Here is a 1,153,433-nt window from a genome sequence, read left to right as displayed (position 1 = left end):
AAAGGAGCATAACGATGCCTCTTCCACCCTGTTTCAACATTTTATGCAGTATGCCATTTGGACCAGGTGCTTGCTGTTTTTATGGGGCCTGATTGTGGCTTCAATTTCTGCTACCAGTATGCATTCTTCTCCTTTGTCTTTGCTGCCTTCACAGTTTATGGCTTCCAGGACAGCTGAGTCAACCTGACTGTTCCCGTTCAATAGCTGATGGAAATATTCTCTCCATCTTTTGAGCTTTTAATCTTTATCTACTCTATGATTGCCCTGAACATCATGAAGCTGACTTGTTATAGGTGTTACATTCTTTGATGAGAATCTATCTTTCTGAAAAAGCTCTCTTGCATTACTTTTTTTAAAGTGTTTTTCAAGCTCTTTGCCTTCTTTCTCAAGCCAGTCTTTCTTAGACTTTTTAACCATTCTTTTTAGTTCCTTGTTGAGTTTTTTCTATTTTTCTTTTCTCCTCAGGGCACTCTTCAGCTTTCAGATGTTCTTAATATTCTGCCTTTTTTTCTTCTTGATAGGTTTTTGATCCCCGGTGTCAACAAATCTTTCCTTTTTGGATACAACCTCATCCCTAAAATGCACAAATCATCTTAGTGAGTCCTGAAGTAACCATTCGTGAGTGCCATTACCCACTGGCAAGGGCAAAGAGAGGGGTGCACAGATTGTGCAGGTGTAACTTAGGCATCTGTTTCTGTAAACATGGCTGGAAGTTTTTTAAAACATAACAAATCATCCAGTGCTCTCTGCCTGTTTGACTGTAGAAAGAAGCCCAGCTGTGCTGGTCTTTCTGCTGTAGACTAATAAGAATATAGAGAACGTAGAGAATTTTTTGGGAATGGGGGTGGCATGAAATTTCTAAGATTGCTCCTTGCCTCCCATGTTTACCACCACCATTCTCTCCTTTAGGCTTCAGGAAGTGGTACTGATCAGCACAGCTGTGAGCAGGAGTCAGTGAAGAGGACACAGTAGCAATGCTCAGATACTTAGGTACCGGCAAAGCAAGGGAAAATGGGGGAAGGCCATTTTTATGTTCAGCATTTCAATTAAACATTTGGAGACACACATTGGATTCTGTATCCCTCTTCAGATATATGTAGAGTACTCAGCATGCTCACTGTGTTTGTGCTCCATAAAGGGGAATGAAATCTTTTTCACCAATAGCACTAGGATGTGTTTATGGCAGGGCCAACAGCCCCTAATTTATGGAGTAATAAACAGGGAGAATGGATAGGTTATAAAAGTCAATTAGCAAATGAGAATCAAACTAAACAAAGCCCGGTGAATTAAAGGCAAGGAGGCTAATTTTCAGATGTGCTGAGCACCCACTACTCCACTGAAATCAGTGGACTCAGCAAATGCTGTCATGCAGAGGCCCCTGGCCTAAAGTATCCAAGGTGACAAACATCTAACTCAGCCTGTTACATAAAATGGCTTATAAAAGTCAGCAAAAATTGAAGACTGGAAGAGTGAATTAATTCCAAACACCACCTGGTATGTGAGACTCAGGTTCCTGCTGTCACCTGCTTCCTCATGTATCCTCCTTATTTCTTCTCTTTCCTATCTCTCTCTTTGCCTCTTGTTTAAGAAAAGTCTGGCTTAGCCAGCCAAGACTGCTTATTTTGCAGTACTGCTGTGAGTACCAGAGAGGTAGCTAAAAGCAATGCTCTGAACAGCCCAATGCTGGTACAAGTTTGGGATGTCTCAGTGGTAGATCAGGCCATGTGCTGAGCTTGTGTTTCTCCAGCAGCGAGGTTGCAAGTCAGAATCAGCACCAGAAACAGAGGCTGCGTTTTCTCTCTCTGCTGTGCTTCACTCCCCTCTCTGGTATGTGTTTGTCTCGTGTTATCTATAAGGAAGCAGGACTGGACTTCAACAGCAGCAGCAACACCAAGACCTCCTGCCCCTCCAAGCTAACTTCTTCTCTTTTCTCCAAAAGGACAGGTAATATCATCTGTAATACCACCTAAAAGATTGTCATATGGGGGGAGGAGATCCCTATAAAGGGAAAGAAGAAGTCTATTAAAATGCTTAAAATCCTTACTTAATACTTATTTCAAATTCGTTAATGTTTTTCCTTTCTTTACTTTAATAAAGGTTCAAAAGATTTTTCAGTGGTGGTTGTTGCCATTGGGCTAAATCTATATTTAAAGGTGACCAGCACACATTTTTAAAGAGGAAAATCCAATCAACTGTTTGTAATACTAAGTTGGCAACAGATCACAGGCCAGATCTCTAGCTGGTGTCAATCAGCATCGCTCCGCTGCAGTCAGCTACGTTCACCAGTTGAGGATTTGGTCCTACCGGTGTAGATTTTTAAAATTGCATGTCAACACCTTTCAATATGCAATAGTTGAAAATCCTTTCCTATTCTGTTTACTCAAATCACTGCTTAAAGTGTACGGTGAGAGAAAATCATGAAATCCAACCAGAAAAATTATCAGCAAAAGATGTACAAAAACTGAAAAGCATATTTCTTTCTATGTAAAGATGTTAGCTCTGATCTCTCAGCAGAAAATTCTGCCACAGCTGTTTAATAAAAATTGAGAATGCCTTGGATGTTTCTTTATATGAATTGAAATTACTACCGCTTTTCATTGGAAATGACATGTCCAAATAGTTCTCAAATTTTGAATATGAGTATTCTTCTGTAGAGTCAATAGACAAGTGTTTTGGCCTAGATAGTGCAGTGATGCGACAATGACAAAATCAACATCTACAGATAGAATCCCTGCATCTGAAAAAGGTGGGTTTGATCAGGCTTCAGTTCTTCAGGGAATAAAGCATTAAACTGAATCTAAAAACAATCCAACACAGTCCGATCAAGATCAGTGGAGGAGCAAAAACTTCTTTTAAGGTCAAATCCTGAAGTCCACTTCCAGTGTTTCCTTAGGCAAATCTGTCAGAGAAACCAATGGGAGCTGTGTTCCTGGCTGAATTTGGGTCATTCTCTTGGGAAACCTGTTTGGAATAATGGGCTGAGGCCTAGGGATGGAAGAAATACATTCCGTTTCAGTTTGCATACTTTGCTGCTGCTTGAATCTCACGTTGAGTTTTGGATTTGAACAAACTCTCCCTCCTCTGCCAAAGCCAAGAGATTTGATGGGGTTTTGAATGAAAGTAGAGAAGGATGGTGGAAATGACTGTAAATTCAGAAACCGGGTTCGGTCAGATGGCCTAGGAACCCTGGGAGCTTCCAGCCCATCCGAGTAGAGCTGCGAGGCAGGAATTCTTTGATAAAATGCTGGATGGTTGGTTTGTTTGTTTTTTGTTTTTCTGAAAAATGCAGATTCATCAGAACTGAAACTGTTGGTGAAACAGTGTCAAGTTCAGCGATATACCTGACTCTTTTTTTGGTTTAAAAAAAAAAAGAGAGAGTGAGATTTGAGATTGCTGAACCAAAAAGTTTTGTTTTTTTGAGTCAAAACAACTGTTTTGAAATGTTAGTAGATTTACACTTTTAAAAGCCTGGTTTATTTATTTTTTTTTAAAGTAAATGAGGTCAAAATCAAAACAAAATTTCTCAATTGACCCAAACTGAACGTATTTATTATTTAAACAGTTTGGTTTGCAAATATTGTTGAGATTTTGACTTAGAGATTTTGATTTAAAATGGCTTTTCATCATTGCTATGTTTTCTGCATCCATTTTGTGCCACTGAACCAGATTGTGCATCTCTTCCTGTGCCCCCAGGGACATGGTCGCGCCCACTATCCCTCTAGGTACGGAAGCCTCGAGTCATCTGTGTTAGTTATTTGAAGAGGATCACTCTGGAGTGATGCACAATGGTGCTTCCTGAGCTTGCTTTCTCTGCAGTGTGACAGCCCTGAGCAGTTAAAGGAGCAAAAATCAAATAAGGCAGATCAGGAAAGGCTGCTTGCTCCCCATGAATCACTGGGCCTTTGCTCACAGCATTCGCAACCTAAAGGAGTAAGAGAATAGAAATGGAAGCTAGGTCTCCTACTTGGCTATGCAGAACATTTCATGGGGCCTCCATTTCCCATACTTCGGGGTAACAGAATCCACTCTCTGAAACTCCAACTAATAAGCCGCACTCTTTGAAAAGTATGAAACATTTTTCTTGAACATTGCTAATTACAAAAAGTTTAACATTATTATCAGAAAACATGTGGATAACTTTCTGACCAGTTCAACCGCTGCTAATGACCACAAACACTTTGCACTGATGCATCCAAAGATCTCAAAGAGAGAAACAAACGCAACAGGTAGCAAAATACAACGTAAAATCTCCTCCACAACCAGCCCTACGACAGGCTCCGTGACTGCAGATCAAGTATGTAAGAGTGCTCTTGGCTTTCCTGTCTTTGTCATGGAAGATCATATTTTCACAAAGCTGAAAGCTTGAGTAGGCTGCACTGTAAATACAGAGACCTCAGGATGCAACTAGCATCACCAATAAATTTCAAGCATACATTTTTCATATCATAAACGTTGTGTCATGATAGCTGCTGCATCACATTGCCAGGATATAATGTTTGCAGTGTTAAAAAAAGGAAAGATAAATCTTCAGAGATGCAGCTTCATTATCCATGTGGCATTCAAGAGTAATTTATGCCCAACATCCTAACGTGTCTCTCAGCAGGAAATTGTATTGTTGGTTCTCTGACTCACATCCACTACAGCAACCATGTCAAAATATACTGAAATAAATGGATTTGACTTGAGTTTTCTGCATTTTTATGGCCAGTTTATCAATACGGGTGAGATAATACAAATTAAGTTACTTATCTTTCACAGAAAAGGGAGGGAAATGAATCTTCAAAAACTTTTCAGACAAGCAACTCATACTAAATATGTAGTGATCAAACGATATACACAGACCTTATCAAATCTGGCCTGAGAATGGCTATTCTGAGTTATTTACAGTAGAAATCAGCTTTGCTGATTCTTTGAATTTATATCCCTGTCTTTCTCATACTATCTTACTTCTTTGGAGAAAACAAATTCATCCACTCAGTGACAGACCCTGCTGCCTGCAACACTTACTAAGTTGGGTAGCCTAGGTGGGCATCTTTTTCTGAGCTGCCCATTCGCACAGCCAGGAACCAAATCCTCCAGTGTACAAACGGAAGACTTGTCCTTCCTAGCAACTGTCTGCTAGGTCAAATAAGATGTCAGTATCAGGTGGCAGAGGTCATTCAGGAACTGGGAGGGAGAGGGAAAGGTTAGAGCCAGAGGGATGGACAGAAGAGAAGTACAAAGATAAATGAGAGAAAATAATAGCAGTCACAAAAAATGAAAGAAAGGAAAGTAAGGGACCATATATGAGAGAAAGTAACTATATAACTAGAGAGAGCAATATCTGCACAGCATAAAAAGACACAGAAGGAGAAATAATTAGAAGATAGAAGGAGAGAGAGGCTCATGTTTCCAAAAGTGCATACACATAAATGTTCACTTATTTCTGAGCATGCTCCATTTACATAAGCACAATGTCTGGTTCCACTCAGGACTGCAGACACATAGACATAGAAGCGTTCAGACAGTTCCCATGCTATATACGGAGTTTGTGCATTCTGGACACATGTACATGAACAGCTTTGCACATGAACTTGTACAAATTTGAGCCAGAAAAGTTTAGCATAACATAGAAAGGAATGAATTGGGGCGGGGGATTCCTTTTCTAAGACGTTTAGTAGACTGGGGAGATGTATTTGACCCCAGCAAGAAATACCGTGTATATTTGATTTGTATGTTTAATCAAAAAGTTAGAAAGGAAACCTATCTAGAAAATGTAATCAAAGCAGTATATCCTTGTACAGTTTGGGACATAAGTAAGCTTCAGGGACTGAGAATGATCTGATTAGAGAAGGTAGCTCAGATGAGAAAAGCTGTGGAATTTTAATTTTAAGAGAGGGAGAATTAGGAAGGGCACAGGAATACGGTAGCAAGCTAAAGACAAAAGGCAAGAGCTGTGCAGGGACACTGTGGAGCTTGGTAGGTGGCAAGTGTGCACTGAGTCCCCGAGACAGGATATAACAGGGAGCAGACAGACAAGAGGAAGGCTGTGTCTGTTCATTTTCCCACTGAGTCCTTATTCTTAAATCCTCCCCTGAGAGGAAAAGTTAGCCATGCTCCTGTGAGACGTATTTGTGGGCTATTTCCTTCACCTACTCCTAACTCAGAAGAGCCCAGATTTGCTAAATTTTAACTCTGTACTTTGTGCATAAATCTTGCAAGGCAGTCTGTGTCCTTCATTCATTTACTTGAGCAGAACCTTTTGACTCTTCAGTCATATCTACCCCCAGCTCCTCTATCCCCAGAGATTAGCTGCAGAGAGACACAAAGCACGGCAGGTTATGGAGCAGGCAGGGAGAGAGTAAAGACCAGATATTTAAAAGATCTTGGAAAATCCTCTCTTTTTTTCAAACTATTGGTTTCCTGCTTTTCTGTGGTTTCTTTGAAATCCTCTCCTGGGCATTCTTGTGTCAAGGTTTGAGGCTCACTCTCGCTCTCTTTTTTTCCCTCCCAATTCAAATACCTTCGAGTTCCTCTAAAGAGCTCGATGGAGAGCGCTGTAGGTGCAGCCAGGTTTACCTCTTGAACTCTCAGGGATAATGCTTCAGCCCTGATGGTTTCTTTTTTCCTACAGTCAAAAGCCAGTTTTATGGGCAGCCTGTCTTCCCCAGACAGGCCCAAAAAATATCGCAGATGGTGGTTTAGAATTGCTTAGCACTCCAGGGCCCGTGTAAAGCTGGGGTGAGCAGCCAGGCCTCTCTGCCACTGTGTAACTTTGCACTGCCTCTTGCTGAGCCGCAGAAGAAAATGTACAATCTTATTTGTGGCTCCTTGCAAGCTTGGAAGCTGTGCGCCTCCCGCTGACTGTACCAGAGCAAGCCCGGAAGGAAGCTTCACTTCTGCCAAGTTACCAAACTTGACAGAACAACAAGAAAGCAGAGTCAGTTGCTGGAACCTGGGCCCAGACATGAACCATCTTCAGCCAGGCCAAAGGGAGAGAACAGCAATGGAATTTAATATCTAGATTAGCAGAGCAACATTGCCAACCCTAAGCATTAAAAAATCATGTTTTTTTAAAAAATAAATAAATATTGGGTTCTTTTTTCAGCATTTAGGATACACCTGGGTCACAATTTCACACTATTCTCCAAAACCAGGAGGGCTAGAAACTCACATATCCCCTCCCCCACCTGCCCACCCCAGAATTCTCATGAAACAACATAACTCTTGGAGCTGGAGCTTTAATAAAAGCACATAAGTCTTATGAAAACCAGTGGGATTTAGGCACTTAAATGCCCCAAGCCCAGATTTTTAAAAGGTGTTTAGGCATTCCTGTACTCAGGGCTGTGCCCTCTAACAAATTCAGTTGTCTATAGCTCATTTGAAAAAGGGATTTAGTCACTTAATAATCCATTTTGAAAATGAGATTTCAATTGCTCAACGTGTAAAGTGTTGCGACACCAAGCACAGCAATGCCTTTAAAAATCTGGGCCTAAAGTCCCTTTTGAAAATGGAGTGTAGGCTTCTAATTCACTTAGGCATTTTTGAATATTGAATATTGTATCCATTCACTCTCTTGCAATAACCACAGTGGCTATTGGCCGTTCAGCAAGGCTGGGCTCCGTTATTCCCAGTTAGGGATGGAACCTTTTGTTGAAATGTTCCAGTTAGTATTAAGTTGCTAATGATAAGGATGCAATAAAAACCCAGTACAGTTCTCAGGTTTGGGCCTCTAGGTCTAGTTCAGAAAGTGTATTTAATAGAGGACCACTAGGCAACACTTTGAATGATACAACTTTATTTAAAAGGAAAATGACTAGTTAGCAAGCAGGCCGGCATTTACCAGGTTCACAATCATCCAGTTAGACTGACACTCAAAGATGAAATGGGTGATCAGTCCACTGGCAACAGAGTGAAGCACCCGGCCGTATAATCATGGAACTCAACAGTTCTCTTTCGATGTTAACCAGAGCTCGCTTGCCATTGAGCAAGGTGACTCCTTTTATAATTCATTATAATACTAATTCATAATAAGAAGCCCCTCACCATAGTTATATTTCCACCACTTGCACGTTATTTAAATTAACATCTGCACCAGTGTCCCTCCCATACTATCCTAGGCTTTTAATAAAACAGTCACAATTCCCAGAAACACTCATTAAAGCCTTCATTGATCCAGTTGAAACCAAAACATAACTACCACATAACCTTGGGTCATGTCCTTGCTAACTTCAATTTTCCCATCTTACTGTCTTCAATTTATCTCTAATTTTCTCACACTAGCAACCTCAGTTTCCCATACTCCTCTGCACTTAGGCTGATTTAGGCCCCAAACCTAATTGCTACATATTTTTAACCTAAACCTTTAGGTCACAGGGATCAGGCCAAAAACTCTACTTGCTCACTTGCTTTCAAGTTCTAATTTCATTGCCAGCAGAGTCTGAAGAAAGGAACCCCACATCAGATTAAAAAACAGCCCCATAGAGAAAACACCTTTCACAAAGAATAATTGCTTTCAATAGAGAGAGTAGAGATTTTTTTTTCATAAGCGTGTTGCAGTTCCCTTCAGGCTGTGAATTTTGAATAAAGATACTTAGTGAAAACTGAATCCTTGGAACCTTAGTTCAGGTTAGTTGTATTGCGTTGAACTTGTTTTTATATATCCCAGTCTTAATGGGGGATATCTGGGAATTTATTCCCATGGAAAATTGTTTTTGCAGCCCCAACTCCTCTGTCAGTCAGAGAGAAAACAAGCTGCGGTTTGGACCAACAACTTTTGGCTCTTGTTTTCATTTGTTTATGGATCAAGTAAACACATAATATGCATCTTTTTTTTTCCTGATAAATGACTGGGTAGAGTCAACAACAAATACCTATTGCATAGAGGACACATCTTTCTGAGAGTGTGTTGGTAAACAGAATAGCCAGCCAGCAGAGCAGCTGCTAGCGTCAGACCATCTGATGCCCCAGATGACAGCATAGCTGCTGTTTAGCCAGAGCAATACTCGCCACAACAGCTCTCTGTGTTTCCTTCTGTTACCCAGTTTTCATGCTAAACTAATAAATGTGGTGCAGGCCACAAGTTGGCTCTGTTCACAGTGTTGTTGTAGCTGTGTTGGTCCCCAGGATATTAGCGAGACAAGGTAGGTGAGGTAACATCTTTTATTGGACCAAAATCTGTCGGTGGAAGGGGCAAGGTTTCGAGCCACACGAAGCTCTTCTTCAGGTTACATGTTGTGTGTCGCAGTCTCAGCTGAACCAGCTGCTTCTTGTCCCTAAATTCTCCCCAACTTGGGCTTTCCCTGGGAATCCCCAGACCTTGCAAGATTTGCAAAGAGCTGAGGAAGGCCAGAAGAAGGCATGCAGGGCTCAACTCCCCCCGGCCCCATATACTGTTGGTTGCAGTAAGAACTGGTATATTCTGACCCTGCTCATGACGCTGATCACAGGTATCTCATGGTTCCCTTGCACTGCATCCTCTTGTTATCTCTCATCTTATATTTAGAAGTAAGGACTTTTATTATATGTGTGTAAAGCACCCAGCAAAAAGAGGCCCCCACTGGATCCTCTAGGTACGGCAGGAATAGAACCAATAAATAATAATGGTGTTGCAAAGGAATGATACAAAAGGGGATCAAGAGAATAAAGAGATGCGATGAGGAGGAAAAAAGGAGTATCTGGTTGGCTTGGGAGGGAGAGTGAGAGGGAAAATAAAGGGCAGAGGAACTTCACTGGTGTTTTTAAAATGTGAAAAGAAAACTTTAACCCTCTCACCCAGAATTTCAAGCAGATTTCAGAGATACTACAAGAGGAAGAGCAGGAGGTGACAGATTCTGACCACCCCCACTTGTCATCTGAAATCAATCATAGCCGAATGTTCCAGAGGGGTAGCCGTGTTAGTCTGTATACAGCAAAAACAACAAGAGTCCTGTAGCACCTTAAAGACTAACAAATTTCTGCGGGCATAAGCTTTCATGGGCTGCAACCCACTTCGTCAGATGCATGAAATAGCCCAGTTTGTCATCTTATTTCCTAAATCTTCCTATTAAAAATGATCAGCTGGGGGCTGTTATTTATAATAGAGCTGCATCTTTTGCTGGCTGCTGAATGAATCAATCCCTGAAAGGTGGAGGGGGACTATTTTTACAAGTAATAATAAGAGGTGTGAAATAATTGTCCAGGGGTCCACGAAGCATCTTGGATGAGATCACAGAGCAGCTAACAAAGGTAGGCTTAGCTGGGTTTAGAACAGCCATTCCTTCCAGATCGAGGGATAGTGCCGTCTAAATTAGCAGTGTAGCAGAGCTGTGCTGTCCACATTTGTCTTCATTGTACAGGATCAAGCCTACCATCCTTCAGAATAACCTACCGGCCTTTTCTCTTCACAGAGCTTGCTTTCCTTTGGCAACTATTCAGCTGGTCACTGTAGATTTGAAGCAATCATAGTGGCATTGCTACCAGGTCATGGTGCCATGCATTTATAACCGAGAGCAGGGGAGTACAGCAGAACTGAGCATCAGAGAAAGGAAAACTCCCAGAACCTCTCCACTGGAGCTAAAAAGCAGGAGCAGTTTGTTCTCCAGTGGGTGTATGACAGGTCTCTGTTCTTGTTGCTCCTTCCCTGCTTAGCAGCTCTCAGACCTCTTCATTTGTTATTATTCTTTCTCCTTTGTCAGCATTTTCTTTGCTTTTCATTCCCTAACTTGCATGGTTGCTAGGAGGTTGGAGAAACATTTTCAAAAGTGCCTAACCCTAACTTCTCTGAAGGTCCAATGGAATGATACAAAGGACTGCACCAGCACTAGGAGAGGCAATAGGGAGCTAGTTATTTAAACACATTTTTTTAAAAAAAAATCTCTTTTGAGCATCTTCTATGATCCTTGTGGGTTATTTTCTCGGCTTCTCTGGCAATCACGTTCCCCAGAATTCTCAGGTGCTAGTGTTTGTGCATGTGGAAAAACAGCTCCCTGCTCTGGCATGCAGAGTGAGAGATCTTTACACATTCGAAGCTGCAAATAAAAGTTGCAAACTTCTGCAGGAGAGATTCACACATTTCTGAGTAATCAGAACGCATGACAAATCCCAAGCCCTCCGGATTCTGTTGGGATATCCGCTGCATCTGGGAACATTGCTTTATGCCAGAACATAGCTAGGTATTTTACAATAACTATGAGCTTTTCTGATATTCATTGCAATCTAAATAACAGCTAATAATTTATAGCAATCACTTTTATATACAGCTCAGAGTATTAACTAGAATGGTATTAGCTGAGGATTACAAACACCTTTTTTCATTTAGAAAAACTACAGTGTATTCAGGTCTGTATTTTCCTTGCCCTTACATTTTGGTTCATTGTATCATTGTACATGTTGTTTATTTCTGTTTAGCACTGATTTACTAATCATACAGAGCTACATTCTGTCCTAAGTTCCACCCACCAACTACTATTAAAGTCAACTGTGCTTCCACAACAAAATATACGTAATAAAGTTACTGTTGTCTGTGATACTGAGTGGCTCTTGGGCTATAGGCATTGCAAATTGAGGAGCATCCTGAGTGTGTCTTGCTTATGTCTGGGGGCAGAAAAAAGATTGGGGAGAGAGTGTATAATTTGGTGAATTACCCTACCAGGCAGGATTCAAAGAAGAGAGATAAGAGTGGAGAGTACAAGCTCCACTCTGCTAGATATGCCATGTGCCCTGCTTCTTCTTAACCCCCTCCTTGCTACTAGGAATTTTCTAGGCCATTTTTATTTATTTATTTATATTTTTAGCTGACTCTCAGTTACACATTAGATTTCCCTTACAAGCACCTTGTGGCCAACATTTTCCTTCCTGGGTGTGATTTGTCCCCCCGTCTGGATTAGTCATGAAAAGCTTGTTGCCAGGGAAGGTTTAATAAAACTGTATCTTCATTCTCAAGGGTCTAGCTCGTAAGCATAGCAGAGTGGAACATATCGGCTTTATTTATTCTGCCATGTATTGGCTTGACCAGCTCCTTAAAGAGTCCTTTCTCTTTGCTGCAATTTTGTACAAACACTCTTCTCTCCATGGGGCCTCATCAGCTTTATCTAACCAGCTCCAAGACTACCTGGTCTCACAGTGAAGTGATACCAGCCTCTTAAACACAGTGTCCCCATTCTACAGAACTGTTAGAATTTACTAACGGAGTTTGGAAGGAAGAAAGTTATTGCTCTTGCTTTTGTCTTTGGCACAATGTTAGGGACACAAATGGAGGCTCTGAACACCTCTCAGGGATTATTAGAAACAAAAATACATTGGAAGGAAAACATGCCACAAATGTGAACCTTTGTGTATGCTATAAATCTACTACATATTGTATTTTTCTTCTCCAAAACAAAAGAGACTGCAGCAAGTAGAAGCTATTATTGCTCAGATATTGTTTAAATATATCTGTTGGGAGATGCTGCATGAAGAGGAGAGACAATAATTGTCCTGACACAAGATTTATTAGAGAAAGTTGGCACCGATATATTTGTAGTGAACAAAATGTTTGTAGAGATTATACCAGATTTATAGTGATTAATAATGGATTGGACATGGCAGACATCAAAAGGTTTGGCTGCCTTGCAGTTTCTGTATTGGATTGAGTCAGAATAGAAGATTAAATTCCAGTGTTTCAAATAACCTTTTACTAAGAGAATAGTGTTTTCTCTTGAACAATGGAAAGAAAACAACAACTAAAGTCAGTATATTTAGGGAAAGGCAAGGCCTGGAAAGTTAACTGATAACAACTGACTAATGAGCATAGAGCTGTGTGCAGTGTTTCATACCCCCAAGCACAGAGAACTTGAAAAAACAGTCTCTATTTATTTAGGGTGAAAGTATTCTTTACCTTGTGCACCCACCCAGGGGAACAAAGAGAAGGCCATGAGTCCAGTGGGTCAGAATGCTGGGGGGGCAGGTAGGTAAGTGGCTTTCATAGGGCTGCTACTCCCCATCAGTGCACATGAGCAGGGCGTGGACGCTTAGAGGTGGAGAATGGGCATAAGCTTGGCTTTTCATCTCCAACCCACCCCTGGAGTAGCCCAGCTGCAATCTGCCCTTGACTCGCCATTGTCCGTAAACTGCAATGTAGCCATTATTATTTCATTAGATCTCTCTCTCACTCCCTTTCTCTCTCTCACTCAAAAGAGCACTTATCTTTATAACCCAGGTGTCCTTGACCTTACTTAAAAATACCCACGTCAGACACAACATTGAAGCCCAATTACTGGATAACAGTGTCATTCAGTATAAGCTAACACCCTCCTGCTCCATCTATTCCTCACCCTTGCAATTCTCCTCTGTTTTCAAATGCTTGGGGAAAGAAATGTGATCTTTGCAGCATGCCCTGTTGGTCATCAGGTTTGGGCTATTTTGGACCAAGTGTGAAGTGAATTCCAAAGCTGGGATGCCCTACAGAGAACTTCCAGCCAGGAGGCCTCTTCTCACTTACAGCAGTAGGGCTTCAGCTCCAGGGTCTCTCTTGATCTCACCTGGGAATAAAGCCCATTCTGCTTCAACATCAGTCTTTGTCTGTAGTTCTTTCTCCTTTTTTTAAATTGCTTAAGCAACATTTCCCTGAGAACAAGCTCTTTGCTTTGAAGAGTTCACCAGCTAAGGGCTGCTGCTTCTCCACTCTGCAATCTGAATCCGTTGTTTGTGGGGGGGGGAAGGGGGAGAAAGGGGACCAATGTCCACTTCCTACCCGGAAAAGCCACCCTTTCAATAAAATCCACTTCTCCAGGAGATAATACTGTAGGCTTTGTGCCGGCCATTCTTTTTGTTACTGTTCAAGACCTTTTATTAGGTGCCATCAAACAGCGGCATTGCACTGCCCAGCTAAACTTAAAGCTAACCAAATAAAATAATGAAAAGTTCATGTGCCATTGAGAGGGTGAAGAGGCTTTAAACTCTCTCAGCTAGTACAATTGCAAGTTGTATTCTAGAGGAAAAAAAGGGAGGGGGAGTTCATTGCCACCAATAATGAGGACAAACTAGATGATCCATTTCTTTGGGATAAATGGAATTACTCTTGATTAAATGGGAATAACTCTGACATTCTGAATGTTGTTTATTCATCCATTAATTATGAGAAGGCTGCTGCTCAAACAAAATGAGGCACTCACACACCACAATGATGAGTCGGAATCTCAGGATCTTCGCAGATAGAAGGATTAAACAAGGATAAAGAAATGTGGTATGCTCCATTATATTGCAGAACCTATGTTATATATAGCATGTGTGCTGTGGTCCTTTTTTAAAAAAAGATCTTCCTTTTTATATGGCTACATTCTATAGCGTGATTTTTAAGCATTATATGTACAATCCTTCTCCATGTACATTCATCTGTTTGCGTCTAGGATTGTATCTTTCTCTGCAGTTAGAAGGTCCCTAGAACATTTTGGATAATACTATATGCTAAAGAGTAAACACGTTATTAAGAATGTAATTACAAGTGACTTATTTTTACTCAGTCTGTTTGCGATAAATTAGTTATGCACTGTAGCCGATTGCTGTAATTGTATATTTTCTGTTTACTTGTTTGTTACTTATTTGTTGGAATTTGTTATAAACTTGTGAAATGTCTGAACTAAAAAAATATAGGGAGAATCTGACTTACTGAGAAGTAACAGACATAGAAATGTGTTTCATCAATGATAGATTGTGCAGTATTAATCAAACATTATTATATGTTATGGTTGGGAGGCATCGTGCAGTTAATGAAGATGTTTTCTCTCTACGCTATTATCTTGTTGCTTGGAAGATTTCAGTAGGAGTTCTAGTTCTGCCTACCAACCAGGGCTTATGGGATTTGCACCAATCCCAGTTGCCATGGAGAAAGTGTTAGATAGATTTAATACATCTGTGCGAATCTCTCCCTGGAGTTTTCCCATGACAAGTTGGACTGGAGGTAGCATATGAGAAGTGATAATTTTCAAACTGTATGAATAAATGATTGATTGAGCATGAGGGGTGTAAACAGCTCTTTGTGCCTCAAGACAGCATGTGACAAAGTAAAACAAGATTATTAGTGCATCGGCGAGACAGACCCTCTTACTTAGATGCTCACATGTTACCTATTCCTCGATGGACCTGTGATGCAGCGAACCATTCTGTTTGCTGTGGGCTTGTCCTCAGGAGAACTATCCTCAAATTGAGACTCTAAGATGCTCTACCAAGGAAGTGAGTGTGAGTCATTATCCTAACACGCTTCAGGATCTCTGCATCTTTCTGATTAATAACAGGCAAGAACTTATCTTCGTCTTGCTATAATGGAAGAGAGGACAGGCCAGGAAGATATTGACGTTCTCTCTGAAAGAGTTGTTGGGTGATGTACCATAAAAGGACTATAAGACGTGCATTGGCGAAAATAGTTGTCTTATTAAGGATTTATTGAAGATACGACTTTGTCACTTGAATCTTGCAAGGCCTATAGACACAGACAAGCAGGCTGCTCCAGTGTAAAGTAATTAGAATCTGTAAGTCTCTCTTTATGTCGGTGTGCAAAGCCCCTATCAAGGGATAATGTGTGTCACTGTTACACAGTCAGCAATGTTGTTTGAAAACTACATTAATAAGCCCTGCAGTTTCTGGACATTAGGAAGAAAGATGCTGAGTTCTAGTGGATTAGCTAATTAGCAACTTCAGAATCATGGGCGTTAAGTCTTTTTCATCTTTATTAGGTCATGTCTACTTCATTCCCCCAGGGTCAGTGCAAAGTTGTCACCTATAGTACATCAGCGAATGCTCTAAAACTAGATTGGATAAAACGTCTCAAGCAGTGGTCCTCTGCTGCTTCTATTGGAGCACCATTCTACCATCTAATAAACTATCCCGGTAGCAATTTTTCTTGGTTTTTTTTCCACATCATTTCTCTTAGTCATACCCTCTTGAACCACTTTAAATAATATGTCTCCCTCCTTTGTATATGCAGCTTTAAGTTCCTGTAGAAATAGATGGCAGTCATTTGGCACTTGGCTAGAAATTATTCACTGGTAAAAACTTGATTTGTTGACCATCTTGTGAGTAACTGTAGGTATCCAATTTATCTGTGACTATACCTAGTTCAACAAGATGCCACCTCTATAAGGTTAGCCCGTCCATTAGTAGTATCATAGGATCAGCCAATATGTCCAGATGTCAATTCCAGCAGTATTACTTCCAAAAATGGGAACAGCCTGGTGTGACAGTGCATGGCACTCCAAACATTCAAATAGGCAACATACCAGGAGGCCGCTGCACTTGAACAGTTTGGAATTCAGCTTCCTCTCACCTCAAATCTAGGCATGTCTCTAATTACAGCTGTGTCTGTAAATATAACCAAATATTCCTATATTAATATCACCCAATTAACATGCATCCAGCACAAATTAAAGCAGAAGAAATTAAATATATATTTGCTTTTGCATCAGTGCATTTTAATAAAAAATAAAATTCTTAATGTGTACATTTATATGAATGCCTTTCAAATTGATAAAAAAGCATGAATGATTTATAAAAACAAAAGAATAAAGAATTTTAATGACACATGCTAGGAAAAGTGTCATTTACTCATGCAAATTATATTATGTTAGTCCAACTATTTATTTATTTATTTACCCACTTACTTATTAATACCAGAATAATCAATTTGTCCAAGCTTATGGATTACCAGGTTATCAGAAGCTGAAGGAAATGGAGTTAAGCAGAGCAGTGAAATGGGCATAAAAATGTGAGTCAGCCAGGAAGCCTCATACAGGACAAGGGACAGCAGCAAAATTAAATGGAACAGTTGGCTACTGAAAAACTTCACCAATGTTTTATTAGTTTTCATTCTTCACATACCGAAGACTGGACAGTTCTGAAATCTATCTGTTTTATTTCATTTAGTAGCAAACAGCATTCATTATGTAAAACTACTATGCACCACTCATCCAAACACAATTTTTCACTCCAGATGATGCATTATAGTTCTGTGTCTAGAAATTTGGCTGCAGATCAATAAAAAGGGAGAAGTGTTGCCTACTGGATTGATCTTGGGACTGGGAGTCAGTAGCCTTGGTTTCTATTCTCAGATCTGCCACTGGCTTTATGTATGACCTCAGGTAAGTCACGCTAAAATCTCTGAGCCTCAGTGTCTATACATATAAAGTGGGGTTGATAACAGGTAACAACATCTGCATTCCAAGACCTTTGGATGAAGATTGCTATGGAAGAGCAAAGTGTCATTATTTATTATTATTACTATTTATTATAAATGGTGATCTCGCCCAACATCAACCTTTATCTGAGTTCAGATTCCTTCTTCATGTCATACTAACAGAGAGGTAGTGTCCCGAGATGTTCCCATCTCAGCAAACACGTTAGTCATCTGCTTTAACTTTCACTCTGCTCAACTACCACTCTGATGATAGCCTCATCCAACAAATAGCTATTCTGTGTATCCTACCCACTGCCAAAAAGATGTTTCAAGGCAGTGAAGAATTAGGCCAATGAAAATTAGATCCAACTCCACAGTTGAAATCCAGGTTTGGGTTTTGGCCCATCTCTAATTTAGAATTTAGTAAAATACATCAGTTGTTGCTAGCAGGAGCATGACATCTAATTTGAAGTCACCAGCATAATTACAGACTTGCTGGGGAGGAGATGGTAAAGGCAGGAGTCCTTGTCTGGTGAAGGTTGATAATAGGTCTTTCTGGGTTAAGATGATCACGCATTATAGGAGTATTGATTAAAAATGTTGAAGGAAATTATGATGATGATGTTTTTTTTCACAACACTTATAAGAGGCTTATATCTCTGCCTCACCTTTCCCAAACATCCGCTGTCTCAAACATCTTCAATGATTTAGATAAGCAGCCATTTCTGTCTTCAGAATGGTGCCACATAACCTTGTGGAGCATGAAACAAGTATAACACAAAAGGCTGAGGCTTGTTTGCAAATCAGAGAGTAACTTTCACTTTCAAAGCTTTGTCAGATCCCAGTAGGAAGCAAAGATAGTGAGATCTTTGTGCTCAGAAACTGAGACTCTGCTAGGCTATTGAATATGGTATTTGTCACTAGAGATATGTTATATGGATTGTCCTCCATGTAAATAAGCTGTCACTGGAAGTAACAATATTTCTTGGTTATTATGCAGTTTGCCAGTTTAAGGCACTTTTTCCTGGTGAGGATCTGCATTTCTGAGATATCCTAGGTGTCTTTGCTCTCCTTTTTAGGTACATAGAGCTCAGATTCACAGAAGTGCAAGGAAAAGTGACTCCTTGTGAAACACCTCATCAGAAATGTTGATACTGGATGCTTAGTGATCAGTGTGAATACCAGTAAGTCACGGTACACCCAATTTGCAGATTAATAAGGTTTAATGTGCAAGGTTTTTTATAGATGTAGTAGTTGAATACAAATCCTAAAATAACTACAATATATTATACTTACTAAGCCTGGAGAGCTAAGCAGTTATTTAGAAGGCCGTGTACAGGAATGGCTTTTTTTAGGGGCCCCATCAGGGAGTTAGTGGATCCTCTGGTCCTACCGGCAGCACCTTCCACAGAGTCAGGGATTGATGGAGTGTGCCCCTTTGCTTAAGTGGTAACTTTTTATACCCTTTCATAAACAACTTTTACTGAATTACCTTTTTCCTTATTATTATATATGCTAATTACCTACATTGGGTTTTTACCCTTGACTACATTCCAATCTCACCATGGTAATTGGGCTCATCAAAACAACATCTGGTGATAGGAGGGGTGGTGTAAAAATATGCTGCTTTGCAGTAAAAAAGTGTACCCCCAAACGTTTAAGAATAACTTGTTGTTCCCATCACCATTATCTACGTGCATTTGCAAGCATATATGTTGTGTATTTCGTTTTGTTATATGCCGTGGTATGCAAAAACTAAAACATCTGCAAGGTTACTCAGTAGTTCTATTAATTTTTGCCATCCGAAAAATGTCATACTACAGGGGTCAAAATAGCCAAGCAAGCAACTAAAGCTATGCTAGGCCTATAGAACAGTGGTCAGGCAACTCAGATTGCACTGGGCCTCCAACAAGAATGACCTAGGACTAGATGAGACATGGTTACAGTCTGTTAACATTCTACTCTGCTGTTAACCAAAATGTTCAGAAAAATAAGAACATTAGAAAGTCCCTGCACTTACTATAATCCCATAAATTGGGCCCTCTTGATGTCCTCTGACCCTCTACTAATGCCTGACACAAAAAGCATACCATATGTGGTGCGTAACAGTTCTAACCCATTGCTACAGAATAAATACACTTCATTTCACAGATGGCACATTTCATTAATAAATAGCTTATTAAATAGTTCTCTGATTTTATCATTGGCATAAAGGTTTAGCTGGAGTCTTTGCAGTGTTGGGCTTTCTGGATTAAAATAAAAAAGAAATATAACAAATGCAAAGAACACCAGAAGAGACTCCTCTGCTGTTAACACAGTTACCTAATAGCCCAGAAAAAACTGATAAACTAGGTTCTTAAGACTGTTTGTAGGGGACTCTCAGATTTATACTAACAAACCCTCTCAATTTAATTTAATTTTAATTTTAATTCTTCAATATTCTACAGCTTTAGAGAATAAGATGATAACAAATATAGCAAATAGTGATCATCTTGGAATCTATAAATCTCTGTGTCTCTTTAAATAGTTGTTGCCATTAACCTTCAGACTGAACATATATGCCAATAAATTAATGGTATCCTAGAAGTTAGGGATGGAAAAGACCTATGAAATTACCAATCACTCCCTCTGCCAATGCTTCTGTTGCTCCACTGATCATTCCTTATGGATGTTTTGTCTAGGCTAGTTTAATAGAGTTAAGCAATGAGATTTCCACCAGTTTCTTTGGGGTAGATCTCACTGTAAAAAATAATTTCTTAGACGTCATCCTAATTTTTCCCTTTACTAATTTCATTCCTTTATTCTGAGTTACAAATGTACCATTCCCTCCCCTTCAAGTATTGGTGTAGTCCCCATCATCAGCGAGGACTGTAGTTTGGGTTGCTTGAACATATACTTTGGATGTAACATTATTTGTCATGTTAATATAACAGAAATGATCAGATCTGAATGACACTGATTTGGTACTCTGTTACGATCTCTGTTATGTCAGTGGGTTACAGCAGTAGAAATGAAATCAGAAAGTGAAGCAAGGCTATGGATAAGCAATAGTTCACAAAGTGATCAAGAACAAACAAAAGTGTTTGCACTTATTGCTAGATGCAAGAGTGGAGCAGAGGGACACAGTTCTCAATTAGACATTGAGTTAGATCATTACTGTGATGAATTCTTTCACTTTGCTCAGTACCATTTTCCTCATTTGCACTCTGGTAGATTTCGTGCTGGATATGAATTGATGGTTGTATACTTGAATGCTGACAAGCGATGCATGCCTCACATCATCATTGCTGCAGGGAAAGAAAGGAAAAGACAAGGAAAAAAACAACAACGTGCTTTTAACGAAGCAGAAAACAGGGCAGTAAAACTTTAGGGAAATAGTGAAATTAGATACAGTAATTGTGAATAATTATATCCATGGCTTTTTTTATTTTCAATGTGTCACTCTGAATTGTTTCTGATTCTCCAATGTTCTCTGTTCAGCGGCTTATGGGCCTTGGAAATGAGAAATGGAGGTGGTCAGTCCTTAAATCGACAATTAGTGCTACGTTTGCAACAGTTGCCTCTGTCATTCAGTCACTTCCTGGTTAAGAAGTGAGTGGGTGCTGAAGTCAAAGTGAGCTAATGAAGTTTGCTTTGAGAAGTGAGTTCTGATCCCACAGGAACCTCATCAGCCTTGAAATGGGAAATTTGTTTTATACCAGAGATATATTAAGCTGGTGATTTGGTACTCCCATGGTCAATGTATTGGGTTTAACTGTATGAGGATGTGCCCCCAGAGATGTATAAAGTCAATATTTAAATACAGAGGCCTAAAGTTAGGCACCTAACTAAATGTGTCCTGATGTTCAAAGCTACTGAACACTGTAACTCCCATAACCCTGGGTGTAGCTGTGTGTTCTCAGCATTTCTGAAAATCAGGAGACTTTTATTTAGGTGCCTAAATATAGAATAAGAACCTAATTGTTTACCCCGAGGTTTGGAACATTTGATCTTATAACTGACTTATACTGATACAGCTAAAGCCCACCATTGAGCAATGTATTGGCCCACAGATTCTATGCCCAGAAAGGTCTGTTATGATTACCTATTCTGATCTGAATAACATAAATCAGAGGATTTCATCCAGTGATTGCTGTGGTAGAATAAATTATTTTTCACTATTAGTATGTAACTGAGTACTACTGAGACCAATAACTTGGGCTGAACTGGAGTATGTGTCTTAGAAAGATACTACACAGTGTTTGTTATTCAGAGGGGCAAAGAACTGACATAAGCCTAGAAAAATTTCTAACAATCAGCATTCTGTACAATTTGATGATGATATACTCAGTCTATTTCACTCTAGTAGTATGGGCATCTTAAAACTTCAGAATGGAAAAGCAAAAAAAAGCAAACAAAACTTGCACCTGGTTTCCACAGATGAACTTGAAAGTTGAACACCTTCAAAAATATCTGAATGCTTTTCTCATTTGAGGAAAATGATAATTGTTGGCTTGGTCCCCTTTTCCCCCCATTGGCTTTTATTATTTCACTTAGATCTCCTGCAGATTAGTCTGCTGAGAATCCTATAACAAACAATGCACTTCTGAGAATATTTACTGGTTATGAATTAAGCAATAAAGTCAATTTATTTTGGGGAGAGAACACAATTGAGTTTCTAAACAACAAAAAAGCAGGGTCATTGCCCAGATTTTTCTTTTCTCTTTTCTTCTGCATTCTTCTAACGAATGAGGGGGGAAGCTATCTCTTTTGCCTGCCCTACTAGTCTTCCACTTAGTGTGACTGCTGTATATAGAAGTCAAGTCTCACTAATTTCTTGTATTGTACTGTTATCTATACAAAGACTTCCCATGGAATATTTTACCCTCCCAACCCCATGCTATTCCAAACCAGACATCATTGCCTATAGGTTTCATTGTATAGTTGCTGGGTCTAATCATGAGGTTCTTACCGAGTTTTCACTCTGGCCTTATATAGGCATCAAAATGAGAACTGTGCATGAGTATAGACTGAGTATAAAACTGAATTCACGACCATCCCTTCCTGAGGAAAAGCCCATGGCAGTGGACTATGTGCTGGACACTGCTTTTGGCACTTCCAGGAGAGTGTTTTGATTGTTCAGCTCCAAAAAGATAGTTGATCATTCAGCATCATGGACGTAGAGGAAGCATTATAAAGCATGTGCTGTGTATGGTAGAAGGGGGTTAAAAGTAATTAATTAGCTAGTTTCCAATGTTTTCCCACCTGAAATTAAAAACAAAAATTATGCAGAGCATAGTGTAATTATGTGAAGCACCACACTACAACACACATTAAATGAGAGTTCAAAAAGTATGATGTTCAATCGCGCACATTTAGTGTGACAACTAATAAAGGCTTTGTCCCCTTGATCAAGTCCCTTGAAACATTTATTACACATTGACCTTCCTTTATTAATCTATGCAGAGCCCTATCTGAAATTTAATTTCTAAGATACTTGGTGCTTTTCTGTGATAAGATTCCCTGTTTAAAATCTATTATCATAGAGTAGGAAATTGGTTTATATTTTATGTGCCTATTTCAATGTTATGTTTTTGCATTTATAACTGGCCCCTGGTGTTTAGTCCACCTCTAACGATTTAGCTATGCAAGATGTTCCACCAATTTATTAGAGTGGAGTTAGTGGAACAGACTTTGCATATTAAATGTGAAGATTTTTACTACAGTTGGGTCAATAATCTGAAAAGAAAAACATTTTTTTACTATGCACCAGATGCTAGTTTTGGAAGGACAGCTTCCCCAACTTGGCATCCAATTCTTCTGATTCACTTCCCAGATGAATAATAGAATATCCTGGGGACAGATGACATCCCAGAACAAATGTATATGGCTTAATTTTTTATTATTTAAATGTTCAATAATAGGACTTTAGCTTTGTGAGTTTAAAATAACTAAGTACATTAAGGTATTAGAATTACTTTCAAACAGTCGTGGGTGAGCCATAAACTATTAATTGTTCACTCTGAGTCTTATGATTCTGTTTTGTCAATAAATTGAAGCTAGAATTCTCATGTCTCAGTAGCCAGTCCCTCAATGTGCAGGGGGGGACCCCAGGGCTCACCCCTCTGCCTGGTGGTTGGTCTGATCCAGTGTATTTTGGATCAAATGTATCTGGTCAGCTCCTATGTATGCCAGTAATTTACAACTTGTTTTCATTCAAGATAAACAAACTAGTCTTGTTTTAGACAGATAGATATTTGCACTCTCTCTTCCTCTCTTTCTCATATTTAACTGCAAAATAAGAAGTTTTACCATTTGACATCAAATGAAGCAGTGAAATACTGACCCCATCCTCCACTCCTAAGCATCTGATAAATGACCCCTCGGCAGCCTCGAGGTACTAAATGATCAACTCAAAGTACCTGGTCAGAGCTGATAGGTTGTATAGCAATATTTTCCCCATCCAGGAAATATTGTCCCTCTTTTAGTCTTATTTTTATTCCACCGCAGCTAAAATTTTCAATTACACTTTTGTCACCTAGATTCATCATTGCCTGTTCTCATTTGCTGGCCTAGAAAATCTGGATTTCAGCTTCATTTAAATTATTTTGCTTAGTTTCTTATTTGAGGGCACTGACCTGAGCCCGACGCAATGAAATCAACGTGTTGATATCCTTGAGTTAGCCTTAGGAACTCATGCTTAACAAGCTGATACCAGTGTGGTCTTCTAAATATGTGTCTAGTCATGTTTGCATTCCAACGAGGGGATCTTTGACTGCCGTTCTTCTCTCTATTCAGTAATGTTACACCCTGGAAGTATAATTCAGTGATGGTCCTGTTACACATTCCTAGTGCAGAAAGGAGATATTCTTTCACAGGATGTCAGTGTAAATCAATGGCATTTCCCCTGCATGGCAGAAAGGCCCTGCTAAATACTCTGGCTTGTATATCTAAAGGTGTCCACAGAAAAGCTCTCACCTAACTTTTTAACAACTAGACTGATATTCTGTCCGGTTTAGCTGGCCATTTGGTTTGGGGTACTTGCAATCCTTACAATCACAGCTTCAAAGCACAGCAGAATAAACTCATTTTGCTGTACTTCCTAGGAAGTGAATCCCAGGTAATTTACTATGGATTAAATCTTAAAAAAAAATAAATCTGATGACAACACTTGCCAGTTTGGGTCCTTCAAGGAACCCATAGATAACCCCTAGAGCAGATGTAGCCACATTTCCAGGCTTATTACTATTGACTTCAATAGGCTGCAGTTGCTCAGCACCCCTGAAATAAGGCCACTCATTTAGGTGTCTAACATCAGGCACTCAAGTTGCTGCAAAAAAAAAACCAAAAGAAAAAAACTGGCCACAAATTCTCTGTTCTCTTTATGGACATTATAGTTCCCAGTTTTTTCATAAGAGAATGGGGTTTGCTACTGTATCCTCAGCAAACAAAAATCCCCCATGCCCGCATTATAGTGCAGTTTGCTCTGCACCGCTTGTTCATGGGCTTACCCAAGATGTGCTGGGTGCTTTCCAGACACAGAAGAAAGCATGGCTCCTCCTCCAAAGTGCTACAACACACAAGCAGTGTGGCACTTAGTTACACACTTGTTTCTTGTGAGTTTTGTTGATATTGTTGGGTTTATTTTTAAATGCTCCAAAATTCCCCTCTCCATCCTCTTCTGATAATTCAACCCTCTTGGGTGCCCTCTCTCCCCAAGCCCCAGGTTTAACTGAAGTGACTTCCCAGCATTCTCGCCTTCCCCTCCCCACAAATGAAAACCAAGACATGAAAAGGAGGAGTTATTGACACTGACTTTGCTTCAAAACCCACTGAAATCGATGGTAGGTTTTCAGCTGATCTCACGAGTTTTGCGTGAGACACGTGGCTAGGTTCTGAAGAACCAAACAAAGGCAGGTGCAATGACCTGACCTATCTAATTCCTTTATCTCACACTTTGTCTTGGCAATTTAGGATCTAAATGGAAATGGTAAACTCTTCAGGGGAGAGGCTAGTTCTTCGGGGCTGTGTACAATGTTTAGCACAATTGGGCCCTGATCTCAGTAACAGACTTGCGGCACTACTGTAACACAAGAATAATAATGGAGAAAATGCGCTGAACCAAGCTACCTTTTACTGTGCCTAACGTCATGTTTTTATGCTCTGCTAACTGAAACTCATTCTCACCCACTTTCCTGCCTGGTATTTCTCCACTGACCAAGTACCAGAGCCAAGTTTTAAGTGTATGATTTATTCTGCCACTGCTAGTGCAATCAGAGATAATGTATTCCTGAGGTAAAGTAGGACTAATTAACATACAAGTCAATTGCCTTTTATACTTTCAGATTTCTCAGCTTGTCGAGCTGAGAATGGTAACATAATTGTATTAATTCTTTAGGAATAATAATTTTAGACTAAATCTGTTTTCTCCTTTTACACTGTTGCTCGGTTAAGCTGGCCTTATTGATCAAGGTGGGGAGAGCATTCATTCCCACTGGTACTGAAAATAGTCATTCTGTTTGGCAAGTTACCTGACATGACAGTTAGCCATAGATGTTTGGCTCCTACCGAAAATTAATGCGGTGTTGGCCATTAGGCCAATGGGCCTGTTGCTAAGGAAAGGCCTGTTGTTGAGTGAGCCAAGTCCTAGCAAGCTTTAAGAATAATCTGTGGTAATAATGCACAGTGATGACTGTAAGATATTTGACCTTTATTGATAGCAGTAAGAATGGAAAATGTAGTTGCTTAATGCAATATCCTCTTTAATCAAAGCAAGTATTTTTAACCACAAAATGCGCTAACCACATGAGTATGGAAAGCCTGGATATTGCAATATGAGCTTGGAAATTTGCAGCATGTATCAAACAAAGGGGAATATCAATAACTGTCATGTATAAATGGGGGAAGTTGTAAGTGATAAACATCTAATTTAAAAGTAGTTTTGTTAAAAGAATTGATCTTGAAATGCTCAAGTCATCAGCTGCAAACTTCAGTTTCCACAAAACTATGTATTGTATGGAAATATCTTCCTTTGTCTTTGTGTGCTGTTTCAATAAAGGTAATCAAGCTTGAGTACTCCAGCAATAGACAAGACAAAGCAAAAACTTTGAAAGTATTATACACGCATCTTTTTTTATCTTATTCTTACATTAGTTTTCTTATCTGAACTTAGTAGGATGCAAAAATACTGATTTATGCTTTACAAAATTTTTTGCTACATAGGATTTTTGTGATAGGGAAACATTTTATGTATTTATTTATTTATTTAATATTTATTGTGCATAAACAACTGCCACGTTCCAGGCAGGTTTCAGCTGGTTGATATGTATGTGAAAGGCCAGGACAAGGAGAGAGTCCAGGGGAAAATTAGTCTGAGGTGAAATTGGGGGGCAGTTGTTGGGAAGAAAGTTAAATAAGCATCAACTCTGTGGGGTGCAGTGGTTGGAGCAGAAGATGGGACCACAACTTCTGAGTTCTGTTTCTGGTTCTGCTATTTACTTATTATATGACCTTGGGTAAACCTGTCAAAATTGTCTACATGACTTTCGAGTCAGTCCTGTTTCCAAAAGTGATGTAGACATTAAGGACCCTAAATCCCTTTGACTTTCAGTTAGATTAATTATTGCTTTTATGTTTCTCCACATCTTTTGTACTTTCCAATTTGTGCAGCTGAACACAACTTCCTTACAAAAAATGAAGAAGTAGAAGAAGAAACCAATGTGAAAAATGGTACTAATATAAACCAAAACCAATGGACAGTGAAGAAAAATATTTCTCACAAAAATGTCAGCATCAACCCTGGAAGTGGGAGAATGGGAAGGATGCTTTTAAGGGGTAAAAAATCTCTATATAAATAGTACAGCTACAGGAAATATTGCACTAGAGGATAATGGTTTGAGGGATGTCAAAGGCAATTTACTTTTCTCTGCTTTATTAGCTGCACACACATTCTCTGGATAATGACTGATCATGTTTATATTGTTGTTTCTACAATGCTCTCCATTTTTGGTATTTCTCTTCACTCTGCCTGTCTGTTTCTTTTCTGTTTCTATTTTTTTTATTTATTATCTGTCTTTTCTTTTGATTCTTAGGCTACTCCCTCCTGGATGAGACAGATACATCTATATTCCCTGCAGCAGTGGCGTTATCTCCTGCCACTGGATGCTTTTTGTCTTGTCAGTATGTGTCTCCCATAGCTGGCTTTTTTATATTAATAATGGTTTGTAAAGTGCTCTGAAACCCTCAGATAAAAGATGTTATGGAAAATGAATGTGATTAAAGTAAACCCAGCACCCCCAGTGAGTTAGACCAGGGTTATATTACTCCTGTTTTATACGCGAGGAAACCCAGCCAGAGAAATCGTTACTTGCTCAATATCATACAGCACGGAGTCACTTGTAGAGCCAAGAATGGAACCTAGCAAGTTCTGAATAAACCCTGACCATAACCTCCACTTAGCTAAAGTGTTGTGGAGAGGATTTTCTTCTGAGTATATTGCTGCCGGTTCCAGCTCCACTCCAGGTGTCACTGCCATGTCCCACAAGGTTCTTTCATCACCTCTGAGGAGTGACTCTGTCTGTTTGTAACCAGACCCCCTGAGTATGACAATTGTGACCGCATCCCGGGGGCCTTTCTGTCTATAACCATATATGTTAGCAAGAGCTCCTGTTTTCAGTTGGCTCAGTTTATTGTTCCCCAGCTGCTCAGAAAGCCTGGGGCTAACAATTCTGCCAGGCTCCATTAACCCCTGTCTTCACACAGGCCAGGATTGCATTGCTCATTCTGGATGCAGTCGGGTGTGGAAACATTTTGAGGTCTATGCTGCTTTGCCATGCACAGTGAGAGGAGTTGGTCCATTGTCGGCTATGATTTGAATCTCCAGAGAACTTCTCCCAGCAAGTCTATTGTCAACAAAGAGAATGATTTCCATTCACTTCATCTCATTTCTAAGCCATCAAATCTTCCACAAAGTCTAGTTCTCCTCTCAGATCATTAAGTTTTTTGAATGTATTTTCTCAGTACAAGCTGTTCTGTACACACCCAGCCTCCTCACTGGGTCTGTCTATCTGTCTGAGGTTTACCCTGGGTGCCAACACGAATATTGTATTTGTCTATACCGATATAATTAACCTCTAGAAATAACGAGGGCTCCCATTCGGGTGTGTGTAGGAGAAGGGATTCTTGTGAGGAATGTGCTTCAGGCAACAGCTTTTTTTTCCTGAGCGTATTGTAAGAGACATAGTTAAATCATGAGCTGTCATGAGGCCCCCAGCAGCAAGAGTAGGAAACCAGGGAATGAGAGATGAGCAGTGAGATCAGGAGAAAACAAAGCGACATAATATTGGAGATAATTATCAATATTAATCCAATGAACTAGGGTCATGGAGAGAATACGTTGGGAGCTGAGTGCAGCAATGGGCTACCACAAAAAGCAGAGCAAGCGGAACAAGCGAAAGACAGGAAAGTGTTTATTAGGTGTAACTGTACAGCATCCTCACGATGCATGGTACATGACAGAGATATAAAAGGTAAGCAGACAAATGTTCAAAAGTGCTGAATTTCAAAGGATGCAGAGAGAGACTCCAGCCATCAAGGGGATTTAGATTCAATCCCTTTTGAAAATGAGAACTGAGTAGACATACCCTAAGGGCCCATCCTGCAAACACTTACTACCAGATGGAGTCCTTACCACCAGAAGCGACTACACTAGCTTCAGTGTGACAAGTGCAAATAAGGAGACCTCCATTTGGCAGTAAATGCTGACAGGATCGGGGCCAGAATAGAGACAAGTCACTCAAGTGACTTCTCCACATCCTGCTCCAGCAAATGTTGTAAACGATTGTGTCAATCCGCGGCACAGATGTACTTCTGCTGCGACAAGTGACCAGCTGCTTTTGTGCTACCAGAGTTACACTTGACATGACCATGGTAATGCCTTCGTGGTTGGTGAGTGCTTCATATGCAAGAGCCTCTGAGTTCTGCAGTTTGGCCTGGAGTAGAATGCATCCTGGGTGGTGTTAGTTTGTTTGTTACATTTAATCAGATTTAGGAGATGGGTTGAATAAATATTAATGCAGAGGCTCTCTGAGGTCAGACTTCTGGTTATTTTTTTTTGTATCACAGCAGCACTTAGGCTCCCCCAGCAAGATCAGAGCCTCGTTGTGCTAGGTGCTGTACATACATACTTAGAGAATGACAGTCCTCACCCCAAAGGTCTCACAATTGAGACAAGATGGGAAAAAAAAGGCGGTGGGGTGGGGAATAGAGGGTTGGAAAGGTGAAGAAAGTTGCCTCAGATTGCACTGCAGGTCAATGGAGAACAGAGCCCAGGGCTGACATTTTCCAAACTGGGAGCCTAAGACTGAGCTTTTCAAAAGCAGCTAAGGTGACACAGGAGCACAAGTCCCAGGGCTCAATAGGAATTGTGCTCCCAAATTAATTATGTGCTTTGCAGAATGCCACCCCCAGCCACTCTATAGGCATCAAACTATGGATTTAGGAGCCTAAAGATATTCTCTTAGTTTTGAACATTTGAATATTTTGGACCTGGTCTCCTGAATCCAATGCCTATTCGCTGGGCGTCAAGTGGCATGATGGATGAAGGGGTTTTGAAGGGTTATTTTTTACACGCACCTGACTTTCTGTTGCAAACTTTCTTGAATTTATTGCAACTCTCACAACATATGGTCTTTTTTTCTTAAAGTCAGCACTCCTGTAGTTACGTTCAGCTTTCATTTCAAGAAAATTAATTTCTGGCCCCCCCCCATTGCAGAGGGAAACTTAGAAAAGGGACCTCTAAAGCGCAAAAGCTAGAAGACCCAATTTTGTGTGTGTAAAATGTTTTTTGGGGATCCTGATTCAGTATGTTTTTAATAATTTGGGTTGGCAACATGGTGACATAAATAATAAAACTTACAGCTAAACTTTCTCCATTTAAAAAAACAAAACAAAACTGATTTTTCCAAGTGGCAGGAGATGACAAAAAATTTCCTAGAAAATAATTTTTCTTCATCAGGTTCAGCAGAAGTTGCATAAAGGCCTTTTTTATTTCCTCCTTCCTCTACCCTACAGTTCTTTACAGCCAGAGAGGAGCCTATCACAAGTGGTAACTAAGACTAACTAAATCAGATGCCATTCCCCCACGATTCCCAGGAAGCAATTTTAATGTATGGTTTCACCATTAAAGTGACCCTAAATTCCACAATCCAACTTACAGCCAGCTTTCAGTTCCCAGGAAATAAATGATGATTTACATATCAGATGTACAAAGGGGACCAAATGCTATCTGAGTGGTTTTGAAACATTCATGAACTCTTCATAGAATGTAGGATACATTACAATATCACATCCTCACTGCTCTGGTTTAGAATATAGAATTAACTGATGTGTATGCTCTTTACCTTCTAACTATTCCACACAACCAGCTGTGGTCAGCACTTAACATGTAAGTATTTACTTATATGTTATCTGTTTTTATGCCCTATGCAAGTTAAGTGTCACCACAGGGAGATTCATTTTACTTGATGTGTAGGGGTAGTGCAGTCTGAGGGCTAGGAGTTGAGAGCCAGTTCTCCTGGGGTCTTTTTCCAGATTTGGCATTGATTTGCATAAGGACACACAACAGTTTACTTGGGGCCTGAGTCAACTCACATCAAAGTCAGTGAGTGTCTTTTCATTGGCTTCAGTGGAGTTTAAACTTTTTCTTCCTCCGTTTCTCCATCTGTCTGTATATAACAATCCTGACCTTTCTCTTCAGGGCACTCTGGGCCATACTAATGTGCTTTGAGATCCCTTGGTGAAAGGTTCTATCAGATTGCAAAGCGCTACATTATTATGGGGACGATTCAACATCTGGAATGAATGTGTTGGTTTGGGGAATTGTTTCAGTCTCAGAATATTTGGTTGTTTCTAAACTGTCTTGTTTTGTAGAGCAATTACTTGAGCTTTGTCATGGTCTTTTGTCATGTCTGTCCTAGCTGAGTACGACAGCTATTTCCTGGTCTGTTTCATTGTTTCCGTTTTCTTTTTTGGTTGGTTCTAAATTTTCATTGTTGTGTAGTTCTGTTTCGTTTTGTTCATTTGGGAATAAAAAGATATATGCTGCCATCATCCTAAAATCCCTACAAGGCATTTATTTCTTGGGTAGTCAGAGAATTTTTATGGGTTTTGCTTGTTCTCCTGCTTAGTTATTTTTCCAATTTCAAATGCACACTGTTTGAATTAAGCAGGTGCCAGATTTGAGAGGCTTTTCTAATTATGTGGCACATTTAGGAACATATCCAGACTGGATATGCTTGAGGCCCATTTAATGCGGTATCCTCTCTCCAGCATGCTTCAGGGAAAGACGCAAAAGAACTTCACATTAGGGAGAGAGAGGATGAAATGCTAGCCCCTGGAGGCGGTGTCACCTTAATCCCTGATTGTTAGATTGGTGCAAACCCTGAAGCAGTTTGCCATTCGACACAAGGATCCATGTGTTAGGTTTGCACTGGTTCCCAGGGGCCGTGTGGCTGTGTCCAAAGTCACACCCTCATTTCAAAGAGAAGAAACTGTGGTGACAATTTGTTGCCCATAACATGTAGCAGGGAAGGGACCTTTGAGAATAAGGTGGTGGCAGTCAGTGGAATAAAACCACTGAGCTTGGAGACTGATTTCCTGTGGTTTGACCTCAGTGAAATGCCACTGAGTGCAGGAGAGCTATCTCTGGATTTACACTGGGCTAAGGCCAACCAGGACAAGTCCTCCCCCCCACCCACCTTTCTGTCATGCTGCAGCCCATCACACAGTCCTCCCTCTAGTGAGGAAATGGACTTGGCATCTCCCACAGGAGTAGAGCTGGAAGGGGTGTCTGCTGCGGCCCAAGTTCAGCTGCTGGGTTCTGCCAGCCACCACAGCTGCATGCCAGCTCTTGTGAGAAATCACTGTGGAGCAGTAGTGATAGTAAATGAAAGGCTGCTTCCTGGAGATAGGGGAAGGGAGAAGCAAGTCTGCCCTTTACAGGTGTCATTTAAGAGTGCAGAGGGCCAGGAGAAAGCTGAGCTATTGCTTCAGTCATGCTTCAGAAGTGCACAGGCGTTTCCTGACTGTCTTCACAGGGGTGATTTTTATCCACTGTCATGTTAAAAGGCCCAGAATTCATTATACAACTAAACAATTCTGTCTGTGGATGTACATATTCTAAGAGCCATTGCTGTCCTATGTTAAGCAGTAATGGGACTCAGCCTTTTGGGACAAACGCTACTAGTTCACGAACAACTCCAGAGCTGGTCATGAATTCAGGTATTTTCTTCATGGTACCATCCATATTAAGCATTCAGATACGGAATAGCATGAATGTGTGTGGGATGTGGAGGAAACAGAATCCATTGGTGGAGAGCACCTAAGTATCAGTGAATTCCTATTCGGAGGGATGCTATGTAACTTTTAAATGTTGTAATTTCATCCACTGTTGATAGGCTGAAAGAGTTAAGTTGCTGAGGTTAAGCAGTTAGATAATCAGTGTTAGGTGAGATGAGGATAAACTTGATTCTAGACAGTGTCTTCCACGTGACAGGAAATGATAGTGTTACACAAATAATCATAAGAGGTAATAACTAATGCAGGGGATTTTAGAATACATTTAGAACAGCAAAAGGAAGAAGAAACTAAGGAGCATAGACCAGGGAGAAGATGCAAGCTTCACTCTCTCTGAAGAAGGCAAGAGGCACTGCTGCATTATCTGGTCCAAACTCTCCTTGAAAGTTTCTCTCTGTTGTTTTCCCATCATTCCAGGCAGTAGCAGGTTCTGTTGTGAAGATCATGGCCCCCTGAGCCCTGCAGTTATCTGCTTCTCTAACCATACCTGTAATTATTGAAAATTTCATCTCTTCGAAGTAACTGGTCATATAAACAAAGGGTGAAGTTTCTGCTGTGTATCATCTACAACGAGTGGCTTTGTAACAGCTAATCACCAAGCACGCTGTGAAGCCTGGATGGCTGAGTGTCTACTCTTTGGAGATGGAGTGTAGCTAAAGGCTGCCTGAGTGACAGACACGGTTGATGTGTTGTCCAGCCACACTGCTGTGTGCTTGTGCTCCTGTCAGCTCTCTCAAGCTAAGTAGGCTTGCACCAAATCAATAACTAGTTGGGAGAGCTCCAAGGAGCGTGGTGCTGGTGATTCTTTATGAGGCACTCACACACCAGCCTAGTGGGCCAAAAAGGCTGTACGTCATTTACAGGAGAAATATGGTAAAACCAAGATCCTGATCATTGGTGAATATTTCTATTCACATGGCAGGATAGTTAAGACTAGATGTGAAAGCCTGGCCCCATTTAAATCAAAGCTCCCTGTGACATCAGTGGAGTCAGGATTTCTCCCCAGGAATGTAAGTGCCAGTGTCTTGGCCAAACTCCAATCTGGGGGAAGGGCGGGAAAGTGCTTTTCCTGATTTTTAGTTGGATACAGTATTCTTCGTCCCATCCTTGGCCTTTGAATAATGTCACTGAGCGACAAGAGAGCTGATGTGCTCCTCCAGTGGGGTGTGAAGTGACCAGTGCTGCCCAACGCCTGCACCCTACACCCAACAGTCAAAATTAGATCAAAGTATTACAGCCCGCAGGAGACTAAACTAATACATACCACAGGCAGAGAAAAGGAGGAACTGCAGTGCCCAAAGCCCCCGCAATGGCAGGGAACTGGTTAAATGAGATATAGCTAGATCACCCCAGCAAGTGACCTGCATCCCATGCTGCAGAGGAAGATGAACCCACCACACGGTCACTGTCAATCTGACCTCAGGGAAAATTCCTTCTCGACTCCATGTATGGTGATCAGTTAGACCCTGAGGCAGCCCAGCACCTGAGAGAGAGAACGCTCAGTGACATCTCAGAGCTCTGGCCCACCCTGCTCAGCGTCCCATCTCCAGCTGTGGCCATGCCTGGTGCTTCAGCGGAAGGAGATTAAAAACCCCCTCCCAGAATACATTGTGTGGGGAGGAATCCCTTCCTGACCCCTGCCTGGTGTAAATCCTCACAGCTCTCTTGAAGTGCCCACCATGTTTACCCCAGTTAAATTGACAGCAAAATTTGGCCCATAGTTTTTCAAGTGCTTTGGAGGCCTTCTGGATTATTAATATATCTTGTGTCTATAATTATTATTATATAGCTCTGTGCTACACTGGCACAGGGGAAAAACCAAAATGTGTCTGCAGCTGTGTGCATGTGTATGGCAATATTTTTATTTCTGAGGGAGCCCGAGAGAGGTTTGATAGCATTTTCGCTATCTGAGGATATAACAGATTGCATTAGATTTTAAAAAGGGATCCTGTCAAAATATTTTGACCCGGAGATTATATTCAGACTGTCACATGTACAGTAACATTCCCTATAGCTGGCAACCCCCAGCAATGTGCTGCATGATAGAAAGTTCCTTTCACTGGCATCTTACCCTCAAAGTCAGCACTAGCCCCGTTAAATTGGATGGCAGGATTTTTCAAATCAACTGTCAATGGAGCAATGAAATTACAGCATCTTGGAGTAAAAATAAAGAAAGAAGTGCAGCCTCACTGCAGGGTATTCTGTCCCTGGTCTAATGGCCACTCTCGTACAGAAGGGTGGCTTACGTAGTTTTGTTAAAAGATAAAGGGTCACATCACAAGCAAGTGATTGGGGAAAAAAAAACTTTGAAAACATGGCCCTAGCAATTATAGCTAACTGTCCTGCAGCACTAGACTGTTAATGGGGGGCAAGAAAGGTTTTCAGGCACGAGCCAGCATCCTTGGAAAGACACACTAATACCATCCACATAAAAGCCACTTCCTGAGGACACTGTACTGTCTGGGGGAATGGACAGTGTCTTTTAATTATTCCAGGAATAAAAAAGCTTCTGATTCAAATAGGAGAGATCAGATGTGCTGGTGAGCACCTGCGAAGAAATTATTTCTTCAGGTTTCTAATGATCTGACAAACGAGAGAGGCTCTTTGCTAAAAGGGGCCCAGTTTCTGCTGGAATGTCCAGGACTGTTGTTTCATGTGATATATCAGCCAGTAAATAAGAAGCACACTATTGGAGGGTTTTGAAGCTACCATGTGGTGGGACTGGGTTGGAGTCAGAAGGGAGCCTCTCTCTCCCTGGCTTGACAGTGTTTGAAAGAACTAATTTACTCTATTCAGATTCTTATGCCACCTCTGCCAGTGTGGGCTCTGAGCACTCGAATACTGGTTTGTTGAAACTGAATCTGATCGCAGGAAAGGATCGGTTTGGACAAATTTCAAACATTTTTGTGGGGGAAAAAAGTTTTGAAATTTGACATTTTCTAAGTGAAAAAGTTCAATTTTTCAGGTCAAAGAAACTTTTGATTTAAAAAAAAAATAAGTTAATTTATGATAATAAAAAAAAAGGTTGAAACGAAACATTTTCAAATTCTCAAAACAAAACATTTTGATTGACTTGATCCAGATTTTCAGTTTGCCAACATTTTTGCGACTGACTTTTTGTTCTCATTTTGGATGGGAACATTTTTGAATGCTCCGATTCTCAGGAGACGGGAGAACTTTCCTGCCCAGCCCTGCTGAGAACCTTCCCTGGAGGCAATGCCCTCAGCTCCGTGGAAGGAAGAGGAAGTAATTCACAATCATCTCGCTTCTGACACTCCTGGGTGGGCAGTTGGCTGCTCACCAGTGCCTGTCTGCTTTGACCTCCTTGACCCCAGGTCACTGTAGGCACGAACACTAAGATACCACATGCCACAAATTTCACAAGTAACTAGTGATTTGGGGTGCATCCATTTTTGCACTTTAGACACTTTGAAGAGGCTTGGTTTTTAGTGAGGGGTGCTCAGTGCTTTCCGCAATCAGGCCCTTTTGTTAATAGCTCCATGTAAAGATCGGCACAGAGGGTGTGTCTACACTGAAGCTGGGACCATGCCTCCCAGTCCAGGCAGACAGACTCACTCTAGTTCGGCTCCAGTTAGCATGCTAAAAATAGCAGTGTGGACGTTGCAGCTATGGTGGAGACTCAGGCTAGTTACCTGAGCCCAGACCAAGGGGTCATGAGGGTTTGGGAGGCTGAGCTGCTGTCCAAGCCACAACATTTGCACTTCTATTTTTAGTTCACAAGCTTGAGCCGGGCTAGCAGGAGTCTGTCTGCCCAGCTGGGAGGCTCTCTCGTGCCCAGCCTTAGTGCAAACATATGTTTGCAACTTGGCAACTGTCATTGGTCTTACAAAACCCAGAAAGCATGGCACATGTTCTTCCGTGCTACCTTCTGTCTCCTTACCACTAACAAATTAAAAATTACACAGCTACAGAGATCTCTCTTGTATGCAACACTCCTGTAATACAGTTAAGGTGTCTTAAGCTAGGCACCCCGAACACTGAGGCATCTAAAATCACTAGTCATTTAGAAAATCTTGGCTCATATAGTCAGTGCTTCATGCACCTGAACTCACTATATCTTTCATGTCACTTATAATAAACTCAGCAGCGAGAACCTGTTTCTTCTCTCAGTTCAGTGAATGCCAATAAACTCCCATTGACTTCTATAAGATGTGGATCAGGTCTTTATTTATTAGGTTTATTTTATTTCCTCTGAAGGGCTTGCCCTCATTTCTCATTTTTGTCTTACAGGAGATAAAAAGAACACCTTGCCCCAGGTTCTACCAACGTGGAGTGACATCATTATAACACCCAAAGAGATTTTTCTTCATCTGATATAGATTAGTGTTTCTTTTTATCCAATGGGCATGGGGCTGGCCCATGGACTCTGGATCAGCTGGCAAAAGCATCAATCTTCTCCATTAACCAGAGGATTTAGAGCCTGCTCCCAATGCCATTGAAGGGAATGGAAATTGGCCTAGATTGTAAGCTGTTTGGGGCAGGGACAGTCAACTTGTTCTGTATTTCTACAGCACCTAGCACACTGGAGTCCAGGACTTGAATTCCTAAGTGTTGCCACTGTACAAATAATAATAATAAATAATAATGACTTCAATGGGCTTTGGATCAGGCCTTTAGCTAAAGCACCTCCCCAGTCTTTTATAATTCCTGTTGCATGGACATTTTCATTCGTACAGCAGAAACATACACTCCTTGTTTATGGACATGTCATTAGCAGAGACTTTAAACAGGTTCCTTAGATCTTTGGAGAATTGCTCCTTGACCATTACCAATGCTAAACAGATTTAGGAGATATACTTTTTGCTTTCTCGCCACAGAAAGGTAATAAATAAGTTTGTGGGAAGACCCACAATTCAATAAACTAACAGACCAAAAGTCTGCTACATCATAATTTGGAAATTGTTTTTTTCTCAGTCTGTTTCACAGAATGAAATTGATCTGTCTAATCTCTTATCTCTAGCTATGAAATTGTATTTCCCTCGTAATAGGCCTACAAATGTTATAGATGAATAGTTCAATAGGGAAGAAAGAATGGAATCGGCAAGAATACTAAAAAGGGACATTAGATTTGTTCACTTTTGGTCACAGACACCAATATGCTTCAGTGTCAGGAATTCCAATCAGCCTTTATTCTCTCCTCCTATAGGGACCTGCACTAGGAAAGAACATTCTTAAACCTCTGAAACCTTGCAAATATGATCAGGCTCACTTCTTAAACAAAAATTGGGAGGACACATTTAAAAAGTCCCATTTAATTCAAAGCTTCTTGTTTTGGGTATGATTTATTTTTCTTTCCTTCTTTGTGATGCAAAATGTGCATTTCCCAGCATGTAAAAATAAATTTAAAAAACACCCTTCATAACAATGACAGCATACAAATGACATATGCACTATCAATTAAAGAACCACTACAAACTAATAACACAGACAACAGAGCAGTACAAACAGAAATCAAGATGGGATAAAATCAGAGATCTAAAACCCATGAATGCTAATGGTGGGTTAGAGTCCTCTTAAGATGGGGGTTGATAGTAATGTAACAGCTGGTCCGAGTCTCTGCTATAGGCTGGAAAAAGCTCCTTTAAATCCCTCAATGCTTTGGAGTGTTTGAAATCTGGGGTCAGCTTCTGCCACATAGGCCCATCTGCAATTTTCAATGGCACTGGCTTGGCACTGTTGCCAACTTTTCTGATATTTATTGTGTTTCTTAAAGCCCCAGCACAGGGACACCTGTGATTAGATGAAAATCTCAGCTTTCATTAAATTAATTAGAAGTACCTTTCTAGCCTTCCTGGTTTCAGAAAAAATCTTGAAAAAGTGACCTGAATGCAACCCAAAAGCTCAAAAAACCAGAAGGCAAATACAAAGAACCCAACATTTATTACGGCTTAAAAATCTCATGATTTTTAAGATAATCTCATGATTTGGGGGAGGAGCAGCATTACTCTCGATTTTTAACCCTTGAGGTCAGCCATGCTGCTAAAGCCAAGAAAGAAACATCTTGTCACATTCATCAAAAGAACATGATGCTTTTAATTCTGCATGATCAGGCACCTGTTAACTTTGACAGTCACAGTGCCCTCATGACTTTGTCCTCATATATGCAGCAGCTGGTTTCTTAGCACACACACTTTCTCTCTCTCTCTCTCTGGCCCAGCCCCACAGTCAGGTCAAATCCTAGTGAAAGAGTGTTACTCACAGAAGGAGAGAGAGTACATTTGTTTACCTGATTCTATGGCTTATTTGCTACACTTCTGCCTCATTACAGAGGCTCCCAGCTATCACGGTTGTGACTGAGTCTTCGAATCTTGGCTGCCAGAGCCCAGACTCATTTCTTGGCTGGTCGCTTTCCATTAATGTCTCTTTGCTTTGTGATACCTAAGGACACAGCTCACATTTCCCAGAGATGATTCCGCCAGTAAACAAGCCACCATCACTGAAAGAGACAGGAGGGACATGGCTCCAAAACAGGAGCGAGCCAGCCTTCATGGGGAAAAGCGGTTGGCTTGGAAGCAAGGCCATTTATGATGGTGCCTTTTAGGACAGGGCAGAGTCCATGCCTGTTGTGGATTGACAGCACAACGTGGGCTATGAGTACGAAATACGAAGCCTGCTTTCCAGGCCTGCACATCCAGTGAGTTCTCTTAGTGACACAGAAGTGGGGACAGTCCCGTGTCTTAGCTCTGCTGAGCTAATAACACACAGTAGGAGGAGCGACCCTCATTGGGGAGGGTCCAAATGAAGCAGAAAGTCAAAGCTATGGCTAGGCCATGAAGGGAAGCTCCAAAATCTCCATCTTGCCCTGGAGCCAAGCATGGGGTGCTGGTGGCTGGGGTCAAGGCATAGTCACAAGGCCCAGTTAGGAGGTTTGCACTGAAGGGCTGTGCTATTAGATGCAGATTGGTGACTCTACAACCTGCAGATCAGTGAATCTCTTCCATGCCTGAATGGCTCCATATTCCCTGCTCTGCTGTGGTCCCACAAACAGAGCCCACATACTCAGGCTTTGCATGAGAGATGAGAAAGCCCCTCTAGGGCATAAACTATGGGAAAATTCCAGCGTGCTAAGAATAGGCACAAATTCTTTCCATGACTTGTCCAGTGCCTGATGCAATGATTCCACCTGCAAGGAAGGCCCAGAGCAGCAGGGCACAGGACTGGATTCCTAGGCCTTGACACTTAAGTTGTGAAGAAGAGGTGCCTAGCACGAGGGGTTGCTGCGCTGGAGTGAACATTTCTGATGCAATAGAAAAGGTTCCATTTTGTTTCCATGGAGAGATGTACAAAGCTATGGAGAGCAAGGCAATTTCTAATTTAACTGACCTGGCTTAATCATCCATAGACCATGAGAAAACTCATGGCCCTGATTCATTACTCCAGATTTATCCCACCCTAGCTCTACTGAAAGCATTGGAGTTATACCAGTGCACGTAAAATCAGAGCAGTGAATAAGGCCCCAGACTATGTAGTTTAAACTCCCTACCTATGTGACAAATAACACCTTCAAAGTGAAAGAGATTTAAAATTCTAATTTGCTTGTCACTGGTGCTGCTTTTTGTTCACTTTTTGCATCTTCCTTAGCTGGAGCAATGAAAACTGACTGTCCCCCAAAGTGAAGCTGACTGGTCTGTTTCTAGTCAATTTCGCTTGCAAGGTTCCCTGAACTAGCTCAGTGCTTAAATGTTTGAGTTGCAAAAATATGAGCTGACAATGTGCCTTTAAACCTAGATTCCCCATCTAATATCTGACAGATGCTGTCTTGTTTGCCCCCAGCTCCACTATGAGTACAATTTGTTAATGTGTAGTGTTTATAAGACAACGTTCCTAATATGCTTTTGTTCTCAGAAGATATTTTTGACAAGACAAAGGGGACGTGATCCAATCAAGGAGGTAATTTCAGAATATTAAGATTGCTCTCTTGTTGTGCTGGAATAAAGATGCAATTTTATATGAACTTTTTCTACAAATAAAGGGCAATAGAGCTTGTATAAACATCTACTTCAGAAGAACAGTTGCATGCCTTTGTTTAACATGATTTAGCCTGACTTGGAGTGAAAAGAAGTCCAAGTACCAAATTCCAAGGTCAAAGAAAGTTATGCATGTGCACAATGGGGGCTGAATCTTGGCCCAATGGGCCCAAAGTGATGATCCCTGGTTTTGATCAGTCAGATGATTTGCATAATTTACATTTGATAAGGTGTGGGGGTTTGGGATTTCTTTCTAACTCAGCTGGGGAAAGGAAGAGAGAAGCTGAAGTTTCCCCTGTAAGCACAAAAGTTACTCTCATTAAACTGCAGGCCAGGTTTATGACATGTAAATTCCCCTAGAAACGTTTCAGCAATCCGTGTAGACCCCAGAATGCCAGTGAAATATGCTGCTGTTTCTTTGAGGTTCTGGTGTTGCTCCTGTCACCCACTGCAGCAGGAATCCAGAGACAAGTGGCATGTTCCCATCGGGAACATTGGGCCCGCAGCAGAACGTTTTTTTTTAAGAGGAAGTTATTTGGCAAAATCCAGTCTATTCAGGGCTGTAAATTCTAAATTCACAGCCGAAGCACCAAATTATTTCAACATATAGGATTATTCACTTTATCACCCAAATTCAGATGGATTAAAGAGGTAATTTAATTCCCTATTTAAGCAGTCATTTTAAAAAAAAATCAAGATAATCCTACAAAACTGGAAAACTTGCTGCTTTTATTTACTGTTTATTAATAAAGCAATGGCCCAGGACAGTGACAAATACCTGAGATTGCACTGTTGGGATTACTGTGTGGGTATAATATTAGACACTTGCAGAATAAAAGACATGAATATTTGTTCTGTTGGTCTTCCCTTCACATCCTCTCTCTTTCTTTCTCTAATTCATGTCTCTCTTTCTTTCATTGGGACCTGATCCAAAATGCATTGGTATCAATATAAAGATTCCCATTGACTTCTGTGGCCTTGGATTAGTCACTTGTGGACAAGGAATTTTACAACAGGCCCCCATTAGGTTCCTGGGGGGGCGGGGGTATATAGTGGCAATACACATTCCACCGTCCTGTTGTGTGAAAGCAACTGCCTCTGTACCACAAAACAGAAAGCTTGATGTGATATTCTGATAGATAGGTATTAAACAAATAAATCTATATTGTGGTTTATCTGAAGATTGATGTCTAAGCAAACTACAGAAGAGAAAGGAATCTAGCAGAGCTGAGACAGTGTAAGTCATGAGTTGCTGTAGGTATAAATATTGCTTCGGTGAAAGTTGTATCAATATGTTTTTTATCATTTCATTCCATTCAGACCATCCTTCCTCAAACCATTCAGTTGTTAATATAATCCTGGCAATATTTTAGTTCATTTTTCTTAATTTTATTCTGGTCAGCTAAGTCTCTTTAGATGGAATTTTTTTTTATGCAACCATAATGTTGAAATGTATTTATTGGCTGTGGTCACAAAAATTCTAAACGGGTCTCTATTTTTATTTGATGTCAGTAAATTAGGACATGTTCTTAACATCATGTGAAATTAGGGAATATATCCCTAAAATATCTCTTGTCAGCTTTCTTCTATCAGACCAGGAGCCTTCAGTTTGGAAAATTAAACAAAAGGGTGCTTTTCAGGAATACTTATATTTCAAATGGCAGTTCATCAAGCAGTTATTGACTCCATTAAGAATATCTTGATTCCTGTAGGAAGGAAGATAAATGGATAAATAAAGAAATATTTTTGATTAACTGCAGTTAAAATTCTGTAGTTAGCATGGGAATTTCACAAATTAATATCCATTGGGTTGAAGAGCTTTCTGACCATATTAGATTCCTTGTTAATATAACTGTGTTGACTTTGGTCCAGTGTACTTTTCTGAGAGGCGCTTGATATGCAGATTCGTGAATCCTTAGAATATCATTAGATTGTGTTTATGTAAGACTATTGGAAAAAATAAGCCCTCATGGCTTGTTCTATCTTTTATGTTCTAATCATTTTTATCTTCATTTTTTCTGTGTATCCCTCTAAAGATAAAACATTACTGTCTATTTACAGATTATTGTGTATGCAGAGGAGTCACTGCTGTCTCTTATTATTGCTGGATAACAGGGAAATGCTCTGTGTTCTCATAGAGCTATCGGTGCAGTTTCCTCTTTCCAAAGAAGAAGCTGCTGAAATGAAGTGATGGACATTAATATTAACTGCTTAAAAGGTATCAAAATATTAAAAGGTAGCTATGTATCAGGCTGAGGATTGAAATGTGCTACCACAGGCCAGGGCAGCATAAGCAGTGATGCAGTTTCCTACAGCTTGCTGGGAGCTGGTTATGATTTTTATTTTATATGAGGAGGATGGTTTGGACAAAATAAAAATGGACCCAGGCCCTGTGAGATTCTCCTGTTTATATGGATACGCGGTCATGTCACGTGAAGGCACTGAGCCCAGGTTAAAGTCACACACCACTAAGCTGTCTCAGTATCCTCTTCTCGGACTCACACTCATGGACTACCACCACAAAGTGCTGGGCTCCAAATTCAACCCTCCCATGTCGGCTTTTCCTCAGGGAAGGATGCCACAAAGGCCACGAGGGTGATGTCTCTAGTGCAATGTGATCAGAGAGAAAGCACAGTATGTTTGAGCTGGGCATGGAGAAAGACGTGAATGCAAGCGAACTGGAGGCTATCAGGGTATGCAAGATAGGAGATAACCCAAGATAGGAGATTTTGGGTCTTTGTCTCCTGGCTGTCCACAAAAGAGGTTAATGAGGCTGCCAGAGCTGTCCTGAAGGGACTCAATCAGCAAAGGATCGTGCATTGAGCTCTGTTGGTCAGGGGTCAAGATGTTGCTCTTGCACAGGGGCAGTTGGTTAAAAGAACATATGGAAAATGATCACACCTCCAGGATAGCAACATCTGTCACTCACATTGGCTCCCTGTTGCCCAGGTAACATTTACGCCAGTGCAAAATGCACCAAGGTAGCCCTTTACATCCAACATACACTGGGGTGAATGACTGCAGAAGACACAGTAATGGAGAACCATACAATGATAGGGTTAGAAGGGACTGCACGTGTCATCTAGTCTAACCCCCAAACCTTAACTGTCTGCTCCTTTACATCCATACGCTCACCAGAAGTCCTTGCTGGAGTAGGCCATTGAGGCCAAAAGAACCTCTTGCCTACATAATTCACAGGAATAGCAGGCCCTTTCTGGCAAACATTCATGCTTCGGAACAATGCCATTCATGTATTCTCTGTCTTTGCCTGTGGGACGGATGGAAGACTGAAAACAACATAAAAATATTCTCTAAACGCACTTTCAATACAGAATCTAGGATGCTACCAATTTGAGCTGAGCTACCTAACACAGCTCCTCCTTTTTTATTATTCCCCTCTATTCGGCATTGGTGAGGCCGCATTTAGAATATTGTGTCCAGTTTTGGGCCCCCCACTACAAAAAGGATGTGGACAAGTTGGAGAGAGTGCAGCGGAGGGCAACCAAAATGATTAGGGGCTGGAGCACAGGACTTATGAGGAGAGGCTGAGGGAACTGGGCTTGTTTAGTCTGCAAAAGAGAAGAGTGAGGGGGATTTGATAGCGGCCTTTAACTACCTGAAAGGGGGTTCCAGGGAGGATGGGGCTAGGCTGTTCTCGGTGGTGGCAGATGACCGAACAAGGAGCAACAGTCTCAAGTTGCAGGGCGGGAGGTCTAAGTTGGACATTAGGAAAAAGTTTTTTACTAGGAGGGTGGTGAAGCACTGGAATGGGTTACCTAGGGAGGTGGTGGAATCTCCATCCTTAGAGGTTTTTAAGCTGAGGCTTGACAAAGCCCTGGTTGGGATGATATAGCAGAGGTTAGTCCTGCTTTGAGCAGGGGGTTGGACTAGATGACCTCCTGAGGTCCCTTCCAACTCTAATATTCTATGATTCTATGATTCTATGATATGCTTAAGCTGAATCAATTTCCATACCCTCAAAAACAAACAAACAAACAAACAAACCCACAGTCCAAAAACATTTTTGCTACTTCCTATTTTCTAACAGAGTTAGAGTTATGGCAAAAGAACAGTAGTATGATTATCTCTGAATATACTTGGAACATTCTCCAGCTTTGTTCTGTCATTTTGAACCTTCTTTTTAAGTGGTTTGTTTGCCGTAAGCAAAGTAGAACTGTATACACTTCAGAAGAAGATAATTTGTTTGTTCTCTTTACTTTCTGCCACATAATAGCAACTTTGCACTTGAATAGTATTTTTATTCTAGGATGTCAAAGCAGTTTTCAAACATTCTTAACTAAGCCTGGTAACTTTCCTGTGAGTTAAAAATTTTTATACCCATTTTACAAATGGGGAAACTGAGGCAGAGTGGGGCAGTGATTTACTCACAAGTACACAGTAAGGCACTGACTGAGGTGGGAAGATAACCCTGGAGACCTGACTCACAATTGCTGCTTCAAACTACTGGACACACTGTCCAGCAGAAAAGTTTTGGAGTAACAGCACTTATCTTGAATAAGGCAGCAGAGTCATTGTGATTACATTATCTGAAAAACAGCTTTGTTCTAATTTACATTTACTTTTCTGTGTTTCATACAGGAAACAACACTTGTTCCTCTATTTTCTACCGTAAACAGAGAATTTATCTTTGAATGGATAGTATAATACTGGTTGAATAATATTTGATGATTAATGTAATCAATGTATTTTTTTATTTTTTTTAAATTGTGGCATGTATTTTTAAAATTATTCCTTCAGTTTACAGAGCAGAACTAACATTTGTGAATATATACAAATGTTATGATTTATAAAAAAAATAAATATTCATGAATCATTTCTAGCCCCTCATTCTAGTTCTACAATTGCTCCATAAATCTGATCTGCTCAAATGACTGTCTTGGGACGTTCAGGCCAAAGTTACAGATGTTATGGACTAACCTGGCTCCCCACACACAGCGCTGAACTGAAGCTGGACCAAACTCTGGAATCACACACTTCGTTTTTCCTTCCCCATTCAAAGGCAGGCTGGTAAGTCAGTCTGTTCAAATCAATGTAAAACGTCTATTGCAATACATCCAAAGAGATTTTGGATCCAGTAATAGACCTGTTTTTCTTAAATATGAGAAATCTGACGCCATAAAAGTCTATCTCAAGCTCTATTTATTATGAAACTCAGAAACAGTTCCTATTTGAAGCATGGTATATCACAAAAAACCTCCATCTGCGTTCCCTGTTTACACTCCCATGTTGACGATAAGACTCATTCTACTCCTCCCATGCTCACTGCAATTTTGAAAGCTTAAATAAATACCCCATCTTTATGTGCATTGCCCAAGAGACATTCTGATTTCTGATGCTAAGGATAAAATGGAATTTATTGCTGAGCTAGTACCTACTCTAACTCCAACCGATGGATGCTAGTGGGTCTGGCTCATCTACAAGATAGGTGTTAAGCCATAGTAATGGGTAATTGTGGCATCCTGCAAGGATAGTTCCTATTCTGCATGTCGTTCAGCATATAGAAGAGGCTTCTTGCCAGCATCATTCCCAGTTGTGAGATCGAGTCTCCCCAGCAGGACAATAATACACAGCTGTGCAATTTGAGCCAAACCTCTCAGAACCTTCTAGTCCCCTAGTCACCAGTAGTGTTGTATGTTGAGCTGTGTGAGTGTAGGTACTCAGGAGCCGTCAGACTGACGTGGCAGGGACTGGGTTGGAATGATGTGAAGTGGGCATGGCTCACAAACTTGCTTGTGCCGGCATATGTAGGAATAAAGTGTACTGGGCATGTGTGTGGGGGAGGCACAGCTATAGTCACCAGAGGATGAGACCTAATGGTGTGACTGCAAAGTGTTCTCAGAGTTCAAGGGAGGATTTCAGATGCTGAACTCCTACCCAGCATGCATTGCCGGCTGATCACTCCCAGGGTGTTTAGTGCAGCTGTTTTCCTGGCAACTGCACAGTTGTGTTTGTCACACACGTATGCCCTGAAGTCCTCTAGAGGCCTAAAACTAGGCACATTCATAAATTATTCTCTCTTAAATAGAACCATGAATAATAAAACATGTGGGGCTTTTGCAATTGAGTTTTAGCCAGCTAAAGCATGGGACATGTTACTTAGGCACAGATTTGCAGACAAAACTCTTAATTTCTTAATTTCTTTTTTCAGTCTCTTCAAATCTATAAAAAAGACTCCAGGTGACAGGCAGCAGAAACACATCTCTTCTAGATGAGGAAGCTGCCATAGTCTTTTACTTTTAAATATAGAGTGATTTCCACATCACAAATTACAAAAAATTCTCACTCCAGGGCACATGGGCAGAGTTGTATTTCCATCCAGGAGTTTGTGTAATGACAAACACATCTAGTCAATGGGCTTACTTATAACGAGCATGACACAGGTACCATGGAACCGATTTAGGGCCAAATGCAGACTCAGTGCTTTGTCTAAAAAGCCAGATCAGGCCAGGTGGCCTGTACCTCTGTATCATGGTGAAGAGAGAGGTCTTTCTCCAAAAGGCTAGGGAGCCTCCATAGACTGGAGTAGCATCTGCAGGGCCTTACCTATCCCCTCCCCCACCCCAAGAGATAGTCTATCGAGCAACCATCTTTCATCAATGAAAAAAACCAATAGCAGATATTCGCTGTTCTGTCTCTTAGGAATCAATATCTGCCTTCACCAAATTTCCAGCATGAGAAGTTTCTAAAATGTTCTCCCATGATGTGAGTATGTCTGAGCTCTTCTTGTCAAGAAATTAGGATGTGCTCTATAGATAGTTTTATACCAGAGTTGAGAAGCTTTTAGGAGTGAATCTGCAACTTGCATTATGAGTTCATTATCTCATGAAAGGTAATTCCTAAATTATGCAGATTTTCAGAATTTGTTTTCCTGTGGTGATGCGTTTATTGTTTTGGCCAGGGAAATTCATGATGCAAATTTAGTCTGAGGCTTTTTAGAGCACGTTATTTTCTATATGATGACTTTCAAAGCAGATTGCCACCATGAATCTGCCAAGTTTGAGGATCATTGGGTTTCCTGCCTACCTGGTGGTTTAAGATGCTATTAGGTTTATAGCATGTCAAAAAAGGGAGAACTGGTCCCAACTCAAGTTTACTTTTAGAAGTTTCTTTCTCAGTAACACAAGACATTCAGATCACAGGACATTCTTCCTAAACTTTATCCTTCTGTTTTTGTTTCATGCTGACAATTTTGTATGTGGTTGTTTTTCTTTTAAATAAGATTATTGTCATCACCTACAGGCTCTGGTCTGTCTTTCTAATATACTGAGAAGCATAGAGGAAGCAATACAGATCAGTACAGGATGGGTGCTAACAGTCTCAGGGGTGTCTCTAACTAGGCCTCCCCTGATTTTATTAGTCATATCAAGAACTGATAGTGAATGGGCTCATTTCTGATCCTATAGGTTTTTTTAATATAGTAGATAAAGGATGCAGTGGCTGACGCTGAATAAATCTGGGCCACAAATAAGATGCAAATTTTTAACCGTAAGGATCACAAAGAATTGGAACAATTTACCAATGGATGTGATGAATTTTTCATTACTTCAAGTCTTTAAATTAATATCCAATGGCTTTCTAAAAAATATGCTCTAGCTCAACCACACCACATGGGCTTGATGCAGAAATTATAGGCAATTCTCTGGCCTGTGTTATACAGCAAGGCAGACTGCATGATCATAATATGGTCCCTTTTAGCCTTACAATCTAAAAGTCAATGAACTCATCCCCCTCCTCCCCCATCCCTCCCACACACACACACTTTAGGTTTTGCTCCCAAAAGAAGTTGCATCTAACCTACTATAAGCCAATATCAATGTATAGCATCTTTCATTCAAGTGCTGAAACTTAGTGCTTTATAGAATTAAAAATAACCAAATAGACGGTAAGTGGTATATTGTATGGCTGATAAAGCAAAAGGGTCAGATTAAGGCCAAATGTCACAGGGCAAAGTATGAAGGATTGTAGGTAGAAGAGAAAACACTGGCTTCCCGGTGAGATTTGAAAGAGTTGGAGAATCAGTGAGGTGGAGTGTAAAATAAAGGCTGCTCCAGATGGTGACCACACAGCAGAGAAGACTTGCACACTAATGCAGATGAGGCTGTGTGAATGGACAGAAAGCAAGTAGGGAAGGGAGTAAAGAAAGAAGTTTAAGTTAAAGTCTCAACTGCATAGCCAAGCTGGTTGTGGTTTGGGAAATACGCACCCAGACCAATTTGGCCAGTCTGTAGGCAGGCATGTGTGCATGAAACTGATGACAGTGTTAAATCTGGGAAATGAATTAGCTGCACTAACTGAAATTGGTTTGACCCTGAGTTTAGTTTGAACCTGTTTCCACAAGACAAGGAATATGAGCTTGTCATCATGCAAAAAAAAAAAAAAAAAAAAGATCAGGCATGTACTGATTGGAATGTTCTTATATCAAATAAGGCAATTTGCACTTTTTCCACAAAAACCTAATGGGCCTTGTTATAAATCATTATCGGTTCTGGATAACATAATGTTTTGTGGAAAGTGGAAGAGAGAAAAGAGCTAGTTTGGAGATAAGCGGGCAGGAAAAAGAAGTTTGGAAAAAGACAAGAAGAGTGTCCTAGGAAAAGGAGACAGACAGAGAGAAACAGAATGTAAGAGAGAGCGTCAGGTTGACAATAATAAGTGCAAGACCAGCAACAGACCTAGGCAGACTGTTCCTTCCTTTCGGAAGTGAAAGGACTAAGCTAGGAGTCAAACGTTCCTCCAGACCTTGTTGAACAAAAGCTGAGCAATGACCATTCAGTACTGTAGTGAAAGGCAGAATTATCCATAGATCAGAAAAAGCCAGAGGAGGAAGCCTAGTGCCTAGTACCTGAGAACAGTCTGTGAGAGAAGAACCAAATCAAGATCTTTTTGTTCTGTGTTTGTACTGTGCCTAGCACAATCGGGTCTTGGTCTGTGACTGCCTGGGGCTCCTACGTGCTATCGCAATACAAATAACAAAAAGATGTAAGATGAGGTTCTCATCATTCTACATCCCCAGTCAGCTACCTCACTTTGTCCCTGGGACTAGACTTGTACAGACTGATACCTTGTCTTCACAGACATGCTTGTAAAATATTAAAAGCCTAGCAGCTGAAGAAATAACTGAATTTTACAAGGATTCTTATCTAAGACTTTCCATTGTAAAATAACAAATTCCAAAATTATAATCTGAAAAGGCTTGAAGCCTCCAGGAGACAAGATAAAGGGGCTGCTAGAATAACTGTTAAGTAACTTTTACATTTTGACATCTCACTTGAATAATGTAATCAAAAACATTTGCCTAAACTGAGCCTTCCATTTCTGCAAATGACAAAGACTGCTGCTAACTGAATGAAATGTGAAAGCATCATAACATACATTTTGAAGTTCTGTGGATGAACTACAGAACTGAAGTGGGTTGAAACATGACCTGTTCTTTTTTTTAGTTTCTGTCTTTTAATGGGTAATAAAAAAGTATAATTTTATTTACTGTAGGGGTGAAGTCGTGAGACCTCTATCCTGGCCAATATAGTTTGGGGCTAATTATTTGGGGCTTTTTCTGTAGGAAAAAAAAGTCAGCTTTCTGGCAGTACTTCTCAAAGTTATCAAGACATTCTTTAACTTGGGTTCCAAGTAACTAGCAGCCCCTCTCAGTCCTTGTAGCTTTTCACATACTATCAATATAAATATGTAATCATTTAAAAAAAAAACTAGGTACAGATGCAAACTAATAATAATGCAGCCAGAGTGATCTGCTCAGTCAAACACATGTACCCTTGCCTGATGGAAAATGCTAGGAGTGATGGGGGATCTCAAGATTCCCTAAGGTTCCAGCTGGTTTGGTTATCATCCAAAAGGAGATGGGAAAGGTTATACCTGGGAGCAAAGACATTTTCAGAACAAAATTTGAGGAATTATTTCTATAGTCAATTCTCTGGTGAATAATTTCTACAGAAAATCCACATGCATAATGGATCCTGTCCCTTTTATTTATTCCTGTTGTTCCTTGCAATGCTAAAATAGGCTTCACCGTGCAGCTCTCTGTGATGTTGGTTGTTCTTTAGCCAAGACATTTGTTTTCCCTTTCTTGATATCAAATAGACCCAGAAAGGATAGAACAAAAACTAGAGAGCAGGCATTTGCAAGTATCTCTCTTCTTCCCACAGGAGACCAGGAACAATGGAGCATCCTGTAGCTGCACGTGCTTTGGGAACACCGTTCACAAGAACGTGAAGGTGAATCCATCAGCAGCTGCTGCTTCACCACCACAAAGCAATGAGTACACAAAGGCTTTATTTCTGTCACCAAGATCCTTATCTTTTAGTAATAGCTACAGAAATTATACTATACTTCACCTTCCAGGTCACCAGTATATGTCCTTGAGAAACCAGTGTAACTAACATTCCTGCTTTTGTTTCAAATCCTGCCTCCTTGCGTCACAACAATACACAGGCTGGACAGTTAAAGGAGAAGAAGGTTAATTGTGTTGCCAAATAGAGACTGGCAAACATTTTACAGACAAAACAAACCCTATCCCGAGGATTTAAGCAGACAGGAGCTCCATGTTTCATTCTGATACATATTAAATGATGGGCTGTTTCCAGGCAGCTTCGTGTAAGTGAAAATTATATGGAAATGATTATTTTTAAGAGGCTGTTAGCATAATCTGAAAGACACAGTTCTGAAGGTCTGGATCACAGGTAAGTAAGGTTAAGAAATTAAACACAGAATGTGAGGAGCCGAAAAGAAAAGAAAAACTAAAACCAAGATGAATTTAAAAAGGGCTAAACAGTGAGGTGGTAAAGTTTGCAGATGATACAAAATTTCTCAAAATAGTTAAGTCCAAAGGGGACTGCGAAGAGTGACAAAGAGATCTCACAGAACTGGGTGACTGGGTAACAAAATGGCAGATGAAATTCAGTGCTGATAAATGCAAAGTAATGCACATTGGAAAACATAATCCCAACTCTACATACAAAATGATGCAGTCTAAATTGACTGTAACCATTCAAGAAAGTTCTTCGTGGATAGTTCGCTGTAAACATGTCTTCAATGTGCAGCAGCAGCAGCAGTCAAAAAAGCTAACAGCATGTTACGAACCATTAGGAAAGGGAGACATAATAAACCAGAAAATATCATAATGCCACAATATAAATCCAAGGTACAGCCACATCGTGAATATTGCATGCAGTTCTGGTCACCCCATCTCAAAAAAGATATACAGGGTATTAGAAATGGAAAAGGTGCAGAGAAGGGAGACAAAAATGATTAAGGGTATGGAACAGATTCCATATGAGGATAGATTAAAAAGACTGGGACTGTTCATCTTAGAAAAGAGACGACTGGGGAGGAGCCGGGGGGGATATGATAGAGATCTATAAAATCATGAAAGGTGTGGAGAAAGTGAAGAAGGAAGTGTTATTTAGCCTTTCACATAACACAAGAACTAGGAATCACCCAATAAAATTAATAGGCACCAGGTTTAAAACAAACACAAGGAAGTGCTTCTTCACACAATGCAAAGTCAACCTGTGGAACTCATTGGTGGATGTTGTGAAGGCCAAAATTACAAGGGGGTTCAAAAGAAAATTACATAAGTTCAGGGAAGAGAGGTCCCTCAATGACTATTAGCCAAGATGATCAGGGAGGCAACCCCACACTCTGGCTGCTAGAAACTGGGACTGGATGTCAGGGGATGGATCATTTGATATTTGCCCTGCTCTGTTCATTCTCTCTGAAGCACTTGGCACTGATCACTGTGGCAAGACAGGACACTGGGCTAGATGGACCATTGGTCTGACCCAGCGTGCCCATTCTTATGTTCTTGAATTAAAAGTCAAGTGCAAAATAAGCAGGTCACTCAGCACAGTGGTGTGAGCAGGCACAACACACACAACTGGGAAAGGACAGTGCAGGAAAAAGGCAAATTGCATCAGTGAGTCATGTTAGAATTTTTTCTTTGGAATTTTGCACTAGTTCTGGAAGTCCCAGACTCATCATTCAGTGAAATCTGAAGTGCACGGTGCCCTTTCTTAAGGTCAACATTCACTTGCACTTATCATGAAGTGGTATCTGAGATTATCTGAGACACAGCAGTAAGGCCCTATCCTAGCAACAAGAAATGACTATGACATGCCCATGTCTCCTATCTGAGAATAAACGCTTAGTTTTTAAGTGACCTCGTGCTGGTTGAAATATGAGGGGAAGGTATGTGAAAAAACCCTTTTTGTTGGTATTTCCAAATTTTGGAATGTTTTGACCGGCTTTACCACTGTACAATTTTCCTATGTTTTCCTATTTACTATAATTTTCTCAGTCTTTCCTCTCTTTCCTGCAGCATTATGACAAACTCCCACATGCCCCCTTTTGGAATTTTGGCATCCCCATAAATATCACAAATACTTGGGGCTGAACATGAGTATTTCTGCTCTGTACGTTTCATCTTTGCTTGCAAATCACTTTGACACCATTGTGAAATGTTGCTGGGGTCATGATAGGAACTGTGAGCTTTATGCCTTCTGACATCAAGGTGGCTGTGGCAAGGAGAACTGGATGTGTGACTGATAGCCCGAAACAACCGGCTTCTTTGTCCTTATGCTGTTATTACGGAGGCTCCTGGGACAGAAAGACCCCATTCCAGCAGAATGTCCCGTCAGCTTCCACCACAGCATTCAGTAGCTTTAATCCAATTGGCTGCCTATATTTCAACACTTGCCATGGTCCTACTATATCTCCTTTGTAACATCTGTTATTTACCTTCCTCCCATTTTGGCCTTCCTTACTTCTTTTTTCTTTTTCCATTCATCCATCCATCCATCCAGGCTCTTACACTGTAATATCACAGTTCCTCTCCCCATGACTTTGCAAGCTGTAAACTACTCTTTCATTTGTAACACGCACAGCTTTAACTATCCCAACTAGGGGATTTCAGTGCCATAATTTTCACTAGAACAAAATCAACTGGAAAAAAAAAACATTCTAGTGGATGCCTCCCCTTTAAACATCAGTTTCCTTGGGATATGCTTAGTGGTGTGCGTCTATCCTCAGATATATGGGTCATCGTCCATGCCCTTGCACACAGAGCACAGGGCCCTGGGCTATTTGCTGATCAGGTTCTTGGCAGCTGTTGGCAGATTCTTTGAAGCTATATTAGTCTATATCTCAGCCAGTGGCTTATAAACTCACACAGGCGGGGGCTTTGGGAAGGAGTGTGGTGACATGATTTAGTAGGGAGTCTGATGAGCTGCTGCTGACATAATTGGGTCTACCGTTCACTTGCCACAATTGCTATACAAAGTGTCAAATCAAAACGCTGATTGTTAATGTTCAGAGAGCGTATCCCCCATGAAACAAATGTTGCAGTCTGTGACTCAGATGTGCTCACACTTTCCTGTTAGTGTGCAGTATTCATGTGCAGCATTAATGTGCAGCACAGATGGGAGCTGAGCTAGTTAATGGAGTGAAATGGTTACTTCTACTCGGCTGATTCTGATCTGTCTGACAGACGCTTCGACTAGTTCTCACTCTAGGTTTCAGTTCTGCCAAGCAGTACATCCTGTTCTAATCATCTATCATTTCTGTGACACAGCATTAATGCCTTTGACTTCAGCTTCCATCCCTGCATTTCCTAATAAGCAAAGCACTTTTTAAAATGCACATTCACTCTGAAGAACCTTGACCTGAACAAGTGTCATAGGAGGGCAAGTGTGGGTATGGGGTGTCACTGTGTGTTAAATATAATACTCTCTGGCCTGGCTCTTCTCTCATTTACACTGGTTTTACTCTAATGGAATTCTATGACTTCAGTGGAGTTATGCCTGATTGTAGGCGGGCAGCGCAGCCCGCTTGGGGCGTTGCGACCCTTCCTCAGTCCCAGGCTCCGAGGAAGGTCACAGCGCCTCTGCTAAGGGGAATTAGCAGTCTGTTAGGAGTCTGTAGCCCCCGGCCTTCCCACTGGTGGGCTGTCAAAGCAGTCTATGGCCCGGGCCCTTAGGCGGGTGGGCGAGCAAGCAGTAGTGGCTCTGCTGGTTGCATGGGGAGGGGAGATCACTTTCTCCCAGGGTGGCTAGGGAAGGAGGGAGGGGGAACGCAGGCCCACCTATCTCCACTGCATCCCAGCCCATGGCCCTATCAGTGGCAAAGGCGTTCACCACTGAGTCAGTAGGGCTCCCGCCGCAACACACTGATGGAGAGGTTCCGCCCCTGATTCAGGCCACTGGCTATGGCCGTCCCTGGGCCACTTCCTCCCCGTATCCCCAGGTATCTGAGTCGGCCGGGTCCTTGGGGTCGCTGGGGTGCACGGCCCGGGGTCAACCCGCCAGTCCCTACTCATCCAGCGGTGGCAAGGCGGGGAGCTCCTCTGCGAGGGGCAGCTCCTCCAGGTCACAGGGCTCAGGGAATGGTCTGGTCTCAGGCAGCTCCTCCAGGTCTTGTCCTGTCTTTGGGAGTTCGGCGTCCGGCAGCTCCTCCAGGTCGGGGCTGGCCTCGGGGGGGATCTCCCAGCCCTCAGTCTCAGGGGGCTCAATCCAGTCACAGGGGCCCAGAGGCCTGGCCCAGTCCTTGGGACCTGTAGACCTAGGCCAATCTAGGAGGCCCAGGGGCCCTATCCAGCCCTTAGCAGTTGGTCGCTTGGACCGTTCCCGGGTCCTCTGCTCCAGGAAGCATTCGCTTGGGGCAGAGGCCCGGCCTGGTTCAGGCCTTGGCTGCAGCTTGCAGAACAGCCCCACTGAGCTGCTGGGCCTGTCTCTTATACTGCTAGCCCTGGGCCTGGCTCCACCCCTCTGCTTCCGGGTGGCTGGGCCTGGAGGGGCTGTTTCTGTCCAGCAGGGGCAGAGCAACCTTCCCTCGGTCCCCGGCTCCGAGGAAGGCCACAGCACCTTGCTACACTGATGAACTCCAGAATCAACTCTCTGGGCCAAATGTTTAAAGGGCTCCCTCCTAACTAGCTGTATTATTTCCATGCACTCACATTCATGATCCAAAACCACACCCCTGTTTGTGCAATACACATAAGTGCCCATTTTCCACGTACAGTTCATAGAATCATAGAAATGCAGGGCTGGAAGGGACGTCAAGAGATCCTCAAGTCCAGCACCCTGTGCTGGACTAAATAAACCTAGACCATCCCTGGCAGGTGTTTTCCCAACTTGTTCTTAAAAACTTCCAGTGAAATGAATTCCACAATCTCCCTTGGTGGTCCTTTGGCATTCTGACCTTGTATGTTTGCAGCATTCAAAGGGTTAAAGGCCAAGTGATGTCAGTGTAACTTCAATTAATCTGAGTCTTATTTTTACCTTAATTTTACATCATTTATAGTGTGCCTGGCTCAATCATAGAAGCACATAGGACAAGAATAGATGCTATAGTGTCTTTTTTTTTTTTTTTTTTTAAATATTGTGTTCTTCAAGCCACATTTGTCTCAGATTAGCAGGTCACAAACAATGAATGAACTTATGTTATGGGGATATCGCCTAAGATGGATGCAACATATATTTTACATTATGAATAAATATGTATATATATGTATTAAAATCAGTTAATAAAAGAGTAACAGCTCAGAAGACAAATTGAATATAAGTGAAGCTGCATCTTCTACACCAATGGCTGTGAAAATATAAAATGATACACAGTGGGGCTGTTCCAGTCAGCAGTATGCACTAAAGCCCAGATACATTATCAAGGTCTGCAAAGATTTATGTGGTGAAGTTAAAAAAAAGAAAGAGAAACACATCCCAGGAACACTGGGAAGCCGCAGAAAGGCTCAGAGAGACCTCCCATGATGGAGAGACCAATGTGAGGAACAAAATGCCAGTTGTGCAATAATCTACACATACTGGAGCCGATTTTCTGCCCTGTGCCATTCCCTTTGCACAGTTCACACCAGCTGCATCCCCCTAGGTGAGGATTTCCCACAGCATGCCAAAGGCACCAGCTGGCATAAAGTCAGCATAGCTGGTGCCTACACCATCCTCTTTGTGCATGCATCCCTTCTGGTGCAAGGGTCATGTTCAGGGAGGGGAAGGGCAAAAAACAGCAGCAGAAAGGGACCGAGGGAGCTGTTAAGTCACTTAGTATAAAATTTCCAAAGCATCTATGTTTATTTTCCTGATCTGTAAAGTGCCTAGCACCTTTGGGGCATGAAATGAATGATAAACTATACAATATGAAAAGCAAATGAGAAATGTTGTGTGAAAACCCAACTAATTACCTGACTAATCCCTGCTGCTTATTGCCTTGTACTGTAGTGTCCTTTTGTACTAAGACATGAATCTGTCTCCACTGCATCTCATAGTGGTGCAGTATTACACTGGGTCCTACGAAAATTAAGTGACATGAAAAAGAGGGACAGAGTTCTGATCCTTAGCAGTGTAGCTAGCAGCTGAAGGGGACTCCATGCATCAAGGTGTGAGTACTGTTGGAGTTTTCCAGAAATGAATCTGACATAGCTCCTTACCCAAGCAAGCACATGCTTAGCTTTTAGAATGTGAGTAGTGTCTTTAACTTTGCTGGGATTACTCATATGCTTAAAGTAATGCACATGCTTAAGTGCTTTCTTGGACTGGCACCATACAGAGTATAATTGCTGTTTAATATTGAACTGGGTTGTTTTGTCAGCTGCAAAACAAGCACTCTAATAGTTAGCGTTGGGGGCCATCTTATATTCCAAAGTGTTGAAGCACTCTCTTTTTAATAACAACAAGGTTCCATTTACAAAATAGACTCTTCCACAGATAGTGTTATATGTCTTCCGCCACTCTGCTGTTTTGTTCAACACTGCACAGGGATATCATAAAAGCTGTGTGCTTAGTGAAGTGAAATTGCTGACTCTATTTCCCCGGTCAAAGAAAACTGTCTGTCTTAATTGCCTTTCTTATTAATCAAAAAGGTCTTGGTGGTTCTGCTCTGTTATGTGCTGTGCATCTCATATTTACAGCTGATAAAGCTGATTCAACTGTGAATCTTCTGGGACATAGACCCTCAAGACCTTGGCTCTTCTTTATCTGCTGAAAAGGTGAGATAAACTGATGGGTGTATTTAAAACAGCTTATATAGGGAGATACAGCTAACTTCTGTGTCCCCAGCTGGTGGTATGAGCTTCATCCAGCTGTTGGATACCTGCCTGCCATGAAGGTTACAACCATCAAAGTCAGAGGTGGCAAAGCAGTGTGTCCAATTTTAGAAACTCTTAATATTTTAATCACACCAGAGAAAAAGTGAGTGTTTTCTTAATTACTACAGGTTAATGGATTCTCCTCCCCACTTTACATGACAGGAGACAGTTCAAGTACAAAATCCATCAGTAGAATATGCTCCACACCTGTCACTGATCTGGAAGCCGGATGCTCTAGCCATGATGGCAGCACGGAGCAGGAGTTACATGCATGCAGGCATCTAGATCTTTTCCAATACCTGGAGTGAAAAGAAGTGTGGTCACCACATATTTCTGCCATTCCTGAATATGCCACATTTCAAGGGATGAACTAAGCTAAATAATGGCTTGAAAACAAAAATGTGTTAGGACTACAGCTGATCAGAAAATGGGTTTACTTCCATGAGAAAAAATTGGGTTTTCAGCCAAAAATGTAAATCCAAAATAGTTCTGCTCAAAACTGAAGTGCTAAAGTGCCACCATGGTGCCTCATGGGACTTGTAGTTCAGGTGACTCTGCTTACATTCTCCTTTCTAGGCCAGGCTCCCTACATGGAAACATCTCCCATGATGCACCAGTGTCTCCCTGCTGGGTGAGGGAGGCAGTGGCATGGCTGTGGTCCATCATGGGAAATGAAGTCTGGCTGGGGAGCCCAGTTTACAGGGGAGAATGGGAGCATGAGGCAGTAGAACTACCATTTCCATGAGGCACTGCAGAAGCATTTTAGAATTGAAATATTTCCATTTTGGGGCAATTCAAGTGTTTTGACAAAATAATCAAAATTTTCCATAGAAAACAGAGATACTTTTCTTTAGAAATGTATTTAGTCAAAAACCCTTCAAAAACTGTTTTACATAACATTTTCAGGCAGTTCTAGTTCGGATTGCAGGTGGTGAAACAAGGAATGCAGCTGCATAGGCATAAGACTTATGTGTAAATACACTGAGTAGAAATATTTAAACAACAGCCTTCCCCTTCACTGCATTCTTTTGAATTTTGTTGCCAAACTTTGAACCACTAGCGGCTAAACAGGAGCCCAGCCTATAGCTGATGGCTTGGTACTCAAAGCTCTTCTTAGTGAATGCATCAACCAAAGCACAGCATGGTTATGCAGAACTGGCAGACTCTGCACAAGAGAAAAGGTCTTTCAGCAGTGCTAAAGCAGCAGATGTTGCAGGTCCAGTACAAGGTGCTGTGGCAGAGCAGGTTGGCATGGCACCAGCCTGCACTCTAGCACCTCACTGTCCCAAGGATCATATTCATACCTGAAATGTTTTCAAAAGAGAGCGACAGTGATGTACCACAATGTTGTTCCTGCATTTTGTGCTGAACTCACGCTCAGTTCTGATACTGAACAGCATTGTCCCCCATTCCAGCAGCCAGTGCCCTTGTGGAGGTAAGCAGTTTATTAACATTCCATCTATGCTTCTGATCTCCACATCTTCCTCTTTTTTATGGCACTTTCATGTGCCAACCCCAAAGATACTTAACGTAGCAAATGTTTTGATGGAATTTTCTAATGAATTTGAAAAGTTCCTGACCCAATTACTGTTTCATCTCTAACATCGTGCACCTGGAAGGCCATTTTTAAAGCTGTATAGACTGTTAGAAGCCAATATATTTATTCTAGATATTCTGCTTTGAAACATTTAATTGAGTTTTGGGAAAGCAGCCATCAAACCAAAGAACTAGGAGATTCAGCTAATAGGACTTTTCCTTAGGGAGAGATTTCCATTTAATGTTCCTTTCCCAGATACCTTTTATCCCATCCATAGAGAACATATTACTTCATTAAGAAGCTACAGGTTCTTCAAAGATGCCACTCAAGGAAACTGAAGTGAACTTACCCTGGCTCTCTCTTGGTCATTTGCACCATCAGCAGGAACATCTAGCATTGATTTTCCTGTCACTGAGTGAGTTAAACGTTCCAAAGCATAACTCACAATGTGTGGGTAGATGGAGTTCTAATAGATATTGTAGCCAGTTATTAAGATAATAATTTCAACACAAAAAAACCTCCATTATAAATGGAAGACACCTAGCCAGAATCTGTTGTCACTTAAAGCTGTGCTACTCAGTATGAAGTCAGTGGGCCCATTCCATATTCTGGGGAAATGAAAGGAAATAAAGTTTCAGTGTAAGCTATTAAAAGTGATTCAGATATGTGACAATATATATATTTCTCCATTGTCTATTTTATAACTCTTCTCAATGTGTTTCTTCCTTTCTGTTGCCAGTTCAGTCGTTTTCCAGTGTGCTCGCACTGCAGCGCTGTAACTTTCCTTATATCTGAAAATTAGTACGAAAATACTTATTATATCATATCTCTTATTAAGAGTATTTTGTGGCCAAAATGGCAAACAGATATCAGTGCCTTTCCAATGTTAGCCTGTTTTTAATACATTTTCAAATAAGGCATTTGTTTTCAAATGAAATAATAAGCACAACACAAAGGACTCTGTTGGACCCCAAGACCTAAGCATTGTTTGCTGGAGCAGCAGCTTCTCTAACCCCAGACATTGTCTGGTGTGAGGACATAAACTCAGGATTAACCATGCCACAGATGCCATGTCAGCAGGCTGACCACATACCATAGAGGGAACAGTGACACTTTTCAGAAACACTGGTATGTTCACAAAAAGGCCTTTTCTCCCCCAGTGCATGCAGAGGTGCAAATCTGTTTAACAGCTTCTGCATTCACTGCCAACTGAATCCAAACAGCTGTTTTAGGAAATTTCCATGTTTCTGGGAAAGCCATTTCTCCTGATAAGCAGCACTGATTTCAGACAATGAGCCAGGCATGCTGGGCCTCTATAATGCAAATGATGCAACTCCAGTAGCAAGGATGTGGGACTCTAACAAGTCATTAACACCCAGGAGGTGAGAGGAAAACAAGGTGAGCTTCTCAGCTTTCCATTCTCAACTCTCTGGCTACTAGAGCAAGACTGAGGTTCCTCTATCTATTTCATGACAGAACTTGAGAGAACTGCTGGAGAGAGGCCTACAAACAAGCATTTATAATTGCACTCTCCTTGGCAAAAAAAGGTGGACAGCTAATCCCACCCTCTTTATACAGATGTTGTGACTATGCTGGATTTAGAGAGATTCAGTTAATACTACCCCAGTTAATATTGCTGTGTGTTATCTGGTGGTATTTGCCCTTCAAGGCAAGAATGCCACCTGCAAGCAAAGATGAATATTAATGTTCTATGCCTCTTTATACAACATTGTTTAAAGTGTTGTTGTAGCCCTGTGGGTCCCAGAATATGAGAGAGACAAGGTGGGTGAGGTAATATCTTCTCTTGGACCAACTTCTGTTGATGGAAGGCACATGCTTTTGAGCTTCACAGAGCTTTTCTTCAGGTCTATGAAGCTTGAAAGCTTGTACCTTCCACCAACAGAAATTGGCCCAAGAAAAGATATTACCTCACTCTCCTTCTCGCTCTCTATACAACTATGTTCAAAGGTGCATATCACAGATTGTCCAAGGGCCATGGCCACGTATCAAGGTCTTGGATCATGTTGTGTCCTGCAGATTGTTTGCCTCTGTTTTCTGGTCTAGAGCTAGGCACCACAAGCGGTGTGATATAATGTGTCAGACTTTCTTTCCTTGTGTTGTTATGTCTCTCTCTCTCTCCCCATACGATCCCCAAAGCTTGTCCCTGTGACTGATTTCTTTTTTAACTCTTTTTCATTCAGCTCCTTCAAAGCACTTTGCTCCTTAGTCATTTATTTTTTAAAAGAAAGCAAAGCTAACGTCTCCAACCCTTGGAGGGACATTAATTGCTGTTATTTTGGAGCATATGGGGTTGGTGATTATTTTCCCCATCAGTTAATGGTTTTTGGTGACTGCCTTTAATCCTAAAAAAGTGTTTTATCTCCAAAAAAGCTGACAAATATTTCTTTCCTCTCAGGAAAGACATTTGTGTTTGTTGTTACCTCAAGAAGTCTATGAGCTGCAGGGACTTTGGACCCTATATTTGAGGGAGATACAATCTCTGAGTATTGAAAAATTAAAATAGTAGAAACCAAACCAAATACACTTATTTTTCTCTGTTTATACTCTCTCTGGGATCCTGCAAAGCCTTTTTCCCCTGGGGAAAGGCAAACAGCCAGCCGGGAGGGTGAGGAAGATATATTCCCCTAGGGATATATTCAACAGTAGTTGGAGGCCAATAAAAGAGAGAGATTTTGAAAGCTTTAACACAAAACCTGTCCGATTGTAGTGACGACAATGTCTGTGAGCAAAGCGGGAGCGCCACCCTACCACACTGGGCAGATTAAACACCTTTGGGGCCAAAATTTTCAGCAGTGACTTGTGATTTTTGGGTGCCTCCATTTTCAGCTGTTCAGGCAAGGGTGCCTCTCGTTGAGGGGCACTGAGAACCCACAATTCCCACTGGCTTTAGGACAACAGTGCTAACATAGCAGAAAAAGGCAGATGTTTGTTTTACATAAGCTCAGGGGATGCTCAGGTGCTACCATAATGGACAGACTAGTGAAGCACAGATTGACACAGCAGAGAGATGAAGAGATGCCCAGCACTGTTGCCAGCAAGACTCAGATAAGGCACAAATAAACCCTTGCAAGGATTTGGGTGCTATAGTGAAATACATGTTTTTAGATGGTGGGGTAAGGCTCTGTGAGGCACTTCAGAAATGATGCAGTTGCTCATGACTGACAAAGCTGATATTACCCTCAAGCTCACACCATTCCTGCGAACCATTGCTCTGAGGAAGCAACACTTGCAAAAGTGACATCCCAGATGCCAGACATGCTTCTTGCAACTTCTTCTGGGGCACAGCTTCTGCAAACAACTTTTCCGAGGTGCCACCACCACGTCAATAAGAGACAATGTGATCCAGAAGTTAAAGCAACGGAATTAAGAGTTGGGATGCCTGGATTCATGTCACATGGCACTGTCTCAGTTCATCCATCTTTTAAAAAGGGTATAACAATGCTTGCCTACCCAGCTGGGTTGTTGTGAGGGTTAACTGAGCTTTTTTCTTTTTTCGAAACTGTTAAAATCCTCAAATGCAAGATGTTAGCAAAGTGTCTGATATTGTTCATATTAAAGTAGCCCTCCTTATACCTGGGTGAGGCTCTTGTCATTTGTAGAGCTTTGGCAAATAGCACGTTCCAAAAGATGTGAAAGGTGAATAATACTTTGTCTAATTAAAATCGGCTCTTCTTGACCCAGTGTTAAAAATCTAAGGTGACTTCAAAGGCTAGCAGAAGCTTTTCACAAATTAGAAGCAGAACCTCTCAGTTGCATACTATTTCTTTAAATCAGTGGGAGTTAGAGATATTCAGCACCTTTCAGGGAGGACCTCAACTGACTACAGCTTATTCACTGCAAACAACACTCTGGGGCTTGGATTGTTGGAATGTTTGTAATAACAAATTAATAATAAGGATGTTTGTCAGAGTAAGGAAACAAAGTGCAGTCACAATAATCCTTAGTTGATGGCAATATTATGTGAAATGTTAAGGTCAATTACACATGATTTAAATATTTTTCACTCATTAGCAATAATTTAGAATACTTTTCTTTTTTTAAAAAACTTGAAATATAAGTTTAATAGCCTTGTAATTTTGGACTTTATCATTAAAATTAATGACATCCTTAATGTTCTATGTGCAGTGTAAAGCCTGATCAGTTTTTTTCCCTTTATATATCATTACTAATGGAAAATAGAACATTTTAATGGCTGTAATTTCTAGCACTGTACATGGAAACCTAAAAATAGGAAGAAACTCTATTTCATCATGCTATGTCACTGCCAGCCCTAAATAATTCAATCACCGACATTAAAATATCTGACGCTGGGCATGTTCCCAACTGCAGACAATGAAAGATGCTATGTATTACTTTAAAAAAAGATAATGCCTTGCAATGCAGATCCTTCTGACCTACAGTCATGCAATGTAGCATCAGAACAGGAAAATTCATTGCAATATGCTTGGAACAAAGGATAAGGAAAGTTTTGTCACTTATTAACACAAAGGTCTGGGTTAGTAGGTGGTAGTCTGAAATGGATTGTTTTGAGTCTGAGCTTTGTGGCTGTGTTTAATGAAGATTGGCATTTCTATTCAATTGCTATCTCAGAGTTTGCAAGGTGGGGGTGTTTACCCCTATGGCTAGAATGAGGTGAGAAACCTAGAGAAGGTTGTGAAATTACATTCAATCGTTGGGACTTTTCAACATTCTGCTATAGCAATACTGATGTTCTAAGGGTGGAATTCTCAAAAGCCGTCACAATTGGCCTAGGTCTGCCCTCACTGAAGGCAATAATAGCAGGTTTACTGTTGATTTCAACAGGAGCAATTAGGCCAATGCTGAGTGCTTTTGAAAGTCCCATCCAATAAGTATCTATTTATTTGTGAGGGAAACATGTTCATTCCTTTCTGACTTTTGTTTTGCATTCCAATTCTCATGTGCATGTGGCTGTGAAAACCTAAAGCCTATTGTCAATGAAAAGGCACAGTCTTAGGAACAATATTAACCAGCTTGGTAAAGGTAAATTAAGACAGGCCTTGTGGATCTTCACCTTCTTGTTGTTAATTTCTATTCATTGGCTTGAACAGTTAAAGATATTGCACAAAGCAAAAAAAAATGTCCCTGGGGAGATGGCTGTTCAAATCCACCCACGTGCCATTTTGGGATCTGTACAGGCATGTCAGACTGCCTGTGGACTGTACAAACTCGCCCCCTAAGTGTGGGAGTAAATCGTGGCAAATCACAATGTGTGAAGCCAAAGCAGAATTGGAAGGAAAAAAAATTCAGGCAAGGATAATAGCAACAGTATTCTTATAACTATACAGCAGTGTTTTCAAATAACAATTGGAGAAAATTAACTTGCCTGGAAATAAAGAAACAGTGAGACGTTTGACAGAAAAGGTGCTACAGGGATCAAACTTGCTCGATGTTAGTGACAGAAATATCCAGACTTTTAATTTATATATAAAATAACAAATTGGGGGATTTTGCTTTCTTACTTTTCCAGACCACCTCTAGCTAGTGCTGTGTAGGAGGTCAGGGCCACCCCTCCCTGTCTGTCAGGGAGGGAGGCCACATCCCTTCAGTGTTGCACCTAAAGAGACAGGCTCGCAAACAGGGATTAGCTATCTTGGAGCCCTAGCCCTCAGGTAGGGCAGGGCAAGGACGAGTCTATTGCCCCGGCCCTCAGGCAGGGGGCAGAGATGGCAAGCTGTCTATGGGCTTGGGGCCCCTCAGACAGGGCTGGGCAAATTATCAGTCTATGGCCCAGGCCCTCAGGCAGGGTAGGGGTGAGCAAACAGGCATCCTGGCCTATAGTGGGGTAGCTGCCGCCTCCAGGGAGGGGTGGCATGGGGGAGAGGGGTAGAGTGACATGAGCCTGCCCGACTCCACCACATCCCAGTCCAGGACCCTAGCAGTAGCAGATTGGCAGGCCGCTCCAGCAGCTTCTCCTTGGTCTTGATGCTGTAGCGCTCAGGCTTGGGCTCCAGCAGTGATGGGGAGATGTCTTTCTCCTCAAGCAGCTCTAGCCCAGCTGAGCTGCTGGGCTCTCCCTTTATACTTCCTGTCCCGCCCCTCTGCTTCCAGGGGTGTCGGCAGGGCTGTTCTGGTTTCGCCTACCAGGGGGCTGATAGGGTGTCTTCTCTGTCCGTCTCAGAGGGAAACCATGCCCCCTCACTACATGCCCCCTGAACCTTAAAGGGACTGGGTTTGTTCAGATGAGCATCCAGAAGTTGCTTTCATTTTTTAAAATGTCTGTGACCTAAGAATCTCCTAAGAACACTCCCTCTTGGGGGATTTTCAGTAAGTCCTTGTTTCACATGAGCTGGAAAGGTCCTTTGAATATATGATGGCCTTCAGGAAATTCTAGGGACAAAACCAGAAGGCATAGCTGAAATACAAAAGTCAATGTAAGCAGAAAAGAGACAACTCTTTGCAAACTGAACCCTACAGTATTAGAGCTGAGAGGAAATAAGAACATCCAGGAAAGGGAATGGAACTATGCCACAGGAGGCTGTAAAGAACAAACACACTGACAATGCAGGTAGTGGAGACTTGGAAGGGAAAATTAAAAGATGACTGAAAGTGTTGAATAAGCCAAGTTCATGTTGCCTGGGAACCCCATGATTTCAAACAAGCACCTTCACACTTTATTCTGTGTCCCATTTATGCAGAGAAGCAGTCCTCCCCCTCAGATATTTGCAAGGTACCTCATTGTGCTCCTCCAAATCCCTTCTTTAAAAACCTTGCTCACTGTGATGCTTGCACAAAGCTTGACAATGGTTAAGACGTTGGTGTGCTGAGATCATTGCCTGTTGTGCAGACCAGCACTGTCTGTTTGTTACCTTGTGCTTCCGCTGTCTGTCTGTCGTCACTTGTTGTCTCTCTTCCTATAAGTCGATTGTAAGCTCTGCAGGGAAAGGACCGTCATTTTTGTTATGTTTATGAAAAGTCCCTGGGGGAATGGGCCCTTATCCAGGATTGAGCCCCTATGGCCTATTGCAATAATAATAATAATCAAAGTACTGCTGCAGTAATACATCAGCAAAACACACGTAGCTGTTGCCGCACAAAGAGATTAAACAGTCCAGGGAAGATTTAGGTTGTAAAGATTCATCTGGCTGTACCAAAAAGAAAAAGGAGATAGGGAGTTACCTCTCAAAAACCCAAAAGGAAGAGGAATGAGGTCTACCACCAAATTCTTTTGGAATCTGTAAGTCATGGCTTCACAAAAACCTAGCAGGGATGATGTACAACAGTCAGACGCGTGCTTAAACAAGTAGGCTGAGTGCTAGATGACCTAGTCTGACCTTTTTCAAGCTCTGACATGAGACTGTGAAATGAGTTAGCTGTTTGCTGCCCAGCTATTAACTATACAACAAAACAAACTCTATAATGATGTTATTTTGGACTGCTGAGTCTGTTACTGGTCAACATGAACTAAACCAGATGAGAGCTTTATGAGTCACCTCCTTAAAGGAGAAAAAGAATGGATATAAGTTTATTTAAAAGTTTATAAACCAAATCTGGAAGAATCTAGGCTGAACTTTACTAAAAGGAATCCAATGTGCAGCATGCAACTTCAGACACTAATAACAATGACTCTGCATCCAGTGGAGATACTTAACTGTTTTCACTCGAGTGTCGTGAAGAGGACCAGGCAAGGGAGGACAAAAAAGAAAGAAGGAAACTTCTGAAGTTTGCAAGAAAACGCCCCAATGTCCTTGGATTGTTGGCTTAGCTTCACCTCTTATAAAATGTGTTTACAACTGTATGCATTTCCTGCACTTGTGATGAAAATAGTTCTTGTCTTAATGTGTTTGCAAATTTGCAAACACATTATTTCCAAAAGCTTAAAATAGAGAATATATCCCCAAACATTCAGGATACCTATGGAAATTATTCTGGTGTTTTCATCTCTACTGTGCTTTCCAAAGTAACCAACATGGTAAACGAAGAGTCATCTGCTAGTTGTTAAGCATTATGGCTATATTGCTGTTTTCTTTTCATAGGTCCATCGATTGCTATTAGCCAGGATGGTCTGAGATGCAACACCATACTCTGTGTGTTCCTAGCCTCTGTTTGTCAGAAGCTGGGAGTGGATGATAGGGGACGGATCACTTGTTGATTACCTGTTCTGTTTATTCCCTCTGAAGCACTCGCATTGGCCATTGTCAGAAGACAGGATACTGGGCTAGATGGACCATTGGTCTGACCTAGTATAGCTGTTCTTATATTCTTATCCACAGTATACAATAATTATGCACATTAAGTTTTGTATTCCCCAAATGTTGTTCACTGAGCTGTTCCTGGTGGTCACAGAGTGAAACATTTTGAGAATCACGTGTTGAAGGACTGGAAGATTAGGTGAGGAAGTAGTCTTTCATTCTGAAAGAAATCTTTCATTCTGAAACAGTAAGCTGGCAAATAGCTATGCTATTAGGTATTCCAGAATAGATGTGTATCATTATAATAATAATTACTAGTTACTAACATCCAAACCCAGTTTCTTTAGAGGCTGGTGTTCTGCAGAAAACTTTGTAACATAAAGTGATGGGCAGTGCCCAAAAAGAAAAAAGAGAGGATTTGAACACAATCTCATGTGCAGATGGTAGACCTTAGACAATGGAATCATGTCAAAACTATTGAGATAGCCAGGGAAAAAAACCCAACTACTGTGCAGATTTTGATTATTAAAGTGTCCTCATTAATTACATATGCATATGCACAATCTTCAACTAGACTGTGTGTACTCAATTAGAAGGTGGCTTTTTGGCCACTTGTAAAGATCTTCTTGTATGAGAACTACTTTTGAAGGCTTAGAGGAAAAGGAAGGGTTTTTATTTTTAGTATTTCTCTTTTGTTGATTTCAGTGCTTTGAAGAAAAAGCCAAAGCAGAACAATAATAGAGAAAATTAGTTTAGCCATGAGTGATTGGACTCAATGCAGGAGTTCTGGGCTGAGATTCTCTGACCTGTGCTACACAGGAGGTCAGGCTAGATAATTGTAATGGTCCCTTCTGGCCTTAAAATTCATCAGTCCATGAAAATGAATGTGCCCCTGAAAATGTCACACACTGGGTGAAAGGATTTAACAGGCTCAAGAGTTTAGTATCCTATCTTCTCGGTCCATACATCAAGCAAACAAGATTCAGAGAACTTTAACACTGTGAATGAGAAAAGAGTAGTAAGGAATGAGCCTGAAACAATTAAGAAAATAGCAGAGATAAGAAACTAGGAATGAAAATTGTCCAAGAGTGGGTTGTTCAAATCAGATAAACTAAGAAACTGATCTGACCCTGACCTTGGCAGCGTTCTTGGGTAATATTTTCATTTCAATGAACTACCCCGTACAATGTTTCTAGTGTATTAAATCCAAATATAAATTCTTTCAGCATCAGGCATGCATGACTTATTTTTCTATTTCCTTTATCTATATATCGATATATCTATAAATGAACAAGCAATGTGGAGGCAGTGGAGAACAAATGTACCTCTCCACTAGGCGATGAGGATTCCCTTTGTGATACTGAGAGTGAATTATAGGGCACCAATGTAGAGCTCCAATCTTCTACAAGACTTCTTTGCCATATATGGCCTGGTGAGATCTCTTATCAAATGGCCTCAATCACCACAACATTGCAACAACCTGGCAACACCAAATGGTGTAATTAAACAGGTGAGAGCAGATAATAAGTAGCCATCATCTCTATCGCTGCCTCCATGTTTCTGCAGCAAAGTCACTTCACCCAATACGCAACTTTGGGGACATTATTTTTTTCCTTCAGAAGTCCTGGCATAGTTCGATAGAATGGGAAGGGTTGAGAGGCTTGAAAAGTGGAGGTGGGAACAGAGACTCTTAAGTTTGTTTTTGGTCCAAATAAGAGAAATTCTGTGAAGAAGATATGACTACATCTCTCACATTCAGCTGTCTTCTGTTACCAGATTTGCCCTTCATCTTGGGGTATGCTCATTTATTAGGGTTACCTTCCTGGAAGGGGGTGTGATTCTAGGGGTGTTGTTCTACTAATGTACTGTTTGTGTTACTTGTGTGTTCATATGGCTACAAAAGCCCCCTTCCAATGGAGCTATCCTGCAGAACCTAAGGTTTTCAGGGATGGGTTCCTCCAGCACCAGATTCAGATAAACCCCCCACAGATACACACACACATTTCAGATTAACTGAGTGCGTATGAGCAGACCGGGCTCTCAGCACTCTCAGCTGACCCCTTATGTGTCCCTGAACTCAGCAGGCTGGGTGACACCACACTTTCAGTGGCCATCCTTATATGCCCATTTGCCACGCACCAGAATAGAGCACACTTCTTCAGCAGGCTGGGTCCAAACAGCACTTTTTGGCAACTCCCCTTATTTGCCCCTGGACTTAATCAGACTGGGTCAAACAGCACCTTAAGCTGCACCCTTATTTGCCCCTGGACTCCGTAGGCTAGGCAGAGCAGCACTTCTCAGTTGTACCCTTCATATGCCCCTTTACACCACAATTGTTATAGCAGTAACCCCCTTGATGGGCAAACCCCATAGGATTTTTGGGCACTCCAGAGATCTTTGGCTTAGGTAAGAGAAGAGTTGCTACAGAGCAAGATAGGGACCAAGAACACAAAGGAGTAAAATAAAGTTTGGAGAGAGAGAGAGAGAAAGTGGCAACCAGCTTGATTATAACAGTTATTTTATTGCTAGGTATATAAAACTTATGATACTAAGAGTAATACCATACAAGGAGAGAAAAACAATCAAATGCTTACAATACTACACAATTACAATTGGGGTACTGGACAAAGCTATCCCAGGTTTGATTACGAAAGTAGAAAGTTATACCTGGACTGAGAGAGAGGGAGAGAGACAAAAAGTGTGTTGGGGGAAGAAGGGGCGGGGGGTCGGTCTCACCACTCCATGCAGCTCAGAGGTTCCCAGGAACAGGCTTGCCATCTTAGGGTCTGGAGCACTTTGAGTCTGGCAGAGCTCCCAGCAGGATCAGTCAGGAAGAGGGGAAAGTTACAGTGGAACTGATGCAGCATTTTGGATCTAAACATCAGAACAGAGGTTTGACTTCTGATAGGGGGTTTTGTAGACCCCAAGTTTGTTTATGGATAAACAACGTCTGGACAAAAGGAGCTGATCCTTCCTGAAAGGGCATTTTTCCTTGAGAGAGAGCTCACAATGCAAACAGGTTACAGTGTTTTACATATCAATAACTAGAATGGTCTGATAACTGCGGAGCTGGATGTATACAGGTGTTAGTTCATTTACATCAAGAGCAGAGATCTCCCAACATGCAGTGTGTCCCTGCTTTGGCAATCCCAGAGTTCAGTGCGTTCCCTGCCTTACCAATCCCAGAATTCAGTGCGTGTTCCATCTTTGATGTAGATGAGGCTTCTGTATGCCCCCTGTTTTACATCTTTGATGTAGATGAGGCATGGGGAGTTGTATCACCCTTGATGGGAGGGTTTTCCATTGCCGTTTCATATTGAAATGCCTTTGGTTTCTGGTTCAAGCAGCCTGGGGGGGGCGGTATTCAGGTGAGCCAGAGAGAGAGTTGGGGTTTTGCACCCTGGTGCCCCAAGAACACACTGCTGTCAGGTAACACTTCTCCATTGTATCTGAAGTCTTCAGAGACAACAATACTAGGCCAGATTCCACCATCTTTGCTGCAATAAATAGCATCTTACTCTGCAAGTAGCTCCAGGGAAATCAGTGGGACTTTTTGAAGAATGAGGTCCTGAGTAACGCAACATTCAACATGAGTAAGAGTAGCAGAATCTAGCCCAATAATAGCAGAATGAACCCACTGTAGTTGTGATTGGCTCTTCTTAGATGCCTGTCAGCTGAAAACATTGCATAAACATTGTTTTATTGAGACTCACAAATCTCCCATGTAGGAGGTAAATGTTATACCTGACTGCCATAGACTTCCCTGTGACCTTGGGCACATCACTTAACCTCTCTGTTCCTATAATTTTCACCTATCTCAAACGGGAGAAACATTGACTCAACATTGTCATTTGCTTTGAGATCCCATAGAAGTGTAAAGCACCTTCTTATTTTTATAAATGGTGCTCCATATACAGAAAAGGGGGGTGGGTCCAAATGGAGAAAAGTGCAGTTACAGACACTGAATATCTGGGAGAAGTGACAATCAAATCTGTGCTTCGAAACATCCACAGTTCAGACCATTAGATGTAGTAAAACTACATCCAATATATGCAAAATACCAAAGAATTAAGTTCAAAAGGCTTTTAAATTGATTAAAGAATTCTTCCTCATTCACCACTATCAACGTTGGCATGAAGAAAAGGTTTTGCCAATGCAAAGAGAAGATGCATTGAGAAGGAAAAATCAAAGCAGCCCAGAATAATTCAAATTCATCTTCAGACCACACACACAAATGAGGCCTTACTGGAAATATGCATAGACTGAAAGTCAGAGTCTCATGACAGGTACTTGAACCAACTCTGTTTGCCTTAGGAGGAGGCTTTTAATATGGGCTATTCAATGGAGCCAGTGTTAGCTAGCTGCCAACTGTATATTCAAAAGAGAAAGAAAGTAATTCCATTCAATCGTGTCTTTCAATTCCCAGCTCAGCAATGTTGCATAACTGGTCAGTGCTTGAAGCTGCCTTGAATGTCAAAGGTTGTATGACAAAGAGAATATTTTATCCCCCGAAGATCCGCATCTAAGGCAGAATGCCATAGAATGCCATAGAATAATACATCAATTTCAAATTGGCAACAGCAAGCTAAGTTAAAACAAGGTGCTGTTCTCTCCAACATGCTGATTTACGATATATCAAACCTGACCCAGTATGCACTTTCCCTTGAAAAGGAAGTGATTATCTGCTTAAAGCCATTCACAAAAACACACAGTTAGGAATTATAGGTGCAATATTCTATATTTCAATTACTTGGTAAAATGGCTCTTCTGAGTCCCTAAATTATTTAAAATGTGTTTCACCATAAAACTGCCACTATTCATTCATGCTCTGGTATCAAAACTTATATTAAAGTATGAGGAGATGCAAACAGATATCCACTATTCAGTTAGTCCTGGTTTTGTTCCTGAAACTATAGGTCCCATGAAAGATTTTTCACTGTGGGGTGTGAAATGGGAACAGGCAGAAGCTAAGACCAGAGGGCTAAAGAGAAGCTAGCAAGAAAAGGTGGGGACTTCTAACCCCTGGACAAAGAGCTGCTTCTGAAATAAAGGTTATCTCAGCAGTTTGGGTGCAAGTGCTAATTTTTGTTCTCTATGGGAAATTTACACAGGCTTAACAAACAGACAGTGCATAACTTTATTGTATGGACAAAAGGGCAAAGGTATTTCAGCCAACTTTTGCAAAAGGAATCCCTGATGTTAGATACCTGATTTTGAGTGCTTAGCTTGACACACCAAGGTGTTGCTCAGCTGGGCACCCAGAACCAAGGGGCATTTCTGGTAATGTTGGCCTTGGGTATTAAACGTTAGCTAAAGATATGAGAGAGGATGGAGAAGAAATCTGGTTGGGAGTGAATGGAGTGAGGAGCTGTATTATTCTTATTACCCCTTGGAATCCTTACATAGCCACAGGGGGAGCCAGCCAATGGCAGTGAGCTGCCGGCTGTGCCTTTCTGCAGGACGGTGCCTGCTTCCCCGAGGCAGGGAACTCCCATCACGACAGATTTGTCAGAGCTGTGTCTTCGGCTGAAAGGTGCGGATTCCAAAGTCCCAAGCCCCGGCCTCCAGAGACTGAAACTTGCGGAGTTCCCCTCCACCACCATTCTCCTCCCACCGGCTTCTCCATAGTGAAGTCCGTCTGGGTGCCCAGCCTTTTGGGATAAGTGGTTAGTAAATGCCCAGGAATTGTGCTCCCTAGGGATGGATGGATGGATAGATAGTACCAGTCACACATCACTCGTAGCAAGGGGTGATGCAGAGCTGTGGAGGAAGCACTGGGGGCAACTCTAGGTCAGACAAGCACATTTCCTGGCATGCCTTGTGCACTCTGCCATGTTCCCATATGGGATACGGCATGCTCAGACGTTTGGGGAAGGCCCTCAGGAGCACCTCCTCGTCCTCACGCTCAGAGGCCCCAGAACTCAGTGACCTTGTTTCTGGCAAGGAGGCTTTCAGCTTCAGCCCCTCATCAAGGGACCAGAGAGGCCTGTGGAGGAAGACAAAGGCCCTAAGGGTCCAGTTGCTCTCCCGCCCCTGTGGGGCAGGCAGTACAGTGGCTGATCCTTGTTTGACAGCCTGGCTATGAATCATTCTGCCTGACTCTGTCTCCTGCCCTGTGAATCATTCCTGCTGTGAACCAATCTGTAAAATGTCTGCTCCTTCACTCCTGGCAGCAGCATCCTGCCCTGCTGCATGTGGTATCCATGGGCGTAGGCTCCACTGTCTTGCTGCATGACAAGTTGGAGGAGACACTGCTAATAACGGGGTACGTTAGATGCTGCAACTTCAAACCCTGAGGCCAGACGCGGCCATGGCTTTGTAAGAGGTTTGTTGGCTTTCCCTGCCCTGCAGCAAGGCAAAGAGGCTGCTGATAGCACTGAAGTTGGAACAGGAGCTCCTGCCACCTTGCAAACTGCTACACACTCACAAATCTGAGAGCCAAAGATATGAGGATGGACTGGAGACGTGCCCCTGACTCCAGTGGGACTTTGGAGCCACTGCTGAAAGCAAACCATTGAGACCAGAGTGTATTTCCACGGGAATCTATCGCGTATCAAGGATGGCAGTTGTACCGTTGTGTTTCCTGGTCAGCAGCCAATTGAGTACCAAAGAGGCATCGCTGGAGACCAGGTTTGGCTGCGTGAGTGACACTTTATGAAAAGATTGATTTACATCTGTGGGAAGCTCCTGCTGAGCGGCTACTGGGGGTGGAAAGGCTGCATGTTCTGCCCTTTGCCTTCAGCCCTCGCTACTGAATCCATAGAAAGGTTGGAGTTTCCTGACTGGGTCGGGCCCCCTGCTCCATCTAACCCAGTCTCCTATCTCTGACAGTGGCCAGCACCAGATGCACCAGCAGAAGATGCAAGAAACCCCGCAGGAGCACATCTGAGATAATTAGTCCCCATGAAGGCCTCACTCTAATCCTGATAGCAAGAGACTGGCTGTAGCCCCAAAGTAGAACATTTTATATCCTGTCTTGAAACTCTGTTTTTAGCATTAATTGTTCCAACTCTGGGTATTCTTGTAACCCACAAAAACATCCAGTCCTACTTTCAATCTTGCTAAATTCTTGGCCTCACCGACATCACGTGCAGTGACTTCCACAGCATAATTATATGTTGCGTGAAAAAGCATTTCTGAGGATCAGTGTCAAGTTTGCTGCCATAATTTCACTGAATGTCTCCTTGTCCTCACGTCACAAGACAGGGAGAGCAGAAGTTCTCAATCTACTTTCTCTAAACCGTTCATTACACTTTTAATAGATACATTCAAATATATCACAAATACAGTTTGAAACCATGACAGTGGGATGAACCAAAACACGAGCTCTGGACATCAAAGGCTGGGCGGGCTCAAAATCCAGATCCAAATCACCATGGTTCAGCACAGGCCTAGCCCTAGGACCTGTCTGTATAGCCACAGCATGCCTAGCAATCTGGGGCACATCCATTTTGCACCTTGTCATGGATCCTCAGGATCCGTGCTACACCCCAGCTTTTAATCAGCCTCATGCAGGAACGTCTTTAGTGTGCCAGACCCGCAAGGGGTCTCATGCTTCCTGCAGAGTAGGTCATGCTGCTTTACCACCTCCTGGACTGAGCCTCTGGGCTCCAGCCCTCCTGCTTCACACCTGCTCTGCTCAGTGAGTCCCACTGAAATAGTCTCCTGGTTAGACACTTCTACACTCTTCAGGGACAAAGGCACCCCAGCAAGTATGTTCAGTGACATCAAAACAGAGTGGGATTTATTAGGCAGCTGGAGCATAGGATTGGAAGTCCTTAGGTTAGCATAGAGAAATAAAGGTTAAAGCATAGGCCATTTTAGTCAAGCTAAAGCAAACCACCAGCCAAGCTGCAGTGGATCCCATCTTAGACTCTGTCTCTCTCTGAGTCCTTAGTTGGTTCCAAGTAAGAGCAGCCAATGTCTTCCAGAAGCCAACTCTTTGTCCCCTGCCTGTCTTGTCTCAGTCTTTTGTTCTCGAGCTGGGGTCTCTGCTCAGCTTCCATGCAGAGAGGTGCGAGAAAGTCTCCTTTCTCTGGGTCGTTGTTTGCTAGGTGAGAATGTGCTGGTCACTGGGACTTTCCATTGTTTCTTTTGGATTCTGCATTGATATGGACCAGTTCCTCAACATCCCTGTTCATTTGGGTCTGGACAGCAAGGCAACATGCACACCTCATGTCCTGCACTACTCCAAGCACAGGCTTAACCATTTTCCTCCACTGAATAGCAGCTCAAAGTACAGAGGGAAACTGAGGCACATATAAGCATCATAAAAATGTTACAGAAAAATTCCCACTTCATCACACACTCCAGTAGGCATGGTGTCAATGAAAGATGTCCAGACCCATCAGAGGTTAGCACGAAAACCTTTAGTAGCTGGAGCTCACGTTATTTTACCTTCCCTTCTCTCCTGCTGTGTTTGACTGCATTCGTTTGCTTTCAGTAGTATGCAAGGTCTTGGAAAAAATGTTGAAAGAGAAAATAGTTAAGGACATCGAGGTTAACGGTAATTGGGATAAAATACAACATGGCTTTTCAAAAGGTAGATCGTGCCAGACCAACCTGATCTCCTTTTTTGAGAAGATAACAGATTTCTTTTTAGACAAAGGGAATGCAGTGGATCTAATTTACCTAGATTTTAGTAAAGCATTTGACACAGTTCCGCATGGGGAAGTATAAGTTAAATTGGAAAAGATGGGGATTAATGTGAAAATTGAAAGGTGGATAAGGAACTGATTAAAGGGGAGACTACAATAGGTCATACTGAAAGGTGAACTGTCAGGCTGAAGGGAGGTTACTAGTGGAGTTCCTCAAGGATTGGTCTTCGGACCAATCTTATTTAACCTTTTTATTAGTGACCTTGGTACAAAAAAGTGGGAATGTGCTAATACAGTTTGCAGATGACACAAAATTGAGAGGTATTGCCAATACAAAGAAGGATCGGGATATCATGCGCAAAGATCTAGATGACCTTGTAAATGGAATAATAGAAATAGGATGAAATTTGATAGTGGAAAGTGCAAGGTCAGGCATTTAGGGACTAATAACAAGAATTTGTGCTATAAGCTGAGGACGCATTAGTTGAAAGTGACAGAGGAGAAGGACCTGGGTGTATTGGTTGATCACAGGATGACTATGAACCACCAATGTGATGTGGCTGTGAAAAAAGCTAATGCTGTCCTTGGGTGCATCAGACGAGGTATTTCCAGTAGAGATAGGGAGGTGTTAAAACCATTATGCAAGGTGCTGGTGAGATCTCATCTGGAATGCTGTGTGCAGTTCTGGTCCCCCATGTTTAAGAAAGATGAATTCAGACTGGAACAGGTGCAAAGAAGAGCTACTAGGATGATCCACAGAATGGAAAACCTGTCTTATGAGAGGAGACTCAAAGAACTTGGCTTGTTTAGCCTAACGAAAAGAAGGATATGGGGAGATATGATTGCTCTCTATAAATACATCAGAGGGATAAATACCATGGAGGGAGAGGAATTATTTAAGTTCAGTGCCAATGTGGACACAAGAACTAATGGATATAAACTGGCCATCAGGAAGGTTAGATTTGAAATTAAACACAGGTTTCTAACCATCAGAGGAGTGAAGTTCTGGAATAGCCTTCCAAGGGGAGCAGTGGGGGCAAAAAACCTAGCTGGCTTCAAAACTGAGCTTGATAAATGTATGGAGGGGATGGTATGATGGGACAGCCTAGTTTGACAATTGACTGATCTTTGACTACTGGTGGTAGATATGCCAATGGCCTGTGAAGGGATATTAGATGGGGTGGGTTCTAAGTTATTACAGAGAATTCTTTCTTGAGTGTCTGGCTGGTGAGTCTTGCCCACGTGCTCAGGGTTTAACTGATCACCATATTTGGGGTCGGGAAGGAATTTCTCCCCAGGGCAGATTGGCGAAGGCTCTGGGTGTTTTTCACCTTCCTCTGTAGCATGGGGCATGGCTCACTTGCTGGTGAATTCTCTGTACCTTAAAGTCTTTAAACCATGATTTGAGGACTTTAATAACTCAGTCATAGGTTAGAGGTCTATTACAGGAGTGGATGGGTGGGGTTCTGTGGCCCGCATTGTGCAGGAGGTCTGACTAGATGATCATATTGGTCCCTTCTGACCTTAGAGTCTATGAGGACCAGTTGTGTTGCTTAGCAGGAAATATTTGTGTTATTTTTCACAATACGTCTAAAGCGTGAAATCACTGTTGCTCTCCTGCCAGTTTTGCTGTGATTGTTCATTTCCCCTCTGTTTGGTGCCAGCTGCTGACATCAGTGTGACACTTCTTCAACTGCTGGCTCCTTTCACTATTACTCTTCCTCATACCCTTTCCCCCTGGGTTTGGAGCCATCAAGTTGATCAGTTCAGCTCAGGGATAAATTATATTGCTTTAATATGCCGGTGGTAATAGAATGAAGAGTGGAAAACATTATTTGCAAATGCTCATTTTAAATAAAATTTCAATTTGGCTGTGGGGTTTTGTTTATGTGTTTTTGTTTTTTTTCCCACCAATGTTTGCATGCTCAAATGTAACCATCACAAATATTTACGAAAGGGGAAATTTAAGCTCAAACATCTTCAAAAGACTTATTTAACATCATACACATACACTGTAAAATTTGCAATTCATAATTTGCACTGAATTTGCTAGTTCCATAAATCATCCAATCAGGGAGCAGAAACAATACCATGTGATCTAAATAATCGTGATTTCAGTGACAGCACAAATTGGGAAATAGTCTGCAGATTGAAAATAATTTTTATTTGCAATTTGTGAACAAAGATCAAGACACCAAGTTACTAGGGCATTATGAAGCCTCATCTCCAATTCAAAGGACCATTTCTAATAGTCTCTTTATAATTTGATATTTTGATCCTTGCTCATAGTTTTGCACATGTTGGGTGACCACGTTAAGGCTGGTTGAGTGATGAAATTGGGCTGGGGCAAGTGTGGCTGATGAAGGACTATCCAGAGTGCGGAACTGTCTTGATCCCTTAATTGTTCATTTACATATCTTTTAATTTGTGAGTTTTTTAAAAGGGGTAGAATTTTTGTAATTAAAATGTTACATTGACATTGTGTCCCCTGTAATCTCTTGGAATATGCTTTCAACCTCAGCTCTTTATTAACAAACTTTTTTTCTGATGAATATATCATTAGTTACAAGTTTTATTCCCAGCTGAAGCTAAAACTGCTTTCAAGTTAACAGTGATCTCGGTATGTAGAAGCCAAATGCTTCTGCATTCATTGATGGATACACCAGTAGGCGTGCACACACCCACACGCACATATGCATGGAGGTTTGTTGCTTCTGGAGGCTGGATGAGCTATGCTGCTGCTGTCTGCTCTGGTGCTGACGGCTATGCTGCATCAGTCATCGCTACTGGCAGAGAAAGTTGGGTGTGCTGTCCTTTGCTTTACTGGCTCATGGGCCATGCTGTTTCTGCCACCACTGAGGGTGATACACTCTGATGAGTTTTCTGTTATTGTTCTGAATTTATTCCCAGTGAGGTTTTGAGCAATGAGGTAGGGAATAAAAAAAGAGGAATCAAGAATCATGCATTCTACCTCACTCTGCTCTGTTAAGGAGGTAAATTCTCCTATTAACATCAATATCCTGTGAAGCTCGCCTTCATTTCTTCCCAGTTATTCTTCAGTAACATTTTTGATTGCTGATTATTTTCTTTAGGGGCTTGTTGAAGTTCCTGCTGGGCTCACTTTACCTTCTAACGCTTCATAATGATCTGTGCCCAGACACCACACAATCATCTGTTAGCTGCACACATGCTGACTGGGCACCAGAAAGCCCAACCTTCTGCTACATTAGTTGTCATAGATATTAAAGCGTAAATTCTTTCGTGACCTCCAACCTTTAGAAGGAAGACAGTTGCAAACTTACAAATATTTGAATAGCAAATACCTTTCCCAGCCCTGAAGAAGAGCTCTGTGTAGCTCAAAAGCTTGTCTCTTTCCCCAACAGAATTTGGTCCAATAAAAGATATTACCTCACCCTCCTTGTCTCTCAAATACTTCAACACCAATCAGTTGCACTCAGCAGAGAACAATAACACAAAAACACACATTTTCCTTCGGAGTCACAATTTTGCCTTATATCTGCTGACCTTCTGGGAAATACTATACACGTGCATCATGCTCCGAGCCCTTCTCTGTTTGGTGTATTCATCATTGAACCACCTTGTCCTTGTCCTTCAGCACTGGTCACAATTGGCCAGGTCTCCTCCCCTCTAGTTTTCACTTTATAAAATAAAATAGGATGTGGCTTTGTCTTTTTGCTGGAGCGCTAGTAATTTTGTGCAGACGGCAACGATATCACCGACTCCACAGTGCTTTGTAAATGGTGACGTGTTTTGTTCTGCTCCATTTCTCACCCTCTAGCTCTGTGCTTCACTCAGATGCTAGTGTTGAGCAATCTAATTCTGACACTGGTCACGTGAGAGAACTCTACCTTCCATCCCTGTTAAAGTCTGAGAGGTAAGAGATGGCCTTCAGGAATGGGAAGTCAAAGTGCCACAGAAGACCAAACAAGCCCTTTATTAAATAACCAATTTGGGAAAGAATAAGAATGTTTCTTGTAATTGCCTGTCTTCCAGATACCACCAGGCAAGATGTACTTGAGCCTTGATAAGATAATTAGTCTAGCATGGCAATTGTTTGCATGTTTGGAGAATGAAACTGCGAATCAATGGCCTTCATCACGCTGTTTTAAAGACTGAAGGATTACAACCTGTATGTATTCAAAGGAAGTTCCTGGGTGAATGTAGTGGCGGTAAAAGGGGCTGGATTGGAAGCCCAGGCCTGACTTGCCATGTAGCCTTTTGCAAGGCCCTCACCTCTTTGCTGACCCTAATGAAAAAACGTAGTTAACAATTTACCCACCTCACTGTGTCACTCTCTGGCTTACCTCATTCATATTTGTGAAGTGCTTCGAGAACCGCAGCGAGAAGGGGCTGTGGAAATGCAGTGTGTTATTATTTCACACCACACTGATGTATTGAGAGGAGGAATTCATAAAATATAGGCCAAAACAGAAAGACTCTCCCTTTCTCTCTCTCTAAAACAGAACATATTCCCTTTGTTCTTCCACATAGCCAAATCCAGCGGGGAGGCCAAGTGAGACACAGACAGCAGCTGAGCCCTGTAACAAAGCTCCTGGTCTTGACCTTCTAGCTGCGCACCATGTAGAACTCGCTTTGAGGTGGAGAGTAGGGCATCAAATGCACAGGGCAGAGTTCGGCACAGTGGGGCAGGATGGGCAGTTGGGAAGCCAGGGCCTGCGTTTGGTTGTGTGCACATTTTACATGCATTTGCATTTGGATTTTTCCACCTCCGATTGCCACACACCCGCCTGGGGAGCTCAGAATCCATGCTTTAGTCTGTGCTTAAAATCTCAGGATTTTTAAGTCAAACCATTATGAAGGGGTGGGGGGAGGGAATTCTAACTCTTGATTTTTGAGCTTTTGGGGTTGGTTACAACAGGCCTGATTCTCCACTGTCTTACGCCAGTTTTGTGTCGTCATGACTACGTGACTCAGGAGTCTTGTCTCCCGCAAAGACGTTTGCTGAGAGGTGAGTCAGGCTCCTTTCCCATCCTGCAAATCTGATGTTCTCCAGTATCCTTCCTCACACTGCTAGCGGGTGTCTTTGCTAGCTGAGCTGAGTTACTGGCTCCTTCCTGTTCTTGTCTGATGTCCATATTACTTACTTCTTACGACCCTGCTCTCGGTAGACTGTGATTCCTTCTTGCTTGTTAAGTGCCACATGGAGAACAATCAGCTGCCTTCTCCGAGTTGCAACAGAGCTGAGTGATTAGAAAACTGGGAGCAATAAACAACCCTTTGCCCCTACCCCAGTGCTGCTCACAAAGGCTTAAAGATACACACTCGATTCGAGAGACAAGCTTTTATTTTTTTATCAGAAAACAAAGCTGTGACAAAGGAAGAGCACATATTTTCCAGACTTTATTGCCTCTAATCAGAAACACTCTTGGGATGCAGTGTCATGCAGTTGCCAGAACAAACTGACACAGCCATGGATCACTGTTTGAACATTTAAAGGCTCCCTTGCTCCACACAAAGACAAGTTTGGAGAAAGAGACCTTTCAGGAAAGACTGGAGCTGCTTCTGTATCCCAAAGGTTGCAAGTGAGAAGGTTCAGCACGGAAGAAGATAAAACACAAGAGGAAACGGAGCAGTGTGTTGTTTTCCAACCAGTACAAAAATCAGTCCCTGTGGAATATAGAAGCCAATGTGCCAGGGAGCCAATGAAGAAGAATGTCAGGTCATAGGAGAGGGGAGGAGAAAGGCATCTGAAGAGTGTTTTTGTTTTAAAATTGAATTGCTACAAAGGGCTGGAGAGTAATAGAGGGCGATATGGAGTCTTTCACTTTACATCGCTGGTCAGTAGGAGCTTTGCTAAACTCATCTCTCAGCTGGAAGCCTCCCTCCTCCTGTCTTGTGGAGACATGAGCAGGGGAACTCTGTTTATTTGTTTCCTTTCTAGACAAAACTGCTGCCATTGCAGAATGGCCGGTAATGACTGCATGTATTTTCTCATTATTGTTCAATCCCCACTGGCGATGGCGGCATCTCTGATAAAACTTTGTTATGGCATCACATACTCTGCCATACAGCTCTGCCTGGTTGTTTGTGAGTGATGTGTGGTTCTCATGGTAGATTCAAATCTGGAGAGGCCTGAGCAAAAGCAAAGTAGAAATCAGAACAAGACCAGACCTATGATGTTATCTACTCATCCCTCCCATGGGCAATGCAGGGATATGCTCCAAACTGCCATCTGCCCCCTGCTAAGTGGCTCATGGAATGGGGCTTCCATCCATTCATAGAATCATAGACTCATAGAGTTGGAAGGGACCTCAGGAGGTCATCTAGTTCAACCCGCTCCTCAAAGCAGGACTAACCTCAGCTAAATAATCCCAGCAAGGGTTTTGTCAAGCCGCAGCTTAAAAACCTCTAAAGATGGAGATTCCACCACCTCCCTAGGTAACCCACTCCAGTGCTTCACCATCCTCCTAGTGAAAAACTTTTTCCTAATGTCCAACCTAGACCTCCCCCACTGCAACTTAAGACCGTTGCTCCTTGTTCTGTCATCTGCCACTACTGAGAACAGCCTAACTCCATCCTCCCTGGAACCCCCTTTCAAGTAGTTAAAGGCTGCTATCAAATCCCCCCTCATTCTTCTCTTCTGCAGACTAAACAAGCCCAGTTCCCTTAGCCTCTCCTCATAAGTCTTGTGCACCAGCCCCATAATTATTTTTGTTGCCCTCCTCTGGACTCCAACTTGTCCACATTCTTTTTGTAGTGGGGGGCCCAAAACTGGACACAATACTCCAAATGCAGCCTCACCAATGCCGAATAGAGGGAAGTAATCACTTCCCACGATATGTTGGCAATGCTCCTACTAATGCAGCCCAATATGCCATTAGCCTTCTTGGCAACCAGGGCACACTGCTGACTCATATCCAGCTTCTTATCCACTGTTACCCCCAGGTCCTTTTCTGCAGAACTGCTGCCTAGCTCGTCGGTCCCCAGTCTGTAGCTGTGCATGGGATTCTTCCGCCCTAAGTGCAGAACTCTGCACTTGTCCTTGTTGAACCTCATCAGATTTCTTTTGGCCCCATCCTCCAGTTTGTTTAGGTCCTTCTGTATCCTATCCCTACCTTCCAGGGTATCTACCACTCCCCCTAGCTTAGTGTCATCTGCAAACTTGCTGAGGGTGCAATCTACCCCATCCTCCACATCATTAATGAAGATGTTGAACAAAACCGGCCCCAGGACCGACCCCTGGGGCACTCCGCTTGTGACCGGCTGCCAGCTAGACATGGAGCCATTGATCACTACTCGTTGAGCCCTATGCTCTAGCCAGTTCTCCATCCATTTTATAGTCCATTCATCCAACCCATACTTTTTTAACTTGCTGATAAGAATACTGTGAGAGACTGTATCAAAAGCTTTGCTAAAGTCAAGGTATATCACGTCCACCACTTTCCCCACATCCACAGAGCCAGTCACCTCTTCACAGAAAGCAATCAGGTTGATCAGGCATGATTTTCCCTTGGTGAATCCATGTTGACTGTTCCTAATCACCTTCTTCTCTTCCAAGTGCCTTAAAATGGATTCCTTGATGACCTGCTCCATGATTTTTCCAGGGATTGAGGTGAGGCTGACCGGTCTGTAGTTCCCTGGATCCTCTTTCCTCCCTTTTTTGAAGATGGGCACTATATTTGCTTTTTTCCAGTCATCAGGGACCTCCCCCAATTGCCACGAGCTTTCAAAGATAATAGCCAATGGCTCTGAAATCACATCAGCCAACTTCCTCAGCACCCTAGGGTGCATTGCATCGGGCCCCATGGACTTGTGTATGTCCAATCTTTCTAAATAGTCTTGGACCTGTTCCTTCAGCACTGTGGGATGTTCACCTCCTTCCCATTCTGTGCCGCCCAGTGCAGTAGTCTGGGAGCTGACCTTGTCTGTCAAGACAGAGGCAAAAAAGGCATTGAGTACCTCAGCTTTCTCCACATCTTCTGTCACTAGGTTGCCTCCCCCATTCTGTAAGGGGCCCACACTTTCCCTAATTTTCCTCTTGTTGGTAACATACTTGTAGAAACCCTTCTTGTTCCCCTTCACGTCCCTTGCTAGCTACAACTCTAATTGTGCTTTGGCCTTCCTGATTTCATTCCTGCATGTTCGAGTAGCATTTTTATACTCCTCCCTAGTCATCTGATCAAGCTTCCACTTCTTGTAAGCTTCTTTTTTGTGTTTAAGTTCACCAAAGACTTCTTTGTTAAGCCAAGCTGGATGCGTACCATATTTGCTATTCTTTCTGCACATCGGGATGGTTTGTTCCTGTGCCCTCAATAAGGTTTCTTTAAAATACAACCAGCTCTCATGGATTCCTTTCCCCCTCATATTAGCCTCCGAGGGGATCCTGCCCATCAGCTCCCCAAGGGAGTCAAAGTCTGCTTTTCTGAAGTCCATGGTCCATATCCTGCTGTTCTCCTTTCTTCCTTTTGTCAGGATCCTGAACTCGACCATCTCATGGTCACTGCTGCCTAGGTTGCCACCCACTTCTACTTCCCCTACCAAATCTTCCCTGTTTATGAGCAGCAGGTCAAGAGGAGCATGGCCTCTAGTTGGTTGCTCCAGCACTGGCACCAGGAAGTTGTCTGCGACACTATCCAAAAACTTCCTGGATTGTTTGTGCTCTGCTGTATTGCTCTTCCAGCAGATGTCAGGGTGATTGAAGTCCCCCATGAGAATCAAGTCCTGTGAACTGGAAACTTTCCCTAGTTGACTGAAGAAAGCCTCATCTACCTCGTCCTCCTGGTCTGGTGGTCTATAACAGACACCCACCACGACATCACCCTTATTGTTCTTGCTTCTAAGCTTAACCCAGAGACATTCAATGGCTTCTACATGTGCTCTAAGGACGTAGCTGTCTGAGACCAGGACATGGGTGGTTGTGTCTAATGGTTAGAGCAGAAGTCAGGAGCCAAGAATAGGAGCCTAGGGTGAGCGCCAGAGTCAGCAGCCAGATGCTGGAACCAAGGGTCAGAACTGGAGTCAGAATTCAGGAATCGGAGCCAAAGGTCAGAGCCAGATTACCTGGAGTGAAGCAAGAGAGGGACAGGGCTGGGTTCAAGGCGAGAGCTGTCGAAGCCATGGGCAAATGCTTTGAGCAGCCACCGGACTTAAAAGCTCATCTGCTGATTCTTTCCATCAATCAGGCAGTATAGCCAGTCGGTGCAGTTGTGCACAGTGCAGCTGTGCTCATTAGGTTGCCCGGAGACTGGCTCTGTTGCAAGCCCAATTCCTGACACAGTTGTCCCCAGAGCTTTCTGAACGTTAGGAGATCTGGTCAGTTGCCAAGATCAAGTCATTTTCCACTGTTTGTAGGAACCAGTCGGTATTGTATATTACAATGTTGACATATTTCGTTATAGCTGGGTTTTGCTGATCTGATTCTCCACTGCAATCCTTTTTCTTTTAACATTTTTTATTATTTTTATGTAAAATATAAACACACAATGGAACAAAACATATATAAGTGCATGCACAAGATGGAAATAGCATATAAATAACAAAATTCAACATTCATTATTTGCAAAACCTGGAAGAAAACAAAACAAAAATAAAAAACCACAAAAAACCTGAACCCATAGAGGTCATGCAGGGCATCAATTATTAAAGTGACTAAACAGATAAATAAGTGAGAACATAACCAGGGCCTGAGTATCGGGGACTAATAAATACCTAAACTGCAAAAGTATGCAATTGTTTCACGTATGACCAGATTGCTTCATATTTTTTTCCAAGTGTTTCTATTAGACAGAGTTATTCTTTCCATTAATGCAGTAGTAGAGATCTCACAAAGCCAATCTGTGTATGAGGGAATAATTGCAGGCTTCCTTTTTCTCAAAATAACTCTTTTGACCACTAAAATAGTTACTGCAATCCATTTCTTAATGTTGACTGGTTATATCAACTCATCCAGCACCTCTAAAATGCACATGCTTGGAGCAGGACAGATAATGACACTGTAAGTTTTTGAGAGAGAACTGAGTATGGTGTTCCAGAACACGTACATTTTTGACAGCTATAAAAGATGTGTTAAAGATCGGCATCTGGCTGTATGCATCTCCATCATTCACTGTGTGTTGCCAATCTAGCCTTTGACAAACATTCTGGAGTCCATGAGAACCCGTTTAATATCTTGTTCTGCAAGAATCACCAGTATAAGGCACTTGAAATATCTTTCACATTAAGCCACATATCATCCCAGGCTTCTGTAGCGATGCATTGCAATCCTTTGTGTGTAAAGAAGAGGAAGGTATGTTTTTTCATCTTTATTATCTGTTTTTTCCCTGCAGCTGTTCCAGTAGTCCACATGGTTGCCTTTTCCCTCTCTGGAACTACTATCAATATCTACTTTCCTGAATTTCAAAATGAGTTTGCTTGTTTATTGCTGAAAGTATATTTACGGTGGAGCAAGAGATGTAATTCCCTGCTCAAGGAGACATACCATGCAAGATCTGATAGAACCAGTATGGTAAAAATAGCAGCGTAGCTGTGGCCCTGGGAGTGCTGGGATGGGCTACTGGCCTGCGTACAGTCCCGTCTCTAGCCCAAGGTTCATATTCGGGGTGGCTAACCCCTGGTGCCACATGCACTGTGGCAGCTACTTTTTAGCATGCTAACTCCTCAGAGTTATGTCACCTGAGCTGGCAATCACAGTGCCAGCTCCAGTGTAGACATAGCCTAAGACAGAGAGAGGGGTTTCCAAGCTGACAGAGAAAAATCACATTTGTTTTCTCACTGCTCTCTGTAAAATTGTCACATCTGCAATAACTAAAGCTTTAAAGTCTCCTCTAGGGGTGTCAGGTTCACTCTCCTAATAAGCACTACCTAGAAAGCCTGCCTAAAGGAAAGGAGAGCTTTACCAAACCATTGGCATTGCTGATGTCCTCAGCACCCACATCAAACTGCATTTTTATTCACCGAAAGTGATTGTTACAGTTCTGTGTTTCCCCATATCAGTGCTGCCTCTGAAATGCCAGCTACCATTCTCCTCTCCAGAAGGAATTGCAGGCAGTCATACTTTACTGCCTGTGTTTTCATTCAGACTCAGTCTGTCCCTGTTATTCCCCTCCCCCTGCCTCAATCCCCAGGTTCATGCCCCAAAACCTGGCTTTGATTGAATTGTTCTGACTTGAAATTGCTTGTCCAATTCCTCTTGAAGTAGGGAGAACGCACTTTGTAAATTTCTGCTTTTTCTTAGCCTGGGCAGACCGAAGGAAAGGCAGACATTGGTCAGAGTTTTGTGTTATATGGAATTACAATGGAAAGGACAAAAACCACAAACAAACAAACAAAACAAGAACCCATAATTTTCTTCATGTTTTCCCCCAACAGATGACAGGGCTCAGAAGTGAAATAATTGGTTTTATTCTATGCAGACCAAGCCTGAGTTTCTACCTATTCATAAGGGAATCAAGGCAATGCTGGTTTGTTTCGGAACGGTAAATATTAAACTGAAAAACAGGTTAAAAAATCCCAACTCTATTTCAAGTCAATTTCAGAGCCATTTTTTTCATGTTTGTATCCAAATGTTTTTATACTGGATGATTATAGCAATTGCATCAACAAACTCTGCAATCTGAATGTTGTGCTGTCCATCCTCCAATAATATGTTCTAGTGACCAGTTGAAAGATGTATTTGGTACTTTTAATTAGAAATACCAGTATATGGGACACAGCTTGGAAATCAAACTGTATCAGGCCAGAGGTCATAGAGGGGGAGTCCTTTCAATTAACCAGACAAAAAATTCCCATCACCAAGGTCTTAGTCTCATTATTCCTCCATCTCTTAACATATAACGTATTCTGTCTTTTCCATTAGAAGGGGTGCAGCAAAGTCCAATAAATAAAAGGCTGTCTTTTCCAGAGAGAGTCTGCAACCCCAGGAAATCCTGATAAAAACTCCAAAGAAACATTTTTAAATGTTCTCCTTCTTAGAGTTGCTTTCTCCCCATCAGGTTTTCTGAGTGTGTCTAGAAGCCAAATTAAGAGCTATCACCATAGAGGTCTTGCAGACAACAGAGTCTTCAACACAAAAGATTGTTACTTAGCACAGAAGATTCCCCAGAAAGCGGTTTGTCATGACAGCCCCTCTGCCACAAGGTCTGTTCAAGACTATCTGTGGATCAGGGTACCTGTCTTCCTGTTGAGACCTCTTCACTTATCTGGATCCCACCACATCTCCATGTCCCACATAGGAAGGAAGGAAGCTACCTACTTAAACACCCAGCCCTGCTCCCAGAATGGCCCAATAGTGTCAAGACTACAATTCCCAGAATTCCTTAACCCTACCCCCTCTGCACCTAGGGACTCCAGCCTTTGGCCTTGAATAGAAGTAGCAGGGTTGGTTTGCTTCCTAAGCCTTCCCAGGACTCGTTCCTCCCACTCCTTGCATGATTGCTCTGTCCTACAGCAACTTCCTTGATGTAGCCTTAAAGGGCCAGTCCACCATATTCACACACCATAGTATTTATTATTATTGTTTATGTATTTATTTATAATACACTAGCAACATCCAGAGACTGGACTCAGATGAGGAAACAGACCCTGCCCCATAGAATGTATGGTCTAAATCGAACACAAGAGAAGTTTCACTTTCCCATGTTACTTGTTGAATGTAACGTAGGTCGTAGCCCTGATATACTGCAAAGACGATACAGTCTTTTTACTATCATCACTTTTACAATAATACTCAAATGGCAGCATTTTAAGGTATTTTTAAATGCAGATATGAATCCGCATCCCATTAGGCTGCCGCTTTTAAAGCTACTTGTGATCATTCTAGCAAAACCTATTGGTGCACATTAACATTTCTCTGCTTATAGGCTGCATCTTATTCTAGCACCCCACACAGACACACTGCTGCATAGTGAAATACTAAACTGGAGTAATTATATCCATCGTCATGCAACTGAAAAAATCATAATGAACCATCGAGTACTAGGAAGCTAAATGGTTTGTGGTAATAATTCTCTAGGAACACAATTTGAATAATGGATGAGTGAGACAGTATTTATACCTCTCTAGTATAGATATAGCTTTAGATATATTCTGTAGATGTGAATCTGTATTGTGTGTGCATATAATACATGTTTTATAGATTTGTGTATATGTGTGTATCATATATGTATGTCTATCTATCTAGATACAAATAGATAGATATACAAACGTTACATATAAACATATAATATATAAGATGGACTTGGGTTGTGCTTTTGATTTGATTTTTGGCAAAACCAAAATCAGGGACCAGTGTGTTCCAGGTTCCATTTTATCTGAAATTTGTAGGGTTATATTTGTAAATGATATTGTTTCACAACTGCTTTGTGTTCTGAAGTCAAATGTAAGATAGACTATAATGAGGTTCAAAAAAGAACTAGATAAGTTCATGGAGGAGAGGTCCATCAAGAGCTATTAGCCAGATGGGCAGGGATTACTGTTCGCCAGAAGCTGGAAATGGGTGACTGGATGGATCACTTGATAATGACCTGTTCTGTTCATTCCCTCTGAAGCACCTGACATTAGCCACCATCGGAAGACAGGACACTGGGCTTAGATGGACTATTCTTATGTTCTTAAGATGAATCAGATTGCTGATGCAAAGAAGGGCTAACTGCACTGAGTCACCCCAACTCTGAAGTCTACAGCAGCAAACCTGCCTTGCAAAAACAGAGGCCATTTCCATGTGTTGGTGTATGCCTGCAGAAAAGATGCTAGATATTGTAAGTAAATATGTTGCAACAAAACCCTCCAATGAATCAGTTAGGTCACAGAGAATTATTGTAGCTCATGCAAAATGTAGGGTAATAAGGTCAAATGTATGTTGTGTAGGGAACCACACCATAACACTTCCAACTTTTTTGAGGTTCCCTAATCATTACTAATGTAAGAAGAAAAAACATAGTTTCATGGATTTCAAGGCCAGAAGGGACCACTATGATCATCTAGTCTGACCTCTTGCATAACACAGGCCTGATAATTTGACTCAATGACTCCTATAGAGGAGGAAATATTTCCTTTTTGTCTTTCTATTGGGATATTTTGGACACTTTTTTATCTATCTGATAAGGTATCTATCTGCATTTATATCAATCACACTCATCACTGTGGTGTCTTGACTCCTAATATTTCTGTTGTTGGAAAGGGAAGACAACAGCAGGCAACTGTATTTCAGTTGGAAAACGAGGACTGGAAATTTCCAAGGAACCTTAAGGGATTCAGGCACCCGTTTCTCTTTGGCTTTCAAAGGATCATGGGTGTTTAACTCTCGTAGGTGCCTTTAAAATCCCTGTCTAAAACTTTTAGGAGAAAACAATTATTACACACATGAAAAAGCAACTTCTAAACTATCCACAGGAAAATTTCCCAATAAGAAAAAATAATTCATTCACTCTTAAGAGAGAGTTGTGGGGAGAAAGACTGGGTTAGATCATGCAGAAATTACAGTATTGTCACCTTAAAAACTAATATGCTCTGCTTCTTCACAATACTCTGAAGATACAGTTTATTAAGCTCATTATCCTTTAGACTGCAGCTAGTCACATCTCAAACATTGCCATATTTATGGAAGACAGTTACAGCAATTTGCAAGGTAATTACCATTTTAATCTTGAACCAGTACATAGGAGAAAATTGCTTTATAGTAACCAGGTTTTTCAGTGTTTTATAATGGGGTTGTTCCATACGAACACTGAGAACAGCTCATAGATCATTTTTGCAATATTTTGCATATGTACAGGGATCAACAATTTTTTAGAAAATAAGAATATTCGCATTTTTACCCTTTTCCTTTTTGCCAGCAAAAGGGTCCTGATTGACAGCTCTAGAGATCAAAGTAGATCCACAGAACAGGTACAGAATGGGGAAGAATAGCCTTACACACACATGTCCAAAACCTCCCTAGGTCTTCAGCTGGAATACGTCTGGGTTCAGTAGTGACTGACGGTTTTGCAATGTGATGGCGGCTTGCTGGTCTATGTCTAATGGGCTCAGTGATGCCTTGCTATTTCCAGAGTTAAGTGCGCACAGCACAGAAGCCATCCTTGCAAGCGGCACCAGTTGGCAACCTTGAAACAGTCTCCCTAGAGGTCAAGGACAGAATAGACCAGGACTGAATTTTCCAACCATCCTCAAGGTGTTCTGCCAGTTCAGGGTGGAGGTGACATATTGGCAGGGCAGGGTGTGGAGTCTTGCATTCCCACTGCCAGAACTGTGATTGTTCAATGAATAACAAGAGGACTTCAGACACCAGGGCTAAGAGTCCAACACTTTCATCAGCACTATGTGAAAGGATCATGTTTAACAATGTTATATTCTCCATCTCTTACAAATAGTAATCTATATTTCAGTTGCATCAGTCTGAGCAATGCTAGGCTATCATATGTGTTAGCTTTATAATGTCGTAAGCATCCCAGAACCATAGTTTGTTCTTACTCTCACAATTCAAAACTAAACTCCAAGGGGATTTTTTTTAAAGTTCTCAGGAACACAATCTCTGTGTCAGGAACACAATCCCTGATACTCAGTCATAAAGAAATTTGCCATAGCAGAATATGTGACACTAATGTGGCAATATGTCAAATAAAGGCTCAGGTTAACTATACTTTCCCTGTTCTGTTTAATATATTCCCTGTTCTCATCTGAAACTCACTGAATGAGATTCCCAAGGGTCTGATATTGTTTTTGCAGGGATTATATACATACAGAAATACATCTCTTCCTGCCGCCCAGAATTCCACAGCACACAAGTCTTAAATTCGTAATTTCTGAAGCAGGGTGGAACACATACAAATGTAGACTCACCCGTAGCCTCATCATTTTTGCTCGCATACCATTCTTTCGGTGTTTGATTAAATCAGCTACAAATTAACAGTCTATTGCCGAAAGCCTGCTACCATACATGCAGTCTGCAGCTGTGAAACATACGTACTGAGATAAGGGAAGCTGCCAGAGCATGCAAAGTGACAGAATGAGATGGGCAAAGCTAGGAATTCAGCATGGATGATCTGATTTGCTTATTTCAATCATCTGCTGCATCCATCCATTCACCTGTACAGTATGGACATCTCCACCCCAGTTTGCTGTAGTTCTATGACAGTCCAGTGATTTCAGTTTAGACAGGTTGACTGCTACCTAAATTGATACTGTTGCAAGTATCTAAACCGACAGGCTGTCACACTTCTGAGCAATAGCTGATGCTATAGTATGCGGCATGTACACAGTTTATCTAGCGTTCTGTCAACACACAGTATGCCATATCAAATGGTGCAACAGAACCCAATCGAACGCTAGAGGCATATTTTGCCATATCTGAAAGGGAAGAGAGGGGCTTATTTTCATGGGAAAAATTGGGAATTTCTTCCACAAAACGAAATAGTGCTATTCAGTCTGCTAATAACTAAGACAATAGGACAAATCCATACCTCTTGCATTTCTAATCTATGGGGCCAAATTTTCAATCAAGCAGTCTTCCTTTTTTGCAGGTGCAATTTGCACTTGGTTTTCTGTACAATTTGCACAGGCACTATTGCATCTTCAGATAAAGTCCTCATGCAGCAACACAATCGTGAGCTGAGATCGGTGACAAAAATCCCATGAACCTTTCTCAAAAATAAAACCACAAGCCCTTTGAGAGTGAGGTAGGGCTCCCCAAGGGTTCTTTGAGTCCTTGCTCAGAAATGGAATGCTGTTTCTAGATCAGCGGTTCTCAACCGGTGGTACGCGTACCGTCGGTGGTACTTCACAGAAGGCTGGGTGGTACGCGAGCCGCGCCGCCGAATCCACCGCCGGAAGTGCCCACCCACCCCCAGGAAACCCTGCCACTGAAAAGGGGCAAACGGCGGAAGGGTTTCAGTGGAGGGCATTGTTCCCCCTGTGTAACCCGCTGCCACCGCGAAACCCCACCGCCGCCAAAAGTCCCCCCCCTTTTTCTCCCCGAGTGGTACTCGGGTCAGGTACAGTCAGGTCAAGTACCACTGACCTGACTGTACCTGACCCGAGTGGTACTTGGGAAAAAAAGGTTGAGAACCGCTGTTCTAGATTTAATGTTGTCTCTGGGCACGTAACGCTGACTTCCCATAAAATCATCTGGGGACAGTTGCCCATACTCTCGTCTGTTCCAAAAGCCTCTTTTACAGCAAATAGGGAGAAACCTCAGCAGCAGATTTCCTGGTGCTTCATCCAACTTCCTTTCATATACATTACTCACAACAGCAGCTTTCAGGACACATTAACTTTTATTCAAAGCTGTTGAGCTTGAAGAATTACATCCAGACTGGTTGCATCCATTAATGATCCATTTATGTCCCTTTGGGATGAATGGGAAAGCCTGAAAGATGCCAATATTTGGGACCTGTCCCATAGTTTATTGGCTGGTAAACAGCTAATGATTTGCATAAATTAGACAAATTAACAAGGGGACATTTCCCAAGTGCAAAGACCTTGAAATGAGCCAGGGTTCCATCTGGATTGTAGCTGCAGATGCAGTAATCGGTTTGTAGGTGAAAACAATACCAGTGGATTTTGTCATTTGATGGATTTCTCTGAAACTCAGCAAACACCTTGGACCGCATTCTGCTATTATTCACATCCATACAACCCACCGGCGTCACAGAGGGGAAAACAGGAAGAGTCACAGAATTCAAGGCCAGAAGGGACCAGATTATCTAATCTGATGTCCTGAATATCTCAGACCACCAATACCACCCAGCACCCTACTAAACCTACCCATACTAAACCCAACAACTGAAATGAGAGCAGAGTAAATGAGACCCACCAGAGACTAGACTATTGTGTGCCACAGGCAGAGAATAAGAGGGACCGAGGTACACCATTGCTGGAAGCCCTGACAATGGCAGGAAATGATTCACTGAGTTATACCCAGATAATCCTGGCAAGGGACCTGCAACCACATGCTGCAGAGGAAGGTGAAAACCCCCCAAGGTCACTGCCAATCTAACCTGAGGAAAAGTCCTTCCTGACCCCACACATGGCCATCAGTTAGACCCTGAGTGTGTGAGCAAGAACCAGCCAGCCCAGCACCTGAGAGAAAAAATGCTTGGTGCCACCTCAAAGCCCTGGCCCACCCCACGCAATGTCCCACCTCCAGCCATGGCCTCCCTGGCGCTTCAGAGAAAGGAGATTAAAAAACTCTCCCAGAATACAACTGGAGGGAAAATATCATTTTCAGAACACAGCCAGTGGCTGGCTGGACCCCTGAGGCATGAGCGTTAAGAACATAGGACACACCTGGAAGAGAGCTCCAGGACTGCCCCCTACCCCCATCACCGGCCACCCATCATACAATCACACACATACATTTGTCCAGCTCTGTCTCAAAACTAATGGAGTTGTTTGTCCCAAAAAGAATTTGGCCTTCAGTGTTCACATGTCGCCAGGTGCTCCACACACACTCTTGTGGTTGTGAAGAACATCCTCAACTGCAACCTGCTAATGCTAAATGGGAGAAAAAGGAGAGTTATTCCAGCAAACCACTTGGTTGATGCTGCCTCTCTCTGCTGCCCTGGTGTCTAGAAATTGTATCTCTGCATCACACGCTGAGGAGACATTTACCCAGTCAATAGAGGATAGTTGAAATCACCCATTATTCTTGTTCTTTCTGCTTTTGTAGCCTTTCTAATCTCCCAGAGCATTTTGCAATCACTGTCACCCTCCTGGTCAGGTGGTCAGTAATATATTCCTACTGCTGTGCTGCTTTATTCAGGCATGGAATTCTATCCATTTCTATCCATTACATGCTGTTGGTCACCCCTGCTGCAGGTGTGCTTGATTAGGGATGCACAGTACCCCGTGTCAAATCCAGAGCTCATTGTTTGGGTCTTATTATTTTCGTGCACATATTTTATGCCTGTTGTGCCCTGGGCCTTTCATCTGGCTAGAAAATCAGTTCTGTGTTTCTTTCTGACAAAGGCGTAGGAGCATGAATGCCAATGCTGTTCTCTGCAGTGCTCCGCTCAGAAGAGGGATTGTTAGAATGATTTCTGGATTTCAGTAGCAGCAGGCAGGCAGGTGGCAGCTGGATTAGGGTTCTGTTCTCACCTGCTCAGCCTGAGGTCTCACAGGAGCACAAGACCGGTCAGACTTCAGCGCAAAAGAAAGCTTGATAAAAGTGACTGGGATAACTGAACGCTGCTGAGTCCATTAGACCGCACCATTCCATATGCACTGTGTGGGGGCAGGTCTTCATTCACGCCAGCTATGGCAGGCGGGCTACTTTCAAAGGCCAGTTTCAAAAACAGTAGACTATCCGACTCACACAAGTGCAAAACACTCCAAACATCCCAGTATTACCCCAGCCGCCACATCTGCCTTGGGAACCGAGCACTCTGTGTGTCATATAAGAGGTGTTAATTCCCCCATTATATACCCCATTGCAACCATGGATGAATTAACAGTGTAGGGAGGAATGATACAGAAAGAAACCTGCGTGGACTCAAGAGAAGAATGGAGGGAAGTGGATTGGAGCAAGTCTAGTGGTTTGGTTTAAAAGATAGCAGCAGACAACAGTTATCTCCATCTTTCCTTAGAATAAGTCTGGCTAACTATATTCTTGTGTATATATTCTACTTCATTCACTGATGTAGACAAGCAAAACACTAGCAGCACCCGAACACTGCACTGCATCTACTAGACACCGACCATGTAGGCATGACTTTGAGTTTTAAACTGCAGATGGCAAAGGCTTTGTCTCTAACTAGTCCATCGCACTGCATCACGTCGTTTCATGTGACATATTGATCAAAAGTGAACATGGTTTTCTTGAAACCATGACAATCTTGTCACCCGTGAAGATACATGTGTCAGTTATTCCAAATCCTTGCAATTAATTAATGAGTAAAATAATTAACTGTGAAAGATGAGAATAATTATTCTTCCCCTCCAATGTGGGTAGCAACAGCCAAGTGACACAGCTCTGTGCAAGTCTAGCAAGGGAGAAAAATGCCTTTCCACTGAGTTGCTGCTTTCTGCATTCTCTTCTGGAGCAACTTTACAGGCTGATCTGAAATATGTAAAAGCAGCAGGGTCCTGAGGTTTTCACAGTCTAACACTCTGCACCGAATTCATGTCTGGCACTAATCAGGCCCTGATTCCTGATGGGGGCCCTTGAGAGGTTCTGTCATGACCACGAAATTAGTAACTACTACTAGTGGAATCATGTGGCTGTAGCACATTCTGTTCTCACTAGCGGGGGTGAATAGCCTGTTCTGTAGTGAGCCCCCAAGCTGACCCAGGAGCCGGATTAATGGGCCCTGCAAAGAATGCTTTCAAGCCATTCTTAGCTAGGAGGACAGCGGAGCATGGCAGGAACCCTTTGAGAATGGAAGAAATAATGGAGAAAAGGTGGGAAAGGCGCTAGGATGGGATGGACTCAGAGGAACCTGCCACCGGTGATTTAAAAAATAAATAAATAAAAAGTAAAACAGCCACTAATTCTGGATCCAAGCTCAGTGAACAGATGCTGTTCAGCCTGATGTAAAAACTGCAGTGATTTCCAGTAACCCCCAAATGACCAAATAACATTTTGCACAATAAGAGGTTTGAGACTATTACCATAAACTACTGAATTATTCTTGTGGGATTGGGAATATGGTCTCCATTTGTGCTTTTGTAGTTTTTAGGTGACACTGTGCTAATTATTATGATACCCATACTCCCCATGTTGCATAGTACCCCTGTACTGTACCATTAACATGACTTACATTGCCACCTTCTCCCAGGTATTTATTTGTATTTTTATAGGCATTTCTAAGGTGGTGTTCATGACCATAGCAGCTGTGCCTCCCACTGTCATATTGATCATGCACAAGATGACGTGTGTGCTCCTACACATCAAAAGGGGTTATCGAAGCCAACATTTTCAGATTTGGTGGCCTAAAGTTAGGCTCTCCATTGCATATGGAGGCAGGTGTTGAGCAACTCTAAAAACCGGCCTCTTCTCTAAGGACTGATTTGGGTGTCCTGATTTTTTGGGCCCAAGTTTGAAAATTTTGGCTTTTCTAACTGAACCCGAAGTTCCAGCTTGTCACTCTGAGTGCAGAAAAATACTTACACAGAAGGGAAAATGACATGTAAGGTGTCACTTTTCAGAATGTCCTCTTTTCACAGGAGAGCAAAGTGTTCAGGGTAGCTATAAATATTAATTAATCAGCGACATATAAAGGAGCCATCAGAATATGACTAAGATCCTGAGTGCCTATAACCAATCTAATTAGACAGAAGCTCTTTCTTCTTCTCTTTCTTTCTTTCTTAAGGCTAAAAATAACTAATAAGATTAGAGATACCATTTTGTGATGGAGCAAGGTTAATTCATATTAACTCCAACATTCAAATGGGATATCTCCTAGAGTACCATTCTACTTGGAGACTGTAAAAACAGCATCAGGGGGGTTCCATACTCATGGGCTATCTCTATTTCCCAGCTCCAATTTGCTCAGTTTACTTCTAGATTCAGTGTTTGTTACTCCTGCATGCTAACTCTCAGGGTGGGATTTGTATCTGAATGCAGTTCATCTCCTTCCTGGCCCAACCTCTCCCTCCACACTGAACTATTCGGTTTGGATACAGGGGACATTTCCATTCTCAGAGCCATTTTTCAGAACTTGGCTGATGTTCTTCTCTCCTTGCTTGTGCTGCTGTGGGAGGGAGAAATGCACGCATAGGAATAACAGAATGTCAGGACCGAGACACACCGTGCAGCTGGGAGAGCAGGAATTTGGCCATATTGTTGAATTTGTAACGTCCTATCCCTTCCTAAGGCACCAGGCTGATCTCATAGAGCGAGCTGGCAGGATTCAAGTTTGTGGGACCACAGGTTTGTCCCACCCCGCACACACACACCTTTCAGGTTAAGGGAGAGCAAAGAGAACTGACAGGACATAACCTCCAAACTTTGCTGCCTCTCCATGTGTGTGATCAAGCAGATTTCAGTGGTGACACCAGAGGCAAAGGTTCTGACCTCACTTATAAATTACTGCAGTGCAAACAGCATCTCTCCCAAAATAGGTGCCTATCACACTGAAAACATTTGCTAAATAGAGCCCTATGTGCGTCAGCAGCAGGACAAAGAAGGTGAAGATAAACTGATTTAGAAGCAAGGGAAGAAATGAGGAATGCTTCCCAAGGGGAAAAAATTTACTTGTGTAGCCAGGCTCTCTCCCTGTGGGCAGCCCACAGGAGGGGGTTTCATATGCAGCACCAGCAGAATCACATCCAGCCATCTCACCTTTGAAAGGATAACTTGATCTAATCTGTAAAATAAGGCAGAAGTTATGAATACAGAGCTTGCTGACAATAAAAAATAGCACCTGGCAACTGTATTTATAATCCTTGCAATGAAATAGGAGTCAGAGGGCGAGCTACTGAAATGCTCAGATATTCATAGGGAAAAAATGTAGTTCCCAGTTGTAAGTCCTGACTGTAAAACCTGGGGTAGGACCTACAAGCAAATGGAGTCACATTAAAAAAATCCTAATGGCAATAAGCTGCTACAACATCTGCTTCTTTCAAGCTTGGATTTGAGGTTGCTTGTGAGCCATTGAACTCGATGGCAAGGCCTCCCACTGATGGTGATGGGCTGTGGATGTGGACCAAGGTAGGGTGTAGGAATTGGGTAGTGTCCCTTTAAATAGTTTGTGGGCCTTCTCATGGTCTTCTCTGGCCCAGAAGGCAGCAGAAGCCCAACCGAGCAGTGGTGCATGCAGGAAGGTGGGCCTCACATGTATAGTTAGTAAGCAGAGTTACTTGGCCCACGCTGTGTCTGTGTGGTGCCTTCCTGATGGGTACATTGTGTAAAGAGGAAAAGACCCAACATCTCTTTCTGCAAACTTTGTTCGCAGGCTTTGCTGACCCTTAAATCCATCCTAATGATGGGGCCTGGGAATGCAGCTTTCCATGGGGATCTGTTCCTGACACTCTGAGCTCCAGTGAAGGGGAGGTGCTAGGAACAGGTGCACGGGTCCCCTTTACTTTACACCAGGGATAAGGAGCTCCCAGCCTCTCCCTAAACAGGGGCAAGATATGGAGGAAATTCATAGAGCAAACTCAGGCCGCTTGGGGGTCTGCACACCTGAGTCACCCCAACTTTGTCACGAAAGCCTCATGTTTAATGTTGGGGCTTTATGCTTCTACAGTGCAGACGCTCCATGTTTCTCTCTGCCTCTCCCGTGTTTGAGAGTCAAACATGCCCTGTATGAAAGTGGGTTTTTTTCCCCTCTGTGATAATGGTGTTGTTCTGATTTGCACAAGCTGACGAAAGTAGGCCATGTTTCCTCATTCTCTGTCATTGCTTATCCATCTCCTCTGTGTGTCCAAATCCTCTTTCCATTTATATTGGCTTTAATGAACTGCTGCTGCCCTTCAATGCCCCATTACATCAGAGGCACAGTACGCCAGCTGTCACTCATGGACATTGAACAATGCCGCCTCAGATCAATCCATCTAAATTACTTGGATTATCTGTCCCGTGGTTTTAATTAATGGAGGCGATATTAGCTAATTTTGAACCATTCTGGTCGTTTTACATCTGATGCGTCCCCCCCTCCGTTCCCGCCGACGACACACACACATATACAAACTCAGTCTGGAGTTACTCTACTGAAAGACCATTGAACTATATGGTAAGAATAATTGGATGAAAGCTGCATGATGATTGGCTGAAGAGACTTCCAAATTTGCATAGAAATATGGTTTCCTCTGCACTGAGTGTAAGACAAAACATCATCACCAATCAGGCCATCACCAACACCATGGCAGAGGGGAGCACTGTGGGGCTATTTTCACCCAAGAGCTACTCCCCCTTGCTCCTCTCCAGTTCATCTCTTTCCCCTTTCATCATATATGTTCTTTATCTCCACTCACCTGGGCTACTTGCTCTAAAAGTACAAATCCCAAAGCCCTGCCTGAGTCTACCACACTTGTACTTCCACAGCCGGAGCTTTCCTAGAACTGCCTGGTATCCTCAAACTCGGTATACCCCAGTGTTCCATTATTTGAATAGATGTTTCTATTAAAGAACTACCTGAGACCCATTACAGAATCTACCATTTTCAAATGGCTTCAACACCGATTATCATACAGACTGATGGAGAAGCTGAGTTTCAAGTTTCACTAGTTTCATGTAAACCTTGAGTGTTTCCAACCCTAAATATTCAAAGCAATAATGGGTGTGACGCTGGCAGATCAGGTGCCAGCTCTTACCAAAGCTGGAGGTGTCATTGGAGCACTGACAATTTCATAGCTGGGAATCAGCACAGCTCACCTGTATGATAGTATAGTTCAAGATAGGCATTAGACATAAGAATGCATTTAGTGCTTAGGATCTATGGAATGCTTGTAAATTGCTGCATACATTAATCTCACCCATAATGTCTGTAGCTCAGGCTATACAGTGATATGTAAGTTTTGCTTTATAACTGTAAATATACCTGCTCTGAACTTGTGAACGCAGTCAGGACGAATGGTCCACCACCCATCAAGAAGAACTAAATGGAGCATTGTGGAACATCATGATACAAAGACTGTGTTAATGGCCCTCTCACATCCATGAAGGTGCGACATTCAAGAAAGTCCATCTCATCAGCTTGAATGCTGGAAAAAAAAGGGATAAAATAGGGACACAAGAAAATTTGCTATTTTTTGCTGCATTTTGGACTCTCAGAGGGCTGGAGTTAGGTCACAGAAGCAGAGATCCCCAGGGTCAACATAAGTTAACCCTAAGGACATCAGTCTTGATCAATTATTACATCTCTGTTGCCTTTTGGAACCATAGATTGTAACTCAGTTGTGTATATATGTTGCCTGCTTTAACATGTAAGTAACACTCTCATTTCTTTTTTCCTAGTTAATAAATCCTTAGTTCATTTACTCTAGGATTAGCTACAAGCATTGTCTTTGGTGTGAGAGCTGAGGTACAAACTGACCTCGGGTAAATGACTGGTCTCTTGGGACTGGAAGCAACCTGAATCTTTTGTGATCTGTGGTGTATGGCCATCAACTGTCACTAAGTCTGGCTTGCCTGGGGTAGCAAGACAGAGTGGAGTGCTCAAAGGGATTCTCTGTGACTTCATGGTCAGACAGTTACAATGCTTCAGGAGTTCACGCTTGTACTGGGTTGGTGAAATGTAATTCTAGAACCTACAACTAGTTGGGGGTGTTTGCCCTGCTTTTTTAGTCTGCCCTGAGGTTGGCACTCACAGTTATGAACCATGCCAGACAATGTGGAAATGGATAACTCAGGAATGAGGATGTTCTCTGATCTTATAAATAATAAGCCCTGGAATGTCACCATGCACCATTGTCCCTCTGAGAGGGATCCTAACAGATCCAAGGAACAAAGCTGATGAAATGGAATGGAACTTTGTCCTGCATGGCTGCGGAGATTACATGGAAAAAATTACAGTGGGGAGGGAGGGGGAGGAATCACTGACAAGCCAAATCACCAGAAGGCTTTTGTCTGTGGGGCGCTAGATATTCAATCTTCTTTACACTCTGGAATGGGCCTATCAAACACTGTCCAAACTCAAATGAAGCATTCGAATTAAGAAAATTGAGCATGTGTATCCAAGAATTGGACAAACTATTTAAGTAGTAGCTTAAATTTAAACAGAAAGATGGCTCAGCCTTGGAAGGCAGATGAGAATAGTGTTAATGATTAGAAATGGTCAGACCAGTTGAAATCCAGGGCCAACGTAAGATATATGCATCAGTTCAGTATTGCTTAAACCCCCAAAACAAATGCTCAGGAAGGAGGACCTGAAAAGGTTGAGAAATACTAGCTTAGGCTCATATCTAGTTTTTAATTTCATTTCTTTCTTCACTTCCATTCTTTCAGTAGCCACTTTGCTGCCTGGTGAATCTTGTTCATGCCAGGAGAGTGCCTTTAACTAGCCTAGCACTTAACAAAAAGCCATCAGCTGGTGGGGGCAGGATTGGCAGGTCAGGGTAGTCTTGCCAGGGTACCCACTTTCTGTTTGATTCTTGTTTATGTTTTCCATCGCTTGCCTTCTCTCTGAAGCCCATTAGAAATCAGCGTACATAGAATTTTATAGACACCATGAAGTAAAGCTTTGATCGCACACAATCTTTACAAGACTATTACGCTTGGTATTACAGCTCTTTTTTTGCTCACATATGAGCTGGAATAGCTTGTTCACCTGGAGCCACACTTAATCCCTTATGAAGACAGCAGTGATTAGAAATCTGAGACTGACTATGAGAAATGTATCAGTCTACAGTGATTCCCTATTAACCTTATTTTGTTATCACATGGCAAGTCATCTCCCATTCAGAAATGCTGGCCTCAGGATTTGCACATCCCATACTTGGAACATTGCAGAGAGATCTTTGCACAGATGCCATCTGGGGCTAACTCCAGCACTAATACACTTGATAATATTCCATTTTTCTCATCTGCACTGTGCATTCTTATTCCACACCCTACCGTTGCTATCACGGGTATGTGTTGTGTCTCCTTGGCAATGAGAGACAAGGTGGGGGAGAGGATATCTTTTATTGGACCAACTTCTGTTGGTGAGAGAGGCAAGATTTCAAGCCACACAGGGCTCTTCTTCAGGTTGGGAAAGGTGCTCCCAGCATCACAGCAAAAGGCAAGATGGAACAGATGGTTTCGAACAAGTAGCCCATGACAGGGCTGAGCCCCAGAGCCAGGGCTCCAGCCCGAGCCTGAATGTCTACACAGCAATTTTAGCCATGCAGCCCAAGCCCCTTGAGCTCGAGTCAGCTGACCTGGGGTCTTTTATTCCAGTGTAGACATACCCTTAGTGATCAGCTTCGAAGAAGCTGGTCTAGTTCATTGTTTCTTTTCTGATTTCCCTTAATCTCTCCTGCCATCTTTCAGGCCTTGCTCTGGTTCAGCTTTCTTCGAGCTATTGTTTGGTTTCTAAAGCAAGGGAAGTGCTGGGGCTGGGATGCTGCTGTAAATCCGGTTTGCAACTCATCTCCTTTGAGGTCTTGCTCATCTGGGTGAAAATCAGCCCCGTGCAGAGGCCCAGTGCAAGGTCTGTGCACCACTTAAATCCCACTTAATCCTTCAGGTTTTGAGTGACGCACAGGCCTCGAGCGGGCCATCTGCACTGGGGCACATTGCACCTTCAGAGAACTCTGAGGAAATGTGCTTCTCTCCCATTCAGTTTAGCTCAGCATTTTGCTCCCCTCCAGAGGGATCCAAGTCTGCAGAGAGCCGCATGAGAATCCACTTGTGCTAAACATTTCGAACTGGGAACCACATAATCTAAATGATTTATTTTTCTAAGTGCTTAGTAAATAAATTAAAAACAAAAGAAGTAATTCCTACTTACTGCAAAGGGCCTGCTGGAATTCATAATGGCAAGGAGGCATTTAACAGATGTGCATTAGCATAATGTGGAAATAATGAAAAGCAAGATGCTATCTTTTTTTATATGATGGATACAGTATGAGCAACATCTCCTCCTTCCCCTTCCTCCCCACACACCCGTATTCGGCTGGTTCTAACAAGAGGAGAAGGAAAGTGAAAATAAAAGCAGCAGCCAGGAGACTGGATGGATGAGGGTATCAGTAAAGGGATAATGAGACTGTCTCATGTACATTGCCAGTTTGAATATCACTTGGCTCAGTAGTGATTGGAAACATTTCTTTCCAGGGACTGTGTGAAATTAGCTGGTGATCAAAACTTTGTCTCCCTGCTATTGTGATGTCATGTCCCAGTGCGAATACAGGGATATTGCCAAAACATTTATTGGAAAATACTGCTTCATCCTCCATATTTAATGTTAACAGATATTTCTGAAGCACCACAAGATGCCCCTCCTTTCTGCACTTTGAGAGATCTCAGCACTAAGGAGAGGTGACTTCCCCTCCTCTCTGTACATGACACAGACTAGAGTAATTGCAAGTGCTGCAGTGTAACTCATCTCTGAAGATATTATACTTCAGCTGTTACAGAAAGTGTGACTGACGCACAGTCACATTCTATCAGGACACCCGCCTTTCAAATTGCAGCCAATAAAATTAGGACCTGTTCTCCGTGTGTTCTTGGAAACAGCTGTCACAGGCTCCCTGAAGTTCCGTTAGAGGAGTCAGTGACATTTCTTGATATGCTCTGTTATTTACTTTAATCCATTTTAGTTCTACACTCACCTTTCATGATTAACGAACAAGGACATGAGACACCAGCTCATAAAGATTAACCTACACAATGCAAATGTTTCTATTCTCAGACACAATGTATGCATGCAATTCCATTGCGTTCACTGAAACTGAGGAAGTACAAGTGATAGCAGAATTCGGCCTGATGTGTGATTTGAACAATGCAAACATTCCTGTGTGGTCATTTCTCCCCTGGCAAACATGAATTAACTTCCCATCATGTACTCTCTGCTGTTTATAGGAGGCAAGTCCATTGCATCATCATTCGGTTGAAGCTGCAGGTTCTGAATCTAATGTCACTGACATTGAGGGAATTCAGGAGTTAACTCCTCTGAAGACAAGGGAATAACAGTGGTATGAAACCTCTGTGAGATCAGGATTTGGTCCATGTTTTCTGATCAGACAAGTCCATTTGTAGAAAGTTTTGACAGTCTAGACAAGTTTTGTGAAAATCTTATAAACCTGTTTAGTATGGATTATTTTTAAGTTCATAATTTTAAATCAAAATTATCCCTGTGTTAAATCCCTGATTTGTTGCTTATTTCTTACCTTTTGTTTTTTATTAATTACTTCTGTCATTATATGTTGAACCTGCATGCAAAATCTAGCAGTATATCTAATAGAGGTGTAAACTACTATAAACAGAGACAATAATAAATAGTATTATTGGGTATATAGGAGGGACTAGATGGCTCAGGCAGTTTCTAATTCATTTAAATGTAATGATAATAATAATATTGTTTACGCATAGAAATGTAGGGACCGAAGGGACTGCAAGAAATCATGCTGAGGCAGCATTGAGTATTCCTACACCATTACTGACAGATGTTAATAATAAATCATATACAAAACCACAAGGAGATATCAAACTATATGAAGATAAAAAGGAACTCCCTGAAATTTCAAAGATTATACAAGAAGAAAAGTAGGAGGGAGTTAAAAAGAAAATAAAAGAGGGGGGGAAAAGATGAAACGGCTCATGGGATTCCAGTTATGATACTTTCACCCCAGGTTAGAGATTTGAATCTGCTCCAGGGTGTAAAGTGCCTGAAAGTTATTTTGATCCAAAGACTGTTCAGTTAGGCATAAACTTCATCCCTTCACAAGGCACGTGCACCATATATCGAGGACTTAAGATGTACGGAGTGTTAACCAAATTGAACCAGAGTTCCATAGTGCTTTGTGAGTAGGCCAAAGGCCAAGTGAAGAATTATTGTATGAGTAGCTCCAGTGCTGGTAGGTTTACCATATAAGATATGGAACTGTACTGAGGTCTGTAAAACTGGGTCTCATAAAACAGATGTATTGACCAAAGAACATATATTGCCTTATTGTGGTGACTACAAGTATGCTTAAGTAGGATGTTTGTGCTGATTTCTGGAAGCTATGTTCAAAACAAGTTAAGAACCTGGTGTGAACTGATGCATAAATCTTAGGTAATATCATGGGCTTCTTTTTGCTGTAAACTAGGGTGCTATAAATCTGCCCAGAAATTAAGCCCATGATTCTGAGACAGGCTGTCTTCCAAACTAGTTGGTAATGCATTGACCTTTCTGCGTTGTGCTGTTTTGTCTTTGATTAGTAAAGCAGATTGAGCTGGGGTTATCCAGTGTCATATCAATAATCTAAAGTGAACCCTAAAAATAGGCTTTGAAATGGTGCTCTGAACAGGATAAATTTCATCCAACGTGTGCTGATGGTCCATATTACAAAAATGACTAGCACAATGTAAGTCTTGGTGGGAATCTCAGCAGAGATTCCAAGACTGAATGGAAGCCAGAACGTTCTCACTTAAGGCTTGAAAGTCAGTGAATGTCTGTCTAAGGTACTTCTATGGCTCTATCACCATAGTATCTGAGTCCCTCACAGGCTTCAGTGGATTTACACTCCCCACACCCCAGTGAGACAGGGAAACGTATCTCATAGAGCCTAGCGAATGCTCTTACTGGCCTCCCACTTGGCCGCCGTGAGGGGAATCCAAGCCTTTGTGCTCTGGATCCTCAGGGTGTTTCAAACCTGAACAAAGTCCAGCAGTGCCCGAGTCTCAGGGTCCCTAGAACACTCTGGCCAGAAACTTCCTATTTGGCATCCCTTCCAGGTGCTGCCTAGCCCTTGGCATCAGTGCTGACCCTTCAGACTCCCTCTCTCCCAGAACTCCACCCCAAGGTATGAAGCTTCTGGTTTGCGATTTAACACTCTCAGGGGCACGCAGCACTTGTGAAGCAGTCAGAGCAGACAGACATTGCCCAGTTTGACATTTCTATGCTCTTGGCTTAACAGATAAGGCCCAGGAGAGTACAGATCATACAGCATCCTCAATGCAATGTCCCTCACTAACTCACTTTCCCGTGGGAGTCCTCAGTGTTCTGGCAGGCAGGCAGGTCCTCCGCCCCCTTGCCTATTCTACCCCTGCAGCTGCATCCCTCATCTTAATCTGTTGCAAAATGGCTCTCCCCAAGTCCCCCCCAGTGAATCCCTTTGTAGAATCCTTCTGGGGTCTCCTGTTTCTTTTGTTCTCCTCCTAGTAACTTTCCATTCCTTTCAAGCCCCCGCCTTCTTTCAGACAAGAGGAGGAAGCATCTTCTCCCAACAAATCCATTGTCTCAGAGCAAATCCATTGTATTTGTAATGGTTTGCTGATCACTTACCCCTGTCTCCGGCCTGGCAAAGACATGACACAACCCCACTATCTCCCGGTGGAGCCATATACATATAGGTTTTCCATAACGCAGTAGTTCCATTTCAGTACAGAAGGGGCACAGGCAGAACCTCCAAATTATTACACTGTATTACTCCTGTTTCACATATGGGGAACTGAGGCACAGGGAGATCAAATGATTTGCCCAAAGTCACACAGGAAGTCTGTAGCAGAGCAGGGAATTGAACCCATTAAGCCTGAGTCACACCCTAATATCTTAACCACCAGGCCACCCTTCCTTTCCTGACTGATGTCAATGGGAGTCTTGGTCATCTATATATTTTCTCCCTCCTGCTTTTGATGCCTCCATCATCATAGCATCTCTGGCCTCTCACGACCTAACCATGTTCCTTCCAGGTCAGGTTTAGAGTGCATCCGCAGGAACATTCCTCCCTGCTGCTAGCCAGACTGTGCTTGTTCTTATGATAATGAGGTTTCCTCTGCCAGGGTTGTCAATCAACCACAATTCACAATTGCTATACTCCATCTTCTAATGAAATGCAAAGTAAGAAAACAATTAGCTGGGCTATTGTTGGAGGAGATGATATTAGAATAACCAATTGCATCTTTTTTTTAAAACAAGCCTTGAAATCATATGAATCTTGATTAAAATCCATGACATTACAGGCATCTGTTGCAAAAGTCCCTATAAGCATGCAGCTGCCAAGGAGGTATGATTAGCTGTCATGAAGTGACCACAGCAGAGGGAATACATTTAAAACAACTGAACAGCCCTAGTATGACAGACTGTATCATCCAGAAGTGAACAGCCTTGCTTTTCAATCCCAGAAGTGACAGCGGAGGTCAGCGGGTATTGAAAGGTTTCTGTTCAGAAAAGTTCAGAAGCGCATACACCCATCCTAAGTATAAGAACACAAGAACGGCCACACTGGGTCAGACCAATGGTCCATCTAACCCAGGATCCTGTCTTCCCACAGTGGCCAGTGCCAGGTGCTTCAGAGAGAATGAACAGAACAGGGCAATTTATTGAGTGATCCATCCCCCGTCATGCAGTTCCAGCTTCTGGCAGTCAGAGGTTCAGGGACACCCGGAGCATGGAGTTGCATCCCTCATCACCATGGCTAATAGTCATCGATGGACCTTTCCTCCATGAATTTATCTAGTTCTTTTTTTTAATCTAGTTATACGTTTGGCCTTCTCAACTGTCCCTAGCAACAAGTTCCAAGGGTTGACTGTGCATTCTGTGACAAAGTACTTCCTTATATTTGTTTTAAATCTGGACCTATTAATTTTATTGGGTGACCCCTGGTTCTTGTGTTATATGAAGGGGTAAATAACACTGTCTTATTTACTTTCTCCACACTAGTCATGATTTTATAGATCTCCATCATATCCCCCCTTACTCGTCTCTTTTCCATGCTGAAAAGTCCCAGTCTTATTAATCTCTCCCCATATGGAAGCTATTTTATACCTCTCATCATTTTTGTTGCCTTTCTCGGTAATTTTTCCAATTCTAATATATCTTTTTTTTAGATGGGGTGACTAGAACTGCACACACTATTCAAGGTGTGGGTGTACCATGGTTTCATATAGTGGCATTATGGTATTTCCTGGTTTATTATCTCTCTCTTTCCTAATGGTTCCTAACATTGCTAGCTTTTTTGACTGCTGCTGAACATTGAGTGGGTGTTTTCAGAGAACTATCCACAATGATTCCAAGATCTCTTTCTTGAGTGGTAACAGCTAATTTAGATCCCATTTTTTGTGTGTATAGTTGGGATTGTGTTTTCGAATGTACATTACTTTGCATTTATCAACAGTAAATTTCATCTGCCATTTTGTTGCCCACTCACCCAGTTTTGTGAGAGCCCTTTGTAATTCTTCACAATCTGCTTTCAACTTAACCTTCTTGAGTAATTTTGTATCCCCGTGTGACACTAGTTTGTTTAACTTGTTTTGCATTGCTTTAACCCAAAGCATAGTGGATACAACCGAGTCTTACTCTGAGATTTTGGGTTGATTCAAACCCAGCACTCAGAGTGTGAAACCAGAAGAAAATGGTTTGTTCTAAAGGGACTGAAGCTGTTGAGTAAGGTGAAGAGAACATAGATGTGCACCCTCTCTTGATACCTCTGGAGTCCTATTACAAATTGTCTGTGGTTAAATGAAATATCTGTTATTGGTTTACCTTGAAACAGCATCCCTTGACTCATTATCATTTAAGCTGCCCAGTCCAGCTGGGAGCAATCTCTTTCCAGGGCTCATTGCTCAAGGACACACACCTCCCCCCCGGCTGCAGCTCTTTAATGAACCTGTAACACAAAGTGAGACAGGCCAAGCTGAAGTGAACAGCTGAAGCATCTCACTGACTCCCCTTCCTCATGGCTAGGGGTAGCCCTGGAGAGAGAGAGCGCTGGCTCTGCTCCTCCCACTGTCCTGAGCCCCCCATCGCAGCTAACGGCCTCTCTGATCATTCTTAGATGTCTTTAGACTTGAGTGAAATTCGAAGGCCATTTTTGAACAGTAAATTCTGGGTTACATAACGTTGTATTAAGACTATAAATCTTCCCAGTAGCAGAAGCTATAAACCCTGTTTTGTTTTGTTTTTTATTATTCACTCACTGCAGAGACCCCAACTGTTATTTCATTGCAGCACAATTATCCAACAATTACTGTTATATTGTTAAGTAAATAACATGCCAGAAACAGCCATTCCAATATGCGTAAATACATAAACAACCAAATGCAACAGCACCCCCATAAACAGAGGGGAGGGCTTTTCTCACATGTGATCACATGCTCCCACACGTCCAGAACACAGGAATTGCCAAAGGAGCTCTCCATCTACTCCAGGATGCTGCCTACAGTGGTGGGCAGCACCAGATATTTCAGAGTAAGGTGCTAGAATCCCCTTAGGGGATAACCTACCTGTGAGGGACATTCCCTCCTCATCTCCATGTCTAAGCTGTTGGCTTATGTCCTGAAACAGGAGGGTTTATGACCCTTTAATTAGTTTGCTTAATAGTCTCACGTGAGGGACTTTGTCAAAGGCTTTTTGAAAAGCCAAATAAATGACATTTGATGGTTCTTTTTTATCCACTGCTTTGCTGACTGAGTCATGGAGTTCTAGACAATCAGAGAGCCATGATTTTCCTCAAAGGAAGCTGTGCTGATTTGATTCAATCATAATATTTCATCTACATATAGGAGAACTCTTTTTTTAAACGTTTGATTCCCCCAATTTCTCTGGTACTGAACTAGGGCTTTCTTTCCAGCTCTCTCTGCTCTAGATGAGACACAATGAACGTGGGGACAGGACAGTTTGGTTTTAGATAGACATATCTAATATCTTGCTTGCTCTTTACTGGATATGCAGTTTATGTAGAAAGGCTCCTCCTAACCTGGGACATAACATATGCCTCCTTGAGAGTTAGAGGGACAAAGCATAGACAGTGTAAGAGATGGGGTGCCAAGCAAATTCCCCGTCCAGTCTCAGCCTGCCCTGCTGGTTCCAGGGATTCAGCGTAGGTAATTTTCTGTCTCAGTTTTGTGTTTTGTTCTCAGCAAAGGTGGGTTGATCCATGTACAACTGGAAAATGGAGTCTGACATGGAACAGGCCCGAGGGCTCTCTGGGCTGTTTAGAGAAAGAACTGTTTTCCCATCCCCGTTTCTCAGCATTATCAGGCCCCAGGTTGGAGCCCAGGGCACAGGAGTCCTGGAATGCTCTCAAAGCACAGCCCCGAGGCTTTCTGCTGTTTGAGAACAACTTCAACTTCAAAATCTCTCCTGGCTCCTTTTAACACATGCTGACGCCCCTTCTGCCTCTGTGCATGACAGCAGGTTGGCTAACTAAAACCAAATAGCGGCTCTCTTGTATCTCTAACAAAACTCAGGTCTTCCTGACAGGTGTCAGGATTGCATCACCTTGCCTGCTCTGCGCTCTCAACCAGTGCAAGTTGCACATTGTCTGCCCACAGGCTCCACCTTGTGGCCACCGTCACCTGAAGCACTATGGCCAGGTGGATGTATCGGAGAAGGTGCCTTCTGCTGACAGAGACCGTAAACACCAATTCACTCCAGAGACCGAAGTCCGACTGTGACACTGGTCAACGCCGAGGGCTCTTTTGGAGTGGCGGGGGTCTGCTTGTGAAGGGTGGCTGCTGTTGGGTGTGTGTTTGTGCATGCATGTGGGGGGGGAGGGTGTACACGCAGGGCTCTCCCCTTGTCTCCTAGAGCACCCGCATAGTTAGAATACATGCTGGTAGTAATACATAAAACCCTTTAAGGTTACATTGAAAAATAATGTGGTGGAATTTATTTCAACAGATGGAGAGCAATTCTCCCTTCGCCCCTTAATGGACATATCGTGCACCTCAGTTTGCCAGTGTCTCTGTGCAGCAAACCATTTGTTTGGAGAGCAGGTGTGAGTGGGATTGCTTCAGGTCAGATTTATCATTTTCTCTGTAGGGGGCCTTAGATTCAGGAAACTCATTGCTGTTCCACAACAGAAAAGTGGCGGGCCTCTTTCTGCTTTCAGAGGGAGTCAGCTCTCAGATACCCCAGGGAGGCTGTATCACTCAGCATTCACATCTGGTTTGCTTTAAATGCTCATCAGAATTAAGTAGGCCTGCTCGTCAGGCTTTGGTGTAATAGCCAACAGTAAATATTATATTATTATTATAGTATTACTATTGAGTAACTTGCAATTCAAGCACTCCACAACTATTAATTCACTCAGGCCCCATTTCAGCAAAGCATTAAAGCAAGTAGCTAATTTTAAGCATATAAATAGATCCATCATCTTAAAATTAAGCACATACTTTCTTTTGAATCAGGGCCTAACCCTCGCAACAGGACCACTTCACCCATCACTGAACTGTAGTCACCTCTGATTTTGAGAAATGTAGCCTTTATCTACCAAATTCACCAGGACTAGGGGTCACACCCAAAGCTCACTCTTGTGGTCCTTGTGTTGACTTTGTTGGACATGTATCAGGTTCTATATTTGCCAGTAAAAATGGCTTTTTTTGCCATTTTGTGAGAAAATGACAGTCAACTTTTGCTAAAATGAAAAGGCAGGCGTCACTTTTCATCATAATGGACAGAACATAAAACAAAACAATCCCCCCATGAAACATGCACCATGTTTCAGGTGCTTCACAGATCTCAGGAGTGTGTGATTTCCCATCAGTGGAACATTTCCCAACACTGTTTCTAGGCAAGACTGGCGCCAACCCTCCCCATGCACTCAGAGGGAGAACCAGACGCTCAGCTAGCACGGGTTACTGCCCTGCTCTCATATCCAGGAGAGGTGTTTGGTATCCACTCTGCAGCAGCTAGATGTTTTACTCAGAGAAGGAAGCTCTTAGCACAGGTATCACCCCTGGACAGGAGCACTTTGTCCTCGCTGTTGGATGAGAAGGTCACTGTCTTTTGGAACAAAAATGATGTTGCTGGTTTGAGCAGCTCGCAGGAAGAGCAATTGGCCTCTAGAGTGATCTGATCCAAAGATGGTGATTAATAATAGTTTAGCCTTATGCAAATAAACCATCTTTTTCTTTCCAATATCAGTGTGATGTTGGTTAAATTGAGTTTGGGAAGGAGGCAGGAATAGGGAGTTTGCCAAGTACCGATGTTGCAAGATAAAATTGGCTGGGTTTGAGTCTACTGGATATGAAGCATTTGTGTCCTACTGAGGTTTAGTTACCATATAATGTAACACAATAATTTTACTGTATATAATTTAATGAGACATTAGTAAAGAATTCATCAGTGGAAATTGCATTGCACTTGTGCGTGGCTATTTCTCTTGAGTTTAGCTAGAAGCTCACACGCTGTTATTAAACCTGATGTTTCTTGAGTCAGGTGATTCAGTCTCTGATAAGAACTGACCCTGAACTGAACTGATCTGGGACTGCTTCTGAGGTTCTTGATTCAGGAGTTATGCTGAGGTTCAAAAAAGTTTGGGTATCTTTCTTCCTAAAGCTGTATTTCCAGGAGGCCCAAGAAGGTCCAGAGTCAGAAACGCTCTGGGCTTGAATCTGCTCTCATTTACCAAGGTGTAACTCAAGAGTAGCTCCATGAGAAGCACTGCAGTTATGCCAGTGTAAGAGTGGTGTAAGTGAGAGGAGAATCCAGCTCCATGTACCAGGCTGTCCATGGGCATTTTCATCCTGCACAAAATGAGGAAGTCCTCTTCTGGAAATCCCTGCAAAAACCTGAATTCTGGCTAGCCTCCAGAGCGCAGAATGTTGAATCACGCATGTTACAGCTGAACTCTGAACTGAACCTGAAGTTCTTTTTCCGAGGGTCACCCACTGTGGGCATTGGGCAAAACATGGCTATTTCTGTGCTAGGGATTCCGAGGAACATTTCTTCTTGGTTCCATTCCACATAGGTTGGACATAGAGCTTCAGATGCCAATGAAAGCCAAAAAAATTCAAAACCAAAAGTCACCTGAAACATCCATGTTTCACATTAAACCCATGCGGAGCTACCACGTGAAATCTCAAAACTGGTCAAGGTTCATTTGACCTGAGAAGACAAATGTTCCCAAACCTCAATGAACATTTTGAAGTGTGTGCTTCGAGATTCCAGTGGATAAGAAAACATGACAGAAGGTAAAATTCCCCACATCACATCCCGTTCCTAGTAACTATGCCTGCAATAGCAATCACTTAAATAAACAGAATGGCTGATAAATGGCAAGTGTACACCTAGCTGTGCATTTTCTCTTAATTATTAATCCTTTGTGTGGGGCACTTTACGACAAATCTGTATTTAAACTGTATTCAAGCTGAACATGTTCTACTTTATTTGAATTATCTTGTTGGACAATCATTCCCTGGAACATAATAAAACAAACATTAATTATTGCTCCAGTGGGTGTAATCCACTTGAAAGCACTCAGCAGCGCTCAGAATGCCATTGTATCCTTGTGCTTCATGCTTTAAGGACCTTCAGTACACAAACTCAGACATCAGTTAGAATACACAAAGCAAATGTATGCAGCATATGTCACTGTAAATAGGTGTCTTTATAACCATTTTGAAAATGTTCCTGCACAGGGGGGGAAATAAGACACTGGAAATTGGTTGCACAAAGAGAAATCAAAATCTCTATTAATTAAATCCTAGCAAGACTTAAGCCAGGGATATGTGACAAATAAGGAATCTATCCCCTCATTGGTTTTTCTGCATGGACCTATTCATTACACCATATGATTGTATATTATTTATATTGGCCTATCTCTGCCTGTTAAACTCTTGTTGCCTGGAATGGAGATTTACCAAAGTTAAATGAAAATAGCCAGATGCGTTAGCTCTTGGAGTTATTTCTTCAGTGACATAAGACTGAATGGCATTGTGTGCAGACAGATCCTTTCACACAAAAGGGATATCTTCACTGCAGAGATAACTCTTCCTTGGGGGTTGCCTGTCACCCAACTTGTGTGTTCTGGACTATAGGCTGAAGCCTGAGTGTTATTTACCCACCCACTTTGCAGTGAGGACAGAGGCTAAATCACTGGAGTGCTGCTAGTACACCAATGCTTCCCCATAATTTCCCCTTTGTGCCCAGAAGGACTGAAAAGATCTCCCACAATTCACTGAGACCTACGGTGATGATGCTAAGCTTCAGACAAGTCACCAGAAAAGAATCATAGAGCTCAGCTTGGAGCAGTGCTAGAAGCCATAGACTGTGTCCCAGCATCCCTGGTAACACACAGAGAAAGGGTGGCCAAATAGCAAGTGTGAAAAATCAGGACACGGGATGGGGGGCAATAGGCACCTATATAAGACAAAGTCCTGAGTATCAGTACTGTCCCTATAAAACCGGGACGTCTGTCACCATGCTCATTGGTGAGTGCAGCACCAGTAAGGACACAGTAATTCAGGTGTAATTTTGCAGCATAGCTGCTCTGCCCAGGTGCTGATCACCCACATTAATTCTTCAGTAAAGCCTCTGGGAGGCTGCTCTTATAACTACTCCCTGTGTAATCCACACTTGGCGACTGGTGGCCCTTTGAAGTTCTCTAGTGGTTGGTTCACATTAGAGTTTTATAAGGGCTTGTCTACACACAGTTGCACCAGTTTCATTTGTACCAGGCAGGATTTTAAGTCTGTTTAATTAAATCAATGCAAAGGGCTATGTGGATGCTCTTATTTCAGTTTAAATCAGGTTTCTTTTGATTTGGCTTAAGTTGGTTTAATTTAAGTGAAATAAGTGTCCATACAGAGGTTGACACTAGTCTAATTAACATGGTACACATCTGTCTGTCACAGATACCAGGTGTAGGGCTACAAGAGACCAGATTTTCAAGGGTATTTAGGCATCTAATAATAGAAGCTATGCAAAATCTGTCCCTTAGCCAGTTAGCTGACGTCGTAGAAGCTTATGTTTTTACCATGGAAGATCCTGGATTCATTCCTCTCTGTTAACCCAAGCAAGATCAGCTGCACTTAACAACTGCTAGCAAAGCTAATCTCATTTGTTGTTACAATCATTTGTTGCATCTGCTCTTAAACACAGAGACCCAAATCCTCAAAGTTATTTAGACAGCTAAGTCCCCCTGAAATCAATGGGCCACAGTCCATCTTTCTATGTGTTTGGCCACTATCAGGATCAAGGAGCCACTGTGCAAGGCATTGTACAAACTCTGAGGAAGACAGGTTTCTAGCACTTTTATTAACCATGCCAGGTAGATTTGGAAATAGAAATTATAATCTAAAATATCAATTTTTCATATAAAAAGTAAATGGAAATTAATAAATGACTGAAAATTAATTGCTGTTGAAGAGCATAAAGAAATCACTATACGTTGACAGAGGAAAAGGGGTATCCAGCTTGTAGCATGTTACCTATCATGCTAGATCAGTGAAGTCCCTGCTGTCATTCCCCCTTCCTCTTCCTTCCTGGGAGGTATCCCCATGAAGAGCTGAGGTTCTGGGCCAGTGTTTAGACCCAGTGCAGAGGTTGGCTGGCCTGAAAAGGGTTAACCCTTTACTTCTGACTAGAGAGGGCCCGTAGCTGCTTGCCGTGAGTGCAGAGACTACAGGGTGAGGCAGGCGCAGCTGTGGGGAATCAATCAATCCCCAGCCAGCAGGCTAAAAAAGAGACACGCAGCACAGGTATGGGAGCTAGTAGGGATAGCTAGGGAGGAAGGATTTCTGTGAGGGAAAGGGACCTGGAGTACTTGGTCTGGGTGTGTGTGGGATTCGCTGTATTGCTCTTCTCCTGCTTAGCAGAACTGATAAGCTTGCTCCATAGGGATTTAAACAGCACCTACCTCTACTGAATCCTTTTCTCTCTTGGAGCTGGCCTGGGGCAGGCCCTCTTGTTCAGGCTGGCTGAGTGTAGTGTATGATATCTTCTCTCCTCTGTACACAATCAGAGCTCTATCACTGGTAGAAGTATATGCCTAGAGAGACCAAGAGCATGGTGAGGCTCAGCACAGAAAGCTGGTCTTTGTTACTGAAAGCAAACCTGCCCTGCTGTGAACAGCCCTAGCATATTTGGCATGCTTGATGCTGTTAATCAACAATAGTGAGAGCTAAGGAAATGAGCCCAAAGCCCTGGGGAGGTGGGAGATCCTCTTGCTTCCCTGGTTAGGATGGCCTGTCTATCTTAAATACTTATGACTCCCTTTTATTGTTCTTGTTGCCTGAGCACCTGGCAGTCTTGAGTGTATTTAACCTCACAACAATCCTATGCAGCAGGGGAGGGCTATTACCTCCCTTTGACAGATGGGGAGCTGTGCACAGAGAATGAGTGACTCATGTGAGGTCACAAAAGGGGTCTGTGACAGAGCAGGGAACTGAAGCCTGGCTCTCACAAGTACTATGCTAGTGCCTGAGCCAATGGACTATCTTTCCTCTACCACTTGTAGGAGACCTGCTACCCCAGCAGGTGGGGGCTGATCTTCAGAGCAGGTGAGCAGACCAGAACAACCTGTAGTCTGAAGATCACAATCTTCAGGAGCCAGGAGAAGCTTGTTAACTGAGATAAACCATGGGACCCAGTCTAGTTGCTCTTCATTTGCTAGCTGGGTTTCATGAACCCAGCTGCAGAGTGAGCTTCACCACATGGGGTGGTGAGAGGGACGCAATGGTCGGATAACCGAAGCAGACTGACCACAAAGCTCCAATCCCTTAAAGTGACTTCCTCAAAGTCCTGCTTCAACACACAAGCCACATTCAGGGACGGCTTCTACACTGGGGAGCCATGGGCTCAGAATGAAAGGAGAGGAAGGAAGCAAATCTGTATTAAACTGCAGCTCTCAAACTTTTCCAAGAGGAAGAAATTGCTAGATTTGTATGTACTTACTGGGTTTTCTTTTTTAAATTAACCAGCTTTATTTATTCACTTAGAATTCTGATAACTTGGAGGCATAGTATTTAAAGCCCTAAAATTCTTTAATGTGATTTAAATGCAAGGGGAAATCGAGCCATTCTGTTAATGAATTTCAAATGTGAAGGAGTAGGGGACATGGCTTGGTAACATATTAATAATATTTCCTATTGTCAATACTCTCCTGTTGCATCAACTTTAAAAACAAAACAAAACAAACCTCACAGTGGCTGAAGGTCCGCTGAAATAGGAAATAATACTCCTGGGATTCAAGTTCCTTTGTGATAGAAAGCAAGCAATCTGTTTACATCCTTAGAAATAGTTGAGAGCATTTTGGTTATTCACTGCTAATGGAATTCTGCTTTTAATGCATCTTCATAATGGAGTTGAGTGGAAAATAGATGTGATTCTGTAAAATATTGAGTTTCTCCTGAGAGGGTTCTGAGCACCTTCAATTTCCTTTACATCATGTGGAATGTAAGGGAGCAGCATATGGTAGGGTGAGGCCCAATGAACAGGGTACAGGATGTTAAGTGTGGGGGAAAAAACAGACTGCATAGGTAGATCATCTCCATGACATTGGTGAAAGAACAGTGCCTGGAATCAGTGCACAGTTTAACTTCACACCCTGTCTTGGTCTGGATTAGATCAGACTGGGTTGTTCTGAGAACTCTATTCTAAACTATGTTCCTTCAAACTAAACTAGTGCTGGGAAGTGATGGATGTATCCAGGCCCGGCAGCTAGATGGAAAGATAAATGGGATGGGACATTCTACAGTTCTTCAGAAAACCAGGTACTTATCCCTCTTCTCCCATTTGGGCATGCCTGAGGCAGGGAGGAATGCCATGAACCTAATTAATCTGTCGTGAACTCCAAGGCTCTCTGATTAGTATTAGATGCTGCTTTTTGCCCAGTCAGCAGAGTGACATTTCCTATCTTCAATATCTTTAGACTCCCTCTTCCCCCTCCTCCCCCCCATCTGCTTCAAGGTAACATCACTTACTGCCTTTTCCCTAAAGTGCTGCAGACTGTGAAATTGCGCACCATCCACTTTCTAGTACCCTTCCCCTCATTAGCCGAAGCGTTGTGTGTTTTTTCTCCTCTTCGTGTTATTGAAAGCTGTGAAAATGAGGGTAAATGTCCTTGCCCATAATTCTGCTGCAATCTGTATCAAGTGTATTTTCAAGAACATCTCAATACTTCATTAAATGCAAAGCTTCTATCTGAGAGAGATCAACTGCACCCTAAATCATGAAGACAATCAACTGTAACTCTGCATTGCAAGTCTATATTAACATGGGTCCATTAAATGAATGGGTTAAGGAAGCCCCCATTTCCAAAGGGAACATTATAGCCACCATTGCATTGCCTATCTGCAGAGAAAATAACGTTATGTCTGAACACTCAGAAAACGTAGACCATCCTTTTAGGATTCAGTTGCTTTTCGGACTTTGAACACAGGAAAGAAAACAAGAGATCACTTTTGTCCTCTCAGAAGATAGATTGAAAGAAATAAAATCCACTAAAGATTTCCAAGAACACTTTTTTTCAAAGTCACCTAGACAAGAACTGAAAAAAGATACAACTTATATTTCCATTTCTTCTGGATATTTGTTGATTTTTATATACAACTATACATGCACAAGAATAATTTTCATATTGGAATGCTATATGTATTTGATAAGAAGTTTAATCTATTATTCTGCATTTCTATTATCCATTTTGAGGCTTTTAACTATGTAAGAAAAATACATTTACAAAATTCAAACTTGTTTTAAAAATAAAAATTTTGTTTTATCTGGGGCTCATGTCTGTTCTTTTTCCATTTAAAACCCACTAAGCAACCAGTTTGCAATAATCTGACACCTAAAGCTTTGAAAGCACAGGACAGAAAGTGCACATGCACAAAGAAGGAAAGAGGAACCAGTCCTTCTACTTTCTCCAAGATCTCCTGGAGGATTTCTGTGGTTTAGATTCGTACCTTGCAAACTTCCTTGCTGGGCTCCTGCGGCCGTGCCCCGGGGTATTGCAGCAGGAGCCCAGCAGGTACCAAATTGTGATTTAGAGCCCTTTTCCTGCCTGGAGGGTGAGGCAGCCTCTAGGGGGTGGAGAAATGGTTGTGCTACATGCCACAGAAAAACCCTGAAAAATGTGTAGATCTTTGTGTGGTGTTTGGGATCACTTTTGCCCTTTGTGAAAGGGCTTGCTTGCTTCTTAAGTTGCGTGCATCGCTCCCATTAGTGTTGAGGGGAGAGCAAACTTCATAAGAGATTAAAATATTATGAAAAAAATATGGTTCTAAACATCAAAACCAGTATGAATCCATCCACCCTATCAGAAACAAAAGGGAAACAATTCAGGTTTTCTTCCATCAGAATTGCTATTGCAGTAGCTCTTAGGGACCCCCATCAGGGTCACATTCTGCTGAACACAGTACACACACCTAATCAGAAATGTTCCCTGTGGCAAAAAGCTTCATCTCAGAATACGAGAAGATAACAGGGCGATACAATAAACAGATGCAGGAGGTGGTGTTTTGTTTTTAACTGTTACTTTGTTTCTAGACCAGTGGTTCTAAACCTTTCCAGACTACTGTATCCCTTTCACAAGTCTGGTTTGTCTTGCATACACTAAGATTCACTTCACTTAAAAACTACTTCTTACAAAATCAGACATGAAAATACAAAAGTGTCTCACACACTATTACTGAAAAATTGCTTCCTTTCTCATTTTGTCTGTATGAAATTTTAGTTTGTACTGACTTTGCTAGTGCTTTTAATGTAACCTGTTGTAAAACTAGCAAATGTCTAGATGAGTGGATGTACTCCCTGCATGACCTTTGCTTACCCCCAGGGGTAGGCATATCTTTGGCTGAGAACCACTGTTCTGGACCATCGACCTGATTCCTCACTTTTGTCCCAATGTAAATGAGGAGGAGCTCCATTAAAAGCCACAAAAGTTACCTTTCTTGTACCAGTTTTACATTTGTGTGTCAGACCCCAACTGGGAGGTAGCTGGGTTTTTTTCCTTTTATTTTGTTTTTATTACCAGACTAAGTCTTCATTTAACCACAAGAGGCTTAGAAAAAACTCGGAAGCTGTTGTTTATGTGACTCAAACCATAATACAAAGCAATTTTGTTTCTCATTTACAAATTTGAAAATTGAGATATGCACATATTATCAAGTTTATATTTTGGGTCTCAATAAAAGAACTCTATTTTAGGGGGGAAACATCTTTCCCCAGTGTAACCGCAATGTTCTGTTTTGTACTGCTATTAATTGGTGGCAAACTGTGAAATTCACAATTTCATTATGATTAACTTGTGAGGTCTGCAAATTGCTTTTTTTTTTTTTTTGTTTGGTTCCTTTCCTAATTTAAATTTTTAAAAAAGAAAGAAGAAATCACATGGGGGTAATGCCCAATGGGGAAGTTGTGCTTTCATCAGCAAAGTGTGTCAGTCAGGCACTGATGCTCTGGATGGTGCAAAATCCCAGTTATGTATTTTATACACCTGAAAAGTTCCAGTTGGAGCAATATGCAGCAGATGCCTGTTAAATAGCAGGTTACCATGAACACAGCATCCTGGTGTTCCAGTCTTTGCGCTGGCTCCTCAGAGACAATTCCAAGTCCTCCATGGATTTGGCCCAAGCTGCCTGAGGGACTGCCTCATGCTCCATAATCAGCACATTAATCAATAGGGAAGCAGCCAGCTCATGACAAGGGTGAGAGAGAGAGTGCAGTTTTGTAGAAGGGTCCCCACTGTGGATCTCATTCCCCAAGAGATAAGTGACCCACACTGTCTATAAACTCATAGGGCCACCTCTCTTCCTGCACAGGTATAGACAGAGAGACAATAACTGTCATTTCTGTTTATGCATACTTGGGAGAGGCCACGATACTACATTGATAAGGGCCTTATAAATCGCTAGATAGACACAATGGGTTCTGAGGCATGTGCTCATAATACTATTGATTAAATTAGTTTCCCAATGTGTCATTGACATCACTAATCTCCCTAAGAAATTGTATTCAGTGATTTGCAATTGCATATAATGGCTAAGGCAGAGAAATTATTAGATACGCTTATAAATCTCCCACAGATTTTTGCATGGTTTAATGAATGATACCTTTACTGCTTTGACTCATCCCTACGCTTGCTGAGTTTGTACAGCCACTGATTTTAGTTGGAGTTTTATGGTAGTGCTATGCCATTCTGAAAATGTATGGGTCAATGTATTCCTACTGAAAACAAACAAATAAATGGCTAGGCTTTCGAGATTAAGTATATTCTCTCCCTTGAGATCTGTCAGTGGTGCCCAACTTCTACGTCATTTAGAACCTCCGATAGGAGAGATGGGCCAGAACTAAATTCCAGCATCCCTGAATTCAAACAGTGCTCCTCGGACCCATCTCTTTCTAAGTCCCACTCACATTTTCTCAGCAGCAGATGTTGGTGTTCTATAAATTATGGATAGGGATGACTAGAACTTGCTGTGTCGCCTACTGGGACTGGGCAGGAAGTTTTCTTTAGCTGCGTTTACCCTACATTTAATAAAAAGTTATCTTCTTAGAAATGTTATGCAGGGGAGTAGCTACTGTTAGACCAAAGCAATTATCTGGACTGTAAGGAGAAAATGTGCTAGTTTAAGAGTATTCCTCTACCAACAAGATAGCAACAACTACCTCCACTTTGATAAACGCGAGGGACATTTTTAGTGAAGGAGTTGATTTTCACTCCATGCTTATCATTAGATTACAATGCAATTGAATTCAGCACAGTTTAAGTTCCTGTTTTATTTAGTGAGTTTCCTGGCTTTGGAGTCATGAGCACTCCCTGGGAAGAGGACAGCAGTGTGCATTTGATGTAGAAAGCATAAATTTAGCTTCAGACATGTCCAGCAAATTTCTCATTTTTTTGAGAGAAATAAATATCAAGCAAATACTATTTTTATCCTTATGTGGACTGATCAATACAATTTTTCATCCTCTCCTAAAATAGAACCAGCATTGCATCTCTAAAACCTCATTTTGCCATTTGTCATTAAATTATATTAAAAGGGCTTTTATGTTAGCTCTGAAGTGGGTGCTTTTTATTCCAACCACACTTTCTTCTTTATCACCAGATCCTACTCTCCATGAAGCAAACTCCTTACTTGTGTGCCCAGCAATGGAAAGCAGTTCAGTTATTTCCATCGTAAGGATCTTAAACCCCTTTAAACTTGACAGGATGTTATTTATAGACTAATCTGAATGACACAAAAATAACCCCAAAAATCTTGTGAGTAAAAATGTCACTTGCCGTTAACTGATGGCTATAACAAAAGCTGTTTGCTTTTGAATTCCCCTCCCCCCCCTCCAGCTTTCTGGGAATAAAAAGAGTTTCAGTGATGGGCAAAAGCCAACTTGTCTGGAACGGTGCAAAATTTTCAATTACTCTGAGGAGATGTATGTTTTCCATTACAGTTTTCAGCACCATTAGTTTAGTTACAGAGACAGGCATGTGAATTGCACATGTATTCTTATAAGTCATCAGCAATTACCTCTTTAGAAATGGCCCTGTTTCTCTTGCAGTTTACCAATTACTCTGATGGTAAAGGTCTTTTAAAAGAAGTGTGCTTAGTGTAATGTTATGCTTCTAAAATACCATCCTCAGGTAATGGAATTTCCTTTCCAAACTCCGCTGTGATTTCTGACCAACGTGCTGGTTATGCTGGTAGGTTGTCTCTTGCCGTTCGATTGATGGCGCTAGGGCCCAAATTCCCCTCTTGCAATTGTAATCCTGCTGGGCAGGGCGTTCCACAGCCAAAGACAGACTATGCCCTAAAAAGCCTATGCTCTAAACAGACTAAAAGGTGGGCGAAAGGAGTGTGGTTATACCATGTTACAGACTGGGAGCCAGAGATATGAAGTGACTCACCTAAGTTAGTCTGTGGCAGACTCAGGAACAGAACTCCCATCGCCTGAGTCCTGGGCCAGTGTCTTAACTCAAGCCCCTCTTTCTGTATATTGATTATGGGCCTGGGACGCCAGCGATACTTGGGGGGTGGGGTTGAGGGTGGAGGGCACGCTTCCACAGATGGTGCAGGTTTTGTGAGGAAAAATACCCAAAACTTTGTGCACTCCTGTGAATCTCTTGAGGTTCTCCCTCTCCTCACCAATTCTCCTTCCCTCCACCCACTAGCCCTATGCTGGACACTTTGAGTGCATGCTCGAGGGATGTCCCAGAGTGCACACATAGGGAACATCCCACCAGAGTCTAGGTCTGCAGGGGGCTTCATTTTAAAATGGTGGAAGGTAGGGGACAGCAGTGGATGCAGGTGGGGACCAGAACAGAGAATGGAGTTTCAACCAAAGAAGCAGAAGTTTAGAACTAAATTGGGTGGATTTATTTCAAACTGAGAAGAATCTGAACTGAGCCTGAAGTTCAGACTGGGGGCTATGGGTTCAGATAAGGAGGAGGAAGGTTTTTGTAGGGGAAAGAGCTTACACAGCTCCCCAAACATCCGTGGTGTGACGCTGTAACCAAAAAGAGGGGTCTGGCTGTCTTTTGAAGTGTTATCAGGCAAAGCCAGCTGTTCAGGCAGGGATGTATCAAGTCTAGCAATTGGCTTGCATGGGTTACTGTGGCCACAGAGACGGGCAAGCCATTGGCTCCTCTGGTAACTCTTATACCAGAAGAAAGGTCTGGTAAAAGAGAGTGAGGGGCAGCAGAGGAAAGTTCAGCTCTGTGCTTGCTAGTCACCCTGCTGGGCTCTGGCCTGGACACATGAGGGGCCTGGTGTGAACCTTATCTGAGGTATTATTGACACACGCTCACTCATGTCACAGCAGGGGGGGAGGTCAGAAGGTGGCTCCTCTAATTGGATGAGTCAGCTCTCAGGACTCAGCAGTCCCTTGGACAGACACTAATTAACTGCTTCTTTTCCTGAGATTTTAGCGAGTGGAAACATTTCGGCCATCCCTTCCTGCATCACACCTGGCTAACCCCAGCTATTACCTCCTTCCTTCTAAGAGCACTCAGGGACGTGTTCCATCAAGACCACATCCAGCCAAACTCGGTACGTATGCATGCATATTTTCACTATTCTTTATGATAGATCTTGTGCAGATAATGCACCCTTCCCGCTGCAGAGAGAACTTGCATAGTTTAGTCACCTCCTCCCCCAGTCAGCTGTGTTTTTTAAGGGAAAGGCAACAGCTGTGCCTCGTGTTAGCAATCAGGGAAACACTCTACACTCACACTTGCCAATGGATGACAATTGGTATCTTCCCTTCTGCTCTCCCTTCCCCTGGTGACTTGTGAGAAAAAAGAACCTTGCTGGACCAATGACCTGCATATCCTGTTCTTCTGTGGGGTTTTTCTTGTCACGAGGGCTGAGGGTGTTTCTGGGATCCATAAACAGCAGATATTCCTTTTAATTTGGCAGAAAATTCTGTCAGCAAACTTGGGGTACATGAAATCAGAACTGAAATCTCAAACATTCTCTTCCTTTCACATCTGGCACTGTTTGCAAAGTAAACTAATAATTCTGTAACTAGAATAAGGAATTCAAGAAGCAAAAGAGAATCTAAGACCACTTACACTGACCATATCATTTACTTGTTCTGCTTTTGAAGTAATTTCTTTGCCCATTTCCCCCCCACACCACCATACACACACATTCCTTTTAAACATGCATTAGCCCAGTCACAATAGTGCAGTGAGGAAATAAGCAAAGTCTTACTCTATCAGGGCACAGCACAGTCTGATAGCTCAGCCAGGCGGCCTAGTAAATAAATAAACAAGTAAAGTATATTTAGAACTCTACCGATTTCTTTCTCTAGTTTTTGAAATTGGAAGGAAAGAGACATTATTAAGCCCAAGTATGGAAAAGCTGCCTACAAGATTTCCACTTAAAGGAACAAGCTTGCTGAAAGAATATGATCCACACATCAAACCAGGACAGCTTTAGGAATAGGAAGTCATTTAAATGATACTAGAAAACATTTTAAGGATGAATTTCCAGTGCACCAAAAGGAAATTGCTATATAAAAAAAAGGATGCTGGATGAACACATTTTTCTTTTTGTGCAGTCTGAATACTGCTTGCTTCATCAAGAGATATATGAGTAAAGGCTAAGTTCTGTATGACTGTGACTTACTTCCAGGAGAATTGTGCACAAGTATCAGAAGGCAGAGTGTGGCTCTGAGGGCTTGTCTTCCTGCAAAATTAACTTGCATCACGCCTTGTGTTGCTCTAACTCAAGTCTCATTCACACACACACAACCACTTAACCTGAGTGTGGTGATGGTGGCACTTTTGATGCAAGTTGTCTGGCCTGTCAGGGGGCACAGGCTACAGCTGGACTTAGAACAACTTGTCAGCTGCTAATATGCCCACGCTATGCATTTCCAGTGTTGTTTCACAGTGTGGCTGCTCGAGTGAAGTTAGAGCCTACGCTGATTTATCTACACTCACTTTGACTTCACTGCAGAGTTAAGTCAAGTTGAAGGAGTAGAAGGAGCCCCGGGTCCATTGTGCCATGCCCCCACCTACTCTTTGTTCAAATAAATCCTCCTCAGGACTTGCTTCTTCCACAAAGTCAGCCATCACTAACTCACATCACTGAAATGCCAACAGTTTGGTTTGCCTGGACACATTAATGAATTCTGATTTAAATGAAGGATCATGTTAGCTCTCTTAGTCACTGCATTGTACTAAGAGTCCATGTTTTGCTGGTTTCCACTATGACCCATAAGTCCCTTTCAGAGTTGCTTTTTGAAATAGAGTCTCCAGTCCTGTAAGGGTGACCTTCATTCTTTGTTCCTAGATGACCTTGCATTTGGCTGTATTTAAAAGGCATGTGGTTCAGATGAGCCCAGTTCACCAAGTGATCCACATCACTCTGTAAAACTGACCTGTCCTCAGTGTTTACCACGCCACCAATTTTTGTGTGATCTGCAAACTATGCCGGCAATGGTTACCCATTATTTGTGATGGTGTGCGTGTGTGTAGCTGTACTGGACACCAGTGCTCTATCTCCTGTGTACTACACTATCCCTTCCACTTTGCTTTACCACATTTATCTCCAGCTGTTGGGCGGGTGATGACAACCTTCTTGTGGTCTGCCCTGAGAGGTGCTAAGGCACATCCAATGTAATCAAATCAGTTTGCGAAGTCCCACATCCAACAGCCTAGGAAATACTATTTGGATGATAGCACCTTCTTCACCAACAGCTGCCTCTCCATTCTTCTTCATGGTCCTGCACTGGTCATGCCATGAGCAGAGTCGGACTCCTACACACTCTTGTCTCTGGGGAGCAGCTGAGTGCCGTGCTCTGCACCTGCAATGTTTGAATGTCAGTCTCCACTGTCTCTGTTCTGCTCACAGCTCCCACTTGCCTTGCCTGTAATCAAACCTGCACTGGCTGCCTTTCTCAGGGTTTCCATTGGCTTTGTGACCCTGCCCTTGTCCCTGCAGAAACAAGGTTGTATTTAATTTACTGGTTTATTTTGAGGTTTTTCCAGATTTCCTTTCCACCCATCCCTCCCTCCTCACCCACTATTGCGGTGTTGGGTGCACCTCCCAGACACTATTGATTTTGCATCACAAAGCCCTTGTGAAGTTGGGATTTTGCAGATGGGGAAAGAACTGCAGGGAGATTCAGATGAGAAGTCCAGTGCCGTGGTGGTTTCCCTGGGAGCCACATGGCTACCGCCCTTGGTCAGCTTTGCAAATTTCAGCCTAAATGACCTTCCCAAGGTCACACACAGCATCTGTGGCAGAGCTGGGAATTGAACCCAGTTCTCCAGAATCCCAGCCCACTGCACTAAGCACTTCCTTTTTCCCAGCATGTGTCTGTGGTAATTAGCCTTCTCCCTCACATTCTGTTCAGAGCGGGTCTCTTCCCAGAACACCTTCTTTGCTTCAAAGCATGTGGCCCCCTGGTTATTTATGCCTCTTTCCCCTCTCAGTCCATTCTCCCTTCCCGCTTGACCCTGCATTGACATCACATACAGATTTTCCTTGCAAAGAACCCTGGACGTGAACAGCATGCTTGCAGAAATGGATTGCAGTGGGACTTTGCATCGAAAGCAATGTGTAATAGCTGCTACATGGTTTTACATAGGAAGATGCTCCAGGGGAAATACATTGTCAGTTGCTTCTAGAACTTCTAGCGGTTTGTTTATGACATTCGCTTTATGGGCAGCAAACGGATAGAATTTCACAGAATCAGTGGCCAGATTTAGCACTGATTTAAATTCACTAAAGCAAGGGAATTCTCTGTGTTAAGGCTTTCTCTCTGCCCCTGCTGTGCCTCGGCCTTCCAGTTTCTTGGGAATGTGAGGCCTGCTCTGAGGCTTCCTGGGAGAGGCTGTATGAGCTGCATCACTTGGGAACCTATTGGAGGAGCTCTGGGCAGAGAGACGTTGCCTTTGCTTGGCTTGAGCAGGGCCGCGAATGAAGGGCGGTGTGAGGTTACAGCAGTGCTCAACCTGGGATGCTCTGCAATGATTCTGTGGCCCCTACCTCCCCCACTCTCACCCCAGTCTGCTCCACAGCCCTGCAAACACCTCCGAAATGACAGGTTGCTCCAACTCTTCCTCAGCATCTTCCTTTCTCCCCATCTGCCCCCTTCCCAATACTTTCCCTCTCTCTCGTGGGGTGAGGAATGAGAGGCATCAGGTAATACCATCCGTATCCTCCACTGGAGTTTAGTTTAAATGTAACGTTGCAACAAGGCAGAATGCTTTTCTCTTCTAGGAACCTGGGGCCGTACCTCTTGACTTGGGTCCCAGAAGAAAAGATGTATACTGGCTCCAATCTGGCACATCACAGAGCTGCCATGCAAGTTCATGTAGCTGGCAAGGTCTCCTTGAGAGATGCCCACAGCCAGCATAGAAAGGGGGGTGCGGGTCAGGAATGAGGTGAACCGGAAAAGCCATGTTGAGCTTCCAGGACAAGAATTCTACCGTACCACGCCCATCTCTGTGGTGTGTGAATGCCTTCCAGAGTCCGTTAAGTGATGTGAATTACATCTGTCATGTGTGGGTCATTCTGTCAGTCTCTCTCCTCCTCTCCAGGGGGGTAAATTGGGGGTGGAGTCTGTTCTCTTTTCAGTGTCTTCTCATTTGTATTCATTGGAGTATCATTGAATGTTGCAGGTCAGCAACAAATACACGGGCAAACCTCTAGATGCTCCCAGGACTGGCAGAGCAGGTGGAGAAGGACTGAAGGAATGACCCACACATGACAGATGCTAGTCACGTCACTTCACGGACTCTGGAAGGCATTCACACACCACAGAGATGGACGTGGTGAAGACCATGAGTACGATAGAATTCGTGTCCTGAGAGCTCAGTGCGGCTTTTCCGGTTCACTTCATTCCTGACCACCCCCCTTTCTATTCTGGCTGTGGAATGAAGTACACCTGTCCCCGCCCCCCATGAGCCTGGCTAAAATCAGATTCTTATTCACTTGCTTTCAAGAACATCAGACTCACCCATTAAAGGTTAGGGAAAGATTAATCACTGGGGTTCCTAGCAAACAGTTTCCACAATGATGTTACCTCAAACTGCTCTCCGCACCAGGCACTAAATCCAGAGGGCCTGCTTCTCTCGCTGGCATGCATACAGAGCAGGGTTCACTCGTCTGGAATCAATGCGACTATCTGGGTGAAAGGGACCCTGTGGGTTTACACAGACTATGCAGGCAGCTGCAGCAGATACTGCAAACAGAGCAATAGCTTGCACAGCCTTGGCCCTCAGGCCCTGTCCCCCGGGCTGAGGGGTGTGACTCCTCCCTCAGCGTGGCTTTCCTCCATCCTTCTTCATGCTGCATAGCCAAACGTGAGCCTGGGACCTTAAGCATCAAGGACACTGGCTGTTAACTGTGTTTAACATCAGGGGTTGGAGTCATTTGTTCATTAACCAATTTATATCAGAAGTTGTCTGTCAGAGGCACTGAATCGGAGTGATTTATGAAGTGTGAGAGTGTTTGGATTTCGGTAGCAAATAGTCATCAGCTTAGAAATAAATGATTAAAATGTGCTAATTAAATTCATCTGGCAACGTGGCCAAGTCCCAGTAAATAGATCAGGCTGTTGGCCAGTGTGCTGCACTGCTTAATGAGAAGTTGTTCGGATAAAGAAAACATTGCATCTGCAAGGCAGGGGCTATGGAGCACGGCTGAGAGAGAAGCCTCTGCCGAAGTCCAGTGCATTGTAATGCTTTCCGTCCGAGGGCAGGCATGTAGCTGATACAGCAGGTAGCACAAACATGCTCATGCTGCATGTAACTTGCAAATAAAACCGCATGTGTTAACTGACCTTCACCCTCCTTCAGCCACACGCTCGTGCACACACGTATCCGTTCTGAATTTGTAGGCCTTGAATCTGCTCTTTCTCCTTGCCCTGTACTCAAGTGGTCTTGAGTAACCCCTCTGGCATAGCCCCCTGGGCAGTTTTGGTGGGGGGAGGCGGTTGTGCTGTAGGACTGGATAGGCTCTTAAGGGGAAACCCCAGAGGATCCAGAAGTAAGGAAATTCAGCGATGAGGCTGAAACTGCACCCTTGTTTCTGGGCTTGTGAGTCCACGAAGTAAATTACTCCACCCTCATTGCAATCCCTCAACCTCACAAGCTACGATAGAGTTGAGGCCTCGCTCTGAATTCCCATGGGCTTTCCCTTCTTCCAGAAAGACCCTTTACAGGGTTTTGATGTTCTATAATGTGCCTTATTTTTATTTTCTCTCACATCATTTTCCATTTCATGTGTCAGAGTTCAGCCTAATCCTCATGCAAAGCTTAAACTGTGTAGAAAATGCTTTCTCCCTAGGAGGGAATTGCTGAAGGCAGATGTAGGTGTGACATGATATTCATATTAAGCCTGCAGTCCCCTAGTCCCCTTTGGTACTATACACTGGAATCACTAAAGACTCTCAGAGAAAGAGTGTAATAGAAACTGAAATTTTAACTGGGTTTGAAATATCACATTTATTTGTTCTCTTATTATGTGCTTACAAATATACCAACAAATTGTATTAAGAGCCATTCAGAGTCCATGGGACTGTTAATAAATTAACTGTTGTCTGTGTGTCACTTAGTAACCTTGTGATCATTTATAGCTATTCCAAGCTGAGTCACTCAGATACATCTCGTTTGGCTAAATCTAATTTAAGGTATTGCCTAGAAATGCCATTGGAATATACTCTGAGCCACTCTGACTGTGCAGGGGAGGCACTGGATCAGGCAAGCAGCTGAGGGTGAGCTGGACTTTGACTAGTTCGAGAGTCATGAATAAGATTAGTGTATTGCCACTAGAGCCAGCCAGCAAACGGAACTCAAAGGGTTTTCAGAAATGTTCTTACCCTGAATCGGGACGAAAAGCCAGCCAGGCAAAACAGTGAATTTTCACAGCTTGGTGCCAGTTTGAAATTTCACAGGAAAAACAAAGATGATGACAATTTTCTGTTTTAACTTTGGATAGAATTGGAAAAAATATTGTTGGGATTCCCTGGCTGGGTTCAGAATAAAACTTTATAGACAGACCCAGTTAGTATCCAGGAGAGCTGGTCTTCCTTGCATTCTGCACAGCTGTACAAAATAGTTAGACCACCTGGAACATTGCACAGAGGAGGGCACACATGCTCACATTTATGTGCACTTGCAGCTCTCCCCCTGCTTCTCTTTCTCCACCAGCAGCTCTTGTTTCTCCCAAATGGTGTGTGCTCTGTCGAATTTGCTGCATTATATTCTGACTTTGCTCGAACTACTGACCCAAAACCCTGCTCTGAACACCCTGAAACCTTAAGGAAATTCAGATCCAACTTGCATGGCTATGCCTTGTCTCTAAGCCAAAACCCAGAGCCCAAACAATGCCAGGCTGTGTGCAAGCTGATCAGAAGTTGGTGATTCTTGTCCATCTTTAATTTAAGTGGATGTTGTCTCTGAGGCTCCATGTACCACACTGTACGGCTCATTAAATCATTTGGGCTCTTTATATTTGAAAGCAAGGGTAGAGAGCTTAAATCCTTTTCCATTCACGTTCTTATACTGTGCCGATGGCTATCAGAGCATCTTCTAGCAAAGTATTTGGCATGAGACTAACACCTGCTGTATCTGGTGAATTCTCCGTTCCTCTTCTCTGAATAACTTTCACCTCCAGGAAGACAGAACAAAGAAAGCTGGCTTTTGAAGTGGATGATTGTCAGGTTTTCGTATTGACTTCCACCATTGTCCGTAAGCCACTGAAAGCCAGAATCCCGTGTGCCCCCAGTGCAGTGACAAGGTGCTCTAACCTTCCCACGTAGTAATAGATTTTCACTCAGGCAGAGAAGCAAGGCTGTGTTGGCTGCAGCTATTACACTTGAGATGCAGGCCAGGTAAGGGGGTGGGGGAATTTTGGTTTGTGGTTGTTAAAATATAGAAGGGAACTCCAATCCTAAAAAAGTGCATCAAGATCTTAACTGGGATTTTCATCCCTCAGTGGTAGCAGGTATAGCAGAGCTTTGTTCTTAAAGCCAGACCTTGTCATTAGAGAGCAAATATCCCTGGAATGGAGTATTTGCATAGCAATGAGGCATTCCAGTGGCCCCAAGAACAACGCTGATTTTCTTTCCCAGCTAAAAGCAGGCATGAGTGATATTTATTCATCTGAGTCCACCTCTGAATGCACTTAACGATTCAAGTCCAATTAGTTTTCAGAGTGCCCAGGTAGGAAGTAATCATTAAAAACACGTAAATTAAGTTACTGGGGAGCTTAATAGATTAGTCATTGACTTTCCAGCTTATGTTGGATCTTAACCTTCAGCTGAAATTAATCACCAAACATTTCTCAGAGCCAGCTCTAAAAGGTCAGAGCTCGATGGCTAATGAGTTGGCTAAATGAAACCCTTTCCTCAAAAACCAAACTGGGGAAGGGGATGGAAAGAAAGGTGACATGCTGTGAAACTCCAGCCCATGGAGCAGAGTCTTAAACACAACCCTCTCTTGATATTTGTCTGTGAGAAATGAGCCAAGCATGTAACATCTGTGCTCACAAATCCATTTCATGTGAAAAACAAATCCCCTAATTGCTCTGAACACAGAGTGGTTGGGCTTTGGTTTTGTATTGGCTGCAGATGTTTCAAAGCTTTGCCTGGCATGGCAGTCCCTTCTGCCCCTTCGGGGGACTGAAGCTTCTCTCTCCCACTCACTCCGTTGCCAGGCCAACAAGAGCCAAGTCCCCTTTGCAAAGGAAAGCCCTGTGGGGTAGGGCATAATCCCAGACTGCAAAGCCAAGGAGCTCCGGAAAATTATGTTGAACTCCGTTAATATCTGGACTCTGGTAGCCACTGGCAGAGCACAGCAGCAATGACTCTACTAACTTATGAACAGTGCTACATATCCCTGTGTGACAGGGATTTTATATTTATATTATCTGTAGATACAGATTTCTCCCATAACAATGTGCCATTCTCCTGGTTATAATCTCCCCACCTAGTTACGGTACAGTACCATATGGCTCCCATTCCAGTTGTGATGGAGAGCCTTAGAAGCCTCAAAGTTACAGGGTATTTGAGAGGAAGAGTGAACAAAAGGGATGAGGATGCTGAAGAACCATCCCTAAGTACAAATACAGTCGGTGAGCACAGACATGCCCAGCACCCAGCGCTTTCCCACCCAAACCAGCATCAATCCATGGCGTGACATCGTGAGCTGAGCTGTGCTGCACCGTCTTTCCTGGAGCTGGCACAGGTGTGCCTATGACTAGTCTATGCACCTGTATTGACAAACTAGAGGATGTTTCTCAGGGAAGGCAGAGGCAATCCTTTGAGTCTGATATGATATGAACTTTACCATCAGCTGTGAATAGGTTCTGAGCATACAGCCCCTTCCCTGTCAATGGAGCCTCTGTACTTCACAGGTCACCAGCCAGCCACCACTGTGAAACAGTCCCTAACAGCTGTCTGCCTTCCCCTGACTCCATATCTCTCACAGGAGAGTCTTGAGAAGGAATCGCTACAAATCTATCAACAATGTACTGAACTACTGTTTGATCAAAAGACTAGCGTGTGTGAGGACTCAGTCACCAGTTGCGTTTGCTAGGGGAGAACTCCCAGGTGCTGTACAGCGGGTTTCAAGCAGAGGACTGGAATAGAAGGGAAATAGGAAAAAGTAAGAAGAATTCCTGAAATGCTGAAGCCAAGTTTGGGAAACTGAGGCTGAAAAGAAATGAGAAAGTAGGGAAACTCCTGTAAAGAGGTCAGGGAAACTTCTAGAGCTCCTGTCAGTGGAAAATGATCAGACTTGAGCTCCAAATAGTTTCTACTAATTCAGCATGTGAGACACCCCTCTCATGTAAGCACGTATTACAGTGAAGAGCATTGCCTTTCTAGGAATGATCCTTTCCCTGACCTCTGTGATTTGCTAGATTTTTATTGCTGTGATTTTTTATAAGATGCAGGCAGCAACCTTTCACATGGAAAAAAAAGTTACTGGGATAGACACCAATTTATGGCAGACATCTGAAGAAGCTATTTCTAAAACTGCAATTACCAGAAAAGGGAACAAATTACTACTTACTTCAGAGACTTTCACACTTGGAGAATCAGAGCTATGGAAAATAATTAGGGCAATATGTTTGCAAAAATACATTATTTATATTGAAATATTTAACAGTGAAAGGTCACACAGTGAAATTGAAGGTTATCAAGGAGTAAAATACAAAAATACCATTATCATTTTACAGCTTATGGTCAGCTTTGATTAAGGTTGCATTAAGCACATTTTCAATCTATTAAGCAAGCTCACATTAGAATCCAGCCTCAGGTTTCTAGGAAAAATAGGCTGAAGTGTCCGTGTGCTACTCATAGCTTGGCCAACATATTCTTTAACGCCTGCTGTGGACCAGGATGCTACTAACAGGATTATCTAGGGCCTACACAAAACACACTCTCCGTCAATGTGTTGCTATGGTCAAATTTGACACAGGCATTCTGGGGAGAGTTGCAGGGTAGAAGGTCCTCCCCTGAATTCTCCTTCTTGTGCCCATCCCCAAAGCTCTGGATCTGGAGGACTAGATGCACTTCTTTCAGAGACCACGGGAACTCCAGAACAACTTGTGGTGCTCCAGCCCTTCCTGGCAGGCTGATTCCAACCCTACATTCCCGCTGTAACTTCTAGAGGAGTCTGTCTTCATTCCAGGCAGTTTTCAACCTCTGGAGCACTCCAATCCCCTCTGGCCACACAACGAGGCACCCCACGCAGGCACTACCACTGGGCTTGATCCCTTAGGGCATTTACCTACTTTCACCCTATTTCCATACAGGTTAATGGGAGCCGAGTGTCTGAAGCCCCAGGATGGAGGCTCTTCAGAAATGTCCTGGGTGTGAACCAATCATCCTAGAAACTTTGCTCCAAACTGCAGCCCAGCTCCCAGCACCTTGGAGAGATCAATCCGTTGTGCTAGATTTGGATTTTGTTATAGGTTGTTGAATCCCTGCATGTCTGAGATTCTTGGTGTCAGCACTGTTAGCTTCTCTTTCAGTGGGTTGATAAGGCCTCGGATCACAGCCTGATGAAGTTAATGGAGAGGCTTCCATTGAATGCAATGGCTTTGGGTCAGGCCCTAAAGAAAGGTGTTGCACTGTATAAAAATGAGCCTACCTGGTATTTTTTGTGAGCATAAATTAAAAAGGGAAAAGAATAAATAAAGCCTCTTGTGAACATCTTCCTTCACTCTGAATCTGTTCTGACTGCGGGCAAGTGGGCGATGAAGCAAACACAGAACTTTGTAACTGTGTTACATATCTTGGGATGAGCCTTACACTGAAAAGGGGCAGGGGTCTCTATGGCCCCAGCTCATCTCATTGCTGGGGAGCTCAAAAGCTCCCAGGAGAGATGGGGGGGAGTCAACTTGCATTTACATCATGTATTTCATCTCAAACACAAATTGAGATGCAAACTGTACACAGAGATCCTTTCCCTCACACCTGAGACACTGTCGAGTGTAGCCGTATTCCCCCCATTGCTCTGTTACTAACCATTCGCCGTTGTCTCTGTTGTGGAAAAAGCAATATAACAATTGGCAGTAACTGGGTTATTTTCAGTCTGTCGTTTGGTTCCTGTCATCTTGATTGAATTAAGCTGTGATTGCATTGGGGGCAGGTAATAAAATCATAAACAGGGATTATAGTTGTGAGTATGAACAAATGAACTGTTTAAAAAGAATTGAGGATAAATCAGAATTTTGCAACGCAAATGGTATTGGTAAAAAGTTGAAAATGAACCCATATTGCTTTAGGTCTATTTGATTTACAGTATTAAACAGATTAACAGCAGGAGCTGGATTTAACATAAAGTCTAAAAAAGACCCCCTCCCTGCCCCCAAATAAACAAACTGAAATGATTTCAAAAGAACAAACACTGTCATTATAATGAATAGATAAGGACAAGCACCCTACAGCTTCTTTAGCCTGCAGCCTATCTACTTAAATGTCAGTACGCAGCAGAATTTTCTGTATCAACAGTGTCTGTGGGGAAGTGGTGAGAAGGAGGGGGAGAATAAATATGTATCACAAGGTAACACAAGTAAGAAGGTACCATCCAGCATCAGAGCTTTCATGCTGGAAGGCGAAAATTTCCATTTCTAAAAACAGGCAGAGGTAACACTTGCTGAGCAAGGTAGACCTGGTTCAAGAGGACCAGATGTTTTGTTCCACTTTAAAGGTTTGATCCACAGTAGCAGCTAAACAGAGCTGGGCTTTGGTGTCACTTTTAGAGCATTTTACTGAGATCTTTGATTGTTTGCATCATTTTTTCTCCGTTAGTGTGACATTACAAAAGCAAGCTGGATGTTAAACACTCAGTGTGTACACAAACACAGCATCATCCCCCCGCCACGCCTTGTTTCACATTCCAATATAAATATTATCCGTTTGGAATCTTTAAACTTGCTGATTGTATCAATTACATTAAAAAAGAAGAAAAGCCCAAATTTGGAAACTTTTCTCTCTTGTTTTCCTCTACTGATAAATCATGTGCGTCTGGCACTATCCACAGGGCACTTTAATCACTTTCCATCTGATTCCTTTAGATGTATCTTTTGTAAGAAGATGAAATCTGTTTCTTTTCCCTCTTCCCTTTTCTTTTATTTGTAATAGATCATTTTAATACCAAGTCAAACTGTGAAGCTTTCCCTGACTGCATCTAAGCTATTCCAAAGGCTTAGAAAAGATACACAAAGTCAGATTTACATGGGCAGTGCAGAGCACAATGTAGCAGATAACTATACTGAGGGGTCTTGCAAGAGAACTTGGAGCTGTTTCTTGCACAGGTTGGGAGCTGATGGGAACAAGTGATTCATATGAGAAGCCTAAACTCTCTGTCATTATCAGCTGTGGATCACACCATGTGTGTTATTGCTAGGATTGAGAAACGTAAGACTAGACCCTCCGCTGGTGTAACTTGCCATAATTCCACTGACTTCAGTGGTGCGACATGGATATACACCGGCTGAGAATATAATTATGGTTACACACCTTTGCCCACGTGGCTAATGTCCTCTGACCATTCACTGGACAGAATTAGAGAGGTTCAAAAAATAATCATAGAATCATAGGGCTGGAAGGAACCTCGAGAGGTCATCTAGTCCAGTTCCCTGCACTCATGGAAGGACTAAGTAATATCTAGACCATCCCTGACAAGTGTTTGTTTAATGTGCTCTTAAAAGTCTCCAATGATGGAGATTCCACAACCTCCGTAGGCAATTTATTCTAGTGATTAACCACCCTGACAGTTAGGAAGTTTTTCCTAATGTCCAACCTAACCCTCCCTCGCTGCAGTTTAAGCCCATTGCTTCATGTCCTGTCCTCAGAGGTTAAGAAGAACAATTTTTTCCCCTCTCCTGGTAACAACCTTTTATGTACTTGAAAGCTCTTATCATGTCCTCTCTCAGTCTTCTCTTCTCCAGGCTAAACAAACCCAGTTCTTTCAGTCTTGCCTCATAGGTCATGTTTTCTAGACCTTTAATCATTTTTATTGCTCTTCTCTGGACCTTCTCCAATTTGTCCACATCTTTCCTGAAATGTGGTGCCCAGAACTGGACACAATACTCCAGATGAGGCCTAATCAGCACGAAGTAGAGCGGAAGAATTACTACTTGTGTCTTAATTACAACACTCCTGCTAATACATCCCAGAATCATGTTCGCTTTTTTTGCTACAGCATTACACAGTTGACTCATATTTAGCTTGTGGTCCACTATGACCCCCAGATCCCTTTCTACAGTACCCCTTCCTAGACACTCATTTCTCATTTTGTACGTGTGCAGCTGATTGTTCCTTCCTAAGTGGAGTACTTTGCATTTGTCCTTATTGAATTTCATCCTATTTACATCAGACCAATTCTCCAGTCATATCCAATGTCATATTGGGATGGGTTTCTCAGAAACAAGATGAATAAGGGGGAAGCTGGGGTAGTGAAAGTGTATAAAATAATGAATGGGATAGAGATGAGAGACCAGGCCCTTCGGTTCTCCCTGTCTTATAGCACAAGAACAAGGGGACATCTAATTAAATGAAAAGATGGCAAATTCAAAACTGACAAAAAGAAATGCTTTTTCACACAATAGAAAATTGGACTGTGGAACTCACCACCAACAGAAGATGCTGAGACCAAGAAATTGACAAAAATGGATAGGATATTTATATGAATAAGAAGAACATGCACTATTATCATGATTAATATTTGGGAAAGGGCTCATATCCCAGCTTTAAAGCAATCTCTGACTGTTTGGGACTCAGAGGAGATCTAATATGAGATCTAATATCCCACATCTGCTACTGCAAGGTTCTTACACCTTCCTCTAAAGTGTCCGGTGCTGGCCTCATCCGGAAAGAGGACACTAAGTTTAGGTCTGATCCACTCTGGCAATTCTTTGTTTCCTATAGTCCATGAAGACACCTGGCCAGCATGATTAGCGCTTCCTACTTAACTAAGCTTCATAGGATTCAACTCTGTGTTTGGCACCTCCTGTAGCTATTGCTGTGTCTGAGGAGAGCTCTGCACACATTTCTATAACCTTCAGAGCGCCAAACCCTGGAATCTACTATATGGTTTGTTTGTTTTTTTTAAAGGGTAGAGGAGACTGATGAGAGCAGGGACTAGGGATGGGCTATGGGTCTTCCTTCTTTACACCACATGTTTAAATCCAGCCCAGTGTGGCAGTGATCACAAGTCGTTCCTCTCCGATGGACTGTGTGACATGCCATGGTGCTCTCAGGCCAGTTTCCACACGAGCTACATGTCTGCATCCCGTCACTAAACAAAACATCAAAAGTAGCAAGACTTGATGCACTGCATGTGTAGTTCCAGAGGCGATTAAAGAATGGCTGAGATACGGACACTGCACTGGCTGTGTATCCCTCTGGGAGAAGCTATGGTTAAGGAACTCTGAAAGGGTGCATGGAAATCTTGTCCTGCCACTGCCCCTGCCTTACCAGCTCTACTCCAGTCTCCAGGGCTGTCAGCCTGCAGCAGAACTTCATTCACTTAAGAGCAAACAATAGAACCACATCCTTGCTGTGGTGTGCACTAGAGACTGGGGGACGGATAGCATGTGATTCCCTTCTCTCAGACCCATAACTCCCAAGGGGGCGGAAGTCAGATTTATTTCTCAGACCTGTTAATTTCTGCCACTGTAAAGTTTACTTAATTGTTTTGTTTGTTTGTTTGATTAAAATACCATGTTTGTGACATTTTCTTGAAGGTGCTAATAAATCAATCTGCCTGTAAACTGTACTATCACCTCCTGATTACAATATGGCATATAAGGGGGGGCAGGGAGCAGCCTAACTGCCCCTGCTCAATGCAAAATTGGTAATGTCATTTACCGGGCTTTCAAATACAGTCTGATGAACAAATGAACAAGGTGAACTGTACTGCAAAAATATCCCAACTGGATTCATATGCATTGCAAACAGCGCCTAACGGATTTCTCATATCCTCTTGCCACAATCCTCAAATGCTCAAATAGCCCTGACAGAATATTTGCAATGAAAGCTGCAGTTTACAGGTAGGAAAATAGGATTGATTTACTGTAACCACAAAACAGAGCATGAAGTAGCCCTATTACACTTGTATCAACCATTACATGGCAGTAGGCAGAAGAAAAGTCTGTTTATTTTTTTAATAGCAACTGCACGACACCTAGAAAGAGCCATTTTTTACATACAAATTCAGGGAGCTAAGACAGGACAATATGTTAAGAATTAACAAAGAAAGTGTTCATTGTGGTATAACGGCTATTCATTCTTGTTTTGTTTTTTTTTAAAGTTGTCTCAACATTCTGCTAACAGCTAACAAGTGATTCGGAGTAATTTTTCTAGACGTTGCAGCTGTTAAACTAGCCGCCTGTGGACAGTGCATTTAAATCAAAACGACAGTCATGTCTATATCTGAAGCAGCAGTCAACCACCATGAACCTGAGAGTGTGGAGACCCAGGCAAGGCAGACGGCATTCCCAGCAGGATTTGGAACCATTGCAAGCACCTGTCTGGACAGAAGCAGTGCTCACAGCAGAGTGTAGGGCCTCTTAGCCATGGTCTCCTGGCAAAGTGGCAGAAATCCAGAGTGCTAATTACATGGCCTTCCATACCTACGCCTCTTTTGTCACATTAATGAAGAATGTGAGAGCAGGGAATATGACCCATGGTAAGGATGCTCATAGGAGCTGGAGCCAAACCAACCCTCTTCTTCGGAAGAGGATATGCACCCCAACAAAAGACCTGTGTAGACTCTAATCTGAGTTAATCTGTATTTGGAGGCTGTTACGTTGGCGCTGGCTTTGTACTGGATCCCTGCCCATGGTCGAATCACAACCCTCTGTTCTAAAATCTTTCAAAGATTGCAGATTGTGCAGGACTACGATTTCCCTCAATCCACATGATAAGGAAAGGGAAAGGCCTGTGTCTCCAATGCGGCCATTGGGTCAATCAATGCAGCTTTAGGAAATGGGATCTCATGGAGAAGACGCACTTCTGTAGTGAAGTTTTGTTCCTGAAAGTTCCTCCTTCACCTAACCCCTGAGATATTGCCCTCTCTGGTGGATTAGGATGTCCAGAGGATCATGACAGCCTATCAGCAAACAGCAAACCCATTTCTCATTCCGTCTCCGACACTTTTCTCTCCAGCCCCCAATGGTGGCTCTTTGCAAAGAGTGTTTGCAACTTTTAATGGCGTTAATCTGTCACCAGATGCCGGAGGGGAAACAGCTTGTCTCTGCTTCCTAACTGTAATAACTACATATTGAACAGCGCCGGCCTTGATTTATTAACAATGAGATTTTTACAAGCCACCGGCTATTGACAAATGGCTGCAATTTTAGCCTCTCAACCCCTCCTCCCCTAGTCAATACCTTTTAATCGAGTCAAATCTCAACAAATTAAATTAAAGTAGGCTCCCAAAATAGTCCCAAAGCAAACAAATTAATTTTAAAACTTACCACTCTGACATATTAGCAGTGAATTTGGGGGGGGGGGGGGAAGGGGCAGAGTTGCTCACTCTCACTTGGAGATGTCCATTTCTGCCTGGCTTCGTGGCTATATATATATATATATATATATAGTTTGAAGGTCTGCTGAGATAGGACTTGTCATGCGGCCTAGGCACCACATGATGCTCTACTACACAATTTCACCTCCAGGGATACTTTATTTCATCCCAGTCTAGAAGAAATTAAACAGGGAAAAAAGCAAACATGATGCTTGAAGGAAACAATTAGTAAAAGAAGGAGAAATTCCTCCCAGCTTGTTAATCACAAAAGGGCTGGCGATTCAGAAGAAACACTGAGTCTCTTATGTTTGGAAACAGGTTGAAAAACTCTTCAACTGGAGCTTTCTTGTGAGAAGCCTGTTATTAATGGCCATGGCTGGCTCAGATATAGCATTTCTGCCTCCCAGGACTGGAATTTATTCCACTAATGGATCAAGGAAGTGGCGGGATGGTAGGGGATGGAACCCTTCCGTGCCCATGGTAGCCACCTGAAAATGCCAACGTCAGGACAGGCTGTAAAAGGAGAGCAGATTCTCCCAACACTGGTGGGTGACACTGAAGTCAGACTTCCCAACCAGCCACATACAGTGCTTCTGATTCCCCACACTGGTTATCAAGAAGCCAGTACACAAATACACACAGCCCCCTTTACTGCATTTCAGTACCCGGCTCCCAATCAGCCACTGGGTCCAGTAAACAGACCAGTTATTTAAACTCTATGCTTTTTACCAAAAAGGTTTCTCCTGACCCCAAAGGATCAGCCACAGTACTAGATCAATACAAGTTTAGATCTTACCCAAAATACCACGCTGCCAGCCAATCCTTTAGTAATTAAAACTAAAGGTTTATTATACAAAGAAAGAAAGAAATGTTAAAGGATTAAAGCAATCAGATACATACAAATGATTTGAAAGTCCATATACATCAGATTTCTTGAAGAATTGTGGAGTTTGCAGGCTTGTATAGTCCCTCTGGTACACACCCAGTACCTGGATAGGTCTCAGTCCTTGGTTTCACAGCTTCAGTTTCAGACGACTTGATTCAGAGGTAGGTTGGTGGCTGAAGGCTGAACCGACTGAAGACAAAATGGATCCCAGGCTTCTGCCTTTTATGTCCTCTGGCCCTTGCCATGCTGCTTGTGGAATTTCACAGGAACCAAAATGGAGTCCAAAGTCACATGAGCAAGTCCTGGTGACTCATCAGGTATATCCCTGGCTTCTCCCCCTGGGCCCCTTGCACCTGTAAATCTCTTAATGGGCCATTAAGCAGACTATTGTTCTGCAGCCATCCTGTCTGGGCTGTGACCCAGACACAGCACAATTTGAAATACAGATATATCAAACATATCCATAACTTCCATTACACATATAACACATGAACATAAACATCATCATCTTACTTAGTACATTATAGCCTTTCTAACAGTACCTGACATGGCATATCTCACATGAATTACTATGATTTTGACATATTAATGTCAAACAATATACTAATACCACCCCCAATCCAGCCAGCGTGACAGGGGAATTGAAGCAAACATAAGAAATATAACTGAACTTTGTGTATTGTTTAATTTTCCACAGGCAAATCCACAAGTGTCAGCATCATTCAAATCTCTCTCGGGGATTTGACTGGTGGCTAGAAAGGGGACTTGAAGTCCATATTCCAGGGTTATATTCCTGGCTCCTTTAGAGTCATTTTCTGTGCATATCCTAACGATAGTACTGCTTGCCCTACTTCACATGGCTGTTGGAACACTTAAGCCTGGTCTACACTAGCGACTTAGGTCAACTTAAAGTCACTTAAGTCAACTTAATTACACCCGTGTCTACACTGGCACCATCCTTAATTCGAATTAAGGTGCCTGTAAAATCTACTTAATAAGACCACATCCGCAAGGGACGTAGCGCCTAATTCGAATTCGTTAAGTCGATTTAGTGTCCGTGTAGACGCAACAGAACTTAATTCGAATTAATTGACCTCCGTAATGTATCCCACAATGCCCCGTTTTGACCACTCTGGACAGTCATGCTGTGCTGCTCAGTGGTCATGCTAGCAGGAAAAGTCCCCTCCTTTCAAGCCCCAGGAAGATTTGAATTTTCATTTCCTGTGCTGCCAGTGTGGAGAGAGCTTTGTCACTGTTCTCCGCATGGCTACTGCAAAGCCCAAACGTGCTCCAGCATGGAGTCGACCAGAGGTCTTAGATCTCATCAGGCTGTGGGGTGAGGAGTCCGTTCTGGCTCAGCTCAGAGCCATCAAAAGGAATCTGGACATTTATGGAAAGATATGCCAGGGCATGCTGGAGAAGGGACACCAGAGGGACTCTCAGTAGTGCTGCGTGAAGATCAAGGAGCTGCATCAGTCATATCAGAAAGACAGGGAAGCTAACAGCCGCTCTGGCTCCTCGCCCAAAAAATGCAAGTTCTATGATGAGGTGCATGCAATTCTCAGTGGGGATCCCACCACAGTGCCTCCCCGCAGCATCGATACCTGCGGTAGGTCACAGTCTATGATCAATGAGGACTCCATGGACGAGGAGGAGGAAGCTGAGGAGAGCAGGGTGCAGGAGAGCGGGGTGTCCGTTCTCCCCGAAAGTCAGGACTAATTCCTGACCCCCAAGCAGTCCAGCAGCACACAGGACAGCACTAATGATCCCGGGGAAGGCACATCTGGTGAGTTTTCTTTCTTATTAGCATTTCTGTCCCTGTACATTGGGTGGGGAAGCACGAAGGGGATCTCTGGCATTTTGTTGACTGTACTGGGTGCTTACCCAGGGGGAAAAAAAGTTGTGTGTTGAGAAATGCTACGTTTATCATCAGTTGATACCTCATGGAAAATTTAATGTATGTAATCTGTTATACCTAGAAAAAGTTTTCAGAGGAGGGCTGCCTTGTTCCTCCCTCCATGGTAGGATTCTTCTCTGAAATCAAGGTAGCCAGCATCATGGCTTCATGTGTTTTAAGCATAGCCTCTGCCCCCCGCACCACGCTGTCCACAGTTCCTCTCTGGAAGGGTTTAAAATACAAGCAGAGAGAATGAATCATGTGCTACATTGTATCAAGGGAACCATTTGCAACTTTTAAAATGGTAACATTGTGTACATTGTTTCTCTGTAATCATTTGCTACATTTTTTCAGGGGATCGTTATCTAAATTGTTACATTTGTTTCATTTTCTTCACTATGCTAACTGTGGCTACCTTATTCCTTTTCTTTCATGCTGTAGACACCTCCGCACTGGACCGACCCTTAAGAAATGCTGTGGACAGACTGTCTCAGATTAGGAAGAGGGGGGAAAAAAAGCAGAGATGACATGTTTGCAGAGCTCATACACGCCTCAGTAGCCACAGAGACAGAGCAAAGAGCATGGACAGGAACAGGGAGAGTCGGCAAGAAATGATGGAGCATGATTGCAGTACCATGCAGGAAATGCTGCGAGTCATGTGGGACCAGGCAGACATGCTCCGGTGACTTGTGGAGCTTAAGGAGGAGCAGAGGCAGGACAGAGTCCCACTGCAGCCCCTCCATAAGGCTCCTCAACCGAGGTCTTTGCTGCCCTCCCCCTCACCCGCCCCCAAGAGGTCTTGGAGCAGATTGTCCAGGATGCAGTATGTGCTCGCCTCCACCCCAGTGGAGGCGAGCAGAAAGCAGCGGCGGCCAAGCAAGCTACCACCCCACCCCTTGATACAGTGAATGGACACTCCGGCTCCCTTTCCCCCATGACTTGAATGTTCAGAAATAAAGTTTTGCATCATTTCAACATGTTTCTTTATTAAATCATAACTTGTTTAGGAGGGATTTGGTAAGCACAGATATCGATGGGGGGTGGGGGGTTCACCAAAGGCAAACAACATACAGGAACAGAAATCAGTCCTGCATCTCATTGCAGAACCTGGTTTTCAAAGCTTCCCTAATGCAAAGCACTCCACGGTTTGCTCTCAGCGTAGTGCTGGCATCTGGCTGCTCATAATTGGCGGCCAGTCTTTCTGCCTCCACAGCTCATCCCTGGGGGAACCGCTTACCCTTCACTTCACACACATTATGAAGAACACAGCAAGCAGATATCACAGAAGGGAGGTACTTCTCACTCATGTCCAGCCTAGTGAGGAGACTCCTCCATCTATCCTTTAAACACCCAAAGGCACTTTCTACAACCATTCTGCAACTGCTTAACCTCTTATTAAAACACTCCTTATCACTGTCAATGTGACCGGTGTACGGCTTCATTAGCCAAGGGAGCAAGGGGTAAGCAGGATCCCCCAGGATCACTATGGGCATTTCCACACCTCCAATCTGAATTCTTTGGTCGGGGAAGAAAGTTCCCACCTGCATCTTAGAGAACAGTCCTGAGTTACGAAATATATGATCGTCATGCACCTTTCCAGACCACCCTGCACAGATGTCTGTAAAATGATCCCTGTGATCCACAAGCCCCTGCAGGACCATGGAAAAGTGTCCCTTGTGGTTTATGTACTCAGTCGCTAGGTGTGCAGGCACTAAGATGGGGATGTGCATCCCATCAATGGATCCCTCCCCCTCCACCCACAGTTTGGGAACCCCATCGTGGCAAATCCCTCCATTATGTCCTGCACATTTCCCAAAGTCACTAGCCCTCGTAGCAGAAGTCTATTTATGGCTCTGCACACTTGATTCATGGCTATGCCCACTGTAGATTTACCAACTCTGAATTGATTCCCAACCGAGCGGTAACAGTCAGGGGTTGCCAGCTTCCAGAGACCGATGGTGACTCCCTCCTCCACTGTCATAGCTTGTCTCAAGCGAGTATTCATGCACTTCAGGGATGGGGCCAGCTCCAATCACAGTTCCAAGAAAATTGCCTCTCGCATCCTAAAGTTTTGCAGCCACTGATCATCATCCCACAGCTGCATAACGATGCGGTCCCACCAGTCTGTGCTTGTTTCCCTGCCCCAGAACCGGCGCTCCACGGACTGCAGATGACTCATTACAGCCTGCAGCAACCGGGAATTGTTCCACTCCATGTCTTCTAGCAGGGCAGCCTCGGCGGCATCGGTGTTGTCTCTGCTTCTGCTTCTTGCTCTATTTCGAAAATAATCAATGATAAGCCGTGATGTATTCGTCACGCTCACAATAATAGTGCAGAGTTGAGCTGGCTCCAAGTCTCTGCAGCAATGGCGATCGTGGGGAATAAAAAAAAAGCACACAAAAACTTTTCCTATTTGGTTGAGGGGGGAGGGAAGGGGGGAAAGCAGCGCTGCATCCTGGGATGAAGACACTCGTCCCAACAGCCACCGTGGCTAGTTGCACTGTAGGATAGCTACCCACATTGTACTGCTTTCTAATTCAAATTAAGGCTGATCAATGTGAACGCAAGAGACCAGCGCAAACACTATAGTGTGTACACTCTGCTGCGATTTCTAAAAATCGCCTGCTGTAAGTAGAATTAAACAAAGTCGACTTCCCACGGCAGTGTAGACATCGCCTTAGTCATTGTTTCATAGGTTCCTTGATTCCAAGGCCAGAAAGGAGCATTTGTGATCATCTAGTCTGATCTCCTGTATAAAGCAGGCCATAGAACTGTCCCAAAATAATTCCTGGAGCAGACCTTTTAGAAAAACATCCAACTTTGATTTTTAAATTATCAGTGATGGAGCATCCCCCAAGTCCCTTGGTAAATTGTTCCAATGGTTAATTACTCTCACTATTAAAAATGTATGTCTTATTTCCAGTCTGAATTTGTCTCGCTTCAACGTCCAGTCATTGGGTGACGTTAGTACTTTCTCTGTTAGATTGAAGACCCTGTTATTAAATATTTGTTCCCCATGTAGATTCTTGTAGACTGTGATGAAATTACACCTTAGCCTTTGTTTTTAAGCTAAGTAGATTGAGCTCTTGGAGTCCCTCATTATAAAGCAGGTTTTCAAATCTTTTAATCATTCTCATTGCTCTTCTCTGAACCCTCTCCAGTTTATCAACATCCTTTGTGAACTGTGGGTACAAGAACTGGACACAATATTCCAGAGCCAAACACAGAGGTAAAATAACCTCTCTACTTCTATTCAAGATTTCCCCATTTATGCATCCAAAGATATCATTAGCTCTTTTGGTTTCTAAACTGCTTTGAAAACTTTGGCCATGTTAGTACAAATTGTATATTACTTGTTGTTTTATTCATTGTCATTTGCCATATTTATCTGTCCAGTGCTTCTACTAAGGTTTTAGGTCTTATATTTAGAGTACGTGTTATTTTGTGACATAATTTTGCAGCAATGGCTATATCTAGAAAGCACTTGCATTGGCTGGGGCTCCCTAATTTCCCATTTCATTGGCTGTTTCTCTGATTTCTGTTTTTCATATTGTTGGCTTCAACTGATATGTGCTAACTAATTGTATTGTAGGATGCTGTGCAAAATATAACTCTCCCGTAAACAATTTCTTATTGGGCTCTTTTCCCTGGGGATATATATTTTTGGTAATGCATATGATAGCAGTAGAGAAAGCAGTTCTTATATCTGTATATTAGAGCTGTATTAACTCATCATATATCAGCATTACAGCAATTTCTAACTACAAAAAACATTGCATTTCTGCCCAGCACACCATAATGCAGCCTGGGTTTTTTGCCTAATAAGGACCAAGCTGTCTGCTGGTGTAACTCCATTTAGATCAATACAGTTACACCCACAGACAGTGTGCCTCTTTATCTTTTTTGATGTCAGCTCCACACCGAAGAGATTCTCAGTCTTGCAGAACAAAAGCCTGGGTGTGTACAAGGAATTATTGATTTGGGGAGGGTGGGGGAAAGGCCTTCATTGCTTGCACAACGTCGGTGCCTTACGTTTCTAAAGCTGTTTCTAAAACTTGGGCATGTTTCCAGGGCAACGGGTCGGATGGCTCACCCAGCCGTCCTCCCTCTGTCAAGCTGACTTGATATTTTACATTTGAGGGCAAAGCTCTGCTAGTGCCAAGCACTTTTCACTCCTCACTTGGGCTTTCATTTTCATAGCTTCAGCCCCAGCTTCCTCTCTCACCTTCATGACCTTGGTTTATTTTTACTATTGCTCTTGTTTGAACTCCTCATATTTCTGCCTCTCTTTTTCTAACAGCTAATCTTATAAAATATTTCACTCTTTGCAGCATCATTAATACTTTACAGATACTCCCATTCTGTGAACTCTGTCCCCTACCCCGCCAGCCGTATTATATATTCCTACCTAAGCATCTCTGCTGCATCATTCCAGCTTCTCTTCATAAATCTCCTTATTTACTGTCCCTCGCCAGATTAACCTGGGCCCATGCTCACAAGGCCCCGTCTGAAGCTCAGCTTCATTGCTTTCATGTCAGGTCATGTCCCCATCCCATCTCCTGCTGTTCCTTCTGTCTTTCTCCTCTCTCCCCCACTTCTTGGATTTCTCATACTGATCCCCACACCTGGAACTTCACCCCTTTCCCTAAGTACCAGGTGTTTTTAATCAGGAAGAAATTCACCCCTCCACACAAGGCCCTCATGCCCTGCTTAAGCCCCATGTGTCAGAAACCCTGCAGAGGCCTCAGACAAGGCCCATACAGCACTAAAGTTCTCCCAGGTCCTCAGAGTTTGGCTTGTGTGGGATTGAAGTGGTGCACAGGCCTTGTTCTGGCCCTCTGTGTGCACTGGGGTGAATTTAGCTCTCTTTTTCAAAGCACTTTTTTTCTCTTTGCTCCTCTTCTCGGCTAACTGCACCTCCCCTCATCCCTCCCTCCATCTCAATTAAAAAAAGGACTTGAAATCTTCCTTCATAGTCACATGTGACTCACATCCTTCTTACTCGTTTTAGCCTGTGTCCTTCATTTTCCTACCCCTGTCCTTTGTCTCTTATATCATCTTTCTCTCTTAGTCTGAAGTTGATGATAAAATCTTTGGGTCAGGGACCAAAGCTTTTTCTTTTTCTCTATAAGGTGTCACAGAGATGCATTGATTATTATTAAACATTTATAAGAAAACCTCAGTGTTTTCTTGAGCAGTTGGTTGTATGGAGCAAATGACAACAGAGTGATGTAAATATTACAAACTAGCTGACCGAGTTGATGCTGTTAGACCAGCTTGGACTGTGATCTTGCCACATTGCATAACCTAAGTAGATCTGGGCCAGATCAGTACATGGAGAAATGCAATGCAAGAGGTGGTATTGGTGAGAGGGTACTGGCAACAGGTCACACTGATGGAGCAGCGCCAGTCCCAATGAGATGCAGAACTGACGTTTTAATTGCCTGCCATCATTCAACAGCTCTTGGACTAGCGGTGTTAGTCCCTGGGTCCCAGCTGAATTTGACTGTGGGTAACTACATGCTACCTACATACGTCCCACTATACTTCTAAATAGATGCAACATTCCTCCATGTGCCCCACCACAAACTCCTCTGTAATGCTTCTCTGTGCTTGAAAACATGGGCCAAAATCCCCATCCCCACCCCCTCAAAAAGGGGTTTAATTTCAGTGGCAGATGAAATGCTTCATTTACATACAGCTTGTAAATACACTGGGGTCTTCACCTTCCGGGAGACTTCATTTGGTAAGGAGCCTACACTGAGCACTACCTTACATGGCTCCAAATGGACTGCCCCTAAAATCAGCAGGACTGCTGAGTGGGTAAGTGACTGCGCGCAATATGAGTGAAGCTAGCAGGTGCTATATTATTACGATTTGTTGGGAGGTATGGAAGACGGAGTGAAGATGCAGCATTTGTTTGGGAGAAAGCAGACAGCCTGAACCTATTCAGCTATAGTTTGATCAAAGTCCCTCTGCCTGAATTCAGCCGTATTTGAAATATGAAAGCAAACATCAGATATGAACTTACACTAACAGCTTTTTAGACTTTGCTTATTTATGGAAGAAATTCCAGAAGAACAGTGGAAATTATGAGGTACACAAATGCACAGTATAATATAGCATGCCCTACACTGCACTAATGTGCCACAAATCAGTCACAGATTAGGCAGAAGATGTGATTAAATGCAGCCTTTTTGTTGTTGTTGTTCCTTTTGCTTTCTTTGGATTGATTCCTAAAAGCCTTGTTCACCCATGGTTTCCAATCTCCTGCTTAGCTAAGGTGCAGCAATCCACAACTGGCGTGAATCAAATCTGAGCAGCTTGATCAATTCCCCTCCCCACCCTCCAAAAAAGGAAAATGCGTGAGTAAAAGTGATTTTAGGACCATGATAAATACCGAGCGCTTCCAGATAGTACTAAAATATAAGTGTAAAATGTCAGGATTCTGCAGGGAGCCCTGTGCTGAGGCAATGCAGACTGGTTGTGCCACGGAGCCGTGCCTCACCCCTCGCCCCCCCGGGTTCCAGCACAAACACCACCATCACTGAAACAAATGCAGCATGTATCCCCACTCACTGCTGAATGCTTTGGAGAAAGGGGGCGGAGAATCTCCCTCCACCTCTCTTTGGGCTGCTAAAGCCGCCGTGATGGCATAGGCTGGTGCATGCTGCCCACTGGCCCCTGCATGGAAGTGTGAATGAAGGCCTCCCAGGGCCAGCATTTCCCTCACTGCTTCCTGTTCTGACTATGCACACATGCGGCACACAGCACTGACCTATTTAAATTAGTTTAATTTTAAGACCTATACCAGGAATAACACAGGAGGGGGGGTTAGGTGTGACAGTCTCTTCTGCTGAATCCGTCCCATTATGCCAGAGTCAGATACGACGTTGCTTCTCTCAGCAATGACGACGCTCCCAGCAGGAGGCTCACAAATGTCTTTTGTAATTGCAAACTTTCTTCTCCCAATATATATATATATATTTTCCACAGTTTAATCGCAGTGAGAAGTGCTTTGTTCTCGCCCGCATGAGCTATGCTGTGGCTGTGCTCAGCCTTAAGAGTACAGTTTTCCTTTAAATTGACCTAATTCCCACAGATGCTGCTTTGATGAAACGCAGGCCTTTGCCCAGCCAGCAGCTTTCGGGCTTCATTCTGATCTGACTGGCTGGTGTCAAACAGGACTAACCCCTTGGAAACAATGCAGTAACACTGGGGTAAAACTGGTGCAAGGAAGATCAGAATCAAAGCCCTTTATCTTCTCTATTAGAAGAGGAAGGTGGGGTTTTTTTGTTTTTTTTTTACTAGGAACATGACTGCGCTGAGCAACACAACGACGTGTCTCTTGTTAACTTTCCAGAGCCAGTTGAGGAGGCCTCTCCTTGAAGAGACTGAACTGCTCTTGCTAGTTTGGCTGTCATTAATTGCTTCACTTTTTTCCTTTCAGTGCACATCTTTCTGGAGTTGGCTGACTCTTCTTCCTTCATCACTCTTGGCTCCAGTGCCGTTAGGTTGTGCCTTCAACCCTTCCTAGGCATATGGAGACAAAGGGCCTTCCTCATGCTTTGCTTTCTGTGCTAGGATTATCTGATGTCTCCCGTGCAGAAAGTTTACAGATCTGCAGATTGGATGCTGAGTCATGTTTTAAAAAACTTTCTCTAGCTTTGTGCATGCAGTGAATAGCAGAAGGCAAACCTGGCTGGGAACTGACCCAATGAGAGCAGTTGGATTTCCTATTGTTCTAGCAGCAGTAAAATGACAATAAGGATTCAAATAGATTTTTTGTTTTCTTCCACGTGACTCTGGCTTCAAAATTAAGGGGGATCCAGAGACCTGGTGATTTTGATCAGGCTGACCACGCTCTCATTAGCAAGCCAATTCCCTTGGCGAAACCGCGAGGGCAAACTCCTCTTACTAGATAGATGAGTGCCATTTAAAGGGAGCTTTGAACACCTTGGAAAGCTACATTTCATCTGACTGACCTGAGATAGGTTGGAAGGTGGGCAGAGAAGGAATAGTAAATACTCTAGTTCTAAAGAAGCTCTCCATCCCCCGGAAGGCAGGCAATTTCGTATGTCTGATGTATGACTCACACAAGGTGCTTATTTATAATATCATTGCATTTATTGAAGAAAGAACATTTGGGGCATGAAAATATCCTTCTCCCTTTTTTCACAGAATACCTAAATCTTCTTAACTAATGGGAAAATTTCCTACTGAATAATAGATAACTCCATTTTGTCTCCAAAGTGAGTTTCCACAGTATAATTTTCACCTACAATATACACTGATGCATTTTGTTCTCTTTGCCTAGGTAATATAAGGTAGAATTGGCTACATTTTCATTTAAAGATACTGCAGTGAATATTTTACATAGTGCCAGAGACTTCAGCCTCTGAAGCTGGGCTTTTCTGCTGATGGGGGATTAAAGTTCTCTGAGGTAAAATGAGTGATTCTGTGCATACATCGTTACTGACAACTTTTGCTGTTTTCCCTCATGGGTTGTGGGTTTGTGTATGCACTGCCCATCGAGGGCTTCATTGGCTCGGGATATGTTCTGTTAGCTTCTTGGAGATTTGGGGAGTGAGTTCCTCAGACATGATAAGTGCTACTGATAAATGAATAATTATAATAATTAGATATTGCCTGCCAAGGAGCTAAAAACCAGAGCAGGTGATCAAAAGGTAAAGAAATGAGAAGTAAATAGGGAACTCAGCCAGAACTGCTTCATGCACAAGATGAATGAATGAACACTGGGAAATAACTCTCCCGGAGGTGGTTATTGCAGCTAATTTTTTGAAAACAAGGAAACATTTTCATGGACATTTTGTAATTTTTTCCTCTCTTTCATTTCAAAATTTGAAATTTCATCATATTTAACAAAAAAATAATAATAATCACACAGGTCTAGTAGAAAGGAATCCAAGAGACACATGTGTCTCTGCAGGAGGAAATAAATAGAGATTTTTTTTTTTTAAGTGAGTAGCTGGGATTTAGACCACAAAGAAAGCTGGCATGTTGAGCCTGATCATCCATTCCTGCTCTTCTATGGCCTGGTGTCCATTGGAAAGGCATTGTGTCCTCAGCAACTGTCTCCTTTGTTCAGGACTGATGTTTATGCTGTCTTGTGGAAAGGAGAGAGGGCTGCACTTAGTATTAGCTAGGGCTGAATCCTCAGGTCTCGAGGGAAGCCAGGATCCAGATTCAAACTTTGCAGCTCAGACTAATTTCTAGTATTAGCCAAGTAGTTGAAAGCATGTGTCTATGCCAGAAAACAAAGTAACTCCACATTTCTACTGTTGCTAATACTCATGGACACAATGAACTCAGTTTTATTCCCATTCAAGTTTATGGAAATTTTACCACTGGCTTAAGTCAAAGTGTGACCAACCCATAGCTCAGAGAATATGCACCAGGCATGAAATGTAGACAGTGCTTTTTAAAATAAATATTGTCAGTATAATAAGAAATTGTTATGAGCCTCGTTGTGGCCTAAGGAAGGTTATCTTCAGAAATTTTTAACTGATTTGCACAGACTACTAGTGCTGCTTTTGATTTATATTCACTGCACAGTGGAACCAGGACCATCAAGGAGACCGATGTGCAGATCATAGGAAAAGATTATGTTAGTCATGTTTATTGAGTGTCACATATTGAAATACCTCAAAACATTCACACCCTATGACTTATTATATGGTGTTGAGTTTGAAAAATATAGTGCATGATAAAATGCACCTCTGAAGGATTGCCACTAGATGGCAATCAAAATGTCAATAAATGTTATTTGTCTAAAACTATTAGAGCAAGCTAATGCCAAATATATGCTTTCCTGATGCAGGCAATTGGTAAACCTAGAATAAATGTGCAAAGCTGCTGAGAAGGAAGGTAAAGGAAATAACAGGGAGCATACTGACAAATTCCCAAATGCAGTAGTGTTGTAGCCATGTTGGTCCCAAGACATTAGAGATACAAGATGCATGAGGTAATATCTTTTATTGGACTCACTTTTGTTGGTGAGAGAGACAAACTTTCAAGCTCACACAGAGCTCTTCTTCAGGTCTGAGAAATGTCACAGGTGGGACAGATTGTTTAGCACAAATAGTTAATACATTTCAAGGGACCATTCAAGATGAAGTGGCCCATTAACACTTTGCCAGTGGTGGGAGGGGGAAGAAAAAATTCTGGGAGGTGGGGCATTTAGTGTGCTATAGATTGTTGTAATAAACCATAAATCCAGTGGCTCTTTTCAGTTAATTATTTTTACTATCTAGCAAAATTATGAAGTTAAGCTCCCAGGCCTGTCTTTTGATGGTATAGTGCAGGTTTCCTTTCAGGATGAAGACTGACAGGTGACAAACAGAGTGATCGCTTTGTGAAAAATGTTCGCCCACAGGTGATAGGCTGTTTTCGTCTTTTATCATTTTTCTGTTTGCCATTACATAAAACACAATGGCGGCTCTTCTACATGCAGTACAGCAGAGAGACTGAGAAGGTAGGTGCCTAGAAGAGCTTTCATAGAGACAGGCAGCAGGCAAGGAGGGAGGAGAATCAAATATCACTTGATCAGCTCGTCCAACAAAGAGTCCTGTCCTACCATATGCTATATGAAAGCCACATATATGTGCACATGTGTGTTTGTCTTTCCTTGTCCCCAGTATTATCGAGCTTGTTTTTCCTTCTTCCAGATTCCTTTAGCTGCTATATTTTGGCGTTCTGATTTGTGATGCGAATGGTTATGTACGGCGTGTCATTATTCATTTATTATTGGTTAAGCATCATCAGCGTATCTGGCATTGTACAAGACACACGCATGATTATTTCTTTGTATTGTGCTGGCACCGAAGAGCCCTAATCATGGACCAGGACCCCATTGCACTTGGTGCAGTGCAAACACAGAACAAAAAGACAGTCCTGCCCCTAAGCATGTGAGCCCATGTCCTGAAGAGGTTACAGTCTAGTCTAGCAGGGAAACATTCTCCCAAGTGACTCCTTGCATTTGGTCTTCTGATGTCTGTCTTTTGTTCCTATATAAGAGTCGGATCACTTACAGATTACATATATACAAGGCCAAAGGAGGTTAGAAGGGCCTCTGTGAGGCAAGAAGAGAAGCAAGAGAGGACAGTGCCATGGTAGCTGATGGAGGAGCAAAGCGCCCCATACAATGGAGATCATTTTCAACAGCAGAATAATGCAGCCGCTATACACATTGTCGCTGTACTGAATGGAAGAAACTCCTCCCTGTGCTGCTGCAAGGAGCCAGAACAAACACCTCTTCAGTCCCACTCACACTCTTTTCTAGAGGAGGAGGACAACAGGGCAGAGACAGAGGAAGAGCTTTCTCCTCACTCATCCTTTGGCAGTGTAGGAGTCTGTAAAGCCTTTGCTGATGCCAGCTACACAATGGTTTGTGCAGACCTGCTATTCTCTAGAAGTTTCTTGATGCAGATGTGTATTGTGGAGCCCAGTTGAACACTTTTGGTCTAGACACACTGAGGATGCTTTGCAGAGTTTTTGTCCTTTACGATATTCCGCAGTATCCTTTTGTATTCCAAATAAGCAGTCATTCTGCTGAGACAGGGAACACCTGCTGTTGCAATCATTTCCTTGCTTTCTTTCTGTTCTTTTGATCCAAAGTAACATAGGAGTGAGAAAATATCGCAGTACACCAAGGCATTCACAGGTTCCAGTGCAGGGAAGGGATCACTCAAAAGAAGCAAAACACACTCATCCAAATCAAAAGAGACGTGACTTTCGCAGTCAGACATGAAATCCCCGGGACCAAACCATACATTTCCTGCCTCTCGGTCAATATTGATTTTTATAACCCTTCTCTGGAGCTGTTCAAACTTAGCATAGACAGAGAAGTCCGCAATATTCTGTGGGGACAGTTCAGAGGAAGATTATGGACTCGATAGTCAAACAGGTCTTTTCCATCTATAAAAACCTGTGATTCTATGATGCATTATACTTGACTCCACAGCTGAGGAAATGAAATGTCAGATTTATGTGAGAAGTGCAACACATTTAAGGGAATAAGAACACCAAGGGCAAAGATTAAGAACTCGCTGGGCCTAGGGGAATGTACTGAAATGATTAGATTAAGAGAGAAGGAGTTCAGCTCAGCTATGAACTGTACTTCAGGTTGCAAAATTACTGGAACCACATACAGTAAGGAAGCAATTTGAGCAACTGTAAGCTTCAGCCTTGAAAAATACTAGTTACCCGGGTGCCTTCTGGGTCTAATTTTTCTGCCTTTAGGTTGTATACTATACTGTGTGTTTTCACAGTGTAACACAGACCACTGCATAATGTGCATTAAAACCCTTGGTCTAATGTTTTTTGTAATAATAAAGGGATGTGGATCCAACTAAAATAATTAGAAATATAATTTGCACCCTCTGGTCTAGACTTCAGATCTGAGATGAGGCACTGCCACATTCTGAAGTGTGTAACTTGGGGATCAGAGCAGCATGTTGTAACACATCAGGATACAAGAGCAGGTGAAGGCTTTAAGTGTAAATGTGCCATCGCGTTAGCAAGTGAGCTAGAGAAGAAGCTGGTGAGCGGGAGACTATTCACACGTTTGTAGGTATCAGTGAGTAAAGAGGCCAGATGCAGCAGTTCCTTGCTCAGGCTTGAGTCAATCCCTAGTCAGGCAAACATATGCTGTCTTTATATTGCAATGGGTTTCCCCCACCCCTTTAGCTGGGTTGCAGGTAGGTGTAGTTTGAGAGAGGCTGGGGGAATGGAGAGAGAGAGTGTCGTTTGGGGGTGTCGAAGAGGGGATGCAGGCACTGCCGTGTGCGAGGGCTCTGGCTGGATTCTAAGACAAGGTGCTCTTGTCTCCTTCATTCAGAAAGCCCTAATGCCACAGTATGTAAGTGCCAAGCCAGAATGTACTGATAAAACCCCCTCAGACATACCCTACCCCATCTTGCTATGGCGCTCATCACTGTAGTGTCGAAAACTCCACTCAATGCCTGTTCAGTTCAATGGCGCTGGCTTAGGTACTGGCATTCGATCAAGCCCTTATTCTTGCTTTCTCGTTTCTGCTCAGGCAACATGATCCCTCCGTTGTTTGTCTATTCAAAAATTGTCACCTTCTTTCCTTCCTGGGACCCCATTACTGCATGCCCAGGCACAGCAGACGGATGCTCAGGGATGTGGGTGGGCAAGCGCGCCATCGCAACACCACCACGCTCGTTCACACACACACCTACCCTTGGCTGCACTAGTGAAAACTCTTCCCTCACACTGATGGAAGCAAAAACCAATCTCCTTTGTATCTGAGTAGCGGACAGAGGTGAGGGCTGATTGAACTGGGAATGGGGCCAACTCAATGAACAGAGTCATCAGTAAGTGTTTCCACTTTCCTTCCAACTCTCGGATGGTGAAGAGCCACTGAAGTCAGGGATGCTACACCCACCACAGATCTCACCCTCTGTTTTCAAGTTGAGCATTGCTGCTAACTGAAAGTAAGTAGCAAAACACTCCACAAAACCAAGGCATTCTTCTGTGTGTAATTGCTGTTGTTCCTGTTTGTAAGCTCTTATTGCTTGTCAGCATATCCCCAGGATGACTAGTTCTTGTGGAGGGAGCTCTGGAAAACAGGAAGAAAAATATCTCTTTTCTATATCTGAGGCTGGAAATATTCACCACACATCTGTAACCTCACAGAGAGGAAAATGCTGCAATGGCAACAACATCTGGCAGCTGTTTTTTTCCCTGTCATGTTTCAAAGAGCCAGCCTGCTTGGAGACACAATCAGGTCTCACAGGTAAAATCCACTACCAAAGAGACGTTAGTGTGTAAAATGCCAATTGACTTTATTAAGAAAAGGACACCACAAATGCACCTTTTATTTTTTCTTGGAGCTAATGCTGCTTCCTCCCCTGGATGCTCGGCTTGGGAGCGCTCCTTCTCCATCTGTGAGAAAACACACCTCGTAATTGTTGAGGGTCTGTTAGGTAACCCTCTTCCTGCAAGTGTGTAGACACACCTTGAGAGGGCTTTGCCTCTGGGTGGATGTGTGGAGAGAATTTGATTAAGGTCCACAAGAGGTGAGACAGCTTATTGGAGAATAGTATGACTGACTCTTAAAATCTGTACCTTGTTCTCAGTCTTTCAAAGATTTTTCTGATGCAGTGGCTACCATTAAAAAGCCAATGTGTGCCAACGGTTCCCACTCAGTAGGCACCTGGGAGCCAGCAACTATACTTTAAAATAGGGGTTTACTGTGCTGTCTGAGATACCGAGGCTATGTGTGCTAACTACTACCAAATGTTGTCCTTCAGTGGCTGCCCTGCACCCCATTTTGATGCCACTCTCGGTTCTCATTATTTACAAGAAATAACTTTATCTCTTGTGTGGATTTCCTCTTATGAAAAGAATGCATGTGTAGCCCATCACCTTGGTATCTCAGCACATGCTAAAAGACATCACAAGAGGATCAAAACACCAGCACCAGTAATTTGTGCCTGAAGTTATACTCTCACATCCATATTTAAGCACCTGGATAAGTGGCTGTTTTCAGAAATGGGGCGCGTACAGCAGCTCCCAGCTGAGTCAGTGGAAGCTCAGCACTTTTGAAAACACAGCTCCTTAGATGTATAAATATGGCCTTAGGATCTTCATTTTAGACACAGAGGACTGAGTGCGGACAAGGCGTTAGGCACCAAAATCCTTGTTTTAGGCACCTAAGCCTCAGTTTGATCCACAGAACTCCTACTGAAACCCTGCAGATGTCTAAACTTGCTCAGCACCCAAGTTTTTGCAGTGAAAGCTCCCTTGCTGCCTGTGTTTCTGCCGCTGGGTGTGCACACGGCTGCCTCCCTAGGGACATCTACACACCTGTCTCCTGCCTAAGCCCCAGTGCAATTCACAAACCAGGGGAAGATGGGGTTGACTTCCTAACTCATGGGCAGGGTCCAATCAGGCAGGTGTGCTTGCAGACCACCTACTGGATCCAGCCTCCATGGGCAAGCTTACCCAAAAGAGCCAGTGGTTGGGTGGGGGAGGAGGAGCTCCCTGATAACTTTGTGCCCAGTGGTTAGGGTACTTACCGGGAAGGTGGGACCCCCCCTTCAAGTCCCCTCATGGGGAGAAGGAATCTGCCGTCTTTCATGTGAATGCTCTAGCCACTGTGACATTCTGATGTGGGGACCCTCTCAATCTCTCCTGTCGAAGCTGTTGCACTGTGGATAGATAATCAAAGAATCATCGGAGCAGTGGCACTGGATCCTGGGTCTCCCACAGCCTTGCTGCGTGCTCTCACACTCAGGCTATAGAGTTCTCACGCTTGTGAGCACATGCGCGGTCCCTCTCCTCCAGAGCACAAGGCAAGACTGGCAAGTGTTCCAAGGTGCCTGTCTCTCCCCATTCATTGGATAGGAACCTAGGAGCCTAACCCAGGCCTTGTGAATCACAGGACGTAAAAGCTAGGTGTTGTGACATTCAGTACCACCATCAAAATCCTTCTGAGCATTCAGCCCAGAGATAGGACTTTCCAAAGACGCTGAAAGAAACTAGTTAGCAGAGCTTGTGGGGAAAAATCACATTGCAGCTCTGCCCAACTGTGGCTGGGCTCCTGCGTAATTGTATTTCTGAAGGTATAAGACCAGGTTCGGACTGAGCTGAAGTCAGTAGAACTACACTGGTTTACACCAGCTCAGGATCTGGCCCAGAGAATTCTAGCAGCTCATAGCTGCTACTAGTCTGGGAGCATCTCAAGCTATCTGCTTGGCAAACAGCTTTGCTCAATGCACTTGATTGCCTTTCTTTCTTCCTTCCCCCTGCCCGACGCAAAGCAAGTGTCATCTGGAACTCTGAAGGAGCAGACAGATGTGGTTATAATTGGAATATGCTAAGTCACTGTATATTGTATTAAAGAAAGGGAAGAGAACACGAGACGAGAGAGAATGAAATGGTCAATGTGGATGCAATAACATTTTAGTGCTTTAAAGTTAATGGTGCCTGTTGTTTCTGAAATGTCCACGCTGAATTCTCCAAGGACTGTCTTCCTTTCAAATGAGGTTACTGTCTCCCAGTACTGCAATTAAATGTGTGTGCACAGCCTCCATTTAGTGCGACCAAAGCACTTAATTTTCATTAAAAAGATGACATTGCAGCAATTATCAAGGACAGACGACAGTTAGTTGTATTCATGTTCCTGAGGACAAAGGGGAGCACACAGAAGCATAAATTATCGGGCGCCTTATTCCTTTTTTTTTTTTCCTCCGGCTTCTATGCAAAGTGTTTTGGCTCAGTTGTTTGCTCCTCTTGTCTAGATCTCCCATTATATCCTATTGACATCATCTCAAATCATTCAGTATATCCATAAATTATTGGTGAGCACTAGCTTGTCCTACGTGTTATATACAAGTGCTATATAACCTTCCATCACGTCTGTTCCAATTCATTCCGGATTTGCCAAGCAAATGTGCATGTCATTTGCTCTCATGTTCACAGAAAGGCCTCGGGTCTCCACTACCTTGCACCTTATGGAGGTTATTTACATCGATGCCTGGTGGGTGTAAACCACTGTGCTTTACCCCTGATGTGGGAGAGCTGGGCATGATTTTCCAATTATTACATTACAATTCTGCCCTGGATGCTATGAAAATTTTTCTTCCTGTTGAAGGAATTTATGAGCAGAGATAGCCACGTGCCATTGGGTTTAATATCTCCATGTTCGAGATGACTGACACTGGCCCATTGGGAAATCTATAGACCAAAAACCAATGCACTGTCCTAATGTACATTCCATGCTGTTGGGTTTTTGACCATCCTAATTGCCAAGCGAATGTCTTGCTGCAGCCTTTGCTCTGACTGAAGTGGTTCAGGATGGATTTCTTTGTGCAACAATTCTCAATTTCTGTCCAAACTTCTGGCATCCATATCTGGAAAGGGGCCGGAATCCAACACCTTGTGTGTGTTCCACTGACTCCTTGCCCACATAATAAGAATTTTAACATAAATCCTGCACCACGGTCCATGAAAAAAACAGTGGAGAGTTTTAGTAAGAACTACTTTTATTTTGGGGAAGATTCTTGTCTCACTGATTGCTGAAATATTTGTTTTAGCATTCCAAAATGAGAAAAGACTTACTGAAACAAAAAGGCATCTTTCTTTAGGGGCAATAGGTTTGAAAAGGTAGAAAGAATGTGTTTTACAAGAAGTTGGTTTCATTGGACAGAAGTGAGGCAACAGCGATTTATTCCCAGCACTTGATCCTTTTTGCTATGCAGCTTTCCTTTTATTGCACTCTGCTGAACTGCAAATTTTGATTCTTTCCACCCTCAAACTTTATTTCCTACTAACCTTGTGGCAATGATTGTACTGGTATCCAGTGTTGTCATGCCCAATGGCAGAGATTTTCAGAGGTGCTGAGTGCTAAAAACTCACTATCACATTGACAAGAAGCTCTTGCCCTACCACATCGTGTTTCTGCTGCTTCCAGAGAGCAGAGTGAGTGCTCATGTGGTTCCAGGATTCTTGCTCCCCCCCTTGGAGGAGCGTCCATGGCACTGGCTGAAGTAGTGATCTTGATTTTAATTAGCTTCTCTGCTTCATCTGCTTCTCTGCAGACTGCAGCCATCAGAAAGCTTAAATAAGCTGGCAAGGTGGGCACTATGCTCACAGCTGAGTCAAGCAGGCAGGTTGCAGCGGGCTCTGCTGTCCTTTCCTTCAGACCAATTCACTCCAGCAACGTTCTTTTACCCTGTGCTGCTTTTGTGTACCGCACTCTGATGGGGCGGAAGTCTCTAAGATCTCTAGGGCAGGGGACATCCAGCATTAGGGCATGTGCTGGAAGTGAATGGATGCCATTTTACTGTTCAAAGTCTGCAGACCTTCCAAGGGCCCACTGCTAGCTTTCCAGCAGGAGCTGGTGTCCATAACAACCTCCTGCTGGTATAAGTTACTGAAAAAAATAGAGATTCCCAAATATGGGAAGAAGATACGCACACTCAGTGGCCTCAGACATACCCAGTTACACCGTGCAGCATCTATTCCCCTTGCTGGAGACATTTCAAAGTAAAGACCGTGGGCCCTCTGAAACGTCAGGTGAAATGTTGGCATCAATCTGCATAGCGCCATTAACTGCAGCGAGACTCTCCCTCTTTGCATTAGCTGAGCATCCGAGCCTTCGCTAGTCGATGGAACGTTGTGTTGACTCTTCCTCTCACTTTGCTGTGGTCTACATGTGTCTGTTGTGCCTTGTCCCAGTTTAGAGTGTAAGCTGTTTGCGACAAGGACTGCCCTTTATGTCTGCATGGTGCCTAGCACAATATATTATTGCCAGCTTCAGATGTCCAAAACTAGTGAATCGGTCCCTCAAAATCCTGAAATTGGCTGAAATTTTTTTTTAAATGGGGTTATTTTTATTTGCCTTCTGGTTTTGATCCTTTAGAGTGCCCTTGGGTAACATCTGCAAGCTCTTCTCTACAGCCACAAAGACTAGAAACGTACTTTTTATGAAATGGAAGCTGAGATTCTCACGTATTCACTTGACTTCAGGACCTGGGGCTTTAAGTAAAACACCAAATATTATGCGATTTGCAATAAAATCATGATAGTCTGCAATGCTACAATGGGATCGAATCCCAAACAAGGCCTCCGGAGCAGAATAATAATCCATACATTTTGGATAAGTGTAGTGTTTGTTGCTGTCATGATGGTACATGACTGACCTTTGCTTATCCAGAAGTTGGATGAACAAAGCTTATGTGATATTTCTTTGCCCCTGCTGCTTCGGTGCAGTGCAGCAAGAGAACTGTATGTCTAAAGCTCTGTGGCGTCAGTTCTACTCCTCCTTTTCTGAGATTAGCTCTAACTACTCATCAGGCTCCTGTCTCAGAAACTCTTTTAAATGGTCAGGCTGGGAACTGTGGCCGTAGTTTCACCATCCAGGGAAGGGAGTTGAGCGGCTCCAAGTATTAGTCTTTTTAAGGCCCTTTCCTCAGGGCTTGTTTTATTGTCGACAAAAGAAAAGCAAATAAACTGAAAATCATTGACAATAATCCTAAAGGCTTTTCCCTTGTCAGCCAAGAAGAAAGGAAAACATCCGTTCCCTGCTGCACCCCACTTCCCCTGCCCCAGCTCCATATGACCAGTCAGGACTGGTTAACCCTTTATAGGCTGCAGCACCTTTACCTTGTAATGAAACAGATTGCAACAATTCACTTTGCATGTCACTGTTATCAGCTATCTTCCGAGCACAAACTGCAATCATTTTTCGGCCCTTTCATAGCTTCCTCTTGTTGCTTTCGATAAACCCCTTGCATACTTCTTTAATTCCCATCTTCTAATACGTTCTTGACCAACAATGATTTGAAGAAAAACTCCCAGTCCCTCCTCATTTTTAAGCCTCAGCCTCTTGGACACAACACAGTAATTTAATCTACACAGAGACAAATCAATGTTAAACCAAGTAAATCTGCCCTTCTCCCCTGTGCTCTGCACCATCTCAAAGTCTTGAAACAAACTTGACCCTGATACCAGTAGGTTTATCCATATTAGCTCATGTGTGAGCTTCCCTGGGCCTTCTCCAGTCACAGTCAAAATCCAGTGCAGAAATAACATCAACAATCCTCAAAAAGGGACAGCTCCCTCTAACTCTACTTGGGTAGAAAATGAAAAACAAACAGTAAACAGGACTTTTTGCACCACAACCTATATCAATGCTAGAGGCAAATGCTGCAAGACACCGTCTGCAGAGATTTATCTGAACTGTTGCATGAATTCTTATTCCTTGTGGCTGCCCCCTTCCTTTTGCCTCTGCTGACCTCTGCCTAGTTGTCTGCTCGCCTCCTAAGTGGGCTGTAAGTGACACATCAGCCGTGTACTGGCCCTCCCATGAGCAAAGTCGAGCTAAAATTAGATCATGTCATGTCAGATGGGAACCCTCCATACTGTATCCAGGCCTCTCTATTCTGTCTTGCAGTACACTTGATTCTGGATGCATTTTTCACCTGAGACAGGGAGAGTGGCCTATAAAATTACAGAATTTGTCAAATCTACCATTAAAAAAGAAAATACTCTGGATTCTGGCAGGTAACTTCTCTTTAGAAGCTTAAGGAGCCACTCCAGCTACAAAGCCTGAAACAGTTCCTGTTGTCTCCCAGTTACTGCACCACAGGGCAGAGGTGTGGTAAAACTGCCTCCTTCCAAGGCTTTATGGAAGCATTTTGCATCTGCTGCTGCAGTTTATTATAGGCAAACGTTTTACAGCAGGTTCCTTATGCCAAAATATTGTTGTGTTTTAAAGTATAAACCACTCACAACATTATGTAAATTGTCTCGGGGAAGCTGGCAGGAAAACCAACTCAACAAAGCTAATAGGTGCCCAAGGAGTCTCCTGCCAGCTGATTTTCAGCAGTTTGATCAGTGTTATCTATTTGTATTTTGTGATTGTGCTTGGAACCATGTCACGTTTGAGCTGCCACCCTAAACTAATGAGATTTTTCTTACCTGCTCCAGTTTACTATCAGGTTTTCTCCTGCATGAGCAAAGCATGTTGATTAACTTGTTCTCTTTCTCTAGGCTGTTTATGGGAGGTTAAGGTGTCCATAATCAACAATTTACAGATGCAAAATGTTTGCTTTTTAATAAATTGTGAGTACACTGAAAATCTGAGCGTACAGCTGGAGAAGGTGAAAGGACTCACGTGCATGATAGATGGAAAAGGGAAGTGCTGCAACTTGTATTACAATTGCCATACACCTGGCTTTTGGGAGGGATTCATGATCACCTTGCTAGCTATACGCTGGATACATTCTGCAGTTACCAGCAAGTGGAAACAATCATTCAGAGCCAAAGTTTTGGTGTAAAATCAGAGGGATGGACAAGGAAGAAACTGGCAGTCAATGGGAACTGAAAAGGCATGTTCAAAGTGCTTTCAAACCAGTGGGAATGCCTGCTCTCAGCACTCTCTAGGTGCAAAATCGTTATGCCATGTTATTCTGAGCCTGTACGCTCCTCCTGGAAAGACAGGTTATTCGCAGCATGGCATGCTCCTGGCAGCCTGTGGATATACTGTCAGGTTATTGGGGCTCCTTCAGAAATGGCACGAAGAATCATAGCTTAGGCAGAACTTTAGGTTTGTTTTATTCATGGAGGTAGATGTAATGTCTCTCACCAGCCTGAAGCCTATGCAGTGTCATGTCCCATTTTAATCAAACAGATTTCCATTGTCTCCCTGCATCACCTAAGCTATGTATTTATGCCAAAACCCTTACAAATGCATACATGTCAAATAATGTTTTTTTTGTGCCAAGCTCCTTGACGGGGTCATAGGAACACATACTTATGCAATGTATTTACTTAGATTCAAATCAACCAATGCCTTCTGTGCAGTGAATAAGGGCCTCATCCTCTTCTCGCTGAAATCCATGGCAACTTTGCCACTGACGGGGAGCTTTATTTGCAAAAATTAGCACGAGTTTGGGGGATCTCACTTTCTGGGTGTCCAGGTGCTGATGCTTAGGTGTCTCAAGCTGAGCTCCCAAAGCAGCCACTAAAAACCAGTGGCCATTTTTGAAGAATTTGGAAACAAACATGCCTGCCAATCACCAGCAATATCCCACGGAGAGGGTTGTGGGGAAAATGACATTTATCAGACTCCCCTGTCAAGTCAGTGACTTTAGACATTTGGTCCGTATAGTCACCCAGGTCAGATCTTTTAACAGAACTGCCAGGCCCTCCTTGGTCTGGAGAACTAGACTGGGAAGAACAGGCTCACTCACTCAATGATTTTCAGGATTTTTTGCTCTCATTCTGACCAGAGCCGAGAAGAGTGAAAATTAAATACTCTAGAGTAGGGAAAAGAAGCTATATTACCCTCTATAAACCTTCCATTTGAAGGGAGGTTTTGTTCTGTTCTTATTTCATGAGAATTCACTATTCACCCCTCCTCCAAGTTGCTATGAAATGCAGCTGATCTGTCCTGCATCCCAGGTATTAGCCATTTTGTATTCTGGAAATGGTCCATTTCTATGTTAGATGCTCTTCATCTCCTTGCTAGTTTTTAATCCATGTCAGGACTTTACCTGTCATCACATGCTCCATTTCCAAGGAGAATATGTTGACCGTGCTCTGACAAGAGCCCTGCAATAAAAATCACACATGGCTCAAAGAGAGGGGGGAAAAAACCAGAATTGGATAAAATAAGGTCATCTTTATTTTTCAATTTTCACATGTTCATGAAAGTAAAGATTCATGTGGCTGAGCCTGAAGACAGACTGCTTCAAAGAGCAATTTTAATTGAAATGATAATGATGGAAGTTTTCTAGCCTAAGTTGAAATATGCATTACAAATACTCACTCTTCTTAGGAAACATGTACATGAATAACAATATTATAGTGGGCTTTTGCTGACAGCCCTTTGGTTACGATATATGACAGTTACTTGCTTTCTGAGGCCACAGATTATCTTTTTCTGTCTAAAAATAAATAACAAACAAGTTTAATATCCGACTCCCTTTTCCTATATATTTTGTTTTCGTCACCCTCTCATTTCTTATACATTAGTATTGTTCTAGCATTGTTGCTGCGAAAGGGATTGCTTATAATATTTCACTATCACTAAGGAATATATTCTGTATGACGACCCAAAAGTGGTTTGCAAAGAGAATCTTTCTTACCACAAGAAAGGCCTGGCCCTGCAAACATTTTTCTCCCACAAGTCATCTTGTTAAGACCCTTGCCATGAGCAGGGAAAATCACAAAAACAAGGGTTTGTAGGATGCAGAGCTTAGGGCTTGTCTACTCTTAAATGCTAAAGGAGCATAACTGCATTCCTGACGCTGCACCATTATAGGTGTAAACACTACCCATCTCATCAGGAGGGGTTCTCCTGTCAGCCTAGGTAATCTACTTCCCCGAGAGGCAGTAGCTAGGCTGAGAGAAGAATTCTTCCATCAACCTAGCACTGTCTACACTGGGGGTTCGTTTGGGTTAACTATGTCACTTCTGGGAGTGTGGATTTTTCACACTCCTAAATGACATAGCTCGGTTGACCTTAGACACAATCTACAGACCAATGGCTGTCCCATCTCTTTTGCAGAGATTCAAGATGTAATATTCCCAGTGAAGTAAGGGGCAATTTTGCCTGAGCAGGGCTGAAGAACGACCATGGAGAGGTGCGTAGGATGGGAGAGGAAGGGAGATACGTAAAAGGAAAGCGGAGGCATTCAGAGCTGCATTTTAAAAGCCCGTGCTCCTGAGTTCTTTAGCTGCTTCAGAAAACCCCACCCTTGCAGCCCAGTGGAAGCTGGGGATACTCAGCGAGGAGGCAGTCACTGGAAATAGGACACACAAGATCCTGCTAGGAGTATAGCTGATCAAAAATCTGAACATTGTTCAAATGATTGATGAGAGCTGGTTGAAATGTTATGACTCTTCATTGACAAATGACTTTCATTGTGAGAGACTCCAGTGTGGCTTGCTCTGAGTATAACCATACATCTCATTTTATAAGTGGAGATACAGAGGCACAGGGAGAGGCTGAGTGATTTGCCCAAGATGGCGCAGAGGGGCTGCAGTAACAGGGCCAGGGAGAGAACCAACGACTTGATTCCTAGTCCCCTACTGCAAGCCTTAGCCCTATGGTCCCTCCCTTTGAAAGATACAAAGCAGATTATACAGAACAAGAACTTTTTTTTAAAATGATCAATGAATGAGTGAAGTAAAATATTCTAGAACAGTGTTCATGGGTCGTGCTGCCCTCTTAAATTCTAAGACTGAAACTTTAATAAAAGCCAGATAATCATGATTTCAGGCAGCAATGCTAGTGACTTTACTGCCACCCTCCCACCTTCCCAGTGTCATCCAGGACTGGTTTCTGGCAACATTATCAAAGTTCACCTTGACTCCAGAGAAGCTGAGAGGTCCACGTCATATCCAAGAGCTCATTCCTGGAGACCTGCAAGCTCCTCATTCCATATTTTCAGATTCCTTCTGTCCCAACCTGTCTCCTTCCCTTGCCAAAGCTGGCATTTTGGCCAACATGTCCTTAAATGTGATTCCAACATCACCTGAAAATCTTGAACCTCATACACTAAGAGTTGGGACCTACCGATGCGAAAGGGGCTGACAGCGTTCTGTGCAAGCAACCTCAATTACCAGACTAGTCACAATGAGACACTCAGTGGCATGACACTCAGTAATGGTTCCTTCCAGGGGAGGCTGTCTTTGTGGGACCCAAACTCTGCCTCTGATATTCTCCCTACATCCCTCAGTGAGCTTTCCTTTCTCCAAGTTTCCATAGAACCTTCACTGCCATTTTTTTTAGAGATTTAAAATCTGAAGGTCATTTTTTATTTTCCTCTTCGAATACTTGTAGCTGCTCAGATTCCATGAAGTGTGGGCCCACCCTCTGTGTCATTAGAGCTGAGCCATGCTGGAAACGTCCCGCACTAATTCATGCTGAACTATTTTAGCACAGGTCTGTTCCCATGCTAAAATACATCACGAGATTGACAGTGCTTGGAGTTGGTGTTGTGCCGTATATCATCAGCATAACAGTTCTTGATTATGTATAATGCAAAATGCTGCCGTTCCTGCGATGCATGGAAAATCCTGCTCAAGAGGTTACAAAGCCAAACATTTTCTTGAAAGACCAAAATTTATCATCTTAGGAAAAATAAGTGTTAAGAATTGAGGCAGCAGTTATTGGTGAAAGAAGAGGTAAGGTGAGCATGACTAGAATCATATAATCATAGAAATGTGAGGCTGAAAGAGACCTCAAGAAGTCATCAAGTCCAACCTCCTTCACTGAGGCAGGACCAAGTAAACCTAGACCATTCCTGACAGTGATTCCACAACCTCCTTTCCAAGCCTGTTCCAGAGCTTAACTACCCTTAGACTACCTGGCTTACAGACAGCCCCCCAACCTGAAGCAAATACTCACCAGCAAGCATACACCCTACAAAAAATCCAATCCAGGAACCTATCCCTGCAACAAACCCCGTTGCCAACTCTGCCCACACATTGACTCTAGTGACAGCATCACTGGTCCTAACCACATCAATCACATCATAAGGGGCTCATTCACCTGCACATCCACTAATGTTATATATGCCATCTTGTGCCAGCAATGCTCCTCTGCCATGTACATTGGCCAAACTGGACTATCGCTATGCAAAAGGATAAATGGACACAAATCAGACATAAAAAATAATAACATCCATAAACCAGTCGGAGAACACTTCAATCTCCCTGTCGTTGACCTGAAAGTTGCTGTACTTCTCAAAAAAAACTTCAAAAACAGACTTGAAAGAGAAACTGCTGAGTTAGAAATTATCTGCAAACTTGACATATTCAAACTGGGTTTAAACAGGGATTTGGAATGGCGCTCTCATTACAAGAAGTAATTTGCTCTGATGACCCATTCTCACCTCCTACTCAATGGTTGTCATCAAGCCTCAAGTACCCAGCTTCCCCATTGTTATCTATGCCCTTGGATATGGAAATGTTGCATTCTATATATTTTCTGTGTTTCCTATTTTGCTGTATCATTTCTACCAACTGCATCTGAGGAAGTGAGCTGAGGCTCACAAAAGCTTATGCCTACCGAAATTAAAATTGGTAGTCTTTAAAGTGCTACAGAACTCAAGTTGTTTTTGCTGTATACAGACTAACACGGCTACCCCTCTGGAACTCTTAGAGTTAGAATGTCTTTCCTAATATCGAACAAAATCTCCCCTGCTGCTGATTACTTCTTTTCCTACCTTCAGTGGACATGGAGAACAGTAGATCACGTTCATCTTTACAACAACTTTACAACATAGCAGAAGATTGCAGCCTCTGGAGACCTCTCTTCTGGGAGGTTAAAGTTGAAGGCTCTTCCTCCAAGATGCTGTGTTTCTGTAGGAATAAAGCTTCTACTGCAGCAAAACTATTTTTTCCAAGTATTCTGCCACTTCCCAGAGGCAGCACTTCTTGGGGCTGGGCAAAATATTCTCCAGTGAAGTATTTCAAAAGAAAATATTTTTTTCCCCAATTTTCCCCCATCCCATGATTCAAAGTTTCCACTTTTTGCAAGATTCCTACTATTTTCTTTCACTGAAAATGAGAAGTGGGGGAAAGGAAGAAAAGGAAGGAAAACAAAAAAAAAAAACCCACATGAAACTGAACATTTAATTTCAATGAAAAATGTAGAACACTATGGAAATGTTCTTGTTGTTTTAAAAAACATTTCTCATCAATATTATTTTTAGTGAAAAGCTTTTGACCATATCTAGTGGCCCCAGACTGCTGAGGAGACGGCAGATCAGGGCCGTATTATCCATTAAGCACAATAGGCACAGTGCCTAAGGCCTACAAAACTTTCAAGGCCTACGAAAAAAATTTTATATATAATTTTTTTTTTTATTTAAAAAACTATTTATTAATAGCTTAAAATCAAATTAGTTATTTCGGTCAGGGGGCCTACGAAGGCAAGTGTGCCTAGGGACTACGAAGGTCTTAAAATGGCCTGGGCAGGATCCTTAATTGCTTGTGTTCTGGGTACCCATCATGGGAGAGACTGATGCCACAGACACTGGAAGTATTTTTGTCCCTCATTTCCAACGGAGGATCTGGTTGTCCCTTTCTGAAAGGTTCCGGTTAAGAGTGACATCCAAAGATATTTAACAGAGTGAATGAACTAGAGACAGGACAAAACTGGAAACATTTCTTTCTGAGAAACAATCTTTCAATACTCCATTCTCAAAATGACACCTGGTTTGCAAAAAGCAAAAGTTGGGTAAGGAGGTATTAAAAGCAGCCCCAAGATTTGCCAATTCCACTTCAACTGCTGCGTTGGGAGAAGAGGTCCTGCCAGGAAATTGACTTTAGACAGAACTATGTCTTCTTTTTCAGCATCTGGGAAGTGCTTCACAACATTGCTTCAACTCAAAGTTGAAAGGGATGCATTTCTTTGCTGAACTCATAATCTAATCACAGTCCCCGTGCCTGGCTCAGATAATTCCATATTGCCCAGCACTCCCCAGCATTTCCCAAGAAGGCTGCCTTAGATAGATCTTGCTGTCCATACATTTTCTGTAATTAGTTGCTGTTTTGGCATCGAGAATCCTTCACTGAATAATGGGCAAAAAATGCTTAAAACATCAAATATCCCTGTCTCTGAAATGTTCTATTTAATGCACATCCCCTGTAACCTGTTGTTATTCCAAGAATTATGGCCAGTTTAGAACGTGCATAATTCTTCCTAATGGATGCCAGACATTTGTTATTGTCCTGCAAAGGCTGAGAAAGAACAAAGCAACATTCAATGGGAGGCCCTTATGGAAACAAATGTCTTTCAGGAGCTAAGTAGGAGAGCAGGAATATGGGAATACAGAGAAAGCTGTGATGAAGGGTCATGGTCACAGTAATAGATGGTTTCCACTAGACTTTTTATTGTGGGATTTGACACAACTCTGTGAGATTATCACATGAAAGCATGGAGCATTTCTCAATGGGATGCTTTCAAAGGGAAGGTGGATGTTACAGCAGCATCTTACCCTGGAGTGACTCAGGTAAATCATAAATCATTTATCCGCAATAACGTGGTTAAGGAAATATTTCACACTGTGGTTCTCAGTCATGGATGCTGGGAGGAGAGCTGCAGTAATAAGGGGATTTTTTGTTCACTGGCAATTCTGAAAAATTATGGGGGAAAAATCAACAATTTTCAACAAACTGAAAAGGTGAGAAACAAATTGTTTCAGGTCAGACACAGCATTTTGTTTGACCCAAACGAAACATTTCATTTTGATTTTGAACATTTCAAATGTCTTTCAACTGTTTCTTCACAAAATTGAAGGAAATTTCTAAATAAAAAATATTTCGGAACAAAAGGTTTCCTTTTGAAAATGTTGAACTGGAATGCTGCAACAGTTTCAGATTTTTTTTTCCAACACAAACAATTCAGTGAAAATGTGTATGGGGGGGAAAACCCTGTATTTATGGCCAAGGGGTTTGTTCCTGAAGACTACACTGCTTTCAAGCATGCAGACAATTTTTTCAAAATGGCTGCAAACTTTGGGTGCCTCAAATCCTGGGGGTCCAGCCCAAAGTGCGAGACCCTGATTTTCAGAGGTGCTGAGCACCTCCATCTGTTCCCTTCCCCTCCTCCCATGGACTTCTCTTGATATTCTGGGTACTCAACACTTCTTGATATCAGGGCTTATGTGTTTCTAGTTGGACATCCAGTGATGACTCTGGAAAATTTTGGCCACAGTGGGCATGGCTTTGGAATCCCTTTGAAAGTTTGATCCACAGCAATAGACATAAAACCTGTCTGGGTTGAGTTACAGACTCCATACTGCTATCGGTATGCTCCATATCAGCTCTTAGTAAACACTGCACTTCACCCCTTTTGCCCCATCACAGGTAGCTCCCTGCTGCTTAAAGCTTCCAGTCGCTGCTTTTAGCTTCCAGCAGTATCACTGCACCTTAACTTCATTGTGCCACCTGCATCCAGACAGTTCTAGCAACTGAATCCCAGCAATGCTAGCAATATGGGGATAGCCGAAATGATATCTGCACTGTAATGCCTGCCTGGGTAATGATGCGTGGGTGAAATCAGCCGACTGGAATGCACTGTACCTCAGGCAGTACTCCAAACCACTGCAGTCTGTGACAATTCGGCAACAATGAAATGAAGGCCCAACTTTCACAATAAATGTCTCTGAAGCCTGAGACTGGATGAGGTGTGGGAAGGGGGAAGGGCTTTTGCGAGGGTGCAAAGCTGGGCCAAAGGCTTTTCAAAGTGGAAAACCTCATCAGCAAGGGGCTTTGAACCCAATCCGAGATATATAGCGATGAGGCATATATGTGACGCCAACAACCTGATTAACTGCAACCTTTCCTGTGTGAGTGTAACATGCCGCCTGAGCCGGTGCAGCTGCTGCCTGATTCATGGCATTTCATAACGCTGGGAAACGATAAACGGTGCTATTTATATTGAATTTTGGCACCATGAAAAGATATGAAACTGATGCATACAAATGCTGGCAGCCTCAGATAAAGTTTCATTAGTACATTAATTTAGTTTCTGCTGTACCAGAAGTTGCAGCAGTGACAATATTCATTTCACTTCCTGCGGTGCCAAGGCGAGGATCTGCTGCCTACTGGAGAGGAGAAGAGTGACAGCGTGATGCCAGGGTTTTTGGTGGAGCACTGTTACCTCTTGTGCCAGTTCTCGGGGCACCCAGGACTGTGGGTCAACTCGTTATCCCCTGCCTCCAGCAAGAGGGAATCTTTCTTGTGGTAGCTGGATGTCAGCTCTCTAACACTACCAGACTGTCAGCCACTCTCCTTTAGACTTTGTCTTGCAGGTTTACAAGAGCTGCATCCCAGTGCCTGAGTCCCTTTGACATGTTCCCCTGTGATATCCAGCCCCTCACACTGGCTACTCACAGAAATCCCAGCTCCTCTGCACCCAAAGGAGCAGCGGACCCTCGTTTACCAGTTTTGCCGTAAGCTGCCGCTTGAGTATAACACACAGCACTTGTGAGCCCTTATGACAAAACAAAAGTAGGTTTATTTAAGAAAGAATCAACATTTAACTAGAAACAAGAGAGAGTTGTGGAAACAAATGATTATAATACAAAAAAAAAATCATAAAGGGTGAACCCGGGTCTACACTTATCAATAGTTGCCTTTCCTGTCTAATAAAGTAGATTTTCCGCCCCCTCCTGCCCCTCAAATTTCAGTCTGTTGCAGAACAGGCTGGTTCCTCAAGGTAAGACACATGGTATAGATTCTCTTCCCTGAACAGATGAATGACGAAATGCAAATATTTTCAATTTCATTTCCACAGTGTTTGCACATGTGACTGTGAAAGACTGGGAATTTTTAGCAGACATTTCAGCCAAGCAAGGACAACACTCCTCTGATGCAATCTAACTGGCAAAGGAGAACACTCCTACAGAGAGGAGTAAGAGGGGTCCTGCTAGCTCCTGACTCCTTGTTCTATGTGATTTTTTTTATGCTTTCATGTCTCCTGGAGTGTATTTTCTCTTGTGATCTCATGTCTCATTTCATTTTACTGAAGGATGGATGGTGATCCTTGTAAAATGAGAACTGGCCTGAATGTCAACTACTTCATCTCCTACAAAATGTAGCAGTCTCCCTTTTTCTGGGATCCCTGCCTTTCTGACCTCAACAATCTTCTCCCCAACCAGACAGACATTCCTCCCTGGCAGTGGATGGAGGAGCACACAGATAAAAATGAGCTTGCACCAGGACAGAAAAGAGAACTATTTATTTGCTACTTTGTCAGGGAGTAGCCTAAATACTTCAGATAACATTTTCTAAGAGAATTTTGATGAGAGACGAATCTTCTCCAGCTGGTATCGGTCAAAACCAGGCTGACTCTCGTTACACTTTCAGAGTAAAGGTTTAGTTTTGGCTTCTTAAAAAAAAAATGGAGGTCAGGGAAGAGAATAGCAGCAATAAGCATCTCAGCCATAACAGCTGCTGGTTACTAAGAACTTAGCCACAGTCTATTGCTTGTCTGAGAAGGAGGCAGCATGGGGCTACATACCATCTTACAGATTTCAGGAAGGGGGCTCATAGTTTCCCTTTTCCCCATCCATGTCTCCCAAGTTTGTAACAGATGGATTCCATCTCGCTGTCTATCCACCTAGGTTTTTATACTGCACTCTTTGCCATGGCACCCACCAATCATCATATCTGCAGTGACATTGGCATAAAGAATCGTGACTCTCTCCGTCCCTTAGTTCGGAGTCTCCAAAGATGCATGGCTTACAAATGAGGCGAATCTCGACTTCCGTGACTTGCAGATAAGAAGGGTGCTTTATTGGACTCTGGGTGACATATGACTAGGCCTAAAAAGATAGAGCATGTCTTTGGGTTAGTGAACACTATTCAGAAATGACTCTGTTAGCAGGCATAAAAGCAAAATGGGATGCCTTGGTCTATCAATCACGCTACAGCTGGTGTTTGCTGGCCTGGCTCAATGTCTTACCCTCTTGACCATGGCTTGAGCCATATGTTTTTCTTCTAAACTTCAGGAAACTGTTCTGACAACCAATGGGTTTCCTTTATTCCAGGGGGCAGCTGAGCCAGCTCCACTGGGAAGTCAGAATCGTGTTAACACCTTGGTGCCCTCCCAGTAACAATAGGGAATAGTAATGTAATTACAGTAGATAATCTGCTAATATCCAATAGAAATGTCATTATAAAAGATGCATTAAATTCCAATCATCCTTTGTGTCTTAGCAACCAAGTGAGCAAAGTCAAAGTAAATAAAGGAACATGCCTGATAAAACGATTAAAAATAATGATGGGTAATAAAATATAATTGGACAGAATAATCCTCAATTCCCCGTTCACCAGTGACACTGGCTCAACTCGGCGGTTCAGAGGAGACTTCACTGTAAATCTCATTTCTAACATTCCACTCTTCAAACTCTTAGTGCCATAGTCTATCCAAATTCACATTCTAATTAACATTTTGCCCTGAATTAGACAGGGAAGCTCAGTGGACAGGAACTGATTTCAGATATGCAGGCATGCTAAGACCTTTCTGAAGATGAGTGCTAACCCCATTAATTATATTTTCCAATTAGACTTAATTACTTATAATTAGGAATAATGCTTCATTCTTTCACTTATTTGCTTCTGACATTTTTGAGCAAGGTGTAGTGGCATGGACTTTTAATACACACAACAATGGTGAAAGTGGCTTGTCATAGTCACAATTTGTTTTCAAATCACGCTGTGACCACAGTGATCTGCCGATTAACTCAAAATATTTGTAATCTTATTTTAGAGAATTCAGATCTCGTTTAGTCACCTTTTGATTTAATTTAACTTAGCCTTTAACTATAGTCTAGTGTGGGGTGAAGGAGGAGAGAAACACCCTTTACTTCATTCTCCAGGGGTGGTCTAAAATTAAATATTTAACAATATCTCTTTCCAAGGTCTTAAACTAAGTAGGATCAGGTCTGGAGTCGAGAGGCCGCCAAGAAAATGTGGTGATTCAGTGTAATTGATACCGTAGGTGGTGTCCTGCTTTCTGATTCAATGACAATAAAGGATAATAATGCAACAGCATGAAGATAGGTTTACTGTGTTGCTTAGCTGGGCCATTTTTACAAAGACATGTAAAACCCAGGCCCTGAGCACTGCTAGTCATTAAAAATGTAATGGCCTATTTCCAACTTTAAGGGTCCACTGATTAAATTCCAACTTGGTTGTTTTTATTCTATCTCCTTAATATTATTATTCTCTTTAATAATTCATTGTTTGTATTGCAGAGCGCCTAGAGCTGCCAAACCAAGATCAGGGCTCTGCTCTACGTGGCACCATACAAACAACAGAGTACAAGGCCTTACAATTTAAATACAGACAGACTAAGGGTGGGAAACGGGAAGCATTTCGTTCCCCCCCTGTAAAATTGGGTTAATAAGTATAGAGATAGTAACTGATTTACCCACGCATAGCTGGGAATTGAACTCCTAATCTCCAGAGCTTCAAGCCCAAGACCACCCTTTTCCCTCTGACGCGGTTTTAATGGAGAAGTTATTTGCTATTGGTTCAGTTTTCATTATCAGTTGACAAGACATCACATAACTCAGCTCAGTCCATTTATTAATTAAAAATAGATGAGCACAAACAGTGAGGTTCATACATTACCAGCTCTAGAGACCAGCCATGCTTACTTCTGACAGGTTGTGCGCATACAAAGAACAAAGGCTGGAACAGTTTAATCATCAATAGATTTCCACAGTAAAGTTTAGCATGAAGGCAAAGCATTCTGAACATACAGTTTATAGCAATACCAGTTTAGCATAAGTACAAAGCATTCTGGTTCATAAATGGTGTTGACTCACATACTCTTCCTCCAAAAAAGCCCCCAAACACTGCTGTGTTGCTGGCTCCATACAGCTGCTGAAATCCACCACATTTCCATTGATATAGTGATTGTAGAGCAAATTGGGACCCTGCTGAAGAAAACGTCCTTTTCTCAAGGCCTTTGGTTGATTGTTTAACTAAAATCTCTTTCCTATAATGCTGTAATCCTAACTCTAACAGTATGCATTTGCCTCCTCTTAAAGTATTTTTTCTCTGTTCCTCTCATTATCTGCCTGTCCGGAAGACCGTGCATCAGAAACACTTATTATTTTTTAATCTTCCTGCTGATGCTATAGATCTTATTAATTTACCCGTAAACCTGTCTTGCTCATTTCCTGTCACAAGTCCATCCAAGAGGACTTCTGATAAGTAGCACTAACCTTTTCCATTCTTGATGAATAAATCTCTCATGCTGACCTCAAATATGAGAATAAAAATCAATCAAAAGATAATTTAATATTGGTGTGGGTTTTTTTTTAAAATTTACAGTAATAGTCTTGTGTAGACAAGACTAAACCTCCAATCTGTCCATCACAGTTTTATTGAGTCTGACTCGCCAAGATAGATGCTTCATTGTTAATTGTTTATTTCCTTAACATGTGGCCAGATATTCATGTTCTCTCTTCAGGTGCAGACAGTCATCTCTACACTGCAGATCCATAGATTCCAAGTCCAGAAGGAATCTTTATGATCATCTAGTCTGAACTTCTGTATAACACAGACCATGAAACTTCTCCCAAATAATTCCTAGAGCAGATCTTTTAGAAAAATGTCTAATCTTGATTTTAAAATTGCCATTGATGGAGAATCCACCATGACCCTTGATAAATTGTTCCAATGGTTAATTACCCTCACAATTAAAAATTTACATCTTATTTCCAGTCTGAATTTGTCTAAGTTCATCTCCATTCTACAGATGGGGAAACTGAGGCACTGATCGGGGGCATGACCACAGAGATTTAGCTATGAAAAGCTTTACGTAGTATTGTGTTTGTTTATTTCAACTGGTATTGAACCATGAATAACAGGACATGTAGAACTCAAAGCAATAAAGGCTATTAGGGAAAAAGGTGTGATTTTGCACACATGTCCTTGCAGAACACTGAAGGAAATGATCACTGGGGAGCTACTCACTACCTGTTGCTAACAAGTATTTCCCTGATTAAACCAGACTGAGCTGCTGCTCACTGAGAATCCATGACTGTACCCATGGTCAGACCGTGGGATTCATCTTTTCATGGTACATAATTATGACTCTCTTATAATCCACTCATAACATAGACTACAATCACTAGTGATGGGTGAACCTCAGGCAGTTCATCATTCCAGTCCAGATAAGCATCCGAAAGTTTGAATGCTCATCCAAAGGATTTCCCACTCTCTCTGGTCTAGACACTGAGTTGGCTTTTTCTGTCAGGTCTCTGCTGTTTCCCAGTTCTGTCTGGGCCAAAATACCTCTGTTGTGCTATTTCAAGTTTCAGGCCAAAGCAGGGAATTCCAGAAAACAAAAAAGGGCAAACAAATTTTTATGAACTGTATAAAAAATTAAAAAGTTTGAAGCTGAGGTTTGGTCTGAGTGCTGGGAGAAGGGTCAATGGCTCTTCTTCATCCAAACCTGGTCACCTATTCTGAATAATCATTAACATGCTATTCTTCTCTGATACGTGAGCCTTTAAAAACGCCACCTTTTACCCCATTGAGCTGCTTCTGTGCCTGTCTTGAGCATAGAGTGTTTTGAAATTGAGTCCAGATGCTAAAATCTAGGGCACTTTGTTGACTGCACACAAGAGTAACAATGGGCTAAGCTTCACTTTTTACCAGCAAAATAGCTTTGAAAAATAAAATGATCTGATTGCCGACTGGCCCTGGAGCCCCAATAACAATCAGTTTTATATCTCAGTTTTAACAACTCAGTTTTATATCTTAGTAAAACCCGAACACGTGAAAATGCACGTAGGCTAGAACTCATCCAGCAGGCTCAGCAAGACTCACAAACACAATGGAACCCAAATTGATAGTACGAGCTTCTCAGAGAGATTTCCCCTTATCATCTTAGTTTCCCCTTGTGATGCCAGAGCCTCCCTGGCTGCTTCTCAGCAGTATTCTTTCATGCAAAAGTTCTGGGTCCCTTTTGTGCCACTTTAGTCATAGTCAATTTGTTGTTCTTTTCCTCACCGCCTCCCCGACCTGCAGCTAGAATTGAAAACTGTCACCTCTTTGTAAATGGTAAACTCATACCATTTTGCTCAACTCAACAACAGAACCATTTCAGAAGGCAACGTATCCTTCTTACTAGGAAAGAAAAGTGAGTGGTATTGTGAAGTAAAGATTTTATTTCATTGGCCATTTCCAAGCCTCCTGTTGAATAAGAGATATTATTTGTGATACACAGGGCCAAACTTGCAATTAGATTAATAGATTTAAGGCCATAAGGGGCCATTTTGATCATTTAGTCTGACCTTCTGTGTCAAAGAACCTCGCCCAAGGCCATAACTTCTCATTGAGTTAGTGGATCTCTTTTAAAAAGATATACATTTGATTTAAACACTTCAAGCAAAACAAACAATAACAAAAAAAAACCCACCCTACATTAATAGCCCAAATGTTGTTGTATTACTAATGGTAAACTGTAGTGTCTTGGATCACTACTTTAAGAATACTGTAGCATTTTATACACACATAGAGTATGCACATATGTATAAGTAGGTATGCCTAATTGCAATCTCATCTGTAAACTAGAAGTGAAATGAATTACAGAGCATTTCAGAACTTTAAAAAGGCAGGTTTGTTTGAGTATAGAAATGGGTTAAGGGTCAGGGGATTTTTATTGTCTTCCAACGCAGTTCAGTTTATTTCTACAGCACTGGATAAAAGTATATATATATATATATATATTGTTTTCAGTTCCCCCAATATCTGATTGGTGAATATGAATAATTGTATTTTCTTTTATTTGTAGAAGCAACTGCCTGGGCCAAATTCAATTACATTTTGAAATTCTGCTATTATGCAGAGACCAGCAAAAGCCCTATATATATATATATATATATTTTTTTTTGTCTAAGTACGGGCAACCTTGCATAGAATCCCAATGGAGTTTCTATTGAATTTGGTCCTATGTCTAAAAAGAATACTAAACAGACGTAGACCGTACCTTCTGAAGTTCATTTCAACACAAATGGGATTTTGAAAAAAGAAGTGCAGTCCTCTAAGCTGCAAAGTCAGACTTCTGTGTTTCTCTGCTTCTTCTGAATGCTTGTATCACACTCTCCCTAGAATGTTAAGAATACACATTTACACCGAATGAGAATCTTCTCCAAAAATGAGAACTAGGACAAAAGCATTGTAAGAATTATAGCATTATACAGCAAACTCCACACTGCCCCTTAAATGCTAGCACCACAAGGATGGTAAAAGCAACCGCTGTGATGCATGTATAATCTAAACAGAAAGAGCTGTTTTCCTGTGCATGTGCTCTGCAACTTTTCTCGCTCTCTGTCTCCGCTTGTCCAGGGAATGTGGAGTGGCCTGGCCATCGGCTTGAGAGAAGCCAGATTTGAACAGAAGCATAGATGCAACTTGTTTGTTTCTGTTCTCTATTGTTTTTGGTGGGAATCAGTGATGATTCAGTTAATTCCAAGAACTCAGGTCCCAGCACTGCCATGAAACAGCTGTGAACTCAGGGATATCAAGAGTGCACGTGCCATGGAGGTCAGTATATCAGCTGCTCCCCCAGCAGGTATAACAAAGAGTAGAACACACTTCTGCTACCTTCCTGATCAATGGAGCTTGACGCTCTGAATGTCAGCACTGCAAGCATGAGCCTCTACCACTTGAGCTAAAGAGTAACTTCATCAGCTGACAGCCAAAGTAGACTTTTACCTGCTTATGTGGGGCAGCCACAAGAGGTGGAAAAGACCCACCTGCTTCTAAAACACTTGTTCCTAAGCAACCACATGTTGGTATGCAAATGAGCTCACCCAGCATGCCACTGTGTTCCAAAGTCCCGCATCGCCATGATGAGCAGCTTTTTAATTGGAGCAGCATATTCCCCATGGCTCAGTGGGCCGCTGTTTTAATTTGTGCCACTGCTTCAGCAGCCACCTGGCCTAATGGACATAACCAAAAATGAAGAATAAAATCAGTGAGGAAACACAGATTATTTTTAAGCTGCTCAGTGGAGTCATGCAGACAGCAGTGAAGTATAAGTGAAAATAGAGACAGCACCTTTGTTAATCATCTACCTTTAAAAGCCTGTGGTGGCAGTTTAAAATGGATGCCATAATACATGCCAGCAAAGTTAGCATGGAGATTCCTAAGCACACATCTTTAGTCACAGGTTCCCACTGCTGAGCCTTGCAATTAAGGCAGGAGAACAGATTTACCAGGGTTAAGTGTCAAATATTTTAGACGAGAGTTACTATAGAAACTACCTCAGCTGTTCTTCTTCTGCAGCCTCGTTGGTTCTAATAAACGGACTCGTTATTTTGTAGAAAGCACTTTGGAAACCAGCAGCACCACAGTTTGGGCCCATAGAAAATTAATGAGTGAAAATTATAGGACTGAGGGGCGCTTTTTATTGACCGTGAAGGGAAGGAAGGCAGAGTTTTCCATTACGAAGAGTTATAGCTCATTTGTTCAGTTTTTGTTGTATTTATGTTTTAGAAAAATTATATCAACGGACATTACATGTTACTAATTCCCTCGTTACTTAAATGTGTGGGAATGGGAACCAAACTGAGCCAACAGGTTATAGGAAAGTTTATTAGAAAAAGACAGAAGAAAAGGGGCACACTGGATAAAATGTTTGTATCTCATTGTCATGGATTAAATGTAACAGTGTTTCCATTATCTGTTTCCTGGTGATTTTTTGGTAATACGCAGACTCTGCATAGACAAAGCCTCGTGTTTGGCCAGGGTTGAGGGCAATACTTCTGTCATGGTCTGACTGTTTATTTTCAATTGCTCAACTGCACCAGTTCCTCAGTCTTAGGCAGTCAGCTCACGTGTGCCAGGTGCCACTGCCAACTTCCATGAGAAAAGAAGTGACCTCTGAAATACACAGCCCTACAGCTGGGGTGGCACAAACAGATTTGAAATCCCATTATCTGCCCCCAGCTGACATGAAGCCTCTCCTTGTAGGGGAGGTGAACCTGGGTCCTTGATTCATCTGTGGAGACTGAGACCTGAAAGGGTTTCCAATTCCAAAAAGGAGAATATAGCCAGTAATCCAAAGTTCAGAGCCTAATAGGAAAGAGTTGACCAAATTCTACTCTTGATTACACATATGCAGTGCCTGTTGATTTCAATGAAAGTTTAGTACACATAACCAAAGGGAGAATTAGTCCCTATAATTAGCTTTTTTTGTTAAGTGTTGATGCAGTGTCTTCTAAAGAGGGCTGTGCATTGGAACAAAACGGAGAACTACAACACACACAAGCACACACACACCAGAATAGCTAGTATCCCAGTGGGCTCAGCATGAGCCAGGAATGTGGGACACCCAGGTTCACTCCTGTTCTGAATGGAGACTCTTTTTCTCTGACCAGAAATTCCATCATGGGCCTGGCAAACCATCCTGCAGAAGTTTTGCCAAAACCAATACATTTCCCTGAAAGTTTCAGTGCCAGTGAATGATCATTTTCTGATGAAAAAACATTTGGTTGAAAAATTCCCAAGCAGCTCTACTCCTAAACGTCTTTATTATTCTCACCAGCTGCCTACTACATACAGTTTATCTACAGCAGAGGTGATCAGCAGGTGGCAGTCATGGTGCTCTGAGCCTTCTCTGCTATGGCATAAGAAGTCATTAAGGTCTCATGTTAGGTGTGTGACTTGGAGATGCCTCATGTAAGATCAAGAGGGGAGTTAAATCGCCATCCAGAGTCTGCCAAGAAAAGTATCAATTAGTTCCAAGAGTGGTAACAGCTGTGTGATCAGCTAGGGACCAGCTAGAACCACCAAAGCATTTCTTATTGGCTAGGAGCATTTAGATGTTACTTTTGGTCATTATTGCCAATCTGGGATGATAAGATAGTATTTAAAGTTTAATAAAAGGAGAGTCATAAAAATTTAATTGTAAATGTTAATGCTAGAAGCTGTATCTGAATAAAAGTTTCCAAATTATCATTTAATTTCAAGTATACTCTTTTTCTGTCCCCAAAGCCGCCAAAGGTAAGACAATTTAAAACAATAACAAGAATAATATTACACTCCAGAGAGAGACTAAAACACACATTGCTCTTTACATATAAATAAGCCCTGTTGTTAATCACTTTTATGGCGGTTCTTTCTTTCAAAGCTGGCAAAATGTTTCATTCATACAGGGTAGCGGAAGTGAATGAAAGTGTATATCCGCGACATCTTTTCTGACTTCCAGGCACCATGAGTCTTCTAATATTTTGTGCCAAGTAAAGTCAGTTGTAAAACTCTCATTGATGTCAATATGATGCAAGATAAAACACTGTACGAACTACACTGTTTTGGAGTATGTAGTTAGAGTCAAAGAACTAAAATCTAGAAGAGAGAATTTTTAGGCCCAGAATGATGCAACCTATATGAGTTCATTTGGATCTGCAATCTTTACGAATGGATAAATGATGCAGAAAATGGTGACGCTCCAATGGTTAAATATTATGTATGGCTAGGCATAGTACAATAGTGTGGGAGGATTTTTTAATGGAAATGTTAACAATTTCATAATACCTGGAGTTTTCATGTCCAGGAAATTTAATTTTCATGCACAATTTCAAGAAATAGGATTTTGATATCAAAAGTTTTAATGTCTGTGGTTTCTTTTTACAAAGCCACAACTGCTCAAAAATGGGCCTTGTTTTGCTAGAAACCTCACGCAAACTTTTTTTTTTTTTTACCAAAAAGTTACCTTTATGGATCAAAAGTGGCTCCATTTTGACTGAAAATGGTGCATTTTGAGAGAAAAATTCATAATGTATTTTAGAATTTATTATGAAAAGACTTTTTTTAAAATCTTGTGATAGAATCCAAAACCACTTAACTTGTAATTGTTTTTAATTTCATTTTGAACATTTTGCACAGCACTGCATTTAGCCACCAAAGAGACACTAGCGTCTGTTAAACTGAATATTAGAAGTTATTAGCCTGAGAGGCAATTGTTGCCCAGGGGAAGCTGAATTCAGTAATTACCTTAAGAAAGAATATACCTTGGTTCTCACCAAAATAAATCATCTGGGTATGTGTGACACTTCCCGGAGGTACCTAAGATTGTGAGGCACCTTACTACCATTTACCCTTAGTGTGAATGAGTGAGTGAGTGCCTCTCAAAAGTCAGCTCCCTGACGCCAGTGACTACTAGCAGCACAAGCGCTGCCCTCCAAGTCCTGCTCTTGATTTACCAGTTAGCAATAGGCACAATCCAACCACCGCGCCCCGTGAGCATCGCCCGCTGCTGTCCAAACCCTGCTCCACTGTAGACACATCTGGCTGAAATCCCTTTTTCATTAAGTAAACCTACTACCAGTTTATTTCTTAGGTGAAAGATAACTTAAGGTCCCCCTGCACCCTAGATATAGTCCCAGAAGTTCAGTATCTTTACTCATAAACAGGATACCCCTGCTGCTTTTGTGTTTTTCCTGCAGCCCCCACAGTCTCTTGCTTAGCATTTTGCTCAGACTGTAAATGGGCATCCATTGTGAACTCTGCAATACTCAATTTGCACATGACCAGCCAGAGAGTGAAAAATGTCTCTTCTCCACTGCCTGGCAGGAGTATGTGGATCACCTTTTGGTGACTTGCCTTAACTCACAGCCCTAGAGAACATATTTTTCAGCAAATATGCAGAACTCCTCACATATTTTCTGTATATGCATCTCACGAAGATTATGATGACCTGTGTGACACAGGCTTTCATTAGAGACTTTATATGACATTCTCTGGCAACCTAATATGTAGATACCAGGCCAACGGGATCCCTGGAACCCTTATGCACACATGTGGCCTTTGGCAGTGGGCACAAAGAAGTCCCTGGATTACAGTATGTATTGTGTGCTATATACATTCCAACTATTTCCATCTGAAATATCTGCAAATGTCTCCCTTATGGCCATGAATTCAAAAAATTTACCCATTCTCTATTTGTAATTAACATCTAAAAGGTACATGCACTTGGAGACACAGAATATCTATTATTTACCTTTGAAAGGGCAAAGATAGCAACTAAGTGCTGCAATTCATAAGGCTCTTATTTGAATATGCACTGTAATTGGCCCATCAGACATCATTAATAATAGTTTTCCTTCAACTTAGCAAGACCCAATTAGAAGACATTATTTGCATTTGCAATGGGAGCCATTGATATTTCTCCGGACCTGTAAGGAGGTAAACTACAGAATCTGAGGGCTAAACTTTACTCTCATTTATACAGGTGTAAGTCTCAAGTCACTTCGTTGACTTCAGTGGGGTTATTCTGGATTTACATGAGGACAGAATTTGGCCAAATACATATATCAAAGAACTGTTTTCAGCCACTCGTAAATAAAGGAAAAATCCTCACTAATAACTGTATGTGGTGGAAGAAGTTAGCTATTGTGTGTGTTCTTACGTTATTTCTCCACACACAAGAAAATATTTAAAAAAGAAAAACAGTGACCTGAAAGAGAGACAGAATGTGTTATAGCACTTGGGTCCTGGCAGAGAATATCATGACAAGCAGTTGGGAAATATTGGTCTCCAAATCTGTTCTCTGAGACTATGTTAATGACATTCCACTAGCACAGACCCAGTGTCCCTGTAGCAGGCTGTGCCCAACATCTGTCGTGGTTGTTTTGTCCCATGGATTAAAATGAAACAAAACAAAATAGTTGCACGGAAAATGAATGAATGTGAACGAAGCATTGCATTATGATATTTGTATGTTTTCAAAAGTATTGAAATGAAAGCATGTCTGTTACATAGAGAAATCTAGATTTCACCAATTGCCTATTGTTAGCAAATGAAATCCCTTTTTTGGGAGCAGTCTTCTATTGTTAAGTGTAATAATAATAATAATTTGTTTTTTCATAGCATCATTCATGTGAGGATCTTGTAATACTTTAAAAACCTTTCAGAATTAGGCTCCCAACTAGACCTGCAAGGTGGATGCAAATAAATGTGGCTATTTTATTGTTTACACTGGGAAATCAAGGCAAGGAGAAGTTAATTTATTTTCTTGAGGTGACTCGTGACTGGTAGACTTTTCCTGCATTATATTAAGCAGACTCCTCCAACCTTGGTGTGGTCCCACCTGCCTTGAGTTCCCCAAAGTATTTCTAATGATTTGAATGCAAATTAGCCCAGAAAAGTTTGAGCATCTTAATTAACCTTTTGATAAACCTGGTAGATCAATGGTAGCTTTTCTGCATCCCAGCATAAATTTAGACTGATCTTACAAACGTGTACATGAGTGCTTAGTGCTAAGCACATGAGTTAGTGGGAGTTACTCACACACTTAATGTTGACCTCGTGTGTGTTTGCATGCCTGAGACACATGGCCAAGTTTCCCAAAGGGCTCAGTGAAAGCTATTGGGTGCTGAGGCCCTTTGAAAATCTGGATACATGATTTAGGTGCAAAGCGCGTAGCTGTAAAGCACTTTGAGACCTACTGACGAAAAGCTCTCTAGAAGAGCTGGGTGATATTATTATTTTTATTTATTATTGTAAGAGCTCAGATCCCTTTTTAAAATCTGCCCCATGGTGAACACCTGCTAAGCAACTGGGAGCTGTGGGTACTCAGTACCAGTTAGGATCCGACCCTTTCGCAGAACACTTTCAGATTAGATCACTTCATTTTCCACAGAATAGTTCGAGCGTACATATTAATACAAAGTGCCTTATTGTCTAATGCTAACAGTCCTTTAATTAGAAACAGTGAATTGGTTTCCCTGGTAAAAGTCTGATTGTCTAAATTATATACACAACACAGAGAGCTGCCTTTATTTTTCTGTGCTGCCATTCAAGGGTAAATGAAGATTGACTTGATCGATTGTAGCTGATCAATGTAACCTCATTGTACTCCGCACATTGTCTATATGGACAAGGTGTTGGCAGGAAAGCGTAGTTCAGAATACTGAAGTCTGTTGAATTAGCCATGACTAATGTTGTTGCATTAATACTGAGTATTAGTGTTAGCTCTAATAGAATATGTAAGTGTTATATAGTATTAGCCAATGTTAAATGTGTTTATATAAAAGTTGTATGCGGTGTCGTTGTAGCCATGTTGGTTCCAGGATATGAAAGAGACAAGGTGATTGAGGTAATATCTTTTATTGGACCAACATCTGTTGGTGAGAGACACAATGCTGAGGAACTAGGATGAGTTTAGTCCTAAATCAGACTGTTTGTTCCCAAAGGCTTTCCCTTAGTTCTTGGTGTTGCACTTTCATTCTTGCTCCGTGGCTTTGATATTAAAGCTGGTCAAATAAAACAAATATTTTTTAAAGGGAAAAACAGTTTCCCAAACAATTTTATTCCAGAACAGAAATGTTTGTTGTCACATTTTTGTGAAATTTTCAATTTCAAATGGAAAACATTGAAAACTTTTATATTTCTAAATTTCTATATTTCATTTGTTTTTAGTTTTCCCCAGAAGCCCCCCTTCTCTTTTCCCCCTACAGATTGCTAAAGAACGAATGAAGCATTGGTTTTTCATGTTTCTTTCTTCCTCTCCCCCCATCCCATCCCCAGTTCTTCTATTTTGTGACATTTTAAAAGTTGAGAAAGTTTAAGAAAGTTACAGGGTAGCAAAAGGAAAATTTAGGAGAAGAAAGAAAAATGAAAAAGTAGGGAGGAAAGTCCTGGATGCTATTCACTCTGTTATATTCGGTAGCAAAAAGCTGCAAAGGAGGGACGGAGGGGAGGAGGAGACAAAAATACCAAAATGTCATAATGTTCAGTTGTGTTTGGGGGGTGAAATACAGTTTTTAGAAAAGGCCATTTTTCATTTAAAAAAAAGAATCCAAATGAAAAATTTCAGCCAGATCTTATCGATATTCTATCTTGTGCTTTGCAATGTCATCTGTTCTGTGGCCATCTATAGGATTTTGTAGTTGGCTTTTATTGTAGGCTGATTAAATGCTAACATCCATCATACATTTATGGCACGACACCATCCTTCACTTTCCCTCTTCAGATATTCTCTCATTTTGTCTTAGAGCTGTGGGTTTCAGTCTCTTGAGCCCAGATTATAAAAGATATTTAGGCATTAATCCTCACAGCATTGTAAAGCCTAAGGCCTTGTCTACACTACACAGTTTTGTTGACAAAAGGCAGCTTTTGTTGAAAAAAAATTGGAGGTGTACACACTACAATGCTCCACCCTGCCGACAAAACTCTCCTGCTTGAAAACCACCTCTATGAGAGGCATAAAGCTTTTTGCGGCAAAGTTAGATCGACAAAGGGTCGGCGTAAATACTAGGTTCCTTACATTGCTGTAACTGGCCTCCAGGAGGTATCCCACGATGCCCACCGTGACTACTCTGGTCACGGTTTTGAACTCCGCTGCGCTACATCCAGCTATACAGGCATGCGCCCCACCCTTTTCAAAGCACTTTAAGAAGTAACATGTAAAAGAGTGGCAATGCAGAAAACCAGCAGATATTCTCTGCTCAGCCACAGCTTTCACTCTTTTAGTGACTGCACTCAGATCGTCAGAACATAACCAGGGGGCTGATTTGCTAGATATATTAGGAAATCATACCTGTTTAATTATTCTTGAACTCTCTGGTTCAACATGCTACTTTGTGCTCATGCTAAATGCCCCATGAATAATAAAGACTCTTGCCTCTCACAGAAAGCAATCATTTGGAGAGATGTAAAATGTCAGTGCATTGAGCTCTTGCTTAAATAACATCTGAATCAAGGCTCAGATGTTGGAGGTAACACCAATTGTTCTCCTACCAAAGTAAGGCTACACTAGAGATCTTACAGCAGTACAGCTGTACCGCTGCAGCTGCAGTGCTGTAAGGCCTCCCCTGTAGCCACTCTATGCCAACAGGAGAGATCTCTTCCGTTGGTATAATTACATCAGTGCCAATGAGTAGTGGTAGCTATGTCAGCAGGAGAGCATCTCCTGCCGATACAACGCTGTCCACACCGGTGCTTCTGTCGGTAAAACTTCGGTCAGTCAGGGGTCTGTTTCCAGGCTTCTTTGAGCTGCAAGGGAAAACACTGGCAGCACATGTGGATCTGCGGCTTTTCCATGTCATAGCCCATACCTCATCCAGCCTCCCAGAGGATTTACTAATATGGATGAACCAGATCAAACTCTGGTCTGGAAATTTAGGCCCAAATTCTGATTTTTTGCTTCCAACTGTCTCACATGGGAGCCCTGCATTTTCAGGCATAAGCAGAATTTTGCTCCTAGTCTACTGGTCAATATATTTTCCTCTTAAAGAAACAATGGCTCTATATTTCATTAATAATTAACCCTCTTTGGAGAAGAAACAGATATGGTGGCAATTTGTTTTTAACCAAAACTCCCTTATCCAAAGTTGGGCTCTGTTCCCTGATACGCATCGTTTGCATCATAAAATGCCTTGTTCCTCTATTTATTTATCCAAATAAATACCATGTTCCCACACTCTTTTCAAACTTAGCTGTTTTACATGTAACATGTTCACCGTTAATGTCTGAGATGATGATAGTGCTGAACTAAAAGCATTTAAATAATAATCATAATAATAGTTGTTATGCTTAAGGATACCCAAAAGATGATGTTGAGAACATCATCTTTATCATTAACCAATGTCACACCCTGTTACCCAGTACCCAGAGATTTTTTTTTTAAAAAAAAAAGCTTGACTTTTATCAGCACTTCTGAAACAAGCTCTGATTTGCTAGGACTATTCACATATGAGAAGATGTTACTATCACAGCATACATATTTCATTTATTTTAGACAACATTTACCACTCCATGAATAAACTCTATACATTACTTCTGCATGTATTCCAAGAGATTCTCCCTCTCTCCTGCATTCTGTAGGTTCCTCTTCCATCTGAAGTTGTGGTGTGTTATTCTGCTGATACCTTTTAAAACAACTTCCTTCCCGCCCCATTAGACCAATTCACACCCAGGTGGCTTATCACAGTGACATGTCCAAATTGCAAATTTCTCTTCAACCCACCTAAAGCTGGACTGGCTGCAAAGAGCATTCGCAAAAATGATAGTAACCCAATCTTTCACCCTATCCCAGAAACTGCACATCACCTTATAGTCTCATCTGCACCTTGTATGTGTGTCGGTATTAATTGCTTGGTCCGGAAAAGCTGCCACTTTAGCTCATGCCTTTGACTCCCATATAGTTACAAACCCCAAACATTTTACCCTGAGCAAATGTATGGCATTTGTCTTCATGTCACAGACAGCCTAAGGTACATTTAAAAAAACGATGCAACAGAAAAGAGAGAGAAAAGGTCTAATCTATTTCCTGACCCGCAACCAGACAAACTGCATACACACATCTGACAACAAAATAAGGAATTTTATTCCATGGGTCAGCAACTCATAGCCCAGGAATAGCTCCCAAATAAGATCATAAGTGTTGTTACAGGCAAAGGGGAGTAAGGGAGAGGCATGGTGGTTGGGGATTAAGCAATTTCTTTTAAAGCATTTTGCCATTTCTAAAACTAGAAATCGTACTAATCCAGTTTGTCATAATATCTGTGCTGTGGTTGGCAGGTTGGTTCTCAAGAGCCATCTCTTGTCACATCTATTTAGGTTATGCAGAGGGTTAGTGTTCCTCCTGCTAGGTTTATTGTCTAAATTGGTCTCTGGAGCAAACTCCATAATGCTAAAGAGAGCATCCCAGAAAGGAGCCATTGTAGGACATTCTCACACGCTGTGTGCTATTGTCACACTACTACCAATATTGATCTTTGAATAAAATATTTTTCAGGTGGGAATCCAGATTGTCTGGTGTGCATACTAAATTACAGTGGATAGCCCCAGCCCAGAGAGCTCTTCTGACATGTGCTGATTGTATTCTCCAATCTTCTTGAGAAATAGGGCTCAATTCTCCACAGCCTTGTAGTTATTGTGACAAGTGCACATTAAACACTTCCAGATAAAAATGGCCACATTTTGCATAGACATAAATGATTGTGCAAGGTGCTGATCTGTGGAAAGTTTGGTTCCTATTTTAATCTGAGAATGGCATTCTGTTCATGGATTTGATCTGAGTATTTATCAGTCTGAGTGTTGGGTTTTCGACTCACTATTTACACACAGTTTGCTCTTATTTCAAAAGAAGTGTAACTAAACCCTGAGGGAGAATGGTGGACAAGAAACAGCTATGGGTTTCTTCTGAACCCCTGTCAGTGACTGGTATGTGTCTTGAAGCAAGACTGAAAACACTGTGTTTTTCCATGTTCATTGTGACCATCAGATGTAACTTGCCTGTGCTCAGGAATGACTCAGATAGAATGTCCTTTTCTGGGTGGCATTTTGCACCCTTTCCATGTTAAATTGCAGCAAACCCAATATCCTGCCTGTACAGGCTTCTGCACTGAGTGCCACATCCAATATTGCACTGATTTCTTTTTTAAAGTCATATCACGAGAACAGCTGCAGTTCAAAATCTTTCACTTTCATTCTTCTTTCAATGTCTGTGCTGGAGTCTGTTTGATCAGAATTCCCTGACTATCCTAAACACCAAACATACCAAAACCAGAAAGGGTTGAAGGTGTCAGGGGTGCAGACAGCAGTTTTCAAGGCTGCTTGCTTGACATAGGCCCAGACTGTAGTAATGAGGGGAAATCTTTGCAAGCCAATGGCTGCTTGGTGGCCTACATGAAACAGTTGATGTCTGGGTCCACTTCTTAGTGGAGAGGTGTCTACCAAGATTCAAACCACTCTCATTACATTCTCGCCCTACTTCTTGTCAGCAGTCTCAGGAGAGGGTGACGGGGAAGTGGACAATGAACTCGTTCAGGGATAGGCGTAGTGCCTTCGGGCCAAAACTGAGGCACTCTGTCAATCAGGCAGGATGGGAACTGCCCACTGCGAGACATGGGTTTGTATGTTTGTCAGTCAAGTGCCTGTCTATAAAAATATTAGAGACAAAAGTAGAAAGAAAACTCAATGACTCTCAGATGGGCTTGTGTCGATTTGCATACAGACTATGTCACTTTGCAGCTGCATTTGATGAGGTTACCACTGTTTGTTCTCTGAAAAAGTTCCCCTGTTCCATTACCCAGCAAAGTCTTAAAAATACAAAGAAATCCGAAACCCATTCGACTTTAAATTATTGTTACTTATGGACTGAGTATGAAAGCTGCTAAAGCGCAGGTTCAATATAACTCTTTTATAAATTGATTTCATCATTCTATACTGGTAAGGCACAGGTTAGAATGTAAAAGGTTTTGCACCTTTTAAAAGTAGTTATCTGCTTTTTCATTTATTTTTAAGTATTGGGATATAAAAAAAATACTTATTCCTTCCTTCTTGGTACAGGAACCTAGTTATTGGTGGTGGAATAGTGGTTCTTTACAATAATACTGGAATCTCATTGTACTGGATTTTGACCTTTTCTTTATTGCACAATAAAAATGAACGTGCAGATGAAAGAAATATTGTTTGGGGAATATAAAGTTATGACAAAGTATTGCATTTAACCAACAATTGCATTTTAATATAGGACAAAGGGACACTAAAATCAGAGCTGGGGAAATAATGGGAAGATACGTTGTAAAGCATTTTATTCAAAAAGCTCCTGAAATTCACCAAATTTGATTAATATATTTGGAAATTTATTTTACCAGCTCTGTTTCAGAATAGTGGGTTCTGTGTGGAACATTTAGCATTCAGAAATGTGCAATACATTATGTGTGAATGTGAAAAATAATTTGTGCTCTAGTTTGAAGTCCTAAGCAACTGAAGAACCTTTTAGAGAAATAGGACAACGGCCTTGGCTTATTTTCAAACACAATATTTTCAAACACAATACAAATCTTTGATTGGATGTTTTGATTGGATAGTTACAGTGTTGAGTACATCAGTGTTAGAAGGTACACTACATTGATGGATGTGCTCCAAATGGCTTATAGTAAATTGAGACCATGCATATCAACAGCTTCCCTAACTATGCTTAAGTGTTCCAGTCAGAAGGAGGAGCATTTTCACTATGGGAGCAGATATTTTTGAAAATGACAGAGCCAAGGTAAAGCATGTGAATAAGGCTGCTGTGTGACATGGAGAATTCTGAAAACACTTAACAGATTGTTACTTTTTAAAGAAAAGTTAACAAAGGGGACAAGGAAGGGCACTATATACTTGTGAAAGAACAGCCCTTGGAGTAGGCCCTAATCATCTGCTTGAAAGGACAGTTTAGAGTTATCCATTTAGACAAGGCTCCGTGTAATGGAAACACATGCAATACAGAGGTTGATAGGCGTCTTTAATTTTAAAATAGATCGTTTAAAAAAAATTCCATTAGGATCTCCTGATGGGGATGGGGATCCCTTTAATTAAGCCCTGGCAGATATTAAATAATATGAAGAATGTCCTAATCACAGATTTCACTCCTCTCTGTAGGCCTCCTGGCTGTTTCCAGTAACTAGTTAGTGAATAATTTAATCATACAGGTTTACATTTACAGAACAACAAGCACATTCAGGGGCTGATCTTCAAAAGGGCCTGTTTATTTTAAACCTATTTTACTGAGAGTTTTGAATCAAGGTCAGTGACAGACAGATTTATACATAGGTTGATTTTGTGCACACACCGCTTTGTGCATTCAGTCCTCAAGCACTGACACATCAGCACAAAAAGGAAGTATCTGAAAAGGGTTTATACCAGCACCCTCAATGTATTGGGAGAATTCTGTATCAGTCATGTGTAGTAATTGCTCAAACAGAATAAATTAACAGTCAGCTGACGCTATGTCATCTGGATAAGGATGGACGACTAAGACAACCTGGGAAGGAGGTTATTTATGGAATAAAGTCTTTATTCATTATCGTTTTATGTATCCAGTGAAATTAGTTCTCCTAAAATTTAAAATAGAAGATAATTTTGCGGGCATTTCTCATTTAGTAATGAAGGATATGCACAACAGATTTCCAACTGTTTGTCTGAACAGGCTTTCAATGTAGTTGTTGTAACAAGATTAATGAAGCAAATAGCTCAAAGGTTTCCAATATGTAATACAATTTCTCAAGCCTAATTTAAATATTTCAGATCAAAATACTGGAATTGACTATTATATCTAACCTTCCAGATTTCCTTTTTTGAATTAAAATATGTGTGCAGTCATTCAGGCTTTTCATTGTAGTGTTATTTTGTCCTAGGCACTGCTTGTAGGTGATGTTTACTGGCCATATTAGGATATGGAGTATGATTCCCACACTCTCTATGTAACAGGATTACATTAGTTCAATAATGCTAGTGAACATTCTAAAATCTCCCCCCATCCAAGGACATCACACTTACATTTCTCCAAAGAAGAAGGTAATTTATAACATGTTAGTTCCTAAGCAAGTTTAGGGAGGCTCTGCCTATCTGAAATACACAGAGATGAACGAAAAATAAAGCAAAGATGCAGCTTTACCTCTGACTTTGGGAATACAAGACGTGGCGTGGAATTGAAAGGTATCAAGGCTAAATGGAAAAAACTATAATGTCCAGTGTCCAGTGTGCTCTGGAGAAGCCTGGCAGACCAAGTTTGCTGAGGTGAAAGTTGCAGGAGGAGGTGGCTGGGTTTTTAGTTCAGTTTAGTTTTGTTTTGTTGTAGAACCTGCCTTACTTTGTTTCTTAAATGAGTTTGTCCCACCAGCAATTATGCAGTATTACCTCCTTGGCAAACCCAACCCGCTGCTCTGTTCGCTCTTGGGTGTCTTACAGGAATGGAAGCCTATTTCATTCAACTGCTCCAAAGTGAACCTACACTGTTCTCAGGCAAGTGTTCCTCAATTTTAAGACCAGAAGTGACCATTACGACCATACAGTTTGACCTCCTACATAAACCTGGCCAGAGCATTTCTTCCAATGATTCTTGCAGCAACCCCCACAATGTCTAGCTGACTTAGTGAGCACAATTTAGAAAGATGTCCAATCTTGATTTAAAGATTCCAAGTGATGGAGAATCGACCACACCTATAGGTAACTTGTTCCAATGATTAGCTTACCCTCACTGTTATAAATGGGTGTTTTGTTGCTAGACTTGGAAGGATTGGATTTTTTTGGGTAAATGTCAGAGAACGTCGATTTCAGCACAAACCACGGAAAAATATTTCTATCGATAATAATAAAAATTTACAGATAGGCAACGTAAGAATAATACTGCTTTGGGAACTTATTAGTGTTTGATTGAAGGGTACTTACTTTGTAAATTTTGACAACTTTTGTATTTTAATGGTTATGAAGCTTTAACTGTTTGAATCTTAATGTCTACTGTCATTAAATTATTATCTGACTCCACTCCCTTAATTTCCCACAATTGTGAACATTTAAATAGATGAAAATTTTTTAAAAATCTTAAAAATAAACATCAAAATCTATCAAATCTAATTATTGCTATGCTGAATTTGTCTAGTTTCCGCTGCCAGACATCAGATCTTCTTATGTCCTTGTCTGCTGGATTAAAGGGCCTTCTGCTCTCAGAAATCTTCTCCCCATGTTTCACTCTTCACTGAAGAGAGGGTTGAGGGGAATATACAGTCTCAGAAAAGCTCACGGGGGAAGCTGAACAGAACTTCATTGCAGTGAAACTAAAATAGTCACTTAGAAAGACTAATCCAAAGGGGATTCAGGGCAAATCAAGGCTGGTGAGAATTGTGTCCAGAATAAGTTTCTCTAATTGCCTGACTGTTCACTTGCTAACGGGCAAACTCCCCCAGTCCTGTGGAAGCCCCCACCATCTCTCACCTCCAAAAGTCCCTGAATCAGAAGCCACAGTGAACAGCTCCTTCTTCTGGTCCATTTTGGAACTCTCCCTGATATTAAGTTTTCCTTTGAGGAAAGCACTCAATATGACACTGCTTTTAAACACATTTCAAGATGAACATTGCTTCACAAAAGAAATCACAAATACTGAAAATACTGCTTCATCTTCCATGGCCCCAAACTTTATTAAACTACTTGAAACACTGACATTTTTGAATAAATTACCAGCTCAAATTTAATCTACTGAGCTCATTGTTTCCCGTGGAGTGAATTAAAAGCTTTTGGCTCCACGTATAAATTGCAGTTTAAACTTGAGACTGATAAATGTTCCTTTTGAACTTTAATACAATGGGGAAGCCGATTAAAGCATTAGCATTTTTTAAAATCACAAAAATTGTTTAAAATGTATTAACTGAAAGAAATGGGGGGAAAAGATAGAAAAAAATTGATTTTCGGGATGGATGCATTTACTCCAGTAAGTTTAAACTGACGCACCAGCTCAAACCAACTGGAACTAAAAGTGCAAACCTTCACTGAGGTTAAAAAATGCTGATTTTAATTTTCTAATATGTGAGTTTCTTTCCCAATTTTTGCAGAACTCTGATGTCCCAGTTTCAGCCAGGATTGAAAATAGGGAAATATTCTTATAAGGTCTATTTCTCATGGTATTTGGTAAAACCAACAAAATCTGCTCTTGAGGGACATGTCTTTTAACATTCCATTGAACAACATCTGAATACAGGCTTGGCACCTTAAGAGTTATATACTAGAGGGGCTTAGACGTACAATCCTAATCCATCAGATAAGCTAAAATATGATTGTCCTAAGCTTTTTCTTTGGCTTTGTCCAGTTCAATTTTCAGGATTCAGTTTTCAAGACACCATGCAAAATTATACCTGCACAAAGAGATGTGTATGCATGTGTGCTTTGGGAAACTATATGAACATTCTCCTATTCATCTTGAGCAAACAGGCAATAGCGTTCACATAGTAATGTCCAGAGGTCATGTCTGAACATGGACCTAAATGTCCCAAGGTATTGGGAGGTCCCAAAGGAAATCCCAGTGGCATGACATACAACAAGGTGTATCAGGAAGTGCAGATTTTTACCTCTCTGAATAATAATGTAGTGAAAAAGACAAGAGAATATATTTTTGGATTTCCTGGAAGTCTTCCATTATTATTTTTATTTATTTGTATTGCAGTAGCATCTAACAGCTCCACCAAAGATTGGCACCTCACTGTACTAGGAGTGTGCATACAATTAGCAAGAGACTATCACTGCCCCAAAGAACTCAGTCTAAATAAAGATAGATAATGGGTGGGATAGGAAAGAGAGGTGATATGCCCAAGATCACATAGCAGCTCAGTGGCAGAGCTGGGGTTAGAACCCAAGGCTTCTGAGTTTCCCAATCTAGTGCTTGATCCATTAGCTGTGTTACCTCTCTGTGACCCAGGGACCCCATGGTGCCAGCTGGTAAGGGGCCCAGGAGGTTCATAGGGTTCATAGGATCCTCTGGGTCACATATATGCATTATAGTTCCTCTAAGGAGGCATAGGTGGTCTCTACCGAGTCAATAGCCCACTAGTCGTCATAATCATCGTGAAACATATGTTCGGACAATATTTAAGGAGTTATGTATCTATATGGCAAACTATGTTCTGAAGGTCTGGCAGTTCAGGCAGCTTACCAGGAGGTGATGTACCTCAACGTGTTCCTTTCAGGCAGGAGGTAACAGATCTGCAAGGATTTGGGGTGAACAATACTATACAAGACCTGAGAGCATCGAGGGAATTCAATCTAGGCTATAGAATGCATGTTATGATTTTATTTTACAAAGTAACCTTTTGTGTCCAATTCTTCTACTTGAATCTTCTACAGAATCTCTGTGCTCCATTAAGCAAACAGATACTTGATTTTACTATGAGCATATCTAAGTGTTGTGTGTAAAGCGAAGCACTGCTCTGAGGAGGCACTGGGAAGCTGGGCTGTACTGTTTCTTTCAGAGCAGTGGATCTGTGAACCCTACGAGTGTCCAGTGGAGCAGGGGCTGGACACTTCAAGGAGACACTCGGAGGGCTTGAGGGCTGCGGTGTGCTAATCGCTAAGCTGTAGGGTAACAGCAGGGCCTGGGAGGCCTAGAGGGGAAGGCCTGTGCCGCCTTTGGGGAGATGGAGTTGGGGAGCTGATCCCTGGCAGGCACAGACAAGGTTTCCTCACGCTAAGGGCAGCTGGTAGCAAGGGGCCTCCCAGCCATGGAAAGAGTCACATTCTCCTTCCATAACATTGCTTCCTGTGAACAATTATTTCCCTCCCTGTTGGGGAGCTTGCCCATTTCTTAGGAAGTTCACGCTTCCTTTAGAAAGCTGGGGGGTCTCCCTTACTTTAGAGCACAGCATGTTGCAGTGAAAGATGAGTTTTGTTATTTTGTGGGTGCAGTTTACATTCGGCTCTGGCTTAAAAATGCCCTTTTTATTTGGGGAAAAGTCTCAAGAACACCTTGGTGCTAACCAGAACATGTGATCTTTCTGAGGGGATGTTCTTCCTAGGCTGAGCTAATAGGCACTCATTTCTGTTTTGCATCAGGTGAATCTCTAGTGGGATCTCTTACAAGGAAATGTCTCACCTTGAACTAATAACGCACGTGAATAATGTTCCTCTAGGACATTCAGAAGCATGCTTTTCCTTTCTGGGTGCCTTGTACTGAGAGTTAATGGAGAGCTAACGCAAGTTTTCTATTACCTCCGTGTCCTTTTGGACACTCTTATTGTTGTCATGTGTTAAATCAGCCCCACTGGGGGAAGAATAAGGTAATGAAATGTGAACACACGGATGAAAAAGAAAAAGTTTGCTGTTATAGACACAGGCAGAAGAAACCAGTGTCTGTTTAAAGACTCTTCTCTTCCTTTATGTTCTCCTTCTCCCCTCCGGCCCCCACTGCTGTTTAGTGAGAAAGGGAAAGCAGTGATAATGCTCTCACAAGGTCATCTGCACAACATGGAAGCCAAATGGAAAAGTCTTTTCTAATGCAAATAGAAAGTAAGTTGCTCTCTAGTGTGCTGAGCTTTTCCTTCCCTGTAAATCACTGAATAATTGTAGACCATTTAGCAATACTGATTTGTGGGTGGGACATTTATTTTAACTTCTCCCCCTTTTTTTCAAAGGGAATTTCATTTAGCAATAGGGAACGAGGAAAATTGCCCAGGCAAATGTCAGGTTCATGCACTGTCCAAGCAGGATCTCCTGTGCGCCATGACAGGCGTACTGTGCTATCTCATCCCCAGTAAATAAGGCTGTGTTTTGCAACTGAATATGACTGGCACACCAATCCCATTAGATATCAGTTAGCATTTTACTTCCAACCAGAAGTCATTCGGAAGTGAAAGACTGGGTTTTAACAGAGCACAACTGTGCCCTCTTACCAGCAAATGAATTTTGGCATGAATAGCAAAAGAATGGTATACATGTGTCTTCAGTTCACCTGCTCAGGTGAATTAGATGTAACCTTGTGAAAATAAGGACTACAACACAGCCCTTTGTGTAACTAGATGCCATGGGATTTCCATGAAAAAATCTATCTGCATGATGGCAATTACTTGGTAGTGATAACATTGATTAACACATTAATAAATAACTTTGCAATTAAAATGTAATTGGCACTGCTGAGAAGAGTAATTGGCCTGAGAGTATGGAGAGGCAGCAGCCTCTCCAGTGTTAAGGGTGAGACTTGCTTTCCGTTATAACCCTGGAATTTTGAACATGAACTCTCTCGCATGTGCACATGAACTCACACTCACACACACACACACACGCCCAGCCTCAAAAAAGGGTCATTTCCACTTCAAACCCTCTCGGTGTGGTCTGTGGGCATCGGAAATGTTCAGTCCAAGTAAGTGATCTGAACAGGCCACTTTTTTAAAAAAGAGGGGATCAGAAAAAAATGGGCATGAGTTATCTTTTGAAAATTCCTCCAAAGCCTTTAGACCATGTAGTATCTCAAAAACAAAACAAACAAAGAAAAACCACACCACCCACACACAGCACTCCCCTTGTCCGGGAAGCTTCAGATCAGGTCTCTCTGCAGATTTCATTAGCGCTAATGCCCAGAACTAATTTTCAGCCTAAGATCTGCTTCCTGTATGGGGCATGTGCTGCGAAGATCTTCAGCCCCTTGCATAAGAGTTAGCCAGGAGTCTTCCCCAGAAGCACTGTTTTCCACATATGGAGGCCAGTGGCAGCAGACTTTTCACAGCCTCCCCCAAGGGATGTAGGTGGCAGGATACACACATACAGGCATGTGTCCCTGCATGCACCTGCACAGGAGAAATGCTGGCACCATCACAGCCAATGACAAAACACCTGCTGAATTCAGGAGGACCAGGATCTCACCCCAAGAGCCTTCTTGGGTTCTCTCAGGACACTGCTCTAAGGAGCAGAGTTAAGCAGATCTAATTTGAAAATTCAAGTTTTCAATTTTGAAAAAAGAAATGAGGGAAAACTTCACAAATCTTTTGAAAAAATTGCTCCCCTCTTTTGCCAGCCAACTCCTACATGAAGGATGAGGTGTTTGGTCCCCTGATGTTAAACCTTTCCTCTGAATTTCCTGAACTTCTCATATTTTAGTGTTTGAGAACTGTGTGACATTCATGTAAGGTTGGCGTTTAACCCCTGAGCTGCTGATGCATACACTCAACGTTAACCAAGTCTTTGTCTGGGAACAGAGACAGGAAATTCTGAGAAAGGGTTTGATGTAAGTAGAGCCACTAGACTGTGACTCTCATGACAAATGGAGGATAAAGAGGGACCTATCTGCAAAGCATCTTTCAGCTGTCATAATCCCATTGGATCACAACCTACGGAGAGACATTTTGTGATTCTGACTCTATAAAACGGCTGTGACCTGCAGCAATCTACGGAGATGCGATCTTAGTACAGTGTTCTCATATTAGCAATGTACCTCTTAAGTTTGCCTTGTGAGATAAAGTATTAATGGCCCCTCCTATGTCTCTGTCTATTAAGGAATTAATTGTTTCCATGATAAACCACTTAAACTGAAAAACAGACATTCTAGAGCAATTTTATTAATATACACACTATCACCATTTCTTCTAAACCGTAACTTGGCTGCCTGAAATCCAGTTATGCATTTTAGCTCAAATCATGCTGGGATATGTGAGCCACATTCACCCTTGAAATCTGACAGCATAACTAATATTTGCAGTTTAAATATGGTAACTGCTTGTAGAGCATGAAATGAATATTACACAGCTAAACAGAATCCCAGCTTGGAGCTTCCCTGCTTTCCAGATTCAGTTGTTAAAAAAATAATTCCCTAATGAAGTGCTCGGGGAGGTTGTAAAGGCAAATGTACATGACACACTGAGAAGATAAAGCTATCTGTGATAAAGGAAGTGGCATTTTAGCCTAACATCCATGTTATCAGCTATACCATAGTTTGCACTGGAGGTAAGCCAGTTCTCCTCCGCATCCATCAAGGCATGCCCATGACATGTCATGTGATGGTAGTGATGTAACTTGGTTACTCGGATTCAGTGACCACCCACAGATGAGATGTAATTTCTCCTTCCATTTCTTGATGTTGTGTTTTGCTTTCCTTCCTTCTGCCCTCTTCGCTTACTCTGTGCAGTAGACAACTCTTTTATAACCATGGAGATTAGTTGCCATGGCCTTAGGAGTCTGGAGTTGTTGGGTATATACTTCCTGCAGAAGCCTTTCCTCTTCAGTATAGAATCAGAACTCAGCTGGGGTGATTGCATGCTTGATTTGATGAAGGCAAGAACCTGAAACAGTCTAGAAAAGAGTATCTGGCTATGGCCAACTCAGGCAAAAGAAATTTCTCTGTCTTAGCTTTGGAGTTGTCCACCTCCCAACACACGAAGCACATCTGTCTCACTTTATGGTTTGTGATCTTACTTGCTGTTTCATCACATGCATCTGGGATAATCTGATATTTTCTGCATCCTTTTTAACTGTAACTAAAATTGTGTTGTCTCTTTTTCTAAATCTTTACTTTTTAATCAACTTTGTAAAGGGAACGACTTGCCATAGTAATTATGACTCCACAATATGAGTGACTTGCTAAATACCACATATCTCTGTTACAATCTATAGCACGTCTGTCTCCAAATACAAAAAATATTTACTGCCTGTATAAATGACACATATTCACAGATAAATTTACCAACCATTGAAAACAAGGAAGGGGCTTTATAAATAAAATAAGTACCTTACATTAACATCTGTTGCAAATTAACATTTTTACAAATTATTTAATTTGTATTATAAATTGATTAGAGATCTAAATGTTAATCAGAGCTCTATTGCTCTAGGCACTGAACACGCACCTATTAAGAGATGGTCCCTGCCACAAAGAGCTTACAATTGAAATAGACAAGAAAGACAGACAGAGTTTGAGAGAGAACACAGAAACACAGAGAGATAAAGTGATTTGAACCTGGCCAAGAATATAACCTAGTTTCCTGACCTTCTATGCAGTGCTCTATCCACTATACTATACTGTTTCTCATGTTATAAATTGTGCATCATTCCACTCTATTGCAAACTCTCTAGTCTTTCCTTCCTCCTCTCCCCCTATATCCTCCATAGCACCACTGGGAAACTGCTGGTGACTGAAAGAAAACACAAGCTTCCCTTTCTCTCTTTGGAAGTCGCACTACCTATATAGAGAATACCTGTCCCCAATACTAAGTATTTCCAGGACATTATGGTTGTAGGGTTTTATTAATCACTTCTCAATCAGAGTGGATTCATATGGAAAGGCATATTATATACACATATTAAAGCCAAATGAGCTTTTCATGATTATTGTTATTACCATAATTACCATAGGAATTAGTAATGATAAACTGCCTAGTGTTAAAGCACTGGAGACTAAAGTACCATCCAACACATTACAGCACTAGATAACATTTACTTATTTAAATGCAGTACAGTATTTATCAAGAACTTGAAGCGTGATTCCCTGTGATAAAGCAAGCAGCATGCAGGGTGCTTTTCAACCAAAATATTTGCAAGAGAACAGTGAGAGGTTCTCCAAACCTTGTGCAGATGATTTGTGAACCCATTCTAAAATTAACAGAGACAACTATTACTTGCCTGTATAATTCCCTTGAGTAATCCCTGAGGTCTGTGTAGTTGTATCATAAATTTGCAGATTATATTCTGTGAATATCATTAATTTCCCTTTCCTCCACCAGTGCCTTGTATCTGTGTAGAAGTGAAGACTAAGAAGATGTGTTTGAGGAAGGCAAGAAGTATTTAGCCTTGATCAGTGCAACTGTAAGCTGCAAACTAGCACAGCTCCATTGGCTAAAGAGGTACTTTGCACTGATCTACTCTGGGGTAAGTGTGGGTAGAAGCAGGCCCTATAAGTAGTAGAATCTCTGAGAATTAAGGGAAATATTTTTGCCTGGGTTCTGGCACAAACTTGGCCCACAAAAGAGAGGGAATCCCATATGAGGAAATGTGTTTTCCCCCTGTCTTTATCAGCCCATCTCGTAATAGCTACTATTTTGCACCTGTGGACCATATTGATGCTTTTAGCTTCTAAGATGGCTGGAAAATGTAGTACTTCCTCACTGAATACATTGTAGAGGTTGCTACACTGTATTCCTTTAGTAAAAGGGAATTTAAAAGTATTCTGTACTATCTTTTTCAATATCCCTTTCCCTCATCACCTTCCCTCTAGCCCTTGATAATAATAATGGTTCATTGAGTAAGGCACCTTGGGCTCAAAAGCAAAGGTTTTGACACATTTCGCTGGTACGTTTCACTTTGTATTCCCCTTCCTGCTGGCCAGAATTTCCCCAGAACGCCTAATAATTCAGTTATAAGTACCTCCTGGAACCTCATTACCCTGCATAGTGAGAGAACCCTGAGGTGACTCGGCGTTCCTTGTCACTGGCCTTTTGACAGGGAACAATTACTACAACCAAATTGTTCTCTGCAGACGTGAGCAAAACTGTTTAAACTTGTGGACAAGCTCTAGGTGTGGAATTTTAATCGCTCACTTGCCATTTTACTTTCTTTAAGAGAAGGGCAGTTTAATGCCAGTTAAATAATAATGAGGACATAACTCCACATTCACCTGTCTCTTCAAGAATCTAGACCCTGTTTCTGAAGTGCCTGGGCTCTCACCTCCCCCAAAGTCAGAGTTCAAAGCGCTGTGTGACTTTTACTGCAAGCAGAATAGATTTTTCTTTTTTCTTTTTTTTTTGGTAAATCATGACTTTCCTGAGTGATTAAATGTGACTGACGACCCAGAAATGCTATGCCAAGAAAATTGGTAGGATCCCTTGCTGCCCAGCCCTTCCCCAGCGTAATTGTAACTGTGTGCATAAACTCAGAAATCCTCCTTCCTGGTACACACCCTGATGGGGGAGGTGCTAGGACAGTAATCATCCTGGCTGTCAGCGGCTCAGAGGGGCTCCCACATTCGGCAAGATGGAATTGCTTTCGCTCCATGTGTTTTCTTTTAAAACAAGCGTTGTATGAAGTGCGTTTCAACATGACGGTCTGATTTAAAATCAGCTGTTATTTATTGCCCTCTGTCTCAAGCTGGCTGAGTTGGGTTCTGCCCCTCTCTCGTGACCTGTGCCAAAACACATTGGCGGCATCTCAGCCTTCCAGTCAGGATGAGTTTTCTGTCGTTCACCGTTGGGATCCTGTATGTAAGCTGTCTGTCTGGTATCTCACACATGCAGCGTACAGTGCTCCGCGTAGTGCATTGGCTGGGTGCAATCCAAGGCATTGGTTTTGTCCTTGAGAAGTCCTTTTAGTTTGAGTCCAGTGCACATTAGATTTCTTCTTCGCTCTTTGTCACATATCTGGCAATGGAGATCAGCTGGGATGCTCCAGCTGACAGTCCCTGAATATTTTTCATCTAGGGACAGAGTTATCTCTGGGGAGGGTCTTTGATTCTGGAACTCACTTCCCTAAATATCATTCGTGTTATTATTTGTTACCTGATTTACTATAACACCCAAAGGCCTCAGCTGAGATTAGGGCCCCATCGGGCTGAGCGGGAGTGCTGCGCATACCCATGATAAGAGATGGTCCCTGAACCGAGGAGTTTGCAATCTAAATAGAGCAGACAGGCACAGGGATGGCGACAGGAAGATTTTTTAATCCCAGTTCACAGATGGGGACCAGTGGCTCAGGTAGATGAAGTGGTTTGCCAGAGTCACACAGGATATCAAGAACTGAACCCTTTTCTCTGGGGTCCCCAACCAGTACCATAACCACAAAACCACCCTGATTCAAATCAAACAAAGTCCAAGTTGAATTCTGGTCGTTTTTACACATTCATCCAAGTTTTTGGTTTAAAGAGAGGGGGAGGGCCCTGGCCTGGGGTAGTTTTATCTGAGATGTAGGATTAATAGTGACTTTCTTGTACAATCTCACAACAGATGCATTTTTGATCAACCAAAAAATGGTGGTAAATAAAATAAGTGTTGTCTTGTTTTGTTTGAGTTCTATTTCTATAAGTGTCCCAGAGACATTATGATATAGACATTTATTAATTTTTAATATGGTATTAATTAAACTTAAGCATCGGCTTGACTTTAAGTATCAGAAAAATTATTCTCGTGCTTAAATGCTCTGCTGAATCAGGGAATTTATCATGTGCTGCATCTTTCAAGTCTCTGAACACAATGTCTGGTAACTGGTGATAAACTGGTGATAAACTGTTTGTGAAAGTGGAGTCTTGTCCTTTGTCTGGAGGCAGCACCCTTTGAGAGAGACTGGAATATTTCAGAGCTGTCTGTGCTGCATGTGCTGGATCATCGGCTCGTACTAAGTTCTGGCCAAACACATGTTGTATCTGTGCCCAAAAGACACTGTCTGTTTGTCTTTGGGTTGTTTTTTCATAACAGCATCTCAATTTAGGCGTAAGGAATTGCTTCTAAACATTTCCATATCTGAAAAGTGGACAATTAATAATGGATATGCCCACATGTGCTTCCTCATTTCTAATTTACCAGACCAGTGTTTAAAGTATGAGAGACCATCCATCCAGCACTCACCAGTTTGTTAGTTCCTTCCATCTTTTTAACCTTTTTCTTCTGAGGAAGAACTTAATGGATCTGTACAGCAGCTTTTTGGTGCGCCAAGGTCCAAATCCCCAGGTCCAAGCCCCATCCAGCACATTCACTCTCCTTTCACCGGGCACCACCTCTATAAGTATTGTTTCCCTAGAAAGTCACGTTGGATTCAGCGCCATCTCCTCAATGAATGACTGTCACAATGAATGACTGTGCAGTTACCGCAGGGCTCCAGGAAATAAAATTAGCCCTAAGACAAATGGGGCAGCCAGAGATGGAAGAATGAAAGGGATATCTTAGCATTCGGAGAACGGCTCTGTTGACATCTAATAGAGATGCATGACAAGAGCCAACCTGACAAGCAGGATTTCAGCTAAAGCTATTATGATCCCCAAACTATTCTGAATCCAAGACAGTATTGTGGAAGCTGATATCACTTTCATTAGATTCTGCTCTATAGTAAATACACGTCTGGCTTTTGTATTACTTTATAATTCTTTGGACCACAGTGGTGATTCTGTCTCCCTCTGGGCTTGTACGGGTGCTAACCAAAGACATAAAGAACTTAATTGTGCTATTAGGACTAGTAGATTCATAATATGTGAATTGTTTCTTCCATTCATGTAATATGCTCTTCAACAGGGACAGGATAGACAGTCCCTATCTCTCTCTCTTGATAATCTGAACCAGTTGGCCCACATTATCTCTAGCTGAGGGGTTAGAAATCAGACCACTGTGGTGCATCCATGGCTCAAGAGGAACTACCATTGCAAAGAGGTGCATTGATTCACCAGTCTGCTACTGGTCCTGCAGCACAGCATGGTTTGAAAATCCCCTTCTCACCGCAGGCTGATTGATTGATTTTAAAGAAGAGCCAGGCTTAAAATGGATAAACTACCCTTCCATGCAAGGGGAAACTCCTGCCAGATGCCCCTCTGGAGACTGTCCAGTTCCACCACATTTGGACTGGCTGGCCAGGTAAAGGTCGTGGACAAAGTTCACCACACTTCTCAGCAGTCACTGGAAATGGCTTCAATTCAATGTGTTTTGAATCTTTCGTGCTTTTTTCCTGCGGAGAAAGGAGAGGCTGTACAGCAGTAAAATGGTAGTGTACCCTGGGAATTCAACAGCCACTCTTTCTAGTAACGTTAGCGGGATTTGTGTGCAGAATGCCAGGCATTTAAGTTTTAGGAGTTCCAGTCTACAGGAACCATTGGAAAGGTTTCATGGCTTTTGTCATAGGTATTAACTGAGCTCCATTTACAGTAAACGCGGCTGTCTGACTTGGTGATGGTTTTAGAATGACCAGGCTTCCAGCCCAGGGGAGTTTTCCAAGACTCAGTTCGTAGCTCTGGTGTTCGTAATGCTGAGGTCCTACTGTATATACACATTTGATCATATGTAGCAACAGATTAGCACATGAGTATTTGTGCTTTAGCAACCCTGTAAAATTCCCATAAAGCACTGACATTTGTGTCAAATGAGCCCAGCGAGAGGTCCCAGACCAATCGAGAGGGGCTGATAAAGCTGAGCTCAGAGGAGTTTGGATTGTATGTGACCCCCCCAGTGAGGAAACCATTTTTTTTTAAACTTCCCAAATTATGTCCAAAAGGTTCAGATTGATTTTGATATCTAATCCAAAATCTTGCTAAATATCTGTTTGAAAGTTATTGACGAAAGGCTGGGGCTGTAACTGCTATCAGAGCAATGGATAAAACTCCACTCTCGAGCTGCTAATATCTTTGACCCTAATAAAGCAACTCTACCAAGCAGCCTCTTTGGAGTCTGGGAATTTCGGAAGTGAATGAGTCACAGGTGACTGTGACTGAGTGGGTGAGAGGGGTAAAGTCTTTAGGCCGGAGCAGCTCACTGAAGTCATTGAACTGTACTTCATGTTCGTGAAACATGCAGAGTTTGTTACCAAGAGGCCCTGGAGTGAGGGGCACTGACTGAGCGAGCCCAGGTGAGTGTGGATTCAGTGTGAGAGATCAGCCTGCTGGCTTCTCAGTCAGGGATTAGTAGCCTAATAAAGCAACGCGATTTAATGAATTAAAAACTAACAACCTAAAGAAACCTTGGTCTGTTTTCAAACTAATAACTCATTCCACCTGACCTAACCATGGAGGCAGAAGACCAGCATGAGCTCACTCAGAGATGCTGCCTCGGAGAGTTCAGCATGTACCATTGCTTGCATTGTGGTCTGTGTGCGCATCTCAGACAAGCAGCACGTGGCCCTCAGAGCCCCAGTGCAACATCTTGAGGCCAGAGGAGGGCAGAAGGAGGGCAGAGAGACAGTTCTTTATTGAAAGACAGTTCTTTATTGAGACAGACTGTGGGGAAGCGGGTCTTCTGGTGGTAGTGAGCACAGGTGGGCTGGAGGGATGAAATCCCATGGGTTCTGACCCTGCAAGTGCCTCTGTGCAGGTGATACTCTGTGCAGGGGTCCATCCATGCAGGACCAAAACTTTAGTTGTGGGTTTGTCCCATCTTCCAGTAGAAGAGACTGACAGTTCCTCCCTCACTGTCTTGGTCCCTGCAGGGGAGCTAAACCACTGGCTTATCTAATTTTGTAAACAGAAACTGATTAAATTAAATTAAACTCTGAAATAAAACACACATCGGTTTTAAGTAAGGATTAAGATGCTCAGCAGGGTCCTTAATTGAACAAACTGCATTTACCCATTTTATGATATGGCTGATAACCACTGGCAGAGGCAGAATGGGCTTGAAAGGAAAATAAAATAAGCACAGCTATTGTTTCTGGAAGACTGGGGAGTGTGTGTGTGGCCGGGGGAGAACCTTGTGTTTCCTGGAGTGGCATATGTGGCCTGTCACCTCTCAGGGTATATCCACAGTGGAACTGGAGGGATAATTTCCAGCTTGTCACTGGAAATCAGAGTCACTGCTAGGTTTTGGTGGCTTATGCAAAAAAAGTTGATTGCAGTTTAATTCCTGATGGATGTCCCACTTTCCACATCATACCACCTACGGGGATCATTAAAAAACTAGAATGATATAAAATGAACATGGCACACATTAAATGAATTAAAAGCTGGCTAACTGATAAGTCTCAAAAATAACTGTAAATGGGGAATCATCATTGAGCAGGATTGTTTCTAGTGGGCTCCTCACTTCTTGGCCCTGTGCTATTTAATATTTGTATCAATGACCTGGAAGAAAACATAAAATAATCACTGATAAAGTCTGCAGATGGAACAAAAATTGGGGGAGTGATAACCAATCAAAAGGACAGGTCACCGATCCAGAGTGGTCTGAATTGCTTGGTAAACTGGGTGCAAGCAAACATGCATTTTAAGATGGCTATTGGTAATAAATGCGTACATTTAGGAATGAAGAACGTAGGCCATCCTTACAGGCTGGGGAACTCTATCCTGGGAAGCAGTGACACTGAAAAAGAGTTAGGGGTCATGGTGGATAATCAGCTGAACATGAGATCCCAGTGTGATACCGCGCCAAAAGGGCTAATGCGATCCTTGGATGCATAAACAGGGGGCTCTCTAGCAGGAGCACAGAGGTTATTTTACCTCTGTATTTGGCGCTGATGTGACTGCTGCTGGAATGCTGTGTCCAGTTCTAGCATCCACAATTCAAGAAGGAGGTTGATAAATGGAGAGGGTTCAGAGAAAATCCACAGGAATGACTGGGGGAGGTTTACAATACCAGCAATTGCATACCAGTTCTGTGAATGTCACCAGAGAGATCAATCAAATATCCATCATGAGCACGAAATGCACTTGAAACATTTTGTAACATAAAGTGTGTGTGTGTGTGTGCGTGTGTGTGTACACACACATATTCTTTACAATTCAGGCCTATTGTCTGTTGTAAGACTGTGGTGTGTACATATAGCTATTTTTAAAGGGGTGAATTTAAAATGGGGACCAGCTGCAGACTCTTGCTTTTTGTTCATCTATTTCTGTACAAAAATAGTCTGTTTCACAAGCCAATGGCTTCCTTAGTTGGTGTCAAGATTACACTATTGTTAACATTCAACAAGGACCATTCTTTGTTGGAAGATCTGTCTCGAGTTTGGAGGGAATCACTGAACACACATTTACTAAGTCTCCAAACACACTTTCCTTGGATAAGCCCTTGTAATCTCAGATGCATTTGGTCCACCTGGCATGTGCCTTGAGTTAAGTTCACTCAAGATCAGATCACTTCTTTATAGAGGGAAGATAAAAGTATCCTACTGGCCTAGAGTGTCTTGCAAAGCCCTGTTCCTAGCTTCCTTGGGGTGCAGGGATGACCCTTGTCTCTCCTGCAGAGCTTGCATCCACAGGGAGCTGTGCAGCTGACAGCGACTCCTCAGCAGGATCAGGCTTTAGAGTGGGTGTAGCTTTCACATTTGATTCGAGGGCCTGTGAGACTCTCTGAAGCATTCTTCACAGGGATGATATTGACCAGACGATCAGTGCAAGTGGGGGAGCCCGCAGCAATTTTTCATACCGTATTCCCCGCTGCCCCTCTCCCAACTGGCCCAGCAGCCTGGGTACTCACCCCAAGTCTCGCAGGCACAGCTACAGAGGGGAGCTCAAGCTCTAACAGCTCTTGTTTTTAGGTCTGGCACTCCACAGTTCAATCCCGGGCATGTTGATCAAGAAAGCAGCCGCCACACAAGGCCTATTCGTCAACTAGAGCCCATCTGGTGGGGCACAGGACTTGTGCTGGCCCTCCACAGAGATGTTAATATCACCCAGGTAGCTCAGTGGGACCTTGGGTGAACCTTGTTTGGTGCGAGCATGTGCCATCATCATGCAGGCTGGACCTGGGGTTTCATTGCACCCCAGTGCTGATCCATCTGCCATTTTCTAGCTGTGTACCACTTTTTCAAAGTACATCTGATAAATTCAATAGTTAAAATCTGCTCGGCCATCCTTTCAGATCACTGGATTGTTTATGAAGGGCTTTTAAACAGGGCTGGCTGGAAAACAAGAATTCCATGTTGTGAACAAGTCTGAGGTTTTGAAATCTGTTTTCATCCACACCACAAAATGAAGACCTTTCCAAAATTTTAGTTAAAAAACCATGAGAAAGAGCCGCCCCAGAATCACTAATAGCCGAGTATATTTCCAAGGAACATCTGGGTTCCAATGAAACCGTGTTTTTGACATGTAGACATTTCATCCATTTTTTTTTTAAACAGCTCTATTTTTAAACCATGAATTTGCATGAACAAGGCTTTGAGATCCTTGGCTATTAAAACAACACGTAGATTTCTGCATTAGTGGTAGAGTTCTGCATAACCGGCTTTGCCAGAACTACAATTACTTTGAGAAATTGAATCTTTCATTATTCCAATGTTTATGGCTTTATGGTCTGTTTTTTTCATTTGCCTAGCTGATTTCTCTAGTGCTTTTCATAAGCAGTAAACTTACTTAAAATCTTTTTTTTTTTTTTTTTTTTAATAAATTGCATGGTTTAACATTTTATTTCTCATGACTGGTAAAAGGGCCACCTACTGGGCTGTTTTATTATTTGAAAAAAACTGCAAAATTAGTTTTTTACTAGATAATGAAATATATATTTTAATTTCTAAGCATTGATTAGCAACATCTGTATGTTTCACAATGTACAGGAGGAAATTCCAGGGACAGGAGCAGCCCTACAGCCTATGTCAGACTGTCTCATCCTTGGAGCAAATGAGAAACTGTCCTTACAATACTTTAAGTGTCAGTAGTACACAGCCTGCATGTGACTTGCTGGGGCAGAAGCGGTGATTGTGCCGTGCCGGATTACTAGGAGCTCAGGGTGCATTATATAACAATGAGCACAAAACTGTCTTTGTCACATCACTAAAAATCGATGCAATAGACTGAAAGGAGATGGTCTGCACTGGTTCAGGATGAGGAGTAGCTGAATGCAAGTCTGCCACTGCCTGACAAACAGCTCTCATTTCACTCTGAGCAGGGCAGCTCTGCACCAAATCTCCCAGGCTCCCTTTTGAATTAATACTGTGGTGGGTTGGTTGTTGGTTGTTTTTCCTCCAGGAATCAATCTATTTATTTTTTCTGCTTTTCTAATGCATTTTTTTTCAGGTGGAAATGGACAGCACTGGAGAGTGGGGAGTGTGTTTAGTCCCAGGACAGGGAGTTGGCAGACTGCAGCTTTGCAAACTTCCCACAGTGGAGTCCCAGTTTGCGTCTCCTTGGTTTGAAAGGGCCCTGCCTGTGAGCAATGGGGCAGCTTATCCACAGCATCCCTTTCAAGCTTCCATTGCTCTGGGATCCCATTGAGATTCTGGGGGAGGAGGGGTTCTGTGGTGGTCATAGGAGGTTCTGCAGACCTTGCAGGGAGCTCGCTGCCATGCACCAGGGGTGGCATGGGAGAAAGCACAAAGCGCTCGCGAGAAAGTTTGCCAAACGAGCACTAAAGGCTGGGACTAGTGGAGTGCAGATCAGGCTGAAGGCCAATACATGAAGGCCAATACTTCCTGCTTGATGTGGCGGAGGAAGGTTTCATGTTCCCAGTTATTATTGAACAAAGTTATGTGGAAATGGTGAAATTACAGGTGCAAAGATTTGGATCCCCCCTCCCCCTCGGACTCATCCAGTCCCCAAAGGCTCCATCCTCCACAACCCAAGAAGTGCCCATAGTATCTCTGCTGTGTTTAATATCTGCCTCCTGTGGGATTTTTATACCTTCCTCAGAGGTATCTTCTGTTGGACACTGTCAGAGACAGGATGGTGATCTAAATAGATCATGGTTCTGAGCCAGGCTGACGATCTCCACGTTACTCTGGGAGGATGCCAGCATAACCACAAAGAGATGCAGGTCTATTGGGAACCCTTCTGGAGCATCTATTAAAAGCAGATAATTTTGTGCGCTGCTTCCAAGTACAAAGAATGCACCGTTTCTTGGATCCCGTTCTCTGTGGTAAATTATGAAAGAATTTGGTGTAAAGCTGTAACCACTGCTGAGCGGACACCTCTGTATACATGCTTTCCAAAGGTCTCTGTAACAAAAGCATTCAGATATGCTGCAGGGCGTTGGAGCCAGCTCACTGTATTCTTTAATAGCTTAACATTTTTTATACAAGCATCCATTATTGAAATTGATCATGAAGTTTTAAAGGCATCACATCCTGTATCACTTAATTATATCACTTGCTTTGTAGCCTTTGCAGAAAGGCAGTCATGTTCGCCTGGTGCTTGTGCTGTTACCTGCCAAAGCTGAAGCAAATCCCTTTGACTTATCCACTTAAAAAGCATCCATCACCATGAACACTCACACATTAGTCTGTGGCATCATTTGAACAATGATGCTTTGTGTTTACAGGGCATCTTCCATGGGAGACTCTTAAACCTGCCACACAGGGGTGTTGTACAGATGAACTTGTTCATTAGTAAGATTTTCAAAAGTGCCAAAGTGATCTTGTCTTCTGATAGGGGCCAATGCCAGATGTTCGAGAGGGAATTAAGAGATCAGGTAATCATCAAATGATCTATCCCGTCGGCCATTCCCAGCCTGTGGCAAACAGCAATCCCTGCTCATGGGCCACTTTCCAGTCCTAAGAAATAAGTCTTGAGATCAATGAGACTTAAAAGAATGCTTCAGGAAGGAGGGGCAGAAACAAGGGAAGCCTTAGCTGACTGTCTCAGACATATTATTGCTCAGCCCTGGTGGTGATTTAACCAAGTACCAACCATTTATTTCATGTTTGTAAAGCAATTTGAGATTTCATGATGGAAGATGCTGTGTAAGAGCAAAGTATTGCTGGGCATAATCTGGAGATAGCCTATAGCCCCTGCTTTTACACATCCCCATTGTAGGTCAGCCAAGAAATGTTTTAATTGGAACCACCGTGTCCACATCGCTTGCATCAGGGAGGAGTCAGGAGCAGAGCAGAGATGGAATTTGGAGCTCTCTCTCTTTCTGTGTTCTTCCTTTCTGTTTCTCCTCATATCTGTTCTAAGGAGGTGATCTTGACATTCAATTCACAAGAGACAGGTCAGCATTGCCAGTGGGAGTAATGGGCTTGTGAACACAAATAGGTGGAACTGTCTGGAGGGGGCGGGGGAGAGGAAGTAGAATAGTCTAGGAGAGATACAATCACCTTTTAAAAGAAATCACTTTCAAGGTTCCAGGGACTATAAATAACAGCCTTGATTGCTCTCTGGTTTCACTTGGGTAGCATTGGATCACTACTGCAACCAGGAGAGGGTTCTCATTATTACATGACTTTTCACCATCAGGCAGCAGTCTAAAACTAGGACTCTTTATCTTTTTGACAACTTAATCTTTATTTGCCACAGACAACAATATACATAATTACAGCTCTTGACACATTGGAATATATCTGGAGCACTTCAGACATCCAGAGCAAAAGGGAAACAAAGCTTAAGACAATCAAACGCATCTTCCATGCTGCTTAAAAATAGCCACAAATTTGTTTAACATTACAGACCAACATTTTCACAGTTAAGTGTCTGATCTTCATTATCAACCATAAAATCCATGTGTTGGCACCTACAATTAAAGGATTTTCAGAAATCCTGAGCACCCTGGCACCCATTGATTTCAATAGGAGCTTTCACCGCTCAGCAACGTTTTGAGTAGATGGAAGGAAGCAGTGGAGAAAGGGCTTAATAATTGCAGTATTTCAAAGGTGGGCCTGGTTCGGGACTGTGTAACGCCAGTGAAATTACCACTGTTTTTCCCCTGCAATCAGAATCATTCCTGGCATGTTTAAATATCACAGCCGTCTATGATTAAAAGCAAACCTCATCCTCACTCTGGGGTTTTAGCAAAGATGGGTAGCTGGGAAATGTATCTATGATAGAACTATTCTGATGTGATTAAGGTTTCTTTCTGATGTGTAGCTATTTGGACACCAAAGCAGAAACAGTTCACTATCATCATCAAAGTCAGGAACATCCCACTTGAAGCATGTATATCCCTAACAGGCAAACTTTTCCCTTCCTCTCCATTAGTCAGTGTCTTCTCATTGCCCCAGGAGGGTGTATTATTCAGCAAGATGCTGTCTGCTGCCCTGAGCTGCCAGCAGAATCCAGCACAGGCATCAATGACCTCTTATCAATGTAGCACAAAAGGAAGCTCTGTCAGAAATATCCACTCTCAACAAAGCCAAGATTTTCCAGAGCCATGTCCCATCCTCCATCCTTTAAGAGCATTTCTAATATAATATTGTTTTAGTCTGTCCACCACCCTAGCTCATTCAGTAAGGATATTCACATTTGCAGCTAGATAGGTTTCCAGTCTAAGCTTGCCCATGGGAAAAGGAAAGGGTAGGTAAATTTAGGCAGGTGGTTTTGCATGTGAAAGACATGAAAAAATCCATGCACATCAGACCCAGCATTAATGCCTTGGTGACATATGATGCCATTTCTGAAGTCCACCATTTTTGGTGTGTCTCATTTTTTTTGCTCTTTTTTTATTTATATGCAAATGAAAGGAGTCGAATGTCAGCTTCATGAGAAACATTCCCTGACTTGGACTGTGGCAGTGTCAGTTATGTGACAGAAATATTTAACGTAGGCTAACATCAGCTAACTTGAATGTTACCCCCTGAGCCATTTGCTTCCTATTCATATGGCACTGCATAATGAGATTCATCAAGTACTTCAGCCAGAGGAGCTGCTATTTGGTTCTCTTTAAGCTGTGGAAAGCAGTCAAATTGATATAACAGCCACAAAATTAGCAAGGAAGACTTGGCGGCCTGCCAGCATCAGTCAGTCTCCCAGTACGTAATCCTACCTAAAGTAACTCTATGAAGCCACGCCAAAAAGTAGACAGAGGGTCTGACCTGGGCTCTCCATCACCAGTGACACCAGTGCCTTCAGCGTAGTTATCCCTGATTTACACTGCAGTAGGGACAATCAGAATTGCACCTAGAACGGTTGCTTCCACTTTTATTGAAAAAATAAAACAATGGGCCAGCTCCTGGAGTCCCGCAGAACTGCACACCCACATCACAGGTCAGGGAACAGAAGCAGATGCAAAGGTGACCTGGTAAGCCCCAGGATGCTCTGGTGTGCAGGGCTAATCCCAGGTGTAACCTGCATCAACAGTAGCTGTGGCAGAATGAACCAAATTCAGGGTCCTTTATTTTAGGGTCATGCCTAGAGATCAAGGCCCCATTGTGCCGGGCACTTCACAGTCACATATTCAGAGACAGTCCCTGCCTCAGAGAGTTTACAATCTAAACAGACAAAGGGTGAGAGGGGAAAGAGGCACCCAGGGGTGAATGACTTGCACAACAGGGACCTTGCACAACAGAGCCAGGCAGGGAATAGAACTATCTTCCAATGGCTCTAGTCACTAGACCACCCTGCCTCTCCCTAACATCACTCCTCTATTGCTGTATCTGCCGCTAAATGCCTCCCACCTGGAGGTGGAAGGAATAAATCGGCTCCAATGGCTGTTTATGCTCCAGGCCTTAGAAACATTAACCATTAAATCTTCTTAAAAGGGAACATCCAGAGCAAGTGAGGCTTTCACACCAAACACAGTCTAGCAACTAATGGGTAAACAGAGATCCTGTGGTCCCAAAAGGTGATAAAACCGGAGCATCATTGACTCTGTAAAATAAAACCTTACCAGTTGTTTTAGAAAAGGCAAATCAAACACCATAGGGGCCTGTTTGGGGGAGTGCATGTTGCAGAGGATGGGGTAAATTGATGTGTGCTTGTTGTACACAGCCACATCATAGAAAGCTGCAATGTGAGCCTTGATATCATCTCCTATTCAATAGAGATGCCAGCAACATTGGCAGGAACTACACCTGTTGATAAATGACCTACATAAAAACTACCTGTTGTGACTCTAAAAGAAATCTAATTAAGGCGGCACCTCAGGGGTTTATCAGTTGCCAGTTTTGTTGTTAAAATGGCTACACTTATTACCTTTCATTGTTCCTTTATTGAAGATCTGGATATTAAAACTGTGTTCTTGTTACATTCATATTTTTGTCCAAGTCCTGGGCAAGGCTCCCAATGCTACACTCCAAGATGGTTTGGAAATTGTTTCTAAAAGCTTTGTACCATGTTTCCCAAGGAATAGCCAGTGACAGTTATCTGCCCCCTTAGTGCAGCAGCCTTCTCTGCTGGCCCCAGCATCAGCTCTCTCCAAAACGCTCTGATGTGACGCTCTCAGCTTTGTTGAGGGCTGAGTGTATCTATTGCACCCTCCAGCACTGGCTTTGGCGGCGCCTGGGTGCTGAGGAGGTTCGACTGGATAGCTTTAGTCCTGGTTTATAAGAACAAAAGGCCCAGATTCTCACCCGCAACGCAGCCACTTTATGCCATTCACTGGCCACGGTGATCCCTGGGGGGAAATCACCTGGTGTATGGCCTGTTTATGCAGTCCCACACCATTCCCCTTGCAGCCCTCAGCAGGGGGTGGGCTGGGAACGGCAGAGGGTATGGCGGGAGTGTGAAAGGTAATGGCCAGAGTACTCGGCAATTTGGCTGTTGTGTAGGCATCCTGGATAAGGCTACTGTAAATTAGAACAGCACCCACCCGGGGCTGCTCATAGACTCATAGCCTATAAGGTCAGAAGGGACCATTATAATTATCTGGTCTGACCTCCTGCACAACACAGACCCCAGGAACGCCCCCCCCCCCCCCCCCCCCCGCCCCCAACTCCGGTACTAGACCCCTAACTTAAGACTGACTCACTGAAGTCCTCAAATAATGATTTAAAGACTTCAAGGTACAGAGAATCCACCAGCAAGTGACCCGTGCCCCCTGCTGCAGAGGAAGATGAAAAAACCCACAGGGCCTCTGCCAATCTGTCCTGAGGGAAAATTCCTTCCTGACCCCAGATATGGCAATCAGCTAAGCCCTGAGCATGTGGGCAAGACTCACCAGCCAGACACCCCCAGATAGAATTCTCTGTAGTAACTCAGAACCCAGCCCCTCTACGCTCTAGCTTATGCGGAGGCTACTTTGTCCCCCTGAGCAGCCTGCAGTCCATGAGGCACAAATGTGGCCTGTGCCTTCTGAGCTCAGCATCAGCCCCAAGGTTATTCTCCAATAACCTCATCTGTGGGCTCTTTGTGGCATTCCTAGAAGAGAGTCTCAGGCCCTGATTCTGATCCAGTGTTGGTTTTGTGCCAGCAAAATCCCATTGACATCAGTGGAGTTAATCATGATTAATTTTAGCATAGTCAAGCCCTCAAAGTGTAATATACAAAGGGCCCAATTTCTCTCACACCCATGCCGTGCCTCCAGTAGAGCTATTCCTGATTTATACTGGCCTAGGTAAGAGGAGCCCCAAACTGTGTGTGTTGCACAGAAGCACATACTCTAGATACCAGTTAAATACTGTGCTTACTAACACAATGAAAGTTGTATGTCATGGCATGAAAAGTAGATACAGCAATAACCTTTCCATGTGCATATTAAACTGATGGGATTGCAGCAGCACTAGAGGATAAAAGCTCTCTTAATTCTTTGATCCTTAGCCAGTGCTGAGTACTGCCAAGTAACTTTACATGGCGTACATTGTAGCATAAAACTGCCTGTGACAACAAGATATTCACTTTAGGCTCTGATAACTTAATTATGATTCCACCAACTTTCTGCACCATGCAAATGAGTGAGATTACATTTCCCCACATAACTGTTCTGCAGCCCTGTGGATTTGGTGTCACACATCTAACCTAATTACATTTCTTGTGCACTGAGCATTCAGGGGACCTGCTCCCAGAGTGCTGGGGGAAAGCTGAACGCCATAGCCCCGTGACAGCGGTACATTATTCTCTTCTTTCTCTGGAGGAGGAGCTGTGACTAAATCACACATGCATCACTGGATTGGTTCACAGGCTAGTTTTTAAAATCCATTCTTGTTTAGATGCAAGTTTTCTGTGAGGTCCCTCAACTGTCCCTCGTTAGCAGAGACCAGCCTTATTTTAGACCCAAACCTGTCTCCGCCCTATGCAGATCTGCTATGAAAATATCCTGTCTTCTTCAGTGTAAATCATGACATTAGGCACGCTGAAAGTCACATACTAAACACAAACCATCATTACTCTGGACCATCTCTGAACAATCGTGCTGACTGGGGTTGGATTCCTACATTGATGTAGAGTCAAAGACTCCAGGTCACATTGCCTTCACCCCCAACCCATCTAGCCACATACAAATTTGATTTTTCTAATCCAACACCTGCTTTACTTTAAAATGCTGATCTCTCTTCCTCCATTTCATTTCCCTTTGTCACCTATAGAATGTATCCAATTCTTGATGCGGATTTGGCATACACTGTACAGTTCTGGATAAAGCACTAGAAAATACACTGCAGGAGGGAATCCTGCATTTGTCCTTTCTCCTCTGACTACAGTTGTCAATAGTTCTAGTAGAAATTACATTTTTGTGTGGTCTTCTAAATATAGATACCTTTTTTTCTTTTTTGTAGGGAGAGGTTAATTTTAGCTTTGATAACTAGTTGTTTACATTTAATGTTTCTATTACTCAGGCAGAGCTTCTTCAGAACATACAGAAAGATAATATTAATTAATTATTGCTTATTAGCCCCCAAAGAGAAAATAAGGGGACATGAAATTCTAATTGCATCACTTGAGGAGTGTTAGGTTTTCATATTCATCATGATGGGCTCAAACCTGCTGTGACATTTTGCTTTCTGCTCTTTGCTTATTTTTGGTTTGCTTACAGGGAGTATATGTGTGTGGGAGTGGGAGGAGGGGGATATGCAACAGAAATAGCAGAAAAACGCAGAAATCCTGCTACAAATTCTGAAATGCGTTCAAATAGGTGAACATAGCCACAGACATTTGAGTTAGAAAAGCAGAGTCCTAGTCTGTGGGAGGGTTTGAAAGTTTGTCTTTTTAGATTCATCATTCTGGAAGTAGTTGCTATGGTAACAGGGCAATATACATATTTTTTAAAAAACATTTCCAACTTTTTCCTAGGAAACCAAGCGGAAAGCAGTGTCTTCATCTCCCCTTTCTTTCTTGCATTCAGACTATGATGAGTAAAACATCCTAAAAAGGAGACAGTATAAATATCACCAGAGGACGCCAGTTTTGTGAGTTCTTTGAATGCTTGATTCCCAAGGATGATTGGATTATAATGGGGCCGGGATGCCTTCAGTAATACACAGTGTCCTACAGGGAAGCATTGCTATGGCAAAGCTGATAACGACCTGCCCTAGATTTTGAGAGTCTGGGCTATATATGCCATATGTCTAAGACAGAAAAGAATTTGATAAGGATCCAGTCTGAAGAAGATTAACTCTGTTGGATGCAACTAAAAAGCTACAATGAAGGTAGAATTGTTTACTACATGACAGTACAGAAGCAGCAAAGAGCCTGTGAACAAGCAACATTTCCACCCCCCTTTTTTTCCACCCCCTACTTTTTCACAGACAAACACTTGCCTCCTTCCTAGGTTTGCCTTTAGTTTTAATGAAATCACACAGCCCCAAAGCAGGACTATTCTTACCAACAGAATAGGACCCATCCTAGCCAGGCTTCAGAGAGCCATTTCCCCTTCAACAGCCCTGAACTGGGGCTAGAGAAACAAAACTGGTCTGATTTCCAGGATGAATCAGCAGGATAGCCCTGCATCTCCCCACGGAATCTTAAATTTTGACATTTAGTCACAAGATTGCAGTGGAAACAATGCTGCTTCTCTCTGCAACAGCCATTTATTGAGATAGTAAAGGGCTGACATAGGCAGATTTATTCTGCTCTTTGGGCCATGTGCTACCTTTGGTCTCCTTCAACCAGAAAGCCATATGTCTGGGGTTTTTGATGGCTCACAATATGCGCTATTTTCCCCACACCTCCTTTCCCCATTGAAGTCTCTGCATGGAAAGGAAGAATCAGGCTACGGAGGGAGGAGCTGAGCGCTGGCTGAGTTCCCTAGTGTCATGGAAGTGGTTAAGGCAAAGGATTGGGAATCTGGAGTCATGGCTTCTATTCTTGGCTCTGGAGAAAGCTACCTGTGAGACTATGGCAAGTCAACTCACTTCCCTTTGCTCTGCCTTAGTTCCCCAACTGTAGCAGATGCCTTACACAGAGCTGTGTGGCTTAGTGGATAGAGCACTGGCCTGGCATTCAGGAGACTTGTGTTCTCTACCCCTGACCTGCTGAGTGATGTTGGGCAAGTCACTTCCCCTCCCTGTGCCTCAGTTTCCCCTCTGTAAATTGGGGGCAATGTTACTGAGCTCTTTTGGATGAAAAGAGCTCGGGATGATTATTCTCATCTCCTCATAGGGGTGAGGTTTGAGAGTCAGAGACTGCAGCAGTGGGAGCCACAGAAACAACTGTGAATAAAACATAAGAGACCCGAAGAAGAGCGCTGTGTGGCTCGAACGCTTGTCTCTCACCCACAAAAGTTAGACCAATAAAAGATACCACATCCCCCAGTACAAAAGGTCATTCCTGTCCTGCCCCCACATTCACTCACCCCTGCGAGTTACTGTTGAGCCAGCTGGGTCTGTGAATTTTGGGGACGGGGCAAACCTCACCCTCTCCTCAAGTGGGAGGAGACCAAGGGCAGTCCTCAAGACAAAGCGCCTCTGTCAGCCTGCTTAGGGAGAGCAGCGCAGCTGGGTGACCTCCCTGCTTGATCTAAGAGAGCTCTTGACACTGCAGCCAGGGAGACTGAAAGGGAGGAGATGCTGCCAGGGCCTAGCTAAGGCGGGAAGAGCAGGGGGAAGTGTCACAGCACAAGCCACAGAACAGGGGGAGTAGGGGCTAGAAAGGGATGTTGCTCCCCCTAGCCCTAGTTCTAGCCAAGGCAGAGGAGAGGGAAGGGGAATCTCTCCTCTGCCTTCATTGCAGGATGGAGAGCAGCCCTCCGCTGCCTTTACCCTGTGTGACTAGACTCTGTGAAATCATCCGAAGTGTTTATAAATGTGCACCTCGTGCTTATGACAGGAGCTGCAGTGCCCCTGGCGGCGCTTGATGTTCTCTGGGTTGTATTCATTGGGGTTTTACTGCAATACAACCTCATTTGCCTGTTTCAGGTATTGGCACCTTTGAGACGAATGGCAATTCTGTATCATCCGGGACATCCAGCAGGGCAAAAGCCAGCAAAATAAACTCCCAGTTAGTCTCCTGCCTTCAGGGATGGCAGGAGCAAGTAAGCTGCCATTTTAATGACTGCATTAAGAATTTAACATAGCCCCAGTGTATTTAGGCCCAAGCAGGTCCTTGCTTTGCAGAAAAGAAACAACATCATGTCTTGCACATATTTGTAACACGGCAGAGGATTGATCAAGTTGTGTGCTCCTCTGGCAGCACATAAATGATTCATCTCATCTGTCCAGAACCAGGGCAGGCAGTGAACTACTAACGACACAGCCATCACTGTGGTACCAAACTGTCGGAGCAAGTGAATTACCTCCTCCCCAAACACACCGTTAAGGATTTGGGCTAACAATAATGATAGCTTAATAGACTAGTCATTCCCTCACCTCAGCTCCCTGGCAGCAGTGTGGTTAGATGACTGACTGGGAAGTTAATAGGAACACATTTGTTATTTTTTGTGGTCCTTGACAGCATGGTATGGAAAGGGAGACGCTCAGGACAGTTCTCCGATCTTTTGGGAAATGTTCAGCTTCGGCATCTTATGGTCTTGTTACCTTTTAAGCAGACGCATTGGTTCCCATGACTGACATAATGACAGATTATTGTTCTTGTCAGACTCTTCTTTCTCAGAGGCTGCATCCATAAGCAGCTTGTCACTAGGCCATTACAATATGGATTTATTTATTTCGGTGCTACTTGTCTTCCGAAATACAGATCATTACTGTTTAATGCCGGAGTATAAATTTCCTTCCAGGCCTGATTTCTCTTTGTTAAATAATAATAAAGAAGAGTGCTAATGCATAACTCAGTGACCCGGCTTTGCAAATCAGTCACCTCTGTATGGAGGTTGAGGAGTGTCCCTGTTAGAAGGATCAAAGCTCTGGTTTGGCACGCAAAATGCAAATCCCTCCCCAATGAGTCAAGCAAAACAATGCAGTTTGCTTTCATGGTATTTTATTTTTCACCCATTTTTAATGGCTTCACCCTCATCTCACAGCAGCAAAACTTCACTGTTGTCAGAGGATCCAGCCTGATGCAAGAGAAGTCAGAATCAAGCTTGTAATCTGCACTGAATTTGTTTTATTTTAATTACTGCCACTGGCCTGGGATAGTTGTAGTAGCCCGGAAACCCATTCAAGCTACACTCTTAAAATGTAGGGCTTTTTAAATAAAGGATGTTTGAATGAAATTTTGAAATACTATTAAAATTGGTGATATGAGTCATATCACCAGGTTGCCAATAGCTAGTAAATTTACCCTCTCTGGAGACATAAAGCAAAAAGAAGACCATGTCTGTAAAATACCAGGGCAATTTATAAACCCACTTTCTAACATAAGAGAATTCTCTGAACTTTTAGCTCTTTGAATATACAGCCTGGATTTAGACAGTGTTACTGGACGGTTGGAGGTGGAATCTGTTAGACTGACATACAGAGCTATAAAGAGGAGGAAGCCACGCCTGTAAAAGTCCATATCCAGGACTACCAATGAAAGGGGAGGGTGGGATATTAGCTACTGGGATGAGCCCAAACTAAATCTCCATAGCCCAACACCATTCACTTTGCAGAAGGGTGGATCTTTGGGAGAGAGAGCTGTCTTTTTGTTCTGCATTTGTACAGCGCCTTGCACAAAGGGGGTTCTGTCCATGGTGCGGCACCGCAATAACACAAATAATAAATAATAGTAATCTGAATCCAACCTTTGCTTCTTGGGGCCTAATCCCAATGAAAGGCCATTGTAAAGACGATGTGAGGGAAACTTGTCACTGTCTGTTACTCACAGTTTGTTGCGGTGCCCCGGCCACTAGAAGTGACTCAGTGCTGCTGTGAACCCTGAAGCCTTCTTTGCTCTGGAAAAAAAATCATGCTGCATATTTTACATGATAAAAGAAGCAGCCTCAACTTGTATTCAGAGATTAGTTGTCACCAATTCCTGCAAATAAATATTAAAGTTAGCTGAAGGGCAGCTGATTTACTCCAGAGGAAAGAGCTATATTCCCTGGCCTGAAGTGACACTGCAAAATTCACTAATTACTTCACAAGTGATAAATTATCAGTTGATTAATCTACTTTAAAGTCTTTCCAGAAGGTTTTTTTCACAGGGCTAGCTGTGTGCGTGTGTGTGCTAAATATGAATATCTGGATAGGAGCCATGTGCAGGAGATAAAAGCAGCCTGAGAATTCCCTCACATGCTGAACAGGTTCCTATCCACAGCCCACACTGCCAGGATCTCATCAACTTGTTTGCTCAGATGCCTCTCACAAAGACAGGATTTCCCTGCTACTTCTGTTGAGTTAACAGCTCTCCCTGTTCATAAAGCCAGAGATATTAACAGGCAATTACTTTCCCTTTTCTCCCAACCTATGGGCTGGATCCTCAGCTGGTGTACGTAGATGTACCTCCACCAGTGCTGTCAGAGGAGCAACCTCTGCCCTAAGTGCCAGGGCTATAGTGTGTCTTTTGCTGGAAGGGACCGCGGGTGGCATTGCACAGACAGCAATCCCCACAGGCGTCGTACAGGCTCAGTGCCACCGGCTGAGCTCACACATGAGTGGCAATGGCTAAAGTCTTTACAGAGGTGCAGCAGGCATCCCACCACTCTCCTGATTCCTGAGCGTGAGAGGTGGACTCTGCCCTCTCCAGTCCAGTCTCGTTTGGGATTGGAGGAGACCGGTGGAACTGACACCTACCCACCTATCCCCGGATGGTGTGCAACGGGCAGGGTTTTGTTTGCTCACTGTGCAGGTGTGCAAGCAGGTCCAGGGCTCCCCTTTGTGCCCCTCACACAGCGAAAGCCAGAATCGGGCCCATGTTGGGTACATAATGGGTCTGGCTCGTTTTCTTTCACCTCTGACTGTTGCTTTGCTTTTGTATCTTAATGGCAGTTGGGAATCTGTACCCACACTAAAGTAGCCATTCATCCTCCTCTCCCATCTGGGGAAGGTCTCTAACTGCATGTTGGTCAGATTACATGGACCCAGTTAACTCAATAAAGCCTTCACGTAACACAATAACGTGTGCAATAGAAATGCCTAGAGAGCCAGGGGCAGACAGACTGCACCCAGGCAGCGTGTATGGACCAACCCAAACCTGCAACATGCCCTGAAAGGAACCTTACCTCATGAAGGCATGACATGGTTAAAGGAGAAATTCCGAGGGATCCATCCACTACTAGGATACGAAAGATGGATACCCCATTCCCTGGAGACTGCTGCAACACCTGGGCACAATTAAGGACAGCGTTTCAGCTGTAACTCTGAATCTCCTTACTTAAATGGATTTATGAGAGAGCCAGGTGCGAAGTGTAGTCAGCATTTCACTAATGGTACTTTCAAAAGTGTCTTCTTTATTGCAGCATCTCAGAAAACAAGGACCGGAAAATTCCCGCTGCACATGTCTTCTGCATATCTGCCCAGTCCTTCCACCACCGAGACAGCTGCTGGCTCTGGAGACACATGATCCTACCTCAGCGGTCCAGGCACCTCTGTACGGCCATTGCAGCATGACAGTGAGGGCATGGCTGGTTTCCATCAAACCGTTTTAAGACACCTCACCTCTAACTTGCCTATTTCTTACATATAAAAGCGCCGATTTGGAAAGGGGAAAGAAAGCCAACTTAGCACTGCTAGAATTCTTTTTAACCGGAACACTTGAATACCTAATTCTTAGGGCTGGTAAATGATTTTCATCACAAGTGTTTTTCAATTAAAGTGGGGTTTTCACCAAAATGTTTTTTTTTTTTTTTTTTTTTGCAAAAACTATCCAGTTTCCCTGAAAAGTTTTGACATTTTGTTTTTTTTAAAAAAACAACAACCTGAAATCTCAGTTTTCAGCCAAAAACATAGGTGCTGGAACTAGGGGGCAGGGGATGCTGCCGGACCTCCGGCTTGAAGTGGTTTCCATCATATACGGGTTTACAGTTTGGTTCAATGGCTCTCAGCACCCTTACTATAAAAATTGTTCCAGTGCTCCAAAAATGTTCGTTCTTTCCAGGGAAACATTTCTTAAAATCACAGAAAATTTCAACAAAAATATCTGAGTTTTTTGGTTGTTTTCATACAGTTTTCCATAGGGAAAAAGAACCATTTTCCAAACAGCTCTGCTATTGCTCACCTAGAGTGACTCTCTAGGTCTCCCATCAGAGTGAACAAATTCCTGAGATGAGTAGGGATTCTTTGATTAACTCTGGAAGCCTCTATAAAAATTATTTACAAACTTATTTCATCCTCTCCAGTCTAGAAATCTCATGCCAGTGGGATTTCTTGCAAGATTTCCAGTTCTTCTTGCCAGCTAGGTAGAATACCAAAAGAAAAGCCTATCATTCAGTATTTGCCCTTCTCTTAAACCACTTCAGGAAATGTGAAGGGAGGAATGAGCTAACAGACATTTTAAAAATCAGGGCTCAGTTCACATTTTAGGCAAACATTTGGCTCTTAACATCTTTGAAAAGTGTCACACACACACACACACACACTCACCCCTACTCTTTATGTTGCTGGACTGATTTTTCATACTTGGGATTTGACTGCATTATATGAGCAATGGTGTGGATTATATTGTGCAATGGGGATGGAAGGGAAGGTGAGTAGATGGCTACATAGAGAGGAATATCTCTGGTACCTAATGTTTGGGAGAGCAAGTTCTGTTGGTGAAAACTGTCCCTATGGGGATATGGAACCTGCTACATTCGCTCCAAGGAATTTTTAATGAAAATACTAAAGATGGTGGAATTTGTTTCACCCCTGAATTACTACATAAGTTGCTAAAGACACTGCATACAGGTGCGTGCTATTCTGCTGCTGTTTCCAGATGTCTGTGCTATTTCAACTGAGGTAGCAAGAGGCCAGCAGTGGGGCAGAATTTTCCCAAGCTGTCTCACATGATACCCTAGTTGACATGCTCCCATGACTCAGTTTAACATCGGAAGTGGATCTGAAAGACGATAATAGAAGCAAGTCCGCAATGGGAAATGATTTATCACCATGGACAGCTTGGGAATATACTGGATGGCAGAAACTGTGCTACATCACAGATGTCTTCATTTAGGGCTGTAACTTCACCAAACAAGCCATTTCCACAATTTAAATCTTTCAGATTTTACTCTTGGGGATCCTGTGGAAAAGCAAGGATAGTAAATTTAAAAAACTGCCTGCTCTGCTCCCTGGATGGTGCTTGTTTTGCAAATAAATTCTTACTGGTACATTTAGGGTCAGAATTGCAGAGAAGTGGGAGCTCATCATTCAGTTTTGGTTTCTTTCCCTTGAATCTGAAGTAGGTAACCAGAAAGACCTAATTCTGCAGCTTCAAGGGAAGGAGTCTCAGCTTCCCAAACTCACTTCTTGGAATATGTAAGTCAGGGGCCAGTCATGTCCCAGTCTTTGTAAGAACCACCAGTTTCTAGGCCTCGCTCCAGAAGGAATGATTTTCTGCAATTACACTGCCTTGCACTGAGCTCCAGTGTAAATTAAGTCCAGAGGGGTAGCCGTGTTAGTCTGTATACAGCAAAGACAACGAGAGTTCTGTGGCACTTTCCATTCAGCTCAGCAGGGGAATGGGAGGTGCACACCGGAAGGGAGGAAAAGCAGGAATTCATCATGACTCTTGAATCAGAGACAATCGACTCTGGGTAATATACAGGGACAAAGAGACATTTTAGTTATCCTTCACCTGAAGAGACAAGGAAAAGCACTTTAAACTCTATGTTGGATCCTGGCTAAGAGCTGGCCAGCCATGTTGGGAGAAAGATCTTAGTGAGAAAACTTACTTGGAACTCCAATTTCTTGTTATGTTTTAGTCTTAGAAGCAGATGATTGTCTGTCACCATCTTTGCCTCAATTCCGGTTGCGTGTTATCACTTCAACATCTGTTCTTTGTTCATCAACTTGATCTCGTTGTATTACCTAACCATCTGAGCGCAGTGTTTCAGACTGAAAGATACCAGCCCCAGCCACGCAGCCAGGCTGGTGCTGTAGACCATTTCTTTATGGGAGCAGGGAACTCGGCATGGTTCTGTGAGTGCTACTATGGGTGAGGCTGAGCACGGCACACGATGCAGCCTGGGGCAGATCTGGGGCTGGAGGGGCTGTTGCTGTCACCCTGCAAGGAGTAGCCAGGCCAGTGGAAGTCAGGCCACTGTGCTAGGAGCAGGCAGCGGGTGGCAGGGCTCTGAGCCAGAGCTGCACAGCACAGAAGCACGCAGGATTACCAGGCAGGCAGTGATAGAACCCCTGCCTGGTCTGGGTGACCCCCAAAGTGTCACTGGTGCCAGCCTGGTAACACTGCAGAACAGAGCCTCTGGCTTACGCTCAGGACAGGGACAGCAGGGGCCCAAGCAGGGCAAGCACCTCTCCACCTGATCTTGGGGGTAACCTTCTGGAGGATGAGTGGGGAGGTCAGTCTCCTTCCCCACTTGAACCTCTTTGATGAGACAGCCTGGAGGGGGGGAACACTAATCGGTGGCAATCAGGGTAACAGGCAGACTGGAAACAGAGATTTAGAGAGGAAAGACTCTATGTCGCACTGGTAACCCTATGAACCATCTAGTCCCCCAAAGACTTTTTAATTACAGCATTGTTAAGGTATTAGCGAGGCTGGCAATGAAAACTCTTCCCCTGCGTTGCTAAGGAGGAGCAGAAAGGAATCTGGCTGCAGAAGGCAAAGCAGGAGGCCAGCTTGCTGGAAGGACCGCTGATCACAGATGAATACCTGCTCAGGATATTGCCTAAGCTGTGCTACCTTTACAGAGATGGATCCACGAACGCAATTCCCTCTTCATGGAAGGGAATAAAGGCTGTGCTTTGCTGCCACTGTACAGACAATGCACGACAGATTTAATCACAGCAATTAAAAAACAAGGACCTCCAGAGGATAAGAAAATAAGGGAACATTGTGGGGAGTTGGGGGAAGGAAGGAGATTAAATTCCACACAACAGAAAAGAGGAATATTGTTTTTAACAACTATTCGATTAGCTGCCTGGGGGATGTTTTTTTTTTTAATATGCAAAATGTTCAGTGAGCTTCAAATGAAGTTTCATGGCAGCTTGATTTTTTTACTCCCATCTGTGCAATACTCCATTAAAATCAGCAGCTAAGCAACAACACTTCCTCCCTCTCCCTCCAATTAAGTTGCTGAACACTTTTTCTAAGCCTTTCTTTCCTCTTTTATTTGTATATGCAAGACAGAGAGGAAGATAATCCCTTGTGTTGCTCCTCATTATGGGGTGTGTGGGGGTGGAGGGAAAGTAAATTGTTCTCAAGGTGAAGTCAGTTTATTTATTTATTTAATTTAAGCACACGAGAAACACATTTTTTTGCCAATTAGATTTAAAATAGGGGTTAATGTTGAGACAATAATAGCAGCAATTATTATAAAGCAGTCAGAATTCCTGGTTTTCCCCTAAATGATCATAAGAGCTAGCGCAAATCTCCCTGCAGTTGTTAACCAGCCTGTCCAGGCAAAGAAGAAGACAATGGATTCAGGGAGAAATGAAAACAGAGCAAGAAAAGACTGGGCAAAACCTGAATTTAGTGGAATTTTTGAGTTTTATGTCATGCTATACAGCACTTTGGGAAAGCAAGAAATCTGGAAACCAGGTGAAAATCAGCAATGGAAATTAAATGTGTCTGGTTGGCCAGCTAGCAAAGTGGATTTCCACATGCCGTTTTCCTCTCTGGAATTCCTCTTGGTTTCACACATGGCACAAGTCAGAGCTGAAAACAACTTTGGAAGGGCTCGGTGAAGTGCATGGCAGAACTTCACTCACAGTTTGGAGGGACTGGGACACAGCCCAGGAGAAGTCCAAGGCTGGCAAAACAGGAGGCCCTGTAAGTCAAGAACCACATACATTGGCAGAGCAGTATGTGGCCCAGGTCTAGAGCCAAAGGAAGTGCTTGCAGGTCAGTCCTGAGGCAAACTAACAGGGCTATGGGAATGAGCTAGAAAAGATATGAAGGGAATATCCTCTAGCTTCTGGTTGTATAAGGAAGTCTCAGTTTGTATTTCCTAAACTCTCACACAAACAATAAAATTAAATAAACAGCGCAACAATCAAAGTAAAGAGAATTATTGAAGGAACAGAGGGAATGAGAAAAAAAAGGATGAAGAAAGAATATCCTTAACCTGAATATCTTGGTTCGCAAAATCTTTTAATGTATATTTCACTGGTATCTATTAATGCTGGAAAACCTTCCAAATGTCATAACGGATTCAGCAGCTGCTTGAATGAAGCCAAGACTTAAAAGTGGTTTTTTTTTAAAAAGGCTGAAATGTACAAAACCTCTTTTTTCTAAATTATGTAGCACTTTAAAAGATTAAGAGGACTACAAAAGACTGAAAGCCCCTAAGTTATCTGTAGCTAGAAAAAATATGAGCACAGAGAAGCAATGCTATAAACATTTTAGAACATCAAATAACAGAGATTGCATTGATTTTTATTTTTTTTGTCCTTTAGATTGAGATAAAACAGCCATTCTGTATGAGAGGAGAATAAAATATTTCATGGAAAAAGTTATTTGCAAAATTACCAAGCGAATCAGCAAAAAACAAAAAAACAAAAACAACTGTCTCTAGAATATTAGCATGAATATAAATTCTTTATGGCCCCAAACCAGCAAATATTAGGCATATGCTTAACTTTAGAGTCACTGATGTGCATCATCATTTGGAGAATCAGTGCCCATGATATAGCAATTGTCATATTCATCTTATTAATTAGAGATATAGGGGTCTGGTTGTCTCACTTGCAGAGTACAGAGTTTGTAACTCTGTTGCCTTTCATGGAGTTACTTTTGGTTTATGTTGGTATAAGCAAGATCAGAATCTGACCGATACTACATTTAAATACATTGGCCAACACTGAAGACACAACTGTTCCATAACTTCCCAGAATGCACTGCTTTCTAAAAAATCATAGGTAGATGTCAGCAATTTGCAAACTCAGGACTCAAGGAAGACATGGATAACTTTTTCTGGAGGTGAGAAAAACCAGAGTTGGTTTTGTTTCTGTAAAACCAGAATCAGGGAGAGTTTGGATTCATGTCCTGTTTCATTTGTGGGGGTTCTGAACATGGTTATGGTTTTGGCCTTTCCCTGCTATGTGCTAATTTACCATAAACACACAAAAGTCACTGCTGAAGCACTTAGGTCATATTTTTATTCTTCTACTCATTGCATTAGTTGCTGATATGCAATCTTTTCTCCTGCTTGCTGGCTTCTCTTCCTGCCCTGCACGGTTGCTGATATGTATACAGTACCATAGGTCAGCACAGAGCTTTCCAGGCAAACGATAAAAGGCAAGTTCCTTCCCTGAAGGTCTTCCAGTCTAAAGTTAGAATGAATGAACAGCACAAGTGGAGGCCCAGGCAAGACTACAGTTTAGAAAGAAAGTAGATGCATCCCTGATGGGATGTAGTTTACTGGGAGATGGAAGCTGAGGGTCCATCATGTCTTTTGAGTGAGTGACTCACATGGAACATCTAGGTATCTATCAGAGCATGTCTGAGAAATAAATTATATTATAGCGGAGGATCCAAGCTGATAGCCCTGGCACGGTTCCAAGAGGATATTTGAAATAGGAGATTGTGGGTCACTTGCATGCAACCGTAGGGAGGTCAGCACTGCAAAGGAAGGGAGACAGTGAGGCCATAAATCATGGAATCAAAGGTTTTGGGCTCTTCTGGGTTGTATTCTTTAGATTGGTCAAATGAAACTAAATCATGCAGATATTAAAATAAATATGGCACCATGAGCTGTCAGTTGTTGACGCAATCATGACAAATGCAACTTAACTGCTTTTTTTTTTCTTATTCTTCTTTAGCAGAACCTCATTCATTTTACAAAGAAAATGGATGGAATAGCCCATTAGCACAGAAACTTTTATTTCAGGGGCTTCACACAAAAGAGGTTGTCCTTTCAGATTGCCAGCCCCTTCGTTCAGATTGGCAAAGGCAGTGGAGTGTGTTCAGGGGTGTGGAGTGCAGGACATTTACACAGCTAAACTCTCCAAGGGCTTAGATTTCCTTCATTGGTGAAGCGAGATGCTTGGAGTTCACACAGACTGATACGTGAATTATCTGAACCAAAACTTTCCCATGTGCTTGCAGGGTGGCATCTGGGGGATACCTTAGCTATCACAGAATTACTCCATCCAGCGGTCAGTGTTACTGAGCATGTATGTCTTGCATATTATCACAGCCAGCATTTCCTTACTGGCTTCCCAGGTGAGGATGCCTGCAAAGTGGTTTGAAGAATCAGGACTAAGCACTATTGCTAACATATACCCTGCGTGTCCTGCATTATTTCCTGTGATTGCACCTTTAGGCTATACGCTATCTTGTGCAAGGGCTTGCTTAGCAGAGTCTGCTGTACTGAGCTGTGCACAGTGACAATACCATACAGTGACTGACTCCGGTCAGCCCGCTCTGTTATATCATTTCCTGTTCCTGAAACCCTTAAAGGTGCAGCTGTCGGTCACTGTAGAACATTCCCTTTACACCAGCTCCTAGCATACTTGGTATTGCCTGGCCTGTAGATTCCACTGTCTGTTCCTACTTTTTTCTGTGAAGAATCCATTCAGCTTGAGACTCTGCAGAGTGTGTCTACTGGGAAGTGTGCTCTCAGTAATAATGCAGTGCAAATGAGAGTGAGAGTGGCTTTCCCTTTTTATATCTAATCACAGCAGGGAAAATTATAGCTGTCCTGAAACAAATCTTTATATTTTTCTCTGCCTAGCTTCCAGGAGGACCTCATGTCCAATAGACTGTTGTTTGACAACATGAACTTTTAGTGAATCCTTAAGCAAGGCAGTGGTGCAGATTGATGCGTATTTAGATAAAAAACAGTGTATCACTAGCCTAAAGGTGAACATGTGCCAATCCGTCTTCTTCATTTGATGGAATTAAATGCACAAAGCTGGGTGTATTACATGGAAATCAATAAAACCTCAGTGCAAAGAAGAAATATGTTACCATTTGACCCACGCAGGCTGGACTCCAACTGCTTAAACTCTAAGCCCCTTAGTTTTAACAACATTTGAGGTTGTCTGTTTTTAATCTTTGCAAATAATGACAGATGCCCCAATAAAGTATCATTCACAGCAAGAAGCCAAACCATGTCAGCGTTAGGAAAGCATCACTACGAGGAACAAGAGAAGCCTCTCCTCTTGGGAGGGAGAGTAGTGGCCTCTCCATCACTCCACAAGTCTAAAAGGATGCCTTCTTTTTTTCAGGCTCCATCAACTAGCCGTTGCTGTGACTGCCCACTTGGTCAATAAGAGTTAATTTAACCAATTAGCAGAGACCGTCACCCAGTGTTAGGACTTGGCATACGTACATCCTGCCCAATACTGCAGCCAAGAGTCAGCAATGGGAACCTCATGATTTGTCTGCTGCAGCTCTGGGCTAGAGACTGTCCTTTTGCAGATTGTACGGCAAGCCCGCCTCAATTCTAGCAACAGCTGCTCACCTGCATCAAGGGTCAAAAAAATGACACTCCTCCACTCACTTTCGGACCTCATCCTTCAGCCCAGGCCCTGAGCTTGCCTGGTCCTTCACATAAGAGTCAGCCTGACAGCGGAGGATGACTACAACTGAAGCTAGGCTTTCCCCTGACTTTGTTGCTGCAGCAAGAAACCTGAAACCATTTGTGAAGGGGACAATGAGTGTCCTGGCAAAAAAATCACTATAACACCAGGAAATACTGCAACATTGTCAGCCAGAATGAGGAGTTGTTCAAATGACAGATTCCTCTTTGAGCGTGCTTCTTTGGAAGGGCTGCCTGACAGAATGTGCTGGGGCAGCATTCCAGCTAACCATCCTTGAACAACAAAACAGCAACTACAAACCAAAGTGTGGTTACAATCCAGAGAATACCATTGTGAAATTGACACTAGGCCTGGTCCAAAGCCAATAGAAAGACTCCCCAGCTTTGGTGAGCTTGGATCAGACCAGTTCGGAACCTCCCCTTCGCCCCCCAGGAGTCCACAGCAAAGTGGATCAACTTGCAAGTCACAAGATTGTGCTTTTTTGTAGCTTCCACCCCTATCAGAGATCTGAAAATCAAACAACCGTCCGTTCCTTCAGCTCTCACACCATTGCCGGCAATAAAGATTCTGCAACTGGGACTTAGGGTATGATTTTGTTGATGAGACATGAGATAAATACAACTCCAGCTTCCTCTCCCATTGACCATGAGATGGGAGATGATACCATTTCACCGCCACATTTTTTATTACGCTTGAGCTTTAATTTTAAAATGTCTCCTGACTCGGTATCCCTGCAGCCTCTCTGTGCTAGTCCTCTGCTTGCTGTAGAAGGTCATATTCATGAAATGAAGCTATTAATGATCTGCGCTCAGTGAGGATGCACATGTACTAACTATTGTTGCTGCACTAGTGAAGTCATTTTATGCCACATATAATTCTTGGGTAAATATTTGGAGGCATGGGGGAATAATAAGAACTTCTAATAAAATCCCTGCCAGAAGACACTGTTAGTTAGTGTACTGCCATCCACGGCTCTGAACGTATTTGGCTGGGTTTCAATCATGATCTGTGCCAGCCCAGCCCCTGCTAATAAGTAATTAGAAGATAATTAACATTTGTAACATAGAATGGGAAACATCTGGGCCCAGTAACTTATTAGAAACCTTAAAGTCTGATTAATCGAGAACAGGGTGAAGGAATGCAATGATGCAGGCCCAGACACTTGGGTCCTAATCCCATGAGATATCAAATAGTATGGGCTGGGTTCGCGCCATGCATGTCAGAGGCTGGGCTCTGGACCCCTGACAGCAGAGAATCCTCTAAGTAGGCATAAGGCTGCCCAGAATCCTTCCTCTGCCAGAGGAAAGCTGGCTGAAACTGCCCTCTCGGGGTGGCCAAGGGAAGGCAGATGGCAGATACACTGCTGTAGTGCACCTTCTGGGATGCCTCCACTGAGTGGCATTCTATGGAGGCCTGGCTGGAATTGGAAGCTGCCATCCTCATGTTGAATCATTGGGGACAGGAAGGGAGAACGGCTTCCTCACTTCTTAAAACAGCTGATTATTGCCAGAGGTTATCTGCCATATATAGGGATAAACTGGGGGTAAAGGGAGAGGGGGAGAAACCTTTGTAATATCAAAAGCTCCCACATGTATCCTCAAATGTAAGTAATGGATGAAATTTTGGGCAATCCCCTTATCTTTTTAACCTTACACACTTCCAGCAAGTATCTTGGCTTCTGTCCAAAACAAATCTATAGAAAGCAGCTGTACTAACATAAGCCATTGAACTTCTTCTCAGTTATCCCTCTATGGACTAGAAAGGAGCTGGAAACAAACATGGTGTCTTATATGAATTCAGAAGAATTAGGCTTGTAGTAATACTTGGTAATGCAGTTGCAGTGAAGGTTTGGTGTGATATTTATTGGCTGTGTTACAATAACAATTAGAGAGTGAAATTGCAATCGTGACATTGTGCTGGGTGCTGTACATATACATCGTAAAAGAATGTCCCTGATCTAAACAACTTCCAGTTGAAATAGAAAAGACAGACAAAATGCAGATAATAATGCTTCCTTTTACATCTAGGTTACTGAGAGATTCAGTGACTTCCCCAAGAAATCTGTGACAGAACTGGGAACTGACTGCTGCTTTCCTGAGTTGCCATCTGGTACCTTGACCACAAGACCATCCTTCCTGTGTAGTTTTCTCACCCCATGTTGATTCTTTCCCAGTTAAGTTTAGTTGCAAAGACATATTAAACCAATTAAAATAATGTCACACAGTGTTCCCAGCTTTCGGATTCATATCCCCACCCCAGTTCTGCAAGGGGGACTCAGTACCCATATGACCATTTTAACTGCCTCAGTGCTGATTTGAGCATACAGAGGCAGACATGAACCTCCTAATTTACACATCTACATTTGAAAATCGAGTCTGCCTATATTTATATCAACAGCACTGACTTTTTTCCCAGTCAATCATGGAAGCAACTGGCCACAACTGAGCAGAAATAGTTATCTTCAAAACTCCTTGGCAATTTTCCAGAAAAAGAGACGACAACTAAAGAAAGTGGCAAGTGCTAAAGGAGGGGAGTCATTGACAATAATAATAAAGCATTCCACCAAGTTTGCAATAACTTGTGTTGTTAGGGCTTTTTTCTCCTATTTCCCTAATATACTAACCACTCGCTTGGAATGGTTCAGAGCCATAGAGCTCCGGCCAGGCTGGGGAAACAAGACCAAAGCACTGTGACGTATTCAGTCCATCACTTGTGACCATGAAAATTCTCAACCATGCAGACACCTAGTCCTGGTGTTAAAAGATTTCAGTGCTCAAATAGCGCTTCCACTGTTCCTGCCTCTCCATTCATTTATCCTTGATGAGTATAAATAGAACCTTATAAATTACCGTTTTTCTGCTCCACACTGCAGTTCCCTGCTCTCCATTCTCAAAGCACAGGAAGCCCACAGCCAACCTAACGACAACATTCAAGCTCCAAAAGCCATGCAGCGGTTTTAGGACCCCAGATTGCTAAAAGAAGAGCAACTCATGAAAGGTTGGGAGAGAGAAGGACAATTTCATTGGCCATGACGAGATCCTTCTACCTAGGAATCTGAGTGGCTTCTAAAGTGTCCGCTTTCCACAGGCTGATCCATCAAGGATACAGCTTCCTGAATGAGCTACAGTAGGTCAATATGTGCAGTGTGCCAAACATAGCTGAAGCAGGAACCTTCAACCTGCTTCTTAAACTCTCCAGAGACTCGTAAAGCAGCAGAAATCTGGGCATTAAGTTGTAAACAAGCACCAGTTAGACAAGGCAGATGTTGTAACGACTTCTGCTGCTTACGAGATGATTGCCAGTTTGAACAGAAGGACATAAATTCTAGGAAATTGAAATGTTTAAAGGTCTTCTCATACCTTCTTCATTTTCTTTCAGATTTATGCTTCTCTGCACTTTTCTCTGCTCTCTGAGAGCTCTTTGGCCGCTGATTAAATGCCACAGGCCAAATTCAGCACTGTTGCAACTCTGTTGACTACAGGAGAACTACGCTTGCTTCCGTCAGAGCTAAGATTGTGTCCCATGGACACAAACTGTATATTTTAAACAAGGAAAAACAATACATAATGCAGTCTTTATGCAAAATACCCATTCGTGGACTGAAAAATGCAGGCCTGATTTGGAAAGACCAACATGGTGCTTTGTACCACCTTTCAGCTGAGCATCTCAAACCACTTTATAAGCCCCAATTAATTCCACCTGCCCTAATCCCTCTCTTCTTACCCACATTTTACCAATGGTTGGCGTGAGGCTCAACAAGGTTAAAGTGATTTGGCCACCGACCCTCCTGGGCAAACTGGAAGTAGAATGCAGCAGTCCTGACTCTCAGTTCCCTGCTCTAACCACTAATCTACCTGCCACTCCAGTTCAACTCTTCCGTGTCTGGTCTTCTATAGTGCTTAATGAGCTGTCATCCCTAATGTGCCATATGTCCATGCATGTCTGAATTCAAGCCATTACTTGAGTTTCAAACATCTCTTCTTCATGAGGAAAATCCTGCCCAGTACAAAGAGCTCATACAAAACACTTAGTCAGTACTATGCCTCCACACAAGAGTCAGAATAGTCTTGTGTGAGCTTTCTGCATTGGGCTCAGTTTCATCCCATCAGAGAAGAAGAAGAATTCCTATCATTCACTGATGATTTATAAGGATTTGCACTGAGGAAGGCAGAGAACAACAGCACTAGCCTGATGGTCTCCTGTAAATTAATAACAAGAAGAGACCAGTATCTGCTGAGCCTACACAATTTCTATACTGCAGTCAGCAGAGGGCAACTGCTGCAAACCCATTGTCCAAACTTTTTAGCACATCAGCAATCCTATGAGCTGGGCAGCTGAAGTAACAATCTCACCCAGCAACAGGTACTGAGAAAGGATGTCCCTTCACATGGGCACCTGCCGGCTCTCAAAAAAGCAATTAATCCCATCCGCCCTTGAATTATAGATAGTCCTGTCACTCCAGTGGGGGTAAAGCAGAGAGGAGATGGCTGAGAGCTCCAGGGATTGAGTGAGTGAATGACAGCTGAGGATATGCGGTTGTTTCTCTATAGAAAGGGATTAGCATTACAAACCAGTGAGCGGCTCTCAGATTTTAGGGAAAGAAAAAATATTGAATGAAACCCAATAAAATAATAAGAAAGAGTCCAAATTTTTCTAAGTTACTTGCTAGCTCAAGAGGAAAAGAGAAGTTTGATAATAAGGGAAATCTCTGTCATAAACTATATTCTATGGTGATCTGGATTCAGAGAAAGAGAAAGGAGTCTTTGGAGTCCTAGAACATGCTTTGCCATATATTCCTAATAATCATTTCTGCACTTTGCTCACTGGTGGGCCGGAGACATCAGAGTGAATTATTTATTCCCCTAGGGTGATATTCAGCCATGTGCAGAGGGTCGGCAAAAGGTATATGCATCACTTAAATCCCACGTTTGCATAGGGGTGTGCTTTTACAAGAGTCACTTAAATAGTTCTGCCCCGTACTGTACGGACTCCTTTTTTTTTGCTCTGTGTTTACGTTAGAGAAGGCTAGGTCAAAGAAATGCACTTTGCACTTGGATGGAAGGTGGGGAGGTTTCTGCTGTTCCTTTGGGACTGGGGAAATTCATTCCACAGTCTCAGACCAGCCCCAAAGAAGCTCTCTCTCCCACACCAACAAGCTTTACCTCGTTGACTAGAGTTCCATTGTGCTGGGGGAGCAAAGTCGTCAACTTTGGTCTTCACTCCAGAGCTTTAGGCTCTTTGAGATATCCTGGGCCCAGATCCTGGAGCACTTTGAAGAGATGGACTGAGAGCTTGAACTTCATTCAAAATTCTCTGGGAAGTCAGTAGAGAGAGCAGAGGACAGTGGAGTGTGCTCCTGGAACCCTGTGCTGCTGCGGTGGTACTCCGCAAAGTGAATGGTGATCTCTGGGTGGGTGACATTATGCAAATGCAATGTAGTGCTATTACTTTGTTAAGCATATTAGTGCCCTAAGTAAATCAGAGGGGCCTGTCTGGGGTCCCAGTGCTCCAGTGCTGTCATGTGTGATTAAATTCCTGACTGCACAAAGCCTAGGTTCCGTTTAAATCCTCAAAATAGGGATGGTGCAGAGGCACCCTGGATGTTTTCTTTGTGGTTACAGGAACAAAGCCTTGGCTTTGCAGAGGTGTTATACTGTGCTTGCTGAGGTCCCTATGGGGCTATGCCACATCAGCCAACAGAACGTCAGCAAACGCCCCTCACAGAAGGTAATTTGATCACAACCCAGGTGTGGTGCTGGCAGCCTGGGAGTCTCACACTGGGTCCTGTCAATAACATTAGTGCTGGCTGGGGTTGCCAACCCTCCAGGATTGCCCTGGAGTTTCTAGGAACTAAAGATTAATATTTAATTAAAGATTATGTCATGGAATTAAACCTCCGGGAACACATCCAACCAAAACTGGCAACCCTAAAGAGAAAGATTTCCAAACTGAGATTAGGCTTTCTTTGCACCATCAAGTCTTTCCTAAGACGGCTGTATAATAAGTTAATTATACAAAACCCTGGAGTACATCATAGCCAAGCCATAGTATAATATAATGAACTATAACTGACATTCCTAATGGGAAAAAATGGTTCAAATCTGCTGGGAGTCAACACGCTTTTAAATGTAAATAAACATATTCTGCGAAAACAAACAGTCTTATGAAATGACCAGCAACTATTGCAAATGTTTGTTTTAAAATTGACTCTTGTGGCTTTTTTTTCCCCCTCCATGTTTTCTTGTTGTACCTCATAGGCCCATGAAGTTTTACATTCCTATCACTGATAAATATTTGTGTGCTGAGTCCATGTATACTAATCAGGAGTTAGCATGCCAGTATTCAGTTAAACGTAATTGGCTCTTTGCAGACTGCATTCTCGTGAACCAAGCCTTTACTCTTTATTCTCTTCCTGAGATCAACAAGAAGCAACTCAAACAAAACAATACAATTGAACGAAGTGGAAACTGACAATTGTAGGTAACGTCACTCATGTACTACAGAAAATCTTCTAGTCTCTACACATCTGTTATTCTGTAGAGGCTAAGACCAAGGAATAAGTGTCCTATTAGCATTTGGGAAATAAATTGAATATGTAGAATGTTATCTATTTTCATTAAAGAAAATCTTCATCCCAAACAACTGTCTGGGGCTGTCAGTGGTACATGCCATATAATAGCAATTTTTATAATAGTGATATTTCCTTTTTAAAAAACAAAAGTGACAGTGTAGGTAGAAGTACTGTTAAATGGTATCGTTCACATTACAAGCTCTGAGTAGTATCTCAAAGAGCACTGGGTGGGCTCACTGAAAATATCAAGAAGGAAAAAAACTTCTTCTTCGTCCCTGTCAAATTCCAAATCAATGAATTACCCTCTGCCCCTTAAAGTTTCAATTGTACACAGAATTCTTCTACATTTCTTTTCCTAAAGTGCTTGTGTACGCTTCACTGTGTGCTTTTAAACCAGAGCCATGGTACACCTCAGAGCTGTCTGCATTTCATTTGTGAATGAAGTGATCTCAGTGTATAGTCTGTAAAGGGTTTTTGTTACCTCTCAGGATGGAAGGGGTTACAGAAATGCAAAGTGTTGATCCTTTAGCAATAATTCTACCTATATTCCCAGTATGAGCCACCACCTTGTAATGAGTAGTAGGGTCATAACTGGGGAAGACGGGCCTTATAGCACCAACATACAAGCCTCAGCCACTTGGCTAAAGGAGCTAGCTACAGCAGGTTGTAGGTTTTTCCCCTTTATGTGCTTCAGCCGCTGGCAAGGCATAACATGACACACTTTGCTCCTGTGCTACACAGGCATGCCTTCAATTTTACAAAACACATTTATTGCAAACCAAGTCCAACAGTTAATCAAATTGGTTATTTCAATTAGCAGAATCAACATTCTAAACCCAAAAAGCCCATCAGAGGATTGGGAATAGAGAATTTAGGACCAAAAACATCCCCATGACACCCCCAAGGAAAAATAGTGTTTTGATCTATTAGTCCTAACAAGTTTTCGCTCTTGGGAAAATATTCTGCAATGCCTTGGGAGTAATTTTATGTAAGTGGTGAAGTCTCTATAGCTAGCATTAATAGACTCTTACATTTCAGCCCATTTTCTTTAAACAACTAATACCTGGCGTATCGCTGGAACTGACCACAATTAAATTTCAATTAAATGACAATTTATTATTTCATTTTAAATTCAGTTTAAAGTAGCTACACTCAATTATTTTTATTGAAACCAATTCCTGGGTCATTTAAACTGTAAGTGCTGTGGAGATGAGCGAGGTGGTGCAGATCTTCAGGGCTCTAGCCTTGTAGGTCTGGACTGTGTCACAAGTCAAATTAGCTTAGCACATGCTCAGCCCAGCACTGAGTGGGTGTTTGACAATTTCAGTTTCCAGCAGTGTTGTGGTGTGAACAGCCATTGCTCAGCACGGACCCAAGTGGTTGCTGCAGTGCAAGGCTGAAGCAAATTGCAGCGCTGGATGGGAATACACAACTGATGTCAATGTGTCAGGCCAGTACTCCATGATCTAAGATCAGGGTCTCATTGTGCTAAACTTTCCATACACACATATAGTTAGAGACAGTCCCTGTCCTATTGTTATTATAGTTTAAATAGACAAAACAGACAGACAGTGGCAAGGGAAACAGATACGCCCATGTTCCCACAGCAGGTCAGCGGCAATAGAATGCATGTTTCCTGGTTTCCAGTCTGGTAGCTTAGTTCCTGGACCATGCTGCCTCTAAAGCAAAAGGTAGCACAAGGTCTGCAGGACAGGACTGAGCTGAAGCATCTCTGTTGTTTGGACAGAGATAGTACTAGACTAGTAAGTCAACACTCCCGTTAAACTGCACAGGCTGGCACTGAAACTGTATAAACCTTGAACACCCACTTTGCCGGCCTCTAGTTACTGCTGCAGTATCAGCCTCTCAATTCTACAGCAACAAACTTCACGCACAAAACTAGACAAAAAGGAATTGTCCCTGACACTTCTGGATTTACTGCCCATGACGAGAACCAGCTCCATGCTCAGTAGATTGCCTAGAGAGTTTCTCTCTAAAATTTGCAGAACAGGCAGTAGCAGAGAAACTTCATGGCCCCAGCACTGCCCAAACCTCATCAACCTCAGCTCACTGCTGCGAAAACATGATTTCAGTGGAGTTACTTTGGATTTACACTGATATAACCGAGTGTAGAATTTGTCCCACTGTGTTTTTGAAGCTTTTATTTATCTAGGTTAACGTCTCCATTTGAAAATGTATCATGCTTGTGTTGGTTCTCAATGTGAGTCATTCTGGATCATTGGATAAATAATACTGCAATATATTTATTATTTATATCATGCTCGCTGACCTGCCATCTATTGGAGGCACTGTATAATTCTTTTCAGACAACAAACAATTTTACAGATGAAAGACTGACCTAAAGAACAGAATGGTGGCACAGCCAGCAGTAGATGGACAAGAGAAACGTGCCTACCCTTTACATACTTTATTAGGGGAGCAGAAATAGAAGAATTTTAAATAGCAGAAACTAATCCTGTAGGTTATGAAGTGTGTAACTGTGATTTAGAAATAGGCACCAAGGAAAAGACAGCAGTGTTTTCCAATCGGTTTGCTAAAGGAAGAGTTATGTTTTGCAGGTGGGCTGCATGCTTTGCTATATTTTATATGTACTTTAATTTCCTGCTGAACTTGAAGACTGGTGCTTCATTTCTACTTTGTGCTACGCGACCAGAATTCACAGCGTGGTGGTTCTTCTCATGGCATTGTGCGGCTCAGTGCTTGTCTCCACAATGCTCTCATATCAGGCTTGCTCAGCTTAGGTGAAATTCACCTCTGCACAGGGAATTAGCACAAAGCCTCTGCACTACCTACACTCTATTTTGAGGGCTGCCACATGTGAATTTCACCTATAATGAGTAAAAATGATCAGACATCCTGCTGAGTTTGCCAACCCTGCAAACTCATCGTGGGATCTAGCTGTCAAGCGGGATCTTTCATCTGCATCACCGAAATGGCCAGGGCTACCTGGGAATTGAATTTAGCTCTGAAACTGGCAAATATTTGGCTGTGGTATTGAGGATTTTTGAGCCAGCATAGACTCCAGATCACTCTCCTCTAGCTAGCTCAGCAGAGCTAACAGGAGTTATTTTTGCCATTGAAATAAGCAGATTAAATTCTGAAGACACAAGAAGTAGATCTGTTGAGTAAGAATGTGTCATTTTTATAATCACTATTCAAACCAGAATCATGCTTTTAAAAAAAAATGAAGGAACTGCTCAAAATTTTTCTCTAAGTGGGGGCAAGGTCTTTACCTGGTAGAAAGGTCATTTCCTAGTCAATACAACGATTCAGTTTCTTTATATATTTAGGAAGGAAAGAAACTATCAGTGCTATTGCTGTACAGTCACGTGGCTAGGTGATGATTTCTTCTATTAAATATACTGTACAAAACACCGAGTTGCAAATTGTGGTTAAGATATTTTTCCATTGACCCCAAAGGTGCCCAATGTTTGTTTAAAGCTACACTTTGCTTTATCTTAGCACTTGTAATAAAGACACACACACACATACACACACACACACACATACACCACCGAGCTTGTCATCAGTTCCCTGGGACAGCATGGAGCACAGAGAAGCATTACCACTTTACCACACTTCATAGGTCCAACAGACTATAACAAAGAATGTAGGCTGGTGAATGTTGGGATTGCCATTAATGCCACATACCATATATAAGGCAACGGAGCAATGAATGTCTTGCAAATGTAGCACAGTTATAGTAGTAAAGGAGTCTCACCCTCTCTGTGAAGCAGAATTGATTCTGCTGTATCAGTCTGTATAGATTTCTGATGGCATCATAATGCTGCCCAGTTGTCCAATAGGTTCTAGCTAGCTGATCCCCAAGGATTTGAGTTAATCTCCATTCTAAATGCAAAGCAACTGGAGTATTTTTTTAAACAAAAAATACCCCAAACAAAAAGGGGTTTTTTTGTTTTGTTTTAACCTGCGACTCTCCTCTGGTTTCCAAAGCAGTTCAAAAACACCATTTCCCAGTCACATATAGTGCTTTCATTGGTAAATAAATATAACAGAAATAATGCTTTTCATTTATTCACTGCAGCGAGAGCTGGATAAAAATATTCCATTGAAACTACCTTTTTTCAATTAGATACATTTTTGTATGGAAAGTATCAGCTTCCATCCATTTTATTTATTTTATTGCTTTGGAAGACCACCTCCCAAGGTCTAAGATTAATATGGTCAGTGTAGGATGAACCAGAGTATCTGCCCTAGGTCCCCAATCAGTTAAAGAAGCTTTATGAAGGCTTAAAATCACAAATAAATGCTCTACCTTTCAAAGCAAAGCACAGTAGAACCTCGGTTTTACAATGACCAATCCTATGAATAACCAGTTATATGAACCATTTTTCCCAACAGAAAAAATAAATCACATAACAAAAGTGATGTTACTAAAGAACAACTTTACGTCCCATCGCATTCCAATGCCGTTAGTGCATTGGAAATTGTTTTGCCATGGTTTGAAGGACAAGAAAAAAGCTACACATGGCGCCATATTGCTACTTATGCTCCATGCATACTGTACATTTGCAATGTTCAATTTATTGAGCTCCACAGTCCCCAGTTGGGTTGTAAAGTAGAAGTTCTAGTGTAGATGAAAATCCCTTTTGTCTGCTCTCATGTCACTTCCTGAGCTCAGGGTTACATCTTTTTTCATCATCACCACCCCCCTCTTCAGGGGTCCATGGACCACTGCAAAATTTTCATTCTAGATCCAAATCCATGCAGAGGTCCAGAGCTTTTCTATAGGCTCATCTCTAGTGCCAAGCTGCTCAGAGACCTTGGGCACAGGGGCGTCTACAGAGAAATCTGTATTAGTTCAGGTCATTTTGAAGGTATTGATGTGGTTCCTTCTGAAGGCCATTTCACAAGCATTCCTCCTTGTCAGGTATTTTAGTCTCACACTCTGCCATCCCCTCTCTCCCCTGCACCCTCGCACCATTAATATGGGAGTAGGGATTTTTGTATACTGTAGGGTAAACTGTCTTACCTCCAGACAATTACTTACAAAGCAATTTCAATGTAAATTATTAAAAGGCCAAGCTAACATCCTGTCGAGGAGTCCTTAAGGCCTAATGTAACCTTATTAAACATTTCTGTTGGTATTAAAGGTTACCTGTATTCAATCTCAGCGCTCTCAGCCTTCTCACTCTACGGCATGTGTGTGCTGAATAATTAAATGAAGACCAAAAAAACACTTTTTTTTTTTTTTTGAGTTTTGACCTTCTGTGATTTGCCATTTTTCCTCTTTTAATATGGCAGGAAAGATGCTTGTTGACACTCATCAGACGCCTCCAAGTGGCCTGCAAACAAACAATATTTTTGAAGCTGAATATGCAGTGAACAAAGTTTAATATTTCCAGTGGGTTAACAAACATAGCTGACATTTTTCGGCATGACATTAATAAAGCCAATTTTGTGAGATACTTTATGCTGTGTTCCTAGGGATGAAGGAACCTTTTAAAGGTTCTGAAAGAGAAATGTCTTTAAGAGTCACATACAAAGAAAAAGAAAAAAGTAATCTTGATGATGTTTCTCACGCCATTTAAAAGGGGAAGTCTTAGGGAACCATTGTTTGTTTCATTTTCTTGTTTTCACTCAAAGTGCAGAAATTAAAAAACAAGCCAGCTTCACTGAAGACTGAATCTCTTGTCAATGCTCTTAGACTGGCCTGAGATAAAGACAAGGTCAGTCTCTCGCTAGTGGCTTGTGCTGACAGTTAAATCTTGCTTACAGTAACTGACAGCTATCTGCAAAGTTGATTGTATTTACTTATTATGTACTGGCATTTCTAGGGCACTCATTCTCATATTAGCTTGAACTGAGATTTCCAAAGGCTTCTGCACTTCGCAAACCCATTCTGCCATCACATGGAAAGGAAGTAGTTTATCTGCTCTCAATTCACAGGCCCCTTCTTTACGATTGCATCTCTACAAGGACAAGGAAACACTCTGGTAAGAGGGTGTGAGTCCTTGCAAATACATTAAAACAGGCTATTAATGATTACATGCTAACAGATATGGATTCTGCCTTAGGCAGAGTACTGGAAAGCATGTGACAGGAAGGAAGGGACTGAGATAAGAAAGGGGCCAGGAAAAACAGATACTACAAGGAAATGATTCTACATTTCAATATGGATGAGGCTTTTGGTTTATTTCAGTGATAATAATCATGCAAATCTTGCTGAGATGTGGCAGTTTTGTATGATTAAAGGGATCACAAAATTAAAATGTATGTGCCTACATTGTAAGAAAACCAAAAATTACCAAATAATCGAGCAAATGAAGATTGAATTGCCACTCTGTCTGCAATGGCTCACCACTGTGTGTGCCAATCTCAGGTCAGACTGTCAGAAAACAGGGCAGACACCCCAAACTGGTGGTATGTTCTATAATTCAATTTCACCAAGCCAGTAACACAGGTGAACACCTGGATCACAATATTAGCCTTGCCATGGAGGTACAGGCAGTCCCCTTAGGCTCTCCAGCCTGTCTTTCCACCCAGACAAACTGGACTTAGTGGCAATGGTCACATAAACCAAAAATCACAGCACTTCAGGTTACTCCCAACTCCAAATGGTCGGTCACTTACCCCCAGATCAGTCGGTACTCTGGATCTTACCAAAAACAACACTGGCAGCCAGTTCTCTGGTAAACTAACTAAAGATTTATCAGCTAAGAAAAAGAAATGAGATTTACTGGGAGGCTAACGCAGGTAAAATACATTATCAGGTGAGTCAAAGTTTGTAAGTCCAAAATGATAGCAAAGACGTAGTAATCTGCTAGCTTTCCAAAAGTCTCTCAGGGTCACACAGAGTAACTCTAGGGATCTCCAACTTGCATCCAGAACACTTTCCTGTAAATTTCCAAACAGTTCAGAGATGAAGAATTTTTCCTTGAATCCATCTTTTATATCTTCTTCACACAGAAAACTAGCTGACAGCTTCTGTTCCCATGTGGGCCTTCCTTTGTTGGCTGTGGGTGAGGAATGCAGATTGAGTCAGTGAATTCCCATTCTGAACTCAATGGCCCTTTCTTTGAAGTTAGCACTCTCTTTCTTGAGTAATTTGGCTACTGAGATATACATAATGCAAATGCCTGCTGTTACATAGGAATAAATAAGTGAGAACAATACAAGTAACATTCTATGAGCTTTCATGAAGTTCTAACATCTCAATACACTCTTCATTGACACACATTTGATCTAAGATTATGTATACCCTGTAATTAAATAATATAGAAATAAAGTAATAGCAAACTAAGGATGCAGACAGACAAAAATAATACAATCACCATCTCCTTTGATCTCTATTAGTATGCATTCAAACTAGTTCACTCGTATGCTAACGCTTAACACTTTTTTGATATTCACATACAAGTGAATTGTCCTATGGCTTTGGCTTGAGCTGGTCTGTCAGCATCACAGGAATAATGCCTAAAGGTGATCCACTGTCTTTCTGTCTGATGGCAAATCTGACATTCTGAGTACCTTGGAACTTCTTACTTTGGTACAGTCTCTAAAATACAGCTGAGCTCCACTCTCAAATAAACTCTCCTGCCCATTCCGTTTGGTGCAGAGGAAATTTAATTATTAACAAGAACACCAAAATTAAAGTGCAACACCAATTGCCATGGGGAAAGCTAACTTCTAGAATTAAATTTTCATTCCAACTAGACTCCAACAGTAAGAAGCATAGAAATTCATGATTAATAGGACTGAGCTCCAGTTAATGTAAATTCATGTTTTAAAAACAAATTCTCATCAAGCAAGTCTTTTCTGCAGGAGTATCGTGGTATTACTTTTTGTGCATGATTGTTCTTTCTTGACAATTTTGTGATATGTCACATTTTGTTTTCTTATTGGAATACCAGTTGTCCATTATCCATTATATTCCATGCAATGGCAGAGTAATACTAACTCTCTGGGCTATAATGCCTAGAGCTGGTCTGGACCTTTTTAATTAAACAATTTTCATAAAACTGAAACTTTTCATGGGAACTGGTTGGTTTCAAAGAATTTTCCATTTTAAAAAATGTGAAATTTGTCAAATTTGTAAAGGTTTACCGAGTGATCCAGATCTATCTGAATCATTATTTGTCTTCTTCGTTATTTACCACTCCCTCAACTTTGGTGTCATCTGCAAATTTTATCAGTGATGGATTTTATATTTTCTTCCAGGTCATTGATTAAAAATGTTAAATAGCATAGAGCCAAAAACTGATCCCTGCAGGGTCGCATTATAAACATACTGCTTGATGAGCATTCCCCTTTCAAAATCATTTTTTGAACTATCAAGTTAGCCAGTTTTTGATCTATTTAATGTGAGCCATGTTAATTTTATATTGTTCTAATTTTTTAAATAAAAATGTCATGTGGTACCAAGTCAGACACCCTACAGAATTACTGTGCTATCCAGTATTACACTTTATTCAGTATATTATGTCAACACTATTGCCTTTCTCAACCACATTTGTAATCTCATCAAAAAAAGATCTAAAGTTAGTTTGACAGGATCTATTTTCCATACAATCATGTTTATTTGCATTAATTACTTTAATTTGATTACTTCCTTTAATTCTTTATTAATTGAGTCTCATGTCTTGCCACGGATCAATTTCAGGCTGACGGGTCTATAATTACCCAGGTCATCCTGTTTACCGTTTTTAAAAACTGGTACTACAATAGCTTTCTTTCAGTTCTCTGGAACTTCCACAGTGTCCCAAGACTTATTGAAAATTAACATTAATGGTTCAGTGAGCTCCTCAGTCAGTTGAGGATGTGAGTTATCTGGACCTGCTGATTTAAAAACCTCTGACTTTAGTAGCTTCTGTTTAATATCCTCCAGGGGGTAACCCTCCCCTATATTGTAATCACTTTTAAGGCCCAACCAGCGTGGTGTCCTATCTCTTTAAATTGACCATTTAATAGTCCTTAGATGTTGGTTACATTTTTATGATGTGTCAAGTCTCATTAACCTATTAAATACCCAGCGTGTGCTGTGGGCCAGAGGCTACCCATAGAAGTTAGTAGAGCTCTACCAATTTACACAGCTGAAGATTGGGCCCTTCATTTGTGGCATTCTCTTTGGCTTACCACAAACTAAAACCATCTGTATAGAATCATAGAAGAATAGGGTGGGAGGGACCTCAGGAGGTCATCTAGTCCAACCCCCTGCTCAAAGCAGGACCAACCCCAACTAAATCATCCCACCCAGGGCTTTGTCAAGCCGCACCTTATAAGCTTTTCCTAATATGTTTTTTTTTCCTTCTGTACTTTTCTGCTTAGCAGCCTTGCTCCTATTTCTGACCTTTGTGGAACATAAAGATTCTCAAGCAGGAAAACTCCTTGGTAGTCATAAAAAGGTAACATCTTTAGGCTGGGAGATTCCAGCCATGTAATCAGTTGTTGCCATGCCCCCATTTCCTACAGTAAATCCAGATCATTACCCATCTTGATGGGTATTAATATGATATTTTGAGTTTAACTGATGTCTCTGCAGGTGACTTGCAGTGAACTGATCATTTAGAAATGTTTGACATTTTACTGGACTTCTCAGTCTTTAGAGATGCAAACTTTGGCATTAGACAGAGTTACATCTTACAATCCTCTTCATGTGTGAGCAACACATAGAACACATTTGCTCGTTTGGTGTACAGCTGTTGTTTGAAGGGGTGGAGAGATTAGATGTGGGATGTATACCACTTGCTGTGGTACCTGGGTGAAGGACTCTTAAGGAGCATCACTGATGAGATGAGATTCTATTGGAGAATTTTGCCTTTAGATCATTAATCCCAGTTACATTGATCCAGCAACGTACCTAAGCAGGTGCCAAACATTAAGCCTATGAACAATTAATTCTATTGCCATCAGGAGCCTGCTAACATGCTTAAAGTTGCTTAAAGCTACTCATGTGCTTAAGTACATTACGAATTGGGGCAAATATGCACTGTGGGTTGCTGAGGCAGTGTTACCATCTGGTGGCTGTTTGGTCCCTGTGTGCCAAGACATTTAGTTTGCCCACGCCACACAGAAACAACTTAGTAGATGCACTACAGAACCTAAGAACATCAGATGTTCTGATTTAAGAGTCATGAGCTTTCACTCTAATGGTCTCGAGTGGAAGAATGTTTCCTCTGTGCATTGTACAGGCATCAGGTAGTAACCCTTGAAGTAGTCTGTGTGCCTTCGCGTGGGGCTCACTCACCATGTTGTGTGTTAGAAATTGCTAGAAACAGAGTAGCGGTGTGTAAGCAGCTGGGCCTTGCACATTTGTGAACAGTTATAGAAAACATGGTTATGAGGGATTGAGTTGTGCCTGTGTTGTTTCTTCATATGTTTTTCTTGTGCAAAGAGCAGAAGTCACCAGCCCATAGACAAGAAGCCTGGCCTGTGAGCTGGCAGGCGCAGATCAATTCACTGCTCTGACACCAACTGATCTTGGATCACTTGGTGCATCAGTTCCCATGGGGATAACCCCTCTTCTTCACAGGGGTAGTATGAGGTGCTCAGATACTATGGGAATCAGAGCCTTGTGAGTACCTAAAACAGCTCAGTGTAGCTTTAGACACGTAGGGAAATGGCCCCTTCCAAACTCAGGTACTTGGGATCCAATGGAATCTGGGTTTGTCATAACCCCACCCTATCCATTTATTTCTAAACCTATTTCCCTAAGCCCCACCCCCACCAAAAACTTAGCCGTGAACTACTGCTATTTGCAAAACCAAAACCAAGCAGGCAAAGAACTGCAAAACCAAACCTGTCCTCCCTGGCCAACTCTATTTCTGCTGTGACCAGGGTAGTGTCAAATTTGGCCACAATGGGTGAACAGAGGGACTCCAAAAGCATGACAGCAAGTGGAGGGTGTGAATGTTCTTTGCAATTCAGCCTCAGCATTCCTCCTTAGACAGGAGGTGAATCCGTATCAATGGCTTCTTCCTATTAGCGCTTTAATGTGCTGGAGTCGTGCCGTGTATGTTTCTTTTAACATGACAGCTGAAATATTCATACATTAACTGGCAGTTTCCAGCAGTCAGTCATTTGCTTTAATAATTTATTGATACATAAAATGGGAAGAATTTTCACAGCAGCAATAAGGCCCGTTTCTCGGCTGCCATTTAATCTCCACCCCACGGAATCGGAAGCACTTAGCTGAACTCTCTCCCCAAGGTTGTTTCTAGAGAGCCAAATCCCCAACTATCTCTTGTGCCGGAGATCTGATTTTAAAACGTATTTAATATTGAAAATTAAATTAAATGTGCTTTGAGATACTTTGTGTACACAACGTGCTTTTAAAGACGTGGACAGGAGATTGGGTTTTGTGCAAAGCAATTACCTGAGCAGTGCAGAAATGAATAGTGTAGTAGCCCAGCACCATACTTAGCTTCTGACTCAGGAGACTGCAAAAATTCTACGAGGTGCATGAAAAGGTTCAGCACTTTGTTGTGAGCAAACTTTCCGTGGACAAAGTGCAAGCTCAGTATATTGTGTGGGTAATATCTGCTTTACTGAGCTACTTGAAGGAGATGAGAAGCCAACCCCAAAACATCACATCACATTTATTTTTTTGATCCTATCTTCTTTTGCCTTGCAAACGGATTCCGTGTCTGACTCAGATCTTGATAGGATTTGTCAGGACAGTAGTTCCTCAGATCAGAACGCATCCTCCTTTTATTTTACTGGCAGTTTTCTTGATTCTCTCTGCTGCTCCCTGGTGGTCCCTTACTAAGCCTGTTTTTCAATAAAGTGACAAGGTGGGGTGAGATAATATCTTTTATTAGACCAACTTCTAACTCACCTTGTCTCTCTGATATCTTGGGACCAAGCACAGTTAAAACAACACTTTCAATAAAGAGCCACTCAGACCACAACTACAGTATGGCTACAGCCAAAAAACACTGAAAGATTCCACGGACTCCTGTAATTCTGCACCCATTAAAATGTTGGGACATGAAATACCACTTGTCTCATGCTTTGAGGAAACACTTTCTACCCCTTCTGGTTAATAATAAATAGAGCCTCACGAACATATCACTGTAGATCTCTGCTGATAAACCACTCCATTATATAAGGTTTGAGCATTATTGACAGTAATAGGTCTGCAAAGACTTTCCAACACCATGTGTTCAGGGAGCGTTTAATGAAGTAAAAGAATTTGAAGAAAAGACTTTTTTTCAGAGAGTGATTCGATCCCATGCCAATTTCCCTTTCCCTCTCCCACATTATCTTTAAACTGTCTTGATTTAGGGGATGATACAGCAAGCACTGACACACATGGGTAGCTTTGATCAGGTGTGGAGGCCTAATGGGTCAGATCCTACACCAGTGAAATCAGTAGCAACATGTCCATTGATTTCAGTGGCACATGTAGCTTTCCTGGCCTGAGAAGTCCTAAGAGATTGCAGGATCAGGACCTTGCATTGTAAGATCTTCAGCAGAAGGACCATGTCTGTGATGTCCCTTGGTATCAATATTATTAATATAATTCTCTCCAAAGCCATGTTATTTCCATTCAGTCACATTCTGCCCAGCAATCCCACTGCTCTGACCCTAAGAACACGCACAATTATTTCTTAAGATTTGGTGGAGAACAATTTAAAATTTCTATAAATACCCAGGAAGGTAAATGCATTAACCTTATCTTGATCCTAAATTGTAATTACATAAAGTTTGGCTCCCAAGTAAATTAATTCATTAATAACAATTTTGTTCTTATAATTACCATAATTTCTTAGATCTTAAAGCTATTTGCTAATTTAGCCACACACACATTCACAGAGATAATTCCACTGTCAAAAATCTGACAATGTGTATGATACTCCAGAGAAACAATGCTGACCAAACCACTTTATTCATTTCAAAGTCTTTCAACAAACCTATTTGCAAATTACAAAGATTAAAAAAAAGAATTACATGTGAATAAGTCTGATATTAAATGAGAGGTTCTAGAGAATATCAACCTCAAGACAAAATCTTCTCATTGAAATTAATCTTTGGAACAGTCAATGGAGATTAGCTCTTATTTCTGAGAATATCATAAGTAACTAAAAGGGTAACGAACATTCTCTCACGCTCTCTCACTCACACACACACCCACACACACACACAAGCTAAAACAGGACTAAACAGCATGGAGAATTTAACAGATATACTGCAAAAAGAAATGGGCCTCAGCAAAGACAAAGATAACAATGAAATAGTTCCCAGGAAAATCTTCAGAACAGACCAGTGGAAAAGTTGCAACAATCAAGATGTTTTCCTTAACTGCTATGGCAGTCAATCCTATTCACCCCTGTATACGCTGGCTGCCGTTACAAAAGGAAAAATTGCTAGCAATTGCATATGAGAACCATTGGACAGGGATTTGGGCAATATTATAAATATGATTAGGAAGATACAAGTCCATTAATATGCCAAGAGCCAATACTTGTTCACCTCGTTCACCCAAGTGTCTCCTATAAAGCCAGCAAGGGCAGCGACTTAGTAGGGGAGAGAGGGAGAAATCTTCTTCTGACTGGGGTATGTTGGGCAGAGGCTGGTGTTACTGGTTAATATAACCATTTGTGTATATTGTTAACTATTCATATTTTTATGTATTTCTATTTAAATAACTAAAAAGATGCCTAGCCAAGCCTCTAGCTACCATAACACTATTAACAATGCAATGCAATTGCAGCAGCATTAGAATGATCATTCAGCAGGAACTCAACCAACCCAACACTTACAGAAATTCCTTTGCACCCCATCTTCATTCCGAGAAGCAAACCCACCACTCCCTCTAAAAACCCTATTGAACAGATGTCTTTTGCAGCATGCCTGGTAGGCCACCACATTCAAGCTCTTTTAGACCAGGAGGAGCGTATGTACTAAATCCCGGAGCCCTCCTAGACAATGCCCTGCCAGCTGTCCTCTCTCTTTTATAGCGAGGGGAGTCAGCTTGCATGTTTTTGCTGACCACAGCTGTGACAATACGACACAGGGAGAGAAGTCATTCCCGAGGTGTATATATTGTTCTGCTTCCTAGGCTAAGGTCACCTGAGACTTCCCAGCCATTCGGGCCTCTTCCCTTCCCAACTGGTATGATGGTGATGTCTTAAACATCAGTCCAAGTTCTTCCAGTTTGGTGCAGAAAGCAAATGGCCCCAGCTTTTTTCTTATCAGTGAAAGATGTTATGAACAGATGCCCTCACTCTAAAGCACAAAGAGCTGTTTGGGGGTGGATTAATTCTAATTTAAAGTGAGTTGAGTGTTGATGAGTGCTGGTAAGCACTAGATTGACAGTCTACCTGACAGTGACCTAGGTCTGATCAAAGACTCCCCTAGTGTGAGTATTTGCGGATCACTTGTTAATCACCAGTTGAAATCGTCTTCTGTGGTGGACTAAATGACCGCACTTACACTGAGTGGGATTTGGGATTTCTGACAAAGCCAAAAACCAGAACAGAATCCTGGAGCACCCTCCATTCCCCGGCACAGTTACTGCTTGATCTGAGCAGTGTTTGGATTGCAGAGACCATCCCTCAGTTATTTCCTGGTTTTCCCAGCCTGTGGCATGGGACAGGTCCATTTAAGAAGTAGCACTTAAGCACTGAGGTTGCAAATGGGGACTTAGCAGTCTATAGGCCTTGAGCTGCTCCTCAGTTCAGGGGCAAATTACCATTTATGTGACTAATTTGCTTCCCTGCTGCTCTAATTTTTAGCTTCTCCCTGGGGTTGGGTTCTTTCTTTCCTTCCCTCCCTCCCAATCCACTGTAGTACCTTCAAGAAAGTACTGCCTCCCCTTTCATCTCCTAAGTGACTAGGACCAGCTTTTGTATTTTGTGCACCACAAAATTACCTTCCAGACTCAGCTGCTCAAATCACACTCTTGGATCATGCAGATATTGCTAAAGTTAATGAGCTAATGAGCCGCCCATTTTCATGCTAATAGCCCGTAGTGTGTGTTTCCAGTGCCCATTTGCCAATATTGAATGAACATGCTGCACAAGGGTCACTAGCTAAAGGAGCCTGAAAGCACCAAGTGCCCAAATTTCAACATGGGAGCTGCACGATCTGTGCATTGGTAGCAGACTCACATATTCACATGTGGACATTCAGCAAAGCAAAGCACACACCTGCACTCTCCATTGTGGCTCATGCTAGTCCTCCCTGATGTTAGCAGAACTTTCCAGAAGTGATTGCAGCCTCCAACAGAGCCAGGTCTCTGCCGACGACTGCTTTATTTGGAAAAGCTAATCAAAAAACACTACGGTGTAACCAACGCTGAGTCCAAGCGAACACCTCTGCATTGCTACAACAAACCTACTCGCTCTTACCAAAGGGGAGCCTCAGGAGCCATTACCAAAAGGGAGCTCTTTGTCAGTATGACCTAACGGCAGTGGCTGCTGTGACGGGAGTCCTGAGGTCCCACCACCTTCAGCGTTCCAGACCTCAGCATCTGCAGAAACGGTGCTGTCAAATTAGTGCAATTACGAAACTGGTTTGAAAAACAAAATACAGGAAAAAGAAATACTACTTTGATCTCCATGGTAACCCAACTTTGAGCTGCAGTGAGAGCTTTAATTTGAAGTGTGTATTTGGCTGATACTCCAGGAATAATCAACAGGAGATTAGATACATTAAAACCAGCAGGGTAGCGATGTGTTTCATAAAATGGGTGCCAGAAGAGTATCTGATACGATTAGGTTTAAAAATCTGCTACTGAAAAGCACCGAGTGGAACCCTGTGAGTACTCCCAGCAAAGAGTTTATTTAATCAGTTTAGCCCCTTTTTCCACATGTGAATTAGCCATGAAGAGATTTGATTTTTCTGAATTTCTCCATTAATTTAGAATGACTAGACAGATGGTTTAAGCCAACACATTTCAGTGCATATTTACTCACCGAGGGTGAGTTTTACCCAGCTCAGGGGCCAGCATCGCAACAGGCCAAGACATCACTTGAGTCCCACTTACACTTGTAGAGAATGTGGGATTTCTGGAGTTATAAGAAAATGTATGACTCAGTTTATCTACTCACTGCTGTATGGCTACCTACTTGGTCTCAAGGAATGAAGTTCTTTCCAGAAATACTCCTGGTGCTAAGGAAATAGAGAGTGATGTCTAAGTGTCCACCTTTGAATGACAGTCATTAAAGACTCAACGAGAAGAGATTAGGCCAAGCCTGGCCGAACAACAGGGAGGTTGCAGCTTGAATGAAACCTGCTCTCTCTAGGGCCTGACTGCACTACATGGTTAGGTCAGTGTAAGCGGCTTTGCACCAACCTAGCTGTGTAAGTGTCTTCACTTAAATTTGGCTCCCAAGTTGCCGCTCTACGCCAACTTAGTAACGCCACCTCCCTGAGCGGTGGGCAGTCCCAGTCGATGTCATTAGGTCGACGCAGTGCCCCTGTAGGCACTGCGTTTGCTCACGTAGACTGTTATTGGCTTTCAGGAGCCATCCCACAATGCCCCACACTGACAAGCCAATCACTGCAAGCGCTGCTTGGGAAGTGCACCACCGACACAAGGAGCCAAGTGTGAACACACACAAGCGGTTTAATCACTGCGGTGACTGTCCGCCAACATAAGTTATGTCGCCATGAGTTTGTACTGTAGACATGGCCTGGGTCCCTTAGAGAAGTAATAGAAAACCCCAGGAAGGCAACACAGGAACAGGGTGTTGGTACAGCCCTTTAGAAGCACAGAGGCTGGGACGTTCTGGGGAGAGGAACAAAGGGGCATATTTCCTGTGGGAGAGAGAACATTTCTGAAAGCCAGGCCAGCTGAGCTGAAGGATACTGGCTGCAGGGGTCAGAGAGGAGACTCCGTGTTCTGTAAGAGAAGCCATGAGCTAGAGGAGAAGGGGCACAGGCAGGATCCTGGACTCCCAATCGAACTCTGACCAAATCCCAAAGAGTGATGAGGAAAACAAATCTATCTGCTGCCTCCTCTTCCTAACCGTGTGTCAGCAAGGGAATGAAATGGGCAGCATGGAATAACAAATGCATACGACATAAATGAAAACATACATGTAGCCAACTTACCAAAGGGTGATACTTCTCCCAGCAGATTTGTCCTTTGAACAATTTAGGTAACACTTAAGTAAAGCAACAGGCTTTAATGCAGCAGAGTAGGCGCTTCGTTGTATTTCCCAGCTCAAACAGCATATTCAAGCCACTTGCTGCACAAATAAAGCACATCACATTTACAAGGCAGAGGAAAGAAATGTGAAAAAATAACTGGCATAAAACTGATAAGCAAAAATACAAAACACTCAGAATGCGGCGGCACCTGTGCGGTAATCAGCCGGCAAACAACGGCAGCTGGCACACGCCACTCCATCCCTCAAGCCCTCTGCGTGGAAAAGAGAAAAAACAGCCACCTAGGGGGATGTTTGTACTGAAGTGGAGACGTGCCTAGCCACGTGGACTCAGCAGAAGGAACTGTCAGTGGATCAAAGAATTAAGGGCTCTTTCTTTTTTTAAGAAATGGAATGATTCATTCTTTGGTGCACTAAGTTCTCAGGCTGTGGCGCTGCTGCTGAGCCTCGTCTGCAGCACTGACAGGACAGGCTAATCTTCGGAGTGTCCCTTTTACAAATACAAGAGCCAGCACAGGCACCCTGGCTCGCTGGCTTTTCTTAGGCAGTGCCAGGAACAGTGTCAGGCAGGGGGGAGCAGCCTTCCTTCTTATCACGGAACTGGACTGCAGAGGCAGCGGGGATTTCCTGGTGATAGGGGGCAGGGACAGCCCACAGTCACCCTTCTCTGGCTTTGAGCATTCACAAACTCCCCACTGACTCTTCCTCTCCTTTGTGTTATGGGGCGGTGCTACGAACCCTCCAGGAGCTGTGGGCAGGAGAAGCAGCCTGGCTGCACCAATTCTTTGCCAGACGTGCCTGCTTCTCTCAGGGCACCCAGACAGTTCTGTGGCCCCAGACCATTGCCTTCTATTGGTCATCTTGCACCCCACCTTCATAGGGAGTAGGGTGCCCAAGGTGGACATCTTATCCCTCCTTCCCACCCCCATGCATGGGCATGACATAGCCTGGCCCTTAATATCATTGAATTCACGGTTTACTTTAGTCTGTAGGCACAATATCCTGCAACCACCCACCCACCCACACCTCTGGGAACAAACTCCTGAGCTATGGAAAGGGACTAAGGAAGAAAGTCCAGTGAGGCCTCCAAAGAGTGGAGAGTTTGCACAGGTGCCAGAGCTGCGGGCCAGCCCCTGGAAGACCCCTGGCGCTATGACACAAGCCTGTAGCAACCCAGGCTGTTTTTCTGGGCAAGCAGGAACCATTTTACAACTGTGAGAACAAAATGCTCCCTAAAACCCAGCCAAGCCAGAGGTTCCCTGTGTGAAGCTTGGCGGCTCTAAGTGTATCAAACAGGCTTGCCAGTTCAAAGAGGTTTCAAGAGGAAAAAGCCTCTGGGGCAAACACTGCCAGATTTATGAAGAAAATGTTAACCACTACCCGAAAGGCTCTGAGAGCAGCACAGGATGAAAGGGCTCTGGTGTTGATGGCTGTGATTTCAAAGGGAGACAAAGCCTAAGGCACGGAATTGATGTAATGAGGGGGAGGTGAGACACAGACCAGCCTACGCCAAGTAAATGCTCCATGGATCTGGGAGAGAGGGAGGGAGAGAGTGAGGGAGAAAGAAAGAAAGAAAGAAAGGAGGTATGTGCTGGAGAAAGTGAAACTGAGAGACATGCACATTTAGAAAGCGGGTGACAAGTAGCAGAAAAGAAGAGAGGATGCATCCCTCTGCACACACACGCACGCTTGCCCTTGTCCTTCCGTGAACCGGCCATAGGCAAGGCAGGCAAGATTAAATACGAAACCCACACAAAGCTCTGCCCAGTGCTCACATCAGGGCTCGTTATCATTTTGGTGGGTTTATTTGTTTCCATGTTTGTGACCGCTTTGGACTTCTTGGGTCCAGCCATGACCTGGAGCCAACAGGCCAAAATATTGCATGAGAAACTCTATGGCTAAAGCAGGAACTGTTCTCAGAACAGAAATCTGGGAACAGGGAACCTGTTCTCAAGAAATGTCCAAGTCTTAAAGCTTTGGGTAAAGTCAGATAAACTTCAAAGTACAGCTAGGGTGTGACATTGATCATTTTAGCTCAATAAAAGACTATTGCAAAAATTAGCAGCACTTCAAATGAAGTGTCCGATGTCATTATAATTAGTGGGACTGGATTCCCTTGAGATGTCACTTTCCCCCTATTAGCGATGAGCATCAGGTAAATGCTTTGGGGCAGTTATGTGGATGAAACATAACAGTAATCTTGGAATCCCAGCTGGAACATGCATATTAGATAGGTGACTACTTAATAAAGCAAATCGTTAGTGTTCTGTCCAAAAGTATCATGCTAGAAGTGGTTTGTTCTTAGATTCCAAATAGGGTAGAGAGTCTAACACATTTTGGCATGAATCATAAAAGATATACTTGTTGCCCTGTTACTGGTTTATTCTAAAGATAACCAAGCCCACAGTGTTTGGATCCAGATCTGGATCTGAATTTTCCCAGAAGGGTTTCTGGTTCAGATAAAATAAATATTGGCCAGAAATTAGGCTGAAAATGAACCAAATCATTAAGGCTGGGGTAAAAGATGGGTTTAAAAAATCTTTCATTTTCACACCCATTCAAGTCTCTGGGCCCATCCAGAAGCAACAGTGGAGTATTTCTGACCCACTGAAAATCTTTCAAGAATATCTTTTTTGATGAGTTTTCCAGTCAAATGTTGTTGACTCAGGGTCAAGATACTTTGGGTGAGCTTCCAAGCATCTGACAGTTTAGCAAAACGAACTTACTTGACTATTCAGAGGTTTCACCACCACTAGTATCTACAGAGATGTACAGAATAGACAACGTTAAACCTGGAGGAATCCTACCCAGAGCCTCCTCTAGGCAACTGGTAAATAGATGTTTGCAGAGCAAGATTATATGTCAACACAAGTCTGTGTTTTTCAGCATTTCTCACAATGAGTGAAAAAGAAGAGAATTTGTTATACATTTAGGAACATAAATGCTGTTGTGACTTTGCAATAAAATTTGGAAGCAGACAGTAAGAATTAGATATCCAGAGAATACCTGTTCTTCTAAACAGTGAAACAAATAGGAAATAAATAGAGATAAGGAAAATAACGGAGCAGAAAGTAGTCATCTGTATTGTAAAGCAGCTGTAGATTAAGATCCAAAAAAGGTAATGAGACTCTTTCAGTAGACTTCACTGAGCTTTGAGTCTGGCCTAAAGAGTGTCTGTGGGACTCTGACAACAAGAGGGGGAGACTCAAAAAAAATAAATCTGTGTTGTATCCAGCTTTCTGCAGGTGCCTTAAAACCAGACATGCCATCTGGAGAGAGCCCCCTTGGAGGAAATAATCCTAGAAATTGTTTGTCCCCCGGCAACAGATATAAATTTTAGACTCCATTCCAAGTGGAGTCTAACACAGTAATAAAGACAGAGGACCGCTTTTATGTTCAATTTCATTTTACAGTCTTTCTTCAGCAAAGAACTTTTAGGAACAGGGCCTGGTCATTACAGAAACCCTGAGATGATATTGTCTTAAATGTGAGAAAGGTTATTCATCAGAAATTTGAAGACATTTTTTAAAAAAAACCCAAGCCTATAAAATCCAGATGGAGCTGCCTCACGCGCTGCAGTAGCGATGTTATAAAAGTGCTTATCTGCAATTACGGAAAATAAGCACTTTTGTAGGAGATTCGCTTGCTGTGCTCTACGTAAATAAGCACTTGTCCAAAGTAACTGTAATAATTATCAATTATTGACAATAGGCCCTTGCAACTGAAGGTGTGTGCATACCCCAATGTTGGATGTCGTTAGAGTTTGTTCACACACTAGAGATTTAAGAATAGAGCCTCAGCTGCTGTAAATTCAAGCAGCTGCATTGCCTGGCCTTTGACATGTTTCTGAAATGCTCATATACCACCTTGCTGGGCACAGTATAAATAGACGGGCAAGTGGGTGGATAAACCAAGAGAAATGAATGGCCGGTGCCTCACACGAAGTGTTGCAAAGCAACCGCTGGCTGATGCCACCCTACCCTTTACCTGATGTCATTTACACCTGTGCGAAGTGGTTCTTGAACACTCCCATGCTGAGCTGGTTGTTTTTCACACCCACTTTGAGCAGGTGTAAATGGTAAATCAGCAGAGAACCAGAGCTGCTGGATCAGGTCATCGGCTGATGGGAATAGGCAAAGCTCCATTGCAGTCAGCTTTTACATTGAGAAATGCCCTTAGTGCTAAGCATTCACCCCACATCATTATAGACTGTATCATCAGAACGGTCAGACCTCAGATGTCACTGGACCAGCTGGGGAACCCATAAAAGCACAGGAAAACTCAAATCTCTGCCTAACTCTCTGATATCTCCAGCTCAACATGGCTAAAACCAAATTCTTAATTTCCACCCTCCTCCCCCAAGCCTTCCCCGCTACCTGCTTTCTCCATCACCGTGGACAAAACCACCATCCTTCCTGTCACTCGGGCCCATAATCTAAGTGTCATCTTTGTGAGTCATCTCTCCCTAAGGCTTCACAGCCTGGCTATGTTGATTGTTTCTGTAAAATATCACTAAAATACAGCCTTTCCCACCCATCCACATAGCTAAAACTCTCACCCAAGTTCTCATCTTGTGTCTCAATTACTGCAGCATCTTTCTCTCGGGCCCTGACCAGTGCAGTCTTGCTCCACTCATAACCATTGGGAATGCTGCTACAAAAATCATTTTCCTAGCCCTTTGTTGTGACCACATCACCCCTTTCTTTGCAACCCTCTGCTGACTTTTCTTTCTCTCTTGTATCACACATAAACTATTACTTAATCCCACCATACCTATCATCTGCCATAGCATTCAGTCTGATAACAACTGAATGTCTACAAACAGCTTGAGCAAAGGTTAGGCTGCTGGTGTGCTGAGACCACTGCCTCTATCATGCTGGCCAATACGAACCTATTGTTTCCTTGTAGAAGACAAGGCACAACAGGTGGATATAGAAAGGGGACTACAAAGATTGCAAGCTGTTTGGATCAGGGGCTCTCTTTTTGTTCTGCATTAGTACAGCACCTAGCACAATGGAGTCCTGGGCTATGATTTGGTGCCTAGGCCTAGCATAATATCAATAATAATGAGGGAGCGCCAGCCCAAGGAAGAGCAGGTGGCAGCATACAGGGCAGGGAAATCTAGGTGGGGATGTAAAGCACTCTGAGCATCCCACTGCAGTAAGCCCACAATGCCTGTATCTGGTCTCAGTGTAACACTGCCCAGGGTTGAAGAGGACTTGGTGTATGGTGACACTCTCAGTAGCTCCACAAGGAGGGGTGTTTTGTAAAGCATGTTCGAATCCCCTGAAATCAAAGATGATACAGTTCAAATACAGGACTAATCTTCTGCTAATGTAACATCGTTGATTTTGCACCAGCAGATTTTGGCCCTTAGCTTATTATTTTTACTGAAGGAAGAAAAATGCATCTTTTGGTATTGTACAGCCACACATCCCAAAGTCCATTTAGCCTGTCGCTCCCTTTCCTTGAAGTTTATTGAGGATATGTTTCCAAAACTGCTCTTTCAGGGTAAATGACATGCTTTTAATTAGCACTGCAGCAAATCACTCACCAAGAAAGGGAAAGAATGGCAGCAAGTGGATCTGAGACAAACCCCTGAGCCAAACCCTCTCTTCAACACAGTTCATAGGCTGGGCTTATGGAAATTTCAAAGAATTACTCAGCAAGCCAGCACTTTCTATCAAGTACCACATCACCCCTCTGAAGCATGAGCCGTGCTTGAGTCATTTGCATATTCAATGAGAGCTTAGCTCAAATTATGATGCAGGATAAGCGTATGGAAGGTATACAAATTAAATCCAATAAAGAAGGACAAATAGTATTTGGCTGGAGCTGTCAGGGAATGAAACTCACTTTTCTGAACGAAAACTGTCACGAACCCAGCTCCTACTGCACTAAATAATACATTCCAGAATGAACAAGGGAAGACAAATAGTGCTGGAATGAATTCACCAAATAAATAAATCAGTCCTTAAAGGACTGTGGTGCAAAGCTCCAGCTGGCACCTGCTTGCAGAACAAGTGAGAAGCAGTGGGAGGATCAGATGCCACTCTGGCTCTGGACTCATCTAAGAAAAGGGAGAAACTGACATGCTGAAATATGAAATGCCATGGAGACGTGGAGTGTCAAGAGACGCAGAGTGAGGGGAAGTAGGGGAAGGAACATAGGCCAGACAGGCTTACTCATGGGGCTGTTTTTCCATAACCCTGCAGTAGCGGTAACTTTGCAGAAAAATAACAATAACAGCCCTGCAGAATAACTGCAACAAACCTAGCAGTTTTAGGCTTTATTTATTAGATAGAAAAGGCAGCACTTCCCCTGATAAGTATAAATGCTACACTATACAGTACAGCACATGCACCCACACACAGCTGTATGGCCTAGTGGATAGAACACTGGACTGGAACTTGGGAGAGCTGAGTTTCTGGTCTTCTGGGGAACCTTGGGCAAGTCATGGCCCCACTTTGTGCCTCAGTTTCCCCATCTGTAAAATGGGAATAATGAATTTGCTGTCCTTTTAATTCCTCATGCAATTATCATAGTCATCTGCAGAGAGGCAGACAAATGAATCAGAGGGGCCTCTGTATCACACAGAGACCGTGGCACATCCAGAATGGGCTGAGAATTCCCATTACCTTCTAATTTTAGGAAACCAGCCTCCCATCCACCATCAGGGCAGGCAAAAAGCATTAAGGCCTATACCTGGGTGTCACAGAAGTTTCCCTTAGAGTCCTGGCGTTTTACATTGCTGTTATTTTTAGGGTTTTGAAAAAATACATTTTTAAATATGTCCCTTTTCTTAGTTTGTTTGTTTGTTTGTTTGTTTGTTTGTTTGTTTACAGAAGTCAAATGAAATACATTTTTCCATTTTGATAACAGGGTCAAATATTGCCAAAACACACACAAAATGTTGGATGGAAAATTGAGATATTTGTGCAGACTCACTAACACTGCATCCCTTGTGTAGTCAATCGAACTGGCTGCCAAATGCACAATGTAAACAAACTGGGAGAGCGGGTGGGAAGAGAAATGTCTGGCTGTCTCTAATCTCTTTGTGTCACAGGACTGCGAGGTGTAACACTTGTCACACCAGTGGGAGCAACTCTACCAAGCCAAAGTGTGATCCCTAAAGTGATGGTGTCCTTTTGTATGCACCAGCAGGGTGCGTTGTGAAACAGAACCTGGCAGAGATAGGCAGAGCGCCAAAGGGAATGCTGGGTTGCAGCGTGGTCTAAGCAGTGCCAGTATATGATCTTCAGTATCACCAAACCCTTACAAAGATCACATTAAAATTGCACTCAGCTGATCGCAGAGTTTAAAGTGCCTTTTTATACAATAACTTGCATTGCATTACATAGGTTCACATCAGACTGCATCATGTGGATCTTCCCAGGCCAGAGAAGCTCCAAGAATACCTATCCAAGAATACCTTCGAGAGTACTTGAATCAAGCATGCCCTAAGGGATGAGGATGAACTAGGTGTCCCATAAGAGGTGTCATTTCCACATACCTCATCTTCCCCACACCTTGCCCCCATGAAGAATAGTTTTTTTGGTGTATAACCTGGTGCCAGTAAAAAAAATTACTTCCCAGAATTGAGTTTTAGGAGATATCACGTCATCCTGGAAACTCTCCAACTCATGGAAAGCTTGGTTCCCTAGACTCTGCTCGTAGGCAAACAACTCATATGGCTTAGCTGGCAACGCTGACTGCCTCTCTAGAAGCTGGGCACTGTAACGCGGCTGACCTTGCAGCCAAGGAGTGGGTAACATTTGAAGAAGGACCTCAGACAAATTTGAAAAGATTTGCTCTAACTTTCTCGAAACCTTTGACTAATTCGTAGCAGATGGAAACCGAGGTGTCGCTTTCTTTTTCCCTCCCTATCCACTGTCCTCCCTTTCCTTTCCCTCCCTTCCCATTCCTTTACTTCTTTGGTCTGTTGACTTTTTTTCTGGTCTCCCCTTATTTTTGTTTTTAAAAAAAAAATCAGTAAAATATAAATAAAAAAATGGGTCTGAGGGATGCAGGGCTTAACTTTCTCCTAGTTCAACTGATGTCGAGATCCAGGGCTGTTGTTTGGAACCATCATTAGTTTTAAAAAAAAAAAAAAAACATATTTTGTTCTTCTGCAGGGTGAATATATAGCATGTGAAAAGAATGTACCAGAATCCCTTTCACACTTTTGTTTAATTTAATATCCCTGCTGTGCAGGTGGAGCATACACCAAATATTTATAGAAAAAGATAAATAATCCTGGAATTAAGGCTTAGATAGCACGTCATTAAATATTTAGATGCATCTTCTATGAGGAAAAAGTGGGAGTTTGTTCTTTATAATGACTTATTAAGGCCTGGACTCCACAGAGTACAACCTGTGATTTTACATTCTGCAAACCCTTTGCTGGCTAAGTATTTCTCTCATCTCAGATGTTCTCCCTGGAACTGTGCAGGCAAGGCAGATGGAGCCAAAAAAAGGGCTTCTGCAACAACTTTTCTTCTTCCAAGCAATTTGCCCCATCTCACAGATTAAAATCCATAATGTAAGCACTGCCCATAGAAGTGATGAAGGGTTAGCAGCAATGTCATCCTGACACCTAGCAGTTGGATGTGACATCTACCAGCATATTCTACCAGTTTCCTTGGAGTAAAAGCACTCATTTGCCTGAGCTCAGTGCAGTCTGAAAGACTCTCTATTGTGGCTGGGTCATGTAAAGAGATTGATCCATCTGTGACTGTCTCTACGTTAATGGTTCTGGCCCTTTAGCTCAAGCAGCAGAGATTTAAGCTTTGAGATCCAGAGATCCTGGGCACGATCCCTGAAGATGACCTGAGTGAGGACATCATTACCCTTGCCATGTGGAGTATAAATGAAAGCAGTGATGTCTCCACCAGCTGGTCTTTACCTGCTGATGTAAACTAGTTTGAAACAAACCTTTCTATGTCAGTTTGCAAAAACCTCAACAATGGAAGAGGCCTGGTGTCCCCCAGAGACTAAGCCTGCTCCATGTCCTGGGTCTGTGGTCTGGCAGATCGGTGCTGCACTAGGATTGCCACTCTTCAGCCATTAGCACACCAGGTTAGTCTTGGAACTGGGGCTCTTAACTGCAAGGAGTGAAGATGCTTGCTTGGTTTTGAAAAGATAAATGGCCTGCTGCAACCAGGAGTTACTTACAGGAGAAAAAACAGACTGACAAGAAAAGTAAATGAACCATTGTGTGGTGAGTCTGGATATCTTCTCCCTGAGTCAGCAATGACAGGGTGAAGACATTAATAATGACAGCCAAGATCGAACGTGTGTTCATAGTTTTAGAAAAAGAAAGGAAAAACAAACAATATAATACCTGGTTCTGAGTGGAAGGAGAGCATGAAGGTATACCACTTACTTTTATAGACTTTCGTGCACCTTTGGTATTTTATTTATTCTGTTCCCTCCCACTCTTTATCTGTCTGGGTTATATAGATTGTAAGCCCTTTGGAGCAGGGATTGTTTCTTCCCACGTGTACGTGACACACCTACCACAATGGGCCCTGATCTCAGGTGCGGTCTCTAGATGCTGCTGCAACATTACTAGAAATGATAATAATGAACTATCATTGATTCCCTTTCAGGGCAGGGATGATGCATTTTGGCAATGTGTTGTTCAGGGAAGCTGTTAATTGCTGTTTCTCATTCTGTATCTCTTCTAGAGATAAACAGAAGACTTCAGCCTCCCAGGCCGTCAGTCCAGGACCTTTCACTTAATTGAATTGTTCAAGTAACTTTTTAAAAGTTAGATATGTGTGACATTTAATCAACCACACCTCCAAGCATAACCACACCTTTTATGCATCACATTTCAGCCAAATATATTGTCAAAAAGCAAATAAGTGGGTCACTCTGCAATAATATCGTCAAGATAAACATTGAAAGACAAATCCACAGCCTCTATTAAAAAAGGAATGATGAGGAGAGATCAGAAACAGAACAAGAAAAGCAGAGGGGAAATCAAATATTCACCTCCATCAAAATTCTGACCAAGGAAGAAGCATTTATCAATAATCAGTAAAAGAAATCTGAAATCCAGACACTATTTCTTCTGAATATACTAGAAAAGAGTCTGTTATTTTCCCAAGGGTGAGGGGTCCTACATTTTCATATGGACTAATTCATTGTCTTCTACTTCTTCTCCTCATATCCTTTTAAACAAAGTTGCAAAAGGCACTATCTCACTAGCAAACGTTGGACTCAATGTTCCGTTACGGCTTTCGATGACATTTGAGGACAGTTACATTCCCCAGAGGAGGTCTCATAAAATTCTTTCTTTGAAGGAATTTAAATCCATAAGTGAGACTTCAGCTGCTGGAACTTTATTTCCCTTGGGGTTGTTTGTTCTTACTTATGGATTGCTTGCCTTTCTTACCTCTTTGGTTTCTTTTGAGGTCCATCTATCTCATCATCATCATCATCATCACTGCTGTCTTGTTTCTTTTTTTTCCCCTCTCTCCCCCCTATTTCCCTATAAATGAAGGGATTGTTGAAATGATATTACAACAATTCTCTTTAGAGGTGGGGACGTTACACCTTGACATAGGACCAGATATGAACATATTCAGTGCAAGCTCTTCACTGGTGTAAAGTCCTCTTAGCTCCATTAAAGCCAATGCTGATTTATACCAGCTGAGAATCTAAAACAAATTGTTTAGTGGGTGCCAGCTGGAGTCTATATGGACTTTTGAAGGGGAAGATAATAAATTATCTGAAAGTGTCTTAAATTATGTTCTTTGCATTGATTCATTCTTCATTTACTGTCCTCTTTGGGACAGGATCTGTTCTGTGTCTGTACAACACCTAACACAATGGGTCTGTGCTACCACAATGCAATCAATAAATTATCATTCTTTGACAATTTGTTCGAGATGAAGAGCTTGCACTTAATATGTTCATATATAGCTTATACTTAACCTTATGCTTCTATATTTAAAAAGCAACCGGTTTTCATTTGACTGACCTCTGCCTCTCTGATCTTGTTGCATTGAGCAAGCTAAACACTGTAATTCATTCTGACTATTCAGAACTAAACCAGAGCAGTAACATCAGTTGTGATTCTGGCTCTGCGGTACCTTTGATAAGTACTGGGCCTTTGTGGATGTCCCAAAAAGAACCAATCAAAACCATCACAACTGCACTCAGAATGGACCAGCGTTCTACTGAAGGGTTAGGAACCTTTGTTCTATGAGTTCACTTCCCAGTGTCAGCAGAAGGCAGCTACGCTTTGGTTTAGTAAAGATACTTCTGAAGTCTTACTTTAAAGGTAACACGTTTGAAGATATAATTGTTATATATAAATGTCAAGTGGTGATGTTAACCTGAAATGGGTCTGAGCTCTTTATCTCTCTCTAAGTTAGGCATCAGTGAATTGGAGCGTGTTTTCTGTGCATTTGGAAGGCAGACATAGCATATCTGGGGCTCAGCTAGAGGAGATTGTGTGACAAAATAAACCGCCATCCGTCTTTCCACTTGTAGTCAAAGATTTACAGCATGTCCATTAGGTCAACTACCCTCTGCATGAGTGCTGGCCAACAGCCAGAGACCAGCCCCTCATAATAAAACATAATGAACAGAGAATGTAAGACTCCACAAATCAGCATTGCTGCCCACATCTGGTAGCCTATCCCCATTCTCCAGTGCATCGCTTTCCTCATTCTCCCCCGAGGTCTTGTGCTCATGTGTAGCTCTTTAAAGCATGGGTGTGCTCCAGGGATCTCTTACCACTATTGTTATTTATATTCCCAAAGTACCTACAACGCCCAATTGAGACCAAGTTCCATTATGCTCAGTGCTCTGCAGGGACATACAAAGAGACACACAGTCCCTGCACTGAAGTGATTACAAAGTAAGTAGAAAGGCAGACAAATGAAAGTGTATTATCCTCATTGTACAGGCACAGAGATATAAGCAGTTTGCCCACGGACATGCACAAGCCTGGTGCAGAGCTGGGAAATGAGCCCAGATTCAAGACCCACTCTCTGTGCCATAACCACAAAGCCATACTTCCCTCCTTGAAATTGGTACTTAGGAATGGTATAAAGAGAGGGATAGAAATTCTGAGCAATCTTCAGGCGAAAAAAGGTTTTCCTTTAGACCCTTCTAAAAAAGATCATCAAGACGTACAAAGCTTGTGCTTTCTGGAAGCAGTGCAATGCATCTTTCAAGTGCGTTTTGTGGTTTCAGCCATCTGACTTCATCGGGTCCTAGACAGGCCCACAAACTGAGAGCTCCCTCTTGAGGAAAGGCTCTGAAAAATACTGGCGGCTTTCACTTCCTGGGGACACAGGCTATTCCTGGGCCATATCCTCAGCTTGTGGAAAGCGGGGTTGTTCCACTGAAGTCAACAAACCTATGCAGATGGACGCCAGTTAAGAATCTGGCTTCTTCATCACCACTGGCACAAACAGGAGGCTCTTGGTCCCTTCATCAGTCCTGAGAAGTTGCCTAACTATTATTATTATTTGCTTACTTACATGGTTTGTGCAGACAACGTGCTGTGCACCGTACACCCTGTGACATCACCACTGTCCCAGCTCCAAAGCACAACAATCTAAAGCATTAAATGCACAGAAGACGGGATGCTGGGACACCCAGAGATAAGAGTGACTTTGTTGGGCTTTTCTGCATCATTACTGTGGTAACTGAGGATAATTATGATTATTTATAATTGGTGTTGCGGTAGCGCCCACAAGTCCCAGCCAGGGACCAACACCCCACTGTGAGTACATTTATGTGAGCATTGCAAAAGCCCAGGGGTGTGTGGTTTGTGTTAGGAGAAGAGAAGGGTGCTTAGTGACTTGGGGTGGGGAGAACACTCTGGCCATGCATGGAGACACAAAAAATGGTAGCGCAGCTGCAGTGGCACAGGCTAGCTGTCCTGAACGTGCATCCACTGGAGCTAGGAGTGTGCTTCCCAGCTCGTGCAGACATACTCGCTCTTGGGTGAAAAATAGCTGGGGTAACACAGGCAGTGGTGAGTGGCAGCTTGGACTAGCCACCCCAAGTACAAAGCTATGGAGACTTCAAGTGTAGACATAGCCTTCCTCTCTCTGTGCCTCGGTTTGCAAATGGAGACAACAGCGCCATCTACCTGACAGGAGTGTGATGATGATAAATCAACGCATTAAAGATTGTGAGACGCTCAGGTGCCCCGGTGACAGGGCCACAAAACTACTTCAGTTGCTGGACACCCTCCATTCACACCACTTCTCAGAAAAAAGTAGCTGGTCACTCAGCACAATTCCATGGCTTATGAGAAAATACTACGTGTGATCTCTGCTGGCCAGAGACTTTACGGCCAGAAGGAATCATTCTGACCTGATCTGTCTGCATAACACAGGCCATAACCACGCCCAATAAGATCTGAATCAAGCCCAAAACTCCTGTTTGAGCTATAGCATATCTTTGAGAAGGACATCCATTTTTTTCTCTGTGTGCATGTGTATAGTTCTCATCAGTTACTCGGTTTTGCTTCTAGTCATTGTTCCTTTTTCCCTTTCTGTCAGAAAGATTCTCTCTTCACTGTGAGCAAGAGAAAGAGATGAAACAAAGTCAGGGAGAGATTATCAAATTCTCTCTGTGACCCACTCCCTGTGCTTGCTGATTGCCTTTTTTAGAAACCACTCTTGGACATAGTGCAGACATTTAAGAGCATATGAGGCATTTATTTTCCTTACTTGAATTTAACAACATAATGTAGAATCAGACTGAAAACCTTTGGCACTGAAATACTGCCAACTAAATGTATTGACCCATTGGATGCTCTGATAAATAAAGGAGCACATCAGAGGCAGGTCAGCAACAAACTCCAGCTTTGTTATTATTCCACAGATTTAAGGGCACTGCTAACGTGATGATATTTAAGGTAATTTTTAAAATGGGCTAGTCATACTACACAAAGCCATATGGAACAACAATGCATATTCTAGTCTATATAATTTCTTATAGCACATTCATCACTAAAGTGTCTGAGCAGCTTCCATCCGTGCATTAAGCAACGTGACTACATATCTGTCACATGTAGTTTGTTCTTCCCTCCTCTCCCCACGGGGAGAAGTGTATGCATTGGAGTGTTTTCTTTGGGAATTCTTTTTACAGTATATATTAACACATGTTGCTGTATGTTTATATATATTTTAAATATGTTTATATGTCTATTTTACACAAACGAAGGCATGGGCAGCAGATTCTGGTACCACCCCATGGAAAAGCTTATTGAAAGGAAACGCGGCTAGTTTGTTAGTATAAATGGATCCTTTTTATCTACATGCGCTCTTGTTCCTTTTTTTCAGCAACACTGGGAATAATGAAGTGAAAATTTAGCTGACACATCTGTCCAAATAGGCCTTTGAAGCCACATGAAAAATAGATTTCAATCCTGTATATTCTCTGTGCTACTCACTTCACCGTGACAGTGTCCAGTTGGAAACGACCTTATATTTTACATTTGACCTGTAACACGCTCTCTTAGATTTCAAAAAGGCATATGTGTTTGGCATCAGATGAATGAATTGTTCAACAGGATTGATCTACCTTTTAGGATCTCCTCTGCCCCTATTCCTGGCAGGCTGGTCCTTGATGAGGAAAATCAGACATGAAGGATAAATATTCAGCCTTTCCTCCGAAAGTCTCCACTGACAGGCAAAATTACTTGTTTTTGTTCATTATTAAATATTTTGTCACCATCCAGTGAAGAGCTTGCTTCAAGAATGCACATAAATTTGCCAAAGGTGGATTTAATTGAAGATGTTGCTGTGGTTCATTTAAAAAGCTTGAAATAACATGTAAATATGCCACTGACTAACGTTTTGTTCACAAATTGTGCTACCACTTCTGTACAATAAATTAACTGGTGACTTTGCAGAAAGCATCTATTATTCACTAAGTGTCAAAGCTGGAGTGGGATTAATGTATGTACATTATTTAATGTATATATTTTATATACAATATTTAACATACTTCTTGATATTTGGAATGATAGTTATTCAGATATATACAAAGAGAAGTCACAAAAAACTTGTATTTACAAGTTTTTCGTTCCCCAAAGAGAAGTATCTGACATGAGGAGAGCTAAAAATCACATTTGAAAAGAAAGGTGCAAATGTCAAATGATTAAATACCAAAATCTGATAGAGAAACGAAACCAAGAATTTGTCCATCTCTCCAAACGTTCTTGGAATAAATTACACCTATACACACACAGATAACCAGCTTAAAATACACATTGATGCAGCACCATTCTAACAACATAAAACTAAAAATGAAACTACAGTATGCTGAGTGTCAACCATGAACAGATGCTTCAAATACAACCTTGAGTATGTTGGGACTGAAAGAATGTAACAATAAATGGAGTCTTAAATCTGCTGGATGACTAAAGATTCCGTGCCTGTACAGTCATCCCTAATTAACTGCTTTAAATCAAATCAAGAAAGGTGCATGTGTGTGAACGTTGTCCAGTCATCACTGTAATCATGCTCATGTAAAGCAAGCTTTAGAGGAACAAGGGAGCTATTCCACCTCAATGGATAACACGTTAAAATAACACACACCAGTTTTTCACAGATTAACTAACGCCTCAGAACTCCATCAGGCTGACTGCAAAACAGTATGGTTATTTTTTTGCTCAGATATCCAATCATGACTTGATCCTGTCTTCACATTTGCAGAACTTGGGCAGCAAGCAATAAACTTGAGTTTGTGGGGGTAAAATTGTGACATGTCCAGGTTCCTAGGCAATGAGGCATCAGAAGCAATTTCCAACTACTTGACAAGCAAAATTGGGAGACTATCTTGGCTTTTCCTCCGGATGAAGAATAGGGTCCCTGTATCTATGCTGCTGAAGGGCTATTTCAGTAACCAAGACATTGTCTTATCTGACACCAAAACCTATTGGGCCAGTTTTTACTGAAGAGGCCCTTGACAGTTCCTTCTTTCCAGTTTACGGAGAGTTTTTCTCTAATAAGATATATAGAAGTAATATTTTGTATGAGTTGGAGCTCAGCCCTGACTAGCTCTGCTGGCATCTGCAGAGAAAAGGGAAGGTTGTTTTGATCTATTGTAACTCATTTTTCATTTTTTCTGATGAGTAAAAATAACCTTGTCAGTCACCCTTATTCAGCAAATCTGTGGCTGTCTCACAATGGGGCGCTTTCTCACTGATACACAGCTATTCCATTCTATTCTCTCCTCTGCGCACACACTCTATTAACATTCAGCAGCCGCAGCTTTCTCAAAGGGTGCAAGTTAGTGAAATATTTTCCACCTGCAGCCTTTAAGATGGATGAGTTTCGTTACACAGCTGGGCATTTTTATTAAGACAGCACCTCTGGTCCTGTAGTAGTGAATATTTTATAAGATACAGGGCAGAGTCAGGCCTCTACAGATTTTTCCTATCACAAGGAAATAGATAGTCTAGGCAAACAGGTAGAGTGGGTACCACGTCTTACGTGCTGATTTAAGAGGGGACATTCAGTCTTGTAATGCACATGGTTAGTATCATACCATCAAGGAGAAGGGACTTGAACACCTGAAAGGGAGTGCGCTGAGAAGTCCTGTGGAATCTATGAGACAATAAAGAACCATTCTTTATTTGTTCCCTATTCATTTCTGCAGGATTTTAGGCTGATTTCTGTAGATGCCCCGGACATGTCAACAGCCCTGTATTGTTTCATCCCTATGCAGTTCCGTAAGGCTATTCTCTGAGGGTGAAATGGGGGAGGGGAGGGCGCTCGGATATTGGAGCCCTAGTTCCAAACACCTTCCCCCCAGTACCGTGCACTCTCCCTGGAAGTGTCTCTCCCCAAATTTCAGCCTGACAAAGAGTCAGCCACTCCTTCATCGTTCCCGGGTGGGCATGGCTGAGGCTTTCACTCCTACAGAGAAGCACACTAAAAGAGATACCCAGTGCTCAGCAGTGAAAGCAGAAAGGGAGGGCACTCGGTGACCTTTCAGGAGAGGTACTTGATGATTGCTAGGCTCCCCTTTCTCCTATGGCAGGAGGGGCCGGGCATGTTACAGATATCACAGGTGGGTTGGATTCGATTTGATGAAATGAGATGGAGGCTTTCTCCCACTTCTTCAGCTAAGAGAGAGGAGGGACAAAATTAGGGTGACCAGATAGTAAGTGTGAAAAATCGGGACGGGGATGGGGGAGGATAGGCACCTACATAAGACTATAAAAGTGGGACATCTGGTCACCACAGACAAAATGTTCCATCACCTACATTCTGCAGTCCAGCCAGCTCCCAAGGGCTGAAAGCAAGGGGAAACTGGAAGCCCCTTGAGTCATGAGCATGGACCCTTCTGTTCAGAGGTGTGGCTTTAATCTGCCAAACCAAGTGCAAGAAAGGATGGAAAAACTGTTCTTTACTGGACTCTATTTGCATGCAAACCCTTATGTGTGATACAAAGGTACAAATCTTTAATCTGATGGATGTGCGGAAATAAATCAAAGACCAGGAAACTACTTTGAACATTTTATACTTTGAAACTGTGTTTGACTTTAAATCTAGGATGAGAAAATATCTTTGCAGGGAAATAACCTAGATTTGGCATGGCACATTTTGACACATATTTATGGTCTGTTAATCTACTTCTCTGCTAACAATAGCTCCCCAGTTTCAGTTTAACTAAGAGAATTTGCAACATTGACAAAGCGGGGAAGAAGAATGGCAGAAGCAAACAAGCAATTATTACTCTCACATGTGCTACTGGCAAACCAGTCAGGTTAGAATTTTTTCTGGATTTCCAGCTATTTAGCAGAAAATGGTAGTAGCCATATTATTACTTGAACCCAAACAAATAACACTGGGATAATCCTAATGGATGGCTCCAAAGATTGGTAAGTGGGATATACATATGTCACTGGTTTCAGTGTAGCTGAAGCAGAGCCAGCCGTATGGGTGGGTGACCGCCGAGGGCTCCATGGTCAGAGGGGTGCTGTCCGAGTGCCGCAAGCTGGCGGGACTGGGCTGCCAGAGAGGGGGTGAGTGCAGGTGAGCCCGGGGCTGGAGCCCTGGCCAGACAGAGGTACCAGCAGCAGGGCTCGCCCCTGCAAAGCCAGCTGGCCAGCCCCTGGGTCCCCCTTTCCCGCAGACACTGGGGGACCCGCGCACCTCCTTTTCTCCTGCTAGGTAGTCAAGGGGTGTAGGGCAGGGGGAGCCCCTGATCTCAGCAACTCCTCCCTATGCAATGAGGTGGGGCTCTGGGGCCAGAAGCTGGGCCTTGCCCCCTGCACTCCACATTGCTGTTCTCAACTCAAAGAAAAGGTGCCAAAATTCAAGTTCACCAAGGGCGCCATTTTCCCTAAGGCCAGCCCTGGGCTTAAGTTACTGGAGACTGAAAATAGTTCACCTAGGCCACCAATCAGCCATGAGAGGGGAACTAAGTACTCTGCATCTTAGCCCAGCTCTTCTTATTCTTGTTATTTATTTGTATTTCCATAACACTTATATCCCCAGTCAGAGACTAGAGCGCCCCTATGCCAGGCACTGTGGACTGTTGTTTACATTATAAAACCACAGCTAGTGGTGCTACGTGGTCACACTTTTGGCAGACGCAGTAGAGGACCAAGGACTGATGAAAATGAACTCTGCTTTTCCCCTTGGGCCAGGTCTCGGGCGCGCTGACAGAGGGAGGGATTTTGAATTGCCTGTACTGTACCATTCTGCTCTTAACTGCAGACTTCAGCCCATAGCTCTGCGAGCCCAGAGCTTCCACCAGCACTGGAGCTGAGTGAATGAATGAATGAATGAATGAATGAATGAAAGCAATAGAAACAGAATGCTTTGTGTGTTATCTTCTGATAGCCCAGCACATCAGAGCAGTCACCTTGGTATGTTTTCAAAAGCAAAGAAACCCCAGCCCATCAGACACCTAAACCCTTTCCAGGGCACTGAAGCAGAAGACAGATTAATTACCCGTATCATTTTTATGATATCATCGCTCCAATCTTCTGTGTGACTCTGTGAGGAGTGCAAAGAAGGGGTGGGTTAGTTCAGCTATGTGTCAGATCGGGATAAAAACAGCAATCAACGAGGGAGAGCTAAGGGACAGGGGGAAGAGTGTGAACTTGAGGCATCTGCTAGAAATGAAACGGTGCCAGGTTTAACCCTTTGACGATATTGCCTGTATATAGTGTTAACAATTAATAATCAATAATTTGCCAACAATAAATTAACAATTGATAACCAATAACTGATCAATAACATTTTAATTTTGAGTGTATGTCCAGTGAGAGGGACTCTCCCAAGTCCAGATTAGTTTAATAAAATAAACCTCGAGTAAGTCAATTCTGATTGGATTTAATTGATTAAGAGTTAGGAAAGACAGCACATACACAGAGAGGCATACAGTTGCCAACAGCTGTGGAAGAACTTCCATGTAATTCTCTGTCAGCCAGCATCCTGCCTGCAGATGGTCTTACTTCCACTATGATCTAGGGGCAATTACACCCTTGTTCTCCTTATTGTGTATCATTCTGGTCCTCATGTATTTCCTCATCTCCAGCTATTTCCAAGGTTCCCTGTTTCAGTGCAATTAATTTCATATCTTGCGATTAGTACATTGGTAAGAAATTTCCTACAACCGTTTTCAAAATAGGCTAACAGTTGCTGCTTGGTGTGATTCCACTCTCTAAAGTTAGCTTCATCTTAACCGCGAAGCTCCTGAGCAACCCTTCAACTCTTTCCATCTTAAGTGTCAGCAATACTAAGCATACGTTGGATATGGGGCTCTAAAACACTTCCCCCCTTAACATCCCCTAATGCCAAAGGAGGGAGCGAGTCACCTGAAGTCTCCATTTGGTGCATCCTGCTGTAGTAGCCAAGTGGGGCACATCACATGGGCTGGTCTCATTGTCACGGAGTCAAGCAGGAACCCAAATATCAATGTCACCTCAGTCATAGACCTTGTCAAGCCTTGTGAGTCATGCACCAACTCAAACCAGTGGGAGCACAACTAAGAGACTTTTGTGTCACCTGTTGAGTTGTATCACACTCCTGCAGTCCAACCCCAGAGAGCAAGAGAAAGGACAGGACTAGCAGCTTCCCGGGGTCTGTCCTTGGTCACCAGTGAGAAGAAGAGGGATGGTTGTTTCCTTATGCCCATCCTTGGAGTGCTGACTTTTGCCTCATTTGATTAGCCCCGTGATCCCATCTCTGGAGCATCAGGATGAGGAAAGGTCTAGGAGTTTTCCCATCCAGCCAGCACAAAAGAACCCATCAGCCACAGAGTCTAACAACAGCATGTGTGTAACAAGAGAGGTTTGACCAAACTTTGCAATGCACCACGAAAGCCCCACATATCTGGATTCCTACTCACCCTGGCTCGGGCACAGCTTGTTTTTCTCCTTCAATCCAATTCATGGGGGTCACTGTTCAGCAGCAGCAGACGGGCTGCTTATTGATTTCAGTGCTGGGGCCACCATTTCAGGTTTTCATGTTAGATCTCAAAGGCCATGGAGAATAACTGAATGGAACCCATCACCTTACTCAGAACAGACGGGGCAGCCACATTTTAAAGATGCTTTGCACACATGACCAATCTTGGGTTTATTGGAACACAACAATGTCTGGTTCTGAGTTTTTCTCATTCTTTTTACCAAAACTCCTTTTTCTTTTTGATGACCAGTAGAATACATTTCCTAGCAGTAATTGTTTCATTTATAGAACCTTCAGTCTGGTTTTGATTGAGTGCACTTAATTTACTTGTTCTTGTTGTGTAAAGGTTTTTAAATCTGATATTTGACAGGCTTGATCTTAAAAGAATCCATTAAGTTAGGGCAGTTATACCTACAGGTATTGTTCCCATTAAAACAGCTTTTTATCAAGTTGCTAGTACATTTTCAGGAAGATATGCAGGGGGAGGATGATAATAAAATCCTCCATATTCAGATGCTGAAAGACCTTTGCCAAATTAGAAGTAAAAATTAATAACCAAAAAGGGACTCTCTCCAACGAGAAACACCTCCCTAAAGAAATGGAGACAAAAAAAAATGGGAATTGTTTCCAGCAGGGAAGGATGAAAATAATTGTCTATCATTCCTGAAAGAATAAATTTAAGGAATAAATTGCTTCAGTTCCTTCTTTGTCCAATCATCCACCTCCTCTAACTTAAATGAACTTTGGTATCAACTTCTTAATTTTCCAGAGCTCTTGGGACTGTAGGTTCAAATGCTGGAAGGCCAGCTCAGTTTGAATTCCTTCCCAGATAGATGAATTGGTGTCTATAATGTTCGGCTTGTGGGGTCTTTTTGGTGAACCCTTCTAAAAATGATGTCCTGTCTGTTCTTCATGGATATTGGAAGATCCATGTTAATTTTGTAGGGAGTTGTCCTAGGATCTTCACCAGAATTCCTTGGGCCCCTTGAGCAAGACTATTTGCACATTAAGTGATGGAAGTTGTATCTAACATGATGAAAAAAGTACAAGTTGTATTTAATACACCCTGCCACCTATCCCTTTGGGCATACACGGTGTAACTCGTATGAACATTACTGAGTACTTAGCAAGGACTCTGAGAGAACAACCTCCATTGTTATTTGGATACAATTCTTTCTTCTTCCCACTCTTTCCAGTGCACCCTTACCCTGCCCAGCTGTGCACGTCTCTTTGTTATGCCAATGCAAGTAGAGTTGTAATGGTCATACTCAGCACACTGTGTCTGAGAAGGGTTAGCTTTACATCTTTCCCATTTTGGTTTCCCACTCAGGAAAATGGATTAATTAACCTTCCAGTAACTGAGGAAGCTGTTGAAGAGAGAGACCAAGGCTGGCTAGCTGGCCAATCAAATTACAGAAAACTAAAAGGTCAGAAGAGCCCCGTCTGCAGCTGCTTCTCAGAGAACATTATAAGAGATGGAAACTCTCATTCCCCTGACAAAGATGATCACAAGGAGAGAAAAGGGCACAGTGCAAGCTCATTCTGAGGGCAATGATTTCAGCTTCTCAGATACCACATGGCACTTTTACTTGTGAGCCTTTCTTTAGAGCAGCAGAGAGTAACAGCTTCTCTTTCTTCCCACGTGTTCATGGCTTCCTCCAAACTCCTTCCCCCACTACAAAGCAGGACCTTCATGCTTGTTATTTTAAAGCCTGAATTCCTGACTGCCTCTGGATACCTGAACAGCCACAGCCATGAGAAACTCCCTTATCATCCACAACTGGCAAGAACATGGCTCCCCTTTCTGTCCATTGTGGATGTAGCCACGGCTATCCGCGTGTTCTTGGCCTTCAGACATGACAATTGTGATTCTCTGCACCGAGGTATGAAACCACACACCTTAAAACAATACAGAGGACCAACACAGCAGAACTGGCCTGGGAGACCCCATCATGCCAGCATTCTTCACAGGCTTCTTGTGAAACCCCAGGCTCTGGGTGTCCCTAAACCTCTGACTGCCAGAAGTTGGGACTGGATGACAGGGGATGGATGGATCACTCAATAAATTGTCCTGTTCTGTTCATTCCCTCTGAAGCATCTGGCCCTGGCTGCTATCGGAAGACAGGACACTGGGCTAGATGGCCCATTTGCTGACCCAGTATGGCCATTTTATGAATAAGTGGGTCATATTTCAGGTTTCAGTCAGCTTCTCCAAGTCCTCCTTTTTACTGGCCCACATTACCTGAGCGACTGATTTCTCCTATGTGCCCACAGCTTCCTACCACAGCAACATTCCAGCAAGGTGAAAGAACTCTCTGCCTCACCCTGAGTCTAGACAGCAGAGTTTTCTTGGCAACTGGCCTATAGGTTTAGAATTCATGCCTAAAAATGAACACGATGGCCAGGAAACTCAGGCCCAGAACTGGTGGGAAAGTTTCTGTCGAAATGTTTTTTCAATGAAAAAATGGGTTTTTTTTTGACAAAACCGAATGTTTCTTTGGGGAAAAAAATAGGTTTTCATTAAAAATATTAAAAAGTGAAAACTGTTTCATTTTCACGTTTATGGTTTTTCAATAAAAAACATTTTCTTTGAAATTTTTCACAAGAAAAAAAAATGTCCTGATTAACTCTGCTCAGGACCTGTCAAGCAGTATTTAAAGCCCACTTCTTTGACTCAACATTCCCACAGCAAGGGTAAAAGAAGTTTCTATTTTTCTGATTAATTTTAATTTTTCCCTAATAGCTAAAATTCTCCCTGATCAATGCATGTTCCTCAAAATGGCTAGAAGAAGGGTTTTAGAGCAGCTTCTGCCTCCAGCATTTGCCTTTATTAGTACATTTGATTACAGTAATCTTCACTGTGCCAGGCACTGACAATCCATGTTCCAAAGACCTTACCATCTAAATACAAAAGAAACAAAAGGAAGATTATTATCCCCATTTTACAAACAAGAAACTGAGACCCAGATTCTTAACTACAGCTGCTCTTGCAATGAGCTACACTCAAATCACAGGGCGTGGGACACTGCGCAACTCAGATCATAGATTCCAACATTGTGCTCATTCAGTAGGGGTAGTATGTAGCCAGCTGTGTGTGTTGCTGTAGACCCTCCTGCAGTAATTGTAAGGAGGGCAGGCTTTTACCAGTTGTATAATAGATCCAGATTCACAGGAATCTTTAACCCAGATTGTTAGTCTTTCTAGAGAAAAACGTCTGTACAAATCCGAGCTGAAAACATTCAGTCTTTTGTCCCTACACAGTTAACTCTCCCAGCGCTTTTGTGTCACTTCCCCAGGATGTGAAATGGTTCGTTTGTTTTGAGCATTGTGTCAGCTTTGATTTTTGGAGGCTTCTAATCCCCACTTGCCCTCCTCTGCCCCTGCTCTGGAGCTGGCTGTGCCAGTCCTGAATCAAAGCCACCTCAGCACATTTCCTGCCATGCCAGGCTCTCTCATCCCCATTTCTTCTTGCTATTGTTTTGTAATTTTATACCTTTAGGACACCAGCTTAAAAATAAACAGTTTATCCTGGAACGAGGCAACAGGGGAGTGTGTGCACGTGGACAGATTTTGTATTGAATTTTCAATTCCACTTGCTTACCTGATAGAAATGAAGGAGGCATTGGCTTAGCCCACTGGCAGCTAATGATATGACCCCGCCCACCTCAGGGACCAGGGTACTTACCTAGCAGCATACTCAGATGCTTATTTGTGTAGCGCTCCTGAATTACTGGAAAATAAGGGAGCAGGGGGATTTTCTCTGCAGCAAACCACTCGGAACTAGAGAATGGACCAGAACAACGAGAGCATGGGCTTCCCATTTTCATGTGGGGTTGGAGCTTATGGAAAACTTCACCAGAGCCACCAAATTTCTTGAGTCTTGCTAAATTGGTCTGGGAATCTTAAAAAGAAAACCCTTCTCTCCTCTTTTGCAGGATTTCCTGTTTCCAGCCCATCCAGGAATGCCATGAGAACAGGCTTTCTTGACCCTTCTCCTGAAATGCAGATGCTCTAGTCAAACTGGACAAAAAAGAACCAATATTGTTCTGAACCTCAAACAAACGCAAAACAGATTAATTCTGAGATGAAAATTTGGGAGTGGGGGAGAAGGAATTAACTATCCTTACTTCACTGTGACCTGTAGGCCACCCGGTCCTCTCTCCATAAAGCACACTGAGCCCCTCTTCCCAGTCAAATGGAGTAGATCCATGCATAGCTGCGGGAGGCAAATTTCTTTTTCCCAATTTTCATGCACCTCGGCATTCCAGATTGTGCCTGGGATCAGAACCAGATGCCTTGAAACTTTAGGAGGGAGATACTTGTTGCAAGATTTCTTGTCCAGTTTTGCAATCTCAAGAACTCAGAGGTAGTTTGGAGAAGCTTCAACTCATTTGAGGTTTTCCTGTCACAAGTAAACACCTACTCCATCCTCACAGTCCCTTTCTTTTGGGCCTGAAAATCAGTAGGACACAATCCTTTTCAGAATAAACTGTTTTTCCTGTAAAGGCATCACTACAGCTCTCAGAATAAGGGGAATGAATTGGGTTACAATTAATTCAGTTTCCCCATTAATTTGCTGCCTTCATGATGCTGTGAATTAGAACTCAGGCCACTATAGAGGTGGTCAGCATTATACTGTCACTTAAAGAATAATGTGTATGTCCTAAAGCTAACGTATAATTACTTCCAGCAAATATTTATTTGCCAGGAAGAGTACATTTCTACCATTTGTAAAACGCAGTTTCTTTAATAAGGAAAGATGTTTTTAAGACTTCACTGAAAATGCTAATCCACACCTCTGGCTTGGAACATTGCAGTATGGTGCTGCAGGTAACTTCTTTGAGTGGGAACAAGAATACTGAGAAAATGAAAAGGTCAAAAGTCCCAGGAATTGCATCTAAATTTTGAGATAATCTTTTCTGAGCAATGACCAGAGGCTTCCAAGCACTTGTTACTTTTGGCATTTCGCTTCCCTGGCACTCATGGTTACAGGAGCTGAATGTTCCTCCCTGGAGAATGTTATTGGGAAAGTACCACAGATCAGAAGAAATTATGGCTTAATCAAGTTCATAAAGCAGAGGGGGATTTTTTTTTACTGTTAATATTGTTACCAAATTAGGGAGCTCTGTCTAAACCAGGTGTGTCAAACATGCGGTCCGTGGGGTTAATTTTTGTGGCCCACGCATTCTAAGCGCCACCAGCTCAGCCCACCCCACCCCTGGAGCACCACCAGCCCTAGCGTTCTCAGCCCCCGGAGCACCGCTGGCCCACCCCAGGGCCAAGCACTGGTCTGCCCCACCCCCAGGCTAGCTGGTCTGCCCCAGCTCCTAGAGCGCCGCCAGCCTGAGCATTCCCTGCCCCCGGAGTGCTGCCGACCCGCACGGTGCCCCAGCACTGGCCTGGCCCGGCCCACCCCACCCCAGATTGGCCAGTCCACTCCCAGAGCGCCGCCGGCCCATCCCGATGCGAAAGAAGAAGTGTCAGGTTTCCAGGCAGAAGTCATAAAAGGTAAATTTAATTTGGATTTTCACCCAGTATAACTTAATTTTACTTGAAATGTTATAATGCATTATGTTCTCTGAAATCTGTTTTATAGTAGCTATTTCAATTGAAAGTAAAATACTTTTTTTTTTTTTCATTTTATGATCAATAATAAAATACAGTTCTAAGCGGGTATGGAAAGTGAATAAGTGAAAGCTGCACCATTGTGCTGCCCTTTCTTTTCTTTTCTTTTCTTTTTTCTTTTACAGTGTGGCCCGCCAAGTGAACAATTTTGTCTTAAACGGCCCTTGTGGCCAGATAACTTTGACACCCCTGGTCTAAAGAAATGACTTCCACTAACAATGATCCAGCCTTTTCACAAAGCTCTGTCACTTCTAGATACAGACACTAGGGGGACTCTCCTTTCATGCACACTGGTGTAAATCAGGAGGAACTGCAGTGAAGTCAGTGGAGTTACGCTGGTGTAAAGTTGATGTAAATTAGAAGAATCAGGCTTTGGTAAGGAAACCTAATGTATCTTGAAGATATTGGGCCAGACTGGGCATGAGGCCTGGGTGTAAACGTCACAGTTTGGCACTAACATTTCCTCTGTGTATGTTTTTCATTTAAAGCATAAATGTTGTTGCAATGTGTTTTAATGAAATCATAACTTCCTCTTGTTAAATACAAGAGCAACACTCCAGTAATTGCAGGAGCTGAGGGCAGGCAGAGGACAGCATGTTACTCACTGCTGACATTTGCAAAGGGATTTGAGATCCTTGGAAGGAAGACACTGTATAACAGCGCTGTACCAGGATTATTATTATTACATGCCTGGATTTTGCCTTTCCTCCATTCCCTGCTGATATAAATGGATGTAACTCCACTGATGTCAATGTAGCTTGGCCCAGTTACACCAGTAGAGAGTTTGGCCCTGATGACCTGTAAGCAAGGAGATGAAATCCAACTATGGGCCTTCTGTTGCAAGGGGCTTTGTTTTTAAGATCAGTTATCAATGTGCAGAAAAGCCTCCACGTCATGGTGAGACACAATAAAATGAGCCCGTGGCAGCTGGGCAAAGCAACACTCATGCTGCCCCAGCGGCTGACCAAAGTCTGCATCCAGCGATCAATGTGGTGTTTAAAAGCCAGTTTCAGGTGGGCTCGCAGACGCACTCCGGGAGGGTAGTTAGTGAGCACCAAAGCATGCTATTCAGGTCACTGCAGACAAAGTTCTCCCCTCTTGCCGGACTGATTGCAAAGTGTTCTGTCACACTCCATTTACTTGCCAGATGAGTCTGCAGGGTGCCAGCTGAAAATACGACAAGATCATCTGCTCACTGCTGAAAGGGGTTCTCCCCATTGATGGAGCCGTATGGCACATCTGCAAAGGCACAAGCAGCAAAGGCCTGTTGCCTCTGATCATTTACAGCCCTACAGCATGTGTGCTCTTACAGCTAGCAGCAAACGGCCCCATGCCATCAGTCTGCAGAGAGACCAGGGACGGAAAAAGCCATAGAGACTGAGTCCCTGCACTGCCCTCAATCCTAGACAGGGCCGGTCCAGGTGAAAAGTGAGGTGCAATGGGAGGACATGGCAGCAAAATATGCCCTGACGTTGCTACTAAGTGCCTCGTTTCCAGAGCTGTCATTCTGGCATGAAACAAGCAAATCAGAAAAAAAGACTTTGGGGGAATTCTAGTGAGAATTTGCAAAGAAACAGCGCTAGAGAGAGAAGGTTTTGGTGATTTTCCTCCCCTTGGGACTATATCTTCTCAGCACCCTCCTGCTAACCTGCCAGTTGATTAGTTCTCTGCTAATGGAAGCTTTCCCTTCCTTACAACTGCATTTGGAGATGTTCATCCCATAGCTGTCTATTCTTTTTGCAGCTTGTGTTTTCTTAGCCCTGATTATGACGGATGGGGAAGTGAGGTTTTTCCAAGGGAAAACTCATTTAAAGGTTAACTTTAATTGTGGCTGAATCTGATCACTTACACCAAACAACGACCACGGCTGTAGCAAGGTGCAAATTAGCTCTTCAGCTAGTGTGATCAGCTGCCTAATTGCTGTTAAAGCACGGCCTTAGCTCAGCAGCAATACATTATAGAGATTGACAGCTCTGGGAATCACTGGTGTGTGCTTCCACCCAGCATCCCCAGAAGAACAAGCTGAAGAGCCCACAGCTTCTTCCAATCACTTCTCTACAGATGGATGTCACTGTCTTAGAGGAATCAATATGCATTGGAGACACGCTGAATCTTACTTAGTGCAGCTGAGGAAAGCAGTGATAAGCAAAATGTGGACCACGGCGCTGTCACGAAAGGGGAACTTTACAGCAGCATTAAACGGGGGGAAGGGAGGAAGAGAGCCATGTGTAGAAATAGGAATGTGCTAACTGGTCCCAGATTATTCACCTTTGATTAAGACTTCTTCATTCCTTGCAGCCTGGACAGTTGCTCTTCATGATTTTGGAGGTGCTGAAGACACCATCGTCATTCACATGATATTTTTGGGAGCAATTTAAGCAAGGCTTAAACCAAACTTACTTTGCACTTTCCAAGCAGTGCATGCAAGTTTTTGCTCTCACAAAATTGTGTGTGTGCCAATATTTGCACTTAACTAGCCAATTTTCAAAGGCAAGTGAATGTTTGCATAGGCCAAAGGCATGAGCAAGCAATTTCAGACTTAATGTATTTCCACAGCCACAAAATCAGAAGCCATGGCTGAAAATGTGATTCTTCAATTGCTCTGCGGTAGCAAATAGAGAGCAAGGTGGTCCTCAACAGGACAAAGTTTTGATACAGCTGAGAATCAGAGGGGCTGAGAGCAGGACTGGCAGAAAAAACAGAATTAGTGTTTTGTGTAGAACATTTAGGTTTTAGCATTTGCTTTCGTTCTGCATCGGAACAAAACTGAGACCTTTTGAAACTGTTCAGGAAAAAGGACAGCAAAAACAAGAGAGACCAGGCGAACCTGCCCGATATCTCAGGTGACTGTCTTAACCACTGGGCTTTTGGTTAAAGTCCCTACTTTAAGCATCTAACCATGCTCAATCTCCTCTATTGGAGATATGCCACTTTGTACAAATAAACAAACATTTATTGACAAGAGAGACTGACTCTGTAGTATCAGGATTTGAGCATTTACCTGGGAGGAGAGAAGACTAAAGTTCAAATCCCTCCTCTGCCTGATTGGCTTAGCTGGTTTTGACTAAAAATCCCAGCTTTGAATCCTGAGAACCCTTCCCACGAAAAGTTTTGTTGAAACTGATACATTTCCACAAAAAGTTTCAGTTTGGACACATCTGCATTTTCCATCGAAAAAACATTTAGTCAAAATATTCCCTACCAGCTGCAGCTGTGAGCACTACCTAAAAGCACAAATATCTTTGGTCTATGAGCAAGATGACGGAGGAGCAGTGGAAAAGCCATGTGAGAATTCTGTTTTAAATCTGGTCAGTTGGTACATTTTCTCTTCCTGAGGGATCCTCCTTTTAGGTAAAGCAATATTTAGAGCAGTGGTGAAAAGGAAGGGCTTTTCCAGTGCAATTGTATAACACGAAAACCTTGCTCCGTGCACTGGTGAGACTGCAAGTCATGGGTTATGGGAGCTTCACATCTGAAACTTTCAAATGATTGATGTGGGAACAGAATGCCTGGATGTTTGTCACTTGATTCCACACCTAGTGCTCTGCACTGGGGATAATTCCAACCGTTAGCTAAATTTACAGTGACAAGATCAAAGGAAAAGGTTGCTTTTGCTAGCAGTAAAAACAATACCTCTTACAGTTATGTTAGAAAGGATTGGAAAATCTGGAGGGCATTTAGCCCTTCAAGTGTGAAATGTACTGTTAAATTACTAAGAGGAGAGATGCAGGTTTCTTTGAACCTGAAAGATATAGTAATTACTGAACCAGAACTCTCAGCTGGAAATGTTTTATAGAGCCTAATTAAAGCTAAGCTGGGGAAAAAAGTCATTGGAACTCAGTGCGTGTGTGTGTGTGTGTGCGCGTGTGTGTATTATATGTATCAAAATGAACAGAGCAACACTATGGAACAGAAGGGAGAAAATTCACACAGAGTTCATAATCTAGCCTTGTAACCATTATAACTCTTCCACTTCAGTAATACAGCCAATTAGTTACAGCCAACCTCAGTATGGATACAAAAGGACTCACCTCTATCTCTACCTCTCTTCCTCAAACATACACTCCTAAGAAATGTACAGTCCAGATAATAATAAATTTCCCAGTCGGAACCAATTAATCTATCCTCCACATCTATTCATCACCAGTCACACAACACACATTAACTTCCCATCATCATCATCAAAGACAGTTACATTAAAAAAGCTAGAAAGAAAGCTAAGGTTAGAAAGAAAGCTAAGGTTGCAAAACCAAAGACTTAAAAGTACAGAAATGCCAGAATTAAGGCTGCCTGGTTGCCCCTTGTACGTATGATTGTCTTTAATTACACAATCACATACTATTTTTGCCCTGCCTCATTCAGTGCACAGGATGGCTGGTGCTCACTGGATGGCTATTTCTTTTCATCCTCATCATTCAACGTGGGGCATTTACTTCACGTTATCCCCAACTCTGCACTGAATTCAGAATTATGAATTTTCTCATGGACTTTTCTATTGTGCTCATCACCATAGTGCTTCACAAACATTAATGAATTTGTCTTCACAAAATCCCATGTGGTGAGGGGCTATTCTCCCCCATTTTACAGATGGGGAACTGAGGCACAGCACTTAAGGCCAAAATTGTCAAAAGTGCACATCGAGTGTGGGTGTCCAATTTAAGATACTTAGGGCCTGCTTCTTCTAAGTTCTTAGCATTTTCTACAGCATTATATGTTCAGAGCACAGCTCCCACTGACTTCAGTTGCAGCTGTGAGACATCTGCAAATCAGATCGCACAGTCTCAAGCTGGGCATCTAGAAAATGCAGAACAGACAGCTAGGATTAACGGGGAAAACTTTGGTTTAAGTGACTTGCTCGTTATCACATAGGAAATCTGTGACAAGACAGGCATAGACTCCAATGCTCCAGAGTGGCATTTGACTGTCTTCACCAAAAGACCATCGTTTTTCTTCCTGCACTTCTCTGCTTCTTTCACTACACACCTGTCATCAGCAGGGATGAAACCGTGAGAACCCCAGCAGAGATCTCTACCAGTGCAGCTAACAGCGTAATTGGTAGCAGTAACAGACTGTATCTATGTAGAGCAGCCTGTAGCGAGGGTTTCACAACTGTTTTCTGGATGGCAGAGGAATGTTGAGAACTCAGGATTTCTGGGTTCAGTTCCAGGTTCTGGAGGGGACGGTGTGGTCCCCTGATTGCCCCTCTGTCCCACGTCAGCCTGACCTCTTCTACCTGTCCTCTGACATGACACCACCAGCCCCCCAGCATGTCCATCTCTGCCTCCCTCTGCTCTTTCCTCCTTCTGCGCCTATCCTGCTGTAATCTACCCCCACCCCCACCATCTGCTATTCACCCCATACATTCGAATTAGGCTGCTTCCTGCTAGGAGGAACATTGACAAAACAAGAGAGTGTCTTCCTACTCTCAGATCTGGTGCCCAGAGCCACCGTTTCCAATCCAAATCTTTTGGCATCTCAAAAAAATTTGCCCTATACCAGTAAGAACTGACATTTCCTCATTCATGTTTCCCTTCTCTTTCATCTCAAGCCATAGCCATTCTCTGGGAGCCTCTGAGAATAAAGTTTATGTACAAAGCATATCAGGGAAAAGTGAGATTGCTAGAATTGGAGCTTTCATCTTTGTCTGTCTCTGGCTGGTATAGGAACATCAGAACAATCAATCACAGTTCAGAACTGGTTGAAAGTATGGGAGATGCTCTGTGAACTGGCAATAAAATGCTTAGGGGGAAGTTTACAGCTGTTCCAAAGATATAAGCCAAGCAAAGCACCTGAACCACACTAGACAGCTGTAGCATGAGTAACTGAATGACCACGAATATTAAATGCTTGACTTTGACATGCAGGGAGGAGAGAAAAAGAGAGACAGATTCCTCCAGTGAACTAGATCTCAGTTTACTCCACGTATGCATGCCTGTGTCCTCATCACAGACAGAAAGGAAAGAAAACTATTCTGATATAAGGAGGAAGGAATGAGTTAAGCACAGATTCTTGTCTCTTACAATGTGGGTGCCTATTACAGCTGCCCGAATAGTGCAAAATATACACAAATGGTCCTAGAAATAGGCAAAAGGGGAATAAGGTTGCATTTTCTATCTGCAAACACTAGTCAAAGTGATTTTTTGAGATGATGAGTGAACTAACACCCTGTGTTCCAGAGCTCTTGGGACATCATTTGTTGCTAATGCACAACGTTAACATACACACCTTCTGAAACCAGAAGGAAAAGATGCCCAGTGGAAAGAGAAGCAAGGGTTGCTTCCCAGCTTCTTAACTGAGTGCTACAGAATGAAACCCTAAAGGAAAGGCGAATAATTCCTTTCGGAATGCCACTTTACCAGGGGCCAGCGTTTCTAATAGGTCTGGCTCAGCAATCTCGCAGCACACTTGCTTTCTGGCGTCCTGCATAATCGCTGTGGCATTCAAATAGGACATTGAGCATACAGGAAATCTGTGGCTGCTCCAGCAACTATCTCAAGGCCAAACCCCACAAATTAATACACCAGATAAGGTAGAGGAAGAGAGATATTTTGCAAGCACATTAACACAAGCTGGAGGATTGAACTCATTGGGAGTCTGCTTATTATACGCTTGAGTGGTTCCTGGATCAGCAGGAAGCTTCACAGGGAGGGGGGCATGCTGGCCCATATAGCTATAAGCAAAGCAGATGTTTATCTCTGCTCAGTGGACTTTAACAGCTGGTGTAGGTACCCGTTTCTGCCCAGTGTAGATAGTCTCTTAGGAAGCTCATGGCAAAAAAGCCCCAAAGGCAGGTCCAGCTGAACATCAGCTGCATTGCACAGAGCTAGGTGAATCATGCATAGAAATATTTCCATTCCTACTGACTTTTATTTAATGGGTATTGTTTTCAAAAGTGACAGTCACCTAAGTCACTTTTGCAAATGTTACTCTGTAGGAATTCCCTCTTCATTTTCACACCCCCTGAGTGTTTTCTTTCCATGAGATCGGAGCACTCCGTTTTACAGGCAAAAAAGGTTCACAGAGCGTAAATACCAGCATTGCATGCACAACTATTTGCACCAAGCAAAGCTTAAATTTGCACATGCAGCTATTTAGCCGTAGACATGATTCAGTGCTTATCAATCTGCCCCCACAGATATTCTGCAAGCAGGAAATGAAGCTAAAGTCATTGTTCATTCAATATTCTTTGTTGGGAATAATTTTCTCAGCTTTTTTATCATGTTAAATTGGGACTGATCATGCCTGGAATCTGGATGTCATTAGAAGACCACAGGAAGAGGACAGTGCCCTAATGTTATGTCCCTGTGTGTGCCTCCTTTTAACACAATGATCAGGGCATTGGTTTTGTCTTATTCTTCAGGAAAGAAGCTTTAAAATATAAGTGCATGCACCAGGAGGTCTAAACTATACACTGACAGGTCAATAGCCTTTAAAGAAAAGTCCTAAAGAACTGAACAGGGAAAAACCCACCAGGGTTCTACAGAAATTACTCTAAAAACATACAGAGATTAATAGTGAATGTAAGTCATTCTGTGTTTGTTTTTAAGATAGCCTATGGAATTTTCTGTTCAATTCTCTAGGATATTCCCATAGCTAAGGTCTGGAATTTCAAATGAGCTGAGCAGAGGAGATGGCTGGTTTTTCCCTAGAGACTACATTTGATAGAAGACAGCTTTCTGCTACTCTCTCCCATTTAAAAGACTCGGAAATGGACTTTGTCAGTGTACATAGCTCCTGCAGAACTAACAGGGAACAGAGGGAGTCTGACTTCAGGAAAGAGTGTATTCAGGCACCCACTGCTACCTCATGAGAAACAACTGAGAGCACTAAATGTCACCTCTGACTAGACAGAAACGCTCCAGCGACAGGGAGAAAGTGCACTGTCCAGGCAGCAATGCCTGGAAGTGTTAGGCCTAAGACCTAATGCCTGAAAGGATTCAGCCTCCAGTCCTTACACTGGCACTGTCCAAAGTGTAGCAGGATGGCTGGGCCTTTCCCATGTCCCCACCCTTCCCACCTGTGCCACTCCATAGTGCATCCACTTCAGGGCACCAGCACTCTTGGACAGCCTCCACACACCTGCGCTGGAGCAAGGGGGTGTCTATTATGCCCTCTCTTCTGCAGACATTCTATTGGGAGACAGCTGGGCCTCCTGGTCTGCATTTCCCCCTGATGCTCCTTTTTGCAACAGAACGGGACCCTTGTTGTTCAGAAGCAATCTGCTCTGTGATCTAACCAGACCGTAAGGAAGTTTGGGTGCTGATCCTAATTTCTCCAAAACCTCTTTGGTGCCAGAACCCTCCTTTACTCCAGCCCTCTGTTTCTGACCCCGCAGCTGGGTGCAGTTGACGTTATTAGGGTGTTTTGCTGGGTTTTCAGAAAGTCGTGTTTCCCTGTCTTTTTATCACTTACATGATCAATTGTCCAGCCATTTCAGGGCTCTTACTACAACCAGAAGCTCAGACCAGCACCTGAGAGAGAGATTGGATTCTGATAAATCCATTATGTCACTGTCGCTGTAGGTACTCTGTGCGTGTTTGCACGCGCACATATGTATGTTGATTAATTGATAATGAAATCATGTTTCAAGAAATGGTTGCATTGGAGGGCTCTGAGAAATCCAAGATGAGTTGTGCAGCAGATTTAACAAGAAGGTGAAAGATTTTTCTTAATTCCTTCAGCCATAACACATTCTTAATTATGAGTCAGTTAAGTCCTGTTTAACCAGAAAATTTGAAACTGATTTAATTATTCTCCGTACTCTCACACTTAGTGCACTATACAGAAGATTCCCATTTACACCACAGCTCTTTTTTCATCCTTATTTGGCAGTAAGAGACCATATGTTCCATCTTCAATACCAGAGCACTTTAAAAGGGACTTGCATGGAGCTATGAACCAGGCCCGGGGCTCTAAATCCAGTGCTATAGAAGGGGCAGGCATTCTGCAGCATGCTGGGCAACTCAGACTAAATCTTCTAATTTAAAATTAAAGAGCAGACGTGGTCTTTGAGTGTTGAAACCTCTCTTCTCTAATCAAGTCTAGAATGAGTTTGAGGACTGATCTAAAGACTCTTCAAAGCCAACGGAAGTCTCTCCATTGATGTCAATGGGTTTTTGATCATGCCTCTAAGAACAGTGCAACATGGATCCATTCCCATGGCATGGGTCATGATAAGAATGAAGATATTGTAAACTTAACTCATTCTTATTAGCATGTTGCTCTCATGGCTACCTCAGATGGCTGTGAAGGAGAGTAATCCTCATGACAACATATGCCATGAACCCTTGGTTTCAAATCCCATGCTCCTGGTCTGGGTGGGCGGTAGTGTAACAGGGAATGGGAAAGTCCTCAGTTCTGTTTTCTTCTACCTTTACTCCCCCATGCACCATACGTCACTGCTACCAGCTGATTGCACTGGGAGAAGGCGAGTCAAACATGCAGTGTCAGCATTTCATGCTAGTGCAGACAGCAGCAAGAAAGACCCTTTAAATACCAATGAGATGCAAGAGAAAGATCAGGGACCAGGCGGGGACATCACTGCATTCATATTAAAACTAAATCCAACAGGAAGTGTTATCCGGCAGGGATAATCTCTAGCCGTTCTTGTCTTCTGCTCCATATTTCTATACTACCTGTCATGTTGCCCTGGCAGTTCACCTTGGGATCATGGCATGGAGCTTTGCCTTCCATTGCTGCTGCTGTTTTCATCTTTATCAACTCTGATAGATGGTTTGTCTTACACTCAAGGTGCCTCAGTTCTTGGGACCGTCCCTCTCCTCCACAATCTCTGTGAGCAGAGGACTACTGTAATGGTGACTCATGGAAGTTGGCAAAATGCATCCATCCCCTTCACAGGCGGATCATTCTGGCTGCAGGGGTTCAACTTCTCTTTTGAATAACAAACCGAGTGCCCTGGGGTTCAACTCTGTGAAGCCTTGTGAGGGCTGGGTAAATATCTGCAGCTATCTTGGTTCTTGCTCACCTGCTCCGTGTCTAGCTGATTGCTATATGTGGGGTCCCTCACCACAGACTTCTTGTCTATCTACCTATCTCAGCCCTTTCTGTAGCAGCCATCACTATATTAACTCAGTGCTTATTACTCCTTCATCTTACAAGAGATTAAGACAGTTGCTTCGGAGATGTATGTTCCATGCCTTTGTATAGATGTACATCCTGACTGGATGACTGCAGTGCAATCTCCTGAAGCTGGCAAGAAAATAGAAATCCCTTCCCAAAGTTGGATGAAAAATCAAAGATGGAAATTTTTCAATGGGAAGGGATATTTGGTAAAATTCCTTTGTGGAGAGGTCAAAACAGAATTTCTGAGTTTGCCAGCTGCACCCCTGGAGAGGTGTCGTCAGTTTCCCTGGTTGTGGAAAAGGTATATATAGAAACTTCCAAACAAAAAAGACATCTCCACAGTCCCACCTGCCCAGCCAAGCAGTTTTGCCAGACTGATGTGATGCACCCATTTTTCCTGAAATTAGAGAGATCCTCTCTGTTTTTCCCCAACATTTCCATTTGAATTTTCCCCCTTCTTTCCCCCTGGCCTGGTGTACTGGTGCTCAATCTTCCTGGGGTAAAAGTCATTTCTAGTGTATTTATTTTCAGAGAGAGAAAAATATGTAAAAATAGACAAGAAACTAGAAACTACCTTAAGATTTGAATTTTTTATAATACTGCAAGAGGCTATGTAGGTTTACCAAAAGTTGTAGAAAAATTGTGAAGTATTGTAAACATTTAATTAAAGACTGTGTAGCACTGCATGTGCGCAATCAGGCAGAGCTCAAGTTGTGTGTTCAGTTTTGATGAGAGAGCGTTACAACACTGAGTAACATTTTGAAAAAACCTGTGCAGTTCATTTATTTTATAGAGAGCCCCAAACAAAGTCTGTGCGCCGTTTCTATGCATCTAAATTGAATTGTCCATGCACCTCGTGCATGCCCACAAAATAGAGCTGTATGTGTGTGCAGAGGTATTCCGCCCTCCAAAATGCCTAGCTTCCAAGCCTGCAAACTGTGCACAGAGGAGAGAGCTTGTGGGCGTAATATAGGTAGCATTTCCTTCAAAATCAATCTCTATGGCATCATCTTCTATAAGTCACTGTTTGGGCAGAAGGTTTTCATTTTGTTGGGGTCATACAGATTAAGAAAGGTGCATGCAGCCGTGTTAAATCGCAACATGTGGAGGAACAATACCACACCCAAGACACATTAGAGAACAGAGCAAAGGCATGCTAATTGCCAAATTCACCTACATTTATTCATTCAGTTACTTCCTCCTGACTTTGACAGTTTTCAAGCTGTCACGCTGGAGGCATAAAAGGAGGCTGGAATTGAGAGATCGCACTTGAGCAAAATAGTACCATGCTCCTGAATATCCATTAAAATGAAAACGTGGATGTATAGTGAGGATATTTGCAGACCTTTTTATTTTATTTCTCTGAACATGCTTTGGAGTCATTATTTATCCACAAGGAGTTTTAGTGACGGTAGGATTCACCCCTGTGTATTTGGCCAGTACGAAGGCCAGGCAACATGTTAGCCACACATCGTCTCTTAAAATTGAAGCTAAATCAAGATGATATTGTTACCTGGTAGATTCAGGGGCTTTACAGTTTGTAATGTGCACATTCATTATATAGCTTTTGCTGCATGTTGTCTATTCATTCTTACTTTCTTTGGCATGTTGTAATTTCATTTTCCATAAAAAGTTAGTACCAAGGTGTTACTCTCCAACTGCTGCCTTTCTGTGACCTAGGTATCAAGTTCCTTGCTTCCCAATACAGTTAGAGCTTGGTGTTGGTTTTTCTCAGTAAGACTCTACATCAGCTTAGTTATTTAATGAGGCTAGTTATCTTTTCAATATCTTCCACCCTAATAGCATCACTGATTGTAATTTACTTTCAGCCTCTGGACAGTGGAACGTCACTGATTTGCATTTGTTATTATTTATATTATAGCAGCACGTGGGAACCCTCATCATGGTTCAGGGCCTCATGCGGCTAGACACTATGATGACAAACAACAAAGAAGACGTGAGGCATGATGCAAGAGTTGGACAAAACCAAAACTTTTCACAGTAATGTATCAGCTTCAATGAAACTTTCATAGGTCCCAGATGGATTTTCTGGTCAAAACCAGAGCAAGAAACTCTATAGGGACTTGAACCAGAGTCTCGCCCATTGCAGAGAGGTATCCTAACTACTGGCTATTCTAGGCTGGAGTGCTTGCTCTCCGTGTGGTTTTTTTTTTTTTTACAAAATGTTTGAAAGGTCTTAGTTTTATCCCGATGCAGAAAAAGTACAATTTTTTTTAAATGAACATTTGTGTGGGCCAGGAAAACTGCCCAGCTTTAATTCCATCTTACCTGATAGTTGTCTTGCCTTAGTTTGGACATCAGTGAGCTTCCTAAGATGGAGAAAGAAGAAGCTGGTAGATCTCCTGCCATTGGTTTGGGTTTTTTTACGGTAATATAGCGTTGACATGCTGCACTGAGGATTTTGGGTCCATTCACCATTAGCAAGGAATGGTTTCTGCTGGAAATAGTAGCAAACAGGGAGCATAAGAGTTAATGTGATTTTACAGAAGATAATGCTAAAATAATTCAGCTTGGATATTGATTCTTGCAATGTTTTTCCTGCTCCCCCATCCAATATGCCTTTCACAAACCTATCATGGCAATCTAAATAATTAGACACTAGCAGAGCTTATTTATTTATTGACAAACAACACTTTACTCAGAAATAATGTTCTATTTAGAAAGGAACCATGCAGAAAGCACAATTGCTAAAGGCAGCTTTCAGGAGCTCTACGTTACACAACCCGTTCACGGTCACGTAAATTATCAGCCTCAAAAAATAACTAGCTGGTGTAAATCAGTGCAGCGCCATTACATCCTTGAAAACATGCCAGTTAATGTCAGCTGAGGATCTGGCCAATCTGAGGCTTGTCTACTAGAAGTAGAAGCAATTGGTCATATGAACTGCTCTTTGCTGGCCCTTGTACACTCCCAAGAGATTCGGAGGCTGTTGGGGCTGGTTGTTCAGCCCCATGGCAAACATTAACTATACTGAATCTCATGGGAGCACCGCTCCCTGGGAGCACAGCAATTCAATCAGAGGACAGTGAGGAATGAGAACAATCATCCAAGGTCTTGTGAACCAGTTCTGCTTCAAGTCAGCTGAGGGAAGCCTTACTTTTGTGACCTCAAATTCAGGAGACTCGTGGCCTGATTTTCAGAGACACTGGGCATCCCCGGTTCCATGAAGTTAATGGGAATTGTGCATGTTCGTTAGCTTTTAAAATCAAGTCATCTGTGTCCTGTTGCAATGACAGCTGAGAACCTGGAGCTCCAATGGCAGAGAAAGCTTAGTCTTGTATAGAAACAGGCTATTCCTTCCCCGCTGTTCTCTCTCTCCAGCGATGGACACTCAGTGGATGGGCTCTTCCAGGATTATGTTACAATGTGGTGTAGAGAGAAGCAAACTGCGAAGGGGAGAAACATCAGTCAGGCCAAGCGTTCTAAACTTAGTGCTGCAACTCAATCCAAAGCCTGGTCTTTTGGGAGCTCCAGCAAGCTGGAGAAACCAGCCAGATGCCAGTTTTCTGTCACATACACTGCTATAATAGAGAATGTGTTTCATAGCAGACTAAAGGCAGGATATTTTATTGGAATGATTTGACATAATGCTCCACTATAGTTCATGAATGTTGTGTGTATGTGCTGAGACACAAGCAATCGATGTCTCTGTTTATTATAGAAATGGCACAATATACACTTAGGCCTGGATCTGATCCCGCTTGTAAAGCTGGAGTAGCACCACTGATGTCACAATACAAAGCCAACAACATTGGAGTTGGAGCTGAACTTCCACACGTTTGATGCTCATTGAGTTAGAAATTCTGCAAAATAAATTCATCGGGCAACATTTGGGATGAAATCCTGGCCAGTGGCAAAACTCCCATTGCCTTCAACGGCGCCAGGATTTCACCCTCTCTGTTTAGAAACATGACACTCAATCCCATTTCAGCGAAGGCCTGAAGGCTCTTGATCAACTTAAGCAGATTTAATAGCAAGAGCGGACGTAGGGCGAAGATGTCGAGTGAGCACTCAGTATCACACCTTAGAAACTCTGTCTGACTCTGAGGCTAACAGGAGATAAAATCTGCAAAGAGAAACTGCTGCCTACTGAGCTCAAACAGTGCTTCAAGGACCCAGAGGTGCTGGTGCACCCCAGTCTTCAGCGTGTGCTACACATGCCCCTTCTTTTAACTAGCCGGCTGAGCTTTCTGATGCTGCTACTGCTTCCAGCTAGAAGAACTAGTCCTTTAAGTGGCCAGACGGCCTTCATTGTCCCATGGAACCGCCAGCCCCGGAATGGTATCCCTGCTGATGTCACACAGAATTGTACATTGGGTCACAGGTGGTTATAGCAGCAGCCAGGGCAGGTGAGATAAGATTGTCCTGGCGTCTCCACTCTTTTAAAATGGAGGCCTATTGACACTTGTCACACAGCCTGTTTTACAGGGAAATGAATATTTTGAAAAAGGAGCAACCCATGAAGTTGAAAAAGTCTGATAAAAGGCACTTTCAGGGTTTACCTGATTGTTTGGAGTGCAGGCACTTCAGCCCATAATTAGACACTGTAAAAGCTAATTGACTTCAATAATATATTGAGAGCTAGATTCAGTTCCTGCTTCTCCAAATTGCAACCTATTCACAATTAATAAAGAGAAATAAATGTTCTCTGAAGACAGACACTATTTTTTCTTATAACTGTCTTCAGAGTCAATCAAAAGGTAAAACTTATAAATCAAAGGAGATATTATGCCTAATAAAAGAGCATTCCATGAAATTAATTCCCCTAATTATTTATGATTTTTTTAAAATTGGTCCACCTGGTTTTCTTTCTAGAAATAATAAATATACTTATGGATAATTTAAAAGCAATTATCATAGATGGGAAGATGTGAGCATGCAAAGAGATGCTCTACTATACTTCTTCCCTCTCTACCAATGCCTTTTAGACCCAACAAAACACCCTGGAGAGCAGGGAAGTATTCTCTGTTTAGTTTGGAACATTCACTGTTCAGTTTAGAAACACTATTGGCTGAAGAATATTATCATATAATCTACAGTACACTGAAATCAGATGGAATATCCTCTTGAAGCAACTAGGTGAAGAGTAGGGAAGATATTTGGCATCCTGACAAAATGAAGAAGTCCTGAATTATTTATACACTGGGATAAATTTCAATGGAAATCAGACACCTAAATATATCTGTAGTTCTGGGCCTAAGGACCTGATCCAAAGCCCTTTGAAGCTAATGAAAATCTTTCCAGTTATTTCAGCAGTCTTTAGATTAGCCTTTAGGCTACTAATTAACTTCAGGGATTCTGGATTATCCAGATGCAAGGAAACACCTGGGGAGCACTCAGAGCTCTAACCTCCTTAGATTTTTTTTTTTTTTTTTAATTCAGGCATGGGCCTACCCAGTCAAGGCCTCTCATAATTTTCACAGCTGGTTTTTCAGTGGCCAAGCAGCCTTTCCTCCCTAGCAAAGGTGAAAACAATGTTTAACATTAAATGTGACATTTAAGACCATGACAGCAGAGAGAGAGCGTGCTAGGCCTGTGTTTCTCTGATCATGCTACTGAGCTACAATATGGATCCTCTGAACCAGAAGGCTTGTAAAAAGAGACACAGGAGGGAATTTGGATGCTTTTGTTATCCCAGTTTCTTACAGTCCTAATTTGTAATTATGTGGAACATCCTTGTGGTGTGACTACTCCTACCTGACATGGGCTGTGAAATTGCACACTACTTGGAGAAGAGCAGTCCAGTTTAATTTATACCTTTGTATCTTTATACAGCGTACTAATGGTGTGCTTCCGCATCCCGCAATGAGTCTGGTAAGCTGACGTGCACATCTGTCCACATTCACGCATACGTTGGGAGTTGTGTCATCAAGTTGGGGGGGGAGAAGAGGGTGTCTCTCTAGCATCAGAGTCTAAGCCTGATATAAGCAGATGAGGGAACGTTTTGATAAATTATTTATTTATTCGGTTTCTCACTATTTTTCACCATCCACATAATCTTGTGGGAGCAACTGTTAAAAATTCATCATAGGTTCAGAGAAGGAATAAAAATAAATCTATCTGAAAGCAGAAGATAGATTAAAGGGCTTTGCCCGTCTCACTGAATGCAGAGCTTCTAATGCAAAGTGCACTGTCTGAACGATTCAAGCTGCTGAACTGAGTGACTGGACCTCACAGGCCTCCTTAGGCTCTCAGCAAGAAGCAGTGCTATATGGACAGTTGTGTGTGAAAAATGAAACCAGCAGATGTTACATTTTAAAGGGGGAACTAACAGTGAAAGGATAAATTCCACCTGGTCTGTGCCATTTTCAAAGACCTCAAAATACGCCCACGTGAACTGCAGTGGGGCAGTAGGGGGAGAGCGTTGTAAATTTTGCAGTAATCCCATTCGCCCACCCATCACAAATTTCAGGGTCGGTAATCAAATTTCCCCTTCTCAAAGGATTTTGCACCAAACTGGCTAGCAAGATGGAGACATACATGGCCCAGGTGTGGGCAGGTGCTGTTCTCTGTGACATCCAAAGTAACATCAGTGCAGTCTCACATTTGCACTTGGCTTAAGCAGCTATGTGTGGCTAATCCTGTTTGCAAGCACCTAGTTAGGCAAACGTCTTTTTTCTTGTTTTCAGTCTGAAGAGATAGCCCTAAGTTTTAGCTGTCTGATGCATGATCTTGTAGAGCCAATTGTGTTCCAGAGCTGGGCTTATAGCCCTCATTGATGCAAATTTAACCTTTACGTTTTATTATTTTTATTTATTTATTTAAATTCTGCTGAAGCAAAGGTGCTGTGTCTTAAGTATAATGACTACTGCTTCAGTTTGCTAAGGGTGCACATAGGAATCCAGTCTAAGTTAGAAAACTTCATTAACAGATTAGAAAACATTCGCCTAACGTTACACTGCAATTTCTAAATAAGTCTCATCTTTCAGTTTGGCATAGAATCTAAATATTCATTTTAACTAATAAAGATACTCGGTAATGTCTTATTAGACAGCTGGCAAACTCCCAGCAGATATTATGATGATCTTTTGTTTAATTAGGGGTTTCGTATGCAGTCTCAATTTCATCCTGGTAATGGCAGAGATAATACATTTTCAAAAGCGTCAGCTTTATCTTAAAGTCAAGGGACAAAAGGGTCCATCCATGATCACAGCTTTTACTCATCAAAGTGCTGGAGAGCCTCCATGAAAGCACAGAGAATTTGAATCACACTACCCTTTCAGAACCTACTTAATCTAACTATACAAGGCCATAAGAAGAAGCTGTCCCATAGCAACTCCTCCTACCTGCACTGGGGGTGGTTCCTGAAGTAGGCTGGATAGAAAAGTTTCCCACTAAATATTTTCAGATATTTTTTTTTTTACAACACAATACATTTTTGAAAAAACAAAAACAAAAAACAAAAAAAACCAACCTTCCGTTTGCACTTATTATTGGTTCATCAAACAACTGAAAACCAACTATTTTTATTTTTTTAAATTGATTTAGAGGGTTGCTTTGTTTTATTTTTGGCAATCAAAAACTGTATCTCTTTTGTTTAAAATTGGATTTTTTTTTAAATTTTGGTGAAAATCCCACTAAAAACATTATGAAAAATGTTGACAACTATTGGAAGAGCTGATCAAGGTGATTTTTATTCCTCATGACCTAGAGAGGAGTAGGATGGTATCATGCTCACACCCTCATTTCCTTGCTTGATTATTACCATCATCTATTATTAATAGCACCTTGCCCAATAGTGTGTTAGATGCTGTCACAGGTGAGCTGGCCTTTCAGGGGGTTGAACTCAGCTGCTCCTGTGCTAGGCACCTATGCAGGTGGAGAGAATTAATCCAGGGCTCATGTAATGAGAGCATGTAACTAGAACCAAGGCCTGCTGAGTAATATAAGAGCAGCCAGAGTTGGGTTAGGGGTCTCTTGCTGCAGGGGGAGATAGTTCTTCAGAGTGATCAGGTGAAAAAGAGAGCTGTTGGTGGAGGGGTGAGCCCTAGGGAGCAGGGTGGTGGTGGACTATGAGCCTGGAAGGGTAAAGGGAATCCCTGGAAAAGGACTGGAAAGATCTTTAGCCTAGCGAGAGTGAGGCAGCAGCGGCAGCAGAGCCTGCAGCCAGACTGCAGATAGCTGGACAAGTCTCTGCCCTAAGGAACTGCTTTCGAGCTTAGATAACACCTATTAAGGGAGAGGGAGTCAAACAGGATGGGGAGAGGCTGATGAGGAATACAGGGAGTGGGAGAGGGTTGGACAGTGGAGCATAAATAAGATTATGAACCAATTGAGTGTCTAAATGGTGGATCACAAAGCAGCAGTGGGTCCCTAGGAGAGATTTACATGAAGGGAGGAGGGTGGCTTGGTGAACAGGAGGAAGGAAAGCATTAAGAATGAGCACCAGACAGAGCTCAGTACTGTGGTTACTTAGGGGTACAGGTTATCAGGACAGCATCTCTCTCTGTTTCTGTGACTTGGTAAGAATAATGATCAATGCCGTGAGTCTTTAGTTCCATATGAATCTCCTTTCACTGGGCTAGCACTAAAAAGGTCAGTTTGTCTGAAAAAACCTTCAGAGTGTCAAACTCTGAGCTCCTTATTAGAACAACATGTGTGAATCAGAGTACCAGCACGAGCTGAAGGAGTTACACAACTTAGGCTGTCTTGCAGCGTTTCTGGCCAGAGTTAGTCCAGTGTAATTTTTAAACGTTGAATTTTCACAACGGGAGATGGTCCTTGAAGTGGCTGTTACAGTGACCGCTCTTGATTTCTCAGATTCCAGATGCTGAGCTGTCTAGGAGAAAGCACAAGATTCATAGCCAAAGATTCTACATAACTTATCATACGGCCATCCCCACATGGAAAAACTCTTGAAAAACATTCTATTTAGAGACATTTCTGCCTATGCGGCAGATATAGTCTGAATTTTCCTTCCCTGTTCTCTATTGTTAGGGACATTTGCATAAAAACAGCATCTTTGTTTCCTGAAAGGCCCTTTTTCATGCAAATGTCCCTATAATTAAAAAAAAATGCAGAAATGAAATGGAAGCAGAATTTTCTGTAGCGAGTGAAACTTTTTTTTCCAAGGCTCTCTTTTAATTACTGAATATGTAAAGATCTTGATCACTTAAAATAAAAAAAAAATTATGTAGTCCTCATGCTGCTACATACAAAGCATTTAAAACACATTTGTGAGTCTCCTGTATGAACAATCCTAGTACTACTAAGCTGGAACATGACTAGATGTCTGAATACCCAAAGGTGCTCTCTAAAACTAGAGCTATTGAAGAGGCAAAGTCAAAAGAGTTTATATGCTGGGATGTGGAAGCCGAAAAATAGGATGAGAGTGAGCTAAATGCTACATGAGTTTTGGCCAGCTGAGGAATCTCACCCCTGCAACAACAAATAGCAAAATCTCTCAACAACAGATAGTTCTGAGATCCAGAACTAGAAAACGGCTTCGGGGAGTCAGGACATTTTGAAAATGGCTCATCCAGATTACAGTAAATTGCACTTGATGTACACTAGGCTGCATCTAAATATAGAGGGCAGTTTTCAAAAGGCATCTGCTAAAATGCTTTGGAAAAGCTTTACCCCTTATCCTTACCAAGCCTAATTTAGAAGGATGTCAAGATGCTTCTAAGCTGTATTCAGCTGCATGAAGAGGTAGTTAGTCAGGCGGCTGCTCTCCATGGTACAGATGATCTGTAGATATAGTGGGACTAACCTAGCTATAGACTTTAGGGGAAGACTTAGGCTCCTAAGTAGTTTTCAAAAGCATGTAAAATTTGACCCTAGGATCCAAAAGTAAAGATTTTTTTTCTGAGATTTTGTCCTGTTGAAAGTCAATGAGCCACTGCCTGAGCCACTTCAGAACTTTTGAAAATGGTACCTCTAGTCTGTTTTCCCATCGCTAACGAAAGAGTTAAATGTCAAGTGTAGCCTCACGGAAGGCCAAAAGCCTCACTAAAGGCCAAAAGAGCAGTGAGCCTAACTTCCAAATGAATGCCCAGTTTCCCTTTCCAGATGAGGAGTGCCACACTGTGCCCTTGAATAGCATACACCCCAGGCCTGAAGAGCAGAGTCTGTGCAATGCAAACACTGTCTGCCTAGTTACTTCTTTGTTCATCAGGAACAACCTAATCAAAGAGCTGTATAATCCCGCAGGGAAGAAATCTTTCAATTGACATGGATTTCTCTGTCATCTCGGTAGATGAGTCTAAACTACTCTTAATTTTTTACAGTAGATACTTGCTTTTGTAGCTTACCCCCATGATGACAAGAAATTAATGTAAACATTTGTGACTCTATCCATTACATTAAAAGGAGCAGATCCTGCCTTTGGATTCACACTGGCAGCCCCTTGTACCTGTGTGGGGTTGTGGGCTTTAAGACATCCATAGGCATAAAGGACTGACCGCATAGATCTGATTGCAAGGTCTAAGCCCAAGTGAATATCTTGCTGATGCAGCAAACAGATGTTAAACTGAGATGCTAGTAGATGGCATTTGAGATTACATGTGTCTGTACTATCCCTCTATCTATCTAGGTACTCAAAAGGCCCCATCACCCTAGAACCTGAGTGCCACAGGTATACTTAGGGGAAGCTTTCAATAAGCTAAGAAATGGCATTAGAGTGGAGAGGAAACATCAAGAGGCGACTCTCTTTATAAATTAGACACAGGTGTTCTCATGAAAATGGAAAATGAAGCTTCTTTAAAAGCCGCCACCTCCTCCCCGTCCCTCAGTAAGCCTGTCTGGCAAAGGAGACACTAGATAATTTTCATCCTTTCAAGCTTCTCTTCTAGATATGTATTTTACAAGCCATTGTACTCCCTAACCACCAGCTCACCCCGGAGCTATTACTACTATTTGTCGCTGATGTTGGGACCCATTGTGCTGGGCTTGGGCTGACACATTGTGAGAAACGGTTCCTGCCCCAAAGAGCTTACAATCTGAATACACAAGACAGGCCAAGGGTTGGAGAAAGAAAGGATTATGCTTCCCCTTCTTAAAGGTGGGAAACTGAGGCACAGAGAAACTGAATCACTTGTCCAAAGTCACACCTGGAGCCTGTGGCAGAGCGGAGAATAAAACCCTGTGCTTCTGGGTTCCAGTTCCATTCCTTAACCAAAAACCATCCAACCTTTCTAATTTGCAAAGGAGTTACAGCACAAACCTTCTGTGTTGCTAGTAATTCTCAGCATAGTCCACAGGAACATTCTTGGGCCCCAGCATAGAGGATGGGGGGTTCCTCACATGGACTCAGAATGGGTTGATTCTCCTCTCACATTGCTGTAAATCAGGAATAACTACACAGATATCATTTGAGTGACACTGGGACAAAACTGGCATAAGTGTGATGGAGAAACCGGACCAAAAACTCAGATCAATTCTCAAAGATGGTCAGAAGGTGACAGGAAACTAAAAGAGTGCTTGTACCTGGCAGCTTTATGGGCCCTTTTCAAACCACTACCTCCAAACAAATACCCAGGAAGCTCTGATCTGCACCTGGGCTCGGTGCTATTAACCACTGAGAGAAGGTGAATAATTGAAAGGATTCCCTCTAACTGCCAGACTGCTCAACGAGGCCAGGTGCCTCTAGGCCTCTTGGCTGTTTCCATGTTTTGCATTGAGAGATGGTCATTGCACCTTTCTTGACTCCTTATCTTAAAAGTAAAGCCTTTCACATGCCTTTATGTTAATAATTGATGTCTTTGGTACAGCATGGCTCCTGTCCCATGTTAAATACCAAAGTACGGACAGAATTACTATCATCCCAACCTTTAGAGAGGAAGTAGGAGATGAAATCTTTGTGTCGTATACTACTCCAGATCTGTGTGCAACTCCCATAGGCCATGATGGGGTCCTGCCGTGTGCGTATCAAAGTCAGTATGCACAAACACTTAGAGATTATTCTCCTGATAGTGTTAATCTACTGCTCCCAGAAATCTTTCACTTTCAGGAAGAGAAGGAAAGTATTATTTAGAAGCCAAGATAACTGTCACTTTTTTGTGTAGGAAGTTGAAGTTACAATTCTGTTTTTGTTGTGCCCTGTTTGAATAGCATAAAGTGAACAGTAGCTTCAGATCCCACACAAGCATCCCCTTTAAGGCACGGTTATGTAAAGAGTGTTCATCTTGAAGCAATGGTGGGGCTGGGAGGGAATCGGGGAATTTTAACATGGTTATTTTTAAAGTATTTAAAAATACCTTTTTAAGTGCATTTCATTCTCATGAAAAGTGCTGGAATGACAGCTCCTGAAAACTGAAGTTTTCTACATTTCCAGTGAACACAGGAAAAGCACAAGAAGCAGCAATGCAAGCAACACATGCACATACAGACGTCCTCCTGCCCAGTGTGATTAAACTCTTACCTGCAGGGCATTTATTAACACTGCTGCACTCATCTTCATTTATTCCCGATTTCTCTGTACTCTGAAGCACCATGGCACTGCATTCAAAACTTGCATTTCCTTAGTTTCCATAAATGATAGAGAATTTCCTGCTCAGATAAGGAAATGCTGTTTCAATGCTTATGAAAGATGATCATTTTAAACAACCCCAAATTAAGAGATGGGATTGCATAGCCTTACTTAGAAGAGGGGAAGAAATACCTCCCTGAAACCTGAGCAGAATGATTACAAGGTAATTCCATCACTCCTTGTCATGAATGACCCGATAGATAACTCAATTAATTATAGTTCAAGTTAACATTAGCCACAACAGAGTGATTATTGTTAATACTGTGTGGGTAGCATGTTCTCACAACACAGGAGAAAAAAAAACCCCAAAACTGAGAAACCCACATACATCACTTCACACAATGCAACAGCCTACAGAATGACTGGATGAGTCACTGCATGGCCGTTACGTTGCTCAGTCAGGACAAAGAAGATGCCTCAGGAATGTAGAATGAACAAATGAAAAGGAGAGAGAGAGAGAGATTAAGTGGTTGGCCTCTTCTGGAGTTTGGGGGTGCTTCTAGTTTGTTTCTATAATAGCAGAACAGTTTCCACTTCCGCCCAAGTTTTCAGGCTCTAAACTGGGCCCTTAAAGGAAAATTGCTCTAATGACATCAAGTACAAATGATTCAGAAGTTCAGATGCATTGGGTTTGGTCTAGATAAGCTCATAAAATTTCAAATCTTTCCATCCACTCCCCTTAGAATTGGAAAATTGGTTTGGAAATGACAAGAGAACAGCATTGTCTTTCAAGATTTCCTCTTCTTCCCACTTTCAAACACGACACATTATCCCCAGACACAGCTTGCCTTGTGGTATTTCAGTGCTCTTGCTTCTGGTCCCTGGAGGACCCAAGTCATACAGAGTTATGGGGAAATTAAAGACAAGGGAAAACTTTTTCAAACCTTGAATACAGATCTACTTCAGGATCAGTCTGAGTTTAGGGTTGCTCAAATCAGTCTCTTATATTGCCTGTGTAAGATTGTGACATTAGGCATGCGTTGAGAAATGAGATGACATCATTGCTAGTGAAACCAGAAGCTCAATGGAAAACAAAATAGTAAAACTTGATTGTAAAAGGGAATTTCTTCTTTTGTGAAAGGAGCCTCTTCAAGCATTAAGTACCAGCATACAATAGAATTGTTCTCTATCATGTGTTTCCTTGCAACTTGATTACAATCACTACCTTCTTGAAATAACATCACTGGTTTGCAAAAGATCATGAAAAGAAGCCAATAAAGCAAGGCAAAAAGATAACAGCAAATCAAACACAGCCTATGGCACCATTATGAAAGCACCGATGGTGCAGTGTGGAGATCAGCTGTCCTGCGTGAAAGAGCTAACATGCTTATTGCTTGCACTGCAGAAAAAAGAATTCAGTCCTGTCACTTCCTATCCCATGGAAGTCAGACCTTTTGTTTAAAAAAAAGTCATTGCATCTTTTGAAGCATTTATAATGTCCTATCAGTAGCATTTCCTTAGGGTGCCTATGATGTCAGTGTCTCAAAAGCACTTTGCCTTTGGATCCAGTCCTATCATTCAGCACCCTTCATTGCATTTAAGGCATCAAGGGAAATTGAGTACTAGCTTTCTTTACTTTACATCCTATAACAACAGGAAAGACTGCAACAATAAATTTTCTGTATGTGGCGTGTTTCATACAAACTGTGTCGCAAAATGCTTTAGTGTTAAAAATTCTAAAGGCGAATGTGATTACGGAATTACAGGAAAACAGCTGTGAAACGATGTCTTCTGGTGAAAAATACAATTAAAGCCTTCACTCAGAAAATGAATAACAGTCCCTGCCCTGAAGAGCTTACAGTCCAAAAGACAGACAGCCAAAGGGTCGGAGGAAAGGAGCATGATACAAGTCAAGTGGTCAAAGGATTTATTGACCATGTTCTGTTCTGTTCTGTTCTGTTCAGGTTCTTATACCACTCTGATCACTGAAGTATTTTCATACCTTCCAGAAGTGCATTAGCCAATCTGACTTGCATTTGACACGTGTGATTCTTTATCATTTTCTTTCCAAAGGCAAAATTATGTGTTGCCTGTGCAAGAAAACAAAATGCGCTTTGTACTTGGAACAGAAAATGGGGAGTTTTGAAGTGGTTCTTAGATTTTGTGGGAGCTCATTCCACAGCCTTGAAGCAGACCCAGAGAAACCTCTGTCTCCTGCTGTAGTATATAAGGACAGGGTAGTATCGCTTGAAATAGTTGAGTCCTCTAGTGGTCTGCACCATGCCCTCTGTTTTGGAAGGCAGTAAGGGTATGTCTACACAAGGAATTAAACAACCACAGCTGGCCAGGATCAGCTGACTCAGGCTGGTGGGGTTCAGGTTGTAGGGCTGGGATATTGCTGTGTAGACACTGGAAGGGAGCCAGCAAGGAGAGTCTCAGAGCCTGGGCTCCAGCCTGAGCCTGAATGTCAACCCAACAATTTTTCATCCCAGAAGTCCAAGTCACCTGACCTGGGCCAGATGTGGCTGTGTCATGGGTATTTTTTTTTACTCCAAAGTAGACATGCTCTAAGGCACTACAAACCAGTCACAGCAGCGATGTGCGAGAAGCTAATCCTGACAGTTTATGTCCAGTTAAGAAACACGGTTATTTGGGATCCAGCTGTACGTGAGTGGTTTCTTCATATTCTTGTCATTGTTTGTAGATCAAAAGGCACAACAGCTGCCACAACGAATTTTATCTTTGTTAGGTGTTAAAAATAAGGGGCGAAATCACAGCAGCTTAATCAAACTTTTTCCTGTTGTGTTTTCTTGAATTTTTGTTTGGTTTTGTTTTGGGCAAAATTTGAAATCTCAATTTTAAAAATTCATCACAATTTTGGAATTTGAAAAATTTTGATCAGTGCAAAAGGTTAAGTGACATTCCCAGTTTCCCAAAATAACTCAGTGGCAGAGATGGGAATTACCAAAAAGCAATGGAGAGAATGTACTGCTTATCTGGGACACTGTTCTTACCCACTATTGCAAGTTCCTGTATTATGAAATGTATCCAAAATATCCCTATGATCATAATCATAGAGATCAGAACACCCTAACATTTGGGAGAATTTGTATTGGGGTCTGAACTTGAGGGGACTGATTCTCATTACACCTCACTCTGCACTTCTCTGGCAGTGTAAATTGCAGTTAGCATGTAGTGTGGGTGTAAATTACATTTTTACATCCTTTAAGGCCTCTCTAAACTGTCAGGCCTTAGTGTGAGTGAGAATCAGCCACTGTGATTTTAGCCCATCTCTAGCAGGCTGCACATGGTAATATTCTAATCCATGTTTGTGACCCTCAGAAAGGAAGGGATAGGAACCTTGCTGATGAAACACAGCAAAAATAACACCACACGTGTCAGGAGCAGTCCCTGCAGCATCTGTAAACCAGGCTGAAATAACCACTTATCTCTGCAGCAACAGATCCATAAATTAGGGCATGTGCCGCTTCCCCTTGTAGGAGAAATACCAGGGAGAGGAGGATCTCAGAAGCGCCCATTTCAAGGCAAGAATAATCCACTGTGTTCCTCCAGACTTTCTCCCATCATCGGTAATCGAAACCAATACAATCAACAGAGACAATTCTTGCAGCCATCAAAATCCAAACTGATAAACAGTTTATCTTACAGCCTTCTCCGGTGTGCAGTAAAGGAGCTGAGAGTTTAAACACTCCCCACCAACTGTAGCCATGTTCTCCAGCTCCAACTTTAAAGAAATGCAATCTGAGCAGTATCTCCGGGGTAGACCTCAGAGACTCTGACCAGCACAAGAGTGGGGCCTTTTCATAGAATCTTCTTTCATTCCAGATACCCCTTTTTGTCATCATGTGTTGTTTGGGCAAACCCACCATTGACAAAAAAAAAAAAAAAGCAAGGCCAAGGGCATGGGGGTGAAAAGTAAAAATGATGCAGTAAAAAGGGAAGGTGTTGGTTGGCTCAGTGGCCTCGTGGCTACAGCTCTGCCTGGCACCAGGGACAGATGGGCTTCCTAAGCCTGTTGTCTTAAGGTTTTAGCCCAGTCCTGGTGTAGAAATGCTTACGTGTCATAAGAGGCTGTCCTATCAACTCCTCACAAAGCGGGAGGGGCTGGAAAGCTCATGAGAGAACCACATCTCGTGAGATACGCAGACTAAACCAGACTAATGAAGCATCTCAAAGTTCTGAGCACGACCTCGTGTGAAGCCCTGCTCTTCTTGAGTTTCATTCATTAGAGCACTGGGGGAGCAATCACCATGGAAACGACTGAAAAAGGAGGCCCCACACTGGCATGCCTGGGATGCTGTCCCATGCCAAAGAAAAACAATCATGTTAATCCCAGCTGCTTGCACCATGCAGAGCTGAATAATTAACTCCAAAGCGCTTCTGTCTCCCATAAGAACTATCCTGAGGGAGTAGCTCCAGAGATATAGGCCATGCAGCAATTTTTTTTTTTTTTTTAACTAGGGGACTCTAAAGTAGCTGCCTGGTTTCAGGCTTGGTGCTCACAATTCAGTGAATGGTGCAGCAGGAGACTGAGGGGCATTTTCAAAAGGACCTTAAATCATTCAGCCCATGTGAAGCTATGGAATAGTTACAGGTCCCTTGCTAATATCAAGACCCAGAACAACAATTGGGAGGGCAGTTCATAAGAAACAACACACAACCAATCTCTCTGTTGGTTCAGACAACTCTGAAGAACATTTTTTCCACTATTTCTCGTTTCTGTGTCTCTCTGGTAGGGCCAGATGCAGAAAAACCCAGACGCTGTGGACAAGAATCTCCTCATGATATTTCGCCCCACACAACAGAGGCCTGGCGAAGCAGCCACATTCTGTATTGTTTACCCTGACCCCTTTGAGAGGCACACTGTGTGGGCATCCCATCAGCCTTCTGGATACGGCTTGGAGGCATTAGCGCCCTGACCTTCCCTGCCCAAGGAAAACCCACTTGGTCCAGGTGACTCCCAAGTCCCAGGAGGGTACACTGACCAATGAAGAACCAGCAGGCCAGTGAAGAAGGCTTGCCTGCGTTTTCTCGGGGGTTGAGCTGGGTGAGACTGGGACAGGAGAGGAGCTCTTTAGGGCTAATGCAGAACTAAGGCCAGGCCAGAGCTTTGCAACTGAACACTTGCCTTTGAAGGGGGGGGTTGCCTCCGTGTTTAAAGGCACAGACAGCTGCCTCCTAAATTGCTCTTTTGTTACCTGCTTGTTTGGAGGCTCACACCAAGCTTACGGCACAGGCTGCCCTGCCCCAACCTGGCAGCCATGCTTTGCAGACCAAGGTGGGGAGCACCCACAGTACCACACGTGGCCCTGATGGGGGCATTGCAGAGCAGCCCGCCCACACACACACACACACACACACAGGCACCCATTGCTAATGCACTGTGACCACAGACGAGGAGGAGATTGAAAGATGAAAGCCTGCAATGGGGTGAGCACTCACTTGGAGTGATCTGCAGCATTCCAGCTCAGCTGAATAATCTCAGCGCTGCCAGCAAGCCCTGCCCTTGCACTGGCAGACATTCCTGTTCTTTCCTGGCACCCACCCAGCTGTCGCCAAGGAGGTTTGCACATCAGCAAAGCAGCAGCAAGGACTGACGCTCAAATATCTCCGCTCAGACAGGTATTAAATTAGATGAAGTTCTCCTCCCCTCTGAGAGAAATCTCTTGGCCGCTGTGCTCTATTCCTTTCTACTGGGAGTAATTACATTTTGTTGTGATTTAATGGAGTAATCCAACAGCACCACCATCAGATATCAGGCTGGAAATGATTTTCCCTATTTCCCCATGGCCCATATTGATTGGGTGGCTAAAATACCGATACCCAGATCAGCCCTGTTCTGTGTTCTCTCACAAAAGAGATGAGAAGGAGGATGGAGTTGCAGACAAGCTGCTGCACTGGTTTCTAGCCCTGGACTGGAGGCAGTTCTGTTGGATTGCCAGACCCCCATGTTTCATACATGCTGATGCCGAAACTTCCTTGCAGCGACTCCTCCGCAGTTGTGAGTGCCTGACATATTGGAGGCAGAATCACTGCAGAGTCCACCCACCCTCTCGCCTGCAGTCCTAGTGTGTTGCATGTGCGCGTTGCTTGGAGATGTGTTGCTGCTGAACGTCAGGGGTAGGCTGGCTGCCAGGTGTGCGTATTTATAACCCACCGATCGCTGTGCGTTACTCATCCCAGTCGGTGCCCAGTGCACAGCAGCTGTGGGTCCATTACAGTCACCAGCTACTTCACTCAAGCTGTGGAGGATTCTGAGGGTTTTCCTCAGGAGGTCCCTGAATGGGTCCCTAGTGGTGGCTGGGATGGCAGCTGTCACATGTGCCCCTATGCCTGAGCTGTCGGGAATAGACAGACCTGCTGAAGTGCTAAGCAGTGCCTTGGCTGGCTGGGGAGCTGAACCTTTAAGCAAAGGGGCTAATGCCTTGGTTGGAACTGAGCCTCATTTTTTTCTGTTGCCAACTACTGGCATGTGTGATAAATTGTCACCAGGGAGAGCAGAGTGACCGAAGCAGCGCATCTATTAAATAGAACGGCTGGCTGTGTAAGAGATGGGAGTGTTTTCTCCCATACGTAGTAGCATTCAATATTCCACCATCTTTTGTTACTTCCAGAGTGGGAACCTGACCTAGTGCAAGATCAGGGGCTTTATGGTATATGGAGGGTCAGGTGAGGGTGCCATTTCCAGAGACCACCCTTTGCCAGCAGGCATTAGGCAAGCAGGGAAGACGTGAGCAAGGAGACAGATCCTGGCTGGCTGGCTTCAGTAAACAGGCAGTTCAAGGGCATGTCCTGGATTTACACCTAGGGACAAATGAAGGTGGTGCAGATGAAACAGAACGCAGCCATTAACAATGTCAGCCTGAACGGGAGCCTGTGGATGTTTGCTCCTTGTGTCAAGTTGGCCCTTCTTCCTAGCTTTGCTGCTCAGTGTTTTAGGACACTAGAGAAGCATGCTATGTCCAATAAATCATTCAGGAAGAAAATTCCCCCACTGAGAGCACACGTTACATGCTCATTAGAGCCAAGAGATCATGTACAATAGCCCCTATTAACGAGTTACTGCAGCTACAGCATGGACTTTACCAGCACTGTCAATATCTCTTTTCCACCATTCTTCTCTGAGAGTGGATAAATGTACGTTAACCCCTTCCCTTCCTTTCCTTTCCTGCCTGCAGCAATTCTCCTGGCTAGTCTCTGCTAAGCAGCACACTGCCGGCTGCCGTTTGAGAGCTCATGTGAACCCTTCCATTCCTCTTCAACCTGTGCTAAAACTATCAATAATGCCAATGTAGATAACTGTCTGGTCTAATTGTAGCTGCACGTTCACCGTCCAAATCAGGGAGGCTGGGTTTTCTAGATAGCTCTTTGGTTTCTGTGGCACCAATCACCTTGGTTTTTCAACGCTGACGATACCATCACAATGCCAGACACTTTATCCATCAAGAACAACGCTTTTTTTTTTTTTTTTTTTGAGTAGTTCAGTTTCTGGATGCTCAATTTAAGATACTTAGGGCTTCATTTTTCAGAGCTCCTGAGAACCACCCCCCAGCTGGCTTTTATTCATCACCTAAAAAAGTAACAAGCCCTAGGGAGGCTCAAACTACAGCATCATTGATCACCTTTATACATCAGTGAGGTTCCTGTAATGGTGGCAACGTGGCTCGGAGAGAATGCAGGTGGCTGCTTGCCTTTTTTGCTCCCAATTAACAGCACCCTCCATCCATCTCAGAATGACATGTCCCAAGCAGGGAGCCCAGCACATCGGAAGCTAAGATAGAACTCTTTCTGGGCGGACTCATCATAGAGAAATGGCATCGTCAGATACAATCACCCCCAAGATGGGCTGATGACTGTGTTGTCTTGGACGTTCCCCAGGTAGATGCAATAATTATTTCCTCAGGACCCAAGGGGCACCTTCTTCATGTAGCTCTGGGCCAAGCACACTCCCTCCTGCTCCTGCTCAGAAGCTCCCAGCTTGAAAAGCCCCTGAGCTGTAACGTGGCTGTGGGTGCAGAGGAGCTAAAGAACCAGTGCCCTTCCCCCCGCATTACTGAGAGCTGGACTACTTTGTCTCTTGATGGTCACCGTAGAGCTCATGCCATGGAACCATTAGTGATTTTTAATGTGACCTCGTGCGTTGCTGAACAGCATCGGACAGTAAGGATGAGCTCTCCCTTGGGAGAAAGCTTAGGGCACCCAAATACTACAAGGATTATAGGGGGTGGCAAGTTAGCCCTTATTGCCTCTTATATGGCTTGATCATTTAAAGGATGAACAATTTCCTGAAGGCCCTGTTTTTCAAGATAATCTTATTTTCAAGCAACTGAATCATCCTTCTCGTAGCTTGGGGTTCTCGGAAGATGTGAAATGTTTAGAATCATGTAGAGAGTACACTTTTATTAGAAGACTTTTGTTCCTATCAAAAAAATATGGATGGACTGAACACAGCCGCTGTGTGGAGGAAATCCAGCTGTTTTGTCAATAAAGCAGTGTCTCACGGCCCACTTCCCTATTCTCCTTCCTGGCGCAGAAAATGCATGACACAATATATTGAAACTGAGGGCAGCAATACAATCTGAAATCCTTATATTGCAATGACATCAGCAGCAGAGTTACACTGCCCCAAATTTATCCCTTGTGTATCGCAAATCAATGACTCACATCCGGACAGAATCCTCTTTATCATAAGTGGCAAATACATAAACTGATTTGCTTCAAATTTTTCAGCCAATGAATTCAATGAATATATCAAGGCAAAATGATTTTCTGTATTTCTCTGAAATCTTCATCCTAGCCTCCCTTTGTATAGCTCTGACCCCAGATAATACTTCCTCTGGACACAGCATATTTCACTGGACGCTCAAGTCCAATTTTAAAAGATTTGTCCACTTGTCATGCTGAAACTCATGTTGGATGTGCCACGAGAAATGGAAATGAAAGACACTGATGCTCTTTTCCTCCAATCCCTGGTGACGTACCAATGTACGATAATCCAGATTTTATCCAAACCTCTTCCATCTTCAAATTTTGTACTGTGAATCCCATAGCAGGGTCTTTCTGGTATGTCCTGTTTCCAATCAGGTGGTAAAATACTCCCAAAACAATCTGTTGATGCATTTCCAATACCAACCAGAACCCAGAAATGGAAAAATGCATGAAAATAAATGGAAAGCTAACTGAAATGTTGTGAACTTCCAATAAGTTGAGCACTGGACAAAGATTCAAAGGGCTTCTTATTTCACCCCAGTCAATTTGCAAGCCTGTAGCAGACCCCTTAAAATTAGTATAATTGAAGAGTCACTCTGGGATGTGCAATTCACATTCACCAAGAAATGTCAAGGCTAAGAGACTGCAAGAACCACATGGCATAAAAGGATGAGTTGTCACAAAGCATTGAAATAGCAACAGGAAAAAAAAGCCATTTGCAAAGTTCTTCTGAGCATATGTTCTTTACATGCTATGTGGAGAGGTCTCAGAAAATTTCAACCCATTAGCAATTTGGTTCACCCTCATAATCACTCATCTGTCATGTCATCTATTACATATTTCCATGCATCTGCTGTGCTCAGTACACAGATTCAGGAGAGGGGAAATGGCTGCTTGGCTGAGTGAGTGGCTTGGAAGTAGCATATGAGCCAACAAAACAGTTCTGCACATTGTATCCCATTAGAGAGCCCCCCCAGTAAGGAAAAGAAGCATTCACTTTCCTGCTCTATGAGGAACCCATTGTCTAGCCAGCCTCATTGAAAACCAAGTGTTATCTAGCTCATGCCACGCTGAGTTAATTCAGATGGCCGGTTCCAAATGGATGTATCCAAGGGCAAACAGAAAGGCAAAGAGCCCATTTTGCTTGGAACACAACATTGGCACTGGGTGCTTGCAGTGAGGAATGCTAGCCAATTTTCAAGCAATTATGAACTCGACCAAATGTAGCCCCATTTCCCACAAAAGATAAAACCCTGATTATTGGCATTGTCAGTGAAGTGTCAACCTACCAGCTTGCTGTAGTGTGTCTTTTATAGGCAACGTAAGTTGTCTTTTATAGGCAATCTGAGGATTTATGATGAAGATAAGAACTTTTACTTATCTTGCCTCTTTCTCCTTGCCATTGTAACACCTACATAGGAAAGCAACCTTGTTCCTCTCAATGGGACAGTTCTTACTTCACTTGCACCACATGTATCTCTACCAAAGTCAAGCAGGGTGTAAATCAGGGCAGGGTTCGACCCAGTGAATCTTAGCCAAACATCCTCCTGCTTTATTTAAAGAAAGATGATAGGATGCTCTATTAAGATGCAATGCATTCATGGAGACTGGCTAATACTGTGTCACTTTTTCTTATAACCTGGCGTCAGCAAGAAGGAATTTCAACACTGGCCACCTTCCACAGACTATGCACTGCTGCAGTTCCCAAATTAGTCATATGAAACTTGGGTTTTATACTTGTAAGCTGCAGACTCCTGTCATATACCAAAGTCGTGAAGTCAGCATTAGAGCCATCTGCCAGTAGTTCAATGGCTAATGTGAAATGAGAAGGTCACAAGAAGTGACTGGTAATATAATAGAATAACTAGTATGGAAAAGAACTAGGAATTCACTCAGTCTCCATGAATTTTACCCATGTTTAGACCAGAACTTGAGCCAGCCATGAAGGTGCTGGAAAATACAGTTAACACTTTACTTCAGTGGTTTACTTTGCTTCTGTATTTGGGGGTTCCAGCCTGAAACACCAAGGAAAAGGCTGTTGCTCCCTAAGCAGGATGTATGTGAAATCGCATGGGGTACTTTGTCCTCTTGACAGACTCATCTGACAGTTGCAGGCTCACGAATTCTGGATAATGAAGAATAAGCATCTTGACTTCTGCATGTTTATCCAAATGAAACATGACCTCTGAGCCTCTGAAAATTCACATATTAATCTTAGTCCAATGTCTTGTGTGTAAGCATCCACATGATAATATACAGCATTTTGATTAACTGTCTTGTGAGATAATCACAGCAGGGAGCAACACAGTTTGGGGGCTGAGCCTTCTATGTCAGAGATGATGGCGTAAGAGGAAGGATGGTCTTGTTAAAGAACTGGTCTGGGACTCAAGAAATTTGGCTTTAGTTCATGGATCTTCAACAAAATCCTGGAGTTACCCTGAGCAAATCATCTAATCTCTCTGGGATTCAATTCCCCATCTATAAAATGATGATGATAGCCCTTCCTTTCTCCCATCCTTTGTCTATTTAGACTGTAAAATCTTCAAGGCATGAGCCCTGTGTTGCTATGCATATGTACAATACCTAGCACAATGGGCCCCAATCTTGGTTAGGGCCTGTAGGTGCTGTGATAATCTTGTGCCTCTTTTGGCCAGAGCCATTAGCCAGTATCCGGGCCCTTCATAGGTTGTTTCCATTAGGGAAAGAAATTGACAATAGTCAGGTATTTCTTTGGTGCAATCCTATTTATTTACAGAGAAAGCACATACCGTCCTGTTTCCCTGCACACAGTAGAAGCAAAAAGCAGGCAATTTCACAGTTTCCAAGCCAATCTTTCCAGTGAGACCTGTGCCCCAAGGAGCTACATCTCTCTGGTCCCTCTCAGGACCATGCTCACAACTGTTTATTTCACTATCTGGTGTCTTTCTGCCTCTCACAAAAACAGCTTAAATCAATAAATCTCCTCACCACTGCATTTGCCATTAGTCCCCAGGAAACTTTTCAGCCCACACGGCTTAGCTTGTGATCAGCCTTGCCATGAAGCCCAGTGACTTGGATGGTGGCTTCCTATTATTTCCAGTTATCACTACATAAACGGGCATTTAATTGCTCCTTCTACTTAGCCAAAAAGAAAGTTGGTTAGCACACCCATCAGCTTTAACTAGGTTTGGGGTTGTCTAGACATCAAAGATCCATTTGATAGCAACCGGTAACATCTTCCAGCAGAACAATAATAATAATTATAACGGGGCACATGAGAGGAAGCTTGCACAGCTGCTGTCAATCTGTTCCGAGTATCAATGAAACAACTCTTTTTTTAAAAAAATGTTTTGAATACAGTAGCTTTACTAACTAATCAGGAATCATTTCATCAATGACTTAACATATGCAAAACATTAGACCATTGGCTCAACTTGCAGGAAAATTGATAATAATGGCTGAGCCCTAATAGCTACCGATGGCAGCAGTCAACATTCGAGATGAAATGGACATCAGTCAAAAACTCTCAGGTCTCTAAGGGCACCACTGAACTTGGACTGAGTTTGAAATCTCTACAGCTTGATGCCATCATCAGTCCTACTTTCTGCCATGCATCAGTTAAGAGAATTTTTAAACCTCCTCTTCCATGACTGCCATAGCATTATAGATTGCCCAGGAGCAGGGAGAAATTCATGAGACACAGTGTGAGTGGGATGCCGTGCTTCCCTTTTATTGGCTCAATTGAAAACGGACCAACGTGTGGCTGAGGAGGATGGGGAGGCTGCAGTTTAGAATTTCTATTAGCAAAACCTGTCTTGAAGTGAAAAGAGTAAAATTAGATTAGACCTTTTTAGAGGCAAGGGAGAGCCAAACCTGCTTTTATATTTTATTAATTCTGAACTGCTAATGTGCAGGACTACATGGTCCAAACACTGGGCTTGTGGGATTGAGGGTGCAGACAGCAGCACCAGCAGGACATTTATTAGGTGAGTTGAAGGAAGTTTAAGATTCTCCCAGGCCCATTCAGTCTGACCTGTTGAGAGCTTTTTAACAGCAAAGGAACTACTGTGCAGTTCCCCAGAAATGTCTCTGTACGTTTTGATGAGTGTTAATAAAAGGCACAATGGTCAGCAGAAGTATTAAAGCCCCAGAAAGAATTTCCAAATCTTTCCTTCTCCATTACATTTCAGTTCTCAGATGTGAGCTGAGATTTCAGGATGAATTAATTCTTTCATTACTAGAATCCAATTTTCCTCCTGACGTGAATGAAATGGAAAGAGAATAATAAGTTGCATGTTAAGCACAGAGTGATATGAGCGTAGTGTCTTTAACAGGGACAACTTCATTAACAAGCCTGAACAAAATAAAGAGTGCAATTGTTCCTTCCAAACCATTACCTCAAAGTACATGGAAGCTAATGGCAGATACTGCTCATTCATTTTCATATCAAGTGCTGCAGGAATCTCCATGTTTGAATAGACAAGGCGTTTCCTGGGGTTAGGGCCATGCCATAGTTCAGACTCCAAAGAATTTTTTTTAAAGAGAAGGAGAGTGATTATTTAGGCCATGAATGAAAGGCTTTGAATTAGCATCTCAGTTTTTGAAAACCATTTTGAAAATGATCTGATAACGATCTGCCATTTATACAGTTCCAGAAGGGTAGCCGTGTTAGTCTGTATACAGAAAAAACGAGAGTCCTGTAGCACTTTAAAGACTAACAAATTTCTGCAGGCATAAGCTTTTGTGGGCTGCAACCCACTTCATCAGATGCACGAAATAGAAATCAGATAGAAGGCATATATATACATCCAAGGGTAAGAAACAACAATGGGGAGGGGAGGTGTAAACAAAGTCCATTCAGTTAGAGTAGATGAGGCCTATTCACAACCATTGATTAGAAGGTGAGAATGTGTGAACAGTGACAACTGAAGCAAATACTCACCCGCAACCATACACCATACAACAAGAACACTAACCCAGGAACCTATCCCTGCAACAAACCCCATTGCCAACTCTGCCCACACATCGACTCTAGTGACACCATCACAGATCCTAACCACATCAGCCACACCATAAGGAGCTCATTCACCTGCACATCTACTAATGTAATATATGCCATCATGTACCACCAATGCCCCTCTGCTATGTACATTGGCCAAACCAGACTGTCACTATGCAAAAGAATAAATGGACACAAATCAGACATAAAAAATGGTAACATCCATAAACCCGTCGGCGAGCACTTCAATCTCCCAGGACACTCTGTAGCTGACTTGAAAGTTGCCATACTTCTACAAAAAAACTTCAAAAACAGACTTCAGCGAGAAACTGCTGAGCTGGAACTCAGATGCAAACTTGACACAATCAAACTGGGTCTGAATAGGGACTTGGAATGGTTATCTCATTACAAGAAGTAATTGTCACTGTTCACACATTTGCACCTTCTAATCAATGGTTTTGAATAGGCCTCATCTACTGAATGGACTTTGTTTACACCTCCCCTCCCCATTGTTGGTTCTTACCCTTGGATGTATATGTGTATATATATATATATATATATATATACCCCCATCTGATTTCTATTTCATGCATCTGACGAAGTGGGTTGCAGCCCACGAAAGCTTATGCCTGCAGAAATTTGTTAGTCTTTAAAGTGCTAAAGGACTCCCGTTGTTTTTTCATTTATACAGTGCTTGTTAATGTAGGCACTCCTATGCCATGGTGATGAGTGCAGTATAAATGATTGATTTCATCTAGATGGATCCCAGAGCCCTTTACAAAGGGTTTACTAACATCATACAAACTAGACACTGCCAAACCTGTGTTAAGTAACCACTCCATGAAACAGCAAATGCCAATCACTTCAAGGAGTTAGCTTCTTAACTAGGATAACACTTGGAAATCATTGGTGTGCTTAAAACTGATCACTGAAACAAAGCATTGCCTACTGGAGATAGTTCTCAATGCACATTTAGTTGTATGCAGGAATTAAATGAGTTTGCTTCTGAAGTGGGAAGCACAGCAACATGACACAACATTTTACTTGCATGTGAGGGTCAATTCTGTAAGGTGTTGAACGCTCTGATCCTACTCTAGCCACACACCTAAGTGTGTGCTGAGACATGTTGCTGTGTCAGGTCCTAAATCTCTAAAGCAAACACATGCAACTCTGATTATGATTCATAATAAATAATCCTTCGTAGTTTTAAGAGTGCCTTGCAGTTTTCTAGTGCCTTCCATCCTGGGATCTGAAAAGCACTTGATGCTTCTTGAGCAAATAATGCTACCCCGACACATCTTCTACTGAAGTTATTTCATACGCACAACATTGCCCCGTTGCCTAGCCCTGTTGAACAACAAACCCTTCAGTCCCTGCCTTATGCTTCCAGAGTAACTTGCCTTTCAAAAATGCTGCTCATTGGTGTCTGTAAAATATTGCTTTTAAACATGATTCTAATTGAACTGCATTTTTCTTTAAGTCCAAAAGAAGTGAATTGTTCGATTAACACTAATGTAGTAAAAACAAAGTAATAGGCACCAACAGGATGTATAAAGGCACCAGTAACAATTTATTACATAGGGAATGCAGCTCTTCATCTGACTGTGTTCTCAGTTGGAAAAGGTAACTTGATTTTACCATACATTTCCACACTGCTGGATGATTGTATATAGCAAATAGGAAAGTGCAAAAGGTCAATTAGATGTTCTGAGGAGAATTTGGACTTGGCTACGCAGGAAAATGAGGCAGACCTCAAGGGGTTTGTCTGGCAATTTATTACTCGAGTTAATGCAGCTGAACATGCAACACACATCCAAGAGACAAGGCACCTTCCTAGCTGCAGACTGCTCCAGAAGTCTAGAGAGAGAGAGAAGAGAGTTGCAGCCATAATAGGGATTTGTCCCTTTCTTGCTAAAAGAAGCAAGAAAATTATCCATATTTTTAACCCAGGTATTTTTCTGGCTCAGTAACACTTCATCAATTTTCTTAAAGGCAGCTAATGTGAAAAATGCACCAACTTATTATTATGATGATGATTTGCATCATGGAGGCACCTAATCAGGACCCCGTTGCACTAGGCACTGTGCAAATGCAAAACAAAAAGTTGGTTCCTGCCCCAAAAGCTTCCAATCTAAGTAAATGATCTAAAATCTCCAGCGCCTGAGCAAATATAAACCAACATAGCCCCTGGAAGTCAAGGACAACTGGAGCTGCGAGCAGCAATGATGACGAACCAGGAATGTCATGAGATTGTTCCCAGGTGGATCAAGTGTTCCCTATATATTGCTCACTCGGTGAGAGGCATCAATATCTAGACAGTTACCATGTCCCCCATTGTCATGCCTTGGCCAGGCTAATATATACTGGTGAAATACAGCCTTCTGCAGAGGGCCCTGTGAATCACATAAGTCTTCAAAACAGGCATTGTGCCACCATCGCTGATGGATGAGTTTTATCCTATATTCCTTCAGCCCTTTAGCTGTTTTTGTGGCTCTTCTCCGAGTTGATGTCAGTCTGTTGCCGTCTTCCTAGTCTCAATAAACAGGCTGTTCCAGGACCTCTCACCAGCTGTACACTGGTATATGGTCTGGGTATGGATTTGGTTGCCTTATTATATGTGTCTGATTTTATTTCAACATATGAAGTTAAATTAACAAACAAAGCAACTCTCAAAGGAATTAGACGATGCCGCCTTCAGATTTTGACCTCTGACCACTTCATGTCCTCCATTTTAATGTTCTCCACATCCCAGACCCAGAAGCAGAGCTGGGCAAAAATGTTCAGACAAATAGTTTATTCGCTAAAAAGTGCCATATGGGGTTGACTGAAACTATTTGTGAATTTGACACGTGACAATTCATACTAGCAGAGGATCTGCCTGCAGCTAAATAAGGAATACTGGAGAGGGCACAGGATTTTCTAAGCCACTGTCTGGTATGCCATGCTTAAGAATGTGGGATACAGAAAGCTCCAGCACATGGACATCGAAATCAGTGCAGGGGAAAGTGCAAACCAGTGAAAAATCTGGGTGAAAGAGACTGAAAAGGTGACAGTCACTGTGCACGCTAAATAATTATATACTAAGTACTTATCACTCACATAAATATGTAATAACTTTCAGTTGGTCATACCATATACAATGAGACCTGTACAAAAGACAGACCTGAATTGGCCAATTTCCTTCCTGAAGAGACTACATCAGAGTATCCCCAAATATACTGTGTAAAATTTTGCTCTTTTTTTTTTTTTTTAATGAATTCAACAGTTTTTGACAGTCTCTTCAGTGGTCATTTAAGATAGATTTCATTGTATTTCAATTATGAAATTACCTTGTTTTATGTATAGTCACATGCATATACAAAGCCTTTCCTAAAGCTTTTATAAAAAATATACAGGAAACATGATATGTCCGTGTGCTTAGGGGCTAAGCCGAGTCCATCAAACTCTCTTCTATTTGTCTGGAAACAGATATAAAGCCAAGTCTGTAAAGGTGGTTTTCCATTTTATTCCATTTCCTCCTCAAATGTGCACACGTGCATGCACACACGTATACATCTTTCTCTGCCTTTGATGCTGTTTGGGGGCTGAAGTACACATACCTGTAGATTTCTAGAGCTGCCAAGTCCTTCTCCAAGCAGAGCTGGGAACAGGGTGAATGGTAAAAGGACTCTTTCATTTTTCTCTTCCCCTTGTAGCCCTAGATGGTTGGGAACAACTGGTGCCATTGAAGGCGAGGCAAGTTGCTATTTTACACAGCACTTCACATTAAGAGGCTGGAAGGGATTTCCCTATTGTGGTTTTCCTTTGTTTAGGGCTGATATAACTGGGAACGCAGCTAAGAGTCTGGCTGCTTTTGTTTATCCAAGCCAGTTGGCTTTCTTCACCCTCCTACAAGAATTACATTCAGAAACGTGTGGAATCCTTTTCCTCCCTTGCCTCATAGGTGTGATTATGTTTCACAAGGAGATGGGAAATGATATGTCAATTTGTGACAGGCCCTAGAAGAGCGACTCGATGACAAAATGATGACTCTAAAACTGCAATTGTTGGCTGGGTGATCCGTGCCTTTGCAAGAAGCATTAGTGGTCTTATCCAGCTCAAAGCACTGTGGAAAGACCACTGCAGTATCTTTCTGTCACTACTAGGGTCCTGACTCATGGCACTTAAGAACTCAATATCTTCAATGGAGGACTTCGCTGCACCCAGAGGCATGTATATTAACTGGCGTTAATGAGAACCTTCCTACATCCTCCTAAAAAACCACGGTGGCAACACTTCTCATTCACCTTCCCCTTATTAAGTACCTCTCTCATACCACTGCACTCAGCAGCATTACAATGTAATCTGGATACACGTCTGTGGGAATAGCTGTACTGTTATCCTTGTGCTGGCTTCATTGATGATCAGAATAGCCTCACAGGGACAGACCAAAGGAAACGCAACTGGGTTGCTCCAGAAATCCATCAGGTTGATAGTGATTTTTTAACTAGAAAAAACCTGGTCTCCAAAACTTGATAATTTCAGTCCCCTAGTCGCAATCCTGTATGAAAAGCCTTTGTTCGTGTTTCCTACTCCAGCAAAAAGAGCAGCCTTAATGTTGGGCCTCATTAGCATCAACACACCTCAGGGTTAATTAGCAAAGGGCTCCAGGCCACTGATTAACAGCCAAAGGAATGAATAGACCAACATGTTAATTGGCAATAATTGCGAGTGTTAATAACGATAGAAAACCAGCTGTTTGGCTCCAGCTCCCGCAGCATAGAGAGGTTAAGTGGTAAATGAGAAGGCCTGACACGCTGCATTCATCTTTGCCAAGAGTGAGGTAACAATCTCTAATCAGACTGGCCAGCCTCTCCTATGGTGCTAGCACATGAGAGACCAGATTCCATTTCCACACAGGCCGAGAAATGAGTTGTAGCTTAGAAGTGGTCTTGATGGATGCCCAGGGCAATCCCACGCAGCGCTCCTTAGCTGCAGCGAGATCTCTGCAACGAAGGATGGCGAGAGAAGGGGGAATTAAATAGGGTCTGCAGCAGAGAGGCTGTGTGTGTGAGAGCAGTACATGATGCGCACACTTCCTTAGCCAGGACTGCATCTGTGTCCATTACAAACCCCTGGAGCTGAACAAAATATTACTTGCCATGTTTCTCCTGGAGAATTTTCCCTGTTCTCACAGGTTCGTGAAACCTCTGCATAGTGGCCTAGAAAAGGGTGGCTGTGTACGTGGAAGCCAGCCTCTGCACTTGACAACCATGACTTACTCAGGTCCTTTCCATAACGACCTGCTGGATTTAGGGGAGGAGGGGAATGTGCACACACGTGTCTGCATGCATAGCACCGTTTTAGCGTGTGGCTGTATTGCGCACCCCGTGCATTGGCTAAACAGAATAGTCGCCATCTCCACTGCACCTTGGCAAGCAGCTCGGTTACCTTCATACCTAACAGATACACAATTGTTGTTCCAGTCTGTTGGCTCTAAAATTCACTGAATTGAATCCCTTAATGGCTGAATGTGAAGGGGAAAAGCTCCTGGGGAGGCCGCAGAGGCAAGTGCTCTTATCTGTGTTGGCACCTGCTACAGTGTCTGCTCGCCTGGCCTCTAGCGGTAAAACTCACTGCTGTGCAGCGGGCCTCCATGCCTAGGCATCCCTTAGCCCGAAGGATTCAAGTGGGACATCAGTGTTATCCACTTTGTCTGTGTACGAGCAGTGGTGAGGCTGGGGAGTTCGCCCTAGGCTAGCCTGCTTTATCCCACTTTTGTAAGGTAAATGAAATCTTCCATTCCACATCCTCTGCCTGGTGAGACAGACAATCCTGCACCATCCTTTCTGGGCAGCTAAAAGCCTGACCCGGGTATCAGCACTTCAGCTCTTTAGCCAGTAGAAACGAAGCCATGGACAATCAGCAACATAGTGCTGTCATCCCAGCAACAGGGGAGTTGGACTCAGTGAGATCCTGCTGGCTTCAAGTTCTCGCTGCTCTGCCCAATGCTTTGGCCAACAGACTCCAATGTGATAGCTCCACACAGCCGTATCTGACCTAGCTCTTGCCTCTTGCTTTTGGACCACATGTGTCACAATAACAACGCCTTGCAACAAGATGAAAGGCCCTCATCTCATCTCCTTTACCAATGAGGTAGCAGAGATGAGATGGCCAGCAGGCCCCCCCACCCCAAATATCCATCATATGAAGGGTCACCACAAACACCCTGCAGATAATGTCTCCGTTCCTGCTCGCACTGCATTTCAGGCCTTTCTAGGAAGGACAAAATCAGCTAGTCCTTATTTCTAGAGATGTCCAACTAAGTCCCAGAATCATTATTTTCGGAGGCATTAATACTTTCAGGAACTACAGTGGCACCCTAGAGATGCAAGTCGCAGAGCTGGCAAAACAAAATCTCCAGTTGGCAAATCTCCAAAGCAGACATTCCCTGTGCCCTTTTTCAGTGGCCCTCTCATAGTCAGGCCTTTATTTGCTCCCATAATCAGTTTCCTCAGTCTGCTTTGAGCTCTGGGTTGAGGAGGTTTTTTTGGTAGTGTTTTTGGGTTTTGGTTTGGCTTAGGTTCTTTTGTGCACAGAGTTAAATACAAAGGCATGTGTAAATAATTCAATAATCTCATTACACCCTCATCTACAAGAAAACCATTAGCATTAATCTAATTCCCAATCAAGGCAGATCAGACCAATCCCATCATTGCAGGAATGCATCTCCCTGCAGAACATTTTTATGCCATTAGATCATGCCGAATTCTACTCGCTATAGACATATGCTTTTTTAAATTAGAACTGTGAGTTCTAGTTGTTATATAATAAGGTGCACTCTTCTTAACTTACTTTCTTAGTGTCTCTGCAAGAGAAAGACTTGGTCTCTTTAGTCCCAATGGGCATTGCGGAGGAGAAGTGAAAATGGTATTCCATGCTGTTTGCTGAGGGATTTCAGAGAAAAGAACTGTAGGTTGTCTACCAAAAAGGTTTTATAGGTAGATTTCAAGGGCGACAGCCAGTGCCTGCCACCTCCCATTCAGTTTCACCCAATACTAGTTCCATTGCAGACTAGAAAAGGGAAAACTGAATGGAGATCAGACACTGACCTCACCGACGGCCCCAACACAGAGTGCCTGGGAATAGGAACTAACATTACTAGTACCATATGCTAGCCACTGGGTAATGGGAACTGCTGGTGAAGGTGCCATAGAAAACATGTGATCCAGTGATCACTGAAGTGATGTGCAGTTTAATGCAAAGTGGTGCATTGCTGTGATTAATCAGCCATCTTCCTGCATGAAACTACTGAGAATTTTGCCAGAATAATGGAGCAGGGCACAAACCCTGATGTGCTTTCTCACATGGATCCAAGAATTTCACAAAGTGACCTATGACCAGGTGAGTACCTGGAAAATCTCCCTGGATCTTTTTTATGCTGTTTCCTATGATGGGATGTATAGAGAGGGGCTTCATTCAAAGCCTGTTCTAAAGTCCTTCCATATCCTAAGTGGAATGTCCCTGCTCCCCTTCCATATTCCAACTGGGCTCTAGTTGTCAGACAGTTTTCCTCTTTCTAGATCATTGTTATTGTTTAATATGCATATTGCAATAGACCCAGGGGCCTCATGGTGCTAGGCAATATATGAAGACACAGTCACAACCATGAAGAGTTCTTAGCATGGGATACTCCTAGCATGTTACAAATAGAAAAATAAGTCTCTTTACAGGTCAAAAAGTTCCTGACAAACTCAGTTCCTGTCCTGGACCTCTGGCCATTGCACAGTAAGCTTTTAAAAGCAGCAGAACAGAGCCACAAGGCCAAAGCAAATGCACCGTGTATATTTACAGAAGAATTAAAGGTCCCTTTTCTAGTTATTTCAGCCAAAGTTCCAAGGGAATCAGCATTCCAACAATAACCTGATTTTTGGCTCGGTCTCCCAATGTCACAGTTGCCTCAGAAATGAGTCCATCGGGGCTGTGATAAGAATTCCATCAGATTTCTTGAACTGAAGATGCTTTTTTCCCCATACAAAGCATTATGTATAGAGAGATTAGAATACTTAAAAGCATATTCCCTCCAGAATAACTGCTTTGAGAACTATGATATCAGCATTAAACAGAATTTGCTTTCTCAACGGATTCCTAGAGGACAATGCCACACCAGTCTTGAATGAGTCTATGAACTCTTTACCTCTGGCATAAGCTGGGGGTAGACACCCTAAGTATTCTGCAACGTTCATTATGGGTTTTCTTAGCGTGAGGAGCATTAGTTAAAACTATGTGCACGCTAGGGCTTTTGGCACATTTTTCTCCACCACTGGGCACCTCAGAGAGAGAGAGTTGATGAGATTCCTGTGACTGCCAGCATTTTTAACACTTCCATTTTTAGGAGCAGATTACAATTACAGGTGTTCCTCAAGGCCTCAAGTGGGGATCCTGGACCGAGTGTGCTAGGTGGTAAAGCTAGGCAGTGTCCGCCGTCTGCTTTGAAGTGCTTCCAATCCAGGGGTGACTTGACTGATAGCTTAGTGGCCTTCCTCCAGTTAAGGCAAATTAGCCTCTTTTTGCTAAGAAGCAGAACTCTGCATATAAATCCAATGAGATGTAGAATCCAGTGGAATTTGCTTCTGCAATTCCCAAGATGTTGTAAATCTTGATATCATATATTGGCAACATCATTCTCAGAACCAACACGAGAGAGACATTTCCTCAAAATGCTGATGACACTTTACCAGCTCCAGGAATGAGCATTCTCCAGTATGTAGGATTGCATTACTAAATGAAATCACTGCAAACAAATTCATTCTGCAGCAATGTTCCTTTTCAGATAGCAAGATTCATGGCTGTTGGCTGGCTATAAAGTTAGATGCTGAGCTTTCTTGCCCATTAATTGGCATATGTATTTATAAAAAAAATCTAATTAAAGCAGTTGGATTATCACTTCATGTATCTTGCATCATACATCACTGATGCGCAGCATGCATAATAAAGCAAATGACTGTTGTCTGATCGTTCAGTCTTTGATTTTGAACAGAAAATGTGAAAAGCTTCAAGATTATATTACCTTGTTCCCTTCTGGCAGGTTACTCAGCTGTGTCCATGCATTGATTGTGAACCAGTTTGTGCCACGCGTTCCTAAAGAAATGTTATCACAAAACAGAATGGCAACGGGGAGAAGATTGCTCCATACTGAGTCTTCAAACTAACGACATCCCAAAGAGCATTACAGAGCTCTGTGTTAGGTATTGGGCACACAGCAAGCCACATAGGTCAATGCAAAAGCACTGTAACTGAGCCACAGTGATAGTGTTCTTACCATGACAACAACATGATGTCATGCTGAGGACACTGGGTCTATTTTACCACCATTCCCTTCTTGCTTTGAAAATGCCCGAAGGTCTTCCAGTCTCTCTGGACAGGCAGAGTAGACATGAACAAAGGAGCTTAATTTCACATCTCACCTGGAGCGTGGCAGACTTGCCAGTGCAGCATCCCTCTTCCTGTCAGCGCCCTGCAGTGTCTGCAATGGGTCTGAGCCCAGGTCCTGGCTCAGCACTGGAACTTATTGCCTCGTGCCCTTGCTGCCCACTGACACGTTACCAGATGGGCCCAGGGGTGCCTCCATGCCTCTGAATTACAGTGAGATGCGGCGGTGAAAAAGACGTGAGTATTTCACACAAATGGGCTGAAGAGAAATAATTATCACGCTGTTCTAGTATCCCTTTGTCTATTAACCTGCAACTCTCCTAATTCAGTGTCAGAGGTCCCCCGCAACCTCCACAGAATTTATTTCACCGGTAACCGGTCCGACTCTTATCCAGCGTCTGGCACCATCAGCATCAACTCTGAGGGAGAAACACAACACAGAAGACGCTAATGTTTCTTTAATGAACGGGAGCATAAAAGTTTTCATCGTAAATCAGCTCCAGTGAGGAACTGGTGAACTGTGGAAACTAGGTCCTACCCCCAATTAAAGAGAGAAAACAATCTGGGCAGCAAGCAAGTATGGGCACCGCCAAGAGCCTAGGGAGACAAAAGTGCCACTTGACCCACTTGGTCAGGTTGAATGTCTCTCTCCCTACCACAGAGAGGGGTTTAGCTGGCCTGGGCAAATGGGAAAGCATCACTCAAGCAATAAACAGGTACTAAGTAAACACTCTGCAAATGGCCAGTTTCCCAATTCAGACACGTAAATCGTATCTTTCTAGCTACTATGTGCCAGTGTGCAAATCCTCCAGGGGACTGGGTGCCCACCCGACCTCCACAGCCCAAACCAGCCACCCAAAATGGGGATGTGCAAATTTAGAAGCAGTGGGACACTCATGTGGAAAATTTCCTTCTCCCTGATGCAAAGTCTGGTGAAACAAAGCAGAAGGGAGCAGGAAAGCATGTCACGCTGAGGTCAGACCTCTGTGATTCATCTATTTGACAAGGAGGACAAACATCAATTCAGCTGCCATCCCTAACCATGATTGAAAGACCATTCCTTGTATGTCATGGCTAAGCACTGGCAAGGCAAGCGAGACAGCATTTAATTATCACTCCTTGCACAAAGGACTAGAGACTTGTGCGTTGGACAGACTGGCTGATGATAGTCACACACGTACGGTCTCAGTGGTCACAGCAGCAACACTTTCCAGGCCACGTATTTGGTGGTTAAAATCCAGGCACTCAGGGCCTGATGCAAAGCTCACTGAAATCAACAGAAAGATTCCCTCTAACTTTGACTTCAGTGGGCTTTGGGTCAGACCAGAGCCCTTACCCTGGGCTCCGTGCACTGTTTGCTAGCATGCAATGATAGCCCAGAAAGGGGCTTTCTTTTGTGCCCTGTTGTCCCAGCACAAGCGCAGAGCTGTCAGCTTGCACCTTTTTTCCCCATTTGTGCCTGGTCAACACACACCAGCATGTAATGTTTTGTTAACCACCGGCTGTCAGGTATCTTCATTATATCTGCAAGTGAGAGGTTGGAAATTATAGCTACCGATTGCACTTAATCACAACGTGAGTGCTGAGCTGTCAGTTTCGCTGAAATCCCTAGGTTAGTGTTCACATTCCTACCAGCAAATAATTTACTCACAGCTATAAAGGTGTGATACTTAATATACCTTTGGAGATTCCTGGCCTGGAGTGGCTGTGGATAAAGCACCTGATCATTCATAATCCTTAAGAAATATTGTATGAAAATGTAATGAAAATTATTCAACTAATCTACTTTAATAACCCAACTTAGGGGCCTCTCTGTCCTGTAGACAGTGGAATAATTTAAAAAATATTAGCTGTCGCTTCCCATCAGTTTGAGGGAGCAAGAATAGCTCAGCACATGACTTAATGAGGGCTACTAATTCATCAGGCTAATATGCCGTAAAGAGCAGTGACTCTGCTTTGATTTGGACATAAATCTTTTGAGGTCAGTAGCTGGTTTTAAGCTGTTTGCAGGGAATTCTGCCCACTGCTGTCAGACAGCTCCTTTCCCATGCATGACCCTGGGCAGCAGCCTAACATTACCCCATATATTTGCTGGCTTGGGGGGAAAGGGGACACCATTTAGCTTCACATGTCCCATTATCTCCAACCTCTCTGCCTCTCAGCTAGAAACAGCTCTTCTCCCCAAAGAAGTTGTCTGTTCCCCAACTTCACAGGCTGTCTATCTGCTTTAGACAAAGGTGAGAATCTTTCCCCTTCAGTAACCAGCATCTGTCTGTGTGTTTTAACATCACTGGGCCTGTAGGGAAAGTACAATTAAAAGAGAAGCTGCACAGCATGATGGTGCACCTGGGGGGAAGGGATGCTCTGGGAAATACATTATGAATTCTGGTGGATGTTGTGAAGTTATTCTGCAATTTCTGTATCTTGAAATGCGTCTACGTCTGTGCATCCACCACGGCTAGCAAGGGTGTAGCACATCCACACTGGAGTGGGACAATTGCAATTGCTTAACATCACTGTCTGCATGCAGGCTGGTCAATAAGGAGGTTGGATAGTGCTAGGAGAAGCCACTTCCTCTAGCTTGTCTGTAGGGGGCTGGGGTTCAGAGAATGTAAATTCCCCAAGCAGGACAAAGAGACAGAGGTGACCAAAGCAGCAGGTTATAAAAGGATTGATGGGAGCTGCAAGGAGCTTGGGTAGGCGCGTGGAAGAGGCATGGCCCACCCAAGGTCAGGAAAGGCTCCATGTTTCAGAACTCAGGCCACGCACGGCAGCCAACGGCCCCAGGATGGCACAAGACAGCTCTGACCCCCACCCAAAGAATGCTCTGCAATGGTGAGGAAATTGAGGCTTGGACCTGTGTAGGGTTTCTTCTTTCTGTAGTGATCTGGATGTTCCTCCTGCGATGCCATAAAATGCAGTGGTGTCGCAGCATCCTGTGCAAAGGGTCTGTGCACTTACTGTGTCACACTGTTCACGTGCCCCTTGAGGAAGTAAGCTGGGACCTCAGAGCAGCAGAGTTCTGAGAGATGGTGTGGCTATGCTATAAGGGAAGTCTGAGGGGCCAGCATTGAGTCCAGGGGCTGAGCAGCTGGACCATGGGGTTCGGTTCTCAGGGAGGGAAAAGTGCAGCTCTCCTACCTAACTCTCTAAAGTTTGCCTGGAGGCCCCGATATAAGGTATAGTGCACTGGATTCCATGCAGACTTGGGAGGCTTCAAACAGCTGGGGCTGCAGCGGCCGAATCTCCTCACAGCAATCTCGTGAGTGGCCAGGCGCTCAAATGGACCTGTGACAACGAGCTATGGGGAACAGCAAGCGAAGACAACACTAGGCTGGCTGCAGAGCACTGGGGAGACCTGCATGCAGCAGGGCTTTGGTCCCAGCTCAGCCCCAAGCAGCACATCTGCACCGCAAGGAACGTGGGCCTGGGCTCTCGAACAAATGTACCAAGGGGAGCTTCCTAATGCACACCCCAGGCACCCTGGAGACACTGGGCATTTCAAAGGCCTAATGTCATCTGCTACCACTGCTCAGGCGGTTAGCCCCTCCCCGTTCAGGACACGGGCCCACCTTGCAGGAGGTCTCCTGGGTGCCCCAACATGTGAGCTCTCCAGGCATGTCAGCTTAAGTTATTCTGTAATGAAGTTTGCTAATTAGAGCTTTGGTTTCTGGCTTGAGCCAGCTATGTACTTCCTGAGCTGATTGCTGCAGGAGGTTCAAAGGGCTCCGCTGCCGACTGGGACATCACTCACGGAGTTTTGTTAGCCATTTCCTAGTGCTCTTATGTTAGACAATTTCCTACAGAAATCAGACAGGGCTTTCTCTAAACAACACAAGAATAAAATCCTAGCCAGGCATCTGTTGTCAAATCTGATCCATTCATCTCATTTTAAAGGAAGTATGAAGACATACCGTAATATACCAGGGCCCTGTCCAGAAGGCAGCGTGTTCTTTCATGCACGTAGGTTTCTGTTTCCCTGATGCATTTGTCTTTGAATGTCCTCCCTGGGCTGGGTTTGTAGCCATCTGCACTGAGATGTTTTGTTCCAGGTAAGGATGGGTAGTGGGCTCCCTAGCATCTGCCTCACATTCTGTGAAATGATCCGAGAGATTGCAAACAGCAGGCAACAAGATTCTCGTGCAGATGGACAGGAACCACGACAGCACATGTTGGTCCATGTTGGTTTCTGCCAAGCTGATATGAAGGGAATGTCAAATTGTCTTTCTTCACAGCACTGCCTTGAAAGAAAGCCCAGACACTGAGAATCGGGCTAGTTCATGTTCAAATCCACAGTGTGCCATTAACATGAAAAAAAAGGCCACGCCATCAAAGTCAAAAATAAAGGCTTCAGGGCTCATATGTTTCTGAAAATTCTTGGTAGAATTTTGGGCTGCTTCACTCATTCTGTTCCAGAAAAGCAGCCGTTTCTTGACAGGAGGGAGACTGAAACCTGTTCCTCACACTGGTATTAGCTGGCAATAGTGCTAGGCGAAATGACGTCTGTCCCCAGCCCGGGGACCACTTTGTGCCTGGTAGCACAAGGATTGCTAGCCGGTGATGGACTGAGAAATCCTATTCCATGTTCATGGTTATAAGAAAGTGTGTGGAGACACCAGTGCCCCACAGTACCAGCTGACAAAGGGTTCACAATTGTGTAACAGTAGCTCCGAACAGGCCTGACAGACTCCCTACCCCTAGCACACGGCTTTCATCATATTGATCCATATAGACACTCAAGTGAAGGCTTCAATGAAAGCCAGCATCACAGCTGTTAGGACTACTGTCACAAGATGTGTGTGCAGATGATCATTAGGGTGCTGTGTATATGTACTAAAGTACATTTTAGAAATCTGTCGGCAGGCCAAAGAGGAAGACCAGGTGTCTTCCTGATGTGCACCTCTCTGCCACGTGGAAATGGAGCATTGAAAGCCAACACAGTAGAAGCCCCATTTACCTACAGCATCAACTGGGAAGGGACATGATAGAGAAAACAAGCCATGAAGGTTAAGCCTGACCATGGACTAAGACAATGACCTCCGGGGGGAAGGAGTATAAGGGGGCAAAGATGACAGACATACCCCCTGCCCCATTTATCTTGTACCTGAGGAAGTAAATGGACAGCGTATTTATATTGATGAAAAAAGGATCTCAACCAGGCTAGGTGGAAAGGCTACAGAAGACATTTGAGGTAAGATTGTTGTTGTTCGTCCTTTGAGTTCGAAGATGACCCTGACATCACGGGTTGGTTTGGTTTCTATGAACACGTGAGTGGCTGATTTGGCTAATGTGAGCTTTGACCGGTCTGTGGCACACTGAACAAGACATGCAACTATGGGCTGCTTGATTAACAGCGGACATGCTCCTGTTGTGAGATTTCCACTGCTGGTGCTTCTGCTCTGCCTCAGCAGTTCTCCTCCGCTCATAGACGGTGGCTCCGGAAGGATTAGGCTTTGCCAGGTAGAACAATCATGAGCGAGATCTTCCCAAAACTCTGGGTCAATGTTGAAACACCCCCAGGATAACTTGAGGGAGTCCTTTTGACGTTGCTTCTGGCCTTCCCTTCCTTTAACTCACCATAAAAGATCTTCTTTGTCAGTCGCCCTCTGACAGTCTGGTGACATGGCCTGCCCATCTCACCTGTGATTCCGTCAGCAGAGTATGGAGGCTTGGAATGCCTGCCCGTAGGAGAACCTCAGCATCTGGAACCTTGCCTTGCCACCTTATCCTCATCAGTTTCCTCAGACAGCCCATGGGAAAGTGATTCAGTTTCATAACATGGCGTCTGTACAGCATCCAGGTTTCACATGCATACATCAGAACTGGCAACACGATGGCTTTGTAGACAGTCCGTTTTGTTTGTTGACTGATGCCTCTGCGCTCCCACACGTTTCTACATAGTGGGATGAGATAAGCTTCTTTAGACATTACTGTTACCCTGGTGAAGTTAAGGGATGTCTCTAGGAATCAAGTTATGATTTTGTTTTACATGTAACCTTTTTGTTTCCATTGTCCGGCCTCTCTCTTAAATCTTAGCCTGTGATAATAAACTTATTACGGCTTTCATTAGAAATCTAGCTCAGTGCTGTTATATAGGAGCAGAGTCGGAGATAGATCAAACAGACTGATGTGGATCCCGTCCCTCTGGGGACAGCTACCCTGGTATTTCTCAGAGTGCTCAGTAGATAAGGGACTGAACCCTTCCAAGTGGCTCAGGGACTAGGATGTACCCACCATTTACCTGCAAAGCCAAGTAAGGGGCTGGAGACTGTTTTGGTCCCTAACAGACTGGAGGTGTAAGGGAGCTGACAACCATTTAAGCACAACTGAGTCTCTCTTGCTGGAGGCAGAGGTGTAATATGATAACTCACTGTCCTGGATGCCCTGAGAACTGTTATAACACCTGTGGCCGGCTTCCCTCTCGTGGATCTCATGCTTTGCTCCTGTTGGGGGCCAGGAAAGTGCCCATCACCCCGTTTTCCCTGGGGAGTGGGGTAGGGACCCAGGCCCACCCGCTCCTCCGGGTCCCAGCCCAGGGGCCCTGTGAAGAGCAGCTGAAGACTGCTGGGCTCTGTATCTCCTTTGGGGTTCCTCCGCTCTTCTCCACCTTGCGACTCCGGTCTGCTACTTTGCTTTGCTCCACTCCTCACAGCACAACACCTCTGCTTCCTCCAGCTTGTGTTGCCTGTGTTTTGGGGGGGGGGGGGTGTGGAGCCCTTTTATGGAGCACCTGGCTGATCCTTGATTGGCCCCAGCTGCCCCTGGTTAGGCTGCAGGGAATAAAGCCCTGATCATTCTGGCACTGATGTACCTCCCTTCATGTACTTTCCTGCCGCCCTCTGCCCTTGATATATCACACACCACAGTCTGCTGTCAAGAAAATTCCCCAGAACCTGCTGACTTTAGGGACAGGGTTTAGAGAACATTAACTTGGTTTGAGCGGCGCCTGGTGCAGGGAATCACAGGTGCTCATTAAAAAGCCTTTTGAAATAAGATTTGGTGAGAGACTCAAGAGGGAATCGAAATCCATTTGCTGATACCAGACCGTCGAGTGACACTGAAGTGACGCTGTCGAGTGGTACTATGCCCCAGGCATGGAACGTGAGAAACGTCACTGTCACTCTGCAAAGATACTTCGGGAGTCTGCCGGAGATGATGGGGGCAGGTTCCAAGGAAGAAAGGGGTCATGCAGAGATGGTGTCAGCTGGAGAGCCAAGTCAAGAGACAATACATAAAAACTCTTAGCTTGTGTGTGTCAGAGTTAAGGTGGCTGTGTTGGGATGCAGCTGTTCGTTTGTTACCCGGCCAGTGTGAGATTTATGATGTCCTTAAAGAATCATCTCCTTGCTTTTAAGTACCTACATTTTGTAGACGAGGTGAGAACTAGGTACATTCTCGTCATTTAGCAACCATAGATGGTTTTTTAAATGAAGCTTTTTTGCTGGGGAATAAGGGACTGAAGGTTACATTGTCTTTGTCCTTTTACCATAGCAGCCATAGCGGCGCCGATTGTTTTATATAGGCACATCGGACAGATCTTGTGTGCAGTGATGGTGCATCGCCCAAGCAGGGCATGAAGAACTTGTAGCTGCCTCTGTTGCATACAGACCCTTAGCGTTCGTCTCTCTTCTGACACATTTTCAGCCTCAGGCCACTTAGCTATTCCTGGTGGAGCGGTTTCTCTGATCCCACAGCTCATTAGGTAGACAAGGCTTCTATATTGTTCTTACAGGAGATTTGTGATTTGTAATCATCAATTTCTAAAACTCCTTGCTTTGCATAACACATAGAGCTCAGCTCTTTGGGGGCATCTTTCCTAGCAGCTAGACCATTTGTGCCTTTGAATATCTCCCAGTCCGACTCCCTGAAATGCTGAAATACTGAAACCTTTTAAATCTATAGCCAAGTCCAAGACCTTCAGGAGCATTCAGAGAGGCATAGCTTTGTCAGCCACTTCTCCAGTTCCTTTTATTCAGCTGTATCTCTCTGTCTAGTGCCCTTTATACAGACATAATCAGTGCTCAGTGCTGATTGTTTCTATAAAAGGGGTTAACGAATGATTATCCACATATCCCAGATACAGCATTCTTCCAAGGTTGGGACACATTTGATACCTTGAACTCTGCAGATATACTGGTCACTTTTGCCTGCAAGTCTCTTCTCCAAGGAAGACATATGGCAGACTAACTACAATGCACCAAAGACCAGCAAACTGACCAGATAAAGAGCTGTCCTTACTCCCAGTGGCGCCTTGGGTGACTCAAGTAGGATAAACCCCTCGGCTAATTTAAAATCAAACATTTCAATGAAAGAACACTTAGTTACTGCAGCTTCTCTGGTGGCGAGAACTCCTCATTTCTGGCTATCTCATAAATTACATGATCTGAAGACTAGAGAGAGACAAGCAGCAAGATGTGACATTGATGCATGAGATGCAGTTTGCAGGAATTGATGAAATCTCCCCTTCTTGATCTTGCAAAAGGAAAATAATGAGAAGCGATTAGGAATGTTGGAAAAACTTCTACCCCTGCAGGGCAAATTGGCCTGTGTACTTGCTATAGTTTCTTTCCGTCTCCACTCCCCCCCCCCCCCCCCCCCCCCGGGCCAGGACATGCACACTTAGCAGCTAACTAAAGAAAATGCAGGGTTGTAGGGATGTGGTTTACACTTGTTCAGATAAAAGCCCCCCAACCATCACTTGGGCACAGCGTTGGGGTGGACTGAGCCTGTTAGGGGGAACAAGGGCAGGAATTTCAGACACAGTGTTATTGGTGCGGCTTCCCTGCCTGTACTGCATGAGACTGAGGGCTTGTCTACACTTACCTCGGAGATTCAGCGGCAGGCAACCAGAGTTACGCAAGCTATGCAAAAAACGTGCGTAACTCCCATCGACTTCCCTGCTTCTGTTCTGCGCACCGTCTTCACTGCACTGCACCACTTGAGAAGGTGGTCTTAGTATGTCAATTTCTGGATCGACTGAGTAGGACTTCACTGACCGCTCAGTCAATCCAGAGAAGTCGATCTGATGGCGGCAAATTTGCCGCTGTCAGTGAAGACATAGCCTTAGACAGTGTTCAGACGTTGCTTTAAAACATAAAGCTCAATCACAGACAGCAAGGGCAGAGGAGAAAGCCCAAAGATCTAAATCCTCAGCTGTGTGGGAGGAAGCAAAGGGGCCCTAAGTGATCTACCTTCCTTCCTTCCTGATGGGGCAGGGCAGGGGCCTCAGGGGAGTACGTTGTGGCACCAACCTTCTCCAGCCCCTGCAATGTCCCCTGGGCCAGGCAAGGAGTGCTGGTGCGCAGCTGGCCACACTGTGACTTCACACCAGAGGGAAGATTTAATCCACACCAGGTTTAACCTGGTGCAGGCTCTCCGCAGACAAGGCCTGCCAAATCAAAACCCACCAGGCACAGCAGGAATCTGAGTGTTACACTGCTGGCAATGAAGAGGTGTTTTGTTTTGTTTTAAAACCTGCATCGCACCGAGATACACACATGACACCCAGTCACTACGGGGTGAGAGCACTTCATAAGTTACAGATGAGCAGCTGAGGCACAGAGACTAAGTGACTAGAGCAGGGGTGCGAATGGAGGGCTCCCAAGTCAGTGCCCTAACCACCGAGCCATCCTGCCTCTAAATAGCTTCCAGGCAGCAGATATTTGGGTTGGGATTCTCAAAGAAGCATGAGCAGATTAGCTGCCCAATTCCCGCTGACTTTCCATCGCCCCCGGTGGGAATCCCAGCCTTTGTGACTGTAGGGTAGGAACTGGATTGTATCCCGGGGGGGGGGGGGGGGGAAGAGTAGCAGCAGGGAGAGGGTCGCTGCCATCTGCACACACTGCACGGCGCTGTAGAGACTCATCTGCTGGCATTGCTTTGGGAACAGAGCCTCTTGCAGGCAGATAAACCCCGGGTGCTGCCACTTGGCTTGTGTCAGCGTTCATGCCTCGTACTCCCTGCAGGCCCAGTAATGAGGAATGGCTTTTGAAAAGCCTCTTCCGCTCCCCCAAGGGATCGTGGGTCTCTTCGTAATGCCACCAGGAGGCTTTTACATCACTAGCCCTCTGACCAGCACATTCCCCTTCTCCTTCCCTCTCTCTCCAGTGTCTGCTGTGCTTTGCTGCTGATGGAGACACAGGCTTGGGAAGGGCGTTCTGCCTGGCACAGGGAGGGACATGATGCCCCAACCAGAAGGCAGTCCAAACCCCCCGGAGCAGCACTGGGATAACTCCTTCACACTCCCCACTCCTCCACTTACAGGCAGGCGCTGTGCAGCCCGGAGCGCCCAGCCTCCGTAATTGAAGAGCAGCCCCTCTCTGGGGCAGTGAGAAGATGCGTCAAGGCTGAACGTACTCGCAGTCTCTCGCAGCAAGTCATGAGCAAAGTCTTCTGCTGCTGGTAGAGGAAAGAAGCCTGCCTGCAGTCAGTACTTCCGCTGGGGGAGAGGGGATGTCTCTTTCCACAGGCTCTGGTTTAACTGAAGTGCCAGTTGGGAGCAGGACTTCTCAAGAACTCTCTATTTCCAGGGTCACTGTCAAATGTAAGTAAAATGCTGCCTGTGTACGGATAAGCGCTGCACTGGGCTATCGAAATGAAACATTCAGGGATGACAATGTCCAGGCTTTCCTGAGACTTTCCAGACACAAGGGCGGTTGCCCAAAGCAACGCTGTGGCCCTACCACATTTCTGGCTGGCTGTTGCATTCCTGCAGATGACTTTGTACTAGCCTTGTTCTGCCTGTCAGCACATGCTGGGACTATTTTCTAAGAAACAAAGTCCTGTGTGACTCTCCAGTAGCACAGAACATGGGAAATACAAATGACTGTGCAGGGGCAGGCAGCAAAACCCTACATTATCCCTTGGCTTAAAGCACTGTCAGCTTTTCAATGTCAACCAACTTAATCGGAAAGTCAGATCTCTAACACCTGCTGAGAAGCAGACTGGAAAAAGCTCTTGAAGGACAAAACTCCTGTTACATTTGTGCTGCCTGTCCAACACAACGTATTACTTTATGCTACTGCACAGATGTGCGTGTGGGACGAATAACAGCCTTGAGGTCTGATGTGGTTTTGGCAGGGGGCGAGAGGGAAGGTTGGTTTGAGTGTCAGTATGACTACAAAATCCGAATGAGGAATAGCAAATACCGAGAGAAACTGACTGACTTCAATGGTTTTTAGATACCGAGATGCTAGAAGGAACTTAGAAACATAACTAGCTTAAATTAAAACATAGGATATGTTGCCGGTTAGGAAAGCTTTATTTCCACAACCTCAACAGTGCAGAAGAACCTTGTCTACATCATTTCTACAAGGCAAATCCCCTCTCAGCTGCTGTGATTTAAAGAGGACCTCACTTGCTATAGTGCTGTGGTAAACTGAAAGAGGAAATGAGGACACGTCACTGTGGCTCATTTTGTGTGTTTTAGGCAGTGAGTTCTGTAATAGTCAGAGTTTCTCTGGCTTTACCCCAGATGATAGCTCTGCTCCCAGCTGATAGCAGACATATTGGCAAGATGTACGGCAGCTCTAATTAAGGTATAAGTGTGCTGTGCTGTGATGATAAGGGTCAGAAATGATAACACCACTCTGAAGGTGAACAAAACAATGTTGCTTTTTGATCCTAGTGATTTAAATTCTACCAAAAACATTACCTTTATTTTTTGTAAAAATGCCATTCTAGGTTTACAGAGATTAATTATTTTTTATACATCCCCGAGATTCTCTTTCATTGTTCTGATCTGTTTAATAACTCATGCTCGAATTAGTTGGACTAACTGATAAACCATCAGAAGCATACTGAGTCGGACCAATGGGCCATCTAGCCTAGTGCCCTGGCTTCTGACAGTGACCAGTGCCCGATACTTCAGAAGGCATGAACAGAACAGGGCAATTATTGAGTGATCCATCCCTTATCATCCAATCCCAGCTTCCAGCACCATGCAAGATGATTAGGAAGCACGGTGTTTAATTGCTCCATCAGCTTAGCTTCCCCCTCTATTAATGAAATGGCCTACACATGCTCCCTAAACTGACAGGATGGGATAAATCAGAAGGAGGGTTTTTTGTTTTATTATAGTGACTGCTTTTTGTCATTGCAGCTCAGCCAGTGACATATGGAAAGCACAACAGTCAAGTCGATTATAGACAGCAGGCAGAGGACTGTATACTTTTGACACAAAACATTTATGATGGGATGTGACCTCGTAGCTGGAACACAGATGTCAGTAAAATATGCTCCCTTAACCAAAAGTCCAACCAGAAAATGAAACGTCTAAAAAGCACACAGTAATTTGTAATGTTCCGGGCTCACTCCGGCTGCATGTCAAAGGGGATGAAAACAAGCCAAAGACAATGTACGCTGAATGTCACGAGCTGTGTCCAGCAGTGCCCCTAACACTGCAATTAAACACCCGTGGCTGGCCCGGGCCGGCTGACTCAGGCTCCTGGGGCTTGGGGCTGTTTAAATGTGGTGGAGACGTTCAGGCTTGGGCTGGAGCCTGGGCTGTGGGACCCTCCCTCCACATAGGGTCCTGCCCTGGCTCTCTGGCAGCAGGGATGTATGCTGCCCATATGCTTAGCAGGCACTGGCTTTCCAGCAGGACCACAGCTAGAGCTGTGGAAGTTTCATAAGATGGAGTGGGATTTTGGTACGATCCTGAGCTTTGGGAAGCTTGAAGCTAGGCCCAAAATCTGCCACTGGGCAGAGGAATGAGGATTTCCCTAGAGACCAGTGCACTCTGGGCTGAAGAATACAGATGCAGCTCTGGTCTTCAGTTGCATCCAAAGGTTGGGGACAAGAAATCCATCTGTCATCTTAAAATACCTGACTCAGAAGCTGGCCAAAATAATCAGTCAGACACCCCTTACTGACATCAGGAGGCTGTTGGCCTACTCTAGAAGACCCCTATTAAAGGGAGGTAAGGTACTCATAGGGTGATGAGGAGAGAGGTCCTGGCTAAATGGGGGATCTGGGTGAGTGTGTGTGTCCTAATGAAATAAGTGAAATTCTCCAGATTCCCAGTTTGTCCAAATTATTGGCTTAATTTTTGTTTTGTTCAAATCAAGATGAAACTTGAGATTGAGCAGCAGGGCTGCAGAACTGAGTAAAAGCTAGTAATAGATAGCTGGAACGCCGGCAAACTCACCCCAGCAGGTTTCCCACAGATCTAGTCATTATCCTTCCCTGAGTGATCAACATCCCTTCTGTACTTCTCTGTGCAGCAAATGGCTTACGTAACCCAAATACACGTGTGATGTCTTTGTAGGTAGCCAAGAGGGACTGGTGCATCAGCTCTTACCCATCTGACCATTTAATTTATACACAAACTTTAATTAAATTAACCCTGGCCTATTAAGGTTTAGACACTTAGACAAAAGGAAAATCAAGAATTTGCTAAGCAGGCAGGTTCCCAGCTCTTGTTTATTGCATGTTGTTTGAGAAATGAACAACTGCTTGCTGCTCCAAATAGATAAAGCTTAGAGGCCCATTTGAAACAGAGGATTGTGATCAATAACTCAGTGGTGAAAGCTGTAATCCTTACACATCCACCCATATCTCCTCCCTCCTCCCCCAGGAAACAAGGCTGCTTCCAAATAACTATTTATCTGTGTATATTTACTGGCCATCCGTATGCACAAAAATAAAGACAATAATTCACGTTTTATCTGTAACGGTTCGTAAACAGTTGCTATAAATGCAGCAGGCAGCCTTTTTAATCAAAAGAGTATTTATGCTAAAATAAACATAAGCCTACATATTAAGCAAGTTCACACGTAACCTAAATTTACAGTTAATGTAACTTGCCCAGGTGATCAAGATACTAAAAACTCCAAAAGAGTTGTCAGCAAATCCAATAGCAAGGTATTATCCCACTGATCCATCACTATACATCTTTACAGTTTCGTTTTAGGTAAGCTGCAATAAATGTTTAAATCAGGTTACTGATGAATTTTTAAACAGACTTCTTTTTCCCTAGATAGGTCACTAAAAGTATGTCCAGAAGAACCTGCTGAAATGGCGGGTGACTTGTGCATGTGTGCATTCGAAATGTACACCACCAGCTGCTTTGCATCAGTTGCATTTACTCAGATGCACGTACGTAAACAGATGTTTCTGCCTTTCAGAAATAGCGGAATCAGTATCCAATTCATTCTCTTAAAACGAAACTGCTTATTGTGATGTGGCGGGAGAGTCACGAACTGCTTTGGCACATTTCACTCTGCTCATATTGAAACTTCTCCTCCCACTTCAGCTTGGTCTAGATGGGCAATTTTCAGGAAATCTCCTTCTGTCGCACTATTGTAAGTACAGTTCCACCGGTGCTAGAATGGTCCTCATCCTCACGTCCTGGTGTTTCACCACTGCACTGTCTAACGCTGAGCAGGACACGTGTCCCTGTTCTAGTTCCCAGTCCTGCTTCCGTGATTGAACTGCTACATTCCCTGGCACTAATTTCCTTCAGAGCTGTCTTCACGTGATGAAAGCTCCTACGCATGTGCCTAACTGCGTTGCGTGAGAAGCCCCATTGAACTCAATGACCCGTCTCATGTGTTGGAGGCACCTAGCGGATCAGGGCTGAAATGCTGAACTCTGAAGTAATTTCTTCATGTACAACACCTACGTCTTACCCGGCCGAGAACAAGTCTGATTATCAGAGTGCAAGACAATGCCTGCAGCAGCCACTCTCAATAAAGGATCCCTGTGCTGCTAACGCCAATGCAGCTCAACTTGTGTAAGCAATGGTGGACATTTTTTTGTAAATTTATAGATAGCAAAAGGCCCTCGATCCCAGAGAAATGCAGAAATCTGCTGCCGCCCTGGGATGAGATCTCTGAGGTGAGCAAGGCTCACCATTATTCCCTGTGCTCTTTGCAGTGAGGAAGACACAATCTCAGCCAACACGTTACGGACTTGTAAGTTTAAAGACTAACAAATTTAATATTTGTAGACGTAAGCTTTCGAGAGACTTAGCTCTCTTCTTCAGATGCAGTAATACAGAAAATAGGTACACAGAGGTATCTTACAGGTGTTACCTATTTTCTGTATTACTGCATCTGAAGAAGAGAGCTAAGTGTCTCGAAATATTACGTCTACAAATATTAAATTTGTTAGTCTTTAAAGTGCCACAGAACTCTCGTTGTCTTTGCTGTATACAGACTAACACGGCTACCCCTCTGAGACTTGTAAGTGGTTTCAAACCCCTTCAGAAGGAAGCAGGGATACAATGCAGGCTCCAGATAGATAGCAGCACTATCTGCTGACTCTGATTTAACAAGGGCCCAGTGTAATTAAGTGAAAATATAGATCATAAAGTATTGGCCTGCACTTAAATATAATAATTAATCTGCTTGGGTGTAGGGGATACCATGCATAAAATAATTATGCTAGTTCAAACTTTAGGCAGTTTCTCACCACTCCTATAGATGTAGGAATATAGCCATGTCCAGTCCATCTAGACTTTTAAGTAGCTTTCAAAGAACTACAGCTAAAAGAAAATCTGGTAATGGTAATTGTACTGAGGGAGAGCAAAAGAGTGTCGAAGTCCACTAAAGCTATTGCTCTGGAAAAATGTTTTGAGCTTAACAGATACTTTAGATGAGATGAATCACTTTTTTGTTAATGATGAAGATGCACCTTTAACTTGAGCTCAGCTTTGGTTGGTAGAAAGCATTCCTCATGGACGCAAAAGCACATGGCAAGCACCTCTTCCTGACAGATTGAATACAAATTTGTACAACGTCTCATGAGCTTTTAAATTCTTCCACCAAACCATTTAGATCTGCCAGTGACTCTGGGCAACTCTGCCCACCTCCTTCTTTGTCCAATTCTTCGCACAGACTGTAGAGACAATGAGTTGAGAAAGAAGGCTGAAGAGATTGGCCATGTGGTACAAATGCCATAAAACTATGCTGCTAGACAAGCCCTGGATTGGCTGCCACCTGGTGAAAGACAGAAAAGAGGACAGCAGATGATGTATAAGAAATAATTGAGAAATATGCTGCTGTCATGGAAACAGTCTACAACATGGCAGTAGACAGATGGAGCTGGAAAGGCTGGGTTGCCTCATATGTCACAAGGCAAGAGAGCATCTAGTAAATATAAATAGATTTCTATGCAATGTCCAGTAGAGCTGGTCCAAGCACCCAAAAGTAGTTTAACAAAAAACTTAAACATTTAGAACTTTTTCTGTTTTCAAATGTTTGAAACTGCACCTTTTAAAAAAACAAATTCACAATTAAAAAAAATTGGAAACAGTCTCAAAATGGGTTTTAGATCAATGAAAAATACTGTAAATATCTTGATCGTTGAATATTTTTGATAAAAAATTGAAAAATATTGAACAGTGATATTTTGGGAGGGAGAGAGAAGTGAAAAAAGTGTACAATAATTGTTTTTTAAGAGGAAATGGCCCCCCAAAAAAGTTTTATTTGGAGTATCTTGACTGACAACTCAGATACTTAGGTAACTTGTTACAAATTACCAGGCATGCTAGAATACAGCTAAAAAGAGCTGGGGAAAACTATGGCATGGAACATAAACACTAACACAATGGAAAGGACAGTTCCACCCTGAAGAAGAGACAGAAAGCATCCCCCAAACTATGCTGATATTTGCTTTTCATTTAAAAGGAGCCCTTGCTTGTCTCCCATCTCAGGAGAGCCCTCGGAGCCCCACTTGACTTTTTCATAGCTGCTCCCAGATGAGCACCCACTGTGGGACTCAAATGGATCAGCGGCACGCTATTTTCATGCCCCCCACCCCACCCCGTAATTCTGCGCTTCTCTTTAGTCCCCAAAGAATAAGCCTCCCCTCAGATTAGCCAGCAGCATTCTGGCGAGAGCCAAACTGGAGAGCAGAAATTCACCCTAGTGACTCTCAGACATGAATCATTGCTGTTGAGAAACACGCTATATACCAGGGTCACCTTTCTTACCTTTATCATTAGTTGTAAATTATTCTGCCAGAGCCAGTTTCTGTTCTGGTCCATTACACAAGTGTGAATCCAGCGTAGCTGTGTTGGCATCACTAGTGTTACTCCACGTTTATACACAGGAAGCCTGAGGGTAGAAGTCCACCCAGTATGTAAGGAGCTTGATGCTGAACTACACTGGCAACTTTGAGAGATAGCAAGCCCTACGCTTGGACAAAGCGTCAGTGAAGTGAAAAAATCAGACTGCCAGTCTGCACCAGTGCGTATTCCCACAGGGCCTGCTCTGCTTGCACAAAACATCTATTTGCAAATTTCAGGGCAATAGGAGGGCTGAACATCTTATTCATGATCTCAAGCCAGATGGGCCAGTCACTGCTGCTAACAGCAAGTAGCTCTTTTCAGGTGCGAAAGCTGTTGAATTTTATGGAATTATCCAGGATTCAAGCAAGGTTTCGCCAAAGACCCAGCATCTGCCATTGTTTTCCTGGTGACAGAGGTTGTGGCCAGTAGGGGCTGGAAAGTTATTTTCTCAAAACTGCAAGTGAGGCCCAGCTGGCCCTTTTAATTCTCCTGAGTGGTATGTTTTGATGTAGTGAAGAAATTGCCCCTCTGTAACCAGCCTGTGAAGTGCATACTCAAAGAGCACTGAAATATGGTCATGAGTATCAACACCATTATCTATCTGGGGAGCTCATTCCTGGCTCATCTGGGGATCCCTGTAAATGGACAGAGACTACTGAGAGGGGAATCCTCTGTATCCCACTAGACCTCATTTCCTAGGGCCACTCAGCAGGCAGCGCGTCTTGTGATTAGAGCAAGCGCTTGGGCGTTGAAATGCCTGGGTTCTATTCCCAACTCTGCCATTGTCTCCCTGCATTACCTTAGACATGTACTTAAGGGCCATATACTACTGTTCTTACCAGGGAAAAAAAATGTCATAACATAATTTAAAGACTGTATCCTGATGCATATCCACAAGGGGCCACAGCAAACTAGTACAGGCAGCATTAATTCTGGCATTACCTAATTTCTGAGGGTTTGACTTTGCAATCTGAATAATGTACTTATTAACAGTGGCAGGTATGGCTGGGGGTATGTAATGTAAGCGCACAGAAGGTGGCTAAATTACACAGGTACACAGGCCTGATTCTCTCTCTCACATACAGCAATGGAGACACAACTACCTGGATCCAGGGAGATGACAAGCTAGACCAATGTCCGTGAGATCAGGCTCAACACATATGTGAACATTTCTAGCATAGCGCAGCCACATATTCAGCAATGCATTGCCCCGGGGTAAAACCCAGAAGCTGTGACATCCTTCTCTCTTTGGTGCATTTATGTATGACTCTTGATGATGCTTTTGCTCAGCTTTCTTTGTAGCTGATGGTGCTGATGTTCGCCTTACATTAATTGGAACTCCAAAGGGACTCCATAAAATGATTATATTTGTACCTCCATAAAAATCAGATTACTGCCAAAGACAAACATTCTAATTATGAAAGAAATTCATAATCCTGTGTCTAATGGGAAAGCATCTGCAGAAAAAGTCTCTGGATAATTACTGGGAGGTTTTGTGTGGGGGAGAGAGAGAGAGAGAGAGAGAGAATTGGCTATGCGAGTAAATTCTGGAACACGTTAGTGAAGGGATGTTAGAAAGTATAATGATGGGGATCATCCGACACATTCTGAAAGGGCGTCTGCACTGGCAGTACATTTGACGAATTCCATTAAAACAGTGGTTTATAGCAGCCTTAGCAAGCACTCCCTTTGCAATCCCAACACCGGACTTCAGTGTTTTATAGGAAGCTATTGGAATCACTAAGGACATTAGCTAATTGAAGTTTCTTAACTACTGGCACGGCTTTTGCTGAGGGACTCAGTTCTTTGAAAAGAAGCAAGTTAACTATACATTTGCCTAGCTTGGGCCTGGACTGTCACATTGACGCCTTACTCAGCAGGAGTGTATTTACCAAATGGAGAGAGAGGCCTGGAATTACAGTAAAACTAAATACAAACAAAAAACTAAATGCACTGTGTTTGTGGCAGCCCCTGCACAGCTGCTGACCGCAATGTTGTCACAATGGAAATGGAGCTGAAACAGACAGCCCTGGGGAATCAAAGTGGTGGAACAAGAGGGCTTTGAAGCTATCATTCCTAGGTGAGGTTACCCTCTAATGACTGGATTCCAACTCCCCTAACATGATACTGTTTGGTTCTGCATGCGAGATTTAGATCAGCAAAGCTTATCAGCATCTGCATTCCTCACCAGCTCCCCATAGGTGCTCAATGACACAATTCAGGATTTTTTTACATGAAATCAGGGAGTACTAATGAATGAAGGTGTCTTCATTTTCCAGGTTGTTGGTTTTGTTGCTACCTGTGCTGGCAGCCCATTGAGATGGAAATTCCATCTCCTGGCCGTTCCAGTGGAATAACAGAGACACCCTTTAAAAGGCTGCCTTTTTGTTCAGTTTTGCAATTATATTTCAGGGCTCATCATTTTCATTAGCACCGAGAAGCCCTGCATCCGCTCAGGAAATACAGCTATGCCCTGGGAGGTCAGAGTTCTGCAATAGACTGTCAAGCAGGGAAGGCGGTTTCCAAACGGAGCACTGGGACAAGTTCTACCCATGCCCCTGTTTCGTCCACCCTGCGCAGGCATCGTTACCTTAACCATATATTACTCCTGTTCATCTGGCTATGCGCATTTCCCACAAGTGATCTTTTCCCTTGGTCTCTCACCCTTCCATTTTTACAGGATACTTTTCCTTTGCCCTGGTGAATCTGCTAATTAGGCAGCATGACAAATAAGAGATTTAGCAGAATAAACTAAGATTCTGGTTTGTTTGGGTTTTTTTTTTGTAATATAACTCCAGGTGTTTAGCTGACGCAGACACAGACACACACACTTGCTTCTCCCCTCACCCGAAAGATCTATGTGCATCCTGTGAAGATACAGTCCTCACTAGTACGGGGCTCCTCGTCATCCTAGAGAGATTCCTGCATCACCGAGTACCATCCCGCAACGTAGACATCAATAGGAGTTTTTCCATTGGCTTCAGTGACCCCATAACCCCAGTACAGAGGAGAGTGCAAGTCCTGAGGTCATTCCGAAGCCTTGGTGTCCTCTCCAACAGCCCTAAGGAGGTGGGGACAGAGAGTGGGCTGGTCTTTGTGACTGCGAGGCCCATTGTTCCCTTGTTCGCTCACATCTCCACACACAGGTCCTCAGGGTGGCGTCCATTAGCTCTCCGGGCTCCTTCAAGGAGCAGTGGGCCCTAGCCATGGTTCTCCGCTCATGTCCTCCTCTGGAACCCTGATTTTGAACATTTGACCTACACTCCTTCTTTGTTTTCATCTCCTCCCCTCCCCCACCGATTTAGTTAATTCATTTGTTCTTTTTGGGCGCTTCCCCTCTGAAGAGGGGGAAATCCCTTTGGTTTGAGAACGAGGTCCCTTTCCAGCGAGTCATTTAGAACTCAAATAGGCCTAAGGACTGCTGCCTTAACCCCAGTGGGCCACGCATTCACAGGTGCCTATGCCACGTCAGCAGTAAAATGCATGTGCATTGCTAGGGGGAAACGCTGTGGAACAGTTGCACATTGTTTCTTGATACTAAAATGGACCTTCGCCCCCCAAGAAATGACTGTATATACACACACACACTATCTGTTTACAGGCATCCAGGCCCTGTCTCTGTTCCATCACAACAGATCAGCTAAAGCTTACGTCTGCCACAATCCAAGCTACTGATGAACTCCTCTGAGTAATTTGGAACGGTCGCTAGCAAACGTCGCAGGCTTTTATTTTGCTCCCTGCATAAAAACTGGACAAGTGCCTTCGGGCCTGCTGCCGCTTGGCAGTAAGGCATTATTTTTTTTCTCAAACAAAAGTGATTTCAGCACTCACCAAATACCAAACAACTAGACCTGAGCTGAGGCTATGAAAGCTGGTTGGACTGGGAAGTCCAGGGCCAGGGCTTGGCTTCTTCATAGCATTCTGGCTCGGCTCACCAATCACAGAGATAAAATGGAGCCTTTGCTAGAGTTTTCAGTCACTTGGGATGGGGATTTAAAGAACAATAATTTGCCCTTCTATAAAGCACCTTTCACTGAAAAAATCTCAAAGTGCTTTAAGTACATGAATTATTGAAACAACACAGCATCCTTATAAGATAGCTAAGCATTATTATATCCATTTTCCAGATGGGTAAACTGAGGTACAGAGCATTGGTGTGACTTACCCAAGATGGCAGAGCCAGGGCTAGAAGCCAGAAATCCTGTCACCCACCACCTGCTTTAATCACTATAGTAGTGCTTGCCCTTTCTGCCTTGTCCTCAGGATGTGGCAGGGAGGGGGAGTTTCCCCCTTAATGGCTCTTTCTCTCCAGTAAAACTTGTCTGTGAATTTCCAGTATTTATGTATCAAAGTCAAATGCAAGTTGCTGCCGTAAGAACAGAATGATAAATTAAAACCCTGCCAGACTTTTGCAATCAGCAGAATGGGGTTTCAGCTACTTCCCGCTAAACCATTAGCGAAAATGGTGTGCTCAGAAAATTAGGTAGCGCTTGATGTTTTTGAGTACTAATGACCTGGAATTAACAGAAATAACCATAGTATAAACTGGTAATTAATGCCCTCTTTATTAGCCTGCTAACAAGATGAAAACATATTGAGAAAGAATCATAATTTCTCAGCCCTAAATATGACACTGTTAGCACCATTGTAATGTTCCTCTAATTATCCAGAACTCAGCCAGAGAGACTGACTGTCTCAGACTGAAACAGGAAGCTGCAGAAATGGCTGAACCATAACTAGAAAGGAGTGGGACAAGTTACTAGACTGAGTATGAATTTGAGGGACTATGTCACTGTACAAACACCGGAGTTGCTCTACCAGGAAAAAGGGGTGGTCCCGCTACTGCACTCTGTTGTCTCTGGAGGAGACCTGCACCAGTTGCTCCCAAAATTCCCAGTAATGAACTGAGCCAATTGTGCTGTACAATTTTTAAAACTATTAGTCCCCAGATGACCCAGTCATGACCGAGGCCCCAGTGCACTAGGTGCTACACAGAGCTAGTAAAGACAATCCTGGTCCTGAAGATCTTACAATCGAATATTAAGGACTGGGATGGCAGGAGGCTGAATATTAGAATTTCTTCCTGATCATGGTAGGAAAACACCCTGCGATCTGGCCTGTGACCGTCGCTTGTAGAGCTGCAAGTGTTAATGGTTATAAAATCATTGTTACACTGTAGACAGCAGTAATGCCTACAGATCTCAGGACATGCAACTGTATAAATAACTTGGATGGGCCTGAAGAACAGCTCGGTGGAGCTCGAAAGCTTGACTCTTTCAAAGTTGGTCTATTAAAAGATATTACCTCCTCTACTTTGTCCCTCAGACTCAGAAATTCTTGTCCTTCTAAAAGGGAACGTTACACTTGTGTACACCGTGGGAACACCCCCACCCCCGGGGCTGATTGTGTTAGCTCTGGGGCATTCCAAACAAACGGTCACAAGAATATGTAATCAATAGGGTTTAAATTCTCATATATTACTTCCCAGAGCCCCCATGCTCCCTCCATTCAGGCAGGGCGGGGGGTCTCGGGGCTTCAGGCCCATGGGAGGCATCAGAGCTCAGGGCTTCTGCCTTGGGGGGTTGAAAATATTTAGCAGAGTTCTGCTCCAGACAGCTCCAGCTGAATTTAAGCCCTGGTTATCAACAGAGGTCCTTTGGCTGCCCAGACTTTGGAAACCTCATGACATTTTAAGCTCCTGGCCCCCCTTATTTCAGCCTGGCCGAATTCCATTCACCCACTCTCTGCACACAAGCTATTTTTTGGAGGATGAAGTAAATATCTTTTATTTTTTCATGACCGTTGGCCATCAGTGCCAAGAGTGGGGGAGTTGATTTTGTGCCTGAACATGTAAAGGGTCATGGCAATTGTGCAAGGCTGCAGCTTAGTAATTCAGTATGGGCTGATTGCATTGTCCATTGAAATGAAGAAATCAGTGCCTATGAGAAGAAGGAATGCCAGCACTGTGCATTTCCCAGGGTTATGTTAAAGTTACACACACTGTTGTGAAAACCAGTGACATGCCAGGAGAAGGATCAGAGCAGGAAGGAAAATGTGACTTGTCAAGCCAGCCAGAGAAAACATCTAAGCTTCTCTTCCTGATACCCAGCTAGGAAACTAGGTGACTCTATAAACAGGTGGAGGGTAGCAATAAGGGATGAGTTGTGAGATGTGTGTCTTGCACATAATGTTACCAGCTATAGCTCTCTGCCTGTTTCATCAGAAACCCAATCAGCTTATTCTCCTCGTCATGACAACCAAAACTGCAGTAAATCACCTCGGTGCATATTTCAAATTTTGCTTCCTCCTGAAACTTAGGACAATGGCAGCATCCACTTCCCGATGTGTGAGACCCCTTGTCCGACAAATCTCAGATAAACTGAAGTTGACATCCATGAATACAGCCTTCGAGGTATTGGTAAACTCTTAAACGAGAGCCCCCTCTCCCCTAATTACACTAAAAGAACCCCACAGGGTGACAGACAAGAATAACAGCCTGTTTTCCTATGCAGAGTGATTCATTGTCTCCTGTGAGTTAATCAGGGTCCAGGGACATATTGGAAAATCATAGGAGTTAAGGTAAGGTAAGGTAAGCTAGCTAGAAATAATTTGCTGTGTAACCTGCAGAAAGAGCAATATTCTGTAGATCAAACTTCCTGATATCTCAAGAAATCAAAACCAACTATCTTTCACCTCAAGTTAGGAACAGTACACTTCTCTGGCTTTTAAGCAGATATGTCTCTCTACGAATGGACAATCTGTCAAGATAATTTCCTTTGTTCTGTAATAATCTCTGAAAAAGATATGAAAGTTATGAGATATAATCAAAGAATGCACAGACTATGCCCACTAAAATTAGAAGACAAAGACCCAAGTAATGAACTGTTCAACAACTTAAAGCAAGAATTCAATCGAGGAAGAGCTAATGTTAAAGAAACAGAATTTGAAGAACAGTATGTGGACCCTAGGCCAGAAACTAAGAAAGGAAATACTGGAAAAGAACTCCCTGTACCAGAGAATAGAGCTATCTGCATGATGTATCAAGACACTGGATACCCACATAACAATCTTAACCCAAGAGAGGGATTAAGTAAGCAACACAGTTCAAAAACTAGAGGTTACAGCTGAAAACTTGAAAAGTCAAAAGCAATAGCTAGAAAGCCTAAATTTTCAGCTACGAGCTGAGTGGCAAAAGAGAAGAGCCAATACAGAATAGCAAAGAAAAAAGAATAAAAAAGTCAAGTAAAGCCAATGTAAAGATCAGACAGGAATCTACAGAAATACTAGAATCCTGGAAGAAAGGGAACTAGGCTGAAGATCTCTGAAAGCCACCTTCACTGCACAAATGTGGGAAAAGCTCAGAAAATCTGAGAACTAAAAGCAATAGACCAGGAGCGTCAGTAGCCTCACAACCTGCCCTCTTAGACAGAGGAAGAGAGAAACTCCAGGACCCATTTAGCAGTTAGTCAGCCTGAGTCCCTTCTCCCACTGACAATCTAATCTCTTCCTCTTTCCACCCTGGCCAGCACTGCCCCAGAACCATTTTGGTACCTGTGACACAGAGGATCCTTTGCCAACGGTCTTTGCAAATAACTCTCACCTCAGACCTGCCAAGCTTACTATATCGAACATGTCTTGGAGGATATTATTCCGAAAGAGTAACATGTAAAAACACAAATTATGAGCTTTCATGTAGCTAAGATTCATAATCATTGCAAGAAATATGTACAGGTAATATTTAAGGAATAATATAACTATATTGAAAGTATGTTTTATGGTCTTGATGCAGAAGTTAGCCACCAGGGGATAATACGTCTCGGCGATGGCCCATTGCATCAGAAGGGAGTTCACACACACACACACACACTCCTCCCCCCTTCCTTCCCCCAGTGAGCTGGGAATGTAATGGCAGGCTCAGGCATCCAGCCTTGCTCCAGCCCAAGACTTTAAATTGAAAACCATCTGAGACAACTGCAAACAATCAAAACGACTTGGAGGTAAAAAAGAAACGTTACAACAGCCAGAGAACGAACCTGCCTATGAGTAAAAACAACAGACTGTTTCAGTATAGCATGGAATGGGGAAAGGCACACCATATCCTTTCACTGAGGAGACGTCTTGGGCAGCAGGGATGCCCTTGTGAAATAGTGGATCCTGGTTCTTGGGAAGCCAGCCAGCTCTGCAACAGACTGACCTTTGGGGGCATGAGGGGGAACTCCTTTAGTAGCTAGGAAAGGGAACTGTTAATAAGAGTAGACCCAGATTTGTGATTTATTGTTTTGTTTTGTTATGTAACCATTTGTTTCCGCTACTTTCTTGTTTCTAGTTAACTCCCCATTCTTTCTTAAATAAACCTATTTTGGTTTTAAGGTAAGAGCCCACGGGTGCTGTGTGGTTTTACAGGAGCAGTGATTTAACATACAACTCGTAAACTGGGGCACACTTCTCCCTTGGGGGCAGAGGATCTGGAGTTTCTGTGAGTAGCCAGTGTCACAGGCTGGCTATCGCAGGGGAATGATTCACAGGGACTCGGGCACTAGGACGCAGCTATTAATAGCCTGCAAAGCAAAGACTGGGCTGCCATAAGAGAGTGGCTGACAGGCTGGTGGTGTCAAGGAGCTGGCACCCAGCCACCACAAGCCAGGCTCCCCCAGCTGGAGGCAGGGAATAACATGATAACACAGTCCTGGGTGCCCCGAGAACCATCCCAGCACCTGCTAGTTCTTCACATCTCTAAAGGCCTGGAGTGGGGGGCTGTGGAGCTGAGAGCTGATGCTGGCAGGGAGGGAGGGAGTCCATTCCATTCACACTTTGTCTCTAAAGGCTCAGGTGGGGAAAACCTCAAATCCTGGGTGGGTTTGTTTGATCTGAGCAACTTCGCCCATCCTCCTGAGGCTCTGTACTGACTCTCCCTGCTGGCCTTTGTACAGTGCAAACTCCTGCTCACAGGCAGGGGTAATTCCCTTCCCCACAGGCCCTGAGCTGAAAGGGGCTCTTGGGCAGCATGAAGACACACTGCTTTCTCCCCTAAAAGCTGCCTCTGCCCTTGACTCAGTGCCTCGCCCCTGCAGTGAAACACATTACTCCACCAGCAGTGTTGTTTCAAGGTTGATTGCTCACAATGAAGTGTCTCTTTTGAACCCCAAGTCACATATCAGTTAGGGGATGACTGACAAGCAGAGGTTTGTTTTTTGTTTTTTATCCACAGCCTTCTGCCAGATGCCCTTCACATTCGTCAGGCATGATGGAGTTGTCTGATGCTTCGTACAGTCACAGGGACAATTCTGAGAGCTGAAAAGCGAGTCCCTTTTCACCTAACAGGGACAAAGGAAAGGGCACAATATGTTACTGACAAACCTGCCTCTCCCCCCCGGGCACACTCTTATCCTCAATGTCTACTCTGATGTTACCCAATGGCGTAAGCATTTCTAGTGCAGTCGTCACGGTAATATAGGCAGCATATAAACGCTCCAGGGCTTTTAGCTCTCCACATTCATACAATTTAGCACAAACGTTAGTCCCTCAGATGTTGTACAGGGTTTTTTTTTCCATCCTTTTATTTTCACTGACGCAAGAGCCCCCACTCCAGGATGGGAACCAAACACACAAGTTAGTGAAGCCAGAGTCCTTGAGGACATCAAGCCAAGGCACCAGGTACGGCATGGCGTCCATTCTGGGGCATGGCGTCCATTCTGGGGCACGGCCCCTTGATGACATTCCAAGAAAGGCCGTCCCCGAGCTGCTGACTGCTGGTCCCACTGTAAAGTGCTTTGAAATGGACAGTTTGAGAGAAATACTAGGCAGAGGAAGGTCAGCATCATTCCCCCTCACGCCCGCCCCATTTTACAGATTCAGGCACAAGGACAAGTGGCTTGCCCAAGGCAGCACAGAGGCAGACTAGAACCCAGGACTCCACGTCCCCTGCATTAGCCACAGGGGGCCGTCCTCCTCCAGGTAATTTGGCATTTCACTGTAAAGAGGATGAAGCTGTTGTAAATGAGAGGAAAACACCATTCAAAATTTAAAATATTTTAAAATACCTTGACAATGCCTTTCTAAATAGGGGCAAACACAGGATGAAATCCTTATCACAGAGACATCAAAGAGCTGCATCTGCTGCTTCCCGGCTTTCCCTTTGCTCCATTTAGTTAAAAATGGCATTTTATGAAAAGGGAGGGGGAAAGGCTGATGAAAATGATAACATTAACTTTGAAAGATGGGCTGCCTTTGTCTGCCGTAAGAATGCCACAGTTTAAAGCATCTTATCTGGGGAAGATTCAAGTGCTGTGTCTGCATTCAGTCTGACATGAATGCAGAGGGAGCTTTCAAATGCAAATTGCAGACTCACTTTAGAGACTACAGTGTGAAATGAGTCTCCAAGCACAAGAAAGGAGAAACATTTAAAATTAAAAAAATAAACAAACAAAAAGGAATAATAATACAGCAAACACAGTGGACCTCAGTCCTCTCAGCTTTGGTGCTCCTTTAACAGGCTCAGCAAAGAGGGACATTGACTGTGCTTCCTTTAACGAAGTGAGGGGTCTGGGCTGATGCATCCTCCAACAGTGGATCGGGCTGTCGCCTGGATTGGCCCAGGCTAGCTTCATACAAGGCTTTGGAGGCTCCACTTTTCTATTCTTCCGAAGCGGAGCCTTTCCTAGGCCTAGCTCTGCCAAGGCTCCTGCGTATCTGACCTGCAGTCCTCTCCCCACTACTGCAGTCATGGCATTGCATTGTAATCAAACTTCGTGTTCTTCACAAGTTCCCTGAGCTTTCTCCTAGGATAAATTGATACATGCCCTCAGGAGCTTTCCAGGGTCACATGAACTGTCCTTTACTGAACATACTGAAGACTGAGCTACACAACAGTAATTAGTGTCAGATTTCTATCCAGATCTGCACACTGTTGCTCTAAAAACTCACAGATAGGATTACTGGGACCCTTCACGCTACATATATGATGTAGAACCGAGCAATAACGTAGCGGGCTTTAAGCTGCTGTTCCCTGATTGCATTTCTATGACCTGTACATGCAGGATACTGTAGGAGAGTTATTGTGCTCTTGAGTAAGAGGGCAGGATTTTTCCAGTCACTGGCTTGACTCATCATATATGCTCCAAATTCTGTTTTCATGTGCAGTGGTGTGACTCTGGAGTTACCCATGATGGCTAAGGCCCCATCTTGCTATAACATAGCTCACTGAATTGGGATGATATTGTCTCATGTAACAGGCAGCTTGCTTTTCTAGGCTGATGAAACGAACCCAAGGAATTTGCTGCTGCAAACGCTTGGGGTCCAAAACAAAGACTGAAATCAGTCTATGACACTACCACCTCAGAAAAGAAAGATGTGCTCAGCAATCCTGATTTCTACAAGAAGACCCCAGGGAGCCAAAAAGATAAGGGATTTGCTTTTCATCGGGATAATCAAGGCAGCAAACTACCGCAGTTCAGTCCAGTGCAATGTATCAATGAGCAGGCTTAGTCAAATCCATGGTGGATTGTGTGTAACAGGTAGAGCTGCCAAGGGGGTTTGTGTGTGAAAATATAGAAGTTTGAAAATTACAGGCTGGCAGGTTGGAAGCAATTAAGGTAATTTGAGGCAAAGAGCTTAGTTCTCCCATCCATCCAAGGGGAGGATTAGGGTGAAAAATGTTAGTGCTGCGCACAGACTGTTCCCAAATGCTGCTGTTCTGGTGAGGTATTTCTACACCAGCTCTGACAGGTACTTGGAGATTAGTGTCCTCTACAGAGGTTGCAGGTGTTCAGACCTGCTCAAATGCTCAATTTTCTTATCATACTGTATTGCAAAAAGCAGAGAAGCTCTGTATTGCTGAACCAATTGTGCCTTGGTTTCCCTGTAAAAGTGGAGGCAGTAATACAACCTATAACACGGGGGGATTATAGGGCTGAATATTTGGAAAGCACTTTTAGATCTTCAAATGCAAGGCATATGGAAGTGCAAAGTATCCTTGTCCTGGGCAAGAAATCTGCAAGTAAGAATGATCTCAGTGTATTTTTAAGCTGTACAAAACCGGAAAACGCAGCAAATCTGGCAAAAAGCTCTGACCCACCCACTTTAAAATTTATCTAAAACTTTCCTAGAAATCAAGCTGTAAAGTCTGCCAGAAATGACGATGCTTGTTTGAAGTCCACTCTGTATGACCCATTTATCACACAATAACCCACATCTAGAGCTTATTGGAAAGTTGCAGACAAATTTTGCAAAATTTTTCACAAGAAATTTTTCATCAACATTTTTAAACATGTTGAAGCATCATTCCCTTATTGCAGTGTTTCTCAATTGGTGTTTGGTTCCGTGGGAACACTATTAGGGTTCCGTGAGCAGCTGTTCTCCGCGCCGCCGAAAAAGGGAAGATGTCCCGGATTTTCCGGTGGAGGGTATCCAGTGTAAGTGTAATTTAAGTGTAATTTAATTGAGAAACACTGCCTTATTGACAACTACTTCTTGAGCTGTATTAGTTAGCCAGTTCTTATTCCACTTAATGTGTGCTCTATTGATATTATATATGCTTATTTTATGTCACTTGTGTTCCCACTAAGCCCAATGGCTTTGCCAAGTGCAGGGAAGGTTGTCAGATCCCAAAGCAAAGCTGAGACCTATGCCTTGTGGAAAAGATAAGAGATTCAGCCAAGCACAAATATAGAACAATCCCAGTGCTTGTCCTTTGGGAGTCTGTGCTGTTGGTTACTCCCCTCTCCCATGCCTCACTTCGACATGTGCGTGAGGGTAGGTTGACTGAAAGTAAGGGTGAGAGACGCTCTACATGAATGACTCTTTTGTGTTGCATTTGCTGTAACCTGGCGTCAGTGATTAGGGCAGAAGGCAGAGCCATTGCCACAGTCCATTCAGTATTTGGCACCAGCTCCCAGCCTCCAGTCAGTCAAAAGTCCTTTCTCCCTCTGCAATCTCCCTCAAGGAAAAGCTTTCCTCAGATACCCCTGTGAGCTGAGACTTGTCAGGCAGCATTTCCATCCTGGCACCTGCTCCTGAGATTTAAACGGTGGCCCTTAAGAGAAATAGGATTCACAGCCTCGCACTGCAGGACGTTGATCTGCTCGGACAGCCCTGCTAGACACTTTTGGATGCAACTTGCTTTGAACCTTCACTGTTCCCCCTTTCAGTGCCCTTCATCGAAGATTAGCCCTGCAGCAGGCTCACTGCTGGCAAGAGTTCCCCCCAGAGCTTGAGTTACACTTGCAATGTTGTATCTCAGTGCTTGCTTACACAGCTGGTTTCAAATAGAAGCCATAAAACCTGGTGTAACCCTGAACATAAACGAGAACTTTGTTCCTTTCTTTTCCCAGTGCCTTTGCTGAGATTGCAGCACAACTTTACCCAGGACCTTTACTCTAGGGTCCTGCTTTGCTACCTGATTATTTGTTGTTATGGGTATCATGGTAGCACCGAGGAGCCCCAGTCATGGACCAGCACCCTATAGTGCTAGGTGCTGTGCAAACACAGGCCCTGCCCCAAAACACTTAAGTGGCTATGCACAGCACCAATCTCCATACCACCCCGAGGTACTATCTTGTGCTGTGCGTGGCCATGGCCCTGTATGGTAGGCAGAATGCATCAGACAGAGCTCTGCCCCAAAGATCTTCTGATTCGTTAGTATGTGACACCATAAATGTGCAAGGTGCCTCATCAAAAGATCAGGAGACAGTCCCTAATCCAAGCAACATATGATCTAGAGTCCTAAGTCTGCTCTTATGGCAGGGTAACTCCAGGGAGTTCACCAAGGCGACTCCTGAGTCACACTGGTATAACTGAGGCCAGGTCTCTCCCCCCCAACATCGCCTGAAGCAACATAGTTATACCAACCTTATCCTCCATGTAGACTGCACTACATCAGCAGGGGAGCTTCTCCCATCCATGTAGCTCCCATCTCCCCGAGAGGTGGACTACCTACAAAGGAGTGTCATTGCTGAAGCATGGCGGCAGCACAGCTGCACCACTGTCGCACTGTACATGAAGACAAGCCCCTGGTGGAGAATGAGGCCTAGGTTAGGTATCCACACGGCAGGGAGATATGCCTTAGGCACAGTGAGGCATCTGGCCTAACGTTAACCAATGGGGGCGAGGGAGCATGAATTGTTGGCAGAGACGCCAGAGGCGCAAAGCAATAAAACACTGAAGAGTAGCTGCCTGTAACACAGAGGGGAGCATGGTCTCCACAATCTCCCCGTATCCTGCCCCGCCACATGCCTGAGGGCGTGGATGGGACAGTCTCAGTGGGCGGGAAGGTAGTTCCTCCTCATGGCCTCCCGGCAGAGATCGCCAGAAAGGGGTCTACCTGTGACCTGTGCACTAAGCAATGGACTGAGACTACCCGCTCGATTCATGTAGGCCACTGCAAATTCATCCCCCACTCTTCTACCACTCCCTCAGCCGCAATGGAGCCAGTGCCACAGAGTCAATCTTATCCATTTTCAGCCCTCTCAGTTTCTAACTCCCTTTGACTTGATTTTTAATATTAAGCTGAGTGAGCCCAATGCTATTCCTTGACCTGTGGCCATCATTAATCTCTTTATTCCTACTTGTACTGTATTGCCTGATTCACACTTTCCAGCTCGCACCTTTGCCTGAGATGTACAGGACTCCCCTACCCTGAAACTGATACCGCATTTCGATGCTGTGTGCTCACAGATTAAATGAAATTCTAGCTTCAGACAATTTTGACATCTCTTGTACTCACCTTTAGAAGAGATTATCTTCTGTCAATTCAAACAATGCATGAGCTCTGTGCTGGCTGAGTGATTTGAAATCACACAGAAGCTGATGAGCCTTTCATGCCTCCGGGACAGTTCAGAGAAATGCAGGTGATGGGCTGGATCATGGAGAGCTTCTGATCTGTTTGTCATTTAAAGGGATTACCAAAAGGAAGGGCAACCCAGGTGCTTGCACTAGCATGCAATGGGCGGCTACTGGCAAACAGTTAGAACTTTTAACAGAAAACTCTGTGTTACATTCTGTGGGTTCTGTGCAATAATTTGGATAAAGAACTAGAAAGAGTCAAAAGTACCATAAAATTGTCATCTTTGTGTACAAAATTCAGTTAAAAAAACAAAATACTTTAAACAAACATATTCAGGAAATGCAGCTTTTTAAATTCTGTAGAAAAATAATTACAAAAAATAAAAATTCAAATAAGTCCACGGCCCAGCAAAGCTTAACAGAACTAGTGACAATCATCTGTATTGTGGCATATGGTATAAATATATAGGAATTAATTTACCATCTTAAGTAGAAGAACAAATATGGCTGTTACATCACTGGAGGTCATGCTAATGTGCCAAGAATTCAGTCAGACAATAAATCATAGTGACTTGGCCATGGCTTGATTAGATAGAGGCAAACTGCAAACAGGAAGGAAACACATCCTGCCAGCACAGGGGCTAGGCTCAATCAGTTTTCTGTCGGCACACAAACGTGATCGAGGAGAATTCAGAAATAGAAAATCTATAGAGGGAAAAGTCTCTAAAGCTGATGATAACAGGATCTTGTCTCTTGATAGGTGCAGTAAGATGAAAGCTTTGACAGATGCTCCAGGAACACGTCATTCTACTGGCCCTCAGACAAAGCCTGCTCTTTATTGATAGGCAACCTTCACACAGAAGGTTTCTTCATTCTTGTCTTCACGGTCATTGATATAAATCAGAATCTCCTCCTCACCTGTGCTCTGGCTTGGTGCAAACCGCAATCCAATGGTGTACATCTCCCCTCCTCCAATCTGCAAGAAGAGTGATATAACAGTGCTAAATATCTCCATTCTTCCTACCAGAGCGTGGCTTGCACTAGCAAACACATCTGCATTCAGCAGTGAGCTGCAAGAGGGGTCTGACAGCTGACAAAACAGGCCTGGGAGATGTACAGACAGTAACACATGATGTGATTTCTACCTGGTCCCGGTGACAGAGATCCCAACCCTGTGAGTTCACATAGCACCACCCTTCCCTAGCAAACTCTTACAGAGCACAAAAGAGGTCTGAGGTTTTCAAACCATGTAAAGCTTACTAATTTATTTCTAGTCTCTCTGAGCAAATAGTGAAGTTTGGTAAAAAACAAATGAGGGACCATATCAGATCACAACATGCAGAAAAACATCCAGGGAGTGATTTTCAGACGTGTTCACCTCCTAAAAACTCCTACCGAAGTCAATGGGAGCAGCAATTCTGAAAGTCAGACATTGAGTGTTGAGGAAAATCATTAACTTTGGGAAACCTTTGAGGATTGAAAACCAGAAAGATCTGCAGGCCTACTGCAAGAGTATCTGAGCTTCCCCACCACTGTTTAGTTTCTACCTCAAAGGAATCCTCTTTGAACTGAAGCAGGTCAGCTCGGTTGGTATGCAGGAAGTACCTCCTCCTGGAGGGATACGGGTTCGTGTATGTGATCCGCTTGTTGGAGCCTTTCCCTCCGCCAGCAGGGAGCGTTATTTCAAATGCCTATGGTTAAATATCAGAAATCACAGAGGTGTCATTACAGTAGTGACACAGGACGGGTCTGGAGGAAAAGTACAATGGTTTCCCATATGATGTAGAAAACACCTGAAGGAAGATTTCCCTTCATTCTGGAATCAAATTTGCAGAGAGTGAGATCTACTTTATAAGAACCCAGCAATGAGTTATTAGGACATGAAAGTGAGGTGATTATGACACAATCGCAGATGCTATTCAGGCCAAGTATGGAAGGAATAACAGAGAGGTCTTCTGTTCTTCTGTGAGGCATATGGTCTAGACGGTTAGTCCTGCTTTGAGCAAGGGGTTGGACTAGATGGCCTCCTGAGGTCCCTTCCAACCCTAATCTTCTATGATTCTATGATAGAAGGTCCAAAAGGATCTATCCAGTCCTCGCTATGCATCATACCAGTCCCCATTATCTATCGTTCTCAGGCTAACTGTGGATCCAATCTCCTAGGACTGCGTTCATAGGAACAGAGGGGCAGGAGGGTCCACAGTGCTCAATGCTGGCCTGAATCTGCTTCCCCTGAAGCCACTGGTAAAACTCTCACTAGGCCCAGGCTCAATGGTTTTGAAAATCCCTTTCAAAATGTTTTGACCAGAAACCTTAAGGGTGGTCTCCAGGTTAGCGTTATCAGCCCCCTCCCCTGGGGATGGTGTCAGCACAGGTTGCAGTGTCTCACGTCTATTCACTAGTGCTGGGCACAGGAATTTTTCTTCCTCAGTGGATCCTTTGTTAGGCTATTCCCAATGGGTGAAAATCGCCCTGTGCCAGAGAAGCAGCACAACACTTGAGTCCGTTTAAATCCCACTTTATTGAAGGCTGAAGTGCTGCATGGGGCTTTCCCCCACCCCGAATTCTGCAGCAAGCCGTTTTCTATACCTGATTATTAGCCCAAGTGACAAAGGGACTCAGCTGGAGCAGCTGGGATGATAGCCAAGCTCTTTTGCCAGCTAGCTAATTTATTTCCACAAGGACAGCCACGGTGCTAATTCAGATCACACTGCATACCGGAGTGACTCTGTCACTCTGAGGACAAGAGTAGCAGTGCTGTAATGTTGCGCTTAACTTCCCCCAATATGGAGTATTTCAGGGAAACATTTAATGGGAAATCCAATTTACTACCTTGGACCAAAATGCCAGAGTAGACTGCAGTCAGTGCTAACAGGAAATACACCTGCTGTGACTGACTTTCACAGCTGGGTATATTTCAGAACTGACATGCCCCTGGGGCACTACGGGTGGAGCTACCTTTGAAACAGAGGCTGATTGTGATTTTAGGATGGTTTTCAATGCGATTGCTCACATGCTGAAAGTTAAGCACGTGAGCAAAGTGCATCCTGGGTCCTTGTGTGTCACACCTTGTGTGACATAACCCGTAACATACACCAAGCTCCTTCAAAATCCTCTATGATATATTCCAAATACAAGAGCTACCCACTAGTGTTACCATGAACACCCAAGCCACTATTGCCCTCATTCAGGAAAGCACTTTAAACATGTGCATAAAGTCCCACTGACTTGAGTGGTAGGTAAGTATGTGCTTTCCTGAATAGGCATGCACTTGTGTGTCTGTGCTTTCCTGACCTGGGATCTACAGGAATAATAGTAGGGAGAAGGAGTTGTGTTTATGTACAAAGGGAAAAACCATCCATGCTTCCTCTAGTTATACCGAGGGCCATATCTAAAGCAGCTATCCAGATATAGTAATATAAAATTATTAACGTAATTTCTATGGCAATTTAATTGTATATGGCATGGGAAGCCAATTACTTTGGGGTTAATTGTTGTTTAAAATATTACTACTTTAAGATGATTAACTCAAAGAATAGAGTGAAAGGCTGGTTTTGTCACTCTCTGTCCCAAATGTTTAGAAATCAGTTTTATGATCCTATAATACAGGGATGGCCAAACTGTGGCTTATGAGCTGCATGCGGTTCCTTTACAGTTAAAGTGTGGCTTACAGAGCCCCTTATGCCCCCCTATTCTCCACCTACCAGACTGGGGTGAGGAGCTCGGAGCTTCTGCCCCATGGCAGGGTGGTGGGGACAGAGGATTCTGTCAGCCGGGAGCAGGGTCTCAGGGGGGTCAGTAAGTTTGGCCATCCCTGCTATAATATCTTTCTGGTGAAGGGAAAAGTTTTTCAAGGTTGAAGAGACTGCAAAGAAAGCAAAAGACTGTCCAAAGAATAATAAAAAAACCCAAAATGTTCTACACACATTCTGGAGTTCTAACAACACAGGTCTTGGCCTTTTCTGTAAAATAAATGGTTTGGAAGTTTCTCACGCTCAATGCAAGGGACTGATTTCTGACAAGAAGTGGTGGCTAAAGGCTAAGGTGATGGGTGACATATAGACAGACAGTTGTTGGACAAATAAGCTAGCTACTGATGGTAGGAATAGTTCCAGGAAAACTAGTCTGCTCACTTTGCACTTAGATAACTAATTAAATCTTATTTCCGAAAGATGGAACTGCCCTAACAGCCATGCTGTTGCACAGGTGTAATTTATAGAGTCAACATATCTGAGAACTTAACATTTGGATGGTAACAGATCACGAATCCCAGTGATGACTGAATCTGATAACATTCTAAACAAAAAGAGCTCTCAGCCATCCTTGTAGCTGTTTCTGTCATGTCACACTGACTCAACAGCCATTCTAGGCTTCAGAGCGACATGCAGACAGGGTGACCAGCCCAGAATGTTATTAAATAGATGCACCCAAGTACCTTGGAAATGACAGGCTGTCGGCAGGACACACACACCAGCCAGGACGAAACAAGTTGGTGGTACTCCACATCCACCAGATTGAGGTAAATAAATCTGCTCCCAGCTTTCTGAGGCCTCACGCCGATGTGCAGATCCTGTACCCCGTTTGGAGGGAGAATAAACATGCCTTCGGGATCCACCTACAGGGAACGAGCAAAATGGAAACAGGCAGGTCTGCCCATAATTTAGTAAAGCAATCAAGCTGGAGCAACACAAACTCTACATGTGTAGATGGGGACTGTCTGCCTCTCAGGAAAGGCAATCAAGGTGTAATTAGAATTCCCAAATGATGTATCTCTCTGGTCCTAGAAAATAGGTCTCAACCTGATACATTCCAGCTCAAAATGTTTTATATTAAAAATGCAAGACAATCAGGAGCATCCAGATGAAAGGAAAGATGGTATCAATGATGCTTTGGTCAAAGTAATCGGCACTGTTAATACAACACATTATTGGGGTAGTCACAGCATGAGAGATAGTGAAGGAAAAATTAACCCAAACTTTTAAATTTGCTATGAAAGATCTTTTTAGAGGCACCAAGCTGGTATCCTTTGGTCAAGTTAGAAGAGAAGCTAATTTGCTGCACCTTCTAGACTCCAGTTTGGAATATAAATTAGACACTGATCAAATGTCGAGAAATGTGTGTTTCTGAGAAGGAAATTAAAGCTGGCTGCATTAATAACTAGACTCTAACTTCACTGTAAAATCTCTGTCTGAGTTGCATAATCAGAGTCTGTCTGCAGTGGAGCTTTGCTTAGCAGAATTAATTTCAATAACAAAAATGTAGTTAGCAACATCTAGAGTGCTCATCCCAGCTAGAAATGTTAACCCCTGTTACAGCCCTGTGGGTGGATGCCTGATTTAGGATCAAAACAGTGCTACCAATAGAGTGCTATAAGTTTAAGCTATATTTGAGGCATTAGATGCTATGTGCTAAAGAGATGGTCTCTGAATTTATTTGGTTTTGTTAAGTTAATGTTATAGCCATTAATTTTATTTTGCACACACGTAAGTATCTGGCAAAGACAGTTGTGATGTTTTATGTTTTACTTAAAAATTCTTTTCTGAGAGCGCTATTTGTAGAGCTGGTGTTTCCCTACTTGAGGTGGAAAAGATATTTTGACATATCAAAGTAACAAACGCTTTCATTTTAGGTGCCTAACGGATTTATGAATCAGATAAAAGACCCATGTAACATTACACAGCAAAGAAGGGGGGAGGAGGGATTAATCTCCTGAGAGAGGCCTGAGAACCTTATCTGGCAGGGTGTGATGTTTTCCCCAACCGCTGACAAGCTCAGCTTCTTCTCATCAGCATGGCATTCACATTCAGAAATGGAGCCGCTTATCACCCTGCTCTAGGAAGAGGAGTCTGGAGCTAGTTTAGTTTAATGAAAACCATTTGCTAAGGCCATATAATGCATCAAAAAGAAATCCTGCTGCGCTTAGCATAGGTTGTGAGACCGAGGCCCATAATTCCAAAATCCTGGGTGCCTCTATCGTTTGTTGGCCAGTTAGCGACCCACAGGGCCTGATTTTCAAAGGTGGCAAGCACCCCAATTTCCAGCTGACTGCACTACGAGTTATGGGTGCTCCATGCCTCTTAAAATCAGGCTCTAAGTGTTTCAAGCTAGCTAGCTAAAAATTGGGACAGACACAATTAGTGGACATTGTGACAATTTGGTCCTGAGCTAATAGCACAGATGGAGCAAAGCTCAAGGAGTGTGCAGAGGGGTTGGAAGAGGCTAGTCCAAAGGCAAAGATGTGTGCTATGTAAAATCTGAACAGAGGTCGATATGCACAATCACAGGGTGTCAGGCCCCTGCAACTGAAGAAGGCCCAGCTTCCCTGTGCCAGAGCAGAAGCTCTCAATTGTCCAGTGAAGAGGGCAGGGCAGCACATGGGTGCTAGACACGGTCAGGAGGAGACCCAGTGAGTCACAGCAGACTGGTTCCGTCAGGGGCAGATGACACCAGCCAGAGACCGGAGGAGGTCCCAGAAGGAAGCAGAAGGTGGTTCCTGGAAAAGGCTGAAGGCAGGAGAGCAGCAAGAAGGGTTTGCTGGCTAGTGTCCCCAAGCCAAAGAGCCAGAGCTGGAGGGCTAAGGAGGACAGATAGGAGCAGCAGAGGGAGATGAACAACTACATAATAGGAAGCTAACACAGAACTCAAGAGGTACAACTCCCAACCATCATTCAGGTCATTGCAACGGGAGCAGCCCATTGTGGTAACTGAGCTCGCTCTGGACTGTGTCAAGGGGATTCAGCTCCAAGTTCTGCTCAGTGAGGACAACATTTAAAGAATGATTTATTGATGTTTGTAATCTATGGAAGGGAAACGGACGCTGTGTTTCTTTTATTATTCACATTTATAATTATGACTAAATGAATACTAAAGAAATTATTAGTCTTCAGATAGTCTCATTAATTCAGATAATTTGCCCTCTGGGGTTTTGTACCAATGATCCTACACATGACGACTTTAATCAAAAGATAATTATAATGAAGACTTTATGGCCGTAAATTGTTCAGAATTCCTAATGGGATTGGTTTCATATTGGATGGTTATTTTCACTGGGACAGGCAATGTAAGTCCATTAATAATTATAATTGTGAAGGATTTTGTTAATTTTCAACTCACTCCTAGCTACAGTTTCCTCCAAATGAAAAGTTTCTTTTTGTGGCAGGGAAGGAAGAGAGGAATTGGCAGCAAACATTGCTCAGTCCATGGCAGAGCCTACCTTCAGCTCCTGCGTATGCGAGGTATAAGCTCTCACTTTCCTGATGGTTTGTGTGCCCCTGAGAACCAAGGAGAGGTGGGTCAGCTGGCCGGTTATGCAGCTAACGTCCACACGTTGCAGAGAGTGAAGGTAAAACTGCCAGATCTGAATAGGAGCAGCAAGCCAGGCATCCCTGAAGCAGAGAGAAGAGATGCCTGTCATGACCTCACTAAAGGAAAAGGTGACACTGGTTAAGAAGACATTTCCAAAATGGATGAAAACATACAACTGCAGACAGAAAGAAAGAAATTGTGCTTCCGCTTCCTAAGTGTTTTGCACATGCACTCACTCACATACACCTTTTAAAAAACAGGTCATGCCAGATAAATCATGTTTGGCTGAGATATGTGAACTGACTTCACTCCCAGGCAACTTTATGCAGCGTGACATTTTCAAAAGTACCTGAATGTTTCAGGACCTTACGTCCTATTGAAGATCAAGATGGGCTGCTACCCAAGGCCCAGACAGGCCCAGGGGATACATGGGTTCACAGCCACCAGTGATCAGATGGGGATGGACTAAGTCAAGAAAACTTTTTTAATGGAAGAAAATCATCTTCTCCCTACCTGAATGCTCACTCCTTCCAGCTGTATAAGGCAACACTACAGAGCCCGATGGTAGGAAAAGAAGCAAACACAACTACTGTTCAGGTTAAGTGTGATGAGATGGATTTGGCTAAAGCATCTTAAATAAAAAACAGATTGCCAGAGGGAGCTGCTGTTATTTTGTCTCACTTGAGCCCTCCTCAGAGCTCAAGCTGATGTCATCTGCCAAAGCCCCATCTCACTGTCCTGACTCACTTCTCAGGGCAGGTCTACACTAGAAGTGCTACTTTGGCGCAGCGCACTTCTGGTAAAGATGCTTTGTGCCGACGGGAGAGCGCTCTCCCATCCGCATAATAACTCCACCTCCTCAAAAGGTGGAAGCTATGTTGGCACGAGAGTGTCTCCTGCCAGCACAGCGCTGGTGTGGACAGCGCTTAGGTTGCTGTAACTTGCGTCACTCAGAAGGGTGTCTTTTTCACACCCGAATGATGTAAGTTAGATCGACTTAAGCGGCAGTGTAGACCTGCCTTCAGAAAGTGTATTTTCTAACCCTGGGTGTGGATTTAGTCCTCACTCTCGTGTCTGTGTGTGTTTCAGAACCCTCTTGCCATCTTCCACTCCAGTCCAGGTTTCACAAACAGATATATTTCAAGAGAATCAGACAGATCTTCTTCCTGATTCTTAGCTTGTCAGAGAAATAAGTGATGCACTGGAAGCAGTGTACAAAGAAGGCTCCTTGTGCATTTCCTTATCTGCTCTGATAAAGTTTCTGGCGAATTCTCACTTTTACTTTTGGATTCTCCAACTTACGTGTAAATAGCAACAAAGAATTTTTTGATCTGTGGGCTTGGTCCTCCAGCTACTTTTAAGAACACATCCTGTGGCTCTCCAGGACCCTGAATACAGAAATCAGAAAGCATCATTAGAATAGTTAACCAAGAGATCCAACCAGCTAATGAGGACTCCAGGGGTTCTTTTTCCCTTTATTTTAGCCCCCTGCCACTGCAGTCCCTCAAGCAGAGGGCTCCAGAATCCAGCTAAACTACCTCATTAAATTATTATACAGCTGGGTTGAGCTCTTCCAACATTTTTAATTACAAAAGAGGATACAAATGGCTCTCACATTCCGGGTCTGTTTCAGTAATTAGATTGTGCAAAATATTCCCCAACTTTTCTAACAAGCCATAATCCAATTACCATGCTAGCACATTTCTGCAATGGCAATTAACAAGCACCTTCATTACCATCCACATTTATATGTGTGAGTTTATTTTTCATTTAAATCCCAACTGGCTGAAAATAAAACCTAGAAACCATAGCTAAAAATTACAAAACAGGGCCCATCGTGAGCTGCACACAGCTCTTCAGGGAAAAATATTAAGTTCTTTATAATTGAGAAGCTTCTAGGGCCTGATCCAAAGCTCACTGAGGTTAATGACAGGCTCTCACTGACTTTCAGTGGGCTTTGGATCAGGCTCTCATAGAGAGAGATATGAAGGCCTGTGACAGATCAAGCAACACGTGTATAGTGGAGAAATACCATCGCCTGAAAGGAAAGGGCTCAGAAGATAGTTCTAGTTAGCTAGCTCTCTGATCTATCTATCGTATGGCTCTCATCCTTCTAGTATCTGAGCTCTTGAGTACCTGGATGCTGTCTTGGAGTATGATAGAAAGAGTCACACAGCAGTCCTGTGATTTTGTGGTCTATTCAATAAGGATACATTTTTATTTCCTTCCCTACTGGTCATTTTAGAACCTCTGAATTCAGAAGAATTAATCTGTGGCACCTAGCTGGAGATCTGGTGTTTCATAAATGGCAGTTCCAACAGCATTTCAAATCTGACTTTTCCTCACATGAACAATGCAGTACAGCATGATGAATTGTGGTATAAATTGCAGTATTAAACTCACACTGCAAAAATGATGAGAGTAGGCTAAGAGAAGTTCTGCCCCTTTTTAACAGGGGAGTAAGGACGTCACACCCTAGCAATAGCCAATGTTATATCATTACAGATCAATGAACCCAGGCATCATCATTAGTGCATGGTATCTCTGCTTTAGATAAAACGGTCACTACGAAAGAGACAGCGAACATGAAGGATATACTCCATTGGATTTCAGTTTGATTTTTGGAAGTGGTACCATTTTTTTGGTTTCACAAATGATGTTGGGGTCACTGCAGCGGACGTATATCTCGGGTTCCCCACCTGGCATTCCTGCTGGGGCACCTGGGAGAAAGGAGCATAAGATGAACATTCTCCCTGCTGTCAAGCATAGGCCATATCCTGCCCTCGTTAGCAGGAAGGCCTGCAAGCTGGCAAATTGCTAAGCATAAATCTGTCAAGATTTCTTTAAAACCTACAATCTTGCAAAGCAAAACACGGAAATCAGAAGCAGACACAATATTTTCATGCCAGTTCTCAGCTTGACAGGATTACCTGGCTGGGTGTACCATGGAGGTAACCGTATGGATTTCTTCAGGAAGGTGAGCTCCGGGTGATAGAATCGGAACGTCTGGTCCACCACATGGGGCTGAGGCTCCACGTTGACATTGAGAATGGCAATAGGTTTGTCACCGTTGGCCTTAAAGGAGACCTGTGCAAAATGTTGAACAAAAAATAATAATGAATTAGTTGAAAGAGAAAAAGCAGTAACTGAAAAGAGGCCATCAAGCAATGCTACATCAGGAGAAAATACCACCTCTGGCTTTCATTCTGATCAATGATGAGTAGAAAATCAATTCTCAAACTGTTTACAGCTCTGCAGTAGTTACCACCAAATAGCATGGGACCTAAGATGCTATTAAGAGAACTCAATTTAAATAAATATGTGATAGTAAAATCTAAAGCTGGGAAAGGAATCTCCAGGACATTGAAACCTTGTATTTTCAGGGGAGTAACTTTAAACCAATACTTGATAGAGGAATTAAAAACTGACCACAGAAATATGTTTTCAAACAAAATACTTGTTAAAACAGTGCTTGCCATGGCTGTAAAGTCATTGTCTTTTGCTCTTTTCATAACAAAAACAGTATGAGAAGCCACACAGACATGACTGGGTCCTAAATAGCCATGTTCACTAAATATATACAAACACATAAGGCCTCATTACATGTACTATGCTGTACTGATTTGTGGTGGCATCTACAACACAAAACACAGTAAGCCTCACCAGCAGGTTTACGAATTGTTTAAAGGATAGCACCCTATTATTTACACTACAATAGACAGCTAATGAAATTCATAAATGTTTAATTCCTGATCACGAAAACTCTTATGTATCATAAATGGGCAGTTAAAAGAACTTATGTATGTGGAGGTTCAATCTTTATCCCAGGTTTTTGGTAATTCTAACAGGCTGTAAAATCCATTGCAATCCACTGAAATGACAGCACTTCTTTTTGCCTCTGTTACCTTGATGCGTTTTGTCAGCATAGCACTGGACTTCCAAGGCAGTGCAGCTTCCGTGACTTTATTGAATCTCAGCTCAGGAGGGCCCTGCTATAAATAAAGAAGCAGTGATCATATAAAGAAGCAGCATACTTCCCATAATGAATGCACTCTGAAATTTTCATCACTGTTTTGACCTAAATCTATAATGTTTAAGAAACCATATCACAATAAAAACTAGTAAGGGCAAAATTCTCCTCACAGAGCCACCAGCTGTCCTTCTGCTCTTGATATGCTGCTCTTTACACACACAGATCAATGACAGTTCCATGCACGTCGGGAGAGCAGAGATCCACTATACAGATCTGAAAGATAATGTCCCGTAAAACACAAAGTGCACTGCTCTAGAAGAGCTTCTCCCTTGCACCTGGGAATTCAGGTACTAATTTTAAAACACTGAATTGCAAATGTATTGCTATTATTGGACTCATCACAGTGTTGGTGAGGAAGTGAGTGTTGCTTTTATATATTTCTGCATTTTCTCATCATTGGTTGCTTTGCTAGAATCTCTGAACACCAATAAAATAGTGCAACGCATTGCAGACAGCATTAAGAGACTGCGAGGGGGATTGTTAGTGGCATACAAGAGGGTTCAGATGATGAGAGTTAAAGGAGCACTCCAGATTTACAAAGCTGCCTTGTACCTCTGACCTAACCACTCTGAATTCTACAAGCACCCAGCAGCTTTGCCTCGCCTATTCATTTTTTCTGTGGCACTGAGCTAAAAAGGGAACAATCTGGATACAATCTAATTTTAAACACCAGTTTTATCTTTCTAAAGAGCAGACTAAGGGTCGCATCCATCCCACTGATGGAGTTACACCAGCAATGAATTTGGTCCTGGATCTTAACACATCAAGAACTGAGAAGCACAGGTGGATGTGAGCCAGTTGCAAAGACTGAGGGGATAGTTTCCCCTGAAGCTGGCATCTTGTCTTTACAATTTGAGACCTCTCTTTTTTAATAGGCTAAGAGGAAAATCTCATGTGAGCCTCACAAATACTGAGTTTGTTTGCTATTATTCAACCAGAACCGATGGACAAATCCGTTTGGAAAAAAATAAGAACTGGCTCATCCTTCAAGGTCAATTTTGTGTGTTCTTTATTTCCTGGTTCTGGCTGGGGCCAGAAGAGGAAAGATTATAGGAGGCCCTCTTCCTGTGATATTTCTGACATCTCCCAAAGACTTTCAGCCATTGCCCCTCTGCAACAGAGACCTGATATTTTTAGGCCTCCCCGTATAAGCTAAGTCAAATTTCTGTACATTTCTTGGTGTGATACCAGACAGCAGGAACAGAAAAATGAAAATGGTATAGAAAGCAGTATAAAGAACAGCTGATGTGAAGCAAAGTGGTATATTACCCATCACCTGCTAGAAACAGCATCGGTTATAAAATGAACATAGAAGTTTATACTGTTAGCATCATGTTTAATTCTAGATAATGATGGAAGCCAAATGGGCTCTTTCCTTATTGTTTTATTTGTCCTATGTCACAGTACAGTAAAAGAGAGAGGGTGTTGTGAATACCTGCATCATGATAGTGGGGTCTATGGAGAAGGTCTGGTATTTAAATGGAATGTGAATGGTCTCTTTAGGGCGCAAGTAGACCTGAGGCTTGAGGTGATCCTGAAGATGGAACATGTCCTCTTCTACTGGCGTAGTAATGGTCTGGGTCAGCTCTTTGAAGTGTCTCCACTCCCTACTGTCCACAATAACACTGGAAAAAATCACAGGCAGAATCACTTGGGACACAGCAGCCCCGGATCTAGGGTTCCTCCCCCCCCCCACCCCAAAATAAGGCTGAGAGTTACACCTACACCCCAACACGCATGGTGGGGGTTGGAACAAAGACAATGGCTGGAATGTGCACACATTACATGAAAGGAAAATCCAAAATCAACCACCCTTTCAGTTTGGGAAATGAAGACCTCTCCTCTCCCGCAGCACACACACACCCCTACCGAACGCTGCACAGTGCAAGATGTGAATTACAGGTGATGGCTGCATTTCTCTCAATCAATGGGTTCAGGTCACTGTTAGAGGCAGGATCAATGGGGTAGATTTGGCCTACTGTGGTAACTCCTAATCAAAGCTTAGCTTCTCAGTGGGTAGCTTGCATTCTCCCATCCCTTTGGATAGTGACATGGGCAGTGGAAAGAAAACAAAGACATGGGAAATCTCTGGGGCAGGGAGCAGGTTATTGCTGTATGATGGAGCCCTCATTAAATACTGACCTCTTTTGCCCAATAAAGCCTCAAATGTTAGACAGAAAAGCAACAAGCTCTATCCCAAAGACACCGCTTGTCGCACACTTCCACGAGCTCCTCTTCACTCGGGGATGGCTTTCCAAGTGTCAGGTGCAGTATTTTGGAGGGGAGAATGCTTTTGGCTCCTACCTGAGCTCAGGATGGTCGACCTCGATCATCACCGTGTGCTGGACGTTGTATGGGTTTTTCAGGGCAAACTCAAAGAACTCTGCTGAGCCCAGTGTGGCGTAGAGCGTGTAGTTGGTGGTGATGGCTTGACTCAGCATGCTGGAGATGTTCTCGGCCTTGACGCGCTCCCGGTAGGCATCAATAATCTGCAGATCTCGGGAGTGCTGAATGCGCTCCTCACGCCGGCCCTATAGAGAAAGAGAAGCCTGTGACCAGTACACTGATGTAGACCGTTTCCCCATTTGTCTGAGGATTCATCCAAAGGAACGCCTCCCCCACCCCCACCCCAGCCCGGACTCGAGAGATGCTACACCGTGTTTTGTCAGGCCTGGCTCCCATCTGCTCGCTGGGACCGAGATCATTCTAACAGCACTTTGTGCTCCTCACCAGGAGATGTGCTCTCCTCCCACTGACGTCCTCCTGGGCTTCGAGCTGTCGCACCATCATCATCCTCTCCAGCTTCCGCCTGCGGACGGCGCTGGCCTCATGGTTGCCGTGTGGAAAAGCTGTGCTCACTTCCTGCTGGCGGCTGAACAGCATGGCAGCCAGCTCGCTGTCCACATCCGCTAACTTCTGGGCTTGGGACACGTTCTTCACTGGGTGCAAAAGAAACAAGTGTAAGAGCCTGGGGCTGAGAGAGCTGGGATGCCGGGGAGGAGCACAGCAGCCGGCCGAGTCAGGGAGCTGGACGGATGACATGGGCAAACAGACAGATAGACTGATGTGAGTTGCCTCAAGCAGGCATGTGTTTGAAGCCTTCTAGACCAGCAAGCTTTGTGAAGCTGTAACCACCAGGCAGAGGAGCTAGGGGACAGCCACTCTGAGGTACATGCTACTCTTTCCTTGGCCAAGCCCGTCTGGCCTATGGGGGGATGGTTAAAGCTGAGCTGTCCCAGTGGAAGCCTGGATAGTTGGTGGAGTTGATACCAAAAGTCCTTCTCCTAGTGTTTGGCACTGAAATGGGCAGGGAAAACCACATGCCCAGGGCTGAACAGAGTTATTTATTTGATGCAGTTGCTGGAGCCTCTCACACCCAGCAGACAAATCACAGCTCTCCTGCCACGTGATCATCATGCCAGATCTGAGCAGGAAGGAAAGCCAAGTGACATATTGTGCTATATTATTTCTCTCTGGCTTGTTGATGGAGGCCTGCAATGATCCCAACTGTGGCCAACACAAGTACCTCTGAGTACTGACAATATAACTACGAGGCATGGATTAAATACGGAATAAATAACAAGCATCTGGGATTTATGGGACTATATATTCATCTGGATATTATGGTGACTGTATAAATCAAACAACCTCAAGCCACCAAACGTTAAGGGAATTGTGTTCCTCTTCCTTAATTCAAAACCTGCCTGTTTCCTGCTGTACACTATACACACATCTACATTTTTATTAAAATGTTCTTTCATTCCCCTCCCTCACTTCTCCACAAAATTAACACTGGAGCAACTCCCGATTAAAGTGCCAGCCAAATATTGAATACATGAAATACAATCCACCACCAGGCATGGGATTAAACTTGCCACATGGCGTGCAGCTCCACACAGACACTGTTTGAGTCTTGCTGCCATTCCATTTTCTTTAAAAATTGGTAAACAGTGGTATTTGCAAATTACCCACCCCAATTTAATTTTAAATCCATTTAACTGCTTCCTGGACATGGCAAATTGGTTCAGACATTTTGAGCCAAAATACTTGTATTTTAGCAATAGTAGTGTTTTAGAAAATGTCCACAGTGTTTAACTTTATGAGCCATGTAAAAAGTTAATGGGAAAGGAGGGTGCCTGGCAGGAAAAGTCTATCTCAGTGGGGAAGCTTCTGCAATTGAAAAGCTGAATGTTCTGTTATCAAAACCATTCCATGGAGGGCGCATTCATCCAAGCCACTCTGCCCCATGAGTGCACAAAGCACATGGCACACTCCACTGGGGACTGTGACCTCCAACCAGGCACTTACATTTCCATAGCTCTGTGCTTCCTAATTCCTGCTGAATTAGAAGAAGATGGGCTGTGGGAGAGAGTATTCAGACAGGATTTAGGAATGAGTGGAAATCTTGTGGGAGAGCATGTTTTTGAAGGGTTTTCAGGTCATAGAATTTGGATCAAAATCTAAATCTTTGACTTTTCTCTGAACTGAACCTTTTGAGGTTCTCTAGGGAACAGACACACACACTTGCATGAGTCCTGACATACATGCACACACGCATGCTCTCTGAAACATTCAATTCCCTCTGAGTCATATCATCAAAATGTTCTCTAGCTCAACCACAAGATGAGGGTTGAATGCAAGAATTTCTGTGCTATGCAGGTCAGATTAGATGATCACAATGGTCCCTTTGGCCTTAAAATCTCTGATTATTGTTCTTCCTGCATTACATTTTTAACACTTTGTGCAAAACATCTAATTATTTCAACACTTCATATGCCTCATCCTAAAATCATAGAAATGTAGGACTGGAAGGGACTGGGAAGAACTGAGGCAGGACTAAGTATCATCTAGACCATCCCTGTCAGGTGTTTGTCTAACCTGTGCTGAAAAACCTCCAATGACGGAGATTCCACAACCTCCCTAGATAATTTGTTCCAGTGCTTAACTACCCTGACAGCTGAAAAGATTTTCCCTAATGTCTAACCTACCTCTCCCTTGCTGCAATTTAAGCCCATAAATTGTTCTCCTTACCACTGAGGACAGGACTAGAAGTAATTACCCTCCTCTTTATAACAACATTTAATGTTCTTGAAGACTGTTATCATGTCCCCCCTCAGTCTTCTCTTCTCCAGACTAAATAAACCCAGTTTTTTCAATCTTTCCTCACTGGTCATGCTTTTTAGACTTTTAGTCATTTTCGTTGCTCTCCTCTGGACTTTCTCTAATTTGCACATCTTTTCCAGTGTGTGGTGCCCAGAAGACTGTCCAGGGTTTCATTGGGAATACAGCTGCTGGTATATCTCACACACTAGCTTAGACATAGGGCACAATGGGACAACCTGTACTATTGACACTCCTCAGAAAGTCCATTAAAAGTAGGCATAATGCGTACTAGTATTTCTGTGCCACCTATCTCCCCTGGGAAATTCTGCTTATGGGCAGCTCTCTTTCAGTTCACACACCACCTGGATCTCCTTCAGGAATAGGTGCTTAATTTGGTAAAATATTTCAACTATTATTACTCAAGAAATATACCCAATTCTAACTGCGCAAATGCATCCTGGATAGCATAGCGATATAAATGGGGTGCAGAACGTATATGTATGTGTGCGTCTATGCTCTTGTGCATTTGCATCTCTGCACAAATGTGTGTTTAGTGAGGTGAAGAGCGGAATGTGGAGAGATTCATTTAGATCTCTAAGAGACTGATTCTCATTTAAACGAGGGTGCAGACTCATTGATGCTGCCAGCGCAGTGTCAATAGGCCTAAGTGAAAATGACAAGCAGGATAAGTGTTTGAAAGACCTTACATGTCAGGCACTGACCATTGTTAAAGGCAGGTCTGGGCGAACTGTATGCTAAGCTCATCTGAACCTGGACATAGTAAAGGATTCCCATTTCCTGAATGCAACAGACACCCCTTCACCGGATGGGCACAAAACTCTTTGTCCAGGTCTATGTAAAGGTAAGCAGGCCACAAAACTTCAATAATTACTTAAAGGAATATAATTTTCAAATTGAGCCCTCCCATCTCTAAATACATGGGCTATTGCTGCTCTCTGATATAGGAGAGTTTAAATCACTGCTAAGCTGAAAATCAACAGCCATCTCTCATCCCCTGCAACTGCAGACTAACAGGAAAGCAAATTCCACTTATACAATCCCAGGTATTCAGGCTCCCAGCTGGAGAGTAAAGCTTGATTTTCACAGAGCCAAGCTCAGCAAACACTTTGTCTGGTTAATGACGTGAGAGAATATGGCCTGTGAATCATCCACTCAGCTGATGGATGCTCACACAAGTGTTTTTCTGACAATAGCTTCCTTTCTAGCAGAAATGCAAGGGGGTAGGCAGGCTTTTCAGTTTACTAAAGGCTGGACACAATGCCTCAGTGTCTTAGCAGCTAAGGATTTCCCTCCTGGACCCGACAGTATTTGAGGAATTGGACCAAGCCTGGAGAAAAGCATCATCTAATATTGGCTGATGAGGGAATTCAGTGGAATCTGATTGTAGCTCCGCCTCTCTGTATATTTTTGTGAGCACCATCAGACTCTGAACATTCAGAGCCCAGGGGAGCTGAGCAGGCTGCAGCCTGGGGGTGAGATAATTTTGGGAACAAAATGCCCAGCAACTCACTAGACGATGGACCCCTTCACACTGGTAGGACGTATGTTTGTAAAATGATATTGTGGGGGAGAGAGGAAACACCGAGTTCAGGGACACATTACACTGCACTTGTGTCTGTGAGCAATCGGAACCTTTTGTACTTTTAATAGCTCATAGGAGAAAAACTATTGCCAGGATACAGTGAGCTAGGAGTCAGCAGGACTTACCCCCATGAGTATTAAGGGAGAACAAGCTGCCTCCGTGGAAGCCACTGTTCCCATCATGCAAGGAGACGATGCGAGAGCGGGAGGGTGGCAAGGACTTTGATTTCTTCAGCTTCTGCTCACACACATGACCTGTGGCAGAAGGACAGAGTTGGTGAAGATGGGCACACGGGCTCCAGGGGATCTGCCCCACTGGAGAGGGATCAGCATGACTCAGGCACAGCAGTGATCCCCAGACGGTGCTTCTTAAGTTGGACTCTGAGGGTAGGATTTTCTAAACTCTAAACTGCTCATTTGGCCTGTCTTTGCTACCATTAAAGCCAATGTGCGTTTTAACAATGACTGTAATGGGAGCAGTATGAATAACAATACTTAGCACTTACACAGCACTTTCCCTCAGCAGATCTCAAAGCACTTTATAACATCATTTTACAGATGGGGAAACTGAGGCACAGAAAGTGACTTGCCAAAGGTCACCCAGCAGGCCAATGGCAGAGCCACGAACAGAACCCGGGGCTCCCCATCCTGTGCTCTACTCATTAAGCTACTGAGCACCCACAAAAAAACCTTTGTTTTTAATAATGGCTCAGTGCTGAAGAAGGAGCCAGATGGATGTCCCTGGAGTCCAACGCCTTCTGTTTATCTACAGCAGCGACGGCAGCCATGCAAGGTTCGCACAGACACAGGGATAACATGCTTCAGCCCTGCCCTGGTGTAACCACCTCTTGGAGCCAGGAGAGTTTTATCTGCACGGTCCACTCTCTGTCAGGATTGCTAGCAAGAGGCCAGTTAGTGTCAGCAGGGGGGATGGAACCTGACAGAGAACACTGACACATTTCACACTGAAGGCTTTTACCTCCACTTATGGAGATGGATAATATTTATTATAATACAGCACACACTGTCCTCCCAGGTGCGCCTGTTGCCAGCTGCTTCATGTTACTGCAGAACACAGATGCCAGATCACAACATGCAGTAAAATATAAACCATCCAATTCCCTGCTGCTATAAATTAGCAAAATTCCACTGAAATCAGAATTTGGCTCAACGTATCTAACTTCTGTCCAGCCCTGGCCCAAAATTAACCAGTTCTCTGACAAGAGAAGAAGAGCAACCCCTTTGGAAAAAATTTGTTTAGCGAATTCCATTTTTCCAAGTTAACTTTCCCTTCTTTGCCTGTGTGTTTTTCTTTTCCTTTCTCAGCTCTCTACAAACTTCAGTCTGTTTCCTTTCACAGAACCAGAACAAATAAGCATACAAAACAAATCGACATACCCGAGAGCAATGTTAATAAAATACCCATCTGCACCAACACGCGTGAGAGCTGTGTTTACAGCACGTTGCATGGCAGTTATGTGATAGGAATGTTTCACATATTGGTCTAGCACCCCCAGCTGAATAGTTAGCCCATATAATTTAAATGCAGATACTTGACAAATCAGTGCTTCCCCTTGTCAAAGCAAAGTGTGTTCTTGTTACCCTATTTGTACTAGGTTTTTTTGGTAGCTGAGTAAAAAAAAGCACGTGCTTTGTGATCTTGAAACATAATAGTGCGCTTCTGCAGTCACTTAAGAGGACTTCAGTTCATTTATTATTATTAATCGTGTTTATTACAGTAGTACTTAATGACCAATGAAAAGTGGGGCCGATTGTGCTACATGCTGTACAAAAACAGAGTAGCCAACAGTCCTGCCTTGAATAACTTACCATCTAAATAAACCTGACAGACTCGGGGTGGGGGAAAGGGTAGAACATAACAGCAGAGTGAACTATGTGAGGGTTGCAAACAGCATGGTGATGCAATGAGTGAGTGAGTGACATTAAAAGGAAGAGGGGTGAGTGGGGCAGGGCTGGGGAGAAGAGTGTGCAAGAGGCAGGTTTGCAGTGGAAGCTGAGGTGAAAAGACACTGAGGGAGGGGAATGGGGGGTTGGAGCAAACAGGACAGAGCAGGTCCAGACTGAGCTGTAGGAAGTCCTCTGAATGTTCAAAAGTCCTGGCTTTGCCTGTCTGCAGCTGCTCTAACCAGCTGGAGTCTCTCTCTCAATCTCAGATGTCTTTGTTACATATCAGGCTTTGCTTGATAAATATCAAAACCATCTTCCTTCTAACCCAGAGAAGGTTATCAAAGGAGGCTTTTTTATCTATGAATGTCTTTGATTATTGGTACACAGGCATCCTCAGAGAACCATAGCCACAGCAAAACCTTCACTCTCTCACCGTTCTAATGAAGTTAAGGAGTTGAGGCATCGTGTATCTACAGAAAGATATTGGCTTCCACAAACAAGCAATTTGATGTGTTGTAAAGACAATTCTCCCATGACTGTGGTAGAGACAGACATATTTCTTCTCATTCTGTAACAGACTCTCAGGAACCTTGCCAAAGTTTTTCAGATTTCAAAAGCACCTCTGAAAAATGAGCGTCTCCTCCTGCTAAAACCTTTATTACTCCAGGTTACCTCTCAGATGAAGTAAATGCAATTTGGAATTTGTCTGTTGTTCTGAGGAATGGAAATTGCCAAATGAACTGATTGGCTGACAAGACATGCACTAGATAGGCCAAAAACAACACTAATCACTTTGGTAAGAAAAGGTCAAGTTTGGGAGACTTAAAACACGGTCTTGCTTTCTGAGTGATCACACAGGAAAGAAGTTTGTACTTCTCGGTGTTGCCACTGAAGAAAATACATACTGTGGCCATGCCAACATGCTACAAGAAAATTTGCCCCTTATAGAAAAGTTCTGTAGACTTTAATAGCAAATGATGACTTTTCTACAGGACTTTTGGACCTTCCTATGAATTTAAAAGAAAATTATATCCCTGCTATAGAATTTTGCAGGATGGTTCAAAAAAAAGAAGTCAGCAATAACAAATAGATTCAAGTCTCTATTACATTTAATAGATTTTAGGGTGACTGCTGCAGAACCTCATAGGTTTCCTCACTGCTATATTTATAGGGCTTTTCCCGTAAGGAACAGGTTAATGTCCCATTAACTAACCGATGTGGACACTGTGTTGGATTTTTTGCTATAGGTCTTTGCAGTATATAAGTGACACATTTCCTTTATTGCTACCATACATATCCTACTTATGCTAAAAAAACACACATCCTAAAAGAGCCAATAGCTGTCCAGAGTCCCTGGAGCTAGGGGGACGAGATTTTATAACCTCCAAGAGGCACAAGTACTCCATGGCAGTTACTTGTATCATTGACAAAGTTTGTCACTCTAATGTCTCTTCCTCCCATGTACTAGCTCATAGATAAAGCGAAGAAAAACTAGCCCTACCATTGATCCATTTACTGTCTTGTCAGCTCTGTATGCTGCTGTAATTTACATCCAGATATAGGCTATCCCCAACAGTACGGGATGAGGCTATAAAGTTGTCTGTGGATTTCCCTAACCTAGAAATGCACTCTGTCCTTCGGATAAAAACTCAGTAAATGTGGAGAAATTGGGAGACGTTTGGCTGCAGCACCTGGAAGGGCTTTTCAGTATTTAGGGCTGGATCCCAGTGGGCCCTGTATAAGTGCCTAGAGGAGGGTCAAGGTGCATTCTCCTCCCCACACCCTATTTACACCCCTGAGCATGGGCCTGTCATACTCTCTGAAAAGCAGAGGAACTGCACCCAGCTGGAGCAGCTCCAAAGAGATGGGATGAAGAAAGGACCATGCCAGTCCCCCCAACATGCGGAGACGAGTGCTTGCAAGAGACAGCAGCACTGCTGATTCCAGGCATATCTCCCCAGAGCAGCCTGGGAAGAACTCAGTTTCTGGCACAACAAAGAGCCAAGTGGCAGGCCAAGTGTTAAATCTACACAATGTGAGCTGTGACCTCAGCTGAGATGAGACCATCCGCCATTACAGTTTGTAGGATCGTCTGCTGTGAACACAGACTGTGCTGTATTGTTGCCGTGCATGATGGACTGTCGGAAGACAGGATACGAGGCTGGATGGACCACTGATCTGAGCCAGTCCAGCCGTTCTTAGGAACTACAAAATAGAGGTGCTCAGGTGACTGCCACACCGCAAAATACAATAGCTAGATACAGCTCTTGAATGTAAGGACACTCCAGCAGTCACACATATATATTTTCCTCATGTGTACAACTCCTGTAAAGGCACCATTAGCAGAAATAGCTGAAGCTGTTTAGGCATCTGAGAATATTAACACGGGCAGTGAGAACATTAACACTATCCACCCGGTGTGTGCCCTGAAGCTCTCACGATGTTACGGATAGTGTCAGTGCAACTCTGATCTGCAGTCTACCTCCATCAGCACTGCTGAGAACAGCACTCCTGGACTTGGAGTAGTTCACACATTCTCCCAGTGGAAATCTGCAACCCTACGGAGCGCATCTCTGAGAGACACGAACTTCGCTATTTAAAATCACCTTGTTGATCGTTTCTACACTGCCAAAAATCAGAAAAATATCATGTTATAAAGGTGCCATTTAGCTCCATTTAAAGCTAATCCCTCCTAGCACTTCACTTGAATGGCAATAGAAGGATTAGCCACTCTGAGTAGCGGAAGCTTCTCTTTCTGCAGCTGAATTTAAAAGGTTACAGTCAATTTAAAAAGAAACACTTTGATGGAAAATGTTATGAGTAATAGTCAAGATTACTAGAACTGAAGGAGATTTAAGACATCTTTCCCAGTTTGTTTACTGTGCATTTGACAGTACTTTGTGCTTAGTCAGTGTTGCTGCTTCTCCTGAATGGTCAGTTTCCCCTTATTGTTTGTGTGGGTCTCTCACACAGCAACCAGGGGGAAGAGCATTTTAAAAGACAGGAAAATGAGGTTGCACAACCATGCAGATTGGCAATGGGATCCAGGAGTAGGAGCAGCATCTGAAATTGCTTTGAACTCACTTTTTGAAACTGACTAGATTTTAAATTGATGATGTAGTACAGAGGCAGAAATGGGTGCAGCAGGTGACAAATGGAATAAAAAATGCCCTTGTCTGGCTGTTTGACCCCATTTCTCTCTCTCTAAATATCACACAGCTGCCATCCAGTTTACAGAAAAGGACTGTGGTTCAACGGTTCAGTCCCAAATTTTACAAGGAATTTTCAAAAAGATACTAATATTATTTTGAAATCAAACAAAATTTACCAAGGAAATCGGAGTGGCAGCTGTATTGATACAATGTGGTGGGTGGTTGTTGTTGTTGTTGTTGGGTTTTTTTTCTAGTATTTGTCATTTGATAATTGGTTTCCTTTGCTGGGTTTGCGCTAAACTGTTCTCTGGGTTATGAATCTTACACTCTCCTTCCCAGGAGCTTATCACATTCTTGCAGGCAAAGTATAAAAATGACAATTTAAGATATCATATAATGGAGCTAATCTTTCTTCTGAAGATAAGATTTTAGAACCTGGAGTCACTGCACATTTATAAAAGTGTGAATTAAATATTAAAAAAAAATGTACCCAATAAATTCTAGGAAGCATAATGTTCTTACAAGTTTGGTTTTCTTATATGTACAGCTTTGTGCATCTCGTCAGTTTCTCCCATGTTTCGGAGTTATTTTGCTAGCACCTAATTGAGTGTCCCTGTTTCCATTCTGTCTGTTTCAAAGCTGCCTTGGATTGTACATTTGTAAACAAGCAGGCAGAAAGCTCAAAACAGAATTAATGAGCTGTGCATTTCCTCCTCTTTCTGAAGCCTGCTGTTATTACTTATTGTAGGTGGAGGGTTTGTACAGGATAATATGAGATTGGCGTTTAGAACCTGTTGGTTTTTTTCAGGCAACTGAAAATTCTCTAATCAGCCTAAGCCCAGAGCTCTGCTGGGTCTCGTTTTCTTTCCTTGCGTGCACAGGGACCTGCAGGGCCAGATACATCATTTCCGTGGCGCCACAGCAGCACAGGTGTGCTTTTCATTTTGCCAGAATAAAACCATTTTGGAAATACTGTAAAGAGTCAGAGCCATTTGTAGTCTTGAATTTTTAGTGCAGAACCCAATGATAGCAATGGGCAGAGACAGTTCTGATCCAGCATAGCCTTTCTGTGATACGCACAGGCTCCCAAAGAAAGGAAAGAATGGGTGGCCCTAGAGTACGGGAGCAGGTGCAGAGGGATGGCTGCTTGAGGGAGTTATAAAATGAGAAGGCACCGAGGCACTTGCTGAAGCATTGAAATTAGACAAACTTCTAGCACCATCATCAAATTATTCTGAGGTCCCATTTCATGGCTGGTGAACAAACACAATCCAGTTACAAATGCTGATAGTCGACTAATTGAAACTCTGGGTTAGCCAGACACCCAATACGTCCCTCAGGGTTGCAATATCAGGTTCCTCACGTGTGTGAGGCTCCTAAGTTTTGCAGCCTTCAAGACAAGCTCATGAACACCACAAGAGCTTAGTTTCAGCCCTGAAGGCCAGTGAGGCAACGCTTCTCTTGGCTACTAGCATTGAGCCCATCTTTCAATAGACCTTTCACTAACACGCTGCGAGACATCTGTAACAGTGCTGAACACTCTTATCGCTGGAAAAGGAGCATGGAGAAGAAAAATGGCCACTGGGCTCTGCTCCTGGCTCTGCCTCTGACTGACCAACTTGAGCGAATCTGATTTTCCAAGGTGCCACCTGTCAGTGCTATTGACCCTCACTCAACACCTCTGAAAACTTAGCAGCTTAGTAGCCCAGCTGTATGGATAGCATGGTTTTCCTGCCTTTGCACAGAGGTTTGATATAGTTGAAAAGCGCTATGCAGGTGCTAAGTATTATTGCATCCTGGTGCAGGTAAAAGCAAATCTGTTTTGAGAGGTGATAGCTCTACTGAAGATGGAGAGGGGAAGGTAACAGATCAGCCAGCAAAGAGATTCCCAGCTATGCCACAGACTGATGCTAGAACTGCAATGCAGCAGGTGAAGATAACCATCAGAGTTAAGCATCTAATGAGCAGGCTGAAGAATACATGAGAAATCTTGAGTCACTCACTTTCTGTAAGAAACAATTTTTCACCAGAAAACATGGTCAATCAGCCAGAATAACTGGGGATTCTTACCAACATTGGCCAAACTCAGGTGAAGTCGGCCTTTCACAACAGCATAGACTCCTATGGGCTTCACTGTGCCATGTTTAAGCACGTCTCCACTCATCACTGTTGTGTCCTGCTCATATTCGGTTGTCATCACTTCCAGCTCATGATGGACCTGAACTGCTGTCCGACCCTGGCGAAGCAAGTGCTGTGGGGCAAGAGGAACGTAACCTGAAGCCAAAATGTGTGAGTAGCTGTTACCGTCAGGGGGCGTTGTCCAGAGTGGCACATGCCCAGGAGAGGATTTGTTACATCTGTGCAATTCTTTGGGGGAGTGCAGAAAGGGGGTTCCCAACAAATGCTTTATCCAAAGCCAGCAATCCCTGTGCTCCAGAGCAAAGTGTCTTAGTGAGCCGGTGTGTGCATCTGATACAGGAGAAACGGGGAAGGGGATAGCTTTCTTTGCTATCTCCCATCAAACAGTGAGATAAAGGGATTTCTGTTAAATTATGAAAAATCTTATGACCGCCTCCCCTTCCTCAAATCAGATCTCAACTTCTCCTGACTTATGCAAGAACCCTCTGCCAGTCTGATGTTCGTCTTCTTTCCTGGGTTCCTGCACATGTTACCCTTTGTTTGTGGGGGTCATTCTTAGTTCCCAGGTCACAAGTATTAATCACACTTAAAGCCTTTTTGCTTTTGCTCTTTTGGTTTTGACTTTAGGCTCCAAGAAACTCGTTTCACTATTGCCCTCACTTGACTAGCACATCCCCACTGTTAAGTGACGTGCAATGAGCTCCCACAAAACAGTGGGTAGAGGCATGCTAACTGCAACACACCATTTAGAGCACCTGTTTTGCTTGGGTACATCTGTGACATCTCTGCGGTTTTGGGAGGCTCACAAGAGCATTTTGGGGAGGTTATTGTTTTGAGATGTGCTCAATCAGCTGGGAAAAAGAACTTGGGAGAAAAATGTGAATGACAATTGGGATTTGTTTGTGATTTTTGGGCCTCTACTAAACTATTCTCAATCATGAAAGAAAGGTACACTGCTTTAAAAAAAAATCCAACTTAAAGGAAAAGAAGCTATACATTTTAAAAATATATATATGTATATAATAAATGGAAAATGGGGGAAGTTGATAGAGACAAATATGAATTAAAAGCTAGGAAATATAGAAATTGCTAAGAGAAGCAAAAAACACAAGGAGAAATCAATGGCCAACAGAGTCAAGGACAATAAGAAGGAATTTTTAAAGTGTGTTAGGAACAAAAGGAATTCTAACTATGGTGTTGGTCCATTACTAGAGGGAAATAGTAGAACTATCAATAATAATGCACAAAAGGCAGAAGTGTTCAATACAAATTTCTGTTCTGTATTTGGGGGACAAAGCCAAATGAAGTATTCATATTAGAAGATGATGAAATACTGTCCATTCCAACTGTATCTCAGAAGGACAGTTAAACAGCTGCTAAAGTTCGACATTTTTAAATCAGCAGGTCCAGATAATTGTATCCAAGAGTTTTAAAAGAAATGGTTGAAGAACTCTCTGGACCATTACTGTTGATTTTCAGCAAATTTTGGAACACTGGGGAAGTTCCCGAGGATTGGAAGAAAGCTAATGTTGTGCCAATATTTAAAAAGGTAAACAAAATGACCCAGATAGCTCTAGGCCTTTTACCCTGACATCAGTCCTCGGCAATATAATGTAATGGCTGACTCAATAAAAATTAAAGGAGAGTAATATAAATAATGCCTATCAACATGGTTTTATGGAAATACATCTTGTCAGACTAACTTGATATCTTTTTCTACAAGATTACAAGTTTCACTGATAAAGATAGTTGATGTTAGCCTTGGTACTGTACAATTTTTTTATTAAAAAACTAAAATGATATAAAATCAACATGACACATATTAAAAGGATTGATTAAAAACTGGCTAGCTGATAGTTCTCCAGTTACAATTACATTTTGAGATCTATCATCAAGAGTGTGTTTCTAGTCAGGTCCCTCAGGGATCAGTTTTTGGCCCTTGGTATTTAACAATGGCTTGAAATAGAACATAAAATCATCACTAATAAAGTTTGCAGATGATACAAAGATTGGGGCAGTGGTAAATAATAAAGGGGACAGATCACTGATCTGGATTGCTTAGTAAGCTGGGCACAAATAAACAATATGCACTTCAGTGTGGCCAAATGTAAAGCCGTATATCTTGGAACAAAGAATACAGGCCATACTTACTGAATGGGAGGACTCCATCCTGGGAAGCAGTGATACTGAAAAAGACTTGGGGTCACAACAGATAATCAGCTGAACATGAGCTAACAGTAGGACGCTGTAGCTAATGCAGTGTTTGGATGTATAAACAGGATAATATCAAGTAGGAGTAGCGAAGTTATTTTACCTCTATATTTCGCACTGCTGTAATCAATACTGGAATATTGTGTTCAGTTCTGATGTCCACAATACAAGAAAGAGGTTGCAAAATTTGAGAGGGTTTAGAAAACAGTCACAAGAATGACTAAAGAATTGGAAAACATGCCTTATAGTGAAGACTCAAGGAGCTCAATCTATTTAGCTTGTCAAAAAGCAAGTTAAGGGGTGACTTGATTACCGTCACAGGGAAAAAATATGATAATAGAGGACTCTTCAATCTAGCAGAAAAGGTATAACAAGTTCAAATGCATAGAAGTGGAAGCAAGACAAATTCAGACTGTAAATAAAGTGCAATTTTTTCACAGTGAGGGTAATTAATCATTGGAACAACTTCCCAAGGGCTGTGGTGGATTCTCCAGCAATGGAAATCTTTAAATCAAGATTGGTTGTTTTTCTAAAAGGCCTGCTCTAGTCCAGGCAGAAATTAACTCCGGGCAGGTCTCTGGCCTTTGTTACACAGGATGTCGGACTAGATAGTCCCAATGGTCTCTTCTGAGAATCTATGAGTTAGGCAGGGGGTGAATCAGAAAAACTTCCATAAGAGCCATAAATTGCTGTCATATTTTGCTGACCATAACACAGCAGGTGGATCCTTACCACAGCGTAATGTTAAAAAGAAGCTCTAGAAGGCATAAGGTTGTTCTGGCCATTTGGACAGAAGCCCATTCATTAGCACTGGTTTCACTGCATTCAGGAGTAAGGAGAGGGAAGTCGCACCCTGATGGCCTGGACACCTTCGGGGACTCAGAGTAGGATACGAACCTTTCACTTCTAGGTCACTGATCTGAATCCAGACAGCTCAGCCATGAACCAAAATTTTTACTCCCCCAGGGCTGTTTGCAGGGATTTAAGGAGTCTCAGACCATTTCCCAGGGGATAAGTCGCTACACCACAAACCACCTCCTGCCAGTTAGCACTGGTTTCCCTTCTTCATTAGCAACCTCAGTGGAGAAGCAGAGGAGTTAAGGGGCACAGAGACTGGTCCAACCTTGACCTGCAGGTGGTGGTCCTGCAGAATAAGAAGGAGGCTCACTGGTAGGGCCAGGGTAACGTGTGCTGCTGCTGCTGCCCATAGCAAGCCTGTCCTGTGACTCAGTGGAGAACGTTCATTCTCTAGTTCTGCCAGCACAGGCCCCCCAGCAGCACAAGATGCTCTTCTGTAAAAGGAACCTCACAACTCTGCCTTTTTTCTACAAATTGTACATGCTATGAAAAATTGTTCAATCCAGTTTTAACACCAAAGAAATGCATGCACATTTGTAAGAAACTTCCTGAACTTAACCTATCCAGTAGCCATTTCTGCCAGCCACAGCAGGGCTGCTATTTTTTTTATTTATTTGTAGTGCAATACCACCTAGAGCTCTTCCCCATTGTGCTTGGTGTTGTACAAACACAGCAAAAGGAGGTCCCTACTCCAGAGTTCTTGTACCTTTTAAGTAGAGGTTCTGGCCTTTTTCTCCATTATCAGCAGCTGTGGGCTTAGTATAGGAAAAGTTGCATACCTTCAGCTTAACTGCAGCAGATCCAATGAGGAGCAAAGAATCTCCATCCCAAATGTCAATCTGTAGGTTCTGATCAGCTATATAACGTAAAAACCAGCGTTGCTCTCCTGGCTTCAGAAAACCAGGGTCCACCATATACTTTAGCTGCAACCCTGGGGATCCTGCAAGGAAAAGGAATATATGCCTGACAAAATAAATTAAACCTCCATGACATCTCAGGAGACTCATTGCTATACAATGTACTCCTATGGCTTCCAGTACCACAGTATCTGAGAACCTCACAATCTTCACCATATTTATCCCCACTACACCTTTGTGAGGCAGGGCAGGGCAATTATCCCCATTTTATAGATTGGGAACTGAGCCACAGAGTGACCCTGATATGCCCAAGGTCAGACAAAAAGTCCATAGCAGAGAAAGAATTGAAACCATATCTACCGAGTTACACACTAGCACCAGAACCACTGAGCCAGCTTTCCTCTTTACAGCTGTAATTTCAATCTAATAAATCTATGGATCAAACCATTTGTGAGCTATCAGAATCAGTCACTTCTAAATTCATGTTGGGAGTGGCATCCACTCACCAAAAATTAAGTTAATGTGGACTTTCCTTATTAATTTTCATTAACTATTCCACATAGGGAAGGAACTTTACAAATTAAAAATGCTCTATAGGAGATAGGATTTTAGTTTTGCAACACTCGGGACATGAATTTAATAAGACATTAAAAATCTTTTGCTAAAAGAATCAGATTGGATTACTATAGGCTGGTTGCTTAGATGTGTTGTGTGTCTCTTTAAATTTGTGTCGCTATTGCTGGAGTCAGCAGTCTAGATTTCTGAATTGTGTCACTGGCACTTATTGATGTTTTGCCTTATGGCTTGACATTTTGAACACTTTTAATTATATGGTTATAAACTAATGGAAACTTGATATTATAGTAGATACTAGTCCATTACCTTGATTTGGAGCTAAGCCTAAATCTGATCGACAAAAATCCCATTTGAACTATTAAAAAATGTAATTTAAGTCTCCCAATGCATTTTCCTCTCGCCATAACATACTAGCCGAGCAAGAAAGAAACAATTTTATTGATAAACTGTAAGAAAGCCATACGGCATTGATATGTGTTTCAGTATTCATTTTTAAACCACATAGCAAGGCCCAGGTGACTGGATGATTTCAGTATCCTAAGAATATAGCTAGAAGGCTTGTGGTCCATTTAATGCAGTATCCCATCTCCAACAGGCACTAGACACTTCAGAGGAAAGTGCAAGAAACCCCACAGTAAGCGACTGAAGAATGATTGGACAATAGAGATGTTTTCTTCCTAGCCCCAATCAGTTAGTTCTACCTTGAATCATGGAGATTTATACCGCTTATAAATTTGTATCTTCTCTGATGGAACTCTTATTTTCCAAATACTTATCTAGTCCAGTTTTGAATCTTGTTAAACTCTTGGATTAAATGATTTATTGTGGCAGAGTTCCACAAGTTAGTTATGCACTGTATATAAAAATGTTTCCTTGTATCTGTTTTAAATTTGCTGCCTTTTAATTTCATTGAGTAGCCCCTTGACCCAGGATGATGACACAGGTTAAATCAGAGTGTCTTATGTACTGTCTCTACCCTGTTCATTATTTCACACGGCTCTGTTATGTCTCCCTTCCAACTCCATAGACTTTGGAGTATTCTGACATCTCATATAACTTTTAAACAATTGGCTACGGCCTCCAGGACTTCCTCAGAGGACATACCATCTGGCAAGTGCTGTAACCTCCATTCTTTTTCAAACACACTTCCACCACTAGTGCTTACCACTCTTAAGGGTTCCATCTTTGTTGATCTGGACTAAGATATGGGAGGATGCAGCTGAACTGGCTGTCCCAGAATGGTCCATCTTGACCAGCTGCAATCGTGGTGTTGTGACCGGTGGAAAACGGTAAAACTGGAAGGTGAAATACATGGTCTCTGGCCACGTTGTCCCCATGCCATCCTGTGGAATCCTTAACCCAAAAACACCTCTAGATTAATACCTCTTGTTACAGACCCATCAATATGTATGTGCTTTGCATGTGCTTGTGAACCATTCGAGAAGCAGAAGAACTAGGGAAGATCCATTATATTAAGTGTATTCAGACTGGTTTGGGAGGCTTCCTTGGAAGCAATCATGATGGGAAAGATGAGGTTTGCTTTTGCTTTCAATAAACTGGAAGTACATGCGACTTCTGCTCTCTGGTACAGAGTTCACAGTTTCAAGACCAGGTGGGAACAGTATTTTACTTTCAGAATTACAGTGCACTGCAGTCAGTAGCAAAGACATGAATGGTGTATAATCAAGATAAAACCACCATCACAGAAAAGCCTTTCTGAGTGAAGCTTCCCTGTCTGTAAATAAGGAGCTACTTGGTCATTAGTTTTACATTACAATCTGGCTAATGTGTACAAAAAATTAATTTGGAACTGGCTCAATGCGTAAAACAACATCTAAAATGGAACTTTCACTAGTCTCATAGGCACTTCTGGTGGTTTTGTTACCATGGCAGTTGCTCATACATGTCTCAGTCAAGCAATGTGAAAATCCTAAGGAAGAGGCATGGGAGATGGCTCCAACGACCTGTCAGAATCACCGAGCCAAAGAGCAGCATGAAGTTCGATATGGAAACGGAGGCTATTGCAAGAGGAATACAACTGAAAATGGGGCAGTGGGATTTTAGGGCCTTACCTGCTGAAGGCAAGGAACTGCAAAATGATTTCATTGTTTTGCAAGAAGTCAGCTTCTTCTCTTTGAGGGTTGAAGTTCACAGGATCGATGGGGTCCACAGCTTCTGCTGGCTCCTTGTTACAATCCAGGATCTCCGGAAAGCCAGCGGCATGTAAGCAAGATAGAGAGGCCCTAGTGAGGACAGTGCCAGAGCTGAAAGAGAAACGGCTTTAAGTTTTGCTGGGACCCAGGCGCCACTGGAATCCTGACCCATTCTGCCAGGTCCCTCTTATCTTGGGTTAAGATGCTCTTATCCCAGCATCTTCCTCATGGGGTTCGGTGTGAGTCAGGAGCATTTAGTGACATTTTCAGTAAGAGGCAGGCTGACGACAGAACGATTGACGCATGTGCAGGACTGCTGAACTCACGGAACTACATCCCCCTCTGTTAGTATCGCTCAGGCAGCAATTCACCTGCTTCTACCCCAGTCCCAATTAGCCCTGCCTCAGAGCCTCACCTTCCAGTCTGTGTTCCCATGGCAACAATTGGAGCATGCACGGGCGTGAAAGGCAGCTCCTGCAGCTGGTCACTTGCAGAGGATCCCAGGATCAATGAGCTGTGGCTGAGGTCAGACTCCAAGTGAGTTATGCCGCCGCTGCCTCCATACCGGAGCTCCTGTGGCAGACAAAGGCACCCACATGAAACTGAAAATCCCGAGATGGACGGTTATAGAACACAGCAAGGGGCAGAGCTCTGCAGTTCTGATTGAAGGTGCTGCCCAGGCCAGGCTGCTTCATTTGCACAAAGAGCTAATTGTCTCCGTTGCAAGGTAGTCTGGGGACAGACAGATGCAGTGCATGCAGCCAGCCCCCCATCTGCTCTCAGCAGAAGTGTTGTCATCACAGCCCTGCTTGGCTGAGCAGAACCCTTCAGATCTCATATGCGTTCTAATGTACAGATCACCAGGCAGGACAAAAGCAGTGGGGGACGGGCAGAACCCAGGAGCCCGGACTCGCAGCACAGTTCTCCATGCTCTCTCTCCATAAATGAAAGTGCTGCTGAGTAGACAGGGTTCATGCATTCTCACAAACCTGGCTTTTATATATTTTGAGTTCAGATTTCTTTTTCCCCTCCACACACATGCCCCACATTTCCTTCTGGCTGCAGAGACCCTAGGAACGATTGAAACTCGCCTAGCGTATACTGTATAGCTCTGTGGGAAGGCACCCGCCCCCCCCAAACACACATGTAGGATTATCCCTCTCTGCAAGGTCTAGCCAACGCAGGGGCCACCACTTAAATCCAAATATGAACCCTTACTGCATGTCCACGTTGGCACATCCCAGGGGATCGGGGTAGTGGAGAGTCAGTGTGCCGTTGCAACGGGGGGTTGGATGAGTGGCTTACAGGAGGAGAGTGTGGTGATGCAGACAACTGGGATATCGACAACTGAAAAGAAAATTATTATAATTAAGATGATGATATTAACTCTACTAATGAGGCTGCTGAAAGCGGAAATGCCATGATGAAATCTGTGCTGTGGAAAATCTTCCTGGGTTAGGAGAGCCAGAAACTCCATGTTGGCAGCTTATTTTAAATGGTCTGTGGAAATTTAAATGGTCAGGAATGATGTGCATTTAGACAGGACTGAGCTGCCTCTCTGCTCTTCAAATAAGTAGCGCAGTTTGGAAAAGTATGGGTTCTAGACATGCCTGAACTACATTTTCTAATTTAGTTGCTGATGCTGCAGTGTGCTGTATGTTGTTTTGCAGAAAAACCCACAAACATTTAGTGAGATCAAACAGTCTAATAATACATGTTCATGAAGTATTAAATTTCATCAAAAATATCACTGTGTAGTGATCTCTGTAACAAGAAAGAAAAATAACAAACAGGCTTTCGGCATTTGTACATGGCCTTAGATCTTGACAAACATCCATGCAAAAATTAAACATCATTGTCAATATACTTCCACTGTGCTATAGAACAAAACCCTGCAAATCTGGTCTGCTGCAAATGATTCCCTTAAAGAATAAAAAGTCCAGGACCTGAAAACAGCTCAGAGATTTCTGTCCAGCAAATTATATGTAGACTTTTGTTTGCTGCTTCTGGGGATATGGATTATAGCAGGAAATTGTTGTTGTTTGGCCACAAAGGCCTTGGAAAGTGATACCCAGTGGGATATCAGAATAACTCAGCGAGTTGGATCGCACTATATGAAAATAACTATTTTCAAGGAAATGCTGCTGATTGCTAAACTTCTCCAACTAGTTTATATGCTAATCATGTCTGTGTGTGGACTTTCATACTTTACTACTGAATTAGACAGGCTCTCTACAACAGTATTTTTCAAATCTTATTGATGGGAAAAAATTCAACCTGGAACAAATAAACCCATAAAAGAATTACTTTTATTAGTCTTATTCTCAATTACCATTAAGTTATAAGGTAAATATATGATTAAAAAGAGATAAGTGACAGAACTGGCTATTTCAAAGCCTGCCTTTCATGCACTATTATGTACAAATATGATTTATGAAATATTTACTTTTCATCTAGTGATTTTCAAGGCAGATTACAGTAGCCTAAGCCTTGGTCATCTCTCACTGCATATGACTATAAATTTCTCCTCTCTGCCTTCTCCTTTACCCCTCTGCACTACTCAAATGATCACTGCTGATGTCCTCCTCTCCTGGCACTCTGACAAAGTCATCCCTCCTGAGCCTCTTTATTTACTTTTTGTCTCTCCTCTATCAGATTCAAACTCCTTTACTTATCAGTAGTGACTGGGCCATGCTTCTCCATGATGTCATGCTGTTGACTTACTAGAGTGAGAGCAGGGGAAACTGGACCTTTAGAATCTTCACATTTAACCTGTTACTGATTTGGAAACATTAGATTTAAAAAATAAATCAGCTGTAATGTTTCCCCTTCAGGCCCCTTTCCTAGAATGAAAGACTCAGCAAACTAAAATAACTGATGCTTAAATCTAATCTCCCAGCAAGGCAACCCCAGAAGGCACATATTGCCCCATCAGCCACTTACCCCAGGTCCTTGAGGATAGTCTTGGGTGGAAACCAACATCTGGGGTGAAGATGGTGAACCTAGAGGGAAGCCAAGACAAGAGAAGGTGCAGTGAGCCTCCAAAATCAGCCAGAGACCTAGCTGTTGGATTGATCAAGTGCTAAATCTTGTTTCCATTAAAGCCAATTCAAGTTTTCATAGATTCCAAGCCCAAAAGGGACCACTGTGATCATCTAGCTTGACCTCCTGTAGAACACAGGCCAGAGAGCTTCCCCCAAAGAGTTCCTACAGCAGATCTTTTAGAAAAACATCTAGCTTGACCTCCTGTAGAACACAGGCCAGAGAGCTTTCCCCCAAAGAGTTCCTACAGCAGATCTTTTAGAAAAACATCTTTTAGAAAAACTCTCTCTGTTAAAAATGTACCCCTTATTTCCAGTCTGAATTTGTCTAGCTTCAACTTCCAGCCACTAGATTGTGTTACACCTTTTTCTGCTAGATTGAAGAGTCAATTATTAAATACTTATTCCGCATGTAGATAATTATAGACTGTAATCGAGTCATCCTGCAACTTCTCTTTGTCATACTAAATAGATTGAGCTCTTTAAGTCTGTCACCAGAAGGCAGGTTTTCTCATTCTTTAATCATGCTTGTGGCTCTTCTTTGAACCCTCTCCAATGTATCAACATCCTTCTTGAACTGTGGGCAACAAAACTGGATGCAGGATTCCAACAAGGGATTCACCAGTGCCAAACACAGAGCTAAAATAACCTCTCTGCTCCTACTTGAGATTCCCGTTTATGCATCACAGGATCACATTAGCTCTTCTGGCCACAGCATCGCACTGGGAGTTCACGTTCAGCTGATTCTCCACCATGACATCAAATCTTTTTCAGAGTCACTGCTTCCCCAGATATGGTCCCCCACCCTGCAAGTGTGACCTACCTTCTTTGTTCCTAGACGTACATATTTACATTTAGTTGTACTAAAATACATATTATTTGCTTGTGCCCTGCTTACCGAGTGATCCACATTGCTCTGAACCAGGGATCTGTTCTCTTCGTTATTTGCCCAGGCCCCCACTTTTGGTGTCATCTGCAAACTTTATCAGTGATGATTTTATGATTTCTTCCAGGTCATTGGTTCTTGGCCCTACGCTATGTAATGTTTTTATTAGTCAGTCTCTGAGGGACCCCACTAGAAACATACCCATTGGATGATGATTCCCCGTTTACAGTTACATTTTGAGACCGACCAGGTAGCCAGTTATTAATCCATTTAATCTGCTTTTTTAAAACTCTTGGATGCAAGTTACTTGGACCTGCTGATTTAAAAATGTCGAACTTCGGTAGTTGCTATTTAACATCCTTCAGAGACACTAGTGGAATGGAAAAAGTGTTATCATCATCATCTGAGGAGACTCCATCATCTGTTTTTCCTCCAAATACAGAACAGAAATATTTATTGAACACTTCTGCCTTGTCTGCATTATTATTGATAATTCTACCATTTCCATCTAGTAATGGACCAATACCATTGACAGGATTCTTTCTGTTCCTAATATATTTTTAAAAAATCATTCTTACTATCCTTAACTCTGCTGGCCATAGATTTCTCCTTGTATCCCTTGGCTTCCCTTATCAATTTTCTATAATTTCTAACTTTAGCTTTACATTCATTACTATCAACTTCCTCTTCCATTTCTTATATATTATTTTTTTATTTTTATAGCTGCCTTCACTTCCCTTCTAAATCGGGTCAGTTTTTTAACCAGCACAGCCCTCTTCCTCAGTCATAGGCATGCGCAGTACATTTCATTAGGGAGTGCACATTTCATTAGGGTGTGCACCCAGGTAATCAGGGGTGTCAAACTCAACTCCACTGGCAGGCAACATTTGAATTACCCGCCGGCAGAACTCTCGCAACGTACTCATCTCCACCGAGAAATGACGCGAGACAGGGCATTTCAGCAGCAGATCGCGACGTCTTCCCATTCGACGAAAGATCGCGCAGCTCCATCCGCTGAGAAACAGCGCGCCCTTCACGCCTTTGGCGGCAGCGTTAAACAGACATGGATGGCGCCGTGGGCAACATTGAAAACGTTCGCATCTCGAATACAGAAGGTTTCTATGAGGCCCCTGCACTAGGGCGTGCCTGGGCACACCCGGCACTCCCCATGTGCATGCCTATGTCCTCAGTTCTAGGATTATGGCTTTCTGTGCATCTAATAAGGTGTTCTTAAATGATTCCTAATTATCATTCACATTGTTCTGATTAAATTCTTCCTTCCAGCTGATCTGGTGCATAATTATTTTCAGTTTTGTGAAACTGGCCCTACTAAAGCATCAAGTATATATATTAATGGTCTGTACTTTCTTCTGCTTGCAGAATAAAGGAGATTATAAATGTGATCAAGTCATGATCACATGCAGCTACGTTACCATTAACTGTTAGTACTGTGGTCATTTCCTTTCTCTCTGTGAGGACAAGTTCTGATTAAAAAAAAAAACTCCCCCATGTTGGCTGCAACACTTCTTGAGTTAGGAAATTGTCATCTATAATGTTTAGAAATTCCAAGGATATTTAGGATTGGCAGCACGAGACCCCCAGCATACATCACTCCAATTGAAGACCCCCATGATCACACAGGCTTTTTCCCTATGCATTCTAGATAGGTATGTAAGGAAGCAGTCATCACGTTTCCTAGTGTGATTTGGTGGTCTGTAGCAGCTACCAACTAATAAACCATCTGGTGCTTCATCTGTTAGGATATTGACCCATAAGTATTCAAGATCATTTTCCTCTGAGTTATCAGTCACTCAGAAACAGGTCATGCTATTCTTGACGTAGAGTACCATTTCCCTTCCCCTTTTGCCCACTCGATCCTTCTTAAATAGTTACCCACTGATTTCAACATTCCAGTCATGCGAGTCAGCCCTCCAGGTTTCAGCAATACGAACTAGATCTAATTTATGCTCATAAACAAGCAATTCCAATTCTCCAGGTCTGTTCCCCAGGCTTCTTGCATTGGTGTATCGGCAAGTCAAGAATTTCTTCTCTTCATGTTCTTTGGTTCCTTCATTAATTTTGGTCTCAAACTTCTTGATTTTGTGCTTAGTGTTTAGATCTTCCCTCTTTTTCCTCTCCCCTTTTGCTATTACTAGTGTAACCCCCTTTTGCCTACACTAGCCAGCCTGTCTCCAACGAGATTGGTCCCATTCTGCTGAGGTAGAGGTCATCGAATTTATTCAGTTCCCACTCCCCACAGAAGGTAGACCAGTGTTCCACAATACCAAAGCTCTCCACCCTCCACCACTTATCTAGCCAGTGGCTCACTGCCATGGAAGTCAACGAGACCAACATCTGATCCAACCTACATCCAATTATTTGCTACCTACACCTTATGTTTTCTACTGCTGAAACCGCTTAACTATGGGGATGTGAGATGCTGTATTTCAGTCCTATTATTTTTGCAATAGGACTGCCACCTGGGAAAAAAATGTGTAATAGTTCTCCAGATTCATTGTTTTGTAAAGGGAATTAGACTAAATCTGCCATTTAGTGCTTTCCTGTTGTAAAACATAGATCATCTATTGCTAGACAGTACTACATTTTCCCTTGAAGCCATGTGGTACTGGCTAAGTGGATTGCTTAATGAAACGTGAATGTTTTGGGATACTTAAGGTTTTCATGGCTCTTCTATTATTTCTTGTCACTATTTTCATCGGTTTGTACATTCACGCCCTGAAACTGCCTGGATTTTGTTGTGTTTATCTTTGGCTGCTCTACTTGTTCTCTGGCACTAGATGAACTTGCTGTTCTGCTAAGCAAGAAACGCTTTCATACGCTCTCCAAACACAGATGTTTTCTGGGTGATGCTGAGGCTTAGTCTTGCTTTCTCTAATTCACACATTCCAGCTCCTTAATTGGGAACATTTCCCAAGGAAACTACCAAGTTTCCCTTAGGTCTAAATTACTGTGTTCTTTCGATTATAATAGATTTGGCCATTAAAGATAGTCATTATTAGAAATACACAAGGCTCAGTAGTTGTCAGTGCAGGAAAGGAGTAGAAGAGGTTTCTTGCTAATCAGTTCATATGCCACTAGATCAGTGACTTAGATATATGCAAGAGCTGAGTTCTGGGAAATATTTTAATAGATATTAACTTCACATTGCCCATAAGCCTGGGAGGAGACAAATATGGTTAATGGTAATAAATAAATAAATAAAAGAGCTTTCTGCTCTCGGATGGGTCGTATATGCCACAGGATGAGCCCCACTTGTAGCCTTTTGCAACTTTTACTGTAAGCTGGTATCAGGAGGAGCAGAAACACAAAAAACATAGAAAGAACGTCAACCACTTGGTGCAAGGGAGAGCGCCTCACATCAGTTCTCCGTTCATCCAAGCCTGTTTGCTGGTCTCTAGCAATGGCAAAGGTGAGATTTCAGTTTGATTTCAGAGTCCTGACTGTGATTGCTCAGAATAGCAGGTTTGTGTAGGCTATAGGAATGGGGTATCATCCCTTTAAATACTTTGTGAGCCCTCTAGTGACTCTCACTATGATTTATGTTTTAGAAACCACCAGGATCCAACCAGAGCAGCAGGTGTTTAGCTAGACTTTGCAATGTTCTACATATTTAGCACTGTGGTTTGGACCCCCTCATCATGCTTTTGTAGTTTCCTCATATTACATCTATTGTGTAAGGAGTAAAAGACATTAGTTTGTGGCACAGTGAGCAATTGGACTGATGGGAGATCTATCCAATTGTATCTGGCTATGAAATCCTGATGCAGAGTCTCAGAGGCAGAGAAATCAGGTAAAAAAAGCAAGAATAAAATGGTCTTTGCACCAGTTTGGGACGCAGAATTATCTTTTGCATACAGCCTCTTTCAGAACTACTTGTTTCAATCTATTTCATGTAAAATCACTGTATGTTTTCCGTGCTTCAAAGCTTACATGCAACATCTGCTCAGTCCTTCTCCAAAAGTAGCTAGAAAAAAAAGCAACTCACGCTGTAAGTGAAGTACATGCTGCATCCGTGATTATCTTAACACTGATCTGACCTAACCTGCACTTATAATTACTATGAACTTCTAAATAGGTAAAACAAACATCAGTTCTGATTATAATGAATAATCAGGGTCTGCAGCCATGAGACACCTTGAGGGAACTGCAGGAGAATTAATCCATTGAATGCACGCCAGAATAGAATTAGCCCTTATGTCCCTTTTAATAAATGTGATGAAAATAGCAGCAGTCCTACACGTCAAAATAGGCAACACAGTGCACAGTGCTAGCTCTTTCAGATGAAGATTTCCCCTTCATCCATTCGAAAAGGAAAGATAGGTAACTCCAGTGGCAGAAATCAGCTTCTAAGTGCATTTCAGTCTGAAGCATTTGAATGATGGGGTAACCCTTATTTAGGTAGCACATCAGATCACACAGTGTCTGTTTTACTTATGCAATAATTGCCACTGCTGGAGCTCAACTACAAGATGCCCAATGACAATAAGAGTTGGGTCTTTTAAGCCTAAGACAAGGAGGCACCTCAAGGATGTCAACCGCAGAGTTTATGGATTGCTGCTATCAGATGTTATTTTTTTAAAGGAACAATGTGGGATGAAAAACCTCCAATAAAAGCTTCAACAGCCCTTTGGGCTTCTGGCAGGAGTTGGAGACTGAGGGGAGCTGATTGGTGGATTCTGTTCACATGTCTGTTTGTATGGCATAGTCTCCCATCTGCCTGCTGCTTTACAACGTGATACAATGCTACTGCGCTCACATCAGAAAAACAGCCACCGGTGCTGCCTCCAATAATCACCATCATTGCACAAACTTCCAGCTTCCTTCCAACATGAAAACTGAAGTGGGTTTCTAGATGCCCTTAAAAATAAAGGGAAAGGGGCAGACCTTTTGAAAATAATCCCAAAAGGCCCTTCTCAAGAAAACCTAGGGTTGTTTAAGGGGGTCTGTCTGCCCTCTAAGCATGCAGGACGTCCCCTCACATGCATTTAGCTTTTCCTGAAGAGGCTGAAGCGCACATGCCGTATGTTCAGCCAGAACCATTGCTGGCTCCCTGCGCTTCATTGCTCTGGGCAGCATTACAGAGCACAGCATCAGCGCTTGACAACTAAAAACTCCTGCTCCTTAAAACAACCTGGAAACTGAAACAACAGGAAGTGAAGGGAGGGAGAACGTGTTATGTTTTGTTCCACCTGAGTCCAACATCGAAACACAGTGAGGCTGAACTTCTCCAAGAAATCTAGTGCCCAACTTCCATAGAGACATGCATCGAGTTATTGTTAAGGGCTGACTAATTCTGACTCTCAGCATCACTGTAAAGTGGGTAAACTCACGGGAGAGGGAGCTGAGGTGGCACAAGGTTGAGACATGAGCAGGGCCTGGATAAGAATTCAGATCTCCTGATTTCCAATACCCTCTTCTAATCAGTAGAAAACACCACGTCTCTACAGATACACACACAACAGAACAAGTCCCAACACACTCTTATTGCCTAACCCCATTTTTGGCATCCTGCCACCCCTCTTCTATCTCCTGATAGAAAGCCTGGAATGTGCCAGTGCCCACACCAGCTGAGCAAAGGTTCTGTCAGCTTCTGTGGCACTCCTGGTCAATAAATAAATGCAGTTTAAAGCACCTTGACTGAGTGAACTCTGTGTTCAGTGATGAGAGCTCAGAGTCGTTATAAGAATGATTAGACTTTGCATTGATCTTCTAGTTTGTCAGCATTCTGTAATTGTTTTAATGTCATACACATTTCTACTCAAGATTATTTGTTTTTATAACTGTTGGTGCTTTCCAAAAAACTTCCCATTGGGACAATTATTAAAATACAAAGTCCAGATTTCAGTTGCCCTAAACTAACTCTGTTTCCACGCACATGTGCCATGTTATAAAATCCAAAGAGAAGTCTAAAAAGTCTAGGCTACAAGCAGAATTGTTCTTAAACAGACTTTTCTCAAGTTCTCCGGGAGGCAGCAATAGCTATATAGAAATTTACCATAAGATAGTTTCCAACTGTTTATTAACTATAACATGGGAGTTAGAGGCTGGTGTACACTACTGCCTTCCAAGTGATACTAAAAGCTAACTTCTGCCTGGAAAGAGCCTTCATAGGTTGCTTGAAACAAAGGAAAAATTAGATTGCCAACTACAGCAAATTTCCAGGCCAACCCAGAGGTTAACTTTTCCTGACATTCTATTACTCGGCAGCCAATCTCCACTCACTGAGTACAGCTGTCAGCAAAGTAAAGAGGGTTTTTCATTCAGCTTTTCTAACACTTGGTCACACAACAAACCAGAGAGCTTTAAAGCCAGCTGGCCCTTGGCATAGAAATCAGGATCCTCTTTCAATTTCCTGTGTGTGTGAGCTCCCGTGCCAGCACACATGTACACCTGTGAAAAATTCCAGAGGGGTAGCCGTGTTAGTCTGTATACAGCAAAAACAACGTGAGTCCTGTAGCACTTTAAAGACTAACAAATTTAATTTTTGCAGGCATAAGCTTTCGTGGGCTGTAACCCACTTCGTCAGATGTAAGGAATAGCAATCACATAGGAGGTATATATATATATATATATCCAAGGGTAAGTAACAACAATGCGGAAGGTAGATAAAAGCAAAGTCCATTCACTTAGAGTAGTTGAAGCCTATTCACAACCATTGATTAGGAGGTGAGAATGTGTGAACAGTGACAATTACTTCTTATAATGAGATAACCATTCCAAGTCCCAGACCCAGTTCGATTGTGTCAAGTTTGCAGATGATTTCTAGCTCAGCAGTTTGTTTTTGACGTTTTTTTGGTAGAAGTATGGCAACTTTCAAGTCAGTGACAGAGTGTCCTGGGAGACTGAAGTGTTCTCCGACTGGTTTATGGATGTTATTATTGTGATCCATACTTCCTCAATGCCCCTCATTTCATGCAACAACACTCATTTTAGTCCCACAGTTATCTCCATCCCACGCAAACATGGTGTTCCCTTATTTTTATTGTTGAAAATTAATGACATCAGCAATTAGACTGAAGGTACCATCAGGGTTATTAACGCTGAAGGCAGGAATCTCACACCATGTGGAGTTTCCTTCATGAATAATTTCTGTGTCCTTCCTTTTGGATTGCCATGGCACACTGCATTCCGCAGATGGGTTGGGTTGAGAGATGATGTGTCTGCCACACCAGGCAGATTTAAGCACCTTGGGCAAGTAAAGTAAAGCTGTTTTTCAGCAAAGACTTAGCTGAGTTCTCCAGTCTGGATTTTGACTCAGGTTTAAAAAGAAAAGACATTAAACTCTGCTTATGCAAGGTGCACTGAATCCGCTCTTTCCCAGACGGTAGGTACAGGTGCACATACAACAGCTGTATAAGCTACCTTCTGTATAAGGTAAGCTGTATAAGCTACATATCTAAACAGACTGGAGGAAAGTTCTAGTAATTGTGCTCCACTGAGTCCTTGCTTTTTCTGCTGAGATGGCTAACAAAGATGCTCCAGGATTCTGAATTCTATACCTGGAAAGCTGCTCCACTTCCTGCCTGGAACAGTTGTCACTACTTTCTAGGAAGCCCTCATGAGCAAGTTTAAGTGACTGCATCTCTCTGGCTTTCATTCTAAGCCTATTAAGAGAGCCGTGTTGCCGGAACAATGCCCCCAGCACGTAAGCCCGGGCCAGACGAGCACAAGCAAAAAGCTATTTTGGCATAAATCACCCTAAGAGAAGACAGCAAGACCAACTCTATCTTTAGAATAAAACCTTTTACCAGACTGGGCACATGACATGAGGATGCTGCTGAGAACGGCACAGTCCCACCTAATGGGATCTGCTGCAGCTGGCTCCTCCTTAACATGAAACATGCTCTGGACTGGGACACATGATGAGCAATGACTGGGTGAGACGTGCTTCCTGACGAGCTTCATCTCCCATAGGAGAACGGCTCCTGTGGTGTCATAATCACCAATAAACGAACACAGGGGGAAAGGGTCTCGGTCAGAGTTTAAAAAAAAGACTGAATTTGTGGCTTTTTCGACAGCCCTGAGGAATGACATCTCAGATCCCCAGAACAGGGACTGCATGGACAGCAATGGTGTAGGCTTCCCTGCCATCTCCCATCATCTGGGTGTCCTGCCCCTGTCCTGCAGAGACCAGGTCTACAGACTCAATTTTTTTGGCCCAACAAATCCTGGTCCTCTCTGCCAACAAGCATGGCATGTTGCCTCTCATGCCAACAAGCATGGCAGTTGTTGTTCATTTGGTGGAGGTCTGAACTAGGACTGGACAAGATCACCAGGAAGTAGACAGAGACCATTAACTCATTTCAGAGAGGCCACCCCAAGCTTTCACTAATGGCTTATGGGCTTGAAGATGCAGTGTCCCACCTGGAAAATTAGTGGTCCCAAGAATTCATGGGACAGGATTACTTTCTTGCTACCCAATGAGAAAGCAGATTGTAGCAGACATGGGAAGCCTATCCAACCAAAGACACCCATGGGTGGCAAACAGGGTTTGAATCTTGCAGCTCTTTCTAATATGCACGTGTGCTGGGCAGTCACTGCTGTGCCAACAAAACATGGCTCAATTCTGGGCCATTACTAAAGTCTCTCACACCTTCCAATGATCTCCCTTACTTTTTCCTTTCAGCAGGGGCATCGATGAGTTTCTGTGGGCATAGCTAGGGACATGAAGGTGGGACTGCAATGTTGCACTGGGACCAGTAATGGAAATACTAATAAACTGGGGATGGCAATGGTATTGCTGGAAGCCTGCTGAGCTGCAATTCTTCTCCTTGCAGTGTTGAGGAGACAGATGTTGTATGGAAGGACAGCTGTACTGCCACAGAGACTCTGGGCTATTTGGGGGCAAGGCCTCCTCAGTTTCAATAAATGCTAATAAGAATTTAACATGAACTGTGCAAATTGGAGGAGTTTGCTCAAGGAAGGGAAAGCCAGTGTGCCTGATGTACTGAGCCACTAACATGAGAAATGCAGTGAGTTTGCTATATTTAAGGGATGCAGGAACATACCTGCCTACATTTAACTAAAAGAATCTGTTATTAACCTGAAAAGTTGTGAATAAAGAAGGAAGAAGGGCCAACATGATGAGGCTGTTGCTTAGCAACCTGCTGCTGTTCAGGCAAAGAAATATGTTGGGATTGTTTTTGGTTGCACAATGAAGGGGAAGCACTAAAGTATAGAAATGGGGCCCAAGCAGCGGGCCAGGCAACTGAGGTCGGGGTAGAGGGAGAAGGGACTCAAGCTGAAGACAGTCACTTTGTTGAAAGACCCAGTGTGGGAAGAATCTATTCTCTCCTTGGGAGCCAAAAGCATCCCTTGAATGAAATTCTGGAGGAATGTGCTCTGCAGGCATTGTGGCTGGGAGACTGTGGTTCAAAACAGAACCTGCCTGGAACAAAACACGGTTCAGCATTGTGACATTAAAAGAAGGGTGGACATACCAGTCCCACATGACCCCACAGCACACAGGGTTTCTAAGACAGGAGCAGCACCTCTGTCTAGGTTGATCAGAGTTATCACACAATTGGTTTTTACCGATGATGACTCCACCTGTTTAGGAATTTTTCAGACGTGTCTCAGAAGTTGCTCTGGGGGTGTCTGCCCACCATGCCACAAACAGCCTTTTTTACATTAGAAACTATAAACCCAAAATACGCGACCAGGCCAATGGCAGGAAGGAATGGGAACCTGTGCAATAGGAGCAGGCAGAACAGAAACTGCTGCAGCCCTTTTCAAGGCAGGTTCTTCCCCGTGGCTGCAGAATCTAGAGACTAGAGGTGAGCCCCAGCAAACAGATATCCTGGGTCAGATTCTAATGACCATTGTGCAGCCACAAGTGGTAAATAGCAGAGATTAGAATCTGGTTGCAAACACAGGTGTGAAGCAGAGACAGAGTCCACCCCTTATGTAAATGCAACTAACCAGCAGCTATGTCTTGTCATACAACCTGCACGTTTCTCCAGATCAGAAGGTTCTTCAGGGGCACCTTGGTTATGCGACTGGCACTAAATGACTTTTCATGACAGAATGAGGATGTGCAGACATTGCTTTCTAGCTGGTGAACGTGAGCACCTTTAAACCCCAAACTGAAGCAGGCACGAGAGAAAGCACTCTATCTAACAAGTCACATGCAGGGCAAGAGTGTCGGAATGGGGGGATGCCACTAATAGAACGGCAATAGAATAAACGTTTTGATAGGAGAACCAATCAGCATCCACCGGGATGGGTACTGCATAAGAACCTGAATGTAAATCAGAGAGATGGAATGAGATCAGCTTTTAATTAAGGCAACAATCTCCTATTCACTTCTCTACAGCATGCACATGGCACTGAAGAAAGGAGCTGGATATTAGTGATGGTAACTATTTTAGAGGCAGCCAGAAGTGTGTCTTGAAATAACTTACCGGTAATTATGACCCATACCCACCCAAAATGCAATAGAACCAGATTCCTGTGTTGAATTTTAGGAGGTAGCACTCTCCCTGAATAGATATAATCAAGATCTCATTGCTCTCCATGAACAGATGTATTCAGCAAGCAATTACGAAGAGATCAGGAGATCAAATAAAAAGGTTCTCAGCCAATTAGATTGAAAAGCACAGTTGGAAGAGATTTCTTACATGGAGGAAGCCCAGCCAAACACACATAGCTGAGGAAGGGAGAGGGGAAGGGCTGACAAACCTTGTGATGCTGCTTGAATCTCAGAAGTTTCTAAGCTGGAGACCCCCTTATGTGAAATGACACGCTTAAGCTGAATAAACAGTGAACTGGAGGATAAAGGCAGGAGGAGTGTAAGGCTGGGAACAATCCTTCCCCAGATTCACACTGGCTCTGGTGTCTCTTCATGATATATCCTTGAGGCAGGAATCTGGGTTACAAGCTTGTTTTCATCTCTAAGACAGAACCCCACAAGTTATGCAGACTGACATACATTTCAAGCTGTCCCTTTTCTGTTAGAGAAAGGATGCTTCTCTGTTTCCTATCCCAGACTGTCGGGCTGGGATGCTATGTGCTATTAGATTTCCCACTCAACTCCAGAAGCGGCTGCATTTCAGTGACAGGCAAAAGATTTCTTACATAAATCTTAATTCTGGAAATTACTTTGGGGATGCTCACAGGAGAAAGGAGGACTATAAATGTAAGCACCAAAACTGGCAGTTCATAATCAAGGAAAACTCCCAATGGGCGTTTAAGGACTGCAGAATTAGGCCATAAGGTTTTATTATTATTACTGCTACTTTTAGGGCTATAGCTTGTGCTGAATGAGCAGAAACCAGAGCCTCAGCTGACATTATCAAAAACTAGCTGTGAAAGACACAAAGCAATAACTATGTTGACAGTGTTCTTTAGAATAAATGTCGTTGTCAAAGAAGCATAACCTGCCAATGCTTTCCAAAGGCCTGCACTAGTCTCCTTTAAAAGTCAAGCGATCTCTCAAGGTGACACATGGCTTGGGTAGGAAGGACAGGAACTATATTCTGGTGGAATGACTGAAACTGTGGAATTCTGACAAGCATCATACAAAGGGGCTCTAGATAAATGCACATTATGTTCACAGTCTTGCAATACCCATTGAATTTTTATTGGCTGATGTACGGTTTCCATCACCAAGCCTCTCCAAGGAAGCAAAAACAGTGGATAGATGCATTTTTAGAGCTGTGGCACCTATACACCAATGTCTGATAAATGCCAATAGCTTCTGTGTTCAAGTAATTTGAAAGAAACAAGCAGGAGGATTCATGTTCTTCTCAAGACACCAGAAGTTAGAATTGTTTCTATTAAAGACTCTTGGCAGGTTTTCAAACCTAAGATTACTTGCCATGCATTGTGTCTACAAGCTGTTCATATTCAGGTTCAGTGTGTCAGAAAGACAGATACACCCATCTTCGACAGATTATATCTGGCCTTTCCTAGTCCCACAGGGAAGTCAATGGAATCTACAATATATTGGGAAATGTTGTTTATCTTGGTTAAAAAATTGCCAGCAGGATTTCTGAATACTTGTCTTTAAATGATTGAAAGAAAGTGGTAGTGGATTCAGTGAAGAGACTCAAGCACTGCATTCGCAGCACTGCTAGCTGTCCTGGTACCTGGTAAACAAATTGAGATTCTCCTGTGATGAGGCTCTTTTCTACTAGAAAAGACTTCTCACTAACCTTTCCTGGTTCGCCAGCTAATTGTGAGGGTCTGTACTGAGGCCTTTCTGTCAGCCACAAAGGGGAAAGACTTATGAAATAACCCACAACAAACTGTGGTCTCCATCCCATCCCACTGGGTGGCAGTGTGACCAATGCATGAAATATACTGTGTAAGCCCAAGTCAGATACATACAAAAACTGTTTGTGAATACCTCATCTTTCCTTAATGGACTATGCCTTCCTTGCTGGCTTCATGCCCGATTTACTTAGACAGTAAGCTCTCTGGGACAAGGGCTGTTCTTTTGTTCTATGTTTGTACAGCGCCTAGCACAGCGGGGTTCATAACAGGGGCTCCTAGGCACTCCCATAATACAAAATAATAATAATAATAATAATAATAATGCTGACTAGACAGGATTTAATCAATTGGCAGTCATCATAACATTCTTCTAGGCAAGAGGAAATTTGGCTTATGCCAACTCTACTCTGTCAGCAAAATATGATCTACAGCAGCATGGAGAGAGAAGAGCAGATGTCCCAGGATCTGAATGTTGGGTCTCTGACTTGGTTACAGATCATACTATTATTGGGCACTTAGGCCATCCAAACATGTGGGGGCTTTTTGTTTGTTTGTTTGTCTACAAACTATTGGCTACAGCAAATTCCTGCTCAAAACTGTAGCACAATGTTGTTTCACATTCTGCATGATAGCTCAGGTTCCTTGCTCTCTATAGATATGGCCCTCGACGTGGAAGTCCACATAAATTTACCTCTCCTTTTTCCACACTGTAATTCATTTAATTATATTGATTAATGCCAACCAAATTGCCTTTATGAAAAGACATTTCAAGCAAAGTCCTGCGATTATGTCCAGGAAAGCCTAACTCAAGACACCGAAGGCAACGCCACTGTTAAAAGGCTTCAACTGGCCCTTTCAAGATTTCTGTTTTAAAACCTATTAAACAAACAAACAAATCAATCCAACTGTGACAAGCCAGAAAGTTCTACAGCAGAAATTGAGTCAGTACGTCTTTGCAAGGCAAAACCCATGGTACGACTGCCCTCTAGTGGATCTCATGATGCATCATGTGTCCACGTTTAGCCTGCTCTAATACTACTGCAAAATATAGAGCATTATTCATATGTATAAGTCAAAGTGCGTCACTTAAGCTGACAGCTACAATATCATTAGGGTTACCAAAGGACCCATATCACTTTGTAAAATATTCAAACAGAAAAGATTTCGGTCATAATTTAAAAGCTGTTATGTGTTTAAAGTCTCTTACTGAGTCTTGAGAGAGAACATACAGAAAGATTTAAACTAGAGGGAGCATCACAAAACAAGTTCAAAGTAAATTCATTCAGCAGAGTAAGGCTGCATAGGCACACTATATATTTATATGATAAGGTATAAACAGATGAATCTGCTAGATTATATTTTCATGATATTTCAGTCTCCATTTCAAGTAACTGAAACTCCTCTATTCTGATGTGTGACAGAGCAATGATTTCACAACCCTTCTCTTTCACTTAGAGGGACAGTGGAAATGCTGCAGATGGGGCTGTGCTCTTCCCAATGAGTGATTAACCTTTAGCGTTAGTTCAATGGGAGACAGTGTTTCAAAGTCTACATACCACAGAGACTCTTGGATCCTCAATCAAGGTTCAAATTGTCAGGAAGCCCCTCTGAATCCCTGCTCACATCTACAGTTTCCAAAGCATGAATAGAGCCTCCAGAAGACATAGAAGAAAAATAATCCTCCAGGAGCTCTCCACTCCTTAGCCTTCTGGGCTATGAGAGATTCTCGATCACAGACATGTTTTTACTTTATTCAGCAGCTGTGTAATAAACTGCACAGTCTTGTCCTCTGCATCCAATTGGAGACTTGAAATGGGCTCCCTGTTATGTGCTTCGCAGGCCTGTTTCCAGGGTAGGCTGACCACCATCGCAAAATATATAATATCCCTGACAAGAACTGGCCACCCTACAGGCACTAAATGGGTAAAGCTGCCACTTTATGCAGCAAAACGTTACTAACAGATTACTTTTTCTGGCAGTTCCTCAAGTACAAATATATCCTATAGACTTCAGTAACAACACCACATTAATAAGGTAATAAACTCACATATTGATGTTTAAACAGGCAGTTAACTTGAGAGCAATCTGGTTAGCACATCCAGAAATAAATTGAAAAAGATTAAAAACAGCAGAGGGGACTGACTTTCAATAAGGAGGAAAATTCTTTACAGTACCTCCCATGGTGAAACTATCAATTACATCATTCCATATAAAGAGATGCTGCTTAAATGGACAAATTCATTTTGTCTAATTTTGAACCCAATTCAACAGTGTCGGTTTGAAAGTTCAACTCAAACTCTAGCATATTGGGTTTGTTTTCTGCTTAGACAAGCTGAGGAAAAAAGGAGCAGTGAGAGAAAAAAAAATTATCTAGGAGGGGCTAGGGTTCAAAAGCACTGGCATGGACTTAACTCCCAGTGAAGTCACAGGAAATTTTACCAATGTCCTCAATGGGAACAACTGGGCTGAATGGTTTTGAAAACACCACCCTCACAGTATAATGATGAACCTGAGAAATATATTCAGCAAGGTTTCCCAAAGTTTTGAATTCCCAAGTTTCCTCCTACCCTATTAAACTAAATGTTTTTTTCTCAAGTGGGCCCTAGCACAGAATACATTTCCATCACACGTACATGCTGATTATAAAATGTGACAGCAGCGCTTATTTAAAGTACAATTAAATAAGGTTATTTATTCAGCCTATAGCAATGACTCGTCTTTCCTCAAATCATCTGGAGGGTCTCAAGTTTAAAGAAATAAATCACGGTGCTGTAAAGGAATGGTACATTCCAGGCGGTTGCTGGAAGGCCAGTCCATTTGTCTGCGCGGGTTCACATCTCCAAAGCCAATGCCGGTCTGAAGACATGGGGGTTGAAAACTTTATTGCAGAGACTTCCTGCCTTGCAAATACTTTCTCCAAGGCTCAACAGGAAACTGTCTCTAGTAACCCACATCCACACAAACCTCATGCTATCGACAGGCTGGTTATTCACCTGTGACTGCCAGTGTTGCAATGCATGAGCCCATGCAGAGGTGCTTAGTGAAAGGTCTCAGTACTTCGCACCTCTAAAAGCACCTCCCATTGAAGGCTCCCAAATCAGGTTACAAACTTCAGTGAATTAGCCTCAGAGTCCCCCGGGAAGGAAAGTCACAGATGTTATCCCCAATGTAAGATGGAGAACTGAGGTACAGAGAGGAAGCGATCTACCCGAGGGTAATGTCAGATCGGGGATTAGAACTTGGGAACAGCCAATACACACTCAGGTCCTTTGCACAGTTGTGGGCAGGCCTCATGCTTGTTGATCTGCTACACAGACTTTGCACAAGCTTCTCTATCACCAGGAAGGATCTGGGCATGAAAGACTTGGTCCTTTGTCTCTGTACCTCTCAGTTCCCAAAAAGGGCTCACCCCTGTTGACACAACATAGGAACATGTCACACCAGATGATCCCAGTGGTCTACCTGGTCCAGTATCCTGCCTTAACATGGCCAGATCAGACTCTTTGTAGGATGTTACAAGAGACCCTGCGGTGACACCTCCTGGAATAACTTGCCAGGAGGAGTTGTTGTTCCCTAATCCCAATCAGGCAGTGGATGTCTTATGCCTGGAAGCACGTGGGGTTATACCATGTCTAAATATTTTTATCCTACTATGGATGTTCATATAGTGTGCATTACAATGTATTAATTATAAAGTGTTTCCTTTTCTCTCCAGCTCAGGGCCTTACACAGCTCTCCCTCCAGGTAATGGGTAGCAGTGAAACAACTCCTACTCTCTACTGGGATCTCACAGACAATATGTTGCAAAATTCTATACTGTCACAGTTTAATTTTGCAAGTTAAAAACCAGCATAGGAAGTGAGAACCCCACTAACCAATTCAAATTAAAAGAAACTTCAGTCAGTCCTGTAGCCCGTGTATTCTATGACTATTGCTATTGTATTGTGTGTTCAGTGCTTTTCTTCTGTGCAGAGATTGAAGCTATGCAGTGTGCTTTAGAAATTACCAGTCTGGAAAATACTCACTCAGAGATGGTGGTGGAGGCTTCGCTGAGCGTAGCAGCTCTTCTCTGACGTTACTGAAGGAATTTGTAGAAGGTCTAAGATGTTCCTCTGAATCAGCGGAAAACTGGAACTGGATTGTGCCAGACTCAGCCTGCTTCACCTGAAATTTAAACAGATTTAGAAAAATTTTCTGTGCGTATCCTTTATACCTGCTTCCTGGGAGAAAAAGAGTTCTATTGCCCTGCATCCAACAAAGTTAGAATAAGAAATTGTAACGCGAGGCATATGAAGGCAGAACTATCAACAGTTATTTTTTTTTAAATGGGGTTCCCAGAAAGCTCTGGTTCTGTATGAAAGTTATTTTCCTTAAGGCAAGAGGGTTGTGAAATGACACTGAACTCCAGGATTATCATCAAATTTTCCTCTAAATCTCAGGTACAATGGATTAATCACCATAACTGTAACTCTGATTCTACAAATGGGAGTTACTGGAAGAAAGAAAATTGTCTTCTATATAAAGCTCTTTATGTTACAGTTTGTCAGTTCAGTTTTTGGTCATGCTAGAGCATCACAGTGTGGCTTGTGTGCTTTTTCACACATTGTTCTCTTCATAAACCTGTCCACCAGATCAAGAGTCAGCTTTGGCTTTCCACCAGCAGATTAGCACTAGGAAAGAGCTCTAGCAAACAGATTTAGATAAAAACAGAAGGAAGCAAGATCTTGGCAAATGTTTTTGGGGAACAAATTCATTAATCTACAGCATGATTCCCCCAAACAGTCCTTGATATCAGTGCAATCACAAAAAATGGGCTGTGGTTTCCCCATTATTGCATTAGATGGGAAACCCTTTGGGTCCCAAGAAGTCATGCTGCACATTTCCAGTGTGATTCTGCTAACTATACTGTACTACTGCCGTGTTCTTGTATTAAAAGCAGATAAAAATCTTCTCTATCTAAAACTCCCTTTTACAGAAACCCTTTCTAAATGCAAAACGCCCTTCACATATCCTTTTCAGCAACTAGCATGTGTCTCTTCTAGCTCAAGAGACCAAAGGAAGGGGAGATTTGTTATTTTGTTCCCTTTCATGAATCTTTCCACTTTGCTTTTAAAGGAAGAGTTTCCCAGCAAATAATGAAATACACTCAATCCCCAGCTATAGTAGATTCATTCTGATCAGAACTCAAGTACCTAATTCCTGATGCACACAATCCCTCACCAGGTCTTCCTTCCAAGGCCCATGCTATGTGGGATAATTTCAGTTATTTTCTATTATTTCTCCATTTCTATTCACCTGAATGGTTCTGACTGTGTTGCACAGCATACAACATTCCTTCTTTATTTGTTTCATTTTGTTAAATTGGAGCAGCCTCTACTATGGATTTACATGCTGTAATTGAGATCAAAAACTGGTTCCTAATCTCTCAAACTATCAAGGCTCAAATGCAGGAAAAAGACTTAAAATGAGAGACGTGAGGGGGGGATAAAAAATCTGAATCATAAGACTAACTCATGTCTTTAACACCTTCTGCCTTTCAATGAGGTTCATATCTCAAAAGTCATAGCCAGATAATGGTTAAAACTATAAAATCATCTAGAAAAAGTGTATTTGTCAAAAGCTTGCATTCTTTCCCCATTCTTGTGAAATGCAGGGTGAACAAATTTTCATTGAGGCTTCCAAGTTGTCAGAAAAAGTATTGGGAAAAGACTGCATATGTAATGGAATGGACTAGCAAAACTACTCAACACACCAACATGTTTGCAAAATCTCCTTGCCCCCACAGTGTGTGTGAAGCTTAAAGTTTAAGCAACATGCACATATCTTCACTCGCTACTTACTTACAGTTAAGATAGAGAATAGAGAATATTGGCATGGCTTTTCGCAGGTAGTGTGTGAATGTGAATGACCCACATTGCTTTGTATTGGAGCGAATTATATCAAGTGATATTCAGTTCTGTACCCATTCCAGAGTGTGGTCAATGTAGTTTAGTGTTATAATGGAATTCTGTACACAAAGCATCTTTCTCAGAGATGGGAGCTTGTTATGTGTAACTAATCATAGACCCTCACTAAGCCACACAAAATTGGATGGTTTCTCTTGGCGTCTCTAACATTAAAGCACAGTTCCTAGGGAAGTAAGGGCTCAGATAGATTAAACTGTAAACTCTTCAGAGCAAGGACTGTCACCTGCTACGTTTACGTACATCACTTAACACAAAAATGGCCCCAATCAGGATTGGCCATCCCGGCACTACCAAAATAAATAATAATAATGATGATTTTACAAAAAGTAGCACAGTGCACTTGGCATGAATGTCATAAATAATGAACACTAAACAGTGGATCAAATAAATGCACAATGTATATTTTCTGATGGGCTATCCTTACTTCTTTTCTCACGTGTGTTCACCCAATGGCTGATTTGCATTGGGTTTGGGCTACTTCGCAAGGTTCTTCTACAAAGCTTTTAAAAGAAAAAATAAAAGACCTGTACCATGCCTGTACTGAAGGCCTTTTGCACTTTCGCTAACTGAAAGCTCAGAGAAGCTTCTTTTTACCTCTTCAGAGCTCATGCTGGTGGGAGGCATCTTGTAAACTAAAACATGGCTGGGGTTATGCTGGGCACCTCCTTGCAGGGGTAGGATCACTTCTGAGGAACTCAAGTCCAGAAGAGGGTTCCAAACAGCCCATCGAATGGAATGCATGTAGGCTGCTTTATGCAAAGAGGAAATGGACGATGCCTAGGATGAAAAATACATATGAGAGTAAATAATCAGAGATGGAGAACATTTGGTAATGTGCCATGAAGCTCTCTCTGTGTCACTGTATGCCGCTGTCATCTAAGAAGGTCAAAAACTTCCAACAGAAATTTGTCATTAGCCATTTTCTGCCCACTGATTGGCAACAATGGTCTGTCTTTAGCCATCTTTGGTTGGAACCTCATCACATCAAAGCAGAGTGACAAGCAAGTTATTTGTTTTTATAAGAAAAAGGCTGCAAATATCAGGTTTCTGTTCATTTGGGTTTCAACAATAATCAATATTAAGAATGAAAAGCACATCAGATCATAAGAGATGACCTAACATGAACACAGATGAACATATATTTCTGCACAGCTCATGAATATTAGAAAAGATATTACCCTCTCATCTCACTGCAGTTGCAAATATTTGCACATTCCACATGTTTAGGACTATATGTGTTACTAATTTCCACACATGCACACAATTATAGTTATTGAAGAGACTGCTATTGCATATCTGAAAAGTCCTAAATCTCTGCATGAGAAGGCGGGCTGTACTCAGGGTACAGGAAGGAAGCTATATTTACTGAGAGGCGAGATACCATATTCTCCCATCTACCAACAGAGAAGGGTAATTTTTCCAGCTGAAGAACAATAAATAGGAGGGACACAATGAAGGACTATGTTTGACAGTGCTCTAATATTAGTGCAATATAGAGACAATGAGTACCATCAACTACCAGAGGATTCTTCCCTTCAGTTATATATTTCCCCTTGTGACTTCAATATTGTAGCCATAACTTCCATTGTTTCAACACAATTTTGAGGTATGCCATTTTGAAGCATGTTATCTGTCTTTCCAGACCCACATTTTGTTTATAACTTAAAGAATAAAGAATTCTCTTCAAATCATTGGATTTGCAGGTTCTGTAAGAAACCCCGATATTATTTCTCTGTGTTAAAAGGAGCTCTTGATCCCTCATGGAGAACTTGGAATAGTTTGTCCCCTGCTAGATAGAGACAGCCGTGCTTAGACTTAGCAAAAGTTATCTCATCTTCATACTTTGTCACTGGGAACATCTGCATAAACAGGATCAGCTGTCCGAGGTCACATATCAGCTCAGAGGCATGGCAGGAGATAGTCCTTACTCCTAGTTCCCTGCTTTACCCACTGGACCACACTTATCATTAGAACACTGGATTTTACAAGTACATATCCAGTTTATCCATAATGTAAGTGTAACAAATCTCTGACATGCGTGCTCCTGACACAATGTATCTTAGCAATCAGGCTATGTGATAATGGCACTTCATACCTTTATGACATGACCAAATAGCCTTTCCTCCTTTATTTTTGATTAACATCATGCAACATTTTCCATCCCTAAGACTCAAAATTGACAACCCCATTTCCCCTGCACTATGACGATTTGGCCAAATTTCAACCCAGAGTCAATAGAAACTGTGCATGCCAGGGTTTATAATGTAAGTGCTAGCACTAACGCTACTGCAGCATTACCACCATTGCCATAATAACTGGGTCTGTGGTCCATATGGTGATCAATCTTCCTATCTAGAGACAGTGATTTGTTTTCTGCCACTAGGATTAGTGAGACTGTGAAAAAGAATTTTAACTCCTGCATTGAAATAGAAGCATAAATAATATACGTCTCAACCTAGTCCTCCAAGATGGGAAATAGTTTCTAAAATGAGGCCAAAGGGTTCCAGTCATACTGTCATACAATCAGCCTCCTCTTAAAATCAGACATTATAGAAGGGTCTGTATAAAAACAAGCTTACGGGTCGTTCAGTCCTGGAAATGCCTCTTGTCGCTCTCTGCAACATGCTGATTATGGCGCCAAGGTGGCAATCTGCTTTGGGATTAAGCGCTCTGCATAAAGGGCATGCAGAGGTCAATTGGGTGCAGCCTGAAGCCATTGATGGCCTGGCTAGACGGTTCCCAGCAGTGCAGTTTATGGCACACTGGCATGTCACATGGATACTAATCCCCCGTCTCAGGCTCAGTAGCCCGTTAGCAATGTGAAAGTCACAGACACGCTCAGTGGGTGACAGAGGACACCATGTTGCCCAGGTAGCACTTGTGCAGGCAAGGACATGGGCATGGCCAGCATCCCAGTGCATCACACAGTACAGCAGGAGAGAGGGAGACGGAGGCAGGTAAGCAGCCTCTTCAGGCAGCAGTTGCTGAAAGGAGGGGATACTGCCATAGGCATCCCCAGGGGATTAAGGAACATTTAGGGTTGGATTCCCAAAGCACCCTCATTGGCCAAACTTTTTGCCTCCAGAAGCCAATGGGAGTTTTACCTATTCTTAGCCAGCGCTAAAATCACACCCTTATTCTCTTCTTTGATTTGAAGCACACGCAGCAATGCTCACTTCCCATCAGCCTGATTCTGAATGTAATCAGCCATTTCATGCCTGCAGTTTAAACGTCTCCCTTTCCTCTCCCCCATGCTGCCAGATAACAATTTTGGGAAGGGGTTTTCCTCTTTCTGAGCCTTGTTGAGAGCCTAGGACCATGTCAGCACTTAAATAATGACAACAAGGACAGAGAGACTCTGAAGACATTTGCAGTGACTCCATTGTTTGGCTGTGTTTATTCTGCCAGCAACAAAATCTGTGAACTGGGCAGGAAGTGGTAATGAATCACCCTCCTCAAACAGTCACAGGAGAATGGAGATGGAGGTGGCTGATGACTTTTTATTTACCAGCATCCTCAAAGACCGCAAGCTTCAGGGCACAATACAGAGCAGCATTTGTATTTGTCTTCACAAATCTCTGTTGGCTACACAAGGCAACAGGAAATGGAACTAGGAGCGTTTCATCTCTAAGTCAGCCCACGTCAGCAGTGAGCAATCAGCCAACATAGGGTGGGTACAGGAGACAAAGCTTTCTCAGCAGCAAGAAGATAGCATAATCATATATCTCAGGGCCATCTGGACTTGTTCTAAGACCTTGAACCACCTGATCTGGCCAGAATATTTAAAGGCTAAAATTAAAATATCTCCATTAAAAGGTGGGAAGAGCAACAGAGAGACTCAGAGTTCCCTGGGAGTATCATTTTGGGATTTATATAGATGCTGAGTTACTGGGGATGAGCATGGTGAATGTCTCTGGATGGATGGACAGATATGACTGTGGCCCAGCTCCTACTGCACAAGGATCCAGATCACTACAAGCATTACCATAACTGTTAGCAGTCTCAGCTGAGGGCACGGAGTGACTGAGCCATGGAGTCTAAACTCCATCCTTTAGACGTGCTCCTTCCAGGGCAACATTAAAGCACATTGGTAAGGAGACAATGTGGGGAAAGCACAGAGCTCCCACATTGTACCTGTACTGCTCCGTGGCTAAGCCAATAACTTCAGCCTACCAAGTTCTCAGGCTGGTACTTGCTTCCAGCATTAAATATACTTTGATTTTATTATTTTTTTAAACTACACCTGGAACTGGCCTTGAGCTCAAATAACTGCAAGTTTCTTAGCACTGTACAAAATACATAAATAAAAATCTGCATTCAAATATCCAGACCTCAGCAGGTCCCTGGATTTTAACTTTTTAAATTAGTTGAATCCAATATCTAATTTTCCAATTGTTGCTTGCCTTCTCCCAGTCAATACAAATCCCTCCTGCTAGTAGGGCATGTGTCACTTATATAAATATCCATTTTTCCCCAGTTCTGCTTTGGACAGCGCTAATGAGAGAAGACATTTACTGCTTTATCGATGACCCTCTCACAGTCATCTTAGTCGGACAATTAGGGACTCATAACAAATCAATTGCTATTGATTAAGCTGCACATTCTTATTATAAAGATCTCTGTAGGTGACAGCCTGCACAAAATGTTGAAGCCTGTGCTGGAAAATTCCCCAGCCTTGGAGAGAGAGAGAGAGAGAGAGAGAGAGAGAGAGTCAGGCCATGTACATGGAACAGGGCTAGAGGAGCAATTTATCAGACCACCAGGATGAGTCTCCCCTGCTGTCTCCCTCAGGCAATGCATGAAAAACAGACCATTTTAAAATTCCTTGTCTACCTGAATCAGATCATCTTTATCTAAGTCATTAGGGTTTCAATTTACTTAAAATAAGGAGAAAACCACTCATCCAGACAGTGCCGGGTAACAGGGTTTAATCATTTTAATGCAGACCTATACACTCTCACTCTAACAACAAATGAGAAATGCAAAGCATTGCATGATTCTGGCCATTTTAGCAATACTTCAGTGACTACCTTCTATTAAAGAATTAGACACAGTTGTTACAGGAGGTTGCATTCATAACAGAAATTCTTGCATTAACGAGCTTTTCTATAAGGAAAAAATACAAAAGCTACATACTTCACCAAAGAAGTGAAAATGTTCTTATTCTGGATTTAGATTCTATAAATACAACCTACTCTAGGCTGAACTTGGCCCCTTTTTGTGACAAAAGTATTAGATGGGGTCTCTTAATTTCAGAGGTTGACTCATTTATTATTTTACGTTTTTACATATATTAAATAAGGACCCATCATGGATCCTAAGCATATGTGTGCAATATTATAAAAACCCTTCGCACTGAACCAACGTCTAAAACCTAAAGGCTCCCAAGCCCTCTTCCACTCCCCATGAAGCTCAGATTCTCCCACCACAGCCTGAGTTCCAACTATTCAAATCATCCAGTTTCAAGGCCACCAGGATGCAATGGAAGGTTGCAGTAGGCAAACCTGTCCCGTGGTCCACACCTTGCTGAGAGCTCTCACAGGGACAACCTAGACTTTTACTCCAAAGTGTGGCTGCTAACGGACAGAATCCAGGCATAGCAATCAACGCAGGTGATGAAGACAAAACTTATGGCATTCCTAAAGGAGACAGGATAAGGTTTAGTGAGGGATACTTTTATTTAGCATTAACTGGCCTTATCCTACCTGGTATTTCAAAGAATGAAAACTACCATCTAAGCAAGAAAGAACATAGTTGCAATATTGCATCAGACACATCTTGGCCAACGTCCTGCTGCTGGAAATAGCCTATACTCACTATTCAGAATATAGGTGGAGAAGAAGCTCACGTTCATTCCCATCCCTCTCACCACAATATAACGTGGAGTCTTAGCCCATTGAAATAAACTCAGTGCACCAATTTGGTGTTGTGCCAGGGGCCAACCAATCACATCTCACAGTTTGGGGTATGAGATGGTCACGTGTGGCGTTGGTGAGGGAAGGAATTTATTGCATGATCCCTATTTACAACACTGAATCCATGGAATTCACCAGGGCTAAAGACAATAAAGGCAACGAATAGCTTTCTGTTGGCTTGTCATGATTTTGTATTGCTCCAGAATTTGGACTGCAAAAACTGTATGAAATAATTTAAATGTGTGCACTTATCCCAATAAATGTATGCTAGCATGCATGGTAGGATTCTTCTAAAGTAGGAGAAGTCCTGTGATTTTGAAATCCTTTGACTAATAAGATTTAAACTCACAAATAGAGTTAAGAATTCAAAAAAGAACCAAAAAAGGATGAATTATTTTTCAGAGTGCAGAAATTCAATTTTGTGCTAAAACCTAAAGAAGAATTCACTTTTTAAAAGCTGAAATTCTCCAAATGATTTTGCAAGAGCACTCCAGGACTGCTGCAGTCTCAGTTTCTCCATCTACAGTGGAAAAATTTAACATATAATTAGAAAGATTTCATAAGCCCACTTGTGACACATTACATGTGGTACCTTTGAAAAACACTTTGACATTTTGATGGGCGATATTTGCTTTTCCATCCTTCAGACTGAAATAGTTCTTTAGAAACGATATGTGAGCAACAAAAGGAGCTATTGTTTGATTTTGAAAGACACTTTATAGTCAAGTGCAATTTTTGCTCAAGGTTTTATAATGTTCAAACATAACATTAAATATTTAGATCAACACAAGGTGGGAGTCAGATTCTCAATGAGTTAGGATTTTAGCACAAAGGGATCCACATGAAAAGCCTGATCTAACTCCTGCTGAAGACTTCCATTGCTTTACATGGGTGTGGGATCGAGCCATAAGAAACAACCATCACTCTCTATAAGGGTGGGTGAATCCTGAAAAGTTGTGTTCATGCACACGTGTTCGAATTCTGTAGTGCTCTTCAGTTCAGCCATATTCCTGCCACCTTCCCGTTCATTCCTTTAAAAGATTCACGCAAATAGGTTTTGTTCACATGAGTGTTTGAGGAATGGCTGATTCTCATATGCATACTTCTATGTGCATGAAAGGTTATTTGCTATTCAAGAAGGATCAGTGGCTCAGACATGGGCAACAAACAAAGTCATGTGATTTGGGTGACCAACATAATCAATAGTGAGCAGATGAACTGAACCAAACAACCCACAGGCTGAAACCTGTTTGTCCAAACTACCTAGAAAATACTTCAGAATAGATTCATGCACAGAAGTCAAGAACATGAATGATTCATGGACAGAACAAGCAACTAAGTTTCCACAACTATGATCCACAACTCATGATTTGACCAGCTCTTCTTTCTAGTTTGCAAATCAAAGCGTGTATAGAACAGTATAGAGCTGCTGTGCCGGATGATATCAATAGGCAAATAAGCCCAAACAGCTTTTAACATTTAGCCTCACTCAGGACTCACTTCAGCAGCAGCAAAGAAAGGATCAAACTGGCCTATTATTAGGGACAAGTCCAGTGATGCCTGGCATCCAAAGGTAACCTACGTGTAGTTTCTCTCTATAGGATGGAACATTTTAGACATGCCTATTTGATGTCCATGAGTGACTGAGCTAATGACGCTGCTTCTTTGCTCACTGTCTACCTTTCTGGGTTCTTTCCTGTGCCCTGTAGTATCAGAATGCTTCCCAAGAGTAAGAACAAAAGTGATGTTTCTCTCTTCCTTCTCTGCAGGGTTAATGCGGTTTTTCCCCCCACCTACACTGTAGACACATCAGGTTGTGAGTTCTATTCCTGATGCCTTGTGCACTTTAACTGATTGGCAGACAACGGTCTGCACGACACCTCTGGGAAATCAAGTATTCGTAGGAGGCATCACCTGACAATTTTCCTTATCTCTGCTGTGATCAATGGAAAAGAGGCAGCTGCACTTTCATTTTCAATGGTGAGATCTTGTGAGGGAGGTGAAGGTCAATTAGGCAAGAGCACAGAAGTGACTGTGGTGTAGTGACTCTTACTGATGGTCTGAGCGTTATGTGTTTCATTAGCAACCAAAAGCAGCTTGAGATACCCAGGGACCAGCTAAGCATTACGCTCAAGCCACTGCCTCCATGCAGAATAGGACAATGGGTAAACAGATGGTAGCAATCTCCAGGTGGTGAATAAAGTGCCGTCCCACACAAGCACTCAGATGTCAAGGGACAATCAGTTCCTTGACCGTACTTGTTCTTTAAACTACTAGAATGAAATGGAATGGAAAGCCACTGCCCTATTTAACTGAGGGCTTGTCAAGTTAACAGAACAGAAAACCAAAGCTCTGATCTTCTGGGACTTGGTTTAGAGAGTGAAGTAGAAGCCATTGCCTCAGGTGTTTTGGGTTTGAAGGCGGAGGACATGCTTAGCAGGAGGGTGAAGGAGTTGCTGCTGTCATAAAACAAAGTGACCTTTCAGTTAACAAATAAAGTGTCAATGGTTTCCCTGTAAGACGATCAGAGCTGTTCTCCAAGTCAGAGCTCCCAAGGGCAGAACACTGTAGGCTAACAAGACAAATATAATCAAAATTTCCAATTTGCAAAACCAGAGACACATGGGGATTACGGTGGGTGATTTAATTAATAAAAGCAGAGGAATCTGTAATTAGTCATCACAATTTTGTCAGGCATTTTCACCAAAATAAATCAGTCTGCTGCTCGTTCTTTGAGGGGCCGCATTATTTTGGGGCCCCTTTTCTGCAGATCTGGGGTTCAGCATCTGTTATGTTGCAAACTGGAGATTTTAGTCAACAGTCGTTTTTAAAGCACAAATTATTGTTTTGCTTTCCTCAATGCACTTACGGGGTCAATAGATTTCTACACCAGAGTAATGAATTGTGGTAAATAGCAACAAGGAGGAAAACCAGAACGTTACCAAGTGCATTTTCAAAAGCTAAGACCCAGTGATCATTTGTATTAATGAAAAGGATTAAATTTATAAGAAATAATTATGAAGAGGGAGTGATGTGTTACATTAAGTAAAACTCTAGTTCAGCTAATAAACCAAAGAAAGCACAAAACACTGAACCAGTGCAGAAATTGGAGTGTGTGAGATCAGAACTCCTAAGCCTATATATGGTAGGTGCCCAAACCAAGAACGCTTTATGAAATAACAGAAGTTTTAAGAAGAGGAAAGCCTGGCTCTGTGTACTTTGGGGTCAATGGGAGTTTCGGGCCCCAGGGGCTTAACGTCTTTTTGTTCCACAATGTCAGCAATTTCTGGGGAAAACCACATTTTCCTCTTTTGGAACACTTGACTTCCACTGTGTACTGAAGAGAGAACCTTGTCTGGCCGTTAAATGGAATCCAGTATTATGTTAAGATGAAACCATCCTATCAGAGGGAATTTATGAAGTACTGTACAGCCTCAAAAGCAAGGGAAGAGGAGCAGTGCTTGTCAAAAGAGACTACCATGGCTTAAATATTTCACAGAAGACTAATAAGCAACCAAATTAACATATTGCTCACTGTGTGTAACACTCATGAACAGTTGTAAATCATCACAAACATTCTTGGGGATCTTAGCTTCATGTATATAAGTTTATCACAGGGGGCTGGAAAACCTGAAACTTGTGACATAGCTCTGAATGATAAGGCTCCAAGATGTTTCTTTTAAGATGTTTGAAAACAGGTTTCCCATAGTATAAATTATCATTGCACCTCCTGTATATAATGCAGTACTAAAGTTTTCTTTATTGTAGATGCTGCATAATATATATTTTATAGGAATCATTTTATTCACTTTACCAGAAAGCTAAGCTTTCAACAAAGAGTCTATCATTTCCAGACCTTTTTTGCACTGAGAAACTTCCTACAAACTTGTTTCAGAGCTTCATTTTAAGTTGTTCTGGTGATAAAACCAAATATCAATGCAGTTCTGAAAAGAGTGGCTTCATTACAATAAACGTAACCTATAATTTTGAGTTGCAAGTATCTGTCTCTTCAATTTTGCTCTCATCTAACCTGAGAATACTAGTTTAGTGGGCTGCAGGAGCTAAAATTATTATCCAGCTAGACGACATGCAGTACAATTCAGCAGTTCAAAAATTAGAAAGCCATGCATTAGCAAGAAACTACTCAATTTTTCTTTACAGGGCTCAACATCTTAACCACTTCATAAGGAGTTTTTCAATAGATGGCATGTGTCTTAAATACCTGCACTAATTATATAGCAGACAAGAATAGCTCAGAAGGTGCCATTTGTCTATTGTCTCGGTAATAGAGGATTGTGAAACTTGGTCAGAATACATAGATCAGAATGCTATTGTGTAACTATCAGGTACAGATTTATGTTCTTTAATATTTAATCACAGAAAGGCTAAAAATGTCACCGAGTAACCAGAACAGTCGGCAAGAAGCTATTGTGGTCTTTCAGGAAAATATGATGAGTGACTAGTAAAGGAATGTCAGTGATGCTGTACATGCATAGTTTGTATGGCACTTTGGATCCTCCAGGACAAAATGGGTAATAGAAACAGTTATTTGTAAGTGTTACATTCATTCTTACCTTCCTGTCGGCTCCACTTGGTGCACAGAAGACGTATTCCAGTTGGAAGACAATGCTGAACGCTGAGTGACGGACCATCTCAGTCAGACGAATGCGGCTTCTCAAAACCAAAGCTTGACCTACCATGCTGCATTTGGAATGTAACAAAACTGCAGATTAAACGGGGACTATTTATTACAGTTCTGCAGAAAATCAGCTTCCAGCTGATCCCGGCTGCACTGCATTCCTCATTGGTGATCTGTGGGTATTGTGTGGCACTGAGCAAAGTTCTAGACATTATTATTATTACTTGTTACTTGTACTGTGCAAGTATCTAGGAGCCTGGGCATGGACTAGGACTCCATTGTGCTAGGCGCTGTACAAACAGAGGAAAAAAGAGATGATCCCTCCCGCAAAGGTCTTACAATCTAAGTGCAAGCCTGATACAGACCTTGGGAAAGTGCTTCTATAGTTACTCCTATAAGAGCAATAAATTCACTGATATTTTAACTCCATACTTAAGGCTGAATACAGCACAAAGAATGTGGCTGAACTGTACTAGGCCAACCACCATCAGCCTCTGAGTAACATTCTTCGCTCAAACACCCACACTTCTTCTTGGGTGTTGTTCCACCTTAAAAACACCATCGGCCTTTTTCAGATGAGGGGAAGTAGTGCTGAGCCTTGGCACTGTCGACCCACAGCAGCCTGGGTTGAATAGAACTGAATCTGCAAACTCCCGAGAACCTCCTAAGAGATGCTCATCTCCCTCCGGAGATGGGAAGGAGCTCAGCGCCAGGCAGGGTGGGCCTAAAACTGGCTAATGAGGTTGCTCCCTCAGCCCTGCCCATTTTCCAACTCTAATTTCTCGGGACTGAAATCCAGGGAGGGCAGGAAAGAATGACATCTGCTGCTCCAGCCCTACGGACTGCAGCCCGTCTGCCACTGACAAGACGAGTGAAATGAAGCACCTTAGTGCAGCCAAAGGCAGAAGAAATCAGCCACTCGTCAGCAGTGATGGGCTTTTAACTTCGTACCTTGGTTTGGTGCTGGGGCCTTGTTTCCTGTGGAAGCTGGCCGAGCGCCCCCGAACCACCTCCGCCTCTGGCACCAGCACCACCACCTGAGGTGTCTGAACGAAGCACAAGCCATTGTGGACCCCGATGTGCAGCCGTCGCTCCTGAATGACAACTGCACTCCCATCCACCGTGGAGCCCACCTGGAAATCAGACCATTTCATCAAGGTTACGTCACAGGCTGAAATAACAAATCCTCCAGGAAACACACAGCAACAGGCTGGGAGATGGGAACTACTCCAGCATTATGACTGGAACAGCCCTCAGCTGCCATGGCCCCAGCCCCGTCTCCAGCTCTGCTGGGAGAAGCAGGGAAGCCCATTGCATTAACTTCGTGACCACGCACAGGGATGGGGTGAATACTTCATAGGTGGTGCTCAGCTCCTACCCCTGCCCCCCAAATCTGGCTAAAGGGGACTCCCCACAGTGGCCTTGGAGAACTGCACCTTTCCTTTTTAAAATGGCTCAGCATGCAAGTAGTGCTATTCACGGCCATGAGACTACTCCTGTGCTTAAATTTAAACACAAGCTTAAGTACTTCGATGGACCAGGGCTGGAGTGCTTGGCGCCTGGTGAGATCAAGCCTCAGACGGGAGATGGCCAAGAGGACGGGGAGCAGAGCCCTGCAAATCCATTTTCATTTGTGAATTATGTTTGCTCTTTGTCTGGTTCTCAGGCCTATAGCCAATGAAGTGGCATTTGGAGGATCAGGAAGGAAAATGTAGGCAATTAATCATGAAGCCATATAAATAGAACCTGCCCCAGGGTGACTGCTAGATATTAAAGTGTTTCATCTTAACAGAAAATCCACTGCAAATATTACAAACAAACAAGGATTTTCCTCCCAGTTATTATTGCTCACTAAATTATATGGTATACGAAAATGAACATTAAACCTTAAAGTTCCTTTATCTTTCCATTAATCAAAGCAAGTTGACCAAACAGCAACCTATTAGTGTTTGAATATTCAAAACATAAACCACAGAGAACAGCTGTCTGATGATCAAAAAGAAAACCAAGAAGTAAAATGCTAAAACATAATAAAATGACTTTCATGGTGAAAAACCAGCACACTATCCCTAAAGCAATCTTGTGCTAGTGCCATTTGTATAAATGTATCTGTTCTATACAAAAACAAAGCAATAGCATTATTGCTAAGTTAATGTACTTTCTCCTTGTTTGCTCCTTACAAAAAGCAGGCAATCATTTTATTTTTCTCTCTCTCTCTCATTTTAGAAAGTTTCCAAAACAGTTTTGTGGAAAAAGATAAAAGTACTGGAGCTGTTGCAAAATACCCAGCCAAAATTCCCCATGCCCGCTGCTAATTTGCAATCTTTCACATTCCTCCTCAACTAGGACCAGGCAAGTGGTAAATCACTGTCTCATAAGATGGGCGCAGCTAGAGGATAATGCAGTTCATCATGCAAACATGCAATTTTTTAGCTTCCCTGGTTTTCCAGGATTTTTTTTTTTTTTTTTAATTGTGCGGGGACAATAGTACAGAGAACTTATTTCTGGAAATGCTGGCTTTTGATTGGCTGCTTCAACAGAAAGGAAGGTTTGCAGGGTCCTAAGGATAAGAATGTTAGAATCAGAATGCTAGCAGCAAGGATTTGGAGCTCAGCAGTAAGATTTGACTAACTCTATCCTGGGAGATACTGGGCAGCCTCAACTCTGAGGGACTGCAATGGGAGCTGGGGGCACTCAGCACCTCACAGGACTGGGCCTTTGAAGAACAGGAGGTGTTATTTCAAAAACTTTTCAAGAGATTAGCAGGCATGGAGCCCACCTCCGCACCGGGTAACTGCAAGCAGGAGGGGCTACTGAGTAAAAGCATCAACTGACATAATCAATGTGCAGCTCTAGTCAGTTCTGGCCAAGCAGAAGAGCTCTCCTTTTCCACGATGGCTTTTTATATTAATCTCCTCTTCAATGTACCTTAGAAAAGAAAGCTTTGGTTTCAAGTTACAAGGTCATAAAAAGCAAATGGTGCAACAGCCTGAGCTGTAAGGAGAGATAGGTACTGCTGTGGAAGGGAACCGCCATAAATGTTTACGCCCATGCAAAGTGTCTCAGTGTGCAAGCTGGTAGGGCTAAGATACAGCCCAGGATCTGCTCCTAAAGCATGGAAACTTGCTCTAGAAAGGAGCTGATCCAGGGCCAGAGCCTGCTTAGTCTTTAAGTGGGTGCACCATGTGGACAGGGGGCATAAGGCCCTCCTCCCAGATTTCTGCATTCTCATGAGAACCTGGCAATGTTGCAGCCCCTGAGTTCCTGGGGATACAGGGACTGCTCCCAACACAGGTCCTCAGGAATGCAGGGAGCAGGCAGGAAATAGGAGGCTGGAGGGGCGGATACACTGCGCAGTCAAGTGGCAAGTGCATAGTAAAGTGCTACTCAGTGGCTGATGTTCACCCGCATGCTGACGGCTAGCACAAAGCTCAGCTGACACCTATGCCCTTAGAATAGGTTTGGCGCTCTGCACAGGGGTGAATTTCACCTGGCACAAGCCACAGTAGCAGAGCTGGGTCCACGGTACAAAATTATCTCACACCATGTGGTCCTTGAACATCAGCAGCATGACGAATTGGATGAGACTTCCAGCAAAGCTCCAGAACAGGGGACAGCAACTTCCAAAGCTAGGGAGGAAACCAGTTTTATTAAACTATAGCTCTCCACGCATGGCTTTTGTGACTTCTTTCCTTCTAACTTCCAATGAGTCACACATTATTGCAAAAATGGCTTTCTGAAATTCTGCTGAGAAAATTGCCCAGCGGGGCTCTGTTTAAACAAGGCAGAAAAAGCTTAAACAAGTGATAATGGGAAGCCCTCAGAGAGAAAATGAAATTGTGAGAATGAAACAACATTTCAAGTTGAACTGAGCCAAATATCCTCCACACATCCTTGGCAAATACTGTTTTACTGCTTCTACCCCTTCATTCTGCAAGTTAATTTACTTTTAAATGAAGACTGTATTTTATGTTACAATGAGGAGCCAGTGTTGAAAGTCCAGGTCTTAGGACAGCCCTCTTATCCACCCTCATAAATCTAGAGTTTACTGTTCTGGAAACGCTGCAGAAATAGCTCCTCTTTTGGCCAGTGGTATTTCTCTATTGCAAGGGAAATGGCTGTGCTTTCAGTCCCTGAATAATTATTTTAAATATTGAATCGGGAGCTTGTATCTAATCCCTCCTTTTTAGCTACCTGGAGCTCTCATAATAGCCTTTGTGATAGAAATCCCTGGAGTCGCAATCCCAGGTGATAACATCAGCTGAGGTGATGCCAATACCAAGCTCAATGGGCTGCTGACTTAGCCAGAAATAACTTATCCCAAAACAGGCAGATACGCAGGCATATCTGCTACTTGTGTTACCTCCACATACTCCACTGCTCTGGCAGTTGCTCAAACCCCACACTGATTCAGCTGTTCAGGGCAAAAGTGTTTTTAGTAAAAGTCCTGTCCACTGCCTGGGTACAGGATCTGAGACCAGTCGAATCAAGACTAGCCATTGTAGACAGATAAAATGGCAACTTTTTCTCCTTCTCCCCTTCACGAATGGGAGGAAAGTGCCAGAGAAAGACTTTCCAGCACCAACACTCACTGGCTATCGTTTATTGCCAATACATCTGACGGAGAATCTCTGTCTGGTAGCTGAAGATTCCTGGAGCCATGACCTAAGCAAGGCTGGGGCAAATCATTACAAGGACAGGAGTATGAGAGAGAGCCCGGATGCTTTAGGAAATTGTGGTGGTCACTCAGTAGGCAGTGCTTCTTGCCCTTAGTCAGTACTGAGCCAGTGCATCTCCATGGGGATTTTGGTGCAGTCTTTGGAAAAAGATATAAGATCTAGATCTTGCTGTCTATGGTCATTAAATCTCCTAAGGCACTTTTTACAAGGATAGGGACGTCACCCTCTGAGTCCTGGCCAGATTCTCACTTGGCCAATCACACTGCACGCCCCTAATCAGCCCTTCAGTTAGATAAGATGTTCTGTGCACCCTGCTCTGAACTATTCTGTAGTGTTGCTGTGTACTGTTAAACAGCTACTATGTTTCACCCCAGAGGTTGCACTTCAGTGGTAGGCAAAGTGATTCATAGATATGGTTTATCCAACTGCTTGCAAAGCTATTAATATGTACCTAGATAAAAGCCTTCTTATAAATGTAAGTTTATTACCATGATAAAAATACCAAGATAAAAAAGTAGTTACTAATGATGCAGTGATATTTACAGTACCTTAAGTAAATGATCACTATTGAGTAAATCCAGCAGCTCTTCCTCAAATTTTTGTAATGAAGGGTATAGATTGATGGACAGCTTATCCAAGTACCATGTGACTGATTTCATGAGGTGAGGTTTTCGAAAATAATCATCTGAAAAGACATCCAGCCATGTGTTACACTGCGCAGTCACCTAAGGAATGTAAAAATATCCAAAAATACAGCCTGGATATTCAATCCAATTCTCTGAGCAAAGCAGAGAACCCAGCTGAAATACGCGATACTCACATGGAACTCTCAATAATGAGCCCTCATCTTTCCACAGTCAAAATTAATAAACAAATGCTAACTGCAGGAGAAGTCTATTTTCTCCTTCAAAATGCCTCCAGCAACAAATTCTACGATTTACTCATTAAAAGAAAGTAGATTATAAAAGCAAAGGAACATCTGTTACCCCTTCAGCTTAGTTTTCTTTCATGTCTTATACTCTTCTCCAGCCAGAAAGAAAACTAGCTGTAATCCTCCTCTTCTTATTACATCTGCTGTTAACCATCCGGAGTCTAACACCCTAGGAAAGCCAACAAGTCAGCCCCATAATTTAACTGGTACCAAGTGGGGAAGACCCAAGTCCACAACAGATTTAATTATCCCTACACTCCAACTTGAGAGAGAGCTAAAGCATCACACAACAGCTTGAGGCGAAAAAGGTCAGCTTAACTCTGGCTATTGTATGTTCAAGTGCCAGGATGAGCTGCAATAGGCAGAGAGCACGTGCAGTTGTGTGTTCAAGGAAAGGACGATAGGGGAATACGTGACAGCCAAAACTACTGGGGGTGGAAGAATGAGCTCTTCTTGTTCCCTGGACTAGCCCCTTCCTGGGTTATTTACTTCTCCACCCAGCTGCATCACCTCTTTTTATGTGCATGTGGGCCATTCAGATCTCATGCACGAGGTCTCTACTTCCAAAAATGAAATCTAGGTTCCGATGCAGATCGGCCAACAAGCAAAGAACAGGATAAGGACGATGTAACCTGAATACAGCCCTTCCTCCCCCTCCCCCTTGCCATCTCTTGCCTGACCTATGTCGTTCTAGCAGGTCACTGTGTTACTGGAGAGTCTTCTTTAGCCCAAGGTACCCATTCATCTAGAGTACTCCCATGGAGGCTGGAAGCACACGGCGCAGAGACGCTCCAGGAATCCACACTGACTGCTTGCGGCTGCAAGTGTAATAAACACTCTGCTAAAAGAGTTTTGAGCCAGTGAGCAGTGAAGTAGTGGATGTGTTAGAGAACCTGTGGGAATTACTGAGCCACCTCCCTCAACTTCTCTGGCAGTAGCAGGAGGAAGGATCGCACTGCAGTTCCTTAACATATGCATGTGTCTTCCTATCTAGGTAACCCAGACCAGCAGCTACTATATTGTATAGAATTACATTTCACTTACTAAGGCTGCCTGGGGGAAAAATGCAAGAAAGAATAAACCCAACTCCACCACACTGCACTTGGAGAATTTGCACAGCTTAGAGTGACAACAGCAGATTTATAAAGTTTTGCAAGGCAGGGCTTGGAAGGAAAATTGAAACTGACTGACCCCTTGATCTACACTGTATTGGCTGGATTCTGCTAATAAGTAGAGAGAAAGCTAGGCTCAGTGATGATTAAAAGGCACAGGTTGAACCGAGAGTCACAGAGAGGGCATAAAATATGAAGATATGGAGAAGAAACAGTTAAAAATGGAACAGCCAGCCACTAGCATTCACAATTGTGACCACAACCTGTCCAAGCACCTAAGCAAACACACCATGGTTTCATACAAATGTAGAAATCCAGAGATCATTGTTAGATTAAATATGCAAATAGATAAATAATTAATCATTTATTTACGCATGAGTATTTCCATGGATCTCAGCACTGCAGGGTCCCAACAAGGCTACTATTTCCCAACTACTGCTGATATTATTTTAAGCTACATATAAATATCTCCTTCACTGCCCTGAGAGGGCTGGATTGTACCACTCTTACTCAACTTAGCGAGCATTTATTCACAGGAGTAGTTCCTCTCACTTCTAGTGCCCACAAGTTTTAGGGAAGGATATGTACAGTTTAGTCCACGGTGAACATCACCATGTATTTCCCATCAGACAAGCCTTCCAACTCTAAGATTCTATGATTCTATGGCAAATATTCTGAATTCCATCCATTTTATTTTAATCAGAGCTGAGTTGTTTTGTCTTGCCCTAAAAATACAAGAATAAGAAAGTTACAATGCCGATCACTGCTGAAGCTGTCAGTTATTCTATCTCAGCAGAAACTAGAGTGGGCTGCAAGTTTTGGAATGTTTGAGCAAAAATTAAGGGGTAGGAACACCTTCCTTAAGAGCTTTTTTCCACAGAAAGGCACCTGAATAAGATTTTATCCTCCTCCACACAACTCACAGTTGTGCATTAAACCTACACTATGTACTTAAAAGCAAAACTTGGAGTCTATAAAGTGCCTGACAATAGGATTCAATAATACAACATTTCAGGGCTAGCGTAGTGGTTAGTCAGAGCTGCAGGACTGTAAGGAATGAGGGAGTTCATAAATTAGTGCTAGTGAAGTTAGAATCTGCCTTAATTCGATTTTAGAGACCAAATATATCTGACTGGTTTCATATACTCTGTTATCTGAAGATTCAGTCTATCAAATTACAGGGTATGTTTTGTTTTAACTGCCCATTTTAAACCAATTTCAAGCATCCAGTTCCTTTATGTCCAGCTTCCAAATGGTATTTATTGCTTAGTGCTTTTGCTTAAGGCAGGGGAGGGGACAGTAGATGAAGAAGAGCTTGTTAACTTTTCAGAACAAAGCTTTTCTTGACAACAAAACAGCAAAAAATCACTAACACTGTTTTAGTTATTTCATTTTAAAAAGCCTACCAACATTACTAACTGAAAGCAAAGAGATTACAGGGAATAGACAGGCTGAACAGCTCCATGCTTTGGTATTTGTGGCAGGCTATTTGGTAATAACACTGTTACATTTATATTGAAGTCAGATGTTTATAAATCTCCCTGGCTAACAATTCAGGGCCCCCGTTCAGCCAGGCACCTAAGCACATGCCTTATTTTAATCCTGTAAGTAATCCCATGGAAGTCCTTTCTACCGCCTTTAGCATCTTGACTTTCAATTAATTTAACGTAATTCATTCATTCAGTGGGGCTACTCACACGCTTAAAGTTAGACACGCTTAAAGTTAAATACCGTGCGGACTTGGCGCCAGAGAACCATTGTTGCACTTATCACTGTCTTCCATCTGCAAACTGCTCCACTTTCCATTGCTAGCAGAAATCATGGATATCCCAGGCAGGCTGCAGCTGATCAAACACTGGTTTATGAAGGCTGAAGACTGCATGAATGTGACTGCAAGAGGCTGTGTATTGCTAACTGTGTGGCCATGGTACTGGGGGCGCTGTACGGAACTCAGCTGGACTTTCCCTTCCAGAAGAAGACTGAATCTCAGGAGGATGGATGGAGATTGTGCATTGGCAAGAGACATATGCAAGCCAGACACAGGATGGAAGAAGATCTCACTCGGGGGAGTGAATACAATGTGGTGTCACAATTAACATACTCAGTCAGGCCAATGAACATCTGGCTAGAACACATCGACTCAACGCACCCAGGAGTACAGCTGAGCTGTACATAAGTGATCAGCGGAGAGGCACGGCCCCAGTTGATCAACTGGTGTCTTGAAGGAGGATGCGGAATGCATTTCCTTATCACCGAGCAAAGACCCATTCTTCCTCTGCATGGTGGTTAGCATCCATTTCCCCTGCCACGTTGTTTTTCCCTAAATCAGTCCCTCACGTATACAGGGTAGGTACAAGGAGGAGCAGGAAGCAGCGAGCCAGATTTTCCCCCACAAAGTACCTCTCAGACTGTACTGGCTTTATTGTTTGTTCTGCAAGTTGTTGGACAGATAACTGAATTTGCAAGTAAAACGCAGCAGACAAACTGGGAAGGCTTTATGTGACTGTAATGCCTAAAACACAGTTTCCCTCATCTGCCACAAGATGGGACTGAAGCTCTGCAGCTGGAGGCAGATCTCAATGTATAAGGATACTGGGATAGACACTGAGGAAATCATCTGAAGATGCAGGAAAATGCCGTCTCCTTGCTGGCAAGAGCAAGGAGCTCCAAAGTCTGGAACAATGGGTGAGAATGGAAAAGAAAATCCTTTAGAGACAGACTTTATGAAGACTGGCACCACTCCAGCTTTTTAGATTACTAGCTATTTACCAGCCACAGTTAATGCACTTGGCATCTCCAGGGCTGTATTATTGAAACCATGTGACTGTCAAGCTCTGCATGTGGTGGCTGTGGTTCTAACAATGTTGGGGGCTCATTTGCTCTGGAGACCTCACAGTTTTTGATAACATGATGGCTGTGTCCTCAAAGAGAGGCATCCATGGGCGTTATTATGAAAAGAGTTTTCTGAGCAGAGGGAGTCACCATTGAAGAACTGATGAACTTGTCTTTATCCCTTAACTTTTCAGAATCCCACGGGTTTAGCCAGCAAGCCACCACTGCCTTGAGTTGCAAAGCACTGAAAATTCATAAGGATTAGTAAGGCTTCAGTGAATTGGAATCATATCCCTCTGCCTTTGCCAAATCTTCACTTATTCAGAACAACGCCATGAACAAGGATAACTTTGATACAAGCTGTAAAGACCTCTCCTAAGACGCCACTGACTGACTACTTAAAGTGTCCATCATTCATTCATAGCAGTTTCCTAGGAAGAGAAGTAATTAGCAAAAAAGGGGAATAGAGTTAAATGATTTTGTGTCACCTTTAAGGACAAAAGATACAAACTGTTGTGATTACTTTTCTATGAAAGAGAAAAAGTCCAAAGAATGTACAAAATACTTCCAAGATATTTAACTTCAAGGAAACATTATAACTAAAGAGAAGGAATTAGAGTCTGAAACCAGAAAGGAATAGTTTAAGTTAGACATCAGGAAACTTTTTTTTTTTTTTTAAACAATATGAGCAAGTTGCTTGTTCCACAAGCACAATTCAGAAATGTTAAGGCACAAAGGGACCATTATGATCATCTAAACTGACTACCTTCATAACACAGGCCAAAGAACCTCACCCACTAATTCTGCATCAAGCCTAGAACTTTGGTTGGAACTAGAGTATATATTTTAGAAAGACAACCAGTCTTGGTTTAAAGACTGTAAGTGATGGAAAATGTATCACATCCCTGGGAATCCGTGTTATTACAACAGTTAATTACAACCACTAACATTCCATGAATGGGGTAGCTTGTCCTTTGAAATCTCAGGTTCAGACAGTGACCCCAGTCCCATTATTGTTCTTCTGGTCCTTTTAGTCAGGAATCTGTAGAAGCAAAACTCAGCGTGCTGCCTGGGAACAAGGATGTTATTTAAAAACCATGTTAAAATAAGCAAAGTCGTCATTTGCATTTACGTCATATTGCTGGGTAGCTGGATATTCCCCTGAGGTCCCAGATTAGCACAGATTAATATGCCTGAGCTCTTGGGTGGGCAGAGTGAGTGTTAGACTACAAGATAGTTTTTTTTCTTTTTTCCCCCAAAGAAGTAGTTATTCTCTTCAAAGTTTCACAGGGGAGTTTCTCTTAAATTCAAATTGTTTTAAACTACATATTTCTTTGCTACTGTAAATATTTATAAGAATTATATAGTTCTTCTTCAAGGCACTGGAGAGCCGGGTAGGGTTCACTGTCAAATGGTCAAGCTTATTCAGCTCCTGTTGGATGTTTAAGGCTTTAAGAAATGAGATCATTTACGAAAAGGGAATGAATGGCTAGCTACTATTGCTAGCCCTTTATTTTATCTTAATTTACCCCTTTGGCACTTTTTTCACCAAACCATTTCATCCCCTCTTTCTCCAGTACAAATTGAGGTATGTCTCCGACAATTTATACTCGGTGCTTTAATCTGCTCTCCTGGCATTTATTCCATATATTTAATACCCTTTGCATGAAGCAATTTAAACCAAATTCCTCATTGACTCCTTCGTGCCTTCTCTTCATTATTATTATTTATGTGCACTGCAGTAGCACCGAGGGGCCTCATACACTGTGCTAAGTGCAGTCTCTGGAAGAAATATATGACTCCAGCCTTCTCAAAATAATACTACAGAGGATGACAATTTCTCTACTACTCTGATGTGACACATTGATGAGGGAGGGAATATGTCTACAGGTGAAGGCTGGAGACCGGAAACAGGGAACATTAGGTTTTAATTCCTCCTCTGCCACTGACTCATTGGCAATCACTTCTCTTATCTAACACTTCAATTTACCCAGCTAAAACTGAGAATAGTGATATTTACCTATTTCATAGTGATATGAGTCTCAGCTAATTAGCATTCATAATATGCTTTGAAATCCTCTGATGAAAGGTGTGACATACATTCCAAAAATAATAATTTTTTGTCATATCCACAATTGGACTTGCTTTCCCTTTTCCTCTAGATTCATTTTAGAGGTCTCTGTGCTATCATTTAAAACACACTAGGACAAACTTATCCCTAAGTGTTGTTCCCATGACTTCAGAGCTGATTCACCAGGGATGAGATTAGCCCCGAGTTAGGTCATTTATCCAGCACACCCTCATGCTTTCATTCTCTCTGTGGAGGGGACAGATGCTGGCAGAAGATACATTCCCAGAAATGGCACCTGATGCCTTGGCAGGCTGCACAAGCAGTCATGTGGATATTACGTCTGGAGCTGATATATGTTTAGGCTGTTGACGGGCTTTTTTCGGCTTCTGGACAGCATATTCTGTTAAACATGTTTACACCTCTTTGACTTTGCAGTATTAATGGGTTGTAATACATGATTATATCAATCCATATGACTGACTCACATGGCCACCTGAGTTTTCAACTGAGTTTTTGCCATTTCTCTCTCAAAAATTTCCCGTGACTGATCTTACCCTCTTACTATGCTCGCTTCCCTCCCCATTCAAAGAACAGGCAGAGCAGTTTGCTTTATTTTCTTTTGTGCCATACTCAGTGGCTTTTCAGGAAGGCTAATGCCAAAGAGGTGAGTCTTAAAAGATTTCCCTGAAAGACATCAGACTTTCATCCTCAGCTCCTGGGGCAGGGGGTCCTCAGCACCTTGGCTTGCTGCTGAAAGGTTCTGTTGCCAGTCCTACTATCATCAGCCTCTCGAGTGAGCTTTCCTTCATCCCCGAGGAGATCTCTTTGGGTATACATTTGTTTCAGTAGAATGCCCACTCCAGTTTCCATCCTAGAGCAGCTGGTCTCTGTGCTGCATCATTCACTGCCTCCTTGCCAATCTCTGCTCTGTTTGTCAGTACAGATCCGCAAAAGCAAGATGCAAAAACTGAGAACCAACCCCCAAAAAAGGAAACTAAACGCCTATGGACATTAATAACGAAGGTGTCTTTTACCTAAAGGCCTATTCTGAAATCCTCACTCACCTAAACAGTCCCACTTGTTAACAGAACTATTTCCATAATGAAGGATGCAAGACAACCCTTTATGTGCTCATGGGAGCTGCCTTCACTCCCAGCCCTTGGATCCACACCGGGGAAAATCCGGCCAGGCAGTGGAGGCCCGGCAATGGAGGACATTGCTTTAAAATCTAGCATTAAACATAAGATCTTGTTGTAAAATCATGAATAACTCAGGTACACTGCAAACCATTAGGTCTGATTTTTTTGCCAATGATTTCCCCATATAACTCATAATAAAATAATATAACTTAGCCCAATAAAACCAGCACAGGCTCTGCCTTGCTCAAACAGGCATCAGCAACCCAAGCAGAAGTTGGTTCGTAAAAAACTGGCTAGGCAGTTCCAATGTTCAATCAGCAAACTATAAATTATTATTGCAGTGTCTCTATTTACAAGCAACGGAAACACTGCAGCAGTGAGACATGAATAATTGATCATGCTGTTTGTGAGCAGGCTCTGCTACCACAGGCAAAGCAGAGCTAATGTTCCCTGCAGCTAGAGGGAGGCAGCACAAAAACAAGTCCAGCAGGAACACATGCTGCCTGTCTGGCGTGGGGTTACGGTGCTGGGCCACGCTCACTCCCTTCGCTGCGGAGATTCCAGAGGCGTTAACAGAAGGAGAAACTAGATCGTCACTACATGTAAACTCTTATTGATGGTGTGTCAGCCTCCATTCTGACAACTGGCAGACCCAAGGGACTGAAACTGGCTCGAATTATCTCCCCCAGACACCTTGATGTGGATCTCCACTCGCAACCCCCTTCCTGCATGGCAGGAGGCGGGCTCAGCTGCTAACATGACACCATCCCCTGGGCCACATGAAGGCTGGTCTGCATAGGGGAAGCAGGGTAGGGGGAGAGTGGGCAAGGCAGAAATAAAACTGCACGCAGTCCCACCCTCCCACCTCATGGGGCTTAGGGAAAAAAGAGAGGCCAGGGTTCTATTACCTTTTCTGCAGCACCCCAGTCTGCAGGGCCCAGGCACCGGAGTGGCCAGGAGGGTCCAAAGGAGTCGTGCTGTGGGGAGTACACACAAGGGATACTATGCAAGATGTGGGGTAGAGACGCATAGCTCTGAGCACCTGGCTCTGACCTCCCAAAGCACCTGCAGGATCCATTGAGTTTGGCTGCACCCCTTGGCCTACCCGGGGGGGGGGAGGGAAGCCCCAGTCCCAACCCCCAGAACAAGAGGCATTGTGGGAAGGGATCCCACTTATCCGGGGACGGTCCAGGCCTTCATTATCATGTGTCAACGACAATAAAATCTTCCCAACCACTCTGCAGTTTGGCGTTTTATAAGGGGATGCTCCCTAATCTCCTCATTTACTGGAGAGAGGCTGCAAATTATGAAGACGTAGGACACTGTGTACACAAAGCTCCATACCCTGCTGCTGCCGCCTTTCAGAATGGCAAAACGTAACGTGACCAGAAAAATCCACCTTCAGTTTAAAAACCACCAGAAACCCCAAGGCAACATTCCCTGGAGAGGTGACAAAGGGTGCCGGGGAGCCGGAACGACACACTAGCCTGCAAGTTGTTTTATTTGCCATCAAAAAGGTTTGTTGCGTCTCAGCAAAAAGCTGAGTCCTAGTGACTGTTGCTCTGGCGGCCATTGAGAGACAGAGTTTATGTGAAAATCCTGCTTCTCATGTTTCTTTCTCAGCGGTGGCACCACTGTGGCTTTTTTGTGGGGTGAACACAACATTCTAACGGCTAAATTTCTCATGTATAATCCCTAATTATTGGCACTTAAACAACAGCAGCACATACTGTGCTTCACACACTCTGTGCTGTAGGCACTGCTTGCATCTATTCAATACCTTGGCAACTGATGTGCTGCGTTAGCGGAGGAAAGCAAACGTACGTGTAATAAGGCCGCATTCACCTTGAAATCCCTTCCCACGGAAAACTCTCAGATGAGCACATTATACGCCATGCACCAAATTCTCTAAATCATGTCCCCTTGAAAAACACTCCTCTTTATTTAACTGCACCTAGCCCACTTTTCTAGCTGGACTTAGCATCCGCCTCCCCTTCCAAGTAACCGTATGGGGGTGGAGAAAACAGTAACGTTTCCCTGCTGGTTTCCCTTATGCCTCCTGTGCTGCTAGCATTCCTCAGTGCACCAAGGCAATGTATGCCTTTGTCCGTTTGGGTGTGCCAGGCATTTCTTGTGCCCCACATCTGGCACCTGGTGTATTGAGCAGGAGCAAACCAGCTGTGTTGTAGCGAGAAGCAGCTAGTGCACTTGGCAGCTCTAGTTTGACACAAACCGCAACAGAAGATGTGCGTAACCTTAAAATCAGTGGGTCTGACCCTCCTCTGGCTCACATCAGCATGAGTTCATTGGCCTTCAGGAAGCTGCTCCCACTTTGTGAAGGTGCAATGGCAGGGAAAATAAGGCCCTATAAATAAATACATTTGTACTCTGCAATACTTCCTGGGCACCAGATGTTCTGCAATAATCCCTCCCCCAGTCCCTTCCGCATCCTCTTCCCTTCTCAGTTAGCCTTCCCTCCATTCCCACAGCCACTCTCCTGCTCCTTGATGAGGGGACTGGAGGCTGATTCTTCTCTTCCCATCGAACAATGACCACAGTGGTAGGTGTGTGTTTCAGATCTCCCTCCTCCTGCAGGTAATGACTGATGGGTGGAAAAGGCATGAGGCTTTCTCAGAGAGCTCACAGGGATCAGCTTTGCTAGGAAGATAAAGTCCAGCTAAACCCCCAGAAGCTGGCAGGCCAAGGCCATAATAATACAAATGCACACAAATATTTAAGCGGGCAGAGTCTGGGATAACTCATGAACACCATAGCTTGGTGCTCTGCCAACCTTATTGTCCTGTAGTGTGATTTACACAGGCAGGAATCAGAATGAAAGGATCCCTTACTTGTTTCTCCATGTGTTAGTAGCAAGCCAGGAATTTTCTGCAGCCCAGACACCAGCATGTTCTCAGGAAAAAGGTGATACACGGTCTTCAGGGGCGGGTGTGACTTTACGGTGTACTGAAGGTGAGTGTTCTCTATCGCCGTCATGTATTTATTCTCTAAAGAGGGGAAAACATTATGTAATGTCTGAAAACACAGAGAGACAGACTTACGATGGTGCTATCCGTTGGAGGAAGTGACCCAGTGAAGATATCAATAAATGCCAACTTTATCAGCAAGGCAAAACCTGTTTTTAAAAAGTCTGTTTTCTTCAAATCAGCATTAAATGTAATTAATTTTCATACTTAGTGTTGTTGGGAGTTCTGGGCTTACAAATCCTCACACTGAAACTTCAGGGTAAATGAAAACAATGCATGGGCTCTGGGAGATTATGATTAAGAAATTTAAAATTACTTGGATCTTCTCTTGCTCAGCTGTGAAGGAGTAAGAAGAAAATCCTTCCCTTCTTCGACAGCACTGTAACTAAATGCTCTTGTTTAGGTTGCTCCATTATCGTGTGTGTTTTATGCAAGTCCCCACCTAGACATATCTTCAAAAGACTAGCATTTGAGTCCAATTCGGAAAAGAATGGGGCCTGCACACATTATGATGCACCCCAAATCAGCTATTTCTGTGCCATTTTCATTCACAGTAATAGGCAAGATCTTAATCCATAATAGCTGGCTAGAGCAAGACTCCCTGGGACCCTTGTTTTTAGTTAAACTTCCCTATACTTCTTGTGCCAGCTTTGCTCCCTCTAAGCAGCAAATCATGAGATGGGAAACAGTGAAACTACATCTCTTGCAATTTAATTCCATGCATTCAGAAGGGCAACCCTATTATCTTTGTCCTGTACATCTTTTTATCATGAGTGATTCGTTCTGATGGGAACACATTGTGGTGGAGGTTCAGTTTCCCCTCTGGAGCTGAAATGCAGGAATCAGTGTTACATACCCTGACACGCTGCATCTCCCAAGTGCTTTCAGAATTCTAACAATCATCTTTGCTCTCAAACTGCTACAAGATTTTGCTTCTCATGGGCTTCTCTCACTGAACGTTACGACAGCACCCACGTAAACGGGAAAAACAAGTGCTTTCTTTGAAAAAAACAAGCTAATTCCTTCCTAGGTGATACACTGCCTCTAGTGGCTGGGATCATAAGCATTTGGAAAGGAATATTATTCACATGCAGGTTATTCCTCTGAAATAAACACAAGCAACCTTCTCCGTGCAAGGCTTCAATACTCAGATGACAGACAGCTTTCTAATGGACTGCCACAGCTGAACTAGTGTTCATCTTTTTTCAGACATCATTACTGACCAGCGTCACTGGGCAATCACAAACCCATTTCTGTCCCTTACCATTGAGGCTCAGTCCCTGCATTAGTGGAAACATGTTTGCTTTGTTTGCTAGTACAGAGAGCATTGTTTTCCTTGCTAAGAAAAAAACACTCTCTAGAAGTGACCTTCCACAAAGACCCCCATCCTGGGCAAAAGATGCTACTCAGCTCCTAAATCAGGAAAACAAATCTGACAAGTCTTTTGTGGAGCAGCAACCAAACCTGAGCTGCTAAGTTTTGTTTCAGTTACATTTTGCTTTTGAAAGCAACTTTAAATCTATACCTTAGCCCACTTCCTTTGAGCAAACTGTAAAATAAGTTACTTGAAATTTGCTAAAACTGTTCAGTATATTTCTCTGAATGGTCAGTTGTAGAGGTGGGCCAAAGTCTTAGTGACATATCCAAATTCAAATTCCCCACATTTTGACAACCTGGGTAAGTTCAGTTAAATGGGACCGAGAACCAAACATCTCCTGCATGTGAATCTGCAAAATAAAAACCTACCAAACAATGTTTTGCAAAATTAAAATTATCCCTGGTTTAACCTGTTCTGATTATTTGTACATGTTTTCCCCAGTTTCTAGCAGCAGATATTGTAGTCACGCTGTCATCATTAATATCCCATTACTGTAAGTCCCCCTACCCCCTTCCAATCCCTGATATTTGAAAAAGGAAAGCATGTGTCTGACTAGAACACTAGGAGGCAGAAATCCAATGCAAATTTTTCCACTGATTCTAATGGGCACTGGATTGGACCCTTCATCTCTGCAAACAGGAAAACAGCCTGGTGGAAAGATGCAGGGCCCTGGAGAGCTTGTGAAAAGACTGGTTTTTAAAACCAAAACTGGTGAAAGAGCAACTGAACCTGCTTCCTCTGTTGGGATAACCCGAACGGTTCTCAGGGCAATCAACCACCGCCCAGCTATGCTACAGTTCATGTAGCAAATTCAGTGCCAACCTTCAGGAAAACAGTTCACAAAGGGAAAAGGGCCAGGCATGTTCAGAAGGACAAGGTCCTTGTTACATGCTTTGCAAGGCAGCTTGCTCTTATATTTAATATTTTATAATGCACTACTCCTGCTCTGTGGGCTGTGTTCAATCAATACATATATATAAATAATTGAAGCCCATTTGTGTTTAACTGTTGTGTCAGATTTTCTTGCCAGTATCCACAGAGGAACCTTTTCCATACATTGCCCATCTTTTTCCTCTCCCTGCCTGTACAAATATCCAGTCTGGGCCTGATTGATCCAATCAGCTGAGTGCTGGACTCCACCAAGAACATCTAGCACTGTCTCTTACTGGGAATTAGATACACCCCAATGGTACATAGAACTAATGGGACCACTGACGCATGGTCTTTCTCCAGCTCACGCAGGACATCTGGCACCAGAAAGGACAGATTTTCCTGTGCCTGGGAAATGAGCTCACAAAGAATCCTTTCTTCTTCCTTCAGGATTGCTTTCTGCTGAGTGTTAGCTATTCCCGTTTTCAGTCTGGTTCTTTTCAGCTTAAATATTGGGGTGTCTCACCTCAATGTCTCTGTAGCAAATGCTGCCCACTGCCAGGTAAGAGACAGATTCAAATCCTGGGCTTACCCTTTCATTCTCCTGGATGTGCTGTGGATGTGGCATACTAAGAGAATGCCTCGTGCCCAACAGCTGACTCATGGGCGATCTAGGAGCTCAGTAGGTGAGCCATTGATTGGCCACCCCTGCTTGGAGCTGCTATGGTGAAGGATTAAATATGAGAGGGAGACATGGAGAATCCTCCATTGCAGACTAGAAAATGCAAACAGAGGTGAATTTGCGTGGCAGGGGCACCAAGATAGATAGATACAAACTCACTGCCATGCAAAATAAGTAGAAACCTGTTAAAGGCTGGGATGGGGTTTTGGTGGGCAGATTGTTTTTAGGTTTAATAAAGAAAAAATATTTTCTTAGCATAAATGCAATGGAAGGGACTTCTCTGCATACACTGTGCTCTGGGCTCATTCTTCCTTCCACAGCAGCTGCGTCAAGGATATTATTTGCTTGTTGAGAACTGACAGTGTTCTTGGTTCTGTGCAAGACCCTAAATGCAGAGTCCATGCCTCAAAGAGCTTACAGTCTAAGGCCCTGATCCTTAAGGCAGAGACTCACATCCATGGTTAACTTTATTCACTTCAAGTATAGCCAACAGGACTACTCACGTGCGTTGAGCCCGTGTGAAAGTCTTTGCAGGGTCAGGGCTTAGCAAACGGATGTGCCATCAGGGGATGGGATTTGATCTATGCACCAGAAATTATGCCCCTTTTTTTCCTTACACCCTAACCACTGGCCACTGCATGAACAACAACCATTGACAACAATGTTGTAGAGCACATTGTGACAGCTAGGGCTACCAGCAGCCTCAGCGGACAGCCTCAGATTGCTTCCTACCCCACTGACCATGAGCAATAACTGGCCATGGCCTTGAATCGCCTGGCCCACAGCACAGGGGCATCTCAGAACAACCCTCCAGCACCCTTTTCTTCTGCTTAATTTTGTGCAGCTAACCCTGAACCTGAGCAGCCAAAAGCATCACATGCTAAGACAAAAAACAGCATATGCTACACTGAGCAAACAAATAAGCAGACAGATTACTGACTAGCACGGGAAGGAAGTCAAGTAGTAAGTAGTGTCTCCTGTCTGCTTACGTTCGATAGGGTCCTGGAGGAGTGGATGCAGGAGCGCTCGCGGCGTCCCATGATACAGCTTGAGCCTAGAATCAAAGAGGAGCACAAACCAAACACATGAGCACCACTTGCAAATTCAGCAGCTGCCCTCACCCAACCTGCCACCTCAGGCCTGTTGCTGAGGTGAATAAAGGCCCAGCCCCAAAACGCCAGGGCAGCGGTAGTCCAAGCAATCTTCATCTATGTAGCCAAGAGTGGAAAAAGCCCAACCATATACCCATTTAAAGCACGTACATGAGCCCAATGAGCAGTGTATCCTTCTAAACTTCAGTTCTCCCCATTTTAGAGATGCGGAACTGAGGCACAGAGAGACTAAGTGATTTGCCAAAGTTCATGCAGGAAGTCTGTGGTGGAGCAGGGTCTCCAAGTCCCAGGCTAGCAGCCTAACCACTGGACCACCCTTCCTTTCCAAAGGGAGAGCAATAATTTCATGTTGACCCAGAAACCGGATCCCATTTCGTGAAACGCTACAGCAACTCCCAAGTCCCACTGTCCCTTGTAGCCGGCGCCACCTACCCTCCGTCCTTTGCGGCCACATCTGCTGGGTCCGACTTGCTGTTGAATAGGTGCAGAATTCCAAACCCGCAAGATAGATCCTGGCGGGTCCCCTCTCGCCTCTTGACGGCAGCCACCACTTCCACCACCACAGCGATGCCGGGATGGCTTAAAGATGTGTGAAAATAGATGGTCTGGGCAGAGGGGAGGGGAAAGAACATTGCAGATTTTAGACCTGAGAGGGGTAGCTATTAGCAGCTTAATTTATGTGGCAGCTAGAGAGTAAGGTCCAGGTATAGTCCATGAATATTCAGAAAAACATGCAGACGTGAAATGTAGCTGTCTGGGGAAAAAGCCTCCAATGGGAACTGAGAGAACCACCACTGCTGGAAAATTTAAATCCAGGGAGGATGCTGGTAGATAGCAAATGATCTACATGGACTGGGAGGTTATCGAACAGTAATTTTTCATCTCTCACAGACCGTGTCACTGGGGCACATTTTTAAAAGGGATCCGACTAGAAAGTGTAGAGTTCTTGGGGTCCGTTAACCAAGGGGACTTGGCCTTCTTATGTCTGTGCAATGCCTCGCATATTTTGGGTGCCACTGTCATAAAAAAATAAATAACCTTCAGGTCAGGTGGATTCCCTCCTACGAAGAATTAGCAGAGGAGCTGGAACAGAAAGTGTTAGTGTCTATTCTCACTGCCTGGAGAGTCAGTGCCATGCCTCCGAATGCCCTGACCTCTCCAATGTAGATCCAGGATGTGGCCACCTTGAGGCTATTGACCCTGGAGAACTGGCTGGAGAATGACCCTGAAAGTCATCCAGAAACTAGAGTTGATTCAACAGACAGGAGCCTGCTGGGAGCACATCAAACCATCCCCCACACTCTGCATGGGTGATACCAGTACTGGGCTCTACTTTTAAAGCTCTATGCAGTCTTGTATTCAGCTTCTCATTACATCCTTCTTAACTGCCTTTGAGAGGACACTAAGATTGCTGGCAGGCAGGGTTCATGCTCAGTTGGGAGCGGGGAAAGCATTCCAGTGGAAGTGCCCTCAGGTGCAGAATTCCCAGCTGTCAAAGATCCAGCAGTGCTCGAATCTCCCTCCCTCGGTGAGCACTCTCCTGAGCTGCAGAAATGGCCCTGCTTGCAGGTTCCAGGAATGGTACCACCGAGTCCTCACACCTCAGCACTAATACGGTCCCGGGAAGAGAGGATTTGTGTACTTCTCTCCTACGGAATCCTGCTAAGGGGTGAGAGTGTTGCATGGGAACGGCACCTAGGAGCAACCCTGCCTCTCTCACATTACAGGTGACATTTCACCAGCTTCCATTGAGACATTTAGGGCTAAAGCTAGTAAATGTCACAAAGCCTGAGAATGAAAAACATTGTTAAAATGGCCCGTTTCCCAACCAATATGGATCAGTTATTTATAAGCTGCAAACGCCATAAAAGTACGGTTCAAATGTTTCAGTTGACCTGAAGATATGTGAGTTCTAGGCTAGAAAAAGCAAAGTGACTGAAAAAATCTAAGGCCTATCATGACTTTCACCTCTACTGATGTGAAAGGGAGTCATCCATGAGGATAGAGTAGGATATGGACCTGAGAGTAGAGGGGTGGGGGGAATGTTTGCCAGTGACATGACTGAAAGCCAGGTTAATCCTATTAAACAGTCATTATCATGGTGTCACAGAGAAAACAGTTACTGCAATCGCAGACTGTCAGGAAGGGATAACAAAGAAAGGCATTAAAACACCATCCCAGAGAAATAAATCGTTATTCTATTAACTTTTATTGCAAAATGATGAAATAATGACCACTATCTGCTGACAGGTGGCTGGACAGAGGGAGAATTATGCATTGATTTGCAAAGAATCAGGAAGCTGTTAAAGTGGGTAGGTTATAAAACTAAGTTTACCATTGTCTCCTTAAATGCTAATAAAAGTTTTACTAACATGCTCCTCTGCTTTAAACTCTGCTATAAAGCAGAAATAATCTTCCCAATTAGGGGTCACCTTGAGATCATCACACTTGAACTCTCTGGAGCTCTCTTTTTTTCCCTTTCCACTTCCTTGCAGAGAATTAAACTATGCTCAGTTCTTTGGTTAATAAATTTCTAGAGGGCAATCTGTGCCAGAGAAAAAGCTTGGGAGACTTTTTCTCATGTAGCCAAGAGAGGAACTTAGGGCCTGATTCTCCTCTTGTTCACTTCAATATAAATCAGGAGTCACTCCACTGCAGAATTACACCTGTGTTCTAGGAGAATCAGGCCCTGAATTCCTGAAGGGGAGATGATAAAATGTGGACAGTTCATTAATATGTACACCATGGACCTGTTACACTGGAAGCCAATTGAAAAACTTCTATAGACTCCCCTGGGCTGTTGATCAGGTCCTCTGTTATTGCTCTAGATACAAATTAAATATCACTTGTATGGTTTATTTCAGTCAGTATTTTGTACCTCGTTGCATTTGTAATGTCAACAGGAAACTGCATGTCATTCACAAAGATCAGAAATGTGTCCCAATCCACCATTGAGAAGACTGGCATCAGTCTGTGTACAGCTTTACACCAGTATTGTATTTGTTTCTAGCTAAAATATACTTCTCGAAAGTGAAGACAATTACAATTGTTTACTGAGCAATAGTTAGAAACAAGAGCTGATGGGCTATCCTGGGGGAAAATAATTAAATAAACTTGGAAATATGAAATTTGTATTCATCAGTTAGAATTACATGATTAGAAAATTCAAATCAGGCTCAGCAAATTATCTGTAAAGGATTCATTCTTGTGACAGAATAGATGATATTTTAATTCACATTACCATCACTGCTTATCTATATTTGACAGTTACACTCCATGACGGGATAAACAGATTTATAAATCATTTAAACACACTCTATTCTAATGCTTTGATCTCACATACACAGAGAGGCCATTTAGCCCTCATACCATGCTTTCAATTTTCATCAGGAGTAGCATAATCTAAAGTATGCACCAGATGACATGCTTTCTCTGAGAAGTTCAGAAATCTTCAGCTAACTTCCTTGCAGATATTTATGACTTCTTGAATGCCAGGTGTTAGCTCACCTCACCTCATCTTGTAGGAATCATTAGCCCTGCTCCTGTTTGTGAATAAAGATGCAATTTAAGAAGCAAACCACTTCTTTTCAAAGCCAACGGTATCAGAATAACCCCGGGACATATTAAACACTACGTCACCAGCACAGCAGTGTTTCCCTTTCATATTGTCTGTTTTGCAACGCTCTTTTGCTCCTACATCTCAGCCCTGTTCTTTCTCCCAGAGCTTGCAAAAAACCCACACACACTAACGGACATGGAATCTGCTACTAATCACAATGAACTGCACCACAGACCGCTCTCATGTACCACTCTGGGTATTGGTAACGTCTCACAAACACCTCCACTGATCACACCGACTGCTAAAGACAATGGGCAACTTGTTCAGCTTCCCAACCGCCCTCCATTTTCTTCCCTTCCTTTACAACGCACCACCCCCCTTTGTCAGAGGTGATTAGCAGGCACTGAACTAGAATCTTCCTCAGCTCGCAGAGTCACAGATGTTAAATGCAGCGAGAGGAGGGGCACAGGTGCCACGGGGGAGCCCCAGGCTGAAGGACTCAGGATGAGAGAGCTCTGATCAATTACGGACTGAGCGCCTCTCTGTTCTGCAGCTGGACTAAGTCTGCACATTGGATTACATAGGTTGATAATGAGCCTTTAAACCACGCTGCTTCCATATCTCTCTGCTCTCCTGCATTAGCATCTCCAACAACTTCTCCTCCTCCTCCTCTCACTGCTTTCTCTCAGGGGTTCCCTCCTTCTATCCCCCTGCACTTGCACCTTAGGTGACCTCATTCACTACCAGGGTTTCAAACAGATCTACTGATGTGTCCCAGCTTCTCCACTTCCATCCAGTCAAGGATCTCCACTGGTATGGGTCCCACTGCTGTCTACGGCCTGATACAGGAGAGAACAGCTCAAGGTGACCCCTGCACAGTTCCACTGAATTCACTAGGACTCCACAGGGCTGCATTTGCAGTTATGGCCTTATACATAGCAGAGGAAATTAACCCTGACCATAAATCCACTGCAGCCAATGCAGTTACCCCTGGGATGAAGTCACTCTGTTATGTCAAGCGTAACTCCTTGTGGCAGATCCTCAGCCGGTGTAAATTGTCTGAGCTCCACTGATGTCACTGGAGCTCTGACAATTTACTCTCGGTGAGGATCTGCTCTATCTTTCCTCTAAAACCCACTCCTCTCCTGCCTGCCTTTGTTATCAGTGACAGCTCCACTGTCCCCCGGGCTCCCAACTCCAATGCTACCATCAGTGACTTTCTAGCCTTCTTCCCCAAATCCAGATGCTCATAAAAGTATGTAAACCCTGGACGGAGGCTAGATTTGTCCTTTTCTCCCTGCTTAAAAACCTGGGAAATTAAATGCAACATTAACTAAATAAATGAAGCATTAATGCAATACTAAAATTGTGAAATCAAGCACTTAAAAGTCAGGTAATTCAGAAATTTAAGGTGCTAGCCACAATGTTAATTGGATCACATGACATCTGTGTAGTATTTTCTACTGTGGTTTAATGTAGGTTATTCCTAAAAATGTATGATTTCACATATCATTGTGCATTATTTATACATACTGTAAAGTATACAGGATGTGCAATATAGTTTACTTAATGCTTTGGGGAAAATTTAAATTTTAAGACCTTCCTTATATTAGAGTGCTGGATTTCACAACCATAAAGTTGAATAAAAATTATTATTTTGCATTTAATTAATGAATTGCATAAAGCACACACACACACCTACCTAGAATTCATAAATGCAATTTAGTTTACAGCCTTCAGATGTTTACAAAGAGAAAGTGTGCCCGAATCTGCTAGTGCATGAAATGCTGTTGTTTATCTCTATGTATTGCAGTTTGTCATACAGTTACATTTTTAAATTTAAAAAAAAATCAACACACTGAGTTGATTAATTATTAAAACACCCAGGGAAGTAACATGTCTGCCAATAATATAACTAAATCTAATGCTGATGATACTCTCTTTTAAATAAAGAAAATTAGAGCCTTTAATCTATGTGACACTGCACTCTGGGCAATATTTACCATTAGGATTGGAAAACAAATATAATTAGCCACACCAGGAAAAAGGATGCCAAATCTCATCTCAGATCAGTGCCCATAACAGACAGATGTATATTCTCCTTTGCTTTCATATTTGTACAAACACAACAATTAGTCAGAGTCAGACAATCAGATTGTTATGCTATTTGTGTCTTTAAAAGTACGCCCTAAGGTATTTTCCAAGTTTTTATCCCATATATAAGTGGGGAAAAATTCTCTTTAGTTGATTAAACTTGTACAAAACCCTGTTTTTATGAATTACAAATGTCAAGGTAATGAGAGGAAACTGCTATGCTTGAAGGATGTTGTTAATTTACTTGCAAATTCATTTTCATTCCTAGAGTAGCACTGCCCTCTACTGTCTGATCTCTAACATAATACAAGATGAAACTGGAAATTATTAACTATGCAGTGTTGTAGCGGTGTTGGTCCCAGAATATTAGAGAGACAAGGTGGGTGAGATAATATCTTTTATTGCACCAACTTCAGAAGTTGGTCCAATAAAATATATTACCTCACCCACCTTGTCTCTCTAATCATTAACTATGCCCATTACCAAAAATCAGGATGAACAAAAGGCCTGAGTTTTGCATTGAAATTCAAATTGATTTGACATAATAGAGGCATAATTGTATCCTAATGAGACATCTGAGACAAATCACAGCCATATCCAATGCTTCATTTGTAAGAACTCTTATTGTTCTAAATGTATGAAAAGAAAGGAAAGAGCATATTTCGGAGAAGAATGAAAGGCATCCAAATGGTGATAAATGAACTGCCCCACAGAAGCTTTAATAGGGAAAATATGCATGACAGAAGACAGGGCCACTGGACCAGATCCTGCAAACAATTAGGGCCTGGTTTTCAGACGTGCTGAGCATCCAGAGCTCCCATTGCCTTTGCAGCTAGCGCTGGGTGGGATCAGCATCTGTGAAAAGCAAATGCCCAGCATAACGAACACTCAGCTACTAAATGTGCAAGACTGAGCCACAGAAATTAGCTCCAAGAAGATTGATTAGGTCTAATCGAAAAATCAAGGGAAGGGTTTCTCCATCTATATATTTAAATATTTTCCCCACTAACATCTAAAAATAATCTGATCCAACCCATCTTTATCCACTCTGTATATAAGTGCCCAACATGGCAGAATTGTGCCTCTTTGTAGGATATTATTATCCCTGGAGTAAGAATATTACCAGAAACAGTTATATGTCATAACAGAAAATACAAAATAATATTATTAAAAATATGTAAATCAAAACAGTCACATTGTTATATGACTAACTAATAATCTTACTTTATGCTATTTCAGTAACTGTCTCCATAAAAACAGCTGCTCCGCTGCTCTGAATTGAACTGTTCCAGGAAAGCATTAGTTTGGTCAGTAACCTTAGGACAGCATGGGGGATGGAAGCTCATTTTCATCGACAGAGGCTGGATATAATCTCTTTTGGTCAGCAAACAGCTTATGCTTGTTTAAAAAAATCCTTCTTTGTTTATTTAAAGAGATTTTGATCAAGAATCTTGCAATGAAATGGAGAAGTGCTCTGGTCTATGAAAAGAGCAGCATGTGCCGCTTCTAGGATTAATTGTGCAAGCAGATAAAATTCAGCCTGGTTGTCTCATCTCAAAAGAAGCACAGCCAAAAATAGAAAAGATCTAGGCAAGGGAAATAAAAATTATTAGAGACAGGTGAGACTCAAGAGAGAAGGGGTCCTATAACTGGACATAGAGGCTCTATTGACTGGGTTTATGTCACTTCAGGAGGAATTCAGTGATAAAATTTCTAGACACATTAAATGACTGCTTCTTGGAGCAGCTTGTTTTAGAACTCACAAAGAGAGAGAGGCAATTCTTGATTTAGTTCTAAGTGGAACACAGGATCTGATCCAAGAGGTGAATATAGTTGAACCGTTCCCTAATAGTGACCATAATGTAATTAAATTTATCATCCTTGTAGGGGGAAAAAATGCCAGAAAAACCCACCACAGTAGCATTTAACTTCAAAGAGGAGACTGACACAAAAATGAGGAATCTAGTTAAATGGAAATTAAAAGGAACTATCACAAGGATGAAATGCCTGCACACTGCATGGACATTATTTAAAAACACCAAACTAGAGGCTTGAACTAAATGTATACCTCAAATAAAAAAAACAAACAGTAAGAGGATCAACATAATGCCACCATGGCTAACAACCAAAGTAAAACAGGAAAAAAGGCACCCTTTAAAAATTGGAAGTCAAATCTTCATGAGGAAAACAGAAAGGAGCATAAACTCTGGCAAGTCAAGTCTAAAAGTATAATTAGGCAGGCCAAGAAAGAATTTGAAGAACAATTTGCAAAAGACACACAAACTAACAGCAACAAATTTTTTTAAGAACATCAGAAGCAGGAAGTCTGGCAAACAGTCAGTGGGACCATTGGACTATCGAGGTGCTAAAGGAGCAGTCAAGGAAGACAAGGCCATTATGGAGAAGCTAAATGAACTCTTTGCATCAGTCTTCACTGCAGAGGATGTGGGGGAGATCCCCACACCCAAGCCATTCTTTTTAGGTGACAAATCTGAGGAACTGTCCCAGAAGATCAAGGTGTCAATAAAGGAGATTTTGGAACAAATTGAGGAATTAAATAGTAACAAGGCACCAGGACTCGATGGTAGTCACCCAACAGTTCTGAAGGAACTTGGTTATGAAATTGCAGAACTACTAAGTGTGCTATGTAACCTATCATTTAAATCAGGCTCTGTACCAGAATAGCTGGAGAATAGCTAATGTAATGCTGATTTTTTTTTTTTTTAAAAAAGGTTCCAGAGGCCATACTGGCAATTACAGGCTCGTTAGCCTAACTTTACTACCATACAAATAGGCTGAAACTACAGTAAAGAACAGAATTATCAGACACATAGATTAATATGTTAAGTTGAGAAGAGTCAATACAACTTTTGTAAAGGGAAATCATGCCTCGCCAATCTATTAGAATTCTTTGAGGGCATCAACATGAATGTGGACAAGGGTACTCCAGTCAATATAGTGTACATGGACTTTCAGAAAACCTTTGATAAGATCCCTCATCAAAGGCTCTTAAGCAAAATAAATAGTCATTGGATAATAGGGTAAGTCCTCTCATGGATCAGTAACTGGTTAAAAGATAGGAAACAAAGAGTAGGAATAAATGGTCAGTTTTCACAATGGAGAGAGGTAAATAACAGGGTCCCCCAAAGACCTGTACTAGAACCAGTGCTGTTCAACACTGATTCAACACAATCATAAATGATCTGGGAAAACGGGTGAACAGTGAGAATGGCAAAATTGGCAGACAATACAAAATTACTCAAGATAGTTAAGTCCAAAGCTGACTGCAGAGAGTTACAAAGGGATTTCAGTAAAGTAGGTGACTGCACGACAAAATGGCAGATGAAATTCAACATTGATAAGGGCAAAGTAATGCACTCTGGAAAAATAATTCCAATTATACATACAAAATAATAATTTCTAAATTAGCTGTTACCACTCAAAAAAGAGATAGTGGAGTCATTAGGGATAATTCTCTGAAAATATTCAGTCAATGTGCAGCAGCAGTCAAAAAACCTCACAGAATATTAATAACTTAGGGAAGGGATAGATAATAAGCCTGAAAATATCATAACGCCACTACATAAATCGATGAGAGACCCACATCTTGAATATTGCATGCAGTTCTGGCCTTCTCATCTCAAAAAAGGATATATTAGAACTGGAAAAGGTGCAGAGAAGAGCAATGAAAATGATTAGGGGTATGGAACAGCTTCCCTATGAGGAGAAATAAAAAAGTCTGGGCCTGTTGCTCTTAGAAAAGAGATGACTAAAGGGGGATATGACAGAGATTTATAAAATCATGAATGATGTGGAGAAAGTGAGTAAAGAAGTGTTGTTTACCCCTTTCATATAATGGAAGAACCAGGGATCACCCAATAAAATTAATAGGCAGCAGGTTTAAAACAAACACAAGGAAATGCTTCTTCACACAACGTACAGTCAACTGTGGAACTCATTGCCAGGGGATGTTGTGAAGGACAAAGTATAACTGGGTTCAAAAAAGAATTAACTAAGTCCATGGAGAATAGGTCCATCAATGGCTGTTAGACAAGAAGGTCAGGGACTCAGTCCCATGCTCTGGGTTTCCCTAAACCTCTGTGTGCCAGAAGCTAGAACTGGACAACAGAGGATGGATCACTCAATAAATTGCCCTGCTCTGTTCACTCCCTCTGAAGCATCTGACACTGGCCACTGTCAGAAGACAGAATATTGGGCTAAATGGACCATTGGTCTGACCCACTATGGACATTCTTATGTTCTCATGAACAGGAGACAGAGCAGAGGCATGTCAAATTATGAATGGCGAAGCTACAGATTATTACAAAAATGGATAGAAAGCCTCGCCTCTGACCTGGATAGCTCCCGCATTTCATAGACACAAACCATGGAAGGCTGAGTGCAAATCTTTAACAAATCCACCTTCTTTGTCCTTTCTTTATATCAAATGAGGGAGGCAGTGGCTGTGCAAGGCTAGCAGACACTCCCACACATGTTGAGAAGGCTAAGCATGTTCTGAGATGAAGCAGATGATTAATAGTTTATTACAATATTGGGAAAAACTGACAGGGTTTACGTTCTGAAATGAAGAAGAGCTCTTCCATTACAGTCTCAAGAGCATCCATCAGATGTATGTTACAACTGGAAGGAGCTCTTTGAGGTTAAAACATCAGAGATGTCTGCATGATTTATGACGGAAAAACCCCTCTTTTACATTCTTACATACCGGGGCATAAAAGCCCTTTGAGACATCATTATTACTTATTGTTGAAGCAGGTCTATTGGTGTGCATGGTGTTTTATCTACAGGCTGTAATGGGCCTGATATCTGAATGTCTGTATCTCTGAATTCTTTACACCACATTTAGGACACTTGTATGTCAGGTATTTATCTCCATGACTTATTAAACTTACTGTTTCACTGTTCACTTGGCTCTTATTAATGCTAAAAAGTATCCCACTATTGCAACTCTGGGTATTCAGCATACAGTAGATCTCCATAGATACAGACAGACTGTAACTGAATGGGGTCCCCATTCTCTTTTGTCGGTCAGTATAAATGTGCAAATAAACCAGCTCAGGACAGCAAAGTCAGGCTCACTTTGTAGAACACATGGTTGCACTTGCAAAGCAATCATACCTGCATTGCCCCCTCTCCAATGTGCCCAGCACAGCACCAGATCTCTTGGTGGGGCTGCATGCCCATCATGATACCTGACCCACAAACAGGGACCAATTCCACCAGGTGACTCAAAAGGGGATCTTCGCTTTGCAAGTGGAAAGCGCTGTGCTGAGTTAGGGCTTGTCTGTACAGTGGGTAACGTGCACTAGGTGTGCGTTTTATTTAACGTAGTGCTGTTACAGGGAACATTTAGTACACACCAGCAGGGTCTAGACAGACCAATTACAGCGCAACACATTAGTGCATGTTAGAAATCACACTCCGGCAGTAAGCATTACCCCACCGTGTAGACAAGCCCTTGGTCTCATTTCAGGGTCACACCCGACTTAAAGCAATTGCTGGAGCAGCACTGGGTGGGTCACAGTCACTCTTTGCTTGCCTTCTGGATGAAACACTGTGCATTGCATATAGCAAAATATTTATGTTCATCCAGGAAAATGTCCCTGCCCGCTCAATGGATGTTGTTATTCTCAGATCAGCTGTGTTCTCTGGTCCTGTCCTACCTCATTGAAAAACACTTTGGGTGGCTGTCCTGGCACAGCTTTGAGAGGTCTTGTGGTGCTTTTCCATGTTCTCCCAAAGAAATGACGATAGGTGATGTCAAAGAGGGACAGGCGGAGCTGGTATTCAACCTCTGACAGCCCTTCTAGCACTCTCTGGAATATAAGAATAAACAGCCTAAGTAGGAGCTTTAAGAGTTTCTGATTACAGCAGCACACTGAAATGTGTCTGCACACATTAGGGAGATTAATAACTTTGGTCTTATAAAAATGGTTCTAAACAATAGTTATGAGATACCTGTGAGTGTAATCAAAAAGGAGAGAAAATACCAGGATATTTTCTTCTGACAGTTACAGTCTAATAGCCCAAACCCTTTAACCCATAAACTCAGTGACATTCCCTCATGTTCAGACCAGAGATCTTCTCTATGCCAGGAATTCTCACCCTGAAATATGCTGTGTACTGATACATCAAGGAATAGATAGCTATGAACTTAGAAGCTGAAGTCATCCTATAACAGAAGGTGACTTTCTTTTCCCAACAGTGAGAAATCCCAAGACTGGCAAACAACCCTTTATGCATGTAAGCTTTGAGCATCCACTTGGTTTAACATATGTGAGTATTGGGCAAATGCTGTAAAACATTTTCCGGAGACACTTGACTGAATTTTTTTTAATGAGTTTGCTTCAGTCAAATTCATGTCTCTTCTGTGTTTGCTTTCTGCTAGAATCCCTGTGATTATTATTATGATTTATTATTTATAATATGGTAGCCTCCTAGGAACCCGAATCAAGGATCAGGGCCCCATTGTGCTGAATGTTGTACAGACACATAATAAAGACAGATCCTTCCCTAGATTACTTCCTTGCTACATGGCAGGCAGACAAGTGTAGTGCGGATGGATAGGAGGATGAGGTAACAAAATTGAGCAGAAGATACAGCTAATTGTTTGCTTAACCCATACCAGCTGGCAGTGATCGTGGGCATCACATCAGAAATACATTTTAAGCAGGAATTTAAAAGAGAATAAAAAGTGATCCAGTTTTACTGGCACAAAAATTTACAGAATACAAATACCAAAACTACATTTGTGAGTATTCATCCCGGCACTGCTTGGATGCTTATCCAATCATGAAACAGAAACAATACCATAAGGCTTATCTGGTTAATCAAAACTAACCAAGAAATCTCAAACACAAGTGAAGTCAAATCATCACAGAAAAATTTGCAAACAATCCACAGAGTTAAATAAAATCACACAAAAAATTGTTGAATGATTTCAAATTCCCATCTCCTCTCCTCATCCCCATCAGACACAAATATATACTGTGTACCTACCACACTTAACCAATAATCATTTTATTTGGGGTAGCTCAACAATTTTTTGGCTCACTTGTATTTTGTCAATTCTCCAAAACTCCTGTGGTCCTTTATATTCATAAGAACAGCCATACTGGGTCTACCTAGCCCAGTATCCTGTCTTCAGACAGTGACCCATTACAGATGCCTCAGAGAGAATGAACAGAGCAGGGCAATTTATCGAGTTAGCCATTCGTGTCACAGAGTGAAAAACAGACCACAAGTGACATTTTCCCAAGGGGTTGTTTGGGGAGCAGAAGGGAATATCAGCTTTTGAAACTGTTCCCTCCAAGATCTGTTCTGTGAACTGGAGCCTCTTTCAGACTTGAATTTCAAAAGTGAATTTTACTTAAATGGGCTTTTTCGGAGAGTTCCTGAGGTCAGGGCTTGATTATTTTACTGTCATTGATCATAAACAAATAACTGTAGCGTGACTCTCAACTAAAGTGTAACAATACATTCTTTTCAAAGGGATTTAAACATATATTTGGAAATTGGTAATTGTGTAAATGCATAATAATTTAATAAATGCAGCGATGGAGTTAAAAAATGTTAAAACATTTAATGTCCAGAGCAGAGGTTCCCAAACCGTGGTACATGTGCCACTAGTGATAGGTGAGCTTGATGACCCATCCCATTCAATTCACAACAATTTTCTAAGAAGGTGGTACATGAACCAATAAAAGTTTGGTCTAGAGACATGAAAGTTCTCGTCAGAGTTAAAAATTAGCATGTGAAACTTGGCTGAGATTTTCAGCTCTAAACCAAGGGCCACAACTCCCATTAACGCTACTAGAAGTGTGGCTACTTGTGGTGGCTTGGGCATGGAATTGGAGCAGCTATACTTCACAGTAACACAATGAGCTATACAAATCAGAAGCCAAGAATCTATCAAAAAACATTAGGAATAAAATAAAATTAGGTCATATTTTTAGCATAGTAAAAATTAAGCATTTCTAGCTATCAATCCAATATTGCTGTCAGCTTCAGGAGAACAGAAAGATATTACCAAATGTAACATTATTTAGTGGCCCAGTCCCTTAACCCACTGAACATTATGCTATTAGAATCTTAGTACAACATCTCCAACTCCATTTGCTGGTTAAAATACAAACCTACACAAAAATGCACAAACCTAGCTCTAAAATCCTCTTGCAAATCCTCAGACAGGCAGGAGAGTGGCATATCTGCTTAAAATTTCCACCATCACTACAGATCAACCAAGTTAAATTTTCCAGCTAGCTGACAAAAATTTTCTTCAAATTAGTGGATAAGAATAACAAAAATAACAAAAATAACAAAACAACAAAAACAATCTTTGTGACTAGTTCTTCTTTCTCTGGAGTACCTTTCAGAACCTGACTTCCACCTGTGTTTTCTCTTGGCTTGGGGAAAGCTGAGTCTTAACCAAATCAAAATGGCATATGAACAAAAAAGAAAACACGGCTAGTTGTGGTGCTTAGTAACTGTAAACACCGACTCTTTAATTTTTTTACAATTTGACATTCTAAACTATAATCCACTGATCAAATGCAGGCCTGAACATTTTTTCTCACAAGGTAAATAAAGAGAACAAAGCTTTAGTTCCTTTGCAGGGCTCACTGAACTCAAGTATATGGATGCACTTACTGAGAAAACACACCATGAGGTCATTCACTTTGAAGTGTCAGTCCTACATCCCCTGCTCAGGTGAAAGTACCCCTGACTTCAACAGGACAGCTCACATGGGTAAGAACTTCTCATATGAGTTAAATGCGATAGATCTGTCCTATAACTCATGTTAAGAATCTGTTTCTCTTGAAGCCAAGTTATTCAATTAGTGTAGAGATGAGATTGTGTCTTTAAGGACTAAAGCCCACAAAGGGGTGTGCCCAGGGAGATCCATTGCACCTTAACATGGCACAAGTGTAGGTGTCTGCAATCAAATGTATTACTCTAAAGATCCTGAACTATGGGCCAGAGAGGAGCTGTTCTATCGTATGAAAAGTCTTTTAAAAATCACATTAATTTGCACAAGACTTTACATTGCTGACAATTTAGGATTTGCCTGATCAGATCAAACCACTGATCCCTCAAATTCAGAAACCTGCCTCCAAGAATGGCCAACACCTAATGTCCACGGAAAGGTGAGAATGCCCCAGAATGCAACTTGAGCAATTGTGCACTCTGCACAAGATAGGGTGCAATGGCCTTCCGGGCACTTCTTCAGCCTAAACCTCAATACACACTGTGAAAATTTAAAAATTAGAACTCTAAATAAAGCAGTGAATGTCAGCAAGAGAAGGATGTGAGAGCTACACATCCAGAAGGCAGCCAGAATATTTCTTTACCTGCTTAATTAAATTCCCCTCAACATACTTCAGGACACACTGAAATGCTGTTGATTCCCTCGGGAGATGTCTTCTCCTCTGGGAGTGCGGAGGAATAGTCAGATTTTGCACAAAAATCCTTTGCCATTCACTCATCTTGCTGCTTAGAAGGTCACCTCTTCCTCCAGGCATCTGCTACAGTGAATGTTCATCTAGAAAATAAAACTCATTTCAGGAAAACGAATGCTCAGAACCTGTTATCTTAACACGGGCATGAGAATACTCCAAAGCCTAGGAAAAGCACAGATTTACTATCCAAATTAAAATCTGATTTTAAAAAATGGTTTATTGGAATCTCCTCCACCGGTGCTACCCCCTCTCCCTTCCAGATGAAGATAACTGGATATGACTCTCTCTGGAGCCGGTCCAGAGGTCACTCAAGAGCACTGGGTGATGCTCCATTCCTTATGAGTGTGGCACTGAGGACAGAGGGATGGAGGGACGCGCTCAGTTCACACCCATGGGGGAATGGCATGGGAGGGTACAGATTGGGGAGTTATTGGAAAGGTCGCCCACTAGTCTAGCATCAGAACCAATAGCTGAGATTTTGTGCCGCACCTCGTGGAGGCACATCACAGAATATGCAACACTGGGCTGGGAGAACGAAGACTGCTGTAAAATATGTTTGGGATTCTGGGTTACTCCAGGGATCAAAGCAGCCATTGGAGTAAATGAGCAGCCACTGGGGTGCTTTACTTTATGGGAGGCACCACAGACCAGAATCTCCATGTGCTACAGAGTTCCCTCCCAGCATGTTCTCTGTGCTGGAGCTTGTGGGGAGGCTAAAATGGGGCCACTTATGTAGCTCTACACCATGTTAGTGCTGGAGGAAGGCAGACTTTCCCAAATCCTTTAGGACAGGCCCTTTATCTTCCTTTGTGTTTGTATCCACCCAGCACGAAGTGTCAGATGGGATGGGCACCACCCCAATATAAACAATAAATAACAAGATATTGAGGGAGATCAGACAAACAACGTGCTCACGTTGTTTAAAGCAAAACTGCCTTTCTTCCATTCAGGACGGCATTCTGAATGTTGCAAAGGCAAATAACATCTTCCGTTTTTAATGAAGTGTTTCTGAAGAAGGAAGACGAGCAATACAGTAAGAGATGATCCCTATGGTTATGGCAAAGAACTGGAACTCCGGCAGCTGGAGTTCAATTCCCAGTTCTATCACAGACTCCCTGAATGGCCTTGGAGAAGTCACTCAATTTCTCTGAGCCTCAGTTCCTTATCTGTGTTTCCCTGCATGACAGAGGGATTGTGAACATAAATGAATTAATGCCTGAAGTGTTGAGATATTATAGAAAGGGGGGCAATATAATTAGACTGATGAAAGATCACTTGGTGCAATCCCCTAGCATGAGACATAGCTCCTTTTGTAGTAGTGTACTGGAGTGATTAGCAAGTTGAGGTATGACTACGCTTGGAGCTAGTGGTGTGATTCCCAGCTCGAGGAGACATACTCATACTAGCTCTAATCCAGCGAGTGTGCAGAAAATAGAATGTAGCTGTGGCAGCACAAGCTGCAGAATGAGCTAGATGCCTAGAGTATGTACTTAGGGTCTCTGACAGGCACAGACTTATGACGGCTAGTCTAACCCACTGATCGTCCTGCCACAGCTCTTCATTTTAGCACACTAGCTCAATGAGAGCTAGCATGAGTACATCTCCTCCAGCTGGGAATCATACCCTAGGTCCAAATGTAGAACATACCCTAACTTAGTTATCAGAAGGCAATTTCCTGCGTTGCTGCTGGAGAGCAACTTGCCTTATTACTAGAGATTATGGGGAAAAGTCTCTCCTACTATCTGCACTCTGCTTTCCCTACCTGTGACCTCAGTGGGAGATCTATGCAGGTAGGAAGGATTGTTGTCCAAGAAAATTGCTACCTACTGTATGCACCTGAGAAGAGAAATGTGCTTTCAGGAAAATCTCATTGCCAAACTTCCCAATTCCTCTTCTGGAAACTCTTTTGTAAAATGTAGATTACTGGGACTATCCTGGTTAATTTAACAAAAGTAATTGCGAAGATAGGCAGCTTTAAAGAAATTAAAAGAACTTACCTTGCAAATGCTTTGAAAGTCACCTGATTATCATGTGTTCAGGTGGGAACTGCATTGCTGGTATCCTAGTCTAGAAGATCAGACTGTCAAAAATAATAATAAATACATTTTAAAAAATTTTACCCCCCACCAAAGCACTCAGGGCCCTATACAACATAAAATAAAATCTCCAAAGTGACAGCTTCCTGTAGGATTAAACATAATTTAAAAAGAATAATTAAGAGACTTTTTGGGTGATTCACTCTTCTTGGAGACTGAGCTTTCTAAGTGAATAATTAGTGTATGTCAGCTTTAGGTGTCAACGAGTTCTTACTGAGCCCACAGGAGTTGGATTGCTAAAATTTTGACTGCTATCATGACCAAGCCATGATAAAACACCTTTTTTCAAAAGGCCCTTCATGCCACGAGCCTTGTTTCCATGAGTAATTTTATTTAAATTTCCCACCAATATAGCTTGGGTAACAATGGTGAAAGCACTAGGGTAGACAGACCACTAGTGATCACTGACATTTTAGTGGCTGTGTTGCAGTATTGTCAACCTCAAGAATCCAACAATCAGGAGTTTTTAAAAGTAATAAATGTGGGTTAGGGGGCTGGGCCAGATTAACTCTCCTATGGGCCGGGGCTATTAGATTTTGTGGGGCACCTGTATACAAGTCTTTTTCCTTATTTAAAACAAAATGATCACACATATGGCATCGAAGCTATTAATGCTATACTAAACTTGCCTTTTAATTAACATAAAGCCGTTCTGTGGTTCCATTACAGTCTTTAAACATGTAAGGGGTCGGCAACCTATGGCACATGTGCCAAATGTGGCATGCGAGATGATTTTGAGCAGCATTCACACTCACGCTGGGCCCACATCACATGGGAAAGGGGTGGGAGGGAAGGGCCGGGAGCACCACTGGAGCTATAGGAGAGTTAAACCAACAGCAGCAAGATGTAAGAAAATTGCCAGTGCAGACACAGCTAATAGCCTCTATCACAACTTCTGTAATAAGTGTTGGAAACAGTTTGCCCCACCTACTTTAATAGCTGAACTGTTTTCAGCCCCACATGAGGAGGACTCATTGTTGACATCCATTGATATCAATGGTACTACTGTTATGTCTAAAGTTAAGCATGGGCATAAGCATTTGCAAAGGCCTAGCTTTGCTTATCAGTTCTGAATGATTTGCTCAATCCAGTAAAGTGCAATCCCCCCCCCCCCCACACTCTTATTTTAGTAGTAAAAAAGCCACTCTGAACCTAACTGGCATGTGAGCCACAGGGTTCATCAAAGCAGTGTTTCTCAATGTATGGTCCGTCAATTGGCACCAGTCCCTGAGATCTCCCTAACACAGTTTAGGAAGGCAGCAAGCCAGTCCCTGAAAAAGGTTGAGAAACACTGTATTAAAGCATTGCCCTTCTTTTAGCTCTCACTGCTTTGCATCAAAGAAATGTTGAGCTGGAAGGAACTTTGAGAGGTCATCCAAGCCAGCCCCCAGTGCTGAGGCAGGCCCAAGTATTACATTGACCATCCCTGACAGGTCTAACATGCTCTTAAAAACCTTCAGTGATGGGGGATTCCACAACCTCCCTTGGAAGCCTTCTCCAATATTTAACTATCCTTGCAGTTAAAAGGTTTCCCTACTACCTAACCTAAATCTCTCTTGCTGCAGATTAAGTTGATTATTTCTTGTCCTACCTCAGTGGACAAGGAGAACAATTCATCACAGTCCTCTTTGTAACAGTCCTTAATGTATCTGGTCCCAGCCAATCAGTCTTTTTTTCTAAAGAATAAGCATGCCCATTTTTTTTACCTTTTCCAATAGGTCAGATTTTCTAAATCTTTGATAATTTTTGTTGCTCTCCTCTGGATTCTCTCCAGATTTGTCCACACCTTTTTTAAAGTATGGTGCCCAGAACTGGACACACTACTCCAACTGAGGCCTCATCAATGAGGAGGAGACTAGGACAATTAGCTTGCACGTCTTACATACAACTCTCCTGCTAATGCACCCCAGAATTATATTAGCCTTTTTGGCAACTGCATCACATTCTTGGCTCATATTCAATTTGTGATCCACTGGAGCCCCCGGACCTTTTTCTGCAATACTACTGCCTACCCAGTTAGTCTCCATTTTGTATGTCATTTTCCCTTCCTAAGTGAAATATTTTGCACTTCTTTACTTAATTTCATCTTGTCGATTTCAGGCCAATTCTCTCCTTAAAAGTCAAATTTAATCAAAGACAAAACTTAACCCCAACCTTGCAATTTGATATTTGCCACCCAAATCCCTAATCTCACCTAATCTTCCCTATGTTCAATGAGACGTTTTCCGCAAGCCTGGCACAAATTTTGGATCCATTCATCTAGCCAGTGCTCTAGGTAGCTGGACCTCAGCCACCCCTCCCCATGGTGTCTGGACAGCTCCCGTCTCTTATGGGACTCGGACACCAGGTGGGCTTGGTGTTTGTTTAGGAAAGTTTTCCCCCGCTCTAGCCCTGCCCCTGCCTGCGCTGCTCCTGAGCCGGCTGGAGGTGTCTTTCGTCTGGCGATGTACGAAACTTGATGCTCTTCAGTTACCCCAGCACCAATCCGGGGTAGGAGGGAGGCGAAGCAGGACCAGCGTGCACACACCGGGCAGAGGCGGCAGCGCCTGGGCCTGGGCCCCGCAGTGCGGCCTGGGCTGGCTAGGGGCCGGGACGCGGGGACCAGCTGGGGGATTCGGGGAGGGGGCAGGCGCTGAACCCCAAAAAGCGAAACGGCCACATTTACCTGCTACAATGTATCCATCTGCCATCTTCCTGGGCTGCACCAACTGCACCGGCCGCAGGGGGGGACTCCTATTCCACACTCACTCCCAACCCCGCCGCCTTCCCCCGCCTCGCCTCCGCCAAACACGCCACGAGGGGCCGGGTGCCCCGCTTCGTTAGGCAGGGCCGTCTTCCCCGGCCCAGCCTCGGCCCGGTGCTGGAGGCTCGGCTCGGTGCCCCCTGCAGGGATGGTTCGGCCCCAAGCTTGGCATCAGGTTACTAGGGCGATGGACTCAGCGGGGGGAGGGGGATCGAGGCGGGAGGAGGCTCAATCTCTGCTCCCGTGCAGCCGGGAGGGAGCCGGGCAGTGCTGGGGTGAGCGGGGCGCCGCGCAGCCAACGGGGTGTGGGGGTGACGGTGCAGCTGGGGCGGGGGGGGTCAGGGTGCCTGGAGGGGGGATGGCTGGGGTAGGGGGGTCAGGGTGCCTGGAGAGGATGGTTGGGGCAGAGGTATCAGGGTGCCTGGCTGGAGAGCATAGGCACCAAGGCAGAAGTGGCAGGCAGGCAGGGGGACAGGAGTCTGAGGCAGTGCAGTGGATTGGAAGCCCTGGGGCAGAGAGGGCCCGGAGGATTGTAGGGGAGAAGATAAGAATGGCGATCCTGGGTCAGACCCATGGTCCCTCTAGTCCAGTGTCTTGGTTCCCAACAGTGGCCGGTGCCAGAGGCTTCAGAGGGAATTAACAGAATAGGGCAATTTCAAGTGATGGATCCCCTGTCACCCAGCCTCAGCTTCTGGCACTGGAAGTTTAGGGATATCAGCTGGAGGTTTAGGTTGCCGTGGGGCAGAGGGCCTGCTGCAGTGTGGGGAGGGGGCCTGGAGCAATGTAGGGGTGGAGGCCTGTGGCATGGAGGAACAGGGGGTGAAAATGCCAGTAGAGATCACACTGCCTGATATAGTGGTGTGCCTGGGACAGGAGTATGGCACCTGGGGCAGGGAGGGAGACAGCTAAGGAAATGGGGGCAGAAACAGTCTCCGTGGGGCTTGGGCGTGGATGAAGTGGCATTGGATAGGCCGAGAGATCAGGAGAGGGAGAGTGTCCTAAAAGGGGGAGAGACAACATCCTGTGGGGAGCAGGATGCAGAGCCCAGGTGAGGCTGTACAATGTCCAGAGCAGGGGCCCTTAGACCCGGCCAGTGCGTAGAAGGATGCTGGGAGCCCGGCACCTGTGCAGTGGGAGGAAGCAGGGAGCACCCGAGGCAGTGGGCCATGGGGGGAAAGGGGGAAGAGTGGCATCCCAGTCCCGGGGAAAGGGTGATCAGACCTGTTATCTCCGGAGGTCCCGATAACTAGGGGATTTGTCCTATATACACAACTATACCCTACCCCCCCCCCAAAAAAAAAAAAAAAAAAAAGTGTCCTGATTGTTCGCACTTGCTATCTGGCCACCGTAATCCGGGCAGGAAAGATGTGGGGACGCTGGGCACCAGCTGGGAGCCGGCTGGCCAGTGCTGGTGGGAGCGCGGCGCTAAAAGCGACCCGTAGGGGGCGCCGGAGGGCGGGAGGAGGGGCTCTCAGTCCCGCTGTTTCGTAATCAGGAGGCTCTCTCGGCACCCAATCAGCGCCGTCCTGGGAAAAGGTCATTTGCATGTCTGTGAGCGGCAGGGCCAAGCGGCCAATGGGCGGGGGCGCCGGGCGGAGCTTCTCCCCCACGAGGGCGGCTAGAATTAAGATGGTCTGAATCAGCCGGATGGAGCGGAGCGGTCTTGGGGAGCAGCTGCCGCCAGGTGCGGGCAGTGTGGGGCCGGGGCATGGGGGAGGCTGGAGAACAGGGGCGCCGGCGCGGGCACCGTGGGGCTCGGAGGTGTACTGTACGCGGAGTGGGGGCCGCTTGTGGTGCCCCCCCAGCGCCAGCAGAGGCCGTGGGGTGAGCAGGGCGCGAGTGGGGCTGAGCGGCTGGAGGCTCCGGCCCGAGAGGCTTTGAACCCGTTAGCTCAGCCTGGCCAGGCGGCGTGTGCCTGAGCTGGGCCAGGCCCCCTCACAACCATCTGTGTCTCGGCCCCCGCCGTGGTGTCCGGGCCCGTGCTCTCTGGGCGCTGCCCTTGCGGGAGCGGGAAGTGATTTCTTACCAAGTGACCCGCTCATCTGCCTGCCCGAGGATCCCGGCGCACGGCGCTGGACAGAGTGGCTGGCTTCTCGAGGTCCCGTCCAGCCCTTTGTTTTTGGGATCTCCCCCCCCCCCCCCCCAACACCCTGCTCTGCTTCCCCCGCGTTTTTAGTAGCTCCTGGTTTTTACCGTTGTCAGGAAATGACTGCATTTGCCCCTGCTGATTTATACCACTTTTGTGAGGCTGGAGAAGTTCAGCCTCAGTTGCTCGGAGATGTGTGCGATGGACAGGGCAGCGTTACCACGGATTTGAGTGACAGTCCGTTCAGTTGCCTTCTTTTGCTCAGTGCTCGGTGAACCTTATTGTAGTGCATGTGTGCAAGCGGGCAGATTTAAGGTTGCAGTAAAAATTGTCACTGAATTTCAGGATGTTTGTGGAATTAAACTTGTCTCCTTAATGTTGTGTTAATTGAGGTCTCTGTATTCAAAATCTGTATTATTTAATACAATGACATTTGTGAACTAGGTTCACATGAGGCCTTAGGAGTGGGTGGCGCGTAGGCCAAAAATGTTACTGAATGGAGGGAAAACTGTCTTTTAAAAAATGTTAAAGCTATTTATAGTGCATGAGGCAGTTTCTCTTACAAGGCAAAGGAAGGCTTTCTGTACAGAAATTGTTTGGGGGATAGAAAATTAAAGCATGGTGGGCCCTTTTACCTGTTATGGAATCAAATCGCTGAGCAGCATTGGAGTCTGACACTTTGCCAGTACAACCATTCTGTAACAGTGAATGTTATCACTGTTAAGGATTTGTGTTACAGTGGCCCATCTAGGATCAAGGCTCTGTTGTGCTGGGCTCTGTACAGACATAGGTAAAGACAGGGTCCCTGCCCTAAACAGCTTGCAGTATCAATTATAGACTGAAGAAGAGTTATTAGGAGTCATCTGTAATTTAGTCTTAAAAATGTCAGAGAATGCCTTGAGCAAAGAATAGATGCTCCTATGTAGTGAAGGAGTGTATACATCAAAATACGTAACGGCTTATGCTGGCAAAACTTTTGTGTCTCAAGGATGCAGGAAAAAACATCCTGCTGAGCATTGTAAGTTTTGCTCCCATAAGTGAGAGTGTAGACAGCACAATGTCGGTGGGAGAGAGCTCTTCCTCGTTGAGGTGGTTTTATTATGTCGGAGGCTACGCTAGCACTACAGAGTCTCTCTTTTCAGTGTAAGATGTTGCTTCTGCTCTTTGAAATCAGAATGCTGCTCCTCTGGGTCCTGTAGAATAGACTGCAACATGGAGCCTGTCACATTCAGGCCTGACTAGCAGGATTGGCTGAGCTTACTTGTGGGGGGGTTCTTCACTGTGGCTGAAATGGTTCCGGGGTCTTTGCCATGCTGCCACAGGCAGCTAATGCAGACATGGTTATTTAACACATAGGCAGCCCTGAGAAGGGACTAGGAACCAGGAAGGTGATCAAAATTCAACAGGGCTAGCTGGTTAAGGTGTAAATGGAAAAAATCGCTATTTTGTCTCCTAGATGCATAGATTCCAAGGCCTGAAGGGACCATTTTGATCATCTAGTCTAACCTCCTGTATAACAAGCCATAGACCTAAACCCAAGCTCTCCTGTCTCTCTCTACTCTGGTGACTGAGGCTGTCTCTGTTTTGGCTTTCAGTTGAGAGCCAAGCTACAAGACTTTTTTCCTCCAGCAAAAATTAATGTTGTGTTTGTTTGTTTTAAAAAAAAGAAATACTTTCATTTTTTCTTCTTACTGACTGGTTAGCAAGACTTTGCTGTGATCACACCTATGGTACGTCTATACTGCACACTCCGCACAGTGGTATGTAGAGTATGTAAACTGCACATCCCCTAGCCTGGGTATAAATTCCCCCTGTGGCAGGAAAAGTCTCCAGTGATGGGGATGCAGCATAACACTACGCTGCTAAAAATAACAGTATAGATGATGAGATGCTGATTAGGGGAATAAAGACACACCCATACAACTCTCTATTTGCCCAAGCAGTGCCTCCTCCAGCTACACGGCTATTTAAGCTGTGTGATGTCCTGCTGCCTCCTTGCATGCAGCTGGTGCCTTTCCCTGAGCATGGGAGCCTTTCCACCATGGGGAAAGGCTATGGCAGCTCCCTTCACTGGAGCCTTTCGCTGATGAGTGCAGCTACGCACGGTGAATGCAGCTTGCTTTTCAATTCATGCTGCTGCTATTGTAGCCATAGCCCTAACGTAAGGAATCTCACTGTTTGAATTAATTAAAGGTGGTTCCTTTCTTGCCCCGTTTCTCGTTTTGCAAAGCAGTTCCCCCTTCTCATTTTTGGGTCTTCAGTGATGCTTTGCAGGATCATTGTACTTCCATGTTGAAATTGTGACAAGTCTGGGCTTGGGACCTGACTCCGTTGGTAGAGCAGGGTTCTGAGAAAGCACAGTTTTGATTGGCTGGTTGATTTTTAGTGACCAGATTGGAGAGTGAGGTTGCCTTTCTCCCGTGGATTAAAGACCTAGGCAATGGCAGTGCAAGTGTCCCCCGTGTTGCCCTGACAATCTATCTCAACTCTGATGCATCAGGATCACCTCTAAAGGGGAAGGAACTTCATTCACCATACCCAGGAGCTGATTCTTTTTTTTAGTGGAAGAAATGCTACTTCCTAGAGAGAACTAAAGAGAATAAGAATGTTTTTCTCCCTGTAAAATACAAAGTTGCTCTGCCAGGCGTGCTTTCTGAATAAAGCAACCATTCCTTCTGGGGCTGTGGCACCACTGCAAGGACGTGGGCTAGAATGAACCTGCTGATTTCACAGCAGATGTGAGATCTTTTGATATTCTTAGACAAGGAGCTTGGCAGTCTCTTGTCATTCTGATTTTATTCAGCTGCTAAACTGCTGTCGCCACATGCACTAAAGCTGTGACAGTACAGAGTAGGTTAAGTAAGGTTCTGCATGAAGGGTTCTGAATTGTGAACTAGAATCCCATTTTTTTCATATGTTCTTCAATCAGGACTGGATTTGACCCAGCAAACTACAAGTGAGAGTCTTTGTATCTTATTTCATCACTCCCTGGAGTCATCCAGCCCTAGATTGTAATTATCTGTTGCAGTGAAAACATATTAATTGGCATATTAACATATTAATCCTTGTTACATTTTAATACAGATGTCAAAAATATCAGGCAAATTTTATCCTTATTTAAAAATGTGAGGAAGAGTGACTCCAAGAAGCTAATATTGATGCAGGCAGACTATGCTGTCTCACTTCTGTGGTCACATCTTGTTCAGGGTTAGCAATCATTGTTTAAGCTTCCATCGTTAACAGTGTATTGAGTAAGAAGTAGTACTTTATATTGACTTTATTAAAATGATAAAAAAATAAACCAGTGTCTGGGAATTGCTCCATGTGGTCAGAGGAATTTATTTATTGCTGCATGTATTATTACTTCTGTTGCATAATTTTGTTGAATATTACTGACTCTTTTAGAAGTTTATTTACTAGTCTAAGTCTTTATGCCATGCATTTGATTGCATACGTTTGTAGTGAGATTGTGTCCGTATTAGATCACCAGGAACAGAAATTCACATTAACTTTGTGGCTGATACAGTAATGGGGTTTAGTTTTTAAGTAATGCATGATGCCAATTGTTTACTTTTAATTTCTGGCCCTAAGATCTTTGCTAAGACTCCCCTCTTGGCTAATTATAAACCTTCTTAACACACCATGGTAACTACTTCTTTTTCTGTAAGTAGATTAAAAAGCAATTTCTAGTATTTAAAAAAGCTGATAGTGTCTTGAGTGCATATGTCAAAGATGAATGTTGGATTTTTCTAGTCCTAAAACCCATTTGTTTGAGTAATGAGCAACAGAGTTTAGAGGGACCCTATCAACTTGAAATCTACTAAGCTATAAAAAAAAAAGGGGGGGGGGGGATAGGGAATTTAAAATTTGCAGAAAAACTCCATATGTGCAAATGTATATGCCTTCTCAGAGTATAGCTATGCAGATTTATAGAGTATTTTACCATTGTATTATATCAGAAAAAACACCTCTTGTTTTATTTTGTCAGTATTATTAATACTTTGCATCATCTTATAGCAATACATTTTTATTTTAAACAGAGAAGACATTTCAAGAACTACATCTTTCCTGAGTCTTCCTATTAATTTATTGTTTTTTCTCTCCCTTTTTATTGTATCAAAGGTCTATATTAACAAAGCAGTGATTGATGGACTAATTATACAGTAGAACTAGTTAAACACAAAGTGCTGTCAACTACACAGAGCAAACAAACTGGGGGGAAAATTGTGTGTATGCATACATTTTTTTTCTCTAATCTCTTTTACTTAACATTATAAGTATTACTTCTAGCTATAGGAGATAAAAATGTTCAGATGCGGGTAACTTTTTTGTGTAGACGCTATCCCCTCAAATTACCTTGTCCCATGTGAGATTTGATTCCACTGTTAAGGAGTGCTCTTCAGGCCTCAGATGTACCCTTGAATCAAATCTCATCTTCCTCTCCTCTATTTATAGCAGTGTGGATCAATTTGGCAGCTAGAATGAATATCCAGTGAGATATGATTATTATTGCCATGTATGTTTCATGATGCAGTTATGCTGTATGGTACAACTGCCTTGTTGTGTCACTCAGTATTCTTTGCTGTTAAACCATGAGCTTAATTTCAACAAATATATGAAATCAAATCCTCAAATATATATATTTAGAAAACAGGCAGTTTCCTTAAAGGAAAATAAATCCCATGCAGCATGCCAGTGGGATAGTTCTAAGATTAGTAATGTCTTAAAATAATATCATGTGGGTCAACACTCAAGAAGAACCAAACTCTGTGGTCATGGGTGTGGATGTGGTTTTTGGGAAGACCTTGCCAGACTGAGGGGTTTCCTCCATTTCTGGTTTTAAAAAAAAAAGAAAGAAAGAAAGAGAAAAAGCTGGTCCTTGTAGTAGACCGTATCTCTCTAGTACCCCCATGGAGAGAGGGTAGGCACTGCTTGTGAGTGAGCATCCAGGGCACAGCCCTCCACCTTTGGTGTTCAAAGCATCATCATCCCCCCCCCCTGCTTTTTGCTGGGAGAGTGGAGTTTAAAGTAGTCCAAACAAAAAGTCTATATGTTTCCACAACCCACAGAAACAGAGTCCTAGACCTCTGGGAAGCCAGGTCGAGGAAACAAGAAGAGAAAAATGCCAGCCCTTCTTCTTCTTTCTGAGAGGGCCTGGGTAGCCAAGGCTTTCAAGCTATGTTCCAGTCAGCAACCTGGGGCTGTAGGGCTTTGAGTTGCTGTCCTGCATGGAGCAAGGAGCTGCGCATATCTAGGCTGGACAAGCCTCACAGGTGTGTAGGGTTGAGGCTAAATGTGCCCGGAGGAGTTCTTTAACCTTTTTCTTACTGGGGTGGGGAATCTGCCGCATCACACTTTTTTCTTCTCTTTGAGTAACAATCACAGGAGCAAGGGGATTCTTAGGAAGCAGAGAGCCGGTGATTCAGGGTGAGATCTGCCTGTTCTCCTGGCTGTCCCATCACTTCCACGCATAAATTGACTCCACCATTGCTCCCTACCCTACTGGCTACTCATTGTATGCTTAATTCTTGGTTATTTGTATTATGATAGCACCGAGAAGCTCTATTCAGGGATCAGGGCCTCATTGTGCCAGGCCCTGTACAGATGTGTGACCAGGAAGACAGCCCCCATCCCAAAGAGTTCACAGTCTACATAGTTCTTAAACTTTCATGATTGTTTATCTGTATTTTCAAAAGAGTCAAGTGAGCATTTCATACTATCCTCTTCTGTGTGTTGCCTCCTTTCCAAGGAAAAGGAAGACTATTGATCAGCAATGTGATCATTCCATTTTCTCTTGATACTAACAGAACATGGGCTGGAGAAACCAATAATTACATTGAGTTACTCCTTCGCTAGCTGATCCAAAGCCTAGACAGTTGTTTTTGCAACTTAATATACAAGTACAAAAGAAACTTCTAAACTTTACTATTTGGTATGAAGATTTTGGACACTACTAGATTAGCTTTTTATATATAAATATGGCTGATAGTGATTACTCGAACATTTGAAGTACAGATACAGAAATTCTGTCAACCACCTTTATTGGGAGCTGGAGCCCTTGAAAATTCCAGATGTTCTACCCATAGTGATTGTTTTCTGTTTCCATACCATTCTTTCTCGTAAGGTGTTTTTTTCATAATGGTTTTGCCTCTTTTCATTCTAAAGAAAGCAGGTTTAATTTTCAAAAATGCCTAAGTCTCTTTGAAACTCAATGAGACTTAGACTCTAGTCACCTTGCTGCTCTTGAAAATGTTACTGTGCATCAACTTCTTCTCCAAGCATCACAAAAAGCCTTTGTGTTATATGGACAGTGAACACATGGAAGCCCACAGAATATTTCTTCCTGTAACATCCCTTTCCCATGACATTTCCCATCAGAGTCCAGAGGAAAGAACACCTGTTCGACACATTCAACTTGATCTGAGGGAAAACTTTGAAAAAGTGTAATCTCTCCCAACTGATGTAAAAAGTCACCCATTCTGCATGTAATCAGATTACTAAGAACACTTCCTGAAGACTATATAACTATACATTTTAAACTTTGGCCATTTGCCACCTGTGTCCCTTTCAGACTTGTAAGTCTTGGAAAATGTCTGTTTTCTTAGGCTATGTCTTCGGCGGCGTCAGATCGACTTCTCTGGATCGACTGAGCGGTCAGTGAAGACCTGCTCAGTCGATCCAGAAATGGATGTATTAACACCACCTTCTCAAGTGGCATAGCACTGCGTCAATGGGAACACGGTTCCCGTCAGTGCAGTGCAGTGAAGACGGCGCGCAGAACAGAAGCAGAGAAGTCAATGGGAGTTGCACAAGTTTTTTGTGTAGCTTACGTAACTCTGGTCACCTGCTGCCGAATCTCCGAGGTAAGTGAAGACAAGCCCTTAGACTGGACAAACTCGCTGTGTGGCAACTGCTATTTCCAATATCTTATTTAGTGTTGTATATTATTCTATAGCAGACCAGTTTGTAAGACCATGTACAAAAATTACTGGGTGCACAGGGTCTCTGAAAATCATGACCAAAGTGACTCAAACTGCACCCAACATTGTAGGTTAATTTAAAAAAATGTTGCTCTAACTGTTCTTTGATCTTTACTGATCAAGTCAGTAGCACAGTCTGCTCTAGAACTCTGGAGTTCCATGCCCCATGTTCAACTGAATTAGACCATGATACCTCTGTGTGTGGGTGTGTGGTTTTTTTGGGTTTTTTTTAAGGTTGAAATAGTTTTTTACCTCCTAAGTTTCACTAGTTAGGAAATAATATTATTAGTTACAGAATATCTGAAATGAAGTGATTTTCTTCTGACAGGTTTCTTATCCTGGTAAAGAGCAAACTGTGCAAAAAAACCCAAACTTCGCTGTTTGTTTAATGGGATGGGTTGTATGCAGTGAAGTAAGTTGCTGGTGGAAAACAGCACTGTCTTATGGAAAACTGATATACCTTGTGCCATATTTCAGAGGGGGAATGGACAATTCCTAGCTTCTTACATATTCCTTAATGTAAGTTAAAACTGCTTTGAAAAGATAAAGCAAGGGGGAAAGAGTCCTTCAATTCAGCAGGCTGCTACCAGCACTTAAAACACATTAAAAACAATCCAGAAAGATAAATTGACAAACTTAAGTCTATTTAATTCTACATCTCTTACTAGGGAAGAGGCTTTCAGTAGCAGTGGGCTTAAAAAGGAAAATTTTATTTCCCAGAGAGATTTTACAGTATAGTGAGAGAGAATTGTAATACGGTAAAAGATTATGTTGTGTGAGGATGTGAGGGTTTTGGGTGGAAGTTGTCCCAAGGCGACAGGAGCCTGGTGACTGAATAAAGAAATACTTGAGTCAGTGTGAACCAAGTGAAAGATGTGTACCCAGGGAAGGACATTGTCCTTGGCATGAACTTTGGATGGAGCCGGTGTCAGGAGTTCATGCTAAAAGATGGATAGTTGACACTAAAGCTTTCAAAACCTTTCCTTCCAAAAAGGTTTTAACTTCTTGGCAAGCTGTGACTCCTCACTGGTTAACAAGAAATGCCTCAGCTGTGTAGCCACTGACAGAATCTGCATGCAGAGCTTCAGGTGGGGTAGAGGGAAAAAGAAACCTGTAAGAGCTGCATTCAGTAAAAGGTGCCTTGGGGGTATGGTAGGTGGGGTGCAGCGCAAGAAGCTAGGGAGGGCCCTATGCAAATGAAACAGGAATTTAAGGCAGCAGAATGTAATTACTTGAGTTGGAATTTGCCCCGACAATGCAGTTAGTAATGGGAAGTTCCACGTGATCATTAATAATGACAAGAAGAGAAAGGACCTTCGTTTTTTACTTCTCCAAAAGTAGAGTCCTGTCTGATTATTACACTTACGTTTAGTAGGAAACAAAATATAGGATGATTGACCATATTGACCTAACATACTTACTCTGCATAATTTGGGGCAGCTACTGGAATATTTGTGATTTGAAATGCTCAGAGTGCTGATTTTGCTGTGTCACTTTTATATATATATATATAGTTCCTTGTTTACAGGTATGTGGGTAGGAAGATTGGCAGAACAAAACTGAAACACATCAGATCTGATGAATCAATATGTTTGTGTAAGTTTACTGAAGAAACAAAGCTGTATTGCTGATGCTAGCAAAACACTCCTTAAAACAGTTAGTTGGTTGGTGGGTTGGTTTATTTATCTATCCTTCTGTCTTATATTCCCAGTAGTCTAAAATTTCTGCTGTTGTGAGGGAAAGCATGTAATGTACTCAGCAGTTCAATGATCTCTTGATCTTTATAGTGCTTTAAGTTTAAATGCCTACCAAAATATTAAATAAAAATGGGAAATGAGGCTATTTTAGAGTAAAGGCATGTCTAAAACTGCAGGCCTTTAAAAGAGTGAGGAAATTGGAGAGTTGTAGAGTGAAATGAGGAGATCCAGAGGGGCAAATGCAGAGACTTGTTCCCAATAATCTCTCCCTTGGCTCTATCCTTTTGACACTAGTGTCTGTATGGCACACAGATTTATCACCCTACCAATGAAGGCCCCCTTTCTTTGGTATTTCCTCCTCCCCCCCCTTAGGTTTCCTTCAAGCTGGAGAAACATACCTTTTTAAAAAGTGTGTGTATGATAAAATTCAGCTGGTAGTTGAGGTTCTGTTTTTATGGTGTGAGCAGAGCATCTTATAACTTGTGCATCCTTTCTCCATCTGCGATTCAGTCCCTTCTCATAGCTGAGTATTCAATAATCTGTAACAGAGGGGCAGAAGGATACCAGGGGATAGCTCTCACGAGTTCCTCATTTCAAGGACCATTACTCACTTTAGTTCAAAAGTTATCTCTGTTCTACACAAATTTAGCATGCACTCACTTTTATTGTTGATTTTTTGTTTCTTTTTGTTCCATCAGAAATAACAAATCTTGAGACTGAAGGCACAGACAGTTATTTGCACCAAAGGAGTGAATCACACAGCATTTTAAGTCCCCTTTCTGTCTCTCATTTTGGAGCTGCATCACACATAATGTTCTATGTTTGGGCTGTGGCAAGTTGAGATGTATGATGCCCGGCTTCTCGGTTTTGGTCTCTGAGTCACCCTGATGTCAGGTGCTTGAACTCTGCAGGAAGATGCAGGGTACTTGCTGCTGAGTTGTAGCAGTTGGAAGGCCCTAGTAAAAGCCAAATGTCTGGGAAAAAGCTTAGGCTTCTTAAAAGCCTTGGCAAGCAATTTATGTCCAAGGATGGGATGCTGGCTGGGAAAATCCATTTTACAATGGCAAGGGAGGCAGATGTTCCAGGGCCTTACTCTTTTTTTGTCTTGTAAAACTGTTTCTGTAAGGTAAATCTCAGTTAAATCCAGAGCAGAGTCTTATGCATGCTGCTGTGCTCAGAGCAGATCTAGAGCTCTGACATTGCTCTAGGATTGTACTTTATTTGAATTTCCAGGGCTGCAAACTAAAATTAATCTAGCCTCTGTAAGCTGTAAGGCAGGTTTTGCTAGTTCAGAGGTGGCCAAAGCATGGCCCATGAGGTTCTACAATGCACCCTCCAGCTGGCCTCCTGTCTAATACAGAGGTGGTGTTTGCAGAGACTGTAGGTCCCCGTATTCCATCTTGAACCGAGAGCAGGTTGCTGACATCAGGAGTCAGTATTGCATCTGGGGACCTGTTGCCTCCATATCAATTCTCTGTTCCACTTAATGCAAAGTAATTATGCCCCTGGGGCACCCAAAAAGTCGCCAGTCTAGCCCCTGGACAAAGTTTTTGTGCCCCTGAGCTAGACGAACACACACCAGGAAATTCACATTGGAAGACATATTGCTGGTCTCAGTGGGGTAATGTGACACTGCAGCTCACGTGACCTCACTGTGGTAAATTTAATCCCTAGCTGCCTGTCCCAGTTTGCTCAACACACTGCCCTGACCTCTCCCATAACAAGGGCTGAGCAGAGCTAGATTAGGCAATGGCATAGTTGACTCAAATCTTCTGTGGGCCACTGTTGTTGAAAGTTCCGTCCCTTGTGATACAGGCAGTGACTGGGAGCATCACAAAGAAGATTCAAACCTGACTCACCAGCAGGTAGAGTTAAAGGAGGCATTTTGTCATTCTGTTTAAATGTTAGACATGGAAGTACTTCTCGTCTGGAGTAACTAATCTTCAGGGTCAAATTTTGAAAATGTAGCTATCTCTGGGTTTTGGCTTTAGTTGCCTGGTATTGAAAACTTGGCCTTTAATGTAATGGTATGTTATCCTCTTCTAATCTCCGGGGGGTGTTGATTTTTAAAAGAGAAGCTGCTTATAAATCCAGGAATCCTCCATATAATTGTAGAAAAGTAGTGCTGGAAAGGACCAAGATAAGTCATCTAGTCCATCCCGCTGCGCTCAGGCAGGACTAAGTAAACCTAGAACCATCCCTGACAGGTGTTTGCCCAACCTGTTTTTTAAAAACCTCCAATGATGGGGATTCCACAACCTTAAGTGACTTTCAGTTCTTAACTATTCTTACAGTAAGAGAATTTTTCCATAAATCTAACCTGAATCTCCCTTGATGGACAACTCAGCAAAAGCATAGGCCAATGTGCAGCAGCAAACAAGATGGCAGGTTATATTAACAAAGGAGGGAAAGTATAATTCTGAAAATATTACAGTGCCTTTGCATAAATTAATAGTATGCCCTGACCTGGAGTATTCTGTTCACCCCACATCAAAAGTAAGAAGAAATTTAAAAAAAAAAAAAAAAAAAAAATTCAGAGAAGGGCAGTGAAAATAATTAGAGATGTGGAAAGACTTCCTTATGAGGAATGATTAAAAGATTAAGACCATAAAGGTAAAAGAAGAGACAAATAAGAGAGGACATGACAGAGGTGGGACTATGTATTTAAAAATAAAAATGGGTAGAGGAGGTGAATCAGGAGTATTTTGCCCCTTTTTTAGAACCGTGGAACAAGGAGGCATCCAATAAAATATCAGTTTTAAAGGTTTGCTTGCTTGTTTGTTTGTTTTTTTACACACACACAAATCTTATGGAACTCAATGTTGCAGTATATTGTTGAAGCCAAGAGTTTAGCAGGATTCAAAAAAGTATTAGGCTGGTCTACACTTAAAAGTTTTGCTGGCATAGCTGTGTTGGTTAGGAGTGGGGTTTGGGAGAGAAGGGGAATCACACACCCCTATCTAACACAGGCATGCTGGCAAAAGCATTAATGTTGATGCAGTTAAGTCAGCAAAAAAGTTTTTAGGTCCGTATAGCTTACTTTGTTCAGGTAACTGGTATAAGCCATACTGGCAAAATAATTCTTTTAGCCAGTATAAACTGCATCTCCACTAGGAGGTTTTTCCAGGTTAGCTGTACTTTCAAATCCTTTCTAGAGTAGACAAGGCCTTAGACAGTTACATGGATAATAATTACAGTAACATTAAATGGGATAAAACGTATGATTGACACAAACCTGCATGCTTCAGGGCATAAAACAGCCACCAGCTACCCATGGTTAGGAGGAACCTTTCCAAAGAGGCAGATTATTCCTTCAGTATCTATTCTGGGGCATCATCTATTTTCCTCTGAAATATCTTGGATTTGCCGCTGTTGGAGAAACCAAATGACCCATCACTTAGACCTGATAAGGCAATTCTCCATTCCTGTATTTTCTGTTGTGCAGAAATAATCTGAAATCAGCCACACTGGAAGCCAGGAACAGAGAGAGGAACTGGGCTTTTTCTAACTGAAAACAACCAAGCTCTTTAATACAAGGTTTCAGCCCAATGGGAATTTAAAAAAAAAAAGAGGGAGGGAGAGAGAGAGATCTGGCAGCTGCTCAGCTGCACTGCCATGTGCTGCTATGATAAATGCAGTTTGTGCCCCTGGGATTCTCCAGGGTGGATTCTTACCAGGTTGCTGAGCAACAGGTACCCACTGAGAATTTCAGGGAGGTCCACAGTATATTTTAGCTGGCTGTGTTCCAGAGATGGTTAGATACGCAGCGCTGAGGATGGGCAGAACTGGGTGGCTGCCAGGCCCTGGAATGTAGGGCTGCAAACTCATCTCCTTACTTAAAGGGACCTTATCTCCTTGAAACATACAATTAAAAAAAAAAAAAGTTTAGGAGTGTGGAGTATCCTATGTGCCCACAAGTCAGTCCTCTGCAGCTTTTTGTGGCTTCACAGATTTTCCTTTTTTCCCCCCCATATGGATTTCTTTCTGTCATTGCCCTATGAAATACCATGCTAATTGGAGAAACTGATTCTAAAGCCAGCAGTGAAACTTGGCGTACACCAACTGCTGTCAGATGCTCAAAGGAAAGAGATTGAGAAGCAGAGAGAAATACAATCTCCCTAAGCAGTTCTTGCACAGGTGGTCACAGAGGTGGAGGGGAGGAGAGAAACATGGGGTCTTGTCGTCCCCCCCCCCCTCTGATTTCTGCCAGGATTATATTTTTAATTTTTTGCGGGCAGTGGATTCAAAATATCCCCACCCACCCCCCATTATCAATAGTTGCGCATCACCTCTGAGTGGTGGTTTAACAATAGGCAAAATACTGTTGGGAAAGGAGAATGCTTTCCAAATTGTTACGTTACTGTAGTATCTGTAGACCTTACTGTACAAAAACTGTATTGTACAGACGTAGTGAGAGAGAGAGAGATTCCCTTTCCCAAAGACTGATACATACAAGACAAAGAATGGGAGGGAAAACAAAGGCACACAGAGGGGAAGTGACTTGCCTAAGGTCACAGAGTAGGTCAGAGGCAAGGCTGGGAACAGAACCACGTCTCTTGACTGTCCTGTCTGCAGGATCCCACCACCTCTCTGTGGCTGATGGCATCCCTGTAATATGGCATACGTTAAGTTTTATTCAGCCCTTGCAGCCAGACTTTAAGAAGAGCAGGAGCACTTCAGAAATTGTGTCCTTTTGTGTTAGTGCTGGGTACTGATTTTAATGTTAAATCAGATTTCCAGCTGTATCGGTTTTATTATCACTGCACTGTTGCAATAATGTAGCACAGCTGTCTGTTTGAGGGCTAGCGCGGTTTAATTATGGAGTTGTCTTTCTATTCTCTTCCAAACCACACGTAGCCTCAGAGAAGAACGTTCCAAGATGGCAAGAAAGCAAAAGCCAATTAACAGTTAACATGCGCTGCAAGCCAGGATCTTTATTAAATGTCTTCCCCTAAAGGGAAATGCCCACAAGGAGATCTCGTCACCTGCTCAGGAGGATGAACAATGCATAGGGAATTTATTCTTACAAGAAAAGGGATTTTCCCACCCAAGGCCATGCCACAATCTGACTTCTCATGAAATGGAGAAATGACCCATTTATTATCTGTAATACACTAGTGTGTAGAGGTGCCAGCTGAGATCAGGGCCCCACTGCTCTAGATGCTGTACGTATACCGTAAGAGACTGACTCTGCCCTCAAGAACCTGCAATCTGAATAGGCAAGGCCGACACATTGTGGGTGGGAAGGGAATAGTATCCCCATTTCACAGATGGCAGAGTCCATCACAGAGGGCATAGAATCCAGATGCCCAGAATCCCAGGTCAGTGCCCTAACCACCTTACCGGTTTAGCCAATGATTCTCCACAGATCTACCATTAGAAGGACCAGCCATGCTATGTTTGCACCTTTATTTACAGAGGTGATCGCTGTTCTCTAGAACACGAGGGAATGGGCATCGTTTTCCTCCTTCTCCGTGCAGTGCTGCAGGGCACACGGACAATCACTCTCAAGCCGCTCATGACCCCATCCAGCCCTTGGCAGCTGGAGGGGTGTTTTCTGCAGCGGGATATTCCCTGGAGGGGTCAGCAAAAGTGCAGTTTGGAAACGGGCAAAGAAAAAAAATAAGAGTTGCCCAAGTCTCACTGTACACATCTACAGCTGCCTTAGCTGGAATAGGAGATACTTTTCTTAGTGAATTTGAGAAAGCAACTGCAGGATTTGGCACTTTAGGGCCAGTTTCTTAACACTGCGGATGGGCGCTAATGGTATTTCCCTGCAGTACACCTCAAAAAGTCTGGCCCTTACTGAGTAGATAAGTTCACTCGCTCAGATACAGACCCAGCTGTGGCTGCAGAATGTCAGAACAGAATTATTCTCCTTGTCCTCAGACTTACTTGCTTAGGTCCAATGTGCATGTTACCCTGTTTTTACTTTTATTTGGACCACAAGGAGCTGATTGGAGGGTGTTTCATTCTTCTGTTAATAGCGTCTGAAACGATAGCGCAGACCAGAACAAAGTGGGCGTTTCTGATTTGCATCAAGTTTGGCTCATTGGTTTATGAAGAGTGATTCTTCAGGCTCTTCGACGTCATTCTTAGAGTCCTAGGTTTTGAGGCCAGAAAGGACTATTTAGTCCAACGTCTTGAATCACACAGCCAGAGAGCTTCACCCAGTAGCTCTTGCATCAGTCCCATAACTTCTGTTTTGTGCCAAAGCATATCTTTTAGAAAGACGTCCGATCTTGGGTTAAAGACTGCCGGTGATGGAGAATCCCCATGGTTTTGTAGCTCTCAACTCCATGCTGCCTTTAGCTTTCTTGCATTCTTATGGCACTTGAGTGTGAGCTAGGTCCAGTGATGAAGAACAATGCGCTAAGTCTGATGCCATGTCATGCCTTTATTAGGCACATGTGCATTTAAGTTCATCTTTTGGGTGAATATGATCAGTTCATCAGATTCTTTGGTCTGGAAGGTTTAGACATGTTTGGGGACTGCAGTGTGATTTCTCTGCCTTTGAACTTGGTGCTTTTCTTACTTATACTGCGATAAGTCAGGAGTAATTCTACAGAATGGAAACTTTTTGGGGGGAGGGGAAGGAGGGAGGTGTGACAGGATAGTCTTAACAAGAGGCTTTTGTCCCCACCTGTCAGCCTGCAGATTCCGGCTCACAACCTCCCTTGAGGATTGCCTAGGCTCTTGTTGCTCTCCTAGCTGAATTGGCCAGAGGGATCACTGCAGACATTTTCATGCGGATGATTTTTTTAATAGTGCATGAACCAAAAGGGTATTAGAATCTTTATCTATGTGACCTTATCTGATCCTTCCTATACTTAGCTTTTGTTAACTCTGGAGTCCCAGGTGTTCTGGTTTCTTGCCTTCTGGTGGGCATATTAACTGTAGTGACCTTAACAAAAGTTTGGTTTGTTTGGGACAGTCCCAAGATGACCCTTTAATACATGCAGTGTGGTCTAGTGGGTAAAGCAAGGGACAGGGAGCCGATGCTCTTGGCTTTATTCCTGACCCTGCTAACGTATTGATTGTTTTGGGCAAGTCGTGTGTCCTCTCTGTCTCAATCTCTCCCCCTGAAAATTGGGGTAGGAAGCTCCTCGTGGGGGATGAGAGGCTTTAACTAATGGTTGTGAATGGTGTTGAAATGCTGGGGTGAAAGACTCTGCAGAAGTGCGGATTGTTCTATCTTTATTGTTCTATAATTGTTTCATCCTTTATTACCATTTCCACAAATAATATAATTTCACCCCAGCAGTGTGATACTGAAACTTCTAAATTGCTTTTGAATTGGGAGTAAAATTAAAAATAGGTTAATTGTGTTTTGCGTCTTTTTTTTTTTTTTTTTTTTCCCTTCCTCTCCCTCTGGTGCTGGACACTTGTCTGTATGTCCAGTTTGCTGAGAAACCGTCTCATGGCACTGTCCTAGCATGGCTCACTTGGTGTGACTTAGCAATAAATTAGGTAATCATAAATTTACCATGCACATCATCAGCTTTGCCAGCCCTGCAGATCCCAATGTTAGAACTGCATTGCACTGTGAGTAACAACGCAATGGAGACCGTGTATGAAATCAGTCTTTGTGACATCTAGAAATGAAACAATGTTCTTGTGAATTATCGGCAGTGCTCTGCTCCAGCACTTACACAGTTAAAAACAATTCCTTCCCCTGCCAAACAGCCCAGCATTGGTGTACCAACAGTGGATTAATGAAGCAATTCTGTGTTCTGATCCACAGTCTGCAGCACTTGTCAGTACAGTTAGTATATGCTGGCCAGCGGATTGAAACTTGCCGAGTCAGGATTTGAAACCAGCATAAGATATTTTTGCTGCAGTAATAGCAAAGGGTTTTATTTCCTCCTGCTTGCGTTCTGTTGAATGGATTTCAGCCAGCTATGAGACTAGACTAATCAGCTTATTTTTTCAGAGTGAAAGGGAATGGGGTAAAAAAACAAAAATAAAATACCTCCTGTATTTTTATCCAGCTGTCTTGGTTGCTCATATAGTCCAGTGGATTGGTACTTTACACTGTCTTCTAGGTTCTTTAGAACCTCCTTCTCTGCCAGTTTGCTTTGATTTGTTTTTTGGTGGGTTTTTTGTTTTGTTGTTTTGTTTTTTCCCCCAATTGCACATCTTCACTCCTGGAAAAAAATCCATTCAAAGTTTGAGTTGGATTTTTGTGTCCTCTGATCGTAAGGCAAGGTAGGTGCATTGCTTTGAGGTGATCCACCCCTTTTTGAAAGGTCTAAAAGGCTCTTGTATACAATATCATTGTACATTTTCATTTGTACTTCTCTAGCAGATACATTCCAGCAAGTAGCCTGACTGGAAGATTAAAAAAATAAAAAAGTAACATGTATTTTCACATCTGCACATCAAGGAATTGTGTGTGCTCTGTTCTGTTGCATAATGGACAGTGTTGCTTCTGTGCTCAGATACTTGTCACTTTTAAATGTTACTATTTAAAAAAAACAAACAAACAAACCTTCTTTGAAATGTCATACCTGATTGTGGGATTTGGTAATGATTTGTGGAGGTTAGCAATGAAGATTGCCTGAGCTTTAGAACGCACAAAAAAGAAAGTGGCTACAGTTGTGTTGCAAATGAAACACTTGAATACAGGAGATGCAGTTCTGCACTAGTTTATTTTTTGGAATGGTTCATGAGCATAGAGGTTTCCACAGCAGTTCATGAATTCACAGAAACCAAAGTCCAGTGCAGTAGACGATTTTAAGCTGGCTAATGCATGGCAAGATATTTTATCTAGTCTTGAAGCAAAGAACTGCTCACATAGAGAGAGGGAGAAAGGTAGATAAATTACTACCTGGCTCTGAGGGATCTGGTAGAAGATGAGAAGAGAACTTGGAGTGGCTGGGGTTGGGAGGTTCATATGGAGGAGAGTGTGGAGCTTTGGAGCTAAGCTGTGGGGGCATGAGGAGGAAAGGAACAGTGGATGTTATGTCTGGCATCACATTAGCAGGTGCAAGTGTTGGACAATGTCTGTAATTGTCTTGAAGTCACATTTGTGGTGGTGATGTATATGTTCCTCTTCACTTTGGCTTTAACTAGAGCTGTTTGTTGTCAGCTCCAGTCAAGTATGTGACTATAGGTTGCGGTCTATTGACTATGGAAGCTGTGTTGTTGAATGCCTTGTGAAGCACTATTGAAGTGAACCATTGCAAACAACGCTGGCTCTTGGCACAATTCAATGTACTGTGGGGCCTGTAGGTCAGGATAACATGGCTGGGCCTGGGCCTGGCAAGGTTCAAAGAGGAGTTGCGCTGTTTCCACATGTCTGGGAATTAACGCCGCCGGCGTGGCACAGCATTGCAATGGAGGGCTGCGCACTTCCATGGCATGCCTCATTTTTGGCCTCTGGCTTGTAAAGAAGGTTTATTAAAAAGAACCTAAGTTCCACTCTGAAATTTGGAGCAAGAGAGCGTCATGCTCCAGCTGGGCTTAATGCTGCATTCATGGGCAAGCTGCTGGAAATCTGCTCCTGAGTTATTGACCCACAGGGCGGGCGGGTTGTGTGTGGTGATGGTGGGGACTGGACTTCCCAGGCAAAGGGGGATGCTTTCCCTTTTCCTCTCTTCCCCCACATCCCCACCCTCACACTAGGCTGTGCACGATCTGTAATCGCACACATCCTGTGTGTGGCGGGTCCCTCCTGATCGCACACCTGTCTGCAGGCTCCTCTCACATCCTCTCCGTGTTTTGCTCTTGGTTTATCTTCACAACTCCTTTCCCCAAATCTCTCCTCTCTCTTTGGCAGCCACATCAGTGGCGTCTAATCCGGAAAGGGGAGATCCTGTCCTTTCTGGACAAGGGCATCCCTTACAAGCCAGGGTATTGCTTGTGTTTATGTGCATTGCTAAGCCAGCAGAGTTGGCTTTTTGGTTTGTTCTCCGCATGTTTGTGGCTAGCGGGCAGCAGGAGCTGTGTTTATGGAGGCATCCACGTAATTACTGCACCTTCCTGATGGTGGCAGCCTGCTTACTCCAGATTATAGTGGAAGAACCTGGCAGGGCCTTGTGCCATGCAGCACAGGTATTGCCTGCCTTTGACTGGGACTGGATCATTTTATTTCCCTTGCATTCTAAATGCCTGGTTCTGCGAGGGAACTTTTAAAAGGTGTTCTGCAGTCTGGTTCTCCGTCTTTGTGTATATTAAGTTGTATGTAGTTGTCTAATAAAGGACTTGTGTTGTGGGATTCCAGAAGAAAGAACCTGAGACCTCAGGACTGTCCTAGTCCATTATAGCAGCTTCAGCTCTAACCCCTGGTGCAGTCGCTGGTGAATTCTGTCTTTTGGAGCAGAGGCTTGCTCTCCTGCTCATTTGGTGTTGTGTAATATAGTGTGACTGCATAGCTTTTTCAGAGGCCAAACCCCACAAATGCAGGAACTTACTTGCACTGTCTTTCCTCCACCTGCCGCAGGTCTGTGTCATCTTTGGTATCTCTCCAAATGTAGGAATTAATGAGCAGGCTGCCCCAAAAGAACAGCGAACCAAAGGACAAATTGAGCTTATGAAAAGGGGTTCCCCTGTTACTGTTCTGGCTCAAGCTGCCAGATTTAGTAGGTAGACCTTTTCCTGGGTGTGCCTGTGCTGTCAATGAGCAGAAGATCTGTCCCCAGTTTTTGAGCCTTTTCTCCTCATCCTTCCTTTCCCTGCCCACTCTGCTTGCCCTAGAAGGGGGAGGAGAGATTCCAGGAGGCTAAGCACACTGCATTTATTTTTGGCATCTTGCATATTGGAAGCCTCTCCAGGTGCTTTACAGAATAGGAATACGGTGACTTGCAGAAGTAATGCCTTCAGCAATAGGTCACCTGCCGCCCTGAGTGGTTGAATGGCTTCTGTCTGTAGGAGGTGCATTGGCTGGGGTACTGAGGTATTCCTCTACTCCTGGAAAGTGCAGAGGGGTCACTAACTCCGCCTAAAGTGAGGCATGCCCAAGAGACCGGCCCGCTGAGCACAGCACCTCCTGGTACTGCACTGCAGTGCTGGCATTTGGAGCAAGCCAAGTCAGAGTGAATTCCAAAGGCAGGGAGGGGGGGTCTTGATGGAAGAAAACTTGCTGGCGCCTCCGTCTGTCTGTGGCTTGAGTGCCTCTCACGGTGGCTTAGGGGATGAGATGATCCAGCTCCCAAGTCATTTAGTTTCACAGATCAGCCCTGTAAACTCACCCAGAGCATTGGTGTCACACGCTCACCCAGAGAGACCCTGTGTAACAAGCCAGGCCGCTGGTGTCTGCACCAGGTTCAGTTTCAGAACAGATTTCAGGTGTCACTCCACGTAGAGCATATTGCAGTAGAGATGTGGGTGACACAAACTGCTACAGCCTGTGTGTATGTGTGATCAAGAACATGTCAAATCTCAAGCCCCATGCGTGGCTCAGGTGGGTCTGAGGTCATAGGTGGATATTTGGGCTGGAAGCATTTCACAACAGCAGCTGTTGCTGGACCAGCTGAGGACACCCAGAGGGCCTGGTTTTGGTGATCTGGAAGGACCTGTAGCTGCCCAGCTCTGTGGCAGAAGCACTTCTACTTAGTTTCATTTATATCTGATATGTTGCAATGACCACCCATCTTCTGGAGTAAGTTTCAGATTTATCGTGTTTGGAGCAGTCTTTATGAACCAAGAATTAACGGTGACCCATTGACCCCTAGATTTCTTAAGACTTGAATTGTGGCAGAGCTGCTTTTAAATTAGAAAAATCTTAACTGGGGGGCAAAACCGAGAAAGCTTTAGTGCAAGGATTTCCCAAACTGCCAGGTTTTGGGGTCTCAATTTAAACTAAAACTGTACTGTTTTTGTCAGGCAGGGGATTTTTGTGGGTTATCCTTGCACCGTTGCGGTTCATGTTGCTGCCTCACATAGGAGGTCAGCAGCCAGTGCTCTTGTCCTGGTGTAGACCGATTTCAAGCCCTGCGAATGCTGCAGTACAGTTAGTCTAATAAGAGAAGGGGAGGATATAGCGAGGGAGGGAACCTACTCACAAATATACACTGGTTCGCAAACAAAATACACGACAACACTTTCTAGGCCGTTCACTTCTGCATGTTAATCTGTACATTGCATGCATGTGGGCAGCGGGGTTTGCACAGCATCTGGATGATTGGATTAAACTGTGCATAGTCTTTCCCTTGCCTTAGAGCAGGTTTGAATGTATTTGATGGGAAAGTACCGCCCCTGCTCCCCTGGTGCCTCGGTTTCCCCTTTTGTAAGTCAGGAACATTAGTATAATACTGCAACCCATCTCAGCAAAGTCCTCGGCTGTAAGGGGCTGTTTAAGTGTCGAGTATTCATTCATTTAGCTTGTTACCACATGTTGCTGCACGCTCCATTAAAGGAGATGGACAATTTTTCTCTCTGCTTCTGCTTTTATTGACGTGTGAGGTGCATCCTGACAGCACAACTTCATTCCCTGGAATTCTGCTTTTAGAATCCAGAGAATCGAAGAGAAGAGTGAATGCAAAGAGGCCTGGAGGGAATACCAAAGGGCATCAGTGGCAACAGCTCTCCAGGTTGAGCTCCCAGGTGTTCCCAGCATTCAGACTTCTCCAGTAAAACACGTTATGTTTCAGAAAAGCTATCAAAGCAAGGTGTTTAAGTCGCTGATGTTTTCACCCTGTTACGTATTATTGACTCTCACAATAATAAGGGATCCCTTTAAAACCCATTTGGCAAAGGCAGGAGGAGTTGGAGTGGTAGGGAACCTCAGGCCCGAGTGCGGATGCACTGTCCTGCCAAGAATGGCTGAGAGCTTCCTTTTTCTCTTTATTTCCCCAAAGATGAGCGTCTTAGCCTCTCGGTACCATTCAGGAGTCTCATGCAGACCAAGGGTTGCTCAGCTAACTTGAGTATCTGCAGCAGGTACGTTCCCCCATTTCTCAGCAAGCCAGGCCAGTCACATTGTCCAGTCTGCCACGTGTTATGAGTGGTGACATATAGGCTACAAGAAATGTGTGTGATCCAAGTGCATTGTGATGTCTGGAGTCCCTTCAGCCCCAAGAGAAACAAACTGGACTTTTTCCTTCTCAGGATGATATGCACGTTGGTGTGTGATGTTGAGAAAGCGATTATTGTGGGAAAGCAGAGTGGGTGATAGACTTGATTCATGAATTTAAGATTAATTCTGTGTGATTTCAAAGTCTTGTGTTGTTTGTAAGTGTGGGTAGGACCCTGCTTTATCAAGTTTTCACACTGCAACGGAGTTTTAAAACTTCTCTCAAGTTAGTTTTAGAGATGAGCAGCTTTCTCTGCTCTCCCACAGGTCCCTCTCTCCCCTCATAGTCTCTTCTTAAGCCCCAGAACTGCCCGTCGAGTTGTAGTGTCACTTGCAGTACATGCTGCCATCACAGGCAGACCTTCTGAGATTCACAGGTCAGCTGCAGCCTTCACAGTTGTGAGGTTCCTAATGTGTCAGTTTTGGACCACATTGGGTAAAAGATTAAACTGTTGGAAATGTGTTTGGCTTTTTCCTCCTTTTCACAGGGTTTGATGGAATATGCAGGAACAGGGTGAACGGGGCTGGAGCCATTCCACCTACTCAGGAGACCTGGAGACACTTGCCAACCTCAGCTAACCAGTTTGCTCTGATCTCTGATGTAGCTGCTTCTGCATGTTGAGTTCCACCTTGGGGCCCTGAAATACATTTTCCTTCCATGGTTCCTGTGAAGATCTAGGATGTGCCCATATCTTTTCCTCAGTTACCGAGAGATGCTCAGAGACCTGCGTGGTAGAGGACATGAAGGAACCAGCTCTGCCATTTTGTCTGCGAAACCATCCTGTGACTGTTCTCTTAACTTGTTAATCAACACACCCAGCCCCTGTGGTCAGTGCATCAAGTGCACAGGCTGTTTAGGGCTGGGATGGTTCCCTGAGAAGGAGAGGCAGGTTTCCTCCCACCCATTAGAAGTCATGCTTCTGTAAATCTGACCCAGACTGCAAAATATTTCTGGGTTTCTTGACACCCTACCATTTGTCAATCTGCATAAAATGTGTAACCACAAAGATCTGTTCACTCAAGACAAACTTCTGGTTAGTGACATTTAGATTATATGGTTACCCAGTGGTATAGACAAATATTTGTTAGCTAGCAATGTGTAAATAGCAGTAGCCTGATAATTTACAAATGCAAAAATTGGCAAGTATTTAAAAAAACAAAACAAAAAAAACCCTTGGATGCATAATGTATTTTTAATATAGTTTTAAATAATGTGGAGTTAAACAAGGGGAAAGAAAGCTTTAGATTATGGATATGTCACTAAATCACATGCGTATGCTGCTAGGTTTACAGTGAGGTATGGCTATACCAGGTAACTACCTCAATATTTTGTGGTGTCTGTTTGTGAGAAGGTGGTATGAAGGAATTATACTTAAATGCCTGAAATAGAGAGAGTATATCCATTACTGCAGATCTTTCCTGTGTCAGTTATTTAAATCACTATTCAAACTGCATAGTTCTTCTCTCCCCCCATATTCAGGTTCTTTTAAAAGTAATTGAAGTAAACCACGAATAAAATAGCATCACTTCTTTAACTAAAGAGGGTTGATTTCTGAAACACCGTTTAAAGAATGACAGGCTTGGAATCCTGGTTTGATACTATAACATCATAGCGTCTTCCGGGGCTGAATTTTAATTTATAGGCTTCCCTGTGACCCTCCTTGCTATTGCAGCTGAGCTCCTTGTTAGTGAATTCACTACCACATCTTTTGCAGATGGAGAAACTAACTGAGCAGAAGCTGCTCAAGGCAATCTGCCACCCTAGGCAATGCTTCAGTGAGCCATCCCACTACTGAAACACACCCCACCCTTGGGCTCGCCTGGTCGTAATGCCACCCACTTGAATTTGGCCTGGCTGCTCCCAGAAATCTGCCTTTCTGGGCCATTGCCTAGTTTGCCTATAGCTCGAGCAGCCTTTGCAACTGAGGCACAGAGACTAGCAGTCAGATTTTCAAAAAGGCTTAGCGCCCAATAATTCCCATTAATGCTCCGTCTAGATGGGATAAAAGATGTGGTGTTAGAATGTGTTTGCGAACCTGTTCTCAGACTCATGCGTTTGAAAAACTACTGTAGACAAGGCCATGTGTACTGTAACACCTGCTGAGCCACTCCCGTTAGCGCTTGGCCTCCCCCACGCCTCGTCTAAAATAGACTCGTCAGACGTCTTCACCAGTGCATTCTTACACCTTTGTCCTAGTCGAAACCAGGCTGAAATGAGAGTCGGGATCTCTTGAAAATCTGACCATAACTAACTTGTCCAAGGTCTCACAGGAGGTCTATTAGACTAGAGAACCAGGGATTAAGATCTCCCAAGTCCCAGTCCAGTGTCTTAACCACAGGGCCCTCTTTTTTTTTTTCTGAGGGGAGTCCTGTCCCTGCTTCCTTGGAATTTCAGTACTTCTTTTTAGGCACGTATCCTAGCATTCTTGTCTCCAGAAAAATGTGACCGGTCTGTGTAAGCTTTTAGTAAAGCAAAGGTGGATGAAAGATTCCCTCACCTCGCCTCCCTAAAGGTTTTCAGATCCATTGTTTTCATATAAACAGCTTTCCCTGTATTTCCATGCATTAGCCCAGTGAAGTTTATACAGTAACTCTAACTCTAATGGATTTTCAGCTAAGCCTTTTAGACTGATTAAACTAAAACTGGTTAAAATGGTTTTAAGCAGGCTGCAAGAGAAATAGAAAATGACTGGGTCAGAAGAGATGAGCGTTTTTGGGCAGTCATTTTGATCTACAGAGAATTGGGAGTCATCTATAAAAATAAAGGAAAAATACAATGAGAGCAGAGACTCCAGTACGCCAGACTGAAGGGAGCAGGTGGGGGCATAGTCCATGTGTGCAGTGGTGATGATGAGTTAAATTGCAGCTAACGCTCCTTTGAGGCCTTCTAGACTGACCGGTGGATGGAGGTGTCTGAAGTGCCCAGCGTAAGGGCACAACTCAGAGCCCTTGCTAGAAAACGAGTTTCCTCAAGCCAAAAAGGTTCTATTTTTGTGTCTGCTAATCATCTGAAGTCAAGGGCGGTCTTTCTGTTGACTCCCTTGGGCTTTGGATCAGGCACCAAGTTGAAGACCAAGTACAAAAGATTATGATTTTTAAAAGATGTTATGAAAGTGGTGGTTTCCCACTCCTGGTGGATTGCGGGAGGAGCAGGAGGAGGGAAGTTGCCTACAGTGTGGCTGCTGTGCAAGAGTTAGATAGGGTCCTGTCTGGAGATTCATTGAGAGGCAGCGTAGTTAGACTGTATAGCTCCCTAACTTCTATCATTGTGCTGCAGCTCCTCTATCAAACAGGTGGAAATAATTACAGTTAAGCAATGGAAACTAATCTGCACCCACTGTCAGTAAATGCAGAGTTTAAAAAGGAATATAAAATAGATTCATAACAGACCTGTTGGCTCTTATCTCCTGTAAAGCAGCAGGCAGCAAACTGAGATTTGCAAGATGACCAACCATGTTGACTCTCCATGCATAAAAGGACACCACACTTCTGTCTGTAAATGCTTTCCCTAGTTACTGTTAGGAACATAGGAATTGCTGTGGCCAATACCAGATGTTTCAGAGGAAAGTGTAAGAGCCCCCATAGTCGGCATATATGGGATAATCTGTGCCCCCCCCACACACACACACATTCTCACCCAAGTCTCTGATCATTAAAAATAGGCTTAAGCATGAGATTTAATGTCCCTCCTTGTTATCCTATAATAGTCCCTTCTTGAATCTTCTGAAAATTTTTGGTTTCAGTGACATCCTGCGTCAGTGAGTTCCACAGTCTAATTATGCATTGTATGAAAAACTGTTTCCTTCTGTCAGTTTCAAATTTGCCTTCTTTTAATTTCATGGACTATCTCCTTGTTCCTGTGCTATGAGACAGGGAGAACAGAAGCTCCTGATCTACCTTCTCTAGAGCATTCATTATTCATATACTTTTATGTCCCCTCTTATTCATTTCCTTTCCAAGGTAACCAATCCCAATCTTTTCAATTTATCTTCATTATGTGAGGGTTTTTCATGGTCCTAATCATTCTTATCAACCCCTCTATGTCCATTTAGAGATGGGGTGACCAGTATTGCACATGCTATTCCAGATGTTCTAGTGAACGCCTGAGATTCAAGTAACTGAAAGAGACCAGAGAGAAAAATTCTTTATTTCTTCAGTCTGCTGCTATGTGCATTTGATTGACAGTACTTTGTATGGTCAACTTCCTCAATTCCCCTGTATCATGCAGTATTTCCTGTCATGTGGACTAAATTCTTCTTTGGTTTATACAAGTGTGAGGCTCCTGTTACTTCACTGGTGTCATTGGGCTGACTCTGTATTTACACAAGTGCTCCTGAGAGAAAATTGGGCCCTTCATGTGAGATTTTCATTCAGCAAAATGGGAGAAGAAAACCTTTTAAAGAAAGGAATATGCCATAAAACCACAGAACTTGGCAGGGCACTAAAAGTCCCAGGCAGTATCTGAAACTACTTTGAACTCAATTGACTAGGTTTCAAGTTGACAGTGCTCCTTTTTAAAGTGCCTTGCTGAGATCAGGTTGGCAAATGAAAGACCCCTTGCTGCACTCTGCATGCCTTGTGAAAATAACAAAAATAGCCCTGAGTTTAATCATGTATGTAACTCTCCAAGGTCGATGAGCCCTGAAGCTGCAGAAAGCAGGGGGGCTCGTTTAGGTGAACTCAGAACAGAGTTTAATTGCAGGGAGTATTGCTCTGGAGCAAACTGTACAGTTTTTGCAGCAAGCAGTTCTTGCCCCGGTTCCCTCTGGTGGTTCAGATGTTTGGTCTGAGCCTTCATCCTATGGTAAAGTTGTCTTCTCTTCTGGTGACAATGCTCTGGCATTCTGAATTTGCTGGAGAGCGAGAGAGAGTGTTCTTTAAAATATTTGAAACTGTGTGTGGGAGGGATAAAAGCTGTGGGGAGCAACAGAAGTCCAAGGATAATCAGGATTACACTGAGGCCTGATAAATTGGAGGTTCCCCTCCTCCCCAGCATGAAAGTTGCTCTCTAAGTGACATTGAGAGAGTGTTGTCAAGGTATTGTGCTAAAAATTAGAACAGGAAGTAGGCCATCCATCTCCCTCATCTTTTAATTATAAGCAGTGTGTCTTCCTGAGGCACTGCCAGTGCTTTTGCTTTATGTTTTACATCACTGTAGCCCTCTCCAGAAATCTCCTTGAAATTGCACCTTGGCTGAGCCTTTGCTAATCTTTTTTGTGTAGCAAATAACTTCGTTTAATCTGGATGGGAATATAAACAAATTGCATTGACTTGTGTAATGTTAGGCAAGCTTTTAAACCCACATGGTTTTCTATTAAACGGGGAGAGCAGAATCATTACCTGCTACCTATTCCTACCCCCCAGCATAGCAGCAAAATAGCAGCTAGTCAGCTTGTTTTGAAGTGCCTTGCTGAAACAAAGAGGCATTTATTTCTGTGCTGTAGGTTGGTTGGTAATATGACATGATGATGCATTTCCTGATTTAAAGTAATACTGTCAAACCAAGGAGAAGTTTTAGTGAATTGCTAGTTTCTTTTTTTTTTAATTTATTTTAAGGCGGGGGTTATAGGAGATGTTAAATAACTCCACATCCTGTTGTTTGCAAGCTTTCTGTCTTGGTTATGGCAGCTGGATAGTTCAGCGGCGCTCTCCCGGCTACGCTAATTGAAGAATTGTAATTTAATAATAGTTTGTTTTTATGGCAACCCGCTCCCAAAGATGGTCACAATGAAACTAAAATCATACTGAAAACCAAAGAGAGCAGCAGCACCTGTTAAATTATAGAGTAGCTAAAGCACAGCTGAAAAGAACCAGCCACAAACTGTATGCAGATGGTAAATCTCTCATTTGCTGATATGGAAATCAAAATAACATTGCTGCATCAACTTAAATGTCAAAGACATGGAAGATCTCTTCCTGAAGGATGTCCCCAGACATTCTTTGTAGTTCATTCCAGCACCACAGCCCTTTGCCGGGTTACTGCTGCTAAGTTTATCTATGGCTTCTTGACTGAGAATGCCTGGTCTGTCTAAGTTATCCAGCAGAAGGGCCAGCACCAATCTGATAGCACCCTGTCTCAGCAGTCAGCAGCTTAGCCCTATGTTGTTTATCTCCCTTTTGCAGGGAGAGGTTAACTGGGATTTTTGCACATTAGAAGAAAATAGTCTCTCCATTTTCCTCAAATGGAAGAGCAGAGTTCAAAACCCAGAAGTTCCAGGCAGGATTTCACCTTCCTCCAGAGCTTCATAGCCAAGAGGCCATCAATAATCTTGCCCCAGCTACTCAAGACTTGTGTAGGCTTGACCGGCTGGTCTAACCCTCTCTACATTGGGCCCATCTATTATTTCTCCCAGACCTGCCTTAATGGTGGGATCCAGCACAGCTCTGCTTTTCTCTTTTGGGAAGGGGAATGAGTGACAGGTGTTTGGGTGAAGGACAAAAGAGCAACATTACTGATATAGGATACTCCTCTCAGTGAAATAGTTCCCTTCTGTCACTGCATTGTCCAGTGGCACCTTGTGATCGCCAGTAGAGTTAAATTCCTCAAGTATCTCTTGCTACAGTCAGCAGTCTCCGCTAGCTCTGTAGGAATAGTAACATCGGTGCCTTTCATTAAGGCACAAGAGAACCACAGCCTGCTGCAGATCAGCTTAGACCTGGTTACTGACGTCTTTAGAAGTTGCGGGGAATCACAGCGGTGTACAGGACACCATCTGAAAGTTTATATTTTCCTGTACATGGCACATCTTCGTTTTTATCCTTAGGGAAAAGCCCTGGTATGTCTGTCAGGAACAGTCAGCTGCGTCCATCCTACCCATTTCACCAGAGAGGTCAGGTGTGTGTGGTAGGTGTGTGAATTTGTGATGCTCAGAGTTACTGCATGACTTGCCTTCTCCAGCTATGTACTAGGTCCTCCATGCAGACTTGGGAGATTGCTGCAGAGCCTGAGTTAAGCATTCTTTGCTGTGCCTCTCCAATGGCAGCCACTTGGCATCACCTCTTCACTCAGACAGCACTTTATGCTAGGAATTCTGTCTAAGGTATCGCTCCAGTCCCATCACCTCGCAATCTGCAATTCCTTTATCTTCACAACATCCATGAGAAGTGGGCAGAGGTGTTATCCCCACTCTAGGGATGGGGAGCTCAGGCACCAAGAGACAAAGTGACTAGACCAGGGTCACACAGGAAGTCTGTGGCAGAGCAGGGACTTGAACCGAAGTCTCCCAAGTTGTAGGCTGTTGCCTTCCTCTCTGGAATTCCAGAAACAAAATGCGCCTGAAGCTGTTCCATTTGTCATTTATTCTTCCTGACTCCTGTGACATCCTGCTCCCTTGTAGCCTCCAGAGCTTGTCAGTTGTTAGATTTTTGTTTGTGATGGTTAAGATGAAAACCTGGGTCCCTAACACATTTCTCATTTTCCCAAACCCACAGAATAATATGAAAGGGATGGGTAACTCAGCATGGATGTCATTGTAAGGTTGTCAGTCCTGCTTTGGCATGATCTGTCCGCATGGCCAGGAAGTGTCTCAGGTTGCCACTGAGCACTGTTCTTCCTTTTTTATTTTCTTTTGTCAGCTTCTTGTATCTTATTTTTAGAGGCTGTGGCTCCCCCAGGCCTCGCTGAGAAACAGCTGATTTGGAAAGTTCTCTTTACCCTCAGAACACCAGTCAGTTGCAGTGTAGATAACCGAGCACACCAGTGGATCAGAAGCAGCTGATGAGTTTGGACAAAGCTCTTTTAAATGTCATGACTATAAAATTAAGGGACTTCTGGAGTAGGAAACAGAGAGAATAATGGTTGACCATATGCTGTTGACACTGAAAGAAGAAGGAGTTGGGGTGCAAATAGAATTGACTCGAGTTGTTACTGCAGATTAGCTCCCCATGTGGATACTCTGTTCCAGAATAAAAGTCACTCTATCCTTCCAAAGAGGAGTAATTATTTTGAATTAAGATCAGATTTTTTCCAGAATTATGTATCCACATGGGGAGCTTCTGAGGATCAGCTTATTCCACAATAGCTGTTCCAGTCAGTTTTCCCCATGTAGACAAGCCTGCAGTCTGGATTCTCCCTGCACCCCCAAGAGAATATTCATTTAAATACTGCAAGTGTTCTTTGGTCTCCAGAAGAGTTGTGAAAATGTTGGCAGGCTTTTGCCACTCCAGGTCAAGCTAGTTCCCTAGGCTGGGAGGGGATGGAGCCAGAGTCATTAGCGCCCATGATTTTAGCTCTCTCCTTTAACAGCTCTTAGGTGAAAGCTGATAGATGGCCATCTTGAGCCGTCTCTGTCCTGCCTGACTCATCCCAGATGTTCCCCTTGTGAGAAGCACTGAAACCAAAATATTCATACAGAAAACACCATCATAACCAGTCTTCAGAGCCGAGCTCCAGCCCAAGCTGTAATTTCAAAGTGCCAGCTACTCATTTCATTCTAGAGCACTAGCGCAGCCCTGATAACCAAGCCTCTAGATCCAGGGGGAGGCTTGCTGCCATGGGCAGTGTAAACATACCCTGAGGGTAAACTTTTCAGAAGCACCCTGGGAATTTAGGCACCTAAGTCCCACTGATGCTCAATGGAGTTTACGCTTCTACATCACTTAGGCTCTTTTGAAAACATTATCCTGAAACTTACAGTCTCACTTCCCCATTTGCACAATGGGATGATGACACTTCCTTTGTATCTGTGCCTGATCTTGTTTCCCTAGGCTGCAGAAGGATCTCCTATCATGCAGCTTTTGTGGGAGTAAAAGCAGAGAGAGTTTAAATGAGGCTTCGTTTTGGCCCTGTACTCAGGGCTGCATTTCTCCCAAAGTGATTTTTAATACAGTGGAATGAATAATGGGTCTCTGCATAAAACCTCAGTTCAGGAGTATCTGCTGTTAACTGCCCCATACTAATAATAAACCTGCAATTTTCTGTAGCCCGGGTCTCAAACACTGCAGGCTTCAGCAATGTCACTGTAAGACATTGCCTGTCTCTCAAGTCTGTCCTAAGAAGCGTGCATTTGGAATCTGATGCGTTTCATTCCATCCGAGGAGTCACTAATAAACTTTCTGGCAGACATGAGGCAACCTTTCTTGGCAGGAAGTGCTCAAGGGCAACCTCAGGTATTCCTGAGCCTCTTTGAATTGGGGCTCTGCGTGAAGGATATTGCACGTAGGCGATCATGAATGCTGAGGAGTGTTGGGAACAGGTTCGGGAACAGGTAGGAACCCCAGAACCCTTTTTTTCCAGCTGGAACTGTCCTGCCAAGTCTCAGTACCTCCCCTCCCGCACTCCCCAGCCTATCCCTCCATCCCCTCATGCACAGGGAGCTTCCACCTCTCCCCCAACAGCCCCCCTCCCCTCCATGAGGGGACATGATTGAGTATACAAAGAAATTAATAGAAATAAGGTAAATCATTTTGTTGCAATGGCCTACTCAGCAAATTCAAATAATGCTTTAAACTGGCCCTAGTGTAATGACCAAGTTATAGAAATTGAGGGGAGATGGGTAATTACAGCACCAGTGCGGACTGTTTTAATTCTCTGTGGTCTAAGCTGGAAGATTGGCCTGGAAACGTATGTGTTCTCTTTCGTTCCCCATTGTTCACATGGGAATTGGTTTGGTTGCACTGTGCCTGCAGTACTGAGGATGTTTGAGGTTGCTGTTGTGAAATCGCATGCTTTGGAACGGAAGAAAGAAACTGCTGTTGCATTTTTGCAGGGTGGAGGCTGCTTTACGTAACAGCTTTTCCTTTATCAACGAGTAAGTGAAACTACTCAGAAACTATGGGACTGAGCCCGCTGTGAGAGTGGGTCTGCCTGCTCAATGTGAATCCCCACTCCGTTTAGTGCAGGGCAGTAGCCTAGGAAGTCTGGATCATCTAAATATCAGAACTAAGTAGGTTGCTCGCATGTGGCCTTCCATTTTGTTCTCCTATCTGACTGTGCAGGGCGAGCTGTTGGTGCATTGCTCACAACGGTTCCAGAGCTCATGGCTGCCACAGTTCCTTGGCAATAGCTGACTAACTCCCATGTACACGGTCGTGATAAAATGAAGAGCCTCACATACACCATTTTCACTTTACGGCTAAGAGGAGTGCAGGCTCGTGTGTCTGCTTGCCTGTAGATGAGGTTAGGAGGCTTTCTTCCTCCCACTAAGCCACGGTGTAACTTTATAATAAGCAGAGAGAGGCAAACTCTGTGGCTGGGAGTTTCAAAATAGCCAAAGGAAATTAGCCACCCAATGTTTTAGTGAGAACTGGGAGCCTAACTAATCAGCTATTTTGAAATTCCCAGCTTTTTGGCTGACTTCAAACCCTCCTTCTCACATATAACGTGTAGCGCACTTTTGAACCCTGTAGAAATAATTAATTTGATTCCCATTTTGCTTAGGGAAAAGAGGGGAAAGACAACAAAGAACAGGAGAGAGATTTTTTCTGGTGGAAAATAAATGCAGCGCACATACCATATGTAGGGCACCTGAGCTTTTGTGGGAGCTCTTGTATTCTTTCTAGCTAGAAAAAAACCACGTGCTTTGTTGGGGTGGGTTGGTTGCAGTTACAGGGATGAAAGGGTTTGTGAATTCAGAGTCACTGTAGCAAACATCCGGAATGTAGTTTTGAGGTTTGCAAAGAGTCAGCTCCTACAGGGTTTGCCCCTTTCCTAATAGTAACCAAAGACCAATGATGCTGAGAAGTGGCCTAGTGATGTAAAGGGATCCCGTAGTCTCCTGTTTGTCTTTCTATACAGTTGCTGTGGCTTTCTTAATAGCACCATATAGGGATATTTTTGGAGCCATGCTTTCGTTCAAAATGTGCTGTTGACTGGGCAGCGGGTGGAGGGGGAGAAAGAGAAGGAGGGAGCTGGGGTTGAATCTCTTCCTTTATTTTATTTTTTTTTAATGAGCCAAGTGAGATTTTTAGATGGCAGCAATCCAGATGCTCTGGGCATCCGTAGAATAAAACACACAACTTGGAACATTAACTTAGCCTCTGGTTTAACCAGTTAACCCATCAGAATTCTCATTATCCGAGTGGGATAATGCTGACCCCTTCTGATATGACTTGTCATCACATCTTGAAGTCCTAGTTCTAATCTCCCCACCACACGCACCCTCGTGCATTTTAGGCCGTGTTTCATTTTAACATCCTCTTTGCCACCTCCATGCTTCCCACCATTTATGAGCAGCTCTTTTTGCAGCCCTTCTGCTGCTTCAGATTCTGTGTGCAAGTGGGGTAACATGGGACCATGCGTAAGAGAGAAACAACCACCCCTTTCCCATCCCTTCGTGCCGCCAAAGTCTCTGGGATTATTAGATGCCACAAGCTCTTCAGCCTGCCGTTCCCATTAGGCTGCACAAGCTCTCCTGTTCCCATCAAGAGATGTAAGCACCCTCTATGTGTAGAAGTTGGTTTTTTTCTAAGGAGGCTGGCCCTTCATGCTCTGAGCACATGAATAGCAAGGTATCCACTTCTTAAGCAGCACAACTAGTCATTTCTTTAACACTTTTTACAGCTCAGACAGGCTTGTGAAGATTGCAGAGGATGGCCATTGACACGTCCTTTAATCAGTGACAAACCCCATGGGGAATGCTGACTCCCCAGGAGGCTTGTTCTCACCATTAGTTATTATGCAACAGTGGGTGGGCTGCTGTGCAGTGTTGCAGGTCGCTGTTGTCGTTTCCCTGATTGCTCGTGTTCTGAGCCCTGCAGGTTTGATGCAGGGGCTGTAGCTTGTACTATGTTGTTTTCAGCCTGGTGTTTTAAGACAACGGGTCTCTGGAGGGATTGGTTGCTTGACTGATGCAGTTGATTTCTACTGGGTAGCATTGGCTGCAGAGCGGCTGGAGTCTACTCTGCATTCCAGTCAGGTCGGAGGAGGTGCGTGTGTGTCTGCAATGCCAGGTTCCTGGAGAAAGCGAGACAAGGATTCTGGAAATACTTCATTTTTCTATGTGGGATAAAATTGGCTAGGTGATTCCATATAAAGGAGCTTTTGTGGGGGTGAAAAACTGTTTTACCTTAAAAACAAAATTTTAAAAAGTTAATTTGCATAGAAGAGCATTGAGTTTTGCTGTAATGCTGACAAAAGCTAGGAGAAAGGACTTGACAGCAGATGGCAGTGGCTGGATACAGAATTAAAAGATGACATGCAGTTCTCCCCGTGAAAAAGTATTAAATACAACAGAACTGTGCTTCCCTCTGATGAGCCCTATGAAGGGATTTGAAGCTAGTGAGATAATGCAGGATAAACATCCTAGCAAATTTGATTTCCTTAGTGCACTTTATTAAATTTCATTTCACATTATTTGAAGGGCAGGCTGAAGGGTGGCCTGTACGGTCTGGCTCTGTGCTGCCTGCATAGGAATCTTTGAAAGAGAAGGTGTTTGTCTCATGCCTTCAGCCCTGCATAGCTTGTGAGTGTTTCATGGTCTTGCACACTTGGCTTCCTCACATCACTTTCTTCTCCTGCTGTACTGATGCTGAACCTGCTTGCCCAGCCTTAAGGACCCTCTCTCTGTGTCTATGATTTGCTGCGTTTGTGGTTTCTCTCCAGAACGAGGGGTGGTTGGTGAGCTGTTGCTGGTTTCTTTGCACAGGGTAGAGGATATTGTTCTGAGCTCTTTGATTTCACTGGCTGGGAGGGGCAATGATGGCGAACTTCTCCGGTTGCCTGTTGACGAGTTGGAGCTGCATTCTCATTTCACGGTGTGTTTCAGTTTGTGATATTCTTTTTCACTCTGACCTGCCTGTCCTGCCTGGAGAGGGGAAGCTGGGACAGGGATGGGAAGGGAGGGGGCAGTGGAGCAGGCATCTCCTTACTCTGTTCTTTTGAGTCACTTGGGGACAGCCTGTGGTTTGTTGTTCAGTGACCTATTTTACAACGTGCTCCTTTGGGTAGAGAATGTGTTTTACTACCTTCCTGCCCACAGTGCCTTTGGGTGAAACTTGCTAACAGTTCCCTGTGGTATCGTCATTGTTCTGTTTCTAACGTGAACTTTAATGCTGCTATAAAAGCATGAAGGACTCATCAGAACAGCGGTGGACTAGAATCGAGGAGTGATGAGACCACACCTGAACAAATGCGCTCCTCCTACTGACCATGGCGTCAGGGCTGTCTTCACGTACAGAACTACAGTGCCGTTGTGCTCTTTCAGTGCTCCTCTGCCTATGGGAGAGCAGCTTCCATCAGCATAATTAATCCACCTCCCTGTGAGACAGGAGCTATGTTGACTGGAGAAGCCCTCGATATGGCGCTGTCTACACGGGAGGTTAGGTCGGTATAACGACGTCACCTCGGGGGGGGGGGGGGGGGATTTTTCACACCTCTGAGCAATGTAGTTTTACTGATATAGGTCTGTAGTATAGAACTAGCCTCAGGCTGCTCAAATAGCAGTTTTAAAAGACATAGGCAAAAGAAACCAATTAGCATGGTTTTCTCTCCTGTTCTCCTGCCTCCTCCGCCCGAATTATTCATAACAAAGACATTACCCCCCCTCCCATAATGAGACACATGGTTACAAGGGCAGAGGGGACACAAAGCCTCTGACCTGGCAGAGATTTACATGTATGCCTACAGCCTCTTTTACATGCAAATTTGTAATTAAACTGGTTTATTGAAACCAGTGCAAACCCCTGTGTGGACACTCCAATTTTGGTTTGAGTGGTTTATTTTGATTTATCTTAAACTTCTTCCTACTCAACTTAAGCTAAACCAACATAAGCCTGGTTTAAACTGAAATAAGTGTCTATACAGCCTTTTGCACTGGTTTAATTAAACCAGTTTAAAATTACACCTTACATTAAAATGGTGCAACCCTGTGTGTGGGGAAGGTGCTGCAGTTACTCATATAGATGAGTCTTTGCAGGGTCACAGCCCGAGCCATAAAATTACTCTTCTTTAAAAACCTCAGGTTTTTTCCCTCACATTTAATGGCCTGGCAAATCAGGCAGCAGTATACAAAAGTACACAATTAATTATCAGGTTTGCATATTCCTGCTGATGCTTTAGTAATCCCATTTCTCCAATCACAGTGCATTTGCAAGAAAATCTGAAGTATTTTCTGTTCTGTCTAGCAACAAAACCCATGCACTCGAGACTCTTGCTAGAGAATGTTTTTAATGTTTCAGTCATCAAACTTTACAGACCTAAGTAAAGGGAAACGGTGAAGAAACCTCTCACACAGGTCAGAGCTTTACAATCTTCACTCTAGTCAGAACCCTGATTGTCTGTTCTCTCTTACTCAGCCTTCCTTCTCGTGTGTGAGGGGAGAAGTAAGGGGAGGGTAACCCCAAATTTGAAGTGGGAGAGTGTGAATTTTTCAAGCACTAGCCCAACTGCTTGTGGAACTGCTCTTTTTCTGTTTCTTTTGCCGCCCTCTGACTGTCACGCTATTTCAGTACAGCTCTCCAGTATCCAAAGTACCAACTATCTCCATTCTGCAGGAGCTATATTCTACATGCTCCATCTATATTCTCCTTCACACCCTTCCCCACTGTGTACGTCCTCTTAACTTCCCCTCAGTGAGATTTAGAGTTGGTCCTTTCTTTGTATTGTTGACTTTTGGGTATTGCAGTTTCCTCAGGGCGTGGAAAACTGATTACCCGATCATGTATGGACTGTTGTGTTTTACCATTCGTTTCTTGATTATATTTTTTCCTATATCACTGAGGGAGAAATCCATGAAGAGTCATTTTTATGTTTATGATGGAGTCTGGCATGTGTTGATTTTAAATTGGCATTTAATGACTTCAGAACAAGATGGGAACTGAGCAGTAGCGTGCAATCCTCAGTTAATTATAAGTACAGACCCACACATAAGGTCACCATGTTAGGTGTCTCACTGGCTGTGAGCTAACTGTACAACTGAGAACTTTGTCCTTGAATGGTGTCATTCTGTGGTTTGGTTGTTGATATTCTTAATATTTTGTAGCATTCTGGCTGGTTGGGAGGGGGGTTGGTTTGGTTTGGTTTTGTTTTGTTTTGTTTTGTTTAAAGGGAACATAAGGCTGGAGCTTCAAACTCCATCATAGTAGCTCTGGCCATCCTTTGGAAGTGGGCTGTTGTTTTTCATCCACAGATTTGCACGTGTCCTGATTCATGGAGATGCATGATGCTATTGTCTGGATTGATTGATAGCATGAAGTGTCTGCTCCAGGTTTGAGTTATAGGTCACAGATGATGATGAACTGCTTCAAAATGATTCCTGAGTAATGGAGTAACTGAGAAAACTACCGGAGCCAGAGACTTTAGGAATCATATGCAGTGTGTGGGGGGAGGGATTGAGGTGTAGTCTGACACACTAGTTTTGTTCACTTTCTGTATTCTATCCTATTCTATATAGGATTGTTGTACTGTGCCCATTACCATGGTATCTGAGCACCTTCCAGTAGTGCAATAAGCAACGTGACCTCACATCCGTCCATGTGGTTTGGTCTTTCATCCTCTTTCGAGGAAGAGGTTGTGCATAGTTTAGGCAGTTTTATATGGGGCAGTTGGTACTGTGTTTGCTCATCCAGCTGTTAGGTGCTCAGCATAGCTTTGGGCATGAGATAAATAGCAAGAAAACATCTTAAATGGGCTTGTTCCACAGCAGCAGATGGCCTCATGACAAAGGCACCAAGTTACAGCAGCTTCTCCATTGTCATTTGGTTGTGCTTAATTTTTGGGCAGCTAATAATCCACAGTACTGCTACAGATGAAAGAAATACACACGTGCCTGTGTGTGTTTCAAAGTGTAAGATCCAAAATCAGTAACAGAGTGTCTGTGTGGATTTAGGCTGTGATATTAAAAGCTGCCTAAAGGAATGGGTGAGCACCTCCCCCTGACTTTTAATAGGAGTTGGGCTATAGAAGATAAGCACCTTTTGAAAATCCCGGCATTAAAGCATAAATACAAATCTCTTCCTTCTTATCAATATTTTAGTGTCTTGGCAGCATCAGGGCAGTGGTAGTGCAAATGGAATCACAGCTGCTTCTGGCATGTCACCTCACCTTGTTCAGAACTGGTCATTTCAACCATTATACCTAAAATGCCTCTGCCAGCTGAAATACTGGTCACCTGTCTCAAAAAGAAGATAGCAGAAATAGGAGGGGCAGACAGACAGACAGGTAATGAGGGTGATGGGAGGTATGGAAAGGTTTCTATATAAAGAGAGATCAGAACAGCTGAGACTTTTCTGTTTAAAAAGGAGATGAGCAAGAGGGGAACAAGACGGGGTAAAGAAGTGAAACATTGGATACCCCTCATTAGCCTTTCTTGCAGTAGGAGAACAAGGGGACATCAGTGAAATTGGACAGCAGAAAATGTAAAACCAATAAAAGGAAATACTTCTCTTCGTAATTAACCTGTGGATCTCATTGCCCCAATATGTCACCAACATGTTTGCCTAGCAGCATTCAAAAGAGGTTTGACATGTACATGGATAATGAGAACAATCTCAGCAGGATTTTTAAAATGATGTGAAAAGCATGTAACTTCTCCTGGTTCAGGACATAACCCAACCTCTGTCTGAGCGGTGATTGAGAGATGTCCCCCACTGGGAGGTTACTCCCTAATTATCTTCCACCTTCCTCTGCAGTGTCTGGTACTGGCAATAGGCCCATGGTCTCATGACCATCCCCATTACTCCCAGAGGTTGTGACCTGCCCAATATATCATGGTGAATTAGTGGTAGCAGGAGGACTAAAACCCAGAGTCCTGACTCCCACATCTGCTCCAGCCATGGGAATGTTCCCTGCTCGCTAAGAGAAGGTAAGGAGAAGAAACAGGAAAACTCGTGCGCTTTTAGAAGTTCATTTTATTCTGGTTGTAACATTTGATTCTCTTTTTGTTTTTGTTTCTTTGTAGAGGGTAAAAAACAAAACTGAGCTTGAAAACTGAGGCTGGCTCAATGTATCCAGAATCTACGACTGACTCTCCTGCCAGACTCTCACTAAGACAGACAGGCTCTCCAGGGATGATTTACAGGTGAGCCATTCAGCAGAGTTTATAGCTTACCCCACTTCCCTCTGCACAGAAGTTCTCTCTGTTACAGGGAGCACATTTTTTGCAGTTTTTGAAAAATAAGCTAAACTAGTTGTCATGACCCTCTGAGGCAGCCTCTGGTGTATCATAAAATCAATCACTTGATTTTTTTGAGGGTACGTAAGTCATTTTCCAGAACTGTGCAAACTCTTGATATAGCATAAACAATATTTAAGCTTTCTTCAGAGCTTTCATGCCTGTTGTTTTAAGGAATGGGTCCATTTTCAATTTCTTTTCAAATAATTATCGCATTTAAGGGCTTAACAGTGTGTTTCCTGTATTTCATTTTATTTTATTTTTTTTAACATTGCGTGACATTCTGTTGTATCAGGGGAGCCCGAATCCACACACATGCACAAGGCTTGGAACAGATTTTGTGCTCATAATTCTGTCCCCCACTTGGTGGCATTGTTGTCAAGCTTTCACAGAGTTTTTCAGCTCCTCTTCGTGAAGAGAAACTGTGATGACGTTAAAAACATTCTAGAGACTTTGATGAAGATGAACCATAGAGGTCACTAGAGCACAAAGATCATTGGGAGATGAACTGAGCCTGAGCTTGCTGTTTCTGGCACTTCACAGTTGTTAATGTGATTTGTGGAATATTTCTTCTTTCTTTCCCTTGCTGTCGGAAGTGCTCGATATGGGAGTCCCAAACGACAGCTCCAGTTCTACAGGTAACAGAGTCCTTTATTTCTCCTCTCCCCACCCCCACCCCCCAAAAAAAAAGGCAGCTGAAAAGCAATGATGGGCATAATGATGGAAGGGCATGTTTCAGAAAGGGTCTCAACCTGCCATACTCCAGTATAATGTTCTGTATCATCAAACTCGGCAAGTGCTGCTGGCAGCCTGTGGGGATTGGAAGAGTGTGGAAGATCAGCTCTGCAATTCAAATTCAGCCAGCTACTTGCATGGTCTTACTTCTGCAGCATGAGCATGGAAACTGTGTTTTGTTCAGCTTGTGAAAATCAATCTGTACAATTGTGGATTAGCTGAACTATCATTTAAATTACTCAGATGGCTGCATTTTATTCGTGGGTAAAATACATGTACATGCGTGCCATTTTTGTATGCAATAATTTAGCCCAGTGTGAAATGCTTTTTGATGGCAGTGTGTTGGAAGTCTGAGCAATTGCAAGATCAGGAATGGTAATGATCCGAATAAAAACTCAGGACAGTCTAGTGTACAAATTCGGTTATAACCCCATCGCATCCTGCCAAGAGAGAGAGACCATTTCCTGGTATAATATCACATACCATGTTACACTGGCTAGAAGGGACAGTACAATCTTACATTTATTGGCTAAGATTAGTGACTAGGGATTTTTGGTGCCTACATTTTTGACTGCCCAGCTTGAGACACCTTGAAGGTGCCTGATTCCCTGGGAGCGCAGCATTTTCTGAAAGTCAAGTTTCTTTAAAGCCTTGCTGGTTGGATATCTGAAAAGGGGTTGTCCAGAATGGCTAGTTACTTCTGAAAACCTTGGCCTGCAGAGTCAGAAGCAAGATGAAAGGCTGCAAGGCTGTGGCACATAATGAATTATCAGCTCTCTGAGACTTGAGATGAGGATATGGGGCCTGGTGGAGGGCTCTGTAGCCATAATGTTAATCTGTGTTTATCGTTCAAAGCAAGGAATGCTTACATTGACTCAGCAGTTCAAGGGAGCCTGGAATTTTACTTAATATATTCCTTGTGGGTGCAGCCGTGGCTATTTCAGCTAATGTAATGGGAATCTCAAGTCTGCCACTCAGCACCAATCTATTGCATAGTAAGGGGAACCCATTTTCAAAATCCGAAATGGGGATACTTGTATCTAGACAATTTAGGGTCAACAATAGTCATACAAAAGTGTGGTGGTGTCAATGCTGCCATCTTTTGACTCAACCACAACACATGCATATTTCTCAGAGTGATGTTGCTGTGCAACTGTGATGATGTGTAGACAAAACCCAGACCTATTTGTTTTTCCCCAGAGTTCTACTGGGATCCTGTCCAGGCCCTGTTAATCTGGGTATGTGCATTAAGAGAGACACCATTATCATTTGTATAAGACAAAATCATTTTTCTTCATCCTTTTACTGTCCAAAATCAAAAGAACCACTTACCCACCACAAACACCGTGTTAATGGAATGCTAGAAACTATTTGAACGTTGCTGGAGGCTTAAGTTAATGATGTAACAATACAGCAAATTGCTGAACCAGTTACTGATCCAGGCACAAACGTGGATGATAAGGAAGTATGAGGCTGCTTTTGGCACTCGTTCCAGAAAGGTAGCCCAAATCTGCACACTTTTTTGTTAATTGATAACTGATATTCTCAACTCTTCATACATACATAAAGGCACATGAATGAACCAGAATAAGTATTGAAACAGAAGAGTTATAGGGCAAAAGAGGGGTAAAATAAGATTATAAAAGAGGGAGAAGTGTTTTTAAACCACTGGTAGAGGAATGGTTTTCACGATGTTTTTGTTTTTGCAGCATTCACATTGTCATAACAGTTTATCCTCATTCATTCCTGGACATGTAGTTAGCGATCAGTCAGCTAGACTGACTGTACAATAATATGTAACTGTTCTGTACAACAATATGCAAAGCAATGATTAAATAGCTAATTAAAGCAAAATCACTAATCATTAATGCTACACATATAATGCAAATAATTTTCTGTGAATGTTTGTTACCTTGAGCAATCAACAGATAGTTTATGGAAATCTGGGAAATTCTAGGCATGGAAGAAAGCTAAAGAACAATTCAGATGAGTTGTTTGGCACATGGCCAGTATTAGTAATGACCACTTATTAGTAACAGTGAAAGGAGAAGATGGATTCAAAAGCTAACACGCTTTATACACTTTTCTCCTTAATAAGACCTCAAGGACTTCCACTTGCATTGCTTGATGTGCTCTCCTCGGGTGTGATTCTGCACCACAGGCTTCAAAGGGTGATTTTACCACAGACGTTGGAGGGAGCAAGATCAGCCCCATTGCCCCCTGACCCTTCAGATGCTTGCTAGCATGCTTGCATTTCAGCATGAGAGTGACCCCATCAGAATCAAAGAAGATGAGGGTTGGAAGGGACCTCAGGGGGTCATCTAGTCCAACCCCCTGCTCAAAGCAGGACCAACCCCAACTAAATCATCCCAGCCAAGGCTTTGTCAAGCTGGGCCTTAAAAACCTCTGAGGATGGAGATTCCACCACGTCCCTAGGTAATGCATTCCAGTGCTTCGCCACCCTCCTAGTGAAAACGTTTTCCCTAATATCCAATGTAAACCTCCCCCACTGCAACTCGAGACCACTTGAGAATCAGTGGGGCTATTCTGTGCTTGAAGCTACACAATAGCATGTTTGCAGAGTCAGAGCTTTAAAATGTTCTTTTTCTCTTTATTATGCTAGTGTATTTGGCAGCTTTATGTTTGCTATTTAACAGTGACCCGTGTGCCTGAACATACCATAATGTAAGGCTAGGCTTACACACTCAAAGCAGGAAATTCAAACGATAAGGTAACACCTCTTAGTAACTTGGTAGAAATCTATTCTTATTTTCACTTTCTAGTAACTGACAGGCACTGGGGAGACCTGGGCCCAGTATTTACTTTTGACAGTGTAACTAGCCATTCAAAATGCTCCAGGTGAGCACCGCAGGCCAGATCCGTGGCCCGGTTCCAATCCCTTTGTGCCACTACAGCAGTCCAAAAGGACTAGAAAGTGTTACTGGCCAGCTGACGATTTCCCTGTTGTGGTAGAATCTCTGGGTGGCGTGGGTTTGCTGTGCTGTTACAGCCGTGGGGTAGCAAGCGCACTGGGGGAGGTGGTGTCCCTCTGGCAATCCGCAGCGATTCTCATGGCCTCTCGGCAATGGCTGTCACAGGTGGGGGTGAGCTGGAATAGCCAGAGGGTAGGTCTAACTTGCACTGGGGCCTGGCCAGCCACGGGATCTGGAATGTCAAAGTGTCCCTCTCAATCCCTGTCCCCCAGTGCTGGGCTGAGCACGACTTAGTGAAACTTCAGTATTGGGCCCCGTAACGTCTGTATTGCCGCCTGATGTTTGTGTGTGTAAAAGGTGACTCTGATGTTGAGATTTTTGTGTTTGATTCTCCCTACTCCCTCTCCCCCATCTTAATCTCACTCCGGAGTTCACTGTGCACTTCCACGGCCACCTGTTCCAAGAAAGTATTCAACTCCACAGTGAAAATAACAATGCAGACATCTCACCTACTTCGCCCACTACTATTATGTATTTGAGATTCCACAGCCCCCTTAAATATTTAGTGTTGGAATTCTGAATTTAGCAGAAATGTCACTGTGCCCTGTGCCTGACTGAGTCTCCCGTCAGTTCACTCTTTCTCTAATAATCTCACAGGATTACTAACCTAGCAAGTCCCAATTTCTAGATTTTTTTTTTGAGGGGGGGGAGGTTGCTTGTTTTTTTGTTTACATCCCAACAGTCTTGCTCTTTCTGCTGTAAGAAGAGTTTTCTGCTTTTCCTCCTTTCACCTGGGTGTGACTTAGAAGTGAGTGAATAAATTTGGCTGTGGTTTTCCAGGTAAACTCCCATCTGGGTTTAGACCAAGCATGGAAAACTTCTGCCAATTAAGAGACCTTTTTAGGACATTATGAGAATATTAGAGGGTTATAATGAAAGTATCTGTGGAACCTTTAAAAGCTCTTGCTGTTAGTGAAAGCAAAGTCTGTCTGTGTATAATAGAATTGTTCTTAATATTTGTTTTCACACCCTGTACTGGAGAAAAGTCTTTACTTTGAACTGTTTGTTACGCTGTCAGGAGTGGCTCACAGCCATGAGTGCCAACCTCAGAAGCTGACTGTCCAAAAGCAAGGGAGACACCGCAAACTGGTGGTATGTTCTATAATTAGATTTCACCAACCCAGGAACACAGGGGAGCTCCTGAAGCACTGTACCAGCTTTACCATGGTGTCATAGGCAGTCCCCTTGGGCACTCCAGTCTACATAGCCACCCAGGCAAACTGGATTTAGTGATACATGGTCACTTACACCAAAAATCGCAAAACTTCAGGTTGTTTCCAGTCCCAAGAGACCAGTCACTTACCTGAGATCAATTTGTACCTCAGATCTCACACCAAAGACCATGCTTCTAGCCAATCCTATAGTAAACTAACTAAGGATTTATTAACTAGAAATGAGAGCGTTATTTGCAAGTTAAAGCAAGCAACATATATACACAAATAAATTAGAGTCTGTAGTTCCAAAAGGCGACAGAGATGTAGTAATCAGTCCACTGAATGTCTTTTCAGGCTAACCCAGGTTGACCTGGTGATCTCTGCTTTTGTTTCTTAGCTCCACCCTTTGTGAGAGTCGAAACAGCAAGAGATCCAGTTTGTCAGAGATTTTTATCCCCCCTCATCCCAGAATCCAAGCTGATGGGACGAGTTCATGCTGAGATCTCTCCTTCCTGGGCGGAGTTAGGAATGCAGTCAACAAAGTCTGTGCTTTGATGCTACACAATATGTCATTTGCCTTCAGTGGGCTTTCTTGTGTACTGGACGAGCACTTTCCTTTACTTTAATCAATGCTGCTTTTCCTGTTTTTGTGAGTTACACAATTTACAGAGGTTTACAATACAAAACACTCGGTATAAGTTCATATCATGGGCTGTAGAAATTATAAATGAGATCAATACATGCAGTGTCCTACTCGCATTTCATAAAGTCTAAACACATCAACTTAGCACGATCCAAATAGATATTAAATGTTAACAGGCAGGTGAGCCAGACTGGTTTCCAGCTGTGCATTTGTAAGTCTTCAGGGATGCCGGGGCATGAGCTGGCACCCGCTCTGCCAGCGTCACACTGTTCATCTGTTGATCCTGATTCCCCGTCACATTGGTTTGGTACCAGCGTAACTCCCCCGACTCCCCAGATGTTACTCCAGCATGACAGAGGGAGCTGCACTTCTTGAGTTTATTTACAGGTGTTTCTATAGCACTTATCACCACAATATCTTCTTATAACGATGGCTTGTTAGAAGTGGAATCTATCATTGGGGTGTGCCTGTCCACAGCGTCTGACAAGTGTCGGCTTTATAAAAAAGTAAATGATGCCAATAGTCATAAAGCAGCTGCACATCCACAGGCTTTTAGAGAGGGAGAAGGTCGTGAATAATTTAGCTTCTGTTTGCTAAGAGGAAAGTATCCTAATAGAACTAATGGAATTGCTGCTAAAAACTTGACTCTGGAGTGACTGTTCTTGTTCACCAATTGCTTTTGACGTTTAGTTTCGACACTCCCATAAAGAAAAAAAAGCAGCTGTACTTTCTTTTATAGCTATCTGAGGAAACCCTAATAAGCTAGAACTTTTCTTTTTAATGAGCAGGATTCCAAGAAGCCGGGTGAGTTTCTGTTTTTCCTGAAGCTTTCTGAACAGAAGTCCAGAGTCTTTTGGTATTATGAAACATTCCTACATCTGTGCTTTCTTAATGTAGGAAGTTGTCTAACAAATAATTTATAGGATTTTATATTTTTTCTTTTAAAGCAAGATGCCTGCTCTGTTGGTGGAGGCAGGGACTCTTTAATTCAGTTGTTTTCTCTCTGTAGATAAATGAGAACTAAATCTTTTACAAGAGAAATAGATACCAAAACTACTATGTGTCCGGTTGAAAATAGTCCTTTCTATAAACTATTTTTTACCTTATAATTGGTGCTGTTGGCTCTTAAATGTTAGGTTCCCACCCCGACTCCCCCCTTTATCAAAGTGTTGTGACACTAGTTTTTAGCATCTATTCGGAGATCGGTATCTTGAAATATTCTCAATAAGTTCAACTGTACATGTGAATTCAGGGTTTGTGTGGTTTGTTTATATTTTAGAGAAGACAGTTCAGTAATCTCCAAACTGTTGACTAAAGCAAGTTCTATACTTATCTTTTTAAAGAATCAGACTGTTATAATTATTCAATAGAAACCAGATGCTAATTTGCTTACTTTAGACCATTGCTTTTTCGATATATCCTCCACTGGTTGTGCCTTTCAAATGTGTGATGCATTTTGGAACTTTTTGTGTTTTTTAATTGCTGTGAACATGGTCTAGAAAATACAATCATTTTTTTGGCTGTTGACGTTTTAGTGTCCGATGTTGTTCTTTTGTGATGCATAAAAACAGACTGGAAATCTGAGATCATTCAGTCACCTATGCATTTTTATATTTTTGTTTAGACTTTTGCAGGTTTTTATAATCCTAAATTGATTTTATTCATGTCCATATTATGTTAAATATTTTTTTATAAATTATCATGGCCATGTATTTGTGATTAAAATGGATTGATTCTGCTTTTGACATTTTTTGTTAACGTTGCGTAGCTGAAAATATAAATACACAAAGGTTGCTATGTCATGTTCAAGCTGAGCTTCCTTTCAACTAGCCCTATGCTCCTCAACCCAGGTCAGGTCCATCTCCCACTGATTTCAGTCTGTCCCTTGAATTTAATTGCAGCTGGATAGGACTGTAGCAAACTAATATGTAGTAGTGTAGGTTTGTTTCTAATTTTTATTAAGTTGTCAATCAGCAAATAGTACAAGAATGGAATGGGGAGAGCTGCCTGCATACAGGATACAGTCCGCTCCTACCCTCTTGTCCCAGTTCTAAACTTAGTTCTAGCGCCTAAAAAACATTCTCACTAGTTTGACTTCCTGCAGAAGGATTAATTATTGAAAATAGAGCACTGAAGTTTGCAAATAGGTGATAAACAAATGATCAAGGGCACGTTTTTGTCTGGTAGGAGTTACTGGCATGTGTCAAGATAAAAATTGTTAGCCCTGAAAAGCAGTTTTGATGTTCACTCTTTATGTTCAGGTTTGTTTGTTGCCCACGTTTAACAGTGTTAACCTTTCATTCTTTGTACATTGAGGAAATGGGCTCTGAAAACAGCATAGTAATTCTAGGGGCAGCAACAAAATTATCAAAGAGAACTATAGGGTTTGGAGACTTTTGTCTTTTGTTGCAGGTGATAGCATCTCAGTCCAAAGAACTCTTGTGACACTAGTACACGGGTACATATGCTAGCAGGTTTACTAATTTCTGCCTTTCCGCTTTAAATACAGTCCTTCATTCTTCATAAAGTCCAGCCCTTCCCTCCTTACTCGGGTGAAATTCTCATAGATTGGATCAAACCCATAGCCATTAAGATTGGCAGAACTCCTTGGGTGCTGCAGTGAAGCAGGGAATGGAATAATCCTCCTATCTGATGTGAAAGAAGAGTGGGAAATGTGACTGTCCAATGCAGAAGATCCTAATTAGCAGTTGCACTGCAAGACGTGAGTGTTGCAAATGGTCGAAGCACTGCAAAATATACAGTCAGAACAAGTGATCCTGTATTGGCAAGAGGATGGAGTACTTTCCCCCCCCCCCCCGTTCCTAACTGCAATAATTTTATTAAGCTCTTTCTAATAAGTGTGTCCAGCTCTTTAACTCCCCAAGTCACTGTGTGAGAGTGTGGACTCTTAAAAATCCTCAGATTGATCACTACGTTTTTTTCCTAAGATTTCTTAAAATAATGTTTATTACAGGAATTCTTAGGGTTTTTTACGTTAATTTCTTGCTAATGGGTATTGATTCTTTTGAGGTTACGTTTTGTTGGAAAAGTGATACATCTTCTGTGCTCTTTGAGACAAAATACCGCAAAATTCAGCTTGCATCTGATGCTTGTGAGTTTGTCTCAGAAAAAGCAATTATAAAGCGTTAGTGTGTAGTCACTGTTATAATTCTTATGTCTTGTGTTGTGCTGAGAACTAACCTACATCACTGCACTTACTGTACAACCAAGATGTCAACAGGCTGGTGCCGCTTGAGCCCAACATGCTACCCGTCTAACAGCTCTTTGGAGACTAGCACAGCGAGATTTCTGAACCTCGTGTATGGTATCCGAATTTTGTACTTTCTAGTTCAGACCACAGACTCTATGTTTGCACAACAAAATCCAGAAGTGAGAGCAGCCCTGACCCCTGAAACAGAGTCAGAGTTTTCCCCAGTACCTTCAATGCAAAATTCTGCAGCCTTTGGTTGGGATCACTGACCCCAAAATAAAAATTTGATCTGGGTCCAGCTAAGCTCAGTTTTTCATTGTTGTTTAAAAACAATGAGAAACTGGAATTCATCCTGCCAGGATGCAAATTGGAAGGGCCCAAAAAGCAGTTTGCCTCAATGTCAGTGTGAAGTTATGGGTAACAGTTGTGGCATGTGCTGCGCTTCCAAACTTGTCTACGCCGCTCTCGGCTTCGTTTGGGAAAGTGTGAATGTCATCATCTTGTCCAGTGCACAAAGTGTGATCCGCACGGACGGATAAAATACTTGGGCCAACATTTTCAAAAGTGGGTGGCTATTTACGGATCTAAACACATGGCCTGATTTCCAGTGGCACTGAGTGTTGACTTCAATGGGCACTGTAGGCTCCCAGCTTCTCTGAAAATCAAGGCACTTCTGTAGGGAGCCTAATTATGGCCAGAGGTACTTACTTTAGGCACCAACATTAACATTTTTGGCCACAATCTCGTCTTCATTTTGTGAAACACCAAATACATTGGGTGTCTCAAAAAGCCACGGAGAAAAGCCCTACGCTCTCTTCCAGTTCTTCGTCTGCCTAATAGCTCCCTGCACCCTGCTGTGGCAGAGGTATTTGTGTCCTGTCTCTCACAGAGACTAGCTCTGCTGCATAGTCAGCAGGTTATTTTCAGCAGCCTGCATTGAATGGAAATTCGATGCCATGGTGCTGTGCCCTGTATGCTGCTGCAGATAAAAATATTGGCTTGAGGCACAGATTGCAGCAGTGTGAAGAGTGCAGCCGGCCAAGTGTGCCAGAAGAGTTAGTCACTGCAATGCAAGGGGCGGCTGTGCAGGCCATTGTCACTCTGCTATGTCCACTTTGAAGTTGAAGTTGACCTTTTATGCACTAACTTTTTCTGCATTCCAGAAGATGCAGATATGCATTTTGGCCTAACTCTGAGAGTCAGATCCTTATCTGGCGTCAATCAGTGTAGCTTCACTCGTGGAGTTATGCCGATTGACATCAGATTAAACATCTGCTTCTATGTGAAGCTGCTCACTCCAATCCACACAATGCACAAATAAATTTTTGTAGCATTTGCTTATGGAACATGTATTTAACCAAATATTGACTAGCAAACCATATGTGGCCAAGTGCTTGCAAACCAGCAAGGAGCCAGGATCAGTGATGTAATCAGAGGAGCCATTAGAAATCTGAAGAACCACAAACTGCCAGATTTTGATCTATAAAGTTGCAGAAATTCTTGATGCAGGGAACACTTTGCTGTTTGATACATTCCCTGTTTCCCTGCCAGAATATATTGGAAAAACTATCTCTAATATTCATGTAATTGTCCTGCAACCAGAAAAAAGGCATTCGGTATGGAAACATCTGTAACATCAATCTGACAAGTCTGTGCTGTAAGGTTTTTGTGAAATTGACACAATACCAACTCCTAGCATATGCTAAGGTTTAAGTGGCTGAAGAAATCAAATTTTTTCTGCTGAGAGAAATAAATGTGATGATCTACAACTTGCTGGCAAAAGCTTTATGACAAATAAGGTCATGTTGAATCAACCAGCAAAGTTAAAAATAGTCCTTAGATCTCTGACCTTTCCAGGATGTTTGGATAAATCCCTATATGACTGGAAAGACTATGCCCAGACGTATGCATTACACCTTCTACACACTGGATAGTGAGCAAAGAATGCGGTCCCCAAGATGAAAACTTTTACAAAGCAGAATTCCAAGGAGGAGTTAAGGCTATTTGGAGGGTTCGATTTCTCTCTCCAGAAGTAGTGGAAAACCCATCTTGAGTGAAGCGATTGTGAATGTGCCATTTGGCAAATGTTGACTTCAGATATGCACTGGAATCTGGAAGGGCTTTTGTTGCCCTATTGGGATGAAAAAAAATTTTCAGAAAAGAAAAAAAAAAAAAAAAAGCTGCTAATATGTAATGTCCTGGAGCCTTTTCTCTAGACCTCTGGTTTAGTATTTTACTGTCTGCCACAGCTATCATGACACCTTTCATTCGAATTAAGTTTTCGAAGTAACTGCGCTAAGGGAAAGTTTAGCTGTGCCATTGAATTAGTGGTGTTGGCGTGGCTTTTCTTCTGAAACATCTTGCAAAGAATGCCCAGCAGGAATTCTTTAGGCTCTATATGTGGAAATCCTAAATCTTCATTCTTAACCAAGAGGCATTTTAGGTGATTTCAATAAATGAGGAAGCACCTAATGCACATAAAGCAGAGGCACATTAGATTACAGATCTTTTTTGGCTTCAAATAAGCTTTTTGGTTTGACCTTCATTGCATTCACATAGACTATCTGTGTCATGGTTTAATACAGTATTGAGTTAAGGAATTGACATAACTCTTCCTAACTCATTAGAGCAAAGGCCTCCTAATGTCCAAGCCTAAAGGGTCCAGCGTCTGATCCAACTCCTGTTGAGGTCAAAGGAAAGACTCTCATTGAGTTCCGTGGGAGCTGATCGTGCCCTAGAAAAGCAATTCACTCCATTTAAAAAGAATAGAAAATCCCAATTGTTGCCTAGATAAACCCCCAACATTTATAAATGCCACCCTTGTAATCGTTCAGAATCCAATGCAGTGAGGGTTTCCTAGAGGCATAGCTTGAATGCATATCTAATATTAATGCTTAATATGCATTCAGCAGTTTGTCACCTTCCTTATGACCAAAAGCAGCTTCAAATCCTGCAACTGAATGTTCTACCTAGCTCTGCTTTATTTTATACTGCATTCTCTATATGGCTTGGTTTTTATGTGGAAACCTTTTGTTTGCTTTATTAAATTATTTTGCAGTTTAAAAGTAGCTCAAACTTCTTTTTGACTTGCTTTAAGTGACTTCAGTTTGCTCAGGTATGTGGGTTAGCTCTAAGGGTGATTTCCATCACAGGAGTCAAATTCTATTTGTTAGAGTATATGCAAGTGTGTAGCATCTATTTGTTGTCAGAGGCAACATAGTGTGAGTTGAGGAGCCATTTAACTAGTGGCGCTGACATTTTTATTGGTTGTCTGACTGAGCTGGAGAGGAGGAGTTTTGTTTTTTGTGTGTGTATCCTACAAGGTCCCTACTAGCTGATCAGAAGGGAGTGATAGACCTCAGACCCATGCTTCCAGGAGGGCACAGACCTTGCGTCTAGATTCAGTTAAGCATTTAATATCTGGAAAAATTTGCAGATTTCCAAATCAGGCAGCAGAATGCTGTCCATGACATACAGCGAGAGCCTGCGAAGTGTGGCCAGCCGGTACCACTCGGACTGGGGTCTCCACCAGGTTCGCCACACAGACGTGGTGGAGCTGCAGCGGCTGCGAGATGTCCGAGTGGCAGCACAGGCCAAAACCAGGGAAGAGTTTCTCAGAATGCACGGGCTGTCGCTGGAAGACTGCACAGCTCACAAGACAGGCATGAAATATAGGTAAGAAATGAACTTCCTTCCTATCTTTTATGTGGATTTTAATGGACTTGGAAAATCTGGGGAAAGGTACAGCCCGTGCATATTTCACTTTGGCTCGGATGTACAGTCTGCATGTCAAATCTGCACAGGCAGGAATAGTTTCTAGGATATCGCTCACCATGGATAAAGCCAATATTTTCTTTGGCCCCCAGTGGCAAAGAAATTCCAATGAGATGTTAACCGAAACAGCTGCTGTTATTTTAACTAAACCTAAATAAGCGTCAGAACCTTTTTATGAAATGTTTTGGGAAGTCTTTGTTTGGAAAAAGCAGGTACTGGCAAAGCCATGGACGCAAATAAGCCCTTAAAATGTGCATACATGTGTACTTCACTGGTGGTAGAAAATCTTTTATTTTTTTTAAACTAGATACCTGAAACTCTGTTCACAAGTCTGTCCAAAATAGCAATTGTGCGCGGGGGGGGCAGCTAATGAACTTGTGTGTCTGGTGTTTATACACAGATTAGGAGCCAAATGCACCACTGGTTGAACTGGCAGAGCTCTGCCCACAAATACCAACAGAGCATTTGGCCCACATTGTATAACTTTAATTTAAGCCACCTTTTGAGACCAAGGTGTGTGTTGTATTCTTGGAACGGGATAGACTCTTGCACGCTATTGCATCTGCATCAGCCCTTTGGGATCAACCTAGGTCTTTGTCATGCGAGAAGAGACCATTAGTCAATTTTCAGACCTGGGGTGTTGGGTTCATGGATGTACAGAAACGGATTTCCATCTTAATCCATTTCCTATGCCATGGCAGGTGCAGGCTGGTATTCAGCAAGCATATCCACCTCTCTGTTCTGAGTCATGTTACATCTCTCCATCCTAAGTCCACTAGAGCTCTTGCTGTCTCTGATGACATGGCTGACTGTCCCAGGTGCCTCTCCAAGAGAAAGCAACCTGTCCTAATAGCCATTCTAAACTTTTTCCTGCTGCATCTTCCAGTTTTAGACCATGTGCAATGTGCCCCTTTTTAAGTGGAGCCGGTTATATTCTTAACCTTTGATTCCTTGGATTAGAGAAAATCTCATCATGGTTCCCTTTTCTGCATCCCTTCCGTACCATGAATCTCCTTTCTGATCATTCTCAGTAGTTTCACGTAACTGACTTCTTTTTAACGTGTGGTGATGCTCATGCTACAATTTACAAATAACTTCTCCTGAGAGTCCAGCAGGTGGCACACTCCCACCAGTGGAGGCCAGGGAATGGGCTTGTTGGAGGTGTGGCTCATCTGAAGGCGATAGTGGATCGGATATTAAGTGGTCTGGAAAGTGTGCTACGCACGCACCTTAGGGTGCCCAGCAAGCCTTCCAGCCCAGGTTAATAGATTGGGAGGCAAGACCCTGAGTCACAACTAAACAATTCCACTGGAACTGTTCGTCTAACAGGCAGCAATCACTGTGTACCCTCACCCCAGCTCGCTCCCCGCTTTGGCAAAGCAACATCTTGAGCCTTCTTCATGCAGTCCTGATAAATGAGGCACGTTGATGGTCTATGCAGTGGTTTGACAGAGTTTGAGTATTTGTCCTAAGACCACAGCGTAATCCCTGTTCGGGCCAGAGGTACCCTACAATTCCTACAGGCCAGTCTGAGTGCGGTCACCCTAAAAGGGGCAGTGGCAGCTCTGCCCAGCGTATCAGCAACAACTGGTAAAAGACAAATCTCGCTTCATCCATCCATCAAGATGTCATCACTCCTCGGTTTTCGCTTGAGTGCCCAGAGCAGAACCCTGAGACCTCTGGTCACTCTGAGACACCCTCCATAAGCACTGTGAAACCTTGCTCAACAGCTCAGCGTGGCTTTCCTCACAGTCCTGGCCCCTGCTATGGAGGTGCTGGAGCTCAGAGTGCAGCCCAGGGAGCCATGACACCGCACCTTGACAAAGCACAGGTCATCCTCAAAACTAATTCAGCATTCAGGCTGAAACACCATCCCACAGGTCACGTTATCTGCGTTCTGTGCGAAGCCGTGCCATCCACCCGAAACAATCTGGTACACATTAGGACCAACACAGGGCTCTGAGGGTCCATGTGGAACTCTCAAACCTTCTGAAGATCTAACCCGCTGTCTGTCATACGTTGCCCAGCAGCCGGAGGAAGGAAAGCCTCAGAAGCTCGGATCCTGAGAGGAGACCAATGGAGCAGACTGGGGAGGCCTAGAGAGCCAAGTGTCTGATCCCATGCTGCAGCGGGTGGGGCTCCTGGGCTCAGAGACACGACAGCTATCTGGCTGTGTGAAGCAATGTGTCAGGCATCCAAGTTTCCACGGTAGGTGTCAGAAGGAAGGGGCAACAGGCCGCAGAAGTGCAGTGCACAGGGAGATCAGCTGTGAATAGAAGTGTGAAATTTCTAAATACCTATGACACACCTGCCCCCTCCCGTCGTCTACATTAGTAACGGCGTCCTCCAAACTCCTTGTGGGGCAGGGAAGTCCCATTTATCCCCATATCTGGTGGGGAGCTGTGGCACAGAGATGAAGTGTGGTCATCCAAGGTCACTCAGGGGAGTCTGTGGCAGAGCCAGGGCCTAGCCCAGGACTGTCCTCCCTGCCTCCCAGCTACTGACAGCTGATAAAACCCCCTGTAAAGCGTCTGTGGATCTTGCCACCCAGGAGGATGAGAAAAGTTCATCTGTGCTGACCTGAAAGCTTCCTTTTTCCCGTCAGGAAGGTCTACGGACCTGCCCCAGCCCGGGCAAACGCTCACAATGTGGGACGCGATCGGTGCCCTCTTGGAAGAGGAGATCATGTGCTCTGCAAGTCATTAGTTTTTGAGCAGCTGTTGTGGAAGGATGTAAGCTGTCCGGCTGGCCTCTGCCACTGACTGCCGGGACTACCTCTGGCCAGTCGCTGTCAGCGGGCGAAGCTGAGCCCCTCTGGAAAGGGTCTGTGGACCTTCCTACTGATGGAAAGGAAGTTCTGAGGTGAACCTGGAGACCAGTTCCTGTTCTGTGAGGTGGGGGGATTGAGGCTGGAGTGTCTTATCAATATATATATATATATTGTTGTCATTCATGTAATTTAACCCAATTTATCTTGGCAGCTTGCTCCTTCCTGCTGGAGAATTCAGTGTAATTATGACTTGTTTAGTATTGTCTGGAGTTTGTTACATTGGCTTTGGGGGTATTTCTATATAGATGTAGTGGAATCCCTTTGAGAACTGCAGCGTGGTGTTTACAAGGGCATGACAGGATCGCCTGAATTAATTAGGCTGTAACTCATACTGGATAGCCATCTGATACCCTTGTCACATAGATCATTCATGCCTCCCACCTGCCAGCAGGCAGACGTTCCCAGTTTCCTAGAGAACAAGCAAAGCCTTTGGAATCCTAGGACTTGGGCTTTAGAAACTAAATCTCTTTGTTTCTTTGTACGTGGTGAAATTTTTATGGTGTTGTCTAAAGCTTACTGGAGTCTATAGAAGGCTTTCCATTGCTTTAATAGGGTTTAGACCAGGCCCTCAGAGGCAGAGCCAAGGTGCCTGTGTTTGAGTGAGCCCTTCACCTGCCATTGGGCTTGTCAGTCAAATGTCCTGGCTTTGGAAGAGCCCCCAGCATGAATCAGTTCCAGAGTGGAATATTATTTATTTGCATTGTGTTAGCTCCCGAAGATCCAATTCAGTATCTGTCCTTGATGTGCTAGGCGCTGTACAGATATGTGGCATCTCAGCCAGGTTTTGGGACTGAGACAGTTCCCTCTTCATAAAAATGAATGAAAGTGAGGTCTGCACTGTTCTGACCTGGGTACTTTTCCTCACCTTACATAGGCCAGGCCTGGTACCCAATCTGCTTTTCCCTCTCTCCCTTCAGCCTTACAACAGAATTCCAACATGCCCTGGGAATCCCAACTCCAATCCTTGCAATTCAGCTCAGGTGGCACCTCTGTTGAGCTCATTTTAACAAGCCCTTTGGCAAGGGGAGTTTCCAGAGAGTTTAGAGCCTGTGCTTTAGGTACTCAGGCTTCGTGACCTGTCTCTACTGCTTTGCATTCGGCTTGGAATAATAAACACCAAACCATGCTAGAGAAATTAAACTGAGAAAGTATCCTGTTGAGCTGGAAAACCAACTCCAAGCACAAAGACAGCTGGCACTCCATTAATTTTACATGTTCTTCCAGAACCTGGTGTGTGTAGTGAGAACATTTCAAGTCATTTTGTTTTCTAACTACAGTATTATATTTTTGATGGACTGAAAGCTATTTTAGATTAGGCTTGGATTATGGGCTGCTAGTATGAAGTGATTATACTAAAATTTCTCACTCTGAATGATCAGAGAGGGAACAATTATTTCACTCTGTCTGAAATCGTCATGATACTGAAAGTAGACAAGGGCAACTTTTTAGACATTCCAGAGGGCAGGGCAGTTCTTGCTGAACTCTAGCTTGGAAGGGGGAGAGTTTTTAGACACTCATTTTAGGTGAGTTGGGAAGGAGATTATTTTTATTATTCCTCTGTTATTTTCACCATTCCTGTTAGCCTTTAAAGTCTGAATCTGTGGTGTTTCGATCTGGGAGCTCCATCCACTTTGGACTTTCATGGTATAAGCCCTAGATGGAAGAAATTTCAGAAATCCAGCCCCAAAATAAAAGATGTCATAAGAGTAACTATCCAAAGTATACACGCAGACTATAGCATTCATTAGAATGCTGCCAAGTTTTCTGATGATTAAGGTGTGTTGTTGGTTCAGGAGATTTAACATTTACGAATACCTCTGGAGGTTGTTTTACAATAACTTAGCCTACCTCTGAACAAGTTCCCTTTAAGTGTAAAATGGAAATGTATCGCTTGTATCCTAGTGAGTGGTAATCCTCTCCACTGAGATTGTCAATTGGTGAGTTTGGATACTCTGGCTTAGATTCTCAGAGGAAGCTAAAGGAAACAGAAACCATTTGGTGGGTGGGTGGGTGTGTTTGTTTTGGGGGGTTAGAATTGCATTTCCTTTAGTAATAATTTATTAACTGAAAAAGTCACCAGCTGAAATTTTATTTCCTTGTCTAATAAATCTCAGCATAAATTAAGAGGATTTATTTCTAATGACAGTAAATAATTCTGGAGGTCAACCAGTAAAACCTTTTATGTGATTGTACAACAAATCAACAAATTATTTTTCATGATCACCCTGAAACTCGTTTTTTAAAATAACCTGTAAAATCCGGGAACCAAAAAACATACTTAGTGTCACAGTGAGGTCGCTGCTAGAAATTAGAGATGCAAGGACTCTATGGGATATGGACATAGTCCAAGTTTCTTAAAGAGCTTTGTGTGTTCATGGTGCCCTATAAATGTTTGTTAAATTCTTGTTTCTGCAGTTGAAAACTCTGTTAGGTTGCCTTATCATTTTCCTAGCATGCAATAAGTATTTGGAGGAATTCTAGGTTTGGCAAGCTAACACCCAGAGTATGTGCTATTAATACCTACAGCGCATTTTGCTGCCCAGCCAAGGGGCAGTAATTTTACCTGCAAACAGAGGTGGTGCGTGACACAACGCTTTCTGTGGGGTAGGGTTCCATAGCCTAACAAAATGGGGCAATTTCTGAAAAATGTCAGGTATTGGTGGGCAACAGTGGTAGCATCAGCAATAAACTGCAATTCAAATTCCAGGATCCAAGAGCCGCTGGAGCAGCGAGATGGCTGGGGCAACCTCTGGCAATCACTGCCATAGTACAGTGAGGTCTTTTTTAATAGCCAATATGGATGAAGGGGTTAGAGCTGAACGCGTAGCTTCTGTCTGCATCCCGCACACTGGGCTTATCTCTTCTGAGTTCCTGGGGGTTCCCAACAGTGTCACTCCATTGACTTGAGTGGAGATGCTTTGGATTTACACTGCTGTAGCCCAGAGAAGAATATGACCCACTCAATCCATCAGTAGGAAATTGCATTTTTTGGCTTTTGTTTTAGTTGGGGGATTTGGCGTAGGCCTCCTGCAAGGAACTTTTTAATCTGGGATCAGGGAGGTTTTCCTGCTTCCTCTGGAGGCACTAAAATGTTGCATGTGGATTAGTTCTGCCTCACTGTGTCTGTTTGGGGTGCAGGAAGTCTGCTGCTTGTCAGATGGATGCCCCTGTGTCAGTGATCTAGTCTGCAAGGATGTTTGAACTAATCTACAAGGACATTCTTCTTTTCCCATCCCTCCTCAAGGCCACTTTCTGCCGTGATGCCTACAACAAATCTACCAACAAATGATGGGCTAGAGGGCCTTGGATGGGAAAGCAGGAAAGAGTGGGTTACATTAGAAATCTATTTTTGGCTATTTCCCTTTTCTTTTTCCCGGTATTTTGTTCATTATCTTAGGCTGCAAACCCTTGGGTGCAGGGACTGTGTCTACTTGTGTGTTTGTACAGGGCCTACTGTAATGGGGCCATCGTATAAGCAGTAACTAATAAAATAACTAGCAGTCTCGGCAGAAATTTTTGCTTCTTTTTTTTTTTTTTTTTTTTTTTTTAAGTAAATACTTTGGATCTCGAGTTTATTTAAAGTACCATACAATAAAAGCAGTGGACCTGATTCTCTATCATCTCGCATGGCCATTCACATCAATACAAATTGGGTGTAAAATGCAGCCAGATCAGGGTAGTAGTGTTTTATACTCTCTTTGCATTGGTGTAAATGATTGCCCAGGGAGCTAGGTGATACAGAATCAGACCCAGTGCATTCAAATCAGTCACCTCTTAGGAAAAACCTCAGTGCAAGGAGTTATTGCAGTGAGAACCTGTAGGATTGCACCAGCCTTTTTTCACCTGCTGTCCTGGCTAGCAGGTGTGGACTAGCCTGGGAGACTTGCCATTCAGGATGCATGCCATGTTGCTATAGCTGTGTTGGTCCCAGAATATTAGAGAGACAGGGTGCGTGAGATAATACCCTTCTGTTGGTGAGAAGCTGGTCCAATTCAAGAAGCGGACACTCTAATACTCAATTGCTAATGGGACCCACTGTTAAAGGGTTGGCACAATGTGGGAGTACCCGGTTATACGGAGCTGAAAACAACCGGAGCAAAAATTAAAATAAGAAATGTTGAATATTCAAATGGAATTTGATGCCAGTTTTGAATCCCAGTAGGAGCTGATGCCAATAGTAGCCTTTTGCTGGAGGTTCTGATTCCCTGGAGTTTTTGGACAATGTGAAAGGGTTTGAGGTTTTTTGGGGAGTTTTAAGGGCGGGGAAGGGAATCTGATTGATTGGAATTTTGTGGTAAGTGTGTGTGTGTCAATTGTCATTATTTTGCATTGCGGGGGGCTGTGTGTGTTTAATTTGTGCCCACCAAAGGGATCCCCAGTGTTCTGAAGACTTTGGGTGAAGTCAGTGGCAAAACTCTCATTAACTTCAGTAGGGGCAAGAATTTATCCTTTGTTTCTCGGAATTTCTGAACTGGTCACAATAGAATTGGAAACTGCAATCAAGTTCTAAAGGGATCTAAGTAGGATTACATGGGCTCAACTGTATGGATTAAGGAGGATCTTTGAGGCAGAAGAAAATACCAATGGATTACAAGGTTTGGGGGTTTTTTAATCTGAGTTCAAATATATATAATTTTTCTTCCTGTCAGACACCTACACACCAGCACAATATTCTTTGTGTAAAAGTGCTTTAGAAATCAATTCACATCATTATGTTGGTGATCCAGTTTGTTACTTGGATGTTATTTTCTCTACCGTGTGACTGATTAAACAATTATTTTCTGATCACTGAAACACTCTCCTATTCCTACTGAAAGAGAAGCATCCAAATATGTCAGTTAAAAGGACAGTGCAGGATGCTGCAGGACTCAGAAGTTCAAAGGTATAATATTGCATTTGGAAGCCTTGAGGGTGTTTAATCAAGGGCTCGTGTTTTATGTTTGAAATCACAGAACCGTTTAAAAATGAGATGAGATTGTGTTGTTCTGAGTGGCTGAAATTTTGCCTCCCTTTGGTCAATTTGCCCCCTGTTTGGAGAGCCTTCAGGCAGGAGTCATATAAGCAATAACACTGAGTGGTGTGTTGAATTAAATTAAAAACTAAGAGTACATTCCAGTGGAAGTATTTCCCCTACACTGCCGTGCTCTTAGCATTCCTCTAGGGTTTTACTCCAGCTACAAAAATGTTTTAAAAGGGTGAGCAGTGAAACATTCTTGCTGGGAGATTTTATTTTAGACTTTGATCCGATTTTAAGAATATTCCATAAGAGCCATCTTGCAATTACCACGCAGCTGTCAGAGAGAGAAAATACACAAGCCCCATTTCTGATCCCAGCTAGGGCCTCTACAGAGCCAGCATTCAAATCCGGCCCTGCATTGCATCCTTCCTAGATTGAAAATCTAAAGATACTTTGTGTTGAAGGTGTTAGCTTGTTTCTAAAGATAATCATACAGATGTGTGTGTGTGTGTGTGTGTGCGTCTCTCTATCTCTTTCTCTCTCTCTCTCTCTCTCTCTCTGCAGGCAAACAGATGCTTGAGAGCGCTGCAAAGGCAGCACATTCAACCTCTGCAGGGAGAAAGCATCTTGCCTCACAACCAAAGTGCCTTTTTCCACCTGAGGAGGGATGAGCCCAGGATGCGGTTCTCCCTTACGTGGTGGGGAGACCCCCCTGGGTCCCCTGCAAACAGCTGTGTATCAGCATTCACACACGGCTGGGTTTGGAGTAAAAGGAGTAACCTGGAGCTGCCCTGGGAGAGTCCCCAATTTCATTAAGCGATTAATGCCGTGGATGTTGATTCAAGTGGCCCAAGCACACAGGAGAGAGGGATTCTGTAGCCTGGTCCCACAGAAACTCCACCCACCAACCCTCCTTAGCAGGGAATTGCATCCTCATGATAAACTCTCCTTGGCACATTGTTCTGCATCCAGGATACAGTTGCTAGCTGCTCGTGGAAGCAGCAGCCTTTCAGTACAAGGGTTGTTGGGTGGAGCTCTGTATCATGGATGTCTCAGAGATAATGGGATACAATAGTAAAATAGAGAGCTCTGTATAAAAAGTGTGCTCCATATTAGGTCATCTCTGTCCCTCTTGCTGATCTACAGCCACTTCTAAAGTCCTCATTTAATTTGTTACTTCCGTATTCCCGGGACTGCTACAGCGCACAGCTCTGCTGACCCCTCCCATGGGTCCTCACATTCATCTGCTCGCAGCAGGATCTGCTCCAGCTCCGGCTGTGTGGAATGGCCTGTCTGCTCAAGGCAAAGCAGCACTGATTAATTCTTCTCTTGTTACTTCCATGGTCTTTCCCCTCCGAATTTGCTTGAAGTGAAGGGATTCATTTCCATGGCCGAAGCCCTTGGAACCTGATCTGAAATTTGAGTGGTGGCTGTTGGAATTTGGGAGCTCCCGGCGCATTCTGTGTGGGTGGAGTGTGCAGCCTCATATTCTGTAATGGCCCCCCTCATCTCATACCACTTCTATTGGCGGGGGGATAAGCTTTGGGTGTTTTATTAGTAAATCCTTCTGTATTAGTGTGTAGATGCAACGCCACCAGTACCTCCCTTTGGAAGTAAAATTCACCAGGACAGTTTAAAGGCAAAGACTAAAAACAGATTTTAGAGCAACCATCAGGGGAAAAAAAGTCAATCAAACCCATTCTTATGAAAACAAAGCAAACTGTAGATTCCAATCTAACAAATCCTTGACTCTTGTATTTGAAACTGTTACATTTCTGCTTTAGAGCTTCACAGGACAATTCATTTTTTCATAAATCATGTAGTGAATATCAGCTGGGTCTCTTCATTCGAACACTTTACAGACGTAAATTTCACCAAATTTATCATCTGAATTTAGCTGTCATCACTATTCTGGAGGTGGAGGGATTGAGAAGAGTGAACAGAAAATGAGGGGAAAGGAAACACTCCCCTTGAGAGACCATTATAGAGCCGCAGCGTGCAGCAAATGTACTAACACTAACAGCTGTCTCTGTAGTTATTCTTCCATAGAAGAAGCAGCCACGTCCCCCCTTTTGTTAATAATGAATTACGGAATGTTTCCTGCTCAGCTCACTGGTTACCTAATTGACTTAGCTGAGCCTGGGAATCAAGCAGGATCAGTGGCAGCATAGTCACGCTGCCCTCTTCACTTCAGAAAACAGCCCTGGATCTGACAAGGAAGCAGCTATTGCAGGGGTCAGAGAGGGGGAGAGAGAAATTCCTTTGCAGGGCTTAAGAAGCAGAAGAATTCAGGGGCTTCGCTCTCCTTTTACCTTAAATGGAGGGCTGATGGATGCTTGCTTCACCTATAAACAACTGGGTCTGAATGGCCTGGTCCTGTGCGTCCGGAAATCTAAAGATTTTTACCTAAAGGAGGTGAAAGTCTGAGATTAAAAATAAACAGAAATACAGCATAAATATTGATTTATTTGCAAACCACTGTGTTTAACAATGGGAAACAGCATCCATTAAACTTTGGAAAGCTACTTCAGAGACAAACCAAGCTACACCGTCAAGAGCAGGGGAAAGCAATGACTGGAAGAGGGATGCAAGCTAAATAGATTTTGACTATTTCTTAACACTCCCAGTTCATTTAGAGACTGTTTTTTCCCCTGCTGACTTTGTCCTAATAACAGAAGATTGAAATTGCAAGAGCTGCATCTTCTGATTGTTTGTTGTGTGGTGCTTTTGGTTCTGGTTTTGTTGCTTGGAGGTTTTCTGAAAATTCAAAATTCTTGGGGAAAACACTTCCAAATCGTTTCCTGCTCGTGGGGAGAGGGCAGCGCTCTGTGGAACAGAACACTTCTGAGAACTCAGGGGGGAGGGGATTTCTGCAACCAAAATAAAGCAAGGACACTATGCAGGTTTCTTTTGTATGCTCAGAGCACAGCATAAAGAGCCGGAGCGCAGAAGATCGACTGAACAGACAAAATGCCAGCAGTCCCAGCCTTGGCACACGCAGCAAATTTCGAGCAGTGGCCATGGTTGCCCGGAGTCTGGGGCAACTGTCTGTGCAAAATGCCCCATCCTCCAGTGACTCCAGCATGAAACAGCCGGGAATGAAATATAGGTATGGAGCAGAAAGTGCTCTCTGTTCAGCGGGAAGAGTTACTTGGCTTCTTGTGTAGAGAGGTTTCTGGTTTCACTATCTAGTGTGTACGTTTGAAGAGGAGCGCATGAGTGTGTTGTTGTTGTCTGACTACGTGTATACTTTGTCAGTGTTACAAATTCTGAACTCTGTGTGCACTGTCCTATTTCTATATTTCTACTAGCTTGCTGTTTTTCCTCCATGAGGTACCGCCTAATGAAGGGTTGTCATCTGCTTTCACTTACGCAGATGTAAAATCAAAGCACCTTCACTGAACTCATGGGAATTATTCCCAGTTTACACTAGCCTAAATGAAAGCAGAATGTGATCCTAAGATTTGGTTTAGGATTAAGCAAAATTCCTGTTCACTTTCTTGTGCCTAATTCTGTGACATTTTCAAGGGCCAGCAGCTCAGATTCCTCATTTGATAGCAGACATTTGTTTGTATTCTGTAATGTCAACAAACACTTTCTAGTCCTTCCACTTTTTTTTTTTAAGAGCCCCCAATAAATGTACTGTAGAATAAGAGGGGACTGTGTCAATCATACACCCTACTTCTGTTGATCTATGTTTAGGAATCTTAAAATGATACAAGACAGACAAAGCATTGTGCTCCAAACAGCCATGAACCAAGGGGTTAATGTGTTAAACTGCCGTGACGTTTCAATAGGAAGATGCCAAGAAGTTTTGTGTGTCTGAAAAAGCAAGAGTAATGTAAGCTGGGCTTCAGCTAATTTGGGCATGTGTGAATAACAGTGCAAAAAATGTGCGGTAGAGGCACATTGCTCATGTGGTATAAGGCATACCATATCTTTTCATAGTCCATAACCAAGCCATTTTTGCTATTATCCTGTATAGTCTACTAAGCAGTGTGTGTAAGCAAGAGAGAGACAAAGAATGACTATGGGAGAGGTACTGCCTTAGATTGCAAGGGATGTATACCTGGTCTCTCAATCCTGCATGTACATCTCAAGTGAAACCCTTGAATTCTTGGTATATATTTGCATTGAGTAAATAATTATAAATAGGCAATTTTATTTGGAAAAAATTCAATATGTGCTTTGAAAAGTTCAGTTGAAAATTTCATCTAATGCCTGACTTAAAAATTTGCTCTCTTAGATGGAAAGGTTGCAAAACTGTACCGTGTAGGTTTATAAGCATCTTCCAAAGGCAAGGTGGGTCATAAAGACCAAAGTAATTCCAATGCCAAGAGCACTGGTTAAACTTACTGGATTGCAGAAGATTAGGTCAACCATAGAATTGCTGGTTAGGTTTGTCAGCATATTAGTGGTGGGAAGAAACATGCTGGGCAATACACTGGCCAGCAAAAACTACATAAGTTCTAGTCTGAGTGAAAAATGTAATGCCAAATAACATATAGACTGATTTTCAGAAGTGACTAGAAATTTTTTGGTGGCATTGCTTTTTGGGTGCCCAACCTGAGTAACTGCAAAGGAACCTAGCTTCAGTGGGGATACTAGAAATACCAGTCCCTGAAAGAACAGCTCTCTGTCTGAGCTGGTTTCATAAATAGAGGATTTTTTGCTGCTTTTCCTCATGGACTGAACTCCTAATGATTACATACTCAGTTATACCATTGCTTTTCTTAGCTATCTAGAGAAATGCCTTGTCATTGAACTAAAGAGCAGCTACCTGCCTTAGTGTAAGACTCTTGTATCCTCTTTTCTGAAAATCATCCCTTCTAATGCCTCCCAGAAACACACTTTTGAAAATCTCAGCCTTGCAACATTTGAATGTTTCTTATTCAGTATGTAGCCCCTTTGCCATGTGCCAGAGTTGGACACACTGCCTCCCACATACTCTGGAAACTAGAGACATGAGCTATGCTATCTTGGGTCCCATTTCTCTCTCTAGATTGTAACTTGCATTGCCAATTATTTGAGACACGGTTCTGCAGAGGTGAACATAGAAGAGTGGTAATGTTGGGTGACACCCAGAACCGGGACAAAAAAATTCCACTATCCTTCTGAAGACTGTTCCCTATCAAACATGGGAAGCAGAAATATTGATTTGTTCTATAGCACATTCATTCCCTGAGAAGCGAGCATGGCTTTAAAAGATCCTAACTCAGTGCTGAGGGTTGGGCTCTGTAATCTGCTGATATGGGTTTAATATTTTGAAAGACACACGCAGACATCTGTTCCGATCATCTTCCAGTGCTGAGGACACAGAAACGGCCTATCAGCGTCCTCAGAGCAGTGTTCCATCGCTGCTGTCAGCTCCCCGGTAGTACTCCAAGAACAGCACAAGCCTTAGCCAGTGCCCTGCTGTATGGGAGGTGGGCTCTTACAGTGCTAGGACTGTGTTAAACTATTGATAACGCGGGCTATTAAGGGAGTGCTGATACCAAACCTGTGTTTCGGATTTTTTTAATGTGCTTGTGAGGGGGTTGAGGTTTAAACTAAGTTGTACATACATAGAGCTAATACAATCCTTCACTTCTGCACTGTGAATCAGACTAATATAACAAGACATGAGGAATATTAACCATCATCTAAAGTTAATAACTGTTATTTAGCTTTTGCTTTGTTCCCAAATCCTAGATCCCTTAATCAAATTGCTGCTTGCCTGAGGCTTCAGTCCAGATAGCATTTCCTTTCGGTCCCAGTCCCTGAAAGAACAGCTCTCTGTCTGGGCTGGTTTCATAAATAGAGGATTTTTTGCTGCTTTTCCTCATGGACTGAATTCCTAATGATTGCATACTCAGTTATACCGTTGCTTTTTTTAGCTATCTAGAGAAATGCCTTGTCATTGAACTAAAGAGCAGCTACCTGCCTTAGTGTAAGACTCTTGTATTCCCTTAATGCTCCTGTTTATAGCTTCCTTTCTCTATTATCTAGAAGCATAGATCAATATGTTGAAGCCACATGGGTTAAATTCCACTCTACCGGTTCAGCCTCTGATTTTATCAGGGTTGCATGCCCAGATGCAACCCTGATAGCAGCATTGGGCCAGTTCTCACTGCTAATTTGTACAACCACCCTCCTGGCTTATAGCACAGCCGCTGTGATGGTGGTGGTCTGAAACTGAAATACAGAGTACAGCGAGCCCCCCGAAGGAACTCGTCTGTTTCTTCGCATTTTAGAGACCAGCTCTACTCTGAAACAGCAGCAGTGCAGAGAGCGATCTGGATACTTACAGGCGAGTGAGTATTCTCAAGCCCATTTGTTTTATTAAGCACGTTTTCTTACAGGAGAGCAATGTTACCTTTTCACTTCCTAATCTGACCCAGGAATTGAAACCCAGCCTAGGTCTAATGTGCACTATTTAACAGCGGTGAAATATGCAGGGCTAAATTAAATGAACTAGTGCTATCATGGCTCGCACTAAGTCATTCCACTAGACTTCCATTAGTGTTTTCCATACAGTTGAGCAGAGCTAATGAAGGCAATTTGCTTGGCACACTTTTTTCTAGACACAATTTACTCACAATGTTATGCTTTTATGCCACTAGAAAATACATGTGCACATCCTTTTTTTTTTTTTTTATTTTAATGCTTTAAAGCTCTAAATCCCAAGTAGAACTAGTGGATTGAGAGAGGGAGCAGCATGCATTTTGGACGTAAAACAAGGCGTCAGAAACTCCTGGGGCCAAAATCCCAGCTGTGATATTGGTTTTCCCCTGTAGCCTTGGGCGAGTCACTTAACCTCAGTTTTAAGATGGGAACACTAATGAGAGTCTGAGTTATCTGTATCATACTAATTAATATTTTAAAGCCCTTTGAAAATTGAAAGAATCAAATGTGCAATAATGTTGTAGAGTTCGAATCTGTTCACCAAATTGTATGCTCATATTAGACGTTTGTTTCCAGTTATTACATTTTTATTCTATCTACTCTGAATTTTCAGTTTACATTCTCTCTCGAGTGTTAAAACACCATTGTTGTAAAACTGCTGTCAAAAAATAGCTGGATGCCATAATGTTTCTGACCTAATCGTATAAATCAGATTTAATGAGGTCACTGCTACTGCCACTTTAAATTATTGTGCAAATGTAGCATACAGAGTTTCAGCAACTGTCGGTTTATCTAATAAATGAATTATGTATCTGAAAACCTTGCACTTATGGTTTTGTTTGCCACTAAAATGTGGCTGATTTTCCATGTTCAAGTATCATAAAGAGTTTGGATTTTTTTACTCATTTTTTGAGCTTCAAGTAATTGCCCACAAAAAGAGTAATATGTGACACACACACATTTCTTGAAATGCCCTTTTCCCGGCTTTATTCTGTCATATATAATTAATTTGCAATTTGGAAAAACTGATTAATATTAAAATACTTAAGAGATTTCACGCGCTTTTCCTTTTGTTTTATCCCTGCAGATGTGCTGTATGCAAAATTACACACTTTCTATTGATATTCTCAAGTTGCAGATTGTTTTTGATTTTTCTGTTGGCAATAACTAAATGTTTAGTGTCTAAGAAAGAGTGTCCTTTCCATTCCTACTGTCTCAGTGTTTCTGTTGCCTCTTAAGATATTTATGTCCTGATTTGGTTCCAAAAATAGGAAAATAATAATGTTACTTGACATTGTCAGTCGTTATCTAATACCTCATCTGAGTCAGGGAAAAAATAATTCTCTGTCTTCTCTTCCTCCTTTTAACTAAATAGATTCTCAAACTCATGGCCTGAATTTTGTAGCCATCAGTTTGGGTTTAAAGGGGTAACACCTTATATCTTTTGCTTTCATTGATTTAGTATCAAGGATGGTCTAGATAATACTTAGTCCTGCCTCAATACAGGGGACTGGAGGAGATGACCTTGCAAAGTCCATTCCAGTTCTATGATTCTGTCTTTATGCTTCTGATTTATACATTCATTTCTATCACAGTTTTCTTCAAATTCAGTTTATTCATGAATTTACTTTAACTTTATCTTTCTTCCTCATTGTCATTTCATTCCTTACCATGTTCTCATTGTTACTTTGTTTTGTTTTATCTTTTAACTAGGCTTGAATATGGCCACCCTAAGCTCTTTAGAGGCCTGCGACCCAGGTTGATAGGTTTTTTGGGGGGGTTTCCCAACCACGGTGTCACCTCAGAACAGTTACACTAATTGTTTATTTCAGGTAATTTTGCAACATGCATTCACCTTTGCTGCCTGTGTCTGTCTCTACTTTGTGTATCTCCCATGCAGGCTAACTCTATTCTAGTAACCCACAGATGTGCTACAGACTCTTCAATCCATATTATTTTGGGGGTTGAATGTGCTCTAATGTAAAAGGGGCTAATGTATCCTACTAGATTGTGATTTTGTATCTGTTTAATGACCAGCATGAGGTTGGCTGGTTCCGGGGGTGGGGAGGAGGGGTTAAGTGTCATGCCAATAATCACTACTTACTGGTTGTCTGCATGTTCTGTACAAGACTCATGTGCCCTTCATAACATTCTTAAAAATCAGAGTGCATTATTATTATAACATTTCACTTTATTAACTTAGTACATAGGAACAACTAGAAAGTCCAAACCACCACTACCATAAAACGGCTTGTTGTGCATGAGTGTGCGTGCAAGTAATTTAGAAAGAACAAGATCAAAAAGGTGTCGTTAAAACGTTACTGAAATTATTTTCCCAGAACAATGAATACACAGGATAAAAGTTATTTTAATGCCTTTTATTTAAAATGGCTTTGCTAGCGTTGCCTTTTTTAGACGGTATGGCGGTCTCTCTCCCCCTAACTATCTATACATGCATATGTACATAGCTACATAATTTCCCTGTAGTGAAAACAGTCATTTCATTTGATCAGCAGTTTAGGAGAAGTGTTACGAATGGTGGCTCCATGATGGCGCCTGGGGAGTACATCGTACTCATGATTCATTCAGAGACAAGCATTTAGCTAGACGCTTCCTGTACATAACACTTTGTGCTGATTGGGGTGCAACGGAAGGGCACCCAAACTTTCCCTGTTCTTTCTGTGTATAGTTTTAGAAACTAAAGTTCCTGTGACGTTTGTCAAAGGGACGGGAATTGGTGACACCACACATTGCATCTGTCCTATGTAGCCATGGGCACAGGCACGTCCTATTTCTCATATTTCCAGCAGTTGTTAAGAAGTTTTTCTCTTTTTCAGAAATCTTGGGAAATCGGGGTTGCGAGTATCCTGCCTGGGCTTAGGTAAGTGACTCAATCTTCAGATGTCCAGTGCTTCACAGTGATTTTTTCCCCCCTCAGTTATTTAAGCAAGAGACAGGTCCCCAAGGTGAAGATGGCAGGTGGGGGGAGCTGCACCTTTTGCACCGATCAGGGTGATATTCCACTGATTCCGTGTTGCATTAAAAATGGATGACCTGAAACCAGATCCAGCCATCGGTGCAGCATTTCCCTACATTGTTCTTGCTCACTGCTGGTTACTGAGTAACCGGATCTAAGCACAGATTTCTGTTCTGCCCTAAACCTCAGCATCTCCCCAGCAAATCAGCCTGGGTCGTGGCCTCGCAGACCAGCCTGGTTACCAGACTCTGAAATCCTCCAGTGCACTTAGTGCGTGTTGTATCCCCATGGGTTTTTTGTGTGTTAAAATATGGGGCAGTTATAGGTTGATGTGGGCTGCTGTCATGGAGAGGTTCACAAACAGGCATCTCGTTCAGGGTTTGCTCCTTAAGAGGGCCATGTGCGCGCACCATTTAAAAGCACGTCAAAGGAAACATTTGTTCCGTTTGCTGCGTATGGTTGTCAGATCATTTCAGCATGACACGTCGCACTTAAATTTGGTTTACAAAGACACCAGCCCTCAGTGAGGGCTAAGTCCACACTCCATTTAAAGCGCTGCAGTGATCTGCAGAGGACGTTTACTTTTAACTGGCTTGGGCCCTCTTGGGCATCTTTGTGATGCATTGCACAAGTTTGCAAGGTTGGGGAATGGAAAATAGGGGCATATAACAGAAGTGTTTTATGAGCCCTAACTATAGCATTGGTAGGACAGAAGGATATCTACTAAAGGAAATCAACAAAGCAAGATAGCTGCTGTCACCTCAGAGCTTAGTGACTGCACAAACGAATGTCTGACTCCTAGATTGCTATCAGTCAGATGGACTGAACTGAATAACTTAAAACCTCTTCTCTTTATATGAAACAAGCTACAAGGTGTTGTTCTCACTTCTTCTTGAACACTCTGGTTCAGAGCTTCCTAGTTAAAACACTTTCTGTGTTCAAAAATGATCCACTCCTGAGCTGTAGTTTGCAGAGAGTTTGCAAAATTCAGAATCTGCTGTAATTGATTATATCCAGACAAAGGGTGATTTAGCAAGCATTGAAAACTGCAATCACCTGTTGACCTATGACAAGTTGGCCGTATCCACAGGCAAGTGCCATAGACTTCTGCAGAATATAGTTTTTCATTTTAGACAAAGACTAACTTTCTAGACATTGGGTTGCTCAGATAACTTTCAAAATGTGGAGTGAGTGCAATCAACTGCCTTGTCTTCCTAAAGGTTTGTCTACATAGGAATGTTATGCTGGTATAAGGAAAGGTGTGAATTTAAACCACTGTAGTTACACAGGTATAACTTCCCATGTGGACCTTTTATTCTGGGAGAGAGGGCCCTGTTTCCAGCTTAGTTTGTCATTTTGGAAGAGATTTAAGCTTAAAAAGCCATTCTTATTCCAGGACAAGTATGTCCACATTGGGGAGCTGTACCAGTTTAACTGTAGGGTATAATGGGAAAAACGTCTTTACGTAGGCCAGCACTAAGTCTGCAGAGAAGCTGCACCAGTATCTCTGTGGCTCCTCGTACCTTTGCCAAGCTACAATAGAGCTAAAATTGGCCAGCTTTGAGAAAGCTGAGGGTATCCACTACCCGGAATAGAACAGGGAAGGCAACAGTGCAGAAGGGAAATGGCAATCAGTCAAACTATTACAGGTTCCTGGTCTGGTGATTCATGTTGTAATGTCAGGCAGTGGGGGCATGGCAAGCAGACTGGTCTGCACTAGCAGATGGTTTAGTCAACTGGTCCCTGCAAGTTGTTGGCTGGAAAGGGCAAGTAGGTTTTTGCAAATGAATGGCAAGGACAGAAGTACAATGCTGCATCCCAGTTAGATGAAAAGATTTGACCTGGCAGGAAGGCATTGGAGAACCTATCAGGACATATGGTTAGTATCCGTGAGCATCCACTTGGATGATAAAAACCTTCTGCCTGAATCAGGCAAACACGATGAGAGAAGAGAGGCAGTCAGGCAGGCGAAGTGTAACAGTAAGAGCTAGGGAGTCATTGAGAGAACAAAGGTTTTGTGCAGGGATATTTCACATCCTAGGAGGAAGTATGGTGGGGCCACCTTGGCATTGACAGGCTAGCATAGGACTGGCCATTGGGATTGTTATGGTGTCTGTCCGTTAGTGACCTACAAATTCATCCAGTCGGGAGCTCCCGTTTGCATGTTTATAGTGCCTTCCAGAGCAGGGTTAAGTTGTATATGTTTTGTATTTGTGTTTTCAGAATGAGTGTTTTCCCTTCTTTCCCTTTATAGGAACATGGGTGACATTTGGAGGGCAGATTACAGACGAGGTAAGAATTGTTCCCTATTTTGTGCTGCCTACTCCATAGGGCAAAGATACAGTTCTTGTTTCAGTCTCCTTTTGTTTCTGAATACAATTGTATTGAAAATCAGTTTCCGGAGACTCCGTAATCTATTTTATTTTATTATTTTAAGTGACTGAGCCTCAGTGTTGCCAATACCCTTTGTCATGGGAAGTCTTCATAACGCATAAAGTTCCTGTAATGTTTACCAATTTTAACTATAGAGGTGCATAAATATTCATGTTTGTCTGACATATTTCAACTTGTTTTTCAAATTGGCTAGATTCATTTTTATTATTATGGCCATGAGAAACAAAAATTATCCTTTCTTTGGCTAATTATTATCTACCAGGACTAGAATTTACTGCTGAGCAAATAATTTGTAGCACATAATTGGTTTGAATTTAGTCTCTATTGTTGGAAATTATTCACCAAATATTTTTCACATTGTTCCAGGAGGAGTTTGCTCATGAACTGTTTGTTCTAACGATCTAATATTCAAAATTTGAGATGCATTGGTTAGTTTAATTGGACACACCGGTCACATGGTAGTCTTTCTGTGAACATAAGTCTTAGAATCAGTCTTTCCTTGCTAATACTTATGCTTGAGAGTTCAAAATTTGGCTTCAGCATGTTTTCAAATAAATTACTTCCTACAAACACCCTGGTCGGTAAAGTAATTTGCTATAATATTTGTAGAAATTGAACACAAGCTGAATTTAACAGATGTTTTTATTCAAGCAAATGTTCCCAGAAAACATGTACAACTATGTTACATGATACGTGGATATTGGAACATGCATCTCACGGGGATGAGGTTTTTAAGTTAGTGTTGTTTCTGTGAAGTCAAATTCTTTCAGAAATAGTCAGTTTACCTGTAACATTTCTGAAACACATGCTGCAGCTGTATTCTTCACTCCTAATACTGAGCAGGCGGCAACTTGGTGTCCTGGATTGATGGCTACATTCTCCATTCTGTGTAGTAAATGTGTACAATGCAATACTGTACATACACCATGTTTTTACTGAGCCAACAGATGCCAGCTGTAGTCTGAGATAATACCATATAAATCAATTTTCTGAATCCTGGATTATAAAAGTGGGAGGAGGGAAATCATATTGCAGTGTGTGTTTTGGAATTCCCTCGTTTTTATATTCATAAGCTACTGAATGCATCCTAATATGGGGCAAATATGCTGTATGTAAAAATGCGTAGTGTGCAATTTGCATAGTATTTCTGTACAATAAGGCCAACATTTTCAAACTTGTTAGGCACCTAAATAGGTGTTGCAATTATTTAGATGCCTAACTTTAGGCAGCCTAATCTGTAATGTTTGGCCTAAGCATGTTACTGTGTGCTGTAGAAATATTGCACACAAGTTTTATGGATCTAGTACTCATGGTGTGGGGTTTCTGGGCTCCTACTTTCTCCATAAACATTACAAATGTTTCTTTACAGATGGCAGAACAGCTAATGACTTTAGCATATGACAATGGCATTAATCTGTTTGACACAGCAGAAGTCTATGCTGCTGGGAAGTAAGTACCTTCTATGTTTATAACCAGGAGACGCAAGTAGATGTGTTTTAATAGATGGATGATTGCTGTAAAAATACAGACTAACTCTTTCCCTGGCTACCTGACATTTTCAGCCATACCCCTGAGCTGAGTGCCCTTGCTATGTTAAATTTTCTCCAGTGCTTTTTGATTTGTTCAAGAGTTCTCTAAAACATATCCACCCCACCCCTAAAACTTCATGTTCTGGTGATGTCCCTTCTAATCAAAGAGAGCTAGGTGGGATTCCCTGCAAAGGCCTTTTGCCATGTCCCTTGATCTGCCAGAAGGGTCACATGGCGCCTGCTCAGTGGTGGCGAGCAAAAGTGCAGAGCAGGAATGAAATCTGGATCTCACCTGAGAGGGTGCCCATGAAGCTGGCACTCTGGTTCTTACTCTTTATTATTTAACCAGCTTTATTAAAGCAGAGACATCCTGTCCCATAAAGTTCTCCCAGGATGATAATGTCCCTTCTGCATTTCTTTGCCAGTGAAAATCCAGGCTGTTCTTTAGCTTCTGATGAAGTGCTCTTTGCAAATGGGCACACACAGGCTGTGTCTTCATTGCAAGAAAGATGTATTTTTCCATCAAGATAGCTATCTCCATGTAACATCCATTGGAAGCAAGGCATGGTAGTTTTTACTTCAGCTCATTGCATCAAGGTAAACCCGATATTGGGGGCGGGGATGGTGTGTCATAGGGTTGAACTCAACTAGCTACATCAACGTAAAAACAGTGCTTCATCTACTCTGAGACTTTACGTTCAGATAGCTATCCTGATGGACAGACACCTTCTGTTGCAGTGAAGACATAGTCATAGTTCGAGCAGACAGGGAATGTAGACAATCTACCCCCAAACCCCGCACTGCTTCAGCCAAATGACAGATTGCAGATACATTTTCCCTTGGTCCCACTGCTCTGGCTTTTCACTCGGCCAGTGGTCACATCTAATTCTCTGTTTGTGGCAAAAGAGCAATCTATGGGGGAGGATGCTCTGTTGGTCTTGTTCATCACTGCTGCAGGTTTACCCAGCCATTTATCGTTTAAGATTGAAACAAAAGTTTTGTTCACCCAAGAGAACAGACTGTTAAAGAGGTTTAAAAAGTTAGCTGGCTCAGTTGCTGCTCCAGCCTGGCAAATGCTGTGAGAAAGGGGAGCAGCTGTGCAGTGTTTGCTCCCAAACTCTGTGTGGGGACAGGACGGAGAAGGCATTGGCCTGTGTCGAAATCACTTCTGAGAGCCCCAAAATTGTTACAGCCTTTCTACATCTTGAAGGTAAACTCATGTAGTTTGATTCCTCGACATGCTGTGACTGACTCCTGGCCAGTCTCCAAAAAGCACTATGGAATCTCGCCATGCAGATAAACCCTGCTGGACGCAGGGCTGTGAGGAAACGGATTGCTGAAATGCTGAGAGGCTTTTTCCAGCATGGCAGCCAGTCAGAGGTAACAGTACCACCTTCCATCGGCACAGTGCCTTTGCACCCTCCACATCCCAAACTGTATTTTATGCGCATCGTTTCATCCACCACTGGAACATACCACCTTCTGGGGTGGAACATGCCAGCAATTCAGTAGCACACAGGAACATCACACACCATGTTAGGACAGGAACTGAAGAAGTTTCTATAACCAAATGCAACTGCAGAACAACTTATATTTTACTTCAAAGCCATTCACATGGATAGTAACATGATAGTTAACCCTCTCTCTTCTTCCTTAAAACCCACTTCTTCTGTGAGATCTGTGCCTTCCTTAGGCAGAGATGGGCCAGCTATTCAAAGAGAATGATGCAGTCAGCTTGTGACTCACCCCCAAACCAGCATAGATTTTCATGGCTTCGTTCATTACTTGATGAATGACCTACGCAAACGTGTTTCAGCGGATGGGTTATCCGCATGGCATTCACCACAACTATAGTACAGAGTAGCCATCATTCATAATCTGCTATTTGTCCTGTGTGATTGGCTGCTGGAGTGATATGCACCATTGGAAGTTTCCCATACCTACAGAGAGCTCCCAGGATAGCTAGGCAAACGCTTGTGGTGCGAATACGTGTGTGAATGCATGAGCTCTGCAATGTTTTCCTTTGCACAAAAATTCACAGGAAGTGAATAACAAAGATGTGAAAACCACCAAAGCAAACTCACAGGTTTCATTTGCACATACATGTGCAAATTGTTTGAAGCATTCGCCCAACTCTCTTTTCCCATTATATTTGACTGACTTATAACTTGAATTCTGCAGACTGAAACCTTTCAAATGAGTTTTTTAAAAGGGACATGTATGTTTACAGTGTTGTGTAATCAGTATTTAAAGTTCTGCTATTTAAATGAACTGCAATCCAAGCACTTTCAGACTCTTCAGTTTCTAAATATTTGAAAATGGGTCTTAGAGGCAGGTGCTTCCATATTTTTAGGGGAAATGTCTATTCTTTACCAGGAGTGCAGTAGTAAGTGCTTACTTATCATGTTTGCAATGATTTCTTTCCCTCAGTTATTCAAGAGGAGAGGTCAGCTACAGTCATGAAGATTGGTTTAAACATTAGAGAGTGGACGTAATTAAATCATTCCACTTTCCTGCCCTCATTTTCTGAAGTCATTCTGTGTTTGTTAAAACACTGTTTTCCACTCAGCCTTTATCAGTGGAGGTGAGATCCCTTTCGACCCCGCTCTTCCATGTCAACCTATGGAGGATGGTCCGTTGCTGACATGATGGAGCATTTGTCATCAAATTTATAGTACATAGAGTGAAATTACCTGAACTATTAGCCTCTCCCTACTATGTTATGGGGCAAATTACAAGTCAACAACCTGAGAATAAACTTCTTTAAAGCGACAGCTTCCCCACAATCCCTGCATCCTGTTTCTGACATGGTGTTGAGCCGTGCCGGGGAGAAATAGGAGAAAGCAGGCTTTAATGCACACTTCAGAGTCCTGGCTACTAGAGGTGGAAACGGCCCTTTAGACTATCCATTCCATCTCTCAGGGGAACATGTCAGACAGAACGTTCTCTAGGCTGGACCTAACACTAGCTTTAAATCACACACGTGACAGGCTTTTCTTAACACCGAGCGGTAATTAGAGCTGGTTGAAGTGTGTACAGATTTCAGTGTGAAATAGCAGAAAGGCTGCGTAAGAGGCCCTAAAGTGAGGAGAGGAAAGATAGTCCAGTGGCTAAGGATCTGGCCTGGCATATGGGAGACCGGAGTGCAATTCCTGCTCCACCAGAGACCTCCTGTGTTGCCTTGGGCAGGTCACTTCATCTGGCTGTGCCTTAGTCACTACCTCACCTGGATGCTGTGCCTCTCAGATGCTACAGTCATGGGGGCCATAGCTGCTCAACCTGCGTTTTCCACTGGCCCATCTCGCAGTCTGTGAATGAGTATATTTTATTTCTCTTTGTTTCAGGGTGTTTGAGGCACTTATCCCTGACTCCAGGTGCTTTGACAGTGCCGAAACAGACACAATCAGATAAAAATCTCAAATCCCAGTTCTTCTTCAGAGAATGAGCTTCTTCCACCCCTGTTGCCTAGATAAAGAGCCTGGGGAAGTCTGGACTGATAAATGGGGGCACCTGTGCAGAGGATCTGGAGATTTGGATGGCAGAGGTTTTTAAGGGATTAGGATTATACAAATTGCTATGAAATGGTGCTTGAGCAGCTATAACTATTCTCAGAGATACTGTCTTTTACCAGCACCTTATAGGTGTGTATAGTGCCCAGGAAAAACAAGGTTCTGCTGTGAACCAGAAAGGAGTGCATGGCTAACAATAGATTTGGAGAGGCAATCAATACATCACAAGCAACAGAGCCCGTCTCAATTGTTAGAAAAATGTCACAGCCTGATGCTGATGGGAAATAGAAATAGAAAAGGTAGGCGCCATGAGGCACTGAGTGTTTGTTCCTGCTCTCACTAGGTTTCCGTGGCATTTGCTTGCATATTACTAGCAGGTGGTCTGAATCCCTCTGTGGGTAACTGGGCCTGGTTTTTAGACAAGCTAGCAATTCTTTGCCTTTGTATGTGATATCCAAGAGGTCAGACTGTGAGTAGCAGGGGAGGGGGATGTTGAGCAGCCCCCACCCCTTTCACATCTAAAAATATTTTCTTCACCAGTTTGTATTAGAGGAAAAAATTAATACAAAAAAGGAAGGAGGGGGAGTATTTGCTCTGCGGTGTCTAAGGGGAGTGATGGGTGATCAGTACAGGGGTTAGATGAGTGAAAATGAGAAAGGAAGCAATTTGTCAGTAATAATGTGCTGAGGCACTTTTGTATTTTTATGTCTGATTTTGTTAACAAGTGCTTTTTAAGTGAGGTGAAACTTGGGATACACAAGACAAATCGGACTCCTGGATGGGGTACAGTCATGTGGGAAGGCTGAGCCCCACTGCCCTAGCAATTACTGAACTGAGCTCATGCACGAGTCCTGTGCGTCACTCGGCTCCCACATCAGCCCTAGGGAGCACCTGGGCGAGTTTCACCCAGAATGATTAAAACTTGCTAGGAAGCAAAAACCAACAAACACCCCTACAGGCTGGTTTGAATTAACTCACTGACCTACAGCCAGATCCCAAGAGTCTTGCTCCAACTCCTGTTGAACTGAAGGGTCTTAGAATCAAGTCCTTAGGTGTTCTCAAAGAGCAGCCTCCCCCTAATTCTCCTGGGGCAGAAAAGCTCCATCTGGAAGTCCGCGACCCCTCTGAGATTAACAGGGGCTTGCTCCTGTTTTAGTTCAGGTGGCTGGAAGGTTTTGAGACTGTTGCGCTCTGTTTTTTGGTTGGCTGAGCACAGCTTGTTCTGTCCTCGTGTCTTACTGATTTGGTTACACTGCCAGGTACCGCACTTCCTGACTAGCCCAGCTTCTCTTCCGTGCCATCAGGAGCAGAGCTGGGCAGTTATTTTAACTCTGCTCTAAAAACTATCAAGAAGTAAATTACAGCCAGAAGTTCAAAAAATATGTTACAGAACAGGTAGGCTGCACTCTCTGCCCTTTTGTCACCCTATAACCACAAAGGAGTCCTATAATTTTTTGGTTCCCTACAAATATAGATTCTAGCATCTACTTCTTTAAAAGCCCTTTGTGACACTAACTCACTTGCAATGTTCCTTTATGGGAAAAGGCAGCACGTTGTAAGGAACGTTTGTATGTTGGTGACTGTGCGAAGGGGCTGCATTAGGAAAAGAAGGAGATGGGTTGAGCAGCAGTCAGGGGGAACTGATTTTATTGATTTTTTTCTCAACTTTTCCAACAGCTAGAATCCACGGCACTGTGCTACAGCTAACCCATGTAAGCACAGTGACTTTTTCCTTTCACTTTTTTCCTTTTTCATTAAACTTTCCGCTCCTCTTTACATCAATTTGTGCCTGGGTTCAGCTGAAATATTGTCAGTTCTTCAGGGCAGCAGCGTGTCTGCCTGTGGTCCGTACAGCACCTAGCACAGTGGGGCCTGATCTTATGTCCTGTTGCAGTCCAAGCAATAACCAGGAAGAAGCTGTGGCGGGGGCTGAGTGATGAGAATGTAGCTGGCAGCAAAGCGAAGGGCCGGTGCCAGATACTCGTAGGCAGAAATTGCAATAGTTTCAGCTCTGTTGAAAATGCAGACAGGCAGGGAGCAGCTTTCTCTCCTGCAGGCTTTGTCTGAGGGCATTACAAAGAATGAAGAGTAAAGCGTGATGGGCAGTTAACGTACATGAAGGCAGGCATGGTCAGAGTAGTATGCAAAATACCATTGAGAACCCCTGTCCTATAGCTCTTAGGGGGCGTCTTTTGGTGATTAACTAAAGTTGGGAGCATTTGTGCAAGAGTCTCAACATGCCTTGTGCTGTGTGTCTAACACTTTCAGTAATCCTAATTAATTCACTGCCGCTTGGGTTTAATCTGTGGTGTGGAATGTTTTCTTGATGGTACAGAATGAAGGCCCTTATAGTCTGACCTGTTCAACATCTCCTGTCTGGTGTTAGATGCTTACACAACACAGAACAAATCTGATGAAGCATCACACACATCTCTGTGTTTAAGTTAATGACTAAGGGTCTGATTTTCCTGTCTGTGACTGTGTCTGGAAATGATGGAGGCTCCCGAATAAGAGGATTCTTGAATAATTGCATGTTAAAAATTAAATTGCCCAGGAATACAATATGCCTAAAATGGCCAGGAGTGAAGACCCGTCAGTCACTTTGACTTTTCCCATCAGTGTGTGTCTGGGCACGTCCCACAGTCCAAGCACAGATGTTAGCATAGTTCAGTTGATAGCGTCCTCGCCTCTGGCTGCATTGGAACTTGGGCTCCTCCCAGTGCTAGCGCTGTAGTGCCAAATAAGAACAAGCAACACAATTAATCCCAATGTGATGATCAAGCCCATGTGTTTATTTAGGAAGGAGGAAATTACATTTGCCTGTGATCAAGATATTTTTATCTTTGCCCCTGACAAATGCCAACAAAATTCAAGCTGTCACTTCATTCTGTACTGCAGTGTAAATGGCCTGCAGGATTCCTCCTTGTTCAGAGAGCCCGATAATACTCTTCAGAGTGGGTGGTGGATGGGGCAGCATCTTTAGCCTCAAATTGTCTTGTTCTCCTTAGCTCCTTAGTAACATTTTAACACCAGGGATTTGAATTACATGGGTTAACTCCATATACAGCTAATTTTCATGATTGAAGTGGTTTTGACCTAATTTCTATAGCAGTCTGATGAAATCATCATTTGTGTTTGTTTCTCTCTTGTTGCAGGGCTGAAGTTGTGTTGGGAAATATTATTAAGAAGAAAGGTTGGAGGTAATTTTATTCTTCTTTGGGTCAAGTGCCACTTTAGACCCACAGTGCTTCATTTTTATGCAGTTGGCAGTTTCCTTGGTAACAGCTGTGTTTGATGGGATAGGGAGAAGGAAATTAAAGGTAGGTAGCAAGGTGAAGAGTCAAATCACTGTCCTGGGATCTACAGGAAGTCTTGCATCAGTGAGCACTAAATTTGGGGCACAGAGACTGATGTCCCCTCTCTGGTCCCTAGCAGTGATCCCTCCAGAGCCGGGAAAGGAGCAGGGCAGGATAAGGGAGTGATCTTTTATTGCTGCTGCCTGCTCTGGGCTTGTTCCTGTGATGGGAGATAGAGTTTCTGTCTTCTAGATTATTGTACTGGCGTGAAATAATAACCCTGTTCTTCATTGCTGGTGTTTGGGCTTCTGATAGCTCTGGTGCCCAAGGTGTATGCCAGATTCAAGCAAGACAAAGGTCTCTTAAACTGTGTTTCTCCAGGTAAAGCTCCATTCCTTTTTCTCATGAAGATGGCCAGGGCTCTTCAGTCCATTACAGCCTGTCACCTCTGCCCTGTCCTGGCTGGGTCAAGGCAGAGTGGAGTTTCTTCAGGGAGGTGTTTGACATTTATTTCAAATTGTAAACGCCACAAGGAAGAGTCATTTGAAATACCAAATCGCTGCAGTTATGCATGAATCATTAATCATAGCAGGACTGTCCGTCTGTATTTCCTTCCCTCCAGAATGCCACAATTATCATCCCAGCCAGTGTTTATCAGATACATTCTTCCCACTCAATTATTTATACTTGTCATCTTGTTCCTCCAAAATTGTTTCTTTGCATTAATTACCATGTGACTACACTCTCCGTAATTAAAGGTAATTGACTTATTAGCAAATCCCATGAGGAGCTCTTCTGTCAGCTCTCAGAAGCAAACTCTGGCACCCCATGTGCCTAGTCATCATCTCCTTTTTCCAATGCCAAGGTTTTGAGCAGATTGAGTCCATGTCGCCTGAGTAGTTTTATATACCCTCTTATACCTCTGTCTCCATGGACATCCATGGCCTGCCCTCTTCCATAAAGAAGAATTTTAGGCAGCCATTCTAGCAACATGGCTAAACCATTGTAGTTGGAGCCTTTTTGATGATTGTAGTCACACACTGCACTTTTAACAAATGATGACATCTGTAGAAGACTAATCTGTCTAGCCTTGTTATGCCTAGGATGTGGCGCAAACACCTCATTTCAAATGTTGGCAACTTTTGCTCTGGATCCTTTGCCAGTACTCAGGTTTCACAGCCATATAGTGATGTGGGCACAATTATCTTCTATATAGTCTGGTTTTAGCGGTCATGGACACTGATCTAAGAGTCCAAACATTTTTATTCAGACTCGCGAATAATGCCTTTTCATTAAACAGCCGTCTGAGTGAAACAACTACTGTGGTCCTGGTGCCTACTCAAGACTATGTTCACAGAAGTTGGAGCTGGTAGCAGTTTCTCCTGATAGTCACTGTGCAATAGCCTGCTGGGTGGCACTGAAGCAAAGTGACTTTGGAAGACAGGGCCAGACCCAAAGCTGGGACTTTTAGAAGTGCCTCAGTGATTTTCAGTGGGACTTGTGCTGCTAAACACTGATCAGCACTCTTGACAATCCCACCCTAAAGACCTTAAGCCCATGATCATTTACAGTGAGGTATGTCCTAGAGAGGACACCCCCCGATCTGTGCTGGTCACGGTTTCTGTTCAAACAGCCGAGCATATCACTGAGGCCTGGGTCTAACCTTACTTAGCTGAGGTAAATCAGGAGTAACTCCACTGCAAAGCCAATAGACTTCTTCAGGGTGTGTTCCAGCATCCCTCAGAGCAGTGCTGGGGTCTAAGCTACGTGTGTAACATGGACCGGTGAGTTGGGAAGTGACGTGGGTATTTTTGTAACTAGAAGCGGCCAGCTTGCCGCACCTTGGGGTGATAAGTGTTGGGCTGGTTATCTAGAAGAGCAGGGAGGGCAAAAGGGATTGTGTGAACGTCCGCTTTGCACAGTTCATGCAGTGACTCTTTCTGTTCTCTTTACAGACGCTCTAGCCTGGTCATAACAACCAAAATCTTCTGGGGAGGAAAGTAGGTAACACTGGCTAGTTTGACCAACAGTAGTAATTGTCTTAGTTGCACTGCACTGCACACTGTTAACCTGGATCTGTTGTTTTTCAGAGCAGAGACTGAGAGGGGACTGTCCAGAAAACACATCATAGAAGGTGAGAGCGAGCACGTGTGCTTTAATCCTGTTTATGATCCTGATCCTTCAAGGCACCTAAGCACATGCCTATATTTAAGCATGAGTAGCCCAGCTAAACTCAACGAAACCACTCACATGCTTAATCTTAGGTGTTTGCTTATGTACATTGCTGGATCGAGGCCTGTGTGCTGCTGCTTTATGTTAAGGTGGGACATCAGTAACATAGCAGCTCATGTTTGGTCACTGAAAACAGTACAAGCCTAGAAACAGGAGTTCAGGACAGAACTAACAGGAGAAGGAAGGTGCTCAAGGCTCCTGGAGTCTGAGGGAACGGGGATCCTGGGAAATTCCTGTTAGGAGACGGAACAAAACCACTGTTTCGAGTGTGTGCTCTTTGACAGGGCTCTAGCTGAGTCTATCCCTTGGGCTGCATCCACAGCTGCTTCGCCATGCCCTACCCATGGTCACACACCTTCTGCCCAGGAAGGTGGGGGGGGGGAGGCTCTGTCCTCCCAAGGTGGCTGTTAGTGGCACTGCAGCGTGCCTTTCAGATGCAAACAGTTGAAACAATGACCTCGTGGCTTAGAAGCAGGCGTGGGGAAGGGGAGCACCATGTGCTGGTAGCGGCTGTTTATAACTGCATGTTCCCCTGAGAGTCAGTATAAGTGTAATTCCAATTGTCTGGCAATGGGCCCCGATGTGGCAGAGGTTGGATATGTTGTAGTGTCACCATAGCTGCAACTTTCCCCTGAGACTTTGTTCATTCTCTTTCTGACTAGCGCCACCAAACAGGAAGTGTGGGGGGTGGCTGGCGGTTTGAAGGCTTGAGTTGGGACTGCCCTTCCCGATGTAGCAGCACAGAGCCAGGGCTGACCATGAAGCATGTGGCATGACACAGCCCTCTAGCACAGATGTGGGTCTAAATGCTCTGGGACAGCCTCTAAGCAAAGCTCTGAGCCCTGCGCCTCGGGATGCCATCCCAAGACTGTTAGTGCAGCTCTTCCTTCCACTGCCCAGCTGGAGGCCGAAGGAGCCTGGTTTTGCAAAGTGCTGTGAGGTTCTTGGAGAGGTAGTGCTAAAGAATTTGGGTGCTCCGTGGGGAAACATGCTTGATGGCCCTTGTATTTGTTTGCTCATCGCCAGGTCTGAAGGCTTCTTTGGAACGGCTACAGTTGGAGTATGTGGATGTCGTGTTCGCTAACAGGCCAGATCCCAACACACCCATGGAAGGTAGGTTCTACAGCCAGCTTCACACAGCGCTCGCTCCAAGTTCCTGTTCCAGTTCTGGGGTAATGGTTAGCAGGCGACAGACTGTCAGATCGATGGATTAGCAACGGTCTCACCAATCTCGTCCAGAAGTAGGGTGCAACTTCTAACCTGTGTAGTGTTGATGAATAGGAGCACTGGCTATGGGCTGCCAAATAGCCTTTAGGTTAGGTATCACTGTAGTAAAAACAACAGAGAAAGTGCTGGTAAAAGCACCAAAAGACATTCTGGGGAAAATTTTCAAAACCTTCCAAACTGTACCCATAAAAATGGTCATGCACACATATAATTGCACATGCAGAACCCATGTAGCCCAGAACCCATGTAGCCCCAGAACCTCTGTCCCCCACCAAAGTCTAATAGAGGGGCACCAGCCAAAGGGATTCTCGGAGAACGTTTGCCTTTCTCAATGTCATGGGGAAACTCTCTTATGCTTAGGCTTCCCAGGCCTGAATGTGATGCTGTCCTTGTCCCTTTGGGGCTTGTGCTGCAGACTGAACTGGGATTCTTGGAAATACATGCTTCTCTCTGTGTTATGATCTCCCTTTTTGTTCTGTTTGTACAGCACCTAGCACAACAGAGCCCTGGTCCATGACTAGGGCTCCTAAGTTCTGTGATATACAAATAATAAATAGAATTACTATTATTATAATTTTCTCAAGCTGCTGTGCTAGCAGATTGTATCATCTTGACAGATGCAACAGATCTAACTTTTCTCATTTCGTGTCCTGTCCCATTTCTGGATTACATACTCACCCATTCGAAGAAGGAACGGTTAATTCCTTGTTAATTTAACATCTTATTAGTCAAACCAGGTCTGAGTTTTGTTTCATTGCATTTTATTTTTTGATATTTTGAGTGTTTTAATCATGATTTTGGTGACAGAATTTTAGTTGCAGTGTGTGTTCTAATTGTTTCACGTGTTAGCTTGTTCAGCATATGTAAACACACGAACCAAAAATCTTTTGCAACATCAGTTCCCTGCTATTCCCCTGTGAAGGGGGCTTCTCAGGATATGCTCTGCTTCTGGAACAGCCTGTTTTAATGGTGCTTTGATGGGGGGGTTAGTCGTCTTCCAGCCCCATACCCATTTGTCATGCCGTTCACTGTAATATGCCAGCAGTTGTAAACTCTGGTCTCTTTAAATCTTTCTTTTATCACCAGGGGACCCATTTAGTTCTTCCAAGTCAAGAACATTCATCATAGAAGGTACATCGTACCCGCAGTCCGAATATTGACTTCCGTGTCCAAACAGCATTTTATGGGACAGACTCTGTATTTTTATTTACACTATTTCGTTTCCCCAACAACGAACTTTTCCATAAAATGCACAAAGGAAAACAAACAAAAAATAAACCCCACTTGCCTTTGAGAACATCTTGCAAGTAAAAAGAAAAAAGCAAAATAGTTATTAGTTTCTCCCTTCCCTCAATTCATGTCATTTCATTCTTTTGTTCCTTTCCTTTGTTCAATGCATGACATGCCATTTTCTGCTATGCTTGTCTGGATGACAGCAGATCCCCTCAGTTTGAAATTCTGCATTAAAGCCTAATTTGTTGGTTCATTAAATAACATGATACCTGTTCCTAATATGCTTGTGATGTTGGAGGAGAGCAATTCAAGGATCAGGGTGAACAAATCAGTAGTCCAGGAGAATGAGCAGGTTGTGATGCTCCTCACCCAGAGGTTTTAAAGACCACAAGACTGTCCGCTTTAAAGCCCAGGGTGTCGGTTGAGTGCTGATGAGTTTACATTAGCATCAGAAAATACAGTTGTCTGGTAAGTGAATGAATTGGCTATCAAAGTCATCATTTCAGTAACTGACTAGACTGTGTTATGCTGATTTCTTCACCTCTTTTAATGCGCCTGGTCTTGCATAAGGAACGTGGTTGGATATTTTTTGTTTTGGTTTGGTTTTTTTATGAGTATTGCTAGGGTTGGGCAAAATTCTGTGCACCTGGGCTCCCTGTGGTGGCAAATTATTGACCAAAGACTACATTAAAAAATAGGGCAGAGTTTTCAGCCCTGTTCGGAGTCAGATTCCGACTAGAGGTGCATCCCTTTACCAGCAATAGGTTGGGACGAAACAGCTAATAGACTGGCATGGATATATAACCAGCCAACCAACTTTTCACAGCTCCAGCTATGAATATGTACAATAGGTACAGAACATTGTCTTTTTACTCCTATTGATTATTGAACTGAACGCTTCTTGCAGCACATTTTTAATATGGTTATTCAAGCATTAGTGTCTAGAACTTGGGAAGACAAGTCTCCAATCTCCATGCTAATGGGATTTTTTAAATTAAGGGGGCAAGTAGAATGCAATTAATGACCAAACGTAACACAGGCTGTATGAGCCTACGGAGCCTGGTCCTGTGACCTAAGAAATGCCCATTTTGCCCGGCTCTAATAGGCATTGCTCTTTCTGCTTATGATGGGCTACTCTTCCTCCTTCTAGCAGTTTGTGATCTTGTGCAAGATATACTTCAGACCTGCCAGATTTTATTTCTGTGAGAAACTTCAGTTTGCACAAGCCCAGCGCTTGGCTAAACTGTCACACTGTGTCAGTGCATGTGATGGACATGTTAAGCCTGGTGTGACTTTTTCTTTTTGCTTCTCTCCTTGGCATGAGTTTATGCCTTGGCTTCAGAATCAGCCTGCATGGTTCAGACTTGGCTGGAGAGCCTGAACAGGGATTCCCGACAGTGTTTCTAAAAAAGAAAAGAAAAGAAAGTGACAGAATGGGGCAGCAGCAGTTTGTTGGACAAGTAGAAGTCAAGCAATAAATTCCCATGTTAACTGGCAGATTTAGCTTACATTAAACCAAAAACAGAGGTGTCTGAGAGTTTGTGACTCAGAGAAATAAAACCGGAGGTGAGGGTTGCTAATGCAGTTCCGTAAATGTGCATAGCGGGTTAGACTGTAAGCTCTATGGGGCAGAGATATCATCTTCTGTTTGCCAAAGTTCAGACGAGACAAAGGAGGATTGTGGAGAAGGGAGAGCAAAGGCAAAAGATAAGATTGGGATTGTTTGCATTTGTTACTCTGCATCTTGGTGTGTGTTTGTGTGTGTATGTGTTTTCTTTAAGTTACAAGCTGTGGTTGTTAAATACTCCTGGCCTGGGGCAGCTGCAAAGACTGGGTGAAATCCTGATTCCATTGAAGTTCATGACCAAACTCCCATTGACTTAAATAAGGTCAAGATTTCATCCCCTGTATCTTGATGTGGGAGGATTCCTCTGCCCCGATGGGGGCTCCAGCTACTTGGACTGGGTGCTGAGAGCAGGATTTGTCCCAGACAGCTAGACTGCTGCCCCGATGCCAAATGCATTCCTAGATCCAGCAGTTTACATGGCCTTTCCAGGAATGGTTTGTTTCTGGAATCTCCCTTCATGAAAGTCCAAGCTGTAAAGCTCTTGACATTTGAACTTCCCTCATTCTCCTGTTTTGTACGCCCAGAATTTCCTAACGATTCCTTCCTTGGAGCTGAAACCTTCCATGTTTGGTCCCAGCCCAGAGATGAGCTTTTTGTAGAGTGAAAAATATTCTCTCCATTTTCTGTATTTTAAGACTGTTTGCTCGCTCAGTGGCACTTCCTACAGCAGCTGTGAGGGGGCGAGAGAAACACTGAAACTAGCAAAGGGATGACTCCGCCGTTGTCTCCTAAGGGTGCTCAGTAGCGAGTTCTCTGTTCATCGGAACTTTACCCAACTAGCCCCCATGGCAAAGAATTTTAGCACAGCTTAATGAAGCCACCATCTAGGAGCTCCCCCTACTTTGTGACTTCACAAACGTAATAAGGATTGTGCTTTGTGTTCCAAGGAGACATTTGCAATGTGCAGCTTGCAGCCCCGGGGGGAAGGGGAGTGGAGACCAGGCCAGGGGACTGCTCTTTCTAACTCTGCTGCTTTCTCAAGCCTTTTCTATATGAAGGAAAATACCAGATGCTCAGCGCCAGTGTCAGCAACGGGGGCGGCTGAACCTGTGTGAACAGTGTGATTCCAAGTCTCGTCCAGGACAACGCACGTTCGCACCAGTTCAGAAACTGGGCTGGAGGCACCAGAGCAGATTATCACAGGAGCTGAGTATCTGCATCTGCCATTAGCAGCCACTGCAGCTGTAGACGCTCTGTGCCTCTGAAAATCAGGCCTTGACTGACTCAGAGCACCCAAAATCAGTAGCCGTTTAAAACATTTGGGCTAGTGTTGACTGAGGAGCCTCAGGTTTTGCATTCCCTGTCTCTTTTATGTTCCAGCATGGCCCTTTAGCATTGCACTGAGCTAGGCAAATACATAGCATAGACTGCTTCCCACCTGGAAACAGACAGAAGACAGGGAGTTATATTTTTATTTTTATACATTTGTGTATATATATATATATATATATATACACACACACACCTCTTTTGTCAGAGAGAGTGTCTGTGTATAATCAGATTGAATTATATAACAGGTTTATTTTTCAAACCGTTAATGGATTGTTTTTAGAAACACTTGTTCACAGCCTTTCCTTTATACCGCAACATTTGCAACCAACCTTGCAAGCAATGTATTATTATTAGCTGCCTTTCCCTGCTGGATCCATTACATCCATTCAGCACCTTTGGAAAGTGCTGGGACGGCCCACCAGGCATCACTGTGGCAACCCTCAAAAGAGAAAAATCTGGATATTAATTATTTTTAGATGCAATAATAACCATGGGGCCAAACTAACTTAATGGGTTCCTACAATCAGCTTCAGTATTAAATTCTGTCTTTTATAAAGACACAAAGCAGTCATCTGTTTTTCACAGCTAATAGGGATTTTCTAATGATGAATTTTTCTTATTAGTAATAATCTCTAAAGTTCCCAGCAGCTAAGCTTTAAGGGCAAAGCTGGAGATGAGGTTGTTTGGTTTTTTTTTAACTCTCATTAACATCCAACAATCCCAGCTCCTCCTGCATTCCTGGTTCTTTGACACCTTTGATTCCAGATGCTCAGGGGCTCATCTCTCCCTGCACACAGAGTTCTGAATGGACTTTGGAGTTTGGTTCAGAAATCTCAGTGTAACAGAACAGTGATGCCCAGAAGCAAAATTGGAAGGTGCTAGGAACTGCATAAACACTCTGCTGTTTCCAGATCCCTCTCCCAAACTACTCACCACACACAAGAAGTCTAGCCCTGCTCACCCAAAGAATTGGTCTCCCAAAAACATTCCTACTGTTGTTTTTTGTTTTTTAATGTCTTCCCTCCTGTGACCGCTTTTCCATATTGGTGGATTTGATCTGGTTTTCCTCAGACTTGAAGACTGGGTTTTCCCATCTAAAACAGTTTTTTGTAGCATCTTGAAGATATTGGGTTTTTCCCTACACGTGGATGCTATATATCCTGTGGCTCCTGTCCATCCGCACCTCCCATCTAACAGGAGAGCATGAACATCCGTGAAGTTGGACAGTGTTTTCCATGACGCTGTACTGCATTTCACCTGTTTGATTGTGACCTCATTACGTTTCTTTGGTCCATTGCAAATGGTTATTTTCCTCTAAGCTAATCATATTGGTCCTCCAAAAAACAACTAACTAAACAAAACTCAACATTTGCAGCATCATAATTCACATCCATCTGTTTCTTCTCACCCTCATTTCAGCATAAGTGGCCATAAAAATGTCACTTTCCATTCTAATCTCTGGCAGTTGTTGGTTTGTTTGTTTATTTTTGCATTTGGTTATTTTCTACAGATTTGGACAAGTAATAAATATGGGAAAATAATTTCAAGAGCAATCTGTCTTCTGGGCTGGGTTTTTGGTTTGTTTTTTTGGAGGGGGCTTTTTTGTTTGTTTGTTAATTTCCTTGTAAAACTCCTGTCTCCAAGTTTGAAGTCTGGAAGTACACTGCTTGCAAGATGTCTGTGCAGTCCAAGCCCCCCTTTCCTTTTGGTGTCCTAGCCTTTATTTTACTGAATAGCCTCCGATTCGCTCCTGGCTCTAATGTGGCTCCCTCCTTGCCTTCCCTTCCTTTTCCACAGAGACAGTGAGAGCAATGACCCACGTTATCAACCAGGGAATGGCCATGTACTGGGGAACATCGCGCTGGAGCTCCATGGAGATCATGGTACTGTGTGTGTGTGTGTGTGTGTGTGTGTGCTCCCATTGCTGACATGCAAGCCCTGGGAGGCATGCCGTAAATAAATGATCTGTGTGCTGGTGAAGCTTGCTGCTGATGCTGAGCAGAGGCCAAGCAGACGGCAGTCGCCAGCGCGAAGTGCCTCTCTGTGGTGTTCGGGGGACAGCGCCGTGGTGATGGTGATTTAATTAGACAGGCGCTGTCAGGAGCCAACTGCTTGCAGACGTGTTTTAGCTTTAATTATTTTTAGCTCTGATCAGATGACTCATCAGAGTGTGTCGGGTTCGGGGCATTGGGGGAAAGGGTTCCCTGGCTGGGAAAAGAAGTAAACTTGGAGGCAGAGGAAAGGCCAGCACAGTAACGGCTTCTGTGGGCGCAGACGTGGGGATTTAGTGAGGAGGACATCTGAGTGGGTTATCCCTCTCATTGCTGCGTTGCACAAGCCCACGGCCACCCTCTGCCCCCCTCCGGCCCTGGCTCCCCAGTGTCCCTCTCACATCCTCTCACTGAGGCAGCGCACTCCAGTGAAGAGAGAATTTTCCCTCCGGCACTTCCCTGCTCGGTGTGCTCGGCTGGCTCAATCTGCTCAAAGTTTTGGGCAAATTAACATGATTTGTAGCTAAACCCTCTGAGATGAGACTCTCCAGCCCGTGGCCTTTTCCTCTCCATGTTGCCATCTCCCTGGTAACATGCAGTTGCAGACATGGGGGCTGATGCCATGTTCTGTCTCCAAGGCAGCATCTCAGGAACCCTTGGGGCAAATCTAGACCTTTCCTAGCCCCTTCCAGACAAACTTCAAAAGGTGGGTGCCGTGGCTATCCTGCCACGAAAGCACATGGTGTTCCCATGTCAGTGCACACCCGGCAGCAGAGCGCCGGGAGGTACCTCACATCCAAACTTCTGTGGGCTGAGCCTGGGCACCCGCACTGGGCGACACAGACCCTGAGCCTGCCCTTTAAAGTCAGAGACAAAGTTCCCACTGGGGCCTGCCAATGGGTAAATCTCCCATGGGACTGGGCCCTCCAGGCCCAGCTTGTTCAGCAAGCCTGGATCCCTGTAAGCCACAGTAAAACAAATTAGTTCTGTTCTGCAATAAATGGGCCTTGTCTGCATGTGCTGGGTTTATGCTCTTTCCCCAGGCAGGTGGAAGACCCAGCCCCTGTGCTGGGGGGACGAACTCCTGCAGGAGGAGAGCAGGGGCAGCCCTGCCCGGTAGGAAGGGAGGAATTATATTGATTTGCATTTGTCTTTATGCCCGCAGGAAGCGTACTCGGTCGCGCGGCAGTTCAACCTAATCCCGCCGATTTGTGAGCAAGCCGAGTACCACATGTTCCAGAGGGAGAAAGTGGAGGTGCAGCTCCCTGAGCTCTTTCACAAGATAGGTACAGACACCCCCCCTCCCCCTGAGCCTTGCATATTCTCAGAGACTGGCTGAGGGCAGGGCAGGGAGCAGGAATCAAGGTTCTTGGCCCTGTGATGAAGGGTCTGTTGATGCTCAGCTCGCCTCAGCTGCCTGGGATGACCAGCCTCTGGCTTTTGTCCCTCTGGGAAAGGCAATTCTAGAAATAATCATCAGGCAACAGGCCACTGGTTTCCATGGGCAGGGGTTGGCCCGAGGTCTTGTTATTCTTGGCACACGTGAGCGCTGCAATCTAGAGATAGGCCAGCACTCCGATCTGACCTGCCCTGCCAGCTCTCAGGAGCATTCTTCTCACTAACCAGAGCCACCCCGGGTCTCTTGGCATGTATAACGTGCCGCATCAGCACAAGGCTTTACAGGAAGCTTGTCCGTATTCATGGTGCATGGGGGGGATCGTGGGAGGGGGGGGTGTTGCTATTGAAAATGGCCAAAAAATAGTAAATGTTTTTTAAAAACTAATAATCTGGGGAGGAACAGTCACAATTTTAGGGGGGGGGAATCTCAGCAGCTGCATCAGACCTTGTCACGAGAAAGCCACGCTTCTCCCAGCCTCTGGCCCAGCAAACACTAGCCACAGGGAGCACGCTGTGTGATCTAGCGCTGCCTCAATAGCCAAGCTCTGGCCAGGCTGCGCTGCTGCTCATTTGGTGTCTTGGCCCTTTCGCTGGGGTCTCCTCCCCACTGCTAGTCCAGTGTGTGATCATGATGCAACATTTCATGGACAGAGTCGGAGCTGCTGCCTTTAAAACGTGCATCCTTCCTTTGGTTGCCGTTTAATTCCGAGTGCCTTGTAGTGATCATTGCACGCCCTAACCTGCCATGATTTGTGCCATGCTAAGTCACTTGGTGTCTGAAATCCTCTTACAGGATTATGTGTTTAGATCTTAATCAGAATTTTTTTCCTAATTCCAGGCTGCTCTTTCTAAGTGCTGTGGCCCACTGCCCAAACTCCTGATGCACCCGGACAAACCTTTGTGTGTGTGCATGAGAGACAGAGAGAGACACCCACATACACTGCCTCTTACAGACATAAAAAAGCCAGAGAAGTCAAAGCTGGCTCATTCACAGACTTGACAACTCTTCTCTAGAGTTGCACAGCACAGGCTTGGCCGATGCGGCACGGAAGCCTCCAAGTAAAGCAAACAGTGATTCACTGGTATACTGGGCATTTGAAGGGCTAGACAGACCAAAGCTCTTCCTACTTTACAAAGATGGGCAGCCTGGTCTCTCCTGTTAAAACTGCTTCACTAAATAAACCAAACAAAGGAGATGTTCTATGGCTAGAGTAATTAACATCTGTGTTGTCTTAGCAGGGAGGGTCTTTAATGACACGCAATATTTATAGGCTTGGAGGGACTCGATTTTTGTCCATAAATGTCAATTTCACCCTAGACACAAATCAATGAAAAAAATATGTCCAGTAAGAATCAAAATGTACAGTTAGAGAAAGTAAGGAAAAATGCCACTTGATTTAAGGATATTTCCTTTGTCTATTTTGGCATGCGATGTTGACAATTGGTGTTTTCAGTATTTTGACTCTCAGGGACTACTGTCTGATGCTCCCCATAATTTCCCACAACTATGAAAATTTAAATGGATGAAAACTGAAAAAATAATGCTAAAAAAAACCCCATCAATATTATCAGTTGAAATTTTTTTTTTAATTGTGGCAAGCCTTAACTATTCAATCACACGAGCAGTGACACGAAAGACCATTTTTGTAGATTTTTTTTTTTTAAATGGCACCAGATTTAAAATTAATCGCAGGCTGGCATGTTCTGCTGCCTCAGGCCCCACATGCTCAACACCTGGCAGCATCAAGCACACAATAAAATACTCTCTTAGGTATTCCCCATGTACAGTTGTGCACAAATAGCACCGGAAGTTATGTAAAAGAGCAGCACAAGAGCTGTTGACTATCAGCCCAAAAATCCTGCCTAGGGTTAGACTCTTTTAAAAGGAATAAAACATTCCAAGAATAAAGAGGTTGGGAAAATATCTCCTGCTTGTCCAAGTATTTCATCTCTTTCAAGGGCCCCTTTCTTTTTTTTTCCTCCCACTCTGCTCCCTCCTTCCCATTCGCTTCCTCCCACCAGCTTTGCTAGGAACATCCCTAATTTTTTTTCTTACCTGTGCTCTTAGCTTGCTCACTTTAGGGGCAAGATTTCAGAGCAGGGGTCATACAGCTGTCCCCAGACCAACACATCACAAAGGAAAATGTCTAGTTCTCTAACAGTACTTACTGAGAGATGCTAAAAGTAGGAAGAAAACCAGCAGATAGCAGTGTGTGCAATCGATGGGCCCCCAAGTTGTCAGAAGGACCATGCCGTGTCTTCAGTAAATGTTCTCCTCTCTCTGATCAGGGGTTGGTGCCATGACCTGGTCCCCGCTGGCCTGCGGAATTGTTTCTGGAAAATACGATGGTGGAATCCCCCCTTACTCTAGAGCATCATTGAAGGTGAGGGAGAGGATGAAGCGTGTTTTGTGTGTTGTTGCTAATGTAGGAGGGATACCGGGGTGGAAAGCATTCTCTTTATCACCACTTGCATCTGATGTCTATCTTGCAGCCAGTATGGGTTTTTCCCTGTTGCCTCCCAATACATAATCTCCTTGCTTGAGACTAGTGTGGTTTCAGGATCATATGAGAGGGCAGTTGAATGAGTTGATTCTGATAATCTGCACGCCCTCACATTCAAGGTCAGGCACTGTAGGCAAAAAAAAAAGCTTCCCTCCTTGTATATTTTTAGCTTCCAATTACAATGAATTCTGTACATGCATTAATTAATCTATTGTTGGAGGGGATCTACCTTTTATTAATCTCCTGCTGCAAAGGTGTGGTTAGGTTTGCTACAGAATCACAACTGGGAGACCTCACGCATTCTGGTTCTTGTGCTAACATTCCCCTCTGAGGGTCACCATTAGTGGGCCCTGTGTGCTAGAAATCTACTTCACTTCTTGTTTCTTGTGCTTAAAGCACTCGTTTTTGGGGGGCCTTGTAGGGAATCCTCGATATCTTTGTGTTATAGCCCCAAATATTTATGGGCAGCCCCTTGACTATGGGCCAGAGCAATAGTGTCACAGCTGCTTTTGGCTCTGGCGAAGCGGAGCAAACAGTCGAGATGACAGTGAGGTTTGTTTTGTGTGTGTTCTGAGCCGAAGTGGAAGAATCCCCTGCACTGGCCTCTGGACACACCGTGAGTGCACTGTTGCCAAGGAGTTGATGCCCCCCGTTGACTCGCAGAAGCATCTTTCCATTGCTTTCAGTGGGAGCTGACATGGGTCCAAGAGGGCTCTGGCATGCAGTATGTCAGTCTGGGTCCCCAGCCAGTTACACACCCTCTTTAGAAGCACCCAGTGAAGGAGGCAGATGCTGAGAACTCTTCCCTCCCCCTTCTCAATACGCCTCTTTTCAAAGGGATACCAATGGCTAAAAGACAAGATCCTGAGCGAAGAGGGAAGGAGACAGCAAGCAAAACTGAAAGAGCTGCAAGCCATTGCAGAGCGCCTGGGATGCACCCTGCCACAGCTCGCGATTGGTAAGCGGACTACGAGGCACAAAGAGCTCCCAAGGGGGCTGGGCCTGGCCACCGTCCTTTGTAGCTAAAATGCAGCCCAGTGGCACTGGATACGAATAGCCTAATTCCATGGCATTGACGCTGAATTCCAGACCAGCCCATCTAACTCCTTGCTTTTCTTTTGCCTGCTCGCATGAAAAGCAGCTCACAGGAGACTGGAATTTTGGTTCCTCTGTCTCTGGGCTGTGGTGTTTATTGAATATTCATTGCCTGAGGCAGGTGGAAACCGTAGCTGAGCCCCTTCAGAGCAGGGAAATGCCAGCCTGCATGGCCAGAGAAAGCCTGACCAAGGTATCTTCCTTGTCTGGGTGCATCTCCCCTCATCCAACCTGCCTCTAAACATGCTAACAGGTTATAATGCACACATCACCTTGCACTTTGTTCTTCGACTCTTTGGCCAGTTGTAGTCCAAGATTGAAGAGCTGCTTCTCTGCCGCTCTGCACTGCATTTTTTATGAATGGAAAGAGTGACTTGAGTGCTCTGTACTTGGCTCCCAGAACCCTTTCTTTTACTTCAGCCTGGTGCCTGAGGAACGAAGGAGTCAGCTCCGTTTTGCTGGGCGCTTCCAATGCAGACCAGTTAATGGAGAATATTGGCGCAATACAGGTCAGTTCCCACATGCAGCCAGGCGCGTTTTCCTTGCTTAAAAATGTAGACATGATCTTTTGTTTGCTCAGAGTTTGAGAGTATCTAACTCTTTATAGCATATATATAGTTAAAAAGCAATGAACCGTATTGCAACTTTCTTAATAGATCAGTGCAGGGTTGCATGTGCCTTGCGAGCTGCACTAGTATTGCAGATGTTAACAGGGGCTACTACAGTGGGCTAATTTAGTGAGAGAAGGCTTATGAGCCAGGACACCATTTAGTTGTCTCAGTTCTCATGGAGACTGATCCAAGGACTCTCTCAGTTGAGCTTTGCATCAGGCCCTTTGTCTGTTATGGGAAAACGTGATTTTGTTCTGTCGGTGAACCAAAGTTACTCTGAAAATCCTGTTGTTTAACCCATCGACCTTTCTAGCTACTAAATTGTACATGATGTATGGATGTGAATTCCAGGCATTATTGGTTCCTTCAGTGTTTTATTTCTTTAATCATGTATTTCAGCCGTTTGTTTTTGGCTGATTTTGCTTTCCTGGTTTACCTTGGTTTTCCAAAGCTGTCAGGAATTGTATAGTATTTTCCATGATATAAATTGTGATTGCAGGGAAGCTCATTGCCATTACTTGATCAATCCACCCCTGCTGGTGTCAAAAGTGAGGATGTAGGTAGTTTTATCTGCTGATCAATGCAGTTTATTAGTGAGCCTCTTGTGCATCTCGATAATATGTGCTTTCATTAATATCTCCTTAAACTCTACCAGTGACCACTTCCCTCTACTGGCTTTGGGGATGTTAGCACTTGCGTTCAGCTCAAATCTTGCAGGTTGTTAGGTATGTTGAAACATCATCATCATCGCCTTATGTTCTGATTTTGTTTGTTTGTGTGTGTTGTGTACAGGTTCTTCCAAAATTGTCCTCTTCCATTATACACGAGATTGATAGTATTTTGGGCAATAAACCATACAGCAAAAAGGACTACAGATCTTAACTGTGCACACTGTCCACCTGGACTTACTCTTAACTCCTAGTCTTCTGTTTGCTTGCTAAAGCTTTATTGAAGCAAAGTGAAGAGTGTGGTTTGCATCAAAAGAATACAACATGTCAAGATGTTATAGAGACGTTGTTTAAAATGTTGCTGCAAGACAACGTAGGCTTATTATGTAACATTTATTTTGAATGCAAGAAAAGACGCAGATTGGGAAGAGTATGTCAAAACTGCGATTTTACCCTAGATGATTAGTGTCTGGGCTTCCTTTTCAAAAGAAGAAACTACTTTTTTCACAAAACCACAGAATGTCACTGATTTTCATTATAATTCTTCCAGTGAAATGGTGTACGGGCCAGATCTGAATAGTCACGCACACTGTACTGGAGCCTGAATTAGTCTCCACTCCCAAAGCAGTGCTGGCTTTTACAGTGATCTGGCTAGTGTGAGTGTGCCGGACTGTCTGTGGTAACCATCTAAGCATGTTAGAAACAGCTGTTCCAGGACTACTGCTTGCATCTCCCAACTGTTTCTGTTCTTTAATTCACTTTGTACATATTGCTCAAGGAGAAGATTTTATTTTTTGAAGTACTCAAAGTAAAGCAGCTGAGCTATTGACAAGCAGCTGTAGGAGTTCATGATCCACGATTCTGTAGCCTCCCAAAGGCCCACCCTGGGGCATGTGGTGTTTGTCAGGATGCTTTTTTTTTTCTTCTTCTTCTTTCTATTGCCTAATGTTTACCTCTGGAGGTGGTGGTGTTCACAATTAATCTGACGCAAGGCCTGAGCCCACTCGGTCTGTCCAGAGAGAGCGAAAGCCCACTGCCTGGACCCATGTCCTCAGCCCAAGCTCCTCTTGGCCTCAGTTGGCTTCACTGGGAGTTTTGTTGAGGACTGAGTGCAGGATATAGTTTTTGACTTGGAACGGAAATGGTGCATTGGCATTGACGCATTCCATTAAGACTCACTCTTGCTGCTAGAGAGAACAGCCCTAGCACGGTGCGCTGTTTTAACATGAACATCTTGCAAGTTTCATTAATTCCTCTGTAAAATTATAACCTAGAAGTGAATGAATTATACTAAACATTTAGACTGTTTTACATGTACAGGGATAAACTTCAGATTAACTGTTGAGTATAAAAGAGAGCAGAGACCATCAATTAATCTTTGTCCAAGAAACATTCAGCTTTAATTTTAGGTGCTTGATTTCCTTAACACCCAGAATCTGTGATATTTCATAAGCAACCTCTCAAATTGTCTGAGCTAACCATTGCTTTCAAAGGAACAGGGCGGACAGAGATTTAGTTTACATGTGTTCAGAAGACAATCATGGGGCATCATTACCAGCTGCACACAATAAATGATGATAATGAGCAATTTAATCCTAGTACCAAGAAAATGTCGGACTAAGGCGTTCAAGCCTCCAGATGTGTTTGTGTCTGGTCTATGGCTGGGTGCTGCTCACGGTACTGAACAGCTGTAGTGCATATTGTTGAGAACCTTTTGCCTTTTTGAACAAAAAAATATTTTTTGTATGTTACAAAAACGTTATTCGTGTACCAGATGCCTGGCTTGGGCGGGCTGTCACCTAATATGGTACCAACTTCCCCCTAAAATTTCAGACTGTATTTGTAGGTACTTGCTTCACTGATTCCTTATCTGCAGAATAATCACAGAGGGAAATATTCATTTGAGCAGCAGACTGCTTGGTCTCTCTTGCCAGTTCAGATCCTTTGGTAGACTAATCTTTAATGGAAATGGAGAACCTAGTAATCTTATCATAAAAAGGAGGTGAGTTTTTCAGGAATTTAGATGAATTGTTACAATATTGTGAAACCACTGAGTCAACTTGCTATAACAGTCAACAAATCCATGGCCTTTGAATTCATTTCCTGCCTCAACTCCTAGGTAGTGTTACTGGTGCTGCTAAACAGCTGCCACTTTCCACCCCAGAGGAGGCTGCATTTCAGCAGTGGCTCTATCAACCCCTGGGGGATGCTTCTGTAAATCAGATGCGATATGATAAAAAACTTCACAGTAGTTGCTCTCAGATGTAAAAGCCACAGACGTTTGCATTACTGTAGAAACCACGTACTTTCATTTTGGGTATAATGTTGGTAGTATTTTCCAATAACCATTGCATAGATAGACTACAGGTAAGTGTGCACCACTTGCTATTATCAGGTTAGGGTGCAGAATTATTCCAGCACTTAAGGTTAGCAGAAACATCTAATATGAATTGTCCACAAAAAAGACAGATTAATACTAATGAACAATGATAAAGCAACTGTGTTGGGGGAATCATTTTTCCCTGGCAGGGGTTAACATTTTCCAATACTCCGGCTGCCTTTATTTAGGTTTTACAAATATTAGTGCTTCTGTTTGTTTTTCTCATTTCGGAGGCAGCTGTTCCAAGCACAGAGCACTCCCCTTGCAGCACTCTGGGAAGTTGCTCTCAAAATGCAATTGCATTTCTTGAATTAATTGGCACTACCCAGACAGTGCTTATTTGGCGTATGGGTGGAGATTCAATTTGTGTGAAGGTAGGTGCAGCAGGATCCGAGCTCTGACCTAACATACAAATAAACAACACACATCTCTATGGAGAGGAGAACAAAGTTCAGGCTTGTTTTAAAATGCAAGCCTTAATGGAAACACATCCATCTCTGACACCTTGGGTTATTGCAGTGGGAGGAGAACAAAAGTTGATAAGCTTTGAACATTTTCATCTTACTCCTTTTTAAATGTCATTTCTGAACACCCCCTTGCTCCCCTACCACACTGGTCTGTTTACAGTCAGTGGCATGGGCTCATGCTGTCAGCTATCCATTCCCAGCCCCTGGGGTAGCTGCCTTGGCTATAACCCCCAGTATAGACGGACCAGCTGTGATTTGCACCAGTGCAGTTGATCCCAGATTGAATTTGTAAAAACTGGCACCTGCGAGTGACGGGTTGCACTGAGGTTACAGCCCTGGGCCAGGGTTCAGAGCCCTGCTGCAGAGCAGAGCAACGGGCCATTCTACCAAATGCTTTCTTGCCCAGCCCCTGCTGTTCATGCCCCAGCCACCCATCCTGCTCTGTTTAATCTATCCCTGTTTATGGCCAGCTTCCTTTCCTTAGGGTTTGCATGTGGACAGAGGCTGGATTAAAAGTTGTACAGACCACGGCTGCAATTTTTAACCTGCTTTAAAAAGATGATTGGGCAGTTCCCTGCTGCGTTAACCTGCTCTGGTGCCTGTGCAGAGCTGCAGCGAGCTACGTCCTTTGGGCAGGCACGAGGGAGGAGAGCCCCACCCCATGCTCCCAGGGCCATGTGCTCCCCAGCGTGCAACACCCTGCCTGGGCTTCTCACGCCAACCATGCAGGTGGCGGGGAAGGGCTGAGGTCAGGACCCTGCCTTTTCTCTGCCCTGGGCGGGGGGGGGGCTGCATCCCCCCATTCACTAACTGCAGGGGTGCTCTGGAGCCTTCCAGTCCCAAGCAGTTGGGGAAGAGACGGGTCCATCTAAGCGTGCTCCTCAACTACCTCTTAGGAAACTCAGGCTGCCATGAGCCTGCATAACACTCTTTAACCTGGGGCCCGTTAACACAAGTGGGGCCAGGCTCCCCTTTAATAGTACTTGGCTTCATCCTGCAACAGCTGCTCCTGTGCTGTCCTATGGTGTGCCTTCACCTTATGCTCCCCGGAACCCAATCCCAGGCTGAGCAGCAAGGGCAGGGGATGAGCATCTGCTACACCTGACATTTGTATCTGGTCCATACCCCGGGTCCTGAGTCATTCGTGCTCTGCTGCTGGAAATGAACCATCTGTTCCCTGCATGGGCTAGGTGAGTGCGCCAGGAACTAGCAGAGAAGACCAGGACCAGCATGAGATTTGGGTTTTTTTAGTTATTTCCAAGCACAATGGGTTCTGTCGTGAACACAAAGCCCCTGCCCTCTCGTCAGGCCATAGTCTGAAAATAGTTTCCAAAGAGTAGATAATACGGAGTTTTCTTGTCTAATGTTACAGAAGTGTTGGTCTGAGCTGTTTCTTTTTCAGTCTGCATGCCCCATCCACACAAGGGCCCTGTGCCATGGCTGGTAATCTTGCAAAGCTGTGACATAGCATGTCTCTAGGAGTGAAAATGTGCCTCTATCCGCACGCTGCTGCAGGCCAGACAGGGTCCTGTGGTACCTCTGTTGGGCTAGGGTGTGGGTCAGGTGCGCCACTATAGGTCGCTGCTGACAGCGCTGGGCCTGGGCATGTGGTGGTGACTTTCATCTTTGCACTTGTATTTCAAGTGCCCCCACTTGGTCCAGCTGCTCCTGGATGGTAGGAGGCCTGGTTTTAACCTGCTGTAACTATGTATTTACATGGAACTTGAGCACCCTCTGCTGTGAGCCAGAAAACAAACACCCAGCTTGTGGCCACTAGGCAGGGCCCTGCATCAGCTATCCTCTGATGCTGTGAACACCTCAAAGTCACGGATTAATGCCACCATCAAACAGAATCCAAAGGCAATCAAAACCCTCCCATCACTGGTTATGGGGTTTCCCACAACTTGCAGTTGCCTTTTCTGCTCTGAACCACTGTGTCCTATGCCGAGGGCTTCCCTTTGTTTCTTATGTATTTTGTTCTTGCTGTGAGGAGTGTAACTTTGTGGAGCAGGTGCAGTCTTACTGTTACGTGTGCTACTGTGCTTTCTACAACATTCAGGGAGCCCTGCTGTTTACCATTGACACTTCTGCTGCATCCAGAAGCTGTGAATAACCACACGGGTTATTTTCCTGTCTTACATTCAACCCTTGTATGTAAATAAAGCGCTTTCTTTTTCTAGCGAGAGAGAGAGATAACAATAACCACAGTCCTAGCTATAGCTATAACTGCATCAACTGTAGGCAAAGCCAGCTGGCTCCAGTGTGCTCGGGAATGCCCAGTCGACTGATGTGCAGCAACTGTATTTATGGAATGACAAAATAAAAGCCCAGCCTTAGTTGTCTCAATGAGGGTTTCCTTGGCTGTTTTGTACTGAAGGGGTTAGCAGCTGGGGAGCCTCTGCTGGAATTATTGCCAGGTGTGTGTGTGGGGGGGGGCAGGACTCTGGTAACTGCTCCTCTCTGTTCCCTGCCATGGCAGCACTGGGTCAAAGCAGCTGAGCTTTGCCTTTGCTTCAATCCCGGGTGGGCGCTGCAGGTCCCTGCTGGGCTCCTGGGGCAGTTGCTGCATGTGCTGCACTCTTGCCCATTGTTCCCCTCCTGCAGCACTGCCAGCAGGTTCAGCTCACACTCCCCTCTACACCGTAGCTGTCCCACACCTGGCAGCAGCCTGCATGTTATAAATCATTGCAGAGCTGAGCGGGGGGGCCGTGTGTTTGTGCAAATGTGCTGTCCCGAAAGTACCCATGCTGAGCCAGAGAAGGGAGGGAATTGCAGCCCTTCTCAGAACTGCCTCTGTTGCTGGCGGGAAGATGGAGAGAGAGAAAGACTTGTACAGGCACGTACCTGCCTTCTACTGGATAAAAATCAAACTGCAGAACATCAACAGTGCCCACACTCCAGCATGGCCAAGCCTTGTAAGCATTATCAGGGCTAAGTAATTCGGCATCAGCTCCATTAGTGCTGCTCTGCCCCTGCAGGCTCTCCCAGCTCCTCAGGGGCAGAGACAATATGGGCCAGTCCAGGCTTTGCCAGGATGCAGAAGAGCCCCCAGTGTTCTGGGGGGGGGGGGGAAGATAGGCATGCCCTCACCTTCCTACCTCTCACCCACATCCATGAAGGGCTCCACTTTTTCTGCCCTAGGGCTGGAAAGTGTCATGCCCACTGATTTCCCCCCTTCCCCTGCACCAGCACAGGGGAGAATGGGAAGGAAATAAACCACAGCTGAGACTTGGCCGCAGGGGGGGGGGGGGGGGGGGGTTTACAGTTGGTGTACTGTACCTTGTCACAGCCAGCTGACAATCAATCAGATGCAGGGGCCATTCAGCCAGCAAAGGAAAGACACTGCAAATGCAATGCCACCCTGCTTAGAACCTCGTTAGGCAGATGGTTTCTTAATTGGGCTGTGAGAGGGGGATCCAGTTCACGGCAATGCATGTCCCTGATGCTACCCAGCTGGCTCCATGCAGCTGGGGGTTGTCGGCCACAGCAGCTGCCAGGCAGGCATTGGTACAATGATCTGCATGAGCCCAGCGTGCTAGGCCCTGAGCAGACATGGCCGGTTCCTGTCCAAAAGCATTTACAAGTTGTTAGTGTGTTTCAAACACGCCCCACACTGCTTTCTCCCACACCACCTCTCCAGCTTAAACAGCCACCAAGCTGCTGCTTTCTCCTCCTACAAGGCCCTCCTTAAAACGCTGATGGCTGCAACAAGAGAGGCAGGTGGTGCACTAAGCTTACCAATCTTGTCCCATTGTTTCCATGTACGCTTCCTCCCCCCACCCTCTTCATCTGGTTTCTCTTGGCTTGATTAATTAGTGTAGCAATTAGGAGCCTCAGACACAGCTCAGGAGCCCCTTGCCCCTAGAGAGCTTGCTCGTTCCTCCAGGCAGAAGTTGATCTTTCCATCCCAACAGAGATGAAAGGTCGGGTATGAGACTGTCCTTTCTTTGTTCACTCTATGGTCATCAGCCCTGCTCTTAAGTGTGTCAGACCTACCTGAATACGCCTTAGTGTCAAGGCTTGGTAAACTACTTAGTTGTCAAGTGCCGCTCATGGGTGGACGACTGCCCCTGAGCTGTCCCCTTGCTACTCTGCCGAAGATGCTGCTGCTGTAACAATAAAAATAAATGGGAAACATTTTTGTTGACTCCTTTTTTTAAAGGATTTATTAAAACACAGAAAACAAATACACACAGAGTACAAAGTAACTGTGATCCGTGTTGGCTACAGACGCCATAAACCCTGCTACAAAAGGTCAGCACTGTGCATTTAGTATCACAAAATAACCAATCAAGACTCATGAAGGCAAAGTAGCTTTAAATGCTTCCATTGTTCCCTCTTCTAGTCCACAAATCTTTACTGCCTTAGGCCATAGTTCATGGAAACGTTTACATCCTGCACAAAATTGTTGCATAATCATTTCTGTGGCTGACAATGTAGTTGGTTGGTGTTAATAGGGGCCCCCCTGGTCTCAGGCATCACTCTTTCCCCATGTGCCTGCCACTGCTATGGTTACTGTTGGGAGGCTACATTGGAGTGGAAAAAAGCATGTTAAAAAGCTTCAGTGGGGTGGGTAGGTTTGAACGAGGGGGGGGAGGGGAGTTAATTTTTAGCTGGTTTAACATAACCAGCGGTGAGAGACTTAAAACTACACTCCAGTCTACTCCCATTTGGATGTGGAGGGAGGGGATGGGCAGTCAGAGGAGGGAGAGATTCAAACACAGCCTATTTTCAAGTAATCTTACCCAAAACAAAACACTGGTACAGGAAATCTAGCCATTCAGGAGGGAACCATCACAAACTAACTTTGGCCAGAAGAACACACACGTAGCACTGTAAACATTAGAGAGAGGAACTATCAGAGAGTTGCCACTTTCCCCTCCATGAAAAGCCTTGGGGGGGCAGGAGCCTTTCTCGTGCAGAGGCAGCCAAAGCACTGGGGGCTGCCACCTCCTTTTGTGGCAAGAAGATTTTTAAAGAGGGCAAAGCCAAGGCTGAGGTTTGCCTCCCTCCATGCTTGCAACCTTCGTCAGCGTTTGAGAGCCAGCAGCTGGGGGAGGCGGGCTCCCAATGCCCTGCTCTTATAGCGTGCATTTCATCCACGCGCGCATGCTTCGCCACGATGGAGTGCACACTGCATTACCCTGCCCGTCGGGACACAAGCCGACGAAGCCATGCTTTTCCCTCTGTTGCATGACTCCAAAAGCTGCCTGCCCTGGGGAGGGAGCGGCTGGGGTGAAAAGCTACTGCTCCGAGTGCCACTGTAAAGTAAAGCCTTTAGCCCTGCGTGAAAGCTGGCACTGAGACCCGGGTTATTAACAAACGACCTACACATGAGGAAGCCAGCCACAACCTGCTGCTCATGCTCCCATGCTCTGGCCAGTGGGGAGACAACTGACAGGCATGCCGAGATGGCCCAGCTCCCCCTCCAGGGGGTCTTCCACTAGCCCTGCAATATTGTGTGGCTGGGGGAGGTCTCTCCCTCTCTCTGCTCCAGTCCAAGCTCCTGTAACCTTTGCAATCCAGTGAGCAACCCAGCCAAGGGGGAGAGTTCTGCCTGGAGCTAGATACGCAGCGAAGGAGGCATTCAAGGCAGGCGGAGGGAGAGCTGGATCGGGCACTTTCTGGACCCCTCCTAGCTCCTCTCCTGGCACTCATCCCAAGCAAAGGTAATGGGAATGTCAGGTGCAGCAAGGAAGAGGCTCGGTGAGTGGAATTCACACACAAGCCCCCCCCACCCCACCCCCATGCACACACACAACTAGCAGCTGAACTAGCAATCTTTGCATGGAGGAAGAATGTGGGGAAGCGAATTCCCCTGCCCCAGGGCAGCTCCACAGCCATCTCGGACCTGTGCACCGCTCACCGGGACGGCTGCATGCACAGCCCTACCTTGCTCAGCCCCTGCTGACTGATGCGGAGCTGATCGGCGCACACCTGCGCTTGCTCAGCAGTTCTCAGCAGGTAGGCTAGTCTGTGCTGTAGAAGGCAGAGTAGGCACAACGGCTACCCAAAGGAGTAGGTGACAGCAAAGCTGAGATCAAACCACCGCCCCGGGGGGCATTAGCCAGGGGCCGGGCTGGCAGGTAAGGCAGACACACTGCCCTTTTATTCTTCTCTGGGCCAGTAAGAAGGAAGCCCCCTTCCACGTGGCTCAGTAAATGGATACGTCGGGCCATAGGCCTCAGCTAACCGCAGTGCAAAGACTCTACCCTGTCAGCAACTCAGCACTGGGCTCTCCCTCTCAGGGCTGTTCTTTGGGGAGCACAGCAACCTGGTGCCCCCTCCCCATTCCCCCCAGTCTACAGGGCAGCCCAGAGCCCGGGAGGGGCGGGGAAGACCTGGTCCCCAAACCCAGCACAGGAACAAACTCCTGCTTCTTAAACACACAATCCCCAGCTCCCCACACACGTGTCCCAGTGACGGCAGGCGCCAGCTGTCACTCCTTCTGGACCAAGCGGGAAGGTCCCAGGAGGCTGTTTACCTGGCACCGTCTCACGTCTGGCCCAGGAGTGTCCATGGAGGTAACTACAGAGCTTGCATTGTAGCTCACATCACTCTAACACACCCAAGGCTTCGACCCCGATTCCCACACATTCTGCTAGGCCAGAATGGTGTATTAGCTCAGAAAAATGCCCTCAGTCAGCACGAGCTAGGTAATTGCTGTGGTCTCTGAGCCTCCGGCCAGGCCAGGAGTAAGTGAGCAGTCAAGGAAATAGAAAACAAGATAATTTAACCCCTTCCCTGCTGGCCTGCCAGGCTTCCAGCTAGAGGTCAGTGGAATGAGAGGACGTACCAGGCATCCCCAGCAGCACAGCGGGTGTGTTCTTCCTCGGTCCCGACAAGGGCTGGCAGGACAGGGGGCACTCTCCCTGCGTGCACGTGGGACAGTTGGCAGCAATACAGCAGCTGAAGGGCTCCAAGTGTGCATGCATTTGCTCAAACACAAAACGGACATAAAAATAGAACAGAGGAGGCTACAGAAAAATTAAGCTTAGTCCCTGCCTGACACGCTAGGGTAACTGGACTAGAAACAGCGCTTCCAAGGTCTCCCTTTATATCTGATACTTGCTGATAAAACCAGAGACATAAATACTGTTACTATGTAATCCCTTCATAATTCAGCCAACATTGTCAAGACAAACTCTTCAAGTCTTCAATAAGAAAGTGCAAAAAATGTACAAGGAAATGAAATCCCCTTCAAAGAAGTTCTTGAAATGGGCTGGGGGACACTGCGTTTTGTTTTGAAGAACACTTTAAATATGAGCAGGGCAGCCCTGGGCACCAACACCCACTGGGCCGAGAGTTAGTCTTCAATGCAGATGATGTCACTAAGCTTCCCCGTGCGTTCCAAGGCAGCACCGTCTTTCAGTGACTCGGCTACTTTTTTATCGGGGTGGCTGGAAGGCGGCCCATTGGGTGTTGCTGAAAGAACAAAAATGAACGTTACAGTCAACCTGGTTTCCGTTCCCCTCCCTGTCTTGATTGCGCAGGCGCAGAAACACAGTGCAGGGTGAAGGCAAAGCGGGAGTGACTGACCCCAAGGAGCAGCGAAGGCAGCGTCACTGTCCAACCTAAAGGAAACGTTCTTAGACGCACGCAAATCAGCTCCACTGTTCCCCCAGCCCAGCGTCCGCTTGTGCACACACTTCCGTGTTCAGTTCACAAATCACCACCACCCACTAGCAAGGCACCTGCAACATTTACACAGTAAGGTACTTATAGCCGAATGCCACGGCGTCTGCCGCTCGCTCCAGCTGCTGGTGATGCTTGCAGTACACTGGCGTTCCAAAAATGCTGTCAGTGGCCTTGGGCAGGCAGATGGCCAGGACAAGAGGAGAGACTCAGCCTTTTCAAGCAATAACGGAACAGCCAAACGTTAGTGCTACATGAAAGGTGAGTCTGAGAAGGAAGGGACACACGGGTGAAGGCTGAGTGAATGACTCATGGGAAGGCAATCGGCAGGACGCCAAATGGACAACTGAGAACAAGCCACGCTCAGAAATAGTCTGTAGCATGGTTTAGCACCAGGCAGCAGTGGCAGCTGTTACTGAGAGTCCTTTCCATCACTGGAGCAGCTTTGCTCCCTGCATGTGGGCTTAAACTGCAGTAAGGGTGGTTTAGGTTGGACATTAGGAAAAACTTTCTACCTGTCGGGGTAGTTAAGCACGGGAATAAATTGCCAGGGACGTTGCAGAATCTCCGTCACTGGAGATTTTTAAGAGCAGGTTAGATAAACCCCTGCCAGGGATGGTCTAGATAATACTTGATCCTGCCCTGAGTGCAGGGGACTGGGCTAGACGACTTCTCCAGGTCCCTTCCAGCCCTATGCTATGAGTCTATGTCTCACACCCTGATCACAGGGGGTCATGCCACCCACCAGTGAAACCCGGCCACTCGTGGGGACAGAACAGCCAGTGCTGTGCCAATGACACAATGGACAGGATGGGCGAGGGGATGTCGCAAAGGAAGATGCTCCCATAGCCAGTTCTGACATGACGTCATGTGTCGTTAGATGCGCCACTATGAGGAAATGCAGCCTTAAGGGATCTATTAGTGTAGGGAACAATTTCCGAGGGCTGGATCTCATCAACTAGAAAGTGCTACTGGTAGATGCTGGCAGCCCTTGTCTAGCAGGGGCATTTCTGATGGGCAGTTTCTGTACCTCACCCTCAGGAACTAGATAACCACATGTTGGGTTTCATCGTTTTTACATAAAGTCATGCTGGCTGACAGGCCTTGGTCACCTGGCAAGGGAGCGCCTCCCTGCCACTGGATACTTTACAGGAGATCATGTCCTGGGTCTAGGAGGAAACTGCAAGACAAAGACATTGAAAACAGCCTCAGCCACCAAGAGGTTTGTCCCACTGGGAATGGGACAGGAGCTCTGTGGAGAGACACGGGAGCAGCTGGGCACACAGGCAGCTGGCTATTGATGTGGAGCAGGACTGGGCTCACCCTCAAGAATCAAGCAGGACAATGTCCAGCATGCCCGGGTGGTCCATGAGGCACATGCCCCGGCGCGTGCTGAAGAACAGTCCCTTGGGTGAGACCCCACAGCGCTCTGAGAGCAATCCCAGCACCCGGGACGTCTGCCCAGCGGCAAGAAGTGAGCCTCCAGCCCGTGCAGACAAGATGCACAAGATCCGCACACACGCACGCTCACAGTAGCAGCATGGACATTGCAGCTTGGATCCCCGGGGCTGGAGCCGAGCTGCACCATCTGCACAGCTATTTCAAGTGCACTGGCTCAAATGGAGATAGAGTGAGCGTGGCTGTGGCCGCAGCGCAGACGTACCCTTCGAGTGCGACATCTGAAAGCAACTGGCTTTCAGCCCACTAGCAAAGACCTTCGAGAGAATCCCACGGAGAGCTGTGGGGAAGGAGCAGTGGGGCAGCAGCAGGGATGAAATCTCCTCGAATGATCCTTGCAAGAGGGGAATTATCACCTGGCTATTGCCTGACCGTTCCTATTGCCATCACACTGCACCAGAGACAAGCAGAATTCCTCTGGCTTCCCCAGAGCCTGGGTTTCTTGCTGAAGCCGCCTTGCATTTCAGATGAGATCTAAGGCGAGTTTTATCAACGCCACCATGGTAAAACGACAAGGGAGAAACAGATGGCGGAACCTCCTGTTTTGCTGTGACTGGTGTGTTCGTTAATGCACTAATTAGTAGCTCAGACAAGACACAAACCAAGGGAAAGGGAGGGAAATTTAAGTGGATGTAAAGTCATGGAAAGGAAGAAGATTCTGGCCATACTTCATTGACATGCCCCCTGCACTGGGAACTCACATCACAGTGAGGAGCTTTTCCAATATCTGTGCAATGCCGACCTGACCACAGAGCACTGACTAAACTCATGTTCAAGCAGACACGGGGCTCAGTGTAAACTTGGCAAGGATTCGCTGGGAGCTGGCTCTTCTTTGGTCTTTCCAAAGTCCTGACCTGGAGTTTGGAGGGGAGTTTGGACAGGCTCCAGGCAAAAGTACATATGATATTTTCACACAAATATGTTCTCAAGGCAACACGGCACATCAGCCTAGGAACTGCCTTTCTTCGGAAGCAGCAGAGAATGTGAGGTTTGATTTGAGGAAATGACATGAGAACAGGGAAAACTATTCTATGCATGGAGAACAAGATGCAGAGATTCCAAAACCCAAAGATGTCAGTGAATCCACTACACTAGGAGTTAACTGCTAGACATGACCTAGCACCACACGCATGGGCATAGCCACCCATGTGAGAAGAACAGGACATTTCCCCCGACATGTTACCAAAAATAAAAAGCAACCAAAAGGGTGGGTATGAGATGAGTCCCCAGAACCGTGATGCCTACTGCCAGGTGCCCACACCCCAAGGCTCTGCAAACGCTCTCTGTGCTGACTTGGAACTGCACGGAGTTTTGGTGTTAATTGTTCTTACGTAGTTGAAGCAAGACACACCTGACGATGAGCCCTATGCCCTAGGAGCTCCGGAGCACCAAGCCTTTACATTCGACCATGGGAATGGTGCTGACAGAACGGCTGCTCCCCTCTGACCCCATCAAACCAAAGAGCTTCACCAAAAGCACAGGCACCACTGTTCACTTGCATTAGTGGGTGCACGGACATGGCATGGCAGGTCAGACCCCAAGAGGGGACCCAGCCTTTCACTCCAGCATCTCCTATGTGACTGCACAAGTTACAGCTGCTCTCTGAGAGCCACCCCCTGGAGCTGACGGTGCTAGGAGCAATCAGTGGCCCAGCATCACGTGTCCCTTTGCGAGCCCCCACACCCTGCGCTTTTCCAGCAGATTTGTCGCTGCAGCAGCCGTGTCGAGGAGACAGCAGAGCTACTGCCATTCACGGAGACAACGCGGACTATCCGCTCCTGAACATTTTGGATTTATTAACTCACCCCACCTCGTTATCAGTTAATCACGTTACTAGGCAGCCCCTAAGAGATGCAACAATACGGTACGATTAGCAGATAGTAATAAGCATGGCCTTACCTCAGGTGGGAATAAGAACTGCAGAGGAAAATCTTGGAAACGGCTAAATATCTATTGATAAGAGAGAAAACATCTTGCTTGCCCAGTGGTCTTTGGCTTTGCTTGTGGCCCACTAAAATTTGCCACTTTAATTTCTCCAGGCAGAGAAAGAGTCTGCTAGAAATCTCGACCTACCAGTCACGTACGGTCCCAGAGGCATCTGACTGTAGTTGACAATCCCACCTGGCCCAGGGCCTCGGAAATTTGGCCCAAAGTTGTTGTTGTACAGCTGGGAGGACCCGAAGGAGCCCTGAAGAAACAGGAGAAAATAAGTGCTGTTCTGAGCCCCCAGCCCTGCTCTGCCAGCACTGCAATCACCGGGACAAGCTAACTGCTTCATCTTTACTCCCCTGATCTCCAAAGAGAGCACAGGAGGCGGACCCAGATAGGGAAGGAGACGTTTGGCCTATGTAGGGAACACAGGTCACGGCATGCAGGAAAAGGCCTCTTAAGGAGTTAATTGGCAGAGGATGGATACGTTGACCTAACACTGCACCATCCAGACGCTTTGCCGGGGACTCTCCGTGCAGGTCACCAGACTGAATGACTCCGCTAGCACCACCTGCCCCGAGATGCTGGGGTCTGTGTTGCCCAGGCCCCTGTGCTTATTTTCGACTCTCTCTGACCTGCTGGACTGTGGGGTCCCCTCCTCGGTTAGTGAGGCGACTCAGGATGCTCCGTTCAGACATCTGCAGGCGAGCGGCGACGGGTGGTATCCTGGACAGCATGGAGGGCAAGCGGGTCACATCTGCTTTCATGTCACTCAGCAGCTCCTCTAGCTGGTTCAGAACTGCAAGACAGACACACAGATTACACCCAATGCAGCTAGGAAACCTGCCCTCCCAGTCTGAGCAGGGTGATCCCGGGGCGGGAGCAGAAGGGACAAACTGATTCCAGTGTGGTTACAGTTGGGGGAGGAAACAATGGGACACCTCCTGGACACGGGGGGAAAGGCGACACTGGGGAGCTGTTACAGAGAAAATCAGTGGGGTTCAGAGATCAGTTTGCAGAGAGGGACGCAGATTGAGTGGACGTATGGGGGCGTTGTTCCCCACACATGCCAAATGCCTACAACCCCTTCGCTGCACCCTGCTGTGCTGAGAGGAAGGGATTTCCACACACCCCGTGCCCTCCTAATTCCACCCCAAATCATCCTCCTCCATCCCAGCTAACGTCAGAAGCCCCAAGCTCGGGGCCTCTAACCCCATCGCAGCAGCAGGTGCAAGAGGTTGTGCAACTGCTTGAAGCCGTGTGCAGCAGCAATTCTGCAAACCGTGTGCCCGTCTAATTGCCCAAACTGTCCCCCCTCCCCGCCCAAAGGAGAGAAGCTATCTCCTGCATGTCTCTCTAGGCACACAGCAGCAAACAGGTAATTGCATATCTGAGAGCTGCTGCCATCCTATTGTTCATGCTCTTCCCACACTTGGCTACTTGTATTTTTCTTGTGTCCTTTTAAACGGCAGAACCTTTCAAGCATTTTCCCATCCAAAGTGCATCTCCCTCGTGCCCATCGAAGTGCTAATTTGCTCCCCCGGGATGCGAATAGTAACGTCCCTTTGTTGGGATCTGCAGATGAGGACAATAAGGGCGCTGGACAGCTGTTTTCTATGGGGCAAACAAAGGCCATTCTGCCCGTTGTGCTGTCGCATTCCATCGCCTTGGCTCACCAAATTCTGGCACGGGTTGTGTCAGTCGGGCTGGGAGCCCCAACGTGGCACGTGCCTGCCCAGGGTGCAGTGCTTGCGCCGTCCTTTGCCCCAGCGCAGTGCTCCCCGGTCTCGGGTGGGCTAGCTGCAGCAGAATCAACTAGGTTTACTTAAACAGCTGTTTCCTCAGTGCCAGCTCACAAATCAGCCACGATCTGAGCCGCTCTCACCAGTGGCTGCCTGCATCAGGCTGGCAGGATCCACGGCCCTGCCAAGGGCTGCAGGGCTCTTACGCTGACCCACCCTGTTATCAGGAGTTACAGCCCCACTCAGATCTGCGGAGTAACCACAGCTTGTTACCACCACCAGGATCAGAGGGGTGGGTGAGACTCCCCAGCCAGAGGGAACCAGGGCAGAGACAGAGACACCCTGCAGGAAGAACCAGACGTGGGGAGGAGACGTACGTTCTGTTCCTGGGGTATCTTTTGGAACGGGAAAGGAATATCACCTGCTTGTACGGTCTCTTCCAGACTGCCTGGTCCTGTATCCCTGAACACTTCAGCCCCACCCTGTAACGATTCAGAGGAGTCCGACTTGCGGGGCAGTCAGATCCTGTCCTCAGGCAGTCAGGAAAAGGAAGGGAGAGTTTAGGGGTGGGAGCCTGGCAGTTTTTGCCATTGCTGTAGAGCAAGGCTTAGCTACAACCACTGCACCTCCAGAAGAGAAGCAAGTGTCCCCAGGGGTATTGCTGCAAGGAGACACTGGTCTTCAAAGACCCTGGTTTGCAACAGCACCTTTGCCCAGGCTCCCTCCTATTGAGTCCTCTGTTAGAGCACGCTCAGCTTATCTGCCAGCTGTGAATCTGCTAGATACACTCAGTCTGTTACAATAGACGGTGTGAGTCTGTCATAGCACACAAGACCTGAGCAGAACTGGCCTCTAAACACAAGACTGGCTATGCGGGGAACTGCTGGAGCCTTTTATTTTTGGAACCATTCAGCCCGCTGGTCTCTGCTGGCAGCTAGTTCAAAACTCAGTCTCCATCAGACAGCAACTCATCCTGGCCTGGGGCTGTTCACCTCTGTTAACTCTGGGCGTCCGTCCCAACCAGCTGGGGCGGGGGCATTTCGTCTCCTGATCACATGCACATTTGTGGGTGGTCACAAAGCACTTTCCTGGCTGGGTAGAGAACTATCAAAATACCCTCAATAAACCCTGTGCTAGGCAGGGTCTGATCCAAAGCAACGTACCAAATTCAAGCGGGCACTTTGTGCCGCTGGCACCCCCTGAAAGCTGGGGCTGCCCGTGCCTTTTTAATAAGAGATGTGCGAGGGAACACTCCTTTGCCTTCCAATAGGAATGGATGCAGAGCAGCCATCCGGGTAAGGATGACGACCTCAACCAGACACAATGCAGCCACTGTGATCTTCTGAGAGATTCCTCTGCGCCTTGGCACCTGTGTGTTAGCACATCTGTACGGACGCAGGCTGAGAACGCCTCATCTCTTTGCTCTTCTCTGGCTCTGTAGGCTGCAGGGGGCCATGTAATCCCTGGTTTTGTCAGGGGGATATGCAAACAGGGCTCTTTGGAGCCCAGACTCCTCCACCTGGCAAGCATCACCAGCAGGGCTCACTTCAGGTCTATGTCCTAGCTTTTCTGCCCTGGGAGGACTGTCTCCCCTCGGCAACCTTGCAGCCATGAGAATTGACGCACCACACGCTTGCATTTCCCCTCCTCTCCTGCCCTGGAACCCCTCACCAATGGCCATGGTCTCTGTGGTCAAGGAAGGCCGGATGGGACGCGGCCAACTGCAGGCCAGGGGAACACCATGAGACAGAAACACCAGCCAGTCGGATTGATTGCCTCTCTGCCCCCACGCCAGTACGACTCCCCCTGCAGTCGGTCGGGGCAGCCGCAGCACCCCAGCGGCTCTGGCCCAGCACAAGACAGCCCAGGCGGCTTGCACTCCTCTTGGCCCTGGCTAGGGCGATGTTGGCTACCTGGGCAGGGGCAGGCTATGTAGTGGCGACAGACCTTTGTGCAGGACAGCATTGGCAGGCTTGTTCCCAGCCAGGGACTCTTTGGAGAGATGCTGGTGGCTCTCGGCAAGGCACTCCACTTCAGCCAGACGGGCGTTCAGTGCCATGGCCGGGTGATTGGGGTCCTGGGTCATGTTGAGATACGCAGCCCTTCGCAGCTGCTCCTCTATCACCAAGGCCTGCTCCAGCAACTGCGACAGAACAGAAGAAGAGGGAAGAGTCGCAGGCAGACCCTCGGCGGGTGTAGAGCCGTGCTCTGCTGGCTCCAACTAGCAATGCTGATTCACTCAGCCAGCGCTCCAGCCTCTGACTGCCCCACCTGTCTGACACAGGGGCCCCTGAGGGGCAGCAGACTTGTAGTCCCCTCCCCAGCCCAGGCTTTTCCATCTCACTACTGCCGAGGGTGAGGGGTCAGTCTCCAGGGCCTAGCCAAGCATCTGCCTCTGCTGTGGCTGAGACGGAGGGAACGGTCAGCGCCAGCTGCTCTGTGACAGGTGGTGCGTACGCCGGGCCACTGGGAACCAGGCCGAGAGCCCCTGACTCGCCATGCAGAGGGCAGCACGTGACAAGTGGATGGTGACAGCTTTAACTTTAAATGGCCACAGCCATTCCTTTGGCTTTGTGAGAGCTGAGTGAGTGGGGCCGATGCTCAGCTCCCAAAACAAGCCCAGGGAATCCACTCCAGGGGCCCCCTACACCAGACAAGAGGCTCATGGGCTGAAGGGAGGTGCTAGGCAACGGTCTCATTGCTGTGGTTCAGTGCCATTCGGTGCAGGATGAGCAGCACGTGGGGTCAGGAGCTGTCTGCAGCCTGTTCCCCCTGAATCCGTGTCTGGGGCCAGGGGCTCCCTGTCGGGCGCTCAGTGACCTTGCAGACCTCTCCCTGGCTCTCTTCCATGAGACTGGAGCCCCGCCGCCCTCGGGCACAGCGCCACCTGCCCTCCTCCAGTGGGGACACCTTCTCTCCAGGCTCACCTTGAACCGTCGGGCGAGGAACTTGTTCTTCATCTCGAGGTAGTTCCCCTTGTGTATCTCCGACTTGAAGGGCTCGTTGAGAATCACGTAGCGTGGATCGTTCTGGATGTCCTGCCAGCGGGCATAGCCATGGCTGGGTGCAGGTAGGGCTGTTAAGGGAAAAGGCCAGATTCCCAACTGGGGAAGCCTGGGGAGATCACTTAGTGACACCCAGCATTTCCATAGCTCTCGTCATCTTCAAAGCACGTCACTGAACATGGAGTAAGTAACCAGCCCAGCGTTCCTGCTATCGTCCCCGGGTGACAAAGAGGACAACAACTTAAGGCAGTTAAACAACCGGCCCAAGGCCAGAGAGGGAGCCTGTGTCAGAGTCAAGACCAGCACTCAGGAGGGGAGGATTTTCAGAGCACCATAAAGACAAAAATCTCGCTAGTGCTGATCACCTCCCCATTGCCCCACAGTGGCCCAGCCTCTCCGGTCGCCTCCCAGCCACCCCTCAGTGACAAGGGCTCTCACCACAAGTTAAAGGATACGTAACAATTCCCGCCAGCAGCCAGTAGTCATGTCTCCGGTGCCAGATGTCGTAGATCTTGCCCGAGGAGACGGCAGCTCTCTCCTCATTCTGCCACAAAGTGTGCAACTCTGAGAAAGCAAAACAGAGCCACATTCGGCCAGCAGCGCAACAGTGCCCCTCCTGCTAGGGCGTCAGGAGGAACTCGTCAGGAGATGTATTCCTGCCCGCAGGCACTTGTTCTGGGGCTGAACTCTGGGCCTCTGACCCATTTCAGCCACTGGCCAATTGACACCTTAGAACCAAATCACAGGTATCACAAACACCACATCTTCCACTCTCTCATTCTGGTCAACTTTGATCCCTTTAGGAAGGGCACATCACTGGCTATAGAAAGCTGCCAGCTAATTAACAACAAATATATACTTTTAAATGAGCTAAGAGGAAAGACACCCTGCAGGAAAGAGGATAGAAAGATGACTACAGGCAAAAGGAAGCAACAGGAAATCACAATTCTGCTTGGGACTGAAAAGTGATGCAATCACTCGTCAGGACCACAGTATTCAGCTATGTAAAGGGTCAAGCAGTTTAGGTTCAAAATTCAGGGTTCATGTATTAAAAAGGGGGAGAGTTGCAAATACTAATCTGAATGGAAATGCTGTCCTGAATTAAACCAACGAACGCTTCATTGAAAAAATGTTTTAAACATTCCTTTGCAGCATCTGCAACCCAAGGATAACAAAGGTCACAAAGGCCAGGAAATGAAAGGGAATAGAAAGAGAACATGAAACTGACCAGTCTAGCTTCTCAGGCCAAGCCTAGTGAAATATGAAAAGTTGACAGTGAACAGAACTGAAATAAAGTAGTTTCGATTCTTATAGTGCTTCCTGTTTCAATATTCTTCGGAGTGTTATTAGTCGCTGGGGTGTACTTTATAAATATGATGTGAGTACACAGTGCTAGCGAATGCTGACGCGAGAATGACTCACGTAATTAACAAGGCTGATGATTACAGTAGTATCACGGACCAAAGCCGTAGAAAACCAAAGCTGGAGTTCCCCAGGCTGAGCATTCCCCAGCAACCAGTGACCGCTAACACAGTGAGAAGATTTGGCCTTTTGCTCTGGGACTGGAATTTCATTATTTTAAAGCACTGTCCGGCCCCAATCCTCTTAAACTGAAAACGCAGGTTCTTGAAAAGCAGTGCAAAGATTGTATAGCTTTCACATGCAAACACTTTAAAAGTGACTGGGATGCTTTATCTCAGCCCCAAGCCCTGTTACCTGTAAAGCCACCATCAGCAATGTTGAACATGAATCTAAAGTTCATATTTTTATCCTCCTTCTTCCCATCCTCGTCTTCCTCTTTTTCACCATTCTGCTGAGTCTCACTCTGCTCCTTCTCTTCCACCTTGGTGTCCTCTGCTTATCAAACATAGTGACATCAGACTAGCACAACCGCCCCTGCCAAGATGAGCTGAATTGCTTAGTTCTCATCATTGCCCTATTACCTGCAGGAGCTCGCTCCTAAAATCATTCTCCACAACAGAAGAAAAACCATCCCCATGGGTGTATGTTACCTGGCCTCACATCAGCCACAAGCAGCCCTGTTGGCTGAGATGCTGCTTGAGTTAGTAACAAGGACTAAGCAGCTCTGTGTGCAGAGATCTGCACCCCCACATCAGAGAGGAAGAAAGGCAATAAGGAAAACTGTAAGGGGAAGAGCTTGTACACGAGGGCTATTCTGAGCCACTGGCATTGCTACAACTGCAGGCAGTGGGCACTGAGGGTACGACTAAACTGCAGTTAAAAACCCGTAGCTGGCCCGTGCCAGCTGACTTGGGCTAAGGGGCTGTTTCACAGCAGTGTAGACGTTCAGGCTCAGGTTGGAGCCCAGGATCCTGCGAGGCGGGAGGGTCCCAGAGCTCAGACTGCAGCCCAAGCGTCTACACCACAATTAAGCGGCCCAAGCTCCGGGAGCCTGAGTCAGCTGGCCCAGGCCAGCCGCAGGCATCTAACTGCAGTGTAGACGTACCTAAGCCCCTGCCGAGGCCCAGTCTAGCTCTCCCACAGACTCGCTGCCTGATGCTGGGACCCTGCCTCCATGTGTAAATCCAAGTCACAGATAGAAAGTCAGGAAGGCGCGATAGGGTACATGTGATGGGGCATCTGCCCCACTCTGGCACTTCAGGAGTTAAAAGCAGCCCTAGGGAGGCTGGGGAGGCAGCCAGTAGGAGAGAGGCTGGGAGGAACAGCCAATCAAAGGCCAGCAGGCCCATATGTAAGGAGCTGCACAGCAGAGCAGTCACTGCAGAGAGCTCAAGGAGAGGCACTGGAGCCAGTGTTACTGCTGGGCATGGGTGGCAGCAGCCCTGAGGATGGGCGGAGGAGGTGCTAGGGCTGGGGGAAGTGGCCTGGGGAGACAGCAGCAGGGAAAGAAGTTTGAGGTGCAGCAGGAGGCTGCAATCCACAGGGTCCATGAGCCGGACCCGGAATAGGTGGCGGCCTGGCTCCGTCCCTTTCCCCCACCCCCACTAACCACTGGGGAAGTGACAAAATAAGTGACTGCAGGCGCCACTGAAGAAGTGTTGGGATTGAGAAGCTGCTTTTATGTTCCCCTTTCCCTGACCAAATACACCAGACACGTACACGTGCCTCCCAGCACATGCGCGCACGCACACACACTGCTCCATAACACACATAACACTCTACTCTACATTTGTATCAGTCCTCAGCTGCCCATGACTCAAATTGCATCTTACCTGGCTTGAATTCCTTGTCCTCTCCTTTACCTTGGCAGGCATTTAATTCTGACTTTTCCAATGGCTTTTCTTTTTCTTGAATTGCCTCATCTGCAGGAATTAAATAGGCCAGGATAGAGTTTAACAGGCAGAATGCTGTTTAGAAATGACTGCTGGTATCACTGGATTGATTTGACATGCCTCTTTAAAGTTGCAAATGATTTGTTTGCCTGTGTGTTACAGGGCAGTTTTCTGCCAGAAAATGCAGTTTCATCAAAATGGAAACATTTTGAAGCATGATGGAGAAGCCATCTTTACTGATGCAAAAATTACGTTAATAAAATTATGCCATTTTATTTTAATGTTAGGCACAGCACTGCTCACTCATGAAGATAGATTTTCTGGTGAAATTCAGTCCTGTGCAAGGAATCACCACAAGACCTAAGCTCCACAGAAGTCCCACTTAGTGGTGCATAGACCTGTAGAAGAATTTTACCCTCAAAGAGATTAGCCACTATATTTTACAAAATGACATTACATACAAAAAATACATTAAAAATGATGGGGAAAATAGCATGAAAGACTGTATCGTAATGCATACACAAGGGGGCCCAATGAAGGTTGCATGGGCAAGCATAAATCTGGCATTTGGTAACTTGCAGGAAATTGTCTTTGCAACTGTAACATTCTTTTAATAGAGCATTTTTATGTGATTTTCTAGGTACAAACAAATTCTATTTACATGCAACTATAACAACCTCATCACGCAACACTGGGTGGGTTTGAACCCTGCATCTTCAGGAACCGCAGCAGAGTAGCTTGAGCTACAGGACTAGCTATGCAGCCAGCAGCAGGAGAAGACTGTTACCCAGTTGGGGGAATGGCCCTCAAGGGTCCTGCACTGCACATAGGGGTGGCCAAGTGGAGCCTGGCTTGGTGCTCTTTCCTCCTCCACTTCCAGCCCACCCACAGACTGGGAGGTGGCGGAGCTCCTTTCCCCACCACTTGGAGAAACTCTCTGCTGCTCTTTCTGCTTTGCTGGTGATGGTGGCATGGCCCTGGCCTTGGATTACAATGTTCATGCTCTGTTATTTCAGCAGGCTGCCAACATTTTGCCAACAATGCAAGTAAGAGATGGGGGACGGTGATTTTTTAAGTTTCTGTCTCAACCAAACCTGAATGGAATTTTATGGGACAAAGAAAAGGCCCTCTCTGGCCCTAGGGCCACCCCCTGCTGAAGTACGGAGGTGTTAGAGCATCTCAAAAAAAGAAAGGGGGGAAAAAAAGACACAAGAACCTTTTACAATGGAAAGTGTTAGGTAGCCTCAATAGAGGGATTGCTACCGGCTTCCCCTATAACCGCAAACTGGTGAAGACTTAGTGCTGGAGCCGCTCCCATAACTCTGAATGTTCCTGTCTCTCTCTGGTCTAACTCACAATCAACTCTTCTCCACTGCAGCCTGCCATACAGTAATAATTAAAATCCTCGGAGTTCACTGCAGGTTCAGTGTCAGGTGAGGCTACTTCAGGTCACTGGAAACTAGACTGATGCAAAATGGGAAGAGATGCTGGAAAACTGGATATAGTTACAAAGAAACAGCACAGGGTAAAATAAACATGGTGACATGAGGGGCTAGTGGGCCAAGATTTGACTTGGAACATGGTGTCGGAGAAGCAAGGTAGCCCTGAAATCCTTGGCTGCTGCACTGCTGTGGAACCCTTTGTTTGTCCAAAGAGAGTGTGTGCTGTCTGGGAAGAAAGCTAAATGTCACATTAATGCACACAAGGGCTTGAACAAGGAAGGAAAGGATCTCTCAAGCAGAGCTGTGCCAGCTGGATCTGCCCCAGACTTCGTGGATGCCAGGAAACAAGCACTGCATACAGCAGTCACACCAGCTGTCTCACCTTTTGCCGGCGGCCGCTCAGGCGAAGGCTCAGCCTTTTCGCTCTCTTCTTGGCTCTCTTCTCTCGGTTTCTCTTCGTTTCCGGAGCTCTCTTGGTTTTCTTCATTCTCAACTTTCTCTGCACTGGCTGGCCCCTTAATGTCAAGTGGAGACACCACATTAGCCACTCTAGGGCAAAGGGGTGAGGGTATGTTGCTACAAAACTGCCCAGAAAGCCCCAACCATGACCATTCAGAGACACGTGGTCCAGAAGCCTTCTACCCTGGCTCTGATTTACAGCTGACACCAGATCACTGAGCCGCTCTGCCTCAGTTTCCCTCTCTAGAGTACTGGGATAATGCAACACAAGGGGGCTGTGTGGAACAGTTACTATTTCTGAAGTACTTTAAACATGATCAGTGAGAGAAGGCAAGAGTCTAACCCTTCCTTTACGAAGCACCAGATCACCACAAAGTGCTACGTAGCCATTTTTAATACAGTAAAAGCAGTTACCATCACAGGTTTTCAGAATTGCAGGTTCATCTTTGTCCCTGCATACAAAATTCCCCACCATTCATACATACATAAAGGGAAATGGCTTAGAAAATAATTAGCTATTTGAATAGTAAAATTAAGCTGTAACAATGCCCCTGGAGAGCAGACACGGTGGGAAACCAAGCTGCGCCGAGGTGAGATTCGTATCATTTAGCCAATACATTTTGCTACCATTTCCTCACTGGTCCCATGGACTCCCATCCAGATAGAGGCCACTTGCTGGCCCAAAACGGGGATTAAGAGTCAAGGCCAGCAGGGCTCCCAGGCCTGGATCAGGGCTGGGACCAGCAGACCCCACCTGGTGGAAGTTACAGTTAAGACCTGGAACTCCCCAGTTTAGGGGCAGGGTTGAGACTGGTGAAGGGTCCAGGCCAGGGTTAAGGTTGGGGCCGGCAGGATGCCCGCAGGGGAGCAAGGTGAGGGTTACGGCTGGGGCCAGGCCGGGTTCACCAGGCTCATTCACTCAGGGGGCTCAGTCCTGTACGTTATTTACACAGCCGGCTGGGCGGGTGGCACAGAGCATGTGCCGCAAGCCTTTAAAGAACGTCGTCCTGGGATGCGGGGCTGGGCTGCACAGCATGGGATGCCTGGAAGCAGGGGTTGCGAGTACTGCAAAGAAACGCTCAGCAGCAGTCTCAGGGTGAACAACCATCTGACCCGAGCCGCACTGCAGTGCCCCAGGGATTGGGGGATCAATGTGCGAACACCCTGGGCAAGAGGGGTGCTAGGAGAGAGCCGTACAGTGCGACTGGGCAGCTGAAGCACTGGTCACTCTGGAGGCCGTGAGGTCAGTACTCAGAAGTTACTTAAGGAAGGGATGGCCACAGAAACCCTTCCATGTGAACAGCATTAGCACCACAGGTGGAGATGCCTGCAGAATGCCCCACGTTCCAGAGAACAACAAAGATTCCTGAGAGAGCAGAATATGCTGCCCCTGCGGGGAGGCAGCACAGACGAGGGCTGGGAGCACTTCAGAAGCAAGAACCTCCTCCCTGGGGCCTGCTAAGTCAAAGGGTCCCCAAACTCCCTCTGTCTGGCTGGGCAGATAGGTCCCCTGAGTGGTAGAAGTGGAAAAGGCTTTAACCAACAAATACAACAGAGGAAGAGGCTGGGGGACGGGGGACAGGGAAGCAGAGAGAGAACTGCTGGTTTCGGCCCAGCTTTGCTGACCCTGGGGACTCTGCACGTGTTGCTAATGGGGCTTTGTGAGGTCCAAGACAATGAGGATGAAAGGAGCTCTCCTACCTGGCTCTCCGCTGGCTTCTTGGGCTTTGGTTCTAGTTGTTCCTTTTCCTCTTGGAACCCCAACTGTATTTCTATTTTGTCTGAAACAACAACAGAAAAGAAAAGCATGTGAAATGCACTCAGCTCGGCCACTAGCATGATGTTATTGGTCAGATGAACTCTTTGGATGTCAAGTCTAGTTGGAAAGTTCTACTGTTCTATAGAACTTTCCAAGCAGATTCCAAGGATTAAGAGTGCAAAGCTTATTCATAAGTCAATTCTAGGCCATTTAAAGTCAATTATAGGCAATTTCGACCTTAACTTGGAAATAGATGCAGTTACAATGAAGCCCATAACTATTAACTTCCCTTTGTTATTGGGAAAGAAAAGAAAAGCCAGTAACTATGTTAGAACTCAGCAAAAGTCCCAATATAGCCACAATGGCCCTGTGTGCCTTGGGCTTCCCTGGATACAAGCGTTTCAGTGCAGACACTCGCTACGGCGACAGGAAGGGTTCTCCCATCAGCGTAGGTAATCCACCTCTCCAAGAGGCAGTAGCTAGGTTAATGGAAGAATTCTTCTGTTGCCCTAGTGCTCTCTCCACCAGGGGTTAAGTCGGTGTATCTACTTCTCTCAAGAGGGGTGGATTTTTCACCCCCCGAGCGATGTAGCTATACCGATGTAAGTTCCTCACGTAGACCAGGCCATAGCTTCACTCAAGGAGCGCTAACTCATGTGTAGAGAGTTCGAGTTCACTCTGCAGTGAACACAGCCTGTGTGGGGTGGTGTTAGAAAAAAGCCAGATAGATGCTGTTCTCTCAGTCACTATGGCCAAGATCCTCAAAAGCAACTCATGATTTTGGGTGTCCAACTTAAAACACCCTAAAGGGGCCTTGTTTTCAGAGAGTGGTTGCCTGCTCGATGGGGTTTCCAGGCCCTTTTAAGTTCCCAAGTTGGGCATCCAAAAACACCAACCACTTTTGGAAACCTGGGCCTATCTTGCTTTCTGAGCAGTTTCTGGATGCAGGATTATTCTCTCCATCAAGCAGTTTGTAGTCACGTTTACCTGGCTGTGCCACTGGCCCAGTCTGCATATGCGCTGGGCTGGCTGGGACAGGGGTATTTGGATCTGACGAGACAACCTCGCTGGATTTCTTGCTCTCCGGTCCCTCCGGAATCAGATCAGGGGTGCTGTACTTCCCATTGACGTGTTCAAACTCCTGAACCTGAGGCACAAGTAAAGGAATGAATAAAACACAGGGTTCATTTGTAAAACACAGTCAGACAGCAGAGCTGCATCCTCAGCATTTTATAACCTCACAGGCTGCGTGGCCAGCAGTGTCCACGTGATGACAAGTTCACAGGGGGCTTTGCTTCATCTGCCATCGAGCAGCCAGATCTGAGCCGATCTGACTGAGCAGCAGAGTTGCCTACCCAGTGCCCAGACCAGCATGGACATTCGCATTTGGCTGCATTCAAGGTACATAGGCACCAGTGCTACCAGGTGAGCTAACGGGGGCCATCAGGCACAGGAGCTGAGCTTCTCTGCGAAGTTCCCCAGGCTCCAACAGACTTTGCCTCTCTTGCTGTTCCCTGCATTTACTCTGCAGGAGACACATCTGGAAGGAGAAGGGCTCCAGTTATTAGCACAGAAGCGGCTGTGCAAATAAGTGACCGTGCTAATACCGAATGATAAGCCACTGTGCATGCCCAGACTGAGAGAGATGTTCCCAGAAGCCTGAACATACCCAGATGGATCAAAGTGCTAGATCAGAGTTAATTGACAGCCCTGGCTCCTGAGAGTTCCATGCCTCCACTTGAAAGCTTCTTGCTTTACATTTCCTTTTCGCCTGACCTTTCTGTTCTCTTCCTTTTCATGTCACAAGTTCTTTCCCATCCTCAGCCCCATGCGCTTCACATTGCTCTAGTTTGTTTTTCCTACATTGCATTTTCCTACCCTTTCTGGACAGCTGAGCAGCAGGTGTCACTAAAGACACTTCATAAACTGAGTTCTCTGATTTCTGAGTTTTCCCATTCCCCAGTTTGATGTCAGGACCAATTCCATTATCAAGGTGACCTCTTCTTAGACTAAATTGTAGTTGCTTACCAAAGGTATTTGACGTAGGCTTGGGGGCAATTCGTACAGATAAAATAAGAACCTTCACCCAAATCCAAACCAGTATTTTTTTAACCATGGGATGTGGAAAGTTCTCCATCACTTGGCATCTCCAAAGACCCAATTCAGCTAGATTCTTAAGCATGTGTCTAATTTTAAACACAAGTAGTTCCACTGACTTCATGGGCCCACTCACATGCTTAAAGTTAGGCATGTGAGTAAGTATCTAGCTGAATCAGGGCCTAGCATCAAGTTCAGGTGTCTTGTTCAAAGATATGCTCTGGATCAACCTCAGGTTGCTGGGCTGGATGCAGGGATCAGTGGAGGTGTTTTCTGGCCTGTGACATACAGGAGGTCAGACTGGACAATCAGAGGTCAAGGACCTACAAAGTTTGGCAGGCAGTTTGCATCCTTACTTTAAGAAGAGAGGGAGTTTTTATAGATTCCAGCGTACGTCTTTTCATCAATTCTTAGAGGCACATTCAATGGCTCACTAGCAAGAAGGCATTCAGCAAAGTTAGCAACGTTAAAAGGAGCCCGGAACATACCTGAAATGCCACAGTTCAAATTTTACTCACCCACCTTCTTCCTTACTAGTGACATAACTCCTATCCTAGTCAACACATGCTGGCGTGACAGTCCTTCTCGGGGAACACCATCTGCAAAGGTTTCAGCACCGTCTGCTCCTGGCTCACATAAATGTCTCATAAACAAAGAGACGTAAGCCCTGGGAATAAAAGGAAGAGATCAGTGTAACTGAGATGCCTTGGACTCTCCCCTGCATGCAGAGTGCCAGCAGTTCTTGTTCCTGACAGGAATCTCAGGTGGTTTGGCTGGGACCTTCCCAGGGAAGTGAGAGAAGCTGTGTGTGGTTATAGGGAACCATTCCCTGTGCTCTCCTTTAGTTTTCACACTGTGGATCAATCTCCTGGTGTAGAGTAGCAATAGAGTCTCCATTCCGTGGGGCACGGTGCATGTATGCACGCATACACGCAGTGTCCATCCTGAAGAGCTTACAACCTAAATGATGCCGTTGCCTAGAAAACCTGTTGAGGTGGGGACAAGAGAGGCCAGGGCCGATGGCCTGCCCAAGCCAGGAGTCCCCTCCACTGCAGAGCCTGGGCAATGACCATGCTGGGGGCTTTTCAGCTCTTTGGGTACAGACCAGATTGGGAAGCTTTCTTCTTCCCTTCTACAGAGCCTACAGCTGCTTTCAACTGACTGTGCCATGGCGACGCTCCCATCTGCACGTCCGCCTGCCCTTCCCTCCCACCAGGGGTGGCCCGAGGAGAGAATGACTCTGGGCAAGACTCGAATGACATTACCAGAGCTGCACCTGTTTACAGGAGCTGAGAGTGCGGCCCTGTACAGCCCGGGGTTCGATTATAAAGCATTTATCGAGGGCCCCCCAGACAGTGAGATTCTCTCCCGAGTGCTTACTTGTCTTGCACCCTCAAGAGTGTCCAATGAAAATGGCAGAAAGCAACCGAACCGAGCCCGCAGCAAGGAGTTGGCTGCGTCCGTCCGGGGATGCTTTACCTGAACTCCTTCTCGCTCTTCCCGCGAAGGTCTCGGACCAGCCAGTGTGAGTTGAACGCGTCCTGAGGCGGCATGCCCCACCGCATGATTGCGTTCAGGAACGCCTTGCGCTGCCGGGCGTTGAAGCCAAGCACCTGCAGAAAGCACAGCCACGGCCATAAGCATAACGCCGCGAGAGCACGGGGCACCTCGGCGCTTCATGTGCACTGCAGCCGCCTTTAACTAGACCCGCTCTGATCAGACACAAATGGACGACACAAAGCATGAGTCAGTCCAGCCCCCGGGCCAAGCACCTCCCCGGGGTAAGGCTGGCTGTGGCTCTCTAAGCCCTGGCAGTCACACGGGTTAAGGCTTACCTCAATATTCCCCCCAACTCTTGCCAGCAGGGGAGGGAGAGGCTTGTCTCGGTCACTCTTCAGTTGCCTCCGTGACTGTCTCCGGCCACCTAGAGGCAATCAACACGCTCTGTAAAGAGGCCCCATTTGCTGATGGAGAAAAGCTTGAGTGCCAGCCCTGGCACGGGTCTACAGTCGCAGCAGAGCCAGGGCAGGATTGCACCAGTCTCTGCACTGCTCTGACACTACTGCAGGCTCCCCTCAGCATACACACCAGTCACGAGAGGCTGGGTCAGACGGTGCCCTTGGCGCATGTGCAGATCCCAATAAGATCAGCAGGGATTCAGCACAGGGGCTGCGGCCAGGATAAGGCTGTGGGGAGAGATCTGGAAGCTTAAAGTGGCTCCCAGCAGCTTCCCAGAATCCTCTCTGCAAACGAGAGAGACGCGAACGCTGTGCACACCCTGGCTACAGCAGGAATTCTAACGCTTGGCCCTGAGTTCTGGGCAAGCTGGCGTGTGTATTGGGCTCCAGGTCTCTGTGCATCACACTGCAATGCAGGAGAAACCATTGCTTCTGAAAGGAACTACCAAGAGCCATGTGAAATGCCCTGGGTGCTAGAACACAACGGCAACCAGCTTTATGGGTCTTAGTCTGTGGTCTTCAAGGGGACCTCCTGTGGCCACCCCAGTACCTCTCACCCGGGCACTGCAAGGACCCGCTGAAGTCAGCCTGGGGCATCACATCCCAGCAGACCCACCTTGGTGACCCATTGCCGCTCGTGCCATTAAAAGGCTGATCCTGGCCTTGAGTTAGAGAAACATGTTGCTATGTGGGAAGCAGAGCTCGACCAGCAGCACATTCGGTCACTGGGGAGTGGGGAAGGAAGCAATGTGTATCATTCTGGAGTGACCCAATGCATGGAGCAGCACCGATCAGCTCCAGGAAGGTCACGCCTTCCCTCCTCCACCCAAAGGAGGCTGCATCCTGGAGCCTTTCAGGGAAGAAGAGCGGTAAAGGGAGAGTGGAGAGGATCCTGCATGGAGAACAGACTCCTCTGAGCCTCTTCATGCCGCTCTGCCTCATCTTGTCCCAGGGACCTTTAGCCTCCATGGCCCATTCAGTCCACAGCTGCTCTTCTGAGAAGACCACCCAGGGGAGCAAGCAGAGCCAGTGGCACAGAGCTGTCTCTACGAAGAGCCAGGCTGGGATGCTCAAGGCATTTCAGAAAGACCCTAAAGCCATCAAATGGAGCCAGCCTACAGCCCCTCCTGACGGGGCCAGAAGGGGAGCGGGGAACCAGCAGGGGTACCCCAAGTCCCAAGTCCCAGCCCACCAGTCAGCCAGGCTTCTCTGGCCAATATGTTTTTATCGTGTTTGGCTGTCCATCATTCTCAAGGGGTCTGGCAGAAATCCACAGTGCTGGCAGGAGGGAGGCACTGGAAGAGTAATAAATGCCATAACTCACTCTGACCTTCGGGTCTTTCTTCGAAGTCTTCATCTTCATCCTCGGAGCCAATGGAGTATTCAGACTGGTTATCAGAGAGCTCGTCCTGCCACTCTGCACATCACAAGGGACCAACGTCAAAGAAGCAGCCTGGTGCCCGCCAACCTCCTGATACACCCTCAGGAGACGGGTCCAGGACTGAGAACAGGGAAGAACTTTTCCCTAGTAAGACTTGGATGGGAACGGCCTTTCTACCTGCCAAGGCCTCTTCCACCTGAGTGGTGCAGAGAGGCCAGAAGTCTGGCCACTGCTGCCAGGGTGAGAATTCCCCCAGTGGGAGCGGCAGGGGTGGGAATTCTCCTACGGTGTAAACCCAGCAGAGGCAGCTCCTACACCAATGGCTCCCCATCCCAACACAAAGAGGGTGTTGGGGACCCACTGGAATACAGCTCTGCTCTGCCAACTCATGGCTGATGTTTGGGGTCCCTTAGGGAGTATAGCTGGCTGGCATCAGTTAGACCAATACGTGACATCTGACCCACCAACTGATTCCACCTGTGGTCAGATAGGTCGGGGCTGGACCATGACTCCACCACATGGCAGGACGAGAATGAGCCACGTCCCCTCAAGACCTAAACAACCCCTCGGCTACTCCGACTTGTGTCGAGCCAGGACAATTTGGGGCTTAAGAAGCCATAACTTGCTCTCTGACAACCCGCCAGCCATGAGCATCCTGCCCAGAATCTCTAAACTCTCACAGCGACACACTGCCCACCCATTTCCTCTGTGTACAATGCCTGCCCCTATCCTGTCCTGCCACCAGCAATAACACAGCAGGAGAACACCTCAGGCAGAGGGAGAGAGCCACTGCCGTCCTTCCAGCATCAAGCTGCTGAAAGCTACAAGCCAGTTTGTGCTCCTTTTTCTAATGACTGTGACGTCAGTGCAAAGCAAGCAGCCCGCTCCCCTGTCCAGCAGGCAGCCACCGGTCCCCATGAAATCCTGGGCACGTAAGCCGTACCTTGGTCCTCTTGCGAGGCATCGTTGTAATTGACCTGTTTGCGGATCCTCTTCCCTTTGCCCAGGTTCCTGGCCAGATCCTCCTGCTGCTGTTCATAATGATGCCTGAGCAGCTTCTCCCAGTAGTCGGGGTCCACGTTCTCCTCCTGTTTGATTATCTCTCTTTCAACTTCCTCCTGAAAGCAAAGGGGTAGGGACAGGGGTGTGAGCTCCGGTTTAGACCTCCCTGAGGGCAGCTGGTCCCTGCAGGCACTTTGCAGGGAAGAGCGCTGAGAGCAGAGGCATGTACTGGGGATGCCACCAGAGCTGCAGCGGGAGACGCCGCTTGCATTTGCCGTGTTTGTTCCATGTTACCCAGTCACAAACGTTACATTAAACAAACCGCCAAACTTCGGCTCCGGAGATTCCTTCCTAAACAGCAAGGATGGCCCTGGTGCCAAAGGAAAACTGGGTGTCAGTGGCCTGGGGCACTGCTTCCAGCCAGTTATTCATACCCCAAAATACCCCCTACAATTCCTGCAGTTTGACCTGCCCACACATTCCCATGAAAGTGTCAAAAGGGGAAATCTGCCGGGACATCCAGAAATAAGCACCCAGGGTGGGCTGGAGATAGAAGAAGAAAATTAAGGCACGTGACTGCCAGGAAAATAAACAGCAGTGGTATGATCTGTAATGAGCAACAGGCCTGGTCCCAGATGCCAAGCAGCTGTGTCTGACAGACACACACCTCTCCCCCAGCCCCGTAAATAAGAAGCAATTAGCCACATGCTTTGGGGATGTATCATCCCCACAGGGTAGGAGGGTAACTCCAGAAGACGTGAGCCATGGGAACGGGACACCACATTCAGATCCCATCTCTCATAAGTGTCTCCGGGGCTTATCTGGCCCCCATCACTATAGTTTCCATGTGCCTCACAGCCTCCTCACAACACCGCTGGGAGGCAGGTGTTGTCCCATTTCACAGATGGGAACTGAGGCACAGAGAGACTGAGCGACTTGTTACGGGTCAGACAGGCAGTCTGCGACAAAGCAGGGAATTGAACCTGGCTCTCCTGAGCTGCAGGCTCACCCCCTCATCCCTGACCTATCCTCCCTCTTTACGTGGGTGCTCTGGAATCTAGCTCTCCAGAGGCAGCTGTAACTCAAGGACAGGTGAATTCAGGCACACTCATTCACCTGGCGGGGGCTGTCTCTCGCCCAGCAGAGCTTAGCTCTGAGATCAAGTCTCAGCCAGACCTGAGTTCGCACTAGAAGAACCGTGGGGGCCATGTGCGCCTCCTCCTACAGCAGCAGGACATGGCAATGCTGCAGTCTTGCCAGGCCTGACAACACCGCAGACTACCCGACAACTGCGGAGGCCCTCGGGCTGAACTCTGCCAGCTGAATTCTAGCCAGCTCGGTAAACTCTATCACACGCACTGGGCAGGGCGGAGAGCCCTAGCTTCTGCAGCATTATTTGCCAAACAAAAAAGAAAAGGGGAGGAGGAAACGCAAACAGGAGAAAGTACAAAAAAAAAAAAATTGAATTCAAAACAAAATACTAATCACATTACCACACCATCCTCTTCTCTCACAACATACTGGGCCACTTTAAAGGAGCTGAGATACTCATTCATGTTCTGTAGCTCCGTGTCATCAGTGGCATTTTGACTCCGATCCAGAAGCTTGGAGATGGCAGCATCGTCATAGTGGATCACACTGCTGTCCTCTACGTCCTTATTGTCCCCTGAAAGGCAAAACCAGGGAGGTGTCAGAGCGCGCTCGCTAGAGCCGGTGACAGAGCGCTCCCCTGACAGTCCCTCCCCTTCCCCAGAGCCAGATGGAATTTCACAGAGATGGAGGAAGAGTTGAGCAAGTGGCACGTAAACAAAGGGCAATCTGCGAAAGCCCAAGTCACTGATCTCCTGGCTGCAAACTTGCTGTTCCTTTATTTATCCTCCACCCCCTCTCTGCCTAATCCAGTCAATGCCATAGGAGGAGGTTAAACCCTGTGTGTAGCTGAACGGTGACAGCTTTTCTCTATTGCATTACATACCTGGTGGGGTGCTGCCATGCTTTTTTTTCATGCTTGGAGTCACTGCGCCCCCTTTGGATGATGGTGCTTCAGGAAAGGGGGTAACAGTGTCGGGCAGGGTGATGCGCTGGCCCTGTGACATCATGCCTGAAACAGAAAGGGCAGCAGGGCTGTGAGCGGGCTGGGAAGTAGCGAGACAATACAGGCTCATGAAGCATAAAAATACCTTGTAGGTTCTCCTGGGCTTCTCATTCAGGACTTTTCCCCTCCCCATCTCACCTTCCACATCATCTTTAAAGAGCTCCTCAGTCCCAAACTTCAGAATGTCATCCAGCTCTTGCTTTGTCATGGAGCCCGACTTGGAGCCCAGCCCTGGACGGACAACCAAGTGGGTCAACATCATCTTCCTCTTGGCCACTTGGGTGATGCGCTCCTCTACAGAGGCTCTTGTCACAAAGCGGTAGATCATCACCTTCTTGTTCTGTCCGATGCGGTGAGCTCTGCTGAACGCCTGTGGGGAACAGCGCCTCGGGAATTACTGACAGTGATGTTTGCGTTTTAGGCCTAATCTGACTGATCCTTGGTCTCAACAACCAAATGGACCCCTCCCTCCATGTGGCCAACATCACCAACATGTCGCAGGGGCACAGATTGGGAGATCTCCTAGTGCAGGAACCCCGTAATCTCACACGGACAATGGAACTCTAGACAGGCTGCGTCTACAGTCCATATCTGCGGGCATTACAGGCTGAACTGGGAATGGGGAACAATGGACGAGCTGTAAAGGGCGAGCTAAGTCAAGAATCTGCCAGCTGCAAACATGCCCTGCACTTCCTTATCCTCCGTCCCTCTCTTCTAACAGAGAAGCAAACCTCACTGGAGGGTTTAAAAGCTTGTGTGTAATTGAAGGGTGAAAGCATTTTCTGTTGATTTTTCTTCTCTCTTTGTCAGCACCATTCACCTGGAAACAGGATCTATACAGCGTTTTCACTTTTCCATTATTACTAAGCGCATTTGCTTTGTTTCTTAGGAGTCTCCTCTACTCCAGTTGCTTATTGCCCACCCGAGATTGGAATGATCAGCTAGGGAATTCATAAGTGGCTGATGTGAAAACAACAACAGGAGCATTCCAAATGGAGAAGGATGACTTGTGATGAGGAATAAGCAGCATGATGAAGTGAGAATCCTATGGAACAAAGACCCTATTCTCAAGAAAAATGTCTGCCATAGAAAAGAAAGAGGCCAGAGCAATACTAGAGGATGCAGAAGGGCTTCTAAATGGAGCCACGCCTTTCTAAATTTTCCAAGAAGCATCAGCAGCTCTTTAGAGGAAAAAATTATTTAAATATACACTTAGTGCCAGCAAGCGTACAGGAAATGCAAAAGGGAGGACACAACCGGAACGTACTCGTTCTAGTGTAAGGAAAAGAAAAAGCAACAAACCTGGATGTCATTGTGCGGATTCCAATCGGAATCATAAATAATGACTGTGTCGGCCGTAGCAAGGTTTATGCCCAGACCACCAGCTCGAGTGGAGAGAAGAAAACAGAACTGCTGCGCACCAGGAGCTGAATGAGAGAAACCCACAAGGTGGCAAAAGGTGAGACTGAAAGGGGCTTTGATTTAGTTGGAAATGCAGAATATTGTGCTTAGGTTATAAAACAAAGGGAGCATTCAGTCTAAGCAAACAAAAAAACAAACCAAAAGAAGACTTAAGGATGCTCAGACAGGAAAGGGACAGATTATCAAATGTGTCAGCCACTAGAAATCTGTTACTGAAAAAAAATAAAATTCCAGAGCTCCGGGGAAGCTAGGAAATTCACTGAGACGTTTAAAAGAAACATGAGTCTTTCAGACTGGGCAGCACCTGGCGTTAACACCCTGGGATTCAACCATGTGAAATGATTAAAAGCATCTAAGTCAACATCTTTAAAAACATCCCCACATTAGCTGCACAGCACAGGATTTGCAAATGTGAGCACGACAGGCATGCCTGCAAAACCCACTTTGGCACAGCATTTGTGTGCCCTTTTGGGCATGCAATTACCTACTTCATGAGCAAATGCAGGGTTTTGTGGAGACAAATAGCCAGATTCTGATCTCAGCTGCACAGCAATCCATCGGATTGCACACAGGCATTTTGGCTGGCTTAGCTGCTGCACTTTTGGAAATTCCAGCCCAGAACATCTGCCAAGTTTTCAGCTGTATGACTATATGTAGCACGCTAGCTCGATGAGAGTTAGCACAACAGTGTGTAGGTGAGCTGGGACTCGCGAGCTCACAGCATAGACGGAGCCTCACTCATTACAGACAGACTGGTAACCACCTTGCTCTCAGACGTCCCTATCTGCACCCTGCCCAGCAGTGCTCCCCTTGGGTGAGTTCGGCACTCGTGGATCAGGAGTTGTGGAAACAAATAATTGGATTCATGTTTTGGCTTATTCCAAGTCTCCAGCTTGTCCGTGGCCTATTTCAGGTGCTAGCTACACTTGGAAGGCCAGGCTTCTCCAGGGGAGCATCTCGAAATGCTAGCTTTGGGAAGTGCCAATTGCAGATGTGCAGGGACGTCGCTAACCACACAAAGCACATGGCCACTCACATGAGCCAGTTTGGTGCCCCCATTCACGAGATGCCAGTAATCAGCCTATCAGACATCAGGTTATGCCCTGGTCCCGTCACTAATGCAGCTACACCGACAGGAGAAAAAAGATCCTGCAGCTCCCCATCTGAACACTTCCCCCCACAACATTCAAACTGTGTGCTAGATTGCTCCTGGCATATGCTGCCCGCACCATGCATGTCTGGAAGCTCTGGTTTTTTGTATTCTTTTTTAAAAAAGCGTACCATTAAACCTGTCAATGGCTTCTTGGCGCAGGCCTCCTGTGATCCCTCCATCTATCCGCTCATATTTATAGCCCTCATACTCCAGGAAATCCTCCAGCAAATCCAGCATCTTCGTCATCTAGAGAGAGAATCCCACCGTAAGCTGCTGCACACACTGCCCCGGGGTCCAGAGGACAGGAGGTGAGGGGGCACACAAATGCAAAACTTGGAGGGAGATTGTCCCTGAAAACAAAAAGTGGTTTTGGCCAGTGGAAAATGAGATGTCACCACTGGAAACGTAGCTCCCGAAAGGAGAAGGAGTCAGAGTGTTCCCCCCCCCCAGACATTCTCTCCACACCGTGTCACACATTTCGGGGTGAGAAGGCTGAGGGACTATTTGCGCTACCTAGAGGTCTTGTTTGGGTCTATGTGCATAGTTGCAAGGCTGTCACCCCCAATTCCAAATCAGAGCCCCCAGAATCTGACTGCATTTAAATAGTAGTAACATTACCAATAAGCTATTGGGATAATAACTGAAATTATAAGGCACCTTTTATATGAGCTTCTTAGTGTGCTTTGCAAGCACTAACAAATTAAGCCTCCGCAATCCTTGAGGACATGGTTAGTAGTATTATCTCCATTTGCACATGGGTAAAATGATGTTAAGAAAGATTCAATGGCTTGCCAAACATCACATGCCAAATCAGTGGCAGAGCTGGGAATACAACCCACAGGTCCTTACTCTCAAAGTCTGCTGGACTATCCCCTAGATACACTGCCACCATCTTTCATTCATTTCAATCTGTATCTAATAAAAATCCCCTAGTACAGAAATAGATATAGAAAAATAATTCTGGTCCTTTACCTTTGGCACAATTAACATGATCAGAACGACCTAGCAAGGAAGTGCAGATAGGGCATTCACCTTTCACTTATTACATAAAATAGCATACTGGAGGAGACTCCTTCCATTCAGAATTCCCAGAGCTTTGGGCTTTTAAATGCAAGAGAAAAGAAAATCTCTTCACCCACCTGGGAGAAGATCAGAACCCTGTGTCCCCCATCTCGCAGTTTCTTCAGCATCTTTTGCAGTAGCATCAGTTTTCCAGAAGATTTGACCAAAGAATTCCCATCATAGGATCCATTTGGCAAAACCGGAGCCTCCTGAGAACATTATAAGTGGATTCTTGGTTGGTGGAGGAGTCTTTACTCTTGCCGTTCTAGGGTCAAAGCCTGTACAAACTGAAGCCAACGGGAGGATTGCCACCAGCTTCAGTGGGAGCAGGACTCAGCCTCTAGAGGATTATTATAAATGGTCGAGTAAACAGAAACTCGGTTGTGGTCTGAGGTCAGACACAGAGCTTGCTGGCTGCCCACTTGCTTAAAGGGCCAGACACCTGCTGTGGTTTTGTAACATTAAATTGCAAATTCAGAACCCTGCCAAACTGAAATCTGCAAGCCACATTGGAGACAGAGCAATGCACTCCAATCAGAAATTCACTGGCTTTCAGAGAGAAGATGCCCATGGCAAACTATTTAGGCCAAAACACTTACCTGCCTTTAAGGTGATTTCAGGGAGGAGGCCCTGGATATGTGTATTGAAAAGAAAAGGAGCAGAAACATTGGCTCTTGGCAACGCAAACCTCCATTATGGATCTGGAGCTTCTGAAGTGAGTTCACTTACCACAGCAGCCACAGGAAAGAGGTAAGGGTGATTGCAGCACTTCTTCAAATCCATCATGATATTTAGCAGCGACACCTGGTTCCCACCACCTTTGGAATTCAGGGCTTCAAAATTCCTCGTCAAGATGAACTTGTAGTACTTCCTGCATTAATAGTGATGGGAAAGGCATTATCATTAACATGGCCAGGTACCGACATGGGATTGGCCAAAATGGAATGAAGGGATTAAATTCATCCCAGTGACTTCAGTGGAGTTACACCAGGAAAAACCTGGCCCAGGCGCTTTAAAAAATGTGATTCTGTCTCTGCAGGTCCTGGTCAGTCGAGTTACCCCACTGCTCTCTCAGACAACAGCCCCCATGAGTCCCCTGAAGAGCTGGATGGGTGAAGTGTTAAGAAATGTTCCTGCTGCTGTGAGCTCTGTGAAAAGAACTGGTGCCACAGAGTGGCTATTTCCTGGAAGATAAGTTAACTTCTCCCTGCTGCTTCTCCTGAATGTCAGTGGAAAGCGGGGACGTAGCTGGGACAGTCAGCAAAAAACTGATGTATTTTACCAAGGCATGCAAGACCAGATTTCTGCCCAACTGCTCTAGCCTTGACCCAGCATACTCCCGCTGGACTCAGGGGAGTTACTCCAGATCTACACTGGTGTAAATGAAAGCAGACTCAGGTCCACAGAACTTAACACATTCAGCAGTAGGGCAAGTGTATTTTACCTAGAGGAACTCTGACTATCCAGGAGAAACCCAGGTGCATTCTGTCTAGACAGTGTAACATTCAGCATACTCCAGACAGTTACACGCTTCCAATGCCCACTAGAATTCAAGATTCTTCTGATGCATCATTTCTTCTCGTGGCAGGCTCTGCACAGGGCATGGAGGCCAGCTTCCATTCACCAAATCCTCTGTCAGAGGAACTTGTATAGAGCTGCCATGATAGTGACCTCTCCAAAGGAACCCAGTGCCAGTAATTCTTCCCAAGGCTGAATGCTTCATTGCAGATTGTGGTGTGTGGCCTCTCCCCTAACAGACAATACATTTCAGTGCCTTCCATATAGGCGGCAGTCTCACTGGATGAAACACAAATGCGATGGTATGAAAGAAACCAGCAGCATTGTGCCCTTGTGCTTCCCAAAGAATCACCTCTGACCCTCTGTGAGTTAGTTATCAGCACTTACTTCTGCATCTGGCTGAGCTCCACTCTCACAATCAGCTCAGTTTTTGCAGGCATGTTCTTGAAAACGTCTGCCTTCAATCGCCGCAGCATATGGGGACCCAACAGATCATGGAGTTTTTTAATCTGGTCCTCCTTTGAGATGTCAGCAAACTCTTCCAGGAACCCTTCCAGGTTGCTGTAAAAGTAATCCATAATGAGGTAGCACATGGCAGGTCATGGGGGACTCAATCCAAATGATTTCATATCCTCAGGATTTAAATCAAAAGAGCTCTTATAGAATACAATGAAAGGATCCTCCCACCCTGTGACTGTAGTTACAGCTATACAGAGAAATGGTACGTACTACGTAGGGGGGATTTACTCCTACTACTCTGACATTAGACCTTGACCAAGTTCCAAAAACACCAATGCCTCCTTATCTGGAGGAAGAGGATGAATTTAAGACTCTTTCACCCACAAGTCCAGTGACTGATGTGTAAGGTGATACGCCATGCTCAAAGCCCAACTGGGAGTATCCCATAACTATAAGCATTTAATGTAAACAAAATGTGTATTTATTTATTCTAGCCAAGTGCTGAGAGTATTTGCTTCTGCCATCAGTCAGTCTGTCGATCGGTCGGTCTGCCAGCCTGTGCATTGCTGTGCTACTTACACTGCGAAAAAAGGGAAATGGTGCAACTTACTTAAACCTCTCCGGGGTCAGGAAATTGAGCAGGTGAAAGAGCTCCTCTAGGTTGTTCTGGAGCGGAGTTCCAGTCAGCAGCAGCTTGTAGTCAATCTTGTAGCTATTTAATACCCTAAAGAACTTGGACAAGAAGCTGAGTCAGGCGGGAGCAGTTTGGAGGTGGGGGGAGGAGGGGAGATCTGCTCAGCTGGTCATTTTAGAACTTTGGGTTCTGCTAATCCAAAGTGCACAGATGCCTGTAATAGCCTCCACTCCCTCCCTTCGACACACCAGGCACCAGACCCAGCCATTCAGGCTGACCCAGGGAATCATTTCTTTCCCTAGTGAGACCGGAAGGGGTTCCTCTAACCAAGGCTGCGCTGGCTGCCATGCTGAAAAGATTATCCTGCCAGCATGACTTGAGTAAATCTCACTAGGTTTCAAACTGAATCTGCCCTGGGCTTCTTGTGACTGGAAGGCCCCAGGGGAAAGGAGCCCCTCAGTCTCTTGATTTCCAAGCCAGGGGAGCTTGGGAGCCCTGAGGACGCAGCTCATTTAGCCCAAGGAGCTAGAGGGAAGGAGAGGGAGCAGCTCACTTCACTCTCAGGTGACTCCTCCTGGCTGGCCTGGCAGCAGTGCTGACAGGCTCTGCAGGGTATGGGGGGGTTACCACAAGGCTTCTCAACCGGGCAGGTAAGCAGCCCATTGTGGGCCATGGAGGGGATAAAGAGGCAAGTGGGGATGAATCCTGCGGGGCCAGCCCCCTCCCTAACACTGGAAAGATACTGCTGCTGCTGGACTCAACAATCTTTTATTCTCTTCAGATTCACTCACATCGGAGTGAAACCATGCAGCACCCCGTGGCGTTTGAATCCCAACCACCAGTTTTCTTTTGTTTTTTAAAGAAATCCACTTTGCATCTTTTCAGTGTTTTTACCATTGTTTGGAATCTCTGATGGTCGCCAAACAGAGTCCCCTGCTCCCACCCTGGGACATCCCAGTCAAATAAACAGCCCCTTCCTCCTCCCATCTCTTCCCCCCAGCTTCATTAGAGACAGCCGGCAGGCTCCCGTTGCCTCCAGCCAGGCCCCAAGCCAGAGAGTCACATCTGCTGACTTTAACTAACCCAGACACAGCTTCCCACCTGCTCCCCTGCTAAGTCCGGAGAAGCGAGCTGGTTCTGTACCGCCTCCTGCCTCACCAAGCTGCCAGCTGCGTTCCACCGGCAGGACCCGTAACGGCAGCAAGGATGTAAACGGCAGGAATAATCCAGATGAGATTCAAACCCCAAGTGGAGTTTGGGAGTTGGGGAGGTGAGGGGCAGAAAACTGTGTTTTGAATTGCAACCTAAGTAAATCTGTTCTGGAACCACTGAGAGGGAATAAAAGAGGAGTCCAGCCTCCTATGGAGCAGTGCCATTGGAACTCCAAATGCACATCCAAGGACAATTTTTCCCAGTGGCCATGAAAGATACCTACTTTGGATTGGTTGTTCTTCAGTCTATGAGCTTCATCCACCACCAAGCATGCCCACTCGATAGATCCCAAAATAGCCTGATCAATAGTGATCAGCTCATAGGATGTGAGCAGGACGTGGAATTTAATCTGGGTTTCTTTCTAGATGAAATAAACAGATAGAATATAGCAGATTAAAGAGACCAAGGGGACATGGTTGCCACTGGCCCTCAGTGCTTCTATATACTACACACATCCCAACACGTGAAGAAAAATGTGGACTGGTTTGCACCACACTGCAAAATGCCAACAAGCACAGTCTAGGAATGAATCAAGCCAGCAGAAAATCTATATCCATCTGAGCATTAAAATGAATTAGGGAGCTATAGAAACCAAACAGAAAAGGGTCCTGCAGAAATCTTTAAAGTCCATCATAAATCTGCTGCATTTATACACAATGCCAGCTTTTCTTTTTGGAGAACAGATGACACAGCTTCTTCAGAATCTCATCCTCTCCGGGTCAAATTGTGCTCTCATTTGCACTGGTGTAAATCCTGAGTAAATTCATTGGCTTCAGGAGAATTACTCTATTTAAACTAGCACAAATGAGTGCAAAAATTTTCCCTCCTCTCCATACTGGAATCCTGCTCTCTGATGTTCTGATTCAAAGGCCAGTCCATGTTAAACAGCAAATGACAGTTCTTAATCTTTCAGAGAGTGCTAAATTGAGAAAATCATATGGGGAAGGAGCCTGCATGCTGGCATGGAGGACACAATTCATCAGAGTGCTCGGCAGAAAGTCCCAAGACAGCAAATATCCTGTTGCAATGGTAATGTATGTGGGTGGAACACATATCCCAGGGACAAAGAGCCTGTCACAAAGCCATAAGACAGAATGAGAACTGAGATAATGGGAACCCAGATGAACATGAGGAGTCAGAGAAGTCAGAGTAAATATGCTCTCAGTTTGCAAATCCCAAGACAGCCCCAAGGAGAGAGACAGATGCCTGGAGAGGCTCATTAGGAGCAGTTTCTTTTTCCATTTGTTAGCAGGCTTATAAAGGTGAATTTCTCTAGATTCCCAATCAGTAAGACAGCTAATCTTTCATAGCATCTTTTGCTCGCTCACTTGCCATTAGTAGAATTTGCTTTGTCTCAGGCTGGGTCAGAAGTGTAGCTAGCTAGGACTTACTTTCATTCGAAAAACCTTCTTCCCGCTCCGGTTGGCATTGTCTTCAAAGGAGAACTCATTTTCTCGGATCACAGCCCGGCTTTCCTTATCCCCCGTGTAGGTCACAACATAGAAGTCAGGTGCCCACATCTCAAATTCTCGCTCCCAGTTGATAATAGTGGAGAGAGGGGCACTGACCAGATACGGCCCTTTCGAGTGACCCTGTTCAGAAAGGCAAATTCCAGGTGAACAAGCTGCCCACCGGGGATGCTAAGTAAGTAAGGACTATCTCCATGGGCACAGACACTCACCTCTTTGTACAGAGAGTACAGGAACACAATGGTCTGCACCGTCTTCCCAAGTCCCATCTCATCAGCAAGGATCGTATCGGTCCCCTGGGCCCAGGAAAACCTCAGCCAATTTAGTCCCTCTAGCTGGTATGGGTGTAAAGTGCCTCCTGTTGCATCGATATACCATGGCTGCTTGTCAAATTTAACTGTAGGCTGCAGGGGAAAGAAGCATAGTGCAAAGACTGCAGAGCCCATTCATCTCCTTTCTTTCCTTCTCTCTACAGTTTGTTAGGTTCCTGGTCAAAGCTTTAACACAGAGAGGCCCAAATCAAGATAAAGTCTACGGAGTTCCAGAACACAGTCTTCCTCCTCAGTATAGAGGTGCAGCCTGCAGAGACTACAGGATCCAGCAAGCAGTGCGCCCTTTTGTGTCCCACACCTGAGAACCTCACTTTCCTCTTGATCATTCTACTTAACGAATGAACAGAGAAAACCTGCGGGGCAGGGCCATTCAGATGAAGGTGCAGCATTGCATGTAGGGGCCTGCAATTTCTATGTGCCGCTCCTCCACAATACAATCAAGGGCAGCTGAAAAGAGTTCTCTTTGCTGGAAACAAGATGCAGAGTTTGCCCTCCTGGTAAGTTACCATTGGACCCATGGCTGGACAAGGTTTGGGCTTTCATCCCAAGGAATACTGAAGAGAACTATAGAGTTCCTTAGGCGCTCCTATCCTATCTTAGTCGTGTGACTGGCACTGCCGCTACGTTCTGAGGAGCTCTCAGACAACTGTGCAAACCAACAGGGCACATCTTACAGCCTCGTCTCCTTGGCATTACCTGAATGCTAACAAGGAACCTTGAACAGGTCCCGAAAGGGATGTGACTCTCTCCCCTTCAGACAAGTGGGAGTATAACACACATGCCTTGAGCAGAGACGAAACCTCAGAACATCCTCCTCTACAGCTGCTGTTCCCTTCAATTCTAACCCACGTCTTGACTGAACTGCCCTAGAGAATCACTTCTCCTTGCGAGCGGCGGTATCGTCATATAGGTCAGAGTGAAATCAATATGCTTCATGGCACAGTCTCCCTTTCTGCCCGCCACAGAAAGCAGCCAGGAATAGAAACACCCTTCCACAGGCTGGGAGGAAGGAGAAGTCCCTTTGAAGTTGTAATGGGGTCAGACAAGATCGGGGGCAGGTCAGGGATTCTCAGCTGGATCATATACTCCTGTGCTGCTGCCTTCAATCAGACCCCCCACTTACATCAACAATAGGAGTTTCTGGAGGTTTTTCTAGTTTTTCTTCCTTCAGTTTTCTCCCTTTCTTGTTCAGCCTCTTAGGCGGATGGATATCTTCCCCCAACATCAACTCCCTGGAAGAGACCATTAAACAGAGGGCCTGGATAAGAAAAGGGGGGCTGGATAGGTAGAAAGATATTTCCCTCATGGCCTCCACACAATGGATTAGAATTCCCAGCTAATCTCCATTCCTTCTTTCCCCACAGACACTTCTCTGCCCCAGTGACAGCTGAAACTCCCTGATCATTTGATGTAGGTTAGAATAAGCCATCCAAATCATCCAAAATATGTGTAATAATTTACTCAAAATAAAAACACTCCCATATTTTTTCCTAAAAACTAGACAAAGCCTAGCACAATGGATTGTCTTGGAAATGCAGTAAGGCAAATTAATACTACTTCTGATAAAAATGAACGGATACTGCAGACAGACAGGTGGATACACTAGATACCATAGATTTACAGGTGGTAAATAGATAGGCGGACTAGAGACTTTGGGTGCCCAACTTGAGACACCTTAAAGGGGCCTGACTTTCAGAAAGAGCAGCCCACTCATCCCCTGAAAATCAGTTCACTTTAAGGTGGTTCTATTTCTTCACTCAAAATATGAGGCACCAAAAATCACTAGTCACTCACATGCTGTAGATCTGCATGGCTTTATACTGCCTCAACAGACTACAGATAGCATGGCCTCTCTGGTTCATACCTGTGATTCCAGTACATCTGTTTCAGGTTTTCATAGTACGGGATGTCTATGTCATCAATCTCCCAGGTACACTGGTCGTAGGGTAAATCTTTCCACTTGATCAGGTAATGGACATCTCCCTTTTTATCAAAGCTAGAATGCATAATATTTAAAAGCAAATCACTAAAATGACATAAGGTAACGTAACATAACTGAGCTGGTGTTTCACTTGTATGGCCATGTATTAGCAACATCTCCCTGATGAGACAGCTCCGTCTCGCTCTCAAAAACAAACCCCCAAGCCTTCAAAGCTTGCAAGTCTCAGCAGAGTTTAATTAAAGTCCCTTGAAACGGAGGCCTCTGCACCCAGCAGAACATGAAACACTAGTGTTTAAGTCTCCTGTCAGGCAGCACCCAGGAGATTCACACAGAGCCAGTGGAGGAAAGAATCCCGGAGATGGACTATTTGTGCGATAAATCTCACACATGCACAAAACATCCAGATATAAATACACCGACCCTAGCAGCAATGGGGGCCTACCCTTCCAAAGGCAATGAATTCAGGAACATTCCCGGGCGGAGCACCAAGCTCTGTTTAGCCAAGTTTCAATCCTAAGCACATAGTTTGCTATGTCCCTGTTTTCATGAAATTGAATACTTCATCCTCTGTTTGTACCTTCATATTATGAAGTCCATGCAGAGCTAAAATAACACCGAGACGGAATCGATAGTTTCAGGTGGAATGGTCCATTAATCTACTGTGTATGTTCGATCAATCATAGAAGTTAAAAGCCACACAATTTCATTGTGTCTGTGCTGCCTGTAATTTAGAGTTGGGGACAATAATTTATGTAACAGCACAGTGCTGAAGGCTGTGGAGTCAGAGTATGTGCACAGCGTGCAGTATGTGTCCATGGCGGCTCAGAGATCAGTTAACAAAAGGGTTGTTAAAAAAAGAGCATGACAACTAATTAAATGTTTTTAAATTGAAAAGAATGAAAGTCAGAAAGAGCAGGGCAGGATCCTGCAAGAACGTAGGAGCTTATCCATCGTCCGATCTCCAACAGTGCCAGATGTTTCAAAGGAAAGTGCAGCACCTATGAAATAAATAAATCTGCCCCCAAGGAAAGTCCTTTCCTAAAACCCATTAATTAGAGGTTGGCTCATGCCCTGAAGAATGAGAGTTTATATATCCCTTCCAAAATTCTTGGGGTTTATTAATTTTTTTCCTTATTATTGTTGCTCTGGGTATTCTCACATTTATACAATTGCCTCTTCTGAATCCTGCTATGCTCTCGGCCTCAATGGTATCATGTTGCAGTGAGTTCCATAGGCTAAATTTGCATTATGTGAAAAAGTATTTCCTTTTATTATAGTTGTAAGTTTATTGACTGTCCCCCCGTTCTTGTAGTATGGTACAGGGTGAACAGAAGTGCCATTCACTATTTTGTAAAGCTTTATCAGGTCTCCTTATACATTTATCATACCAGCTACTCTGAAAAACAAAAATCTTTCAGAATCTAGTTATTTATACCAGGCAAGACCTGCCTTATTTCCACAGAATGTAACTCTGGCAGAGGATTTAGCCACACAACTTTATTGAGTTCCTGTCACACAACTTTGAAGAGAAATGTGTGATTCCCAATTTAAAAGTTCTACAAAGTGATCCTTGGTTTTTGACTTAAAAAAAATTATATCAACTGAGGAGGTTATCATATACATAGGAAATGTCTTCAGCAAAAATAAATGAAGATATCAGGGCTAAACAATCAAAAGAAGTCATATATGCAGTTCATTAAAATTCTTCTCTTCACTCGCAGCTCCTATTAGCATCAGAGGGAGTTATGCAGGTATTAGCTACCTCTCTATACACATGTGATTTGAGCGAGGGTGGAATGAATGACTCACAAAAGAAACGAACGGCTTACACAGAAATGGACTGGCATTTGGAGTAGTTTGGGTGAGTAATAGCAGCTGAATGGTACAATCAATAGCAGAAAGACTGATCACCCTGTTGCAGAAGAAATTTATGAATTTTTCAGTAAAATATTAGTTGGTGTCAGGAATCCAAATAATGTATTTGGAGAAAGTTTAATAAGTCCATGATCCACCTTTTGGAAGAATTTAATATCTATATTTTTAATGTGCAATTGAATAGAAATGAAAATAATGCAACAATTCATTTTTGGCCTAACTTTCACCTCTGTGACAAGCTTCCAAGGTGACGACAGCCTTGAAATGAGTCTGCATCTTTACATTCTCTAAAAGGAGCAAATGAGTATCACAGAAGCAAAGCAGTCGATAAATCCCTGTCTGCTGGCAAAATTCTGCTCACTTACAGGGTCTGTAAAGTCAGATTAATTCCACTAGAATCGGTGGAGTTGTTCTGGATTGACATTGGTGACACACACAAGCAGCGCCCTTTCTATCAAGACACCGGGCTGTTTGTGTTCTCGTGTTTCAATACTGTGCTGCAAATGACCACATGACAACAGCCTGGGTGACCCCTATGCACTGGGCTGCCTAAATTCAGTGGATAGAATCCAAACTTGAAATGCTTGAGTGTGTAACTTTGCAAACATCTCCCTAATTACCCTGCTGCAAGTTATGTTCTTAGCAGAAGCAGATTAACTGTTGCTTAATTAATATTTCCCACAATCTAGGCTTGACATATAAATACTGTTCGCTACAGAAATTCTAGTTTCCCACAAAAACCCTAGATAATCACCATAAATCATTACCCAAAACACTGTAGGATTGAGAACATCACACAGCACATACTAATGACATGGAGGGAACCGCTCCCTACACCTCAAGTAAAACAAGAGGCAAGGCAAATGCATCACGTTTCACTCTGAATTCTTTCTTTATGGATCTTCATGAGGCTCCTACTAGGAGTTATAGGAATCTGTAATCCACCCCTCTCTTGCTCTCACCACTCCCCCACCTGTGATTCAGGATTCGGTGAATCATCATCCATTCGGGTTTGATGCCATAACGATAATACTTCTCCTCCATCTTGGCGTACTGAGGGTCTTTGTTTTTCCTTTTCTCACTCTTGCCGTCCTCATCCCCGGAGCCATAGTCGAAGGCCGGGGGCTCGTCCATGTCGTTCTTTCTTTGGTAGTTGCGGTACATCACGGTGTGGTAGAGCTCCAGCTGCACCAAGAGAGAGCAACAAACCGGGGTGATGGTTACGTGTCAACAGCCCCCACCCGTCAAAACGGGTCATAGGCGTGCCAGGCCCAGCCCCGGACAACACCACATGCAGCCCCCTGCTCACCAGCCTCGCTGCATCTTACCTGCAGCTCCTTGACCCAGGAGCAGTGCCAGTAGGAGAGTCCTGCCCACTTCACAAAGAACTCCCTCTCAGGGATCCCCTCCAGGGACTTTGGTGGAGGGACAGTCAACTCCAAGTCAGGCGAAGGAAGCACGGACATGAAGGGGGCCGGGGGCTCTCTCCACACCCAGTGCAGGATGCGTTGGACTTTGCCTTTTAAAGGAGGGCACTGAGAACAAAAGAGGGTAAAAATAACAAACACGCACAGGCTCATGGTTTAAAATGGACCCTGTCAGCCCCACACAGCACTTCCCCCTTCCTCTCCCTCAGCAGCACAGCCCTGAAACATGAGAGAAAGACCAAGCCATCACTACCAAGCCCTTGGCTTTTCAATGGCTGAACACCAGCCCTGGGCCTGGCCTGAGCTCTGGGCTTGGCAGTGGAGTCCACTAGGGGGCAAAGAGGGCTGCTTTGAAGGAACACAGCACAGATCCTGCCCAGGCCAACCCGTTTGGGGAGCTTTAAATTCTGCGCCCCAAAATTAAAAATTCTGTCCACGCGATTTGAAAATTCTGCATAATTCTGCATATTTTTATTTGTCAAATTAACACAATATAATCATGCCAGTTTCAATTATTTTGGTAATTTATTTCAAAATACCTGTCAGCAAGTATATAACAATACAGACGACAAAAATGGTTCAGGAAATGTCGCAGGACAGGGACTCCCACTGTCAGCCCTGCGCGCCATGGGGTTTGGGTTGTCAGCCCCGGGCAATCCCGGATGCAGTGGGACTGACAGCCCAAGTTCTGCCATGCACAGAGCTGAAATTTGGGATTTCCATCAAAATTGTAGTGAAAATCACAAATTTTGCAGGGAAAAATAGAATTCTGTGGGGAACATTAATTCTGCGCAAATTCTGTATTGTGTAGCAGTGCAGAATTCCCCCAGGAGAAAGCTGTCCAGGGACGGAGGGCATTGCTGGGGGGAGAAGGAGGTGCACTAATCCTGAGCCCCCACAGGGTCTCCACTTGAGCCTAGGCCACAACTGGAAACTGCTCCCACGGTGGAAAATCCTCAGGCAGGATGAGCAGCAGTAATTTACCTGGCAGTAAATTAGGCCCACACTCAAGGGAACCCATGATCCTGCAACAAACCAGGCAGATTTTAAAGAACCCCAGAACCAGGCCAGTTCCAGGCCTTGCCTGCCACCTCTAACTCAGACTGGACAATCCTGCAAGGAATTGCTGTGCTCTGAGGTCGGAGCAAACAGCTATGTCAATTAAAGCTCTTCTTTACCGGTCAGACAGTAACAAATGAGCGGGAGTGAGAGGAGTGAAACACATGGGGTGCAGTGAGTGGGAGAGTGTCTCCCAGGGCACCTTGAACGAGTGGCACATCCATCCCCTGATTGCATGCATGCTGGAGAAGGATGGCTGTGTTGGAACGGCCACGACGCTGCACACGTTCCAGCTGGGGACAGACTGTGCCATTACAATGGGCTGGGAAGTGTTTCACTATTCCCATGTTTAATTCTCCAGCGCTGCCGTGGGCTCCACAAATCACGCTCACCTGCCACTGCAGCTCACTACCTCTGCTGAGAAGGCGCCTCCAAGCAGGAGATGCATCAAATGGGACCTGACACCTAATCTAAAAAGCTGCAGGGAAATAACCGGTCATCTGCATAGGGCAGCGAGTCTGTGCAGGGAACGGAGTCTTCCAGAGACACTGCAGGCCCTGGAGACGGCCAGGGAGGACAACAGTAAGACTCCTCAGAGCGGGAGGTGAGGGGCGCGATGTCAGGCCCATCAGAAAAGGGGATGGAGGAGGGCTTCGGGTGTTGGCCCATTAGAGGGGGGAGTGAGGGAGGGGTAGGATCAGAGCCCATCAGAGAGGGGCATGTCTACCCTGACTAGTACCAGCTCTGAACCCCTCAGGCCAAGCTCAGCCCCACTCCTTGCCCGGGAGGAAGCGAGAGTGGGGACGGCAGGACAAATGCTGGTAACACTCACTGTACAGCGAGGGCAGAGCCATTCACCGTTTGGTATTTCCGGCAGAGGCGGGTTCAGACAATGCAGGTGATACGAAGATGGGCAGGTGTCACAGCACAGCAGCTCCCCTCCATCCTTACACACGCGGCAAAACTCCATGTGGTCATCCTCCTCCTCTTCACCACCCTCCTCTTCCTCCTCCTCCTCTTCCTTCGGCTCCCACTGGATCCCTTCCTTCTCCTAGGGAAGATGGGTCAGGCGAGCGCTGAGGATTTACCCAGGTGGCCCATCCAATGGACCAGGGATGTCTAACATGGGTCCAAACAGATGTGGGCTCTTTCCCCTGGGGACTGAGTTCTCAAACTTCAGCACCTGAACATTCAGCTGCGAGGGCTCCGGTTTGGGCAGGCAACTGCCTGAGGAGGCCGAGAAGCTAAATTAGACCTGCCAAGATTTAGATGCATGAATCCTGGGAGTCAAGGCCATTTCCAACCTGAATCTTAGCTCTGGTAAGCCACTCCTCTGGCAAATATGGCAACTAAGTTTTCCCACAGACATAATTCCTGCCACTGTGGTCCAGGACAGGGCTTTAGAGCCGATGATCACACAGCAACAGCTAAAAAACAAAGGCTCTTTTTGGATTTGGATAATTCCACGTGCCATGAGTGGGCTGGACAAATCCCTGAGCCCTGCTCTCTGCAGAAGAACAGCCCCAATAGTGTTAGTGCTCCCATCTATCTTCTAAACTGATTTTTGGCAGCAAAGTTACCCCGTTTCACGCCAACCCTAAAGTTACTCACGCAGTGCGGGCAGCTCCACTTGCCCTCCGGTGCTTTCTCCAGCTCGGGGTCCAGGCAGACGAGGTGATAGGCACGAGGACAAGTGTCACACAGGATGATCTCCCCGCCCTGCTGGCAGACTTCGCAGTAATCCTGGTGGTCGGTTTCGTACCCATCCCCTTCTTCGACTAAGAACAAGGGACACACGGGACAGTCAGAGAAGCAGCTGCCATCACATGCTTTCCCAGGAGGAAACAACACAATTTCTCTTGTAAAAGGATTCATTATATTTAAGGAAACAAAGAGAACATTCCACCTTAGTCCCCATCTATTACATTCCCCTACCTCTCTGTCCCTCAGCATCAGTTTATCTGGGTCTTTGCACACAGCATCATCTCACCTCTGTCTCTCTTTCTCTCTCCACACTGTATCATCCTTTGGTTCCTTCAGGCTCTCAATGGAGAATGCCAGAACCTGGAGAGGTTGCAAGGGAGGCCAGTCAGAGAAACCTCCGCAGATACCATCACCATCAACTGCAAATGTACCATGCAACAATAACACAGCCGAGAAGGACTCTTCCTCTTTGGACTACTCTGGTCTCCCTGCGTACTCGCTAGAATCAGAGGCAGGTGCTCATCCAACCTGGTAGCGCAGGGGACAAGGAAGGGAAGGAGGGCTCTAGGGTTAAGGCACTTGACTAGGACTCAGGAGAGCTGGGTTCAATTCCCAGTTCTGCCACAGCCTCCCTGAGTGACCTTGGACAAGTCACTCAATCTCTCTGTGCGCCATCTGCTCCCTCTGTAAAATGAGAATGAGCCTTCCTTCTTCCCACCCTTTGTCAGTCCTGTCTATTAAGACTGTAAGCTTCTTGGGGCAGAGTCTGTCTCTCTCTCTCTACGTATTTGTACAGCACCTAGCACATGGGGGCCCCATCTCAGTGCCTCCGTGCACTGCTGCAACATGAACAACAAACAAAAAGACTAAACAGATTTCATCTTCATGTAGAGGACTGATTCGCAGCCTGACAGCCAGTCCCAGTCTTCATGAGCTCAGCTCTCAGAGGTTTAAGATGTAAAACCCAGAGAATTAGGACTATGCATTGCAGCAGTGAGACAGTCTGATTTCCTATCCCAGCAGAAGATTCCAGCCCCCACATCCAGAAGCTGCCCTTGATTTTTCAGAAGTACAACCTGAGGGTGAAGATAAGAAGCTACAGGATATTTGGAATTTCTGGATCTGAAATATCTCGTGCTGAGCAAGGACGGAAGATGAAAAGAAAAGGATCTTTTTTGTAGCACTACAAGAGTGAATGACTGCCCAAGCTGAGAACACAGCGGGGCCAGTTCTGCCATGGAGCAGATGGCCGTGCTGAGCCAGCAACAACTGGGAGGAGCCACGCGGCTGCAGTTAATGTAAGTCCAAGGGAAGGGGGGGGACAAGTAGTACACTTCGTTCCTGAAGTCCTTCGGAGGTGGAAAGAGAAGCTGCAGAGCTGGTGCCCATGGAACACTTGTGGGCAGTTCAGTCCAAAGGGACCTTTATGGATTTTCTCAGTAGCAATGAAGCAGAGAAAGGTGTTGTTAAAAAAAAAAGCAATGGTATCCAAAAAAGATATATACATATGATCCAGTACAGCAACTCAGATACCCTGCTGGGTGCCTTTTCCTGCTGCTTGCATGCATTTCTTATCCCAGGTCATCTCCACGAGGCTGAATTAATCGTGTGCCTTGTGAACTACTGTGGCATTTAAGACAGGCCAAAAAACCCTAATTTCTTTCACATCTTCATGCTCAGATGCGGCACAAATGCCAGCTAGACACCTTGGCCTACATCGCTGGCCACATTGTAAGGCTAAATGTATTGGTGGTGTGTTCCTGCAAATACCGTTCTCCATGGGAGGCAAAGAATGCCAGGCCACCAGGCAGGGCTCTCCCTCCAAAGCAAGCTGTGCTGGGACTGCAAGGCAGCGCTTAAAGAACGGGAGCTGCTCACACCCCTTGCTAGACACAAGCCTGCAATGGCAGTTAGCTTTGGATGTGAATGACGGTGCCCCTCGCCCCCACACGCTGAGTCAGTGTCAGATGCTGCAATGGAAGCTCCCACACAGGGTTCCAGGGACCAGAAAAGCACATATCAAAGCAGGAAATCCAAACAGAACAGGAGCGGAGTACAAAGAAATGGCCTACTCCTCTTTTTCTTTCTCCTCCTCTTCCCTCGCTTCCCCAAGCCTGCCGAGCATTCAGAGCGCACCGAAGAGCTGTTGATGCTGGCGCTGTCAAAGTCAGATTCCTCCCGCTCCTCCTCTTCACTCTGCAAGGGAAATCAAACCACACAGAGGCAAAGCATTGGCTGCTAGTCCCCCACTGCCAAAGGGCCGCTCCTTACAGCAGGAGGAACTGTCGTAGAGCTGAGCGAATCCACAAGAACACAGCCCATTGAGTGAGCTCCTCAGGGTGGAGACCCACTGAGGGCGAGCGATAAAGCTTGCATGTTAATTGATTAGTTTATGGATAGGCCACATGCAGACTGATAAGGCTCCCAGTACCATATGCAGAGGTTATGTGAGTGTGTCAAAGTAAATCTTATGCATTAAATCAATCCCTCAGACTCACAATCGATCCAAATGGGTCTGGATTATATCTGGAGCCTGCAGGACAATTCTCTCTCCCCTTCAGCTCTGCAGAGAGGCTGCCATGCTGATTCACTGGCACCTCTAGCAAGCACTGAAGGGAGCAGACAGATTAAGATCCCAAATCACTGAAAGGCTAAGTGCAGATTTAAAGTGTGCAAATCAATACCTCTAAATAAGGCGACAATCCGATTCCTCCACCACTTACCTGACAGAGCTGGATGCTGGGTTGCTGTCTCTGACAATACCTTCAAAAATGCAGAGATTGCATTCCACAACTAGCCAGGGGGCATTCTGGGAAGGCTCAGGTTCCCCTGAGCATCGGGTATTGGCCAGAGGCAGGACACTGGACCAATGATCTGATCTAACACATCAACGGTTAGGGCCACTCCCTGCACCCCAATCGATGCCGACAGTCTCAATGGAGTCAATGACACAACTTGACTGAGTGGGGCTGACAGCAACAGGCAACTACACAGCTAGTTTAGTTTAGTGTTTCAGCAGAAATGCAGCATCCTCAACCCAGTGCTTGGCAGGTAAAGAGCCTTTTGCTTGCTCCCTTTAAAAGCAGCTCCACAAGAGCCAGTGTTTTAGCACAAGTCAGATTACCTGGACCACAAACTGAACTGAATCACTACCCCTCCCCCCGGAGCTTTGCGTATCGGACACAATGAGGTCCCAGAATTCCAGGCCCTCCACCCCCCCCAATAGCCCCTGACAGGAAAAGCACTAAACAGGTTAGTTTATATCTAACCAGTGTGTGTCTGTTAAAGTGAGGGAGAGCAGGGCTGGCCGAGGCAGCAAAGCTACCACATCCTCTGCTCAAAGCATCCTCTCCCTCGCTTCCTGGCTGCACTACCTCTCTATGACCGATAGGGTGAGGGCTCCCTCTGTTGTTTCACTCTGCTATAAGTCCGGCATGCACACACGCACACACACTCCCTACTTAGTTGATTTTTTTTTTTTTTTTTTGCAAATAGTTAAATGAGCAAAAACATATGCTGACATCATACCTAAAATTAATATGTCTAAATTCTCATCCTGGACCCTAAATCCATCTCCCCAAAGCTTTGATTTACACACACACACACACACACACACACACTCCCTATGCAGTCCTCTAACTAAATGTGGGAGCAATTCTAAGCTTTTAGCATCACTTGAAAATGTGAATGCACAAATCTAGGACCCACTTTTGAAAATCTGCCACATATTCATATGCTTATGACTGAAAGCTACTGCAGTGGACTGGTTCAAAATGCTCCTTTCACTTCAACCTCTGTTGCACAAAAGTAATTTACGAATTGGTTATATTAAGTGCAATGGAGCCAGAGGGTTAGTGAACTCCAATAAGGCTGAATTAATGGGATTCTGATCAATACTATCAAGACCTACAGGAGTTCTGTCCTTATTCAATAGTTATTTACAAGATTTATTCTTCTTTAAAATACTCTGCATACATTTGATATTCATACACTGCCAAGTGCACAGCATGCAAATTGTATTACAGTCTTTTTTGGCCATGCATTTATTCCTATGGTCTTCTACTCCAGGACTTGTGCTGGAAAATCCCAGATGCGATTAGACAAGCTCCGGTAATATAATTAAAGCCTTTGATAATTCTCTTTGACACACATTCAGCACGAGGGCAGGCCCTACAGAGTTTATTTACAAATGAAATCTGAAATTATGTTATCACTGACCTCCTCCCAGCCAAGTATTAAAACCAACTCTATTTTAGTGGAAGACATTCCCAAACATGCCATCTCTAGGAACGTGAGCCTGGATGCAGTTCTCTTCCACAGGGCAGAATGCCCACTAAGCAGAGATTTGTTTCTAACAAAGAAACACAAATGAGATTTTAAAATGTCCTTGGCCAGGCCCAAGTGCTGGACAGCACTTCCCCAGCTGCAGGAAGCTTGGTGCTCCCAATGCATGAAATGCAGCCCAGCCCCAAATAAATTCCACTGGAGTCCTTGGTGCTGGCCCCTCTGCACAGGAGTGAATTTCCCCTGGTGTGAAATGGGTTGATGGCCACAGCCCAGTCGTGTGGGACAAGTATCCACATCCAACACCCACCAGTGCAACTGGCTCAAATTGTCTCCCTTGTTGGCAGTGAGAGGTCAAAACCAAATGTGCCAAAGAGACCGAATGCCCTTCTCCTATCCATGAATGGGGCTTCAGGCAGGATAAGGAACACAGGGGAAGGAAGATTGCCCTGCCACTGGAGGGCATATCCTTGGGGGAAAACAGAGGATTTCAATCCCCGGGGCTGCCAGCCCAGCCCCTTCCACTGGCACCAACATTCACTGTTTAGAAACGGAGAGTACTTACTGAAGAGCCTTTTTTCCTTTTGTTGGCGATTCCTCCAAACCGGAATTTCAGGCCTGCCATCTTTTTCCCCTTCCCCTTTTTCTTCGCATCTTTGGTGCCCTTGATTTTCTTCCGCACACCTGGACCTAAATGAACAGAAAGATTTTCTTGGCGTTCTAGTGATGGACACCTTCATTTCTACATTCCCCCAAAATCCTATCGCTCCTAATACACCTTTCTTCAAGTACTTTCTGAGCACTTGTAACACTGAGCGCTTGTAACACTGCCTGTGTAACATTCCAGCTAATCCCATTGTGTTCCCCCACCACGGAATCCACACAGAGGATAAGCGCCTAATACCATTGCCTGTTGACAGAGTGACTCTGTTAGTGAAAGAGACGAAGGCCGGTGCTTTGGTGCTGCAAGTCCCCTGTTCAGTGCCGGGAGAGAACCAAGGCTCTACATTTTTACTTTCCTTCCTATTTGAAAATGATGCGACACGCACATTTCTCCCTGAACTTTTAAAAATGCAAGAGAAGAGCAATGAGAGCAGCACGTCTCCTTCCCCAAAGGTACTTCTTTCCCCTGTACTCCTGGCTCTCTGTGGCGCCCCTCTTGCTCAGCAGTGAGAGCCCTAAGCAAATGCTGAGGAGTGGCCAGCTGCATCAGTTATAAACCTGACCATTCATATTCAATGGCTTTGCATTTGAGGGAAGGGTGCAGCCTGCCACAAAGGGCCCAGGAAAGGGACAGCAGCTCAGAGACTGCAGAGATGGGTGCAAATAATCAACCTCCACGGGTGTGACTAGGGCAACAGACAACAGCTTCCACCAATCCTCCCACAAGATCAGCCAAATGGACTGAGGGATGCTGCACTAAAGCTCTGGGAAAGGAAAATGGTTGCAAACAGCACCGACCCTCTTGGGCTACTCCTTTCAAAGCTCTCGAGGCGTCAGGAATTGATTGCTGCATAATTGGAACAGAAACTTCATGGAGAGAAACGCTGTAGGAACAAAGGGAGATTCTTCTCCCCCTGCTTCTTCCCCAATTTTTTCCCCAATGATTCATGAAGCTCTTTCTGAATGCAGAGGGAAGCTTCCCATCTGTGCCGTCAGGAGCAGGAAAACATTAATAGTAATAGACTCATTTCAATAAAAATGAGACTATTTCTGTAGAAGCTGCTGCAGATTAACATGGTCAGCTCTGTGCTTGCAAATGGAGTTTGAAGGCAGTGCCTTCCACCTGCCTGCTAGAAAATCAAATACCTTATTTTGACAAAGAATTGTAATCTTTTCTATCGTAGTCTCTTGACTGTTCTTGAGCGTTCTAGGGAGGTCCATACAGAATGCACCTGCTGGACTGCTGAATGGTAGAGAGGCATACAGAGAGAACATTTATGCTATGCCCATGTCCTGCCCTGCAGCCTAACCTGCACCAACCTTTCCATTCCATTTGAGTTTCCTCCAACATATCTTCCAACACCCCTCAGTCCTGACCTTGCTGACCTGCAAATTCACTCCAGCTTGAAAAGTGCACTTTTCAGGAGGTTGTGAATTTCATTAGCGAGTATTTATAAAGCTCTTTGATATCCTTTGAGATACAGGTATCACATTAAGAAATATGATGATGATTGCTTTATTTAAAATACATACAAATTTACTGATAAACAATCTTCCATGGTTCTGCTAATGTGCTCTGTCATTATATAAGGAATCACAGTTCATCTGTGACATTTATTGTAGAAAACAAATACAAACTATAGTCACAAACATACAGGTTTCCTCATAGTGCAATTTCCAGCTTTTTATCCCCCTTGCTTTCCAGGCATCACACCCTGTCTGGAACTAGCTGGACAGCACATAGACACAGAGTGGCTAAATAATATATTTCAAGTAAATGTATCATTTATCATTGCACGATCGACTCACGCCATCTGGTTAGCCATTCATTCCTGCCTGGCACGTTACCTTTGCCCTCCTTGGTTTTAGCTTTCCTGATGGTCATGGGTGGAGCAGACTGCTGAGGGCTGACAGAAAGCTGGGGTGCAACGGTGACTGTTTCCACAGCTGCCGCCACCGCAGCTGCCGCCGCCGCCGCCGAGCTGCCCTTGAATGGGTTGTTGGCGCTGAACTCTCGCCATTTAGCACCAAGCACTGTCATCATCTTAGACATGGGGATTTTAGGATTCTTCTTGGCAATTAGAGGCCTGCAGGATGGGGAGGAAAAACCATCAGTCAACAGGCCTCTCTGCTGTCTGATTGTTTTGATTCATCACACACTGGGGAAAAGCATAACGTGAACTAGTGGCCAATGCTTGACAGCAGCTGATTGTGAGGAGTCATTGGCACCAGAGGCACTGAAAACAGTAGAAATCAAAACTGCTCTAGCAAGGAAAGAGATTCAGTGGCTTTCTGTTTTGCAAAAAATGTTTGCTGGTTTTCAACCAGCTTAAAGAGTAGCTGGAGGGGAAAAGAAAAAATTCACAATTTTCACAATAAATTTTCACCAAAAAAAAAAAAAAAATCGGGCAAACTTCTCTTTTGTGAAAACATGTCTGCATTTTCCAACCAGTCGTGCAATGAAACCCCTTGGAAACCAGTGTCCTGAAGAACTCTTCTAGGATACATGTGATGAAGCACCAAAGGGATATATGATGCAGTAGGGCATCAAACTTAAACGGGCAAAGACAGTGCTTTGGAGCCAGGGATAATTTATTAATATGTAGCATCATGGCACGACACTACATCATTTCTGTGCTGCAAAATATAGCATCTGACCTTATTCCCAAAGCAAAGAGTATCCTCCTGGGGTCAAATTGTCCTTGTGCAAGAGTAGAACCCCACTTGGTATAAATTCATAGTCACTGCAGAGATTGTAGTCCAGATCCTGCATGTGATGACCAGCTGATTTTGCAGTCTGGCAGAATGACAGTAATCTGGACATGATTTATTCTATGTTGTGAGAAATTAGCATTCTAATGCCCTGGTTTATTCAACTCACTTGGGTAGTAACCGATGCTTAATTTGTGCCAGGGCTAAGCTCTGGCACCTCTAGGCTTGGCCGTTCATAGCCCCAGGACCGCTGGGCTTGCTGCAGCAGTTATGAATCCAAAAAAATTACTTGAGGCCCGGCTCCTCTTTCATTCCCAATTAAGCCCTGGTATTAACCAAGTACAAACCACTCTATAGATCCCCATCCACACGTACAGTGAGCCACCTTTCTGTCTCCTACCTGAGAAACTGACTGAAAGCCTTGTAATTAGTCAGAGTATGGTAATCTTCTTCTGAGAAAATATAATCCACATCATCCAGGCCCCATTCCTCCATTAGCTGTGCTGAGCTCTTGGGCCCCTATGGATTTACAAAGAGATACATTTAATGCAAATGACTGAGGTGGTACGAATGAGCAGTGCATGGCCAGGCCTGTTCTATACTGCACGCCAACTGCTTTTCCTAGACATCAACAACATGGGGATTTGTTTCTGTACATTAAAAGACAGAGTGCGCACAAGTGCTTAGCAAACAAATACACTACCTAGCTGCAAAACAATACAGTGCCTTTTCTAACCTCGCAACACAGTGTGAAGTCTCCACAGGTTTGATGTCACTGAGAAATGTAATTTGTGGGCACATCAAATGCATAAATAGGAACTGCACCAAGACCTGGGTCCACGCCTGTGACTCCTGAGTCCTGGGTGCTGCAGCTTTTCTGCATCTTGGGGAGGGATGAACGTGGTATTACAGGATTTCTTTGTTTGAAAAGCAAAGGCTCTTTTAATGTCAGTGTCAGCGGAGTCAGAGTCATCACTTGTCTGCTTTTTCAAAGAACCAGATAAATAAATTAAACATAACTCTCAGTGGCACGATTGTGCAGCATAGACTTTCAAAGAGCAGCTAAGAGCCAAAATAATAGAGAAGTACAGGGGACTGGGGCTGGTTGAAGAAACTCGGATGGAATCATTTTCCCCCAGACTATACAGTGCCATTGAAAATGCCAAATGCCAAAATGCTCTGTGAAATCAGGTCCATTTCACTGGAATCTTATTTTGGAAAATCACCAGGGGGGAAAGTTCCGACAGTGTTGAAATGTCCCGTTTTGACATTGTCAGAACAAAACACTTCTGTTTTGAAACAGCTTTCCCTGTGAATTTTATTTTGTAATCGAATACAGTATACTACATTTTAAAAATTCCAAACTGAAAAGAAATGTTTCAATTGACCCAAAACAAAAAGTCATAATTTTTCTTTGGAGAATTTCAAAATTTTAGCTTTTGCTCCAATTCAGAATGAAACCAAATCCCCAAATGGTTTGTGAAACAGAATTTCCTCCTCCACACAGTTCTCCTGAGCATCTGTTCTGCCAAGATGCTGCGTGCCCTCCACTCCTCTGGGAGCCCGTGGGAATGAGAGCACTCCGCTTCTTGCAGGACCGAACCCCAGATTAGAGAGAGGGGCAGAGACTGAAAAGAAACTCCTCCTGAGTAAATGCAGGATAGAGCGCCTGATAGAAAACAACAAGCTCTCTGAAGTGAATGTCCTACCACAGCCCATTCTCGCATGCAGAGAGAGTAACAGTGAGTTGTCACAAGGTTCCCATTCTCAGAAACAACTCGACTTGTGGAGTGCGAGTTCCTGGACAAGCTAATCTTAGGTACCTTTAAACCTCCTTCCTCATTATCATCCTCCTCTTCATCTTTCTTCTTCCGTTTGGCTTTTTTCTCTTTCTTTTCTTTGAGCTTTTTCTTCTTCTTTTTGTTGGGCGAATAGTCACTCCCTTCACTCTCAGATTTCTCTTCCAGTTCCTCTTCATTTTCAGATATTTCATCATTACTCCCCTAAAACAGGAAGAGACAGTGAAGGAAGGGCCAGGTTCTCCCCTCTTCAGTTTCCTTGCACAAACCCCTCCGGTCACTTGCCAGATTCAGTTATTCCTATTTGTTAATATTACATTAATAAAAACTCCAGCCACAGTACATTTGGATAGCGACATACTAGCAGTAGCCAAGGAAACACCACTGCTACCTGGCCTAATCTGGGAGCTATAAGAAGGGTCTCACTGTAGGAGACACAAGCAGAAACATCCTTGTTTTCCACTCATAATTTTGTTGCAGGGGAAGGACAGTCGTCTGGTTAAGGCTCTGGACCAGGACTCAGCAGATGTGCTATTATAATAATGCAGACAGAAGACCAGTAGCAGAGTGGGAGCAATATAATTTATTGCACCGAATGCAGCATGTGTGATTACCTTCCTTGTGGGCAGGGGACATGTGTATGCATTAGGTGCAAGCAACTCCTGGCCCTCAGAGGCTGAGTACAGGCTCTTGAGACCAGAATGGCTGAATTGTGGAGCTAAGGGAGGCAGAGACTTTCCTGGACACCACTGAATGGTCCCACCTCAGTCTGACAGCCTCTGTGCCGTGGAGGAAAATGAAAGACTTGGGGAAGGAGAACTTCAAGTTGGAGAAGAGGAAAACAATCCCATGGTTGGGACCCTCCTTCCAGGTGATGTCATGGGATCCGCTCACACTGAGGATGCCCCTCCAGAGGAGGGGAACCCTGTTACTGTGAAGAGACAAGTAATAGCAATAGGGGGGTTCATTTATTAGAAATATAAATAGCTGGGTTTGTGATGACTGGGAGAACTGCATGGTGAATTGCCTGCCGGGAGTGAAAGCCGCGGACCGCTCGAGACATCTAAATAGACTGACACGCAGGGCTGGGGAGAAGCCAGTGTTCGTGGTATATGTGGGTACCAGTGACATAACAAAAGGTAGGAGAGAGGTCCTGAAGGCTAAATTTAGGCTACTAGACATGAAAGTAAAGTCCAGGACCTCCATGTTAGCATTCTCTGAAATGCTTCCAGTTCTACCCACAGAGTCAAACAGGCAGAACTGTAGGGTCTCCATGCCTGCATGAGATGATGGTGTTTGGAGGAGGGATTTAGATTTTTAGGAATTAGGCAACCTTTTGGTAAAGAAGGAGCCTACACAGGAAGGCTGGGCTCCACCAAACCAAAATGGAACCAGGCTGCTGGCATGTAAAATTAAACAGCTCGTCGTACTGGAGTTTTTAAAATACGGATTGGGGGAAAGCCCACCAGAGTGAAGCAGTACAAGGTTTAGACAGACATATCCCTCAGGGGAGGATTTATTAAAGGGGATACTCTATATCCTAGTAAAGAGGAAAGGATAGAAGTTGATAAAGTACAGGTAGGAACTGAAGAGAAACAGTCAAACAAAAAGAGTCTCATTCAATTACATCTCTTGAAGGCAGACAACTAAATATTGACAAATGTTGAGTACTTGTATACAAATGTTAGAAGTCTAAATACTACCATAGGTGAACCTGAGTGCCTGATATTAAATGAGAATATTGATATAAGAGGCATCACAGAAGCTCCATGGAATGATGATAATCAATGGGACACGGTAACACCAGGGTACAAGATATACAAGAATGACAGAGCAAGTTGCTCTGGTGGGGGAGTGGCACTATATGTGAAAGAAAGCATAGAGATAAATACAGTAAAAATTGTAAATGAATCAAACTGTACCACAGAATCTCTATGGATAAAAATGCAATGCTTGAATAAGAGGATAGCAGTAGGAATATAGTACTGACCACCTGACCAGGATGGTGATGGGGATTGTGAAATGCTTGGGCATATTACAGAGTGTACAAAAACTGAAAGCCCCAGTAATAATGGGGCATTTCAACTATCTCCATATTGACTGGGAGCATGTCACCTCAGGATGGGATGCGGAGAAAAAATTTCTAGACACTATTAATGACTGCTTTTTGCAGCAGTGAGTCTTGGACCCCAGCAGGGCAGAGGCCATTCTTGATTTAATCTAAGTGGTGCATAAGATCTGGCCCAAGAGATGGATAAAGCTGAACTGCTCAGTAATAGCAACCATAATGAAATTAAATGTAACATCCTTGCAGGAGGAAAGTACCTGAGAAACCCACCACGATAGCAATTCACTTCAAAAAGGGGACTACACAAAAATGAGGAGGCTAGTTAAGTGGAAATTAAAAGGAACAGTTACAAGAGTGAAATGCCTGCAAACTGCATGGAAACATTTTTAAAGCACCACAAAAGATGCTAAAATTAAATGTACAACCCAAATTTAAAAAAAAAAAAAAAAAAAAAAGAGCACCAAAAAATGCCACCATAGCTAAACAATTCAGTAAAAGATGCAGTTAGAGACAAAAAAAAAATCCTTTAAAAATTGGAAGTCAAATCCTACTGAAGAAAATAGAAAGAAGCATAAACTCTAGCAAATCAAGTGTAGAAGAATAACTAGGCAGGCCAAAAACGAATTTGAAGAACTAGCAAAAGACTCAAAAAATTAATAGGAAAAAAATTTTTAGGTACATCACAAGCAGGAAGACAGCCAGAAAATCAGTGGGGCCATTCGACAAACAAGGTACTAAAGGAGCACTCCGAGAAGATAAAGCCATTGCATAGAAGCTAAATGAATCCACAGCAGTCTTCACAGCAGAGGTGATTCCCACACCTGAGCCATTCTTTTTACATGGTAAATCTGAGGAGTCTGAGGAACTGTTCCTGACTGAGGAACTGTTCCTGACTGTCAATACAGGAGGTTTTGGAACAAACTGAGAAATTAAATAGTAATAAGTCATCAAGACCAGATGGAAGTCACCCAAGAGTACTAAAGCAACAAAAATATGAAACTGCTGGATTACTAACCGTGGTAGGTAACCTATCACTTAAATCACTTAAATCAGCCTCCGTATCAGATGACTCGCAGATAGCAAATGTCACTTCAATTATTTAAAGTGATCCTGGCATCTACAAGGTGGTAAGCCTAACTTCAGTACCAAGCAAACTGATTGAAACTATAGTAAAGAACAGAATGATTAGACATGTAAATGAACACAATAGGTTGGGGAAGTGTCAACACAGCTTTTGTAACGGGAATTTGTGGCCTCACCAATCTACTAGAATTCTTTGAGGGCATGAGCAAACATATGGACAAGGGTGATCCAGTGAATATAGGGTAGTTGGACTTTCAGAAAGTCTTTGACAAGGTCCCTCACCAAAGGCTCTTAAGCAAAGCAGGCAGTCATGGAATAAGAGGGAAGGTTCTTTCAAGGATCAGTAAGAGGAAACAAAGGATAGGAATAAATGGACAGTTTTCACAGTGGAGAGAGGTAAATAGCCAGGTCGCACAAGGAACTTGTACTGGGACAAGTGCTGTTCTACATATTCATAAGCAATCTGGAAAACGGGATAAATAGTGAGGTGACAGTTTGCTGATGACACAAAATTACACAAGACGGTTAAGTCCAAAACTGACTGAGAAGAGTGACAAAGGGATCTCACAGAACTGGGTGACTGGGCAAGAAAATGGCAGACAAAATTCAATCTTGATAAATACACCATAATGCACATTGGAAAACATAATCCCAAGCATACATACAAAATGATGCAGTCTAAATTAGCTGTTACCACTCAGGAAAGAATCTTGGAGTCACTGTAGATGGTTCTCTGAAAACATCCACTCAATGAGCAGCAGCAGAAGAGCTAACAGAATGTTAGGAGCCATTAGAAAAAGGAGAGATAATAAACCAGAAAACATCACAATGCTACTCTATAAATCCATGGTAAACCCACACCATGAATACTGCATTCAGTTCTGATCACCCCATTTCAAAAAAGATATATTAGAATTGGAAAAAGTACAGAAAAGGGCAACAAAAATCATTAGGGGTATGTAACAGCTTCCATGTGAGGCAAGATTAAAAAGTCTGAGACTGCTCAGTTTAGCATAGAGATGACAAAGGGGGGATATGATGGAGGTCTATAAAATCATGAATGGTGTGGAGAAAGCAAATAAGGAAGTGCTAGTTACCCCTTCACATATAACCAGGGTCACCCAATTAAATTAGTAGGTAGCAGGTTTACAATAAACATAAGAAAGTACTTCACATAATACACAATCTGTGGAACTCATTGCCAGGGAATGTTGTGAAGATTAAAAGTATAAAGATTCAAAAAAGAATTAGATAAATTCATGGAGAATAGGTCAACCCCACGCTCTGGGTATCCCTAAATCTCTGACTGCCATAAGCTAGGACTGACAACAGGAGATGGATCACTTGATAATTACCCTGTTCTGTTCATTCCCAGTGAAGCATCTGGCACCAGCCACTGTCAAAAGACAGGATATTGGGCTGGTCTGACCTTGTCTAGTCATTCTTATGTTCTGATATCCATTCCCAGTTCTGCCACAGGCTCCCTGTGTGACCTTGTGTCTCAGATTCCCATCTGTAAAATGGAGACAAGAATACCTACCTACATCACAGGCATGTATGGGAGTATAAATGCACCAACATGTGCGAAATGCTCAGAACCTACAATGGTGAGCACCATAGAAAAGCCTATAAATAAATAAAATGGAAAATAATGCAACACAGACGACATACATTTGGAAAAAGCTGTCTTGTCCAATGTATCTGTAAATGGTACATCATGCTCTTACTGCACCATCAGTGCTGCACCGTGTGTGTAGCAGGGATGTTTGGCCCTAATTATGTAAAGGGATGTTTGTTCTGCCTATCCCTTCTGATGAGTATATACGTATTTTCACAAAATCATCCAGGAACTACTGCAATGTAGCACCCAGGTACTGTTTTGGTGGGTGGATAGTATAAAACAAACAGATAGCAATGGATGCTAAATTAATCTATCTATTAAAAAACTGAATGAGATGTTAAATAAAACAACAGATCCTACCATTGACATATGCTATGTCATAGAGAGAGACAACTAACTGCTTTTCTAAAAGATCTTAAATTTCTGAGTTCGGCAACATCTCTGATTGACATCAAACAAGGTAATTTATGGATTTCTGCCTTGTATTTGTTTATATCTTAGCATAAATAAAACGGCACTCTCATATGGCAACTATGGGAGCTAAGGAAGACAGGATTTCTTTAGTCATGTTACATCGGATAGATTATCAAACACAGATAGTTTGTTTCTCTGCAGCACTGTTATTTGCTGCCGTGACAGCACTCTCTGTCACCCCCCAGGCCACCCTGCCATAGAACAGTTACATCTCACGGTACAGACACGTATGGTTTGTACTTTATTCTCCTCTTGACGCCCCACCATGCCCCTTCCCAGGGGTATACAATCCAAACTACTGCAGTGTGGGAGCAACAAGAAAGTATTTCCTTCTATCCATTATTACTTTGGGCAATAAGGTTTCCTATAGCCCCGCTGAGTGGCTAACATATCAGTATCTTCACTTGCTCCTGTTTCTGGCGTGGAGTCTATGGGGCCACGCTTACAGTCCCACGGAACTCAAGGACAGCTCTGCCAGAGAACAGCCATCAGGAGTCAGCACCATGTTGGTGTGCAGATGCTTCTGTTCTGCTTTCACACGTGTTCAGTAAATGCCCCAAGGTGGAATATGAAGAGAGCAGACATATGAAAGAGACAGGCTAGAAAAGAAAACAGCAATAACCAAATAGAGAGAAGGAAAGACAGGAAGGGCAGCAGCCCCACTGGAAGCCTGTAGCCAAAGGCCAAACCCTTTGTGCAACTTTAGTCCTTCCTTGAAAAGGAGAAGGTTAAAAAGAGAGACTGCAAAACCCAAACAATTCCAATCTGATGATGGCCAGCGGAATAAGGGAACAGCCCCTCCAACTCCCCACATTATATTGTAAAATGTTGGCCCTAACCTTTGCTAAGGCAGCAATGTTGTCAACACTCACAATTTTATCACGAGTCTCACGGTATTTGGTGTTTACTCTAAAGCCTCAGCTCCTGGAGTCAACTGACCACATCATAACCTCAGCTCCCGTGTGTGTGTGTGTGTGTGTGTGTGTGTGTGTGTGTGTGTGTGTGTGTGTGTGTGTGTTAAACTTTCTAGCTCTTACATTTGCACAGAAAATCTTGAAAATGTGACCTGAGTAAAGTCTAAAGGCTCAAAAAACAGAAGACAAATAAAAAGAACCCCAAACTTTTATTTTTAAAGTTTCATGATTTTTAAAACAGTAAGGCATCCACATCCTCAAGGGTTGCAGTCCTGAGGGGGAGGGTAGGTGAGGAGGTGTTCACCCCACACTACCCTGAAGGGGTTAAGGTGGCCCAGAAGAGGTCAATTAACCTTCACACTTGCATCTGAAGGGTGGCCCAGGGATTTATAAATGATTAATTGCTGATGAAGCCCAGCTGGGGGAGAAGCTGGGTAAGGTATAAAGCCAGGAAGTTTGCAGCAGAAAGAGGCTGCAGGGACATAGGCTGCAAAGGATTCACTATCAAACTGGAGGGTTGTATCTAGATGGGTTACCACAGGGGTCAAACCTGGATCCATCCAGCACTAGTCAATATTTTCATTAAAATATTTTGAGTTTTTTAATAAAATTTGCAGCGATAACACCAAGCCGGGAGGATAGGATTAGAATTCAAAACAACCTTTACAAACTGGAGAATTGGTCTGAATTCAATGAGAGAAGAGTGCTGGGAAGGAGGAAACCCACGGGGGGGTAATAAGCCCTGGGATCTTAGTCCTGGAAGAAGGGTCAAGTCCAGAGAAGCTGTGCAGAAAGAAAGTCTGAGAAGGCAGGGTAGGAAAAAGCCCAGGGAAACAGCAGCAAAGAGGAGGACTGGGCAGACCTTGTCTGATGATTATAGAAGCCCTGGGCTGAAACCCACTGTGGAGAGAAGGCCTGGGTTCCCCTACCAGCCACTGGGAAGCGTCGCAGGACGTTGAAGGTGCCACCTAGACAGCTGGTCTGGCGAGACTTTGATACTCCGGAAGGGGGGACTTAAACGGTGACCTAGCTGGAGGGCTGAGTCGCAAAGAGAGAGAACTGTGAATTATGGGAAGAGACACCACCGCTGCAACTGAGTGACCATTGGCAGGGCATGCCATATGGGAAGAAAAATGCTATATTCCCACCCTGCCAGGAGCAGGCACTCTTGAAGTAAGTGGACCCTGTCACAAGCCCCCATAAGAGCTAACAGCTGCTGGCTGACCCTTACCTGGCCAAAGGCCTTGAGATCCAGGTCATCTTCTGCACTCGCTAACAGTTCAAAACAGTACATTTGCATTTTTCCATCTGAGGCTGTTTCAGACTAAACAGCGGCAAACAGCTGGGCTTTTAAATAAATCAGTGAGTGAAAAGTTAGGCACCATAAATGAATGAAGGAAAAAGAGGAAGGACAGCTCACAATAACATGGGCCAGATAAGTACTATAGATAGAAGTTAAAATTAATTCCCTGGTGGCTTGAGATTGCACTAAATTACAAATAAAGTTGATTTAACCTTGTTTCTACCAATTCACAATTAAAAATGTAAATCTTACTGACCAACCAACCACTGTTTTTTGATGTGTCAAAAAAACTCCACACACTCTCTGCGAACGTCTTTTCACTGTAGGTTATTTTGCCCTATGTCCCATTTTAATTTTCTAACTGCGCGGATGTTTGAAGGGCACATCCTTGCATATCTGAACATGATGCCAGCCAGCCTGCTAGAACTGTTCACCATCCCCAGTTTATGCGTGTCTCTGTTCCTCCATATTGGAGCATTCACAGCCTAGCTAGCATTGCGGGCCGATGGATTTTCATATTGTAATAAACAAAATCAAAATGTTTTAACACTAGGGAAGCATCCTTGCCCAGTAGCCATTACTGATTTTGGTCCTTCAAGCTTTTAAAACAAAATTGAGCCTTCCTCTTTACCAGTGTTATAAACAGTTATAATTTAGCACCGAATAATTGGGTTGCCATGGTAACTGCTGCAGTACAGGTTGAAATCCCTTCTCTCTCTCTCTGCCTCCCTGTCTGACAAGGACCTTCATCTACATATGTTCAGGTTCAAACTGCAGGCTGGTTATTTTATGTAAATAGATCTTCTCAGGACTTGCTGCATCAATTCTGCCATCGACTCATGATTGAGTATTGCTGACATATACATTCTAAAGAGTTACAACACAGCTGATACACATTAAGGCATGCTACAAATTAATGCATGCAAAATTATGATCGGATAATGCTCCTTTTAAAATTTGGTTTTTGGTGTTTTGTTTTTTAAAAAGCTTTAACAGATGAGGATTGAAGATCCTACCCAAGTGCAGACGTGTGCACTCCATACATATACATAGTATTACACATTCACAATTAATTCTTCTTGCCTACTTATTTACAGGGGGATGTACATTTACCTAGCAGGTATCAATAAAGGAACTTAGGGGAAGAAGCCTCAACTGTCCCATATATCTTTTTGATGCCCAGTAAAAATGTGAAGTCAATGGCAGTCTACCCATTGGTTTTACTGGGCTTTCACTCAAAGCTTCATGACAGCTAGAATCATATGACACTATGTTGTTCTCACAAGGAGTTAATAAAAATTGAATACAACAGACATTTATCAAATTTTCTCTTCTCTTCCTTTTTTGCACCAGGTAGTCAATCAGATAAAATACGTGCTACTCTCTGCAGTTATTTCCTTGTGCCTCTTCTAAATAGTCTCAAACAGGGCATTATTAAAATAAAATAATCAGCTCGGGAGAAAATGTTGTAGATGATTTTTTGCAGAAAAAATTACATCACAAAAGTCTCTCCTCTGCTTAAGGGGGAAAAGATGATGACAGGCTGATGACTTCAGCTGGGCTTTGTGTTGTGTCTATAAAAAGCAAAGAAAGAACATTACTATGACCATAAAAAATTATGTATTTGCTGGACTGTGACTTCTACCCAAAGTCTGTTGGACAATAAAAGGCAGGATTGAATCCATGTTCTTTAAATAAACAGATTGTTAGGCTCCAATCACTTGCAAAAGCATTTTAATGTGCTACCTGTCTAGACAATCTCCTCTTACAGAATGGGGTGGATGACTGGAAGAGAACAGCATCATTTACACTAAGTCTGCCAATGAAAGAGATGTGGAAATTACTAGCTATACTGGGCTTGCATATTTGATACAAGCCTACCTTCCCTTTAAAAAGGGACCAAAAGGATACTGAAATTCACTTGCACACATTTCACTAGTTTAATCTTCATATGCAACTTGAAACTCATCTGCATTTCAGATCAGTGAAACATCAGACAAGGAACACCCTGCAAAGGCAATATGTCCACATGACAAACGTGTATTTTAATAGAGCTATTAGAATTTCCTCAGACTAGAGACCATTACATTGAAAATCCCAATCAGGTTGAGATACCTTGTCATCATCACCTTCCAGCTACTGAATGCAGCCCTCAGAAAGCACTATTGTAAGTAAAATAAATTCAACATGGAGCTTTTCACCTCATATCCAAATCCTGGTTCAAATCCAGCCCAGCAGCAGTCCAAAAAGTCACTTCTGTGACAAAGGTAACCCTATGGGTAATGGGTTGCAGAACTCTACCCAATTTCTAGTTGGTCAGGAAACACATCACACAAAATACTACAGCAATTAGCACAAATTACCCCCTTGCTGGCAACCTCAGCAGAAGGCCAAGATCAGACCGAGCCACAAATGCCTTGAAAGTGTCCCTCCACAGCAGAGCTAAGACACACGGATGTGGAGAAAGGCCTTCTCTTTGCTGGGCTAACTGTTCCCAGTCTGATACACCTTTCACGATCATCACAACAGGGGCTTCAAGATGAACAATGAGGCTGTTTCCCTAAGCCAATGTCAGACTCCAGGAAGCTTGCTCCTTGACCCAATCCTGCAGACAGGTCAGCCCAAGCAGATGCCTACATCCATGCAGAGTCCAAATAAAATCAGCGGGGTTCAGTCTGAGCAAGAGGTCCTGCCCGTATGACTCTGAGTGCAGGACTGTGCCCTAAATCGGAACGCTATTAGAATTCTAGTGGCAGGGAGGATCCGCAGCACAGCATGACGTGTCGCTTTGTAACTTACTAGCCATCCTGCTTCTATCTAATCAGCTGTGTTATACTAATGCAAGAGCTGCTAATTTGTTGTTTGCAAATTCCAGCATAATTTATCAAATGGGAACATGCGAGCAGGTGTAGAAACAAATATATTAATTAATATGATCAATACCAAACAAAGAAACAACCTGCAGAAGCGGATGAGTCTGACGGCATTGTGCCAAGGCACGTGTGTAGAGCAGCCCACGCATCCTTCACTCCAATAGCTCCATGGCACGTTGCTCACTACCTAAAACAATTAAAGCCTCTTGATTTGAGATGTCCTGGCTCCATCTGAGCCTCCTGTCTCTTACATAATAGATAGGACCCATTTCCACTCAGACACTATTGTCTCTTGGCGGCACAGCACTGGGCTCCAGCAATCCTTTCTTTCATTAATAAAATAGGAAACTAGAACCGTGTGAAGCTTGTGATTTTCCAGGTTATCGTATTGACCTTGGAGTGTTATCTTGAACCTGATCTTCAAAGGGTATCAGGAGAAAGTTGCCAGCCAGCCTGGGTCTGATGTGATGAAAAATAATCGCATTGCACAAAACAGGAGGATAGCGATTTTTGCCACTGGTGCAGGCACATGGAAACATTGACATGCAGGAGAGATGGCTCATACTGTCTGCACACTGACAGCTGGTGCTTTAAATATCAACAGCTGGATCTGTGGTTACCTTAGCCTCTAATGTAGAGAGAACAACCATTCTGGCACTTTTATAGCAAACAATTAAATGGCTGGACAAGAGCATTCTCCTCAGAGCCTGACCCTGCCGGCCTGTCCCTGAGCACACATCTTTACCCACCCCTTTTTTGTAAGCCCCCACTTCCCCTGTCGAGATCTTTTCCCTTCCCAGATGTCAATGCTAGAGTTCCATAAGACCATACCACACTCATCCCCTCTGAGGCTGGGTGACGCTGGGGAGCAAAGGCGTCTGCATCCCACCTCCCGCAAGGGGGAGTGTGGAAGTCCAGAGCTCACCCTGTGATCCCGATCACCACCCCAGCCAGGCCATTGCACAAGCTCAGTTTACACTGAAGGGAAAACTGAGAGGACATGCTCCTTTCATCCTGTGCACCAGGCACCAGCCCGGTGTCTGCAGCCAAGTGTATTTATTGTTTGACTGTCCCTCCTGCTCCCCAGATGACATTTCCTGTTTTCCCTAATCGCTCTCAATGTCTCATGCTGAAATGCGAGAGGTGCTTACACCCAATGACCATGGCTTCCTGAGCCGAGGCTGCCTGGGTCCCTCTTACAATACAGCTCAGACCACGGTCAGCCTCCAACTTAACTCCTTCCTCCCTGGTCTGCTACTGCACCCATGTGCTGCCAGCACCCACAGATACTTACAGGAGATTGAAAGGCAGTGGGCATATTTGACAGCCCAGCAGTTGTGTTCTGAGAAACCTGGCACCAGGGCACGCCACCCCAACAGCCCCTGAACATTCAGCAGCAGAGAAGCTGCCTTCTGCCCCACACATTAATGCATGAGGAGAGCACAGCTCCCATCCCAGGGCCTGGTCTTTCATCTGCCGCGTATGCAGAGGCAGCACACTCAGCCCGGGAGCACAGGGGAAGCATCCCACATGGCCAGGAGTGACAGAGGGAGCATCTGTGGTGAAGGAAGGCTGCTGCAGTCTAGGGCTTAGAGAGTAGAGTGGATCCTTTGGGGGCAGCAGGAGGGAGATTCACTGGGACAATAATTCACCAAGAATTTTGGTTTCTTTAAAAAACTCCACAAATCCTTCCAAACGTCAAATCCTGAGAAGCCTGCACACCCTGCCCTGCCCCACTTCTTGCCTGCGAGACACCCCAGCAAAGGGGCATCTGTCCTTTGATACCCTGCCTCCACAGCAACCTCAGAACCATGCTGTTTTCTGCAAACAGCATCACATGGGTTACATTCCAATATGTCACTTTGCATTTCATCCCTAAGAGAGGCAGTCCCTAGATAATGGTATTGGTACAGTATGTGGCACAAAGATTTACTGTCTACCTCTGAGGACATGAGGTGCTGCATTGCAGTGTATGCATCCCTGACAGGAGGGGTTTAATAACCAGATAAGGAGATTATCACATTACATATATTATTATACACAGTGCATTGTCCTGCTGCATGTGGCCTGTCTGATAAACATCGTTTGTAATTATTATCTGATGTGTCTTTAACTGGGATACTATAAATCCCAAACTCATGAATGCAAAATCCTGTTTTACAAATTCTCCATTTCCTATTGGTTCTGCCTTCTTTTAACGCCTCTGTAGGAGAGATGCCAGGAGACACGCTCCTCGCACTTACAACTCACTCCATTTAAAAGGCCTAATTGCCAGCTCAATATCTAATATGTAAAGTGTGGGATATACAATTCAGAATGTGAAGAGTAAGATTATTCACTACCTGTCACACACAGCTCATAAGGACTGGCAATAACATTTATCAGATACATTTCCAGCATTAAAAAGGACATATTAGAATAAAGAAATTTTCAAAACATTGGGGAATAGAAACAGGAAAGTTTAGAACAGCGATTAATGCCCTTGTCTTTCATTGTACAAATCACATAACAAAACCTCGTATTTGGTGACAGAATCTGCAATCACGGCACAACACTAAGGGTACGAATGTAGTAGGCAAGCTTTAAAATGTAACTATCTTGCAAAGGGTCAGCTAGGAAGGAAAGTCTCACCCCTTCCATCCTGTGTGTCTTCTCACTAATTAGTAACTGTTTGTACCATCCTCTCTCTTTGCAATACACCCTCAGAGTGAAAACCTTTAGGACTCAAGAAAAATTAAAGTACTGGCAGAACTAGATCAATGCTTGCTCAAATTAGTACCTGTCTCCAGCTGTGCCTGCGTCTGTAGAAAGATTTAGCTTCCAGTTGAGAAATTAACTAGCCACACCAGGCAGAGCTAATTAAGAGCAGACTAATCAGCTGCCCCTTGCATTCAGAGTGCAGGGCTTGGGTTTTAGAACAGCAAAGACACAAGCTAAGGTCCCTGGGACCCGGCAGGGCAATGAGCCCTTTCTGCAGTCCTTACAGCAAAGCATCTGGAGGAGCAAGCAGTGAGCCCTGAGTTTTGGGAGGTGGACGGGAGGCTAGAAGGCGGCTTCCTGATCTACACGGCTCTGTCCAGAGTCTCAGCAGATCCATTCAGAGGGCCAGGGTCAGCAGTACACTCTGGTTGCTTGGCACTGCTCCAGCAACGCCAAGCAGCCAGAACTCCAGCTTACTGGGCTAGTCAACCCAGAGTTACAAGCCACTCTGCATCACCAGAGTGGGGAACGCAGCCAGCGCACACTGGCAAATCTTGCGCCCTGCCAGTGGCATGAGTACAAAGGGCAGCCAAGAAAGAGTTTATAAAACGATCCCGTTTTAAATTATTTTCTTTGAAAAACAGGAGGTGACAACCTTGGCTCCTCCTCTTGCCCGCCTTCCCTGCCTCCAAAGTGCTTTGCATGAGAAGCTCTGAGCACAGCTTCTTGATCATACAGCGTCCTCCATCCAGCGTGCTCCAGGCTCTGCCAAAGCTTCCTTTAAGGTATCACCCTCCCAAGCAGCCAGACACAGTACCTCAGGGGAGCATACAGGTCTGGTTGCAAAACCACAGCCTCACATCTTCTCCTCTGCTGCTCAGCGCTTCCACAGAGAGGGGTGACTCTATGCCCGCCCTAGCGCCAAACAAACCAGGCTTCTGCCCAGATCTGCTACCCAGAAATCACTCGAGGGGAACGTTCCATGGGGAGAACAAAACGGCCTGGTCCCATTTCAAAGCCAGCCTCCTCCCAGGAACTGAACTCACCAGAAGTGTTCCATCCGAAATAGCCTGAGTAGATTTAATACTGCTTACGGGTATTTTTATAATTCAGTCTCTCTGGATTTCCCCAGTTTAACTCTTTGCTCTCTGGAAACCCACGTTCTGTTTGTTTCTGCCTTTGTTCAGCGGGGTTGACAGATAACTCGTCCCAGCCACTTAGACAGACTAAGCCCATCAATGTCTCAGAAACAAAAAGCCACAAATCTGAACCTAGCATCTTCATGTTGCGGAAGTGATCAACAGCAAAAGAGGGATTAGAGCATCCATGAATCCATCGCCAGAGCTCACCCCAAAAGCAGCGAGCAAGGAGCAGAAGAGAAGAGCGTGCTGGGTAATTCTGCACAGGCACTTCCGCAGCATTCAGACCCATGCAGCACTAGTGGAGCACCAATGGAGGAAGAGACATTTCTGATTTCAGATTTCAACCTTGGGCATGTAAGTTGGAGTGTTTAAATCCACATCGGAGACTCCAGCGTTTAGCGTCAGACATTCCAAGGCCAAAAGGGATCCTGATTATCACCGAGTCTGACCCCTGCCTCACCCAGGCCAGAAAGCATCACCCACTAATGAACCCTTAATAAATAATAACACTCAAAGCCCACTCCAAACACTGGTTAATTGACCTGCACAGACTCTCAGAAGTGGGCCAGTATCATTCTCATCTCACCACTGAGGACATTGAGGTAGAGAAGTTAAGTCATTCGCCCAAAGCCACAGTGAGTCACTGTTCGAGCCAGGATATAAATTACTTAGGTCCTTGGTCCCAGCCAGTCTGCCAGGTTGCTAGATCACTCAGCCTCTCCGGGCACCCAGAGGACTCTCTGCCAATCTGCAGGCTCAGCAGTGCCATCACCGAAGTCAGGCCCCACTGTCACACATCAAACTAGTTTCTTTTATTAAAATACTGAGCTCTTATCTAGCCCTTTTCCATCCATCGACCTCAAACTGCTCCACAAAGCATGCCACTGGCATTATCCCAAACACACAGCCCTATGTGAGAGTGGGAAACGTTACCTCTTTCTTCCGTCTCTTGACTTTGGAAGTCTTGTTTTCTTTCAGCTTTTTGGATTTCTTTTTCTTCTGTGCAGTCACCTGCTCCTCTGGATAAAATTCCTCCAGCCCTTCCAGCACTCCATCCTCTTCTTCTGGAGACAACAAAAAGGGGGAGGAAACGGAGAAGTTACACAGTCGGGTTCCTACCCACATACACACGAAGTACAGGAGTTGGGTTTGGTCCCTTGGCAGAGCACTGGCCAAGCGGCTCCAATCAGTCCATGAGATACATGGACATGTGGCTTTGCTCAGGCTTCTGTTTACTATCTGACTAACGTCCAGCTGTCAACATAGCCTTCCCAAGTTACACTAGCATTAGTAGCTCATCAGGCCAGCACTTAACGAGCTGCTAATGCCTCATGGAGATCTTTAAAAGATAATTCTCCATCAAAGTGTCAGCTCTCATTTCCAGCTTCACTCACCCACTTGTGTACTTGCTGCTGTCCAACTTACATGTGCAAATGGCTGGCTGTGCTCACATAATTGGTGTGCAAACTCAAATGGACACACTGCATGCACCAAATTGGAGGATGGAATTAAAAATATGTCCACAGACTGTTTACCCTGTGTTTCTCTTCCCACTTATTAGTAATTATCACTCTCATCCTTAATACGGCCATTCCTCTTTGTATGGAAACAGCCCCTTTGTTTCTGCAGACACTCCCTGCCCCGCTGCGATCTCCTCCCACCAAAAATCAGATCATGACACTCTGGAGCTGACTGTGATGCCGCAGAGCCTTCTGATGGGCCATAAGCGCCAACCACCCAGAGGATGGCAAAAAGCTACTCTACAGGATCTGCAGAGTGCTGGTGTCTTTAAATGCTGGAGATGCAAAGTTGCCAAATGGCTCCTCAGCTTCCATTGGCAGTCTGGGAAATAGATAACAGTGAAATATCATTGCAGGTAGCAGACAGGCAGAATGAACACCAGCACTAGATGCTGATATTTAAATTTAGATTAAATAACTGGACCTGGAATCTCAGCTTGCAGCAAAAGATAAATGTTCTTACTTTAGAGAAAGCAAAGGGATTCTTACCCAGAAGCCTCGCATGGTAGTTGGAAATCAGCAACTTGGGGATTTTTGAGGGGGCCAGGTTAAGAGTAAACACAAAACAGAGAACCAATTTTTGGTGCATGTATACGTTCTGATCTGAATCAATTGCCATGGCATACTACAGCATATTAGACTGGAGGTATGTGAGTACCCGCATATCATGTCCTAGGCCCAGTCCCTCTGTCTCTCACCACGCAGTCTGCTGCAGTATAAGTGATTTTTATGAAGCTGCTCTGCTTATGCTGCGATGCACTATAGGTGACACAACAGTGAGGCAGGCATTCGGCTCTCATTCATTTAAAGGGCAATTAGCCACGGACACGTCTTCGAGTACAAGTAGCTTCGACGCAATAGCATTTGGTGGTACCGGATACCATAGGTTTTGTCACAGCGCTAGTTCTGATGGATCCTAGACCATAAAAAGGGGCCCAATCTTGCAAAAACTTGCTACCAGGCCTAGTGCTTACCACCAGGAGCAGTCCAATGGGTGCGTGTCTGGAATGGCATTCAGCGCTAAGCTCATAGGAAGTGTTTGCAGGACATGATGGCTTTAGGGTTATGGCTACAGCACTTTGAAAAATAAAGAAAAGATTTTCGGCTCTTCAGTGCTTAAGGAGAACAATGTCAGGTAGCTTAGGTGCAAAATGTGGTCAGGGATAGAGTGATCCCCGCAAAACCTAGAATTAACAGCAATATTTTCTTTTTTTCCCCTAAGTGTCAGTGCAGGGAGTTCTCTCTTGGATGCATCACTCTGGACCCTGCCAGTGTGGCGAGCCCACGCACAGAGCCTGGAACCTCCTCCTGGAACCAGTCTGCCGCACAACTGCTTTGGCCATCAGGAGAACAGCTTTAAGTGTTTAAAAAGAAACATTGTTGGTGCCCTGCTATTATTCAGCAAGACTGACAGGGTATTAGACAGGAAAGCTGTTTGGATGGGTAGCACAGCATCAGAGGCAGGTGCAAAGGGGTCTCTAGTGTCCAACACGAATCTCCCTTTGCATCACCAGGGCCAGATACCAGGCCTATGTTTCAGCAGGATGGCAGCCCCCAACAAGTGGGCAAGAATCGCTTCAGCATTCGGCACAATGCAGTGGGAGGGTCAGTTTCTATTTGCTATTACAGCAGTGCCACTAGAAACCAGCTCACAGAGAACTGGGACGCAGTGATGCTCCATTGACAGCAGTGCAGATGAGAGTCCAGAATTGTTTCAGTGCAGCACAAAGTGAAGACTGAAGCTCTGGCTAGAGAGAAATATCTACTCTAAGAGAAGTCCTCATGGATTTATTGCAGGGACCTCAAAGATGACATGGACTGTGTGTGAAGTGACACTGGCCAGGCTAGTTCCACCATCCATGCAGAGGGAGAGTCTAGCTAACAAACAAACAGGATCCAGGAGAAAAGTACATTCAGTTTTCAAAGGGTCCTCGGTCTCAATGATCTGAGGTGTTGCTGGCGAGAGAGAGAAAATGCCAGGAAGCAGATTACGCCCTATACTCCCCCCTGCAAAGAATCATTTGCAGCCTTCGATAATAATCGTGTTGTGTAGTGGATAGAACAAGGAGTTGGGAGCTAGGAACTCGCGGATACTCATCCAGGCTCCTGACGTGGCCTTGGGGCCAGTCACTTAATTTCATTGCTTCAGCTTTCCCATGTGCAAAACGGAGCTAAGGACGCTTGCACTCTCCCTCCCAAGGGAACGCATGAAGGCAGGCATTTGGAAAGGGCCTGGAAGACTCAGGGGGCTGAGTATTACTGCTCCTGCGCGGATGGGATGGGCTGGGCCGGGGCTCCGCAGCATACAGCATCACAGCAGAAGGATCATCTCTTTTTCTCCCTCGGATGCCCAGGCCCACAAAGCCCCCATCCCCGGTCTGCTCAGAAGCAGTGATCCCACACATCTGCATGGAAGGGGAATGTTCTCTATGGAGAGAGAGAGGCACATCTGGAAGCCCCTCAGATGCTGCCTGCTATTACTGATTTGGGCTTGTAGGTAATGAGGCAGCATTAGGCTTTATTGCTTACCTTTTATATTTTGAAATAGATCCTGTGAAAACGGATTCAATGAAAGACAAGAAAAGAGAGAAAACTCTTCTGAGCTCCTTCTTCCCCGTCTACCTCTGGAGATTCAGACTCCTTCCCAGCACAAAAGTCTGTAGTGACGCTACGTCCTGGGAGAGGCTTCTTGTTCCTCCCCACTGTGGAACGGCAGGCGCTGCAGTGGCCCACGCACCCTCTGACAGCCCCACTGACTCCTGGGCAGTCACAGAGTAAAGTGAAGCGTCAGCTGGAAGCGCGCTGGCTCTACTGCTGTCATCCCGCTGTTGCATCCCCGGCAACGCAAAGCAGCTTGTCACTAATCACAACGTACACTTTTACTTACCTGTCATCATTATCTTCCAAAACTTGACAGTCTTACTAATGAGCCTCGGCATTTTGTCAAATTGTCGCATTTCCTTAAGATCCAGTTGTGTGTTGTATGCTTCTGTTTGCTTTTTGAATTTCTAAACTTTTATGGTAATAATACTCCATTCTCATTAGTCCGGACAGATCTCGTGTTCAACTTCAAAACACAGCAGTTTAGACTTTGCCAAAAGCAACAGCTTAGCTCCAGCTCAGTGGAATTTATTAGACACCTGACAGAACCATGCACTGCAAGCAACACATTTCCCTCACTTCTGACAGGGCCAAACTAATCTCCACTGAAGAGCACCAGATCAGCGTTCTTGGCCTCTCTACTATGTGCATGAGGCTCTATATAGAAGCCATTCAGCCATGCTTGATTTTACTTACAACACCCCAGAGAAAAACCAGTCTTTGAGGGGAGCAGAGGGGGCTTTGTGTCCCAAGACACGTAGTAGTGATGGGTTCAGCCACATGGACTCCAGCCGCATAATGGGAGAACAGAGCCCTTTGCTTTGAGAAGAAGTTTTAAAGACAGAATTTTTGTGATGGAGCTGGAGCCCATCTACAGCAAGAAACATTATTTTATACTTTTCCCACAGCAGTTGGTGCGCTGAGTCTGCCAGTGCAAGATTTTGTTGAATACTGAGTGTTGGTTCCTAGTGATTAAGATCTCAAAGGGTGGGGAACAAATCCAGGCAAAGACACCCTTGCTCTTCAGTGTGAGCGCCTCTTATACACATACCAGGGTGGGCAAAAAGCTGCCTCCCCATCCCTTCTGCTGAATGCAGATTACTCTCAAAAGATTCCCAAATGCTTTCCAGACTGGGATAGCCATGCTTTGGAGAGATGTTAGAGCTACAAATGAGAAGCACAGGTAATAGTGCTAAGCATGGGCAACGTCATTGAATTCAAGCAGGAGACTGAGGCATTTGGACAGAATCATGCTTTGCTCAGTAACCGAGGACAATGTGCACCAAGTTTACGTTTAAAGTCAATCCTTTGACTCTGCCATCCAGTTCACAAGCACAGTGGCTCACACACCTAACTCTCATATATATGAAAACTCCAAGCCAAAGGTATCGCTCAGTAAAAACAAAATCCCAACAGTGTCCAGTGACTGCTGAGCACACGGAGAAATTGCACAGCAGATTCTGCCGCACGTGATGAGGAGCGTTTGATTTTTAAGCTGAAGTGCAAGATTGTGAACAGCCTGTCAACCTTGAACCAGAGTAAAGAAGCTGAGAGCTTTTGTGGCAATTCAGAGGATAAATACCTTGCATACCCTGTCTACATGCTTTTCAGTGGATCTAAACTCTCTCTCTAGCATTAGTAAGTCCAGAGTTCATACATTTCACCATTCAGGTTTCTCTCTCTCTCTCACACACACACACACACACACACACACACACACACACACCTCTCCCCCTCCCCCAAACATGTTCATGCTAAACTAACAGCTGGTGCTGCAATACCCGTGCCCTGCAGAGACTTTACTCCTGAAAATCCCTCTGGGTTATATGCATTTGTTTTGTTTCTAGCGAAAGACCAACCCCTCCCTTGCTTACAGACCATAGACCATCAGATGTGCACCTCCATATTAGAGGAGAAACCTCCTTGTTTCTAGGCGCTCTCCCTCCTGCATAGCTTGTGCAAGAATGCCAGGATTTTCTTGCTCATGACTGGGCTGGGATATCGTTAATTGAACCGAATGGAAAGATAAAACATTGACCAGGTCACTCTCATTAGTCTAAAAGAAGCAGAGATATCTGCTACTATTACAGTCACTTGCTGGCAGCTGCAGCATCCGCAGCCGAACTGGCCCAGTTCAACCTCTCAGAAAATGACAGCTCCAGTCAAAGGGGTGGGCCAAGCAGAAGCCAGGCAGCTGCAGATTAAGACCTCAAACATGATGAAGGCAAGGGAAAGACCCTGCTTGGGCTCTTCAGACAAGCAGGTTAAAGCATAACATGATCCAATGGCTGGAAGCTGAAGCAAGACAAATTCAGGACTGGAAGTAAGGCATACATTTTTGAGAGAGAGGAATTAACCATTGGGACAATTTACCAAGGATCATGGTGGATTCGTCATCACTGACCATTTTTAAATCAAGACTGGATGCTTTTCTCAAAGCTCTGCTCTAGGACTTATTTTGGGGCAGGTCTCTGTCCTGTGCTATCCTGGGAAGTCAGATTGGATGACCACAAGGGTCCCTTCTGTCCTTGAAATCTATGAGTCTACAAAATCTATGAAAGGGAAAGCAGGAATTTCCACAAGTTAGGAACTCTGTTGTTTTAACTGAATGGCTAGAGATGCTAAATGGCTCAGATGTTTTGTGGGGCCCAAGGGTGCAGTGGGACACTAGGTCCATGCAGGCATTTCGAGCTATTCTCCCTTCCAAGTCTTTCACAAGAAGTGAGAGAGAGAGTGAAAGTGATTCTTTCTCCAGCTCCCAAACAAACTGAGGAGTGTTGGGTTCTAAATCTAACAACCCTAAAGAGTTTACATTAATGGGTTCCGTTTTTATTAGATAAGGGGATCTGATTTAGTCTGCAAAAGAGAAGACTGAGAGGGGGGGGGGGTTTGATAACAGCCTTTAACTACCTGAAAGGGGGTTCCAGGGAGGATGGAGCTAGGCTGTTCTCAATGGTAGTAGATGACAGAACTAGGAGCAATGCTCTCAAGTTGCAGTGGGGGAGGTCTAAGTTGGACATTAGGAAAATGTTTTTCACTAGGATGGTGAAGCCCTGGAATGGGTTACCTATGGAGGTGGTGGAATCTCCATCTTTAGAGGTTTTTAAGCTGCAGCTTGACAAAGCCCTGGCTGGAATGATTCAGCTGAGGTTAGTCCTGCTTTGAGCAGGGAGTTGGACTAGATGACCTCCTGAGGTCCCTTCCAACTCTAATATTCTATGAACAATTACCTAGGCTGCAACTGATTGAGAAAAATTAAACTTTCTTTGCAGGGGAAAATAAAACTCTTAGAAAGTTAACAATTGTTTTTAGTGAAATTCGTGCCAGTAAAAGCTGCTGCGCTAGCAGCCCTGGAAATGGAAGTCCTCTGCTTATCCACTGACAGCTACAACCTGGTCAGCACACCATCTGCTAGGGACTGGACAGACTCACCAACCCATGTGCAGAAGAGCCCATATGTCCAACTGAGCAATTCAGCACCACTGGAAAACAGGCCATAAGAGAGACTCTGAATTCTATCCTCTGGCTACTACTCAGGGCTTGTCTACACTTACCTCAGAGATTCGGCGGCAGTCGACCGGAGTTACGCAAACTACGCAAAAAACTTGCGTAATTCCCGTCGATTTCTGTGCTTCTGTTCTGCACTCCGTCTTCAATGCACTGTGCCGACGGGAACCACATTCCCATCAACACAGCGCTACGCCACTTAAGGAGGTGGTCTTAATGCATCGATTTCTGGATCGACTGAGCAGGTCTTCACTGACCGCTCAGTCGATCCAGATAAGTCGATCTGATGGCGGTGAATTTGCCACCGTCAGTGTAGACATAGCCTCAGAAAGAACACAAGGGCAATTCTTCTGAAGACCTGGGTTAACTGAAAGGACCCAGGTTCCAGTCCCAGCTCTGCAGATGTATGATGTGTTATGGAGAGATGATAGCTACAGTCCTATATTAAGGCTCATTTGTAGATCCCCCTTGAGACCCTAAGGAAAAAAATATATCCTCATGCTTTCTAATGTCCTGGGTATACATTGAGACCTAAACAATGTCCTCACAATTTTGATTAAATTGATAAAACCAAGATTAAAAGCCACTGGAGAAAAGATGTTAGCAATTGAGAATATTTGTCAGTAAAGGTTTAAAAACTAATCATCGTAATTCTGCATATGGAGATTATTGGTAACTGGAGTGAAAAATCAGGAAAAGAAAGGCTGCAATGGTGATAGATTTTGCAAGGGGATTTGAGATGCACTAATATCCCTAACAGGAATCACCTGGACACAAGTCATTGTATTTAGTTCATGATACCTCATTTCCCTCTCTCCCCAACACATGCGAAGTCACACTCACTCATTTCCATGGCTCTATTGTGGTCCCTGATTATCTGTCTGATTGCACTTCAGTCAGGTGCATTAAGAGTAAAAACCAGAGGGATCTTAATAATCTCCTCCAGAGTCATTTCTGGGAAGGAAGAAGAATAGAACCATTCTTGATGCTGATGGGGAGGCATCCATCTGCCAGACATTAAGAATTCTTCATGCTTTGGAAAATTAAGGACAGGATGGAGATGAATAGCTGCGCAGCTTGTAAAGATGAGTGTTTCACTCCTGCCTTCATGTTTTAAATGAAATATGTTTGATGGGCTTTTGAAATTTCAATCCCTTATGGATGACAGTCCACATGACATTGGCACCAGGCACCATTATTACTGCCTCACCACTGAGATTGCTGGATTTTAGGACTTGTCAGAATCAGCATTATCAGCCCCTATTTTTCAGGAACTCTGACTCACTCCTATACGATTGCTCTCAGCTAAATACGTTGCATTCAGGCTTTCAGCTCAGGAATACATTTATTTTAGCAATGTACGAAAATGAGATGCACTATTATTTGGACTAAATTCACTATGGGTAGAATTCATCCTTGTGCAGCAGTCAGCACAGTGGGCTTTCAGTGGCACATAGCCCTGGTGCTGATTCCCTGCAGAATGGTAAATATCACCCTGCTGGCACGAGCAAGCCTGATTCCACTGGCCCCTATGCATTTTTTGCCATTTATGCTAGCACGAATCTGGCCAAATGCCTGCTTTAACAGATACTATAAGGGTTTTGAGTTTGTGGATGTAGTTTTGGTTTTTAAAACATCAGCCTTTGTGTACAAGCGGGAACTTTTTCCTTTAAAAAAAACCAAAGAATTCCTGAAAAAGAATTACACAAACAGGAGTTGCTGCTGGAGACCCTCACACAGAGTTATCAAGGTAACGATGTGCAGTTCTGAAGGAGAGTGTCATATATTGGGAATTTCCAATGAAGGCCATACACATCTCTCTAGGCACCTGAGTCCATATTAATGCTGAGTTAAACTGGGCATGATGGCATTAACACCAAGTAAGGTCTCTACTCAATAGCAGGAGAGCTTACTACTATATCTACTTATGTCACAACTAAGGAAATCCATCTCTCACTGCTCAGCTACCAGTCTCACAATTAATAAGCCTCCCTGTATAAGTTAACCCTTTGTCTAATTATTTCCTTTTCCTCACCTCATGACAAATGCTATGTGGGTCTCTGCTCCATTGAGAGCACTGACATGGCACCTGCTTCTGCTGAATTCTACCTGGACATAGCTGATACATTTAGCAGCCCGACAGGTACTTTCTACCCACTGGATGCACCCGAAATGTCGCTAGCACAGCAGCTGCTTTCTAGCTGGAACATACTCAGAGCTTCTGTCAGGACGGCAGGTAGATTTCAAATGTGCCAGGTAAAGCAATCAATGGGTTAATTAAAAAAAACAAACAGGAAAATAAAAGTCTTTCAACCACTGTTAAATAAATCTGGTTTAGACTTCACTGAAATCAGTCTGATGGCCTTAATAATGCCCCAAAGTGCACAGCTGTAGTCCCTGGCCCCAGGATATAGACAAACCTCCAGAAAAACAAAGGGAAGTAAAAGTGATACAAGAATCATAGATAAAACATGGGGGAGAGAATGAGGGAGGTAATATACAAAGTCTGGGGAAGAGAAGACTGAGGGAGGTGCATGACCCATCTGGGTAACACTGCAAATGTAAGGAAAAGATTGTTCACACCCTCAGAAGGTGGTAGGTGAAGGAGCCGTGCCTGACACTGAAGAAGGGAAAGTTTAGGCTAGGCATCAGGCAAATATTCAGAGCAAGTGGGTAGAGAAAGGAGACTTCCAAGGAAAATAGTTTAGGCGCAGTCACCCCTTATGTCAAAGAATGGGTCCAAAGAGTCTTTAGTAGGGAAAATGCAGGACTCCATCTCTAGGTAATACAGGAATAGCCAGATCCTCGTCTCACCCCAACAGGATTCTATGAATGACCATTTGCCCAGGGTACAAAGCCACCTAGGCTATGGAAAAGCTTATGTTGCTCCTGTCATCACTCTGCCTAGTTCTAACAAGTGGCGTCAGTTCCTTTCGAGCACAAAAAGAGCCAGGACAGTAAGTAAAGGAAGAATTAAAAACCACTCCAGTTTTCTCTGTGGCCTGAGGTTTCAGCGGCTCACTCCAGACATGGCTGGTGGCGTTTAGGGAGGAGAAGCAGAAGTCGCAGAAAGGAATCAAGGGCCGGATCCATCCGAGGTGCGGCGCGCCCGCAGCTCCTGCTGCCTGCGAGGGGAGCTGTGGGCGCTGGGCACCTCTGAAAATCCAGCGCTGGACCTTTTCACCCTCATTTCAGCAGCGACATTGTTTCCTCCCGAGAAGTGGCAGGGACGCAAGGCGCAACTCCAGGAGCGCCTGCAATTCGTGGGCAGGGTGCAATAACGGACTGGAAGGGCGGGGGGGTCCCGGTCCAAGTCCCAGTCCGGCAGGAGGCTGGCGCACGAGGGACGTGAACCCCCCACACCGACCTGCTCGGCAGGAGGGCTATTGCCTTCATCCCGGCACCTGCCCAGCGCCCCCCGGGGCGCAGCCAGCACCTGTCCGGGGAGCCCCGACTCCTGCCTGCCTGCCTCTGCCGGGGGCGATGCGAAGATGGGGGCGAGGCAGGGCACGGGGGGGCCCCGGAGCTGACCTGGCACAATCGCGGGCTGACGGGGAACCTCCGCCCCCCGGCTCCTGCTCCCGCCAGCCTGCCCCGCAGCCGGGGCTCCTCGGGGACCTGCCACCCCCCCGCCCGGAGGGGAGCCAGCCGCCGCCCCGCCGGTGCCCCGCGCAGGGCAGCCGAGCCCCCCCCCCCGGGCTGCCAGCCCGGCCCGGCCCGGCCCCCACCTGACACCTCCTCCTCGTTCTCCAGCGCGTCCAGCGGCTCCCCCTCGGCCCCCGCCGGCCCCCGCATGCCGGCTGCCGGGCGCGGGGCGAGGCGGCTGCGCGGCGCAGGCTGCGCGGGGCGAGGCGAGGCGGCTGCGCGGCGCGCGAAGCGAAGATGGCTGCGGCGGCCCCGGGGCTGGGGGGTTTTTTGTTTTTCTTTTTTTTCTTTTTTTTTTTTTTTTTTTTAAAGCAGCGATCTCCAGCCCCCGCCCCCGCCAGCCCGCGCGGGAGGGAGGGAGTCACGTTCCCTCCCTCCCCCCTCCCTGGAACCGCACATGCCCGGATTTTGTGACGTCCAGTCTGGTTACCCTGGCAACCGCATCCCATCGTTTCGGCCCCAGCCGCCGGCGGGGCTGCCCGGGCGGGCGCGAGCCGCGTGCCAGGAGGCGCTTGCGGGCCGGGCCCGAGCTGGCTCAGCCAAGGCAGCTCCTTCCCCCCCACAGCCCCGCTCCCGTCCCGTCCCCGCGCTCCCCCAGGGCGGCAAACGGGGGCGAGAGGCGCCTGCCGAAGACAAAGCCCCCAAAATGGGGACCGCTGGTCACCCGGCAAGAATAGCCCGGGGGGGAGGGGACAGGGACAGGCCCGGGCACAGCTCGACAGCTGGGGACGCTCCCCTGCGGCTCAGGGCCAGCCCCGGCGCGTCTCCTCTCCCCCCACCCCGCCGCGGGGCAGCCAGCCCGGGACCCAGTTCCCTTGAGTGAGCTCCGCGCTTGGCTGCGCAGCCTCCTGGAAGAGAAGCACCCACGGCTGGACCGTTCCTGGCCAGGGACCCAACCAAGCCCAAAGGAGGCAAGCAAACTACTGCCCTTAAATCGTGCCCCTCTCCGTGCCCTCATGCTTTATCCTGGGGGCGTGTTTCATCCTTTGGTCCCCCTCGAAAAAGGGTGATAGGCGGGAAAGCCCAGTCTCTCTAGGGCTGGCACATTCCCTCATTTCTTGTGAGCGTTATAAACGGCATCTGCATTTCTGAATAATTCACCCAAAGCTCTTACTTACCCTGGACTCTCAGGCTGGTGCTGGTAATAACTCCACTGCACAAGGTGGCCACAGCCAAACTCACAAGCACCTTGAAGTGATGGAGCCTTTAATGAATTACATCCCCCATTTCCTACCAGCCAAAATACCAAAAGCATTATTTTGGAGGTCAACAGAATTGCACTAATCTTTTGTTCCTTTGTTTTTTTAAATAAACCCCAAAATTATAAATTTAAGCTACTGCGCATAAGGTGCAGGCTAACTTCTTTACATAGCTTCATAGCAACTACATTAAGCCTCGTTCAAATTAATAAAGCCACAAGGCTATACATTTCAAGAGGGCACAGCAACTCAAATGTCATACCAAATCCATCAAGAGAAAGTTCAAGACAGCTTATTTAAAAATAACATTCCATTGAAATAGCTCCCAAACCCTATTTATTAATTAATTTTCTTCTTAAAACACTATCCACAGCTTTTTAAAAAAGAACAAGGGAATAGTCAAGGTTTAAAAATAAGTCACTGCGCATCCCTGCATCTGACTATTGAGCGTGAAAACTGAAGCAAGGATGTCTCATCCTGCATGTCTCGAGGCCCTAGAACACCTTTGGTTGTTAGCACCTAAACATTGTTGAGAAGGGAAGGCGCTCCTTATACACGAGTTTTTCCACTGCTAGAGTTCTGGATCTAAATTCCCAGTTCACACAAATCAGAATATGGCATCCCCCTTCTAATCCTGTGTCTACATTCCCCACACCACTGCTGCCCAAGGTAAGCCTAGAACTAGATGAGTAGGGATGATGCAGACCAGAACTGACTGCCAAATTTCGGGGAAGTTTGCAGATTGCTTGCTAATATGGATGGCTATAACCTACTGCCATTTTCACATCGCCCAAAGAATTATGGAAAAGGTCTGCTGAGGTGGATAGACTAATGCTAAACTGAAGCACTTCACTGATGGATTCCCTGAGCCCTGCTAGAAAGTTCTTACCCACCTGTGCTTCCACACCATCACATGGTGGATGTGAAGTATTTTAACAGCATAAACCCTTAAAAAAGGGACCAAATTGTTCTTTAATCATCTTTTTTATTTTGGCTGAGTTCAAGCTTCATTCAAAAACAGCAATTCAGCTTAACAGCTTGGGAATCGTTCTGGTTAATAAAATGGGGAGAAAGCATGAATTAGATCTATTCAAACACCATACATTCAGAGCATGAAAATTACTTGCTGTATTGTCCTGGGTCAGTGCTAAAAACACTGTGACTGAAATTAGTGAGAGTCACCTGTGTCACCTCCAGGATAGCTACTGCAATGTGCTGCCACTGAAAAGGCTCACAAGCTTCAGCTGGTTCAGAGTTCAGCAACTCAGCCCCTACTTAAGGAGATGGTCAAAACATTGCACCTGTGCTTTGTGACATGCCCTCCATTTCTATTCAGGTCAGGTCTGCAAGTGAAGGTGTCAGTCACAACATTTAAAGGCTTGTCTACATTAGAAAAGTTGCACTAGTTTAACTAGACACATTTTAGATCAGTTTAGTTAGACCCATGCCACTTTATAGACAAGCCCTAACTTTCAAGAGCGTTAGGACTCCTGGGTCACTGTCTTGCTTGTGATCTTGGTCAGACAATCACAATTTAACATCCTCACCTATGAAACTCTTCTCTGGCCTCTCACCAAAGCCCGGTTTTTGCAAGTTTCAGGGCACATTACAAAGCATATTTGTTTCTGCAGACTTTTGATTAAAATAATGAACTTGATCAGATAGTTAAACAGAAATGCTACAGCAATGGGCACTTCGTTAGTAATACATAAAATAAGATTAAAATAATCTTTTTGAGGTAGTGGGGGTTTGTTCTTTAAAGGAAGTTACTTCAAAGCTGAAATTCAAGTGAACAAGCCATGATGAAACACTGGAATAAAAGCATAACAACTCCAACAGGTCTCAGTGGAATTTAATGTCACCCATGTTGGGTCTGAAGGTGACAGGATAGTGCGCTACAGAAATACACTTCCTCCAAGGATCTCAGAGTGCTTTACAAAACATTCATTAAGCTTCACAACACACCTGCAAGGTAAGTAAAACAGGGTTACTTACCAGTAACTGTTGTTCTTCGAGATATGTTGCTCATATGCATTCCAATTTAGGTGTGTGCGCACCCCGTGCACAGATTCCCGGAACTTTTTTCCTTTAGCACGCCCGCAGGGCCGGGCAGCGCCCCCTGGAGTGCCGCGCTCATGTCGCGGTATAAAGGGCGCTCCGGCCCCACGGGTCCCCCGTCCCTTCTTTCTGCTGACTCCGACCGCGGGGGGTGGGTGGGTTTGGAATGGATATGAGCAACACATCTCAAAGAACAACAGCTACTGGTAAGTAACCCTGTTTTCTCTCTTCGAGTGATTGCTCATATGCATTCCAATTTAGGTGATTAAGTAGCCATACCCTAGGAGGCGGGTAGGAGTCACTGACGAGCGGCTCTACTCAGCACGGCTCTGCCAACAGCCGCGTCGTCTCTCGCCTGTTGAACAATGGCGTAGTGGGTCATGAAAGTGTGGACTGACGACCAGGTGGCTGCCCTGCAGATGTCCTGCAGTGGCACATTCTCTAGGAAGGCCGCCGATGAGGCCTGAGCCCTGGTCAAATGTGCCATTACCATTCCTGGCAGTGGCACTTTCGCTTGCTCTTAACATGCCTTAATACAGAACATGATCCAAGACGAGACTCGCTGGGTGGAGACAGGAGAGCCCTTCATCCAGTCTGCCACTGCTATGAACAGCTGTGTTGATTTACGGACGAGTCTGGTTCTCTCCACGTAGTGTGCCAGGGCCCGCCTGACATCCAGCGAATGCCATCTCCGTTCCTCTTCCGAACCATGCGGTTTTGGGAAAAACACAGGGAGGAAAATGTCTTGGTTACAATGGAATTGGGACACTACCTTGGGAAGGAAGGCCGAGTGAGGCCTCAGCCTGACCTTGTCCTTGTAAAAAACCGTATAGGGGGGCTCCGATGTTAATGCCCTTATCTCAGAGACCCTCCTGGCCACAGTAATGGCCACCAGGAATGCTACCTTCCAAGAGAGGAGCAGCAGGGAGCATGTAGCCATGGGCTCAAAGGGGGGTCCTGTCATTATGGTGAGGACCAGATTTAAATCCCAGGGGGGGGATTGGGTCCCGAACCTGTGGAAACACCCTCTCCACCCCTTTCAGGAATCTGACCTACATGGGGTGGGAAAACAGCGACCGCCCTTCCATCGGCTGGTGAAAAGCCGAGATGGCCACCAGGTGTACCTTCAGGGAGGCCAAAGCTAGGCCTTGGAGTTTAAGGTGCAGCAGGTATTCCAGAATCGCCTGTATTGGCGAGCAGGTTGGTGAGATACCCTTGGCCTCCACCCAACCCATAAAGCGCCTCCACTTAGCCCGGTATGTAGCCTGTGTGGAAGGTTTTCTGCTACCCAACAGAAGCTGCTGAACCTGCAAGGAGCAGGCTCTTTCTCCCTCTGCCAGCCAGAGAGTCTCCATGCTGTCAGATGGAGGGAGTCCAGGTCCGGGTGCAGCAGGCGCCCCTGGTCCTGGGAGAGCAGGTCGTAGTGCCTGGGGAGCATAATCGGTGTGGCGATGGATAGGTCGAGCAGCGTACTGTACCAGTACTGTCTCGGCCACGCTGGGGCAATCAAGATGATATTCGCCCTGTCCCTCTTGATCTTGAGGGAGGAGCGGAATGGGGGGAAATGCATACATCAGGCCCCCCACCCATTCTATTCAGAACGTGTCTGACAGGGAGCCCGGCTCGCAACCTCGGAGCAAGCAGTATTTCAGGCACTTCCTGTTCCAAGACGACGCGAACAGGTCCAGTTGGGGAACACCCCATTCTCGGAAGATTGAAACCGCTACCTCCTGGTGTAGCAACCACTCGTGTCTGGGTGAGAACGACCTATTGAGGCGGTCCGCCTCGTCATTCCTGTTTCCCGGGAGGTGAGAGGCAAATAAATGAAAGTCGTGCCTCACTGCAAATTCCCATAGACGTGTAGCCTCCTGGCATAAGGCCGAGGAACGCGCTCCCCCCTGCCTGTTCATGTAGAACATGGCTGCAGTATTGTCCATGAGGACCCGTACGCCCCTGCTCTTCAGAATCTGAGGAAGGTCTTGCAGGCCAAACGGACTGCTCTGAGCTCACGAACGTTGATATGTAGAGCTCTCTCCATCGGTGACCATAACCCTTGGGTGCCCAGGTCGTTGCTGATGTGGGCTCCCCATCCCACATCCGAGGCGTCCGTGATAAGGGTCACAGACAGAGCCAGGTCTCTGAACGGGACTCCCTTGAGCACCTCCCTCGGGTTCCTCCACCAACGGAGGGAGGACAGCACCTGTGGGGGAACCGTGACCACCTTGCTCAGTACGTGTCTGGAGGGTACGTAGACCGAAGCTAACCATGCCTGTAAGGGCCTTAGCTTGAGACGAGCCAGCCTTACCACGTAAGTAGAGGCTGCCATATGTCCCAACAGCTGTAGGCAGTGCCTGGCTGCCATCATGGGGGACCTATGCAGCTCCACGATAATGGATCCCATTGCCTCGAAACGCGGTCGTGGCAGGAAGGCTCTGGGCTGTACAGCGTCCAGAATAGCCCCTATAAAGTCAATGCGCTGCACCGGGGTGAGTGTGGACTTTTGCTCATTGATGAGCAGCCCCAATCTGGTGCATGTGGCACAAGCCAGCTCCAGGCTGTTTTGCACGTGATTCCTGGATCTGCTCTTGATGAGCCAGTCATCCAGGTAGGGGAAGATCTGTACCCCCTTGCGGCACAAGTAGGCCGCCACTACAGCCATACACTTGGTGAAGACCCTCGGGGCTGAGGAGAGGCCAAATGGGAGGGCCGCAAATTGGTAGTGGCCTCCCTCTATTGTGAATCTCAGGAATCTCCTATGCCCTGGTAAAATGGAGATGTGGAAGTAGGCATCCTTTAAAACGAGGGCAGCATACCAGTCCCCTGGATCTAGGGCTGGAATTATGGAGGCTAGGGAAACTATACGGAACCTGATACGTCTGATATATCTATTCAGACAACGGAGGTCCAGGATCGGTCTCAGGCCGCCTTTGGCCTTGGGGATCAGGAAGTAGCTAGAGTAAAATCCCCTTCCCCTTTCCACCCACGGGACCTCCTCAATCGCACCGAGCTTCAGGAGTGAGTGGACCTCCTGTATGAGGAGTTGCTTATGTGCAGGGTCCCTGATAGGGGACAGGGTGGGAGGGGTGTCCAGGGGAAAAGAAGTGAGTTGGAGGGCATAGCCCCTGAGAACCACCCCCAGGACCCAAACGGTCCATAGTGATTGCTTCCCAAGCATGATAGTAAGGCCAAAGCCTCCTTTCAAAGGGTTGGTCAGGCTTCCGGGGAAAAGGAAGAGCGCCACCCTTGTAGTTGCTGTCAAAAGCGTTTATTACCGTTGCCACTTTCGGTTTTGCCGCCATGCTGCGCCCATGCTGAAGAGCCCTGCTGTTCACGGCGGTTAGGCCCTCTAAAGCGCTCCCGCCCCCTCTTTTGCTGAGCAGCCCGAGGGGCTGGTCTTGGCGGGGGAGGTGGCTGCCGTTGTGGCTAGGGGCGAGACTGGCGTCTCGACGCTTGGGGGGGTGCCCTCGAGTCTTTGAGGGCATGCAATTTATCATCCGTCCTCTCCGAAAAGAGGCCGTAACCTTCACAGGGGAGGTCCTGGATGGCTTGCTGGACCTCTACCGACAACCCCAATGCTTGCAGCCAAGAACAGCGGCGCATGATGATGGCGGACGCCATCGCCCTGCCTACGGTATCAGCCGCATCACTGGTGGACTGCAGAGCTGCTTGGGCCACTGTCTCTCCCTCCTGTGCCAACGTGGCCAGGTCTGCAGCTTGATCAGGGGGAAGCGCTGAGATCAGACGCTGCATCAAAACCCACAGGTTCTGGCTCTACTTCCCCAGGAGGGCCTGATGATTTGCCACCCTTAATTGTAAAGCGGCCGTCGAATAAACTTCGTGGCCGAAGAGATCTAATTTCTTCCCCTCCTTATCCATGGGGGTACTCCTCTGACCCCCTTGGCGATCTCTCTGGTTAGCTGCATCCACAACTAGAGTCCCTGGGAGGGGATGATTATACACACACTCAAAATTTTCCTTCGGCACATAATACTTCCTTTCTGTTCCCTTCGATGTTGGGGGAATAGAGGAAGGTGTTTGCCAAAGGGCCTTAACAATTTTCATTATCCTCTCATGGACGGGAAGGGCCACTCGAGAAGGGCCTGAGGACCCCGAAGGTCCAAAGAGGGGATCAACCTCCTCCGACATTTCCTTAAGCGGTAACCCCAAGTTGGTAGCTACCCGCTTAAAGAGATCTTGGTGCGCCCGGAAATCAAAAAGGGGCGTCTTATGGTCCCTGGAGGTCCCCTCATCCGGGGATGAAGAGGAGGACAGGGAGGCGGGCCCTGTGGAGGGACCTTCCTCCGGGTCTGACTCCCTATCAGAGGGGATTTGTGCAGGCAGCTGTGTTGGGGGAGGTGGAGGCTACACCACACCAGAGTGGAGCGACTCAGCACCCTGTCCTGGCAGAGCGGTTCAAGGCACCCAGTACGGCCAATGCCATGGCCCTTGTGGCCACCTTGGCATAGGTAACTGCTGGGTGTCCACATGGTGGCCCTTGTGGCCTGAGCCCGCCAACAGTCTCTTGCAACCTTTTGGCGGGGAGCGGCTCCGGGAAGAAGAGGACTAGTGCCGACGCCTGCGGTGCCTTCTAGAGGAGGACCGACTGGAGGAACTGGTGGACCTCCTGTGTCTGTGCCCCGACCGTTTGTAGCGACGCTTCCCACTACAAGACCGGGAGTGATGGCTTCTGCGGCTGCGTGCCGTTAAGGCTGAATGGGAATGCGCTGGTTTTCCCGGTGCCGTAGTCGCCGGTGCCGGTAGCCTCGGTGCCGAATACATCGGTGCCGGCACCGGTAGCCCCAGTGCCGGAAACCCTGGAGGCACCAAGATCTGGCCCGTCGGTGCCTGGGTCCCCAATGGAGCTGGGGGCATCGATGGTGTGGACCACGCCAGGGAGACATGTGACGCCGCTGTAGAAGCCGGCATCGATATAGGTCCCGGCATCGTCTGTATTGCAGTCGGTGCCGGAATTGACGGTGCCGCTGCAGTTGGTGCCGAGGCGAGGGGAGCCTCCAGGACGTCGCTGCTCGGTGCCACCGGACTGCCTATTGGAAAGCATTTGCAGTGCTGCGACGTCCCCCGCACCGGAGAGCTCGAGCCCGAGCTGCGGGTGGTGTCGGAGTTCGCGCTGACACTCCTGCGCTGGCTCTTAGGGCCTCTTGACCGCCCCCAGTGCCGAGGCGCTCGACGACCGGGAGTCGGAGCTTGGAGGGGATGCACTCTCCACCCTCAGTGGCCGTCTGGGTGAGGATTGGGAGCATTGCTTCCTCCACCCACCGGGGCTACCCAGCGCGGGTTTGCCCCGAGACGCAAGTCCCACGCCCCTCGGCCAAGGGGGGGACGGAGGCGTGGGCAAGGCCATGAGGGCCTTTGCTGCGACGAACGCCTCCGGCATTGACGGCCCTTGCAGGGGCACTCCCCCACCCCCAGGAGTCGGGGGATGCTCCCTACGAGGAGACACCAGTGCCGGAGGAACCTCCACGGCACGTAGCTGGGGTGTCTCCTGACCTTCTCCCTGCTTCGCTGGTTGCAGGGAGGAGTCCATGGAGGCGGTGCCGAACCACTTCGTCTTCTTCGGCACTGAAGACTTCAGTGCCGGCGGTGTGCTTTGCACCGTGTCCACTCGCTGCCGGGGATCTCGATGGCTCGGATGCCAGACGGAGCGCAGACTCCTTGAGCAGCACCTTCAGCCTTGTGTCCCTTTCTTTTTGGGTACGGGGCTTGAAGGATTTGCAGATCCTGCATTTTTCTTTGCGGTGCTGCTCTCTGAGACAACGGAGGCAGCAGTCATGAGGATCACTCACTGCGAATTGCTTGGAGCTTGAAACAGCTCTTGAAGCCAGCGGAGCCCGGCATGGCTCTTATAGAAGCCCCTAAGGGCACCTGACAGTACAACTACTACTAATTAACTGTTTTTGAACAACAAAAACTAACTAACTAACAAATCTAGAGCTCTAACGAGAGCGAAGAGGCTAAGGACTGCTGCTTGTGATAGCAAGGGGCAGAAGTTCCAGCAACCGTCAGAGGCGGAAAGAAGGAACTGGGGACCCGTGGGGCCGGAGCGCCCTATATACCGCAACATAAGCGCGGCACTCCAGGGGGCACCGCCCGGCCCTGCGGGCGTGCTAAGGGAAAAAAGTTCCTGGAATCTGTGCACGGGGCGCGCACATACCTAAATTGGAATGCATATGAGCAATCACTCGAAGAGAGAACCTTTATATTCATGGGGAAATTAAGTCTATACACAACTTGCACCAGTTTAACGAGAAAGTATTTTTAAGTCAATTTAGTTAAACCAATGCAAACCTATTAATAAAGAGTTCACAACTGTCATATCAATTTAGGTAAACTCAGTAATGTACCAATTTTAGTTAAACCAATGCAAGTTCAGTGTGTAGAACAGCCCTAAGTGATTTACCCAGGGCCATAAAGCAACTCCATGTCAGTGATAGAAATAAAGCTGAAGAGCCCCATCTCCAGGTCCTGCTCTGCACACTAGACCAGCTGAAGTTGTCTTCCCATGTCAGAGGCTCCTTTTAAATAACAGTACTCATCTGAATGCTACACAACTACCAGATGTTTTACAGGTAAGAACTGGTACATTTCCCCCAAAATCCCCCAACATTTCTATATCTAGATGTGCCAGGGAAAATGGGAGTGAGAAAGGTATATCCAGTAACAAGTCATCTTGACTAAAGCACACACTTATTCAAACAGTTTTCATTTATGATAATTAGCACTGTAACAATACCTTTGTTGCATGATTCTTCTTTAATTTGCAAACAGACAGCAAAGATATAGGATCAACATTTTAAAACTCTCCCCACTGTCAAGTAACTGGGTTTCAACTGAATAACCTGACTAAAAATTCTGTTTCAATGAGTGGGGTTTTTTGTTAGTTAATAATAAAAAGAAAATTTAGTTACAGGATAAGGTTCTCTCAGTGCATCAACATTGTGTGTCATTTGGAACAAATACATTTGAAGAACTAAAGCCTGGAAGAACAAATACATATGAGCTCAGTAGTTAAACATTCTGAGCCTCCAAGTACAAGATCATATCAGGTTACCTTATTCAGGGAGAAGCTTGCCACTGCTTGCTGGCAAAAATCTAACTGTACTGCTGTCATACTTGCTGGGAAGAAACTCAAATTCTGCCTATTCTCAATGCTTCAAGACTAGTAAACCTGAAAACACTAATTCCACAATTCTGCTATCACGATCATTTTGCTACTAGATTTATATCACTATTATAATCCAGACCTAGCTACAACATGGTCTTAGATGACAGCATAGATGGTTGCCTTAACAAACTCACTTGATTTGATGGTAAGTGTAGTACAATCAGGCCTTAAGTAAGCCTATATATCCCAGGACAGATTGTATGCCAATACCAAGTATTAGTCTGTTGATTACAGCCTCTATTTTAACAATTTTCATCCTCACCACTGTTACACACTGTTTTGTACTCATGATATAGACTAAGAGAAGTTAAAAATTTACTGGATGAACAGTTCCATGTTGGTGTCAACATAGAAGGATTCAGCAGTCTGTAAATGAATATTTATTTGGGAGATCACTGCAATGCAAGAACTGTAAGCATGATTGCATGTGAGATAGACAAAATTGTCCATGACCACTGCAAGTTGTTGATCCTTGCTTTGCGCTGTTTATGTTTCTTGCATCTGATGTTGATGCATGTTGCCATTAACTAGTTTGAAGCAAAGATGACAAATCTGCTGCCACGCTGCTGTTGTGGGCTATTGCTTCCTAGTTACTGGATTGACCTGATATGCATTCAAGTTTGACTTCAGTGTATCTTCATACCATTTGTACTGACCACCACGAGAGCAGGTGCCTTGCTTTAGCTTACAATAAAAGATCATCTTGGGTATTCTTGAGTCAACCATATGAAAATGCCCAGATCAACATAGCTGAGGTTACTATAAGCATGCTTTCAATGCCGGACATCTGACAATGAGTAAGGATTGCATAATTAGATATTTTGCACCACCACTTGCCCTTGCAAACAGATTGAAGAAAGTACATATGGAACTGATCAAGTTTCCTGATATGTCAGTGATATGTGTCATAAGAACAGCCATACGGGGTCAGACCAATGGTCCATCTAGCCCAGTATCCAATCTTCCAACAGTGGCCAATGCCAGGTGCTTCAGAAGGAATTAATAGAATAGATAATCAAGTAATCTATCCCATTGGCCATTCCCAGGCTTTGGCAAACAGCAATCTCTGCCTGGCTAACAGTCCTTGATGGACCTATCCTCCATGAACTTATCTAGTTCTTTTTTGAACCCCACTATAGTCTTCGGCCTTCACAACCTCCTTAGGCAAGGAGTTCCAAAGGTTGACTATGCGTTGTGTGAATACCTCCTTTTGTTCGTTTTAAACCTGCTTATTAATTTCATTTGGTGACACCTAGTTTTTGTGTTATGAGGAATAAACAAACTTTACTTTCTCCACACCAGTGATGGTTTTATAGACATCTATCATATCCACCCATAGTCGTCTCGTCCAAGCTGAAAAGTCACGGTCTTATTAATCTCTCCACATATGGAAGCTTTTCCATTCCCCTAATCATTTTAGTTGCCCTTTTCTGCATCTTTTCCAATTCCAATATATCTTTTTTGAGATGGGGCAACCAGATCTGCAGGTAGTATTCAAGATGTGGGCCTACCACAGATTTATAAAGAGGTGATACACTATTTTCTGTTTATTTATCCCTTTCCTAATGATCCCCAAAATCCTGTTAGCTTTATTGAGTATCGCTGCACATTGAGTGGATGTTTCCAGAGAACTATCCACAGTGACTCCAAGATTTCTTTCTCGAGTGGTAACAGCTAATTTCGACCCCATCATTTTATATGTATAGTTGGGATTATGTTTTACAATGTGCACTACTTTGAATTTCATCTGCCATTTTGTTGCCAAATCAGTCAGTTTTGTGAGATCCCTTTGTAACTCTTCACAATCTACTTTGGACTTAACTATCTTGAGTTTTGTGTCATCTTTACCAAAAGGTTCCCCAGTTCCTAATAAATCTAAACCCTTCCTCCCTGCACCATCGTCTCATCCAGGCATTGAGACCCTGCAGTTCTGACAGTCTAATAGGTCCTGCATGTGGAAATGGAAGCATTTCAGAGAATGCTTCCATGGAGGTCCTGGACTTCAATCTCTTACCTGGCAGCCTAAATTTGGCCTCCAGGACCACTTGCCTAACCATCCCTATGTCGTTGGTACTTACATGTACCACAACCACCAGTTCCTCCCCAGCACTACATGTCTGTATAGATGTCTCAAGAGATCCACAGCCTTTGCACCTGGCAAGCAAGTTTCTTTGCGGTTCTCCCAGTCATCACAAACCCTGCTGTTTCTAGTGATCAAGTTCCCCATTGCTATTGCCTGTCTTTTCCTAATAACTGGAGTTCCCTCTCCTGGAGAGGTACCCTCAGTGCAAGAGGATACCATAATATCTTCTGGAAGGAGGGTCCCAACTATGGGATCGTTTCCTTCTGCTCATTTTAAGTTCTTCCTTCCCTGAGACTTTCATCCTCCAACAATACTGAGACTATCATACTGTGGGTGGGTCCATTCTTCTGTGTCCCAGAAAGTCTCGGTCTCCCTTAGCTCCTCCAGTTCAGTCACCCTGGTCTCCAGAGCCCGTATGTGGTCTCTGAGGGCCAGGAGCTCCTTGCACCAAATGCACATATATGCCACCCACTCATATGGCAGATGATCATACATGTTGCATTCAGCGCAACGAACTAGATAGCCCTCACTCTGTTGCTGGACTTCTGCCTGCATTCTCTTTTTACACCTGCAGCTCTTTCTTTTATAGCTTTGTTTTTTATTGGGGGGGGAGGGAAGGAGGGAGGGAGGGAGGGAAGGAGATTGTCCTTAGTTTGTAGATTAATTAATTAATTAATTATATTTACCCTGCCACTCTTCTACTGGAAGTAGCAGCAAGCTGTTACAGATCACATTAGCAACTCTGTAGTGACCGATCACATTGCCCCATAATGCATAGTTCTGACCAATCCTGCTATTGAAATCGCCCAGGATGATCCCATGTATCATTACATGGAACTGACCTGATGATGCTATCAAGGGTATGATAGAAGCTCTCCTTATTCTCATCTGGATGGATCATTCTCAGTGCATGTGGTGCTGATGACAGAAGCATAATTAATACCCTTCAGCAATGACTCAAGTTTGTGGGCAATCATAAAGCAGATGGCAAACCCCATCATGTTCATACTGACTTGCCCAATTCAATAAAAAGGTATAACCAGCTCTCGCTTATTCTAGCTGCAACTCATCAGCTAATCTTGTCTCACTGAGTGCAACAATACCCGTATTGTACCATGCCAATGCTCTACAGAGTATAACGGTCCTAACCTTTAGGTCCATCGCCTCTGTCAAAGAGTGTATGAACTTTCCAGGTTGCAAAATTTACTACAATGGATTGGGAAACTGCACCTGCAGGAACCATGCTGAAAAGCTTGACCAGTCCCGCCACAACTCTACTTAATGTTTGAAAGCTGTCATATGAACAGAGCCCACACTTGGGGTCATTGCACTAGAATGAAAGCATCAAAAAACCTTATACAAGAATCCCCTCAGGCTTTGTCCCTAAGCATTTGTTAAGGCACAGCTGCTTGAAGAATTTTGTAGGAGCTAGCCTACTAGAAAGCATGCTCAGGAGAGAGTCAGGTTCCAGGCCTTGGTCAGCAGAACTCATGTTGCTCATCAGCAACATTGTCCATCTCCAAAGGGACACATGGCCAGCCCTGTCCTACCATAAAAATGGCAACTCAGAGAAGGGCAGAGAAGAGAAAAAACATGAAATACATTTTATATGGTTTAATGCTTCAGCTTCACAAAGCTTTAGAGAATAACTCTCAACATCACTCCAAGATAACAGTTTCAATTACAGCAATAGAAAGAAAAGGAAGATGAGCCATGCCGCACCACAAGTCAAGTCTCCATCTGAAGTGACGGAACTGTAGAGGCAACAGACTCTATATTCTAGCACAGACAAGGCTGACTGGAAAAACCAGATTCCTATGGATGTTTTAAGAACCCCCCCCCAGTTCTCCATCCTCTATGCTCTCAGCCTGAAAAACTCCCCACTCCAGCTGAGTGCAGAATACTTTGGACAGTTGAAATTTTAAGATTTAGGTTGCAGTTGGTTTTAAATGCATTGTTGTAAAATGTTCTCAGGAGGCTGCATTAAGGATACGACCCAAATAAAATATGGTGTGATTTACCTTCTCTATCACCCACAATGATTCCACCATCACACTTTTACTACTGTAGCCCAAGAAAGGGAAAAGGACTTGAAAGTTTTTTTCCCCCAATAGATATTTAATGAATTTTAAAGTCATGTACCTCAATATTTAATTTGTTTTTAAGTCGGAAAGCAAGATTTTCAAAATCAACTAGGGGATTTAGCCACACAAACCTGCTCAGCTGAAGAGGAATTGTGGTAAAATCCTCTCCAGCTTTGAAAATCACAACCCCTGTTAACTAAAAAAAATTATCCCATAGCTAAGGACTTTATTAAAACAAAGCAAGGCCAGTAAGTTAGATAAACACCACAGAATATTAGGCTTTACTTAAGCTTTACTTACCTTAAAAATATCACAACATGGGATAAATCCTGATCCCAGTTATAATCTTTTCCAGACTGCTTACCAATTTTCAGCATGGAGTATTTTAGTCATGCTACAAAGTCTATGGAAAGAGACCATTAAGTATTGCTGTACTTGGAGAGTCACTATAATGAAGAGGAAATCTCAATTCTCCAATAAAAGGAGAAAAATTAATATCCCCTTTATGAGGAACCTCAGATTTTCTGAACAAAATTCTCTGAATTAAGAGTAAGTATGAGAAAGAAAATTGCTGAAAGTTGTGACAGTGGAAGTTAAACAAACATTAACCTTATAAAGCTAACTATAAGCCTTATCTGTGAAGTAGATCTATGAAGTAGTACACTTTAGAGTGATCACTATTGTAATCTGGACAACTGGAAGAGCCGCTGATGTCTAAGGCTTGGAAAACACAGAAAATGTTAACATTTTTTCCCATGTTTTATTGAAGGAAATTTAATATACAAAATATTTCCAGATGCACGTGCATTTAATCCTCCTCTTCCTCCTCTTCTTCATCCTGGTTAATCTGGAAGTATCGCAACTCATAGCTTTCCTTGCTATTGGCAACTACACGCAGCCAGTCACGCAAGTTGTTTTTCTTCAGATATTTCTTAGTAAGGTACTTCAGATATCTGTGGAAAGATATATCCAATATATCAGCCAATAATTGAACTGAAGATTGTATAAAGATTACACATTTACATTACATGTTCTTGAAATCTTGTATGCTATGTAATTTAATTTTCCTACCTTGCATTATTTAATAGTGCCTTTCATTTCACCTCTGATAAAAAAAAATAGGAATTTGTCTTGCATTTTCATGTCACGCTTTATAAGAAAATTACAATAAGATTGACTATAATGATGTAGATTGTAACGTGCCATTTTACTTTTTTCAGAAAGAAAAAGAAAACGTGTAGGTTGAAAGTGTAAGTGTGTTTGCATCTTCATGTTTGCAACATCTGCCTAATAGCAGCATTTAATATTCTTTTCTGAAGACACTCTCCTGGGGGACCCTACCACTAACACCTTAAAAGGACAAATTGTCTCTTCCATTAATGTTTTGACAAGCAGTTTTAAAAACAATTTTTCTTAAGAAAAAGAATTGTCACCTCTGTGAGAAATTACTTTCTGCGAGGCAAGACAAAAGCATGATATCACTGCAGAAGTGACTACAGCTTATATTACAGCACAGCACTGAGAAAGTAAAGGAATCCACTGTGAAGTTACGCCATGCCACGGCACCAAACAAAACACCTTTTAGAAGAGGGCACCCTCAAGACAACAAGGAATGTTCTCATTGCAAAAGGAAAGCACATTTAACCATCCATTCCATCCTAGTGTAGATACCATGAGCCAGCTTCTACTGGACTTATTTGAGCAAAACTCCCATTGGAATCACTGAAGTAGGGACTGCAGAACAACATGAATTAAAAGCAAGATTTTTGGAATAAGACACTATGAATCACAGAATAAATCTTATGAAATAGTTATGTCACACAATGCAGAAAGACGAGTAGTTCTCTTCCTCCCTCAAAGCCAAAGAGGTCCACACTGCCAAGAAACAGTAAGGGAAAAAAAGGTACTAAGTTAAATTTCCGTGGTATCAAAGTTTAACAAGAGCAGGTACAAACCTCTTTGAGTAATGGACCGACTGACATATTTCAATTCTTTACTAAGTCATTATTGAAGCAGTGCTCAGAACATGCTAGGTGCTGTGTTGACATGCAGGTGACACTCCCTGCCTTGAAGAGTTTGCAATCTTAAATGGACAACACATAAAAAGGGAAGGGGAAAGGTAAGCAATATACATGCAAAATAATCAGGTGATGTGTGTAAACACAGTTTATAGATAAAAACATGGAACTAAGTCTCCATCTTCCCCTCAGCCTAGTCCTTGCTAATTTTTGAAGAGCAAATGCATTTATACCTTGTAAGTGGGTCTACAGAAGTGAGTCTTTAGGAGGGATTTGACTGAGACAAGAATAGAGGCTTGCCAAACAGAATGAGAGGAGATTCCAGGCATAAGGGGACAGCATAAAAAGGCATAAAAATGACTTGACAAAAGACAACAGGAGAAATCAAGGCTAGCATCATTGGCAGATGGGAATAAAAGAACAAGGAAGTAGACAAGGTCAATGGTGTAGGCAGGAACTGCTCAGTGTAAGGCCTTGAAGAGACAACTATTGTATGAAAAATACACTGGAAGAAGTTCAATTGCTAAAAGTTAATGATCTTAAGTACTTAACTGCCAGACAAAATGTGCGTATGTATTTCTGATTTACTGGTAGTTTATACTTTTTTTTCTCCAAAAGTGTTTCATTACATAATTTACATAAGAATGGACATGCAGGGTCAGACCAATGGTCCATCTAGCCCAGTATCCTGTCTTCCAACAGGTGCTTCAGAGGGAATGAAGAGAACAGGTAATCATCAAATGATCCAAACTGTCGGCCATTCCCAGGCTCTAGCAAACAACAACAATTACTGCCTATCCTGGCTAATAGCCACTGATGAACTCCATGAACTTATCTAGTTCTTTTTTAAATCCAGTTAAAGTCTTGGCCTTCACAACATCCTCGCGCAAGGAGTTCCACAGGCTGACTACTGTGTGTTGAGTGAAGAAATATTTCCTTTTGTTCGTTATAAGCCTGCTGCCTATTAATTTCATTTGGTGACCCCTAGTTTGTGTGTCATGAGAAGTAAATAACATGTCCTTTTTTACTTTCTCCACAACAATCATGATTTTGTAGCCATCTATCATATCCACACTTAGTCGTCTCTTTTCCAAGGTGAAAAGTCCCAGTCTTATTAATCTCTCCTCATAAAGAAGCTTTTCCAAACCCCTAATCATTTTTCGTTGCCCTTTTCTTTATCTTTTCCAACTCCAATATATCTTTTTTGAGATGGGGCGACCAGATCTGCAGGCAGTATTCAAGAAGTGGGCCTACCATGGATTTATGAAGAGGCAATACAATATTTTCTGTCTTATTATTTATCCCTTTCCTAATGATTCCCAACATAGGTAGTTTTTTTTTTTTTTAGTGTTGCTGCACATTGAGTGGATGTTTTCAGAGAACTATACACAACTCCAAGATCTTTCTTGAGTGGTAACAGCTAATTTCGACCCCATCATTTTATATGTATAGTTGGGATTATGTTTTATAATGTGCACTACTTTGCATTTATCAACACTGAAATTCACCTGCCATTTTGTTGCCCAGCCACCAAGTTTTGTAAGATCCCTTTATAACTTTTCACAGTCTACTTTGAACTTCACTACCTTCAGTAGTTTTGTATCATCTGCAAATTTTGCCACCTCACTGTTTACCTCTTTTCCAAGATCATTTATGAATATGTTGAACAGTACTGGTCCCAATACAGACCCTGAGGGGATACCACTCTTTACCTCTTTTCATTCTGAAAACTGGCTATTTATTCCTACACTTCGTTTCCACTCTTTTAATAAGTTACTGATCCAAGAGAGGATCTTTCCTCTTATCCCATGACTGTTTACTTTGCTTAAGAGCCTTTTGCTTAAGAGCCTGTCAAAGGCTTTCTGAAAAATCTAAGTACATTATAGTCACTGTATCACCTTTGTCCACATGCTTGTTGACCCCCCTCAAAGAATTATAGTAGATTGGTGAGGCATGATTTCCCTTTACAAAAGGATGTTGATTTCTCCAACAAATCATATTCATCTATGTGTCTGATAATTCTCTTTTTTACTATAGTTTGAACCAATTTGCCTCATACTGAAGTTAGGTTTATCAGCCTGTAATTGCAGCAATCCCCTCTGGTGCCTTTAAAAAAAAAATGGCCTCACATTAGCTATCCTCCAGTCATCTGGTACAGAAGAGGATTTAAATGAAAGGTTGCATACCACAGTTAGTAGTTCTGCAATTCCATATTTGAGTTCTTTCAGAACTCTTGGGTGGATACCATCTGGTCTGGTGATTTATTGCTGTTTAATTTATCAGTTTGTTACAAAATCTCCTCTAATGACACCTCACTCTGGGACATTTTCCTAAGATTTGTCACCTAAAAAGAATGGCTCAGGTTTGGGAATCTCCCTCAGTCATGAAGACTGATGCAAAGAATCCATTTAGTTTCTCCGCAATATCCTTATCTTCCTTGAGCGCTCCTTTAACATTTCTATTATCCGGTGGCCCCACTGGTTGTTTAGCAGGCTTCCTGCTTTTGATGTACTTCAAATTTTTGTTAATTGGTTATCTGTTCTTAATTGTTTTTTGGCCTTTATAATTATATTTTTATACTTTATTTGCCAGAGTTTATGTTCCTTTCTATTTTCCTCATTAGGATTTAACTTCCACTTTTAAAAGGATGCCTTTTTTACTCTAACTGCTTTTTAATTTGTTGTTTAGCCACGGAGGCACTTCATAATTGATTTCATTACTAAACTATCCTTTAAAACGAAGGGTTTCATTTTATGTATTTTCCACTTCAACAGTCAAAAAATTCTCTCAACAGCCTAATCAGCTATTTAGAAAATTAGTCCCAAACAATCAGATGTCAGTTTCTATTTCAGAATGCCAGTCTCTATTTAAATATTAGTACTAAACACTTAATTCAATCATGCTAAATGTAAATTAGTCATCTGCTTATCACTGATTTCTGAAGACAGCATATGAAGATTAAAACATTAGCACCTACACAAGAAATGACAATACTAAGAAAACCAAGTTTGGGAGGGAATTAAAATTTGCACACAGTCCTTACTAAATAAACTCAACTTCAGGCTTTTTTTAAAAAAAAGAGATCTTTGCAAAATAGTAAAATTCATTTCCAAATTCACATTAGAAGTACATACTGTATCCTGATACGAGCTGACTAAACTAGTGTGCCAACCAGAGAAAAATCAAGGACCAAAGTATCAGTAGGGTTAAAAAAGGTTAATGCACAAACCATACAGAAGGTATATAATGACTCAAATAAATGAAACAAAATCTACTAAATCAAACTTTTCACCAGCTGGTTACAAAAAAGCAGATGCTCCTGACACAGCAAGTGATCAAAGTGCTTTTAAAGGCCAATTTTGTGAGGAATTTTATTAAAACTGGACCTATGCACCCTTTTTGCTTATTTTTAATTCTGCTTTTTGCTTATTTTTAATTCTGCTTTTATTTTAGCCACAGAAATATCAGTAATCTCAATTTTGGCCTTCCCTGTTCATTCTGGAGGGTCTAATAGATAACTCTATGTATATAAGAAGCATCCACTTACTAACTGAAAGGGTGAGCAAGGCAAACCTGGAACAAGGCTTCCTTTCACCAAAATGTTATTCACTCATGTTAACCAGGCATTAAAAAGAGACTTAAATAGTAAGTAAAAATCCCTTCCCTTCAATTGTTCTACTTTCACTGTCTGGACATCTGTGATATCAACACTTCATTAATTCTCCAGTTATCAGAAGGGCTTCCAAGGCAGACAAGACAAACTTCTAATGTAAAAAAGGCAAGCAGGAAAAAAAACCTTAACATACCTTGAGCGGCTCTGAAAGGTATCACGTAGAAGCCAAAAGGGCACAAGCCCTTTTTCTCTTATTTTACAGGTCACTCTTATGATGTGAAATGGCTGGAAACTGGGCAAAGTGTTTGCATTTTATATTAAGTGGAGGATTGCTGAGATTTCCAAAGATGGCCTATTATTTCAGTAATAGGCATTACCCAACAATTAAATTATAGTATGTTAAATGTATCTACCAAATATTTCCTTTAACTCCTATGTCCCAGCAGTTACTCATTACGTGCCAAAGGATTTTACTTCAAACATTTGCAAACTGTTTTAAGTGTCAAACACTTAATTGTCCATAAACAATCTCTTTTTTAAAATGGTTTACTTATCAAAATGAAGAAGAGATAGCCAACTAGCTTGAACGGATGGAGATGAGGCAATGGGCCACCTAATCAAGAGCATTCATAGGGACAGACTGAACTAAATACTCTAGACAGGAATGCAGTAATTTGTCATTATTTCTACCTACTGGCACTTAAGTTTATATCAAGTGAAATCTTAGCTCCACGTATGTTATTAGTAAAATTCCTATTAGCTTCAATGGAGTGAAGATTTCACTCATATTTAAGTGCTCACTGCTCTCGCATGCAGCATACTGTGCTCCACCTAGTTACCACATCCCACCCCACGGCTGCATTGCAGTGGGTCTGTATGGACAGTTGAGCACTTTCTGCTCCATTGGGTTGAAAGACTCTGTAGAAAATGTAAATACTACTACTCTGATATATTGGTTACTAGCATTTTTTGATAGCTACCATGTCTGTTGCTGCATAAAACTCAGCAGAAATTTAACACTGTCAAAACACTTACATGATTAATCTAGATCTGACAATTAAAGCCGTTCAGTGATTCAGGCTGTTTGCTACTGTGTCCTTTTCAAACACAGTTATGGCCAAACAAGTCCTTCTAAAAGATATGTTCCATTTTTAATCTCACTTATTTTGTACCGTTTACAAGTCAAAACAAGGTTATACAGCCAAGCAGCTAAATAGAACCAAATTCAGCTGGGTCCTGAAGTTAGTCCCTTGCTTCCAGGAATGCTGGTATTAGATTCTAGAAGGATGTTAACGGACGCAGGATATGAGGAAACAGAAGAGGAGCACATTAGATTATTAGAAATGGTTCCAGTGAGTGTATTTTTACACATGCTTGCTTTGTTATAGCTTTGTTAAAATCCATTTAATAAAATTACCAAAACCATGTTGTGGGTAGTGTAAAGATTCTGACTAACACAGTGTTACCATTTTACAAATAGAGAGAGCTGATACATAATTATTATTGTTTGCCTCTGATATTACATGGCAAACATTTGAAAACCTGTTAACTTCCTAAATACATTATAAAAAATGAAACAGTTCCACTGAATAATTAGTTAATGTTTATGTCTTGCAATAATTTGTTTTGACCTTTACATGCTTAAAAATACTTTTTTAGGAGGCAGTGTAAAGGCGGAGTGGGAGGCTGAAATCCAGTAGGATGATTAGGTAACGGAAGATTGTAGAGTAGTGGGAATCGTCTGGATTGTTCTCATTTCTAGACTTAATGTTTGAGATATTTTAGGAAGTTGTAGAACTGTTGTAAAAAAAGTAATTTTTGTTGGGCACCAGCTGGACTCCACTGAAACATCTTCCACCGCAAAATTCTAATGGAGTATTTTTGTTTAGGAACAGAAATGCAGTCACTGCGTAACCATGTGTGCAGTTCACCAATAGAGCTGAAAGCCATTTGCCAAATCCTTTCCAAGACAGTCCTTCTTGACTTGTTTTCATCTTGTAGCAATGAGATGTAATATCTTCTAATGCATTAGTATTTAATGGCAGAGATTCCGAGGACCCAGAAGATCAGAGTTAGGCATTAAAAGAGAAAGTATTAGTAAAGAAGAAAACCGTTGTGAATGTGATGCTTGTCAATTAAGAGAGTGACCTGCCTCCTGGTGACAAACTCAAGAGATCTAAACAAAGTGTGAGAGAACTCTGCTAGTGGTGTAACTGGTTCAAATTGCCATTAGTATCTTTTAAATTGTCTAGAAGACCAAACCAGGAGCTCTAAAGTTTCCCTACAGTAAATTTAACAAAAGGTACAGATTGACAATAGTGAACAGTGAAGTCCTCTAAAATACTGAAGCCTATTCACTTATCCACAGAATAGGTACTGCATAGGCAGCAGCCATGTAAACACCTTCACACTATCCTCACCGCTAACACAACTCAAGCCTGATCTAGAAGGCACAGACCCTTTGCCGGGACTGCCAAAAGGGGGCCCAAACAGTGTCAATGGTGACTGAATTTTGTTATACCAACATCAGTCCATTAGAAACTGGACTGTGACATCATACACACCACGGAAATTTACCATTTGATGGCATTACCAGCCTGAGATTGATAGTATCCTACTCCCTAACCCCTTTAGCTACACAGTCTCTTTATATTTTATTCCAATAAATTTACAATGCCTCCTCTCCCTTACCTTTTGGAAAACGGAACCTCTGAAGTTACAGTGATTTTGCTCTTGCTTCTCTCAATGGTCACCACACCTCCACCCAGATTACCAGCTTTTCCATTCACTTTGATTCGTTCCTGCAAGAACTGCTCCTGCAAAAAAGGGTAAGATTTATTAGTCAGAGCTGTTGCTATAAAGTCTCTCTGACTTGGATGCTAGGAAGTTAGTGGAGACCTTTTGCCTTCAAAACATTATATACAAGATTAAACAGCATTTTTTCCCAATGTACTGGACTTTAACCAAAAGCCAGACAAGTTTTAAAGTGTCTTACTCACACATCAAACATTGAAAGCAAATAATTGTTTTATTCCTTGCAAAAACTTAGGCCCTGATCCTACAAAGATTTACACGACTAATCCTACTGCCTTAAAAGTACCTAAAGTTAAGCAACGCACAAATCATTGCAGAATCAAGGTTGTAGTGAGCAACATACATCAAACCCATTGAAGCCTGGACATATACACCAGTCTTAGGCATTAGTCTTTCTGGATATCTGAAAAAAATAAGGTTTTAAGGATTCGAGTTCCTACAAAGGTTTAAATCACAGTGAAGAGGAGGCTTACTGTCTATCTTTATAAAACTTATTTTTCCTCATTTCACATCTCACGTTCAGTGATAAAGAACTTATAAAAGGGCTTCTAAGAGATAAGAATCCTTCTGAAATGTCCCACATACATGTTTCAGTGAGCACATTTCCTGTTGCCTTTAAAATCCCATATGCCACTATGCAAGCATCAAAGAAAATATAGCAGTGGTCATATTCTTGGCAAAGTGTAGCCAGTTGGAGGCTTCACAGTCAATAGCAAAATAGTGATCAGGAAGAAACTAGAAGGTGTCTGAGTTACAAAGTGAAACTCTAGTATTCTACCAGGATTTCAAAGTTATAAGAAATATGAAGTCTGATTGCCTTCAGTGTTCTATTATAATTGTGATATGATGATCAGATCAGCTAGCTGAATCAACAACATTCAAACTACAGTTCTGATAAAGAACTTAAAGAAATTAAATAGGCCCCATGTTGTGACCAAAATGCTTTTTTCCACCCAATCACCTCCACCATCTCATACCATTTTATTTTTGATCTATGAAATGGGTGTAGTATAAAAAAGTGTTCAAATCTGAAGTCTTAAATGAAGTTTAATTGAAATCATTGGAAGATTTGCCATGAAAAAAAAACCCCACACATTCAACACTACATTTTTTTTTTTTTTTTAATTCAGGACCGTTGAAAAACTCCCCAGTATTTCCAAGGAATTTCAGGGTTACAAACAATTCTAGTATTTGTCCAAAATGATCAAGATCAGCAGGCATTAAATTAGCAAACCAATAGAAAATATAATTGATGAAAGTCTAAACCATATGGACTTTATTTCTAGAACTAGTTTCTAAAGCCACTTTCAGCTCAAGAGTATTCCAACATAATACTTGAAACTGTCCTCCCCAAAGCTGAGAAGCCACAAAATAGTAATTCAGTAGTCAGAAACTTCTGTTGTAATGAGTTAGGGCAGGTCTATACTACAAGATTGCATTGGTGCAGATGCACCGATTCACATTTGTAGTGTAGACCTGTCCTTAGAGAATTAAAGTGCAGAACATCTGTCCAAGAGAGATCCCCTCATCAAAATTACAGAGAATTTATGTTAAAGTAAATCCACTTTAAAACCGGTTTTTGCCCCAGAAGGGCATTAGCAATTTGAATAGGCTTTCCCTGGCTATGGATAGCAGCCCAATGGTGCTGAAATTATTCTACAAACTTATGCTTGGCTTTGACTACATTAGGCAAAAACCATTGCAATGAACAGCCCGAACTTGCAACTTTTGGCTAAGCTTGGATTTCATACACACACAACCTATGATGTTTAAAGAAGGTTGCAACTGTTGGCTGTAATATCTGGGAGAAAGTCTTTAGCTCCTAAGCAGGTGCAGTGACCTGATGAAGCCTCCAAAGCATTGTCCTCCCAGCTGCGCAAAGGTTCAGTTGGTCCCAATTTCATTACACAATCTTTGCTTCACATCTGGAAGTAAACCTAAAGCCCTTGCCCCCAGAATTATGGGATAAGTGAGTCAAGTCCCAGAAAACATTAGTACAAATACTGCTATGCAGGACTTGCCTGTTGCTGTGGACTCCAAGAGAACCCAGACAATTTATGCAATTAATGCCACCACAATGGTTCTCCCATTTAGGGCCAAATTCTGCACTGACTTTATACCATTCACATCCTCATCTATCATCACTGACTTAAAAGTTATTACAGAATGTAAATTAGAACAGATTTGGACCCCATATGTAGAATTACCAGAGACTCGATCACATTTGACTGGAGTCTCACACTTTGTTATTTGGCCATGACGGTATCAGCAAAATACTAAGTTTCCCTTCAGTCAAGGTTGAACCAATTGTATGTATGTGGCTTCCAATGTCAATGTAATAGGACTGTTAATATAGACATAGTATTAGCCTTCATCTTGAACAGATAAAGTAGTCAAGTTGAGGCCAATCTAAGCCAGCATGTATTAGCTAAATGCAACTTAAACTCAACCTTTTCTCCCCCATATGTATGTAGGGCAACACCTTGTAGCTTGATTTAGCTGGCCCTGTTCTATCCTGAGCAAAAACTTGACCATTTTTCATAATCAAGACAATCCCTAAGAGACTAAGTACAATTTTCAGAAGCATCTAATGACTTAAGTGCTTGGGAGCCTACATCCCATTGCCTATGGAACTTCTGAAAGTTTTGACATAAAATACCAGTCTAGGAAAACGTTTTGTCATACATTCAGGCTTAGGTTACGCTACCAAGTAGAAGTTGTTCCATTAACGTGGTTTAAATCCAGCATGGAAAGGATCTACCTTACTATCCCAGAAGAGCAGACAAGATCTGAAAGATGTTAAAAGCAAATATGGTTCCTTTAATAAGATACATGCATTAACTTGACCACTTAGCTGTCAGCCCAAGATGAGTGAATTCAAATTTACCAATTCTCAGTGGCAAGCACTAACCAGTGCCCACTCTTTTATTAAGGCCTCATCTACAGTAAGATTTTTAGATAAACATATCCCAACATTGCTTCTCTACTGATAGTAGCCACGGGAGGAACACTGGTGTAGACAAGCTTCCACAGCCATCTCCATTTGAACACCATGCAATGCAACCCTGATCAAAATAGATGTGTATAACATCATGGTAAAAACACAAGCTGCTGCAGAAGCCTTTGCTATAAACGGTCCCCCACCACTGCCTTGCACTGTGGGAATTGTATTACCAAATCTAGCATAGGCAAGATCTTCAAAGCAATGATACCTTTGCCACTAACTTCTGCTTAATGGAAAGGAGACAGCTTGAAAGAGAGAAAGGAAGTTCACAACATCACTGAAAACTGGCTCAGGAAACAGAAGTTCATAGTCATCAAGCCAAACAGGCCAGCAATACTAACATACATGTTTGGGTATATTAGAGAATCGTGGAGAGTGAGCAGGGGAGGGAAGAAAAAAATTAGTGGATTTTTGCTATGGTAAGTACATTTTCATAATCATTTTGTAGAGCTGTTGAATGATTCTTTTGCTGGAGCGCCTAGTGGCAAACTCAGTTATAGCTAAGGAAACACAGGTTGTCTAGAGCATTTAAAACTTACGAAGTTGGCTGCATCCATGATTCCATCTTCGACGGGATGGGTGCAGTCCAGAGTAAACTTTAGGACCTGCTTCTTTTTTTTGCCACCTTTCGTCGCAGGCTTCTTCTGTACAGTTAAAAAGAAATAAAGGTACACGGGTTGTGTGTGCGAAGATACTCTTAATGCCAAAGCTTAAGGTTAAAATGCAGATGTTAATGTCAGTGAGTAAGAAAGAGAGAGGAGAGCTTATTAACGACGTCACGGCTGTGTCCCCAGACAGGACTGCACCCCGTGCCCAAATACATTTCCCAGGGCTACGGAGCAAGCCACCCAGGTTATGACAACGCCGCGGGCCCTGGCTCAGTCTTACGGACAACCCACCCCAGCCTACGGAGCCAGACCGGCACCTCCACGAGGCCGTGAGCGGGGGGAGAAGGAAAATCCCAGAAAAAGAACCGGGACGTGGGGCGTGGAAGGAGAGGGGCCGCCGGGCAGCTCCTGGCCTGCAGCGACCACTCCCTGGGGGCCGCGGGCGGGGGGAGGGGGACCGGACAGGTCAGGCCTGGCACCACAGGAGGCCCCAGGAAGCGGCGGGGGGGAGGGGACTCCCGGACAGGCCAGCTCCCTGCAGGGTATGTGCCCACGGCCCAGCGAGTGAGGGCCCCGCGGGTCTCGGGCAGGGCCCCGCCGCGAGGGTGCCCGGGGCCCCAGGAAACGAGGACGTGGGGGGCGCTGGGCTTGCGGCCTCCCCGACACCAGGCCCGCAGCGTGCGCCCTACCGGCTCCCCAGCCGCCCGGAGCCAGTGAAGCGGAGCGGCTGGGGCCGGACTCGAGGGTTAGAGGCCGAGGGGAGCCGGGCCCGGGCCCGGCGTGGCTGAACACTCACCACAGGCGCCATGGCGGCTGCAGCGAAAGGAGCAGAAAGGGAGGGCGGCGCGACGCGCATGCGCCAAATCACCCCCCTGCACCTCTTGCGCATGTGCCGACTACACGCTCCTGTCTCGCGTGCGTCCCGCGCATGTGCCCCTTTCCGAGGCACGCAGCGCGCAGGTCATGCTAGCCAAACACCAAGCGGAGTGAGCGTATCGATTTCCGCCGACAACCCCACCCTTTAGCCATCCCCCATCTCTGGGCTCGATTAGAGCCACCTGTGCAGGCAGGGACCGGATGGATCCCTCAGAGGACCCGTCCCACGACCCGATTCACTGCCTCACAGGCGAGGCGGGGCGGGGCCTACGGGGGGGGAGGGGAGAGAATCTGGGCGGGGGAGATCTGGGCAGGGCCTGGCCAGGCAGAGGGGGTCTGTGCCATGGGGAGGGGGCACCAGGATCTGTGTCACTGCTGAGCTTCCCCATGTGGGCGGGGGCGGCAACATGGGCCCCATTCCCGGGGAGTAGGAAGTAAGGGACACCCCGTAGGGAGGGCATCAAGCCAGAGTAGCAGTGGGGTGTACAGCTCTGTCCCCTCAGCAGGGTAGGCCCAAGGCCAGGGCCCCCACATGGGGAGGAGGGTACACTTTACTGGGGGAGGGGAGTTCTGGCCTGCCGCAATCTCCATTATGTATGTGTGTATGTATGTGGGTGGGAGGGACGGAGGGAGGGGACCTGTGTTACAAGTTCATACTGAGCCCAAAAAAATTATATTTGGGCCCTGCCCAAGGCAGACTCATGTGGGACTCACTTCATATTATTAATAACTACAATAATAATAGCCAACTTTTCTCCCCAGTGATCTCATCATAGCACACACATACCAATCACTTCTTGCTGTGCTGAAATGCAGCCTGCTCTGGGGTGGAACATGGCAATGTATAAAACATTCCATTTGCAAATACCTGGAAAATGAAGTGGTGATCACTAGCAGCCAGCATGGATTTACCTGGCAAGAACAAATCCTGCCAAACCAGCCTGATTTCCTTCTTTGACAGGGTAACTGGTTTGGTGGATAGGGGAATGTGGTGGACATAATATACCTCAATGAGTAAGCTGGAGAAATGCGGGCTCAACAGACCTACCATTAAGTAGATACATAATTGGTTAAACAATCACAAACAGAGTCACTATTAATGGAATAATGTCAGATTGGAGGGAGGTCTCAAGTGGGGTTCCACAGGGATCTGTTCTGGGTCTGGTGTTGTTTAACTTCTTTATTAATGACCTGGATGTAGGTATAGAGAGCATACTGATCAAGTTTGCAGATGACACAAACTGGGGATGGGGGGGGGAGTTGCCAACACTATGGAGGACAGAGGTAAAATTCAGAGGGATCTTGATAAATTGGAGAACTGGGATATAAACAACAAAATGAAATTCAACAAATGTAAGGTGCTACACTTAGGGAAGAAAAACCAAATACACAAAGAATGGGGAAAAACTGACATGGCGGCAGCAGCAGCAGTGCTGAGGATCTGGGAGTTGTGGTGGATCACAACTTCAACATAAGTCAGCAGTGCGATGCTGCTGCGAAAAAAGCAAATGCAATTTTAGGTTGCATTAACAGAGACATTGCATGCAAATCACGGGAAGTGATAGTACTGCTCTACTTGGCTCTGTTAGGCCTCAGCTGGAGTATTGTGTCCAATTTTAGTCACCAATGTACATAAAAGATGTAGAGAAACTGGGAAGGATCCAAAGGTGAGCGACAAAGATGATCAGAGGGACGGAATGCAAGCCATATGAGAAAAAGCTGAAGGAATGGGTTATGTTCAGCTTGGAAGCAAGATTAAAGGGGAATATGAAAACGGTCTTCAGATACTTGAAAGACTGCCATAAAAAAGAGGGAGAGAAGTTGTTCTTTCTTGCCACTGTCTCAACAGGTTATGGATCCCCCAGAGTCAATAATCAGTCAGTTGGATAATACAACAAAATTTTATTAAGGAATATGGGGTACACGCTTTAATACTTAATATGTAGCTGAAATGATTATCATATAAAGCAAGCAGAGAAAAAGGCAAGGCAGTTACTTTCTCTATCTTACCACTAGGCACAGAAGGAGTCGCATATCGTTCGGTACGGGCCGGCTTTCACGTTTCGCACTCAGAGTACGGAAACGGGAGAAGTGGGGCGGTCCAGGTGATCAGGCTGGCAGACGCTTTCTCAATTTGGGCATGGGGCATACCCCTTTTTATACTAGAGACTGCATCACAAGTTTGGTAGCTCTGGATTGGGGGAGGGATATACATTAGTAAGTGCCAGACTATGACGAGGCCTGTGGCCTTGGGTCGAGCTGTTATGGCACGGGATACATAGCCCGTTATCGGTGGGCAACAAAGATATCTGTGAACAACATAGGCACTGGGGTGCGTAGGCGGTTTTCTTATTGCAGCATAACAACTAACTGCTGTAAACAACAGATGCAGCCTAATAAGGTCAGGTCACGGTTTTACTGTTGGCACCGAGTGGGCGGGGGGCGAGGGGTGGGCATATGCTGGGAATTCTGCTGCAACAGCCACAAGAGGCAATGGGTTCAAACTAGAGCATAACAGATTTAGATTAAATCTCAAGAAACACTTCCCAACTGTAAGAATAGTAGGACAATGGAACAGACTGCCTAGGGAGGTCATGGAAGCTTCTTCACTGGAGGTTTTCAAAAGGAGGCAGGTTAGACTAGATGACCCTTGTGGTCCCTGCTAACCCTATGATTCTATGGCAGCTGTTTAACTACTCACAGTGACACTGCACAGTAGTTCAGAACAGGAATTTAGCCTGGGCATTGGCGTGAAAACCTCTACCTGCAGCCCATTATATGTGTGTGGAGTTCATAGATCCTTCACTGGGGACTCTCAGCACGACCACAATACAAAATAGATAACGCTCTGAAGAAAAGCTCTGGATCCATCAGTACCTCAGCTTTACCTCTTCAAAATACAGGAACTCCACTGCTCTGATTCTGCCATGGAAAAATCTCTACTCTAAAGGTGTAGTCTTTAAAAGGGTGGGGCATGGAGTGATCTCTGAGGTAATAAACAACATGGAATTAGGAAGGTAGATGAACAACCAGATCTCATGCACCACTTCACAAAAGCCATTAGGTGGTGCTGTTCCAAAAGCAGCCCGCAGAAAGAGAAAGCATGCGGTTATGCAAGGTGGCAATGCCAGCCTCTCTGTTCCACAGGAGGAGACACTAATGGGCAGACCAGAAGAGTGGCTCTTGGCACACATGCTTCAAGCAGGAGATGGTTAAACCCTCCTCACACTTGCCCTATTTTAAACACACACAAAAAATGAATTTAGCACAGTGAAAAGCACCAGCCTGACAGCTCTGAAGACTGAAACTGCCAATTAGCTACAAAGCACAGACAGCAACAGTGCAAGCATTCTCCAAGCTGCCTGTTGCCAGTGCATCTGACTCCCCAATCCTTAGTTGGAGAGACACAGGGAGACTCTGGGCCTCTGAGGAGACTGTTGACAAGGAGCCAATTACAGTGCAGTAGGTGAGATGGGCAGTGTTCCCCTGGGCAGTTGGCTGAAACCCACTGGCTCATTTTACACAAGCTATCAATGGGCTATCAGCTATTTGGTCAATAGCAGCTTGGACTTGACATGAATGGGTCACTTTGATGATCTAGGTTCCATTCCTAATGACCTGAACCAGCCATTCTCCACTTGCTAATTGTGACAAGAGTTTTTAATTTGAAGACTCTTCTCAACTTCCAAATGAGTATTGCATATTTGTTACTTTTCTCATTAATGGTGGCAATAGCTCCTTACATCTTTATAGCACCACAGGTCACAAGCACACGGCACCAGTCTGCTGACTGTATATGAATAAGGATCATTTCCCTCACCGCTGGGATGCGGCTGCCTCTGGCGTTGAAGCCAAATAGCTATTGTGCACCAGTAGCCAGACAGGTTTCATGAAAGAAAGTGAAGAAAAACTGATTCAGTTGAAGGTTTGGGGGAATTTGAGATCAGCTGAGTAAATGTGGGAAACACGCACATCAGATGCGGTCCTGTCGTTTGCATGGGAACACAGCTGCTTCAGAGGAATTCTGCAGTAATTCACTACAGCACTGAAGGAGTTAGGGACTGGAGTTTACACCACCTCTGAAAGCCTGTTGTGCGTGCAGTAGCTCATGGGGCCTGCAGGAAGATCAGACTGATGGACTATTGAGCAATGGGATCTTCTGCAAAACTTTTAATATGTGAACGTGATCCTGACTTAGCCCCGCTTATTTCAGAGCCATCGCTGAAACAGCGTCTGTGCAAAAAACCTGGAGCATGAAGTGTGTTCCTATGTTTGACTATAAAGTGACCTGCTGAGTTATGTTGCTCTGTCACTTTAAATTTGCCATTAGGCTTCATAATCCCAAATGACTGAGAAAAATGGGGAGGGCTGATCTCTCATAGGGAGAGGCTGATATTTTTCCATCACATGGATTGTCCACTTGATCTGACCTTGGCTGAACCTTGAAACTGGTTGATGAGATGGAAACTACAAGATGGACAGGTCAGAGGTATAAAGGAAACATTAATCATACATTCACATGTCCTTTCGTTGTGCTGAGTTTAAATTTACACCCAAGGCTACTTTTAGAGGTGCCTTTCTCTGGGAATTGCATACAACATCAAGATAATTCAGTCTGGAGAGAACTGCCTGCCAGAGGTAGAAGATTCCTCCTTTCTCCTCAGGAAGAGCCCAGAGTGAATTAAATGCATTGAATTTTTATCTTTTTACTTAGGCTTAGCAAATCCTAACAGTCCCCTCTGCTAATGCTTCTTCGCCCCTCAGGGGGAACACAAGAATTCAGACAGCCCCTTTTCCACCAGGGCTGTGTAGTGCACATTAGCCAATGATAGATTCCTGGGTGTTTTAAAAAAAGATTTAATTGTTCTCTCAGTTATGCCTGCAAAAACAACTTATTCTGAACTCAGCAGCTCTTCTTTATTGGCGATGTTGTCCTGGATACGGCGTTCACGTCACTCATAATATTGTGGCTGTGCTGAAAGCCTCAGCATTTCTGTCATTCCAGCTTCAAACGTATGAAAAGCAGGAGACAGGCAGAGCAAGGGGACTGAAATTTTATCTACTAACAGGACAAAGTGGATACAACACTGGTAACTTCAGAAGAAAAGGTAAGAAATTTTGTTGCTACTGCTGTGTCTGATTACAATAAAGTGACCATAACAAAAGGATATACTATTAGCATTTCCTTAAAATGCAGAGGTAGCATTCGCTTACAAAATAATTGTACTTGTTGAAACTAAAGAGGTACTTGCAGAGCCCAGAGAGATATAGCCCACCTCGTTAACACATACAGGTATCCACCTCTGAAACACTGTTTTGAATTCTGAGCTCTGTAAACTTTCAGAACTTGTAACTTTGCTCCCTGTGGCTTACTACTATAAGGACTTAATAGCTAATTGCTGGTCTATTTCAAAATAGTTTATTTAAATTGCATTACCATTAAATTGACAAACTGAAAATAGCTGGACTTGATCAACAGGTTAAAGAAAATGCCTTCTTTTTTCTCATATTTTTACTGAAGTGTCTTCAGCACCATAGCATAATGGCAATGTGTATAACCACAAACAGTCCTCTTCCTAAAGGTGATCACACACTGTACAGAGTAAATTATTTAAGCCACATGTTATCTGTTTGAAAAGTTGCGTTTTTCCACTACTACATGCACCACTTTGCTCTCTTATAGATGGGGCAGTAGGTTTTGAATAAAATACCACTCAGATAAGAGTGGTACAAGAAAACAGGCATGGTTAGAAACCTTCCTTTCCCCCACTTTATACGTAGTTTGTTTTGTCAGCACCACACAACATAGGATGTCATTTTTACTCTCTGGCTGTTTGCAAAGCCCATACGGAATGTTAGTTTACTTATTACCGAACTACACTGGATCTTGTAAATGTGCAGGTTTCGTTTCCAACACAACTCTTACATTTAAAAAAAAAAAGAAACATCTAAAAATTCCTCCTCCTCTGATCACACAGTTTGGAACCCCCTGAAGGGGACAATTCAGAAATGATTTTCAAACTCACTGTGGTTTCTGACTCTGAACTTAAATATTGTTATTGAAACACAATGTTAATTTCCATTTGTTCTTACAAAGCACACAGTGTCCTCAGTGGGCTGCAGAGAGCCTGGCATGAAGTCAGTTCTGTGGGTCAAATGTGCCACCCATTCTTTGACTTTGTGAGCTATTTCTGATCATGATGTAGTTTAACTCTTAAATGCTCAAGGAAATGGTGGCATTCGGCAGCAGCTCACAGCTACCGCAACTGTGCTCTGCAGTGTTTCAGCCAGCCCTTCCTGCAGCAGCCCTCCTTTCCGGCTCTTTAAACAATAAAGAGAGAGGACTGGGCTTTACTTGTATATACAGTGGAAGGCCCAGTGTTCTGCCCCCAAGAGCTTACTGTGGAATCTCAGAGAGAGGGATTCACAGGTCAACAGCTAGAGTGTGAGAAGGCAGACGGAGATAGAAGGGCAATTTGGGGAAGTGAGGGTTTGTTTGAAAGAGGGATCTGGGGACAGAGAGGGAGGGTACTTGATGCATGGAAAGTGGAAGGCTGTTGCAGGCTCAAGGGCAGGGTGAAAGAAGATACAGAGCTAAGTATGGGGGGAGGAGGAGGAGGGAGAGGGTGGGGAGGAGGGTACAAGAAGCCGCGGAGAAGATGCATTGGAGCGGACAGTAGGGAAGATGAGAGATTTCACTCAGACTGTATTGTTTCCTAGGGGGAACCAGTCTCCCCCTCTTGTCTTCTTTCTCAGAGGCCCTGACCTGGGCCAACCCATCCTTTCACCTTGTGGAAGGCTGGACACAGCTCCCCCTGGAGCTCCTGCATTTGAGAGAGCTTTAAGGGAGAGGGGCTCCATCTGGCTGTCTTGCCAGCTCTAACTTCATAGTAAATTAATCAGTTGCTTGCAGTCAGGAGGCCTGGCCCTGCCCAAATGCATGTGATTGGATCACACCAGTCCTACGCACAATGAGAGACAAGCAGATTGGGTCAGGTGACCAGAACTGCCCTTCACACCAGCAAAAATAGATCTGCAGCCAAATTATGTCTGACTGCCACCCCTTCTCTGACGCTTTTCTTCCTGCAGCTGTTCTAGCCCTCGCATGCAACTGGTGGCCATCCGCTCATGCAGCTCCCCTACACTCATACGCTATCAATGGCCATCAGACTTCTGATCTGTCTAGCGTGTAGCATCCTCCAAGGTGAAGGCTCCTGTCTTGTGACTCATCAGAATAGCTTTTTTAAATTGTGCCATGTGTCCCATAGCCAGGAGATTTTTCATCCCGTTGCTTAGCCTGCATTTCTGTAATATTGTCCTTTCTGTTCGGTTTTCCTCCAGATGTCCGGTGGGATTTTCTCCCCTTTGGAAAACCTCTGTGACCTGGATAATGCCAACTGCCACCCGCTGGTATGCTTCCTGTGCCATGAACAGTACGAGCATCCCTGCCTCCTAGACTGTTACCACAACTTCTGTGCCAGCTGTCTGCGAGGCCGAGCTATAGCCAGCCGCCTCACATGCCCTCTCTGTGGGTAAGAATCTCAAAGCAGCTACTACCCGTAACACAGAAAGAAAGATGTTGATTTACCAGCAAAAGCTATCCCGGGTCTAGCCAGGTGTCCAGGCTCTGTAGCAGAGCCCCACAGAAACATAGGCGCAGAGCATGCTGACAAAAAGACAGAGCATGCATTTCACACATGGAGGTCTGAGTTAGAGAGCTCAGCTCTACCCATCAGCAAACAAATACCTAGTGCAGCAAGCCACGTGCAGAACTAGGCATGCAAGTCTGAAAATGCAGCCCAACAAGAAATAGTGGCATTTTTTCTCCTTTGCTCTCTGGGCTGAAGGTCTGGCTCGGTGCCCTGTTGTGATACGTTATTGAAATTGGTTTGTGTGTGTTGTTAATGTGTTCAAAGCCTGATACGGGAGTAGGGAACACAGCTGAAATGAAGATGGTGCTAACCTTGATCTAGTTGAGTCTGTTGCAATGTGGCAGTCTTCCTTTAATGGGACTCTCCAAGGGTCAATGGGAGTCATTCCATTCTCTTCCCTGAGAGCTGGTTCAGACCCCAAACTAATAGCTGTTCTGACAGCTTGGTGAGGATGTGGGCTGGGCTACACATGAATCAGCACTGAAATAGCCTAATTGGTTTTCACTTCCACCCTCTGTTATTTCAGGGCCAGTCTGTGTGTAGACACTTTTTGTGGAATTAAAGCATCTTCTTTAGCTTTAATTTAAATGGATTCCTTATTGACAAACTACACTGAACAAAGACACTCAGAATCCAGACTAAGAGTGGTCACACACAAGCTGAATGAAAAGTGGGAATTAAACCAATGGTGATATTTTGGGGCTAACTTGTGCACAGACCACCTCTAAGATGACAGGCTGTTAAAGCCTGCTCCAGAGACAATGGAGGCCACGTGGAGTCTTCCATTAACTTCAATGGGCCTTGGTGGCGGTCATTAGTGCATACAGACCCAAGGGGGAGCACAGAAGCATCTCTATGCTTTGGCTGGCTCTCAGAGAAAGGATGTAGCAGTGAGACTTCTCAAGCCCAGGACCAGCCTTGTGTCAGCATTTACAGTCTTTGCGTTTGGCACCTGCTCCTTTTATCTCTTCAGGCTTCAGTGAAAGCTGCTGTGCAGCTCAGCCCCACTACTGGGAAACAAATTTGTGTTGGGCTCTAGGCCAAACTGACTTTGGAACAAAAACGATTAGTGTGCTCACTAAAGACCAAATTCAGCCCTCATTCACCCAGGGCAGGCCAGGTCCTTCAGGGAGTTAGAGGGGAGGTAACCAAATGTAACCCCTTTTTCCCCCTTCCAGTTATAATCCCACCCTGAATCAAACTGTATGGTGTAGTTAGAGCAAAAAAAAAAAAAAAAGGTTACATTTTACATTTTAATCTAGTATTAATGTGCTAAACTGTGTGTTTCTGAGAATTGTGCTTGTAGGGATGTATACAATATGCTAAAGAATGTGTCTTTGGGGTTTTCTGGAGCATATTGCATATCTTCAGTATTGTATATGCTACTTTGTTGTGTTTTCATTTAATTTTTATTCCTTTGAAGAGTCTCATATTAATATAAGTGAAGCAAGGAATTATTTAAGTACTGTCTCTGTGGGTTCTTCTATAGGTTGCCATATCCGTACATACTGATACTTTTCATCAATTTTTAGCTGAGAATAATGCAGTTCTCTCCTTGTTACTAAACCATACTATAAATGTGGAGTGTCAGTGCTTTCAGCTCTAATCTGGACAGTTCTGTTTGAGAAGGAAGATCATTTCTGTCACCATATTAGTAACAATAACATCCAATTATAATTTGGATTCCATTCTATAAATAATTCCATTCTATAAAAACGAAGCTCATTTACATGAAACTTCAATGCCTCAACTACTCACAAATACACTACAAATAACAAACATGGTGGAAATTTTACTGTTGGACTTGGAATGCTACAATACACCTCTGCTTTTCTGTAGTACACTCTAATGATCAGGGAATCTACTTTCACCTCACAGGCATGAATTGACAACACTGGGCAGGACTTTGTAATCCAAAAAAGGAATGAGAATAGCAGGGCAGATGACTGTCATTTATTCTAGTAAATAGGATGATCTGTATCAGACTGATTGTAGTTGCCAAAGACATTCGAGTCTTAATGGAGGGCTGGTAGAGGCAGAACTGAATCTGAGCTGTGCTCTGGAATGTGTATCTAGAACTGTCCACAAAGCATTGGAGGAGGTTAAAGTCGTAACTTATTAGATTTCACCTTTAATGTATACAGATCTCTCTGTATAGTTTCTACATAAGGGAAATGGAGTTTTGATGGGCATCTCATGAGCTTTTCATTGATGACTGCTCTTTTTAAATGAACACAAATTACAAAGATTAAAATAAATCCCATGAATCTTTTTTTTTTTTTTTAAATCAGCAAGGGAAAAACTTCAAGCAATACCTGTCTGTTTACAAATTGTGTGTCTAGGCCACAGCCTGAAAAGCACTTTTCTATATTCACAGCTATTGGTTTTTAAATTATAAGCAGTTAAAAACAATTCCATTTCTGTAAAATGAATTAAAATAAAGGTCCAGGGTACCTATCTGGCCCCATCATCATCACATCTGGGCAACTTGCTATCTTTAGTGTTGTTATCCTCACAGCAACCCTGGGAGGCAGGGCAGGGCTATCACCCCCATTTTACAGATGGAAAACTGAGGCAGAGAGAGACTAAGTGTCACACAGGAAGTCAGTGGCAGAGCAGGGAACTCATCTTATTCCAAGAACTGGGCCATCCTTCCTCTCATCGATGAGGGTAAAACTTTCAAAAGCGCCTTCGTTACATAAGAGCTTGAGCCCCATTGACTTTCACTGAGATTTAGGCTTCAAGTCACTTAAGCACTTTTGAAAAATTTTCTCTGGATCTTGGACTTAATGGACTAAAATGTGTGCGCACAGTGGGGGTTAGGTTGCCTACTGATAAAGCCCAGGGAAAGCTGGAGAAGTTAAATCTAGCTCTGCTCTTATACAGGGCCTGTCACCACAGCATTTGAGTGCCTCGTTGTCAGGCTGCCTTTGTGCCTGTGAAATATGAGGTACTAATCACAGTGATTTCAGATGTGAACAGCTGCAGAACACACAAGTTCTACTTATAGCCCACAAGAATTCAGGAGAACTCACTCCACTGCCAGGGCAGGCTAGACGTGCTAGAAGTCTAAATACGAAGATGGGTGAACTTGAGTGCGTCATGTTAAATGAAGGCATCACAGAAACTTGATGGAATGAGGATAATCAACGGGACACAGTAATATCAGGGCACAAAATATATCGGAAGGACAGAACAGGTCGTACTGGTGGGGGAGTGGCACTATATGTGAAAAAAAGCAGAGTCAAACAAAATAAAAATCTTAAATGAACCAAACTGAGCCATAGCATCTCTATGGATTTTAATTCCATGCTTGAATAACAAGAATACAGCATTAGGGATATACTGCCGACCACCTGACCAGGATGATGAGAGTGACTGTGAAATGCTCACGGAGATTAGAGGCTATAAAAATAAAAAGCTCAGTAATAATGGGGGATTTCAACTATGCCCATATTGACTGGGTACATGTCAGAATGGGATGCAAAGATAAAGTTTCTTGACACCTTAAATGACTGCTTCTTGGAGCAGTTAGCCCACAAGAGGAGAGACAATTCTTGATTTAGTCATAAGTAGAGCACAGGATCTGGTCTAGGAGGTGAATATAGCTGAGCCACTTGGTAATAGTGACCATAACACAAGTGACCATAACACACTGGGGGGGGAGGGGGATGGACACCAAAGCAGCCCACCATGGTACCCTTTAATTTCAGAAAGGGGAACTACACAAATATGAGGATGTTAGTTAAACAGAAATTAAAAGGTACAGTGTCAAAAAATGAAATCCCTGCAAGCTGCATGGAAACTTTTCCAAGCCACCATCATAGAGGCTCAATTTAAATGTATACCCCCATATAAAGAACATAGTAAGCAGACCCAAAAAGTGCCACTGTGGTTAAACAAAGCAAAAGAAGCAGTGAGAGGCAAAAAGACATCCTTTAAAAAGTTCCAGAGGGGTAGCCGTGTTAGTCTGTATACAGCAAAAACAACGAGAGTTCTGTGGCACTTTAAAGACTAACAAATTTAATTTTTGTAGGCATAAGCTTTCATGAGACTCAGCTCACTTCGTCAGATGCAGAGGTAGAATGATACAGTAATTAGGAAACATAGATATACAAGTGCATAGAGAACAATGGGAGAGGTGGATGAAAGCCGGTTACTTGAGGGCTAATGACAGTCATTGAGTAGCAGGTGAGAATGGGTGAGCAAAGCAATTACCTCTTGCAATGAGAGTGCCATTCCAAATCTCTGTTTAAACCCAGTTTGAATGTGTCAAGTTTGCAGATCATTTCTAACTCAGCAGTTTCTCTTTGAAGTCTGTTTTTAGAGTTTTTTTGGAGAAGTACGGTGACTTTCAGGTCAGTGACAGTGTGCCCTGGGAGATTGAAGTGTTCTCCCACTGGTTTATGGATGTTATTATTTTTTATGTCTGATTTGTGTCCATTTATCCTTTTGCATAGTGATAGTCCAGTTTGGCCAATGTACATGGCAGAGGGGCATTGCTGGCACATGATGGCATATATAACATTAGTGGATGTGCAGGTGAATGAGCCCTTTATGGTGTGATTGATGTGGTTAGGACCAGTGATGTTGTCACTAGAATCGATGTGTGGGCAGAGCTGACAACGGGGTTTGTTGCAGGGATAGGTTCCTGGGTTGGACTTTTTGTACGGCGTATGGTTGCTGGTGAGTATTTGCTTCAGGTTGAGGGGCTGTCTGTGGAAGCTAAATCCTACCGACAAAAACAGAAAGGAGCATAAACTCTGGCAAGTGAAGTGTAAAAATATAAGAAAGGCCAAAAAAGAATCTGAAGAACAACTAGCCAAAGACTCAAAATGTAACAGCAAAAAACTTCTTAAGTACATCAGAGGCAGGAAGCCTGCTAAACAGCCCGTGGGGCCATTGGATGATCAAGATACTAAAAAGGAGCACTCGGGGAAGATAAGTCTATTGCAGAGAAACTAAATGAATTCATTGCATTGTTCTTCATGGCTGAGGATGTGAGGGAGATTCCCAAACCTGAGCCATTCTTTTTAGGTGACAAATCTGAGGAACAGAGTGAGGTGTCACTAGAGGAGGTTTTGGAACAAACTGATAAATTAAACCGTAATAAGTCACCAGGACCACAGGGTATTCACCCAAGAGTTCTGAAGGGATTCAAATGTGAAATTGCAGAACTAACAACTGTGATATGTAACCTATCATTTAAATCAGCTTCTGTACCAGATACCTGGAGGATAGCTAATGTGATACCAATCTTTTTAAAAAGCTGCAGAGGCGATCCCTGCAATTACAGGCTGGTAAGCCTAACTTCAGTACCAGGCAAACTGGTTGAAACTATAGTAAAGAGAATTATCAGACTGTCGAGGGTTAGGTCCCCTTTAATCCCATTTTGGGGGTCTGATTGCTCAGGGAAAGCAAGACAATAAGACATGACGGCCAGAGTCAGTATCACTGCCCCAGGGATGCGAAGCAGGATGGCCCGACGGCCAGGGTCAGTATCACTGCCTGGGGATGTGAGGCAGGTCCACCGGGTCTCTAATCCTCCTGATTCACAGATGCGCTGGTTCCATGGCAGGATCCTCCAGCAGGGCTCCTCCTTCCTCAGCAGTCTGCCACGAATGAGTTGGGCTACTCCCTTTTACATGGAGACAGGAGTTGGAGCATGCTCAGCACAATCTAAGGGGTGGGACTTCCACCACCCATAATGCAGGGTTAACTCCCTTGTCCCTAGTGCGAGGTAAGCACACCCCGTCACACACACACACATAGATGAATACAATTTGTTGGGGAAGAGTCAACATGGTTTTTGTAAAGAGAAAATAATGCCTCACCAATCTACTAGAATTCTTTGAGGGGGTCATCAAGCATGTGGACATGGGTGATTCAGTGGCTATAGTGTACTTATATTTTCAGAAAGCCTTTAACAAGGTCCCTTATCAAAAGCTCTTAAGGGAAGTAAACTGTCATGGGTAGGAGGGAAGGTCCTCTCCTGGATCAGTAACTGATTAAAAGATAGGAAACAAAGTGTAGGAATAAATGGTCAGTTTTCAGAAATGGAGAGAGGTAAAGAGTGGTGTCTCCCAGGGGTCTGTACTAGTACTGGTACTGTTCAACATATTCATAAATGACCTGGAAAAAGGGGTAAACAGTGAGGTAGCAAAATTTGCAAAGAATACAGAACTACTTAAGATAGTTAAGTCTAAAGCAAACTGTGAAGAGTTACAAAAGGATCTCATAAAATTGGTTGACTGGGCAACAAAATGGCAGATGAAACTGAATGTCAATAAATGCAAAGTAATGCACACTGGAAAACATAATCCCAGCTATATATATAAAATGATTGGGTCTAAGTTAGTTGCTACCACTAAAGAAAGGGATCTTGGAGTCATTGTGGATAGTTCTCTGAAAACATCCACTCAATGTGCAGTGACACTCAAGAAAGCTAACAGGATGTTGGGAATCATTACGAGAAGGATAGATAATAAAACAGAAAATAGCGTATCACCTCTTTATAAATCCATGGTAGGCCCGCATCTTGAATACTGCCTGCAGATCTGATCACCCCATCTCAAAAAAGACATATTGGAATTGGAAAAGGTACAGAAAAGGGCAACAAAAATGATTAGGGGTATGGAAAAGCTTCCATATGAGGAGAGATTAATAAGACTGGAACTTTTCAGCTTGGAAAGGAGATGACTAAACGTGGATATGATAGAGGTCTATAAAATCATGACTGGTGCAGAGAAAGTAAATAAGGCAGTGTTATCTACTCCTTCTCATGACACAAAAACTAGGGGTCACCAAATAAAATTAATAGGCAGTAGGTTTAAAATGAACAAAAGGAAGTATTTATTCACACAACACACAGTCAACCTGTGGAACTTCTTGCCAGTGGATGTTGTGAAGGCCAAGATTATAACTAGGTTCAAAGAAGAACTAGATATGTTCATGGAGGATAGGTCCATGAATGGCTATTAGCCAGGATAGGCAGGGCTTTATGTTTGCCAGAAGTTGGACATGGCCACACGATGGATCACTTGATGATTACCTGTTCTATTCATTCCCTCTGAACACCTGGCACTGGCCACTGTTGGAAGACAGGATACTGGGCTAGATGGACCATTGGTCTCACCCCATATGGCTGTTCTTATGGTATGCACAAGATAGATTTCATAGCACTGGACAAAGCTTCACTCACCCTGAAGAGAAGCAGAATCACTGCAGCCCTAAGACCTGATCTTCCAAGATGCTGAGCTTCCTGGCCCTATCAAGCAAAGCACTTAAGCATGTGAGTAACTCTAGGCTTTTGAATAGCCCCACTGGAGTCAATCTTTGGTACTTAGCAGGACTGAGCCCCTAGAGAGGTGAATTCCCCTTACCAAACAATTATTCCTGGCACTCTCAGTTTGAGTTATGGAAGAAGAGAGTTGGGTGACACCAGATATGTTTGTTTTGCTCTTATGGGTTTAATTTTTAAATTTAAAAAATAGAAAATACCATAAAAGAAACTGTGCTGGATTTTTTTAACTGTTATTCAAAATTTTGTATCTTAAAGAGGTGCTGGCCCTTCCTGGAAATCTTTGGAACAGTTCTGGGTAGAGACTGTTCTGTCTCCAGGATTTAGAATTTTGCTCGCTCTTCTTCACTCTTTAACTACTAAAGACAACTACATGCAGAGAGAAGCTCCATCTCTTCCACTTTCATCTGCTAAAAAATGTTCATGCTGTGTTTGAGATGGCACAGGTATTGTGCAGAAGTTGCTTCAGGCAACTGTTCAGCTTGGAATTGGTTTTTGTTTTGTTTTTTTAACTGGCAAATTATCCATGGTTTAACATTAAAAATTTAAACGGTCTAAAATTTGCTCCTTCCACCCAAAAACTCAACAAAAGGAAAACATCAAAGCAACAGCCATTGCACGGGTACATTTTTGGCATAAATCATATATATGTTGCTACTTAAAGCAGTTCAAGGGCACTGTTGCTCAGAGCCAAGTGAGACCAAACAAACATTATTTTTAGGTATTCATCTCTGGCTTTTGTTTGTCATGTGCATCTCAGGAGCTTTGAAGGGATGGTTCAGATATCATTAGCATGAAGCCTGAGGTTATATAAAAAAATAAAGGAATTACATATTTTAATTAAAACAGATCATCAGCTGCAGTAAACATTCATTATTTTCTGCAGTAAAACAGTACTTTCCAATTAGTTTGTCATCATGCAAACTCCCCACTAATACTGGCTAAATACTAACACTATTAGGGAAAGTCCGTTCTAAACTTGGAAGCAAATGTGCCAATGCAAAGAACCCAAAGGCCTTACACACACACATCTGTGGAAAACAAGGGGTTGGGTCTCAATCCGCTTCCTAGTGGGGCCACACCATAGCACCAGCTACTCTCAGCAGGCACTGACTGGTCCCTGTGTCTGCAGTCTCAGCAAAGAGAACAGGAGTGAGTAGGTGATTGAGCCTCATCTAGAGGTGGTCCTGCTATGCCAGGGTATAGGCACTCTGGCAAGAAAGCTAGTGCTGGCCCCCTGCCCATGCACTATTGGGTATACAGAGAGGCCCTTAGGCAGCAGGGCTGCCCGTCTGGAACCTTCCATCAATGTGATGGTCATTATTTTAAGGTGTCCATTGCAGTGTTTTTGTGTTGCTAATATTAGCCCCCTTCAGCCTGGGTCCCACCCAGAGCTCACCCAGGGGCTCCCCACAACCTTAGGAAGCTAGGGCTAGGTTTCCTAAAGTCTTTAGGTACCTGAGGATGCTGGAAAACACCTAGTGGGGTTCACAAAAGCACCGATACAGGTTAAGGGCCTTGTGCTCATTGAAGGTAATGGGAGTTAAGTGCCCAACTCACTTAGGCCCTTTTGTAAACCCCAGCAGGTGCCTATCTGCATCTTTAGCTGCTCAATTACCAGTGGAAACCTGGCTCCTGGTGACAATACCAGCTCCAAAGCAGAAGCATTGCCATTGGCAGATGCATGAGGAGGGAATAGGCTAGGGGCCTGTGCTGATGCCTTTGCTTGCAGAAGGAGAAGGGGAGCTTTTCCAGTCAGGATGCCTCTCCCAGGGAAGTGATTCTGAAGTCATGCAGCAGCCTTGGCTCTAGCTGTAACTCTGAGACTCCATGCTCCATACCTACAATTAGCTGCCCAGGTATCCCCCACAGCTGCCTTGTTGGGAGGATTTTGTTTCATGATTTTGATACCATACACGTCTGATTCACCTGTTCTGTTGTATTCTGCCTGGCTGACTGCCTCTTAAGAACAGGGTCCTTGTGCCTGGCTCCGCAGCCAGGCTCAGTAACAGTGACTGGCAAGACGATGGAGAGAGGCAGAGGGCAATTTCTCATTCTGTTGGCAGCATGAATGGCACCTCAATGCGCTAGCACTTCCTCCCTGATCACATTCAGTCTAATATTTCAGCACAGCAAACAGACACCGTGATTCGGAGCAGAGCAGGTATTTGTCATTAGATCACATTCTTCTTACTTGTTTTCTAACTTTTCTCACTAGAAAGTCTTGTGTGTGTTCTGCTCTAGGTTGTTTTTAAATAGTCCTTCTCTCCAGGCCTGGCTATAAGCTGCGGTGCTCTCCCCAACTCTGAACCATATGTATTATATACACCATAAACTATTGGCTCATTGGTGAAGAAGGCTGGTTAGCAGCTTTTGCACAGTCAGCAGCAAGCACCTTATTTGGGATGCTCTCTTTACTAAAGATGTCTCCCAGGGAGCCAATTTTGCCTCATGGCAGTGAACAGCAATGACAACTGCTTAATCAGAACAGCACTGGGGAGTCAGTGCTTTGGCACCAAGGTTAAATGGCGGATCAGCCAGGGTGAAATGGCAAGGTCTGGTCTCTATACAGAAGTAGCCAAAGGAAGAAGAATTGTGGATGCAATGAAGCTGTCATGCAGAGAGCGTCCCCTTTACTCAGGGCAGTCAGTCTTTTTGGACCATTTTTAATGGTATCCTTTTGTGTGCTAGCTGACTGCCCTTTCCGCAAACTCCAACACAGACCCAAACTCTCATGCTTATGGCTGCAATTGCTAGACAGGATCAGCCTGTAAAACCCCAGTAAACTGTGCCCCAGCTGTCACACACTACAGCCTAGCCGGGCACTCCCAGCCAGCCAGCTCTACATGTCCCAGCAGGATGAAGACCACAGGCCTCTCGAGAGAACATTAGGACCTGGCCATTCATGCAGGCAGCTACATAAGGCTCTCAAGACAGCAGGCCTGGAGAAGCGACTCCCCTGTACTCCACAACCCAACAGGCATGTTTGATTGACAGCCTCTGTCAAGGAGCACAGCAGCCAAACCCTGGCAACAAGAACGTCACCTGCATTACCACAGCAGGACCCTTGTCTTGGTTAAACTCACCAAAGTCGTGGCCGGAATGCTTTTCAGCTTCACAAACACTGCCTCGTCACTGCCTGTTGTTAGGGGTTTGACAGAGACTGGGGCTGAACGATGCAACTCTTAGTGCTGCTTTACTACTCTCCCAATTCACTCCTGACCTGTCGTAACAATAAGTGAGGAGTGGGGCTGGGAATCGATTCAGATATTCATTCAAATGCCATTGCATACACACAAACCCTCCCCATCCAGTGTTTTCAGCCATGGCCTCAGCCCATCCCTCCTCACTCATACACAGAGTCCAAGGGCATCTGGTTCACTAGATCACTTCCTCTCTCTCAAGCTCTCTCTGTAATCTAATACACATGCACATTTCTGCTGCAATTTTCATGAGATTCTCCATTTCATTTTAAACCAGCATCACTCTCTGAGTGCATTATGCCCAGTAAATGGAGAGCTGCAGAGCACAGCTGGCAAAGTGAGATGCCCCTGTATCTAGCACAGCCCTACAGCAGGAGTACCAAACTGCCCGCCTGGGAGATGAGTTTTCTGGCTGGTATTAGTACAATACATCTCTCTCCATAAACTCCAGCCTTGCTGTGCCAGAATGTTACTAGACAAAGACAATAGACAAGCCCCTACAGGGCATTCCTGGGCTAATAGGTCTTTTCTATCTCTTACTTTTTTGATTCTCTGCATGCTTGGTGCATCCCTTCAGCCAGAATGTAGCCGTGTTTTATTAAAGCTGGACAATGATGAAACACCGCCAGCTGCAGTGAGACCTTCAGTTCCATGATTAGTTTGCTGGCAGGGCTGCAGCACAGAGAGATGCAGCCTTGAGCTATGAAACCCAATCCCTCACAGGTGACTGGTGGGTGAATCATCATTTCAATCTGACTCAATATTCTCATTGTCCAGGGGACGAGACTTCAAAGTTCCTATCATCTCTGAGAACCTGCATTTTGAGACACACTCTCAAGAAGGGGCTGGAGTGGCCGTGGTTTGGTGTCTGGTTGCACTGTCGTCATACTGTTTGGGTCCTGGGTTTTACTGGAAGTGTCAAAGTGGCTACAGTAAAGATTTCCACGATGCTTTTAAAAGAAATGGATCAATATATGTAAGGGTGATTCCTTTCTCTAGCATTCATGGTGAGCTGCAGTTTGCCAGGAATTGTGTACAGTCTGAGCTTAACTGTGAGTGAAATTTCTCAGGGTCAGCATTGCTAGTATCTTAATTGAGAATCCTTCATTTTTTCCTTTTTAACAATTTTGCTAAAGCAAGCCAGCATTGTCAGTGCCAGGTGAGATTAGCTCTGGTCCTTAAAGAAGAGGCTTGAATTCTGAAACAGCTTTTCTGATCTTTCACTCAGACTAATCATGCGTTTCACCCAAGTTGGAAGTATTTCACTAATATTGTTTGATTACTTTTAATGCTGTGCTTTTGTTTTAAGGATTTCAACAAAGACTCTGTATATGTAGGGTGGGGGACTCAGGCGCTGTCTGAAGGTGTTTTAATGCAGGGATTTTGGCTTTGGACAATTTTTGTCCTCTCGGAATTCTGTTTACTGTTATTTTGGGAAAGCTGTTTAGAGGGTTGTTAGGGGAGGAGCTTCCATGGTCCTGCCTATTGCTGCCTTGCTGCCTATTGGTTTAAGAATCGTCGCATGGTTTATTTTGTTGTTAATAATATTCCCATGATGGATTATTATTGCTATGTGAGATTATTCAGCTGTAAGAGTTAGTCTGCTCATTTCTCTCTGCAATTAGAAGTTAGCAGTAGCTAAGGGAATCTAGGCAGCAATGGCCAGTGCTAAACAAATGTCACAAGACGTGAAAATTAAATGAACACATAACCATTGAAGAAATGAGTAGTGCGCCTGGCCAGAAGTCAATATTCCTATCACAGCTAGTGGATAGAGCCAAACGCAGATAATAAAATAATGGGCAAACTGAATTTAAAAATTGGTATTTTCATATTTGCGCTCAAAGGGGCAACATACTAGGATTTCACACCCCTAGAATTCATCAACCCTGGCTATTCCAGGACTGAAATTACCCTTGCAGCAGTCTATGGAATGAATAACACTAAGTTTTGATTAGAAAGCCACTGGCGCTCAGGATGATTATTTGCAAAAGCTAACATTAAATGGCCACTCCCAGCACGTTCCACACCATAAACTCCTAGGAGCCAAGCAGAATGTGTGGGATACTGCTAATGTAGCATAGAATCAGAGAAGATGAGGGTTGGAAGGGACCTCAGAAGCTCATCTAGACCAACCCCCTGCTCAAAGCAGGATTAACCCCAACTAAATCATGCCAGCCAGGGCTTTGTCAAGCCGGGCCTTAAAAACCTTTAAGGATGGAGAGATTCCACCACCTCCCTAGCTAACCTATTCCAGAGCTTCACCACTCTCCTAACAGACTACTATAGTGTGTAGAGATTTTGACAAACCTTAAGAGAGTTCAGCATGCTCTCTATGGGAACAGCTAGGACTCAAACATGGCATAGAATTAAGATTGTTAAATGCTGTAGCTTAATGAAAATATTTGCAGCAAATAGGAAATGCTCTTAGAGCAAGTGGCAAGATACACATTTAGCTGTGATGAAAACACAAAGATCTGAACCAAACTGTGTTATGGAAAACTGTGCAGTTTATGTCCAGAAATTCCAGGTACACAAGGGGAAAAAAGTCTGATCCTGTGTGATTGCATTGCAGTTTGCTTTATATCTGTGGTCATTGAAGATCGCATGGTATCTTTTCATAAGAGTAGGGGCACCATCCTGGTATCTCGGCCCCATTTCCACTTATTTGGAGAATTATTTTTTTGTTGACCTAAATTGCCTTTCCAGGTTTGGATGTATAGTGAATCTTTCGCCACTCCTTCTCCTTACACTATTGTGTTAGTGTTGCTGTGTGTTGTTAACCAGCTACCATGGTATCTCCCAGAAGTGGCTGCAGTTCAGTGGTAGAAATGCAAGATATTGTATTTATTATTACTACTGAAAAATTTCCTCACAGGTAGCAAAGTCCTTTGTTTTTTATCATGTGTCCTCTAGCAAAAAAACTGCCGGCTCACTCCAGGCCCAAGAGTTATTTTCCTTTAACATTAGGTTGTTTGAATGTAGAGAAGTATTTGCTTGCCATTTCCAGGGCTCATGGGTGACCCTGTCTGTTTTGTCCTCTTCAGTCATCAGTCCATAGTGAAAGGAAACAATGGGCTTCCGCCTGTAGACCGGCTCCTGAAGTTCCTGGTGGATAGCTCTGCAGACTGTGAGGAGGACGTTCAGTGCGCAAACTGCGACCAGGAGTGCAAGAAACAGGTAAGACACCAGCACCAAGTCTCCAGCACCACAGCTGTGCCTGGCACATTGTAGAAGGCAAAGGAGTACATAGTCTCTGCCCAAAGTGCTTCCAGGCTAACAGGATGTTGGGAATCATTAGGAAAGGGATAAATAATAAGACAGAAAATAGTGTATCGCCTCTTTATAAATCCATGATAGGCCAACATCTTGAATACTGCCTGCAGATCTGGTCGCCCCATCTCAAAAAAAGATGTATTAGAATTGGAAAAGGTATCAAGAAGGGTAACAAAAATGATGAGGTGTATGGAACAGCTTCTATATGAGGAGAGATTAAGAAGACTGGGACTTTTTGCAGGTTTAAAACAAACAAAAGGAAGTACCACTTCATACAATGCACAGTCAACCTGTGGAACTCATTGCCAGGGGATGTTGTGAAGGCCAAAGCTGCAACTGGATCCAAAAAAAGAATTAGCTAAGTTCATGGAGGATAGTTCCAGCAATGGCTATTAGCCAAGACCATCAGGGATACAAAACCATGCTCTGCGTGTCCTGGCCCTCTGACTGCCAGAAGCTGGGACCGGATGACAGGGGATGGATCACTTAATAATTGCCCTCCTATGTTCATTCCCTCTGAAGCAACTGGCACTGGCCACTGTGGGAAGACAGGATCCTGGGCTAGATGGGTCATTGGTCTGACCCATTCTGGCCGTTCTTATGTGCTTATGTAAAGGGTCCTGTACCATCCTGCCAATATCCTTAGCCCTGCTGTGGATGAGAGGATAGTTTGGTTCCAATCGACCATTCAGTCCTTGGCCTCTCTGTTGAGACTGCTGACAAGGGGGCCAATTGGTGCCAGTCATGGCAGTAGTGTTTTATGGGATGCCTGTTGGCTCAGAAGTGTACAGAGACTCCCTCCTGCTTCCAGACTCAGCAGCTGGCATTCCTGACCTGCACCAGATCACAGCAGGGAGCTGGAAATGAACGGCTTTTTAAATTATCCCAGTCCCCTTCACAAGTCAGACAAAAACACACGTCCAAAAGGCACTGACAAAGGATTAGGCAAAGAGAGAACACACGCACTTGCCCTGCACTTTCTGGGAAGACAGAGCTATGCTTAGAGGTTACCCATCTAGGCACATGCTCATCATAAGCTAATGGGCTAGAGCAGAGAGAGGTTCTCTTTCATTCCCTCCATCCATCCCTTGGTGCTTTCTGTTTGCATGGAACCAAAATGAACGAGTCAAGGGGGAACTGGTCTGGTCGACACATTTTGCCAGGTCAGGAAAACATGGCTGCACTCAGAAAACACTCACCCCTTTTGGTCCAGGTTTTTTACTAGCTCCCAGCTTCAGAGCCCCGGGCAGTCACCCTGCTGGTGAGGTTTCCCGTGCTGGGTGCAGCCAGCCTGCCATGTGGCATTTGCTCCCTATACTTAAGAAACATTCCTGCTTGTAATTTAAGCTACATAAAGTGTGTGTAGATACTGCAGCTCCTCAGAAACACACGTAGCAACGAGGGATAAATGGCACCAGAACTCACAAGGGGCAGAACCAAGTACTTAGTTGTTCTGGAATGAATGGAAATTCGTTTCCCCACCTGCGGCAGCTCTGTCATCACAGCGCTCCCCTTAGAGACCACGGCACGTCAGAGCTAGATAACAAAATGTGTGGCTGATATAGCAAAGAGGTTCAAGGAGATTCCTGTTTTCAAAGGTTACTCCAAGGACATTCGCCAGCCCACTAGGAACGCTGGTACTGGTAGGGAAAAGCAACCCTACGGTCTGTCTCTTTCCCAGACTCTCTGTGCCCTTGTGGCCATGACCCTCCCCACTTGCCCGCCCCTGCCCTCTTGCTGCTGCATTGAGGTCTCAGTGCTGGATTTTGGCTGCCTGCTTTGTTTCTCTGAGCATGTGCTGCAGTGTCAGAGCTGCGGTGCAGTCTCTGCTGCAGCTGGCAGCAGGCCAGCTGCCTGGGGAGAATCCCCTCTTCCTCCAGCACAGGGACCTGCGGCAGATGGAAAAGAAACGGCCAGGTGAGGAGCGAGGGGCCTAACTGAACCATCCCCTCAAGTTTGCTCCCACCTCCCATTTCCGGACTCCAGATAGGCAGACTTAGGCCTGGGCTTGTTTATCTCCATTGGCCTCAGCTGTGGTAGCGCTCAGCTGCACGCTGTCACTGACCTGCCATCCTGTGCTCAGAGGGATTAGCAGCCCTTGGATTTCAGAGTGGGGGTCGCAGACGCTCTGATTTCACCTTTCCTTTCGTTTGTTCTGTTCTTCCCACTCTTAATGCTCCCTCTCCTGCTCCTCGGGTGTGCTCACATTCCCCCTGTACCTGTACCAACACCAACAAAGGATTTGGGGATGCACTGCTGAGTGAAATGCAAATATCCCGATGTGACCGTTTGAGGAATCTGTCTATGTACAACTCTGTGTGTGTGTATCTATCTCAAACTACACACTCCACTGTCATCGCAAGTATGGGCTGGGCTTTCTCTGCTGTCCTTTTACCTCCATCTTGGACTGAAATTCCAAGGGGCAGTGATACAGGGCTAACCACGGAGGGTCATTAAACCTTGATGATCTTCTATTCAAATGGAAGTATCATAGGACAAAAAGCTGGCTACTCCCCGAAAGAATCAGTCTGCCCAGGTGAGCTGGTAACTAAGCCAGCAGGTCACTTGGTGGGGGACTTAGATCCCTTGGCAAGGCTGATTGGGGTCACCTGACAAAGGGGACTGGAAGCTATAAAAGGCAGAGTCTCACAAGCCAGTTGAGGGGCAGGGGATGACAGCAGAAGGAAGCTGGCTGCAGGAGAGGGAGAGAGACTCCATGATTCAACGCAGCCGCCATGTGCAGGAGGGGGATCCTAGCAGACATCCTAGAGGACTCCTGCCAAACCCCAAGGAATGCTCAAGTGTGGGGTGGACGTTGAGGCAGGGACGGCATGTAGCTGTTTTAGGGGTTTTACCTAGATGTGTGAATCTCGTGTGCTGTCCAAAGTGAAGAGTAATGGTGTTAGAAACCTTTGCAAAGTCCGTGTGTTATGTGCTTCTCTGTCCCGTGTCCCTGGCCAGGGAGACAGTAACCCGCCGTGCCCACAAGGTGGAGCGCTAAGAAAGCGTGTGTTGAAGCAGCTGGCCTATGAAGTCACAGGTCTGTAAAGGGGTAACACAACAGACAGGGCCTGTGCCCAGGAAGTGGGCCAGAGAAGCCAAAGCCAGACAGTGCCCGGGCCCTGTGCAGATCAAGGGAGGCTTAGTACCTGAGTCCAGCATGGTTGTCCCTAGTAAGCATCCTGCAGGGGAGTCTTGTGGCCAGGACTGTGACACTCCCTAAGTGCTAAAGTTGACACCTGCCCTCTTCATCCTGGCCCCTGCACCTGGCCCCGGAACAGCTTCTGGCTCAGAGACAAGACAGATACCCTGTCAGCTGAGAAAAGACATTTCTTATAGCACTGATGAGAGCTCAGGTACTCAGTCCTCATTGGGATTTGCTCTCCATTTGCCAACAGGAAATGGACACCATGTATTTCTGCAACACCTGTAACCAACCCCTTTGTAGCAAGTGCCGCGAAGAGACCCACAAAGCCAAGATGTTCTCTCGCCACGAGATTGTCTCCTTGACTAAGCGCACTAAAGACATCCACAAGAAATGCTGTGAGTACATCCCATCCTCCCTGAGCAATTACACACAGGCAAGGGTTTGCCCAGGGAGCGCATTGGCCTATCAGCATCACTTTCCCAGCTGAATCAAGGCTCTCTCCTCTCTGAGTTGCAACCATCAACCTGGAACTGTGCATTACAATTACTGTCCCGTGCAGGGTGCAAAGCACAATAACAGGCACTCCCCCCCAGCATGGTGCACATTATCTGCTCATTATCCTCCCCCCACCCGCATGGTGAAGGTGAAGCTAGTAAACAAAGGCAGTTACTAACCAGCTTCTACGTGAAGCAACAGTGGGCCTAGCTAAAGAACCGCACAACTGTATAAAGGGCACAGATTGCACCTACTGTACAAAGGACTCGGGTGTAAACACAGAAGGTGGCTGGTTCCCATGAACAGCTACTTGCAAGATGCGCATATAAGGGTCGTGTCTTTTGAGCAGTAAGCTGCATGCACCTTTGTCTGGTGGACCTCACCAGCCAGACCACATGGGGAGAGCTTGTACGTCGAAGCGGTGTCGCCTGAGCAGAGCAGGCAGCAAGACTGGACCTGGGATGCATCATTTATTGGTCAGGCGGCTGAGTTCTCACAGAGTCAGAGCTCCTCAGAAACTTGGTAGGAAGTGACGTCTCCAGCCTCAGAGGGATGGATCCAGCTCACCTATTGCAGATCCTCTCCCCTAGCCACACAGGAAGGCTGGCGATGCCCTAGATCCTGAGCTGCGCTATCTTTAGGGAGTTTGTTTAACTCGGGAATGAATTTGTTTGTTCCAGCTCTTCACGAGGAACCTTACATCATGTTTTCAACAGAGAAAAAATCCATGCTGTGCATTAACTGTTTCCGGGACATGCAGATGTAAGTAGCAGAGCTGCCTCGGGACCCAGCCCTTTACAGATGGGGCAGCCTTCGCCTGCACTCATCCCTTGTGGTTCTAGCTTTTCCAACTCTTCCCTGCGCCTGGGACATTATGTTCCACAGAGGCTGCAGGTGCAGGAAAACCGCCTGGGAGAGGAGACCTGCTACAGTGGCACTTAGGTGCTACAGTGAGGACACTGTTGTTAAGGGCTAGTCGACACTTAAAACTTACAGTGTCACAGCTGTATCGATACAGCTGTGCTGCTGTAAGAGCACTTGTGTAGCCGCATTATATCGACGGGACAGAGCTCTCCCACCAACATAATAAAATCACCTAAACAAGCGCTGGGAGCTACGTTGGTGGGATAGCGTCTCCTGCTGACGGAGCGCCGTCCACACAAGCGCTTATGCCGCTCGGGGGAGGGGTTTTTTCACACTCCTGAGCAACAAAAGTTTTGCCAGCATAAGTGCTAGAGTAGACCAGGCCTGAGCCTGAGCGTTTGCACAGATGACTATTAGACATGGCTACTGCATCAGAGTTCCAACCACAGGGTGGATGAAGTCTCAAAGAGCTGGAGGTTGGGATGCCCAGCAATGGGATAACATTAATAGACAGTGTCATGGATACAGGGAACATCAGCACTTAATAGGAGTGGCATGAGAGAGACCAGTAGAACTTCTCAACTTGAGCAGTGAGCCCCCGAGTTTGGAGTTAGAGCTGCTCTAAGACAATAGCGGTTGCTGGGCCTAGGGGAAGTTTTAAAAAAAAGGGGGGGGGGGTGAAAAGTCCAAGCAGCAGCCGCATTACATAAACAGGCTGAAACCAGCATCATCAACCGGTCTAAGAAAGTGATGGGAAGGGGGGCCTAGAGCAGCGGTCAGAGTAACAAGAGTGTCCAGTGGGGAGCCAGGAAAGTCACAGCAGAGAGGCATTCTGCTTTGGGGTGACACTCAGCAATCAGCATATGATCTGTGAGCCCTGCACTGCGTGCTCACTTTTTAAAATCAGCCAGCCAATAGATGGGCAGAGGGGACACAGTCATCGCTCCCACACTGCTGCAAGAGACCCGGATTCAAGTCTTTTCCTGCAGAGGCTCATTGTTAACTGGCACCCATCAGTAGCCCTGGTTGGTCAGACTAAAGCAGATGAGGAAGAGCAGTTTGTAGGTTGTGCAGGATCCATGCTGAGGATCCTAATTCCCAGGTCTCTACCTCTTCCAGAGAAAGCCGAGCCCACTGCATTGACATCGAGACTGCGTATATACAAGGCTGTGAGAAGCTCGACCAGGCTGTGATGGTGGGTAGCGTTTGTGAGATACATTCTGAGTTTTAGTCTGTTGATGTTTATCATCAAAATTATTGCGTCGAGGTAATGGCACTGGGACGGCTGCTCCCGCTGTCATCAGTATTGGAGTAAATATTGCTTCAGTAAAATGTCATTGCTGTGGTGAATGGACAGTGCCCAGGCCCAGGACATGTCCTGCATCAGTCATTCAGCTTTCCTGCCTCGCTTGCAACTGGACTCTCCAGTTGTCACACGCTGTCTGTGCTGCTTCCCTATTTAGGCCGTGAAAGAGCTCCAGACGTCCACGCGAGAGGCCATTGTCCTCCTCAAAGCCATGATTGAGGAGGTGCGCAACAGTGCAGATGAGGAGAAGACATCCATCAACTCGCTCTTTAGTAGCATGCAGGTATGGAGTGGCTTGGCATGGCCACTGGCTGAAACTTCTCTGTTGGGCTGCCCAGACAGCGATGAGGTTAATTACAGAGCAGAGCTTCCGAGTGTTACAACACTAACAATGCACCCACATAAGGAGAAATCCAAAGCCTCAGATTTTCGCCAAATCAGCAGATGCAATCTGAAAGAAATTCTCCAGCTCTGGGCCTGATTCTCCTCTCATTCACACTGGTATCACTGCTGATGTCAGCAGAGTTACCCCTGATTGACAGTGGCATAAGGGAGAGGAGAATCAGCTTCTTCCAGTCTGGTTTTCCAGGCAGAAGCTGGGACATACCTCATTTCATTGGTGAGTGCACACGGGTAAAAGCACAGCAAAGCCTTTAGAACCAAGAGCGGGAGATTCTTTGATTTCAGCATCAGGACTTGTAAAGTGCAGCCTCTAGCTATGAGAATGTTTGATCATCTCTACCTTTTGCAGGAGAAACTAGCAGAAAGAAAAAAGATGCTTCTGAAAGCTGTTCAGAGGTAAGGCCAGCCCAGGACTCAGTGGTTTAACACATTCATGTTGTATTACTATTGGGATGGACTATGTAACTGACTGAAGAGACAGCTATGTTTTAAAGCAGAACTATAAAAGGCTTCCGCAAAAAACCCAATATCCCAACTCGGTAATAGAAGAAGCCACATGCAGAGGGAAGAGCAACAGATTCTCTGTTAAATGCAAATGTGTCAACTCCTCCTTCACATGCCTGCCAATTCCCTGGCACAGCTGATGTCTTGATTCCTATCATCTGGAACAGAGTGGAGTAATTCCTCTATACTGCAGCTCTGCTTTCAGAAAAAGGCTGGAACCTGAACTGGCATGTGTGTGAGGCAAAGGAGCTGATGCATTTGCAATTTGAAGTCCGCAACCCACCCTGTCCCTTTCCACTCAGTGGTAAGAACTTCGATTGCACTGAGTGGGGGCAGGATCGAGTCCACTGTGATAATCTTCAATAAGCTGTTGTTAAGAGAGCTGTTGTTCATCTCCAAGACATTCAAAGAGCCATCTGTCAGCATCTGCAGCCGCATTACTGATCTTGTCTATAGCTGAGAGAGCAAGGCGCCCTCTAGTGTCAGTATTTTTAGTAGTGACTACTCACATAGACGTTGCAGTAGCTAATACTAGTGAGCACCTCTAGTCCCACCTGCAGAGTCACGCTCCTGCCCCTTCATCCAGGCCAGCTCTCCTGAATGCACCTTGGACTGCATGATGGCAGTTGGTGTCAGCTGCACAACAGACCCTTGCCCCTGCGCTCTGATACAAGACAGGGACATGGTAACTCCTGCAACTGTTTAATAGTTGGGAAGGGAGAAGTTACAGGTTTTACCCTCTCCACATCTCTTCTTTTTGATAAATATTTTTACAACATTTCAGCAGATCCATTTTGAGGACCAAGCCTCAGCAAAGGCAGCTCCCCCAGCAGAGGGGATAATGACACCCCAATTCTGGTCAAGCTAGTTGCACATTAGTTGATTTGGACATAGCTCTTACCTCCGACTGCAGTGATTTGGATCCCAGTTTGAACTTGAAAAAATATTTGCCTGGAACAGGAATTTCCTTATGACCTGTAAAATATTTTAATATTAATAAAAATGAGTAACATCATATTTCAGAGTGCTAACCTCTTCGTCAGTGTCTAGACCATTAAACAACATGGCAAGTGCAGTGTACTAGCCAGCACCATACCTTATTACAGGACTTCTAATCCACAGCCCAGGTTACATAATAATGATCCTGAGCTTGGCTACGTGTAATTACCTAGTGATCTAGGGTATTTTCTGGTAAAATACTATTTGGTTCCCTTCCCACTCAGCCACTAGCTGAGGTGTGAACCTTACCAGAAGTTTTTTTTTCCCCAGTAATAATAATAATGTATCAATTGCTCCAGTCCTTCCAGTTAAACTCTGGTCTGCAGTCCAGCTCAGTCAGGTCTCCGAGCTGAAATGAAATGGTCTTTTTCTCCTGTAACTTCCAGTCAGTATGAAGAGAAGGAAAAGGCGTTTAAGGAGCAGCTCTCCCACCTGGCATCCCTGCTGCCCACCCTGCAGGTAAGCACTTGCACAGTCCCTGTATAACTTTCTGAACTGCACGCCAAGCTATGTTATACCTGCAACATACGCATCATCCCAGGTAGCCCTTTCAGTTACCTTCAAGGCCCAGGTATCCTGTCATCTCGCTGTACTGCTACTCTCATGGCTGATTACTTGTTTACAGAGGAATTATGGATGAGTTAGGTCAATACATAGGATTCTTTGGCCCTTTGAAACAGTGCAGCAACTCCGCTATCTAGCAGCTCCATGATGTTCCCCAGGAAAAGAAAACTGCTATCTATTCGAAGAACTGGTTGCGTGGCCTTAGAACTGCAATCATGTTTGCCTGCTGTTCTGCAGTAGGTCTCAAGTAGGGTAAGACCAGAATTGTTAGAAACCTTCATGTGTCTCCATGCTGGGAGGTTGGTAGTCTGTTGGCAAGGCCATGAGTTCACAGACTGCTTCGCTCCTGGAAAGGGTTTTCCCAGAAAACAAGCAGTGACAATGGAGCAGGGGAACTGAGCCAAAAGCTGAGAGGTGCTGAGCAGCTGTAGCTACCATTGGGCCCAGTTACACTCCTGTGACTTCAGCGGGGCAGGATTGGACCCACTCACGTCAATGAATGGCAAGTGTTCAGTATCTGATGGGACATGTCCCTCTGAGTACCTGATTCTGTGTAGTGTCATTCCGAGAGGAAGGATGGCTCTGTTGCACATAGGGCTTTTGTTTTCTGAGGATTTTCCATCTGGCCCTTCCTGGCTCCTCACTGTCTCTTCAGCTGTGACATCTGCTGGGCTAGCACTTATTGCTTATGCCTGGAACGGGAATTCTTCCATGAGTGAGAACAGACCATCTTCAGGCGCCCAAGCCCTCACATGCTTGGGGAAGGCTGCAGCGGGTGCAATTAGTAGCACTGTTGCTTGTCATTATGTCTAGGTCCATCTGGTCACCTGTTCTGCTTTTTTGAGCTCTGCGAACAAAGCCGAATTCTTGGATTTAGGATACGTAAGTACTTTCCGAGACCAGAACACACACTAGCAGCTGGGCTCCACAAGCACCAGGTAGGTCCAGAGCCATGTGTCTCATCAGGAAGCAAGGGATGGGTGAGCTGAGTAAAGAAATTACCCAGCTTTTTGCCCCAAATTCACACTGACCCCTGAGGTGGGAAAGCTCTTGGCTCACTGGTTCATACTTTGGTGTCAGATGAGTCAGGAAGCAGAAATACTGAAATGGGGGGATTTCAGCAAAGTCAGGTGCCAGCACCTGTCTGTGCCATGCTTGCAGGCCAGAGAGACTCAGAAGCGCAGACACGTGCACCTGTCACTACACCAATGCCCACGAATGTTTACTTACCCCCCAAAGACCTTTGGCAGAGCTGAGCAAAAAGCCCTTCACCATCAGCCTTGTAACTTCACAAGTGCTCTTGGGTGCACACAGGAAGATGTAGGCTCTCGGCACGTCTGAAAGCTAAGCCAGTATTGGGAAGCGTGTCCAGGACTGTGCCAAAAGGGTACAGAGCTGAGCGGAGCTGAAAGCTGTAACACAGAATACTCTGATTAATTTCAGCAACTGATGGAGAGGCTGCAGAAAATAGTCAAACTTCCACATCGCTTGAGACCCACCCAGACGAGCAAGGTAAATCCTTTCCTCCCAACTCACAGGCTCTGTTGTCTCGTGGGTCCCACATTCTGGAATTTTAAATACAACCTTCTCATGTCGGTTTTGGGGTCCTGTCCTGTCCTGCCCTGCACCTGCCTCCAGATCACCTCCAAATGTCCAAGATACCAGAGTTACTGCTGCTGCGTCCCCAACTCCATGCCGCCACAAGCCCACAGTGCTTTCAGTATGCCCATTATCTTACACAAACAGCCTGGCAGCAAAATCACTGCCCAAGTTACAAGCCAAGAGGGCAGAAAGCACGTTAGAATTGATGGTTGTTTCCTGTTCCCAAAGTATGTTTCATTTTTCCTTGCATGGAGAAAACTCCTCCCCCAGGTGAGCAAAGGATAGAATGGGCTGGTTCTCAGAGAGAACATAGTGCCCTACACTGGCTAGGTACGGGGCTGCTCTGTCTCTCTTTACATTGGAGCCCACTACATTTTACGGTAGCTGAGCAAGAGAATAGTCACTGACGGAACAGAGTCCAGCTGGGTAGGGTATGTCTGCCTCCCAGATGTTCTAATGTGTCTCCTCTTGGCCCCATGCAGATAAACACCGAGTACAGGGCTGAGTTTGCCCATTGCTTGGAGCCACTGTTGCTGCTGAATCCACGCCGGTCGGTGGTGGTGAGCGGAGGTGGCATCGGGCCAGGGATTAGCAATGGAAACATGTAAGATGCTTACTTTCTCAGCCACATCCTTGGGCAGGGGAGGAAAATGACAGTTTCCATGAGCCTCTGATATTTAGAACACGATTTGGAAGGTAAATACTAATTTGGGGTTTATATGCGGCAAAGGAAGTAGTAATTCAAGCCTGTGGCTCTCACAAGATGCAGATAAACCAAAAGAGATTGGTGCCAGTGGCTTTGTAGCTCAGCACTGAGGGTGAACCCTGGCCAGAAGATAGCGATCAATGCCCAAGGGATGCTGCAGCTGAGCTTCTGCTCCGCCATCTCTTATAACACAAATGGCCAGGATTCACTCATATAATCTCACCTCTGCCCATCACTGTGGCATCTGGAATGCCTTACCAAAACTGAGAGCCAGCAGAAGCCAGCATCACTTTGTCAGAATGATGGGCAAAGTAGAGTGAAGGTCTGAAGGAGCATCACAAAGCATGGATACTTCCGGGCTGGAAATCTCACAGGAGCATGTCCGAGCACGGATGCGGCAGAAAGTCTGAGTTGTCTTTAAACATTTCAGGGTTCCCCTCCCCCTCAATTAAACCTAATTTGAAGTTGCTTTCCCACCGCACTAAAGAAGATCCACCCAGGACCTCACGCCGTTAGTTTGCACTGGGAATTTACCAGAAAAACTGAGCAGTCTTGTACAAAGCTGAACATGTACTTAGAGATATAATCTGTTATAAACACAATCTAGATGAAAGGGTGGAAGAAACTAGAATGCCAAGTATCAGAGACATGATTTGTTGGGCTATTTGGGATAGAATTTTAAACAGTCAGCCATCCTGTGTAGTTCTTCTAGCTGCCTTCTTGATTTTGGGATCACAGGAGTAGTCTGATCAGAAATATAGACACTGCTGTGTAGCGCGGAGGAAGTTACGGTGCTCTCCAGGAAATCATGTATCTTCTCAGCTACTCCAGTTGGCCAGCTCCAGCAGTAAGGCTAGTGGTGGCATTGGATGCCGTTTTTCCAAAATCACCTAGACTTTATGGTGATGGGAGCTTAAGTGTGCCTTGTAATAGTTGTCTTTTGAAGAGGCTGGCGTGGGATGTGTTTGTACATGGGGTAAATTTCTCGCACACTTTCAGTCACCAGTCCTTCCATGTTCAGTGAGAAGTCACTGGTAAGACTCAAAGGGAGCAGCTTCCTTCAGCAGTGCCTTTGTGGGTTGCTTTAGAATATTTTGTTTCATTTTGAAAAATAACCTGAAATGCACACGAAGACCGCATGCGCACAGAATTATTAGGAAACCAATACGTGATCCTGGCAGAGCCATTCAAACAGCCTACAGAGTAAAAAGTCATCGCTGTCTATCAAATAAAAGGCTGAGCGAGGGGCAGCGTGCCCAGCAAATCTGAGACTATTGTGACTGCTGAATTACAACTCAAACCTGCCAGTTTTATTCCTACAGTGGCATTAAGGTGACCAGCAGGTTTTAGAAGTTAGTGCTCCTCAAAGGAACAGCCTAACAGCAATAGTTTGAAGCAGGTGTATCATGAGCAAACACTGTGCAAATTTCCCACAGCCCAGCCCTGCCAGGGTACCTCTCTCCTGACCTGCAGCACCGCTCGTTATTCCTGACACAGGCGACTGTTTATTTTCATTTAAAACCCAGCCCTGTGCATTTGTGTGAAATGCTCTGATGCTTCTTTGTAGCTCCTCCTTCCCCGTTTGTTGCCCTTGACTCTGTCATGATGAGAGGGCGTCCTAGGGACAATACATGAAAACAGCTGTGCTGATTAATGACAGGAATAGGCACAGGGGCTTGAATTGGCAATTCCTGGAAGCCAGGGTTTAGAGCACAAGGGGAGGTGCACATGTCTGTGTTTCACAGGAGATATCGTCTGGCCAAATATGACAGGCTGATGAAGGTGGGTTCATCTTTACCGCAAAGCAGGGGGTGCAGGCTAACGCCGGTCAAGAGAAATCTGATTAGTTTAACAGCAGCTTTAATGAAAACCTGCCAGGAATTCCTCCACAAAGACACCATCCTTTCATTGTAAACATTAGTGAGAGACATATAACAGACCACACTTACCAGTCAGTGACCGATACCTTCCTAGTGTATTGAAGGGGTAAATCACACTATATTAGAATTGCCAGAGTCTGGCAGGAAAGCAATAAATGTTCCCAGGAATTTCCTCCATTATAACCATCACTGACAAATCGGAGCCTCCCTTGTTCTAATCCATACAAAACCTGAGCCCAGCATTCTTGATTTCACACAATAATTGGTCCCAAATACGTAACCATGTAATGGGGTGCAGGGAATCATTTGGAACAACTGGAGGTACTTTTATTGTAACTAGTAGCTATTGGAGGATGAGCCTCTTTCAGATAACAGGTTCTCTGACAAAGGCTGAAATAACAGAGGCTGACATGTATCGTTATCCTGCATAATAGTATCACAGTCACCTATCAAAAGCTCTCATTGTTCCTTCATTACTACTCAAATCCCAGTGTCCCCATTTCACAGCTGCAGAACTGAGGCACAAGGTGGGGCAGTGACTCAAAGGTCACCCAGAGTACGTTGCCAAGCCAGTTTTAGAGGCCTGTTAACCTGGCTCCATTGCTGCGCTCCAAGGATAAGAGAACTCTGCCTCCTAGATACAGAAGTATCCTACCGACCTAAAGATCACATCGCCATATAGATATTCATTTGGTCCATCACGGAGGCCCTGTACACCCCGTATGGCCCTCTTAAAGTACTATCATTGCACGAACACAAAAAACAAGGGGCGTGTCTTGAAAATAGCATCAGCAAAACTTGTTTGGCTCTTGGTGGCTCAGGGCTTGCCGATTCCCCTGCAGTTACTGACGAGGTGCCATTAACGTCTCACAGGGATTCACTTCTCATAACATCAGCCTCTCTGTGCAGTGTAAGAGTCTCTGGAGGACTCTTTTCGCTCTCTGCCTAAAGTTAGCTTGAGACCAACAAAGCCCTTCCTTTTGCACCAAGTCACGCATGCAGTGTTCTTAACAAGGGCATCATGCTGTGATGGACGCCGACTCCCCCAGCCTCCCTGTGCTGCACCTTGTCCCCCTGGGAGAGGCAGGTGACCCTACTGACCCATCTCACAGGGCTGTGGGAAGGGTGGGCTGCACAGCACCGTGTAGGTAAGAGCCTCAGGTTGTTCTCAGTGCTCTTGACAGTGACTGGCTTACCCACTTGTTGGATTAACTGCTCTGGGACTGCCCCGGGAGCAAGCTTTCAGGTCCTCTCCCCGCTCTCTGCTCAGTGCTGATCCCAGCCCATATAGCACTCCACACATGCCGCCTGCCTTTGGCCTGGCTCACCTGAGTAACTGGTTTCAGCTGAGGCCCCCAGAGCAGCCTGTTGGTCTGCCACTATTTTTATCAGAATTTCAAAGAACTCTCCAGGGCACAGTTCCCGTGCACTGGATATATTTAGGCCAATTGATGTCACAGGCAGCCTAGGCCCCTCCGCTCTGCTCCAGCTGCTCGCCCTGCAAAAAGGACAAATCGTTTGTTATTGTGATTGGGCATCACTCCTTGTTTCCAACTGGATTTCACAGTTCAGGGAAATTAATGGTTTTGCCGGGGACTTCAGAGCATCTTTTTCTTGTCAAAGGTACATTTCATCTGCATTTAATGGGCTACCTCTCACAAGACTTGAATTCTGAGGGGAAGAGGGGAGCTGGATGATAGGAACGCAGCAGGAGCTACAGAGTGGGTGTCCGGCTGCCTCCTCTGATCAGTGAGCATTGATTCTAGCATGAGACTTGATTCACTGCGTAATGCATGGAACTGTGGCAGCAGCGATGGGGCGTAGGGCTGTGTGAGCAGAGTATGAATGCAAAGAGTAGCAATAGCTTGCTTTATACAAAGTGCTTCTCACTGAAGAGTTTGATTATTATTATTAGACAACAGAGGAAATGCTAAATCATGTTGTGAGTATATTGTCTGTGTGTTTGTCCAAATATTGCTTATTTTCAGCTTCAAATCACTTTGCAGCTCACTGAAAACAACTACTCCTGGGGATATTTTGCAGGAACTTGCATTCCTGGCTCCTTGGATCTGGTTGTCGGAGCCTAGATGCAGCCCCCTGGAAGAACGGTTTCTTTTGGCCATCAAAAGTGGCCAATAAATGCACTGCGTGCATGAAGCAAGACAGTTTAAGTGTCATTAGCGTAGGGATTCTGTTCCAAGACTCTTCTAGGGGCTCAAGAATCGGGTTTGTGAATCTGACATTCTTGTCAATAGGTCAGATGAGACAGACAGACATGATGGCACTTGATACAACACAAGAAAATCCAGATTTAAGGAGGCATTTTTTGTTGTCATTCTGTTTTGAGATTGGTTCTTATTGGGTGTTTCTGCAACTTTGTATTCACACGCTGCACAGCCTCAAAGACACCTCTGGGGTCTAGAACTATTCTTCAGTGACGTCCACACCTCTGTATTTAAAGTTACAGCCTGATTCAGAAAAGATCAGCTAGAAATGACGTATAGTACAATTTAACTATAGCATTGAACAGGAACTCTGAATACTATGGGATCATGCTCACCCCACTATAATGGGGTTTCCTTGCAGGAATCATTACATGGTATAGAATCTCCAATTAGCTTCCACAATTGTAAATCTCAGTCAGATTAACAGGGAATGAACAAAAACATGTTAGATGCAGCTTTAGCCAGGTGGAATGCCCACTGTGCCTCACGCTGTAACTGCCTGTTAGGGACAGGATCTAGGCCTTGGTCTTTTTAAATAAAATGTATTGCATCAGTTTGGGAACTGGTGATGCTACCTCATTAGAAGTGGTAATTTTGCTGCTTTTCTGTCATAACTGTTGACACAGATATGTGATCTGTCCCCCAAAGAAAGGCGGTAGCAATGGGCAATTAGCTTCCTCAGAGAGATGGTCAGAAATGAAACTGGAAATCTGACTTTCTAGCGAATACCATCTGCCTTTTTAAATACAGTTAATGCTAGAGTAATACAGACTAGAGTGAATAAGGCAGGAATTCTTCCAGCTTTGGCCTCTTTTTTAACTGCTAGCACTATCTTTCCAAGCAAAGGGTGGCTGTGATCTTAAAATCGTCTAACTGCCTTGTGGCAGGAATGAAACTGTCATACACAATGCTGAAATTCTAGCCCTGTCCTGCACTGAAGAAAGCTCTCTCAAGGAGGAAGAGCTGGTTTCTCTTTGGTAGACTGAATAAAATATGTAGAAAGAGGCTACTGACTGGCTTGTACTACAGACTGGCCACAAAGTCAGGCATCCTCTGACCAGTCTATTTCACAGTGTGTGCAACTGAGGCAGATGGAGGCGTTTTCTAACTTGCTGCTGTTAAATGGCAGTTTCAGGTACAGCAGCTGACGTGATGGCACTGCTTATCTGTGTTCTAAAATCTCTTGCTCTCTTTCCCCCTCTGCTTAAGGATCTCAGGTGGTCAGTGCTCCAAGACTCTGATTGTGCCAAGCTGTCCTCCTTCCTGCGATAAGATGTCCATCACAGGCTCCATAGTTCGAAAGCCAACTATGCATCGTTACATCAGCACCAAGGTCTTGCTAGCCGAAGGCGGGGAGACGCCCTTCACTGAGCACTGCCGCAACTATGAGAACATGTATCGGGTAGGTGCGTGGGTGGGCGGATAGAACACACACATTGCACAATGGCGGAATAATCGTACGCTAGCCCTGAAACTGCTGACCCTGATCGAGGGGTTTCCTTACCTGATAGGATCAGTGCCCAGAGATGGAAGAAAAATGTGGGGCAACTCCTGTAATGCTGCAGGACAGGCCTGAACCAGGGAGTGGAGGCCAAGAGAGATGGTGAAGGAGGACAGAGAACTGAACAGGTTCTCCAATTAACTGGTCTCTTCCTTCACTCCTATAGTTCATTCATTTTGTCTTTATCCCTTTCTTCTTGGTCACTTGTAAAAAACTTAGAAACTTTGGGCCAAATCAACCCTTCATGTGAAGCTGCACTCACTTTCACCAGATCTCCCCAGACCCTTTTTGGGTGTGTCATTGTCACTGTGTTTATGGTTCAAATGGCCATTTGCTAGTGCCAGTGGCATGGGGACAGATAAGTGCATCTGTGCCAGCCATGGGAACTTACAAGTGGGAAAGCCAGGGGAATTGGTTCTATTTCTCATCCCAGAAGACTTAAGGAGCTCGATCTATTTAGCATAACATAGAGAAGGTTAAGGGGTGATTTGATCATATTCTGTAAGTACCTACACGGGGAACATGTATATTTAACAATGGGTTCTTCACTCTAGCAGAGAAAGGTATAACAGTCTAATGACTGGAAGTTGAAGCTAGATAAATTCCAACTGGAAATAAATCAAATTTTTAACAGCATAATTAACCATTGGAACAATTTACCAAGGGTTGTGGTGGATTCTCCATCATTTATTTTTAAATCAAGACTGGATGTTTTACTAAAAGATCTTCTCTAGGAATGCTCTGGGGGACGTTCCATGGCCTGTGTTCTGCAGGAGGTCAGACAGGAACACTACAGTGCTTGCTACTGGCCTTGCAATCTATGAAGTCTCATTGGCTTAGAAGAGTTCATCTGTACCATATATAACGGCCAGGCTTTCTGTCCCTACCGCCGGGACCTAGTCACAAGGACTCATGTATGTGTGCCTATGGTAAAATGGCACTTCCGGGACAGGAGAAAACAACAGTAGCAAGAAAACCAAAAGACATTGGATTTTCCATATACCTTCCCCTTCTTTAACCAACCCTGTTGCCATCAGTCTCCTGAGGATGAAAGGAAACCACCCCAGGAATTCACCCCTTTTCACATTTCTAATATAGACCCTGCAAACAGAGATTCAGAACTTGAAGGATCAGGTACAGGAGCTGCATCGTGACCTCACAAAGCATCATTCCCTCATTAAGACAGAGATCATGAGCGAGATCCTTCAGAAATCCCTCCAGATGGATGTGCAGATCGCCTCAGAGTATTCGTCTGTTGAAATGATGCGGAGCATGTTTGAAGAGGTATGTTTCCTGCTGCTGGAGTTCTAGCTCCTCTGCCACCAACTCTGGTAGCACAGAATGTACTGAGAAAGGGCAGCTTCCCTAAAGGGTGGCGCACAGTGGCACTAGTACTGGAGTCGTGCCAAAGCCAAGCCCAGGGAGGTCAACATGGAGCATCTGGGAGTAGGGAGGGTGCATAAAGAGCAGGCATCAAGGGTTGTTCTAGCATAGTTGGCTCCTTGCAGAGCATTTGCACATTTCTACTCTATTCCTTTAAGTGAGGAATGGACAGTTGGGCACAGCAGAGCCACTTTCCAGGGTGGAAGGTAGATGACAGACAAGGTGGAGAGAGATGAGATTATACAGGAATCATTAGGCTCAATGCAGTGCTGGAGGTCTCCATTAGCTGCCAAGATTTTTCTAGTTCTGCCAGACAAAGGCATCTGCTTTGTGACCAGGGCCTGAGGATCTCTGATGTGCTGAGAGCAATATTTTGTTCTGAGGCACTTGGAGCCATAGCCTGATCCCTGTGTACCCAGCAGGTAGGTTTGGATGCTGAATAATGGTAGGAAATAGTCATGAACACTGGATGCAGAGTCTGTACTATGAGACTTGCCCCAAAAAGGGTTTGATGGACAGTCACCAGCCTTATTCTTGTTTTGCAAAGGCTCCACCTAGGCTATGGTCACATTACAGTTTGTTGACACAAATTATATTGCTCACAGGTGTGAATTAGCCACCCTCAAGAGACATAACTGATGCAGACTTAAGCGCTGGTGTGGACAGCGCTACATGGGCAAGAGTGTTTCTCCTGCTGACATAGCTAGCTACTGCCACTCATGGGGGCTGGAGTAATTAAGCTGATGGGGAAAGCTCTCCCCCGACAGTTTATGCAGCTGTGCCACCATAATCTGTCTAGTGGAGCCATAACTGGAGTCACTAAACAATGAAAAAGGCCAGACTACTGCTCTGTACCAAAGGGGCAGCTGCTGCTGCTGTGGTATTTGCAAGTTGTTAGATGTTGAGTGGACCGCTCTCCCAGCCTGAAATGATGGGAAAGAAACAGGCTCAGCAGACGTCCCTTGGAAAGGATACTTCAGCCCTTCAGTGCAACACGCTGCCCAGCTCACTATTTTTGTTTCAGATTTGGGAGGAAACATATCAGAGGGTGGCAAATGAGCAGGAAATTTATGAAGGTATTTGTGACAATTCTGTCCACTAACCCACTGACTGCGTGTGGTGAGACATTCTTCCCCCACTCACTGTCTCTGTTTAACATGCATTCACGATGTGGTGATAGCGGTTTCAGTGCTGACTTGCCTGTGCCTGGACATGACGCATCCTAGTTTAAAGGGGAAGTTTCATCAAGCATGAGAAAGAGCTGCTAAATTGCTCCTCCGCTGCTCTCCACGCGAAAGGCTTCCAACATTAGAGTGCCACACAAAGCACAGCAGGACCTTGCCCTAGTCAGAGGGATCAGCCTCGCTTTCTGCGCATGCAGATCCCTCAACCTGCTGTCCTCCCTCAATCCTACCACACCTCTCCCTCGTTCCATGCCGATGGGCGAGGCAAGAAAGTCAAGCTCAGTAAAACCCCCTCCCCTACCCATCCAGAGCAGATTCTGTTGGAGAAGGTAAATCAGGGCTGGTAACTGTCAGATAAATCCCTACCCAGTAGCTCAGAGAGATGCTAGCATCGTTTCAAACCACACTGCAGACAGAGCCCAGGAAGCAGCAAGAGACTGGGAAACAAAAGCAAGGAAAACCCACAGAATGTTTTAAAAAATGAAGCCAGTCTGCCTCGAGAAAGAGAAACTGAAAAGCAGAGTCTGGCGGGAAGTCTGGACATTGAGAGATGAAAGAATAGTAGCTTTGCAAATCTCTCCTATAGATGGCTGGTTAACTGCAGCATGAAGTGGTGGCAACCTCTAGTGCTTCAGTTGGTTGTGTTGTACAGCATTTGTCCTGGGCTTAGGAGGAAGTTTAGAAGCATGTAACAAGGCTCCTCAGATTCTTAAGAGGTCAGAGGACAAACTGGATGACTCCATAAAACCTCCTAGTGCATCCGTGAAATACCATCTGAAGATTGAGTCAGTGCAGAAGCTCCAGTAACCAGAAGACAGTGACTTGCTGGGTCCTGCTACAATGTGTTCCCTTTCCATGCAGCACAGTTACATGACCTGATGCAGCTGAAACAGGAGAACAGCTACCTGACAACCATCACCAAACAGATTGCTCCCTATGTCCGCTCCATCGCTAAGGTGAAGGAACGACTGGAGCCCAGGTAAGACAGCAAAGAGCCATTTCCCAAAGAGGGGAGACTTTGGTGGTCTTTGAAGTGGGTTCACGTGTCCCAGTCCAGTGCCCAGGAGACTTAGCCTTATCATTACAACAACCCAACCAGCACTCTTGCTGGCGCTCATCAGGGACACCATGGAAACCTGGCTGTCAGACATGCAATCTCATTTCTTCAGAGGTGAGGCAAGTGGCATGACAATCCAGGGAAGCTTTTACTGCCCTTGCTGATACTGTACCTATTCTGTGGACCAAAAACTTGCCGTTTTAGTGTTGCTGCATGGCCTGTTACAAATACTGTGTACCGCCAAAACCGTTGCAAGCTCACGCTGCTTTTCATCTCACTTTAGACTACAAGAACTCAAGGAACTGAAGGATGACCAGTCTGAGAATCTACTCAAAATTTATGATGATAGCACAGCGACCAGCGACACAGCACACAGGTACAGGATGGGATGACATGGTTTGAATCCTGGTGGCTTATCTAAATATTTGACACCAAAATTAGTCAAACCACTGAGATATTAGCTAGTCATTCATTTCCATATCAAACATTCAAACTAAAATATTAAAGTTAAGAAATACAAATGCAAGACTTCCCGACAAGCTCAGGTGCTGCAGGTTATAGTGTTCAGTGTGTGCCCCTCGGCAATGCCTCTGTGGTCATTAACAATCTCCATGCACTCCACATAAAAAGCAGGGTTTATGGAGGAGAGGAGGAGGTGCTTTTGGTTTTTTTTAGCCAGACGGCGTCCTGGCTAAATTCCAGCTCAAGTGGAATACTTGCTGATCCCACCCCACAGTTCCAGCTCCATATCCAGTTCTTCACCACTTTTCCTAAACTAGTTTTTCTATTAAGTTTCAAAGTTACAGAAACACAGAACAATACCTAAACAGAATTAACTTGGTATCCAATTACAAAAGGGACGAAAAACACCTCTATAGTAGTATTTAAACCAAGAGTTTGTTTCTGAAGACAGTCTGTAAGGTCTTAGAAGCTGCAGCTGAAGCAATGGGTGCTAAAGAAAATCCTGAGAGCTACATATACTCTGAAAAACTAATGTGCAAATATACCATCTAATCACTGGAAACGTAGTGGCGAGAACAAGGAAGGCGGGGGGAAAAGGAAGGGGATCACCCGACATGAATGAAGAAAGTAACATATCCAAGGCTCTTGTCATCCACCACTGCATTGCATCAACTGAGGGAAACCGTGGGGAGGAGATGGAACAAAGCCACTAAAAGCATGCTGCAATGCTGCCCTTAAATGCCAGCAGCAATTGCAGTCCACCTCAGAGAAGAGTGTAGAGCAGCAGCAGGCGACATGATCCCTTGAGTATCGTTAATCTACCTCAGAGGAGTGTGGTGAAGCTTCCTTCATTGTTTGTGAAGCTCCTTGCAGTCCTGGTCATAGCCATGTGCCAAGTGTTAATGGCTGAGGTTAAGTGCCAGAGAACTACTGTAATTGGAGTCTGGTTTAATCAGTGCGGTGAACCAATTAAGGATCAACCTCAGTCATCACATGCAGACTTGCAACATTTTACTTACTGCAGGAACAATTGGAAACTACTTTGAGATGTTATTTTTTAAAAATTCCATGTGATTTGTGCTGTTGCCATTTTGCTACCCAGACTCAATACAGCAAACATGGACAGAGTAAGAGTAAAACCATTGCATAGCAACTATTGCCCATGAAACAGTAGACTGATTATCTAGAATCTCTCTTCTAAATAAGAGCTTGTTAATTAAATGTTCAGGCCATCTGACAAGTAGATCTTTTTGTGATTTAGCCAAGGTGCCTTTTCTGCTCTAGGAACGACTTGACAAGAAGCACTGAAGACAACAGGGAGAAGGCTCTGGAGCCCAAAGTGGACAACCAAACGTTGAACATTGTCACGGAGGATCCCCTTCTGAAAGACACTCTCAGAACCAAACAGAAAAGCGGGACAGAGCCCCAGCCAGAAAGAATTTGCAACTTAGGCAAGGCTGAGTGCTAAGAAGCTGCACTGCTTTGCATTTAATATATGCAAACAAAAGACTGTTTAGTTGGAGTTTCTCAAGTACATGTATGTTAAGTCAGGATGGTGTGTTACACAGGATCTATCCATTGAAATAAAGACTTGACGAGATGGGGAGGACCAGCATTTCCAAATTTAGTTTGAGGAAATGAAGTATAGAACTGCAGAATAAGGCTTCACCAATTCAGCAAATCTAAATACTGTTCTCATTACATTATGAGATGGTATTAAATCAGTTATGGTTTGATTTCTCAGACCAATCGCTTTGGCTGTTTTTTCAACATAAAATTTTATTTTTCTGCATCAGTAAATTCAAATTTTTATTCAGCAGATAAATCCAGTATCTCCTGAACCAGAACTCTTCCGTGGGCCCTCGTCAGGTGGTAGTTGAGTAACTTGTTATTGGAACTGGTCTTTTTTCTTCATGTAGGAATTTTGAAAAAAAAAACAAATATTGATATCTCTTGCACCTGAAATCCCTTCTTATTTCAGCTGCTCAAAGCAAACTGTAAGCTCTTGGTGGTGAGCCTAGCAAAACAATGTATTAATACACCTAATTTTGACATTGTGCTAATTTTTCAATTTATTTTAAATGCATGAAAACAGCTAGCTCTATGTAAGTTCTGTTTCCTCTCCCCCTACCCTCAACCCCCCATGAATACAGCTTATTTAAAAGTCTAGCTTTGTACAAAAGAATACAGTGCTTACTAAGTGGAATGTAGTTATTTCCTCAAAAAGAAAGTCACCTTGCATAGCCTAGAAGCTGGGAGAGGATGGGGTTGGGGAGATTGGTTGGGGGGGTTGTTCTGGGGGTGGAATTGTTTTTAACACTTCTGAGCTTTAGTGTCATGAGATCAGTACGACAATGTTTTCTTGAGGTTTTTATGCTGTTGCGTAGACTGTTCACAAGTCTAGTTTTCCATACAAGATATGCACAGCTTTGTATACTAAAAATCTGAGAAAATAAAATGTCAGTTCTTAATACTTAGTGCAAATTGTTAATATAGCATGGCTTCACCCAACAGGGATTCCAGTGATGACCAGACTGGCACATCGGACAATAAACCTCCCACTAGCAAACTTCTCAGAAGATATATTTCCTTCTGATAGGTTTCAAAGAGAATTTGTTTCCCTTTCAATCACCACATCTTTTCAGGTTATTTCAATCAAGTATAGTTTTATTTAATAAATGGAAAGAACTCTCAACATCCACAAAAGAAAAGAACCTTTAAATATAATGCATATTTCTTCATGTAAGAAAAAGTGTAGAACTACTCCATTAGTTTAATACAGACTTGGTCTCAGCAGGCCCAAATAGACTGTGGAGTGATTCTAGTAAACATTTGTCTTTTTCAGGATGAACAGACTTCAAACATCTGGTAATATAACACAGTAACAGTCTCCTATTGCAATAGGAATGTGGAGGTGTTTTCAAGGCAGGAGATGACTTCCTCATCATATTCCAATCCAATGACAAATTACCAAATAGAATACAAACAGTAAGATCAGAAACTACTTCAGACCGGAAGAAAGTGCAGATGGACAGTTACTCTATGCCATTATTTGAAAGCTTTCTCCTGACTGTCAAAGAACACTTTCATCTTCTGCTTGTAGCACAGAGTAAGTCAAAGAACCAGGGCAAAGTAAATTCCTAAAGTTGTAATATGTTTGCAAAAAAGCTACGGTTTTAGGAATTGCTTATCTACAGAGTGACTAAGTTACTTTTTGGAGGAAATTAGCATAAATAAGTATTCAATGTTTTCTTACTAATCCCTCACTCCCAACTTTAATTATTAAATAATCTAGTTTCCTTTTTACAGTTTATGTTAGTCACGCTGTCCTTCACAAAGCTTTGGATAATAAAAATGGTCAAGTCAGTTTCGCTTTCTGGTTCTCCTGCACTAGCTTAAAATTGCAGTGTTTAAACTGCAAACACTGCAGGGGATAGTTTAAATACAAGCTAAGAACTGTGACTTGAAAAAGTCCTATGGAACACTTTTGCGAATTGTTGAGCACATACAAGTCCTAAATCTTTGGCCTAAACAACAACATGATATTTACTAACAAGTTTAAAGGGCACTAAGGGTCGGTCAGCCAGCAGTCTGATTGTCTGACAAGTTTAATTTGGTAGACTGCTTTAACACACACGGAACTTTATGCAACCACTAATAAAGAGGTAGAGGTTAAGAAATTTTTCCAGGCTGCATAAATAGTTTGCAGTAGTGAGTAAGTCCTTTCCCACAGGACTTCAAAAAGTTAATTGCTAACATGAGACTGTATGAACCTACCAAGGGTCAGAATCAAGTTCTTACTCACTGGGTACAGAACTAGAAGTTGTTCATTGACAATAAGTCTTGGATTTTTTTAAATAGCCGCTGTGCTACAGTATGTGCCAAAGGCCCATTTTGATTAGTTTAAATTGGGTTTTCAATGTATTTATTAAAGGACCATCTTCATTTCTTTGTGAATTCCAACTCACCTTTCCTTTAGGAATGAGGGCTGCAGCAATTATGCCAGATATTTACAACGTAGGATGAAGCATAAAGAGCCCATACTACTATGCAGTCTCCAGAAGTGGAACATTATTAGTCCTATGTAAACTGACTTGGGGCAAACTTTTCAAAACCACCTAACTCCTCATTTTCAAAAGTGATTTAGGTGTGAGAGTTTTGCCATAGGTCAAGAGGTGTAAAGATTATTCTTTTGACCCAGCATACCTTGGGAATGAACCTATATGCCCTGCACAAATCTGACTTATGTGCAAGTTCTAGTCTAGGTGAAATTTACAATTAACAGTAACTTTGGGGCATTGCCACTATACTGAATAAATTTCAGCAAGGCCATTGGAGAAGAAGAAAGTGCTTTCATTGACCACTGCATCAACCAAGTAAAATAATTTACTGTGTCCATTCACATTCAAAGACATTCTCACTATCTCAACATGCATCCTAACAAAGGGCTTATTCAACAGAACCTGAACCTAGTCAGAACCTCCAGCTGCTCTGATGAAAAAAAAGTCATCTTCTAACATAGCTACAAATGTTACATTGGATGTTATATCTGCATGTTCTGAGTCATCCCAAACCCAAAGAGTAACGCAAGACATCTGATATAGTGCATACACACTACAGTGACAGAAGCATTAGCAATATCCATGATACTTCAAGGATTCACATGAGCAGACTGCTATCCCAGGCAAGTGAAGGGATGCAAAGCAAACCGTTCATGGACTATCAAAAAAGACAATAAGCCTTCCAAACAAGTGCCAGTAAAAGAATAAGACAAATTATTTCCTTAAATATTCCTCCATCACAAAGTTATTTAAATAGGCAATTTTTAGAAGCTTAGATCCTATACGCAATCCACAAGTTCAGAGCCCAGTCTCCCAGCTTTATACTGAAGCAATTATTAGACTGTTTGCTTTCTGGCCACAATGAAATTAAGCACAGAAATTGCAAAGAGAATGAAAAGTTTCACTGTGGAAGATGATTGTTCACATAAGAGAAAAGACCCATGAAATATAGCCAACTTTCCTACTGATAAAGCTGTCCAGCATTTGTAGACATATGCAGAACTCTGTGGTGAGCAGAGGTGGTTTTCCCCCCGCCCCCAACTAGAGCAGTGTGAGAAAGAGGATGTGAGCTCAAGTCTCTGACAATAAGACTAATGTAGTAATGCAGCATAAAGCATTTAGGTTTAGAGATATTTGACTCACAGTGTCTCATATAGCACCTGATAGAGCAACACAGTGAGAAACTTCTTGCTTAAACAGTTTGACCTAACAAATGATTTATTCATGTAATGCCCCAAGTCCCTAGTGTATTTTTTCCACTACCTGGCAAAACAAACCCCATTGCCTAGAACACATTTAAATTTACTCTGCTGAGTCATTTTGTGATCAGAATGTAATTGCTCTGTTCTTGATTCAGGTGAATTCTAATTAGCTTATACGTACTAGGTATTATTGCCACATCTATACCATGAGCTAGGGGTGCAATTCCCCTACTCACACACACACTCGTGGTAGCTTGATGAGAGCTGTCGCAAGTATAAATAGCCAAGTAGCCACGGTGCCATGAGCAGTGGCTGAGCCATGCCGAGTACCTACTGACCGGTTTCAGGCAGGTTTGTACTTGGCATGGCTTAGCCGTGCCTCCACTGCCGCTACTCATGCTACTGTGACTACATGGCTATTTATACTTGCATTAGCTCTCATGGAGCTACTGCGAATATGTGTACAAGAGCAGGGGAAATCACACCCCTAGCTCGTAGTGTAGTGCTTTTCAACTTCCAGTCTCAAAGTGCTTTACAAAGAAAGACAGCGTCATTATCAAGAGTAGGTTTAGTTATGAAACATTTATACAATGGAATAGTTCATACGAGAAACATCTTAATAAAAAAAGCAGTTAAAAATCCTCATTTATATTAAGATTTTAACTGGTCAGATTTCTTCTGAGGTGTATGCTGGCTACAGACATAGCAAAACGTATAACTTTCTTTCAGTACATGGGAGATACTTCTATTGCAAAGGAAAAACCATCTGAACAAATAATTATGAAGAGGAAAACACAACGTTAACCCAATACAGCCCTGCTGAAAGTTTCATATCCCTTTCTTCAAACAAAAAACTAAATATATGCAGTAGGAGACTTAATGTAACCATGGATATTTTAAGTGGTGGTGTTAGGTGTGGGCTGTGTGTGTGTGTGTTCCTTCAGTGTGCTGTCCCAGCTTTGCGCAGATAGCTGACACAGCAGACCTTGATTGAGCTGCCCGATAAATCCACAGACCCAGATTCAGTAGCGAAGGCATTCAGCCAGGTTTATTGTCAACGAAGCACGATGCTAGCTCCCCAGATCAATGTCTAGTTACACTAGGACGTGTACGCTCATGACAATGGACCAGTTCAGTGTATGGCAGGACTTTCCGTTCCTCACTCGGCCAGACAAAGACATTCCGAGACCTTCTTTTATACACTGATACAAACAAGTTACGTATTGCCCCTCTGATGTGATTAGTTACCACCCTTTACCTCGTATGTTAGTTTGATCAAAACATCTTTATCCATCATGTCATCCTGACCTTATATTTAGGAGGGGTCAATGTGTCCTCGTCATCTTTGGGGAGTGTACTTGTACCATACTTGGTATCAGGGTGTTCTGGTACCACCTTTCTGGAATGTGTTTATACGAGTGTCTTGTGCCTAGCATTTCTCAGGAATGTGTATGTTTTCACAATACCAGTCCTGTTCTTGCCAGATTTGTGAACTTGCAAGCAGGTATGTTTCGTAACAGGTCTGACTTTAGCTAACTTTGCATTATATCAGCAGGGTCTGATTACTACTTTAGTTCAGGCCTCAGGTCTTATACCAGGCTCTCACTTTCTAATACAGGGAATTCAATGCAGCAGGTGTAATTTGCAGGCATGACCTGGGTAGGAAAGGTTTTTACATGATAGGAGAGAGAAGAGATTAACCATTTGGCCCTACATCCCTTGCTATGTAGTTCTACAGGAATTTGACTTCCAACTTGTTTGGTACATGCCTCATTTTAATACCAAAGTGTTTTCTCAGTGGTATTTCAATAGTAAACTTAAGCATTCCAGACAACCAATATTGTCATCAGCACCACAAAAGAACTCTACTGAATTACAGCCCAACAGAAGTTGGCAACATTTTTACAAAAACAGCTTCTGCCAGTGCTCTATTTCCTGAACTATGTTACAGTACCTTAATTAAGGTAATACTTCAAACCAAGCAGTTACTTGTCAGCATACAATTCTCATTCCAGCAAGAAAGTCTATCTAAAATCAAGCAAACCGTGAACTTCTTTGGTATACAGTAACAGAAAATAAATTATACCACAAAATCTGAATATAAACCATTTCCAGAATGGTGATTTTAGAATATCACCACAGTTAATCAGAAAAATATTTTCCTACATTAGTGTATTTTCTGGAATTGATTCCCACACAGATGAAACATCCAAGACATATTCTAGAACCAGGCAAGAATCTTACCACCTGAGGCTTTTTGCAAGTCTGACAGCTATTGTTTTTTCCCTGCATTTCAGAAAAACAGAACTTATAACTTCTCTGAATTAAAGTTATTTTCCATGAGTGAACTGTGAGTAGAGAAAGAGCTAACTACAAGAGTTATTTAAATAGGATAGAATGCAGCATGATTTTGAAGAGTATGTTTTACAGAGGCAAGTTTATGAATTGACAGGACATACTTATCAAGGGGACTATGGGAAAATGACAATGACAATGAAACAAATTCATGGCAATAGATAACTGATGGACACAACAATTGAGTTAAGTTCTCAATTTGAGCTTATGCTTTCATGATGTTTAATGAAAGATTATTTCCAATTTAAGAAAGTTATGAATATTGAAAGAGCCTCCTATTAACACTATATTCAGGGACACTGCTTTATGCCACACGGACAGTCTTTCAGGTAAGCAGATCTCCAAAACGGTATGTAAATTCATGTATTTAAAAAAACAGAACTAAAGGGCCGGGTTTTGAAAGCCCTCCAAGCAGGACGTTACCACACTGACTTGAGTGGGAATTCCACACAGTGAGCTTGTGAAGTCAGGTCCAGAGAGGTTAAAGCTGTGCTGTCTAGCTTTTTTTTTTTTTTTTAAACAGTAAAAAAGCTTTAAATTTTAAAAAGTTTCACCATAGAAATAAACTTCCAACCGGCATCCTTGTGTGGCAGCATCCTAAGTGCAATAGCAGTTACTAGGAAGTACAAAGCTCATTCTTCAACAGAATCTCAGCTGTTGTAGGCAGAGTAAGCGATCTTTTCACCAGCATTAGGCTTTATTTTAGGATCACTACAGATTAAATAATCCAGAAGATCCCTCTATGCATCTAGGAAGGACTCGAATCTTGACTAAGATGACTGAGCTTCAAGTTTACTTGTAAGGCGTTCCAGCTGCCTAGGCTTTAATGAGCCTCCCATGGATGACCAGTAAATACAGACTGGCTACTACTAGAGTATATCACAATATAGCGTTATGCATAGTTCCTTTCCATATAATGCATGGAGCTGAATGTTTGCTCAGTCAGATTTTTCATGTGTTACAGTTCCACTTTAGCTCCTTTGATAAAAGGTAGACCTGATGGCACCTTCTTTTTATACTCCAGGTAGTCCTCTCCAAAAAAGTGAATTAACGTAATCTCCTCCTCTTCTATTCGCTCTCTGAAGAATCTCCAGGATGCTAAAGTGTAGCCAACAACACAGATGGGATTACAGAGTAAAACCTGTAAGAGGACACAAGTAGTTACAGTCCAATTCAGCCTCGCAAAACTCTGCTCACCCGGGGAAAGGTTTTTGATTGTTTGAAAAACACAAGTGAAGTTTCATTAGTTCTCCACAAAGTGCATATCTGCAGTAAGGCTTAAAAGATCTCCAGTCTCCAAAAAGCAAATTTTTAGAATTTTGTTCTTGATAAGAATCATATCTCTGCATTCTAGAACAAATTAGTTCTGATGAAGAGCACTAGTTTCCTTCTATTGTAATACCAGACCCAAAGAGTGTGCTGGCTCTAAGATAATTCAGGCTTGGAAAGCTTATGCATATGTGGCTTTGTATATTTATACTTTGTCTTTAAAAGATAGCAACAAACACCATCACCACTCATACAACTACGAGGTTTATAGTTTGTTATAAACTAAAGTGTATATCTACTGTACTGACATTTTAAGTTACAAGAGTACTGTAGTTGGTTTCAGGTATGTGACTTGGGTGTTACGTACATTTAGATTAGTTTTACTTGGTCAGTTCTGTACAATATTAACATTCCATAAGAATAAGGTGTGTGATGGCTTACTGGAAGACACTTTGCAAGTAAAGATGAAAGGGAGGTCTGGACACACCCTGGAAGCTTTACGGTTCCATGGCTAGCAGCAGATCACACCTTCAACCTCTGAAAGTGCTCCAGCTCAAACCCACGTTCCATTGCCTCTGCTTATTTCATACAGACAATTAAGGAGATATCGTCTTCCCAAACATCACACAGGATGAAGAGTTCAGAGGCCAGCAGTTTCATGACTCACAGCTAAAAATGTGCTGGTGGAAGACAGAATGTGTCAAAATCCATACCAGGAACTCCTACAGTTGATCATTTGCTATATAAATTATGTACAGGCTGGGCAGCATTAAGAAAAACTAGAAGATGAAGATAGCTAAGTGTATTTTATACAATACCTGTGTTCCAGTACTCCAGTAAAACCATCCCACGTAAGATGGGTGCCGGAACCACCCATACACCCCACTTGTCACCAAAGTATGAGTATCCGATTTCTCATTCTGAACAATATGGTTGAAGTTGGAGCCAGCTGTGAGCATGGCAGCTTTCCTCAGACAATCCCCAAAGATCACCATCAATAACCCTACTGTACTGAGCCAGGGGATCTGCTTCATTTCTGCAAGTGAATAAGTTCTGGTCACAACATGTTTTAAAAGTTTACTCTTTTATTGCAGGTAAAAAAAGGAAATTTAGGGTTAGAGGTCTAGGGTAGGAGGAGAGAAAGCACCTTCAAAATTCATTAACCTAACCTGATGCATCCAGATCAAAGCCCCAAAATTATCATATACTATCCCCAATAGATTGATGTGCATGCTCTTGTTAAGGCAATATATAAAATAAATGAAGTGTGTTGTACCATTTTAGTCTATAAAAATTAAACAAAACATTTGAACAGAAGTCTGATACACTATTTACTCTTTACCACCTATAATGACAAGGCAGCAGTGTGTCTTAACTCTATCTGATCAATCTAAATGCAAAAGGAGAGTGGTCAGAATACACAGCTACAAAGAAAATCTAATCCTGGAACTGAGCATTGTCTCTCGTTGCTTGACAAGTTGGATGGGGTTAAGCTGATGTACTCAATCCTCAGAGGGAGGCAAATACACTCTAACAGACTTTCCCCACCAATTCCAGAGCAGCACTGAGGAAGCCATACCCAACTTTCTTTGGTCTGACATAAGATGTTGGCAATGGGTAAGCCATAAATACTTCTCCCATTCCAGAAAACTGGTCTAGAAAACTTTATCTAAAAAGACACAGAATCCCAAAATAATTTATATTTGTAACATGAATCTTGCTTGAGTGCTAACAAAATCCTGTCAGCAAGATATCTCCTCTTGAAAGTCTTTTTATCAGAATGCCAAACATTTCCTGGTATTCCAGATTACCTGAAAGCTATCCTCAGTTTCAAGAGTCAATACAGCATGCAAAGTGTTTGGGAATAAGAGAACAGTCAGTACACTGTCTTAAAATCTCTTCTCCTTTAGACACCCTGACACAGAATAACTGAATGTGACTAATCAAACTAATGGCGTAAGTATCAGGTTTCATCCTTTACCAATGGTTTGTTAGGATCACACGTAAAAAGTATTTAAACAACAATATGCTGAGTTATAACTGTACCCAAGGCATGAAAATCCTGGTGCTATTTAAGTCAGTGACAGATCACCATTGCCTTCAGTAGGGCCAGGACTTCACCTAACATATGCATGAGAATAGTTTAATTTCTCTCTCTCTGTGAATTGCCTAAAATGTGTTGCATATGCAGTCCCCTTATGTGAAATGCAGCCTATATTCGCCCATGGACAACTGCTATTCTCTTTAAAAAACTTACCCAGAAACCTCAAATAAAGCTACTGACCTGGATAAATGATTTTTTCAACTGTGAACTCTATCCAAGAAGAGAGAGCAGCTAGATTATACTCAAAACTGTGGTTTAGGAGAAAAGAATCCAAGGACAAACTTCTGGGATTATTGATCGCTGTCACCAAATACTCAGAATAATGGAACAGTGACAAGGAACACATATACCTAAAAAAGAAGAAACCCACTGAATTTAAGCTGAACTTAATTTATTGAAAAACTCTAGTTTTGTTTTGCTGTGTTTATTGCTGGAACCTTTTGTTTTGAAACCCATGGTATTCTGTTAACTGTTCAGCAGCATAACTAGCATTCTGCAACTCTTATTCTCCACTATTTATACAAGTAGGTTAGGAATAAACATGTACTTTGTATAAGGTTATGTGCATGTATATATTAAAAACAAAATGTTTAAGACTTTCATTTAGGAGGAACTGGATGCTTCAATGCATTGATAATACAATTATATCTAATGCAAGTCAAGCAGAACAGAGCAGTTGCTATAGACCATAAGGAATAATTCTATCATACCACCCAATCCTGCAATGCCAAGGGTATGGACTAGATAACCAAATATTTTGTTTTTCCCATCTATAATTTCTAGCAATAGAATACCAAATCTGTCACCTCTCGTCCACTGGTTTGACTACATACATTTCACTTGTCGCGTGCCTCAACCTTAAATGGGAGGCACTTCACTTCAAAGGCCAGGAGGGGAATTAGATGTGCATGACCCATTCAATCTTTGGCTTTAGTCAGAACAAAACATCAGTGACAATTATGCAGGTTTTCTGGTGCCATCACCTGCCTCATATGAACAGGGCTGAGACCTATCATGCTGTTCAGCACAGGTCTCCATATAATAATAGTTTTCAGGCACTCCTGGCCTGAGTTGCACACAGGGCTCCCAGACACCATCCTTAACAAAATATTTTCTTACCAGCCAAAGTGCTTCCATGAGGATTGCCCAAAACTCAGCAACAAACCACATCCAAAGGCGAAGCCCAAGAAGCAGGCACGGATGGCGATCTGGAGCAGATTAAAAAAAAAGATGTTCATCTCTCAGCTACAGAACAGCATCTCCGGGTCCCCCGCTGGGCGCTTGGCCCCAGTGCAAGCTGCCCTGCACGGTGGTGTCACTCGTCAGCAGCCAGGCACCACAGTTTAAGTGCTAGGAAGAGTGACACTGTACCCAGGGCCCAAGCATAACTTTTTCGGGCCCAGTATAAACTTGTAAAACGGGCCCGCTCCCACACACACAAGAGGGGGGGTCACAGCCTGGGCCGGGCCCCGGTAAAGTGTACCCTTTCCCCCCATGTGAGGGCCCTGATGTACCTACGCACCCTTCGGCCCCGAGGCACCCTCGGCGCAGCCCCCACGGCGGGAAACGCGACTCCCCGGCCGCGCCCCCACCCCCGCCGGGAAGGAAAGGGGCCGCCCGCCCCCCGCGAGCGAGGTGCCCCCGTCACCCAGCCCCGGGCGCTCCCCTCGCCTGTCCGCGGGGCGGGCAGCGGTGCCCCAGGCAGAGGCCAAGGGCGGGGACTCGGAGGTGCCACCTCCGGCCGCGGGGGAAGAGGCTCCCGCGCCGCCCGCTCCGCACCTTGTAGAGCGGCGGCCGGTAGAGCAGCAGCAGCAGCGCGTTGATCCCCGCCACGTACAGAGCCAGCGCCGCCCGGCCTTGGAGCCCGGGCCCGGCCAGCACCGCGGGGGGCGCCCAGAGCAGCAGCGGCAGCGCGGCCACCGACGCCCCGAGCAGGAAAGCGGCCAGACTGGCCCGGGCCTCCGGACCCAGCGTCCCACCCGCCGCGGCCATGACGGCGGCCGGCAAGGCCTGGGTGGGTCACGCCTGCCGGCGCGCGAGACAAACCGAGGCCGTCAAGCACCGCGAGACTATCCCCTCCCCCCGTCTCGCGAGATTCCCCCAAGCAGGGGGTGAAGCCTGTGTTGGCCCCTGCGGTCCGGCCTGCGGTCCGGCCTGGCCGAGCGGCTCAGTTCGCGCGAGTACCCCGCCCACAGCTCGCATCGTCACCACCCCCGGCCCGGCCGCGGTGGTGGCATGAGGTGCTGGGAGGGGTTCTGCTCCCACACAGGCGCTGGGCCGATCAAAGCTGTTACCTCAATCAGCCGGCGCCGGAGCGCTGCGCTGCGCTGTACGTAGAGTGTCAGCGCTTCCGGCTGGGCCCGCGCGGCGTGGTTCTGTTCTGTACAGCGCCGAGCGCAGGGGCCCAGCTGGGGCGAACCAGCAGCGCTCCTGGAGGCGATGCTCATTCAGACAACACGTGCTGGAGCCCTACACTTCACACCCAGCCAGTAACTCCTCGGGTTAGACAGCCTCAGCTCCGGCTTCCTCGGGGTCGCCCCGTGCAGCCCAGGCTACTGCACGTGCTGTTAGCCTGGGGAAGCGATGCTCGACTGCCACGGACGTGACCTGCAGCCGCCAGCACCATTCAGTCCCCTCTGGCGTGGAAGAGAATAGTTGTTTAACCTCGCAGGGCAGGGCTGCCAACTACAGTGATTTTATCATGAGTTTTCCATTACTCTTAACCCCTGCGTGCCTCCTCCCTCAGAGTCATTTCAAAATGAGTGGCCAGTGGTTGTTGAGAAAAGCTTTCAAGCATGAACCCGAAAGGTGGGAGGCAAATGACAAATTAAAAGAACCCACAGGTTATTTTTAAAATCTCAACATGTGTAAAGCAATTTCATGGTTTTAGGGTCTTGACTCAGAATTTTTGACTCCTTGGGTTAGTAATACTGCGTAAGTGTCCAGGACAGGAAAAGAAGAGCTCCATATGCAATAGAAGATGCAGGAGGAATTTATCTTCGGATCACCGGATTGTACAAAAACTAGTATCAAAGTGGCTGATTCTTGACTAATTGCTCATTAAGAATAAACCTATCCTTGTGAATGGTGTCCCACTAACAAGGGGCTGAATTATTATCTCGTTTATATTCATTTTATATGTAACTTCAGTGGTGTTACTTTGGATGTATACCAAGAAGTTACTCAAGATTTACAAGTGAAATTAGCATTGGGCCCATAGTTTTTCAGTGTTGTACAAGTGCTGCAGATGCAGTGGATTATACTGCCAAACATGGAATACCATGCTGGTTTTACCTAAATATTCTTGCTGCAAAGAGGGGAGGTCTGTGAAGTTGTAAAAGCTGCAGTAGCAAATCTTGTTGGCCCAGACAGCAATAAATAAAAGCCCTGCATGTCAACTGGGGTTGTGTCATTTGTGATTGTCTGAATGACTCTTAACTTGATTCATGTTTTTGTAACCGTATGGTGTCGTGGACACTAGAGGGGGCATATGCACTAGTCAAAAGAAGCCCACAATTTCAAAACAAGTTAGAGAATGTATGTTTACAGTTGTGAGTCAATGTGTGCTGCTGAATCACTGCAGAGAGCATTGATTTCAGTATCTGCCTCTACATCTTTAATGATTTGAGATCCTAAGTAGTTTCTTTTTTCTAAAAAATTTTCAGATCACTTTTACATAATTTAGACCATTCAACTTTTAAACTTTTCCTGATACACTGAGCGACCTTCTCCTATGTTAAATCTCTTCTCAGAACAACTACTCTAATTTAAGTTAATGGGTCCGGCACATGCTCAGCACCTCTGAAAATCAGGCCCAAGGTCTCCAGTTGGGCTCCCAAAAACTGAGGCACTTGAAACCAGTGGCCATTTTTGAAAATTTCAGTCTTACATATCAAACTCCACGCTTATGTACCAGCCTGATCGTTAACCACTGAACTGTGATTTGGCTCACAAAAACTGTAAGCTTTTCAAGGCAGGGCCCTTATCTTCTTGTAGTCATGTATATCTGTGGTGCATATATAAAAGAATAGTAAGCTGCGATTTGAAACCAGAAATTCTTGTTTGTAACTGAACCCCTTAGAGTTCAGTACAGCTAACTGTAGATGGCTGAAGGCTTTTAATGAATATGATAACCCAGAAACATACTCTTTTGGGTGCATTCCAGCTTGTGCAGATTACTCTCTAAATCTTCTGTAAATGCTGCACATTTTATCAAAGAATTGGCCCAAAGTGTGTAAATTATATCTGAACAATAGAGCTGGGTAAATATTTAAATATTTAGAGCCAGTTGGAGCTACGCACAAAAGGCTCAGACAATGGGGTCTTTCTGAATTCACTCTTCTCAACTCTTGCAAAATCCAGTTCAGTGTTGATTCACTTCCTTGATTCACTTCCTTGCCTCATTATGTGGCATCAAATGGAGTTTTGCTGTCAGATTGCTTATGGCTGAAAGATTTTAAAACTTCAGCCCCAGCAGACTTCTCAGGAGTAGGCTGACTTATTTAGTTTGCTAAAGTCAATCATGATTGATAATCACTAGCTAACTGATTGAAATGTAGCTGGAGGACTGAATTACAGTATCGTGACAAAAGAAAAAAGACTCATGGCTTTGGTCTCCTGTCAAGTCCTCAACTTTCCTAACTCTCACAGCATTAATTGTAATGAGTGACCAGACTTGTACAGAGACTGTCATTCCCAGCTTTGCTGTCCTCAGGCTTTCTCCAATGCAGGAAAAATCAGGGCATTCATATCTGTCTCCAAAAAATGTGTCATGAGCTTAGCAACAAAGGAGACCACATAAGTTTCTTAGTCCCCCCAGCTATGAAATCAAAATCTTCTGAAGTTGGGAAACTTGTAGCCCAAGACTGTTCTCAGAAGGAGTCGCAAAATTACCATGGGAGGGAGGGGTTGCTTTTATTCTTTCTTTGCTTCATAATAAAAATAATTATCAGTAGCTAGTGGTTTTAATTCCCTAGCTAAAACAGACAATGACTTAAGCAAAAGGAAGTGTGGTCATTCAACATAGTGCTCTTACATACCAGGGCATTGCAATTTCGAAGGACATAAATGTTTTCATAAACATTAATATTATTGTTAAAGATCCAAGTGCATCTCAACATTTAAACATTCACTGGCAGACCTAAGGCTTTAATCAAAGTGTAAGTCAAGGTATAATATTAATTAAAAGAAAGAAAACAGTTTGCAGCAGATAAATGTGCAGCACTTAAAGTAACCTAAAATTAGGAGCTCATTGGTAAAGACTGAGCTGAGCAGAAACAAATGTCCATGTCAGAGTCTAGAGGCCTGATTCTGATTTCACAGCAGTTGCACATGATTGTCTCCAGTGGAGTTATTCCTGATTTATACTGGTGTAAATGAGGAGAGTCAGGCCCAACATTTCCAAGCATCCTTTATATGCCATAGATTGCTGAAGTCCAGAGTGATATTTATATATGCTTTTTCTAACTGTTTGCTGAGAACCAAATAGATGGATAACTTCCCTATACAGATCCCAGAGCAGCTTGGGTGAACATGGGAGTTGGTGTATTCTTCAGCTCTGTGTGGGGTAACATTTTGGGGGAGGAGAGTGTAGAGCCCATTAATACGGTGCTGCCTCCCAGGCTGGAGCGTGACCAGGAGTGAATAGCAGCTCTCAGCCTAGCTCTGGAGATCATCTTCTCACAGCCAGAGCAGAACATTGCACATTAGCAACATTTTTCGGTCAATTTTCCACTGTTTAATACTCCTCACCACACAAGTTGTTCAAAACCAGCCAGATGTAGCGTATAGAATAGGCAAATCCAGAGAGCCGTTTGGGGATATGTTGAACCATCAGGAGCCTTTTCATGTAGTCATTCATTAAACACAGCCTGCTGTGCAAGAAATAGCCATGTAATTAAAATAATAGGTGGGAAAACCAGGCACACGATTAAAGGTTGGGCCTGGAGGGAGACGAAGATTGATAAGTAACCATTAGAGCAGAAGGAAGGTTTCCAAGCCCTTTTCTTCCTGACAGAGTCTGAATCTCGATCAAATTCTTTCCCTCTTTTTAATCACTTGACCAACGTATCCTCAAAAGATGAGGATATTTTCTCTTGACTCTTAAATTCTGTTTGGCAATGTGCTCGCTCCCACCCTAAGGAGTTTGCAGAAAGAAGCATTGTTGAGAACATTGGGTCATTGGAAATCGAGGGAAATCTGAATTCTCGACAGCTTGCTGGAGACTTCCTTGCTATATTTCAGTGAGTAATAGTTATAGCTTGTGGCTGGTCCTCATGCACAAGGAGCCTCTCTCTGTCCCCTTCTTTGTGTGGCCAAGCACAAGGGTCAGGCGCTGTTATTGCTGTCCCCTACTGCCCTACAGCACCTTGAAGGGGAGAGGAGATGAATGAGGCCATGGCCCTGCTGGAGTGGGACCTGTGCACATGGGGTATGCTGGGCCTCCTGAATAGGGGGAGTAGCAGGTACACACTCTCGGCATGCTGGGCAGCTCTCAGGGTCAGATTTCTATCCCAAAGTCCTGGAGAGCACTGCCCCTAATTCGGGACTCTGCCCATAGTCATGCTTCATGCAAATAATAGCTATAGTAATGAAGCCATGCGGTTGAGAAATTAAACACTAAAAAGTCAAGAAATGCTGAATTCTAGTGGAACTCTTCAACTTAACTTTGTCCCTTTGGGCCTGTGCATTGCAATATTGACTTTAAATCCATGCTCACATGTAGTGTCTTGCATAATACAACAGAATATTAGTGTAAACAAGTGATTGTCACTTTTAGGTCACAATGTTCAGCCCTCAAAAGTCTGGAAAACAAATGGTGCGGTTCCCATTAGTACCCTTAGTTCCCACACTGGCCACATGGGCCCAGCTCTCCCTCAGTAACAACCCACACCTCTCTTTGGAGTCAGAGGGAATAATTGAGTAGATCCTGTCCCAAAATAAGTTGCTGACAAAGGTCTCATTGACTTCAGTGAGCACAGAGCCCTATGTGTATGAAGTGCAGCAGGTGGAATCATGGGTGAAATCCTGGTCCCTTTTGCCCCACGCGCAACACTCCCGTTGACTTCCAAGGGACCAGGATTTCACTCCATAATTGTTGAGTATTTAGGGCCCAGTGCTGCTTTCTTCCTGCACTTACAGTCCTGGGCCTTTTGCCTGAGTAGGGATTGCAGGATGAGGCTATTGTTCATGCGTAATTGTTGTTATTAACCCAGTTTACAGAGAACTGTCTCCTCTCCAGGGACCATGAGTCACTCAAAGGGCTGCCCAATGGCTCATTGAGAGTCAGAAGTGATTATCAGCTGGTTTGAAAGAAGCTCAGTTTTGCAGTGTCTTGTTTAATTACCCTCTTCACTTCACCAACTGCCCTTTGCTTCCTTGGCTTCCTTTGTTCTAGTGAGATCAGCATAACAAGGATCATTTGGTTGCTAAAAGAATCTCCTTTGAAAGACTTGCAGAAGCCATCAGGGTTTATGACAAGGAAGCATATAATTAGGTGACAAATTACCCTAAGCAAGAATTGGGGCTTCCCCTAACAATACAGGCCCTGCCTAATTCTCACTGCACTTTCTATTTGAGCAGCTACCAGCAACAATTCCTTTTCTAGTAATTTTAAATCGCATTGTGGTTGGAAAGAGTCCTTAGTTCTTCCAGCATGTGATATCTGAATCTTTAGGGTTATGGCAAATTGTGACCCTAGCATTGTATTTGCAATATTAATACCCTTTAATAGAACGTTTTAGCGCACCAGATTTGCTGATTGATTGGTTGGTTTTTGCAGACTAGTGGGGACATGGTTCCAGCCCCCCTAAGGGTTCAATAGGGGATATCCCACTACCAAGTGCTGTGGGCCCAGACATCTCTACTAAGCAGGCTGGGAACCCTGTGTGCAAAGCTCTAATCGTGCCAGCTGCCCCCTTTGCTACAACTGCTGAGCTCCTGTCCATTGGGGTTTGGGGGCCCGTGCCAGGGCAGTCCTATTGTGTAGTATTTATACTGCAGTAGCGCCTAGGGGCCCCCATCCCAGAGCTGGACCCCATTGTCCTTGCCCCAGAGAGCCTGCAGTCAGCCCGGAGGGGAGGAGACAGGGGCCCAGGGAGAGGCACGAAGGAGGGGAGGAGGGGGTGGCAGACGAAGGGAGGGCTACCCACTTCCTCTCCCAGCCCAGGGCTGCCATGGCTTTGAATGGCAGGTGCGGGGAGTTTCCCCCTTTCCAGTGTCCTGGCGCTGAGCTGGGCTGACTCCTTCACGAGTCAGAGCCCCGGGACTGGGAGGGGCTTTGCACAATAACACCCCCCGCAGCTCAGCGGTCCCTCTGCGCACTGTCCTGGACCCCAGGCCCGGATAGAGGGGTGGGGCAACACCCCCCGCCCCCAGCCACCCACTGCCAGGGCCCCGGGCTCGCCCCAGCACGGCAGGGAGGGCCCCACCGCGGCCCCCGAGCTCGCCGGGCATTGAAAGGCCGGAGGCGGGCCCGCGATTCTCCACGCTGCGCGGTGCCGCGCTGCCTGGGAAACGCCTCCCCGAGCGGCCTGGGCCAGGCGAGCTCCTGGGGCGGGGGAAGCGGCCCTGCCCGGCGGCGCGGGCGGGGGGAGCCCAGGCGCCCAGCACACGGTGCGGCAGGGGCAAGCGGCATGGGCCAGGCCCCATGGTGAGGGCTGGTCGGGCTCCCTGCGGGCGGCCAGGAACTTGCTTCCCCCAGGGCGCAGCGCGGGGTGATGGCGGCGTCTCCAGCCAGGCGGCCCTGCCCTTGCCCGGGGCGGGCTGTACTGGGCCCGGCGGGTGCCACCTGCAGGCCGCCAAACCGCAGGAGACGTGGCGGAGCAATCGGAGTGCCCGGGACTCGCCGGCCCGAGGAGCGGCTCAGGGCTGGACGCTGCGGGGCGGGCGGTGACTGGCAGGCAGGCAGGCAGAGGGGGGGGGGGGATAACTCGCCCCACTGAGCCCCGGCCCGGCCCCGCTCCGGCCCTTTGATCCTTTGTCCCAGTCCCCAGCGGGGCCTTTCACCCGCCACGCGGAGCTTTAGTTAAAGCGGGGACAGACCGAGGGACACGCAGACGGCGGGCCCGCCAGGGGGCTCCTTCGAGGACAAATGACTACGAAGGGCGCCTGGCTTCTCGCGGAGCCGGAGTCCCCGGCCTTAAAGCGGTGGGAGGGGGGGGGCTGTGGGGAACCCCACGGGAGAAGCACCAACGCCCCCGGCGCTGGCTCCAGTGGGAGGAGGGGGCGGTCTTGCCGCTGGGGCCGTGGCCGGACTGCACAAGGGGGGCGGCGGGGCGGAGATCGCTGCAGGGCGCTGCGTGCCGGGCCAGTAAATGCGCCTGGCCTGGTGCTTGCGGCCACGTTCTAAGCCAGCTGTTTACACCGCTGGGGGCACGCTGGCTCCCTGCCCTGCCCTGCCCTGCGGACTGCGGGCGGCCCGGGCCCTCTGTTTGGCCCCTCTTCCTCACACACCGTAGGGTGAGCCCGGCTGCAGTTGTCCTGGGCTTGTCCCCTCAGCTGCGGGGCCCATTCCGCGCCTCTCCCGTTGACGCCTGGGGCGCTCCCGGGACACTCAGCAAGGTGCGCGGGACGCGTAGGTTTGCTGCAGGAAACCCTGCGAGCGGCGGACAGGCCTGGCTCCCCCGCAGCTAGAAGGCAGGGAGGGAAGGAGGGAGAACCCGTGTTCAGGGAGCCCCCCCCCCCCCGCAGCCCCGCTGGGGTTTGCTGGCGAGCTGCAGCCTTCATTTGGCATTCCGTGTGCGCTTTTACAAGACGGTTGGTGGCTTCCCAAACATCTGGGGTTTTGTATTTGGGACCAGACCTAATTGTCTATTATGAACACCTTTTAAATGAGTGAGCTGGAGGAATGTAGGCTTTGGAAGGCAATTTTGAAGCGAGGAGAATCCGGGAACGCCTCCCGCTCCTCCACCCCCTCTGCGCTGATTTCCCACGTGCAGCTGGGGAAAGGACTCCGGGAATAGTTATGAGTCTAGGGACAAAAGCCAGCGCCAGGGAGATAAAGCGATCTCGCAGCAGTTTGTGCATGGGACAGGAGCTAAAGGCGGGCAGAGAGTGTGTAGTTTGTACCGTGCGTGTACAGGACAAGGAGATGGACCCAGCGTGGGGCCCGGGGAGCTGCAAACAATATGGGACCTTTCCTTTAAGCTCCCTGGACATCTCCGCGCCCAGCCGCTGCTGGGACAGGAGCTCTCGGGCCATCGCAGCGTGCACCTGGCCGTGCGCTGGGCCGGCCGGCCCTTGCATGCTTTAATGCAACATATGTTATTTCGTGTCGCGGGTTAGAGCGGAGAAATCGAGTCTCCGCGCGCTTTGAATGGCGAGAAGCAGAAAATTGCTGCATTGTCCGGGCTATAGGGCGGCTAATCCAGCCCGGCCTCCCCGTGCCAAGCGTGAAACACGGCCAGAAAGGATGAATTGCTCGCCCTGGCTGGCACGCCTTCATCCCCCCCGCAGCCCAGCGGCCCGCCTGGCAGGGGGCTCTTCCAGAGCCTTGCCCGGGGGGCTGGGCCGCGTATGGACAAATCCCTTGCTAAGTAGCAGTTCCCCGGGGGAGGGGCTCGCCCTGCCGCAGCATCCAGCTCGCCCTGGAGGGATGGGATCCCCCGGGACGCACAAAGAAGGGGAAAGGCGAGGAGCGCGAACCGGGGGCCGCAGGGCTGCCAGGGAGGCTAAGGGGACCCGGGCCGAACCGAGCGCCCAGGAGCAAGGGAATCCGTTTGTATCTGCGGGCGCTAGGACTGTGCACGGCGCTGTACAGCGACTCGCAGTCAGAGTCCAAATAAGCCCGAGAGCCGCGTGTCTCCCGAGCGCCGAGAAGCGCGGAGCACAAAAGGAGCTTTGTGAGCGCTCGGAGCCGCGCGTCCAGGCCCTGGCGAAAGCCGGCGGGAGGGGGGGGAGCGGTGAGGAGGGAGGGGGTCAGAGATAACTAGTGATACCATTTGCTGCCCAACGCCGCCGCCCCCTCACTGAGCGTGTCTGGCTGGGCGGCCGCTCCGAGTCACACCGCAAGTGAAACGAACATTTAAAATCTTTGTAAAAGTCATTTTACCCCGTCTCAGCTCCCCCCCCCCGCTCTCCAATCGCAAAGCTGGCCCCAGGATCCCCCCTTCCCCTAGCCCTGCCCGCCCCCAGGCCAGTGCCCCCTTTGGGGAGGTGCTCAGTGCCTGAATGCGTGTATTGAAATGTAAAATGAGGGCCCCGTATAAATCCTGCCTTCCTCCCCTGGCTGCTGACTCCCGGGGACGCTTATTCCCAGAGAGGGGGGAAAATGGTCACCCAGCCTGGAGGGCAGGAGAAACCGCCGCTGTGCAGCTTCCGCAAGGTTAATTAGCAGCACTGGCCGGGAGGAAAGCCGTGGAAACGGGGCGAGGGTGGGGGTTGAAGACAAACCACTGTAACATTTTCCTTCCTCGCCGCAGATTTCAAAACCCTTGATGGAGAAGAAGAGACGAGCCCGGATTAACGTGTCTCTCGAGCAACTGAAGGCGCTGCTAGAAAAGCACTATTCTCACCAAGTGAGTCCAGCCCAGCGGTAACCTCTCCCCCTCCCCACCCCATGTACTTAGCCCTAGGGAGCAGGCCCTAAACATCTTTTCCCTGGGGTACGTCGCGGCCCCCCATGGACAGCGTAGCACGCAGGTAGCCCGGATCGGATCCTCCTTAGCTGTCCGTTTCCGTACATTGTGTCTCTCTCCCAACCTCTCCAGATCAGAAAGCGTAAACTGGAGAAGGCGGATATCCTGGAGCTGAGCGTCAAGTACATGAAAAGCCTGCAGCTTTCTGCCCAAGGTAAACCTGCGGGGTCCCCGGTTCCCTCCGCGGAGCAGTGGGAGTCGTGACATTGGGACCAGAGTCTCTTTTGGTTGATCTGGATCGAAGCACCGTGTTACGTGCCTCTCTGTGTACACCGAAGGGATGAGCATCCAATAGTTCAGATGCGAGGGGACAGACAATCAGCTGGACGCCAGCGCGGGGTCTGGGCCCTGGGCTGCTTTTGCCTTAGGCTGGGTTACGTAAAAGCCCCAAGAAACTGATTTGAAATTTACTCCGGGTTTTAGTTAAGCTTGAACTAGATTCCACGCGCTGTTCTCTCGATGGCACCCGAGCTCCGTGTAGACACGATCCTGCCGGCTCCCTCTTTGCTCTGTCAGTTGCGGTTTTGCTCATTTTCCTTTTCTATTCAATTCTTTGGAGCCTCCGCGGCTCGCAGAGTTGGGGCGGAGCAGTCCCGGACTCACCCAGGGGCGGAACTGGGGGCGGAGGGGGCTCGTGTAGTTTGGGGCTGTCTGGCCACTCCCCTCGCAGCGGCGCGTGCCTGCTTTCGTCGCAGCCTTGCCCAGGGATGCCCAAAGCGTCAGCGCGGCCACTAGGTCACTAGGGCGCAGGGGGGGGGGGGGGAACCGGGCCCCGCACAGCCGCGCCCAGTCCGCCCCGGCCCCCGCTGGGTGCTCGCGGGGCGCAGCCCGGACCTGTGTTCGCAGGGAGGCGGGAGGTTGCAGGTGGGGGGCTGGAGATCGGGCCGGGCGGCGCAGGGCTGAGGATGCTAGCGGGGGCTGGGCCCTGGAGGCGGCACCGCCGGGTCGGGCTGGGCTGGAGGCGCGCCCCAGCTCTCCTCACCTGCCCCGCTCTCCGTCCGCCCAGGGGCCCCGCTGCTGAAGAGCGCTGACTACCAGGCCGGCTTCCGCAGCTGCCTGCAGGGCGTGAACCAGTTCCTGCTGCGCTCAGAGGAGGCCGGCGAAGCGTCCTATTTCCACCTGCTGCAGCAGCTCGCCCGGGCGCTGCCGGGGGCGCCCGGCCCCGACTTCAGCACCACGGACAGCGGCGCCCGAGGACGGCGCCCGGAGCCCCGCAGCGCCAGACCCCGCGGCCTAGGCGGGGAGCAGGGGCCGAGAGCCGGCGGCTCCAGGCCCTCCACGCAGCCCCGGGCTCCCGGCACATCCAGCGCACAGCCCCCGGGGCGGCCCGAGAGCCGCGCGAGAACGGACGGGCCCGAGCAAGGGCCCTGCCTGCCCGGCCGGAGCCAGGCGCTGTGGCGACCCTGGTAGCGCGGCCCTGAGGCGCCGAGCTGCTCCGTGAGAACGGGGCGGGCAGGACTTGCCCGGGAATTGGTCTTGGCCCCCGCTGGGCCCCCTGCTCCGTGTAGCCGCGCTGCGGGCGCGGACAGGCGCGGGGCCGGGCTGTAAATCGGAGCCGCCGACCCGGAGCGCGGGCGCCCGCCTTGTCTGTACGCGAGAAACAAGACCGTGCTCGCTGCCGGGCGCTTGTGCCCTTCTCCCCGCTGTAAATAAACGGGCTCCCCGCGCCTGGCCTCCGCCTCCGCTTCTTCCCCGCCGGGCCCGGCCCTGGCGCTGGCAGCGTGAAGAACGGGGTGGGGAAACGCAACCCAGCCGCCCCCCCACAGCCCCCGGCTGGTCCCCCTGAAAGGCAGGGGCGGGCAGCGCTGGTGTCGCTTCGCGCATTCAACTCGTTTGACCAGAAGTCCCAGGGCGGCGATGGCAGGGGCCAGGGTCTGGGCGCAGCGCCGGCCACGCAGGAGCAGCGGCCGCTGGCTGCGGTAGAACAAGGCGAGGCCGCCAAAGGGCCCCTGTCCCCCTAGCCGGGTGTGCTCCGAGCAGCGGCGTGGGACGGAGGCAGGGACCCGTGTAGAACAGCCCCTCGGCTCGGAGCCTGGACCCGGCCCACGGGGGACACAGCGCCGCTCCTGCCGCCCGGACAAACGGGCCGAGCGCGGCGACTGGGGCGGAGGTTGTCCCACCTTAGACATCACCGGGGCCCGCCTGGCGCAGGGCGGCCCAGAGCTCAGCCCTGCGGGGCACACACAGCCGCTCTCCCCCTTCTAACAAAGGCCTCCCCCCTTTCTGCCGTGCCAGGCCATCCAGCGCCGCCAGAGCTAACCGACCCGCAGTCAATAAGTCACCAGACCATCACCCCCAGCTCGCCCCCGCCGAGCCGGGGCAAGGGCTGCGGGAACACACGAGTCCATGGGCCTCTCGGCAAACCAGTCACTGAGCCAGGCAGGCGCTGTTAATGGATGCCTCTTACTTAGCCAGGGTCAGCTTGTCACTCCTGAGCGCTTTTACTTCCAATCCCCTCTCCTTCCCCCAGCAAAAGCAGCCAGCACCTCAGCCCAGCCAGCCCAGTCCAGTCTCACTCCGTGAAGGTTACAGGGAGGAGGCGGCGCAGGCAGGAGACCTGAGCCATCCCAGGCCAGGCCACAGGTTGCGCTGGACTGGATTAGCTCACGGACGCTGCTGGCTGCACATCGGTTGTGGGTTTACAGGGGGGTCCCAGTAACGCTCTCCTGCCTCGCTGCAGCTCCGGGCACCACCCCTCTTAGCAGACAGACTGTGGCTCTGGCCCTGTCTGCACTACAGAGTTTTGACTGCACAAGTTACACCGGCACAGCCACTGCTGTAATTAAACCGCTGGGGCATGTCCCCACGGGGCCCTTGTGTCAGAGCAGTGCATCCTGAGCCCTGCTCCTGCATCCACACAGGGAGCAGGGCACGGGGTTGCTATCCTCCTGGGCAACTGCCCGCTGGGTGCTTTGGGAAGGGTTGGCAGGGCCGCCTGGGGCGGGGACAGGCGCAGCGGCACATGATGAAGGTTTCTGAATGCCATCATTCCAGGGGCATCCTCTGAGCCTGACAACGGCCCTGCCCGCCAAACCGCCATTGCTGAGCACACACACAAGGAGCCCACAGACGTGTGTGTGTCCACACTCTGTGTCTACGTTCAGACAACCAGAAGCAACCAATCCTGAGGCAGAAGCTGGTGCACAGACAGCTGGTGTCCCCTTGTCCCTCCCATCCCAGCTCCTCAGAGACCTGTATCCCAGTGGGGGGGGGGGCGGTCACTCCCCAACATCAGCCCCTGCCTCTCTCCCTCCCTGGCCCTGCACAGCACATCAGGAGTTTCTCCCAGTGGTGTATGGAGGGTCTCTGGAGCCCAGGATCCAAGCCTACATTTGCACCCCCTGCAGGCCTCATGCCCCCTCCCCCACGCAGGGCAGGAGGGTCCCAGTGCCATCCCCCAGCTTCCCAGGGGGACGGGGAGTCTGTACCTGCAGGGAGGGCATGAGGCATGGGGGGCACAAATGCAGGCTTGGCTCTGCTGCCCCCCTCCCCCCTGCACTTACCCAGTGCGCGGCCCCTGCCTCTCCTGCTGCAGCCCCGCAGCCCGGTGCCAGCTTGAATGGGGTGGCCTCACCAGCCCGGCCTGGGGAGGGGGGCTGGGCCGGCCTTTCATGAGATGCTGAGGGAGCAGCACATCCAAGGCCATGTGGGTAGTGAGTGGCCCAGACGGCTGCCTGTCTCCCTACTTGGGCACCTCCAGGGTTATTTGTACCTGTATGTTGACAGGACTGGAGCACTCTGCAATAGGAAATAGCTTATTCTGCAGCACAGGGCATGGAGACTGCTAATTCCTCACAGATCTCACCAGGTGCTTGTCCTCTTACTGTTCTCACTGATCCAGCAGATGTTTGGCATGAGAGCTCTCAGGGCTGGGACATCCTCTATACAAATATATTTATAAAAATCAGTTCAGCCAGATTTCAATGATACCTGTGCAAGCATGACCCCAACCACCCTGCTGCAGCCCCAGAGACACCTGCGGCTCCAGCAGCATGCATTGCTCCTGCCAGCTGACCAAAGTTTGACTTTTTAGTCCTGTGCCATTTTGCAGCCAGGGATCCAAAACATGAACTGTGGCCTTTGAAAGTATTTTCACGTTTAAGGGAGGTTCAAAACAGCAAGTGAGGATATACTCAAGCACTTATTGCAGAGCAAGATGCCTTTTTGCAGAGCACATCTACTACATCCTCCATTAGAGATGTTCCGCTGCTAAGATTGAACTGGAAATGGAAGAAAAAGTCACTCACCCTGGGCAGCAGCCATGGCTCACGGAGATGTGTCCAGCTGGGCATTCCACTGCAGGAGCATGTGCTCCCCCCGTGCCTTGCAGTGGAGATTTTCGTGAGCTGTGTCCGTTCAGCCCATGCATGCACACCTTGTGCCCCTCAGCAAGGTGATAGAATGCTGCACCCTCAGTTACTTCACTACTGGTAGGTCCCACAAAGGAAACGCTGAAGCAGAGGGGAAGGAGAGAAGGTAGTGGAGCACCCAGAGAGACCCACGTCTTGAAGTGCCACAGTTACCGCACAGAACGAGTAACTTTTCTTCTTCTTTTAATCCGAGAAGTGTCCCTATGGGTGCTCCACTTCAAATGACTCCTGAGCAGTGTCCACACTGGGAGGTGGGAGCTTCAGGTTCAGGTAGTGAAGCCAGAACTGCATTGCCAACTCTCCATCTATACTAAAGGCATGGACTCAGGCACAGTGCTTGGAGGAGGTATGGATTGAAGACCATAGAGCTGCTCTGCAGATCTCAGATACTGAAACATCTAAGTCATACTATAGATGTTAACTGTGACCTTGTAGAGCGCATTAATACCCTAGAAGGAGGTTGAATGCTGGCCTTATGAGAACATGAAATAATACACCCAGAGATCCACCTAGATAGCCTCTAGGTGGAGATTTTGGATCCTTTATATAAAGAGGTGAGACAGTGATTAGGTGAACTTAGCCTCTTAACATTTTACATGAGGGTAAGTGAATTTAATCAGATATTTAATGGATCATAGATATACACAGATATAAGCAAGTAATATACATCAAGGGCATAACCAATATAACTACTATGGGTGGTTTGGGAATACTCCTTTTCGGGAAGGCGTGAAGAACAAAGCCATTTGGTGTCTTAAGATTTGGCTTACTGTGGATCCTATTCATCCCATCCTAGGAGTTCTCCACTTCATGGCGTGGATCCTCAGTGGTCCATGTGGCTAGAGTCCCCCTGTCCTGCGGACATACAACAGGGACTATTCAACAGTAGGGAAGCACCTACCCAAAATACTTACCTTCAAAAATGGAAGAACTTTAACCATTGATGCGAACTCCAATCACTTGCACCAGAATCCTCTTCACTCAGTTATCCCAGATTACCTGCTGGAACCAAATAAAACAAGATCATCAACCAGCTCGGTCACTTGGCCACCATAACAGCTTTTCATTCTACAGTGGAAGGGTTCTCGATTTTCACTCACCAACTCTAAGGTTCATCAGAGGCTTGGGGAACCCTTTCCTCAAGTGAAAGACCCAACTGTGGCTTGGGATGTCAATTTAGTTCTTAGCTGTCTCACAAGATTTCCCTCTGAACCAATGGCGACAGCCTTTTTGGTAGCCATCACATCAACTTGAAGAGTGGGGGTCTGAATGGCAGACCCTCCTTTTACGGTATTCTTCCTTAGGCCCCACCTAAATTCCTATCTAAGGTGTCACCAGAGTTTCATCATAGACAGTCTATTCGTTTACCATTCCTCCCTCCCCCTGACATAATTCTCAATAGGAGGCTCTCTTTCACACCTCAGATGACAGAAGACCATTGCTCATCTATCTAGATAGGACCAAACTTTTTCTGAGGTCTCCTAGACTTTTATTTCCATAGCTGTAAAGTCTAAAGTGTAAGGATGTTTTCAGGCCCATGGGTTACTTACGAACCTAACAAAACAGGCAGCAACTTCTTGCTCTAGCAGACAAAACCACTAACTCCAGAGTTCAGATCCAAGTTCATTTCAGCAGCAGTACAAAAGTGCCACACATCAGCTATCAGTTGAAGGTGACCAGCCAAGGAGCTGGCTGAGTACATACGGACCAGATGGTACACAAACAAACAAAGGCAAAGACTTACGTCTCAGTGCACTCCTTTATACACAAGATGACACCATATTGCTATAAATATCCTCTCCGCTGAGTTGTTACATAACAGTTAATGTGGTGCCCAGACAATGTTCTGCATTACACGCTAAGTTACAGAACATTTATCTACTTATTAGCCATAACAGAACTGTGTGTCTTCATATTTGACAGGACTTTTGGGACTTTCCTTGTTTATTCTGAATATATTTGGCTGGGTCACCGTGACCTTTCATGGTAATTTCATCCTTGTTCTGTATCCAAATATCAGAACAGCTGACACTTCCTGTCCATGGAGGTGGCCAAGAGGTCCACTTCGGTAAATCCCCAAGTCTGAAATATGTCTCGGAGGGTCCGAGAGTCTAACTCCCATTCATACCCCGGGGAGAAGCACCTGTTGAGAACATCAGCCAGAGTGTTTTGAATGCCAGGGAGGTAGATTGCTGAAATGTTTATACAAGGATGATGCACTAGTTTTCACAGATTTATTGCTTCGACACACGGAACAGGGAATCTCACTCCTCCTTGCTTGTTGATGTAAAACATCCAGGCCACATGTCCTGTCATTACCCTGAGTGACTGATCCCTGATGAGAGGCAGAAAATGAAGGCAGGCATTTCTGACTGCCCTGAGTCCCAACAGGTTGATGCGGAGAGTGCGTCCTTGACGTGACCATCTGTCTCGAATTGTCTGAGCATTGAGATGAGCTCCCCATCCCAGCCGATTGTCAGGATCAGTGGAGAAAAGGAACACCTATACAGACATTCCGATGATCTTTCTACTGCTCGAGGGAATCTTTCACCGGGCGGGGAACTGAATCCTGTTGTCTGCTTACCAACCAGACGCAGCGAAGGCCTAGTGTGAGCCACCTCGGGAAGCAATGCAGGTGTAACCTTGCACGATCTGTTACAAAAGTGCAAGCTGCCATGTAACCTAGGCGTTGGAGGCAGTGTCTCACTGAGGTTTGATGGCTCCCTTGAATAGTCCCTCCTGCATTTGATAGTAATGATGCTGTGTGAAAGAAAAGCCAGTATGTGAGCTGCAGTACAGTTAAGCGCCTCTGGAGTTTTGCTGTTATGTGCGAGGTTCATTTGATGGGCCAGATGTCATTGACACTGGCTGTGAGCGGGTTGTCAGTTACAGACCGTACACCTTACGTGCAGAATCCGAGACGGCGGGGCTGCATACCTGGCAAAGGCCCTTCTGATACCCAAATGGTCAGGAGTGAGAATGGGCCAACTGCTTCTCAGGCTCTACCGCTGATTTGTCCCAGACCCCTCTGCACCTGTCTCTGTCTGAGGTTACACACAGGAGACAGGGGATTGCGCAGGAGAGCTCAGCAGCGGAGCCACAATGAAAGGAAGGGCAATGCTCAGGAGGAGTTTAGTCCAGGCCGAAGTTAATATGCTGACAAGACAGAAACATTTGTCTTTGTTCCTAGCAATCAGCCATGGCCCTTTACAAAGATCCAGAGCCTCTGTGCTGGTCAATCCAAGGAGAGGATAGCTGAGGAACTGAAGAATCTTTGCATCCAAAAGAGTATGCAGCCATGGCTCGTACCCATGGGGCAGCAGGAGCTTTGCAGTTGCAAAGGTGAAGGGCAGCACTCCAGCTTCTGTGATCCAGGCAATGGAGAGGCCATGCCGTGTGCTCATGGCTAGACAGTCATCACATGCAGCAGCTGGACAAACCAGACCCATTCTGCACTAGCCGATTGGAAGCTAACTGGGAAATGTAAATCCTGCCACTTTTGCACTTGCACATGCCTTCCTGGAGCTGGGGGAGCAAGAGACTTATCTAGTGGGTGCAGCACAGGCTTATGAAACAGCAGTTATTGCTCCTACTCCTGGCTCCCTAATGGATTCGCTACCTGATCTTGGCCAAATCACTGCAGCCACTTGTAAGAAAGAAGATAAATAATACCTACCTCAAGGTGGATGGAATGGAGTATTTTGCTCATATTTCTAAAGCACTTTGCATTGCCTACCACCTTCACTTGGGATCTCTGAGCATTAGCAGGTGTCTTCCCAGCAGTCGAAAGGTATAGCTCCAGTAACTAATAAATGCTCTCCTCTGAATTACACAATCACGTTCTGAGTATCGTGGGGCAGTGAGTCTGTGGCAGATGACTCCTGGGTATCTTTAGTACTGGAAATGTCCCTGGGCTTCAGAGTCTTTCCCAGTTTTCCCAGTTTGAACTCAGTGCAGTGATTTGCAGTCATGCTTTGGTCGGCTTTCATCTCAAACTGCCGATTGTGGTGGTGACAGGCAGGCCTCGCTGAGGAGTTCATTGTGATTGCAAATTGATGACTGCCATTGCACATTAGGGGCAGAGCACATTATCATCCGGGGCTTACCTGAAAGGGTTTTCCTCAGTTTAATTAGAATCCCCCTGCTTTTGGTGCACACATCCCAAACGCTGGCGCACTCAGTGCTTACTTTGCCTGAACGGATGCCAGTTGCAGGTCAGAGTGTGCATTTTTCTGCCTGGGAAACTAATTTTTTTATGCCAGCTCCTGTCTTGGGCTAGGTCAGGAGTTGTTTACAGATTCAATTTCTGTCTCCTTCAGGGCAGAAGTAGTCACACCAGAAGTTTTACTCCTCTGTAGCCAAAGTCATTGTATTGCAGGACCAGTGAGCTGCAGGCTTGTAGGCCAGAGCTGAGTCCCCAAGAGGGAAGCGATTTCTGTCTCCTCCATTTCACGTTTTTTCTACAAAGAGGAATTAGAGCACGTAGCAGCTTGTGTTTGAACAACTCGTCACAAAAGGTCATATTGCTTCCTGGACCAGCTGTCGATAAATAGACTTCACCCAGTCCCCAGCAGTGAGAAGGGAGAGTGGATATGGGCAATTGTACTGAAAGGGGGCACAGGAGTCATTTTAAAGCCCTGATCACTGCTAAGATCTCAGCATGTGAAGAAGTTTATTCAGGGGCACTTAGAAAGGGTTAATGATTAACCTTCTGGGCTATAAAATGTTTTACCCATCCAGTCGGCAACTGAACCACTAAGTGCCTTTCACAACGAGAGGAAGGCAATTAAGCAGACCCATAAATGAGAGAGACATGCAAACCCTAGAAAGACAATATCCCATACTATTGTCTGTGTTCTCCCTTTCATCCTTAGACATGGAGGACAAGGAGGGTTTTATTGCCTGGGAGATTGTTACAGCCACAGTGCAGCAAAGATGTACATGTTGGGGGAGAATCTTCCCAGAAGCACAAGCCTTGATCATTTTTATGCCATATTGGCAAAGCCACAGAAGATCAAAACAAGAACGCTAGGAGACACCATACAATAGGTCAGATCTTGCAGGCTGAGGATTTTAGGACGACAGACAAATTTTCCCCGCTAAGGGAGAGGGACGCTGCCTCATCCCACAATTTTGCTCAATGAAAGACAAATATAAGCCATCTTTTCAATGGCAATAATTTGATACAGTTTGGTTTTTAACCCATCACAGTGTGGCTGCGAGAGTCACTGCTTGGAAACAGAGCCAATGAAAGCTCTCCGAGGTGAGATGCAATGCAGAGCACCTGTACCGTTAACTACGCTATACACGCTGGTCTCCTGGGACCCATTCACTGTCGCTTGGAATGGCTTGGCCTTCTTTTGCAGCGCTGTCTTTAGCTTAGCAGCATTCTTTCATGGTTCATGCCCTTTTCTGCGAACCCTATGTGAGAGATAGGAAAAATACACAGTGCCAGATCCTTCTTTGTTAGATGCTTTACGGAGCTCTTCCAGTTTCTGCTGATGTACCCTTGTACCCAGACTAGGCATGTGTGACACTGAATGGGAACTGCTTATGCTAATGGCTGGGAAAAGTGATGCTCCCCATTTCACCATCACGCCTTCTTTCCAGCTCCAAGAGAAGCCTTCCACCTAGTGTTCAAGTAGCCTCTCAGACAGAGAAAGGCCTTTTGCCCCCTGAAGCAGCCCCCTTGTTGGGGTCCCTGCCGTATCAGCAATACCAGGAGTGTTCTGCAACCTCTGCCCCTCTAGATGGCAGCACCAGCACGTGCACTAAAGAGCCATTGCCGTGCCAGGCTGGGCAGAGATGCTGAATAGCACGTTGTCCCCAGAAGACCAGCAGCAAGGATGCTAGAAAGGCCACTGTGGCCTTGCCAGAATCTAACTGCAGAAGAGGGAGAATCTGGCTTCTTTGCAAACCAGTGCCCATGCGGGGAAGCAAACCCCACAGGCAGGACAGCTACATTGATCGAGGCTCCAGGAGTTCTCACAGGCCGGCAGCGCTGGGCAGCTTGTCAAAGATAAAGATATAAAGCTCTGTTGTCCAAGGTCATTCCAACCACCAGTGAAACTTCACCCGCACCCGCCCAAAGCTCAGCTGGAGGCAGCTAGTGCCATTTTGCACAATGACGCAGACAGCCCCTTTGTTCTCTGCAGTGAGCCAGCCTCGGATACCAAGGTGATGGGCATGATATAAGGCACAGCTGGGTCCAAGTGTCCAGGCTCATGCCTTCATACATTGGAAGCGTGATGTGAAGTTTTTTGAGTATTTGCCTGTAATTTCAGTCATGCCAGTGACTGTTTCCCCAGCTTTCACCGTGCTGGGTTTCGTAGCGAAGGACAGCGGATAATTTTCCTCCAGACTAATTCAGCCCCTGTGGAGGGTTCATGACCCATCTTGCACAAGGCTTCAATAAAGCTTACGGAAGATCCTCGGACCAGAATCTGTTGAGTCTGTTATGCAGTCTGGGCACTCTTCGGAAAACTCTTTTCAGCTTGCTTTGGGAAGCTTCTATTGTCCTGTGGCTGTGCTTGATGGAGAACTCAGCACTGCAAAAATCAAAATAAATGAGGACATTTTTGCAGGATCAGACCTTCTAGTCTGCTCTCCGAGCAGGCGTCATTGGGGCCTAAAAGCTGAAAAAACTGGAGTGTTCAAGTGTTACCCTGAACTCAGCAGTCAAGTGCAGGGGAGGACAGGGAGGAGGCACAATATGGCTGAGCCCCGGACACAGCATTCTCACATCAGGCCCAGGATGAGAGGGAAGTCATCGCCACCAGCTAGCTGGCCAGTGCTTTGTGTGAGATCAGTTTGGCTCCCCAGTTCAGTTCCCGGCAAGCAGGCGTCCCTGCCACCCCAACCTCAGGCGTCACTGGCATTAGGGATCTCTCTTGCTGGCAATTGCAGAGAGCGGCGAACAGCCAGAGAGGGCTGAGCTAGCCTGCAGCTCTGGACAGGGTTCAGTCGGCTGGTGGCTGCTGCTTGCACAGTTGGTGCATGGATGTTGTCTGGTCTGGGGACTTCACTTCCAAGGCCTTTCGCCAGCACAAACTCCACCTGCGGGGAAGTCAAACATACCGAAGTTGGTACATACAGCACTCAGCACTCCAGGGAGGAGCCATTTCCCACTCCCGTGCACTACGGTGACATTTGGAGCGGGGGATACTGTGGCCGACTGTCCAGAAATTCTCACAGACGTAAACAAAAGGCAGCTGGTTCTGTGGGTTTTGACATCACCACATTCTGTTTTGGGACGGGCAACAGAGCACCTGATAGCAGACATGGACCCAGCACATAGTTTTGACAAGTTAGGGTGGGATTTTCCAAAAGCACTTCATGATTTAGGAGAGCAATTCCCACAGAATATGAGTGGAGCACCTGCTAGGGATTTTTCAAAAGTGCCTAAGGCAGCAGGGATAGCTTAACAGGACTACACTGGGGGAGGGTTATGAAAATGCAGGAAGGCGGCGGCTGGCACCTGAAGAAATAGAAATGAAGTGATAGGACAATGTATATAAAAAGCAGCAAGGTGAATGGAGTGTAAACAATACTGAAGGAGTTTTTATTCAGTCCTTTACAAAGAGAAACCCTCAAGTTGTCAAAAAGAGCAAACTACAAACCAATCAGAAATACTGTGAATAAAATGCTTTAAACTTTATACCTAAGACAAATTCACTTAGACCAATAGAAACAATTGTTGCAAATCATCAACATCACTGACAGAACGGAGATCTTACAAATGCATAGTACACACAACAGTTTAAAGAAGTAGTTTGAGTTCCAACAAAAGTATCTTATTGGAATAAATCGGCATTTACAAAACATCAATCATTGTTGTGCAATAAAAAGACATTGTCTAGTTATCCCAAAGAACGGAGCAGCCTTTATATTCTTTTTTCTCCAAAAGTCACTAAAAATCAGGATTGGCTCTCTGTGATACAGTGGCACGAAACACATTCTTTTCAGAATATTGCCTTTTGACACTACAAATCGTTAAAAAGATACAGTATTACAAATTGTTAACAACTGCTTAAAGCCTTATTCTCCCCTGGTGAGAGGTGAAACACAAAGAGGTCACCTACAGAGTTATTAATAAATGACCAGCATCAGTATTTTTAATCCTTAAAGGCACAGCATCACTGTCTGGTGGTGGAATTTTATCAATAGGCATAAAATACCCATCCAGACTCTCTGTGTAACCCATGGTTTCTAAGTTTGTGGTTCCTTTTTTTTTTTATTGCAATTCAAAAATGAATTAGTTAGAATGGTTCATTTACATATTGTGCATTCCAAATTATAAGCATGCCCCATCCCTGTTCCCTAGACACAGACACCCCTCCTTCACTGGCCCCGCAGGAGAAATCTCATCTCCAGCATCCTGTCTGTGAGAGCTCAAGAATGAGCATTTTTGCTAATGACAAACAATTATGGATTGAAATGTAACACTGAAACCTGCCGTATTTCTTTCACGCTTCATTTATGTATTTAAAGTTTAAGTGAACTGATGGCAGGGTCTGGATTGTTCTTTTCCAGTAAGGGTTACATTTGTCAAAAAGAAACACACCTCAAAGCAAACAGAGTTAAACCGATGGCTCCAGTTTCAGAGGAGTTGAATTTTGGTTTCCAAATGCATTTTATTTTCAGTCTAATGCAATTGGCAGCACTTTATTAGCATAATTTAAATCAGTCTATTTCAGTAAAATGTACTGGTTCTTTCCATTCAGTCTGCATTTGTAGGGTTCAGACCATCACGCAGGCACTGACAGAACACAACTGCTGCTCTGTCTGTTGCTACTTCCACTGCAACAGGTAGCAGATTTTCTGGCGATCTGTTATAGGCGATTTCTTGCAGCGGAGGAGGATTCTCCTACCCCTTCTTCACAATCACAATTTAGCCAGATGCTTCCCCTGGAATTCCTTTCCCCATCATTGCTGATTAACCAGGTCCCAGGGGCAGCACAGGGTCAGTTCCGTACTCCGACAGTGCAGTGCACTGGGACAGCTAACAGCATTCTTTAAGGTACTTTGCACCCAGACAGCGCTTTTCATCTAGGGATCACAGCCCTGTGAGAAAGGCAAATGTCACTAAACTGCCACCATGTTTGAGGAAACTGAGGCACAGAGAAGTGGTGTGACCTTGGGTAAGTTACTTAACCAATCAGTGGCAGAGCCAGGAACAGGATCCAGGAGTCCTGACTCTCAGTCCCACTAGGGCCAACAGCCCCCTCTGTGCGGAAAAGGAAGGTTATCAGAGCGATGCTTTCTGTTTACCCTGTACCAGCGCAATCAGTGATGGTGGGAAAGGAAATGGCAGAAAACTACAGGGCATTACAGAGGCCCTGGTAATGAGTGTGTCAGCTCTCCTGGGCATGCTACTGACACTCTTCAGCATTTGTCTGTGAGCTAGAAAAATGTCACTTAGAAAACAAACAGCAGGGCACAGAGCCCCGTCAAAAGTGCTGCTGGGAAATCTCCAGAATATGTCTATTTTCTGTTCTCAGATGGCCCCTGCTAGCACCAGGGAATCTCATCTGAGAGTGTTGTTGGTCTAACTGAAAGAAATGCAAGCGTACGTGACACCAAGACATGCATGTTATCGTATTTTACAGTATATATCGGATTGCATTCACACAAGCATAACATCACAAACCAGGGAGGGAATGTCCCTCTGCACACAGCATATGGGGACTGCCCGTGGAACACGACATGCAGTGTGGGACATCCCTGTTCCAGGTGGATATAAACAAACTGGAGGGGATCTAGATAGAGGGGCACAGAGCACGACGGAAACACTGAAAGAGCTAGATATGAAAAACTCAGCTGAGCGCGCACTACGAGGGAAGGCAGGGAACACAGCCACCATGTAAGCACTTGACAGGCAACAGCCTTGGAGAAGTGTTATTGAGTCAAGAGGAGAAGGCAGAAATGGTATGAGTTTATCAAAGGGAAAGTTTAGAATGGAAGTCAGGACAACTGTCCTAGTGATGTTGACTGGACTCTGGAATAGCGTCCCAGGGAGAGAAGGTTAACAGTTCTCCCTGAATGGTCCCTTGAAGTGTGTGTTAATGTGAAATAATCGGTTCCATTTTGTATTTCGCTGTGACGCTCTGAGTACCTTTCCCAGATCTGAGGAAGAGCTCTATGCAGCTGGGCAGCTTGTCTCTCTCACCAGCAGAAGTGAGCCCAATAAAAGATGTTGCCTCCTCCACCTTGTCTCTCTAACATCCAGGGACCAACTCGGCTACCACAATACTGCAAACAATAGGTTCTAAAGTCAGGCACAAGCTTTTGCAACAAAGATTCTCCCTCTGTTATAAGCTGCTATTAAAAACCCCGCTATACTCTTCCCTTAAAGGCTTCTGGGAACTGCTGTTCTTGGGGTCACTATCAGACCCGACTACCAGTGGTCTCTACATGGCGTCTGCTCTGCAAACGCAGACTCCTGGATGAAAAAGTACACCCATTTCCTGATCAGCCCCGTACGACAGAAGAGCATTATGAACAACCTGGCAGCTGAGCAGAATGGCCGTGTCTCCTCTTAGCAACTTGATATGTATCGCGCCACTTCTGTCACCGCTCCCTGCTGGCTGGAACAAGTGGTGCAGAGCGGCCCACTCAGGAGAGCCACCGGCAGGCTCCAGGGAGTTCCAGATCCAGTCCGCTTTTAACAGCAGTGTGGATTAGGCCAGTGTGGACCTCTGAGGTACTAGAAGGTAAAAAATGGCAGGGAAACCCCGATGGCTTTTACCCCTCCCCAGTCCTCTGAAACAGCCTCTCTGGGGACTGATTTGTAAAGGCATTTAAAAGACACTGCAGTAAGAGACTACAAGTTACTTGTTTACAGAACTCACCATGCTCCAGGTTTCCTACTTCCAGGTCGCAAGCGTGGTACTCCTTGCCCTCCTCCCTGGGTGGTTTGGGATTGGGGGCAAGACCTTTCCCCGCTCTATGCCCCTGGGCTTGTCTAGACGCCGAGTGGCATCAGTTTAGCTAAAGAGGCAATTTCCAACAGATGTAATTAAACTGGGGCAAAAGGCTGTGTGGACACGTATTTTGGTTTAAGCCTCCCTTATCCCAGTTTAGCTGAAATTGACTAGAAAGAGGGTTAAGCTAGAAGTGAAATAAAAGGGTCCACACAGGCATGTGCAGGGCAGGGGCCCCGTCCTTACATCAGAGTTCACCCAACACTGGGGAAGTCATGCTGCACCATGAACAGTTTGGACACAGACAAGGACTCAGCTTTCACATCAGTAAAACGGCCCAATTCTCGTGTGTCTGCAAAGCACTCAAACATAGATTGCAAGAAGCCCAGGCTGAGAGAAGTAACAGAAAAGAGTAGAAACCCTTTGTAAGCCAGATACCGTATCCCTCAAGACCCAGCCTAGACCCCGGCATTGAAGGAGAGAGAGGTGCTACGATTAGAGACACAGTAAAAATAGCCTGTGGGTGGAAATCAGCTCTGTGAGTGGATTAGCTGATGGGCACAAATATCTAGTATTTCTAGAGCTGCAAAGCAAGTGGAGCAGGAAACAAGATGAGAAGGAAGCAGAAAGCCAGCCTCTCCCCTAACGCTTCCCAAGCACCAGCATCCATCAGCTGGTGCACGTCCCAAGGAAGAGTGTTCCTGGAGCACTGCCGCGGGTGCATTTTGGCTCTGATGGGAGGCGCAGGCTAGACTCTTTCGTGGCCACTCACAGTATTGTCCAGGGTACTTTGGAGGGGCTCGGGAGAATAATCAGTATTTCCATTTCCCCTCTGCCTGTAATGAGGGGTTTTCTCCTGTTAGCCTAAAGGGGAACTCAATTATGAACTGCAGGGCAGGACACTGAGGCCTTCCCCACAGCTCTGAATTGGCTCCAGGAGCTAACAGCAAGCATGGCAGAGCAGGGATATAGGAACTGCTAGCGCTGGATACGCAACCAGTGCAGTGACCTGCCACTGTGGGAACCAGAGTTCCTGTGGCAGAGTCAAAGCAGAGATCCATTGTTGAGTCTTCCGTTGCCCCCAGGAGCAGTGTTCAGATTGTGGCTGGGAAGGGAAAAGAAATGGCTATCCGGACCCGTACTTCTGCCTGCTGCCATCTGGGGAAGAAAAGGTGTCGAAGGCGAGTGGGGTGTGCCAGTCGTCACCCAGTTGGTTTGTTTTGGGGGATTTTTCTGCACTTCAAACACTGACCAAACCGCTGGATACAAACGAGTTGGATTTTACCACATAAACCCAAAGGAGCAGGAGGCACCAATTCTCCATTTGCACACAGCTCCAGAGCTGCAAGGCTGAGATCTGCATGAATACACAAGAGCACCGGCTCCTCGTGTGCGCCTGTACCACGGCTCCTTGGGCTGTGGCACAGCCCCATGCAGAGTCTCTCTTTAGGAACGACAACTCAGCCTCGGCAGTGAGTTAGGAAACGCACTAAGTGAATCACAGATCTGTCTATGGTAATCAGCCATGGCAGAATCCAGAATTAAAGATGGACTCTGTTCTTAGTCCACTGGAGCCAGTGTCGTTAGCTTATCAGCTACCGATCTTCTCCCTTTCTTTCCCCTAGAGAAATCAGGTACAAAATTTAATCCACAGTAATTAAAAAAAATAACAAGGGTTCAAGGATTACAAAATACTGAGCCCCTGGCCTTTCTCTGGGCTTTACATGCTTTCTAGCCACTCTGTCAGTTTCTTTCCCTTATGTAAGACACTGTACGCGCACGCCCCCAACACACATCCAAAAAGTGGCACTTACACATTCTTACGGGTCACTAATGGACGTTAAATTCTCCCCACTAGCGAGAGTTCTAGCAAAACAAAGGCGCACACAGAAAGTCTCGGTCCCCTGCCCCCCGCCACACCCTCTCTCTAATATTTCTCCAGGCAGAACACAGTGATCCTGACTCTGTCAGAGGGAGCTGCACTGTAGCAGAACAGCAGGTTACAGAGCTGCTGGGACCCAGCCATTGAAATGGAAATGTCGCCTCTTCCCTCTTGACCTACCTCTTTGTGGCACACAGACAGTGTCAAGAAAGGACAGAAAAGATCGGTGTCGCCTCCAGTTTTGTCGGCGATTAACTCAGCCTTTTGCTGGCAACAAAAGCTTTTCAGTGCCTGCATTCTGCCCAGTGTATCAATGTTCCCTGCAAAACACACCCCATTCTTCTGCTCTCCGAAAGGCCTTGCCCTCAAACCGGGTGGGGGTGATGGGGAAGAGCCTGAGTTTGTCACCCCCAGAGCAACCTCTGGCTGGTTCTTGTTTTCAATCACATCAGTAGGGGAAGAAAAAAAAAACCCTAATTTTTTCTAAATGTCAAAACTGAATCTGTTCACTCTGATCAGGATGCAGCTGTTCCCATCTGAAAGCAGCCATGGCCCCAGACGCACAGCACGCGTCAGCAACAACATCCTCCGAGTGTTGCCATAATGTTTTCTTACCTGCCATATGCTGAGCCCCGTGTTTCCGTCTGACACTGTTATTCACCACACACGTGACTAACCCAAGTCAATCACAGCACTCAGTGTGTTCCCAGAGCACAAACACACGCCAGTGCTTACTCTGAAATATGCCTTTCCCCAGAGAGAGAGACCAATGCCTTGGATAACTGATACACGCACGCACACACCCTCCCCTCGCTATAAGGTGCTGTATTGTTAGGCTGCCAGACCTTGGAGACCAGGCTGCTTTGCCTGGCAATCCAAGCACTGAGAAAAATTAGAAATACCTTTATTCTTCTCTAAAGGAGAAGCTCTACTTCCAACAGCAACCAGAGCAGGCAGGCAGGAGTGTATTATCGATCACTAGAAAGATACATGCACATGCTACAGTACTAATAAGTACCAGGAGAGAAAGTGGTATTCAGCTAAACTCCCACCCCCCTTTTACAGACAGCACAATCCTGCTGCCCAGAATAAAGAAGAGTGTCCCCTCTGCACTGCAGAACCGGCTCCGATGCCCCCATCCTGGGCTCCCCTCCCAGCCGCACAGGGAAAGGTTCTGGAAGGAGCATGCTGCATTTCTGTCCACCCAAGTATGAATTTCAAACAGTTTTACAACGGACTCAGGTCAGACATTCCTCTAGCAAGTCTCTCTGCCTCTCTTTTTTTATGCATGAGAATCACATGGGATTTCTTTGGTGCTTTGCCCAGCTCCTGTTATTAAACCAAGCCTGCGTCTTTGAACAAAGTAAGGAAAGCCATAGAAAACCAACACATGCCGAAGAGATGGCAGGGACGAACATTGGGGTCCAGCACTCCTGGTCCTAGGAGGCTGAGCCGATGGAATCTGAGTGAAATGTTATATACCCAGAAGAAGCAGAAGGGGAGCTTAAAAAGCTAGTGGTGCTTCCTTTGCTCCCACCTTTCTGTAGATTTTCCTGGTCCCGCCAGGAGGTGCTCAAACCCGTCCGAAATCCCCCTGACTCGGAGCAGCTGCTGCTTGCTGGGCGGCTGTCCAGTGGCTGGGCCTCACAGAGTTCGAAGTGAACCTGTCCCATGCAGGAGTCTCTGGTTCCCTCGGCAAAGATGCATTTGGGGTCCCCTTGGGTGCGCGGAGGCCTAGGCACAGTGAGGGTGCATCCCTTCCCCTGCGCTGAGAACCTGCACAGCACCTGAGGCTCCCGCTCAAAGTCGGTCAAAGGGAAGTTGGAGCGCAGGCCGGACTGGTGCTGAAAGGCCTCGGGAAGGAGGGAGACGGAAGACGAGTGCCTGGGGCTTTTCCTGGGGCTGGGCAAGGGGGTTTCATCAATGAAGTTCACCACCTCCTCTTTGCTGAAGCACTTGTACAGGTCCTCGCGGGACAGCTGCCTGAGCGAGACGATGCTCTCCGCAGACTTCCGGCGCTTGCGGTAGGGGAGCCGCTCCACGTGGTAGGCGGTCAGGCTGCTCCTCCTCCGCTCGTGCCGAGGGATTAGGAGGTGGGCCAGCCCGGCCACGTCCTCGCCCGCCCCCCAGTGCTGGAGGTAGGCTGAAATCTGGCCCGTAGTCCAAATGTCCGTTTCGTCGTGAGAATAACGCCTCAGAGGTGGGACCTAGAGAAGAGGGGAGAAAGCAACAACTGATGTCAGCCTTCCCCACCTGGCCTGAGGGAGTCATGTCACACACAACCTTTATGGGCCAGCAGTGATTTGGGACAGATCAGAGGAAGCCCTGCCTGCCAGGGTGCTCATGAAGGTCAAGGCAAGCCAGATGCAGAAGTCTATGTGCAGAGACACACTGGGTGACAAAGGGAGAGTCTAACGGCCAGATAGAGGTTCCCCAGGGCTGCTGTTAGTACTGAGCTGGTGGCACCGCGGCTGGAGCTAGGGCTGAGAAGGACATCCCTTTCTAAAGCCATGTGTTTCTATCTGACCCTGCGGAGTCGCTGTACTCAGTTCAGCAGCCCGTGGAATTATTGCCCATACTCTGTGCAAAGGCAGTACAGTGTGAGGACAGGACACTGGACAGGGACTCAAGAAACCTGAGTTCTGTTTCTGGCTCCAACACTAACTCAGTGTGTGACCTTGGGCAAAGTGCATCTCCTCTCTGTGTCTGCGTTCTCCTCCTGCCCTCGGTCTATTTGGATGATAAACTCTTTGGGATTATGTTTGTACAGCGCCTGGCACAATGGGTACTGGTATCAGTGGGAGCCTTTAGGCACTACTGTAATGCAAATTGATAAATAACCACTGATTGCTGGATGTGTAACAAGAGGGCAAATCCCCCCCCCCCCGGTACTAACTATGCCTGGTGTTAGCTGATGGGTCTGATAACCGCTTATGTCTGGGGACTTTAGTTCTTACAGAGACTAGGACACTTTATGCCGCAAGTGCTGGGGAAGCATAGCAGAGGCAGTTACTTTACTGACCTGTCTGTGCAGTTAGGGACAGGACATGGAGAAAAGGAAGCAAAGGCAGCTTGGAAACCGTATTGTGCTTGTGCAAAAATCTGCAAGGTAGCTGAGAACTGAGCTGTGTAATATCATCAGGAGCAACTTCCCTTCCTGAGCTGTGCTGTGGTAAGACAGAGGATCCTGAGGACTCAGAGTGTTGTGCTGTGCTGGCAAGGTGCCTTTGCTGTGTGTGTGTTTGAGGAAGTTAAAAGGAAAAAAGAATTGTGCTGCAAATCCTCAAAGAAGGGTTTTATCCCTGGTAAAGCACAATTCCCAAGTCATTCTACAAGCAGGGCCGAAGGCCAGGAATTACACCCCCTTCCAAGAGAGATGGGGGGAATTTGGGATTCCCACTCAGGGACAGCATAAGAGGGAGGGCCTGGGAAATAGAGAAAATGGAAATTTAATAGGTGTAGACAAGAGCAATGAATGAGTCTGTCCACTTCTTGTGCTCATGGCTGCTCCAATTTTAAGTAAGCTAGGCCTGTAAACTTACACAGTTTTAGTATTCAACACAGGTTAGGAGCGTCAATGCTACAGCAAAGTGATTCGGAGGGAATAATGCTGACATCTGTTGGTTCCACTGGGTCTCAGAAGCAGGCAGTAAAACACAAAGCAAGTCCATTACACAGAGGCTTTCATACGACCATATCTCAAGATGTTTTGCATGCAATAAAAGACAGTCCAGAGGTGTAGCATCTGAAGAAGGCCTCATTTTGCACAATTTACTTTGGTGTTTTAAAGGCATAGTATGGAAACAGCTGAAATCTGCTGTGGACACATTCAGAGCCTGCGTGATGCGCTGGCGGTCTGAGCTCCATTTTGGAAGGGCCAGGAGCACGACGCGACGCAAGGGGCCCTTCAGCCAGCTGGGCTTGGGCCGAGACACCAAAGGGTGCACAGCTGGATCGCTGCAAGCAAGTGCCAAAAATTCATTTGACATTTGCAAGGGAACGTCGTACATCGCTCAGAACTGGACTAGCAGAGTGTGTCAAGGTACTCCAGGCTACCCTCTTGGCTAGATAATAAACCTTTCCTTACAAGTGACTGTGTGGAGCAGCCAGAGTGCAATGGGGCAGCTGTGACAATCGCTCATGCCCTAGCAAATGATGACTGATTTTCCACCAATCAGAATGTGACACATTCTGGTAGGTTTGTAATGAATGTTTATAAAAACTTCCAAGAAATGAATTATTACTTGTCAATTGTTTAATTCCTCGGGGCTGCCCTCCTTCGGTGCGGTCAGCACTATAATCAAGTATACTACAAAAAATACAAACACAGAATAAAGGGGGGGAGGGGAAGTTTGCAGCTTAGATTGCCACTGATAAATTAGAAAGCACACAACAGCAAATCAGAATATGCAAAGAGCAAGTAAGGTCTCACCCAGGGGTCAGCGACCCAAGATACAGTTACTTTGCCTAGGGACTTTAAACAGCTCCAGTAATTGCTGGTCCAGCTTTTACAAAGCTACTATGCTCCATTCACCCTGTCCTGGCTCATCCTCTGCCACACCTTCTGTGCTGCCATCACCCACTGACTTTCCCTGAAATCCCCGGAACGATCAGGTGCACCCAGACCACCAGCACAGCACAAACCGGACTCTTGCGGGCTGTGCCTGCGATGCGCGGCAGGAAAGCCAGTGCTCTCTGTCTGAACATTTGACAGCAGGCAAGGTACGTTCTCTAACCAGACAGTTGTGGACCGTCCAACAGCTCAGCAGAAGCGAACTGACTGTGCTGGATACACTTGGCAGCCCTGCAGGCCCCCATGGCACCGGGAATGCTGAGCAAACCCCAAGCGATTTAAACCAATTGTAGTGAGAATGTTTTTTAGACAACTTCTCTCACTTTCTCTTTTGAAGAGCACGATTCAAGACAGCTCTGAGAGGAACACTGCTGGTTAGTTGCTGTCCATCCTGGAGCCCATTACCTGCAGATACTGCATTTTGTCCTCCTGCACTGATCTCACAGGATAGACCTGAGGAATCCCTCTCTCCAGGGCTGAGAAGTCATACTTGGCGATGTGCTCCAGTGTTAAAATGTCCCCTCCGTAGTTATAGTCGCAAGGCCTGTCATACATCAGGTCAGCGTGAATTGCACCATCCAGGCTGGTCTCTGCAAGGGGTTGGTGTTAGAGTTAGTTTGGAACAGAAATAAGGAAATGCAATTGAGCCCCAAGGAGGAGATGTGGTGCTGTGGTGGGCAGAGGTCAGCCAGCGAGGCTCTTGGTAGGAGATTCTCCTGTGGTACTAAGGGCGCCGTGCTACTTCGTTGACGGGTGTAAGCCTGAGGAGCCGGGGTCACTGTTTCACTCACGGCAAAATTAAACCAAATCTCCAGCCCAATTCTACGCACCATTCCTGGATGTACAGACAAGAGTGCAGTGTTTCCACCTTCCTCAGAGAGCAGCCCTATGGGGGAGGGAGTCACGTTCCTGGGCTGTGGGGGGAGGGGGCCTTTAGAGGACAGCAGAACTACATGGTGATACTGCAGAGCCCAGCAGCTGCAGCTCCGAGGGGCTGGGCAGTTTCAGACCACGTCATTAAGGAGCGCCCATTCAGAGACGGGCACAGCGCCCGCCGACAACTCCCGACTAGAGCCACCGTGGGCACCATGGAGGCCGTCATGCCCACCCAATCTGTACCCATCCTTGTGCCCCAATCCTGCCCGCGGGAGCGTGGGAGACTGTGACGCAGTAACAGTTAATAGCATATAGGTGCCTGGCAACTCCTGGCAAGTTACCCACTTGGAACCTCCTTAGCTATGCCTCGCTTTGGCTAATGCTGAACAACAAAGACTGTCCACAGATGAGCATTTGCAGCCCCTTCCCCTCACCACCCAGCCCCCTGCACCGCCACATTTTCTACCCACTGCTTAAAATGCACGGTGCGTTTTCCCTGGTGCAGCCCCAGCTCTGGGCTCACAGGACAAGCACCCCTGGGAAGGGGCAGGACATGCAGCATGGGACGGTACAGGGGCTCGCTCACTCTCACCTTCATCGATGTCGTCGTTGGACATGATGGCCACGCACTTCTCCCAGATGGACCGTACATCTGCTCGGTAGCGATCGCAGGCCCAGAGGAAGAGGGGGAGGAGCAGGGACTGGATGACCGAGCACCAGAGAACACACAGCACCATCCAGCTATAGGACATGTCAGACTTCAGGCTGGCAAAGCTCACCACCTGGGACATGAAGAACCCCCGTGCATTAGTGACCCAGAATGGATACGAGCAACTCTCAGCTGCTGGGAGCTCTGCCCCCAAAGTGGCCTGCCCCATCCCCTCCGGGGCCGCGTGGGACACAGCTGCAGGAGTCTGGCCTGGTGCCTCCAAGGCTCAAGAGGAGACCCACCTTAGATCCCCAGGCCAGCTGGCTGGCAGAATGCTGTGGGGGCCGGGCCTGGGGCGGGAGGCTAGCGATCCACCCAGCTTTCCCTGGGCTGGCAGAATAACGGCTCTGGGCAGGCTCCAAACACAGCTCCGCAACCAAGGAATCTCCCTGTGGGTGAGCCCTCAGCGTTCAAGCCGAGTATCCCAGCCCCGTCTTCCCTTCTCCAGGGACGCCCTGGGCCCGCTCCTTACCCAGGCACACGCAGGCTGCTCTGAAGGCCCTGCCTGCACTGCTGTGTCTTGTGCACGGGAGTGGTGACTTTGAGCTGCCATGTCGGGGCCTTGCTCAGGGGAGTCAGAGCCACAAACTGCGTTGGGGGGAGGGAGAAGGGGGGGGAATAACCCAGGTGTCAAACTGCAGCCCCAGGCATGGCTCCTGCACCACATGTGCGTCCTAGTACTTGGGAGGAGTGGGGGGAGGGGGGGGGGCCTTGCTGGCCGCATGCACCAATGTGTCAGCGCTAGAGCATCAGGAGGGCCGGCCGGGATCAAGGATTACCACGTGCTGCATGTGTAGCACCCAGAGCAATGGGGCCCCGCCTGCATGGCAGGCTGAACTGGCATCACGGCCATCCACACCCGCTATGCCGTAGCCTCCCCGCCCTGCCTTCTCTGCAGAGGAAGAGACAGAGCCAGTGCTATGCAGCAGATAGTCTTGGCACGGTCCCTCCCTCCTCACGGGTGAACAGGCACAGAGCCGTACACGAGGCCTATTTGCTGCTCGTGTTGCATGGAATTCCCCGGAGCTTTACAGCCGTGGAGCCTAACGAACGCAAGGCCAAGGCAAGAGAAGCGTCAAGGTCCAGCAGACATTCTCCGTCACTCTCTGTCTAGGTGCCTGAACAGTACTGAGCTCTGAACATCTCTGAACACTTGCTCCAGGCCTCAATCCACCGTATCCAACTGGGGAAGCTGCACAAGCAAGATAACAACTGCTTGGGGTGGGGCGAGTCTGGAAGAGGGCCCTGCTAACCTGCCTTCTCAGCAACCTGTGAAAGCCCCCAGGCAACCTGCTCCTTCTCCTCTTGCTCCTTTCAAACCCAAACTGCTGCAGATAAGGCACAAAAAGCCCAGAGCAGCCTCGCAAAGTGAGGCTCCCTTAGTTCCAAGCCGAGAACAGAGAAAGCCTACAGCTGCGCCCGCGCCCGTTTCCAGCCCCGCTTTGCACACACATTGCTTGATGCAGGTGCACTGCCTGCATGTCACCGTCCCATTTGTGACATCACAGCTCATCTCAGGGCAAGGATTATGAAGTCATCGAGAGGATGAAGGCCTCGCACAGGGAACAAGCAGCCGGGGTCAGAGAACCCAGTAGAGACAAGACGGGGCAGTAGCATGTGAGTCCAAGGGCGGGTTTCCAAGGTTTCCCCAGCCAGCTCACAGCGGCTGAGATAGCGGCTCGCATGCAATGGAGCATGAGAGTCTTTCAAACCTTGAACTAGAAGCCCAGCGTCCTCAGTGCAATTTACATAGACGACAAGGTAGCCCACCCTAGTTACCTCAAGCAACGCAAGTCTCTCCTCAGCACTGACTCTGGGTTGCCCCTGGCACATGGTTACAAGGCAGTAATCTTCCTGCCATCAGCTGCAACGCAGGCAAACAGGCATCAGCGCTTTCTCCTACCTTCCGTTCCACGGCCTTTATAGTCCAGCTGTGTTTTAGTCACTCTTTATGCAGGAAATTTCCCTCTCCCCTGCTTCCCATGCACCAGAGCATCCTCTATCATTCTCCAGCTCACCACACCCAGATTCACCTAGCATTAGCCACTGCCACATCCCTTCAACGTGGGCTTTCACCCTCCCTCAGTGGTCAGAAGGAAGCAGTGTGTGTCCAGTGCAAAGCCCCTGCTAGCCTCCTCTTCGTGTGCAGAAAGGCAGCCTTCTCCTCATCCTGGAGTCCAAGTTTCATGGGTGCTCTGCCCCCTAACTCCAGCTGATGGCAGCGGGCACTGAGAGCATGCAGCCCCACTGAAAACGAACCCTAGATTCCAGACAAAAGGCAGCCAGGCGAGACTGAGGTGGCTCCGAGATGCTCGCTGGGGCGGTTTTGTCGTTACACTGAGGAACTCCTGGAAAACCTTTGCAGCATCCGTTGGCTGGTAGCAACCTACCTCCCTCTCCATTCCCCCTCCCCACCTCACATGCACTTAGCTCCCACATGCATCAGCCAACCAAAGCGCCGTGCTGGAACAGACCATGCCGCTGATCAGACAAAAGGCCAGGCCGGCCTCTCTGAGGCTTCTGTTACCAAACGGCGACTAGACAAAAGTCGCAGTAGGAGCTTCCCACTAGCCACCCAAGTTAAAACAACCTGTCGTAAGCACAACCCTCCCAGTCACTCGCTATGCGACAGGGAGGTTGGCAACAAAACCGCATCCTCGGTTAACTCACCTGTCTCCTCCCTCCAGAATTCACAGCAGCCACCCCCAGCATTGCGACTGCAACACATACCAGAAAGCGGCCGCTCACCCAGCCACTCAGAGGCAGCATGGCATGGACCCCCGTTAAGTGATTTGCAAAGTCAAGACAAGCATGTAAGAACTGACTCAAACACCACGCTCCCGGCTCAGGTGCAGGGTTTTCTCAGTGTACGGTAGCTCAGTTTGCAAAACATAAAGCCCTTTGCTTAGCTATTCCCCATCCCCAATTTTGACATGAAAATGACACATGCCAGCTCATCAGATGACACCTTCCTCTCCTACTCCAATGGACACCCTTCTGCCCCTATCAGAGCAAGAGCAGAGCTGACAACTCGTACAGTTTCAGCCAAGCACTGATAATCCAGGCTGACACACATGCTGGCTGTGAGGCAGCTCACTGCTCCGACACAAGTCGGAGGGAAGAGTTCGGACCCAACGTTCAGTCAGCCTCTTGGGACGGTAAAAGGGCACATTGCCAGGGCCCGGTGATGGCGATCATAAAAGGTGCACACACTGGTTCTCAGCCTGAGACCCAAGCTCTGCAAAGCAAACAGCCTCCCACAGAGGATAATTTTCCTGGTTTAATGCCCAAACAAAGCAATTACTCACATGGTCTTTCCCCCAGCCCGCAAAAGTGGAGCGTTTCAGTAGCTTTAACAAGCTTTATGTTCAGAGCAAGCACATGCAAGGGGTTAAATACAGTGACTCTGCTAAGAGCACTTCATGGAGGTCTCCTGAGACTTCACCCCAGTGCTACAAGTGGGGCAAAGCAGCAATGAAATGGCGACTACTGAGGGAGCTGCTACGTAACATACAAGGACACTGAGAGGAATCAGACGTCTGAACAGTGCGTGTGACCGTGCCAGGAGGGGAAGTTACTGAATGCCGGATTATTAGAAGCCTTCCCTGTATGAATGTGCTGGTCTCGCTTAACAAGGGCTGCGTGAAGAACAAACATGCTGGCTGCCCAGATGAGCAACTGCCAGACAAACAGTGGGTGGCCTACTTCCGGGCTCCAGGCTGAAGTGACACAGCTGGTTTGCTAGGCTGGGAACTAGAGAGCGAAAGGACAGTAAAGAGTTAAAAAGCACTCCTCAGCAGAAGCCGGATCAGCGAGTTCCAGGAGGGAGACAAGCTGCCAGCCGGGCTCTGGGGAGGAATTAGCAGGAGACGGGCCTTTCCCGACCCAGGAACTCCTTTGGGAGAGGCAGATGTGCGTAGAGGTGGGTTTGTTGCTTCTAAGCAGCCGTGCTGGAACTCGGGGTGCTGGAGGCGCGGTCGCACCCCCTGGCTTGACGTGGTTTCTGTCATGTGCAGGTTGACAGTTTGGTTCACAGGCTCCCAGCGCCCCACTGCACTAACTGTTCCAGTGCCCCGCTCTTCAGAACCGTTTTCTCTGACAGGCTTGTGTGCTAAGAAGGACACGCTGCTTTAAGGTGGGGGTCACTCCACTGGTGAGCAGAGAAGAGAACCCACGTCAGAGCTGCTGAGCCAATCACGGTTAGTACCACGGGACTGTCAGGCAGGGCCCAGCCAGTGGGTGGGAAAACCGTGTGAGTCCAGCCCAGCCAGGTGATGGCTCACGGCTGGGGGCACTCACTGAGATCAGGAAGGGCCAGAGGTGCCCGATAACAGTGCCAATCCCTCCCCCATCCCAGATAAAAACCATGCAAACTGAAAAGCTCCATACTCTGGCAAACGGCTCCATGCTCTGCCCCCCTCTGCTGGAGAGGACGCAGGGGCCCATGGGTCACCAGCTCATTGATGCTGGCAGTGCCCCAGCTGGCATCATTCTCATCAATGGTCCAAAATCTTACAAGGGAGAAGAACATGGTTAGTTCGTCCAGCGGTACAGAGCAACTTTGTCGTCTCCTGGAGATGGCAACTAACACCAGCCTGCAAATGAACACAGGCTCTCATCGCTCTCCTCTCTATGTGAACCTACTCCATGTACTTGGAGCCTCCTGGCTACAGAGAGAGGGGCTGTGCACAGCACCATTCCTAGGCTGGATACAGAGCACAAGCTGAGGAAAGCACGTCGAGCCAGAAAAAACCTAGCCGCCTGCTTAAGCGCTTCCTGATTTGGGCGGGGAAGAGAGAGCTCATCAACACCCACCCTGCAAGGCCTGTATGATTTTTTGCATGTCAGAAGTGTTGCTTGCCTCCCATCCACTTCTCTGAGCTTCCCCACGCGGGGTTCCAGCCTGGAGCCAGCAAGTATGGACTGCTGGGCTTGGTGAATTATTAGCATGCTGTTGCTGAAACAAAAGGATGAGGCTGGTCTGTCATGTTAAAACAACTCCTCTGCCATGTGGTATCACAGTGACCATTTATTCCCAGCAGGCTGGCATGTCTGCTGCCTCTTCCAGAGCTGACGAGATGTACACATCCCCGGACAGCCCGCCTTGTAGCACAAACCACCCATTATTAATGGCTCAGAATTTGGAAAAGAAAAAATATGCCCAGAATATGCAAACTGATTCATATTAATCAAGCCCAACTATGGTGTTTCCCTCTGTTAATCAGTGTTTCATTAACATAATGGTGTAAGTCAAATTCAAATTAACGTAATTTGATCTTTATAAATTGACTGCTTAATGCTGCCTGGCTGGAGCGTCAGCTTCGTGGATGTTTGCTAAATCCTGCTTCAAGTAACATCAGGAATGGGTAGCAAGGCCAAGAGCAAACCCATGCTGGAGGGGGGAGGCCGCGCACTCACAGGGGGTATTGTTTGCATTTTTAAATTCGCTAAAATAAAAGTCAGTGTGGAGCTTGTCAAAGGTGCCCGGCCGGCAGTTTTGGACACTGCCGTCTATTTGTACCAGGTGTATCTAGACCCAGGGCAGAAACTGCCCAGGCCATAGCTGTGTGAATTCCACACTCCCACCCCCAACAAGCCTCAGCAGTGACGCAGAGGAACATACTCTGCAGACTGAGAGCATGCTGGGGTAGGGACCGTCACTCACCATACATCTTTACAGCACTCAGCATCACTGGGCCCCGACTGTGATCTCTGCGTGCCGCTTCTTCCTAGGTGGCATCTCCATTACTGGAGGTTTGCAACCAGGGTAGCCCAAATTCTCTGCTAAGCTCTCTGTGGATGAATTGTTCTTTTGGTCCACCCAGGAGACCACATCAGCCATCCAAGATCTTCTTTTCTGCCTCATCTTCTTCTGCCATCAGCTTTCCCTTCCAGTGCCTGTAAACATCGTATCATCCACTGAGCCCTTGGCAATGTGCCCTGCAAATCGAATCTTTGTTTTCGCGAAATCGCTTACGAGTGTTTGCTGCGTTCCAGTCGTGCTGACAATATCTGACCGTTCCTGAACAAACCTTATCAAAATAAGATAAACTTCATTGAATTAAGTTAAATCTTATTGAGCTATGGTTAATACCTTTGGGGTACATTGTATTACAAATGCAGCTGTGTGTGTTATTGTGCAGTGAATGTGCCTTCTCTACTAGGGAGGAGGATGCTAATGTACTTCCTTCATTATCAACCTTAAATCCTCTCCTGCAGAGATGCCTGTACTAATTCAAAACTGCATTCTCCGGGGACTGACAGACAAAGAAAGGGTTCTTGGATAAACAGCCCGCTTTTAAACTGGTTCAGAGCCTTCTCCCTGATCCAGCAAATGGACAGGACCCTGGTCCTTGGAGGGCCCCATCCTTAGGGTAGGGTTGGAAGCACTGGGGGCTGGTTCTGAATGGAGGCTGTGATGACCTTGTGACCACAAGGAAACCCCAGGGATGGGGTGTTGAAGGACAGCTCCTGCCAGAATCTGTTAGGGCTGGGGTAAACGCTGGTAAGGTTCTTTGCATGCATGCATGCATGCAAGTTCTCTTATTGTTTTTAGTATGCTTCCTCTGTAATGCTTTTTACCTTCGGAATGAAGCAGGCCTGCAGAGAGAGAGCTGTGTGCTACCTTATAACCGCAGCAGTTACACCTCTGAACTGTCTCTGAAAAGAAAGCAAGCAGCTGTCCTGGGGTCAACTTGTCTGTGGTGGGAATTACACAGAGGAGGCAGGGACCCGTGCGGCCTGGGAACAATCCAGGCAGAAGGGAGAGAGGCTTGGGTCTCCACTCAGAAGGGTGGCAGCTGGGGAGGTGGAAGCCTGAGAGCAGAAGCCCTTGTTGGATGGCTGAGGGAAAATGCAGGTGCAGTTGCCATGAATGACGATTCCCATCATCTCTAATACGTCTTCACTGGTTACAATCTAGCCACGGAAGTGTCACAATGATTCTATGCCACCATCATTCAAAGGACTGGGAGTTTTATTGTTGATTTTTTGAATGTCCAACTTCCACAGCCATAGCTTAGCACAGGTCAAATGTAAGTTTTAAGAGTCAGAATTTAGTGTTCAGACGGCTCTCCCTTCTCATCAGACAGTTATTCTGCCAGAATCTCTCTGGGGTTTGCTAGTCTGGTTCTGACTCCAGTAACTGACCGCATAGCGGTGCTTCCAAAACACCAATCATTTCTCACTTGCTGCAGGGCTGCGTCATTCACTGCATTCTTGCACGTTTTCTCAGGTTCTTTCTTTCTTTCCCCGGTAGTTTTTCTCATCCACATTCAACTCTAGACCAGATTCTTCGCCATATTCATGCACGATCTCCACTAACTTCATCAGACCGTCTTCTGATTCAGCCAACAGCACTTTCCTCTGCACAGCGAATGGCACTCACCCCCTCTAAGTCCTAGCACAATCCAAATGTTAATGAATACTGTTGGTAAGAGGGCATTTGCTGTCTGCAGCTCAGTCAGTCCTTGGCCTCTCTGCAGAGGCTGATGATGAGGGGGATACAACAGCCGTGCACAAGGAAATAGAGAAGCCACCAGCCGGTCCCCCTCCAGCCACTGACCGCAAGGTAACAACCGTCAGTCATGACCAACCCAGGCCAAACCTGAGCCACTGGCCTCAGGGCAAAAGGCTCACTCCTTCCCCCTCTCCCTGCTGCAGCTTCCACCCTACTCTCTCCAAGGTCAGCTCCTCGCCATCCATGCCGCCCTTGGCTCTGGGGTAGGGGAAGCAATGCCGCAAGGGGCTGGGGAACCCAGGCCAAGTGCCATGTGAGAGGGAAACCGCTGTACTAGCAGCTCCAGCTCCATCCTCACCTCACCCCACACAAAACAGCCAGAAACTCATTCCATGAGCCAAGTCCCACAATCCTTGAGAATTTCTCGGAAATTCTGCGAGTCACAGGCCAGAAAAGGTCGAGCAGCACTGCCCTAAGCCGTATGGCCAACTCAGGAATTTAGCATGAGTCTCATGACACTTCATGTTTTTCTTAAAGCCGCAGCTCCTGGACTCATGTGATTACAAGAGGCTCTTCATTCCGGGTTTTCCAAAGGAAGTCTCTAGCTCTCATGGTTGCAGAGAAAAAGCTTGAAAACATGAACCCTGAAGGTGCAAAAATTCAAACATCATTTTAAAAAAATTCTCATGATTTTTGAGCAAAATGAGGATTTTGGGAGGCCCGACTAATGATTTTTGAGCACTTGGGATTGGCACTGCTGTCCTACGCTATCCAACTGAATTCAGCAAACCAATAGCTCAAAGACAGGCATCTACGCGTTAAACGTAAGAAACATTTATATGCCCTTCAGCTGAGTGCAAACACTCCTATGCTTCGAAAGTGAAGCAGCATTGCAAGAATTGGGGCAGTTAAATCATGTGCTTGAGTAGATATGCTAAGTAATGACTGTGCCCATTGAATTCTGATACACAGGAAACATCATTCTAGGCGGCTGAAATATTGGGGTGCGTATCCCCAATCTGATTATTTCAGCAACTTAATTATTTCATGCTCTGTTTATAACTGGACAGCTGCAGTACAAACGTTGGAGAGACCTAAAAATGCCTCACAAGTTAGTAACATTTGGAATTATTTGCAGGGTTTTGGTTTTATGTTAAAGAACAGTTAGTTGTTCCTTTCAAAACCTTTCCATTAACCCAGGATATTAGATACAACAACGTACCTTTGACACCAAAGTCTGTCTAGCACGCGGGATGCTTTCCAAAGACGAATGTGGGGAACTGAGCCCCTCTTTTAAGGAATATTGGCAGGACAGGCTTTGTGCACTTAATCCTTTGGCTGGCACTCGGCAGCTGTTGTCCAGCAGAGATGCTCCAAACTCAATAGAATATTCCCCTGCACAGGTGACTTTTTCTGGGCACGACTAGCTGATTACATCTACAGCTTTCAGAGCTCCAGAGCCCCTTAATGCTGGAGAAATATTCTTTCTTTAATCAGGACTGTAGAAGCAGTTGGCAGTGGTGAAATCTAATTGCAGGCGGATCCAGCGGGTGAATTACCTCCACAGATTTCCCAGTGTGACTGTGTAAGATTTTAATTTTTTAAGCCGATCATGCCAACCTCCAGATCTTAAATTTTTTGATGTTGATATTTAATGCAAGTTCCTTCGCAGGAAGACTCGAGAGACCTGTCTTTGGCACAGATTAGCTTCTGAAATGAAAACTTAAAACCCCAAACCAGCCCCAGGATGAGCAGCCGTATTTACGGAATGGCTGAGCTGCCATAGACCCAGCTGCTAAATAGCATACCAGCTGCACGTCTCTGTGTGTGTGGCTGGTATGGCTGAGTTAACTTGCCAGAGCAAGCCCACCACCACAACTCAGAGAGCAGCACAATGGCACGACAAGGCTGGGGTAACTGTGCCTCTGCAAAGGTCAAGGCAGATGCTTTCCCTTTTCCATGTCCTTTTACACCCTGGATTTTGCTGACCCCCCATGTTGCTGCTTGTCACCTTTTGTGCTGTAACTCAGGCCCGACCCATGCCATTTCAGAGATCCCATGCCAGGGGCCCCGTGCAACCAGCCCAGATGAAGGTGAAAGAATAAATGATACAGCCCCAGCCTCAGAATCAGAGCTGCATGTGGAAATGAGGCAGCGGAGGCAAGGGCCATGGTGGCCTGAAGATAATCACAGCAGAGGCAGGCTAGATAGGAAACAAGCCTATAAAAGGCTCAGACTTGGGGCTGCAAAAATTTTTCAAAACCAGGATTCTCGGGGGGAGGGTGGGAGGGAGGCAGGATGGAGGCTCGCTCCCACTGACTCTACTGGATGTCTAACTGCTCCCTGGGCCTGGGAAAGTCTCCCCAAAAGAACCAGCAGAACTGAACCCTGGACTGAGCCTTACAATCATTCGAGTCATCTTCCAAATCAAGGGCCAGGGAAAATTCGGGAGCAGCCAGGGAGAAGTGGGATGTGCTCGACACTGTGCTTTGCACAGGACCGCCTGGCTTTTGCAAACACAAGCCGGTGGAATCAAACACTGCAGATGTTCTGGGAGTAACAACCCAGCCTAATTAAACAGAGTGAAGCTTCACTTGAATGTGGAAAGAGAAACCTGCCTGAATCGCCCCACTGCAGCGGGGAGGCAGAGTCAGTAGAGACAGCGCTGTGTGCTCCCTCGCTCGCGCTTTACCGGTGTGCTTGGAGCAGCTCTAGAAGCATTTTGATGTCACGTTCAGATAAGAACAGACCAGCTGGAAGCATTTCAGAGCATGGTAATTGCAGTTAACAGTTCACCTTGCTGCAGAAAACCTGCCATGACGATAAGGGAACTGGAGGAGACAAGAAGACCGAGCAGAGTGTGTGTGTGTGAAGCTCTCGGAGCCGTTTGAAGGAAAAGCTAATGAGAGCAGGTGTTACTGCTGCAGGAAAATAGCCCTCCCTGCCCCCAGCCCCACTGCCATCAACATCACTGGCTGACAGAGAGATTTCACATGAGGGACTGGCAGGCACAGGGGCGAGGCAGCGCCTTTCACCTCCAGGTCCCAGGAAGTTGCTCCAGCCAGTTGGCAGCCTGGGAGACGAGAGGGAGTGGATCTCAGTCCAGCTCATGGAGAGTACAGCGGGCTCTCAGGCTGGCAGGCTCAGAAGAAAGGCCAAAGCATGGAGAACAACATCCCCTTTCTTCCCCGCATCCCATGGCACCTCTAGCACTGGGCTGAGGCCCGGGGGGGGGGGGGAGGAGGAGGAGGAGGAGGAGGAGAAGCTCACACTGCCCAGCCTGTTCTGAGCTCTGGGGTTTCCAGAGCAGTCATTTCATTGCCTTCCACTCGTGCAACTTCCCCTTCAGAGAGACAAAGCCCGCACCCAAGGACGTGTGCCCACCTGCACCCAGAGCCCAGTGCTGCCCAGGCAGGCCCAGGAGAAAAGCTGGTACCAGGGATGTCGGGCTGGCAAGCTCTACCCCCTCTCGGGGCACCCTGTTATCTAAGGTTCAACACAGCCAGCAGACATGGTGTTAAACTCAACAGTCCTGTCTACACTGAGTTCTGACCTGCAGCTAACAGTGGCTTAGTTAGCATGGGTTCTATCTGGATGCCACTTCCCAGTCCAGACAGGCTGGGTCTGCCCTTAACAGTCACATCAGCACAGCTGTGTCGGTCGGGCTATGAAAAAGCCACCCCCGATTGACATAGCTATGTTGAGAACACCCTAGCGTAAAGGTCGCTATGCCGACGGAAGAGGGCATCTGTTGATGTAGCTAATGTCGTTCAGGGAAGTGGCATTCCTACAACAGAAAAACTCCTTCTGTTGGCGTCCGTACTACAGACTCCGCCAATGTTCCCATGCTGACGGAGGCTCCGTAGCGTAGCCATGCCCAAGACTAAATGCTACCCTTGAACTAGAACTCAGTGCTCAGATACTAGGGCAAGGGCTCCTGGACAGCGCACTGCGTCTGGAACTCTCCAGCTTCCCCAATACCAAACCCACCTCCCCAGGAGCCTGCCCAGCTGAGCAGGGCTGGCCAGGACCCTCAGAGAGCCACCATCAGCCACAGCAGCGACCGAAAGAGAAGTGGGTGTTGGCATCTGACCCGGGGCCTCTGGCACAGGAGACCAGAACATGCCCCTGCAGGCACCGAGAGCAGACCCTCTCCACAAAGCTTTTTTAACATGAAAGAGGAAATTTGCTTCCCTTTCCTCAGTGTTTATTATGTAAATTCCAGCAGAGAATGTTCTCCCCTTAGGGTCTGACACATTTAGACAGCGAACACTTCAAAAGAACAAGGAGTCCTTTTTATCTGCTCCTCCCTTTGGCACAGCTCCTCCACGCCATGCTCACCAGCTCGCTCGAGGCCATGCCTGGCCCAGCCGCTCCAGCAGAGCAAGGCGCACAATGCTGCCTGTTCCCCATGCTTCACCTCCCGCAGATCTCCGGGGACTTTCAGCACAAGATAAATTCTGTTCGGTTGAGGCTTTTTCCAGAGCAGAATTTTAAGTAAGAATCCTGTCAGCACTGAGCTATTTAAAAACGCCAGAGATAAGCTCCAAAAGTGACATGCTCTCTGAGCCCTAGGTCGTCTGTAGCACCCCCCAAACTAAATCCACTAAGCCGGCACTCAATCCCACTCTCCCCACTTCCTTCTCTTGCAGTCTGTTTAAATCCGGTCTTCCTTCTCCTTTCCCATGTTCCCTTTCCTCTCCTCTTCCCGGGGGACAAGCTGGTGTTTCCTGGCTTGTCTTTGGACTGATCCACCAATGGGCAGGGACAGGCTGCGGCTTTTATCTTATGAGATGGTCAGTCTGAATGGCATCTCCTCCAAAGAGAAGCAGCAGCTATACAGGTATGAGTCATTGACTCTGGAGGCCACAGAGGCCAGCTCCCCTCAGCTACAAGCAGCTATATTTAGAAGAAACTGGCGCAGAGAGATCATGGCAAATGGAACCGTGGGAGTTCTGGACTCCTGGCTTGGCAAACAGCATGTGGCTTTGCGAGCGTGTTTCACTGCTGAGAGCTGCCCCCACATTAGCCACACAGAGTTAATGGTGACCCGCCAGTCCTGCTGCTACATCTGGACGGGCAGAAGCGGCAGCGGGAGGATGAACAAGGCAGCAAAGGGGGATGATCCTGAAAGTGACGTTGGAAAAGAAAAAAAGAAAACCAAACATATAAAAAAGGTGCCAGACACCAGTGGAATCGGGTTAGATTTAACGCGAGAACAATAAACTTGCTGGATTCAAATTAGGCATCTAATGAAGCATGACATATAATTTCAGGCTGCTGAATTAGTGTCTGGCAGTGCAGAAAAAACACTGGATTGGCTTCGCTGTCTGCAAACGAGCCTACCCTGGCCTATCAACCTCCTCCTGCCCCATCTACCTCAGAGCCCTGTGCCAATTCTGGCTCTTCGGCTATTAGAATTACCCTGTACGTTACTGTACAGGCTCAAGTGACAGGACGGCAGCAGAGCAGCTCCAGAGTCCCACTAGTGCTACTGAAAGCCAAATGTGGGCCCTTGTAGGGACGGGCAGGGAAGGTGAGCGCAAGAGAAACGGGCAGAAGGACATTCCCAGGGTGCTCAGAAGGACTAGCAGTGCTCCACCCCACACACACACACTGAGCAAGGCTAGAAGAATGTCTGCAGATGAGGAATCCCCATTGGTCAGCAGGTTTCTTCTGCATCTCCCAACCCAAATGGGACGCTCCACTGCTAACCATCACTAAACGCCACAGCTATTCACGAGGCACAGCCAGCCAGCCTCTCGCTATGCAGCCAGCCTCAGCTTCCTGGACAGATTAAGGGACTTGCCTAAGGACACAGATCCAGTCAGTGGCAGAGCGAGGATTAAGGATTCAGGTACTATGGTGGCAGGGCCATGGAAGTTGGGAGAGGCGGAGCTCAGCTGTTCTTTTCTCCTAGGCTCCCTCTTAGCCCACTCCCATCTGGCTGCTTTCTCCGTGACACCAACGCAGGGGCTCCCCAACGCAGGAGGACTATTGGCCAGAAAAGATAAATCACCCTCCATAGGAGTTTGTCTGCTCTTGCTCAAGCTGCCTACAGTGCGATGAGGTATGTGATAGCGATACAGAGCTGTCACACCCCACACACACGCTTCATTTAGAGCCAGATTTAGTTATTCGTTTATTAATAATTCTCAAGGTCAGCAAGCCAGAATTCTCAGGAGCAACGGAGGGTGATTTGCAGGCTCCACAGATCTGCAGCATTAGGCTGGAGCGTGCCCCAATGCCCATCTGGTGCACATCTCCGGGGTGGAATGCAATCACACATCTCCACAGGAGCCATCACTTACTGACTCATGGCTTCCGAGAGCAGATATCTGCTGGCAAGGTGCGGATGAGCTGGCAGCGCAGGGAACGACATCTCAGGCAGGCAACACGCCTCCGTCATGTTTTGCCTGCACAACACTCGGCCTTTTCGAACAGCTTTAGCAAAAGGCCTTCCTCTTTGTCCAGGCCGTGCCAAAGACTGGCCTTCCCCTTGCACTGACTCTCTGTCCTTTGCAACATATATACACACACACCCTCCTTACAAGGGTCCTGGCAGAGCTTCTCCCTTCTCTCTCCTTCCCCTGGCCCAGCGCGGCCACTCCCAGGGAAGCCAAAGATACCCACAGAGAGGAGGAGCCTGCTTAGACAAGCTGCACCAGCTACCAAATAACCAAGTGCATGAAACAGCTGAAGCAGGGAAATCTGCATCGCCCACCTCTGCTGGAAATTTCATTAGCTGCTTCCCAGGCAACATACACAGGCACTTACCACCCCCAGCTCCCTGCGGTTAACACTGGGCCTGCCACGTGTCCAGCATTGTCTTACGAACCATAGGGTTTCTGTCCCCACCATACGTGTCAGCCACACAAGAAAGCATCATGTGCACTTGCCCAGGCGGGTCCCAGTTCCACACCCCTTCCTCTGGCTAAATCCAGATCCTTCATGTCTCCAGTCCTGCGCTCACAGTCCCCTCTTGGCAACCACTATGGGCACGAGACCCACTCACACACATTCTCCATTATAAGCTACAGATAGAAAGGGCTGGGGCAGGGTCAACCTGAGGCTTCATGTTGCTTCTGCTCCCTCCCTTCTGGTGCCTTGCTTTCCTTGCCCTGAAGCTGGTGAAATTCATCTGCACTCCTCCCTATTGATGTACTCACATAGCCCCCCCATCACTGTGGTATGTGGGCACTAACTGGCATCTCCCCTCCCATGAAGCTGAGCAGAGCTGCAGCCCCACGTTGCCGATGGGAATGAAGGCAGAAAGAGACTTGCCCAAGGTCACTCAGGGATGCAGTGGCAGAGCTGGGAACCGAACCACATTCTCCTGGGGCCCAGCCCAGTGTCTTAACCACAGGCCTGTCCCTCCCTGCCCTGCCACAAGGCCCCCCCAGACTTCCCTGCCAAGTGGACAGGGCAGCCGCATGCACACTTGGCTCCTGCCTCAGTAACTTTCTGTGCTGAGTGGATTTCACGATGCTCAGGCTGCAGGAGGCAGTCGTGCCAGAGTCCCTGCTCCTCTCTTGGTTAAGGTTTCTCTCTTCTTCCTGGCTCCTCATCAATCACCCCCGACATGCACCGCCTTCTCTCTGTCCCGCCGCTTCTATGGCGCAGGCATGCTTGTATGATAAAGGCACTTCAAAGGCGTCATTATTCTGCATTTAATCAGCATTAAACTATCTTTGCCAGTTGTTAGCCTTTAAATTCATGAAATATTTCGGCTCTGGCTCCATTCCTCCTCACTGCACACCCAGCCTGCTTGGTTCCAGGAGCGTACACCGGTCCTGCCGCCTCTGCGCCAACCCCTCTCGACTGTCCCTGACAACGCGGGACGTCACTCGCTCCAGGCCCAGCGCTCCCTCCATCCCAGACAGCCCTGCAGAGACTCACTGTAACTTGTGAGCAGTGGAAACTCAATCGCAGACCCCCAGAAAAGTGCCAAAGTTCAAGGAACGAATCCCACAGCCTCCCCCTCTCCCGTCACTGCTGCATGAAGCTGTTTCCTTCCCTTTGCTTCTCTCACACATACATTTCAGAGGCCAGTTTCACAGGTCTGGGTCTTAGCAATGCTGCATTTGCATAGAGCGGGAGGAAAGAGCTGCAGGATCCTGGCGCCCCAGCCCTGCTGCATGAGCTGGCACTACGTGGGGACATAGGACAGCCCCAGGAAGCCCTGCTGTCTGCACTCGCACCACTGGGAACACATGTGGGGCCTTGTTGTGGAATTCCCCCATGTGGAAAAACCTGCATGGGAGGCAGGACATTCAGCCAGGCTCCCCTCAAGCAGCCTCCCCCAAATCCCTCAATTGAGGATGTGGGGTTCGCCCCCTTGCAATGCCAGGGTTCAACCCCAGAACCCGCAGCTCCAGGGGATCTGCTAGAGGCCAGCAGGCCCGGCGGGTGCAGGCAGGGGTTTCCACAACACAGAGGGGCTGTTACAGCCTTAGGCCAGGGGATGTGGGGTACAGTCCCCCAGAGGCAGCGGGCCTCCCCTTCCACACAGACCAGGAGAGCGCCCCTCCTCAGCTTGTCCCCAGAGCGCGGCCCTGCGCTCTGGCCTGGGCATTTCTGGGAATGGCTGCGGACACAGCGAGTGTCACTTTCTGGAGGAAGGGCAGCAGGGAAGAGCTCGTCATTCATTTCCTCCCCTGCCTGACTGAGCACTTAGAGAGGCACCTGCAGAAAATCCCAGTTCACTGGATTATCGTTTCTTTGTCAGCGAAACATCCTCCACCCCTGGGTCCCGAGCCCCACCAACCACAGAAAGCGGGCACCACAAAGGCCACGCCCGGATTTCCATGGCACCACCAAACCTCCAGCCAGGCCCCACACGACCATCTTAGCCTTCCAGAGAGGTTGCCATCAGGTGCCTCGGTCACAAGCATGTGCAGCCCACGGCCTGAAATGCCGCCTCTGGATGACAGAACCCTCCGGTACCATGCTGCAGCAGCACAGGCAGCTTTGCCCCTTTGCGCACAATTAACTAACCCAGCCCCTCCCAGTAATCACTCACCAGTATGGGAAAGCCCATCAGGAAATCATAGATGAACACGATCCCGGTGACCAAGTAGGTGATTTGCAGAGAGATCTGGATGGGCTCGGAGCCGTCGATGGACGAGCGCCGTTTGCCCTGCGCATCCTCCACCACAATAGCAGGCACATTGAACTTGTTCTTATCTGCGCTGTGCCCCATTTGCATAGAAAGGGTCTGGAAGAGGGCGATGCTGGTGCAGACGACGCCCATCGCCACACTGCCGCTGACGAGGAGAAGGAAGCAGACGCCGAAGCCCAGGCCGATCTCCGTGACGATGAAGCGGCAGTCGCTGGCATAGAAGCGTTCGGTGGTGTCGTGCCATCCCACCGCTGGCAACGTGGAGAGGATGAAGGACACCGTCCAAATGCCCATCACAGTGTGAACAGCTTGTTTCTTGGTATTGCTTAGCCTATGAGGGGGAAGGAGAAAGACAGCGTTCCTTTGATATGTGGGGGACTTCCAGGGCAGTCTTGGCTGGACAAAACACAGAGGGGAGCCGACGGCACGTCACCGCCAGGGTGAAGAGTCTTGGGACGCAAAGTTAAAATGGAAAACAGCCTCGCGAGACACAACAGCACTGGGCCAGCAGGCAGCAGAGAAGTGACCAGATGAGAGGCTGCCCCTGACCCCCTGCTTCGGCGCGTCAGGCGATGGGAGAGGAAGAGGGCATGAATTATTTTTGCTTGTGTCAAACTGGCAGAGCTGAGCTGGAGGAGGCCCTGAGATGACCACCAAGCAGATACACTGGCTCTGTTCAAACCTCGGGGCCCTTCCTGACTGCTCTCCGACCCTGCCTCCCACGTGGCGGTCACGCTTCTAACTGGTTCGTAACCCGCCCAGGCCCATGCAGAATTCACCTTCTCCTCGGCGCCTCACGGCTGGTCTGTTGTACCTCCCCACGCCCCAGCTGCTAGCAGAGCCAGGCTCCTGCTTGCAGCTCAGGCAGAATGCGGCTCTCCACGCTGGCCACAAACGCAGGGCCTGGCCCAGCAAGCTGCTGAGCAACTTCAGCTCCCACCAACTCCACCCCCTCACAGTGACGGGCCTGCACTGACATACAGGCCTGCAAAAGCCCGAGATCCTCCTGCCTACACATCCTGCTGCCCTCACCCCCTGGCGCCAAGCTCAGGGTAGTTAGGCTGCATTTGCAACAGTGGGACCTGAGGCGTGCCCTCCTCTCCTGAAAGCGCTGTGGAATGTCTCAGGCCTGGTGGTTTGGATGGGGCTTCTCTGCGCTGCTGGATCCTTCCCCTGTCCTGCGGCCCCGAGTGCCGTAGCGAGGGGGGAATTACATCAGGATGATTTCTAGCAGCCTATTTCAGCTCCCCGGTGCTAGTCCAGATGATTTCTGGTCACTGGAAAAAATACAGCTGCCCCAGGGAGGGTGTCTCCGGCCAGTCTGACTCCAGCACTGTTTCATGCCTTTTGCTTTTGGTAAAGCAGCTCACAAAGGCAGAGAACTTTGTCCTTCTGCAACCAGAAGAGCTGATTGGGGAAGGGGCTCTGCCGGGTGCCCCCCAGGCTGGAGCACAGAAAAGTTCTGATCGAGCGTCACTCCGGGCATGTCTACACAGCAACAGGCAGGTGTCACGCTTAGTTCAGGCAGACAGACGCAGGTTAAAGCTGCTTGAACTAGTGCATTAAAAAGAGCCTGTGGCTGTGGCGGGGCTCGGGCTAGCTGTTCCTGCCTGGCCTCCGGACACATACTTGGGCACTGGCCATACCCCTATTTTTAGGCGCTAGTTTGAGTCAAGCTAATGTGAGCACGTCTACCCGAGCTGGGAATTAGATATCCCAGCCGCTGTGTCGACACACCCTAAGAGAGCAGCATTATTATTTCTTCACCGTTTCATACCGGGGCAATTCTGTTCAATCTTGAAAAAACCCCAATGCAGTTTGTCCTACTTTAAACAGAAAACTCTAATGGGATCAGCTGTTTGACGGTTGCATGTAACTTCAAATGACATGTAGAAAATACAGTAGCCGCAGCAGGGGACTCTACCAAGAACCACGGACTGATTTCCTGCAGGCTGCCAAAAGCCAACGGACAATAGAGACTGCTGATCTTGACTGACGTATTCAATTTGGAGAACTAAGGGTAAAATCCAGACAGTGTCTCCCCTAGCTGAGTGCTGCTAGGAAGGGCTACAGTTTCAGGCTCAGGGTCCCAAATTCAGAAGCTTTCTATAGAGTTTCTCCAAGACTGAAGCTCTGCTTCTAAATCTGAAGATAAGAGTAATTTTTGTTTTGCTTTATGTTCTTTTGAAGGCACCCGTCAGACAGTTTGTCATCTATTTATAAGTAACTACTCCTACAGCAGCAGCTGAATACGAAAAAGGTTAAGGAGAAATAGCTAATGGAAGCCATTGGTTAAAGGGAGATAAAAGGAAATATTCTGAGAATAGTTCCAGGTGCATGTACAAGAAATAAGAAGGAGACAGACACGATGTTGCTTTTATGTAAACATCTCTCCAGTTAGAAGGTGTTATCAGAAGAAAAGGATTCTGGGGGGAATGCAGAAGCGGTTTCCCACACTGTGAATCACACAGCTCCTTTTGGACAGAAAGTTTTCACAATTCCCCAAAAGCCCCAGGAAGTGCACACAGTGTGACCGGCTTCTCAGTGGGTTGGTTGGAACCGATGCTAGCAGGAAAAAATTCTGCAGTGCAGATAACATTAGAGGAACTACATTACAATTACAGAGAAAGTGATGATAGAGGATTAGACCCAATCATATCAGAGACCCAAAGACTGTACTGAGTGTTTGTGATTATGCTGCATTTCAGAAGCTCAAAGAATAAACTCTGAAGGATAATTCTTTGATCAATATTCTTCTCCAAAATACCAGGTCTAATGCTGTTGTGTTGGCAGAATTCAGACGGGACATTTGCTGTTTTAAGGGGGAGTTGAAAAGCTTTTTTTTTTATCATCCAAGATCAGGTTCTGTAGAGAGGGAAATACAGAACTCTCATCTTGGCTGGTAAGTGCAGAAGAAGCCAGGTTTCAAATACATCATGCTCCCAGAATGCGGCAGTGGATTAGCTTGTTCTGAAAGCCGAGATTTTAACTAAAACCATGCTGCTTGCGCTGCTCAGAGCTGGTCACTAGGTTGAGTCAGAATTTCTACAGTCGTGGGGCTTTCCATCTCTAGATTTACTTCATGCCAACTTGGAATGCAAGTCATTGCACTGGATGGATTTCTATCATGTTTTAAAAACAAAGAAACTGAGGTAAAAAAAGGCAACCCAACCCTTCCCAGGGAGAGCCAGATTTACCTGTAATTGACGGGCCAGCGGACCATCCACATGCGATGGTAGGACAGGGAGGTGACCGAGAAGCAGGTGACCAAGGTTAAGGTATAGAAGGTGGAGACAAAAACCTTGCAGAGGCCCTCACTCCATTCGTAGTCCGAGCGCTGCCGCCGGAGCTGGATCACAGAGTACATGGTGATGGGGACGGCTATGTTAAGAATGTGAGTCCCAGCCAGCGTGCAGATAAGGAGCTCCAGGGGCTTCCATTTCTTCTGCTTGGCGCTTATGCTCAGAATCCCCCAGGTGTTGGCTAGAACCGAGACCCCCGAACAGGCCAGCCAAGCTACCGCATTGCCGTGCAGCCTCTGATCATCATTCATGGTGGAGGGCAGAGGCACCGTCGGACGAGGCGAGTTGTGGATGACGACGTCGCAGGAAGGAGGGAAGAAAATACATCCTACAGCAGAGTGCAATCCATCCAGGGTGCCTTTGGGAAAGCTGGCTCGTTACAGCGGAGCACGTAACACCAAACGGCTCGGGAACCTGGAGGAACACAGAGGGCCTTGCAGGTTAAACGCCTCTCTCCTATGTTCTGCCCATCGTGCGCGCACAATGTGTGCGCATCCCCAGCGCGGGCCCCTCTGGGACAGAGTGGAGGCAAATGGCAGGGTGGGGCAGGCTGACCCTGCGACCCCCACGTGGCTAGCGCCGAGGGCGTCAGGACGGTCAATCCGGCACCCTTCCCCAGTACTAACGTTACCCAGCCCAAACACCCTTTCATGGCCAGTACCAGGATGCTGGGAGCCCGTGTAAACCCCAGGAGTAAGTACTAGCCTGCAGACTACCATGGAAGGCCACTGGCTCCATAGCAGCTCTAGCTAGCACATGCGGGGTGCCGCTCCCGACTGTCGGCTTTGCTTTCACAGCCTCCCCCTGGAAGTGCAGGTAAGAACTGGCCTACCCTATGCCAATACAGAGCCATCCCTTCAGGTGTGTGTCTGGGAGGGTCGTGTTTAAATACGTGTGAACACAGACTCTCCTTTGTTCTTTGAACCGGCACCACTTTGTCTTTCCCCTTCTCAAATTCGTGGCAGTAGCTGCTGCCAGAGGAGCTGCCCAGCTGTTCCTGCTCCTAGCCACCAGGCGGTGAGCTCAGGAGCTGCGCCCAGGGGACCTTGCCCAGAGATTAGAGGGAGGAGCTGCTCTCAGACGCTGCACAGCAATAGGCAACTCCTCAGCGAGACAAGGCGGGGGGAGGGATTATTATTCATTGGATCAACTTCTGCTGGTGAGAGAGACGAGCCTTCGCGCAGCACAGAGCTCCTCTTTGGATCTTTCTTTCCAGAGCTCTGTGTCCCTCGAAAGCTGGTCTCCCTCCTCAGCAGAAGCTGGTCCAATAATGATATTATCTCACCCACCTGGTCTCCCTAATGCGCTGGGTCCAGTGACACTGAGCAGTCTCAGTAACACCGCGCTAACAGTGTCACAGTTCCATGGCCTCAGCCGGGAGGCTCTGAAAGCACAAGTTGGTGCCATCCAGGCCGACGCAGAGTGGCACATGCTCCTTGTAGCAGGGATGCTTGGCGGAGCTGAAGGAGCAGAGGGAGGGGACCTGGCATACATCAACCGGCAGAGGCATAAAAAAGGGCACCAAGTGGCGAGTGGGTGAGGGTGACCAGGGGACACTGGGCAGAGGAGCTGGGTGGATGGTAGGCGGAAGGACGGGAGGGCGAAGCCGCAGGGGGAGTTATGGGGAGCACTGAGTGGGAGAGGCTTGAGCTGCAAGTGAAAGAAGGGAAGAAGCCTGCACAGAGCGTTGGGGGGGGGGGGGAGGGGAAGGGGAAATGGTTGTAGCAACAGAAAACCCTTTCGCTCTCTGGGTTTGACAAATTTAACCAGCTGGGTCCTGGCATAAACACATGGCGAGGATGAGGATATTTTGTGGTTCTGACTTATTCGTTATTGGCACGGACACACTGGCAGGCCAGATGCCAGCTCATATCATGATCCCCAGATCTCAAGCGGGCACTAACCGATACCAAGCTGGAATCTGCCTGGCTCACTGGTAGGTGAATATTGATAAGTATTAGAATGATAGAAAGTGTGCAGTGTTTCGAGCCTATCAAATGCTTGTGACCAGCTGCCTGCATTAATCTTACCTGTAATATCTGGGATCCGTATCGTAATGTAATTTTTGAGTGCTTGTACTGTCAGCCTCTGTGACTATATGAATCGCCATACAGGAGAGGGACATTAATTAGCGTGAAGAGCTGCTCTTCTACAGAAATTGTTACTTTACACCCACCCACCCTCCCACACACACACACACCCCCAACAGGCTCTGGCTGGATCTTACAACTGGAAACTCCCTACAGCTAGACTGAGAAACCATCAACAAAAGGACTAAAGACTCCTACTGTTCTGCTCTCCTCTCCTCTCTCCCCTCCCTTCCCCTCCACCCAGAAGATGAGTCATGCAAGTGGACTCTTCCCATCAGCTGAGTTTGTAGCTCAGACCACATGGCAGGAGGGGGATTAAAAACCCCAGACCAAAAGGAACGAACGCTGCTTGGACGCTTGGGGGTGGGGTGGGGTGGAGGAGCAAGGTGTTTCCAGGCATAAGCAAGAGGTCCCCAGCTGCTTAGCCTGAGTTAGCCCTCAAGGACAAAGAGAACTTGCTGATTATAGAAGCCTATATTACCTTCTCAAACCTAAGACTGAAACTCATTCGTGTGTCTATGTTCGTTTGCTTTAATCTTGTAAATAACTCTAATTTCCTTTTCCTTAATTTCCTTTTAATAAATCTTCATTTATTTTATTATAGGATTGGCTACACCCATTGTCTTTGGTGTGAGCCATAAAGCGCAACTGACTTGGGTAAGTGACTAGTCCTTTTGGATCAGGAGTAACCTGAATATGGCTGTGATTCTTAGTGTAAGGGGCCATCTGCCACAGAGATAGGCTCCCCTGGGTGGCGAGACTGCGTTAAGGCTGTTAAAGGGCCCACGAGTCTGCACGCGATGTGGTTGGTTGGTGAAATCTGAGTTTAGAACTCACAGCGAACCATGGATCTGTGCCCTGGTTTCTAACAGTCTGCTCTGAGGCTGGTATACAGGCTCTCGCATCACCACTGGGAGCATCACATGCAGAATGCCCCATGATAGAACACCCCGCACCCTTGAGATGGCATGGGACCCCGCAGGGAACGTGTATGGCACAGCAGTTCTGTGCGTGGACAACCCCAGATGTGTGCAGGGCAGAAGCACTGGAGTTCTTATTCTTCCACCCATTATCAGACAGAATCTGAGAGTCAGAGACTATCCTGGACCAGGTCCCCACTGTGCAGCTGACTGAAGCATGGCAAGGCCTGGAAGGGTTCGGCACATCACCACACTTTTTAACAGAGAATGAAGTGAGGGGCCTAGGAATGCTGTGGAGGTCAGCTGACTTTCTGGAGCGGTTATAATCCTGAAAACCCAATGTGTACCAGTGATCACTATCGGGGGGCTTGTGAACTCAGAGTCAGATACTGACATGAGCAGCTTTGCTACAAGGAACTTTACTTGTGGTTCAGTGTCGGCCTCCCTGTGAAAGGAAGGATTGTTATTGAAGGGGAGGGTGTGTGTGTCTGTATCGCTCTTTGGGTTGTACCGGCCGCAGCACTGTCAGTGGCAGAAGGAAATTGCTCTGTATTCTGTCACAAGTTGGTTTCTGTGTTCTTTTTGTTGTTTTCTTACCAAGGCTCGTTGCTGAAGTTTGGGGAAAATCAGGAAAATGCACAATTTCTACGGCCATCCCTCCAAAAACAGCAACTTGATATTTGGTTAATTAAAAAACCACCTTCTGCCCTGCACCTGAAGTTAATTTTGTGTTGTATTCTCTTTGGACTCTGCTTAATGAATGGGATTTAACTTTCAGTATTTGACATTAGCTGTCACAATGGGATTTACAGTTTAACCGGAAAGGCTTTTTGCTGCAGTTACAGAGACTTCAAAACAACAAAAAAGGTTGTGTCATGAAAATGCTCACATCCCTAAGAATCCAGGGCCAGGGAAGCGCCCAAGTGCTGGCCCCTCGATGCATCAGACAGGACCACACTCCAGCATTTGCCCCGCCGTGCAGCTAGTCACCACCCTGAAGCAGTAGCCCTGCTGTACGCCAGAGCCTAGGTGCTTCAGCGGGAACGCTCGCTCAGCCTGAAACGCCAGACACGTCTAAACACAGACATTCCCTGCACACTCCATTTGAAGCACACAACACCTGAAAACAGCCCATGGCAGATCCTTCCCCATTTTGTCTGACTCAAAAATGGCTTTGGCAGACAGAGAAATTTGCAAACTGGAAAAACGTGCTTAAAGGTCCCAGCCCCATTCTGTGCTTCAGGGCAGCCTCAGCTTCCGTGACTCACTGCGCTGAGTGTCAGGATTCAGGACCCTCCTTCATTCTCTTCGTGTCCTCCCCCACTAGCTCTTGTGTTCAGGGCCTCCCACAGCCCTTCTCTGAGGCACGGAAATAGGAGCGAGGGAGGGAGGGAGGACAGGACATAGCAATGCACAGAAAAGAAGGAAGAGCGACAGGATGCAGGGGATGAAGCGTGGAATCCCCTCCTGACAAGAAAGGGCTCGAGCGAATGAGCGGAGACAGGCCCACCAGGCAGGAGCATCCTTCTCAGGGGGCTGGATTGTCAGCTGGGGCAGCAGCACCCTAATCCAAAATCACACCCTGGAGGAATGGTACTGACAGGCAGCGTCCGGATGCCACAGTGATGGGTGCACTACAAGAATGGAGCAGAATGGTGGATATCCAGGGCCAAGGCGAATTCCACATACAAGTTAGCTCATCCAGGCACGTTCTTGCAGCCCAGATGGAGCACAATGCATTTATTAATAAATGGGCTCATCATCTCGGTTAAGTTCAGGTTCAAGTCCCAGGGAAGAGCAGCTCCTGAAGACTAGCTCGGCTGTCAGATTTGTGGAAACCATGGGTGCTTCTTAAAGAGAAAGGGCCAACGTGTCTTTTTAAGTGACCCCAGAGGGGAGAGGAATTGCAGGGGGAGCTGCAACAATCATGGCTGCTGATCAAGAATCTCGCCTTCACACAGCTGTACGAGGACCGGCAGCAGCTAGCCCAGACCACGGGGAAGAAACAAGGCTGCCAGAAGAGCTAGGTCTGTGGGGGTAGGAGAGCAGCGCTGAGTGTCTCTGTGTGCACCCCCAGCAATGAGTGAGGGTCGGGTTACCATGGAGAGGAGCAGGGAGGGACACACACTATGTGTGTGCTCGGGGGCTCTGCCTTCGGCCCCCCCTCACAATGGGGATGCTACCACCTGCTTCCAGAAAGAAATGCCCGGATGCTGCCATGCAGCTTGGCTGCCTCCCTGTTCTCCGCCAGGACAGAGCCTGCAGCGATTGTGCCCGCACTACAGCAGCTGCCAGAAGCTGGAGCCTGGACGGCAGGGGACGGGTCACTCGCCCATTGGCCTGTGCCGTCCATTCCCGCTGAAGCATCTGGCACTGGCCATCATCAGAGAGGGTACCGGGCACGATGGCCCATCGGTCGGACCCAGTACGGATGTTCTCATCCAATGCTCTAAAGAGGCTCAATCACGGCCCCAGAGCTCCTCCAGAACACCGCCCAGGGGGCGCACCCCCCACGCTGCCTTTGCTGGCTCCCCCGGGGCCTCCCAAGAAGCCTCACGGTACTCGGCAGCCTGGCAATCATTGGAGCCCTGGATTTGTCAGCCCTCTTCAGGATGAGACTCACCTGTTTTCATAGGCTTTCACATGGGCTGGGATTGGCTTGGCTAAGGGTGACAGGGTGTTTTAATGGAGTCTTCCGGGCTTAGGGAGATTTTGCCTTTCCAAGGGAGCTGGGTCTCTTTTGCAGTTCCTATTTTCAGTGGCTGTAATGTGCAGAGAGTGTTTGACGGGTGCCCTGGGAAATCTAAGTATATAAATGCACACTAAAAATAGAAAACCAAGTCAGAACTGCTTGGGGACTCTGTGCCTCAGCCCCAGTCTCAGACAGAAAGTCGGGGGGAACTCAGGAATCATTTTACAGACACCTGGTGAAATCCAGCCACATTTTCTACAAATATACTTAAAATATTGAAAATATGTGGCTATTTCTGCTGAGGATACAGCATCTCCCTCTCTTTTTTAACTGCCATGGCAACCCAACCATCATCTAGGGTATAAATATATATTCAGCCAAATGCCTCTTCCAGCAGTTCAGGCACAACCAGCACAAGTCTGAACCCCCAAATATGTATCAGACAGTCCCTACTGGGACTCTCATTCTTTTGCACATGACAAACATCAATTTAGATCCCTTACAGAGAGGGAAGATCATTGCAGTTTAAAAGGATGCAAGACAAAGTGCTATAATTAGACTCCTTGTGAACAAACCCAAGCCAGGAGTCTGAATCACATCCAGAACACTAACCCCTCCAAGTTTCACTTCCACATTCATTATGCATGTCACCTTGATCTCAGGCCGCCTGGAGTTCTTCAGCAGCCTAGCACCTGGTTCTGCAGCACACAACAGTGCAAACAGATGGATTTCCTTCCAACCAATGCCTTGCACTGTTGCAAATCTGTACAGACATGTGGCAAAATATCAGGTGCTCTGGCTTCACCAAAGCATGGAAAACTCATTGCTTGCATGATTTAAACCTGGGCTGGGCAGAGCACCGAAGAATGCACTGAAGGGAAAAATTCAACACATGTAGAAGGAGGAACCAGACTGGCCCTTATACAACTTTTCTATCACTGGCTTGGGGTTATTATGGGAGAGGAAAGTGCGGTACTTCAAACTGTGCACTACATTTCATCAACACTCCCCTTCACCTAGAAATATTATGAACAATTATATACTTATACTCCAGAATGCAGAATATTTAGGGTTTCTGAGTTTTAGCAATAAAAGCTGGTAAGACTACGTCAAAGTGCCACGAGAGAGAGGAGGATTTTGACGAAGATGCTGGTGTGGGGCTCAGGAGATCTAATGCTCAACTCCTGCCACTGACAGATTCCACGTGACTTTGAGCAAGTCACAGTCTCCCTGTGAATCAGATTTGAAGAACAGGGACCATGACGCTCTCTGCTGCCTACTGCTTTGGTGTCTTATGTATTTAAGCTGTAAAATCTTTGGGGCAGGAGCTGTCTGGCAATGCACAGTTGGTACAGTACTAGCCCGCGATACTGTGGGACCTCCGAGTACTCCTGGAATACCAGTATGTGTCATGTCCCAGTTTGGTTTCAAGTTGGCTTGGAGAATAAGAAATTTTAGCTATTTAACATTAAGTTTTTGTCTTTCGGCTTTCCCACTGGATTATGTCCCAAACGTGCTAATATATTAAATATATTCAGCGGTTAAATATATTCAGCGACAGAGAAAGTAGCAAGATGAAGTTGGCAACGTTTTGCTTTCTGTAGATTAACCAAGGGAACATTTTCCAAGCTGAAAATTGTAAATGGGGAGTGAAATTTAGACTAAGACACCTTAATGCTTTCCCCCTCCAAACTGAATTGACATACAGCTTTTAAAGGAGTCAAAGTTTGCATGAAATAAACATTGGATTTCAGAAAAGAAAAGATATCAACCAGAATCCAACTGTACTTAACTCCATTTCCACTGCTTGCTTTTCTGGCTGGACAGACCAGGTCATCCAGAACTTCTAGCATCAGAGCCCTGGACCCTTCATGAGGAAGTTATACAGACAATATAGACATTTATGGTGCACTCCGCCCACCTTCGTGCTGGCACCCGACCGGCAGGTTGGGCTGATCACAAAAGCTAGAAATGTGCAGGACTCCTCTATGCAGAACGCGCAGACCCACCAGTCTCCTTTGAACGCAGCCTCTCTACCTTTGAGCACATTCTCCTCCTCCAGGCATTTTTCTGTGAGAGGAGATAGATGGCCCCTCCTTTGGAATGTGCAAGTCTGAGCTTGTTCTGGCTGGGCTCATGCATTTGATTATTGTCTCAGTCTTCACAGGAAGCTCCAGGTGATTGTCCCTGGTCAGTGTATTGCTTCTGACCTTATCGTGACAGAGCGTGCTGCCCCTTGAAGGCATCTTTTGGATCCAGCTCTGCTATTACAGCCCAGAGCAAATGGGGCTGGTGGGAGCGGGACGCTTCCCAGGGGCACCATGGTTGCAGGCCACCTCACCACCACCTGCCCTGACAGCGAGGGAGCCATGCTTGTTCCTGCACCGGCTGTGGACCCGCTCCCTGAAACCACCAGCCTCTGTCTACACAAGCATGGCCCTCCAGACCTCCATAGGCCTCGCTCTCTGAACAGCTTAACGACAGGCACACACCGACCCCTGAATCCTCCAGCTGTCCCTCTGCAGTGCCCTGTCCCACTGAACATTCCTGCATATAGCCACTATTCCCAAGGGAGCAGAACATATCAGCTTGTAGCTTGCAGCTCAGCATCACCACTTTGCTTAGCCCTTAGATCTAGATCTATAGTGAAAACCTCCGTCCCTTGCTAATAAAGTGACAGAGTAAGAATATTGGAAACAAATGGTTATGTATAAAAGAAAATCAGAACACACTTTCTAGGGCCTAAAAGGTACTAACAAGACACTCCCCTATGTCAGTGGTTTTCAACCTCTGGTCTGCAGACCCCTGGGGGTCCACAGATGTCTAAGACTTCCAAAGGAGTCGGCACATCCAGTCGAAATTTTTTAGGGATCTGCAAATGAGAAAAGTTTGAAAGCCACTGCCCTATGCCCTACAACATAGCTTATCCCAAGTTCTTTCCCCAGCCTTTTCAGCCAGTTGGGCTGAGATCCCTTCTCATACGATTGAGCCCCCTGGCGGCTTGTCCTCACACATTGAAGGAATCTCTAGGATCATCTGTGCCCCAGATACAGTTTCAAAAGTTCATTGCCTTACCCCCAAATGGGATAACGCCTCATTTTTTTTGCATTTTAGAGTGACAGAGTTCAAGGCCAGCAGAGACCATCTAGATTACCTAGTCTGACCTCCTGTAACCACAGGACACCAGCACCACCCCAGACTCCCATACTAAGCACAACAGCAATAAAGCTGTTGTATTACAATAAGTATCACAGCCCCAGGAGATAGACTATTCTGTGCCACAAGCAAAGAACAGAGGGACAACTTGGCCCTATAATCTATTGATTAGCATTTTGCTCAGACTGTAAATGGGCATCCATTGTGGACTGTAGCATACTCAATTTGCACATGACCAGCCAGAGTGAGGAGACAAGTATTTCTTCTCCCTGCCTGCCAGGCGTAGGTGGGTCACCTTTCAGTGACCTGCCCTAACTCTCAGCCCTACAGATGATCATTTTCAGCATATGTAGGTAACTCCTCCCATATACAGCTCTCGTGATGACTGTGACAAACCCTGTGACACAAACTTTCATTACAGACCTTATGTGACATCCCTTGGGTGAACTTACGGGATTCCTGACCCTGTGTACCCCTGCCCCTCTGCCAGCTGCCATCAAGAGGTCCTTGAGTCACAGGAAGTTTGAGAAAGAGCCAGGGATGCTGGGAAAGGAGGCAGCCTGTGTAGAAATGGCTCTTTTCCCACCCAAGGGAGAGACGTGGAATAAGCAGGAGATCTTGGTTCCCTACTAGGAGGAGTGGGAACCAGGGACAGGAAATGGGCTTCAGCAAAAGCAATAGCCTGTGCCTTAGGCACATCCTGAGCATCTGCCTGTTAGGGCCCAGAGCAGGAATTTCTGAGAGTCCCCCCATCACGCTCCGGGAGACGCCTGTGATAGAGGCTAGGACCAAAGAAGACGTGGGCTTGGTCTGGGTCTTCTGTGTGGACTCAGTGTCCCAGAAGAGATGACGTTTTGATTTTGCTCTGAGAGACTGGAGAGGTAAACTGAGGCAGTGGCTGCATTACTGCAAGGCCAGGGCCTCTCACTCTTACAGACTGCAGATACAACCAGGTCAGCAGCTGGGCAGCGAACTTCACGCTGATAACATGCTTCGCACAAGAGCCACAGGGCCATCCTTCCAGTCTGATTTCCCCCGGCCACAGCTGCATCCTGAGTCACATCAGTTACAGGCAGTGTAGACGCTCTGCCTACGGAAGCAGGGACTAGGCTGAACTGGGACACGATGCTGCCACTCAAGGGAAGCACATCCTAGCCGCACGTGCCTACAGTGCCAGAGAAGGACATTACGTTACCACGCAGCGGTGGCACAAACGAGTCAAAACACTGCAGGCCATCCAAACAGCTCAGCATCATTATGCTGCCTTTGCCAGCGGGACCTGGGCCAGAGATTTCTCACGACAACTAATCATGCGCAGCTTTCCAGCCCAGAAACGCAGGTGTGTGGCGTGCACAGTCTTCGTGCCGAGTTTGTCTTTTCCCGTTGGCTGTTACTGCTATCAGGTTTTATTTAGAGCACTGCGATGGCAAAGAGTAACCACTGAGGTGGCGCGGTAGTAAGCACCTTTCTGTACGAGAGCAGCGCAAACGCCACCATGACAGGTCTGGCTAGGCCACACACTTCGAGCTCACCGGATGAGACAGGTCCATGCATGGAGCAGCCAGGAGTGCGGGATGGTGGGACGGGAACTGAAGCGGAGAGTTAAGGTGACAGAGCCTCTCCACACACCTTTCTGGCTGGTTTCTATTCCCTGAACCAGACAGCACTTTTCTATTCCAGCCAACCAGGCTCCCTCCTGCCTCAGGTCGTGTGGAATCTGCCAACACAAACAGCTTGCCTTTGTCTCAAGCACTGCTCCCCGTGGCAGGGCTTCAGTACTAGTCAACATCTGCATTAATGACTTGGATAATGGGTGGCGAGCCTGCTTATAAAACCTGCAGATGGCACCAAGCTGGGAGGGGTTGCAAGCACTTCGGAGGGCAGGATTAGAATTCTAAACAACCTTGACAAATTGGAGAATTAAAGACAAGGGAAAATCAAACGCACAACTAGAAAAAGGGGAATAACTGGCGAGGTAGTAGTATTACTGGAAGGGATCTGGGGGTTATTCTGGATCACAAACTGAATGAGAGTCAACAATGTGATGCAGCTGCAGAAAGGCTAGTATCATTCTGGGGTGTATTAACAGGAGTGTTGTATGTAAGACACGGGAGGTGACTGTACTGCTCTACTGGGCACTGGCAAGGCCCCACTTGGAGTACTGTGTCCAGTTCTGGGCACTGCACTGTAGGAAGATTGGGGACAAACTGGAAAGAGTCCAGAGGAGAGAAACAAAAACAATAAAAGGTTTAGAAAAGCCTGACCTACCAGGAAAGGTTAAAAAAAATGGACATGTTTAGTCCTGAGAAAAGAAGACCGTGGGGGGAAGGGGACCTGATAACGGTCTTCAAATATGTTAAGGGCTGTTATAAAAAGAGGACGGTGATCAATTGTTCTTCAGGTTCGCCGAAGATAGGACAAGAAGCAACAGGCTTAATCTGCAGCAAGGGAGATTTAGGTTCGGTATTCGGAAAAACTTCCTAACTCCCAGGATAGCTGAGCTCTGGAACAGGCTTCCCAGGGAGGTTGGGGGATCCCCGTCATCGGTGGCTTTTAAGAACAGGTTGGACAAACACCTGTCAGGGATGGTCCAGGTTTACTTGGCCCTGCCATAGCAGGTCCCATCCAGCCCTGCATTTCTATGATTGCACTAGAGCTGGGAGTCAGAGCACAGCAGCCATGTGCCAAAGGGAGTCATTTTCTGGCTTCTCTTTGAAGCTATTCTTGAAGATGCATGGGTTGTAGCTGCTGCATTTAGCAGGCCATGCCTAATGTGGAACGCATGCTGGAACCTATCTTCCACCAAAGAGAACCTCTGCCTGTCTCACAATCCGTCAGCCACTGCAAACGCTCCCCAGACCCCTCACATCTTTGTACACCATGCGATGCACCCACGGGAGCCCCCAGGAGCAGAGAGATCCAGAGCAGTCAGGCCCTGAAAGAGGGTCTGGGGGGATCCGCAACAAACCCTCCAAGGATAATCACCCTCAGAGCAAGCTTCTCTGGAGGGGTTTCCCACCTTCCCAGTGAATGGCTCACAACTGCCCAAGTGCAAACATTTGTTTGCAGTTTCCCTTGGAGCATCAAGTAGCGGCAGGTCAGCGGCAATCTGGGCTTTACTAATCCACAGGATGAAAGCCGCCAGTATTCCTGTGATTGCCACGGGATGAATGAAATTGTGAGTCAGAATCTCAGCCAAGCTGCTGGGAGCTATTCTTGGTTTTTCCATCACAAAAAGTGGTATTTTCTTTCTTAAAAGATAACTTTGGAAAAATAAACAAACTGCACAGACTGCTGCTCTGCTTGCAGCATAAGACCAATACAGCACTCCAGAAATTGTACAGCAGCCAGCAGTAAATTACACTTTGCATTAAACTACATAACAGTGAGTGGAGGGGCTAAGCCAGAGCCGCAGAATCAGGGAAATTCAGAGGTCAGCATCCACCCTGTTACGCTCAGGCCATAGGACATAACAATGTGCTCTGGAGAGAGCTCTGGAAAAATCTAGTGCAATAAGAAAGGCAGAATTTCAGCCATCTGCCAGAAGTTGCCCCTTTCTGCGGCACTGGTAATTCGTACAGCACTTGGTGGATTAATTTTCCTTTGAGGTTGTTTTGATACTTGAGAAAGCCAGAAGGAAAAGAGGTCAGAAGACCGACAAAGAATTTAGCGTCATACAAGTGCCCACCAACAGCAGATCTTCCAGCCCAATTACGGACACTTAAAAATATGGGTTCCTAAGTTTTTGGACAAATCGTTGGCCTTCACGGAGTTCAGGTGTCACCATCATAAGGGTAATGATAAAATGCCTTCCAAACCCTGAGCCCCACTAGAGAACTGTGATGGGCAAATGTTACTGACAGCTGGGGGTACGTTTTTTCTATGTGAACAGAGATTTATCCCTGTGAGTCCCATTAACATTAATGGGAATCCCATAGCTAACTCCCCACAAATGCCTGAAGACTCATTCTTCCCTTCCTTTCCTCCTGCCACCAGTAACAACAACACAGAATAAATGCACAGCTAGGACTTCTCACCTTATTATTTTTTATAATTGCCATTTAGCTTGTAACAAAAGGAGCACTGCCAAACAGTGCGTTTCTGGGAATGAGTGATACTTGAGTGTATGAAAGCTTCATTATTCACTAAAGATCTATAATAATCCCCTAGACATTAGCTGAATGACATGTATTTTAACCACATGCGAGTGCTGTTTGGGTTCCAGAATGGCTTACCCGCATACACAGTGGAAGGACAGAGTATGATGTAATTCCCATCACCTCAGTTCTACAAACACATTTTAAATGTGATCAAGCAAAGGCCCCCCTTGTATAACCCTCCTGCTGGGTTTGCATTTCATTCTTTCATGCAATCTGTTTTCCACCTGTGAATCAGGCCAAGTATTCTTCACATACAAGCACCTAGCGACTGGTCCATGCATTACTAACACAGGCTGCTCCCCAAAACAAGGCATTGCCCCCTTGTAAGTCCTTGCTAAGGGCTACTTGTACCACTGGCCAACGCCCTGTTGCACAAGGAAATAAGTCTCCTACTCTTGACTTCTCTTAATATCTACCACCAACATCTCTGCTTCCTGCAAGCACAAAATTATTGGGAAACCAAGCAGATGATGAGAAAGGAAAGCTAAAATAAATAAGGATTTAAGAAAATAACTCACTGAAAATACAAAGGAGAAAGTTATTCATTTCTCTATCTGCATTTCCAGTCCAGGAATGTAGAGGACAACCAAAAGCACCAACACTAGGGGTCAAAAAGGGTGGATCCAAACAGGGCTGATTGTGAGATTTGTAGGAGCGGTACAGAATTCTTCCTGCCATTTCCAGAGAAATCTGATGCTCTGAAAATCCTGCACTGAGAGTCCTGCTATGCCTGAGAATTCTCCACCCTCCCTGGCCAGTGGCTGACTGGCTACCGAATGGACTCCCAGTGAATAGTTCAGGTGATTAGGAATGGCACACAGAGCCTGGGATATCTAAGTTGCTGGGTCCAGTGCAGTTGGTTATTTCAAAAGCGGTTATTAGACAACTAATCCGGCATCTGCCCACGCAAGATTTCCCCATGATACCAGAAGTTTGGAGGTGAAGCCAAAGAACAGCTTCAACAGAAGGCCAGAACCTTGGGAGTTAAAGTCTCTCTGCGCACGCACACTGGAAGGAAGTGTGCGGCAGTAGGCAGGACTGGTACTCTTCAGGATTTGGGAGGGTGGCAAGAGAATGCAACCATGGCAGCGCAGATGAAAGATGTCGGTTTAGTTCCTAGTGCCTCTTTGCTGCTAAATTAACACTATGGTTCCACTGATTGCACAGCCCGCACAAAGGGCTAGTCTCTTGCTTAACAGACTTTTTTATTTTTATTCTCCTTCCTTTCTGGCAGGAACTCCACTTATCAGGCATTCACAACTTTCCAAGGGGGGCCAGCTGCTGAGCCACTTGGTCTATGCAAATTTTATTAAAGAGAGAGTCTCCTAAAAAACTAGAAGGTTTAAATTAGGTCCTTGACCTCTCAGCAAACTTAGGTACTTGTACCTCTTCCTGCGCAGCACTGACAAACCCTTTCAAAGAGCATTTGTTTTGGTGACCGGATCTTCAGAGCTGTCCTTGGCTGAGATAGGACTGCAGCTTCTCTCAAGTTGCTGGCAGGATGTGCGGTAACAGTGAGACATTTGCTTTGTGGAAACTCACGTCACTGAGAATCATTTTTCAGAAAGAAAAATCTAGGAAAATCAATAGTGGCTTTTCCTTCTTCTGCAGCAGCCACGTGAGAAGTGAGAAAAGGACTCGCTGCATTCTCCTAGCTCAGTAATAGACTCCAACATCTCTGGCCTTCTCTGAAAGCCTGATAGGATTTAGTAACCTGAACTGTGGCATAGCGGGGGTGGGAGGGATGCTTAATCCTGCTCTCCCCTCTCTGGAGCCATCTTTGTTAGTAGCATTTATTGCTATTTCAGTTGCACCTACCCAGATTTACACCACTGGAGTACCTGAGAGAAGAATCTGGCCCCAAGACACCAATAAGCTTAAAAACATTTTGTTGCCAAACCTGACAGCTGGGTGCCTCTGGGTTTATGGAGCAGTATCTCCATCACTCAGCATCTGACCTGAGGGCAGCCACTCCTCCACGCTCCCCAGGACTGGCAGGGTGGATGAACAGCTGCACCAATAACGTGGTAGGAAGCACTAGAAAGCAAAGCAATCACTGTCGGCCTCAGGAACTTACATGCATTAGCTCTGCCAAGCTTGCCATCTCCAGCTGCTGAGAGAGAGAGATCCAGAACCGCCCACTGAACATCACTTTGCCCACTGACTGCCCAGCCAGCAGCACACTTTGAAGAGGGCAATAAGAGAAAATCCCAGACCAAGGGTCTGGCAATTGCTTCACTGTGGCAGCAAGACAAAGCCATCAATCAGGACCATAGAGGCTGAGAGCAGACAAGAACAAGCACTCTTCATACCTTCTCATAAATGCTGCCTTCATTTCCAACATCCTGGAGTCAGAAAACCAACACCACTGGCATGCCCCATTAAAAAAAATAAAATGTTTTTGCTTTCTGGCTGCTATAGTTATGGGCATATGACAGAGCTGAAGTTATTCTGTATTTTATGGCCATTGCATTCGCTGTGCTATATTAGTATTGATTGGATACAGCTGCTGTTTTTACAGATCTCATTAAATATTAAACTTAAAAGATGCCAATATTATCCTCTTGGAAAAAACACCCTGCAGAGACTAACAAAACACAGCCACCACAGTGAATTATTCAAGCAGCGCCATAACTGCACAGGTGCTTTAACTCAAGATGCAATGAAGAGAAACGACAGAGACAACAGCTCTCGTCCAAACGAACGCAACATCCTTTGCAACAGTGCAACTTACAGAAGACCCAAGTTTGGGCCCACTAATCTGTGGGCCAGCAGGGGCAGCTGCCAAGCCTGGAGGAAGGGAGTGGGTCCTGTCATGACAGCCTGAGCTCTGGCTGACAGTCAAGTGGCACTCATGGAAACCATCATCAGAGCTCCTAAGCAAGGCCCCCACAAGGGGGAGAAAGGGTACACTTTACCGGGGCCTGGAGGGGCCCAGCCCCGGCTGCAACCCCCATTACCATGGGGAAAAAACTTTCATAGCTCATGAGGTTGTATGTCTGGGATGAGGGATTGTGGTACGTGTATAGGAGGGGGGCCGTGTTACAAGTTTAAACTGGGCCCGAAAAAATGATGCTTGGGCCCTGCTCCTAAGCAAGGGTCCTTGCAAGGAGGTACCTTTAGTGAGGTGAGCAAATGGGGAAGGATCTCAGAAGGCCTCACTGAATACACTATTGCAGTTCATCTAAGTTACCATCCAGCGGCCTGGGCTGCTGGTGGCTTCCTCTCTTCACACCTGGTCTGAAAGAGACGATCAGCACATACCTACTCGTGACTTGGGTGGTCTGTTGTAACCCCTTAGGATTCTGCAGCCTGGAGTAATGAATGTACAGCCCTTCTGAACCGGGGATGAGGAGACTGACCTCCTGTGTGAAGGGCTGAGAGGTTCACTGATGAAAAGCGCTCTGTAAAAGCCAGGTATTATTCTTACAATTAAACAGTTTATTCCCCTCTTGATACATGCTCCCAACTGCTATGTACACAAGCATGCTACATGTGTGCCTAGAGAATAAAGAATACCTGAAAGGCTGCAACAGATTCCTCACAGCTATTTATTTTAAACTACTTCCAGACCAGCCAAAACAGCAGCTAAATAGTGCTGAAGTAGACAGATATTAAGTTTGATCTAACTAAATTGACTAGATGCAACCTCTTCTTTCCATGGTTCTCACAGGTCTGAATAAAGATACACAGTGTGTGGAAACTGCCAAGAATAGAAGCTTTCTTTCTTTCTTTTTTTTTAAGAGGGGAAGGCCCAGAAAAAAATTAGAAAAATATTTCAAAACCACAGGCTTTTAAGAAACAAACGCTACTTACTTCAAACATATGAGGCGGAGAGAGGGCCTGCTTTCCTGCATGTGCCTGCTAACCAAAACTGCTGAAGCTGTGATGTATTTTAATGCAGTGCCCATTGCAGCAGCATCAGGGCACTGAAATAACTAAGACACATAGTCTCTCCAACACAGACAACCAGTTCACCTCACTACAAAGCCAAATCCTGCATCATACTGCCACTGCGGGGAAAAGAGTGGAAACTGAGGGTTTTCACCCACACATCTGCCCTGAAATGTAATTAACGGACTGACTAAGCCAACAGAAAGCTGAATCCAAGTGATTCTGGATCATAGACTGTGAAGAGCTTTTACAAAAGCCCATTTTCACTTGCAACAGATTATTGCAGGCTCTTTGAAAGGGGTCCCTATTTCCAGCTCTAGACAGGAAGGGAAACCCCATTCTCAACAGCACCATTGTAACCACCACATGCAGGGAGCCTCATCTCATCCTCGCCTGTCAACGTGTGAGAGATGTCACCTATGCCGCAAGAGAAATTCAATTCGCACACCTAGATACGTGGAGAATCCTTGCTGACTGAGGAGCACACCAGCTATTGGGAAGCCTTGTTGGAACCAAAGCTCAAGCTGACAATGATTTTTCAAGCAGTGTGGTCTAAACTTCAATCCACACTGCAGAGGTGACAGGAACATGCTGACTACAGCAAGAATCGCTGCAGGCTCGTATCTGATTGCTGGAAAATTTAATGATTGAGATACACTCAGGGGCTTGTGGCAGGAAGTCCCATTTGTGCACACATAGCACTAAGGAGAAGACTTTCAAAAAGGTTATCTGTAGCGTCTATTCATCTTGTAATCTGCACCACCTGCCTCATGTGCTGTGTTTACTGTGGCAGACTCCCCCATCCCTGGGGTTAGAGCAAAGGCTACTGCACACCTTTGGGACCTTGTTCCTACCCTGGAATCCCTGCTGGAGCCTGGCCGATGCCTCTGGGCAATGCCAACACCAGACAAGCATTGTGAAAGTTTTTGTGATTCTAGCAGGACAATTCTTGGATGAATCACAGGAGTTACAGATGGAAATGACCTACTAGATCTTCCAGTGCATCTCTGCAAATACAAGACTCCTCTCTATTGTACCTCTTGTAATGTTTCCTCTGGTTTTAAATTCATCAAGTGGCAGTACTTACACCCCGTCCACTGCGAAGAGATGGGCATTAGGAATGCTGGTCCGCCTTTGTACAGTGCTTTGAGATCTACAGGGGAAACACATCTTTGCAGTCTAATCAAGGCGGGAAGGGACAGCTACCATCATCCAGTCTGATCTCCTGCATAACACTAGTAGAGGATTTCATCCAGTTACCTCAGTATTGAGTCCAGTCACTGAACATGTGAGACAAGTATTATTCATGTTATTCCACAGACCAAGAAAGCTCACTGTCATTAATATTCGTAAACACCCGCCCTCCCCACATATCACACCAACCATCCCTCTGCCTCCTTGGCAGACTATTACATCCCCACTTGGTTATTATTTAGCCAAGCGGTACACACTTAGCTAGATTTAATCAATACGCCTCAGTCAAGCCGCCAGCCCCCAAGTATCTCCCACCAGTTTGCCAATATCTCCCAGCAACATGATGCCCAGAACTGAACTCTGTTCTAGATGTGGTTGTACCAGAGCAGCACAGAGCAATCCTTGGCTCCTTCCTCCAGGACATGCTGCCTCTTCACATGCAGCCCCAAACTAACCTGGCCCACATGGCAGCTCCACCACAGCACAAACTCCTGTCTAATTGGTGGCCTACCATATCACACCCAGGGTGCACTCAGCATTTTTCATGCTTTCCAGCACAAACATTCAAATGATTCCCCGTCTCCTCTCTCCTGCATTCCACTCTCCTCCCGTGTTCTCTCTCACTTCACTGGATATGTTCTTAATCTTTCTGTGCCCCATTTTTTTAGTTCTCTGTCCTCAATGATATTCTTAAATGCTCCCCATTAATATCACTGCTGCATTTCATTAAGATGCTGTTCACCCTCTTCTAGATCATTCATGAAAATGTTAAATGAGACCAGACTGATTCCTAGAGCACTAGACCAGCTCCCCCTGATTCAATACATCACCAGTTAGCACTGCTCTTTGTTTATGGCCTTTTAGCCAGTTTTCAATCCACCCAAGTGTGTTTTGTGACAAACAGAGCAAAGTGGGATTATAAAACAAACAGAGCCATATTTAAATGCATAATTTGTTCACCTCCATTTCCCAAAACTTACATTCTGAAGTAAAGGGAAATCTGAGTTGCTCTGTTATTTGGCTCCAGTGTGTTAAGTCCTTGAGTGAAATTTTAAGGCAAGAATGAGATTTTTTGGCTCTAGAAGAACCTCCCATGGGAAATTATAGAAACCCCATTGCCCGAGACCTTTGATGCTAGATCAGAAAATAACTACACTATGTAAAAGCAAGAACTACAATGCAATGAGAGATAGACAATCTAAAAAGGCCTTTTCAATGTTTAACTTTTCCAATTCCAAAGCATGTCTCTGTGGTTATGAATAATTCAACTCTGCCTTCCCAGGGGTTCAGGATGCAATAATTTGGGAGTGAAAATCAAGTGCTGGTTGATGTGCTGCAGAGACCTGCAGAAATTAGAGCCTCCGCTTGTTCTGCATAAGAAACCTTACTAATATTCCCAAACACCGTGCTGCGAATATCGAGGACTTCAATGCAAGACACTTCAGATCAACCAGGTTAGTTTGAACAGCGTGAGAAGTAAGAGCTGGATGGGAAGTGGCCTTTCATTTTTAATTCTGATGGCTGTTGGAATTCTAACAGGCTGTTCTCACATACATACTTGCTGTATTACACTCTTTTGCAACCTTAGCTGAAAATTAGTCAATTTTTTGGTAATGGGATTGTAAGATCAGAGAAGGTAGAGATAGAAAAGACCTATTAAAGCAGCACTCCAGCCTCCAGCAATTGCAGATCATAACCCTTCATCAAAAGCTGGACTCAAGTGACAGCGTCATGGATGCGACGGACCTGCCAGTTCTCTTTGGCAAGGTGCGTGTAATGTGCCCTGTCTGTGCATGCAGAACCTCCTCCCACTCCTCACTTTGTTCCTGCCAGCAAACAAAGGAGGAGAATCCTCTTCTCCTCTAAGAGGCGGACATGGTCCCTGCTGCAGGGCACAAAGTCTGGGCCCCACACCTGCCCAACTGCAGCGGGGACAGAGAGGGACAAATGGTTTCCAGACATTAAAAAAGAAAAAAAATCTCTCTCCAAAGTAGCTAAAAACCAGTCCAGGGAGAGAAATCAACCAGGCTCCTGACCAGAAGGGTTTTCTGCAGCCAGGTGAATAAGCACCTGAAAGCATGACCCCAGCAAGCCCTGCCAGCCCCTCACTTGCAGCGCTGCAGCTACAGCTCGGCGGACAGGGGCTGGAATGTCCCTGCCTTAGGGGGCAGGGGAGCAACGAGCCCAGCCCCAGACAAATCTCCGGGGACGAGGGACAAGGAAGGGGGGCGGGGCCAGGCAAGGACTCGGCTTTCTGCCTTAAGGCTCGGCCGGGGGCCGGCCGAAGACCGGCTGTCACAGGCAGGCAGCCCCCGGGGGAGAGCAGGGCAGTGGTCCCGGTGACGCGGAGTCTCCGGGGTAGCCCAGGGCAGGTGTCCGGGTGCGCGGGGCGCCCCGTGCAGCCCGCAAGGGGGGGGAGGCAGAGCTCGCCCTACAGCCCCGGAGGCCACCCCACGCTGTCCCGTCCAGCGCCCGGGGCGGGCGGGCGGCCGAGAAGGCGCCTGCAGGCGGGGGAGCAGCGGGCGCGGGGGGACAAGGAGCCCCGGTTCGGTTCAGCCCAGCCCTGCCCAGCCGCCCCCTCCCCGGCGCACTTCGGGGCTGTAGCCCCCGAACCCCCAGCGGGCTCCGCTCCGCTCCCCACCCCGCCAGCTCCGGCTCTTACCTCGCGGCGCTGGTCCCGCCCGCAGCGCGCTGTCCCGGCGCGGGGGCTGCGCTCTGCCCCGGTCCGGGGCTCCCGGCTGGAGTCGCGGGGCGGAGCGGAGCGGGCAGGGCGCATGCCTAGCCTAGCCTCGCCTCGCCGCTAGCTCCCTCCCGGTCGGGCCCTCCCCCGGCCGGCCCCGCGTGGCCCGGTGGCCGCTGCCCCCGCGAGCCGCCTCCGCCCCGGGCCCGGCGGTGGCCAGGGCCGGCGGGGTCTCCCCGGTCGCGGGGCGCCTCCTGCGCTCCCGGGCGGGGGTAGGGCACGTGTGGGCGGTGGGCAGCGTGGACGGGCAGCGGCAGCTGCGGACGGCGCCGGCGGGGTTCGGGGGTGGCCAGCGAGCGCCCCGCAGCGGCCTCTTGGCCTGGGCCGGGCTCCGGGCGGCCCCCCCTGGCTCCGGGGCAGGGGAGGCTCCGGTCAGGCGTTCGGAGTCTCCGGGAATTCAGGCGGGGGGGCGGGGGCTGAAACCCCCGGTGGGAAGGGCCGCGTGTGAGGATGGGCCGGACCCGGGGCGCACAGGATGGGGCCTGCTCTGCCTTGTCCTGACCCCGGCAAATGTGACTAGAGGATCCCGCCCTCCCCTCTCCACTTGGAGCCAGGGAGGATGCAGTTGTCGGGGCCTGGTCTGGGCTGTTCCAATGGCTATGTGCTAGTGAGGGCAGCCGGCCATGTGCCTTTGCCCCTCTGGATTTGTGTATCATGCTCACCTGAGTGCCTGGGTGAAGACGCCATTGGAGGTCTCTCTCTCCCTCTGGAAAATGATCTACCATCAGGTTTCCTGAGGTGTAAAATGTACATCTCTATCTCTCCCCACAGCATCTGAGCCCCCCACACTTCAGCTCCGGGTCCTCCCAGGGCCCACACGGGGCAGGGCTGTTGTCCTTATTTTACCCATGGGGAGGGAGGCTCGGGAGATGAAATGACTTGCCCAAGGTCACACAGGAAGCCTGAAGTGGGGCAGGGATTTGAACTGGGGGCTCCCAGGTTCCAAGAAAATGACCTAGCCTGGGCCTTCATCCTCCCTACAGCAGAAAAATCAACCAGCAAGATTAAAAATACGCAACCAGAGGCAGACGATGTCCTGCAGAGAGCACGTCTGCACTGTCCCCTTAGAGACAGACGGGAGGAGCTGACAGTTTTTCTGTCTCAGATTTTTGTAGCTCTCCCACTTAGACTCCTGAGGATTGAAAAGGGGGCAGGTAAAAATGGCAAGTCAGAGGCAAGGAGACAGGATACTAGATAAACCCTAAAACAATGCACAGCATTGTAAGCGAGGCTTGCCTGGCTCGCACTGTCAGACAGACACAAAAGATAGACAATGGACATCTCTGCATCCATGTCTACTCCCTAGGCGAACTGAGCACACCCAAAATGTTTGTCACCCTACCTCTGTCAAGGCAGGAGGGCTCCCTGCAGGAGCTGTTGGAACAGTTAAACATGAAGCTGGTTATTTGAGTCCCAGCCCAAGTCTACAGGTCAGTGAGCAGGATTTGACTATGTTTAATGCCAGGACAGGAGCATGGAAGGGAGTTAGGTCTCCCATGCGGATAGTGGTGAGAAGTGCTGAATCACTGAGTCGTCATGCAGATTTATACATCACAAGCAGATGTTAACATGGCATATTTGAATATCATCCCCCTATCACCTGCCTGCCAAGCCCAGGATGCTACATTTCTCCACTAAGCTGAGAGCACCCTGAAAACCTGGATAGGCTGCTAGCTGCTTTAGGTGCTTGGGTGGGCAGGGACTCCACCAGAGACAGATAGCTGCACTGAAAAAGGTCAGATGCTTCAGCCTGTCCACTTTGGGTTGTCTATTGTGTCTCTCATGGTGGTATCGAGGCCCTTCTAGTTCTCCCCCTCCCCCCTCCGGGCACAACTGCTTTGGGGACAAGGGTGTTTGAATCTGATTTTGCCTTCTTTCCTATTGCAGTTCAAGTCTACAGCCAGCAAGGGTTGGAAAACCAGAGCTTGGCTAAAGCGCCAATGGGAGAGCTCCTGGGTGCGTATAGAAATGAGACTAACGCAGCCTCCTGGAGCGACTCACAGGTAGGAGTAGAGAGTAGTCAGAACTCTTCCTTTTGCCTAGCTAGAAACCCTCACACCAAGCACAGGCAGGGCCAGGCTTCAATTTATTGTGTTCATCCTTTCACTATAGCTAGCGTGCCTCTTCCTGCCCCCTGCAGAACTAAGTAATTCACTTTGCTTCCTTCCTGCTCTAGACCAATGTCAGCCTTCAGAGCCTGATTACCTGGATGCTCAGAAGCTTAAACTGTCTGCCATTTGGGGATTAAATGAAACAATCTGTCATTTAAATAGAGAAAAGCAAAAAGCAGCAGCTTAATCGTTAAGAACCAGTGTCTACAGATGTATGGGAATGCCACCCCTTCTATAGGAAGCCATTCCCAGGAGCAAAGATTGTGTGATTACAGCAGGTTTACTATTAAATACTGTTTATAACAGACTGGAGAGAAGCTGCAAGCCTTAAGTCAAGGTAACTTTCCAACACAACCTTATAGCAGGAGCGTGCGTTGTATAAACAGGGAAAAGCACTATGGCTATTTTCAGATCATATCTGCCCCAGCTAAGGCTCTACCAATATGTATTGAGGTGTGAACAAAGGGAACTCAGCAAGTGAGTTTAGTATCTATCTACCTGCTTAGATTTTGGAAGGACTAGTAAATTATTAACTCAGACGATTGTGGAAGTGTCAGAGATAGTCTGTTGCTGGAACTGGTGAACCTAAATATTAGTATTCCTCTTCACACAGGTGTTCATCACAGACTGGTTGAGCTTTGATCTGAAGATGTGGGCTATGGCATGTGAAAGCTACCTGGCTTCATGAAATGTGCCCTGTGAAATTTGGACCGTTGTAAAATGTACATTCATTTCTAATTTCTGGGTAAGTTGCTGAGGAGCTGGTGGGAGTTACCGCTTGATGCTGAGATACAAGGAGACTTGGTGCATTGATGTCTCTACTTTTTTTCTTTTCTTTTTTGAATAAATCACCTGCAGCAGCATCCACTAGAACGTGCTAAATGCTTTGGTAATCAGGAGCAGGCTATTCCTACTGGGAGCTGGGAGGCAGTTTCACCAGCCAGGGAAGGGAGAGCAAGCATTAGCCCTCACTCCTTTTAAGGCCCTTTATTCTGGGCTTATTTTATTGTCCACAAAACTATCACTAAACAAAAACACATCAACCAAGAAACTAGGCAACAATCCCTCCAGGCTCGCCTTGCTTCAGCTAGCCCGGAAGGGAGAACACAGCGTTCCGCCCTAGTCTCTTTAGACCCAGCTTCCCATTTCTTTTACCTCTACCCCAAGCAGCCACGTGACAGACCTTGTTAACCCTTTACAGGCCACAGTACTTTTACTTTTCCCTGTATATTTATATTTTATTCTGCAGGTGGAAAATACCTTGAGCCCTAGTAGAAATCCAAAGTGTTTTCACTTTATCCTAAACTGGTGCAAATCTACATTTGTGGCAGCTTTTACTCTTGTATTCGGTTTTGCAGGGGTGTTGCTAGCACTGAAAACATTTTGCACAATTATTGGTAAAAGGGTAGAGAGCCACTTTGTCATGGAATAAATGCTCTTTATTTCTTCTCTTCAGCAGCTGTCGTCTATGTCCCAAGGCATTTAGGAGCTGCATTTACTGGGAGATGGGGGGCAGTAGCCCTGGGGTAGGAGCGAGTCATGCTGGTTGATGGAACACAGACACGTTTTGGCAGAAGGCACACGGTTGGTGATAGCAATAAAACGGAGGGATCGTGGTGGAGCTGGGGGTAGAAAGTATTTTCTATTCTCCTCTAAAGTCCACACTGCATCGACATTCCTGCTTCGCTTGGCTGTGGAATGTCTCTGCTCAGAAGAGGTTGCTTTAGAGCAAGCTGGATTGCTGCCACCTACCCAATCAAGGTCAAACCGATCCCCATGTGCTCAGGCCCCTGCTGCCTCAGGCAGATGGTGGGAGGGTGGGTGGTTGAGTAGGACACAGCTTGGTCTCTGAACGGTGAACATCTGTGGCAACCAGGTGGCATTACTGCTAGATTGCAGGGTGAGGATTCCTCTGGCTGATTCTGTACAGAGCTCCTTCCCGCTGAGCAGGAGTGCTGCCCTCCTCCGGGCCTCCTTCATCTTGCACACTCCCATTGTGACACTCATCCTTTAACAAAGCTGCTGTGACCTTTTCTTTATCTGGTTGTCAAGGTATCAACCTATGTGCGTGGCATGGCGATCAATGCTGGTTGGTCTCTAGAAGTTGTCAGGCTGCTGTATGTGATTGCAGATGAATAATAATCCAAATGCCGCTAAACATTTATTTTGAACCGAAAAGCTGACAGTATGTGAACATTGGCTCAATCCTCTGCATGCCGGCTGCAGCAGGCAGGCCATAATTTTGTCATTTGCTTGAACGAGGCGGAGCAGTTATGCTGCTGGAGAGGGAGTCCGTCTCAGCTGGACTACGTGGAATGCTAGAATACTTGTTTGAGAAAATTAAGCCCCTCTGTGCTGGGCTGTGAATACCTACAAACAGCCAAATCTACATTGGGCAGAGGGACATCCTGCTGACTAGAGACCAAGTGAAGTTGGGGGTTTCTAGCAATACTTACAGGCCTGAGTCCCGTGAGAAGAAAGGCGCAGTGGTGATTTGGGTTGGCTACCTGTCAAAGCCAGCTGGAGAAGAGCAATAGGTGCAGGATGGAACCGGAAGTAACTCTCAGACACCATATGCTGACAAACCCTCTTATAGTCAGACACCAATTAGTGGGCTGTCAAGACATCCCAGAATTGAACATGCAATTGTGGAAGAATATCTAACTGCACTTTCAGATTTCAGCACGGCAACTGGCTGATTAGTCTAGCTCCTGTCCCAGCCCATCCAATCAGTAACAAGTGAAAGAGAGCACAAGGGGGCCAACCTGGAACAAGCCATGAAGCACAAAGGCCTTAGCTTCACAGGCGGTGTCTTCCACACTTGACTAATAAGAGCATAGCAGTAGGGATATAGTACCGACCACCTGAGCAGATTGATGACAGTGATTGTGAAATGCTCAGGGAGATTAAAAAGGCCACAGCAACAGAAAACCCAATAAATAATGGGGGATTTCAACTAGCCCTGTATTGACTGGGTATATATCACCTCAGGATGGGATGCAGACATAAAATTTCTAGACACTGTTAATGACTGCTTCTTGAAGTTGTTAGTCCTGCAACCCGCAAGGGGAGAGACAATTCTTGATTTAGTCCTCAGTGGAGCACAGGATCTTGTTCAAGTGGTGAATATAGCTGAGCCATTCAGTAATAACAACAATAAGGTAATTAAATTTAACATCCTTGTAGGGAGGGAAATACTAAACAAACCCACCACACTAACATTTAACTTCAAAAAGGGGAACGACAAACAATGAGTAATCTAAAACAGAAATTTAAAGAAAGTCACAAGAGTGAACATCTGCAAACTGGATGGAAATTATTTAAACACACCATAATAGAGGCTGAAACGAAATTTATACTCCAAATAAAAGAAATAAAAACAGTAAGGGGACCAAAAAATGCCACCCCGGCTAAACAACTGAGTAAAAGAGGTAATCAAAGACCAAAAGACATCCTTTAAAAGCTAGTAGTCAAATCCTAATGAGAAAAATACAAAGGAGCATAAATTCTGGCAAGTCAAATGTAATAGTATAATTAGGCAATCCAAAAATGAAGTTGAAAAGCAAGTAGCAAAATGCAAAAAATTAACAAATTTATAAAATAAATAAAAACAAAAAATAATTAACAGTGAAAATTTTTAAATACATCAAAAGCAGGAAACCTGCCAGACAGTCACTGGGGCCACTGCACAATTGAGGTGCTAAGGAAGCACTTGGGGAAGACCAAGCCATTGCGGAGAAGCTAACTGAATTCTTTGCATCCGTCTTCACTGCAGAGGATGTGAAGGAGATTCCCACACCTGAGCCATTCTTTTCAGGTGACAAATCTGAGGAAGTGTACCAGATTGTGAGGTGTCAATAAAGGTGGTTTAGGAACAAACTGATAAATTAAACAGTAATAAGTCACCAGGACCAGAGGGCATTCACTTAAGAGTTCTGAAAGAACTCAAATATGAAATTGCAGAACTAACAACTGTGGTGTATAATTACTTAAATCAGCCTCTGTACAGATGACTGGAGGATAGCTAATGTGACACCTATTTTTAAAAAAGGCTCCAGAGGTGATCCTGGCAATTATAAGCCGGTAAACCTAACTTCTATACCAGGAAAATTGGTTAAAACTATAGTAAAGAACAGAATGATCAGACACATAAATGAACACGATTTGTTGGGGAAGAGTCAACATGACTTTTGTAAAGAGAAATCATACCTCACCAATCTATTAGAATTCTTGAGAGGGCCAACAAACAAGTGGACAAGTGTGATCCAGTGGATATAGTGTACTTGGACTTTTAGAAAGCCTTTGACAAGGTCCCTCACCAAAGGCTTTTAAACTAAGTAAGCAGTCACGGGATAAGAGGAAAGGTCCTCTGATGGCTCAGTAACTGGTTAAAAAGACAGAAAACAAAGGGTAAGAATAAATGGTCAGTTTTCAGAGTGGAGAGTGGTAAATAGTGGTGATCCCAAGGATCTATCCTGGGACCAGTGCAGTTCAACATACTCATAAATGGAAAAAGGGGCAAAGTTTGCAATTTATGATAGTAAATTATTCAAGATAGTTAAGTCAAAAGCAGACTGCAAAGGGTTCCAAAGGGATCTCTCAAAACTGGGTGACAGGGCAAGAAAATGGCAGCTGAAATTCAATGTTGATAAGTGCAAAGTAATTCACATTGGAAAACATAATCCCAACTATACATACAAAATAGAGTCTAAATTAGTGGTTACCACTCAAGAAAGATCTTGGAGTCACTGCAGCTAGTTCTCTGAAAATATCCGTTCAATGTGCAGCAGCAGTCAAAAAACCTAACAATGTTAGGAACTATTATGAAAGGAAAAGATAATAAGACAATAAATATCATAATGCCACTATATAAATCCATCGTACACCCACACTTTGAATAATGTGTGCAGTTCTGTTTGCCGCATCTCAAAAAAGATGATGTATTGGCATTAGAAAAAGTAAAGAGAAAGGCAACAAAAATGATTAGGAGCAGGGAACAGCTTCCATATGAGGAGAGATTAAAAAGACTGAGACTGTTCTGCCTACAAAATAGACAAATAAGAGGAGATATGATAGAGGTTTATAAAATCATGAATGGTGTGGAGAAAACGAGTAAGAAAGTGTGATAAATCCTTTCACGTATCACAAGAATCATAGGTCACAATGAAATTAATAGGTAGCAGGTTTAAAACAAGCGTAAATAAGTACTTCTGCACACAATACGTGGTCAACCTGTGGCACTCATTGCCAGGAGATGTTGCAAAGGCCAAAAGTATAACTGGGTTCAAAAGAGAATAGCTGGGTTCAAAAGTTCAGGGAGGATAGGTCCATCAATGGCTTTTAGCTAAGATGGTCAGGGATGCAACTGCCAGAAGCTGGGACTGGACAATGGAATGGATCACTTGATAACTAGCCTGTTCTGTTCATTCTCTTGGAAGACAGGATACTGGGTTAGATGGACCATTGGTCTGACCCAGTATCTCCTTTTTCTGTCTTTCATCTTTGTGTTGCACTTAAAGGCAAGGCTGACATTTTAGAGGTTGGATAGGAAGCAGATCATATATTTGGTGCTAAAGAAGTTACTGTGGTGTCCCCCAAGTAAGTAGTCGCAACAGCTTGCAGGCTGAATTCTTGCTTCAGACCCCACATAGTTCAAGGATGTCTCCAGTGGGTGCACATCACACAAGATGAATACTAAAAGCCCAGTTTCAGCCTATGCTGTTGTGACCATAGAATCACAGAATTGGAAGGGACCTTGCTAAATCATCTAATCCAGACCCCTGCACCTATGGCAGGACCAAGCATTACCTAGGCCATCCCTGACAGGTGTTAGTTTAACCTGCTCTTAAAAGTCTCCGGTGAGATTCCACAACCTCCCTATGCAATTTATTCCAGGGCTTAACTAGCCTGACAGAAAGATTTTCATAATGTCCAAACTAAATTGCCCTTGCTGCCGTTTAAGCCCATTGCTTCTTATCCTATCCTCAGAGGTTAACTAGAATAATTTTTCTCCCTCCTCCTTGTAACAACCTTTTATGTACTTGAAAATTTATGTCCTACCTCAGTCTTCTCTTCTCCAGATTAAACAAAACCCATTTTTTCAATCTTCCCTCATAGGTTTTTTTCTAGACCTTTAGTCATTTTTGTTGCTCTTTTCTGGACTCTCTCCAGTTTGTCCACATCTTTCCTGAAATGTGGTGCCCAGAAGTGGACACAATACTACAGTTGAGGCCTAATCAGTGCAGAGTAGAGCGGAAGAATTACTTCTCCTGTCTTGCTTACAACACTCCTGCTAACACATCCCAGAATGGTGGTTGCTTTTTTTGCAAGTGTGACACTGTTGATTCATATTTAGCTTGTGATGCAGCATGACTCCCAGATCCCTTTCTGCAGTGCTCCTTCCTTAGGGACTACTTTCCCATTTTGTATGTGTGCAACTGATTGTTCCTTCATAAGTGGAGTACTTTGCACTAGTCATTATATTTCATCCTATTTATTTCAGAGCATTTCTACAGTTTGTCCAGATCATTTTGAATTTTAATCTACCCTCTAGACTAGAGTAGTCAGCATATAGTCTCATCACCTGCACACCAGGTTGTCTGTTTGCTGCCTCTGTACAACTCGAGGCTGCAGAAATTCCTGAGCTGCCACCAGAGGATGGAAATGGTTTGACTTCTCTTTGGCTTTGGTAAAACAGTAGTTCCAGGCTACTGCTTGTTATTTTCATGTCGTTCCCCTGGTATTCCTGGAAGTTGGGTAAGAATTACTTTCAAATATGAAATGTTCCAGCTCAGGTTTCCAGCTTGGTAGCAGAGGAGGGCTTCCTCATTTCATTGCCACTGGAAAATAGTGTCAAACTACGACAATTTCCGCCAAACCCGAGAATTTTCAGAGTTCTAGAAGCTCGGCAAACTCCACAACAGGACAAGGTCCTTCCACCCCAGGGGCTGAGGGCACGTCCTGGCTGCTAGAGAAAAGCCTTGGGAACATCTGTAGCCACCACAGTGATATTATTTAGTATCATAATAGTATAATAGCATCAAGAGTTCAGCTAGCAGCTCTCTAGGGGTGGGGAAGGGATTTGTTGAGTGTATTATAGCTGTCAATCCATATATGGTCAAAGAGATTAATAAGACTATCTACCCTGGAGCCTGCTTCCATGTTAACCAAGCAGATAGATTCAGAGGGACAGACAGACATTTGACTGATGAGCCCTGAACATCATTCAAACAATGGCTTACTCCCAGTTGTTTGGCTGCTGTCAGAGACAAAAGTTTCCTTCTGGTCTTTTGGCCCAGCCCCAGGCCATGTTCCTGGGGACGCACGACAGTCACATGCCACCTCCTGGAGAGGATTTCTCAGGACCTTTGCCAGACATGCTGCTGCTGCTCAGTGACAACAGGACGGTAGGGAGCACTCGCACCCCTGCCACGATCACCCTGTGGCTGGTGCAACTGGGGGACATGCCCAAAGTCCCCAACCTGCTCTGCAATCCACGAACACAGCAGGCTCGGCTCAGCATTACAGGCCAAACCCTGCTTGCCTCTCTCACTGGCTTCAGTGGGATTATTGATGTAAGGCAAGCAGGACTTGGCCCCACGGGGGTTAAAACGAGACTGGTCGTTACACGGACAAATGAGGATCACGGCAAGGAATTAACATGACTTAGAGCTGATGCAGCAGTCCTCCTTGACAGAGCTGCAGTGACTACGGCTCCCAGAATGCAATGCTGCATCTTGAGCTAAGAAGCACAGCTACTGGAAGCACTTACACTCACTGACCTGTTCGTAGCAGGATGCAGCACAGTACACTGGGATCTGTCGTCTCTGTGGAACGAACATCCCCGTTACAAGGAGATGCATCTTCAAAGTTGCTGCAATGCACAGCACAGCTACTAGGTGTCTCACACACATCTGTGGGATGAATTTGCTCATGGTTATTTAGGGGACACCAACAGCCAGTCCCACTTGTGTGCTAAAGTTCTGCACATAGTAAGAGGGCGCGGGAAAGAACTCCTGGGCTTTACAGACGTGTTCTATTACTGCCTGAGCTTGGTTATTTGTTTTCAAGCTTCAAGGCCAACGTTGCTGCCTAGGGCTGGCAGACTTTACAGCTCCATGTAATGAGTTTGATTCATGCCAGACTGCATCTGTCCATGCTGCTCTCGTACACCTAGGTGCCACCTTGATGCTTGGAGGGGAAAGGCTTGGTGGGATTTGGCATCCACCCGAACACACGTTTGTCAGATGATTCATTAAGCATGAGGCAACTTCATCAGCTTTTGAATGACTCAGCATTAAACAAGTACAGAAATGTTCGCTGAGACCAGAGGGCTTGTGCAGGGCATGCTCTGTGGAATCGGGATTGTTTGCAGTACCTGCGATGTGGCCGGCTGGTGTTGGTAAACCTACGCTCTGTCTGTCTAATCAGAACATGGTGCTTCAAAGGGACACAGGGCCACCTTCGTTAAACGAAGGTTTTCATTCTTTTTACTTCGTAATTTCTCAGAAGTTTGGAAAAGAGGAAGCTTCCCCCTAGACTGATGTTTTCCCGGTCTTGTTTAGCACACGCTGTTCCCCTCCCTAGCCGAGCCCCTAAGGCGGCCGTTTCTTCACCTCTCTGGACAAGTGATCTCAGCCAAGTGCCAATGGTTCCATGGCAAACTGTCTGACAGAAGAACGTGCTCACACTGGGATGTAGCACATCAGCCTGGATTGTATTGGAGACCTTTACCTTGAGCTGGGTATAAATAGCGAGACTAGCAGTGGGCAGCCACGGAGCATCCTTCCTGTAACAATGACATTTGTAAGTCAAACAGCCCCTCCCCCCACTCATACGTCACCGGCAAGTGGGTCAGATTTGGGACACGTTGCATTAGGCTGCCATTCAAAGCACTTCCAGCTGTCGGTGGTTCTGCACGTAACTGACAGGAACGTTCTGCATCTCGTGCTCCAGCGTTCTGCCTCTACCCAGTCTCCCCCAAAAAAGCCACTCACATCCTCCAAAGCCTCTAGGGCATTTGGGAATCTTAGCTCTTCCTGTGCCATAGAAAATTCCTTGAGTGAAATCCTGGGCCACAGACGTCAGTGGCAAAATAGCCATCGACATTAATGTGGTCAGGATCCCCGCCACCCGTGTTATGACCTGACTCGTTGTGGCATCATGAAGCTGTCAGCATTTTTAAAGCAGACGTATCCATGCAGTGGGGCCAACCTTTGAGAACACAGTCTGCTCTGAGAGTTTCTACTCTATCAGCCCAGCTGCCTCCATGCCAGGAAGCCTGGAGAAGATGCGCGTTTCTTTTCCCTTTGACTCACTCTAGTTGTCCCAGGCTCGGAGCAGTTTGCCTCTGGCAGTCGCATCGCTGCTGTCCACAGGTTACTATTTCCTCTTCGTCTGTTTATGGGCGTAGGTTAAATGACCATAGAAGAAATACATGCTCCCTGCCAGTCCATTGTCTTTCCCTTTCGGCTGGCGCTGTGCTCTTTGAGCACTGGCCCTCTGTGCACCACACTGGATTTATAACACGCCAGCACTTGGATTCCTTGTCCCTTTGATTTTTAGTTTGAATGCTGCAGCCTGTATTTTTCCATAGCCTGACACCAGATTACTTTTGTAGTTTAAAGCGATGGAACCAGTCAATGTAATATGTGCAGTCAGCCAAATTTATCCTTGGTGTAACTTCATTGACTTCAGTGGAGCTACAGACCAGGGATGATTTTGTCCCTGTTTAGATTTACTGTTACCAACAGCTGCCTCTTGTTTCAGCTTTAATAACATTTTGCAGCAAAGTATTGCGTAGATCATGCACTTGGGACTGGATTGGTTTCTGCAAGGTGCTTTCCTGCTTTTGCGTTGTCAGAGTTATTTACGGATTTAGATTTTTTCAGTGTCTATCCCAGAATCAGACTGTTAAATCTGCAGCACCTTTAACTGCCCATACCATACAGCCCCTCTCAGGAATCCTCACACTAACCTCAGCTCTCTTGCTGGCCCCCTCCCCAAATCCCAGAAAGAAAAGATGAGCTTTGCAGCTTGCCTAGAAAATAAACCCATTAGGATGACACTTTTCCCAAATGCAGGAACTGTTACTTAGGTCAGTAGACCCTCTCAGTATGTATAGCGAGTAACCCCTGTTCTGCAGCAGATACATTTACAGCATACCATAGCTCCTGTGTCTACTACACAACCGCCCTTCTCCTCTCCTACAGCGAGACATGCTGAACTGCCCAACTCCTGCATTAACTGGTAATCCTCCTTTGAGAGAACAACCTTTTAATTTAATATTTTCAGGCCCTCTAGAGAGGGCTGTGTATGCACCTGACATGCATCAATGGGCAATTTTCTCCTGATGCATCTGCAGGAAAATATTGATATGTTCTTCGGCTGCTCATTCTGTTCTATTCCATTCCACAGAGCCCAGTGCTGCTTTCCCTAGTGCTCTCTGAAGCTTTTTTTATTTCCCTGCCTTAGTTCATGAAATGTCCTTGCTTCTGGCATATTTAGTAAGTAGCACCTAAATGCCACCTTATAGATCTATTTTTTCCATAACCTACTGTAGCTATTTAATGGGCTCTTTCCTCCAAAGGCTCAAATCGTCCATTCCAGCCTAGTCAGTGGTGCAGTAGACGTGAACCACTACTGAGCCAATATACACTAGCACGAGGAAACCCAACATTTGCAGGAATGCAACTTGGGCAAGAATCCTACCTGGTTCTGGCTGATCCCAAATGAAGCAGGTGAGAGCAGCAGGGAACAAAGCCAGGCTCTCTATTCTGCTCCTTCCTGCATCAATGCTGTCAGCCTCTCGCATTCCCAATCCAGATATTGCACTGGCCTGAACAAGTCCTTATCTCTAGTGGGGATTTGCTCCAGTTAAAGCCTTGTGGCCACCTTCCAGCGCCACAAGACAGCCATATTCCACTATATGTATGGAGCTTCTCCATGTCTACATCCTTCAGTCCACTCACCTTGGTCGTTGGACCCAAATCTCATGGTCCTGAACTCATTCACAGGCTCTTCCAAACCTAGGAATGCAGGGCTCCCATCCAGCTGCAGGGCTCCATGGGCAAGCGATTAAATCAGCTCAAATGAACCTGTCACATCCTGCTTGGCCTGTCGGGCAGGGGGAGGTGTGGGGCTGTCCCTGGGATATTCCTTGGGTTTTAAGAAAAAGGGAACCATGGGAACAAATACTATACTATTTGAATAACAAAGGTGTGCGTTAATGACAGAGATGGACATTGAAAACATGCATGGTAGCAGCTCCATCTGCAGACTTCAAGAAGGGGGCTATTGTGTTATAAAAGTCTCGTCCAGGCCCAGAAAACAATAAATATTAACCATTGAAATGACAGTAAGGCAACTGTAAATACTTCACTGGTCTGCAGTAGCTATTAATGCACCAGATATTGGCTGTCATTCAACAGAACACCATGTAACAATGCGTCATTAGCACTAACTAGTTGGGTTAGTGGCATTGGTTAGTGGCTTGACCCGTAATGGGTTAATATTCCTTAGGGCTCTCTTTCTAATTCTTGTGTAAAGGTGACAACCATTGTTTGCACAGGTCAGTTTGTCCTCTAGTATGAAGCTCATGAGTAAATCCTGTCCTAACAAAGAGCCACTGCTGTATTTATCTAGAAGGGTATCTGAATATCTTTACGCCAACTGAGTTAAAGGATCCACTCCCTTATTTAGCCCACCTGATGGCATGACACCATTAGATCTCTGTTGAAAATCTCTCCTCTCCCAGTCATGCTTTATGCAATATGGGATGATTGATCAAGTGCTTTGTCAGAAAGGGCATTGTGGAACCTACCCAGTTTTTATAAAATTCATTCTATAGAAAGCACATGGACTGTCACAGGCACCTTTTAGAGAGCTAGGAGGTGCATCTGGGACAGTTTTTAAACATTTAGGTAAACTTCAGAGATCGCTAGAGAATTAGAAAACCCTCCTCTCCAGCCACATATAGATAAAGGCCAAACAAACATTGAATAGACCTGAAACCCAAGTGTCTCAACTAAACCATTTTTGATATTAAAGAAAAATCAAGTACAATGTCTGTCCATCCCCCAATCCTCCTTGTTTGTAATTTACCTGATTCTCTGCACTCTTCTTGCTCATATTTAATGTTGAATTGTGCTAGAATTCTGGATGGATATATAATAGATAAACCCACTCTAATAAGAGCTCAGGAGTCCCAATCTCAAATCGCTAAGGAAAAATGCATTAGTCTAGGACAACTGAAATTCTAGAGTAACATTCATTGGCAGGGAAGCCAAGAAGTTTGATGGAAGAGTCTATGCAACATGAGAGCTGGGCGACTGGAGATGAACATATGGGAACATGAAAATAGCAAAGTGATATTGTACATGCTCAACAAAAAGTAATGCTACTGTATTTCAATTGGCTTGGGTCATAATTTAACTTCTGACTCATTCACTTTAATTGGACTATAACTTCTGCATAGCAGTACCTCAGGGCTTCCACGTAGCAGTGTGATTTATTGTGCTATAGACTTTAGTTAAGGACGTGCCAGGCTTTCCTGTATAACCCATGGTAAGTATTTATTTGCTGAGCTGTGACTCACTGTGCAATTGATGTGCTAGTCATTATCCTGCTGTTACATATCTTTATATTAACATCAGGATGGCTTGTATCTTTGATCAACAGGACAAAAAATATCCAGTAATTTCTAGGAATGTATTGTGGACAACTTTTTGTTTCAGAGGATGGAGGAAGTAATGAAGTTTTAGATTTAATTTGGACTATCAGGGAGGAATTGGTTGAGAACCTGAAGGTGGAAGGCAATTTGGGTGAAAGTGATCATGAAATGATTTCATGATTCCTAGGAAAGGAAGAATTGAGATCATCATCATAAGGACAATGGACTTAAAAAAAAGCAAAGAAAGTGAGGTAGTATCTTTTATTGCTCCAATTTCTAAAGTTGGTCCAATAAAAAAATATCACCTCACCTATCTTGTGCGCCTCATATCCTGGGATCACCACAGTTACACCACTTAATAAAAAAAGCAAATTAGAACTCAGAACTGGGAGGTAAGGTCCCATGGGAAGAAAATCTAAGTGAAAAGAGTTCAGCAGAGATGGCAGTTTCTCAGAGACAATACTAAAGGTGCAAGAGCAAACTATCCCAATACAAAGGAAAGATAGAAAAAATTCTAATGGCTGCTATAGCTTCATCAGGAGCTCCTTAATAACCTGAAAAATCAAACAGGAATCATAAAAAAAGGAAACATGGATGAATTGCTGAGAAGGACAAAAGAACAACAGAAGCATGTAGGGACAAAATCAGAAAGGCTAAGGCACAAAAAGTGTTACACCTAGCAAGGGCCCTAACAGGCATACAAAGAGGTTCTATCAATACATTAAGAGCAAGAGAAAGACAAAGAAAGTGTAGATTCTCTACTTAGCAGGGAAGGACAGCAGATAATGGACAACATCAAGAAAGCTGAGGTGTTTAACATGTATTTTGCTTCAGTCTTCACTAAAAAAATTGTGACCAGATTGTTAATATTAATATTAATATTAACAATGGGGAAAGAACAAGTTAAAGAGAGCATTTTCATATGTTAGAAGTATTCAATTCAGCAGGGCCTGATGAAATTCATCCTAGGATACTTAAGGAACTAGCTCAAGCAATCCCAGAACCATTACTGATTATCTTTGAGAACTCCTGGAGAACAGCAAACATAGTACATATCTTAAAAAGGCCAACAAAGAGGACCCAGGAAATTATAGGCCAGGCAGCCTAACTTCAATACCTGGACAGATACTGCAACAAATTAAACAATCATTTTTGTGAGCACCTAGAGGATAACAGGGTTAGAAGAACTGCCAACACGGATTTGTCAAGAACAAATGCCAAACCAGCCTAATTTCCTTCTTTAACAGGGTTACTGGCCTAGCGGAAGGGGTGAAGCAGTAGACATGCTATATCTTGATTTTAGTAAGGCTTTCAACATAGTCCCACATGACATTCTCATGGACAAACTAAGGAAATGTGGTCTAGATAAAATTACTACAAGGTGGGTGCAAAACTGTTTGAAAGACCATATTCAAGAAGTAGTTATCAATGGTTCGCTATCAAACTGGGGGAACATATCTAGTGGGGTACTGCAGGGATCTGTCCTGGGTCCAGTACTAGTCAATATTTTTCATTAGGGATGGTCTAGATTTACATGCCTGCACGGATTTACATTTACTCAGCACAGAGGACTGAACTAGAGGTCCCTTCCAGCTCCACATTTCCATGATAATCTGACTGGCGCTCACCTGTCAAGGCTGTGTTTTCACCTCTTAGCTTGTTTATTTAGGAGATGAGAATTGTAATTTCAATGCAGCTTCTAATGGGAGTTTTTCAACTATTGGTGGTGGGTTACAACACTTCAATGAATTCCACTGGGATTATCCCATGGGCATTCAGTATGAAGAGCACTGCACATTTAAGTCATGCAGCTCCTGTTAAAGGGGCATTTCCCATTCAATCCAATCAACACATTAACCCAACTGTAACCCTGAAGAGAAATAACTCCTGGGACACCTTGGAATGATTATTTAGACCACACAGAATTTCTGAAAAGAAAAAAAACAAGACACTTATTTTCTTCAGCTGAAGACTGACAGACTTTATTTGTGTCACAGTACACCTTAAATAACTTAGATGTGCACATAAATATTATATAGATTTGAATGGAATGAATTGAGAGTCCCATACAATACTGAGTAGCATTTATACTTGAGTATTATAAATAAGCTTTGGTGTACATATTTTAGGACATACTGTAGATTAACACAGCATTACAAAGAGTCAAGGCCCTGTGTATTCTTTGTAACGCCTGCTGCTTTCTGTGCCACTCCACCTATCACAAATTGGAGTTATTTTTATTGAATTGTGTGTCAGAATGAATGATACAATGTGTACAGTAAGCTTGTGTTATTTACTTGGATATTAAATCCAATTTTATGCTACTCCTACATATTCAATGTGCCTTTTAAAAACCTGATAACACAACTGCACTGCAGAGATTGGTCTTTGGGAAGCTAGAGGTTTTGGGGAGTGACATGGGCCTTTGGCACCCAGAAAGGCCTGGCAGTTTGCCTGGAATTATGGAACAAACATTAGACTGGATGTTTCTGCTGAACTATTCCGTCATTTAACAATCCAAAACCTGATTTAAATTGGCATCATTCCGTTTCAGATTTAACATTCAGCTGTGATGATGGGGGCACAGTTCAGACTTTCAGAATGATTGTTTCTGTTTGTGTGAACGCAAAAAGACAAACACTCCATGTACTAACACTCAAGTCACATCAGAAAGGTTCTTTTTTTAAAAACAAAAGAAAGCTCATCTTCTGAAGCACAATTCTGCAGTACAGCGTGAATTCTGCAGCCACTTGCACAGGTCCAGAATCAGTGAATACACAGGGCCTGGTGAACACTTCACACAACACTAGTGAGAGGTTTGTTTTAATTGTCCAAGTAAATATTTCTAAGAGGCTATGTTTATTTCCAGGAGGCTCTCCTGTAAGCATTTAGGTCCAAGATGAAAGGTCATTGTTGAGTGAGCGGTTGCATCTGCACCTGCCTTTTGGCTTTTGTTTGAAGATATCTCCCTTTTCCGTCTTCAAAACGCCTCTTTTCATCTTCACTTTCTGCCTGTTGATCAGAAAATCAAAGACTTGAGTATTATTTCTGTTCTATTTCGGATGCTGGCTAGTCTGACAGTGCTTGGCGAGCTCTTTGCCTACTTCATTCTAGTCCCCCTTCCAGCCCAAAAGATCCAAAGGACTTTGCAAACTATGGGACAGTTTCTGATCTCAGCTGCACCAGGGCAAATTTAGATCAGCTCCACTGAAGTTTAGCCTATTTACTCCAGCAGAACATAGAATTCCTGTTGATAGGAGACACTATCATCCATCACAGGTAGAAAAAGGACAGGAAATGGCTCTGAGAATTCATACAGGAATTCAAATTAAAAAAAGCTCCTCCGTGAATCTTGGGGGTGGGAAAGGAACACACTGCAAGGCAGAGTGGCCACAGGTAGCAGACAGCTGCTGCCTGGCAGCCATGCTTGTTTCTCTACAATTCAGAGAGGCTATTCAACAAACTGATCCACGCCAACAAGTGCTACAAGAAGAGCTCTTTCTGAGCACTTCAAAAGGGAGAGCAGTTGCTTAAAACAATCTCACAAAACCCCCTGGAGCAATGGAAGGTGCAGCTGTCACTGAGTACAGCCCTCAGCTGCTCATGCACTCAGTAAAGACTTTTGTAGGAGGGGAATGTTCTGGTTTGAACTAAGATCTGTGGTCCTTTATTGCTTATTAAAAGTATATCACCAAACAAAAGCAATAAGCACTGGAGCTGCAAGGAGGCTGGCAGCCTGCGATTCCTTAAGTTAAAAGGCAGACATAATGCAGGTTTATCTAAAGTTACAGGGAATTAACTTATTTATGTAAGCATAACCTACAGAATGTTTGTTAAATGAGATGGTCAGGAAGGTAAATCAATTTCTCAGACATGTATGGCAGCTTTTAATTTCTTAGCCAGGCACATGCTGCTGAGTCCCCGATGGGATAACATCTTCATGGCCATTCATTTTATAAATTACTGAATTTGTTATACTTTATGTACAAAATTTTACATCGTTTTATAACCACTCTGCAGAACACTTGGCTGTCGGTAACTCTGGTAATGTGATTTGGATGAGCAAATTCATTTCATAATGAAAAAATGCAACAGCAAAGTTATAAATGATTGAGTTAAAATCAAAGGCAAGCAGCAAGATCATATTAAAATCATGTTTATCATTTATCTAGCACCAGGGATGAACGTTGCACTTTACAGACAGAGCCCGACAAGATCCCTGATTTCAGGAATGTGCAGTCCAAGGACTCAGCCCTACTAAGTTACACATGAGCATAAGGGTTTGTAGCATCATCAATCCATAGTACCTCCCCTACAGCACCTGCTTCTGACTCCATCACAATCAAGCCCTTTAGGACCTTACAATGATGGCCAACACGCTGACATTTCTGCTACTTGTTCTAACAGAAACAAGTATTAAACCTCTTGGAGCTGAACAAACCGGTTTGTTTACAGTGAAAATACCCTGCAACAGCTAGGAGAACAATCCAGAACAGTTATTCTTTACTCCCAGAAGTTTTCGAGTAAGAGGCTATTGGTAAAAGGGCTCGAATGGGTCAGGTTATAGCAAATCTTTCCTCCCACTGATCTCTCAAACCGTTCTCTACATGCCAGCAGGTATAAGCTGTCCCAGTCTGGCAGCCTCCCAGCCAGTGTAACATAGGAGCACACTCCAGATCGTGCTGTTCGTTTTCTCTTTTGAAATGGATTATAGAACTGCCAATCTATAGTTGGTTTTTCCAAGTCACTTTATTAAGGTATTTTCCCCTCTTCTTTCTTGTTGGGATGGACATTTTCTTCAGGCTGCTGTGTCTGGGCCTGGCCCAGTAAATGGGAGGTGAGAATGGGGCAGAAGCAGGTCACTTATTTATAAGCTACTGAGTAAAGAAAAACCCTAAAATCTTTGGCTTAAATTTTCAGCAGAAGGCGGATCTATAGTGTGTCTTTACAATCCTGCCTGGCCTTGTCACTTTGATAAACTCGTTAGCTTTCCCCCGAGGCTACATCTACACTGCACACCGTTTTTAGCAGTGCAGTGAGGCTCTGGCAGGGGGAGGCAGCAGGAAAAGGTTTCAGTAGCTCCCTGCTGCTGGAGTATTTCACTGTGGTGAGGAAAGGCTCTGGCAGGGGCACACTGAGCCTTTCCCCACTGTGGGAGTCTTTCCCTGCTGCCAGAGTCCTTACTTGTACAGAGCTGCCAGAGCCCTTCCCCACTGCCTCTCCCTGCCAGAGCCTTTTCCCGACTGCCATATTCCTTTTCTGTGGCAGGCAAGGGCTCCAGCAGTGGGGAGGCAGCAGGACACGAAGCAGGTGAAAGCAGCAATGCAGATGGGAGGCACATCTTGGGCAACTAGGGAGCCGTGTAGGATACATATTCAAGTACGTACTCAGGTATATACCCAACACTCTTCAGGCCTGTCCACACTCTATTTGCCCAAGTCGTGCCTCACCATCTACACTGCTACTTACACCATGCTGGGGGGCTTCCTGAATACATATGCTACACGCCACTAAAGGAAGCATGTAGTGGAGACCTAGCCCAACAATCAGTGACATCCCAGACTGGAGTCTCATGCACGTTTTTCCTAAGCAACATGCTCCATACAAGCTGCTGTTCATTCTGTTATTTGCAGATTACAAGATTATCCAAACACCAAGAGCAGAGACAAATCTCACATGCCAAGTGTGCCATGGCTGAAAAATGGGTCAGTCCCAGAGACACACGAACCAACTCTTCGTGGCTTAATTGCAACCAGCCAAGGGGATGTTCATGGATCACAACATTTATTATGCAACATCTTGATGCCATTTTTTCAGCCACAAGAGCAGCAGTGTGAATGGATTGTCGCTTTTGAGGCTGCTCCTTGCTGAATCATTAGCCTACGTTCCTTCTCCAAGCAATAGCGGGAATAGTAACAGCACGCTAATTGACAGGACAATGGCTCTGGGAAAGAGGAGCAAAGACAAGTTCATTTTCTGCATGGGTTCTGCTCTGCATCATTGGCTGTCCTGGCTGTACATGACCAACAAGTAAACAAACAGGACTAGTTTAGCTGAAGTGCTTTGAGAGGTGAACACTGCTGCCCTTGCAGAGAACCACTCCTACAGCGGCTTGAGAACAATGAGGGTTCCATTCAGAGAAGGAAAATATATCTCCTGAGCACTCGTTTGCCTGGCAGTGCAGGAAAGGTTACACAGCCACAGTGTCACCGTTGAAGGGTAGCTGCACCTCTCTTCCCTCTGCTCTTCCGAGCACACCCCCTCACATCTCAGGCTTGGGTCTTCCCCTCTCCTGGGGAGGAATCGTGTGATTCTCCCACTTGCAGACCAGGCCCTGAGCTGCAAAGCACCCTGTATATACATCATTAATGTCCAGCAGATCCAACTGGACTCAGTACCTGTGGTTCTTTCCTTCCGGAGCTTGGGACTGGTAGTAAATATAGGGGTTCAAAACAGCCTTCTTAAACCAAAAGTACTGCTTATTGAACCATAGGAGCAAAGCACCGTATGGAAAGAAAAGGATTTTAATGACAACAAAAGGTGTACAGGCATATTGGTCTTACCTAGAGGTTTAGCAGAAACTCTAGGCAGGTTTAACTTCCTGGACACCCCAACACTAGAATCAGGGTTCACTTTAGCTCTCCTCTGAACTTAAATCCAGACAGTAACCCTCTCTTAGGGCTTGTCTACACTACAGGTTGTGTTGGTATGAATAAGCCACCCCCGAGAGTGATGTAACTTACACTGACCATAACCCCACGTGGACAGCGCTGTCAGTGGGGGAGCGTCTCCTGCCAACATAGCTACAATCTCTCAGGGCTTTATTATGCTGCCGATGGGAGAGCTCTTTCCCATCAGCAAAGGGCTCCTTTACACTAGAAGCGCCGCTGTAGCGCATCTGGTGGACTAGCCGTTTGTTTCTCAGGGTTGGACCTGTTGCCTCAAACCAGTTTGCTCCCGGGTAAGTCACAGCATTAAAGCAAAAGGCGCCTGCATTGGCTCAAGTGTTCAAGAACAAGTGTTCAAGTACAAATCATGTAAAACCAACCTGATAACTTTCTTTGACAGGGTAACAAGTCTTGTGGATGGGAGGAAGCAGTAGATGTGGTATATCTTCACTTTAGTAAGGCTTCTGATACTGTGTCGCATGACCTTCTCTTAAACTAAGGAAATACAACCTAGATGGAGCTATTATAAGGTGGGTGCATAACTGGTTGGAAAAGCTTCTCCAAGAGTAGTTACCAGTGGTTCACAGTCAAAGTGGAAGGGCACATCGAGTATGGTCTTGCAGGGATCAGTTCTGGGTCCGGTTCTGTTCAATATCTTCATTAATGATTTAGATATTGCCACAGAGCGCACACCTATGAAGTTTGCAGACGATACCAACCTGGGAGCTGTTGCAAGTGCTCTGGAAGATCGGATTAAAATCCAAAATGATCTGGACAAACTGGAGAAGTGGTCTGAAGTAAACAGGATGAAATTCACGAAGGACAAATGCAAAATACCCCACTTTGGAAGGAACAATCAGTTGCACACATACAAATTGGAAATATCTGCCTAGGAAAGAGTGCTGTGGAAAAGGACCTGAGGGGTCATAGTGGATCACAAGCTAAACAGAAGTCAACAGTGTCACACTGTTGCAAAAAAAAGCAAATATTCTGCAATATATTAGCAGGAGTGTTGTAAGTAAGACACACAGTAATTCTTCCACTCTACTCCATGCTGATAAGGCCTCAACTAGCATAGTGTGTCCAGTTCTGGGCGCCACATTTCAGGAAAGATGTGGACAAACGGGAGAAAGTCAAGAGAAGAGCAACAAAAATGATTAAGGGTCTAGAAAACACAACCCATGACAGAAGGTTGAAAAATCGGTTTGTTTAATCTGGAGAAGAGAAGACAGGAGGGGGTGAACATGATAACAGTTTTCAAGTACATAAAAGATTGTTATAAGGAGGAAGCCAAAATTATTCTTGATAACCTTTGAGGATAGGACAAGAAGCAATGGGCTTAAATGACAGCAAGGGCAATTTAGGTTGGACATTAGAAAAAGTTAAGCATTGAAATAAATAGCCGAGGGAGGCTGCGGAATCTCCATCATAGGAGATTTTTAAGAGCAGGTTGGACAGTCACCTGTCAGGGACGGGCTAGATAATACTTAGTCTTGCCTTGAGTGCAGGGGACTAGGCTAAAAGACCTCTCCAGGTCCCTTCCAGTCCTACAATTTTAGGATTCCAGCCGGTGATCCATGCCTCCCCACTGCAGAGGAAGGTGAAAACCCCCAGGGGACCCTGCCAATCTGATCTGGAGGGAAATTCCTTCCTGACCCCAAATCTGGCGGCAGTTGGATGCTGAACATGTAAACAAGACACAAGCCAGGCATCTAGAAATAGAGTTCTCTGGACCAGTCCAGACCACTGGCCCATCATAACTGGCATCCTCTTTCTAACTGTGGACGATCTCGGATGCTTCAGAGGAAGTTGGAAAAAAAAAAAAACAACCCAGATTACAAATGTGCTGGAGGGAAAAAATCCTTTCCTGACCCGTACAGGTGACAGGCTGAAGCCAATAAGCATGAAATTAGATTCATGGACTCCAGTGCCAGATGGGACCACTGTAAACATCAGCCCAACCCCTCTCCACTCTCCCCAGACTTCAGAACTGCCCCCACAAGTATAACTTTCAGAAAGATATCTAATCTTGTTGTAAAGACTCCAAGAGATTGTGAGCCCGCTAACTCCCCACTAAACTGTTCCAATGCTGAATCATTCACTGCTAGGAAGCTGCACCTTATATCAAAGTTGAATTTTGGTATGAATTTATAAACTTCCAGCCATTGAATGTTGTTGTGTCTTTGTCAGCAAGGTTGAAAGGCTCCTCACTATCAGATCTCTTTTCCATGTATCAGTACCTGTAGCTCTCAACCTTCTTATCAATACACTGAATAAATTTAACATCTTAAGCCTTACATTGTAGGGCGTGTTTTCCACCCCGTGGATAATTTTTGTGATTCTCCATTGAACTGTCTCCAGTATTTCCACATCCTTTTAAAGTGTGGTCAGCAAAACTGGACACAATATTCGAGCAGCAGTCTTACCAATGCTGTGTATGGAGGCAAGATCACTTCCCTACATCCATTTGATATTCCCTTTTTTATACATCCAAGGACTGCATTAGCCCTTTGTGTGACAACATGCACTGAAAGCTCATGTTGAGAGGATTATCTGCCAAGACACCCAAGTCCTTTTAAAGATATACATATAGGATGGGAGGCTAATCAACTTTCTTTGTTTGCTGATATATTTACCTTGCATTTGGCTCCAATAAAGCACATTTTATTAGATTGTGACCATTTAACCAGGCAATTCAAATCACTAACAGTAAACTGTCCTCATTATTCACTGCCCCACCAATCTGTGTCATCTGCAAACTTCACCTGCAGAGATTGTCTCATCAATAGATCATTAATAAAAATTTAAATAGTGTTGGAGCAATAACTGATCCTGGCTGGACCCCACTAGCAACAGCCCTGCTTACTGATCCTTCCCCATTATCAGCTACATTTTGGGATCATCTGTGAGCCATTTTTTAATCCATCTAACATGTTAATTCCATATTTTTAATTTCCATATTTTTTAATCAATGTGTCATGTGGTACTAGGTCAAATGCCTTGGAGAAATCCAAGAATGCTATATCAGCACAGTTACTTCATCAGCCAGATCATGTTTTATTTAAGAACGTAATGTGGGAACAGAAAAGCATTCAGATGCACAAAGGAACAATGAAGACTCAGGAGAATATTGTGTGTGGTCCCACCTGCAAGACTCTGGGATTTTATATCAAAGACACTGTTACCTCTCATAGGTGATTCAGAATCAGAGGACCTTGAAGTCATATAGATTAAAGTTCTAACTCGTAATACTAATGGGGCATCTGTTACAAACCCCCAAATTCCCTCAGCTAGCAGACAGCAAAAATTAAGGGCAATACAGCACATGGTGCAACTGTCTGGGAGTATCAATTAAAGATGCATAATCATGAACTACATGGGAACAGCACAGATTCATTGTTAAATTACTGCCGGGAAGAGATACATCTGCGTATCTGCTACTCAACTCCAGAGCTGCATCTGACATGGCTGCTCTGGGCCCACCAAAGCGTGATCTACTGGGCAGCTGAAACCTTATGGGTTTGAGATCAATATAGAACATCAGAGCCACCAAACAAATGACCCTAGAGTGACTCAGAACACTGCAGACTGCTACAGCAGCAGGTGACTTGTCATTCTTTTGCTGTTAAAAGTATTTTCACCCACATATTTTGCCGATATTACATCTGCCCACACAACCCCAATGACCTAGTATGAAAGCAAAATCATGCTTGATGGAACACCTGATGGTGCAAAATTTTGTCTCATTTCATTCATAGTTAACACCAACCACTGTTTTATTGTTTTTATGTTTTCGGGCACATCTCATCTTGTCTAGCAGAGCAAGTCCCATATTAGATCTCAGGTGCACTCGAAGGTTTAAAAGAGACTTAGTGGAGATTTGGTGCAAGCACCAGAATCACACCATCTGCTGAAATGGAAATTCTAGCCTTTAACAAGGCAGGTTGCGAATATCTCTAGTTAAAGTGTAAGCTCTTCAGGGCAAGGACAGGAGGACAGAAAAAATTCCTCCTGCACAGACTGCTGGTTAGCAGCAAACACCTGAGTTTGAGCTGCAAGCTCTGATTGCCTTGCACAGTATTATGCTGTGCTCCTTCTATACCACTGAGTCAGCCCGTCAACTCCAGCACTAGAAAGATCACATTCACATCCTCTGACGCACACATAGGCTTTGAGGTCCCTTTCCACTGAACAGAATAATAAGGATGTAAAAACCAGCTGTTTATACAAGCAAATAAAGTAACTGAGAACACTCATTTCCAGAGAAGATGCTCACTACTGGGGAGCCAAAAAGACCTGGATTCCCTCCGGATTCAGCATCCACAATGTTTATGAAGTGTCTAGCATGTTAGGCTAGTGATACTGCACCTGCAGGAGCCTGCTGCTCAGAGTGGTACAAAGACCGACACCCCCCCACAAAGGAAGGCCAAATTTGGGCTGGTTCTCAATTAGAAACATGCTATTTAAATAGATAGAGGCCTGCATGGATGCAAAATTTGTATCCGCACCCGATCCGCAAAAATGGTCTGCGGATATAAAATGGATGTCTGCGGATTTGCATGACTTTAAATATAAAATGTGGATCCACATCCACCCGCAATCCACAAAAATGGTCTGTGGATATCCACATCTGTATTCGTGGATGGATATCCTCGGATTTGCAGGGCTCTAAAAATACAAGTCCTGGCTGGAACTTCCTGGTTTGTGTCACTGATACGCCAGTGTTATTTGTGTGCGCATGTGTGCGTTGGGGGGGGGGGGGGGGGGGGGCATCAGCAGCCAGATTAAGGCTGAATTCACACTAATCTTTTGGATTCGAGGTTGAAAGGTCTGAGCTGGCCATAGCCTAGCTACGCTGCAGCTTCCATGGGTACAGCTGCACCCAGTGGAGTTAAGGGCCTGAACATTCCCAGTGCAGGCTAGGCCAGTGGTTTTCAACCTTTCCAAGCTACTGTGCCCCTTTCAGGAGTCTGATCGGTATTGCATACCCCCGATTTCACTTCACTTCAACTACCTGCTTACAAAACCAGTGCAATACAAGAGTGCACAGCACACTTACTGAACATTTCCTTACTTTCCCATTTTAGTCATATAATTACAAATAAATCGGTTGGAATATAAATATTGTACTTACATTTCAGTGCGATATTTGAGCCGGTTTTTCACTTGTGAGCCTTGTGTGAAAGCCTAAGTTCCGCTGCCTGGGCCTGAAGCATGCAACTTAGCTTTGTGGGGCTGGGCAATTGCTCTGCTTGCCACCTCCTCACACCGGCTCAGGACTTGCGACCCCCTCCCCAAACTCATCCTGCAACCCACTGGGGGGTTGCAGCCACCAGGTTAGGAAACTGATCCAGATGAATTGAGTACCCCTGGGAAGATGTCTGGCACACCTAGGGGTACACGTACCCCTGGTTGAGAACCATTAGGCTAGGCCAAGGGCTCAAAGGCAGCAGGCTGTTTCATTACCATGCACCTGATACAGGAAAGAGAGCATCCCTGCCCTGGCCAGAGCCGCCTGTTTAGCCTCGCTGCCATTCATGGACATGGGGGACAGATTTTGCCCTATGGGAAGCAGGAACTGTGGCCTGAGCACTGACTACACACCTGTTAGCATGAGTGAATAAGTTTACAGTATTCAAGTGACTCTCAGAAGCCACCATTTTGCTGCTTTTCTCTCGCTACACTGACAAAGTAATGGGTGATGAAGTGCCACCTCACAGCCACCTACACACCAGCTGGCTCCAGGCGGCCAGTCCCCTCCTCCCTGTAAAACACTCGTTTTTTAGAAGACACGTGCATTTTTAGAATGCCAAATACAGCGGCAGAGAAAGCAAGCGGAGGAGTCTCTGGATGAGTACGTGTGTGTCTGGCTAACAGGGCCTATGCCACAAAGAACACAGCTCAACTCTGCGTACTCTTCATCGCAGACCTTCTGAGCGGGCTGGCTACCATTTGATATGGCGATTAAGCAGTAAATACACCAAGGAAAAAGGATGAGAGCAGGGTGGGTCTCAAAGCAATGTATGGAAATGTCATAAGACTTTAGGGCCAGGAGGGACCATTATGTTAAGCTAGTCTGACCTCCTGCATAACACAGGTCAGAGTTTCACCCAGGGATTACTGTATCAAGCCCAACTATTGGTGGACAGACTACAGCATCCTTTAAAGGGCAGCCAGTCTTGACTTCGACTGCATGTGTTAGGATTTACCATCTCCCCAAGTAATCTGTTCCAATTGCTGATTCACCCTCACTTAATCTGGACCTTATTTCCAGTTTGTCAAAGTTAGGGCTGGATAAAGAACAGAGCAGCACAAAAAAAGTCACAGAACTTACCCACATTCACAGTGACCTAGTGCCAGAGGTGAGATCAGAACAGGGATCCAAACTCAGACCCTGCCCTAGCTACTCAACTAAGCTGCCAGCTCAGACTTCCAGACAAGGAGGGCTGCAGGTTCTAGCATTTGTTGGTGCTGCCTCCTGTGTCACAAATGTCCCTTAGAGTAACATTAAATGCTCCCAGCTCTGCCCCAGGGCTAGAAGGCAGTGTTTTTGGTGTGAGCAACTAAGTTTGGTCCTGAATTCTCATCTCCCATATAGTCTCCAGCCTGGCCCCACTGCTTGTGTCAGACTAATCTCCAGTGGAAAATATCGCTCTCATTTTCCAATAGGAAAGTTACAAAGCGCTTTAGCATCTGCCTTTCCTGTGTGCGACTTGAGAACACACTGATAACTTGGCATGTGAAATAAGTAATGAAGTTCACAATTAGAGTCAATAGCCTGTGTTTTAGAATAAATGGCTGTCTAGGCTGATCAGGGCTTCCAGTGGTGGGCAGAGCAATTTCCTGTAAGCCTGACAGTTGCAGACCTCTTTAATTAGAGAAGTCATGCAGAGAAACCTCACTTGAGTTTATAATGGAAACATAAGGCGCCTCTGGATGTTAATGAGTGCAATTAAATCGTGTCCAAATTATTTCAGATATTTAATTGAACAGGGCATGCAAGGTCCTGGCCAAGCTCTGCAACAACTTGCACCTGTGCAAACCCACTGTCCCTAGTGCCGGGCAAAAGGCAGGGCAGAATTTAGCCCTATTGCTGCAAATATGTATTGTCACGAGGCACCGAAATGCATAGTGATATTAGTGTTCAGGGGACATAAGTAGATTAGTGATGGATAGCTGCTGGAAGCTACTGTTCCCAGCCAGCAGCTTTTTATGAAACACTCTGGAAAGAAACTGCTCAAGACCTTTTGTTAACATGTGGTTATGTGCACCTCTGAGCTACAGCAGAGCCACACTGGACACCAGATGCCACACTGCTGCCTGGCCACGTGATGGCCGCATGGTCCCTGCACCTCTTGCATCTCCTTGAAGATGCTGAACTCACCGCTAATGACATCACTGCACAAACATCCCAGGTGTGTCATCGCCATTCCATTCCCATCACTTTCTAAAGGGAGCATTAAATTGCTCGTATTGGGAACTTTCAAAGCAGAGAAAGGCTTATCTCTTCATCAACCCATTTCTTAAAATAAAGATGCTCTTATGAGTTGTAACTAATCTCATATGCCTGATCAGCAACTCTTAAACAAAACAGACCCATGTGAGCAGCCAATGGAGAGAACTTGTTGCTGAAATATAAACTCCCACAATAATGAATTTGCTATTTATATTTTACAAAACAGGCTACTAATCTGAACATTAAAACCCAACAGACCTCCTGTTCCTCTTCTTGGGTTTTGCTAAATGAGCTCTTTTCTGAGCTCTGCTATTGTTGGATTAATCTGCTGGTAGTTATATGTAATGCTCATTTATAGCACACACTGCTCTGAATCACACCCAAAGAGCCTGCAGGGAGAGAGTAAATCTGCTCCAAAATACTTTCATTTTTAAAGAAATTTGCTTTGCATGTTTCCTCAAGTCTTTGTGCTCCACAGTGGTGCCACTGTGAATCCCATCAACAATCCCAGTGGCTAAGCACAGTCGAGCTAAACCTCTTCTCTGGGATCTGGAGAAGGGACATGCTGCACATTAAACCACCCAAACACTAGTCACTCAATCCAAGTTGGTTATTCTTGATTCTGCGTGGTTAATATTTCTTTCCATGGGAAGGAAGAGACCAAATATGGGCACAGAGTGAAATCCCCCCTAAGCATTGCTTAAACCCCACAGGAGCCCTCCAAACAGATTGAAGGAGAGCCTGGGTCACGTGCAGGCCCTCTGCAGAGGGGGTAGTCCCAGCTACTTGCCCAGATTAGGGAACGTCTGCTTAGGGGTGGGCAGTCTGTGCCAGGATTGGGAGATCAGGGATCCCCAGAATTCTAATTCTGGCTCTCAGACACACACGTCGGCACTCAGCCAGCCAGGAAACGGGGACAGTAATACAGACAGGCTGCCCAGAGTTAGTCTTCTGAGAAAATGGTTGTAAAGTGCTACATAAATGTCAAATCTAAGATTGATGATGACTCAGTTTCCTATAGACATGAGATGACGGGGGGAAGAGGAAGAGAAGGCAGAAGGATACATTTCCCAAAAAGCTCTTTTTTAAAAGTTAAATATTCCTTACTCTTCGTTTATTTTAAAAAGCCTGTTTCAGAAGTTCAAGGCCCCTCTGCTGAATCATGGCCCACGCCGACAGGATGCAAAGAAACTAACTTGACAGACAATGGCAAATACATCCAAAGGAAGATACTTGGTGCCAAAAATCGCCACAGTTGGTATAAAAATATTTTCCCTGTGGGAAAGCACTGAACATGTTTGTGTGAGGGGGACAGCCACGTCTGACACTATGGTGATGAGCACCCAAACAAATTGAAATGGCCCCTTTAAAATGTAACAGGAAAAGCTCATTAGAGCTGGCTGCGCCTCCATATAATCTAACAGAACCTTTAGGTGTCCTCAGTGATAGATTTTATATGAATCCAACTCCTACACAAGTCATTCTTGATATACTTTGAACAATATCTGTTCTAGTCATTAGCAGAAAAGAGCTGCAGTCAGTGATGCTACAAAGGTACTAGTAATCGTCTGGAAGAACAAGCAGCCAAAACTCCAGCTGAGCGCAAACACTCCATCCTTCGCTCACTTCTGGTACGCTTCTGTATCACAGAACACCATGAGATCATGCCCTGATTCTCCTCTCACCTTGGGGCAACTCCCTGACTTCACTGGAGTTACTCAGTCCTGACTTACACCACCGTGGACATGTTCAAGTCAAGCCACTTATAGATCACTAACACTGGATTTGGAAAGTTTCTCTCGGTCCCTGAACATGACTTTAATACACAATCAGTGACAAATCATTTATTTTTAAATCTCAATTGGAGAAACGCCTCTGTTCTGTCTAGAAGATACAGTATCTCAGACAGCCGCTTCCTTTAACATCTGGCAGGAAGTTCATCTTTGTGCAACTGCTAATAAGCATAATTTTAGGAGACCCATTGTGGATGACTGTCAATCTACATTAAGATCACCACTGCACATTGTTTAGCATCAAACTATGTAAAGAGGTAAGGGCTATCTGTATGCGTTGATTGTGTTGAGAAGGTGATCCTGATTCACATGCCCTGTTTACTCAACATTCGGCAAAGCAGAGCTCAGGTAGGCAGGGTGAGAGTGGTACTGTGCCTCCCAATATGGATCACATCAGCCAGCTCTGCTTTTCCAGCTGTGGGAGGGAAGGGCAGGGCAGACTATTAGAATGCTGAAATCTAATTCATTGGCTGGCTGGAAGAGTAGTTAAATCTGAGGCTGGAGATGAAAAAAATCTCAACAGGACTAGGAAAGTTCACATATTTTGTAAAACAGCACTTTAAAAAAAAACCCCATTAAATATGAAAAAAAACTTGAAGTGGAAGATCAGTTAGACAACATCCAAACCAGCATGGGAATCATTTTCTGTGGGTGTTGATATAGGCATCAGAATAATGCTCAAGGTGGCAGAGCAAATCATGAGCCTTGTGATGTAAAATTCTACTAAGTTCCTCTCTAATATTCAAAGGAAAAGTAGCACATTTCATTCTAGTAACATTTGCATTCCTTCAATTATTCAGCAATTTGAAAAAAAAAGACATCTCAGGAGTTTAATTTCAGTTAAAGACTATAACCTGAACAATTCAAAAGAGCGAAGCACACACGAGTGCAACTCTCTGCAAGCAAACCAGATGGGATTTTTTGCAGCATACTAAAATACAATAGGTCTAATTCTCCCCTCTCACACACTACTTTTCGTCAGTGTAACACCGCTGACCTCAGTGGTGAAAATCCTATGGTTCACATTTTAAGCCATTCAGTCAGCCCTCTACATCCTCTACTATTGGGCAAATTAAATATACGGTATTGTACATTCAAGAGGTAAATACATGCCTGCAGGACATCCCTCCCCCGGATACTTAAGTGAGCGTGTCTGGAATTATACAAAATCTAGATTAAGAGAATCATTAACTCATTCCCTGTTCTTTCAAATGGACAGGATCACTTAACTGAAAGATGTACAGCTGGCCAGACTACACACACTTATTTATCCAGAGAAATGTAGTGTTTCTATAGTTTTTGTTCAGACTTTCTAGGTCTAAAATGCATGATTTGACAAAATCCACAGCTCCGAGGATTTGGTACAGGTGACCCACCTGTAATAGCAGTGACTGTTACCCTAAAGGGTGCTCCGCAAACACAGATAAGGAAATGCCTGACTTTGATCACATACTGGTGTAATTCCATTTGTGACAACAGATTCTCCCCAGATTTAAGCAAGCGTAAGATCTGATCAGACCATTTCACTTCATTTTATAACAAAGGTCATTTGCCATCGCTTGCCTGCAGTTTTTAAAACATTTATTACAGCATTTATAATCAGGATGGATGAGATGCTGAGAGCTCCATTGACCTCCTCCAAGAATCTTTAGTGTAGAATTACAGCATGTCCTCACTTGGGAACCTCCTTTCATTTGCTGCTGGAGGACTTCCCTTCAAGCCCAATAAAGATCATCTGTAAATAACGCAGTGAGGTAATTGAAGCACTACAGAGCCACACACACCTTACGGGAACTGAAATCTCTGCAGGCACCAGACAATTTCTGCCCAAAATCATCTGCAGTCACAGACCAGGTAATACAGACATCATATGATCGATACCAGTGCCTAATAAACCAGGGCCCACCTCCTACAGATGCCTTGCTGCATCCAGTGCCAGTGGGAGCTGGGATGATTGAAACCAGACCAGAAGTACAGCTCACTTCAATCATGCCCCTCCCCACCTCCAAAATCCCCCTGGCTTGGGTTTGGGGGTGGTGCCAAAACCAGCTTTATGCATGTTAGGGGAATGCTTGGAGGTCCAGACCCGGCTGCTTTCTGGGCTCTTTGGGCAGTGCAAATGGGCCGGAGTGCACTACACAATCTGCCCCCAATTTGCCAGGTGCTAAATGTAACCTCATCCATACAGGTATCAGGAAATCTTGATAAGTCCGACTGTTTCTATGGCCTAACCAAATCCCCCTGGGGTTTCTATGGCTCTGCAACTTCCCAACCATACAGCAAATGGACAGCAAGGAAAGGCAATCAATTCCATGGGCTCTGAAAACTACAGGAGACACACTGACTGGCAGCAGTATTAGCACCTGACCCTGTAGCTGGGCCCCATAGGCAGAGCCTTGGGTCTGCGTGGAACTGAGTGCAGCATGGGGACTGACTGCCACCTTCAAATGGACTTTCAGAACAAATGGAAACTCATTCCTAAGCAGACCACCCTCAGGCTGCTGCAATTTTTAATTACTCTTTGTTTCAGAGCAAGGAACTCTGCTACAACACACTTTGGTATTGTTTAGGGAAATTGAGAAAGTTACAGTGGAAGACTTCTGTGCCTGCTGAGTGACTAGCAGAGCCCAACTGCAAAAGGCCCAGTGCACGGTCAGCAACATTCCCTCGTGTCTGGGGAAGTTTTAAAATCACCAGAACCCCTCACAGCCTTACTTAGTAAGGCAGCTTCTAGCAAGCAGGGCGAGGATTCAGGAAGTCACTGCTGTCCTTGTGAAGTTGATCTTTGTGAAAGGTGTTCGACTGGCCACCCCACACATGAGAGCCCACTGTTACACAGAACAGGGACCACGTAGAAAGCAGCAGCGCAAGCTTCCTTCAGCAGGGACCAACACCTCTAGGGGCGAAAGGCTCAGAGAAGCCCACGGCCCTGAAGAATGAGATTTAAAGAATCACATGCAACAACACACACAAACAACCCAGGAAAATGAAGTGAAAGCAGACAAGTCCTAGATTAGGATACAAACTTCTCTTGAATACACAACAAAACAATGCTCTGCAGCGAGAGCAAAGATCACACAGATGCTCTGGGTGGCATTCTAGAAAGATTATTTGTTTAGAAAATCCCTGGAGACAGAGGAGTCACCTTTCTGGGAAAGATGAGGGTCAGAAGCTTTCAATGGAAATTTTAAAAATTAGGAGCCACTTTGAACTAATCCAAAAGGTAGCTCAGCAGAACCAAGGAGGAGAAAACTTTTGCCTATCCACTTCCAATTAAAAAAATCCCCAGGGGAAAAGCATCTTATCTTCAGTGATTAACATTTCTGCAGACTCAAGGGACAGAAACAGCTTGCAACTCAAAATCAAAGAGATGATGACTATTGGCAATGATCAAGCAATGGGCCTGGCCTGGTCACTGGAATCTTGCAGACACCTTGTTGCTATGGAAATGATGCCCTCCTATACCAATCGCTTTCCTGGTGTCTCTGTTGTAACATCTGTAAGATTGCAGATGTGGAAAAAAAAACACATCCCAATCAATAATCCCTGGGGGGACCGTTAGTTTAGCAAAGGATGACTATGGGCAAATCTGGTTCCTTATGCTCATTTCCATGGACTTCCCATTTCTGGATCTTTCTTCATAGATGGTAAAGATGCAGTGGGAAAAGATCCTAGTGAGTGACCTACATCGTTTTCCTTCAGCTCAGAGGAAAGTGGCTTATCCAAATCTCGCCTAAAAAATCTGCCTCTCCTTGTGCAGAAAGTGAGTTTCTCTGCAGTTACATTGGAGCAGTAAACCAAGAATCTGTCTTTGCAAATATCACATTGCAATGAGGGTAAATATCCTTCAGGCAGCCCGCCTTCACTTTTAAAACACCGCACAGAAACTCAGCACTGTTAAACTTTCCCAGCTAATGCTGCTCCTCTGCTCTGCCAAGAATTCCAGCTCCCTCCACTCTCAAACAGGGCGTAAAAGTGGAATAGTTTGTGGTGGGTGGATAGACTATATATTTAGGATATACAGTGGGCAGATAATGCCAGTGTGTTTACATGATGGTAGGCGGATAAATTCACTAAGCGCTTGTCTGTACTTACTGCACTGTAGCAGCACAGCTGTGGTGCTCAGTGAAAACACTACGTACGCTAACAGAAGAGCTTCTCCCATCAGCGTAGATACTCCACCTCCCAAAGAGGTGGTGGCTGTGTCAATGGGAAAAATACTCCCATAGACATAGTGCTGTCTACACCAAGAATTTGGTCAGTACAACTGCGCCGCTCAAGGGTGTAGATGTTCCAAACCAGAGTATGTACATTTAGGGGATTGGGCTGATTGGGAAACCTCCCCATGGAGAAGTTTTTGACAACACTGCCATTTGGTGCCATCTGGTACACTCCAGAAGCAAAAATACTTGGTCTTTTGACTATTTTTAAGCCAGAGCAAGGCCCCTATAGCAGTATCCAGAGGGAGAAGTTCCCCAAGTACTTCAAATCATGGACAAACATGACAACTTAATCACCCATTTGACCACTCCCAACTCAGATTGCTGGGAAGAAAACTGCTAGAGGAAGTTCAGACTCCAAATTCTTGATTTGAATTGGTGGCTTCCTACTGGATCCCCAAATTTTCTCTTATGGAAACACTGGCCCCATACAGCGATGGCACAATTCAGAAAAAACAGAATTCCAACACTAGAAAGGTGTCCAGATAATCCAACAAAAAGACTGACCTGTCTGAACATGTTCTATGTGCAGCTCTGTCAGGTACTGCACCTCCCCCAGGCAATTAAGAATTGCAGGTCTCATCCAAAAAACAGTGCAGAAACCTCATGTGCCAGAGTCTCTCAGTGGTAAAATACTCCAAAATCTAGATTCAGAGCTACTGCACCAGCTTTTTACACATGCCAGGAAAGACCAGAATCATGCAACTGGTAGTTTATAAAACAATGATTAATGTAAAGTGCCCATTTCTCCCTGGCCTTGCATGAGTCACTGCCACAATTTGTGGTAATTCTGTCATGAATTAATTTCTCAGACTAATTAATGACACAGGCCTGGACAATAAATTTGCAGACATGTTGTAGAATAAGTAACAGTGACCGTTATGTTAGAGGTATTTCTCCCAAGTAACCCAACCTTAAAAACTCTTTGGATCAGAGATTAACTTCTCCTTTCCCCCCAGGGCTCACAACGGGAGGTGATGCAGGTTTGGATCCTGTCAACCTCCTTGCTTTTTAATGCATGTGCATGGTGCTAAGGGAGGGCATGAGGCATATGGGATGCAATGTCACAAGCCTGTGGCTGACAGCCAGCTCTCCATGTCTTTTCAGCAAAGCCAGGCGGTGGCCAGCTCTTGTTCTAGGGGGCCTAGCCAAGGCTTGACCCTCGATGAGCGTGACTGGCTCAGAATGAATCCACGCAAGACAAAAGTGGTGTTTGGTGTCTCAGGGTCAGTGCTTTGACACTGGGCGAGTGTCATTCAGCAGCCAACCACCACACAGTGGTCCCCAGCTAAAAGTTGTTGTATAGTAAAAAGTTGCCAGGTGTGACAGTGGTTTCTTCATTTCTGGTTTTTATCTTCGAGATGAAGGAGAATATGCAGACCATACAGAAAATAGCCCACAAATACCATGAAAGGCCTTTCATATAAATGTATGTGATAAATGTATAATGTATGTGATAAATGTATGTGATAACAGTGATAAACAGAGACCCCCCATGGCTGTCAATCTTCAGCTTCCACTCAAAGAAAGCATTAGAGAGCAACAACTATCAGTAAAGCTCCTCCCAAGTAGCACATTAAAAATGTGGATAACAGGCCAATATAGGTGTGTAAAATATATAAACGCTCCTCTGCTGGCTAAACGATAATTAGCTGACAAAATGGTTTAAAGGTGCAGGAGGGGAGCTACACAGTATAAAATATTAAACCAAGAAATAAAATGCAGCACTGCTGACTTGGAGTTATGTCAGCAAAGAACTGTGGATCAGGAGAGCTAAAAATAGACAGGAAGGCTGAAGCAGAATTGACAGTAGTGAATGGGGAAGGGGGTGCTTTAGTCTTAACAGAGATGTGGGATGAGCTACAGCTCTGGAGGTTTCTGGGGGTTCAGATTCCTCACTTCATTCATACATGAAAATCCCGACATAAGCTTTTGTATAATTAAAAAGGAAGGAAAGTGAATGAAGTCTAATTCAACCGATTTTCTCAAAATGTGAAAGAAACATGGTTTATATTTAAAAATCTATTCCTTTTGAATGTTGGCAAAACTGAGCTTGCTTTGGAAACACTTATTTATGTTTATATTTTTCTGCTGAATAATTCAAGGAAAGAGGTCTTGCTGGACAACTAAATCTTAAGGAAAGCACATAAGCTGAAGTATGTAAGATATTCAATCTTCAATGAACAAGAAATGAGACACTTGTTACCTTTGAAGCAAAGAAGAGAACATTTGTTTTTAGAAGAGATATACATGCAAGGGCAGTTTAACGGCTTTGTAGTCTAAATATTTACTACAGACAAACCACCCCACAGCATTTCATGGGAAGGAACAGCTACAGATGCTTCTAAAACCCTTTGCACTATGGCAGTGGTGATTCTCAGCAGCGACGCTCCACAGAGCTCTCGCATCTCTGGAGCCATCCAGATTACATGATGGGGGGAAAAAAACAAAAACATTTTGCAAAGGTATTTCGGGCCTTGCTCTCCAGAATTAAGGTTAGAGGCCACATCATCACTGTACCTAGGTGTCCGTACCACTGATGAACTGGTACCTATCACAGTGAGATACAGGAGCAGAGAGTCAGGAATTCAGGTACAGGTGAGGTTTCCCAAACTGCACATAGGAAAAAGTTTGCATGTCTATTACCACGACTCTGAGGAGGAATTTGCCCACTCTGATATTTATAAAGTAGTTACAATAACTAGGAGAGAACATGGGAATGGAAGAACAACAGGACAAAAAGTGCACTATATGGAAGTGATATGGCCAGTAACTCAGTAACTGCTGAGGTATGCTACTGGCTTGCTCCTGGTCCTCTCTCTCAGGCTGAGCTGAATCACCCAGAGTGCTGGTAATAGTTATTCACGTGCCCCTGTAAAGGTAGCATCCTCTGCCTTAGTAGCTATGGCAATTTTAAACAATAGTAGAGCACTATGGTGTAACTGCATTAATAGATCGGATAGACGTGGACAGTTATCAAGGCTAAGTAAAATGGTCACAGCAGTGCAGAAATGCAACAGCAGCCAGAATTTGGCAAGTTCATGGGTATGAGAGTTACTTGCTAGCACAAGGCAGTGGTAACGTTTAGGATGTAGGGACATTTCATCTGTAAATAGTCCTTTTCTTACCTTGTTGTCCAGTGGGCTCCAGAAGCTGCCCACTGGAAAGGCGATGACGGGGGGTGATCAACTACTGGGGGGTTGGTTGAGTGTGGGAGATCCCTTAAAGGTGGATCAAAACCAAGAGAGATACCGCAAACAACCGAATGCACTCCAGATTCAGCTTAGGGAACTGCACAGTCTTGGCGTGGCTCCTCTTAGCACAGGTCTCTAGGCACAGTAGCTGCCTTTTGTCTCACCTGGGCACCAAACTGTGACACAGCAGTGGCAGTTAAGCGGCCTGCTGGGCCTTTTTTCTAGTGCACTCAGTAGGTTTCCTAGCAATCACCACAGCTATGCAGGCCAGTTAGCCAAAGCTGAGTAAACGGCTCCAAATGCAGTAATATTCTATAGCTGATCTCCTGTGTTAAATTGCAGTAAAATTACAGGCTGAAGATGCGGAGATGCCAGAAAAGGCTGTGGGCTTTTGACTAGACCTGCTCACTCCAACACAAATACGAGTCTGACCAGATTAGCTAAGAACAGGAAACGCACAGGACACATGAACCCCGAGGGCCAGGCAGGCCTTAATCTCCCTCGCACCATGACTCCCTTGTAAACTGGCTCATTTTAGGGATTCTCGCCTCAGCACAGGAATAGCCAAAGCTACGATATCAGGGCAAGAGGGGCAACCTGCTACCTCTTCATCGTTCATTTCGTTTGTGAGGGGAGCGAGATCTTGCAACGAGAAATTATTTCTGTGCTGCTCCACAATCCTGTGCTTCACGTGATGCAGCACAAAGGTTGAGCTTGTCACATGAAGAATTCTTACCAGCAGCTGTGGAACGGGCAAAGGCTTCCCCTCCTTGCTCAGGGATACATAGGTGAAGAACGCACTGACAGCTCGATATCTTTCTTTAGGCTCATCAACAAAAGGATCAGCATCAACAAAGACCTCGATCTCCATGGATTTATTGCTTGTGAAGGTCATGCGTCCAGAAATAGTAATGACACAACCTGCAAAACACAGATGGCTTGGTTAATCAGTGGCTCCTATAGTGACAGCAGGAAACAATAGCCATCCATTATTTAGACTCTTGGAGCACTACAATGCTCAATGGGCTAACAGGCTGGTTTAGTACAATTTAAAGGCTAGACTGATTTTTTTTGTTAGGAAAGAAAAGAGGAATGACAAGTCTTGGAATGTTTCTTGCCAACAGTGGATGTTATTTTTGTTTCCCTTTTTCTGTTGTGTGAATTTCCACACTCCATGATGGCAATAACCAGCTCAATGTGGTAACTGATGCCTTTTCTAGGAAGGCAAAGGCCAGTTTCTATCTGGAATGTCTGCAAACAAATGCCAGTCAGTCAATCTAGAGTACCACATTCTTTATAAGGTGTCAGCAATATGAACTTCTATCATGGAACACCTTTCACAACAGGCTGTCAAAGCACATGCTGCACCTGCATGAGCTAAGAGATACATAAGGGTTTCACCCACCACTGAAATGCATCCATCTCTCAGGCAGAACATGGCTGCTATTAACAGCATGAGAGCAACACAATACCAGTTTAGGAGAGGTAAATAGTATTCCTCATTTCAATGGGAAGTTCAGGTGGAATTTGGTCATATCAGGGCAACTCCATTGTTCTTATCAGAAGTACCAGAGGAGATACAAAGGACAACAAGAGACCAGGGTTTTGGTTTTGTATCTCATCTGTAACACAGCGCCGCTCCCTATCACTCTGCTGGGGGCAATGACTCAAACGGAAGAGTAGCACCAACTGAATCCCCAGAACACCTTCCCGGAGCAACCATCCAGGCAGTCTCTCTTTCAATGTGCTGTTCTGAACAGAATCCATTATGCTTGCGAGATCAGACTGGCTCAAAGCACCAGAGATATGGGAGCATGGCTGGAAGCGTTCACGTACATCGACACAGAGAACCCGAGCAGAATTAACATTGGCCACATAATGACATTTGTTGAAGTCTGCCCATAACACACTGACCTGAAAGGTAAATATGAATTCTAGGGCCAGTAACTCTAGATGTTAACCAAAAGCATAGCAGGTAAACCGTGTTCCATCCCATGCACCGACAGCAACATGAGTTAATTGGGATATGGAGCTGAGACTTCAGAGAAAACTGAGCCGAGCTCTCCCAGGATGGGAGAGCCGGCATAATGAGAGGTCTTTCCGGGATGGAAATAAGCTGCAGCAATGCGAGCAACCTTGCTGTGCAATATACTCACATCAGTCCTGGGCATAAAGGCAGGAGGGTGCTTTGTGCCGTATTATACTTTGACAATGGGTCAGGGAGCAGGGATTCCAAGGCACTGACAAAGGTCCACGGGGCTTATAAGCGCTCCCTGGGCTGGCACTTAGAATGGTCTATGGCAGTAGTTGGGCAGATAAGTGCAAGAGAGAGCATGAATGCAGGCTGTGGTGCACACAGCTGTGTTCAACATCAAAGTGTTGCATGAACATTAGCCAACAGTTAACCCCCCAGTGAGGCAGGTAAGCATTAGCCGTATTTCAGAGACAGGAAACCAAGGCACAGATACAAGACCTCGAACTTAGGTATTCCTGTTTCCCAGTCCTAAGCTCAATCCATTAGAGCACAGGGCCTCTGAATACAGCTCTGAGCTCTGACGCTGAAAGAGGAGATAAAGTGTTTGCATAACAGGACTACGGATGGACTCCCCTGCACACTTTAAGCCAAGACTGACTTTCTCAAAGCAAGGAGCATGCACAATGTGGCAGTTCTCGGGGGCACAGACCCATGGGGGAGGCCTAAAGTCCTTCTACCCCATCCATTACCCTGAGAAAGTGTTGTTTTGAATACACTTCGGGCATTAGAGACATTCCTGAAAATATAGTTTAATGTAGAGCAAAACTGAAGAGGCAGAGCTATGGTGACTGACTCTGGAGATGGTCTTTAAGTGCTACGTATATTTAATGCATTAGTCATTAAAAGGTTCGCAGCAGACGGATCTTTCAGAAAAGTTCCAGTTCACCACAGAATCTGTGAGTGATGTAGTTAGGAGCCCCTCTGTTCAGGTCTCACTAGCACCTGCCCCTCTGAGCCTACCCCTCATTTGTGTTGGCTCAACCAATTGCAAATGCACTTTATATTTTTAATAATTAACCTTTTTTTAAAAAAAAATGATTCCACTTTTATTTCAGTACAAAAATACCTTCTCTGCACCGTAAGTAGAAGAACCAATGCAAACATGTAGTGCGTGACTAGCAATTTAGAAGACAAATAATTAAGGTCATTGCCGAGATGTAGAAAATCATTGATTAGCATGGGGAACCTGCTGTTTTTCTTTTAAATGTCAAAACTTATTAGGTGAACTTATCTGTTGCAATTATCTAGAATTTCAATTCTCCTTTATAAGATGAATAAGTAGAAAAGGATTCCAATATATTTCCCTTATAATGAAAAGCAGATAAGGTCAAAATCCACAATAGAGTGTGTCACATTTTCTGAGAACTGTTATGGAGCAACATAATACATACCAGACTGCAGTATTAGAATGCAAAGAGCTCTGGGTGCTAATCTGGTTGCATGATAAACATATTGCAGGTTAGTGGTATTAGAATCTCTTTCTGGAAGATGGGGTCCCTGTCTAAGCGTCTCAGTTTTCCTGGAGTTCGTTACAGACTGTTACTGTAACATTTTTGTGCCCATCTTGAGACTGAATGAAGGTAGGAGCTGCCATATTGGATCAGGCCAGTGGCTCAGGAGACCCAGGATCCCACCACTGGCCACAGCCAGTAGCTGATGTCTCAGAGGAAACCAAAGTCCAACCGGAAAGTGCGCTGCGCTGTGCTTCGCATAGGGGATCAAGCCAACTCTTTGACACACCCCAGAGGGAACGAATAGCTGCATTGTGGGACACTGCCTCGCTCCCTTTCCTAGAGCTCAGATTTGGAGGATAAGAGAACTGCACAAAAACACCTCTTCACATCAGAGTGCCTTCGAAGTAATCCTAATCAGACAGGGAAACAACGCAAGGCCAAACGTGGCCTTTATCTAAAGGGACAGAAGCCATCTTGCCTAAATCAAATGAGTGCCAGGTACAAAGCCCAATGGAACAGCACTGCAGAGCTTAAAGAAGCTAAGTAACACTCAGAACACTTCTCAAAGTACAGGGACAATGCTTTGGGCATGTACGCCCTTTCCTTGTTCCTTGTGCCATGAAATTAAAGGGTCTGCACAAATTACCACCTCATTTCTACCACACTAAGGTGTCTCTAGGATTGCCGAATCATTTCTGAAGTGCTTATTCACTATAACGATGAACTCTCCGCAACTGTCATTGAGTCACACACTGACATGCCGAAAAGGATATTTCACGTTCAATACATGGCACTAGCAATGCCTTGGTCTCATTTAGGGATTTCTGGTTGATGCATTTTCGGTAGGATGTTACAGAAATTCCCAAACAGACAAATCAGTTACTGAGGGGGTGAACTTTGCTTTTTCAAAGTGCCAATCACACCAAAATGTTTGACATCAAACAAGTCCCAACAAAGGCTAAATCAAATCTTTCCAGGGGAGATACAATCCTAAAAGATTTCTTGATATATTTCTGCTTAAATTATCTTTGGCCTATAGAAAAGATTTTGCTCTGTGAATAAAGGGTGTGGTAAAGTTACCCACGTCTGGAGCTTCTGGATTAATACCAATATTTAATACAAATAATCAATTGCCAAACATTTCAAGACTATTCCTTGACCAAGATTGTAAATAGTTGGAGATCATGCATGTTAACACGACACCTTGAAATCATCCACCAGACTACACAACAGAGCACCATGAATGTGTTTTATTTGGATGGAAATATGGAACGCCTCCAAAATAAAAATCACTGCAAAAGGTAGCAAACTACTCCAAAGGCATTTAAGGATGCAGTATGAATTGAACGCCAAAGGAAACCTACAAAGCCACAGAATTTAGTCCTTACTTCCTGTAGGGAACATATCACAGACCGTCTTCCACTCCAAGTGCAAGGCACACTTCAACTGTCCTTCAACAGGAGCACCGGACATGTACATGACATATTTACCAAGTCAAAGCCCTGTCAGAACAAAACACTCCACTGCCCACACAATTCTCCTCCTGGGGAAACTAAGAAAGCAAACCAAACGCAACAGATGTTAGCCATGTTGCTTGAGGAGCTACTGGAGGCACTCCGATACTACATTGATGAGGTGGCTATAAGACCCTAAATGGAACAGAATTATGCTGTCAGCAGTAGCAGCTGCATCAAGTCACACCAGGAAAGGTAGCAGCAGCTGGAACTGTGAAGTCTGTTCCTCTTCCAAATGATACAATTGGCAGACTATTGATGGCATGTCACCAGGTAGAAGTGGAAAGAAAAGAATGTAGCTAGAGAGCTTTTCTTTCCACTTCAGACTATTGATGGCATGCCGTCACCAGGTAGAAGTGGAAAGAAAAGCTCTCTAGCTACATTCTTTTCTTTCCACTTCTACCTGGTGACATGCCATCAATAGTCTGCCAATTGTATCAGGCATATCATGTGCATGATGGGATCCTTTATAGTTCAAATTAAAAGGAAACTGTGCATGAGCCACAGGGAAAGAAAAGATCATAATTTTCAATGAATTCATAATTAAAAGCAGACTAAAGTGGAAAAACATGTTGAAGCTTGCACTAAGGGAGCTGGAACCAAGTTGGTCTTGTGTGAAGCTTGTGTCTTCCTGTCAATATAGTCGTTACTTGAAAAATCACTACAGTATAAACCCTGTCAGTGGAAGAGCTGCTTCCCAAAGTTCATGTAATTTTAAAATCTTAGCTGTGAAAGCTGTCACCTCTAGTGAATTCCCGTCAGTCATTCTAGCACAAACACATCTCAGGAAGAAGGGGCAGAAAATAGGCAGCTCTTTTTCCTTACCCTGACTCAGTGAGAGAGTTTCACTCTCACTCTCACATACAGAACAGCAGCATTGTTAATCAACTAAGCAATGCAAGTTCTGCCCTAGAAAGAAAGTTATTTGGATAAAGAGGTGAGGGCCAGTTTATTCCTTCAAGTTCGAAAATTATGCTGTAGAACTCCCTGCTTCCAAACCCACAAACATTCTGGCATAGGGCAGGAAGGAAGAAGGAAAAAAGTGAAAGTTTTGTAGGCAGTTTCTCTGTGGGTAAAATTCATCCCTATACAGAGGCCAAGATTACTAATGTCCCACTCACACCCAACTTTGAGGACTTAGTCACGGTCCAGGCCCTCCACACAGGGTTGGATCACTAAATCCTGCAGGGCCTACAAATACCTGGGAGGAGCAAAACTAAATGGGCTCTAACTCTGAAATAGACTAAAGGAAATAAAAAAGCTGCTTTACTTCTCCCCTCCCCCACGGGTTTTTGGGCACCAGAGTGGAGAGAAAAGAGGAGGAAGAGGGGCTTTTTTGGTTTGATTTTTTAAAGGAGACTACGAACCTGGAAGCATCTCTCCCTCTTAGTTGCTGGAATTAGATCTCTTTACACATACAGGCTAGAGGTCTGACTCGAAGCTCAATAGTATCCAATTCTAATGTCACTCCACAAAGCAGAGTCTCAAATGGTAGCTGTGCAAACAGACTTCATTTTTGGTTCTCCAGCACAGTCTAAACTATGTGCCCTGCTTTGACCTTCCCATCCACCTGCTATTTCACTGCTCTGAGATTCCTTTGCAGTACCGCAAGCAGCAGTTACTGAGACTGGAACAAGAAGTCCAAACAATGAATAATTCACAGTCCTAGTGAGTGCAGACAAGCCTTCTCTTGGGAACCCAGTCTCTCCCAAATACTCCATTGTGAACCTTGAGCCACAATTTTCCATTTGTGACACTGCAATCATTTTCACAGCTGACAAGTTAGAAACAGACTGCGACCTCAGGTGGGGAACAAGCAGGAGATGAACCTCTCAAAGCACTGAAAAATCCTATGCTCTGCAAATGGAGCTAATAAGAAAAAAAATGGGAGAAAAACAGATAAAGCAGCACTATAGGAGGTAGAAACCACTTCTGAGTAGGATTTTTTTTCTTCTTTTTAAGACTCCTCTGTGATGCTGTTATAATCGGGAATTTTATTGTTCTTACTGAAAAGCATCTCTGCCTTCCTTTTATTTCATCTTTTTTGTTACTCTGCACACTTTGCTCCTCCTTCAGCAAATCCACTGCTTGTGCCAGGCTGCCTTAAAATATTGCATGAGTGAGTGAATCCGATGAGCTTGCAGTTTGGTCAAGCATTATAAGCTTTTCAATTTGTGAAGAATATAGGATAATAAATAAAGCTGTGTCTCTTCCCCGAGGGTCCAGGAGACTAATGGGCATTCCAGATAAGGCCCAGCGATAACTGTCTGGATCCTGCAGGAACCTCACAATGAACTCTGCAGTTTCTATCCCAGACTCCACTTTCCCAGGTATCTACTCTGAAGGACAGGAGAGGGGGCATATCATTAAAAGTGGCAATGGAGGACAGACAGAGAATGCTCTGCTGGACAATACAAGATCACTCCAGATTAAAATAGTCTATTTACATTTGTTAAAAATCAAGTCCAGGCTCACAACATCAGCCTGCACTTCATTACTTCCTTCCTCAAGTCCCCAGAGTGGAGTCCAGTGGACCTGGGCATTTATCATCTGCAGCCCAGTTGAGGAAGCATCAGTGTGAAATATAGGATATATTTAAATAAAGTTACAAGCTGTTTCTGCTACCTCACCAGCCTGAGTCCTCCTGCCCAGCTTGTGCTTTTACAAACGATTTCCTAGTTTTTAAGAGAAGTTTCTCTCTCCTCTGTTGATGGATGACAAAACTCAGAGGAAAAGGGAAACTACTGACCAACTATCCAGGGGAAACAGTGAAACTGACTACACACAAGGTGCTGCCAAATCAGAGTAAATTGAAATGAGAATTTATTTTTCTTTAACCCCATTGATAGGAATCTTAAGTATTAACTGTAACAATAGTTGGCAAATAATTTGCAGAAAGGTGCAATTTCACATGGCGCTGTCCCTTTTATATATGAAAAAGGCTGGAATCGCTTGTAATGTTCTAACTGCAAACCTCTCTTGTTCCTGGACTGAGACGAAGAGAGACTTGCCACAGTGCTGGCATACGTGATACAGAATAGATAAGGACCAGGTGGGTTTCCTGACAGGAAAGATGTCCAGTGACACCAACAGATAAAGGAGCTATGATTTATTATCCTGAGGGGGCGTGTAGGTGGTGAGATATAGTATTCAAACACTGGGAGCCAGGTGGCTGGATGTACATTCCAACCATTGATTTTAGCTGCTTCAGTTCTACAAACTATGCTCTGATCTGCCATAATTCCCTATTAGATGGAACCTGGTACTTACCCAGTGTGTGGTGCAGTGACAGATGACATCTTAGAGCCAAGTAGCCCACAAGTGTCTGCAATTAGGGGTGTCAAGACTCTTCTCTTGTGTGAGAGTTAATTTCAATCAAAAACTCTCAGTGTCAAAAACCCGACCCTGCCTCCTCACAAGCCACTCCTGCTCAGGCCAAAGTCTGGATAAAAAGATGGGCCACGCATCATGACTTGAAGGTCAAAGTCAAGCCCTCTCAGTCCAAAAAGGAATAACTGTCAACAGTCGGGGCCCTTCCTCTGAGAATTCCATGAGCCTCTAGTTCTTCATTTTTAATATTCCTGTTAGCAGATGAGCCCTACAGTCACAACAGCATAACAAGAAAGCTGGGCTGTTCAACAACAGAAACCAAATCCTATACGCCTTATAGACCAAAGTCAACATTGTGAGCGATTAATTACTGTTATTACAATAGTGCCCAGAACATGCTAGGTGCTGCTTAGACATGAGAGAGCTCTCCAAAGAGTTTACCATCTCAAATTCAAAACTCAGACAAAAGGTAAGGGAGAGGGATGTATCATTCAAACAGAGCAATCAGTATAGTGACAGGCACATGCCATGTCAGAGTCATGAAAAAAATGAAATAAGTGTCAGATTCATGTCTTGCAGACATCAAATTGGAAGCCAGTGCAGTCTATGTGAATGTTCCATACAGCTCACAGCATCAGCTGAGCAAAGAAGCAGCTATGTTCTGCAGTAGCCAAAGCTTGCAAAGTGGTCTTGAAAGGTAACCCCACGTACACCATATTGCAGAAATCCCATCTGTTTGTCAGAGACGGGACTGTGGCAGCCAGGTCCTCATCTCAGACAAGTGAGCCAACTTCCAGCCAAGCAGATGTTATAAAGAGTTCAGGCCATGGCCACCACATGACATGCCATATGAAACCAGAGGTCCAAGAGACATACTGCTGTACCAAATCCTCTACATGGTATCCCTACATACTAACATCACTTCTATGATACATAAGGTCAGAAGACAGGTTTTCCAGGTTCTTCATAGCACTTGGTCCATTGATGGACCTATTCTTCATGAACTTATCCAATTCTTTTTTGAACCCACTTATACTTTTGGCCTTCACAATGTCCCCTGGCAACAAGTTCACATGTTGACTGTGAATTGTGTGAGGTACTTCCTTACGTTTTAAACCTGCTGCCTATTTATTTCACTGGATGATTCCCTGGTTCTTGTTATGTGAAGGGTAAATAACACTTCCCTATTCACCTTCTCCATACCATTCATGGTTTTATAGACCTCCATCATATCCACCGTATTGTCTCTTTTTTAAGCTTAACAGTCCCAGTCTTTTTCATCTCTCCTCATATGAAAGCTGAGTAATTTAACAGCAGAACTTTTAAGACAGCCCTTTGGACAAAAGTTCCATGGGGTATTAGGGATTTAAAAAGAAAAAAAAAAAGATATTTTGTTAATTTTCAGTAAAGTTTATTTCAAAATAGTTAATTTTTTTTATATAAACCATAACTGATTGTAACATACAGAATTAATATACAGCACACAGAGTGAGTAGCCTAACTGGGCTATGAAAAAATAAGTTTGTATAGCACCACTAAATTAAAATTCAGAAGTACTCTCTCAGAATTGGCGGTCAGAAACCTGTACACAGCATACTTGGAGCACAAGTATAGAGAGACTACCCATCCTAGAGCTGCACACATGTAAATACCAATTGGTATTTATGCACATCTGGCAAGAGGATAAAGGGCTGCAGCTATTGCTATTTCTCTGTAGAATAGCACAATCCACATGATAAGACGACAGTACTTTTGAATGCTACTACACTGATCCCATGTGCTTAAACAGATATTGTGTCAAATTAATTCCCCATACAGAAGTGGCCCATGCACTCCAAGCACCAAACTGAAGAGTCAGGTCTCATTCCATTACGGACAAGAGAACTGGTTTTCTGCAGCCACTTTGGCACAGTAACAGCTCAGAGGATAAAACTAAAACTACAAACTACTTTGTATTATGACATTTGCCTGAGTAAATGGACTTTGATGCAATAAGAGCTAGGCCAGGTCCCTTCATTTTTCAGTTATTTGTGAAAAAAAACAAAACACTAGGGTTTTTTTGCCCCCACTTCTCTGCAAGCAACAAGATCCCTAGAAACAACATTGCCAGATTGTCCTATGTAGGACACAACATCTTGGAAGATGTTGCACTGGTTTGTGACAACAATCTCACTTTTCCATTTGCATTACTGCTACCATCCAGACACACAACAAAACAGATTCTATCCCACTGCTTCATTCTAAACAGGCTGACCCTCCGTTTGGTGGGGGTGACCTTATAGGTGAACCACACATGGGTGATAGCATTTTCTTTGTGAACAGAAAGGCCCCATCTAAATTAGGGTCTCATACAAATTCTTTGATAGACATTCTCATTCGTTAGGCCAAATCCCCAAGTCTTTACTCAGGCAATGGAGTTTTTGTCTCAGAAATGAGAGAACTTTATAATTTAGACTCTTTTAGTGGTAGTTAGGAGTTTATTTTTTATTAGCATTTAAAACAGATTTGCTTGTGTCTGTGTCTCCAAAATTACTTTTCTGTATATAAAACAAGTCTGTGTCCAAAGCAGCTCCAATTGGAGCAATAATCCTATTAGAAGCCCGATTTTTCAATTAATTCCTTACTCTATTGGACTTTGTATTCAAAAAGATTTCCTTCCTTTCAAAACCCCAGCACATTGTGCTCTGTTAGTTCAGTCTAAAGGCAACTGCAAGCTTTTCCCGGGAGGTGACTTTAGCCAAATCATACCCTAAGGATATGAACTTACTGGCTATGGCATATTCCTTCACTCATTTTTAAAAACAAAATGGGTTTATGTCCATTGATTTTATTGCAGGCTATTTTAAACTCCTTTTGGCTGGAACCCTACAAACACACTGTCTCTCCAGTGCAGCTGGATAAAATTTGCAATGGATGGAGTATTTCCTAATACGAGCAAATAATCACAGCAAGTTTGCCACCTGCATCATATACATTCTAACATGGTTTTAAAAATCAAAGCCATTAGAAGCAAAGATTTTTATTTTGTTACTTGGATGGGAACGTGTAGTTTCTCTGCTCACCGAGGGAGCTGCATAATTACAGATTAATGCTGACATTGCCATGCCATGCCCCTCTGAGCTGAAACTCTGAGAAGCTGCTATTTCGGAGATGATGTAATTTCGTGAAATGCCCTACCATCTTGGGCCTGCGGAAGAGCTCTGAGTGGCTTGAAAACTTCTCTCCCCCCCAACAGCAGTCAGTCAAATAAAAGATTGGACCTCCCCCACCTTGTCTCTCTACCAGCTCAAAGAGAGACATGAAGGGCTCATGACCAACACTCATATACATGGTAAAGAAACTGAATCCCTCTAACTCTGGGATTCCATTTCAATTACAGACCAAGAATAACATAGGCAAACTACTTGTACAAATGAGCTAACCATGAGCCTGGGAAGCTTAAACTCATAACTTTGCTAGACACTAAAAAATCATGAATTTAATCAAGACACTGGGTTTACTGCTTATTACAACAATTTGTAACACGCTAGCCCCCCTTTTTGTCCTGTGACTGCAGAGGTGTAAGCTGGTCACTTCACCTTGAAAGGTCCCTTAGAATATATGTTAACTACTTATGTTAAATAATCTGTTCCACCTTGTATTTAGCTGTGACATTCCGAGTACCTTTCCCAGACCTGAAGATGACCTCTGTGGTGCTCGAAAGTGTGTGTCTTTCACCAACAGAAGCTGGTCCAATAAAAGATATTACCTCACCCACCTTATCTTGCTAACAAAAATATGCAGTCTGGCAGCTTTTGTTAGTTTTAGTCAGGCTTTCATTTCTTTTAATTTCACACTGATTGGGAATGTCTGCTGTGTGCAATGTGGGAACTGAACTGCTTGAACTACATTTTGTCGCCTAGGGAGCCAATACCAAGCTGAGTGCTCACAACCAGCCTCAGAGACATTCTGCTCATTTCTATACCCACCTGTGCAGCGACATTCAAGCTGATTGGGTTGCACGAATGTAAATGAGAGGGACACTGGCCCATTTAGTCTTTTTCTGGGGTATGCTTTGACCTTGGAGTAAGAGATGCTCCAAGCATTACTCCCCGAACAGCAAGATGGAATAGCTAAATACTTATGTAAGCACAAGTACTCAAAGGCGTGAGGTTCTGCCTGATCACAATGCCCACAGAAAGCTCTGCTCCAGCATTCACATCCAACACTGACATTTGCAAATGGGAGTACTTTAGTGCGGCTGGGAGACTGGGTTTCCTCAACTATTTTTATAAACAGGAAAATCATCAGGAACAAGTTAACCTGGTATTGATTGTTAATGAAGTTTTCATTTCTCAAGGAGATAAAACAGGTTGTCTGCCCGAAAGCATGTCTGTGAACTGTTTTTGTCTGACTAAAAGTGAGCCTACATGACCACTACTGCTCCCTGTGATAGGAACATCATCCCTATGCATGTGTCTTACCTGTTATGGCCTTGGAACCCTGGAGTAATATTTCAAGATTAAGATTTTAGTTCATCTTTACCAAACCAAATCCTCTGGGACCAGTCTAGCAGCTAGGCCTCAGCACAAGCCTGTCCCAGACAGATTTCTCTAATCCAGTCTGTCAGTCTCATTTCTCTGGCCACAGAGTGGCTTTCCCTTCAGTTGGCTGCCTAAACCAGACATGACAGGGCTTCAGTGAAACACCAATGAAGTCCCAAACATTTAATGAGCTGATTGTCCTCATGCATTTGGGGCTGGTCCTTTACCTTTTTTGATCTTCTCATGGAAGTTAATGGCATCCACTGAAGCTGTGACAATGTTGGTCTTACAATGACGAGCAGCTACAATTCCAGCTACTTCATCCATTAACTTCATAGTAACACCTGTAAGGGGAGAATTGCAGATTAGTGATCAAACTGAATATAGGGTAACTTTCCTAAACTCAAGGTTCTTCTGAAAAACAACAATAAAATACACTTCAAAGAGGGCAAACTGTAAATGAAGAGCTGGCGACTGCTATGTTTCCCTGCACTCTGAACTAGCATTCATTCTAACCCCATTCTGCAGGAAGCTAAAGTCAGAGTAGGGAGAGTCTCTCTGGGAACAAGAAGGGCAGCAGACAGTCCTAATCTCCGTTGAGAGGTCAGAAATGGCTGACCAGGGTTTGGTTTTAAATAAGGAAGATGTGAGCAATATAAAAGTTTAGTTAGTGAAATTTCTAGAGTGTCCTCCAAAGAGACCAACATGCATTTGGTTTTGGGAATATACATGCTAGAATCTCTGCACAGTTTATTAAGAAACTGCTGTACCAACTAGACACTTAACTGAAGTAACAGAATGGCATGGCCCCTTGCCAAAGGCACTTATAATTTAAGTGTAGACACGATGCAATGTGTATAGTTGACAAACCATAGAAAGGATGGATTAACAAGGAATCAGGGTTACAGGGATACTCCACCCCCCCCCACACACACACACCCAGCCAACCAGCCTGAAGGAACAGGTGCATGATGATATTTAATGGATCTAAAGAAAGAAGGATTCCGTTTATAGATGTTTATTACCAACCCTTTTATTGCAGGCATCTCCCAAGACATGAGCGTTCAAGAGGGATTCAAATGAAAGGAAGGTAATGACTGTGGACCAGCTCAGAAAGGGCATGCCATACTCACTGCAGACCACTTAGACTTCATTACTAAGCAGTTCAAGCTTTAAGGTCTCATGAGGCATGGTTGTACACTGCTCCCTGGCTATCAGAAATCTACTATCATGTGAAGAACACATTCTTTATTGCCTCTCAAGGGCTGAAGGATTGTTCATTACACTAGTGTAAAAACAAGAGAAGGAACTGTTTTAGTCTGTCTATTCAACGTTTAACCATCACAGACACCTTATTACATATCCTATTAGCCTGACAAAAAGGCTTATAACAACAGAGTGTGTGACTGAAAAGTGCAGAGATGCAAAGACGACCCTGCCTTGCTAATGGATTATAGTTTATTTTATTAATTCAATTTATGTCAAAAGTGAACTGCATGGCTCCATTCTGTGTTGATAAAGGCATGATACCACCCAGCTTCTCTAAGAACCACCCCTACGTATGCACACACTGGGGATATTCAGCAGCAAACTGGTCTGTGCTGGAATATGCTGCAAGGACATATCGTCTTTGACTCTTATGTTGCAGATTTCATAGCCGTCAGTTGCTAACGCTACTGGAACTGTTTTGTTAAAAGCAGCACTGAGGCAACGCATCCTGAAATATATTTAGCACAATCTTCAAAAGTCACCTGCACTTCACCTCCAAAGCTCTTACTTCCACTATCCCCAGTGGAGGTGAAAATGAAACAAGCAGCCTGCTGTTTATCTGCAAGTTGGGCAATTTATGCATTTTACTTAATGCTTTCTCACAATCGGATGACAGAGATTCATGACCCAGCTGTACTGCAAAGAACAGGCAGAGAAAATTTTCAAGTAATTCAAGCTGAACCTTAGAGTCACTGCAGGCAGAATAAACCATGTAAACTAAATAACAGTCAAGAAAATGGACTAGTAAGCATGGATGATCTTTGTCTAAGGCATTTTGTGAGAGTTAACATTGTGCTATGTGGCAGTGTGCTCATTTTCAGATAAAACTACAAAGTAATTGGAAGTTTTAAGGGGGTGACCTTTTTGCCAGAGACCAATGACATGGCGACATACAGCAACGGTCATGGCTGTGCTCTGGTTTGGACACTGGCACACTCCTATCTTCCTACTCTGAGGACAGAGGATATGGAATGACTTGTATTAGGGTGGGAACCCTGATCTCATTGTGCTAAACTCTGTACAAACACCTACAGAGACATCCTGCCCTGAAGAGCTTGTTATATTACAATTAAACAATATAGGATAGGCTGGAACCATAGCTAGCAATGCACAACTGTCTCTTTAGACAGTTGTGCATTGCTAGCTATGGTTCCAGCCTATAGACTCTAAAGTGCAGTTTGAAAGTGAACTGTTTGAAGGAGTTCAGCTGAACTCCTGTTTTCTGCTGTCTAACATGTATTACAAACAGGGGAAAAAGATATCAGCTCAGCTCCAGGACATCCCTTACTTCCTGAAGATGCTGTCTGCTCTGCAACTACCTACAGTCTTTCCAGATGCTGGTGCTTAAAATAATTGTTCCACCAAAATTCCATTCCTGCTCATTTAATTCCATCAAGAATATCTCTTCCATCCACTCCAAAAGCTTTTCAGACACACCGGCCCAGGAAAGGCCTAACAGCATTTCCACTAAAAAGAGGATTGGCACTGGTAGCTGAGACACCTGCACATTGAAGGAGCTACAGAACCAAGCTCTGGGACACCCTCTCACTCAAGTATCTTGTATAAGGATATTTTCTCCCCCATCCGTGGGACCCTACAAAGCAGGAGACCATCACTTCTCTTTTTGTATCTGTACAACAATACAATCCCATCATAACCACACAGAGCAACCAGAAGAGACTTCTGTTCTAAATAGCAGCACTTATGAATGCCTTATATTAGCCTCCTTAAATAGGAGGCATTTGCCATATTCCAGTATATTTATCTGGAACAACTGGCTTTTCTATGGCCACACACACAGTTATTGTGTGGGTATATAAAGCGTATTATAGATATACCCATACATAGTGCTCAAGAGGTTTGGAAAGAATACATATTTTTAATCATCATTACTGGAGTCCATGTACCTAAGTTTCTTGTATGTCCACTACAAGCGTCAGGAATCTGCACGGTCAATTTTGTGCTTCTCCTTGATGAGGAACTGATGAGAAGTAGGACGTTTACAAGACTGAAGAGTACAAACAACTTTTTTTTCCCCCTCTTGGAAAGTGTACAGATGAATGCAAGCAGCAAGTTTTCAGCTGCCTGGCATGCATGTCCCAAAGCGATACACACACAAGTACATTTTCATTTTGCTTCCGCAAAAGTAGATTTAGCAAGCAGAGGTAAGCAGTGCTCCACAGCACACACCACACCTCGTGGGATAAGGTTTGATCAGCCTGAAGCTATGCCTTTTCCTCTTGTGAATTCACATAGGTTTTAAAAATTCTTGGAACCAGACACTGGTAATACCAGAGATAAAAGGGCTTATACCTTCTGTGATCAAAGACAAAGTACCCATGGGAGGGACTATACAAGAGGAAGCATTCAAGTAAACTCTAAGTAGTGCACAAAAGCAGCATTTTCGTCATATGCAAAGACCCTCTGTTATACATTTTCACAACAAAAACTACACAGAGAACGTTTGGACTGCAAGAAAGGAGCCAAGCACAGAGCCAGTCAGTTGAAATCCCCCAATACTCCAATACAAAGGATCCCATTAAGGTTATATCACAACGGCACCATGTTGGGTTTAGGTCTTGGAGATTTATGCCTCAGCTTTAATTTTCCTGGCTTTTGAGGGTTTCCTCTGAAAAACTGGCCCTTTAATGTAACATCTGTTAATTTCTTGATTTGAAAGTAAATTTTTTTTAATCATTTACCTTTACATGAAGCATGTCATTAAATTTAAGTATTTAAGCAGAGTTCGTATTATAACTGTGGAGTTACACTGGGTAATTACAACATGCAATGATGGCATAAAGAACCCTATGAAACTTCATGACAATATTGCAACCCACACATGAAGTAGAGAAAAACGCTCACGTGCATCAAACCCCACTAGCCACCATTGCCTGGTCCAAACAACTTGCAGAGTCTGAGCAGAGACTAGTTCATTTGACTTTATTAGACAGAAAAAAATCCTCTACATTAAGAGAATATTACAGTGGCAAAATTAAGCACTCCAAAGTTAGGAAGTGCCGGAATTAAGGGTGCTTGGGCAGCTATTCAGTATTTTGTTTTATCCTCATTATTCAGTGTGTGCATGCCTCTTTTTATTGCAGAGTATTCAAGCCCTGCCCTGAAATTGGAATCCTCAGTTTCCTCATGGGCGTTTGTTATGGCACTCATCACTAGAGTATCTGAGTTCTTCACAAATACTTTCACAATGCCCTGGTGAGGGTGTCTTGTGTGTGGGGGCGGGAGGGTATTATTCTCATTTTACAGATGGGGAATTGAGGCTCAGGGAAAACGAGGTTAAAAATTTACAAATTTTGGGTGCCTAATTTGAGATAGCTAAGGACCTGATTTTTCAGAGCACTTAGCATTATATAGCATTTATATATATGAGTGAGCATCATCCCCCTGAGCCCTTAATGAGGCAGGGTCCTGTGGAAATAATAGTATGTGATAATGTAATTAAGGAGTGTAGCATAATGAATATGCACAAGGGGGACAAATTAAGGTTGCACAGGCAACCTTAATTCTTGCATCTCCTAAGGTTTGAGTACTTGACTGCAAACAATACTGTTCTAAGTTTTTGTATATGATTTCCTGGATTTTTAAAAAAGCAAACTGAAAAAAAAAAATTCCTTCATGTGGAATCATGCTGACATCCACATGGGCCATCAGCAGGGTTGGAACCTTTAGAGCCACTGCACAGACCTCTGCCACTTGAACTGAGTAACTAAAAGCAGTAGTAGGCTGTCACCCTCTTTGTATACCAGCACTGTTGGGGGATGAGACACTGCCATTGGGTCAGTGGCATACCGAGGGTCTCCAAGCCTACATTTGCAACCCACCTCAGACCTCATGCCCCTCCCCCCCATGCAGAACAGGAGGGGTCCTGGCGCTGCCCCCCAACTGCCCTGGGGAGAGAGAGTCTGCACCTGCGGGCCAAGCTTGATCCCTCCCTACACCCTCCTCTCAAACCAGTTCAGTCTTTTCCCCAGCCCCTTGTGCCAGTCCTATTCTCCTTTCCTACCCAGTCCCAGTCCTTCACTCCCAGCTCCTGGTCCAGTCTCTCTCTCTCTCCTCTGCTGCTTGAATCCAACACTTCTTCCACAGGCTCCTCATCCACACTGTTTCAGTATCCCCCCAACCCCATCCCCAGTTCCTCCCTTCCAGCTCCTTGTTTCAGTCTCATTGCCCAGCTAGTCCCAATTCTCCCCTGACTTACAGGAGGACATTCAACCTGGATGGCACACAGGGCATGCAAAATTTCAGCCCAAACAGCTAAACTTTGCCAAAAAGTTATAAGCAACTGAAAACAGGGTCTTATAATGGAAGGCGTCAAGCAACTTTAACAGGCAGTAGTACCAGTCCCTCCTACACTAAAAACCTGCTAATGGAAAAACTGTTGCTACTCTAACTGTACTATCAATGCAGCAGTTAAGACATTTCCTACAACCCACTTTCCACAGATTAAGGCATTCAAGGCATGTTCCCCTTCTTTTGAGAAATTAGCAATAAAGTAATATTGAAGTCAGACCACGCATTCTACAGAGCTGTCTGGTGAAGGAAACTCATCTTCATATAAGCAAGCTGTTTCATACAGGCAGCATTTATCAGACCCTACTGTATATAAGATGTTATAAATAGCCTAAAGATTCACTAATACAAGGAAAAAGGCTGCCAAGTACAGTTTATTAAATATATCATTGTATTCCATGGAGATTTAGCCCTGCTTGGCCTAAAGCAGAGCACATCGTACTTTCCACTGACAGAATATCTAACTGTTACTAAAAATATCACAGCAGTACAAGCATGCTAGAACAGCGACATCCTTTCCAGCTCCTTTTACTACTTTAAAGAACAGGATGTTAGCGATAAAGTTATAAAATTTCATTTTTTCTTTATACAAGAGATTTTCTACCAAATATGGACAGCTCAGGGAACAACAGATGTTTAATACCATTATTTTCCCACCTCAGTATCTGCAAGCTTCTCAGGCTGATAAACAATATCAATGCATGTTCCTGACAGCACTGTGTGGATCTTCAACAAAGTGGAGTGCAGATGTGTTTGTGACATTCCTTTTCAAATCAGAGAAATTCATAAGAGAACCTGTGCATGGCTTTGTAAGTGTAACATTTAGTATCTCTGATTAAGCACTAAGCCAACATTATGAGAGAAGACCAGAATTTACATACATAATTGCCGCTGCTACGTGAGCTATAAGTGTGCATACAGATGTAGATCTTTTAATCGGTTTTTCTATTTTGTTAAGCACAATTGTAGAGTGCTTTGAGATCATAAAAGATGGAAGGTGATGGTTACATTCACACAAAGCCCCACGTGAATTCCACATATTGATCTAATGAGCAGTCCAGGACAAAGATTTCCTCCCAAGGGCAATATTCTTCTGCCCCTAAATCTCTCTGCACTTTGGATTATGGCAGCAGAAACCAAACGTTTAATTATTTCCCCCCACATGCAAAAGAAAAAGTAGAGTTCATATTGGGGCCTTCAGGCACTACCATAAAAAAGCAAATGCAAAACAGAGGCAATTTCACCAATGTCAAAGGGAAGCTATGGGACCGCAGCAACTCTGCAAATTAGGCTAAGTCATTAGATGCTCATGTGTGGATTTGGGAGCCTAATTTTATACACCCAAATTTGGAAAAAGGTTTCAGCCTAAAGTTTATTAATGAACTCTATACCACCAAGAGCATTTGGCTGCTGGCTTGATAAAACTTCCACTGCAGGCAAAACAGAAGAACACTAGGAAATAAAATGAAGATGTTCTGTGTACTTCAAATTATAAGTGCGTAATTCTCTGATGCAGTACTACTGTAATTTGTGCTACATAAATACCTACTATAGATACAATATATATAAATAAAATCATATACACAGACAACTATCCTTTTCTACAAGCCAAATCCAGAAAGGTACTTGCTACTTGCATCTCAAACTTCTCTGAATTTGGCCCAGACTGGGAGAGCTCTCATTTTAGGTCCAAATTCAATTACATTCTCCAGACCCACTGTTCTTATTACTATCAAACCTAGTTAGGGCAAAAAATGCCACATCAAGAAACTGAGGCTTACAGAAAATATTTATTTTAATAAAACAATCCCTCATTATTTTTCAGAGGTCTGGATCTTTGGCTTGTGCTGCACCCTTTGTTAGCACCATAACAATAAGCTGAGGGGTGTAGGCTGGATATTACTTATACTTTTGTCCACTGCAGTTATTGATATGGACCTTTTTACATTTTATTTGGGAATACCGCTATTTACTGTCCCTTTCTGTACACACCTGTTTCCAGGTTCAAACAGTAAATCCTTGCCATTTTCTTCTTCTTTCTCAGACAATGGATGCTGCCAACTAAGGGAACATTACTTCAGCAAATTATAGTAATTTCATGTTCTGTATTTATAACCTGAGATTTGCAATTTAAAAGATAACAAAATTGTAGGATTTACATTTTGAGAAATGTGTCACTTCCCCCCCCCCCCCACCCCACATTAAAAAAAAGCAGTCACGCTTGGTCTAAAGGTGAATCCAAACATCTGGTATTGCAGATATTTTTTAACATAACATTTAACTGCCTGTCGATCTTAAAAAGTTTTGACAGCATGTTGACTATCTTTGAAAACATTGTTAAAAATAGAGCCTTAAAAAAAAAAAAAAAAAAAACTTTACAAAGACACCTGATGTATGACTAGGTCATGTTTTTCTACAAACAGGAGCTACTGGAGTGTTCTGAATTCACGAAGGATGACGAACCTTGATTTACCAACAAAGCAAAGAAAATCTTCCCCTTTTAGCTATCAAAAGTTGGGTAATATACAAATTAGGAAGAGTGTCACTTTATTATAGCAGTGCCTAGTAATTCCAGTCATGGGCCTAGACCCCTTACTGCCAGGTGCCGTACAGATAGCTTACAGTCTGATGTCAGATAAGGAGATAGCACAGATTCATGGAGTGGGAGAGAATGAGGTAACAGTGAACAGAGCTTAGTGGGGAGGAGTCTCGGCTCAGCACTCACCCAAACAATGCCAGATGGGAGTGATTTGGAGGCATTACGACAGAGGCAGGTTTAAAGGAGGACAAATATCTAACATTAAGCACTATAAAACTGAACAATATGACTGGGCAGAGGAGAGGATTTCAATTTATTTCATTCCATTTTTAATTAAGAGTTTTATTTAAATTAGCAGCCTGAGCCAAACCCCACTGAAGTCAACAGGAACATTCCTGTTCACGTCAAAGGGGGCTGGATGGGGCCCTAAAGTAGGGAACAGCACAAGAAACCAAAATACATGTCCCTGATTCTAACACTACACACCAAAATGACTTCAGATTAATTTAAGACAGCCTATGTGCCCTTTAGGCAGAGATGACATGGAAAATTCCCATTAAGCTTTTAACAGGTGAGTTAAATAAGCCTCTTTAAAGTGGGGGTAAAAATTTATTTTTATATACAAATATATGTTGTACTTTTTAATCTATAAGAAGCCTTTTACTAGCATTCTCACTGCTTGCCTTAAATGGAAAATATTGCAGCATGTTTGTACTAGTATTTTACAATTAGGAGCCTCTTTGTACTTCTCTATAAAAGGCTAAGTGGTACCTGTGTCCCCCAGTTAGCAAGCTGAAGATTCCTACTGCTAGAGAGAGGCCACCCAACCAAACAAACCCCTTGCCACCACAAGGCTAAATGGAATGTTAGATCGGCTTAAGCAAAATGCCAGCTTGTAATTGGTTATAGTGATACAGCAACTGTACACTTGGGAGATTATTTTACCTTTCTTTAGTAATAGATCATGATGGTCAGAGTTGAACTAAACCTGACCCACCTCTACAGATGCCATCTGATCCTGCTTTAAGTACATCATACTTCCTGTCACTATGCACAGCATTACTGCCATTTGCTGTACATGATATTCACTGTGCATCCTGTCAACCTACATTTAAGGGAGATGAGGGGAAAAACTTTGCTGGATTTTCTTTAAGCCCAAAATAATCAGGAGAACATATTGATTTAGGAATCGAAGAGCTGCCAAGCATTCACAGAGCTTTGGGCAGGAAAGCTTTTTGTTGGGAAAGAACGGAGAATTGATGCACTTTTTACTTTCAGGAGCGACTAAAGTTCTGTCTTCAGGAATGCTTCCCACTCATCCATAAAATGTACTAGAACTCAGCACATCTGGAATTAAACAACAAGCCAAAGAGGAAGGCCTCAATCAAGCTGCAAGGACATTCAACGTGTGTCTAATTAAAATGGCTAATGAGGAGTCAAAGCCCAACAAGTACTTAACATGAAAGCTTTGGGAAACAGGTGGCCCAGAGACAATATATTTGCCTGAAGTGTTAGCTGTTAAACAGAAGATAGTGTCAAGAACGGATTACACATCACGCTATTCAAGAAGAGTCTCCAGCACCAGAGGAGACAAATGACAAACTCAGCACGTGCAGCCACTGAAGAGGACTATTAAGGAAATATGGTTGAAATAAGCAACTGGCTGTGTGGCTGAGACTGTCTGCCACCTGACAGCGGTCCATGGCAAGTGTGTAATGGTAGTCTGAACTGAGTTGGACAGGTGTCCATGTGCCACAAAAACCACCATCACAACTGTCACCAGAGGTGGGTTTTGTATTCAGGCTCTCCTAGTGTAATTTCCAAGGATGAACAAAGGTGTCACTCTGTTAGGATGCAGGCAAACAGCTGTAGAGCTATCTTGTACATTGGAGTTCCACAATCATGAATTTGCTCCATTCCAAACCGTTTAAATTCTCTGCCACAGAAACACCAATGTTGTGTGTATAGCAGCAACACATGCCCCAGTTGTGGCAGAAACAGATACTCCCCCATCCCAAATTCCGGCTCTCATCTAACTAAACTCCTTGATCAGTCAGAACAGGCTCATTTCCACAGCAAAGGATTGTTCTGGAGAGAGAGAGATAACAGTTTGGTACAGATTTGCTCCGAAAGACACAGTAGCCATTATTGCTCGCCTGTCAGAGACAAATGAAATCACATTAACCCTGATTTAGAAGAGGGCTTTAAATGCAGCATCCCATTACTCTTCAGCTAAAGCCAATTAATCACACCCCCAAAGGGCCCATCAAATCCCTTGTTCATATCACAACAGCTTCTTACGAGGAACCAGCTATACACAGAAGTCTCAGTCAGTGCCTGTGTGCAAGCAGTTCTGTGTAAAATGGCCTGGGCAATGGTGATACCGACACTTGCAGGGCAACAATGGTTGCACATCAGACACAGAAGTACTGTGGTCCAGAGCCAAGCTGTGTGACTTAGTGACTTCCCATAAACAGTGTAAATGCTTTAACACCCAAACCCTTCTGTCCAGCCCTCTTCAACCCCATCAAGGTTGGGGAAAAGTCTGCACTATAAGATTGGACCTTCATTCCATATATGTCTACATTAGGGTAGCTCCATGAGGAAGTGACTGTCTTCCTCTATAGCGCACAGCACTCAGCATACTGGACTAACAAAGAAAGGGGCTGCAGACACTGCATTTTTGTACCTGACAGCCTTATTCTGTCCCTAATCACCATCAGCCTGCTCTCTTTTAACTCTAGTAAGGAAGCTGCACCTGCTAGAGCCAGCCTTTCCTCCCTTTGATTTTGAAATAGAAAGTGGACACTGAGATGGTCTGGCCAGAGTCTCAGCTACTCCCTCTATACACCTGGAATGTCTTAAGTGCTCAGAATTCACAGCCAGCTTCTTCCAGGTGCTGGTAGAGAGAGCAGGAGCCTTTTCCTGTCTGAAGGGAGCTAGATGGGCTTTATGCAAAAATTTCTCCTCATGAGAAGAGCTCCAAACACCATTAAGAGGCAGCATTCAGGAAGGAATCTGCCTCTGCTCTCAGTCCCAGGATTAGTGATGGACTAGTTAAGTCTCTCCCATCTCCAACTCCTCCCCTTTGGCCAAAGGAAGGCTATTTCCTACAGTATAACCCTCCAGTGTGATGGCTCTAGTTAGACCAGTAAAGCAGTTAAAAGTCAAAGTGGCCCTGCTTCCTGGTAGTGACACAAGCCCACTACTGGATTTTCAAACTTGCTTAAGAAGCAGGTAGAACCCTTAGTTGCTGAGAAAGTATTTGAAAAGCAAGGTGGGATTTGCCATCAATGTTACTGATTGGAATCTTCTTTGCTAGTCTCCAATATTCTTTACAAAGCACCACTGACGTTATTCAAGGCTAATGCTCTGCAGGTCAGATTTTGCCACCACTCTCCAGGAATAATCCCACTGAAGGCAAGTGGGACAATGCATAGAGCAGAGCATTACGCACTCTAACAAGGATGGCAGAATTAGGCCCCAAGTTTGGCTCTTTACAGGGCTACTTTTCCTCCAGCTGGATACATGCAACCCATTAATATTAAAGTTACCCACAAGCAACAGCTCCTGTGAGGGCTGAAAGGGAGATCAACATTGGTAACAAGTCTGGGAGACAAATACCAAAAGCAACTAGACTAACAGTCCTCACCTTGTCCCAAGTTTAACACTTGAAACTAAAGCCACTGTGCAGGGCTGTAAACTCAAAGAAGCCTGGCAGCCTACAAGTTATGCCTACCCTATTAGAATCAGTGGGACACAAAGCTGCTCCTCTGGGAGCACCCCCTTTGCTTTCTTCACTTCCCACCCTAAGAGAGATGAGCATGCAGCAAGCTCCCTGTGGATAAAGCCAATCCACAGTGCTCATGTCCGCCTGGGAGGTAGGGTCATCTGGCCAGCATGCATTTTTCCCCTTCAGATGCCCAAATTGAATAAGCTGTCGGCACTGAGTTCAGTCACTATTGGCAGACCCTGTGCTGCACAGTCATAAGGATGTCCCCAAACCATTCCACCAAGCACAGCTGAAATAACGGTTATAGCATTGGTGGCAACAGGGGAACAGAGGTAAGAGGTGGCCAAGCTATGTTAGATCCTAGAGCAAACAGCCACATGACAAAACAGGACTTTTAAAGGGGGATCCTGACCAGCCTTACAACACACTGTATTGCTTTCACTTACACGCCAACATAGTCATTTTGTAAGAAGTGCTCCTGTTCCTCAGACAGTTTTAATTACAGTCCCAGACAGCAGAGGAATGCTTGGTAATGACATGGTTGCTATGGTAACTACTCATGTCATTACTGACTCACCTGCTGAAGATCAAAAAAGGAAAATATATTGTATTAAGGAAATATCTCAAGAATGGAATTACCACCACTGCTCTCCAAGATCTGCCTACTGCTCTGATTATTTCCACTTTCACTTACGCAACTGCAGTTGCGCTGAAGAAATCAAGGTTCAATGTTAGTGACTCCATGAGAGCTCTACAAGCATTAACCACTCCAACACAGCATTAGCCTGATCAACTGCAGACCTTAAATGGCTAACCCCAACTCTGCCATCCCATGCATAGTACAGCAATATTGCCAACCCCAAGTTTTCAAAAGGGCCATGATGCAGACCTCCCCTCTTCCTCCCTCCTCCCCCCAAACGATATTAGCTTAAAAAGATTTAATTTTTAAATGAATTTTAAATTTTCATTTGCCTTCTGTTTTCAGCCTTTAGGGCTTGCTTAGGTCACACTTTGAAGCTTTTCTCTGTAGTTATGAGTGCAAGAAATGTACATTTCTAAAATGAAAGCTGAGCTCCATCAGCAACAGCTCATTTCACCACCAACTCCAGCTGATCGTGCAGCAAGGGGTTATTTCCTAGCGGGGTGATTAATGTTGTTCCAAGCTCCCAGCTGCTCGCTGAATGTACAGCTTTATATGCATTCTCAAACAAGTCTCCCCATTCACAGCCTAGCGGTGCAATAAAGCGCCCCCCCCCCACCCACACACACTCCTGCCTATGTATAGTTTGTTGCTACCCAATCTGACTTCAGAAAGTACAGAAAAAAAGCTGTCTGTTCCATGCTCTAGGTCCCTTGTGCAGGCTTTTCTGAGGGTGTCCATTATCTAACCCATGAACTTCTTGGCCATGAAGTACAAGGCATAGGGCCGTGGTAAAGAGGCAATTGCTATGGAGAGGAGAATCAGCAGCGGGCAAGTGAAGGAATCGTTCTACTGAAGAAGCCAACATGAGAGGAGGGAAGCAGCACTGCCTGCTTTCAGTTAGGAAATGAGTGGGAATCCTGGGCTCTCTTCTGAATTTAGTTTACTCCTTTGAACCCTCAGAGCCCACCAACAGCCTGCCAGCACAGCTCAGCAGTTCAGAAACCAGACGAAGACAAAGGGATAGGTCAGACTGAGTGCAGAGCAGACAAACCCTTGATTTCAAAATCTCCACTCTCACCATGGCAGAGATTGGAACAGAAATTCATCAGAGGGAAGTTTCCAATTAACGTTACTTGGGACCCAAATTCTTGATGACCAAGTGAAGTGAGATCCAACACTCAACTCAAAGACATTTCTGTTTGCCTATCTGTAATGCGATAACTTTTCAATACCGTATGTGATCAATTCCTGAATATCAGGTAATGTTCTAGGCATCAATAGGAAGGACCCTGTTGATTCTGGTGACAATTGAAGAAGCTAGATTTTCATAGTTCCCATTTGGTCCTGCAGTCGGAGCATTGGGAAAAAGAATTCAGCCAGTCCCCACTCATTCCTCAAATATGTTCGCACACTTCAGTTCCATTGGTTGAAATGAGTCAGCAACTGAAACTGCAGGTCAGGACTGAGGTGCTTTGGCAGCCACTGGGGGACAGGGATTCAGGACTGGAATAGCAAGGGTTGCTTCAGAGTAAGAGTATATTGGTTGAGAAGAAGTAAGGCTGAAAATCTGCGGGATATCTCCCTTCATGCTATGATTGGCTTAAGCAAGATCATTGACCTTTGCCCAGAGCAAACGTTAGCACTGTTGCATACCCAAAAGAAATCAGAACAAAGTGTGGTGTTAGTTTTCACTGCATTAGAAGTGTATGGAGATGTCTGACAGACAAAGGTTGAGTTGGGGGGGAAGAAGGGGAAGCATTCATTACTGCTTCTCACAAACAGGAAAAGCCATTTCAAAACTCACTTTAATAAGCTCAGGAAAAATGCCTTCATTTCAGATGTATTTATTGAATAAGATCAGCAGCTGAAGACATCTGATTTGCTTCTGCATTTTCAAAACAAGTGAGTCAGTAAAGTTTCAAACGAACTTTCTTAAAGCAAACACTTGTAGGTACAGATTAATGCTAGAGGTTGCATTGAACCTTGTTTAAAACAGTACATTGAACATCACATTTTCACAGCAGATATCACTCCACAGCTTTGGTGGGATTTTTCCAGGACCCTGTGACTTACATGGGGTTTTAAATAGAACATGGTGCTGTGTTTGCTGCAGCATCTGTTGCTTTATGCCAATTAACCCTCACAGCTGCTAATTATACCTTGATTTCTAGTGATATCCCAGTTATATTTTTGTTTAGACGAGGAGCAGGAAACTGGATACATTTAACTGTACGATTCTATTGAAATTGCAGGTGCTAGAAAAAAAAGGCTTTCATTCCACACATTCTGGAATTAGACTGTGCGCATCTTCACAAAGCGCCATCACCAACATCATTCTGCCTGGAATGGTTCTTTACTCCTGTAACACTTCCGTTCCCTGATTGTTCATTCTGGATCTTGTCATGAGAGCAATGAATTGGGCATGATTACATCTGTATCCTGGAGAAAGTAGTGCCATCAAGTTTGCTTTCTTTACTAACAGGTTGGATTTAAATCTGTAAACTCAAAAGTAAGGATGTTGCTTTCTCCTCCTCCAATTCATCCAAACAGTTTTATTCTCTCTTTCTTTGTGTTAAGCCAGATTAGTTTTAAGATTGAGTGGTGTGCCCGTAACCAAACTCCACTCTAATTTATTTCCTGTCAGTTATCATATTCTCTTCTACATGAGAGACACCAAAAGTTTCACTATTAACTATTCACATCTATTTAATGTTGAGGTCTGGCTGCATTTGAGGTCTGCTGAATGCTAGAGCTAGATGTTAGTCACTTAACTTTTGTGTATGCCATCTATATAGATGGCATTTACATTTTAGATCTACAACATTGGCAGTACTAAGTCTGGTTAAGACATGACTGTATAGAACTTTTGTTAGAGGCACCAGACTGTTTCTCCCTTGGTGTATACTTCCATTGCCAGGAGCCAGAACCACTATAAATTAATATGCTGTAGTTTATATGTAGAGATTTCCAATGGACAGGCATTGCTGATGACAGTGAAGACGGATCTTATTTGCAGTTAAAAGGTATGCCTAAACCTTTGTTTCCCCACTTTTAGTGCATCTAACAAAGGAAAACAATTCTTAAAGTGGTAGAATAATCAAGTCAAAAGACCAGCTTCTTTCATCTTGCAGTAACTTTTCAATCAGGGTTTGTCTAAATAAGATTCTTAGTTAGCAATGATTAACAAAAGATTATGACATCAGTAGAAAAACAACCAGAACTGGGTGAAATAAAAGCAGCTATTCTGTTAATGAACTGGAAACACAATCTAACTTCCATTTTCAGTCAACTGCCAAAAGAAACTTTTTGGAATGTTTGATTCAACATGATTTGATCAAGTATGGGGGCTAAAAAGCTTTACCCATTATAAAAAAAATGTACACTCTGTTTAAGAGCTGTACAACAGATACTGCCTGGGGATTAGGAAGCTGACACGTGGCAGGGAGATTGCCCTATGAGAATTACAGTGACAGTACTGTAGTTTTGACTTGACTAAAGTTATGACATGTAGAATCCTATTATCGCATATGCAAAGTTTGTTTGGGTTATTTTTATGATCACTCTAAACTCAGCTAAGGCTACACCCTGCATGCCCGACTAATTTAGGAGCAGATTAAAATGCAGTGGGAAGATACATAATAAATGAGGCTAAGGACTTCTCCCTTTCTTCAGTGGGGCTATGCCCCGAATCTCTAGGACTGGTTGCAGTGGCTGGGACAGGAGGAAGCCACCTGGTTCCCCAAATTAGGGTGAGGTCATGTGGACATTGTATTTGTATAACATCTTAGTAAACAGAGGCTAGCTAAATATTCCCAAACACCTTTAACACTTCACAAACAGCAACTCTGTACTGCTTCCATATAGATAAAAGGGCATGGCCTTCTAAGAAAGCATTTATTGAATTACTGCTCCACTGAATGTCTGGTTCATTTTGTTTGAGATTCCTTTGTAGATAAATGTGAACATTCCACCATTCCATTATCCTGCGACCACAGCTCTGTTTATGGAGTCTCAATACTTCTGCGCTCATGCTCTGTTCTCTGCTATATTAGATGACTGTGCTTAGTGTTATTCGGCACAGCTTATGAAGCGTACACACAACACCCTAAAACAGAAGTAATGGTGCATTGTGAAGCTGCTGCTAAACAGATTCCAAATACCAGTTGAAAAGGGATCATGGGTCAGTAGAGGCCTTTTGCATCAATTGACAAAGATGTTGCAATTTATAAGAAGTTGACAATTTAGCATCTAAACATTCCTTCCTCACCTGAATGTGAATTAACAGGCACTTGAATGTTATTGATCCATCCAGAATACCAACTGTAGTGGCTCATGAAGATAAACATCGCATTAGTGAGTAAGTTTCACGCATCCGTACATTAAAATGACACTCATTTTGGCATGGAAATGACATTATAAAGCTATTGACTGAAGTGAGCAGAATTCCAGAGAATAAGGTGCAAGAGTGGGTAAGGTAGGTAGAAAGTGTTAGGCAACAGCATCTAAGGCAACAGGGTCACCATTTAGGGAATTTTATTGCAGTTAAAGTCACTAAAACTGAAGTAGTAGGAAAATCAGAGCTGGAAAAGCAGTTCCCTTCAATACAAATGAAGTATTTAACAGTACAGGCATTAACTAATCCAATTCCTACAGATGTACACACCACACAAATATATTCAACAGTGTAACAATCTGAGTATATTCGTTTACAACCGCCGCACCACTGTGGATATGCAATATACCCCTGCTTGGGAAACACTTGCAGAGCTGGTATCACACATGCTTACAAGCCTAACTACTGGTGTAGATGGAAATGTAGACACTTCTCAAACAATTCTCAACATAACCTAATCTAATCTGATCTCAGTGACTCACTTTGCATTTTCACACTGCGTACACAATGCCTAGCATGAGCTCTGGGGCCACAAAAGAGACTCCTGTGCTACAAATAAAAAGTATATCTTTCCACTTCCCTTCTTCTGTAAGAGCCCCTAAAGGTACGTCTACAGAGTTGAAGGCAACGAGCCTCCCAGCCTAGATCAACAGACCTGGCCTTGTGGGGCTCGCACCAGTGCTGTGAAGCTGGGCTTGGGCTGCAGCTCGGATCAGAAGCTGAGGGAACTTGAGCTAAAAGCTTGGGCTACTGCTTCAAAGCGCAGCTTCCTGATGGTTTTAGAGCGCTAGCACAAGCCCTGCAAAGCCAAGGCTGCTGAGCCAGGCTGGGAGGCTTGCTGCCACAGGCTGAATAAACACACCCTAAATCAGAGGGTGATTTCATTACCTTGTGTATTAAGAGCTTTTAAAATGTATTGTACTTGAATTCTTGCTAAACGCTGGCCTGGGGGTTGAGTTCAACAGGCACACATCACATTTTGATGCAACAGGGATAGAACCAGAGCTACTCACCTCCATGTACAAATCCATGTAGAGTGCAGTCTGATGGGCCCACCAGATGAATCAGGCTGGACTGGCTATAGCCTACAGTGTACGGCTCTATGAAAAGAAAAAACCACAGTCACACCTACTATAAGGATTCAGACTAATCACAATTCTTTCCTGATTACAACTACGTATAAGAATGCCATTATGAGCCAAAAAGCAGACTTTCAGCTCACCTTACCCAGGACAAAAACCTCTGTGCTATTTTAATTAAAAAATCGTGATGTACATTTGGAGTCAGCAAGTCTTTAAGAGGAGGAAAGACTATAAGGTTCATTGTGGTCAAACTACACATCTTTCTTATAACTACAAACGTGGCTTTATTTTTAGTCAACAAGATCTTCAAACCAAACTACAATTTGAAGAGAAACATCAGTAGTTTGAAAGTCATTCCTATTCTAATTTGGCAATTGCATCCTCAGCTGAACCGCCTTAGCCAAAGCAGTCACGGATCTAGTCCACTCTCGCCACCCGCTGCCTTCCACTATGCCCCTGCCCTTAGCCGAGCCTCTACCGCCCTTGCTAGTCCAAACTACTTCTCGAAACCTTGTCCAGATTTAAACTGATCAAAGGCCTGGAAAATGGCTTCCATGGCCAAACCCAGTGTAAAGGGTTATCTGAGCCACAGATCAACTTAGATATTCCTAAAAATCAGAGTTTGTGGGAAAGAGCAAGAGATGGGAGATGATCACACACAGATTTTCAAATTCTTAAGGATGGCTAACTGCCTAAATGTGGAAGCACAATTATAGCATGTAGAACCAGCAGATTAATGATCTTTAGCCAAATGATGCCTGTTAAGTCTAGTCTTTAGGGTTTTTTAACCTAGAAAAGTATGAGAACGGTTTTACAGTTGCATTTCTTGACTTGCATGCTTACCCGTGCCATTAACATTGTATTAACTCTAAAATTATATATGATGGTACAAAATAACGTTTGGTAATCCCTGTGAAGCAGAGCACTCCAAGTTAATGAAGTAAATGGAGCAGCATATTTTCTTTGCTGAGTGTTAGAATTTCAGAATCTCAGCATACCAAGAGCTGCAACAAACTGCTAATTCAAAGAACTAACCACCGTTATATTCCATACCTATATGGACACATAGATGAGGAAGACCTAAGTAATGAAGAAAGCCTGCCTTTGAACATAAAATGAAAGATGAAAAAAGTGCAAATTAAAGGTGACTGAAGTTAGATGCAATGATATTAGCAAGCACCAGGTTTATCTGAGAGATGAGCTACTTTTATTTCATACTAAAAGAACAGTTATCTGTTTAAAGGACTTGTTTCAGTTAGAGTATTAGAGGTTCTTAGAGATCAGTGGGCAAACTGACACTGTCAGATACGTATGGGTTGAACTCCGAAGTCAGACTCATCTTCTGTACATTTCCCCCTTCCTCCCAAAAACCACGTATAGCTGTCTAATCCATCAGTGCATGCGTGGACCCAGTTTTCATCCCAGTCTGAACACTTTCTATTTTGGTACCCACTTGTAACTGCAGGTGCAACTAGTGTCTGACCTGATTACTGGCGTTTCACATGCAGGGGCATTTAAATGTCTAAGGGAAAGGTTTTGCCCAAATATGCTGTCTGAGAAAACTGCTTTTAAAAGCCTCTCTTGTGTTCAGTGAAATGTGTTAGTGCAAACTTTGGCACACACTTAGAAAAAAATACATCTGACAGACAATTACTTGCCATTATTGCCCTCAAAGGGAAACTCAATAACCCAAGTAACAGTAGAACAAATAGCATTTAAACCTCTCTCCTTAATGTGTCTTTGCCAACTGCATGCACACAACACAGCATCAATTATCTGAAATAGCCTTACCTTTAGTCTGTCTATCTGAGAGGCAAGAAGAGTAAAGAAAAAAGGTATATAAGCTTCCATTATCTATGTACCATCTGTAGCTCCGTAGAGTCAGTGTGCACTGTGAAATTAGAGAATTCTACCTTCATGGGCTCTAACCGTAAGGGAAGTTAGTGTTTGTTACAGACAGACACTTTAGGGGAGGCTCCAAAGAATAACGTTTATCCACAGAAGACTTACTGTACAGCAGATGGGCAGCCTTTTCCAGGCCACCCCAATCTGGAGAAAATGCCCACGAGTAGGAAGACAAGTCAGTCAGCCTTCATGCCCATTCAGTTCTACAGCTGTTTAAATTCAGGATATCCTTCAGTGTCAATTGTGATGGTGATGTCTAATGTAGATACTTGTCCATTCACCTCAACATACACTTTTTGAAAGTGATGTTGATATCAGTGTCCGAGTGGGTGGCTGCCCATCCTGTACTTCCCACCACTGCCAGGCAAGACAGTAGTTGTGGGGACAGAGGGCAGAAAACCTGGACATGCCAAACTTCCCCTTCACCTCCAAGCACTGACAGTTACAATTTAGCATTCATGTTTTCAGAGCAGTTGTGTGCACAGACAGCTGTGGTGCGAACATTCACACTTATTAAAAAGTTAAGTTTTCCTGATCTTTAATGAGGAAAGCTCGTCACTGCTGTAAAAATTAACAAGCCATTTCATCTTCACCTTGGTATAGAGATGTGGCGTAGCAAAGGAAACTGATTATAAAACCTACCAGGCTCCGGAACGAAACCAAAGGAACCCAGTTGCCCCTTGTGATTTGTTGCTAGGCAACTACTGTCCAAATGCCTAAAACCTTGCACTGTTCTGAAATTTTTAAAGGTCATTAAAATTAACGTGTAGAAAAAGAAATCCTCCCTTCAAAATGACCAAAAATAGTTTGCATGTCATCTCTTTCATAACTCCACCTCTGAGGGACTCGAGTTTACTTGGTCAAATGCTCCAGCAGCTTTTCAAAGTATATTTCAAATCTCACAGCATTACTTTAGAGTCGAGACTCCCAGCCAGACACACTTGAACAAAGCCAGAATTGTCTCTTCTGATCCACAGATGCACACTCTTGGATTGCACATGCTATGCCATGTGAGGGCTATAAATAGCTGAGCACAGCAGCTCAGCTTCTGAACTTCCAGCCTCAAACCCAGCTGCTCCCTGAAGACAAACATGGCAGACAGAGGGGCAGTCTCTGAAGAAGCAAACTCAGGAGGCCTCAGGCTACAGGTAAGTAACCTAGTTTTGTCCACTATTAGTGTTCCCACCTGGAGACCAGTTGTCGTGGAGACAGGAAATCACTGCCCTTTCACGAGGGGCAGGCGCACTCCTACCCCAAGGGCATAGAGAGAACTTGGTTTCTGATTACACAAGACATGAGTCCAAAGAAAGTTCTCTCACTGACAATAGAGACAAGAATTCCAGGAGGAGAATATGTTGTGCGGCTTCCTTAAAACGAGATATTCCACAGGGGAAGCGGTACTTGGCCAGGAATGAGGAGGAAAACAAGCAGCTCTCATAAAGTACTCTAACAATACAGCACAGGGGAAGCCTTTTAGAACTGCATGAGAAGTCACCTGAGCGGTAAAAAAAAATTAAGAAAAAAAAATCCGCCATGGAGCCCAAAGCTAGTTAGTGAGCACAGTATTCCTGAACCAAAGGGGCAGTCAGCATAACAACATCCCTCATGGAACGTCAGAGGGAATTTACCAGGTAAAGTTCTCACACAGAAGTATTCCAAAAGCTCTTTTATGATTTCCCAGACACCTTTCCAACTCCAACCAAGAGCATTTGGTCACAGACCAAGGACCTTCAGCAGTGGTTAGCGGAGTCCAGAAGTTTTGCTATTAAATGGCATAAGATGGTTTCTTCAGCAAGTGCATACAGAGGGAAACCTGATTCTCCCACAACAGGTGAGTAAGATGCATAAGTGAGTGAGGCTATTCAACAATGCTATCGTAACACTCAACAATCTGATTCAGATTGACATTAATGGTTTCGGTAGAAAAACTAACTCTGGGTATTGCAAGTCTCACAATTTTATCATGACTAGCAATTCTGGGGTGTTTTTCCACCACCTATCTTATGAAAACATGACAACAGGCACCAACTCACAAATATTCACCGTGGCCACCATCGCCCATTAACATCAATGGGGTTGAAGCCAGCAAGATGGCTGCCGTTCCCCATAGTCCATCCGCACATCAGAGTAGTGATGCTGCCGCCCCCCGCCCACTGTTTTCAAGGATGCAGAAGACCTGACCACAGGCAGAACAGCTGCCACCGTATGGTCCAGGTGGCGTGAGAGGACAGGCTGAGGAGCAGCAGAGACACTGAAAGGTGAATGGGGGAAGCAGATGACATGGGGGGCTGACGGGGTGCAGAGGACTGATGGCGTGGGAGATGGAGGGGAGGGATACAGTTCCCCCAGCTTGGTGGTAGCCGCAGGAAAAAGGGGATTCCCTCTGAAGCGTTGCCAACTCCCAGGAAGTGATCACAAATCACAGGCTTTTGGCACCTGGAAGAGGAGCTGTTGCAGTGCTATAAGAAGCTCCTCACATCCCACAGGTTTCAGGGATGGGCATAAGAGCAGAACTCTGTATGAGGGCCTTGGGGCTGAGGACACAGATCTGTCCTGCCCACAGAGAGGGCCTGGGGCAGCAGGAGGCATGGGAGGGGGGCACTCAGGGAAATGGAGCTGCAGGGACACAGGCCGAGAAGTCCCTGGACAGCATGAGGTAGAGATGTGGCTGCGAGTAATAAGAGGTGGATGTCCGTTCCCCCATCTCTGGGATGAGGAGAGGGGTAAGTGAAGTCTTCATCTGAGCAGCAGAGGAATAGAGGAGAGAGTTAAATGTCAAGACAATTTAAAAAAAAACCTGCTGTTTTTTAGTCTGATTATTTTGGTCTAATATCATGATTTTTGATAGGCTAACACATGAATTTTGATCTCTTGAGTTTGGCAATACTGTATCTTGACAATATCCAGGAAAAGATCATCACACCCTAATCTAAACAGCCTTTAAAAAGCAGGGGTGTTGGTCAAGGATGAGCAAGGAACCATCCTTAAAAGGTCAGAATATGCAAGGAATAGAACTAGTCATCTTGCTTGCCAGGTAGTGTGTCAGAACATAATCTAAACAGTATGGGGGTATCAAAACAAGGCTGAAAATTCAAAAGAAACATAGGTCCCCATCAGTGAAGTACAAGTCTTCACCACAGTCCAAACTCAGGGTGTTATAAGAACTTACACTACAATTTTTTTAACTGGCTGTTTCAGTTTCTTCCTCCGAGTCCTATGTTACCAGCACCACAGAGATGAAAGCCTCATTCTGACTCAGGTTCTCAGCCTGGAGGCTGCAAACAAGTTTTGGGGGTTCCAACTGCCCTCTTTCCTTTTAGGCAAATGGGAGTGGGGCCCAAAAAAGTCTTGGTTGTAAAATGGAGTCATGGTATGGACAAGGTGGAGAACTCGGTTTTTGGTGCACTGAATAATCACAAAGAAAGTACAGGAGCTTGCTCTACCAAGTTAACATTCTGTCTTACCCTCCTATTTTGGAAGCATGGTTTAAGGAGAGTATGAAGAATTTTGCAAGCAAAATAAAGATTTCTTACAGAATCACCACTCTGGCTGACTGCCTTACCTGGGTTGATGACAGGGAAGATGATGTCTCCATTTCTCTGTTTAGTTACCAGTCGTTCCAGCTTTTGTTCTTCGTAGCGTTTTTTTCCTTCCTCCTCCAGCTCTTTCAATGCATACTGAAGGAAAAGAACACACATGGGTCACACAGTATATTGCTTGGCTAAAAGGAAAGTTACACACCTGTGAAAAGGCCAAGCAATGTGACTGGGGATTCATACTTGGACTATGCTGTTAGATGAACACGTACTGCCCTCATTGCTCTGCAAGATGCTGCAAGACTCCATGGTTGCACAAGTTATCACATAAAACCAAATTCTGCCCAATGACTATTAGTGCAGGGCCAAAGCACTAAGCTGGTTTGGGGGGAGGGGAGGAGGAGGGAAGAGAGCATGGATAACGTGCACAGTCAGTCACTGCCCCTTCTTTGCCTGAGTCTAGTGTTTATCAGTCACTTCCTTGCTGCCAGGCCTTCCTGCCCTTGGAGCTCTAACAGGTGGGAAGATTCAGTAGCCTTTCATGCAGCCTGTCACTTTAGTTCTCAGCCCCCTAAGGCCATGCACATCTTGTTCACAAAACTCATTCACTCCTGGATGTACGTATATGGTTAGTTTTCAGAAACGATTTCAGATCCATTTCTTTGCTTCATTTAGGTGGCATAAAACTTTGCTACTCTTTCTAAAGACAAAGGCAACTAAAAAGGAAGCCACAGCCAGTGTGCCTCTAGATGGACCACAACAGTTCATAAGTTATGTTAGCATACTGTGTACAAAGTAATGCAGCTGTTTCATTATTGTAACACAACACCTTTGACTGAATCAACAACCTCTACGTATTACTGAAGTAACATCAGCAGATCTTATACACACCTTGTAGGCATTCTAACAAATGTTGTTCAAAACTTCTCTCAGTGGCACAGCTATAACCAGTGAGACAAGTGGACCTTGCAGGAATCATTCACTGATATGATGAAATTCTGAAGTACTTGGTGCTGACAATTTTATTTCAAAGTTGATAGAGAATAAGTTTTAATTATAGACCTGCCAAGTAGAGTTACTTCCAACTCTTTCCAAAGTGTTTAAGGTACAGAACAAATAGTTATCCATTTCAAACAGCAAAGCATCTCCCTAAAATACCTCAAGCTATAGTCCAGCATTTTCCTCACAGCATCTTTTTTTTTTCCACCCCCCAGAACGAGAGCTAGAAAATCAGTCTCTGAATGGACAGAACTAGAAGCACTTTCAAAAGCCATTACATGGAAGAGGCATCAGTAAACAGGCCCTGTTTGTGCCTCTCACACAATGCAATTTTAAAAGCACTGATAATGGGCTCAGACCTGTACAAGATGAAATTAAACAGTTCTTTCCTTAGGGAGCTTACAGTCCCTAAAGAGACAGGTGCATAGCCGCCAGGACACAGAAGGAGAGGGGAGAAATATATTAAAAACCACACACACACACACACACACACACACACACACACGCTTCAGAGTAGAGAGGTATGTTTACATAGGTGAAAGGGGAAATTTTAACAAGCTTCTCCCATTACAATTGCAACGAGAAATAAGCCACCTTGTTTTGCAAGCTTTACCCATTCTGCACTGGTGAGGCAGAACAAACTGCAACATCCACTAGTTTAAAAGGAAGAGAAATGCTCTAATGGAATTGAGACTGAAAGCAACATAGGACATAACTACCAACCAGAAATTTAGGGGTGACTTTCTAATAACGACACTATTTCCAACACACTCTCTTTACTACCGCAAAGGAGTGGCAGCCTGCTACGCACTCTTTCATTTTGAACATTTAATTATCAAATCTAAACCCTGAAATAGTTTCTCAGTCTCTCATTTGGTAGGTTCCCATTCACTGATTGCACCAAGCCATCCATGTGCTTCTGAAATCTATATTCCACAGGAGAGCGTTCTGGAGAGGGGCTTAAACTTGGTCTACCTCCTGGAAAAACTGCTGACCTACACATAAACATAACAGCTGTCCTTTCTGGGTGAAGTAAGAATGTTTCACTGTCAGTTTGCTAGAGACGGATTACCCCTGCAGGAGACAATGCCCTATCAAGAGGTGAATTAATACTGAAAGGGACAGTTGCTCCAAGCTAATTACACATTGTTGATCAGAGACTTGAATGAGAATGTGAAAGCTGCCCTCTTTCAGGTGCTGTTCCTCTGCTTGGAAAGCTCTGGCTCTAGATGGCAGGGCTGGAGCCATACAAAGTTTCTTGTATATAGCTCCAGATGTCAAAGGAAGAAAAACTGGCAAATCCTTTGAGTATAAGGAAGCTGGTGTGTGGGTTACTCCTCATGTGGTCTTCTCTCCCCAGAGAAGAACCAGCACGTCACTTCTGAGAGTGCTCAAGATGAAGCCTCATTCACACTGCTGGCTATTCCTTTGAAGTACATTCTCCCAACTGCCTGATAGCATCATCTCAGAGGACTAGGTCCTGGAGGAAAAAAAGGCTGTTGGAAGGTCTTCTCCCTGAATAGTTTTTCCATCCCTTCAAAGCAGACATTTGAGATTCTCTCTTAGGCTTTGCCTGCAATCCAGATTGTCCCCAACCTAAACCACTATGCCTACCTACACAAGGGCAAGCCAGGCTTTCTAAGGAGAGTCAGAGGAAGTAGCTGCTGCCATTGTCTAAAGAATTTTTTCTGCATATGCTCATCCTGCTTTGGACTAGTGTGCCAGGATGCCTTGTTTTTAGAAATATAAGAGGTAAATGCTGGGTCAAATCCTGCTTGGCTATACCCACTCAAAATGTGGAGAAACTCCTCTGGCGTTAGAGACCCATTGGAATTAACTGGATTTACATCACTGCAACTGACTAGAATGTGGCCTACTCTAGCATTGTCTAGAAAAACCCTCATTCACTCAGAGCCTACCACTGTGGAGGAGCCTTCCTGATCTGACTAAATTGTCCCTAGCAGCTCCTAGTTACAGCAAATCTACTCCTTTGTCAGCCGTGACCACCTGCTTCTGGCATGTATGTGGAGGCAAAATGTGTGAACATGGACTACTATTGACTGTTGTAAACAAAAGGTATCTGGCTGTGTACAGATAAAGGAATGCACGGTACCTGTCCTGGGGTGAATGTCAGCTGTTTAAGCTAGACTATTTAAATTTATATTCTTCAATCAAGATTTTGTGGGTTGGTTTAGGATTTAAAAGCTGAAAATGGCTTTTGTAAGGGAATTCCTATGCCTTTATAAGAAGAAAATGGCATTTCAATGTTCTAGAATGAAGAGTTGTGTTTGCGTGGGAATACTGGCCCAAGACGTAGTTTCTTATTCACTTGAAAGTTTGAAGGATACTAAGCAATGACATCTGTTAACTACATCGCCCTGACACAGGAGTGATGGTTTGCTTGACTATTCACACAGTATTTTGGGATGACAAAACTCCCTCCATTGAGACTTTCTGCACATGACCAGCAGCTGGGCAAATTGGAACTTCACTAGCAGTATAGTCAATCACTCTTTGTGATGAGAAGGAATAGAATCAGCAGCTATAGTTCATAGGGTGCAAGCTGGGAGCTCATCACAGCCATTTCAAAACAGAGTTGCCTGCCCCAGGTCTCCATGTGGGCAAAGTCCTATTAAACTAAAACGGTTTCCTTTTACAGCCAACCACACAAGGGGACAAGTGCTTCCCTGCTTTCTGTGTGGCTCTCAATGCCAGGTGTAGCAAACACTGCAGCATAGCTGCTGTGCTCCTCCACATGCTGTACAGAAAAGCTAGGTGGAGTGCCATGGCATTACAGTGGCAAGCAGAAATGTCCCTGCATCACACATCTGGACCTTCTGACACGTATCTGAAAAGGTAAGATTCTGACCATTTCAAGGTTAACAAGTCTAGCTCTGCTCATTCACAGCTTCAGCAACCAGCAGCATTGCTGCTAATTCAGCTACTAAGAACAAGTCCCCAGAAGGAATATACGTATGTATTTTTAAAGAACCATCTCCTCCCACTGTACATTATTCTTCCCAACAATGCAGAAATATTAGTTAAATCTTATAATTCCTGGTTATTACCCCCAGCAAAACAGATTAGCAATGGGAAAAAGCTATCTGCCCGTTCCCCATAAGAAGCTAGTACAGTAACTATACTTCACTAACTCCATTGTAATTAGCTTCATTCCAACACTCTTTTTATAAGATTATAGTTGGGTTCCAAGGCTAAACCCATAATAAAGTCAAACTTTTCTTCCCCTTCACCATTTTAATAAGCTGTTGCTCAGGAGTTATTGAATTCTCTCCCCATGGAATAATTGAATGATGCTTTTAAAAGCCACACAGGCCAAATTATTATTTGCTTGAAGATTGGAGGGGGGGGAAGGGGTAGTAGTAAGATTAGAGGATACATTGAATATTAGATCTGTTGTCCTCGTCCTAACAGTTTTCTTCCCAAGGTTCTGCTTCCCCAACTGAGCTCAGCAAAACTGCTTTTAATCAGTGCATGAACTTCCTTTCAGCTAAATCATATTTCCTCATGACAGTGTCCTATAAAACAAGAAGCCAGAGACAGTTCACAGGAGGGCTGCAGAATGGTCTTATTAGGTGTTCTCTGCTTGGGGGTGCTGGAGAAACATTGTGAGGACTCCAAAGAGGGGTGCAACCATTTAGCACAGTGTTCTATTTGAACTAGCTTTGCAAATTTCTTTAAAAAAAAAAAAAAAAAAAAAACAGTTCTCAGCTCCCTAAAGGTAGCTGTCCTCTCACAGAACAGTGACATTTGCCATTCCCAGTATGTAAGAAAGCCCCTGCAAGTCTTTTATGATGTATAAATAGTGATTTAATAGTAAGAAGTGTTTAACATTTAAACGGTGTTCAGACAGGGAAATTCTTCCCATTGTGAAGCCAGCAGGAAACTGGTGCCCAGTCTCAGACATTTGTCTCCAATGCTGCCAATATCAGGACATTACTTTTTCGTGTCAGAGGATAGGGCCAAATAGTGGTGGGTGGAACTAGAGTATCATAAGAACCAGATTAGAAACTTACTAGTGAAACTTGACATTCTACCTAACTGAGTAGATTAGTGAAGAAATGATTTGCCTAATGCCTGCGTTGCCATTTTGGCAGTAGCACATCCACTGTCAGGTCAGTATCAGACACATCAATGGCTTTCACTGGAGATGTTAGTACAATATATTAACTCAATTAAAACCACGATACCTGCCAGTTCATTCAGGCCCCAGAGGCCTAGCTATAAAGAACTCAATTAAGTTTGGATGGTGTAATTACTAGACCTCATTTATTACCTAAATGAAGCATCAATCCCCTTGTTTAAAAGTGGTTTTAAATTGTTAGTTGGGCTCTGACCATCATTCTTGCCACAGGTGATAGTTTCATGACCAAATTTAAGACTCCAAACTAAGAAAGGAATCTTTCCATGGATTTTCTTTGTACACTAAAGTTTCTGTATAGCATATGCTGTTCATGAAAACAAATTAAGACTGATCATCTTACAGGGTTTCAAAAACCCAAGACTGAGCTTGACAAACTGCATGAAGATCACAGGAGGAGTAGGTTTTTAAGTCCTTTCAAACAGGGTAAGAGGAGAAGATGTTTGGGAAATTGACTCTGTAGTCCTTAGAACTCTGGAAGTAAAATATCAGATAAATTTATTCATATTTGGAGGCAGAAAGGAAGAGATTTGTTAGGTGTAAGAGCAATGGCTTGACAGGAAAAATGCTGGAATCAAAGCTCTGTGCTCTAGCAAGTTGTTTCTATTTGGTCCAGTTAAAATGAATATGAATCCTCTTTCCTGGCAGATGAAATAATTTTTCACCAACATATTGGCAGGGAAAACCTCAAGGACTCAAGAGTTCCTGGAAGAAGACACATCTGAGTAAAGGGAGACAAGATGCTACCTGAAGTCTGAAGCAAACAACTGCTGAGAGTAAAGAACAAAAAAAAAAAAAAAAAAAAAAAAAAAATCTTGTTTCAATTCACTATCACTGGAACCTTCCTCTAACACATACAGAGAAAAATCTTGACGGTGAAGCATACCAGAGGGAGCATCTCATTAACAGGATTAACTGTCACCAATGATTATTTTGGCAGGGCCAATGGAGGAGTTTTGTTGGTGTTCAGAATTCCCTTAAGAGTCTATTAAGCAATGAATGAGTTTATGTTCAGGGGCCTGACATTGCCAAGAGGGAATATCATTTGAAAGTAAAATTATGCAACAAAACATTAGTTATATGACACCGTGTGTGAGCAGGATTCATTAGAGACTGGAAGGGGAGAGGTCTCGCACTGTCAGAAAGCAAAATGTAAGAAGAGTAACACAAAAGAAAGGTCACTTCACACACAAAAATAAGTGGATTACTATATGTAATATTCACCAGTGAATTGTAAAGACTTCCACCAATCTTACAGTCCCATAAATCTCACCTTTGAGGTATCCTGCAATTTCACTAGACAGCTACACCTGTTTCCCACATCTTTTCTTTGGTCTCATCTTCCAGTTCTCTTCTTACTATTCCTAACCTTTAAGAACCTACCTAAATTCCTCACCAAGAGCCTGATCCAATTCCCACTGAATTCCACAGACTCAAGCAGGCATTGATCAGGCCTCAAGTCATAATACTGAACAAACCAAGTCAACGCTGTAGTGCAGAAGAGCTGGGGAGAGGTGGGAAACCTTCCTGAAAACCTGTAGCTCCAGAGAACCCAGGTATTTCAAACCTGATATTTTGGTCACTCAATCATATATCCGCTTGGTTTTTTATTTATTTTACGCCAGAAGGGATTGCTACGGGGCCAACCGAAAGCTATATTTTTTACTTCCTTATCCTTAAGGATTTCACACACTGACACCAAAATACAGACTCCTTTTTCATCCCCGCACTTCAACTACTTGGAAGCCAAAGACTGTAGTCTTCTATAGTCATTTGGTTGCTCTTCAAAGCAGAGCTGTTTCATCCAATAAGTTTAGCACCAGCCTTTTAGTGTACTGTACACAGGTATGGAGCCATTCTGATGTCTATGCATCTTGGTTGCTGTATCTAGTGAAAATGTAGCTCAAAAGTACAGTTTAAGGCCTCTAGGCATCTACAGATCCTTCTGGAAACAGCCAAAAAGAAAACTGCTTGAGTCCTGAAGAGCAGCATCCTCTCTTTCTATAAAGCCAAGTCTGTCAGCTCTCCTTAAAGGAAAAGGAAGAGATTTCACCAACTTAACTTATGCCTTGCTCTCTTGCATTAACTGGCAAAGTCCCACTTGACTATGGAGTTGGGAGGTTTGTTTTCTGTGCTGCAGTATTTCATAAGATCACTGCCACCTGCTTCAGTACAGTCAAAGTGAGGAGGATAGTTATATTAGTGAGAACATCTTTTCCTCAAGAAGGAATGGGGGAGAGAGAAGAAATACAAAACTGCCCACACCCATGAAATGGGACATCTGAATGGCAAAGCTAGTGTTACTCCCATGCTACACCTGATCCCACTGGCCTGGAGGTAGATATGTCAACTTCTCATTTAAAAAAACCCACAAATGTTAAGACACCAAAATAAAATACACTCTGCTCCAAATCTCTGCAGACGCAGGCAAAGTTCTTCTGAGTGTGAGGATTCTGAGCTAACGTGTATGTTGTTACCTGAATAGGAGGAACTTCAAGGACTTTGTCCACGTTCTTTAGAGAAAGAGGCACATACCACAGAGTCGCCCTATTAGTCACCCTCTTAGCACCTTAAAAAGAGTAAAAATAGTGTTAATAAAATACAGATAAATTGGAAATAAGTGAGACAATGAAACCTGTGTAGAATTTTAGGAGCAGAAATTCTGTACAGTGAAAGCTACGCTACTGAAGATCAGTAACAAAAGCAAGAAGCCCTGAGATATTAACCAACTTCCTGAAAATGCACTGATGAGACAGGAGAATTGCAAAGAGCTATACAAACCATTAATTAAGCCTCCCCAGGTGTAGGACCTTGCTCTAATTGACTATTTGGTATTCCCTACATAGCTTCATGCCTTCTCTTCCCCATGCTCATTGAATAGGTATACATAGGGACAGCATGGCTGAGGTCAGTGGGTCACCCCATGATCAGTGACTGCGCTTGGAGACTTCTCTGGACGCCACGTGCCAGCATCAGAGAGAAAGCCAAACAAAGGCAAAGAACCACCACCTTTTTGCTTGTGGTTTGTGAGTGTGGAACATTTGCTACAGACATTTTTGGTGCCTGTCATGTTTGAGCTGCATGCTAGCAAGCATTTGATCACCAAGGGACACCGTCATGGCTTAAGAGACTAAGCATCAGACTTCAATACAACATTAGCACATGCGGCATTCTGACCCCTCGTCAGTCTATTATGTCATAATGGGTCAGACTAAGGAATTTCAGGACTGTCAAAAATGCATGCAGCAACTGATGCATTAGACAAGAGATGGAGGGGAGGCTATCCTGCCAGCAATACTGCTTCAGGAATGCTTGAACCTCCCGCAGGAGCCCTCCAGACAGTCAGTTAGTGCTTTGTCCCTTAAATATATAAGCATAGCAAGCAGTTTGAGTGACAAGGGCCCTCTGACTCCAACATTACTGCTAAGTGGCACCTTGACCTGCTAGCAGGTCGACCTTTTTAAAAGCAAATTTAAATACTAATGATTGCTAGAAATAATTAGCTGAAACAGGCATCCAGTATAATGCAAAGGAGCTGGATTTTATCAAATGCTGGAGGACTCAGCTTCTGCTGGAGGTTTAGAATGCTTAGAATATGAACTGTACATGGGAACCAGAGAGATGGAAGATCATGGTTAGTGTTTAGAGCTCGGATTGGGAGTTGATGTGTTTAATGGTTATTTAAACAATTTCTAAACTTGGGCTTAAAATATCCTACCTTTGGGGAAGCATTTAAACACAATGCATACAGGTACAAGATTAGCTTGTGGAAGGATACAAAGAGCAGATGTGAAAGACCAGACTAGCTCTTGCTTTGCTCTTCAAAAAACCGGTCACCAGAGTCATGTTTTCAGTGCCAAATTATCTCTGACATTTAATTTTAAAACTCCAAATACTTTACTGAAAAGATGTATATAACAATAAAACATGGGATTTCTTCTGACAGCATTGTTGTGTCTAAATATTTCCAGAAGTCAAGCTGTCAGTGACTCCAATGACTTCAGGCCTGGAGACGAGCATCTACAGCGCACACAAACTATTCAGCCAACACAGAGTTGTTAGAGAAACGAGATCAGACAGCAATTCACTTCTGGTCTGGGCATTCAATCACATGCATTGGTCTGTTGTCAACACAGCCATTAACAAGCAAGCCAGGGAGGGTGGCTGATCATGGGCTGACAGAACTTTACATCTGAGAGATGAGGCCCCACTACTCTCGCCCTGCTGAGGTTGGCTGTGCCATCATCTCCTTCCAATGCAGAGAGGTTCCCAGCAGCAAGTTCTACATTTTATAAAATAAGAGTTTACATGGTGTGCCAGGCAAACTGCAGAGTAAAGCACATATTTAGAATCTGTAGCGTTGTGGGACCGTGCACCATCTCTTCTTCACAGTGGGGCAAGCACCAAATTGTAGATGGGGATTGCCAGGTGGGGAGTAAGCCTAACCAAGCTCAAGTGTCAATTTCTGCGCTAGAGTGAGGTTCTCATCTGTGTGAAATTGAAAGGGGCAAATGCCTATCTGCCAGCATCCGTATTGGTGCTGGGATTTTGGGACACTCGTCCCTGCTAGTGTGGCTAGCCCTCCTTCCACACCATGAAGGCAATGAGAAAATTTCAGTGGTGGGAGAGTTTAAACAAACTGCCCCACACAGATCTTTGTTATAAACCAAATAATTTTAGGCGTCCAAAAGTGACAGAGGACATTAGGCGGGAGCTGCTGAGTAAAACAGGAAGGAACATGCAATAGAACCTGGCAGTGAGGCAGTGTTCTAGGTGGACATTCTAAGCAAAGATGATCAGATTTCCAGGCACACCTTCTTCTTACTCTCCCTACAAAACATCTGACTTTCACCATAACAGTTGCTGCTGACTATTCTTTTAAGGCCTGCAATAAATAAGCCTGTCTCCCTGAGGTTGGTCTTGGAATAGTCTCCAGGCTACTTCTGACAAGTCAGTACTAGGTAGCTGCTCTCTAGTTCCATGCAAGGTACCTCCCTTTAAAAAGGATCAACAAGCAGCCCATAAAAGAGGGAACCCAGACTTCCCAGGGTCACTTTACAAGCCTTCCTCCAGGCCTATTTGAGCAACAGGAATCTTTCCATGTCTCTGCAGATCACACGAACCTGGCATCACCCACTGAGCAGATCTGTCATGGAAGTAGGCAACCCACACAAGAGCAAAATATGGGTACAAGAACCCACTGAGCTTGAACAGGTACTGCCGAATCATATTAGTTAAGGCAGACCTTGCCACGGCTCCATATGAACTTCCTGTCACTAACAGAAATGTTGCATTTAGTTACAATTCTGCATCATTTTTCAACTACAGGCAAATATGGAAAATATTTCTGCTCCACTTTGACAGAGTGGATCTGACAACACGCTTTTAGGAATAAGATTCACTGTTACACCCAATTAAAACCATCCTGACAAGATGGTTACCATGGCAACCACCTGAGCAGACCCTTTTCAGACTTCAGTGAACAATGTGCACTAAATTATGCAAAACAAGTTAATTACAATTTTTTCCATTCTTTAATAAAAATCATCAGAACTGTAATTCCCAAGGAGTATTTTAAGTCTTACGAGCTACACTTCTCCCCTCCAGTGCAATTCCCCCCAATCACATCCATGTACATTCAATATTTTGATATTTAATATTCATCAAATGAACAGTCTCTGCTGCAAAGCTAGCTGTGTTTGAGTGGGCATATACATTTATATTTAACTAGTAAAATGGAAATTCCTGGCATTGTTAATACTAGAGATTCTGTTACTCTGCATGATATTTATTAGCGGACACTCTGCCACATCTGCCCTGCTGCCATTAAAGTTAGTGAAACTCTTGCCATTAAGCTGCTGCTATTCTTTGGCAGAGCCTGTTTTTCCCTGGCAAGTGCTGCTGAGGAAGTTACTAGGATATTCAAAAGCTCCTCATTGGTGTCTGGTCCAGTGACCTGTTTTCACAGGTGCTGTCTATGGCCCCAGTACTCCTACATCAGCAGCAGCAGTTTCACAGGAGGGGCAGTGGCTGAGACTCTGCTGCTATGTGAAGGATTCTTTTATCGACTTGTGCTTCAAAGTGACAGACTCTATAGCTAGGTCTAAATCTAAAACAAGGGGGTTCAAATAAATCAGGGAGATAGATAGATGTGGCTTTCAAGGCTACTGCTCTGGATGCTAGAGACAAATGTTGAGGCAAAGTTGTTCCTCAATGTGATGCTCTTGTATGAATGAAGCCACTAGACACAAGCGTAGAATGTGTAACAGATTTAGCTAGATCTATAAACCTTGCTTTTGGATGAAAATCTCTGGGACAAGCAGGAAGAGACCTTTATTGGATAAAGGTAAGTCTCCTGTGACCCTGCACAAGGCTAGGGAAACTGACTATGTAGGGGTCCACAGTCTGACAGTATGCCACTGCAGGCAGAAGGGAAAGGAGCCAGCCATGAACTGGGTGATAGCGAGATGCTCAATAATGCTGCATCCCAAAAACAATCCATAGGTTAACATGTTAAGCTGGAGAGGAAAACAAACCATTAGTTTCTCTTTCATTGGTGGGACTGGGAGATTTACATAGATCTTAGGGGGGAGGAGGGTGTTGACATTAACGAAAGGTGTCAACTAACAATGTCTGCTCAGATTAGCTTCCCAACCTCCACACAGGCTCAGCTTCAGCCTTACTGCGCCAAGAGACAACAGAATACACAGACTATTACACAAACAAGATTTATTTTCATCTAGTTGCTACCTGTAAGCGCTGCAATTAGAATAAAGGAAATGTCTGCTTTGCTCAATAGTTAGATGATATCCTCAAGGCCTGTTACTCAGGCAGAACATTGCATCAGCCCCCACCAGCCTCAGCTCCAACATTAGAGTTTGTGTTCTCTGCAATTGCTCAAATTACTAGACTGAGCAGCAATTTGTTGGCAAAAAAATTGCTTAAAAATGTAAACAATTTGACAACCTTTTGATGCAGTTTTTAATTCTAGTCCTTTGCTTCTCTTAAAATCAAATGGGGTCAAATCTAATCTATTCATTTGTTATGAATAGTTTAGGCTGAATTGCAATTTACACTAGCTTCCCCATGCAAAACTGGGGATTTTAATATTTTTGTTGTTTAAAGCCATAAGATGATGAAACTTGAGGGCAAAACTTTTTTTTTTAAAGTCACATTTCGCTGACAAACTAGACTGACAATTTAAAGCAGCAAAGTCATTGTACCTAATTTCAAGTTTTACTTTACAGGATTTTTTTTAAACCCTTATAGGAGTATAATGTACATCTCTGAAAAAAATTCACTAGTATAACTATCCACCTGCTAGAGAAGTGTGGGGGCTGCAATTGACTAAGTCATGGTCTTAGGAAGAGGGGGTGGCTCAGAGACAGAGCTGGGGTGGATTAGTCAGCCACCAAAACTGTGGCAATGAACATGATCTTGTGCAGGCAAAAGGAAGGGATGAGAACAGGAAGATACTCCTTTCAAACCAGAGTTACTATGTCTAGCTAGAGGGGGAGTCCAGTCAGGATTGCAACAGTTGACAAGGAACTTTCCTTCTCCTTAGCCCTAAAATGGAATGGAGGAGTGGTCACCCCAATTGAGCCTTTTTGCTAGCACACACTCAAATTCACTCAGCACTGTTGCTATTTCAGCTCATGTATCCACTGGGGTTTGAACTGAGCTGTTGTCCATCGAGAACTGTACCAAGATCACCAGCATTTTAATGAGAAGGCCAGGAGACAGCAAGTTTTCAAAAAAGCTGCAGATAAGAGTTGGTTGTATCCGTGCCCAGCAGGCCAGCCAGAGCCTTCACATGGCCCTTTGGAGACAGTGTGCTGTCTTCCCTCCACATCACCCACTCCCATCCCACTAAGTCTGGGTCAGACCAGCACTAAGAGTTAGACTGCTACCAAGTCTAGCCTGAGCCATCAACACTTCATGTCAGGCCATTCAGAATCCCCAATTTACACGCATGAGTCAACCGTTTCCCAGGAAAGCATTTTCCTTGTAAACAAACTGTAGTATTAGACAAGATGCCAGGAGATTCAGCAAGGCTGAGCTCCCCTCTCCCAATCATCCCCCGTCAGGGCATGTCTTAAGGGTTTCAGCCTTCAACAAGAATTCTGGGGGACTGCAGTGAGTGTCACAATCAGAAGGCGGATAGTTTCATAGGTGATGTTAGAACTATCCAGTCCCAGTCAAATGCTGAGTGAGAAGGCAGAAATATGAAGATCAGCCACACAAGCTCTGTGCTGATTTTAATAGTTTTCCCCAGAAGTTGAGAATATGAAGGAGGAGTCTTTACCAGTCAGCTGGCACCAGGAGATTCTGACAATTGGGTTTGAAAGTTGTTTTATTCCTTCTGTATTCGTAAGAGACCATTAGGACTTTACCAGTGTACACTGGCACACTCCAGAGCACCGCATGTGTACAAATTGAATAGGCTTAATAAAAATCTTGGGGTCAATTATATAAGCCACTTTCTCAGTGTGTAAAAATGCCAATTTTGCAGCAACACTCGGCCAAAGATTCTGACAAAGGGAGTGTTGTGCCTGTGTCAAATGCAAACACCAGTTTAACAGAAACAAAAAAAAGCTTGTGCATGCTAAAGCAGCTACCACAACCTCATGCAGTTGCCATGTGGGAAGATGAAAATGAGTTACCATGGTTACTACTGCCTTGGAAGAGAATATTCAGCTCAAACCAGAGCCAAAAGTTCATCCTGCTAAGCTACAGACACTATCCTAATTAACTAAACCCTGATGCTACAGCAGTCTGCAGAACTAGCACTTCTAATGGATCAGAACAACTCTGCCTGCAAATGTAAGTCAACATACAGCAATTGTTCGAATTCCAAAGCCTTAAAAAAAAAACCATAAGTATTAGAGTCCCAGGACGTTAAGTGTATTAAAAAGAGGGAACATGGTACCTTCTCCAAACCTAATGCAGACAAAACATTCTGATGCAGATAGCAGATCAGATACCAGGGCAACTTTAGAAATGGTGAGAAATCTCACAGTTACTAACGCACACAGCATAGATTGCAATAATTTTCTCTTTTCCTGGCCATCCTTCCCCCCCCCATCACTATTAAAATTGAAAAGTGAATTTATATGGGGTATGCTGTCAACACTCAGAGTTCACTTTCTGTATCTAATTAGAACGAAGAGCACACCACAATGCTGGGCTGCTTGCTTCTAAAAGAGCGAGCATATTTTAAAGAAAATCATAGCACCACATTTAACTGCAATGAGAAAAAACAGTTGCAACTAGAGCCAAGTAGAGTTCTGACAATTTCAACAGCCCAGGAAGTGTGTATGATGTTCATATGCTTGGCTTAATCCTCGATGTGTACTTTGCTTCCCTAATAGTTACATAAAGACCAGTGCTATGTAAAGAGCATCTGACAATCCAACTACACTGAAATACTTTGAGCAAACTTGTCAGAGCTAAAGACAGACTTATAAGGCAGAGGAATCACCCCACATTTTGCCCCCAAAGCAAGTCAGGCAGGCTTAGAAAGATGAACAAGGAAAAATTCTTCTTCCACCAGCGAGGAGAAAGTTCTTAGGATGGGCCCACACCTTACTACCAGGAAAAAGAGAGCAAGAAACAGGTATTCAAACCTGAGAGATCACTACACCTGAAACATGCAAAAGGGAGAAGACAAAGAGGCACTCAACTTTTACAGCAAAAAAAAAAAAAAAAGGCTTTATTCAGAGTTAAGTGTTTCGTAAAGCACTACTCTCTTCCCACCCTGCTCTAGCTTGAACTCCCAAGCCAACTTCATCAGACATATTATTCTTCCCACATGGCTAGCACGTTCCTCCAGAGTAACTCACTGCAGAGCCCATTTGTACAATTAGAGACACAATATCATTCTCCTTACAATTGTACGACTACATATTCAGTTACTTCACAGCCCACACCTGGGTGGACACAAAACCCAAGAAGTTCTGACCTGTGCAGCACTCCTTTCTTCACAGACACTGTACTAAGTCCTAATTATCATGCAGAAGTATAATGCTGACATTAAAGCAGAACTACAACCCTCTCTTCCAGAGAGGGAAGGTGCGTGAAGTAACAGCTTTTATTGGACAACTTTTTCTGGCAAAAGAGAAGCTTTTGAGCTACACAGAGCTCTTCTTCAGATCTGGGCCAGGTCTAACCTGTGTCTCTAATATCCTAGGACCAATATGGTTACAACAAGACTGCAAACAACCCTGTCTTCTAGGCTTTTATTTATTCATCTGCGGTCTATATTCCTAGATTGTGTCAGCATGACTGAACTCAGAATGACAGAGGATGACCCTACAGCATGCTGCTACTGTCATCCTACATCCCAGTTCTTCCGCACCACTGAAGAGATGTTGGAGCCTTTCCCATGAAGATGTGAGCCAGAGAAACTTCATATTGGTTACAGAGCCTTTCCCATTGACTACACTAGCACAAGGACATAAAACTCATTCTGTCTTGGGGCTATTCTACTATTAGAATTGTTCATACCAAACATGCCTTTGTTAGCCCAATTACCTTCATTTGAGGGATTGAAGAGGTGATGGTAGAAGGTATCATTGGACAGCGACGTGTCTGGAACCTTGGAGAGTTCTACAGATGTGGTTAAGGTTCTAGCTATGCTATTGCTTATCATCATGTCACAACTAAGGCAGAGGATAACAACGTATTAACCAAATCTCCTGGTGTATATAGTGTGGGCAGGTCCTTATGAGAACCTTTTACATTCATTTCTATACCTTGCAAAAACATGACTGCGCGAGCCAAGGAGAGGGGGAAAGGAAGCAGTGAATGGAATATGGAGTTTGCCACAGACCCCTATGTAAATTGCTTCACATCCCATAAGAAGGGACAGATTTCACACTGGCCATTAGCAAAGGAAAAATCTTTCACTAAGGAAAAGTAAAGCACCCAGTGCCAGAGTGCTTGGAGCACTACGAAAGGAGAAAGAACTAGGTTTGTGTGATTCCTCCTCTCCTGGCAAACAGACTGAAGCGCTCAGAAAACCCTACCTGTCCAGTTCCCAGCAAGCCTCAGAACAGGACTTGTGGTGATGGCATGAAGGTTACACAGGTCCTAGCAAGAGTCTAAACAGGTGTCATCCAGAAACTCCAGATGAGTCAAAACTGTCCTTTCACTGCTAGCTGGACAAATTGGCCCAATAACCTGGAAATCAACTATGTAGCTATCATTCTACTGTCTCCAGGGAGAGAGAAATCAGAAGGCAGCTACTGCACAATGGCCCTCATCTCAGAAAGGGGAGTTCACCTTTCCCACAGAGCACCCAAGCACACAGTGCCACATGAGCCATCAGGCTAGACTTCTTCAGAGATGTTATACCTGTCAGAGAAAGGGAACTTAGCTGTTCATTACCGTCCAAGACCTTCCTTGCCAGGCCATTCAGCCATAGCCTGAGTCTCCAGATTCATTACCTAGGATCTCCATTCTCCAGGAATGTGAGCTGCCTGGGACTAGCATTTAGCATCTTACCCCAGTAACCAGAGTGCAGCAAGAAAAAGTTCATTCATACCACCTGAAGGTGACTGGTAAGTTACTACAGATTTATCGAAGAATACACTCCGAGACAGATAGAAAACCCACATAGCCATCCAGTATTCAGTAGCTGATTGGTGGACTGACAGAAGCAGCTGGGGAATGGCTATCATTTTTATTGACTTTCCAAATATGAAACTGGGAGAGGTTTTTCAGACTGTCCATAAATACAGAGCTTGAAGGAAATCAGGCTCATAGGGTCCATAAAGTAAGTGCAACTCTCCTGCCAATTAGGCTGCTTTGCTTTGGGGAAGTTCGTTCCCTGGGAGAACTTGAAGCAAACTGAACATGGTGGCATTTGGAATTACCTGTGAGGATGTTTTCAGACAGCACGTTGACTTGGACTTCTACTGAACGTTTGGAGGTGTAAGTGATTTCCGCACTGACATGAGCCACTTCACCAATGCACATGGGTGAGAGGAAGTCTGTACGCTCCACACGGGCCAGCGCAGCCACACAGCGCTCCTACAAATTGCAGACGAACCATGGTTAGACAGGGTAAAAGTGCATACACTCAACACCAGCTAGACCCAATGGCAGAGTAAGAGCTTGGAATCCCTTGATGAATGTTACCCTCTCTTCGAAAGGCAGAAGAAACGGTCACTCGATCTTCCCAACTCATCCTGGACAATTAGGACAACAAATAGGAGCTCTTTACAAAGTCCTGCTTCATCCCTGGTGCTGCAAAGGGCTTTCAGCACTTCCACAATGTAGCCTGATAACAGTATTGGAATTTGGAGTGGAGGTAAGAGACCCTCTGTTTAATTCAACCAGACTTCCCACAGACAGCCCCTTGAGAGGGACAGGGACTCCACCTCAACTCCAGGCCCTCATTTAATCTGATCTCCCAACATTATCTTGGCCCTGTCATAATTCCAACTCTTTAGAACACAGCCAGAAACTAAAATCCCTCCTGGTGAAGTCTTAGCAAATGAGATCTCAGTCCAGGAGAAATGTCTGATTTACATTAATCCTTTCTTTCATTAAGCAAACATACTGGGACACGACCAAACATATTTGTTTAGGTAGAGAGGTTGCTTTGTTTTGCTTTTTAATTCTACGCCAGAACTAGCTTTGAACTAAGATTTACAGTTAAACCATTGAGCTAGATTCTGAATTTGACAGTTGCTGAATTAAGAGATTAAATCATATTGGTGGACTCTGAACACAAAACTCAGATTTTGCTTTGCCACTGAGTTATCAATATTTCTTTCTATAAGAGAAAGAGCTAATGGTGGGAACAGGTGCCCCACAGTTAAATAACCATTGTATATACATTGGAAAGAGGCTGCCTGAAGCAATGTTTACCAGAGAAGGCCAGTGTAAATGCACTCACTCTTATTATTTGCACTGTGGTAGAACCTAGCAGGGGTTTTTCTGATTATAGAATATGTAAACAAAACAAGCCATGTAAATCAAGGTGTTTAGCAAGACAGAGGAACACATAGGCCTACCCCCAGCAAGTCAGCCAGGGGAACAGAGAAAAGTAATTTTGTTTTACTCTTCAGGATGTTTAAGATGCCACGATTTACACAAAAAGCCATTTGGCCAATACTGAGAGCCTTCCAGGAGTACACTCAGAGAGGATTGAATGCATTGCTTTGGTTTTGCTCAAAATGCCTCCTGTTCCATGAGCAAAGAAAGGGGCTGCAGCACCACCTGCTGGCAACTCAGTAAAGGAAGAGGATTTTGCCAGATTGACAAGATTTTGATTTTGCCAAACTCCAAGAAACGCCCTCTGATTGTGGGTGCTCAAATGGAGACAGTCATTTTTCAGAGCTGCTGAGCACCTGGAGATAAAGGCCCTAACTGTAATTGTGGAAGCTCAGCACCTCTAGGAGTAGATCCTTGTCTCAAAACGGATATCCTAAGATTAAGGCATCCAAAGTTAGTGGATGCTTTTGAAAGTCTGGATCTTAGCATTGTGAAACTAAACTATCTGAGTCAGCCCCTAGGGTTTAATAAGATATTACTAATTCCTATTGCCAAACTCCAAGACTGTTCTGCCCTCCAGTAGGCAGACCTCCATTCCTACACAGCAGTTCTGTCTGCACTTAAATTACCAGTGTATTTTGTATACAGCAGCATGGCTCCAAATGCAGGCCTCCAATCCCAGTGACAGAAAGATGTATGCCCCACTAGGTTCTGCCAGCATCTGTGTTAAACAGATTCAATTTTTGCCAGAACAGCCCCTCTTGTTAGTGCTGTATAACTAGGGCTTGGCAGAACTTTTTTGGGAGTAATTTTTTAATTTTTTTCAATTTAAATTTTTTTTCTCCCCCAGTTGCAGGAAATTAAGGGACGGGGGGAGGGTTGCCCAGAGCTGGGGTCAGGAAGTGCTCACAGCAGGGCTACAAAGGGTTCCCAACACTGACAACAGGGTACTCCATGTGTGGAGGGGCAGGTGTAACAGAGGATGCACTTGTGCTAATTGAAAAAGTTCATTGGTAGCATTGATTTCAGCGTGGCAACTGAAATCGACATTTCCCAACATCTATGAGTTTATAGCAAATCCTGCCAAACCTATGCATACCCAGTCTAAGCCAGTATTCAGAGTCACTCCGATTTCTTAGATTCTCCCCACGCACTGCTACAGCAGCCTGCTCTGGGCATGCCTGGTCAGCTGTCTGGACTGTGGAAGCAAGACACTAGCTAGTGGGACCTGGTCAGGCTTTTAGGGCAAAGATGCTGGACCAATATAGCTTAATAAAAAAAATGAAAGTCAGTATCACTTTTATAAGTTAATAAAACATCTCTAATACTAAACAAAGAACAAAGCAATACAGCTATCAAATCAAGAAGTTAATTCCACTCCAATAGCAGAACTAAGCCAAATTAATGCCAAAAATAATCAATCCTTATATAAATTCTAAGAACGTTTCTTCTGTGGTGGCTGACTATCTGGTTATAAAGCTCAACTAAAAAATGTTACTGAATAGATCATTTGAATAGTTAAATATTCTAATCCTGAAACCATACTATCTAGTATCTGATCCACAACACCAAAATGTTATAAAGCTTCCTTGTTAGGTTTCACTTTTTGTCTGATGGATAACACTTGCCTCCTCTTCTCCCTCCATACCCCATCCCCAAACACACACTCCCCACACCATATAATACAGAGTAACAGAACATGCATGGTAAGCAGAAGTCTTAATGACATTATGTCACCAGTTGAGGGAAATTCAATATACAAATAGCTAATTGGAAAAACCTTGGCAATAAAGCCAGTCACTCAACATTCATTACAGTCACTCAACATTCTTTAATCAGCAAAGTTCAGGTTTATCAGTTTCATCTGTCGTTTCTTCTTCCACCTTCCTATTGTAGAACTGGGTTGTGTGTCAAACAGTTTATCTGAAATCTTCATCATGCTAGAGGAAAGCTAATTTAAAGCCTACAAGATGAAACCCACTTGAAACAAAACTTTTGAATGTTATATATTGTCTGTATTCCTATAAGCTAGTCCGCTCAAAAAGTGAGGTATATTGAAGGTGCAGGAGGGGTCAGATCAAGTTGCTCTCTCTTTCAGAAAAAGGGGCCCCATTCATCAGATGCAGCCTAGGAGCTGAAATGCTCCCATGTTTAAACAGAAGAGGGGACTCCTATAATTGGAGTCACCTAGTCACTCATGCCGACTTGGAGCCCCAGGGAAGTAAACAGCAGTGCAGAGGTCCACCCCCAGGGATCAGATTGCAGGATCAAGTCCCAAGGGGCAGGCTGCTCCATTTGCATCTAGCCAAACAGTTCCAGCTTGAAGGGGTGTTGCCAGAGCTACGATTTTGGTGACTATGACATGCTGCAATTAGAGTGGGTAGCTGGCTCAGCCAGCTGTGGAGAGGTGTCTTCCTCACAGCACCTTGTCCACAGGGCCAGGTGAGGAGGCATGGGATATTGGGGGGGGTAGACAAATCAGGGCGCACAGAGCTGCTGGGTGGGGTCACAGGCTGGGGCAGAAGCACAGGAATTAGTGGGGTGACAACACTGAGTTGCCAGGGGCTGAATGGGAGTGGGAGTGCAGGGCTACAAAGGGATGTGGGAGGAAAATGACTGAGTGGGGGTGCAGAGCCACAAAGGGACAGATGCAGATGTGACTGACTGAATGGGAGAGACAGTGTCAGCCAGGAGTGCATGGGGGAGGGCTCCCCAACTCCCTAAAAATCCCTCTTCCCCCCCCAAAAAGACCTGTTCCATACTTCTCCCACCCACCCCCAACAATCCTTCAAGTTCATTCCCAGGCTACTTCTATCTCCCTCAGCTCCTCCATTATCCCTGAATCCCCCAAACCTTTGCACTGCTTCTGAGGAGTGTGGGAAATACAGTTCCATACTGTAGTTTAAATGAATTATTCAAAATTTTGTATGTCTAATAAGGAATCTGTCAAAAAATGTCCTGAATCTTTGTCTGTATCGTTACAGACATACATGATGACAGGTATTTTGAAATAAATTATCAAAATAATTGAAACTGGCATGATCATATGGTGTTATTTTGACAAATATGCTGAATTTTGCAGAAATTTTAATTTTTGGCACAGAATTCCCCCAGGGATTCCCACATGCACTTCAGAACAAGTTATGGAAACATCTCTGCTGACAGCAATTTAAAAGACTAGGAATGTACTAAATCCCCTACAACACCGCTTTAAGAGCAAAGATACAGGACATTTCAATGGCCAGGGCAGCAACCAATGGCTATTTCCCAAATACCCATCTTTTAAGAGTTCAGGTTTGAAAGGTGACAAAGGTAATATGAAGTCTAAGGCAGCCCTTTAAAAACCTCAAGAGGGGCCCTTTTGAAATATCAATAGGAAGATCACAGAAACTATAACCCTTGGAAGGGATCAGTCCTGTCTGGCTTTGGCCATATCAGTTCCCTGATAAGTGGAGACAAAACTTCTGTTTCCAAAGTGGGAAAAGAAGGGGAAGAGAAGAGTGAGTGTGTGAGGAGTACCACTGTGCTCTTCTCTCCTCCAAGAAATCTCAAAGCTTGGGAGATAATTCACTAAGAGTGTACTTGGGAAAACACACTAAGAGCGTACTCTAAGCCACTCAAACTTTAAGGAACACAGGGCCTTTCATTTTAAACAAAACAGAAAGAGGAAGGAAATTGCTAGTTTCACCTCTTCTACATGCCAACAGAAAGTGCTGACTTCTGAAACTTCCCAGGGTTTTCCACTAGATGGCATTTCTAAGGAACTGAAACTAAATACAGGTGTCTGATAAGGTATCTCATTGAACACAGAGTTAAGGGCCAGGCTCCTTACTCACATGTATTACCTAAGCCTGTTTTCTTCAGTAGAACTAATCATGCAAGAAACGGGAGCTAAGGCTGCGTGACTAAGTGAAGAGAGGCCGGAAATGCGAAGGTGAAGGTTCCAATAGCAACACAACCACAGCAAACATCCTGTACATCATCACCACACAAACATTAATCGTTTACAGAGAAAAACCACAGGAACTGAAAACTGCACATGCACTCAGCGTGATACAGGGACACTAATTTCACTTGCTGCCATGGTTTTCTCACATCCTGGCAGTTTTTCCTGCGATTTTCAATTAAACACATACAAACTCAAACAGGTCCCTACCAAGTTGTTCCTAAATGACATGGGGCTGGGCAGTTTTACATTTGACCCTGTGTCAACAGCTGCAGCTGGAAGAGACCTGCTCAGGCTGTAACAATACGTACCCCTGCCTGGGAATTGCAATGCCGGGTGCTGATGATGGCACCTGCCTCTTCGATCATTTTCAGAATTGTGCCCCCATGGACGTTACCTGCGATGTTTGCATCATCCGGACGCATTATCCTGCAATGGGAAAGGAAAGACACAATCTCTTGTATTTCTATTCAATTCTTATACCACCCCCATCACCCAGACAGTTGCTGGAGAGCCAGCCAGCCTGAAGAACGTCACAGCACAGCCAATCTCTTCATTTCTAGTGCAAGTGCAGCCAGAATGCCTTTCCCAGAAAGGGAGAAATGCAGCTAACCAGCCCGATTTAACCTGAGACAGGAGGACTGCAGGAGGCAACTCAGAATGTAGTGGATGGGGCCTACACTTTCCTATTCATTTCACTTCCTGCTTCTTTCTCAACTACTTTAGTGCTGGCAGAAGGGGCTAGAGCCTGAGACGACATCCCAGTCCCTCACACCAACCCCACATTAGAGGAACTTAAATTGCTTACAAACTGTAACTGAGCCTAAGATCACCAGCGTGCTCCTTCAATACAATCCCCATTTCACAGAGGGGTTAACAAGGCACAGAGGGACCTAAGCCCATACAAGAAGAGCAGCCAGGAGGCACAACTCCCATTCCTCAGTTGACTATGCTTCCTCCCAAGAGTTGGGGAGAGTTTGTTTCTGCTACCAAGAGGATTGTAAACAGACTGTTCACTGAAAGCAAGAGCCATCTAAACAAGCACAGCTAACAGGACAAACAGCCTCCTTCAAAGTCTACAAGTTAGTTACACGGTTGTATACAGGCCTCCCCAAAAGATAATCTGTCTACACTAGGAATAGCCACCCCTCCCCCCCAAGTGGTGTCAAGAATGGTTTAATGGTGAGCAGAGGGGCCAAAAGCAGTATCAGCACCATGTCCCACCAGGACCCTCTCACTCTCCGGAACAAGGCAAGGTGGGTTCTACACACTGCCAGCACAGCTCAACAAATTGAGGGGGTCATTGCCAGAAATGGGCATTCTGAGAATTTAGGTCCTGTAGAATGTGACCTGTAGGTTTCACAATGACATCTGGAGTCTTCGCAGCACATAGCAACGCCAAGTGAGCAACGACTTTGTTCGGTGCTTTTTCCATCAGTTTTGAGACAGACCACATGGGTGGGACTATTCATTTCATGATAGTCCCCCAGAATGTCAGTACATAACAAGACAGTCCCACTCCTCTGCCACCTACAACCTCCCAGGGAGGAGGAGAATTCCAGACAGCTGTCAACGTAATTGCCCTGCACTCCTGGATGCAGATGGCAGCAGCATGGTCAGGGATCCCAGCTACTATTCCCATCCCAGCTACATTTAAAACATGGCAAAGTAAAATCCACGGTAACCATCTCTTTTCCCCTGGTTACCAAACCACAAAGCCATGTAAACCCAGTGCTGCTCAGGAAGTTTGAGACACCTTGAGGCAGCCTCTCGGCAGATGTGATGAAACAATTCAGCCTCGTTCAAGACAGGAAGAGGCATGATGGTCTCTTGCCATAAGCCAGAATAAAGTCAAACGTGGCATGACCCGCAGAGTTATGGGTAACAGAGCAGCCTCCCTGCTTCCTGTGCCAACACGCCTTTCACTCAGCTGAACATCCACCTTCATGAGATTTCTTACATGGACCCTCCCAATGTCATTTCTGCATGAGGGGCAACAGAACCGGGGAGAGGGGACCAGCACCCCCACTGTGGAAACACTATTATGGGGACTCCACCACTGCATGCTGGAAAGGGGCAAAGGTGAAAGTGGGATCCAGAGGGGCTGGATCAGCCTGATCCGGAGTCAGCCAAGGAGCAGGTAGGAGTCCCAGGGACACTCCTTTGCAGCTTGGAGCCAGCAGTCTAACCCCACACACACTGGCCAAGTCTCAGTACCTTCCCTCGCTCCCCCTCCAGCCTCCACTCACAGGGACCTCTTCCCCCATTGCTCTGCACCATCTCACAGCTGACCTGTCACCTCATCAGTCTGTCTGTAAGCTCTCCAGGGCAGGGAACCTCATGTGCTCTGTTTTGGGGCACTACATCAGACCATCACCTGGCACAGCAGATCAGCTTTAAAGACCTTGAAAAATTAAAGCTGTACCATGCTCCACTAACACACCTCAGCATCTCGTTCACTGACCAGACTTCTGCATGATTAAGCAGACGTAAGCTGCCATAGCTATTTCCAGACAGCATTATCTGGTCATACAATATAAACCAAGACAGTTTTCTTTTTTTAACAGCTACATAGCTGGTAGCTTTTTATTATTATACAAAACAGTTTCCAAAAGAAGTTCAGTTCAAAGAAAACTAATCCTCCTGACTAACTGTAGATTACTGTGTTGATGGATTTAGGAGGTAGGGCATTATCTCTGGGCATGGTTGGGCTAGACCTCAGTACAAAAGTCAATTCAAAATTCAAGATGCAGTTACTTCTTTGCAATTTGGGTCACGCATATGGGAGAGACAACCCTGAAGAGATGGACCATTGGATCAATCCAATCTGTTGCAGTCACTTCCTATATTCATAAGAACTAGCATAACGTAACAGAACAAACCCATTAGCACAGTATTTGCTACTAGAGCACCAGCTAGTGTGGGGCCCTGTTAAGACAAAAGGAGTTGAAATAAAGTGCAAGAGACTTATTCTAACTGGATTTCACTGCAGGCAGTCTCTTATAAAGAGCAGTCCCCTTTGAGGCTGAAAGCAGTAGAGCAGGATGAATAACTGATTTTTTGATTTGCTGGCACCTCCAAAACATTGAAAGCAAAAATGGGCTGGGTCAAACCACATTCAGATCTTTTGGGAATTTTCAACTAGTCAAAAATTCTATTTTGGGTCAAACGAAACAAGCCGACTGATCCGAACATTTTGTTTTGGGTATTTTTAGAGGGTTAGAGTCACAGAAAAGGAGGTGGAGTTGCCTGGCTTATAACCTTTAGCCCAGCAGGGCACTGACCTGGGATATGGGAGACCCAAGTCCAAAGCACCAGGCTAGAGAGTCCCTCTCACTAGTCCAATGACTATTCAAGTATTTGATGTGAAGCAGGAAAGGCTGGGCACCCTCCCCACCCAGAGTGCCAGGGGCCTGGTGGTTACAGCACTCACCCACGTTTGAATCCCAAGCACCGGGCTAAAGGTTGGAAAGAGGCCACCACACCACCTTCTTGTGCTCCATCTGTTTTCAGGATGGTACCCAAGTCCCCTTGTACATCTAACCCCCCCAAAACTTTTTGGCCGAAGCTATACTTCCAGGTCAACTAAAATTGCTTTTATGGGGGGCAAATCTGTTAGTCTGGGGGGAAAAAAACCTGTCCATCTCTAGTGAGCACATGGCCCATCAGCCCCACCCCTCAGGTATAGATTTATATACAGCCTGCCAGTCTAATCTCCTATAGCCACTAGGCTCCTGCAGACATAACTTCCCCCTTGAGAGCTCAGCTATAGCTAGACTAGCTCCAACTGCTTTTCATTATTTTCTATTGTCCCTGTCTACCAGATCTGTACAATGCACTTCTCACTCAGACTCTCAGTTACTATGCAGAATTCAGACACACACACACACGCAATATAAAGAGAAGCATAAAATGTCCCATACCAGACAAGCTGACAGGCCATCCTTGAGGAACAGATCGAGCCTTTGAATCTGTGTAACACCCCCCAGAGCCAGACCTGGGACCAGGCTTGGAGTGACACTCATTCTTTATCTGAGTCATACAGCACAGTGGTGATGTCGTTTCTGCTGCCACAGTTCCCGGCCCCTCAGCCATACATACCAAACTAAGAGCCTAGTGGCTTCCTGTGCTGCCCAGTCAAAAATAGGAAGAGGAGTCTCAGCCAATCAGAATGGCTAGTTGAAAACTAGCTGCCACAGAAATCCTCATTTTATAAATATTATGAAAGGAGAAAGTCACTCCTCAGGCTGCTACATTCAGAAAGATCTTGGCCAGGCTAGGATCGAAGCAGCTCAGTACCATGCTGAACACAAGGTTACAATTTGCATGCCCAGGAAATGCAAATGAGGGCCCAACGGGCAGTTTGCCAGGAGTCCTTCTACACATTTCCCAGGGCCACCCCCACTTTGCGTCTGAAGTTTAAGCCCAGATACATTTGCCTCTGGACGGATGTGGCCACTTGTTTGCATTCACTAACACTGCAGTAGGCAGCTCTGTCCTCAGGCTGCAGGAGGAATACAGAGCGCACATTGGGTCCTCAGCACCAGAGACAAGTGTGGAACAGGTTCCCCACATCCATGGACACAGAGCCCTGGCTTCTTCTCTTCTAGGAATTATTTTAAGAAGTCAAGTAGCTAGCCCTTGGAGGGGGCATTTTGTGGAGGGGCATGGCTCCCCTCACATGGCCCCAGGCTATTCATGCTAGAGCAGTGGATACTGCACCAAGACAGCAACCCACCACAGTTCTTAATATTAAAGGAGAGGATCTGGGGGCTGTATCTCAACAACATTAACATTCTTTAAAGGCTGCACTGAGAGAGCAGACACTCGTAGAAGGGACCTAGATTCCTCATATCCTCCGTTTGGTTTTCAAGTCCCAAACCACTGCCATGCCAGAGGAGACCATTAGCCCAGCTAGTCTGGTTTCTTGCCTCTGGTAGTTGCCAATACTAGACAGTCACGCATACGGCACCAAGTCGGTTTTATTATTCTGAACATTGCTCCCCTTGCTTTGTGGTGAGGAACTTCTGCCCAGAAGCACCAAACTACAAATCTGCTCACAAGAACACACCCCTCTTATATTGGGCCTGATCCTGGGTGGAGTAAAGCTTCTGCCACTCCCATGATGATGCAAATACTCAGGCCCTCACAGGATCAGTCCCTTGTGAGATAGAGGAAAAAATGAGGAAAGAACAGTTTTCCTTTTACTAGCTTGCAATCACTCAGGCTAAGAACCAGTCACTCAGCAAGAGGAACAATCCATTGTGTTCAGTCACTAACTAGTGAGCTTCCTTAAATTCACCCACTAGTTCCAAGTAACAGGTGACAAGTTTGGATGCAAAGTTTACATGGGCATGGAAGTAAGAGATGGGCTTTTCACACAGGCTACATGAAGAAATTAATAGCCCTTTGCATCAGACTGACCCAAAAAATATTTGTTAGTACAAAGCTCCTGCCTAGCTAGAAAAGCCTGCCTTACTGGGGCGGGTGGAGACACGACAGGTTTTAAATGAAGCCCTTAAACACTTCCTTCTTCCTGTAATTTTCTAGCTGGAGTAATGAAGTTTCCAAAGCCTGGGCTACACCTAAAGCTTAGGTCAACCTAGCTACTTTGCTCATGGGTGAGAGAAATTCACCTGCCGAAGCCATGTCTACACTACAAGCGCCACAGAGGCACATGCTGTAGCGCTGCAGCTATGCCAGTCTAGCACTTCAGACACTTCCGACAGCAATGGAAGGGGTTCTTCTGCTGTCACAGTAAACTTCCCCCACCTGCCCCAAAAGGCAGTAGCTAGGGTGAAAGCAGAATATTTCCACTGACCTCGCAGTGTCTGGAATGGGGATTAGGTCCACCTAACTATGTCGTACAAGACATCAAATTACTCATAGCTCTCAGCCATGTAGAGAAAGTCAGCTCAAGTTTTAGATATAGCCCAGGCCTGAGACAGTTAATTTGACCTAAGCCCCAGTATAGACCCTCCCTTGATTGATGGAAGAATTAACCCAGCTATTGCCATGTGAGAGGGTGCATTTACTACAGCAACAGGAAAAACCCCTTTTGTCACTGTAGCAAGAGTCTAGGTTACAGCACTATAGCAGCATAACTCCAGCACCACAGCTGTGCCACTGAACCACTTATACAGTAGCCATAAACCAATCTTCAAATCCTCCTACATAAGGAATGAGCTAGATTCCCAGGAAATAGCACCAATGTGCAGCTGGAGCCCATTGGTGAGTCTGGTCTCCAGATTCTTCTCAGCTCTTCCCCCATGTCCTGGGTTTAGCCAAAAAACTAAAGAACTCAGGCTCTAGCAAAGTCTGGAGGTATACCTGAGACAGCAAGTGAGACTAAAGTCATTCTGCCTGGATGCAGATGTGATGAGAAAGTCACTCCATTACACAACACTTCTCATTTATTAATTTGTGCCTCTCCTCTCACGTGACCCAACACATTCAGTTCTTTTTTGCTTGTGCAAACTGGCTGCCCTCGACTCTTGCAGCATCAGAGTCAGGAAGTCAGCAGAGTGGAGTAGCGCAATAGAACCGCTTGTAAGTAACCCAGAGTCTCCATTTCACTAGACATGTTCTAACAAGTCTAGCGTGAGGCCACAGGAAATCACCCACTAACCTCACTGGTTAGAGTCCCCACCAGGCACAGCATCCTTGGTAGACACAGTGACCCCCCTTCAGCTAAATGCAATGAGAAAAACTGAAAGCGTCACACAATCCTACCTCCCTCACCCACCTTAGGGAGAGGCCTGCTGATCTCACCATAGACAGCGTGTTGAATTAGCTAGCTGGAAGTCTGAGGGCAGCTGCACACAGCTCGCTTTCTCCATCATAGTTGTTCAAATACCACTCTTCAACCATTTCATATACATGATTAAAGCTGTAAAAACCATTGTACAACTACACTAACCGGTTACAATCTGCCATAGTCCAACTACAACTGCCATTTGAGAGCCATCAAAACAAATTTAGACAGTCACATTTAGTAAATCAGAAGGTGATCTGCAGCCTGTAATAATCAGACCAGCCTATATGTTAGATAAAATATTGTTTGCTATATTAAAGCAGTCTGCACATTTCAGAAACTGAATGCATTTGTAACTTTTTCTCTGTAGCTCTATGAGGCAACCCTAAAGGGAGCTCTCACCTCAGCAAAGATAAGAGAAGCAACAGGAAGCTTCTGTAGGCATCTCCCACAAGACCTTGGATCTTATTATGAAAACCAGGTACCACACCTTCCACTCACCTTTTGGGCTTCATGTTAACATGCAAAAGTTTTGTCCCTTTCTGAAGGATATGTATGGATTGCCGTACCTGCAGCATTCTGGCATTGGATCAGTGACTGATTTCAGCATAGGAAATGCATGCAAATGAAGCCCTAGAGAATTCTGTGGTTGAGCAGAGCCTGTTATCTGCTTATGAGTATTATCACATGAAATTGTGTCCAGAGCATTCCAAGTCCTCCATGCAGACTACATATTTAAAGAAGAATATGTTCTGCTCTAGTCAGAAATCTTGACAATACAAAGTGTTCTGGGAAGAGGGATTCCTCTGAAGCTAGACAACCAAACTTAAAGCAGCAACCAAAAATATTTTATATATTTATAGCGGGGGTGTTAGATTTCACCATCTATTTCCTCTGGGGAGAAAGCAACAGAGGATATTTCTACAAAAGCTTTTAAGTGAGAATTATTTGTGACAATTTTCTTTAAATTACATAAAGGGATTGTCCCCCTCCATATCACTGCATGCTGGAAGATAAACTTCTGTAATTTGGGGGAGTGGAGGAGCAAGGGCAGAGATCCTTAGAGCCTGAAGACCTTTCCAGAGTTTAACAGTGCATAGATGTGTAAGCTGCAGGCAGTTTGGTGTGGGTTTTTTTTTTTTTTTTAATTAAAAAGCTATTAGCAAATTTTTGCTCCAATGTAGTTTTAGATCATTTTACACTGGAACACGAATTCTTAGTTTTAGCCCAATAAGGTACACACCCTTGTTTTCACAAGAATCAGACCAAAGGATGGATCATTACATGGCATTTTATAAAACCTGCAGATTAAACCAAAGTCTCATTTGCACTGATAAGCCACTAATGCAGATTCCATTAGTTGCTGGGCTTTAAGATACTGCTTTTCAATTCCACTGTGCTTCTTCCTGGCTGACTGTTGAGTAGGATAGAGAACATTTTGTGCTTCTGTAAATAAATATCAGTTTACCATCAAAGCAATCAGTGTCAAGAGGTGCAGTTTCCTTCCCTGTTATGTGTTCCCTACAATCATTTCTGATTCCTCGGTTATACAGGCCATAGTACAGGACCGTTAGAGATAGCTAGAGGGCTCTATATTTGAGTATGAGGAGCTGGAAACATTGACAAATGCAATGAAGCATTTGTGCCACTGCACCAATGGCCCCTACTGGTCAGAAAAAGAAGTGGCTCTGTATAAAATATCTCACAAGGACATGCCCTGCACTGGAGGGGGAGAGGATGCAGCACAGATAGGTCAGGAATCTTTCAAAAGAGCAGTGCATCTCAGTCTGCCTATAACACTAGGCAGTGTCTGTACCTCTCCCCCTTGGGCATCTTACTAAAAACAGGGAGAACTTTGTTTAAATAAAAGAATCTAGAATCAAATTACTTACAAAGTGAGACCAGGAGCAGCACGTGATTTGTTCAGGTCTAGAGCACAAAGATCACTTTTTGGACTACCCTAGACAGACAGGGCATGAGTATCCAATATTGCAGCTAAAGAATTAGCTCAGCCTGATACCTGTCAGGGAGTAGCCTTCCTCCACATGCAGAGTAAAATCAAAATCTTATTCATAGTCACTACATTTAAGCCAACTGCCCTAGATGTTGTACGCTGTTTGTGAGGAATTGATCGAGCACAGTTTGAATCACCACAGCTTAAAGGCCCATTTCAAGTCAAAGTGAGAAAATCTGGCCCTGACCTTTTTTAATATAAATGTTACTCAGTGTGGCCATACACATAAACTAACTAGAGAACACTTATGGCAGAGATGGAAAGCCAGACTCATATTATCGACCCTCACTAATGCCATCAGCATCCTAGCAGGCCCTCCACTTCATCATCCTCATTTCCACCTAGCTTCACATTCTGTTATGAGTTACTGCCTTCACAGGATGCCTGTATGCAGTATGTCTCTTTATTCCAGTGCAAGATACCCATCAAGTCTTCACCAAGGGGCTAAAAGGGATTCAGGACATTTCATCAGAGCCTACCAGAAGAGCTCTCCAAACCTAACTAACTAAGGTAACGTCAAGCAGAGTCATTCATTGCATTAAGGAGCATTGCCAGGTTAAAAATCACTTAAAAACAAGTTTGCTCAGCTTAGATACTGAAATTAAGTTTTTAGGCCCAATCCCTTTCCACTGTTTATGCTATCATTGGTTTACATCCTACATGTCACCTAGATTTACCCATGAACTGTGAACAATTAGTTTCACTTTTGGAGTAACCAATGTTGGTGTTGATAATAAATGTTATTGCAATATTTGCAAACAGTTTGACTAATTGATTTCCCATATTAAATGTTACAATTTTTATTTATTTTACACAGACAAACCTCATCTATGGTTCTAAATGGACCCTGACTCTTTAACAGTATGCCTGTGTGTAAAGCAGCAATTCTACTGAGGTTTATAATATGGACTAGAATGGTTTGGGGTATGAGGGCATTAATCCAAGAAAAACTACTCCACCCTCCCTATTGCCAAGAGTTATTGACAAGCCTACCAGCCTCAGGTTCAGTATAAAGTTCAACACATGCAGATGAACTGTAAAGTTGGGCATGCAGAGAACCTGTCAGCAGCTTAGTGGCTGCAAAGGTTTCACTAGAAGTGCATTCACCTCCAGTGCTCTCTATGCCACATTGTGAAAGCCTACAAGGAAGGGGAAAGTGCAGCACTTACACTGCCACTGAGATAACGCTGTACTCCACCCATCCTGATTAGTTTCACCTCCACTTCTCCTGCTATGTTTGATCTGAAAACAAACCTATGAAAATACTGGGATTCTTTATAACAGCAGGTGCCGTCATAAAGATCTCAGCTAACTTCATTATCAATAGCCAAATCTGTACCTCATAAGTTAATTTACATTCCAAAGGGCTCCCTTTTACTTGAATGACAAACTTCACTGCCATTCATGTCCATTGTAATCAGAGTATTATCGGCCTACACAGTTAATGGCAAAGTCCAGTTATAACCAGTACTGCTCTCCTATTTACTTACCCACCAGATGCCCTAGCTTCCTAAAATTGCACCAGCACTATATTGCTTCGATTTTGGTTGCAATTGGGGTAGAGGGCTCCACTCATTTCCCCAGCTCCTTGGAGCAAGTTCTTAGTAAACAGCAGCCATCCCAAAACTAACAGTTGTCATCTTGCTTCAGTTACACAATAGGCCAAGGGTAAACAGGAATTAATGAAAAGATGTCAGGTCAGATAGGGCTCTCCACAATAAGGAGAACAGTTTTTAAAAAAAGATCCTCCTTTAATGATAGGAAGAACAATACATGAATGTTGCAGTTTGACAGTTATCTTGATTCTTCTACCACAACAGTGAGATGGCTCCACTTCCAGATTATGGAGCAAGGAGAGCCCTGAAGAGTTCCATTCTCCATGGATGCACTAAGAAGAAAGCTCACAAAAGCAAGAAAAGGGACAACAATGGAGCATGCTGAACTGGGACAGTCTTTAGTGAAAGCAGATTCTATTGATCATGGTGGGATTTTCCTTTGCTTTAAATCTACCCCAGCATCGCCTCTTCCTCCCAACCCCCAAGTCTTTAAGGACTTTTAGACACACACAATCCTGTTCGCAGGGGAAGGGAGAGAAGTAGCCGATCTGGGACACCAAGATCACCTATAGGAGCAATCAGGATAGGCAGCTGGGGGGAGGGCACTATAAATGGATCCATTTACTTGCCTGGCACTTAGATACCATGACAAGAAGCATTTAAATCAAAGCTCATCAAGAATGTTTATTTGCTTTTACCTTGCCCACCCTCAGACTCCTGCAGAGACTACTTCAGCCTAGAACCCACAAAAGCATGGCTAAGACACACACTGCTTCTACAACTGCAAACCAATGCCTAAGGTTAGGCCACTGCTGACAGAATGATAGCTACAGAAATTAACTGGGTCAAAATCAACATATATGAAATGGGATTCAACTGTAAACACGCAAAGTGAGAAGACCATTTTACACAATTACACACAATCCATTTTCCTGTATTACTTCAATCACACAGCTTAATCTAGCCTTTACAATAGCAGAGAAAATAGCTACATCTTTGCCAAACTACACCATCCCTCTTGCATCCTAGACAGGAAATTACCTTTGAGAGCTAGAAAAGGCATGGACTCAGTCTGTAGTCTATCTAAAACCCAAAAGCCTGCTGGGTGCTTTACAAACATTTAGAAAAGGTTTACAAACGTGGAATTATTTAGCTACCCCTCTTAACAGCACAAGCAGAGGAAACCCAGTGAGTCAGCATGATTTAGGAGGCAGTGGATTACAGCAAACTATACCAGTGAGTTTAATTGAAACCTGATCATAAGTGCATTTAGCTAAAGGCCCCTGAGGAATAAGTAGATTACTCTACACCCAAAGGACGCTACAACATCTTGCCACCGGTTATTAAAGCTGCATTACTCCCACGTGCACATTAAGGAGACAGAAGCCAGAGCGACTCACGGCTCCCAGCCTGCCAGTTCCATTGGCCAGACCGGCTCTAATGATCCGGGAACCAAGGCAGGTCTCCACTGACACGTGCCCTCAGAACCGCCGCCCGCAGGGGCTGCAGAGCAGGCTGCACCGACCAGGGCCCAGCCCAGCCCCACGAGCGCGGCCTGGGCCGGTGAGGGCGGACAGGTGACCTGACCTGAGCCGACTCGGCAGCCGCGCCGCACCCTCGGCTGGGAAGGAGGCGCCCCCCAGACAGCCCGATTTTCCAGCCTCAGGCCCGAACCCACCACACAGACGCGTCCCCTCCCAGGGCAGGGCAGGCAGGGCACGGGGGGGGGCAACACGGCCCTGGCGCCGGGGAGGGAGCGCTGCGCGGGCCAGACAGACACTGCACGGCCGCAGGTCTATGGCACGGGCAGTCACCGGCCGAGCACCCCGGGCCGGGCTCCGAGCAACCGGGACCCCGACGGCGGCGAGGCCCTGCAGAGCTCGGACCCGCGGGCTCCCCCGGAACAAAGCTCCCCCTGCCCCAGGCCTGCCCGCGAGGCCCCGGGCCCCGCCCCGTTTCCGGCCCCCAGGGCCGGCCCCGTTACCTGCTGAGCTGGATAGCAGCCGGGCCGGCGCAGGCGGACATGGTGGCGGAAAGTTACTGGGCCAACGGACACAGCCGGCCGGCCAGCAGCAATCAATGAATGGGGATGGGGATGGGGACGGGGGCGGGGCCTGAGAGGGACACGCCCGCTCCGGCGCTGGACCCACCCCTGTTGGTTCTGAGCCCCGCCCAGATGCCCCGCCCCGGGCAATGCGTCAGCCGCTTGCCGTGGTGACGTCACAACCCACAGGCGGGGGTCGAAGGGGCTCAAGGGATCCAGGCTGGTGCTACGGGGGGACTCGAGGGGGGCGGGGAGAGGAATGTGTCCTTTGACCCCCACTAATGATCTTCAAGGGACCCCAATCCCTAGGTACTGGAGATGGGGAAGCAAATTATCCCCTCCCCCCTCACATACACACACACACACACACACTTCTTTAAAAGTTGGAATTCATGTCCTGATTCCTGAACACAGCTGGGAGAGCAGGCACTGGCTCTCTGTCTTGGGGCATGCCAACCAGGTCATGTCACCTGCTTCCAGGCCCTCACTGCCACCTGCTGCTGAAACCACACTGACACCAGGGACTGGCCAGGTCTGGGAAACAGGACAGACCATGACCTGAGGGCTTGCCAGTAGGGGGACAGGTAGGGGCTCCAGGAGAGTCAAGCTGGTAGGGCAAAGGGGGGAGGCAGGAGCTGTAGGAGAGCTGACATCCATGAGTCCCAAAATACCCACTTACCTGTCTTCCCCAATAATGGGACCGTAGACTCAGCCATGGCTGGAAGTAGGGTGGAGGAGGGAAGGGGTCAGGGAAGCAGGTACTTGCTGGGCCAGGGAGCAGGAAACATGGGGACTGCTGGAAGTGGGAGGGAAGTGAGTGCAGGCACCTGGTCCCACTCCCAAATCACATAGGACAGGAGCAAGTCATGTCATGAGAGCTGCCAGCGGAAGGCAAAAGCACAGAACTCATGATAAATTTACAAGATTTGTCAGCACGCAGCCCCACCTGAGTTACATGCACTATTCACTGGCTTATCCAGCTAGCCTCCCAGGGTTACATCACCACCCCCCAGGGAGGGAGAAGAGGAAGATACATCACAACAGCCCTATATGTCCATACCCCAGCCCAATTTAACATGTAAATCACACCTACAGCATCGCTGATACAAACCCACAAAAACCAGGAAATGAAATGTTAAGCTAACTCCCACTACTCAATGGAACTGGGTGGTCCCGTGGTGCCAACAGGCAAAGGGTTCACTATACTGCACCAGCAACTCCTAAAAGGCCTGACAAACTCACTACACCTAACACAGGGCTGTCATAGTATATATGTCTGAAGAAAGTTATGCAAGATATCGAATCATACTAGTCATAATAAGCACATGTGATGTATGTATGGGTGATGTTTATGGAGTTATGTAAGTATTGAAGATAAGTTCCTAATGTACGTATGTATTAGAGGCAGAGTTGACAAGTTTTCTGTCAGACATAGGATGTTTATTCATCTGCCGCAATTGATATGTAAATTAAGCATTGGACACCAAAGACAATGGGAGCTACATTTGCTCTCCAAATCAGCAGGGAGACCTCAAGTCAACCTGAAGTCAACAGGCACCAGAGAATAAACATTAGAGGTGGTTTACTGATGCTGGGGATGAAAACATCAAATTTGGGGGCATATAAGGGAAAAGCAAAAGGACATAGCTTTATCTATCACTGACAGAGCAAAAAGGACAGCACTTTTCGTATCCATGACCTGTGGATCCCAGCCACCCAGCTTGATGACCTGGAAGGGAGCTTTAGGTGAGAAACGGCTTTAGACAAGAATTTTAGCCTGTTAAAGTTAAGTTTAGACTCTAAGAAGTGTGCTTTATCTTTTATTTTATTTGTAACCTGTTGTTCTTCTTATCCTTGCTCACTAGCTCTTAAATCTTAACCTTGGTTAATAAACTTATATTTGTTTTTACTGTAAGCAGATGAGAGTGCTGGACCCAATCCTGAGTTGTACCAGTCAAGCTGTGTGTACACCGTCTCTTCGAGGACAGCTTACGTGGTCATTATGGTGAGTGTCTAGTGACAGACTGGATACTATAGGGAGACACTTCTGAGGAGTTCGGTGAGTGGGGTACACCAATTGTTATCCTTCAAGGCCAAGTAGGGGCTGACAGAACCCGGAGTAGATTGTCTGGGTAGCTAAGAGACAGAGGCGGAAGGGAGCTGACACCCAGTTTAGCACCGGCAAGTCTCTCTCTCATTGAAGCAGGGGGGTAACACGGTGACTCACCATCCTGGACACCCCGAGAAAGTATCCCCGTGGCATAACTGGCACGATTTTTGTACCATTTGCTGGATAGCTAAGTGTCACAACCCACATGATGGGAATTAGAGATTCACAAGTGAGAAGGATGGGAACAGAAAAAGAAAAGTGACAGTTTCACACTCCACACACACACACACACACTTACCATGGAGGCCAGATCTAAGGTTGCAATGTATGGTCTGTGTCCCTAAGGGGTGTATTCTTGAGGAAGGAGTGGCAGCAGTACCTAACTTTGACTCCATTTTGCTTTTCCTTGCTTTTGTGGGTTGGTGCTAGGGATGTTGTGTATCTAGCAACCCTCACTGCTTCACAATGAAGTTTATTTGGACTGGGGCCTGGAAAAGTGAGAAGGAAGGTAGATCGGGTGGCGGTGGGAGGGAGGAGGAAAGGAGTGCAAATGCTGAAGGAGAATGTTTTATCATTCAACAGCTGTGCCTGAGCCCTTCTGTGTTGCAGGATAAATTGAGAGAAGTGTAGCTCCCAGCACTGAAGACTTAAAGAGCTCCTAGCCCTATCAATTGTTTTGTATGTGCATGATCCCCATCCATCAGGTTTGTGTGCACAGCCCATAAACTTTCAGGTATAACATGAATAATGGCTAAAAATGACACAATTCAACATTTTTTTGGGGAAAAAAACCTAGCCATTGCCCTAGATTTACTCATGATCCTTCTTCTCTGCCATGGTTTGTGTGGCTAGACAACATTTTGTTTTGTTTTTTAAGAGATCAGTCAACAATGAGAAATAGGACAGCCAAGGAGAGATTTTACTCAGCGCCTATATTCACTGGCTTCCTATTAAATATTTATAAAGAAAAAACAGACAAAAACCACACAGAACGTTCAAAGAACATAAGAATGAACGTGGGTGAAATCTGGTCTGTGACTTTAGGAGAAAGTAATCAATTTAGGCTCCATTTTCTGCTGATTTTGGAATGCAACCCTAACTGTGGAGTCACTGCTGCCTTCACAGTAATTATTTATCAGACACCTAACAAGTACACAGAGATGGTCCCAATTCTAGAAGTGGTGGAATGAGTGAGAGGAAGGACCGTCTCCTCTGGAAACTTGCCGGGGCACAATTCATCTCTCAGGAGTGTGAAAAATCCACCCCCCTGACAGACATAGTTGAGCTGACCTAAACCCTGCTGTAAACAGCATTAGGGTTGATAAAAAAAGAGGTGGATTAACTCTAGTGACAGGAACTCCTCCCATCACCATAGCAAGTGTCTGTCCTGAAGCATTATAGTGGCACAGCTGCAGTCATGCCACTGTACAATTTTAGGTGTCAACAAAGTCTAACAACCAGCCAGTGGAAGGGATGAGAAGGCGATATAGTCATAAGGACACACTGTTACTCTGTGATGACTCAAGGACATCTTGATCGTTCTGTCATGGAGCAATGCAACATCAGTCCCTGTACGGCATGTCTGCCTAGCTAATCTAGCTATCTGGCTCTTGCGCCAATCCATCCCTCTGCTCAAGGGAGCTTTTTGGAGGCTGCTTATCACTGTGACTTCCAGGCAGCACTGTCCTTGGGCAGCCGTATCTCTCAGCCCACCAAGGCCCCAGTGTGGAACAAAGATCCAAAATGAGGGGGATGCAGAACATTATCCATGCAGGAGAGTGACAGGGGAGTGGGATTCTTCCCTCTGGTGTAAGTGGCTCCAACTCATTGTTCTTTATTCCAGCTGTAAAAAGTGTGAGCCATAAAAGTGAGGGAGAGCAAATTTGTGCCAGCCAGGGATACGGGGGGACCGCACCAAGTGCCACCTCATCACCTCACTGCAACATCATCCCATCACTCCAGTGGTGCAGGGAGATGAAATTGCAGAGGCCCAACATTTGGATCCCTGGCCATCCCCCCACAGGATCCAAATGATCAAAATGGGATGATCTCAAAAAACCTGGGATGAGGACAAACCTATAACCACCCATCTCATCCCTCGTCTGCGTGCTCTGTCCCACCCGTTATTCCAGTCAGCTAAACATTTTACAACTAGAGCCGGTTGGAGAATTTTCCCTGAAACAGGTTTTCATCAGACAAAGCTGTTTCACCAAACCCCGGTTTGTTTGTGTGATTGTATCAATTTCGATGAAATTTCCCACCAACCAGAAGTTACAAGTTTTGACCACTCCATTAGTAACACAAAATGGTCATTCTTAGAGTGGAGTCAAGTTCTGGCTATGCTCCCCCCCCCGCCCCAAGTGTCCCAAAAGGATGGTCATCCCCAGTTATTTTTCAGACCGTGTGGAGTGCAGTGAGTATGTGCATACTGCTTCAGGTGATACGGTCCAACAGAGAGAGCCAGAGTCTGATCGCCGGCCTTTTGAAATGTCACTATTGCCATCTGAACTGGGTGGCCCGTGCTCCCAGGATACAGAGTGAAGCACAGTGCTCTGCTTCCAAGAACAAGAAATAAAAATGAACGATATAGTCTGGGTATTCAGTGCCTGCCACTCCACGTTCCTTAGTCTTCCCTGGAAGGGAAGCGCAAAGCTGCTCTTTGAGGGATCAACTTTTCACCTCACAAACACATACTAAGGAGCTGCTTCCATCTTTCTTTCCTTGGAATACAGCAACACGCCCCGCATGACTAGAACCAAGAGTGGGAATTTAATGTTCTTAGTTTTTTGATTGACAAAGAACAGAGCACAACAATTCCAAACTGAAAGTCATGAATTGCTTCAGGGTGTCTAGCTGACCTGTTATCGTTTCATAAGTGACACCAGCTTCAACAACTAGGAAGAATAGTTTAGAGTGACTGTATTGATTTTACTCCAGTTTCACACCTTCTCCTTTCGAATAGCTGGTGTAGAGCTTCACACCAGTGTGAGATCAGAGTCTGCCCCTCACTGTTTAAATGCATTTGCTGCAGAATTGTCATTGCTGAAAGTGATTGAAATTTGATTTCAAACTCAGCTATTTCAAACATCTGCTCAGCTCCTCACATTCCTGCTAAGCTTTGCTACCCAAGTTCTAAATGTTTGCTAGAGACTCAATCTGAACCATAACACAGGCAGCGCTATAGGGAATCAGCATCATGGAGCAGGTGGCACAGGTGAGGGCCTGCAGAATGAGAGAGAGATTTTGTGTGAATATTTCCAGAATGGTAACTGGCCCCTCTTGGAAAGCAGGGTGAAGAACAGTGCCTCTCTGGATCCTGAGACTGGCTGAATCCACTATGACATCTTGTACACAGTCATGAAAAAGATCAAAACACAATGAGTTCCCCTGAGTTGTAGTTTACATGTTAATATCAATAGCATGTGCATTACTTACAGGCTCCATTCTGCAGCCCTGGCTGAGTCAGACCCTTACAAGCCATTTCACTGGCTTCAGTGGGACAGTTCACATGATGAAGTGCTACTCTCAGGGGGTAACCGGTGCAGAAATGGGCCATAAGTTTGACTGACTGGAACTTAGTTTTAGAGAAATAATTAAATGAATATTTCCATTTATCGCTAACTATAGCTGTGTCATGTCTTGTCCCATAAGTTGCTGGGGAATGGATTCTCCCTTTCTGCTCATCTCACTCACATTAGACTAACTGAACTATGATAGGACTATAGCTAAACTATGAGGGCTTGACTCACCATTATGTTACTCCGGTTTTACACCAGTGTAACTCCAGTGAGGTAGCAGCCATGAACCAGGCCCTTCAGTTATTAAACAGAAGTAAAATTTTCTAAGTATGATTCTTGGGCAGAAGCCCGGGTTTCATGATTCTTGTAAGCAGCTAGTGTAGAAGAACTTGCCTTCTGCAACTCACTTGCATGTCTGCAGCACCAGGTTAGCTTTATTGTGCTATGCAGTATCTCTGCAGATCTCTGCCAGATGTGGCAATCTGTCTCCATCTTGTGTTTAAACTGCACTTCTGTTCCATGTCTATTTTTGGTTTTTTTTCTCTGCCTAATCTATTATTTAAGGCCAAAGTGCTTCTTTCATTTTCTAAAATGCCAATTATTTGTATTGATTCATGGTTGGTCTGTTTTCCTTTGCATTTTATTGAAGATTCTAAGAACATCCGTGGAAAGACCCATCTGAAAGAAGTAGAACCTACACCCCGCGTACTATATCTATCTGCCTGTCTATTTTACTGCTTTACACTGCAGGCTCCCTCGACACCTTCTGGGAGCAGTGGCGCTGTCTGGGGTTCTCTGCTCGGTGTCCCCTTCTGGCTCCCTTCGTTTAAACCTTTGACCCTCACTTCCCTTCATGTTTTTTCATTAGTTGTCCCAAGCACTCAGTTGCGTTCCAGGCTCAGTGGCTCCTCCCCTTAGGCTGGGGGAGGGGCCTCTAGCCCACCCACTTCCTGGTTTGCAAATAGACCAGAGTATTTGAGTGCCTTCCATGGAAAGTGATAGTGGAATCCATGGAGTCTCACACGTCTCACCTTTGGGGTAAAAGCTCTGCCTGGCAGAGGGTTCACAGTCCTGAGTTTGTAAATCTTATTTCTGGACTTGGAGGATTTGGCTGAGGTTGTGGGGGGAGGAGAAGGGGCATAAGGAGGTCTTCCTCTCACTGCGTCAGCTGAATGTCAGGAGTTGCGCTGGGGTCTTAGCATGTCAGTTTGTTCCCAACCCTGGAAAGGGGAGAAGCAAAGAATTAATGTGCTTATAAATATTTGCGGCTCCACAGCTGTTCTACCATGAGCTAGGCATTGCCCAACTTCATTCAGAAATTCAAATTGCCTGGAGCTAAGGAAGTGAATAGCTTCTAGGATTTGTAATGGCACAGGGAACCTCGGGGTTACTGGCTGGAATCCAACTGGCAGCCTTTGTGAAATGAGTCGATGGTCTCAGCACACTTCCTACTGGGTAGGTGTCCATGGCATTAAAAACCTGTTACCACTGGCCTCTTTACATGTTAGCAAGAGACACTGATGAAAATGCTGTTGGAAGAAAAGGAAGCAGCGGCCTCTTCAGAGCTCTGGCATGTGCTTCTGAGAGCCATCGGCAGAGAGTCTGGCTCAAAAATCCAGTATTCCTCAGAGGGCCTCTAGCCCCAGTCCCTATGTGCTCTCATCTAGGATGCCTTTGGGGTTCAAGGCATTATCTTGCCCTTGGTTAGACAGATACTGAGCTAAACCATAAGGATAATCATAACACATGAGAAGCAAGAAAAAGCCATGATAAATAGAGGAGATGCCAGAATGAGGAGACCCAGAGCGTCTGGCAATTGGGAACTGCAGAAATTAAACAGAAATCTGCACTGGAGAGGCAGGAGGGAAATCTCCGGTAGGGAATCTCCAGAGACCTCTTCAATGGTGAACTAGTCCTAGCAGCAACTGGAGACTGGTGCCATGTATTCTGGTTACTGGCCAGCCAATGGAAGTCTGGCATCAAAGGGGAAATAGAGAATGAATTGTAAGCTGGCCTGTGAAATAAAATCTTTATATGGAATCAGCCATTCCTCCTGAAAATAGGAAAACTGTCTGACACAATTAAGTGCAGCTGATACAGTGCAGAGGGTTTGGTTAGAAGTGTTAGGACCTCCACTTCTATCTATATCTACTTCGTGACATCTACTAAGATTCATTGAGAGCCCATGTGGGTGGTGCAGGTCTTTGACACCCAAATACTGGGAGGAGAGGAGATAGGCATTTCCTTTGAAAGGCGACTCTCAACAATAAGTAGGTCTGCGATCAATCGAAAAGCTGCTGGTTTTTCCTTACTTGATAGAACATGCCTCATTTCACTAATTGGTCTCACCCGAGTGCTAAGGATGCACTAGCATTGTATCTTCATCAGAATGAATCATCATGTAGTAGGATAAAATATACTTATGTATGCTGAAATCATCTGGAGAAAATTGTGATATTTCTAGCCAGTGTGCCAAGGAATTAATCAAATATGTGAGCAACACACAAAGATATTTTTGTACTTAAATGAACCACAACATAAGAGACTTCCAAGGCAATCACTTTTGTGATCAATCATCTTAATTATAGATAAATTAAATGCCAAAAAAAAAATCTCTTGAGTTAGAAGAAAAAAGTCCAGAAATGGAAAAGTGAAGGTTCCAGCAAAGTGATCTGAGGTGTGTCCCATATGGTATATGTTCATTGAGGGCTGTAGAACAACAGTAATACATTAAAGTATAATTTCTTTTTTTAACCAAGAACCTAAGACATGTTATGTGCACAACCTAGGTGAGTAAACATGTTGAACTGTCCTCTGGGTTTCACAAGGAGATTTACAAAATGAAAGGAAAGTAGGAAAAAGTAGGTGAGTTTCAGTGTAATATGGCACATCTAACTGCATGAGAATAAAGGGACTCTGAGCTAAGTCTGCACTCTTACATATTAAGTTGCATCCTGTCATGCCTTATTGTTAAAATCCTACAGGGAACTCATGAGTAGAGCTAATTTACTGTAAAACATCCCACATAAAATGGAATCAGAAAAATACATTTGCAGTCCCACTGCAAACACTGCATATAACTGAGACAACCTGAAATACAATTTCTCATAATACTTAAGAGAAAAAAAAGAGTCCGACTCCTCCACGATGTGTGATTGCAAAGGAACGTGGCAAATTCTGCAGCCTGGTGAACCTTGGAAGTTCTCCATCTACTGTACTATGAGTCATGTATCAAATCTAAATGCCCAGCAGCTCTGGCAGATGACTCTGTACAAATTGCCAGATATCACTTCTGGCTGAATCAGTCAAGGAGAAATTTGCTCACTGGTTCCACCCGTTTTACCAGACATTGCCAGCTCGTGTCCTGATTGACAGCACCTAGAGGCTTACTGGTTAGCACACACCCAAATCCCCTGACTGTCTGGACTTGCAGACTTGCTCTTAGACAAAAATACACTTTACAGTGAATGCAGTGGCACCATCCAATCTTTTGAAGCAATGATCTGGCTTATGACATTTCACTGGTTATCCAACCATTCTTGGAAGGGTGCACACTTACAATCGAACCTAGATTGTCAAGACTTAGTGGGAAGCCACATTTGAAAGTTTAGGCCACTGATTTGGCCCAGATCACCCAGTCAGTACCAGAGTCAAGACCACCACCCAGAAGTCCTGATTCCCTACTCTGGCCCCTTCCCTAGCCATAGTCTAACTCTAGTTATAGGGCATTAGCACTTAGCAGAAGGGCTCTCTCTAGGCTAGCTTTTCCTCAGAAAAAATTCTCACCGTGGTGTCACCGTCTCAGCTCCATTACTGATGTCTCCAGTAGGAGGTGCTGCTGGTGCAAACAGGGCTTCTGCAGGCATTTTTGCCACCATGCTCAGGGAGGTAAAAATCCCAGCATCTGATCCATACTAGGGCTCTCTCTACTGCTATGCCAGTGGAGCACAACTGGGGGCAGCAAAAGTGTGAGGTGAGGGGGAGGAAAGGTGGCCTAGATAACCACCAGCTACCAAAATAGGCTCAAGAATGATGCAAGCCCAACAAGGAAAAGTAATTCATGTATCTGAGATTCTGGAGGCACCCAGCCCTGGTGGATCATTGCACCATCAGTCCACGCTGCTTATCAAAAATATACATTGCAAACACTGACCTTTTCCAAAGCACCATTAACAGGCCTGGCTAGATCTGCATTGCAGGGTCCACCCTAGCTACAGGCAAACTAGGCAGCTGCCTAAGTGGGCAAATTGTCTTGGGCAGCCTCTAACTATAGAAGAGACCATTAATAAAGGTTGGTCAAACGTCTGGCCTGCCCTTGACAGCATCTCCCTGTCACTTATTCACACCTGGAAAACAAACACATTTAAGGCTCATTCTGATTTTCCCACGTCTCACCTGGTGTTAGCCGAGCAGAGGCGAGGTGTAATTATATAGTTTGAGTGCCCTTAGGGCAAGCTGACATATACTTCATGTACCAGCTCATTACACTTTGAACTCCTGGAGGGATCTCATTTGTTACAGCTGTTTGCATGGAGTTTCAGATGCATTAACGGATTATGACAGACACCAGACCGAAACTGTGATCCCAGCTCCACCCGCAGGCTCAGGAAGACGCTCGCAGATTGCAGGGGTCACGCATGGAGATGGATTCATTTCCAGGTGATGCTCATTATGCGGGTTTTCCTGGCAGGAGATTTCTGGGTCAGCCTCCAGCTTTGTTCCTTTGAATTCCAGTTTTTTTATTCCTTTACCCCACGGCAGGAGCTAGGAACCCACAGATTTTCCTCCCCACACTTCAGAGCATAATATGACAAAGGCTCTGTCTTAGCAATGGGCAAAGTTTGGACCACTCTGGATAAGCACCCAAAAATTCAATGCTTCTCTGAACTTCAGCTAAACTTCGCCATGGCTGGCTTTGGGCTGGAAGACTCCTGAAGTTAGGTTTTGTCTGGAGATTTCTGCCCCTTCCAGTTCAGCTAGAAATGGTCAGAGAAGAAAACATCCCCGCATTTCAGAGCCGTAACCAAGGCTTAGCTCGGGTTTGATTCTAAACGCCAGCCGAGGTTTGGGGGAGGATTGGGAAGCCATTTGCCCTGGCACACCTGTTTCCCCACCCCTAGGGAGTCAGATGGAGTGGGACTAGCCCCCTTCTGCTGACAGGCCCACAGGAGGGGAAAGAAATCACTGTGATGGTCCAGAGATCCTTCCACCACAGCGGCCGGGTTTGCAGAACGGGCTGCAGAACAAGCAGAGGCTTTCCAGCCCTAGACCAAGGGATCACAGGAAGCCTTGGGGACCTTGAAGCTCCAGAGAGCCATGGAAATCCCCTGCTCACTGCTCTGCGTGAGGCCACCCTCACCGGGCTCCATGCTGCTGGCACAGGCTGTGTCAGGGTTGCAGCAGTCACTGGGTGGGACACTGGGTAGATGGGCCCATCCCCTAGGCCCACTGGACCCTCAAAGGACCCCCATGAGTCTGGTCAGAGAGATAGGCCATGCTGGGGCAGTAGCTGGCTCCCCTTGCCCATGAATGGGTCCCAGATGTTTGCAGACTTGCTGGGAGGTTCTTGCTTTGCAGCCATTCTAGGGAGCAGTATTTGCAATATCTGGAGCCAGGCTCAGACAGAGGCACCGCCTGCAGCAGCTGTCTCTGCAGCATGTTGAGCCTGAGTGAGCAGGGCCCCGTGAGGCAGGGCCAGCCAGACTGTTATGTGTATTGCACTAGGACCTAGAAGCCCCCAACCTCAATGTGCAGATACATAGGAAGAGCCAATCCCCACTCGGAGGAGCTTACAAGTTATCTAGCTCTTCACAGGCCTGTGTCATGTTGCCTCTGCAGTCTCTGCCCAATTGGAGGGGAGCTGGGGCGGTTCTCATGCAGCATCTCTGCACGGCCAAGGCCTGGCTGTGATTTGTGTGCCCTTGGAGCTGGTCCCATGTGACGCTGCTCTGCCCTACTGTTGCTTCCTCCAAGAGCCTGGCTGAAGTGAGGCGCACAACCCCAGACCCGTGTGTGAATCTGGGGCAAAGTCACCTTGCTCCTTTCCCACGCTTCCGAAGCCATTATTCAAAGGCTTGTTACCAATCCTTACAGAGCCTGGGGCGTGGCCTGGAACTCTGGAACCATCAAGCGAAACTGCTTACTCACCTGGAGCCACCGTGGGTGGCTGAGCTGCCTCTCTGGGCAGCAAGTCTAGGCAGCTCTCTGGATCCCTGCAGCGCTGAACACACATCGCACACACACAAAGGAGATCCCGCAGCCAGAGAAATGGACAGGCACACAACAATAGAGACACACCTACACAGATATGCAGTGACACAGAGACCCAGTGACAGACGGACTGACAAACCACAGAGATAGACTCACACGGAAACACCCAATGACAGAGAGATGGACAGACATACAGCTACAAAGCGGCACCCAGGCAGTGATGGAGAGATGGACAGACACACACAAACTCATGCACACACAGAGATGAACAGGCCCACCTGTGCTCATCTTTTACAGAGGCAGAGCGACAGCCCCACTGCAGACAGGAAAGTTCTGTTCTGTCGTTACATTCATTGTCAAAGCTGTAGGAAATGAGAAGGGATTGAATTCCTCAGCATATGGAGGATTCCCGCTGTCAGCAGAGCGCAATCTCCATGCACAGTCAATCCAGACGTAAGTGGGGGCAGCATCATGGATTCTGACTAGATGTTTGCAGTCCCATTGCCCCAGGATTTCATAGCTCAATGGTTACACCCTGCCCTACGTCCACATACAGAGATCCCATTCCTTTTCAGTGGAAGTCCAGCATGTGGACTGAGAGCACACCATGGGATTGCAGAAGGTTGTTCTACCCAGTGATGGAAGGAGGGACTGTAGAGTTTATTAAAGGAATATAGGGCCAAATGCTGCTCTCTGTTACAATAGGGTGAATGCAGACTCGCCACTGAAGGCAGTGAGAAACGGAGATAGAATCTGGAGCAGAATTTGCCCTGTTAAACCCAATAATGAACTGTTTACTCATCATATGCACACCTAAAGAAAACCATATTTTGACCTCTCCCTCTCTTTGCCAGAGTCAGGCCAACAGGTGCAAACACGCAGTGTGTCTGAGTCAGTTTGGCAGCCAGCCCTCCAGGGGAAGCAGTTTCACTTGTAAATTCCTTTACTTCTGCACAATCAATTTGACCCTCCAGATCATTTGTGCAGGGAGACAAATATCCCGAGAGCCTTTCAGTGCTCAGCAGGAGAGAACTGAATGGCAGAAACTCAGTGACTCAATCCAGCAGGAAAGAATGTGGCTGCCCTGCTGTTGACACGGTGCTGTGTGGAGCAAAGACTGTTTTGTATGCCAACAATATAGTCCTTCAATACACAGAGCCCCACATCATAATATCCCCACAAGGGATGCAAAGAAATCCCGAGCTAGGAGCTGGGACTTGGTGGCCTGCTTAGCAGAGTGAGAGACAAAAGGCTTACCACAGGAAAAAACATGTGCAAAAGCAGGGTTTGCCTTGGATGCTGGGTGAAAAACAGGAGCCATAAAAATGTCATCTTGCCACAATAAGGCTGAAATATTCCTTCAGAAACAGCAGTTCCCTGGCTGGGGGAGATTCCCAGCTGTTTACTTCAAGGGTGAAACATTTCTCCAGTCTCTGGGAGAGGCTGAGCAAACCAGCCACTTCCTGCAGGGCACAGTTCCAAGCAGAGCTGGTTTGCCTGCCATCCCAGGCAGCAGGCTGGGCACTGGCCTGCCATAGAAGGCTCTTGGGTTGGCAGAATAAATGGGCTTTGTGGCCTTGCTCCAAACAATTGGTAGAGTTCCAGACCCAGCTAACTCCAGTCATGGTTGTCAGTGATATCACAACCGTGGCAGACACATTTGTGACCCCCAGCGCACGGGTGGATCTGACCTCTCTCCTCCGGGGTTTTGTATGAGCGGAGGAAGAAGGCTCTCCGGGATGCACATTTCTGGACAATTATTGGCCTTGTGTTCTCTGATGATGAAAGTCACTTGACCTTCCACTCCATGCCTCTTAACACCACCTGAAGCCTGCAACGAGGGGGCCCAGATGCACTCCTTGCCAGGTCTCATTATTAACCAAGGGTTTCCATTGTCTGCAGCCACACTATGCTGAACAAAACCTTTTGGCTCACGAGGCTGACCCCACTGGTGTTTCCTGGTCTAAGAGCTGCAGCTAGCGGAGCAGCAACGGAAGCAGTGTCAGTCCTAGGAAGCTGGGCTAAGCTTCCCCACCATTGCTTCCCTGGCTCAGCTCTCCAGGTGTCAGCAATGTTTTAAGCACCAGGGGTCCAGCTTTCAGGTGCACTGAGCACCTCCCTGCATTTCCTAGTGGCGTCAGCTGGACACCTGTCACTGTTACACTGGACACATGTCAACTCTCACCCTGACAGGCTGAAGAGATGCTCTGAGCATGGTATTCACATTGCCAGCAGCAGCTGGCATCCTGTCTGCACTAAGGCCTCCAATATTGCCAGCATGGCGGTAGCAACCGTGGGAAGTTTTTGCAAAATTTTTCCTGTGTAGACAAGGTTAACAGCCACAAACACCCTGAAGAGGCAAGGAAACAGAGTTCAATCTGCTAAAACATGGAGGTGTTAACTTTCTCCTTAAGGGCTTCTCTGTCTTCCTCTCCTGTTTGTCTTACATTGGGTAATGGCTTTGCAACAGGTCCTGGTTTTCAGGAATGGGTGGGAGTGATGAGAACAACCCATAATTAAGTTAAACTGTAGCTGATGCAATTACTCTTCCGATAAGTGCTCAGATTTTCCCAGTGGTTAGTGAATGGGAACTAAAAGATGGGAAGTCCCAGTGCCCAGGTCATGCTTTTTTGCGGGAGAGGACGCTTGGAATGGACACATGAAAATCTGCACAGAGGGAATGATTTTCACGTTGTGTGTGCGGTTTCTGTTCCCGCCTTCTCCAGGCACGAGGATCACCTGCCCAAGGAAGGATTCTGTACAGTGAGATGTATGGACAGCAGGCTAGTGCAGGAAGGCTGCACGCCTTGCACCACTTCAGATGCGTGGGTCGAGTTGTTGACTCCTGGACTTGCAGAGACTGGTTTTTCTGGGGAAGAAACCTGCTCAGACCCTGCATGGGGCAGGGAGGGCAAATTTGGCATCACTGTGCCACGAGCATGCTGGCTAATTTAGTCTATCCCAGGTCCCGCCCAGCCTTTCCCAACTGGCAGGAAGGTTGGTCTGATGCAGGACCTGGCATGTGCAGGGGAGGGGAGAGGATGTAAACCTGAAGAGGAAGATAGGTGGACGCAGGGAGCAGAGGTCATGCATAGAGTGCCTGGGTGATTCCCAAGTTCTGCACATGACTGCGCATCTGGACAATCCGCACTCCTGTACTGCATTAGACACCATCGGGAGCATTCATGTTAAATAGGCCCCAAGTCTGCAACCGCCTACGCAGAGCAGTAGTTGTGACGCTGGCAGAGGAGGTGCCAGCTCACCCTGGGACCACCAACAATACCCAGCCTGGCTCCCCTGCCTGATCATATTGTTAAAGGAGCTGTTGGAATGATAAGAATGTGTTTAGACTTTAGTGAATGCTTGTGAGTTGCTGCCTGCCTTATTCACACTCATATCTGTATCCCATGTTGTAAGGTAATATCTGAGCAGTCACTTTGTAACTGTAATCAGCAGACAGGGAGAGAGACATTAACTAGTGTGAAACGCTGGTGCCCAGCAAAAGGTGTTATGTCCTGAAGACCCCTCGACACTGGATGGACTAGGGTGGAACATTAAAGAGGACCAAAGACTTCATTGTTTACTTCCACCCTCTCCCACAAAGATGAGTCTTGCAAGTGAATTTCTCCCATCCCCTGAGCTGGCAGCTGGAAGCAGAAGTGGGGGAAGGGAATAAAAACCCATCACTAGAAGGAACTGCATCTTAATGCTGCATAGATTCTAGGCATAAGCAAAAGATCCCCAGTACTTAGCCTGGGTTAGCCCAAAGGACATATAGAGCTCTCTTATTATAGAAGCTTCTAGTTCTTTTTGACACTTAAGATTGAACTCATGTGTGTTTATATATGTTTACCTGCTTTAACCTTGTGCGTAACTCATTTCCTTTTCCTATACAATAAATCCTGGTAGTTTATTGTAGGATTATCTGAAAGCATTGTCTTTGGTGTGAGATCTAACGTACAACTGACCTGGGGTAAGTGACTGGTCCTTTGAGACTGGAGTAATATGAATTATTGCTGTGAGCCCTGATGGAAGGAACTTTCTATCACAAATGTAAGCTCACCTGGGTGGCCAGACAGACCAGAGTACCTAAGGGCACTGTCTGTGACTCCATAGCTAAGCTGTTATAGTGCTGGAGGAGTTTACATTGGATAATTGGTTGGTGAAATCCAAGTACAGAACTCACCACTAATTTGGGGTTTGTGCCCTCGTTCTTAACTATCTGCCCTGAGGGTAGTGCTCATGCTCCGAGTCACTGCGGGACAGCTTAACAGTACTAGAAGCTTTCTACTGGTAAGTGGTAACGACCAGCAGTACTTCATATGGGTAAAGAAATACAATGATCAGAGAACATTCAAAGCTTCTGAGAATGATAAACTCTGAACCAAGTGCTAATTCACATTAGAGCCATTTACCTTTGTCTGGCAAGCAGGTGGTGTCCTCTAATAATAGGTAGCATTTTTCAAACAATTAACCCTCAACACTGCTGGGAGATGGGCTAATCACTTAATGTCTCTGCCTCAGTAAAAGGAGAAGGTTGAGATTTGTCTAATACCAGAGCTGGGATTAAAACTTTAGTATTGCTGGCTCCCAGTCCTGTGACTGAATGAGGAGTCTGCAGTGTATCGGTAAGGAAGCCCAGCAGCAACCAGTCATGAGGTCTGTATTTTTCTTTCCATCAAGGATCATTATTTATTGGCCAGGAGCAAATCAGTCACCCCTGCATCTCCTGTGGGCCCAAAAATAATGGGGGTTATCTTCAGACTGGTTGGAGTATTTAATTGTTGGGAGTGGCTGATAGCAGGCTACAGGAGGACACCACCTCTAAGTTTCCAATCAGCTGGTCAGATACTTCATGACTGTGTGGTGAGCAAGGAAAGTCAGAGATGCACCCAGGGGAATTCTCCTGTGGGTCTGGATCTTGATCACTTTCTCTGGCTTTGAAAAGATGCCATTTGTAGGAGGGGAATGCTCTAAAGACAGAACTTCATCCCAAATCAAACACTACTTGGCCAGCTGGGATCAATCTGCACTGAGGGTTGCCATGGTGCCTGCCAGCTTGGCATTCAAATGAGATAAAAATTCTCCTCTCCAAAATACCAACTCCTCCCTCTCTTGCTCCAGAACCCTTATTTGAATCACACCTGCCCTGAGTCCAGAACCACTGGTCCCAGCTAGCGCCAGACTTTCAGGAGCCCTGAGCACCTGTAACTCCACTTGGAACCAAAGGGAATGGCACATGTTCAGCACCTCTGAAAGTCAGACCCTTGGTGCGTATTCAGAGACAGCAGCTAAATCAAAGAAAGGGGCCAGGATGGGAAAACGCATTGGGCAGAGGGGTCGTTTTCTCCAGTCACCTTCCCAGTGGTGCTGAACTCTTATTCACCCTTCAGCTAGCCTTTCCTTCCTCCAGTTTGCTGTGACTCAGAGGGAAAGATGGTAACACAACACAGCAGAGTTGTCACTGCCAAGTGGGAAGGGAAATGAGGAAACAGAAGCCCCTCAGTGGCTAAGGCCAGTTGCAGCCAGATGCCTGGTGCAATATACAGCCTCACCTAGTGCAGCCTATTGCCTGCAACAGGCATCCCCCAGCAAGGCATCCCTCAGTCAAGGTCAGGCCCTTAGACAGCAGGAGAGTCACCCACAGCTGATCCTTAGAAAGGCAGATTCCAGGAGTTCCTGTTACGGCTGGTCTCACAGGTCTGTCACTTATCACAGTAGCACCTAGAGGTCCCAGCTGAGATCAGGCCCCCACAGTGCAAGGTGTGGTACAGCTGGTCAGAGCATCCCTGCCCCAGACAGCTTGCAGTCAGAATACACCACCCATACTAAGGGGAGGAAGGGAGGATCATGATCCCTATGTGAAGGGGCATCCCTAGCCTGGGGTGCTCTCCTGCAGCAGGCCTTGGCATGACAGAGGCACCTGCCTCAATGTCCCCTTCTGTTTGCCTACAAAGGAACAGTGACTCACCTCTGGGCATAGCTTCCTCACATACTCCAGTTCAGTAGCTCCCCAAACACTTGTATTAACAGCCCTCTTGACAAGCCCACCCCAAACATTCAAAGTACAACAGTTCCTCCAGGCCCCTCTTCAGAGACAATACCCCAGGTCCCCATCCAACAGTTAATGGCAGCTGTGGGTTCCCAGTCCCTTCTGCCCCACTCGCAGGCCTCACTCTCCAGCCTGCACACAAAAGTGGCCACTCTCCTGGATCTTACCACAGCCCCCCCCAGCAGGTCTCCCCCAAGAGAGCCCCCAGTGTTTCACTCCCTCAACCAAACCACCTGCGACTCCTACCCCTGCTCAGGGCACAGCCCTCTCAAGGTCACCCACTTGCTCCTAGGCTCAGCTTCACCCAACCACACTGGATCTTGCCCCTTTGCCCAGGGTCACAGACTGAGCCTCCCACTTACCAGGGGTCCCCACAGCCAGTCAGTTCTCCCCAGCAGCTCCCTCCACCATGTCACCCAGCCCCCAACAGTTCCCAGCCACACACTCCCATTGCAGTCCAGCTCCCCTAGCCACAGGTACTCCTTACCTGCCAAATGCCTCATGGGGGTCAGCAGACCAGTCACAGGTGCACTGACTAGCCTCTTCCCTCTTAAAGGGCCAGCATCACCCGCTGGCATCCCATTTAACAAGCGAGGAACGGAGTCTTGGAGTGATGTGGTGTGATGGTCTGGGGAATCTGTCTGTACAACTTATGATATTGTGACATTGTCCTTATGAAAAATGACGTGTCCTAAAATGCCTCTATGTCTTGCTGCACCCACCATTGCTGACAAGCCTGTGTGCATGTTTCTCCCAGACCAGATACAATGGGGAGTAGTTGGAGGTAATGACTGTACTCTGAAAAGTCAATAGGTATGCTAAGGAGAAGCTGAGAGAAGCCACTTCCTCCAGCTTGTCTGGGTGGGGACTAGAGTTTGGGGGGGTGAGGGGAGAAGGGAGGAAGGGGGTTGGAAAGTTACCAGCAGCAGGACAAAGAAACCAGGTATTGATGGTGGGACATATAAACTTAGGCCATGCACAGATGGAAGGTTTGGGCGGGAGAGCAAGAGATGGAACAGAGGGGTTGGATTTAGCTGTGGAACCGACCCAGGCCAGAGAGAGCAAACTGACCGAAAGGGGAAGAGAGGTTCCATGGCTCAGAACTGCCTGCAACAGAAGGGTCCTGGGTGTCCCTGAGGAGCCAATGTAAAGAATGCTGCAGGGTGGTGGGGAAACTGAAGCAGGTAAATGCATATAAGGGTTGTGCAGATCTTAAGTCACCGAAGCACGAGCAGCCATGCTGTGGCGCCCTGTGCAAAGGCTGTCAATTCTGCCTTGAGTTAATGAGTGGACCCAGAACTCCCACACGCCTGCGGTTCTGAGGACGGTTGTGATAAAGTTATGGGGGATCTGAGGGTCAGCACTAGCAACAGGAGCTAGGCGGTGGGACCGGGAGGTCCCAGAAGGATCTCTGCACCCCAAGAGTGTGCATAGGGACCCTGCTGTACTCAGTTCAGACTCCAGAGGCTTAAAGCACACACAACCCAGTAAGATGGTGGGATGCCAAGAGGGTGCACTTGACTAGATGTGCGACACTTGCTAGGTTCACACAGGAAATCGCCTGCAGAGCCAGGAATTGAACACACATCCCTGTCCAGTGCCTGAAGCACAAGACCATCCTTCCCCACATACTGTTACCACCTCACTGTGACTCCAGGGGCCAGAGCGTTCTGACATCCCTTGCTTTCCATAGCCATAGTCTCTTTGCAAGCCCTCCCTTGCGCTGCAGAACCTGAGGGGGCAGTTGGGTTAAGCACCAGAGCTAATGAAGATACTGACCCACAAGCTGGCCTGGCTTCTGCAGCATGGGTGTGAGCAGGTAGATGGACATTGTGGCTGAACTCTGGGGAGAGTTCAGAGAGGGGAAATATTAGCCTCATGACATGCAGCTGGCCACCACTGGCCACGAGTTCCATGCATGGGTGAGCATGGCATGGAAAGACGGGGGTTGGGCAGGGCAGTGTGGGGAGAGTGAATTGCCATTAACTTCCCCTAGGAATGTCTGACTCCCGTTGAAAAGAGCATTAAGTGCTGCTGCTGGGATGCTGCTATTGCGCAGACCCCCTGCCTTTGTAGGCACAGACAGAGGCACTGTGTACACGTGAGTGGCGGGGCAGGCGTGCTGATGTCATAGAATCATAGAATATTAGAGTTGGAAGGGACCTCAGGAGGTCATCTAGTCCAACCCCCTGCTCAAAGCAGGACTAACCTCAGCTATATCATCCCAACCAGGGCTTTGTCAAACCTCAGCTTAAAAACCTCTAAGGATGGAGATTCCACCACCTCCCTAGGTAACCCATTCCAGTGCTTCACCACCCTCCTAGTAAAAACCTTTTTCCTAATGTCCAACCTAGACCTCCCGCCCTGCAACTTGAGACCGTTGCTCCTTGTTCTGTCATCTGCCACCACCGAGAACAGCCTAGCCCCATCCTCCCTGGAACCCCCTTTCAGGTAGTTAAAGGCCGCTATCAAATCCCCCCTCACTCTTCTCTTTTGTAGACTAAATAAGCCCAGTTTCCTCAGCCTCTTCTCATAAGTCCTGTGCTCCAGCCCCCTAATCATTTTTGTTGCCCTCCGCTGCACTCTCTCTAACTTGTCCACATCCTTTTTGTATTGGGGGGCCCAAAACTGGACACAATATTCTAAATGCGGCCTCACCAATGCTGAATAGAGGGGAATAATCACTTCCCGTGACCTGCTAGCAATGCCCCTCCTAATGCAGCCCAATATGCCATTAGCCTTCTTGACAACCAGCGCACACTGCTGACTCATATCCAGCTTTTTATCCACTGTTACCCCCAGGTCCTTTTCTGCAGAGCTGCTGCCCAGCTCGTCGGTCCCCAGTCTATAGCTGTGCATGGGATTCTTCCTTCCTAAGTGGAGGACTCTGCACTTGTCCTTGTTGAACCTCATTAGATTTCTTTTGGCCCAATCCTCCTCATGCAATGTACAGTGCCCCAGCTCAGCTCCACCATTCCTGGAGGAGAATGTTGGCCCAAGAGCAGCTCTTAGCTGCTGCAAGTTTTCCGAGTCATTTCCCCACACGTGGGAGAGGAGGAGGTGATAGGACTGTAATCAGGAGGGCAATGACACCATGGGCTGTGGAGGTCTGCAGCTCAGGTCCCTCGCATCACGTGTAGTCCCGGGTGTGAGGACACTGCTGTGCCTCTCAGTGCTGTAATTTCCTAGGAACACACAGCCTTTGAGAGCAGCTCCTCTGGGATTTAGGAGGGTGCCCAGTTACGGGAGGAACTAAAACTTCTCAGGCCTGGGCAGAATTGGACTCAGTCTCCAGAAACTCAATGGCTCAGGACAACTTTCAGATTCCCTCCTGCTCTGCTCTTGGGCCCAACCTGCAAGGGCAGGTTGTTTGTCTGGTTTGTACCAATCTACCTCCTTTAATAAAGAGATCTGCAAGTGTCTGCTACCTCCCAGCCTGTCTATCTGGAAGTTCTTGCACACCGCGGGCCTTTTTCCCCAAAGGAGGGAGGGGTTCATCCCCTCAGAGCAAGTGCAGCAGCTGTATGCCACGGTCACTCTCCTGCCCTACCATGGATTTGCAAGGGCCCCCAGGAGCCAAATTCAAGGCCTGCGAAAGGTGCTGGTTTGCAAACCTGCAAGATTAGGGACAAGACCAGACATGAGCGTAGTAGCTGAACAATATGAGGGATGCCTGAATGTTGCATCAGGAAGAGAGTTTGTGCTGCAGCATGTTGGAGCAATTAGCACGATGCCTGGGCTGAGACTGGACTGAGGGGTGGGTTAGTGTGGGTAGCAAGTGTTCAGTGCCTTCTTCTTTCGAGAGCAATTTGGAAACACGTTTGCAGGCAAATGTGTTTCCAATCCGTACTGATCAAATAGGCTAGGAATATTCTTCCAAAGAAAAGAGTGTATTTCTGTGAACTCTGCTGCTGGGAATGTTAATCTGACAATGTAATTAACATTTCCAACCCACCCCAAAGCTAAGCATCCATCTCTGCCTCCTTTCTAGGCTCCTGGAACCCACAAGGCCTAAAACTCACATTCGTGACCCCTCAAAGTGCAGAGACCCCAAAGCAGTGTGGAAACCTGGTGAGTAGCCAAACCTCCTCAGGTAGGCAGTGTTCCACCTGAAATTACCAGCCCTGTTTTTGGTTATAAATGAGAAAACCTCACGATTTCTGATTCAGAAAGAAATATATCTACAAGTAATGCTAGAGCTGAGAAGCTGGACTTTAACAGTAGGACAATAACGTGCAATTGGGTGGGACGGGGGGGGGGGAGGGAGGGACTTGCACCAAACACTTAATGGTGAGTAAGTATTATCAGCCACAATTTACAGCTGGGGAAACTGAGTTAGCTTAATGCCGACATTTTCAAACCTGGGTGCCTCAAATGAAGCACCTAAGCAAGGGGCCGATGGCCAGCAGTGGTGAGCCCCCATCCCCCACTGGGGCATGCCATCTCTTGGCACCTACATTTGAAAAGGCAGGTTTCCATTGCTTGGGTATAGTCCCGCACTGAGCTAGCAGCAAAGACAAGATGAGGCCCCAGGGCACCTGACTTCTAGCCCCAGTCCTGGCCAGGCAGGAGTACTGAGCCCTGGCCAGCCACCTCCAACTCTATCCAGTGCTTTGATGATGGAAAACTCCAAGTATGATACTAGCTGCCCTCTTGCCCATGTCCCTGTTTAGGTCTCAAGAGGAACATCCACATTCATCTCCCTGCTGCCGATAGGTGAACCCTCACTAAACCCATCCTTGAGTCACGCCAGAGGCCGTGTGCATCCACCCCAAACAGACTCTAGGTCGAGACTAGTGTCCTAACCAGGACACCACATAGTGATTCGTTGGCATCCAGGAGGGTGGCAGAGGTCTCAGTGGAGGAAGGCAACATTTTCATGCCCTAGCTGGTGCCACTGCTCAATGGTGATTGGTGCATGGGGGGCCATCTGCTTACCTTACCCCGAAGGCAACGGGTCACATGCTGGTGCCGCATCTGCTTGGCTTAGTTCCAGCATTGGGCTCCAGACATAGCCGTGGACTTGCAGTGCCTCTGCCAGCAGCTACACCCCCCTTGTCCTCTCCAGCCCTGCTCCCCTTCTGCTGCGGGGAGCAGTGTTCCCACGCTGCTGCACAGCTGGATGAAGTCCCCCTGTGGCAGGAGCCCCCAGGATGAAGGGAACATGGGATCTAGGTTTTGGACTGGTCCCTGCACAGGGTCAAAGCTCCCAGACCCAGCCAGCAATGCAGGGCGTGGCGCAGCTTGCTTGTGCCCAGGCCTCACATCACCACACGCCGGGCCACTTCAGTCAGAGCATTTTATTTGTAAGAAACAATATAAAGTATCTCCCTCTTAGTAAAATATAGTGACTCAAGAGCAAGTGCCAGTCCCGCCCCTGGCCAGACGAGCAGGCATGCAATTCACAGATGAGGAAACAACCCTTTGGGTTGACCAGGTTTCACCTCTCCCTGATGCCTTTTAGCCCACCTTAGGACTCAAGTGTTGGGCTGTGCAGGCCCAGGCAGGGCTGCAGGCATTATTTACACTCTGAGGAGGAACAGGGAGCAATCAATGTACAAATAAATAGCTGGGCTCCGCTATGTACAGGCTATGTACAGGCACGTATGTGCAGAGTCTCGCCTGGCTCTACCAGGGCCTCCAGAGGCCGGGGCTTGCAGCTTGGTGGGGAGGGGGTGAGGCCTCCAGCAGCCTCCTGGCTGGGCGGGATGGCGCTGCCCTCTGCAAGGCTGGGCACAAGTCCTTGGGGGCACTGCAGTCCTGGCTGCCGCTGGGCTCAGTGCAGGACCTTTGCAGGTGCTCCAGCAGGCAGCTGCCCAAGTCTCCGTCCAGGAGGTGGAACTTTGCCAGCAGGCCGGTGAGGCAGGACAGGCAGGCTCGATACCCTTCTCGGTAACTCTCCGCAGGGGCTGGAGGAGACAGACACAAGTCACTGCTCAGCCAGGGAGCCAGGCCCACCTTGGCCAGCCCATGGCCAGGAAAGGCCCCAACTGCATTCCTGGCCCAGACCCGGCTCCCAGGGGAGGTGCCCTGCGCATGGAGACGGCCTAGGGGCAGGTAGTTAGAGGCCCTCAGACAATGGATAGGAAGGGGAACTCCAGGGAGCTGGAGGAACAGGAGGCCTGGCTGGAGGCTCCTGGGCCCCAGGGCGGGGATTCCCCAGGCTGAGAGATTTGAGGAGGGCTTGGCCTTGGCCTTGTCCTCCGGGCTCTGCCCGGACCCGCGTGTCTGGATAGGAGGAGGCAGCGCGGTGCCCGGGCACTGCCACTCACCTGGGGCCGGGGGGCAGGGGGCGGGGATCTCCTTGAGGAACTGCACGGTCATCTCCAGAATATCCGCCTTCTCCAGCTTGGAATAGCGCGAGCTCTGCGGGAGGAGGGACAGGTTAGGCGGCGCCCGGCCGGGAGCGCAGGGCGCAGAGCGCGGCGGTGGCCCGGGGAGCTCAGAGCGCGGTGCTTGGGGAGCGCAGGGTGCAGGGCGCAGAGCGCGGTGCTTGGGGAGCGCAGGGTGCAGGGCGCAGAGCGCGGCGCGGCGCAGGATGCAGGGCGCAGAGCGCGGTGCTTGGGGAGCGCAGGGTGCAGGGCGCAGAGCGCGGCGCGGCGCAGGATGGAGGGCGCAGAGCGCGGTGCTTGGGGAGCGCAGGGTGCAGGGCGCAGAGCGCGGTGCTTGGGGAGCGCAGGGTGCAGGGCGCAGAGCGCGGCGCGGCGCAGGCTGGTACTCACGTCTTTGCGGATGAGCGGCAGGATGAGGGTCTTCAGCTGGTTCAGGCTCTCGTTGATGCGGGCTCGCCTGCGCTTCTCCATCAGCGGCTTGAGGGTCTGAGGGCACACCAGGGCAAGCGTCAGTCCGGCGCAGCGGGGGCCCGAGGGGGAGTTGAGGGGGAGGGTCAGAGAGGGGGCGCGGATCCGGGGAATATGGGGCGCTGGGGGCAGGTTCAGGGGACTCTGGTGCTTGAGGCACCCTCGCTCACCTTCCGCAGTTTCGTGGCCTCCCCCGTTTTCCTGCGCGCCCCGAGCCCGGAGCGGTAGCTCCGCCCTGCTTCGGGCGCGCTGCTGTGCGGGGACATGGGCCGATGCAGGGTCGCTGAGCTCTGTCCGGGCAGAGCTGCTGGAGGCAGAACCGAGCTCCCAGCTAGGCAGGGCCGGGCTTTTTATGGAGCCGCCTCCGCTGGGCCCCGCCTCTCGGCTTTGTTACCAGGCGGGAGAGGGACGCCCGGAGCAGGGCCGGTTAGCAGCCCCATCTGCTCTGCCCTCGGCTATGGGCGTCCAGACGTGGGGCACCCAGCGCAGCCTGGCGCGGAGCGATGGGCGGCCGGGCCCCAGCAGCCCCTAGCTCCGCTCCCCGGCCCCACGCCAGCGCTGGCTTTCGAGTGACTCCTCAGCGCAGGCATCGCTCTGGATTGCCGTGCCCCACGCCGCGCCCGGCCCCACCGCACGCCCGCAGACACGCGTGTGGCCACGGGGAGCGGACGGGACAGACAGCAGCCGTGGGTAACGCCCGGGGCAGGTTCCAGGGGCCTGGCTCCACACGTGCTACGCGCCCGGCCTTGTGCAGGCGTGCGCGACGTGTGGGCAGCTCGCGTGGGTGTTTCTCGGGAAGTCCCCTGGGCCCCCCCCGAGTCAGCAGCGCCCGGAACTGCCCACGCCGCGCCGCAGACCGAGCGAAACCCGCGGGAGCCCGGGCCTGCTCCCTGGGGCGCACGGGGCTGGGGGATTCCGCCTGGGAGGGAGAGTTTGCCCCGGCTCCCCGCTGCAGCGTCCCCGGCCCCGGCCGAGGCCCGAGCTGCTGTCCAGGGTGCTGAGCCAGAGCCCCGCACGTCTCCGGTACCTGCCCAGCCGGGAGCCGGCTCCGTCCGAGCCCCCAGCCCCATCAGCCGCTCGGAGTCTGGGATGGGAGGGGGGGCTCTGCGCCCAGCCGGGACCGGGACACCCGCGCGCCGTGGGCACCCCGGGATTAGCTGGGCCCAGCCGGTCTCTGCCGGGGCTCAGCCGCTTCCCACGCCGCTGTGAAGCGGAGCTTCTAACACAGCCACCTGCTGCCCCGCAGGAGACGGGCCGGGAGGCTGCTGGGGCCGAGCCCGCCCCCGCATCCCCAGAGCCCGGGGCCCGCCGTCTTGCTGGTGGGGTGGACAGCTCCGGCTCAGCGAGCGGTCGGAGGATGCCAAGCGCCGTATTTAACTGCCACCAATGAGCCAGGCCTCCCCCGCCGCTTGAACGCACAGCAGAGACGGCAACCGCTCCAGCAACTGCCCTTCAGTAGCCGGCGGCGGTTCCCTTATCGCCTGCCTGCTATGGACTCCGCTCTTGGGACACCCTCGCTTGACGGTCTCTTAGGTGGTGCCAGCCATGGTCGACTGTCCGTGGGGGAAAGGAAAGGGCCTTTGGTTTGCGCTGCGCTGCTGCTGTTGAAGACCCATCCCCTTTCTTTTAAAGACACAGCCAGGCTGATACACTGGCTGGGGGAGAAGAGAAGAGTAAAGACAGAAAAGGCAGCATCTGTCTTCATGTCTTTCTGTCTAGCTGCTGGAAAATCATAGGCCCAGCACATGGTCATGTCAGCCCTTGGCAGACTTTCACAGACTGTTACATTTGAAGGCCAGACGGGACCATTGCGCTCATCCAGTCTGACCTTCTGTGTAAAACAGGACCCAAGAGAATTCCTAGAGCAAATCTTTTAGAAAAACATCCAGTCTTGATTTAAAATTAGTCAGTGATGGAGAATAATGATGAATTGCTCACACTATGAACAAGTTACACCTTATTTCTGGTCTGTATTTGTTCTAGCTCCAACTTTCAGCCATTGGATTGTGCGATGCCTGTCTCTGTTAGATTGAAGAGTCCATATTAAATATTTGTTCCCTGGGTAGGTACATGCAGAAAATAAACGAGTCACCCATGAACCTTTTCTTTGTTAAGCTACATAGATGGAGCACTTTGAGTCTATCACTACCAGGCATGTTTTCTAACCATTCTCATGGCCCTTCTCTGAACACTCTCAAATTTATCAACATCCTTCTTGAACTGTAGACACCTGACCTGGACTTTGAATTCCAGCAGCAGTCACCCGGGTGCCAAATACAGAGGGAAAATGATCTCTCTGCTCCATGTGGAGATTCCCCTGTTTATGAATCCCAAGATTGCATTAGCTCTTTTGACAATAGAGTCACAGTGTCAGATACAGCTGATTGTCCACCATGACCCTGAAATCTTTTTCAGAGTCTCTGCTTCCCAGGATAGAGTTGTTATCCAAATAACAAATATCACTGGATCTTTTTCAGGGGATAAGGCAACAAGCCACGTTTATTGTGAATACAGAAATTTGGTAAATAGTATCAATAAAAAAAAGCATCAACACTGTAACAACATCAACCTTATTCTTTACTTAGTGAAATAGTATCAATAATGTAAATACTAGGAAAACAGTATCAACATTGTATCAATACTACAATTACAGAGATTCTTCTTAATAAAATATACTTCATTGACACATGTTTCAAATGGTACTTTCATTCACACTCACACACACTGACAGGCATACACAGACAGGGAGACAGACAAACATACATAGGGATCTCACAGATGTTATAGTTACCAGCCTCTTGGTGCTCGTGGTAGTCACTGGCCAGGTGACTGTAGCACGAGGGTGAGGAGCAAGGTTCTGCCGATACGCACCGGTACTCCTGGCTGGTGTGGTGATGTAGACCCCGAACCTCCAGCCTTCATCTTTCTGTCCCATTTTATAGGGAAAAGACCCCATGTAAGTCTATGGGTTTTTGCTCTGTCATGCTGCATCTGCATTTGGTGTGATCCTTAATCACCCACATTGTTTCAAGTCTGATCAGATTTTGTTCTTTGAAGTGGGCTGACTCCAAAGTTATCAGGGTGGGCTCCTCTTCAGCCAGTTGAGTGATAAAAGTTATTATCTTTGCTCCTTTCTTCTTCCCTCAAATGTTTTAGGTGAGGCTGGTGTTTTCTTTGTTTCGACATCCCTTACTCAGACCAATTGTTCAATCACTCTCCCTGTCTATACCCACCTCAGTTGCTCAGCCATTCACACTTCAATCACTCAGTACCAACTCCTAGCTGAAGAATTCACATATTATTTTTAAAGCAAACATTATTTCATTTTTGCCAGTGTCTTTCACAATTAGGTAGGTATATTACATTTCACAGTGTGGCTTTTTATACTTAAAATAGGGTTTTTACAAATATATTGAAAGAGGGTAAAATTAACAGATAAAATAGTCAGTGGAGTGGTTTTACAAACAATCTTAAAACAAATAGAATTATAGAAAGTAAAGACAGACGTGAATTATTGTGCAGTAAATGGATATTTTAAAAAGACTGAAGTGAACTTTTAAAAGGGTAGAACAATAAGAGTCAGTTGAGGTTTTAATGTTTGATTAAAGTTACAAAGTGTCAGGTTGAAGTTCCTCTTGGTAGGAGGGGGGGGGGCGGTGTTTGTGGCTCTGTTCTTTCACGTATTTCCTGCAAACAGGATTGGGCTAACAGAGTTCCCCATCGTGTAACTATGGCCTGCGTTCTTTGTTCCTAGATGTATACATTGACATTCAGTTGCATATTGTTTGCTTGTGTCCAGTTTATTAAGTGATCCAGATCGCTCTCAATTAGTGACCTGTCCTCTTCATTATTTGCCATACCTCCAATTTTTGTGTCATCTGTAAACTTCATTAGTGAGGATTTTATGTTTCCTTCCAGATCATTGGTAAAGAGATTAAATTGTGTGGGGCCAAGAACCAATTCCTGTGGCACTGCCCTGGAAACAGACACACTGGATGGTGATTCTCCATATACAATTACATTCTGAGACCTATCAGTGAGCGAGATTTTAATCTGTGTAATGTGCACCGTGTTAATTATATATTGTTCTAGTTTTCTAATCAAAATGTCATGTAGCACCAAGTTAAATGCCTTACAAAAGTCTAAGTATATTACAGCAACACTATTACCTTTATCAACCCAACCTGTGATCTCATTTAAAAAATAAGTTACCAAGTTAGTTTTATGGGATCTATTTTCTGTTGGACATCAGCTATCCCTTGATATGAGGATGATGTTCCCGAGGGGGAACGTCACTGATGAGACTTAAGATGGCTGAGGAGTCCAATTTGTGCTTGACATGTTTTTTTCACATATGTGGCTTGGAGAGAGCCGGGATGCTGTGCACTTTCCTTCCTCCTCTGCTTCCTGAGCAGCCTTGTGAGCAAGGCGATTTTCTTCAGAACGGGGTAAGGCTTGGTGTACAATGTGATGCCATTGCAGTCTATTTCCGGCCAGCTCTTCCCAATGCATGGGGTCAGTGCCTCTCTTCTCAAGATATACTTTCAGGGTGTCCTTGTAGCATTTCCTCTATCCCCCATGAGTCCTCTTACCATGATCAAGTTGTGAAAAGAGGACCATGTTGATTTGCATTAATTATATTATCCTTGTTTAGTTCATTAGTAATCAAGTCCCATACTAGCTACTCCATTATTTTGGCCAGGATCATTACCAGGCTGACAGGACTATAATTATCCAGGTCATACAGTTTACCCTTTTAAAAAATTGGCATGACATTAGCTTTCTTCCAGTATTCTGGAACGTCCCCAACGTTGAAACATGAACATTAATGGTCCAGAGCACTCCTCAACTGGGTCTTTTACAACTCTTGATTACAAGTTATCTGGACTGTCTGATTTAAAACTGTCAGCTTCTGTTTAACATCCTCCAGTGATACTAGTGGAATGAAAAGAACGTTATCATCCACATATGATGAGGCTGCACCATCGGTTTTTTCCTCCCAAGTACAGAACAGAAATATTTATTGAACATATCTCACTTTTCTGCATTATTATTGATAATTGTACCATTTCCATCTAGTAACACACCAGTACTAGTCTCTGGATTCTTTGTGTTCCTTATATATTTTTAAAACGCCACATTGTCCTTAGCTCTACTGGCCATAGATTTCTTCTTGTGTCCCTTGGCTTCCCTTATTCATGTTTTACATTTCCTAACTTGTGATTTATATTCATTACTATCACCTTCCCTTTTCTCCCACTTCTTATATATTATTTTTCACACCAGTGTTGGGTTGTTGAAGGTATTAAATTTAGCTTGCCTTTCCATTCACATGCTCGAAAGGTGGAGCTGTATTGACTGGCTAAGCCAGCCTTTTATGGCACAGAAAATGGAAAATAGGAAAGAGCAGAAGTATGGTGCGGAAGGGGAATGGACACGTCAAAGGGACTCACATCCAAGTGCTGTTCAGGTTTTGCTCAGCCCAATGGAAGGGTGATGTCATCTGGTTTCCTCTCTCTGGCCAGGAATCTTTGGGAATCAGGACAATTAATTCTCAGTGGTGTGATGGCAGGTCCCAGGGTATAGTGGCAGCCATGCCAGGGCTTATTATTATAAACCCTGGTATAAAAGGCAGAGCTGACCTGTGTCCCTTTCACCTCGAGGCCTTGCTCTGCTCAGCAGAGCTTTGTGTGCAGGGAGCTGGAGACACGTGTCTCTGCAGAGTCAAAGCTTTACTCTGGTTTCCTGCCTCACTAGCCCCAGACAGTGCAGGGGCTGTGGTGGAGCCTGGGGGGAGGCAAAAGCAGTGCTGGGTGTTCCTGAGTGAGAGGGGCAGAGGCATTTTCCTGTGCCCTGCCCCACCAGCCCGGCAGTGTGCACTAAGGTCCCCCGACCCCTTGGTGCTGGGCGGGGGCCTTTGGCTGGGGACTGCACAGAAGCATCCAGACACGGACTTTCTGGACTCCTGGTGCATGTGTAGGGACTGGGGGAGACCAGCTCCAGAGATCTGAGTCACTCTGTTGCCCAGACGGCCCAGTTCTGAATCTCAGGCCAGAGAGGGCCTCTAGCTTCAGTCTTTGCTTGTCCTCCCCCTGCATTAACCGTTTCTGTGGGATTCAACCCTTGCTCTTCCCCTAGCATGGATCTTCCCCATGGGACATGCCCAAGATGCCGGGCTTCCTGCTCCATTCTTTTCTGAAACTCACCGTGCGCCCATCAGCGGGGAGACTGCGTTTGCATCTAAGAGCTTCCAGAGCTGAAATCTGCGCTGCACACCTGCCCCTTCAGCATGCCTGGTGAGCTAGTCACCTCCTGGGACTTGCACAAGAGGGTGCGGCGGCGGGGGACACCTGGAAGGGGGGAGGAGGGGGAGCACCCAGTCGGATTTTATGGCCTCTGGTCCAGCTTGCTGCACTCAGGGGCTCTCCATGTGCAGCGGGGCCAGTGGTGAGTTGGAAGCAGCCCTTTGCTGCTCTCTGCCTGGGCAGCACTGGCTGGACAAAGACTTTCAGTTACTCACTTTCTTTGCCTTTTCCCAGCCCTCCCATCACAGCCCCTCTCTCCGCACAGGGCCTGGCAGAGCCCAGGCCATCGAGCGTCCCGCACCAGCAGGGCCTGAGCGGGGCCGGACAGTTCCCCACTCTGATGCCAGGACCAGACGGACAGGGCAGCTTCACTTGTCTCCTTCCTCTGCCGTCCCAGCTCCCCACGGGTGCTGGTCCCGGGCTGCAAGCAGGGCCCGTGCAACCACGAGGCAAACTGGGCCGTCGCCTAGAGCGGCAACATTTGGGAGGGGAGGATGGCAAAAAACGGAATGGACTATTCATGAACCTGTGTAAGTAAAGACCAGGTTTCAGCCGTGGGAATGAAAGGTCAAGGAGGTCAAGGAGAAGGCCCGGCCGCCATCCTGATACTGCCCGTTCCTGCACAGCACCACTGTGATTAGAAATGCAGGGTCTTTATTCACACTAATGCGCAATCTTCATCTTCCAAAGTTAATGGGGGGGGACCCGCAAGGCTGAAGGTTCACCTAGGGCCCTAACGCGCTTCCCCCCAGCTCCGGCTGCCGGGGGAGGGCTCAGGGCACCGCCTTGGCAGCAGCTCTGGGCACTGAGGATACCACAGCGGGGTCCCTGGGCTGGGGGCCGGGCCTCTCTCAGAGCCGGGCACAGGGCGGGGCGCACAGGGCTGGGGGATTCCGCCGGGGAGGGACAATTTGCCCCGGCTCCCCGCTGCAGCGTCCCCCGGCCCCGGCCGAGCCCCGAGCTGCTGTCCAGGGTGCTGAGCCGGGGCCCCGCACGTGTCCGGGACCTGCCCAGCGGGGAGAGCCCGGCCCCGTCAGCCGCTTGGAGTCCGGCCCCGCTGAGCGAGGGAGGGGGGTGGGGGCGGGGGCTCTGCGCCCAGCCGGGACCGGGGCACCCGCGCGCCGTGGGCACCCCGGGATTAGCTGGGCCCAGCCGGTCTCTGCCGGGGCTCAGCCGCTTCCCACGCCGCTGTGTAGCGGAGCTTCAAACACAGCCACCTGCAGGAGCCGGGCCGGGAGGCTGCCCCCGCCCAGAGCTGGGTGTGTGTGGGGCAGGCAGGGCCGGGCACTGGGCTCTGCAGGTGAGAGGGTGGGGCCGGAGCCTAGGGGGGGTGGCGACGGGGGCAGTATCGTGTCCCCAGCCCCATTGCCCTGCCCTATAGGGCACCTACCCAATTGCCCAGGGCTGAGCCCTGCCCGGCTGCAGCCTCACTGAAATGCCCCACTGCTCCGGGCTGGCCCCTGCCTTCTTTGCCCGGGTGGGTCAGGGTCTGGTGCCTGGTGCTCCCGGAGTGCCATAGCCAATGTGGCACCGTCCAGCCCAGCACTGCCCAGTGCAGCAGCTAATCCTGAGCGCAGCAGGGAGCCCCGGGGCCAGGCTGCGTGTGCAGGTCAGCGGGCTGCTCCCGCGGGCACTGTCTTGACTGGGGTCCCTGCCCCATGGCGCTCACACGTGGGCCCAATCCCCGCACAGGTAGGGCTGGTGGGCGGGGGGGGGGGTGCACCTGGGTGGGTGTGGGCACGTTGTGTGTATTCTCGGGATGGCACTGGTGGTGTTGGGCTTGGGGGGTTGGTTGTTGGCGGTGTGTTGTGTGAGGGGTTGTTGCTGGGTGGGTCTCCTAGGGTGCACACACTGGTACGGGGGTGTGGGTTGTGGGAAGGTGTGTGGGGAACCCTAGGGTGAGAAGGGCCGAGGAGAGCAAGGGTTGTCTAGTCTAACCCCCTGCCAAGCTGCAGGATTCTTTTCCTGTGTCCTTCCTGCCCTGCCCCTTCCCCCTCACCTCTTCCCACCCTGTACTGGGCTGGGCCCCACCTGTGCTCTCCCTGGGTCATTTCCCCACCCCAGAAGCAGAGGGTAACTGACCAGCTTCTGACAGGCCAGGAACCATTCAAGTCTCAGCTGCCTGCTGGAGACCGGATCTGACCCCAACACTACCGTGTGCCGTGGAAGAACAAGACGACCCTGCCAGGGCAGCGGCAGAGACGTCGCTGTACCAGGGAGGGGCGGTTTGAGATAACCCACCAGCAGGGCCAACTCTGGAGTGGCATATCCCCAGCCTGAAGGCTAGGTGGTGTGTACGTGCTGCACCAGCACCACTGTAGCAGTATAATGTGCAGTTTTAGGTGGAGCTGAGGAAGAGTCCATCGGCAGTAATTCGGAGAGAGCTGGGGGTGGGGAGCTAGGCACTGGGGGTCACTCAAGCAATCAGAGCAGGGTCACCAGCTTTCTGGTTTACTTTCAAGTGGTTCAGGGCAGTTCAGTTCTAAATCCCGAGCCTGAAGGACGTTGGTTAATCCATGTGTATCCCATATGTGCTCATTACTGCACCCTGGTCGAGCCTTTTCTTGGGGAGGAGGGCAAGAGAGGCAGGGAGAACAGGCCCAGGCCATTGTTGTACAAGGCTCAGATGGGTCCCTTGGGTCAGTGATAGACGCTGGGCCAGGCCAATCACTCGGAGCTGGTTTCTGTATAGCTTCTCCTCTACCCAGACACTTTTGCAGCAGTCCCCATACTCAGGGCCCATCTGCTGATCCTGACGCATGTTAGAAGCTCTGGTTCAGGTGAGGAGCCCCCTTGGCTTTCTGTGAATAAGGGCCAGAAGCTTGAGCAAGGGTTGCCAGGTCCTGCCCTTATTCCATTGATTTTGCATGTTGACCCAAACCGGGAGGCTGGTTTTATAGGTGGACACATAAGGGGGTGACTTTTGGAACTGGTGTTACAGGCGACTAGCGTGCGGTGATCACTGCTTATTATGCAACTTTCAGAGAGGTGCATTTACACCTCTATAGTATACATACTATACAGACCAGTGCCTTTTCCAGGTATGTCTAGATGTGACCTTTCATGTGTTATGGTCATGGTATAAACTTCAGGGAAGAATTCAGCACCTGCCTTATCCTGCGCCCGCCCAAGGGATATGCCCAAGGACTCAAAGGTACATGCTCACCCTGGAATCTCACACCCCATCAGTGTGTCTGGATGACACCTATCATCTAATGGGAGTCACACCAGGCGATCCCAGGAAGAAGAGAGCCCTGTGTATTTATTCCCACCAGACAAGTGCCTCTGCAGAGTCCTCCAAACTCCAATCTCTGCAGCTGCTGCTGGGAACACTGCCACAAGCCCATTTCCTGCACCTGGAGTTTCTGATGCCCTCATCCATATTAGAACAGCATCCCCATGGCTATTATTTCTGCTCAGTAAATGGAGATGATGATCTATCAATCCTGTATAACTATGTAGCCTCCGTGCCCACTGGTTCTAGGATTTCGGGGAAAGACAGAGCTAGGAAAGGTGTTCTTTCCAGCTGTATGTTGGGAAAAGCTGTGACTTGTCCCCGAGGGTTCTGTGAACCTTTGCAATTGTCTCATTAGTTCTGTATGACTATGTAACATGAGGAAAAGATTGTACGTTGTGTACTGATGTCTTCCACGCAGGCAGGTGTGTGTCCCTTGAGTTACAATGCTGCTCACCAGGCCGGGACCAGTCTTTTGGCCTAACACTGGCTTCTCACAGCCCTGCATCACTCAGCTGTGCTTTGTTGACCAAATATTACGTGTGTCTGTTTATGTAAAAAGCAAATGGCCGGTGGCCGAGAGCCTGATCTGGTGGAGACAGGACTCTGGATTCTATTCCTGCCTGCCCCTGCCCCCTTGTATGACCCTGATTAGGGTTTCCCCCCATGCCTCAGTTAACCCATCTGCAGAAAAGTTATAGTACTCCTTCCCTGCCACCCAGGAGGGTTGTGTGCCTGGGCTGGGACCGTACGGGACGCACGTTCATCCCCAGCTAATGCCAGGTTCTAGTCTGTATGGTTCTGGCACTGGCCCCCACTCACTCCCTCATCTTAGAACTGCACCTGCAAGAAGCCCTTGATTCTCTTCTGCATCCTCCCAGCACTACCTGCCACTGTTCCCACAGTCAGCAGGACACTGCCCTGCTGGCTCTGCACCTCTCTGGATAGTGGCATTGAGTATACGACAATCCAAACCACCCTCTCCCGCAGTGTTGCTGTAGCCCTGGCTCTTCTGGGTGTGGGTTGCCATGTTTCAGGGTAAAACCACCAGAGCAAGAATGAGCACCCCCTCAGGGGGGGTGAGGCAGGGTTCAGATACTAGTCCCTGTGGCTGGAGTTCGACCATGGTGTTTTTAACACACCCTGGAGGCCAGGACTAGCTCAGGGAGCAGCCACAGAACAAGCCACTGGGCTAGCGCAGCCTTGAGACTTCCCAGTGTGGCCTGTGGCTGCCCTTAACAGAATGTGGAAGTGCAGCCAGAAAGTCTCACCCTCACAGGACTCCATCCTGACCCAGAATGTGCTTGTGCCTTCAAGGTGAACAGCTCTGCAAGGGGCTCCAGTGTTGGCAACCTAGGTTGTGGCCCCAGGATGGTGGCAAGTGGCCAGAGCCTCCTTTGGCTGTGGGAAGGACGGGCATGTTAGGCTCATCGCAGACAGAGTCAGGCCCAGATAAAGTAACAGGCACTATTGGCTGGTGCCAAGGGCCAAAGGTCCTGGGGGCCCTGCATTAAATGTCTAGCCCTCATGCTTTGAATAGGCACTTGGAAATGTGGCGCGTATGTCAGAAACACACCACCATCTGCCCAGGCAGCAGGGAGCCTGAGACAACTGCACCGAGAGGAGACGCTTGGCCCAGCGTAACTGACACAAAAGCAATGTCTCATGGGGAGAGCAGCTGAAGTGCAACTAATGCAGCCATGTCTGCCTGGGTCTGCAGAGAGACTGGGACAGTTGCTCTGAGAGAGGAAGTTGACCCATGCATCTCAATGGACTCCAAGTCCCATAGCTGGAGCAGGGCTTGCCAAGCCCACCCCAGCTGCAGGTTCTGTATGTGGCAGGAGGGGAGGAGCGCAGTGGGTCTCTTTCCCAGCAGACACCCCACAGTTGGAGTAAGCACTGGGCACCCACTGCAGCCCCCCTTTCCTCTGCAGTGGAAGGCTGAGGGGGGCTTGAGGCTGCCTCTGGGAAAAGATAGGGGCTCCCTGCTGCTGCCCTGAGCTTTCTGGGAAGGCAGGGGGACTCTGTCCTCATCACACCAGGGGGAGTCTAGGACCCCGGATTGCCTTATTCCAACCCTGGTCCTCTTGAGGCCTGGAGATCATGCAAGCAGCTGCCTTCGGCCTGGTGATGGTGTCGTGGAGGCTCATCCTTCATTGGGTTTTCAGTTATTGTTTGTGCTTCAAAAGTACAAAACGTAAATCTGAGCAATGCCCCGGGCTGGTTGTTGAGTTCACACCTACCTGCAGTGTCCAATCCACCTCTCTACCCCCCACACACACACTGGGCAGGAGAAGGGCCAGCAGAGCTGCTGCAGGGGCCAGGAAGAGGCTGCTTTGACAGAAGCTTTCAAGACCCCCCAGCTGGAGGGCTTCTGGGGAGTCACTTCCTTCCAGGGGCTCCGCTACCTGCCCGGGCTGCTCCCTTTTATGGAGCCTTTTCGGTGACAGATCCTCAGCAGAGACCCCAGACCCCCAGGGGTTGTTTATTTTTCCTTTCGCTCTTCAGACCTTCCTGCTACGTCTCCGGCCATGACAGACTCAGCCTCTGTTTTCAAGAGCAATCATGGACTTAGATAAACTTGGGCTAAAAATGTGAGCTCAGCCGTTCTCTGCAAAGCTAAATGTTTGCGAGTGTCACAGGCCACTGGCGTGGGGACAGCTGGGGTGTTCCTGGGGGCCGACTCTGCTTTAATCTGTGTGTTCTCATAGATCCCAGTGCAGCCGCCTGCCCCCGGCAGCCAGTCAGTGACTCAGATGATGGGATGATAGGGGATAGACCAGAGAGGCAAATGCCATTGAGTGGCCCATCTGCCACCCCAACTGCCTGAATGAGAGACAGACTGACAGCCACTGCCTGCCACTTTGCGGGATTCAGAGGGGGCTGGAAGGTGAAGGTACAGCCATAGTCTGAACACAAAGTGACATCAGCAGAAGTCAGTGACATGGTCCAATGGGCTAACCTGTACTTTGGGTAGGAAAATCATCTCATTCACACCCTTCTGTGGCTGGAGCTGGGGATTTCACATTTGGTACGTTCATGCCTGAGATTTACTCCTTTTCTTTTGTCTCTGTATGGATTTCAAGCGTTTTATTGCATGTTTGGCGGGACAGCAGGTGAGCTTGAGAGGAAACGTAAGGACGGCCAGACTGGGTCAGACCAATGGTCCGTCTAGCCCAGGATCCTGTCTTCCAGCAGTGGCCGGTGCCAGGTGCTTCAGAGGGAACGAACAGAACAGGGCAATTATCAAGTGATCCACTCACAACACTGACACCTCCTTCTACCCAATCAGCCCTGACCAACCAAGACACGACCAGGAAAAGCACCAAAGACTCTGTGGAGTCCAGAAGGGACTTGGCTATTGCTATCAGTATTACAGGGAAGGTGCTCAGATACTCCGCTGATGGGCAGGTTGGAGGGATGGAGAGACAGACATTCAGGTATGCTTGGCCAGAGCACAGTGTCAGTTGGCCGTGGTGTGTTCTTCTAGCCGGCCGTGCTATTTCTGCCTCAAGAAAAATGTGGGTGACGCCAGCTCTAATGGTGCCAGCTCCACTCAGCACCTGACCTCCAGAGGATGCAGATTTACACAATGGTCAGGGATGCTTGTGGATGGGGAAAATGGGGCTTTGGTTTCCTACCAGACTGATCCCTACAATGGTCACCAAGTTAGCACAAAGATGGGCAGCTAGGAGGAAAAGCCCTGAGCCCCTGTCACGCTCACTTCTCCTCGAGTTTTCAGTCGTCTGGTGGTTAGCACCATCTTGTGGCGGAAGCATTCAATGGCTACATCTCAGAGCTGTAAAGCTGAGCTGCCATATCACTGGTGTGGTTCGGAGCAGACTGTGCGTGCTGCCGGCCTAGCAGGGAGAGTGGTCAAATATGTTCCTCTAAAACATACAAGCAAAGGTTCATTAGAGGCATGATGGAGGCAAGATCCAGGGGCCTCAGCACAGGGAAAGCCTCTATTTCCGTGTCCCCAGATGGGAAGGGAAGGCCAGCTTGGCAATGAAAGGGTCTGGGGCTGAAAGTTAGAAAGAGTGAAGTAATAATGATCAGCTGATGCTCTTCAGCCTGGTGCTTTAATGTCAGGGACTCCTGGCCAGAGGTTTAACCAGCAGGGCCCCGTGCTCCGGGCCTGCCTCTTTCGTTCCACATGACATTTAAGCAGTGCCAGGGGCTGCTCCAGACTCTGCAGCTCACCTCTGTGTTGGATCTGGTCTGTGCTTGCGAGGTGAACATCCTGCTCCTGACCGAATGACAGGGGGATCGCCAAGGCCAGCTCAGCACTTAGAGATGCCCAACAAAGGCCTGCAGGCTTCCCCGGAGTGACTCTGAGAGGTCATGCCTCGCAGCTGGACTCTGCTCTCTGCCAAGCCAAGCCAGGCGCTGCCAGTCCTGGGCAGGACAGCTCCACAGCCAGGACCTCTCCCTCATATCCCATGGGCGGTGCAGTGACCATCTTCTCCATCCTCTGTGGGGTCTTTGCCATGGCCAGCATCATCACCTCGCTCTGCACAGACTGCTGGCAGGTAACATGCACTTTGGTGTCCTTTCTGTCCCATTGGGTAAGGGAAACACCGCTGGGCGATGAAGACCTCTGCGCTGAGGAGGACTGCGTGACAGGCGGGAATGCAGCATTCCTCAGCTAGTTGCCCTGGGTCGCAGTGTCTGGGAAATCCCCGGAGCAGCATGAAACACCCCACCTGACAGACCCAGCGCCTGCCCTGCCACCTCCACCAAAGAAGAGCTGTGTGTTGTTCTAGTCTAGTCAGGTTCCCGGGCGGGGCCCAGCGCCATGGTATCTGAGCAGTTCTCTCGCTCTCTTGATAGTTTGAAGAATGGCTACTCAGGATCTACACAGTCCCTGGCTTGGTTAATGAAACGGAGCTCTCTGAACACGAGCAGGGGCTGAATGATGCTTCACTCCAGCCGGAGTTACTGACCGAGCTCTGACGCCGGGTACTGAGCTCTTCGGAAAACTGACTCCACTTGGGGGTGCTAAGCCTCGAACTCTGGGCCCTTGCGAGCCAATTATAATTACTGAACAGAGCTGAAGGGTTTTGCTGATGCTTAGCCATAAACAGAGCCTGTTGCTTCCCAGAGAGCACGGCATCTCTCTAACACACGCACAGGCACTAGAGAAGGCCCAGGGGGAGGCCAGGGTCTGAGGACGGTAGAGGAGAGGGCTGGGATAAAAGCAGGCTGTCTCCTACGATGTGTGTGAGAACATGATGGAATAGTCAAGGCAATGGAGGAGATGGAGTTAAACTCTCCGCCAGATGCTAAGTGTGAAGCCTCATGACTTGCACCTTCTCCCACCTCAGATTAACAGCAAAGGCTCCGTTGTTCTGAGCACCCGGTGTCGTGGCCTCTGGAGAGAATGCGTCTGGGACAAGTTTGTGAAGATCTGGACCTGTGACATTTTCAGCTCATACCTGAATCCGCATCCAGGTAACGGAACGAGCCGGGTGGGGTCGGGGTGCTGCAGTTGTCCTGAGGCCGATGTATCATAACACAACAGATGGTACTGAAAACTCTCCGGCCTAAGGACTTAGATCACTCACTAACTAGCAGGGATAGGATGAGACCTTCCTGGTGGACAGGTTATCCCACACCTGGTTCTGTGGGGCTCTGGCACCTTCCTCGGAGTACCTGGCACCTTCAGAGCCCAGGTATTGGACTAGAGGGGCCTTGGGTCTGAGCCAGGCTGTTCCTGTGTTCCTATCAACTGCAGCTGCCCTGGTGCTTTGGGCTCACCTTCACGAAGGTCAGAGGGCTGCAGAATACAAAGTTCTACACATAAACCTTCATTCTAGAGTCAGGGAAACCTTTCCAGAGCCTCCTGACCTTGGGGCCCTTCCCGTCAGCCCACTGTCCCACTCCTGAAAGCTCACGGCCATATTCCTTTGGAGGGGCATGTTCTGCGTGAGGGACCCGGAGCTGGGGAGAGAGGCAGGAGGGCACAGCGCCCCACTGACTGCTCGCCCTTCCTGTGGCTAGGTGGCACTGCGAGACACAGGCAAAGCACTGAACGGGGAGGGGGCGGGAGCACCTACCGAGAACGACTTGGCTGGACTTTGCACTCGAAAGGCAGGAAGCAGAAGTCGACTGACGAGGCTGCCAGCCTCGAGGGATCTCTTAGCTAGATCCTGGTTACACCTGGGCAGGTGGCATAATCGCGTGTGCCCGGCCAGCTCCCAGTGACTCCAGCAGGAGACACTTGAGTGCAAAGGCAGAGCGGGGCTGTGAGCACTTCTCTGTGTTCCTGGCTCATCTGTGCTGTGCCCAGCTTCACTGATAACTCCTCTTAAAGCCTTCCAGCTGCACAACTCCTTACGTCCACCCTATGGCCCGTGCTCCAGCTGCCCCAGCTCTACAGCCCAGCAGGAAACTTCAAAATGTTGACACCCTCCTCCCCGATCGAAACAATGTCCACAAAAATGTCCACCCATTTTTTTCCCATTTTTTGAATGTTTCATTCAGTCCATCAGTGTCCATCAGATGATAACAGTCACCACTGATCTGCAATGGGGTCACACTGGTGACCAGCACCAGAGCCCATTACCACCCTTCGCATCCTCCATCTTCTGCTGGTACAGCCCTAAATCCAGGAACACACCCACTCGCCCCATGTCTCTGGACAGACAGTCACTCTCCTGCTCATGGTTTGTTTGCTTCTTTTTATAAGCTGCAATTGTTCTCACAAGGACGCTGCTGGTCGTTTCCAGCATTGCTAGTGCTGGTGCATTTCTCTGCCTGCTGTTGGGATTTAAATATTTCAGCTACTGTCAGGAGCCTCTGGCTAAACGACACTGTCTCCGCCTGGCTGCAGGACTCTTCTTCCTCGCAGGTATGTTCTCCCCAGAGCTCAAAAATAAGCAATGTTCAAACAAAAGAACTCCCTCCAGAAGATGCCATCCCACATGTTGAAGGCTGGGAGACTGAAAGGTCATGCAAACTCAGTCAGCTAGGGAAGACCCCACACGCATGCAAACATACTCACGCACACGTGTATGCCTGCACATGCACCTGGTGTCTGGGGATTAGAGATGGTCAGGAAATGATTTGGTTTTTTCCCCCATGAAAAATTTCAATTTTTGGCAAACATTTTCTATGACAAATGTTGGGTTTTGATGGAAAAAACAAGAACTTTCCCTTTTCAGTTTCCAAAAACAAAACAAATATTAAAAAAAATCAAAATATTTTAATTGAAAATGCTATATATAGCTATCTCGGGGGGGGGGGGGGGGAGAGATTTGCAAACAAAGGTTGCTTTTGCCCAAACTCCCTTGCTTGATGGAAAAACTGTTCATGGAAAACATTTCAGCCAGCTCTGTGGGGGACTCCCTGAAAATGCCCAGTGAAGACCCCCTGGCATCATTCTGAAGAGCCCCTTTGGCACATTGGCCTGGGGACGGGGCAGTGTGAAATGCCCGGTTCAGAGTTCTGTGGCTACAAGAGACAGGAATGCCTTCTTCTGAACTGAGATTTCATTCTATTCCTAGGTGACTAGATTACATGCTGCTTCCCATCCCCTCAGCCAGCTAGAAAAGCAAATCTCAAATACTATGCCCTCACGAAACAAACCAAGCCTGGAATGACCGTCGCCCCTTCCTAAATAACACATAGCAGGATGGCAGTTATAGGGCCCTTCACAGAGACGCAGGAGTGTTCTACTGCCTTAGCCTGCAGCTGGAACAGCTGTGTCCTATTAGCTCAGCCCTGGGCATATGAAGGTTTGAGCCTCTCTCTCTTTGCAGCAGAGGGACGTAGGAGCAGGAACAGTGGGGTCCTGCAGGGAGCAGCACAACGACTAGCCCCACTTGGGCACAAGATCGGACAGGACATCTATGTTTGTTGTTATTAAAGTTTGATTATGAAGGAAACCCCAGGAAGTGCCACTGTGCATGTGTGTAGGGGGAAGCTGGGCCGTGTGTGCCTCTGTGTGCACATGCATGAGTGTGGGGTAACCATGTTAGGAGCAAGGTGGAATGCCACTGGCTTACAAACATCGTAAGAAAAAGATGGAGCTCCTGAGACATATTTCTAAACGATCCTTTATGACAAGAGCTGAGGGAGCTGGTGAGTGTCTCATCTTTTCCCCCTCTACCCTTTGGAAAGCCCCACATAGGCCCAGCACACACCAAGATCTACCCGAGCACACAATGAACCACGGCAGCAGAGAGGAGATTTCACTCCCGGGGTCTATCCCATGCGTGCGGGAATCACCGAGTTCTTTGCTTTGTTTCAGGCATTTCAACCTCTGTTGGTGTCATAAGATTCTGCGTGTACGTCTACTCCATGCACCAGTACGAGGTACTGTCACAGGAGTCACTGTTAGTTATTTGCTGAGCTCCCCCTGGTGCACTGGGCACTTTGCATATAGGTGAGAAAGCAGAGACCCTGCCCAGGAGCTTACAGTCGAGGTTCAACCTGGACGAGGTGATCCAGATACATAGGCGCTGCAGTTGCCCTAGGAATAATGGTGCATTGGCCCTTTTGAACGGCTCCTGTGAAGCTGTCCCACCCGTCTCTTTGACGAAGGAGCTGGTTTTTGACTAACAGCCATTTTGGTTTGGTTTTGTCAGCGAGAGAGCATCTGGGAGGCACCTAGAGACCCCATGCAGGTCCCCTCCTATCAGAGTAGGGGGCAGACTGGGAAGCATTACTGACGCTGCTCCTCAGGAGAGAGCCCTAGAAATCCAGGCTCACTCTATTAAACATGGCGCAATCGTCGTGTGGTGCATTTCTATCTCCTTGGGGCCACCCTATGCTCCCCTTTATGCCCCTGCACCTCCAGCGAGCTTACTAGGGCTGCGTGTATGTAACAGTGCAGAATTTGGCCCTCCAAGAGTTCCTCAAATTATCATGCATGACAACAAACCACCACACTGGTAAAATGCTCCCTCAGCAAATCTGACCCTCCTCAGGACCTGGAGTTCTACCCGGGCAGACGTTTTCGCTGTGGTAGCTTTAACAATAGATGTCATTCACCACTTTCATACTGAAGCCAATGGAGTGCCCCCAGGGTGAACATGACACAGTTTCTGTTGGTCACACTCAGTTGTCTTGGCATTTTGCTTTTGTTTTACAGATGTCGCTCAAAATCCCAGGATTCCCAAGCTTTGAGTATGGTTACTCCCTATGGATGGCTGTGGGGGGCAGCCTGGGGGCTATTGTTGCAGCTGGCACATTGTGCTCTGAGGTCCTGTTTGAGAAAGATCCCAGGGCAAATGCAACAAAGGAAGTGATTGGGAGTGGGCGCGCTGCTGGCATGGACATTGTGCGTGTGTGTACGTACGTGTGAGCAGGAAGAGATCTCGTCTGGGACATCAGCAGTATCACAGGCAGTCACAGATTTAGTGGGATGATGCAGGATTTTATACTTGAAACACGTTTGTTAAAATGCACGTTTGAGGGCAGATTCTGTGTCCCGTGTGCACCCTAAATTCCCCTGGATTCCCTTCATGGACTCACAGGAGAGTTCCTGGATGCAGCACCTAACCCAGTCATTATCATAGTCCCTCAGGCTTCGTGACATCACGTCAGCAGAGATGGTGCATCTGTAATGCTCAGTGTTCCTGCACTTGGGTCTCAGGGAGATCTCTGGGCCACACCAGCCTGGGAATCTCTCATTTTGAGTATTCTCAGCTCAGCCGTTTCACTGACATTGCAGCAAATACTTGGGATGAGAAAGGAACGACTCCATCATATTTCAACTTGGCTGTATTATTTTTCTTGCATCTCTCCACTTGGAGCTTTGCCCCCATTTAGGCCTTGACAAGAGCTGGTCAGGACAGGGGAGGAACTGAACAATTCTGGAAACTTACATTCAAAGACAAATAGCTCCCTCAGTGTGTTCTTGTTGCAGACAATGGAAGTTTTGCAATCAAGTTAAATGAGAATGGGGCTGAGGCCCCAGTGTTTAGGCCCCAATTCACCAAAGCATCTACATATCTGCTTCACTTTAAGCAAAGTTAGTATCTTCAGCGAAGCATTTAAGCGCATGACTAACTTCAAGCATGTGCTTAAGTCCCATTGATGTCAATGAGAATTCCCTGCCCAGACTGCTTGCAGGATTCAGACCAATAATTCTTATTTACCAACTTCACAAACATATTGTAACTAGTCATTGCAGTCACTCTGTGGAGTGTCCTCGCCAGGCCAAGAAAGGCCATTTTGAGAGAGGCAGGGAAACGGCTGCTAAATTGGCCTAGAGTTATTCAGCCAGATGGTGTTAGACACATGGCGCTGTGTGCGAAAAGGCTGTGAGACTTGCTTTGTGAGAGTTTCTCAGATGCTGTTCCCAAGGATTAGGCTAAAGTAAGGGGTAAAATTGATGTGTATCTCTGCTAGATGTCTGGAAATGTTTTTGATATCTAAGGCCGGGAGGCATAGGCAGTGCAACTATTCCCGGCTCATGGGATTCAGATATTACTTTGCTGCTTTGGCCTGTTTTTCATGCATTAAATAAGAAGTCAAAATAAAGTGTGAGTCCAGGCAGGTAAAAGCTGCCCATTCATTAGGGTTGTCATATGGCAAAGACAATATGATGTGAATACTCTGTCCATGGTGCCCAATATGTAATTTCTTGCAATAAAATTCCCTGTGTTTTAGCCTTTTAACAGCTCATTTTCTATATTGCTTTTGGAAGTTTTTCCCTACTTGGCACTGATGAGACTTCAGCTGGAGTCCTGTGCTGTTCTGGGCACCGCACTTAAAGAAAGATGTGGACAAATTGGAGAGAGTACCCCGCAGAACAAGAAAAATGATAAAAGGTTTAGAAAACTGGACCTATGAGGAAAGGTTAAAAAAACTGGGCATGGTTAGTCTTGAGAAAAGACTGACGGATGGGGGCAGGGGCCTGATAACAGTCTTTGAATATGTTAAGGGCTATTATAAAGAGGATGGTGATCAGTTGTTCTCAGTGTCCACTGAAGGATAAATTATAATCAGCTTAATCTGCAGCAAAAGAGATTTAAGTTCGATATTAGGAAAAACTTCGTAACTCTGAGGATAGTTCAGCTCTGGAACAGGCTTCCAAGGGAGGCTGCGGAATCCCTGTCAATGGAGGTTTTCCCTCCCAACATTACATTTCTCTGATACACACTGCTGTCTGTGGGTGGAGACTGGGACGATAGAGGATCGCATGGTGATATACCTTGTTTAAAGCAAGTGTAATGCAAAGCATGGCGGCTAGTCCTGGGCACGGTGGGGAGCGCTTTTATGTGTGGACATAATATGTCATATAAAGTGACGCTGGCAGACCAGATGCCAGCTTGGTCCAAGGTCCCTATGTCTCCAGGGAGCCCTGACAGATACATGGCTGGAATCATTCTGGCTCACCTGTGTGACAGCATTGTTAAAGCAGCCATTAGAACGATAAGAATGTGTTTAGTGTTGGTCTTTATTGGATGCTTGTGAGTTGCTGCCTGCATTAATGTCACTCATAACATCTATATCCCATAGTGTAAGGTGATAGCCGAGCTGCTGTACTGTGAAAATCTATGTAAACCACCAGGCAGGAGAGAGACATTAACTAGTGTGAAGTGCTGATCACCAACAGAAGGTGTTCTGTCCTGCCCAACGGGAAAGATCCATCGACCCCAGACGGATGCTTTGGGATGATAAAGAGGACAAAAGATGTTTGTTGTTTTGCCCCTGCCCCTCATGAAGATGAATCATGCAAGTGGATTTCTCCCATCAGCTGATCTTGCAGCTCAGAGCACAAGGAGGAGGGGGATAAAAACCCCTAACAAGATGGAACTGTGTCTCTGTGCTGCTTGGACTCTGGGGGAAAAGGTCTTTAGGCATAAGCAAGTGTTCCCCAGCTGCTTAGCTTGAGTTAGCCCTAAAAGTCATATAGAGCTTGCTGATTATAGAAACCTTTTTTTTTTTTTTTTAATTAAGATTGTAACTCATTTGTGTGTGTACATTTACCTGCTTTAACCTTGTAAATAACTCTCATTTGCTTTTCCTACTGAATAAATCTTTAGATAATTTATTATAGGACTGGCTACATATGTTGTCTCCAGTATAAGATCTAAGGGGCACTTGGCCTGGGGTGAGTGATTGGTCCTTTGGGATTGGCAGTAAGCTGAATATTGCTGTGATCCTTAGTGTAAGGGACCATCTGTCACACAGGCAGGGCCACTTGGGGGGCGAGATCGGAGTACCCAAAGGGATTGTCTGTAGCACCCTGGTTACGCTGCTATAGTGCCTGAGGAGTTTACACTTGACAGCTGGTGAAATCTAAGTACAAAACACATCCGTTTTGGGCTGTGTGCCCTGCTTCCTAAGCGGCTGCCCTGTCGTTGGTACTCCAGCTCTTGTGTCACTGCAGGCAGCTTTACATAAACATGCTAGGGAGAGCATCCCATGGACAGCAACAAACCCAATATCTCGTGTTATTGCCCCCACGCTCTGTGCGACACGGGATTAGAGCAGGTTCAAAGGTGCAAACAGGTCTTTGGTCAAACCCCGAACAGCTGCTCACTTCAGCCGTATCTCCTTCGCAGGCAGGTTACTGTTCGGTTTAGTCTTAGAGGAAGCAGCTCCTGCAATCAGACCCTCACTAGAATATTCAGCAGGACTGGGGCCAAGTGCTGCTCCGTAGGGGTAGCATCCAGCACAACAGGCCTAATCCTGAGTGAGGCCTGTGGGTGCTGCCCTAATACAAATAATAATCATCAGCATTACTCCCAGTACCCACTTGTCTGTATCGTGTTTGAAAAGCTCCACCCGAGACAGGGAACATGACCAACTCTCTGACAGCAGCAGTCAGCAGATGGCACCGGTACAAATAACCCCACAGGTCCATTGTCTTGGTGCAGGAGCAGTGCACAATCTTTGAGAAAAGGTTGTATTGTTGTTCATCTTGTGATGCAGTTTCTCTTGTGGATCTGTGGCAAACAGCAAGGGAGTTTGCTCTCTGCTTTAATCTCTCTGGCTAGAGCAATTCTTGGGGCTGAGTTGCTTCCTGGGAACCAGGCATTGCTGTTGGCGGAGGTTCCTGGCACTGGGTGTTTCTGGTGCCATTTGTGACTGGCTCTGTCCCAGGACTGGTGTATCTAGACTAAACAAGCTACACGCCAAGAAAAGACCCTGACTTCCCATCACTGATTTCTCCTCCAATGGAACCCTGCTCCACAAGGCCGACATCTGTAACCCGCAATACCATGCGACTTCACATGCCACCAGTTGTGGACAGTTGAAGAGTTTGTGGCTATAGGCAGGGACCTGCCTGGGCCATTTGCGGAGAGCTGGGCTGGCCTGGCAAGCAGGGAAAGGGCTGCAAAACCACTTGCTCAGTGATTCAGAACCAACAATTCCCCGGCTCTAACTGGGGTAGGGCCAGTACTGGCTGCCAGCCAACCGCCCTGCAAGAGCATGGGCCCTGTTGTAAGAGGCCATGGATACCCTGGCCACTGTGCCCTTCCTGTACACGCTCAGCCCCCTGCTCATCATGGGGCATTTCCCTCCCCACACATCCTGCCAGGACTCCCTGGGGCCCGCCTGCCAGCGCTACTGCACGTCCAGAGTCCGGTGACTCCAGCCGGGCCCCAGCAGCCAGGTGTCTCGGCAGAGGCTGGAACCCTTTCCTGGCCTGGGGATTAGCAGTGGGAGGGAAGATCCCGGCGAGTCTCCAGACAGACACCGCGGGAGGGAGGAGCTGTCCGAGCTGGGGGTGGGATCGCGGCGAGCTCCTGCCCTGCCGCCTCCTGGCCGCTCTTCTGTCCCCGGAGTCCGGAGCGGAGGCAGGGAGGGCTGCGGAGCCGCTGCTGGAGCCTGACCCCGGGGGAGGGGAGGTGCCAAGCCCAGGGGCCATGCCGCGCTGTGCGCCTCGCAGTGCCCGGGAGCCCCAGCCAGCCTGAGAGCCGGGGCGGGAGCCAGTCACTCCTCCAGCCCCTCGGGGCGCAGCGGTCCCGGGGCCGGCGCGGGGCGCAGCTCTCCCAGCGCCCAGCCGGCAGCTCCTGGCCGGGCAGCGACGCGCACTCGAGCTCCGGGCAGCCCCATGGCGCCCCCCGGCTGCTGAGGGGCGAGCGGCTCCGGGCTGCCCCGGCCGAGGACATGGCCCTGGAGCGGGCTCTGCTCGCCGCCCGCCAGGGGGACGTGGAGACGCTACGGGCCCTGCAGGCGGAGGGGCTGCTGCGGTCTGGGCTGCGGGACCCGCTGGGCGCCTCGCCCGTTCACCACGCCGCCCGGGCCGGCCGGCTCAGCTGCCTGCGCTACCTGGTGGAGGAGGCGGCGCTGCCGGGCAACAGCCGGGCCCGCAACGGGGCCACCCCGGGCCACGACGCGGCCGCCACCGGCAACCTGGCCTGTCTCCAGTGGCTGCTGACCCAGGGAGGCTGCTGCGTCCAGGTGGGCACCGCGCGGCTCCCCCTTCCCCCCGCCGGGCCCAGCAGCCGAGTCTGGGGCACCCTGCTCCAGCCCCTCTCGGCCATGGGGGCGTCGGGGCCCCGCCTGCTGTGGGTGCCAGGGAGGGACTGGGTGAAGGCAGCGGGGCCCCTCGCCCAGGGGGGTCCAAGACAGCCGGCCCCCCGCCCTGGGATGGAGCTGTGCCCTGGACACAGGCAGGGCAAGCAGCGGGGGTGGGCGGCCACCCTGGGTACACCTTGCGGTCGGTCGGGGCTTGGGAATGGCTGGGGCCTCATGGCCTTGCCCATGGCCTCCAACAAGGAGCATGGAACGAAATCTGGATGACCGGGAGCAGGCCCTTCCTGCGCTGAGCTTCTGCAACTGCATGGCAGGCCAGGTGGAGACACCCCCACTTCCCCCCAGATTATTTATCTCTGTCTTGGCAGAATGAGGTCACCTGTCGGAGAAGCTGGTTTCCACAAATGCAAAAGGCCTGTGGCAAGATGGCCCATGGCTGGCTTCCCTGCCTCCCCATCCCTAGTGTCCCCTCTCTGTTCCCCTGGGCCTGCAGCTGGGTCTGCCTTGGTGGAACACGTAGGTAGCTCCTTTGTGAGGGGCTTGGACTGGAAGGTGGCAGCTCTGACTGGGAGGGGAGGAGGCAGGAAGTAGTGGGCTGAGTTTGGGGCCAGGGCCTCCTGGACTCAAATCCTGGCTCCCACACACAGCCCTTCGGGGCACTCACATCACCTCCCCAGGTCTCCATTTCCTTCCTCTGCCAAGTGTTCCCCTGTCTCCCCGGACACGGTGGGATTAGTGCGTGTTTGTGAGGGGCAGTGTACTGCAGGAGAGTCCCTGGCCTTTGACAGTGGCTTAGCCAGGCTGTCTCCAGCCCCAAGCATTGCTAAGGGTACTGTCAGCCCAGGTGGGAGGCTGCTCCTGCTCCACAGGCCCCGTGTGCTGCCCTTGGCTCTGGGGCTGGATTCCATCCCTGACTAGACGGAAGAATGGACGATGTCTGGGTGACGCATCGTCATTATTTGTATTTATTAAGGCCCACGGCACAGGCAGAGACGTAGCAGCAGAGTCCCGGCCCCAGGAGTTTGCACTCTCAATAGACTAGGCAGATAAAGGGGGGGAGGGGAAGCAGAAGCACAGAGAGAAAAGGGACTTGCTGCTGGGAGCACTACAGTCCCTCTGCTTGGCAGCTGCACACGGGCCACTTGAAGGTGTTGCTGGACGGCCTTATCATCTTCCCCTGCCTGCTCCCATCAAAGCAGGAATCCTGGTGTTCATTGGTGGTGAAGACTGGCCTGTGGACCCAGCAGCTAGAACTGACAACCAGCCGTGACATTTACCAAGTGTTGTTCGTCTCCAGGGCGCTTTGCAAACATTCACTCATTAATCATCACAAACACCCGCAAATCATGAATGGAGCAAATTTCTCCTTTCTCTTTTCTTGTCTGTGAATTGTCTATGAACAGATGGTGACAGAAATTATCGAATGTACCTGCAGCCACTAACTCTTGGGCTGCAGGTCACTGAGAACGTAATATTAACCATTCACAATGGCAAATATGGGCTGAAATCCTGGCCCTGTTGGAGTAACTAAGACTTTAGCCATTGTCTTCAATAGTTCAACAGGGTCAGGGTTTCACCCCCAATTTGCACATCGCCCTGGAGCTCACTCCACTAACCAACATTGTCAATTTCAAATTCATGTTGTGTTGGTTAATTCCATAAATCATCCAGTGAGGGAACAGAACTAACATGCCTGGCCAGTATGGTGCAAACTGTGAACTGCCCATATTACAATCCAGCATGCAGCCTGAAAATTAGCTTCCATCAAAGCATCAAGGATTCACACCAAACAGCCATTTTCGGTGGCCAATTGTGCTAAGAAAAGTCAGGGCCTCACATGTTCACGAGACTTGGACAGGGTCAGGCTGAAAGTTGCTTTTCCTGAGAACACATACGCAGGGGTCAGTTTCCCTCTTTGCTCAGGTCCAGGAAGCTGCTGTCATCAGTTAGCTCTGCTTGGGCAGAGGCTAAGGAGTAAGGGATGTGCGCAACCCACAGAAGGATTCAGTGCCATTGCCCGGGTGCGAACTCATCACTCTGATTCCCAGGCCTACACTCGCTGTGCTGCACTGAGGCTGGGCCCTTTTACTGGGGCAGCTCTGTTGTGACCAGAAGTCCCTCGCCCGTCCGCAGTTACCCATGCTTGAGAGCCAGTTAGCCTGCACTGCCGCTCTTAGAGCACTCTCTATAGTGCATATGTGTGCATGTGTGTCAGGAGAGCATGCGCCTGCTCCACAGGCTTCTACAGTCCCGTGCGGTGGGGAGCAGCTACTGAGCAGACGTGGGAGAGGTGACTTCCCATGCTGGTGCACACGAAGTTGCAGTTTGGGAGCCGAACTTTGCAAGCCAGACTTGCGGAGGGTTGGTTTCTTCAGTGCAGCCATGATATTCAGATCCAGAGCTGGACTTTCAGGGGTGTTTGGATCAGACACAGCCCAGAGGCAATCAGCCTGGGCTGGCCCACAGAGCTGTTGGTGCCCTCCTGGCTTGGCCCAGGTGTAACAGGTTGTGCCAGCTGGTTAACAGTTGCCTCTGGGCTGAGGAGCAGGCTGTATGTCTGCTGAATAATTGCAAAGCTATGACTTGGCCTCTGAAACACCTGGGCTTTCTCCCACCTCCAAAGATCTCTCTGGAGCTGAAGATGATCTGTTCTCTTCCTGCCATGCAGTTTCTCCTGGGTGAGTAAGTGAGTGTGAAGGCCAGGTGTCACCACGGCAGGGGTGGAGGAGGGGGATGAGGGAGGGTGGTGGTGGCAGAGTGGGTGTGGCAGTGAGTGTGAGAATGACAGGACAGGTGTCCCGGGGGGGAGGGAGTGGATGTCACGGGGTGGATGCGGGTGAGGGAGTACATCGCACAGTCAGTTAAAACACTAGTTTAAAATTGGTGGCCTGGCTTCAAATGGGGCTTAGGTCACAACAGAATAAATTTGGTCCCAAGCTGCTCTCCAGCAGGGATGTGTCCACCACAGAACCACTCTGCAGTCTGCCCTACCAGGCCCTTTCTACTCCAGAGAGGTCTGGACCGTGATAGCAGGGAGCTGCAAGAGAGAATGCAAGTGTGGACTTACATTGTCCTGCACTGTGTGGAGATTACTCAGGACTGGATGCAGGAGGACCTGCCATGCATGCTAGTATTCCTCCAAACTTACACGATGAGTTACAAGTCCGGCTGTCTCCAATAGCCAGTCTGCTTGAGCATCACAGAGGCTCTGTTCCTTACAGTGCCTGCTCATGAGCGTTGCCCTTTCAGTGGCACCAAGTACCTCATCTAAACTGTACAACACCTGCAGTTCCCTGCAGTGCAGTGACCTTCAGAAACCTCTAAGTGGACACAGAGGTGATCAGGAAGATTGTACTTGGCAATTTAGTCTCGGGGCTGTGTTTAGTTTTTACTCAGTTCTCATTGTATTTACATACCTGCAACTCTTGCATATAATGTTACTGACTTCAGCAGCTGTTTACTGGAGTCCAGTGCTCAGGGTGTGGCCCTAGTATAGGCAGGGATAAAACCAAATCCAGTCACTGTTCCCTCTGGGATTTCAATATCCCCAAAGCACTAGGTGTGTGATTGCTGTGGCTGGGTTGCTCAACTAAGCTATGTCTATTACTGTTCTTGTCAGTCATGCAGTCAAAGATCAGTGATCAGATTAAATGCTGGCCACCAGGCTGGGAGAAGGCTGGACGCAGTATTTTTGTGCGGCCCAAACATTGCTGAACCCTACTGAAACTAAAGACGAGCAAACGCCATACTTTGTGACACAGTTCTGGAGGCAGGAAGGCTGAAATGTAAATGGGAGCCGAGGCGCTCCTGCCTTCGGGTGGCGTGCTGCATTCTGTCTGAGTGGTTCGTTCACATGGTTATGCAATCAGTGCAGACATTCGAGGAATAAGCAGCTTGCTTGCTGCTGGTTGAGAGGTGAAAATGTGACGTTCCTGTGACTTACCTAAAGAGACAGAGGGGGAGAGAGAGATGAGTAAGCCTGGAAGACTGGTTCTGCACAAATCAGAGCCATCTTGGACAAATTCCACTTGCTCTTCTTCATTGTCCTGAGCGCTAGTGATTGAAGTGGGGCTGTGCAGTAACCAAGCGACTGCATGCCAAAGCAACCGTTACTCTCCTGCTGTGGCCACGTAGCAAAATGCCAGCATTCCCTGGTGCATGACCAATAGAGTGGTGGAATGTCGTTCCAGTTAATAGGCATGTCTGTGCCCAGGAAGAACAATCAGTGCATTGTCCATTCATGGGGCAGAAGCGTCCGTGGAGGAGATGGTTGAACAAAAGCACCCAGATATGCTCTCAGTTTAAATGTAATAAATTACTGGGTAGTAGGCCTGACTTTCAGTGGGTTGCACATCCAGTCCCTTGTAACTCAGAGGTGCTGTAGTTTCCACAGGTATATATATTGCTGTTTTTTAAATAGCTCCTTCATTTTCCCCTGGAGATACTACAGCACATGGACAGGACCTGCTCCTACCTCAGCATCAATGATGAAGCGCAGTATTGCCAACTCCCTGCATTCACGAATCACGAGTCAGACCCCCAGGCCCATAAGGCCAGCTTTAAAATAATGAGATTTTAAAAGAACAATAAACATTGGGTTCTTGTTCTTTGTCTTCTGGTTTCTGGTCTTTATGGTGCACTCAGGGCACACATTCAAGTTTTACTCACCAACCATGTGTGCTAGAAATTTCCTTTCAGTAATGAAAGCTCAGGTTCTCATGTAATCAGTTGACTCCAGGAGCCGGGTCTTTAAGTAAAATACCTAATATCATGAGACTTGCAATAAAATCACTTGAGCTGCCAACACTGCTTGATGTGGTTAAACATAGCAGACAGAAATTATTCCATTCTTCCTGCTCTTGGATTTTGATGAGATTTAGTTGCCTGTGATCAATACATGAGGGCTGAAGAAAGGACAGGGGTCGTGTTAATTTGTGCAGGGAAGAGCTGTGAGGCCAGGGCCAGGCCGTCTAAGCATGTGGATATGCAAAAGTTTCTTTATAGCCTATGTCAGTGGTTTTCAAACGGGTACGCGTACCCTTGGAGTACACAGAGATCTTCCAGAGGATACATCAACTCATCTAGCTGTTTACCTAGCTTTACTACAGGCTACATAAAAAGCACTAGTGAGGTCAGTACAAACTAAAATTTCATACAGGCAATGAGAAAGGAAGCAATTTGTCAGTAACAGTGTGTGTGACACTTTTGTATTTTTGTGTCTGATTTTGTAAGCGAATAGTTTCTAAATGTGGTGAAACTTGGGTACGCAACACGAATCAGCCTCCTGAAAGGGTACAGTAATCTGGGACAGTTGAGAGCCAGTGGCCTATGTTGTGGGTAAGTCACTGTACACATGTTCCTGGGGCAACACCTCTCCTCTTGGGTATCTTAGTCCCTTCTTCAACTCTGCTGGAGTTCGGGGTTCTAGGCACCCCCAACAACATTTCTTGCAAGGTCATGGCTTCTTGCTGGAGTTTTGTAAGTCTCCCCAAAAGCACTTGGGTTATTGCACAATGCGAGTTAAAAGGCACCAGATGAGCAGATGGAAGAATTAACAGGCTTACATGCTGGGGCAGAGCCAGCATAGGTGGGTCTGAGCTATGTTAGCACTAGCAGTGATGGAACTTTCCACTCTTACGTTGTCCAACCAAGGCATAGTTTGCAGAAATGCACCTCCTTCCTGACAAGAGCGGGCCTAGCATTTGGCACAGGCTCAAGTTCCCTAACTGTCCTGCTTAGTTCTTGTTTAAAGTTTCCCAGGCGATGGCTACAGACCCAGACCTAGTGTTGTACGTGCCCTTCTGCCCTGCTTCTCTCTCATTCACCGTGAGTAGCCGAATATTCCAGCCTGACTGAGCTGGGAAGGGAGAGCACAGGTGACTTTACCTTTGCAGCTCTCCTCCCCTCAGAAGCTGCTTTGTGGTTTGTCCCTGTACTGCTCAGAGCAGCCCAGGGTGAGGCTCTGGCAGCTGGGCTCGCTGGACCACCCGCTTTCCCCCACCCCCTGGTGACTAAGGGGGGTGGAGTGCAGCACTGCACTGGCTCTACGGGCTTCCAATCTGTCGGGGAACTGTCAGGTGCACAGTCGCACGGCATTACGTCCGAAGCAGCACAAAGGAGCCACAGCAGGGCTGAGCATCGCCGTGGACTCTAATGTGAAGCGAGGAGAGGTGTGAGTTCAGAGGGTCTCACGATATCCAGTGTTTGCTTCTAGCCAGCACGTTGTCTCTCTGCGCCCCCCAGTACTGGCATGCTGGCATCCATGTTACTTTGGATATGGGCTACTTTGTTGTGTGATGCTTTAATATCTCTGTGCTGCCCCCTCTCCCCACCCCCGTCAGTTCCCATTTCAGAGGTGGGGGCTATCCCACGGCTGCCCTTCCCTTCTGAGTCTGTGATCTAGGTGTTACTGAAGATCTCTCTTTATCCCCAGCACACCCTGCTGTCCTGCCGGCCCTCTGGCCTGGAGAGGCTGTCACACTCCATGCCCCCTCAAGCCCTTGGCCTCCCTGCTGAATCTCCCAAGAAGAATGCTATTTATTTATATAATACCAAGCCGGGGGGAAGGGAGGTTGTAATGTGGACACTTTCCCACAAGGTACCCAGCTCAAACCCCTTCACTCGTTCCACAACCGCCCTGACCATTCATATTTCATTCTCCGTGCAGGGCGTGGCTGCAGTTTCCCAAGCTTGTGGCCATTGATAAAACATGGCTGCGAAGGGGGGCTGGAGAGTCTGGCACAGGCGCATGCACTGGAATGTGCAGTCCAGAAAAACCTCAGTGCCCATTCACTGCAGTGTCATGAGCAGCAGGTGCCCCTTGATGCGATGGCAATGGCAACCGTCTGGTTTTATTTCTGCAGGACACAGACAATTGTGGTGCCACGATCCTGCATCTCGCTGCCCGCTTTGGTCACCATGAAGTCATAGACTGGCTGGTGCGCGTTGGAGGCAGCGACCCGAGGATAGCCACGGACACAGGAGCGTTACCGGTTCACTATGCCGCAGCCAAAGGAGATTTCCCTTCATTGCGACTTCTCTTGGAGCCCTGTCCAAAGTAAGAGAGTTTTGGTTTTGGGGATGGATTTGCAGTGAGTTCAGTTCGTTGGTTTCTGTGTGTGTTGTTGGCTGTGTCAGAATATTTAGCGCAACTATAGCATTCGCTTGTTCTTCAGCTTTTGCACAACAGAGGTGACACAAGGCATGGGTTTATAGCGTCCGCATCGCTAAAAGCTGTCATTACAGCACTGCTAACATTTCTGTAACTTTGCCATTCCATCCTATAGCAAAAATTAATGTGTCTGATCTGCTGAATAGCAAGGACTAGAATTTATGGGAAATTTGCAGATTCATATTAAGATTCTCCTTTTTATACATTTATACAATTTTCTGCTGATGCTTGATTACAGCTAGTTTTATTTTTGTAAAACAAGTATAAGGGCTTTCTTACCCACAGGAAAGATTCCTTAGAATCAAATCTAATTTTCCTTAAATTGTGACTTCCTCGGAGCCAAGACTGCTTGGAAAGAACCTAGCACATAGTGGACATTGCTGAAAATAAACACTAAGAAGAACATAGTAGCAAATTTAAATATTAACTTCAGATTCCAAATTGTATTTGTTTTTGGACTGTCCAGTGAGTAACGAATGCGGTGCAATACATGGATTCCTCAATCCGTATACGCTGATTCTCCGGGCCCTGGGATCTGGCTGTAGTCACTTACAGCTGTGCAAATAGCATGTAAAACAGCCCCAGAGCAGAATCCTTTATACAGGTGCCAGACAGTGGAGAAGCAGGCCCATGGGGTGTGTTGCACTGGTCGATTATTAAAATCCTTTCGCTTCTCTTTAGTCCGTTCTTCTACAAGTGGCACATATACCGTGTAAAGTCCTTGCTGAGCAGTACACACCATGTGTCTGCTGCCCTAGGGCCCCATCCTCCAACGCTGGTGCAGGTGAGTAATTTTATTCACAGGAGCTCCTTAGGGAGAGTACTCAGTTGAATAAAGTTACTCACCTGCTTAAGTCTTTGCAGTGTCTGGCTCTAGTGAGGAAGACATGGCTTGTCTGGCTTGGACACAACACCATTTAACAAACAATTGAGGCTGCTTTGGCTGCTAAAAGAATTGTTCTCATTTGTAAAACCTGGGCTTTCTATTGACATGACAGTTTTATCTCAGTGGGAAGTCAAATGTCCGTTCTTTATTATCCCAGGGACAAAGAGGAAGAGGGTGGATTTTAACTTGTGATAGAAATATTGCTCCCTGTTGCAAGTGGTGCTGCTGAGGATTTGTTCCCTGCGCTTTTGGAACTGGGTGATAACACAGTCGCCTTTGTCCAGGCTATAGTTATGTAAATGGATTAGGCTGCCCTGCAGGAGAAAAAAGGCTGTTCAAATGTGTGGCAAGACAAGCTTTCTCGTTGTTTAAGGAATGTAGACTTGTGAGAGGGCTGCGGACGTCAAGGCCTCTGTGTATTTTCAGATGACACATTCTGTGCATGGTAAAATCCGGGAGTACTGGGGTCTTTTTTAACAGGTTATCACAGGTTATATATCAGAATTCCCGTATATTCTGAAAACAAACCAGTTCTTAGGGCAGCAATAGCCAGCACTGCTGCTAGGATGAACTCATGATGGGCTGCCATGGTCATTCCTTTCTACCTCCTGATTTCTGTTGCTTAGAACTTGCTCAGATCCAAGCTCTCAGGAAGTCAGTCAAACCCAGGCATGTTATCAGATATCTGAGGCAAACTCACTGTTGAGATGAGTGAGTGAGTGCAGCTCTTCACTTCCAAAGAGCTATGCCCATGTCTACTGCAGGAGAGAGTGTGGGGTGAAACCCATCCGTATGTAGAGACGGCACACAGCATAGGCAAGCCGTACATTCCACATAAGAGCAACGCACAGATCAAGGACTGGCCCTCTACACAGGGGTGAATTTCACCTGTGCTGATAATCTCTGTTCTCTGACCGTGAACCTGTCTTTGGGTTTAATGCTCCTACCTGGAGATTAAACGTCTGTCCCCAAAATAGCTGCTTTCTCTTTGCAGCTGGGAATGGGGGTTCCAGCTCTCGACTGTGACCCTGCACAAGTTGCCTCATAGCCTGCTGGCTGTGGAACCAAAATGCTAGGTCAACAGAGAGCAACTATGAAATGATCAGGGGTGAGAAAAGCAGGTCACCCAAACACCACAGATTACACAACTTCTAATCTGATTTTCCATGCTGGGCAGGAGGATCGGTCTATAAATACCCTGCAACTCTTTGCGGAACGTGCGTGGTAATTAACGCTCCATTACACGGGAACTTTTCACAGGAAGATTCTTTGTAAACACACTTTTGACAAAGCAGGACAAAATCAAATACTCAGTAATACAACAGCCAAAATGCAGTCACTTCTGTGCCCTCACAGAGTGTCAGCAACGTCTCCCCACACATCACAGCTCACACTCACACAGTGCCAGACTGGGGGAGAGCAAAGTAAATCCCTTCCAGCAAAAACCCCAGCCCCCTAACTGGGCACAGGGGTCACAGGGCAGCAAGTGATGATTCTGGATCATGAATAAGGTGCCAACAACTGATAATGAGGCAGAACACAATGGCTTTTCGAGAGATGCTTTAACCTCATCCCTGCCAGAGCCTGGCTGGGTCTCTTCTCCCCAACTGATTGCTACAGAGACCCTGACTAAGGAAACTTCACCCAGCCATGGGCCTGCTTGCCAGCTTGACAGGAGCGTGCTGCACTGCACTGTCCACTGTTGCAGTCTCTCTACCATGCTGCGGAAGAGAAGATCGTGTTATACTTATAAAATAAACAGCGGGATCTTATTCAGGGCATAAGGCGGTATGCTGCATTTATTATGAATACAAAAAAGAAAAACATTTTAAAAAGCAATTGCCTAAAACACACTCACACACACACAGAGTTCTGCAGGAGGGATATAATTACCAGTCCCTTGTTGCCCGAGCTGAATCAATGGCCAGGTGATTCAGACAGGAGGGTGGAGCCAGGCTCTGTCGGTCGCGACACAATGCTCCTTGGGGTTTGCAGAACGAGCCCAAAGTCCAGGTTTCTTCTCTCCAATTTCATACTCATCCATCCCCATTCGGGTCTTTGGATTTGCCATGTCAGATAGTCTCCTTGTTTGATGTAGTCGTCAGTTACGTTTGACATTGCAAGTGTGACAGCTTTCTCATTATTCTTTCATTCCTGTTTCACACTTCATTCTGTTCTTGTCCTTGGGTGTTAACTCCCCTGTTTTCTGGGGTTATCTTGATCTTCGGCCATCTGAGTTGTAAAAGTTCTTCAAACAAAAGCACCTTCTCTCCCTCCTGTCCTTGGAGGCTGAGAACCATTATCTCAGCAGTTATTTCCTCGCTGTCTTATTTCAACAGACTCAAACTGCATTCACTCCTCATTCATACTTTGCTAAAAATCATTACATTCTTATTCCATTACATTGGTAACAATTATCTTATACTTACTTACTAACATAATAAAATCCTTATACCTACACCAATTTTATTTATACCAATTTTACTAACAGAAAATAAAAGAAATCTTATTTACCCTCTCATTGCCCCATGACTGACACATCAGCCACGTTCCTTCACTTGTAAATTATCACAATTAGTTCCCAAACATTCCTTCGTAGATGTTCACAAGCAGGGCCCCAATGTGTCATAAATGTTAAATCACAAAAACTTTAGGCAGGATGTTCCCAGTCATATATTTAAGTAGTCAATTATCATAGTGGGGCCTGGGACGGCATGAACAAACAATCAATGTGTCCGGAACATCCCTATCTAAAATGCCTAGTTTTATTTTTTCTCACTGTGAGGATTAACCCTTAAGCTTCAAATAGTATCCATGGTCCGGGCCTGCTCTGGTTCAGGCCTACATCACAGTGCTGGGGGCTACAATCGGAAGCTCCAGAGCAGAGCCATGCTGAGGCCCTACAGTATTTCCACTAGGACACGCTGACACAGCCACATCACAGAAGCCTCCTAAGGGGCTTGGCAGAACGGGTTTGCTAAGGCTGCTTCTTACGTACACAGGCGGGAAGAACCGAGACCTAATTAGAACAAAGCGTTTGCTGGCGGCAGCTGCCCCTTGAGCTGATGACAGCTAACTCGCCTGGTGAGAATGATGTTCCAGAACCCCCATGCATTGCTCCTCCGGTCCCGTGCATGGCCTATTCCACAGTTATGGAACCTAACCCTGAGTCACTAATGTATTTACTGAGGTTGGGAAGTGGAACTAGGTGACTGCTCTGGTGACACACCACTTGGTCTTTTTTCTGCAGATTGATGGTGTCTGCAGAATCCCACTTCTAACATGCATTGGGTGTGATCGAAACACAAAGGAATGTCAGAAAGTTTGTTAGACAATCACCAATGCATGTTACTGGACAAAGCAGGATTTCTGGATTTTCCTGGGTGGTTTTGCTGTCTATTATATAAATCATCACTTTGTTTTTAGAAACAAAGAAAAACGTCAAAATATTTTTCTCTTTTAAATGAAAGCCAAAATCCCATGAATTGGCTATGCTAGCGATCGAACCTGACATTAAGATCAAAAGGGGATTTACCGTGAGTGCTTTCACAGAAGCAGCAGCCTTTTCTGTATGTATATTTTATATCTTTAATTAAAAATCTTAACAAATTATTGTAGTAACCATGGCGATTGCACTCATCCTCCATCACTGCTTTGGGACCAATATGTATTTAGGCAACAACTTTAATAGAAGACATAGTCTGTGCAGTAATAGACTGCAAGGCTTTATGCAATGTGTGTGTGTGTACATTTCCTTGGATGCACTGAAATAGCAGCATGCAGATCAGGCACTTGCTTGCAATCCACTCATTTGAGAGAAGCATCAACAAAAGCTGCTGCTAATTCCTTGACCCAAGTTTTCTACAGATTTCAGCTACAGTGGGAGTCAGCTCCCCTGTGGGCTGGAAACGTATCATCAGGCAAACGTATCTGACTTTCACAACTGAATGAGTAATGCCCTGACTATACCGGTGCTATTGGGGGAACATCCTAACATGCGTGACTTGCAACAAACGCTCCTTGTTGCCCTTTACTTTTTACACACTGTCTCCAGCACAGGAAATCAGACACGTCACAGCAGATAAACCATACAGGTAAATACAAGCAAACTAAGTGGATTACAATATCTCAGGCAAGCAGCATCTGTTTATGTGGCAATGCCGAGCATGGGGGAGCACACTGCTCACATTTCAGGGGAAAGAATGGCCTGAGCCTAGATAGAGGAGGGGGCAAAGTAGGAGGCTCCAGGCATGGTATCCTTATTAGGGAAAGGGCGAAGCAATGCAGATGAGCCGTAAAGGGTCAAGGGGTCAGTTAGGTGCGTGGAGGTTGTTCCAGACCACTCTCACAAAGTGTCAATGGGAAGCACAGCAGTGGAATGGTTGAATATCCATTTAGTAACATACAGGAGTTTAGCTGTAAGACTCCCAGTAAAATCCATGCAAGTGATATGGCAGGAACCCCAGTTAACAATGGGAAAGGTCTTACACCCGCCCTCCCCCAAACGCACTCAACAGAAGAAGGGTCCCTGAGTTTTTCTGACTAAGTAAGCTCTTAATTAACCATGTCTTAGTCACAGCCCTTTTACATTTAATTTTATGCTTCTCCTGCAGTTACTTTTGCTGTGATCACCTGTCTTCTTTAGTTAAGAAATCACATGAATTATTTACTCTGAGATAAGATCATTCTGCTTATGGTCCCTTCTGCTAACTGCGCGATGTGAGGCTCCATTACAGACCCTTGAAATTCTATCTCTGAGTGCTGCAGTACCAGCTAGCTGGCAGGACGCAGCAGTAACAGTTCAATGGGAAGGGAGGTCAGTATCATGGATGGGTTTGTAGATATATTACAGACAAAAACTATATTGAAAGAACATTATAGATTGCAAATTCAAGCACTCAAAAGCTAGGAAATGCCAGAATTAAGGTCCCTTTTTACACCTGAGGTAATCAGTAACTGGTAGTAGTAGAAGGTTTTTATCTTCGATGTGGACCAGTCACTAGAGGGCGATGAGACACACCATTTGCCAGACAGTGGAGGAATGTTGGGCCTTAGGAATTTTGGGTTCCATTCCACATTCTGGACAGGAGTCTTCCCTAGTGGTTACAGACCCTTTTGCCTCCATCATTTTCCCCTCACTCACTCACTCACTCACACACACATACGCACCCACCCACCCTATCTGACTCCTGTCCCCACCAGTTTGTTCCTTTGCCGCACTGCTCCTATGCCCCACCGCCCGGCTTTGCTCCCCACTCCCAGCTTCTGTATCCAAGTCAGTTTACCTCCTCCTTCTCCTCCATGCTGCCTGGGTGCCTGAACATTCGTGAACTGTGATTTTCAGAGCTCATAACTTGGCCAAATTCGGGTGGGCTTGTCACAAGTCACCCTCTACCCCGCTGCTTTTCCAGTCCCTGCTGCAAAACATGAAACATGAGCTCCACAGCAAAACAGTTGTCAGAATTTTTTTTAACCTTAACCAAAAAACATATTTTTCCTTTATTTCATTTTTCATAGCATCACAGAAGTGCAGGACTGGAAGGGACCTGGAGAGGACTTCTAGTCCAGTCCCCTGCACTCAAGGCAGGATACGGACATGGCTGAACTGATTTTTGCTGAAATTTACCCCAAAAAAATCAGTTTGAGGCAGACACTTGGCCTGGAGAATTTCAGCCTAGATGGTTATAGTTTGACAAAGTCATTAGCAACTGAAACAGACACTTATAACGGAAAGCTTGAGACAACCTAACTATGCCCTGGTCCACACTCACCTGGCGATTCGGCGGCAGTAGACGGGAGTTATGCAAACTACGCAGAGTAGCTTGCGTAACATACGTCGACTGCTGTGCTTCCTTCTGCGCGCTGTCTACACTGCACTGTTCCCGTTGACGCAGCTCTCCGCTACTTGACAGCGTGGTTTTACTCAGTCGACTTCCTGATCAATTGAGCGGGTCTACACTGACTGCTCAATCGATCCGGAAAGATCTATGGCCTAAGCTAACAGAATGTTAGAAACCATTAGGAAAGGGAGAGATAATAAGCCAGAAAATATCACAGTGCCACTATAGAAATCCAGGCACAGCCACACCGTGAATACTGCGTGAATGCTGGTCACCCCATCTCAAAAAAGATAATTGGAAAAAGGACAGAGAAGGGCAACAAAAATGATTAGGGATATGGAATAGCTTCCATATGAGGAGAGATTAAAAAGACTGGGACTGTTCAGCTTAAAAAAGACATGCCAAGGGGACGGGGGGGATTTACAGAAGAGATCTATAAAATCACGATTGGTGTGGAGAAAGTGAATAGGGAAATATTATTTACCCCTTCATGTAACACAAGAACAGGGATCACCCAGTGAAATTAATAGGCAGCAGGTTTAAAACAAATATAAAGAAGTGTTTCTTCACACAGCACACAGTTAACCTGTGGAACTCATTGGTCAGGGAATGTTGTGTAAATGTATCCAGAAGTATAAGTGGGTTAAAAAAAGAACCAGATAAGTCCATGGAGGATAGATCCATCACTGGCTATTAGCCAAGAGGGGCAGGCCACGACCCCATGTTCTGGGTTTCCCTAAACTTCTGACTGCCAGAAGCTGGGACTGGATGATAGGTTGAATCACTGGATGAATTGCCCTGCTCTGTTCTTTCCCTCTAATGCATGTAGCACTGGTTGCTGTGGGAAGACAGGATATTGGGCTAGCTGGGCCATCGGTCTGACCCAGTGTGGTCATTTGTGTTCTTAACCTTATCCATGGCGTTGCCTATAATAGACGCACATGCACACGGAACGCATTGTTCCTTTTGAGTTGGCCTCTGCTGGGGAACGAGTGCCTTGAATTCTGCTGCAGACGCCATAATCCAACGTTGCTCACCAGACTGCTACTGACTGCATTGGCCACTTGTCCCTGCCACGTCCCGTACTCCAGCTGTGGGCCCCGTCCACCTCTAGCGCAGGGGCTGCAATGCAGACTGGCGGTTTGCTGCAGGGCACATCCAAGTAGCTCAGAGTGTAAACCCAGGGCAGCCCAGTGCGGCTTGTAGCTGGGACGGGTCTAGCGCTGGCCATGGGCTCCCGGAGCAGGGCACTGCCAGGATGCCATGGAGGGAAGCTAGCTGGCTCTGCACTGGTGTGAGGGGCATGGGGGTGCTGGTGGACAGGGAGCTGCTCCAGAGGCAATACTACCTGGTTCTGCTGCTGACTTGTGTTGTACTTTGAAAAGTGAATTTAAGTCCACCAACATCTTTCTTTCTCGGGGTTCCCCGTGCACCTTGAGGCTCCGGCCATGAGAGAGGCTCTCTCATGGGATCTTCAGCCTGGTGGAAGCTGGCAGCAGTGGGGATCTCATGGGAGCCTGTTCTCCTGTTTGCCTTCACTGCCCTGAGTTGCTGACAGCTCAGAGAAGGCCCCAGGCTCGGGGATGTTCTTTTGAATGATTGTGTGCGGTTTGCCAATTGCTAGCATGGGGAGGGGGACTCCCCACCCGCCAGCCACGCTGAGCATCTGCTGCACAGCAGCCTGGGGATCGACCCGCCACGCCCCTGGAGCCTGCAGAACAAGAGCTGGAGGCAGTGGGCCTGGCTTTCCATGTTTCAGCCGCCAGAGTGGAGTGAGATGCCCAGTGGAATGGGCACAAGCCAGCAGGCTGCTGGGCCAGCCTGGCTTCATGCTCTTTGCCCCTTGGGCTGCAACAGACTGAGTACCAGGAGAGTCTCCTTTTGCTGGGGGCAGTCCCACCTTTACCTCTGCCTTGTGAACCGAGGGGAAGCATTCCCAGCAAGAGGGCAATGGCTTATTTCCAGTGTTTCCAGAACTTGGCATGTCTCCGAGCTCCGGCACCGGAGTTCCTGGGTGCACGGCGTACCGAGGGCCTCTCTAGCCTCCCTGCTGACACTGGGGGGCCAATTCGCTGTCTGCCTGGGGTATTTCTAAAGGATCCTTCCCTGCAGTCACCTGCTGCTACGTAAAAATCCAACACATTAGAGCCAGAAAGGAACTGAAGCTTTTGCTGCCTCTGCCCCAGGTTGCTGTGCTAAGAGCAGGGCCTTTCCGCTCGTGACCTTTCTCTGTGCGTGCTGAGTTCCGGCTGGGCTGGGGAGATGGTATTTTAGCACCGCTTGTCGCAACGAACAGTTGGGCCCTGGCAGAAGTGAGGTAAAGCTCCCTAGCTTTGCTTCTGGAGACATTAGCCAGCTCCCGCCCACAAGCTGCCCCCAAGCTCAGGCCAGCCTGACGAATGCATTGCACTTCACCGATTAAACGAATTGCATTAGTAGCATTAGCCCCGGTAATGCAAGGTGCTGATAGGCTGCTGCGCTCTGGCTGCTGCCAGCGTAGTTCTGCTAAGTCGCAGGCCGTTCCGTGGAGCACTCTGGCTTTGGGCCTGCGAAGCCTGCCCCTAATCTGCATACTTTAAACCCGATCACGGCCACAGGTTCAGGCTGCAGGCTTCGTCTCGTTAATTCTTAATCAGCTTGGCTAGTGGCGATCACTGGTAACAAGCGGCTCTTTATTGTTTGTTGTAATCGCTATGGTAACCAGGGGCAGCTAACCTGTAGTAAACTAACCCAGAGGGAAGGAGGGCCAGGGCTGGCTCTCCTTCAGTCCATGTGCTCCTGGGGCTTGGGAACCGGCAGGGGGGCGAGGCATACTACCATGGCAAAGGACAAGCAGTGATTATTTGTAGGGGAATCCCTGCGATCCTCTGCCCCTCCCATCTTTAACTCTCCACTCCCTGCCTCTGCCCCCCCGGAATGCTTCCCCTGCTGCCTCTGTCTTTTGTGCTTCACTAGCACCGTCCTTGGTCTGCAGTCCCCCCCGCCACTGGTGCCAGACACCTCGCTGGTCCCCACAGACACAGCATCCATTAAGGCTGAGATACAGCTAGGCAAAAAGGCAGGAAAAGCCGAGGAGCAGAGTGCGGGAAGGGGTGATCACCCGGGAGTGGCGGTAGGACAAGAGGCAGTGGCCTGAGGTAAGGAAGGGAAAGTTTAGGCACCAAGCTTTCTAGAGCACGGGAAAGAGTTTGCATTCACAGGCCCAGCATGAGCGGCAGCCCAGCAGGCTTCTTGCACACTCTGGCTGTGAGCCCAGGGATTGTGGCCTCAGAGGCTTTTCTCCTGCTCACTCAGTCTCTGTGCCTGCCGCCCCCAGTGCTGGCCTCTGCCCCAGCCGTGCTGAGCACACAGCACTCTTCAGCCTCCTGTGCCTCCCGGAGAGCTGGAGATGCCCTTACGAGATTCCTGCTGGGGTGAAATTCACCTCCACATGGAGAGACAGCTTCAGGCGTGTTCCAGGACCTGAAGTGGGAGTTGGATGATGTCCAGGCCTCACATGCACCCTCTGCTCCCAGGAGAGCTGTCTCTTTAAGGTAACAGGAAAACCCCACTGCGCTGGCATTTCCTCCCAAACACTCCCTGGGAGCTGTAGCAAGGTAGCCGTGGTGCCCCGGTGCCATGCCATGTGTCTTTCAGGGTGTACCACATAACCCCAGGCATAGAATCATAGTGTAGGGCTGGAAGGGACTTGGAGAGGTCTTCTAGTCCAGTTCCCTGAACTCAAGGCAGGACTAAGTATTACCTAGGCCATCCCTGGCAGGGGTTTGTCTAACTTGCTCTTAAAAATCTCCAATGACGGAGATTCCGCAACATCCCTCAGCAATTTATTCCAGTGCTTAACTACCCCGATAGGTAGGAAGTTTTTCCTAATGTCCAACCTAAACCACCCTCGCTGCAGTCTAAGCCCACTGCTTCTTGTGCCATCCTCAGAGGTTCAGGAGAATAATTTTTCTCCCTTATCCTTGTAACAACCTTTTATGTACTTGAAAACTGTTATCATGGCCCCCCTCAGTCTTCTCTTCCCCAGACTAAACAAATCCAGTTTTTTCAATCTTCCCGTATAGGTCATGTTTTCTAGACCTTCAATCGTTGTTGTTGCTCTTCTCTGGACTTTCTCCAGTTTGTCCACATCTTTCCTGAAATGTGGTGCCCAGAACTGGACACAATACGCCAGCTGAGTACTGTGACACTTCTCCTGTCTTGCTGACAACACTCTAGCTAACACATCCCAGAATGATGGTTGCTTTTTGCTAGTGTGACACTGTTGACTCATATTTAGCTTCTGATCCACTATGAGCCCCAGATCCCTTCTGCAGTGCTCCTTCCCTAGGGAGTCATTGCCCATTTTGTACGTGTGCAACAATTGTTCCTTCCCAAGTGGAGCACTTTGCATTTGTCCTTATTGAATTTCCTCCAGCCCGTTTCTCCAGCATGCAGATACCCAGCTGATAGTGGCACTGCCAGTTACTGTGTCTGTTATGGCTTTTAGGATAATGCTTGGCTGGCTGGCTGCTCCTGAGCTGGGGCAGAACAAGCTGGGCCCTGCCTCGATGCTGGGCAGCGCCTGTCCAGTTTTGCCCCAACAGTTCTTGTAGGCCACGGCCACTGACACTGAATTGGAGTCTGTCCTCAGAACGCATGGCTTCAGCTGGCTAAGGAAGGCCACCCTTCAGTAGGAGACACTCCCCATATGTCATGCACATCCCTGCAGTCCGGATTCGAGCTGGGAGCTGTTACCCTAGGAGATGGTGAGGGAGGCTCATCGGCAAGTGTCTGCCTCTCTCCCAGTGCTCAGAGCACTTCCAGGTGAGGGAGAGTTGGCTTTCTGTTGTGCATCCCGATCTCCAGGCTCAGCCGCTCTAGCTGCAATCCCATGTGGTGCCTCAGAGCAACTCTGGGACTCTCTCAACCCCAGCACAGTGGAGCAGTTTCCTAAACACTGATTTGCAGCAGCTTGTTAGCCAGCCGGCAGGCTCAGGGCAGCAAATTGTGCAGCAGGGTCTTTCTGCTCTGGAGGCCGTGGTGAACCGATGAGCGGTGGCTTATCTGCATGGCCTCAGGGCCTGCTGGGCTGAGAATACCAGCCTCCAACGGAGCATGTTCTGAAACGCAGTGCGTGACCAGCACCACAAGCGGCTCATCCCCTGATGGGGTCAGCGAGCGGCGGGCACGCCTCATAGGATCGGCGGCACATTTCATCCCAGACATAAAGTTGCCTCTTGCAGCAAATGCAGTTTGGGGATTTAAAAAAGGCATTTTACCCTGCTCAAAATGGCAATGTTTTGCTTCTGTGGCCCCGCCAGAAATTCCCCAGCAGTCAGTGATGCAGGGGGCACCTTTCACCCAGGCCTGGGAAGAAGAAAGGGCCTTCCCCTTTGCCAAAACCAGGGTCATATTCCAGCCCATCTGCCAAAGGTTTGCTGCAGGTGCCTTTTAGCACCGAGTCTGTGCAGTGGAGGGCAGGGCCTGTACTTCAGACAGCTGCTGCTCAGCTCCTTCCACGTCCCGCCAACAGCCGAGGCCGAGTTTGCAGTGGGCAGTCACACCATTTGCTGCACAGTATCGTTTCCAAAGCAAAACTCAAGGATCCGGATTCTGCCTGCAGTAAAACCTGCCCCTGAGCAGCATGGGTGGTATGCCCTGGCCTGGCCTAGCCTTTCCCAACACCTCCAACAAACAGTGATGCTCGCGCAGGGTTAGTCTGGCTCTTGTGTCTGTTTCTCTCGCACCCAGAACCAGTCGCAGGCAGGCCTGTCAGTTTATTAGGAGGACACAGAATATGCCAGAGAGCTCCAGTGCCCGATTCTGCTGTCACTTCCTCCTGTGTAAATCAGGAGGACCCACTCTGAGTCAAAGGAGTTGCACCAGTGGAAAACCAGCAGTTGGTCAGTTAGGCCACATGCATCTTCACTGAACACCGAGACGGTGACCCCCCAAGCGTCTCCCAGGTGCAGCCATGACCCATGACCACACAGGCTGCAGCTCCGGAGGATGCTGGGGTTAGCACAGGCCTTCATTATCTGGCCTGAATCTCCCACTGGTCCACCAAACAAATGTAAAAAGAACCTACAACGCCCCAGCTGAGAGCCAGCAGCTGGTGCAGAGACAAGTGGCCAATCCGGAGGCCACTGGCATATGGCAAAGCAGTTTACTCCCATCTTCAATATGCTGAAAGTCCCAAATCACCTGCTGAATTAAGCAACACTGAAGCCTGCACAGCTTAACCCATTCTAGATGACTTGGGAATTGGCAATTATGGATTTAAAATGTCGTTCCCATGATTAGCAGGTAATCTGCTCGAGTGCCATTAGCTGTGATTTCATTAACAGATTTAAAATGTTAAAAAACAGAAGCATACTTAAGTGCTACCCACAGCTGGGCCCGTTGTGTGCGTGTCCATGTGCCGGCTGCTCTGGAAGCACTGGCCAGGAAGCCTGCTGCAGGGGCAAAGGAGTGCCCGGGGTGGGGGTGTGCAGGGGGTGGCAGTCTGTGTAGGGTGGCAATAAGTGTGGTATGCACGCAGGAGCAGCGGTGCACACAGGGTGAGGGCATGAATGGGGTGAGTGTGTGCCGGGGTGGCAGATTGTGGGACATGGCAGGAATGGCAGTGTGCCTGGGGCGGGGCTGTGTGTGGGGCAGCGGTGTACACAGGAAAGGGGTGTGTATGAAGGCAGAAATGCTACGGGACCGTGATGAGGTCGGCCTGCGTCGCCTTTCCAGAAAATAGCTGAGTTACATGGGATGAGTCAGTGCATCGTCTCAGCGTTCATTGACCTGCTTTATGAAAGATTCTGGTCCATGGTGCCTAGTTGCTTTCCACTCCCAGTGCTTCCCGCTGTCTCGCTGAAGGGACAAGGAACACAAGGGTGGCTCTTGTGCGTTCACAATAGAGAGAGGAGAGAGAATAAAGCTTTTCCATGGTGAGAATGGCACTCACAATAAACAACACCCAAAAAAAAGATCTGTTGTGATGCCGACACCCCCAGGTAGCTGGTCAGTAGCAGAGATTGAATTTTGGACCACTGGATCTTTACGTATAAGCCTCTGCTGACTGAGCTAAATGATCCACTTCTTTTGGTAATGCTGTAGCAGGCTCATCGCTCTGCAGTTGGTCTTGGCACCTCTAGAGGAGGACAGCGCACAGCACCAAGCAGACATGGCTCACACAATACAATACAAAAACTCATAAGTGAAAGCTCTCCCCCAAGCAGAGCTTCTACACCGACAAGGGAGACATGCAGAGACTCCCTGGAGTCTGCTAGGGACTTTGCTCTTGGGTTCTGATCACTTGAAAAGCTAGCGCAGTGAGTCTGTGGGATGGCCAAGGACAGAAGCCAAGAATCCAGGCTGCTGCTGCAATGCCCCCAGACGGTGATGTGAAGGCAGCTTAGCCATGTGCAGTAGGAATCCAGCTCACTCTGTGCCCTGCTTCTTCTGCAGAGGGCGCGGGTGTGTTCCATGGAAAGAACAGTCTACTAGCATTGGCTCGAGGCAAGTGCTGGCCCATCTCCCCCACGCAGATCCACTGATTCCCCTGATTTGCCCTGGCCCCCCATTCTGTTCCTAGGCATCTCTGCAAAGCGTGCCAGGCCTGGCAAACTTTTGTGCGGTGCTTGCCCAGGCAGTGCTCAGGTTGGGGGTGTGGGGAAGGGCCCAGGGAAGCATCAGGTTCCTCCGAGCCTCCCTCACCCCGTTTGCGTTTTACGCGTGCTGTGGCGAGACGGGGGCGGTGCAGGGCCGTCGTCGTTCGAGCACTGCCCGAGGGAGAGCAGCGAAAGGCGCATCCCGGAGCACAGCCAGAGCAATGGGGTGGAACTGACAGAGGACAAGGCAAGCGGGCTACGGCGCGACGCCTGACCCCAGCTCAGATCTCACCCAGTCTTCACACCCCAAGCCCAGGCAAAACTGCCCCTGAGTAAGAAGAGTGTAAGGGCGGGAGAGAGCGTGGCTGAGCCCAGATGCGGCTGTGGGACGGGCTCCCGTCCAAGGAGCGTGTTGGATGTGCACGCCTGCAGCAGCCCACCGCGCACTGGTTTCGAGGCAGGGAGGGTGGGCCCACTGTGGTGTGAGAGAGCAACAGCCGGGGGTGCTGGTGTGTGCTGCTCTCGGCCTCGTGCCACGCGTGGAGCTCAGGGACTTGGGCTGAGGCAGGGCCTTTCTCAGGACACTGCAGGAGAGCCCGGAGACCAGCGTCAGAGCGGGGCCCATGACACGGGGCGCTGGGCAGCGAGGACCTTACTGCAGCGTACTCAGCACTGGCCGGCCAGCGCCTAGCTTCCTGCTGCTTCCTGAATGGCAGGGGGTGGGCAGAAGGCTGGCGACCAAAGGAATGCGAGCGAGTGTGAGCCACGCAGGCATTTGAGCTGGGAGCTGGTGGATGGCTAGGGGCCCGGCTCGGCTGTGTGGAGAGCACGCTCAGCCTCAGCCCTTCTCACAGTTACAGGGATCAATTATTAAGGTGCCTGGGATCTTTTTGCTAACAGAGCGGAGTATTTATTGCTCTTCCTTCTTAAAATATTCAGCAGGTTTTTATTGAGGGCTTAAGAACCCAGCTCCGCAGGCGGCAAGCCCCAGAGCCAGCAGGGCCAGGCTGGTGATGGATGAGTCAGGGGCTCTGCAGAGACGCTGGCTGATCATGCTAACCCAGAGGGCGAGGATGGGCTGTGGGGAACTGCCCAGGGGACTCTGGCTAGCAGCAACCAGGGCTGCAAAACAGGCTCCCTATCCAAGTTGCCCGCTCCAGGTTTCCAAGTTGCTGGTTTCTAGTTGCCAGCCTCCCAGCTGTCCCCAGGTGCGTTCTTAGCTGGCCGTCACATGCAGGGTGCATGGCACTTGGGATGGTCAGGGGTTAGCACCCGTCACCTCCAGGTCGCTGCCTGAAATCCAGCCAAGGGCTAGTACCGTCCCATTAGGAAATGAGTTTGGGGTCTGGGTGCAGGTGCCCACACCCAACAAAACCCCACCCCTGCTGGGCAATGGTCCCACGGCTGGCAGCGTGCCCTGGGCAGAGGACAGGTAGGACTGTACAGTGGGCCCTTGCTGATCAGAGGGCGGTTGTGGCTGACGCCCAGGCTGCTGCTGCCTGCTCTGTCTGTTTGCTGAAGCCCACTGCCTGCCCAGGGCATGGTTCCCTCTGGAGCCATTAGCAGCCTCTGTCACTGCCTTCTCCTTCACGCCCACCTGCAGAGCACAGGGCAGTGACCCGGCGAGGCACCAGCTGCTTCTCTGCTCATCCCCCAGCACCATCAGTGCCGCCTCCGGGGCCCAGTTGCCCTTTTCCACCTGCCAATGCCTAAAGGAGATGGCTTAAAACTGCCCTGACAGCAGGCTTCTGGCTCTCGCGCCTAGGCATCCTGGGCCAGACTGGTCCCTGGGGGTAACGCCTCTAGGCCAGGGTGGGCTTCCCCAAGCCTAAACAGACAGACCCCTGCTAACAAGCACTGACTCAGTGCTTAGAACTAGGGCAGGAGCTGAAATCACAAAATTCCTGGTCCCTGGCTCCCCAAGCAGTTACCTCCTACTCCTCCGTTCCCCTCGCCGGTACGCGGGCCAGGTTTTCTCTGCTTTGCAATGTGTTTCCACCAGCTGCACCATGGCTCCATAGCCTGCTCAGCTGTAGCGCCCTGCCCCCTTCCCGGGCAGGACGGGCTGTGGAGGGCCTTTACAATCCCAGCAGCCAGGTCCGGCCGGGGCAGCCACAGCCCGTGCGCTCACCTCCCTGTTTAGACAGGGAAGCAGGCTGGAGTTCTCGTCCCACAGTACTCTATGCGTGTGTGTGTGTGTGTGCACGTGTGAGAGTGCATGTGAGTGTGTCTGTGTGTGTGTGTGTGTGTGCGTGCGTGTGCATGCGTGTGAGTGTGTCTGTGTGCACGCATGTGTGCGTGCAAGTGTGCATGTGTGTCCGTGTCTGTGCGTGATACGAATTTGACACCATAGGCTGACTCATGCTCAGTGCAACGCCACCGAGTCCCAGGGATTTACACCAGTGATGGATTTGGACCAGAGCTCTTTGCTCCTGCTGACTGTGCAGCAGCAACGTGCCCGTCTGCAGCCCGTCGGGCAGTTTGCAAACACCTCCTGCCTTGCAGCCACTGATGATGTTCACTGCGGCCCCTGGGCCATGGATTCGCCCTGCGCAGCTTCGGGTGTGCCGTGCTGCAGCTGCAAGCGCCAGTGCCCCCTGGTGAGGCTCTGCAGACGTGGTGCCGGTAACCTGCAGCTGCCTGGCGTTGAGGGGGAGGAAGGAAGCTGGAGCTTGTTGCATGAGGGACATGAAAATCAGTGCTCTGGAGCCATGGGCTGTGGCTGTGCGTGAGGTGCAGGGGAGCTGCCATCCAGGCCAGAGCGGGGCGCTGGAACAGTTAGTGTACTGGGGTGCTGAGAGCCCGTGAACCGAACTGTCAACCTGCATACGACGGAAACCACTTCAAACCAGGGGGTGCGACTACGCCTCCAGCGCCCCGAGTTCCAGAACCCCTGGGCCAGAGCTGACTGCACGCTTCACGCAGGTGGATGTGGTGCCGGGGCTGGACGTGAGAGAGAAAAGGGGAGGGTAAAGGCAAGGAGGACAGGCCGTCACACAGCTAAGTGTAGTTACCTCCTTATGTTTACAGCGGGCTACTAAAAGCAGACCCTTGGTAGCCCGCAGGTCTCAATTTCTCTTGATATCCCAGGGCTTTCTCTGGGGGAATTTCTTGCTGGTAAAGTGCTGCGTGATGGACACCTGCCTGATGGACACCTGCCCCTATGCAGCGAGATAACCTGTGCGGGCCTTTCTCAGAGCTGGGTTCTGGCCTGTAGTGCAATCCTTCGCGGGCCCTCTGGGACTGCTGGGGTGGTTTGAATAGGCCCCGTCGCTCTCAGGCCGCTGTGCCCAGGGTCCCTGTTAAAGCCATGCCCGGGTCGGCCTGAGCTAGCTCACAGGAAGGATGGTGTCCAGAATAATCGGCTGGCGGAGTGAGCGGGCGGAGCCTGAACTCCCCACCGTGTGTCCTCGTTATAAAGTATGAACAAACTGCAGCAATGTCATTGGGCTTCCCCCACTCACTGGATCAAGGAAGGCAGTGCTGCGGGGCAGCTCTGTTCCCGGGCTGTGCTGCCAGCTCGCCACGTGGCCGTGGCCAAGCCTTCCTCTCTGTGTGCCCAGCCGTCAGAGGAGGAGGAGAAGCGTCCCTGGCACTTGAAAAAGGGGCCGGGGGAGACGTTCTGATGTGGGCAGATTGAACGTGCCAGCATTGTACTGTGCTGGCCTGAGAGCTGGCTGTGTTCAGGCCAGAGCCTGGCGAGGGGGCTGCAATGAAGGAATTCTTCTTGCTGCATTGCACCCCCACCGCCAGCTTTCCTGGCCAGTTTCTGCATCTGGTGGTTGACTCAGAGGCCAGCCAGCCCCCACCCATAAAGGGATGTGGTGCAGGGAAGGGGCAGGATTGGGAGAAGCCCTGCGAATCACCAGACCAGAACATGACTCGGTCCTGTCTCGATTCTGACCTCCTCAGCCTGTCCCACGGGGCCACGGCGCTGAGCCGAGCAAGCCAGGTCACATCTGCCCAGAAGACTTGGTGACTAGGGAGAGAGGGTGTTTGAGCACCAAGGGCCGGAGTCCGCTCCCGGGGACACCAGTGTCCTCGTGCAGTTGTCCCATGGACTCCAGCACCGTGAGTGTAAAGGAGGCCCAGGCTGGCACGTGGCCCTTTCGAACAGGCCTGCTCAGCGTGTGGCGTTGGCACAGCCCTGGCCACGCTGTGAAATCAGGAGACTCTTCTGCCCTGGGCGCACACAGGAGATTCAATCCCGCGGGGAGGGGCATGTCCCAGGGCTCTGCTGGTGGTGGGAGGGGGCTGACTGGACAGTACCTAGCAGCATGCCTACGCCCTGCCATTGCTGTGTGCCCCACGCAGCATCTGCCCCCAGGGCAACAATGCCACGTTGTGTGATTGGTCATCTGGTGCCAGGCCGACCACACCTGCCGTGCTCAGAAATGCCTGTGCGCAGGGGGAATGGATGGGTCAGGAGGAGATGGTCACTCTGAATTTGGGATGAGCCCCTCAGAGCTGCAGGCGCTGGCCCCTGGCCTGTCGGTAATGTCCGGCTCGGGTCACCAATCAGATTGTGACAGAGGTGCTGGAAGCCTAAGAAAATAGCTTCTGGCCATCTTAGCACATCCCCAGGGAGCGTGTGCAGAGCCCACCCCGAGCAGCGCATCAGCCAGGAACAGGGCACGTGGGGCTGGCAGCACCATCCTGCTTTCAGTCCGGACTGGCACCGAGCCTGGGAGCTGGCGAACTTTGCTGCCCTCTTTTCACTGGCTGTTGTACTCCTGGGTCCCACCTGAAAGGAACCAGAGCTGGGAGCTGCCTGCGGGTGAGCCCATGCTGCCGCAGCGTCCGCACCTTGCACCCCGAGCGAGGGGCCAGTCTGCCCGCTCCCGTTGTGGCCAGCATTGGCTTGGGTGTATTGGTTAAGCCACCAGCCCAAGTAATTAAGTTCCTGGGTGGGTTCTTCTGTATCATCCCAATTATTTCATTACAGCTTCTTCCTCTGTTGTGATGGGCAGGGCCAGCTGCAGGGTCTGTGTTGATTGGATGCCTAATCTGCTTATTTAAAAATACTGCTAAATTGCAGTGTCCAAAAGCAGCTGAAGGAACAAGATTAGCCTAAGCACACTTATTAATGGCATGACCTCCCGTGGCGCTGCTGCATCTGCAAGGGAGCGAGAGGAACGCCGAACGGAGAGCGGGGCAGGGCAGGTGCTGGGGCTAACTGGCATAATTAACCCTTCTGGAGGATGGCTGGGCAGCGGCTGCTCCCCCTGCCTTTGGCACGTGCTCTGTAGTCAGTGCATTGCTGTCTGCCACGTGGCCTGCTCGGCCTCTCTGGCCACCTGGCTCCTGCTGGCCCCATGCCACTGAGCGTCTCCAGCCAGTTCTGCGTCCTTCCTGCTCTTCAGCCTGTCTGGGCATCACGTCACGCCCGTGCCCGCAGGATCTGACTGCTCGTGACACCAGAGAGAGTTGGGGCCGTTCAGCCACTCACTGGCGATTGAGTCCTTCCCCTCCCCCATCCGTGGTCCCTGGGCTCCCAGCTTTGTCATTTATCCTGCGGGGATGCCTGTGTCTCTGTAGGCATCTCCAGCCCATGTGCCACTCTCTGTAAGCATGTCCATGTGGTGCGGGGCGTGTGCCTGTCCGGGCAGCATGGGGTGTGTGCGTGGCTGGTGTTTGGGAATCCCCAAGGCTGGCTGGGGGACGTGGCATTGTTATTTAGACTGTGGGAGCCCTGCAGCAGCCCCGTCAGTGACTTCCCCAGCTGAGCAGAGAGCCGCCCACCAAACAGCCCCTTGCCCTGGTCAGCAGGGACTGATCCTAGGGCCTGCACCACCAGAAACTCCCTTCTCTACCACCAGAGCTACAGGAGTAAATCTGTTAGCAGCTGTAGGCTTTTATCCTCCATGCAGACTAGCCACTAGAAAGGGGTACTTAAATGATGACGTGTGTGATGCTAAGCAACCCTGTATTCACACCCTACACCCCGTGTACTAATCTTTGTATGGCATACACTTTGTGTGGAATCATTTGAAAACTCATAACTCGCTGATCGTTAATGTTTTGTGTGATGTATGTACGTGGTGGGTGTTAGGAGTTGTGGCTATAGGCTAGAATTATGACTAAAGTGTGTTTAAGGCAGGCATGTCAGGAGGAGTTGGTAAACAAGTCTGCACTAGACAAAGCCTGGTCTGCACTGCAGAGTTAGGTCAACACAAGGCAGCTTACGTTGACCTAACTATGTCAGTGTCTACTGTAAAATGTCACTCCTGCAGATGTAACTGCCCCATTACCCTGTCGTAATAACTGCACCTCTGCAGGAGGTGTAGTGCCAATGTCGATGTAGTTGGGTCGACGCTGTGTCAATATAGATCCTGTGTTGCTTACATCGACTGTGACTGGCTTTCAGAAGCTGTGATCCCACAATGTCCCACACTGACAATATAGTCAGGACAAGTGCGGCTTGTGAGGACACACACCGACAAGGAGCGTAATGTGGACACTCAAAAGCACTTTAATTGCTGTGGTGGCTGTATGCAGAAGTACCTTAGCTTGACATAATTTTGTAGTGTAGACATGCCCAAAGGAATGTGCTTTCCCCACCTGGGAATTACTTCCAAAGCACTTTGAAAGACAATGAGAATCTATTTACATACCGCGTACAGAAGAATCTGTTTCAATGGTTTACTGGCCTATAAAGATGGCAGGGGCTGAAACTCACGTGATAAGCTATCGACTCAGTGGTTGTATCCAATGTATTGTATTACAAACGTGGATAGAGCGAAGTCTTTTCTGAAAGTTATTGGCACACTGGTGACTAATATCTTTGGGACTTGTCTGTATTAACACTCTATGAGGAAAGATGGTTACTGAGTGATATTATGCTTTAAAGTCTGTGGTGAAATAGGAAGAAAGAAGCTGTCTCCCAGACAGGAGGAAATGTCAGCTCTCTGCTTGTCTCTGATGTAAATTAAGCAGAGTGGAATCAGAAACAATGGAAGCCCCATTTACACAGAAATCATACAGGAGTGGGAAGCCGACAGGAAGGGAGGAACAGCATGAGGAAATCCTGCCTCTTGAAACAAGTTCATTGAACTTGGGAAGATATAAGCAAGGAGAGATGCCCTCCTGGCCTCCATCACTAGGCAGACACAAGGGAACAGAGCCCCTGCAAGCTGAGAAAGGCGGGTCCTTCACCCAAGAGGGGGTTAAAGTCTCTGGGAACTGAATGTGGGTGAGAAACCTGCTTAGGCAAAGAGTAAACCTCACTAGATTTAGCTGTAGACCTTTAGGTTCATTTTCACTATTCCCCTCTAACGTTATTCCTTTTACTGGGCATACTTAGCCTAAGGAATTTGTTTTATTTTTACTGCACACCAGCTCAGTGCTGTGTCTGCAGGGCAGGGTGTATCCACCCAGTTAAGTTAAGCAGCTGTGATGTGTTTTGTGTCTCTGGAGGAACAAAGGGCCTGTATCATTTTTCTGAGCTGTCCAGGAGAGGGCCGGACATTGCAGAGCACACGGTTTGGGGAATCTCCAGGACAGGGAGTGTGCTGGGGTCCCCTTGCTGAGTGTAACCCAGGCTTGTAGGTGCCAGAGTGGGGCGGTGGGGCTGTGGACTGGCTGCTGGGGTCACAGGTGCTGACTCGGGGCTGCTTAGCACACACACACACACTCAGGTGTGACCTGCATGCTGCCAGGCTGCTTGTGAGTATCCCAGGCTGGAAGCTGCAGCAGCAAAGCACTGGGAGGTGCCCAGTCCGGACAGCACCCCAAAACCCATCACACTGTGTCCAACCCACTGGTCAGTCACGCCCTGGCAGGGTGCAGGGGCAGCTGAGCCAGTGTGTCGTGCCCATGGGGGTCGTGCCATAACAGGGCCTGGGGGCATCTCCACATCACTGATGACAACTGCACGAGACACAATAGTGCGGAGCAGTATTTTCCCCAGCTGTGTGGATTGGTTGGGGGCCGGGCAAAGGAAGATTTGAGGCAGCCTGCTCCCCAGCCTGTATTGTTCTCATTTGCAGCAGCGTTAGTGCCCAGACCAAGAACGGTGCCACACCCCTCTACCTCGCCTGCCAGGAAGGCCACCTGGAAATCATACAGTACTTGGTGAAGGACTGCGGAGCCGATCCCCTCGTGCGCGCCAGCGACGGCATGACCCCACTCCACGCAGCTGCTCAGATGGGCCATAACACCGTCATCGTCTGGCTGGTGAGTGCTGCCAGCGCCAGGATCCGACCGGCCAGCGGGGCGTGGGGCACTGCCCTCTTCCCGGCTGTGTGGCAGGCGATCGCCCCGGGGGGCAATCTGAACACAGGGCAGGGGTTGTTCTTCGGGCTTTGTGGGTGGGGTTTAAAGCAAGAGCTTCACCATGGCGATGCTGCTGTAATTGCACACGCCAGGTTTGCACATCCCCGTTTACAGGCCCATGGAATTTGCACCCAGTTTCACAAAGCAGGGGGGAGGGAGCCTACAGGAAACTCTGCTCCCACTGATTGCAGCTGAAAGGAGGCTACTGCAGACTAAAGAGCCGTCTGCAGGGCCGCACCTGCTGGGCGGGAACACACTGCTGATGGGTGCTATGAGACATGAGCTGGCTGCCAGCTGATGAGAGAGGGAGGAACTTCCCTCCAGAATGGTCTAGTGGGGGGCGGGTCTTTTCCTGCCCCTGAAGCAGCTGGGGCTGGGCACTGCCCGGATGCTGGGATGGACGGACCATGAATCTGGCCTGGTCCAGCCTGCCCCTGGGCCTGGTGCAGGGGGTCTGGTTACAATGCAGTGGGGGTGTCAGTGGGGGATGTCCGGTTCCGTGGGACATGGTCAGATCCTTGCACCGCCCAGGGACTGTCGAAGGGCTTGTCTGACAGGCAAGTCGCTCCGGGGTCACTTGAACTGGTTTTGGCACTGCTAGAGTCCCGCCGGCGGCGTGGCTGTGTGGGTGCCCTGTGCTAGGACAAGAGCAGCCACCTGGGGTTTAGCTACCCTGCTCTGAATCGACTGGAGCTGAATCCAAGCAGCTGCTCCGACACCGGAATACACAGCCTCTCGCGCTGGGTTCATTCACACCTCGCCTTTGTGCTGTAGACGGGCCCCAGCCGCCCCTGCCAGGGCTCCTTCCTGAGCTGCTGGAGAATCCAGGCTCCTGCCTCCACTAGCGCAGAGATACCAGACGCTGCTCGCTGGCAGGGGGCCGTGCTGCTGGTATCCTGCAATGCCCGTGCTGGGTCCCAGGATCTGCTGGAGCTGGATGCCAGCGTGCCCGGCAGCTGGCAGCTGCTGTGTCACTCAGTGGACGGGGCTCGGCCCATGCAGCCTCTCTCTGCACTTTACAGATGAGCTTCACCAACATCAGCCTGTCGGAGCAGGATGACGACGGCGCGACGGCCATGCATTTTGCTGCCAGCCGCGGCCATGCCAAAGTGCTGAGCTGGCTGCTCCTGCACGGGGGAGAGATCACCACTGACCACTGGGGGGGGACGCCGCTGCACGACGCGGCCGAGAATGGAGAGCTGGAGGTCAGTGGGCTGTCCCCTGCGAGGGGGGCACAGAGCGAAGTTGCTGCAGGCTTTGCCCTGGGGGTGGCTGAGCTGTGGGAGGAAATGGAGCCTGCCTCGGGGGGGCTGGTGTGATTGTGATCAGACGTGTTCTGCAGTGGGAAAGCTCCAGTCAGTGAAAACTCATCGAAGGGTCAGGGAAATGGTGGCATCCTGCCATGGCATCGTCCTGCCACGGCACCGACCTAGCCCAGCATTGGCACATCAAGGCATCCTGGCACTGCCCTGCATGCTACAGCAGCCTTGCCAGAGCATCCCAGCACAATACCACTCTATACAATAGCTTGGCCTGGCACTGCTGTGCCACAGCACGCCAGCAGGATATTCCACGGCCACTGCACGCTGGCCCGGCACCGCCCAGCTAGAGCACCCCAACACAGTGCCAGCCTTGCAGGGCACCGCCACACAACGCCACCCTCTGTAACACCCTGGCACGGCACTCTTCTGTCCTGGGGGACCATATTGAGTGGGGTCCAGCCTTGCCACCTCCCTGCCACCGAGCGACTGGTGTCTCGCTGCTGCCCTCTGAATTCTCCCCCAGCTGGATCGTTCCCGAGTGGGGCCAGCCCTCCCTCACACCCTCCTTGTGTCTCCTTTCAGTGCTGTCAGATCCTCGTGGTGAATGGTGTCAACCTAGGGGTCCGTGACCAGGATGGCTACACGGCCGCTGACCTCGCCGATTACAACGGGCACAGCCACTGCGCCAAGTACCTCCGCACCGTCGAGAACATGGTGCGGCCCCGTGCGCTGCCAGCTCCCGCCGCACGGCCCTGATGCAGCAGCCTCCCCGCTCAGAGGGGCACGCCGAGCTGCCGGGAGGAAGGGGGTAGCAGAGAGAGGCAGAGGAAGGGATGGGGGCTGGGCACACATGGACCAGGGTGGGTGCAGCTCTGGCTGCTTTTTGAACTCGTGTCGTTTGCTGAGTTCAGAGACGGGAGCTAACTTCAGAAACGGCTCAGGGCTGGACGTTCAGTAGCAGCAGGGCCACATGCCCTTCTCCTAGCACCGGTGAGCTCGGCAGCTCTGCCTTCCCTGCCAGGCCTTGTTCAGCTGCCCTGACAGCCGAGAGAACCAGAGAGCACAAGGCCTCCGAGAGCAGGGGACATCCACAGCCCACCCCAGCCAGCACCAGCAATGCAATGTGGAGACTGCAGGCAATAGCTGCAGGCATTACCCTTCCCTCCAGCAGCAGGGCCTTTCCCCGAGCACAGACGCACGCCTGCTCCCAGGTACTGGGCACCCTGCTGTTGGAACCAAGGGGCCCCGGCCTTCCTCCTGGCCAGAGCCTGCTGTGGGGTTGGTTGCTTGACGATGCCCATCGCTGGGTTTCCGCCGGCCCTCTTTGCTCAGCAGCAGCTGATTTGCTGGTAACTTGCTGGCGGTTGCCGAGCCCCTTTATGTGCTGAGTGTTGTTGCTAGAGGGTGGTTAGCATCACGACCCGTTCCCAAGGGACGCTGTGTCCTGCCACGCTGCCGGAGAGGGCTCTGCAGACCGTCAGGTGGTAGCTGAGCAGTCCTGGTGCTCTTCCCCTGCTCCAGCTCCGCTCTGACAGACAGAGTCCCAGGACACAGCCCTGGAAACCAGTATCACTTAGACGCTCTAATTATGAGGGCCAAGGAGAGCATGGCAGCTGGAGTCTTACCCCGAGAGCGGGCATAATGAGTGCCACGGGGGCTCCCCGAGGAGCTGGGACACGTGCCCCTGCCCCATGGGGGGAGCCAGGCTGCTGCTTGTTATGAGCTTGCCTCTGACAGGAGAAGGTGCCCAGCTGTTCCGTGAGCGTGCCACAGCAGGGAGCGGGCCGCCCAGGAGGAGTCTCCCAAAGCCACCGGGCAGCCATTAGCATGGGCAACGTAAGCTGGGTCTGTGGGCACGGGTGGGGAGGGGGGGGGCGGAGAGTAGGAGCTCCTTGCTAGCCCTGCCCAGTTAGTGTCAGTGTTTCTGCAGCCCAGCCAGGAGCCCTGGGCTGGCCTGAGGATGTGGGACTCCTGTGACCTCTCTCAGGGGATGGAAACTGAACTTTCTGCCCAGGGCCTTTTACAGAGAGACTGAGGAGCAGCTGGGGGGTGCTTTAACCCTTTGCTTACCCCTGGGCAGCTGCCCCAGAAGGAAATCCTGTCCTCTGGTGGAAAGGGACACATTGTCTCAGTGACATGGCGGAGTCCTCCAGACCCACGTAGGGCTAGGACCATGCTCTGTGCCTCCAGCTTCCGCCAGGGCAGGAAGGGTCTGTGGCTTAGGGGCCCTTGCTGGCAGGGGCAGGGGCAGGGGCAGGGGCAGACGTCCGTGTTTCATGCAGATCACATCTGCCAGACCCCTGCTGCTGGTGTGGGATTCAGGGAGCAGAGAGTCATCGTAGAGCATGGTCACCAGATGGCCTGAGGCCAGAGCCATGGGATGCACACTTATGTGGGATATGCAGTTGGCCCTCAGAGCAGGACTGGAATCCTTTGCGGGGAGGGTCTGGCTGATCTGAGAGCAGGTCTGCACTAGAAAATCTTATTGACACCCCTGAAAAATCCACGCCCCAGAGCAGCAGAGTTAAGGCGAGCTAAGTGCCTGTGTGGTCAGCACAAAATCGACAGAAGAATTCTTCCATCAGCCTAGTTACTGCCTCTCGGGAAGGTGGGTTACCTATGCCGATGGGAGACCGCTCTTGTTGACACAGGTAGTGACCATACTGAATCACTACAGTGGTGCCACTTGCTGTTGTAGTGTTTCAAATGTAGTCATGCCCTGAGACTTTCACTCCACTTGTGTTACGTCTCTCACTCACCTGGGCAGCAGAAAATAAATCTCAGAGCTAACCCACTGCTGCCCGGACATCCCTGCTGGGCTGCTCCCTGGGCATCATGCATGCCCATTGAAAAGCAGTTGGTAGAAGACCTGCGTGTTTCTTGGCAGAGGTCTCGTGCTCTGTGTCTGATCCTCTTGCTGCAGAGAGGCAAAGGAGGAGCTTCCATCCCTGCAAATGCTTTGTCTGCAGGAAGCATGTCACCTTCCCTGTGAGCAGAGAGAACAATCCAATGCTGTTCAGTGAAGGGCCCGGGAGTTCATGAGTCAGGGACTACAGTTGGTCCCAGGGGGGCAGGGCCCTGGGATGTGGGAGCTGGGCACAGCAAGCAGGTTGCCGGGCTCCTCACTGGAGGGAATTTTTCCTTTGCTGTGGACAGAGGAGGCCCTTGCCCCTGGATGCTCATGCAGGTCCCCTGAGGAGTAGGTGTGAGCAGTGCAGGTGGTCTGTGACAGGCAGGTCATTGGCTCCAGGGCCATGTTTACACCTTGTGCGCTCCTAGGTGCAGCATCTTCAGCGCCCATCCCCCCCCCCCAGCTGATTTTTGAGGTGACGGGAGCCAGCTCTGCACAGGGGTTGGGGGCTGGGGCGACTGGCTCAGCCAGCTCCAGGGCAGGGGAACACGTTGGCCTCTGGGCTCCCGCTTCCGGCCTGGCCAGGGGGCAGAGCCTCAGGAGGAAGAGGGGGAGGAGCAGGGGGTGGGGTTCCAGGAGCGAGGAGGAGCAAGGGGCGGGGTCAGAGTTCCCGCACTCATGTGGGGCTCCCAAGTTGGCCGAGGCCCCACTGTTTTGGCACCCCAAGGCACATGCCTACGGTGCCTCACTGGAATTCCGGCCCTGATTGGATCCCCTCCCGGGCAGCACCAGCAGCACATCATGCAGTCGTGGGAGTCGCCCTGTTGTCTCATTTCAGCAGAGCCCCCAGAGTTCAGCAGCTGAAGCTGGTGGTCCTGGGCTTTGGCCCATCCCTACTTATGAAGTGTGATCCCTCTGATGTCCCACTCGGGACCAGCGGGCAGCAGATTAACTGTCAGCTAATGAAACTTTCGGGGCACGTCTCTGCATGGCTGCAATCAGGATTACACTGACTTGAACCTGGCGCTGTTCACTTGCCGTGTCTCTTTGGAGCTGTTTGCTGAGACCCTCTCAGGTCTTGCCATTAGCACTAAGCGACGCTAGTGAGTTCCTGGCTGCAGCCGCCCATTTCCCTGTGACTAACCCAGCCTGCGTGTGCTTGGTCTGCAGAGCGTGGAGCACAGAGTTCTGTCCCGAGACCCCTCCGCCGACCTGGAGTTCAAACAGCCTGATTCCGGCATGTCTTCTCCCAACACCACCATGTCTGCACAGCAGGCGCACTTCGCCATTGGGTCGCCAACCAGCACCCTCTCCAACTACGACTCCTGTAACTCGAGCCAATCCAGCACGGGGGAGAAAAGGAGCAGCCAGCCCGGGGGTCAAGGATCCAGTAAGTCCTGTACCGCGAAGGGCTCGCTCGTACCAACCAAGAGTAGATTTGCTCTCACAAAGCTACTGCCCAGAAACGTGTCTGGAGAACAGAGCCTGGCTGTAGCGCAGCAGTGGGCAGGGCTGGCGGGAGACAGCTGGGCACCGAGAATTCCCCAAAGCCCCACACACAGACAGGTAAGGGTGTCCTGGGTCAATAGGTCCAGGGGCCGAGCTGCTTATTGGGCCAGTGATGGTTAATAAGAAACACCCAGGAGTTGCTGTTCCATTGACATGTCTCAAGCTAGATGAGACACAACTGGAGGGTGGGTTCTGAGGGCTGTCATTGATCAGGAGACAGGGATTGGCACAAGGTTTTCAGTAACTGCAGTGCCTCCCTGTCCCCTGATTGGCATCCCCTTGTCTGCAATGCCCCAAGAAGAGAGAAAGCTCCAGCCCCGTGTTCATGCCAGTCTCTCAATGGGGAGCTCCCCAGGGCAGCACCAACCTTGGCAAAAACATCACAAGAAGAAGAGCTAACTCTTCAGCTGACTTGCAGAGAGCGCAGTGGGCACCGGACACTCTCCCGCTCTCCCAGGGCTCTGGGACATGGTGCCTGGGCCGCTGTGGCTGTGGATGGCAGTGGGGCCTGGCCATGCAGATGTGAAGTGCACAGGGGGAGGGGGAAGCTGTCTGTGGGACAAGCTGGCAAGAGCTGAGGCTGGCTGGATGTTGCAGTGCCCATGCCTTGGGACTCTGATGTTGCCTCCTCACAGCTAAAGCCACTCACGTTTGCCTAGAAATACGGTGCTGAGTCTCAGTCGCTGTAACTCAAATGGCAGGGCACGGGAGCTGCTCCGGCAGCTGCTCCGCCATTCTTAACAGCTAGCACCGTCTGCCCGAAGGAGAGCTGGGGTGGCAGGCATAGGGGAAGCTTGGGATCATGGCGCCTTGCCAGCGCTGTGCCCCGGTTTCACTGCTTGCTGTATGCAAGCCTGCTTCTGCTCTTGGGGGTTGTTAAATGTTTTGCTGCTGGTGAAATACTCAGGCTGGGACTCGACTGCTGCACTGCCGTCTGGTGGAAACGCCGTGCCTGCATCAGTGCCAGACCCTTTGGCTCCAGTCCTGGCACAGGGGCGTGAACGGTAAAGCACCTGCCCCGAGTCAGCTGATGTGACATGTACCGGTGTGCTTCCAGTCCCGAACCCTCAGCACGGTACATGAAGCGGCTCTTTGGCCAAAGCTCTGGGTTGAAGGCAGGTCGTGGTCACTCCAGCACGCATGGCGTGTCCAAGCAGTATTTCTGCTGCTGTTATATAGCGAGTCTTCGGGTGCGACTGGCCCTTTGCAGACGTGGTTTGTCTCCCCTACAGGGATACTCGAGACGACGATAACGGACATGCAGACATACATGGACATGCTCAACCCAGAGATCCGGCCGAGCGATGGCAAAAGGGAGGGCGAGGTGCCCCTACCACCTCCCCCCAGCTTTCCCCCTCCTCCTCCACCTCCCAACTCCAAGCTTCCCCCACCTCCTCCCGGCTACCCAGCGCCAACCCCCCCCGAGGCCCAGCACACAGCGGAGATGTATGTGCAAGCAAAAAACAACCTGCGTCACGTGGAGAGCGAGGTGCTGAAGAAAGAGGTAACTCCCATAATGCTGCGGGGTCCTGTGGAGCCACTGGGACAGCGACCCTCTGCAAAGGCCCTTTGCCCCATGGAGGGGCAGACGCCCCCCTCCCTGCTTCAGGAGCCGTGGCCGCAGTGGTGTTGTGTGCTGGGTGCGCCCGGCAGGGCCGGCGTGGCTCAGCTGTGTGAGCCATGAGGGTCCTAATTCCATGCCAGGGCTGGTGAGGTGGCAGTGATGTGGGTGAACAGCACGGGGGGGAGGGCCGTGGGCAGACGCTCCAACACTCTCTGGAGAAGCGAGGCCCCTGGGTCAGGAAGCAGGCGCAGGACGTGCCCTGTGGGGCGGCAGGAGAAGGGGGTGGATGGTTTGGGGTCTAGGGTGGGTCCCGAAGAGCAGGGGGGAGAAGGGCACATGTGGAAGACGATCCACCATGTCCACCCCCCCTCAGAGCTGAATGTCCACCTGCCTTCCCCAGCCCCAGCCGCAGGGTCTGACCGAGAGCCCCGGCCCCAGGCCTTGGGGCTCCTGGGCAATACGCGGGCAGGGCCAAAGGATTCTCACCCCCTCACACGCACTGGCTGCTGTGGGTTGACGGCTGCATCCCGAGAACCCCCTGGAGTGGAGGGCTGACAGGTTTGACCCCCGATTGATGGTGGTGACAGACTGCTCCCCCCCATCCAGGGTGGCCCAGGAGCTGCGATCAAGCGATCAATCAAGCAGTCACTGGCTCTTGCGGCTAGAGTCCCAGCCCTGGGATCTCGCCGTCAGGGCCCCCACATGGGGGTGGGGTGGAGAGTACACTTTACCGGGGCCCAGAAGCCCTGGGGGACCCGACCCAGGCTGCAACCCCATTACCGTAAGGAAAAATGTTTTCACATCTCATGGGATTGTACGTCTGGGATGAGGGATTGTGGTATATGTGTGTGGGAGGGGGCCCATGTTACACGTTTGTACTGGGCCTGAAAAAATGATGCCTGGGCCTTGCCCGCTGTGGACATGCCCGAGCAGCTCCTGCTATCGATGGTTGGGCCCAGTCAGGAGCGGGGCCCCCTGGTGCCAGTGTGGAGCCAGAGGCGACGCCTGCCCCAAAGAGCTTACAGTCTCACTGGAGCTACAACGCAGGGAGCAGGCCAGGCACCTGGCAGGATGGGGCGGGGGTGGGGGTGAGAGGCCTGTGGCTTGCTCTGTGCTCTGCTGGAAGCTCTCACACAGTGCGCCGTGGGGGGAGTGATTCATTTTAAATGGAAATACAACAGCACATTGCTGCTCGCCGTAATGGCCGCTGGCCACCCGCCTCACCCTCCTCAGGTCGGGACAGGCCCAGGACAGCTGGTGACGCAACAGCTAAAGCCTCAGCTGCCATGAGGTATGGGGGCGGGCGGGAGCTAGGGCACAAAGGGGAGTCTGGAGACACCTGTTCTTCTGGAGCCTGGGTTCCCTCCTGGGACGAGCCGAGGGAGAGCCCCCAAGGTGCCATTGTCTCTGCCAGAACCTTTTCTCTAGGCTGGGGGTCAGTACAGGACAGGGAAGCAGGACTCGGGGGGCCAGAGCTCAGCACTGCGGCAGAGACAGACCAGCATCCTGACTAGAACGTGGCCCATCTGCTCTACAGGGCAACCTGCAGTTGGTAAAATTCTCCCTCTGCTGCTGCAGCCTGGCTCTGCGCATTTGTGTGTTGCTTTCTCCCACTGTTGCTGACTGACCCCTTGCTGTGTCCACGCTCTGGGACGCTGCTCTAGCAGCATCACCTCTCCACGGGTGGACAGACAGACTAACTTCTGTCCCCTGCTGCAAGTGCTCCTGGGCCTAGATGCTGTGTCTGGTCCCTTGTCTGGGGCTAGGGCGCTCTCCCAGATCCGTACTGCAGGCTGGGGTTTGTCTGAAGCTGTGATAATTGCGCCTCAGAAGAATGTTGATTAGCCAGGAATAAAAGTGCCCCCCGCGGTCCCGACCCGGTATAACAGGGAGCAGGACGAGCCCCTCCCTCCCTGGGCACATGCCCGGCGCTTTCCCAGCCTGCTCTCTTAGTGCTGGATACGGTCCGGGCTCCCAGCTAGGGCTGCGGGGAGATTGCAGAGGTGAGCGTGAGCAGGGAGGTGAGCAGAGGTGAACGTCTGAGGGGGGGCAGGGAGCCTGGGAACCACAACAGTGGCTCTTTGTGGAGTTCCTTGGCGTCCGCGTCTCTCCCATGGGCTGGGCTTGGAAACATGATGGTCGAGTTTCTAATCTGTTTAATTGCGCAAGGGTTTGTCCGGGGCTGGACGGAGCCAATTACGGCTCAGAAGGCAGCTCCCCTTTGTCCAGAGGCATGCCCCTGGATGTTCCTGACCCCAGGGGACAGCACCCCCCCTTTGAAGAGTCCCTTTACATTTTGCATGAGGTTAGTGTGCACGGACAGCCCTGGAGGCTGAAGTCCTCTGCATGCCCATGGAATGGCTAGGGCGGCAGCCGTGCCCTGCCCGAAGGCCCATTGCCAGGGTGCAGGCAAGTGCAGTCTTCCTGGCCCCTCCCGCCGTGTTCTCAGCTGGGATGGGATGCGATGGGCTGACCGATCCCCTGCTGGAGCTGGGCAGAAACCAGGGCTACACTGACACCCGTTGCTCAGAGGAGAGGCCATGCCCCCCCGGCCCCAGCCATCTCCACACACCGCTACTCCCGGGCCATGACCGTAGGCACAGGCATGAACATGAAAGGTGTGAATGTGGTGCCATTTAGGACTCCACGGTCGTGCGCCTGGTGCTGTCGGCCAGGCCTGCTCCAGGGTCCCTTGGGGCCCTACTGCAGGCCAGTCTCAGCACAGAAACCCCGGCATGGAGCCGGGTGACCCTTAAAATCCAGCCCCTTAATGCTAGTAGAGCGGGGGGCTGGCTGTGTGGGAGGGGGGTGCCAGAACCAGCCCTGCAGCACAGCCTGCTGAGACCCCTGCCTCACGCCTCCAGAAGCTGAGCTCCCGGCTTGGCTGGCTCCACATGCCCGGTTGCTTTATATGGCAGCCAGAGCAGGCTGGGGTGGGGGAGGGGGGGCAGGTCATTCCACGCAGATGCTGGCTGGGTGGCCCAGAGTCAGCAAGAGCATCCAAGGCTCTAGGCAGCCGACTCCAACCTCTCCTCCCCCCAGGCGTTTCCCTCAGGCCTTGCCTGATCCTCCCAGCAAGGCAGAGCCGTGTTCGGGGATCTAGTCCAAGACAAAGGCTGCGGCTCCTTCCACGCTCCCTCATGAGCCCCTCTGGATATTGTCACGTGGTTCTGCCTTCTGAGGCCAAGCAAGGCCTGGGACCTCCTGGCTGTGGCGTGGCCCATTCAGCGTCCCCCAGCCCCGGGTGTCCCGATCTCTTCCTTGAGAGGGGTTTCCTTCCCAGGCTCCGAGATTACCAGCAGCAGCCTCTGGGGCTGGGCTCTGGCACAGAGAAGTGAGGTGGGACACCATGAGTTGGCCCAGGTGTAAGCCTTGGTCTGGGGTGAGAGCCAGATCCTCTCGGTCCCCATGCCCTGTCCCACTGAGACCCCGCTTTCCCTGCCCCAGATGAGCCACCCAGCGCCAGCTCAGGTGGTGGCAGCGAGGAGCTGTGCAGGCCGCATAGTCTCTCCTCAGGGTTCATGTCCCTCAGAGCTGGCCCTGCAGCCTCTTAGGCCAGATTCAGCTCATGACCACCTGTGCCACCCTCAGGCTCCGGGACCCGCCTATGTCGTGTGGTACTGACTGGAATGAAGCTGCCTCTCTGGACAGACAGAGAGGGCTCTGGTACTGGGCTTCCCAGGGCTGGGGCGGTGCGGAATCCCCTAGACGTGCGCTGGGATGCCGGGCGAGGGCCATGGGCACAGGGGCAGGGGCCAGGCGGCACTGTCGGTTTTTGGATATGGCTGAGCGTTTGTAGAAGAAACGAGCCTATAACAAAGTAAAGCCTCCTGCGCCGCACTTGACAAGCTGCAACCACTGCACAGAACCTCTGGTGGCAGCTGGATTGTGTCGCACAGAGAGCGTCGCTAGGAAAGAAATACACAAGTGTCCAGTTTCTCTGCAATGCGACCCCCTGGCAGCTTAGTGGAGAAGACACAGCTCAGCACTCACCAGGCCCCAGGGCTCCCAAGAGCCGACAGCAGCAGCTTCCTGTTCCCGTTGTCGCTACCCCTGGATCGAGGGCAGGCGGGAACATTTCCTCCTGGGGCAGCCCAGGCAGCAGCAGGCTCTGGGCTGCTGTGGGCGTCCCATCCACTTGGGACATTAGCTTGAGAGGAACAGCGGATGTAATGACACTCCGCCACCTCCCAGGCCTGTCCCAGGTTGAATGGGTTGACTTCTGGTGCCCGTTTCTGATGTCCTGGGTTGCATAGGTGGATGGGCAGCGTGGGTGGGTGAGAGACACCTTGGGAGGCACGAGATGAAGCTGTGACCCGCCCACCCTGTGTGACTGAGGCTCGCAGCAAGGTGCCCTGTGACCCCTGCCCACACCCCTCCCGCTCCTTTAGTTTCCTGTCAGGTGCTGTGACAGGTCCTACCCCCACCATGTCCTGGTCATGGTGCTGTCTTCAGGCTGCTGTGTCTGGGTGACACAGAAGTTTGGAGGCTACCCAGGGGCAGCAGCTGGCCCAGCAGCGCTGAAATGCCGTGTGTTCTGAAAGCGCCAATGACCCCAGTGGCCAGGGGAGAGCCCAGGCTCCTGCTTCCCCCTGAAACTGGCCCCAGACAGAATCCCCAGCTGCTGTAGATGTCTCTGGGCCAAGGGAGTCCCTGGTGCTAGTTACATTCCTGCAAACAGAGCTAGGCAGGGCAGAATTTGGACAGCTGGCCCTAGATGGGCATGCAGTGCCAGGGGAGTAGCCAAACGGCCAGGAGATGTGACCCCCTGCACCAAACCGTGTCCCTTTCACCAGAGCCAGAGCCAGCCAGCTCCTGTAACACCTGGGCTGGAGTGCCCCCACCAGAACCATTTGGTGTCTAGAGCCCATTAATCAGCTCTCCCAGGGAACTATGCCCCACCCCCAGACAGATGTGCCAGTCCTGGGGGAAAACATCCAAGCAGGGAAATTGCCCTCCTGAGTCTCGGTGGGGTGGAAATGTATCCCTCAGCGGAAGAGTTAATGACGCCTTCCCCTGCATGATCTCTCCATGTACAGTGTCTGAACTAACCCAGATCATGATCCCTGCAGTGGGAGGCTTATTAACTATTGAACACGCCTCCTTTCAGCGCAGCCAGAGAAAAGAGACACCAGCAGCTGAGCCAGCCATCAGGGAAGGAGAAAGCCCCTTGACAATGAAAAGACAAATAAGAAGAATAGGGCAAAAATGCTAAGGGCTGTAACATGAGACACAAATGCTGCAGAGCAGGAAGCGCACTTCCATTTCCAGGCCATGGGGCACTTCTTCCTGGAGGGAGAGCTGCCCAGGCTGTCTTTCTCCCAGCAGAATCCCTGCCGCCTCCCTCGGCCAGTGGCTAGGGGTAATACATACAGGTGCTTGTGCAGTTTTATATGTTAGTCTAGTAAAGAATCTGTGGTTCCACTGGGCTTTATTATACCTGTGCACAGCACATCTGTGTGTGCTGCAGAGGTCTTCTCTGAGCCATGTGGCTGAGGGCAATTCTGGAGATACAGGAGCCAGGCAAGGTGCTGACATCTGTGTGCTGCCACCTCCTTCCAGGAGCATTGTTCACTGGTTGTTGGATGGCGGGCAGTATTCCTGCACGGGACATGGCCACTCACATCCTGTCTCCTTTCCACCTGTCTCACGCAAAATCCTCCCCACCTCGAAAGGATGGGGGACAAACGGCTGTTACAGTGTGCACATCACCCAAGGGGTCTCTGTGTTCTTGGCCACTGGAGCCCAGGTCTGTCATGGCCAGCGCTGCCTCTTTGCCAGCAGCCTTGCACTGAGAGCCTTTTCATGCAGGTGCTGGTAGCAGAGGCAGTTCAGACCTTCTGCTGTGATGCGTGTGATCCATAGCCACCCCCAAAGTGTCAGTAACGGGGACCAGCCGGAGAGGCTCTGCCTTGCCCAATACCCCTTTGTGGCAGCTGAGAGCAACTGGGATGGGAAACTAGCACAGCTTCTGCAATGCAGTGCAAACACAGCACCCTGATCACAGCATGTCCTGGCCAGCTGGTGCCTTGCAAGCTGGAATGGGCTGAGATGAACCTCAGGGCTGGCCAGCGCTCAGCGCCATGTGGAAAGAGCTGGCATCGGGGCAGTGACTACACGGCTCTCCCAGAGGCCCCAGGCGTGTAAAGCGTATACATGGCACAGTGTAAGGGGCAGAGCCTGGGGGGTGAAAGCCCAGGAGAGGTAGAAGGGGCAGAGAAAATGATCCCTGGAGCCAGCTGCCCACTCCGGAAGAGAGAAGGCATGAGGAGATGGCGTTCTTGCTCCACCACCTCTTTCGCCTCCAGGCCTGCTCCAGTAACAACTGGCCCCCCATGTTACAAGCCACCATCTCTCCTTCTGGATGCCTGCCTCACGTGCTGGTATGGGGCTTTTGTCTTCCAGCACCCGCTCCAATCCAGCCCCAGAACATTGCTGGAGTCTGGCCCCATGTGCCCATATAACTGTGGCAGTCCCCTGGGCAAGGAGACCTGTGCTGGTTACAGCTCCTGTGCGTGGAGTTTCCTTTATCGTTATGGAGTTTCTCTTGGTTTTGTTCTCTATCATGGGGGTGGCAGGGGAGGACGGGCTGAGGGTGTCTAGCGGGATATTGGGGGCAGACGTCTGCCAAAGGGCCGTTTGCATCTGCGCTGTGCCATGTTACTGTGATCAGCACCGTCTTTGGTTGTTATTCATCATTCATTAAGACTTTGTGGTGCCTCAGGTACTCCTCTGGGACCCTAGATGTGCCCTTTGTGGCTGTCCTGGGTTTTCTCCTGCCAAAGGGGGCAGTGAACCCAGCCCAGCAGCCAGAGAGCCCAGACACCTGCTGGCTCCCATTGTTCTGCGAGGCATCCTCCATTGTTCTCAATGGGCGCTGCTGGCTGCTGATCCCTTTGCAGAGTGAGGCCACTGATTGATAGATTCCTACAGTCCAAGGCCAGAAGGGACCCCAGTGATCATTGAGTCTGACCCCCTGGATAGCACCAGCCAGGATCTGCCCTGAATTCATTCCCGTCTGAACCAGAGCAGAGCTTTTAGAAAAACAGCCAGGAGTGATTTAAAATCTCCCAGTCCTGTCAAGTCCAACACAACCCTGCCAAGTTGTTCCAGTGGTTAATTATCTTCACTGATAAAAATTGCACCTTATTTCCCATCTGACTTTGTCTAGCTTCAGCTTCCAGCCATTGGATCTAGTTGGCCCTTTGTCTCATACACTGAAGAGCCGTCTATCATCACATATTTGGTCCCCGTGTAGCTATTTCTAGATTGTGATCAGTCACCCCCTAACTCTCGCTCTGTGAAGCTAAATAGATGGAGCTCCTTGGGTCTGTCCCGGCAAGGCAGGTTTTCTAACCCTTGCATCATTCTCATGGCTCTTCTCCAAGGTAGCAATATCCAGCTTCAGCTGAGGATACCAGAACTGGACCCAGGATTCCAGCAGCGGTCACATCAGTGTCCGTCATTCTGCTGTCACTCCCCCTGCTTCCCTCACATATGCAGGGACATATACACCTACGTACGTAAGTGGCAAAACTCTAGGTATAAAATGGGCAGTCACTGTTTTGTTGTGTTCGCATTGAACAAAAAGTTCCTGGCAAACCCCGCTGTGCATACACTCACACCCAGACACCAGATCTAGGACACCCGCGTGCCAGCCGCCTCCTTCCATCGCCAGCATCTACTGAACCCACAATGGCCTTTGAAGCTAGATGTAAATAGCTGGTTGTGGAAAACCGAAGCGAGTTAAAGTGCATGATGACAAAGTGGCAGGGTCTGTGCAAGGACTAGCATGCAGGTGCAGTATATTTTTCGCTACTTCCCATGCTGTGTTACCATCCGCTGCCCGGTGCTGTACTCATTGTGTCTCTCTGACTGCACAAACTGTCTGCGTGGTAGGTGTTAGTCCAGCTATTGCTCGAGATTAGCAGAGTTAATAAATACTCAGCTCTTTTGTGCACGGCTAATGCCTCGTATTGCTGCCCAGGGGCTTAGCACCGCACATGGCATTGTACTTCACAGAGCACCCTCCATTCATGTGTCACAAAGGCTCCCAGAGAAGCAGGCATCAGGGTACAGAGAAAAGGGCTGGAGGGGAGATTTGCACAGGGGAGGTGTCTGGCTCAGTGGGTGAGGGAGTCCCAGAGGAACCTCTGCTCCTAGCAGTATGGAGAGCAGCAGAGAGGGTGCATCCAGGAGCGGGGCCGGGTGCAGGAAGTCTAGGCACAGCAAGGTTTGATGGCTGGGAAGCAGGTGCAGGGTAATGTCATGCAGGCCTGTTTGCCGCCTGGGGGAGCATTCAGGGAAGCACTGGCTATTATTTGTATTACCAGAATGTTTCGGTGTCCCAGCCCCTGCCATTGCTCCAAAGCGTTCACAGGCTAAGGCAAGGCAGGAGATGACTGGAGCAGAGAGGCGGCATTCCCTGACTGAGCTGCACTCTGCTCCCCAGCCGCTGAGCCTGGATAGCACACGTAACGAGGCAAAACGAAGACGACAGCTGCCCTGGGCTTGGTGGGCCTCAGCCCCTTCTAGGCACCGTTAGCACACAGGCCACGGAGGTTGAGCCTCAGTTCTGCCGCAGAGCCGCTCATTAACAATAACTGATACGTTGGTGCCAGGCTGCTTTTAAGAATCCAGGGCCTGCTCTGTGTGTGAGTAACCCCAAGTCCCCCGACGGCTGGGCTCCCTGGGCTGGGCTGTGCGCCCTGTGTGGCAGGCAGGGTTGGGCCAGTGTAACAATAGCCGCGCCTGTCAGAGCTGCTGAGAGATGCCTGCCGGAGCTTTGTCTGCACTTCAGGCTGATGGGAGGGGGCCAGGGTAACACGAGCTGGATATGGAGACTGTCAAACTGGAAAGAGCAGCATAGGGAGCCAGGCATTACACGCCCTGCAGAACGGGGGGTCCTGGGAAATGGGCCGCTGGCCACCCAGGAATAGCAGAGCCCACCGTGTCTCCTGCAGGGATCACAAAGGGGCAGACATAACGGACACCCCTATCAATTCCATGCTGGGACAGGCGGGAGTCTGGCCAGGGCCAGCCCCTACCCATGGGGACTGAGCGGGCGGGAGGAGAGCAGCTGGCAGAGTCCGAGCCAGGGTCTCTGTGAGGCTGATGGGCAGAGACAACCTTAACAGCTGGTTGGCCGCCCCATTCCTCCTGCCTCTGCAGCCAGTGGAAGCCCAGCTGTGGCCTCGCCTGTAACGGGGCAGCAAAGCCCTGGCAGTGTTACACAAAGGGGGCCATGTGCCCTGCAAAGCCGAGGGACTCAGCCACTCAGCCTGGCAGGATCTCCAGGGCAACTGAGTCCAGCCCCTGCTCTCACAGGCAGCCCCAGCCTATAATCCCTTTCACAAACAGAGCCAGCTCGTTAGGGCCTGCCAGTCACACGCGAGCTAGGGTGTTTGTTCCTGCTGCTCCCATTGCACCTTAGTCCTCTGATGGTTGCAAACATTCTTCGCGTTTCCTGCCTACATTTAGTCATGGCCCATTTATCCTTTCTAAAGCGTCCCCTCCCCGCCACACTGAGCATCTCTGCAACGAAGCCTGCTGCGTTACTCCCCCTGCGGCAGGAGACTTGACCACATCATGCGCCGCTGCAGAATGGGCCACGTTTGCCCCAGCTGGGCTGTGCTGCCAGCTGTGTGCATGGAGGAAATCCACCTGCATTGATGCAGCCACGCCAGCCCCCAGGGCAGACCTGCTGCTTCGGCACAAAGCAGGGCGGACACGGCACAGCTGACGGTGTGTGACCTGCACAATGGCTGCACTGGTGTAACGGGTGCCCCTTTCTTGGCTGCTGACTAGGCCTGCTTGAGGTTGGCAAGTCCTCAGGGCCGGAGCAGCCTCTGGCCTGAGTGCGGCCAGCCCGCAGAGCGCTGTGGCTCAGGAAATGACAGTGCTGGGGGTGTTTCCAGACAAGGCCAAGGACTGTCCCCGCCTGTGTCGGGAAATGCATTGGCCACCCCAGCGTGAGTGGGGGGCTGAGGCGAGGGCCGCAAAGGACAAGGAAAGTGGGCGATGCCGCGTGCAGAACAGGGTTTTCGAGATGCCCATTTTAAGATTAATCTTCAGGTATGGTTTTGTGAAGAGAAATGGGAGCCGCTGCCCTGTGATTGGCTAGTGCCACCTGCGTGATGTCATTACCGGATTAGCCGATAGGTGTAGGTAATTCATTAGAGAGCGGCTGTAAGTGGAGAGGCTGGCTCAGGTGTCACAGGTGTGCTGGGGCCAGGTGTCGGGTGGCACTTTTGTTTCAGGCAGGCAGGTTTCGTGGGTCTCTCCGCCTTGCCGGGTGCAGGTAAGCGGGGCTTTTCCTTTACCCTACAGCACATCCCGGAGGCAGCGGGTGTTTGCTGGGGTCTCTCACGCCGCATCCCCACAGGGCACAGGCCTTCGCCCTGGGTGCTGCGCTGGGTCAGGGAGCATTTGGTGTCCAGCTGCAGACTCGGGCGTGGCGCTGGGCAGGTGGGTTATTGCATGAGGCTGTGCTGGGGTGTGCTCATGTTGTTGTGGGGGGAGCAGAGTGGGACTGGAGGAACCAGCTGGGGGGATTTGTTGGACTTGGAGGGGGTCTCCAAGTAGCACCACATCTGTGCTGCTCATGAGAGGGGGATGCTAGTGTCTCAGCCAGGGACTCCCATAAGACTTCTCTCTTCTCTGTGACTCACCCCGTATGCCACAGAGGAGGCAGGACTGGGGAGCCATCCCAGGCTTCCCTGCCAGTGAGGGGCTGAGCCCATGGGGCTGCTTGCAATGACTAGACTCCCTGCCTGCCAGCAAGGACTCCACCTCACTGCTGGCTGGCTCTCTGGGGACAGTGCCTGGCTGGCCACTGCAGACAGTGTCCAGAGAGGCTGGAGGGGGGACCCCTGGGAGCAGCGGGCTGGACAGTGATGTGGCAGGTCCCTGTCTGTCTGTCTGTCCTCATGGTCCCTTTCCTGTGGGGGGGGGGGGGGGGGATGGGTTGGCTTTGTGGCTGGCACTGGAGCATTTAGCATGTTTGAGTCTCTCCTGTTTCTGTCACTTGCACTGTTGAGCCGATGTGTCCTCCATGATTTTCTCCATTCCTCTTCTTGCTCTGGCTTCCCTGACATCTGTGGAGCAGAGAATGCATCTGTCAGGCGGGGCACATGGCGGAAGGCAGCGGTGTGCTCCCCGGCCGACTCACCAGCTCGGCATCACCGTGGGGCCCAGGGCGTGTCGGACTCTTGCTCTTCTCTCTTTGGAAGGGGCAAGTGCATCTGCAGGTCTCCAACAAGGGCCCTGGCTAGTGAGGCTCCTGCAGCAGATCTCTGCTCCTTAGAAAAGACTCCAGCTAACACACAGCGGGGTCCTTGTGTTGGAACACACTGTGTTCTGCATCCTCCCAGGTCATGTACGCGCGATCTGCTTAATGCAACCATCACCCTGCTTGTTCGTGACACCCAGGGCGCTTGAGGCTGTCAAAAGTTCCCATCTTTAGCAGTTACTCACTTTGCTCGGCATCACCTGCCGGCCACCACTAAGCCACTGCAGCAGCAGATAAAGAGGCAACCCAGGGCAGGGTCTCTTCATGCCCAGCACCATGCAGGACTTCAGCAAACCAGTTGTCACTAGCCACCTAAGGCTTTGGGGCCGGTTTGGAGCACACAGCTCGTGTGCATTTGCCACGGTGCAACGGTTTGTAACTGCAGTTTCTTGCTAAGGGCCACATTGTGAACTCAGTTGTGTCATTCTGGATTTTGGTTGGTTTAACTGAGGGCAGAATTTGGCCTTGAGTCCAAAGGAGACTGAGTGAGCAGCACGTAGGGAGTTACCAATGCAGTTTGGCCTGTTTAATGTTCATACAAAGCGTGGCCATGCAAAATCATGTGCAAGGGGGAAAGAAAGTGATGAATGCAAATAGCCTGGCCTCTGCTGGAACAAAAGAGCTTGTGAGCTGGAAGTCAGGGACTCTGAGTTTCAGCCGCAAAGCTGCAGTCAGCATTTCTCCATGGTGCTGGCCCCGTCAGCCCATTCCAGTGCTTTCCTCTCTGCTTGCAGGAAGGCTCCCACTTGAGCTAGAGGAGACTTTTCATGCCCCAGTGGCTTAGCACAAGGCCTCTGCCATGTTCCCAGCCCACTGGTCCCGCAGAGGCAGAGCTCTAGGCCCGGTTTGTATCTGGGCCCATTCTGAGTGCCTCCTAATCACGAAAGCATTTACCTCCACAACAGCGCTGTGCAGCAGGGCCGTGCTAGTGCCCCCATGTCACAGACACAGCGAGACTCACACAGGGAGGCCATGGCAGAGCAGTAGCTTGAACGCTTGTCTCCTGAGTCCCAGCCTAGTGCCCCAACCACTGGGCAATCATTCCCAAGAGCACAGCTGACCCAGCCAGAGGGTGTCTCTCTTGTAGCAGTGCAGACCTGCTCCCCAAGGGCTCAAGGCCAGCAGCCAGTTGCAAGTGTTTAATGCATCTTCCGATAGCCCCAGGAGCAGCCAGCAGATGCCCCTGCAGCGTGAGCAGGCATCTTACCTAACCCTGCTTGAGGCTGTGCTGCTCAGCGCTGTACCATCTCTCTCAGCAGAGCCTGCGTGGTTAGCCACGCCGGCAGCAGCATGCTCTGAAAATTATGGAAACCTGGCTCAGAGGTGCCAGGAGCCTGTGGAAAATAGCTAGTAACTTTTCCAAGGGCCTTTGTCCTATTTCCTGCCTCATAAAATCCAGGCCACTTAGCTGTACTACACACAAAGCCAGTGAGATATGCACCAAGGCGATTTACAGAGGCTGCTCCCGTTGGATCTTAGTTACTTAATAACAGGGACATTTACAGCAAAGTTTGGGGCGGTGGAAAGTGCCCGGCTCCTCTGGTTTTGCAAAGGGATAAGCCCCAGCTAATCCCCAGGGGCTTGGATTGAGTCCTGTGGATCCTAAAGTCTCCTCAAAAGGGGTTATGAAAACAAAGGCTCAGCCAGGTTCTTAGTGCCTCCTGCAGGACAGGTTTGTGGGCCCTCGGTGACTTTATGGAATTGCATCCCAGGTTCTCACCTCAGCAGCTAGAGACCGGAGAGATGAGTGCTCCAGGAGGACCTAAAATAGTGAGATTTTTCAGTTCCCTAGAAAATTACCCACGATGTTTCCTGCCCTGGGAACTAACCATGCCCCCTTCAGAGAACACCCGTCTCCTGCTGCCCTAGGTACATAGCGCTGAGAAATGTGGCGTTCGACACAGGGGTCAGGCTCCCAGCTCCACACATGGGGGGAAGGAGGTTAAAGCTGGAGTATCTGCCAGGCCGTGTTCAGCGACTTTATTACTTATTATCTGTGCAGCAATGAGGAGCTAGGAGAGATATTAATGCAAACGCCATTACTGGCTGTGTGCAGGAAACTGAAATGATTAAAGAACTGGAGAGCAGCTGGGAACCTACTTATTTCTCCAAGTGTTTGTCTCACCGTGCGTGCCAGTGGAGCTGTGGAAAATAGCCAGGACGTCTCTTTGTTCGGTGTCTGTACAGCACCGTGCACGCTGAGTCCTGGTCAGTGACTGGGGCTCCAAACAATTGTCATGCAAAGAAAAGTAATAGCCATCATGTCGTCAGGGACACTGTGCCCCAGAGCGTGCAGGGTGCAGTGCTGCTAGGTGTGTCATGGCGCTGGGACACCCAGCGAGAGCGGAGGGTGAGTCTGTGGGGGCCGTTCTGGCCTGGGCTCAGTTTCCAGCCCTGTGTGACCTCCACGCCGCAGGGCAAGTCACATAATGTCTCTGGGCCCCAGTTCCCATCTGTGTGGGGCGAGTGTGCTCCTTCCTTTCTCCTACCCCTTGTCTTTCCAAGTGCACTCAGGGCAGGGAGCGTCTCCCCCTCCAGCACCCAGCGGGGCCCCTCTCTCGTCCGGGGCCTCGCCCAGCACACCCTACTGCAAACCCGGCTCCCCCTTGTTGCCTGCAGGTATCGTCACACGACAGCAGCCCGGCAGGACTTCGGCGGGTTGACTCCAACAGGAAATCTAGGAACTTCAGCAAGCAGCCCAGCACTGGGGATTACTACAAACACCTCGACCACAGCGCAGGGGAGCAGCCCGGCAGCTGGAAGATGGCGCACAGTGAGGAGGTGAGCTGCTGGGGCCGCTGCTCCCAACCACCCTCCTTAATCGGCTTTTCTCTGCCCTGGGGCTTCCCAGGCCTCAGTGCATTGAGCCGAACTCCCGAGTGAGCGCTCACCGCGTCTGAGTGTCTGACTGGGCAGGGCGGGCCCCTGGGCGGAAGCGAAGCTCGTGTATGTACGTACGCGGACCTGCCCGGCCCAGAGGAGTGGCCTGGGAAGCAGAGACTCCCCCCCAGGGATCCATCCACCCCCCCGCCGGTGACTGCTCCAGCAGTTGTATGAAATGAATTGGTGGGGCTCAAATGTCCGCATCGTAAAGCCCACCGCCACAGCCAGCACAGACAGGCCATCTTTCTGGCAAGCTCAGCCGAGGCCAGGGGGCCCAGCCCCTCACAGCGTGGCTCCAGAGCAGCATGTGGGGAAGCTGCCAGCTGGCCCTGCCCGGGCTCTGGGGGATGGATTGCTGGCCTAGAGGGTTGTCAGTGCAGCAACGGGACTATTGCCGTCCCATCTCGGCGGCTCTGGGGCTCTGGCCATGTAGACCACAGCTGGCAGGGTACCCGCAGGAGCCCATTTCATCGCCCTGCGCTAGCACTTGCTGGAACTTCATTAGTATTTTTTCAGTGTATTCATTTGTTTGTTTAAGGCTTCTCTTCTTTCTGACAACAACGTGCACAATGGGAGCGTGGCTGAGAACAAGCCCTCCGGGGAGCTGCCACCCCCGCCCCCTCCTCCTCCTCTTCCTGAGAGCATCTGTCCTCCACCTCCGCCCCCTCCACTGCCAACGGAGACGCAGGTGCCCTGTTCGAGCCAGCGCCGGTCGTCTTCTTCCACTGGAAGTAAGTTGGGCAGTTCTTTGCAAAGCTCTTGCCACCTGGTTTGTGGTGCCTGTGGCTGGTTTGACACCCCAGGGCTCTGATCTGTGTACTGATAATGCAGCTTCCTGCCAAAACTAGGGAGGAAAGCAGGTTTGGTTTGAGAATTCCTTCCCCGCCACGGCTTCACGAGAGACAGCAAATGAGTGGGAGAATTGTAAGCTCATCACAGCACAACCTGCAAAATGCTTTAGCCATGACCCTTGTGGCTCCGGCACCACATGTGGGGCTGGTTCTGTAAGACACACACGAGTCCCTGTCTCTAGGAGCTGTCACTCCACCTGCAGAAATAACACGTGGCATGAGAAGCAGCTGATGATGTGGGAGGGGGCAGGCCCAGGGTAAGGTATGTAAGATTGCACAGGTGCTCTGCTGGGTGTGATTGCTGCTGTTTCATTGCTGGGTACATGGGAACACCTGGCCAGCTCACAGCCTCATCCACGCAGGTTTGTCATTGTGGCACAAGGATGTTTGGGATTTTTTGTGCCTAAGGGGACAGGGTGGGAGCTGGGATGAGTAAAGAAATAGACACCGAGTCAGTGGACAGTTCTCCCAACCAGATTGTTACTGCAGCTTCCATTTACCATCCTAGGCTTGAGACTAACTACTAATGATGATTACCTCCATAGCACCCAGGCATGCAGGTGCTGTACAGACAGGGAAAGAGGCAAGTTTCTGCTGTAAAGAGCTTCCATTCTGCTAGGCACTAGATGGAGGAGGGCTGGGACACAGCTTAGCTGCTGCCATTATTAAAGTCCTGGTCCATTGGTGCCTAACCTTTGTCACCTTAACTAGCTGGGCGGCGCGAGTGGAGGGCACCACTGCCAAGTGGGCCAGCGAGAAAAGGAGTGTCACAAACTCCTGTTGCACTCCACTTTGAGCTTTCTAAGTGGTTTGTCTGTGTGACGCCAACTCCAGGCAAACCCAGCCCTGCAGACCCACTGGAGCCAGGCTCTGTGGCAGCCTCCTCCGTGCAACAGGTCTCATAAACGAAGTCTCTGCTGGTTTGTGCCTGACCCTGCCTCCTTTCTGGAGCAGCTGCCAGTGTTCAGGGTTTCTGCCCATCCTGTCTCTCAGCACTAGGGGTCCCTCCCGGGAGATCTCCCTGTGCCCCAAGGCTGGACGTGGCTGGAGATGGGGCTGGCCCATGCACACAGCAGCAGGGAGACGGAGGCAGCATGGAATGAGGTGTCCAGCCTGAGCCGGCTGTTGCTGACCCTCCTCTGCCAGGCCAGTGGGTTCCTGTCCCTCTGGGCATGTGGCAGCAGCTGGGCGGCTCTGGACGCCACCTATGGCACTCAGCAGGCTGCGGGGTTTGTATCGACATCCCCCTTTCTCTGTGACATGCTCCCTGAAGCCCCCCAGCCTCAGGTGATGAGCGGGAGCGTTTGGTAAAGACAGCGCGGAGCCCTGGGCAGCGCCGCTCCGACTCTCAGACGCTCCACGTCCCCTTTCAAGGAGTGGCTGCTGACAGAGGCTGTGGGGCCATCAGGGTCATCATGCAGCGCATGGCAGGGAGCCCCCAGCCCGCCCAGGCCGGCAGACGGCACACACGTAATAGCTGTGCAGACAGCTCTTTGAAGGCACAGCTCGGACCTGAGGCCCAGGGAGGTGGCTGGGCGTCAGAGTCCGAGCGACAGCCAAAACCAGTCTGAGCAGCTGGTTTTAGCATGCAGGGGCGAGCCCAGCTCTCTACCCTGGCGGGGGCCCGTGCAGACATACCCTGGGCGGCATGGCCAGGAGCTGCCAGGCAGAGCAGTGCCCTGTAGCCCCAGGCTTTGTTCTACAGACGGTCACTGGAGAAGCTGAATGTGGGCCCTCCCCTGGGTACATGCCTCTGCGAGTCCTGGGGTGTCTGGGATCAGCCAGTGCACACCCTGCAGGGAACTCTCGCTCGGGGACTGTTCCCAGCGCCCCAGCTGAGCGAGCAGCAGAGCGCCAGACGTACCACCATGAACGGGCTTGCTGGAGCACTTGCCCAGTGAGGGTTAGGCTAGGCAGCCGGGGACTGGCCACGCCACAGCAAGGAGGCGCAGGCCAGACAGCTGGAGAGCAGGCTCCGAGAGCGGGCCCCCAGGCCTTGAATTACACAGCCCAGGTAGGGCAGCCTTCAGTCAGAGCCCACCCCCAGGGCAGTTTTCCCTCAGGCCCTGTTCCCAGCAAGAGAGGCAGGAAGGGCCCTGCAGGGGCAGGGAAGGTTAGCCCCTTCTGCAGCGCTTGCTAGCACGGACCAGTCAAACAGCCTGCCCGGCTGAGAGCCCCACATACACACAATACAGGGCCCCTGCCATGCTTTGGCGGGCCCCCAACACCACGCTACACCACTCTGCTCCGTTGCATTGCATCCCCCTCCCGCCCCTGCCTGCCTGTCCATCCTCTCTCCTTCTCTTTTGCTATCAAACACCAGTGCCCCCAACCTCCTCCTTTTGTAGCATGCTGGGGAGCTGGCCCTACCCGCCTGCAGCTGGCCAGCCCGGAGCCCATAATCCCTGCACTCAGGGCCTGCAGCTGGGCTCCTTCCTCCAGCCAGGGGGGAGGGTTAACCCTTCCCTTGCCAGCCAGCAGTCAAAGCACAGCATGGCTGTTAAAGCGCCACAGGGCGTCGCCATCAGTCCTGCTGCAGTAAAGTCCCAGACAGCTGGCCTCGCCCAAGGTCCTGCCTAGTCTTCACTAGGCAAACAGGGTGTTTGCTCCACAGGTGAGCGGCCTAGTGTAGACAAGGGGAGGTGTTCTTTAACCCCGTGTGAGCTGGTCGCGGTGACCCACTGGTTCCTCCCACCAGCTCCCCCCCAGGGCAGGCAAGGTCCCCTCAGGATGGCTGCTCTTCACTGCCTAGCCCCTTTCCTTGTCCTAGTTCCCAGGGCTCACGCTGCTCGTCTCAGAGCGCAGGGCTGGGCTCGCGGCGTTGGAGGGGGCTTTGGTGCTCTCAGATACGTGTCGGTGGCTGGGTGGGGAAGTTTTAGGCACGTGCCTGCACCCTCTGCGCTTGGGGCCCCTGTGCTGAGCAACGGGGCCGACAAGAGCTTTCCTTTGTGATCTTGGGTCACAGAGCTGGGGGCAGCCAGACCACAGGTGGGGTCGGGGAGCAGCTACTGTGGCCTGCTGCTCCATCGCCCTCTTTGGGGTGTCAGAGGTGCAGTTACCATTACTGGTCGTGTGTGTGACAGTGGTGCCTATAGGGCAGCCACAAGTGGGTCCCCCGCCTCCTCCCGCTCCCCCCCCCCCCCCGGTTGGCAGGCAGTCCCTGCCCCAAAGAGCTCCCAGTCGCAATAGACAGACATGGTGTGGGAAGGACCAGAAGACGCCAGCAGCATGATGACAGCAAACGGCATGTTCGTGCCAGGATTTATTGGTTTGTTTCTTTGTGGGAGTTTCCTTAGGAAGGGCTCAGCTACGTGGAAAGAAAAAGGCAGGGAGGGGCAGGGGTTGAGGGGCACAGGGCTGGGAGAAAAGGGTTAAGGGGGCAGGTGTGGAGTGATGCTGAGATGAAAAGACCAGGAGAAGCAGGGCTGGAGCAGTCAATCAGCACAAGGCAGAGAAATTCCAGTTAAACTGTAGGATGGTCTCTGAATATCTTGAGGTCCTGGCTTTGGCTGCATCTGGTCCTCCCAGCTGGAGTCTCTGGCTAACTTCTCTCTGCTGTCGCCCCCCCCAGAGCTATATGGTGGGGGAGAGAGAAGGCAGCTCCTGGGTGCTAGTGCCCCCAGAGCGTGTGGGGGGTCTCCCTTGCACAGTTCTGGGTCACAAAGGGCTCTGGGAGGCGGTGTGCCCCCCGCCACACTATTGTCAGTCTGTGGAACTCACTGCTACAAGATATCATGGAGACCTACCATGAGCAGGACTAGAAAGGAGCTGGCCATAGACACTCCAAGCCACATCAGGCAGGGGTAACAATGTCCCGGTGATATGAACCTTGTGCTCCGGGTGATAGGAAGAAACACTCCCCATGGCAGGTTATCCAGGAGTGTCCATTAAGGGGCTTCTTGCCACATCCTCTGACAGCTGGTGCTGGCCACTGGAGGAGACTGGCACGGAGGGGCTCCTGGTCGGTGCTTGCCTGGCCCTGGCAAGTCCCACGCTGCTCAGATCCAGGCTGCCTGCAAACCCCTGGGACACATCCTGCCACCAGCCCACAATCCCCACCCCCTGGGCACTGCTGCTGCAGAGCAGAGCGCCCTGGGGGCAGGGGCTGCCTGGTGATCCCCATGTGGCAGAAGAAAGGCAGCCCTTCACCTGCCTTGGGGCTCATGTGCTGGTCTGGGGGGCTACAGGAGGGGGGGGCTGAGCATCCCATGTGAGTTACACCCACCCCCAGCGCTGCTCCTTGCCCCCTGCGTAGAGCCTGAGCTTGCTGGCCTCGGAGGATTCAGTGAACATGGCTGGGAAGAGCGTGCAGTGTTCTCCAAGGGGCACTAGGGATGTTTCTCCCTCCGCTCGCTCAGCAGCCCTGCGGCTGTAGCATGACAAATCTCCCCCTGTCTGGCTGCGTCTTTAAGATGCAGTGACCGATTGGAGCTGGCAGCCCAAGAGCAGCAAGCCACCGGTGTCCCAGATACCCGAGGCTGCAGATGTCCACAGATTGGCGTAAGCCAGTTACTCTGTCTGGGTGACATCCACAGTGCTAAATAACCCACCAGAGGGCTGCTGCACTTCCCAAAGCCTGGAGAGGGGAAATGAGCCCAGGGATTTCTGCTGCCAGCCACCTGAGTGAAGGGCCAGAGTCATGACTATCACATGGGCGATGCTTATGGAGATCTCTGCCTCGAAACAGCTGGCTCCCCTCACTCCGCTCCTGAAGAAACTCCTCAGGATTAATGGTAACTTCTGGCAGAGCCTGCAACACACACGGGAACAAGCAGCTAAAATAATAGCGTGTGCAGGGATTGCTTTAAAACGTAACCTCCTCCAGCAATCCTGGGTCGTTATTAAACTAAACAGAGCTTTAAAGAAACGTATCCTTGCAGATCAAATATGCTTTGATTAAATGGTGAAAGAAACTTCTAAGAATAGAGACACTCTTGCAAAATCCTACTGGAGACAACGAGCACTATCACCGCAAACAGCCACGTAACTTAAATGGCAGCAACGCCTCTTCTTGTCGACACCGCCAGCCTGGGCTCAGATAGTTAGCCCCTGGCAGCAGGATATCGGAACACGCTTTCATCTAGAACACATGCTGCAGCTTTAAAGGCTCTCTCTCATTTCTGGGAACCAGCTATCACTGGGTCAGATCCTAGCCTGCTACTCTAAGTCCCTGCAGGCAAACAGGGGGAAAATATGTCTTAACTTTTTCTTTCAAAATAACTTGAAAAAGGTAGAGTAAGCATCAGCTTCTGAGCTGCGCAGCCTTGCTTCGCTTCTCTGTGGTGACTGTTTGACGTTCACTTAGCAATGTTCCCCCTTAGCTTCGCTGTCAGTTGTGTTCCTAATTTTTTTTTAATTTTTTTTTTTTAACCTTAACTCCATTCCTCCTGGGCTTGTCCGTCCTCTTCCTTGGTGGCTGCGTGGTGTTCCTCATTTCTGCTCAGACCCACTTAGTCTCACTGCTGGCTGCTTTTCTTCTCTTCTGTTTCTTGCGGTGGCCAAATGCCTCCCTTCTAACTGTGCTGCTGTTGCTTTGTTTCGTCTCTTTGTACCGCCTAGAAGGAAAAGCTTTGAGACAAGTGAAGAGTAAGTACTGCAGCTGTTTTACTCTTCCTCTGGGTGTGTGTGTCGGGGTGGGGGGGGGGGGGGGGGGGGGGTGAAGTGCCCTGGCTCCGTTCTGTCAGTCCCTTAATGGTTGTATCCAGTCTATTCTTTCCTTCCTCCACAGCAAAAGAGTTCGATGCTATTTTAAATTAGCTTGGTAACTATTTGGTGACTTGAAGGCCTTTTGGTGATTCTCTTGGGTGTGCTCAGGTCTGAGTGGGGCAGAATGGCTCTTTCAAGCCCTCCCAGTGTCCTCAGCTGAACACCCAGGGACAGCATGGCATGGCCAAGGGGCCTGGCCACTCCACTTTTTGCAGCCTCCTTTCCCTGCAGCTCAGTGTCCGGCTCTCAGGCCCAGGACATAGCCCCTTAGCTTCGTAGGACACAGGCTCCCCGTGCTCTGGGGCGCTTGTTGCAGAATGTGCTTAGGCCGTTGGGCGGGGAAACAAATAGCTGCTCCTCTGAGACCCTCAGGAACCCTTCACACTTCAGCCAACAGAGGCAAGCGAGTGGAAAGGACAAGTATGTAAACACGCAGATTTGACTGCTTCCCATTACTTCTGCAAGGGCAAGGACACATTCCAGCCTCCCTCTGCTGCACCCAACAAGCTGGCCAGCCAGCAAAGAGACCTATCAACATCCAGGTGATGAATGATAGGGACACGCCCCGAAGGGATAGAGACATGCCCAGATTTCCTCTTCGCACGAGTCTTAGTCCCTGTAGCAGCATACAGCAGAGGGGATCATTCACAGAGGATCCAAACTGCAAACCCTCCATCCCCTTCAAGCATCCCCTTTTCAGTGGTTTCCAGCACCCTTCTGAATGACTTCCAGTGACTCAGAACCCCCTGGTGGGGGCTGGCCTCTAAGACAGTGGAATGAGCGGATCACCCTTTCCAACTACATGTGAGTGTCAGGGAAATGGTGGTTTCTGTAAATTCTTTACTGCATTAAATTTTTTAACTGCTTAAATATTGATAGCGAAGTAACCCACGGCCCGTGTGCGACAGGGTTACCTGGCAGCGCTGCGCCTGTCCTGCGTCACTGCGCGTCACGTGCCTTAGCGCAGCTGGAGGGCTCGTACCTCTGGGGAAGCGGCTGCTTGCTGCTGTGCATCGCCTTTTTGAATGGCTAGCTGTTGATGATTGTTGCCAGGAGTAATTTTCCCTTTCTGGCTGTGGACTAGCCAGGCCAGTAACGCAGCCGTTCGTGCTCAGCACCAGCTGTGGGGGGCAGTTTTCACTTTCCAACGCTACTTTCCAAGTGGAGGGTCCAGGAGCTAGAACGAAGTGCACGGCAATTATTCACTGTCACTGCCATGTCGGGAGACGCTGAGCCCTTCCTGGTGGGCGAGAGCTGCTCTTTGCCAGCGGCTTCCTCCTGCGAGCTTTGCTCCATGTCACTCGCGCTCGGTGCTCTGAGCCTTTGGACTCTCTGTGTTTACATATAAGCAAATAACATCGTCTCACGAAGGGCAGTGACATAGCAATCGCCATTACATTGCTTCATTTTCTGGAGTAAACTAGACATCCAGCATCTACCTCCTCTGTCATTTCCACGGTCCGCTCCCGGCATTTAACATGGCAGCAGATCCATTTTCCCATGCGCCTGCTTTGGCCTCGCGCTCCCTGCTCGAACGCGGCTCAATGTGGCCTTATTACAAGTGAATGCCAAGCGCTCTCCTGCGCTGGGCTTATGGCATTAGTGCGGTGATAGATGGGCCTGGCCTTGTGCACTAGTGCTAGAACTTTCTACCCGCCCGCCCAGCTGCCATTGTGCAAGATTTAGCACTCCAAGGGACTCTTTTCCTTCCTGTTCAGTGGGCTGGTGAGACTTCAAAGGGGGCACATGATCTGTGGCCATAGGGGGTTAGCCTGCCTGTGCAAGTTCATGCTCTTGCTTGCAGACAGACCCTGTTAAGAGAAAGTCCCCTAGGATTTAATAGGCAATAGGATTGTACACAGAAATGGGATAGGTTTCTATTGACCTGTCTGTAAAAGCTGTAGCATTTAATATAGAATAAGATCATTTCCACAGGTTTGTTTTTAGCCACCCTATAGAATTCTATCGTATGTTCTAGGTAATAATAATGGTGGGGAAAAGTTTCCACTCTTGGTGTCAGTCGAGAGGAGGTTCCCATAACAGACAGGTAGCTGGACTAATTGGTGACCCAGCCCTTCCCTCTGACTCTGCATTTCTCTCCAAATTCTATTTGCCATGCAAATCTCAGCGACACTTCAAGCCCCTGTGCGTAAAGCGAGGCTCCTGCCTTCAAGTGAGGCATCGGGTTTGGGCCCCAATAACTGGCGTTGCTTTGGGTATGCTCATTATGTGGGACCTGGCCTTCCCCTCCTCCCCCTGGCTTCAGTGGGGCAGGACTTTTAGCCCCACAATAGCCCATGTAAGTCAGGGTTCTGCGTGACGCCTGCAGCCCAGCAGGAGACCGCAGGGTCAGCAGCATTAGCGTGGTGCTGCGGAAATACCGGCCTACGCCTGTGTTAGGCTGTATTAGCAAGGAGCCCGCTTGAACGTGTGAGCACCTCTCCATTGTGAGAGCGGCCTGCTCCTGGCACCGTCCCTTCCCACCACAACCCCCTTCCTCCCCCGCCATTCCTTGGCCGCCGGCCTGGCTGGTTACATCACGGATACTTACTGGGGCTGGACAGAGGAGTCCAGAAGAAAATAATGCAATGGCGTGAGGCTGATCTCCCTGTTCTGTACCTGAGCTGTTTATTTCCCATTCCTCGCCTTCGCCCTGCGCTCAGGGTGCAAGCACTGTGTCAGGAGCAGTGGGAGGGGCTTGGCGCTGGGAGGTTAGCTGGTCCAGGAAAGGCGGGACCCCCAAAAGATGGGGCAGCGGTGAGCAGGCAATAGCTGCCTAGTGCCAGAGGAGGGGCTCAGATGTGCGTTGGGTCACCGCTGCTCTCGCTGTACTGTGGGCGAGTGAGCAGCTGGCCCAGAGGGAGGAGCCCCTTGTGCCTCTTCTTCAGCGTTGCCTGCCCTGCAGCCCGTGCTTGGCTCGTACAGACCCAGCCCAGCTGACGGGCGAAGGGAGCTCCCGTGGGTGTTTACTGAGCGCGCGCTGGCTGATTGGTCCGTGCCTGCCCTGCTTTGTGGTGGGTGGAGGCTGATTTTTTTTCAGCCCTCGGATGGGAGTGTCCCAGGAGCTGGTGTTTTCTCATTTAGGGACGGCATACAGTGCGCGTGGCCGTGGCAGGGCCTTGCGCTAACCTGCCAGGGAAGACGAACGACGGGTCACAAGCAGGATGTACATTCGTCAAGCGGGAGAGCCGCCTGGTGTGGCAACGCTCTGGTGCAGGACGTTTCTGGGCTCGCCGATGCTTGGGGCTGCAGGTTCGACAAGGCCACTGTCACCCAGCTCCCGCCTTTGTTAAACTACCTGTGCTGGGCTAACAAAACAAGCTCCCTGCATGCTGCCAGCCACGTGGCCACGTGAGCTGCCGGCAGCTGGTCCCTCCCCATGTGATGCAGGGGTGTGGCGGGGTCGACTGACCTAAACCCCATCCTGCCCCCTTTATGCTGTCAGAGTGCCCTTTCCAAAGTAAGTGGGCCACGCTCGGCTGGTGGCCACACTGGCTGGGGCAGCGCAGAGCCTGCTGCCCCGTGACCCAGCACTCACCCTGGCGAGGTGGGAGGAGGAGGAAGCAGGGTCCGTGCTGTGTGCAGTCTCTGTCCGTGTGTCCGGCCTGAAGAGGCCCGGTAATCACGCTGGCCCCACATTGAGAGTTTGTACAAATCACCTTCCCCCGAGCCGGCCAGCAACAGGAAGGGGCCATGCGCCGGAGCGGATTAGATGTCAGTGGACTTTGTGTAAAACAAAGGATGAGCATTTGCACCGTTGCAGCACATTATAAACAAAGGGCAGACTTCCAGTGCGTGGCTGAGCGGCGCGGCAATGCACACCGTTCAGAAGGACGAGTGTGGAGGGTTTTCCAAAGCCCTCAGCTTCAGCCCAACTCTGCTCCCCTGGAAATCGATGGCAAAACTCCCATGAAAACTCCTCCCGAAACGCTCCATCAATCTCAGTAGTTTAGGGCGCTGGTAGCACCCCAGGGGCCTCCGCCAGGTGCTGGGGCCTGTGATGGCAGCGGGGTCAGCCGCACGGGTGCAGAAGTAAGTTTGATTGTCCGTTTTACTGCCATTGCAAAGGAAACGCAGGCCCCAGGGTGGTGAGAGCCCAGCGCAGCCAGCGCCAGCTGTAAAGGAATTGTCTGTGGTGCCTGGTGCAGCCGCAGGCTGGGCTGCCTGGGGAAAGACAGCAGCAGCAACTGGGCAGGTTCAGGCCACACGTCCTTCAGGAAGCCACAGAAGCGCTATGCTGAATTCCTGCAGACGGCACAGTGGGGCCTTTGTGTGTGTTCATATGGCCAGCATTAGCTAGACACGTGAATACCACCATGTCTTTTGCCATCAACAGCTTATTACTGTTTACAATTTGGCAGCCGTTCAAGGCTTGCACTTATTAACGCTGAATCCAGGAGGATTTGGGGGTCTCAGTGGACACTTAACAACGTTTCCTTTCCCCAAGTGGGCCATTAATGCCCAACAGCCTTTTGTCCACTTGCGCAGCCTCAGCCAAAAAGGAAAAGCTCTTCAGGCCATTCATTGGCTCTGGCAGCAAGGCAGCAGGGAAAGCACTCTGCCCTCTTGCAACATACCGGCTCATTCGGAAACTCCACTCCCATGGCACAGGACCTATGGTGGGTGAAAGAGCTGGCGAGTTTTCCCGGAGTGGCGGCAGGACAGGAGCCCTGGGGCTGCGTAATTCGCACTGCCGGAGACAAAGCAAAGCAGGGCAAGTATTTGCAAACAGCAGCAATAATTCCTACCTCACGTAGACTAGAGACATTAGCTAATTAAGCTGTATCTAATGTTTTGCCTGCAAGAGCATTGGGACCAGAGCCTGCTGATCAGAACTATAGAAACAGGGCTGCAGGGCAAACTCTCTCTCCTGTGTGCTGCAGGAGACTCCAGTTTGCTTTGTGGGGGCTGAATGCACTCAGCAAGAGGGGAGTAGTTCTGTAGAGACCTACGGCACCAGATTGGACAGTCATTGTCAGACACCAGCTGTCTCTGCACTCCTCTGGGCTGGGCTAGCCTGGCCCGGCCCGGTAAAGCTGTTCTCAGGCTGGATTTCATTGTTCAGTGAAAGATCAAGAACACCGGAAAGTTGGGCTTACCTGGCTGCCCTTGCTTTGACCCTGCAGCTGTCTGCCTTATCCCTTCTTAACCTTGCCTGGCTGTTTCTTCACACATGGAAGGCAAGTGCGGGGTGGGGAGCTGTCAGCGAAGGCTTGCGAGCGGAAGGGTTCAGTGGCACAGCAGCGCGGCTGGTAAAAGAGAAGCCCCTGATTGAACCAGCCTGTCAGCAGAGCTCAGTGCTCGTGGGGCCGTTTGGAACCGGGCCTCCCCTGGTGTAGTGCTGTCAGAGGGCCAGGCGAGGCCGTTTCCTGACGGCCCATGGCAGCGTGATGGGTTTTATTCTTATCAAGCATTTTTAAATTTGACTGCAGAGCTAATGGTGAGGCTTCATTTCAGAAGTGGCTATTCAGGACAGGGCAATCCTGCTCACGCAAAGGTAGCAGGGCTGTAGAACGATTTACTGGGTGTGCAAACCCCTCTGCCGTAGCCCTTCGGAGCAGACTGGCGGTTGCTGCACTGATGGAGATGCTGGCATTTCCGTGCTCTCTGTAGGATTAGCTCATGTGGCGCAGAAATTGTTCTGGATCCTAAGTTCAGCACAGTTGGCCAGGTCCTTTCATTAATTTTCTCTTTCTCCACTCATACCATTGGAGACTCCAGTGGATTTTGGACTCCAGGCGGAGTCACTCCTTCTGCCTTCCTGCTTTGTATTTTCTGGGTATTTGAAAGGATCGTAGATTTCCCAGCACCGAGTCTGGTGCACAGCCGTGAGGTCCCTTCCCTGCCAATAACTGTCCGGGGCGAAGCTTGCTCGGGATCTAATAAGCTAGCATTTAGCAAAGGCGCAAGGGGATTTCACGGCAAGGCTATTCCTCTGAGAGGGGGCGTAGTGCTCCAGGAGGCCCCGCGTGGTGTATGCTTTTTCTGACCAGGACGCTGCTGTGCATCTCTTTAGCTACGTGTAAGCTTGTTTTTTCAAGTCCCTTTCCCTTGGCTGATGAGTAATGTGGATGTAGCCCTGTGGGGTGGAATCAGCTGCATGGCCAAGGGACAGCACTTGGTTAGAGAGACAGCCCCAGGCTAAGGGATTCAGAGCGAGCCCCTGTTCCAGCTGGGGGGAGGGGAGGACGCCCACCCACGCTGACGTTAGCGAGTGGCAGACCCCCCACAGGGGAGGCGTTTGGAGGTCACGGCCTGAGGACTGGTCCCACGGGGGCTTGGGGTCATTTCAGAGCGATGGGGGAGCCATCCCCCCACACTGCCAGAAGAGCCCTAGGCCCAGAGCAGGATGGTGCAAGGGGCAGCCAGGCTGTGCCACGCCCACTCCCCAAGCAAGGCAAACCCCTTCCTGCAGACCCAGCGAGCGTGCAGTTCCTGAGCCCTCTGCCCCACAGCCCCTGGGTGCGCATCAGCCCAGCTGTCGGGGGGGCCGAGCATGAGAAGCAGCTGAAGGAGAAGGATGAGGTTATGTGGCCACTTGAGCGAAGCTGCACAGTCAAGGGTGGGGTAGGATCCCCAGGTGCTTTCAGCGGGATCACAGAGCAGCAGCAGACAAGGTGGCTTCCCTCCCATCTGATTCTGGCCCGGCGGCTGGACCTGTTTCTTCTAGGTGCAGCCCTCACACCATGGGCCGCCCTCCTGTCACCTACACTTCGCTGTTGCAGTGTGCGTGCCGCGGGCCCTGCCTTCCATCAGCGGGCAGCATGCAGCAGCTCTGGGCTCTGCACGGCTGCCTCTGGCGTGCAGGGGTTTGTTTTGACCTCTAAAGGGAGCTGCCTGCCTGAGCAAGGCCTCTGCCCCGTGCTGTCCTGCTGCAGGGGCGACCAGCCGCAGCAGTAGGCCTGGAGAGAAACTGCCCACAGGGCCCTTCCATTCGGCGGTCGGCCGGTCGGCCCGGTTCAAAGTGGCCTGCACTGTTGAGCTCCAAGGTGCAGTTTGAGGCCCCCGCCGTTTGCTCAGGGCTCTGGGAGGGATTGCAGAAGGGCCTGGGAAAGCACTGGGGTGAGTTTCCTGCGTGTCTCCTCACCCTTCCTCCGCCTCTTCCTCCTGCCAGGTTCCAAGTCGTTCAATATGATGTCCCCAACCGGTGACAACTCCGAGCTGCTGGCAGAGATCAAAGCTGGGAAGAGCCTCAAGCCGACGCCGCAGAGCAAAAGCCTCACCACTGTCTTCTCAGGCAGCGGCCAGGCAGGGGCCAGTGTAGGTGACCGGCTGGCCCTGATCCCTCGGGCCTCGCTCAGCCATTTGTCCCTGGGGGGAGGGGGGGGGGAACAGGGTTAGGAATGGGATTAACTTTGTAATTAAGGGTGGCAAGTTTGACTGGCTGCAATTGGCACAACAAGCTGGGAGTCCTCAGCAAAATTGAGCATGATCCGCTTTGCGCTGTAAGCAGGGCACAGCCGGGAGGCTGGGGGCCTGGGCAGGTGTGTGGGGCACTTCCCGCAAGGGTCAGCTGCTGCCCCCAGTAATCCCAGGGGCTGGCACAGCCCAGCAGTCGTGGGCAGAGCTCATCCTGCCCAGCGTTTCATACGCCAGCACTAAAACCCAGGAGACTGCAGGCCCTCCCGCTCCGAGACCCCAGAGGCCCCTCCCCACCGAGCGCTCGGGGCAGGAGGAAATATAAGCCTCTCTCCTGGCTGCAGAGCACCCAGCAAAGGAGGTGGGCTCGCCCGAGGCACAAGAAGCCATCTCCAGGCGGGGGCACCGGGCCTCTGAAGGGAGCCCTTGGGTGGGGAGGGCCCCACGGCACACTGCTGGGAACCAGCATCCCAGAGCCAGCTTGGCCACCAGATGCTGCTTTCGAAGCAGAGCAGGGTTGCCCTAGGTTCAATGGGTCTGAGCAGAAAGATGCTCCTTTCCCTGGGGTGTTTTGAGCCGTCCTGTGGAGTTCAATGACATGTCTCATGCTGCACCCAGAGGCCCCGCTCAGCATTCAGGATCCACTGTGCCAGGCGCTATACAAGCAGCTAGGGAGAGACGGTCCTGGCCCCAAAGAGCCCGTGCCAGCCCTAGGGTGCGGGGAAGAGAACAGCAAAGCACTGCCCCCTCCACAATGGCTCCAACACCTGGAGGAAGGGCCTGGTTCCCTGGGCTCGCAGAGGGAGTCCGCAGATGATTGAAGGCCTGGGCTCCCTGCTGCAGGGAGAGGGGGGTTTCTCTCTCAGTGAGCTCCTCATGTAGCATCTCCCTCCTGTCACAACCGATCCTGAACTAAAGCCCTCTCCTCTTTCTGCCGTCCAGATCGAGACTGCCGCTTCCTCCCTGTCCCCTGTGAGGACGCCCACCCCACCGGCCACACCCGACGCAGCCTCCAACCCTAGAGCCTCCAGCTCTCCCGAGCCGGTTGTCAACGGCAACTCGCCCCTCCTAGCCTCGGGGCAGCCCAGCCAGCTGGACGTGGAGGCCCTGATCCCCACCCGTGACGAGCAGGGGCGGCCCATCCCCGAGTGGAAGAGGCAGGTGATGGTGCGGAAGCTGCAGATCAAGATTCAAGAAGAGGAGGAGCAAAAGCGCAAGGTACGAGGGGGGAGCCCGCAGTGCTGCAGTGCGTGTGCTGTGACCCTCCCCTGCCGTGTGCTGTGACGGTGCTGAGACCGCGTTCCTCCGCGGCAGGAGAAGAGCCTGGACCCAGCAGCTTAAGGCGATGCAGAAAGGGGGGTGGGGCACCTCGCCCAGCGAGGCTGCACAGGGCAGGATTTGGGTGTCGGGCAGGGAGCGTGGGGCTTCCTCTCCTCCCTCCCAGCTGGCCAAGTGCGTCAGGGGAGACGCACCCTTCAAGGATGGGTGCAGGCTGGCGGCCAGGTGGGTGGGTCTCAGGTTTGTTCTGGGCAGTTCCTGGAGTTGATAAGGCTAAACAAGCAGGAGTAATTGTGTTTGACCAGCTAGTGGCAAAGGGCATCCAACAGAGCCTGCAACTTTTTGTAATGGCTACAGGCAAAGCAGACAGCCCAGAGTCGGCCCCCCCTGCCCCCATTTCCCTTGGGCCAACAGGCACGAGTTCAGATGTCTTCACTTGCAGAAATGCATCCTGCTTTCTGCCCAGCATTGCCCAGACAGCGGCTGGCAGGCCATCACCTCCACTCACTTGGGCTTGCGTCAGGCAGTGCTGGGGTCAGGGGCAGCATGTCCGATTGGACAGCCTGGCTCCCCCACACCTGGACCCAGGGGGCCGCCCCCAGAAATGAGAGGAGAGGCTCCCATCTGCTCTGCTGAGCTGCCAACCAGGATGCCAGTTAGGTTGAGCTGCCCACTAAGGGATGGGTGGTACGTCAGCGAGGCTGTGTGTGACGGCGGGAGCTGAGACACACTTGGGCAGCACGGTCTCTCTGTATCCACACCCCCCCGCTGTGCACTCACTACTCGCGCACACAGGCTTTCTGCTGCCAGGCAGCACAGGTAGCCCTAGCTGAGGGGGGTGGGGGGGAAGAGGAGAGGGAAGCTTCGTGATGCAAAACCGCCCCGAGGCAGGCTGATGCCACAAGCCATCCCAGAGGTCAGAGTCTTTGCTAAGCAGCTGCCTGAGTATGGCTGCTAGCCCGGGATCCAGAGTGGTGCAAGGACAGGCTGGCTGGCATGTCCTGGAGAACCAGAGAGGAGCTCAGGCCATGGTAGCGTGAGAAGGGGCAAGCAGTCTTTGGCCAAGAGCAGAGGCAAACAAGCGGCCTTCGCTGCCTTCAGTCCAGCAGAGACGCCCGCTCTCACGTCAGCCTGGGATTACTTTAGAAACCAAATGCAGAGCAAGATGGGGAAACAGACGGGGCAGGGGGGTTCCGGGGGGGAGCAGCCAAGAGGCCAGGGACCAGAGGAAGCGTCAAGGTCAAACCATATTTAAGACCTCCGCAAACATGGTGGATGTTTCACAGCATCATCTCCTGATGTTTTCATTCACATGGGAGGTGCCCAGATACAATGGTGATAGGCACATTTCAGATCCAGTCATGCAGCTGCACGGCGGCGTCCGACTGGTCAAATGAGCAGCAGCAATGCAACGTTGTCCTGTTGGATGGCAGCTGAGACAACCTTCCCGCCAAGTGAATTAACATTAGTGACGTCCGCCCTTAGCTGGACAGCGACCTGCTGGGCTGGGCCTCTCCCTCCCTGCAGTGAAGTGCTCACCACAATGTGGTGAGGCTTCGTATCCACCGTGTCCATGTCGCCTGCGCGGAGCCGATCCCCCCCCCCGGGTACCCCCTGTGCACCCTCGCACCGCATGGCTTGGTGGCAAGGGAGGCAAGGCTGAGCAGATCTCTCCCAGCGGCGGCACCCCTCCACATTAATGGCAGCTACTGCAGCTAGTCTCGGCCAGGATGGATGCAGCAGGAAGCTTTTTATTCATTAACAGAGCTCCGGGGTAGCTAACCCGGGCCAAGGCTCAGGCACCGCCGAGCATGCTGGGTAAGTGCCACGCCAGCTGGACCCTGGACTTGCGGGAGCGCATGTCCAGGGAGTAGTCAGAAGGGCGCGGGCTGGGGGCTGGTTGTGCCTGGGGCGGCGCAGGGGCCTCTTCTGGCTGCCTTAGGAATTTGACAGGTCCTGCTCAGCAAGGATTGAATTTGCTGAGAGTCAGACAGCGGCACGTGGGTCGAATGGGGAACCACCTTCCTCAGCTTCCTGCGCCAGGGGGTCTCAGCAGGTCTGATGTCTTCTCTGGGCACATGGGGCCTTGCCTGGCTGGGACATTTGTGTAAATGGTCAGTTGTGGAGGGTTCATTCTAAGGAAACCCCTGTGCACTTTAAGAACGAGGTGTCATGAAAACCCACCATAAACCTTCCCGGAGCAATCCCTCCCGCCAGGCCCCTTCCGCGCGGTTCGAAAGTGGCACTGAGAGGGAGCTGGGAGTGCACACACAGCACTGGCCCTCGCAGCTTCCAAAATCTTTATTTTTCTAGTGGTGTTTTGGGCTTGGATTTTCTTTCGGACAGTTTGTTAGGGCCGAAGCACAGGCACCAGTTATTTTCTGGCTGGTGTGTCATATGTGTCTGGTTCACACGGAGGGGTTGGCTTTCCCTTCAGACACTTTTGAGCAGTTAAGGTTTGGGTGTGTGCTGTGGAGCATTCTGCATGAACTGAAGCATGCTGCACGGTTCTCAGCTCTGTGCATTGCGCTGGTCAACGCTGAGATGCATTTAAACTGCAGTATTGAGCCCACGTAGGGCTAACGAATAGGAACAAAGCCAGTCACCTGGGCTGAAAGACTCCATCACATATGAGCTATTACCAGCTGGGAGAGAGACCCCCGCTCCAACATGCCATCCAAACCAACAATCTCCCAAGCTGGGCACTGGGACAGAGCTGCCACTTTCTATTTTAAAATGAGGACCGGGGGGGGTCTTATAAACAAAACAACCCCCCCCCCCCAAATCTCCCATTGTGTATGGAGAAGATACTGCAAGTTTAAATGTCTTACATGGTCATTCAGTGGTGTAATGAGTGAGCGTTCCTGGCAACAGCTGCTGCTCTATCCTTCGCTCAGGGACTAGCACCAACATATTCTTAGCAAAGGCCTCGCTCCAGCAGAGCGTGGGAGATGCAAACAGTCAGTCTCTCTCCTCCAGCTTCATTGACTCTCCTTCGCTTTGTATCATCTGCCTTTGTCTACACTCTCCCCCCACCTCCTTGCGTTCCGTATTTCCAGCCTGCCCATTGCCATTACACCACGAAGGACATGTAAAGTCTAGAGTGTGTGCAGAGAAAGGACAATGTGGAGCTCTGGCCTGAGGGAGATGTTTTTCCCTCTGTTTTTTCCCCCCTGCCTTAGCTTGAGACCGGGAGTTACTACCATCCCGAAGGCTGGAGATACTCCCATGCACACAATGGGATTCTGGGACCCTTCGGGCAGCTGATGACCGAAGAGGACATAATCCGCATTGAGAAGCAAATTGAGAACCTCCAAGTGATGCACAAAGTTCAGAAGGTGGAGACTGAACTGGAGCAGCTAGAGCATGAAATGCAGCAGCTCCTGCCGCTCTCAGCTGCCTTGGCGAAGGAGCATTTCCTGGCAAACCCCAAGCGCATGCAAGGCCGAGCCGATGACCTCCCGGCCTGGTGCAGCAAGATCTCCACTCTGCTAAAGAGCATGGCCATCCTCCTGGCTATGCTCGGGGGCAAGGCGGTCAACCTGGCAGACATGGTGAGCCCCGCCACGTCCGAGCACATGTGCCAGGCCACGAGCATCTTGCCCGAGGCAGCACCACTAAAAGAGGGCCCTGCTAACATCGGGAGATCGCAGTCCTTCAGCTGCACCCGGGAAGAGGTGGAGAAGGAGATCATGCAGTGTGGGGTGTCGGTAAAGAACCTGAAGGCCAATTATGAGTTGCACATGCAGTCCCAGCTGCCGGATGCTGTGTCCAGCAGGGTGTACAAGCGGAAGAGGTCCCTCCCTGTGGGAACCGTGCCGTGTAGCTGCAGTCGAGAGCCCATCCTGGAGGAGGATTATATAACGAGCAGCGATTCATTCAGTGCACTAAATGAAGACACTGCAGCAAATGGCATAGAGCCGCCCATGAGGCTCATGCACACCCCCTTGGAAGCAGGGCCCCTGCCTTCCAGGAAGGCAGATGCACAGAGTGCAGTCGTGGACCCTTTTGGGGAGGCGCTGTTCAGCCCAGACCACCTGACCAGAAGCCTCCCAGTGCAGACAGAGCTGAGCTGTGTGCAGGATTACATCGACATGCGGAAGGAGAGGATTGTCTACCTCTTCCTGGAGCACTGGAAGAAGTGGACGTTCACCGAGTCAGTGAGACACACTCACCCCAAGAGGAAAATGGTGCTTGCGGAAACGCTCAACTCCGATTTCAGTGAGGACAGCACCCCGGGCACCATGGTGGCTGGGAAGAAACCCAGCGAGGATGACCGGCTCTTGTACTTCATGAAGCAAAGACAGGTGGTGGGGAAGCTGATCGCCCACTGGAGAAGCATCATCAGCCAGGTCCCGACACGGCAGATCCGACGTCTGAGCCGCACCAGCATGTTGTACTGGCCTGAACACTTCCTGCCACATGTCGGCGGCGCCCCCGTGGAGTACGACAGCCTGACCCTGGACCTCTTCATGCTGGGCTACTTCCAGCTCTTGGAGATGAGCATGAGCCGGGCAGAGAGAAAGTTCCGGCACCTCCTGTGTTATGAGATGTTTGACCGGCTGGGCAGCCACAGCTGGGAACTGATCCGCCAGTTCCACAGGGTGGTGATGGAGCAGATCGAGGCCGGGGCGCGGGACTGGCTAGATGGCTTCGAAGATCTCAAACAGGAGTTCTTTGGGGACAGCCTGGAGCCGGAGCAAGTGGCTGCAGCGGACCCAGAACTCCCAGCAGGAACCCAGCCTCCACATCTGTTCCGTCAGGAATCCTCGCAGAGCTTAGCCAGTGATATCCCACAGCCGGCTCCAGCGCCCGATGAGCTGGGCCAAGCCCCTGCCCCAAAATGCCGGGAGAGCTCCATACAGCTGGTCTCTGAGCTAGGGGAGTTCAGCAACGAGGACATTTGTCGCTATATAGACCGTAGCTTCTCCTTCTGGAAAGAGAAGGAGGCGGAGATGTTTGATATCTGAGCTCTCCCCAAGTGCTGTGTTATCCACTCCCCCGCCCACGCGGGTACCGGTGACAGCATCCTCTTTGAAGTGGGATGTTGGTCCAGCTACAGAGAGGGAATTGCTGGTTGAGACGCAGCTCCGATGGCAGCAGGGGACAATCAAACGTGCGCCGGCACCACCGACAAGGGCTGCTTTGGCTCTGTTAATTAGCTAAGGAACCAGTCGTAATTCCGAGATGTCTGAACCCAAGACAAAGCTTTTGGGAGAGGCCTGTACCCATCTGACATTCTGCCGAGGTGAAGAGCTATAAGACGGATAAATGGAACACGTATCCCCAGCTGCACCGAGCACAGGAATCTGCAGTGCAGACCAGGGACTCTGCATAGAAACAACTTAATATTCATTAAAATGGCGTGGGAGGGGCCCCAATCCTGCAGTCCTTACTCACGCAGAACTCCCATGGACTTCAGCAACTCCAGTGATCTCAGTGGCGGTTTTGGTTGCATAAGGACTGCAGGATTAGTCCCAGAGTCTGCGTGGCTTTGCGGAATCCTGAATTCCCCATATGGACAGTCTCAACGGACTGAGAGTCCTTCTTTCACAAGTAAAGCTTCCTGAGCAGCCGATTCTCCCACCTAGCTGCACTCACCAGGGCACAGCCGTAACCATGGGTCACGTGAAGTTGTGGCTATTTGCGTGTCTCTGTATGAGGCGTCCCAGGGATTTTCCTCCAGAACTGTTTGCTGCAGTTGCTGTAGGCCTGCCCCCACGCGCTCCTGCATTAGCTGGAGGAAGAGCTAATCCCTGACAAATTTACAGTCGCACACGCTGTCGCCAGGTTTCTAACATGGCTCATGTACAGACACTTCTTTACAGAACGGTTCCTTTAGTGGGGGAGCCAGTGATCTGGGAGAAGGACCGGGTCTGAGCATCTCCATCCTTCCTGTGGCCAGGTGGAGGAATAAGCCATAGTAACAATGACCCAGTTACCCTGGTTCCATGCAGAGTCCAGGCTGCAAGCTGTACGAATTGGTCTCGAAGTGCATGGTTCTGCTTGCAGCCGGATTAGCAATTCCTCTCACGTTAAAACTGCGGGGAGAATTCCCTTTGATGTTGTGTGCTTTCAAATTACAGGCCACGTTTACTAAATTGTTCTTTAAAGATTGCAAAGTCTGTTGCTTGCCCTAGTGGAATGTGTATGGCTTGGACTAGAGATAAGATTAGAGCTCTCCTGGGTTGCTTATTGTATATACGTTTGGAAATGAGGTTTGCTTTACAATGGGGGGAGGTTGTGTGTGTGTGTGTGTGTGCATGTGTGTGTGTGTGTGTATGCGCTTTGCATCTGCCTTAACACTACTTGTGTCTATGAAGGAATAAAGCTCGCTGCTCTCTGAAGGGAGTGTCGCAGTTCTTTTAGCGGGATCTGGTCCCTTGACACCTTGCTCCCAGGGCAACGGCTGTTCCAAGCCCTGTGTCCTGCAGACGCCCAGGTAGAGGGCCAGTGAGTGCTCTGTCCAGAAAAGTATTTGCCTTGTTCACGTGGCCTTAAGCCTGGTGCCCGGTGCTTAGCGCCCAGCCTGGCGCCTGCAACAACAAAACAGTCGACTTTAAAGAAAGAAGAGGTGAGGAGGGACTACTTTGTATATCGAAGCCCTTCGCTCGAGCTGCGCCAGGCTCGTCCCCCAACCTTTCCCAGCAGCAGGAAAGCACTGATGGCCAGCAGCAGCAGGTTGGCATGGTGTTGAGATCCTGGCTTGTTCTTGCTAACGGGAGACTGTGCTGGCAGCCCTGCATCGTCTGACACGCCTCACTTCCACTAACGCTAGGTTGGTGGGGCCCCCGGCCCAGGGGAGTAGCCCTGAGTTCTCAAGCATGCATGTGCCAGGAATCGCATTAGCCAGCAGATCCATGCCTGGGATGTGGGGAAACATCCATCCGGCCTGGCACTGTGGCCCCAACCCTGCTGGCAGTGATTTCAGTGGTGGCAGGGCTGGGAAGCGCAGATTAAATCAGAACCAGCCAGAACGCCAGCCTCAGCTCTGAGCAGGGCAGGAAGTATTTGATGCTAACTCCATCATACACCCATTTCACGGCCTGGTGCATTGCCAGGCCTGGTGTGGCAGCCGAAGTTCCAAAACCCCTTGGGACATGCGAGGGGCTGTTCTCCCAGCATCCCCAGCACAAACCAGCAATTATCCAAGAGCTCACTCACATAGGATGTGCCGACCAAGAGGGGCTGTAATGAACTCAGACAAACTCTCAGGGGCTTAGCTAAGCCTCTTAAGAGTTGCTCTTCACCAAACCAGGAGTTAGATGTCAGCAGATCAGTGCGATTGAGGGTCCTGCCCGGTCACAGAGCCTGGCACTGCACGGAAGCAGGGTGCTATGCATGCAGAGCGCGCTGACTCTTCTCCCACTGACGCCCATCAAAGCAGAGGCACTCTGTGGCGAGGTATGGGTCCTGCATGCATCTTTTTACAAAGCTAGAGAACTGGCTCCTTGGAAACCATCAAGCAACCTGGTAAAGGGGGAGTTTCCACTTTATACGGGAAGGTTTGCTCCATCCATAGGTGCTGCCTCTGCTGTGTGGAGCTATGATGGGTCAGGACATGTAACCTACTGTGGACTTCCCACACCGTATTAGTGTCAAGATCTCTGGTCTTGCCTGTGTGGCTGTCAGACTGGCCCAGAGCCGTTGGACAAGAAGCAGTCTGCGCTATAGCCAAACGCACTTGGTATTTCACAATGGGCCTGGGCCCACAGCAAACCTGATTCCTCTTTTTCTGTCGTAGGGGAGTGGCTGGGTTAGGGATTAACGATTGGCTGTAGGAACATAGGAATAGCCAGACGGGCTCAGCCCCGAGCTCTGGCTCTGGCAGCCGCCAGAGCCACCTGCCCCAGAGGAAGGTGCCAGAGGCCTGCAGCAGTAGCTCTGGGGGCATCTGCCCCCCACATCAGGTCGCATCCTGGTCGCTAATGGTTAGAGCTTGGCTGAAGACCAGAGATGTAAGGGCCAGGATCCCTTCCCGTGGAGTTACTCTGTGATCACACACTAAAATCACATCACCTGAGCGGGCACGGATGGGCAGGGTAGAAGCCACCAACTGCCCTGACGGAGGCTGGGGCTCACAGACACTGGGAGGCAGAGGGCTGGCGGCAGCATGGGGGACCTCGCCTTGGCTACTGCCTGTGCTGGACCACTTTGGTCCTGGCCACCTGTAAGCTCCCGTCAAGCCGTGCTGAGATCAGGAGTCCGCTGGCCTGCAGGAGTCTCCCACCGCTCTCCCTCGGGCATCGCTCTGGAGTTGACTGAGCCACGCGACCCTTCCCCTGCCATGGTCCCGTGCGATGCCCACGTGCATGCCCGCGAATGGTCCCGGCAAGCAGGAAGTAGGTCACGCACACGGGTCCTGCAGCAATGGAGAGTGTGCTGGGCGGATGGGAGGGATTGTTTTGTGAAAAGGCCCACCCAGCAGTTCCAGGCTCCCAGAGGAACTTGGCGTCTCACTTGCCAGAAGCTGGGCGTGCATCTGCCCCTCTGTGCATTGCCGTTTTTACTTTGCACTTAGGCCGGTCCTGGGCAGGGAGGCGCCTGTACAAACAGGCTCCAGCTGGTTTGCCTGACTCAGCAGCCTCTGCTGACCCCAGATCCCATGTCCTGCTCATCCGCTCAGCACTACGGCTCCCGGGCACATACGCCCGTCCAGCACGAGTGGCATCCAGAGCCGCTGGCCCCTTGCATAGCTGCTCTGCTGCGCTTTGGACAGCCCAGGTACCAGGAGCTGCCAGAGAGTCCCTCCTAGCCGGGCCAAGCCAGTCAGCTGAGGAGATTTCTGCCGATGTCTGGACACGTGGGGGGGGTGTGCTGTTGGCGGGGGCTGACCGCTCCTGGAGCTGTCTGAATCCAGCCACAGCTGCGCCCTGCTCAGGGCTTTTTGCATTGCCTTGTTCTCCATGCCTCTGCTACCTGGGATAGCTGGCACACCCTCCTTTCTGTGTGGGCAAGGGTCCCTTCTTTGAACCCTTCCATGGCTCCTCAGTGGTTCTCCTCTGCTCTTGGCGACAGCGGCCCCTTTGCCTTTGCCACAGCCTCTCACCTTCACAACTCCACATCACCACCTGAGAGCCCTGGGAACCCTCCTTCCTCTGGCAGCCATCTCCCCTGCTCTCTGCTTGGCCAGCTCCCTCTCCACAGGGCCGGGGGAGGAGGGCAAGTGCCTTCCAGCTAGTCTGTCCGGCCAGCTGTCTCTCCTGTTCCTGCTGCCCTCCCGCCAGCTCTGTGGGCCTCACAGGGCCTCCTTAATGCCTTTTCCTGTGTTACAGGAGAAGGAAGAAGAAGCTCGGTTGGCCACCATGCCAGCCTGGAGGAGAGAGATCCTGCGGAAGAAGATGGAAGAGGAAAGGTGAGTGTCCCCGGTGGGGTGTTACGGTGGTTGCCCAGGTGCTGTACAGCCATGAGCTAATTGTATTTTCTGTCTCCTTGTTTTCACAGAGAGCAAAAACGGTGAGTCCTGCTTCTCCATTTGCTTCTCTGATAGACTGAGAGTCCCGTACACTCAACTCCTTCCAACCACGTCTGTGTACCTGGGAGGGCCAGACAGAGCAGGCTTGTTTGCTTTGCTTTGCTCTGCTTAAAGCCGTGCTCCACACTGAACAGGTCAGTGTCAGGCGGCTGAGTTTGCCAACCAACACCGCCCTGTTTGTTTTGTTTCTAAACAGAAAAGAGCAAGAGCAATTGAAGCGCGAAGAGGAGGAGAAGGAGAGAGCGCAGTCAGAAAAGCTAAGGACACTTGGATACGATGAGACCAAACTCGCCCCCTGGCAAAGGCAGATCATCCTAAAGAAAGGGGATATAGCAAAGCACTAGGCACTCCATTCTCCCGGTCCCCTCTTGTGAATGTAAGAACTTTCTTCCTTAGCTCTTCCTTAACGGCAGCCGTTCGGTAGGGCGCAGCAGGGTCAGCTGCTCTGCTGGGTCTCTCGCTGGCCCACTGCAGACACTACCAGCTGAAACGTTAGTTCCTACGTAACTGTCTAGTGTCCATCCCGCTAACGAAATAAATGCAACAACCTTCACCACTAACACTTTGCAGAGAGCTGGAGTCCAGGCTCAGTAATGCTCTGGGGTTCCTCTTCCGGAAACAACTTGGCTTAAAAGATTTTTAGGGCATGGGAGAGGTTTTCAATAGTTAAAGTAAGCAAGCATATGTGGGCTCAGAAGAAACTCAGCCATGATTTTTAAAATGGTTGAATCTGCAGCCTGTTCTGTTCCACATAATACCTTCCCTCCGTCTTCACACAGCGCAGCCTTCCTTTAGGCGGCTTCTTACCCTGGCTTCCCAGTCCCACTCAGTCATTTGTTTACCAGAAAATATACATGTAACAGTAATAGGTGGGGCTCCTCTGAGGTTATGCAGACAAGCTGAATGTGGGTTTATGAATGTTGTGTATATATAGATTCAGCTGCTACTAATACACATTCAGTTGGTGTCCTGTAGATGTTGGCGTATAGATCATGCTTGGGTGTAATTGTTATTTTGCAAAATGGATCTTTGAAAAGAAACTTCATGGTTAAACCACTGCTGTGAACCGGTCGGGTTGCTGCGAACCGCTTCTTCAGCTGCCATATTACGTCTAGCCCCGGCTCCTGCAGTCACACCATTGCCATTCGAGCAGGCGCTGGTTTCGTTTTTGTTCTGTCATGTGTTTCCTGGAGCTTCTAGAGGGCGATTTTCAGCTTGTTTCTGACCTAGAACTTCTCCGTTTTCAGCAATTAAAACAATAAACACCTCCAGGAGTTTCCTGTTCCCTTTTGTGGTCCCCTCTCGCTCCCACACTCAACGCATGCTGCTCCACGCCGCCCACCGGCTCGCCAAGCACATGCCGGGTGTGCATTAAGCAAGCTAGCTAGCACCCAGGAGTGGAGCTGCCAGGCAGCCAAGTGTCCTGTGCGCTTCACACCAGCCCCCCGCAGCTGGATCTCATGGCTTTCCCCAAACAGCCCCTCTTCCATCACAGGGGCCGCCCAAGGGCTCTAGAGGTGAAGGTGGCAGCTGTGTGGACTCACCATGGCCCCGGAGAGGAGCATGGCACATTGTGAATCTCTGGGGGCTCCCCTGCATCCATGCTGGGCCTGCCCCTGGCGCTGCCCCCTAGCGCAGTTGTGGGCTACTTCAATGGGCAAGAGGCAGCAGAGGATGGCCAGGAAATAGCTTCCCTCACCTCCCTCCAAGACTTATTACACGGGCCCAGCTCTTTGCTAGCTGCAGCCTCCCCGATAGCCACTCTGCTGGGCCCTGCCTGCCAACCCTCCCCAGCTGGGCTGGGGGGGCTGGGCCTTGGGCTGCCAGGTCCGTGGGTCTGGCAGCACGTGCAGGAGGAGACACCCCCCACTGGCAGGGGAACGCTGAAGCTAGTCTGAGCGTGGTGCCAGGACCTTAGAGCCACAGGGACTGTCCATGCCAGTGCGGGGCCATCTGAGCGGCCAGGACCGTGCGTCACAACCTGTCATGACCCTGGGCAGATGGGCACCAACCAGCCCGTGTGAGCCTTCCCCCTCCAACACAGGGCGGGTGGCCTGGGTTGGCTGCCGGGTCAGTCCCAAGGCCGGAGACCCCAGAGGCAAGTGCACGGGGCCCCAGCTCCCAGGCGCCAGGGGGCGCGAGCGCTCACGCCCCACCCGGGGGAACGCAGAGCAGCAGCACAGAGAGGGCTGAGATGCCCTGCCCAGGAGCCTGGCCCAGGGGGTGCGGGATGGGTGGTGCTGCTTTTAATTTGGTCACATTCCAGATTGAAATGACCCCCCAATGGTCCTTCCCTCGAGAGGGCAGGACTCTTCCCACAAAGCCCAGCAGGAGCAGGCCAGGACCCTCCCAGGCACAGGACATCCCCCCCCCGCCAGCTTCTGCTCAGTGCCTTTAGTTTAGCTTCAGCCTCCAATTTGTGCAGGTTTCCTTTGCCTACCACTGTACAGTGCTTGGTGCAGATTCACAGCCCCCCCTCAGCCAGCACATCTTTAGCATGTCAGACCTGCTGAGGCTAACCACGGGGGCTTCAGGCAAGGCTGAGTCCGGCAATGCTGGGACTTTAGGCTGCAAAACTGGTGTTATGTAAACTCTGGGCGAGGAGACGGGGGCCAGGACTTTGTCCCTGTTACACACACAACTGCAAGTCAGCACCCACAGGGGTGCCTGACCTTTGTTTCCAATTGCATCTGCCTCTGCCATGGGCACCTTCCATTAGGCACCCTCCTGTCCCCTTCCAGCGTCAGGGTAGCTGGGCCGCCCCTTTGCAGAGGCAGTTCCTGCCCCGCTCTGCTTAGCAAGGCAAATTCAAGAGGGAAAAAGCCAAGGCCGTGGGAGAGAACAACTCCCAGGTAGCAAGCCGGCACTAGGCAGCCTGCTCCAGTAAATGGGTTTGCGTTGCCCTGCTCCAGCTTGCTAACTTCGTTAAGTGCAGCCCAGAGATGAGTCAAGTTCATTTAACAATAATTGACTAACCAAACATTCTCATTAGCTAAGCAGTGAGAAAATTAGCCACATTCATCAACATCTGCCCAGCCCCCAGGATTGCATTTTAAGTTCCCCCAGCATCTGGAGTGGGGGGGGGGGGGGGCATGGGGTATTTGGGCCAGCCAGAAATAAGGGTTTAAGAGCAGCTGGCCCCAGCCTGGGCTTTTCCCAGCCTCCCACCCCATGCAGAAGAAAAGCCACACCGGAGGCTGAGCCACACCACACTGATTTATTGCCAGCAACAGACACTGGGAGCAAGCACCCTGGCGCTGCCACGTCACCCCACACCGGGCTCTGCTGAGCCTTCCTTGCACAGATCCAGGGATCCTGCAACACGCAGGCAGGGCGTCTGCGCTCCCGGGCAGACATTTGCTTGGGAAGGTGCCAGCGGCTTCCTCCTCTCTCTGCATGGAGCCACCGCTCACTGAAGCCCCTCGCACTAGGAGCAGCTTCCCCCCAGCTTGGACACCAAAGGCCTGAGCTCAGCATCTGCACTGCCCCTGGGGCTCTGCACAGCCTGCCCCCGCCCAGCGCCCCCACCCAGCACCCCAACAGGCAGGCTGAGCTCCAGCCCTTCCCATTAAGCAGCACCAGTAGTGGGTGTGACATGAGTTGGATCAGGTTCCTCTAGGCAACATAGGATATAAATAAGGGAAGACACAGCCACCTCTTTTCAGAGGGGGGGGAAACCCCCAGCTCAGAGACGCACCGGCCCGTTGCAGCACATCAACGGCCAAGAACAAAACGGTTCTGCCCCTGCTACCACAGGACAGAGCCAGCAATACAAATAATTGACATAAAATGTCTACAGAGGATAAGTAACATTACTTACTGGTACGGCGCCCTAATGCCTGCCCCAGGGGGCTGCTGGACCAAACCACCCCTCCTGCTGCACTGGTGACCTCACCAAGGTCTGGGGCTCATCAAGCAGCTGGGGTGATTGGAAAACCTGCCCCACCTGGAGAGAGCAGAGGCCCCAGGGGACAGGACCAGAGCCAGGCTGCTTGCGAAGGCTCTTACGTGATGGGTGACTCTCGCAGCTAGCCAGCAAGGCAGGTCTCCTGTGCCCACCACCCACCCTCCCATCCCTCTGGTGCCAGAGGTGTGTTGTTCCAGGGGGCGGGGAGGGGGTGGCAGCAATTTTTGCTGCCAGACTTTTCTTCCTGAACAAGGCCATGCAGGCACATAGCAGAGCTGGCCCTCAGGAACCCCACAGCTCTCAGCCAGGGAGGCCAGCACCTTTGCATCCCAGCTGTGGCATGCCGGCATCTCCCTAGGGTAGCTTAGCGTTGCTGAAGGTGAGGGAGCTGGCCCCAGGTCTGGATGCTGGAGAGCCCCCAAGGGAAACTGAGCCCATGGGGAGCACCCGTGGAGTCACCCTCTCGGCTTCATTAGCTGCTAGTGTTTTGGGTCAGAGCCGCGCTCAGCCCAGCTCTCCAGGCTCAGCCTCACCACACTGCACGGGCTGGGCCCAAGCCCCCTCGGCAGGGGCCTGGGCCATGCCACTAGCGCTGGCCCATGTGCAGACATTGCCTCCTGCCCAGAGGCATAGGGCGCACCAGCTCTCCAATGCGGAGTAGCATCCCGCAGGGGAAATGGGGCCCAGCAAAGTGCAGTAACTCGCCCCAGGCTGTGCCCTGAGGCACTGGTATTTATTGCCTGCTGCTCTGGCTAACCAGGAGAGCCTCTCCCTTCCTTAGCAAGTGGGAGCTAGGACAGTGCCCAAAGAACCAGCCTCAGCTGTGAGAGGTTAGCACTAAGCTCTCGCAGACGCTGCCCCTGCTCCTGGGCTCCTGCTCCAGCAGCCCCGCGCGGCCGCGCTCCCTGGTGCACAGATGAGCTACTGCTGCTTAACGCCAACAGCCAGGGAGGCGCTTCAGCTGGGGAATGCCCCACACCCTGCCCCCCGAGCTATCTGAGCAGGGCTTGAGTTCTAAACTTAGCAGGATGGGGGGCTTTTCCCTTTCCACCAAGACCCTGCTTTTTCCTTCAGCGGGAAAGCTGGGGTTATAGGAGAGGTGCCGGCCATGTCTGGCCACTGAGCACAGTCCAGGGAGGTCACAGAGGGTTCTCGATGGCCTGGGATTCTGCCCCTGTCCGTGGCGGAGTCTGGGAATGGCCATTCCACACCCCCGAGAGGCCCATTTGGAAATGGAGCCTGGCCAGGGGCTCAGGGCCTGGCGAGGGAGCGTGACTCAGCAGCGGCACAGAGGCAGCGATGCTGAGACTGTCTCTCTCTGCCTGCCTTGGTCTGCTGCCACCAGCCCATCTGCCGCTCTCGGGGTGCACTGCTTCCCCTGCTGTCCTTTGCAGAGCGACCAACGCCACGGACTCGGCAGCAGCCCTGGCTGGAAGGGGACCGTCCACTGCAGCCCAGGGCACGACACTGCTGCCATCTGCACACCCTGCTCCTCGACTGGGATGCGAAGCCGGGGGGCACTGGAGGGGGGCAGTGATGCCGGCTGTGCGTCTCCTCTTGCTCCACAGTGCAGAGTGGGCAGCGTCGCTGGGCGCGGGCAGGGCATGGCTCATGGCGCTCACGGCTCTGCCCACCCTCGCTAGGGGTCAGGCAGGCAGCAGCCTTGCTGTATAGCAGATACGGAGTTGCTGAAAGTGCTACTCCGTGAGCCAGGCCCTGCCCTCGGTGCCAGCAGGGCTGGCTTCGCTGGCCTCGGCAAGGCCTGCTCCTTCCCATCCCAAGTCCGAGCCCAGGGGCGGGGGAATCACTGAAGCCAGCCCTGGCCAGCAGCGTCAGCCGCTCCTTCATCCCTACTTGCTGGCTGGGCAGGCTCACGGGCACTTCTGCAGCTGCTGCCTCAGCTCCTCGGCACAGCCGGCCAGCTCCATGCGCTCCAGGGCGGAGAAGATGGACTCCAGCGTGGTGTTCTTCTGCTGGCACCACCTCTTCAGCATCTCGTACTGCTGGTCCCGGACGTGGGCAAACTCCATCTCCACCACCTCGATCTCAGTGTCCGGCAGCTCCAGCACGCGCATGAGCTCCTTCCAGCGCCGCAAGGGCACCGCGTTGATGATGGCGTACAGCGTGCTGCCCTGCTGGAGAGTGCCAAGGAGGGGCCCTGCGAGACAGCAAAGCTGGTCAGCCAGAGCCAGGGAGCAAAGCAGCCCTGCAGAGGGGCAGGGAGGGGGGCTTGGATGCTGGCAGGAAGCCAGGGTGGCTGCAAGTGCAGAACACCAGGCACCCTTCTGCAATACGCTGCTTACTCGCGGTCTCCTGGCGCGCCGTGCGTGACTCCCAGCCGTCCCAGCTGCAGAGGGGCCTGGCCGGACAGGCGTTGCCACTCATTTGCGATGCCTCCGTGACCTGAAGGTGGTGCAAACCCTGCACCTCCGGGGGCTTTTCTGCGGCACCAGACAGACACGCTGAGACCTGGAACAGAAAGATGCCAGCGTTTCCGAGGAGAGCCCTGGTTCTTGGAGGGGAAGCCCCAAGCCAGCAGTCTGGAGCGGCAGGGCAGGAGAGACGTCTGCCTGGTGGGCCGGAAGGGTGGGAGGAATGTCACAGCCTCCTGGCTGGGCAGACAAACTGGCCCAGGTTTAGTTGCACTCAAACGAGAGAGAGACTCTGCCTCATCCACTCGGGGACCAGCCGCTCTGGTGAGTGGACACCTGTTTGCTGAGAACTAGCCTGAGCCCCAGCAAACTCATCTCCGCAATGCCAATGAGCAGCCTGCAGGGGGTAACGAGGCCCTTCACTAGCCAGAAGAGGCTCCAAATGCCCCAAGCCTGCCAGGCCGCAGCTTGAGCCGGGCCAGCAGCTGCGTGGGGGAGCAGCGGGGCAGGGCGGTCTCTGCTGGCATGCCATTGGGAGGGCGAGCTCTGTGCAGCGTCTGCAGTGCGTCTCCACTCCCCGGCTGGGCTCTCACCTGTTGTAGCATCACGTTGTTCACTGCAGTCCCACCTGCCGGGAGAGAGACGGGGAAATGAGTCAGTCACGGTGCCCCCTCCGCCGCCCCTCGGCGCCCAGTGCTCGGTGCACGGGGCCTCTCTTAGCCAGGCCGGGGTTCTGCTTTGCACGGCAGCGGGCGAATGCGAGGGGGAGCGAAAAGCCAGAGCAAGGCAGGGACGGGTTACCGGCTGCGGGGGACTCGGCACTGAGCGTCCTCCTCCGGTGGTAGATGAAGAGAGCGCCCAGGAAGAGGGGCCCCATGAGGCCCAGCAGAACATACTCCAGCCCAAAGCCTGGAACAGAGGCAGAGGAGAGTTCTCAGACAAGCGCAGCTGCCGCCTTCGTTCTCCAGTCACTGCCCGCCTTGCGCCAGCCTAGGCAAGGCCCGAGTCGCCCGTCTCATTGCAGCTGCTGCACGGCTGGGCAAGGCCCCGAAGGGCCCGTCCATGCTGTGACAGCCCCCGGCTCAGCAATCCCAGGGCGCGTCACGGCGGCCAAGGGAGTCACTCCAGCCCTGTGAGTGAGTTCGGGCCTGGCCCAGCTGAGGAAGGGCAGGCTGTGGGACGAGCTGACGCCGCACCTGCCACAGCGAGGTTAGCTGGGGGCTCTGGACGCTGCTCCTGGCTAGGCAAAGGTGCCAGGCTGACTGGCAGGGCCTCCTGTGAGTGCTGGATCCTTGCTGTGCCCGCGCCGAGCCATGCACCCGCCGCCCCCCCAGTAGAGCCGCGTTTTCCCCTATACGCCAGGCCCTGCACCCTGCCCCTCACGCATACTGTGGGCCAGAGCCCGCCCATGTCCTGACCCCCCCGACCAGTGCCTGGGGCCCTGCCCTGGATGCCATCACCTGAGCAGGGGGCTGCAACCCTCCCCCTGTGACACCCTCCGACCGCTGGGCCCTACCTGGGCTGCTGCCATCACACGCCCTGCCACACCCGTCAATGCACTTCTCGGACAGCTGGCTGCAAACGGGAGCAGGGAAGAGACACGTCAGGGGGGATTTTAACCCGGTGCTGGGAGAGCGAGCGGCTGTGGCATGAGCTCCAGCGGTGGCTCTGTCACAGCCAGGGTTCCACCGCCAGCCTTCGCCCAGGCCAGGCGCTGCTGCAGAGAGCCTTTTCCATCCCCCCACCCGCCCCGTACCCCACGCACAGAGAGGGGCTTGTCTACATGTGACCGTTCACGCAGATTGAGGTGGGGGAAAGAGGTGTCCGGTGTCCAAGCTGGGCCTGCCCCACTGCGCTGCCAGAGCACGGCATTAATCGGGGACAAGGCCACATTGCAGGGCAAGTTGAGCCCTCGTCTGTGATCGTCAGCCCGTCACCCTGGGGCAGCAGCTGGCTCCGGGGCGTACACATGGTGTGTCACAGCACGGCGGGTTTGCAGACCCCAGGGATTGTTATTTGCTAGTGAGGGTCACCCTGGCACCTGCTATTGCGTCTGCTCTTGAATTGACGGCTGAGCCTGGCTGAAGATGCGCACGGAAGTTAAGGCACTTCCCAGCCTGTGAACGTCTGGGGCTCCTAAATACCGTTCCAGCCGGCTTGCCAGCCCCCGCCCGGTGGGAGCTGTGGAGAGCACAAGGCCCATGTTCCCTCAGCCCCAGAGCTCACCGATTCATAGGCGCCAACTCCATGGGTGCTGAGGGGCTGAGGCACCCACAGGGAGAATAAGGGGTGCTCAGCACCCACCGGGTGACCATCTGCCTGGGTCGGGATGATAGGTGCTGGCCGCAGCTGGCAGCTCTTTCACACAGGCAGCTGCAGGCTCATCCCGCCTGCCCATCAGCTGCTGAGTGCGCCCATTAGCTGTTAATTGGTTTAATGTGTTTTATGGGCACTTCCCTGCCCTGGCAGGGGCTGAGTCACTGAATCACAGCATGGCCCCCCTGGGGCTGCTGCTCCAGCCAGGGACGCCTGGGGGAGGGCTGCTTCCAAGTCATGCCTCCCCCCCAGCACTGCGTGTGTGTAACCGAGGGGGGAAAAAAAAGGCTGAGGGCCAGGGTTAGGTGTGGTTGCCCTCGGTCATCAGCAGACAGGGCCAGCCAGCCCCTGCTGCTCACCGGGGGACACACGGGGCTCCACGCCCCTCTCCAAGCGCTTCCCCTCACACCTGGTGGGCTGATGGCGTGTGTGACTGCAGCCTGCAGCTCCCTCCCAGCCCCCTTCCAGCCCCACAGCCAGGCTCCAGCTTGGACTCTGGGCAGCAGGTCAGTCCTGGCAGAGGGAACCTGACACTAGGCTAGGGCCAAGAGGGTGAGTGCGCAGTGGTGGCCAATGTGGGGCCCCTGGAAAAGTGGGCACCAGCTGGCATCCCCAGCGGCAGACATCCAGGGGTGAGGGGAACTAAGCCCCGGCACCCCCAGAGACCCACAGCAGAAGCCGGGAGGGTGGGGGGAGAAAGCCCCACCAGCCGCCGCTGCCCAGGAAAGCTATGGGGAGCTGGACCCAACCCCCTGGCCTCGGCAGAAGCTGGGAGGGAGGCAACTAAGCCATGGCCCCCAGCAGAAGCCGGGCAGGTGGGGAAAAACCCCGTGGGGAAGCAACGTGGCTAGGGAGCTCACCTGAGCACTGGCTCTGGCAGAAGCCGGGCAGGGGCACCCACCGGTAAAACCAAAAGTCAGCGCCTATGTGCTGCATTAACAGCTGGACTGGTCTCAGTAGCCAGTAAGATACTGTGAGGTGAAACTGCCCTAAAAATCCCCTAGGCTGGGCTCATGGGACATAGGTTGCCTCAGAATCCAGCCCGGGCGCTGGAGGTGGCTGTGGCATTCACTAACCCTGCATTAGCCACTGTGGGCCCGTGTCTCCCCAGACTAGCTTTCCAGCCCTGCTCGTCCCTGGTCAGGGGCTGGTGACTGATGGGCGCTGCACGCGGAAGCAAACCAAGAAAGCCAAGGGTATTTACGTGGCACATGCTCTGCACTCGCTGCCCTCCAGGTAGAAGCCAGACTGGCATTCCCCACACTGGGTATCCGCCTTCATGGAACCTGAAAGACATGGTGCATGGCGAGTGCCCTGCCAGGGGGCGGCCCATGGGAAAGCGAGAGCCTCCGTGGCCCAGGGCATGTGTTCAGGGAATGTGCGCAGAGCAGGCAGGGAAGGGGCTGGGGGCTTTCCTCTGCGTTCTCCTCTCCTGGCAGGGTCTCGTTGGCTGGAGCCCAGGGCAGCAGGATTCCCATCAGGGAAGGCTCAGTGTCTGCGTGGCGCAGTCCCAGGAGAGCTGGCACAGCATCAGCAGTTGGGAGTCCCCGGCATGGGTGGCAGAGGGTGTCTGGTCCAGCTTCAGTTCGACTAGGATGTGCGGGGTATGAGATAGCGCTAGCAGCAGGCCATGGCGGGCTGCATGTCAGCATGTGCGCAGCAGCGGGAGTCAGGCCCCAGCTGGGGCAGACGGGGGGGTCAGCGCGAGGGGCAGCAGGGCAGGCAGGGGTCAGCGTGAGGGGCAGCGGGGCGGACGAGGGGCAGCAGGGAGCAGGCAGGGGGCAGCGTGAGGGGCAGTGGGGCGGACGAGGAGCAGCAGGGCAGACGGGGCAGGCAGGGGGCGGCCGGGCAGGCGCAGAAGCGCAAGGGGCAGTGCCAGGAGTCGAAGGCAGCGGGCGGCGCCCCGGACACTCACAGTTCTGAAGGGTGACCTTGCCCTGGCACCTGTGGCACTCCTGGCAGGTGAAATCCCTGCAGGCAGAGGCCGTGCACTGGAGGAAGTGGCCGGGGCCGCAGCCACACTGTGCGTCGCTGCTCTCCGTACAGTTCTTCACCATGAGCTGGGAAGCTGAACACAGGACAAGCTCGGTGAGCAGGCTGCCTCAGCAGCATGAAGTGCGGGTCTCCCAGGGTTTCTCCTGCCCCCCCCCGAGGGCCCAGGCCAACAGGGCAGTGTGGGGCTGGCACAGCGCCAGCGTGGCTGGGCGTCCCGTCACAGGCGACGGGCCTGTCCAGCCCCTTACCTGGAGCGTGGCACTCGGAGCACTTCCTGCATTTCTTCTCGAAGTTTGGCGAGGCGAGGTAGGTGCCGTGGGGGCAGCGCTCGCACGTCGTGTTGTGGTCATGGCTTGTGCAGGGAGCCTTCATAAACTGCCCTGTGCAAACGACAGCAGGTGTGGATGAGCATGCGGGTAATGCACGGGGAGGAGGAGGGAGATGGGCTGTGGCCCGGGATGCCCAGGGGGTCAGGCTGGCTGATCTGGTCGGTCCCTCCATCCAGCCCGTCTGTGCAGGAGTCAGGAAGCCCTGAGTCTGTAGCTAGCGCTGCCATTGACTCCCCCGTAACCTCAGCAAATCGCTTACCCAATCTGGGCCTCAGTTCCCCACCTCGCAGTGCCCAGAGCCCTTGGCCGGCTGTCCCCAAGCCGGCAGAGTCCGTGCTGGGTTTGGGTGCGCGGCTCGGCTCTCAGAGACGTTCTAACCTGCAGGGCACTGCTGGCAGCAGCGCTGCATTGGCGAGTACCAGTGGTAGCCAGCTTCGCAGGGGTGTTTCGTGACGTCTCTCTTGTGCGGTGCGTGACGCTGCAGCCCCAGTGCAGAGTCAGACGGGCTCCTTGCCCGCCTCTGCTCACTGCCAGTCCCGGCCACTCGTGGCTTTGGGGTGCCCAACAGCTGGAATCCACTTCCGGTCACCAGCAGTGCAGCCAGAAAGCCCTGGGGACAGAGGGGAACGTTGCCGGAGTGCGTCACCAGCGCCTGGGCCTGAACAAGGCTCTAGCAGGCTCCCAGCTGCTGCATTGGCCAGCCCTGCGCCGGCTGAGAGCTCACAGCTACCGACCGGGGGCTGCCTCTGGTCAGCATGGGCAGCCAGGCCTTAGCTCACACAACAAACCCTCAGCCAACACGGCGTTTCTTGGCCCCGGTTTGACCGTCGCAGCTAGTGCCCAGCCCCGCCCGAGCAACGGAGCCTCAAGGGGAAACAGGCCAGCCCGAGCCTGCTGCCTCTTCCCAGCCGGGCATCCCCTGAGCCCAGAGCAGGCAGTGCCGCACTCGCCACCTTCCCTGTGACTCCTGCCATCCACTCGTGCTGCTCCTGGCGGTCTGGAGCCACACCGGAGCCTTGGGGAGGTTTAACCAGCGGGAACCTTGGAGCCAGTCACTGGGAGGCGCAGAGACCCTCTCCCGGGGAGGGGGGCATGTAGTGCAGTGGGGAGGCCAGGGGCCTGGGACTGGGCGGCCTAGACTCTATTCTTGGACCTGCCACACGCCTGCTGGGTGGCCTTGGGCAAGTCACGTCGGCGGTCTATGCCTCGGTTTCCCCTCCCATCCTTTGTCTGCCTCAGCTATTTGGGGCAGGGACTGTCTCTCACTGAGCATGATCTAGTGTAAGGGGGCCTGATCTCAGCTGTGCCCTTCAGCTGCTATTGCACCAGTAGGAAGTGCTCAGCCCTTGAAACTGAACCGCTGGGGCTTAGGTGATGGGGACCCAGGTCCTCCGCTAGATGGAGCCAATGCACTGCAGCTGGACCTGGACGTGCCCAGGAACTTGTGCCTAGGGCTGGGAACAGACACGGGCATGTGCAGGCACCACCAAGCCATCCCCACCCCCAGGCTTGCCCTGCCCGTCGCCCCGTGTGCCATCACATGCAGGGCCCCACGCTGCAGCCAGGGGCCCCCACGGATGGCCAGGCGGGGTCGCTGGGTGCCACGTACCCGCTGGGACCCGCTTAGGGAGGCAGGAGAGAAAGCTGGAGCCCAGGAGTGACGCATGAACCCTGCTGGACACGGGGCCTGAGTTTGATTTAAACATCCCCCACCCCCAGCCTTCAAACTCCTTACATCAAGCCCCAGCTGCTGCAGGCTGCATTTGAGGCTCGTTTCCAGTGCTGCCCCACAACCAGGAGAGCAGCCATTGCGGGGTTTGTAATGAAAGCTGAGATGCTCAGCAGTCACTTGACTCCAGGAGCCAGAGCTTTAAGAAAACATCAACTAGCAGGAAGCTCACGCTAAAATCACCAGCGTCGGCACCACTGGATCCCAAATACACCCAGGTCCCAGGGGCAGCGCCCACAGGAGCAACAGCGCGTGCTCTCACGTAGCGAGTGCCCAGCGCTGCGGCACAGAGACAGGCCGGCCATGTCACCAAGGTGCATTACCCAGAGCCCTTCCCGGCAGGGCTGTAGGGAGAGCACTGTGTGACTAACCCTCCAGCCCCCCCAGCCCCGCCCGCAGGGAATGCCCCCTGCCAGCCCCTGCTGGGTGTTTTCCCCAGCTGCTGTCAGAGGCGGGGTGCGTGGCATGTGAGCAGAACAGCTTCTGGAGGCCTCTGGCGCACGGCGCCACTGCAGGGAACACTGTGTGCGGAGGTGCGCCGCCGGAAGCAGGGGCGACCTCAGGCCAGACTCCTGCCTTGGCTACGGCTTCTGGTAAAGGAGGAGAGCTGGGGCGTGTGGTTAGCACTGAAAGGGCACCGAGAAGTGTTGCATAAGCAGGCTGGTGCAGTTGTTCCTGTAAGTGGCTCTGAGTTAACCTCTTTCCTAGGAACCGGTTGGTGCGGTGCTCACGGCAGCTGGCTGCATGGCAGAGCGGAAGTGGTGCTCCCGGCCCGGCACTGCCACAACTCCAAGAAAGATATGTAGGTGTGACACCACACCCGGCAAGGCCCCCAGCGCGCCCCGCATGGTCGTGCCCCCAGAGCCACGCTCAGTACCCAGGGCTGGAACGGAGCCGCCTCTCGGGGGGGTGTGACACGGCGCAGCAGGGAGGGTACAGGCTGGGCCAAGCTGTTGACAGCCAGCCTAGGACGCAAGTGGCCTGGGTTCCACTAGGTGCCGGGCAGGCCCCCAGCCCCATAGGACTGAGTGTGTTCTGGCAGCAGACAGGCTGTGGTGTGGGACGCTGGCATTCTTGCTGCCCGGCTCATCAGCGCCCCAAGGGTGCGGCCCAGTGTTGCAGCGGAGCCACAAAGCCATGGTGAGAGTCCCAGGATACCCCCGAGCCCAACACGGCCCAGGAGAGAGCAGGTGGGGGGCCCTGGAAGCCCAGCACATTGGCCTCGCCCTGAGCCTCACCGCATGAGCCTGGCCCCAGCCCGGCTGAGCTGAGCATCGCTGGCTGCTGCTTTATCCCCTGGCCACCCAGACCTGGGGCATCCAGCCAGCAAGGTGCCCTGCCAGAGTCTGCAGCCAGGCCATGCTGCGCAGGGACTCCTGGCACACACGGCCTGAGCCCGCGCACACCAGGCCCAGCTGTGGCAGCAAGGCGGGGCTGAGCACGGATGGTGCCTGGGCCCCTGCCCACGGGGAGCCACAGGCAACTTCCGGGGCTTCCAGGCCCAGCACTGCGGAACCAAGCCGCTGCTCTCAGACATGCACGGTGAGCGCCCCACAGCCCTGCCGCAGAGCCACCCCACCCCGGCCCGGGACAGGGAGGGGATGAGCATGCTGACGCCAGGGCTAGCGAGTGGCAGGTAGCATCACAGCCGGATCCTGCCAAGGGCAGGCTTTGCTTCTCGCCAGGTCGCAGCCCGACGTCACAGACCGTGCCCTCCACTCCATCCCCTGGCTGACACGTGCCCAGCGCGGCACCTTGCCCTCTCCCTGCGCTGGGGGGCTGCTCCTGCTGGAGACAGCAGCACGCCGGGGGTGTGGGGTGCCCGAGGGCTGGCTGCTGCCAGTGACCTCCCCATCACTCCCGGCTGGGCAAAGCTGGGGTGGGAGGGCCGCTCAGAGCGCAACCGCTGGCATGGGCTGTGCAGCAGGAGTGACAGCGCCAGCCCCCCTGCATGCCTGGCATTGTGGGCTAGCACGGTGCAGGCCGGGCCCCTCCACTGTCCCCAGGGCAAGGAGATGGTGCCCCGTTGGCCTTGCCTCGTGCCTCCAGGCCTGTGTGGCAGGGAAAGCCCTGGGGGGTGGAGGGGGGTGGCGGGGGGTGTGGAAAGCTGTTCATTGCGTCACCTGCTGTGGCCGTGGGCTGGGCGCGTGGGGGCTCTGTGCCTCATCCTTCCCTGCGGGGCGTGGGGCAGGCCCACCACAGGCCGCTGTCCCACCGTTCTCAGCCCCTTGCTGGGAGCAGCTCTGGTGGGTCGCACTGGGACCAGGGCGGCCGGGGGGGGGCGGGGAGGGCTGGTGAAAGGGGGGGGGGATGGGCCGCATAAGGTTAATGTCAGGAGCGCCTGTCTAGTCTCTGCACAGCGATGAGGCGATTTCCTCCCTTAGAGGAAACCGGGCCCCGCTCCCCCACTCCTCTGATGGTATCGCACCACGTACGTGCACCCAACTAGGTCAGCGCGGCCCAGCCCCGGCAAGGATTGCCAGGCACGCGCCCTGCACCACACCCGCAGGGGGCTGGGCCAGCGCCTGGGCGAGGCAGTGGGGCTCTGGCGTGGGGATGCTGCTGGCTCAGGGCCTGGGGAGCGGGGCTATGTGTGCGTGCATAAGCCCACCCCAAAGTGCTGTCACCATGCCCGCAGTGTGAGCGCCTCAGGGCAGAGGCTCCGGTTGCACAGGTGCAGGGCATAGCACACGGGTGCCCCGAGCGGGGGGTGCAGAGGCGGGGGCTCCGGGCCCTACAGTCTGCCAGGCAGCCCCTACCCCCAGCTCCCTGCGTGACTCTGGTGGGGGGCAGCGTCCGGCGGTGGCTCCTGGATGGCTGAACCTCATCTCCAACCTCCTCAGACATGAGCCGGGCCACGTGCCCAGCCTCTCCCGCCAGGTGGGCGCCCTGCCCTCGGCACAGGTCACCCCCCTGCCTGCCCTTCCCAGCCCCGAGCCGGGTACAGCCGCCACCCAGCCCCTTCCACCCTTCCACCCGCACACACCCCGCTAGTGCCTCGCGCCCCCGGGCTCTTCCTGGCCCTGCTGCCCAGGATGTGACAACCACCAGGCTTGCTGCCCTCACGGCCCACCCAGCGCCCAGCTCCAGCAGGGCCGCTGCCATGCCCCCCGTGCTCCGAAAGAGCCAGGCCCCATATGCCTGTTCTCCCCAGCCCCACCCGCTGAGGGGTGCACATCCCCCCCCAGCCTGCTCTCCAGGGCCCTGGTAGGGGACCCTTCATCCCCAGGCAGCCCTTGGGCCTCGCCCCCCACGGGCTGCTGGGCCAGGCTGGACCCCCTGGGCGGCCATGCTGCGGGGGGGGGGGGAGCGGACTCCTGGGGATTCCGGCCCGTGGGTGGAGTTCCCGGTGAAGATGGCCCTGATTAAAGTGCTGCATCATTTTCTCTTAAATCTGTCACCGATGGCCTGGAACCTGCCCCTGAACGCGCCCATTTGCATAGCTCCATGATCAGATCGGGGCCTGGCCCTGGCAGCTTCCTCCTTCCGCCCCCTCCTGCCGCAGCCCACGGCAGGGCTGAGTCAGTGGCTGAGCTGAGGTGTGAGCGCTCGTCCCGGGCAGCTCTGCTGCTCCCACTGCCTGCCTTCCTGTTGACCTGCTGAGTAACCAGGGGCGATGGGGCCTGCTTGGCTCACCCAGCCAGCTGGACCCCTCGCAGTCTGGGCCACGCTAAAAGGAGCCCTCGTCACAAGCCATGGTCCTCTGCCCTCCCTAACTTCTGGCCACCCTCCCTGGCCCCCCAGGCTCACGCCTGCACCCCGCAGTGTGCTGCAGTCTCCCACTGCGCAGCCTCAGGCCATGTCACCCCACCACACGCCCCACTCTGTTCCCCGCTCCCCCCCCGTGAATCTCCAGCTGTGAATGGTGCCAGCGGCGAGCCTGGCCGGCGCTCACCCCCCCCCCCCTCCACAGGCAGTGGCAGCCCCACGCTCCCCCCCAACCCTCCCGGCCCAGTGCCCCCCATGCTGCCTGCCAGGGCTGAGGGACGAGGACCCATCCCTGTGGAGATGACGTGTGATGGTCATTTCACACATTTGTGGGGGCGGGGGTCTGGGCTGGAGACTCCAGCCTGCTCGTTGCCCCACGGGGACAGCACATGACCATGACCATGACTAAGCCTGGCTGGGGCCTAGTATGGCCCCCGGTTGCCAGAGACTGGGATAGGGCAGGGCGCCTGCTCATCTAGCTGCCCCCTTTAAAGAAAAGCTCTTTCACCTCTGCTGGCCTGGGAGGAGGCAGGAAAGTACATGGGCTGGGTGGCGATGGGGAGTACCAGCCCTTCTTTACCCAGCTCAGGGCTGGCTGCAGGACTGACCAAGGGAGGGGCTACAGGCCAGGTCTCGCAGCTGGTCCAGGCCCTGCCCGGCCCCAGATCTCCACCTGAGGTAGGAGTCACAGCAAAGCGCCCTCGGAAGTGAGCAGCCCCCAGCTGTGTTCCAGAGCTGCTCGACACGCAGGGAGCCCGGGGGACAGGACAAGTGAGAGCAGAACATCACCCAGGCTCCACGGGCATGTGGCTCAGACTGCACAGCAGCATCCCGCGCCAGGCTGAGCACAGCCCCCTGAATCACGTGCCCCTGGGCCCACAGAGCTGGGGCCCAGCTTGGCCCTGTGTGAGCTTTCACAAGGACTGTGGCCTCAAAGGCAGCCCCTGGCCCAGCCCCGCTGTCTGGCAGCAGCACAGATGCCTGGTGAGGGTGCAAGGAATAAACCCCAGCTTTCTGCCCAGCTGCCTCGCTTGGCTGAGCTGGAGTGCAAGCCCTCGCTCAGGGAGTGCAGGGACCCCCGGCGCCCAGCACAGGCAGGGCCCCCAAGCACTGCAAGCAGTGGGTTCAGGCCTCAGCCTGGTGGACTCTGAAAACAGAAGCTGGGACCTCAATGGCTCCTCCAGGGGCATGATTTATTCATGTGAAGCAGAAGGCCCTCAGAGGCCAGGGCCTGATGAGCTGGGTGCCACCTCCATGGACAGCCATGGCCCTCGCAGTCAAGAGTTGGCTCAGGATGACCCCCCCCCAGCAGGCTGTGCTTTCTCTGCTGGATTGGTCACTGTGCTTGTGCACTCTTCAAACGCTACCACATCGCATCCCCAAGGCAGCTACATGTCAGGGCTGGGTGAAGAGAGCCTTGTGTACCTGGGCTGTAAAGAGCTCCCGCAGCCCCCGGGATTCTTGTTAAACGGGGGTGGCTCCAGCACACTTTCATTTTCTCTCCTCCCATCTTCCCTTTCCTGGAAAGCCCTTGGCTCTAACTGGCCGCCTGCGGTAGTGAATTCAAGGGGGTTTCCTGTAACCTTCCAAGGTCTCCCACGGTTAGGGGATATTACGAGTCCCTTTCTGGGGTCTCTCACCCCAGGATACACAGCAGCAGCTCTTCTGCCAGAGAAACCAGAGTTTGGCGCATAGGAAACAAACTAACAGATGCAGAGAGCTGGTCCCTCATCCCCCGCCAGCCCTCTTAGCTTCCCCCACCCCCCAGAGCAAGCCTGCACCCAGCCCTGGATGCTCCCCGCTTCCACTCACCCTAGAGCAAATGAGGCACTTCCCCAGGTGAGCAGGACTTACCCCAGCCACCTTCAGGGACCAGCTCTCCATCCTCGAACCCCAGAGAGCCAGCTCATACCGGGGAGGATCCAGCAAAGCGCCCGCGGGGTTACGCACTGCTGCTGGCGCTTGGGCAAAGCGGGAGCTGGTCACAGCCCAGCGGCAGAGCGAGGTGGCAGATAACCCATGCTCTCAGGAACCCCGAGTGTCAAGTAAGATCAAAGCCGCTCAGCTGAGCCTTTTACACACAAGCCCTCGTGGGAGGAAATACATTTCTGGAAATGAATCCGGGGGTATAAAACCACGACAGCAGCCGCGAGCACGAGGCGGGGCTTAGCTGGCATGGAAGCAGCCAGACAGCAGGGCTGAGGTCAGGGGCAGCCCTGCTGCCGAGGGCTGGTGGGAAACAGCCCCCGAGAGTCCCACCTGTGCAGGGTGGGAGCTGGCACAAGGGCTCTGCACCCCACCTCCACCCCCATTAAAGGACAAACGCAGAGTGAGCGCACACGCATGATCTTTAATGCCGGGCCTGTGAGGCTGGGGCTGGTGGGAACGGTACACTGGCAGGACAGCCCAATGCAGGGATAACATTCAATGGACAATATGGAAGAACCAGCCGAGGCTCCTGCGCCTGTGCCCGGGACAGCCCGGTGGCACAGACATTCATACACAAGTGGCATGAAGGCCATGGCAGGCAATGCTGCTTCCCCAGCTGCAGGGCAGGCAGGACAAAGCTTAATAAATATGCAACATCATACATGACCATCCGGGGCAAACGCACCCACCCCTGGCAACAGCCCGGCAAAGACGTGTGTGCCAGGCAGCCCCATGACCCTTCCCACTCTGCTGCCATCTGCTAGCAGCCAAGTGTACCAGGCTGTACACGCCAGCCTGGGGCAGTCAGCATTTCCCTCTGCCACCCAGGCAGCTCGGCCCCTGGCTGCAGCAGGCCACAGCTCAGTGCAGGAAGGAAACGCGGTCTCCCTCCCTGGGGCTGGAGGCGCTGGGATAAGAACTCTAGGCCAGATGGGCGAGCGCGCTGCACACACAGCCCCCAGGCAATGGCCCCTCCTCCAGCAGAGCTTGCACTGGGCCACATGCCGTGGGAACATTGCCAAGCGCAGGTCCCTCTGCCGCCCCTGCAAGCCTCCATGCTAGCCACCCCAGACACAGCCCTTCCTGGCTGCCTTCCTGGGGGTCCCGCAGGCTGCTTGGAGGAACCAGCCCCACCCTGCACAAGCAGCTACTGCAGCCGGTGGCATGAGCTGTGCTCTCAGCCAAGACCCTGCAGTCCCAGCTGGCCAGCATAAGAAGTAGCTCAGCCCTTCCTTCCCTCCGAACGCCCAGCATAGACAGCTGGAGGCTTTAAATACCTGCTAGGCTGTGGTGCTGATGGGTCCAGCTGTGCCCCCCCATCCGTCTCCCCCCGTCTGACATCACCACCAGCCAGAGCGACTCCGGGTTAGCCGGGTTCCTATCCCCTGCAACCTTGCCACACACATGGCCAGCAGGGCGCAGCATGCATGGCTCTGCCCCGCTGCCGGTGCCTCACTGTAGCCTTCGTCCCTCTTCACCTACTGCCAACATGTTGAGTCCTTCCTCAGTCAGCTCACAGCAACTTTCCCTGACTTATCCCAACCACTGCCTCAGGAAAACGCAGCCCCACTGGGGAGACCCAGAGGACGTGTGCTAGCCTCAATGGAAAACCAGCTTTCGGGGGCTCTGCTCAGCCAGGGGAGAACCAAATCAACCCAGCGAGGAGCTGAAAGAGCAGCCGCGGTAGCTAAGGGGGTTCAGGAGCTGCCCTGGCTCAGCTCCTGGCTGCAGTGCAAGCTCTCGCTGGCAGTAGTTGAAAGGGGCCATTGCTTCTGGCTGCTGCGGTGCAGCCCCCATGGGGACACAGCGGCATTCACGCTCTGTCATCCCTTGGAAGAGCTCAGAGGTGGGGCCAGGCCAGGCAGACTGGCTGCTGGTGATGCGAGCTTAGAGGAAGGGAAAAAGCTATGGCTATTCCCCTCTGCCGTTTCCTTCCCATGGGACGGGTGCAGTTTGCCACTGCAGGAAATGCAGCTTACCACAAATAACATGCACTCAGAACCCCTGCTCCTGGGGCAGGTTTTACCCTTGTGAGAAGCAGTTCACTGGAGATGGTTCACAGAGACACACACCAGTGGCGTCCCAGCCAGGCGGAGGAGGGCCCCGGTCTTTGCATGACTGTTTGGCTTCTGCTGAACCCGACGCAATGTGGCTTGTGTGTCTCCCGCCTTGCAACAGGCCAGCCGTGGGTGGAAGGCGACAGTCGTGCCCAGCTCACAAGCCCTCAGCCCCTGCTGCTGTGTCCTGGTGTTTTCCATGTTCAGTGGGAGGAGCTGCCTGCAGCCTGCGGCAGGCATGGGGAGGGTCTGAAGCCCAGCAGAGCCCTCTGCACAAGGGGCTCTCTGCGGACAAGGGTGGGTGGGTTAGTTTTTCGCACAATATTTTATTTTGTGGTCACTGCTCATCGTCTCCGCAGCTCTACGAGCAGCTCCCAGACCAGCATCTCAGAGTGCGCCTGGCTGAGTGAGAGACAACAAGGTCCTGTAGGGTGCCCTCTGTCGGACTTGGGCTCACAGAGAGTTCAGGAGTAGCGGCAGGGCTCCGGCTCCAGCACGGCGCCCGGGTCTCAAAGTGCAAAGGAGTCGCTCTGTGCCAGCCAGAGTCCTAGGAAGGGCTCCCTGGCCAGCCCCAGTCCACAGCTCCGCCGTTACACGCCCAGCACACACTCCCCGAGACACACATGCACTCGCCACACGTGCACATGTGCACACTCCCCATGGAGAGACATACACACGCATGTGCACCCCCCCCATCCCTATGTCCACACATCTGCATGCTCTCCCCCCCACACCCACGCACAGCCTTGACTCGCTGCTGGATGCTGCTTCGGGGCCTGCAGAGCAGCATCTCCCAGTGCCCGGGGCGCTCATGCTACATCGTCGCAGGCGGGCGGGACGCCTCTGACTGGCAGCACTGCTCCTCTCCTGGAGTCACCGAAAGCTCTCAGACCTCCCTGCAAGAGAGGGACAGAGGAGCTCCTAGCCGCCTGCTCTCAGGAACACACACAGCCGCCAGGGCATGCCCCCCATCCCCAGCATTATCTCCTCGGTTGCAGGGAGCTGAGCCAGGCTGAGACTCAGGGACGGAGGCTGATGGAAAACCCTGAACTCTCCCTGTAGGACTTTGCCCCACGCACGTGCCCTGCCCCATGGGTGAGGGAGATGTGCTTGGGCATCTGCAAAGACCCATCCCCCAGGCTGCTGGTGCCAGCTGGCTGCAGGCCAGGAGGCCCCCCAGGTACCCACCACTGGCTAGCCCCAAAGACGCCAGCCCAACTGCGTCGTGGCACTTACGAGGCGGTCAGCGTGGAGTTGAGGAGCAGGGTGGTCCTGATCCTGTACAGCTGGGCCAGTGTCAGCCTGCGGTGCTGGGCTGCCGGCGGGTCTGACAGTGTCCGGTGGCAGCGTTCCGTCGGGGTGCTGCTGGGCGCCCGGCAGGGGGCAGCCATCACCTCAGGCACTGCAGAGGGAGTGTCCTGCCCCGTTGCATTGCTCCCCGCTGGGTGACCAAAGCCCTTGGCACAGCCCAGCTCCTCGGCTTCAGACAGCTCAGAAGAGGAGCCGCTGCTGCTGCTGCTGCAGTCCGACCGGGTCCCCCCGCTCCCTGCACCCACCCTGTTAGTCCTCTGGGCACCAGTCGGGACCTCCCGCTGGGCCAGCTCCGGGCTGGGGCCTGCCAGGAATGTGGCTGGGCCTGGCACCGTGAAGAGGTCGGAGAGGCTCTTGCTCTGGGCAAGAGGGGGCCAGGTTGAGATCAGCTGCAGGAGGCTGGCCTCCGACTTGGACTTGAGCACTTTCCCCTTGCAGGGCAGGAGCTGCACGGGAGTCCTGCGGCGCAGCTTGGGTGAGGGGGCGCGCCGCGAGTGCAGGGTTCCCCCATCCTCCGCCGGCTCCAGCTGCTGCGCCTCAGCAAACTCCTGGATGGAGGTGGGGGACAGGGTGCCGTAGGCGCTGTCGATGGATGCCGACCTGCAGCCGCTGGGATCCAGCGCCAGACAGTTGGAGCTGAGGGTCGGGGCTTTCTCAGCAGCCTCTCCGCCCCCCTCCAGGAGCTCCCCGGTGGGGGTGGTGGATGAAGCACTGATGCTGATGGAGGTCTCATCCGACTGTGAGCTGAACAGCCCCACTTCTGAGTCGGGGAAGGAGAGCTCCTCGCCGGCATCGACCACCACCACCGCGATGGTCTCCGTGGAGCCGTCGGAGGGGCTGCAAGAGCAAGGGGGAGTTAGACACAGGAGGCTGGGAGTGAGAGGGGGTGGCTGGCCCCAGTGCTGGCGCATACTGGAGCAGGGCAGGGCAGGAGCGAGGGGAGATGGGGAGAGGCCCTGACATGGGGGGAGGGCTGGAGGCTGGGGGGCTGGGCGTGCTGTACCATTGCTGAGAGTCGAGGCTGTCACTGCTCTTGCGCAGGATAGTGGGCGAGCTGGCTGCCGAGGTCCCACTCTCCCCATCCTCTTCCTCCTCCAGGCTCTGCAGCTGCTGCCGCTGGCTGCGCTGGCGCTCCTGGAGACGCAGCCGCTGCAGGAGGTTCTGTGGACAAGGGGCAGACACAGCTGAGGAACCGGCACCTTGGACACCACAGGCGCCCCAACCCGCGCCGGTCAGGACAGGTCACCCACCTAGCAGGGGCACTGCTCCCACACCACACTAGGTGGCCCACACAAGCCAGGGGCTGTGTTTGAGGGCTGTGTGCGCACGTGGGACTGTCCCAGACTCAACACGGCCCCAGGTGCTGCACCGGCCACGCTCCCAGTTCCTCACCTGAGATGCCTACCCCGGCAGCCCCCGGGAAGGGAATGATAAAGAAGGGAGATCTCAACGCAGGGCACGATCACATGTAGCACTGGCCCTTCCAGGGGACATTTGCCCTGATCCTAGGGGAGTTTCCAGAGAGGTAACTGACGCCCCCCCCGAGTGACAGCGTTGTAGAATGCTACTGGGGTCGAGGCCCCGCAGGTCTGGACAAGGCCAGCTCAGGGGGGAGGTGACACACCTGGGGCATTGGACACAGCCCTGCATCGCGCTGCCTGTGTCCCAATGTGCACCCCATCTCCCTGCACGTCTGAGGGATGCTGACAGAGATAGGCGTGCCCAGGACAGGCATTTGCTGAGTGTTCATTTCCTTCCCTGGCCCCATCTCAGAGACGGGCGCATGCTCTGAGCTGCTGCTGCAAACCCCACGCCGGGCCCCGCACAAGAGGAAACGCCCCACAGCTTCTTAGATCGGGGATGCTCAGCACAGAGCATCTGGATCCCTAGGCCCATCACAAAGGCGCTTTGTCCTGAGTTCGATGGTTTCTTCCCAAATCACCTGTGCATTGTACAGCGCCTCAATCCACCCGCGGCACAGGGACTGGCTGCTGGCCTGGAAGGTGAAGGCTCCCACGGCGCTGTGCAGCTCGTTGAGATAGATCAAGAGGAAGGAGCCTGCAAGGGGGACAGAGGTGCAGCCACCAGTCATGAACAAAAGGCAGTTTCCCCAGGCATGGGCAAGTTACAGCAGACGCGGTGACTGCCCAGCACAGGGCAGCCGGGAGACACGCTCCTCTTAGAGGATCAGCCATCTCTCCGGGCAAGGCTGGGAAGGCAGCAGAGCCCTGCAAGCCGTGCAGAGCAGGCAAGGGCTCAGGATACGGCCATGCACAGTCAGACGGGGCTCAGTGCCCAGGGACCAAAGGCTGCAGCCTCTGTCTGCACCAGACCCCCGGCATCGGCCGTGCTGCCACGCTGCAGAAGGGCAGACGGAGAGGCGGAGGCTGATGGTGCTGAGGGAAATGCTGTGAGACCCACCCCCCGAAGATGAGGGTGGCTGTCCCATCTGGCGACCCCCAGCCTGTAACAGCCCAGACACACAGGGCGGCACCAGCCCACTGGGGCAGGAGCTGAGCCCTTAGCTCCCCAGGCTGCGGGCTCACAGAGACCCTGGGGGCCCCCAGGGGTGGGAGCACTCAGGGGTCAGTCCCTGTGGGGACGCAGGGAGAGCCCTGTACCCTGACCTCCTCTGTCTGTGAGCGGGGAGGGGGACAGCCAGGATGGCGGGGCAGGGAGGAAGGAGAGAGAGGACGCTCCTCCAGCTCCCATGGGCTGCGAGGGACCATGGGGTGGGATGGGCCATGGGGCGGGCTCTGATTAGCACTGGAGGGCACCACAGAGCACGGCCCCGCCCTCGGGTCCCAGCCCCACGTGCTCCTCACCGGGGTCCTTGAGCTCGCGGCAGACAATCTTGTCCACGAGCAGGGGCTGCCGGATGACCTTGGTGCGCTCAGCCTTCTTCACTGGTTTGGTGATGAGGAACAGGTCCGTGAAGAGGAAGCAGTAAACATCCATCTGGGGAAAAGGAAACCACAGGGGCCGATGGGTCCGGTGGAGCTGCAGCAGTGCTGGCGGTCAGGGGCAGGGCGAGACCCTGTTGGCCGTGTTCCCAAGCCAGGCCCAGGGTAGGAGAGTGATTCCTGCCAGTGCCGCCTGCCTGACGGCTTCCTGGGCCACACGCTCCTGGCCAGGGGCATGAGTGAAGCCAGGGCAGGCTGTGGGGCTAGGACGGATGTCTGCTGTGCCCTCCTCCCCCTGTTAATCAGGCAAATGAACGCTTGGCTGGGATAATCCCCAGGACCCCAAGGCCTGTCGGGCAAAGGAGCCTCTCCCAGGGGGGCGGCTGCTCACCGGCTCCCACTCCACGGCACTTCTCACCTTGCTGTCTTTACCTTCCTTCATTTTCAAGCTCCCCTCCAGAAGGAGCTGCCGCGTGTCATCAGGGGAAGTGCCCGGGATGGGGGCCGTCAGGTCCAAGCGCAGGAACTCCTTCAGGATCTGCCAGCAGGAGTGGAAGGATGCCGTCAGGGAGTGCTGGGGCGGGGACAACCCACGCAGGCCTGCCCGCACACCCCTGCCACACAGCCCATACCTTGTCCACCTCCTCTGAGCTGCTGTCTACCACCTCATAGGAGTCAATACGGCTGATGATGGCCACCAGCCTCTGCTGCTCTTGCCGCTGGCGCATCCGCGAGTTCACGTGGTTGATAAACCGCTCCACCGAATTGATCTGCCGCAAGGTGGGAGTTCAGAGGCATGTAGGGGAAACTGGTTGCTGGAAGCCCCTGGCCCAGCAGGTTTGGCGAGGAGCCCTGTGGAGGCTGGAGGCAGAGTCTGGGGGATCCCGCCAGGCGCAGTCAGCACTGGCTGCAGAATGGGGACATGGCTCGTTGGGCAAATTCACCCGTCACGCGGCGCGTGCCCCGGCCCCGGGAAAGGGCACCAAGGAGCCCCTAGCCAGCGCGCAAGCATGGCAGTGACGGGGGCCGTACACACACTGCTGACTTGGCTTAGGGCACCCTACCCGGGATGGCACGGCCCACCCCCCCCGGCACCTGGGCAGGTTACCATGGTGATGATGGCGTCTCGGGTGCGAGGATCGTCTGTTTTCTTCAGCACCGACTTGAGCAGTAGCGGGTACTTGGTGAGGCGCTGGTGCGGCTTCACCAGCATGTCGCTGAGCTTCAGGCGGTTGCACTGCTTGTGTTTCTCTGCCCACTGGAAGCAGAGACACGGGGCGGGGTTAGCGATGCCGAGGCGGCCCCATTTCGCCGCCAGTGCCGGGCGCCAGGCCTTACCGTCACGTAGCTCCGGAAGAGGTCGTTGTCCCGCAGCAGCGCACGCATGTACTCCAGGCAGCCTTCCTCCTCCATGCAGTAGTGGATGTACGGCTTGAAGAGGGAGCCAAACTGCAAGGCAAGCCCAAGGGGGGGCCCATCAGAGCCGAGGGCACAGCCAGGCTGGGAGCAAGCGGCAGCTGGGCTCTCACACCTACCATTTTGAATCCCTTCAGGAAGTCCACAGGGTCCAGCAGCATCTTGGTCTTCCTGGCCTTCTCCAGGATGGGGGCCATCACGCCACGCCACAGGGCTCGGTGCAGCTGGATGATCTCCTGAATGTTACTGAACAGGCGCTCAGCTTCCACCTGCAGGGATGGCGAGGGTGGCAGGGGCCATGTCTAAGCCCTGTGGCCCAGCCTGGGCGGGGGCACACCGAGGCAGGAGTTTGCCAGACTGAATGGCCGGGATACCCACATCAGCACTGGTAAGTGGGGCTTATGCCCTGCTCCTCGGCCCCGGGACCCTGACGGCGAGACGACTGCTCCAATGCGGCACAGCCCGCATCGCCCTGCAAAGCACAGCCGGGCTCACTGCTGTAGTCACCACATGCCCTGTGGGGGGCTTGGGGCCAGGATACAAGCACAGCTCAATGACTGACCATTAGCTCAAGCAGCAGAGCTGCTGATTCAGGGGCCAGAGGTCCAATTCCTCCATTAATGGGGCAGGGGTGTCCCTGTGTCTCTGCTGGAGCCCAGGCAGCTTCCCATCCTTCACACATGACATCTTCCACCCCAGGGGCTCCACGTCAGTGCCACTCTGACAGCAGGGCGCGGCTGCCCAGGGGCGCTTCCCCCGGGGAGAGATCCGCCCAGCACAGGGCAGAGCTGCCCAGGGGCCCCTTGCTGGCCCAGCCAGCCTGGGCTTCTTAAAACTACCCTGAGCTTGATTCCCCAGAAGTCCAGAGGGAGGCAAAGGCTGAGGCAGGCTGTGCTCGAGAGTGACCTTGCAGGGGATGAGGAACCTTCCTGCCCTGCCAGTCCAGAAGGTAGCTGGGCCCTTACCTCACACAGCAGCCCCGATTCCTGCAGGTTCAGCAGACAGCAGAGGAAGAGCTGCAGGGAGAAAGCAGAGAGCAGGCAGTGCAGAGCCGGCATGTGCGACTCATGGGTCTCCGCACACAGCCCCCTTCTTCCCTCTGCACATGCCCCACTGGGCCAGCAGCCTGTGTGGACAGCAACACAGCCCGGGCCAGCCCAGAAAGGGGATGTTCCCTCCCTGTTTGGGGCCACAGGCTGCATGAGATGCAGGCAATGACTGAGGCTGTTCAGACCCAGCCCAACTCAGGACTGTCGGCCAGGCCCGAACGGGACCCAGCCAGCCATGGGCTCCCAGAGCCGGCAGTGAGGAGCGCAGCGGACAGAAAAAATTACTTCTTCGTGGCACAAGTAGAACCACGCAAAAGCTGCCCTGGCTCAGCCCTCGCCCCAGGATGTACTCCACACTGTCTCCTCCTGGCAAACACCCTCTGTGCTCCCTGCAGTGGCCTCAGGAGGCTGGCTCTGCCCATCCCCAGGGCTGCAGGGGGCAGAAGAAACTCACATCCGTGATCACTTTCAGCTTCCTGATGTAGGTGGCTTCTGTGTGTAGCAGCTCCCAGACAGCCTCCTGCTGGTGACACTGCCGGCGGGTCAGGGCCTGGAGAACGGCAGAAGGGTCAGTGCACAGGGCTGCCGGGGGCATGGCACTGAGACCCATCCACACACGGAGGCAGCAGCAGTGCGCTCAGAGCAGGACAGGGGGGAGTGACCCTCCTGCTGCGATCGCCAATAGCACACGAAGCAGCTTAGTGCCTCCCCCTGGCCAGGATGCAAGAAGAGGACCCATCCTCATGGCCCCAAAGGAACCTGGGGCAACATCCCAGATGGGGCAAAGAGGCCAAGGAGTTGAAATGTGTCTGGTGGGGGGGAGGTTGAGCTCCCCCTGCCTGGCCACCAGGGGGTGTACAGAGCCCTGGGCCCAGCTGGCAGCCCAGGGTGGGGGTAACGGGAGCAGCGGTCCCTGGTCAGCAGCCCGTGGAAGATCCGGAGGGTAATGGAAGCCCCCTGCCCCCCTGCTACAACCCCTGCCCCAGCTCTGCTGCCCCGGCCTCCCCGCCACGTCCCAGCCTCCCGCTGCTGCCATTGGACCCAGTGCCCAGGATTAGCGCTCCCCCCGCCAGGCCAGCCACCCAGGCCAGGCCTTTTTCCCAGCTCCTCATGCACGAGCTGTAGCTGTACCAGAGCTGCTCTAGCCCAGCCTCCTGGGAAATGGCCCCCCAGGGCCTCTGCTGGGCTGTTCTGCTACTGCTGCCTGCGGTGCGTAGAAGCGCCAGGCTAGACTCCAGCCAGAGCCCCCGCCCCCCCACACCCAGCATTACCTCCGTGCCCTCAATGATCTCCTGCCAGCTGTCTTCCAGGCACAGGTCAGTGCCTTCCTCCTCTTCCTCCCATGAGTCCTGGTCAAAGCACAGCTGCTGGGGGAGCTTGGGGAGGCCGAAGATGCTATAGGTGTGCAGCTTGCTCTCCAGCTGCTCCAGTTTATCCATCTCCTAGCGGAGAGGATCACAGAGCTGGCTCAGCGCACAGCGGGTCTAACTGAGGGTCCCTCCCGCCCCCAGTGCTGCCTGCTCAGATCACAGACCCAGCACCCCGCTCGGAGAGCCACTCCCCCTGACATCACACTGCCCCGTGGAGAACGGTGCCCACCGGGCTGGGCGCGTGGGGCAGGTGGCAGAGGTGCTCTGGCGGAGGGCACTCCTGGCGTTCCGCTGTTACTGGGCCTTGTGCCAGACACTCGGCAAGGAGCCCCAGGCCAGGCAGCTGGCAGGCAGAACAGGCCCCTGCACAAGGGCTGAGTGACTCACTGTGGGGCAGGGGGCACCCGCGGGAGCCTGCCTCAACCCAACCCCCCAGGCTGAAGGTCACAGAGAGAACCAAGGGCACTGGGGAGATGAGGCAGACGGGGAGTTTGCCACTCCCTCCCCAGCTCTATCCCTGGCTCAGCAGCAGCCTGGCTGCCTGCATCCAGCACAGCAAGCTCTGGGGCAGCAGTTCCTGGTGGGCAAAGGGCACTGCCACCTTCCTGCAGCGGGAGCTGGGCTGGCTAAGGGCTCAGGACCTGGCCACTGTCCTGCTGAAATCTCCCTGCACACCCCTTTCCAAACCCAGGGCTGCTCCCTCCCAGCCCGGGGGCTGCAGTTCTCAGCAGCACGGTTTTGCGACTGCAGGCAAAGAACCCTGCCAAGTGACATGTTCATGGACGGTGCCAAGCGGCCAGCTCTGGTCACTGGCAAGGACGTCTCACAGCCCACATTTAAACTGAACAAAGGCCAAAAACCCAACCCCAAGATTAGGCCCATTTCTGCCAACGTATCAGCAACCTCTGACCTCCTGCCCCAAACTAACCCAGCGCTCCAGCAACGCGGTGAGGGGCCACTGACGTAAGCCTGCCAGAGGCTTTGAATGACGCTGCATCTCCCCAACACAGGAGTGGTCAGCTGGAAGGGGCAGTGGTTACCTTCACCACAGCCCATGGACCTGCCCTGCAGAACCTGGCGCCAGGAACCCCCCTGGGGCAAACAACTCCAAATGGCAGCTGGCGGAGCCAGGGGGAGGGGCTGCTCCTGACTCCAGTCAATGGCAGAAATCTGGGAGCCCAAGTGCCCCGGGTGCAGGAACAGGCCCGAGCCTGGTGTGAGCAGCTGACATACCCGTCCGAAGGGGCTGGCACTAGTGCCGGAGCTAAAGAAACCACTGAAGCGACTGGCGGCCCGGTTCTTCCATGTGTCAATGCCACTGTTGGGCAGGGAGCAGCTGAAGTGCTGCAAGGGCTCCTGACCCGGGATGCTGGAATCGCCCAGAAACTCGTTCATGTTCTTCCGCCTCCGCCCCGGGGCCTGCAATTCCAAGCAGAGAAGAGACACTTTTCGGGGATGCTGAGAGCGGGAGGGATCAGTGGGAAAGCACCTGAAGAGCCCCGGGCAGGACCAGAGCTGTCCCTCCGCCTGCCTGGCCCGGGCTCTCCACACCTCGATGACCCGCAGGTGAAGGTGCCGACGTACACAAATCCCACAGGGCTGCCCCAGTCTTGCTATTCTCGGAACAGGACAGCCAGCTGCACTTGCTCTCCAGCGCCCGGCTCTGGTCTGAGTGACAGCCTGCCCCGTGGTACCCAGAGCCCTGCATCAAGGGCAGGCCCGCAGCCACCAGCCTGGAGAAATGCAAGCTCTCCTGCCAAGCAGGGCTGAGACGATCCCAAGGGCTCTGGGAAGGGGGGCTGCTGCTGCACCTGGAGCCCAGAGCCTGCGGAGAGAGACTCGCTACCCGGAATCCAGTCACTGGCCGCCCAGCCCCATGGGCAGGGAAATGGGCCAGAAAAAGATACCCAGCCCCACAGCTCTGCTGCCAGGGGGTGTGAGAAAGGCCAGGGCGGAACTGGCCCTCCCAGGTGATGCCGGGCAGCGAGACAGTTCACGAAAGAGAGTGAGGGATGGGGGCGGGGAGCATCTCTGCTCTCAGTCGTCCCTCCAAGCCCCTCACAGTCCCGAGACCCCTTGGACACAGCGCGCACCACCTCACCTTGGCTGGAGCAACCCTGCGCTCATCCCCAGAGTCTCTTTCCCCAGCAGGAAAAAGGCACCAAGCTCCTTCCAGAGCAGGCGAGTGAGAGACAGCGGCTGGGAGCGTCCAGCCCCACGGCTCTGGCTGAGTGGGGGAGGGCTGCTCTTGTGTCAACATATGTAAAGACTCCAGTCGTCAGGAGGGCTTGCATTGCTGAGTGGGGAGTTCTTGATGCCCCGGCAATGAGACATTCCTCTGGCCCAGCACCTCCTGGGAAGCCAGCCTGCAGCCATCTGCACGCAGGGGGAGGCGGGAGTCCACGCATAGGACGGAGGTGCTAGGAGACCTCCGTTTTTCACAGTCCCGCAGTGCATTCTCAGCCTGGCTGTCCAAGCTGCAGTTAGCTCAGAGCAGCCCTGAACAATCATTAGCCAACGAAGAGCTGCCAGGACCTGTCTGTCTCAAGAATGGCTCCATCCCGGCTATCAGCTCCAAAAGATTATCCCCAAGAAAACAACACCTGGGGCCATCCCGGGATGAGAGCAGCATCCAGGGCCAGCAGCCGGCTCCCGTCCCCATGCCAAGCTGGGTCAGACTCAGAGCCCAGGGAGCCCTGGCTTCTAATGCCCCCAACTCCCTGGAGTTACAGGGAGCTGACCCTTCTCAGCTGCAGGATCTGGTTACACAGTCCAGCCCCACGCTCAGCTGGAAATCGGCCCTCCACCCCTGAAACCTTGGCTGGAGCCTCATCCTGCAGACCCTGGAATGCCTCTCTGGGGTGGACAGCAGGGCCTCCTGGGCAGCCAGCTCAGCCTGCCTGCGCAGAGCACACAGCCATCTGCCCAGGCGGGATAGACACACGAGACCTAGACTCCTTCCCTCATCTGTGCCTGGTTCCACACACGGCAGCACACACGGGAGGCATAGGGAGCGCGCGCGCACGCACACACACACACACACACCAGGGTGCTCACGTGGGCTGTTTGCTCCTACACAGGCTGCTACTGGGCTCTGGCCGAGGAGCTGCCCGCTCAAGCCCAGAGACACTGGCCATGTTTTCAGAAGCAGCCGCTGGACTCTGGCCCCTCTGTGAGGAGCCCAACCTGCGCCGAGTGCAGCACTCCCAAGGGCTGCCTGGGGAGTTGTGGGCGCTCAGTCGCTTGCAATCAGGCTCCGAACACAGGCCCTGTCTGTGTGAACGCCCGGCTCGGTTCTGGTCTGTACAGGTTCTCCACACTGGGTACCTGCTCTCGGCAGGGCAATGTAGCCAGCGCCGAGGCTGAGTGCTGGCTGCACCCCACGCTGCCTGGCCACGAGGCATGCCAGCTCAGCACTTGCAGATGGGGATGCCAGGGATGGGGACAGATGGGACAGGGGGAGGATGATTGTACTGGAGCCAAGGAGCCAGGCCTGACTTTCTCCTCCTCAGAGGAGCATTGTGAAGCAGGCAGCGTGGTGAAAGGGGTGGGATAAATTCCATCCTGCTCTGCATTCCCAAAGCCCTCAGGCAGCCATGATCTGAGCTCCCCAGAGGCCTCTGCTCCCTGCACACAGGCTGCATCTGTGACAGCTCGTCTGCCCTCTGAGTGCAGAGAGCAACAACTGACCACAACACAAGAGGCTCCCAGTTGCCTTCCCAGCCCTGTTGTGTCCCAGCCTGAGGGACAGACAGACAGACACACCGAGCTCCCAGCTCCTCGCAGCACAGGACCCTCCCGTGGGGATGGCAAGGGTCTGGCTGGGTTTCTCTTCTTAGGCGGGTGCTGAAGTGTAACCGAAGGCAGCAGTGGTTCCTGGCCTAGCACAGGGCCAGGCGGGTCAGACATGGAGCCAACTCAGATCAACCCAGTGCACTTTGGATTCCTTCCAGTCCCACCCACCTTCTCCAGCCATCTCCCTTCCACCAAGGAAACCAGCTCAGGGCCAAACCCTGCCACTCCCCCACGTACACATGCTTCTTGCTCCTCCTCCAACTCTCCCTGCAATGCCACCGCACACCATGCCTGCCCGCCCCTTTGCTGGTCTCTTGCAGAGCCCAGCAGCCTGGCAGGGCCAACCCTCGTATGTCTGATGTTGGGGAGACACAGGTCAGCGGGGTACAATTCAGCCAAACCTCTCCCCAAGTGGGGCTCAGTTCATGCCTGGGACCAGGCTGCCCATCTGCGGTAACTGCCCAAGCCCTGCTGTCTGCCCCTGCCAAGTTCCCATCTCCCCTCGCTCGCCCACGGGCCCAGCCAAGCCCTAGATCCGACCTCTCGAATTCGGCCCCTCCCTGGTCCCAGCAGCTTGTCAGCCGTTGCAAGGTCTGTGAGACAGAAAGGAGGAGAGCAGCACCTGGGCTGCATGGGGGAAGAGCAGCCCCCGCTGGACCGCTCCACCTTCTGGATCAGCTGGACACTCAGAGGCATCCCTGTCCTCCCTCCCACCCACCTGCCCGTGGGAAGCCCCTTGGGGCACCTGAATGGCACACACAACACCGAAGATCCACCCCCAGCCCCAGGGATCAGGGAGGGCTGCTGCCTGCTGGCACACAGGTCTGTCACTGGGGTTGCCAGCCCCCACCTCCCCAGCCTGGGGCAGCCTGCTCCCCTCTGCCCGGTGCCTCCTCCCCACACCCAAGCACATTCCCTACCAGAGGTTGCTCTGCGTGTGACAGGCAACCCAGCAGCTGTCCGTCCCTTGGCCAGTACGCGCCTGTGTAACCGTCATCCCAGAAAGCGGGCCCAGGGAATGGAGCCAAGCCCTTCGTTTGCCCTGCTCCGAGCCTACAATTGGCACCAGGACCTCCGCACCATCGGGCCTGGCCAGCACTTCGCTCAGCCTGAGCCCAGGGCACACGCTACAGCCCTGCCGGGGTTAAGCCACCAGCCAACTGTGGTTGTGTGGTGCAAGGGACTGGCCTGGGCTCCAGAGCCCGGGCATGTCTCAGCCAGCCTCAGAGCTCCCAACATGGCACTGATCCTCCAAGCAGCTCGTGGGCTGGGTGCAACCGGGGGCATTCCTGGGGCAGAGACCCAACGCCTCTCTTCAAAACAAAGCGATGACAGCGCTGGGAAGCGGCTGCTGCAGGTGCGAGAGTAGTGCTGGCGACGTGGCAGGTGTGGGGGATGCGGCGAGGACGCGGCAGGTTAGGGGGACGCGGCGAGGACACTGGCAAGGGGACCACCACTGACATGGCAGGGGCAAGGGGGCCCGCAGAGCCTGCTGCTGACTCGGAGAGCAGTGAGCTCCCTGCACGGTCTCATATGGGGTGCAAACTGCCTGTCAATTCCCACGCGTCCCATCTCAGCAACTCTTGCCGGTGACCTGTCCTCCCCCAGGCACCCGGTAAAGGGCCAAGGACTCCGCCTCCCGCTCACTCTCTGACCCGGGTGGGCAGGGCTGCACAGACACTTGCTATGCCACGAGGAGGTATCTCTGTCTCCACAGCCTCCAGCTGTCCAGCAGCGCTGTGTCTCTGGCCCTTGCATCGTCACCCCCGGCCAGGCCTGGGCTCCTTGTTAGTGGCTTTGCTTTGGCAACGTTCCTGACCAGCCCCCTCTCCTGCCAGCTCCTGGTGAGGCTGGGCTGTATCTGGCCTGGCCATTGTCCTAGGGAGGTGAGGCTCCCCCAGCTGAGCATTGTAATGTCGGATGCTGGCAGCCACAAGCCCAGGGACACAGCCAGCTCTCCGGGCGAGGCTGGCGGGAGGGGGTTGATGCAAGTAGGGCAGCTCCTCCCTGGCAGCTGGGATGTCCTGGCCTGGGGGATGCACCAAGTCTTGGGTGGAGGGCTCAGCATGGAGGCTGCGGCTGCAAAGCCCCAGTCAGGTGCGAAGGCGTTTTGCCCCTGCAGAAGCCTGTCCCTGCAGGGAAGGGCAGGACCACCCTGTCCTCATGACCACGACCCAGCCCAGCCAGACTGACGGACACACTTCTTGGGGAACAGCAGGGCTTTCCTGGGAGCAAGGTATTTCCCAAAAATGAGCGGCAGAAAAAACTCTTCAGTCTGAAACCAGGTCCCCTGTGGCAGCAACGAGCCAGCCACGCGTGCCTGGGAACGGAGTAGCAGCCCCTCAGTGGCAGCACCTGGCTCACTCGGGGGTGGGGGGAGGCAGCAAGCTTCCTGCGCAGAGATCTCACCTGCCAGGGCGATGGGCTGGGAATACGGCTCCACTGGTGCAGCTCATCTTTGGTACCGAACCCGGCCTGGGGACAGCAGGGCACAGACCGGGAGAGCCCAGCTACTGTTTGCCTTTGTGCGTCACCTCGCTGCAGGGACTGATGAGTCAGAGACACACCCACTAAAGAGACAACGCAGCAGAAGCCCCGAGCAACCGCAGCCAGGCTAATGGGAGCCAAACTTGTCTAGCACACCATGAAAAGGTGTTCTTTTCCTTCCTCATCTTCTTTTTTCTTCTGTCTAGTGAGAGTCTGGCTTACTCAGCCAAGGCTGTAGGTTTTGCACTACTGCAGTAAGCCTGTGACCAGAGAAGCAAGTAAAAGCACTGTCCTAAACAGCCTGAAGCTGGTACCGAAGGAGGCTGGACAGCCATCTGTCTTGGATGGTTGAGACACAACAAATCCTGCACCTTGGCAGGGGTTAGATTAGATGACCCCTGTGCTCCCATGGTTCTAAGTTTACCAGGCATGGAGTGAGGAAAAGAACCATGGGCTGGGCCTGTGTTTTTCCAATTGCAAATCAGCCGCAGAGACAGAAGCTGCATTTTCTATCTTTGCTAGTCTTTCTCTTCCCTCTTCTGCGGGTTTGTCTGGTTTTACCTTTTAGGAAACGAGATCAGATTTTTAGCAGCAGCAGCGACAGCTCCAGCCCATCTCGACTTCTTCTCCTTCCCCAAAAAGGACATAAGAACACCCACACTGGATCAGACCAATGGTCCATCTCGCCCAGTGTCCTGTCTTCTCACCGTGGCCAGTGCCAGGTGCTTCAGAGGGAATGAACAGGGCAGAGAATCATCGAGTGATCCATCCTGCCGCCCATTCCCAGCTTCTGGCAAACAGCAATCCCTATAGATATCTTTAATGCCACCCAAGCGACTGCCAAATGGGGGCTCCTTAAAAACGCTCTCCAGCTAAAGGAGAAGGGGATGTTGTTGCAATGACAGTTTTATTCAACACTTAACATTGCAAATGCTTTAACTAGTTTCCCTCCTTTTCTGTATCTTTAATAAAGGGTTGCAGGCTGGGACTAGTGCGCTTGCCATGCTAGCAAGCAGGCTGGGATCTCTGGACCAAAGGCCAACCTTGTTTAGCTCTGGCTAATGCTGGACAGGGACGGGGCATGTTAACATCTTTGACTACCTGGGCCTGTTTATTCTACTCCCGTTTCTGCTCTCATATCCTCTCCATACAGCACGTGGCCAATTCCCCCCTGTAGCCTGCTGAGCAGGGACCCAGCTGCAGCGCGGAGCCCACCTGTCGTGGAAGGCGGAAGGCAGCCACTTCCCATCACTCCCTGCTGGCCTGGGCTGCACTGGAACAGGCAGGCTGGGGTGCCGTGCCCCACTGCCACCCCCTCCGGGACATCCCGCCCTGCACATTCCCTCTCCATGTAGGGAAATGTATTTAGGCCAAGCCCCTCTCCTGGCCCACGTGACTGGTCTCAGTAACACCCCAGAGAGGCACCTGCCCGGCCTGCTACTGCCAACGTTAGCTGTTTGTGAACTGACCAGCCCCTCTTCTCCGCAGCCCTCGCCTTGCCCCTGCTCATGTGACTCATGGCTCCGCCCCAAGAAATCCAGCCTCACCCCACAGTCCCAGGGCCAGCGGGCAAGCCAGGCACTCCTGGGACCAGCCCCCCTGGGCACTGGGACTGCACAGCCAGGAGCGGGCTCTGGGCCAAGACTCAGGCTCCAGAGCGGGGTGGGGGAGCCCTGCTGGAGGCCAGCTGCAGAGGAGCCATAGGGGGGCAGGCTGGGCTCATTGAGAGGGTGGATTAGGGGTGGGAAAGCAAGCTCCCAGGAACCAGGGCCTGGCTGTGTGCTGGGAAACAGGCATCGCCATAGGAAAAGGCCCTGTGTCCTGCACTGTCCAGCGGCACTAGAAAATGCTGATTTTCATGGGAAAGGGTTGATTTTGATGAATTTCCCCATTTAAAAAAAAAAAAAAGTGACCAAAAGTTTTGAAATTGCTGAAACATCCTGTTTCTAAAATTAATCCTGTTTCTGCTTTTTGGTTCAAAACCACTTCTTGTTTTGAAATGTAAGTTCATTTATAATTTTTAAAATGTTAAAAAAAATTAAAACTGCCAAAGTTCAAGCAAAACCTTTTGACTGGCACGATCCAAAGCAATGTTCAGTTCACCAACATTTTTGCCATTTTGCCATTTCGTCCCGATTTGGAATGGGAACTGTTTTTTAAATAAACTCTCTCGGGACAGTAAAACCATTTCCTGCTTAGCTCCGCCTGGAATCCAGGGCCTTTCCCTGTGCACCAGGCACAGGCAGAGTTCTGGGCAGCTCCCCCACATCCAGCCCCTCTGAGTGAGGCAGGTGGGCCTGGAGGACAAAAGCTGGTGATTGTTGGATGGAGGAGCTGTTTGTTCCCCTTATCAGGGAGCTAGCTTTGGATAAACTGAAGAAACCACTGCTTTCCAAATAAACAATTGCCCATTAACAGCTCCATTTATTGTCTATATCCTGATCTTATCTGTTTGCCCCTGATAACGAGAGAAATCCCTAAAACCCAGCGATACTGCTCAAGGTTCAACAGAGAGGAGACAGCTCCCTTGGCCCCAGCAAGACACAGACGGCCCAGGGGATGACCTATCCGGCACCCGCCTCTTCAAACTGCAGGCCGGGCCACTCCCGTGTTTCTCAAGGAGAACGCCCAGCCACAGAGAAACCACATTGTCCACAGAGAGGGGAGCACCGCTGCTGAGTGTCCTGCAGCATCAGCCCCTAGGGCTCGGCTACCCGGCCACTCAGTACACTGGACAGCATTGTCTCAGCAGAATCCTTGGGCAGAGGCCTTCCTCTCAGACATGCCACCACCCTATCACCGCCACAGCCCAACTCAGCCCTGGGCCCGGCCCAGAGCCCCAGGTGCCACGTTGGCACTCCCAGCTATGCATCCGCCTGCCCACTCACCAGGATGTCGGTGCTCTCCCGGCGAAAGGGCGGCTGGTCTTGTCTCTCGCCGGCAGGAGTGCAGAGACTGGTGGAGGTGGTGCACGAGGACCGCATGATGGGCAGGCTCAGCGATCGGAAATCCTTCACGGCCTGCTCCACCTTGAGCTCATCACCGGGCTTGGCTGGGAGGGGAGTGCAGGGCAGGCCCGTCAGCACCCAAGCAATTGCTATTGGTAACAGAGCCCCGGTGGCTGTCTGCCCAAGGGCAGCTCGGCTCACCCCATGCCCTCGGGACGTGCCAGACGTGCTGCCCTGCAGACTGCAGCGGCAGCCCAGTGCCGGGGGTCCCTGCAATGGCTGGGTGTGGCAGACACGGCTGCCTCGCCCAGGGGCTAGTGAAAGCCCAGTTCTGCCCCAGGCCTATTAGCCTCGAGCCTCAGCAGGCAGCAGCACAGCAGGCCCAGCCCCACCCCATCCCCCATGCCGGAGCCCAGCAGGCTCAGCTCAGACTCGCCCTTGCTGGACAGTGCAGGAACAACACGGGGCCCTGCCCTCCTTCCCTGGCTCCCCCAGGGGATGGGACATGCTGCTCAGAGCCACTGTGAGTGCGGCCGGCCTACCTTCCCCAGATGCAAACTCAGCCACCTCCCCCCCCACGCAGGCTAGCCAGCGGAGCCAGGGGAAAGGCTGCCAAGGAAGCCCAGCACAGCAAAGTGAGTCTCTCTGAGACCCTGGGCTGCTCCCCGAGCAGAGGCTGGATTTAAACCAAGCCAGCCCTGATCCTTGCGTCCTGAGAACGAAAGGTCCCAAGCCCCATTCCCTACCCAGCCCGGGACACAACTGACATCGTAGTGCCTAGCGGGGAGCAGCTGACCATCCCCCCGCACCTCCCTTGCTCCAGGGCACTGTGCGGACTCTGCCGCTGTGGGTCAATCCCCCAGCCCGCCAAGCCCTGGGGCAGGACATGACACACCTTTCACTCTCAGGTAGTGTCCCCCGAACCGGTACGCTTCGAAGTTGAGCGACAGAGGTGTGTTGGACTGATCCAAGTAAACATCCACCTTGCCCAGCTCGATGCCTTTCCTCTCAAACACTGGCAGCAGCACCTCCCTGCAAGGCAAAGAAAGAGGCATTGGCATAACTCCCTCCCTGCCCCCAGGTCTGGGCTTAGGGAGGAGAGTCTCATGCCCGGTCCTGGCCTGGCCGTCCACTTGGAACAGGAACACTGGCCGAGCTCGTCCGGCCAACTTTGCTGGGCTCGGCAGGCGCTCAGCCAGCAGCACGGGGACACACAGAGGGCTCTTGCTGCTGTCGGCACCCATCACCCAGCTGGCGCGGCAGAGGCAGAGGGCCAGCAATGCTCTCCCCAAAGCAACCTGCATGGGACCTGCTGCTCTCCAGCTCTGGCCAGCCGCCACCCGGCCTCAGCAGCTGGCACTGCCCTCCGGGCACTTGAGCCACAGACACCCCGCTCAGCATGGGTGAGAGGAGGGCAAGGCAGAGGGGTGGTATGAAGGTCACCCTTCACTACTCCTGGGAGAGGGAGCTGGTTCTGAGAGATGACGCCCGTGGGGAACAGCAGGGTGGCAGGGACCTGGGTAGGGCCAGTTTTTCCACGAGCTCATGGCAGAGTCAGACACAGCAGCCTCCCGGGCACCCCCAACAGGCACAGGGGGTGACAGCTCCCTGATGCAGCTCCAGGACACCCCCCAGCAAAGAGCCCTCTCCCCTGCATCCGTGCAAGGTGCGTCAATGGGCATGGAGCAGGGCACCTGCGCGCTCACTAGTCAGCTGCACCAGGGAAGCCAAGGCCACAGAACAAAGCGAGCAAGGTGCTGTGTTCGAGGAGGTGAGGAGCACCGGAGGGGGGGCAATGCCAAAGGCACATCGGCTGACCCCAGCGGGACCCATCTGAGACGGCCCCTGCATGGCTCCCAGAGTCACAGGCCCACTCTTTGCTCCACCCCATAGGAGCAGAGCCCCATGGTCCATGCAAATACAGCCCAGCATCTAGCTAGGCAGCCATGCAGACTCACCCCAGGGATTTCTTCTTCATGGCTGGGACGATCTCTGTTTCTATGTCCACGTTCAAGTCGAACTTCAGAGTGAAGCACTCTTTGCTGGGGTCCTGGGGGAGGGGCAGGGGTTAGCGCAGCCCATTCCCTGAGCGCCTGACCATCACCTCTGTGGCCTGGTAACTCCACGGCCCTGCCTACGTCCCGGCCTGTCTCCATGCACAGCTGTGCCAAGGCTGGCTAGGGGATCCGCTTGCCCGCACCCTGCAAAGGGACGGTTAGCACAGGCCTCGCTACGCAATGAAAGCCGCTCCAGCAGGAGGCCGGGGGGACAGAGCCCTTGCAAGGATTGGGGGATGGGGGCCTGTCACTGGGGTGGTTACCCGCTCTGGCCTCTGCGAGGAGCCGGGACAGACAGACTGCACTGGGTGGGTTGGGCTCCCCCGCCTCCCTTCAAACCAGAGCTGCTGAGCACTGGACCTCGCTACATCCCAAATGGCTCGAGGCACTGAGGTCTCCCTTCCCCAGCACAGGCTGCTTGCTCCGAGGCCCTGGTTCCACTCATGCCCAGAGCCAGCTGCCAGGGCCCCAAGAGTCACAAGGTAAGAGACTGAGCTGGGCTCCTTACATCCGTGTGTCTCCTCCGGGCTTTCTTCTTGGGAAGCTTCAGCGCCGAGCTCTTCTTATCCCTGCATGGCACAAAGACAGTTACAAGGATCGCCTGGCATGACTGGAGCCTTCTCCTGGCACAGAGCGCCGGAGGCCAGAGAACCCGATGCCCCTGTCACGCATGCCGGGACCAGGTGCTGAGCAGACTCCAAAGCCACAGGTAAAGCAGCCACTGCTGCTCCCTATGACTGCCCTGCAGCTCAACTCCCAGCCATGTGACAGCAGGCCCTGGTGGCCCAGCGACAGTCAACGGGAGCAGAACCTAGCACCTGTGCAACAGCCCCCTCCCCTAGAGCAGCGTCCCATCCAGCCCTGGCTCAGTCTCACCCGCTGCTCAGGATCCACGAGTTACAGCCCAGCAGCACGGAGGTGAGAAGGGAGGGGAAACATGATGAAGTCAGCAGATGGGGCTGGAGAAATGAGCAGAGGGTCTCAAAGAGGGACCCCGGCCTAGATCATCCAGTAGCTCTGCAATGGTTCCCAATCTTCCAGACAATCTCCCGGCCCTTAGGAGACATCAGCGTAGCCAGAACATACTCTGCAACCTTAGACCTTGTATCTGATTGTCAGGTTCAGCTGCACGGTGTGCCCCCCCCAGAGCCCAGCATCCCACTGCTCCTTGGGTCCACTGCACCTGGGACTCATTGGGTCTGCTGCCTCCCCTAGCCCTTCACAGGAGCATACTCACTCTTTCCCTTCCATGAGCCCTTCCTCCTCCTCCTCCACGTCGGAGGCAGGGCTGGTCCGTGGGGGACATGACCGTGTGGACACGTTCCGGGCCAGAATGGAACCTGCAACCAGGAGACGGATGAGTCACCCTATGGCAGCTGCCACTGGGGTGGGGGATAGTTGCCGCCTGCCTTTTGGAGAGGGACCAGCCCAGGAACCCAGGAGACCGAGCCCTGTCAGTCCTTGGCACACACCTGCTCTCTGGTCCCTAAGCTCAGCCCCGTAGGGCCGAGAGACTGCTGCCTTTGCAGCAGCATGGGGAAGTCCCTCCTGCTGCCCTGCTGGGTCATCCAAAGGACCCGTTCCCCTGCCTGCCTGGCGCGCTGCTGGCAGGAAGCCCTGGGGAGGAGCCAGAGGGGAGGGTCCTGGGAGGCTGAGCCCCAGGGGAGGAGAACAGAGCACATCCCTGCAGCATGGATGCTGCCTCGGTGCTGCTCACCGCCCACCCGCCCAGCTCACCCTGGCCTGCCCTGGTGGGAGGATGAGCCCTAAGGGACGAGGCCCCTGAGGCAGGAGCACAATCACTTACACGGCCTTTCCCTCCCACCGGGGGAGGAGAATAGTGTTGGCCCCCCAGGGTCCAGGTTCTCACCTGGCCGGGGCAGGTCGAAGCGGGTGTGGCTGTCGAAGTGCATGGTGCTGTGGAACTTGCTGTCACAGGCCTCACACAGGTTCAGGGGTCTGCTATGGTTCAGCTGCTGGCACTCGGCATGGTGACATACCTGGGGGAGACGAGACACTGTCAGCGGGAGCCCTGCCCCACCACCAGCGGGACGGCCATGCAGGATGCCCCAGAGACCAGGCTGACGGCCGGTTACGCTGGGGTCCCTTCACTCTGCTCTGCTGGGGTAAAGGGGCTGCAATGCCAGCGGGTAGAGAGCCCAACACCTCCCAGGTCACCCCCTTATGGGCCCCAGCTCCCCCCTCTGCCACATCAGCCCCGGGGCACGGGCAGTCAGGCACAGCTCAGAACCAATTCTAACCCACAGATACGGTGCTGGACCATCCAGCTCACGGACCTGCCACCTGGCAATGAGAGTGAGCAACTGAGGCCACTCCTGGAGGGGAAGGAGCATCTCCTTCTGAGTGCCGCAGGGTGGCTTGTCCCTAAAGGCTGGAACTGCCAACCCCGGTTACTAAGGAGCCACGCCTGAGCGAGATCAGGTGATCTCCCTACAAGGAACCGGGGAGTGCACAGGGATCAGAGACTGCTAGGAACAAGCCGGCACTAGCAGAGTCTCCTGGCTGGCGGGTAGGGCCTGGGAGTGGCCTGCCAAAGTCAGAAGGGTCCCTGGCAGAAAGGCCTGGGAGGAAGAGACACTTTTGTTTTGTGTGGCCTTTTGGATGGGCTTTCTTCCAGGATCTGGAGTTTATTTTACATTAATAAACCCAGCCCCCAAGGATGGGCATTTGACCACAAAAGCATGGGTCAGGGTTGATGTGAACAGTCCAAGGAGGAAAACCAAGGCAGGCTGCCTGTGGCATCACCCGACATGGTGCTCAGTCAGCCCATTTTCACCCAGCTCAGGAACTTTCCAGGTGGTCTACAGTTAGTAATCTCAGCTCCCTCTGCCCCGCAGCCTACACGCACACAAATGCCTCCCCCAGGACCAGGCCAGGCCACCTGCAGCCAGCGTGGGAGATGGGGACACAGCTCAGCCCTCTGCTCCCAGGCCAGCAGGGTCCACAGGCTAGGGGAACTTTTCTTACATGCCCTTCGAAACCGCCTGTCCTGTCTGTACAGCATGAAGCCAAGGCCTGGGACTCTGTAGAGCACTGAGCCAGAGGCAGACAGACAGAGGAGCAGGGCACAGGCCCCCATGACAGCACCTCACTGTCACTGGGTCAGGAATCAACACTGCCCAGTGCTTGCCCGCCCCTATGAGGCCCTGCTCTTGCTCAGCGCTGAAGAGGTGAGCCCAAGGCACCATCTGTCTCCATGGCCCAGCCACTCCCCTTGGGGAGGACATGTTTAATGAGGGGACAGGAAGAAGGCAGACCGATCCTTGCTGGGAAAAGAACTGCTGTGACGAGCCGGGCCCCACCGCATGCCTGTATCACCCGTCAGCATCGAGTCCAGCCTCTTCCCTGTCTACAGCTGAGCAGAGAGCCGCTCAGCACACACTCGCTACCCGCCCCAGCCATACTCACTGCCATGGCAGGAGCGCTCCCCGCTGCTGGGCCGGACTAAGCCCTGGCCATGGGTCCAGCTGTCCTACGCCGACAGCTATTATATGGCGAGCTCCGGGCGCACAGAAGAGGTGGCCGGCTTGCACTGCTTGGCGTTTGAAATGCCAGTGTCCCCATAGCAGGGCGAAGGAAACAAGTGTCTGCAGCAAAACAATGCTCGCAAGCCAATCCATTTCCTCCCATTGTAAGCAGGGCTCGAGCCTCCTCTGAGGCTGCGGCGAGAGGGATTTATTTATACACACGGCCGGGCTTGGGGCCAGAGCTGCCTTTGTCTGTCAGCTACCGCGCAGAGGCTTTCCCTGAGCTCAAGGAGTCACTGCACCACGATCCACTTCCCCCACCGCCCGGTTGCTCTCAACCCCGAATGGACGGTACCTAAAACGGCTACACATGCAGCTGGGCTCTGACCCAAACACAGGGGCATCACCCATCACCTCCTGCCGGGGGGGGGTGGGGGGGGGCAGGGGGGAGCACACAGCCCTCCTGGGGGGAGCACTCCCTAGCCCAGCTCATGCACTGTTGGAGTCACATGCCTGGCGTCAGGACTGGCCCATTCAGCAGCGACAAGCCAGCCCTACCTGCCGCACATGGCATCTCCAGCACTCTGTGCGGTGGGATCCCCCCTGCCCTGCCCTGCCCTGGCCGTCCCTGCAAGGAGCAGAGCAGCAGGAAGGGACTTTCCCGCACGGCCCAGCAGCATGCAGGCATTTCATGCTAGGGCATGCCAGGCTGGAGCGAGGCGTGGTGAGGGGCACACGCTAGCTGCCAGTCTCAGTGCTGAGCTGCGGCAGCAGCTGCACTAACAGCCTGAGCGGCTGCAGCCAAGGGAAACCGTGAGCATAAAACTCTCAATCTGCAGGCCAGTCTGCAATCTGCCCAGTCCACAACCTAAGACATGGCTAGCGAGCCCCCGAGCACACTCCTGCTCTGATCACTGCCAGAGACACGGGTGCAGGGAGGCAGGCTGCTCCCAGCTGCGCAGGGCTGGGGGAGCCAGCAGCACCCTGTGCCCACGGAGTTAACCCCTCACGTGCTGGCATTTCCCAGAGAGGTGCTCCGAAGAGAATGCGGTCAAGGGAGAGACTGGGCCGAGGCCTGCGCTGCGACAGGGCCAGGAGTCACCTCCTGGGCTGGCTTCCAGTGCTGCGCCCCCCGTAGAGGGACCCTCCCCGTGCAGGGCTGGTCTGAGCCCTTGCAGCCCAGCTCCCTGCACAGCAAGGAGGTCCCGCTCACAACCTGCTGTTCCCCTCGCCCCGGGCTCACCAGGGGATTCCCGACAGGCCTTGGAGCTGCAGGATTTCTCTAGGGGAAGGAGAACACTGCTCCCATTGGCTCAGTGCCTCCTGCTGCACTCTGAGCCTGGCCCAGGCTTCCCGCCAGCACCCAGGCCCAGCTACCATCCTCGCCCTCAGGGACTGCCCAGGGAGCACCACCAGCTTCCATTTCACAAGAATTCACAAGAGAGACACAGGATTTTCACCATTTTTCACTGCAATGTGCAGATTCACTATTGCTGCCTCCAAGGGCTGACACACACGGCCAGGCCATTTCCCGAGCTAGTCCTCGGCTGAAACCTCGGCCCCAGAACCGGCTCTCCCTACAGTGGGGGCAGTTTGTCCCTCAGTGGACCCAGCAAAGCAGCGTGGCACAGCGATGCAGGGAGTGCTTGCACTGGGCCAGGAAGTTCCTCGAGAGTGAGTGAAATCAAGGGCAGAGCAACCGATTGATGGCCACCTTTTCCCAGGTGAGACAAGTCAGTCAGTCACAGTGGGGCCTGCCTTAGCTCGTGGCCACTCTGGGCGTTTTTGGTCTCAGATCCGTTCAGGCTGGGGCAACGTGAGCACAAACAGCTCCTGTCATGGCAGCCGGAGAAGGCGTTTTACCCTCGCATGATAACACACGCAAGGGAAGCAGGCGTGCCATGGGGGGCCGAACAGCAGACACATACGGCTCTTTGGAACATGCAGGGCCAGCGGGAATGCTCAGTCCCACTTTCCTGAGACAGGACTCCCCGGGGACGAGCAGGGGAGTTCTATGCGGTGAGGAAGAGGAAGAGTCTACCCCACACACCTCCAGCTCCTCCCCCACTTCCTGCCCTCCTTCCTCTTCTGCCCCCGCTGACGTCAGGGCTGACGTGCTTTCACTTTTCCATCCCTAAGCGATTCCATGGGCTGGAGCATCCTGTGTTCGCTCTCTCCTGTGGCACAATAGCATGGCTGGGGCATTCCCTTGGCTTCCTGGACAAGCTGGGCGACACGGCTAGGACTCAGCGCTGGCCAGGCCCGAGAGCACTGCCCCATGCATAGCCGGCACAAGGGGCACTGTACTCTTAGCCAGCAGCCACCTTCCTCACCTTCCGTGCTGAGCTAGGCCAGGCCAGGAGGTGCCTTCCTTAGGGTTTGGCTAAGGGGAGCCATGCTGAGCTGAGCCAAGCCAGGAGCCATCTTCGCCAGGCCGAGCCAGGCCAGGAGCATCACGAGTGGGTGGAGCTTGGGAGTGTAGTTTTTTCCCAAACTGATACCAGGGTCAGTGGCTTGTGAGTGTGTACAGCAGGGCCCAGCCACCCACGGTTACAGACAGCGGCTGGAGCACACACCCATACACACACAGTTCACCTGGTGATACACACAGGGTTTTCTGCACACAACCTCCCTGAGTCACTGGTGCGCACACTCAGGGATCTCCTGCGCCTACAGCCTACTCAGGACAACGCAGGGGGTGTGCAGTACCAAGAGGAAAGCTGGACGCGGATAAAGCACAGGACTCCCCGATGCTATTCCAAGCTCTGCCACAAATCACTTGTGTGGCCCTTGAAAAGTCATTCCAGCAACCCTTCCCCCGCCCCCCACTGCTGAGCTTGGAGCTTGTGGGATGGAGGTAGTTTAGCCATTCTAGCTCTGTGCCTTCTCCTCCACAATGAGAGCCTTGCTGTGGCTCTCCACAGTTCAGTCTCCCAGAGATAGCCAGGCCCCTGCCATGCGGCCTCATGGTTCTCATACAGGGGACAAAAATAAAAATCTGCCTGCCAGATGTGAGATCAGAGCTGCGGCTGCAGCTGCTGCCAACACAACACACTCTCCATGCTCCCAGGACATCACCAAGTGCTGGCTAGGCATCGCGCTCGGGTCACGAGAGGCAAGGGGAGTCAGCCCAGAGACCAGCTAGGGAGCCACATTAGCCCTGATCTCCTGGCTGACAGGTTCTTGGGCCAGGGAACATGCAATATTTACAAAGCCTGTAATGTCTCCGCACAGATGGAAAGGAGCCAGGATGGGGGACATGCTGCTGCCGGAACTTGAATCTGAGTGGCAGCAGGGATGTCACTGTGGGGTGGCGGGGGGCACACAAACACACACACACACACACACACACACATGCACGCACGCATGCATGCAGGAGGTGAGCACAGCTCACAGATAGCCACCTACAGCCAAGAGGGTGGAAAGCACAGATCTGGCATGATTCACAAGTCAACTCCTCTGAAACACAGAAGCAAATACAAACCCAGCCTGGCCTGGCTGAATTAGGGGGAATTAGACAGCAGCAGCTGCAGCTCATTGCTGAATTTTTAACAGCTTGCAGCAACTGTGAAACCTAATGCCAGTTGCCCATGGCCTGAGCCGCAGGAATGGCGGAGTGTCCTTTGACAAGGCAGACTGAGGGCCCGTGGAAACACAACCCATTAATCCCCGGCTCCAGACTCACCTCTCCAGCCACAGCACCCAACAATGAATGCAGCAACTTCAGCTCAGCCAGCTGTGACCACTCCACAGGGAAGCTCCATGATCCACAGGGGCTGCCTCCCTCTTCCAGAACTGGAGATTGCCCCCAAATCCCCAGAGCGAGCCAGGCAGCCTGTGTCCTCGGCACAAACCCCACTGACTCATCTCTCCAGGAGGGCTTCGGGTGGACTGTCGGCGGTGACAGAATGCTGACTAAGCAGGTGAGGCACCTCTGGCGTTTGAAATGAGTAAGATTTTTCAATTTGCTCTATATCTGCTCTTCCTTGTTTGCCCAGACAGGCTTCAAATCACAGGCCTCCAGCATAGCAGAGGTACTGTAATTCTCTGGCTGCATGTGGGTGTCTGTGTCTCCCCCCGCCTCCTGGCAGTCTGCACTCAGAGCTGGAACTGAAGCCTCCCTGCTAAGATACACCTCCTCCAAGGCGAGCTGTGCGATCAGTAACTGCCCCTGGAGCATCAGGTTTCTGAACCACTCATCTGCATGCTAGTCAAACCCGCAGCACATCTGCATGCACTGCAAGTGTCGGTTCTGCTCTGCAGCCGGCTGTGCACCGGGGTCCTAGACTCCCCTGAGTGGGATTTGGTAACTCATCAGTTCATGGACTCTGTGACCATACAGCTGGTGTGTTCCTGCCCAAAGAAACAACAGCCTCAACCAACGACCTGAGGGAAGCAATTTTGCAGTAGGAAACTGAAGCTGCCACACTGACCCAGGTAGGAAGCACCAAGCTGGTGTTGTCCTGGGGCACTCTACACGCTGCAGTCCTGCTCCAAGCCAGCTGCAGGCATGCAGCCCCAGACCAGACAGCTCCAGCTGCAGTAGCTGGATCTTATCAGCTGCTACTGCATGTGCACAGCACGAAGGAAGAGGTTCTAGCCAGACCTCGCTAATCCGATTCCAACCTCACTGAACTCTGCACGCAGACTGATGCTCTCACTCTGCTGCTCAACAAGGTCTGAACAAGAGAAGCTGCAGGGAGCGTGCTGGACACCCCTATGGTATAGCCCCTAGCATATCACAAGGGTCAGCCAGGTAACTTGAACCAGCCAGAGATGGGAAAATACAAACAAAGCCCATTTTGTGATGATGGCACATGCCTTTTCACAGTTCATTTATCTGACCTGCAGTCATTAGTGAGGGGTTGGTTTATGGCAGCAAGGTCTGCACATGCATTTGATCCAGGCCATGGTCGCCTACTGCAGACGAGAGCATGGGCAATAGAGCCTCACTCTAATGCACCTACTCCTCATTTTATCTGACACCTTGGCAGAAGCAGAGTGTGGCTCTGCTCCGAATACAGACACATGTGGAGACCATTAACTCTTATTGCTGGGTTTTCTAGGATTTATTTATTAAAGAACAAATACCTGAATTTTAAAGACCACCAATATGGGGAAGATTCCAGAGAAATCAAAATCAACAAGGTAGATTGAACTCTCTGCAAAGGGGCTGAAGGGAGAATACACAGCACAGCAGGTACCAGGCTCAGGCAGGCTGCATGTGACATATTTCTGGCAAAAATCAATTCAATCTAACTGCTCCACAAACGCATCACAAAACAATGACGCTCAGCAAAGCACCATTACTGCTCACACTCAGCTACCTAGACCACGATGGGAGCTGTACTGGAGGACCCCACAGTAGATATTGGAGCCCTCATCAATAAAACACAGCCAGAAGAAAGCCATGTCCCAGTGTGCCCCTGCCGTCCGCAACCAGAACCTCATTCGCACCCCAGCACAGAGCCCACCAAAAGCAAGCCCTGAATTGTAAAATGCAAATGTGCAAAGCTGGGGGAAGCTGCAAGCACCTCCAGCAAACTTTCCCTTTGCAGCTCGGATACCGAGAGCCTGGACAGGTCTGGGGAGCCACAGGCCCAGTGGGAGGTCAGGCGTCTCCACTCCAGGGACCCATTGCTCTCTGGGTTGGGCAGGCTCCCTGCCCCCACTGCTGGCACAAGGACAGCTCCCCCAGCAGATCCCAGTGGCCCCCAGTCTGCACACTGACTCCAAGCACTGGGCATGCAGAAGGCTCCATGGGATGCCAGACTGGGGGACTCGTCAGTTCCCTGATAAATGCAGCGTTGTTCCAGTTGTGGCTAATCACTGAAGTCACCCTGAACTCACCAAGTGCTAAGCAGGTGTTTTCTACCTGGGGAGGGAAGTCAGACAAAACACACACCCTGCCCACCCTCCCCTCCAGCCCCTCGCCCTGCTCTGCAGCACACACAGAGCCAGTGTGTGGGGGCATTCTGCTTCCACGTGCCCCATGGCAGCTGCAGGGAGCTGGGCCCCACCAGAGTCTCCTCCCTGCCACCCCAATTCTCTGTACCAAGCAGAGCCCAGGACTCAAACATCTCCACTGCCTGAGCCAGCCTTGCTGCTCGAAGCTGAGCAAATCCTTCTGAAGCAGTGGAGGTCCAGGTCTCCGTACGGCAGGCCTCATTCAAATGTTCCTCTTATTTGTTGGCTGCCTTCCAGGAGCAGCCGGGTCAGGGCCCCAGTGCTGGGCACGGTGCTGGCCCCGAAGGTTTATGCCCTGAACCGACAAGAAGAGGTGAACCGAGGCACAGGGAGGGGTGGTGACTTGCCCAAGGGCACCCAGCAGGCCACTGGCAGATTTGAGAACAGAACCCATGCCTCCTCAGCCCCAGGCCAGCGCCCTCCCCCTCAGCTAGCCCATCTCCCAGGCACTCGGCTTTGTGAAGCCCTGAGGTGGATCTCGGCAGCCCCTGATACTGGCTCCCCGGACAGGTCAATGCGTGGGCTGCTCTCTGGGGCACGCAGCTGGGGTCAGTGGCATGGAAATCTGCTGCTAGCTCGACTTTGGGGGACTGGGACCCCGGGAGGACAGCAGCAGGTTCCACAAAGCGCTTTGCTTTTCAGCACCAGTTAAAGAGGCTTATGCACCTTAGGATTCTAATAGCTGCTTTGTGCTTTTTACAAACCCTTGGGGCTGACTCTGCAAAGGGCGAGAGGGCCTCGGGGTCTGGGACCGTAGGGGTGCAGAGACAGCAGCAGACAAATCCTCAACACAAGATGGCTTCCTCCGCCGCACGGATTGCCAAGAAGTGTTCAGGTCACTCCGTACATCTGGCGTCCTGCTATTCACAGCCTGGCTTTGACGACAGCACAAGCCCATCACTCTGCGGGGGACACAATGCAAAGTCTGCTCAAGGAGCCTGGCTCAAGCAGCCAGGCCAGCGAGCGGAGGACAGAGCAAGTGCAGGCTCAAACCGCTGCTGTAGAGCTGGGCACCGGGCTAAGGGACCCCTGCTGAGGGCGTCTTCCTCAGGCAAGCGATAAAGCAGGCACTGTCCACAGCTCCTGGGCTGCAAAACTGCCTGACCTTGACACCACTGACCCCGGCACCACTCCCTGCTGCTGGCGTCTGGGCCTGAAAAAGTGGGGAGCCTTCCAGACCAGACCATGTTCAGTGCAGAGTCCAGCCCAGCCCATCTCTCCAGTCCCTGCACATTCGGAAAAGGAGAGCTGGCCTTTCCATGTTTGCTCCCAAAGCACAGCTCCAGCGCTGGCTAATGATGAGGTTCCAGCAGACAGCTGGCCAAGGGAAAGCAGGGCCAGGATCGTCTCTTTCCGACGTCTGTACAGCACCCCAGCACATCAGTGCAGTCACGCATAGACCCGCTCACCACTGTGCCCCATACCCCTAGCCAGAGGAGTGGCATAATCGCCAATAGCAACCCCCTGGGGAGGGTGAGATCCAGCTACAGCTCCCGTGGTTAGCTGAGCCCTGGAGCCGGGGGGAGCACATGTGGGCAACACGTGGGAGCAGGTGGCACCCTTCAGAAGGCAGGGCACGTGGCAGCCTTCAGAAGGCAGGGCACTGGCTGCCCAGCAGGAAAGAGGCTGTGTGAACAGCAGCGACAGGCCCCTCTGGTTACCTGCCTTCTGCATCCTCCTGGGATGGTGGACAGAGCAGCTGCCCTCTTGCTCAGCTCTGGGGCTGCGCCAGCACAGCCCCAAAGGGGTTAGGAAATGGCAGCTGGCTCATCTCTCTGGCCGAGGCCTTTTGCGATCCTCCTCACTGTCCACGGAGCAGCTTGGCAGCTCCTGAATGCACCGCGGAACAATGGCAGTGCGTTCTTGTGGGGCGGCCCCCTCGGGAGGTGCCTCGGAGCTGTGCAGCCAGGACCCGTCCCTCCACGGGAATCCAGCCTTCCACTAGCTTTCCACTAGCTATCGCCATAGAGATGCGCCGGGCAGCTGCTGCAGATGGTGCCAAGGGCTGGACCAGCCCTTGTGGGAAGAGCCGGATACCGCTGGCAGCAGGAACGGCCCCCCGTCCCCCAGAAAAGCCCAGCTGCGCCCCAGGCCCTTGGGCTCAGCACAGCCTAGTGGGTCAGGCTGGGGAGTTTTAAGCTCTGGAAGGAGTGTGCTTTGGTGGTTACAGCAGAGGGCTGGGACCCAGGACACGAGTGCAGGGCCTACACTGGGCGCGTCCCCCTCGGGCTCAGTGATCCCCACCAGAAAACATGGATGCTTTTGCACCCCAGGGATAATTAACGCTCATGGAGCTCGCCCAGCTGCCGGGGGGCTGACGCGTTACACACACGGGGCAGCACTTGGCTCTAGGACACGGCTGCCCCTTACACAGCAGCACCCTCCGCGGGAGCTCTGCCCCACGGGGCAGCAACTGCTGCCAGCTTCCTCAGGGACTCGAGGGTAGAAGCACAGCCACCCAGTCCACTAGCTGTGGGTTGCAGGAAGGGGCCGACGCGTGGCCCCTTGCCCTCCATCAGTGCTGCTCCCAGAGCTGGCTTGAGGGATGGCAACGCAGGGCCTGAGCCTAGCACGGGGACACAGCAGGGGCACAGAGAGTCACATGTGGGTGGAGGGGCCAGTGCCAGGCGGAGCCATCTGCCCTCAGTGACTTTTCCCCTGGAACCCGCGTCACTGTCTCCCATGGGGCAAGACAGAAACAATGCTACAGGCTCGGAGCACCTGGATTCCTGCCACGGGCAGCCTGCTGTGCCGGTAAGTCCCTGCCTCCTGGCGTGCCAGGACCTATCCCACTGACAGTCAGCCTGAGTTAATGAGGGAGCAGCAGCCCAGCCCTGGCCCTTGTGGACTCTGTGGCAGGGAGCACGCACCTGCTGGGGGGAGGAACCTGCTCCCTTAAACAAAGCCAGGCTCCAAGAGAGGGGCTCTCCCAAGAACAACCAGCAGGCAGTGACAGGAGGGGAACCTGCGTGGGCAGCCCATGCCTTGCTGGGAGCCTCCCCGCTTATGGAGCAGGGACTCAGAAGGCCTAGAGCTGGCTAGGAGTTAGGAGGTGAAATCTGGCTTTGCCCAGTCCCCTCCACGCACACAGGGCAGCACCCCGCCCAGCCAGCCTTGGACACGGGCCTATTGTGAGAGAGCCTCCCCCGAGCACAGGCCCCGGGGCTCAGGTGAGATCCCAGCCCCAGCCCCCGCTCCAGAGCCCCCAGAGGAGCATAGACACGCTCGTTACTCCCTGTTCTCTTCCCATGAGTCAACACTGACGTGTTCTAACCGATACCACAGACCAGCTGGCCCGAGATAATGCTAAACCCTCACAGGAAGGCTGGGGCCCAGGAAGCACTCACCCTGAAGAGCAGCTCAGCTCGGCCGCGAGACACTCCCCACGCCATTCCATGCTGCCTGCACTGACCTGGGAACCAGCTCCCCTCCCATGCCTCTGCGCTCTGCTGGAATGGGGCGTCTGGCCAGGCCCTGCTTCCCCTGGCCTCAGCCCAGCTGTGTGCAATGGGGCAGAGCAGCTCGCCCCATCTCCACTAGCACTTATCACCTGTCCTAGCCTGCCCTGCTCAAGGGCTCAGCCAGCCTGTGTGGCTGCTTCCTAGGCGGGCAGCAGGTGGGCAGAGGGGGCACTGCCAGCCCCTCCCCCAGCACTCCTTCACTGCACCCCAGGGAAACTGGCCACAGCCCAGCCCAGTGGTTCCCATCCTGCCACTCCAAGCACATGGGCGCTCTCAGCCAACTTCAGGCGAGTCGCACAGAGCAGCCCAGCCAGGGGCCCAACTCAGCAAGGTGTGGGGGCTGGTGCCTGCTTTAAGGGCATGGCTACACAGCTCCACATGCAGCACTTCCAGGACAGCCCCTGCCCCGTAGAACCAGGCAGAGCTGCTGGCTGCTCAGCCAGGCGCCTGGCCATTGGGAGGATGACCCCTGCCAGCCACCAGCAGCATTTGTGCAGCCTGGCTCATCTGGGTGGCAGCAAGCCACAGTGAGGGGAGGGGAGCTCCCAGCAAGGCAGCAGCTCATGCAGCGAGCAATCCATACGCCTGTGCAGTGAGAATGCCCAGGGAACAGGAGAAGGAACGCAGGCAGAGACACCAGCCGCTGCAATCTCAAGAGCCCGGGGACCAACTGGATGAGGAAACCGATATTTCAGGCCTAGGCTAGAAATATCCAGCCCGGTACAGAGCTGCAAAATGGGACAGGCTCTAGAGTCCCTGCTCTGCAGGGGGCAGCTAGCCTCCATGCTTGCCTTCGACAGAACAGAGCCCGCTGTGAGCGCTGTCTGCCAGGGTGGGGCTGGGCTCCCAGTCGCACAGGCACTCAGGCCAGCTGGGTATTAGAGTTTCCAGTGGTCACGCTTCGTGCACCAATGGCCCAGAACGCAGGGGGAGCTGGGGGCCCAAGAGATAGCCTGATGGACAAGAGGGGGCACATGCATGTGAAGGCTAAACCAATGGGGCAGGAATGGGAAAGAATCCCACTGCAGTGTGACCAGATCATATGATGGCTGATGGCAGAAATGCACATGCAGCAGTTGCAGACCCATGCTACAGGGAGAGAGGGCTACATGTCCCAGGGGCGGGCTGTCTCTCTGCACTGGCCATGGCCCACATCTGATCCCTTCACTCCAGCCCCCTTACACCCGGACAAGATACCATCTCCCTCTCCTGCGCCGGTGAAGAAGAGAGACACATGGATCCCCTCGGGGCAGACGCTCTCCCCGCACTGCAGTTCATAGCTAGCAGGAAGCTGCTGCTGGAGCTTTGTCTGTGTGGAGGAGAGGGACCCCTCCCAGCCAGTCCCAGTGGTGACGGAGACCGGGGGTTACGCATATCCCAGCAGTGTTCAAGCGCTGCGACGCCAGCCCAGGCTCCCAGAGATTAAACACGAGGTGGTTTGGGCTGCATGGACAGTTATGTAACCCCAGGGGGAAACCCCAGCGACAGAGGTTTAACATTCAACACAAGCCTTTTGGAGGGGAAGCTGGATCTGCCCTGGCCAGCTGCAGTGCACGGGCCAGGGCCCTTTGAGGCAGGGGACCCCACTTCTGGCTGAATTCTGGGCATGCCCAGGGAGGCAGTGGGCTGGAAAGAACTCTCCCAAGTGGGTCACTTCCACTCTGAGGGATGCTTTGCAGGAGAGCTATGCTGCATGGAAAATCCCCACGGCAAGATCCTCCTGCCAGAGGTGCCCCGTGGAGCCCAGCCTGCATGCAGAAAGCAGCACCAGCTCTGTGCTGCATGAGCAGCAGAATGGCGAGGCCTTAGGAGGCCAGTCCGGGCCCAGCACCTCCATGGCACCTAGAGCCCCTGGCAGTAGCATGCAGCAACTCCTGCCCACCCGCCCTTGGCCCTAGGAAAGAGCGACCCATCAGCATTCAGTGTGTGCGGCGGGCTATACTGTACAAACTCCCCTGAGGCAGCAACGAAGCCTGAAATCTTGCATAAACCTGGGGAAAATATTCATGGCACCTCTGCAGCAAAGACTGGCTGCACGGAACTGGGCTCCAGGCAGGGGCTGTCCCCTCTTATGGGAAGCAAGCTCCCTGTAACTCCATAAATGTTGCCTTGCTTTACCTGAGTGCTGCTGCATCTTCTATCCTAGTGCAACTGGCACCTGCTAGCTACCAGCGGGGCAGAGCACTCGGAAACCAACAGTTTAGGCCCTAAATTTCACCCAGCTCCAAAATGTCCTAATACTCAGGTAAGAAACGATCCCCAAGCGAGCAACCCCAGCTGGTCACCCAAACCAAGAGACACGCATCCTGTCCTCTCATACACGCCCAAATGCCAGGCTCTCATGCAGCCTGGCGCTCCCCCAGCACACGAGATGTACAGCCCCTCTCCTGCTGCCAGCGCACAACCTGCACCTTACTAATTCCAGAGCTTCAGCAGAAACACTGAACACGCCCCTGCTGAGCGGCAAGAGAGACAATCGTGTTTGCACATTTAAACCACTGGTGCTATCCTTGTGACCCCAAGTCTGCTCCAAAGAGCACGAGTGGCTTGCAAAGACATGGTTGTTTCACAGGAAACTCCCGTCACAGTCAACCAGTTTCTGCATCAGATTTTTCCAGGGATAATGAGATTTATTTAAAAAACCCAAAATCCTGCTGCTAAGATACTGGACCCAGAATCGTGGCATCCAAGCCAGGCCTTGCCTAAGCAGGTGCAGGGTTCCCCGGGGGCGGGGGGTGGGTGCAGTATCTGCACCTTTGTGTGGCTGAACTGTATGAGTTGGGTCTCAGACTGCAAGTCCTTGGAAGGAGTCCCACAGTTCCCACGGTGCTAGAGCTGGCACCTTGTGGCACTCACCAGCCTGCCAGTCACCACTGGTCACATCTCATCTCTAAGGATAATCTGGCAAACTCCCCACAAGGCGCCTTGTGCCACAACATGCCCAAGAATTCTGGAGATGACCTTCCTGATAAACCGAAGCACTGCCTGGGGAAGCTTTGTCCACAACAGTCTAGCAAAATAAGGAGTCAGCTATTGCCAAAGGTACTTAGAGTCCAGCTGGAGCTAGCTGCAGCTTGTCATTTAAATCAGTTATGTGCTTGGAAACAGTCTTTGTTGCTAATTAGTGTGAAGTATCTGCTGAAAGGAAGGTGGAGAAGAGAAGGGGCAGTCTGGGGAATGGTTAGACCCCCTAAGGAAATGCAGCATTTTAAATCATCATGCTGCTTTCCCACTTGCTCCGAGTTTGCTGTGACCAATTGTCCTGGCGGTAAGCAGCACCTTTTACTGCTCCGAGAACCCAGTGTTTTTAGTCTCTGCAAAGGCCGGATTTCCACATACTGGGGTAAGGCCAGGAGACTCCACATCTCTGCCGTGATGACATCTCCTTGGGCAGTTGCCCTGAACCCGCTGGATCGTATGTACATTTCACCCTCATTTAAAGTCCCATCCAGCCATCACTAACTGTCTCGCGCCTGTAGCATTAACCTTTAGCGAGCTGGTCTGCGCACCCAGGGGTGGAGGCATGTGGCCTGGGACTCTCAGGAGCCCCCAGGCATTTACTCTAGTTGATAACATTTACTCAGCCACAGCTTTGGGACATTAGCCAAGCCCCACCTGCCAGGGGAGGACGAGGGCACAGGTCTATACCTGGTGCCTAAGCCAGAGGGGATGCTCCTTTCCGCATGGTGTACCTTGACCGGGGGCTGACCCTGACTGTTCACTACCCCAGGGACTGGCTGCACTAGGAACACCCCCCAGCTCCAACAACCTTCCCATACTCCAGCCCCGAGATGGCCATTCAGAGACTCACCGATCCACTGGGGAGCCCCTCGGGGCCGCTCCTGCCCTCCGTGCAGGCCCTTACGTCACTCAGTCTCTGCCTCATCACAGCACTGTGCTTCGCCAGGCTCTGGCAGGCAGCATGCAGCTTGCTGCGACACTGAGCGGGCCAAGCTCAGCTGAGCCCGATGCCTCCTCCCAGCACGGGGACAGTGCGGGCAGGAACAGGGCTGGGCTCTGAGCTCCAGAGAGCCCTGGCCCGGGGCTGGCGTCCCTGCATCCCTCTCCCTCACACAGCCCCAGACGGATGTGCAGGGGAAATCAGCGGACACAAAGCCATGCTAAAGCTGGCAGCCGGATAATTAGGGCTGTCGGAATCTACCACCTCCATTGCAGGCAGAGGCAGACAGCTGGAATGTACCATTCATCCACCGCATCTGCCTGCTCCACAGCGCAGGGCAGGAAAGAGGCACCGGCCCTTTTCACACTGTGGAAGTCAAGTCCACCAAGCAGGGCAGCCCTGCAGGACCCGGAGACTGGAATGCACGAAGAGCCCCAGTAGCTGTGCCTGGGAACCTGCAGGCAGGGGACTGAGGAGGGCAGTGCTGGATTCAAAACCAAAGTCCCTAGCTCCAGACTTCCCCTGCAGGGAAGAGCAGCTACAGCCCTCTTGCAGCCAGCCGCCCGGCAGAGGGGGCACTGTGGCTGGAGTCGGGGCAGGGGTGGCAGGACCGGACACCCACACTTCCCACAGCCCATTGCTGTTTGAGTGACAGTGGCACCCAAAAGCCCCAGCTCGCTGGGCAGGGCGCACACAGTGTTGAACTCCTATAGCTTGAATCAGTTACCAGGGATGAGCCCGTCAGCCTGGAACCTGCCTCACCTCAAACCCAGGCCCAAAGCTTCACCCCGAATTCCAGCCCCCCCCCCCGAGGCTCAAATAATCATCAGTCAGCCCAAAGACACGCAAGATTGGCTTGGAAATCAGGAGATTTGTTTTTTTAAAATGTTGTTTAGTCACATGACTCCAGGAGCTGGAGCTTTAAGGAAACTGCCACCAACTATTGAGCGACTGGTGCTGAACTCTTGAGAGCTGGCAACTCCGCCCCCTACAACCTTGAAAGATGCCAGGTGGTCTGACACGTCGATTACCTGGCTTCGTGTGCTCCAGCCCAGCCAGGCCAGCAACAAGCAGCTGAGCCTGCGTTTGCCAGAACAGAAAGCACTGTGAAGACTCTACCCCAGCCACTCTCCCCTCTCTACACGATGGTCCCTGTCTCAGATGGGCCTCCCCAGGTTCCCTGCCATCCAGCCAGGATCCCCTTCCTCACTTAGTGGTCTGGGATAGGCAGGAGAACTGCAGCCCCTGCACTGACAACTCCTCCAAGTCAAGCTGTGCCTCTGGAGCTGCTGCAGTGCCCGTCACTACAAGGAGCTGGGGCTGCCTTGGTCAGAGGGCCGGGCCGGGCCTGGCACAGGCCATGCCACAGCAAGTCTTAGGAGGCCCGATTTTACCAGGGCACCAGACACAGCATCTCAGGCTCATGCCCCATCACGCTGCAATCGCCATCTGGGGGGAAGCAATCTATCAGCAAGGGGCTCCAGGCAGCTGGGCTGGGAGGTCCCTAGCCTCAGCCTTCACTGTCTGAAAGGCTGTGAAAAGCCAGGCGCACTGAGAGAAGACACACCAGCCAGGGTGCCGGAGCCAGCCCCGTGCTGTGGGGAGGCGGCCCATAAGGTTCACCCCATGCTCTGTGAGGATAAGCAGCCTGAAGTTAGGATGCTTGTTGGAGCTTCTCAGCTGAAAATCCGCAGAGGCCATTCCCATGGGAACTCCCATGATGCCTGCTCCTGGAATGTGTGAGAACAGTCCCCTCTCCCCGCAGGGCTCAGCTCCTTGGGCACGAGTTCTTCCATGCTGCTCCCATTCGAGGACCTAGCCCATAAGGCCACTATCCTCTGCTGGTCCCCATGTGGGCCCCTTTTCCCCACAATAATGCCGGCAGGAGGGCCTGCAGCACGTCACTGAAGAAGTATTGGTTTAGAGACTAAATGGAAGTCGTGTCTAGATTAAATATATAGCAAACCAATTCCCGCCCCACCCACCCTTGTTTCTGTCTGCATCAGGCATTGCATTTCCCGAGCATTGGCAGTGCCTAGCACAATTGGGTGCTGAGTAGGGGTTTGAGCACTATTGCAACGCAAGCAATAGGGAGCAATCTCCAATCTCCTAGAAGTGTAGGCCATGCCCTGCCCAACCCCTGCGGGAATTTTGTATGCTGTCCAAGCTGCGGGAGAAGCATGGAGGTGAAAGATAGCAAAGGATTCCAGTCATATCCCTGGAGCAATGCAGGATCGAGCCCTACAGCTGGCAGGGTTGCAGCCTGAGAATGCCCCATTGCAGTCTGGCCACCAAGAGCCAGGAATCATCCCCAGTCAGCGTGGAAATCAAACCGCCTCAGGCAGCAGCTCAACAGGGCGGCTGCCATGGGAGAGGCAGGAACACAGCAGGGGCACTGGGCGCCGAGATGAGATCAGAGTGAGACAAGCCCAACACCTGCCTGCCAGGAACACAGATTAGGGGCAGCAAGCCAGGAGGTTTCAGACTAGTGCAGAAAAACTTGCATCACCAACAAAATACTTCCCTGAGCTCCTGAAAACAACCAGCAAACCGCGCACCTCCTTGTGACCAGCCCAGCGCCGGAGACGAAAACGAGTGGGCACCCACTGGCCTGACGGGGGCTCCTCTGGGATGTGACAGCACAGGTGCCATGTGCCAGCTGCTAGCCGGTGCTGCCATCTGCTGGGGTGCTGCAGTAGTGCCGCTGGACATTCATTCGCTGAACGGCTGCACCATCTAGGAACTGGCCCAGCCAGGGGCACACTCAGAATCATGTTGAAAAGACTCATTGGGCCAATAGGGCCTGTCCTGCCAACCAAGGCATCATCATCATCATCCCCTCTGCTATGACGGGTATGCAAGCTGCATTGCAGAGGGAGAAGCAGCACCTCCTCCTCCCCCCCCCCTCCCCCCGTTTCAGATCATAGTTCTTTGTTATTTCTGCAGCGCCCAGAGGGCATGCGGCCTGACAGACAGAATCCGCCCTGACAGAGAACAGCTTGGGGGGGGGGGGGGTATGCAGGTATTTCTGCTACATTCTCTTGATTCTATCTCATGCTGGGGTGACTCTTGGCCATTTGCCTCTGTTCTGAGAGCTTGGTTAATTTGCCTTGTTCCTTGTCTCTCATGTGTGCTCCTCCCTATCTCTGTCCACCGATCCTGACGTCTGTGATTACTGACACATGGGTGCTCCATTTCAAACCAGCCATGGGCAGGAAGTGGCAACCTTTCTATATAAACAAACAAAGCACTGATCCTCCCCGGGTGATTCCGGCTCTGCCAGTCCACATACTGAAGGGTCCCCCCATAGATACCCAACCCCAGGCAAACAGTGAAGGAAGGTTTACAGCCCTTCTATTTTTCTCTCCTCTGCAATGTAACCAGGGCAGTTCTTTGAACCACATTAATGTCTAGTCCTTTTTCAAATCCTACGACGAGTTCCATTGATCAGTTTTAAACTCACTGTTTCTCAATTTCATCTACTAGCAGGGAATTATGTGCTAGGAGCAGTGTGCATTTGGCACTGATGGAAATCATTCCCTCCCGGCAGAATGAGCAGGCTGTCTCTCTGAAACATGTGATGGACTGATGGGTGCTGTTCCTGCCATAGCAAAGCAGCTCTGTGCATCACTGATGACAGCCTTTCCAGGCCGTAGCGAGGGTACAGCCCCTGGGAGGAGTTGCCTTCCCAGGCTGGGACTCTAGTTTCTAACTGCAACCCTCCCCAAGGCTGCTCATGTCAAGAGTACAGTGCCAATGCGGGGGAATTAGGGAGTCTTTAATCTCCATCACTCCAATTTGAGCCAGAGCCCAGGAGATGTCAAGCTGAGTTCTGTAACCTCCACTGAGCCCTTTCTGCCTCTGTCATCCCCAAGCACATAAACACCCTGGAAGAGAGGGGCTGGGTATCTGACCAAAGCCTTACTGTTCCTCACCGCCATGGGACCCAGCCAAGTGGTCAGCTCCTTGCGTAACCATGCTAAGAAACAGCTCACCCCAACCTTGTTGCTGGGCTCAGCATGGGCACAGTGCACCCACTGCAGAGCCATGAAGGCCAGGCACTGCTTCAGGCACTCCTGCTCTAAGGAGTCCAGGCAGCCCAGGCTACACAGTACACACCGCAGCCAGTGTCGCCTGTTCTCGTCTGGCACTGCATCTCCTGCCTCCACCCACCAGGCAGGGTAACCAGAGCAGCACAGGGACAGTGCCCTGGACCCACTACAACCTCCAGCAACGAAACCCTGGCCCCCCAACTCTTTTACTGCCCTCCGCAGGAGGGGAGCTTGACTCTGGCATAGTCACCAGGCTCGGCTCAGACCCTGGCAGTGACAGGTGCCTGGGACGGATCTGGCAGCTCTGGAATGCCCCTTACTGGGACCTGTGGGTTACAAAGCAGGATTTCAGCCCCCATTTTACACGTGGGCGGCTGAGGCTCATACTGGTTAATTGAATATGCCAAGGTCACACAGTGAGTCAGTGACCCTGGAGTCTGGGCTCCGAGGCCCATCCTAACCATTAGAGACACAGCTTCCCACTATGAGAAATATGGTGTCATAGCAGAGTCCAAATGGTCTCACAACATTGTACAGTGATCCCTGATCCCCACCCAGTCTGGGGAGCTCACAGGCGCATGGCATGTGCACGGAACATATGGTCCCTCCTGGCAAAGAGGTCGGTGCTTTCTCAGCACAAATTCTGTACGTCAGATGGGGACCTGGGACCATCCTTCCCACTGAGCTGCCAAGCTCACTCTACTGATAATTCCATCAACATGTTGGACCTGCCTCTCTACAGCTCTCTGATCCATGTCCCAGGATATGTGCGAGTGACAGAGAATTTCCCTTCCCTGCACTCTCCGCTGGCCTCTGCAGCCTCTGCCCAGTGCCAGCTGTAAAAGCCTTCCCAACTTATTTACATCTCCACACCATCCATATAAATAATGGCCATTATATGCACCTCTGCACAGAGAACATTCTGGAAACTTGCCCTTGACACTCTACAGACACAAGCGATATATTTTATCTGGGTGCCCAAGTTACACAGTGGATCCTCCTTCAAACCCTTAATTACCAAGTCTCATAACAAGGTTGCTCAGCAGAGCTGGTGAAAAACGATGACAGGTCTGCAAGCGAATTCTAGTGCGAAGTAAACAGTGACTTGGGTCACCATTCTTCAGCCAGATGAATTCTTAGCCAGAGCTTGTAGGCTGCAGTGCATGTTCTACTAGTGCTACTTGATCAAGTAACTGTGGGATTTGAAGGGGCAGGGTTAGTTCACTTATCCATGCTAGTGAGAGCAAATCACAGACACAGGAAGAAGCAGTAAAATCAGAGAAACATTATTTTAGAGGCTAAAATAATAAACTTTGTCGAAGAGGCGACTACTGTGTGTCCACGCACAAGCATTAAGGGACATCTCTACATATGTGCGGCTGGGTGCCCACATGCTATGCCCTCAGGTAGGATGCTCCCCGCTCCAGCTGTTCCCTCAAGCAAAGGGCATTGCACCCAGAGCAGCAGACCCGTTCCATGCCGGGTTCAAGGCAGCAGGTTAACATAAAGCTGCATTTCAGTGCAGCCAAGGACATGACCCTCGATGTTAGCTCCCAACCTCTCCTGAGAAAGGAGCAGGCCTAGAGGCCTGAAGTGGCATCAGAGGCTGGTCTCATTGGCTTTCTGGCACCAGCCCCTGTTCTCCAAACCAAACCAAACTGCCTGGGCTCTAGCCTCGAGGCCAAGCTGGCCCAGGGAGATGGGGGCAGAGCTCTGCAAGGTTTGTAACTAACGGTCACTTGCCTGGCACAGACTGAGGAGTCCTGCCCTGCAGTAACGACTGGCTTCTGCTCTTCACAGAAGAGCAGCACTTCCCACAGAGTGGCTTGCGTTGTTGCTTTCCGTATGGCCCAGCTCCCACAAACACTGAGCAATTCCATGCGGGTATAAACAGAGCCCTGACACAACCTTCGGGCAGGCTGCTCACTTGGCCCCAGCATGCTGCCATCATGCCGGTGCTGGCTGCAGATGCACAGCGAGAGTTTGGAAAGGGGGAGCTGCAGAGTGACAGGGGTGAGCCTTTTACGTATCTGCTGCAGCTAATCCCCTGTAAATCCAACTCCCGGGACAGCCTCCTCTCAAGCCAGGGCAGGCATCGACACAGCCCACAGCAGCTATGGGCTGAGACTGTTGGTCTCAACTGCTGAATGCAGCAGAATGGAACAGACTAACTCAGCTCGCTGCCTGCCCCCCTCTGCCCAGCTGACTGCTGTGCGACAGCGGGCACAGCCCACACCTCCTGCACTGTTCTTTTAGAGCTGCCTGCCAGGACAATGGATCAGCCCAGGTCTCTGATCTAGAACCCCACCCAAACAGAACATTTGCTACATGCTCCCAGCCCAGGGTCACCATGGGACCATGCAGGTGCAAGTGAGTCCTGCAGCAGCTCAACCAATGCCTCCCAAGAACTGCAGCAGGGTTTGCTAGGGCTTTGTCTCTGCTGAAGCCTGGCCTCCTGGCCTAGAGGCGCAGAACCTTTTAGCATGCTGGGTTCCCAGCCCTTCCACACTGCTCCTGCTGCCAGACGAGACACAGTCGAGTGATCCATGGACTGACGAGTGAGGAAGAATGAGTCACGCAGTGTGGGATCCCCGCATGAGAGGGCGTGCACTGGGAGTGCAAATACACTCTGCTCCCAAAGGAATCCCTACCCGTGGCCATCATTCCCCTCCTGGCACTGTCTGTGGGGTCACGGCATGCCTAGGAAGCCAAAGGGTGGAGGCCTGGTGGGGGCGACACACCCTGTCCCTACACTTGTACACAGAGCAGAGGGAGCTGAGGCTGTGGTGCCAATCCACAGGGCAGTCCAACCAGACCTTTCCATCTCCCCCAGCGGCAGTGCTCTGACTGCTCAGGGGCTGCCCTCACCTCACATAGCATACCCTGCCCACATCCCCTCCTCCAGCTCCCTGCCAGTCTGTCACTAAGGCCAATACGGGATCAATTCACTCTCCCTCTCGCGTCTGACTCTTAAGGAGATTTGATGAAAGAGACACTGGAAAGCTGCAAACTCCAACCTGTATCCCCACTCTGGAGCTCAGCTTCCCCTAGACCTGCACAGCCACCTACGAGAGCATCGCGGTAGCCGTGCCCCTGGAGCCCTGCCGGCCCCCACCCCTCAAACTGAGACTCACTGACAATTGAGAGTCCACCAGACAGAGCAGGAGACCTGCCCCACAAGCCCCTTTCCACTGCTGCTGGTGCATGTGCCATAGTACGTCCCTGGCCCTGACCAGTGGCAGGCTGATACACGCAGGAGCTGGAACATGCACAGGGGTCTTGCATGCTTTGCTGACACAGCCCAGCTCAGCCTGCCTGCCTGCCTATCCAGGCACGTCTATGCTCCCAGCACCATCATAGCCAGGTGCTGCATACAGCAATGGAAGAAGATCCTGCGGATGGCCTCAGTCAGGTCATGCTTTTGGGGGGTTGTATAGTACAGTGCTGTGCAAAAGGGTGCATCTTGGATTGCATGCTGACCCCAAGACGCAAGCTCACCCTGATCGCAGAGGGCAGTTTGTTTCAGAGCAGAGACGCCGAAGCATTCCCTGCTGTTCTGGTCATGCCTACCTCTCCTTGCTGAGCTCTGCCAATACAAACACACATCTGGCTCTGCTCATCTAGCTGAGGTACTTACATGGCCCTATGACCTAGTACGTGAGCACCTCACGATCCTACCGTACAGATTATGTAAGCAAGTACTGATATCCCCATTATGCAGATGGAAAACTGAGGCACGGACAAATTGATCTGCATAAGGTCTGTGGCAGAGCAGGGAATTAAACACATCTCTAAGCCCTGGGCTGGTGCCCTAAACACTGGACCATCCATCCTCATTTCCCACACTGGGTCTCCCATGAGCAGAAATGGCCAGTCCCATCACACAGTCTGGCGCTCTTTTGTGACGAGGAAAGAGGATGAACATGGGTAAGTTGTGATCTTCACACTCATTCCACCCCTCAGAGCTGGCTCTGAAGTAAATGCTACGAGGGCTAAAGGCCAGAACCCTCACCGTGCCCTTGCTCAAATGCTACTTTACTAATTTAACTAATTTCCCCCTTTAAACTCATCCTTAAAAATAGCTAGGGAGTGAAAATCCTCAGAAATCTGTGCCAAGAACAATTCCCTTTAAGGGTCATTGCTTCATTATATTCTTCTTGCGCCTCTCAAAATCAGCACCTAATTTCAATAAATAAAGCAGCTCCACACGTCTGCTTAGAATAAAAGTTCCTAGTGGTGTTGCCAAGGTTTTAAGACTAAACAACATCTCTTGTGGCTTTAAGAATTTCCACATCTTGCCCTTCCAGCTAAGGGCAGGAGTCATTGCACAAATGAGGAGCAAGCTCAAGCAACAACAGATCCTACTGCCCCTCAGAAAACCCGGGTGTTAATTGCCAGGGAATGTCCTGAGCAGTGAACTGTTCTGTCACCTTCAGGGAGAACGGCACCCCAGAAATCACCCGAGAAGCAAGGCAATTTAGGATGGAGGGTCAGCAAATGGAGCACTCGGCTCCAGTGCTTCTGCCCAACACCACGTCTGTAGCAAACAGTTAGCTGTTCCAGTGAAGAAGCATTCACCAGAGCTTCCTCAAATGCATTTATAACAATCTGCCTCACTTACCTGGAATAAAAAACATCCCCGGGAAATAGCCAATGTCTGAACAGCCAGCAGAAATTTTAGCTGCCTGTAGATTCAGTCCAGAGGGTGAGCAGAACATTCCCAGAGCAAGCTCCTGAACCAACAGAGCTGGCTGATCAGTGAGAGATAAGATGCCCTAAATCCACTCGAGCTTTTACATTAATGATCAATTAGATTAAGAGGCGAGATCTTCACTAGTACTATTTTTATGTCTGGGCATGTGGAGATAGACATATTGACTGGGCCAGGCACTGTCCCACACCCACTTAGATGCAGGATCACATGTTCCAAAAGCTGATGATGAGAACAAGTTGGTATTTAAATGTGTAGCACGAACACCCACTAGAGAGAGACTCCCCCCCCCCCCGTAGCACAGTGACTCACAGTCAAGGAAACATGGCTTTCCTTCTCCCAGCCTTAAAACTTTTACCATTAGCAGAATAAGCCACATGAAGAATACAGAGCTGCAAAATCACAAACCCTCTTGTTCTACATGCTCTGTATCAAACACACCCCGCTAGCTGTGAACCTAGGTCCCAGCCCTTTCATGGGACTTGGGAAATGCTCATGGAGTGGTGATGGTTACGCATATAAGACACATCAGGATAAGGTTAAATGAAGAAGACACTTCGAGGCAGGTAGCACCAGCTGCTACACACACACCCTCAGCTCTGCGCTGCACAAAGGCAAGAGCATTTGCTTTTACAAATGATTCCTGGACAACTCTAGGAAAGGTTCTGAACTGTAAACTTCCAGGAAACCATTCAGAGACGTGCGGCCATACAACTCCCCTGGCCAACAGCCTATCAGGGACGTGCCTCTCAGAGATGGCTCCGAGGCATCGGGAGATCTAGAGAGGTTAAAGCCCTTTTCGCTCAGTTTGTCTGTGTTCTTCTCAGATTTGGACTGAAAATTCCTCGAGACTTTCTTGGCTGCCTTATGGAAGTGTTCCAGGCCCCTGAGATATGGTCACCATGGTGAAGTGGGTGGCTGGGATGTTGGTAATGGGCTTGGGAGCTCTTCACTCCTCGCTCACCACATGTTCCTGAAGATACTTGCTGGTGACTGGGGAATACGTGAAAATGGCATTATTAGGTCTCACCACTGTTTGGGCAAAGATCACTGGCACAGTCAGAAAGAAGTTAAAATGTCACTCCCCAGCAGTGCAGCTTGCCACACTAAGCCCAAGAACTGAACACAAATGGCAGCACCAAGCCTCAGCACACCATACAGCAGAGAGCTGCAGCTTACGGAGACCCCTGCCCCACCAGCAGTTCTCTCCCATGCTCACAGAGTGGCACGCTACCACCCTGGCAGAGCCTGATAGCCCTGTGTGCACATGCGGCCTCTGCAGCCCCTGGCCCCATTTGCATACAGGTGCTAGAGCATATTTCAAGCTGTGATGTCAGATTGGGGGCTGCATTTCCACTAACTCCAGATGAGTCCCACTGACAGTGACTGTAATGTTCCTGTGAATGGGCGTCAGCTGGCAGCAGCACACAACAGGTGGTGGGACGCTGTGTGCCTTGTACCCCGTTTTTAGTGTGCCAGGGGCACCACCCGCACAGAGATCCCTCCTTTGCAGGCTGTGTCAACTTGCAAACTAATTCCTTTCCTGCAACTAAACAGGATGAGCAGGCTCAGTTCAATTAGCCTGAATTATATCAGATCAGGAACAGCTGCGATGGTTAAATCCCAGCTGGACTCTCCTTGGGCAGTTTGCTCTAGCGGGCTGGAAATCAGTGCAGAGCAAGCACAGCCCTCCATTCCCCCCAACAGGGGCTACTGCACAGGCATCCCCAGTGGGCTCTAGCGTGACAGCATTAGCAGAGAACTCACACAGCTGCCTCGAGAACTGAGCGCCTCCCTCCCAGCCAGGCTCTGGATCGGATCAGGGGTGCAGCTTCCTGCAGAGAGCATGGTCTGATCTCACAGACATGTACTGTGGCTTTAATTACTGCCCTTTCCTTTGCTCTTTGGTTAGAACCTGCCCCCTGTGCTAAACAGACAGTCTGTGGATAAACCGAGATTTCCTGTGCATGCTTGAAAGGAGCGTTAGCTCATGTTCAGTCTCTTCTGCAGCGCTGATGTAAGTGCAGAGCAGAAGCAGCCTTCTGTGAAAGCTCCACCTAGCCCCGAGCACCCTGGCTCTCACAATAAGCCTATTGTGTAGGGTAGGCTGTGACCTAGGGCTCTGTTCCCCGTATGGGAGGCTAGGCAAAGAGCTCAGCACACCTGGAGGTTTCCCAGGCACCCCTATGGGAACTTGGGAACAAGCTCAATTCTTTGCTGATTTCCGCAACAGACCCAGAGTTGCAGACCCGTGTGCCATATTCACAACCCAGCGGGAGCCCAGGAAACTAAGGAATGGGAAAAATCACCATCACTCTGCTGTTTAAAGTAGCTTAAAAAGAGGCCTCACTTGCATGCTCCTTGCTCACCCAACTAAGACAAAGAACCACAGTCCAATCACCCCCCGCCTCCCCGGAAGCCAGGAAACTCCTGGTGCTGACAGCAGACACAACCCTGCCCAGCCCCTAATGCTGCCCACCAACCCCCTCAGTGTGGGGGCGAGGAGACCTGCACTCACCAGAGCAGGACACTCATTTCCTGACCCCCAGGCTTCCTTTCACATCCATTTCCACTGCATGCCACCAGGCTGGCCTTTTCCAGAGCTGCTGGAATGTCTTACTGCCAAGCCGAAGGAAATCACAGCCTCTGGTACCAGCGGTTAACCCAAACCAGCCCATCTGCCCTGGAAACCGTATCTAGGAAGGGACAAATTTGCCCCAGGTCTTTGAATTCTGCCACTGGCAGCTGCCCTTCACTCCCCACTTGGAAAGTGTGAGAGGCCCAGAGCTGTGGGACTGGAGGGGAGGCAGCTCTCCATACTCAGAGCACTGCTCACTGCTCTCCCACCTCGGGTTAGTGCAGGAGGAAGGAATTACAAACAGCCAAGGCAGAGCGCACAGGCCTTCCATCAAGGGACATTCCTCAGCGCAGAAGGGCAGCCTGGTCAGTCACTCAGAGATGGAGCTTTCCTGGCCTCAGGATGACAAGGAGACAGACAGACCCCATGCAGCAGTTGAAACAGCCACCACTGTGTTTCAGGGAGGAGAGTAGTTGCTGGAGAGTCACCCAAGGCAGGCCACAGTCCCTCCATGCTCCACCTCCAATGTCTGACTATTGGATTCTCCCATCCTGGTGCAACATCTGCAGCTAAAAATGACATGAGCTGGGCTCTCAGCTCACAAGGGGTTGATTTTGTACAGCATTCAGCAGCATTCGAAGGCGCTTGGCGGGAGATTTATATGGGAGCTGCTGACACTGAACTGGATCTGTGACCCCAGATGGCTTTCGGGTCCCACTGAGTCCAGGCTACTCAAAGCTCCCGGAAGACGGAGTGTCAGAGAGCTGGAAGGCCAGCAGCTGACTGTGTCATGCTCCTCGCTGACAGGTACAATGAGCAGCTTGGCTGAAGTTCCCTGGCTGGAAAACCATTGATTTCCAAGATAACGTAACCAGCAGTCTGTGGTCACGCCGCAACATCAGATCCCCCGCCAACGAGAGGCTTTATGTTTTCAACTAAATGACTAACACGTAAAGAGCTGGCTGCTAACTTTTAAATGGCCTATGGCCAGTCAGCTTTACTGATCAATTTTATTGGCATATTGAGCTTAAAAGATCCAAAATGAAACAGCAGGCACTGATTTCTGCCCCTCTTTGTGGAGAGAAGAGACAGACAGACAAGACACAGCCTATGATACACTGGAGATAGCACTATGGACCAAACAGACTTTAAAAATGCCCCCCCTTATTTGCAAAAGTAAACCCATGAGTTGGAAAATACACATTCTCTCTGGAAGAGCTGAATGCACAGCAGGTGCCTGACCAAGATGGCCACTGCCAGGTAGCAGGTATATCAGTGCAGCAGGTATTTTCAGACATAAGAACATGTGCCTGTTGCCAAAGGCCCTCTAGACCCATATGCAACAATTAAAACCAGGTAGCCATGGTGTTATCACTAGCACCAGCAGCTGTCTGCGTACGCAAGGGCGTGCACAAGGGGGGGGGGGGGGTTAAGCAGAGGCATGGCACCCCCAGTAATCGTCGGGAGCATGGAATTCCTCCAGCCCCAGGGCCGGGGGGAAGGTGAAAGGAAGAATGCTTCCTGGGGCTGGGGCAAGTTCCACAAGTACTAGCCCAAGGCACGGGACACGCTGCCATGCATCCATTATAGCAAACAAACAGAACCTTCCATCAAAATGCCTTGGGCACTTTATGACGACCATCTGCTTAGATAGCCTCTTGCCCAAGGAGCTCATCTCACCTCAGTGGCCTGTCCCAACAGAAAAGAGATGGATGAAAAAAAATGGGAAAAACATTGCGAAAAAAAATCCAAGTAGTTTCTGTTTTGCAGGGTTCAAAGTGGACTCATTTTCTATTTTCAACAACATTTTTCACAATACTTTAAAATTAAAAAACTTTCAATAAATTCAGTTAAATTACGGTTTCAGAAAGTGAAACATATAAACCATGACTTGAATAAAACCGTTGATAAAAAGTGTAGAAAATTGTATGAAAAACTGTTCAATAATGTTGACAATTTTTTGTGCTAAGTTTTGCTTTAGAAAAGAACCCACCTTTTGACAACAAAAAAAAAGTGTGAGAAAAATGTCAGTCAACTCCACAAACATATTTTAACCCTGGATGTGCATTCCCTCTCTCACACACGCATGCACGCACACGACTCATACTGCGCTTGTGCCCCATAGATCTCATAGCAGGTCAAGGGTGAGGAAAGTTGGTATCACTATCAGCATTTCACAGACTGGGAAAGTGATTTGCCCATGGTCACACAACAAGTTCATAGCCGAGCCAGGATCCTATCTAGGGACTTCAGACCCTCTGCCAAGTCGTCTGCACTGCCTCTCTGTTTCAGTATGATTGCTAACCCCAGAGTGGATTCACTGCTGAAGGCAAATTGGAGAGCACATACAAAAAAGGTCCACCATTCCCTGCTAACATGCGCGCACTGTGTGAGTGGCCCGCACCAGCACACTACACCAGCCTTAGGGTTTGATGCAGTTTCTCTCCCATTGCACTAGAGGCCCCAGGAGCAGAGACCGAGTCCAGCTGTTGCCAGACACTCAGACTGCGCTGAGCCACCCCTGAAGCCAGCAGTGTGACCCCAGGGTACTTGTCTCATGCACCCTCCCCACCCCACTCCCCCACATACTCTGCCACGGCAGTCACATGAGTCAGCATCAGACGGCTGCGGGGAGACGTGGGTCTCAGCAGGGAAGCACAGCAGTTACCCTGCACTACCGGATTTCCCACTTTCTCCAGGATCCCTGGCTGTGCAATCAGACCCAGCTACTCACATGGGGTCAAACAGCACAGCAATGATTTTAGAGAACACACCGTAAAAGCGAAAGCAAAAGGAAAATGACAGCTGACCCCAGTGCAAATGTTCTCTGTGCCCCTCCAGCTATATCCAGAGAGGATTCTTGGACAAGGAGCTAAAGAAACTCAATAGCCCATTTTAAATGCCTAATTTGCCAGCTGCCAGTACCCAGTTTCTATGGCTGTCTGGAAATGCAATTCTGCTGGCAATGGCCATAAGTAAGAACGTAATGAGACACACGTGAAACACACTGAAGCCTTGGTCTGCAAGGCAGGGGAGAGGATGTGGGAAAGGAAAGACCCTCCAGCTGGGCACTGGCTTCTCTTTCCTCCCCATGGCAATCCTTTTATAAGTGATGTCTCTCCAGCCTCCTCCTAGCACTCACTGGATCTAGAGACAGACACTTCCCTCACTCACGCTGCCAAGAACGCTTAAGCTCTGTAAGAACCCATTGAATGATCTGGCAGCCCTAAATCTCCGTGGAGAAACCTCTTCCTGATAAGATGGCTCAGCTCTGCTGGCTCCTTGGACCCACTCAGCCAGCTGGAATGGGCTGTGTCGTCACCGTCTGGGAATAGTAACGCTGGCTGCATGTGTAGCTCAACCCAAATGCTCATATGGCCTGGGACTCCACCCTCAGCTCACCTCACCTAGGAGAGGCAGGAACAGCCTTCGTGCTGGGGATGAGAGATGAATCGAGATGGCCATCTGTGTGGCTAGCACCCATGTTGAGAGTTACAGAGCATCAAGGCAGCTCTGAGATAGAAATGTTCCCTGCCTCCCAAAGAAACACCCTGAATCTGCAGTAAACACGCACATGCATGCACAGCCCAACCAAGAAAAAAGAAAGCAGTGCAGGGAAGCGTGGTACCTTGAGTGCTCTCCTTTTGTCAATGCAGTCGGGGTTTTGGCAGTGCAGAACCTTTTCCTCTGTTAGAGTCTGATCATCTGGAGAAGAAAAAGGATAAAATGAATCATCACAGAGTGGGGCTGAAGGGGCAGCCAATGGGCAGTGGTGGGCAAACACTTCCGGCCAACACTCAGTCACTCCCAATCTGGAGTAGAGCTGGCGACCTTCCAGGTCACCACCCCTGGAGCCAGCCAGCTCCAAGGGTCATACTGCTGTGTGCCTGCTTGGCTACCTTGGGACAGCAGCATCTTTAAGACAGAATAAAATTCAAAGCAGAACAAGCGCTGCTCATAGGTGGACAGTAGCTTTCTGAGGGAGGGCGGCTGTCCTGTGAAACCCAGCTCCCGTCGCTCTGTGCTGTAACTACCAGCCTCAAGAAATGCAGGGCGCCTGAATGGCCCATCTACACTGGGCAGAATGGATTTAAAAAAGGCAGAGGTCAGAACACAGTTTGCAAACTAGTTCCAGTGGAGTCCAGCTCCGTTCACTTTGGCCAAAGCCAGGAACCTACCACCATGACACTGGGTGCGTCCACACTGGGGTGGAATTGGGTGTGGAAGGGGTTTAGACAATGGAGTTTAAGCCCAGCGTGGGAAGAGTCTTTGCTTCTCCCTTCCCCCCAATTCTGAGCAGTGACCCATGAGTGGAAACCAACAGGGAATGTCAGAAAAGTGGAGCAGCAGCAGCAGCAGCAAACCTGACTGAAGCGGCTGATTGTAACGACATAACACACACACTTACATGCTTTCCGAAGGGTCCAAGGATGGAGGCCCCCAAAATCAAGGGCACGTTAAAAAGTTTAGGCTTTACAGTTTATTTTCAAGAGGGCAGGGGGCAGATAAAGGAGGGAGGAGAAAAGGAACTAGACAGACGGGGACCTGCTGCTCCTTACCACCAGCAGTTTGCAAAGCGCTTTAGGACAGACAGGGCGGGAGCAATGGAGTGCAACTTCCCAACCTACTAAGTGACTCCGGAGACCCTGCAGAAACTGAAAACAACTTGGCCAACTGCTCCTGTATTCAGAGATTACTGTATAACTTTGAGCTGCCTTTAGCGACTGAGCTGGGCCAGAAAGTCTCCCCAAACCACAAGTGATCTCCAAACCTGGGCTGTTGTAACTTTCACGGCTAGATTGTGCTAGTGGGGCTGAGCTGACTCCCAGCAGAGAGCTGACAGGACGGGAGATTGAGCACACGGTTCTCAGCTAATTCAGAACAATTGCAATCTGTGCCTTCCCAGACCTTCATCTCTCTCAGTCACTGTAGCACAGGGTACTTTCATGCTACCCATTACCCAGACATGAGCCCAGATTGCAGCTCCTGGACCTGCAGTCCAAAAGACAGCTGTTGTAAGTGTGGTAACGGGGAGAAAACAGTCATCCCCAAATCCATAGGGCACAGATGAGTCCATCTTTTGTATGGAGCCTCCAAGTTTGAGAACATGCAGAAAACTGAAACCAAATGAGCAAAGCTGATCACCATGGTGATGGGCTGACATGCTGCTCCTGGAGGTCAGACCCATCTGAGGCACTCTTTGGTACTGGAGCGTGTTCTAGCTTATAAACCCAGAATTCATTGCTCACTGACTTCAGAGACTTTTACTCGCTAAAGTGCTAAGCCCCTGATTATACAGAGACCAGATACCGTAAACAAAGAGCATTTAAAAGGCCATTATCCTCCACTCTGACAGGTGGCTGGATCCACAGACAGTGGCAGGCCCAACAAGCCGATTCCATCTGCTGATGCTCTGTGAGGGCTGACACTCCACAGCTCCTCTCCATTATAATTCTGAAGGTAGCCAAATGGGCTCCCGTTTAAGGCATGAGATGAAGCATTGCCTGCCATCTCCAGGTTTAGTGCTCTGCCCACCCACTCCCCAGTGCAAGGCCAGGCTCAGAGCACTCTCCATCGCATCGCACCACCTCACTCCTTTTTCTCCCCAGCCAGCAGCTTTTCAGCCAGCTTTTCCAGTTTGGAATTACAGTTACTGGCTGAGGTTGGGGGCTCAGGAGCAGCGTTTGCCCTGTTGCCAGTGAAGCAAGGGTTCTGTGCAACAACTTAAAGAAGGGTGAAGAGGGTTCCATGCTTTGGTCGTCAGGAAAGCCCCTGATTCGGCTGATTGTCTCTTTCTGCACCTTGTCACCCGTCTCCATGCAGTCGGCTCACCTGTAACTGGGGTTTGTGTGCTGTCCTCTGCCACAGTTCACCTAGTCCTTCTGATCTGCCACCCTCCCTGATTTCAGACACAGCTGCCCTCTCACTCAGGTTTGCTACAGAGCCAGTCAGGTGCTGCATCCCTGCTATCTCCCTCAAGTGGTTCTGCCAGAGAATGGTTTCTGAGCACTGGGGTGGGCAGAGACCTCATCCTTACTGTGCTCTGGTTCATTTAAATGTGAATCTCTGCTCTTCCCTGCCAGCAGCAGAGCCCCCTGTATGGATCTGACCCTGCTGAAGGGTGCACAGGAGCAGTGAGATCCCCAGGTCAGATGCCTTAGAAACACCAGAGACAGATCTCTGGCCCTGCAAGGCCAGTTGGTAGCCAGGATGGGGCTTGCACAACCAGGTGCTCCAGCTCCACACCTTCCTCCAGCTAGCCATCCCCTTCTCCTCACTGCATACAGGGGGGCTCCAATGCAGGGAGAGGCCGGCACTGGGGGGTGGGGGGGGGGGCAGCAGCAGCCAGGGAGCTCCTCACAGCTGCCGACTGGCCAGGACTAAGGGTCGAGGGCACATGCTAAAAGGCTTCATGGACCTCAAAAGGCCACTCTTGCCAATGACACATGCTAGGGCCATCAGCTCCCAGGAGTCTGGGGAGCCCGTGACTTTGTACACAACCCTCACCAAGCGCACAGACAGGCTAACAAGAAGGCACTCGCCCCTCCATGTTGAAAGGTAGGCGCTGCGCCAAGAGCAGTAGCGGTGGGTGCTGGGCCACTTACAGCCCCTGTTCAGTGGTTAATGACGCTGCCACTGCCAAGAGCAGGGCACCCCACTGATGTGTCCGTCAGAATTCAGAGTACGCTACTGTAACCAGCTCCAAGAACGCAAGCAGTCATCTCTGCAATGACACTGCCTGCCCCAGGCCCAGCAGCACAGAGCTCAGCCCAGTTCTGGGGGCTCTCACACATCACAGCACCCTGGTACCGAGCAAAGAGGTTTCCGAACACGAACACGAACACACACACACACACACACACACACACACACACACACACACAATCACCTCCTAGCTAGCAGCCTTCACCGCTGGAAACTGCCCAGGGTAGCGATGTGTCTTGGATTATACGGGATCGGTCTCCTGGGTGACAGACATGCTGGGCATTTACGACAGTCAGACATTTTCAAGTAACGAAGGTTTTTTATAGCTCTTCTACAGACATGTATAGTCTGGGACTGAAACCCAGGAGTCTGACCTAGCTAGTACCCAGCTCATCCTTCAGACACTAGCTTAGAGAACAAACACACTCTGCTTCTATGCATAATGCATCTTTACATATAAATCAGAAAGGGATAAAAACCCAAGTGTAGGGTCCAGGGAAGGGCCCCCAGCTATGTTCTCTTATGCCATCTAGGCAGCTCGTGCTAAAACAAAGCCCTGCTGCTGTAATGCCCCTGGACCCCAGTCAGAGAAACCTGCAGGAAAGTACAGCCAGTCAGTCATTTTGGTTACTCACCTAGCCAAAAAGAAAACAGAAGCCCTCCTTTCACAAGCCTTTTCCAGGAGGGGCGCTAAGGCTCCAGGAAGCTGCCGCTCTCCTGAGATGCTCCCCAGTAGCACTGAGGTCATTTGGGGGATCTTTAGAAGGCAGTAGACACACACACACTTTTTTCAGTGCCGTTTCGGGACTCAGTTCTGTGCACTGAGTTTTTCTAATTGCTGTCCCTTTCCTGCGGAGCCTCTCTCAGGGGAAGCTTCGCAGGGAATACTTCAGTAGCAGCTTCTTACTCATTTTGGTTTACAGTTTTGTATTATTACACGAGAGTAACGTGACAGTTGCAGCAAAGTGACGAAAAGCCAGTCAGCCCCAGCAGCGATTGCAGATCCCGTCTCCTCCTCAGGAGCAGAGCTTCCACTAGTCTGTCTCCAGCCCTGAGTAAGAGCCCAGCACTCACCCATTAACGAAAGAAACCACAGGAACAGGGTCTTTTTTTCTGCTTTCTTTGACCCACTGCACTGAGCAGGAGCCGCGAAGAAGCAGGAGGAGAGTTTCCAAGGCGAGCCTGTCAGGAAGGAGGAAGCAGAGCTGGGAGATGCAGACACAACAGTGCAGTGAGGAAATGTGTTTATCGCAGACTGCGCCTGGGAACACAATAACTGAGCAGCAGGAACTGAGCCACTGCTCCCTGTGAGCCACTCTCGTGGATGACAACCTGAGGAGGAAGGCAGCACAGGGAGGCTGTGACCTCCAAAGAGACAGCACACTCAGGCAGCCCCAGAAGCAGCCCCAGAAGCATGTGTGTATGAGAGAGAGAGAGAACAAGCTGAGAGGCAGAAGAATGGCCAGTCTTTACTATTTATTAAACAACGATGTGTTACGTTAACAACCAGCCTCATGATCACAAGCCAAAAATAAAGACAGTGCCTGCCCCAAGGAGCTTACAGTCCAAGGCTCCGACCCTACCAACACTTCCACATGGGAGAACGTTTGCGCACACAACAGCCCCGCAACGCACAGAAGACAGGCTTAGAGGAGACAAGCCTTGCTGGCAGAGTCAGTGGGGCTGGGGCAGGCGGTCAATCCAGGGGTCTGGAGAATATGAACGGGAAACCCTTATTTATGCGCACACAGAGATGGGCGCCAGAAAATAATATCTGTGTTTTATAATCCCCCCAGAAACAATGCTGGGAGCTCGCCTCCCACAGCAGCCTCATCTCCGGGGACCGGCCCTTGGAAGCGATGGGAGTCACAGGAGAGCCAGGAAACACAGCTCAGGGCTGGGGCAGGACACTGGGCTTTTCTCTAGCAGCAGCAAAATACTGAGGAACATTCCTCCAAGAGGAACAAGGCAGCTAAGGGGAAATCCAGCAGTCCCCAGTCAGCAGTTAGAAGCCAATATAGCTGGCGACAGCAGGGCTCACCCGCCCTGGGCCCATAGCAAACTTGAGCATGAAGCTAGACAGTGACCTGCATTAAAACCTGCTTCCAGGGAACCAGCATCACAGGGGGGCAGGGCCAGATCTCTTGCACAGTCCCAGCGTTAGGCTCAGGTGAGCTGCTCCCACTTATTGGGCTGGCACCAACCAACTACGTACTGCATCACTAACGCAGGAAGCTTCTCTTCAGAGAGCATAGATCTTCCTGCGGGAGCTGCAGGATTCCCATGGAATGGGTGGAGGCAACGGGTCCAGACAACAGGATGGCAGCCTGCTGATGCCAGGCCTGCCAAGAGCTATGCAGTCACTGCTCAGCTCCCTCAAGCTCCCCAGCCAGCTGGCATCACTGTTGTACATGCCAAGAACCAGACCAGAGGCCCTCTCCACCAGTCAGCACCAGTCACGGGCCATCAGAGCAGCAGCATATTTTCTGGGCTGGTGTTTGCCACCTGCTTCAGAGCAGCAGCCAGCCAAGCCCCCCAGCTGTTCTCTCACCAGTGAGACAGGGACTCATACCCCTCAGGCTTCACAAACCCCAGGCACCAACCACAAGGGGGTCCCCTGCGGGAGACAGGAAGATCATTGCACTGCAAATCCCAGATCAGCTCCTCACTGTGAGCCGCCTTCTACAAGGATTCCACTTCCACACTTCACCCGGGGGCCTGAGCACCAGCTGCCCCTAACGCACAGCCTAACGCCCCTGGGATGCCACACCTACAGCCCTCACCACTCTACCCTGCACACACACAGTGGAAGCTGTCCCTTGGTTTCATCCTGCCATTTATCCCCAAGCAAACTGAAAGCTTAATACATGGCTGCTTGGCTCCATTGGGTCACAGCCTGCATGCATGTTCCTCAACAGAGGCTGTGCAGCAAATGGTTAGAGCAAAGGGCTGGTTTCCACCTTACCTTCCCTGGCTTCTGCCCACACTGTGCCTGGCTCTAGCTAGCATCATCAGCATCACTCACTCAGCTTCACCTTTATAAAGGCTCAAGCGCTCTCAGTCCCAAGTCCGGCCTGAGCATGGTTCCCGCTGCAGAGCTCCCAGGGGGCTAGTTGGGCTGTGTCATGCTCAGCACTGCACAGAGCACTGGATTTCAGACAGCCCAGTGCGTGGCGCTGAGAGCACAGCTACCAGTGCTAGTCTCATGGACAAAAGAGCCGGCTCACAGACACCTGATGCCTTCACTTCTCCGTCACAGCACATGTGGGAAAACTAAGCATCGGCCAAGCTCCCAGATTCAGGCTCCGGGGAATGCTATCACAGAACCACATGGACACAAGCCCCACATCCTGCTCTGGAAAGCCATGTCCCCCTCACGCTGCTGCCCTGTGAGTGAGCTGCACAGAGCTCTTGTGTTTACCTGCCCCAGGATGAGGATGAGGTAGGGAGAGAGATGGTGAAATCACTCTATTCTGTGTGTCAGCCTTTGGCTCAGACACCTGGGGCAGGACAGAAGCCTGGTCACTGGGACTGTTAAACTACCCTGGGCAAAGCACTAGGAAATGTCCCCTTGGCTGGTGGGAAATGGACTAACTGGGCCCTTCCCATCCCTGACATCTCTGGTTCTCTGCAGAGGAATTGTGTGTGAATGCACTAGGATCGTGCTGTCTCAGACCTGCACCTAGCAGCCAAACTCCACTGCGAGGCCCTGCGGATTGACTCTGCTGCCTCTGCACTAAGTGAGCAGAGAGAGCTACCCCAGGAGCACACGGGTGTGTTTGAGAGCAGCATGGAGCCTCAGCTGGACTTGTGTGTCTCATTCTTTCCTAGAAGAGCCTAGCGCCTTCTGTTTCTCATCTGGTGCTTGGGGGAGATCACAGAGTTACAGGCAGCAGGGACCTTGGTGCAGACAGAATTACCCCAAAGGGTGAATGAAATGCTGGAGGTTGTGACAGTGTCAGTCTGGGTGACACATGGTTTTGGATGCAGCTCCCCCTCCTTGTCCAGCATTGACTGGGGAAGGCAGCAAGAAGCCAGGAGCCTTCAGACAGGAATGTTATTTAAAAAAGTGGGCTGTGCTGCTGCTGCTGTGAGAGCATGCTCACCTCCAGACCTCTTGGAGTATTCTGACCTCCCCTCAGCAACAAGGAGCCACACTGCCCTGGCTACACAGCTGCTGCGCTTCCCTGGGACTCCAGCGCCACTGACACTCATCTGTGGTACAACTCAGCTTTCCAAGTTGTGCAGTGAGTGGCTCCTGGGCACTGGATGCTCCAGGCGTGGGCTCATTTAGTCTCGTTTTATATTTCAGGGTCCCCTGTCAGTGCATGACTTCAGTTGAGAGTTTCTGCAAAAATATGGCTCTGCTTAAAGAGGTGACTGCCAGTGGCTCTTCGCTGGTTAATTTGATCTGGGTTTGTATCTTCCAGAGACCACTAGCTTCCTGGGACAATCTGCCTGTATGTCCAGGCTCAGTTTGGCTGAGAGAAAGATCAGACACTCCTTTGAAAGCACATTACACAGAATAGAGAAAAAGAGGGACCATTTACTCCCAAGGGAGCGGTAGGGCCTCCATCTACATGCAATTTATCCTGTTTTCTGAGAGTTTCACACATACACACGTGCATGGATAATCGTCATAAAAACAAGCAACATGGAAACAGTAGAAAGGAACTCTCTGAAATGAAAAGAATTGCAGCAAAGGAGACGGGAAAGGAAAGGAAACAACTGTCTGGAATCTGGTATATCTGTTATAGAGTCCTAGAACCATAATGGGGACTCATACAGCTCTTCCTCCTAAGTATCAATTCTGAAAACTCCTCCCAGGTCTCCTAGACCTTTGTCAACTCATCAGCCCACCAGTGTCCCACCACCTCAAAAGCAGCAAGATTTCCTGTGCACTGAAACTAAGTTTTGAATATCAGTTGGTTCAGACTCTGCAATTTACAGTACAGACTAATAACCAGAGTGACTGGAATTGAAATTCAAGCTGTATTTCCATTAATCCTTTAGAAAGCCAATCTGTCAATTCTGCAGCCTCTAAGGATTAATTTGGCTGGCAGTCTGGGAAAAGCCAATGATTTAAAGGTTAAGACAGACGTCTACAAGTAAGGTTTTACTATGGAAAAGTTAGTTTAGGTTTAAGAATTCTAATAAGGATTTATCAAATGCTGATGTTGTATTATCCAACGCAGGAAGCCAGTCCCAGAACAATAACATGAAATCAAAGGAAATTCACCTCTAGAGATAATTCCACAAGGTCTCTCTTCAATTGTGGAACTAGAAGAGTGGCACTAAAGAACACTGAGTGTCTTCTGGGTGAATCTCCCTAGAGAATGATACCAGGCCACACAGAATAATAGAATATTAGAGTTGGAAGGGACCTCAGGAGGTCATGTACTCCAGCCCCCTGCTCAAAGCAGGACTAACCTCAGCTAAATTATCCCAGCCAGGTACCTAGCCAGGTACCTAGCCATTAGCTCCCCTTTCCTCTCCCACCCCTAGACCCTGCTAGCAAGCCAAATGCTGCAGCATCTAAATAAGTTTTTTCTCTTAAGTTGATTGTGGAGGATATATCTGATTGCTGGCTGCAAAACTGTTTTTCAAATATTTTGAAGTAAAAGGCCACGACGAGCAAAACAGAGAAGTCCTTCCCAACTGCAAGTGGGGAACTGCTGGCATGGAACTTGAAGAGCTATTTTCCATCCTAGTGCAGTGAGGATGAGCGTGAAGGGCTGCTGTTTGTACAGGTGACAGCATTTGCTGCTGCTGCTGCTTTCAGAGAAGGTCGCCTGGGTTTATATTTAGCACCTAACCAAGTGAATTACAGCTTCTCTGTTCCTGCCAACATCATCACAGGTTACACAGAGCTTGACAGTGTCTTGGATTTCCCTTTGACCTGCCGCTTTGGGCACTGCCAGCAAATGACTCACAGCTGGAGTTCCAAAAACAACCAATAATCTCAAGCCCAGAAATGGGCCAAGCCGCAAACGTTCCCTAATATGGAGATTTTATCAATGGGCTGCAGAGCAGAGAATCCAAATGTACCCAAAGGAGCCCAGCGAGACCGAGACACAGACATTCTTATTGCAAAGGAGGCAGACGGACCAAGCAAGAATAGGATGTGGCCAGTCCGATGTGGTCAAATGTGGCACAGGCTGCAATCTGAAAGTGCTAGCATTCTTGCCAAATTCCAGCTCACGTGATTACATCCTGTTGACCTAAATTCCCTTTGCACGTCACTGAATACAGGGTTCTTCACTTCCTGTCACAAACTATCACAGTGATGGTGTGCACCGTCAAACAGTTGCTGTGTTCCGCCACAGAGGTGACTGCAATTTAGTGGTATATCCCTTACCTACTTTGCAAGGGCGTTGGGAGGCTCAGTTCAACAGCTTTTGTAAAGTGCTTTGAGATCCTCAGGTGAAAAGAACTAAAGACAAAGACTTATCCATGAAGCTGTCTAACAGCAACAAGCTGGCTCTACACAAAGGGGAGCATGCCTCTATGGGTCTTCTCTGTCCCCTGCTCCAGGCTTTGACATGCGCACCCCCATACCATAACTCTGCCCTTCAAAGGACGAAATGCTACTTCCAAAGATCCCAATCAGTCTGGGTTAACCTCACTCGCCGTGTTTCACTTGGGAAATGATGGGGAAGAATGGACATGACAATGGGCCTCTCTAACCAAACCCTTGGTGAGCACATTCCACAACCAGAAGCTTTGCTCCAATTCATCATCTCATGTGACCCCTGCCGCTCCTACAGCTGAAAGTGCAGCAGACTCATTTAACCACCTCAATGAACGACTCCACTGTCTCCTGGCAAAGGGCTGCTGGAACCACCGAGGCACATGTCGTCATTCCCAGCCACGGCCAGAGCAGCCAATCCAATCCCTACAGCTGTCCCTGCCCGAGATCCCTGACAGCTGGACTCCAAGAGAGACAGGGTGATAGAGTCAAAGCTACTGATGGGTTTCAGTTACCATGGAGACAGTCCAGCCTGTGAGTAGGAAAGGCAACGTGAAGACAAGGGAGCTGAGACAGACGAGGCAGAACAACAGAGGCCAGGAGAGAGGAGCAGGAGCCCCAGAGCTGCCTCAGCCAGGCCCAGGAACAGAATGGAAACGGCCTCGTGCAAAGCCCGAGAGCAGAGCAAGCACTGAGCCAAGCACAGAGTTGGGGAAAGCGCTTTGCTCATTACCAAAGGCTCCTGTGGATCTCCCCTATGTCCCAGGGCAGAATTCCCTCCTGCCTGAGGGCTAAGTGTGGCTCAGGGGAGGCTGCATCCCTAGAATTTCCTTTTTCAACTCAGATACAAAGCCAGCACCAGCCCAATTCAGAACAGGGCTTTCCTGAGGTTCTTCTCAACTTTATCACCCTGCATTTGATGGCCCCAAAGGCATGCTGGGCAGATGCAAAATAACATAGCCCCTGCTGCAATCAGGGAACAGTCTAAACTCAGACAGGGATGAAGAGGAGAGAGGGAAGAATGGGGGGATGAGATCATTGCAGGGTTACTCAGATGCAACCAGATGAGATGCAAAAAATGGAAAAGATTAAAGTTAAAAACTATAAAAATAACAGCTCTCACCCCTTGTTGTGGGCACCACACGAGGAATGAGCATCGGAGAGATTTAACAACAGAGCAGCAGTGTTTTGGCAGGGAAGAGCAAGGAACCAGTCTATAAGACAGTCTCCTTTGGAATGACCTTCATCGAGTAGCCAATAAATACAATAGGCCCTTTGTACATAGCACTTTCCATTCAGAGAGCTGCAGGCCCACTCCAGGGAGCAGCAAGCTGGAGGGTGGGGGTTAGCACCAACAGCCCACGTACAAATGGGTAAACTGAAGCCTAGAGTGACTGGCCCAAGTCACATAGTGAGTCAACCGCTGAACGCGACTAGAACCTACATCTCCTGCATCATAGTTCTGATTCCACTGGACCACGCTGCTGCCCCACCGGCATCATTCCTTCCAGCCCGAAGGGAGCCCAGCGTGTTACGCTGCTGGGAAAGAAGCTATGGTTTGTAAAGTGCTTTGTGTTGCTAGGATGAAAGATGCTCAATGCAAAGCAGATACAAACGGAGTCTCATTACTTGGCCAGACTGGGACGTGCCTGCCCTGAATACAGCTACCAAAACAGATGGGAGGTGGAGTGCCAGAAATACTCAGAGGTATCGACCTGTTGCCAAAATAACATTAAATATTAAACCAATTCCTTATGAGGGTCAATTCACATCAGGCCTTGTTCTCCTTCCTTTCATCTCTCTCCATCCCTCTTTCCTCCCAGCCCAGGACCTTCTCCTGCCAGGAATTAGAAGTCTCAGAACAATTGTCCAAGAACAAACAACTGCTTGTGCCACTGTCTGGACAATGACCATTAGCTAGTAACAAGCAAGGACGGGGGTTGGCTAGTGCTCTGGGGAAACGCAGCTTTTCTGTCTGGAAGGTGAAGTAGGAATCAGGACCATTGAGCCACCCAGCTCCATCCTCTTGGTGGAAATATCTTCAGCGGATAGATTCCATGGGAGCTACCAGGTAATTTATAAAATCAATTTCCTTGGCCAGGTCCCCAGCCCAGCCTATGGACTGCTCCGGAAGCAGCCCAGGCTTTGCTGTCACATTCGTTCTGGAGGAGGAGGAGAAAGCAAGCTTTCCCCACTGAAAGCAGCTTGGGAGGAAGCCAAGACAGACATAGGCACAAAGAGTAGGGACCTGGCACACTGGCGAATGCCAGTACCCAAAGGGTTAAAGAGATAGGAATACAGGCATTGCCAGGAAGGATCAGACCTGTGGCCCACCTAGCCCAGGTTCCCACCTCTAACCATGGCCAATACTAGGTGCTTGGTAGGTGCCAGAAACCTCCTGCTTCCTAGATGCTGGAGATTGACTGAAGCCCTGAAGGAGGGTCAGTTTCTTTTAAAATTCATGCTTGTATCAACTCTGATAACTCTGGTTATCCCTCCGGTTGTCCAACCCCTCTCGGCACCTTGGGGACAGGAGGTCAACTTCCTACAAGTTTAGATAACAGAGACACTCTTGTAACTCTGAACAACTCAAGGTCCCTGTCTCAGGGCTGGGTCTCCTCACCAGGCCCAACTAGGCTACCCCTCATGCTGTACGGCCCCAGCCCGCCTACCAACTCAGAGAATGCCCCACACCCCCACCTCAGGGGGCTGGCACCTTAGAGACGATGGCACAGGGCCAGGGAAAGATTTCTGGAGGAGGATTCAGAGAATGGACCAGTCTGACAGGGCCTAGACTCATCCTGAAGGGGTTGGGGTGACCTGGCAGCAGTGCCCACTCACTCAGACAGGTTTCTAACCCTCTCTCAACAGGGATGGAGAACGGCCTCTCCACGAGGGTTTGGAGCTGCAAAGGTCCTTCCTAGGTCTCTACAGGGTCTACACTACAGAGCCAGAGATCAGGAAGCAAGGCCCTGGGACCAGGCCTGCAGCCTTGGTGGTACTCCAGCAGCGACGCTGCTTTCGGCACTCGGGACAAATGGGGTGCTAGGAGGGAGGCATCACACTGTCTCAGGAAGATGCAGGGAACAAGGGGGGCTTCAATGGATGGTGGATCCTGGTTCCGAGTCAGACACAGGAGCAGAGACCCATGAACGGTTGTAAGAAGAGGAACAAAGTCTGGGTAACACAAAGATTACTAAATCCGCCTGGCCAGTTAGCCCTAGAATGGGTTTAAAACCTGCTTTAATCCTAAACAATTCAATCGGTCTTCAAGACAAATCCTATTGTGAAGCGTCTGTTACGCAGCCCCTTGGTAGTTCATTAAAACTAAAAAGTCATTTCAGATCCCAAAGCAGGCGGCCCCTGGTTCAGCCGGCGCATGGAGACTGTGGCAAAAGCTGGAGGGGGGGATTTGGGAAGGCCAGGGGGATGGATGACGTTGCTCAGATCTGCAGCGAGTTTAAACTGTGCAGGTCCCTGCTCCGTCCTACTAGCCAGTCGGGCATCTGGCAGCATTGGCCTGGAGGCTCATGCTAACACTGGTTTAGGGCTGGCTGGAAGAGCAGTGGCAGCTCATAACAAGCAGCTGACAGCACTAGCAACTGCATGCTGTGGCAGTCAGCACCATTTCCTCTCCCCTTGTCTACTCCAGAGGACCTGAGAGGACGAAGGTCTCAGCTGCAACCCAGAGCACACTGGGATCGCTCCCCTCTACCCAGCCAAGCCAAAGGAACTGTGGCATCCCCTGGCACTGCTGCTGATGGGGCAGCAAGGGAGCTGCCTCAGGGCAGGAAGGATCACTCTGCAGCCATCTGAGATGACAGGATGGTGCTGGCAGGAAAAGGAAGCCAGAGGGAAAGAGATCCCGGTGTTGGCAGCTTGAATGACATGCTCAGAAGGCTCTGCAATGAGGAGCCAGGGTCGGGCTAGCAAGAGCTACACTAGGCCAGCACTGACAGCAGCCCTGGCGGTGCCATACAGAGGACACAGTACTAGAACAGCAACGTGTGCCCTCGGCAAGGCTGGAGGCACATGGGCAGAGCTGCAAGAAATCGGAGTAGCACCTGCCCACATGTGGGCAGGTTTGATCTGAGCGATGCGGACAGTGTTAGTGGAAGGGCAGAGTGTGCGGGCAAATCTCTCCTTCTTGTGGCTTACAGGCAGAGAAGGACCCCATTTTCTGACACAGCTCTTCAGCCCCTGAGGCAGAGGATTTCAGTGCACACCTCATGTTGACTTGGAGGAAAAGGACAGCCAGTGGCGTCTTTGGGAGGAGGCCACGCATTGCAACACTGGGAGAGTGCTAGACGCTCAGACCTGTTGTCAGGCGGGCCACGTGCCGGCCATTTAGGATTATTGGGTACAATCTAAATCTGGGCTGAGCTGATAAAGTTAAACTGTCTTCCCAGAACTAATCATTCTAAGTAACGAGCCATGTCACCGTCACTTAGCCAGGACTGCAGAGAACATCACTGTTTAATGAGGCCTTCTGTGAACGGGACCGTGCTGCCTGACAGGTATGGAATGGAGAGTCACTCCCCTTGGGTCTTTCCTCCGAAGCGCCAGCCTGTGCGTGGCACTTGCTGCACTGTGCCCACAAGCAGTGAGTTAGCAGTGCTAAGCACACAGATGGCGCTCACAGAGTAAACAGCAGCAATGAGTAGCCAATATGGAAAATCTAAACACAAAGCTCCTCTCTAACAACACGAGGTAGGGAAAGGCTCTAGAGTCTGATGACAGAGATATGGACCTAATACAGCCACCACCAATGTGGGACCCAACTTTACTCCCACTAAAGCCAAAGGGAGCTTTGCTATCGACACCAAAAGGAAGTGGGATCATGTGAACATATGTAAACCTGTGGAAAACACCTGGCAGACAAGTCAGCAGGAAGTTCATAGGGTGGGATGAGCTCTCCTATGCCTCAGCAAAATGATGCCGTGGAGAGGACTCCCCGATGTATTTCATTTGGGGGGGAAGGCACTAGTCCTTCACATTGCTACAGATTCCTCTTCTGTTTTTTATGAGTAAAAAGTCTGGCAAGCACAAATTCGATGGAGTTTGCTGGGGAAAGAGTCCCCTGTACTCATTCGGGCAAGTGCTGTGCCTCAGAGAGCTGGAAACTTCAAGCCTGTATTATTCCAAAAAGGTACCAGTCCCCTTCCACTTCACACATACAATACCTGGCAACCTTGGCGGACATCCAAGCAGCTCTCTCCTCTCTATAGGGAAGCAGAGGCCCCTGAGTGGCCTGGGATTAACTAGTACCAGTTACCCCCAAAGTATTCGGAAACACTGGAAATAGGTCGGGCAGCCTGAAATTCTGCAGGAATTCCAAAAGTTTACCAGGATTTCGCTTCTTTTCTCTACATTGCTGAAACACAAACTCCTCACTCACCTTCATTTTCACCAATAAAACCAGTGCTCTGCATGCGCCAAAGAGGGAGTGGGACACTGGCCAAGACCAGGGTTAGATTTCATCAGCAGAAAAATTGCCTTTTGTCCTTTCAGAATATGCAAAAACCCTGTAGCCAAATGCAGCAGCCATTCCGCTCTGTGTGACTTCAGTAAAAACACGAGACTGCAGTTTCTACTAGCAACATCCATTCCCCCTCCTGCACCCCTCACCCCCCTTCCCAATAGTTTTGAGACTTAAATAAAATAATTCATTCATCATCCAGTCCCTGCAGTATGAACTGACAGAGGACTTGAGGCCCCAGGGCTGTCAATCCAGCACTTGTAAATTCTCTCAAGAAAGGATAACCTCTGGTCACTGTGCAGTGAGTGAATATGTAACAATTAATACTTAGGAGAGACAAGCTGTGTGCCTGAGTGCTGTGCAGCAGGTAGCCACCGCTTGCCGTGTGCACCTTCTGAAAAAGTTGCTAAGTATTAGTGTAGAAGAGACTGTAAAGGCCTGAATCAGTCACCGATTCAAGATGGAAAATTAAAATCTATTTCACAAAGGGAATTTGCTGCCATGACTGGTCCATTTCAAGTGGGAACAAATAAACCCTTCCTATGGAGGGAACAACGCAGGAGTAACAATCATTGCCCACCCAGGCCTAGTCATGAGCCAACAGTATTTAAAAGGCATGAACCAAATGCCCTGCAAAAGCGTAATTTTCAGGCTTGAAAGGGACAAGAAAACTCTGAACTCTAGGGTTCACTTAAGCAAGTTTCAACTTGTTTCTGTTACGAACAAGTCCCTCATTTCATTGTAAGAAAATGATCCACCACCCCTGCACAGCCCTCTCCTTCCAGGGGTTGGTGTCTGGAGGAACAAAATCTTACCTTGGCTCTTTGCTTATTGTTTCCCCTTGGCTCAAGCCAATATTCTGGGCCTTCCTTGGTTATTTCCATTAGGATGAGAAATAGTGATACAAGTCAGTATTTCTTTGGTGCCATCCTGTTTATTTAGAGAATGGACACCAAGTCTTTTTCCCTGGACACAGCAGGAACAAACAACAGCAGGCAGTTTCCTTGCTCAGAATCCCAAGCCTGCCTTTCCAGCAAATACTGGGCCCAAAAGAATCTCTGACCCCAAGCTTTCTCCCAGAACCACGCACATCACTACTACTCTAGCTCACTTTCTCGTGGCTTCCTAATGTGTATCTGTGTGTTCTCTCACTCACACACACAATGCCCCAGCGCCTGCATTTGCAATCAGTCTCCAGGGAAACCCCTTAGCCTCTGCTCAGGCCCAGCCATGTTGGCCCATGCCTTGGGCAGTGGCTTCTATGAGCTATCACTATATAAAGGGGCATTTAATTGCTTCTTCATTTAACCATCATAACAGTGTAAAGTTTGGGGAATCGCTAATGCTAACAAGAGAAGAATCTATAAGGAATTTGCGAACAAGAGAGACATAATATTCTCATGAAGACTCTAAGAACTGAGATCTCTCCAAAGGCTGCTTGGAAAACAGAATGTGGAACTGAATACAAAAGAGGCATGACTGCGTAACTCCAGGCCCAGTAGCTCAGAATTCCTCACCTTCACTATAAAGGGAATCCCGTCTCTCCTCTAACAATCACATCAGTGGTTCACAGCAGCTACGTTTATTAAGCAGAACTGAGCTCCGAGGCACCCTTGATTGGCCTGGCGGAGAATGAGCCATTGTAGTCAGTGATGGCATGACTGGCAGAAGAGAAGGCAATGGGATTTAATCTGTAGCACAGTGCAGCATACACTGAAGAGAACAGACTCAGCACAGGCTGCTGGGAGAGCCGAGGAGAGTCACAGGCCATGGTCACTCCAGCGTGGGAGCACAAGCACCTGACTTGGAAAGTCTGTGCCAGATATGAAAATCCGGCAGCTAAGCTCCCTTCGGATGTGGTGGAGCTGGGGGCACATGCCCTCCCTGCCTGCGGGGCTTCAATTCAGCAATGGCATCAGTAACACCACAGAGACTGAATCCCCTGGGATTTGGAGAGTTTGAGTTTGAGAGGCAAGAGGAGACTCTGGCAAGGAGCAGGGCCATTTCTGGCCACACACAAGTGCCCAGTTTATTCAGATTTACAGAGCCTCGTAGTAAGTTTCAGGAGGAATGGACAAGCACAGCATGTATAAGTCTGGGATGGACGTGCGAGCCCAGCTCCCAGCTGCGTGCCGCTGGGGGCAACTGGCTCTGAGGGGTGGACGAGCATGATCACTGCTTGTCTAGAAAGGAGTGGGGGTTCATAAACCTGTGATATCTAGTGAAAGCAAAGGCCTAGCCCATTATGCTGCAGCAAGAGGGTAAGATGGGGTGCTTTTAGTGCTGTGATGTTAGCACTCCAGATTCAAACACCTGCCAGTGGCTAGGGAGTTGATCCCTGCCTGGAAGAGTGACTGGCGTGCAATTCTAGACAATACGTGTGACACGTGCACTAGCAGCTCACATAGGCCCATGCCTGGTGACCAATTCACTGAGGGAGAAGAGGTTCCTCTCACTGAGAGTAGCAATGTGCTCAACATTCCAGGGAAAGCGTTGCTGCATGAGGCATAGGGAAAGAGGGATTTCTCTCTCTCTTCTCCCAAGTGAGATGTGGTGCCAGAGGCAGCCACAGTGTCCTGGCTGCATATTGCTGAGCAAGCCTGAAAAGGCAGAGGAAGAAGCCTAGGGAGCAGGAAACCCTGGATGGATGGTGACTGGTCATCATCCTGGCCAACACAGTGAGGGAGCAGCTGGAACCTAGCATCTGCACTGTCTGAGCCACCTGGAGAACTTGAGAAAGGGGCCTCCACTCAGGCGCCAAGACAGGGGAGCCTCTGCAGGGCTCAGCTAGTAGCCAGCATGGGCACCTCTGAAAGTCACCACATGGCTTTAGCCATAGTGCACTGGTAGCTTTAATGGTTCGCCTCTTCCATGGTCCCAGAGGTGATCTGCTCTATTTGTGTCTCTAGCACTTGATGCAACAGGCCTCCATCATTCTATGAGCGACTGAACAAATGCTTAGTGGCTTGTCAGCTCAGCATCCAGTTGTACCCCCCCCCCGAGACGAACGTTAGAGAGAGACCCCCGGGCATGTCTCGCTATAACATTCTGTCAAGCACTGAGGCACTGTACAAATCTGAGTCAGGTGCAGTGCAGCAGACGCTAGCGATAACCATGCGGTGTCCCGTGGAGATAGCAGGACAACCTGCCCATTTCAGGTGTAAAGAGAGTCGTCCGCTACAGGACCGAGCTGACCAAGCCCTGATCCCCACTTTTCCCCAGCCAAGACCTGCTTTTAGGACACCAGACTCCAGTGTCTCAATGGGAAGAGCATGTTACTGGTTCCCAGACTGGGTCAGCGAGTAACATCATAGAGCCGAGAAACCTATTTGCATCTATAAATAAGCCCAGACAATTTGCTTATGAGGTCCAGCAGGAACTCCTCAAGCTTTGTTTGTTAAAGAAACAATTGGATTTCAGGTTCCTTCCCTCACCTGCTCACACAGTCAGAGAAGCTTTCCTCATGCTGAGATCCCAGAGGCTCAGAGGGGAAGAATGCATAAACACAACCTGAGCACTAGGCTCTTCTTGTTAGGGGAACAAATCCTCTTTCCGCAAAACTCAGACAGGATGTGCCAGCTCCCGTCAGCAGATGGGCACAGCGATGTGCTCGTTAGGGCAGAAACAACCAGCTTACTTTCTAGGGTGCTAGAAACTGGCAGTTATAGAAATCAGAGAAACCGTTAGTCCTCTGGACATGGAGAAGTAACTAGCCAGTCTATGGAAAGTACTACAGCGTACATCTAACAGGACTACAGGCTATTTTCTGTCAGCCCTGAGCCCCACCCTGCTCAATGGCAACTAGTAGAAAGCATGGGCTGAAAACTGCACAGAACCTACAAAGTTCTGCAGTGGAAGTACAGTCCCTACAGTCCAGAGGAAGACACTGTTCAGAAGAGGCTTAGTAGCAGGGTTGGCGCAGGGAAACATGGTCGCTGAGACATCTGGATACCAATAGGCAGGGTTTGGTTTGTGTGTGGAGAAGTTCCATGTAAAGTAAAGCGAAAGTGTATCTCCGAGATGGGATTCTCTTGTGTGGAAGCAGCAACCTGGGGCATCTTTGCACCGGCTCGTAGCAGTGGTTCAGGCTAACACTAACCCATTCCATACAGCCACAGCACCAAATTCCCTTCTCCCCCCAACTCTATTATCTCACAAGTTGGCCTGCTCCCTCCAGTCTCTCAAAGCTCTACTACTCAAACCAGAGCCCAAATATTTGTGCTGTCCCAGTAGAACATGCCATCATCTGTCAGTGGCTACTGGAGGGAAGAGGTGGGTACACAACACACAGGAGAGGGACAGAAGACCAACGGAAGCACACACGTGGCCAAGAGAGGAGAGACTTGTGACTCCTGAGCAGGCCTAGGGCCAGCAGGTGTGAAGCCATCAGTGCTGAGCAGACACGAGATTGCTGCTGAATGAGCCTCCGTCCAATTATTTGATCTGAGAAGGATGAGAGAAATGTGCCTGTTGTGAAGCTTTGCTGCCCACACTTTGCAATCATTCCCCAGAGAACACAATAACCACTCTGTCCACTGCTGCATCATCATGGGCTCAGACAGCTTAGTAACAGCTTCCCCATTGGCTGGCCACCGAATGATCATTTCAGTTGACCTACTATGAATAATAATCGGAGCAAGTCGGGAACACTGTCGTACGGGCAGAGAAAGTTGTTCAAACACACTGAAAACTTGAAAACAGTGAAAATCTGCAGCCCTGGGATAAACAGGGAGCCACAGGGACCTAACACATGTAAGGTCTTGTAAGCAAGAGAAAGGAGATGAAAGAGCATCCTTGCCTCATCTCTACAGAGGTTTACTTCTGCTGCTTTAGAGGGGAACAGAGGAACTTTTACTAGTAAACAATTTAAGGAAATGTATCTATGATCCCAAAGCAGCAAGATGAGTAGGGTGCAACTAGGCCAGGGAGTTCTACCCTAAAAGTCAGCTCTCTCCTTTGTTCTCGTACCAAGACCCAGTCAGGAGTCCTCAGCAGAGAACCTCTCAGACCCAGACAGCATTGGCGGCCCTGCTGGCTGCTGTTTTGTTGACTACCAAACTGTTTCAGAGCTTGAACACAGAAGCCCAAACTCCAGTCTTGGCAGCAGAGGAGGTTTCTTGGCCCCACTTAGAGCCCCTCACCCCAGGGTAATACAGATAAAGCCTGGCCCCGGGCTCTGAGCAATTCCATAAATACCAACCAAGGACCAAAATGGGGCTTGGTTTGTGTGTAGAGAGGTTACATGCAAAGTTAAGCGAAAGTGCATCTCCGAGATGGGATTCTCTTGTGTGGAAGAAGCAACCTGGGGCATCTTTGCACCGGCTCGTAGCAGTGGTTCAGGCTAACACTAGCCCATTCCATACAGCCACAGCACCAAACTCCCCTCTGCCCCCCAACCCTACAATCTCACAAGTCGGCCTGCTCCCTCCAGTCTCTCAAAGCTCTACATCCTCAAACCAGAGCCCAAATATTTGTGCTGTCCCAGAGAGCACAGTGCCCTGGAAAGGATTTCACCATCATGTGATTTCTGTCCCAGGGATGATGATTTTTCACCTATTGTTTGAAAGCCTAATGCCTGTTTATTTTATCACGCCCCTGCTGTCTTGGTGACTCAGCAATGAAATGATGGTAGGCCACCAAGCACCAGGTCCTCCACTGCCCTGGGAGGCAAAAGTATCTGTCATGATGAACATTGTTTACATCACAGAACACCACAATAACTTACTATCATCTAAATATTTGTTTGAACTGAACATGAACATTTATGCAACAAGTTGCACGGGCATGGAAAGCCAACAGTGATCTGTCTCTTTATCAGTAGCCAATTGTGGGAATGTTTGTCTTTATCATTGCATCTGGAGAGAGCTCTATGCCAACATGGCATTGACAGTGAGAATGGGACTGGAAGAGCAGGGACACTGTAAGGTCAGGAATCCAGTGTATTATCACCTGGAGCTGGACGCTAAGAAGAGCAGCACACTGACAACCTGCAACACACCTGAGAAAGATGCAGTTCCAACAGCTTGGGAGACTGAGGTTCCCCATCTACCCACAAGGGCACTACAGAGCAAGTACTGCAGCTTTACCCACACTGTCCCTCACCCACTACCAAGGGGAAAATAAAAGCCAGTGGATTGAAGCTCCTAAGTTACTATGGGACAAGGATGTGTGAGAATTTTACCCATGGTGCTTTTGCCATGCAGGATGTCTTTCCAGCAGAAACTCAGCTGAGACACTCAGTTATTTCCTGTAGGCCAAGCAGGCACTGGCTTCCAGGCACTATTGACCTGGTCTGGATTGAAATCAATAACCAGGTTAGTCCATTTTCTGACGATTCCCTTTTCCTTTGGGCTTTGATTAGACATTTTATTTCCATTTGAAACATGCTTTTGAAAACTCTCTAGACAAAGATCGATCCATCCAATGGTATCTCCAGGGCACCTCTCACAGCTGCTGCCCCGCGGGTTCCCTTCAGAGCCAAGCTGAATCCCAGACAGGGGTTCCCAGAAGCCAGGCTGCCTGAACCCCAACAATAACATCACTAACCCCAGCATGACTCTGCTGCCTCATTTCCCACTCCCCCTCTGGAACCAAGGGAGCCTGGCTAGCTCAGCATTGCTATGGGACGCTGCACGGCCCAGGACTGGAAGTGAGGAGACATGATCTGAAGCATTCTGGGCCCACAACACGGACACATTAACAGCCAAAGCTGCCACCTTGCACCAAGCATGTGAGGGACACTTCACGGAGAAACCGCCTTAGAGCCAAACCCGCACACTCCACACAAGCCACTGATTAGCCCATTAGAGGGCAGCGATTGCCTCAAACAAGCTGGGCCCAGTCTGGCTTTCACCTACAGGTGAAAGTCTCCATAGGCAACCCTCAATGTTAATGCCCTGTCTTGGGGGGCTGACCTTCGCTCTCCCATACTGGAGCATGCCCAATCCTTCCAAAGCATTAGGAGATGTAACAGTTGGGAAGGAAGATGCAGCTCCATTTCTATACCTGCAGGAAGTGATGTAAATTATTAGCACTGCCTAGAACTGGAAAAGGAACTCCTTGGCTCACCACACCTATCTCAGTGCAAGTTCTCTAGCAGTCCTAGCTGTACCCAACATTAGCCAAAATTCATGTTATCTGAGAGGCAGATCCTGCTGCACCATCACAATAGTCAAATCTTTTCTCCTCTATGTAATAATGTGAGCACAGCAACCAGCTTGTTTAGTTTTAGGATTTTTCACCCCACCACGACTGCACTGAGATACATCTGAAAAGGGAAAAAGCATCTTTACTTTTCAGCCTTTCCAATGATCATTTCATCTGTGAGCTGAAAAAAATTTTTGCAGCGTTTCTGGCTGGCTATGAACAATTAAAACAGCAGTGCCTTGCCTAGCATGAGCCTTCCATACACACACATCAGATTTGACCTACCACCAAGATCCTCAATAATATCCAGAGTGGAGCTCCAGGAGAAACGTTCCACTGCCCCATATTCCAACTCCCTCAAAGCAGTCGGTAGAGTTTCCAGCTCATATGCGCCCCGCTTTTTCCAATACAGAAACATACTGGGGAGAAACCTGGAGGTCTGTTGAAGCAATCGATATTTCTGCCTTTACTGCTTGATGACCAGGAGGGGGTTAGCTCTCTTAGCTGCAGGGAACTGGCCCCGCAACATGTTTCAGCATCGATGCCATCTGTGGGACTAGCAGGAGGAGGCCAGACTTCAGCTTTTAGGAGCAGGTTCTGGTTCATGGACAAGTGCCGCATTCATCCTGAGAAATGGGAATTCTGGGGTGGCAGAGGGTGCTACTAGAAACGGACCAATGCTCTGTGCACAGGGCAGACAAAGGGCCTTTCTTCAGCCTCCTACAGACATTTCATAAATTTCACTTGCTATCATCTATGAAAGAAATTCAGCTGAGGAGACAAGACACATTTGTGATTATTTTAATCACTAGAAAGAACAGAGCTGTTCAGCAATTTTGCTGTTACGAAAAGTTATCAAAGGGAAGAATGTGTCCCCCCAAGCCCCTACTACAGCACCTTCCTTCCGCAAGGGAAGCTCACTATGCAAACCCAGCAGCAGCAGCATCAACGGACACACACAAACAACGGGTGCTTTGACATCCCCTTCACTACAAAAAAAAATCATTGACAATTCCTAGCTATTTAAAAAGGTGATTTAGTGCCAGGCTGGCGGACTGCAGGCAGTAGCTCAGCGACTGCAATGGACAGATTCCCAGGAAAAGGGTTTCCCAGATGGAGGCAGCATGCTTAGCCTCTGAAGAGAGAGGCAGGGGATGGGATTCCAGCATAACTCACCCTCTGGCTCATCCCTGAAGAATGAACCAGCAGCAGCTCCTGAGATGTGTCACACCTTGGCTACAAAGAGCATGAACCAGAATCCAAACCAGGCAGAGAACGTGCCCATGACCTCACGCAGCTAAGCCATGGAGCAATCAAAGTGACAGGCCTGCTTTCCCACTGTGGAAAGCTGGTTCCACTCCCTCTTCTGGTTGTCTCTCTCTTTACACAGCTCATCTCAGCAATTAAAGCAAAACAGGAAGGATCTGAGAGGGAAAAAGGAGCACAGTCTCTTGCCTTTGTTTAGTTGCTGATTTTCTGTTGGACCATGAAGTTTGGCACTATACATTTCCTAATGACTTGTTGGCTGTAGAGGGGACAGAGTTCCCCTAATTCCTGAAGCTGAGAACATTATAATTTACACCGCTTTGGTGAAATGTAATAAGAAACAAGCAGCAGCTGAGCCTGAGGCTGCTAACTCTACATCCGGGGTTCACATAGCACGGTGACCTGCATGGCCTACACACCAACATAGATCAGATATAGCCCTTTAACTTGCTGCCTTTCATAGGAGAAGCAGTGAGGTCTCCTGGACAACACATCAGTTTGAGCTCTAATGTCAGCTCTGCCGCTTACTTCTTGCGTGATCCTTAGACAACTTATTTCAACTATGTGACTCAGTCGCCCCTCTGTAAGATGGGGGCCATACTTAGTCACAGATGTGTCAGGAGTAGTTAATGGTTGCAAAGCACGAAGACTGAACATTTTGTTCCTCCTTAATGAGGCTCAGACTTTCCAGACAAGCAATTAAGGAGTATTGTGTACAATATATTAGGATATATATTACTGAATATGTCAGCATCTTATTGCAAACTGCAGACAATTTGAATTTTAAAAAGAACAATTCAGTTGTAAGATATCTTTTAAATATAAAATTATTTACAACATTTGTTCCAATTAAAATAAGTGTACAGGAATTTCCCATTTTCTATAAGCTGTATACAGTAAAGAAGTGCAGATAAGGGAGAAGAGGGATGTTTCCAGGTCAGATCTAAAATGAAATGGAGGGTCAGAGAGGCTATCCCTGGTGGCAGGAGTTGCAGAGGAGAAAGCTTTTGCATCAGAGTGTGCAGAAAGATAGACAGCAGGTCGGTCCTGGACCAGCAGAGACACAAGGGCCAAGAGATCTGCTGGAACCAGTTCATGGAGGGTCTGAAAAGTGAGGAGCGTGGTTTTGAAATGGACCCTGAAGTGAACAGGGAGGCGGTGGGGATCTCTTAAAAAAAAAAAAAAGAGGCTGACGTGCTCCCATTCCTTTGAACATTCAGTAAAGCAAGACAGGCAACAATATGTGCACATGCTGAAGGCTATTGAGAAGGGAGTGTGAACAGCCAAAGCAATTCAATTCACAGCTAGAATATAGCGCACACATAGTATAGAGTGAGAAACTACAAGCCAAGCTGCCATCTGATTCATTTTGAAACAACTGAGTCCTAAATCCCTTAAACATGGGGTTCACAGTGGAAAAAACTAATGTTCCTGACTCCCACTCTGAGCTCAGATATCTGGTTACGATTCAAGTTATAAGACTGTGGCAAAAATTTGTTCCAACTCACCCTGGCACACCCAACTTAGCAAACAGCAAAAGATTTGTGCATGGTTTAAAAACTGCAGCAATAAAGAGAAAAAGATTCAGGTCCATAGACTCATCTTTCTGCAGGGAGACAGCCTTGGAATCCCAGGGCAGAGGGTCGTTTATCTGAAGATGCTCAAATGGAAACAAACTAGGAGATATTTTCACACTTAAGAACCCTTGACCTCCCTTTAGATCTCTGGAATGACTGAAGGTTGTACCCCAGCCCTTGGATTCATAGCTAAATGTACTCTGTGCCACTCAGTGCTCTAGAAACATTTCTGGAAAGCAATTTAAAGAAACAGTCGATAGAGAACCACTCTGCGCTTGGGAAGTGGTGGAGCAGAGCTGGGATGACAGCACAGTTCAAAAACCTCTACAGCCCCAAGAAGCGAACATAATGCCCCTCTCTGACAGATGAACTCCCTTAACACTGCCGGTCCCCAATTCTGGCTGTGATCCTCTTGCAGGGGCCTGTGCGTCAGGTGTATGGCACTGTGTTGTACCTGCTGCTCCTCTGGACTGCACAGGCCTCATAGCAGGGACCTGTAACTTCACCCACCTGTTCACCAACCATTAGATCAGGGAGTGAGCAGTCATGCCTAGTGGTCAGACAGCGCCAAGGGCCAGCATCAGGAACCACGTAGGGGAGCAGGACTGGAGAAAGGTTTGGAACAAGCCAAGCACACAAGCAGTTGTGGCTGTGGGCACAAGCACTGAGCAGCCAGCGATCCGACACTGCTACTGAGCTTAAACGCAGCCGATCAGATGATTCTGTCACAGGCCAGCTGGACTCGCTACCTGGCCTGACACCAGCAGGGCATGCAAGCAGCCAGGCTCCCAATCTGATAAAGAGCAGGCATAACGTATCAAACGATGACAAAGTGTAAGAGCACTTTTCCCTTTTCATCCTCCCTCAACAGCCACCTCAGACTGACGCAGTGATGGGACCAGCTCGTCAGTGCAGTAACCAGTTCGACACATTCCAGAAATCCATAGCTCTCTCCTAGTTGGGTGTGATCAAGGGACCCGCAATAGGAGTGCACTTGGTCTGTACCTACCCTCTCACAAGAGCCATGCCCTGTGCCCTGCAGCTGGCTCACACACTAGCAGGGCAGTAGGGACAGGCAGCAGGGCTGTTGCTCTGCATGCTGGATCTCCCCCCGGTTTTCCAAGGTTTGCTGTCAATGCAGATTTTAAATTTTGTCAGAAGAAGAATAAAAAGTTTGGGAGGCATCACTGGTAGGGTCAGAGAGTGGAGGTTGCCACTCCAGTACAGAGGAAACAGGTTCTGTAGGACTGCAGGGGGTTGGATAAGGCAGTGTATTTTGCAACTGATTCTCAGGTTTTTCTCACATGCATAGGGTCAGCCTGGGAACTAGCGCAGAACAGACTCTGTCAATGGAGCCAGAAAACTTCTGCTCCCAAGGAAAGGAAAGAGCTAGGAGATTCTCAGACCCAATATCAACCAGGTGAGCTGGGTGCCTTGTCTGTGAGGGCATCTAGGCATCTGATAAAAGGGCTGACAGTTCAATAGCTCGTAGCACCCAATCATCACGCCGCTAGAAGTCAAGTCACTGCTTTACTGAAAAGATGTTTTAGAAGCCTACCTGACTACAGCTTAGTATTGTAAGGTTACAAAGAGAAAGTCTTAGTGCAACAGAAAGCAATCAAGCAATGTGTGTGCTCGCTGCCTTCATGGTACAATCGCCTGTGGGCCAGGGGTTATCGGGACAGTACAAGTTCAACGTGAACACACCAACTGAAGAGAATTCGGTGCTGTACCACAAGAGATGGCACTTCCATGCAGGTGCCAGTGCATGGACACCACTGAGCAAAGTTCAAACGGTTTGTGAGCAGATCCTAGGCCTCCTGGAGGTACATCTAGTGTGCGCATGTGCAACAACCGCCAACTTGGTTGTGACCGAATATTCATATTCACGTCCTCTGTGGATTGGCAGGCACAGAGATGGACGTGTAGCACACACTGACAATAGGACACACAGAGTAAGAATCCATCCTGCAATCATCATTGCTCTCCTCACCCTCTCCTCTCCAGCTGCTCGGCCCTCCCCTGCTGGTCCCACTCTCCCAGCAGAGGCCACGTTCAGAAATACTCCCTTGTACTAACAGCACTGCACGTTCAGGAAGGTCAGGCCTACACCAAAAATACCTGCAGCTAATCATGCAGAAGCTGCTCTCTGCCATTTCAGATTAGCAGTTGACTTGCTGCAGGGTCCTTTGCAGCTTAGGAGAAGACACTAAAATTCTGAGCACATCCTTTGAAAGGGAAGTTGGTGCAAAGCACGTGTAACCATCTATCTACGCTCCACTTCAGCATCCAAGTCCCAGAAGCATAGGCTGCAACTGAAGAGATGCACCAAGCCCCAGGTTGTCTAAAAATGCAGTTCATGGGCCAGATGAGGCCCACAGCTATCCCCTCCTTACAGCCATAGGGCAAATACAACGCTGATTAAGCTGTGGCTTTTCACTGACGGGGGAGTCAGTCAACAAGCAATTTCCATCCAGGAACAAGGAAGCTCCACATACAAGCAAATGCAGTTGTTCACACTTGAGACAATTATGATATACATGTAAATTAGGCACAGACCTCCAGCTTCTGGTAGGCTGCCAACTCAGCCCTCAGTGCCAAAGTTTGGGCATCTCTGCTGTGGGCCAACTGTATGAAAAGCAGGCCAAAAAAAAAAAAAAAAGTTTCCTCGAATGTTTTGGGAGGAGAGGCCAGCTTTTCCTCTGGTCTTTGAACTGAGACTATCAGACCATCCTGCCACAACATCTGTGCAGAACTTCCCCCACCCCATCACCTATGGAGCTGAAATGCTTGCAGTTGAAGTCACACTTTCTTGATCTTCTCCCTTTTTCTCATCATGCTGCCTGCAATGTGTCCTGCTATCTGTGCCAGCTCCAAATGCTCGCTGTAGAGAAAGTGCATGGAACCAAAGGTAAGAATCTGAATGCTGTCAGGCAGGTGCAATGGCTTTGCTTTCCTTCAGCTGGAAGGAGCCATAAACAAGAGCGACCAAAAGTTTTGAAAATAAAGCCTCCCTTCCATCTTTGCAGAGTCCTTGTTTCTGCACATATCTCAGCTGTACTGGCAGGAGGGGCACAAACCCATAATATCTCCAGGGTCATGTCCAGATAGACAGACTAGGAGCAGTTTACTTAAGACCCAAGAAAAGGACACACAAGGTGTCAGATTCAATGAGGAATTAATTTGGTCTCTGTGGCTAATCAGCTCAGTCTCATTAGATTTTCCATAGCCTTACACTGTGCCATCTGAATCAAGGGAAAGGAAACTTCCTGTAATCTTCCTATGATGAAGTGAGCCAGACAGAGTACTGAATACTAAGTGAGAGGAAAGCACCAACTTGTGCAACATACAAACCACTTGGAAAATGTAACTGTCCGCCTGGACTTCATGCTTAAGACTCAGATCAGTTCTGATAAGCTTCCCTCTTCCCCAACCCAAGGTCTGTTGTTTCCCCACCTATACATTTGCTAATATCCATTCTCAGGTCTCATTACGTCTCAGTTTAGCAGGCTTGCCAGCTATGGATTTTAGTGTTCATTCTCCGGCACTTCCCCCGCCCCTAAGGCCAGAGTTTGCACTGTATTCTGGGACCCAGCCAACCCCAAGGAAGCCTGAAAGCACAGGAGGGTCCTAACAGCCAACAGCCCACAGTGACTCAATGGGAGAAAGAGGATTTACCAGACCAAAGAAAATGCCAAAAGGAGAGTAAGGAGTTTGGGGTGTATTGGAAAGAGAGCCCCAAAGGTCTTGGGTTAGTATGGGAATTCAGGAAGATACAGTTCTGAGAAGACCTGCATAGTTTATCCATCAGTCCTACGAAAACCGCTCCCCTTCCATTCACCATTCCTCCCTTAAGCTTCCCATAATCTGGCTCCCCAAGTTCCGCCATACCATGGCCTGGCTGCTTCAGAAAATTTTTCTATAACCATCTTCATATCCCTTTCCTGGTCAGCCAGGCCACATAACTGTTCCATGTAAAATGTGCTTTATTTTTGGCTTATTGCCCCAGGCTTTTTATTATAGCTTTGTCTCCATAAAACCACATTTTCCATATACAGACTCAGCCACTGAAAAGATCCAAACCACTCTCAATTCAATTCATCTTGGCAGACTACACAAGCTTTTCTTTTAGCTTGAAGTCTTCTATTTGTCAATTGTCTAGGCCTGTCTACAGGCCTTTGGCGTGGGTGTCTTAAAGTCAAGTGTAATCAAATTCCTGGGTGACACTAAACTCCAGGGGTATAAATGCCCCCAAAGCAAAGAACCAAAGTGCAAAATGACCAGGAGGAGTTAGGCAGAAGCAGCATAACAAGGCAAGATTCTGAACTAGTTAAGATGAAGTGTTATACTCAGGAAGACAAAAGACAACAAGATACAGAGGGGGTGGGAAGGGGAACATAAGGGAGGGACATGACAGTGGTTTTTAAATACTTGAGAGGCTGTCATAAAAAAAAACAAGAAAAGTTGTTCTCTCTTGCTACAGAGGGCAGGACAAGAGGCAATGGGTTCAAACTACAACACAGCAGATTGAGATTAAATCTCAGGAAAAACTTCCTAACTGTAAGAACAGTAGGACAGTGGAACAGACTGCCTAGGGAGGTTGTGGAAGCTCCTTCACTGGAGGTTTTAAAAAAGAGGCTGGATAGCCATCTGTCTTGGATGGTTTAGACACAATAAATCCTGCATCTTGGCAGAGGGATAGACTAGATGACCCTTGTGGTCCCTTCTAACCCTATGGTTCTATGATTCTATCCAGCAGGCACACTCATTGCATTCAATAAGTAACTTTTCAGCTTGTCGTCTTCTGTCCTAGCCTCGTGTTACCAAGCGTTCTGGCTGCTGCTGAGAAGGTTCAGGATCAGGAGGGATATGTTCACAACTGGATCTCCATTTTTTAGGTCTGGTCCAAAATATGCATTTGAGGACCACTGGTCTATGCTACTTGTGCGGGGCAGTAACCCACCTGGGTTATTCACCTACCAAAGAAGACTAAAGTTAAGCAGACAGCCTGTCCTGGAGTTTGGTCCCCAATCTCACAGCTGGAGACATGACTGGACAGTGCCGCTCTATTTCACAGAAAATTGGCAACTGTCCAAAGTCTCTCAGATGGTTGTGGGTGGTCAAGGTAAGGACTAAGATGTTAACTATGAAACTACAGCCTACCTGAGTTTCACAAGGAGAAACAGGAAGAAGAGAACTGAGTGACTCGGATGCAGGATATGTCAAACTGATCACTACTTCACAGGAATGAGGACAAAGTCCGTCCCAGGGGACAAAGTGCTTAATGCAGCCACACAGCCCCTTCCCAGGAACAGCCTCCTTCTGAAGAGTCCTACACTCACCAGATTCTAATCAGAGCAATTCCACTGAGCATGTCCTTGCTCCATCAGCACACTAGCAGGGGTGCATGAGCAAAGAAACGAATGTGGATCACCACATTTCAGCAAGATATGACAATGGAAAACTTTAAGTGACCTTGCATGGGAGGTATAGACTAGAAACGTTCACTCTTATCCTGGCCCTTCCTTGAGGGGAGATGTTAATGGAGTCAGCTGCCTTACAGATTCCCAGGGCAGAAGGGACCACTGTGATGATCTAGTCTTGATCTAGTGTATCACAAGGCAATAGAACTTCCCCCAAAATAATTTCACGAGCAGATCTTTTAGAGAAACACCCAATTCATATTAGATCAATAATCTGCTTCCCAAGGGTCTGAACACATTCATAAACGATTCATCAAGTAAACTGAAGCCGGATGCACTTGGCAGACAGTCTCTCTGGATGAAAAAGACTCTCCCAACTGCACCTCCTCAAAATAAATATTCCTAGTGCTCATTCTGACCCCGAGGACCTTTACCATCAATGTGTAAAGGAGGTTGACCTAGCTTCTGGGATAGAATGAGGCCCTTTGCCAACAAGTAAAGTTATTTCCTGTAGCAGATTCTCTCTTGCAAAGCCAGACATTGTATTTTTCTGTTCTCGTCAATGCTTGTTTCTCACTCTTAAATTATCCTTTAGAAGGAAACCGATAAACCCCTCCCTAGGCAGCATCTCTTCATATATCAACACGCTGACCCCTCCAAAGTTACATGGGACTGTCTATCTGTAAGGGCAGAATTGATCCTTTTCTATTTAACTTTCAAAGGTCATCAGGCTCTGGCCCACATCAAAGACAACTTTTCCCTGGGTCAGAGATTAATCTATTGCAAAAGGCCATCCATCTCTACAAAGCTCTTTTATCTGCTTCAGAACTGCCTAGGCAGTGAACTATTCTGAGCTTAGGAGACAGAGACCATTGCAAAAAAAAAAAAAAAAAAAAAAAGTGAAGGGCAGTCATCACAAGGCAACAGTTCACTCTGCCTCGCACTTGTTTTTCTTGTGACATTTCTTCCATCACCACCACAGGACAGGACATCCAGCTGTAACCCCCTCCTATGCAATATGAGAAGCAGTGGGGATCGTGGCTAGAGCAGGGGACTTTTAAGTCAGGATTCCTGGGTTCTATTCACAACTCTTCCTTGTGGAATGCCACTTCTCCCCTGCCTCAGTTTGCATCTGTGGAATGCCTGTGATTATATGGAGGGTTGTGAGGCTTCACTAGTTACCATTTCTAAAGTCCTTTGAGATCTCTGCTTGACATGCAGTGCCAGAGCAGAGTATTGTGATGAGACAGCTATGTCCTCTACAACCTAGCAGGCTGAAAAGTGGTGTGAAGATGGAAATCAAAGCATCAAAAGGAAATTTCGATGCCCTGTAGCTGTTCCCCTCCCCATCCCACCTCTCACCTTATAAATGTGTCAAGAACTGGGGCCCTTAGCTCCCAGGATTCTTCCCAACAATTTCTGCAGCAATAAATAATTCCAAAGAAAAGCAAAAAGCTCCTGGTAGCCTCTATGCAAATCAGCTGTGAAAATGGTTTATTCACCAAGCCCCAATTTGGACAAAATGTTGGATAAGGGGATTTTTTGAGTGAGTGAGTGGGAGGGGAGAATAGAAGTTACATTTTATCCAAGAACTTAGGAAGAAGACACAGGGTGACAGTAACATTTGCAATTATATAAATAAACTCCATTGGTGTTTTGTAATTATATAAACCATGGTTTGCTCAAATAACAAGCCCTTCTCCTATCTAAACAAAATCCTCTACCATGAAAAGCTAGCTTGATACCCTCAGTGTCAGAAGGGCTGCAACACAGGAAAAGGCAGGTATTGATGGAAAATGCATGTTGTTCTAACAGCAGAATTTGAACTTCCTTGGAAATGCTGTCACGGTTAGAAGGAAAGACCGGCAGTGACCTCTCTCTGTCCAAGTTAGCATGTGGGATCCTGCAGCAAGAGACAAGCTAGACTCCTCCAGGATCTGCTCAGCCTCCTGTTTGTTAAACACCCGACTTGTTCCTTTTCTCCCCAGGTTACCTAACCCACAACATGGAAACACCCTCCAATGTAAAAGTATTGTCTGGAGTCTTCCTCACTCTCTTTCTTTGCCTAGGCTGACACCTGACTTAACAGAAGAGATGGTACCCTGAATAAGGCGAAGGTGTGTTCACCTTTTATCCCCCAGCTGGGTGTTCCCATACAACCTCTGCTACCTGAACGCCCCATGGGACACTGAAGGGGCTTGCTTTGGTGAGGGAATTCTCTGAGACACTAGTTCAGAAAATATGGAATTCTTCTAGGTTTTTGTATCTGCATGAAACCATGTTCATTTACTGCATGTCCCTTAGGGAACAGAAAGGGGCTTTGCTCACTGTACATCTTACGAACCAGCACCTTAAGTCTGACTGGTGGTGGGTCAAGCTGGAATTTCCCTTCCAGGGGAAATTCTGACATTTCACATTTGTTTTTGTTCTGAACTGGAATGAAAACAGAAACATTTGGAATTTTCTGCAGAATGAAATTTTTGAAAAAAGTTAGTTTTGGGTCAGACAAAAAGTTCTATTTCAATACAATCCCAATGTTTCATTCTGATTTTGACTTTATTTTAATTTAGAATATAAGATTCTAAATGAAAAGACATTTTGAAATGAAAAAAATCAAAACATTCCATTCCAATAAAGTTGAATGGTTCCATTGTGACTTGTCGAAACACTTCAATTTTTTTCCCCAAAAACAAAATTCTGTCAAAATCAACACATTCCCGTGGAAAGTTTAGATAAAACAGCATTTTCCAAAGGAAAAAACTTTCTGCTGGAAAGTTTTGACCAGCACTAGCCCTGGCTGCGTAACTAGGTGTTTGACTGAAGCAGCTTTAAAAATACCCAACTAACCAACAGACATTTAGGCCTATTGGGTGCAGTAACAGGCGTAGGCCTCGTTTGCACATAGCAGCTGCACTGATTTTAAGCCACTTTAAGAACCAATATAGCTAAACCGGCGCAAGACCCTGTGTAGACACATTAATCAGTTTAGAACTGGATATATGGATTTATCTTTCTCTTCTAATGTTACAGGTACGAGCTAAACCAATATAAATCAGGCTTAAACCAATTTAAGAGCATCCACACAAGGGTCTGCACTGGTTTAGCATCAGACCTCTACTTATACTGAGGCGACTTTGTGTTCGCACCAGGCATCACACGGGAATTTACAAGGGCAGCTAAAGGAATTGGGCTCCTCTGAAAATCCCACCCCAAGGCACCATTTACTTCACCAGACTAGAACAGATGCTGACCAGAGGCTGCTTATTATTTCAAAGGTTTATCCAGTGTTGTTTATCCATTGTTGGTGGTGGTGTAGCCATGTCAGTCCAAGGATATTAGAAAGACAAGGTGAGTGAAGTTATATCTTTTATTGGACCAACTCTGAAGCAGGCTGATCTGACAGTCATATAACAAAGAAAAAGATACTGAGACTCAGATCTCTGCTCACATTACTAAGATCAGCTTTTTCTGAGCTTTTACCCACCTTGGTCAGGACCCCTTCTCCCACATGGTTCAGCAAAGCGCTTCAGGTTATTCACAGTGCCTTGCACAGGTGTTAGGAAAGCTGCTTTGCTTGCCCAGTGAGGGTTTTCTCAGACATGTTTTGCAAGCGCTTTTTTGATCACTACTGTCCAGAGTTCCCCAGCAGCCAAGTGCACTAGAACGTAGTTTGGAATCAACACCCCAGCCTGGAAGAATGGAAACTCTGCTATAGCAGCTGATCAATGTGGAACAACAAAAAGAAACATTATTAAATTAGCCGGGAACTTAGATGGCGTGAAACCAAGACAGACAGCTGCATTAGTTATCAGAGAGGAATGTCACTCTGGAGCCGGCCTGATGCAATTACAAGCTGTTGCTCACTTCATTCCGTTGGCCTTTACTTGGTTCCCAAACCATTTCCTTTCTGTTCACCACTGAGAAAACCATTCTATTAGTGGGTGTGCTTACACCTTGGAGGTGGCCTGGAGGACTCTCTGGTATACTAGAGCCAGATGGCGTGATAGCTAGTGATAGGCAATTCCCAAAAGCTTTGATTAAACACCCCAAAGTTTGGATGTTTACCTGAATTCCTGTAGCCTACAAATCTTGCAAGAAATCTTACAAATAACCTCCTTCAGGCATTTCAGTAGCACCATTTCTGGCCAGGAAATGCAGCTACAAGCCTTTTATATATTTCAAAGCCACCAACTTCTCAAACACCAAAAAAAGAGTTTGAGGCACGTGTTTGGTTTCTCACTCCAATTTCATCTGAGCTGGTGCATTCATCCCTAAAGAGATGCATCTTTTACTAATACCTGGGGAAGGTTGAATCTCTCCTGACTATAAAGCTCAAGTGCATGAGTCAAACCTCCCTGGCACCTCTTCCAAACTTCCAGAGCAGTGGCAGCAAAAACTGCGGAGCACAAATGGCCCTTCAGTATTTTGCCTTTTGCAAGAGGAATGTCTGGTTTCAGCAAGGCCAATATTACTTTTAAAATGGAAAAAATTCCAAATTATGCATCTTGCAGTGCAGCCGTATCTGCTCTGAGCTTCCTCTGGCTTTAATCCGTAGAGCCCTGGACAGATTTAGATACCCAGATTACACAGCTTCATACAAACATGAATGATTCTCAAACTTGGAAGAACTTATTGTATTGAACTTATTCAGTATTATTTAAAAATGCATCCAGTCTGAAGACTAACACAGCACCTTCTTATTCCACAGCTTTGCTCCATGTGTGTGAACTCAGAGTCCTAGCTGTTGATTTCAGTGACCAAAGTAAATTTTTACTGCTTTCTACTCCATTAACCCTGCAGAAACAACACTGCTAAGGGAGCTGGATTTTGGTCTTTCCTGTGCATTAGGAGTAAAATTGTTACCCACAGTGCAGGCCGCTGCCCCATGCCAGCCTAGTGGGGGTGACAGGATGATGCAGAGGGGGACGGGGGTAGACGGGGGCTACTGCATGAGTAGTAGCATCTTTACTACTCATGATGACACAAGACAGGAAGATCTCAACCTGACGCTAAGCCCAGGCTGAGTTTGTAGCACTAGCACTCAAACGCCGCTTCACTACTTGAACCCCGAGTCCATTTGATCTGGAGTGAATGACAGCCATGGAACCCCAATGTGTCATTTCCACAGAACCACACTCAGGGAATTTCATGCTAGAGAAAGACCTCCATTGAACAGGCCTGGAGCCCAACATCCTGTGTTTACTCCCAAAAGTCAGAGCATAGGCAACCGAAGCACACAGTGCCCCCAGCCTCTGTATATCAGTCCCTACCCTGCAGGGACCTCTTCTAGGGCAAACTCCATCACCTATTCAGTCCTTGGCATCTAAGCTTAGCCTGCCAGCAAGGAGCTCACAAGTGGGGAATTAAAGTGACTGAGGAGCCTGTAACTTTTAATGAAACTCAGACACTTGAAAATGAGACCCAAGTTCTTAGGTGATTTCGGTGCATTTAAAATTTGTATTCCAAGTCTGTTGCTCGTTTGTACCTGTTCAGCCAGGAACTACCAGCAACAGAGAACACTTTCCAATTCCCTGGGGAGGGCGATGTTAAGAGCTGTTGGGAGTGGAGGGAAAAATGCAGATAGGGGAGGGGAAGGAGAGATGCATTCATTACAGGGCATATCTACACAGCAACTAGACAACCGCGGTTGGCCCATGCCAGCTCAAGCTCTGGGGCTGTTTCACTGCTGTGTAGATTTCCGGGCTCAAGTTGGAGCCCAGGCTCTAGGACCCTGTGGAGTGGGAGTGTCCCAGAGCTCAGGCACCAGCTGGAGGCCAGAAGGCTACACAGCAATGAAACAGCCCCCTCGGGCCAGCTGTGGGTTTTTCTTTGCTGTGTAGATATACCAACCATCTCAAGCATGGCTGGAGGTGCTGCTCAACAGAACAATGTCAGCCTGTGTCAGTAAATCAGCCAACAGAGGGAGTCATTTCTAAACTGTCTAGTTAAAGGTGACAAAGCTGCACCCAGAGATAAAACAGAGGAGATTGAAAAGCATTTGCAAGGAAGCCATCGAGAGATATGGGAAGAGGCAGTGCCTGGAGGGCGGGTTAAGGTGCTTGCAAGGGTCAGAAAGGCAAAGATTTCCAGAAGAGTGTTTGTTAGCAGCAACAATAACTGAATTATCCGTCCTCCTAGGCAGTGCCAGCGTGGAGAAGAAAGTGGCTCTCCAAAGAGAATTGGGCCCCAGAGAATGGTTTGAAAATGAGACCTCGGAGGATATGGATGCCTTGGGGCTTTGAGCAGGAGTCAGGCTCTGGGGACACTTAGGGGAGAGGAAAGTATCCTGAAAACTGAGATGGGCTGTTTAGACCCCATCTGCAAGCCCAGGGTGGATATGTCAAAGCATTACCTCGATTCTAGCCCACACCCTCTGCTGAGGAAAGTAGCTAATGAAGCAGATGGAAACAAGCAAAAGGGAGTTTGGAAGAACACTGACTCACCTGACCATGGTGTCAGGACTTGTCTAGACAAACAGCTAGTGCGCATAAGCCAGGGTATAAATCTACCCACCACTTGCCTGACATGCGCTAATTGTTCATATGGACTCAGCTACCACTTTGAAATGGGAGTAGGCCAGTGCACACTAGGGAACTTCTAGTGCGCAGTACAAAGGTCCACACAGTGTGTGGCACAGTCATGTACCATAGATTTACACTACAGCTTGCCACGCACTAACTGTTAGTCTAGATGGTCCTCAGAAACTAAACCACAGACAGCACTAAACCACAGACAGCACAGACAGAGCAGACACTCTGGAATAGCTTGCAGTGAAGCATATTACAGACAGGAAGTGGTGTTTCTACCTGAAAGTCATTTCAGACTCAGTCTGAGCGCCCACACCTCTGCTTCTCCACAAGGCTGGGTGGAGGAATTAGTGAGACAGTGATGCTACACACCAGGTGTCTGTAAGCCACCACAGAATAAAAGGCAGAGTTGCCAATAGTGCACAAGTAAATGATGGGTCAGACCTCCTAAGGTTATATTGCTCCTCTATTCCGTTAGTTATTCTAAGGAGGAAAGCAGCTTTGCTCTGCAGGACGAAGCCTCAGGGGGAATCAAGATGTGCTCTAGGTGGATGAAAGCAACGATTCTATTTAAAGAATAAAACAGAGGTTCTCATTTTCATCTTACCCACCCACTAGTTAAAAATCATATGGTGCTGCTTTAAATGCCTAGTCCCCTGCCCCCTCTCCAGGAAGGCAAGCACAGAGAGCCATCTGCAAGCTGGGGAGAGGGCTCCCTGGAGAAAATGGCTGCAGTTGGCAAGAGAGATCTGTTTGTCTTTGCCAGGTCCCAGAGACCTTGCATGAGAAACTTTTCATGCAAAACTGCAGGAACCTTCATCTTTTTTTTGCCTGTTAAAGAAGGAGCAAAAACTTCTAGGTTTTGCTAGAAGATCAACAGAATTCCTGAATCAAAACAAAAGTCCTGAAATAATATAACACCGCGAGGGCACTTAAAAAAATGATCCAACCCGTAACTAGACGTGCCTCCTGGTTGTTGCCTGGCAAAGGCCCAGAGTGAAGTTTACTCTATTAGTGTTTAAGGAGCAACGTTTGAAACATCACCACAACCTTCAAGAAAATAAAATCCCTGAAGCAGATCATCATAACACTGAAATGATTCTTCCGGCAAGGACCCCAGAAACAAGTTCAAACAACATCAGTCTCTCCTTGGCAAAATTCTCTCCCAACGTTAACATCGCTGGGTGTTTGCAGTTTGTGCTAATAAAAGGCAGACATTCACACATATAAACTAAGGGAAAATCTCATTTTTTCCAATTTTTAAATAACTAAAATAAAGACATTTAAGGCAGCTGGATTCCTGAGTTGCGTAAAAACTCTTTAGCTCCTTGAAATAGAAAAAAAGCCGGGAGGAAAAATGGGACTGGCTAAGAATGTTCCAGTCCAATAATTTCTTATCCACTATTTTCTTTTAAAACAACATGCGCTTGGAATAGCTTTGTTGTTTTGTCTGTACTGTTTGACAAAAAGGTAGCCCAAACTTAATCACTGTTCACTTTTATTTCCCATCTAAGCTTATTATATGCTAAAACATTTCACACCACTTACTGGTTAGTTTACAACACCACAGAAGTTTTTAAAGTTCTAAATGATCAATCTCTGTTTTATTATAAATGTATTAAACCAAACCATAATGGAGAGCCTGACTGAGATACTAGAGGCTTAGTTTTTTTTTTTACAATTAACTAATGGTGCAAAAGAAAACATAAAGATCATTAAGTGACTGAAAGAGACATTATTGCAAGCTCTCTCCATTTCCCTGGCTACTGCATGTGCATCTCCTGCTCCACTAGCAACAGCAAGGTGCACAGGGAGAATATACACCTATATAATGTCATCGTTTTAGTCCTTGTAAGGAGCATCTTTTCAACACAAGTTGTTATAAACACAGAAAAAGACATCAGAAAGAGTTTTATTCAGATAAGAAAAAGGACTTAGTTAAGCAAAGGCAGATTATGGATAAAATCACATAAGCTTTTACACAAGAGCTAGATGTGCGTGGACATTACCAACTCCAGTCACCTTCAGATCAGCCATGCTAGCTAGCTAGTGTTCCTGACTGCACATTAATTCAGTAACACAGCTCTGTATTTTATCTGTACACATGTGTGAGAGTTTGCATGAACTCATCATGGCATCTGGCGAGGAAAATGAGTAATTCTGTAGCATATTCATATAGTTGCATCAGCATTTTTTAAAGTATTTTTTTTAACATTGACTTTGTACTAAAAACCATTATGTTAACACAAGCCCATGTCCAGAATGGTTTCAGGTTTCTAAGCTTTGGATGCCAAGGATATGGAGTAGCATGCCTTTGCATTTCTGCTTACATGTCCGCTGGCTAATGAGTTAGGAAGAATATGATGAATTAGACGTATACTTCTTACCCAAGCTGTATGACGAGAAACAAAAGTTATTGCATGCAGAACTTGGAGGGGATAAACACAGAGGAAGGGAAAGGAATCACTTGGTAAGCAGGGCACAAACAATATGCATTTTAATAGGCTAAATGTAAATGTATACATCTGGGAACAAAGAACATAGGCCTTACTTACAGGATGGGCAACTCTGTCCGGGGAAACAGTGACTCTGATAAAGTTTTGAAAAGGTGGTGTGTGGCTAATCAGTTGAACATGAACTCCCAATGTGACACGGTGGCCAAAAGGGCTACTGTGATCCTGGGATCCATAAACATAAATCTTGATGAGTAGAGTGTAGTAGAGATGATATAGTTGTAGCCGTGCTGGTCCCAGGATATTAGAGAGACAAGGTAGGGAGGTAGTATTTTTTATTGGACCAACTTCTGTTGGTGAGAGAGACAAGCTTTTGAGGAAAAGAGAAGTTGTATCTGGCACTGTTGCAACCGCTGCTGGAATATCACGTCTAGTTCTGGTATCCACAATTCAAAAGGATATTGATAATTGGAGACGTTCAGAGAATAACCATGAGAATAATTAAAGGATTAGAATTGTTATGACTGACTTCCTTGAGTCTATATACTCAGCTTAACAAAGAGAAGGTTAAAGGGTGATTTGATTATAGTCTATAAGTACCAACGTGAGGAACAAAAATTTAATAATAGGCTCTTTACTCTAGCAGAGAAAGGTATAACATGATCCAATGGCGGGAAGTTGAAAGCATACATTTTTTACAGTGAGAGTAATTAACCATTGCAACGATTTACCCAGGGTCATGGCAGATTCTCCATCACTGGCAAATTTTAAACCAAGATTGGATGTTTTTCTAAAAGATCTGCTCTAGGAATTATTGGGAGTGAAGTTCTATGGCCTGTGTTATACAGGAGGTCAGACTGGATGATCACAATGGTCCCCTCTGGCCTTGGAACCTATGAATTATTTAAGGTGCATCTACGAGGATACTACTGGGAGCAAACAGATGAAGTGAGCAATGGAAAATTCAGGCTCAGTATTTTCAGTTTCCTATGAGTCCTATTGGACTTCAGATCAGGCCCCCAATGGAAGTGGTGGATGCTGCATTGTTCAGTCTAATTAGAAATAGGAGTAGAAAAGCATTTGCGACTACACTGCACAGAACACTCTTGCCTGGGCTGGGAGGTGGATGAATTTATTTAACAGGTCTTCTCCACAGGTAGTTTCTGGTGGGTTTCACAGTTACAATAGACACAGCAACTTAATTGCAAGCAGGAAAGTTCAAGATACAGGGCTGAATTTTTTTTAAAAAAAGACAAGGAGTAAAAAATGAGTGTTGCCAGAGTCCAATGGGCTGGGAAACAAAAGGAAGTCCAATGTTCAAATGCTATTTCATGGCCTCATCACCAAAATGTGCACATCCGAGATTAATACATTGCAGAGATTATTATTTACATCCACACAACACTGTGTGTCTCTGGTTTCATTAGAAATACTATTCTTCCCTACTATAAAGGAGGCTCTTACCTAGATGCTAAAATTTGTAGGAGGCTGCAGATAATTCCAGCATTTACTATTCCAGACTAAAGTGATGCCGATGAAATATGCAACAGAAAATTAAAGGAATGAACTTCCATCAAGGAGAGAAGCCCTAAAATGGAATTATAGCCTCACACACCATGTGCCTTCACTACATTTTCCACTGCACAGCTAAGCTGCAGACTATTATTATGGATTATTTCCCTGCCAAGTGCCTTTCTCCTCCCAGCAGTTTTGGTAGTAGAGCTGTTACTGCTGCAAGAATATTTATATCTATATAAACGGGGAAAGATTTTTCAGCCTCTTGATGCTCAATTTTTTAAAGTCACCTTTGGGAACAGACTAAGCCTGGAAAAGTTACAAGCAACTGAAAGTGACTGAGTTAACAGACAGATAGTCAACATGCAGCTATCTGAAGGGAATGGGGGCGAGGGGAAATCGCAGCTGACCAGCCCAGCCCCTGCTGCATGCCAGTGGCAGAAGGCAAAATTTTAGCTGAAGTCACTGGAACAAACCCCTTCTTTTACAACTGCCCTACAACAGTGACCATCCACAAAGAGCAGACAGGATGCTGGTTTCCCAGAACCCTCAACCCAGGGTCAATGAGAGTTATGAATACAGACTACTATTACTGTTATCTGAGACACAGATCACTTTCTGCCACTGAAAGAAAAGTCCCTGGGTTTTGTTGTTTTAACAAAAACCCTGGAACACCTCTGAAAGCTGGCTGGAACTCCAGCTCAGCTGGCATGGAGGCATGAAAAGCAGAGTCTATCCTGCCTGGAGGACTCCTTAAAAACAACATATAAACATTAATACAGAGCATGAATCAGGTTAATGGGCATGAAGCAGTGCTGTGAAGAAAGGCTTTAGATGCTAGGTTTTGGGAATTGGTTCTATCCATTATGCTTAGATTGTGCGGAGAGACTTAGGGAATGAAGATAAATTGCCAACAGGAACTAAGTACTTTCATCTGGAAAAAATATAAATACCAGCATTTGCTCAGTTGTGAAGATAGAAAACAATGTAATAGCACCTAGCTCTTATCTAGTGCTTTTCATCAGTAGATCTCAAAACGCTTTACAAAGGAGGTCAGGCTCACTATCCCCATTGGGTGGATGTGGAAACTGAGGCACAGATATTCCTTGCTTAAGGTCACCAGCAGGCCAGTGGCAGAGCCAGGATTTGAACCCAGGTCTCAAGTCCCAGTCCAGTGCTCTATCTTCTAGACCAGTGGCTCCCAAATTGTATTGGTTCACATACTATCTTCTTAAAATACTGTTGCGAAGTAGATGGATGGAACATTAAGCTCACATACGAGCAGTGGTATGTGAACCCCAACTCTACGCCACTCTACCTACCAACTGCAGTACTTTATAAAGCTTGAGTTGACCTCAACAGTTAAAGAGGTTTTCCCCCTGCCCTCTCTTAAGAAACAGCACCCCATAACTCCTTAAAATGTGAAGAAGGCTGATCGATGCAGCATGTTCTTTTTATTTAAATGGCTTTAATGGTTGATGTCATGGTTAGGTCTTAACACAAGTTGCAATAATTTCAAATTTAGTTTTAAACAGGGTTAGATTTTTAAAATCTGTTTTTATCCACCCTGGGGTTGATGATGCGCCTCTCTGTCCCTGTGGGCTGAATTCCCGTACCCCCCAAGTTCGTGTCTTGTTATTCAGTGTTAAGAATCAGAGAGGCTTATTTTCTGCTTTGGGTATCTCACAGAGGAAGTTGTGGCCCCTGTACCAAAGAGCTTAGTGTCTAAACTTCACTACACAACAGGGAGATAAGGAGAGATAGATGCGGAAAGAGGAAAAACCAGGGTTACAGTAAGAAGACCAGGTGCCACTCAGTAAGGGCTGCGCATTTGAAAGTTCCATGACTTGTAAGGTATCTTTCCTACCCCCTCACTTCTGGGAGGTGAGACAAGCAACAGGGAATTGATCTGTGGAGCTACGTTAGTGCATTTTTGGAAGGGACTGGGAGGTGGCTTATCAAGGATGGGGATTTCAAGAAGAGGTAGCATGGAAGACCATATATCTGAACTGCCCCTTGTTTTAACCCCAAAGCTTCCTGTATTCCCAACAAATTGGGGTCCCCTCACTTTCATCGTTTAAAGTTATTTACAGCAAAAATACAGTCAGAAAGGCAGATGTGACCAACATGGTATTTACACCAACAGGAATTACCTGTATTTTAAATCTCCTGCATGAATAATTGTGTTCTCCCCTCACACACCATGCCCAACTCTGGGCATTTGCAAGGTGAAATGTGGTGTAAGAAAAAAAAAAAAGGGCCGTGCCTACAGGAGAAACTGCAGAAGCTAGATTTTAGCTACACCAACCCAGGGGCTTCTGAGACTGAAGGATTTCCTCCTCTTGATACAGAAGGCCTGTGTGTGCTTCGAACCATCCTTAATTAATTAGGCACCAAATTTGGAATAATGGCATCAACAAAAAGGCTATCAACAGGGAAGGTGCAGGGTGAAACAGGGGCAGCCTGTTCTTAGCGCAGGAAAACATTCCATACGCACAATTAGATCCTACACCATCAGCTCAGCCAGAAGGCTGTGTATCCAAAATCCACGGTCAGGCCTGGGTTGTAGAGAACCCGCCCCCTTAATTCAAACACCTCTATTCAAAGGCCTTTTTAGAGGAGTATTGCATAGACAGCTCTTCAGGCTGTGTAGAAAGAACCCCTCAAATGACACTCTCACAAGTCAAATAACTAACCTTGGTGCTGCCCCAATTGTTGCATTGCTGCAGGATATTGCTCAGTCCATTTGTATATCATCTTTGAGATGTGTGTTCCCAGTCAGTTGGACTAAGATGAACATCCCAGTGAATGAGGGATCTGCAGATCTTTTCAAATAGGTTTGTTCCAGGTAGCCCTTTCATCAACGAAGGAAACATTAATCTGCAGGGGGTTGTGAAGGTCCAAGCATGCTAAAGCTAGCTTTGCCCCAGGTGCACAGAACCAATCAGCACGCCCCCACATGTGTGGAACCAATCAGAACACCCCATACAGGCCTATGTAATTTGCAAATACAACTTTTGCATATGAAGAGGTCTGAATAGTCTGTGCTTTTAAATACAACACAGGCCAGTAAAGTGCATGCAAGGATAGAACTAACTAGACCATTTGAACATCAACAGAAGTGAGCTTTCGTCATAATTATTCACCCTATTGCTATTCCAATTATCTCTGAATCGCTATCCCTGCTGTGAAGCCACAAAGACTTCCAAAGTTACTGACCTACTTAAGGCAGAAGCAACTGCCACCCATGCAAAGAATGAGATTCTCCAGCAAGCAATATCATTAGTGAAAGCGATACACCTGACCAGTCCCAACCTTTCCTTGAGGGCCACCATTTGGCTCATGCAGGGTAAGGCCCTGTTCTTCCTTATACACTGCGTATGCAGTATCTGAGAAGCTTGTAGCATCTTAGGTAGTCCAAGGTAATTCAGGAGATGAGCCAAGAGAATTTTAAAAAACATTTTTGAAAAATGTTAAATATTACAAAGGCTCCCAAAACTCCCCCTTCAAATGGGTTTCTCTTGGCATGTGGACACAGGGATCTATACTGTGGCGGTGGAGGATTCAGGTCTTCCACTGACCATTATAGCTCTGATCATTTGAAGAAGCAGCGCCTGCCTTTAAGCACCAACAGTTATGGTTTGCTTTGTTCTCTCTGTAAGAACAGCAATGAAACCAGCTGTCTCTGCTCCCCTCCTTCTCACTACCTTTTCCATTATGAGCCAGACCTTCTCTCATTAGCACTTCACTGCTAATTCCCTCTAACAATCCTCTGAAGCCTCACGAAGCTCTGAGCTCCTACACCATTAATGTATTACCACATTGATTATCGAGAGCACCTTTGGAGCAAAATGCATGTGGGATGCCAATGGAGTTATTAGAAGATGTTAGAAAGCAAAGCAGTTCCTTGATTAGTTCACGTCTGTACCGTGCTGAGCATTACTGAGAATGGCAGCTCCCTGCCTTGTGCGGCTCATACTGAGTGTATGTGGAGCTTTGTTTTTCGGTGCAGAAGATAATTTACTCACTCATCCCCAGGCGTAGATTGAGCCAGCTCCAAGTGGGGGAAGTGGAACCATACTTGGTCAAGACTGAGTTCATAGTCTTCAGTGTCTGGCGGGGCAGCAAGGGCCCTTGGCTGCACGTTCCCGCAGTCCCTGCAGGGGAAAGGACCTGGGTTAATACAGTGAGGCGTACTGCGCATACCACTCTCCTTTAAGTGGAGCAGATGCCCAGAGA

General features: G+C 46.5%; 14 protein-coding genes and 5 long non-coding RNA genes across 34 annotated transcripts; 5 read left to right on the top strand and 14 right to left on the bottom strand.

Moving 5' to 3' along the window:
* Positions 1-92,868: 92,868 nt before the first annotated feature.
* Positions 92,869-116,162, bottom strand: LOC137165706 (uncharacterized). Its single transcript, XR_010923465.1, has 3 exons — positions 115,978-116,162; positions 100,311-100,473; positions 92,869-98,135 (listed from the first exon to the last, which is right to left on the bottom strand). It is a non-coding gene; the product is annotated as an uncharacterized lncRNA (long non-coding RNA).
* Positions 116,163-175,987: 59,825 nt separating this feature from the next.
* LOC137165432 (uncharacterized) lies at positions 175,988-180,320 on the bottom strand. Its single transcript, XR_010923368.1, has 3 exons — positions 180,188-180,320; positions 179,362-179,479; positions 175,988-176,296 (listed from the first exon to the last, which is right to left on the bottom strand). It is a non-coding gene; the product is annotated as an uncharacterized lncRNA (long non-coding RNA).
* A 65,719-nt stretch (positions 180,321-246,039) lies between these two features.
* On the bottom strand, positions 246,040-256,682 carry LOC137165431 (uncharacterized). Its single transcript, XR_010923367.1, has 2 exons — positions 256,384-256,682; positions 246,040-246,338 (listed from the first exon to the last, which is right to left on the bottom strand). It is a non-coding gene; the product is annotated as an uncharacterized lncRNA (long non-coding RNA).
* A 103,482-nt stretch (positions 256,683-360,164) lies between these two features.
* Positions 360,165-459,465, bottom strand: NPHP4 (nephrocystin 4). Its single transcript, XM_067567095.1, has 29 exons — positions 459,295-459,465; positions 455,608-455,760; positions 444,703-444,875; positions 444,148-444,212; positions 440,094-440,249; positions 429,708-429,844; positions 425,432-425,613; positions 424,416-424,542; positions 414,521-414,703; positions 411,986-412,124; positions 394,740-394,798; positions 393,015-393,143; positions 392,212-392,369; positions 391,716-391,907; positions 390,809-390,996; positions 388,990-389,150; positions 385,073-385,253; positions 378,069-378,197; positions 373,968-374,176; positions 373,542-373,768; positions 372,673-372,862; positions 371,110-371,196; positions 370,135-370,291; positions 369,839-369,924; positions 368,507-368,592; positions 367,113-367,284; positions 364,335-364,514; positions 361,447-361,590; positions 360,165-360,875 (listed from the first exon to the last, which is right to left on the bottom strand). Exons 1-29 carry the CDS (start codon positions 459,463-459,465, stop codon positions 360,735-360,737), a joined length of 4,362 nt encoding a protein of 1,453 aa, XP_067423196.1. The 3' UTR covers positions 360,165-360,734.
* A 6,416-nt stretch (positions 459,466-465,881) lies between these two features.
* Positions 465,882-566,504, top strand: KCNAB2 (potassium voltage-gated channel subfamily A regulatory beta subunit 2). 6 transcript variants are annotated; one of them, XM_067567091.1, is made up of 16 exons: positions 465,882-465,925; positions 504,855-504,974; positions 531,598-531,657; positions 534,586-534,629; positions 536,980-537,017; positions 538,489-538,568; positions 545,313-545,357; positions 547,409-547,453; positions 547,544-547,587; positions 548,712-548,798; positions 554,842-554,927; positions 556,201-556,321; positions 558,723-558,817; positions 559,775-559,895; positions 560,453-560,541; positions 561,436-566,504. In XM_067567091.1, exons 2-16 carry the CDS (start codon positions 504,898-504,900, stop codon positions 561,523-561,525), a joined length of 1,122 nt encoding a protein of 373 aa, XP_067423192.1. In that variant the 5' UTR covers positions 465,882-465,925; positions 504,855-504,897; the 3' UTR covers positions 561,526-566,504. The 6 variants fall into 6 exon arrangements, with proteins under 6 accessions (XP_067423192.1, XP_067423191.1, XP_067423193.1 ...); XM_067567090.1 differs by lacking the exon at positions 465,882-465,925 and adding an exon at positions 504,600-504,758; XM_067567092.1 differs by lacking the exons at positions 465,882-465,925; positions 531,598-531,657 and adding exons at positions 504,601-504,758; positions 505,664-505,705.
* Positions 566,505-570,131: 3,627 nt separating this feature from the next.
* Positions 570,132-648,087, bottom strand: CHD5 (chromodomain helicase DNA binding protein 5). Of its 6 annotated transcripts, XM_067567081.1 has the most exons (42): positions 647,635-648,087; positions 637,212-637,342; positions 622,125-622,304; positions 620,702-620,820; positions 619,438-619,676; positions 617,492-617,616; positions 614,715-614,838; positions 612,550-612,716; positions 611,771-611,989; positions 609,781-609,987; positions 609,426-609,637; positions 606,500-606,631; positions 605,759-605,867; positions 604,516-604,707; positions 604,226-604,426; positions 603,058-603,195; positions 601,599-601,720; positions 600,917-601,090; positions 599,741-599,882; positions 599,089-599,220; positions 598,078-598,195; positions 596,677-596,801; positions 595,513-595,744; positions 595,255-595,380; positions 594,773-594,945; positions 593,221-593,395; positions 592,221-592,313; positions 590,774-590,862; positions 590,418-590,551; positions 589,461-589,605; positions 587,829-587,988; positions 586,784-586,863; positions 585,006-585,138; positions 583,122-583,211; positions 581,644-581,781; positions 580,383-580,491; positions 579,850-579,982; positions 578,870-579,065; positions 575,816-575,979; positions 575,325-575,439; positions 575,151-575,201; positions 570,132-571,583 (listed from the first exon to the last, which is right to left on the bottom strand). In XM_067567081.1, exons 1-41 carry the CDS (start codon positions 647,699-647,701, stop codon positions 575,194-575,196), a joined length of 5,868 nt encoding a protein of 1,955 aa, XP_067423182.1. In that variant the 5' UTR covers positions 647,702-648,087; the 3' UTR covers positions 570,132-571,583; positions 575,151-575,193. The 6 variants fall into 6 exon arrangements, with proteins under 6 accessions (XP_067423182.1, XP_067423179.1, XP_067423181.1 ...); XM_067567078.1 differs by lacking the exon at positions 575,151-575,201; XM_067567080.1 differs by lacking the exon at positions 575,151-575,201 and having other exon boundaries at positions 592,227-592,313.
* Positions 648,088-662,898: 14,811 nt separating this feature from the next.
* RPL22 (ribosomal protein L22) lies at positions 662,899-1,045,313 on the bottom strand. Of its 2 annotated transcripts, none has more exons than XM_067567072.1 (4): positions 1,045,310-1,045,313; positions 674,147-674,252; positions 670,481-670,605; positions 662,899-663,111 (listed from the first exon to the last, which is right to left on the bottom strand). In XM_067567072.1, coding segments are annotated over exons 1-4 (378 nt in total). In that variant the 5' UTR covers positions 1,045,312-1,045,313; the 3' UTR covers positions 662,899-662,966. The 2 variants fall into 2 exon arrangements, with proteins under 2 accessions (XP_067423173.1, XP_067423172.1); XM_067567071.1 differs by lacking the exon at positions 1,045,310-1,045,313 and adding an exon at positions 675,012-675,137 and having other exon boundaries at positions 674,147-674,251.
* RNF207 (ring finger protein 207) lies at positions 679,571-720,134 on the top strand. Its single transcript, XM_067567068.1, is given in 19 exon segments — positions 679,571-680,199; positions 682,433-682,623; positions 696,294-696,426; positions 699,921-700,065; positions 700,846-700,927; positions 702,149-702,224; positions 702,493-702,618; positions 703,087-703,133; positions 704,627-704,699; positions 705,618-705,686; positions 706,248-706,316; positions 706,889-707,010; positions 712,427-712,619; positions 713,817-714,002; positions 715,126-715,177; positions 716,147-716,264; positions 716,626-716,718; positions 718,089-718,226; positions 718,228-720,134. Coding segments are annotated over 18 exon segments (1,941 nt in total). The 5' UTR covers positions 679,571-680,199; the 3' UTR covers positions 718,256-720,134.
* ICMT (isoprenylcysteine carboxyl methyltransferase) lies at positions 723,089-729,814 on the bottom strand. Its single transcript, XM_067567070.1, has 5 exons — positions 729,575-729,814; positions 728,915-729,003; positions 727,976-728,145; positions 726,510-726,727; positions 723,089-725,563 (listed from the first exon to the last, which is right to left on the bottom strand). The coding sequence occupies exons 1-5, from the start codon at positions 729,785-729,787 to the stop codon at positions 725,381-725,383; spliced, it is 873 nt and encodes a 290-aa protein (XP_067423171.1). The 5' UTR covers positions 729,788-729,814; the 3' UTR covers positions 723,089-725,380.
* Positions 736,104-741,261, top strand: HES3 (hes family bHLH transcription factor 3). Of its 2 annotated transcripts, none has more exons than XM_067566683.1 (4): positions 736,104-736,146; positions 739,216-739,311; positions 739,504-739,585; positions 740,438-741,261. In XM_067566683.1, the coding sequence occupies exons 2-4, from the start codon at positions 739,231-739,233 to the stop codon at positions 740,839-740,841; spliced, it is 567 nt and encodes a 188-aa protein (XP_067422784.1). In that variant the 5' UTR covers positions 736,104-736,146; positions 739,216-739,230; the 3' UTR covers positions 740,842-741,261. The 2 variants fall into 2 exon arrangements, with proteins under 2 accessions (XP_067422784.1, XP_067422783.1); XM_067566682.1 differs by lacking the exon at positions 736,104-736,146 and adding an exon at positions 736,328-736,445.
* GPR153 (G protein-coupled receptor 153) lies at positions 744,375-804,059 on the bottom strand. Of its 2 annotated transcripts, XM_067566681.1 has the most exons (7): positions 803,414-804,059; positions 782,541-783,059; positions 779,245-779,674; positions 762,647-762,836; positions 761,584-761,768; positions 758,143-758,812; positions 744,375-744,800 (listed from the first exon to the last, which is right to left on the bottom strand). In XM_067566681.1, exons 2-7 carry the CDS (start codon positions 782,894-782,896, stop codon positions 744,787-744,789), a joined length of 1,845 nt encoding a protein of 614 aa, XP_067422782.1. In that variant the 5' UTR covers positions 782,897-783,059; positions 803,414-804,059; the 3' UTR covers positions 744,375-744,786. The 2 variants fall into 2 exon arrangements, with proteins under 2 accessions (XP_067422782.1, XP_067422781.1); XM_067566680.1 differs by lacking the exon at positions 744,375-744,800 and having other exon boundaries at positions 757,494-758,812.
* On the bottom strand, positions 820,231-912,405 carry ACOT7 (acyl-CoA thioesterase 7). Of its 2 annotated transcripts, XM_067567065.1 has the most exons (10): positions 912,285-912,405; positions 900,288-900,405; positions 894,905-895,061; positions 885,506-885,597; positions 877,897-878,011; positions 874,221-874,235; positions 872,361-872,447; positions 854,687-854,803; positions 842,340-842,524; positions 820,231-821,284 (listed from the first exon to the last, which is right to left on the bottom strand). In XM_067567065.1, the coding sequence occupies exons 1-10, from the start codon at positions 912,323-912,325 to the stop codon at positions 821,180-821,182; spliced, it is 1,032 nt and encodes a 343-aa protein (XP_067423166.1). In that variant the 5' UTR covers positions 912,326-912,405; the 3' UTR covers positions 820,231-821,179. The 2 variants fall into 2 exon arrangements, with proteins under 2 accessions (XP_067423166.1, XP_067423167.1); XM_067567066.1 differs by lacking the exon at positions 874,221-874,235.
* On the bottom strand, positions 917,525-919,188 carry LOC137165512 (uncharacterized). Its single transcript, XR_010923393.1, has 2 exons — positions 919,004-919,188; positions 917,525-917,798 (listed from the first exon to the last, which is right to left on the bottom strand). It is a non-coding gene; the product is annotated as an uncharacterized lncRNA (long non-coding RNA).
* Positions 935,520-937,555, bottom strand: HES2 (hes family bHLH transcription factor 2). The gene is made up of 4 exons (XM_067566672.1): positions 937,205-937,555; positions 936,957-937,052; positions 936,507-936,600; positions 935,520-936,143 (listed from the first exon to the last, which is right to left on the bottom strand). Exons 1-4 carry the CDS (start codon positions 937,298-937,300, stop codon positions 935,863-935,865), a joined length of 567 nt encoding a protein of 188 aa, XP_067422773.1. The 5' UTR covers positions 937,301-937,555; the 3' UTR covers positions 935,520-935,862.
* LOC137165481 (claudin-16-like) lies at positions 951,017-955,884 on the top strand. Its single transcript, XM_067566772.1, has 5 exons — positions 951,017-951,106; positions 951,902-952,028; positions 953,266-953,427; positions 954,829-954,893; positions 955,672-955,884. Exons 1-5 carry the CDS (start codon positions 951,017-951,019, stop codon positions 955,882-955,884), a joined length of 657 nt encoding a protein of 218 aa, XP_067422873.1.
* On the top strand, positions 960,648-1,038,067 carry ESPN (espin). Of its 2 annotated transcripts, XM_067567063.1 has the most exons (14): positions 960,648-960,941; positions 967,880-968,073; positions 990,485-990,671; positions 991,793-991,975; positions 992,615-992,746; positions 996,054-996,273; positions 997,625-997,896; positions 1,011,866-1,012,027; positions 1,012,668-1,012,860; positions 1,025,801-1,025,946; positions 1,026,988-1,027,263; positions 1,036,599-1,036,678; positions 1,036,768-1,036,779; positions 1,036,995-1,038,067. In XM_067567063.1, the coding sequence occupies exons 1-14, from the start codon at positions 960,648-960,650 to the stop codon at positions 1,037,140-1,037,142; spliced, it is 2,499 nt and encodes an 832-aa protein (XP_067423164.1). In that variant the 3' UTR covers positions 1,037,143-1,038,067. The 2 variants fall into 2 exon arrangements, with proteins under 2 accessions (XP_067423164.1, XP_067423165.1); XM_067567064.1 differs by lacking the exon at positions 1,036,768-1,036,779.
* LOC137165685 (uncharacterized) lies at positions 1,029,206-1,041,761 on the bottom strand. Its single transcript, XR_010923456.1, has 2 exons — positions 1,040,619-1,041,761; positions 1,029,206-1,029,417 (listed from the first exon to the last, which is right to left on the bottom strand). It is a non-coding gene; the product is annotated as an uncharacterized lncRNA (long non-coding RNA).
* TNFRSF25 (TNF receptor superfamily member 25) lies at positions 1,042,577-1,055,038 on the bottom strand. The gene is made up of 9 exons (XM_067567069.1): positions 1,055,009-1,055,038; positions 1,048,096-1,048,327; positions 1,047,637-1,047,768; positions 1,047,309-1,047,461; positions 1,046,598-1,046,679; positions 1,044,594-1,044,652; positions 1,043,872-1,043,986; positions 1,043,009-1,043,211; positions 1,042,577-1,042,863 (listed from the first exon to the last, which is right to left on the bottom strand). Exons 1-9 carry the CDS (start codon positions 1,055,036-1,055,038, stop codon positions 1,042,577-1,042,579), a joined length of 1,293 nt encoding a protein of 430 aa, XP_067423170.1.
* A 1,774-nt stretch (positions 1,055,039-1,056,812) lies between these two features.
* Positions 1,056,813-1,151,993, bottom strand: PLEKHG5 (pleckstrin homology and RhoGEF domain containing G5). The gene is made up of 22 exons (XM_067567067.1): positions 1,151,891-1,151,993; positions 1,108,263-1,108,339; positions 1,078,347-1,078,476; positions 1,077,714-1,077,816; positions 1,076,985-1,077,045; positions 1,076,378-1,076,469; positions 1,075,315-1,075,451; positions 1,074,360-1,074,523; positions 1,066,423-1,066,608; positions 1,065,091-1,065,261; positions 1,064,274-1,064,369; positions 1,063,736-1,063,786; positions 1,062,890-1,063,039; positions 1,062,693-1,062,803; positions 1,062,463-1,062,612; positions 1,061,987-1,062,124; positions 1,061,773-1,061,892; positions 1,061,277-1,061,409; positions 1,060,394-1,060,509; positions 1,059,455-1,059,612; positions 1,058,377-1,059,288; positions 1,056,813-1,058,036 (listed from the first exon to the last, which is right to left on the bottom strand). Exons 1-22 carry the CDS (start codon positions 1,151,949-1,151,951, stop codon positions 1,058,027-1,058,029), a joined length of 3,327 nt encoding a protein of 1,108 aa, XP_067423168.1. The 5' UTR covers positions 1,151,952-1,151,993; the 3' UTR covers positions 1,056,813-1,058,026.
* Positions 1,151,994-1,153,433: the final 1,440 nt, after the last annotated feature.

The sequence above is a fragment of the Emydura macquarii genome, unplaced genomic scaffold (assembly GCF_026122565.2).
Source record: "Emydura macquarii macquarii isolate MOO-44397 ecotype Brisbane River unplaced genomic scaffold, CSIRO-AGI_Emac_v2 contig_2768, whole genome shotgun sequence".
In the NCBI taxonomy this organism is placed as follows: Eukaryota; Metazoa; Chordata; order Testudines; family Chelidae; genus Emydura; species Emydura macquarii.
Note: the sequence above shows the minus strand (reverse complement) of the source record. Positions and strands in the feature narration are given on the sequence as shown.

What these genes read in the sequence shown, in the direction of transcription:
- NPHP4 (XM_067567095.1), bottom strand. Translation starts at nt 459,465, where the DNA reads ATGCCTGGAGGAAGAGGTGACCTTCTAAGCAGCAAGATGAGTGAATGG. An exon ending in ATGGGAACACAGACTGGAAG is followed by an intron (nt 391,908 to 392,211) that starts GTGAGGCTCTGA and finishes TTTCTCTTTCAG; the next exon opens with CTCTGGCACTGTCCTCACTA. An exon ending in GACAGCCTGTCATTTCCAAG is followed by an intron (nt 361,591 to 364,334) that starts GTACTTGGGTGC and finishes ATTTAACCATAG; the next exon opens with GCATTTGAAATAACGCTCCC.
- KCNAB2 (XM_067567089.1), top strand. Translation starts at nt 528,262, where the DNA reads ATGCAGGTTTCTTTTGTATGCTCAGAGCACAGCATAAAGAGCCGGAGC. An exon ending in AGTATCCTGCCTGGGCTTAG is followed by an intron (nt 534,630 to 536,979) that starts GTAAGTGACTCA and finishes TTCCCTTTATAG; the next exon opens with GAACATGGGTGACATTTGGA. An exon ending in GAGGGCAGATTACAGACGAG is followed by an intron (nt 537,018 to 538,488) that starts GTAAGAATTGTT and finishes GTTTCTTTACAG; the next exon opens with ATGGCAGAACAGCTAATGAC.
- CHD5 (XM_067567078.1), bottom strand. Translation starts at nt 647,701, where the DNA reads ATGCGGGGGCCGGCGGGGGCCGAGGGGGAGCCGCTGGACGCGCTGGAG. An exon ending in AGAAGCCAGCGGAGAGCCAG is followed by an intron (nt 585,139 to 586,783) that starts GTAGGAGAGCTC and finishes CTTGACATTAAG; the next exon opens with GGGCCAGCCAGTGCAGAGAA. An exon ending in GGGACCCCACAGTCCAGCAG is followed by an intron (nt 575,440 to 575,815) that starts GTCAGAGAGAGT and finishes CTGTTTCTTCAG; the next exon opens with GGCTCCTTCGGGTCCTCCCA.
- RPL22 (XM_067567071.1), bottom strand. Translation starts at nt 675,104, where the DNA reads ATGCGCAAGAGGTGCAGGGGGGTGATTTGGCGCATGCGCGTCGCGCCG. An exon ending in CAGCCGCCATGGCGCCTGTG is followed by an intron (nt 674,252 to 675,011) that starts GTGAGTGTTCAG and finishes TTAACTGTACAG; the next exon opens with AAGAAGCCTGCGACGAAAGG. An exon ending in GAGGTTCCGTTTTCCAAAAG is followed by an intron (nt 663,112 to 670,480) that starts GTAAGGGAGAGG and finishes ATCTTTCCACAG; the next exon opens with ATATCTGAAGTACCTTACTA.
- ICMT (XM_067567070.1), bottom strand. Translation starts at nt 729,787, where the DNA reads ATGGCCGCGGCGGGTGGGACGCTGGGTCCGGAGGCCCGGGCCAGTCTG. An exon ending in ACCGGCCGCCGCTCTACAAG is followed by an intron (nt 729,004 to 729,574) that starts GTGCGGAGCGGG and finishes AATCTGCTCCAG; the next exon opens with ATCGCCATCCGTGCCTGCTT. An exon ending in TGAAAAAATCATTTATCCAG is followed by an intron (nt 726,728 to 727,975) that starts GTCAGTAGCTTT and finishes ATTCACTTGCAG; the next exon opens with AAATGAAGCAGATCCCCTGG.
- HES3 (XM_067566682.1), top strand. An exon ending in AAAAGCACTATTCTCACCAA is followed by an intron (nt 739,312 to 739,503) that starts GTGAGTCCAGCC and finishes CAACCTCTCCAG; the next exon opens with ATCAGAAAGCGTAAACTGGA. An exon ending in CCTGCAGCTTTCTGCCCAAG is followed by an intron (nt 739,586 to 740,437) that starts GTAAACCTGCGG and finishes CCGTCCGCCCAG; the next exon opens with GGGCCCCGCTGCTGAAGAGC.
- GPR153 (XM_067566680.1), bottom strand. Translation starts at nt 782,896, where the DNA reads ATGAATGATGATCAGAGGCTGCACGGCAATGCGGTAGCTTGGCTGGCC. An exon ending in CGCTGGCCCGTCAATTACAG is followed by an intron (nt 779,675 to 782,540) that starts GTAAATCTGGCT and finishes TCCCCCTCATAG; the next exon opens with GCTAAGCAATACCAAGAAAC. An exon ending in TGATGGGCTTTCCCATACTG is followed by an intron (nt 762,837 to 779,244) that starts GTGAGTGATTAC and finishes TTCATGTCCCAG; the next exon opens with GTGGTGAGCTTTGCCAGCCT.
- ACOT7 (XM_067567065.1), bottom strand. Translation starts at nt 912,325, where the DNA reads ATGTCCGCCTGCGCCGGCCCGGCTGCTATCCAGCTCAGCAG. An exon ending in GCTGCTATCCAGCTCAGCAG is followed by an intron (nt 900,406 to 912,284) that starts GTAACGGGGCCG and finishes TTCCCATTGCAG; the next exon opens with GATAATGCGTCCGGATGATG. An exon ending in TTGAAGTTCCTCCTATTCAG is followed by an intron (nt 878,012 to 885,505) that starts GTAACAACATAC and finishes CTTTTCCTTCAG; the next exon opens with TATGCATTGAAAGAGCTGGA.
- HES2 (XM_067566672.1), bottom strand. Translation starts at nt 937,300, where the DNA reads ATGTCCCCGCACAGCAGCGCGCCCGAAGCAGGGCGGAGCTACCGCTCC. An exon ending in AGGCCACGAAACTGCGGAAG is followed by an intron (nt 937,053 to 937,204) that starts GTGAGCGAGGGT and finishes GTGTGCCCTCAG; the next exon opens with ACCCTCAAGCCGCTGATGGA. An exon ending in TGCCGCTCATCCGCAAAGAC is followed by an intron (nt 936,601 to 936,956) that starts GTGAGTACCAGC and finishes CTCCTCCCGCAG; the next exon opens with AGCTCGCGCTATTCCAAGCT.
- LOC137165481 (XM_067566772.1), top strand. Translation starts at nt 951,017, where the DNA reads ATGGGCGGTGCAGTGACCATCTTCTCCATCCTCTGTGGGGTCTTTGCC. An exon ending in TCTGCACAGACTGCTGGCAG is followed by an intron (nt 951,107 to 951,901) that starts GTAACATGCACT and finishes CTCCCACCTCAG; the next exon opens with ATTAACAGCAAAGGCTCCGT. An exon ending in AGGACTCTTCTTCCTCGCAG is followed by an intron (nt 953,428 to 954,828) that starts GTATGTTCTCCC and finishes GCTTTGTTTCAG; the next exon opens with GCATTTCAACCTCTGTTGGT.
- ESPN (XM_067567063.1), top strand. Translation starts at nt 960,648, where the DNA reads ATGGCCCTGGAGCGGGCTCTGCTCGCCGCCCGCCAGGGGGACGTGGAG. An exon ending in GCGAGGTGCTGAAGAAAGAG is followed by an intron (nt 997,897 to 1,011,865) that starts GTAACTCCCATA and finishes TGTTGCCTGCAG; the next exon opens with GTATCGTCACACGACAGCAG. An exon ending in AGGAGGAGCAAAAGCGCAAG is followed by an intron (nt 1,027,264 to 1,036,598) that starts GTACGAGGGGGG and finishes CCTGTGTTACAG; the next exon opens with GAGAAGGAAGAAGAAGCTCG.
- TNFRSF25 (XM_067567069.1), bottom strand. Translation starts at nt 1,055,038, where the DNA reads ATGGAGAGCTGGTCCCTGAAGGTGGCTGGG. An exon ending in GTGTGATGGCAGCAGCCCAG is followed by an intron (nt 1,043,987 to 1,044,593) that starts GTAGGGCCCAGC and finishes CCTCTGTTCCAG; the next exon opens with GCTTTGGGCTGGAGTATGTT. An exon ending in GGCGCGCCAGGAGACCGCGA is followed by an intron (nt 1,042,864 to 1,043,008) that starts GTAAGCAGCGTA and finishes GCTGTCTCGCAG; the next exon opens with GGCCCCTCCTTGGCACTCTC.
- PLEKHG5 (XM_067567067.1), bottom strand. Translation starts at nt 1,151,951, where the DNA reads ATGATATACAAATGGACTGAGCAATATCCTGCAGCAATGCAACAATTG. An exon ending in GGGAGAGCACCGACATCCTG is followed by an intron (nt 1,066,609 to 1,074,359) that starts GTGAGTGGGCAG and finishes TTGGAATTGCAG; the next exon opens with GCCCCGGGGCGGAGGCGGAA. An exon ending in GTGCCAGCCCCTTCGGACGG is followed by an intron (nt 1,065,262 to 1,066,422) that starts GTATGTCAGCTG and finishes CCTCTCCGCTAG; the next exon opens with GAGATGGATAAACTGGAGCA.